Source organism: Phalacrocorax carbo, chromosome 26, assembly GCF_963921805.1.
Source record: "Phalacrocorax carbo chromosome 26, bPhaCar2.1, whole genome shotgun sequence".
NCBI lineage: Eukaryota > Metazoa > Chordata > Aves > Suliformes > Phalacrocoracidae > Phalacrocorax > Phalacrocorax carbo.
The window spans coordinates 350,518-1,474,149 of record NC_087538.1 but is presented as its reverse complement, the minus strand read 5'-3'; the positions used below and the strand labels follow the sequence as shown (position 1 = coordinate 1,474,149).

General features: G+C 52.5%; 39 protein-coding genes and 4 long non-coding RNA genes across 48 annotated transcripts in view; 22 read left to right on the top strand and 21 right to left on the bottom strand.

Annotated features, from left to right (window-relative positions):
- LOC135317462 (protein ELYS-like) overlaps positions 1-10,068 on the bottom strand; it is a gene marked incomplete at its 3' end in the record, with an annotated part of 24,112 nt that extends 14,044 nt beyond the window's left edge. The window contains exons 1-7 of the mRNA XM_064473755.1: positions 9,948-10,068; positions 8,488-8,741; positions 5,742-5,922; positions 4,747-4,954; positions 3,360-3,476; positions 2,314-2,398; positions 183-333 (exon numbers count right to left, since the gene is read on the bottom strand). Of these exons, the coding sequence (XP_064329825.1) occupies positions 183-333; positions 2,314-2,398; positions 3,360-3,476; positions 4,747-4,954; positions 5,742-5,922; positions 8,488-8,741; positions 9,948-10,068 (1,117 nt within the window). The remainder of the gene's footprint in view (positions 1-182; positions 334-2,313; positions 2,399-3,359; positions 3,477-4,746; positions 4,955-5,741; positions 5,923-8,487; positions 8,742-9,947) is intronic.
- A 19,332-nt stretch (positions 10,069-29,400) lies between these two features.
- Positions 29,401-30,596, top strand: LOC135317553 (olfactory receptor 14C36-like). Its single transcript, XM_064473837.1, has one exon. It carries the CDS (start codon positions 29,401-29,403, stop codon positions 30,358-30,360), a length of 960 nt encoding a protein of 319 aa, XP_064329907.1. The 3' UTR covers positions 30,361-30,596.
- A 5,668-nt stretch (positions 30,597-36,264) lies between these two features.
- Positions 36,265-37,074, bottom strand: LOC135317461 (olfactory receptor 14A16-like). Its single transcript, XM_064473754.1, has one exon. The coding sequence runs from the start codon at positions 37,072-37,074 to the stop codon at positions 36,265-36,267; it is 810 nt and encodes a 269-aa protein (XP_064329824.1).
- Positions 37,075-42,912: 5,838 nt separating this feature from the next.
- Positions 42,913-66,533, bottom strand: LOC135317460 (protein ELYS-like; the record flags this gene model as incomplete). Its single annotated transcript, XM_064473753.1, has 19 exons — positions 66,413-66,533; positions 64,953-65,206; positions 62,002-62,182; positions 61,007-61,214; positions 59,620-59,736; positions 58,573-58,657; positions 56,440-56,590; positions 53,898-54,030; positions 53,629-53,810; positions 53,016-53,155; positions 49,510-49,597; positions 48,652-48,745; positions 47,059-47,182; positions 46,873-46,929; positions 45,513-45,659; positions 44,577-44,764; positions 44,261-44,405; positions 44,054-44,167; positions 42,913-43,041 (listed from the first exon to the last, which is right to left on the bottom strand). Coding segments are annotated over exons 1-19 (2,658 nt in total), but the record flags the coding sequence as incomplete, so codon positions are not given.
- A 20,455-nt stretch (positions 66,534-86,988) lies between these two features.
- On the bottom strand, positions 86,989-111,316 carry LOC135317459 (protein ELYS-like). The gene is made up of 24 exons (XM_064473752.1): positions 111,196-111,316; positions 109,735-109,988; positions 106,783-106,963; positions 105,788-105,995; positions 104,401-104,517; positions 103,357-103,441; positions 101,226-101,376; positions 98,654-98,786; positions 98,385-98,566; positions 97,850-97,911; positions 95,624-95,708; positions 95,447-95,536; positions 95,140-95,284; positions 94,635-94,639; positions 94,272-94,367; positions 93,414-93,507; positions 91,816-91,939; positions 91,630-91,686; positions 90,270-90,416; positions 88,895-89,082; positions 88,579-88,723; positions 88,371-88,484; positions 87,211-87,358; positions 86,989-87,125 (listed from the first exon to the last, which is right to left on the bottom strand). The coding sequence occupies exons 1-24, from the start codon at positions 111,314-111,316 to the stop codon at positions 86,989-86,991; spliced, it is 3,069 nt and encodes a 1,022-aa protein (XP_064329822.1).
- A 22,508-nt stretch (positions 111,317-133,824) lies between these two features.
- Positions 133,825-157,916, bottom strand: LOC135317458 (protein ELYS-like; the record flags this gene model as incomplete). Its single annotated transcript, XM_064473751.1, has 19 exons — positions 157,796-157,916; positions 156,336-156,589; positions 153,385-153,565; positions 152,390-152,597; positions 151,003-151,119; positions 149,956-150,040; positions 147,825-147,975; positions 145,253-145,385; positions 144,984-145,165; positions 144,308-144,510; positions 140,865-140,955; positions 140,007-140,100; positions 138,413-138,536; positions 138,227-138,283; positions 136,867-137,013; positions 135,492-135,679; positions 135,176-135,320; positions 134,969-135,082; positions 133,825-133,956 (listed from the first exon to the last, which is right to left on the bottom strand). Coding segments are annotated over exons 1-19 (2,727 nt in total), but the record flags the coding sequence as incomplete, so codon positions are not given.
- A 5,674-nt stretch (positions 157,917-163,590) lies between these two features.
- LOC135317445 (uncharacterized) lies at positions 163,591-358,080 on the top strand. The gene is made up of 6 exons (XM_064473735.1): positions 163,591-164,171; positions 354,567-354,638; positions 354,999-355,100; positions 356,151-356,258; positions 356,896-357,040; positions 357,678-358,080. The coding sequence occupies exons 2-6, from the start codon at positions 354,569-354,571 to the stop codon at positions 358,078-358,080; spliced, it is 828 nt and encodes a 275-aa protein (XP_064329805.1). The 5' UTR covers positions 163,591-164,171; positions 354,567-354,568.
- On the top strand, positions 166,806-174,094 carry LOC135317691 (HMG box transcription factor BBX-like). The gene is made up of 4 exons (XM_064474120.1): positions 166,806-167,325; positions 168,929-169,127; positions 170,450-170,530; positions 173,723-174,094. Exons 1-3 carry the CDS (start codon positions 167,287-167,289, stop codon positions 170,482-170,484), a joined length of 273 nt encoding a protein of 90 aa, XP_064330190.1. The 5' UTR covers positions 166,806-167,286; the 3' UTR covers positions 170,485-170,530; positions 173,723-174,094.
- On the bottom strand, positions 187,545-190,226 carry LOC135317533 (forkhead box protein J1-like). The gene is made up of 2 exons (XM_064473825.1): positions 189,711-190,226; positions 187,545-188,345 (listed from the first exon to the last, which is right to left on the bottom strand). Exons 1-2 carry the CDS (start codon positions 190,209-190,211, stop codon positions 187,545-187,547), a joined length of 1,302 nt encoding a protein of 433 aa, XP_064329895.1. The 5' UTR covers positions 190,212-190,226.
- On the top strand, positions 229,637-230,614 carry LOC135317457 (olfactory receptor 14A16-like). Its single transcript, XM_064473750.1, has one exon. It carries the CDS (start codon positions 229,637-229,639, stop codon positions 230,612-230,614), a length of 978 nt encoding a protein of 325 aa, XP_064329820.1.
- On the top strand, positions 240,387-264,485 carry LOC135317456 (protein ELYS-like; the record flags this gene model as incomplete). Its single annotated transcript, XM_064473748.1, has 21 exons — positions 240,387-240,512; positions 241,718-241,971; positions 244,538-244,718; positions 245,506-245,713; positions 246,984-247,100; positions 248,061-248,145; positions 250,126-250,276; positions 252,717-252,849; positions 252,937-253,118; positions 253,592-253,647; positions 256,241-256,367; positions 256,450-256,458; positions 257,142-257,237; positions 258,004-258,097; positions 259,578-259,701; positions 259,831-259,887; positions 261,101-261,247; positions 261,999-262,186; positions 262,358-262,502; positions 262,597-262,710; positions 264,357-264,485. Coding segments are annotated over exons 1-21 (2,718 nt in total), but the record flags the coding sequence as incomplete, so codon positions are not given.
- LOC135317455 (HMG box transcription factor BBX-like) lies at positions 268,022-272,054 on the top strand. The gene is made up of 3 exons (XM_064473747.1): positions 268,022-268,896; positions 270,499-270,697; positions 272,020-272,054. The coding sequence occupies exons 1-3, from the start codon at positions 268,858-268,860 to the stop codon at positions 272,052-272,054; spliced, it is 273 nt and encodes a 90-aa protein (XP_064329817.1). The 5' UTR covers positions 268,022-268,857.
- LOC135317692 (uncharacterized) lies at positions 285,803-463,302 on the top strand. The gene is made up of 3 exons (XR_010376419.1): positions 285,803-286,373; positions 290,681-290,813; positions 463,218-463,302. It is a non-coding gene; the product is annotated as an uncharacterized LOC135317692 (long non-coding RNA).
- LOC135317446 (forkhead box protein J1-A-like) lies at positions 298,585-304,752 on the top strand. Its single transcript, XM_064473736.1, has 3 exons — positions 298,585-298,611; positions 301,536-302,057; positions 303,952-304,752. The coding sequence occupies exons 1-3, from the start codon at positions 298,585-298,587 to the stop codon at positions 304,750-304,752; spliced, it is 1,350 nt and encodes a 449-aa protein (XP_064329806.1).
- On the bottom strand, positions 324,056-447,549 carry LOC135317688 (uncharacterized). Of its 2 annotated transcripts, none has more exons than XM_064474116.1 (5): positions 447,168-447,549; positions 328,013-328,084; positions 327,551-327,652; positions 326,393-326,500; positions 324,056-324,973 (listed from the first exon to the last, which is right to left on the bottom strand). In XM_064474116.1, exons 2-5 carry the CDS (start codon positions 328,080-328,082, stop codon positions 324,195-324,197), a joined length of 1,059 nt encoding a protein of 352 aa, XP_064330186.1. In that variant the 5' UTR covers positions 328,083-328,084; positions 447,168-447,549; the 3' UTR covers positions 324,056-324,194. The 2 variants fall into 2 exon arrangements, with proteins under 2 accessions (XP_064330186.1, XP_064330187.1); XM_064474117.1 differs by lacking the exon at positions 447,168-447,549 and adding an exon at positions 325,611-325,755 and having other exon boundaries at positions 328,013-328,211.
- On the top strand, positions 336,392-352,827 carry LOC135317563 (uncharacterized). The gene is made up of 3 exons (XR_010376377.1): positions 336,392-336,893; positions 348,275-348,538; positions 352,746-352,827. It is a non-coding gene; the product is annotated as an uncharacterized LOC135317563 (long non-coding RNA).
- Positions 386,031-391,746, bottom strand: LOC135317589 (uncharacterized). Its single transcript, XR_010376385.1, has 2 exons — positions 391,200-391,746; positions 386,031-386,226 (listed from the first exon to the last, which is right to left on the bottom strand). It is a non-coding gene; the product is annotated as an uncharacterized LOC135317589 (long non-coding RNA).
- On the bottom strand, positions 396,687-420,771 carry LOC135317444 (protein ELYS-like; the record flags this gene model as incomplete). Its single annotated transcript, XM_064473733.1, has 19 exons — positions 420,651-420,771; positions 419,191-419,444; positions 416,444-416,624; positions 415,449-415,656; positions 414,062-414,178; positions 413,017-413,101; positions 410,887-411,037; positions 408,315-408,447; positions 408,046-408,227; positions 407,516-407,571; positions 403,926-404,013; positions 403,065-403,158; positions 401,460-401,583; positions 401,274-401,330; positions 399,914-400,060; positions 398,978-399,165; positions 398,662-398,806; positions 398,454-398,567; positions 396,687-396,815 (listed from the first exon to the last, which is right to left on the bottom strand). Coding segments are annotated over exons 1-19 (2,574 nt in total), but the record flags the coding sequence as incomplete, so codon positions are not given.
- LOC135317681 (uncharacterized) lies at positions 427,448-440,316 on the top strand. The gene is made up of 3 exons (XM_064474106.1): positions 427,448-427,672; positions 439,161-439,275; positions 439,821-440,316. Exons 1-3 carry the CDS (start codon positions 427,516-427,518, stop codon positions 440,182-440,184), a joined length of 636 nt encoding a protein of 211 aa, XP_064330176.1. The 5' UTR covers positions 427,448-427,515; the 3' UTR covers positions 440,185-440,316.
- On the bottom strand, positions 449,110-722,918 carry LOC135317687 (uncharacterized). Of its 2 annotated transcripts, none has more exons than XR_010376418.1 (6): positions 722,813-722,918; positions 453,472-453,543; positions 453,010-453,111; positions 451,852-451,959; positions 449,527-450,432; positions 449,110-449,396 (listed from the first exon to the last, which is right to left on the bottom strand). XR_010376418.1 is itself a non-coding variant. In XM_064474114.1 (6 exons), the coding sequence occupies exons 1-6, from the start codon at positions 722,829-722,831 to the stop codon at positions 450,030-450,032; spliced, it is 849 nt and encodes a 282-aa protein (XP_064330184.1). In that variant the 5' UTR covers positions 722,832-722,918; the 3' UTR covers positions 449,918-450,029. The 2 variants fall into 2 exon arrangements, 1 of the variants encoding a protein (XP_064330184.1); XM_064474114.1 differs by lacking the exon at positions 449,110-449,396 and adding an exon at positions 451,070-451,214 and having other exon boundaries at positions 449,918-450,432.
- LOC135317443 (protein ELYS-like) lies at positions 467,568-493,425 on the top strand. The gene is made up of 23 exons (XM_064473732.1): positions 467,568-467,688; positions 468,895-469,148; positions 471,921-472,101; positions 472,889-473,096; positions 474,367-474,483; positions 475,444-475,528; positions 477,405-477,555; positions 479,995-480,127; positions 480,215-480,396; positions 480,871-480,926; positions 483,077-483,167; positions 483,255-483,344; positions 483,507-483,657; positions 484,034-484,149; positions 484,915-485,008; positions 486,495-486,618; positions 486,751-486,807; positions 488,021-488,167; positions 488,919-489,106; positions 489,278-489,422; positions 489,517-489,630; positions 491,265-491,406; positions 492,995-493,425. Exons 1-23 carry the CDS (start codon positions 467,568-467,570, stop codon positions 493,423-493,425), a joined length of 3,378 nt encoding a protein of 1,125 aa, XP_064329802.1.
- LOC135317437 (olfactory receptor 14C36-like) lies at positions 499,525-500,484 on the top strand. The gene has a single exon (XM_064473724.1). It carries the CDS (start codon positions 499,525-499,527, stop codon positions 500,482-500,484), a length of 960 nt encoding a protein of 319 aa, XP_064329794.1.
- On the bottom strand, positions 503,399-527,131 carry LOC135317442 (protein ELYS-like; the record flags this gene model as incomplete). The annotated part of the gene is made up of 22 exons (XM_064473731.1): positions 527,011-527,131; positions 525,551-525,804; positions 522,805-522,985; positions 521,810-522,017; positions 520,423-520,539; positions 519,377-519,461; positions 517,246-517,396; positions 514,675-514,807; positions 514,406-514,587; positions 513,877-513,932; positions 511,634-511,724; positions 511,457-511,546; positions 511,144-511,294; positions 510,652-510,767; positions 509,793-509,886; positions 508,182-508,305; positions 507,996-508,052; positions 506,636-506,782; positions 505,697-505,884; positions 505,381-505,525; positions 505,173-505,286; positions 503,399-503,527 (listed from the first exon to the last, which is right to left on the bottom strand). Coding segments are annotated over exons 1-22 (2,934 nt in total), but the record flags the coding sequence as incomplete, so codon positions are not given.
- Positions 538,797-558,372, top strand: LOC135317441 (uncharacterized). Its single transcript, XM_064473729.1, has 7 exons — positions 538,797-539,253; positions 549,931-550,194; positions 554,937-555,008; positions 555,369-555,470; positions 556,521-556,628; positions 557,266-557,410; positions 558,048-558,372. The coding sequence occupies exons 1-7, from the start codon at positions 538,797-538,799 to the stop codon at positions 558,370-558,372; spliced, it is 1,473 nt and encodes a 490-aa protein (XP_064329799.1).
- LOC135317440 (uncharacterized) lies at positions 623,761-627,835 on the top strand. Its single transcript, XM_064473728.1, has 5 exons — positions 623,761-623,830; positions 624,191-624,292; positions 625,343-625,450; positions 626,088-626,232; positions 626,870-627,835. Exons 1-5 carry the CDS (start codon positions 623,761-623,763, stop codon positions 627,270-627,272), a joined length of 828 nt encoding a protein of 275 aa, XP_064329798.1. The 3' UTR covers positions 627,273-627,835.
- LOC135317439 (uncharacterized) lies at positions 655,758-659,832 on the top strand. Its single transcript, XM_064473727.1, has 5 exons — positions 655,758-655,827; positions 656,188-656,289; positions 657,340-657,447; positions 658,085-658,229; positions 658,867-659,832. The coding sequence occupies exons 1-5, from the start codon at positions 655,758-655,760 to the stop codon at positions 659,267-659,269; spliced, it is 828 nt and encodes a 275-aa protein (XP_064329797.1). The 3' UTR covers positions 659,270-659,832.
- On the top strand, positions 677,811-683,140 carry LOC135317684 (uncharacterized). The gene is made up of 6 exons (XM_064474109.1): positions 677,811-677,934; positions 679,627-679,698; positions 680,059-680,160; positions 681,211-681,318; positions 681,956-682,100; positions 682,738-683,140. The coding sequence occupies exons 1-6, from the start codon at positions 677,814-677,816 to the stop codon at positions 683,138-683,140; spliced, it is 951 nt and encodes a 316-aa protein (XP_064330179.1). The 5' UTR covers positions 677,811-677,813.
- LOC135317686 (cadherin-related family member 5-like) lies at positions 685,653-801,786 on the top strand. 3 transcript variants are annotated; one of them, XM_064474112.1, is made up of 7 exons: positions 792,014-792,301; positions 796,339-796,467; positions 798,160-798,231; positions 798,595-798,696; positions 799,745-799,852; positions 800,490-800,634; positions 801,272-801,786. In XM_064474112.1, the coding sequence occupies exons 2-7, from the start codon at positions 796,347-796,349 to the stop codon at positions 801,672-801,674; spliced, it is 951 nt and encodes a 316-aa protein (XP_064330182.1). In that variant the 5' UTR covers positions 792,014-792,301; positions 796,339-796,346; the 3' UTR covers positions 801,675-801,786. The 3 variants fall into 3 exon arrangements, with proteins under 3 accessions (XP_064330183.1, XP_064330181.1, XP_064330182.1); XM_064474113.1 differs by lacking the exons at positions 792,014-792,301; positions 796,339-796,467 and adding an exon at positions 685,653-685,965; XM_064474111.1 differs by lacking the exon at positions 796,339-796,467 and having other exon boundaries at positions 791,959-792,301.
- LOC135317689 (uncharacterized) lies at positions 717,679-721,340 on the bottom strand. Its single transcript, XM_064474118.1, has 5 exons — positions 721,281-721,340; positions 720,819-720,920; positions 719,661-719,768; positions 718,879-719,023; positions 717,679-718,241 (listed from the first exon to the last, which is right to left on the bottom strand). The coding sequence occupies exons 1-5, from the start codon at positions 721,282-721,284 to the stop codon at positions 717,839-717,841; spliced, it is 762 nt and encodes a 253-aa protein (XP_064330188.1). The 5' UTR covers positions 721,285-721,340; the 3' UTR covers positions 717,679-717,838.
- LOC135317671 (olfactory receptor 14C36-like) lies at positions 730,031-731,227 on the top strand. The gene has a single exon (XM_064474091.1). The coding sequence runs from the start codon at positions 730,031-730,033 to the stop codon at positions 730,988-730,990; it is 960 nt and encodes a 319-aa protein (XP_064330161.1). The 3' UTR covers positions 730,991-731,227.
- Positions 736,895-742,501, bottom strand: LOC135317454 (olfactory receptor 14A16-like). The gene is made up of 2 exons (XM_064473746.1): positions 742,484-742,501; positions 736,895-737,872 (listed from the first exon to the last, which is right to left on the bottom strand). The coding sequence occupies exon 2, from the start codon at positions 737,870-737,872 to the stop codon at positions 736,895-736,897; it is 978 nt and encodes a 325-aa protein (XP_064329816.1). The 5' UTR covers positions 742,484-742,501.
- LOC135317453 (protein ELYS-like) lies at positions 745,804-770,115 on the bottom strand (the record flags this gene model as incomplete). Its single annotated transcript, XM_064473745.1, has 25 exons — positions 769,995-770,115; positions 768,536-768,789; positions 765,789-765,969; positions 764,794-765,001; positions 763,409-763,525; positions 762,364-762,448; positions 760,233-760,383; positions 757,661-757,793; positions 757,392-757,573; positions 756,856-756,917; positions 756,665-756,691; positions 754,621-754,711; positions 754,444-754,533; positions 754,137-754,281; positions 753,632-753,636; positions 753,278-753,373; positions 752,417-752,510; positions 750,807-750,930; positions 750,622-750,678; positions 749,262-749,408; positions 748,324-748,511; positions 748,008-748,152; positions 747,800-747,913; positions 746,011-746,158; positions 745,804-745,925 (listed from the first exon to the last, which is right to left on the bottom strand). Coding segments are annotated over exons 1-25 (3,087 nt in total), but the record flags the coding sequence as incomplete, so codon positions are not given.
- A 2,192-nt stretch (positions 801,787-803,978) lies between the features above and the next one.
- Positions 803,979-811,028, top strand: LOC135317690 (HMG box transcription factor BBX-like). The gene is made up of 4 exons (XM_064474119.1): positions 803,979-804,493; positions 806,099-806,297; positions 807,591-807,671; positions 810,867-811,028. The coding sequence occupies exons 1-3, from the start codon at positions 804,455-804,457 to the stop codon at positions 807,623-807,625; spliced, it is 273 nt and encodes a 90-aa protein (XP_064330189.1). The 5' UTR covers positions 803,979-804,454; the 3' UTR covers positions 807,626-807,671; positions 810,867-811,028.
- A 23,517-nt stretch (positions 811,029-834,545) lies between these two features.
- On the bottom strand, positions 834,546-838,183 carry LOC135317562 (HMG box transcription factor BBX-like). Its single transcript, XM_064473844.1, has 3 exons — positions 837,750-838,183; positions 835,946-836,144; positions 834,546-834,627 (listed from the first exon to the last, which is right to left on the bottom strand). Exons 1-3 carry the CDS (start codon positions 837,786-837,788, stop codon positions 834,593-834,595), a joined length of 273 nt encoding a protein of 90 aa, XP_064329914.1. The 5' UTR covers positions 837,789-838,183; the 3' UTR covers positions 834,546-834,592.
- Positions 838,184-879,919: 41,736 nt separating this feature from the next.
- Positions 879,920-880,879, top strand: LOC135317535 (olfactory receptor 14J1-like). The gene has a single exon (XM_064473827.1). The coding sequence runs from the start codon at positions 879,920-879,922 to the stop codon at positions 880,877-880,879; it is 960 nt and encodes a 319-aa protein (XP_064329897.1).
- A 6,251-nt stretch (positions 880,880-887,130) lies between these two features.
- Positions 887,131-888,139, bottom strand: LOC135317549 (olfactory receptor 14C36-like). Its single transcript, XM_064473835.1, has one exon. The coding sequence runs from the start codon at positions 888,136-888,138 to the stop codon at positions 887,173-887,175; it is 966 nt and encodes a 321-aa protein (XP_064329905.1). The 5' UTR covers position 888,139; the 3' UTR covers positions 887,131-887,172.
- Positions 888,140-928,048: 39,909 nt separating this feature from the next.
- Positions 928,049-931,255, top strand: LOC135317668 (forkhead box protein J1-like). Its single transcript, XM_064474089.1, has 2 exons — positions 928,049-928,565; positions 930,455-931,255. The coding sequence occupies exons 1-2, from the start codon at positions 928,065-928,067 to the stop codon at positions 931,253-931,255; spliced, it is 1,302 nt and encodes a 433-aa protein (XP_064330159.1). The 5' UTR covers positions 928,049-928,064.
- Positions 931,256-945,797: 14,542 nt separating this feature from the next.
- LOC135317452 (uncharacterized) lies at positions 945,798-952,922 on the bottom strand. The gene is made up of 6 exons (XM_064473744.1): positions 952,455-952,922; positions 951,993-952,094; positions 950,835-950,942; positions 948,850-949,415; positions 948,371-948,473; positions 945,798-945,925 (listed from the first exon to the last, which is right to left on the bottom strand). Exons 1-6 carry the CDS (start codon positions 952,522-952,524, stop codon positions 945,798-945,800), a joined length of 1,077 nt encoding a protein of 358 aa, XP_064329814.1. The 5' UTR covers positions 952,525-952,922.
- Positions 952,923-954,275: 1,353 nt separating this feature from the next.
- On the bottom strand, positions 954,276-961,507 carry LOC135317532 (uncharacterized). Its single transcript, XR_010376358.1, has 4 exons — positions 961,422-961,507; positions 960,807-960,936; positions 957,575-957,838; positions 954,276-954,347 (listed from the first exon to the last, which is right to left on the bottom strand). It is a non-coding gene; the product is annotated as an uncharacterized LOC135317532 (long non-coding RNA).
- Positions 961,508-990,583: 29,076 nt separating this feature from the next.
- Positions 990,584-994,850, bottom strand: LOC135317431 (uncharacterized). Its single transcript, XM_064473709.1, has 5 exons — positions 994,356-994,850; positions 993,894-993,995; positions 992,736-992,843; positions 991,954-992,098; positions 990,584-991,316 (listed from the first exon to the last, which is right to left on the bottom strand). Exons 1-5 carry the CDS (start codon positions 994,423-994,425, stop codon positions 990,893-990,895), a joined length of 849 nt encoding a protein of 282 aa, XP_064329779.1. The 5' UTR covers positions 994,426-994,850; the 3' UTR covers positions 990,584-990,892.
- A 16,499-nt stretch (positions 994,851-1,011,349) lies between these two features.
- On the bottom strand, positions 1,011,350-1,025,945 carry LOC135317534 (fibroblast growth factor receptor 3-like). The gene is made up of 5 exons (XM_064473826.1): positions 1,025,551-1,025,945; positions 1,020,432-1,020,503; positions 1,019,970-1,020,071; positions 1,018,812-1,018,919; positions 1,011,350-1,011,534 (listed from the first exon to the last, which is right to left on the bottom strand). Exons 1-5 carry the CDS (start codon positions 1,025,876-1,025,878, stop codon positions 1,011,530-1,011,532), a joined length of 615 nt encoding a protein of 204 aa, XP_064329896.1. The 5' UTR covers positions 1,025,879-1,025,945; the 3' UTR covers positions 1,011,350-1,011,529.
- Positions 1,025,946-1,041,737: 15,792 nt separating this feature from the next.
- On the bottom strand, positions 1,041,738-1,072,162 carry LOC135317587 (cadherin-related family member 5-like). 2 transcript variants are annotated; one of them, XM_064473902.1, is made up of 7 exons: positions 1,071,750-1,072,158; positions 1,055,498-1,055,761; positions 1,050,684-1,050,755; positions 1,050,222-1,050,323; positions 1,049,064-1,049,171; positions 1,048,282-1,048,426; positions 1,047,003-1,047,644 (listed from the first exon to the last, which is right to left on the bottom strand). In XM_064473902.1, the coding sequence occupies exons 1-7, from the start codon at positions 1,071,904-1,071,906 to the stop codon at positions 1,047,242-1,047,244; spliced, it is 1,251 nt and encodes a 416-aa protein (XP_064329972.1). In that variant the 5' UTR covers positions 1,071,907-1,072,158; the 3' UTR covers positions 1,047,003-1,047,241. The 2 variants fall into 2 exon arrangements, with proteins under 2 accessions (XP_064329973.1, XP_064329972.1); XM_064473903.1 differs by lacking the exons at positions 1,047,003-1,047,644; positions 1,048,282-1,048,426 and adding an exon at positions 1,041,738-1,041,797 and having other exon boundaries at positions 1,071,750-1,072,162.
- Positions 1,072,163-1,114,985: 42,823 nt separating this feature from the next.
- On the top strand, positions 1,114,986-1,115,963 carry LOC135317451 (olfactory receptor 14C36-like). The gene has a single exon (XM_064473743.1). The coding sequence runs from the start codon at positions 1,114,986-1,114,988 to the stop codon at positions 1,115,961-1,115,963; it is 978 nt and encodes a 325-aa protein (XP_064329813.1).
- Positions 1,115,964-1,123,632: the final 7,669 nt, after the last annotated feature.

The window sequence follows — 1,123,632 nt, the reverse complement described above, 5'->3', positions numbered from 1 at the left end:
AGGGTTTATTTTAACAAGTCCCACAGAACCTAAGCACCCAGTTTTTCCTTTGAAATAAGCCCAAGAAGTTAGTCTATACAGATATTGAAGACTTTCAGGCTGTGGGTATGGAACAGCATTCACTGCTTGGATGCCAAAACCATTTAGTTTAGAACAACCAAACACGGGCATCAGGAACAAACCTTCATCAACGCTGCCTTCTCTGTCAATGCAGTTGGGAAAGATTTCTACAGCCTGACAGCTGAGTAGTTTGGCCTTGCTGCCCTGCCCTCTCAAGGGAAAGGCTCCACCCGTCAGATCCAACCTGTACTTTTCAACACAGGATGCCAAACCCTGCGGAAAAAATCACAGGCGAGAGAAAGGTCATTCTGAGAGAAAAGCAGACATTATACCTCAGTAGGAAAGAATGTCCATGTCTAATAGAACCTGCATATTGTACTGTATCTCTCCCAGGCGCTTAATCTGATGGCAAAGAGAAACTACAGCTGACAAGCAAGAGAACTGAGTGTCAAACCGTAACGGGTAAGTTTGGCCGTAAAAGCTTTGCACATTTTCAGAACTGAGCATTTCCCTCGCATTACTGGTTCTAAATGTGTTTTGCAGAATTCCTTGCACCGTCCCGGTTTCTTCACAAACCTACGTATTTATCTAGAAAGAGAGATCTGAAATAATGCCATACATAGGCATGCAAAGCGCTTTGCTCCATGACTTGATCACAGAACTGATGAAGTTAGAGGAGTCACGGCCTTCCAGCAGCCAAAGCTCTCTTGCGAGGCATTATCTATAGGCACACACCGCTAGAGTGAAAGCCCATCCCTCGGGAGTAGCCATGAGAACGTCTTCCTGAGTCACACTCTTCTCTCAAACCACGTCAGCTCCTGCCAGCTCCTCCTCTCACCTCCTCAGGGACTAAAGGGTGAAATATGCCTCCCTGCCTTCACCAAGTGCAGCCAACAGCAAAACAACCCGGCGGACATGGCATGCACGTGGGCAAGGCGTTTAGGGGCACGAATTCCTACAGAGTCAGCCAACTACTTTGAGACCTACAGAAACTCCAGCAGGATTGTGTGGAACCTCTGAGACCACCAATTGCTAAGCAAGCATTGACTGAAATACTGTCTTTCCAAATACAGCACTTGGTCAAATGCTCTACCCTACGACACATGGGTGTGTGGATTGTGGACAAAGACCAGCTCTACAATTAAAAACCAACCAAACAAAACCAAAAGCTAAGCAGCTAAAAATCTCCAAAAACCTACCAGAAAATAAAAAAATTGCTTGTACCTCATTCTACCCAAGTTTCCTAAAGTTTCAGAGCTCTAGAAGGAACTGGCATGAGACAATCCATTCTCGTATGACCTGATATGTTACATGTAACTCACCTACTCTGAGAACAGGCAAGCTTTCTCTTAACCATTCTAGGAAATCCTACTAATAAATATCAAGGCTGTAGAGCACAGATCCTCTCCTACCGCACCTCAACAGGAAAGACATGCTCTGAATTAAGATTACTTTCCCATCCAAAAGATTTTGCAAGGGTTTCAGGCGTAACACTGAATAAAATTATACGTGCTAAAAACGCGTCTTCTATCTGTTAGATAACAGAGAGGTAAGGCTAGTTCATCTCTATTTTAAACACAACCTCTTTGGAGCCACTTCTCAAAATTTACATATACTTTTTTGACCAAATCAGACCACTCTTTACTGTATTTGCCTATTTTGCTGGCTTCAAGAGCAGAGTTCGTAGGTAACGCAGCCAAAAAGTAGAAAGAGTTCTCTTTAGAGCTACTAAGTTTCAGGACCAGCACTGAAGAGACCCTGCAGGTGAGCGTCATGTGAAGTCCTGCTGACAGAGCTCAAAGGGAAAACAAGAATTTAAACCTCAAGACCGGAACAGAATAAAGCTGTACGCCCGTGTTTTAAGGAAGGGAGACAGACAGAACCTTATTCAACTCTGCAGTTTGGTTAAACAGAGCTACTCAAAGCCCTGTCTTCTCTTCCTACATGCCATTCACTTGGTGTTTAAATGAAGAATCATTTTATTTGTAAAAGCTGCTGCCTCTTCAGGAACTGAATTTATACGGGCTCTTTGCAGACGGCCCTGGCTGGAACACACGACACGGCGGTATGAAATTGTACGACTTCTTTTCAAAAAGTATGGACAAAGGCCGTGCCCGGGAAGACTCAGCAAAAGATTCTTTCTTTTTAAGTCATCTCTGAATTGTCATGGTCAATATTCCCCCTGCCAACTTCACTGATACTCCCTTAGGGAAAAGGACTCTTTCCATCCTTTCACGGACGCGCACGTCTTACCTCGTACATGGCTTGTCCTGAAGCCAAGGGCCTCCTGTCTGCGAACGCTAACTGCAACAGATGTAAACTCACGGCATCGCCTTCACTGGAAAAGGTACAAATGATGACATTTGGTTACAAAGCTGCTTTATAGTCCTCGTTACCCTTTCCTTAGGTCTAGGCTGAGGTTTCCTGAATAGCACTGTCTTGCTGAAAAGAAAAACAGCCCTTCCCAAAGCATGACAATTGGTCACATTTAGCTGCTAAACCACAAAGGAGGAAATTTGGACACTAACAGCTTCTGGGGCAAAGGCTACCCATACAATCTGGAAGCTTCAAGATGTTCTGTGGAGTAAAAATGGTTGGGAACAGCTCTTCGCATTGAAGAGCTCGCAATCAAAACTGCTTTACAGTCAAACTGAAAAAGATTGCCACTCCATGAGCAGCCGAGCTGAGTAAATAGCTTGCTGATGCTGAAAGGGGCAGATCTTTCTCCCCTTCCCTTCCCACCAAAGCTCCAGTCCCTCCCCTGCACACACGGCACCTTCCACACCCTCCTTTCAGTCATTAGCCCAGCAGGAAACCACCGACTTGGCTGCTGAGCACCTTCCCTGCCAGCCGAGCTGAGCTGGCTCACCAAGGCTCAGGCTGGCACCAGGGAACCGGCCATGCTGTCACCTCCTCCTTTAGGGGCAGCAGGCTGGTGGATCCGCACCGTCAGTGCTCTGGAGCTGCAGCCTCCACTGCGCTCCATGGTATTTTCATACCACGGTGTGAATATCAGGCAAATCATGAAGCAGTCATCAGGAAACAAAGGAAGCCATTGAAGAATGCCAGCACAGAAATCGAGCCACTGTCGCTTTGCTGCCTTTCAGCAGGGAGGAACTAGTAGGTCCCTCTCCATCCCTGTTACATCCTGTACAAATCGCACCGGCAGCCCCTTCCATACCGGAGAGAATCTCCTGCACGGCTAATTCAACAAAACAAATACACGTGGGTCAACTCTAGGTGAACAAATACTCAAAAAAAAAAAAAAAACCAGTGGCCGATAGTAAGCTTTTATTCACCTTTCTTGCGTCGACTGAACAGCCCACAAGTAGCACCAGTTGCGAGGATCGTGCTCAGGCTCTTGAAAAGTAACGGCGCAGACAGGAATCCTTCCTCCTTCAAGCTGACAGTGGTGCCTGCAGGGTTAACAAAAACAGAAAGCAGGTGAGCCTGGTGGCCCTGCCTGTTTGTAGAAGGGGAGAAGCATCTTCTGAGCAAAGAGCCCCTGACGTGCTTCTCCTCAAGGCACAGAAGGTCACACTCCCGTCTCAAACAAGGGAGTCACGGGAGCGACTGCTTTTGATGCAACAGCCACGAGGTGAGGAAATTACTGTCCATCACGGGCAATAACCTGGCTTTATCTCCTCCCCTGCCTGCGGAGCAGGAACATGAAAGATTCCTTCAGCTGCCAGGCAAAAGATTCTTCCTACTCTTGTCGCCTGCTTCAATATTGAACTGAAAATGCAGCCTCTCTTCTGCACACGCTGAAAACAGCGCCAAACACCAGTAGTGTCTTGTTTCTTTACTTGGACTATCTAAAGCCTTTCTCCTCCAGACTTCTGAACCTTCCTTGCACCTTCACAATCTATTCCTGCCACCACACTGTCCCTCCACTCTCTATTCATGCCGCCAATCGTTCCCGGTGAGTCACTGCAGATTTGCTTAAGTGAATCCCGATCTGAATTGGGTCAGATATTCCAGGGGGGATTGCTCTTTGGCAGAGCTGAAATCATCTCCCTCATTTCTCTGTTGCTTATCCCTTGACATGACCCTTATTCCCCCTCCAAGTGTTCCAAGCAGACTTTCATTCCCATGCATCGCTGCCTTGGCATGGGTCAGTCCCCTCTTTTGCTCGAGGCTGAAATGTGGGAGAGAATGTCTTTTCAGCCACAGATCAGCTCTTGATCCTTCACGTCTCACTCCTTTCAACCGGGACGCTTTAAAGAATATGATCACCACAATCCCATCATTAACATACTTCAGCCTTTCAATGGGTGCCCTCATTGCAGGAGCTGGTTCTGAGAAATAATGTCTACAATCTCTTTCATTGAAACACACACAACTCCTGCTGTCACTGAATACTGCTGGTGGAACAAACTGCCTTATGGAAAGCAGCTCTCTCACACCCCAACTGCTTGACAGAACCCAGAGAAGGGAGCTTTCCGCAGTTCCTCAGCCCACGGGCACAATAAGGAGAACAATCCCAGCCCGCTGGGCAGAAGGCGGCCCACTGAATCCAGGTATGGCTCAATGGCTACTTCAGAAGGGGATTCCTAAACAGGCCAAGATTACACTCCACATTTCCCTCCCTGAAAAAGGGCTCTTTCAATTAACAGACTTCCTCCTCAAGCAGAGCCTTGAGAGCCCTGCACCTCCAGGCGTGACCAAGTGCAAAGGCCGACTTACTCCCGCTGCAGAGTTTTCATATTCCACAGTGACAGGGAGCCGTCGGAAAAACCCACGGCGAGCTGGTTGCTTCTGCTGATGTAGCACAGGGTCGAGAGCGCTGTTCCTGAAGGACACTGTAGCTGAAGGCAGAGATGTCTCCCTGCTCTGCTCACGGTTGCTCTTCCTTGTGAAACGCCAGCAGCAGCTCTAGTGACAACTGTTAGACCTGCACGCACAAAACCACACAATAAAGGAATGCGTTAGGCCATTCAGGTTGCATTTGAAACACTGACGTGACAACATGGATGATCTAATTCTACCGTCCCCGGCAAAATACCCATTGATGCAATACTTTGTCTGCTCTTCCCATTCTGTACGCATTCAGAGCACACAGGAACTCTCTGACTGGACAGGTATCCTCGCTCCTATTTCAAAACCAGGTGAAAGCAAAACCTCCATAGACAAATTCTTCCTGGGCTCTGCACATCAGGAGTCTGGGCCTCATGGTGAAGCTACTTGAAGTGACACCAGCTCCCGAGGCCACTCTTGTAAGAGCAAAAACAGCGTATGCAATCCGAGTACACCAAGTACAGGTTCCGTTTGGTCAAATGCAGGGATTTTGGTAAGGCATATTTACTTTAAAAAACAAGCCTCAACTTTGCCCCAAGTCAATGAACAGAAGCAGAAGAACATTCCCAGGAAACAGGGCACGTCCGACACACCTTCCTGTCAGGCAGCTGCACCGACTCGGATGGTCAGATTCCTACCCCTCACTGGTGAGAATCACCGTGACAGCGGGACCCTGGTGGGAGGGGGTATTTGTAACCTTAGGAGGAGTATGAAGCCACTCCCATTTTTAATCCTTTCAGGGCCAGACGATGTCAAACCGCCACCTGTCATCAGCAGCCATAAACGTCTGCACAGCAGTAGCTTCAAAGTGGGATGCGTGTTGTTGATTTAAAAGACACAAGTTTTCTTACTTTTCCGTTCAAGTTTAGAAACCGCAAGCTCACCCGATGGTTCATTCTCCCTCTGACTGCAAGAGAGATCATCCAAACCAAGGTCCACCACAAGCAGATGACCAACATCTGTCGCCACCGCTGCCACGCCACAAAACCCTTGCAGAGCCCGGTGCAGGTGCCAAGGCCTCACGCTGGCTCCTCCGGGGTTAGTTATGGGCTCTACAGCAGTTACCTACAGGAAAACTACAAGTTAGTATTTCAGCTCTTTGACAAGCTTTGAGAGAAATCACTCAAAAGTGAAGCCAGAATCAGCCCATCAGAAGCAAGAAAGTAAATACAGGGTTCTCAGACTTAAAAACACAGCATTGATCCCAATTATATCCAGACAAAACAAACAAACCAACCAACCCCCAAAAATGTCCTGTACAAAAATCCGTTACTGCCTTCCGTTTACGGGGTTTCCTGCAGGGATTTCGCTGAGCTCACTCCAACTGCAATGGTGCAGTCTATTATCACAGCTTACCAAGTTCCATTTTCCACTTAGAAACCATTAACTCGAAGACAACACAGAAAATCCGTTAAATGCAAGAAACTTGACCGTATTTAAGGGACTGGAGTAAGAAAGACCAAACTCACTCTCGCTCTCCCACGGCCCCCAGCCCGTCAGCACTGGGATACAGCCCACGCCTTCTTTGCCAAACAGGTACTAGGGCAAATCTCGGCTCTCAGTCAGACGCGGCAGCGGCCAAGTTGCAGGGGAGACACACCGCTGCCACGGCAAGGGAGTATTGTTACAGAGAGCGGAAGGGAGATACCAGCTTAGGGAAAGCTACACCAGTCCTCATTTAGAATCAACAGAGCAACCAGGGAAAGCAGAAAAGTTTTCAGTGCCGAAACAGCGGCAAAAAGCCCAGCAGCTGGTTCGCCAAAAGCCAGCTCCGGCTGAGGAGACGCGCACGCTGCTCTGTAACACGCGGAGCCGCCTGCCAGCAGCTTTAGTACAAGGCCCTGATGAAGACAGACCTTTCCGCACCTGCAGCCCCTCCCGGGACAGCCCTGACTGCTCCAGCAGAGACACCAGCACGTGAGGGCTCCTGCACTAAGGCTCCACAACAAAAGAACACGGGCTGCCCTTCAGCCTCCTTGCATAATGTCACACAGTGACACCAGGGAGCTTTACATCAACAGCAACCTGTTACACGACAACGGAACAGAGCAGTGAGCACCACAAGGAGTCCTTTTTTTTAATATATTGTTTTTTCTCCCCAGAGGTGGGGAAAAATTGACCAAACCTCGAAGCCCCAAAGTTCTCTCCTCTCCCGTATCAAGCACTTGCTGTGACTGCGCTGCCTGGCAATCTGCTACAGAATTTACCTTTCCCCTGGGCCACAAGAATTCTACTCCTAGAAGTGCCCGCAGTATTTGAGACAACTTTATATTGTTTCTGTCATGGTTTCAGCTGGGATAGAGTTAATTTTCTTCACTCTAGCTGGTATAGTGCTGTGCTTTGAAATTAGCATGGAAAAAAACCTGTTGAGATAACACACAGATGCTTAGGCTGTTGCTGGGCTTTGCACGCTCTCCTACACTGCTGCCAGCTCCTTCTGGGAACGAACGCAGAAATCCTGTCTCAGCTCCCTGACTCTGCATGCTGCCCTTCTGCCTCACACAAACCAGCAAGAGTGGGGAAAATACCATTCCAGAGCTCTGAAACATGCAACCGTTATAAACCAATTTAATACCGTTAATGGTTTCAATTCAGATTTGCTTTTACAAGTCTGAATGACTGCACGTCTATGTCAGCGCACAGCTTGCCTTTCCATCTCAAACGCTGAGATTTATCAGGACGATCGGCAAACCCACACAGCGGAGCACCAACCCAGCTCAGCTCGTTAGACATCACCACCCCACAAACGCTCACTGCCAGCAATCACACTGTAGCGCTACAGACAAACAAACCCCGCCTGGATTCTAGCAAGTCAAACCAAACCACGCTCTGGAAAGCTGAGTAATACGGAAGTATTTATCTGTCGCAGATTCTAAGGTGGTAAAGACAGAGGGAACCTTGATGTTCCATTACCTTAAGGTGACTCTTGTCTACACTCAGATAAGGAGCCGAGGGGAAAGGACGTCATCTGAGTTTATGGGTTAGAGAGGGCAGGGAAAATTAGCAACATTACACCAGAGTATCCCACCGGCACAAGCACCATATGCAATAAGCAGAGGTTCAAGGGCTTCAGGCTGAAAGTCAGTCTGTAACCACCTGCCAGGTAACGCAGTGAAGCCTGTTTTTTCCCATCCTAAGTCAACAGAAAAATGTGCTTTGCTCTAAAGTCACCTGCTTGCTAGTCCGAGACTCCTGGGAATGTGCCGAAGTCAGCTACAGCACAGCCATGGAAGTCTGAGATGTTTTAAAGACAGTATTTCTGACATAATGAACCATTCAGGACATGTATGTTACCAACACTTGAAAGGCAGGGTGAGGACGAGTTCTTTGTCACTCTGGCTAAAAAAAAAAGGTAGTTTTCCAGGCCTTTTTGTCAAAGTGGAGAATGAGGTAACAACGTGCTCTACTGCAAAACCAGAAAACTTGTTTGACTCTCAGCAAACTCAAAGGATAACGGTACCGTTAACCCCACGCTTTCACATCAAGGTGCTCTCGACTGGACGCTCTGCAGTGACAGTATGATGACACAATAGAGAAAATGGACGTCCTAGCAAAGAGACGCTCCAAAGCTGCTCCTGAAACAGCGTTATGCAGCACCTGACAACGTTTCCCCCATTAAAAAGCACCTACCCTTCCTGGCAGAACTACTGCTGTAACCACGCTCGATGTTCCAGGGTCGTACAGGCAGAGAACACTTCCCTCTGCTTCTCTCAAGCCAACCAGCAGCCCCGTTCCCGTCTGCCAGGAAACCTCCTTCACCACGCGGATGGTGGGAGGCTGCTCACGGGCTCCACTGAAACGGTGTGCAGAGAGCCGCTCTCCCGTCACAGCGCTCACGACCTCCAGCTGAGGGCCACACGCCAGCCAGGCCAGCCCATCTCTCCCTGGAAGAAGAGAAAAGGCTGGCTAAAGCAAACTCCCAAGAGAGGGTTGAAAACAACGGGAAAATCACAATCACTGCCCCTTTGCTTCAACAGAAGTACCTCACAGAGCAAGAGAGGCTTACCGAATTCGGGTCGATTATTGAAAATCACCCACTGAATCCTCAACCAATGCATCGTAAAATGAACCACCTTATGATTTTGCATTTGGACTTGTCATTCCTGCACTGAAGAATTCTGCTTGTTTGGGATAAAGATTACAATAGATTGGTCTCTAGTCTTTATACCATATTCAGCTTGGTTTTGCTAGAAATCATCTAAATACATATGAGAATACAACTCCTAAAGCATACTTCAAATATGGCAAAATCTCAGCCAATTCTTTTCTAGTTGACTAACTTTGCTCGACACACGCCTACTTTGGGCAGGGGTTTGGACTTCAACAAGGAATTACCTCAAAATGGGCACTGCGGGAGCCAATTTCAACTTTTACACGCGCTGATCACAGAGAGAAGTTAGCACATTTAGTTTCACTGAACTACTTCCAACACAAAGGGAGTATTAACTCAACTACTGCACTTACAGTCACACAGAGAGATTCTACATGGTCTCAGCAGAAGCCCGGACACCCAGGCAGGCCCCCGGCTCTACCTTCAGATCACCGACAAAGTCAGCTACCTCATCTGCTCAGCCGCTCTCAGCAGCTCTCCCGGGACACTCCTCTGCGTCCCATTAAATGCTCTGCAAACCTGGCTGCAGCGCCCAACAGGGCTTTCCTCTTCCTTCTGTTTTTAGTCAGGCTAGGAAAGAAAAAGCAGGGGGGGTTGCCTCTCTAACACTGTGGGAGAACTAGTTCTGCACGGGATGTTATGATGGTACCAATAAATACAGCCCAAAACCACACCAGGACTCTTTTGTAAACTGCCTTTCATTCCATTAGAAGTTGAGGAGGGCTCACTGACTTGCCCGTGTTATTTTAATAGCTCAAGACTGGCGCAGGCTGTTGTCCTTTCAAAGTTTAACTCTACTAATGTTTTAATGTTAACATTTTTCATCATTTTGTCATAGCTCATCCTTTCTGTTCTCTCAAAACCTGACGCACCTGAGCAGCACCAACCTGACACAGCTGATGCTGTGACCCCGTGCCTCAGGTCACCTCCAGGCAGTAACAACTTCACAGCAAGACCCAATTTCAAGGAAAAGGCTCACCTCTGGAAAACCGCCCGCGCAGCACAGACCCTCGCGTGAGCTCATCTTCCCCAAGAGCCTGAATGGTCACCTCGGGAAACTGCAGCAGGCTGCTCGTTACCTGAGCCGCGAGGTCTCGCATTCTTCACTGTGAATAGAGAAGACAATGCCAAAAGAGGCTCCTGACAGCCATCGACATTTTTGAGATTGACAGAACTTTCATCCCTTTGCCGTGAATAATCTCCCGGCCACCTCCTGCGGCTCTTTTCCTTAACAAAAGGGCACTCAGGACAGGTTTGGATCTCACAGCAGAGCAAAAGCAGAATCCTTTGCTTTTCTGATGCCTACGAGATCACCAACAAAAAGGGACGCAGGGGTACTGACAGGATAAACAACATGGGAAAAAAGCCCAAGACACTGGAGTCAAGTCAAGCAAGGCGGCACGAGTCAGAGAGTGAGTTTTGCATTAAAAAGCTCCAGAAAATAAATAAAAAAGAACAAGTTGAGAAATTACATGTTTGAGCAGAATCACATCCAGCCAAGTCAGTGTTCTGGGATGTCACCGTTGACTGACATGTAGTACATGAAAGTCAGATTCAAAGGCCAACAATGTTACGGGCTTACTGAAGGAAAAGCTACAGATACGGTCAGTCGCAGCTGCAGACGTGATGTCACAAACCAGGTTCACTTCAGTGCCACCAAAAGAGAGGCCTTGCTGCTGCCCCCATCTCTCCATCTGCTCCTTCCTTCTGCTCCTGTATCCCTGTGCCTTCCCTTGCCCTGACCTGCACACGTTTTAGAGCTCCTTAGGAGCCACATTAACTCCCCAAGCAGACAGGGAACGCACCCACAAGAGCAGAGAGTTTCCCACCAGCTTAGAGAGTGAAACGGGGTTGCAGAGAGAGCCAGCAAGCATAAAAGCTGGCACAAGGAAGGAGGCAGGACACTGCACCGGGGAGAAGGAGAGGGGATTTGCCCATCTCCATTCTGTGGCCGTAAGCCGTCCTGCTAGCTCATGCACGTGTCAAACCACACACGCACTTTGCAAGGAGAGCTGCAAGAAACCCCTTCGCTTTTAGAAAGGGCAGCACCCAAGGCACTCTCAGTCAGCTCTGGACTCCCTCGTGCACGTAGAGGCTCACTCTCGCACGGAGGGAGGCTGAGGCTGACGGGCGTCATTCTTTCACTCAGCCAGATGTGGAAGCTAAAGTGATCTCAGGGAAGCGTTACTTGGTGGTCAGAGAAGGGACACCATTGCCTGACACTGCTCGGGTCACATTGTCTAAGGAAAGAGGACAAAGAGTGGGAAGAAGCCAAAGAAGAAGAAATGGAAGAAAAACTATGCTCTGTTGAGAAAAACAGCATCCGCTTTGTTGAACAGCAGGGAAAGATCACAATTATGGAGCTTTTTGAATTACTATTCATGACTGGCTCAGTGACATTTTCCCCAGAAATACAGCCCCCAACAGCCCCGATCCCGTATCTGATGCAGACCACAGATTTCATTTCCCTTTACATGAACAAACCCAAACCCGAGACACATCAGCGTTTGACACTAGAGCCACTTTACCCAGCTGCCTCCTGTGGTTATTCTCCAACACGACTATTCCTGCATGCAGGAGCTGCAGTCCCTCTCCAACGCGGCCAAGCTAGCAAAAGCTCCTCAGGTCACTCCTGAAAGTGTGCTCTGTTGCACACTGCTTGGCGTACCTGGACAGGCGGGCGCAGGCGCCGAGTGTCTCAGGGCAGAGCGCACACGCAGCCGTCCCGACAGAGGCAGAGCCCAGGGAAGACAACGTTCCCAGCGCTCCCACAGCGCTGGCCCCTCGCAGCACCAGTTCCAGAGTCACGGAGTCACAAGGGAGAGAAAGGCCTTCCGGAATCCCTGGGGGCAGCTGGTCCAGCCCCTGCGCAGGCAGGGTCCCCCAGAGCAGGCTGCCCAGGGCCAGGGCCCGGCGGCTGCTGAACCCCCAGTGCTCAAACACACCCCTTGCAAACAGCCGCCCGACGAGGGGAGCTGCGGAAACGTTGGCAGCCCACGCGACAGGCCCCGGGGTTTGGGGACTCGCTCCCACCAACTGAAGTATCCTCTCCTCCACACCAGTAAAACACCACCCCACCAGCAGGGGCTTGTCACCATTCTTCCTCCAAAGCTCTGTCCGACGGCTCACTAGGCAGAAGACACAAAGTTAAGGGAAGCCTGATTAAGTTCGTTTCACTGCCTTAAACCAGCAAAGCCCAGGCACGTGGAAGCAGGAAAACGAGCTGAAGCAGGCAGGGAATGAGGAGCCGCCCTCAGCAGAGCAGGACACGGCACCGTGTGCCCAAAGGCAGGTGACAGCTGCCAGCCAAGGCTGACACAGCCACCCTGACTGACGGGCCTAAGGCGGCACTTGAACCACCGCGCTCAGCCCCACACCCCAGGCGGGGGGTCAGCGGTGCCGACAGGATTAAGTCCTGACTGACTCCCGACAACAGACGCTGACGCTGACTGACGCCAGCCAGCTGAGTGCGGGCAGGCGATGCTGGCCGACTGACGCTGGCCGACTCACTCTGGCCGACTGACGCACGGCTCGGGGCCTCCTTCTGCCCTCGCACCTGGGCATCACCCCTGATGGAGCTGGGCGGGCAGAGGGGTCCCTGGCGCGGCCACTCATACCTGTCGGGCAGAGCTCGGGAAGCTGGAGAGGCCCCTGACTAGCAGAGGCGCTACTTAGCGACACGGAGCCGCTACTTAACAGCAGCTGAAACATCAGTGTGCCCTCAGCACTCTGCCAGCGACGCTGAAGGACATTAACTCTATCCCAGCTACAACCGGCACAGCTCTGAAGTTTTTAACCACCTCTCCCGTGGAGAGGAGTGTGGATTAAATGCCCAGCTCCCCGTTGGCTGCAGACCACAGGAAGGCACCAGAGATGGCTCTATAATTTTGTGTGAGGGAAAGGGCTGCGGACAAACCAAACGCGTTCGATATCTAATACTGTGATCACCTGCGCAGTTAGGCTCTCTTCTCAAACTCCTCCTTCCACCTGTCAAGAGGATTTAACTACATACGTAAAAAGGGAAAAAAGCTTCCTGCCTTTTTTCCCTTTAAGTGAGAAGAGTCCTTTCCTGTTCAGGCTCTGCTTCAGTCTTAAATAGAACTGGTGACAAAGTAATTCCCTGATCTCCTCTTTCTGCTTTCAGAAGATCAGGTGTGATGTTTTGAAGTAACAACCGTGGGAGCTGCACTTACATCCGTCACAGGAACTGTTTCCACAGCAGGCACTAACAGCGGCATCGGACATTGCATCTTCACAAATGAGACACAACAACTCATCTGGACTAGGATCACCAGAGCAGGATGAGGAGGAAGAAGAGGGCGATGGCTCCTCTGGCAAAAAGGGAGGCTTTTCCTTCTTTCCTCGCACAGGAGCTTCCCTGGAGGGGGAGAGGGCCTGGTGGGAGAGAAAAGTTTAAAGATGGCTCAAAGAAAACTTTTCCAAGCTTTGGATTTTATCAAAGGAAGAGAACAGATGGAATTCTCTCACTCCACATTAGCCTTCTGCAACGTAAGCCTTTGGTTTAAACTACTTGTCTACAGCCACAACCCTAGAAGAGGGAGGGGGGAAGAATTTTCCTTCTGCATTCGTTCGATCAACCAAGAAACCAGCTCAAACTAGAAAAATAATTTTTTGACAGCTAGAAATGAGGTGAAATGAATCCCACCTCTCCTTCACCAGACGGTATATGTAAATGGCAGGCTCAGCACCAAGTTAGTCTCCAATCAAGTTAGTCGCTGAGTAATTACATTTTAGAAATGGAAGAAGTCTATGTTACACCTTCTACAAAAGGGGATCCATGGCAGCACAACAGAAGTGCTACCAAGTGCATTTTAAAACAGCCACTCCTCTCAGCACACAGTAGTATTTTCTTAATTTACAGCCACGGGAAAACTTCTGTGTGTTCCACACATGGGATTTCATAGAAGTCAGAGGGAGTAAATCTCAGTCCAGTGGCAATCTGTTAAATTTTGCAAGGAGCCTTTGCAACATCAAACAGAACCAAAACAGCCTTTCCAAGAGAACAACTCCACTGCAAACACCACTGAAATCTTTTGCAGAAATACAGCTTCTTAGCACAGCACAAGTTTCACCAACTTCCAGGGGCACGAACAGGAGGACCACCCTACTGTAGCATTAGAAAGCATCACAGATTTTCAGGTTAAGCCGCAATGACAATGCTTCCTCCCCCGTCACTACAGGCGCTGGCCAGTTCGGTTGCATTGCCACTCACGCTTCTGCGCATGGTTTCTCTTGTTCACTTCTTGATCGGTCCAATTCATTCCATACTCACGCAGCAAGAGTTGGCATTGCATATTTCCCACTGCTTGTCAGCACAGCACCCTTTGTGCTGGGATCTTTCACCTCCACCATGAAACTCCATGGAATTCCTGTGCTCTTTTTCACTCTGGGAACAGGCTCAAAATTTTGGTCCTGTTAAGAAAAGAAATGCAGACTTAGCTCATCTTAAGAACCACATTTAAAATTACATTTCCATGATTATTTGAAGCAGCAAAAGCCTCTCACCCTCTCATTTTACCCAGCATAAGTGTTTCTCAACTAAAGTACTCATTTGCCTCAGTGACTATAGCCGGGATGTTCCAAAGGCTTAAGCAGTGTTTTGGACTCACTCGACATTCTTTGGCTTAACTTCAGGTTCCCTAAGGGCGAAATATCCCTCAGCGCACCTTCCACTCAGAGAAGGGGCACAAACCCGCTCCTCCTCCAAAGCGCAGTGCAGAGTGAGAGCTTAATTCCGTGCTCTGAATCAGTCACTGGGGAAACTTCTATTCACCACCTGTGTACGAAGGTTGAATTCAGACCTCACGCACACACTTTCAACGAGTGACGTTAAATGGCATGAAGAGTCAACCAGAGGCTTGTGTAACGCTCTTCCTAGAAAGGCTGGACTAGGTGATCCCTGAGGTCCCTTCCAAGCTGTGATTCTGTGATTCTGTGATAATTACATCACGCAAATATTCAATAGGTGGGGTCAACAGAAACATCTTGGTTTTATACAAAATAACTGTGAATTGCCATTAAAAAGAGTTGAAAACGGAAAAATTTCCAGTAGTATTGAAATATATAAAAATACGCATGCAAGTTCACAGAGAAAGATTGATGAACATATTTAATGTCTATGACCTGGAAAAAAAGAACATTTCCCATTTATTATTCCAGGTGTCCCTTGAATTTTGAAGGGCTTTGCAACATTGCCTTAAAACCTCTCGATTTCAGATGTACTAAAATACACTCTCGATTTCAGATGTACTGAAATACACTCTCGATTTCAGATGTACTGAAATACACTCTCGATTTCAGATGTACTGAAATACACTCTCGATTTCAGATGTACTGAAATACACTCAGCAGTGTTTATTGAGGATGCAGACTCAAGGGCAGTTGTTCCACAAGGAGAAAGGGTAACTCTCACCTTGTTCCTTTTCCAGCCGATTGAATGATATTATGCCCCAAGCCCCAGTTAAGCTTACACTAGGAAAACATTCTCAGAGAGACACGCGACTCACTGCCTATTATGTCTTCAGTTGTTCAAAAGCGTAGAACCAAATTTCACAATGTCAGCGGAACAGCTCTCCGCAAGACGTCACTAAATTGCTCAGAAGGGAGATTAAAACTCTTCCTTGCAAAATGCTCTTGTGCTTTAGGCCCTAACGTAGTCGAAGAATTCAAAGGCGCAGTTGTATCAGATGCTGAGGAAAAACCATCTACATGCAGAAGCTGATTCCTCACGCCAGTGAATCGTTCCTGCTCTATATGTTTAGGAAAGCACATACAACATGACCGCATTACTGACTCAAAAGCTCTTGAAAATGTGCCTTTGGAGAGGAACACCCAGAGCTGAGAAAGACACCTTCGTTCCATTGCAAGTCTTACCAGAAGATTCAGCTTCCCTTCCCTAGGTACTTTTTGTACCTAGTTCTGTTAAAAAGGAAGCCTGATCAAGTATTTGGAAGCTTCATGCTCCATATGCCACCCTTTCTGGCACATGGCAAAACAGGCCTATGTTCTCTCACGGCAGGCACAGCCACTCTCATTTTGTGGTTTTTCAGAAGCAATCAAGAAACTAGGGAAGCTCCCTCTTGGAGTCTGGCATTATACAGTCTAGCATCGACCAGTACTGAGGCACAACCGTTCATGAACTATTAATTACTTCTTGTATTTTCTCAGGAAGCAGTTATTATATGGCCTGCAGGCAAGAGTCTAACTTGACAGCTAACATGAGAGCAAGACAATGAAGAAATATTCAAAGGGAAGCTTTTGTGCATCCTTTTTACAAAAACCCTTAATTAAATTTGGTTTTGCTGCTTTACGGCTCAACAATAATTGGCAAGCTTTCCAGTGATTTATTCCTACCACACCATGACCCACGTTCTGCTTTGAAAAGCATACAGAAATATCTGTCTTCAAAAACAAAACAAAAGCCAAAACACAAACCCCACACTTAAGACCAAGAGCTGAGTTGGCTTTCAGAAGAAAGCTAATGGTGCCTCCAACACCAGAAGCACCTGAGGCTGCAGTGCTTTTCCAGGGGGAGAGAGGGGCTTGTCAAGAGAGAGGCAAGGCTTCCACCCTCCCTACGCCCACCCACAGCCCAAAGCAGGTACACGCAGAGCAAACGAGAAGGGGATGCGTTTGCTTTGCCTTTCATTGACTTTAATTCCTTCTAACTAAAACTAAGTCTTCCCTCCCACTACAGGATTTTTGCTTTTTTGGGGGGCCCCTGGGTGGGGCCCAGGAGGAGCGGGAGCGGGCGGCCCTGCAGGGGTCACTGGGCCAGCTGCAGGTTTTTGTGCAGAGGGAGGCCAACATGGACATAGCCAACGACTACGGCTGCCCATGACCCACCGGCCCAGCACCATCCCCTGCTTGTGAGCTGCCTTCTCCTCTCTAGCATTTGACTACTGACAGAGTAGTGCCACAGCGAAGGCCTCATTCAACAGCTTCCTTCTGGCTGCCCTGCGAGGTCTTTAGACCTATCGTGGTCAAGACAGTCTTACCCTGCTCTACCTCATTTGGCTGCAAGTAAAGGAAAGGAAGAATCAGCTACCAGAAGCTTCAGCAAAGAGTTGGGCCAGGTCTTCTAGCCTGCTTCCACAGTCACAAGACCCAATTGTGTTGGTATTACGTCTTGTTGCCTTCTCTAGAAAGCCACTGAAACAGAACGGCCTCCCTGTCACTACTCGCTACCAGCAACAACAGAGTCCTCAGACGGACCAGGATTTCGAGTCTTTCACCAGCAGGCCAGGAGTAGTGCCTACTACAGGATGTGGCCATTGTATGCACTTGCAGTCCAGACACTCAAGCTGGTTTTAGCTTCAACTGCGGCGGTTGTAGCCGCTGAAACTTAAATCCAAAAGGAAGGAGAAAAAGAACAGCTGCCCAGGCATATGCTGTTTGGAAGTTAAAGCAGAAGAAAGGCCGGTGTGGCACGCGCTCAAGGACAGGGCTGCCTATAGCCCTTTGGCAGGGAAGCTGCTCCCCAGCTAAGCACATTTCTTCTCCTCTCCTACAATTCCCCTCCCTCTATATCCATGTACCTACACCTGGAAGGTCTGACTGTGATTCAGCACTGCCCAGAAATTGAACTGTCCCAGGAGCGTTCCCTGCTCCTCAGGTTCTTGTGCTCCCTAAGGGCCCCCGCGACCTCACGCCCTGGACCTCTGCAGGCACCTTTTCCACTCTGCTTCCGTGCCACGCTGACAGTTTTCACACTGACTGGGAAGACACAGACTGCAGGACCAAGTGACCCTGTTAGAAGCTTGTGCAGAGGACCTGGGGCACTCCGGGGGAGAAAATACTAATTAAAATTCATTAAAAGAGTTGGGTGTTGCCTTTGCAGCACCTCTCTCTGCCTGCGGGCATTTGCTCAGCGGGAGGGAGTGTGGGGTTGTTAATGCAGCCCCTGCCCACCCCGTGGGTGGCTGAGCTGGGCCGGGCATAGCTTACATACAGAACAGTGTATTTTTTCTGTAAAATACTACTATTCTATACTTATAAATATTAAAGTATGTATAAACAAGTATTTCATGTTATAAGATTTGTATTATGTCTATGTATAATATAAATTACATACATACACATAAATACATATGTACCTACATATCCCACCACAGAATCCACAGAGGGAAAGGGAAGAGGGGTTTCAGGAGGGACTGGGGTGCGGAAGAGGGGTGACATGATCCCAGGGGCCCAGGACTCACCGCAGTTCCTGCTCTCTGCACTGCCACGCACATGGCACAGCTCAGGCACTTCTGTCTCTCTCGGTCTGTCCATCCCTCCCTCCCTCGCTGCCTCCCTCCCTCTGCTGCAGCCCCACTCACTCGACTGCCTTCCACCTCAGGGAATCCACGGGTGCCTCACAGCTTGTGAGCTTGCCGGGCGGCCATGTTGCCCCGGCCCCAGCCCCTGCCCCAGGCCTACAGCTCCCAGCATGCCCCGGGGCGCGCCCTCCCGCCTCCCGACCCTGGGCGGGAACCGCCCCCCCGCAGGCCCCGAGAGCAGCAGGGCCAGCCGAGCGGGGGATACAGGCGGGAGAGAGGGGACAGGCGGCAGCACAGAGGGGAAACAGGCGGCCAGGACGCGGTGACAGAGGAAGGAGAAGGCCAGGGAGCGGGGGAGAGAGGTGTGGGGAAAGGAAAACATAGGAACAGGCTGCAGGACAGACAGACAGGAGTCAGGAAATACAGGCGGGGAGTCAGGCAGAGAAGAAAGAGAAAGGGAAAAAAGAGTCATGGGAATTGGGGAGAGAGCAAAAATAGAAATTCTGGGCGACTGCCCGATTTCTTGATCAATCCCCAGCGACTGCATTACTGGGAGCCTCAAGAAATGTGCTGCCTGCAACATCCCTGTTCTGGGCCCTCTCCTGCACCCTCATATTGGTGACAAGCATCGCCTTGCAGAGTGGCCAGGGCTGGGGAAAACAAGCCCAGCTGAGGGGGAAAAAAATCATCCAGCTTTTTTTTTGTTGGTCTCCTTGTTGGTTTTGCCTTTAAAAAAACCTGAGGCTTTTCGCCATTGGCAATAGCATTTCACCCAGGAGGAGGTGGTCTGTGGTGGAAATTTTGGCCCCTTACCACCTGACTAATGTAGATTGCCTTGTGTTCTCCCTAGCCCGTCTTCTGTGAGCAAGGTCTCTCAGCTCTCCCGTAGGAGACAGGTACAATTGAGAACAAGTGCCCGCATTTCAGATGTTACCACCCTCTTTGCTCTCCAGCCTGGCAGGGGGAGGAGGAGCCACAGCCAGGCAAGCTGAAGAAGGAGGGGGATGAGGCAAAGCTGGGCTCACAAACCCTGTGGCAAAACAACCCCACCCCTATCTGCAGCCAGTTTCTGAGGCAAAAGCAAGGCAGAAGACTGCTGCCCTAGAAGCAGTCATGCTGCGGTGACTTTGCCTCATTAGATGTCTGAGCAAGAGGACAAGCCTGAGAGCAATTTTTGTCTGTGCCCCGTACAGCTGTAAGCCAAGCAGCCAGCTTAGCCATGCTCATGGTGATAACTCCCTAAATGAATACTTGCAAGGCTCTGAAATACAAACAAGCATCTTCCTACCTTATAACCGAAGCAGTAGCACACGTGCACCCCTGATTTCCAAGCAGGCAGTGGATGGTCCCAACCGGCAGTAAGGAGAAAAGGCAAGCTTTTATTATCCGTTGTTACTGTGTTTGGAGATGAGGGCGTGCTAAGGCAGCAGGAAAGGCTTAGTCTGGCCAGTCACAAGAGACTTGCTTTTCAGACTTAGCCAAAAGAAAACGGGTACGTCGAGGAAGAAGTTCCCCTCTAGCCCGCGGGGGATTTGCTGCTGCACAGGTTGAATGTGAGCCTGCTTTCCAGCACTTTCTCCTGTGACTGTTTTTTGCAGAAAGAGAGGCAGGAGGGACCAGGCGCTGCATATACTGATGTCCTGGATGGTTGTGTTGTTTGCTGAGTCAGTCTTCCAGATCAGAGGAGCAAGAGGTAAAGCCTGAAGGTTTTACAGGCAGCATTGTCTTGGCAGGAACCTTGCGAGCGCCAGCAGACACAACCACTGCGGGCACAAGAGGAGACCTCCGAGAAGTGGGCAGCTTGGGCGTCTGCTCAGCAGGTCTTGGCTGAGCTTGTTCCCTTGGTCTTTAATAGCCTTTGCTATTCAAGTGAGAATAGCAGTGAGAGCGAGTGAGTCAGGAGGAGAAGGTAACACCTGAGAATTTTAACAAGATAATAAACAATGCTTGGGCCAGAGAGGAGGCTATTAGCAATGACTGCCCCATTGACAGGAACCTCCTAAAAGAATACAAATCAGTAGAACTTCAAGGACTGACAGTGGGAACATCCTGCTACAAAGAAGGGTGTGAAGGGAAGGCCCCAACTCAGTCAGCAGTGATCAAAGGGAACTTCTGGCCCCAGAAGGCCCTGAAAAACTGCACATTTGCCCACGCAGAGTCACTGGGGGAAAGGTAATTCCAACAGCGGGAGATAGTGACCCCCGACTCAACTGAGGGATGAAAGGGCTGACCCCCATCCCACTCCTCTTGAGCATGCGCAGTGAATTAAAATCACACTGTACCTTTAAACTTAAGCGGCGGAGATAGAGACCCATGGAAGAAGGGGGTGCCCAGCCAGGTCAATGATTATGTATTAGAGAGGTGCGGTGTGTTAACTTCCATGTATGAATGTCAGAAAGGAACTATGGCAGGTGTGCACGCTTGGAGGAATCATCCCCTGTTCGTTACATTTACATGAATGTTAATAATGGGAGATAAACTAACTGACTGACCCACAACTGTGTATTACTGACAGCTGCTTCCAGTTGGTTCTTTGACTCAAGGCTTACCTGGCCCACATCACTGTTGGATCCTGCGGAGATGAGCGTGCCGTTCTCGTCCTTCAGGAAGCTGCTATGAGACCAATAGGCTAGATCAGAAGCAAAGCTTTTCCTGTGCCCTGGGTTCCTAGGGTCATCTACGCTTGTGCTGTCGGTGTTCACAGAAATCACACACCTACTTCCTGCATCCCTCTCTCTCTGTGTATTAACATTACAATTGTAGTATCAAACTACCAGCGATCGGGCTTTCACTAATAAGTCGTGGTCTAGTCTGGGTTTAAACCAAGTTCAACGCAAGGCACACCACACCGATGGCTGCTGTGGGATAAGCCTGCTCTTGAGCCATGCCGGGTGATGCACAGCCCAGGAGTGAGTGACCTGAACCAACAGGCACATCAGGCACCGTCACCTGCATTTTTCCCTCTGCCTCACGTATGGGTCACCCACACAGCTCAGTGCATTGGAAAACGCTTTTTATTTGAGGAACAGCTGTAATTCAGAAGGAACCGCAGAACATTTCTCTCTGAGCATCTCAAAGGCACTCATTATCGTGACTGCTTTGGTGAGAACAGCATTCCTGCGATGGAAACCTGCAAGTTTTGCACAGAAGACAAAAGTACCAACAACATAAGAAACAAATGCTATCTTACGACGAGAAATTCTATTCTTCCATTGCATTTTCCGACTGGCCTAGGCTAAGAGGTTACAAGCATTGCTTAACAACTCACAAGAGGCTATGGGTTGGCTTCTGCCTGGAGCTTGCTTCTTCCCCACCAGAAGCTATTTATGGTTGGTGTCATGGTTTCAGCTGGGATAGAGTTAATTTTCTTCACTCTAGCTGGTATAGTGCTGTGCTTTGAAATTAGCATGGAAAAAAACCTGTTGAGATAACACACAGATGTTTAGGCTGTTGCTGGGCAGCGCTGATACTAGTCAAGGACATGTCTAGCCTCCCATGCTCTGCTGGGTGCACAAGAAGCCGGGAGGGGAGGGGGCACAGCTAAGAGAGTGGATTCAAACTGACCAAAGGGATATTCCATATCATGTAACGTCATGCCCAGTATGCTAGCTGGGAGGGGCTGGCCGGGGGAGGGAGGGGGCAATCGCGGCTCGGGGACGGGCAGCGTCGGTCGGCGGGTGGTGAGCGGTTGTATCGTTCGTGTTTCTGCGTTTTTGTTCCCTGTTTTCCCTTTCCTTCCTTCCCCCTTTTATTATATTAACATTACTGTCATTATTATCATAATCATTTATCATCATCATTCTATTGTAGTTATTAAACTGTGCTTATCTCAACCCACAAGTTCTTTTGCTCGTCCGATTCTCTTCCCCATCCCACAGGGGTGGGGGGGGGGTGAGCGAGCGGCTGCGTGGTGTTCAGTTGCCAGCTGAGGCTGAACCACGACAGTCTATTTTTGGTGCCCAACGTGGGGCGAGAAGGGTTTGAGATAATAACAGTTGCTGGTCACAGCATTGATTAATCTGCTCGCAGTATTAGCTTGTCCAGTCTTTACCATGCTGATTGTAAAGTACATGTTAAAACTTGCTGTTGGTTCTGTCAGCTGGCTGTGCTCTGCAGTGATTAGAGATATTTTGCCTAGGAGACTTGTTATTAAAACACTGGCCTTGACTGTTATCAGTTATTTAGGTTTTGCATGGAAGCCGTTACTGTACTACAGCTACCACCTCATGGAGGCAATTAGCAATTATACCTCCTCCTCTGAGGAGTTTTTTATGGAGGAAATACAGAATGGCACCGTAGCTAATATCTTATGTAATGTCTCCTCCCTCATTACAACAACTTTTCAGTATCTTGAACATCCTTGTGTAGTTAAGATACATCTGTTGATATTGCTTTGGCAAGTGGTATCAGATCTGTCTAAGGTTAGTAAGCAAGTTAAGAATATAATCCAGAGATCTGTCCCAAGGCTCGATAGCTATGCGTGGCAGGGTATGTGGGAAAGTATGGGCAAATGCCTAAGACGGTGGGCACCCCCTGTGGTGTGGGACTTCACCCCTGAACAAGTGCAGAATCCTGAAAAATTAGTAGAACATTTGGAGGAAATATGTTGTCACCCTGGCAATTCCAGAGACATACAGATCACTGCCATGTGCTGGGGTCTGGCTTATGCCTATCGAGCCCTATTTAACACTAATCAGTACCCCCAAGGGAAAGAGAAGGGAACTACTCCAACCCCAGCGACAAGCACTGCGGCCACCCAAACCGCCGTGACAGAGACTGCAGCTACTCCAACCCCGGTGACAAACACTGCGGCCACCCAACCCGCCGCGACAGATACTGCAGCTACTCCAACCCCGGTGATGAGCACTGCGGCCACCCAACCCGCCGTGACAGGGAATGCAGCTACTCCAACCCCGGTGATGAGCACTGCGGCCACCCAACCCGCCGCGACAGAGACTGCAGCTACTCCAACCCCGGTGATGAGCACGGTGGCCACTCAAACCCCCACGACAGGCACTGCAGCTACTCAAACCCCAGGGCCAAGCGTTGCAGCTGAACCAGAGGACCAACCTGTGCCAGTATCAGTCGCCCCTATACGCAAGAAGAAATCATGGAAGAGAAAGTCAACTCGTTTAGAAAGAGATTACGATGAACCAGGGCCATCACGAGAAGAGGAGGAGGAGGAGGAACCATGTGTACAAGAAACGGAAACTACCCGATCTCTATCCTTGAGTGAGTTGCGGGATATACGGAAAGATTTCGGGCGTCATTCAGGTGAGCACGTTATCACCTGGCTGCTCCGATGCTGGGATAATGGGGCCAGTAGTTTGGAATTAGAGGGGAAGGAAGCCAAACAACTGGGATCCCTCTCTAGGGAAGGGGGCATTGATAAAGCAATTGGAAAAGGAACACAAGCCCTCAGCCTCTGGAGGCGGCTCCTGGCCGCGGTGAGAGAGAGGTATCCCTTCAAAGAAGATATTGTATTTCGCCTAGGAAAATGGACAACCATGGAGAAAGGCGTTCAGCATCTAAGGGAATTAGCCGTGCTTGAGGTGGTTTATGGTGACCTGGACGATCAACGGTCCTCCAAAGATCCAGATGAAGCCGAGTGCACACGACCCATGTGGCGGAAGTTTGTACGGAGCGCACCATCCTCGTATGCAAACTCATTGGCAGTGATGTCCTGGAAAGATGACGAGACACCAACGGTGGCTGAGTTGATTGATAGACTCCGGGAATATGAAGCGAATCTCTCTTCCTCGCTCGTCTCTGCTGTTGAGAAACTGTCCCGAGAGTTCCAGCAACTCAAAGAAGATATGTCCTACTCCCCACCAGTACGGACCAGTATCTCAGCCATTAGGAGTAATTGTCCCTTGGCTCAAGAGAAGGGATACACACGACGGGGCACCCTATGGTTTTACCTGCGTGATCACGGAGAGGACATGAAGAAGTGGGATGGAAAACCTACCTCAGCCTTAGAGGCACGGGTACGTGAGCTGCAAGGGAGAACAATTACTCAGGGGAGTTTCTCCAGGAGAGCTGCTGCCCCAGTTTCCTGTAAGCAATTCTCCAGACAGAGGAGCAGAAGTGCTGATGGCCTGACTGATCTTAACAGAGACACCCGTGATTCATATCTACCGGAAGTGAGTGATGAATACTATGATCAGGACTAGGGGGGCCCTGCCTCCAGCCAGGTGGAGGAGAGGGATAACCGGGTTTACTGGACTGTGTGGATCCGATGGCCTGGCACATCTGACCCACAGGAATATAGAGCTTTAGTGGACACCGGTGCACAGTGTACCTTAATGCCATCAAACTATATAGGGGCAGAACCCATCAGCATTGCTGGAGTGACGGGGGGATCCCAAGAGCTAACTGTATTGGAGGCTGAAGTGAGCCTAACTGGCAATGAGTGGCAGAAGCACCCCATTGTGACTGGCCCCGAGGCTCCCTGCATCCTTGGCATAGACTATCTCAGGAGAGGGTATTTCAAGGACCCAAAAGGTTACAAGTGGGCTTTTGGTGTAGCCGCCTTGGAGACGGCGGAAATTAAACAGCTGTCTACTTTGCCTGGCCTCTCGAAGGACCCTTCTGTTGTGGGGTTGCTGAAGGTCAAAGAACAACAGGTGCCGATCGCCACCACAACAGTGCACCGACGGCAATATCGCACCAACAGAGACTCTCTGATCCCTATCCACGGGCTCATTCGTCGACTGGAGAGCCAAGGAGTCATCAGTAAAACCCACTCACCCTTTAACAGTCCCATATGGCCAGTCCGGAAGTCTAATGGAGAGTGGAGGCTAACGGTAGACTATCGTGGCCTGAATGAAGTCACTCCACCGTTGAGTGCTGCTGTGCCAGACATGCTAGAACTTCAATACGAACTGGAGTCCAAGGCAGCCAAGTGGTATGCCACAATCGATATCGCTAATGCATTCTTCTCAATCCCTCTGGCAGCAGAGTGCAGGCCACAGTTTGCTTTTACTTGGAGGGGGGTCCAGTACACCTGGAATCGACTGCCCCAGGGGTGGAAACACAGCCCTACCATTTGCCATGGACTGATCCATAATGCTTTGGAACAAGGTGGAGCTCCCGAACACCTACAATACATTGATGACATCATCGTGTGGGGCAATACAGCAGAAGAAGTTTTTGAGAAAGGGAAGGAAATAGTTCAAATCCTCCTGAAAGCTGGTTTCGCCATAAAACAAAGTAAAGTTAAGGGACCTGCACGAGAAATCCAGTTCTTGGGAATAAAATGGCAAGATGGTCGTCGTCAGATCCCCATGGATGTGATCAACAAAATAACAGCCATGTCTCCACCAACCAGCAAAAAGGAAACACAAGCTTTCTTGGGCGTTGTGGGTTTTTGGAGGATGCATATTCCACACTACAGCCTGATCGTAAGCCCCCTCCATCAAGTGACCCGGAAAAAGAATGATTTCAAATGGGGCCCTGAACAACAACAAGCCTTTGAACAGATTAAACGGGAAATAGTCCATGCAGTAGCTCTTGGGCCAGTCCGGGCAGGACAAGATATTAAAAATGTGCTCTACACCGCAGCCGGGGAGAATGGCCCTACCTGGAGCCTCTGGCAGAAAGCACCAGGGGAGACCCGGGGTCGACCCCTAGGGTTTTGGAGTCGGGGATACAGAGGGTCTGAAGCCCGCCATACTCCAACTGAAAAAGAGATATTGGCAGCATATGAAGGGGTCCGAGCTGCTTCAGAAGTGGTTGGTACTGAAGCACAGTTGCTCCTGGCACCCCGACTGCCAGTGCTGGGCTGGATGTTCAAAGGAAATGTCCCCTCTACACACCATGCAACTGATGCTACGTGGAGTAAATGGGTTGCACTGATCACCCAGCGGGCTCGAGTAGGAAACCCCAGTCGCCCAGGAATCTTGGAAGTGATTATGGACTGGCCAGAAGGCAAAGACTTTGGAATATCACCAGAGGAGGAGGTGACACGTGCTGAAGAAGCCCCACTGTATAACACACTGCCAGAAGATGAGAAGCAATATGCCCTGTTTACTGATGGGTCCTGTCGCCTTGTGGGGAAGCACCGGAGATGGAAGGCTGCTGTATGGAGTCCTACACGACAAGTAGCAGAAACTGCTGAAGGAGAAGGTGAATCGAGCCAGTTTGCAGAAGTAAAGGCCATCCAGCTGGCATTAGACATCGCTGAACGGGAAAAGTGGCCAGTGCTCTATCTCTGTACTGACTCCTGGATGGTGGCAAATGCCCTGTGGGGGTGGCTGCAGCAGTGGAAGCAAAGCAACTGGCAGCACAGAGGCAAACCCATCTGGGCTGCCGCACTGTGGCAAGATATTGCTGCCCGGGTAGAGAACCTGGTTGTAAAGGTACGGCATGTGGATGCTCACGTCCCCAAGAGTCGGGCCACTGAAGAGCATTGAAACAACCGGCAGGTAGATCAGGCTGCCAAGATTGAAGTGGCTGAGGTGGGTCTGGACTGGCAGCATAAGGGTGAACTATTTCTAGCTCGGTGGGCCCATGACACCTCAGGCCATCAAGGGAGAGATGCAACATACAGGTGGGCTCGTGATCGAGGAGTGGACTTGACCATGGACGTTATTGCGCAGGTTATCCACGAATGTGAAACATGTGCCGCAATCAAGCAAGCGAAGCGGGTAAAGCCTCTGTGGTATGGGGGACGATGGCTGAAATATAAATATGGGGAGGCCTGGCAAATCGACTATATCACACTCCCACAGACCCGCCAAGGCAAGCGCCATGTTCTCACCATGGTAGAAGCAACCACCGGCTGGCTGGAAACATCTCCTGTCCCCCACGCCACTGCCCGGAACACTATCCTGGGTCTCGAAAAACAAGTCCTGTGGCGACATGGCACCCCAGAGAGAATTGAGTCAGATAATGGGACTCATTTCCGAAACAACCTTATAGACACCTGGGCCAAAGAGCACGGCATTGAGTGGGTGTATCACATCCCCTATCACGCACCAGCCTCTGGGAAAATCGAAAGATACAATGGACTATTAAAGATGACACTGAGAGCAATGGGGGGTGGAACATTTAAACACTGGGATACACATTTAGCAAAAGCCACCTGGTTAGTCAACACAAGGGGATCTGCCAGGCGAGCTGGCCCGGCCCAATCAGAATCCTTACGTACTGTGGAAGGGGATAGAGTCCCTGTAGTGCACATAAAAAATATGCTGGGCAAGACAGTCTGGGTTATTCCTGCTTCCAGCAGAGGCAAACCCACTCGTGGGATTGCGTTTGCTCGAGGACCTGGGTGCACTTGGTGGGTGATGCGGGAGGATGGAGGAGTTCGGTGTGTACCCCAGGGGGATTTAATTTTGGGTGAAAACAGCCAATGAACTGAATAATATGCTGTTAATTGTAATATGATGTTGTATGTCATCACTACTATGGTTGCATCAGTGGAATGTTATCATGGTGGGAATCTCCCAATTAATGATAATAGCAAATGAACTTTCAATGGAACCGAGCAAAGTGCAGCAGTGAGAGAACACGAACTACCAGTGCAGCGGTGATGGAACAAGGACTGACATGCAACAACCTGACCCCACGCACACCGCCGCACCGAAGGACCCTTACAAGAGATGAAATCCAAAGTCATGGACTAAATGAACTCAATGGACATTTCACAGGCATTCTACAGGGGTGTTCCATAAACTAGTGGAATGATAAATGAAAATCTGTATCTATATATATATATATATATATATTGTTAAAGGATAAGAAGATGGATAAGGATTATTGAAGTTGTACTGAATAGTATGGGACCTGAGCCTGATGTCAATGATATGGAATAAGGGGTGGATACTGTCATGGTTTCAGCTGGGATAGAGTTAATTTTCTTCACTCTAGCTGGTATAGTGCTGTGCTTTGAAATTAGCATGGAAAAAAAACCTGTTGAGATAACACACAGATGTTTAGGCTGTTGCTGGGCAGCGCTGATACTAGTCAAGGACATGTCTGGCCTCCCATGCTCTGCTGGGTGCACAAGAAGCCGGGAGGGGAGGGGGCACAGCTAAGAGAGTGGATTCAAACTGACCAAAGGGATATTCCATATCATGTAACGTCATGCCCAGTATGCTAGCTGGGAGGGGCTGGCCGGGGGAGGGAGGGAGCAATCGTGGCTCGGGGACGGGCAGCGTCGGTCGGCGGGTGGTGAGCGGTTGTATCGTTCGTGTTTCTGCGTTTTTGTTCCCTGTTTTCCCTTTCCTTCCTTTTCCCTTTTATTATATTAACATTACTGTCATTATTATCATAATCATTTATCATCATCATTCTATTGTAGTTATTAAACTGTGCTTATCTCAACCCACAAGTTCTTTTGCTCGTCCGATTCTCTTCCCCATCCCACAGGGGTGGGGGGGGGTGAGCGAGCGACTGCGTGGTGTTCAGTTGCCAGCTGAGGCTGAACCACGACACTTGGGAGGTGCTGCTGGGCTGCAGGATGCCCTCCAGCAGGGCAAAGCTCTCCCAGGGCATCTCTGTGTCATGCGAGAGCCCCATGGGGAAGGTGCCTCGCGGCTACAGCCATGGAAATGCTGCTGGGTGGCTGTGAGTGGGCAGCTGTAATGAGCCCTCTGTGTCCCTGGCTGGGAGGGCAGAGCTGAGATCTCCTCAGGTACAATGGGGTTTGGAGGGGTTTGGAGATCTGCACTAAGGGACAGTCCCTTTGCCTCTTGGGACCCACAAGATTTCCCCTGCAGTGCAGCAGAAATGCCAGGGGTTTCTGCACCCAAAGCACCCCTCAGCTGTGGTGGGGCAACTGCAACAGAAGACACAAAACACAATCCTCTCAGCTCTGCTCTGCACTCAGGTGAGTTGGGAGCGACAATGCTGAAAAGCTATTTGATATCAGGAGTCAATTTATACTGAGATCACCCCCCGTTCCTATTTACCTGTTGCTGTAGGGCTGGGATGACTCCTGCAGAGCCCACAGCAGAGCCTCCTGCTCCCTGGGGCACTCTCCCTCCGCCAGCACCAACCTGAGCTCACTAAAGGTCTCCCTGAAAAGTGAAAGGCAGTTGGGGGCGTTTCTGTAAGAAACACAACAGGTTTTTTCTCAAAGAAATCTGTCCTAACTTCTCACTTCCTTTACCTCCCTGTTCAGTGCTCCACACCCAGATGCAGCAGATGTCCAACAGCAGCTCCATCACCCACTTCCTCCTCCTGGCGTTCACAGAGACGCGGGAGCTGCAGCTCCTGCACTTCTGGCTCTCCCTGGCCATCTACCTGGCTGCCCTCCTGGGCAACGGGCTCATCGTCACCGCCATCGCCTGCGACCACCGCCTCCACACCCCCATGTACTTCTTCCTCCTCAACCTCTCCCTCCTCGACCTGGGCTCCATCTCCACCACTCTCCCCAAATCCATGGCCAATTCCCTCGGGGACACCAGGGACATCTCCTACATGGGATGTGCTGCACAAGCCTTTCTATTTGTCTTTTTGATGTCAGCAGAGTTTTTTCTCCTCACGGTGATGGCCTACGACCGCTACGTGGCCATCTGCACACCCCTGCACTACGGGACCCTGCTGGGCAGCAGGGCTTGTGCCCACATGGCAGCAGCTGCCTGGGCCGGTGGGTTTCTCAATGCTCTGCTGCACACGGCCAGTACATTTTCACTGCCCCTCTGCCATGGCAATGCCCTGGGGCAGTTCTTCTGTGAAATCCCCCAGATCCTCAAGCTCTCCTGCTCAGGCACCTACCTCAGGGAAGTCGGGATTCTTGTCGTTAGTGCCTGTTTAGTGTTTGGCTGTTTTGTTTTCATCCTTTTCTCCTATGTGCAGATCTTCAGGGCTGTGCTGAGGCTCCCCTCTGAGCAGGGACGGCACAAAGCCTTTTCCACGTGCCTCCCTCACCTGGCCGTGGTCTCCCTGTATATTGGCACTGGCACATTTGCCTACCTGAAGCCCCCCTCCATCTCCTCCCCATCCCTGGACCTGGTGTTGGCAGTGCTGTACTCGGTGGTGCCTCCAGCAGTGAACCCCCTCATCTACAGCATGAGGAACCAGGAGCTCAAGCAGCCCATTAAGCAAGTGATTTCATGGATATTTGTCACTATCAATAAACTTTCCATCACTCTCCAAAAATGACATTTAGTGTATCCCAATGAAGACCTTTACTTTGTTTACTGATTTATTTTTTTTTAGCTCTACCTGTTCTATTATTTATTGTTGTTACGTTCCTACATAATCGATTGTATTCATCTTACCCTCCTTATAAATGAACCTATCCCTGTCTATTACCTCAAACCTGTATTGATGTTTTTTGTAACGCCTTTTCAGAGCTGACACTCTCACAGCATCTCTGTAAGAAAATGATGCCTCCATCAGGCAGGACCTCAAGATTTGGCTGTTCTTCCAAAGCTGATGTCAACAACAGGCCCAGGAATTTCCCCCCAAAGGGCCTGAGCAGAAAGCTCATCGTCACCTTGGTGGCTGTTAGAGATCAAGGGTTGGGTTTAGGACACATGCCTTGATGTCAATTGACAGAGGAGGCGGTGCATGCTCACTGAGACACTGCCATACTGCGCCGTCCCAGCGCGCGGCAGGGCACAGGCATCCTCCAGGAGAGGAATGTGGAGCTGCCTGCAGCGCCCGCAACACGTGCATGGACCGTGTCACTGCCTGGAGCCCCACAAAGTGAGAGATCGCCCAAGGGGGAGTCAACCATAGGGAAAGCACTAAATCAACGTGCAAGACACAAAATTATCTTTCTTAATGCAGTAGGTATGATGGAAATGTTGAGAAGATTAAAAAAAACCAAAGCAACAAGGAAATAGAATGAAAGATGTAGAGAGGAGGAAGTGTCCTCTTGCAACTTGAAGCTTCAGACACTGTTGATGTTGCTATCCTCCTTGCTTTGTTCTGTCTTGTTTTAATATCCTGATCTGTGGGGGGATTTCGTGTACTGCCTTTGTTTGCAAAGGCAAGTGATCCCAGGATTGGGCTGGGATGCAGTTACAGGGACACGGGCACGTGGTGCCAGTGTAGGTGCCCTGGGACCCTCTGCCCAGGCTCCAGCTGCCACTTCCGAGGGCCTCTTGTCTCCAGCAGGTCCCCTGTGACAGCTGCCAGTGCCAGGCATGGGCTGCAGAGACACTGGCTCCTCCAGAGGCAGCGCTGGACACTCACAGTCAGACAGCGGAGCGCTGCCTGGAAACCAGAGAATTTCTGACACGTGTTTCAAAGGATGAGCACGACCGCCTCAGCTGAAACAGCTGAATACTTGCAATGAAATGTCAGTGTTTCCCCATGGTTTCTCGAAATGAGGAGTTTTCAGGATGTGCATTAATAGCAAGAGCAGAGCTATTGACCTTCCACTAGACTTGCATTGTCAGTGCTCTGTCTATTAGGCTGTGCATTTCATCTCCCTCATCTTTCACGCATTCCCACCTGTCCTACCTAAACTGACCACGTCTGACATCACCTTTCCAGCAGCCCATCTGCACAGAAACGCTTGCAATTGCTCTCCAGATTTCCCTTCCCCTCACTCTTTGCTCATTCAGGCACCTCTCAAATACACAGTTGCTGCTTTGAGCAGAAGGGAGTTAAAGGCTGCCTGTTGTTCCATAGTCTTTCTAAATGTGTCTTTACCCAACTCTTTAATTGTGTTTTTTTATCATATCTTTTCTGTCAAAAACATTTCCTGCATGATTTTGCCTTGTGGAAGGTGAACCTCATTTGTGGCAGGTTTTACTTGGCATACAATTGAGGGGTGGGTTTTACTTCAATGGTGAACCTTATCGGTTTTACTTTGTTTGTTCAAAAAATAAGAACCATCCCCCTTTGCCTGTGTGCAGCCAGTTCTCAAAGGAAAGCAGGTGGGAGCTGGTATGAAGGAGCTGCAACACCCAGCTGCAGAGACCAGTGGAGCAGTCTGATGTAAGGAAAAGCAGCACAAGACGCAGGTGCCTGACGAGAGACATGCTGGGGCTGGGGAGGTGCGGTGGGAGGTTGTCCTTACTGTGTCAGACCTGAAGGGACAGCTTCCCTGACCAGTCCAGGTCTCCCTAGGAGAGACCCTGGGTCAGTATCTATTGGAGAGTGCTGCCATTGCCTCTTCTCTAAACTGAAAAATATTAATCTACACCCTTTAAAATAAAAAGTCCTTTTTATTAGAAGCTCCTTGAAACCTTTCTCCATAAGTCACCAGGAAACTTCTCTAATTAACTGTACAAGACTTGAAGAAAATTAGAGGAAGAAATAGAGCTCGTTTGGGCTTTCTTTCTTTTAATGAGCCCCATCGCGTCTTTGGTGCCGAGTCCTTCAACCTTGGGACTGAGAGGAGATTGCGCAAACCTTTCCTTAAGTTAAAGTCAGAAAAAAACCCTGAAGTGTCTTGAAGCAGGACTGAGTCCCTCTGAGGAGGGCCATTGCTGAGACAGGCTCCCCAGGGACTCGTTAGGGCAGATAACTGGAAGCCGTGACTCCAGGGAGGCCAAGGTAATGTGCCGGCAGCTCGGATGCTGGGGAAACCCTGGCTTTGCCTCATGAAGCAGAAGGGCCAAGCTCTGAGCCCCAGCCCCGGGGAAGGCAGACCCTGTCCCTCACACAGCGCTCAGGGCCCTTCCTGGGGCAGGGGGCTGTGGGGTGTGTGATGGTGAGTGAAGGACAAGGGTACGGCAGTGCCCAGCCTCACTGGGGTGTGCGAGGAGGCGAGGAGGCCCCCGTGCCTGAGGACAACGTGTCTCCTCATAGGCCTTGCTGGCAGAGACACTTGCCAGAGCCACGGGGACAAAGCCTTGGGTTCTCCTGGCAGCTTCCAGCCTTGCCAGCGCTCTTTGCCTTCTCTACCAGAGCTTGCCCTGTGCTGTCCCACAGCCGATGCTTCTTCCCTGCACACTGGAGACACCCCCCTCGCTTCCCCACCTTGCTCTCACCTGCCATTGCCATACAGTCACTGACGTCTGTCTGTCCTCACGCTCTGTTCTGTGAGACACAGAGAGGGACTGATCCCATCCTCCTTCGGGAGGACTTCATGTACCACAGCACGACCCTTTGAGGGACATCTCTTCCCCCTCATGGCCACTTCCCACCTCCCAGGCTGCCCTGCGTGGCAGTGCTGCTCTCTCCTGCTCTTCCCTCCCTCCAAGGAAAGCTCCACCACTGGGAAACCACCCTTCAAGCAGGCGTCCCAGCGCGGCAGCCTTCCCGTGGCCTTTCCCCTGAGCACCAGAAGTAACCTCACCGTCATCCCCGCAGGCTGCCGCCCTTCAGCTTCTCCATAGACACGGCCAAGCTGCGTGCCTGCTGCTGCCCCATCAGGCCCCCGGGCAGCAGAGACACGACACCCAGAACAGAAGCCCCCTTCGTGCAGTGAGCCCGGCTCCTTCGGCAGAGGGGATCTCACGGTCGCTGTGCCAGCCAGGTGCCTCCTGCCGGCCTCTCGGAGACGCTGGCAGGTGTCAGCTTACAAGCCCATACCCCAGCCATGGGTCAAGGGCTGACCCACCGGCTCTTTCAGAAAGAAGTGACCTCACAGTCCCTTTCCCAGCCACGGTCCTGCTCTTGGCCTGTCACCTCCAGAGGCACAAGTGACCTCACAGACCCCTTCACAGCCTTTGGCTTCCTCCTGGATTGGGAGTTCCCGAGACACAAATGACCACACAAGATGTACCCAACCGTCACCCTCCTTGTGGCCCTGTAGCCCAGGACCTGAGCAGATAAAAGTAAGCTTGGTTCATCAAATTTATCAGAGGGATTTCCTACCAATACTTTGAGTGGAAAAAGGTTCCTCAGAGGAACTGCTGTATTTATACTGGTGCGATTTATATCACTAGTTCTGGCTCTCTAATCTTTCTTCTTCCTCTGTTTCTTCTGTCTTCAAACAGCTCTCCCAAGACAAGACAGTCATTGAATGTGAGTATTACTGGGGTTGGAAAGATACCTGAATGCCATTGTGCTGGGTGTCGCTCAGATGGAGTCACGTTCTCCAATAACAGCCCATATACTGCTGTGCTACAAACTCCTGGCTAGAACAGTGTTGATCACACTAGAGTTGACTATGTGAGATGGATCAAGGTCTTCCTGTAACTTGGCATCATCCACAAGGAGTTGAAAATGTGTTTTGTCCCATCATACAGAGGGATACTAAAAAGGTTCCACATGGGGGTCAAGGGCTGGTCACTGAGGGAAGCAACCAGTAAGTGTCTGCCAGGAGGACTTTGTACCATGGATGATATTTGACCCTCATCATTCAGCCAACTTCCCACCCACCACATACTCCACTTCTTCAGTCCAGCTGTCAACAAGCTGTCAAGTGTGTCCCTGCCCCCATCCTTTCTGCCCCACAGGCTGTAGGTGAGAGGATTGAGCAGGGGCGGGGATGGTGTTGGAAAAGGGCATCGTCAGACTGTCTCGGGGGGCTGTTCTGGGCATCACTTAGACAACGATGAGAGAGGCTGTAGAAAAGAGTGGCACTAGCGAGGTGAGAGGAGCAGGCGGAGAAGGCCGCCTGCGTGCCCAGCTGGGCAGGAGGGCTGCCCCAGGGTGGCAGCGCTGGTGCACACAAGGGATGCCGGCGTGAACAGAAACTGGGAGACTGGGCCTAAGCACCAGGTTCTGAAAGCAGAGAGCAGGAGTGTCATGGTTTCACTGCAGGAGAGTTCCAGCACTGGGGCAAAAACCACAGAAGAAATGGTCCAGTACATCAGGGCAACAAACCTTCATCCAGCCCAGGCACTCTGCAGCCCCTCGTGCCAAACTTGCTCCCCAGCACGGCAGGAGGGAATTGGCCCAGGGGCTCCTCAGGCAGCTCCTGCTGCCCCAGGGACAGGGCAGCCTGCCCCAACCGGGCACCTGCACCAAAGGATGTCTCTCTCCATGCCTTATGGGCACACACACAGTGCCCTGCTCCTCTCCCAGCACATCCCATCTCCCCACAAGATGCCTTTTCCCAGCTAAGCACACCTGTGCTGGCCTGGCCGCCCATTCCTGCACCCTGCCCCCATACTCCCCACAGCCCCGAGCTGGCGGTGCTGCTCTGCAGAGAAAGTGGGCTGTGGTTCACTGAGGGTAAGACAAATCACCCACCAGGCTCCTTTCCCTGCCCCTCCTGTGTCCCCTGGGCTTGCTGAGCTCCTGTTTGCCACTTCACACCCAGATCTAGAGTGTTGTTTCTGGGCGACACCGTGCTGGACAGGCTGGTGCTCGGTGGGGTCCATTCACTGCCAAGTCCCTGGCACACGCTGTCCCTCCCTGCACATCCCCTCTGCTCTCCTGGCAGCTCCCAAGTCCCTCCAGAAAAGCATTCACCTGCCATCAGCCCTGTCACATGCTCCAGAGCCCCAGGAGGGTCAGTCAGAGACCATTCACCACCTGCATGGGTGCTGGCCACCAACAAGCAGCACCTGAACCAGCCCTCAGTCCCTTGAAGGTCATACTGGGACCATGACCTCATCACACTGAGCCCATGGAGAGCAAGCAAAACAATGAACCGATTCCTTGGGCATGCTCTTGAGAGCATTCTTGGGCCTGCTCTTGAGAGCAACTCTGGAAGAAGACATAAGCCTTCAGGTACTGCACTCAGGAGATGCCCTTTCCTGATGGAAACGGTGTTGTGGTGTTATGTGCCTTCCTGAACGCACAGCACTAGAACACAGCAGGACCGTGACCAATCTCCAAGAGCACTCAGGCCTTACACCCGCTCAGCAGCTCAGGAGGAGAGTGTGGACGTGGGAAGAGAGCAGCTCTGAAAAGACCAAGAGCTGCTGCTCCCTGGCAGTGCTGCTGTGCCAGGACTCTTTTCCCCCCACCTATGTCCACAGGCACGGCCCCTGCAGCTTCATAGAGGTCTCAGAGGAAGGGTCTTGCACAAAAAAGTTGATGCAGAGTCCTTTTTTTTTCTGTTTAAATACACAGAGAGCACAGTTCCTCATTTACACAATCTCTGGGTCAAATTCAACAGTAGACAGTGAATTAGAAGTGGGATAGATAATAAAACTTCATTGTGCACTTGCACACACCCCGAAAATATTTCAAGGTAAAATAGGCTTGTCATGAGTTCCATTCTGAGTGCTGTGGAGAAGGCAACAAGCAGTTTCTTGCACCTGAAAAACATCCAGTGATCAGTTTCCCCACGGCATCCTTGAGCTCCTGGTTCCTCATGCTGTAGATGAGGGGGTTCACTGCTGGAGACACCACCGAGTACAGCACTGCCAACACCAGGTCCAGGGATGGGGAGGAGATGGAGGGGGGCTTCAGGTAGGCAAATGTGCCAGTGCCAATATACAAGGAGACCACGGCCAGGTGAGGGAGGCACGTGGAAAAGGCTTTGTGCCGTCCCTGCTCAGAGGGGAGCCTCAGCACAGCCCTGAAGATCTGCACATAGGAGAAAAGGATGAAAACAAAACAGCCAAACACTAAACAGGCACTAACGACAAGAATCCCGACTTCCCTGAGGTAGGTGTCTGAGCAGGAGAGCTTGAGGATCTGGGGGATTTCACAGAAGAACTGCCCCAGGGCATTGCCATGGCAGAGGGGGAGTGAAAATGTACTGGCCGTGTGCAGCAGAGCATTGAGAAACCCACCGGCCCAGGCAGCTGCTGCCATGTGGGCACAAGCTCTGCTGCCCAGCAGGGTCCCGTAGTGCAGGGGTGTGCAGATGGCCACGTAGCGGTCGTAGGCCATCACCGTGAGGAGAAAAAACTCTGCTGACATCAAAAAGACAAATAGAAAGGCTTGTGCAGCACATCCCATGTAGGAGATGTCCCTGGTGTCCCCGAGGGAATTGGCCATGGATTTGGGGAGAGTGGTGGAGATGGAGCCCAGGTCGAGGAGGGAGAGGTTGAGGAGGAAGAAGTACATGGGGGTGTGGAGGCGGTGGTCGCAGGCGATGGCGGTGACGATGAGCCCGTTGCCCAGGAGGGCAGCCAGGTAGATGGCCAGGGAGAGCCAGAAGTGCAGGAGCTGCAGCTCCCGCGTCTCTGTGAACGCCAGGAGGAGGAACAGGGTGATGGAGCTGCTGTTGGACATCTGCTGCCTCTGGGTGTGGGTCCTATAGGAAAAGACAAAGACAAGTTAAGACAGGTTTCTCTGAGCAAAAACTATGCCATTTCTTTTAGATCCTCCCACTGTGTCTCGCAAAACTTTTTATACCTCTGGGGAAAGTTTCATTCAGGTCCCTGACTTGAGCCTCACTGTGTGCTGGCTGAGCAGCCAGGACTCTGTGTGTGGCCTCTCGAGGAGTCATCCCTGCCCTGCTGCACAGGGTACGTGGGAATGTGGCGGGGGAACAGGCTGGATATTCAGCATTTGTCAGACAAAACCACGCCAATCGCAGAAGGGCTTGTTCTCATCTGCACTCCCAGAGATAAAGAATGTGGGCAGCAGAAAGGAGTTTTAGAGCATTTTTTTCCTACCTGCACACCATGACTGGTTCTCTGAAGTCAGAAGTTCCTGCATTTCTGCCACGCTTGGAGTCACCGACTGTGAGACCTGCCTAAGGGGCAAAGGGATTCAGTGTGGCTCTGGGCAAAGTGATGGGGCTTGTTCCCAAGTGCCCTGCTCTTACATCTTTTGGTTTTGGAGGACAGTCTCACTCCTGTGGTACTTTGAAAAGAAACCAGACACTGCTGAGAGCAGAGGGATCACTAAATGTCTCACCTTTTCTTAATGTATCTCAGCAAGGTCTCAGCACCTGCTTCTATACAAAGACACACATGGTTCATTTCACAAACCCAACAGCATTTCCTCAGCTGTAGCATCTCTGCGCTTCTCCATGGGACATACAGGTAACACCAAGATGCTATAGGAAAGATTTGCATCCTGGAGGGCAGCTCAGAGCTTGGAAGGACACCCCAAGGAGATGCCCAACTGTCCTGATGAAGAGAGCTCAGTCACAGGCACACAGCGCGTTCCCCAGCCACACAGACTGCTTTGCCCACAGCCCCACAGTTAGAGAAGAGCTTGGGCACCTCATTCCCATGGAGACACTTGCCTGGGAGGAATCTCAAGATCAGGGCCTGACTTGGCTGCTGCAACTCCCATGCCCTGAAGAGCCTGACAGCAAGAACTAGATAAGAGGAACAATATCACAGGCTAGTGCAGAAACAAGGATGAATGCAGTGATGGTCTGGCTCAGAGAGGCAGTGGAGAGACAGCCGAGCACTCAGGGAAGCGTTACCCTCACCCAGCTGTGCACGCCAGCTCCCAGACATCAACATTGCCCTCCTTCCCACAGCATTTCTCATTTTAATTTCCTCTCATTCCCTGATCATACCTCTGCTGTCTGGACATTTTCCTCCTCAGAGGTGTTTGTCTGTGCCATGTCTTCTCCCTGTCAGTGCTCACAGCCCCATCCCAACCTCTGTGCACTCACCTTGGCCCTACAGAAACCTGCCTGTTTGCAGGGCACTGCCTGGGCACATCTTCCTCTTTGCAGGTGGGAAAGGGCAGGTCAGGACAGCCCTGGTGGGGCCAGCAGAGGTGATGCTGGTGCAGTCCAAAGGCAGAGGAGTGGCTGAAGGCACTTCAGGAGGCTCCCAGTAGACATGCTGGTCACTCAGAGTTACAGCTCAGGAGACTCAGTAGTTGTTCAAACATTACAGCTCCTATTCTATTTCTCCCATCCCCCCATCATCTCACCCTTCCCCAAGTAGGAAATTGAAAACAGACCCTGGAAAGCTCCTTCTCTTTACATCAACCCCCACCTTGTCCTGACACACACAGCACCCTCTCAGCAGCAGAACCCTGCCCTGCCCCGCCGAGCACCGCTCCTTCCACCCACAGCCTGTCCCCACGGCCCCATGGGGAGCTCCCCGGGCAGGCTGGGCACTGACCCGGGGATGGAGCAGAGTCCCTGCCCCAGCACAGAGTCCCCTGGGGTGCAGGGACCCTGCTCTGAAGGACAGCCCTGGGCAGCCCTGGGTGCGCACCCACCTTCATCCCACTGCAGCCATCCCTGGCAGAAGGGAGGAGGGGGCTGGCTTGCCCCGTCCCTCGGATGGTGCAGCAGGGATACCCAGCTCCGCAGTATGACACCTCCTCTGCACTAGACAAACTGTGAGAGTCCACCTGAAAGACCCTAAAAGCTGTGGGAGGTGCCAACCTCAGGAGATCCCTCCAGCAACTGAATCTTCACTGGCCAACAACCAGAGACTTAATGTTTCAAATTCTGTGAAGATTTCTCCCCCAGTGAGATCTCAGCCATTCTTCCTCCCCAGACTGACTTCAGCCTCTCTCATTTATCATGTCTGCCCTCAGCCCTGCTGCGCTTGGCAGAGGAGCTGCTCCTGGGCAGAGCTGTCTCTCGGCAGCGCTGCCTCATTGCCAGCAGCTCCCTCCACGCCAGGAGCCCAGCCCAGCTCGGCAGCAGAGGCACAGCCCAAGGCAGCCCTTTCTCTGCCCCTCGGGGCTCCCTCCAGGTGTCCCTGGGGCTCCGGGGGAACCTGCTGTGAAACAGGCTGCAGGAATCCCTGATGCTCCCCCCCTCAGCTGGGGGGAGACACGGCTTTCCAGCACTGTTATTTCTCCTGTGAGGAAACGATTTGGGCACGACAATCACTTATATTGCCCCATCGTTAAACAGGACAGCAGGAAGGTGACAGGGAAGGATCTCCTTTCTCCAAACGGGCATGTGGTGTTCCATTGAAGAGCCAGAGCTGTGACATGGTTGCAGAGCTCAGCACAGCTCGTCTTCAAGGACAGCACCTTCCAAACTCAGCAAGGGTCCAGTTCCAAACTCAGTCTGAACTCGAAAGGCAACTCAAGGGCACCGTAAGGAGTGTTTCCTACTTCAGGAACACTTAAAGGAGAAGCCAGGCCTGCCCATATTTGTATTTCAGCCAGGGTGCATGCCAGGAGAAATCAATTTTAGCAAATCCTTCCATAGGATCATAGAACCATAGAATCAATAAGATTGGAAAAGACCTCTAGGATCATCAGGTTGAACCATCAGCCCAACACTACCATGTCTGCTAAACCATGACCTGAACTGCCACATCTACACATTGTTTGAACACCTTCAGGGATGGCGACTCCACCACCTCTCTGGGCAGCCTCTTCCAATATCTGACCACTCTTTCAGCAAAGAAAGTTTTCCTAATACCCAATTTAAATCTGCCCTGATGCATCTTGAAGCCGTTTCCTCTCGTTCTACACTAGTAACCTGAATGACCAACCCCCACCTCACTACAACCTCCTGTCAGGTACTTGTAGAGAGCGATAAGGTCTCCCCTCTGCCTCCTCTCCTCCAGGCCAAACAACCCCAGTTCCCTCAACCTCTCCTCATATGACCTGCTTGCTCTCCAGACCCTTCCCCAGATGCCCTGCCCTTCTGTGGACACGCTTTAGCACCTCAGTGTCCTTCTTGCACTGAGGGGCCCAAAACTGAACACAATATGCAAGGTGTGACCTCACCAGTGCCGAGCACAGGGGCACCATCCCTGCCCCGATCCTGCTGGCCACATTATTCCTGATACAAGCCCGGGTGCTGTTGGCCTCCTTGGCCACCTGGGCACTCCTCAGGTTGCAGGCAAGGCTTCCCTCGGGCAAGGAGGAGCTCTGGGCACGTGGAAGCATCAGCAGGGCAAACATAAGATCTGTTTCTTCTTGAAATGCTCTTTCATTCTCTGATGCCTGCTCTTATTTGCTCATTTCCATTTCTTTCTCCCGTTGCAGAAGACTTGAGGAACGAGAGCGCCTTTCTGGGAGAGCTGGTGTTTGGGGGTGGAGATACCGCTGAACTTTCCTGTGACAGCCAAGGCTCTCCTGTGTCTGGTTTCTGGTTTAAAGACGGTATCGGGACTCGTCCATCCTCCCGCATCACCCCCAAGTGCACCCGCATCCTCGAGCAAAAGCAGTGCCACGAATGGGTTTGCCTTTGCCTGAGGCAGGAAGAACCCAGACTGTTTTCCCAGAGGCTGGTGCGTGACAGGGGGTGTGATACACCCGCTCCGTGCCGTGCCCTTTGGCCCAGGTGTCTGTGAGGGTGTTTCAGAAATGAGTCCCGTTGTCTGACTCAGTTCTCTCTGGGGTGCCATGTCGCCACAGCCCTTGTTTTTCGAGCCCCAGGAGAGTGATCCGGGCGGTGGCGTGGGGCACGGGGTATGTTTCCCGCCAGCCGGGCGTTGCTTCCACCACTGTAAGCACATGGCGCTTGCCTTGGCGGCTCTGTGGGAGTGTGATATAGTCCATTGCCGGGCCTGCCCATATCTGTATTTCAGCCATGGTCCACGTCCGATGCTTCCCCACAAGGCGACAGGACCCATCAGTGAGCAGGGCACACTGCTGCTCATTTTCTGGCAGTTTGTTCCACAGTGGGGCCTCTTCAGCACGTGACACCCCCTCCTCTGGGGATATTCCAAGGTCTTTGCCCTCTGCCCAGTCCATGGCCACTTCCAGGATTCCTGGGCGACTGGGGTTTCCTATTCAAGCCCGCTGGGTGATCACTGCGACCCATTTACTCCATGTAGCACCACTCTGTGCTAATCCCACCTGGCACAGCTTGTGGTTCTCCCGAGTGCGGGGGGCTTTGAAGAGCTCTTGGCGCACAACGGGCACCCAGCCTCTGTTCGCACCATACCCGATCGTCGCTCATGGGCTCTTCCCTGAGCCTGTCACACACCTCCCTCCTGCATCCTTCTCTCCCTGCCCATTAACATTACAATTGCAACGTCAAACTACCAGCAATCAGGCTTTCACTAATAACTCACGGTCTAGTCTGGGTTTAAACCAAGTTCAAGAGCAAGGCACACCACACCGTTGGCTGCTGTGGGATGAGCCTGCTCTTGAACCACGCCGGGTGATGCACAGCCCAGGAGTGAGTGACCTGAACCAACAGGCACATCAGGCACCGTCACCTGCATTTTTCCCTCTGCCTCACGTATGGGTCACCCACACAGCTCAGTGCATTGGGAAACGCTTTTTATTTGAGGAACAGCTGTAATTCAGAAGGAACCGCAGAACATTTCTCTCCGAGCATCTCAAAGGCACTCATTATCGTGACTGCTTTGGTGAGAACAGCATTCCTGCGATGGAAACCTGCAAGTTTTGCACAGAAGACAAAAGTACCAACAAAATAAGAAACAAATGCTATCTTACCACGTGAAATTCTATTCTTTCATTGCATTTTCCAATTGGCCTAGACTAAGAGGTCCAAATATACCAGAACTAAGGTTGATTTGGCCACACCACCTGTAGGAAAATCATCTGACAGCTACTGGCCTCTTTCCTGCTCTTTATCATTCTGCCTATTTTTAAGTAAATAAGGCAGAAAAATGTTAGCAAGTGGGAAAAGGTTACTATTTGATCACACAATCAAGTCTAGCAAGATCCATACACCAATAGCTTGATGGTAATCAGGGTTTTAGTTTTAGCCATCTTAAATTCTCTAAACACATTTACCATAATATAAACACATGTATTTTGCATAGCAAACATTATCATAACAGAAAAACTCTCTCTCAACTGGGTTTCTGCTCATTTCCTACCCATAACTCTCTAACTTTGGCCAACACACGACTGCTGAAAGGTGCTCTTGGATCCACATTTCCTGCATTAGCTGGTTTTGTTACTGTCGAGATTGGCTTTGGTCTTGCAGCTGTAAAGCACGAGGGAAGAACAATCAGCCTTGTGCAATCAAAGCGATGGTTAGTTGTGCGTTATATTCCCCCCCTAAAAATTACCTTCTCTTGGTCCGGACGAAGGCAGGTGGTAAGGCTTGGCTCTCTCTACAGCCAGCTGCCTCTGACCTCTAGGAAGGGTCTTGCCGTGCTGGGCTGAGAGAGAATGTCTGGCAACTGCTCTCTGTCTCCAGCGAGGAGCACGATCGTTCTGGTGAACAAAAAGCGTAAAGCAAGAAGTTTCACCCTGTATATTTAGCCAAGCGGAAGGAAGACTAGAATAATAGCAGAACCTACAACTTTAAGCTAAAACCATGCCGGCACCCTGCAGAACCTCAGTCTGACACGCTTGTCAGCACCCACAAGTTTCACGTGGCTGACAAAACAGCAGCCTTTCCCTTGTTTTTCCTGAAACGCCACTGCCCGAGGTGACTGAATCTCCAGGGCAGCGGCGGGTTACGTTGGACAAGAGGAAGTGAGGATTAAAATGAGGAAGAGAAAGCTGCCTACACACCCCTTCCCCCGGGATGGAAGCTTTCAAACGCAGGACCTCAACCTTCCAGAACCACCCCACAAGTTTGCTTCCCTGGGAAACTATGGTTCTGGAAAGCAGCAAATGGATCACAGAACCACAACAGAAGTTCCCATAACACAGAATTTGACCTGCCTATTTTGAGACTCAGAAGTTAAGTAAGAATTTCTGTCCTAAAAGTGGTAAAACGAAAGCTGTGGAATTGCAGACCTCATGCTATAACTTGAGGAAATAATAAAAAGAACAACCCATGATGCAAATGTTGCCTGTGGGTTGGCACCCAGAGCTGCGTGTGAGATACCAGAGATGACACACAACACACTCTTCATTCCACAGTGACCCAAACAACTTCCAATCATCCGAACCCTACATAACGTACGTCCCTGAATATCTGAATGGTAAGAGTGGCTGACAGGAGATACTTATTTAATCCTCAGACACAAACAAACTGTTCAAAGTGGAGTCAACAACAGCCTGGAACACAGAATTTCCAACTGCACGGGGTAGCTTTGGAGCAGTGACACATTCTGTTCAACTTTTAGGTTCAGCTGTAACGTAAGGTGCAGAGGCTTATTGCAAGTATTTCAAAGAAGGGTGTGATAAAGAAAGCAGGATTCTTACTGAGCGCTGTTAAATCTAGTTAGTAACCCCTGAGAGAACCTTGCACACTTGGCAGGACTTTTACGCTTACCATGAGATGAACGTTCATCGCCTGGTTCAGCTGTGGGGCTGCCGTACAGTTGGCACGCTGCAGATGCTGGACTAAAAGAATCTCATGAATCCGTAAAAATTTCTCCAAACACTTCTATGAGAAATAACACATTTGAAAACATATATGATGACCCTGCCTCTTCTCTTGGCAAAGAGGGGTTCAGATTTTCCTCTTGCCCACACTTACTTGTTCAGAGTCTGTGAAAGGCAGCCTCAGAAAGTCTTCCACTAGTCCCATCTCCCGACAGATGTCATACATGTCTTTTAATAGCTCTTCCTCCTTTAACTGAGTGGTGTGCTCCTGCAGCAGAGCCCAAGCCTCCGCCATGCACCTGCAGTTAATTTTGTGAGACGTAAAGGCATCTTAATGGTATCACCAAAAAGATGCCCCCCAGATATTGTGCTCAAAGTTCAAAGGAAGTGTAGGGGATTGTGATTTCTAGTGTTTGTTCTCCACCTCTCACAGTATTTGAGTGCCAAAATGGTGGCAGATATTTCTTTACCTATTGGACAACAGCACAGTGAGGAAAAGCCGCACTTCGCTACAGCTGGAGGCCGAGAGCTTCATCACCTGTGTGTATCTGAGGGCTCGCCTATGCTCTCCTTGGCACATGAGGGACTGAAGAATTCGCACGTCTTGCCACGACACAGGTTTGGTTGCAGTTGGTTCAACCAGCAGGGCCAGGGAGTTCTGCAGAAGGTAGAGATCAGGTTTCTTAAGATATAGAGACACACACGCGCACAACAAAACGATTCAAAAGTGTCTTCAGTAAGGGTGAATCTCTGTTGAATAAACTTAGATGGTGACTAATGAAGGGCTTGGTACCGGACAGGTAAATATAAATGCTGAAGTGTCTGCAGAAAAAAATATTCCGTGAGCCGTACAGAACAAAGGGAGTCCTTTGACAGGAGGGATTCACACCTGGCCAGGATAACCAAATCTCCGTCGGCAAACATCACCTCTCATAAAGACAAGTCATTCTCCCAGGCAAACAGGTTATATTAACATTGTGACGGGCAAAGAACAACCTTCAGCATCAGAGGGAACATGAATTAGATTGAAGAGTCACTTTGGCGGTCTTCTGTCTCAAGTCTTGCTGCCAGGATGGCAGTTTGAATAGTTAAAGTCCCCAAACCACTGCTTTTGAGAAAGCGCTCGACTGCTCTGCTGAGAACAACCTGAACAGACGGCTTTGGCAAGTCACACGTCAAGCATTAACGCTGACTTCTTCATTGTCTTAATCCATTTCCTCTCAACGTAATTAAAACCAAACTGCAGATCATCACGTATTGCTGAAGGTGCTGCTGAAGCAGCATTACAAAAGAAGCTTCCCATGTTTTATCACCTGGTATCAGCTAAGCACCAGGGTTTTTACATCATTTGATAGATCATAGCATTGTATTGCAATGTGTGCCCAACTAAACTGTCACATGCTTACATCATAGTCCTTGTGGTCTAGAAGCCAAAATCCTTGGATACGCTTAACAAGGCCCGAAGGGATGGCAAAGGCAGCTGCGAAGGAGTCGACGGAAGGTTCTGTTTTGTTCGGAAAGGGATGCGTGATGTCTAGCAGCAAGTAAATTGTCTGATATCAAGTATCTAATTAAGGCTAATAGATTTGCAAGACCAACAATTTATCACATGAAATAACATTATTACTATTGTTAATAGAATATTAATAGATACTAAAAGGAAATAAGAATATCATAGTGGTAGGACGCAGAAAATACTCATGTATTAGTCTTGCCATTTCATGCTGTTGCAACCTGAAGATAGTCAGGCCCTAACAACAAAATTGCATTCTGAATAAATAACCAGAAAGACAGACTCTCTGATTTCTCTAAGGCATTCAGAAAGGTTGCCTTTCGATATTTAAACAGTTCCGTTGGAAACACAGGCTCCCTCTTTAGTCACTGGAGCCACCAGCTGGACATTCAAAACACGAGAACGGCCAATGCTTGATTATTAAAGCAAACAAATTCTACAGCTGGTTTCTTCCCTCCTTTCCAGCGTATATAAAACAAGTGAAATTAGGGTGTCCTTACAGCACAGCTTAGCTCTGGATGATTAAAACTGGATTTAAACCAGTATGTGGATCACTCATTGGCAGTGTCACTCTCTCTTTCTGACAGCTGTTTTGGGGGGTCTGTTCTCATCAGAGAGCTCCGGGGTGCAACAGCTTTAAAGCCCCTGCTCTCTAGGCTCCCCTCTCGGGTCAGGCAACACACAACCAAAGCAACACAGTGTATTTCGGCAGCTTAAAAGTTCAGTTTCTGCCCAATGACTTTTCCCTTCTCTCTCTCTATTATTCTGTGTGCCTGCACTTGTAACAGCACAAAAGCAAGCCCTCTTAGCTGTGCTGGAAAATGGATGATTTCAGCAAAATCAGGTCCTGGTACACCACTGTCAGAAATCCATTTGCTCTGAAGCAGCACATTCTAGTGCATCGCTCGAGGAAGCAGCTGTTTGCTACAGCTGTGGGTGCTTCAAAAATGAAAAACAGTTTACATTTTGAGACAATCTAGGGGAGCTTTCTACCTTTAACATTGCTTAGTAAACCTGTTTTCTCACATCAGAAAAGACTTTGCAACAAAACATTTTAAACATTCCTAAACAATCCACAGTACAAAGAAATCAAACAATGCTTCTGTCTGCGACTTAATTCTTAACTACACGTGTTCATCCGCAGTGTGTTTGAAGCACAAATTAGAAAATGCATCGAACGCGTAGGTGACAGACATTTCAGACCCCTGATGCGCGTATACTGGAGGTGTGACAGAAATAACTCCAAGGGATACGATTGCATGTTTGTGGCTTTCTTCAACGCCTTCTAGCAAATAGAGCTCCAGCAGTGCCTGGAATGAAAAGGTAGAAGCTTTTTAAAAGTCCTCTCTTTGAGAAATCATTGGCTTTGGGGGAGGGCTGGGCTGGGGCTGGGGTTTGTGGTGGTGGTGGTGGTTGTTTTCAGGGAACACAACACTCACCTGTAAACTAGGAGGTGGGTATTTCCCCGTTCCTCCTTCCTCTCTCCGCCACAACTTCTCAACTCGGTCTCCCAACTGGGAAACCATCCCATCGATCATCAGGCAGTCAGAGTCCCGTTTGCCTCTGGAACAAAACGTAGCGAGGATTTGACAGAGGAAAACACTAATTCCAGCCTCTCGGTGTCACAGATTTCCTCCAGCCAAAACAAAACCAGCAAAAGCTCCCACGAGCCCAAGAAAGGAACAAACAGACAAAGGCACGATCGTGACTTGAAGTAGACTGGAAAGAAATTTCGGAGTCAGGTGAAAGGTGCTCATTAGATCCTAGTGAATTATTAAAGGAGCTCCAAATAGGAATCCAAAAAGCTCCCTTATTAAGGGGAAAGTTGCAGCGACCTTTTAGTTTTCAGTTTTTCTTTTGTGCCGCATTACTTGTAATACAAGGGCAGTGTGAGCAAAGCTACCCCAAACCTCACGCCCCCAGCGGGAGTGTTCCCACACACAGCGGTGAGACCACAGCACGGCAATGTCAGGCTTTGGTCTCAGCACCTCGCTTTTGTTACTGAAAAACAGTCACGGTCAGAAAGCTGAGCCCGCAGCTGAATTCTGGTATCCCCTGAAGCAGCACGTTTGCGCCTCTGCACGTGCCATCACAGTGACGGAGGGCTGGCCTGTGAAACACTGCATTCCTCAGAAGCCCATCGCAGGCTCCTGCGGGCTGCGACGCCAGCCTTTCATTTCCCGAGGAGGACGAGCAGAAGCAGCACGCTGGAGGTGGTGCTTCTAAGGAGCCCGTGAGCCTGTACGAGAGTTACCTGAGAAGGACGCGCAGGAAGAGGAGCTTGAAAGCCAGCGCCTGACATAGAGCAGCTTCCACCTGGACTCCTCCTGCTGCACCTTGCTCACGGTGCCACAGCCACGGCTACTTGAGGACTTTCTTTAGGTTACAGAACAGTTGCCAAAGAAAAATCTGTTCTCACCTAACCCAAGGCACATCACCATTATGCTCGTGAGCCAGCCCAGGAAAGGGAGCTCCCGTGAGGAAGGGGCTTTTATCCAGTCGCCAGGAGAGCGCTGGCCGTGCCAGCTGCATGTGACTCTGCCCATCTCCTTCAACGACACCGCGGTGCTTGGGAGTGGGAGATTTGGGCCAATCCCCTTATCGCCATCTATCACTGGTCATTGAGAGAGATTATTTTTGCTTTGGTTTTTGTTTGTTTCTAAAACACGCTTTCTTCTGTGCCCAGAACAATTGCTCTGCAAAGGCCGTGCCTTGCTGACCTGGCCGTGACTGATCCTGTCCTCACCACACGACCTTTTCCAGTGGTAACAAATGACACAGAATTGCCAATGAATTACGTGCACGTCAAAACAATGATGATACCAACAAAGGGCACTAAGCAGAGGTATATATCAACATTTCAACACGGGAAAGGAACCTCTCTGTTCAGCAGGACACACGCATCACTCCAGTCAAGAGTGTTGCCAGCAAATGCATGAAGCGTAGCAAATACAGCTGCTGATGGAAAAGCCACTCGCTGCCGCTTCTGAATTTGCAGTGGAACTGCTCTAGAGCTTTCCTGCACGTCCTACCTTGATAAACGCTCCAGTTGCTGTCGATGACCAGCGTAGTAGCTCCGAATCAGAGGATAATTGTAGAAAGGTCTAGAGAAACGCATCTCGTCACCTACAGGCAATAAATAAGAAGTAAGTTAAAGAAGTCATATCACATTTTCAACCTACAGTTTTTGACTAAAAAGACAGAAGAACACACAAGCTAAGCATCAAAAGCACAGGCAAGCCTCCGACTTTGAAAGAAGCCCAGCCTCCTTCTGCCTTTGCTAAAAGAGACCTACGACACAGGAGTCAGTTCCTCCTTGTCCTAAGTGCCATTTCAAGCTTACAGGTGATGTAGCATCCAGAACATGTAGTGTCAGCTGAAGTTCACTCTAAAAAAACCCCCAGTTCTCAAAGGGAATGGGTTTTTAAACGTGTCACGTGAACATGCGTAAGGCAGTTAAGGCTGACAATAGGATTTATAACCCATCCAAATGATGAACTATTTCCAAGGTGTATTTTTTCCTCAAACAATCCGTAAAAAGTTCAAAACACGCACGTCAGGCTTTTACTGTAAAATCAAGCATTCCCGTGTTGGGCTTTAGGAGTTACTTGTTTACAATCCCAAGGATTTCAAGCTGTGGGCACGAGCAACTCCCTCCCTCAGAGGCTTAGTGCTGTTTCTGAGAAACACCCCGGAAAGAAACTGCTTCCATCATTCTACATGACGCAGTTGAAAAAACAGTGAAATCTCAATTTCAGCAGCAGAACTTCAGCATCTGCTGTCACTGAACGGGCACGACTTGGTATTGATGAAGCCTTGACAAAACCATGGGGAAGCAGGTGTTCATAGGAAGCACTGACTGCTACAGCCGCGTGACAGTTTAGGCTTACCTGAGCCCTCGGGCAGGAGGCGGGACCCACAGAACCAGAGGACCACTCGTGCATACAAAGCTGCGAGGCTGGTCACCGCCAGCTTATGTGTCAAGTCTGCAAAACATGAAAAGAAGCTTAAGAGGACTGTTGGTGTGCAATTTCTTTTGTTTTTTATAAAGCTCCCCTCATTGCACTAAAGAGAAAGTAGAAAAATAACATGGTAGAAATCTTTGCCTGTGCATTTTTCACTCCGTATCACGTCCTTCTCTGAAGTAAAAGCCCACAATCACATGCAACCCTTACAAAGAAGAAGATTCACTGAAGGTTTAATAAAAAAAAGTGAAGTCGGAACTACTAAATCCACTCATGGATAAGGCACCTGTTCTTCACGTAGCAGAGACGTTTACTCTAGCAAAGGGATTTTCTCTTTTCTCCTCAATATGCCAGGAACAAGTTCTAATAGAAACAGCTACAGAAACTCATGCAACTCACTTTACATGTTACTCATTTAGGCTTCCTCTCTGATTTTAGTCATTTCCAATCCAATATTTGCATGCAATCACGCACTGCTAGCTGACAATCAAAGGGAGTATTTGTCACAGTGCCACATCCCGTTGCTGTAATTTCAAGCCGGGTGCTTGCACAGCTCCTTGCTGACCGCAGCCTCCCCACCCACTCGCACCAGCTCCCCAACAAACTCTTGCCCTGAGCTCAACGCGCGGTAAGTGGCAGCCCCAACCCCTCCCATTTAAGCCCCTTCTCCCCGCTACATCTGACTTTCTGCCAATCAGCAAAACCAACAGAAGCTCCTCTTTCCACAATTACAGCCCCAGCATCGTTCCAAATCTTCATAAGACATACCAGAGAGTTAGAAATACTGTGACAAACCTTCTCCAGGGAGCTCTTGTGCCTCTGTTAGAAAACAGTTCAAGACTGTGCTAAGGTTGCTCAAAAGCAACTGGCGGTGCTGCAGAGCCTGTAACCTCTGCGGGTCAGTGGAGCTGCAGGAGCCGTCAAACAGCGCAACACCTTTTCAAGAACAGGTATGAAATCGTTAGCCTACAGAGCCATTGCAGAGTTTCAAAGTGCACTTCCAGATCTGCGGGCAAGACCATCTACCAGCAGATCACTGAATGAGCTCAACTGGAAAGACTGACTCTAGGTTTGCAGCATGGCTGCACTAGTACTCACAGATTTGCTCAAATTCGTCTTTTGTATAGATCACTCGGCTCCACGTCCAGTCAAGGGCAAACTGTAAATTAGCAGCAGAACTTGGCTGCTCTTTAAAAAGAGAGAACAAAAAAGAAATGAATCAAGAATTCCAAACGAAGAAACCATGCAACATAAAAAAACCAGAACAAGTCTTACCTTTAGATGTCCAAAGCTTAATGCAGCCAGTCAGAAGCCCTACAGAACCTGTCTGGGCAGCAGCTGACAAGACCGCGTCTAACTGCTCCTCCTAAAAGTAACAGGCGAAATCAAAGGAGAATCCCACCTGCTGTCAACATCCCAACCACCAACAGTAAGTGCTTGTTTCTAACCCTACACTCACTCAGGCATCACAGGCTGGGCTGCTTGTTGCTGTGAGGAGCACATGGAATTTTTCCCCTGACACGTCAACTTCCCAAAGGCTAATTCTAATCTTTATTTGCATGCCTCTGCATTATCCTCTCAATTTACTGCGTTCCAATTAACTATTCCCAGCAACGTGCCCTGCTTATACCCATGGCACATGGGGTGCAGAGAAGTTTGCCATCAGGAATGCGCGAAGGGGACAGAACAAACAGAACTCTGCAACGTTTGCATGGAAGCAGCGAAGCCAAGATCAAGCAGCTTTCCAGGCTATGAAGACATGAAGGAGTTACGACACCCCAAACATTAAGTTGTCATTTCCCAAGATGACAGAAAAGAAGTGAAACATTGATGTTCTAATAGGTTTCAGGTTTAGGCGCTTCAAACACTGTGTTCTAATGCCGTGGCGATCCTTCAGAAGGGCAAAGCACAGGCAGGCACAGACGTGCACTGTTAAGGAGCAGCTTAGTGCAGCTGGTGTTCTGGTACTTCTTCCAGGTGAAATGAACATAGAAACATAGAATCATAGAATCCTTAAGGTTGGAAAAGCCCTCTAGGATCAATGAGTGCAACTGTCAACCCAACACTACCATGTCTCCTAAATCAGGCCCTCAAGTGCCACGTCTACATGTCTTTTCAATACCTCCAGGGATGGTGAGTCCCCCACCTCTCTGGGCAGCCTCTTCCAAGGCCTGACCACTCTTGCAGTGAAGGCATTTTCCCTAATATCCAACCTAAACCTCCCCGGTGCAGCTTGAAGCCGTTTCCTCTCGTTCTATCGCTAGTGACCTGGGAGAAGAGACCAACCCCCACCTCACAACAGCCTCCTGTCAGGCAGCTGCAGGGAGCGATAAGGTCTCCCCTCAGCCTCCTCTCCTCCAGGCCAAACAACCCCAGGTCCCTCAACCTCTCCTCATGAGACCTGTTCTCCAGACCCTTCCCCAGCTTTGTTGCCCTTCTCTGGACACGCACCGGCAACTCTATGTCCTTCTTGTCCCGAGGGGCCCAAGACTGAGCCCTCATCAAATTGTCCTTTTTAGGGCTTTTGCTTTTTGTTTGCTTCTTTCTTTGGCTTTTTAAGCACATTCACAAGTATCTTTCCCTTCTAAACAAAATCATCACATTCAAAGCCATTTCTACACATTCAAATACACACATCAGATTTCCATCTTTTTCTGAAAACCAGTCTCAGACAAGGAAACACACCGAGTACGACTTACGGTGGCAAACAAAACCCCAAACCAAGCTTCTTGTCCCTAATTCTGAGATTTGTCTTACTCACATTCACAAGCAATTCCTGCTCAAATCCCTAACAAGCCTCTGAATGATCTAGTCTCAATTCAGCAAAGGGTATGACAAATTTCTGCATTTCCCAATTATTTCCAACGTGGAGCTGACATCAGATCACCCAATCTGAATGGAAGAGCCTACATCAGGCTTGCAAAAGAAACAGCCTATGGGCCAGGCCAACCTGCCAAGACGTTCATGTTAGCTACCACCCTGTGCACAAGTGCGCTTTGCCCTAACGCACCCCCACAGATCTGGTGAGGAATCCAGTAGAGAGGAAGATGAGGGCAGGGAAAGACTGCTCTCCCCTGCCTACCAAGTGCTCCTCTGCCTGAAGGTTGTTCTGAGGGAACGATGCTTCCTTTTCTCCGTTCTGTCCTCTTTTCCCAGCTCATCAGGGATCAAAACCCGAACTCAGGACCACGCAGGCAGTTGCACTCATTGATGAGAGAGAAGGAACAGCTTTCCCCGACTTTCTCTTCCTGCTCCTAGAGCAGTGCTCTCTTCCTTTCTAGACATTCAGTCCCTGATCGTGCTTCAACGGGAGGCAACGGTGGGTTTACACTCCCAAGAGGGGACCTCAAACATTACATTTGATAAAACTGGTAGGGTACAATTGCAGTTACGCGTGTGGATGGGCAGGAGGAGCATTAAATGGTCCCTGACACCGAAAGCAGCGCCATGGAAAGCTTAGGAAAGGTCCATCTCTTGACATTCTCCATAAAGACACAGTAAAAGCTCACCTCCTTCTGGAAGCCGCTGCACGTCACATGAACAACTCCAGAGCTCAGCAGGCACGTGCCATCTGCAGAGACAACGAACGTTGGACAACATTCCATACTCTCACCGTGATGGTAGCACCAGTTTACATTTTTGTCACAGCAACCTCTGGAAAGGTACAACTGAGTACCCGTTTTCCTCATGACATCACTTACAGCCTTTTTTAGAAAAATAATGGCTGAGTGTAGAAATTTTACCTCCGGGGCTATCGAGGTGCTGCGCTTTGAGCTTCAGCCCAGAGTCATTTCATCTGATCACCAGCACCACCTCACGGGCTGCGTTACAGAAGCACCCAACCCCCAGACCCAGCCGCCTGTCAGGCAGGTGTCACAACAGCACACACTTGGTCAGTACAACGTCATCACAGTTGGGTGGGTGGGGGTTGGGGTGTTTCGGTTTGGTTGGGTTTTTGCGCGACAAACAGTGACCAGGAGAACCAATAAATGGCATTTGAGCTCCGTTTAAGCTTATCACTACTCAAAGCCGTGTAATACCTACCAAAATTATAGGTGCTTGGGTGAAAACACAGCTCAGGTTGTGGGTAAGAAGGAGGAACTCTCCAGCTTAGGCTGCGCTCCTGCACCACAACATCCAGAAGGAGGTTTGGAGCAGTCATGCTTGTCACAGCATCCAGTGACCACAGTGCAAAATAGGGGCAGTCCTGAAGGGATTCTTCTGGCCTGAAAGAAAACAAGCGCAGAAGCTAAACGCCGACTTTCCAGTGAATTATGGGGGGGGATACTGAAACCAGCTTCATAAAAACCTACCTTAGTGAGCCTGGCATTTGAGCCTCATACCAGCAGTCAAAGTCAAATACACCCAGATAAGTAGATGGTTTTCCCTGGCCGCGTGTGTTCACTTGCCAGCTGAAGACGGAGACACTGATGTCAGGAGATATGACTGGAAAAGACAAGACATTGTTTCTTATTGGGAGAAAATACAATCTATCTGACATTTTCAAAACATCACTTTCTAGTTTGGCTTCATTCTGTTACGTCACTCATGAAACGCAACACTTGACTAAGAAGAATTTTAAAAATGTACACCATAGCATCACCTCTGTGATAGGTTTCAGTCATGCTGCCCCCCTTTGCGAGTTCAACCTGTATCCGTCCTAAGACAAACCCAATACACAATTGTCAGGTAATCAAGTTTCCCATACAGTAAGAGTGCATCAAGATGGTTAGAAAAAAACAAAAACCAAAAAACAACCCACCACCCTAGGAAAACATACATTGCTGCTTTTAGAAAGCATACAAATTCTTGTCGTATACACTTGATCACTCAGCTGGCATTATTAATTTCCAGATTCGACTCGATTACGAGTGTTACGAATAGCTCCTTTCCAGCACAGTCAGAATGAAAGAACACAATTATCACACAAAACAAACACCAAAACCCAACCCCAACAAACAGGAGGTTGGAACAAAGAGTTTAACATCAAACATTGACCATGTTACACTCGGGTTCTCTCAAGAAGTGGCATGGTCTGTCGTCTCTGGGGAGAAGGCATTCTCCAGATGTGAGCAAAGTGGGGGGTGCATCCTTTACCCTGACAGAGCAGGGAACCAGGAGACAGGTCGTTTGGCAAAATGGGTCTCTGTTCTCTGCTGAGTTCATCAGGGCTGCTCAGGGAGCCTCCCACGCTTTACTGTGCGTCATCGTGAACTCCTGGGCCCTTTCACTTGTGTGAGCCGCTGAAACTGCCTTTGAAGATGTCAATTAGTTTCATAAATCAGAAGCCAGCTTCATTTCTAACCTCAACCCACATCCAACAGAAGCTCATGTGGGCCTACAACTTGAATAGTTTCTGGATAAAAGCATTTTTCCATGCCTCAGACTTCATGAAAAGGGGACCGAAAGGGCCTTTTTTGTTGGTTTTAGTTTGGGTTTTTTGGTGGGTGCGCCTGTTGGTTGTTTTTGACAAGGTTTTAGAAGGCCCTCTCCTCAGAATCATGACACAGGTGGAGAAAATCCAAAGGGGTTTTCATTAGATTTTGACACGCTGTTGTTAGAGGATGGCACCCCAAAAGAGGTGGAAGCTGCCTCTTCACGACTAAGACAAAGCTAATAAACACAAATAGCCTAGAAAGTCATGCCAGTGTCATCTTTGTAACAGCAGACATAAGTTAAGGCCAGTAAGAAGAGAGGGAAGGGCATTCACACACCCAAACAAAAGGCTGTGAAAGTTATCACTGCAGCCAGCTCAGAGATGTGCTCAGAGCATCACTGGATGTGCAAACCCAGAGATGCACATCTCATTATTGCAAGGTAATGAAAGACACCAGAGGAGTTTTAACTGTCGATCCGGACAAGGGAAGCCAGAAGCTCTTGCTTTAAGAGCTTGTAGGTGTAGGAACCTATTAGACACAGAGAGGGCAAAGTGCACAGGCAGATCATAGACTCGTAGAATCATTTAGGTTGGGAAAGGCCCTTAAGATCATCGAGCCCAACTGTAAACCCGATACTGCCAAGCCCACCACTAAACCCTGTCCCACAGCGCCACGTCTGCACATCTTTTAACTCCCTCCAGGGATGGTGACGCCACCACTTCCCTGGGCAGCCTGTTCCACTGCTTCGCAACCCTTTCTGTGAAGAAATTTTTCCTAAGATCCCAACTAAACCTTGTGCTCTAGACCCTTCACCAGCTTCGCTGCCCTGCTTTGGACACACTCAGCACCTCAGTATCTTTCTCGTAGCGAGGGGCCCAAAACTGAACACAGGATTCGAGGTGCAGCCTCAGCACCGCCGAGTAGGGGGGGACGATCACTGCCCTACTCCTGCTGGCCACACTCTCTCTCATACAAGCCAGGATGCTGGTGGCCTTCCTGGCCACGCGGGCACACTGCCGGCTCATCCAGGTGCTTGGGGAAGGTATCAAACAGATCTGGCCCCAGGACCGAGCCCTGGGGAACAGCACTCGTGACCAGCCGCCAGCTGGATGCAGGTGCAGGCATAGGTTGGAAGAGGGGAAAAAAGAAAGTTGAGGGAACATTCCTAAGCAATGGAGGGGATGATCCTACTGTTCAAAGACGAGAGCTGGAGGAATAAAATGACTGACAGGTGTTATAGAGGTGACCCCACCATACATCGCTACAGCATGTCAGCAAGCATTGCAGGGAAAAATAGGGTTTATTTTAACAAGTCCCACAGAACCTAAGCACCCAGTTTTTCCTTTGAAATAAGCCCAAGAAGTTAGTCTATACAGATATTGAAGACTTTCAGGCTGTGGGTATGGAACAGCATTCACTGCTTGGATGCCAAAGCCATTTAGTTTAGAACAACCAAAGACGGGCATCAGGAACAAACCTTCATCAACGCTGTCTTCTCTGTCAATGCAGTTGGGAAAGATTTCTACAGCCTGACAGCTGAGTAGTTTGGCCTTGCTGCCCTGCCCTCTCAAGGGAAAGGCTCCACCCGTCAGATCCAACCTGTACTTTTCAACACAGGATGCCAAACCCTGCGGAAAAATTCACAGGCGAGAGAAAGGTCATTCTGAGAGAAAAGCAGACATTATACCTCAGTAGGAAAGAATGTCTATGTCTAATAGAACCTGCATATTGTACTGTATCTCTCCCAGGCGCTTAATCTGATGGCAAAGAGAAACTACAGCTGACAAGCAAGAGAACTGAGTGTCAAACCGTAACGGGTAAGTTTGGCCGTAAAAGCTTTGCACATTTTCAGAACTGAGCATTTCCCTCGCATTACTGGTTCTAAATGTGTTTTGCAGAATTCCTTGCACCATCCCGGTTTCTTCACAAACCTACGTATTTATCTAGAAAGGGAGATCTGAAATAATGCCATACATAGGCATGCAAAGCGCTTTGCTCCATGACTTGATCACAGAACTGATGAAGTTAGAGGAGTCACGGCCTTCCAGCAGCCAAAGCTCTCTTGCGAGGCATTATCTATAGGCACACACCGCTAGAGTGAAAGCCCATCCCTCGGGAGTAGCCATGAGAACTTCTTACTGAGTCACACTCTTCTCTCAAACCACGTCAGCTCCTGCCAGCTCCTCCTCTCACCTCCTCAGGGACTAAAGGGTGAAATATGCCTCCCTGCCTTCACCAAGTGCAGCCAACAGCAAAACAACCCGGCGGACATGGCATGCACGTGGGCAAGGCGTTTAGGGGCACGAATTCCTACAGAGTCAGCCAACTACTTTGAGACCTACAGAAACTCCAGCAGGATTGTGTGGAACCTCTGAGACCACCAATTGCTAAGCAAGCATTGACTGAAATGCTGTCTTTCCAAATACAGCACTTGGTCAAATGCTCTACCCTACAACACATGGGTGTGTGGATTGTGGACAAAGAGCAGCTCTACAGTTAAAAACCAACCAAACAAAACCAAAAGCTAAGCAGCTAAAAATCTCCAAAAACCTACCAGAAAATAAAAAAAAATTGATTGTACCTCATTCTACCCAAGTTTCCTAAAGTTTCAGAGCTCTAGAAGGAACTGGCGTGAGACAATCCATTCTCGTATGACCTGATATGTTACATGTAACTCACCTACTCTGAGAACAGGCAAGCTTTCTCTTAACCATTCTAGGAAATACTACTAATAAATATCAAGGCTGTAGAGCACAGATCCTCTCCTACCGCACCTCAACAGGAAAGACATGCTCTGAATTAAGATTACTTTCCCATCAAAAAGATTTTGCAAGGGTTTCAGGCGTAACACTGAATAAAATGATACGTTCTAAAAACGCGTCTTCTATCTGTTAGATAACAGAGAGGTAAGGCTAGTTCATCTCTATTTTAAACACAACCTCTTTGGAGCCACTTCTCAAAATTTACATATACTTTTTTGACCAAATCAGACCACTCTTTACTGTATTTGCCTATTTTGCTGGCTTCAAGAGCAGAGTTCGTAGGTAACGCAGCCAAAAAGTAGAAAGAGTTCTCTTTAGAGCTACTAAGTTTCAGGACCAGCACCGAAGAGACCCTGCAGGTGAGCGTCATGTGAAGTCCTGCTGACAGAGCTCAAAGGGAAAACAAGAATTTAAACCTGAAGACCGGAACAGAATAAAGCTGTACGCCCGTGTTTTAAGGAAGGGAGACAGACAGAACCTTATTCAACTCTGCAGTTTGGTTAAACAGAGCTACTCAAAGCCCTGTCTTCTCTTCCTACAGGCCATTCACTTGGTGTTTAAATGAAGAATCATTTTATTTGTAAAAGCTGCTGCCTCTTCAGGAACTGAATTTATACGGGCTCTTTGCAGGCGGCCCTGCCTGGAACACACGACACGGCGGTATGAAATTGTACGACTTCTTTTCGAAAAGTATGGACAAAGGCCGTGCCCGGGAAGACTCAGCAAAAGATTCTTTCTTTTTAAGTCATCTCTGAATTGTCATGGTCAATATTCCCCCTGCCAACTTCACTGATACTCCCTTAGGGAAAAGGACTCTTTCCATCCTTTCACGGACGTGCACGTCTTACCTCGTACATGGCTTGTCCTGAAGCCAAGCGCCTCCTGTCTGCGAACGCTAACTGCAACAGATGTAAACTCACGGCATCGCCTTCACTGGAAAAGGTACAAATGATGACATTTGGTTACAAAGCTGCTTTATAGTCCTCGTTACCCTTTCCTTAGGTCTAGGCTGAGGTTTCCTGAATAGCACTGTCTCACTGAAAAGAAAAACAGCCCTTCCCAAAACCTAAGAATTGGTCACATTTAGCCGCTAAACCACAAAGGAGGAAATACGGACACTAACAGCTTCTGGGGCAAAGGCTACCCATACAATCTGGAAGCTTCAAGATGTTCTGTGGAGTAAAAATGGTTGGGAACAGTTCTTGGCATTGAAGAGCTCGCAATCAAAACTGCTTTACAGTCAAACTGAAAAAGATTGCCACTCCACGAGCAGCCGAGCTGAGTAAATAGCTTGCTGATGCTGAAAGGGGCAGATCTTTCTCCCCTTCCCTTCCCACCAAAGCTCCAGTCCCTCCCCTGCACACACGGCACCTTCCACACCCTCCTTTCAGTCATTAGCCCAGCAGGAAACCACCGACTTGGCTGCTGAGCACCTTCCCTGCCAGCCGAGCTGAGCTGGCTCACCAAGGCTCAGGCTGGCACCAGGGAACCGGCCATGCTGTCACCTCCTCCTTTAGGGGCAGCAGGCTGGTGGATCCGCACCGTTAGTGCTCTGGAGCTGCAGCCTCCACTGCGCTCCATGGTATTTTCATACCACGGTGTGAATATCAGGCAAATCATGAAGCAGTCATCAGGAAACAAAGGAAGCCATTGAAGAATGCCAGCACAGAAATAGAGCCACTGTCGCTTTGCTGCCTTTCAGCAGGGAGGAACTAGTAGGTCCCTCTCCATCCCTGTTACATCCTGTACAAATCGCACCGTCAGCCCCTTCCATACCGGAGAGAATCTCCTGCACGGCTAATTCAACAAAACAAATACACGTGGGTCAACTCTAGGTGAACAAATGCTCAAAAAAAAAAAAAAATCCCAGTGGCCGGTAGTAAGCTTTTATTCACCTTTCTTGCGTCGACTGAACAGCCCACAAGTAGCAGCAGTTGCGAGGATCGTGCTCAGGCTCTTGAAAAGTAACGGCGCAGACAGGAATCCTTCCTCCTTCAAGCTGACAGTGGTGCCTGCAGGGTTAACAAAAACAGAAAGCAGGTGAGCCTGGTGGCCCTGCCTGTTTGTAGAAGGGGAGAAGCATCTTCTGAGCAAAGAGCCCCTGACGTGCTTCTCCTCAAGGCACAGAAGGTCACACTCCCGTCTCAAACAAGGGAGTCACGGGAGCGACTGCTTTTGATGCAACAGCCACGAGGTGAGGAAATTACTGTCCATCACGGGCAATAACCTGGCTTTATCTCCTCCTCTGCCTGCGGAGCAGGAACATGAAAGATTCCTTCAGCTGCCAGGCAAAAGATTCTTCCTACTCTTGTCGCCTGCTTCAATATTGAACTGAAAATGCAGCCTCTCTTCTGCACAAGCTGAAAACAGCGCCAAACACCAGTAGTGTCTTGTTTCTTTACTTGGACTATCTAAAGCCTTTCTCCTCCAGTCTTCTGAACCTTCCTTGCACCTTCACAATCTATTCCTGCCACCTCACTATCCCTCCACTCTCTATTCATGCCGCCAATAGTTCCCGGTGAGTCACTGCAGATTTGCTTAAGTGAATCCCGATCTGAATTGGGTCAGATATTCCAGGGGGGATTGCTCTTTGGCAGAGCTGAAATCATCTCCCTCATTTCTCTGTTGCTTATCCCTTGACATGACCCTTATTCCCCCTCCAAGTGTTCCAAGCAGACTTTCATTCCCATGCATCGCTGCCTTGGCATGGGTCAGTCCCCTCTTTTGGTCGAGGCTGAAATGTGGGAGAGAATGTCTTTTCAGCCACAGATCAGCTCTTGATCCTTCACGTCTCACTCCTTTCAACCGGGACGCTTTAAAGAATATGATCACCACAATCCCATCATTAACATACTTCAGCCTTTCAATGGGTGCCCTCATTGCAGGAGCTGGTTCTGAGAAATAATGTCTACAATCTCTTTCGTTGAAACACACACAACTCCTGCTGTCACTGAATACTGCTGGTGGAACAAACTGCCTTATGGAAAGCAGCTCTCTCACACCCTGACTGCTTGACAGAACCCAGAGAAGGGAGCTTTCCGCAGTTCCTCAGCCCACGGGCACAATAAGGAGAACAATCCCAGCCCGCTGGGCAGAAGGCGGCCCACTGAATCCAGGTATGGCTCAATGGCTACTTCAGAAGGGGATTCCTAAACAGGCCAAGATTACACTCCACATTTCCCTCCCTGAAAAAGGGCTCTTTAAATTAACAGACTTCCTCCTCAAGCAGAGCCTTGAGAGCCCTGCACCTCCAGGCGTGACCAAGTGCAAAGGCCGACTTACTCCCGCTGCAGAGTTTTCATATTCCACAGTGACAGGGAGCCGTCGGAAAAACCCACGGCGAGCTGGTTGCTTCTGCTGATGTAGCACAGGGTCGAGAGCGCTGTTCCTGAAGGACACTGTAACTGAAAGTAGAGATGTCTCCCTGCTCTGCTCACGGTTGCTCTTCCTTGTGAAACGCCAGCAGCAGCTCTAGTGACAACTGTTAGACCTGCACGCACAAAACCACACAATAAAGGAATGCGTTAGGCCATTCAGGTTGCATTTGAAACACTGACGTGACAACATGGATGATCTAATTCTACCGTCCCCGGCAAAATACCCATTGATGCAATACTTTGTCTGCTCTTCCCATTCTGTATGCATTCAGAGCACATAGGAACTCTCTGACTGGACAGGTATCCTCGCTCCTATTTCAAAACCAGGTGAAAGCGAAACCTCCATAGACAAATTCTTCCTGGGCTCTGCACATCAGCAGTTTGGGCCTCACGGTGAAGCTACTTGAAGTGAGACCAGCTCCCGAGGCCACTCTTGTAAGAGCAAAAACAGCGTATGCAATCCGAGTACACCAAGTACAGGTTCCGTTTGGTGAAATGCAGGGATTTTGGTAAGGCATATTTACTTTAAAAAACAAGCCTAAACTTTGCCCCAAGTCAATGAACAGAAGCAGAAGAACATTCCCAGGAAACAGGGCACGTCCGACACACCTTCCTGTCAGGCAGCTGCACCGACTCAGATGGTCAGATTCCTACCCCTCACTGGTGAGAATCACCGTGACAGAGGGACCCTGGTGGGAGGGGGTATTTGTAACCTTAGGAGGAGTATGAAGCCACTCCCATTTTTAATCCTTTCAGGGCCAGACGATGTCAAACCGCCACCTGTCATCAGCAGCCATAAACGTCTGCACAGCAGTAGCTTCAAAGTGGGATGCGTGTTGTTGATTTAAAAGACACAAGTTTTCTTACTTTTCCGTTCAAGTTTAGAAACCGCAAGCTCACCCGATGGTTCATTCTCCCTCTGACTGCAAGAGAGATCATCCAAGCCAAGGTCCACCACAAGCAGATGACCAACATCTGTCGCCACCGCTGCCACGCCACAAAACCCTTGCAGAGCCCGGTGCAGGTGCCAAGGCCTCACGCTGGCTCCTCCGGGGTTAGTTATGGGCTCTACAGCAGTTACCTACAGGAAAACTACAAGTTAGTATTTCAGCTCTTTGACAAGCTTTGATAGAAATCACTCAAAAGTGAAGCCAGAATCAGCCCATCAGAAGCAAGAAAGTAAATACAGGTTTCTCAGACTTAAAAACACAGCATTGATCCCAATTATATCCAGACAAAACAAACAAACCAACCAACCCCCAAAAATGTCCTGTACAAAAATCCGTTACTGCCTTCCGTTTACGGGGTTTCCTGCAGGGATTTCGCTGAGCTCACTCCAACTGCAATGGTGCAGTCTATTATCACAGCTTACCAAGTTCCATTTTCTACTTAGAAACCATTAACTCGAAGACAACACAGAAAATCCGTTAAATGCAAGAAACTTGACCGTATTTAAGGGACTGGAGTAAGAAAGGCCAAACTCACTCTCGCTCTCCCACGGCCCCCAGCCCGTCAGCACTGGGATACAGCCCACGCCTTCTTTGCCAAACAGGTACTAGGGCAAATCTCGGCTCTCAGTCAGACGCGGCAGCGGCCAAGTTGCAGGGGAGACACACCGCTGCCACGGCAAGGGAGTATTGTTACAGAGAGCGGAAGGGAGATACCAGCTTAGGGAAAGCTACACCAGTCCTCATTTAGAATCAACAGAGCAACCAGGGAAAGCAGAAAAGTTTTCAGTGCCGAAACAGCGGCAAAAAGCCCAGCAGCTGGTTCGCCAAAAGCCAGCTCCGGCTGAGGAGAAGCGCACGCTGCTCTGTAACACGCGGAGCCGCCTGCCAGCAGCTTTAGTACAAGGCCCTGATGGAGACAGACCTTTCCGCACCTGCAGCCCCTCCCGGGACAGCCCTGACGGCTCCAGCAGAGACACCAGCACGTGAGGGCTCCTGCACTAAGGCTCCACAACAAAAGAACACGGGCTGCCCTTCAGCCTCCTTGCATAATGTCACACAGTGACACCAGGGAGCTTTACATCAACAGCAACCTGTTACACGACAACGGAACAGAGCAGTGAGCACCACAAGGAGTCCTTTTTTTATATAGATTGGGTTTTCTCCCCAGAGGTGGGGAAAAATTGACCAAACCTCGAAGCCCCAAAGTTCTCTCCCCTCCCGTATCAAGCACTTGCTGTGACTGCGCTGCCTGGCAATCTGCTACAGAATTTACCTTTCCCCTGGGCCACAAGAATTCTACTCCTAGAAGTGCCCGCAGTATTTGAGACAACTTTATATTGTTTCACACTTCCTGGAAATCAGATGAAATCTCCAATCTTCTCAGCTACTCAAAGCACCACCAAAAGTGCGTTGATTATTCGAATTCTTGCTGCTCCAAGCCTTGATGACTCTCAGGAGGAAAGCAGAAACACTGCACATATCGTGCTGCGGAATCAGCCAAAGTTCCCCTGTTGCTGTTAACTTCTTTTTCTTTTAAGGTCTCATTTTGTTGTTGTACAACTGGCCCCAAATCCACCTTTTCCACTTTTGCATACAGCTTCCCAGTTTTAACGCTTCAGTTTTCCCTGTAGAAGCTCCTGGAACTGCCTATTTTCCCACGGCACCAGCCACTGGCTTTGCACACTCTCCTACACTGCTGCCAGCTCCTTCTGGGAACGAACGCAGAAATCCTGTCTCAGCTCCCTGACTCTGCATGCTGCCCTTCTGCCTCACACAAACCAGCAAGAGTGGGGAAAATACCATTCCAGAGCTCTGAAACATGCAACCGTTATAAACCAATTTAATACCGTTAATGTTTTCAATTCAGATTTGCTTTTACAAGTCTGAATGACTGCACGTCTATGCCAGCACACAGCTTGCCTTTCCATCTCAATCGCTGAGATTTATCAGGACGATCGGCAAACCCACACAGCGGAGCACCAACCCAGCTCAGCTCGTTAGAAATCACCACCCCACAAACGCTCACTGCCAGCAATCACACTGTAGCGCTACAGACAAACAAACCCCGCCTGGATTCTAGCAAGTCAAACCAAACCACGCTCTGGAAAGCTGAGTAATACGGAAGTATTTATCTGTCGCAGATTCTAAGGTGGTAAAGACAGAGGGAACCTTGATGTTCCATTACCTTAAGGTGACTCTTGTCTACACTCAGACAAGGAGCCGAGGGGAAAGGACGTCATCTGAGTTCATGGGTTAGAGAAGGCAGGGAAAATTAGCAACGTTACACCAGAGTATCCCACCGGCACAAGCACCATATGCAATAAGCAGAGGTTCAAGGGCTTCAGGCTGGAAGTCAGTCTGTAACCACCTGCCAGGTAACGCAGTGAAGCCTGTTTTTTCCCATCCTAAGTCAACAGAAAAATGTGCTTTGCTCTAAAGTCACCTGCTTGCTAGTCCGAGACTCCTGGGAATGTGCCGAAGTCAGCTACAGCACAGCCATGGAAGTCTGAGATGTTTTAAAGACAGTATTTCTGACATAATGAACCATTCAGGACATGTATGTTACCAACACTTGAAAGGCAGGGTGAGGACGAGTTCTTTGTCACTCTGGCTAAAAAAAAAGTTAGTTTTCCAGGCCTTTTTGTCAAAGTGGAGAATGAGGTAACAATGTGCTCTACTGCAAAACCAGAAAACTTGTTTGACTCTCAGCAAACTCAAAGGATAACGGTACCGTTAACCCCACGATTTCACATCAAGGTGCTCTCGACTGGACACTCTGCAGTGACAGTATGATGACACAATAGAGAAAATGGACGTCCTAGCAAAGAGACGCTCCAAAGCTGCTCCTGAAACAGCGTTATGCAGCACCTGACAACGTTTCCCCCATTAAAAAGCACCTACCCTTCCTGGCAGAACTACTGCTGTAACCACGCTCGATGTTCCAAGGTCGTACAGGCAGAGAACACTTCCCTCTGCTTCTCTCAAGCCAACCAGCAGCCCCGTTCCCGTCTGCCAGGAAACCTCCTTCACCACGCGGATGGTGGGAGGCTGCTCACGGGCTCCACTGAAACGGTGTGCAGAGAGCCGCTCTCCCGTCACAGCGCTCACGACCTCCAGCTGAGGGCCACACGCCAGCCAGGCCAGCCCATCTCTCCCTGGAAGAAGAGAAAAGGCTGGCTAAAGCAAACTCCCAAGAGAGGGTTGAAAACAACGGGAAAATCACAATCACTGCCCCTTTGCTTCAACAGAAGTACCTCACAGAGCAAGAGAGGCTTACCGAATTCGGGTCGATTATTGAAAATCACCCACTGAATCCTCAACCAATGCATCGTAAAATGAACCACCTTATGATTTTGCATTTGGACTTGTCATTCCTGCACTGAAGAATTCTGCTTGTTTGGGATAAAGATTACAATAGATTGGTCTCTAGTCTTTATACCATATTCAGCTTGGTTTTGCTAGAAATCATCTAAATACATATGAGAATACAACTCCTAAAGCATACTTCAAATATGGCAAAATCTCAGCCAATTCTTTTCTAGTTGACTAACTTTGCTCGACACACGCCTACTTTGGGCAGGGATTTGGACTTCAACAAGGAATTACCTCAAAATGGGCACTGCGGGAGCCAATTTCAACTTTTACACACGCTGATCACAGAGAGAAGTTAGCACATTTAGTTTCACTGAACTACTTCCAACACAAAGGGAGTATTAACTCAGTTACTGCACTTACAGTCACACAGAGAGATTCTACATGGTCTCAGCAGAAGCCCGGACACCCAGGCAGGCCCCCGGCTCTACCTTCAGATCACCGACAAAGTCAGCTACCTCATCTGCTCAGCCGCTCTCAGCAGCTCTCCCGGGACACTCCTCTGCGTCCCATTAAATGCTCTGCAAACCTGGCTGCAGCGCCCAACAGGGCTTTCCTCTTCCTTCTGTTTTTAGTCAGGCTAGGAAAGAAAAAGCAGGGGAGGCTGCCTCTCTAACACTGTGGGAGAACTAGTTCTGCACGGGATGTTATGATGGTACCAATAAATACAGCCCAAAACCACACCAGGACTTTTTTGCAAACTGCCTTTCATTCCATTAGAAGTTGAGGAGGGCTCACTGACTTGCCCGTGTTATTTTAATAGCTCAAGACTGCCGCAGGCTGTTGTCCTTTCAAAGTTTAACTCTACTAATGTTTTAATGTTAACATTTTTCATCATTTTGTCATAGTTCATCCTTTCTGTTCTCTCAAAACCTGACGCACCTGAGCAGCACCAACCTGACACAGCTGATACTGTGACCCCGTGCCTCAGGTCACCTCCAGGCAGTAACAACTTCACAGCAAGACCCAATTTCAAGGAAAAGGCTCACCTCTGGAAAACCGCCCACGCAGCACAGACCCTCGCGTGAGCTCATCTTCCCCAAGAGCCTGAATGGTCACCTCGGGAAACTGCAGCAGGCTGCTCGTTACCTGAGCCGCGAGGTCTCGCATTCTTCACTGTGAATAGAGAAGAAAATGCCAAAAGAGGCTCCTGACAGCCAGAGACATTTTTGAGATTGACAGAACTTTCATCCCTTTGCCGTGAATAATCTCCCGGCCACCTCCTGCGGCTCTTTTCCTTAACAAAAGGGCACTCAGGACAGGTTTGGATCTCACAGCAGAGCAAAAGCAGAATCCTTTGCTTTTCTGATGCCTACGAGATCACCAACAAAAAGGGACGCAGGGGTACTGACAGGATAAACAACACGGGGAAAAAGCCCAAGACACTGGAGTCAAGTCAAGCAACGCGGCACGAGTCAGAGAGTGAGTTTTGCATTAAAAAGCTCCAGAAAATAAATAAAAAAGAACAAGTTGAGAAATTACATGTTTGAGCAGAATCACATCCAGCCAAGTCAGTGTTCTGGGATGTCACCGTTGACTGACATGTAGTACATGAAAGTCAGGTTCAAAGGCCAACAATGTTACGGGCTTACTGAAGGAAAAGCTACAGATACGGTCAGTCGCAGCTGCAGACGTGATGTCACAAACCAGGTTCACTTCAGTGCCACCAAAAGAGAGGCCTTGCTGCTGCCCCCATCTCTCCATCTGCTCCTTCCTTCTGCTCCTGTATCCCTGTGCCTTCGCTTGCCCTGACCTGCACACGTTTTAGAGCTCCTTAGGAGCCACATTAACTCCCCAAGCAGACAGGGAACGCACCCACAAGAGCAGAGAGTTTTCCACCAGCTTAGAGAGTGAAACGGGGTTGCAGAGAGAGCCAGCAAGCATAAAAGCCGGCACAAGGAAGGAGGCAGGACACTGCACCGGGGAGAAGGAGAGGGGATTTGCCCATCTCCATTCTGTGGCCGTAAGCCGTCCTGCTAGCTCATGCACGTGTCAAACCACACACTCACTTTGCAAGGAGAGCTGCAAGAAACCCCTTCGCTTTTAGAAAGGGCAGCACCCAAGGCACTCTCAGTCAGCTCTGGACTCCCTCGTGCACGTAGAGGCTCACTCTCGCACGGAGGGAGGCTGAGGCTGACGGGCGTCATTCTTTCACTCAGCCAGATGTGGAAGCTAAAGTGATCTCAGGGAAGCGTTACTTGGTGGTCAGAGAAGGGACACCATTGCCTGACACTGCTCGGGTCACATTGTCTAAGGAAAGAGGACAAAGAGTGGGAAGAAGCCAAAGAAGAAGAAATGGAAGAAAAACTATGCTCTGTTGAGAAAAACAGCATCCGCTTTGTTGAACAGCAGGGAAAGATCACAATTATAGAGCTTTTTGAATTACTATTAATGACTGGCTCAGTGACATTTTCCCCAGAAATACAGCCCCCAACAGCCCCGATCCCGTATCTGATGCAGACCACAGATTTCATTTCCCTTTACATGAACAAACCCAAACCCGAGGCACATCAGCGTTTGACACTAGAGCCCCTTTACCCAGCTGCCTCCTAGGGTTATTCTCCAACACGACTATTCCTGCAGGCAGGAGCTGCAGTCCCTCTCCAACGCGGCCAAGCTAGCAAAAGCTCCTCAGGTCACTCCTGAAAGTGTGCTCTGTTGCACACTGCTTGGCGTACCTGGACAGGCGGGCGCAGGCGCCGAGTGTCTCAGGGCAGAGCGCACACGCAGCCGTCCCGACAGAGGCAGAGCCCAGGGAAGACAACGTTCCCAGCGCTCCCACAGCGCTGGCCCCTCGCAGCACCAGTTCCAGAGTCACGGAGTCACAAGGGAGAGAAAGGCCTTCCGGAATCCCTGGGGGCAGCTGGTCCAGCCCCTGCGCAGGCAGGGTCCCCCAGAGCAGGCTGCCCAGGGCCAGGGCCCGGCGGCTGCTGAACCCCCAGTGCTCAAACACACCCCTTGCAAACAGCCGCCCGACGAGGGGAGCTGCGGAAACGTTGGCAGCCCACGCGACAGGCCCAGGGGTTTGGGGACTCGCTCCCACCAACTGAAGTATCCTCTCCTCCACACCAGTAAAACACCACCCCACCAGCAGGGGCTTGTCACCAGTCTTCCTCCAAAGCTCTGTCCGACGGCTCACTAGGCAGAAGACACAAAGTTAAGGGAAGCCTGATTAAGTTCGTTTCACTGCCTTAAACCAGCAAAGCCCAGGCACGTGGAAGCAGGAAAACGAGCTGAAGCAGGCAGGGAATGAGGAGCCGCCCTCAGCAGAGCAGGACACGGCACCGTGTGCCCAAAGGCAGGTGACAGCTGCCAGCCAAGGCTGACACAGCCACCCTGACTGATGGGCCTAAGGCGGCACTTGAACCACCGCGCTCAGCCCCACACGCCAGACGGGGGGTCAGCGGTGCCGACAGGATTAAGTCCTGACTGACTCCCGACAACAGACGCTGACGCTGACTGACGCCAGCCAGCTGAGTGCGGGCAGGCGATGCTGGCCGACTGACGCTGGCCGACTCACTCTGGCCGACTGACGCACGGCTCGGGGCCTCCTTCTGCCCTCGCACCTGGGCATCACCCCTGATGGAGCTGGGCGGGCAGAGGGGTCCCTGGCGCGGCCACTCATACCTGTCGGGCAGAGCTCGGGAAGCTGGAGAGGCCCCTGACTAGCAGAGGCGCTACTTAGCGACACGGAGCCGCTACTTAACAGCAGCTGAAACATCAGTGTGCCCTCAGCACTCTGCCAGCGACGCTGAAGGACATTAACTCTATCCCAGCTACAACCGGCACAGCTCTGAAGTTTTTAACCACCTCTCCCGTGGAGAGGAGTGTGGATTAAATGCCCAGCTCCCCGTTGGCTGCAGACCACAGGAAGGCACCAGAGATGGCTCTATAATTTTGTGTGAGGGAAAGGGCTGCGGACAAACCAAACGCGTTCGATATCTAATACTGTGATCACCTGCGCAGTTAGGCTCTCTTCTCAAACTCCTCCTTCCACCTGTCAAGAGGATTTAACTACATACGTAAAAAGGGAAAAAAGCTTCCTGCCTTTTTTCCCTTTAAGTGAGAAAAGTCCTTTCCTGTTCAGGCTCTGCTTAAGTCTTAAATAGAGCTGGTGACAAAGTAATTCCCTGATCTCCTCTTTCTGCTTTCAGAAGATCAGGTGTGATGTTTTGAAGTAACAACCATGGGAGCTGCACTTACATCCGTCACAGGAACTGTTTCCACAACAGGCACTAACAGCGGCATCGGACATTGTATCTTCACAAATGAGACACAACAACTCATCTGGACTAGGATCACCAGAGCAGGATGAGGAGGAAGAAGAGGGCGATGGCTCCTCTGGCAAAAAGGGAGGCTTTTCCTTCTTTCCTCGCACAGAAGCTTCCCTGGAGGGGGAGAGGGCCTGGTGGGAGAGAAAAGTTTAAAGATGGCTCAAAGAAAACTTTTCCAAGCTTTGGATTTTATCAAAGGAAGAGAACAGGTGGAATTCTTCTCACTCCACATTCGCCTTCTAAAACATAGGCCTTCAGATTAAACTACTCTTCTAGAGCCACAAGACCAGAAGAGGGAGGGGGGAACAATTTTCCTGCTGCAGAACTCTCCCTTTCCTTTGACCAAGCAAGAAATTAGCTCAGACCAGAAAAATAAATTTTGGACAGCTAGAAATCAGGTGAAATGAATCCCACCTCTCCTTTGCCAGGCGGCAAATGTACATTGCAGGCGCAGCACCAAGTTAGTCTCCGATCAAGTTCGTCTCTGAGTGATTACATTTTAGAAAGGGAAGGAGCCTGTGTTACAGCTTCTCCAGAAGGAGATCCATGGCAGCAAAACAGAAGTGCTACCAAGCACAGTTTAAAACAGCCGCTCCTCTCAGCACACAGGAGTGTTTTCTTAATTTACAGCAACAGGAAAAGTTCCGTCTCTTCCACACACGGGAGTTCATAGAAGTCAGAGGGGGGGGACATCTCAGTCCAGCGGCAATTTCTTACGTTTTGCAAGGAGCCTTTGCAACATCAAACAGAACCAAAATGACCTATCCGAGAGAACGACTCCGCTACAAACACCACCAAAATGCTCTGCAGAAATACACGTTCTTAGCACAGCACAGGTTTAACCAGCTTCCAGGGGCATGAACACGGGGACCACCCTACTGCAACATGAGACAGTATCACAGATTTTAAGATTAAGACGCAATGACAGTGCTTCCTCCCCCGTCACTACAGGCGCTGGCCAGTTCGGTTGCATTGCCACTCACACTTCTGCGCGTGGTTTCTCTTGTTCACTGCTCGGTCAGTCCAATTCATTCCATACTTACGCAGGAAGAGCTGGCATCGCGTATTTCCCACTGCTTGTCAGCACGGCACCCTTTGGGTTGGGATCTTTCCCCTCCACCATGGAACTCCACGGAATTCCTCTGCTCTTTCTATCTCTGGGAACAGGCTCAGAAGTTTTGTCCTGCTAAGAAAAGAGGTGCAGACTTATCTCGTCTGAAGAACCACGTTTAAAATGACATTTCCATGAGTATCTGAAGCAGCAAAAGCCTCTCACCCTCTCATTTTACCCAGCATAAGTGTTGCTCAACTAAAATACTCCTTTGCCTCAGTGAATAGAGCCGGGATGTTCCAAAGGCTTGGGCAGGGTTTTGAACTCACTCGACATTCTTTGGCTTAACTTCAGGTTCCCTAAGGGCGAAATACCCCTCAGCTCACCATCCACTCGGAGAAGGGGCACAAACCCGCTCCTCCTCCAAAGCGCAGTGCAGAGTGAGAGCTTAATTCCCTGCTCTGGATCCGTCCCTGGGGAAACTCCTATTCGCCACCTGGGTACGAAGGCTGGATTCACGCCTCACGCACACACCTTCAGTGAGTAACGTTCAATGGCGTGAATACTCAGCCAGAGGCTTGGGCAATTAAAACACGCAGCTATTCAATAGGTGGGGTCAGCAGCAACATCTTGGTTTTATACGAAATACTAAAAACCGTGAACCGTCATTAAAGGACTTGAAAACTGAAAACATTTCCAGCAATATTGAAATATAGAAAAAGATGCAAGCAAGCTCTCAGAGAGCGATTGATGGACTTATTTAACGTCTATGACCTGGAAAAAAGAACGTTTCACGTTTATAATTCCAGGTGTCCCTTGAATTCTGAAGGGCTTTGCAACACTGCCTTAGAACCCCTCGATTTCAGTTTTACTGAAATAAACTCAGCAGTGTTTCTTGAGAGCTCAGGCTCAAGTGCAGCTTTACCACAAGGAAAAAGGGTAACTGTCCTCTTTCTCCTTTTCCAGCCTATTGAATTATATCATGCCCCAAGCCCCAGGTAAGCTTACGCTAGGAAAACATTATCAGAGAGACACGTGACTCACTGCTTATCGTCTCCTCAGTTGTTCAAAAGCGCAGAATCAAATCTCACAGTCGGCACGGAGGGACGGACCGCACGGAGGGAGGGACCGCGCGGAGGGACGGACCGCATGGAGGGACGGACCGCACGGAGGGACGGACCGCGCGGAGGGACGGACCGCACGGAGGGACAGACAGCACGGAGGGACAGACAGCACGGAGGGACGGACCGCGGGGAAGGACGGACCGCACGGAGGGAGGGACCGCACGGAGGGACAGACAGCACGGAGGGACTGACCGCATGGAGGGAGGGACCGCACGGAGGGACGGACCGCACGGAGGGACGGACAGTGCGGAGGGACGGACCGCACCGAAGGACGGACCACGTGGAGGGACGGACCGCACGGAGGGACGGACCGCGGGGAAGGACGGACCGCGGGGAAGGACGGATCGCACGGAGGGACGGACCGCGGGGAAGGACGGACCGCACGGAAGGACGGACCGCGGGGAAGGACGGACCGCGCGGAGGGACGGACCGCGCGGAGGGACAGACCGTGTGGAGGGACGGACCGCGCGGAGGGAGGGACCGTGTGGAGGGACGGACCGCACAGAGGGACGGACCGCGCGGAGGGACGGACCGCATGGAAGGACGGACCGCACGGAGGGACGGACCGCGCGGAGGGACGGACCGCAGGGAGGGAGGGACCGCACGGAGGGACGGACCGCCCCAGACCCGCGGCGGTAGCTATTACAACACTCTCGTGTCGCTCTCGTTTTCTCTCTCCCCCCGTTCTCCCTTTTTTCTCTCTTTCTCTGCTTTTCTCTCGCGTCTCCGTCGCTGGCCAAATGAAGGGACTTGGCACTTTGATGCCGTTTTGAGTCTTAGTTCTGTTCCCGAGAATGTAGAAGGAACCTGGCCACGGCAACACGTTGGAGTCAGTCAGAAGTTAAGCCCAGCCGCCCCCAACCTCCCAGAATTACCTGAGGTCGGTTGGAAAGCAAGGGGGTTTAACCTCTGCCAAATTGTTCAGCCCGACAGTGGATCGTGACAGACTGGTAGGAGTGTTACCGAAAAACGCGGTAAAATCAGAAACAGCTCTCTAACACCAATTTAGTATTAAAGAGCAGGCATTCTTTATTCACAGCGCCGGATGCACGCGGGGTCGCTCCTCCTAACGTGCCTACCTTACGCACCTTTCCCGTACAATTTATAGATCAAAAAGTTACATATTCATAGATATTCATTATTGTCCTTTCTACCGATTGGTACAAACTTGCTCGTTCCGTATGTAAATTACTGCGCAGGCTCAGTTATCCTCTTCTGTTGTTCTCTTTTGAGTAGGTGGTGTTACTTGGGTCGGTGGTGGTCCGTGAGTCGGTGGTCGCGATCTGCCCCTGTCGGAATTACCTTTTACCTACTCGGCTCTTAATCTTGGCAGTCCTGGCCAGTTTTCTCAGCCCACTACACGAAACCACATTTTGTCATCCTTTTCTGACAGAAGCACATTGTCTATTGTTTCGTTCACATTAATGATTACGGAGGGACTAAAATGCAGATCAAAGAATACACTGATTGGTATACTCCATGTCCCCAGACTTAACGTCCAGTTGGATAAGGCTGTACGAGGAGTATAGCAACATCTATGGTTGGTTAATTCTATCGCTCTGGTTACAGGAGCAGCAACAAAGAGGCGGCTTTAGCAGTTTTTCTCCAGCAGGCATGCCCTGCTGCAAGGTCTGGCCTATCTGCCCAAGGACTGGACTAGGAGCAAATAAAGAGGAAGCCGTCAGCTGCTTCCGTCTGCAAGAAATACCAGGTCAACAATTGCTAAGTTCTTGCTGTTCATATCTCAGGGTCCTTTAGAGAGCTTGACATCTCCGCGTGTTTCCCGCGGGGCTTCGGCTACCACGCGTGCTGTGCCTCACAGCCTCGCAGTTAAATTCCCCTTCCCGCGCTGCAGCTGCTTCGTGCAGTGGCCATAAGCTGCTCTGCTCCTCCTGCGTTTTGCTGGCGAGACGGCTGTACGAGGGCGATGCTGGCGGCACACACCAGCTACGGGGCTGCTCCGGTCCTCCTCTACACCCTTCCCTGTTCCCTCTTGCTCCTTCTAGCAAGAGGCTGTAACAGTAGCAAGTCACTTGAGCAACTCTTCTCTAGCATGCAAGTCCTGTCAAACCAGTAACATGATACACCTTAAAGTCTCTGTTCCTTTATGGATTATAGAGCTGAGACAGAACACCAGCAACACCACCATCACCACCCCCAGCCACGGCAAAAAAGGTCACATTTCTGTACAGCCAGCCACCAGATGAGCCGGTAACAGGAGTGTGTGCCACTGGGTCGCTGAGGCCAGCAGGGACTGGGGTCCATTTCTGAGCAGCGCTGTCCTGTATAGAACCGAACCCGTTCCTGCTTTTCAAAAGCTTTCAATATTAGACATGAATGAACTGGTCAGTAAGATACCTAAAAAAGAGGTTTTCAAGAAAGAGGATTTCAAAAACATTATTTTAGCAAATGGATTCATGAGCAGAGGGACCACAGAGACCTTTCACGCTTCTACAGAAGCAGGTCTTATATAAAAACCACAAGCAAAACAAGGTGAAATTAAAGTGGAAAAAAAAAAAAGAAATAAGAGAAAGAAAATGGATTGGGGGGCAGTGAAGACAAAGTATTGTCTAATCCTTTTGTTATTTAGCTGTATAAATATTGATTGTGCTGACAGGTCGCTGACAGGTTTTGGGGGGTGTGCCTGGGTCTGCTGGTTGCTGCCAATTTTGGGGGAAACTTGAGGATTTGGGGGCGTTGCTGTGTCAGGTGCCTGCTGCTAGGTCTGGTGGGTGCAGCCAGGTGTGGGGCGCCTCTGGATTTAGGGTTTGTTCCCGGACTGGGGCAATGCTACCAGGTGTAAGGGTTCTTTTGGGTTTGGCGGCTGCCGCTGGGCTGACAGCAGCCTCTGTTCCGGTGGACACAAGCCCTGTCCCTGCAGCAGCGCCAGCAGTGCGTCTCGTAAGGCGCTGGGCACTGCTGTGGTCACGCTGCGCTCTCTGGCTGGTTGTTTCGGCTACACGGCCGCACGGCTGGCCTCCCTTGAGAGGCGCTGGGGTGCCACCCTCAGGTGGATTTCACTTGCTGTGTTTGAGGGGAAACTGTGTCCCTCATGCTCAGAGTGCTTTAGGATAGCACACACCATGCCGGCTGCTCCGCCCTGGTAGTAACCAGTGTGTTTCTGTTGGTGGTTTCGTTGCGCCGTTCCTTCTTCTGAATCTCTGATGCGGATCGCTCGGGGCCATTGGTGGAGGCTGATTTTTGCACCGTGCCTGCTGTGTCGCTTGTCAGTGGTGCAGGAGGGGAGCCGGGCAGCGCTGCCCCACTGCTGCCCCACTGCTGCTTGCTGGGGTAGCCGTGGAGGAAAGAGGCTTGAGGAAGTCCCTTCCTAAGTCCAGCGGAAGCTGAAGAGGTTTTCTGCCAGTGGAGTTCCTGCTCTGGATGAGGTTGCTGCCAAGCACTGACTTTGTGCAGCCTGTGCTCCTGTTGACTTGCTGCTCTGTGTCACAACGGGGTTTGTCCGGCAACTGCCTGGTGAACAAGGCTTCCGTGGTGCTTCGCTGTGTGGATATTCCAAACCAGGAGAGGGGCGCAAGTTAACATTTTTGGGGTGAGTTGAGCTTTTTAAGTTTTGGAGCTGACCGATCCAGCAGAGTTGTGCTTAGGAAACCACACATCTGGTATTTGAGGGCTTGTTGCACCCAGAAATCAAGCAGGCTGCATCAGTGTGACTCTAGGGATTGTTCTGCACGACGAAAGCTAAAGTGCGGCATACGTCATTAATTCCTGGGCTGTGGGTTAGGCTAGATGAGCCACAGCTACAAGCCTTCCCACCTCAGCATCTTCTCTAGTGTGCTTAGGAGATGAAGCTGTGCCTTGCGGATGAACTTGGTCTAAACCCAGACGAAAGCATGAGTTATTAGTGAAAGCCTGATTGCTGGTAGTTTGACGCTGCAATTGTAATGTTAATAGGCAGGGAGAGAAGGATGCGGGAAGCAGGTGTGTGACTTCTGTGAACAGCGACAGCACAGGCGTGAGTGACCCTAGGAATCCAGGGCACAGCAAAGCCTTTGCTTCTGATCCAGCCTATTGGTCTCAGAGGAGCTTCCTAAAGGACGAGAACGGCATGCTCATCTCCGCAGGATCCAGCAGTTCCGTGGGCCAGGTAAGCCTTGAGTCAGAGAACCAGCTGGAAGCAGCTGTCACTGATACGCAGCTGGAGGCCGGTCAGTTCCTTTATCTCCCGTTACTAACATTCATGTCAGCGTAACGCAAAAGACCGGCATTTATCACTTTCCTGGTGTGAAGCAGTGGCTAGATTTTATCTACATGTCTTGTCATCTGGAACTGAGTGTTGCTGTCAAGCGTGCTTGCCAGTCTTGATTGCTAATCTAAACTGTTAGTGAGGGCTCTCCTGGCAGAGAGCAGTGCTTGTGTGTGCGTTTGGTGGCTCGCTTATGAAGAGGAGGCACTTGGTGGTTTGTTAGAGAGAGGTCTTTGGTGGTCGTGGTCAGGGAGTGCTGGAGAGCGCCTGGCACGGTTATAACGCCACGCTGCCGGCGTACGGTCAGAGGGGCTCAGGGAAGAGCCCATGAGCGACCATCGGATACGGTGCAAGCAGTTCCTGGGCAGTGATCAGGAAAGGGGGCAGTTGCCCAGAACTGCTATTCTTACTCTCTTCCCATCTCCCATCACTGGTTTTTTCTTTCTTTCTTTCCCTGTCTGACTCCCTGCCTGTATTTTCTAACTCCTCCCTGTCTGTCCTACAGCCTGTTGCTGTGGTCTCCTTTCTGTGAGGGACCCGTGCGAGCTGTGAGGCACCCGTGGGTGCCCTGAGGTGGAAGGCAGTCGGGTGAGCGGGGCTGCAGCACAGGGAGGGAGGGAGGGACAGACTGACAGACAGAGACAGAAGTGCCTGAGCTGCACCACGTGCCTGGCAGTGCAGAGAGCAGGAACTGCGGTGAGTCCTGGGCCCTGGGGTCATGTCACCCCTCTCCCGCATCCCGGTCCCTCCTGACACCCCCTCCCCTTTCCCTCTGTGGATTTGTGGTGGGATGCGTAGGTACATATCTATGTCTGTGTGTATATGTATATGATGTTATACATAGACGTATACATAATACAAATATTATAATTTCAAAATATTTATTTGTAAAAAAATAAATCTATTATTTATAAAAATAGAATGATATTATCTTAAATGTAAAAATACCTGTTTGTGGACATAAGCCATCCCCAGCCCAGCTCAGCCACCCGCGGGGTGGGCAGGGGATGCGTTAACCCCCCACCCTCCCTCCCACTGAGCAAATGCCCGCAGGCAGAGAGAGGCGCTGCAAAGCCAACACCCAGCTCTTTTAATTTAAATGAGTATTTTCTCCCCCGGAGTGCCCCAGGTCCTCTGTGCAAGCTTCTAACAGGGTCGCTTGGTCCTGCATGCTGTGTCTTCCCAGTCATCGTGCAAACTGTCAGCATGGCATGGAAGCAGAGTGGGAAAGGTGCCTGCAGAGGTCTCGGGCGTGAGCTCACGGGGGCTCTTAGTGAGCACAAGCGGGTGCTGAGAGCCTGCCCTGCTGGAGGGCCTCACGCTGCGTTTGCAGGCTGTCCTGGCACTGCCCCTGAGCCGCCTGCACAAGTTGAAGAGTTGGCAGGTGCCAGTGGGAGGAGGTGGGACTGGATGGGGGGAGCAATGGCTTCTCCTTACAGGAAAGGCTTGTCCAGGTGGGGCCCTAGTTGCCACCTGCCCTGGACAGGTGCCTTTCAGCCGCACCATCCCTTGCTTGTTCTTGGCGAGTTGCTGCACACCGAGAGAGGCCAGAGAGCTTCTTCAGGCAGCGCACCCAGCTCGCTGCCATGCAAGTGCTTCTCCACTGACGTGCTCTTGTGACCCGTGAATTCTCACGGCTGCTTCTCTGTTTGGTACCCGCAGGGTCCGACCGAAGGCACCGTCAGTGCCAAAAGTTGACCCAAACCAAAATCCTGGACACCTATGTCTTTTTCAGAAAAAGCTTATCTGAACCGAATCGACAAATGAGAACATTTCCCGACTTCAGATTTTAAAATTTAGATGTAGAGCTGTCCAAAAGCTGGGTTTGACCCTCCCGTAAAGAGGAATTTGAGCAGTAAATTTTTTGGATCAATGCCACCTATCTGAGATACATATATCTAGGAGTTGTGCCTCATTGGAAACGTTTGCGTAAGAAGCTGCGTAAGGCGGAAGGTGAGGAGGCTGTTCCCTTGAGGGAGCCCTTGGCACACACGAATCACAGATACATACGGCATGACATGAAGTGACGCCATGCTAATAAGTTTGGCAGTTTGGTTTCGGGGTCCAGTGCACGTGCAGACAGGAGGCATATGCTGTACCGCTTAGCAAAGTCCCAGGAAACTTCTGTGAGCTTCTGGAGGGATTGATGAAGTACCGTGGTTTTATACGGCACAGAATTAAGGAAGTAGCTTTAAAACATCTCTTTCTAAAAGTTCACGAATTACTTATTACAAATTTTAATCACAGTGGTATCTGATAGATATCCACACATTTGCAAGGGTTTTCTAAGTTCTTCACCCTTGGCAGTGTTAATTAATCTGGGCAGCGATAACCCAGGTTTACATGCATGTTGCTTCTAAACTGGCTCAGGTGGGGTTTCTCTGTACAGTTCTCTAAGCTTAGTATTTTTCTCAGATGAATGCTTTCTTTCATGTTGTGTTTGATGCCTCATCAGCAAAGCAAATGCGAGCTCTGTCAGTGACTCAGGAGCTGAATCAAACCCATAGAGAGAATTTAATCTGGTGATATTAATGTTGGTGTATGAATCCAGTAAATACTACTCTTTTAGTGTATGAGAGCATGTTGAACTCTTTCCCTTAACTCTGAATTACAATCCTCTCCTATTTAGCAGGGAGAGTATGTGGTACATGTCATGTTATGGTAGGGTGTGAGAATGGGAAAGGAGGGACATGCTGCATTTGAATGTGAGATCCTTTTTTATATTTGTCTATATCCAGAAAGTTGAAGTATACAGAAAGAAAACAAATGATAAGACAGAATTCTGAATGCTGAACTTGTAGAGAGCAGGAGACTCTCCTTTTCGCCTTTTGGAAAGCAAACCTTGGGAAATACAAAGTGCAGATCACAGCACTTTGTGATCCCAGTGTGCTGTTTTGTATGCAGCGAATCCAGCAAGCAAGACCCTAAGCAGCAATCTTTGGAATCTATTCCATTTGTTCCGCAAAGTCACTCTAAACCTATTTAATCTCCTTCCTCACTGCTTCTGACTTCCGCATCTTATGCACTGAGTAGACAACTGAAGAAGGAGATTTATAAGGCAGCTCTCTCAATTGATTCCTGGAAGGCCAGTTTTTACAGTTTAGGAAGGGCAATGTTTCATTTTGCTGTAGTTTTTACTTTACCTTCTTCTATCTTCTCCCATATGGGATAATGCTACAACTGACCCAGCTTCCCAGTTTTCCAGACTAAGGAAAAAGGAAAGGGACACCCCCCCTCCCCAAACCAAACCAAAAAACCCCAACAAACCCACAAAAGAACAACCAACCCAACCCGACCCCCCATGAGAAGGGAAGCAACATCCTGTGAGGAAGCTTGCCACTTATAAACTGCAGATTTATGGGATTCATTCTTTACTGCCTAGTTCCTTGTGTAATGCTTTGCATCATTAAAGCAGTGGCGTGAGGATGCTAAGGTAACTAGCGGCCACGCTTTGGAACGCTTGGGCTTTGCGTGACTGCTTTACTTCATTGCACAGCGTTAAGTATGATTCAAAATGCTGGTGTTTTAAAGTGGTGTTGCCATAAAATCTTAGTATTTTACATCAGTTGGGATTTTGGAACAGATTTGGAATAACAGACTGCAGAAGCATGTTCAGTTTAAATACAGCGAACTGAAATCTGGGTGTAGCTGAGGAAGATAAATGGTGTCATTCTCAATTGCATGTTCCTAGCACTGGAACCCAGTACACTTCAGAATCTGCAGAGCATAAATTTGACCTTTGAAGAAAGAAGACATTGACAGCAAAAATTTATTTTGATGTTAACTTCACAAAGTTTTCCGGATCTGGCTGATTTGAGGGGAATGAAATAGGAGACTGGTTATTTCAAGAGTTTCTGCATTATTTGAATGCTTAACTATTAAAATCTTGTCATAAGGATGCATGTAAGCAATTATTTCTACATTTTTTTTTCCTGATAAGTAAAAATTGCTAGTAAAGGAAAGGAAAAAGTAAAATACAATGCTTGTATTAAGAGTGAGGATCAGATTTTTGCAAACATAGTATAACACTGAAATGTAATGCTTAACGCTTCAGTCAGGTAGTTTATTCTTTGATTTACCTGTATTCAAGAGAAATTTTCTTCCTTTACAAACTTTTCTTCATTCACCAAGACAAATTAAACTTTTTCCAGCCTTGCATGTTCCTCATTCCTGCTGTAGCTTTCATCTCAGGCCCAGATTCGGCACAGGGAGATGATCGGTGCTGGTATCAATCGCTTGTGATGTACCATCAGTTCTTGAAACCGGAGTAAAGTGCAAGGCATCACACACCGTTTTGGTGGCATTTTCTTCTGTCTGGCAATTGGGGTTGGTGGTAGCGCAGGAGGCATGCAAACACAGCAGGACAACGGCAGCTGATGCCCTCTCCCCTTCGCATCACGCTCGGCAGAGGTTCTGGCAGGAGGCTGCAGGATTCGATTTATGGGGCTCCTTTGTCGTGACAGCCCGGGACTGACTACGCACGATTTAGGAAGGCTGTCATGCAGAAGGATCCCTCATTTTCCTGTAGGGGAAGTTTGTTTCCACTGCACAGGCCTGGCAGCCATGGATAAAACTGGTTTTGCTGTTGTAGGTGGGTCTCTGGTATGTCTGTAACCCTGCTTTAGGTGGAGCGGTGTGGTGTCGTAGAGTGCTATTATTTGACCCTGGTATCTCTGGGCTTTTGGGAGGGATTATTTTTAGTATCAGGTTTTAGAAAAGGTTTGCTTTCACCATGCACCACCTTGTGCCCAGCCCCCCACCCCCAAAATATTCGTGACAGTGTTGATTTTGGCTGTTGAAGTTTCGAACCACGTGCAAGTCAGTGGAGTTTCTAAGGTTCTTTCTTGACCAGCTAATATAATTCAACAAAGATAAAGCTTTATAACTCTAAAAGTTTAATACAGATCCTCTGTCATGTTCAAAATATACTGCCTTCCCCACTAGAAAAAGATACATCCCTGTAAGGACCTTAGCAGGGTGTAACCACTATGCTGGCCATCTTCAGTGAAGCTCCTTTCATACTGCCCTGGGTTAATTAACCTGGGCAGCCCTGGGTGCGCACCCACCTTCATCCCACTGCAGCCATCCCTGGCAGAAGGGAGGAGGGGGCTGGCTTGCCCCGTCCCTCGGCTGGTGCAGCGGGAAGCCCTGCTCGGAAGCATGTCCTTCTCTGTGCTACAGAAATGCTGCGAGCCACCCTGCCAGTCCGTACCAGCCGTGGGATGGGCAGGCTCTAGAAATGCCTCCAGGATTCTCATCCGCCTTGTCCTGCAGCCAGAGACTTACCGTGTCAAGGGTGGCGAAGATTTCTCCCCCAGTCAGCTCCCAGCATCCCCCCAGCCCAGGCTGCCTTTCCCCTCTCCCTGCCCGGCTCCTCTGCCCTCGGTGCCTGCAGGCAGTGCCCTCAGCCCTGCTGCGCTTGGCAGAGGAGCTGCTCCTGGGCAGAGCTGTCTCTCGGCAGCGCTGCCTCATTGCCAGCAGCTCCCTCCACGCCAGGAGCCCAGCCCAGCTCGGCAGCAGAGGCACAGCCCAAGGCAGCCCTTTCTCTGCCCCTCGCGGCTCCCTCCAGGTGTCCCTGGGGCTCCGGGGGAACCTGCTGTGAAACAGCCTGCAGGAATCCCTGATGCTCCCCCCCTCAGCTGGGGGGAGACATGGCTTTCCAGCACTGTTATTTCTCCTGTGAGGGAACGATTTGGGCACGACAATCACTTATATTGCCCCATCGTTAAACAGGACAGCAGGAAGGTGACAGGGAAGGATCTCCTTTCTCCAAACGGGCATGTGGTGTTCCATTGAAGAGCCAGAGCTGTGACATGGTTGCAGAGCTCAGCACAGCTCGTCTTCAAGGGCAGCACCTTCCAAACTCAGCAAGGGTCCAGTTCCAAACTCAGTCTGAACTCGAAAGGCAACTCAAGGGCACCATAAGGAGCGTTTCCTACTTCAGGAACAGTTAAAGGAGAAGCAAAGACACTGTGTGGGCACTGCTGGATTTAGTAAGGGCAGGGGTAGAGAGATGTGAGATTCTCTGTGCCCTCTTTGCCTCAGCCTTCCCCAGCAAGGTCTCCCGGCCTCTGGGACTCAGGGCAGGACTCTGGAGGAGATCAGGCAGCGGGGGATGGGATCAAGCCAGGGCTCACTTGAGCAAACGCAATCCTTCCCAGCCCATGGGACAGGAGGGGCAGCATCGCGGGGAGCTGAGTGAGCAGGCCAGTGTCCCAGGGAAGCCACTCCCCATTGTCTTCCAGTGGCCGTGGAGCCTGAGGGAGCTCCCTGAGCATGGGGAAAACGCAAACGTCGCGTGCACCTTTCCCCAGTGCCCAAAGGATGTGCAGAGGAGCGAAAGGCCGTGCCCCAGACCGTGTTCTCTTGGATCCCACTGCTGGCTGACTGAAGGAGAAGGTGACTGGGTTTACTCAGGTTGGCTTGTCTGTCACCATCCTCTCTGCTCGTGGTCTGTCACCATCCTCTTTGTTACCAACCACATGGTATCCAGGAAAGATTCAGCCAAGGTCCTGCTCCTAAAGTGGATGTAGACTCGACAGTGTCACAGGCCAGGGACTGCCTCGGCGGGCAGTAGCTCTGCAGGGAAGGGTCTGCAGGGCTTTGGGTTCCATTAGGCAAGAGATGAGCCATCAGCAAAGGTGGCCAACAGCACCCTGGGCTGTAGGAGCCCTAGCACGGCCAGGGGAAGTGATTATCTCCCTCTGCTCAGCGCTTGTTACACCACACCCAGAGGACTTGCCCAGGTTTTGGTTCTACACAGTGTCAGAGAGACATGGGCGAGCTGGAGGGACACAGAAGTTCATTGGAGGGCCACAGAGGTGGCCACGGCTGGAGCACTTGTCCTCTTAGGAGAGGCCAAAGGAGCAGCGCTTGTACACCCTGGAGCATGGAGGCTTTGCGGGGAGGATGTACTAGGCTTGCATCGCCTGTGGTGAGGCTTCCAAGAAGACACTGTGGTGCAAGGCAGGAGCACAGGAGGCAACGAGCTGAAACACGAGTGGCTCAGGCTCAATATAGGGAGAAACTGCTGCAATGTGAGGGCAGTCAGACACGGGAAGCCGTTTCCCGGAGAGTGTGCGCTGCCTCCATCCCTGGAAGTTTCAAAGACCCATCTGGATGAAACCATGAGAAAGCTGGTGTGATCCTGCTTCAAGTAGGATGTTTCCTACAGATATCTAGGAAGGTGCCTTCCAGCCTGAACGAGGCTCTCATTCCTCCCCGTGGCGAGTAATTGTGTTGCCATTAAATGGTAACAGCTAGAAAGGAGAGGGAAAGTGCTGTTCTAAAAACTTCATGCCAGAACATAATACGGAGAAACAACTGTCTTGTCAAGGAAGAATGTATGGGAGGCATAACGTTAAAGAAATAAAGTTTACTGTCATCAAGAAGAAGAAGAAATTATTTGAGAGCATAGTACTGCTGCTGGATTTACTAAACGTAGAAACAAGGCAAATTAAATGGCATGTTGACCCCAGCTGGCCGCTAAGCCCCTCCCCAGCTGCTCGCTCACTCCCCCTGAGCGGGGTGGGGGAGAGCATTGGAAAGTCATAAAAAATCAAGGGTCAGAATAAGGAATTTGCCTCAGGTTGCTTTCCTTCCTCGGCCTTTGCTGAGGGGACTGAATAACCTCCTCTTTTGATAGAGCCAGAGAATGGTTTGGGTTGGAAGGGACCTTAAAGATCATCTAGTTCCAAACCCCTGCCATGGGCAGGGAAGGATGAATCTGTCCCTGGGTGGGATCAAGCCACCAGCCTTTCAGTTAACAGCCAAATACGCTCGCCAATGGCACCACAGAGACTCCCAAAGTGAGCTGTGTAGTGCTTCCCATGGGCAGGCAGATGCTCGGCCGTTTCCAGGGAAGCAGGGCTTTGTCACGTGTAATGGTGACTTGGGAAGAGAAACACCATCACCCTGAATGTCCACCCTGCTTTCCCTGACCCCCGGACCTCCCCTCCCACGCCATTTCTGGGAGCAGCCCTGTCTCGTTCCCCGCCCACTGCAGACCAACCACCTGCAGTACAGTGCTGGGCACCAAACGCACTCCTCCTGCAGCCTTGCACAAGCGCTCCGACCTCAAAGAGCACGGAGGTGCCTCGGGGAGGTCCTCCCCTCACCAAGGTGAGCTGCCTCAGCTGGTGTGTTTAGGATGCATGAATGGTGACTGGAGAAACAGGGACACCCCTTGACGAGGAGATGGGAAGCCTTGAGAGCTTCTTAGCTCCTCAGTTAGTCATTAGGTAGTGATTGGCAGTGCCTATGGATGCAAGAGGCGGGTGGAGGGAACTCTAGCAAGATCAAGGTGTTGGTTGAGGGTTTTAGCAAATAGGATCATAGAACCATAGAATCAATAAGATTGGAAAAGACCTCTAGGATCATCAGGTTGAACCATCAGCCCAACACTACCATGTCTGCTAAACCATGCCCTGAACTGCCACATCTACACATTGTTTGAACACCTTCAGGGATGGCGACTCCACCACCTCTCTGGGCAGCCTCTTCCAATATCTGACCACTCTTTCAGCAAAGGAAGTTTTCCTAATACCCAATTTAAATCTGCCCTGATGCATCTTGAAGCCGTTTCCTCTCATTCTACACTGGTAACTTGAACGACCAACAACCATTTCACAACAGCCTCCTGTCAGGTACTTGTAGAGAGCGATAAGGTCTCCCCTCTGCCTCCTCTTCTCCAGGCCAAACAACCCCAGGTCCCTCAACCTCTCCTCATATGACCTGCTTGCTCTCCAGACCCTTCCCCAGATCCGCTGCCCTTCTCTGGACACGCTTCAGCACCTCAGTGTCCTTCTTGCACTGAGTGGCCCAAAACTAAACACAATATGCAAGGTGTGACCTCACCAGTGCTGAGCACAGGGGCACCATCCCTGCCCCGATCCTGCTGGCCACATTATTCCTGATACCAGCCCGGGTGCTGTTGGCCTCCTTGGCCACCTGGGCACTCCTCAGGTTGCAGGCAAGGCTTCCCTCGGGCAAGGAGGAGCTCTGGGCACGTGGAAGCATCAGCAGGGCAAACATAAGATCTGTTTCTTCTTGAAATGCTCTTTCATTCTCTGATGCCTGCTCTTATTTGCTCATTTCCATTTCTTTCTCCCGTTGCAGAAGACTTGAGGAACGAGAGCGCCTTTCTGGGAGAGCTGGTGTTTGGGGGTGGAGATACCGCTGAACTTTCCTGTGACAGCCAAGGCTCTTCTGTGTCTCTTTTCTGGTTTAAAGACGGTATCGGGACTCGTCCATCCTCCCGCATCACCCCCAAGTGCACCCGGGTCCTCGAGCAAAAGCAGTGCCACGAATGGGTTTGCCTTTGCCTGAGGCAGGAAGAACCCAGACTGTTTTCCCAGAGGCTGGTGCGTGACAGGGGGTGTGATACACCCGCTCCGTGCCGTGCCCTTTGGCCCAGGTGTCTGTGAGGGTGTTTCAGAAATGAGTCCCGTTGTCTGACTCAGTTCTCTCTGGGGTGCCATGTCGCCACAGCACTTGTTTTTCGAGCCCCAGGAGAGTGATCCGGGCGGTGGCGTGGGGCACGGGGTATGTTTCCCGCCAGCCGGGCGTTGCTTCCACCACTGTAAGCACATGGCGCTTGCCTTGGCGGCTCTGTGGGAGTGTGATATAGTCCATTGCCGGGCCTGCCCATATCTGTATTTCAGCCATGGTCCACGTCCGATGCTTCCCCACAAGGCGACAGGACCCATCAGTGAGCAGGGCACACTGCTGCTCATTTTCTGGCAGTTTGTTCCACAGTGGGGCCTCTTCAGCACGTGGCACCCCCTCCTCTGGGGATATTCCAAGGTCTTTGCCCTCTGCCCAGTCCATGGTCACTTCCAGGATTCCTGGGCCACTGGGGTTTCCTATTCAAGCCCGCTGGGTGATCACTGCGACCCATTTACTCCATGTAGCACCACTCTGTGCTAATCCCACCTGGCACAGCTTGTGGTTCTCCCGAGTGCGGGGGGCTTTGAAGAGCTCTTGGCGCACAACGGGCACCCAGCCTCTGTTCGCACCATACCCGATCGTCGCTCATGGGCTCTTCCCTGAGCCTGTCACACACCTCCCTCCTGCATCCTTCTCTCCCTGCCCATTAACATTACAATTGTAGTATCAAAATACCAGCAATCAGGCTTTCACTAATAACTCACGGTCTAGTCTGGGTTTAAACCAAGTTCAAGAGCAAGGCACACCACACCGTTGGCTGCTGTGGGATGAGCCTGCTCTTGAACCACGCCGGGTGATGCACGGCCCAGGAGTGAGTGACCTGAACCAACAGGCACATCAGGCACCGTCACCTGCATTTTTCCCTCTGCCTCACGTATGGGTCACCCACACAGCACAGTGCATTGGGAAACGCTTTTTATTTGAGGAACAGCTGTAATTCAGAAGGAACCGCAGAACATTTCTCTCCGAGCATCTCAAAGGCACTCATTATCGTGACTGCTTTGGTGAGAACAGCATTCCTGCGATGGAAACCTGCAAGTTTTGCACAGAAGACAAAAGTACCAACAACATAAGAAACAAATGCAATCTTACCACGTGAAATTCTATTATTTCATTGCATTTTCCAATTGGCCTAGACTAAGAGGTCCAAATATACCAGAACTGAGGTTGATTTGGCCACACCACCTGTAGGAAAATCATCTGACAGCTACTGGCCTCTTTCCTGCTCTTTATCATTCTGCCTATTTTTAAGTAAATAAGGCAGAAACAAAGCAGAAACATGGCAGCAAGTGGGAAAAGGTTACTATTTGATCACACAATCAAGTCTAGCAAGATCCATACACCAATAGCTTGATGGTAATCAGGGTTTTAGTTTTAGCCATCTTAAATTCTCTAAACATATTTACCATAATATAAATATATGTATTTTGCATAACAAACATTATCATAACAGAAAAACTCTCTCTCAACGAAGTTTCTGCTCGTTTCCTACCCATAACTCTCTAACTTTGGCCAACACACGACTGCTGAAAGGTGCCCTTGGATCCACATTTCCTGCATTAGCTGGTTTTGTTACTGTCGAGATTGGCTTTGGTCTTGCAGCTGTAAAGCACGAGGGAAAAACGATCAGCCTTGTGCAATCAAAGCGATGGTGAGTTGTGCGTTATATTCCCCCCCTAAAAATTACCTTCTCTTGGTCCGGATGAAGGCAGATGGTAAGGCTTGGCTCTCTCTACAGCCAGCTGCCTCTGACCTCTAGGAAGGGTCTTGCCGTGCTGGGCTGAGAGAGAATTTCTGGCAACTGCTCTCTGTCTCCAGCGAGGAGCACGATCGTTCTGGTGAACAAAAAGCGTAAAGCAAGAAGTTTCACCCTGTATATTTAGCCAAGCGGAAGGAAGACTAGAATAATAGCAGAACCTACAACTTTAAGCTAAAACCATGCCGGCACCCTGCAGAACCTCATTCTGACGCGCTTGTCAGCACCCACAAGTTTCACGTGGCTGACAAAACAGCAGCCTTTCCCTTGTTTTTCCTGAAACGCCACTGCCCCAGGTGACTGAATCTCCAGGGCAGCGGCGGGTTCCGTTGGACAAGAGGAAGTGAGGATTAAAATGAGGAAGAGAAAGCTGCCTACACACCCCTTCCCCCGGGATGGAAGCTTTCAAACGCAGGACCTCAACCTTCCAGAACCACCCCACAAGTTTGCTTCCCTGGGAAACTATGGTTCTGGAAAGCAGCAAATGGATCACAGAACCACAACAGAAGTTCCCATAACACAGAATTTGACCTGCCTATTTTGAGACTCAGAAGTTAAGTAAGAATTTCTGTCCTAAAAGTGGTAAAACGAAAGCTGTGGAATTGCAGACCTCACGCTATAACTTGAGGAAATAATAAAAAGAACAACCCATGATGCAAACGGTGCCTGTGGGTTGGCACCCAGAGCTGCGTGTGAGATACCAGAGATGACATACAACACACTCTTCATTCCACAGTGACCCAAACAACTTCCAATCATCCGAACCCTACATAACGTACGTCCCTGAATATCTGAATGGTAAGAGTGGCTGACAGGAGATACTTATTTAATCCTCAGACACAAACAAACTGTTCAAAGTGGAGTCAACAACAGCCTGGAACACAGAATTTCCAACTGCACGGGGTAGCTTTGGAGCAGTGACACATTCTGTTCAACTTTTAGGTTCAGCTGTAACGTAAGGTGCAGAGGCTTATTGCAAGTATTTCAAAGAAGGGTGTGATAAAGAAAGCAGGATTCTTACTGAGCGCTGTTAAATCTAGTTAGTAACCCCTGAGAGAACCTTGCACACTTGGCAGGACTTTTACGCTTACCATGAGATGAACGTTCATCGCCCGGTTCAGCTGTGGGGCTGCCGTACAGTTGGCACGCTGCAGATGCTGGACTAAAAGAATCTCATGAGTCTGTAAAAATTTCTCCAAACACTTCTATGAGAAATAACACATTTGAAAACATATATGATGATCCTGCCTCTTCTCTTGGCAAAGAGGGGGTTCAGATTTTCCTCTTGCCCACACTTACTTGTTCAGAGTCTGTGAAAGGCAGCCTCAGGAAGTCTCCTACTAGTCCCAACTCCCGACAGATGTCATACATGTCTTTTAATAGCTCTTCCTCCTTTAACTGAGCGGCGTCTTCCTGCAGCAGAGCCCAAGCCTCCGCCATGCACCTGTAGTTAATTTTGTGAGATGTAAAGGCGTATAAATAGTATCACCAAAAAGATGCTTCCCAGATATTGTGCTCAAAGTTCAAAGGAAGTGTAGGGGATTGTGATTTCTAGTGTTTGTTCTCCACCTCTCACAGTATTTGAGTGCCAAAATGGTGGCAGATATTTCTTTACCTATTGGACAACAGCACAGTGAGGAAAAGTCGCTCTTCACAACTGCTTGAGAATGGTGGCTTCATCACCTGCATGTATCTGAGGGCTCGCCTATGCTCTCCTTGGCACATGAGGGACCGAAGAATTCTCACGTGTTGCCACGACACAGGTGTGATTGTAGCTGGGTGAAAGAGCAGGGCCAGGGAGTTCTGCAGAAGGTGGAGATAAGGTTTACTAAGATCACAGAATGCCAGGTTGGAAGGGACCTCAGCGATCATCTAGTCCAACCTTTCTGGGAAGAGCCCAGTCTAGACAAGATGGCCCAGCACCCTGTCCAGATGACTCTTGGCGGTGTCCAACGTGGCCGAGTCAACCACGTCCCTGGGGAGATTATTCCAACGGTGACTGTCCTCAGTGTGAAAAATTTCCCTCTGGTGCCCAATCGGAATCTCCCCAAGAGCAACCTGTGTCCATCCCCCTTGTCCTCTCTATGGGACTCCGTGTAAAAAGGGAGTCTCAACCTTCTTTGTAGCTACCCCCTAAGCCCTGGTACACGGGGATGAGATCCCCTCTGAGCCTCCTTTTCTCAAGGCTGAACAAACCCAGCTCTCCCAGCCCATCCTCGTATGGCAGCTTCCCTGTCCTCTCATCATCCTGGTGTCCCCTCTCTGGGCCCCTTCCAGCCTGGCCACATCCTCTTTGAATAGAGGGGATCAGATTGGACACACAAGCACACCACAAAACTGTTCAACAGTTTCTTCAGTAAGGGTGAATGTCCTTGATACCGGACAGGTAAATATAAATTCTTTACTATTTGCAGGAAAAAAAAATCAGTTAGCCATACAGAAAAAAACCAGAGTCTTTTAAAAGGAGTGATTCACACTCGGCTAGGGTAACCAAATCCCCATAGGCAAACATCACTTCTTATAAATACCAGTTATTCTCCCAGACAGGTTGCGTTAAAATTGTGATAGGCAAAGAGCAACCTTCAGCATCAGGAGGAACATGAATTAGATTGAAGAGTCACTTTTGCGGTCTTCTGTCTCAAGTCTTGCTGCCAGGATGGCAGTTTGAATAGTTAAAGTCCCCAAACCACTGCTTTTGAGAAAGCGCTCGACTGCTCTGATGAGAACAACCTGAACAGACGGCTTTGGCAAGTCACACGTCAAGCATTAACGCTGACTTCTTCATTGTCTTAATCCATTTCCTCTCAACGTAATTAAAACCAAACTGCAGATCATCACGTATTGCTGAAGGTGCTGCTGAAGCAGCATTACAAAAGAAGCTTCCCATGTTTTATCACCTGGTATCAGCTAAGCACCAGGGTTTTTACATCATTTGATAGATCATAGCATTGTATTGCAATGTGTGCCCAACTAAACTGTCACATGCTTACATCATAATCCTTGTGGTCTAGAAGCCAAAATCCTTGGATACGCTTAACAAGGCCCGAAGGGATGGCAAAGGCAGCTGCGAAGGAGTCGACGGAAGGTTCTGTTTTGTTCGGAAAGGAATGTATGATGTCTAGCAGCAAGTAAATTGTCTGATATCAAGTATCTAATTAAGGCTAATAAATTTGCAAGACCAACAATTTATCACATGAAATAATATTATACCTATGATTAATATAATAGGAATAAATAATAAAATGAAATAAGAATATCATAGTGGTAGGACGCAGAAAATACTCATGTATTAGTCTTGCCATTTTATGCTGTTGCAACCTGAAGATAGTCAGGCCCTAACAACAAAATTGCATTCTGAATAAATAACCAGAAAGACAGACTCTCTGATTTCTCTAAGGCATTCAGAAAGGTTGCCTTTCGATATTTAAACAGTTCCGTTGGAAACACAGGCTCCCTCTTTAGCCACTGGAGCCACCAGCTGGACATTCAAAACATGAGAACGGCCAATGCTTGATTATTAAAGCAAACAAATTCTACAGCTGGTTTCTTCCCTCCTTTCCAGCGTATATAAAACAACTGAAATTAGGGTGTCCTTACAGCACAGCTTAGCTCTGCATGATTAAAACTGGATTTAAACCAGTATGTGGATCACTCATCGGCAGTGTCACTTTCTCTTTCTGACAGCTGTTTTGGGGGGTCTGTTCTCATCAGAGAGCTCCGGGGTGCAACAGCTTTAAAGCCCCTGCTCTCTAGGCTCCCCTCTCGGGTCAGGCAACACACAACCAAAGCAACACAGTGTATTTCGGCAGCTTAAAAGTTCAGTTTCTGCCCAATGACTTTTCCCTTCTCTCTCTCTATTATTCTGTGTGCCTGCACTTGTAACAGCACAAAAGCAAGCCCTCTTAGCTGTGCTGGAAAATGGATGATTTCAGCAACATCAGGTCCTGGTACACCACTGTCAGAAATCCTTTTGCTCTGAAGCAGCACATTCTAGTGCATCGCTCGAGGAAGCAGCTGTTTGCTACAGCTGTGGGTGCTTCAAAAATGAAAAACAGTTTACATTTTGAGAAAATCTAGGGGAGCTTTCTACCTTTAACATTGCTTAGTAAAGCTGTTTTCTCACATCAGAAAAGACTTTGCAACAAAACATTTTAAAAATTCCTAAACAATCCACAGTACAAAGAAATCCAACAATGCTTCTGCCTGCGACTTAATTCTTAACTACACGTGTTCATCCGCAGTGTGTTTGAAGCACAAATTAGAAAATGCATCGAACGCGGAGGTGACAGACATTTCAGACCCCTGATGCGCGTATACTGGAGGTGTGACAGAAATAACTCCAAGGGATACGATTGCATGTTTGTGGCTTTCTTCAACGCCTTCTAGCAAATAGAGCTCCAGCAGTGCCTGGAATGAAAAGGTAGAAGCTTTTTAAAGGTCCTCTCTTTGAGAAATCATTGGCTTTGGGGGAGGGCTGGGCTGGGGCTGGGGTTTGTGGTGGTGGTGGTGGTTGTTTTCAGGGAACACAACACTCACCTGTAAGCTAGGAGGTGGGTATTTCCCCGTTCCTCCTTCATCTCTCTGCCACAACTTCTCAACTCGGTCTCCTAACTGGGAAACCATCCCATCGACCATCAGGCAGTCAGAGTCCCGTTTGCCTCTGGAACAAAACGTAGCGAGGATTTGACAGAGGAAAACACTAATTCCAGCCTCTCGGTGTCACAGATTTCCTCCAGCCAAAACAAACCCAGCTAAAGCTCCCACGACTCCAAGAAAGGAACAAACAGACAAAGGCACGATCGTGACTTGAAGTAGACTGGAAAGAAATTTCGGAGTCAGGTGAAAGGTGCTCATTAGATCCTAGTGAATTATTAAAGGAGCTCCAAATAGGAATCCAAAAAGCTCCCTTATTAAGGGGAAAGTTGCAGCGACCTTTTAGTTTTCAGTTTTTCTTTTGTGCCGCATTACTTGTAATACAAGGGCAGTGTGAGCAAAGCTACCCCAAACCTCACGCCCCCAGCGGGAGTGTTCCCACACACAGCGGTGAGACCCCAGCACGGCAATGTCAGGCTTTGGTCTCAGCACCTCGCTTCTGTTACTGAAAAACAGTCACGGTCAGAAAGCTGAGCCCGCAGCTGAATTCTGGTATCCCCTGAAGCAGCACGTTTGCGCCTCTGCACGTGCCATCACAGTGACGGAGGGCTGGCCTGTGAAACACTGCATTCCTCAGAAGCCCATCGCAGGCTCCTGCGGGCTGCGACGCCAGCCTTTCATTTCCCGAGGAGGACGAGCAGAAGCAGCACGCTGGAGGTGGTGCTTCTAAGGAGCCCGTGAGCCTGTACGAGAGTTACCTGAGAAGGACGCGCAGGAAGAGGAGCTTGAAAGCCAGCGCCTGACATAGAGCAGCTTCCACCTGGACTCCTCCTGCTGCACCTTGCTCACGGTGCCACAGCCACGGCTACTTGAGGACTTTCTTTAGGTTACAGAACAGTTGCCAAAGAAAAATCTGTTCTCACCTAACCCAAGGCACATCACCATTATGCTCGTGAGCCAGCCCAGGAAAGGGAGCTCCCGTGAGGAAGGGGCTTTTATCCAGTCGCCAGGAGAGCGCTGGCCGTGCCAGCTGCATGTGACTCTGCCCATCTCCTTCAACGACACCGCGGTGCTTGGGAGTGGGAGATTTGGGCCAATCCCCTTATCGCCATCTATCACTGGTCATTGAGAGAGATTATTTTTGCTTTGTTTTTTGGTTTTTTTTTTTCTAAAACACGCTTTCTTCTGTGCCCAGAACAATTGCTCTGCAAAGGCCGTGCCTTGCTGACCTGGCCGTGACTGATCCTGTCCTCACCACACGACCTTTTCCAGTGGTAACAAATGACACAGAATTGCCAATGAATTACGTGCACGTCAAAACAATGATGATACCAACAAAGGGCACTAAGCAGAGGTATATATCAATATTTCAACACGGGAGAGGAACCTCTCTGTTCAGCAGGACACACGCATCACTCCAGTCAAGAGTGTTGCCAGCAAATGCATGAAGCGTAGCAAATACAGCTGCTGATGGAAAAGCCACTCGCTGCCGCTTCTGAATTTGCAGTGGAACTGCTCTAGAGCTTTCCTGCACGTCCTACCTTGATAAACGCTCCAGTTGCTGTCGATGACCAGCGTAGTAGCTCCGAATCAGAGGATAATTGTAGAAAGGTCTAGAGAAACGCATCTCGTCACCTACAGGCAATAAATAAGAAGTAAGTTAAAGAAGTCATATCACATTTTCAACCTACAGTTTTTGACTAAAAAGACAGAAGAACACACAAGCTAAGCATCAAAAGCACAGGCAAGCCTCCGACTTTGAAAGAAGCCCAGCCTCCTTCTGCCTTTGCTAAAAGAGACCTACGACACAGGAGTCAATTCCTCCTTGTCCTAAGTGCCATTTCAAGCTTACAGGTGATGTAGCATCCAGAACATGTAGTGTCAGCTGAAGTTCACTCTAAAAAAACCCCCAGTTCTCAAAGGGAATGGGTTTTTAAACATGTCACGTGAACATGCGTAAGGCAGTTAAGGCTGACAATAGGATTTATAACCCATCCAAATGATGAACTATTTCCAAGGTGTATTTTTTCCTCAAACAATCCGTAAAAAGTTCAAAACACGCACGTCAGGCTTTTACTGTAAAATCAAGCATTCCCGTGTTGGGCTTTAGGAGTTACTTGTTTACAATCCCAAGGATTTCAAGCTGTGGGCACGAGCAACTCCCTCCCTCAGAGGCTTAGTGCTGTTTCTGAGAAACACCCCGGAAAGAAACTGCTTCCATCATTCTACACGACGCAGTTGAAAAAACAGTGAAATCTCAATTTCAGCAGCAGAACTTCAGCATCTGCTGTCACTGAACGGGCACGACTTGGTATTGAGGAAGCCTTGACAAAACCATGGGGAAGCAGGTGTTCATAGGAAGCACTGACTGCTACAGACGCGTGACAGTTTAGGCTTACCTGAGCCCTCGGGCAGGAGGCGGGACCCACAGAACCAGAGGACCACTCGTGCATACAAAGCTGCGAGGCTGGTCACCGCCAGCTTATTTGTCAAGTCTGCAAAACATGAAAAGAAGCTTAAGAGGACTGTTGGTGTGCAATTTCTTTTGTTTTTTTTATAAAGCTCCCCTCATTGCACTAAAGAGAAAGTAGAAAAATAACATGGTAGAAATCTTTGCCTGTGCATTTTTCACTCCGTATCACGTCCTTCTCTGAAGTAAAAGCCCACAATCACAAGCAACCCTTACAAAGAAGAAGATTCACTAAAGGTTTAATAAAAAAATGTGAAGTCGGAACTACTAAATCCACTCATGGATAAGGCACCTGTTCTTCACGTAGCAGAGACGTTTACTCTAGCAAAGGGATTTTCTCTGTTCTCCTCAATATGCCAGGAACAAGTTCTAATAGAAACAGCTACAGAAACTCATGCAACTCACTTTACATGTTACTCATTTAGGCTTCCTCTCTGATTTTAGTCATTTCCAATCCAATATTTGCATGCAATCACGCACTGCTAGCTGACAATCAAAGGGAGTATTTGTCACAGTGCCACATCCCGTTGCTGTAATTTCAAGCCGGGTGCTTGCACAGCTCCTTGCTGACCGCAGCCTCCCCACCCACTCGCACCAGCTCCCCAACAAACTCTTGCCCTGAGCTCAACGCGCGGTAAGTGGCAGCCCCAACCCCTCCCAGTTAAGCCCCTTCTCCCCGCTACATCTGACTTTCTGCCAATCAGCAAAACCAACAGAAGCTCCTCTTTCCACAATTACAGCCCCAGCATCGTTCCAAATCTTCATAAGACATACCAGAGAGTTAGAAATACTGTGACAAACCTTCTCCGGCGAGCTCTTGTGCCTCTGTTAGAAAACAGTTCAAGACTGTGCTAAGGTTGCTCAAAAGCAACTGGCGGTGCTGCAGAGCCTGTAACCTCTGCGGGTCAGTGGAGCTGCAGGAGCCGTCAAACAGCGCAACACCTTTTCAAGAACAGGTATGAAATCGTTAGCCTACAGAGCCATTGCAGAGTTTCAAAGTGCACTTCCAGATCTGCGGGCAAGACCATCTACCAGCAGATCACTGAATGAGCTCAGCTGGAAAGACTGACTCTAGGTTTGCAGCATGGCTGCACTAGTACTCACAGATTTGCTCAAATTCGTCTTTTGTATAGATCACTCTGCTCCACGTCCAGTCAAGGGCAAACTGTAAATTAGCAGCAGAACTTGGCTGCTCTTTAAAAAGAGAGAACAAAAAAGAAATGAATCAAGAATTCCAAACGAAGAAACCATGCAACATAAAAAAAACAGAACAAGTCTTACCTTTAGATGTCCAAATCTTAATGCAGCCAGTCAGAAGCCCTACAGAACCTGTCTGGGCAGCAGCTGACAAGACCGCGTCTAACTGCTCCTCCTAAAAGTAACAGGCGAAATCAAAGGAGAATCCCACCTGCTGTCAACATCCCAACCACCAACAGTAAGTGCTTGTTTCTAACCCTACACTCACTCAGGCATCACAGGCTGGGCTGCTTGTTGCTGTGAGGAGCACATGGAATTTTTCCCCTGACACGTCAACTTCCCAAAGGCTAATTCTAATCTTTATTTGCATGCCTCTGCATCATCCTCTCAATTTACTGCGTTCCAATTAACTATTCCCAGCAACGTGCCCTGCTTATACCCATGGCACATGGGGTGCAGAGAAGTTTGCCATCAGGAATGCGCGAAGGGGACAGAACAAACAGAACTCTGCAACGTTTGCATGGAAGCAGCGAAGCCAAGATCAAGCAGCTTTCCAGGCTATGAAGACATGAAGCAGTTACGACACCCCAAACATTAAGTTGTCATTTCCCAAGATGACAGAAAAGAAGTGAAACATTGATGTTCTAATAGGTTTCAGGTTTAGGCGCTTCAAACACTGTGTTCTAATGCCGTGGCGATCCTTCAGAAGGGCAAAGCACAGGCAGGCACAGACGTGCACTGTTAAGGAGTAGCTTAGTGCAGCTGGTGTTCTGGTACTTCTTCCAGGTGAAATGAACATAGAAACATAGAATCCTTAAGGTTGGAAAAGCCCTCTAGGATCAATGAGCGCAACTGTCAACCCAACACTACCATGTCTCCTAAATCAGGCCCTCAAGTGCCACGTCTACATGTCTTTTCAATACCTCCAGGGATGGTGAGTCCCCCACCTCTATGGGCAGCCTCTTCCAAGGCCTGACCACTCTTGCAGTGAAGGCATTTTCCCTAATATCCAACCTAAACCTCCCCGGTGCAGCTTGAAGCCGTTTCCTCTCGTTCTATCGCTAGTGACCTGGGAGAAGAGACCAACCCCCACCTCACAACAGCCTCCTGTCAGGCAGCTGCAGGGAGCGATAAGGTCTCCCCTCAGCCTCCTCTCCTCCAGGCCAAACAACCCCAGGTCCCTCAACCTCTCCTCATGAGACCTGTTCTCCAGACCCTTCCCCAGCTTTGTTGCCCTTCTTTGGACACGCACCGGCAACTCTATGTCCTTCTTGTCCCGAGGGGCCCAAGACTGAGCCCTCAACAAATTTTCCTTTTTAGGGCTTTTGCTTTTTGTTTGCTTCTTTCTTTGGCTTTTTAAGCACATTCACAAGTATCTTTCCCTTCTAAATAAAATCATCACATTCAAAGCCATTTCTACATGTTCAAATACACACATCAGATTTCCATCTTTTTCTGAAAACCAGTCTCAGACAAGGAAACACACCGAGTACGACTTACGGTGGCAAACAAAACCCCAAACCAAGCTTCTTGCCCCTAATTCTGACATTTGTCTTACTCACATTCACAAGCAATTCCTGCTCAAATCCCTAACAAGCCTCTGAATGATCTAGTCTCAATTCAGCAAAGGGTATGACAAATTTCTGCATTTCCCAATTATTCCCAACGTGGAGCTGACATCAGATCACCCAATCTGAATGGAAGAGCCTACATCAGGCTTGCAAAAGAAACAGCCTATGGGCCAGGCCAACCTGCCAAGACGGTCATGTTAGCTACCACACTGTGCACAAGTGCGCTTTGCCCTAACGCACCCCCACAGATCTGGTGAGGAATCCAGTAGAGAGGAAGATGAGGGCAGGGAAAGACTGCTCTCCCCTTCCTACCAAGTGCTCCTCTGCCTGAAGGTTGTTCTGAGGGAACGATGCTTCCTTTTCTCCGTTCTGTCCTCTTTTCCCAGCTCATCAGGGATCAAAACCCGAACTCAGGACCACGCAGGCAGTTGCACTCATTGATGAGAGAGAAGGAACAGCTTTCCCCGACTTTCTCTTCCTGCTCCTAGAGCAGCGCTCTCTTCCTTTCTAGACATTCAGGCCCTGATCGTGCTTCAACGGGAGGCAACGGTGGGTTTACACTCCCAAGAGGGGACCTCAAACATTACATTTGATAAAACTGGTAGGGTACAATTGCAGTTACGCGTGTGGATGGGCAGGAGGAGCATTAAATGGTCCCTGACACCGAAAGCAGCGCCATGGAAAGCTTAGGAAAGCTCCATCCCTTGACATTCTCCATAAAGACACAGTAAAAGCTCACCTCCTTCTGGAAGCCGCTGCACGTCACATGAACAACTCCAGAGCTCAGCAGGCACGTGCCATCTGCAGAGACAACGAACGTTGGACAACATTCCATACTCTCACCGTGATGGTAGCACCAGTTTACATTTTTGTCACAGCAACCTCTGGAAAGGTACAACTGAGTACCCGTTTTCCTCATGACATCACTTACAGCCTTTTTTAGAAAAATAATGGCTGAGTGTAGAAATTTTACCTCCGGGGCTATCGAGGTGCTGCGCTTTGAGCTTCAGCCCAGAGTCATTTCATCTGATCACCAGCACCACCTCACGGGCTGCGTTACAGAAGCACCCAACCCCCAGACCCAGCCGCCTGTCAGGCAGGTGTCACAACAGCACACACTTGGTCAGCACAACGTCATCACGGTTGGGTGGGTGGGGGTTGGGGTGTTTCGGTTTGGTTGGGTTTTTGCGTGACAAACAGTGAACAGGAGAAGCAATAAATGGCATTTGAGCTCGGTTTAAGCTTATCACTACTCAAAGCCGTGTAATACCTACCAAAATTATAGGTGCTTGGATGAAAACACAGCTCAGGTTGTGGGTAAGAAGGAGGAACTCTCCAGCTTAGGCTGCGCTCCTGCACCACAACATCCAGAAGGGGGTTTGGAGCAGTCGTGCTTGTCACAGCGTCCAGTGACCACAGTGCAAAATAGGGGCAGTCCTGAAGGGATTCTTCTGGCCTGAAAGAAAACAAGCGCAGAAGCTAAACGCCGACTTTCCAGTGAATTATGGGGAGGGATACTGAAACCAGCTTCATAAAAACCTACCTTAGTGAGCCTGGCATTTGAGCCTCATACCAGCAGTCAAAGTCAAATACACCCAGATAAGTAGATGGTTTTCCCTGGCCGCATGTGTTCACTTGCCAGCTGAAGACGGAGACACTGATGTCAGGAGATATGACTGGAAAAGACAAGACATTGTTTCTTATTGGGAGAAAATACAATCTATCTGACATTTTCAAAACATCCCTTTCTAGTTTGGCTTCATTCTGTTACGTCACTCATGAAACGCAACACTTGACTAAGAAGAATTTTAAAAATGTACACCATAGCATCACCTCTGTGATAGGTTTCAGTCATGCTGCCCCCCTTTGCGAGTTCAACCTGTATCCGTCCTAAGACAAACCCAATACACAATTGTCAGGTAATCAAGTTTCCCATACAGTAAGAGTGCATCAAGATGGTTAGAAAAAAACAAAAACCAAAAAACAACCCACCACCCTAGGAAAACATACATTGCTGCTTTTAGAAAGCATACAAATTCTTGTCGTATACACTTGATCACTCAGCTGGCATTCTTAATTTCCAGATTCGACTCGATTGCGGGTGTTACGAATAGCTCCTTTCCAGCACAGTCAGAATGAAAGAACACAATTATCACACAAAACAAACACCAAAACCCAACCCCAACAAACAGGAGGTTGGAACAAAGAGTTTAACATCAAACATTGACCATGTTACACTCGGGTTCTCTCAAGAAGTGGCATGGTCTGTCGTCTCTGGGGAGAAGGCATTCTCCAGATGTGAGCAAAGTGGGGGGTGCATCCTTTACCCTGACAGAGCAGGGAACCAGGAGACAGGTCGTTTGGCAAAATGGGTCTCTGTTCTCTGCTGAGTTCATCAGGGCTGCTCAGGGAGCCTCCCACGCTTTACTGTGTGTCATCGTGAACTTCTGTGCCCTTTCACTTGTGTGAGCCGCTGAAACTGCCTTTGAAGATGTCAATTAGTTTCATAAATCAGAAGCCAGCTTCATTTCTAACCTCAACCCACATCCAACAGAAGCTCATGTGGGCCTACAACTTGAATAGTTTCTGGATAAAAGCTAATGAGGAGCCATCAGAGAAATGACAAGCATTTTTCCATGCCTCAGGCTTCATGAAAAGGGGACCGAAAGGGCCTTTTTTGTTGGTTTTGGTTTGGGTTTTTTGGTGGGTGCGCCTGTTGGTTGTTTTTGACAAGGTTTTAGAAGGCCCTCTCCTCAGAATCATGCCACAGGTGGAGAAAATCCAAAGGGGTTTTCATTAGATTTTGACACGCTGTTGTTAGAGGATGGCACCCCAAAAGAGGTGGAAGCTGCCTCTTCAGGACTAAGACAAAGCTAATAAACACAAATAGCCTAGAAAGTCATGCCAGTGTGGTCTTTGTAACAGCAGACATAAGTTAAGGCCAGTAAGAAGAGAGGGAAGGGCATTCACACACCCGAACAAAAGGCTGTGAAAGTTATCACTGCAGCCGGCTCAGAGATGTGCTCAGAGCATCACTGGATGTGCAAACCCAGAGATGCACATCTCATTATTGCAAGGGAATGAAAGACACCAGAGGAGTTTTAACTGTCGATCCGGACAAGGGAAGCCAGAAGCTCTTGCTTTAAGAGCTTGTAGGTGTAGGAACCTATTAGACACAGAGAGGGCAAAGTGCACAGGCAGATCATAGACTCGTAGAATCATTTAGGTTGGAAAAGGCCCTTAAGATCATCGAGCCCAACTGTAAACCTCATACTGCCAAGCCCACCACTAAACCCTGTCCCACAGCGCCACGTCTGCACGTCTTTTAACTCCCTCCAGGGATGGTGACGCCACCACTTCCCTGGGCAGCCTGTTCCACTGCTTCGCAACCCTTTCTGTGAAGAAATTTTTCCTAAGATCCCAACTAAACCTTGTGCTCTAGACCCTTCACCAGCTTCGCTGCCCTTCTTTGGACACACTCAGCACCTCAGTATCTTTCTCGTAGTGAGGGGCCCAAAACTGAACACAGGATTCGAGGTGCAGCCTCACCACCGCCGAGTAGGGGGGGACGATCACTGCCCTACTCCTGCTGGCCACACTATCTCTCATACAAGCCAGGATGCTGGGGGCCTTCCTGGCCACGCGGGCACACTGCCGGCTCATCCAGGTGCTTGGGGAAGGTATCAAACAGATCTGGCCCCAGGACCGAGCCCTGGGGAACAGCACTCGTGACCGGCCGCCAGCTGGATGCAGGTGCAGGCATAGGTTGGAAGAGGGGAAAAAAGAAAGTTGAGGGAACATTCCTAAGCAATGGGGGGGATGATCCTACTGTTCAAAGACGAGAGCTGGAGGAATAAAATGACTGACAGGTGTTATAGAGGTGACCCCACCAGACATCGCTACAGCATGTCAGCAAGCATTGAAGGGAAAAACAGGGTTTATTTTAACAAGTCCCACAGAACCTAAGCACCCAGTTTTCCCTTTGAAATAAGCCCAAGAAGTTAGTCTATACAGATATTGAAGACTTTCAGGCTGTGGGTATGGAACAGCATTCACTGCTTGGATGCCAAAACCATTTAGTTTAGAACAACCAAAGACGGGCATCAGGAACAAACCTTCATCAACGCTGTCTTCTCTGTCAATGCAGTTGGTAAAGATTTCTACAGCCTGACAGCTGAGTAGTTTGGCCTTGCTGCCCTGCCCTCTCAAGGGAAAGGCTCCACCCGTCAGATCCAAACTGTACTTTTCAACACAGGATGCCAAACCCTGCGGAAAAAATCACAGGCGAGAGAAAGGTCATTCTGAGAGAAAAGCAGACATTATACCTCAGTAGGAAAGAATGTCTATGTCTAATAGAACCTGCATATTGTACTGTATCTCTCCCAGGCGCTTAATCTGATGGCAAAGAGAAACTACAGCTGACAAGCAAGAGAACTGAGTGTCAAACCGTAACGGGTAAGTTTGGCCGTAAAAGCTTTGCACATTTTCAGAACTGAGCATTTCCCTCGCATTACTGGTTCTAAATGTGTTTTGCAGAATTCCTTGCACCATCCCGGTTTCTTCACAAACCTACGTATTTATCTAGAAAGAGAGATCTGAAATAATGCCATACATAGGCATGCAAAGCGCTTTGCTCCATGACTTGATCACAGAACTGATGAAGTTAGAGGAGTCACGGCCTTCCAGCAGCCAAAGCTCTCTTGCGAGGCATTATCTATAGGCACACACCGCTAGAGTGAAAGCCCATCCCTCGGGAGTAGCCATGAGAACGTCTTACTGAGTCACAGCCTTCTCTCAAACCACGTCAGCTCCTGCCAGCTCCTCCTCTCACCTCCTCAGGGACTGATGGGTGAAAGATCCCTCCCTGCCTTCACCAAGTGCAGCCAACAGCAAAACAACCCGGCGGACATGGCATGCACGTGGGCAAGGCGTTTAGGATCACAAATTCCTACAGAGTCAGCCAACTACTTTGAGACCTACAGAAACTCCAGCAGGATTGTGTGGAACCTCTGAGACCACCATTTGCTAAGCAAGCATTGACTGAAATACTGTCTTTCCAAATACAGCACTTGGTCAAATGCTCTACCCTACAACACATGGGTGTGTGGATTGTGGACAAAGAGCAGCTCTACAGTTAAAAACCAACCAAACAAAACCAAAAGCTAAGCAGCTAAAAATCTCCAAAAACCTACCAGAAAATAAAAAAATTGCTTGTACCTCATTCTACCCAAGTTTCCTAAAGTTTCTGAGCTCTAGAAGGAACTGGCGTGAGACAATCCATTCTCGTATGACCTGATATGTTACATGTAACTCACCTACTCTGAGAACAGGCAAGCTTTCTCTTAACCATTCTAGGAAATACTACTAATAAATATCAAGGCTGTAGAGCACAGATCCTCTCCTACCGCACCTCAACAGGAAAGACATGCTCTGAATTAAGATTACTTTCCCATCCAAAAGATTTTGCAAGGGTTTCAGGCGTAACACTGAATAAAATGATACGTGCTAAAAACGCGTCTTCTATCTGTTAGATAACAGAGAGGTAAGGCTAGTTCATCTCTATTTTAAACACAACCTCTTTGGAGCCACTTCTCAAAATTTACATATACTTTTTTGACCAAATCAGACCACTCTTTACTGTATTTGCGTATTTTGCTGGCTTCAAGAGCAGAGTTCGTAGGTAACGCAGCCAAAAAGTAGAAAGAGTTCTCTTTAGAGCTACTAAGTTTCAGGACCAGCACTGAAGAGACCCTGCAGGTGAGCGTCATGTGAAGTCCTGCTGACAGAGCTCAAAGGGAAAACAAGGATTTAAACCTGAAGACCGGAACAGAATAAAGCTGTACGCCCGTGTTTTAAGGAAGGGAGACAGACAGAACCTTATTCAACTCTGCAGTTTGGTTAAACAGAGCTACTCAAAGCCCTGTCTTCTCTTCCTACAGGCCATTCACTTGGTGTTTAAATGAAGAATCATTTTATTTGTAAAAGCTGCTGCCTCTTCAGGAACTGAATTTATACGGGCTCTTTGCAGGCGGCCCTGCCTGGAACACACGACACGGCGGTATGAAATTGTACGACTTCTTTTCAAAAAGTATGGACAAAGGCCGTGCCCGGGAAGGCTCAGCAAAAGATTCTTTCTTTTTAAGTCATCTCTGAATTGTCATGGTCAATATTCCCCCTGCCAACTTCACTGATACTCCCTTAGGGAAAAGGACTCTTTCCATCCTTTCACGCACGTGCACGTCTTACCTCGTACATGGCTTGTCCTGAAGCCAAGGGCCTCCTGTCTGCGAACGCTAACTGCAACAGATGTAAACTCACGGCATCGCCTTCACTGGAAAAGGTACAAATGATGACATTTGGTTACAAAGCTGCTTTATAGTCCTCGTTACCCTTTCCTTAGGTCTAGGCTGAGGTTTCCTGAATAGCACTGTCTCACTGAAAAGAAAAACAGCCCTTCCCAAAACCTAAGAATTGGTCACATTTAGCCGCTAAACCACAAAGGAGGAAATTTGGACACTAACAGCTTCTGGGGCAAAGGCTACCCATACAATCTGGAAGCTTCAAGATGTTCTATGGAGTAAAAATGGTTGGGAACAGTTCTTGGCATTGAAGAGCTCGCAATCAAAACTGCTTTACAGTCAAACTGAAAAAGATTGCCACTCCACGAGCAGCCGAGCTGAGTAAATAGCTTGCTGATGCCGAGAGGGGCAGATCTTTCTCCCCTTCCCTTCCCACCAAAGCTCCAGTCCCTCCCCTGCACACACGGCACCTTCCACACCCTCCTTTCAGTCATTAGCCCAGCAGGAAACCACCGACTTGGCTGCTGAGCACCTTCCCTGCCAGCCGAGCTGAGCTGGCTCACCAAGGCTCAGGCTGGCACCAGGGAACCGGCCATGCTGTCACCTCCTCCTTTAGGGGCAGCAGGCTGGTGGATCCGCACCGTCAGTGCTCTGGAGCTGCAGCCTCCACTGCGCTCCATGGTATTTTCATACCACGGTGTGAATATCAGGCAAATCATGAAGCAGTCATCAGGAAACAAAGGAAGCCATTGAAGAATGCCAGCACAGAAATAGAGCCACTGTCGCTTTGCTGCCTTTCAGCAGGGAGGAACTAGTAGGTCCCTCTCCATCCCTGTTACATCCTGTACAAATCGCACCGTCAGCCCCTTCCATACCGGAGAGAATCTCCTGCACGGCTAATTCAACAAAACAAATACACGTGGGTCAACTCTAGGTGAACAAATGCTCAAAAAAAAAAATAATCAGTGGCCGATAGTAAGCTTTTATTCACCTTTCTTGCGTCGACTGAACAGCCCACAAGTAGCAGCAGTTGCGAGGATCGTGCTCAGGCTCTTGAAAAGTAACGGCGCAGACAGGAATCCTTCCTCCTTCAAGCTGACAGTGGTGCCTGCAGGGTTAACAAAAACAGAAAGCAGGTGAGCCTGGTGGCCCTGCCTGTTTGTAGAAGGGGAGAAGCATCTTCTGAGCAAAGAGCCCCTGACGTGCTTCTCCTCAAGGCACAGAAGGTCACACTCCCGTCTCAAACAAGGGAGTCACGGGAGCGACTGCTTTTGATGCAACAGCCACGAGGTGAGGAAATTACTGTCCATCACGGGCAATAACCTGGCTTTATCTCCTCCTCTGCCTGCGGAGCAGGAACATGAAAGATTCCTTCAGCTGCCAGGCAAAAGATTCTTCCTACTCTTGTCGCCTGCTTCAATATTGAACTGAAAATGCAGCCTCTCTTCTGCACAAGCTGAAAACAGTGCCAAACACCAGTAGTGTCTTGTTTCTTTACTTGGACTATCTAAAGCCTTTCTCCTCCAGACTTCTGAACCTTCCTTGCACCTTCACAATCTATTCCTGCCACCTCACTATCCCTCCACTCTCTATTCATGCTGCCAATAGTTCCCGGTGAGTCACTGCAGATTTGCTTAAGTGAATCCCGATCTGAATTGGGTCAGATATTCCAGGGGGGATTGCTCTTTGGCAGAGCTGAAATCATCTCCCTCATTTCTCTGTTGCTTATCCCTTGACATGACCCTTATTCCCCCTCCAAGTGTTCCAAGCAGACTTTCATTCCCATGCATCGCTGCCTTGGCATGGGTCAGTCCCCTCTTTTGGTCGAGGCTGAAATGTGGGAGAGAATGTCTTTTCAGCCACAGATCAGCTCTTGATCCTTCACGTCTCACTCCTTTCAACCGGGACGCTTTAAAGAATATGATCACCACAATCCCGTCATTAACATACTTCAGCCTTTCAATGGGTGCCCTCATTGCAGGAGCTGCTTCTGAGAAATAATGTCTACAATCTCTTTCATTGAAACACACACAACTCCTGCTGTCACTGAATACTGCTGGTGGAACAAACTGCCTTATGGAAAGCAGCTCTCTCACACCCTAACTGCTTGACAGAACCCAGAGAAGGGAGCTTTCCGCAGTTCCTCAGCCCACGGGCACAATAAGGAGAACAATCCCAGCCCGCTGGGGAGAAGGCGGCCCACTGAATCCAGGTATGGCTCAATGGTTACTTCAGAAGGGGATTCCTAAACAGGCCAAGATTACACTCCACATTTCCCTCCCTGAAAAAGGGCTCTTTAAATTAACAGACTTCCTCCTCAAGCAGAGCCTTGAGAGCCCTGCACCTCCAGGCGTGACCAAGTGCAAAGGCCGACTTACTCCCGCTGCAGAGTTTTCATATTCCACAGTGACAGGGAGCCGTCGGAAAAACCCACGGCGAGCTGGTTGCTTCTGCTGATGTAGCACAGGGTCGATATTGCTGTTCCTGAAGGACACTGTAACTGAAGGTAGAGATGTCTCCCTGCTCTGCTCACGGTTGCTCTTCCTTGTGAAACGCCAGCAGCAGCTCTAGTGACAACTGTTAGACCTGCACGCACAAAACCACACAATAAAGGAATGCGTTAGGCCATTCAGGTTGCATTTGAAACACTGACGTGACAACATGGATGATCTAATTCTACCGTCCCCGGCAAAATACCCATTGATGCAATACTTTGTCTGCTCTTCCCATTCTGTACGCATTCAGAGCACACAGGAACTCTCTGACTGGACAGGTATCCTCGCTCCTATTTCAAAACCAGGTGAAAGCGAAACCTCCATAGACAAATTCTTCCTGGGCTCTGCACATCAGCAGTTTGGGCCTCACGGTGAAGCTACTTGAAGTGAGACCAGCTCCCAAGGCCACTCTTGTAAGAGCAAAAACAGCGTATGCAATCCGAGTACACCAAGTACAGGTTCCGTTTGGTCAAATGCAGGGATTTTGGTAAGGCATATTTACTTTAAAAAACAAGCCTCAACTTTGCCCCAAGTCAATGAACAGAAGCAGAAGGACATTCCCAAGGAACAGGGCACGTCCGACACACCTTCCTGTCAGGCAGCTGCACCGACTCGGATGGTCAGATTCCTACCCCTCACTGGTGAGAATCACCGTGACAGAGGGACCCTGGTGGGAGGGGGTATTTGTAACCTTAGGAGGAGTATGAAGCCACTCCCATTTTTAATCCTTTCAGGGCCAGACGATGTCAAACCGCCACCTGTCATCAGCAGTCATAAACGTCTGCACAGCAGTAGCTTCAAAGTGGGATGCGTGTTGTTGATTTAAAAGACACAAGTTTTCTTACTTTTCCGTTCAAGTTTAGAAACCGCAAGCTCACCCGATGGTTCATTCTCCCTCTGACTGCAAGAGAGATCATCCAAACCAAGGTCCACCACAAGCAGATGACCAACATCTGTCGCCACCGCTGCCACGCCACAAAACCCTTGCAGAGCCCGGTGCAGGTGCCAAGGCCTCGCGCTGGCTCCTCCGGGGTTAGTTATGGGCTCTACAGCAGTTACCTACAGGAAAACTACAAGTTAGTATTTCAGCTCTTTGACAAGCTTTGATAGAAATCACTCAAAAGTGAAGCCAGAATCAGCCCATCAGAAGCAAGAAAGTAAATACAGGGTTCTCAGACTTAAAAACACAGCATTGATCCCAATTATATCCAGACAAAACAAACAAACCAACCAACCCCCAAAAATGTCCTGTACAAAAATCCGTTACTGCCTTCCGTTTACGGGGTTTCCTGCAGGGATTTCGCTGAGCTCACTCCAACTGCAATGGTGCAGTCTATTATTACAGCTTACCAAGTTCCATTTTCTACTTAGAAACCATTAACTCAAAGACAACACAGAAAATCCGTTAAATGCAAGAAACTTGACCGTATTTAAGGGACTGGAGTAAGAAAGGCCAAACTCACTCTCGCTCTCCCACGGCCCCCAGCCCGTCAGCACTGGGATACAGCCCACGCCTTCTTTGCCAAACAGGTACTAGGGCAAATCTCGGCTCTCAGTCAGACGCGGCAGCGGCCAAGTTGCAGGGGAGACACACCGCTGCCACGGCAAGGGACTATTGTTACAGAGAGCGGAAGGGAGATACCAGCTTAGGGAAAGCTACACCAGTCCTCATTTAGAATCAACAGAGCAACCAGGGAAAGCAGAAAAGTTTTCAGTGCCGAAACAGCGGCAAAAAGCCCAGCAGCTGGTTCGCCAAAAGCCAGCTCCGGCTGAGGAGAAGCGCACGCTGCTCTGTAACACGCGGAGCCGCCTGCCAGCAGCTTTAGTACAAGGCCCTGATGGAGACAGACCTTTCCGCACCTGCAGCCCCTCCCGGGACAGCCCTGACGGCTCCAGCAGAGACACCAGCACGTGAGGGCTCCTGCACTAAGGCTCCACAACAAAAGAACACGGGCTGCCCTTCAGCCTCCTTGCATAATGTCACACAGTGACACCAGGGAGCTTTACATCAACAGCAACCTGTTACACGACAACGGAACAGAGCAGTGAGCACCACAAGGAGTCCTTTTTTTATATAGATTGGGTTTTCTCCCCAGAGGTGGGGAAAAATTGACCAAACCTCGAAGCCCCAAAGTTCTCTCCCCTCCCGTATCAAGCACTTGCTGTGACTGCGCTGCCTGGCAATCTGCCACAGAATTTACCTTTCCCCTGGGCCACAAGAATTCTACTCCTAGAAGTGCCCGCAGTATTTGAGACAACTTTATATTGTTTCACACTTCCTGGAAATCAGATGAAATCTCCAATCTTCTCAGCTACTCAAAGCACCACCAAAAGTGCGTTGATTATTCGAATTCTTGCTGCTCCAAGCCTTGATGACTCTCAGGAGGAAAGCAGAAACACTGCACATATCGTGCTGCGGAATCAGCCAAAGTTCCCCTGTTGCTGTTAACTTCTTTTTCTTTTAAGGTCTCGTTTTGTTGTTGTACAACTGGCCCCAAATCCACCTTTTCCACTTTTGCATACAGCTTCCCAGTTTTAACGCTTCAGTTTTCCCTGTAGAAGCTCCTGGAACTGCCTATTTTCCCACGGCACCAGCCACTGGCTTTGCACACTCTCCTACACTGCTGCCAGCTCCTTCTGGGAACGAACGCAGAAATCCTGTCTCAGCTCCCTGACTCTGCATGCTGCCCTTCTGCCTCACACAAACCAGCAAGAGTGGGGAAAATACCATTCCAGAGCTCTGAAACATGCAACCGTTATAAACCAATTTAATACCGTTAATGTTTTCAATTCAGATTTGCTTTTACAAGTCTGAATGACTGCACGTCTATGTCAGCGCACAGCTTGCCTTTCCATCTCAAACGCTGAGATTTATCAGGACGATCGGCAAACCCACACAGCGGAGCACCAACCCAGCTCAGCTCGTTAGAAAGCACCACCACACAAACGCTCACTGCCAGCAATCACACTGTAGCGCTACAGACAAACAAACCCCGCCTGGATTCTAGCAAGTCAAACCAAACCACGCTCTGGAAAGCTGAGTAATACGGAAGTATTTATCTGTCGCAGATTCTAAGGTGGTAAAGACAGAGGGAACCTTGATGTTCCATTACCTTAAGGTGACTCTTGTCTACACTCAGACAAGGAGCCGAGGGGAAAGGACGTCATCTGAGTTTATGGGTTAGAGAAGGCAGGGAAAATTAGCAACGTTACACCAGAGTATCCCACCGGCACAAGCACCATATGCAATAAGCAGAGGTTCAAGGGCTTCAGGCTGAAAGTCAGTCTGTAACCACCTGCCAGGTAACGCAGTGAAGCCTGTTTTTTCCCATCCTAAGTCAACAGAAAAATGTGCTTTGCTCTAAAGTCACCTGCTTGCTAGTCCGAGACTCCTGGGAATGTGCCGAAGTCAGCTACAGCACAGCCATGGAAGTCTGAGATGTTTTAAAGACAGTATTTCTGACATAATGAACCATTCAGGACATGTATGTTACCAACACTTGAAAGGCAGGGTGAGGACGAGTTCTTTGTCACTCTGGCTAAAAAAAAAAGGTAGTTTTCCAGGCCTTTTTGTCAAAGTGGAGAATGAGGTAACAACGTGCTCTACTGCAAAACCAGAAAACTTGTTTGACTCTCAGCAAACTCAAAGGATAACGGTACCGTTAACCCCACGATTTCACATCAAGGTGCTCTCGACTGGACACTCTGCAGTGACAGTATGATGACACAATAGAGAAAATGGACGTCCTAGCAAAGAGACGCTCCAAAGCTGCTCCTGAAACAGCGTTATGCAGCACCTGACAACGTTTCCCCCATTAAAAAGCACCTACCCTTCCTGGCAGAACTACTGCTGTAACCACGCTTGATGTTCCAAGGTCGTACAGGCAGAGAACACTTCCCTCTGCTTCTCTCAAGCCAACCAGCAGCCCCGTTCCCGTCTGCCAGGAAACCTCCTTCACCACGCGGATGGTGGGAGGCTGCTCACGGGCTCCACTGAAACGGTGTGCAGAGAGCCGCTCTCCCGTCACAGCGCTCACGACCTCCAGCTGAGGGCCACACGCCAGCCAGGCCAGCCCATCTCTCCCTGGAAGAAGAGAAAAGGCTGGCTAAAGCAAACTCCCAAGAGAGGGTTGAAAACAACGGGAAAATCACAATCACTGCCCCTTTGCTTCAACAGAAGTACCTCACAGAGCAAGAGAGGCTTACCGAATTCGGGTCGATTATTGAAAATCACCCACTGAATCCTCAACCAATGCATCGTAAAATGAACCACCTTATGATTTTGCATTTGGACTTGTCATTCCTGCACTGAAGAATTCTGCTTGTTTGGGATAAAGATTACAATAGATTGGTCTCTAGTCTTTATACCATATTCAGCTTGGTTTTGCTAGAAATCATCTAAATACATATGGGAATACAACTCCTAAAGCATACCTCAAATATGGCAAAATCTCAGCCAATTCTTTTCTAGTTGACTAACTTTGCTCGACACACGCCTACTTTGGGCAGGGGTTTGGACTTCAACAAGGAATTACCTTAAAATGGGCACTGCGGGAGCCAATTTCAACTTTTACACACGCTGATCACAGAGAGAAGTTAGCACATTTAGTTTCACTGAACTACTTCCAACACAAAGGGAGTATTAACTCAACTACTGCACTTACAGTCACACAGAGAGATTCTACATGGTCTCAGCAGAAGCCCGGACACCCAGGCAGGCCCCCGGCTCTACCTTCAGATCACCGACAAAGTCAGCTACCTCATCTGCTCAGCCGCTCTCAGCAGCTCTCCCGGGACACTCCTCTGCGTCCCATTAAATGCTCTGCAAACCTGGCTGCAGCGCCTAACAGGGCTTTCCTCTTCCTTCTGTTTTTAGTCAGGCTAGGAAAGAAAAAGCAGGGGAGGCTGCCTCTCTAACACTGTGGGAGAACTAGTTCTGCACGGGATGTTATGATGGTACCAATAAATACAGCCCAAAACCACACCAGGACTTTTTTTGTAAACTGCCTTTCATTCCATTAGAAGTTGAGGAGGGCTCACTGACTTGCCCATGTTATTTTAATAGCTCAAGACTGCCGCAGGCTGTTGTCCTTTCAAAGTTTAACTCTACTAATGTTTTAATGTTAACATTTTTCATCATTTTGTCATAGTTCATCCTTTCTGTTCTCTCAAAACCTGACGCACCTGAGCAGCACCAACCTGACACAGCTGATGCTGTGACCCCGTGCCTCAGGTCACCTCCAGGCAGTAACAACTTCACAGCAAGACCCAATTTCAAGGAAAAGGCTCACCTCTGGAAAACCGCCCGCGCAGCACAGACCCTCGGGTGAGCTCATCTTCCCCAAGAGCCTGAATGGTCACCTCGGGAAACTGCAGCAGGCTGCTCGTTACCTGAGCCGCGAGGTCTCGCATTCTTCACTGTGAATAGAGAAGAAAATGCCAAAAGAGGCTCCTGACAGCCATCGACATTTTTGAGATTGACAGAACTTTCATCCCTTTGCCGTGAATAATCTCCCGGCCACCTCCTGCGGCTCTTTTCCTTAACAAAAGGGCACTCAGGACAGGTTTGGATCTCACAGCAGAGCAAAAGCAGAATCCTTTGCTTTTCTGATGCCTACGAGATCACCAACAAAAAGGGACGCAGGGGTACTGACAGGATAAACAACATGGGAAAAAGCCCAAGACACTGGAGTCAAGTCAAGCAAGGCGGCACGAGTCAGAGAGTGAGTTTTGCATTAAAAAGCTCCAGAAAATAAATAAGAAAGAACAAGTTGAGAAATTACATGTTTGAGCAGAATCACATCCAGCCAAGTCAGTGTTCTGGGATGTCACCGTTGACTGACATGTAGTACATGAAAGTCAGATTCAAAGGCCAACAATGTTACGGGCTTACTGAAGGAAAAGCTAAAGATACGGTCAGTCGCAGCTGCAGACGTGATGTCACAAACCAGGTTCACTTCAGTGCCACCAAAAGAGAGGCCTTGCTGCTGCCCCCATCTCTCCATCTGCTCCTTCCTTCTGCTCCTGTATCCCTGTGCCTTCCCTTGCCCTGACCTGCACACGTTTTAGAGCTCCTTAGGAGCCACATTAACTCCCCAAGCAGACAGGGAACACACCCACAAGAGCAGAGAGTTTCCCACCAGCTTAGAGAGTGAAACGGGGTTGCAGAGAGAGCCAGCAAGCATAAAAGCCGGCACAAGGAAGGAGGCAGGACACTGCACCGGGGAGAAGGAGAGGGGATTTGCCCATCTCCATTCTGTGGCCGTAAGCCGTCCTGCTAGCTCATGCACGTGTCAAACCACACACTCACTTTGCAAGGAGAGCTGCAAGAAACCCCTTCGCTTTTAGAAAGGGCAGCACCCAAGGCACTCTCAGTCAGCTCTGGACTCCCTCGTGCACGTAGAGGCTCACTCTCGCACGGAGGGAGGCTGAGGCTGACGGGCGTCATTCTTTCACTCAGCCAGATGTGGAAGCTAAAGTGATCTCAGGGAAGCGTTACTTGGTGGTCAGAGAAGGGACACCATTGCCTGACACTGCTCGGGTCACATTGTCTAAGGAAAGAGGACAAAGAGTGGGAAGAAGCCAAAGAAGAAGAAATGGAAGAAAAACTATGCTCTGTTGAGAAAAACAGCATCCGCTTTGTTGAACAGCAGGGAAAGATCACAATTATAGAGCTTTTTGAATTACTATTCATGACTGGCTCAGTGACATTTTCCCCAGAAATACAGCCCCCAACAGCCCCGATCCCGTATCTGATGCAGACCACAGATTTCATTTCCCTTTACATGAACAAACCCAAACCCGAGACACATCAGCGTTTGACACTAGAGCCCCTTTACCCAGCTGCCTCCTAGGGTTATTCTCCAACACGACTATTCCTGCAGGCAGGAGCTGCAGTCCCTCTCCAACGCGGCCAAGCTAGCAAAAGCTCCTCAGGTCACTCCTGAAAGTGTGCTCTGTTGCACACTGCTTGGCGTACCTGGACAGGCGGGCGCAGGCGCCGAGTGTCTCAGGGCAGAGCGCACACGCAGCCGTCCCGACAGAGGCAGAGCCCAGGGAAGACAACGTTCCCAGCGCTCCCACAGCGCTGGCCCCTCGCAGCACCAGTTCCAGAGTCACGGAGTCACAAGGGAGAGAAAGGCCTTCCGGAATCCCTGGGGGCAGCTGGTCCAGCCCCTGCGCAGGCAGGGTCCCCCAGAGCAGGCTGCCCAGGGCCAGGGCCCGGCGGCTGCTGAACCCCCAGTGCTCAAACACACCCCTTGCAAACAGCCGCCCGACGAGGGGAGCTGCGGAAACGTTGGCAGCCCACGCGACAGGCCCCGGGGTTTGGGGACTCGCTCCCACCAACTGAAGTATCCTCTCCTCCACACCAGTAAAACACCACCCCACCAGCAGGGGCTTGTCACCATTCTTCCTCCAAAGCTCTGTCCGACGGCTCACTAGGCAGAAGACACAAAGTTAAGGGAAGCCTGATTAAGTTCGTTTCACTGCCTTAAACCAGCAAAGCCCAGGCACGTGGAAGCAGGAAAACGAGCTGAAGCAGGCAGGGAATGAGGAGCCGCCCTCAGCAGAGCAGGACACGGCACCGTGTGCCCAAAGGCAGGTGACAGCTGCCAGCCAAGGCTGACACAGCCACCCTGACTGACGGGCCTAAGGCGGCACTTGAACCACCGCGCTCAGCCCCACACCCCAGGCGGGGGGTCAGCGGTGCCGACAGCATTAAGTCCTGACTGACTCCCGACAACAGACGCTGACGCTGACTGACGCCAGCCAGCTGAGTGCGGGCAGGCGATGCTGGCCGACTGACGCTGGCCGACTCACTCTGGCCGACTGACGCACGGCTCGGGGCCTCCTTCTGCCCTCGCACCTGGGCATCACCCCTGATGGAGCTGGGCGGGCAGAGGGGTCCCTGGCGCGGCCACTCATACCTGTCGGGCAGAGCTCGGGAAGCTGGAGAGGCCCCTGACTAGCAGAGGCGCTACTTAGCGACACGGAGCCGCTACTTAACAGCAGCTGAAACATCAGTGTGCCCTCAGCACTCTGCCAGCGACGCTGAAGGACATTAACTCTATCCCAGCTACAACCGGCACAGCTCTGAAGTTTTTAACCACCTCTCCCGTGGAGAGGAGTGTGGATTAAATGCCCAGCTCCCCGTTGGCTGCAGACCACAGGAAGGCACCAGAGATGGCTCTATAATTCTGTGTGAGGGAAAGGGCTGGGGACAAACCAAACACGTTCGATATCTAATACTGTAATCACCTGCGCAGTTAGGCTCTCTTCTCAAACTCCTCCTTCCGCCTGTCAAGAGGATTTAACTACATACGTAAAAAGGGAAAAAAGCTTCCTGCCTTTTTTCCCTTTAAGTGAGAAAAGTCCTTTCCTGTTCAGGCTCTGCTTAAGTCTTAAATAGAGCTGGTGACAAAGTAATTCCCTGATCTCCTCTTTCTGCTTTCAGAAGATCAGATGTGATGTTTTGAAGTAACAACCGTGGGAGCTGCACTTACATCCGTCACAGGAGCTGTTTCCACAGCAGGCACTAACAGCGGCATCGGACATTGCATCTTCACAAATGAGACACAACAACTCATCTGGACTAGGATCACCAGAGCAGGATGAGGAGGAAGAAGAGGGCGATGGCTCCTCTGGCAAAAAGGGAGGCTTTTCCTTCTTTCCTCGCACAGAAGCTTCCCTGGAGGGGGAGAGGGCCTGGTGGGAGAGAAAAGTTTAAAGATGGCTCAAAGAAAACTTTTCCAAGCTTTGGATTTTATCAAAGGAAGAGAACAGGTGGAATTCTTCTCACTCCACATTCACCTTCTAAAACATAGGCCTTCAGATTAAACTACTCTTCTAGAGCCACAAGACCAGAAGAGGGAGGGGGGAACAATTTTCCTGCTGCAGAACTCTCCCTTTCCTTTGACCAAGCAAGAAATTAGCTCAGACCAGAAAAATAACTTTTGGACAGCTAGAAATCAGGTGAAATGAATCCCACCTCTCCTTTGCCAGGCGGCAAATGTACATTGCAGGCACAGCACCAAGTTAGTCTCCGATCAAGTTCGTCTCTGAGTGATTACATTTTAGAAAGGGAAGGAGCCTGTGTTACAGCTTCTCCAGAAGGAGATCCATGGCAGCAAAACAGAAGTGCTACCAAGCGCAGTTTAAAACAGCCGCTCCTCTCAGCACACAGGAGTGTTTTCTTAATTTACAGCAACAGGAAAAGTTCCGTCCCTTCCACACACGGGAGTTCATAGAAGTCAGAGGGGGGGGACATCTCAGCCCAGCGGCAATTTCTTACGTTTTGCAAGGAGCCTTTGCCACATCAAACAGAACCAAAACGACCTCTCCAAGAGAACGACTCCGCTACAAACACCACCAAAATGCTTTGCAGAAATACACGTTCTTAGCACAGCACAGGTTTAACCAGCTTCCAGGGGCATGAACACGGGGACCACCCTACTGCAACATGAGACAGTATCACAGATTTTAAGATTAAGACGCAATGACAGTGCTTCCTCCCCCGTCACTACAGGCGCTGGCCAGTTCGGTTGCATTGCCACTCACACTTCTGCGCGTGGTTTCTCTTGTTCACTGCTCGGTCAGTCCAATTCATTCCATACTTACGCAGGAAGAGCTGGCATCGCGTATTTCCCACTGCTTGTCAGCACGGCACCCTTTGGGTTGGGATCTTTCCCCTCCACCATGGAACTCCACGGAATTCCTCTGCTCTTTCTATCTCTGGGAACAGGCTCAGAAGTTTTGTCCTGCTAAGAAAAGAGGTGCAGACTTATCTCGTCTGAAGAACCACGTTTAAAATGACATTTCCATGAGTATTTGAAGCAGCAAAAGCCTCTCATCCTCTCATTTTACCCAGCATAAGTGTTGCTCAGCTAAAATACTCCTTTGCCTCAGTGACTATAGCCGGGATGTTCCAAAGGCTTGGGCAGGGTTTTGAACTCACTCGACATTCTTTGGCTTAACTTCAGGTTCCCTAAGGGCGAAATACCCCTCAGCTCACCTTCCACTCGGAGAAGGGGCACAAACCCGCTCCTCCTCCAAAGCGCAGTGCAGAGTGAGAGCTTAATTCCCTGCTCTGGATCCGTCCCTGGGGAAACTCCTATTCGCCACCTGGGTACGAAGGTTGGATTCACGCCTCACGCACACACCTTCAGTGAGTAACGTTCAATGGCATGAATACTCAGCCAGAGGCTTGGGCAATTAAAACACGCAGCTATTCAATAGGTGGGGTCAGCAGCAACATCTTGGTTTTATACGAAATACTAAAAACCGGGAACCGTCATTAAAGGACTTGAAAACTGAAAAAATTTCCAGCAATATTGAAATATAGAAAAAGATGCAAGCAAGCTCTCAGAGAGCGATTGATGGACTTATTTAACGTCTATGACCTGGAGAAAAGAACGTTTCACGTTTATAATTCCAGGTGTCCCTTGAATTCTGAAGGGCTTTGCAACACTGCCTTAGAACCCCTCGATTTCAGTTTTACTGAAATAAACTCAGCAGTGTTTCTTGAGAGCTCAGGCTCAAGTGCAGCTTTACCACAAGGAAAAAGGGTAACTGTCCTCTTTCTCCTTTTCCAGCCTATTGAATTATATCATGCCCCAAGCCCCAGGTAAGCTTACGCTAGGAAAACATTATCAGAGAGACACGTGACTCACTGCTTATCGTCTCCTCAGTTGTTCAAAAGCGCAGAATCAAATCTCACAGTCGGCGCGGAGGGACGGACCGCACGGAGGGAGGGACCGCGCGGAGGGACGGACCGCATGGAGGGACGGACCGCACGGAGGGACGGACCGCGCGGAGGGAGGGACTGCGCGGAGGGACGGACCGCGGGGAAGGACGGACCGCGCGGAAGGACGGACCGCGCGGAGGGACGGACCGCACAGAGGGACGGACCGTGTGGAAGGACGGACCGCGGGGAAGGACGGACCGCACGGAGGGAGGGACCGCACGGAGGGACGGACCGCGGGGAAGGACGGACCGCGGGGAAGGACGGACCGCGCGGAGGGACGGACCGCGCGGAGGGACAGACCGCACGGAAGGACGGACCGCCCCAGACCCGCGGCGGTAGCTATTGCAACACTCTCGTGTCGCTCTCGTTTTCTCTCTCCCCCCTTTCTCCCTTTTTTCTCTCTTTCTCTGCTTTTCTCTCGCGTCTCTGTCGCTGGCCAAATGAAGGGACTTGGCACTTTGATGCCGTTTTGAGTCTTAGTTCTGTGCCCGAGAATGTAGAAGGAACCTGGCCACGGCAACACGTTGGAGTCAGTCAGAAGTTAAGCCCAGCCGCCCCCAACCTCCCAGAATTACCTGAGGTCGGTTGGAAAGCAAGGGGGTTTAACCTCTGCCAAATTGTTCAGCCCGACAGTGGATCGTGACAGACTGGTAGGAGTGTTACCGAAAAACGCGGTAAAATCAGAAACAGCTCTCTAACACCAATTTAGTATTAAAGAGCAGGCATTCTTTATTCACAGCGCCGGATGCACGCGGGATCGCTCCTCCTAACGTGCCTACCTTACGCACCTTTCCCATACAATTTATAGATCAAAAAGTTACATATTCATACATATTCATTATTGTCCTTTCTACCGATCGGTACAAACTTGCTCGTTCAGGATGTAAATTACTGCGCAGGCTCAGTTATCCTCTTCTGTTGTTCTCTTTTGAGTAGGTGGTGTTACTTGGGTCGGTGGTGGTCCGTGAGTCGGTGGTCGCGATCTGCCCCTGTCGGAATTACCTTTTACCTACTCGGCTCTTAATCTTGGCAGTCCTGGCCAGTTTTCTCAGTCCGCTACACGAAACCACATTTTGTCATCCTTATCTGACAGAAGCACATTGTCTATTGTTTCGTTCACATTAATGATTACCGAGGGACTAAAATGCAGATCAGAGAATACACTGATTGGTATACTCCATGTCCCCAGACTTAACGTCCAGTTGGATAAGGCTGTACAAGGAGTATAGCAACATCTATGGCTGGTTAATTCTATCGCTCTGGTTACAGGAGCAGCAACAAAGAGGCGGCTTTAGCAGTTTTTCTCCAGCAGGCATGCCCTGCTGCAAGGTCTGGCCTATCTGCCCAAGGACTGGACTAGGAGCAAATAAAGAGGAAGCCGTCAGCTGCTTCCGTCTGCAAGAAATACCAGGTCAACAATTGCTAAGTTCTTGCTGTTCATATCTCAGGGTCCTTTAGAGAGCTTGACATCTCCGCGTGTTTCCCGCGGGGCTTCGGCTACCACGCGTGCTGTGCCTCACAGCCTCGCAGTTAAATTCCCCTTCCCGCGCTGCAGCTGCTTCGTGCAGTGGCCATAAGCTGCTCTGCTCCTCCTGCGTTTTGCTGGCGAGACGGCTGTACGAGGGCGATGCTGGCGGCACACACCAGCTACGGGGCTGCTCCGGTCCTCCTCTACACCCTTCCCTGTTCCCTCTTGCTCCTTCTAGCAAGAGGCTGTAACAGTAGCAAGTCACTTGAGCAACTCTTCTCTAGCATGCAAGTCCTGTCAAACCAGTAACATGATACACTTTAAAGTCTCTGTTCCTTTATGGATTATAGAGCTGAGACAGAACACCAGCAACACCACCATCACCACCCCCAGCCACGGCAAAAAAGGTCACATTTCTGTACAGCCAGCCACCAGATGAGCCGGTAACAGGAGTGTGTGCCACTGGGTCGCTGAGGCCAGCAGGGACTGGGGTCCATTTCTGAGCAGCGCTGTCCTGTATAGAACCGAACCCATTCCTGCTTTTCAAAAGTTTGAAAAGCTTTTGAACACCTACTTAAAAGTAGGTGTTTGGACCCTAAAACTGAAGATGTGGAATTAAAAACTGAGGCTTTGTTCCTTAACAGAAGGGTTTGGACCCTGAAAGTGAGGGTTTCGTACCTAAAGATGAGGCTTTTAGCCTTAAACGAGGGATTTGGACTCTAAAACGTGAGGCTTTGGAAAGAAAAACTGATGGTTTGTGCCTTAAAGGACCAGAGTTGATGCTAAAAGTGAGGGTTTGGGACCGAAAGAGGAGGCACTGAGCATTAAAAGAGGAATTTCGATGAGGGAAGTGTGGCTTTGGGTGTAAAAATAGGGCTTTGGACCCTGAAAGTGAGGGTTTGGCTCTTACAAATGAGGCTTTGAGCTTTAAAACAGGGGTTTGGACCCTAAAAGTGAGGTTTGCAGTCCTAACTATAAGGCTTTGAGGTTAAAAGAGGGGTTTGGGTGCTATAAAGTGAGTGTTTGGGACCTGAAAATGAGGCTTTGAGCATTAAAAGAAGGGTTTGAACAATGAAAGGGAGAGTTTGGTATTTAAAAATGAGGGTTACTCCATGAAACGGAGGGGTTTGGAACCCCAAAGTGAGGGTTTAGGATCTAAAACTGAGGCTTTGAGCCTAAGAGACAGGATTGGACCCTAACAGTGAGGGTTTGGGACCCCTGAATGAGCCTTGTGTTTTAAAAGTGGGGTTTGGACCCTGAAAGTGAAGGTTTGGAACTGAAAACTGAGGCTTTGAGAGTCAAGAGAGTGATTTGAGCCCTGAGAGTGAGGGTTTGGCTGTTAGAAATTAGGCTTTGAGCTTTAAAACAGGGGTTTCAACCATGAAAGTGAGGTTTGTGGTCCTGACTATAAGGCTTTGAGCGTTAAAAGATGGGTTTGGACAATAAAAGGGAGGCTTTGGAACTTAAAAATGAGGGTTTGGATGCTAAAAAGGAGGGGTTTGGATCCTAAAAGTGAGGGTTTGGGATATAAAAATGAGGCTTTGATGCTAAAAAAGGCAAGTTTGGAGACCAAAAGGGAGGGTTGGGGACCTAAAAATAATGCTTTGAGCCCTAAAGGATGGATTTAGATCCTCAATGTGAGGCTTTGCAACAAATATACGAGTCTTTGACAGTAAAACAGAAAGGTCTGGACCCTAACAGTGAGGGTTTGGGACCTCTAAATGAGGCACCGAGCGTTGAAAGAGGGGTTAGGACCCTGAAAGTGAGGTTTTGGCTGTTAAAAATGAGGCTTTGATCTTTAAAACAGGGATTTGGACCCTAAAAGTGAGGTTTACTGTCCTACCTATTAAGGCTGTGATGTTAAAAGTGAGGTTTTGGGTGCTTTAAAGTGATTCTTTGGGACCTAAAAATGAGGGTTTGTCCCTAAAAAAGGAGGGGTTTGGACCCTAAAAGTGAGGTTTGCGGTTCTAACTATAAGGGTTTGAGCGTTAAAAGATGGGTTTGGACAATAAAAGTCAGGCTTTGGCTGTTAAAAATGAGGGTTTGTCCCTAAAAAGGAGGGTTTTGGACCATGAAAGTGAGGGTTTGGGACTAAAAAATGAGGCTTTGAGTGTTGAAAGACAGGCTTGGGACATAAAACCCTCCCTTTTAGCATTGAATCCAGCCTATTAATGCTCAAACCGTCATTTTTTTCATTCCTTTTTTTTAGGTTCAAAGCCTCAGTTTTAGGTCCCAAACCCTCACTTTCAGGGTCCAAACCCCTCTTTTAAGTCCAAAACCCTCATTTTTCTGTTTTCCTAATCCCTCTTTTAAGGGCAAAAGCCTCCTTTTTATATCCCAAACCCTCACTTTCAGGGTCCAAACCCCTCTAACAAGGAATAAAGCCTCATTTTTAGGTGCCAAACCCTCACTTTTCAGGTCCAAACGTGTCTTTTTTAGGGTCCAAACCCTCATTCTTAGGTCCCAAGCCCTCACTTTTAGGGTCCAAACCCCTGTTTTAAAGCTCAAAGCCTCACTTTCAGGTCCCAAACCCTCACTTGCAGGGTCCAAACCCCTCTTTTAATGCTCAATGCCTATTTTGAAAGTACCAGACCCTCACTGTTAGGTACCAAAACCTCATTTTTTCATTTCCAGAGCCCTGTTTTCTCATGCAAAGCCTCATTTAGAGGTCCCAAACCCTCACTGGTAGGGTCCAAACCTGTCTTTTTTACCATCAAACCGCATTTGTATGTCGCAAAACCTCATGTTTAGGGTCTAAATCTGACTTTTAACACTCAAAGCCTTCTTTTATGTCCAAAAGCTTCACTTTCAGGGTCCAAACCCCTCTTTTAACTCTCAAAGCCTCATTTAGATGTCCCAAACCCTCACTATTAGGGTCCAGACCTGTCTTTTTTAATGTCAAAGACTAATTTATATTTTGAAAAGCCTCACGTTTAGGGTCTAAAACCATCCTTTAGGGCTCAAAGCATTAATTTGGATCCCAATCCCTCACTTTTAGGATCCAAACCCTTCCTTTTTAGGGACAAACCCTCATTTTTAAGTTCCAAAGCCTCCCTTTTATTGTCCAGACCCCTATTTTAACCTCAAGCCCTATAGTTAGGACCGCAAACCTCACTTTTAGGGTCCAAAGCCCCCTTTTAACACTCAAAGCCTCATTTTTAACACCCAAAGCCACACTTCCAACGTCCAAACCTCTCTTTTAACGCTCAGTGCCTCCTCTTTCGGTCCCAAACCCTCACTTTTAGCAGCAGCCCCAGTCCTTTTATGCTCAAACCATCAGTTTTTCCTTCCAAAGCCACACGTTTTAGAGTCCAAACCCCTCGTTTAAGGCTAAAAGTCTCATCTTTTGGTCCCAGACCCTCACTTTCAGGGTCCAAACCTGTCTTTTAAGGCTAAAAGCCTCCGTTTTTAATTCCAAATCTTCAGTTTTAGGGTCCAAACAACTACTTTTAAGGGACAAACCCTCATTTTTAGGGCCCAAACCCTCACTTCTAGCATCGAATCTGGTCTTCTAATGCTCAAACAGTCATTTTTTCGTTCCAAACCGTGAATTTCAGAGTCCAAACCCCTGTTTTAAGGCTCAAAGCCTCCTTCTTAACACTCAAATCCTCACTTTCAGGGTTCAAATCCCTCTTCTAACTCTCAAAGCCTCAGTTTTCAGTTCCAAACCTTCACTCTCAAGGTCCAAAGCCCACTTTTAAGGCTCAAGGCCGCATTTAGAGCTCCCAAACCCTCACTGTTAGGGTCCAAACCTGTCTTTTTTACTGTCAAAGCCTCATTTGTATGTCGCAAAGCCTCACGTTTAGGGTGTAAATCCATCGTTTAAGGCTCAAAGCATCATTTTTATGCCCCAAACCCTCCCTTTCAGGGTCCAAACCCCTTTATTACGGCTCAAAGCCTCATTTTTAACAGCCAAACCCTCACTTCTAGGAACCAAAGCCCTCGTTTAACAGCCAAAGCCTCATTTGTAACACCCAACGACTCACTTTCAGCGTCCAAACCCCGGTTTTAACACTCATTGCCTCCTTTTTAGGTCCCAAACCGTGAGTTTCAGGGTTCACGCAGGAGGAGCAGAAGGGGCCGGGGAGCAGGACGGAGGCCCCGAGAGCAGCAGGGCCGGCTGAGCGGGGGATACAGGCGGGAGAGAGGGGACAGGCGGCAGCACAGAGGGGAACCAGGCGGCCAGGACACGGCGACAGAGAAAGGAGAAGGCCAGGGAGCGGGAGAGAGGTGTAGGGAAAGGAAAACATAGCAACAGGCAGTAGGACAGACAGGGAGGAGTTAGAAAATACAGGCAGGGAGTCAGGCAGAGAAAGAAAGAAAGAAAAAGGAAGAGCAAAAGTGAAGGGAACTGGGGAGAGAGCAAGAATGGTAATTCTGGGCAACTGCCCCAGTTGTTGATCAATGCCCAGCGACTGCGTTACTGGGAACAAGAAATGTGCTGCCTGCAAAAGCCCTGCCCTGGGCCCAATCCGGCACCCTGATATGGGTGACGAGCATCGCCTTGCAGAGTGGCCAGGGCTGGGGAAAAGTAACCGAGCTGAGGGGGAAAAAAATCACCCAGCTGGTTTTTTGTTGGTTTGCTTGTTGGTTTTGCTTCTAAAAACCCCTGAGGCTTTTCACCATTGGCAATAGCGTGCAGCAGCTGTGCTGAGTCAGCATTATTTCAAGGTCTGATTTTAAATCTTGGCTTCTCACACCCTCCACAGGCTCTTGCCAGTTGTTCTTGTTTCTTTCTCTCTCCGCTTCCTCCAAGTGCCCGCTTTGCTCTCCAGGCTGCCAAATTATCTCCCCTCCGCCAGCACCTCCCCGTACTCAGCTCTGGCGGGAGGGACTCAGTGCGTCGCTCCAGCTCGCTCGTGCCTTCGTGTTTCACTTCAGATCGAACAACTCGCCCCTTGCAGAGCCCTCTGTTCCTCATCTGTTCCCGCTGTTTGGTGGGAAACAAACCCCACAGGGTGAGGCTGTGCTGTAACCAGCTCGCACCCCGCTGAGCAACACCACTATCGATCGGCCTGAATCCCAGCCCTTTGGGCTGGCGAGCTAATAAAGCGCGGCTTAGCCATTCTAATGCCCCATGTCGGTATCAACAGAGAGTGCCATGAGCTGTGGGAAATGCACCCCAGCGCCTGCACCCACTGACGGCACTTACCCCTTGGGTGCAAAGGGGTGGCAGCTTGGGCTTCTGCCCAGGCACGCTGACACTGAGCTCTGAACCCATGCTTCACTGCAGCCCCAGGTGAGCGCGTAACGGTCCCTGGGGCCGGAGGAACGGCTCCTTACTGCAACGCTCAGCCTGGCTCACAAGTCAGCTAACAAGCCCCAGTGCTGCAAGGGACAGCTGGCGGTATTTATTGTGCGCTCCTAACCCGATCCTATTGAGAGCCTCGCGTGACCACGTCTCGCATCAAACTTGCCCGGAGTATGAAAACTTGCATGGAATTTTTTCCTGCTTCATCACTTTGCTGCAGCTCAGTATTGATTCAGGTATCGCTTTGTGCCTGCTGAGGAAGCAAGTTCTGTGAGGCTGCCCTGAGGGGGCTGCATGGGGGTACCAGACCCCACAGAGGCTGCATTTAACCTCTTTTAAGACTATCAACAGGTTGCACTTCCCGAGAGAGATGAGCAGCCTCCCTCCCAGGCAGGGCTTTGGAGAGGGGACGAAGGGAGAGAGGGGCCTGGGCCATGCCAACGCCCCCAGGGCCTGCGAGGCCCCCCCAGTCTCTTCCCAGGACAGCTGCTCTCGGTGGCTGAGCCCCCGGCGGGGTCTGGGCAGACGGAGGTGCTGTGGGAGCGTGACAGTGACAGGCCTGGACACTGAGAGCGCCGCTGACCGTGCTGTATTTCAGCCGCTTGCCTGGAAAAGGGCAGCCGCTCACCCTCCCTGAGCTGCCGGCAGGGCTTTGGTTCTCATCCCTGACAGCTCTGGATATTAAGGGCGTCAGCAAATAGAAAGCTCCGGGAAGGGAACGGTTATGAAGGGGAAAAGGAGAACAAACACATTGGCAGTGAGAGCATCCCTGCATGAAGGGCAGTGCACGCTCCGCGCTTGAGGGGGAAGGAAAACTTTGGGGCTAAGATGTGGCTTATGGCACAGCAGTCCTCAAAGAAATGCAGCTGTGTTGCGCAGGCTTGACTACTCTACGTACACAGATATTTGTATAGTAAGAAAGCGGCTGAGACACAGCCCAGGGATGTCGCTTCTGCTGCACAGCACTACAGCCGGGGCTCTCTTACGGTGGACACCGCGGTGACAACGTGGCATCAGCAAGTCTGCGCTTAATCGGCTCTGTGCTCCCCAGCCCCACGGCAGTGTGCCGCACCAGAGGTTAATAATGGGGAAACCTCAAAACCTCCCGCCCAAGGGAAAGCTGCAAACCTTGAAGTCCTTCAGGCAGGAGCGTCTCAATAGCCCTTTGATGTCCTGCTGTAAAGGGCTTCCCAGTGTTAGAAGCTTTTAGTTTTCCTCCACATGAAAAGCAGTTCAAAACCGTAAAGGGCTGAGCTGACTTGATCCCAGATGCAGACCTTCACACCTCCCAGCAACCTGAAAACTCCCCGGGGCCAGATCTCCCCCTGCCGGAATTACCTCTTACCTACTTGGCCCTTAACCTTGGCGGTCCTGGCCGGTTTTCTCAGCCCGCTACACGAAACCACATGTTGTCATCCTTTTCTGACAGCAGCACGTTGTCTGTTGTTTCGGTCACATTAATGATTGCCGAGGGACTAAAACACAGATCGACAGATACGCTGATTCGTACCCTCCATGTCCCCATAATATAACAACATCCCTGGTTGATTAAGTTCATCACTTTGGTTACAGCATGACTATTAGCGCTACTTGATGGCGTGACTTGGTTTCCTATCCCTTTGCTCCTTAAGCTCAGGGGTTAAGCTAGCCTGAGAGTGCTGTAGGAAAGCATCAGCCTTTAGGCAACGTTGAGAGTAGCTTTTCAGAATGAAGCTACAGTATTTAGCGGCAAAGAACAAGTCAATAAAATTACTGAAAGATTTCTGAGCCGTTAGGTGACTGCCAGCCTTCTTTCTAAGCTAGCTCCAAATGTCACGCTCATTGAGCTGATCTTACAGTTTGTGAGCTAACTAATGGATGTATCAGGTCAGCTGTTCGTTATCACTAATGAAAACACATTTTGTCAAATACTTGATCAGCAGGGGGTGAATTTGATCTGGTGCTTGTATAAAAGACTCACCACACGTGCATGGCATAACCTGAAGACAGCATGTTGATCCAAGTCTTGTGGCACATACCAAAGTATTTAGGTTTTTAAATAATCAGGAAATCCGGAAATACAAGTGCAAATTATGAGAAGCAGATGGGTTTGTTTCCTTTTGAGGAATAATAGCACAGGCGTTGTCCTCTGGAATGAAGAGAACTACTTCATGGGATAAGAAATGTGTTTGTGCAGATGCGAACAAAAATCAATCAACAACCCACTGCTGGGGGTGTGTGTGTGTGTATTTCCCCCCAACAGAGACATGGAAGACTGGCAATTTAGTACAGTGTGACAATGAAGTATTTTGAGCTGTAATAAAGAAAACCCATTAACCTCAAAAATTTAATTTTTTTTTAGAGCCAGTAGCCAAGGAGCAGCCGAATGTAATTACTTGGTGAAATACTTTGTGCAAAATGGGTGTTTGGAATATTGACACGGCAAGAAAATGTGAAAATATGCTTTAGTAAAAAGTAGGATATTAAAGCACAGGGGAAAGTGTGTTGAGCGAACAAAGCACGTTTCTGTCACAGTCAGTAAACACCATTAAAATTAAACGGCAGGGGAAAGCAAATGGACTATTTTTATCAAACGGGAAATTAACCAATATACCCAATATATGTTATATACACACAAATACAATAATGTTAAAAATCGGGAATGCGGCAGAGTTAAAGGACGGTGAACGTTTCTGTGCACTCGCCTACGTTTGTTCATGCCCTTCACGTAGATGCTACTTAGTGAACCAGACAAAGGAGGAGGAGTTGTGATTTCCAGATACGTAAAGCTAAAATACAACTCCCAGCCCCGGTTCCAGAGGACTTGCCGCTTTACTTCATTGCATAGCGTTAAATATGATTAAAAATGCTGGTGTTTTAAAGTGGTGTTGCCATAAAATCTTAGTATTTTACATCAGTTGGGATTTTGGAACAGATTTGGAATAACAGACTGCAGAAGCATGTTCAGTTTAAATACAGCGAACTGAAATCTGGGTGTAGCTGAGGAAGATAAATGGTGTCATTCTCAATTGCATGTTCCTAGCACTGGAACCCAGCACACTTCAGAATCTGCAGAGCATAAATTTGACCTTTGAAGAAAGAAGACATTGACAGCAAAAATTTATTTTGATGTTAACTTCACAAAGTTTTCCGGATCTGGCTGATTTGAGGGGAATGAAATAGGAGACTGGTTATTTCAAGAGTTTCTGCATTATTTGAATGCTTAACTATTAAAATCTTGTCATAAGGATGCATGTAATCAATTATTTCTACATTTTTTTTTTTTCTGATAAGTAAAAATTGCTAGTAAAGGAAAGGAAAAAGTAAAATACAATGCTTGTATTAATAGTGAGGATCAGATTTTTGCAAACATAGTATAACACTGAAATGTAATGCTTAACGCTTCAGTCAGGTAGTTTATTCTTTGATTTACCTGTATTCAAGAGAAATTTTCTTCCTTTACAAACTTTTCTTCATTCACCAAGACAAATTAAACTTTTTCCAGCCTTGCATGTTCCTCATTCCTGCTGTAGCTTTCATTTCAGGCCCAGATTCGGCACAGGGAGATGATCGGTGCTGGTATCAATCGCTTGTGATGTACCATCAGGTCTTGAAACCGGAGTAAAGTGCAAGGCATCACACACCGTTTTGGTGGCATTTTCTTCTGTCTGGCAATTGGGGTTGGTGGTAGCGCAGGAGGCATGCAAACACAGCAGGACAACGGCAGCTGATGCCCTCTCCCCTTCGCATCACGCTCGGCAGAGGTTCTGGCAGGAGGCTGCAGGATTCGATTTATGGGGCTCCTTTGTCGTGACAGCCCGGGACTGACTACGCACGATTTAGGAAGGCTGTCATGCAGAAGGATCCCTCATTTTCCTGTAGGGGAAGTTTGTTTCCACTGCACAGGCCTGGCAGCCATGGATAAAACTGGTTTTGCTGTTGTAGGTGGGTCTCTGGTATGTCTGTAACCCTGCTTTAGGTGGAGCGGTGTGGTGTCGTAGAGTGCTATTATTTGACCCTGGTATCTCTGGGCTTTTGGGAGGGATTATTTTTAGTATCAGGTTTTAGAAAAGGGTTGCTTTCACCATGCACCACCTTGTGCCCAGCCCCCCACCCCCAAAATATTCGTGACAGTGTTGATTTTGGCTGTTGAAGTTTCGAACCACGTGCAAGTCAGTGGAGTTTCTAAGGTTCTTTCTTGACCAGCTAATATAATTCAACAAAGATAAAGCTTTATAACTCTAAAAGTTTAATACAGATCCTCTGTCATGTTCAAAATATACTGCCTTCCCCACTAGAAAAAGATACATCCCTGTAAGGACCTTAGCAGGGTGTAACCACTATGCTGGCCATCTTCAGTGAAGCTCCTTTCATACTGCCCTGGGTTAATTAACCTGGGCAGCCCTGGGTGCGCACCCACCTTCATCCCACTGCAGCCATCCCTGGCAGAAGGGAGGAGGGGGCTGGCTTGCCCCGTCCCTCGGCTGGTGCAGCGGGAAGCCCTGCTCGGAAGCATGTCCTTCTCTGTGCTACAGAAATGCTGCGAGCCACCCTGCCAGTCCGTACCAGCCATGGGATGGGCAGGCTCTAGAAATGCCTCCAGGATTCTCATCCGCCTTGTCCTGCAGCCAGAGACTTACCGTGTCAAGGGTGGCGAAGATTTCTCCCCCAGGCAGCGCTCAGCATCCCCCCAGCCCAGGCTGCCTTTCCCCTCTCCCTGCCCGGCTCCTCTGCCCTCGGTGCCTGCAGGCAGTGCCCTCAGCCCTGCTGCGCTTGGCAGAGGAGCTGCTCCTGGGCAGAGCTGTCTCTCGGCAGCGCTGCCTCATTGCCAGCAGCTCCCTCCACGCCAGGAGCCCAGCCCAGCTCGGCAGCAGAGGAACAGCCCAAGGCAGCCCTTTCTCTGCCCCTCGGGGCTCCCTCCAGGTGTCCCTGGGGCTCCGGGGGAACCTGCTGTGAAACAGCCTGCAGGAATCCCTGATGCTCCCCCCCTCAGCTGGGGGGAGACACGGCTTTCCAGCACTGTTATTTCTCCTGTGAGGAAACGATTTGGGCAGGACAATCACTTATATTGCCCCATCGTTAAACAGGACAGCAGGAAGGTGACAGGGAAGGATCTCCTTTCTCCAAACGGGCATGTGGTGTTCCATTGAAGAGCCAGAGCTGTGACATGGTTGCAGAGCTCAGCACAGCTCGTCTTCAAGGGCAGCACCTTCCAAACTCAGCAAGGGTCCAGTTCCAAACTCAGTCTGAACTCGAAAGGCAACTCAAGGGCACCGTAAGGAGTGTTTCCTACTTCAGGAACAGCTAAAGGAGAAACAAAGACACTGTGTGGGCACTGCTGGATTTAGTAAGGGCAGGGGTAGAGAGATGTGAGATTCTCTGTGCCCTCTTTGCCTCAGCCTTCCCCAGCAAGGTCTCCCGGCCTCTGGGACTCAGGGCAGGACTCTGGAGGAGATCAGGCAGCGGGGGATGGGATCAAGCCAGGGCTCACTTGAGCAAACGCAATCCCTCCCAGCCCATGGGACAGGAGGGGCAGCATCGCGGGGAGCTGAGTGAGCAGGCCAGTGTCCCAGGGAAGCCACTCCCCATTGTCTTCCAGTGGCTGTGGAGCCTGAGGGAGCTCCCTGAGCATGGGGAAAACGCAAACGTCGCGTGCACCTTTCCCCAGTGCCCAAAGGACGTGCGGAGGAGCGAAAGGCCGTGCCCCAGACCGTGTTCTCTTGGATCCCATTGCTGGCTGACTGAAGGAGAAGGTGACTGGATTTACTCAGGTTGGCTTGTCTGTCACCGTCCTCTTTGTCACCAAAATCATGATATCCAGGAAAGATTCAACCAAAGTCCTGCTCCTAAAGTGGATGTAGACTCGACAGTGTCACAGGCCAGGGACTGCCTCGGCGGGTAGTAGCTCTGCAGGGAAGGGTCTGCAGGGCTTTGGGTTCCATTAGGCAAGAGATGAGCCATCAGCAAAGGTGGCCAACAGCACCCTGGGCTGTAGGAGCGCTAGCACGGCCAGGGGAAGTGATTATCTCCCTCTGCTCAGCGCTTGTTACACCACACCCAGAGGACTTGCCCAGGTTTTGGTTCTACACAGTGTCAGAGAGACATGGGCGAGCTGGAGGGACACAGAAGTTCATTGGAGGGCCACAGAGGTGGCCACGGCTGGAGCACTTGTCCTCTTAGGAGAGGCCAAAGGAGCAGCGCTTGTACACCCTGGAGCATGGAGGCTTTGCGGGGAGGATGTACTAGGCTTGCATCGCCTGTGGTGAGGCTTCCAAGAAGACACTGTGGTGCAAGGCAGGAGCACAGGAGGCAACGAGCTGAAACACGAGTGGCTCAGGGTCAATATAGGGAGAAACTTCTGCAATGTGAGGGCAGTCAGACACGGGAAGCCGTTTCCCGGAGAGTGTGCGCTGCCTCCATCCCTGGAAGTTTCAAAGACCCATCTGGATGAAACCATGAGAAAGCTGGTGTGATCCTGCTTCGAGTAGGATGTTTCCTACAGATATCTAGGAAGGTGCCTTCCAGCCTGAATGAGGCTCTCATTCCTCCCCGTGGCGAGTAATTGTGTTGCCATTAAATGGTAACAGCTAGAAAGGAGAGGGAAAGTGCTGTTCTAAAAACTTCATGCCAGAACATAATACGGAGAAACAACTGTCTTGTCAAGGAAGAATGTATGGGAGGCATAACGTTAAAGAAATAAAGTTTACTGTCATCAAGAAGAAGAAGAAATTATTTGAGAGCATAGTACTGCTGCTGGATTTACTAAACGTAGAAACAAGGCAAATTACATGGCATGTTGACCCCAGCTGGCCGCTAAGCCCCTCCCCAGCTGCTCGCTCACTCCCCCTGAGCGGGATGGGGGAGAGCATTGGAAAGTCATAAAAATTCAAGGGTCAGAACAAGGAATTTGCCTCAGGTTGCTTTCCTTCCTCGGCCTTTGCTGAGGGGACTGAATAACCTCCTCTTTTGATAGAGCCAGAGAATGGTTTGGGTTGGAAGGGACCTTAAAGATCATCTAGTTCCAAACCCCTGCCATGGGCAGGGAAGGATGAATCTGTCCCTGGGTGGGATCAAGCCACCAGCCTTTCAGTTAACAGCCAAATACGCTGGCCAATGGCACCACAGAGACTCCCAAAGTGAGCTGTGTAGTGCTTCCCATCGGCAGGCAGATGCTCGGCCGTTTCCAGGGAAGCAGGGCTTTGTCACGTGTAATGGTGACTTGGGAAGGGAAACACCATCACCCTGAATGTCCACCCTGCTTTCCCTGACCCCCGGACCTCCCCTCCCACGCCATTTCTGGGAGCAGCCCTGTCTCGTTCCCCGCCCACTGCAGACCAACCACCTGCAGTACAGTGCTGGGCACCAAACGCACTCCTCCTGCAGCCTTGCACAAGCGCTCCGACCTCAAAGAGCACGGAGGTGCCTCGGGGAGGTCCTCCCCTCACCAAGGTGAGCTGCCTCAGCTGGTGTGTTTAGGATGCATGAGTGGTGACTGGAGAAACAGGGACATCCCTTGACGAGGAGATGGAAAGCCTTGAGAGCTTCTTAGCTCCTCAGTTAGTCATTAGGTAGTGATTGGCAGTGCCTACGGATGCAAGAGGCGGGTGGAGGGAACTCTAGCAAGATCAAGGTGTTGGTTGAGGGTTTTAGCAAATAGGATCATAGAACCATAGAATCAATAAGATTGGAAAAGACCTCTAGGATCATCAGATTGAACCATCAGCCCAACACTACCATGTCTGCTAAACCATGCCCTGAACTGCCACATCTACACATTGTTTGAACACCTTCAGGGATGGCGACTCCACCACCTCTCTGGGCAGCCTCTTCCAATATCTGACCACTCTTTCAGCAAAGAAATTTTTCCTAATACCCAATTTAAATCTGCCCTGATGCATCTTGAAGCCGTTTCCTCTCGTTCTACACTGGTAACTTGAACGACCAACAACCATTTCACAACAGCCTCCTGTCAGGTACTTGTAGAGAGCGATAAGGTCTCCCCTCTGCCTCCTCCTCTCCAGGCCAAACAAACCCAGTTCCCTCAACCTCTCCTCATATGACCTGCTTGCTCTCCAGACCCTTCCCCAGATGCGCTGCCCTTCTCTGGACACGCTTCAGCACCTCAGTGTCCTTCTTGCACTGAGGGGCCCAAAACTGAACACAATATGCAAGGTGTGACCTCACCAGTGCCGAGCACAGGGGCACCATCCCTGCCCCGATCCTGCTGGCCACATTATTCCTGATACCAGCCCGGGTGCTGTTGGCCTCCTTGGCCACCTGGGCACTCCTCAGGTTGCAGGCAAGGCTTCCCTCGGGCAAGGAGGAGCTCTGGGCACGTGGAAGCATCAGCAGGGCAAACATAAGATCTGTTTCTTCTTGAAATGCTCTTTCATTCTCTGATGCCTGCTCTTATTTGCTCATTTCCATTTCTTTCTCCCGTTGCAGAAGACTGGAGGAACGAGAGCGCCTTTCTGGGAGAGCTGTTGTTTGGGGGTGGAGATACCGTTGAACTTTCCTGTGACAGCCAAGGCTCTTCTGTGTCTGGTTTCTGGTTTAAAGACGGTATCGGGACTCATCCATCCTCCCGCATCACCCCCAAGTGCACCCGGGTCCTCGAGCAAAAGCAGTGCCACGAATGGGTTTGCCTTTGCCTGAGGCAGGAAGAACCCAGACTGTTTTCCCAGAGGCTGGTGCGTGACAGGGGGTGTGATACACCCGCTCCGTGCCGTGCCCTTTGGCCCAGGTGTCCGTGAGGGTGTTTCAGAAATGAGTCCCGTTGTCTGACTCAGTTCTCTCTGGGGTGCCATGTCGCCACAGCACTTGTTTTTCGAGCCCCAGGAGAGTGATCCGGGCGGTGGCGTGGGGCACAGGGTATGTTTCCCGCCAGCCGGGCGTTGCTTCCACCACTGTAAGCACATGGCGCTTGCCTTGGCGGCTCTGTGGGAGTGTGATATAGTCCATTGCCGGGCCTGCCCATATCTGTATTTCAGCCATGGTCCACGTCCGATGCTTCCCAGCAAGGGGACAGGACCCATCAGTGAGCAGGGCACACTGCTGCTCATTTTCTGGCAGTTTGTTCCACAGTGGGGCCTCTTCAGCACGTGGCACCCCCTCCTCTGGGGATATTCCAAGGTCTTTGCCCTCTGGCCAGCCCATGGTCACTTCCAGGATTCCTGGGCCACGGGGGTTTCCTATTCAAGCCCGCTGGGTGATCACTGCGACCCATTTACTCCATGTAGCACCACTCTGTGCTAATCCCACCTGGCACAGCTTGTGGTTCTCCCGAGTGCGGGGGGCTTTGAAGAGCTCTTGGCGCACAACGGGCACCCAGCCTCTGTTCGCACCATACCCGATCGTCGCTCATGGGCTCTTCCCTGAGCCTCTCACACACCTCCCTCCTGCATCCTTCTCTCCCTGCCCATTAACATTACAATTGTAGTATCAAAATACCAGCAATCAGGCTTTCACTAATAACTCACGGTCTAGTCTGGGTTTAAACCAAGTTCAAGAGCAAGGCACACCACACCGTTGGCTGCTGTGGGATGAGCCTGCTCTTGAACCACGCTGGGTGATGCACGGCCCAGGAGTGAGTGACCTGAACCAACAGGCACATCAGGCACCGTCACCTGCATTTTTCCCTCTGCCTCACGTATGGGTCACCCACACAGCTCAGTGCATTGGGAAACGCTTTTTATTTGAGGAACAGCTGTAATTCAGAAGGAACCGCAGAACATTTCTCTCCGAGCATCTCAAAGGCACTCATTATCGTGACTGCTTTGGTGAGAACAGCATTCCTGCGATGGAAACCTGCAAGTTTTGCACAGAAGACAAAAGTACCAACAACATAAGAAACAAATGCAATCTTACCACGTGAAATTCTATTATTTCATTGCATTTTCCAATTGGCCTAGACTAAGAGGTCCAAATATACCAGAACTGAGGTTGATTTGGCCACACCACCTGTAGGAAAATCATCTGACAGCTACTGGCCTCTTTCCTGCTCTTTATCATTCTGCCTATTTTTAAGTAAATAAGGCAGAAACAAAGCAGAAACATGGCAGCAAGTGGGAAAAGGTTACTATTTGATCACACAATCAAGTCTAGCAAGATCCATACACCAATAGCTTGATGGTAATCAGGGTTTTAGTTTTAGCCATCTTAAATTCTCTAAACATATTTACCATAATATAAATATATGTATTTTGCATAACAAACATTATCATAACAGAAAAACTCTCTCTCAACGAAGTTTCTGCTCGTTTCCTACCCATAACTCTCTAACTTTGGCCAACACACGACTGCTGAAAGGTGCCCTTGGATCCACATTTCCTGCATTAGCTGGTTTTATTACTGTCGAGATTGGCTTTGGTCTTGCAGCTGTAAAGCACGAGGGAAAAACGATCAGCCTTGTGCAATCAAAGCGATGGTGAGTTGTGCGTTATATTCCCCCCCTAAAAATTACCTTCTCTTGGTCCGGACGAAGGCAGATGGTAAGGCTTGGCTCTCTCTACAGCCAGCTGCCTCTGACCTCTAGGAAGGGTCTTGCCGTGCTGGGCTGAGAGAGAATTTCTGGCAACTGCTCTCTGTCTCCAGCGAGGAGCACGATCGTTCTGGTGAACAAAAAGCGTAAAGCAAGAAGTTTCACCCTGTATATTTAGCCAAGCGGAAGGAAGACTAGAATAATAGCAGAACCTACAACTTTAAGCTAAAACCATGCCGGCACCCTGCAGAACCTCATTCTGACACGCTTGTCAGCACCCACAAGTTTCACGTGGCTGACAAAACAGCAGCCTTTCCCTTGTTTTTCCTGAAACGCCACTGCCCCAGGTGACTGAATCTCCAGGGCAGCGGCGGGTTACGTTGGACAAGAGGAAGTGAGGATTAAAATGAGGAGGAGAAAGCTGCCTACACACCCCTTCCCCCGGGATGGAAGCTTTCAAATGCAGGACCTAAACCTTCCGGAACCACCACACAAGTTTGCTTCCCTGGGAAACTATGGTTCCGGAAAGCAGCAGATGGATCACAGAACCACAACAGAAGTTCCCATAACACAGAATTTGACCTGCCTATTTTGAGACTCAGAAGTTAAGTAAGAATTTCTGTCCTAAAAGTGGTAAAACGAAAGCTGTGGAATTGCAGACCTCATGCTATAACTTGAGGAAATAATAAAAAGAACAACCCATGATGCAAATGTTGCCTGTGGGTTGGCACCCAGAGCTGCGTGTGAGATACCAGAGATGACACACAACACACTCTTCATTCCACAGTGACCCAAACAACTTCCAATCATCCGAACCCTACATAACGTACGTCCCTGAATATCTGAATGGTAAGAGTGGCTGACAGGAGATACTTATTTAATCCTCAGACACAAACAAACTGTTCAAAGTGGAGTCAACAACAGCCTGGAACACAGAATTTCCAACTGCACGGGGTAGCTTTGGAGCAGTGACACATTCTGTTCAACTTTTAGGTTCAGCTGTAACGTAAGGTGCAGAGGCTTATTGCAAGTATTTCAAAGAAGGGTGTGATAAAGAAAGCAGGATTCTTACTGAGCGCTGTTAAATCTAGTTAGTAACCCCTGAGAGAACCTTGCACACTTGGCAGGACTTTTACGCTTACCATGAGATGAACGTTCATCGCCCGGTTCAGCCGTGCTGCTGCCGTACAGTTGGCACGCTGCAGATGCTGGACTAAAAGAATCTCATGAGTCTGTAAAAATTTCTCCAAACACTTCTATGAGAAATAACACATTTGAAAACATATATGATGACCCTGCCTCTTCTCTTGGCAAAGAGGGGTTCAGATTTTCCTCTTGCCCACACTTACTTGTTCAGAGTCTGTGAAAGGCAGCCTCAGGAAGTCTCCTACTAGTCCCAGCTCCCGACAGATGTCATACATGTCTTTTAATAGCTCTTCCTCCTTTAACTGAGCGGCGTCTTCCTGCAGCAGAGCCCAAGCCTCCGCCATGCACCTGTAGTTAATTTTGTGAGATGTAAAGGCGTATAAATAGTATCACCAAAAAGATGCTTCCCAGATATTGTGCTCAAAGTTCAAAGGAAGTGTAGGGGATTGTGATTTCCAGTGTTTGTTCTCCACCTCTCACAGTATTTGAGTGCCAAAATGGTGGCAGATATTTCTTTACCTATTGGACAACAGCACAGTGAGGAAAAGTCGCTCTTCACAACTGCTTGAGAATGGTGGCTTCATCACCTGCATGTATCTGAGGGCTCGCCTATGCTCTCCTTGGCACATGAGGGACCGAAGAATTCTCACGTGTTGCCACGACACAGGTGTGATTGTAGCTGGGTGAAAGAGCAGGGCCAGGGAGTTCTGCAGAAGGTGGAGATAAGGTTTACTAAGATCACAGAATGCCAGGTTGGAAGGGACCTCAGCGATCATCTAGTCCAACCTTTCTGGGAAGAGCCCAGTCTAGACAAGATGGCCCAGCACCCTGTCCAGATGACTCTTGGCGGTGTCCAACGTGGCCGAGTCAACCACGTCCCTGGGGAGATTATTCCAACGGTGACTGTCCTCAGTGTGAAAAATTTCCCTCTGGTGCCCAATCGGAATCTCCCCAAGAGCAACCTGTGTCCATCCCCCTTGTCCTCTCTATGGGACTCCGTGTAAAAAGGGAGTCTCAACCTTCTTTGTAGCTACCCCCTAAGCCCTGGTACACGGGGATGAGATCCCCTCTGAGCCTCCTTTTCTCAAGGCTGAACAAACCCAGCTCTCCCAGCCCATCCTCGTATGGCAGCTTCCCTGTCCTCTGATCATCCTGGTGGCCCCTCTCTGGGCCCCTTCCAGCCTGGCCACATCCTCTTTGAATAGAGGGGATCAGATTGGACACACAAGCACACCACAAAACTGTTCAACAGTTTCTTCAGTAAGGGTGAATGTCCTTGATACCGGACAGGTAAATATAAATTCTTTACTATTTGCAGGAAAAAAAAATCAGTTAGCCATACAGAAAAAAACCAGAGTCTTTTAAAAGGAGTGATTCACACTCGGCTAGGGTAACCAAATCCCCATAGGCAAACATCACTTCTTATAAATACCAGTTATTCTCCCAGACAGGTTGCGTTAAAATTGTGATAGGCAAAGAGCAACCTTCAGCATCAGGAGGAACATGAATTAGATTGAAGAGTCACTTTTGCGGTCTTCTGTCTCAAATCTTGCTGCCAGGATGGCAGTTTGAATAGTTAAAGTCCCCAAACCACTGCTTTTGAGAAAGCGCTCGACTGCTCTGCTGAGAACAACCTGAACAGACGGCTTTGGCAAGTCACACGTCAAGCATTAACGCTGACTTCTTCATTGTCTTAATCCATTTCCTCTCAACGTAATTAAAACCAAACTGCAGATCATCACGTATTGCTGAAGGTGCTGCTGAAGCAGCATTACAAAAGAAGCTTCCCATGTTTTATCACCTGGTATCAGCTTAGCACCAGGGTTTTTACATCATTTGATAGATCATAGCATTGTATTGCAATGTGTGCCCAACTAAACTGTCACATGCTTACATCATAATCCTTGTGGTCTAGAAGCCAAAATCCTTGGATACGCTTAACAAGGCCCGAAGGGATGGCAAAGGCAGCTGCGAAGGAGTCGACGGAAGGTTCTGTTTTGTTTGGAAAGGAATGTATGATGTCTAGCAGCAAGTAAATTGTCTGATATCAAGTATCTAATTAAGGCTAATGAATTTGCAAGACCAACAATTTATCACATGAAATAACATTATTACTATTGTTAATAGAATATTAATAGATACTAAAATGAAATAAGAATATGATAGTGGTAGGACGCAGAAAATACTCATGTATTAGTCTTGCCATTTCATGCTGTTGCAACCTGAAGATAGTCAGGCCCTAACAACAAAATTGCATTCTGAATAAATAACCAGAAAGACAGACTCTCTGATTTCTCTAAGGCATTCAGAAAGGTTGCCTTTCCATATTTAAACAGTTCCGTTGGAAACACAGGCTCCCTCTTTAGCCACTGGAGCCACCAGCTGGACATTCAAAACACGAGAACGGCCAATGCTTGATTATTAAAGCAAACAAATTCTACAGCTGGTTTCTTCCCTCCTTTCCAGCGTATATAAAACAAGTGAAATTAGGGTGTCCTTACAGCACAGCTTAGCTCTGCATGATTAAAACTGGATTTAAACCAGTATGTGGATCACTCATCGGCAGTGTCACTCTCTCTTTCTGACAGCTGTTTTGGGGGGTCTATTCTCATCAGAGAGCTCCGGGGTGCAACAGCTTTAAAGCCCCTGCTCTCTAGGCTCCCCTCTCGGGTCAGGCAACACACAGCCAAAGCAACACAGTGTATTTCGGCAGCTTAAAAGTTCAGTTTCTGCCCAATGACTTTTCCCTTCTCTCTCTCTATTATTCTGTGTGCCTGCACTTGTAACAGCACAAAAGCAAGCCCTCTTAGCTGTGCTGGAAAATGGATGATTTCAGCAACATCAGGTCCTGGTACACCGCTGTCAGAAATCCTTTTGCTCTGAAGCAGCACATTCTAGTGCATCGCTCGAGGAAGCAGCTGTTTGCTACAGCTGTGGGTGCTTCAAAAATGAAAAACAGTTTACATTTTGAGACAATCTAGGGGAGCTTTCTACCTTTAACATTGCTTAGTAAACCTGTTTTCTCACATCAGAAAAGACTTTGCAACAAAACATTTTAAACATTCCTAAACAATCCACAGTACAAAGAAATCCAACAATGCTTCTGTCTGCGACTTAATTCTTAACTACACGTGTTCATCCGCAGTGTGTTTGAAGCACAAATTAGAAAATGCATCGAACGCGTAGGTGACAGGCATTTCAGACCCCTGATGCGCGTATACTGGAGGTGTGACAGAAATAACTCCAAGGGATACGATTGCATGTTTGTGGCTTTCTTCAACGCCTTCTAGCAAATAGAGCTCCAGCAGTGCCTGGAATGAAAAGGTAGAAGCTTTTTAAAAGTCCTCTCTTTGAGAAATCATTGGCTTTGGGGGAGGGCTGGGCTGGGGCTGGGGTTTGTGGTGGTGGTGGTGGTTGTTTTCAGGGAACACAACACTCACCTGTAAGCTAGGAGGTGGGTATTTCCCCGTTCCTCCTTCCTCTCTCTGCCACAACTTCTCAACTCGGTCTCCCAACTGGGAAACCATCCCATCGATCATCAGGCAGTCAGAGTCCCGTTTGCCTCTGGAACAAAACGTAGCGAGGATTTGCACAGAGGAAAACACTAATTCCAGCCTCTCGGTGTCACAGATTTCCTCCAGCCAAAACAAACCCAGCTAAAGCTCCCACGAGCCCAAGAAAGGAACAAACAGACAAAGGCACGATCGTGACTTGAAATAGACTGGAAAGAAATTTCGGAGTCAGGTGAAAGGTGCTCATTAGATCCTAGTGAATTATTAAAGGAGCTCCAAATAGGAATCCAAAAAGCTCCCTTATTAAGGGGAAAGTTGCAGCGACCTTTTAGTTTCCAGTTTTTCTTTTGTGCCGCATTCCTTGTAATACAAGGGCAGTGTGAGCAAAGCTACCCCAAACCTCACGCCCCCAGCGGGAGTGTTCCCACACACAGCGGTGAGACCCCAGCACGGCAATGTCAGGCTTTGGTCTCAGCACCTCGCTTCTGTTACTGAAAAACAGTCACGGTCAGAAAGCTGAGCCCGCAGCTGAATTCTGGTATCCCCTGAAGCAGCACGTTTGCGCCTCTGCACGTGCCATCACAGTGACGGAGGGCTGGCCTGTGAAACACTGCATTCCTCAGAAGCCCATCGCAGGCTCCTGCGGGCTGCGACGCCAGCCTTTCATTTCCCGAGGAGGACGAGCAGAAGCAGCACGCTGGAGGTGGTGCTTCTAAGGAGCCCGTGAGCCTGTACGAGAGTTACCTGAGAAGGACGCGCAGGAAGAGGAGCTTGAAAGCCAGCGCCTGACATAGAGCAGCTTCCACCTGGACTCCTCCTGCTGCACCTTGCTCACGGTGCCACAGCCACGGCTACTTGAGGACTTTCTTTAGGTTACAGAACAGTTGCCAAAGAAAAATCTGTTCTCACCTAACCCAAGGCACATCACCATTATGCTCGTGAGCCAGCCCAGGAAAGGGAGCTCCCGTGAGGAAGGGGCTTTTATCCAGTCGCCAGGAGAGCGCTGGCCGTGCCAGCTGCATGTGACTCTGCCCATCTCCTTCAACGACACCGCGGTGCTTGGGAGTGGGAGATTTGGGCCAATCCCCTTATCGCCATCTATCACTGGTCATTGAGAGAGATTGTTTTTGCTTTGTTTTTTGTTTGTTTCTAAAACACGCTTTCTTCTGTGCCCAGAACAATTGCTCTGCAAAGGCCGTGCCTTGCTGACCTGGCCGTGACTGATCCTGTCCTCACCACACGACCTTTTCCAGTGGTAACAAATGACACAGAATTGCCAATGAATTACGTGCGCCTCAAAACAATGATGATACCAACAAAGGGCACTAAGCAGAGGTATATATCAACATTTCAACACGGGAAAGGAACCTCTCTGTTCAGCAGGACACACGCATCACTCCAGTCAAGAGTGTTGCCAGCAAATGCATGAAGCGTAGCAAATACAGCTGCTGATGGAAAAGCCACTCGCTGCCGCTTCTGAATTTGCAGTGGAACTGCTCTAGAGCTTTCCTGCACGTCCTACCTTGATAAACGCTCCAGTTGCTGTCGATGACCAGCGTAGTAGCTCCGAATCAGAGGATAATTGTAGAAAGGTCTAGAGAAACGCATCTCGTCACCTACAGGCAATAAATAAGAAGTAAGTTAAAGAAGTCATATCACATTTTCAACCTACAGTTTTTGACTAAAAAGACAGAAGAACACACAAGCTAAGCATCAAAAGCACAGGCAAGCCTCCGACTTTGAAAGAAGCCCAGCCTCCTTCTGCCTTTGCTAAAAGAGACCTACGACACAGGAGTCAATTCCTCCTTGTCCTAAGTGCCATTTCAAGCTTACAGGTGATGTAGCATCCAGAACATGTAGTGTCAGCTGAAGTTCACTCTAAAAAAACCCCAGTTCTCAAAGGGAATGGGTTTTTAAACGTGTCACATGAACATGTGTAAGGCAGTTAAGGCTGACAATAGGATTTATAACCCATCCAAATGATGAACTATTTCCAAGGTGTATTTTTTCCTCAAACAATCCGTAAAAAGTTCAAAACACGCACGTCAGGCTTTTACTGTAAAATCAAGCATTCCCGTGTTGGTGCTTTAGGAGTTACTTGTTTACAATCCCAAGGATTTCAAGCTGTGGGCACGAGCAACTCCCTCCCTCAGAGGCTTAGTGCTGGTTCTGAGAAACACCCCGGAAAGAAACTGCTTCCATCATTCTACACGACGCAGTTGAAAAAACAGTGAAATCTCAATTTCAGCAGCAGAACTTCAGCATCTGCTGTCACTGAACGGGCACGACTTGGTATTGATGAAGCCTTGACAAAACCATGGGGAAGCAGGTGTTCATAGGAAGCACTGACTGCTACAGACGCGTGACAGTTTAGGCTTACCTGAGCCCTCGGGCAGGAGGCGGGACCCACAGAACCAGAGGACCACTCGTGCATACAAAGCTGCGAGGCTGGTCACCGCCAGCTTATTTGTCAAGTCTGCAAAACATGAAAAGAAGCTTAAGAGGACTGTTGGTGTGCAATTTCTTTTGTTTTTTATAAAGCTCCCCTCATTGCACTAAAGAGAAAGTAGAAAAATAACATGGTAGAAATATTTGCCTGTGCATTTTTCACTCCCTATCACGTCCTTCTCTGAAGTAAAAGCCCACAATCACAAGCAACCCTTACAAAGAAGAAGATTCACTAAAGGTTTAATAAAAAAAAGTGAAGTTGGAACTACTAAATCCACTCATGGATAAGGCACCTGTTCTTCACGTAGCAGAGACGTTTACTCTAGCAAAGGGATTTTCTCTGTTCTCCTCAATATGCCAGGAACAAGTTCTAATAGAAACAGCTACAGAAACTCATGCAACTCACTTCACATGTTACTCATTTAGGCTTCCTCTCTGATTTTAGTCATTTCCAATCCAATATTTGCATGCAATCACGCACTGCTAGCTGACAATCAAAGGGAGTATTTGTCACAGTGCCACATCCCGTTGCTGTAATTTCAAGCCGGGTGCTTGCACAGCTCCTTGCTGACCGCAGCCTCCCCACCCACTCGCACCAGCTCCCCAACAAACTCTTGCCCTGAGCTCAACGCGCGGTAAGTGGCAGCCCCAACCCCTCCCAGTTAAGCCCCTTCTCCCCGCTACATCTGACTTTCTGCCAATCAGCAAAACCAACAGAAGCTCCTCTTTCCACAATTACAGCCCCAGCATCGTTCCAAATCTTCATAAGACATACCAGAGAGTTAGAAATACTGTGACAAACCTTCTCCGGCGAGCTCTTGTGCCTCTGTTAGAAAACAGTTCAAGACTGTGCTAAGGTTGCTCAAAAGCAACTGGCGGTGCTGCAGAGCCTGTAACCTCTGCGGGTCAGTGGAGCTGCAGGAGCCGTCAAACAGCGCAACACCTTTTCAAGAACAGGTATGAAATCGTTAGCCTACAGAGCCATTGCAGAGTTTCAAAGTGCACTTCCAGATCTGCGGGCAAGACCATCTACCAGCAGATCACTGAATGAGCTCAACTGGAAAGACTGACTCTAGGTTTGCAGCATGGCTGCACTAGTACTCACAGATTTGCTCAAATTCGTCTTTTGTATAGATCACTCTGCTCCACGTCCAGTCAAGGGCAAACTGTAAATTAGCAGCAGAACTTGGCTGCTCTTTAAAAAGAGAGAACAAAAAAGAAATGAATCAAGAATTCCATACGAAGAAACCATGCAACATAAAAAAAACATAACAAGTCTTACCTTTAGATGTCCAAAGCTTAATGCAGCCAGTCAGAAGCCCTACAGAACCTGTCTGGGCAGCAGCTGACAAGACCGCGTCTAACTGCTCCTCCTAAAAGTAACAGGCGAAATCAAAGGAGAATCCCACCTGCTGTCAACATCCCAACCACCAACAGTAAGTGCTTGTTTCTAACCCTACACTCACTCAGGCATCACAGGCTGGGCTGCTTGTTGCTGTGAGGAGCACATGGAATTTTTCCCCTGACACGTCAACTTCCCAAAGGCTAATTCTAATCTTTATTTGCATGCCTCTGCATTATCCTCTCAATTTACTGCGTTCCAATTAACTATTCCCAGCAACGTGCCCTGCTTATACCCATGGCACATGGGGTGCAGAGAAGTTTGCCATCAGGAATGCGCGAAGGGGACAGAACAAACAGAACTCTGCAACGTTTGCATGGAAGCAGCGAAGCCAAGATCAAGCAGCTTTCCAGGCTATGAAGACATGAAGGAGTTACGACACCCCAAACATTAAGTTGTCATTTCCCAAGATGACAGAAAAGAAGTGAAACATTGATGTTCTAATAGGTTTCAGGTTTAGGCGCTTCAAACACTGTGTTCTAATGCCGTGGCGATCCTTCAGAAGGGCAAAGCACAGGCAGGCACAGACGTGCACTGTTAAGGAGTAGCTTAGTGCAGCTGGTGTTCTGGTACTTCTTCCAGGTGAAATGAACATAGAAACATAGAATCATAGAATCCTTAAGGTTGGAAAAGCCCTCTAGGATCAATGAGTGCAACTGTCAACCCAACACTACCATGTCTCCTAAATCAGGCCCTCAAGTGCCACGTCTACATGTCTTTTCAATACCTCCAGGGATGGTGAGTCCCCCACCTCTCTGGGCAGCCTCTTCCAAGGCCTGACCACTCTTGCAGTGAAGGCATTTTCCCTAATATCCAACCTAAACCTCCCCTGATGCAGCTCGAAGCCGTTTCCTCTCGTTCTATCGCTAGTGACCTGGGAGAAGAGACCAACCCCCACCTCACAACAGCCTCCTGTCAGGCAGCTGCAGGGAGCGATAAGGTCTCCCCTCAGCCTCCTCTCCTCCAGGCCAAACAACCCCAGGTCCCTCAACCTCTCCTCATGAGACCTGTTCTCCAGACCCTTCCCCACCTTTGTTGCCCTTCTTTGGACACGCACCGGCAACTCTATGTCCTTCTTGTCCCGAGGGGCCAAGACTGAGCCCTCATCAAATTTTCCTTTTTAGGGCTTTTGCTTTTTGTTTGCTTCTTTCTTTGGCTTTTTAAGCACATTCACAAGTATCTTTCCCTTCTAAATAAAATCATCACATTCAAAGCCATTTCTACACGTTCGAATACACACATCAGATTTCCATCTTTTTCTGAAAACCAGTCTCAGACAAGGAAACACACCGACTACGACTTACGGTGGCAAACAAAACCCCAAACCAAGCTTCTTGCCCCTAATTCTGACATTTGTCTTACTCACATTCACAAGCAATTCCTGCTCAAATGCCTAACAAGCCTCTGAATGATCTAGTCTCAATTCAGCAAAGGGTATGACAAATTTCTGCATTTCCCAATTATTCCCAACGTGGAGCTGACATCAGATCACCCAATCTGAATGGAAGAGCCTACATCAGGCTTGCAAAAGAAACAGCCTATGGGCCAGGCCAACCTGCCAAGACGTTCATGTTAGCTACCACCCTGTGCACAAGTGCGCTTTGCCCTAACGCACCCCCACAGATCTGGTGAGGAATCCGGTAGAGAGGAAGATGAGGGCAGGGAAAGACTGCTCTCCCCTTCCTACCAAGTGCTCCTCTGCCTGAAGCTTGTTCTGAGGGAACGATGCTTCCTTTTCTCCGTTCTGTCCTCTTTTCCCAGCTCATCAGGGATCAAAACCCGAACTCAGGACCACGCACGCAGTTGCACTCATTGATGAGAGAGAAGGAACAGCTTTCCCCGACTTTCTCTTCCTGCTCCTAGAGCAGCGCTCTCTTCCTTTCTAGACATTCAGTCCCTGATCGTGCTTCAACGGGAGGCAACGGTGGGTTTACACTCCCAAGAGGGGACCTCAAACATTACATTTGATAAAACTGGCAGGGTACAATTGCAGTTACGCGTGTGGATGGGCAGGAGGAGCATGAAATGGTCCCTGACACCGAAAGCAGCGCCATGGAAAGCTTAGGAAAGCTCCATCTCTTGACATTCTCCATAAAGACACAGTAAAAGCTCACCTCCTTCTGGAAGCCGCTGCACGTCACATGAACAACTCCAGAGCTCAGCAGGCACGTGCCATCTGCAGAGACAACGAACGTTGGACAACATTCCATACTCTCACCGTGATGGTAGCACCAGTTTACATTTTTGTCACAGCAACCTCTGGAAAGGTACAACTGAGTACCCGTTTTCCTCATGACATCACTTACAGCCTTTTTTAGAAAAATAATGGCTGAGTGTAGAAATTTTACCCCTGGGGCTATCGAGGTGCTGCGCTTTGAGCTTCAGCCCAGAGTCATTTCATCTGATCACCAGCACCACCTCACGGGCTGCGTTACAGAAGCACCCAACCCCCAGACCCAGCCGCCTGTCAGGCAGGTGTCACAACAGCACACACTTGGTCAGTACAACGTCATCACAGTTGGGTGGGTGGGGGTTGGGGTGTTTTGGTTTGGTTGGGTTTTTGCGTGACAAACAGTGAACAGGAGAACCAATAAATGGCATTTGAGCTCGGTTTAAGCTTATCACTACTCAAAGCAGTGAAATACCTACCAAAATTATAGGTGCTTGGGTGAAAACACAGCTCAGGTTGTGGGTAAGAAGGAGGAACTCTCCAGCTTAGGCTGCGCTCCTGCACCACAACATCCAGAAGGAGGTTTGGAGCAGTCGTGCTTGTCACAGCGTCCAGTGACCACAGTGCAAAATAGGGGCAGTCCTGAAGGGATTCTTCTGGCCTGAAAGAAAACAAGCGCAGAAGCTAAACGCCGACTTTCCAGTGAATTATGGGGAGGGATACTGAAACCAGCTTCATAAAAACCTACCTTAGTGAGCCTGGCATTTGAGCCTCATACCAGCAGTCAAAGTCAAATACACCCAAATAAGTAGATGGTTTTCCCTGGCTGCGTGTGTTCACTTGCCAGCTGAAGACGGAGACACTGATGTCAGGAGATATGACTGGAAAAGACAAGACATTGTTTCTTATTGGGAGAAAATACAATCTATCTGACATTTTCAAAACATCCCTTTCTATTTTGGCTTCATTCTGTTACGTCACTCATGAAACGCAACACTTGACTAAGAAGAATTTTAAAAATGTACACCATAGCATCACCTCTGTGATAGGTTTCAGTCATGCTGCCCCCCTTTGCGAGTTCAACCTGTATCCGTCCTAAGACAAACCCAATACACAATTGTCAGGTAATCAAGTTTCCCATACAGTAAGAGTGCATCAAGATGGTTAGAAAAAAACAAAAACCAAAAAACAACCCACCACCCTAGGAAAACATACATTGCTGCTTTTAGAAAGCATACAAATTCTTGTCGTATACACTTGATCACTCAGCTGGCATTATTAATTTCCAGATTCGACTCGATTGCGGGTGTTACGAATAGCTCCTTTCCAGCACAGTCAGAATGAAAGAACACAATTATCACACAAAACAAACACCAAAACCCAACCCCAACAAACAGGAGGTTGGAACAAAGAGTTTAACATCAAACATTGACCATGTTACACTCGGCTTCTCTCAAGAAGTGGCATGGTCTGTCGTCTCTGGGGAGAAGGCATTCTCCAGATGTGAGCAAAGTGGGGGGTGCATCCTTTACCCTGACAGAGCAGGGAACCAGGAGACAGGTCGTTTGGCAAAATGGGTCTCTGTTCTCTGCTGAGTTCATCAGGGCTGCTCAGGGAGCCTCCCACGCTTTACTGTGTGTCATCGTGAACTTCTGTGCCCTTTCACTTGTGTGAGCCGCTGAAACTGCCTTTGAAGATGTCAATTAGTTTCATAAATCAGAAGCCAGCTTCATTTCTAACCTCAACCCACATCCAACAGAAGCTCATGTGGGCCTACAACTTGAATAGTTTCTGGATAAAAGCTAATGAGGAGCCATCAGAGAAATGACAAGCATTTTTCCATGCCTCAGGCTTCATGAAAAGGGGACCGAAAGGGCCTTTTTTCTTGGTTTTGGTTTGGGTTTTTTGGTGGGTGCGCCTGTTGGTTGTTTTTGAGAAGGTTTTAGAAGGCCCTCTCCTCAGAATCATGACACAGGTGGAGAAAATCCAAAGGGGTTTTCATTAGATTTTGACACGCTGTTGTTAGAGGGTGGCACCCCAAAAGAGGTGGAAGCTGCCTCTTCAGGACTAAGACAAAGCTAATAAACACAAATAGCCTAGAAAGTCACGCCAGTGTCGTCTTTGTAACAGCAGACATAAGTTAAGGCCAGTAAGAAGAGAGGGAAGGGCATTCACACACCCAAACAAAAGGCTGTGAAAGTTATCACTGCAGCCGGCTCAGAGATGTGCTCAGAGCATCACTGGATGTGCAAACCCAGAGATGCACATCTCATTATTGCAAGGGAATGAAAGACACCAGAGGAGTTTTAACTGTCGATCCGGACAAGGGAAGCCAGAAGCTCTTGCTTTAAGAGCTTGTAGGTGTAGGAACCTATTAGACACAGAGAGGGCAAAGTGCACAGGCAGATCATAGACTCGTAGAATCATTTAGGTTGGAAAAGGCCCTTAAGATCATCGAGCCCAACTGTAAACCTCATACTGCCAAGCCCACCACTAAACCCTGTCCCACAGCGCCACGTCTGCACGTCTTTTAACTCCCTCCAGGGATGGTGACGCCACCACTTCCCTGGGCAGCCTGTTCCACTGCTTCGCAACCCTTTCTGTGAAGAAATTTTTCCTAAGATCCCAACTAAACCTTGTGCTCTAGACCCTTCACCAGCTTCGCTGCCCTTCTTTGGACACACTCAGCGCCTCAGTGTCTTTCTAGTAGTGAGGGGCCCAAAACTGAACACAGGATTCGAGGTGCAGCCTCACCACCGCCGAGTAGGGGGGGACGATCACTGCCCTACTCCTGCTGGCCACGCTCTCTCTCATACAAGCCAGGATGCTGGGGGCCTTCCTGGCCACGCGGGCACACTGCCGGCTCATCCAGGTGCTTGGGGAAGGTATCAAACAGATCTGGCCCCAGGACCGAGCCCTGGGGAACAGCACTCGTGACCGGCCGCCAGCTGGATGCAGGTGCAGGCATAGGTTGGAAGAGGGGAAAAAAGAAAGTTGAGGGAACATTCCTAAGCAATGGGGGGGATGATCCTACTGTTCAAAGACGAGAGCTGGAGGAATAAAATGACTGACAGGTGTTATAGAGGTGACCCCACCAGACATCGCTACAGCATGTCAGCAAGCATTGAAGGGAAAAATAGGGTTTATTTTAACAAGTCCCACAGAACCTAAGCACCCAGTTTTTCCTTTGAAATAAGCCCAAGAAGTTAGTCTATACAGATATTGAAGACTTTCAGGCTGTGGGTATGGAACAGCATTCACTGCTTGGATGCCAAAGCCATTTAGTTTAGAACAACCAAAGACGGGCATCAGGAACAAACCTTCATCAACGCTGCCTTCTCTGTCAATGCAGTTGGGAAAGATTTCTACAGCCTGACAGCTGAGTAGTTTGGCCTTGCTGCCCTGCCCTCTCAAGGGAAAGGCTCCACCCGTCAGATCCAAACTGTACTTTTCAACACAGGATGCCAAACCCTGCGGAAAAAATCACAGGCGAGAGAAAGGTCATTCTGAGAGAAAAGCAGACATTATACCTCAGTAGGAAAGAATGTCCATGTCTAATAGAACCTGCATATTGTACTGTATCTCTCCCAGGCGCTTAATCTGATGGCAAAGAGAAACTACAGCTGACAAGCAAGAGAACTGAGTGTCAAACCGTAACGGGTAAGTTTGGCCGTAAAAGCTTTGCACATTTTCAGAACTGAGCATTTCCCTCGCATTACTGGTTCTAAATGTGTTTTGCAGAATTCCTTGCACCATCCCGGTTTCTTCACAAACCTACGTATTTATCTAGAAAGAGAGATCTGAAATAATGCCATACATAGGCATGCAAAGCGCTTTGCTCCATGACTTGATCACAGAACTGATGAAGTTAGAGGAGTCACGGCCTTCCAGCAGCCAAAGCTCTCTTGCGAGGCATTATCGATAGGCACACACCGCTAGAGTGAAAGCCCATCCCTCGGGAGTAGCCATGAGAACGTCTTACTGAGTCACAGCCTTCTCTCAAACCATGTCAGCTCCTGCCAGCTCCTCCTCTCACCTCCTCAGGGACTAAAGGGTGAAATATGCCTCCCTGCCTTCACCAAGTGCAGCCAACAGCAAAACAACCCGGCGGACATGGCATGCACGTGGGCAAGGCGTTTAGGGGCACGAATTCCTACAGAGTCAGCCAACTACTTTGAGACCTACAGAAACTCCAGCAGGATTGTGTGGAACCTCTGAGACCACCATTTGCTAAGCAAGCATTGACTGAAATACTGTCTTTCCAAATACAGCACTTGGTCAAATGCTCTACCCTACAACACATGGGTGTGTGGATTGTGGACAAAGAGCAGCTCTACAGTTAAAAACCAACCAAACAAAACCAAAAGCTAAGCAGCTAAAAATCTCCAAAAACCTACCAGAAAATAAAAAAATTGCTTGTACCTCATTCTACCCAAGTTTCCTAAAGTTTCAGAGCTCTAGAAGGAACTGGCGTGAGACAATCCATTCTCGTATGACCTGATATGTTACATGTAACTCACCTACTCTGAGAACAGGCAAGCTTTCTCTTAACCATTCTAGGAAATCCTACTAATAAATATCAAGGCTGTAGAGCACAGATCCTCTCCTACCGCACCTCAACAGGAAAGACATGCTCTGAATTAAGATTACTTTCCCATCCAAAAGATTCTGCAAGGGTTTCAGGCGTAACACTGAATAAAATGATACGTGCTAAAAACGCGTCTTCTATCTGTTAGATAACAGAGAGGTAAGGCTAGTTCATCTCTATTTTAAACACAACCTCTTTGGAGCCACTTCTCAAAATTTACATATACTTTTTTGACCAAATCAGACCACTCTTTACTGTATTTGCCTATTTTGCTGGCTTCAAGAGCAGAGTTCGTAGGTAACGCAGCCAAAAAGTAGAAAGAGTTCTCTTTAGAGCTACTAAGTTTCAGGACCAGCACCGAAGAGACCCTGCAGGTGAGCGTCATGTGAAGTCCTGCTGACAGAGCTCAAAGGGAAAACAAGAATTTAAACCTGAAGACCGGAACAGAATAAAGCTGTACGCCCGTGTTTTAAGGAAGGGAGACAGACAGAACCTTATTCAACTCTGCAGTTTGGTTAAACAGAGCTACTCAAAGCCCTGTCTTCTCTTCCTACAGGCCATTCACTTGGTGTTTAAATGAAGAATCATTTTATTTGTAAAACCTGCTGCCTCTTCAGGAACTGAATTTATACGGGCTCTTTGCAGGCGGCCCTGGCTGGAACACACGACACGGCGGTATGAAATTGTACGACTTCTTTTCAAAAAGTATGGACAAAGGCCGTGCCCGGGAAGGCTCAGCAAAAGATTCTTTCTTTTTAAGTCATCTCTGAATTGTCATGGTCAATATTCCCCCTGCCAACTTCACTGATACTCCCTTAGGGAAAAGGACTCTTTCCATCCTTTCACGGACGTGCACGTCTTACCTCGTACATGGCTTGTCCTGAAGCCAAGGGCCTCCTGTCTGCGAACGCTAACTGCAACAGATGTAAACTCACGGCATCGCCTTCACTGGAAAAGGTACAAATGGTGACATTTGGTTACAAAGCTGCTTTATAGTCCTCGTTACCCTTTCCTTAGGTCTAGGCTGAGGTTTCCTGAATAGCACTGTCTTGCTGAAAAGAAAAACAGCCCTTCCCAAAACCTGAGAATTGGTCACATTTAGCCGCTAAACCACAAAGGAGGAAATTTGGACACTAACAGCTTCTGGGGCAAAGGCTACCCATACAATCTGGAAGCTTCAAGATGTTCTGTGGAGTAAAAATGGTTGGGAACAGTTCTTGGCATTGAAGAGCTCGCAATCAAAACTGCTTTACAGTCAAACTGAAAAAGATTGCCACTCCACGAGCAGCCGAGCTGAGTAAATAGCTTGCTGATGCTGAAAGGGGCAGATCTTTCTCCCCTTCCCTTCCCACCAAAGCTCCAGTCCCTCCTCTGCACACACGGCACCTTCCACACCCTCCTTTCAGTCATTAGCCCAGCAGGAAACCACCGACTTGGCTGCTGAGCACCTTCCCTGCCAGCCGAGCTGAGCTGGCTCACCAAGGCTCAGGCTGGCACCAGGGAACCGGCCGTGCTGTCACCTCCTCCTTTAGGGGCAGCAGGCTGGTGGATCCGCACCGTCAGTGCTCTGGAGCTGCAGCCTCCACTGCGCTCCATGGTATTTTCATACCACGGTGTGAATATCAGGCAAATCGTGAAGCAGACATCAGGAAACAAAGGAAGCCATTGAAGAATGCCAGCACAGAAATAGAGCCACTGTCGCTTTGCTGCCTTTCAGCAGGGAGGAACTAGTAGGTCCCTCTCCATCCCTGTTACATCCTGTACAAATCGCACCGTCAGCCCCTTCCATACCGGAGAGAATCTCCTGCACGGCTAATTCAACAAAACAAATACACGTGGGTCAACTCTAGGTGAACAAATGCTCAAAAAAAAAAAAACAAACCAGTGGCCGATAGTAAGCTTTTATTCACCTTTCTTGCGTCGACTGAACAGCCCACAAGTAACAACAGTTGCGAGGATCGTGCTCAGGCTCTTGAAAAGTAACGGCGCAGACAGGAATCCTTCCTCCTTCAAGCTGACAGTGGTGCCTGCAGGGTTAACAAAAACAGAAAGCAGGTGAGCCTGGTGGCCCTGCCTGTTTGTAGAAGGGGAGAAGCATCTTCTGAGCAAAGAGCCCCTGACGTGCTTCTCCTCAAGGCACAGAAGGTCCCACTCCCGTCTCAAACAAGGGCGTCACGGGAGCGACTGCTTTTGATGCAACAGCCACGAGGTGAGGAAATTACTGTCCAGCACGGGCAATAACCTGGCTTTATCTCCTCCTCTGCCTGCGGAGCAGGAACATGAAAGATTCCTTCAGCTGCCAGGCAAAAGATTCTTCCTACTCTTGTCGCCTGCTTCAATATTGAACTGAAAATGCAGCCTCTCTTCTGCACACGCTGAAAACAGCGCCAAACAAAAGTAGTGTCTTGTTTCTTTACTTGGACTATCTAAAGCCTTTCTCCTCCAGACTTCTCAACTTTCCTTGCACCTTCACAATCTATTCCTGCCGCCTCACTATCCCTCCACTCTCTATTCATGCCGCCAATAGTTCCCGGTGAGTCACTGCAGATTTGCTTAAGTGAATCCCGATCTGAATTGGGTCAGATATTCCAGGGGGGATTGCTCTTTGGCAGAGCTGAAATCATCTCCCTCATTTCTCTGTTGCTTATCCCTTGACATGACCCTTATTCCCCCTCCAAGTGTTCCAAGCAGACTTTCATTCCCATGCATCGCTGCCTTGGCATGGGTCAGTCCCCTCTTTTGGTCGAGGCTGAAATGTGGGAGAGAATGTCTTTTCAGCCACAGATCAGCTCTTGATCCTTCACGTCTCACTCCTTTCAACCGGGACGCTTTAAAGAATATGATCACCACAATCCCATCATTAACATACTTCAGCCTTTCAATGGGTGCCCTCATTGCAGGAGCCGGTCCTGAGAAATAATGTCTACAATCTCTTTCGTTGAAACACACACAACTCCTGCTGTCACTGAATACTGCTGGTGGAACAAACTGCCTTATGGAAAGCAGCTCTCTCACACCCTGACTGCTTGACAGAACCCAGAGAAGGGAGCTTTCCGCAGTTCCTCAGCCCACGGGCACAATAAGGAGAACAATCCCAGCCCGCTGGGGAGAAGGCGGCCCACTGAATCCAGGTATGGCTCAATGGTTACTTCAGAAGGGGATTCCTAAACAGGCCAAGATTACACTCCACATTTCCCTCCCTGAAAAAGGGCTCTTTAAATTAACAGACTTCCTCCTCAAGCAGAGCCTTGAGAGCCCTGCACCTCCAGGCGTGACCAAGTGCAAAGGCCGACTTACTCCCGCTGCAGAGTTTTCATATTCCACAGTGACAGGGAGCCGTCGGAAAAACCCACGGCGAGCTGGTTGCTTCTGCTGATGTAGCACAGGGTCGAGAGCGCTGTTCCTGAAGGACACTGTAGCTGAAGGCAGAGATGTCTCCCTGCTCTGCTCACGGTTGCTCTTCCTTGTGAAACGCCAGCAGCAGCTCTAGTGACAACTGTTAGACCTGCACGCACAAAACCACACAATAAAGGAATGCGTTAGGCCATTCAGGTTGCATTTGAAACACTGACGTGACAACATGGATGATCTAATTCTACCGTCCCTGGCAAAATACCCATTGATGCAATACTTTGTCTGCTCTTCCCATTTTGTACGCATTCAGAGCACACAGGAACTCTCTGACTGGACAGGTATCCTCGCTCCTATTTCAAAACCAGGTGAAAGCGAAACCTCCATAGACAAATTCTTCCTGGGCTCTGCACATCAGCAGTTTGGGCCTCACGGTGAAGCTACTTGAAGTGACACCAGCTCCCGAGGCCACTCTTGTAAGAGCAAAAACAGCGTATGCAATCCGAGTACACCAAGTACAGGTTCCGTTTGGTGAAATGCAGGGATTTTGGTAAGGCATATTTACTTTAAAAAACAAGCCTCAACTTTGCCCCGAGTCAATGAACAGAAGCAGAAGAACATTCCCAGGAAATAGGGCACGTCCGACACACCTTCCTGTCAGGCAGCTGCACCGACTCAGATGGTCAGATTCCTACCCCTCACTGGTGAGAATCACCGTGACAGAGGGACCCTGGTGGGAGGGGGTATTTGTAACCTTAGGAGGAGTATGAAGCCACTCCCATTTTTAATCCTTTCAGGGCCAGACGATGTCAAACCGCCACCTGTCATCAGCAGCCATAAACGTCTGCACAGCAGTAGCTTCAAAGTGGGATGCGTGTTGTTGATTTAAAAGACACAAGTTTTCTTACTTTTCCGTTCAAGTTTAGAAACCGCAAGCTCACCCGATGGTTCATTCTCCCTCTGACTGCAAGAGAGATCATCCAAGCCAAGGTCCACCACAAGCAGATGACCAACATCTGTCGCCACCGCTGCCACGCCACAAAACCCTTGCAGAGCCCGGTGCAGGTGCCAAGGCCTCACGCTGGCTCCTCCGGGGTTAGTTATGGGCTCTACAGCAGTTACCTACAGGAAAACTACAAGTTAGTATTTCAGCTCTTTGACAAGCTTTGATAGAAATCACTCAAAAGTGAAGCCAGAATCAGCCCATCAGAAGCAAGAAAGTAAATACAGGTTTCTCAGACTTAAAAACACAGCATTGATCCCAATTATATCCAGACAAAACAAACAAACCAACCAACCCCCAAAAATGTCCTGTACAAAAATCCGTTACTGCCTTCCGTTTACGGGGTTTCCTGCAGGGATTTCGCTGAGCTCACTCCAACTGCAATGGTGCAGTCTATTATCACAGCTTACCAAGTTCCATTTTCTACTTAGAAACCATTAACTCGAAGACAACACAGAAAATCCGTTAAATGCAAGAAACTTGACCGTATTTAAGGGACTGGAGTAAGAAAGGCCAAACTCACTCTCGCTCTCCCACGGCCCCCAGCCCGTCAGCACTGGGATACAGCCCACGCCTTCTTTGCCAAACAGGTACTAGGGCAAATCTCGGCTCTCAGTCAGACGCGGCAGCGGCCAAGTTGCAGGGGAGACACACCGCTGCCACGGCAAGGGAGTATTGTTACAGAGAGCGGAAGGGAGATACCAGCTTAGGGAAAGCTACACCAGTCCTCATTTAGAATCAACAGAGCAACCAGGGAAAGCAGAAAAGTTTTCAGTGCCGAAACAGCGGCAAAAAGCCCAGCAGCTGGTTCGCCAAAAGCCAGCTCCGGCTGAGGAGAAGCGCACGCTGCTCTGTAACACGCGGAGCCGCCTGCCAGCAGCTTTAGTACAAGGCCCTGATGGAGACAGACCTTTCCGCACCTGCAGCCCCTCCCGGGACAGCCCTGACGGCTCCAGCAGAGACACCAGCACGTGAGGGCTCCTGCACTAAGGCTCCACAACAAAAGAACACGGGCTGCCCTTCAGCCTCCTTGCATAATGTCACACAGTGACACCAGGGAGCTTTACATCAACAGCAACCTGTTACACGACAACGGAACAGAGCAGTGAGCACCACAAGGAGTCCTTTTTTTATATAGATTGGGTTTTCTCCCCAGAGGTGGGGAAAAATTGACCAAACCTCGAAGCCCCAAAGTTCTCTCCTCTCCCGTATCAAGCACTTGCTGTGACTGCGCTGCCTGGCAATCTGCTACAGAATTTACCTTTCCCCTGGGCCACAAGAATTCTACTCCTAGAAGTGCCCGCAGTATTTCAGACAACTTTATATTGTTTCACACTTCCTGGAAATCAGATGAAATCTCCAATCTTCTCAGCTACTCAAAGCACCACCAAAAGTGCGTTGATTATTCGAATTCTTGCTGCTCCAAGCCTTGATGACTCTCAGGAGGAAAGCAGAAACACTGCACATATCGTGCTGCGGAATCAGCCAAAGTTCCCGTGTTGCTGTTAACTTCTTTTTCTTTTAAGGTCTCATTTTGTTGTTGTACAACTGGCCCCAAATCCACCTTTTCCACTTTTGCATACAGCTTCCCAGTTTTAACGCTTCAGTTTTCCCTGTAGAAGCTCCTGGAACTGCCTATTTTCCCACGGCACCAGCCACTGGCTTTGCACACTCTCCTACACTGCTGCCAGCTCCTTCTGGGAACGAACGCAGAAATCCTGTCTCAGCTCCCTGACTCTGCATGCTGCCCTTCTGCCTCACACAAACCAGCAAGAGTGGGGAAAATACCATTCCAGAGCTCTGAAACATGCAACCGTTATAAACCAATTTAATACCGTTAATGTTTTCAATTCAGATTTGCTTTTACAAGTCTGAATGACTGCACGTCTATGCCAGCACACAGCTTGCCTTTCCATCTCAATCGCTGAGATTTATCAGGACGATCGGCAAACCCACACAGCGGAGCACCAACCCAGCTCAGCTCGTTAGAAATCACCACCCCACAAACGCTCACTGCCAGCAATCACACTGTAGCGCTACAGACAAACAAACCCCGCCTGGATTCTAGCAAGTCAAACCAAACCACGCTCTGGAAAGCTGAGTAATACGGAAGTATTTATCTGTCGCAGATTCTAAGGTGGTAAAGACAGAGGGAACCTTGATGTTCCATTACCTTAAGGTGACTCTTGTCTACACTCAGATAAGGAGCCGAGGGGAAAGGACGTCATCTGAGTTTATGGGTTAGAGAAGGCAGGGAAAATTAGCAACGTTACACCAGAGTATCCCACCGGCACAAGCACCATATGCAATAAGCAGAGGTTCAAGGGCTTCAGGCTGGAAGTCAGTCTGTAACCACCTGCCAGGTAACGCAGTGAAGCCTGTTTTTTCCCATCCTAAGTCAACAGAAAAATGTGCTTTGCTCTAAAGTCACCTGCTTGCTAGTCCGAGACTCCTGGGAATGTGCCGAAGTCAGCTACAGCACAGCCATGGAAGTCTGAGATGTTTTAAAGACAGTATTTCTGACATAATGAACCATTCAGGACATGTATGTTACCAACACTTGAAAGGCAGGGTGAGGACGAGTTCTTTGTCACTCTGGCTAAAAAAAAAGTTAGTTTTCCAGGCCTTTTTGTCAAAGTGGAGAATGAGGTAACAATGTGCTCTACTGCAAAACCAGAAAACTTGTTTGACTCTCAGCAAACTCAAAGGATAACGGTACCGTTAACCCCACGATTTCACATCAAGGTGCTCTCGACTGGACACTCTGCAGTGACAGTATGATGACACAATAGAGACAATGGACGTCCTAGCAAAGAGACGCTCCAAAGCTGCTCCTGAAACAGCGTTATGCAGCACCTGACAACGTTTCCCCCATTAAAAAGCACCTACCCTTCCTGGCAGAACTACTGCTGTAACCACGCTCGATGTTCCAAGGTCGTACAGGCAGAGAACACTTCCCTCTGCTTCTCTCAAGCCAACCAGCAGCCCCGCTCCCGTCTGCCAGAAAACCTCCTTCACCACGCGGATGGTGGGAGGCTGCTCACGGGCTCCACTGAAACGGTGTGCAGAGAGCCGCTCTCCCGTCACAGCGCTCACGACCTCCAGCTGAGGGCCACACGCCAGCCAGGCCAGCCCATCTCTCCCTGGAAGAAGAGAAAAGGCTGGCTAAAGCACACTCCCAAGAGAGGGTTGAAAACAACGGGAAAATCACAATCACTGCCCCTTTGCTTCAACAGAAGTAGCTCACAGAGCAAGAGAGGCTTACCGAATTCGGGTCGGTTATTGAAAATCACCCACTGAATCCTCAACCAATGCATCGTAAAATGAACCACCTTATGATTTTGCATTTGGACTTGTCATTCCTGCACTGAAGAATTCTGCTTGTTTGGGATAAAGATTACAATAGATTGGTCTCTAGTCTTTATACCATATTCAGCTTGGTTTTGCTAGAAATCATCTAAATACATATGAGAATACAACTCCTAAAGCATACTTCAAATATGGCAAAATCTCAGCCAATTCTTTTCTAGTTGACTAACTTTGCTCGACACACGCCTACTTTGGGCAGGGATTTGGACTTCAACAAGGAATTACCTCAAAATGGGCACTGCGGGAGCCAATTTCAACTTTTACACGCGCTGATCACAGAGAGAAGTTAGCACATTTAGTTTCACTGAACTACTTCCAACACAAAGGGAGTATTAACTCAACTACTGCACTTACAGTCACACAGAGAGATTCTACATGGTCTCAGCAGAAGCCCGGACACCCAGGCAGGCCCCCAGCGCTACCTTCAGATCACCGACAAAGTCAGCTACCTCATCTGCTCAGCCGCTCTCAGCAGCTCTCCCGGGACACTCCTCTGCGTCCCATTAAATGCTCTGCAAACCTGGCTGCAGCGCCCAACAGGGCTTTCCTCTTCCTTCTGTTTTTAGTCAGGCTAGGAAAGAAAAAGCAGGGGAGGCTGCCTCTCTAACACTGTGGGAGAACTAGTTCTGCACGGGATGTTATGATGGTACCAATAAATACAGCCCAAAACCACACCAGGACTTTTTTGTAAACTGCCTTTCATTCCATTAGAAGTTGAGGAGGGCTCACTGACTTGCCCGTGTTATTTTAATAGCTCAAGACTGGCGCAGGCTGTTGTCCTTTCAAAGTTTAACTCTACTAATGTTTTAATGTTAACATTTTTCATCATTTTGTCATAGCTCATCCTTTCTGTTCTCTCAAAACCTGACGCACCTGAGCAGCACCAACCTGACACAGCTGATGCTGTGACCCCGTGCCTCAGGTCACCTCCAGGCAGTAACAACTTCACAGCAAGACCCAATTTCAAGGAAAAGGCTCACCTCTGGAAAACCGCCCACGCAGCACAGACCCTCGGGTGAGCTCATCTTCCCCAAGAGCCTGAATGGTCACCTCGGGAAACTGCAGCAGGCTGCTCGTTACCTGAGCCGCGAGGTCTCGCATTCTTCACTGTGAATAGAGAAGAAAATGCCAAAAGAGGCTCCTGACAGCCATCGACATTTCTGAGATTGACAGAACTTTCATCCCTTTGCCGTGAATAATCTCCCGGCCACCTCCTGCGGCTCTTTTCCTTAACAAAAGGGCACTCAGGACAGGTTTGGATCTCACAGCAGAGCAAAAGCAGAATCCTTTGCTTTTCTGATGCCTACGAGATCACCAACAAAAAGGGACGCAGGGGTACTGACAGGATAAACAACACGGGGAAAAAGCCCAAGACACTGGAGTCAAGTCAAGCAAGGCGGCACGAGTCAGAGAGTGAGTTTTGCATTAAAAAGCTCCAGAAAATAAATAAAAAAGAACAAGTTGAGAAATTACATGTTTGAGCAGAATCACATCCAGCCAAGTCAGTGTTCTGGGATGTCACCGTTGACTGACATGTAGTACATGAAAGTCAGGTTCAAAGGCCAACAATGTTACGGGCTTACTGAAGGAAAAGCTACAGATACGGTCAGTCGCAGCTGCAGACGTGATGTCACAAACCAGGTTCACTTCAGTGCCACCAAAAGAGAGGCCTTGCTGCTGCCCCCATCTCTCCATCTGCTCCTTCCTTCTGCTCCTGTATCCCTGTGCCTTCGCTTGCCCTGACCTGCACACGTTTTAGAGCTCCTTAGGAGCCACATTAACTCCCCAAGCAGACAGGGAACGCACCCACAAGAGCAGAGAGTTTTCCACCAGCTTAGAGAGTGAAACGGGGTTGCAGAGAGAGCCAGCAAGCATAAAAGCCGGCACAAGGAAGGAGGCAGGACACTGCACCGGGGAGAAGGAGAGGGGATTTGCCCATCTCCATTCTGTGGCCGTAAGCCGTCCTGCTAGCTCATGCACGTGTCAAACCACACACTCACTTTGCAAGGAGAGCTGCAAGAAACCCCTTCGCTTTTAGAAAGGGCAGCACCCAAGGCACTCTCAGTCAGCTCTGGACTCCCTCGTGCACGTAGAGGCTCACTCTCGCACGGAGGGAGGCTGAGGCTGACGGGCGTCATTCTTTCACTCAGCCAGATGTGGAAGCTAAAGTGATCTCAGGGAAGCGTTACTTGGTGGTCAGAGAAGGGACACCATTGCCTGACACTGCTCGGGTCACATTGTCTAAGGAAAGAGGACAAAGAGTGGGAAGAAGCCAAAGAAGAAGAAATGGAAGAAAAACTATGCTCTGTTGAGAAAAACAGCATCCGCTTTGTTGAACAGCAGGGAAAGATCACAATTATAGAGCTTTTTGAATTACTATTCATGACTGGCTCAGTGACATTTTCCCCAGAAATACAGCCCCCAACAGCCCCGATCCCGTATCTGATGCAGACCACAGATTTCATTTCCCTTTACATGAACAAACCCAAACCCGAGGCACATCAGCGTTTGACACTAGAGCCCCTTTACCCAGCTGCCTCCTGTGGTTATTCTCCAACACGACTATTCCTGCAGGCAGGAGCTGCAGTCCCTCTCCAACGCGGCCAAGCTAGCAAAAGCTCCTCACGTCACTCCTGAAAGTGTGCTCTGTTGCACACTGCTTGGCGTACCTGGACAGGCGGGCGCAGGCGCCGAGTGTCTCAGGGCAGAGCGCACACGCAGCCGTCCCGACAGAGGCAGAGCCCAGGGAAGACAACGTTCCCAGCGCTCCCACAGCGCTGGCCCCTCGCAGCACCAGTTCCAGAGTCACGGAGTCACAAGGGAGAGAAAGGCCTTCCGGAATCCCTGGGGGCAGCTGGTCCAGCCCCTGCGCAGGCAGGGTCCCCCAGAGCAGGCTGCCCAGGGCCAGGGCCCGGCGGCTGCTGAACCCCCAGTGCTCAAACACACCCCTTGCAAACAGCCGCCCGACGAGGGGAGCTGCGGAAACGTTGGCAGCCCACGCGACAGGCCCAGGGGTTTGGGGACTCGCTCCCACCAACTGAAGTATCCTCTCCTCCACACCAGTAAAACACCACCCCACCAGCAGGGGCTTGTCACCAGTCTTCCTCCAAAGCTCTGTCCGACGGCTCACTAGGCAGAAGACACAAAGTTAAGGGAAGCCTGATTAAGTTCGTTTCACTGCCTTAAACCAGCAAAGCCCAGGCACGTGGAAGCAGGAAAACGAGCTGAAGCAGGCAGGGAATGAGGAGCCGCCCTCAGCAGAGCAGGACACGGCACCGTGTGCCCAAAGGCAGGTGACAGCTGCCAGCCAAGGCTGACACAGCCACCCTGACTGATGGGCCTAAGGCGGCACTTGAACCACCGCGCTCAGCCCCACACGCCAGACGGGGGGTCAGCGGTGCCGACAGGATTAAGTCCTGACTGACTCCCGACAACAGACGCTGACGCTGACTGACGCCAGCCAGCTGAGTGCGGGCAGGCGATGCTGGCCGACTGACGCTGGCCGACTCACTCTGGCCGACTGACGCACGGCTCGGGGCCTCCTTCTGCCCTCGCACCTGGGCATCACCCCTGATGGAGCTGGGCGGGCAGAGGGGTCCCTGGCGCGGCCACTCATACCTGTCGGGCAGAGCTCGGGAAGCTGGAGAGGCCCCTGACTAGCAGAGGCGCTACTTAGCGACACGGAGCCGCTACTTAACAGCAGCTGAAACATCAGTGTGCCCTCAGCACTCTGCCAGCGACGCTGAAGGACATTAACTCTATCCCAGCTACAACCGGCACAGCTCTGAAGTTTTTAACCACCTCTCCCGTGGAGAGGAGTGTGGATTAAATGCCCAGCTCCCCGTTGGCTGCAGACCACAGGAAGGCACCAGAGATGGCTCTATAATTTTGTGTGAGGGAAAGGGCTGCGGACAAACCAAACGCGTTCGATATCTAATACTGTGATCACCTGCGCAGTTAGGCTCTCTTCTCAAACTCCTCCTTCCACCTGTCAAGAGGATTTAACTACATACGTAAAAAGGGAAAAAAGCTTCCTGCCTTTTTTCCCTTTAAGTGAGAAAAGTCCTTTCCTGTTCAGGCTCTGCTTAAGTCTTAAATAGAGCTGGTGACAAAGTAATTCCCTGATCTCCTCTTTCTGCTTTCAGAAGATCAGGTGTGATGTTTTGAAGTAACAACCATGGGAGCTGCACTTACATCCGTCACAGGAACTGTTTCCACAACAGGCACTAACAGCGGCATCGGACATTGTATCTTCACAAATGAGACACAACAACTCATCTGGACTAGGATCACCAGAGCAGGATGAGGAGGAAGAAGAGGGCGATGGCTCCTCTGGCAAAAAGGGAGGCTTTTCCTTCTTTCCTCGCACAGAAGCTTCCCTGGAGGGGGAGAGGGCCTGGTGGGAGAGAAAAGTTTAAAGATGGCTCAAAGAAAACTTTTCCAAGCTTTGGATTTTATCAAAGGAAGAGAACAGGTGGAATTCTTCTCACTCCACATTCGCCTTCTAAAACATAGGCCTTCAGATTAAACTACTCTTCTAGAGCCACAAGACCAGAAGAGGGAGGGGGGAACAATTTTCCTGCTGCAGAACTCTCCCTTTCCTTTGACCAAGCAAGAAATTAGCTCAGACCAGAAAAATAAATTTTGGACAGCTAGAAATCAGGTGAAATGAATCCCACCTCTCCTTTGCCAGGCGGCAAATGTACATTGCAGGCGCAGCACCAAGTTAGTCTCCGATCAAGTTCGTCTCTGAGTGATTACATTTTAGAAAGGGAAGGAGCCTGTGTTACAGCTTCTCCAGAAGGAGATCCATGGCAGCAAAACAGAAGTGCTACCAAGCACAGTTTAAAACAGCCGCTCCTCTCAGCACACAGGAGTGTTTTCTTAATTTACAGCAACAGGAAAAGTTCCGTCTCTTCCACACACGGGAGTTCATAGAAGTCAGAGGGGGGGGACATCTCAGTCCAGCGGCAATTTCTTACGTTTTGCAAGGAGCCTTTGCAACATCAAACAGAACCAAAATGACCTATCCGAGAGAACGACTCCGCTACAAACACCACCAAAATGCTCTGCAGAAATACACGTTCTTAGCACAGCACAGGTTTAACCAGCTTCCAGGGGCATGAACACGGGGACCACCCTACTGCAACATGAGACAGTATCACAGATTTTAAGATTAAGACGCAATGACAGTGCTTCCTCCCCCGTCACTACAGGCGCTGGCCAGTTCGGTTGCATTGCCACTCACACTTCTGCGCGTGGTTTCTCTTGTTCACTGCTCGGTCAGTCCAATTCATTCCATACTTACGCAGGAAGAGCTGGCATCGCGTATTTCCCACTGCTTGTCAGCACGGCACCCTTTGGGTTGGGATCTTTCCCCTCCACCATGGAACTCCACGGAATTCCTCTGCTCTTTCTATCTCTGGGAACAGGCTCAGAAGTTTTGTCCTGCTAAGAAAAGAGGTGCAGACTTATCTCGTCTGAAGAACCACGTTTAAAATGACATTTCCATGAGTATCTGAAGCAGCAAAAGCCTCTCACCCTCTCATTTTACCCAGCATAAGTGTTGCTCAACTAAAATACTCCTTTGCCTCAGTGAATAGAGCCGGGATGTTCCAAAGGCTTGGGCAGGGTTTTGAACTCACTCGACATTCTTTGGCTTAACTTCAGGTTCCCTAAGGGCGAAATACCCCTCAGCTCACCATCCACTCGGAGAAGGGGCACAAACCCGCTCCTCCTCCAAAGCGCAGTGCAGGGTGAGAGCTTAATTCCGTGCTCTGGATCCGTCCCTGGGGAAACTCCTATTCGCCACCTGGGTACGAAGGCTGGATTCACGCCTCACGCACACACCTTCAGTGAGTAACGTTCAATGGCGTGAATACTCAGCCAGAGGCTTGGGCAATTAAAACACGCAGCTATTCAATAGGTGGGGTCAGCAGCAACATCTTGGTTTTATACGAAATACTAAAAACCGTGAACCGTCATTAAAGGACTTGAAAACTGAAAACATTTCCAGCAATATTGAAATATAGAAAAAGATGCAAGCAAGCTCTCAGAGAGCGATTGATGGACTTATTTAACGTCTATGACCTGGAAAAAAGAACGTTTCACGTTTATAATTCCAGGTGTCCCTTGAATTCTGAAGGGCTTTGCAACACTGCCTTAGAACCCCTCGATTTCAGTTTTACTGAAATAAACTCAGCAGTGTTTCTTGAGAGCTCAGGCTCAAGTGCAGCTTTACCACAAGGAAAAAGGGTAACTGTCCTCTTTCTCCTTTTCCAGCCTATTGAATTATATCATGCCCCAAGCCCCAGGTAAGCTTACGCTAGGAAAACATTATCAGAGAGACACGTGACTCACTGCTTATCGTCTCCTCAGTTGTTCAAAAGAGCAGAATCAAATCTCACAGTCGGCACGGAGGGACGGACCGCACGGAGGGAGGGACCGCGCGGAGGGACGGACCGCATGGAGGGACGGACCGCACGGAGGGACGGACCGCGCGGAGGGACGGACCGCACGGAGGGACAGACAGCACGGAGGGACAGACAGCACGGAGGGACGGACCGCGGGGAAGGACGGACCGCACGGAGGGAGGGACCGCACGGAGGGACAGACAGCACGGAGGGACTGACCGCATGGAGGGAGGGACCGCACGGAGGGACGGACCGCACGGAGGGACGGACAGTGCGGAGGGACGGACCGCACCGAAGGACGGACCACGTGGAGGGACGGACCGCACGGAGGGACGGACCGCGGGGAAGGACGGACCGCGGGGAAGGACGGATCGCACGGAGGGACGGACCGCGGGGAAGGACGGACCGCACGGAAGGACGGACCGCGGGGAAGGACGGACCGCGCGGAGGGACGGACCGCGCGGAGGGAGGGACCGTGTGGAGGGACGGACCGCACAGAGGGACGGACCGCGCGGAGGGACGGACCGCATGGAAGGACGGACCGCACGGAGGGACGGACCGCGCGGAGGGACGGACCGCAGGGAGGGAGGGACCGCACGGAGGGACGGACCGCCCCAGACCCGCGGCGGTAGCTATTACAACACTCTCGTGTCGCTCTCGTTTTCTCTCTCCCCCCGTTCTCCCTTTTTTCTCTCTTTCTCTGCTTTTCTCTCGCGTCTCCGTCGCTGGCCAAATGAAGGGACTTGGCACTTTGATGCCGTTTTGAGTCTTAGTTCTGTTCCCGAGAATGTAGAAGGAACCTGGCCACGGCAACACGTTGGAGTCAGTCAGAAGTTAAGCCCAGCCGCCCCCAACCTCCCAGAATTACCTGAGGTCGGTTGGAAAGCAAGGGGGTTTAACCTCTGCCAAATTGTTCAGCCCGACAGTGGATCGTGACAGACTGGTAGGAGTGTTACCGAAAAACGCGGTAAAATCAGAAACAGCTCTCTAACACCAATTTAGTATTAAAGAGCAGGCATTCTTTATTCACAGCGCCGGATGCACGCGGGGTCGCTCCTCCTAACGTGCCTACCTTACGCACCTTTCCCGTACAATTTATAGATCAAAAAGTTACATATTCATAGATATTCATTATTGTCCTTTCTACCGATTGGTACAAACTTGCTCGTTCCGTATGTAAATTACTGCGCAGGCTCAGTTATCCTCTTCTGTTGTTCTCTTTTGAGTAGGTGGTGTTACTTGGGTCGGTGGTGGTCCGTGAGTCGGTGGTCGCGATCTGCCCCTGTCGGAATTACCTTTTACCTACTCGGCTCTTAATCTTGGCAGTCCTGGCCACTTTTCTCAGCCCACTACACGAAACCACATTTTGTCATCCTTTTCTGACAGAAGCACATTGTCTATTGTTTCGTTCACATTAATGATTACGGAGGGACTAAAATGCAGATCAAAGAATACACTGATTGGTATACTCCATGTCCCCAGACTTAACGTCCAGTTGGATAAGGCTGTACGAGGAGTATAGCAACATCTATGGTTGGTTAATTCTATCGCTCTGGTTACAGGAGCAGCAACAAAGAGGCGGCTTTAGCAGTTTTTCTCCAGCAGGCATGCCCTGCTGCAAGGTCTGGCCTATCTGCCCAAGGACTGGACTAGGAGCAAATAAAGAGGAAGCCGTCAGCTGCTTCCGTCTGCAAGAAATACCAGGTCAACAATTGCTAAGTTCTTGCTGTTCATATCTCAGGGTCCTTTAGAGAGCTTGACATCTCCGCGTGTTTCCCGCGGGGCTTCGGCTACCACGCGTGCTGTGCCTCACAGCCTCGCAGTTAAATTCCCCTTCCCGCGCTGCAGCTGCTTCGTGCAGTGGCCATAAGCTGCTCTGTTCCTCCTGCGTTTTGCTGGCGAGACGGCTGTACGAGGGCGATGCTGGCGGCACACACCAGCTACGGGGCTGCTCCGGTCCTCCTCTACACCCTTCCCTGTTCCCTCTTGCTCCTTCTAGCAAGAGGCTGTAACAGTAGCAAGTCACTTGAGCAACTCTTCTCTAGCATGCAAGTCCTGTCAAACCAGTAACATGATACACCTTAAAGTCTCTGTTCCTTTATGGATTATAGAGCTGAGACAGAACACCAGCAACACCACCATCACCACCCCCAGCCACGGCAAAAAAGGTCACATTTCTGTACAGCCAGCCACCAGATGAGCCGGTAACAGGAGTGTGTGCCACTGGGTCGCTGAGGCCAGCAGGGACTGGGGTCCATTTCTGAGCAGCGCTGGCCTGTATAGAACCGAACCCGTTCCTGCTTTTCAAAAGCTTTCAATATTAGACATGAATGAACTGGTCAGTAAGATACCTAAAAAGGAGGTATTCAAAAAAGAGGATTTCAAAAACATTATTTTAGCAAATGGATTCATGAGCAGAGGGACCACAGAGACCTTTCACGCTTCTACAAAAGCAGGTCTTATATAAAAACCACAAGCAAAACAAGGTGAAATTAAAAATGGAAAAAAAGAATGAAATAAGAGAAAGAAAATGGATTGGGGGGCAGTGAAGACAAAGTATTGTCTAAACCTTTTGTTATTTAGCTGTATAAATATTGATTGTGCTGACAGGTCGCTGACAGGTTTTGGGGGGTGTGCCTGGGTCTGCTGGTTGCTGCCAATTTTGGGGGAAACTTGAGGATTTGGGGGTGTTGCTGTGTCAGGTGCATGCTGCTAGGTCTGGTGGGTGCAGCCAGGTGTGGGGCGCCTCTGGATTTAGGGTTTGTTCCCGGACTGGGGCAATGCTACCAGGTGCAAGGGTTCTTTTGGGTTTGGCGGCTGCCGCTGGGCTGACAGCAGCCTCTGTTCCGGTGGACACAAGCCCTGTCCCTGCAGCAGCGCCAGCAGTGCGTCTCGTAAGGCGCTGGGCACTGCTGTGGTCACGCTGCGCTCTCTGGCTGGTTGTTTCGGCTACACGGCCGCACGGCTGGCCTCCCTTGAGAGGCGCTGGGGTGCCACCCTCAGGTGGATTTCACTTGCTGTGTTTGAGGGGAAACTGTCCCTCATGCTCAGAGTGCTTTAGGATAGCACACACCATGCCGGCTGCTCCGCCCTGGTAGTAACCAGTGTGTTTCTGTTGGTGGTTTCGTTGCGCCGTTCCTTCTTTTGAATCTCTGATGCGGATCGCTCGGGGCCATTGGTGGAGGCTGATTTTTGCACCGTGCCTGCTGTGTTGCTTGTCAGTGGTGCAGGAGGGGAGCCGGGCAGCGCTGCCCCACTGCTGCCCCACTGCTGCTTGCTGGGGTAGCCGTGGAGGAAAGAGGCTTGAGGAAGTCCCTTCCCAAGTCCAGCGGAAGCTCAAGAGGTTTTCTGCCAGTGGAGTTCCTGCTCTGGATGAGGTTGCTGCCAAGCACTGACTTTGTGCAGCCTGTGCTCCTGTTGACTTGCTGCTCTGTGTCACAACGGGGTTTGTCCGGCAACTGCCTGGTGAACAAGGCTTCCAGTGGTGCTTCGCTGTGTGGATATTCCAAACCAGGAGAGGGGCGCAAGTTAACATTTTTGGGGTGAGTTGAGCTTTTTAAGTTTTGGAGGTGACTGATCCAGCAGAGTTGTGCTTAGGAAACCACACATCTGGTATCTGAGGGCTTGTTGCACCCAGAAATCAAGCAGGCTGCATCAGTGTGACTCTAGGGATTGTTCTGCACGACGAAAGCTAAAGTGCGGCATACGTCATTAACTCCTGGGCTGTGGGTTAGGCTAGATGAGCCACAGCTACAAGCCTTCCTACCTCAGCATCTTCTCTAGTGTGCTTAGGAGATGAAGCTGTGCCTTGCGGATGAACTTGGTCTAAACCCAGACGAAACCATGAGTTATTAGTGAAAGCCTGATTGCTGGTAGTTTGACGCTGCAATTGTAATGTTAATAGGCGGGGAGAGAAGGATGCGGGAAGCAGGTGTGTGACTTCTGTGAACAGCGACAGCACAGGCGTGAGTGACCCTAGGAATCCAGGGCACAGCAAAGCCTTTGCTTCTGATCCAGCCTATTGGTCTCAGAGGAGCTTCCTAAAGGACGAGAACGGCATGCTCATCTCCGCAGGATCCAGCAGTTCCGTGGGCCAGGTAAGCCTTGAGTCAGAGAACCAGCTGGAAGCAGCTGTCACTGATACGCAGCTGGAGGCCGGTCAGTTCCTTTATCTCCCGTTACTAACATTCATGTCAGCGTAACGCAAAAGACCGACATTTATCACTTTCCTGGTGTGAAGCTGTGGCTAGATTTTATCTACATCTCTGTCATCTGGAACTGAGTGTTGCTGTCAAGCGTGCTTGCCAGTCTTGATTGCTAATCTAAACTGTTAGTGAGGGCTCTCCTGGCAGAGAGCAGTGCTTGTGTGTGCGTTTGGTGGCTCGCTTATGAAGAGGAGGCACTTGGTGGTTTGTTAGAGAGAGGTCTTTGGTGGTCATGGTCAGGGAGTGCTGGAGAGCTCCTGGCACGGTTATAATGCCTTATGGGGTGGATGACACTGGGGATGCAGCCGGGGTCTGACCAAAAGACTCAGCAGTGGGATCTGCAGGGGGCTGAGCAGGGGACTCTCTGCAGGACCCTGCAGGGGATCCTTCTGGGGACTCTTCGCAGGCCTGTCCTCTGAAGTCTCCTCTGCAGTCTCTGCAGAGCTCTCCTCAGAAGTGTCCAAGGGCAGCCAGGTGGGGAGGGCTGCCGCCATCCCACCTTGGTTCCCCTTGAGGTCCTGCAAGGGGGAGGCCGGCCCCCCTGAGAATGGTTCATCGTCCCCAGCATCACTGCTGCCAGGTGTTCCTCAGGACGCTTGCCCTCCGCTCCATAATCCAAGACACTGGGGACTTCACTGAAGGAGGCGGTGGTGGCAAGGCTGTCAGGGACATTGAGGAGGATGGTTTCTCCAACCACCAGCATCACTGCTGCCCACTGCTCCACATCGCAGGTGCCCTCTGCCCTTTACTCCAAGAGGTGGGGGAAGCTTGTTGATGGAGGTTGTCAAGTCGGGGATATCGGGGATTGTGGGGACACCATCCCCCAGCCCCACTGCCACCACTCGCTCTTTGGGGCAGCTGCTCTCTGCCACATACCCGGAGAGGTCGGGGAGCTCATCGAGGGCCTCGGCAGTCACGCTGGGACCACTGGTGGTCAGGGTGGTGTCCTCACTGTCCCCTAGCTGTTCCACCACCACTTGGTCCTTGGGGCAGTTGCCCTGTGCCATGTACCTGCGAAGTCATGGAGCTCACTGAGGAAACTGGTGCTGGTGCGGCTGTTGGGCAAGTCTAGGAAATCAGGGACGGTGTCCTCGCTGTCCCCCAGTCCCGCTGCCACCACTCTGTCATCGGGGCAGCCGCCCTCTGCCACGTACTCGGAGAGGTCAGGGAACTTGTGGAGGTAGGCAGCCAAACTGGGGCCGTCAGGGACACCAGGGACACGTCCTCACTGTCCATGGTGTCAAGCCGGGCAAGCGTCTCAGCGATGTCTACAGTGAAAGACTGCTCATCCTGAAACTGGAGCTTGTCCCCTGCCAGCTCGGGAAAGGCCTTGGTGAATGGCTCTGGCCGCAGCTCAGGCAGGTCAAATCAAGAATCAAGATATTTCAGCATTATTTGCTGTCTGAAGTCCTCTTAGAAGCAGTGCCCTCTATTGCCTTGTGGACAGTATAATGTCATGACTGGCCTGACTGGTAATTTTCCTTTTCTTTTCTAGTACAAGGATGCATTTATGAAGGCAAATCCAGGGTACAAGTGGTGGCCCACAACAAACCAACCTGTGAAAGCCCGGACATCCACTGTTACAAACAGGAAAAAGCTATGGGCCTTTGCTTCAGACTCTGCAAAAGGTTTACCAAGCCTGGGGAAAGCGACAAAAAGTGAAGGAATGCCGCAGCGTAACTTTGGGACGGCAGGTGAGATTCCATCCCTGTTCCTCAGACGTAGCAGCCTTGTTTTGTTTGAGGGTGCGGCGTTGGAATCGAACTGCAAGACCAGTTTTCCTCACTGCACGTGGTGCTGCAGTGCCGATACCTTTCACGGCCCAAATTAAGTTGCCAAGACTCGAGTTAAACCTCTGCATAACAACCTAAAATTTTCCTCAGCACATGATTGCTTTCAAGAGTCGAGGGCAGATATGTGGCACATCGTAACCCAAACCCCATTTGGGGTCCAGATTGGACTGGGTTTTACTTCAGGCTTATCTGCTGTTAGAGATTTTCTTTTTTCAGGTCAAAAAGGAAAATACTGATTATGTGCCTTCTTTTTCATAGAGTGTATTCATTTGCTGTTTACAAAAATCATGTACGGGTGTCTATGAAGTTGGAGGTGTTAACGTTCTCGCGGATGAATGTACCGGCGGAGCTAACTTTTTGTATTTAAATCCAGAGAAGCGCAATCTAATTTCACTGAAAACATGCTCTTTTGCCCATTATACCTGGGAGGCGTGAGTTCTAACTTCCAACTCAGGTCATCCTGTGATTCTATGATTTAATGGATGTATCATCTTGATACTATTTCTTTACAGGCTGACGTTTGATTAACACGTTTCTGGCTAATAAGAATAGTACAGCTAAGCTCTGTGTCCATTTGAATGAGGCTGTTGCTTTGGAAGAGTAATTTCTTTGTGTTTTCATTTCAGAAGCGATGACTCTTTCTTGCACTGCTTCTCATAAGCATCCCTAAGCAGACCTTTAGGCACATTATTTGAGCAGTTTGGGGTTTGCGGTACCCTTAACTACTTATTGTCACGCGGTTCGGTGGTTTGGGATTATTTCTCCAATAAGTATTTCTGTCACTTAGCAACCCTCAGTGTCTTCAACAACTTTTGGTTTTTAGCTTCTAAGTAATTTTGTTATTCGGAATGGTAGCGTAAGTTACAGGTAGAGCGGTGTCCATAGCATCACCAACACAAGGTGCTTGTGTACGTAGCCCCAAATCACCAGTTTAGTATTTTGTTGCACAAAACCCCTTTGCAGAGTTTAGAAAAAAAAAATCTGGTATTTTTGTGCTCTCTTCTTAGGCGATTGTCAAATACATTAAAATAGGTGCCAAACGATGTTTTCACCTTTTAATTTGATTTAAGCTGTCCGGGACTGTGAAGCATTAGGGTGTCCATCTTCTCTTAAAGCCTGCTTTGTGTTTCTGCTCCCTGGTATTTTGATTTGGTCGCTCATGTTCTTAGCTTGGAAGAAACACCCTTGAGGTCTTGACTTACTCTCCGCACTCCTTGTTTCAGGTTTCCTCGAGTACTTGCCAGTCAGATGCGACTAATTCTATGGAAGCTTGTCAGAAGCTGTCCTTGTTTCCGTGTGCAGAGGTGAGTTTCTTTGAAAAGGGTTGTCTTCCCCAGTGTTTCCCTTTAAGAAGCATCTGATGTTCAGCCTGAAAGAGAAATCAAAGATATTTAATCTGGAGAAGAGAAGGCTGCGGGGAGACCATGTTGCAGCCTGTCAGTACTTAAAGGGGGACTATAGGAAAGATGGGGACAACCATTTTAGCAAGGCCTGCTTTGACAGGACAAGGGGTAATGGTTTTAAACTAAAGGAGAGTTGATTGAGAGTGGATATAAGGAAGACATTTTTTAGGAGGGTGGTGAAGCACTGGATCAGGTTGCCCGGAGAGGTTGTGGAAGCCTCTGAGCTCTGTTGTTGAGCCAGTTCTCTGTCCGCCTCACCAACCCACACTACCTTAGCTTGATCGTGAGGATGTTATAGGAGACAGGGTCGAACGCCTTACTGAAGTTGAGGCAGACAACATCCACTGCTCTCCCTTCATCGACCCAGCCAGTCACGCCACCATAGAAGGCTATCAGGTTGGTCAAGCATGATCTCCCCTTGGTGAACCCATGTTGACTGCTTCTGATAACCTTCTTGTCCTCTACATGCCTGGAGATGACCTCCAGGATGAACTGCTCCATCACCTTTTCAGGGATGGAGGTGAGGCTGACTGGCCTATAGTTTCCCAGGTCCTCCTTCTTGCCCTTTTTGAAGAGTGGAGTGACATTTTCTTTCAAAGATGATGGAGAGTGGCTTGGCAAGAACTGCCGGCTCCTTCAGCACTCATGGGTGCATGCCATCAGGGCCATGGATTTGCAAGGATCCAGTTTGCCTAGGCGATCTCTGGCCCAATCCTCCTCAACCAAGGGGAAGTCCTCCTTTCTCCAGATTTTATCTCTCTCCTCTGGGACCTGGGATGCCTGAGGGCCAGCCTTCGCAGTGAAGACTGAAGCAGAGATAAGGTCAGGGAGTGCTGGAGAGCGCCTGGCAAGGTTATAACGCCACGCTGCTGGCGTACGGTCAGACGGGCTCAGGGAAGGGCCCATGAGCGACCATCGGATATGGTGCAAGCAGTTCCTGGGCAGTGATCAAGAAATGGGGCAGTTACCCAGAACTGCTATTTTTACTCTCTTCCCATCTCCCATCACTGTTTTTTTCTTTCTTTCTTCCTCTGACTCCGTGCCTGTATTTTCTAACTCCTCCCTGTCTGTCCTACAGCCTGTTGCTATGTTTTCCTTTCCCTACACCTCTCTCCCGCTCCCTGGCCTTCTCCTTTCTCTGTCACCGCGTCCTGGCCGCCTGTTTCCCCTCTGTGCTGCCGCCTGTCCCCTCTCTCCCGCCTGTATCCCCCGCTCGGCCGGCCCTGCTGCTCTCGCGGCCTCCGTCCTGCTCCCCGGCCCCTTCTGCTCCTCCTGCGTCTCCACCCTGGAGGCCGCGGCTGTTGTGCCCTTCTGCGCCTCCTTGCCCCGACCCACAGCCCCTCTGTCTCAGTCTCTCGGGGTCGTTTCCCGCCCTCCCCTCGCCCTGTGTCCCGCTCTGCGTCCCGGCCTCCCCCTTTCTCTCTCCCCGCTGCCTTTTCCCTCTGCCCCTCTCCCCGCTGTCCCCCTGCCCCGCTCCCTCTGCCACGTCTCTGTCCCTGCGCGCTCCCGGTGCCTTCTCGGTCTCTGTGGCGGCGGGTCCCGCAGCCCCGGGGGGGCGGCCGTGGGGCCTGCGGGGGGGCGGCTGGCTCGGGCTGGGGGCGCGGTGCCCGCGCAGGGTCGGGCGGCGGGAAGGCGCGCCCCGGGGCATGCTGGGAGCTGGAGCCCTGGGGCAGGGGCTGCCGGGCGGCCATGTTGCCCCGGCCCCAGCCCCTGCCCCGAGGCCTGTCCCGCAGCCCCAGGCCGCCCCCGGGCCTGTCCTGGCAGCAGCCAGCTGGGCCTGGGCCCCGCTCCGGCCCCCCTGAGCTGTGCCTGGGGGCGGCCTCGTGGGGTGCGAGCTGTGAGGCACCCGTGGGTGCCCTGAGGTGGAAGGCAGTCGGGTGAGCGGGGCTGCAGCACAGGGAGGGAGGGAGGGAGGGACAGACAGACAGACAGAGACAGAAGTGCCTGAGCTGTGCCATGTGCCTGGCAGTGCAGAGAGCAGGAGCTGCGGTGAGTCCTGGGCCCCGGGGTCATGTCACCCCTCTCCCACATCCCAGTCCCTCCCTGACACCCCCTTCCCTTTCCCTGTGTGGATTTGTGGTGGGATGCGTAGGTACATATCTATGTATGTGTGTATATGTATATGATATTATACATAGACATATACATACAAATATTATAATTTCAAAATATTTATTTGTAAAAAAATAAATCTATTATTTATAAAAATAGAATCATATTATCTTAAATGTAAAAATACCTGTTTGTGGACATAAGCCATCCCCAGCCCAGCTCAGCCACCCGCGGGGTGGGCAGGAGCTGCATTAACCCCCCACCCTCCCTCCCAGTGAGCAAATGCCCGCAGGCAGAGAGAGGCACTGCAAAGCCAACACCCAGCTCTTTTAATTTAAATGAGTATTTTCTCCCCCGGAGTGCCCCAGGTCCTCTGTGCAAGCTTCTAACAGGGTCGCTTGGTCCTGCATGCTGTGTCTTCCCAGTCATCGTGCAAACTGTCAGCATGGCATGGAAGCAGAGTGGGAAAGGTGCCTGCAGAGGTCTCGGGCGTGAGCTCACGGGGGCTCTTAGTGAGCACAAGCGGGTGCTGAGAGCCTGCCCTGCTGGAGGGCCTCACGCTGCGTTTGCAGGCTGTCCTGGCACTGCCCCTGAGCCGCCTGCACAAGTTGAAGAGTTGGCAGGTGCCAGTGGGAGGAGGTGGGACTGGATGAGGGGGAGCAATGGCTTCTCCTTACAGGAAAGGCTTGTCCAGGTGGGACCCTAGTTGCCACCTGCTCTGGGCAGGTGCCTTTCAGCCGCACCATCCCTTGCTTGTTCTTGGCGAGTTGCTGCACACCGAGAGAGGCCAGAGAGCTTCTTCAGGCAGCGCACCCAGCTCGCTGCCATGCAGGTGCTTCTCCACTGACGTGCTCTTGTGACCCGTGAATTCTCACGGCTGCTTCTCTGTTTGGTACCCGCAGGGTCCGACCGAAGGCACTGTCTGCGGTTCAGAGCCGAGCTGCTTGGCCAAATCAGTTCTTAATCCTGTGATGCTCATAGCAGGAATGAGAGCCAGGGCACCCTTCTCCATGTGAACGTAGTTTCTTCTTCTCCTTCCAGCCTGAAAACCATGTGGGAAAGTGCTGGCCCTTGCTGGGAAGTTGGGGACAAGCCTTCATCAAGCTGTCTGTGCCAATCCTTCCCAGAGCAGTCACCATGGACCACGTTTCAGGACGACGTTCCCTGGAGACAGTATTGGCAGAGCTCCAAAGGACATGGCTGTCTACGTGAGTGGTTTCTCCAGAGTGGGGGGCTGGGTGTTGCACAGCGTTTCTAAGCCGGGGGTGAGTATGGGTCAAAGAGTCCAGCGGCCTCTGGCCTCCTCCTGGCTCGCAGAAGCAGCAAGCTCCTTGGAGCTGTATTGCGCTTCTGTCCAATGTACTGTTCGAAAGGAAGGTTCTGGGGCATGATGGAACTCGGGGAGCCATAGGGAAGAGGAGGTGGCACAGCGCACTGTCCTAGCCCTTCTGGCTTTCAATCCCCGTGGGCATTTGTGACCCTCAGGTTACCCCGCTCCGCCTGGGAACATCTGCTCCTTCTCTGGGTGGCAGCCTAGACTCGCTGAGTAGGCAAGCGTGGCGTGCTACCTAGGTGCAGCTTCTTGTCTGCTCCTTGTGCTCGTCTTCCTTTGACTGCGTAGCTGAAATAAACCCGTGCTTCACCGACTGAAGTTCAGTCTTCCCACAGTGTGTGAGGCGCTCTGGTTTCTCCACCCCCGTGTTTCTCTTGGGCCTGAAGTAGGAACCTGAGGAGCAGGGAAGGCTCCTGGGACAGTTCACTTTCCGGGCAGTGCTGAATCACAGTCAGACCTTGCAGCTGAAGGTACGGGGACAGAGAGGGAGGAGAACTGTAGGAGACGAGGAGAAATGCGCTTGGCTGGGGAGAAGCTTCCCTGCCAAAGGGCTATAGGCAGCCCTGTCCTTGAGCGTGTGCCACGCTGGCCTTTCTTCTGCTTTAACTTCTGAACGGTGTGTGCCTGGAGAGCTGTTCTTTTTCTCTTTCCTTTTGGGTTTAAGCTTCAGTGCCTACAACCACTGCAGTTGAAGCTAAAACCACCTTGAGTGTCTGGACTGCAAGTGGCTACAAGTGGCCACATCCCGTAGTACGCACTACTCCTGGCCTGCTGGTGAAAGACTCGAAATCCTGGCCTTTCTGAGGCCTCTGTTGCTGCTGGTAGCGAGCAGTGACAGGGAGGCCATTCTGCTTCAGTGCCTTTCTAGAGAAGACAACGAGACATTATACTAACAGCACTGGGTCTTGTGACTGTGGAAGCAGGCTAGAAGACCTTGCCAAACTGTTTGCTGAAGCTTCTGGGAGCTGCTTCTTCCTTTACTCTTCTTGCAGCCAAATGAGGTAGAGCAGGATCACACTGTCTTGACCACGAGAGGTGCAAAGACCTCGCAGGGCAGCCGGAAGGAAGGTGTTGACCCAGGCCGTCACCGCGGCACTGCTCTGTCGGCAGTCAAATGCTAGAGAGGAAAAGGCAGCTCCGAAGAGGGGGGGACAGTTCTGGGCTGGTGGGTTATGGGTAGCCGTAGTCGTTGGCTATGTCCATGCTGGCCTCCCTCTGCACACAAACGTGCAGCTGCCCCGTGACACCTGCAGGGCCGCCCGCTCCCGCTCCTCCTGGGCCAGCGTCTTCACACACTCCCGCTGGGGCCGCTGCTCGGGTGTGATGGGCACCGACTGCTCCTGCTCCTCCAGCGGGGTGGGCGCAGCCGTGAGCCCCCCCAGGGCCCGAAGGACAGCGGGGAGTCGTTGGGAGGTTGTGGCGGCATGTGCAGCTGCTGCGGCAGCCCCTCCCATGGGGTTTGGCCTCCGTGGGCGACAAGCACAGCCCGCTCGGCTGCTGAGGTTTGTCGGCAGACCTGGTGCGTGCCTTGCTGCTCGATGGTGCCGCCGGTGTCATGTCCTTCTTGCCGTCAGCGGGGGCTTGAGGCATCCAGTGCTGCGCTGGGTCTCGGGGCTGCCATCAAGGAATTGGGTTCCGGGTTGGGTGGTTGGGGCATCAGCCCCACCACCTTCACTGTGTGCCCCAGCAGGTGGAAACTGTGGCTGGAGTTGAGCAAGGGCACCCTCAGGACGATGCGGAGCGTCCTCAGCGCCGGGTGGGGATGCTGCTCCTGGGGACTCTGGTTCCAGGCTGCGGTGGGGATGCCGGCAGCAGCGCAGGGTCAAGGCGGTGGGATCAGAGGTGGCACCCAGTGGGCCTAGGACTGGCACCATCAGGGCGCGCAGAGGGGACTCCCGTGTCTCACTGGAGGGGTGAGCGCGTCTGCCCCGCCTTGCCCCTGCGCCCACTGCTCCGCGGCTTCCTCCCGGGCCGGGGCCTCCTGGGGCCTCCCTGGGGTGCTGCAGGGGCGTGCGGCCCAGTGCTGCCATGAGCTGTGGGGCCTGGCTGGGTCCTGACACCGGCTGTGCTGGCACCTGGCAATGCTGTGTGTTCCCTGGAACGTATCGCAGCCCCCGGGCAGCGGGGGGCCGTAGCTTCCAGCACGGGTCTGTGGGACTGGAGCAGTTGAGGGTCACAAGGCTGGGGTGGGGCGTGGGGCGGGAGTCCCAGAGCAGCAGTTCAAGGCCTCCATGCTGTGGTGTCTGGGTGGGACGGCTGCTTTAAATCTGTCCCCTCTGCTGCATGAAGGGCCTTTGCCCCTTGGTGTTGCCCGTGTTTCTAGGTTGCTTGGCGGGCACGCTGCTGATGTTGGACGCTCTGCGCTTGCTGCTTCCCGCCTGCAGCCCGCTGCTGCCTGCCCCATGCCATCCCCGTGCAGCTCTGCCTTTGTGGTTTGCCTGCTTGCTGCCCACCTCTCCCCAGCTGGGCCCCACCCGGCAGGAGGTGACACCCGGCGGCAGCGGCAAGTGGGTCAAAAGCACCCGGGGCTGCCTCCGCAGCGCCTCCTCCAGCAGCTGGGCCATGTGGGGCTGGTGACGCTGGGGGTGCACCTGGGCTCTGGCCAAGGGCGTCAGTAGTGGGGACTGCAGGGGGCTGAGCAGGGGACTGTCTGGAGGAGCCTGCAGGGAATTGTTCTGGGGACTGTCCACAGGTCTGTCCTCAGAAGTCTCCTCTGCAGTCTCCGGAGAGCTCTCCTCGGAGATATCCAAGGGCAGCCAGGTGGGGAGGACTGCCGACACCCCGCCCTGGTTCCCCTTGGTGTCTTGCAAGGGGGAGGCCGGCACACCCCTGAAGGGGTCGGCATCCCCCAGCATCCCCGATTGCAGGCGGCATTTGCACCAGCCGCCCTCTGCCTCGTACTCCAGGAGGTCAGGGTCTTCGCTGCAGGAGGCAGTGGTGTCCAGGCTGTCGGGGACATCGGTGAGGATATTTTCACCGTCCACCAGCATCACTGCTGCCAACTTCTCCACCTCGCAGCCGCCCTCTGCCCTGTACTCCAAGAGGTGGGGGAGCTTGTTAAGTGAAGTTGTTAAGTCGAGAACATTGGGGATGGTGTCCCTGCCATCCACCAGCCCCGCTGCCACCAGTGGCTCCTTGGGGCAAGCCGCCCTCCGCCACATACCCACAGAGGTCAGGGTCCTCATCAAGGGCCTCGGCAGTCACGTTGGGGACACTGGTGGTCAGGGTGGTGTCCTCACTGTCCCCTAGCCCTGCCACCACCGCATGGTCCTGGGGGCAGGCGCCATCTGCCGTGTACATGGAGAAGTCGTGGAGGTCATCGAGGAAATCGGCGCTGATGAGGCTGTTGGGGAAAGGAAGGCCGTTAGGGACGGTGTCCTCGCTGTCCCCCAACCCTGCTGCCACCACTTGCTGATGGGGGCAGCCGCTCTCTGCCACGTACTCGGAGAAGTCAGGGACCCGGCTGAGGAAGCTGGTGAAGTCGTCGACGTCGTCGACAGAGACCTCGCCGTCCCCCAGCCCCGCCGCCGCTGCTGGCTCCTTGGGGCAGCCGCCCTCCGCCACGTACTCGGAGAGGTCGGGGAGCTCGTGGAGGAAGGCGGCGAGGCTGGGGCTGTCAGGCCCATTGGGGAGGCTGTCCTCGCTCTCCAAGGTGTTGAGCCAGGAGAGCACCAAGCTGGCCATGGTGTCCTCTGCCAGCTCAGGACAGGCCTCAGCGAAGGCCTGTGGCCCCTGCTCGGGCAGGTTGACGGGCTTCTCTGGGGCTGCCGGGGTGGTCTCCACTGCTGAAAAAGCAAAGAGATCCAACCCAAGCGCGGGGTGATGCAAGCTTTCCTTGGCTCAGGGCAGCTGCCCGCGGGCTCTGCCACCCCCCAAAGCTCACCTTTAGGCTCTATCCTGGTTCTGCAGGTCGGCAGAGCCAGGCCGGTCTGGTGGGGGCTGGCAGCAGGGACACTGTCCTCCATGGCCACCACTTCCTTCTTGAAGCCCTCCGATGGCTTCTGGGCACTGCCGGGCAGGGTGTGGAGCACAGGGTGCTCCTGGACCCAAGGCTGAGCCGTGGGGCGGCACGGTGGTGGGTCGCCGGTGTGGTCAGGGGCACGCAGCGAGCAGGAGCCCGTGGGGTCCATGGGCTCTTGCTGGTCTAGGGTCCATGGCCCCATCCCCCTCGGCTGGTGGGGCACCAGCACCTGTGGCACCACCTGCTGTCCCCAGCCGTAGGCAGGGGGACATGGAGCAGCCATGGTGGGGAGCGACACCCCATGGTTTAGCTGCACCCCGTGGGGGAGCTGCACCCCATGGGGAAGCTGCACCTGACTGGGGAGCTGCAACCCGTGGGGGAGCTGCAACCCAGCATGGAGCTGTACCCCCATGGACATCTGCACCCCACTGAGGAGCTGCACCCCAGTGGGGAGCTGCATGCCTTGCAGGTGCTGTACCCCCGTGAGGGAGCTGCACCCCATGAGGGAGCTGTGCCACTGGGGGAGGTGGCACCCCGCTGGGGAGCTGCACCACCTGCCCCGGGGCCCCCAGGGGCCCTGGCACCGCCTGCCAGATGGTGGGCTGGGACAGCTGGTGGGTGACGGTGTGGAGCTGGGCAGGCTCACCAGACACTGCCAGCCCCGGGACAGAGGGCAGCACGTGGGCACTGACCGGTGCTGGCATGGCTGGGGTGGTGAAGCTCATGCCGGGCACCTGCGATGCCGTGGGCAGCCGGAGAGGGAACCTCTCTGTTGGGGGAAGCAAAGAGGGGTGGTGGGGTGAGATATTGGTGGGTAGAGCCCCTTGGGGGTTACCTGGAGGGCAGGAGCACCACGAGGCGCAGGAGCCTGCTGCTGTACCTGCCATGGCGGTGGGTCAGTGTGGGGTTTGTTTGGGGCAAACACTGTTCTGGGGTTCCATCCCCATGGCGATGATTCCGCCAGCACCTGCCTGAGCCAGCCTTGCCAGGGCTGGATTTGTCATGCCTCAGCAACTGCCCATCACCATGATTTCCCATCCAGCTGATCTCTCATCCCGATGAGGGTTTCCCATCCCCGCCATGAATTCCCATCCCAACGATGATTTCTCATCCCGGTGATGGCTTCCCATGCCAGCAATGATTTCTCAGCCCTGGGATGGTTTCCTATCCCAATGGTTTCCCATGCCCACAGTTTCCCTCCCAAGCATGATTTTTGTGGGGAGGTGAATTTCCTTCTGAAGGGGAAGGGATGCAGCCGGTACAGGCGGCCCTGCGGTGCTGCCATGGGTGAGCTGCCCCATCCCCACCACTGGGGCGGGATGGGGCCCTTTTGGGGGTTGTTTTTGTGCTCCCCCTCTCTGCCCCAGGGTGGGGACAATGCTGCTCCCAGCCGTGGGGATACCTGGCACTGGCGGTACCGGTACTGTGTGGCCATGCTGGGGAGCTGTCGGGCAAATCTGGCAACTGGCCCGTGCCAACCGAGGAGAGAGGCTGGGACGCAAAGTCTAGCGGTACAGAGGCACCCTCACATTCGTGCCCTCGAGCTGTCCCGTTCAAACTGAGGCACCCCAGATGCAGTCTTACACATGTTTCTTAGACCGTTCAAGCGTTCATCTCCAACGCTAGTTGACCGGTTGATACTTAACACACCCGCGTGCGCTGCTGTTTTGCAAAGCAACTCTAGTTCTGTGGTGTCGTCATCCGTCTGCTTGCTTTTTCTGAGCGCCGAGTTGCAGATCCTGCTTCCTGTACCTGGAGAGATTCCCTATTCGATGTGTTTGCTTCTCTTGCTTTTAGGCTAAAGGCAGATACGCACTGTAGTGTAAACTTATAATTTGTTCCCATCCCAGAAGGGTCTGATTGTCAGTGTTTGACTATTTCTTGCATTTGGGGAGAGGGGGCAGGAGATGGCAGGTATTCTTCTGCCCCAAATCTGGGGTTTTTGCATACCAGCCATAGGGGAACGAGCAAGGGTGCCAGCTGGCGAGCCATGCAAAAAAGCAGTTTCCTTCATAAGTGATTGCGACTAGTTTCCTAAAGACAATGTCCGTTTCGGGCAAGAGCAAAAGAACAATATCCCAAACAGTATTGTGTTTGTGCAGGTATTATGAAGGAAGCGTTAATCCTTTCCAGACTTGAAACGCAGTAATCGGTTTCGCATGTTAGCAAATGTTAGTAGTTCTCTTTCTAAGATCTCTTTTCTACCCTAAGCTGATCTCTGTGCTCCAGGTTGTCATTCTGTATTCTGTGTTCCTCAGATTTACGGAGGACAGAGAATCAGGTGCAGTGATTGAAATTACCGCTATTGAAATGCAATCCTGGCTACAGGATTGTTGCTGTCATTCATGTATTCATACAGCCCAGTAGTATGTCAGCTCCACCGGCCTTATTTGAACGGTCGTGTTTTCCAGCCTTCTTAAAGATTTGCCTCTCCACCACAATGAGTAGCCATTGTTAGCTTGTGGTTTTGCCATGTCTTTCTAGTGTTGGCTCTGAATAAATGAAGTACACTGGTGAGTTACAGCGTCTCTTGCACAAACACTACAGCAGCCTCCTGGTGCCCATGAAGCATCTGCAAGCAAAAAACCCTGAATTTATGTGGCTCTGCGTGCAAGCTTTGGGCGTATTGCTGCAGTAGTTGTTGCAGTGCTTTCAGGCCCTCCCCAGTAATTCTGGACACCACAGTGTTGGCTTCTAAACGTGGCCTTGTTCTCGGGGTTAATTGAAATAGGTGTGCCTAGCGCCGTCTTGTCGATGCACGCTCCGTTTCTGGTTGGGCGGCACCCTCTCCTGGTATTGTAATGCTGCCCTAAACGAGAGGAGAGGTGCTGCTGTCATCAAGGATCAGGTAAATAGCTGTGTGCGGTTCAAGACAAGAATGGCACTGCTGTTCTGACACAGAAAATGAACCAGGCAGATGAGCTTTCTGTTCCTTCAGCTGGAAACATTGCAGAAACCACTGTTAGAGTGGCTCCTGTTTGGGAGCAAGGAATGGAGGCTGTAGTGGTGGAGAGGCCTTCCAAAATGCGTTACTGGCCTTGGAGTGTGTTCCTCAAGGTAAGTGGATGAAGCAACCCTTGTGTGGGGATGTAAAGTACGTCCTTGTCCTTCCTCCCCTTCGGGAAGTGCGTGGCTGTAAGTGCGAGCCCGGTGGTGTTCTAGCAGTGGCAGGCAGCATGAGCCTTTCTCTTTGCCCCTAAATTCCACAGCAGCCTCTGAATTGCCCTCTGCTCATGGGGCACTTTGGGTGGTGCATGAGTTGTTTGTCAACAATATCCGTGGTTGTATGTCTGATTCGTCATGAGTAGAGTGCAGCTACAGATCAATGAGTGTGTGAAATCTCAGCAAGTTTTCAAATGTAATAACTACTCCCTAAAATACTGTAGCATTTTCCAGATTATCTTAAAGCAAATTCTGGCAATTGAGACCCTTCTGGGTTTTTTCACAGGGCTCCTAAATCGCGCCTAATCCTAGGAACTGCTTTCAGGTGACGTTTCCACTCCTATTTTCAGTCGATACAGCACACGTAACAGATTTAGTATTTTGGCGCTGTGATGGCTAAGTATGGCAGATACCTGAGCACAGGGCTTGGGCTTCCACAAAGAAACACTGTTCTAAAGGTGCCGCTGCTGACATTTCTGTGACTTCTTTGTCAGGTCACTGATGTTTGTCACTCAAGTAAACTTGCACCTCAGAGTGTCTGGGCTATGGCTGTTCTTTCTTAGAACTTGAAGTACTGTGTCTGGTAGCTGTCTGTAATCCTGGGGATATACAGCCTGGCTAAAGGTACCTTCGTATTTTGATGGTTGATTATTTAAGAACCCAAAACGGTAGCACAGACTTTGTATTTTTGATACTTCCGCAGCAGAGACAAAATACCTGAGAAGTTCTTGCACTGTTGTGTTCTATATCTGTATGTCTGAGGTAACCTGTGACAAAGCAGAAATGGGGTTTGGGGGCTTTTTCAGTGGCACTGACTGTACCAAGAGAGAAGAGTTTCTGTATACGAATGAATGTCCACATTCTCTAGGCTATCAGAGCAGCATGTTTTGATGTTCAGGCTCTATAATTTGTGTTCACTGCTTGATGTTGGGTACCAGTGCTCTATTTGAAGTCCTGATCACCTTTTTATTATTATGAGGTGATGAGGGAATGACTTTGTGCACTTGTTGGAGGAATCCCGCGCTGCCACGTACATGTAGCTACTAGAATCACCCCCCACCTCAATGATTTATGTCTCAGTGGGGGTTACTGTGCTTACCAAGCGTGACGAACAGCTTTAAAAGCTTCTTAAGAATTTTGCGATGATCAAAGGCGACTCAAGCACATAGCACATATTTTGTTGCTCAGTTTTATTCTGCTTTCAGATGATGAACACGTCATTTAGTTCCTGAGTGCCCTCAATCGCGAGAAGTGCGTCAAGTCTCTCATGTAGAAACTGTCGAATAGACAACGTCTTCCACAAATGTCTCCCATGAGTTCCACACGAGCTGTGCTCCTGGTGGTGGTGCACAGAGTTAACGGGTGCGGTGGGAGGGCTGGAATGAATGCTGCAGGGGAAGGAAGAAGAGGGAGAAGAAGCAGTTTCTGAAGAAAATAGGGGAAGCTCTGGGAGGGAGAAAGGCTTACTTGGGGTCCCACATCAATGCTACTAAGTCCCCTTAGGGGCACAGAGAGCTTCAGGAAAGGTTTGTTTTGCCATATCGTGTTCCCTCTTTGCTTACAGCCTTGTTTCTACCTTGTCCCCTTAGATTTCATGGCCGTTTGCTTCCAACTCCGCTCTGTTCAGCTCGACCGCTCCATCAAGGGGCTGAAAGACCATTTCCATAAGGACAGCTCCTCCACGGGGGTGCCATATTCCCCTGCCCCTCCGAAGAGAAGGAAGGGCACCCCCACCAAAAAGCCAGTCAAGAGACCAGGTGAGTCCCTGAAGGGGGGATCCCTGTCTGTGTATCCTCTTGCCTGGGCTTTTAGGACAGGAGCAGGGGTGAGGTTTTGGAGATAAGCACCTCTTCTCTGCCCTGGGTTCAGCACTGAGATTACAGACATTTTCTGTCCCTATTTTACAAGTCATCAGGTCTGTTCTCTGGGTGATGTGAGGGAGGAGAGGGGCCCTGTATATGGGAGAGAAAAGGCCGTTGCCTTAACAAAGGCGATAGGTAAAAAGGGACCTGAGAGGGCTCTAAAAGGATATGCTCTGAGAACAGCTATCCTCAGCCTTGGGATATGGAACATAGACTGTGCAGCAGCAAATAGAAAACCCAGACCTGATGAAACACTAGCACGTACCTCCCGCAGCAGCCCAGTGATGTTGTCCCTCTCTGTGTCACAGCACCCTGCCGTCTCCTCTGTAACAGTGACAAAAGTCAGGCGAGTTCGTATTTCTGTGGGTTTACCTGGCCAAGACTCTCCCACCCTCATATTTTTTCCTGTGTTGTCCAAATACTCTTACTGCATTGAGGAAAATAATGAGAAATGTAGTTCGGGACTGGAAACGGATGGGATGGGGTAAGGGAGGAAAAGAAATACCCATTTTAAGTGTGTTGTGTTTATTTTTATAACCCTGATGTGAATGCAGTCCTCGTCCCTGGTAATGTGCGTCTGTGCGCGTGTGCTGGCCCTGGTGCTCGCTCTCCACTCCGGTGTGTGGGGAGGCTTTGCTGGGCCTCTTCTTGCTAAAGCAGAGGGTGCGCCTGGGGTACCTGGAGCGGGAGGGCTGCCTGGGGAAGGCTGTGACACCCACAGATCACGCCTCTGGTCTTTTAAAATCAATCTGTGCCATTGCTGCTGTGCCCTGGAGCCGTTCCTGAAAGCTGCTGTGCGAGTTGCAGTTGGTGAATGCGGTCAGTCTGCGAATTTCAGTGGGTTTTCCCCTGTCAGCAGAGAGTCACGTGGAAAGGGGATGTCTCAGCCCACACTTGGTCTTCCTCGGGACTTTGGCAGGTAGTTACTTGTGTAAGAATTTGCCCCCAGTGTTGGGAGACGCGTGGAGGACAATATCCTCCTGCTAAGCAGAACTAGCTGTGCTGCAGGTGGCAGAAGGGCAGGGTTTCAAATCGCTCCTAAGCACGATGGCAGTCATTTGTGTTCAGCTCCTGAACGGTGGCTCCTGCCCAGCAGCAGGATTACAACAGGTAAGAATTATTTTTGTGTGGCTCAGTAGCTCACTACGGGGAAGATGCCAGATGGGGATCTGTAGCTGAGCCGTGGGGAACTCAGGTGGAGGATGCTTCAGATTTGGTCCTCAGCTGTCACCCGACACTGAGAAGTTACCTGGGATTTGATTGCTGTGAAGTCAGCATGGTCAGCAAATGTACTTCAGTGAAATTAAAAAGGGAGAGGAAAATAGTCTTTGAGCAGAGAGTCACAGTTTCTTCTGCAGTTCCGCCAGCTTTCCGGGATGGCTCTTGAGATGGAGGTCTGACCCCCTCTCTGCACTGGCATAGTGGCCCTCTTCATAGCAATAGTTGTCTGGTCGTGTTTGATTCCCCTGGTTTTAGCCTGTGTTCAATTACGGACAAAGCACTTTTTTTCTGTGCTATTGCTTCCGTAAGTCAAGTCAAGCTCTGCAAATTTGGGTTTCAGGGTTCCAACAATGAGTTGATTTCCTTATCCCTTAAGGATGAATATCCCCCTGCACACCCCAATGCACACTTTAACCTGTTGCAAGAGACAAATAACAGACTAAATCTGATGTGCTATAACTTGTTTACCCACAAGGCAAAGTGCAAGAGAGGCTCCAGCTAAAGGGAAGGTGAGGTATTAGGGACAGGGTAACAAGGCAGAGACCCCCCTCTCCCCCCGCTGCTGTGTTTGATTCTGGAGGACACGCTCCATATCCATGTGCTGTTTCAGAGGGTCTTCGTCTCTCTGTTGTTGTTTTATTTGTTGGTGTACCCTGCACTGTCTCCTGTCATTGAAAATCCGACTGCTGGAGCTGCTTCTAAAGCAGAGTTGTGTCTTCTTAAATGAAACTTGCCAAGACAGGTTGAACTGACGAAGCAATCGGTGGGTTTGGGTTTTTTTCCCAGTAGTTTGCTGTTTGAAATGTCAGCAGTCTGTCTCAGAGGGCAAGTGTATTCCGATTCCCAAATCATCCTGCTGCAAATGCATGCACATCGAATACCGCTCCGTTGTGATGCCCGTAGGCCCAGTGCTCTTTCGCTGGCTTGAGGGCAGCAGGTAGCTCAGCAGCTCTGCAGCGCCAGGGAAGGATGGGGCCAGGCGGTGCTGGTAGGGGCACCCAGCCTGGCTGCCCACAAGCAAAAGCCTGTTGGGGTTGAGCCGGCAACTGAGCCCCACACAGCCGCTCGCTCACCCCCCCACCGGCGGGATGGGGAGAGCATCAGAAGGGCAAAAGTGAGAGAGCTCGTGGGTTGAGATAAGAACAGTTTAATAATTAAAATCAAACCATAATAACAACAGCAATAATGCAAAGAAAAGGAAAATAAGGAGAGAGAGGCGAAACCCGGGGTGGGGGGAAGGGGGAATGACCAACCCAGACACACGGCACGTGACGCGGCCGCTCAGCACCCGCCGACCCGCCGATGCCGGTCCCTGAGCAGCAGCCGCCCCTCTGTGCGCCCACTGCCCCGGGTAATAGGCTGCTCGTGGCGTCACATGGTACGGAATGAGCACCCCATTGGCCAATCAGGGTCAGCTGTCTTGGCTGTGGCCCCGCCCCCCCGGCCCCTTGCCCACGGGGCAGAGCGTGGGAAGCTGGAAAGGTCCCTGGCTGCGTCGCCAGCTGCAGCGAAGAGGAGTGACTCTCTCCCAGCCAAAACCAGCGCGGTCGCCACCCCTTATTCCACACTGTTTTCGCCATGCCCAGGTCCCACACGATGCAACGCAACCTCACCAACCACCACCCCTCCCCTCCCCAGCCTTTGGCATCATACACAGACATCACTCCCTTCGTCTATGGCCCTTCCCTGTAAAATGTCCATAAAATCGCCCACTTGTGTTTCTCAGGGCAGCTGCGGTGCCGGGTCCGGCCCTGGCACAAGCAGAGGGACGGTCCCACGCGCTCCCATCCTGTCACCCCCAGGAGCTCCCCGCAGGGGCAGGGAAGGATGCTCCGGGGGGTGGGAGCAGCTCCCAGGACTTCGGACACCAGGCACGGCCACCCTGGTGCCACACGGGCGGTGTGTAAGCGTTGCCGCGCAGGTGGGGGTTTGTGCCTCGGTTCCCCCGTGGAGAATTGCTGTGCCGCTGCAGAGGGGGGTGATGGCACCCCCGTACCGGGGCTGGGTGTACAGCCAGGGCTGGGCTGCTGAGGTGTCCCCTACCCACAGGAGAGAGGGTCAGACAGAGCCCGGCGGCGCTGGAGGGAAACAAGGAGGCAGAAGGGGTTTTTTCTTCTTCATTTTGTTTTTAATTTGTAAATAACTTTCCATGAAAAACGTTAAATTGCACACGTGTATCTGCAGTTCTTCAGCATCAGTATAGAGGCCCCAAAACAGGAAAATACCACAAAAACAACAAATAAAAAGAAGCATCAACACTACAGATACAAACACCTACAGTGACCCCCCCCAAAACCCGCAAGAGGCATGACCCTTGCTCCCCGGCCCCGGGACACCGTCCCCAGCCTACGTCAGCTAGTGAAAGGCAGAGAGGGTTTATGGTGGTCTAGACCCTTCGGCAACTGCAGCGAGGGGTTTGGGTAGAAAAAATACCAAAGCCAGCTGTGGGAGCGACCCCGTCCCCGCTGCTCCTCTCCTGTCGGGGACAATTCCGGGACCCTTGATGAAACCTGTTGCTGCTGCTGCAGGAATCCTCCCTTACCTGGTCTTGGTTTACAGAATGATGAACACAAGCCTTTAAACAGTGAAAATATAAACCAGCTCCCAAACTGCATTTCCCCTAACCCCACTCTTAGGAAATTCTAGTGCTAAAAATTGAGATTTCTTTCAATATATAATCGATAATAGATTCTATAAAAACATCTAAAGAAGCAGACTTGCTGAATTTATAAACCTTTTGTTCTTCCCTAGGTAGCACCTCCCTAGGAGGGAGGCTGATCTCAGAGGATCTAGAAGGGACCTCTACGTACTTGCTAGCTAATTATCACACTATACCTGTGACCTACCCTAGACACAAAATAGGAAAAAGAGAGAGAGAAACAGAGGGACGAAGGGGTGAGGAAATTGCATGTAGTCTATCGAGCCCTAAGCCACCAGGATCTCATGTCTTGGATGGGATTTAGCGGGTGCTCTGTTAGCCCTGAAGGAACGTAGGCCGTGTCCATTGCCACGGGGGAAAAAAAAAAAAGACAATTCACATTTCTTCCTTTAAAAGCAAAAAAATAAGCAGTGTTCTATTTCTTCTCCTGAGGAAACTCATGGACTAGAGACTTCTGACGTGGCCTTTAAAGCTCTATCAAGCTGTTCCTGTGGTGTTGGTTTTTTTCCTCCCCGCGGTGTTTCTGTGAATAATCTTACAGTGAAGCTGGTAAAAGTCCCTGTGAATGTCTTGGTCTCTAGAAACTCTTGTCCCTTGTAAGTCCCAGCAGCTCTGGGGGAGCATCCTCCTAAAGCCTGTGCGGGCTTTGGAGAGTGACTGGCCCCTTATAAGAGGGACGCCAGACTGCTCCAGTCGCTCACATCTGCTGGCAAAGAGCCGTCGCTGAGTTCAAACACCTCCTCCACGTTGCCGGAGTTGGAGAGGTAATCGTTTGTCCCTTGGTGCCAGGGGTGCTGCAGGAAGGCCGTGGCCATGAAGGTTTCATCAAAGTCCAGGTCGTCGTGGTTGGCTTCGGTGAGGACGTGCTCCTGCCCCTGGGGAGAGGCGATGTGGTGCCCGTGTAGCATCAAGTCCAGGTCGCGTGTTATGGGGCTGATGGGAGGCGTGAGCTCCAGGTCCCCAAAAGTGGAGACGTCTCCATTCAGGATGGTGTTGAGGATGGCTTCCCAGTCAAGGCTGCCTTTCAGTGATGCCAGCTCAGTCTGCTCTTCCTGGGTCAGCAAGGCAGAGTTGGAAAGCCGAGGCGCCTTGGCCGTTTGCTCGGGCAAGGGCTGCTTGCGCTTGTGCCCTGCTTTGCCATCCGCTGGGTTCCAGGTCTGGTCACCGGTGACTTCTTCAAACTCCTTCAGCAGCTGCTGTAACTCCACGCTGACGTTGAGGCTGTTACTGGAGGCGCAAGCTGAAGTGGCCGGGCTGGCGACGCTCTGTGCTTCTTGCTGGGCGCTGTCGGTGACGGCCGGGTGGATCTGCACCGGGGGCATCCTCCGCTTTTTGAAGGCACCACTCTTGAGCCGGTCGGCGTATTGGGGGTCAAGCTTCCAAAACCCACCTTTCCCTCGCTCGCCCTTCTCCCGGGGCACCTTGATGAAGCCCTTGTTCAAGGAGAGGTTGTGTCGGATGGAGTTCTAGACCCAAAACAGGAAGAAAACAAGGCTGAACCTGCATTATCTTTGAAAGGTCGTGGAGGACAGGAGAGGTGCCCGAGGACTGGAGGAAAGCAAATGTCACTCTAATCCTCAAAAAGGGGCAGAAGGAGGACCCGGGAAACCATAGGCCAGGCGGCCTCAGTGAGTGGTTCTGAAGCCCTGAATGTGCCTGGAGTGATGCAACTAATTCGAAAGGAAACTCAGCTATTGGGTAAATGCCCCAGCGTTGGACTCCACAAAGCTAAGACTGTATTAAGAGATTGGATATGGTAGAGGTGGGTTTTTTTTGTGATGTTGCCTAGATACCTTTATGCTTATTTATCCATAACCCGTAGTGCTGAAGAGGAAAACCAAAGCTTGAACGCTTAGAGCTGTTGAAAAACATGCGCACACCCACACCGCACCCCCCCCACCCCTGAAACCCCTCCTCCGGGCTGAAGCCCGGGTGTGTTGGCTCCTTTCCAAAGCACTCAGCTCCCACAGGGTTATCTCCGTCTCCCCCCGGAGTAGGTGGCATGACCTTTCCAGGCTGTCCTCATGTATGGGAATGAGGAGAGGGGATGAGAACACAGCCGAGAAGAGACCAAACCGAAGAGAGAAGAGACCTAAAAAAGTAGAGAAGAGACCAAAAAGAGAGAGGGAGGCAAGAGAAGCAATAAGAAAAAAAGAAAAAAAAAGGAGAAAAAACAAAAATGAAAAAAAAATAAAGAATAAAGAATAAATAAAAAGAAGAAAAAATAAATAAAAGAGAAAAAAGAAAAAAGAAAAAAGAAAAAGGAGAAATAGAAATAAAAAGTAGGAAAAAAAAGAAAAGAGAAAAAAGAATAAGGAATAATAATAAGACAAAAGAATAAAGAAAAAAGGAAAAAAGAAGAACAGAAAGCGCTGGGCTGCCAGAGGCCCTGGCGACCGCCCTGCGCAGGGAGAAGGTGGGCAGCCCCCGGGCAGGGGGTTTGCAGCGCCGTCGCCCTGCCCTGCCCGGGCGAGCACCGCTGCCGGGATCGCTGGCGTGCGGCGGGCGCGGGCTGCGAATAACCCGAGCAGAGGGACGAGCCTCCCGGGTCCCGCCTGCCCTGCCACAGCCCAGAAAGGCCCCCGTGCCGGAGGTCCCGTCGTGTGCCGGAGGAGGGCAGCGAGCCAAGGTGGCTGGGAAAAGCCCCTGTGCTTCAGGCTGGCCCCAGAGCTGGCGAGCGTGGGGGCTGGCCCCTGCCCCCCGAGGGCACGCGTGTGCTGCCTGGGGACAGCAGCCCTATTTGACCTCTCTTGGGTTTCCCTCTGAGGTGGAAAGCCCTCCCCAGCCCCGCGGGGAGAGGGGAGAAGGCAAGAAGTCTCCACATCTCGTACCTGCCAGTTGGGATCGGCGTGTCGGAAGTAGCAGAAGTTGTCAGTGATCCACTTGTAGATGGCGGAGAGGGTGATTTTGGGCTTCTGGCTGGCTTCCATCGCCATGCAGATGAGGGTGGCGTAGGAGTAGGGTGGCTTGATGTGTGGGTTGGTCTTGTAGTCGATGTCCTGCGCGAGCTGAGGGTGTGCGGCCATGGGGTGGTGCGCTGTCCTCAAGGTGGAGGAGGAGATGGGCTTGCAGGGAGTGTGGGGCATGCCCACGCGTGCCGGGTCGGCGGCCGGGGGCGAGCACGGCGCGGCAGAGCTGGGGATGCTGTGACAGTCCTGGGGGTCCGGGTCACTGGGGCAGCAGGAGGACTTGCCCATGCAGGCGCTGATCGAGAAGTCCTGCAGCCACATGAGGCTGGTCAGGCTGTCGTCCAGGTCGTCCGAGCCCCCCACGCTGCCCTCCGGCCCTCCGTCCTTTCCTGCCTGCAGGCAGCGCAGCCACCCCTCAGCCATGCCTCGGCGCTTCGGCAGATCCTGCTTTCACAGGGTGCACGTGAAGGGAAGGGAGGGGATGGGGCAGATCCTGCAACAGCAACAGGGAGAGGGTTGAGGCTCCCTGAAGCGCAGCTGCTCTCCGGCACCTGGGCAGGGCTGGCCCTGGGTGCTCTGGGTGCCGCTGGGCGAGACCCATCCCCAGGGTGCTGCGCACCGGAGCCACAACACCTCCCCCGGGGTGCTTGAGCAGCCCCAAACTCAGGGAAATTCCCTCAAACCCCTGTGCCACGGTGTCACCCAGACCCCGGCGGGCCAGTGCTGCCCAACAAGCCTTCAGCCAAAGTAAGAAAGAAAAAACCAGCCAAACCCCCCCTCAAACAGCCAAAATCCAGCCCTGCCATCCCGCAAAGCAAGAATGATTCAAGAATGATTCTCCCACCTGCTGCTAGCAGGACAAAATCTCAGGCTACACCACCTCGCCAAAATATCTTAACGTTCCCCTCCTGCTACCAGCTTCCCTTGGTTCCCTGCTCTTTCTGCCTCTCCCTTCACCTAGCGCCACTAAAACAACCCGGGGAGGGGGCACAGGCCCAGCCCAAGCACACCCTTACTCAGCGAGGGCCGGTGGATCCAGGCGTCCGTTATTCCCGGGCTGGGGCTGTGGTGTCCGGCTTCGCTGCCGGGCTGTGAGCCCAAACTCCCGTGTCTTTGGGCGAGGAGAGGCCCCCGAGGCCGAGGAGCCCAGCACCGGCTGCACTGGGGCAGCTGGGGCCGAGGGTTCCGTCATCCGAATGATGCTGCGACCAACAGTCAGGGGGTGTGGGCGGAGCGGAATCACCCGCTCTGCTCCCTCAAAACAGGCTTTTCCCCCCAGAATAAGGCTCAGCGGGGCGACAGCTTGTTGGGGTGCCTGATCCCGTGTCACCACCCAGCCCTTGCACATTCCTGTGCCCCCGGTAAGGGAGAGCCCAGAAACCCTCACGGCAGTGGTTGGGGGAGCGGCGGAGGGAATGCAAATAACAACAAAAATAACAATAACACAGCTCCTGGCCCTGCGGTTGGTCCTCGCATGGCCATGGGGAGGTGGAGGGGACCTGCCAGTTTGGGCTGAGACTCGGCTATTTGAGGGACGGAGCCCCGGGGTGGGGATGGGCAGGGTTGGGGTACACGGGGAGGTGGCAGGGAGGATGCGGGATCCCACCGTACCCCACACCCAGTGCCAAATCCATCCCCAGCAATCCCAAACCCCACATCCTGGTGCCCCCCGTGGGGCTGGTGCAGGGGCAGCCCCAGCCCTTCCCTCCTGCCTGGGACCCCCCTCCACTTGTGACCCTGAGGAGCCCACAGTGACCAGGGCAAAGCTGAAGGGGGCAGGGGGGCTGGTAGAGCCCCAGATTCAAGGATGGGGCCTGCCTTTATTTAATTAGAAGGCTTACAGACACATGTCTCTCTAAGAACTCCCCAAGCCCCACCACCGCCCGCCCAAGGGCTTTAACAGAGACCAGGGAGGGACCCCCAGCACCCCAACCGAGGGGGCCAAGAGCAGCCATGAAACCCAAGGGAAGCCATTTCCTTTCCCCTTACACTGTAAGGCCTGCCCTTTGCGGGGTGGGGGGCTTCGGGGTGTCTCCGGGAAGGTTTAACCACCAGGCACTCCTCCTGCCCACTGCCCCACGGGGGAAGGACCCCCAAGAGCAAGGGGCAGGGGGGCGGCCAGACCCGCTCTCGGGGGCTGCTGCTGCCGCCAGTGGTGCGGACAACAAGGGCTTTTCCTGCCAGGACCCCCGGGGGTTTGGGCCAGACGAGCTGGGAGGGTCAAACCCTCTCCCCAGCACAGGGGCAGAGTCCCCTCTGCTCGCGCCCTTCCCCAGCGGCCACAGGCTGGGAGCTGGCGGGTGCTGGGACCAGCCGTGGAGGAGGGAGGAGGCGACTCCCGGGGAGCGGGAATCTCTGTCTCCCTTTTCAGCAGACCGACAGCCAGAAACCAACCCCAACCCTCAGTCTGCTGCCCTTCTAACAAGTCACCTCCCTCGGGAGCAGGGCCTGCCCCTGTAAAAACACACCTGAAGGCAGCAAGAGCTCGAGGGCTTTCCTGAGCAGCCTGCAGCAAAGCACTTCAGGCCTCAGCGCTCCCATCCCCACCCTCCCCCTGCGCAGGGTGGGGCTGTCTGCGAGCGCCCCACTTGCCGCAAGGTGCTTCCCCCCACCACGCATCAGCCCCTCCATTAAAACCAAATTATAACCCCCCCTTACAGCCCTCCTCACCTTCAAGGCATCAGCCTCCAGCACGAGGTTTCTTCCCTGGCGCTGGAGGGATTTCTCTTCAGCGCTCCTCTTCTCCCCTTCCCCTCCAGGAAAGGTCCCCTCTGGGTGTCCTCATCCGTCCCCGCGGTGCCGGGGCCCCGGCGCCTGTGCCCACTGCCCGGCCACCCGCACCCCACGCCAGGAAGCTGCCGCTACCCCCGGCCAGGCTCTCCCGGCAGAGGTTTCGTTTGCATTTGCACCTTCTCCATCCTGGCAGGGCTCGGAGGAGGCAGGATTTAGGATGGGTCGGTAATGCGGGTTGAAAGGGATGTTGCGAAGTGTTTAGGAGTCTTGAAGCAGCTGGGCTGGTTTTGGGGAGGTGCAGGGGGACGGGTGGGTGGATGCTCCCAGCCAGAAAGGGTTTCCACCCACCGAGCCCCCAAGACCCCGACTGCCCTCGCCTTGTAACCACAGAACGACTCCGGACACTTTGTTGACCTAAGATACCCTTTATTAAACGCGCTCTTCAAATCCAAAACACGCTCAAAGCAAAGCCGTGAGCAGCAATCTGGTTTCCTTCCTTCAATCCCTGCCGGGTGGATCCCTGGAGCAAGGGGCTGCCCTGCGAGGCAAGGGGCCGGTGCTTTTCACGCCGCGCTGCCGGCACTGGCAGCTCCTGCCCACCCCTCGTCCCTGCTGGGTGGCCGAGGGCGGCGCCGGCATCACCCACGCCAAAATCCCGTCTCTCCTGTGCCACGGCGGAGGATGCTCGTGGCTTTGCTCGCAGCACGCTGCATGGGCACAGCCTCCTCCCGGCTCCTCTCCATCGCCGTGCGCTCGCCGGCAGCCACGGTCCCTCTGAGCAAGCGTCAGGTGCCCGCACGCAGCCACCCCGCTCTGCAGCTGCCCCCTGAGCTTGCTGGGCCGCTCCTGCAGCCTTGGGGACACACAGCTCGGAGCGGCCAGAAAACCCTCCTGGTCGCCTCCCAGGACCTGCCTGTCCTGCCCCGACCACAAGCACTGTTGCAGCCCTACACCGGGGGGCCTGGCCAGGCCTGCAGAGCTCTCCTTGTCCCCTTTGAAACCACGAGGAAGGTTGGGCTTTGGTAGACAAGCCACCGCTGGAGCATCAGACTGATGTTCCCTTCCCTGGACACCGTCCAGCGACACCGTCCCCCCGCCCCGCTCTGCCCCCCCGCCAGGCCCCATGGCCGCCTCCCTGGGGCTGCCCAGGTCCTGGAGCCCTGGTGGAGCTGGGAGGAGGAGGAGGAGGGGGAGAGAGGGACAGAGCGGCAGAGAGGGGTGGGACAGGGCAGTGGGGGGGCCCCCACGCGCCAACTGCCCCCGTTAATGTACTGGTCATGGTGTCACGTGGTATGGAATGATCATCCCATTGGCCAATCAGGGTCAGCTGCCCCGGCCGTGGCCCCACCCCTCCCAGCCCCCCACCCACACGGCAGAGCGCGGGAAGCTGGAAAGGTCCCTGACCACCGCAGTGAGGAGAATTAACCCCTTCTCAGCCAAAACCAGCGCAGTCGCCTCCCCTTATTCCGTACCATTCACACCATGCCCAGGTCTACACCATGTCAGAGCCTACATCAGGCTTGCAAAAGAAACAGCCTATGGGCCAGGCCAACCTGCCAAGACGCTCATGTTAGCTACCACACTGTGCACAAGGGCTCTTTGCCCCAGCGCACCCCCACAGATCTGGAGAGGAATCCAGCAGAGAGGAAGATGAGGGCAGGGAAAGACTGCTCTCCCCTTCCTACCAAGTGCTCCTCTGCCTGATGACTCGCTCGCTCAGCATTTCGCTTGGAGCCTGCCTGGGTGAAGATGGGTTCTTCATCACAACGGCTGCATCTCTCATGGAAATCCTTCAGAGGAGAGAGAAAGGTTGGTGCCCTGTGAATGGGAAACCTCTGAAGGAGGGGGGTGAAGTCACTGCGGTGGGATAAAGCAGAGAGAAGGTGGCGGGTGTCACGAGCTAAAGGTGACTGAGGTGTTGCAGCAACAAGAGGGCAGCCCCAGAGGAGTCAATTGGGCACCTGTAGCACAAGGCAAAGGCTACAGAGGTGAAGATCTGCTTTGAGAGGCTGCAGAAAAGCCGACCGATGAAGGGAAAATACAGGGAAGTGGTGAGGAAGTCATCAGGTAGAGCTGCCAACGGTAATTGTTTGCTGCAGCCCACGTCCTTGGAAGCAAATGATCATGTCTAGTGCAGCAAGCGGCTGTTGGCAACAGCTCGCATCCGAGTGAGACACCCCCAACCTCAGCTCCTGCACGGAACCTCATGCTTTGAGAGACTGACGGGGGGAAGGTTGTTCTGAGGGAACGATGCTTCCTTTTCTCTGTTCTGTCCTCTTTTCCCAGCTCATCAGGGATCAAAACCCGAACTCAGGACCACGCAGGCAGTTGCACTCATTGATGAGAGAGAAGGAACAGCTTTCCCCGACTTTCTCTTCCTGCTCCTAGAGCAGCGCTCTCTTCCTTTCTAGACATTCAGTCCCTGATCGTGCTTCAACGGGAGGCAACGGTGGGTTTACACTCCCAAGAGGGGACCTCAAACATTACATTTGATAAAACTGGTAGGGTACAATTGCAGTTACGCGTGTGGATGGGCAGGAGGAGCATTAAATGGTCCCTGACACCGAAAGCAGCGCCATGGAAAGCTTAGGAAAGCTCCATCTCTTGACATTCTCCATAAAGACACAGTAAAAGCTCACCTCCTTCTGGAAGCCGCTGCACGTCACATGAACAACTCCAGAGCTCAGCAGGCACGTGCCATCTGCAGAGACAACGAACGTTGGACAACATTCCATACTCTCACCGTGATGGAAACACCAGTTTACATTTTTGTCACAGCAACCTCTGGAAAGGTACAACCGAGTACCCGTTTTCCTCATGACATCACTTACAGCCTTTTTTAGAAAAATAATGGCTGAGTGTAGAAATTTTACCTCCGGGGCTATCGAGGTGCTGCGCTTTGAGCTTCAGCCCAGAGTCATTTCATCTGATCACCAGCACCACCTCACGGGCTGCGTTACAGAAGCACCCAACCCCCAGACCCAGCCGCCTGTCAGGCAGGTGTCACAACAGCACACACTTGGTCAGTACAGCGTCATCACAGTTGGGTGTGTGGGGGTTGGGGTGTTTCGGTTTGGTTGGGTTTTTGCGTGACAAACAGTGAACAGGAGAACCAATAAATGGCATTTGAGCTCGGTTTAAGCTTATCACTACTCAAAGCCGTGTAATACCTACCAAAATTATAGGTGCTTGGGTGAAAACACAGCTCAGGTTGTGGGTAAGAAGGAGGAACTCTCCAGCTTAGGCTGCACTCCTGCACCACAACATCCAGAAGGGGGTTTGGAGCAGTCGTGCTTGTCACAGCGTCCAGTGACCACAGTGCAAAATAGGGGCAGTCCTGAAGGGATTCTTCTGGCCTGAAAGAAAACAAGCGCAGAAGCTAAACGCCGACTTTCCAGTGAATTATGGGGAGGGATACTGAAACCAGCTTCATAAAAACCTACCTTAGTGAGCCTGGCATTTGAGCCTGATACCAGCAGTCCAAGTCAAATACACCCAAATAAGTAGATGGTTTTCCCTGGCCGCGTGTGTTCACTTGCCGGCTGAAGACGGAGACACTGATGTCAGGAGATACAACTGTAAAAGACAAGACATTGTTTCTTATTGGGAGAAAATACAATCTATCTGACATTTTCAAAACATCACTTTCTATTTTGGCTTCATTCTGTTACGTCACTCATGAAACGCAACACTTGACTAAGAAGAATTTAAAAAATGTTCACCATAGCAAACACCTCTGTGATAGGTTTCAGTCATGCTGCCCCCCTTTTCAAGTTCAGATTGTATCCATCCTAAGCCAAATCAAATACACAATTATTAGCTAATCAAGTTTTCTATAGAGTAAGAGTTGATCAAGAGGTTTAGGGGAAAAAAGAAATAAAATAAGCCCAACAAGTTAGCCTACACGGATATTGAAGACTTTCAGGCTGTGGGTATGGAACAGCATTCACTGCTTGGATGCCAAAACCATTCAGTTTAGAACAACCAAACACGGGCATCAGGAACAAACCTTCATCAACGCTGCCTTCTCTGTCAATGCAGTTGGGAAAGATTTCTACAGCCTGACAGCTGAGTAGTTTGGCCTTGCTGCCCTGCCCTCTCAAGGGAAAGGCTCCACCCGTCAGATCCAAACTGTACTTTTCAACACAGGATGCCAAACCCTGCGGAAAAAATCACAGGCGAGAGAAAGGTCATTCTGAGAGAAAAGCAGACATTATACCTCAGTAGGAAAGAATGTCTATGTCTAATAGAACCTGCATATTGTACTGTATCTCTCCCAGGCGCTTAATCTGATGGCAAAGAGAAACTACAGCTGACAAGCAAGAGAACTGAGTGTCAAACCGTAACGGGTAAGTTTGGCCGTAAAAGCTTTGCACATTTTCAGAACTGAGCATTTCCCTCGCATTACTGGTTCTAAATGTGTTTTGCAGAATTCCTTGCACCGTCCCGGTTTCTTCACAAACCTACGTATTTATCTAGAAAGAGAGATCTGAAATAATGCCATACATAGGCATGCAAAGCGCTTTGCTCCATGACTTGATCACAGAACTGATGAAGTTAGAGGAGTCGTGGCCTTCCAGCAGCCAAAGCTCTCTTGCGAGGCGTTATCGATAGGCACACACCGCTAGAGTGAAAGCCCATCCCTCGGGAGTAGCCATGAGAACGTCTTCCTGAGTCACAGCCTTCTCTCAAACCACGTCAGCTCCTGCCAGCTCCTCCTCTCACCTCCTCAGGGACTAAAGGGTGAAATATGCCTCCCTGCCTTCACCAAGTGCAGCCAACAGCAAAACAACCCGGCGGACATGGCATGCACGTGGGCAAGGCGTTTAGGGGCACGAATTCCTACAGAGTCAGCCAACTACTTTGAGACCTACAGAAACTCCAGCAGGATTGTGTGGAACCTCTGAGACCACCAATTGCTAAGCAAGCATTGGCTGAAATACTGTCTTTCCAAATACAGCAGTTGGTCAAATGCTCTACCCTACGACACATGGGTATTACTCAGCCCTCAGCCCCACCGCCCTCCTCCTTCTCCACATCTGGCCATCTCTGAGGCCACCGCCCCCCCGCGCCCAAACCCCCCATATTTGGCCACACGCGTCGCCCACAGGCACAATCAACACCACAATGGGCTCCTGCTGCCAAGAGCCACCTCGCTGTTGCTCGGGAGCTATAAAAGCAGGGCCCTGCAGCTGGCCCACACCGCACCGCGCTTTCAGGACCTCGCGTGCCCAGCGTGCTGGGGAGGAAGAGGAAGAGGGGTTTAGAAGCTGAACGTGAGGGTTTGGGTATTAAAAATGAGGCTTTCATGTTAAAAGAGGGTTTTGGGTGCTTTAAAGTGAGTCATTGGGACCTAAAAATGAGGCTTTGAGCCTTAAAAGTCAGATTTAGACCCTAAACATGTGGCTTTGTGACATACAAATGAGGTTTGATAGTAAAAAAGACAGGTTTGGACCCTAACAGTGAGGGTTTGGGACCTCTAAATGAGGCTTTGTACATTAAAAGAGGGGTTTGGGCTCTAAAACTCACAGTGTGGAAAGAGAAAATGATGGTCTGAGCATTCAAAGACCGCATTTGATGCCAATACTAAAGGTTTGGGATATAAAAGTGAGGCTTTGCGGGTGAAAAGAGGGGTTTGGGCATTAAAAATGAGGTCTTGGCACCTAAAAGTGACAGGTTGGGACTTTAAAGGAGACACTGAGCTTTATGAAGGGGTCTCGTTGGCTGTTAAAAATGAGGCTTTGAGCCTTAAACAAGGGGTTTGGACTCAAATGCACGGTTTAGAACGAGAAAATGACGTTTTGAGCATTAATACAGTGGATTCGATGCTAAAAGGGAGGGTTTGGGACCTATAAAGGAGGCACTGAGCATTAAAAGAGGGGTTTGCAGCCTGAAAGTGAGGGTTTGAAACTCAAATACAAGTTTGGACCCCAAAAGTGAAGGTTTGGGATCTCAAAATGAGGCTTTGCTTGAGAAAATAGGGCTTTGGACATTAAAAATGAGATTTTAGTACCTAAAAGTGAGGGTTTGGGACATTAAAAGTAGGCACTGGGCATTAAGAGAGGGTTTGGACCCTGAAAGTGAGGCTTTGGGTAGTAAAACTGAGGCTTTGAGCTTTAAATCTGGGGTTTGAACCCTAAAAGTGAGGGCTTGGGACCTATGAATGAGGGTTTGACCCTATAAAGGACAGGTTTGGACCTGAAAAGTGAGGGTTTGGCACCTAAAAATGAGGCTTTATTCTTTAATAGAGGGGTTTGGACCCTGAAAATGAGGGTTTGGCACCTAAAAAAGGAAGCTTTTAGCCTTAAAACGGGTTTGGAACACCAAAAATGAGGGTTTGGGACTTAAAATAAGGATTTCAGCATTAAAAGAGGGGTTTGGCACCTGAAAGTGAGGGTTTGGGACCTAAAACTGAGGCTTTGAAACTAAAAGACAGGTTTGGACTGTGAAAGTGAGGGTTTGGCTGTTAAAAATGAGGCTTTGAGCTTAAACAAGAACTTTGGACTCTAAAACGCATGGTTTGTAATGAGAAAATGATGGTTTGAGCATTAAGAGACTGGATTTGATGCTAAAAGGGCACGGTTTGGGACCTAAAAAGGAGGCACTGAGCATTAAAAGAGGGGTTTGGACCCTGAAAGTGAGGCTGTGAGACCTAGAGCTGAGGCTTTGAACCTAAAAGACAGGTTTGGACCCTAAAAGTGTGGGTTTGGGACCTAAAACTGAGGCTTTGCGGGTGAAAGGAGGGATTTGATCATTAAAAATGAGGTTTTGGCAGCTGAAAGTGAGGGTTTGGATGCTAAAAGTGAGGGTTTGGGGCTTTAAAAGTAGGCACTGAGCATTAAAAGAGGGGTTTCGACCCTAAAAATGAGGCCTTGGGTGGTAAAACTGAGGCTGTGAGCTTTAAAACTGGGGTTTGAACCCTAAAAGTGAGGACTTGGGACCTAAGAATGAGGCTTTATTCCTTAATAGAGGGGTTTGGACCCTGAAAATGAGGGTGTGGCACGTAAAAATGAGGCTTTGAGCCTTAAACAAGGGCTTTGGACTCTAAAACGCACGGTTTGGAACTAAAAAATGATGGTTTGAGCATTAATATGCTGGATTCGATGCTAAAAGGGAGGGTTTTATGTCCCAAGCCCGTCTTTCAACACTCAAAGCCTGTTTTCAGTCCCAAACCCTCACTTTCAAGGTCGCAACCCCTCTTTTAAGGCACAAACCCTCATTTTTAACACCCAAACCCTCACTTTCAGGGTCCAAACCCCTCCTTTCTAGGGACAAACCCTCATTTTTAACAGCCAAAACCTCACTTTCAGCAACCAAACCCCTCTTTTAACGCTCAGTGCCTCATTTAGAGGTCCCAAACCCTCACTGTTAGGGTCCAGAGCTTTCTTTTTTACTGTCAAAGACTCGTATATTTGTTGCAAAGCCTCACATTGAGGATCTAAATCCATCCTTTAGGGCTCAAAGCATTGTTTTTAGGTCCCCAACCCTCCCTTTTGGTCTCCAAACTTGCCTTTTTTAGCATCAAAGCCTCATTTTTATATCCCAAACCCTCACTTTTAGGACTCAAACCCCTCCTTTTTAGCATCCAAACCCTCATTTTTAAGTTCCAAAGCCTCCCTTTTATTGTCCAAACCCATCTTTTAACGCTCAAAGCCTTATAGTCAGGACCACAAACCTCACTTTCATGGTTGAAACCCCTGTTTTAAAGCTCAAAGCCTAATTTCTAACAGCCAAACCCTCACTCTCAGGGCTCAAATCACTCTCTTGACTCTCAAAGCCTCAGTTTTCAGTTCCAAACCTTCACTTTCAGGGTCCAAACCCCACTTTTAAAACACAAGGCTCATTCAGGGGTCCCAAACCCTTACTGTTAGGGTCCAATCCTGTCTTTTAGGCTCAAAGCCTCAGTTTTAGATCCCAAACCCTCACTTTGGGGTTCCAAACCCCTCCGTTTCATGGAGTAACCCTCATTTTTAAATACCAAACTCTCCCTTTCATTGTCCAAACCCTTCTTTTAATGCTCAAAGCCTCATTTTTAGGTCCCAAACACTCACATTTTTTGTTCCAAACTGTGAGTTTCAGGGTTCAAACCCCTCTTTTAAGGCTAAAAGCCTCAGTTTTAGGTTCCAAACCTTCACTTTCAGGGTACAAACCCCTCCTTTAAGGTTCAAAGCTACATTTTTAAATTTCAAACCTTCACTTTTAGGGTCAAAACCCCTACTTTTAAGGGAGAAACCCTCATTTTAGGTCCCAAACCCTCCCTTTAAAGCACCGAAAACTTCACCTGTAACAGCAAAGCCTTATAGTTAGGACTGCAAACCTCACTTTCAGGGTCCAAATCCCTCTTTTTAAGCTCAAAGCCTTATTTTTAGCAGCCAAAGCTGCACTTTCAGGGTTCAAATCCCTCTTTTGGCTCTCAACGCCTCAGTTATATGTTCCAAACCTTCACTTTCAAGGTGCAAACCCCACTTTCAAGGCACAAAGCCTCATTCAGAGGTCCCAAAGCCTCACTGTTAGGGTCCAAACCCCTCATTTTCGTGGACTAAATCTCATTTTTAAATTCCAAACCCTCCATTTGATTATTCAAACCCTTCTTTTAATGCTCAAAGCCTCATCTTAAGGTCCCAAAGACTCTCTTTAGAGCACCCAAACCCCTCTTTTAGTCTCAAAGCCTTATAGTTCGGACTGCAAACCTCACTTTCAGGGTCCAAACCCTTGTTTTAAAGCTCAAAGCCTCATTCTTAACACCCAAATCCTCACTTCCAGGGCTCAAATCCCTCTTTTCACCCTCAAAGCCTCAGTTTTCAGTTCCAAACCTTCACTTTCAGGGTACAAGCCCCTCTTTTAAGGCACAAAGCCACAGAGCAAATGCTTGATATGGGAGAGGAGGAAACCTTGGGGCTCAGGGGTTGGTTATTTTTGCCCACCTCTGCGGAGAAAAAACAATGTATAAGGAAAAGGATACCTTGTGATGCTCACTCCTCTCTGTTCCTGTCCCGTGACACGCTGCTGTTGATGTAAAGCTCCCTGTTGTCACTGGGGTGCATTTTGCAAGGAGGCCAAAGGATCGCCTGTATTCTACTTATGGGCTGTTCCGTCTGCACAAGAAAGGTGAATAAAAACTTACTATAAGCCATGGAATTAATAGTTTTATCTATATTAGTTGACATACAGTTGACACATGTATATTTGTTTTGTTATTTAGCTGTGCAGGAGATTGTCTCCTGCAGGTACAGAAGGTGCTGAGCTTACGGTGCAACAGAGATGAAGAGGGACCTACGAGTTCCTCCCTGCTGAAAGGAGGCAAAGCAGCCGGGGCTATATTTTTGTGCTGGCATTCTTAAAAGATTGCCTTTGTTTCCTGATGACTGCTTCATGGTTTGCTTGATATTGACACCACGGTATGAAAATACCATTCAAAGCAGTTGACCCGCAACTGCTCCAGTCCCACAGAGCCCGTGCTGGAAGCTACGGCCCCCCGCTGCCCGGGGGCTGTGATATGTCCCAGGGAACACACAGCGCTGCTGTGCACGAATGTGAGGGTGCCTCTGTACCGCTAGACTTTGCGTCCCAGCCTCTCTCCTCGGTTGGCACGGGCCAGTTGCCAGATTGGCCCGACAGCTCCCCAGCATGGCCACACGGTACCGGTACCGCCAGCGCCAGGTATCCCCACGGTTGGGAGCAGCATTGTCCCCACCCTGGGGCAGAGAGGGGGAGCACAAAAACAACCCCCAAAAGGGCCCCATCCCGCCCCAGTGGTGGGGATGGGGCAGCTCACCCATGGCAGCACTGCAGGGCCGCCTGTACCGGCTGCATCCCTTCCCCTTCGGAAGGAAATTCACCTCCCCACAAAAATCATGCTTGGGAGGGAAACTGTGGGCATGGGAAACCATTGGGATAGGAAACCATCCCAGGGCTGAGAAATCATTGCTGGCATGGGGAGCCATCACTGGGATGAGAAATCATCGTTGGGATGGGAATTCATGGCGGGGATGGGAAACCCTCATCGGGATGAGAGATCAGCCGGATGGGAAATCATGGTGATGGGCAGTTGCTGAGGCATGACAAATCCAGCCCTGGCAAGGCTGGCTCAGGCAGGTGCTGGCGGAATGATCGCCATGGGGATGGAACCCCAGAACAGTGTTTGCCCCAAACAAACCCCACACTGACCCACCGCCATGGCAGGTACAGCAGCAGGCTCCTGCTCCTCGTGGTGCTCCCGCCCTCCAGGTAACCCCCCAAGGGGCTCTGCCCACCAATATCTCACCCCACCACCCCTCTTTGCTTCCCCCAACAGAGAGGTTCCCTCTCCGGCTGCCCACGGCATCGCAGGTGCCCAGCATGAGCTTCACCACCCCAGCCATGCCAGCACCGGTCAGTGCCCACGTGCTGCCCTCTGTCCCGGGGCTGGCAGTGTCTGGTGAGCCTGCCCAGCTCCACACCGGCACCCACCAGCTGTCCCAGCCCACCGTCTGGCAGGCGGTGCCAGGGCCCCTGGGGGCCCCGGGGCAGGTGGTGCGGCTCCCCAGCGGGGTGCCACCTCCCCCAGTGGCACAGCTCCCTCACGGGGTGCAGCTCCTCAGTGGGGTGCAGATGCCCATGGGGGTACAGCTCGCCACTGGCGTGCAGATGCCCATGGGGGTACAGCTCCCTGCTGGGGTACAGCTCCCCACTGGGGTACAGCTCGCCACTGGGGTGCCTCTCCCACACGGGACGCAGCTCCATGCTGGGTTGCAGCTCCCCCACGGGCTGCAGCTCCCCCACGGGGTGCAGCTCCCCAGTAGGGTGCAGCTCCCCCATGGGGTGCAGCTCCCCCACGGGGTGCAGCTCCCCCACGGGGTGCAGCTAAACCATGGAGTGTCGCTCCCCACCATGGCTGCTCCCTGTCCCCCTGCCTACGGCTGGGGACAGCAGGTGGTGCCACAGGTGCTGGTGCCCCACCAGCCGAGGGGGATGGGGCCATGGACCCTGGACCAGCAAGAGCCCATGGACCCCACGGGCTCCTGCCTGCTACGCGCCCCTGACCACACTGGCGACCCACCACCGTGCCGCCCCACGGCTCAGCCTTGGGTCCAGGAGCACCCTGTGCTCCACACCCTGCCTGGCAGCGCCCAGAAGCCATCGGAGGGCTTCAAGAAGGAAGTGGTGGCCATCGAGGACAGTGTCCCTGCTGCCAGCCCCCACCAGACCGGCCTGGCTCTGCCGACCTGCAGAACCAGGATGGAGCCTAAAGGTGAGCTCTGGGGGGTGGCAGAGCCCGCGGGCAGCTGCCCTGAGCCAAGGAAAGCTTGCATCACCCCGCGCTTGGGTTGGATCTCTTTGCTTTTTCAGCAGTGGAGACCACCCCGGCAGCCCCAGAGAAGCCCGTCGACCTGCCCGAGCAGGGGCCACAGGCCTTCGCTGAGGCCTGTCCTGAGCTGGCAGAGGACACCATGGCCAGCTTGGTGCTCTCCTGGCTCAACACCTTGGAGAGCGAGGACAGCCTCCCCGATGGGCCTGACAGCCCCAGCCTCGCCGCCTTCCTCCACGAGCTCCCCGACCTCTCCGAGTACGTGGCGGAGGGCGGCTGCCCCAAGGAGCCAGCAGCGGCGGCGGGGCTGGGGGACGGCGAGGTCTCTGTCGACGACGTCGACGACTTCACCAGCTTCCTCAGCCGGGTCCCTGACTTCTCCGAGTACGTGGCAGAGGGCGGCTGCCCCCATCAGCAAGTGGTGGCAGCAGGGCTGGGGGACAGCGAGGACACCATCCCTAACGGCCTTCCTTTCCCCAACAGCCTCATCAGCGCCGATTTCCTCGATGACCTCCACGACTTCTCCATGTACGCGGCAGATGGCGCCTGCCCCCAGGACCATGCGGTGGTGGCAGGGCTAGGGGACAGTGAGGACACCACCCTGACCACCAGTGTCCCCAGCGTGACTGCCGAGGCCCTTGATGAGCACCCTGACCTCTGTGGGTATGTGGCGGAGGGCTGCTTGCCCCAAGGAGCCACTGGTGGCGGCGGGGCTGGTGGATGGCGGGGACACCATCCCCAATGTCCCCGACTTGACAACTTCCCTTAACAAGCTCCCCCACCTCTTGGAGTACAGGGCAGAGGGCGGCTGCGAGGTGGAGAAGTTGGCAGCAGTGATGCTGGTGGACGGTGAAAATATCCTCGCCGATGTCCCCGACAGCCTGGACACCACTGCCTCCTGCAGCGAAGACCCTGACCTGGAGTACGAGGCGGAGGGCGGCTGGTGCAAACGCCGCCTGCAATCGGGGATGCTGGGGGATGCCGACCCCTTCTGGGGGGTGCCGGCCTCCCCCTTGCAAGACACCAAGGGGAACCAGGGCGGGGTGTCGGCAGTCCTCCCCACCTGGTGGCGGCCGTTGGACACATCCGAAGAGAGCTCTCCGGAGACTGCATGGGAGACTTCTGAGGACAGTCCTGTGGACAGTCCCCAGAACAATCCCCTGCAGGCTCCTCCGGAGACGGCAGAGGAGACTTCTGAGGTCAGTCCTGTGGACAGTCCTCAGAACAATCCCCTGCAGGCTCCTCCAGAGACGGCAGAGGAGACTTCTGAGGTCAGTCCTGTGGACAGTCCCCAGAACGATCCCCTGCAGGCTCCTCCAGAGACGGCAGAGGAGACTTCTGAGGACAGTCCTGTGGACAGTCCCCAGAACGATCCCCTGCAGGCCCCTCCAGACAGTCCCCTGCTCAGCGTCCTGCAGTTCCCAATGCTGAGTCCCTTGCCCAGCTCCCCAGAAGCACCCCCAGTGTCACCAGCCCCACATGGCCCAACTGGCGGAGACGGCGCTGCGGAGGCAGCCTCGGATGGGTCCGACCCACCTGCTGCTGCCGCCGGGCGTTGTGTCCTGCCAAGAGGGGCCCCGATGGGGAGAAGCGGGCGGCAAGCAGGCCAAGGGAAAGCTGGACGGCGACAGGGCAGTGCAGGTGGCAGCGGGCTGCGGGTGGGAAGCAGCAAGCGCAGAGCATCCAATACCACCAACGTGCCTGCCAAGAGACGTAGGACCCGAGAGGAAGCCAGAAGGCAAAGGCTCTTCATGGGGCAGAGAAGAAAGGTTTAATGCAGCGGCCCACCCAGACACCACAGCACGGAGGCCTTGAACTGCTGCTCTGGGACTCCCACCCCACGCCCCACCCCAGCCTTGTGACCCTCAACTGCTCCAGTCCCACAGACCCATGCTGGAAGCTACGGCCCCCCGCTGCCCGGGGGCTGCGATACGTTCCAGGGAACACACAGCATTGCCAGGTGCCAGCACAGCCGGTGTCAGGGCCCAGCCGGGCCCCGCAGCTCCCGGCAGCACTGGGCCGCACGCCCCTGCAGCACCCCAGGGAGGCCCCAGGAGGCCCCGGCCCGGGAGGAAGCCGCGGAGCAGTGGGCGCAGGGGCAAGGCGGGGCAGACACGCTCACCGCTCCAGTGAGACACGGGAGTCCCCTCTGCCCGCCCTGATGGTGCCAGTCCTAGGCCCACTGGGTGCCACCTCTGATCCCACCGCCTTGACCCTGCGCCGCTGCCGGCATCCCCACCGCAGCCTGGAACCAGAGTCCCCAGGAGCAGCATCCCCACCCGGCGCTGAGGACGCTCCGCATCGTCCTGAGGGTGCCATTGCTCAACTCCAGCCACAGTTTCCCCTGCTGGGGCACACAGTGAAGGTGGTGGGGCTGATGCCCCAACCACCCAACCCGGAACCCAATTCCTTGATGGCAGCCCCGAGACCCAGCGCAGCACTGGATGCCTCAAGCCCCCGCTGACGGCAAGAAAGACACGGCACCGGCGGCACCATCGAGCAGCAAGGCACGCACCAGGTCTGCCGACAAACCTCAGCAGCCGAGCGGGCTGTGCTTGTCGCCCACGGAGGCCAAACCCCACGGGAGGGGCTGCCGCAGCAGCTGCACATGCCGCCACAACCTCCCAACGACTCCCCGCTGTCCTTCGGGCCCTGGGGGGGCTCACGGCTGCGCCCACCCCGCTGGAGGAGCAGGAGCAGTCGGTGCCCATCACACCCGAGCAGCGGCCCCAGCGGGAGCGTGTGAAGACGCTGGCCCAGGAGGAGCGGGAGCGGGCGGCCCTGCAGGTGTCACCGGCCAGCTGCAGGTTTATGTGCAGAGGGAGGCCAGCATGGACATAGCCAACGACTACGGCTACCCATAACCCACCGGCCCAGAACCGTCCCCCCCTCTTCGGAGCTGCCTTTTCCTCTCTAGCATTTGACTGCCGACAGAGCAGTGCCGCGGTGACGGCCTCGGTCAACACCTTCCTTCCGGCTGCCCTGCGAGGTCCTTGCACCTCTCGTGGTCAAGACAGTGTGATCCTGCTCTACCTCATTTGGCTGCAAGAAGAGTAAAGGAAGAAGCAGCTCCCAGAAGCTTCAGCAAACAGTTTGGCAAGGTCTTCTAGCCTGCTTCCACAGTCACAAGACCCAGTGCTGTTAGTATAATGTCTCGTTGCCTTCCCGAGAAAGGCACTGAAGCAGAATGGCCTCCCTGTCACTGCTCGCTACCAGCAGCAACAGAGGCCTCAGAAAGGCCAGGATTTCGAGTCTTTCACCAGCAGGCCAGGAGTAGTGCGTACTACGGGATGTGGCCACTTGTAGCCACTTGCAGTCCAGACGCTCCAGGTGGTTTTAGCTTCAGCTGCGGTGGTTGTAGGCACTGAAGCTTAAACCCAAAAGGAAAGAGAAAAAGAACAGCTCTCCAGGCACACGCTGTTCGGAAGTTAAAGCAGAAGAAAGGCCAGCGTGGCACACGCTCAAGGACAGGGCTGCCTATAGCCCTTTGGCAGGGAAGCTTCTCCCCAGCCAAACGCATTTCTCCTCCTCTCCTACAGTTCTCCTCCCTCTCTGTCCCCGTACCTTCAGCTGCAAGGTCTGACTGCGATTCAGCACTGCCCGGAAAGTGAACTGTCCCAGGAGCCTTCCCTGCTCCTCAGGTTCCTACTTCAGGCCCAAGAGAAACACGGGGGTGGAGAAACCAGAGCGCCTCACACACTGTGGGAAGACTGAACTTCAGTCGGTGAAGCACGGGTTTATTTCAGCTACGCAGTCAAAGGAAGACGAGCGCAAGGAGCAGACAAGAAGCTGCACCTAGGTAGCACGCCACGCTTGCCTACTCAGCGAGTCTAGGCTGCCACCCAGAGAAGGAGCAGATGTTCCCAGGGGGAGGGGGGTAACCTGAGGGCCACAAATGCCCACGGGGATTGAAAGCCAGAAGGGCTAGGACAGTGCGCTGTGCCACCTCCTCTTCCCTGTGGCTCCCCGAGTTCCATCATGCCCCAGAACCTTCCTTTCGAACAGTATATTGGACAGAAGCGCAATACAGCTCCAAGGAGCTTGCTGCTTCTGCGAGCCAGGAGGAGGCCAGAGGCCGCTGGACTCTTTGACCCATACTCACCCCCGGCTTAGAAACGCTGTGCAACCCCCAGCCCCCCACGCTGGAGAAACCACTCACGTAGACAGCCATGTCCTTTGGAGCTCTGCCGATACTGTCTCCAGGGAACGTTGTCCTGAAACGTGGTCCATGGTGACTGCTCTGGGAAGGATTGGCCCAGACAGCTTGATGAAGGCTTGTCCCCGACTTCCCAGCAAGGGCCAGCACTTTCCCACATGGTTTTCAGGCTGGAAGGAGAAGAAGAAACTACGTTCACATGGAGAAGGGTGCCCTGGCTCTCATTCCTGCTATGAGCATCACAGGATTAAGAACTGATTTGGCCAAGCAGCTCGGCTCTGAACCGCAGACAGTGCCTTCGGTCGGACCCTGCGGGTACCAAACAGAGAAGCAGCCGTGAGAATTCACGGGTCACAAGAGCACGTCAGTGGAGAAGCACTTGCATGGCAGCGAGCTGGGTGCGCTGCCTGAAGAAGCTCTCTGGCCTCTCTCGGTGTGCAGCAACTCGCCAAGAACAAGCAAGGGATGGTGCGGCTGAAAGGCACCGGCCCAGGGCAGGTGGCAACTAGGGTCCCACCTGGACAAGCCTTTCCTGTAAGGAGAAGCCATTGCTCCCCCCATCCAGTCCCACCTCCTCCCACTGGCACCTGCCAACTCTTCAACTTGTGCAGGCGGCTCAGGGGCAGTGCCAGGACAGCCTGCAAACGCAGCGTGAGGCCCTCCAGCAGGGCAGGCTCTCAGCACCCGCTTGTGCTCACTAAGAGCCCCCGTGAGCTCACGCCCGAGACCTCTGCAGGCACCTTTCCCACTCTGCTTCCATGCCATGCTGACAGTTTGCACGATGACTGGGAAGACACAGCATGCAGGACCAAGCGACCCTGTTAGAAGCTTGCACAGAGGACCTGGGGCACTCCGGGGGAGAAAATACTCATTTAAATTAAAAGAGCTGGGTGTTGGCTTTGCAGCGCCTCTCTCTGCCTGCGGGCATTTGCTCAGTGGGAGGGAGGGTGGGGGGTTAACGCATCCCCTGCCCACCCCGCGGGTGGCTGAGCTGGGCTGGGGATGGCTTATGTCCACAAACGGGTATTTTTACATTTAAGATAATATGGTCAATGTTTGATGTTAAACTCTTTGTTCCAACCTCCTGTTTGTTGGGGTTGGGTTTTGGTGTTTGTTTTGTGTGATAATTGTGTTCTTTCATTCTGACTGTGCTGGAAAGGAGCTATTCGTAACACCCGTAATCGAGTCGAATCTGGACATTAATAATGCCAGCTGAGTGATCAAGTGTATACGACAAGAATTTGTATGCTTTCTAAAAGCAGCAATGTATGTTTTCCTAGGGTGGTGGGTTGTTTTTTGGTTTTTGTTTTTTTCTAACCATCTTGATGCACTCTTACTGTATGGGAAACTTGATTACCTGACAATTGTGTATTGGGTTTGTCTTAGGACGGATACAGGTTGAACTCGCAAAGGGGGGCAGCATGACTGAAACCTATCACAGAGGTGATGCTGTGGTGTACATTTTTAAAATTCTTCTTAGTCAAGTGTTGCGTTTCATGAGTGACGTAACAGAATGAAGCCAAAATAGAAAGTGATGTTTTGAAAATGTCAGATAGATTGTATTTTCTCCCAATAAGAAAGAATGTCTTGTCTTTTCCAGTCATATCTCCTGACATCAGTGTCTCCGTCTTCAGCTGGCAAGTGAACACACACGGCCAGGGAAAACCATCTACTTATTTGGGTGTATTTGACTTGGACTGCTGGTATCAGGCTCAAATGCCAGGCTCACTAAGGTAGGTTTTTATGAAGCTGGTTTCAGTATCCCTCCCCATAATTCACTGGAAAGTCGGCGTTTAGCTTCTGCGCTTGTTTTCTTTCAGGCCAGATGAATCCCTTCAGGACTGCCCCTATTTTGCACTGTGGTCACTGGACGCTGTGACAAGCACGACTGCTCCAAACCTCCTTCTGGATGTTGTGGTGCAGGAGCGCAGCCTAAGCTGGAGAGTTCCTCCTTCTTACCCACAACCTGAGCTGTGTTTTCACCCAAGCACCTATAATTTTGGTAGGTATTACACGGCTTTGAGTAGTGATAAGCTTAAACCGAGCTCAAATGCCATTTATTGGTTCTCCTGTTCACTGTTTGTCACGCAAAAACCCAACCAAACCGAAACACCCCAACCCCCACCCACCCAACTGTGATGACGTTGTACTGACCAAGTGTGTGCTGTTGTGACACCTGCCTGACAGGCGGCTGGGTCTGGGGGTTGGGTGCTTCTGTAACGCAGCCCGTGAGGTGGTGCTGGTGATCAGATGAAATGACTCTGGGCTGAAGCTCAAAGCGCAGCACCTCGATAGCCCCGGAGGTAAAATTTCTACACTCAGCCATTATTTTTCTAAAAAAGGCTGTAAGTGATGTCATGAGGAAAACGGGTACTCGGTTGTACCTTTCCAGAGGTTGCTGTGACAAAAATGTAAACTGGTGCTACCATCACGGTGAGAGTATGGAATGTTGTCCAACGTTCGTTGTCTCTGCAGATGGCACGTGCCTGCTGAGCTCTGGAGTTGTTCATGTGACGTGCAGCGGCTTCCAGAAGGAGGTGAGCTTTTACTGTGTCTTTATGGAGAATGTCAAGAGATGGAGCTTTCCTAAGCTTTCCATGGCGCTGCTTTCGGTGTCAGGGACCATTTAATGCTCCTCCTGCCCATCCACACGCGTAACTGCAATTGTACCCTGCCAGTTTTATCAAATGTAATGTTTGAGGTCCCCTCTTGGGAGTGTAAACCCACCGTTGCCTCCCGTTGAAGCACGATCAGGGCCTGAATGTCTAGAAAGGAAGAGAGCGCTGCTCTAGGAGCAGGAAGAGAAAGTTGGGGAAAGCTGTTCCTTCTCTCTCATCAATGAGTGCAACTGCCTGCGTGGTCCTGAGTTCGGGTTTTGATCCCTGATGAGGTGGGAAAAGAGGACAGAACAGAGAAAAGGAAGCATCGTTCCCTCAGAACAACCTTCAGGCAGAGGAGCACTTGGTAGGAAGGGGAGAGCAGTCTTTCCCTGCCCTCATCTTCCTCTCTACTGGATTCCTCTCCAGATCTGTGGGGGTGCGTTGGGGCAAAGAGCCCTTGTGCACAGTGTGGTAGCTAACATGAACGTCTTGGCAGGTTGGCCTGGCCCATAGGCTGTTTCTTTTGCAAGCCTGATGTAGGCTCTTCCATTCAGATTGGGTGATCTGATGTCAGCTCCACGTTGGGAATAATTGGGAAATGCAGAAATTTGTCATACCCTTTGCTGAATTGAGACTAGATCATTCAGAGGCTTGTTAGGGATTTGAGCAGGAATTGCTTGTGAATGTGAGTAAGACAAATCTCAGAATTAGGGACAAGAAGCTTGGTTTGGGGTTTTGTTTGCCACCGTAAGTCGTACTCGGTGTGTTTCCTTGTCTGAGACTGGTTTTCAGAAAAAGATGGAAATCTGATGTGTGTGTTCGAACGTGTAGAAATGGCTTTGAATGTGATGATTTTGTTTAGAAGGGAAAGATACTTGTGAATGTGCTTAAAAAGCCAAAGAAAGAAGCAAACAAAAAGCAAAACCCCTAAAAAGGAAAATTTGATGAGGGCTCAGTCTTGGGCCCCTCGGGACAAGAAGGACATAGAGTTGCCGGCGCGTGTCCAAAGAAGGGCAACAAAGCTGGGGAAGGGTCTGGAGAACAGGTCTCATGAGGAGAGGTTGAGGGACCTGGGGTTGTTTGGCCTGGAGGAGAGGAGGCTGAGGGGAGACCTTATCGCTCCCTGCAGCTGCCTGACAGGAGGCTGTTGTGAGGTGGGGGTTGGTCTCTTCTCCCAGGTCACTAGCGATAGAACGAGAGGAAACGGCTTCAAGCTGCATCAGGGGAGGTTTAGGTTGGATATTAGGGAAAATGCCTTCACTGCAAGAGTGGTCAGGCCTTGGAAGAGGCTGCCCAGAGAGGTGGGGGACTCACCGTCCCTGGAGGTATTGAAAAGACATGTAGACGTGGCACTTGAGGCCTGATTTAGGAGACATGGTAGTGTTGGGTTGACAGTTGCACTCATTGATCCTAGAGGGCTTTTCCAACCTTAAGGATTCTATGATTCTATGTTTCTATGTTCATTTCACCTGGAAGAAGTACCAGAACACCAGCTGCACTAAGCTGCTCCTTAACAGTGCACGTCTGTGCCTGCCTGTGCTTTGCCCTTCTGAAGGATCGCCATGGCATTAGAACACAGTGTTTGAAGCGCCTAAAACTGAAACCTATTAGAACATCAATGTTTCACTTCTTTTCTGTCATTTTGGGAAATGACAACTTAATGTCTGGGGTGTCGTAACTGCTTCATGTCTTCATAGCCTGGAAAGCTGCTTGATCTTGGCTTCGCTGCTTCCATGCAAACGTTGCAGAGTTCTGTTTGTTCTGTCCCCTTCGCGCATTCCTGATGGCAAACTTCTCTGCACCCCATGTGCCATGGGTATAAGCAGGGCACGTTGCTGGGAATAGTTAATTGGAACGCAGTATATTGAGAGGATAATGCAGAGGCATGCAAATAAAGATTAGAATTAGCCTTTGGGAAGTTGACGTGTCAGGGGAAAAATTCCATGTGCTCCTCACAGCAACAAGCAGCCCAGCCTGTGATGCCTGAGTGAGTGTAGGGTTAGAAACAAGCACTTACTGTTGGTGGTTGGGATGTTGACAGCAGGTGGGATTCTCCTTTGATTTCGCCTGTTACTTTTAGGAGGAGCAGTTAGAGGCGGTCTTGTCAGCTGCTGCCCAGACAGGTTCTGTAGGGCTTCTGACTGGCTGCATTAAGCTTTGGACATCTAAAGGTAAGACTTGTTATGTGGTTTTTATGTTGCATGGTTTCTTCGTTTGGAATTCTTGATTCATTTCTTTTTTGTTCTCTCTTTTTAAAGAGCAGCCAAGTTCTGCTGCTAATTTACAGTTTGCCCTTGACTGGACATGGAGCAAAGTGATCTATACAAAAGACGAATTTGATGACATATGTGAGTACTAGTGCAGCCATGCTGCAAACCTAGAGTCAGTCTTTCCAGTTGAGCTCATTCAGTGATCTGCTGGTAGATGGTCTTGCCCGCAGATCTGGAAGTGCACTTTGAAACTCTGCAATGGCTCTGTAGGCTAACGATTTCATACCTGTTCTTGAAAAGGTGTTGCGCTGTTTGACGGCTCCTGCAGCTCCACTGACCCGCAGAGGTTACAGGCTCTGCAGCACCGCCAGTTGCTTTTGAGCAACCTTAGCACAGTCTTGAACTGTTTTCTAACAGAGGCACAAGAGCTCGCCGGAGAAGGTTTGTCACAGTATTTCTAACTCTCTGGTATGTCTTATGAAGATTTGGAACGATGCTGGGGCTGTAATTGTGGAAAGAGGAGCTTCTGTTGGTTTTGCTGATTGGCAGAAAGTCAGATGTAGCGGGGAGAAGGGGCTTAACTGGGAGGGGTTGGGGCTGCCACTTACCGCGCGTTGAGCTCAGGGCAAGAGTTTGTTGGGGAGCTGGTGCGAGTGGGTGGGGAGGCTGCGGTCAGCAAGGAGCTGTGCAAGCACCCGGCTTGAAATTACAGCAACGGGATGTGGCACTGTGACAAATACTCCCTTTGATTGTCAGCTAGCAGTGCGTGATTGCATGCAAATATTGGATTGGAAATGACTAAAATCAGAGAGGAAGCCTAAATGAGTAACATGTAAAGTGAGTTGCATGAGTTTCTGTAGCTGTTTCTATTAGAACTTGTTCCTGGCATATTGAGGAGAAAAGAGAAAATCCCTTTGCTAGAGTAAACGTCTCTGCTACGTGAAGAACAGGTGCCTTATCCATGAGTGGATTTAGTAGTTCCAACTTCACTTTTTTTTATTAAACCTTTAGTGAATCTTCTTCTTTGTAAGGGTTGCTTGTGATTGTGGGCTTTTACTTCAGAGAAGGACGTGATACGGAGTGAAAAATGCACAGGCAAAGATTTCTACCGTGTTATTTTTCTACTTTCTCTTTAGTGCAATGAGGGGAGCTTTATAAAAAACAAAAGAAATTGCACACCAACAGTCCTCTTAAGCTTCTTTTCATGTTTTGCAGACTTGACACATAAGCTGGCGGTGACCAGCCTCGCAGCTTTGTATGCACGAGTGGTCCTCTGGTTCTGTGGGTCCCGCCTCCTGCCCGAGGGCTCAGGTAAGCCTAAACTGTCACGCGTCTGTAGCAGTCAGTGCTTCCTATGAACACCTGCTTCCCCATGGTTTTGTCAAGGCTTCATCGATACCAAGTCGTGCCCGTTCAGTGACAGCAGATGCTGAAGTTCTGCTGCTGAAATTGAGATTTCACTGTTTTTTCAACTGCGTCGTGTAGAATGATGGAAGCAGTTTCTTTCCGGGGTGTTTCTCAGAACCAGCACTAAGCCTCTGAGGGAGGGAGTTGCTCGTGCCCACAGCTTGAAATCCTTGGGATTGTAAACAAGTAACTCCTAAAGCACCAACACGGGAATGCTTGATTTTACAGTAAAAGCCTGACGTGCGTGTTTTGAACTTTTTACGGATTGTTTGAGGAAAAAATACACCTTGGAAATAGTTCATCATTTGGATGGGTTATAAATCCTATTGTCAGCCTTAACTGTCTTACGCATGTTCACATGACATGTTTAAAAACCCATTCCCTTTGAGATCTGGGGGTTTTTTTTTAGAGTGAACTTCAGCTGACACTACATGTTCTGGATGCTACATCACCTGTAAGCTTGAAATGGCACTTAGGACAAGGAGGAATTGACTCCTGTGTCGTAGGTCTCTTTTAGCAAAGGCAGAAGGAGGCTGGGCTTCTTTCAAAGTCGGAGGCTGGCCTGTGCTTTTGATGCTTAGCTTGTGTGTTCTTCTGTCTTTTTAGTCAAAAACTGTAGGTTGAAAATGTGATATGACTTCTTTAACTTACTTCTTATTTATTGCCTGTAGGTGATGAGATGCGTTTCTCTAGACCTTTCTACAATTATCCTCTGATTCGGAGCTACTACGCTGGTCATCGACAGCAACTGGAGCGTTTATCAAGGTAGGACGTGCAGGAAAGCTCTAGAGCAGTTCCACTGCAAATTCAGAAGCGGCAGCAAGTGGCTTTTCCATCAGCAGCTGTATTTGCTACGCTTCATGCATTTGCTGGCAACACTCTTGACTGGAGTGATGCGTGTGTCCTGCTGAACAGAGAGGTTCCTTTCCCGTGTTGAAATGTTGATATATACCTCTGCTTAGTGCCCTTTGTTGGTATCATCATTGTTTTGACGTGCACGTAATTCATTGGCAATTCTGTGTCATTTGTTACCACTGGGAAAGGTCGTGTGGTGAGGACAGGATCAGTCACGGCCAGGTCAGCAAGGCACGGCCTTTGCAGAGCAATTGTTCTGGGCACAGAAGAAAGCGTGTTTTAGGAAAAAAAAAACCAAAAAACAAAGCAAAAATAATCTCTCTCAATGACCAGTGATAGATGGCGATAAGGGGATTGGCCCAAATCTCCCACTCCCAAGCACCGCGGTGTCGTTGAAGGAGATGGGCAGAGTCACATGCAGCTGGCACGGCCAGCGCTCTCCTGGCGACTGGATAAAAGCCCCTTCCTCACGGGAGCTCCCTTTCCTGGGCTGGCTCACGAGCATAATGGTGATGTGCCTTGGGTTAGGTGAGAACAGATTTTTCTTTGGCAACTGTTCTGTAACCTAAAGAAAGTCCTCAAGTAGCCGTGGCTGTGGCACCGTGAGCAAGGTGCAGCAGGAGGAGTCCAGGTGGAAGCTGCTCTATGTCAGGCGCTGGCTTTCAAGCTCCTCTTCCTGCGCGTCCTTCTCAGGTAACTCTCGTACAGGCTCACGGGCTCCTTAGAAGCACCACCTCCAGCGTGCTGCTTCTGCTCGTCCTCCTCGGGAAATGAAAGGCTGGCGTCGCAGCCCGCAGGAGCCTGCGATGGGCTTCTGAGGAATGCAGTGTTTCACAGGCCAGCCCTCCGTCACTGTGATGGCACGTGCAGAGGCGCAAACGTGCTGCTTCAGGGGATACCAGAATTCAGCTGCGGGCTCAGCTTTCTGACCGTGACTGTTTTTCAGTAACAGAAGCGAGGTGCTGAGACCAAAGCCTGACATTGCTGTGCTGTGGTCTCACCGCTGTGTGTGGGAACGCTCCCGCTGGGGGCGTGAGGTTTGGGGTAGCTTTGCTCACACTGCCCTTGTATTACAAGGAATGCGGCACAAAAGAAAAACTGAAAACTAAAAGGTCGCTGCAACTTTCCCCTTAATAAGGGAGCTTTTGGGATTCCTATTTGGAGCTCCTTTAATAATTCACTAGGATCTAATGAGCACCTTTCACCTGACTCCGAAATTTCTTTCCAGTCTATTTCAAGTCACGATCGTGCCTTTGTCTGTTTGTTCCGTTCTTGGGCTCGTGGGAGCTTTAGCTGGTTTTGTTTTGGCTGGAGGAAATCTGTGACACCGAGAGGCCGCAATTAGTGTTTTCCTCTGTCAAATCCTCGCTACGTTTTGTTCCAGAGGCAAACGGGACTCTGACTGCCTGATGATCGATGGGATGGTTTCCCAGTTGGGAGACCGAGTTGAGAAGTTGTGGCAGAGAGAGGAAGGAGGAACTGGGAAATACCCACCTCCTAGCTTACAGGTGAGTGTTGTGTTCCCTGAAAACAACCACCACCACCACCACAAACCCCAGCCCCAGCCCAGCCCTCCCCCAAAGCCAATGATTTCTCAAAGAGAGGACTTTTAAAAAGCTTCTACCTTTTCATTCCAGGCACTGCTGGAGCTCTATTTGCTAGAAGGCGTTGAAGAAAGCCACAAACATGCAATCGTATCCCTTGGAGTTATTTCTGTCACACCTCCAGTATACGCGCATCAGGGGTCTGAAATGTCTGTCACCTACGCGTTCGATGCATTTTCTAATTTGTGCTTCAAACACACTGCGGATGAACACGTGTAGTTGAGAATTAAGTCGCAGACAGAAGCATTGTTGGATTTCTTTGTACTGTGGATTGTTTAGGAATGTTTAAAATGTTTTGTTGCAAAGTCTTTTCTGATGTGAGAAAACAGGTTTACTAAGCAATGTTAAAGGTAGAAAGCTCCCCTAGATTGTCTCAAAATGTGAACTGTTTTTCATTTTTGAAGCACCCACAGCTGTAGCAAACAGCTGCTTCCTCGAGCGATGCACTAGAATGTGCTGCTTCAGAGCAAAAGGATTTCTGACAGTGGTGTACCAGGACCTGATGTTGCTGAAATCATCCATTTTCCAGCACAGCTAAGAGGGCTTGCTTTTGTGCTGTTACAAGTGCGGGCACACAGAATAATAGAGAGAGAGAAGGGAAAAGTCATTGGGCAGAAACTGAACTTTTAAGCTGCCGAAATACACTGTGTTGCTTTGGCTGTGTGTTGCCTGACCCGAGAGGGGAGCCTAGAGAGCAGGGGCTTTAAAGCTGTTGCACCCCGGAGCTCTCTGATGAGAACAGACCCCCCAAAACAGCTGTCAGAAAGAGAAAGTGACACTGCCGATGAGTGATCCACATACTGGTTTAAATCCAGTTTTAATCATGCAGAGCTAAGCTGTGCTGTAAGGACACCCTAATTTCAGTTGTTTTATATACGCTGGAAAGGAGGGAAGAAACCAGCTGTAGAATTTGTTTGCTTTAATAATCAAGCATTGGCCGTTCTCGTGTTTTGAATGTCCAGCTGGTGGCTCCAGTGACTAAAGAGGGAGCCTGTGTTTCCAACGGAACTGTTTAAATATCGAAAGGCAACCTTTCTGAATGCCTTAGAGAAATCAGAGAGTCTGTCTTTCTGGTTATTTATTCAGAATGCAATTTTGTTGTTAGGGCCTGACTATCTTCAGGTTGCAACAGCATGAAATGGCAAGACTAATACATGAGTATTTTCTGCGTCCTACCACTATGATATTCTTATTTCCTTTTATTATCTATTAATATTCTATTAACAATAGTAATAATGTTATTTCATGTGATAAATTGTTGGTCTTGCAAATCTATTAGCCTTAATTAGATACTTGATATCAGACAATTTACTTGCTGCTAGACATCACGCATCCCTTTCAGAACAAAACAGAACCTTCCGTCGACTCCTTCGCAGCTGCCTTTGCCATCCCTTCGGGCCTTGTTAAGCTTATTCGAGGTTTTTGGCTTCTAGACCACAAGGATTATGATGTAAGCATGTGACAGTTTAGTTGGGCACACGTTGCAATACAATGCTATGATCTATCAAATGACTTTAAAAACCTGGTGCTTAGCTGATACCAGGTGATAAAACATGGGAAGCTTCTTTTTTGTAATGCTGCTTCAGCAGCACCTTCAGCAATACGTGATGATCTGCAGTTTGGTTTTAATTGCGTTGAGAGGAAATGGATTAAGACAATGAAGAAGTCAGCGTTAATGCTTGACGTGTGACTTGCCAAAGCCGTCTGTTCAGGTTGTTCTCAGCAGAGCAGTCGAGCGCTTTCTCAAAAGCAGTGGTTTGGGGACTTTAACTATTCAAACTGCCATCCTGGCAGCAAGACTTGAGACAGAAGACCGCCAAAGTGACTCTTCAATCTAATTCATGTTCCCTCTGATGCTGAAGGTTGTTCTTTGCCCGTCACAATGTTAATATAACCTGTTTGCCTGGGAGAATGACTTGTCTTTATGAGAGGTGATGTTTGCCGACGGAGATTTGGTTATCCTGGCCAGGTGTGAATCCCTCCTGTCAAAGGACTCCCTTTGTTCTGTACGGCTCACGGAATATTTTTTTCTGCAGACACTTCAGCATTTATATTTACCTGTCCGGTACCAAGCCCTTCATTGGTCACCATCTAAGTTTATTCAACAGAGATTCACCCTTACTGAAGACACTTTTGAATCGTTTTGTTGTGCGCGTGTGTGTCTCTATATCTTAAGAAACCTGATCTCTACCTTCTGCAGAGCTCCCTGGCCCTGCTGCTTGAACCAACTGCAACCAAACCTGTGTCGTGGCAAGACGTGCGAATTCTTCAGTCCCTCATGTGCCAAGGAGAGCATAGGCGAGCCCTCAGATACATGCAGGTGATGAAGCTCTCGGCCTCCAGCTGTAGCGAAGTGCGGCTTTTCCTCACTGTGCTGTTGTCCAATAGGTAAAGAAATATCTGCCACCATTTTGGCACTCAAATACTGTGAGAGGTGGAGAACAAACACTAGAAATCACAATCCCCTACACTTCCTTTGAACTTTGAGCACAATATCTGGGGGGCATCTTTTTGGTGATACCATTAATATGCCTTTACGTCTCACAAAATTAACTACAGGTGCATGGCGGAGGCTTGGGCTCTGCTGCAGGAGCACACCACTCAGTTAAAGGAGGAAGAGCTATTAAAAGACATGTATGACATCTGTCGGGAGATGGGACTAGTGGAAGACTTTCTGAGGCTGCCTTTCACAGACTCTGAACAAGTAAGTGTGGGCAAGAGCAAAATCTGAACCCCCTCTTTGCCAAGAGAAGAGGCAGGGTCATCAGATATGTTTTCAAATGTGTTATTTCTCATAGAAGTGTTTGGAGAAATTTTTACGGACTCATGAGATTCTTTTAGCCCGGCACCTGCAGCGTGCCAACTGTACGGCAGCCCCACAGCTGAACCGGGCGATGAACGTTCATCTCATGGTAAGCGTAAAAGTCCTGCCAAGTGTGCAAGGTTCTCTCAGGGGTTACTAACTAGATTTAACAGTGCTCAATAAGAATCCTGCTTTCTTTATCACACCCTTCTTTGAAATACTTGCAATAAGCATCTGCACCTTTCGTTACAGCTGAACTTAAAAGTTGAACAAAAAATTTCACTTCTCCAAAGCGACCCTGTGAAGTTGGAAATTCTGTGTTCCAGGCTGTTGTTGACTCCACGTCAAATAGTTTGTTTGTGTCTGAGGATTAAATAAGTGTCGTGGTTTAGCCGGCAGCTCAGCCCCACACAGTCGCTCGCTCACTGCCCCACTGTTAGATGGGGGAGAGAATCAGAAGGGTAACGCTCGTGGGTTGGGATAAGAACAGTTTAATAATTAAAATTAAAAGAAACAACAGTAGAAAAGCAATGTAAAGGAGAACAACGAGAGGCGCAAAGCCCCGGGGGAGGGGGGAAGGGAGGGGAGAGGGGGAACGAACCGCCAAAACAAACCACACGCGCCGCAGCCGCCCACCGACCCGACGCCGCGCCGCCTCTGCGCTGCCACTGCCCCCCCTCAATATACTGGTCATGGTGTCACATGGTATGGAATGAACCTGCCATTGGCCAGTCGGGGTCAGCCGCCCCACCATGGCCCCGCCCCTCCCAGCCCCGCCCCCCCGCCACGCGGCAGAGCGCGGGAAGCCGGAAAGGCAGCCGCCCCCCACGGTGAGGAGAATTAACCCCTTCTCATCCAAAACCAGCACAATAAGTATCTTTCCTGTCAGCCACTCTTACCATTCAGATATTCAGGGACGTACGTTATGTAGGGTTCGGATGATTGGAAGTTGTTTGGGTCACTGTGGAATGAAGAGTGTGTTGTATGTCATCTCTGGTATCTCACACGCAGCTCTGGGTGCCAACCCACAGGCAACATTTGCATCATGGGTTGTTCTTTTTATTATTTCCTCAAGTTATAGCGTGAGGTCTGCAATTCCACAGCTTTCGTTTTACCACTTTTAGGACAGAAATTCTTACCTAACTTCTGAGTCTCAACATAGGCAGGTCAAATTCTGTGTTATGGGAACTTCTGTTGTGGTTCTGTGATCCATTTGCTGCTTTCCAGAACCATAGTTTCCCAGGGAAGCAAACTTGTGGGGTGGTTCTGGAAGGCTGAGGTCCTGCGTTTGAAAGCTTCCATCCCGGGGGAAGGGGTGTGTAGGCAGCTTTCTCTTCCTCATTTTAATCCTCACTTCCTCTTGTCCAACGTAACCCGCCACTGCCCTGGAGATTCAGTCACCTGGGGCAGTGGCGTTTCAGGAAAAACAAGGGAAAGGCTGCTGTTTTGTCAGCCACGTGAAACTTGTGGGTGCTGACAAGCGTGTCAGAATGAGGTTCTGCAGGGTGCCGGCATGGTTTTAGCTTAAAGTTGTAGGTTCTGCTATTATTCTAGTCTTCCTTCCGCTTGGCTAAAATTCCGGGTGAAGCTGGTGTGCGCTGATGGGCAGAACTGGCTGCCGCTCTGTGCAGGGGGTGTATTTTACTGCACCTGTAGAGGAAACATATTCCCTAATTCGAAATAGCACCGACAGCTCCGTGCTATGAACTTCTTGTAACATTTAACTTCTTGCTTTATGCTTCTCGTTCATCAGAACGACTGTGCTCCTCGCTGGAGACAGAGAGCAGTTGCCAGAAATTCTCTCTCAGCCCAGCACGGCAAGACCCTTCCTAGAGGTCAGAGGCAGCTGGCTGTAGAGAGAGCCAAGCCTTACCATCTGCCTTCGTCCGGACCAAGAGAAGGTAATTTTTAGGGGGGGAATATAACGCACAACTAACCATCGCTTTGATTGCACAAGGCTGATCGTTTTCCCCTCATGCTTTACAGCTGCAAGACCAAAGCCAATCTCGACAGTAACAAAACCAGCTAATGCAGGAAATGTGGATCCAAGGGCACCTTTCAGCAGTCGTGTGTTGGCCAAAGTTAGAGAGTTATGGGTAGGAAACGAGCAGAAACCCAGTTGAGAGAGAGTTTTTCTGTTATGATAATGTTTGCTATGCAAAATACATGTGTTTATATTATGGTAAATGTGTTCAGAGAATTTAAGATGGCTAAAACTAAAACCCTGATTACCATCAAGCTATTGGTGTATGGATCTTGCTAGACTTGATTGTGTGATCAAATAGTAACCTTTTCCCACTTGCTAACATTTTTCTGCCTTATTTACTTAAAAATAGGCAGAATGATAAAGAGCAGAAAAGAGGCCTGTAGCTGTCAGATGATTTTCCTACAGGTGGTGTGGCCAAAACAACCTCAGTTCTGGTATATTTGGCCTTGAGGGCAATGAAGGTCACTTACTGCCCTTCTCTGCTGTCCTTTTGCCATGAGAAAAGACCAAGACCTTGGGCAGATCGTACTATAAGGGCATGCCCGGCGTGCAAATAAGGCCGCAGATAACTAAGTAGTTTAATCCCCCATCAGAACCTCTTCTCATGGAAGATGACTCTCAGGGTTGTCAGCGCACTCCATTTATTTGCTGCAATTCATCCCTTCCCATGTAACCAACCATAAATAGCTTCTGGTGGGGAAGAAGCAAGCTCCAGGCAGAAGCCAACCCATAGCCTCTTGTGAGTTGTTAGGCAATGCTTGTAACCTCTTAGTCTAGGCCAGTCGGCAAATACGATGAAAGAATAGAATTTCACGTGGTAAGATTGCATTTGTTTCTTATGTTGTTGGTACTTTTGTCTTCTGTGCAAAACTTGCAGGTTTCCATCGCAGGAATGCTGTTCTCACCAAAGCAGTCACGATAATGAGTGCCTTTGAGATGCTCGGAGAGAAATGTTCTGCGGTTCCTTCTGAATTACAGCTGTTCCTCAAATAAAAAGCGTTTTCCAGCGCACTGAGCTGTGTGGGTGACCCATACGTGAGGCAGAGGGAAAAATGCAGGTGACGGTGCCTGATGTGCCTGTTGGTTCAGGTCACTCACTCCTGGGCCGTGCATCACCCGGCGTGGTTCAAGAGCAGGCTCATCCCACAGCAGCCAACGGTGTGGGATGCTTTTGAACTTGCTCTTGAACTTGGTTTAAACCCAGACTAGACCATGAGTTATTAGTGAATGCCTGATTGCTGGTAGTTTGATACTACAATTGTAATGTTAATGGACAGAGAGAGAAGGATGCAGGAAGGAGGTGTGTGACAGGCTCAGGGAAGAGCCCATGAGCGACGATCGGGTATGGTGCGAACAGAGGCTGGGTGCCCGTTGTGCGCCAAGAGCTCTTCAAAGCCCCCCGCACTCGGGAGAACCACAAGCTGTGCCAGGTGGGATTAGCACAGAGTGGTGCTACATGGAGTAAATGGGTCGCACTGATCACCCAGTGGGCTTGAATAGGAAACCCCAGTGGCCCAGGAGTCTTGGAAGTGACCATGGGCTGGCCAGAGGGCAAAGACCTTGGAATATCCCCAGAGGAGGGGGTGCCACGTGCTGAAGAGGCCCCACTGTGGAACAAACTGCCAGAAAATGAGCAGCAGTGTGCCCTGCTCACTGATGGGTCCTGTCGCCTTGTGGGGAAGCATCGGACGTGGACCATGGCTGAAATACAGATATGGGCAGGCCCGGCAATGGACTATATCACACTCCCACAGAGCCGCCAAGGCAAGCGCCTTGTGCTTACAGTGGTGGAAGCAACGCCCGGCTGGCGGGAAACATACCCCGTGCCCCACGCCACCGCCCGGATCACGCTCCTGGGGCTCGAAAAACAGGTCCTGAGGCGACATGGCACCCCAGAGAGAACTGAGTCAGACAACGGGACTCATTTCTGAAACACCCTCACAGACACCTGGGCCAAAGGGCACGGCACGGAGCGGGTGTATCACACCCCCTGTCACGCACCAGCCTCTGGGAAAACAGTCTGGGTTCCTCCTGCCTCAGGCAAAGGCAAACCCATTCGTGGCATTGCTTTTGCTCGAGGACCCGGGTGCACTTGGGGGTGATGCGGGAGGATGGACGAGTCCCGATACCGTCTTTAAACCAGAAACCAGACACAGAGGAGCCTTGGCTGTCACAGGAAAGTTCAACGGTATCTCCACCCCCAAACACCAGCTCTCCCAGAAAGGCGCTCTCGTTCCTCAAGTCTTCTGCAACGGGAGAAAGAAATGGAAATGAGCAAATAAGAGCAGGCATCAGAGAATGAAAGAGCATTTCAAGAAGAAACAGATCTTATGTTTGCCCTGCTGATGCTTCCACGTGCCCAGAGCTCCTCCTTGCCCGAGGGAAGCCTTGCCTGCAACCTGAGGAGTGCCCAGGTGGCCAAGGAGGCCAACAGCACCCGGGCTTGTATCAGGAATAATGTGGCCAGCAGGATCGGGGCAGGGATGGTGCCCCTGTGCTCGGCACTGGTGAGGTCACACCTTGCATATTGTGTTCAGTTTTGGGCCCCTCAGTGCAAGAAGGACACTGAGGTGCTGAAGCGTGTCCAGAGAAGGGCAGCGCATCTGGGGAAGGGTCTGGAGAGCAGGTCATATGAGGAGAGGTTGAGGGACCTGGGGTTGTTTGGCCTGGAGGAGAGGAGGCAGAGGGGACACCTTATCGCTCTCTACAAGTACCTGACAGGAGGTTGTAGTGAGGTGGGGGTTGGTCATTCAGGTTGCTAGTGTAGAACGAGAGGAAACGGCTTCAAGATGCATCAGGGCAGATTTAAATTGGGTATTAGGAAAAATTTCTTTGCTGAAAGAGTGGTCAGATATTGGAAGAGGCTGCCCAGAGAGGTGGTGGAGTCGCCATCCCTGAAGGTGTTCAAACAATGTGTAGATGTGGCAGTTCAGGGCATGGTTTAGCAGACATGGTAGTGTTGGGCTGATGGTTCAACCTGATGATCCTAGAGGTCTTTTCCAATCTTATTGATTCTATGGTTCTATGATCCTATTTGCTAAAACCCTCAACCAACACCTTGATCTTGCTAGAGTTCCCTCCACCCGCCTCTTGCATCCGTAGGCACTGCCAATCACTACCTAATGACTAACTGAGGAGCTAAGAAGCTCTCAAGGCTTTCCATCTCATCCTCAAGGGATGTCCCTGTTTCTCCAGTTACCATTCATGCATCCTAAACTCACCAGCTGAGGCAGCTCACCTTGGTGAGGGGAGGACCTCCCCAAGGCACCTCCGTGCTCTTTGAGGTCGGAGCGCTTGTGCAAGGCTGCAGGAGGAGTGCGTTTGGTGCCCAGCACTGTACTGCAGGTGGTTGGTCTGCAGTGGGCGGGGAACGAGACAGGGCTGCTGCCAGAAATGGCGTGGGAGGGGAGGTCCGGGGGTCAGGGAAAGCAGGGTGGACATTCAGGGTGATGGTGTTTCTCTTCCCAAGTCACCATTACACGTGACAAAGCCCTGCTTCCCTGGAAATGGCCGAGCATCTGCCTGCCGATGGGAAGCACTGCACAGCTCACTTTGGGAGTCTCTGTGGTGCCATTGGCCAGCGTATTTGGCTGTTAACTGAAAGGCTGGTGGCTTGATCCCACCCAGGGACAGATTCATCCTTCCCTGCCCATGGCAGGGGTTTGGAACTAGATGATCTTTAAGGTCCCTTCCAACCCAAACCATTCTCTGGCTCTGTCAAAAGAGGAGGTTATTCAGTCCCCTCAGCAAAGGCCGAGGAAGGAAAGCAACCTGAGGCAAATTCCTTGTTCTGACCCTTGATTTTTTATGACTTTCCAATGCTCTCCCCCATCCCGCTCAGGGGGAGTGAGCGAGCAGCTGGGTGGGGGTTTAGCTGCCAGCTGGGGTCAACATGCCATTTAATTTGCCTTGTTTCTACGTTTAGTAAATCCAGCAGCAGTACTATGCTCTCAAATAATTTCTTCTTCTTCTTGATGACAGTAAACTTTATTTCTTTAATGTTATGCCTCCCATACATTCTTCCTTGACAAGACAGTTGTTTCTCCGTATTATGTTCTGGCATGAAGTTTTTAGAACAGCACTTTTTCTCTCCATTCCAACTGTCACCATTTAATGGCAACACAATTACTCGCCACGGGGAGGAATGAGAGCCTCATTCAGGCTGGAAGGCACCTTCCTAGATATCTGTAGGAAACATCCTACTCGAAGCAGGATCACACCAGCTTTCTCATGGTTTCATCCAGATGGGTCTTTGAAACTTCCAGGGATGGAGGCAGCGCACACTCTCTGGGAAATGGCTTCCCGTGTCTGACTGTCCTCACATTGCAGCAGTTTCTCCCTATATTGAGCCTGAGCCACTCGTGTTTCAGCTCGTTGCCTCCTGTGCTCCTGCCTTGCACCACAGTGTCTTCTTGGAAGCCTCACCACAGGCGATGCAAGCCTAGTACATCCTCCCCGCAAAGCCTCCATGCTCCAGGGTGTACAAGCGCTGCTCCTTTGGCCTCTCCTAAGAGGACAAGTGCTCCAGCCGTGGCCACCTCTGTGGCCCTCCAATGAACTTCTGTGTCCCTCCAGCTCGCCCATGTCTCTCTGACACTGTGTAGAACCAAAACCTGGGCAAGTCCTCTGGGTGTGGTGTAACAAGCGCTGAGCAGAGGGAGATAATCACTTCCCCTGGCCGTGCTAGCGCTCCTACAGCCCAGGGTGCTGTTGGCCACCTTTGCTGATGGCTCATCTCTTGCCTAATGGAACCCAAAGCCCTGCAGACCCTTCCCTGCAGAGCTACTACCCGCCGAGGCAGTCCCTGTCCTGTGACACTGTCGAGTCTACATCCACTTTAGGAGCAGGACTTTGGTTGAATCTTTCCTGGATATCATGATTTTGGTGACAAAGAGGATGGCGACAGACAAGCCAACCTGAGTAAATCCAGTCACCTTCTCCTTCAGTCAGCCAGCAATGGGATCTGAGTGAACACGGTCTGGGGCACGGCCTTTCCCTCCTCTGCACATCCTTTGGGCACTGGGGAAAGGTGCATGCGACGCTGGCATTTTCCATAGGCTCAGGGAGCTCCCTCAGGCTCCACAGCCACTGGAAGACAATGGGGAGTGGCTTCCCTGGGACACTGGCCTGCTCACTCAGCTCCCCGCGATGCTGCCCCTCCTGTCCCATGGGCTGGGAGGGATTGCGTTTGCTCAAGTGACCCCTGGCTTGATCCCATCCCCCGCTGCCTGATCTCCTCCAGAGTCCTGCCCTGAGTCCCAGAGGCCGGGAGACCTTGCTGGGGAAGGCTGAGGCAAAGAGGGCACAGAGAATCTCACATCTCTCTACCCCTGCCCTTACTAAATCCAGCAGTGCCCACACAGTGTCTTTGTTTCTCCTTTAACTGTTCCTGAAGTAGGAAACACTCCTTACGGTGCCCTTGAGTTGCCTTTCGAGTTCAGACTGAGTTTGGAACTGGACCCTTGCTGAGTTTGGAAGGTGCTGCCCTTGAAGACGAGCTGTGCTGAGCTCTGCAACCATGTCACAGCTCTGGCTCTTCAATGGAACACCACATGCCCGTTTGGAGAAAGGAGATCCTTCCCTGTCACCTTCCTGCTGTCCTGTTTAACGATGGGGCAATATAAGTGATTGTCGTGCCCAAATCGTTTCCTCACAGGAGAAATAACAGTGCTGGAAAGCCGTGTCTCCCCCCAGCTGAGGGGGGGAGCATCAGGGATTCCTGCAGGCTGTTTCACAGCAGGTTCCCCCGGAGCCCCAGGGACACCTGGAGGGAGCCCCGAGGGGCAGAGAAAGGGCTGCCTTGGGCTGTTCCTCTGCTGCCGAGCTGGGCTGGGCTCCTGGGACAAAGGCAGCTGCTGGCAATGAGGCAGCGCTGCCGAGAGACAGCTCTGCCCAGGAGCAGCTCCTCTGCCAAGCGCAGCAGGGCTGAGGGCACTGCCTGCAGGCACCGAGGGCAGAGGAGCCGGGCAGGGAGAGGGGAAAGGCAGCCTGGGGTGGGGGGATGCTGAGCGCTGACTGGGGGAGCAACCTTCACCACCTTTGACACGGTAAGTCTCTGGGTGCAGGACAAGGCAGGTGAGAATCCTGGAGGCATTTCTAGAGCCTGCCCATCCCATGGCTGGTACGGACTGGCAGGGTGGCTCGCAGCATTTCTGTAGCACAGAGAAGGACATGCTTCCGAGCAGGGCTTCCCGCTGCACCAGCCGAGGGACGGGGCAAGCCAGCCCCCTCCTCCCTTCTGCCAGGGATGGCTGCAGTGGGATGAAGGTGGGTGCGCACCCAGGGCTGCCCAGGGCTGTCCTTCAGAGCAGGGTCCCTGCACCCCAGGGGACTCTGTGCTGGGGCAGGGACTCTGCTCCATGCCAGGGTCAGCGCTCAGCCTGCCCGGGGAGCTCCCCATGGGGCCATGGGGACAAGCTGTGGGTGGAAGGAGCGGTGCTCGGCGGGGCAGGGCAGGGTTGTGCTGCTGCTGAGAGGGTGCTGTGTGGGTCAGGTCAAGGCGGGGGTTGATGTAAAGAGAAGGAGCTTTCCAGGGTCTGTTTTCAGTTTCCTACTTGGGGAAGGGTGAGATGATGGGGGATGGGAGAAATAGAATAGGAGCTCTAATGTTTGAACAACTACTGAGTCTCCTGAGCTGTGACTCTGAGTGACCAGTAGCTCTGCTGGGAGCCTCCCAAAGTGCCTTCAGCCTCTCCTCTGCCTTTGGACACCACCAGCATCACCTCCGCTGGCCCCACCAGGGCTGTCCTGACCTGCCCTTTCCCACCTGCAAAGAGGAAGATGTGCCCAGGCAGTGCCCTGCAAACAGGCAGGTTTCTGTAGGGCTGAGGTGGGTGCACAGAGGTTGGGATGGGCCTGTGAGCGCTGACAGGGAGAAGACATGGCACAGGGAAACACCTCTGGGGAGGAAAGTGTCCAGGCAGCAGGGGTAAGATCAGGGAATGAGAGGAAATTAAAACCAGGAATGCTGTGGGGAGGAGGGCAATGTTGATGTCTGGGAGCTGGCGTGCACAGCTGGGTGAGGGTAGCGCTTCCCTGAGTGCTCGGCTGTCTCTCCACTGCCTCTCTGAGCCAGACCATCACTGCATTCGTCCTTGTTTCTGCACTAGCCTGTGATATTGTTCCTCTTATCTAGTTCTTGCTGTCAGGCTCTTCAGGGCATGGGAGTTGCAGCAGCCAGGTCAGGCCCTGATCCTGTGATTCCTCCCACGCAAGTGTCTCCATGGGAATGAAGTGCCCAAGCTCTTCTCTAACCGTGGGGCTGTGGGCAAAGCAGTCTGTGTGGCTGGGGAATGAGCTGTGTCCTGTGACTGAGCTCTCTTCAACAGGACACTTGGGCATCTCCTTGGGGTGTCCTGCCAAGCTCTGAGCTGCCCTCCGGGGTGCAAATCTTTCCTAAAGCATCTTGGTGTTATCTGTATGTCCCATGGAGAAGCGCAGAGATGCTACAGCTGAGGAAATGCTGTTGGGTTTGTGAAATGAACCAAGGATGTCCTTGGGAAGAAGTGGGGTGCTGAGACCTTGCTGAGATACCTTAAGAAAGGGTGAGACATTTGGTGATCCCTCTGCTCACAGCATGTCTGGTTTCTTTTCAGGGTAACAAGGGAGTGTGATTCTCCTCCGATACCCAAAGTTATCAGTGCAGGGCACTTGGGAACAAGCCCGTCCAGACCCCCCCACTTTGCCCGAAGCCACACTGAATTAACCCCTTTGCCTTTTAGGCAGGTCTCACAGTCACTGTCCCCGAGTGCGGCAGAAATGTGGGGATTTCTGTCTTCAGAGAACCAGGCGTGGTGTGTGGGTAGGAAAAAGCTTCTTTAAATCTTCTTTCTGCTGCCGTCACTCCTTAACACTGGGAGAGCAGCTGCAAACAAGCCCTTCTGCAATAGGAGTGGTTTCATCTGACAGATTCTGAATATCCAGCCTGTTCCCCCACCACATTCCCACGTACCCTCTGCAGCAGGGCAGGGATGACTCCTCGAGAGGCCACACGCAGAGGCCTGGCTGCTCACGCCACACTCAGCCAGCACACAATGAAACTCAAGTCCGGGACCTGAACAATGTTTTCCCCCAGAGAAGGAAATAGGGTGGAGGGGTCACAGTGGGACAGTCTAAAAATAATGGCATAGGTTTTCTTCAGAGAAGCCTGTCTTAACATGACACCGTCTTTTCCTCTTGGATACTTTCCCACGCCCAGAGGCAGCAGATGTCCAACAGCAGCTCCATCACCCACTTCCTCCTCCTGGCGTTCACAGACACGCGGGAGCTGCAGCTCCTGCACTTCTGGCTCTCCCTGGCCATCTACCTGGCTGCCCTCCTGGGCAACGGGCTCATCATCACCGCCATCGCCTGCGACCACCGCCTCCACACCCCCATGTACTTCTTCCTCCTCAACCTCTCCCTCCTCGACCTGGGCTCCATCTCCACCACTCTCCCCAAATCCATGGCCAATTCCCTCGGGGACACCAGGGACATCTCCTACGCGGGATGTGCTGCACAAGCCTTTCTGTTTGTCTTTTTAATGTCAGCAGAATTTTTTCTCCTCACGGTCATGGCCTACGACCGCTACGTGGCCATCTGCACACCCCTGCACTACGGGACCCTGCTGGGCAGCAGAGCTTGTGCCCACATGGCAGCAGCTGCCTGGGCCAGTGGTTTCCTCTATGCTCTGCTGCACACGGCCAGTACATTTTCACTGCCCCTCTGCCATGGCAATGCCCTGGAGCAGTTCTTCTGTGAAATCCCCCAGATCCTCAAGCTCTCCTGCTCAGGCACCTACCTCACAGAATTTCGTCTCCTTGTGTTTAGTGCTTTTGTCTTTTTTGGATGTTTTGTTTTCATTCTTTTCTCCTATGTGCAGATCTTCAGGGCTGTGCTGAGGATCCCCTCTGAGCAGGGACCGCACAAAGCCTTTTCCACGTGCCTCCCTCACCTGGCCGTGGTCTCCCTGTTTATCAGCACTGGCACATTTGCCTACCTGAAGCCCCCCTCCATCTCCTCCCCACCCCTGGACCTGGTGGTGGCAGTGCTGTACTCGGTGGTGTCTCCAGCAGTGAACCCCCTCATCTACAGCATGAGGAACCAGGAGCTCAAGGATGCCGTGGGGAAACTGGTCACTGGATGTTTTTCAGGTGCAAGAAACTGCTTGTTGCCTTCTCCACAGCACTCAGAATGGAACTCATGACAAGCCTATTTTACCTTGAAATATTTTTGGGGAGTGTGCAAGTGCACAATAAAGTTTTATTATCTATCCCACTTCTAATTCACTGTCTACTGTTGAATTTGACCCAGAGATTGTGTAAATGAGGAACAGTGCACTCTGTGTATTTAAACAAAAAAAAAAGGACCCTGCATCAACTTTTTTGTGCAAGACCCTTCCTCTGAGACCTCTATGAAGCTGCAGGGGCCGTGCCTGTGGACGTAGGTGGGGGGAAAAAGAGTCCCGGCACAGCAGCGCTGCCAGGGAGCAGCAGCTCTTGGTCTTTTCAGAGCTGCTCTCTTCCCACGTCCACACTCTCCTCCTGAGCTGCTGAGCGGGTGTAAGGCCTGAGTGCTCTTGGAGATTGGTCACGGTCCTGCTGTGTTCTAGTGCTGTGCGTTCAGGAAGGCACATAACACCACAACACCGTTTCCATCAGGAAAGGGCATCTCCTGAGTGCAGTACCTGAAGGCTTATGTCTTCTTCCAGAGTTGCTCTCAAGAGCAGGCCCAAGAATGCTCTCAAGAGCATGCCCAAGGAATCGGTTCATTGTTTTGCTTGCTCTCCATGGGCTCAGTGTGATGAGGTCATGGTCCCAGTAGGGCCTTCAAGGGACTGCGGGCTGGTTCAGGTGCTGCTTGTTGGTGGCCAGCACCCATGCAGGTGGTTAATGGTCTCTGACTGACCCTCCTGGGGCTCTGGAGCATGTGACAGGGCTGATGGCAGGTGAATGTTTTTCTGGAGGGACTTGGGAGCTGCCAGGAGAGCAGAGGGGATGTGCAGGGAGGGACAGCGTGTGCCAGGGACTTGGCAGTGAATGGACCCCACTGAGCACCAGCCTGTCCAGCACAGTGTTGCCCAGAAACAACACTCTAGATCTGGGTGTGAAGTGGCAAACAGGAGTTCAGCAAGCCCAGGGGACACAGCAGGGGCAGGGAAAGGAGCCTGGTGGGTGATTTGTCTTACCCTCAGTGAACCACAGCCCACCTTCTCTGCAGAGCAGCACTGCCAGCTCGGGGGCTGTGGGGAGCATGGGGGCAGGGTGCAGGAATGGGCGGCCCGGCCAGCACAGGTGTGCTTAGCTGGGGAAAGGCATCTTGTGGGGAGATGGGATGTGCTGGGAGAGGAGCAGGGCACTGTGTGTGTGCCCGTGAGGCACGGACAGAGACATCCTTTGGTGCAGGTGCCCGGTTGGGGCAGGCTGCCCTGTCCCTGGGGCAGCAGGAGCTGCCTGAGGAGCCCCTGGGCCAATTCCCTCCTGTCGTGCTGGGGAGCAAGTTTGGCACGAGGGGCTGCAGAGTGCCTGGGCTGGATGAAGGTTTGTTGCCCTGATGTACTGGACCATTTCTTCTGTGGTTTCTGCCCCAGTGCTGGAACTCTCCTGCAGTGAAACCATGACACTCCTGCTCTCTGCTTTCAGAACCTGGTGCTTAGGCCCAGCCTCCCAGTTTCTGTTCATGCCGGCATCCCTTGTGTGCACCAGTGCTGCCACCCTGGGGCAGCCCTCCTGCCCAGCTGGGCACGCAGGCGGCCTTCTCCGCCTGCTCCTCTCACCTCGCTAGTGCCACTCTTTTCTACAGCCTCTCTCATCGTTGTCTAAGTGATGCCCAGAACAGCCCCCCTGAGACAGTCTGACGATGCCCTTTTCCAACACCATCCCCGCCCCTGCTCAATCCTCTCACCTACAGCCTGTGGGGCAGAAAGGATGGGGGCAGGGACACACTTGACAGCTTGTTGACAGCTGGACTGAAGAAGTGGAGTATGTGGTGGGTGGGAAGTTGGCTGACTGATGAGGGTCAAATATCATCCATGGTACAAAGTCCTCCTGGCAGACACTTACTGGTTGCTTCCCTCAGTGACCAGCCCTTGATCCCCATGTGGAACATTTTTACTATCCCTCTGTATGATGGGACAAAACACATTTTCAACTCCTTGTGGATGATGCCAAGTTACAGGAAGACCTTGATCCATCTCACATAGTCAACTCTAGTGTGATCAACACTGTTCTAGCCAGGAGTACGTAGCACAGCAGTATATGGGCTGCTATTGGAGAAGCTGACTCCATCTGAGCGACACCCAGCACAATGGTGTTCAGGGGTCTTTCCAACCCCAGTTAGTCTCTCATTCAAAGACTCTCTTGTCATTGGAGAGCTTTTTGAAGACAGAAGAGACAGAGGAAGAAGAAAAAACCGCGGGGCAGAACGAGTGATATAAATCGCACCAGTATAAATACAGCAGTTCCTCTGAGGAACCTTTTTCCACTCAAAGTATTGGTAGGAAATCCCTCTGATAAATTTGATGAACCAAGCTTACTTTTATCTGCTCAGGTCCTGGGCTACAGGGCCACAAGGAGGGTGAGCGTTGGGTACATCTTGTGTGGTCAGTTGTGTCTCGGGAACTCCCAATCCAGGAGGAAGCCAAAGGCTGTGAAGGGGTCTGGGAGGTCACTTGTGCCTCTGGAGGTGACAGGCCAAGAGCAGGACCGTGGCTGGGAAAGGGACTGTGAGGTCACTTCTTTCTGAAAGAGCCGGTGGGTCAGCCCTTGACCCATGGCTGGGGTATGGGCTTGTAAGCTGACACCTGCCAGCGTCTCCGAGAGGCCGGCAGGAGGCACCTGGCTGGCACAGCGACCGTGAGATCCCCTCTGCCGAAGGAGCCGGGCTCACTGCACGAAGGGGGCTTCTGTTCTGGGTGTCGTGTCTCTGCTGCCCGGGGGCCTGATGGGGCAGCAGCAGGCACGCAGCTTGGCCGTGTCTATGGAGAAGCTGAAGGGCGGCAGCCTGCGGGGATGACGGTGAGGTTACTTCTGGTGCTCAGGGGAAAGGCCACGGGAAGGCTGCCGCGCTGGGACGCCTGCTTGAAGGGTGGTTTCCCTGGTGGTGGAGCTTTCCTTGGAGGGAGGGAAGAGCAGGAGAGAGCAGCACTGCCACGCAGGGCAGCCTGGGAGGTGGGGAGTGGCCATGACGAGGAAGAGATGTCCCTCAAAGGGTCGTGCTGTGGTACATGAAGCCCTCCCGAGGGAGGATGGGATCAGTCCGTCTCTGTGTCTCACAGAACAGAGCATGAGGACAGACAGACGTCAGTGACTGTATGGCAATGGCAGGTGAGAGCAAGGTGGGAAGCGAGGGGGGTGTCTCCAGCGTGCAGGGACGAAGCATCGGCTGTGGGACAGCACAGGACAAGCTCTGGTAGAGATGGCAAAGAGCGCTGGCAAGGCTGGAAGCTGCCAGGAGAACCCAAGGCTTTGTCCCCGTGACTCTGGCAATCGCCTCTGCCAGCAAGGCCTATGAGGAGACACGTTGTCCTCAGGCACGGGGGCCTCCTCGCCTCCTTGCACACCCCAGTGAGGCTGGGCGCTGCCATACCCTTGTCCTTCACTCACCATCACACACCCCACAGCCCCCTGCCCCAGGAAGGGCCCTGAGCGCTGTGTGAGGGACAGGGTCTGCCTTCCCCGGGGCTGGGGCTCAGAGCTTGGCCCTTCTGCTTCATGAGGCAAAGCCAGGGTTTCCCCAGCATCCGAGCTGCCGGCACATTACCTTGGCCTCCCTGGAGTCACGGCTTCCAGTTATCTGCCCTAACGAGTCCCTGGGGAGCCTGTCTCAGCAATGGCCCTCCTCAGAGGGACTCAGTCCTACTTCAAGACACTTCAGGGTTTTTTCCTGACTTTAACTTAAGGAAAGGTTTGCGCAATCTCCTCTCAGTCCCAAGGTTGAAGGACTCGGCACCAAAGACGCGATGGGGCTCATTAAAAGAAAGAAAGCCCAAACGAGCTCTATTTCTTCCTCTAATTTACTTCAAGTCTTTTACAGTTAATTAGAGAAGTTTCCTGGTGACTTATGGAGAAAGGTTTCAAGGAGCTTCTAATAAAAAGGACTTTTTATTTTAAAGGGTGTAGATTAATATTTTTCAGTTTAGAGGAGAGGCAATGGCAGCACTCTCCAATAGATACTGACCCAGGGTCTCTCCTAGGGAGACCTGGACTGGTCAGAGAAGCTGTCCCTTCAGGTCTGACACAGTAAGGACAACCTCCCACCGCACCTCCCCAGCCCCAGCATGTCTCTCATCAGGCACCTGGGTCTTGTGTTGCTTTTCCTTACATCAGACTGCTCCACTGGTCTCTGCAGCTGGGTGTTGCAGCTCCTTCATACCAGCTCCCACCTGCTTTCCTTTGAGAACTGGCTGCACACAGGCAAAGGGGGGTGGTTCTTATTTTTTGAACAAACAAAGTAAAACCGATAAGGTTCACCATTGAAGTAAAACCCACCCCTCAATTGTATGCCAAGTACAAGCTGCCACAAATGAGGTTCACCTTCCACAAGGCAAAATCATGCAGGAAATGTTTTTGACAGAAAAGATATGATAAAAAAACACAGTTAAAGAGTTGGGTAAAGACACATTTAGACGGTCTATGGAACAACAGGCAGCCTTTAACTCCCTTCTGCTGAAAGCAGCAACTGTGTATTTGAGAGGTGCCGAATGAGCAAAGAGTGAGGGGAAGGGAAATCTGGAGAGCAATTGCAAGCGTTTCTGTGCAGATGGGCTGCTGGAAAGGTGACGTCAGACGTGGTCAGTTTAGGTAGGACAGGTGGGAATGCGTGAAAGATGAGGGAGATGAAATGCGCAGCCTAATAGACAGAGCACTGACAATGCAAGTCTAGTGGAAGGTCAATAGCTCTGCTCTTGCTATTATTGCACATCCTGAAAACTCCGCATTTCGAGAAACCATGGGGAAACACTGACATTTCATTGCAAGTATTCAGTCGTTTCAGCTGAGGAGGTCGTGCTCATCCTTTGAAACACGTGTCAGAAATTCTCTGGTTTCCAGGCAGGGCTCCGCTGTCTGACCGTGAGTGTCCAGCGCTGCCTCTGGAGGAGCCAGTGTCTCTGCAGCCCATGCCTGGCACTGGCAGCTGTCACAGGGGACCTGCTGGAGACGAGAGGCCCTCGGAAGCGGCAGCTGGAGCCTGGGCAGAGGGTCCCAGGGCACCTACACTGGCACCACGCGCCCGTGTCCCTGTAACTGCATCCCAGCCCAATCCTGGGATCACTTGCCTTTGCAAACAAAGGCAGTACACGAAATCCCCCCACAGATCAGGATATTAAAACAAGACAGAACAAAGCAAGGAGGATAGCAACACCAACAGTGTTTGAAGCTTCAAGTTGCAAGAGGACACTTCCTCCTCTCTACATCTTTCATTTTATTTCTTTGTTGCTTCATTTTTTTTTAATGTTCTCAACATTTCCATCATACCTACCGCATTAAGAAAGATAATTTTGTGTCTTGCACGTTGATTTAGTGCTTTCCCTATGGTTGACTCCCCCTTGGGCGATCTCTCACTTTGTGGGGCTCCAGGCAGTGACACGGTCCATGTGGCACATGTTGCGGGCGCTGCAGGCAGCTCCACATTCCTCTCCTGGAGGATGCCTCTGCCCTGCCGCGCGCTGGGACAGCGCAGTATGGCAGCATCTCGGTGAGCATGCACTGCCTCCTCTGTCAATTGACATCAAGGGATGTGTCCTAAACCCAACCCTTGATCTCTAACAGCCACCAAGGTGACGATGAGCTTTCTGCTCAGGCCCTTTGGGGGGAAATTCCTGGGCCTGTTGTTGACATCAGCTTTGGAAGAACAGCCAAATCTTGAGGTCCTGCCTGATGGAGGCATCATTTTCTTACAGAGATGCTGTGAGAGTGTCAGCTCTGAAAAGGCGTTACAAAAAACACCTATACAGATTTGAGGTAATAGACAGGGATAGGTTCATTTATAAGGAGGGTAAGATGAATACAATCGATTATGTAGGAACGTAACAACAATAAATAATAGAACAGGTAGAGCTAAAAAAAATAAATCAGTAAACAAAGTAAAGGTCTTCATTGGGATACACTAAATGTCATTTTTGGAGAGTGATGGAAAGTTTATTGATATTGACAAATATCCATGAAATCACTTCCTTAATGGGCTGCTTGAGCTCCTGGTTCCTCATGCTGTAGATGAGGGGGTTCACTGCTGGAGGCACCACCGAGTACAGCACTGCCACCACCAGGTCCAGGGGTGGGGAGGAGATGGAGGGGGGCTTCAGGTAGGCAAATGTGCCAGTGCTGATAAACAGGGAGACCACAGCCAGGTGAGGGAGGCACGTGGAAAAGGCTTTGTGCCGTCCCTGCTCAGAGGGGAGCCTCAGCACAGCCCTGAAGATCTGCACATAGGAGAAGAGGATGAAAACAAAACAGCCAAACACTAAACAGGCACTAACGACAAGAATCCCGACTTCCCTGAGGTAGGTGCCTGAGCAGGAGAGCTTGAGGATCTGGGGGATTTCACAGAAGAACTGCCCCAGGGCATTGCCATGGCAGAGGGGGAGTGAAAATGTACTGGCAGTGTGCAGCAGAGCACTGAGAAACCCACTGGCCCAAAGCTTGGAAGAGTTTTCTTTGAGCCATCTTTAAACTTTTCTCTCCCACCAGGCCCTCTCCCCCTCCAGGGAAGCTCCTGTGCGAGGAAAGAAGGAAAAGCCTCCCTTTTTGCCAGAGGAGCCATCGCCCTCTTCTTCCTCCTCATCCTGCTCTGGTGATCCTAGTCCAGATGAGTTGTTGTGTCTCATTTGTGAAGATGCAATGTCCGATGCCGCTGTTAGTGCCTGCTGTGGAAACAGTTCCTGTGACGGATGTAAGTGCAGCTCCCACGGTTGTTACTTCAAAACATCACATCTGATCTTCTGAAAGCAGAAAGAGGAGATCAGGGAATTACTTTGTCACCAGCTCTATTTAAGGCTTAAGCAGAGCCTGAACAGGAAAGGACTTTTCTCACTTAAAGGGAAAAAAGGCAGGAAGCTTTTTTCCCTTTTTACGTATGTAGTTAAATCCTCTTGAGGGGTGGAAGGAGGAGTTTGAGAAGAGAGCCTAACTGCGCAGGTGATTACAGTATTAGATATCGAACGCGTTTGGTTTGTCCCCAGCCCTTTCCCTCACACAAAATTATAGAGCCATCTCTGGTGCCTTCCTGTGGTCTGCAGCCAACGGGGAGCTGGGCATTTAATCCACACTCCTCTCCACGGGAGAGGTGGTTAAAAACTTCAGAGCTGTGCCGGTTGTAGCTGGGATAGAGTTAATGTCCTTCAGCGTCGCTGGCAGAGTGCTGAGGGCACACTGATGTTTCAGCTGCTGTTAAGTAGCGGCTCCGTGTCGCTAAGTAGCGCCTCTGCTAGTCAGGGGCCTCTCCAGCTTCCCGAGCTCTGCCCGACAGGTATGAGTGGCCGCGCCAGGGACCCCTCTGCCCGCCCAGCTCCATCAGGGGTGATGCCCAGGTGCGAGGGCAGAAGGAGGCCCCGAGCCGTGCGTCAGTCGGCCAGAGTGAGTCGGCCAGCGTCAGTCGGCCAGCATCGCCTGCCCGCACTCAGCTGGCTGGCGTCAGTCAGCGTCAGCGTCTGTTGTCGGGAGTCAGTCAGGACTTAATCCTGTCGGCACCGCTGACCCCCCGCCTGGGGTGTGGGGCTGAGCGCGGTGGTTCAAGTGCCGCCTTAGGCCCGTCAGTCAGGGTGGCTGTGTCAGCCTTGGCTGGCAGCTGTCACCTGCGTTTGGGCACACGGTGCCGTGTCCTGCTCTGCTGAGGGCGGCTCCTCATTCCCTGCCTGCTTCAGCTCGTTTTCCTGCTTCCACGTGCCTGGGCTTTGCTGGTTTAAGGCAGTGAAACGAACTTAATCAGGCTTCCCTTAACTTTGTGTCTTCTGCCTAGTGAGCCGTCGGACAGAGCTTTGGAGGAAGAATGGTGACAAGCCCCTGCTGGTGGGGTGGTGTTTTACTGGTGTGGAGGAGAGGATACTTCAGTTGGTGGGAGCGAGTCCCCAAACCCCGGGGCCTGTCGCGTGGGCTGCCAACGTTTCCGCAGCTCCCCTCGTCGGGCGGCTGTTTGCAAGGGGTGTGTTTGAGCACTGGGGGTTCAGCAGCCGCCGGGCCCTGGCCCTGGGCAGCCTGCTCTGGGGGACCCTGCCTGCGCAGGGGCTGGACCAGCTGCCCCCAGGGATTCCGGAAGGCCTTTCTCTCCCTTGTGACTCCGTGACTCTGGAACTGGTGCTGCGAGGGGCCAGCGCTGTGGGAGCGCTGGGAACGTTGTCTTCCCTGGGCTCTGCCTCTGTCGGGACGGCTGCGTGTGCGCTCTGCCCTGAGACACTCGGCGCCTGCGCCCGCCTGTCCAGGTACGCCAAGCAGTGTGCAACAGAGCACACTTTCAGGAGTGACCTGAGGAGCTTTTGCTAGCTTGGCCGCGTTGGAGAGGGACTGCAGCTCCTGCATGCAGGAATAGTCGTGTTGAAGAATAACCCTAGGAGGCAGCTGGGTAAAGGGGCTCTAGTGTCAAACGCTGATGTGTCTCGGGTTTGGGTTTTTTCATGTAAAGGGAAATGAAATCTGTGGTCTGCATCAGATACGGGATCGGGGCTGTTGGGGGCTGTATTTCTGGGGAAAATGTCACTGAACCAGTCATGAATAGTAATTCAAAAAGCTCTATAATTGTGATCTTTCCCTGCTGTTCAACAAAGCGGATGCTGTTTTTCTCAACAGAGCATAGTTTTTCTTCCATTTCTTCTTCTTTGGCTTCTTCCCACTCTTTGTCCTCTTTCCTTAGACAATGTGACCCGAGCAGTGTCAGGCAATGGTGTCCCTTCTCTGACCACCAAGTAACGCTTCCCTGAGATCACTTTAGCTTCCACATCTGGCTGAGTGAAAGAATGACGCCCGTCAGCCTCAGCCTCCCTCCGTGCGAGAGTGAGCCTCTACGTGCACGAGGGAGCCCAGAGCTGACTGAGAGTGCCTTGGGTGCTGCCCTTTCTAAAAGCGAAGGGGTTTCTTGCAGCTCTCCTTGCAAAGTGAGTGTGTGGTTTGACACGTGCATGAGCTAGCAGGACGGCTTACGGCCACAGAATGGAGATGGGCAAATCCCCTCTCCTTCTCCCCGGTGCAGTGTCCTGCCTCCTTCCTTGTGCCAGCTTTTATGCTTGCTGGCTCTCTCTGCAACCCCGTTTCACTCTCTAAGCTGGTGGAAAACTCTCTGCTCTTGTGGGTGCGTTCCCTGTCTGCTTGGGGAGTTAATGTGGCTCCTAAGGAGCTCTAAACCGTGTGCAGGTCAGGGCAAGGGAAGGCACAGGGATACAGGAGCAGAAGGAAGGAGCAGATGGAGAGATGGGGGCAGCAGCAAGGCCTCTCTTTTGGTGGCACTGAAGTGAACCTGGTTTGTGACATCACGTCTGCAGCTGCGACTGACCGTATCTTTAGCTTTTCCTTCAGTAAGCCCGTAACATTGTTGGCCTTTGAATCTGACTGTCATGTACTACATGTCAGTCAACGGTGACATCCCAGAACACTGACTTGGCTGGATGTGATTCTGCTCAAACATGTAATTTCTCAACTTGTTCTTTTTTATTTATTTTCTGGAGCTTTTTAATGCAAAACTCACTCTCTGACTCGTGCCGCCTTGCTTGACTTGACTCCAGTGTCTTGGGCTTTTTTCCCGTGTTGTTTATCCTGTCAGTACCCCTGCGTCCCCTTTTTGTTGGGGATCTCGTAGGCATCAGAAAAGCAAAGGATTCTGCTTTTGCTCTGCTGTGAGATCCAAACCTGTCCTGAGTGCCCTTTTGTTAAGGAAAAGAGCCGCAGGAGGTGGCCGGGAGATTATTCACGGCAAAGGGATGAAAGTTCTGTCAATCTCAAAAATGTCTCTGGCTGTCAGGAGCCTCTTTTTGCATTTTCTTCTCTATTCACAGTGAAGAATGCGAGACCTCGCGGCTCAGGTAACGAGCAGCCTGCTGCAGTTTCCCGAGGTGACCATTCAGGCTCTTGGGGAAGATGAGACCACCCGAGGGTCTGTGCTGCGTGGGCGGTTTTCCAGAGGTGAGCCTTTTCCTTGAAATTGGGTCTTGCTGTGAAGTTGTTACTGCCTGGAGGTGACCTGAGGCACGGGGTCACAGCATCAGCTGTGTCAGGTTGGTGCTGCTCAGGTGCGTCAGGTTTTGAGAGAACAGAAAGGATGAACTGTGACAAAATGATGAAAAATGTTAACATTAAAACATTAGTAGAGTTAAACTTTGAAAGGACAACAGCCTGCGGCAGTCTTGAGCTATTAAAATAACACGGGCAAGTCAGTGAGCCCTCCTCAACTTCTAATGGAATGAAAGGCAGTTTACAAAAAAGTCCTGGTGTGGTTTTGGGCTGTATTTATTGGTACCATCATAACATCCCGTGCAGAACTAGTTCTCCCACAGTGTTAGAGAGGCAACCCCCCCTGCTTTTTCTTTCCTAGCCTGACTAAAAACAGAAGGAAGAGGAAAGCCCTGTTAGGCGCTGCAGCCGGGTTTGCAGATATTTAATGGGACGCAGAGGAGTGTCCCGGGAGAGCTGCTGAGAGCGGCTGAGCAGATGAGGTAGCTGACTTTGTCGGTGATCTGAAGGTAGAGCCGGGGGCCTGCCTGGGTGTCCGGGCTTCTGCTGAGACCATGTAGAATCTCTCTGTGTGACTGTAAGTGCAGTAGTTGAGTTAATACTCCCTTTGTGTTGGAAGTAGTTCAGTGAAACTAAATGTGCTAACTTCTCTCTGTGATCAGCGCGTGTAAAAGTTGAAATTGGCTCCCGCAGTGCCCATTTTAAGGTAATTCCTTGTTGAAGTCCAAATCCCTGCCCAAAGTAGGCGTGTGTCGAGCAAAGTTAGTCAACTAGAAAAGAATTGGCTGAGATTTTGCCATATTTGAAGTATGCTTTAGGAGATGTATTCTCATATGTATTTAGATGATTTCTAGCAAAACCAAGCTGAATATGGCATGAAGACTAGAGACCAATCTATTGTAATCTTTATCCCAAACAAGCAGAATTCTTCAGTGCAGGAATGACAAGTCCAAATGCAAAATAATAAGGTGGTTCATTTTACGATGCATTGGTTGAGGATTCAGTGGGTGATTTTCAATAATCGACCCGAATTCGGTAAGCCTCTCTTGCTCTGTGAGCTACTTCTGTTGAAGCAAAGGGGCAGTGATTGTGATTTTCCCGTTGTTTTCAACCCTCTCTTGGGAGTTTGCTTTAGCCAGCCTTTTCTCTTCTTCCAGGGAGAGATGGGCTGGCCTGGCTGGCGTGTGGCCCTCAGCTGGAGGTCGTGAGCGCTGTGACGGGAGAGCGGCTCTCTGCACACCGTTTCAGTGGAGCCCGTGAGCAGCCTCCCACCATCCGCGTGGTGAAGGAGGTTTCCTGGCAGACGGGAACGGGGCTGCTGGTTGGCTTGAGAGAAGCAGAGGGAAGTGTTCTCTGCCTGTACGACCCTGGAACATCGAGCGTGGTTACAGCAGTAGTTCTGCCAGGAAGGGTGGGTGCTTTTTAATGGGGGAAACGTTGTCAGGTGCTGCATAACGCTGTTTCAGGAGCAGCTTTGGAGCGTCTCTTTGCTAGGACGTCCATTTTCTCTATTGTGTCATCATACTGTCACTGCAGAGTGTCCAGTCGAGAGCACCTTGATGTGAAATCGTGGGGTTAACGGTACCGTTATCCTTTGAGTTTGCTGAGAGAGTCAAACAAGTTTTCTGGTTTTACAGTAGAGCACGTAGTTACCTCATTCTCCACTTTGACAAAAAGGCCTTGAAAACTACCTTTTTTTTTAGCCAGAGTGACAAAGAACTCGTCCTCACCCTGCCTTTCAAGTGTTGGTAACATACATGTCCTGAATGGTTCATTATGTCAGAAATACTGTCTTTAAAACATCTCAGACTTCCATGGCTGTGCTGTAGCTGACTTCGGCACATTCCCAGGAGTCTCGGACTAGCAAGCAGGTGACTTTAGAGCAAAGCACATTTTTCTGTTGACTTAGGATGGGAAAAAACAGGCTTCACTGCGTTACCTGGCAGGTGGTTACAGACTGACTTTCAGCCTGAAGCCCTTGAACCTCTGCTTATTGCATATGGTGCTTGTGCGGGTGGGATACTCTGGCGTAACGTTGCTAATTTTCCCTGCCTTCTCTAACCCATAAACTCAGATGACGTCCTTTCCCCTCGGCTCCTTATCTGAGTGTAGACAAGAGTCACCTTAAGGTAATGGAACATCAAGGTTCCCTCTGTCTTTACCACCTTAGAATCTGCGACAGATAAATACTTCCGTATTACTCAGCTTTCCAGAGCGTGGTTTGGTTTGACTTGCTAGAATCCAGGCGGGGTTTGTTTGTCTGTAGCGCTACAGTGTGACTGCGGGCAGTGAGCGTTTGTGTGGTGGTGATTTCTAACGAGCTGAGCTGGGTTGGTGCTCCGCTGTGTGGGTTTGCCGATCGTCCTGATAAATCTCAGCGTTTGAGATGGAAAGGCAAGCTGTGTGCTGACATAGACGTGCAGTCATTCAGACTTGTAAAAGCAAATCTGAATTGAAAACATTAACGGTATTAAATTGGTTTATAACGGTTGCATGTTTCAGAGCTCTGGAATGGTATTTTCCCCACTCTTGCTGGTTTGTGTGAGGCAGAAGGGCAGCATGCAGAGTCAGGGAGCTGAGACAGGATTTCTGCGTTCGTTCCCAGAAGGAGCTGGCAGCAGTGTAGGAGAGCGTGCAAAGCCCAGCAACAGCCTAAGCATCTGTGTGTTATCTCAACAGGTTTTTTTCCATGCTAATTTCAAAGCACAGCACTATACCAGCTAGAGTGAAGAAAATTAACTCTATCCCAGCTGAAACCATGACAGAAACAATATAAAGTTGTCTCAAATACTGCGGGCACTTCTAGGAGTAGAATTCTTGTGGCCCAGGGGAAAGGTAAATTCTGTAGCAGATTGCCAGGCAGCGCAGTCACAGCAAGTGCTTGATACGGGAGAGGAGAGAACTTTGGGGCTTCGAGGTTTGGTCAATTTTTCCCCACCTCTGGGGAGAAAACCCAATATATTAAAAAAAAGGACTCCTTGTGGTGCTCACTGCTCTGTTCCGTTGTCGTGTAACAGGTTGCTGTTGATGTAAAGCTCCCTGGTGTCACTGTGTGACATTATGCAAGGAGGCTGAAGGGCAGCCCGTGTTCTTTTGTTGTGGAGCCTTAGTGCAGGAGCCCTCACGTGCTGGTGTCTCTGCTGGAGCCGTCAGGGCTGTCCCGGGAGGGGCTGCAGGTGCGGAAAGGTCTGTCTCCATCAGGGCCTTGTACTAAAGCTGCTGGCAGGCGGCTCCGCGTGTTACAGAGCAGCGTGCGCGTCTCCTCAGCCGGAGCTGGCTTTTGGCGAACCAGCTGCTGGGCTTTTTGCCGCTGTTTCGGCACTGAAAACTTTTCTGCTTTCCCTGGTTGCTCTGTTGATTCTAAATGAGGACTGGTGTAGCTTTCCCTAAGCTGGTATCTCCCTTCCGCTCTCTGTAACAATACTCCCTTGCCGTGGCAGCGGTGTGTCTCCCCTGCAACTTGGCCGCTGCCGCGTCTGACTGAGAGCCGAGATTTGCCCTAGTACCTGTTTGGCAAAGAAGGCGTGGGCTGTATCCCAGTGCTGACGGGCTGGGGGCCGTGGGAGAGCGAGAGTGAGTTTGGCCTTTCTTACTCCAGTCCCTTAAATACGGTCAAGTTTCTTGCATTTAACGCATTTTCTGTGTTGTCTTTGAGTTAATGGTTTCTAAGTAGAAAATGGAACTTGGTAAGCTGTGATAATAGACTGCACCATTGCAGTTGGAGTGAGCTCAGCGAAATCCCTGCAGGAAACCCCGTAAACGGAAGGCAGTAACGGATTTTTGTACAGGACATTTTTGGGGGTTGGTTGGTTTGTTTGTTTTGTCTGGATATAATTGGGATCAATGCTGTGTTTTTAAGTCTGAGAACCCTGTATTTACTTTCTTGCTTCTGATGGGCTGATTCTGGCTTCACTTTTGAGTGATTTCTCTCAAAGCTTGTCAAAGAGCTGAAATACTAACTTGTAGTTTTCCTGTAGGTAACTGCTGTAGAGCCCATAACTAACCCCGGAGGAGCCAGCGCGAGGCCTTGGCACCTGCACCGGGCTCTGCAAGGGTTTTGTGGCGTGGCAGCGGTGGCGACAGATGTTGGTCATCTGCTTGTGGTGGACCTTGGTTTGGATGATCTCTCTTGCAGTCAGAGGGAGAATGAACCATCGGGTGAGCTTGCGGTTTCTAAACTTGAACGGAAAAGTAAGAAAACTTGTGTCTTTTAAATCAACAACACGCATCCCGCTTTGAAGCTACTGCTGTGCAGACGTTTATGGCTGCTGATTACAGGTGGCGGTTTGACATGGTCTGGCCCTGAAAGGATTAAAAATGGGAGTGGCTTCATACTCCTCCTAAGGTTACAAATACCCCCTCCCACCAGGGTCCCTCTGTCACGGTGATTCTCACCAGTGAGGGGTAGGAATCTGACCATCCGAGTCGGTGCAGCTGCCTGACAGGAAGGTGTGTCGGACGTGCCCTGTTTCCTGGGAATGTTCTTCTGCTTCTGTTCATTGACTTGGGGCAAAGTTGAGGCTTGTTTTTTAAAGTAAATATGCCTTACCAAAATCCCTGCATTTGACCAAACGGAACCTGTACTTGGTGTACTCGGATTGCATACGCTGTTTTTGCTCTTACAAGAGTGGCCTCGGGAGCTGGTCTCACTTCAAGTAGCTTCACCATGAGGCCCAAACTGCTGATGTGCAGAGCCCAGGAAGAATTTGTCTATGGAGGTTTTGCTTTCACCTGGTTTTGAAATAGGAGCGAGGATACCTGTCCAGTCAGAGAGTTCCTATGTGCTCTGAGTGCGTACAAAATGGGAAGAGCAGACAAAGTATTGCATCAATGGGTATTTTGCCGGGGACGGTAGAATTAGATCATCCATGTTGTCACGTCAGTGTTTCAAATGCAACCTGAATGGCCTAACGCATTCCTTTATTGTGTGGTTTTGTGCGTGCAGGTCTAACAGTTGTCACTAGAGCTGCTGCTGGCGTTTCACAAGGAAGAGCAACCGTGAGCAGAGCAGGGAGACATCTCTGCCTTCAGTTACAGTGTCCTTCAGGAACAGCGCTCTCGACCCTGTGCTACATCAGCAGAAGCAACCAGCTCGCCGTGGGTTTTTCCGACGGCTCCCTGTCACTGTGGAATATGAAAACTCTGCAGCGGGAGTAAGTCGGCCTTTGCACTTGGTCACGCCTGGAGGTGCAGGGCTCTCAAGGCTCTGCTTGAGGAGGAAGTCTGTTAATTTAAAGAGCCCTTTTTCAGGGAGGGAAATGTGGAGTGTAATCTTGGCCTGTTTAGGAATCCCCTTCTGAAGTAGCCATTGAGCCATACCTGGATTCAGTGGGCCGCCTTCTGCCCAGCGGGCTGGGATTGTTCTCCTTATTGTGCCCGTGGGCTGAGGAACTGCGGAAAGCTCCCTTCTCTGGGTTCTGTCAAGCAGTCAGGGTGTGAGAGAGCTGCTTTCCATAAGGCAGTTTGTTCCACCAGCAGTATTCAGTGACAGCAGGAGTTGTGTGTGTTTCAATGAAAGAGATTGTAGACATTATTTCTCAGAACCAGCTCCTGCAATGAGGGCACCCATTGAAAGGCTGAAGTATGTTCATGATGGGATTGTGGTGATCATATTCTTTAAAGCGTCCCGGTTGAAAGGAGTGAGACATGAAGGATCAAGAGCTGATCTGTGGCTGAAAAGACATTCTCTCCCACATTTCAGCCTCGACCAAAAGAGGGGACTGACCCATGCCAAGGCAGCGATGCATGGGAATGAAGGTCTGCTTGGAACACTTGGAGGGGGAATAAGGGTCATGTCAAGGGATAAGCAACAGAGAAATTAGGGAGATGATTTCAGCTCTGCCAAAGAGCAATCCCCCCTGGAATATCTGACCCAATTCAGATAGGGATTCACTTAAGCAAATCTGCAGTGACTCACCGGGAACTATTGGCGGCATGAATAGAGAGTGGAGGGATAGTGAGGGGGCAAGAATAGATTGTGAAGGTGCAAGGAAGGTTCAGAAGTCTGGAGGAGAAAGGCTTTAGATAGTCCAAGTAAAGAAACAAGACACTACTGGTGTTTGGCGCTGTTTTCAGCTTGTGCAGAAGAGAGGCTGCCTTTTCAGTTCAATATTGAAGCAGGCGACAAGAGTAGGAAGAATCTTTTGCCTGGCAGCTGAAGGAATCTTTCATGTTCCTGCTCCGCAGGCAGAGGAGGAGATAAAGCCAGGTTATTGCCCGTGCTGGACAGTAATTTCCTCACCTCGTGGCTGTTGCATCAAAAGCAGTCGCTCCCGTGACTCCCTTGTTTGAGACGGGAGTGTGACCTTCTGTGCCTTGAGGAGAAGCACGTCAGGGGCTCTTTGCTCAGAAGATGCTTCTCCCCTTCTACAAACAGGCAGGGCCACCAGGCTCACCTGCTTTCTGTTTTTGTTAACCCTGCAGGCACCACTGTCAGCTTGAAGGAGGAAGGATTCCTGTCTGCGCCGTTACTTTTCAAGAGCCTGAGCACGATCCTCGCAACTGCTGCTACTTGTGGGCTGTTCAGTCGACGCAAGAAAGGTGAATAAAAGCTTACTATCGGCCACTGGTTTTTTTTTCTTTTTGAGTATTTGTTCACCTAGAGTTGACCCACGTGTATTTGTTTTGTTGAATTAGCCGTGCAGGAGATTCTCTCCGGTATGGAAGGGGCTGACGGTGCGATTTGTACAGGATGTAACAGGGATGGAGAGGGACCTACTAGTTCCTCCCTGCTGAAAGGCAGCAAAGCGACAGTGGCTCTATTTCTGTGCTGGCATTCTTCAATGGCTTCCTTTGTTTCCTGATGACTGCTTCATGATTTGCCTGATATTCACACCGTGGTATGAAAATACCATGGAGCGCAGTGGAGGCTGCAGCTCCAGAGCACTGACGGTGCGGATCCACCAGCCTGCTGCCCCTAAAGGAGGAGGTGACAGCATGGCCGGTTCCCTGGTGCCAGCCTGAGCCTTGGTGAGCCAGCTCAGCTCGGCTGGCAGGGAAGGTGCTCAGCAGCCAAGTCGGTGGTTTCCTGCTGGGCTAATGACTGAAAGGAGGGTGTGGAAGGTGCCGTGTGTGCAGGGGAGGGACTGGAGCTTTGGTGGGAAGGGAAGGGGAGAAAGATCTGCCCCTTTCAGCATCAGCAAGCTATTTACTCAGCTCGGCTGCTCATGGAGTGGCAATCTTTTTCAGTTTGACTGTAAAGCAGTTTTGATTGCGAGCTCTTCAATGCCAAGAACTGTTCCCAACCATTTTTACTCCACAGAACATCTTGAAGCTTCCAGATTGTATGGGTAGCCTTTGCCCCAGAAGCTGTTAGTGTCCAAATTTCCTCCTTTGTGGTTTAGCAGCTAAATGTGACCAATTCTTAGGTTTTGGGAAGGGCTGTTTTTCTTTTCAGCAAGACAGTGCTATTCAGGAAACCTCAGCCTAGATCTAAGGAAAGGGTAACGAGGACTATAAAGCAGCTTTGTAACCAAATGTCATCATTTGTACCTTTTCCAGTGAAGGCGATGCCGTGAGTTTACATCTGTTGCAGTTAGCGTTCGCAGACAGGAGGCCCTTGGCTTCAGGACAAGCCATGTACGAGGTAAGACGTGCACGTCCGTGAAAGGATGGAAAGAGTCCTTTTCCCTAAGGGAGTCTCAGTGAAGTTGGCAGGGGGAATATTGACCATGACAATTCAGAGATGACTTAAAAAGAAAGAATCTTTTGCTGAGTCTTCCCGGGCACGGCCTTTGTCCATACTTTTTGAAAAGAAGTCGTACAATTTCATACCGCCGTGTCGTGTGTTCCAGCCAGGGCCGCCTGCAAAGAGCCCGTATAAATTCAGTTCCTGAAGAGGCAGCAGCTTTTACAAATAAAATGATTCTTCATTTAAACACCAAGTGAATGGCATGTAGGAAGAGAAGACAGGGCTTTGAGTAGCTCTGTTTAACCAAACTGCAGAGTTGAATAAGGTTCTGTCTGTCTCCCTTCCTTAAAACACGGGCGTACAGCTTTATTCTGTTCCGGTCTTCAGGTTTAAATCCTTGTTTTCCCTTTGAGCTCTGTCAGCAGGACTTCACATGACGCTCACCTGCAGGGTCTCTTCGGTGCTGGTCCTGAAACTTAGTAGCTCTAAAGAGAACTCTTTCTAATTTTTGGCTGCGTTACCTACGAACTCTGCTCTTGAAGCCAGCAAAATAGGCAAATACAGTAAAGAGTGGTCTGATTTGGTCAAAAAAGTATATGTAAATTTTTAGAAGTGGCTCCAAAGAGGTTGTGTTTAAAATAGAGATGAACTAGCCTTACCTCTCTGTTATCTAACAGATAGAAGACGCGTTTTTAGAACGTATCACTTTATTCAGTGTTACGCCTGAAACCCTTGCAAAATCTTTTGGATGGGAAAGTAATCTTAATTCAGAGCATGTCTTTCCTGTTGAGGTGCGGTAGGAGAGGATCTGTGCTCTACAGCCTTGATATTTATTAGTAGTATTTCCTAGAATGGTTAAGAGAAAGCTTGCCTGTTCTCAGAGTAGGTGAGTTAAATGTAACATATCAGGTCATACGAGAATGGATTGTCTCACGCCAGTTCCTTCTAGAGCTCTGAAACTTTAGGAAACTTGGGTAGAATGAGGTACAAGCAATTTTTTTATTTTCTGGTAGGTTTTTGGAGGTTTTTAGCTGCTTAGCTTTTGGTTTTGTTTGGTTGGTTTTTAACTGTAGAGCTGCTCTTTGTCCACAATCCACACACCCATGTGTTGTAGGGTAGAGCATTTGACCAAGTGCTGTATTTGGAAAGACAGTAGTTCAGTCAATGCTTGCTTAGCAAATGGTGGTCTCAGAGGTTCCACACAATCCTGCTGGAGTTTCTGTAGGTCTCAAAGTAGTTGGCTGACTCTGTAGGAATTCGTGCCCCTAAACGCCTTGCCCACGTGCATGCCATGTCCGCCGGGTTGTTTTGCTGTTGGCTGCACTTGGTGAAGGCAGGGAGGGATCTTTCACCCTTTAGTCCCTGAGGAGGTGAGAGGAGGAGCTGGCAGGAGCTGACGTGGTTTGAGAGAAGAGTGTGACTCAGTAAGACGTTCTCATGGCTACTCCCGAGGGATGGGCATTCACTCTAGCGGTGTGTGCCTATAGATAATGCCTCGCAAGAGAGCTTTGGCTGCTGGAAGGCCGTGACTCCTCTAACTTCATCAGTTCTGTGATCAAGTCATGGAGCAAAGCGCTTTGCATGCCTATGTATGGCATTATTTCAGATCTCTCTTTCTAGATAAATACGTAGGTTTGTGAAGAAACCGGGACGGTGCAAGGAATTCTGCAAAACACATTTAGAACCAGTAATGCGAGGGAAATGCTCAGTTCTGAAAATGTGCAAAGCTTTTACGGCCAAACTTACCCGTTACGGTTTGACACTCAGTTCTCTTGCTTGTCAGCTGTAGTTTCTCTTTGCCATCAGATTAAGCGCCTGGGAGAGATACAGTACAATATGCAGGTTCTATTAGACATAGACATTCTTTCCTACTGAGGTATAATGTCTGCTTTTCTCTCAGAATGACCTTTCTCTCGCCTGTGATTTTTTCCGCAGGGTTTGGCATCCTGTGTTGAAAAGTACAGTTTGGATCTGACGGGTGGAGCCTTTCCCTTGAGAGGGCAGGGCAGCAAGGCCAAACTACTCAGCTGTCAGGCTGTAGAAATCTTTCCCAACTGCATTGACAGAGAAGGCAGCGTTGATGAAGGTTTGTTCCTGATGCCCGTGTTTGGTTGTTCTAAACTAAATGGTTTTGGCATCCAAGCAGTGAATGCTGTTCCATACCCACAGCCTGAAAGTCTTCAATATCTGTATAGACTAACTTCTTGGGCTTATTTCAAAGGAAAAACTGGGTGCTTAGGTTCTGTGGGACTTGTTAAAATAAACCCTATTTTTCCCTTCAATGCTTGCTGACATGCTGTAGCGATGTATGGTGGGGTCACCTCTATAACACCTGTCAGTCATTTTATTCCTCCAGCTCTCGTCTTTGAACAGTAGGATCATCCCCTCCATTGCTTAGGAATGTTCCCTCAACTTTCTTTTTTCCCCTCTTCCAACCTATGCCTGCACCTGCATCCAGCTGGCGGCCGGTCACGAGTGCTGTTCCCCAGGGCTCGGTCCTGGGGCCAGATCTGTTTGATACCTTCCCCAACCGCCTGGATGAGCCGGCAGTGTGCCCGCGTGGCCAGGAAGGCCACCAGCATCCTGGCTTGTATGAGAGAGAGTGTGGCCAGCAGGAGTAGGGCAGTGATCGTCCCCCCCTACTCGGCGGTGGTGAGGCTGCACCTCGAATCCTGTGTTCAGTTTTGGGCCCCTCACTACGAGAAAGATACTGAGGCGCTGAGTGTGTCCAAAGAAGGGCAGCGAAGCTGGTGAAGGGTCTAGAGCACAAGGTTTAGTTGGGATCTTAGGGAAAATTTCTTCACAGAAAGGGTTGCGAAGCAGTGGAACAGGCTGCCCAGGGAAGTGGTGGCGTCACCATCCCTGGAGGGAGTTAAAAGATGTGCAGACGTGGTGCTGTGGGACAGGGTTTAGTGGTGGGCTTGGCAGTATGAGGTTTACAGTTGGGCTCGATGATCTTAAGGGCCTTTTCCAACCTAAATGATTCTACGAGTCTATGATCTGCCTGTGCGCTTTGCCCTCTCTGTGTCTAATAGGTTCCTACACCTACAAGCTCTTAAAGCAATAGCTTCTGGCTTCCCTTGTCCGGATCGACAGTTAAAACTCCTCTGGTGTCTTTCATTCCCTTGCAATAATGAGATGTGCATCTCTGGGTTTGCACATCCAGTGATGCTCTGAGCACATCTCTGAGCCGGCTGCAGTGATAACTTTCACAGCCTTTTGTTTGGGTGTGTGAATGCCCTTCCCTCTCTTCTTACTGGCCTTAACTTATGTCTGCTGTTACAAAGACCACACTGGCGTGACTTTCTAGGCTATTTGTGTTTATTAGCTTTGTCTTAGTCCTGAAGAGGCAGCTTCCACCTCTTTTGGGGTGCCATCCTCTAACAACAGCGTGTCAAAATCTAATGAAAACCCCTTTGGATTTTCTCCACCTGTGGCATGATTCTGAGGAGAGGGCCTTCTAAAACCTTGTCAAAAACAACCAACAGGCGCACCCACCAAAAAACCCAAACCAAAACCAACAAAAAAGGCCCTTTCGGTCCCCTTTTCATGAAGTCTGAGGCATGGAAAAATGCTTGTCATTTTTCTGATGGCTCCTCATTAGCTTTTATCCAGAAACTATTCAAGTTGTAGGCCCACATGAGCTTCTGTTGGATGTGGGTTGAGGTTAGAAATGCAGCTGGCTTCTGATTTATGAAACTAATTGACATCTTCAAAGGCAGTTTCAGCGGCTCACACAAGTGAAAGGGCACAGAAGCTCACGATGACACACAGTAAAGCGTGGGAGGCTCCCTGAGCAGCCCTGATGAACTCAGCAGAGAACAGAGACCCATTTTGCCAAACGACCTGTCTCCTGGTTCCCTGCTCTGTCAGGGTAAAGGATGCACCCCCCACTTTGCTCACATCTGGAGAATGCCTTCTCCCCAGAGACGACAGACCATGCCACTTCTTGAGAGAACCCGAGTGTAACATGGTCAATGTTTGATGTTAAACTCTTTGTTCCAACCTCCTGTTTGTTGGGGTTGGGTTTTGGTGTTTGTTTTGTGTGATAATTGTGTTCTTTCATTCTGACTGCGCTGGAAAGGAGCTATTCGTAACACCCGTAATCGAGTCGAATCTGGAAATTAATAATGCCAGCTGAGTGATCAAGTGTATACGACAAGAATTTGTATGCTTTCTAAAACCAGCAATGTATGTTTTCCCTAGGGTGGTGGGTTGTTTTTTGGTTTTTGTTTTTTTCTAACCATCTTGATGCACTCTTACTGTATGGGAAACTTGATTACCTGACAATTGTGTATTGGGTTTGTCTTAGGACGGATACAGGTTGAACTCGCAAAGGGGGGCAGCATGACTGAAACCTATCACAGAGGTGATGCTTTGGTGTACATTTTTAAAATTCTTCTTAGTCAAGTGTTGCGTTTCATGAGTGACGTAACAGAATGAAGCCAAAATAGAAAGGGATGTTTTGAAAATGTCAGATAGATTGTATTTTCTCCCAATAAGAAACAATGTCTTGTCTTTTACAGTCATATCTCCTGACATCAGTGTCTCCGTCTTCAGCTGGCAAGTGAACACACGCGGCCAGGGAAAACCATCTACTTATTTGGGTGTATTTGACTTGGACTGCTGGTATCAGGCTCAAATGCCAGGCTCACTAAGGTAGGTTTTTATGAAGCTGGTTTCAGTATCCCTCCCCATAATTCACTGGAAAGTCGGCGTTTAGCTTCTGCGCTTGTTTTCTTTCAGGCCAGAAGAATCCCTTCAGGACTGCCCCTATTTTGCACTGTGGTCACTGGACGCTGTGACAAGCACGACTGCTCCAAACCCCCTTCTGGATGTTGTGGTGCAGGAGCGCAGCCTAAGCTGGAGAGTTCCTCCTTCTTACCCACAACCTGAGCTGTGTTTTCATCCAAGCACCTATAAATTTGGTAGGTATTACACTGCTTTGAGTAGTGATAAGCTTAAACCGAGCTCAAATGCCATTTATTGGTTCTCCTGTTCACTGTTTGTCACGCATAAACCCAACCAAACCGAAACACCCCAACCCCCACCCACCCAACTGTGATGACGTTGTACTGACCAAGTGTGTGCTGTTGTGACACCCGTCTGACAGGCGGCTGGGTCTGGGGGTTGGGTGCTTCTGTAACGCAGCCCGTGAGGTGGTGCTGGTGATCAGATGAAATGACTCTGGGCTGAAGCTCAAAGCGCAGCACCTCGATAGCCCCGGAGGTAAAATTTCTACACTCAGCCATTATTTTTCTAAAAAAGGCTGTAAGTGATGTCATGAGGAAAACGGGTACTCGGTTGTACCTTTCCAGAGGTTGCTGTGACAAAAATGTAAACTGGTGCTACCATCACGGTGAGAGTATGGAATGTTGTCCAACGTTCGTTGTCTCTGCAGATGGCACGTGCCTGCTGAGCTCTGGAGTTGTTCATGTGACGTGCAGCGGCTTCCAGAAGGAGGTGAGCTTTTACTCTGTCTTTATGGAGAATGTCAAGAGATGGAGCTTTCCTAAGCTTTCCATGGCGCTGCTTTCGGTGTCAGGGACCATTTAATGCTCCTCCTGCCCATCCACACGCGTAACTCCACTTGTACCCTACCAGTTTTATCAAATGTAATGTTTGAGGTCCCCTCTTGGGAGTGTAAACCCACCGTTGCCTCCCGTTGAAGCACGATCAGGGCCTGAATGTCTAGAAAGGAAGAGAGCGCTGCTCTAGGAGCAGGAAGAGAAAGTCGGGGAAAGCTGTTCCTTCTCTCTCATCAATGAGTGCAACTGCCTGCATGGTCCTGAGTTCGGGTTTTGATCCCTGATGAGCTGGGAAAAGAGGACAGAATGGAGAAAAGGAAGCATCGTTCCCTCAGAACAACCTTCAGGCAGAGGAGCACTTGGTAGGAAGGGGAGAGCAGTCTTTCCCTGCCCTCATCTTCCTCTCTGCTGGATTCCTCTCCAGATCTGTGGGGGTGCGTTGGGGCAAAGAGCCCTTGTGCACAGTGTGGTAGCTAACATGAACGTCTTGGCAGGTTGGCCTGGCCCATAGGCTGTTTCTTTTGCAAGCCTGATGTAGGCTCTTCCATTCAGATTGGGTGATCTGATGTCAGCTCCACGTTGGGAATAATTGGGAAATGCAGAAATTTGTCATACCCTTTGCTGAATTGAGACTAGATCATTCAGAGGCTTGTTAGGGATTTGAGCAGGAATTGCTTGTGAATGTGAGTAAGACAAATCTCAGAATTAGGGACAAGAAGCTTGGTTTGGGGTTTTGTTTGCCACCGTAAGTCGTACTCGGTGTGTTTCCTTGTCTGAGACTGGTTTTCAGAAAAAGATGGAAATCTGATGTGTGTATTCGAACGTGTAGAAATGGCTTTGAATGTGATGATTTTGTTTAGAAGGGAAAGATACTTGTGAATGTGCTTAAAAAGCCAAAGAAAGAAGCAAACAAAAAGCAAAAGCCCTAAAAAGGGCAATTTGATGAGGGCTCAGTCTTGGGCCCCTCGGGACAAGAAGGACATAGAGTTGCCGGTGCGTGTCCAAAGAAGGGCAACAAAGCTGGGGAAGGGTCTGGAGAACAGGTCTCATGAGGAGAGGTTGAGGGACCTGGGGTTGTTTGGCCTGGAGGAGAGGAGGCTGAGGGGAGACCTTATCGCTCCCTGCAGCTGCCTGACAGGAGGCTGTTGTGAGGTGGGGGTTGGTCTCTTCTCCCAGGTCACTAGCGATAGAACGAGAGGAAAGGGCTTCAAGCTGCATCAGGGGAGGTTTAGGTTGGATATTAGGGAAAATGCCTTCACTGCAAGAGTGGTCAGGCCTTGGAAGAGGCTGCCCAGAGAGGTGGGGGATTCACCATCCCTGGAGGTACTGAAAAGACATGTAGACGTGGCACTTGAGGCCTGATTTAGGAGACATGGTAGTGTTGGGTTGACAGTTGCGCTCATTGATCCTAGAGGGCTTTTCCAACCTTAAGGATGCTATGATTCTATGTTTCTATGTTCATTTCACCTGGAAGAAGTACCAGAACACCAGCTGCACTAAGCTGCTCCTTAACAGTGCACGTCTGTGCCTGCCTGTGCTTTGCCCTTCTGAAGGATCGCCACGGCATTAGAACACAGTGTTTGAAGCGCCTAAACCTGAAACCTATTAGAACATCAATGTTTCACTTCTTTTCTGTCATTTTGGGAAATGACAACTTAATGTTTGGGGTGTCGTAACTGCTTCATGTCTTCATAGCCTGGAAAGCTGCTTGATCTTGGCTTCGCTGCTTCCATGCAAACGTTGCAGAGTTCTGTTTGTTCTGTCCCCTTCGCGCATTCCTGATGGCAAACTTCTCTGCACCCCATGTGCCGTGGGTATAAGCAGGGCACGTTGCTGGGAATAGTTAATTGGAACGCAGTAAATTGAGAGGATAATGCAGAGGCATGCAAATAAAGATTAGAATTAGCCTTTGGGAAGTTGTCATGTCAGGGGGAAAATTCCATGTGCTCCTCACAGCAACAAGCAGCCCAGCCTGTGATGCCTGAGTGAGTGTAGGGTTAGAAACAAGCACTTACTGTTGGTGGTTGGGATGTTGAAAGCAGGTGGGATTCTCCTTTGGTTTCGCCTGTTACTTTTAGGAGGAGCAGTTAGAGGCGGTCTTGTCAGCTGCTGCCCAGACAGGTTCTGTAGGGCTTCTGACTGGCTGCATTGAGCTTTGGACATCTAAAGGTAAGACTTGTTATGTGGTTTTTATGTTGCATGGTTTCTTCGTTTGGAATTCTTGATTCATTTCTTTTTTGTTCTCTCTTTTTAAAGAGCAGCCAAGTTCCGCTGCTAATTTACAGTTTGCCCTTGACTGGACATGGAGCAAAGTGATCGATACAAAACACAAATTTCATGACATATGTGAGTACTAGTGCAGCCATGCTGCAAACCTAGAGTCAGTCTTTCCAGTTGAGCTCATTCAGTGATCTGCTGGTAGATGGTCTTGCCCGCAGATCTGGACGTGCACTTTGAAACTCTGCAATGGCTCTGTAGGCTAACGATTTCATACCTGTTCTTGAAAAGGTGTTGCGCTGTTTGACGGCTCCTGCAGCTCCACTGACCCGCAGAGGTTACAGGCTCTGCAGCACCGCCAGTTGCTTTTGAGCAACCTTAGCACAGTCTTGAACTGTTTTCTAACAGAGGCACAAGAGCTCGCCGGAGAAGGTTTGTCACAGTATTTCTAACTCTCTGGTATGTCTTATGAAGATTTGGAACGATGCTGGGGCTGTAATTGTGGAAAGAGGAGCTTCTGTTGGTTTTGCTGATTGGCAGAAAGTCAGATGTAGCGGGGAGAAGGGGCTTAAATGGGAGGGGTTGGGGCTGCCACTTACCGCGCGTTGAGTTCAGGGCAAGAGTTTGTTGGGGAGCTGGTGCGAGTGGGTGGGGAGGCTGCGGTCAGCAAGGAGCTGTGCAAGCACCCGGCTTGAAATTACAGCAACGGGATGTGGCACTGTGACAAATACTCCCTTTGATTGTCAGCTAGCAGTGCGTGATTGCATGCAAATATTGGATTGGAAATGACTAAAATCAGAGAGGAAGCCTAAATGAGTAACATGTGAAGTGAGTTGCATGAGTTTCTGTAGCTGTTTCTATTAGAACTTGTTCCTGGCATATTGAGGAGAAAAGAGAAAATCCCTTTGCTAGAGTAAACGTCTCTGCTACGTGAAGAACAGGTGCCTTATCCATGAGTGGATTTAGTAGTTCCAACTTCACTTTTTTTTATTAAACCTTTAGTGAATCTTCTTCTTTGTAGGGGTTGCTTGTGATTGTGGGCTTTTACTTCAGAGAAGGACGTGATACGGAGTGAAAAATGCACAGGCAAAGATTTCTACCGTGTTATTTTTCTACTTTCTCTTTAGTGCAATGAGGGGAGCTTTATAAAAAACAAAAGAAATTGCACACCAACAGTCCTCTTAAGCTTCTTTTCATGTTTTGCAGACTTGACAAATAAGCTGGCGGTGACCAGCCTCGCAGCTTTGTATGCACGAGTGGTCCTCTGGTTCTGTGGGTCCCGCCTCCTGCCCGAGGGCTCAGGTAAGCCTAAACTGTCACGCGGCTGTAGCAGTCAGTGCTTCCTATGAACACCTGCTTCCCCATGGTTTTGTCAAGGCTTCATCAATACCAAGTCGTGCCCGTTCAGTGACAGCAGATGCTGAAGTTCTGCTGCTGAAATTGAGATTTCACTGTTTTTTCAACTGCGTCGTGTAGAATGATGGAAGCAGTTTCTTTCCGGGGTGTTTCTCAGAAACAGCACTAAGCCTCTGAGGGAGGGAGTTGCTCGTGCCCACAGCTTGAAATCCTTGGAATTGTAAACAAGTAACTCCTAAAGCACCAACACGGGAATGCTTGATTTTACAGTAAAAGCCTGACGTGCGTGTTTTGAACTTTTTACGGATTGTTTGAGGAAAAAATACACCTTGGAAATAGTTCATCATTTGGATGGGTTATAAATCCTATTGTCAGCCTTAACTGTCTTACGCATGTTCACGTGACACGTTTAAAAACCCATTCCCTTTGAGAACTGGGGGTTTTTTTTAGAGTGAACTTCAGCTGACACTACATGTTCTGGATGCTACATCACCTGTAAGCTTGAAATGGCACTTAGGACAAGGAGGAATTGACTCCTGTGTCGTAGGTCTCTTTTAGCAAAGGCAGAAGGAGGCTGGGCTTCTTTCAAAGTCGGAGGCTGGCCTGTGCTTTTGATGCTTAGCTTGTGTGTTCTTCTGTCTTTTTAGTCAAAAACTGTAGGTTGAAAATGTGATATGACTTCTTTAACTTACTTCTTATTTATTGCCTGTAGGTTACGAGATGCGTTTCTCTAGACCTTTCTACAATTATCCTCTGATTCGGAGCTACTACGCTGGTCATCGACAGCAACTGGAGCGTTTATCAAGGTAGGACGTGCAGGAAAGCTCTAGAGCAGTTCCACTGCAAATTCAGAAGCGGCAGCGAGTGGCTTTTCCATCAGCAGCTGTATTTGCTACGCTTCATGCATTTGCTGGCAACACTCTTGACTGGAGTGATGCGTGTGTCCTGCTGAACAGAGAGGTTCCTTTCCCGTGTTGAAATGTTGATATATACCTCTGCTTAGTGCCCTTTGTTGGTATCATCATTGTTTTGACGTGCACGTAATTCATTGGCAATTCTGTGTCATTTGTTACCACTGGAAAAGGTCGTGTGGTGAGGACAGGATCAGTCACGGCCAGGTCAGCAAGGCACGGCCTTTGCAGAGCAATTGTTCTGGGCACAGAAGAAAGTGTGTTTTAGGAAAAAAATAAAACAAAACAAAAAACAAAGCAAAAATAATCTCTCTCAATGAGCAGTGATAGATGGCGATAAGGGGATTGGCCCAAATCTCCCACTCCCAAGCACCGCGGTGTCGTTGAAGGAGATGGGCAGAGTCACATGCAGCTGGCACGGCCAGCGCTCTCCTGGCGACTGGATAAAAGCCCCTTCCTCACGGGAGCTCCCTTTCCTGGGCTGGCTCACGAGCATAATGGTGATGTGCCTTGGGTTAGGTGAGAACAGATTTTTCTTTGGCAACTGTTCTGTAACCTAAAGAAAGCCCTCAAGTAGCCGTGGCTGTGGCACCGTGAGCAAGGTGCAGCAGGAGGAGTCCAGGTGGAAGCTGCTCTATGTCAGGCGCTGGCTTTCAAGCTCCTCTTCCTGCGCGTCCTTCTCAGGTAACTCTCGTACAGGCTCACGGGCTCCTTAGAAGCACCACCTCCAGCGTGCTGCTTCTGCTCGTCCTCCTCGGGAAATGAAAGGCTGCCGTCGCAGCCCGCAGGAGCCTGCGATGGGCTTCTGAGGAATGCAGTGTTTCACAGGCCAGCCCTCCGTCACTGTGACGGCACGTGCAGAGGCGCAAACGTGCTGCTTCAGGGGATACCAGAATTCAGCTGCGGGCTCAGCTTTCTGACCGTGACTGTTTTTCAGTAACAGAAGCGAGGTGCTGAGACCAAAGCCTGACATTGCTGTGCTGTGGTCTCACCGCTGTGTGTGGGAACGCTCCCGCTGGGGGCGTGAGGTTTGGGGTAGCTTTGCTCACACTGCCCTTGTATTACAAGTAATGCGGCACAAAAGAAAAACTGGAAACTAAAAGGTCGCTGCAACTTTCCCCTTAATAAGGGAGCTTTTTGGATTCCTATTTGGAGCTCCTTTAATAATTCACTAGGATCTAATGAGCACCTTTCACCTGACTCCGAAATTTCTTTCCAGTCGATTTCAAGTCACGATCATGCCTTTGTCTGTTTGTTCCTTTCCTGGAGTCGTGGGAGCTTTAGCTGGGTTTGTTTTGGCTGGAGGAAATCTGTGACACCGAGAGGCCGCAATTAGTGTTTTCCTCTGTCAAATCCTCGCTACGTTTTGTTCCAGAGGCAAACGGGACTCTGACTGCCTGATGGTCGATGGGATGGTTTCCCAGTTGGGAGACCGAGTTGAGGAGATGTGGCGGAGAGAGGAAGGAGGAACGGGGAAATACCCACCTCCTAGCTTACAGGTGAGTGTTGTGTTCCCTGAAAACAACCACCACCACCACCACAAACCCCAGCCCCAGCCCAGCCCTCCCCCAAAGCCAATGATTTCTCAAAGAGAGGACTTTTAAAAAGCTTCTACCTTTTCATTCCAGGCACTGCTGGAGCTCTATTTGCTAGAAGGCGTTGAAGAAAGCCACAAACATGCAATCGTATCCCTTGGAGTTATTTCTGTCACACCTCCAGTATACGCGCATCAGGGGTCTGAAACGTCTGTCACCTACGCGTTCGATGCATTTTCTAATTTGTGCTTCAAACACACTGCGGATGAACACGTGTAGTTAAGAATTAAGTCGCAGACAGAAGCATTGTTGGATTTCTTTGTACTGTGGATTGTTTAGGAATGTTTAAAATGTTTTGTTGCAAAGTCTTTTCTGATGTGAGAAAACAGGTTTACTAAGCAATGTTAAAGGTAGAAAGCTCCCCTAGATTGTCTCAAAATGTAAACTGTTTTTCATTTTTGAAGCACCCACAGCTGTAGCAAACAGCTGCTTCCTCGAGCGATGCACTAGAATGTGCTGCTTCAGAGCAAAAGGATTTCTGACAGCGGTTTACCAGGGCCTGATTTTGCTGAAATCATCCATTTTCCAGCACAGCTATGAGGGCTTGCTTTTGTGCTGTTACAAGTGCAGGCACACAGAATAATAGAGAGAGAGAAGGGAGAAGTCATTGGGCAGAAACTGAATTTTTAAGCTGCCGAAATACACTGTGTTGCTTTGGCTGTGTGTTGCCTGACCCGAGAGGGGAGCCTAGAGAGCAGGGGCTTTAAAGCTGTTGCACCCCGGAGCTCTCTGATGAGAATAGACCCCCCAAAACAGCTGTCAGAAAGAGAAAGTGACACTGCCGATGAGTGATCCACATACTGGTTTAAATCCAGTTTTAATCATCCAGAGCTAAGCTGTGCTGTAAGGACACCCTAATTTCACTTGTTTTATATACGCTGGAAAGGAGGGAAGAAACCAGCTGTAGAATTTGTTTGCTTTAATAATCAAGCATTGGCCGTTCTCGTGTTTTGAATGTCCAGCTGGTGGCTCCAGTGACTAAAGAGGGAGCCTGTGTTTCCAACGGGACTGTTTAAATATCGAAAGGCAACCTTTCTGAATGCCTTAGAGAAATCAGAGAGTCTGTCTTTCTGGTTATTTATTCAGAATGCAATTTTGTTGTTAGGGCCTGACTATCTTCAGGTTGCAACAGCATGAAATGGCAAGACTAATACATGAGTATTTTCTGTGTCCTACCACTATGATATTCTTATTTCCTTTTATTATCTATTAATATTCTATTAACAATAGTAATAATGTTATTTCATGTGATAAATTGTTGGTCTTGCAAATCTATTAGCCTTAATTAGATACTTGATATCAGACAATTTACTTGCTGCTAGACATCATGCATCCCTTTCCGAACAAAACAGAAGCTTCCGTCGACTCCTTCGCAGCTGCCTTTGCCATCCCTTCGGGCCTTGTTAAGCTTATTCGAGGTTTTTGGCTTCTAGACCACAAGGACTATGATGTAAGTATGTGACAGTTTGGTTGGGCACACATTGCAATACAATGCTATGATCTATCAAATGATGTAAAAACCCTGGTGCTTAGCTGATACCAGGTGATAAAACATGGGAAGCTTCTTTTTTGTAATCCTGCTTGAGCAGCACCTTCAGCAATACGTGATGGTCTGCAGTTTGGTTTTAATTACGTTGAGAGGAAATGGATTAAGACAATGAAGAAGTCAGCGTTAATGCTTGACGTGTGACTTGCCAAAGCCATCTGTTCAGGTTGTTCTCAGCAGAGCAGTCGAGCGCTTTCTCAAAAGCAGTGGTTTGGGGACTTTAACTATTCAAACTGCCATCCTGGCAGCAAGACTTGAGACAGAAGACCGCAAAAGTGACTCTTCAATCTAATTCATGTTCCCTCTGATGCTGAAGGTTGTTCTTTGCCCGTCACAATGTTAATATAACCCGTTTGCCTGGGAGAATGACTTGTCTTTACGAGAGGTGATGTTTGCCTACGGAGATTTGGTTATCCTGGCCAGGTGTGAATCCCTCCTGTCAAAGGACTCCCTTTGTTCTGTACGGCTCACGGAATATCTTTTTTCTGCAGACACTTCAGCATTTATATTTACCTGTCCGGTACCAAGCCCTTCATTAGTCACCATCTAAGTTTATTCAACAGAGATTCACCCTCACTGAAGACACTTTTGAATCGTTTTGTTGTGCGCGTGTGTGTCTCTATATCTTAAGAAACCTGATCTCTACCTTCTGCAGAGCTCCCTGGCCCTGCTGCTTGAACCAACTGCAACCAAACCTGTGTCGTGGCAAGACGTGCGAATTCTTCAGTCCCTCATGTGCCAAGGAGAGCATAGGCGAGCCCTCAGATACATGCAGGTGATGAAGCTCTCGGCCTCCAGCTGTAGCGAAGTGCGGCTTTTCCTCACTGTGCTGTTGTCCAATAGGTAAAGAAATATCTGCCACCATTTTGGCACTCAAATACTGTGAGAGGTGGAGAACAAACACTAGAAATCACAATCCCCTACACTTCCTTTGAACTTTGAGCACAATATCTGGGGGGCATCTTTTTGGTGATACCATTAATATGCCTTTACGTCTCACAAAATTAACTACAGGTGCATGGCGGAGGCTTGGGCTCTGCTGCAGGAGCACACCACTCAGTTAAAGGAGGAAGAGCTATTAAAAGACATGTATGACATCTGTCGGGAGATGGGACTAGTGGAAGACTTCCTGAGGCTGCCTTTCACAGACTCTGAACAAGTAAGTGTGGGCAAGAGGAAAATCTGAACCCCCTCTTTGCCAAGAGAAGAGGCAGGGTCATCATATATGTTTTCAAATGTGTTATTTCTCATAGAATTGTTTGGAGAAATTTTTACGGACTCGTGAGATTCTTTCAGCCCGGCACCTGCAGCGTGCCAACTGTACGGCAGCCCCACAGCTGAACCAGGCGATGAACGTTCATCTCATGGTAAGCGTAAAAGTTCTGCCAAGTGTGCAAGGTTCTCTCAGGGGTTACTAACTAGATTTAACAGTGCTCAATAAGAATCCTGCTTTCTTTATCACACCCTTCTTTGAAATACTTGCAATAAGCATCTGCACCTTTCGTTACAGCTGAACTTAAAAGTTGAACAAAAAATTTCACTTCTCCAAAGCGACCCTGTGAAGTTGGAAATTCTGTGTTCCAGGCTGTTGTTGGCTCCACGTCAAAGAGTTTGTTTGTGTCTGAGGATTAAATAAGTGTCGTGGTTTAGCCGGCAGCTCAGCCCCACACAGTCGCTCACTCACTGCCCCACTGTTAGATGGGGGAGAGAATCAGAAGGGTAACGCTCGTGGGTTGGGATAAGAACAGTTTAATAATTAAAATTAAAAGAAACAACAGTAGAAAAGCAATGTAAAGGAGAACAACGAGAGGCGCAAAGCCCCGGGGGAGGGGGGAAGGGAGGGGAGAGGGGGAAGGAACCGCCGGAACAAACCACACGCGCCGCAGCCGTCCACCGACCCGACACCGCGCCGCCTCTGCGCTGCCACTGCCCCCCCTCAATATACTGGTCATGGTGTCACATGGTATGGAATGAACCTGCCATTGGCCAGTCGGGGTCAGCCGCCCCACCATGGCCCCGCCCCTCCCAGCCCCGCCCCCCCGCCACGCGGCAGAGCGCGGGAAGCCGGAAAGGCAGCCGCCCCCCACGGTGAGGAGAATTAACCCCTTCTCATCCAAAACCAGCACAATAAGTATCTTTCCTGTCAGCCACTCTTACCATTCAGATATTCCGGGACGTACGTTATGTAGGGTTCGGATGATTGGAAGTTGTTTGGGTCACTGTGGAATGAAGAGTGTGTTGTATGTCATCTCTGGTATCTCACACGCAGCTCTGGGTGCCAACCCACAGGCAACGTTTGCATCATGGGTTGTTCTTTTTATTATTTCCTCAAGTTATAGCGTGAGGTCTGCAATTCCACAGCTTTCATTTTACCACTTTTAGGACAGAAATTCTTACCTAACTTCTGAGTCTCAACATAGGCAGGTCAAATTCTGTGTTATGGGAACTTCTGTTGTGGTTCTGTGATCCATTTGCTGCTTTCCAGAACCGTAGTTTCCCAGGGAAGCAAACTTGTGGGGTGGTTCTGGAAGGCTGAGGTCCTGCATTTGAAAGCTTCCATCCCGGGGGAAGGGGTGTGTAGGCAGCTTTCTCTTCCTCATTTTAATCCTCACTTCCTCTTGTCCAACGTAACCCGCCGCTGCCCTGGAGATTCAGTCACCTGGGGCAGTGGCGTTTCAGGAAAAACAAGGGAAAGGCTGCTGTTTTGTCAGCCACGTGAAGCTTGTGGGTGCTGACAAGCGTGTCAGAATGAGGTTCTGCAGGGTGCCGGCATGGTTTTAGCTTAAAGTTGTAGGTTCTGCTATTATTCTAGTCTTCCTTCCGCTTGGCTAAATATACAGGGTGAAGCTGGTGTGCGCTGATGGGCAGAACTGGCTGCCGCTCTGTGCAGGGGGTGTATTTTACTGCACCTGTAGAGGAAACATATTCCCTAATTCGAAATAGCACCGACAGCTCCGTGCTATGAACTTCTTGTAACTATTTAACTTCTTGCTTTACGCTTCTCGTTCATCAGAACGACTGTGCTCCTCGCTGGAGACAGAGAGCAGTTGCCAGAAATTCTCTCTCAGCCCAGCACGGCAAGACCCTTCCTAGAGGTCAGAGGCAGCTGGCTGTAGAGAGAGCCAAGCCTTACCATCTGCCTTCGTCCGGACCAAGAGAAGGTAGTTTTTAGGGGGGGAATATAACGCACAACTAACCATCGCTTTGATTGCACAAGGCTGATCGTTTTTCCCTCGTGCTTTACAGCTGCAAGACCAAAGCCAATCTCGACAGTAACAAAACCAGCTAATGCAGGAAATCTGGATCCAAGGGCACCTTTCAGCAGTCGTGTGTTGGCCAAAGTTAGAGAGTTATGGGTAGGAAATGAGCAGAAACTTCGCTGAGAGAGAGTTTTTCTGTTATGATAATGTTTGTTATGCAAAATACATATATGTATATTATGGTAAATGTGTTTAGAGAATTTAAGATGGCTAAAACTAAAACCCTGATTACCATCAAGCTATTGGTGTATGGATCTTGCTAGACTTGATTGTGTGATCAAATAGTAACCTTTTCCCACTTGCTAACATTTTTCTGCCTTATTTACTTAAAAATAGGCAGAACGATAAAGAGCAGGAAAGAGGCCTGTAGCTGTCAGATGATTTTCCTACAGGTGGTGTGGCCAAATCAACCTCAGTTCTGGTATATTTGGCCGTGAGGGCAATGAAGGTCAGTTACTGCCCTTCTCTACTGTCCTTTTGCCATGAGAAAAGACCAAGACCTTGGGCAGATCGTACTATAAGGACATGCCCGGCGTGCAAATAAGGCCGCAGATAACTAAGTAGTTTAATCCCCCATCAGAACCCCTTCTCATGGAAGATGACTCTCAGCGTTGTCAGCGCACTCCATTTATTTGCTGCAATTCATCCCTTCCCATGTAACCAACCATAACTAGCTTCTGGTGGGGAAGAAGCAAGCTCCAGGCAGAAGCCAGCCCATAGCCTCTTGTGAGTTGTTAGGCAATGCTTGTAACCTCTTAGCCTAGGCCAGTCGGCAAATGCTATGAAATAATAGAATTTCTCGTAGTAAGATAGCATTTGTTTCTTATGTTGTTGGTACTTTTGTCTTCTGTGCAAAACTTGCAGGTTTCCATCGCAGGAATGCTGTTCTCACCAAAGCAGTCACGATAATGAGTGCCTTTGAGATGCTCGGAGAGAAATGTTCTGCGGTTCCTTCTGAATTACAGCTGTTCCTCAAACAAAAAGCGTTTCCCAATGCACTGTGCTGTGTGGGTGACCCATACGTGAGGCAGAGGGAAAAATGCAGGTGACGGTGCCTGATGTGCCTGTTGGTTCAGGTCACTCACTCCTGGGCCGTGCATCACCCGGCGTGGTTCAAGAGCAGGCTCATCCCACAGCAGCCATCGGTGTGGTGTGCCTTGCTCTCGAACTTGGTTTAAACCCAGACGAAACCATGAGTTATTAGTGAATGCCTGATTGCTGGTAGTTTGACGCTGCAATTGTAATGTTAATGGACAGAGAGAGAAGGATGCAGGAGGGAGGTGTGTGACAGGCTCAGGGAAGAGCCCATGAGCGACGATCGGGTATGGTGCGAACAGAGGCTGGGTGCCCGTTGTGCGCCAAGAGCTCTTCAAAGCCCCCCGCACTTGGGAGAACCACAAGCAGTGCCAGGTGGGATTAGCAGAAAGTGATGCTACATGGAGTAAATGGGTCGCACTGATCACCCAGCGGGCTTGAATAGGAAACCCCAGTGGCCCAGGAGTCTTGGAAGTGACCATGGGCTGGGCAAAGGGCAAAGACCTTGGAATATCCCCAGAGGAGGGGGTGCCACGTGCTGAAGAGGCCCCACTGTATAACAAACTGTTGGAAGATGAAAAGCAATAGGCCCTGTTCATTGTAAGCGCCATGTGCTTACAATGGTGGATGCAACGACCGGCTGGCTGGAAACATATCCCATCCCCCACACCCCTGCCCAGACACCATCCTGGGTCTGGAAAAACAAGTCCTGAGGTGACATGGCACCCCAGAGAGAACTGAGTCAGGCAACGGGACTCATTTCCGAAACAACCTCACAGACACCTGGGCCAAAGAGCGCGGCAATGAGTGGGTGTATCACACCCCTGTCACGCACCAGCCTCTGGGGAAATGGAGCGGTACGATGGACTGTTAAAAACTACCCTGAGAGCAAGGGGGGCTGGGACATTCAGGCCCTGGGGTGCACATTTGGCAAAAGCCACGTGGTTAGTCAACAGGAGGGGATCTGGTTCTTCACCCAGAGGGTGGTGGAGCCCTGGAACAGGCTCCCCAGGAGGCAGTCATGGCGCCAAGCCTGGCGATGTTCAAGAAGCACTTGGCCAACCCCCTCAGAGACACGGTGTGAATTTGGGGTTGTCCTGTGCAGGGACAGGATGATCCCAGACTTGATGATCCTTGTGGGTCCCTTCCAACTCAGAACATTCTGTGTTTCTATGATTCTGTAACACACTCCTGAGCAACAGCTTCAGGGGTCAAGCGTAAATTTCAGCAGAATGGCACAGCAATAAATAGAGGTCAGTAGCACAATTGTGCGCGTTGTAACAGCAGCAAAACCAGGGATTCAGCAGTTTGGGGCCAAACTTCCTATCGGGGCAAGCAGGGATGTGGATGCCCACGGTGTCAATAAACGACAGAGCGGCAGAAAGCTGCTATCAAGCCGTAACGGAGACAGCGTCTGTTCTGGTTCGGGCTGGGATGGAGTTAATTTTCTTCCTCGCAGCCCATACGGTGCCGAGTTTTGGATTTGTAACCAAAGCGGTGTTTCAGCCATTGCTGAACCTGCTTCCATGGCACGGAGGCCTACTCTGTTCACCCGCCGCCCTGCCACGGCCCGGCCTCCCCCCACCAGGCTTGGGGCGGCTGCACCCCGCTGGGGCCGGCAGTGCCGCAAGGTTTCGGGGGTGCTGCCTGGTGTGGGGAAAGGTGCCCGGTTTGGGGCTGTTTCTGCGTTTGGCGGTTCCTTGTGGGCTTGGGGGACTCTTGGCAGGTTTAAGGTGTGCCCCTGGGTCTGGGGGTGTTTGTGGGTTTGGAGGTCGCCGACAGGTTTTGGGGGGTGTGCCTGGGTCTGCTGGTTGCTGCCAATTTTGGGGGAAACTTGAGGATTTGGGGGCGTTGCTGTGTCAGGTGCCTGCTGCTAGGTCTGGTGGGTGCAGCCAGGTGTGGGGCGCCTCTGGATTTAGGGTTTGTTCCCGGACTGGGGCAATGCTGCCAGGTGTAAGGGTTCTTTTGGGTTTGGCGGCTGCCGCTGGGCTGACAGCAGCCTCTGTTCCGGTGGACACAAGCCCTGTCCCTGCAGCAGCGCCAGCAGTGCGTCTCGTAAGGCGCTGGGCACTGCTGTGGTCACGCTGCGCTCTCTGGCTGGTTGTTTCGGCTACACGGCCGCACGGCTGGCCTCCCTTGAGAGGCGCTGGGGTGCCACCCTCAGGTGGATTTCACTTGCTGTGTTTGAGGGGAAACTGTGTCCCTCATGCTCAGAGTGCTTTAGGATAGCACACACCATGCCGGCTGCTCCGCCCTGGTAGTAACCAGTGTGTTTCTGTTGGTGGTTTCGTTGCGCCGTTCCTTCTTCTGAATCTCTGATGCGGATCGCTCGGGGCCATTGGTGGGGCTGATTTTTGCACCGTGCCTGCTGTGTCGCTTGTCAGTGGTGCAGGAGGGGAGCCGGGCAGCGCTGCCCCACTGCTGCCCCACTGCTGCTTGCTGGGGTAGCCGTGGAGGAAAGAGGCTTGAGGAAGTCCCTTCCTAAGTCCAGCGGAAGCTCAAGAGGTTTTCTGCCAGTGGAGTTCCTGCTCTGGATGAGGTTGCTGCCAAGCACTGACTTTGTGCAGCCTGTGCTCCTGTTGACTTGCTGCTCTGTGTCACAACGGGGTTTGTCCGGCAACCGTCTGGTGAACAAGGCTTCCGTGGTGCTTCGCTGTGTGGATATTCCAAACCAGGAGAGGGGCGCAAGTTAACATTTTTGGGGCGAGTTGAGCTTTTTAAGTTTTGGAGCTGACTGATCCAACAGAGTTGTGCTTAGGAAACCACAAATCTGGTATTTGAGGGCTTGTTGCACCCAGAAATCAAGCAGGCTGCATCAGTGTGACTCTAGGGATTGTTCTGCACGACGAAAGCTAAAGTGCGGCATACGTCATTAACTCCTGGGCTGTGGGTTAGGCTAGATGAGCCACAGCTACAAGCCTTCCCACCTCAGCATCTTCTCTAGTGTGCTTAGGAGATGAAGCTGTGCCTTGCGGATGAACTTGGTTTAAACCCAGACTAGACCATGAGTTATTAGTGAAAGCCTGATTGCTGGTAGTTTGACGCTGCAGTTGTAATGTTAATAGGCAGGGAGAGAAGGATGCGGGAAGCAGGTGTGTGACTTCTGTGAACAGCGACAGCACAGGCGTGAGTGACCCTAGGAATCCAGGGCACAGCAAAGCCTTTGCTTCTGATCCAGCCTATTGGTCTCAGAGGAGCTTCCTAAAGGACGAGAACGGCATGCTCATCTCCGCAGGATCCAGCAGTTCCGTGGGCCAGGTAAGCCTTGAGTCAGAGAACCAGCTGGAAGCAGCTGTCACTGATACGCAGCTGGAGGCCGGTCAGTTCCTTTATCTCCCGTTACTAACATTCATGTCAGCGTAACGCAAAAGACCGACATTTATCACTTTCCTGGTGTGAAGCAGTGGCTAGATTTTATCTACATCTCTGTCATCTGGAACTGAGTGTTGCTGTCAAGCGTGCTTGCAAGTCTTGATTGCTAATTTAACCTGCTAGTGAGGGCTCTCCTGGCAGAGAGCAGTGCTTGTGTGTGCGTTTGGTGGCTCGCTTATGAAGAGGAGGCTCTTGGTGGTTTGTTAGAGAGAGGTCTTTGGTGGTCGTGGTCAGGGAGTGCTGGAGAGCGCCTGGCAAGGTTATAACGCCTTATGGGGTGGATGACACTGGGGATGCAGCCGGGGTCTGACCAAAAGACTCAGCAGTGGGATCTGCAGGGGGCTGAGCAGGGGACTCTCTGCAGGACCCTGCAGGGGATCCTTCTGGGGACTCTCCACAGGCCTGTCCTCTGAAGTCTCCTCTGCAGTCTCTGCAGAGCTCTCCTCAGAAGTGTCCAAGGGCAGCCAGGTGGGGAGGGCTGCCGCCATCCCACCCTGGTTCCCCTTGAGGTCCTGCAAGGGGGAGGCCGGCCGCCCTGAGAATGGTTCATCGTCCCCAGCATCACTGCTGCCAGGTGTTCCTCAGGACGCTTGCCCTCCGCTCCATAATCCAAGACACTGGGGACTTCACTGAAGGAGGCGGTGGTGGCAAGGCTGTCAGGGACATTGAGGAGGATGGTTTCTCCAACCACCAGCATCACTGCTGCCCACTGCTCCACATCGCAGGTGCCCTCTGCCCTTTACTCCAAGAGGTGGGGGAAGCTTGTTGATGGAGGTTGTCAAGTCGGGGATATCGGGGATTGTGGGGACACCATCCACCAGCCCCTTGCCTCCACTCGCTCTTTGGGGCAGCTGCTCTCTGCCACATACCCGGAGAGGTCGGGGAGCTCATTAAGGGCCTCGCCAGTCATGCTGGGACCACTGGTGGTCAGGATGGTGTCCTCACTGTCCCCTAGCTGTTCCACCACCACTTGGTCCTTGGGGCAGTTGCCCTCTGCCATGTACCTGGGAAGTCATGGAGCTCACTGAGGAAACTGGTGCTGGTGCGGCTGTTGGGCAAGTCTAGGAAATCAGGGACGGTGTCCTCGCTGTCCCCCAGTCCCGCTGCCACCACTCTGTCATCAGGGCAGCCGCCCTCTGCCACGTACTCGGAGAGGTCAGGGAACTTGTGGAGGTAGGCAGCCAAACTGGGGCCGTCAGGGCCACCAGGGACACGTCCTCACTGTCCATGGTGTCAAGCCAGGCGAGCGTCTCAGTGATGTCTACAGTGAAAGACTGCTCATCCTGAAACTGGAGCTTGTCCCCTGCCAGCTCGGGAAAGGCCTTGGTGAATGGCTCTGGCCGCAGCTCAGGCAGGTCAAATCAAGAATCAAGATATTTCAGCATTATTTGCTGTCTGAAGTCCTCTTAGAAGCAGTGCCCTCTATTGCCCTGTGGACAGCATAATGTCATGACTGGCCTGACTGGTAATTTTCCTTTTCTTTTCTAGTACAAGGATGCATTTATGAAGGCAAATCCAGGGTACAAGTGGTGGCCCACAACAAACCAACCTGTGAAAGCCCGGACATCCACTGTTACAAACAGGAAAAAGCTATGGGCCTTTGCTTCAGACTCTGCAAAAGGTTTACCAAGCCTGGGGAAAGCGACAAAAAGTGAAGGAATGCCGCAGCGTAACTTTGGGACGGCAGGTGAGATTCCATCCCTGTTCCTCAGACGTAGCAGCCTTGTTTTGTTTGAGGGTGCGGCGTTGGAATCGAACTGCAAGACCAGTTTTCCTCACTGCACGTGGTGCTGCAGTGCCGATACCTTTCACGGCCCAAATTAAGTTGCCAAGACTCGAGTTAAACCTCTGCATAACAACCTAAAATTTTCCTCAGCACATGATTGCTTTCAAGAGTCGAGGGCAGATATGTGGCACATCGTAACCCAAACCCCATTTGGGGTCCAGATTGGATTGGGTTTTACTTCAGGCTTATCTGCTGTTAGAGATTTTCTTTTTTCAGGTCAAAAAGGAACATGCTGATTATGTGCCTTCTTTTTCATAGAGTGTATTAATTTGCTGTTTACAAAAATCATGTATGGGTGTCTATGAAGTTGGAGGTGTTAACGTTCTCGCGGATGAATGTACCGGCGGAGCTAACTTTTTGTATTTAAATCCAGAGAAGCGCAATCTAATGTCACTGAAAACGTGCTCTTTTGCCCATTATACCTGGGAGGCGTGAGTTCTAACTTCCAACTCAGGTCACCCTATGATTCTATGATTTAATGGATGTATCATCTTGATACAATTTCTTTACAGGCTGACGTTTGATTAACATGTTTCTGGCTAATAAGAATAGTACAGCTAAGCTCTGTGTCCATTTGAATGAGGCTGTTGCTTTGGAAGAGTAATTTCTTTGTGTTTTCCTTTCAGAAGCGATGACTCTTTCTTGCACTGCTTCTCATAAGCATCCCTAAGCAGACCTTTAGGCACGTTATTTGAGCAGTTTGGGGTTTGCGGTACCCTTAACTACTTATTGTCACGCAGTTCGGTGGTTTGGGATTATTTCTCCAATAAGTATTTCTGTCACTTAGCAACCCTCAGTGTCTTCAACAACTTTTGGTTTTTAGCTTCTAAGTAATTTTGTTATTCGGAATGGTAGCGTAAGTTACAGGTAGAGCGGTGTCCATAGCATCACCAACACAAGGTGCCTGTGTACGTAGCCCCAAATCACCAGGTTAGTATTTTGTTGCACAAAACCCCTTTGCAGAGTTTAGAAAAAAAAAATCTGGTATTTTTGTGCTCTCTTCTGAGGCGATTGTCAAATACATTAAAATAGGTGCCAAACGATGTTTTCACCTTTTAATTTGATTTAAGCTGTCCGGGACTGTGAAGCATTAGGGTGTCCATCTTCTCTTAAAGCCTGCTTCGTGTTTCTGCTCCCTGGTATTTTGATTTGGTCGCTCATGTTCTTAGCTTGGAAGAAACACCCTTGAGGTCTTGACTTACTCTCCACACTCCTTGTTTCAGGTTTCCTCGAGTACTTGCCAGTCAGATGCAACTAATTCTATGGAAGCTTGTCAGAAGCTGTCATTGTTTCCGCGTGCAGAGGTGAGTTTCTTTGAAAAGGGTTGTCTTCCCCAGTGTTTCCCTTTAAGAAGCATCTGATGTTCAGCCTGAAAGAGAAATCAAAGATATTTAATCTGGGGAAGAGAAGGCTGCGGGGAGACCATATTGCAGCTTGTCAGTACTTAAAGGGGGACTATAGGAAAGATGGGGACAACCATTTTAGCAAGGCCTGCTTTGACAGGACAAGGGGTAATGGTTTTAAACTAAAGGAGAGTTGATTGAGAGTGGATATAAGGAAGACATTTTTTAGGAGGGTGGTGAAGCACTGGATCAGGTTGCCCGGAGAGGTTGTGGAAGCCTCTGAGCTCTGTTGTTGAGCCAGTTCTCTGTCCACCTCACCAACCCACACTACCTTAGCTTGATCGTGAGGATGTTATAGGAGACAGGGTCGAACGCCTTACGGAAGTTGAGGCAGACAACATCCACTGCTCTCCCTTCGTCGACCCAGCCAGTCACGCCATCATAGAAGGCTGTCAGGTTGGTCTTAGCGTGATCTCCCCTTGGTGAACCCATGTTGACTGCTTCTGATAACCTTCTTGTCCTCTACATGCCTGGAGATGACCTCCAGGATGAACTGCTCCATCACCTTTTCAGGGATGGAGGTGAGGCTGACTGCCTATAGTTTCCCAGGTCCTCCTTCTTGCCCTTTTTGAAGAGTGGAGTGACATTTTCTTTCAAAGATGATGGAGAGTGGCTTGGCAAGAACTGCCAGCTCCTTCAGCACTCATGGGTGCATCCCATCAGGGCCATGGATTTGCAAGGATCCAGTTTGCCTAGGTGATCTCTGGCCCAATCCTCCTCAACCAAGGGGAAGTCCTCCTTTCTCCAGATTTTATCTCTCTCCTCTGGGACCTGGGATGCCTGAGGGCCAGCCTTCCCAGTGAAGACTGAAGCAGAGATAAGGTCAGGGAGTGCTGGAGAGCGCCTGGCAAGGTTATAACGCCACGCTGCTGGCGTACGGTCAGAGGGGCTCAGGGAAGGGCCCATGAGCGACCATCGGATACGGTGCAAGCAGTTCCTGGGCAGTGATCAAGAAATGGGGCAGTTACCCAGAACTGCTATTTTTACTCTCTTCCCATCTCCCATCACTGTTTTTTCTCTCTTTCCCTGTCTGACTCCCTGCCTGTGTTTTCTAACTCCTCCCTGTCTGTCCTACAGCCTGTTGCTATGGTCTCCTTTCCCTACACCTCTCTCCCGCTCCCTGGCCTTCTCCTTTCTCTGTCGCCGTGTCCTGGCCGCCTGTTTCCCCTCTGTGCTGCCGCCTGTCCCCTCTCTCCCGCCTGTATCCCCCGCTCGGCCGGCCCTGCTGCTCTCGGGGCCTCCGTCCTGCTCCCCGGCCCCTTCTGCTCCTCCTGCGTCTCCACCCTGGAGGCCGCGGCTGTTGTGCCCTTCTGCGCCTCCTTGCCCTGACCCACAGCCCCTCTGTCTCAGTCTCTCGGGGTCGTTTCCCGCCCTCCCCTCGCCCTGTGTCCCGCTCTGCGTCCCGGCCTCCCCCTTTCTCTCTCCCCGCTGCCTTTTCCCTCTGCCCCTCTCCCCGCTGTCCCCCTGCCCCGCTCCCTCTGCCACGTCTCTGTCCCTGCGCGCTCCCGGTGCCTTGTCGGTCTCTGTGGCGGCGGGTCCCGCAGCCCCGGGGGGGCGGCCGTGGGGCCTGCGGGGGGGCGGCTGGCTCGGGCTGGGGGCGCGGTGCCCGCGCAGGGTCGGGCGGCGGGAAGGCGCGCCCCGGGGCATGCTGGGAGCTGGAGCCCTGGGGCAGGGGCTGCCGGGCGGCCATGTTGCCCCGGCCCCAGCCCCTGCCCCGAGGCCTGTCCCGCAGCCCCAGGCCGCCCCCGGGCCTGTCCTGGCAGCAGCCAGCTGGGCCTGGGCCCCGCTCCGGCCCCCCTGAGCTGTGCCTCGGGGCGGCCTCGTGGGGTGCGAGCTGTGAGGCACCCGTGGGTGCCCTGAGGTGGAAGGCAGTCGGGTGAGCGGGGCTGCAGCACAGGGAGGGAGGGACAGACAGACAGAGACAGAGAGAGACAGAAGTGCCTGAGCTGTGCCATGTGCCTGGCAGTGCAGAGAGCAGGAACTGCGGTGAGTCCTGGGCCCCGGGGTCATGTCACCCCTCTCCCACATCCCAGTCCCTCCTGACACCCCCTTCCCTTTCCCTCTGTGGATTTGTGGTGGGATGCTTTACTCAGCTCAATCTCACAGGGTTTTTTTTGCTTTTGATATTACAGAAACCTCCTGGTCCTTCAAGCCAAGGGGCAGATGCTTTAGGGGTAAGCACACCACGAATACCACGTTCACCACGGGACTAAGCGCCCTTCTTCACACATCCAGGGATCTAAATCATACCCACGGCACTTGGCAGCCTGAGCTGGGAGCATGCTGGAAAGGGGCACCTGGACACTCAGCTCGGCTGCAGAGAAAGTGTTTTGGTTTTTTTTAACAGGATCACCAGGTAAACAGCCCAAAGAGGGGCAAGCAGTAAACTGATATGCTCTGTAGGTGGCCAAGGAAAAGATGTCAGAGCGTAACAAGGTATTTTATGGCACTTTTGGCATCATAGGTGCCTTCAGACCTGGTTTCAGCCCAGCGTTTGCATAGCGGATGCTGTCGGATTTACTCCTCCCAGCAGCCCCCGCTCCCTGCTTTCACACACCACGAGTGGCTTTGCTGAACCGCAGTCCCATTTGCTGCAAAAACGGGAGGGATGGTGAATTTGTACCAAGCCACCGTCCTCTCTGGCATCCAGCCTGGCATGTGGAGAAGAATCCACTTCATTAACTAACCAGGATTAAAGGAGATGAAACAAGAAACACTGGAACAGCTCCAGCAAACCTCACTATCGAACGGCTTGGAGGGGGCTGAGCCAGCAGGCAATTTCATGCTGCTGCTTTGGTTCTTTCTTTTTTGTTTTTTTTTTTTGAAGAGTCAGAAAAAAGAAGTAGTAACAGGAATGCAGAGCCAGACAAACCCCCAGGACATCACAAAAGTTACAAACGTGCAGCACACTAGGAGAAAGAGAAAAGTCTATTCAAACGGGACAGAATGAAAATGAAGCCGCTTTAATTGACCACCTGTGTGTCAGGTCCAGGCAGCTGGGAAACAGTTGCCCAGTGGGGAGGAAATTTCACCTCTGTTTTTATGAGTAATACAAGAACTTGAAACGTTCTTGCTTGTTCTGTTCCATCTAATAAAAATTGCCAGAAGCTAAACTATGAGGAGGACACAGCCACTTTTCCACCTACTCTGAAGCCTCGGGGCTCACGCCCAGGCTCCTGCACTGGATCCTACACACTCCAGTGACCGGCCAGAAAAACCTGCCCAGCAGGCCATGCCCTAACCTCAGCTGAAATTAAGGTTAGGCTAATGCTGTCAGTCACAGCTCTGTGCACCAACTGACAGATCCCCGTCAGAAATGGCTTGGGCAAAGGCCGGTGCCCTCTGTGCCTCCCCAGCTGCACTCGCACCCTCTGCTGGCCCCTCCAGGGACATTCAGATCTTCACACACTGCGCCCAGTCAACGCTCTTTTGCACCTTCTCTGTAGTTTTATTCACCTCTTCCCTGATCAGTCCAGCCAGGGCCTCTCCGGCCGAGGGAGCACCGAGCTGCTCTTGAGCACAAGGCATCGCATTGAGCTAGTCCCTTCATCCAACTGTTGGATCAAATCAGAGGTGTTCATCGTGGGGCTCCACGAGCCGGCTGTCCTCAGAGCTCCGCGCCTATCACATGGTCCTGTCAGGTTATTCCAGCACGGGCCAGCATCTCTTGTGACGGAATGTCACTCTTTTTGCTGCCTTAGTCTCGGTGGCAGCTGTCTGAGCACTGCGTGGGTGGGCTCCTCGAGCAGGTTGGCCTCAGAGTTCGATGCCGATAACACGGCTGTTACAGGTGTTATGAAGGTCAAGGCTTCCGGACAACGGGAGGGCTTGGCTTTCACCAGCTTTGTCACTGTGATTTCAGCGAGGATTTTCTCTGCTATTCCTCCACCTCCTGTTGCTGCTTCTTCTCTGCAGCTCTGAGGTTTGGCTGCCTGCGCTTGGCTCTGCTGTGACGCTTGGCCTTTGGGCACAGGTTTGCCCTGGCGCTGACCAGCCACGGGCTGCTTTTTGGCAGAGGAATTCTTTGGAATCACCAGCTGCTGCCTGGAAGGATACAACTGGAGAGGTCTACCTGAGGACGCGATGGGTTTGGGGCCCCCCGTGAGCCACGTGCCCCTTCGTGCGGCCACTGGCAGCCCACCCGAGGAAACCCCGAGCCAGGACATTGAGCTGACAGCCAGCTGTCCCATGCACAGCTCAGGAGATCACACTGGGGCTCTCCTGAAGGGCTGGGGAAAATCCAGCCCTGTGAAATGGGAGGGCTTTCAGCAGCCCCATCCTGCCCTTCCAGGCATTGCCTTCACCGTGGTTGGGCAGCAATGAACAGTGAGTGTTTGGGGCTGGGGAATGGGCTCTTGCTGGGTCAGAAAGTCATGGAATCATAAAATCATAGAATATTTGGGTCGGAAGGGACTTTTAAAGGTCATCTAGTCCAACCCCCGTGCCCTGAGCAAGGCCATCTTCAACCAGACCTTGTTGTTCAGAGCCCCATCCAAGCTGGCCATGAGTGTTTCCAGGGATGGGGCATCAACCACCTCTCTGGGCTAAACGTCCCTGTGCAGATGCCAACCCTGAGCCTCCAGCCTCACCTGACCCGAGACCTTCTCCTCTTCTTCTCCTTCATCTCCATCATCTTGCAGAAGGGTGGTATTTCACTATTAGTCACGTTTGGACCGGCAGGAACGAGAGAACCAGAAGATTTCCCTGGACCCAGGAAGGAGGGACCTCGTCAGAAGAGTGTCATTGTGATGCTGCCAGCCCTGCTAATGCCCAGGGGTGTTAGACCTCTTCCCAAAACGTCTGAGAGGGCTGTTGTGCTCCCCTTGCAGCCGCTGCCACAGCCTTGCAGCCTCCCCAGCACGGGCACTTGCCCCGGTTCCCAATTTCCAATGTGGTTTTGCAACTGTGTTATCAGCACCAGGGTTGGGAATGAGGAAGGAAGTGGCGGGGACTCTTCTGGAGAGTCGTTTCTGAGGGGGGAGGAGATGCCATTGGATCCACTGTACCCTTGGGTGCATCCCACCCCAGGGCTCTGTTTTGGAGAAGCTGATGAGTCATTGGGACAAACGGCTTTGGCGCAAGCCAGCGCCTTTTGGCACTCAGCACCGATGATTTCCCCATCGGTGACTGAAGTTGGTTGCTCGTCCCATGGAAAGGAGCCAGGAGCTGCTTTACCTTCCTGCTCAAGAGGTGGCAAGTCCTTTCTTCTCAGCTGCTTGTCTTTCCCAGGGACTTCTCTCAAGGTCTTGAGGAGCCTCCTGGGCGGTGGTTTGGGCACAAATTCCATTTCAAACCTGGAAACCAGGAGAAAATGCTGACATGACCCAAAGCACCAGCAGCCCTTGCCGCTCACCACCATCACCAGCTCACAGGCAGATTTTGGCATTGCCATAAAGACCATAAAGACCATTGTTTTCCCGAGTCTACTGTGGTTTTCCCAAGTCTACCATGGTTTTCCCATCTACCATGCCCCATTCCCAAGGACAGTCCTGGGAAATGGTGGGAGTCACCCGGCAAAGTCCAGGCCTCCGTGGGACAAAGCATGGCCTAAATTCCTCTGTCTTTCCCATCAGATTTGCCTTCTGGGAGTGACTATGACCTGGGGACATCAACGAGAGTCGCTGCCTGGTGTCCCCATGGGTGGTGGACATCGTGCCACCACCCACACGTGGGCATCACATGGGTAGTGTCACAAGGAGCAAATGCTGCTGTGAGCATCTGCATCAGACAGTGGCTACAGCCACCAACGTACTCACTTGGGAAAGATGATGACGTGGTCAGAGACACTCAGTGAGGCCACAGGGACCTCCCGGGACACCACCATATCCAGCAGCCAAGGGACCTGCAATGGAGAAGCCCAAAGGTGGCAGGATGTCCCCAGCACGGCCATAGCACCCGATATCGGCGGAGCCCAAAGGTGGCAGGACGTCCCCAGCGTGGCCAAGGCACTTGATGTCAGAGGAGCCGAGGCAGTGAGAGCTGGTCAGGCCACATCTCTCACCCGAGTGGATGACCACATCCTTATGGGCCACAGCAAGGAGTGCTGGGACACTGCCGTGGGACCACCCGTGCCACGGAGACACCGAAACACTCACCTTGAAAACAGCTTTTTCCAGGTTCTCCTTCCCAGACAGCTTCTCCAAGAAGTTGTGATAGAACTTCATTTGCACCTTTGTGCCTTCGATGAGGAGCACCCCGATGTCCTTCAGGACGAGGGCAACAGTCTCCCCCTTCCCCAGGCAGTGTGAGAGGAGGGATGTGGTGCCTTGGATGCAGCCCTCCACTTTCTGCCGGGACACAGAGGCGGCTGTGGCCACCTTGGCATATTTGAAGGGCTCCAGCACTTTATTGCCTGGAAAACCACACGAGAGAGACGTTCACCCCGTGGCCCTTCCCCAAGCATTTCCAAAGGGCTGCTTATTGCAGTCATTGCATCGCCCCAGAAGATAAAAACCCAACCATTTTTGAGGTGCTCTGCAGAGGGGGAGTTGCTTTAGAGAAGCATCTCAGAGCAGGGGAGGGGTGCAACGGCCGTGCAGCCAGCTAGGGTTTAACCCGACGTCTCACCAGGCAGGTAGGCCTTGTTGTCCATTAGGCTGTGGGCAACCACGAGATTCCTGGCCAGGTGAAACACGGGCCACTGGAGAGTTACAGCCTTGTCTCCGACCTGGATCTGCTTGGGGACGGTGTCAAAGGAGCCGAGGGTGGGAATTCGGAGCCCCTGCATCAGAAGAGAAGGCTGGAGGTGGCCCTGACCACGGCGGGTGCTTTGGGGTGGATCCTGCCCGCTCCTGCTGTGTGGAGGCATGAGCCGAGGCAGTGAAGAGAGCTTTGGGGAGGAGCTGCTGAGTCCTTCCCCCTCCAAAAAACGCCATGGTGGAATCATGGTAGAGCATCCCAAGGGCATCTGGGGTGTCTCCAGCAGCCGGGCTCAGCCGTGCTGTACAATACCACCCACCAGAGGTGACACCACCCTTGCACGAGCCCTCTTTGGCCATCAGTGGGGACTTTTGGGGTGAATTTCCTGCTTTCCGAGCAGGGGAATAGTGCCAGCAGCCGTGGGGCCTCCCCACCCGTCTGGGTAGACAAGGATGATGTGGGTCTTGAACTACCTTGTGCAGCAGGAGCCACTCCTGAACGTGGTCGGCCACTGCGTCCCAGACGGCGGCTTGCTCTGGAAAGCAAAGGAAAACCAGGTCACGCTCCCCATCTGCCAGCTCTCAGCCCCCCAGCACCCCGAGCCCTCGCGCCGGGCGGATGCGAAGCGGCCTCACCCTCCACAGCCAGAGACAACCCCGGGGTGGCTGCAGTGCTGAGTCTCGCTCACGCGAGGCCGTGACTGCTGGTTGCCACCACGTTCCTGCCGTGGCTATGGCCGCTGGTACCTTTGGCGGTGATGCTGGGCATCATGAAGGGGTGCTCCGTCCCGTCCCAGAAGCCCTTCTGGGCCCAGCTCTTGCTCTGGGGCTGCTCCTCAGCAGTGATGCTCGTTGGGGAGCTCATCCCTGCGTCAGATACTCCTCTGGGGTGCAGGACCCACTGCCCCGTGGCCTCTTTTATTACCTGAGTGGCCATGTCACAGCCACAGCGTGAGGCCACAGCGACACGGCCGCGATGGCACTGCCCACTGTGACACGGCAGTGACCCACTGCCCGCCAGGACGGGGCGACACCGGCTCCGTCCCCGTGCCCGGCGTGCTGCTGACGGGCCCCTGTGAGCCGCAGCCCTGGCGGGTGGCACAGGCGGAGAAACGCCTGCGTGCGTGGAGCAGCCATGGGACGTGCTCGGCTGCCCCACGCTGCCCAAAACCCTCTCTTGCATCCCAGTCACCCCAACATCGGTGGGGTGGGAGGGCATCGGAGGGGTGAAGGCAGGGAAACCTGCAGGTTGAGATAAGAATGGCTTAATAACGATAGTAATAACTGTAACAACAATAATAATAGTAAGTATAATAATAACAATAATAACTGTAATAATAATTGTAATAACAACTACAATAATAATGAGTCTGGTTTAATATCTTTATCAATGATCTGGGTGAGGGGATTGAGTGCACCCTCAGTAACTTTGCAGAAAACACTAATTTGTGTGTGAGTGTTGATCTGCTCGAGGGCAGGAAGGCTCTGCAGGGGGACCTGTACAGGCTGCATCCATGGGCCAAGGCCAAGTGTATGAGGTTTAACAAGGCCCAGTGTCGGGTCCTGCCCTGGGGTCACACCAGCCCCAGGCAGCGCCCCAGGCCTGGGGCAGAGGGGCTGGGAAGTGCCCGGCGGAGAAGGCCCTGGGGGTGCTGGCTGACAGCCGGCTGGGCATGAGCCAGCAGTGCCCGGGTGGCCAAGGAGGCCACCAGCCCCCGGGCTTGTGTCAGCACTGGGGTGGCCAGCAGGAGCCGGGCAGGGATGGGGCCCCTGTGCTCGGCCCTGGGGAGGCCCCACCTCGAATGCTGGGCTCAGGTTTGGGCCCCTCGGGACAAGAAGGGCCTGGAGGGGCTGGAGCGTGTCCAGAGAAGGGCAGCGGGGCTGGGGCAGGGTCTGGAGCACAAGTGTGCTGGGGGGCGGCTGAGGGGGCTGGGGGGGTTTAGCCTGGAGAAGAGGAGGCTGAGGGGAGACTTTATTGCTCTCTAAAACTACCTGAAAGGAGGCTGTAGTGAGGTGGGGGTTGGTCTCTTCTCCCAGGTCACTAGCGATAGAACGAGAGGAAAGGGCTTCAAGCTGCGTCAGGGGAGGTTTCGATGGGATATTGGGAAAAATGTCTTCCCTGCAAGAGTGGTCAGGCCTTGGAAGAGGCTGCCCAGAGATGTGGGGGAGTCGCTGTCACTGGGGGTGTTTAACAAACATGTAGACGTGGCATTTCAGGGCATGGTTGAGGAGACCTGGTGGTGTTGGGCTGACGGCTGGAGTTGATGATCCTAGAGGTCTTTTCCAAACTTAGTGATTCAATGCTTTCATGACTCGATGCTTCTATATTATAGGCATTGTCCACAACTCAATTTATCTCTGTTTCCAGTCTTCCCCCAGCCATAGCGGTACATTTACAGGAGGTCAAAGGAAGGAAACAAAAAAAAAGATTAAAAAAGATCCCCCGTGGTGTTAAGGTGCTGCCATATTTATGGATTTTCTCAGGACTGCTAATATTTACACAAAACAGGAGATAATTCCAAGTACAGTGTGCTATTTAATTAATACGCAGTTTATTTGCCAGGCCACTAATTAAATATCGCACCTAAAAAGTCAAAAAATTAAATTCAATTTCAATCACACCTATAAAATGGGGTGCGAGCTGGGCTTTGCTGAGCGAGGCTGTAACCGCCCGGGGTGTGGAGGTTGGCGTGTTCCAAAGGAGATGGTAAATTCCTGAATTGTTCCCTAAATCCGATATACTCACCCAATTATTGAAATAAAAAATAAGAAAATCAGAAAGAACCCCACGAAAGCTGCTCTCCTTGTTGACTGACCCTTTTTAAGCTATTTTTTTAGACTGGAAGTTTATAAATACATAGATAAATGCTAACGACGTCACCGAAATCCTTTTTTAATGCAGAACTACATATTTTCAAGATAAAACCTGAAATCCTGCAGATATAAATAAACTGCACCTGAAAAATGGAGTGAGTTTTGAAGCCTGAGGCCGTAAAAATTGTTTAAATCTTCCGATTTCCTCCACTCCATCATTCTTAGAAAAGAAATCTTGTATATTGTTGAAGGGTTCAAATAAAAGCAAATGTGGAAGCACTTCAGGACACAGACAGTATTCCGATTAGGGATATTATTCCACCTTTTTACTGGTCGTGTTGAACAAGAGTCTCTTAAAATAAACTGATTAAATTAAGAAAAAAATAGCCAAGATGTAATTTTAAAATTTTTAAAATTTTAAAATTATTTTTATCTTTATTTTTTTAATTCCTACGGGGCAGGTTTTGGTAAAAGAGAGGTGGGGGATTCAGCCCCCACCCCAGCACACTGCACTCCTGGTGAATATTGGGAAAAATAGATGTAATATTGTTCTTTCCACCACTTACTGCGTGGTAATCGTACCAGCGGGCGTTCGGTATTTATATCCCATGTATTCGGTATTTATATTCCATAAGAATGTGAATGAAGTAGGTTTTTTTTTTTTTAAGTTGCATTGTCTTGGTGGGTGGTCACATCCCTTCACGTATTTATGTGTTCATTTATTTTATTTGAATGAAAAGAACATTTTAGGGTTGCTGGAATTGGATTTCAGGAGTTCGGGAAATGCTGCAATTTGATTACAGAAATTTTGGAACGACTGAAATTTAGGAAATGTTGAAATTTTATTTCAGAAATTTAGAAAAGGCTGAAATTGGGTTTCAGAAATTTTGGAAATGCTGTCAATGGATTTCAGAAATTTAGACCATTCTGAAACTGGATTTCAGAAATTTAGGAAAGGCTGAAATTCCTGATGCTCCTGGGCAGGGGGAGGGAAGTCTCTCTCTGACCACAAAATGACATTTAAACACCTCAGGAAGCAACGGAATATTCTGGTTGGTAGAAAAGCCCTGCCAAAAGAGTGAGTATCTCAAGCTGTTCCTCAAATTTGGCCCAAGAATTTTACATATAAGGAATGACCAGGGGAGGCACAAGGACAATTTTGGAAATTTTAGTCATTCATTACTTTTTTCACCTGGGAAAACTACGCAAACCCCTGAAATCATAGCCGTGAGCATGGCCAAAGCTAGGAAATAGCTAGAGAGAAAATAAATATTAAAGTCTAGCAAAAAAAAGGAAGAAAAAGTGTTAATTTTTGGAAGTGCCACGCGTTCACTGGCGCTGGCTGAGTGCTGATCATCCCCCAGAATTCACTGACTTTCTGTTATGGGTTGAATTACCGTTTTGGCTACCTAATTTTAGGGTTTTCTGCCAATTCTAGCGTGCACAAAGTCCTGCCCAAACCCGAGTGATTCAAAATATTTAAATTTTATAATTTAAATAGTCAGAATATTTAATTTCTTTCCAGCAGCCATCGGACTCACGGGGTACGTACGGCAGAAAATTTGGCTCTGGATTTCTACAGCTGCCGGCGGTGCCAGTCATGAAGCTCGTGGGTTGGTTTGTGGCCTGAAAACAAAATGCCAGATGAACAAACGTCTCTTAAATTTGGGTATTTAGTTTCATTTTAATTTCTGCCCCCAGTATTTCATTCTTGTTGTCAGTGGCCGACAGAGGAACTGAAATGGGTACAAAAAGTTAAGATTTTTTCCACAGTTCTTCCTCCAGCCCGGGAGGCACGGTTTATTAAGGAAGGAATCAAGCGCTTTGGTTTAAGCCAGCGACGTTGCTGCGTGATGCACGCTTCGTGCAGAAATCAAGAGGCCCCCAGACGCGCTGCATTCCCGCAAAGCTGTGCTCTCCCCACTGAACGCAGCCCTCTTCCCGCCACCGCCGCTCCGCACCGATGGCGGATTCCCGCCTCCTCCCTCGGGCAGTTACCCGTGCTGAAGCACAGAGATGGCTGGCGAGGAGCACCTGGAAGGGAGCAGCGTGCGGCCTCTCAGCGAAGGTGTGCCTGCAATGGTTTGTTATCCAGGTCGCCATCAGAGCCCTTCCTTCCCAGAGCAGCCCGCCAGCCGCTCCTTGGCTCTTACACCCCACAGCCGCCTCTGAAATGCTTCTTTCTGCCGGAACAGGTCACGGTAACCTTGGCTGCTTTCAGAAACATGCCGGGCATTCACAGCATTGCTATATTTTTGGTAAAAAAGAACAAAGAACACATCTACCCCGAGTTCTGGGGTGTGTATCTCATCACCAGTATTACAGTGCAGGATTGGGCCCAGGACAGGGCTTTTGCAGGCAGAACATTTCTTGAGGATCCTGGCAATGCAGTCGCTGGCAGGTGAGCAAGAAATGCGGCAGTTGCCCAGAATGACTATTTTTGCTCTCTCCCCAGTTCATATCCCTTTTATTTCCTTTCTCTCTTTCTCTGTCTGACTCCGTGCCTGTGTTTTCTAACTCCTCCCTGTCTGTCCTACAGCCTGTTGCTATGGTCTCCTTTCCCTACACCTCTCTCCCGCTCCCTGGCCTTCTCCTTTCTCTGTCGCCGTGTCCTGGCCGCCTGTTTCCCCTCTGTGCTGCCGCCTGTCCCCTCTCTCCCGCCTGTATCCCCCGCTCGGCCGGCCCTGCTGCTCTCGGGGCCTCCGTCCTGCTCCCCGGCCCCTTCTGCTCCTCCTGCGTCTCCACCCTGGAGGCCGCGGCTGTTGTGCCCTTCTGCGCCTCCTTGCCCTGACCCACAGCCCCTCTGTCTCAGTCTCTCGGGGTCGTTTCCCGCCCTCCCCTCGCCCTGTGTCCCGCTCTGCGTCCCGGCCTCCCCCTTTCTCTCTCCCCGCTGCCTTTTCCCTCTGCCCCTCTCCCCGCTGTCCCCCTGCCCCGCTCCCTCTGCCACGTCTCTGTCCCTGCGCGCTCCCGGTGCCTTCTCGGTCTCTGTGGCGGCGGGTCCCGCAGCCCCGGGGGGGCGGCCGTGGGGCCTGCGGGGGGGCGGCTGGCTCGGGCTGGGGGCGCGGTGCCCGCGCAGGGTCGGGCGGCGGGAAGGCGCGCCCCGGGGCATGCTGGGAGCTGGAGCCCTGGGGCAGGGGCTGCCGGGCGGCCATGTTGCCCCGGCCCCAGCCCCTGCCCCGAGGCCTGTCCCGCAGCCCCAGGCCGCCCCCGGGCCTGTCCTGGCAGCAGCCAGCTGGGCCTGGGCCCCGCTCCGGCCCCCCTGAGCTGTGCCTCGGGGCGGCCTCGTGGGGTGCGAGCTGTGAGGCACCCGTGGGTGCCCTGAGGTGGAAGGCAGTCGGGTGAGCGGGGCTGCAGCACAGGGAGGGAGGGACAGACAGACAGACAGAGAGAGAGAGACAGAAGTGCCTGAGCTGTGCCACGTGCCTGGCAGTGCAGAGAGCAGGAACTGCGGTGAGTCCTGGGCCCCGGGGTCATGTCACCCCTCTCCCGCATCCCAGTCCCTCCTGACACCCCCTCCCCTTTCCCTGTGTGGATTTGTGGTGGGATGCGTAGCTACATATCTATGTATGTGTGTATGTGTATATGATATTATACATAGACGTATACATAATACAAATATTATAATTTCAAAATATTTATTTGTAAAAAAATAAATCTATTATTTATAAAAATAGAATCATATTATCTTAAATGTAAAAATACCCGTTTGTGGACATAAGCCATCCCCAGCCCAGCTCAGCCACCCGCGGGGTGGGCAGGGGATGCGTTAACCCCCCACCCTCCCTCCCACTGAGCAAATGCCCGCAGGCAGAGAGAGGCGCTGCAAAGCCAACACCCAGCTCTTTTAATTTAAATGAGTATTTTCTCCCCCGGAGTGCCCCAGGTCCTCTGTGCAAGCTTCTAACAGGGTCGCTTGGTCCTGCATGCTGTGTCTTCCCAGTCATCGTGCAAACTGTCAGCATGGCATGGAAGCAGAGTGGGAAAGGTGCCTGCAGAGGTCTCGGGCGTGAGCTCACGGGGGCTCTTAGTGAGCACAAGCGGGTGCTGAGAGCCTGCCCTGCTGGAGGGCCTCACGCTGCGTTTGCAGGCTGTCCTGGCACTGCCCCTGAGCCGCCTGCACAAGTTGAAGAGTTGGCAGGTGCCAGTGGGAGGAGGTGGGACTGGATGGGGGGAGCAATGGCTTCTCCTTACAGGAAAGGCTTGTCCAGGTGGGACCCTAGTTGCCACCTGCCCTGGGCCGGTGCCTTTCAGCCGCACCATCCCTTGCTTGTTCTTGGCGAGTTGCTGCACACCGAGAGAGGCCAGAGAGCTTCTTCAGGCAGCGCACCCAGCTCGCTGCCATGCAAGTGCTTCTCCACTGACGTGCTCTTGTGACCCGTGAATTCTCACGGCTGCTTCTCTGTTTGGTACCCGCAGGGTCCGACCGAAGGCACTGTCTGCGGTTCAGAGCCGAGCTGCTTGGCCAAATCAGTTCTTAATCCTGTGATGCTCATAGCAGGAATGAGAGCCAGGGCACCCTTCTCCATGTGAACGTAGTTTCTTCTTCTCCTTCCAGCCTGAAAACCATGTGGGAAAGTGCTGGCCCTTGCTGGGAAGTCAGGGACAAGCCTTCATCAAGCTGTCTGTGCCAGTCCTTCCCAGAGCAGTCACCATGGACCACGTTTCAGGACAACGTTCCCTGGAGACAGTATCTGCAGAGCTCCAAAGGACATGGCTGTCTACGTGAGTGGTTTCTCCAGAGTGGGGGGCTGGGGGTTGCACAGCGTTTCTAAGCCGGGGGTGAGTATGGGTCAAAGAGTCCAGCGGCCTCTGGCCTCCTCCTGGCTCGCAGAAGCAGCAAGCTCCTTGGAGCTGTATTGCGCTTCTGTCCAATATACTGTTCGAAAGGAAGGTTCTGGGGCATGATGGAACTCGGGGAGCCGCAGGGAAGAGGAGGTGGCACAGCGCACTGTCCTAGCCCTTCTGGCTTTCAATCCCCGTGGGCATTTGTGACCCTCAGGTTACCCCCCTCCCCCTGGGAACATCTGCTCCTTCTCTGGGTGGCAGCCTAGACTCGCTGAGTAGGCAAGCGTGGCGTGCTACCTAGGTGCAGCTTCTTGTCTGCTCCTTGTGCTTCCAGCACGGGTCTGTGGGACTGGAGCAGTTGAGGGTCACAAGGCTGGGGTGGGGCGTGGGGTGGGAGTCCCAGAGCAGCAGTTCAAGGCCTCCATGCTGTGGTGTTTGAGTGGGACGGCTGCTTTAAATCTGTCCCCTCTGGTGCATGAAGGGCCTTTGCCCCTTGGTGTTGCCTGTGTTTCTAGGTTGCTTGGCGGGCACGCTGCTGATGTTGGACGCTCTGCGCTTGCTGCTTCCCGCCTGCAGCCCGCTGCTGCCTGCCCCGTGCCATCCCCGTGCAGCTCTGCCTTTGTGGTTTGCCTGCTTGCTGCCCACCTCTCCCCAGCTGGGCCCCACCCGGCAGGAGGTGACACCCGGCGGCAGCGGCAAGTGGGTCAAAAGCACCCGGGGCTGCCTCCGCAGCGCCTCCTCCAGCAGCTGGGCCATGTGGGGCTGGTGACGCTGGGGGTGCACCTGGGCTCTGGCCAAGGGCGTCAGTAGTGGGGACTGCAGGGGGCTGAGCAGGGGACTGTCCGGAGGAGCCTGCAGGGGATCGTTCTGGGGACTGTCCGCAGGACTGACCTCAGAAGTCTCCTCTGCAGTCTCCGGAGAGCTCTCCTCGGAGATATCCAAGGGCAGCCAGGTGGGGAGGACTGCCAACACCTCGCCCTGGTTCCCCTTGGTGTCTTGCAAGGGGGAGGCCGGCACACCCCTGAAGGGGTCGGCATCCCCCAGCATCCCCGATTGCAGGCGGCGTTTGCACCAGCCGCCCTCCGCCTCGTACTCCAGGAGGTCAGGGTCTTCGCTGCAGGAGGCAGTGGTGTCCAGGCTGTCGGGGACATCGGCGAGGATATTTTCACCGTCCACCAGCACCACTGCTGCCAACTTGTCCACCTCGCAGCCGCCCTCTGCCCTGTACTCCAAGAGGTGGGGGAGCTTGTTAAGGGAAGTTGTCAAGTCGGGGACATTGGGGATGGTGTCCCCGCCATCCACCAGCCCCGCTGCCACCAGTGGCTCCTTGGGGCAGCCGCCCTCCGCCACATACCCACAGAGGTCAGGGTGCTCATCAAGGGCCTCGCCAGTCACGCTGGGGACACTGGTGGTCAGGGTGGTGTCCTCACTGTCCCCTAGCTCTGCCACCACCGCATGGTCCTGGGGGCAGGCGCCATCTGCCGCGTACATGGAGAAGTCGTGGAGGTCATCGAGGAAATCGGCGCTGATGAGGCTGTTGGGGAAAGGAAGGCCGTTAGGGATGGTGTCCTCGCTGTCCCCCAGCCCTGCTGCCACCACTTGCTGATGGGGCAGCCGCCCTCTGCCACGTACTCGGAGAAGTCAGGGACCCGGCCGAGGAAGCTGGTGAAGTCGTCGACGTCGTCGACAGAGACCTCGCCGTCCCCCAGCCCCGCCGCCGCTGCTGGCTCCTTGGGGCAGCCGCCCTCCGCCACGTACTCGGAGAGGTCGGGGAGCTCGTGGAGGAAGGCGGCGAGGCTGGGGCTGTCAGGCCCATCGGGGAGGCTGTCCTCGCTCTCCAAGGTGTTGAGCCAGGAGAGCACCAAGCTGGCCATGGTGTCCTCTGCCAGCTCAGGACAGGCCTCAGCGAAGGCCTGTGGCCCCTGCTCGGGCAGGTCGACGGGCTTCTCTGGGGCTGCCGGGGTGGTCTCCACTGCTGAAAAAGCAAAGAGATCCAACCCAAGCGCGGGGTGATGCAAGCTTTCCTTGGCTCAGGGCAGCTGCCCGCGGGCTCTGCCACCCCCCAGAGCTCACCTTTAGGCTCCATCCTGGTTCTGCAGGTCGGCAGAGCCAGGCCGGTCTGGTGGGGGCTGGCAGCAGGGACGCTGTCCTCGATGGCCACCACTTCCTTCTTGAAGCCCTCCGATGGCTTCTGGGCGCTGCCAGGCAGGGTGTGGAGCACAGGGTGCTCCTGGACCCAAGGCTGAGCCGTGGGGCAGCATGGTGGTGGGTCGCCAGTGTGGTCAGGGGCGCGTAGCAGGCAGGAGCCCGTGGGGTCCATGGGCTCTTGCTGGTCCAGGGTCCGTGGCCCCATCCCCCTCGGCTGGTGGGGCACCAGCACCTGTGGCACCACCTGCTGTCCCCAGCCGTAGGCAGGGGGACAGGGAGCAGCCATGGTGGGGAGCGACACCCCATGGTTTAGCTGCACCCCGTGGGGGAGCTGCACCCCGTGGGGGAGCTGCAACCCAGCATGGAGCTGCGTCCCGTGTGGGAGAGGCACCCCAGTGGCGAGCTGTACCCCAGTGGGGAGCTGTACCCCAGCAGGGAGCTGTACCCCCATGGGCATCTGCACCCCACTGAGGAGCTGCACGCTGTGAGGGAGCTGCGTCCCAGTGGGGAGCTGCATGCCTTGCGGGTGCTGTACCCCCATGGGGAGCTGCACTCCAGTGGGGAGCTGTACCCCCATGGGCATCTGCACCCCACTGAGGAGCTGCACCCCAGTGGGGACCTGCACCCCGTGAGGGAGCTGTGCCACTTGGGGAGGTGGCACGCCGCTGGGGAGCTGCACCACCTGCCCCGGGGCCCCCAGGGGCCCTGGCACCGCCTGCCAGACGGTGGGCTGGGACAGCTGGTGGGTGACGGTGTGGAGCTGGGCAGGCTCACCAGACACTGCCAGCCCCGGGACAGAGGGCAGCACGTGGGCACTGACCGGTGCTGGCATGGCTGGGGTGGTGAAGCTCATGCCGGGCACCTGCGATGCCGTGGGCAGCCGGAGAGGGAACCTCTCTGTTGGGGGAAGCAAAGAGGGGTGGTGGGGTGAGATATTGGTGGGCAGAGCCCCTTGGGGGGTTACCTGGAGGGCCGGAGCACCACGAGGAGCAGGAGCCTGCTGCTGTACCTGCCATGGCGGTGGGTCAGTGTGGGGTTTGTTTGGGGCAAACACTGTTCTGGGGTTCCGTCCCCAGGGCGATGATTCCGCCAGCACCTGCCTGAGCCAGCCTTGCCAGGGCTGGATTTGTCATGCCTCAGCAACTGCCCATCACCATGATTTCCCATCCGGCTGATCTCTCATCCCGATGAGGGTTTCCCATCCCCGCCATGAATTCCCATCCCAACGATGATTTCTCATCCCAGTGATGGCTCCCCATGCCAGCAATGATTTCTCAGCCCTGGGATGGTTTCCTATCCCAATGGTTTCCCATGCCCACAGTTTCCCTCCCAAGCATGAATTTTGTGGGGAGGTGAATTTCCTTCCGAAGGGGAAGGGATGCAGCCGGTACAGGCGGCCCTGCAGTGCTGCCATGGGTGAGCTGCCCCATCCCCACCACTGGGGCGGGATGGGGCCCTTTTGTGGGTTGTTTTTGTGCTCCCCCTCTCTGCCCCAGGGTGGGGACAATGCTGCTCCCAGCCGTGGGGATACCTGGCGCTGGCGGTACCGGTACCGTGTGGCCATGCTGGGGAGCTGTCGGGCAAATGTGGCAACTGGCCCGTGCCAACCGAGGAGAGAGGCTGGGACGCAAAGTCTAGCGGTACAGAGGCACCCTCACATTCGTGCACAGCAGCGCTGTGTGTTCCCTGGGACATATCACAGCCCCCGGGCAGCGGGGGGCCGTAGCGTCCAGCACGGGCTCTGTGGGACTGGAGCAGTTGCGGGTCAACTGCTTTGAATGGTATTTTCATACCGTGGTGTCAATATCAAGCAAACCATGAAGCAGTCATCAGGAAACAAAGGCAATCTTTTAAGAATGCCAGCACAAAAATATAGCCCCGGCTGCTTTGCCTCCTTTCAGCAGGGAGGAACTCGTAGGTCCCTCTTCATCTCTGTTGCACCGTAAGCTCAGCACCTTCTGTACCTGCAGGAGACAATCTCCTGCACAGCTAAATAACAAAAGAAATATACATGTGTCAACTGTATGTCAACTAATATAGATAAAACTATTAATTCCATGGCTTATAGTAAGTTTTTATTCACCTTTCTTGTGCAGACGGAACAGCCCATAAGTAGAATAGAGGCAATCCTTTGGCCTCCTTGCAAAATGCACCCCAGTGACAACAGGGAGCTTTACATCAACAGCAGCGTGTCACGGGACAGGAACAGAGAGGAGTGAGCATCACAAGGTATCCTTTTCTTTATACATTGTTTTTTCTCCGCAGAGGTGGGCAAAAATAACCAACCCCTGAGCCCCAAGGTTTCCTCCTCTCCCATATCAAGCATTTTCTCTGTGGCTTTGTGCCTTAAAAGAGGGGCTTGTACCCTGAAAGTGAAGGTTTGGAACTGAAAACTGAGGCTTTGAGGGTGAAAAGAGGGATTTGAGCCCTGGAAGTGAGGATTTGGGTGTTAAGAATGAGGCTTTGAGCTTTAAAACAAGGGTTTGGACCCTGAAAGTGAGGTTTGCAGTCCGAACTATAAGGCTTTGAGACTAAAAGAGGGGTTTGGGTGCTCTAAAGAGAGTCTTTGGGACCTTAAGATGAGGCTTTGAGCATTAAAAGAAGGGTTTGAATAATCAAATGGAGGGTTTGGAATTTAAAAATGAGATTTAGTCCATGAAAATGAGGGGTTTGGACCCTAACAGTGAGGCTTTGGGACCTCTGAATGAGGCTTTGTGCCTTGAAAGTGGGGTTTGCACCTTGAAAGTGAAGGTTTGGAACATATAACTGAGGCGTTGAGAGCTAAAAGAGGGATTTGAACCCTGAAAGTGCAGCTTTGGCTGCTAAAAATAAGGCTTTGAGCTTAAAAAGAGGGATTTGGACCCTGAAAGTGAGGTTTGCAGTCCTAACTATAAGGCTTTGCTGTTACAGGTGAAGTTTTCGGTGCTTTAAAGGGAGGGTTTGGGACCTAAAATGAGGGTTTCTCCCTTAAAAGTAGGGGTTTTGACCCTAAAAGTGAAGGTTTGAAATTTAAAAATGTAGCTTTGAACCTTAAAGGAGGGGTTTGTACCCTGAAAGTGAAGGTTTGGAACCTAAAACTGAGGCTTTTAGCCTTAAAAGAGGGGTTTGAACCCTGAAACTCACAGTTTGGAACAAAAAATGTGAGTGTTTGGGACCTAAAAATGAGGCTTTGAGCATTAAAAGAAGGGTTTGGACAATGAAAGGGAGAGTTTGGTATTTAAAAATGAGGGTTACTCCATGAAACGGAGGGGTTTGGAACCCCAAAGTGAGGGTTTGGGATCTAAAACTGAGGCTTTGAGCCTAAAAGACAGGATTGGACCCTAACAGTAAGGGTTTGGGACCCCTGAATGAGCCTTGTGTTTTAAAAGTGGGGTTTGGACCCTGAAAGTGAAGGTTTGGAACTGAAAACTGAGGCTTTGAGAGTCAAGATAGTGATTTGAGCCCTGAGAGTGAGGGTTTGGCTGTTAGAAATTAGGCTTTGAGCTTTAAAACAGGGGTTTCAACCATGAAAGTGAGGTTTGTGGTCCTGACTATAAGGCTTTGAGCGTTAAAAGATGGGTTTGGACAATAAAAGGGAGGCTTTGGAACTTAAAAATGAGGGTTTGGATGCTAAAAAGGAGGGGTTTGAGTCCTAAAAGTGAGGGTTTGGGATATAAAAATGAGGCTTTGATGCTAAAAAAGGCAAGTTTGGAGACCAAAAGGGAGGGTTGGGGACCTAAAAACAATGCTTTGAGCCCTAAAGGATGGATTTAGATCCTCAATGTGAGGCTTTGCAACAAATATACGAGTCTTTGACAGTAAAAAAGAAAGCTCTGGACCCTAACAGTGAGGGTTTGGGACCTCTAAATGAGGCACTGAGCGTTAAAAGAGGGGTTTGGTTGCTGAAAGTGAGGTTTTGGCTGTTAAAAATGAGGGTTTGTCCCTAGAAAGGAGGGGTTTGGACCCTGAAAGTGAGGGTTTGGGTGTTAAAAATGAGGGTTTGTGCCTTAAAAGAGGGGTTGCGACCTTGAAAGTGAGGGTTTGGGACTGAAAACAGGCTTTGAGTGTTGAAAGACGGGCTTGGGACATAAAACCCTCCCTTTTAGCATCGAATCCAGCATATTAATGCTCAAACCATCATTTTTTAGTTCCAAACCGTGCGTTTTAGAGTCCAAAGCCCTTGTTTAAGGCTCAAAGCCTCATTTTTACGTGCCACACCCTCATTTTCAGGGTCCAAACCCCTCTATTAAGGAATAAAGCCTCATTCTTAGGTCCCAAGTCCTCACTTTTAGGGTTCAAACCCCAGTTTTAAAGCTCACAGCCTCAGTTTTACCACCCAAGGCCTCATTTTTAGGGTCGAAACCCCTCTTTTAATGCTCAGTGCCTACTTTTAAAGCCCCAAACCCTCACTTTTAGCATCCAAACCCTCACTTTCAGCTGCCAAAACCTCATTTTTAATGATCAAATCCCTCCTTTCACCCGCAAAGCCTCAGTTTTAGGTCCCAAACCCACACTTTTAGGGTCCAAACCTGTCTTTTAGGTTCAAAGCCTCAGCTCTAGGTCTCACAGCCTCACTTTCAGGGTCCAAACCCCTCTTTTAATGCTCAGTGCCTCCTTTTTAGGTCCCAAACCGTGCCCTTTTAGCATCAAATCCAGTCTCTTAATGCTCAAACCATCATTTTCTCATTACAAACCATGCGTTTTAGAGTCCAAAGTTCTTGTTTAAGCTCAAAGCCTCATTTTTAACAGCCAAACCCTCACTTCCACAGTCCAAACCTGTCTTTTAGTTTCAAAGCCTCAGTTTTAGGTCCCAAACCCTCACTTTCAGGTGCCAAACCCCTCTTTTAATGCTGAAATCCTTATTTTAAGTCCCAAACCCTCATTTTTGGTGTTCCAAACCCATTTTAAGGCTAAAAGCTTCCTTTTTTAGGTGCCAAACCCTCATTTTCAGGGTCCAAACCCCTCTATTAAAGAATAAAGCCTCATTTTTAGGTGCCAAACCCTCACTTTTCAGGTCCAAACCTGTCCTTTATAGGGTCAAACCCTCATTCATAGGTCCCAAGCCCTCACTTTTAGGGTTCAAACCCCAGATTTAAAGCTCAAAGCCTCAGTTTTACTACCCAAAGCCTCACTTTCAGGGTCCAAACCCTCTCTTAATGCCCAGTGCCTACTTTTAATGTCCCAAACCCTCACTTTTAGGTACTAAAATCTCATTTTTAATGTCCAAAGCCCTATTTTCTCAAGCAAAGCCTCATTTTGAGATCCCAAACCTTCACTTTTGGGGTCCAAACTTGTATTTGAGTTTCAAACCCTCACTTTCAGGCTGCAAACCCCTCTTTTAATGCTCAGTGCCTCCTTTATAGGTCCCAAACCCTCCCTTTTAGCATCGAATCCACTGTATTAATGCTCAAAACGTCATTTTCTCGTTCTAAACCGTGCATTTGAGTCCAAACCCCTTGTTTAAGGCTCAAAGCCTCATTTTTAACAGCCAACCAGACCCCTTCATAAAGCTCAGTGTCTCCTTTAAAGTCCCAACCTGTCACTTTTAGGTGCCAAGACCTCATTTTTAATGCCCAAACCCCTCTTTTCACCCGCAAAGCCTCACTTTTATATCCCAAACCTTTAGTATTGGCATCAAATGCGGTCTTTGAATGCTCAGACCATCATTTTCTCTTTCCACACTGTGAGTTTTAGAGCCCAAACCCCTCTTTTAATGTACAAAGCCTCATTTAGAGGTCCCAAACCCTCACTGTTAGGGTCCAAACCTGTCTTTTTTACTATCAAACCTCATTTGTATGTCACAAAGCCACATGTTTAGGGTCTAAATCTGACTTTTAAGGCTCAAAGCCTCATTTTTAGGTCCCAATGACTCACTTTAAAGCACCCAAAACCCTCTTCTAACATGAAAGCCTCATTTTTAATACCCAAACCCTCACGTTCAGCTTCTAAACCCCTCTTCCTCTTCCTCCCCAGCACGCTGGGCACGCGAGGTCCTGAAAGCGCGGCGCGGTGTGGTCCAGCTGCAGGGCCCTGCTTTTATAGGGCCCGAGCGACAGCGAGGTGGCTCTTGGCAGCAGGAGCCCATTGTGGTGTTGATTGTGCCTGTGGGCGACGCGTGTGGCCAAATATGGGGGGTTTGGGCGCGGGGGGGCGGTGGCCTCAGAGATGGCCAGATGTGGAGAAGGAGGAGGGTGGTGGGGCTGAGGGCTGAGTAATACCCATGTGTCGTAGGGTAGAGCATTTGACCAACTGCTGTATTTGGAAAGACAGTATTTCTGTTAATGCTGGCTTAGAAATTGGTGGTCTCAGAGGTTCCACACAATCCTGCTGGACTTTCTGTAGGTCTCAAAGTAGTTGGCTGACTCTGTAGGAATTCGTGCCCCTAAACGCCTTGCCCACGTGCATGCCATGTCCGCCGGGTTGTTTTGCTGTTGGCTGCACTTGGTGAAGGCAGGGAGGCATATTTCACCCTTTAGTCCCTGAGGAGGTGAGAGGAGGAGCTGGCAGGAGCTGACGTGGTTTGAGAGAAGGCTGTGACTCAGTAAGACGTTCTCATGGCTACTCCCGAGGGATGGGCTTTCACTCTAGCGGTGTGTGCCTATAGATAATGCCTCGCAAGAGAGCTTTGGCTGCTGGAAGGCCACGACTCCTCTAACTTCATCAGTTCTGTGATCAAGTCATGGAGCAAAGCGCTTTGCATGCCTATGTATGGCATTATTTCAGATCTCTCTTTCTAGATAAATATGTAGGTTTGTGAAGAAACCGGGACGGTGCAAGGAATTCTGCAAAACACATTTAGAACCAGTAATGCGAGGGAAATGCTCAGTTCTGAAAATGTGCAAAGCTTTTACGGCCAAACTTACCCGTTACGGTTTGACACTCAGTTCTCTTGCTTGTCAGCTGTAGTTTCTCTTTGCCATCAGATTAAGCGCCTGGGAGAGATACAGTACAATATGCAGGTTCTATTAGACATGGACATTCTTTCCTACTGAGGTATAATGTCTGCTTTTCTCTCAGAATGACCTTTCTCTCGCCTGTGATTTTTTCCGCAGGGTTTGGCATCCTGTGTTGAAAAGTACAGTTTGGATCTGACGGGTGGAGCCTTTCCCTTGAGAGGGCAGGGCAGCAAGGCCAAACTACTCAGCTGTCAGGCTGTAGAAATCTTTCCCAACTGCATTGACAGAGAAGGCAGCGTTGATGAAGGTTTGTTCCTGATGCCCGTCTTTGGTTGTTCTAAACGAAATGGTTTTGGCATCCAAGCAGTGAATGCTGTTCCATACCCACAGCCTGAAAGTCTTCAGTATCTGTGTAGGCTAACTTGTTGGGCTTATTTTATTTCTTTTTTCCCCTAAACCTCTTGATCAACTCTTACTCTATAGAAAACTTGATTAGCTAATAATTGTGTATTTGATTTGGCTTAGGATGGATACAATCTGAACTTGAAAAGGGGGCAGCATGACTGAAACCTATCACAGAGGTGTTTGCTATGGTGAACATTTTTTAAATTCTTCTTAGTCAAGTGTTGCGTTTCATGAGTGACGTAACAGAATGAAGCCAAAATAGAAAGTGATGTTTTGAAAATGTCAGATAGATTGTATTTTCTCCCAATAAGAAACAATGTCTTGTCTTTTACAGTTGTATCTCCTGACATCAGTGTCTCCGTCTTCAGCCGGCAAGTGAACACACGCGGCCAGGGAAAACCATCTACTTATTTGGGTGTATTTGACTTGGACTGCTGGTATCAGGCTCAAATGCCAGGCTCACTAAGGTAGGTTTTTATGAAGCTGGTTTCAGTATCCCTCCCCATAATTCACTGGAAAGTCGGCGTTTAGCTTCTGTGCTTGTTTTCTTTCAGGCCAGAAGAATCCCTTCAGGACTGCCCCTATTTTGCACTGTGGTCACTGGACGCTGTGACAAGCACGACTGCTCCAAACCCCCTTCTGGATGTTGTGGTGCAGGAGCGCAGCCTAAGCTGGAGAGTTCCTCCTTCTTACCCACAACCTGAGCTGTGTTTTCATCCAAGCACCTATAATTTTGGTAGGTATTACACGGCTTTGAGTAGTGATAAGCTTAAACCGAGCTCAAATGCCATTTATTGGTTCTCCTGTTCACTGTTTGTCACGCAAAAACCCAACCAAACCGAAACACCCCAACCCCCACCCACCCAACTGTGATGACGTTGTACTGACCAAGTGTGTGCTGTTGTGACACCTGCCTGACAGGCGGCTGGGTCTGGGGGTTGGGTGCTTCTGTAACGCAGCCCGTGAGGTGGTGCTGGTGATCAGATGAAATGACTCTGGGCTGAAGCTCAAAGCGCAGCACCTCGATAGCCCCGGAGGTAAAATTTCTACACTCAGCCATTATTTTTCTAAAAAAGGCTGTAAGTGATGTCATGAGGAAAACGGGTACTCGGTTGTACCTTTCCAGAGGTTGCTGTGACAAAAATGTAAACTGGTGCTACCATCACGGTGAGAGTATGGAATGTTGTCCAACGTTCGTTGTCTCTGCAGATGGCACGTGCCTGCTGAGCTCTGGAGTTGTTCATGTGACGTGCAGCGGCTTCCAGAAGGAGGTGAGCTTTTACTGTATCTTTATGGAGAATGTCAAGAGATGGAGCTTTCCTAAGCTTTCCATGGCGCTGCTCTCGGTGTCAGGGACCATTTAATGCTCCTCCTGCCCATCCACACGCGTAACTGCAATTGTACCCTACCAGTTTTATCAAATGTAATGTTTGAGGTCCCCTCTTGGGAGTGTAAACCCACCGTTGCCTCCCGTTGAAGCACGATCAGGGACTGAATGTCTAGAAAGGAAGAGAGCGCTGCTCTAGGAGCAGGAAGAGAAAGTCGGGGAAAGCTGTTCCTTCTCTCTCATCAATGAGTGCAACTGCCTGCGTGGTCCTGAGTTCGGGTTTTGATCCCTGATGAGCTGGGAAAAGAGGACAGAACGGAGAAAAGGAAGCATCGTTCCCTCAGAACAACCTTCAGGCAGAGGAGCACTTGGTAGGAAGGGGAGAGCAGTCTTTCCCTGCCCTCATCTTCCTCTCTACTGGATTCCTCTCCAGATCTGTGGGGGTGCGCTGGGGCAAAGAGCCCTTGTGCACAGTGTGGTAGCTAACATGAAGTCCTTGGCAGGTTGGCCTGGCCCATAGGCTGTTTCTTTTGCAAGCCTGATGTAGGCTCTGACATGGTGTAGACCTGGGCATGGTGTGAATGGTACGGAATAAGGGGTGGAGACTGCGCTGGTTTTGGCTGAGAAGGGGTTAATTCTCCTCACTGCGGTGGTCAGGGACCTTTCCAGCTTCCCACGCTCTGCCGTGTAGGTGGGGGGCTGGGAGGGGCGGGGCCACGGCCGGGGCAGCTGACCCTGATTGGCCAATGGGATGATCATTCCATACCACGTGACACCATGACCAGTACATTAACGGGGGCAGTTGGCGCGTGGGGGCCCCCCCACTGCCCTGTCCCACCCCTCTCTGCCGCTCTGTCCCTCTCTCCCCCTCCTCCTCCTCCTCCCAGCTCCACCAGGGCTCCAGGACCTGGGCAGCCCCAGGGAGGCGGCCATGGGGCCTGGCGGGGGGGCAGAGCGGGGCGGGGGGACGGTGTGGCTGGACGGTGTCCAGGGAAGGGAACATCAGTCTGATGCTCCAGCGGTGGCTTGTCTACCAAAGCCCAACCTTCCTCGTGGTTTCAAAGGGGACAAGGAGAGCTCTGCAGGCCTGGCCAGGCCCCCCGGTGTAGGGCTGCAACAGTGCTTGTGGTCGGGGCGGGTCGGGGCAGGACAGGCAGGTCCTGGGAGGCGACCAGGAGGGTTTTCTGGCCGCTCCGAGCTGTGTGTCCCCAAGGCTGCAGGAGCGGCCCAGCAAGCTCAGGGGGCAGCTGCAGAGCGGGGTGGCTGCGTGCGGGCACCTGACGCTTGCTCAGAGGGACCGCGGCTGCCGGCGAGCGCACGGCGATGGAGAGGAGCCGGGAGGAGGCTGTGCCCATGCAGCGTGCTGCGAGCAAAGCCACGAGCATCCTCCGCCATGGCACAGGAGAGACGGGATTTTGGCGTGGGTGATGCCGGCGCCGCCCTCGGCCACCCAGCAGGGACGAGGGGTGGGCAGGAGCTGCCAGTGCCGGCAGCGCGGCGTGAAAAGCACCGGCCCCTTGCCTCGCAGGGCAGCCCCTTGCTCCAGGGATCCACCCGGCAGGGACTGAAGGAAGGAAGCCAGATTGCTGCTTACGGCTTTGCTTTGAGCGTGTTTTGGATTTGAAGAGCGCGTTTATTAAAGGGTATCTTATGTCAACAAAGTGTCCGGAGTCGTTCTGTGGTTACAAGGCGAGGGCAGTCGGGGTCTTGGGGGCTCGGTGGGTGGAAACCCTTTCTGGCTGGGAGCATCCACCCACCCGTCCCCCTGCACCTCCCCAAAACCAGCCCAGCTGCTTCAAGACTCCTAAACACTTCCCAATGTCCCTTTCAGCCCGCATTACCGACCCATCCTAAATCCTGCCTCCTCCGAGCCCTGCCAGGATGGAGAAGGTGCAAATGCAAACGAAACCTCTGCCGGGAGAGCCTGGCTGGGGGTAGCGGCAGCTTCCTGGCGTGGGGTGCGGGTGGCCGGGCAGTGGGCACAGGCGCCGGGGCCCCGGCACTGCGGGGACGGATGAGGACACCCAGAGGGGACCTTTCCTGGAGGGGAAGGGGAGAAGAGGAGCGCTGAAGAGAAATCCCTCCAGCGCCAGGGAAGAAACCTCGTGCTGGGAGCTGATGCCTTGAAGGTGAGGAGGGCTGTAAGGGGGGGTTATAATTTGGTTTTAATGGAGGGGCTGATGCGTGGTGGGGGGAAGCACCTTGCGGCAAGTGGGGCGCTCGCAGACAGCCCCACCCTGCGCAGGGGGAGGGTGGGGATGGGAGCGCTGAGGCCTGAAGTGCTTTGCTGCAGGCTGCTCAGGAAAGCCCTCGAGCTCTTGCTGCCTTCAGGTGTGTTTTTACAGGGGCAGGCCCTGCTCCCGAGGGAGGTGACCTGTTAGAAGGGCAGCAAACTGAGGGTTGGGGTTGGTTTCTGGCTCTCGGTCTGCTGAAAAGGGAGACAGCGATTCCCGCTCCCCGGGAGTCGCCTCCTCCCTCCTCCACGGCTGGTCCCAGCACCCGCCAGCTCCCAGCCTGCGGCCGCTGGGGAAGGGCGCGAGCAGAGGGGACTCTGCCCCTGTGCTGGGGAGAGGGTTTGACCCTCCCAGCTCGTCTGGCCCAAACCCCCGGGGGTCCTGGCAGGAAAAGCCCTTGTTGTCCGCACCACTGGCGGCAGCAGCAGCCCCCGAGAGCGGGTCTGGCCGCCCCCCTGCCCCTTGCTCTCGGGGGTCCTTCCCCCGTGGGGCAGTGGGCAGGAGGAGTGCCTGGTGGTTAAACCTTCCCGGAGACACCCCAAAGCCCCCCACCCCGCAAAGGGCAGGCCTTACAGTGTAAGGGGAAAGGAAATGGCTTCCCTTGGGTTTCATGGCTGCTCTTGGCCCCCTCGGTTGGGGTGCTGGGGGTCCCTCCCTGGTCTCTGTTAAAGCCCTTGGGCGGGCGGTGGTGGGGCTTGGGGAGTTCTTAGAGAGACATGTGTCTGTAAGCCTTCTAATTAAATAAAGGCAGGCCCCATCCTTGAATCTGGGGCTCTACCAGCCCCCCTGCCCCCTTCAGCTTTGCCCTGGTCACTGTGGGCTCCTCAGGGTCACAAGTGGAGGGGGGTCCCAGGCAGGAGGGAAGGGCTGGGGCTGCCCCTGCACCAGCCCCACGGGGGGCACCAGGATGTGGGGTTTGGGATTGCTGGGGATGGATTTGGCACTGGGTGTGGGGTACGGTGGGATCCCGCATCCTCCCTGCCACCTCCCCGTGTACCCCAACCCTGCCCATCCCCACCCCGGGGCTCCGTCCCTCAAATAGCCGAGTCTCAGCCCAAACTGGCAGGTCCCCTCCACCTCCCCATGGCCATGCGAGGACCAACCGCAGGGCCAGGAGCTGTGTTATTGTTATTTTTGTTGTTATTTGCATTCCCTCCGCCGCTCCCCCAACCACTGCCGTGAGGGTTTCTGGGCTCTCCCTTACCGGGGGCACAGGAATGTGCAAGGGCTGGGTGGTGACACGGGATCAGGCACCCCAACAAGCTGTCGCCCCGCTGAGCCTTATTCTGGGGGGAAAAGCCTGTTTTGAGGGAGCAGAGCGGGTGATTCCGCTCCGCCCACACCCCCTGACTGTTGGTCGCAGCATCATTCGGATGACGGAACCCTCGGCCCCAGCTGCCCCAGTGCAGCCGGTGCTGGGCTCCTCGGCCTCGGGGGCCTCTCCTCGCCCAAAGACACGGGAGTTTGGGCTCACAGCCCGGCAGCGAAGCCGGACACCACAGCCCCAGCCCGGGAATAACGGACGCCTGGATCCACCGGCTCTCGCTGAGTAAGGGTGTGCTTGGGCTGGGCCTGTGCCCCCTCCCCGGGTTGTTTTAGTGGCGCTAGGTGAAGGGAGAGGCAGAAAGAGCAGGGAACCAAGGGAAGCTGGTAGCAGGAGGGGAACGTTAAGATATTTTGGCGAGGTGGTGTAGCCTGAGATTTTGTCCTGCTAGCAGCAGGTGGGAGAATCATTCTTGCTTTGCGGGATGGCAGGGCTGGATTTTGGCTGTTTGAGGGGGGGTTTGGCTGTTTTTTTCTTTCTTACTTTGGCTGAAGGCTTGTTGGGCAGCACTGGCCCGCCGGGGTCTGGGTGACACCGTGGCACAGGGGTTTGAGGGAATTTCCCTGAGTTTGGGGCTGCTCAAGCACCCCGGGGGAGGTGTTGTGGCTCCGGTGCGCAGCACCCTGGGGATGGGTCTCGCCCAGCGGCACCCGGAGCACCCAGGGCCAGCCCTGCCCGGGTGCCGGAGAGCAGCTGCGCTTCAGGGAGCCTCAACCCTCTCCCTGTTGCTGTTGCAGGATCTGTCCCATCCCCTCCCTTCCCTTCACGTGCACCCTGTGAAAGCAGGAGCTGCCGAAGCGCCGAGGCATGGCTGAGGGGTGGCTGCACTGCCTGCAGGCAGGAACGGACGGAGGGCCGGAGGGCAGCGTGGGGGACTCGGACGACCTGGACGACAGCCTGACCAGCCTCATGTGGCTGCAGGACTTCTCGATCAGCGCCTGCATGGGCAAGTCCTCCTGCTGCCCCAGTGACCCGGACCCCCAGGACTGTCACAGCATCCCCAGCTCTGCCGCGCCGTGCTCGCCCCCGGCCGCCGACCCGGCACGCGTGGGCATGCCCCACACTCCCTGCAAGCCCATCTCCTCCTCCACCTTGAGGATGGCGCACCACCCCATGGCCGCGCACCCTCAGCTCGCGCAGGACATCGACTACAAGACCAACCCACACATCAAGCCACCCTACTCCTACGCCACCCTCATCTGCATGGCGATGGAAGCCAGCCAGAAGCCCGAAATCACCCTCTCCGCCATCTACAAGTGGATCACTGACAACTTCTGCTACTTCCGACACGCCGATCCCAACTGGCAGGTACGAGATTTGGAGACTTCTTGCCTTCTCCCCTCTCCCCGCGGGGCTGGGGGGGGGCTTTCCACAGCCCCCACGGTGCAAGGCAAGGTCCCGCGGGGACGCTGGATCCCGCTGGCAGGAGAGCGATGCCGGCAGCCGGCGGGGAAGGGCTGTAACGGGAAAGAGCTTGGGTGTGCAGAAATGCCACGGCCACGAGGGCGGCGGAGGGAAGGAGCCATTCTAGGGGAGAGCCCGGGGCCGTGTTGGGAGCGGGGAGGTACCCACTGGCCTGCTGGTCCCTCCGGCCCCTCTTGGCGCTGGGGCGAAGGCGTCTCTGTGCCCAGCTCCACCTTCCTGGCGCTCTCGTGGGGTCCCGAGTCCCTCGGGGCTGAGCACGCATGAAATCGCCAGGCCGAGTGCCTCTGGGGGCTGAGGAGCAGGTGCAGGAGAGGGACGGAGCCGACCCCCAGGCAGGTTGTTGCGCAAATCCCTCGCTGCGGAGGTCCAGAGCAGAAATGCTGCTGCTTTCCAAGCAGGGCAGAGGGCAGGTCTCCTGACCCCTGGGACAGGCAAAGGAGGCTCCATCACTGTGACGAGCCGGTGAGGCCTCAGAGGGAAACCCAAGAGAGGTCAAATAGGGCTGCTGTCCCCAGGCAGCACACGCGTGCCCTCGGGGGGCAGGGGCCAGCCCCCACGCTCACCAGCTCTGGGGACAGCCTGAAGCACAGGGGCTTTTCCCAGCCACCTTGGCTCGCTGCCCTCCTCCGGCACACGACGGGACCTCCGGCACGGGGGCCTTTCTGGGCTGTGGCAGGGCAGGCGGGACCCGGGAGGCTCGTCCCTCTGCTCGGGTTATTCGCAGCCCGCGCCCGCCGCACGCCAGCGATCCCGGCAGCGGTGCTCGCCCGGGCAGGGCAGGGCGACGGCGCTGCAAACCCCCTGCCCGGGGGCTGCCCACCTTCTCCCTGCGCAGGGCGGTCGCCGGGGCCTCTGGCAGCCCAGCGCTTTCTGTTCTTCTTTTTTCCTTTTTTCTTTATTCTTTTGTCTTATTATTATTCCTTATTCTTTTTTCTCTTTTCTTTTTTTTCCTACTTTTTATTTCTATTTCTCCTTTTTCTTTTTTCTTTTTTCTTTTTTCTCTTTTATTTATTTTTTCTTCTTTTTATTTATTCTTTATTCTTTATTTTTTTTTCATTTTTGTTTTTTCTCCTTTTTTTTTCTTTTTTTCTTATTGCTTCTCTTGCCTCCCTCTCTCTTTTTGGTCTCTTCTCTACTTTTTTAGGTCTCTTCTCTCTTCGGTTTGGTCTCTTCTCGGCTGTGTTCTCATCCCCTCTCCTCATTCCCATACATGAAGACAGCCTGGAAAGGTCATGCCACCTACTCCGGGGGGAGACGGAGATATCCCTGTGGGAGCTGAGTGCTTTGGAAAGGAGCCAACACACCCAAGGACCTTCAGCCCGGAGGAGGGGTTTCAGGGGTGGGGGGGGGTGCGGTGTGGGTGTGCGCATGTTTTTCAACAGCTCTAAGCGTTCAAGCCTTGGTTTTCCTCTTCAGCACTACGGGTTATGGATAAATAAGCATAAAGATATCTAGGCAACATTACAAAAAAAACCACCCACCTCTACCATATCCAATCTCTTAATACAGTCTTAGCTTTGTGGAGTCCAACGCTGGGGCATTTACCCAATAGCTGAGTTTCCTTTCGAATTAGTTGCATCACTCCAGGCACATTCAGGGCTTCAGAACCACTCACTGAGGCCGCCTGGCCTATGGTTTCCCGGGTCCTCCTTCTCCCCCTTTTTGAGGATTAGAGTGACATTTGCTTTCCTCCAGTCCTCGGGCACCTCTCCTGTCCTCCACGACCTTTCAAAGATAATGGAGGTTCAGCCTTGGTTTTTTCCTCTTTTGGGTCTAGAACTCCATCCGACACAACCTCTCCTTGAACAAGGGCTTCATCAAGGTGCCCCGGGAGAAGGGCGAGCGAGGGAAAGGTGGGTTTTGGAAGCTTGACCCCCAATACGCCGACCGGCTCAAGAGTGGTGCCTTCAAAAAGCGGAGGATGCCCCCGGTGCAGATCCACCCGGCCGTCACCGACAGCGCCCAGCAAGAAGCACAGAGCGTCGCCAGCCCGGCCACTTCAGCTTGCGCCTCCAGTAACAGCCTCAACGTCAGCGTGGAGTTACAGCAGCTGCTGAAGGAGTTTGAAGAAGTCACCGGTGACCAGACCTGGAACCCAGCGGACGGCAAAGCAGGGCACAAGCGCAAGCAGCCCTTGCCCGAGCAAACGGCCAAGGCGCCTCGGCTTTCCAACTCTGCCTTGCTGACCCAGGAAGAGCAGACTGAGCTGGCATCACTGAAAGGCAGCCTTGACTGGGAAGCCATCCTCAACACCATCCTGAATGGAGACGTCTCCACTTTTGGCGACCTGGAGCTCACGCCTCCCATCAGCCCCATAACACGCGACCTGGACTTGATGCTACACGGGCACCACATCGCCTCTCCCCAGGGGCAGGAGCACGTCCTCACCGAAGCCAACCACGACGACCTGGACTTTGATGAAACCTTCATGGCCGCGGCCTTCCTGCAGCACCCCTGGCACCAAGGGACAAACGATTACCTCTCCAACTCCGGCAACGTGGAGGAGGTGTTTGAACTCAGCGACGGCTCTTTGCCAGCAGATGTGAGCGACTGGAGCAGTCTGGCGTCCCTCTTATAAGGGGCCAGTCACTCTCCAAAGCCCGCACAGGCTTCAGTAGGATGCTCCCCCAGAGCTGCTGGGACTTACAAGGGACAAGAGTTTCTAGAGACAGAGACATTCACAGGGACTTTTACCAGCTTCACTGTAAGATTATTCACAGAAACACCGCGGGGAGAAAAAACCAACACCGCAGGAACAGCTTGATAGAGCTTTAAAGGCCACGTCAGAAGTCTCTAGTCCATGAGTTTCCTCAGGAGAAGAAATACAACACTGCTTATTTTTTTGCTTTTAAAGGAAGAAATGTGAATTGTCTTTTTTTTTTTCCCCCGTGGCAATGGACACGGCCTACGTTCCTTCAGGGCTAACAGAGCACCCGCTAAATCCCATCCAAGACATGAGATCCTGGTGGCTTAGGGCTCGATAGACTACGTGCAATTTCCTCACCCCTTCGTCCCTCTGTTTCTCTCTCTCTTTTCCCTATTTTCTGTCTAGGGTAGGTCACAGGTATAGTGTGATAATTAGCTAGCAAGTACGTAGAGGTCCCTTCTAGATCCTCTGAGTTCAGCCTCCCTCCTAGGGAGGTTCTACCTAGGGAAGAACAAAAGGTTTATAAATTCAGCAAGTCTGCTTCTTTAGATCTTTTTATAGAATCTATTATGGATTATATATTGAAAGAAACCTATATTTTTAGCACTAGAATTTCCTAAGAGTGGGGTTAGGGGAAATGCAGTTTGGGAGCTGGTTTATATTTTCACTGTTTAAAGGCTTGTGTTCATCGTTCTGTAAACCAAGACCAGGCAAGGGAGGATTCCTGCAGCAGCAGCAACAGGTTTCATCAAGGGTCCCGGAATTGTCCCCGACAGGAGAGGAGCAGCGGGGACGGGGTCGCTCCCACAGCTGGCTTTGGTATTTTTTCTACCCAAACCCCTCGCTGCTGTTGCCGAAGGGTCTAGACCACCATAAACCCTCTCTGCCTTTCACTAGCTGACGTAGGCTGGGGACGGTGTCCCGGGGCTGGGGAGCAAGGGTCATGCCTCTTGCGGGTTTTGGGGTGGGGGGTCACTGTAGGTGTTGGTATCTGTATTGTTGATGCTTCTTTTTATTTGTTGTTTTTGTGGTATTTTCCTATTTTGGGGCCTCTATACTGATGCTGAAGAACTGCAGATACACATGTGCAATTTAACGTTTTTCATGGAAAGTTATTTACAAATTAAAAACAAAATGAAGAAGAAAAAACCCCTTCTGCCTCCTTGTTTCCCTCCAGCGCCGCCGGGCTCTGTCTGACCCTCTCTCCTGTGGGTAGGGGACACCTCAGCAGCCCAGCCCTGGCTGTACACCCAGCCCCGGTACGGGGGTGCCATCACCCCCCTCTGCAGCGACACAGCAATTCTCCACGGGGGAACCGAGGCACAAACCCCCACCTGCGCGGCAACGCTTACACACCGCCCGTGTGGCACCAGGGTGGCCGTGCCTGGTGTCCGAAGTCCTGGGAGCTGCTCCCACCCCCCGGAGCATCCTTCCCTGCCCCTGCGGGGAGCTCCTGGGGGTGACATGATGGGAGCGTGTGGGACCGTCCCTCTGCTTGTGCCAGGGCCGGACCCGGCACCGCAGCTGCCCTGAGAAACACAAGTGGGCGTTTTTATGGACATTTTACAGGGAAGGGCCATAGACGAAGGGAGCGATGTCTGTGTATGATGCCAAAGGCTGGGGAGGGGAGGGGTGGTGGTTGGTGAGGTTGCGTTGCATCGTGTGGGGCCTGGGCATGGCGAAAACGGTGTGGAATAAGGGGTGGCGACTGCGCTGGTTTTGGCTGGGAGAGAGTCACTCCTCTTCGCTGCAGCTGGCGACGCAGCCAGGGACCTTTCCAGCTTCCCACGCTCTGCCCCGTGGGCAAGGGGCCGGGGGGGCGGAGCCACAGCCAAGACAGCTGACCCTGATTGGCCAATGGGGTGCTCATTCCGTACCATGTGACGCCACGAGCAGCCTATTACCCGGGGCAGTGGGCGCACAGAGGGGCGGCTGCTGCTCAGGGACCGGCATCGGCGGGTCGGCGGGTGCTGAGCGGCCGCGTCACGTGCCGTGTGTCTGGGTTGGTCATTCCCCCTTCCCCCCGCCCCGGGTTTCGCCTCTCTCTCCTTATTTTCCTTTTCTTTGCATTATTGCTGTTGTTATTATGGTTTGATTTTAATTATTAAACTGTTCTTATCTCAACCCACGAGCTCTCTCACTTTTGCCCTTCTGATGCTCTCCCCATCCCGCCGGTGGGGGGGTGAGCGAGCGGCTGTGTGGGGCTCAGTTGCCGGCTCAACCCCAACAGGCTTTTGCTTGTGGGCAGCCAGGCTGGGTGCCCCTACCAGCACCGCCTGGCCCCATCCTTCCCTGGCGCTGCAGAGCTGCTGAGCTACCTGCTGCTCCCCAGCCAGCGAAAGAGCACTGCGCCTACGGGCATCACAACGGAGCGGTATTTGATGTGCACGCATTTGCAGCAGGATGATTTGGGAATCGGAATACACTTGCCCTCTGAGACAGACTGCTGACATTTCAAACAGCAAACTACTGGGAAAAAAACCCAAACCCACCGATTGCTTCGTCAGTTCAACCTGTCTTGGCAAGTTTCATTTAAGAAGACACAACTCTGCTTTAGAAGCAGCTCCAGCAGTCGGATTTTCAATGACAGGAGACAGTGCAGGGTACACCAACAAATAAAACAACAACAGAGAGACGAAGACCCTCTGAAACAGCACATGGATATGGAGCGTGTCCTCCAGAATCAAACACAGCAGTGGGGGGAGAGGGGGGTCTCTGCCTTGTTACCCTGTCCCTAATACCTCACCTTCCCTTTAGCTGGAGCCTCTCTTGCACTTTGCCTTGTGGGTAAACAAGTTATAGCACATCAGATTTCGTCTGTTATTTGTCTCTTGCAACAGGTTAAAGTGTGCATTGGGGTGTGCACGGGAATATTCATCCTTAAGGGATAAGGAAATCAACTCATTGTTGGAACCCTGAAACCCAAATTTGCAGAGCTTGACTTGACTTACGGAAGCAATAGCACAGAAAAAAAGTGCTTTGTCCGTAATTGAACACAGGCTAAAACCAGGGAATCAAACACGACCAGACAACTATTGCTATGAAGAGGGCCACTCTGCCAGTGCAGAGAGGGGGTCAGACCTCCATCTCAAGAGCCATCCCGGAAAGCTGGCGGAACTGCAGAAGAAACTGTGACTCTCTGCTCAAAGACTATTTTCCTCTCCCTTTTTAATTTCACTGAAGTACATTTGCTGACCATGCTGACTTCACAGCAATCAAATCCCAGGTATCTCCTCAGTGTCGGGTGACAGCTGAGGACCAAATCTGAAGCATCCTCCGCCTGAGTTCCCCACGGCTCAGCTACAGATCCCCATCTGGCATCTTCCCCGTAGTGAGCTACTGAGCCACACAAAAATAATTCTTACCTGTTGTAATCCTGCTGCTGGGCAGGAGCCACCGTTCAGGAGCTGAACACAAATGACTGCCATCGTGCTTAGGAGCGATTTGAGACACTGCCCTTCTGCCACCTGCAGCACAGCTAGTTCTGCTTAGCAGGAGGATATTGTCCTCCACGCGTCTTCCAACACTGGGGGCAAATTCTTACACAAGTAACTACTTGCCAAAGTCCCGAGGAAGACCAAGTGTGGGCTGAGACATCCCCTTTCCACGTGGCTCTCTGCTGACAGGGGAAAACCCACTGAAATTCGCAGACTGACCGCATTCACCAACTGCAACTCGCACAGCAGCTTTCAGGAACGGCTCCAGGGCACAGCAGCAATGGCACAGATTGATTTTAAAAGACCAGAGGCGTGATCTGTGGGTGTCACAGCCTTCCCCAGGCAGCCCTCCCGCTCCAGGTACCCCAGGCACACCCTCTGCTTTAGCAAGAAGAGGCCCAGCAAAGCCTCCCCACACACCGGAGTGGAGAGCGAGCACCAGGGCCAGCACACGCACACAGACGCACATTACCCGGGACGAGGACTGCATTCACATCAGGGTTATAAAAATAAACACAACACACATAAAATGGGTATTTCTTTTCCTCCCTTACCCCATCCCATCCGTTTCCAGTCCCGAACTACATTTCTCATTATTTTCCTCAATGCAGTAAGTTTATTTGGACAACACAGGAAAAAATATGAGGGTGGGAGAGTATTGGCCAGGTAAACCCACAGAAATACGAACTCGTCTGACTTTTGTCACTGTTACAGAGGAGACGGCAGGGTGCTGTGACACAGAGAGGGACAACATCACTGGGCTGCTGCGGGAGGTAAGTGCTAGTGTTTTATCAGGTCTGGGTTTTCTATTTGCTGCTGCACAGTCTATGTTCCATATCCCAAGGCTGAGGATAGCTGCTCTCAGAGCATATCCTTTTAGAGCCCTCTCAGGTCCCTTTTTACCTATCGCCTTTGTTAGGGCAACGGCCTTTTCTCTCCCATATACAGGGCCCCTCTCCTCCCTCACATCACCCAGAGAACAGACCTGATGACTTGTAAAATAGGGACAGAAAATGTCTGTAATCTCAGTGCTGAACCCAGGGCAGAGAAGAGGTGCTTATCTCCAAAACCTCACCCCTGCTCCTGTCCTAAAAGCCCAGGCAAGAGGATACACAGACAGGGATCCCCCCTTCAGGGACTCACCCGGTCTCTTGACTGGCTTTTTGGTGGGGGTGCCCTTCCTTCTCTTCGGAGGGGCAGGGGAATATGGCACCCCCGTGGAGGAGCTGTCCTTATGGAAATGGTCTTTCAGCCCCTTGATGGAGCGGTCGAGCTGAACAGAGCGGAGTTGGAAGCAAACGGCCATGAAATCTAAGGGGACAAGGTAGAAACAAGGCTGTAAGCAAAGAGGGAACACAATATGGCAAAACAAACCTTTCCTGAAGCTCTCTGTGCCCCTAAGGGGACTTACTTGCATTGCTGTGGGACCCCAAGTAAGCCTTTCTCCCTCCCAGAGCTTCCCCTATTTTCTTCAGAAACTGCTTCTTCTCCCTCTTCTTCCTTCCCCTGCAGCATTCATTCCAGCCCTCCCACTGCACCCATTAACTCTGTGCACCCCACCAAGAGCACAGCTCGTGTGGAACTCATGGGAGACATTTGTGGAAGACGTTGTCTATTTGACAGTTTCTAGCATGAGAGACTTGACGCACTTCTCGCGATTGAGGGCACTCAGGAACTAAATGACGTGTTCATCATCTGAAAGCAGAATAAAACTGAGCAACAAAATATGTGCTATGTGCTTGAGTCGCCTTTGAGCATCGCAAAATTCTTAAGAAGCTTTTAAAGCTGTTCGTCACGCTTGGTAAGCACAGTAACCCCCACTGAGACATAAATCATTGAGGTGGGGGGTGATTCTAGTAGCTACATGTACGTGGCAGCGCGGGATTCCTCCAACAAGTGCACAAAGTCATTCCCTCATCACCTCATAATAATAAAAAGGTGATCAGGACTTCAAATAGAGCACTGGTACCCAACATCAAGCAGTGAACACAAATTATAGAGCCTGAACATCAAAACATGCTGCTCTGATAGTCTAGAGAATGTGGACATTCATTCGTATACAGAAACTCTTCTCTCTTGGTACAGTCAGTGCCACTGAAAAAGCCCCCAAACCCCATTTCTACTTTGTCACAGGTTACCTCAGACATACAGATATAGAACACAACAGTGCAAGAACTTCTCAGGTATTTTGTCTCTGCTGCGGAAGTATCAAAAATACAAAGTCTGTGCTACCGTTTTGGGTTCTTAAATAATCAACCATCAAAATACGAAGGGACCTTTAGCCAGGCTGTATATCCCCAGGATTACAGACAGCTACCAGACACAGTACTTCAAGTTCGAAGAAAGAACAGCCATAGCCCAGACACTCTGAGGTGCAAGTTTACTTGGGTGACAAACATCAGTGACCTGACAAAGAAGTCACAGAAATGTCAGCAGCAGCACCTTTAGAACAGTGTTTCTTTGTGGAAGCCCAAGCCCTGTGCTCAGGTATCTGCCATACTTAGCCATCACAGCGCCAAAATACTAAATCTGTTACGTGTGCTGTATCGACTGAAAATAGGAGTGGAAACGTCACCTGAAAGCAGTTCCTAGGATTAGGCGCTATTTAGGAGCCCTGTGAAAAAACCCAGAAGGGTCTCAATTGCCAGAATTTGCTTTAAGATAATCTGGAAAATGCTACAGTATTTTAGGGAGTAGTTATTACATTTGAAAACTTGCTGAGATTTCACACACTCATTGATCTGTAGCTGCCCTCTACTCATGACGAATCAGACATACAACCACGGATAGTGTTGACAAACAACTCATGCACCACCCAAAGTGCCCCATGAGCAGAGGGCAATTCAGAGGCTGCTGTGGAATTTAGGGGCAAAGAGAAAGGCTCATGCTGCCTGCCACTGCTAGAACACCACCGGGCTCGCACTTACAGCCACGCACCTCCCGAAGGGGAGGAAGGACAAGGACGTACTTTACATCACCACACAAGGGTTGCTTCATCCACTTACCTTGAGGAACACACTCCAAGGCCAGTAACGCATTTTGGAAGGCCCCTCCACCACTACAGCCTCCATTCCTCGCTCCCAAACAGGAGCCACTCTAACAGTGGTTTCTGCAATGTTTCCAGCTGAAGGAACAGAAAGCTCATCTGCCTGGTTCATTTTCTGTGTCAGAACAGCAGTGCCATTCTTGCCTTGAACCGCATACAGCTATTTACCTGATCCCTGATGACAGCAGCACCTCTCCTCTCATTTAGGGCAGCATTACAATACCAGGAGAGGGTGCCGCCCAACCAGAAACGGAGCGTGCATCGACAAGACGGCGCTAGGCACACCTATTTCAATTAACCCCGAGAACAAGGCCACGTTTAGAAGCCAACACTGTGGTGTCCAGAATTACTGGGGAGGGCCTGAAAGCACTGCAACAACTACTGCAGCAATACGCCCAAAGCTTGCACCCAGAGCCACATAAATTCAGGGTTTTTTGCTTGCAGATGCTTCATGGGCACCAGGAGGCTGCTGTAGTGTTTGTGCAAGAGACGCTGTAACTCACCAGTGTACTTCATTTATTCAGAGCCAACACTAGAAAGACATGGCAAAACCACAAGCTAACAATGGCTACTCATTGTGGTGGAGAGGCAAATCTTTAAGAAGGCTGGAAAACACGACCGTTCAAATAAGGCCGGTGGAGCTGACATACTACTGGGCTGTATGAATACATGAATGACAGCAACAATCCTGTAGCCAGGATTGCATTTCAATAGCGGTAATTTCAGTCACTGCACCTGATTCTCTGTCCTCCGTAAATCTGAGGAACACAGAATACAGAATGACAACCTGGAGCACAGAGACCAGCTTAGGGTAGAAAAGAGATCTTAGAAAGAGAACTACTAACATTTGCTAACATGCGAAACCGATTACTGCGTTTCAAGTCTGGAAAGGATTAACGCTTCCTTCATAATACCTGCACAAACACAATACTGTTTGGGATATTGTTCTTTTGCTCTTGCCCGAAACGGACATTGTCTTTAGGAAACTAGTCGCAATCACTTATGAAGGAAACTGCTTTTTTGCATGGCTCGCCAGCTGGCACCCTTGCTCGTTCCCCTATGGCTGGTATGCAAAAACCCCAGATTTGGGGCAGAAGAATACCTGCCATCTCCTGCCCCCTCTCCCCAAATGCAAGAAATAGTCAAACACTGACAATCAGACCCTTCTGGGATGGGAACAAATTATAAGTTTACACTACAGTGCGTATCTGCCTTTAGCCTAAAAGCAAGAGAAGCAAACACATCGAATAGGGAATCTCTCCAGGTACAGGAAGCAGGATCTGCAACTCGGCTCTCAGAAAAAGCAAGCAGACGGATGACGACACCACAGAACTAGAGTTGCTTTGCAAAACAGCAGCGCACGCGGGTGTGTTAAGTATCAACCGGTCAACTAGCGTTGGAGATGAACGCTTGAACGGTCTAAGAAACACGTGTAAGACTGCATCTGGGGTGCCTCAGTTTGAACGGGACAGCTCGAGGGCACGAATGTGAGGGTGCCTCTGTACCGCTAGACTTTGCGTCCCAGCCTCTCTCCTCGGTTGGCACGGGCCAGTTGCCACATTTGCCCGACAGCTCCCCAGCATGGCCACACGGTACCGGTACCGCCAGCGCCAGGTATCCCCACGGCTGGGAGCAGCATTGTCCCCACCCTGGGGCAGAGAGGGGGAGCACAAAAACAACCCCCAAAAGGGCCCCATCCCGCCCCAGTGGTGGGGATGGGGCAGCTCACCCATGGCAGCACCGCAGGGCCGCCTGTACCGGCTGCATCCCTTCCCCTTCGGAAGGAAATTCACCTCCCCACAAAAATCATGCTTGGGAGGGAAACTGTGGGCATGGGAAACCATTGGGATAGGAAACCATCCCAGGGCTGAGAAATCATTGCTGGGATGGGAAGCCATCACTGGGATGAGAAATCATCGTTGGGATGGGAATTCATGGCGGGGATGGGAAACCCTCATCGGGATGAGAGATCAGCACAGAGGACAGAAAATCATCAGCTGGATGGGAAATCATGGTGATGGGCAGTTGCTGAGGCATGACAAATCCAGCCCTGGCAAGGCTGGCTCAGGCAGGTGCTGGCGGAATCATCGCCCTGGGGACGGAACCCCAGAACAGTGTTTGCCCCAAACAAACCCCACACTGACCCACCGCCATGGCAGGTACAGCAGCAGGCTCCTGCTCCTCGTGGTGCTCCTGCCCTCCAGGTAACCCCCCAAGGGGCTCTGCCCACCAATATCTCACCCCACCACCCCTCTTTGCTTCCCCCAACAGAGAGGTTCCCTCTCCGGCTGCCCACGGCATCGCAGGTGCCCAGCATGAGCTTCACCACCCCAGCCATGCCAGCACCGGTCAGTGCCCACGTGCTGCCCTCTGTCCCGGGGCTGGCAGTGTCTGGTGAGCCTGCCCAGCTCCACACCGGCACCCACCAGCTGTCCCAGCCCACCGTCTGGCAGGCGGTGCCAGGGCCCCTGGGGGCCCCGGGGCAGGTGGTGCAGCTCCCCAGCGGGGTGCAGCATCCCCCAGTGGCACAGCTCCCTCATGGGGTGCAGCTCCCCACTGGGGTGCAGCTCCTCAGTGGGGTGCAGATGCCCATGGGGGTACAGCTCCCCACTGGGGTGCAGCTCCCCATGGGGGTACAGCACCCGCAAGGCATGCAGCTCCCCACTGGGGTGCAGCTCCTCAGTGGGGTGCAGATGCCCATGGGGGTACAGCTCCCTGCTGGGGTACAGCTCCCCACTGGGGTACAGCTCGCCACTGGGGTGCCTCTCCCACACGGGACGCAGCTCCATGCTGGGTTGCAGCTCCCCCACGGGGTGCAGCTCCCCCACGGGGTGCAGCTCCCCAGTAGGGTGCAGCTCCTCCATAGGGTGCAGCTCCCCCACGGGGTGCAGCTCCCCCATGGGGTGCAGCTAAACCATGGAGTGTCGCTCCCCACCATGGCTGCTCCCTGTCCCCCTGCCTACGGCTGGGGACAGCAGGTGGTGCCACAGGTGCTGGTGCCCCACCAGCCGAGGGGGATGGGGCCACGGACCCTGGACCAGCAAGAGCCCATGGACCCCATGGGCTCCTGCCTGCTGCGTGCCCCTGACCACACTGGCGACCCACCACCGTGCCGCCCCACGGCTCAGCCTTGGGTCCAGGAGCACCCTGTGCTCCACACCCTGCCTGGCAGCGCCCAGAAGCCATCAGAGGGCTTCAAGAAGGAAGTGGTGGCCATCGAGGACAGTGTCCCTGCTGCCAGCCCCCACCAGACCGGCCTGGCTCTGCCGACCTGCAGAACCAGGATGGAGCCTAAAGGTGAGCTCTGGGGGGTGGCAGAGCCCGCGGGCAGCTGCCCTGAGCCAAGGAAAGCTTGCATCACCCCGCGCTTGGGTTGGATCTCTTTGCTTTTTCAGCAGTGGAGACCACCCCGGCAGCCCCAGAGAAGCCCGTCGACCTGCCCGAGCAGGGGCCACAGGCCTTCGCTGAGGCCTGTCCTGAGCTGGCAGAGGACACCATGGCCAGCTTGGTGCTCTCCTGGCTCAACACCTTGGAGAGCGAGGACAGCCTCCCCGATGGGCCTGACAGCCCCAGCCTCGCCGCCTTCCTCCACGAGCTCCCCGACCTCTCCGAGTACGTGGCGGAGGGCGGCTGCCCCAAGGAGCCAGCAGCGGCGGTGGGGCTGGGGGATGGCGAGGTCTCTGTCGACGACGTCGACGACTTCACCAGCTTCCTCAGCCGGGTCCCTGACTTCTCCGAGTACGTGGCAGAGGGCGGCTGCCCCCATCAGCAAGTGGTGGCAGCAGGGCTGGGGGACAGCGAGGACACCATCCCTAACGGCCTTCCTTTCCCCAACAGCCTCATCAGCGCCGATTTCCTCGATGACCTCCACGACTTCTCCATGTACGCGGCAGATGGCGCCTGCCCCCAGGACCATGCGGTGGTGGCAGGGCTAGGGGACAGTGAGGACACCGCCCTGACCACCAGTGTCCCCAACGTGACTGCCGAGGCCCTTGATGAGCACCCTGACCTCTGTGGGTATGTGGCGGAGGGCGGCTGCCCCAAGGAGCCACTGGTGGCGGCGGGGCTGGTGGATGGCGGGGACACCATCCCCAATGTCCCCGACTTGACAACTTCCCTTAACAAGCTCCCCCACCTCTTGGAGTACAGGGCAGAGGGCGGCTGCGAGGTGGAGAAGTTGGCAGCAGTGATGCTGGTGGACGGTGAAAATATCCTCGCCGATGTCCCCGACAGCCTGGACACCACTGCCTCCTGCAGCGAAGACCCTGACCTGGAGTACGAGGCGGAGGGCGGCTGGTGCAAACGCCGCCTGCAATCGGGGATGCTGGGGGATGCCGACCCCTTCTGGGGGGTTCCGGCCTCCCCCTTGCAAGACACCAAGGGGAACCAGGGCGGGGTGTCGGCAGTCCTCCCCACCTGGTGGCGGCCGTTGGACACATCCGAGGAGAGCTCTCCGGAGACTGCATGGGAGACTTCTGAGGACAGTCCTGTGGACAGTCCCCAGAACAATCCCCTGCAGGCTCCTCCGGAGATGGCAGAGGAGACTTCTGAGGACAGTCCTGTGGACAGTCCCCAGAACGATCCCCTGCAGGCTCCTCCGGAGACGGCAGAGGAGACTTCTGAGGTCAGTCCTGTGGACAGTCCCCAGAACGATCCCCTGCAGGCTCCTCCGGAGACGGCAGAGGAGACTTCTGAGGTCAGTCCTGTGGACAGTCCCCAGAACGATCCCCTGCAGGCTCCTCCGGAGACGGCAGAGGAGACTTCTGAGGACAGTCCTGTGGACAGTCCCCAGAACGATCCCCTGCAGGCTCCTCCGGAGACGGCAGAGGAGACTTCTGAGGACAGTCCTGTGGACAGTCCCCAGAACGATCCCCTGCAGGCCCCTCCAGACAGTCCCCTGCTCAGCGTCCTGCAGTTCCCAATGCTGAGTCCCTTGCCCAGCTCCCCAGAAGCACCCCCAGTGTCACCAGCCCCACATGGCCCAACTGGCGGAGACGGCGCTGCGGAGGCAGCCTCGGATGGGTCCGACCCACCTGCTGCTGCCGCCGGGCGTTGTGTCCTGCCAAGAGGGGCCCCGATGGGGAGAAGCGGGCGGCAAGCAGGCCAAGGGAAAGCTGGACGGCGACAGGGCAGTGCAGGTGGCAGCGGGCTGCGGGTGGGAAGCAGCAAGCGCAGAGCATCCAATACCACCAACGTGCCTGCCAAGCGACGTAGGACCCGAGAGGAAGCCAGAAGGCAAAGGCTCTTCATGGGGCGGAGAAGAAAGGTTTAATGCAGCGGCCCACCCAGACACCACAGCACGGAGGCCTTGAACTGCTGCTCTGGGACTCCCGCCCCACGCCCCACCCCAGCCTTGTGACCCTCAACTGCTCCAGTCCCACAGACCCGTGCTGGAAGCTACGGCCCCCCGCTGCCCGGGGGCTGCGATACGTTCCAGGGAACACACAGCATTGCCAGGTGCCAGCACAGCCGGTGTCAGGGCCCAGCCGGGCCCCGCAGCTCCCGGCAGCACTGGGCCGCACGCCCCTGCAGCACCCCAGGGAGGCCCCAGGAGGCCCCGGCCCGGGAGGAAGCCGCGGAGCAGTGGGCGCAGGGGCAAGGCGGGGCAGACGTGCTCACCCCTCCAGTGAGACACGGGAGTCCCCTCTGCCCGCCCTGATGGTGCCAGTCCTAGGCCCACTGGGTGCCACCTCTGATCCCACCGCCTTGACCCTGCGCCGCTGCCGGCATCCCCACCGCAGCCTGGAACCAGAGTCCCCAGGAGCAGCATCCCCACCCGGCGCTGAGGATGCTCCGCATCGTCCTGAGGGTGCCATTGCTCAACTCCAGCCACAGTTTCCCCTGCTGGGGCACACAGTGAAGGTGGTGGGGCTGATGCCCCAACCACCCAACCCGGAACCCAATCCCTTGATGGCAGCCCCGAGACCCAGCGCAGCACTGGATGCCTCAAGCCCCCGCTGACGGCAAGAAGGACACGGCACCGGCGGCACCATCGAGCAGCAAGGCACGCACCAGGTCTGCCGACAAACCGCAGCAGCCGAGTAGGCTGTGCTTGTCGCCCACGGAGGCCAAACCCCACAGGAGGGGCTGCCACAGCAGCTGCACATGCCGCCACAACCTCCCAACGACTCCCCGCTGTCCTTCGGGCCCTGGGGGGGCTCACGGCTGCGCCCACCCCGCTGGAGGAGCAGGAGCAGTCGGTGCCCATCACACCCGAGCAGCGGCCCCAGCGGGAGCGTGTGAAGACGCTGGCCCAGGAGGAGCGGGAGCGGGCGGCCCTGCAGGTGTCACCGGGCAGCTGCACGTTTGTGTGCAGAGGGAGGCCAGCATGGACATAGCCAACGACTACGGCTACCCATAACCCACCGACCCAGAACCGTCCCCCCCTCTTCGAAGCTGCCTTTTCCTCTCTAGCATTTGACTGCCGACAGAGCAGGGCCGCGGTGACGGCCTCGGTCAACACCTTCCTTCCGGCTGCCCTGCGAGGTCCTTGCACCTCTCGTGGTCAAGACAGTGTGATCCTGCTCTACCTCATTTGGCTGCAAGAAGAGTAAAGGAAGAAGCAGCTCCCAGAAGCTTCAGCAAACAGTTTGGCAAGGTCTTCTAGCCTGCTTCCACAGTCACAAGACCCCGTGCTGTTAGTATAATGTCTCGTTGCCTTCTCTAGAAAGGCACTGAAGCAGAATGGCCTCCCTGTCACTGCTCGCTACCAGCAGCAACAGAGGCCTCAGAAAGGCCAGGATTTCGAGTCTTTCACCAGCAGGCCAGGAGTAGTGCGTACTACGGGATGTGGCCACTTGTAGCCACTTGCAGTCCAGACACTCAAGGTGGTTTTAGCTTCAGCTGCGGTGGTTGTAGGCACTGAAGCTTAAACCCAAAAGGAAAGAGAAAAAGAACAGCTCTCCAGGCACACGCTGTTCGGAAGTTAAAGCAGAAGAAAGGCCAGCGTGGCACACGCTCAAGGACAGGGCTGCCTATAGCCCTTTGGCAGGGAAGCTTCTCCCCAGCCAAGCGCATTTCTCCTCCTCTCCTACAGTTCTCCTCCCTCTCTGTCCCCGTACCTTCAGCTGCAAGGTCTGACTGTGATTCAGCACTGCCCGGAAAGTGAACTGTCCCACGAGCCTTCCCTGCTCCTCACGTTCCTACTTCAGGCCCAAGAGAAACACGGGGGTGGAGAAACCAGAGCGCCTCGCACACTGTGGGAAGACTGAACTTCAGTCGGTGAAGCACGGGTTTATTTCAGCTACGCAGTCAAAGGAAGACGAGCGCAAGGAGCAGACAAGAAGCTGCACCTAGGTAGCACGCCACGCTTGCCTACTCAGCGAGTCTAGGCTGCCACCCAGAGAAGGAGCAGATGTTCCCAGGGGGAGGGGGGTAACCTGAGGGTCACAAATGCCCACGGGGATTGAAAGCCAGAAGGGCTAGGACAGTGCGCTGTGCCACCTCCTCTTCCCTGTGGCTCCCCGAGTTCCATCATGCCCCAGAACCTTCCTTTCAAACAGTATATTGGACAGAAGCGCAATACAGCTCCAAGGAGCTTGCTGCTTCTGCGAGCCAGGAGGAGGCCAGAGGCCGCTGGACTCTTTGACCCATACTCACCCCTGGCTTAGAAACGCTGTGCAACCCCCAGCCCCCCACGCTGGAGAAACCACTCACGTAGACAGCCACGTCCTTTGGAGCTCTGCAGATACTCTCTCCAGGGAATGTTGTCCTGAAACGTGGTCCATGGTGACTGCTCTGGGAAGGATTGGCACAGACAGCTTGATGAAGGCTTGTCCCCGACTTCCCAGCAAGGGCCAGCACTTTCCCACATGGTTTTCAGGCTGGAAGGAGAAGAAGAAACTACGTTCACATGGAGAAGGGTGCCCTGGCTCTCATTTCTGCTATGACCATCACAGGATTAAGAACTGATTTGGCCAAGCAGCTCGGCTCTGAACCGCAGACAGTGCCTTCGGTTGGACCCTGCGGGTACCAAACAGAGAAGCAGCGTGAGAATTCATGGGTCACAAGAGCACGTCAGTGGAGAAGCACTTGCATGGCAGCGAGCTGGGTGCGCTGCCTGAAGAAGCTCTCTGGCCTCTCTCGGTGTGCAGCAACTCGCCAAGAACAAGCAAGGGATGGTGCGGCTGAAAGGCACCGGCCCAGGGCAGGTGGCAACTAGGGTCCCACCTGGACGAGCCTTTCCTGTAAGGAGAAGCCATTGCTCCCCCCATCCAGTCCCACCTCCTCCCACTGGCACCTGCCAACTCTTCAACTTGTGCAGGCGGCTCAGGGGCAGTGCCAGGACAGCCTGCAAACGCAGCGTGAGGCCCTCCAGCAGGGCAGGCTCTCAGCACCCGCTTGTGCTCACTAAGAGCCCCCGTGAGCTCACGCCCGAGACCTCTGCAGGCACCTTTCCCACTCTGCTTCCATGCCACGCTGACAGTTTGCACGATGACTGGGAAGACACAGCATGCAGGACCAAGCGACCCTGTTAGAAGCTTGCACAGAGGACCTGGGGCACTCCGGGGGAGAAAATACTCATTTAAATTAAAAGAGCTGGGTGTTGGCTTTGCAGCGCCTCTCTCTGCCTGCGGGCATTTGCTCAGTGGGGGGGAGGGTGGGGGGTTAACGCATCCCCTGCCCACCCCGCGGGTGGCTGAGCTGGGCTGGGGATGGCTTATGTCCACAAACAGGTATTTTTACATTTAAGATAATATGATTCTATTTTTATAAAAAATAGATTTATTTTTTTACAAATAAATATTTTGAAATTATAATATTTGTATTATGTATATGTCTATGTATAATATCATATACACATACACACAGACATAGATATGTACCTACGCATCCCACCACAAATCCACACAGGGAAAGGGAAGGGGGTGTCAGGAGGGACTGGGATGTGGGAGAGGGGTGACATGACCCCGGGGCCCAGGACTCACCGCAGTTCCTGCTCTCTGCACTGCCAGGCACATGGCACAGCTCAGGCACTTCTGTCTCTCTCTCTCTGTCTGTCTGTCCCTGCCTCCCTCCCTCCCTGTGCTGCAGCCCCGCTCACCCGACTGCCTTCCACCTCAGGGCACCCACGGGTGCCTCACAGCTCGCACCCCACGAGGCCGCCCAGAGGCACAGCCCAGGGAGGCCGGAGCGGGGCCCAGGCCCAGCTGGCTGCTGCCAGGACAGGCCCGGGGGCGGCCTGGGGCTGCGGGACAGGCCTCGGGGCAGGGGCTGGGGCCGGGGCAACATGGCCGCCCGGCAGCCCCTGCCCCAGGGCTCCAGCTCCCAGCATGCCCCGGGGCGCGCCTTCCCGCCGCCCGACCCTGCGCGGGCACCGCGCCCCCAGCCCGAGCCAGCCGCCCCCCCGCAGGCCCCACGGCCGCCCCCCCGGGGCTGCGGGACCCGTGCCACAGAGACCGAGAAGGCACCGGGAGCGCGCAGGGACAGAGACGTGGCAGAGGGAGCGGGGCAGGGGGACAGCGGGGAGAGGGGCAGAGGGAAAAGGCAGCGGGGAGAGAGAAAGGGGGAGGCCGGGACGCAGAGCGGGACACAGGGCGAGGGGAGGGCGGGAAACGACCCCGAGAGACTGAGGCAGAGGGGCTGTGGGTCAGGGCAAGGAGGCGCAGAAGGGCACAACAGCCGCGGCCTCCAGGGTGGAGACGCAGGAGGAGCAGAAGGGGCCGGGGAGCAGGACGGAGGCCCCGAGAGCAGCAGGGCCGGCCGAGCGGGGGATACAGGCGGGAGAGAGGGGACAGGCGGCAGCACAGAGGGGAAACAGGCGGCCAGGACACGGCGACAGAGAAAGGAGAAGGCCAGGGAGCGGGAGAGAGGTGTAGGGAAAGGAAAACATAGCAACAGGCTGTAGGACAGACAGGGAGGAGTTAGAAAACACAGGCACGGAGTCAGACAGGGAAAGAGAGAAAGAAAAAACCAGTGATGGGAGATGGGAAGAGAGTAAAAGTAGCAGTTCTGGGCAACTGCCCCATTTCTTGATCACTGCCCAGGAACTGCTTGCACCGTATCTGATCGTCGCTCATGGGCTCTTCCCTGAGCCCGTCTGACCGTACGCCAGCAGCGTGGCGTTATAACCGTGCCAGGCGCTCTCCAGCACTCCCTGACCACGACCACCAAAGACCTCTCTCTAACAAACCACCAAGTGCCTCCTCTTCATAAGCGAGCCACCAAATGCACACACAAGCACTGCTCTCTGCCAGGAGAGCCCTCGCTAGCAGGTTAAATTAGCAATCAAGACTGGCAAGCACGCTTGACAGCAACACTCAGTTCCAGGATGACAAGACATGTAGATAAAATCTAGCCACTGCTTCACACCAGGAAAGTGATAAATGCCGGTCTTTTGCGTTACGCTGACATGAATGTTCATAACGGGAGATAAAGGAACTGACCGGCCTCCAGCTGCGTATCAGTGACAGCTGCTTCCAGCTGGTTCTTTGACTCAAGGCTTACCTGGCCCACGGAACTGCTGGATCCTGCGGAGATGAGCATGCCGTTCTCGTCCTTTAGGAAGCTCCTCTGAGACCAATAGGCTGGATCAGAAGCAAAGGCTTTGCTGTGCCCTGGATTCCTAGGGTCACTCACGCCTGTGCTGTCGCTGTTCACAGAAGTCACACACCTGCTTCCCGCATCCTTCTCTCCCTGCCTATTAACATTACAATTGCAGCATCAAACTACCAGCAATCAGGCTTTCACTAATAACTCATGGTCTAGTCTGGGTTTAAACCAAGTTCATCCGCAAGGCACAGCTTCATCTCCTAAGCACACTAGAGAAGATGCTGAGGTGGGACGGCTTGTAGCTGTGGCTCATCTAGCCTAACCCACAGCCCAGGAGTTAATGACGTATGCCGCACTTTAGCTTTCGTCGTGCAGAACAATCCCTAGAGTCACACAGATGCAGCCTGCTTGATTTCTGGGTGCAACAAGCCCTCAAATACCAGCTGTGTGGTTTCCTAAGCACAACTCTGTTGGATCGGTCAGCTCCAAAACTTAAAAAGCTCAACTCACCCCAAAAATGTTAACTTGCGCCCCTCTCCTGGTTTGGAATATCCACACAGCGAAGCACCACTGGAAGCCTTGTTCACCAGACGGTTGCCGGACAAACCCCGTTGTGACACAGAGCAGCAAGTCAACAGGAGCACAGGCTGCACAAAGTCAGTGCTTGGCAGCAACCTCATCCAGAGCAGGAACTCCACTGGCAGAAAACCTCTTGAGCTTCCGCTGGACTTAGGAAGGGACTTCCTCAAGCCTCTTTCCTCCACGGCTACCCCAGCAAGCAGCAGTGGGGCAGCAGTGGGGCAGCGCTGCCCGGCTCCCCTCCTGCACCACTGACAAGCAACACAGCAGGCACGGTGCAAAAATCAGCCTCCACCAATGGCCCCGAGCGATCCACATCAGAGATTCAAAAGAAGGAACGGCGCAACGAAACCACCAACAGAAACACACTGGTTACTACCAGGGCGGAGCAGCCGGCATGGTGTGTGCTATCCTAAAGCACTCTGAGCATGAGGGACACAGTTTCACCTCAAACACAGCAAGTGAAATCCACCTGAGGTGGCACCCCAGCGCCTCTCAAGGGAGGCCAGCCGTGCGGCCGTGTAGCCGAAACAACCAGCCAGAGAGCGCAGCGTGACCACAGCAGTGCCCAGCGCCTTACGAGACGCACTGCTGGCGCTGCTGCAGGGACAGGCCTTGTGTCCACCGGAACAGAGGCTGCTGTCAGCCCAGCGGCAGCCGCCAAACCCAAAAGAACCCTTACACCTGGTAGCATTGCCCCAGTCCGGGAACAAACCCTAAATCCAGAGGCGCCCCACACCTGGCTGCACCCACCAGACCTAGCAGCAGGCACCTGACACAGCAACGCCCCCAAATCCTCAAGTTTCCCCCAAAATTGGCAGCAACCAGCAGACCCAGGCACACCCCCCAAAACCTGTCGGCGACCTCCAAACCCACAAACACCCCCAGACCCAGGGGCACACCTTAAACCTGCCAAGAGTCCCCCAAGCCCACAAGGAACCGCCAAACGCAGAAACAGCCCCAAACCGGGCACCTTTCCCCACACCAGGCAGCACCCCCGAAACCTTGCGGCACTGCCGGCCCCAGCGGGGTGCAGCCGCCCCAAGCCTGGTGGGGGGAGGCCAGGCCGTGGCAGGGCGGCGGGTGAACAGAGTAGGCCTCCGTGCCATGGAAGCAGGTTCAGCAATGGCTGAAACACCGCTTTGGTTACAAATCCAAAACTCGGCACCGTATGGGCTGCGAGGAAGAAAATTAACTCCATCCCAGCCCGAACCAGAACAGACGCTGTCTCCGTTACGGCTTGATAGCAGCTTTCTGCCGCTCTGTCGTTTATTGACACCGTGGGCATCCACATCCCTGCTTGCCCCGATAGGAAGTTTGGCCCCAAACTGCTGAATCCCTGGTTTTGCTGCTGTTACAACGCGCACAATTGTGCTACTGACCTCTATTTATTGCTGTGCCATTCTGCTGAAATTTACGCTTGACCCCTGAAGCTGTTGCTCAGGAGTGTGTTACAGAATCATAGAAACACAGAATGTTCTGAGTTGGAAGGGACCCACAAGGATCATCAAGTCCGGGATCATCCTGTCCCTGCACAGGACAACCCCAAATTCACACCACGTCTCTGAGGGGGTTGGCCAAGTGCTTCTTGAACATCGCCAGGCTTGGCGCCATGACTGCCTCATGACAGAACCCCCGGGTCCCTCCCCACAGAGCTGCTCTCCGGCCTCTCGTTCCCCAGGCTGTCTGTACATCCAGGCTTGCCATGCCCCAGGTGCAAAACCCAGCACTTGGCCTTGTTGAACTTCATATGGTTGGTGGTTGCCCAGCTCTCCAGTCTGTCCAGATCCCTCTGAAGGGCCTCTCTGCCCTCGGGAGTGTCAACAGCTCCTCCCAAGTTTGTCATCAGCAAACTTAATTAGCGTTCCTTCAAGTCCTGCATCCAAGTCATTTACAAAGAGATTAAAGAGTACCGGCCCCAAGATGGATCCCTGTGGAACCCCGCTAGTGACTGGCCACCAGCCCCATGTAACCCCACTGACGAGAACCCTTTGAGCCCGACCCCCCAGCCAATTGCTCACCCACCGCATTACGCGTTTATCCAGCTGTGTGCTGGACATTTTGCCCAGGAGGAGACTGTGAGGGACAGTATCAAAAGCTTTACTGAAATCCAGAAAGATCACATCAGCTGGCTTCTCTTGGCCAACTAGGTCCGTGACCTTGTCATCCAAGGAAATCGTGTTTGTTGTCACTCCCCTATTGGCCCTCGCATTCACCGTTGCTCCCCAAATCCATATCCTGGCGGGACTGCCCCAGGCCCTTGCAGGAGGGCTGGAGAAATGGGCTTGGGGGGCGAGGGGGTGGTTGCCGTTTCTCCGGGGCCCGGAGGGTGCTGGGCCGGTCCCGCAACACCTGGCTGGCTGAGTTGGACAGCCATTTGGGCCGGGGCGGAGGCGGGCGGGCCGGGCGGCCGTCCGGGCTGGTGGAGGCTGGTTCCCCGCCGGTGCTCCGTGGCTGGTGGGCCGCTTTTCCAGGCACATGTGACGGCTGCTGGTGTTGGGTCCAGCTCTTGGAGGTGCTGGGGTGGGCAGTCCAGGTGTCCGGGTGTGAGGGGCAGCTGCTGGTGTCGGGCCGGGCTCTCGAAGCTGCGGCGAGGCGCCTGCGGAGAGAGGAGGCTGCTGAGGCCCCGCCACGGCTGCGGTGCTGGGTGGGTGGCGGGGCAGAGCTGCGCGCCCCATGGCATGTGGGCACCCGGCTGCACGTGGGAGCTGTGGGCACAGAGAGCTCTGTGCAGAAAACGGGGCACCCCGCGCCCCTCAGCTGGGGCTCTGCTCCCATGAGCTGAGAGCTGGGAAGGTTGCTCACCACAGCCTGGCTTGCTGGGATACCCTGGCCAAGGTGAACCTCTGGAAATTACAGCATCACCTCACAGGGTGATTTCTGCTGCTGGGTTCCCTGGCAGGGAGATGTCGCTACTGCAATTCTCACTTTCTGCGGCAACGTCATCCCTCTTTGTTTTCCTGCCTGACTTTGCTCTGCCTACGTCTGTTGCTGGGTCTGCTCTTGTCCAGGCAGGGTCACTTTTAACTAATACTTGCAACAGTAAGGACACGTTTCAGAAAAGAGGGCCCATGGGTTGAGAGGACAGTTAGAACATCTCACAGCAGAAACCTCAGTCCTGTTTGGCCAGTAACTAACTCGGCACGCCAGAATACCCTACCTCAAAATGCTTCGTGGCTAACAGCAGCCATCTAACGCAGCAGTTTGGCTGCACCTGCCCCCCGCCACCAACTCACCGCCTTCTCTTCCTCCACAGGCGGATCACACAACAGAAAACCATCCCAAGCAATATGGAGCCCACGACCGCCACGGAGCCTTCTATGCAGTACTTCTGGAAATCTTTTGGATCCATAGCATTTCTGTTTCTCGTGCCATCCACGCCTGGAGGAAGGATTCTGTGTGTTAGTGTGTCCTGCACACTACTGCTCATCTCGCAGGAGGCCTGACATTGCCAGGAGATGCTCATTCTCGCTTTGGTAGCATCTCTGAGCCACGGAACATCCTGGGGCTGCGACATTTCCTTGGCTTCAGGAGAAGCAAAGGAAGCTCCCAAGGTCGTTGCAAATCAACACACTCTGGAGCCTCTCTTTCTCCTCGCAGCTTTGCTTACGCTCTGGCATGGCCATAATCCAGTTTTCCCAGTGTCACGGGTTTGCTCCCCCTTCTTGGTGATCCTTCACGTCTGCACACACTTTCCTTTGTGCTCACCCACCTCCGCTTTGCAAGGCTTGCTAGAGCTGCTGCCTGGGGGCTCGCTCTGACCCTTTGGGAACACTCACGAGGCCATCAGCAGAGGGTTAGGAGCGAGTGTGTCTCTGGCACGCTGACGGCAATAACCTTCACACCCCAGAGATGGGAGTCACCCTCTCAGAGCCGCTCCTGCCTTCTTTAGAACACTTGCTCTCTACTAAGAGTTTGGCTGCTGACATGGTGTGCAGTAGCGAGAACTCGGGGAAGAGCCTGCAGACACGCAGAGATTTTGACCTGTGGCCCTGGATGACCAAAGGACAGCAATTACCTGGCACCTCCACTGACTGAATTGCCCCTCTTCTGTCATCAGAGACTGGCACCGCGTGACTGCCTCCTTCCTGAAGCGCCTCATTCTCCGCAGTCTCACGGTCCATCTCTTTAGAAAGAAAGCGGGTCAGTTTAATTAGGCATAATTAGATGTAAACAGACAGCAAATCCCAACCTGCTGAAAGGCTAGGGGATTGCATGCGATCTTGTTCACATTCCACTGAGTGCATTTCGGGCAAAGGGCAGGACGACGGTACATGACTCCCTTCAGAGAGGGCAGGAAGGTGCCGTAGCAGGTTCAGCCGTGGAAAGAGCCCTTCTGAGAAGCACGTCCCACCGTGCCAACTCCATCGCACGGTAAGGCTATCAGGCACACGTGGTGGGCTGAACCGCAAGCTCTTGCAACCATGTTCTGGGCACTTTCACGGGTGGCGGTGAAGAGCCCACAGTCCCCCAAGACACGAGGAAAACCACAGCCAAGGTATCTAAAACACAACTGGAAACAGACAGCCAAACCATGCGAGACTGAATTCACAGCCCCTCATTTTAGCTGCCTTCAAGGTGGGCGTCCCGCCTCAAGCTGCCCGCCCAGCTCCCACCTGTCCCTGACTCCAGGGGGTCACTCAGAGTCCTCAGCCATCAAGGAGAACAGCGGGGCTGGACCGGCTGTGAAGCTGGGGCTGCTCCCATCCTGGCCAGGGGCTGCCTGCAGCGCAGGCAAAGCCTGCCGGTCTCAGCCACCCCAAGCTGCCTGCGCACCCTCTCTGCCGGCCAAGGGCACCCTCCCCTCCGGTGACTGGCAGGGTGCCGGCCCTCTCGCGGCTTGTCAGGAATCAGCTCCTCGGCAAGTCCCTCACGCATTCAAGGCGTGAGCGCTGCCCATCCCTGACAGCTGGATACCAACCTCTGCCCAGTCCAGCTCTGACCGCTAGGGGTATAACTGGGGCAACAGCTCTCCCTGGGGCTCAGCTTGATCCACAACTGGCAGCAGAGGCTCTGGGCCACTCTGTGGCTCACCAGCGCCTGCAAGGCGTGAAACTGAGAGTCACCGCAGTGAGGCTCTGATCAATCCCTTCCTGCTGCGTAGCTACGGCCGGGCCAGACAGGCATCAAACCCTCAGCTTCCCAAGTCTTCTGCTTAAGAGTGATATATACCCACCAAGCGCTGCCTTGTCCAGGTCCTTCAGGATTTCCTTCAGGACTTCTGATGACCGCTGGGAAGACTTGCCTCTTTCAGCTTCATACTTTGCTCTTTGGGGACCTTAACAGAAAGTAGCATGTTAAACTTCTCTCTGATAAAATACTGAAACAGAGTGCTTAGTCTGTGCAGCCAGTCAAGACTGACTACTCACCCCTGCGATGCCAGGGGAGCTCCAGCGCGGGATGCAGCCCAGAAGCTGGAAACGCCCTCCCTGTACCCACACCTGCAACCAAACCCCCACAAGAAGTTCCCATCACACATTGGGATATTCACTGTCAGAACTGAAGAGGAGAACGTATGAGGGGATCGTGTAACCACGTGGCACACACGGCCTATATTGTCACGCCTGCAAGAGATGTCTCGCTCACATCTGGGCTCTGAGCTGGCAGCTCTCCAAGGAAGTCAAAAGCCATGACGTACCCATGCGATATCCCAGCGTGTCAGCCCGGGAACCCAGACGGGAAGCTGGATATCCATCGCCTCCAGCCATGTCTGTAAACACAGGACAGAGAAGCTCCCATGAACTATTTTAAGGCACTCCTTCAGTTCTGAACAGCAGTGAATGCAGTTCAAACGCAGGCTTGCTCCATGGCACTCGTCCCTCCCTTCCCCCTCAAGAGCATCGTGCCCTGGGCTGTGGGCTGGGGCTCTGTGTCCCATGGGGACCTGGGTTCACCCAAGGAGAGCACTGCAGGGCTAGAGCAGGAATGCTCCCACCTTCCCAAGCGGGCATCTCCCGAGGACAGAGGTGCCTGAAGCTGAAAGCCAGGACCCAGCCAGGAGCGGCAGAGCCACGGCTCCCGGCACGACTGTCACCAGCCTGGAGGAGAAGCGCTCCCACGGGCTATTGCCTGGCCTCTGCAGAGCCACTCCGGCCCCAGCGTGCAGGCTGGGGAAGGCTGCCCTGGGGCAGGGAGGCACAGGGCCAGCTCCAGCAGCAGCTTCTCACCCCGTGGCACTGCTCCTGACCCCACCGTTCACCTGGAAAATGCCCCTGCAGTGGCCACGCACCCCTGCGCCTCCCCGGGGAGCGTCTGCCTCCAGCTGCCCGTGGACCTGCCCACGACTCACCTGCCCGAGCCTGGCCCTGCTGCTCTCCCAGCCCTGCCCCACCACCACCCCAGCCCCGCTGTCACCCCGAGCAGCCGTGGGCGCTGTGCCACGCTGCCAGGGTTGGGGCTGGACCTTGCCTGCCCACCTACCTAATCCCCACGCTCGCCACGGAGCAGCCCCGACCTGCCAGGCTTGCAGGGCCATCAGGAGCAGGATAAATAGGTGGGTGGGGGCCGCGGCCCCCCGCGCCTGCACCATGCTGCTGCCGCTGCTGCCACAGCTGGCACTGCTGGAGCGGTGCCTGCGGCACAGCACTGCACAACACGGCGTGGCACAGCGGGGTCTGTGACCTCACAACACATCCACGCCCCCACGGCCACGCCCTGGGCACCCGCCGTGTCATCTGACGTGCTCCGACAAGATCTTTCTGAGTCAGACTCCACGTGGGCCTTAATGGGATCCGCTGCCTTCAGCCAGCACAAATTCAGCTGTTTTCCAAAGGTGTTCCTCCCCTTCGTTGACAGGCCGCACAGCTTAACCTCTTTCTCTTTACATGCCCATACTGTTAACCTTGACCTTGGTTTTACTTCTTCCTAATTTATTGGCCAACCCAGCCTTTTGAAAATTCAATTTTCCAAGAAAGCAACAAAGTCAGTACTTTGGGATTTTAAAAAAGCAAGCAGCACATTTTGTGCTGTGTCTATAGTATGTAAATATTGTGTGAATATATTTCAAAAACACCTGTCTCTGTCTTTGAGATGAGAAGGATGCTTAGGGAGAGTTCTTTATCCTTTTGGCTTTCTGGGTTAAGAAACTGATTCACTAGTTAAGCATCAATTAGTTTTGATTTAAGTAAAACACAGCCTGTCTTCTCGAGGGCTGCTTCGGGAACGTACTGGTCCAAGAGACTGAAAGATTAGCGTGGAGGGTGAGCCACCGATGGCCGATATGTGTCACAGTACAGTACTTAAATCATCGTTTTTTCCATAGCTCACCCTTTCTGTTCTCTCAAAACGTGAGGCACCTGAGCAGCACCAACCTGACACAGCTGATGCTGTGACCCCGTGCCTCAGGTCACCTCCAGGCAGTAACAACTTCACAGCAAGACCCAATTTCAAGGAAAAGGCTCACCTCTGCAGAACTGCCCGCGCAGCACAGACCCTCGGGTGGTCTCATCTTCCCCAAGGGCCTGAATGGTCACCTCGGGAAACTGCAGCAGGCTGCTCGTTACCTGAGCCGCGAGGTCTCGCATTCTTCACTCTAAATAAAGAAAAACGTGCAGAAAGAGACTCCTGACAGCCAGAGACATTTCTGAGACTGACAGAAGTTTCATCAGGTTGCCGTGAATAACCTCCCGTCCACCTCCTGCAGCTCTTCTCCTGAACAAAACGGCGCTCAGGGCAGCTTTGGATCTCACAGCAGAGCAAAGGGAGAATCCTTTGCCTTTCTGATGCCTACGAGGTCACCAACAAAAAGGGACGCCGGGGTATCGACAGGATAAATCACAGGGGAAAAAAGCCCAATACACTGAGGTCAAGACTACTCACACAGGTTAGTACGATGCGATCTGAGACAAATCACAAGGGCACTCAAGGGCAGCGCTGACAAGGAAATACAAGTTATACAGATGGGCCTGCTGTGGGGAAAGGTTATGCTCTGAAGGCCGGGCAGTGGAATCGGCTGCACTGCCAGCCCCAGGCACGGGAACTCTTTGAGAACATGTTCCAGTACCTTCTGCCAGCAGGAAAAGCACGAGCGCGTGACACACGGGACGCGGCCGTCAGGGTCCCGCACTAGGCACAGGGCAACGTTTTGATGGAAGTGCTTCATGATCACTCATAGAATATGTTCTACTAGTAGCAAGGTGGTTGTAAGAAAAAGAGTGAGCAAGTCTCTTGCAGCAGGGCAGCTAAGAGCAGTCAGGAAACCTCCTCACCTGCCGTGAGCCGCCCCGAGTCACCCTGCCTTTGCCGCTGCCTCCCGCGACAGGCCAAGAGCACAGAACTTTGTGTGGCCAAACTGCAAGTCACGCTTTAAGGACTTAAACTAACTGGGGAGACCGGAGTTTAACAGCAAACCACTCACCGCCCCAAACTCCCCACCAAGCCAGAAATCCTTCGTCTCTGGTGGAAAGCTCACACCCTGACACAGAGCAGTCCTGTCTACAGCGCACATCAGATGTGCTTCTCCGACCAGTGCCACTGGCAAGAACCATCAGGTAAGGAACCCTCCGACATCTGGACCCTTCAGGTGACTTTAAAGTTAGTCGTGCTGCCGTTATTAGCAGCGGACAAAAGCATGTGAAACTGCCGGCGCATCAGGCGCGCCCAGGTTCCCCGAGTGAGCCAACGGGCATCTGAAACATTTTTTTTTCTAGGCATTTGCTTGGCAATATGGAACCAGGGAGGTAAAACCTATAATAAATTATGAGCAATATATATACTGATCTGGTTACCAGGATGTTGTACTTGCATCATTCCGCTAAGTTAAACCAAGGATGACTGGGAAATCAAAGCAGTGGGAAAAGAGAGAGAGACCGGTTAAAGGCGTGAAGCCTCTCCTTTAACAGACAGGTCCAACACTAACTGCGTTTCTGCTCTCTTTGAAACCACTGACTACAACCACATTCCTATTTCTGTCAGCAGTCAGATTAGTGTAAATCGCCACAGGCTTACTCCATGCTCAGGAGTAAACCAGAATCCAGCCTCCCAGCTGGATCCTATCCCACAGCGGGCTGGGCACAAGCGGCCAAAATGACCATTCTCCTTCACCCTGGGAACTTAGGACTCCCATGGTTATTCTCCAACACGACTATTCCTGCATGCAGGAGCTGCAGTCCCTCTCCAACGCGGCCAAGCTAGCAAAAGCTCCTCAGGTCACTCCTGAAAGTGTGCTCTGTTGCACACTGCTTGGCGTACCTGGACAGGCGGGCGCAGGCGCCGAGTGTCTCAGGGCAGAGCGCACACGCAGCCGTCCCGACAGAGGCAGAGCCCAGGGAAGACAACGTTCCCAGCGCTCCCACAGCGCCGGCCCCTCGCAGCACCAGTTCCAGAGTCACGGAGTCACAAGGGAGAGAAAGGCCTTCCGGAATCCCTGGGGGCAGCTGGTCCAGCCCCTGCGCAGGCAGGGTCCCCCAGAGCAGGCTGCCCAGGGCCAGGGCCCGGCGGCTGCTGAACCCCCAGTGCTCAAACACACCCCTTGCAAACAGCCGCCCGACGAGGGGAGCTGCGGAAACGTTGGCAGCCCACGCGACAGGCCCCGGGGTTTGGGGACTCGCTCCCACCAACTGAAGTATCCTCTCCTCCACACCAGTAAAACACCACCCCACCAGCAGGGGCTTGTCACCATTCTTCCTCCAAAGCTCTGTCCGACGGCTCACTAGGCAGAAGACACAAAGTTAAGGGAAGCCTGATTAAGTTCGTTTCACTGCCTTAAACCAGCAAAGCCCAGGCACGTGGAAGCAGGAAAACGAGCTGAAGCAGGCAGGGAATGAGGAGCCGCCCTCAGCAGAGCAGGACACGGCACCGTGTGCCCAAACGCAGGTGACAGCTGCCAGCCAAGGCTGACACAGCCACCCTGACTGACGGGCCTAAGGCGGCACTTGAACCACCGCGCTCAGCCCCACACCCCAGGCGGGGGGTCAGCGGTGCCGACAGGATTAAGTCCTGACTGACTCCCGACAACAGACGCTGACGCTGACTGACGCCAGCCAGCTGAGTGCGGGCAGGCGATGCTGGCCGACTGACGCTGGCCGACTCACTCTGGCCGACTGACGCACGGCTCGGGGCCTCCTTCTGCCCTCGCACCTGGGCATCACCCCTGATGGAGCTGGGCGGGCAGAGGGGTCCCTGGCGCGGCCACTCATACCTGTCGGGCAGAGCTCGGGAAGCTGGAGAGGCCCCTGACTAGCAGAGGCGCTACTTAGCGACACGGAGCCGCTACTTAACAGCAGCTGAAACATCAGTGTGCCCTCAGCACTCTGCCAGCGACGCTGAAGGACATTAACTCTATCCCAGCTACAACCGGCACAGCTCTGAAGTTTTTAACCACCTCTCCCGTGGAGAGGAGTGTGGATTAAATGCCCAGCTCCCCGTTGGCTGCAGACCACAGGAAGGCACCAGAGATGGCTCTATAATTTTGTGTGAGGGAAAGGGCTGGGGACAAACCAAACGCGTTCGATATCTAATACTGTAATCACCTGCGCAGTTAGGCTCTCTTCTCAAACTCCTCCTTCCACCCCTCAAGAGGATTTAACTACATAAGTAAAAAGGGAAAAAAGCTTCCTGCCTTTTTTCCCTTTAAGTGAGAAAAGTCCTTTCCTGTTCAGGCTCTGCTTAAGTCTTAAATAGAGCTGGTGACAAAGTAATTCCCTGATCTCCTCTTTCTGCTTTCAGAAGATCAGATGTGATGTTTTGAAGTAACAACCGTGGGAGCTGCACTTACATCCGTCACAGGAGCTGTTTCCACAGCAGGCACTAACAGCGGCATCGGACATTGTATCTTCACAAATGAGACACAACAACTCATCTGGACTAGGATCACCAGAGCAGGATGAGGAGGAAGAAGAGGGCGATGGCTCCTCTGGCAAAAAGGGAGGCTTTTCCTTCTTTCCTCACACAGGAGCTTCCCTGGAGGGGGAGAGGGCCTGGTGGGAGAGAAAAGTTTAAAGATGGCTCAAAGAAAACTCTTCCAAGCTTTGGATTTTATCAAAGGAAGAGAACAGGTGGAATTCTTCTCACTCCACATTCGCCTTCTAAAACATAGGCCTTCAGATTAAACTACTCTTCTAGAGCCACAAGACCAGAAGAGGGAGGGGGGAACAATTTTCCTGCTGCAGAACTCTCCCTTTCCTTTGATCAAGCAAGAAATTAGCTCAGACCAGAAAAATAACTTTTTGACAGCTAGAAATCGGGTGAAATGAATCCCACCTCTCCTTTGCCAGGCGGCAAATGTACATTGCAGGCGCAGCACCAAGTTAGTCTCCGATCAAGTTCGTCTCTGAGTGATTACATTTTAGAAAGGGAAGGAGCCTGTGTTACAGCTTCTCCAGAAGGAGATCCATGGCAGCAAAACAGAAGTGCTACCAAGCGCAGTTTAAAACAGCCGCTCCTCTCAGCACACAGGAGTGTTTTCTTAATTTACAGCAACAGGAAAAGTTCCGTCTCTTCCACACACGGGAGTTCATAGAAGTCAGAGGGGGGGGACATCTCAGTCCAGCGGCAATTTCTTACGTTTTGCAAGGAGCCTTTGCAACATCAAACAGAACCAAAACGACCTCTCCAAGAGAACGACTCCGCTACAAACACCACCAAAATGCTTTGCAGAAATACACGTTCTTAGCACAGCACAGGTTTAACCAGCTTCCAGGGGCATGAAGACGGGGACCACCCTACTGCAACATGAGACAGTATCACAGATTTTAAGATTAAGACGCAATGACAGTGCTTCCTCCCCCGTCACTACAGGCGCTGGCCAGTTCGGTTGCATTGCCACTCACACTTCTGCGCGTGGTTTCTCTTGTTCACTGCTCGGTCAGTCCAATTCATTCCATACTTACGCAGGAAGAGCTGGCATGGTGTATTTCCCACTGCTTGTCAGCACGGCACCCTTTGGGTTGGGATCTTTCCTCTCCACCATGGAACTCCACGGAATTCCTCTGCTCTTTCTATCTCTGGGAACAGGCTCAGAAGTTTTGTCCTGCTAAGAAAAGAGGTGCAGACTTATCTCGTCTGAAGAACCACGTTTAAAATGACATTTCCATGAGTATTTGAAGCAGCAAAAGCCTCTCACCCTCTCATTTTACCCAGCATAAGTGTTGCTCAACTAAAATACTCCTTTGCCTCAGTGAACAGAGCCGGGATGTTCCAAAGGCTTGGGCAGGGTTTTGAACTCACTCGACATTCTTTGGCTTAACTTCAGGTTCCCTAAGGGCGAAATACCCCTCAGCTCACCATCCACTCAGAGAAGGGGCACAAACCCGCTCCTCCTCCAAAGCGCAGTGCAGAGTGAGAGCTTAATTCCCTGCTCTGGATCCGTCCCTGGGGAAACTCCTATTCGCCACCTGGGTACGAAGGTTGGATTCACGCCTCACGCACACACCTTCAGTGAGTAACGTTCAATGGCAGGAATACTCAGCCAGAGGCTTGGGCAATTAAAACACGCAGCTATTCAATAGGTGGGGCCAGCAGCAACATCTTGGTTTTGTACGAAATACTAAAAACCGTGAACCGTCATTAAAGGACTTGAAAACTGAAAAAATTTCCAGCAATATTGAAATATAGACCTGCAAAAGACCGGCATTTATCACTTTCCTGGTGTGAAGCAGTGGCTAGATTTTATCTACACGTCTTGTCATCCTGGAACTGAGTGTTGCTGTCAAGCGTGCTTGCCAGTCTTGATTGATAATTTAACCTGCTAGCGAGGGCTCTCCTGGCAGAGAGCAGTGCTTGTGTGTGCGTTTGGTGGCTCGCTTATGAAGAGGAGGCACTTGGTGGTTTGTTAGAGAGAGGTCTTTGGTGGTCGTGGTCAGGGAGTGCTGGAGAGCGCCTGGCACGGTTATAACGCCACGCTGCTGGCGTACGGTCAGAGGGGCTCAGGGAAGGGCCCATGAGCGACCATCGGATACGGTGCAAGCAGTTCCTGGGCAGTGATCAAGAAATGGGGCAGTTGCCCAGAACTGCTACTTTTACTCTCTTCCCATCTCCCATCACTGGTTTTTTCTTTCTCTGTCTGACTCCCTGCCTGTATTTTCTAACTCCTCCCTGTCTGTCCTACAGCCTGTTGCTGTGGTCTCCTTTCTGTGAGGGACCCGTGCGAGCTGTGAGGCACCCGTGGGTGCCCTGAGGTGGAAGGCAGTCGGGTGAGCGGGGCTGCAGCACAAGGAGGGAGGCAGGGACAGACAGACAGACAGACAGAGAGAGACAGAAGTGCCTGAGCTGTGCCATGTGCCTGGCAGTGCAGAGAGCAGGAACTGCGGTGAGTCCTGGGCCCCCGGGGTCATGTCACCCCTCTCCCGCATCCCAGTCCCTCCTGACACCCCCTCCCCTTTCCCTGTGTGGATTTGTGGTGGGATGCGTAGGTACATATCTATGTCTGTGTGTATGTGTATATGATATTATACATAGACGTATACATAATACAAATATTATAATTTAAAAATATTTATTTGTAAAAAAATAAATCTATTATTTATAAAAATAGAATCATATTATCTTAAATGTAAAAATACCTGTTTGTGGACATAAGCCATCCCCAGCCCAGCTCAGCCACCCGCGGGGTGGGCAGGGGATGCGTTAACCCCCCACCCTCCCTCCCACTGAGCAAATGCCCGCAGGCAGAGAGAGGCGCTGCAAAGCCAACACCCAGCTCTTTTAATTTAAATGAGTATTTTCTCCCCCGGAGTGCCCCAGGTCCTCTGTGCAAGCTTCTAACAGGGTCGCTTGGTCCTGCATGCTGTGTCTTCCCAGTCATCGTGCAAACTGTCAGCATGGCATGGAAGCAGAGTGGGAAAGGTGCCTGCAGAGGTCTCGGGCGTGAGCTCACGGGGGCTCTTAGTGAGCACAAGCGGGTGCTGAGAGCCTGCCCTGCTGGAGGGCCTCACGCTGCGTTTGCAGGCTGTCCTGGCACTGCCCCTGAGCCGCCTGCACAAGTTGAAGAGTTGGCAGGGGCCAGTGGGAGGAGGTGGGACTGGATGGGGGGAGCAATGGCTTCTCCTTACAGGAAAGGCTTGTCCAGGTGGGACCCTAGTTGCCACCTGCCCTGGGCCGGTGCCTTTCAGCCGCACCATCCCTTGCTTGTTCTTGGCGAGTTGCTGCACACCGAGAGAGGCCAGAGAGCTTCTTCAGGCAGCGCACCCAGCTCGCTGCCATGCAAGTGCTTCTCCACTGACGTGCTCTTGTGACCCGTGAATTCTCACGGCTGCTTCTCTGTTTGGTACCCGCAGGGTCCGACCGAAGGCACTGTCTGCGGTTCAGAGCCGAGCTGCTTGGCCAAATCAGTTCTTAATCCTGTGATGCTCATAGCAGGAATGAGAGCCAGGGCACCCTTCTCCATGTGAACGTAGTTTCTTCTTCTCCTTCCAGCCTGAAAACCATGTGGGAAAGTGCTGGCCCTTGCTGGGAAGTCGGGGACAAGCCTTCATCAAGCTGTCTGTGCCAATCCTTCCCAGAGCAGTCACCATGGACCACGTTTCAGGACAACGTTCCCTGGAGACAGTATCTGCAGAGCTCCAAAGGACATGGCTGTCTACGTGAGTGGTTTCTCCAGAGTGGGGGGCTGGGGGTTGCACAGCGTTTCTAAGCCGGGGGTGAGTATGGGTCAAAGAGTCCAGCGGCCTCTGGCCTCCTCCTGGCTCGCAGAAGCAGCAAGCTCCTTGGAGCTGTATTGCGCTTCTGTCCAATATACTGTTCGAAAGGAAGGTTCTGGGGCATGATGGAACTCGGGGAGCCAGAGGGAAGAGGAGGTGGCACAGCGCACTGTCCTAGCCCTTCTGGCTTTCAATCCCCGTGGGCATTTGTGACCCTCAGGTTACCCCCCTCCCCCTGGGAACATCTGCTCCTTCTCTGGGTGGCAGCCTAGACTCGCTGAGTAGGCAAGCGTGGCGTGCTACCTAGGTGCAGCTTCTTGTCTGCTCCTTGCGCTCGTCTTCCTTTGACTGCGTAGCTGAAATAAACCCGTGCTTCACCGACTGAAGTTCAGTCTTCCCACAGTGTGTGAGGCGCTCTGGTTTCTCCACCCCCGTGTTTCTCTTGGGCCTGAAGTAGGAACGTGAGGAGCAGGGAAGGCTCGTGGGACAGTTCACTTTCCGGGCAGTGCTGAATCGCAGTCAGACCTTGCAGCTGAAGGTACGGGGACAGAGAGGGAGGAGAACTGTAGGAGAGGAGGAGAAATGTGCTTGGCTGGGGAGAAGCTTCCCTGCCAAAGGGCTATAGGCAGCCCTGTCCTTGAGCGTGTGCCACGCTGGCCTTTCTTCTGCTTTAACTTCTGAACAGCGTGTGCCTGGAGAGCTGTTCTTTTTCTCTTTCCTTTTGGGTTTAAGCTTCAGTGCCTACAACCACCGCAGCTGAAGCTAAAACCACCTTGAGTGTCTGGACTGCAAGTGACTACAAGTGGCCACATCCCGTAGTACGCACTACTCCTGGCCTGCTGGTGAAAGACTCGAAATCCTGGCCTTTCTGAGGCCTCTGTTGCTGCTGGTAGCGAGCAGTGACAGGGAGGCCATTCTGCTTCAGTGCCTTTCTAGAGAAGGCAACGAGACATTATACTAACAGCACGGGGTCTTGTGACTGTGGAAGCAGGCTAGAAGACCTTGCCAAACTGTCTGCTGAAGCTTCTGGGAGCTGCTTCTTCCTTTACTCTTCTTGCAGCCAAATGAGGTAGAGCAGGATCACACTGTCTTGACCACGAGAGGTGCAAGGACCTCGCAGGGCAGCCGGAAGGAAGGTGTTGACCGAGGCCGTCACCGCGGCACTGCTCTGTCGGCAGTCAAATGCTAGAGAGGAAAAGGCAGCTCCGAAGAGGGGGGGACGGTTCTGGGCCGGTGGGTTATGGGTAGCCGTAGTCGTTGGCTATGTCCATGCTGGCCTCCCTCTGCACACAAACGTGCAGCTGGCCGGTGACACCTGCAGGGCCGCCCGCTCCTGCTCCTCCTGGGCCAGCGTCTTCACACGCTCCCGCTGGGGCCGCTGCTCGGGTGTGATGGGCACCGACTGCTCCTGCTCCTCCAGCGGGGTGGGCGCAGCCATGAGCCCCCCCAGGGCCCGAAGGACAGCGGGGAGTCGTTGGGAGGTTGTGGCGGCATGTGCAGCTGCTGCGGCAGCCCCTCCCGTGGGGTTTGGCCTCCGTGGGCGACAAGCACAGCCCGCTCGGCTGCTGAGGTTTGGCGGCAGACCTGGTGCGTGCCTTGCTGCTCGATGGTGCCGCCGGTGCCGTGTCCTTCTTGCCGTCAGCGGGGGCTTGAGGCATCCAGTGCTGCGCTGGGTCTCGGGGCTGCCATCAAGGAATTGGGTTCCGGGTTGGGTGGTTGGGGCATCAGCCCCACCACCTTCACTGTGTGCCCCAGCAGGTGGAAACTGTGGCTGGAGTTGAGCAAGGGCACCCTCAGGACGATGCGGAGCATCCTCAGCGCTGGGTGGGGATGCTGCTCCTGGGGACTCTGGTTCCAGGCTGCGGTGGGGATGCCGGCAGCGGCGCAGGGTCAAGGCGGTGGGATCAGAGGTGGCACCCAGTGGGCCTAGGACTGGCACCATCAGGGCGGGCAGAGGGGACTCCCGTGTCTCACTGGAGGGGTGAGCACGTCTGCCCCGCCTTGCCCCTGCGCCCACTGCTCCGCGGCTTCCTCCCGGGCCGGGGCCTCCTGGGGCCTCCCTGGGGTGCTGCAGGGGCGTGCGGCCCAGTGCTGCCGGGAGCTGCGGGGCCCGGCTGGGCCCTGACACCGGCTGTGCTGGCACCTGGCAATGCTGTGTGTTCCCTGGAACGTATCGCAGCCCCCGGGCAGCGGGGGGCCGTAGCTTCCAGCACGGGTCTGTGGGACTGGAGCAGTTGAGGGTCACAAGGCTGGGGTGGGGCGTGGGGTGGGAGTCCCAGAGCAGCAGTTCAAGGCCTCCGTGCTGTGGTGTCTGGGTGGGCCGCTGCATTAAACCTTTCTTCTCCGCCCCATGAAGAGCCTTTGCCTTCTGGCTTCCTCTCGGGTCCTACGTCGCTTGGCAGGCACGTTGGTGGTATTGGATGCTCTGCGCTTGCTGCTTCCCACCCGCAGCCCGCTGCCACCTGCACTGCCCTGTCGCCGTCCAGCTTTCCCTTGGCCTGCTTGCCGCCCGCTTCTCCCCATCGGGGCCCCTCTTGGCAGGACACAACGCCCGGCGGCAGCAGCAGGTGGGTCGGACCCATCCGAGGCTGCCTCCGCAGCGCCGTCTCCGCCAGTTGGGCCATGTGGGGCTGGTGACACTGGGGGTGCTTCTGGGGAGCTGGGCAAGGGACTCAGCATTGGGAACTGCAGGACGCTGAGCAGGGGACTGTCTGGAGGGGCCTGCAGGGGATCGTTCTGGGGACTGTCCACAGGACTGACCTCAGAAGTCTCCTCTGCCGTCTCCGGAGGAGCCTGCAGGGGATCATTCTGGGGACTGTCCACAGGACTGTCCTCAGAAGTCTCCTCTGCCGTCTCTGGAGGAGCCTGCAGGGGATCGTTCTGGGGACTGTCCACAGGACTGTCCTCAGAAGTCTCCTCTGCCGTCTCTGGAGGAGCCTGCAGGGGATCGTTCTGGGGACTGTCCACAGGACTGTCCTCAGAAGTCTCCTCTGCCGTCTCCGGAGGAGCCTGCAGGGGATCGTTCTGGGGACTGTCCACAGGACTGTCCTCAGAAGTCTCCCATGCAGTCTCCGGAGAGCTCTCTTCGGATGTGTCCAACGGCCGCCACCAGGTGGGGAGGACTGCCGACACCCCGCCCTGGTTCCCCTTGGTGTCTTGCAAGGGGGAGGCCGGAACCCCCCAGAAGGGGTCGGCATCCCCCAGCATCCCCGATTGCAGGCGGCGTTTGCACCAGCCGCCCTCCGCCTCGTACTCCAGGAGGTCAGGGTCTTCGCTGCAGGAGGCAGTGGTGTCCAGGCTGTCGGGGACATCGGCGAGGATATTTTCACCGTCCACCAGCATCACTGCTGCCAACTTCTCCACCTCGCAGCCGCCCTCTGCCCTGTACTCCAAGAGGTGGGGGAGCTTGTTAAGGGAAGTTGTTAAGTCGGGGACATTGGGGATGGTGTCCCCGCCATCCACCAGCCCCGCCGCCACCAGTGGCTCCTTGGGGCAGCCGCCCTCCGCCACATACCCACAGAGGTCAGGGTGCTCATCAAGGGCCTCGGCAGTCACGCTGGGGACACTGGTGGTCAGGGTGGTGTCCTCACTGTCCCCTAACCCTGCCACCACCGCATGGTCCTGGGGGCAGGCGCCATCTGCCGCGTACATGGAGAAGTCGTGGAGGTCATCGAGGAAATCGGCGCTGATGAGGCTGTTGGGGAAAGGAAGGCCGTTAGGGATGGTGTCCTTGCTGTCCCCCAGCCCTGCTGCCACCACTTGCTGATGGGGGCAGCCGCCCTTTGCCACGTACTCGGAGAAGTCAGGGACCCGGCTGAGGAAGCTGGTGAAGTCGTCGACAGAGACCTCGCCGTCCCCCAGCCCCGCCGCCGCTGCTGGCTCCTTGGGGCAGCCGCCCTCCGCCACGTACTCGGAGAGGTCGGGGAGCTCGTGGAGGAAGGCTGCGAGGCTGGGGCTGTCAGGCCCATCGGGGAGGCTGTCCTCGCTCTCCAAGGTGTTGAGCCAGGAGAGCACCAAGCTGGCCATGGTGTCCTCTGCCAGCTCAGGACAGGCCTCAGCGAAGGCCTGTGGCCCCTGCTTGGGCAGGTCGACGGGCTTCTCTGGGGCTGCCGGGGTGGTCTCCACTGCTGAAAAAGCAAAGAGATCCAACCCAAGCGCGGGGTGATGCAAGCTTTCCTTGGCTCAGGGCAGCTGCCCGCGGGCTCTGCCACCCCCCAGAGCTCACCTTTAGGCTCCATCCTGGTTCTGCAGGTCGGCAGAGCCAGGCCGGTCTGGTGGGGGCTGGCAGCAGGGACACTGTCCTCGATGGCCACCACTTCCTTCTTGAAGCCCTCCGATGGCTTCTGGGCGCTGCCAGGCAGGGTGTGGAGCACAGGGTGCTCCTGGACCCAAGGCTGAGCCGTGGGGCGGCACGGTGGTGGGTCGCCAGTGTGGTCAGGGGCGCGTAGCAGGCAGGAGCCCGTGGGGTCCATGGGCTCTTGCTGGTCTAGGGTCCATGGCCCCATCCCCCTCGGCTGGTGGGGCACCAGCACCTGTGGCACCACCTGCTGTCCCCAGCCGTAGGCAGGGGGACAGGGAGCAGCCATGGTGGGGAGCGACACCCCATGGTTGAGCTGCACCCCGTGGGGGAGCTGCACCCTACTGGGGAGCTGCACCCCGTGGGGGAGCTGCACCCCGTGGGGGAGCTGCAACCCAGCATGGAGCTGCGTCCCATGGGGGAGAGGCACCCCAGCAGGAGCTGCACCCCAGCAGGGAGCTGTACCCCCATGGGCATCTGCACCCCACTGAGGAGCTGCACCCCAGTGGGGAGCTGCATGCCTTGCAGGTGCTGTACCCCCGTGAGGGAGCTGCACCCCGTGAGGGAGCTGTGCCACTGGGGGATGCTGCACCCCGCTGGGGAGCTGCACCACCTGCCCCGGGGCCCCCAGGGGCCCTGGCACCGCCTGCCAGACGGTGGGCTGGGACAGCTGGTGGGTGACGGTGTGGAGCTGGGCAGGCTCACCAGACACTGCCAGCCCCGGGACAGAGGGCAGCACGTGGGCACTGACCGGTGCTGGCATGGCTGGGGTGGTGAAGCTCATGCTGGGCACCTGCGATGCCGTGGGCAGCCGGAGAGGGAACCTCTCTGTTGGGGGAAGCAAAGAGGGGTGGTGGGGTGAGATATTGGTGGGCAGAGCCCCTTGGGGGGTTACCTGGAGGGCCGGAGCACCACGAGGAGCAGGAGCCTGCTGCTGTACCTGCCATGGCGGTGGGTCAGTGTGGGGTTTGTTTGGGGCAAACACTGTTCTGGGGTTCCGTCCCCAGGGCGATGATTCCGCCAGCACCTGCCTGAGCCAGCCTTGCCAGGGCTGGATTTGTCATGCCTCAGCAACTGCCCATCACCATGATTTCCCATCCGGCTGATGATTTTCTCTCCTCTGTGCTGATCTCTCATCCCGATGAGGGTTTCCCATCCCCGCCATGAATTCCCATCCCAACGATGATTTCTCATCCCAGTCATGGCTTCCCATGCCAGCAATGATTTCTCAGCCCTGGGATGGTTTCCTATCCCAATGGTTTCCCATGCCCACAGTTTCCCTCCCAAGCCCTGGGGTGCACATTTGGCAAAAGCCACGTGGTTAGTCAACAGGAGGGGATCTGCCAGGCGAGCTGGCCCTGCCCAGTCAGAAATCCTACATACTGGGGAAGGGGATGGAGCCCCTGTAGCCACGCAAAAAGTACGCTGGGCAACACAGTCTGGGTCCTCCCTGCCTCCGGCAAAGGCAAAGCCATTCGTGGGATTGCTTTTGCTCGAGGGCCTGGGCGCACTTGGTGGGTGGTGCGGGAGGACGGAGAAGTCCGATGTGTGCCTCAAGGGGGTTTGATTTTGGGCGAAAACAGGCAATGAAGTGAATGGGGCAATGCGAACTGCTATATAATATTGTGTGTCACCCCTGTGTTGTACCCACGATAGCAGAGTACGAGCCTCCCAAGCCATGGAGGACAAACTGCGACACAAGCAGAGTGCAGCAGCGACGGAGCGATGGCTGACTCGGCGGGCAGCAGCCCAGGTGTGGGACCTGGGCACGGCGTGAGCGGTGCGGGATAGGGGGAGGGGGCTGTGCTGGGTTTGGCTGAGAAGGGGTTAATTCTCCTCAGCGCGGGGGGCGGCTGCCTTTCCGGCTTCCCGCGCTCTGCCGCGGGGGTGGGGCGGGGCGGGGAGGGGCGGGGCCGCGGTGGGGGCGGCTGACCCCGACTGGCCGGTGGCAGGGTCACTCCATACCACGTGACACCACGGCCAGGATATTAAGGGGGGGCGGGGGTGGGGGGGGCAGTGGCGGCTCGGGAGCGGCGCGGCGGCGGGTCGGCGGTGGGTGAGCGGCTGCGGCGCGGGCGGTTTGTTCCGGCGGTTCGTTCCCCCTCTCCCGCCCCCCCCCCCCTTCCCACCCCTTTCCCCCCACCCCGCGGGGCTTTGCGCCTCTCCTTGTTCTCCTTTCCGTTGCATTTCTGTTGTTGTTTCTTTTAATTTCATTTATGAAACTGCTCTTATCCCAACCCACGAGCGTTACCCTTCTGATTCCCTCCCCCATCTACCGGTGGGGAGGGGGCGAGCGACTGTGTGGGGCTGAGCTGCCGGCCAAACCGCCACAGACCCTAGAAGTGAGGGTTTGGAATTTAAAACGGAGGCTTTTAGCTTTAAAAGTGGGGTATGGACCCTGAAAGTGAGGGTTTGGGGCCTATAGATGAGGCTTTTAGCCTTAAACGAGGGGTTTGGATTCTAAAAGGCACGGTTTTGAAAGAAAAACTGACGGTTAGAGCATGAAGGGACCGGAGTCGCTGCTAAAAGTGAGGGTTAGGGAGCTAAAGAGGAGGCACTGAGCGTTACAGGTGGGGTTTGGATGCTGGAAGTGCGGCTTTGGGTGTTAAAGCTGAGGCTTTGACTTGTAAAAGAGGGATTTGAACCCTGAAAGGGAGGGTTTGGCTGTTACAAATGAGGCTTTGAGCGTTAAAAGAGGGGTTTGGACCCTGAAAGTGAGGTTTGCAGTCCTAGCTATAGGGCTTTGATGTTAAAAGAGGAGTTTGGGTGCTTGAAAGTGAGTCTTGGGGACCTGGAAATGAGGCTTTGAGCGTTAAAAGAGGGGTTTGGACAAGGAAAGGGAGGGTTTGGAATTGTAAAATGAGATTTAGTCCATGAAAAGGAGGGGTTTGGACCCTAACAGTGAGGGTTTGGGACCTCTGAATGAGGCTTTGTGCCTGAAAAGTGGGGTTTGGACGCTTGAAGCGAAGGTTTGGACCTAAAAACTGAGGCTTTGAGAGTTAAAAGAGGGATTCTGTAAAATGTGTTCATGTGATTCGTGTCAATATGGAACTGTTGGTGCTTGTGTAACCAGGGCCGGTCAATTGACTCGCTAACGGTCGGGAGGGTTGGAATGTGGGTTGGGGGTTTGCTGCTAACAGGGGAAGCACCCTGCTACAAAGGGGGGTGCCAAGGTGGGGGGGGCACAGGTCGGCCAGTGGTGATGGCAGGGACCTTCTTGGCTCAGAAGGCGCTGAGGCATGGAAACTGGGGGAAGGGTAATTCCGGCAGGGGGAGAGTGCGACCACCGACCCAAGTCAGGACCAAAAAGACTTGCCCCCCCCACCCGTAAAGAGCACGCGGGCTAATCTACGTGGCAAGCGTGGCTAATTTAACTACGGCTGCCCAACGGCAAGTGGGATGCTTATCACTGACCAGTGAGTGTAAACTTAGGCGTGTTTTTTACTAATTGTTATGAATTAACTGAATATAAGCCCTGTAGCATTGTATGACGGGATGCACGTTAGGAGGAAGGATCCCCCGTGCACCCAGCGCTGCTTGCTTGCCTCTATTCAATAAATTGTAAACTTTAATTGGAATTCCGTTTAAGGCTAAATTAATTATAACAATTTGAACCCTGAAAGTGAGGGTTTGGCAGTTAAAACTGAGCCTTTGAGCTTTAAAAGAGGGGTTTGGACAATAAAATGGAGGCTTTTGAACTTAAAAATGAGGGTTTGTCCCTAAAAAGGAGGGGTTTGGGTCCTAAAAGTGAGGGTTGGTTTGGGACCAAAAAAGGATGCTTTGAGCCCTAAACGATGATTTAGACCCTAAATGTGAGGCTTTGCAAGATATAAATGAGGTTTTGACACTAAAAAAGACAGGTCTGGACCCTAACAGTGAGGGTTTAGGACCACTAAATGAGGCTTTGTGCGTTAAAAGACGGCTTTGGGCTCTAAAACTCAGTGTGGAAAGAGAAAATGACAGTTTGAGCATTAAAAGACCGTATTCGATGCCAACATGTGGTTTCGTGTAGCGGGCTGAGAAAAGCGGCCAGGACCGCCAAGGTTAAGGGCCAAGTAGGTAAGAGGTAATTCCGGCAGGGGGAGATTAGGCCCCGGGGAGTTTTACGGTTGCTGGGAGGTGTGAAGGTCTGCATGTGGGATCAAGTCAGCTCAGCCCTTTACGGTTTTGAACTGCTTTTCATGTGGAGGAAAACTAAAAGCTTCTAACACTGGGAAGCCCTTTACAGCAGGACATCAAAGGGCTATTGAGACGCTCCTGCCTGAAGGACTTCAAGGTTTGCAGCTTTCCCTTGGGCGGGAGGTTTTGAGGTTTCCCCGTTATTAACCTCTGGTGCGGCACACTGCCGTGGGGCTGGGGAGCACAGAGCCGATTAAGCGCAGACTTGCTGATGCCACGTTGTCACCGCGGTGGCCACCGTAAGAGAGCCCCGGCTGTAGCGCTGTGCAGCAGAAGCGACATCCCTGGGCTGTGGCTCAGCCGCTTTCTTACTATACAAATATCTGTGTACGTAGAGTAGTCAAGCCTGCGCAACACAGCTGCATTTCTTTGAGGACTGCTGTGCCACAAGCCACATCTTAGCCCCAAAGTTCTCCTTCCCCCTCAAGCGCGGAGCGTGCGCTGCCCTTCACGCAGGGATGCTCTCACTGCCAATGTGTGTGTTCTCCTTTTCCCCTTTATAACCGTTCCCTTCCCGGAGCTTTCTATTTGCTGACGCCCTTAATATCCAGAGCTGTCAGGGATGAGAACCAAAGCCCTGCCGGCAGCTCAGGGAGGGTGAGCGGCTGCCCTTTTCCAAGCAAGCGGCTGAAATACAGCACGGTCAGCGGCGCTCTCAGTGTCCAGGCCTGTCACTGTCACGCTCCCACAGCACCTCTGTCTGCCCAGACCCCGCCGGGGGCTCAGCCACCGAGAGCAGCTGTCCTGGGAAGAGACTGGGGGGGCCTCGCAGGCCCTGGGGGTGTTGGCATGGCCCAGGCCCCTCTCTCCCTTCATCCCCTCTCCACGTAGGAGTGACATTTGATATCCAACGCTATGCTCAGGAAACTGAACTGTAAATCCGACAGCACCCCCTGCACAAACGCTGGGCTAAAGCCGGTCTGAAGGCACCTACGATGCCGAAATGCCATCAGATTCTTTGTTATGCGCTGACTTCTTTTCCTTACCCTCCTACAGAGCTTATCAGTTTACTGCTTGCCCCTCTTTGGGCTGTTTACCTGGTGAGCTTGTTAAAAAAAAAAAGAAAAAAAGGTGCTCTTTCTGTGCAGCCGAGCTGAGTGTCCAGGTGCCCCTTTCCAACCTGCTCCCAGCTCAGGCTGCCAAGTGCCGTGGGTATGATTTAGATCCCTGGATGTGTGAAGAAGGGCGCTTAGTCCTGTGGTGAACGTGGTATTTGTGGTGTGCTTACCCCTAAAGCATCTGCCCCTTGGCTTGAAGGACCAGGAGGTTTCTGTAATACCAAAAGCAGAAAACCCTGTGAGATTGAGCTGAGTAAAGCCTTTAGTAAAGTTAGTAGTTAAAATGTGACTCCTTCTGCAAGGCGATACCTCCCATGAAATACGACGTTTTCAGGCCCCCAGGATTCTTTATGGCCACCCTGCAAGGCTATTGATGGAAACATTTTTGTATTTTTAATGCTTACATTTGCACCAGAATAAAAATTTGCATGAGGCGAAGAGAGAAGCAATCCATTCTTCTGTCCTAACCTGCTCCAGCTCCTTCGCTCAATGGCCGAAGAGCAGCTTGAAGCCAATGCCACATGCTGAGGAATCCAGAGCTGCTGTAACTGCGTTGGTTTCATAGTCAAATTGTAATCTATGGCTCTGCTTCAGCTGCAAAGTGAGGGTCACCTCTCCGTGTCTGATTCCCGTCAGGGATCAGCTCGGGCCTCCTAGGTTTGGATCACAGGACTAGGTTCCGACCGCTCTGGTTTGAATGACTTTTTGCTTGATAATGATGCAGTCACGACACCCCAGTGCCTTTGTGCTGGAATGGGATCCTCCGTGATCCATCTTGCACCAGCCCAGAAATGGTTCTGCCTTAGGGGCATAAGCAGGCTTATGGCCGCTGACCCGGCTGGGCTGAGGGCAGGTGTCGAGGGCTAATTCTTCTCTATTAAACTGGGGTACAGGATGAATAAACCATTGAGTGTCAGAAGTGAGCTTCTGTCACTCAAATGAGCCTGAAGACCATGAGGCCCAAGAACGACACCTCCAACACGCCCCACGTTCCTCCCTGGGGAGACTCGTGAGCCTGAACCTTTCTTTGCGTCATTAGCCTATGGTGAAACAAAATCCTCCAGCCCGTGGCAGGGTTCCCTGTCGTCACTGGTGGAACAAACTGCCGCAGCTGGTAGGTAGAGTGAAGAAAGAGGGATTTCAGCTTTCGTGCTCAGTCTTTGGTGCTGCTGCCCGGAGAGTAACTCCAGCAGGGAGCTAGCGGTGGGTTCATTTATTTTAGCTGTTCCAACCTGCGCCTGCTGTCCGGCCTTCCCCCTTGTCTCCTTCAGCCCACGGAGGCTGCCTTTGGGCCACCCAGAGCCACCTGAGCCATCGGGTTTATCCCCATTCCTGCTCCTTGTATCCCCTCCGTGCTGGGTCCCACGGGGGTTGTGGACAGACTCACAGAAATCAAGAAACGGAGATCCAGAGGCTGAACCGTGCCCTTTTCAGCACACGCTCCTCGCTGCCAGATCAGCCCCCCGTGCACCCCTGGGTGTTGGGGTGACCCCCCCCAGAGGTCTGTGCTGGTTGTTGTGACGCACCTGGCGGGGGGGCCGTGTTTTGGTCGCTGCAGGTTCGAAGCCACCCTTGCAGGTCAGCCAGAGCCCTGACTGTAGTGTGCCCGGCTGCCTGGCCGCAGTACGGCCTGCCTGGCTGCAGGCAAGGCTTCCCCCGGGCAAGGGGGAGCTCTGGGCACGTGGAAGCGTCAGCAGGGCAAATAGAAGATCTGTTGATTTTTGAAATGCCCTTTCGTCCTCTGACGCCTGCTCTGATTTACTCATTTCCATTTCTTTCTCCCGTTGCAGAATACTTGAGGAACGAGAGCGCCTTTCTGGGAGAGCTGGTGTTTGGGAGCGCAGACACCATTGAACTTTCCTGTGACAGCCACGGCTCTTCTGTGCCTGTTTTCTGGTTTAAAGACGGTATCGGGATTGCACCTCCCAGCAGAGCTCGTACTGGGCAGAAGCTGTTGAAGATCATCAGTGTGTCATGCGATGGCTCAGGGCTGCACAGCTGCAAGGCGAGGCATTCCGACCAGGTCCTGGGAAACTTTACAGCCAGAGGTACAGGTGCGTGCAGAAATACAGCGCGCTTGGGACTGGTGTTTTCCTTTTGTTTTTTAAATTTTGCCCCCCCACGCGCTCAGTACAGCTGGTGCTTTGCGGGGTTCATCCGCACTGGGCAGGCCTCTGCCTCCCTGGTGACTCCTGGCAGTGATTAGACCGACAGAACCAACCAGCCGAAGCTTGCTTGCGTGTCCACGGCCGATGTTAAAGCGTGACGGTGAGACTGAGAGAGCCTGAGAGACGGTGCTGGTCAGATTAAACCCCAACCGCCCCCTAACACTCAACTAGAGGCAGTGCTACGTGGGCCTTTGAAGTCTTTTGTGAGTGGGTGAGCTGTGGCTCAGGGAGGTTGAGCGAGTGACTTTTTCTGCTCTATGTGACAAATCAGTGGCAAAATTGCATGTAAAAGCTGGAGGTTGCTGAAAAGTATTTCCCTGTTGTAGGCGATGAATGTCTTCCCTCCATCCTGGTTATCAGAAATTGCTAGTTTGTTTTGGCGGCAGCTTCTCTGTAAGCTGTGTCCGTCTCAAATATGTGCTTCATCAGAGGGGCTTATTGGGATTCCTACGTTGCAAAGACGCGCGGTGTCAGCAAAGCACGTGCTGTCGTTTGCTTGGCCATACTGTCCGTGATGAGGCCAGCGGGACAGACCAGCTCCAGGCTGTGCGAGGCTGGGTCAGTACCCAGGGAGTGTCAGAAGCATCTGTTGTCCCCAGGTAGCTAACCACTGCCACTGAGATCATCCCCGTGATCTCAGGCTGCTGCATGGGTAGAAGGATCCACATGGCTGTGAGCAGATGGAAAGCCTCCTGATGGCACAGATTCAAAGCCTGATTTTTCAGAACAAGGAACCCGTTGTGGATCTAAGCTTTTAAATTCTCTCCTTTGCTTTTGTGCTGTTGGTGTTTTTCAGGCATCCCTGAACAGTAGGTCCTTGCCTCCAAAAGCTGAGTTCCCTGAAAAAGTAAGGGGCTCTCTCTGAAAACCGAACGCAGAGGTGTTTGTGATTGTAAATCCCATGCACTCCATAAAGGGCTTTCTCTTGTGTCAGAAAACTTGTGTGAGTGAGGGAATCAAACCAAAAATAATAAATGAAAGCTTGTTTCAGCAAGAGTTTTGGAGAGAGAGAGTTTTGGAGGAAGAATGGTGACAAGCCCCTGCTGGTGGGGTGGTGTTTTACTGGTGTGGAGGAGAGGATACTTCAGTTGGTGGGAGCGAGTCCCCAAACCCCGGGACCTGTCGCGTGGGCTGCCAACGTTTCCGCAGCTCCCCTCGTCGGGCGGCTGTTTGCAAGGGGTGTGTTTGAGCACTGGGGGTTCAGCAGCCGCCGGGCCCTGGCCCTGGGCAGCCTGCTCTGGGGGACCCTGCCTGCGCAGGGGCTGGACCAGCTGCCCCCAGGGATTCCGGAAGGCCTTTCTCTCCCTTGTGACTCCGTGACTCTGGAACTGGTGCTGCGAGGGGCCAGCGCTGTGGGAGCGCTGGGAACGTTGTCTTCCCTGGGCTCTGCCTCTGTCGGGACGGCTGCGTGTGCGCTCTGCCCTGAGACACTCGGCGCCTGCGCCCGCCTGTCCAGGTACGCCAAGCAGTGTGCAACAGAGCACACTTTCAGGAGTGACCTGAGGAGCTTTTGCTAGCTTGGCCGCGTTGGAGAGGGACTGCAGCTCCTGCCTGCAGGAATAGTCGTGTTGGAGAATAACCATGGGAGTCCTAAGTTCCCAGGGTGAAGGAGAATGGTCATTTTGGCCGCTTGTGCCCAGCCCGCTGTGGGATAGGATCCAGCTGGGAGGCTGGATTCTGGTTTACTCCTGAGCATGGAGTAAGCCTGTGGCGATTTACACTAATCTGACTGCTGACAGAAATAGGAATGTGGTTGTAGTCAGTGTTTTCAAAGAGAGCAGAAACGCAGTTAGTGTTGGACCTGTCTCTTAAAGGAGAGGCTTCACGCCTTTAACCGGTCTCTCTCTCTTTTCCCACTGCTTTGATTTCCCAGTCATCCTTGGTTTAACTTAGCGGAATGATGCAAGTACAACATCCTGGTAACCAGATCAGTATATATATTGCTCATAATTTATTATAGGTTTTACCTCCCTGGTTCCATATTGCCAAGCAAATGCCTAGAAAAAAAAATGTTTCAGATGCCCGTTGGCTCACTCGGGGAACCTGGGCGCGCCTGATGCGCCGGCAGTTTCACATGCTTTTGTCCGCTGCTAATAACGGCAGCACGACTAACTTTAAAGTCACCTGAAGGGTCCAGATGTCGGAGGGTTCCTTACCTGATGGTTCTTGCCAGTGGCACTGGTCGGAGAAGCACATCTGATGTGCGCTCTAGACAGGACTGCTCTGTGTCAGGGTGTGAGCTTTCCACCAGAGACGAAGGATTTCTGGCTTGGTGGGGAGTTTGGGGCGGTGAGTGGTTTGCTGTTAAACTCCGGTCTCCCCAGTTAGTTTAAGTCCTTAAAGCGTGACTTGCAGTTTGGCCACACAAAGTTCTGTGCTCTTGGCCTGTCGCGGGAGGCAGCGGCAAAGGCAGGGTGACTCGGGGCGGCTCACGGCAGGTGAGGAGGTTTCCTGACTGCTCTTAGCTGCCCTGCTGCAAGAGACTTGCTCACTCTTTTTCTTACAACCACCTTGCTACTAGTAGAACATATTCTATGAGTGATCATGAAGCACTTCCATCAAAACGTTGCCCTGTGCCTAGTGCGGGACCCTGACGGCCGCGTCCCGTGTGTCACGCGCTCGTGCTTTTCCTGCTGGCAGAAGGTACTGGAACATGTTCTCAAAGAGTTCCCGTGCCTGGGACTGGAAGTGCAGCCGATTCCACTGCCCGGCCTTCAGAGCATAACCTTTCTCCACAGCAGGCCCATCTGTATAACTTGTATTTCCTTGTCAGCGCTGCCCTTGAGTGCCCTTGTGTTGCTCCCCGAGCCCGGGCTTCAGAGCGAGCTGTGACCGCCTGTGCTGGGAGGGACACAGGTTCCCAGTGCGCGCTGGCAGGAGCGATCGTAGCCCTTTGTTTGCAGGAGAACACGTACGGCACAGACACCGCAACACGCCGTGTGAGCCCGTGTAAGCGCTGGCCGTACCGCTCCGTAGCACGGGGTGAGGGCTGGCTCTGACGCCTGCCTTGGCCAGCAGGTGGGACACCCAGGCACAGCGAGCTGCGTTTCATGTCTCCCTTTTGAGACGCCGTGAAGAAAGCAGTGCCATTTGACCGGGGTGATTAAATCTGCCTTGCCTTCGGGAGGCGTTTTCAGGAACCATTTCAGAACCTGCAAAACACAGTTACTTGAAGGAGTTTTTCTTTCCACGTGTCGGGAATAGAGAAAGATTGATAAGACCTGAAGAGGAACCAGAGTGTATCCCTTATTAAGGCACCTGTTTAACCTTGTAAATCCCTTCAGCTTTTCAGTTTATCCACAACAAAATCCCTCTTGATGTACGGAAACATGAACTCTTTGTGGAGCACCTCCAGAAGTGTGGGAAGTGTCTGAAAGGCCTAGAAATGTTTGTGAAATCCTGCAGAGGAGTGGTAAGGACAGGCAATAGGAAGGAAAGGACTGGAATAAGGAATATGAGGCTTTAATTGTAGAAAAAAAATCCGTGCTGTGTTATGTTTCCATCGTAAGTTTATGGAAAACTGCTGTGTAATTGATGAGCTATGAAAGTCTGTATTGCTTGTAATGTGAAAGTATCAAGAGTACGTTTTGTGGAAGAGTTTAGAGAATGAAGGTCCTTAAGAACGTTGTTCAAAATACACATGCCAAAAGTGAACAAGACATAAACGATGCATGAAATCTACTAGAAGTCAATGGACAATAAAGAATAAAGTATGAAATCAAGGAAAGGGACAAATGGAAACTTCTCCCTATTACCGAGAAGCTTTTGAAAAGATGATTTTTCTCAGATCACATTGTACTAACCTGTGTGAGTAGACTTGACTTCAGTGTCCTGGGCTTTTTTCCCTGTGATTTATCCTGTCGATACCCCTGCGTCCCTTTTTGTTGGTGATCTCGTAGGCATCAGAAAGGCAAAGGATTCTCCTTTTGCTCTGCTGTGAGATCCAAATCTGCCCTCAGTGCCATTTTGTTCAGGAGAAGATCTACAGGAGGTGGACAGGAGATTATTCACGGCAACCTGATGAAAATTCTGTCAATCTCAAAAATGTCTCTGGCTGTCAGGAGTCTCTTTTTGCACGTTTTTCTTTATTTAGAGTGAAGAATGCGAGACCTCGCGGCTCAGGTAACGAGCAGCCTGCTGCAGTTTCCCGAGGTGACCATTCAGGCCCTTGGGGAAGATGAGCTCACCCGAGGGTCTGTGCTGCGCGGGCAGTTCTGCAGAGGTGAGTCTTTTCCTTGAAAGTGGGTCTTGCTGTGAAGTTGTTACTGCCTGGAGGTGACCTGAGGCACGGGGTCACAGCATCAGCTGTGTCAGGTTGGTGCTGCTCAGGTGCGTCAGGTTTTGAGAGAACAGAAAGGGTGAGCTATGGAAAAAACGATGATTTAAGTACTGTACTGTGACACATATCGGCCATCGGTGGCTCACCCTCCACGCTAATCTTTCAGTCTCCTGGACCAGTACGTTCCCGAAGCAGCCCTCGAGAAGACAGGCTGTGTTTTACTTAAATCAAAACTAATTGATGCTTAACTAGTGAATCAGTTTCTTAACCCAGAAAGCCAAAAGGATAAAGAACTCTCCCTAAGCATCCTTCTCATCTCAAAGACAGAGACAGGTGTTTTTGAAATATATTCACACAATATTTACATACTATAGACACAGCACAAAATGTGCTGCTTGCTTTTTTAAAATCCCAAAGTACTGACTTTGTTGCTTTCTTGGAAAATTGAATTTTCAAAAGGCTGGGTTGGCCAATAAATTAGGAAGAAGTAAAACCAAGGTCAAGGTTAACAGTATGGGCATGTAAAGAGAAAGAGGTTAAGCTGTGCGGCCTGTCAACGAAGGGGAGGAACACCTTTGGAAAACAGCTGAATTTGTGCTGGCTGAAGGCAGCGGATCCCATTAAGGCCCACGTGGAGTCTGACTCACAAAGATCTTGTCGGAGCACGTCAGATGAAACCGCGGGTGCCCAGGGCGTGGCCGTGGGGGCGTGGATGTGTTGTGAGGTCACAGACCCCGCTGTGCCACGCCGTGTTGTGCAGTGCTGTGCCGCAGGCACCGCTCCAGCAGTGCCAGCTGTGGCAGCAGCGGCAGCAGCATGGTGCAGGCGCGGGGGGCCGCGGCCCCCACCCACCTATTTATCCTGCTCCTGATGGCCCTGCAAGCCTGGCAGGTCGGGGCTGCTCCGTGGCGAGCGTGGGGATTAGGTAGGTGGGCAGGCAAGGTCCAGCCCCAACCCTGGCAGCGTGGCACAGCGCCCACGGCTGCTCGGGGTGACAGCGGGGCTGGGGTGGTGGTGGGGCAGGGCTGGGAGAGCAGCAGGGCCAGGCTCGGGCAGGTGAGTCGTGGGCAGGTCCACGGGCAGCTGGAGGCAGACGCTCCCCGGGGAGGCGCAGGGGTGCGTGGCCACTGCAGGGGCATTTTCCAGGTGAACGGTGGGGTCAGGAGCAGTGCCACGGGGTGAGAAGCTGCTGCTGGAGCTGGCCCTGTGCCGCCCTGCCCCAGGGCAGCCTTCCCCCAGCCTGCACGCTGGGGCCGGAGTGGCTCTGCAGAGGCCAGGCAATAGCCCATGGGAGCGCTTCTCCTCCAGGCTGGTGACAGTCGTGCCGGGAGCCGTGGCTCTGCCGCTCCTGGCTGGGTCCTGGCTTTCAGCTTCAGGCACCTCTGTCCTTGGGAGATGCCCACTTGGGAAGGTGGGAGCATTCCTGCTCTAGCCCTGCAGTGCTCTCCTTGGGTGAACCCAGGTCCCCATGGGACACAGAGCCCCAGCCCACAGCCCGGGGCACGATGCTCTTGAGGGGAAGGGAGGGACGAGTGCCATGGAGCAAGCCTGCGTTTGAACTGCATTCACTGCTGTTCAGAACTGAAGGAGTGCCTTAAAATAGTTCATGGGAGCTTCTCTGTCCTGTGTTTACAGACATGGCTGGAGGCGATGGATATCCAGCTTCCCGTCTGGGTTCCTGGGCTGACACGCTGGGATATCGCATGGGTACGTCATGGCTTTTGACTTCCTTGGAGAGCTGCCAGCTCAGAGCCCAGATGTGAGCGAGACATCTCTTGCAGGCGTGACAATATAGGCCGTGTGTGCCACGTGGTTACACGATCCCCTCATACGTTCTCCTCTTCAGTTCTGACAGTGAATATCCCAATGTGTGATGGGAACTTCTTGTGGGGGTTTGGTTGCAGGTGTGGGTACAGGGAGGGCGTTTCCAGCTTCTGGGCTGCATCCCGCGCTGGAGCTCCCCTGGCATCGCAGGGGTGAGTAGTCAGTCTTGACTGGCTGCACAGACTAAGCACTCTGTTTCAGTATTTTATCAGAGAGAAGTTTAACATGCTACTTTCTGTTAAGGTCCCCAAAGAGCAAAGTATGAAGCTGAAAGAGGCAAGTCTTCCCAGCGGTCATCAGAAGTCCTGAAGGAAATCCTGAAGGACCTGGACAAGGCAGCGCTTGGTGGGTATATATCACTCTTAAGCAGAAGACTTGGGAAGCTGAGGGTTTGATGCCTGTCTGGCCCGGCCGTAGCTACGCAGCAGGAAGGGATTGATCAGAGCCTCACTGCGGTGACTCTCAGTTTCACGCCTTGCAGGCGCTGGTGAGCCACAGAGTGGCCCAGAGCCTCTGCTGCCAGTTGTGGTTCAAGCTGAGCCCCAGGGAGAGCTGCTGCCCCAGTTACACCCCTAGCGGTCAGAGCTGGACTGGGCAGAGGTTGGTATCCAGCTGTCAGGGATGGGCAGCGCTCACGCCTTGAATGCGTGAGGGACTTGCCGAGGAGCTGATTCCTGACAAGCCGCGAGAGGGCCGGCACCCTGCCAGTCACCGGAGGGGAGAGTGCCCTTGGCCGGCAGAGAGGGTGCGCAGGCAGCTTGGGGTGGCTGAGACCGGCAGGCTTTGCCTGCGCTGCAGGCAGCCCCTGGCCAGGATGGGAGCAGCCCCAGCTTCACAGCCGGTCCAGCCCCGCTGTTCTCCTTGATGGCCGAGGACTCTGAGTGACCCCCTGGAGTCAGGGACAGGTGGGAGCTGGGCGGGCAGCTTGAGGCGGGACGCCCACCTTGAAGGCAGCTAAAATGAGGGGCTGTGAATTCAGTCTCGCATGGTTTGGCTGTCTGTTTCCAGTTGTGTTTTAGATACCTTGGCTGTGGTTTTCCTCGTGTCTTGGGGGACTGTGGGCTCTTCACCGCCACCCGTGAAAGTGCCCAGAACATGGTTGCAAGAGCTTGCGGTTCAGCCCACCACGTGTGCCTGATAGCCTTACCGTGCGATGGAGTTGGCACGGTGGGACGTGCTTCTCAGAAGGGCTCTTTCCATGGCTGAACCTGCTACGGCACCTTCCTGCCCTCTCTGAAGGGAGTCATGTACCGTCGTCCTGCCGTTTGCCCGAAATGCACTCAGTGGAATGTGAACAAGATCGCATGCAATCCCCTAGCCTTTCAGCAGGTTGGGATTTGCTGTCTGTTTACATCTAATTATGCCTAATTAAACTGACCCGCTTTCTTTCTAAAGAGATGGACCGTGAGACTGCGGAGAATGAGGCGCTTCAGGAAGGAGGCAGTCACGCGGTGCCAGTCTCTGATGACAGAAGAGGGGCAATTCAGTCAGTGGAGGTGCCAGGTAATTGCTGTCCTTTGGTCATCCAGGGCCACAGGTCAAAATCTCTGCGTGTCTGCAGGCTCTTCCCCGAGTTCTCGCTACTGCACACCATGTCAGCAGCCAAACTCTTAGTAGAGAGCAAGTGTTCTAAAGAAGGCAGGAGCGGCTCTGAGAGGGTGACTCCCATCTCTGGGGTGTGAAGGTTATTGCCGTCAGCGTGCCAGAGACACACTCGCTCCTAACCCTCTGCTGATGGCCTCGTGAGTGTTCCCAAAGGGTCAGAGCGAGCCCCCAGGCAGCAGCTCTAGCAAGCCTTGCAAAGCGGAGGTGGGTGAGCACAAAGGAAAGTGTGTGCAGACGTGAAGGATCACCAAGAAGGGGGAGCAAACCCGTGACACTGGGAAAACTGGATTATGGCCATGCCAGAGCGTAAGCAAAGCTGCGAGGAGAAAGAGAGGCTCCAGAGTGTGTTGATTTGCAACGACCTTGGGAGCTTCCTTTGCTTCTCCTGAAGCCAAGGAAATGTCGCAGCCCCAGGATGTTCCGTGGCTCAGAGATGCTACCAAAGCGAGAATGAGCATCTCCTGGCAATGTCAGGCCTCCTGCGAGATGAGCAGTAGTGTGCAGGACACACTAACACACAGAATCATTCCTCCAGGCGTGGATGGCACGAGAAACAGAAATGCTATGGATCCAAAAGCTTTCCAGAAGTACTGCATAGAAGGCGCCGTGGCGGTCGTGGGCTCCATATTGCTTGGGATGGTTTTCTGTTGTGTGATCCGCCTGTGGAGGAAGAGAAGGCGGTGAGTTGGTGGCGGGGGGCAGGTGCAGCCAAACTGCTGCGTTAGATGGCTGCTGTTAGCCACGAAGCATTTTGAGGTAGGGTATTCTGGCGTGCCGAGTTAGTTACTGGCCAAACAGGACTGAGGTTTCTGCTGTGAGATGTTTTAACTGTCCTCTCAACCCATGGGCCCTCTTCTCTGAAACGTGTCCTTACTGTTGCAAGTATTAGTTAAAAGTGACCCTGCCTGGACAAGAGCAGACCCAGCAACAGACGTAGGCAGAGCAAAGTCAGGCAGGAAAACAAAGAGGGATGACGTTGCCGCAGAAAGTGAGAATTGCAGTAGCGACATCTCCCTGCCAGGGAACCCAGCAGCAGAAATCACCCTGTGAGGTGATGCTGTAATCTCCAGATGTTCACCTTGGCCAGGGTATCCCAGCAAGCCAGGCTGTGGTGAGCAACCTTCCCAGCTCTCAGCTCATGGGAGCAGAGCCCCAGCCGAGGGGCGCGGGGTGCCCCGTTTTCTGCACAGAGCTCTCTGTGCCCACAGCTCCCACGTGCAGCCGGGTGCCCACATGCCATGGGGCGCGCAGCTCTGCCCCGCCACCCACCCAGCACCGCAGCCGTGGCGGGGCCTCAGCAGCCTCCTCTCTCCGCAGGCGCCTCGCCGCAGCTTCGAGAGCCCGGCCCGACACCAGCAGCTGCCCCTCACACCCGGACACCTGGACTGCCCACCCCAGCACCTCCAAGAGCTGGACCCAACACCAGCAGCCGTCACATGTGCCTGGAAAAGCGGCCCACCAGCCACGGAGCACCGGCGGGGAACCAGCCTCCACCAGCCCGGACGGCCGCCCGGCCCGCCCGCCTCCGCCCCGGCCCAAATGGCTGTCCAACTCAGCCAGCCAGGTGTTGCGGGACCGGCCCAGCACCCTCCGGGCCCCGGAGAAACGGCAACCACCCCCTCGCCCCCCAAGCCCATTTCTCCAGCCCTCCTGCAAGGGCCTGGGGCAGTCCCGCCAGGATATGGATTTGGGGAGCAACGGGGAATGCGAGGGCCTATAGGGGAGTGACAACAAATACGATTTCCTTGGATGACAAGGTCACGGACCTAGTTGGCCAAGAGAAGCCAGCTGATGTGATCTTTCTGGATTTCAGTAGAGCTTTTGATACTGTCCCTCACAGTCTCCTCCTGGGCAAAATGTCCAGCACACAGCTGGATAAACGCGTAATGCGGTGGGTGAGCAATTGGCTGGGGGGTCGGGCTCAAAGGGTTCTCGTCAGTGGGGTTACATGGGGCTGGTGGCCAGTCACTAGCGGGGTTCCACAGGGATCCATCTTGGGGCCGGTACTCTTTAATCTCTTTGTAAATGACTTGGATGCAGGACTTGAAGGAACGCTAATTAAGTTTGCTGACGACAAACTTGGGAGGAGCTGTTGACACTCCCGAGGGCAGAGAGGCCCTTCAGAGGGATCTGGACAGACTGGAGAGCTGGGCAACCACCAACCATATGAAGTTCAACAAGGCCAAGTGCTGGGTTTTGCACCTGGGGCATGGCAAGCCTGATGTACAGACAGCCTGGGGAATGAGAGGCCGGAGAGCAGCTCTGTGGGGAGGGACCCGGGGGTTCTGTCATGAGGCAGTCATGGCGCCAAGCCTGGCGATGTTCAAGAAGCACTTGGCCAACCCCCTCAGAGACGTGGTGTGAATTTGGGGTTGTCCTGTGCAGGGACAGGATGATCCCGGACTTGATGATCCTTGTGGGTCCCTTCCAACTCAGAACATTCTGTGTTTCTATGATTCTGTAACACACTCCTGAGCAACAGCTTCAGGGGTCAAGCGTAAATTTCAGCAGAATGGCACAGCAATAAATAGAGGTCAGTAGCACAATTGTCCGCGTTGTAACAGCAGCAAAACCAGGGATTCAGCAGTTTGGGGCCAAACTTCCTATCGGGGCAAGCAGGGATGTGGATGCCCACGGTGTCAATAAACGACAGAGCGGCAGAAAGCTGCTATCAAGCCGTAACGGAGACAGCGTCTGTTCTGGTTCGGGCTGGGATGGAGTTAATTTTCTTCCTCGCAGCCCATACGGTGCCGAGTTTTGGATTTGTAACCAAAGCGGTGTTTCAGCCATTGCTGAACCTGCTTCCATGGCACGGAGGCCTACTCTGTTCACCCGCCGCCCTGCCACGGCCTGGCCTCCCCCCACCAGGCTTGGGGCGGCTGCACCCCGCTGGGGCCGGCAGTGCCGCAAGGTTTCGGGGGTGCTGCCTGGTGTGGGGAAAGGTGCCCGGTTTGGGGCTGTTTCTGCATTTGGCGGTTCCTTGTGGGCTTGGGGGACTCTTGGCAGGTTTAAGGTGTGCCCCTGGGTCTGGGGGTGTTTGTGGGTTTGGAGGTCGCCGACAGGTTTTGGGGGGTGTGCCTGGGTCTGCTGGTTGCTGCCAATTTTGGGGGAAACTTGAGGATTTGGGGGCGTTGCTGTGTCAGGTGCCTGCTGCTAGGTCTGGTGGGTGCAGCCAGGTGTGGGGCGCCTCTGGATTTAGGGTTTGTTCCCGGACTGGGGCAATGCTACCAGGTGTAAGGGTTCTTTTGGGTTTGGCGGCTGCCGCTGGGCTGACAGCAGCCTCTGTTCCGGTGGACACAAGCCCTGTCCCTGCAGCAGCGCCAGCAGTGCGTCTCGTAAGGCGCTGGGCACTGCTGTGGTCACGCTGCGCTCTCTGGCTGGTTGTTTCGGCTACACGGCCGCACGGCTGGCCTCCCTTGAGAGGCGCTGGGGTGCCACCCTCAGGTGGATTTCACTTGCTGTGTTTGAGGGGAAACTGTGTCCCTCATGCTCAGAGTGCTTTAGGATAGCACACACCATGCCGGCTGCTCCGCCCTGGTAGTAACCAGTGTGTTTCTGTTGGTGGTTTCGTTGCGCCGTTCCTTCTTCTAAATCTCTGATGCGGATCGCTCGGGGCCATTGGTGGAGGCTGATTTTTGCACCGTGCCTGCTGTGTCGCTTGTCAGTGGTGCAGGAGGGGAGCCGGGCAGCGCTGCCCCACTGCTGCCCCACTGCTGCCCCACTGCTGCTTGCTGGGGTAGCCGTGGAGGAAAGGGGCTTGAGGAAGTCCCTTCCTAAGTCCAGCGGAAGCTCAAGAGGTTTTCTGCCAGTGGAGTTCCTGCTCTGGATGAGGTTGCTGCCAAGCACTGACTTTGTGCAGCCTGTGCTCCTGTTGACTTGCTGCTCTGTGTCACAACGGGGTTTGTCCGGCAACCGTCTGGTGAACAAGGCTTCCGTGGTGCTTCGCTGTGTGGATATTCCAAACCAGGAGAGGGGCGCAAGTTAACATTTTTGAGGTGAGTTGAGCTTTTTAAGTTTTGGAGCTGACCGATCCAGCAGAGTTGTGCTTAGGAAACCACACATCTGGTATTTGAGGGCTTGTTGCACCCAGAAATCAAGCAGGCTGCATCTGTGTGACTCTAGGGATTGTTCTGCACGACGAAAGCTAAAGTGCGGCATACGTCATTAACTCCTGGGCTGTGGGTTAGGCTAGATGAGCCACAGCTACAAGCCTTCCCACCTCAGCATCTTCTCTAGCGTGCTTAGGAGATGAAGCTGTGCCTTGCTGTTGAACTTGGTTTAAACCCAGACTAGACCATGAGTTATTAGTGAAAGCCTGATTGCTGGTAGTTTGACGCTGCAGTTGTAATGTTAATAGGCAGGGAGAGAAGGATGCGGGAAGCAGGTGTGTGACTTCTGTGAACAGCGACAGCACAGGCGTGTGTGACCCTAGGAATCCAGGGCACAGCAAAGCCTTTGCTTCTGATCCAGCCTATTGGTCTCAGAGGAGCTTCCTAAAGGACGAGAACGGCATGCTCATCTCCGCAGGATCCAGCAGTTCCGTGGGCCAGGTAAGCCTTGAGTCAAAGAACCAGCTGTCACTGATACGCAGCTGGAGGCCGGTCAGTTCCTTTATCTCCCGTTACTAACATTCATGTCAGCGTAACGCAAAAGACCGGCATTTATCACTTTCCTGGTGTGAAGCAGTAGCTAGATTTTATCTACACGTCTTGTCATCCTGGAACTGAGTGTTGCTGTCAAGCGTGCTTGCCAGTCTTGATTGCTAATTTAAACTGCTAGCGAGGGCTCTCCTGGCAGAGAGCAGTGCTTGTGTGTGCGTTTGGTGGCTCGCTTATGAAGAGGAGGCTCTTGGTGGTTTGTTAGAGAGAGGTCTTTGGTGGTCATGGTCAGGGAGTGCTGGAGAGCTCCTGGCACGGTTATAACGCCACGCTGCCGGCGTACGGTCAGAGGGGCTCAGGGAAGAGCCCATGAGCGACGATCGGATACGGTGCAAGCAGTTCCTGGGCAGTGATCAAGAAATGGGGCAGTTGCCCAGAACTGCTACTTTTACTCTCTTCCCATCTCCCATCACTGGTTTTTTCTTTCTCTCTTTCCCTGTCTGACTCCGTGCCTGTATTTTCTAACTCCTCCCTGTCTGTCCTACAGCCTGTTGCTATGGTCTCCTTTCCCTACACCTCTCTCCCCCGCTCCCTGGCCTTCTCCTTCCTCTGTCGCCGTGTCCTGGCCGCCTGTTTCCCCTCTGTGCTGCCGCCTGTCCCCTCTCTCCCGCCTGTATCCCCCGCTCGGCCGGCCCTGCTGCTCTCAGGGCCTCCGTCCTGCTCCCGGGCCCCTTCTGCTCCTCCTGCGTCTCCACCCTGCAGGCCGCGGCTGTTGTGCCCTTCTGCGCCTCCTTGCCCTGACCCACAGCCCCTCTGTCTCAGTCTCTCGGGGTCGTTTCCCGCCCTCCCCTCGCCCTGTGTCCCGCTCTGCGTCCCGGCCTCTCCCTTTCTCTCTCCCCGCTGCCTTTTCCCTCTGCCCCTCTCCCCGCTGTCCCCCTGCCCCGCTCCCTGTGCCACGTCTCTGTCCCTGCGCGCTCCCGGTGCCTTGTCGGTCTCTGTGGCGGCGGGTCCCGCAGCCCCGGGGGGGCGGCCGTGGGGCCTGCGGGGGGGCGGCTGGCTCGGGCTGGGGGCGCGGTGCCCGCGCAGGGTCGGGCGGCGGGAAGGCGCGCCCCGGGGCATGCTGGGAGCTGGAGCCCTGGGGCAGGGGCTGCCGGGCGGCCATGTTGCCCCGGCCCCAGCCCCTGCCCCGAGGCCTGTCCCGCAGCCCCAGGCCGCCCCCGGGCCTGTCCTGGCAGCAGCCAGCTGGGCCTGGGCCCCGCTCCGGCCCCCCTGAGCTGTGCCTCGGGGCGGCCTCGTGGGGTGCGAGCTGTGAGGCACCCGTGGGTGCCCTGAGGTGGAAGGCAGTCGGGTGAGCGGGGCTGCAGCACAGGGAGGGAGGGACAGACTGACAGAGAGAGAGAGAGACAGAAGTGCCTGAGCTGTGCCATGTGCCTGGCAGTGCAGAGAGCAGGAACTGCGGAGAGTCCTGGGCCCCGGGGTCATGTCACCCCTCTCCCGCACCCCAGTCCCTCCTGACACCCCCTTCCCTTTCCCTGTGTGGATTTGTGGTGGGATGCTTTACTCAGCTCAATCTCACAGGGTTTTTTTTGCTTTTGATATTACAGAAACCTCCTGGTCCTTCAAGCCAAGGGGCAGATGCTTTAGGGGTAAGCACACCACGAATACCACATTCACCACGGGACTAAGCGCCCTTCTTCACACATCCAGGGATCTAAATCATACCCACGGCACTTGGCAGCCTGAGCTGTGAGCATGCTGGAAAGGGGCACCTGGACACTCAGCTCGGCTGCAGAGAAAGTGTTTTGGTTTTTTTTAACAGGATCACCAGGTAAACAGCCCAAAGAGGGGCAAGCAGTAAACTGATATGCTCTGTAGGTGGCCAAGGAAAAGATGTCAGAGCGTAACAAGGTATTTTATGGCACTTTTGGCATCATAGGTGCCTTCAGACCTGGTTTCAGCCCAGCGTTTGCATAGCGGATGCTGTCAGATTTACTCCTCCCAGCAGCCCCCGCTCCCTGCTTTCACACACCACGAGTGGCTTTGCTGAACCGCAGTCCCATTTGCTGCAAAAACGGGAGGGATGGTGAATTTGTACCAAGCCACCGTCCTCTCTGGCATCCAGCCTGGCATGTGGAGAAGAATCCACTTCATTAACTAACCAGGATTAAAGGAGATGAAACAAGAAACACTGGAACAGCTCCAGCAAACCTCACTATCGAACGGCTTGGAGGGGGCTGAGCCAGCAGGCAATTTCATGCTGCTGCTTTGGTTCTTTCTTTTTTGTTTTTTTTTTTGAAGAGTCAGAAAAAAGAAGTAGTAACAGGAATGCAGAGCCAGACAAACCCCCAGGACATCACAAAAGTTACAAACGTGCAGCACACTAGGAGAAAGAGAAAAGTCTATTCAAACGGGACAGAATGAAAATGAAGCCGCTTTAATTGACCACCTGTGTGTCAGGTCCAGGCAGCTGGGAAACAGTTGCCCAGTGGGGAGGAAATTTCACCTCTGTTTTTATGAGTAATACAAGAACTTGAAACGTTCTTGCTTGTTCTGTTCCATCTAATAAAAATTGCCAGAAGCTAAACTATGAGGAGGACACAGCCACTTTTCCACCTACTCTGAAGCCTCGGGGCTCACGCCCAGGCTCCTGCACTGGATCCTACACACTCCAGTGACCGGCCAGAAAAACCTGCCCAGCAGGCCATGCCCTAACCTCAGCTGAAATTAAGGTTAGGCTAATGCTGTCAGTCACAGCTCTGTGCACCAACTGACAGATCCCCGTCAGAAATGGCTTGGGCAAAGGCCGGTGCCCTCTGTGCCTCCCCAGCTGCACTCGCACCCTCTGCTGGCCCCTCCAGGGACATTCAGATCTTCACACACTGCGCCCAGTCAACGCTCTTTTGCAACTTCTCTGTAGTTTTATTCACCTCTTCCCTGATCAGTCCAGCCAGGGCCTCTCCGGCCGAGGGAGCACCGAGCTGCTCTTGAGCACAAGGCATCGCATTGAGCAGTCCCTTCATCCAACTGTTGGATCAAATCAGAGGTGTTCATCGTGGGGCTCCACGAGCCGGCTGTCCTCAGAGCTCCGCGCCTATCACATGGTCCTGTCAGGTTATTCCAGCACGGGCCAGCATCTCTTGTGACGGAATGTCACTCTTTTTGCTGCCTTAGTCTCGGTGGCAGCTGTCTGAGCACTGCGTGGGTGGGCTCCTCGAGCAGGTTGGCCTCAGAGTTCGATGCCGATAACACGGCTGTTACAGGTGTTATGAAGGTCAAGGCTTCCGGACAACGGGAGGGCTTGGCTTTCACCAGCTTTGTCACTGTGATTTCAGCGAGGATTTTCTCTGCTATTCCTCCACCTCCTGTTGCTGCTTCTTCTCTGCAGCTCTGAGGTTTGGCTGCCTGCGCTTGGCTCTGCTGTGACGCTTGGCCTTTGGGCACAGGTTTGCCCTGGCGCTGACCAGCCACGGGCTGCTTTTTGGCAGAGGAATTCTTTGGAATCACCAGCTGCTGCCTGGAAGGACACAACTGGAGAGGTCTACCTGAGGACGCGATGGGTTTGGGGCCCCCCGTGAGCCATGTGCCCCTTCGTGCGGCCACTGGCAGCCCACCCGAGGAAACCCCGAGCCAGGACATTGAGCTGACAGCCGGCTGTCCCATGCACAGCTCAGGAGATCACGCTGGGGCTCTCCTGAAGGGCTGGGGAAAATCCAGCCCTGTGAAATGGGAGGGCTTTCAGCAGCCCCATCCTGCCCTTCCAGGCATTGCCTTCACCGTGGTTGGGCAGCAATGAACAGTGAGTGTTTGGGGCTGGGGAATGGGCTCTTGCTGGGTCAGAAAGTCATGGAATCATAAAATCATAGAATATTTGGGTCGGAAGGGACTTTTAAAGGTCATCTAGTCCAACCCCCGTGCCCTGAGCAAGGCCATCTTCAACCAGACCTTGTTGTTCAGAGCCCCATCCAAGCTGGCCATGAGTGTTTCCAGGGATGGGGCATCAACCACCTCTCTGGGCTAAACGTCCCTGTGCAGATGCCAACCCTGAGCCTCCAGCCTCACCTGACCCGAGACCTTCTCCTCTTCTTCTCCTTCATCTCCATCATCTTGCAGAAGGGTGGTATTTCACTATTAGTCACGTTTGGACCGGCAGGAACGAGAGAACCAGAAGATTTCCCTGGACCCAGGAAGGAGGGACCTCGTCAGAAGAGTGTCATTGTGATGCTGCCAGCCCTGCTAATGCCCAGGGGTGTTAGACCTCTTCCCAAAACGTCTGAGAGGGCTGTTGTGCTCCCCTTGCAGCCGCTGCCACAGCCTTGCAGCCTCCCCAGCACGGGCACTTGCCCTGGTTCCCAATTTCCAATGTGGTTTTGCAACTGTGTTATCAGCACCAGGGTTGGGAATGAGGAAGGAAGTGGCGGGGACTCTTCTGGAGAGTCGTTTCTGAGGGGGGAGGAGATGCCATTGGATCCACTGTACCCTTGGGTGCATCCCACCCCAGGGCTCTGTTTTGGAGAAGCTGATGAGTCATTGGGACAAACGGCTTTGGCGCAAGCCAGCGCCTTTTGGCACTCAGCACCGATGATTTCCCCATCGGTGACTGAAGTTGGTTGCTCGTCCCATGGAAAGGAGCCAGGAGCTGCTTTACCTTCCTGCTCAAGAGGTGGCAAGTCCTTTCTTCTCAGCTGCTTGTCTTTCCCAGGGACTTCTCTCAAGGTCTTGAGGAGCCTCCTGGGCGGTGGTTTGGGCACAAATTCCATTTCAAACCTGGAAACAAGGAGAAAATGCTGACATGACCCAAAGCACCAGCAGCCCTTGCCGCTCACCACCATCACCAGCTCACAGGCAGATTTTGGCATTGCCATAAAGACCATAAAGACCATTGTTTTCCCGAGTCTACTGTGGTTTTCCCAAGTCTACCATGGTTTTCCCATCTACCATGCCCCATTCCCAAGGACAGTCCTGGGAAATGGTGGGAGTCACCCGGCAAAGTCCAGGCCTCTGTGGGACAAAGCATGGCCTAAATTCCTCTGTCTTTCCCATCAGATTTGCCTTCTGGGAGTGACTATGACCTGGGGACATCAACGAGAGTCGCTGCCTGGTGTCCCCATGGGTGGTGGACATCGTGCCACCACCCACATGTGGGCATCACATGGGTAGTGTCACAAGGAGCAAATGCTGCTGTGAGCATCTGCATCAGACAGTGGCTACAGCCACCAACGTACTCACTTGGGAAAGATGATGACGTGGTCAGAGACACTCAGTGAGGCCACAGGGACCTCCCGGGACACCACCATATCCAGCAGCCAAGGGACCTGCAATGGAGAAGCCCAAAGGTGGCAGGATGTCCCCAGCATGGCCATAGCACCCGATATCGGCGGAGCCCAAAGGTGGCAGGACGTCCCCAGCGTGGCCAAGGCACTTGATGTCAGAGGAGCCGAGGCAGTGAGAGCTGGTCAGGCCACATCTCTCACCCGAGTGGATGACCACATCCTTATGGGCCACAGCAAGGAGTGCTGGGACACTGCCGTGGGACCACCCGTGCCACGGAGACACCGAAACACTCACCTTGAAAACAGCTTTTTCCAGGTTCTCCTTCCCAGACAGCTTCTCCAAGAAGTTGTGATAGAACTTCATTTGCACCTTTGTGCCTTCGATGAGGAGCACCCCGATGTCCTTCAGGACGAGGGCAACAGTCTCCCCCTTCCCCAGGCAGTGTGAGAGGAGGGATGTGGTGCCTTGGATGCAGCCCTCCACTTTCTGCCGGGACACAGAGGCGGCTGTGGCCACCTTGGCATATTTGAAGGGCTCCAGCACTTTATTGCCTGGAAAACCACACGAGAGAGACGTTCACCCCGTGGCCCTTCCCCAAGCATTTCCAAAGGGCTGCTTATTGCAGTCATTGCATTGCCCCAGAAGATAAAAACCCAACCATTTTTGAGGTGCTCTGCAGAGGGGGAGTTGCTTTAGAGAAGCATCTCAGAGCAGGGGAGGGGTGCAACGGCCGTGCAGCCAGCTAGGGTTTAACCCGACGTCTCACCAGGCAGGTAGGCCTTGTTGTCCATTAGGCTGTGGGCAACCACGAGATTCCTGGCCAGGTGAAACACGGGCCACTGGAGAGTTACAGCCTTGTCTCCGACCTGGATCTGCTTGGGGACGGTGTCAAAGGAGCCGAGGGTGGGAATTCGGAGCCCCTGCATCAGAAGAGAAGGCTGGAGGTGGCCCTGACCACGGCGGGTGCTTTGGGGTGGATCCTGCCCGCTCCTGCTGTGTGGAGGCATGAGCCGAGGCAGTGAAGAGAGCTTTGGGGAGGAGCTGCTGAGTCCTTCCCCCTCCAAAAAACGCCATGGTGGAATCATGGTAGAGCATCCCAAGGGCATCTGGGGTGTCTCCAGCAGCCGGGCTCAGCCGTGCTGTACAATACCACCCACCAGAGGTGACACCACCCTTGCACGAGCCCTCTTTGGCCATCAGTGGGGACTTTTGGGGTGAATTTCCTGCTTTCCGAGCAGGGGAATAGTGCCAGCAGCCGTGGGGCCTCCCCACCCGTCTGGGTAGACAAGGATGATGTGGGTCTTGAACTACCTTGTGCAGCAGGAGCCACTCCTGAACGTGGTCGGCCACTGCGTCCCAGACGGCGGCTTGCTCTGGAAAGCAAAGGAAAACCAGGTCACGCTCCCCATCTGCCAGCTCTCAGCCCCCCAGCACCCCGAGCCCTCGTGCCGGGCGGATGCGAAGCGGCCTCACCCTCCACAGCCAGAGACAACCCCGGGGTGGCTGCAGTGCTGAGTCTCGCTCACGCGAGGCCGTGACTGCTGGTTGCCACCACGTTCCTGCCGTGGCTATGGCCGCTGGTACCTTTGGCGGTGATGCTGGGCATCATGAAGGGGTGCTCCGTCCCGTCCCAGAAGCCCTTCTGGGCCCAGCTCTTGCTCTGGGGCTGCTCCTCAGCAGTGATGCTCGTTGGGGAGCTCATCCCTGCGTCAGATACTCCTCTGGGGTGCAGGACCCACTGCCCCGTGGCCTCTTTTATTACCTGAGTGGCCATGTTACAGCCACAGCGTGAGGCCACAGCGACACGGCCGCGATGGCACTGCCCACTGTGACACGGCAGTGACCCACTGCCCGCCAGGACGGGGCGACACCGGCTCCGTCCCCGCGCCCGGCGTGCTGCTGACGGGCCCCTGTGAGCCGCAGCCCTGGCGGGTGGCACAGGCGGAGAAACGCCTGCGTGCGTGGAGCAGCCATGGGACGTGCTCGGCTGCCCCACGCTGCCCAAAACCCTCTCTTGCATCCCAGTCACCCCAACATCGGTGGGGTGGGAGGGCATCGGAGGGGTGAAGGCAGGGAAACCTGCAGGTTGAGATAAGAATGGCTTAATAACGATAGTAATAACTGTAACAACAATAATAATAGTAAGTATAATAATAACAATAATAACTGTAATAATAATTGTAATAACAACTACAATAATAATGAGTCTGGTTTAATATCTTTATCAATGATCTGGGTGAGGGGATTGAGTGCACCCTCAGTAACTTTGCAGAAAACACTAATTTGTGTGTGAGTGTTGATCTGCTCGAGGGCAGGAAGGCTCTGCAGGGGGACCTGCACAGGCTGCATCCATGGGCCAAGGCCAAGTGTATGAGGTTTAACAAGGCCCAGGGCCGGGTCCTGCCCTGGGGTCACACCAACCCCAGGCAGCGCCCCAGGTCCGGGGCAGAGGGGCTGGGAAGTGCCCGGCGGAGAAGGCCCTGGGGGTGCTGGCTGACAGCCGGCTGGGCATGAGCCAGCAGTGCCCGGGTGGCCAAGGAGGCCACCAGCCCCCGGGCTTGTGTCAGCACTGGTGTGGCCAGCAGGGGCCGGGCAGGGATGGGGCCCCTGTGCTCGGCCCTGGGGAGGCCCCACCTCGAGTGCTGGGCTCAGGTTTGGGCCCCTCGGGACAAGAAGGGCCTTGAGGGGCTGGAGCGTGTCCAGAGAAGGGCAGCGGGGCTGGGGCAGGGTCTGGAGCACAAGTGTGCTGGGGGGCGGCTGAGGGGGCTGGGGGGGGTTTAGCCTGGAGAAGAGGAGGCTGAGGGGAGACTTTATTGCTCTCTAAAACTACCTGAAAGGAGGCTGTAGTGAGGTGGGGGTTGGTCTCTTCTCCCAGGTCACTAGCGATAGAACGAGAGGAAAGGGCTTCAAGCTGCGTCAGGGGAGGTTTCGATGGGATATTGGGAAAAATGTCTTCCCTGCAAGAGTGGTCAGGCCTTGGAAGAGGCTGCCTAGAGATGTGGGGGAGTCGCTGTCACTGGGGGTGTTTAACAAACATGTAGACGTGGCATTTCAGGGCATGGTTGAGGAGACCTGGTGGTGTTGGGCTGACGGCTGGAGTTGATGATCCTAGAGGTCTTTTCCAAACTTAGTGATTCAATGCTTTCATGACTCGATGCTTCTATATTATAGGCATTGTCCACAACTCAATTTATCTCTGTTTCCAGTCTTCCCCCAGCCATAGCGGTACATTTACAGGAGGTCAAAGGAAGGAAACAAAAAAAAAGATTAAAAAAGATCCCCCGTGGTGTTAAGGTGCTGCCATATTTATGGATTTTCTCAGGACTGCTAATATTTACACAAAACAGGAGATAATTCCAAGTACAGTGTGCTATTTAATTAATACGCAGTTTATTTGCCAGGCCACTAATTAAATATCTCACCTAAAAAGTCAAAAAATTAAATTCAATTTCAATCACACCTGTAAAATGGGGTGCGAGCTGGGCTTTGCTGAGCGAGGCTGTAACCGCCCGGGGTGTGGAGGTTGGCGTGTTCCAAAGGAGATGGTAAATTCCTGAATTGTTCCCTAAATCCGATATACTCACCCAATTATTGAAATAAAAAATAAGAAAATCAGAAAGAACCCCACGAAAGCTGCTCTCCTTGTTGACTGACCCTTTTTAAGCTATTTTTTTAGACTGGAAGTTTATAAATACATAGATAAATGCTAACGACGTCACCGAAATCCTTTTTTAATGCAGAACTACATATTTTCAAGATAAAACCTGAAATCCTGCAGATATAAATAAACTGCACCTGAAAAATGGAGTGAGTTTTGAAGCCTGAGGCCGTAAAAATTGTTTAAATCTTCCGATTTCCTCCACTCCATCATTCTTAGAAAAGAAATCTTGTATATTGTTGAAGGGTTCAAATAAAAGCAAATGTGGAAGCACTTCAGGACACAGACAGTATTCCGATTAGGGATATTATTCCACCTTTTTACTGGTCGTGTTGAACAAGAGTCTCTTAAAATAAACTGATTAAATTAAGAAAAAAATAGCCAAGATGTAATTTTAAAATTTTTAAAATTTTAAAATTATTTTTATCTTTATTTTTTTAATTCCTACGGGGCAGGTTTTGGTAAAAGAGAGGTGGGGGATTCAGCCCCCACCCCAGCACACTGCACTCCTGGTGAATATTGGGAAAAATAGATGTAATATTGTTCTTTCCACCACTTACTGCGTGGTAATCGTACCAGCGGGCGTTCGGTATTTATATCCCATGTATTCGGTATTTATATTCCATAAGAATGTGAATGAAGTAGGTTTTTTTTTTTTTAAGTTGCATTGTCTTGGTGGGTGGTCACATCCCTTCACGTATTTATGTGTTCATTTATTTTATTTGAATGAAAAGAACATTTTAGGGTTGCTGGAATTGGATTTCAGGAGTTCGGGAAATGCTGCAATTTGATTACAGAAATTTTGGAACGACTGAAATTTAGGAAATGTTGAAATTTTATTTCAGAAATTTAGAAAAGGCTGAAATTGGGTTTCAGAAATTTTGGAAATGCTGTCAATGGATTTCAGAAATTTAGACCATTCTGAAACTGGATTTCAGAAATTTAGGAAAGGCTGAAATTCCTGATGCTCCTGGGCAGGGGGAGGGAAGTCTCTCTCTGACCACAAAATGACATTTAAACACCTCAGGAAGCAACGGAATATTCTGGTTGGTAGAAAAGCCCTGCCAAAAGAGTGAGTATTTCAAGCTGTTCCTCAAATTTGGCCCAAGAATTTTACATATAAGGAATGACCAGGGGAGGCACAAGGACAATTTTGGAAATTTTAGTCATTCATTACTTTTTTCACCTGGGAAAACTACGCAAACCCCTGAAATCATAGCCGTGAGCATGGCCAAAGCTAGGAAATAGCTAGAGAGAAAATAAATATTAAAGTCTAGCAAAAAAAAGGAAGAAAAAGTGTTAATTTTTGGAAGTGCCACGCGTTCACTGGCGCTGGCTGAGTGCTGATCATCCCCCAGAATTCACTGACTTTCTGTTATGGGTTGAATTACCGTTTTGGCTACCTAATTTTAGGGTTTTCTGCCAATTCTAGCGTGCACAAAGTCCTGCCCAAACCCGAGTGATTCAAAATATTTAAATTTTATAATTTAAATAGTCAGAATATTTAATTTCTTTCCAGCAGCCATCGGACTCACGGGGTACGTACGGCAGAAAATTTGGCTCTGGATTTCTACAGCTGCCGGCGGTGCCAGTCATGAAGCTCGTGGGTTGGTTTGTGGCCTGAAAACAAAATGCCAGATGAACAAACGTCTCTTAAATTTGGGTATTTAGTTTCATTTTAATTTCTGCCCCCAGTATTTCATTCTTGTTGTCAGTGGCCGACAGAGGAACTGAAATGGGTACAAAAAGTTAAGATTTTTTCCACAGTTCTTCCTCCAGCCCGGGAGGCACGGTTTATTAAGGAAGGAATCAAGCGCTTTGGTTTAAGCCAGCGACGTTGCTGCGTGATGCACGCTTCGTGCAGAAATCAAGAGGCCCCCAGACGCGCTGCATTCCCGCAAAGCTGTGCTCTCCCCACTGAACGCAGCCCTCCTCCCGCCACCGCCGCTCCGCACCGATGGCGGATTCCCGCCTCCTCCCTCGGGCAGTTACCCGTGCTGAAGCACAGAGATGGCTGGCGAGGAGCACCTGGAAGGGAGCAGCGTGCGGCCTCTCAGCGAAGGTGTGCCTGCAATGGTTTGTTATCCAGGTCGCCATCAGAGCCCTTCCTTCCCAGAGCAGCCCGCCAGCCGCTCCTTGGCTCTTACACCCCACAGCCGCCTCTGAAATGCTTCTTTCTGCCGGAACAGGTCACGGTAACCTTGGCTGCTTTCAGAAACATGCCGGGCATTCACAGCATTGCTATATTTTTGGTAAAAAAGAACAAAGAACACATCTACCCCGAGTTCTGGGGTGTGTATCTCATCACCAGTATTACAGTGCAGGATTGGGCCCAGGACAGGGCTTTTGCAGGCAGAACATTTCTTGAGGATCCTGGCAATGCAGTCGCTGGCAGGTGAGCAAGAAATGCGGCAGTTGCCCAGAATGACTATTTTTGCTCTCTCCCCAGTTCATATCCCTTTTATTTCCTTTCTCTTTCTTACTCTGTCTGACTCCGTGCCTGTGTTTTCTAACTCCTCCCTGTCTGTCCTACAGCCTGTTGCTATGGTCTCCTTTCCCTACACCTCTCTCCCGCTCCCTGGCCTTCTCCTTCCTCTGTCACCGCGTCCTGGCCGCCTGGTTCCCCTCTGTGCTGCCGCCTGTCCCCTCTCTCCCGCCTGTATCCCCCGCTCGGCCGGCCCTGCTGCTCTCGGGGCCTCCGTCCTGCTCCCCGGCCCCTTCTGCTCCTCCTGCGTCTCCACCCTGGAGGCCGCGGCTGTTGTGCCCTTCTGCGCCTCCTTGCCCTGACCCACAGCCCCTCTGTCTCAGTCTCTCGGGGTCGTTTCCCGCCCTCCCCTCGCCCTGTGTCCCGCTCTGCGTCCCGGCCTCCCCCTTTCTCTCTCCCCGCTGCCTTTTCCCTCTGCCCCTCTCCCCGCTGTCCCCCTGCCCCGCTCCCTCTGCCACGTCTCTGTCCCTGCGCGCTCCCGGTGCCTTGTCGGTCTCTGTGGCGGCGGGTCCCGCAGCCCCGGGGGGGCGGCCGTGGGGCCTGCGGGGGGGCGGCTGGCTCGGGCTGGGGGCGCGGTGCCCGCGCAGGGTCGGGCGGCGGGAAGGCGCGCCCCGGGGCATGCTGGGAGCTGGAGCCCTGGGGCAGGGGCTGCCGGGCGGCCATGTTGCCCCGGCCCCAGCCCCTGCCCCGAGGCCTGTCCCGCAGCCCCAGGCCGCCCCCGGGCCTGTCCTGGCAGCAGCCAGCTGGGCCTGGGCCCCGCTCCGGCCCCCCTGAGCTGTGCCTCGGGGCGGCCTCGTGGGGTGCGAGCTGTGAGGCACCCGTGGGTGCCCTGAGGTGGAAGGCAGTCGGGTGAGCGGGGCTGCAGCACAGGGAGGGAGGGACAGACAGACAGACAGAGAGAGAGAGACAGAAGTGCCTGAGCTGTGCCATGTGCCTGGCAGTGCAGAGAGCAGGAACTGCGGTGAGTCCTGGGCCCCGGGGTCATGTCACCCCTCTCCCGCATCCCAGTCCCTCCTGACACCCCCTCCCCTTTCCCTGTGTGGATTTGTGGTGGGATGCGTAGCTACATATCTATGTATGTGTGTATGTGTATATGGTATTATACATAGACGTATACATAATACAAATATTATAATTTCAAAATATTTATTTGTAAAAAAATAAATCTATTATTTATAAAAATAGAATCATATTATCTTAAATGTAAAAATACCTGTTTGTGGACATAAGCCATCCCCAGCCCAGCTCAGCCACCCGCGGGGTGGGCAGGGGATGCGTTAACCCCCCACCCTCCCTCCCACTGAGCAAATGCCCGCAGGCAGAGAGAGGCACTGCAAAGCCAACACCCAGCTCTTTTAATTTAAATGAGTATTTTCTCCCCCGGAGTGCCCCAGGTCCTCTGTGCAAGCTTCTAACAGGGTCGCTTGGTCCTGCATGCTGTGTCTTCCCAGTCATCGTGCAAACTGTCAGCATGGCATGGAAGCAGAGTGGGAAAGGTGCCTGCAGAGGTCTCGGGCGTGAGCTCACGGGGGCTCTTAGTGAGCACAAGCGGGTGCTGAGAGCCTGCCCTGCTGGAGGGCCTCACGCTGCGTTTGCAGGCTGTCCTGGCACTGCCCCTGAGCCGCCTGCACAAGTTGAAGAGTTGGCTGGTGCCAGTGGGAGGAGGTGGGACTGGATGGGGGGAGCAATGGCTTCTCCTTACAGGAAAGGCTTGTCCAGGTGGGACCCTAGTTGCCACCTGCCCTGGGCCGGTGCCTTTCAGCCGCACCATCCCTTGCTTGTTCTTGGCGAGTTGCTGCACACCGAGAGAGGCCAGAGAGCTTCTTCAGGCAGCGCACCCAGCTCGCTGCCATGCAAGATCTTCTCCACTGACGTGCTCTTGTGACCCGTGAATTCTCACGGCTGCTTCTCTGTTTGGTACCCGCAGGGTCCGACCGAAGGCACCGTCTGCGGTTCAGAGCCGAGCTGCTTGGCCAAATCAGTTCTTAATCCTGTGATGCTCATAGCAGGAATGAGAGCCAGGGCACCCTTCTCCATGTGAACGTAGTTTCTTCTTCTCCTTCCAGCCTGAAAACCATGTGGGAAAGTGCTGGCCCTTGCTGGGAAGTCGGGGACAAGCCTTCATCAAGCTGTCTGGGCCAATCCTTCCCAGAGCAGTCACCATGGACCACGTTTCAGGACAGCGTTCCCTGGAGACAGTATCTGCAGAGCTCCAAAGGACATGGCTGTCTACGTGAGTGGTTTCTCCAGCGTGGGGGGCTGGGGGTTGCACAGCGTTTCTAAGCCGGGGGTGAGTATGGGTCACAGAGTCCAGCGGCCTCCGGCCTCCTCCTGGCTCGCAGAAGCAGCAAGCTCCTTGGAGCTGTATTGCGCTTCTGTCCAATATACTGTTTGAAAGGAAGGTTCTGGGGCATGATGGAACTCGGGGAGCCACAGGGAAGAGGAGGTGGCACAGCGCACTGTCCTAGCCCTTCTGGCTTTCAATCCCCGTGGGCATTTGTGACCCTCAGGTTACCCCCCTCCCCCTGGGAACATCTGCTCCTTCTCTGGGTGGCAGCCTAGACTCGCTGAGTAGGCAAGCGTGGCGTGCTACCTAGGTGCAGCTTCTTGTCTGCTCCTTGCGCTCGTCTTCCTTTGACTGCGTAGCTGAAATAAACCCGTGCTTCACCGACTGAAGTTCAGTCTTCCCACAGTGTGCGAGGCGCTCTGGTTTCTCCACCCCCGTGTTTCTCTTGGGCCTGAAGTAGGAACGTGAGGAGCAGGGAAGGCTCGTGGGACAGTTCACTTTCCGGGCAGTGCTGAATCGCAGTCAGACCTTGCAGCTGAAGGTACGGGGACAGAGAGGGAGGAGAACTGTAGGAGAGGAGGAGAAATGCGCTTGGCTGGGGAGAAGCTTCCCTGCCAAAGGGCTATAGGCAGCCCTGTCCTTGAGCGTGTGCCACGCTGGCCTTTCTTCTGCTTTAACTTCTGAACAGCGTGTGCCTGGAGAGCTGTTCTTTTTCTCTTTCCTTTTGGGTTTAAGCTTCAGTGCCTACAACCACTGCAGTTGAAGCTAAAACCACCTTGAGCGTCTGGACTGCAAGTGGCTACAAGTGGCCACATCCCGTAGTACGCACTACTCCTGGCCTGCTGGTGAAAGACTCGAAATCCTGGCCTTTCTGAGGCCTCTGTTGCTGCTGGTAGCGAGCAGTGACAGGGAGGCCATTCTGCTTCAGTGCCTTTCTAGAGAAGGCAACGAGACATTATACTAACAGCACGGGGTCTTGTGACTGTGGAAGCAGGCTAGAAGACCTTGCCAAACTGTTTGCTGAAGCTTCTGGGAGCTGCTTCTTCCTTTACTCTTCTTGCAGCCAAATGAGGTAGAGCAGGATCACACTGTCTTGACCACGAGAGGGGCAAGGACCTCGCAGGGCAGCCGGAAGGAAGGTGTTGACCGAGGCCGTCACCACGGCACTGCTCTGTCGGCAGTCAAATGCTAGAGAGGAAAAGGCAGCTCCGAAGAGGGGGGGACGGTTCTGGGCCGGTGGGTTATGGGTAGCCGTAGTCGTTGGCTATGTCCATGCTGGCCTCCCTCTGCACATAAACCTGCAGCTGGCCGGTGACACCTGCAGGGCCGCCCGCTCCTGCTCCTCCTGGGCCAGCGTCTTCACACGCTCCCGCTGGGGCCGCTGCTCGGGTGTGATGGGCACCGACTGCTCCTGCTCCTCCAGCGGGGTGGGCGCAGCCGTGAGCCCCCCCAGGGCCCGAAGGACAGCGGGGAGTCGTTGGGAGGTTGTGGCGGCATGTGCAGCTGCTGCGGCAGCCCCTCCCGTGGGGTTTGGCCTCCGTGGGCGACAAGCACAGCCCGCTCGGCTGCTGAGGTTTGTCGGCAGACCTGGTGCGTGCCTTGCTGCTCGATGGTGCCGCCGGTGCCGTGTCCTTCTTGCCGTCAGCGGGGGCTTGAGGCATCCAGTGCTGCGCTGGGTCTCGGGGCTGCCATCAAGGAATTGGGTTCCGGGTTGGGTGGTTGGGGCATCAGCCCCACCACCTTCACTGTGTGCCCCAGCAGGTGGAAACTGTGGCTGGAGTTGAGCAAGGGCACCCTCAGGACGATGCGGAGCGTCCTCAGCGCCGGGTGGGGATGCTGCTCCTGGGGACTCTGGTTCCAGGCTGCGGTGGGGATGCCAGCAGCGGCGCAGGGTCAAGGCGGTGGGATCAGAGGTGGCACCCAGTGGGCCTAGGACTGGCACCATCAGGGCGGGCAGAGGGGACTCCCGTGTCTCACTGGAGCGGTGAGCGTGTCTGCCCCGCCTTGCCCCTGCGCCCACTGCTCCGCGGCTTCCTCCCGGGCCGGGGCCTCCTGGGGCCTCCCTGGGGTGCTGCAGGGGCGTGCGGCCCAGTGCTGCCGGGAGCTGCGGGGCCCGGCTGGGCCCTGACACCGGCTGTGCTGGCACCTGGCAATGCTGTGTGTTCCCTGGAACGTATCGCAGCCCCCGGGCAGCGGGGGGCCGTAGCTTCCAGCACGGGTCTGTGGGACTGGAGCAGTTGAGGGTCACAAGGCTGGGGTGGGGCGTGGGGTGGGAGTCCCAGAGCAGCAGTTCAAGGCCTCTGTGCTGTGGTGTCTGGGTGGGCCGCTGCATTAAACCTTTCTTCTCCGCCCCATGAAGAGCCTTTGCCTTCTGGCTTCCTCTCGGGTCCTACGTCTCTTGGCAGGCACGTTGGTGGTATTGGATGCTCTGCGCTTGCTGCTTCCCACCCGCAGCCCGCTGCCACCTGCACTGCCCTGTCGCCGTCCAGCTTTCCCTTGGCCTGCTTGCCGCCCGCTTCTCCCCATCGGGGCCCCTCTTGGCAGGACACAACGCCCGGCGGCAGCAGCAGGTGGGTCGGACCCATCCGAGGCTGCCTCCGCAGCGCCGTCTCCACCAGTTGGGCCATGTGGGGCTGGTGACACTGGGGGTGCTTCTGGGGAGCTGGGCAAGGGACTCAGCATTGGGAACTGCAGGACGCTGAGCAGGGGACTGTCTGGAGGGGCCTGCAGGGGATCGTTCTGGGGACTGTCCACAGGACTGTCCTCAGAAGTCTCCTCTGCCGTCTCCGGAGGAGCCTGCAGGGGATCGTTCTGGGGACTGTCCACAGGACTGACCTCAGAAGTCTCCTCTGCCGTCTCTGGAGGAGCCTGCAGGGGATCGTTCTGGGGACTGTCCACAGGACTGACCTCAGAAGTCTCCTCTGCCGTCTCCGGAGGAGCCTGCAGGGGATCGTTCTGGGGACTGTCCACAGGACTGTCCTCAGAAGTCTCCTCTGCCGTCTCCGGAGGAGCCTGCAGGGGATCGTTCTGGGGACTGTCCACAGGACTGACCTCAGAAGTCTCCTCTGCCGTCTCCGGAGGAGCCTGCAGGGGATCGTTCTGGGGACTGTCCACAGGACTGTCCTCAGAAGTCTCCTCTGCCGTCTCTGGAGGAGCCTGCAGGGGATCGTTCTGGGGACTGTCCACAGGACTGTCCTCAGAAGTCTCCCATGCAGTCTCCGGAGAGCTCTCTTCGGATGTGTCCAACGGCCGCCACCAGGTGGGGAGGACTGCTGACACCCCGCCCTGGTTCCCCTTGGTGTCTTGCAAGGGGGAGGCCGGCACCCCCCAGAAGGGGTCGGCATCCCCCAGCATCCCCGATTGCAGGCGGCGTTTGCACCAGCCGCCCTCCGCCTCGTACTCCAGGAGGTCAGGGTCTTCGCTGCAGGAGGCAGTGGTGTCCAGGCTGTCGGGGACATCGGCGAGGATATTTTCACCGTCCACCAGCATCACTGCTGCCAACTTCTCCACCTCGCAGCCGCCCTCTGCCCTGTACTCCAAGAGGTGGGGGAGCTTGTTAAGGGAAGTTGTCAAGTCGGGGACATTGGGGATGGTGTCCCCGCCATCCACCAGCCCCGCCGCCACCAGTGGCTCCTTGGGGCAAGCAGCCCTCCGCCACATACCCACAGAGGTCAGGGTGCTCATCAAGGGCCTCGCCAGTCACGTTGGGGACACTGGTGGTCAGGGTGGTGTCCTCACTGTCCCCTAGCCCTGCCACCACCGCATGGTCCTGGGGGCAGGCGCCATCTGCCGCGTACATGGAGAAGTCGTGGAGGTCATCGAGGAAATCGGCGCTGATGAGGCTGTTGGGGAAAGGAAGGCCGTTAGGGATGGTGTCCTCGCTGTCCCCCAGCCCTGCTGCCACCACTTGCTGATGGGGGCAGCCGCCCTCTGCCACGTACTCGGAGAAGTCAGGGACCCGGCCGAGGAAGCTGGTGAAGTCGTCGACGTCGTCGACAGAGACCTCGCCGTCCCCCAGCCCCGCCGCCGCCGCTGGCTCCTTGGGGCAGCCGCCCTCCGCCACGTACTCGGAGAGGTCGGGGAGCTCGTGGAGGAAGGCGGCGAGGCTGGGGCTGTCAGGCCCATCGGGGAGGCTGTCCTCGCTCTCCAAGGTGTTGAGCCAGGAGAGCACCAAGCTGGCCATGGTGTCCTCTGCCAGCTCAGGACAGGCCTCAGCGAAGGCCTGTGGCCCCTGCTCAGGCAGGTCGACGGGCTTCTCTGGGGCTGCCGGGGTGGTCTCCACTGCTGAAAAAGCAAAGAGATCCAACCCAAGCGCGGGGTGATGCAAGCTTTCCTTGGCTCAGGGCAGCTGCCCGCGGGCTCTGCCACCCCCCAGAGCTCACCTTTAGGCTCCATCCTGGTTCTGCAGGTCGGCAGAGCCAGGCCGGTCTGGTGGGGGCTGGCAGCAGGGACGCTGTCCTCCATGGCCACCACTTCCTTCTTGAAGCCCTCCGATGGCTTCTGGGCGCTGCCAGGCAGGGTGTGGAGCACAGGGTGCTCCTGGACCCAAGGCTGAGCCGTGGGGCGGCACGGTGGTGGGTCGCCAGTGTGGTCAGGGGCACGCAGCAGGCAGGAGCCCGTGGGGTCCATGGGCTCTTGCTGGTCCAGGGTCCGTGGCCCCATCCCCCTCGGCTGGTGGGGCACCAGCACCTGTGGCACCACCTGCTGTCCCCAGCCGTAGGCAGGGGGACAGGGAGCAGCCATGGTGGGGAGCGACACTCCATGGTTTAGCTGCACCCCATGGGGGAGCTGCACCCCATGGAGGAGCTGCACCCTACTGGGGAGCTGCACCCTACTGGGGAGCTGCACCCCGTGGGGGAGCTGCACCCCGTGGGGGAGCTGCAACCCAGCATGGAGCTGCGTCCCGTGTGGGAGAGGCACCCCAGTGGCGAGCTGTACCCCAGTGGGGAGCTGTACCCCAGCAGGGAGCTGTACCCCCATGGGCATCTGCACCCCACTGAGGAGCTGCACCCCAGTGGGGAGCTGCATGCCTTGCGGGTGCTGTACCCCCATGGGGAGCTGCACCCCAGTGGGGAGCTGTACCCCCATGGGCATCTGCACCCCACTGAGGAGCTGCACCCCAGTGGGGAGCTGCACCCCGTGAGGGAGCTGTGCCACTGGGGGAGGTGGCACCCCGCTGGGGAGCTGCACCACCTGCCCCGGGGCCCCCAGGGGCCCTGGCACCGCCTGCCAGACGGTGGGCTGGGACAGCTGGTGGGTGACGGTGTGGAGCTGGGCAGGCTCACCAGACACTGCCAGCCCCGGGACAGAGGGCAGCACGTGGGCACTGACCGGTGCTGGCATGGCTGGGGTGGTGAAGCTCATGCCGGGCACCTGCGATGCCGTGGGCAGCCGGAGAGGGAACCTCTCTGTTGGGGGAAGCAAAGAGGGGTGGTGGGGTGAGATATTGGTGGGCAGAGCCCCTTGGGGGGTTACCTGGAGGGCAGGAGCACCACGAGGAGCAGGAGCCTGCTGCTGTACCTGCCATGGCGGTGGGTCAGTGTGGGGTTTGTTTGGGGCAAAGAGTGCTCTGGGGTTCCGTCCCCAGGGCGATGATTCCGCCAGCACCTGCCTGAGCCAGCCTTGCCAGGGCTGGATTTGTCATGCCTCAGCAACTGCCCATCACCATGATTTCCCATCCGGCTGATCTCTCATCCCGATGAGGGTTTCCCATCCCCGCCATGAATTCCCATCCCAACGATGATTTCTCATCCCAGTGATGGCTTCCCATGCCAGCAATGATTTCTCAGCCCTGGGATGGTTTCCTATCCCAATGGTTTCCCATGCCCACAGTTTCCCTCCCAAGCCCTGGGGTGCACATTTGGCAAAAGCCACGTGGTTAGTCAACAGGAGGGGATCTGCCAGGCGAGCTGGCCCTGCCCAGTCAGAAATCCTACATACTGGGGAAGGGGATGGAGCCCCTGTAGCCACGCAAAAAGTACGCTGGGCAACACAGTCTGGGTCCTCCCTGCCTCCGGCAAAGGCAAAGCCATTCGCGGGATTGCTTTTGCTCGGGGGCCTGGGCGCACTTGGTGGGTGGTGCGGGAGGACGGAGAAGTCCGATGTGTGCCTCAAGGGGGTTTGATTTTGGGCGAAAACAGGCAATGAAGTGAATGGGGCAATGCGAACTGCTATATAATATTGTGTGTCACCCCTGTGTTGTACCCACGATAGCAGAGTACGAGCCTCCCAAGCCATGGAGGACAAACTGCGACACAAGCAGAGTGCAGCAGCGACGGAGCGATGGCTGACTCGGCGGGCAGCAGCCCAGGTGTGGGACCTGGGCACGGCGTGAGCGGTGCGGAATAGGGGGAGGGGGCTGTGCTGGGTTTGGCTGAGAAGGGGTTAATTCTCCTCACCGCGGGGGGCGGCTGCCTTTCCGGCTTCCCGCGCTCTGCCGCGGGGGTGGGGCGGGGCGGGGAGGGGCGGGGCCGCGGTGGGGGCGGCTGACCCCGACTGGCCGGTGGCAGGGTCACTCCATACCACGTGACACCACGACCAGGATATTAAGGGGGGGCGGGGGTGGGGGGGGCAGTGGCGGCTCGGGAGCGGCGCGGCGGCGGGTCGGCGGTGGGTGAGCGGCTGCGGCGCGGGCGGTTTGTTCCGGCGGTTCGTTCCCCCTCTCCCGCCCCCCCCCCTTCCCACCCCTTTCCCCCCACCCCGCGGGGCTTTGCGCCTCTCCTTGTTCTCCTTTCCGTTGCATTTCTGTTGTTGTTTCTTTTAATTTCATTTATGAAACTGCTCTTATCCCAACCCACGAGCGTTACCCTTCTGATTCCCTCCCCCATCTACCGGTGGGGAGGGGGCGAGCGACTGTGTGGGGCTGAGCTGCCGGCCAAACCGCCACAGACCCTAGAAGTGAGGGTTTGGAATTTAAAACGGAGGCTTTTAGCTTTAAAAGTGGGGTATGGACCCTGAAAGTGAGGGTTTGGGGCCTATAGATGAGGCTTTTAGCCTTAAACGAGGGGTTTGGATTCTAAAAGGCACGGTTTTGAAAGAAAAACTGACGGTTAGAGCATGAAGGGACCGGAGTCGCTGCTAAAAGTGAGGGTTTGGGAGCTAAAGAGGAGGCACTGAGCGTTACAGGTGGGGTTTGGATGCTGGAAGTGCGGCTTTGGGTGTTAAAGCTGAGGCTTTGACTTGTAAAAGAGGGATTTGAACCCTGAAAGGGAGGGTTTGGCTGTTACAAATGAGGCTTTGAGCGTTAAAAGAGGGGTTTGGACCCTGAAAGTGAGGTTTGCAGTCCTAGCTATAAGGCTTTGATGTTAAAAGAGGAGTTTGGGTGCTTGAAAGTGAGTCTTGGGGACCTGGAAATGAGGCTTTGAGCGTTAAAAGAGGGGTTTGGACAAGGAAAGGGAGGGTTTGGAACTGTAAAATGAGATTTAGTCCATGAAAAGGAGGGGTTTGGACCCTAACAGTGAGGGTTTGGGACCTCTGAATGAGGCTTTGTGCCTGAAAAGTGGGGTTTGGACGCTTGAAGTGACAGTTTGGACCTAAAAACTGAGGCTTTGAGAGTTAAAAGAGGGATTCTGTAAAATGTGTTCATGTGATTCGTGTCAATATGGAACTGTTGGTGCTTGTGTAACCAGGGCCGGTCAATTGACTCGCTAACGGTCGGGAGGGTTGGAATGTGGGTTGGGGGTTTGCTGCTAACAGGGGAAGCACCCTGCTACAAAGGGGGGTGCCAAGGTGGGGGGGCACAGGTCGGCCAGTGGTGATGGCAGGGACCTTCTTGGCTCAGAAGGTGCTGAGGCATGGAAACTGGGGGAAGGGTAATTCCGGCAGGGGGAGAGTGCGACCACCGACCCAAGTCAGGACCAAAAAGACTTGCCCCCCCCCCACCCCCAGTAAAGAGCACGCGGGCTAATCTACGTGGCAAGTGTGGCTAATTTAACTACGGCTGCCCAACGGCAAGTGGGATGCTTATCACTGACCAGTGAGTGTAAACTTAGGCGTGTTTTTTACTAATTGTTATGAATTAACTGAATATAAGCTCTGTAGCATTGTATGACGGGATGCACGTTAGGAGGAAGGATCCCCCGTGCACCCAGCGCTGCTTGCTTGCCTCTATTCAATAAATTGTAAACTTTAATTGGAATTCCGTTTAAGGCTAAATTAATTATAACGATTTGAACCCTGAAAGTGAGGGTTTGGCGGTTAAAACTGAGCCTTTGAGCTTTAAAAGCGGGGTTTGGACAATAAAATGGAGGCTTTTGAACTTAAAAAAGAGGGTTTGTCCCTTGTCATAAATTGAGACCACAATGGATCATAATCCAATTAGAATTTTATTAATTGTAGCAAGTAGAATATGAGCAAATACAGCGCTGGACGGCAGGGGAGTCTGCGCTCCGCCAACTGCCGTACTGAGCAGTTCAAACAGTCTCTCTTTATACATCTTTACTTCCATGTTCAATGAGATAGTGGAGGTACTTTTCACATGCTTCAGTAGTTGTTAGGGGGTCGTTTCCTGCTTCCTGGTGATATGGGGTTGCTTGTCTTATCTCTCTGATGGTTATCTTGCATAAGCACGCCTGGGAGGTATTCTTCGCATGCTTTACACCGAGCTTAACATAAGTCTTAATAAACAATACCTTAGTTCAGTTTCTCACAATCCCCCCTTTTTCTTTTTATCCTATTATTGTTTATTAGACACTACTTTCATTTTCGGCACTGCAGGCAAATCTTCTTCCACAATTCCGACATTTATCATAACACTCACAAGGTAATATCTCACAATTACAATCATAGTTCTTATGTGGCATAATGCATTCACAACAATCGTCATCTTCATTAATAGATACACTCTTATATTTTGCTTCAGACCTTGTAGTCAAAATAAGCAATTTAGCTGGGTCAAACCGTTCTTTAATAAAATGTAAAATACAGCGTAATATACAAGGTCCAAATATAAGTCCCAGAATTAACATAATAAGCGGTCCTGCTAAAGCAGACAACAAAGTGGTTAGCCAAGGTGAAACATTAAACCAGCTTTCATACCATAACTTGCCCGCTTCACGATCTTTTTTACGTTGTTCTAACCTTTTCCGGAGTTCAGACATGGTGTCTTGGACTACTCCCGTATGGTCAGCAAACGAACAACATTCTTCATTGAGAGCTACGCATAACCCTCCTTCCTTTAAGAACAATAGGTCTAATCCTCTCCTATTTTGCAGCACCACTTCTGATAAAGATTTTACTGAAGTGGCTAAATTTTGAATAGATTGCTCTATTTTTGCTAAATCCTCATCTACAGCCATCTGCAAATTTTGCAACTCCTGACCTTTTACCAGGGAGGCTATGCCTGTACTTGCTCCAACTCCACCCGCTATCAGCAGTGTAGCTAGGGTTACTGCCGTAATTGGCTCTCGTTTTTGTCTATTCAGGTTTCCTTCAAAGTGGCGTAGCACCTCCTCAGAGGTGTGATAGATTAGGCGAGGAACAATAATCACCTGTATGCAAAACTGAGATTCATTAAACACGTTCAAGGATAGGCAAGGCGTTATTCCGATGTCTGAACAAACCCATTTAGCTCCTGGTGTCGGGATAGCCCATTTGTCCTTTTTATTTTTGTGTTTCTCTATATTGGTGTTAGTGACTGTTCGGCTGCACAAAGGCTGATACTTTTCGGGCACTGTGCCTATACATTTTCCCTGACCCGTTACTAATTGAATAGTAATTCCTTGCGTATGATTCTTCTGGTCATCCCATTGACATTCTTGTGGGTTTAAACCATTAGACCATCGAATCATACCTGGTTTTCCAACTGCCTCAAAATATGGTGGTCTAATATTATAACATAACCAGCATTCTTCAGTTAAATTTGGTTTGCTTTCATTAAGGGCACGATAAGAGGCTTGCATTAGATTCCATAAGGGGTCCTTGGGTTCTGACAACTCTAGATCTCTGGATAAAGAGAATTCAGTCACAGCATCATTAGTTGTTTTCGAAGGAGAGCCTGAGGAAGGGGTTATGACAATTACGGGGGCCATCTTTTCTTCAGAGGAAGTGAGCGGATTCAGGACCAGATTTGGTCCTATTGGCAAAGGATCGTGGGGCATCGGTTTCTTCATAATTTGAAAAATACCCCCTCTATCTACACCTTGTTCGTAATATCTAATTCCCCAAAATTTTCCTACAAGCCAGAAGTCCTGACTAGGATCTTTTATGGTTATATTAATGCCTGTACATCCAATATCTTTATGATTACATGTACCATTATAGTAACTATCTGTGTAGCTCCAATTTCTCTTTTGACATATTTGTGGTGACCATTTGATTTCTAGATTTTGATCTCCAGATGCAGACCATTCAGAGGCCCATGTTTCGCATCCCCAGTATGCACAATAATAATGGTCTGGACGATTACAGTATGATTTACCAGGGTTCGATGCTGGGCATATATAAATTGGCTTGCAATTCTTATCCATTTCTCCATCGATTAAGTAACGCAAACTTATATTGAAACTAACTGTTCCCCCCTCCATAATTTGTGCTTGGATTGGCTTATTTGGATATTGTATGTTTGTTATTGTCCAATTCATGGGTTCATGAGGGTTTCCTTTTCCATTTGTTTGGGCTATTATCGATAATAAAACTAACGATATACCAGGAAAAAGGGTGTCTGTCAATTTTTCCAATTTAAGTACACTTTTACCAGTCTTGGGGAAGTTTGACCATAGCTGCTCTTGCGCCTCATTGTTCTGGTTCTTTTCTCCACAGTTTGTTCCTCCTCTGCCTCGCCCGTCGACTCGGTTGCTTCGAGCCACGGGGTGTACCATCTTCTTGGCAGCAAGGGAAATCTTCAGGAGAACAGCTGTTTCAGGCTTTCTGCCTGTTTATATAGGCCTCCCACTTTGCAGCTTTAACTAATGAGACTAAGCAAGACACAGCTAGTACTTCCCTTCTGCACTTTGTAGCCAAAATTTCAACCACAAAGGGGATTGATTCAATAATACTAAGGGTTTATTCCTTTGGCAAAACTTTCCACCATTCATGGGATCCTCGAATAATTTCTTGTTCCGACTCTAATTGTTTTTAATTTCCACTCAGTGAGAGTTCTTTGGGTTTTCCAACACTGTGTGCAAACTCCTATCGGAGGGTATCCATATTCACAGTGTGTCCACCATTTATCCTGGCATACCTTACACTTGCAACGAGCAAATGGATAACAATCGCAGTTCAAATGATTGCATCTAATTTGTATATCTAAAGTGCTTATTAGCTTTTCCTCTATATTCAATATTGTGTTACTACATAAGTTTAGCAATTTCCTTCAACACACTTTGTACGCTTCCATATATAATAGATTAAAAAAAGATAATTATAGCAAATATAAACAGCAATATACACTTTATACCAAAAGGTAATGCGGCAAAATAATCAACTAAAGTTCTTATCATTACGTTATCTTTTCAGAGTTATCTTGGTGTCACCTGGAGTACTGATTACTTTCCAGTGGGGTCTCGTCACTGGGCCTTTAATGCGACTGGCATGAGTCCATCCACGCTCAGCAGTCCGGACAGCTGTTTCTGTTGTAAGCAAAACAAGATAAGGTCCCTCCCAATTGGGTTTTAGGGTTTCTTCTTTCCACGTTTTAACCAATATCCAGTCCCCAGGTTTAAAATTGTGAATTTTTAAGTCCAATGGGGGTCGTTGCACAATTAGTCCATGTTCCCAAAGCTTGTTACGATGTTCTGCTAATTGTGAAACATATTCATTAATCACATGATCTCGAATTAAAACATTTGTTTGTGGACTTTCGATTCTATAGGGCATTCCATACACCAGTTCAAACGCTGATATCCCTACATCTGCTCGGGGCCTGGTTCTGAGAATTAATAGTGCCATGGGTAGGCACTTAACCCATGATAATTTGGTTTCTATCATTAATTTAGTCAAAATAGTTTTGATTTCTCCGTTCATCCTTTCAACTTTTCCCGAACTTTGTGGATGCCATGGCGTATGATATTCCCACTTAATACCTAAACTTCCTGTTAGATTTCTAACAATTTTTGACACAAAGTGTGTTCCTCTGTCCGAATCGATTACATCGGGTACTCCATATCGAGATATAATATGTTCAAGTAATACCTTAGTAACTTGGTTAGCAGTTGCTTTAGAGGTAGGAAAAGCCTCAACATAATGTGTTAAATGATCCACCATCACTAATAAATATTTGTAACGCCCTACCCTGGGTAGTTCAGTAAAATCCACTTGTATGTGTGAGAAAGGTCTGTATGCTGGGGAACGTCCTCCAAGAGGTTTTCGTCTCATGTTGTTTCGATTAACCTTTTGACAGGTCTCGCAGGCTGCAGTGACTGCCTTTGCTATGTTATATACGCTTATACAGGCAAACTGTTGATTGAAATGATCAACTAACGCCTGGGTTCCCCAGTGTGTTTTACTGTGTATTTTTGAAAAGATTTCGAGTGCTATGCCCTTCGGCAAGACTTCTCTCCCATCTGGCAATATGTACTTACCATCTTGTTCCTTAGCTCCCATTTGTTCTAGTTTTTCCTTTTCTGCAGACTCAAAACTCAAATTATTACTAACAGGTACTTGCTGCATAGTCAAAATCGTACTATAATTGCCTGCTACTCGTTTTGCTTCTGTATCAGCTGCATTATTTCCTCTAACTTGATAACTCGTGCCTCGCTGGTGTCCCTTTATATGTACAACTGCTATTTTATTTGGTATTTTCAATGCCCCCAGAACTCGCCGAATTAATTCTGGGTGTATCAGTTCTTTTCCCTGTGAGTTAACAAATCCTCTCTCCTCCCATATTTTCCCAAAGGTATGTACTACTCCGAACGCATAGCGTGAGTCTGTATATATAGTTCCATCCTTTCCCTTCAGTGACACTAAGGCTTTCCACAATGCGTACAGCTCACAGGCTTGAGCCGACCAGCTGGCACTCAGGGGGCCCGATTCTATTGTCTTAAATTCTCCTTTATCCAACTTAATGATGGCATACCCTGACAATCGTTTACCTTCCACTATTCGAGATGACCCATCTATAAAAATTATTTCTCCATGTTGTAATTCCTCTTCTTCTAGATCTGGTCGAATTCGTGTTTGTTGTTCAATCGTTTGAAGACAATCGTGTATTAACTCAGTACTTTCCCCTGGGTATAAAAATTCTGCAGGGTTAACCGCTCCGACAGTCCTTAGGGACAGTTTTGGAGATTCTATGAGTATTCCCTCATACTTTAGTAGTCGGCTATCTGTAAGCCATTTTTCTGCTTTTTGTTGAAGCACCCCCCTTATGTTATGAGGCGCATATAGGACAACTTCCCCATTGAAGGTAATACGATTCGTTTCTTCAAGTAATAAGGCAGCAGCAACAACGATTTGTAAACAACTTGGCCAACCCCTGCTCACAGGATCCAACAGCTTTGATAAGTATGCTACTGGTTTCTTTTGTCCCGCCCATTCCTGAGTTAATACTCCGAATGCTGTTCCTTCATGTATGTTAACGAATAAATGGAATGGCCGCTTTAGATCTGGGAGGCTTAAAACCGGTGCTTGACTTAACTCCCTTTTGAGGCTGGTAAACTGATCTTGATCCTGAGGGGTCCACTTGGGTATTTTGTCTTTAGACAGTTGTTCATACAAGAATTTAACTTTAAAGCTGTAATTCTCTATCCATTGTCTACAATACCCAAATAACCCTAATGCTTGTCGAATTTGCCTCTTAGTGACAGGCATAGGTAATTCCAGAATTCCCTTAATGCGCTCCGGATCCAATATCTTCTTGCCGTTAAACAAATAATGCCCCAAATATTTCACTTTTTCCTCCACAAATTGTAACTTTTCTTGTGATACCCGTAGTCCCTGTTGTGCAAGAAAGTTTAGAAGTCGAATGGTTTCTTTTCTTACATCCTTCTTATTATTCCCTGCTATGAGTAGATCATCTACATACTGTAACAGCACATTTCCCGTTTGTACCTGGTATTCTTTTAAGAGCTCTTCCAGGGCCTGTCCAAACAGGTTAGGGGACTCAGTGAACCCTTGGGGGAGCACGGTCCATCTCAATTGCTGTCTGCGGCCTGTCTCTATGTCTTCCCATTCAAAGGCAAAATAATCACGGCATTCTTCTGCCAGTGGACAGGCCCAAAAGGCATCCTTTAAATCAACCACACTATACCAGGAGTTATGGGGTCCTAGCTTGCTTAGCAGTGTGTATGGATTTGCTACTACAGGGAACCGGGTGATAGTTCTTTTGTTTATTTCCCTTAAATCATGTACGAGCCGATATTTCCCATTTGGCTTCCTTACAGGCAAAATGGGAGTGTTAAAGGGTGACATACAAGGCTCTAAGATTCCTTGTGCTAATAATCGATCAATTTCTGGTTTCAATCCTCTCCGTCCTTCTAGGGATATGGGATATTGCCTTATCCTCACAGGTATGTGGGGTTCGGAAATTTGAATTTTAATCGGTGGGATTTCCAGTTTACTTATTGTGTCCGGAGAGTACCAGACATCGGGGTTAATTTGTTTTTGATCATCTACGGTCAAAGGATAAGCAGACACCGTTAGCTCTTGATTTTTTACTTTAATTTCTAATTGCAATTCAACAATTAAATCTCGTCCTAACAGATTAAATTCTGCTTCAGGGACGAGCAAGAGTTCACCCATTCCAAATTTATTTTCAGTTTCGAATACCACATTTTTGATTTTGCTTACTTTAAAGGGTTCTCCTTTTGCCCCAATTACTTGTACCTTTTCAGGGGAAACTTTACATCCCTCAGGTATTTGCCTAATAGTCGATTTCTCAGCCCCAGTGTCTACTAAAAAGGTGAACTCTTGTTTATGGGGACCTATTTTTAATTTTATCAAGGGCTCATGATGACTCCGGTCCCCTAAGATATAGAGCCCCTGACTCTCCTATTCCGTTTTTAATATTTCCTCATCCCTGATCCTTTCTCTGCAATTCGTCTTTATATGTCCCTTCTTTCCACAGTAAAAACAACATCTCTGTTCCTTCTTTACTACCACGTTCCCTTGTTTCGTTCCAGCAGATCTGTGTTCACCAGTCCGCCCTTTGCGATCCTCTCTGACTGCTGCTACCATCATTTTTACTTGTCGCTTGCTGCTCTCTTCTTCCCGCCTTACGTAGACTTTCTGAGCTTCCCTCAATAATTCATCCAACCCTCTATTCTGCCAGTCCTCTAACTTTTCAATCTTCTTTCTGATATCTTCCCATGATTTTGCCACAAACTGAGTTTTGAGGAGCGCTTGCCCTAAAGGGTCGTCTGGATTTACCCCAGAATACAGCTGAAGGGCTTTCCTCAGTCGTTCCAGCCACTCAGTAGGGCTCTCATCTTTCTTTTGTATTTCATTAAATGCTTTATTGATATTCTGGCCACGGGGTACTGCTTCTCTAATCCCTTGAATTACTATAGTTCTCAGGTCCTGCATATGAGTTCTATGCACCGGATCCTGATTATCCCAATTAGGTCTTTGGAGTGGCCATTTAATATCTGCTTGGGGTCCCTGGGCATGCTGAGCATCCCACAGTCTCATTCCTGCTCGCCTGATCATATCTCTTTCCTCGGTAGTAAATAATTGACCAAGGATAGATTGCATCTCATCCCAAGTATAAAGATTTGGTCCCAAAAATTGATCTAATCTTTCTGCCACTCCGAGTGGGTCTTCAATTAGGTTTCCCATCTCGGTTCTTTTAAAATCTCGTAGGTCAGCCGAACTTAGGGGCACAAAAATATATCCAATCACAGGTTGGGGTCCCCCCATGGGCATTTCCCTTAAAGGATACATCTGAGCTGCCCCTTTTTGACTCCTAGTTACGCGTCTAGGAGGAGGGGGAGACCCTTGTTCCGATTCTGGTGGGGGAGTGGGTGCTCTGGGGACCTCTGAAGGGGCTGCGGGAGCAGGAGGAGAAATATAGGGAGGGGGGCTTAGAAGGGTTTCGTCTAACTCTTCCTTCTTTTTCTTTTGTTCAGTTTTTACTTCATTCAGTGGATAAAGTCTAGCTCTCGGTCTTTCTAGCCACACTTCCGCATACTGACTCTCTTCTGGGTTAAGGGGTTTTTTATTGTTAACCCAGAGGTTTAATTGTTGTCTGACCCAATCCTCTTCTGACCCATAGACTGGCCAAACGACATCTTTAGAAATCTTCTTCCCTCCCCATATCCTAGTACAATATTTTATCATTTTCTGTTTATCTTTCCCTAGGGTTCCAGGGAAATATCTCCAATTGTCTAGGATATATGCCAGAGGGGTATTCTTAGGTACAGTGGGTACCTTTCCCATGGGAGTCGAAGGCTTGCTGCCCTTCGCCCCCATCTTCTGGAATATCCACAAGCGTGCACTCACTCGTTCCCCTTGTTCCTGGCCCAGTCCCTCGCGGGAGATGGGAAACGCAGTACTTAAGGGTCCGCACTCGCCTGGTTCAATATAGCGAACCTCTCACTCGTTATATTCCAGGAAACCCAATCCCGCCCGAACGGTAAACCCGCGAACAAATTCGCCATATACTTACGCGCCCTGCGTCTTCGTCCGGACTCCCGTGCACAGAATTTTTATGGGATTTTACCGGTTTCTCCTTTGCTCATCATTCTAGAATTTAGGTTCGTCGGTAAGGTTGAGGTAAGCTGTCGGTCGCGGGGCCGCGGATTGCCGCGGGGCGCCTCCCCGGAGGACAGAAGCTCACCGTTCCTTATCCGAGTCACGGCACCAAATTGTCATAAATTGAGACCACAATGGATCATAATCCAATTAGAATTTTATTAATTGTAGCAAGTAGAATATGAGCAAATACAGCGCTGGACGGCAGGGGAGTCTGCGCTCCGCCAACTGCCGTACTGAGCAGTTCAAACAGTCTCTCTTTATACATCTTTACTTCCATGTTCAATGAGATAGTGGAGGTACTTTTCGCATGCTTCAGTTGTTGTTAGGGGGTCGTTTCCTGCTTCCTGGTGATATGGGGTTGCTTGTCTTATCTCTGATGGTTATCTTGCATAAGCACGCCTGGGAGGTATTCTTCGCATGCTTTACATTGAGCTTAACATAAGTCTTAATAAACAATACCTTAGTTCAGTTTCTCACATGCCCCATTTCCTGATCACTGCCCAGGAACTGCTTGCACCGTATCCGATGGTCGCTCATGGGCCCTTCCCTGAGCCCCTCTGACCGTACGCCGGCAGCGTGGCGTTATAACCGTGCCAGGCGCTCTCCAGCACTCCCTGACCATGACCACCAAAGACCTCTCTCTAACAAACCACCAAGTGCCTCCTCTTCATAAGCGAGCCACCAAACGCACACACAAGCACTGCTCTCTGCCAGGAGAGCCCTCGCTAGCAGTTTAAATTAGCAATCAAGACTGGCAAGCACGCTTGACAGCAACACTCAGTTCCAGGATGACAAGACACGTAGATAAAATCTAGCCACTGCTTCACACCAGGAAAGTGATAAATGCCGGTCTTTCGCGTTACGCTGACATGAATGTTAGTAACGGGAGATAAAGGAACTGACCGGCCTCCAGCTGCGTATCAGTGACAGCTGCTTCCAGCTGGTTCTTTGACTCAAGGCTTAGCTGGCCCACGGAACTGCTGGATCCTGCGGAGATGAGCATGCCGTTCTCGTCCTTTAGGAAGCTCCTCTGAGACCAATAGGCTGGATCAGAAGCAAAGGCTTTGCTGTGCCCTGGATTCCTAGGGTCACTCACGCCTGTGCTGTCGCTGTTCACAGAAGTCACACACCTGCTTCCCGCATCCTTCTCTCCCTGCCTATTAACATTACAACTGCAGCGTCAAACTACCAGCAATCAGGCTTTCACTAATAACTCATGGTCTAGTCTGGGTTTAAACCAAGTTCATCCGCAAGGCACAGCTTCATCTCCTAAGCACACTAGAGAAGATGCTGAGGTGGGAAGGCTTGTAGCTGTGGCTCATCTAGCCTAACCCACAGCCCAGGAGTTAATGACGTATGCCGCACTTTAGCTTTCGTCGTGCAGAACAATCCCTAGAGTCACACAGATGCAGCCTGCTTGATTTCTGGGTGCAACAAGCCCTCAAATACCAGATGTGTGGTTTCCTAAGCACAACTCTGCTGGACTGGTCAGCTCCAAAACTTAAAAAGCTCAACTCACCCCAAAAATGTTAACTTGCGCCCCTCTCCTGGTTTGGAATATCCACACAGCGAAGCACCACGGAAGCCTTGTTCACCAGACGGTTGCCGGACAAACCCCGTTGTGACACAGAGCAGCAAGTCAACAGGAGCACAGGCTGCACAAAGTCAGTGCTTGGCAGCAACCTCATCCAGAGCAGGAACTCCACTGGCAGAAAACCTCTTGAGCTTCCGCTGGACTTAGGAAGGGACTTCCTCAAGCCTCTTTCCTCCACGGCTACCCCAGCAAGCAGCAGTGGGGCAGCAGTGGGGCAGCAGTGGGGCAGCGCTGCCCGGCTCCCCTCCTGCACCACTGACAAGCAACACAGCAGGCACGGTGCAAAAATCAGCCTCCACCAATGGCCCCGAGCGATCCGCATCAGAGATTCAGAAGAAGGAACGGCGCAACGAAACCACCAACAGAAACACACTGGTTACTACCAGGGCGGAGCAGCCGGCATGGTGTGTGCTATCCTAAAGCACTCTGAGCATGAGGGACACAGTTTCCCCTCAAACACAGCAAGTGAAATCCACCTGAGGGTGGCACCCCAGCGCCTCTCAAGGGAGGCCAGCCGTGCGGCCGTGTAGCCGAAACAACCAGCCAGAGAGCGCAGCGTGACCACAGCAGTGCCCAGCGCCTTACGAGACGCACTGCTGGCGCTGCTGCAGGGACAGGCCTTGTGTCCACCGGAACAGAGGCTGCTGTCAGCCCAGCGGCAGCCGCCAAACCCAAAAGAACCCTTACACCTGGCAGCATTGCCCCAGTCCGGGAACAAACCCTAAATCCAGAGGCGCCCCACACCTGGCTGCACCCACCAGACCTAGCAGCAGGCACCTGACACAGCAACGCCCCCAAATCCTCAAGTTTCCCCCAAAATTGGCAGCAACCAGCAGACCCAGACACACCCCCCAAAACCTGTCGGCGACCTCCAAACCCACAAACACCCCCAGACCCAGGGGCACACCTTAAACCTGCCAAGAGTCCCCCAAGCCCACAAGGAACCGCCAAATGCAGAAACAGCCCCAAACCGGGCACCTTTCCCCACACCAGGCAGCACCCCCGAAACCTTGCGGCACTGCCGGCCCCAGCGGGGTGCAGCCGCCCCAAGCCTGGTGGGGGGAGGCCAGGCCGTGGCAGGGCGGCGGGTGAACAGAGTAGGCCTCCGTGCCATGGAAGCAGGTTCAGCAATGGCTGAAACACCGCTTTGGTTACAAATCCAAAACTCGGCACCGTATGGGCTGCGAGGAAGAAAATTAACTCCATCCCAGCCCAAACCAGAACAGACGCTGTCTCCGTTACGGCTTGATAGCAGCTTTCTGCCGCTCTGTCGTTTATTGACACCGTGGGCATCCACACCCCTGCTTGCCCCGATAGGAAGTTTGGCCCCAAACTGCTGAATCCCTGGTTTTGCTGCTGTTACAACGCGGACAATTGTGCTACTGACCTCTATTTATTGCTGTGCCATTCTGCTGAAATTTACGCTTGACCCCTGAAGCTGTTGCTCAGGAGTGTGTTACAGAATCATAGAAACACAGAATGTTCTGAGTTGGAAGGGACCCACAAGGATCATCGAGTCCGGGATCATCCTGTCCCTGCACAGGACAACCCCAAATTCACACCACGTCTCTGAGGGGGTTGGCCAAGTGCTTCTTGAACATCGCCAGGCTTGGCGCCATGACTGCCTCCTGGGGAGCCTGTTCCAGGGCTCCACCACCCTCTGGGTGAAGAACCAGATCCCCTCCTGTTGACTAACCACGTGGCTTTTGCCAAATGTGCACCCCAGCGCCTGAATGTCCCACCCCCCCTTGCTCTCAGGGTAGTTTTTAACAGTCCATCGTACCGCTCCATTTCCCCAGAGGCTGGTGTGTGACAGGGGGTGTGATACACCCACTCAGTGCCGCGCTCTTTGGCCCAGGTGTCTGTGAGGGTGTTTCAGAAATGAGTCCCGTTGCCTGACTCAGATCTCTCTGGGGTGCCATGTCACCTCAGGACCTGTTTTTCCAGACCCAGGGTGGTGTCTGGGCAGGGGCGGGGGGGATGGGATATGTTTCCCGCCAGCCGGTCGTTGCATCCACCACTGTAAGCACATGGCGCTTACAATGAACAGGGCCTATTGCTTTTCATCTTCCAACAGTTTGTTCCACAGTGGGGCCTCTTCAGCACGTGGCACCCCCTCCTCTGGTGATATTCCAAAGTCTTTGCCCTCTGGCCAGCCCATGGTCACTTCCAAGACTCCTGGGCCACTGGGGTTTCCTATTCAAGCCCGCTGGGTGATCAGTGCCACCCATTTACTCCATGTAGCACCACTCTGTGCTAATCCCACCTGGCACAGCTTGTGGTTCTCCCGAGTGCGGGGGGCTTTGAAGAGCTCTTGGCGCACAACGGGCACCCAGCCTCTGTTCGCACCATACCCGATCGTCGCTCATGGGCTCTTCCCTGAGCCTCTCACACACCTCCCTCCTGCATCCTTCTCTCTCTGTCCATTAACATTACAATTGTAGTATCAAACTACCAGCAATCAGGCTTTCACTAATAACTCATGGTCTAGTCTGGGTTTAAACCAAGTTCGAGAGCAAGGCACACCACACCGATGGCTGCTGTGGGGTGAGTCTGCTCTTGAACCACGCCGGGTGATGCACGGCCCAGGAGTGAGTGACCTGAACCAACAGGCACATCAGGCACCGTCACCTGCATTTTTCCCTCTGCCTCACGTATGGGTCACCCACACAGCTCAGTGCATTGGGAAACGCTTTTTATTTGAGGAACAGCTGTAATTCAGAAGGAACCGCAGAACATTTCTCTCCGAGCATCTCAAAGGCACTCATTATCGCGACTGCTTTGGTGAGAACAGCATTCCTGCGATGGAAACCTGCAAGTTTTGCACAGAAGACAAAAGTACCAACAACATAAGAAACAAATGCTATCTTACTACGAGAAATTCTATTATTTCATAGCATTTTCCGACTGGCCTAGGCTAAGAGGTTACAAGCATTGCCTAACAACTCACAAGAGGCTATGGGCTGGCTTCTGCCTGGAGCTTGCTTCTTCCCCACCAGAAGCTAGTTATGGTTGGTTACATGGGAAGGGATGAATTGCAGCAAATAAATGGAGTGCGCTGACAACCCTGAGAGTCATCTTCCATGAGAAGGGGTTCTGATGGGGGATTAAACTACTCAGTTATCTGCGGCCTTTTTGCACGCCGGGCATGTCCTTATAGTACGATCTGCCCAAGGCCTTGGTCTTTTCTCATGGCAAAAGGACAGCAGAGAAGGGCAGTAACTGACCTTCATTGCCCTCACGGCCAAATATACCAGAATTGAGGTTGATTTGGCCACACCACCTGTAGGAAACTCATCTGACAGCTACAGGCCTCTTTCCTGCTCTTTATCATTCTGCCTATTTTTAAGTAAAAGAGGCAGAAACAAAGCAGAAATGTGTCAGCAAGTGGGAAGAGATCACTATTTGATCACACAATCAAGTCTAGCAAGATATGTACACCAATAGCTTGATGGTAATCAGGGTTTTAGTTTTAGCCATCTTAAATTCTCTGAACACATTTACCATAATATAAACACATGTATTTTGCATAGCAAACATTATCATAACAGAAAAACTCTCTCTCAACTGGGTTTCTGCTCGTTTCCTACCCATAACTCTCTAACTTTGGCCAAGACACGACTGCTGAAAGGTGCCCTTGGATCCACATTTCCTGCATTAGCTGGTTTTGTTACTGTCGAGATTGGCTTTGGTCTTGCAGCTGTAAAGCACGAGGGAAAAACGATCAGCCTTGTGCAATCAAAGCGATGGTGAGTTGTGCGTTATATTCCCCCCCTAAAAATTACCTTCTCTTGGTCCGGACGAAGGCAGGTGGTAAGGCTTGGCTCTCTCTACAGCCAGCTGCCTCTGACCTCTAGGAAGGGTCTTGCCATGCTGGGCTGAGAGAGAATGTCTGGCAACTGCTCTCTGTCTCCAGCGAGGAGCACAGTCGTTCTGATGAACGAGAAGCGTAAAGCAAGAAGTTAAATGTTACAAGAAGTTCATTGCACGGAGCTGTCGGTGCTATTTCGAATTAGGGAATACGTTTCCTCTACAGGTGCAGTAAAATACACCCCCTGCACAGAGCGGCAGCCAGCTCTGCCCATCAGCGCACACCAGCTTCACCCGGAATTTTAGCCAAGCGGAAGGAAGACTAGAATAATAGCAGAACCTACAACTTTAAGCTAAAACCATGCCGGCACCCTGCAGAACCTCATTCTGACACGCTTGTCAGCACCCACAAGTTTCACGTGGCTGACAAAACAGCAGGCTTGTTTTTCCTGAAACGCCGCTGCCCCAGGTGACTGAATCTCCAGGGCAGCGGCGGGTTACGTTGGACAAGAGGAAGTGAGGATTAAAATGAGGAAGAGAAAGCTACCTACACACCCCTTCCCCCGGGATGGAAGCTTTCAAACGCAGGACCTCAACCTTCCAGAACCACCCCACAAGTTTGCTTCCCTGGGAAACTATGGTTCTGGAAAGCAGCAGATGGATCACAGAACCACAACAGAAGTTCCCATAACACAGAATTTGACCTGCCTATGTTGAGACTCAGAAGTTAGGTAAGAATTTCTGTCCTAAAAGTGGTAAAACGAAAGCTGTGGAATTGCAGACCTCACGCTATAACTTGAGGAAATAATAAAAAGAACAACCCATGATGCAAATGTTGCCTGCGGGTTGGCACCCAGAGCTGCGTGTGAGATACCAGAGATGACATACAACACACTCTTCATTCCACAGTGACCCAAACAACTTCCAATCATCTGAACCCTACGTAACATACGTCCCGGAATATCTGAATGGTAAGAGTGGCTGACAGGAAAGATACTTATTGTGCTGGTTTTGGATGAGAAGGGGTTAATTCTCCTCACCGTGGGGGGCGGCTGCCTTTCCGGCTTCCCGCGCTCTGCTGCGTGGCGGGGGGGCGGTGCTGGGAGGGGCGGGGCCATGGTGGGGCGGCTGACCCCGACTAGCCAATGGCAGGTTCATTCCATACCATGTGACACCATGACCAGTATATTGAGGGGGGGCAGTGGCAGCGCAGAGGCGGCGCGGCGTCGGGTCGGTGGGCGGCTGCGGCGCGTGTGGTTTGTTTCGGCGGTTCCTTCCCCCTCTCCCCTCCCTTCCCCCCTCCCCCGGGGCTTTGCGCCTCTCGTTGTTCTCCTTTACATTGCATTTCTGTTGTTGTTTCTTTTAATTTTGATTATTAAACTGTTCTTATCCCACCCCACGAGCGTTACCCTTCTGATTCTCTCCCCCATCTAACAGTGGGGCAGTGAGTAAGCGACTGTGTGGGGCTGAGCTGCCGGCTAAACCACGACACTTATTTAATCCTCAGACACAAACAAACTATTTGACGTGGAGTCAACAACAGCCTGGAACACAGAATTTCCAACTTCACAGGGTCGCTTTGGAGAAGTGAAATTTTTTGTTCAACTTTTAAGTTCAGCTGTAACGAAAGGTGCAGATGCTTATTGCAAGTATTTCAAAGAAGGGTGTGATAAAGAAAGCAGGATTCTTATTGAGCACTGTTAAATCTAGTTAGTAACCCCTGAGAGAACCTTGCACACTTGGCAGGACTTTTACGCTTACCATGAGATGAACGTTCATCGCCTGGTTCAGCTGTGGGGCTGCCGTACAGTTGGCACGCTGCAGGTGCCGGGCTAAAAGAATCTCATGAGTCCGTAAAAATTTCTCCAAACACTTCTATGAGAAATAACACATTTGAAAACATATATGATGACCCTGCCTCTTCTCTTGGCAAAGAGGGGGTTCAGATTTTCCTCTTGCCCACACTTACTTGTTCAGAGTCTGTGAAAGGCAGCCTCAGGAAGTCTTCCACTAGTCCCATCTCCCGACAGATGTCATACATGTCTTTTAATAGCTCTTCCTCCTTTAACTGAGTGGTGTGTTCCTGCAGCAGAGCCCAAGCCTCTGCCATGCACCTGTAGTTAATTTTGTGAGACGTAAAGGCATATTAATGGTATCACCAAAAAGATGCCCCCCAGATATTGTGCTCAAAGTTCAAAGGAAGTGTAGGGGATTGTGATTTCTAGTGTTTGTTCTCCACCTCTCACAGTATTTGAGTGCCAAAATGGTGGCAGATATTTCTTTACCTATTGGACAACAGCACAGTGAGGAAAAGCCGCACTTCGCTACAGCTGGAGGCCGAGAGCTTCATCACCTGCGTGTATCTGAGGGCTCGCCCATGCTCTCCTTGGCACATGAGGGACTGAAGAATTCGCACGTCTTGCCACGACACAGGTTTGGTTGCAGTTGGTTCAACAAAGAGGGCCAGGGAGCTCTGCAGAAGGTAGAGATCAGGTTTCTTAAGATATAGAGACACACACGCGCACAACAAAACGATTCAAAAGTGTCTTCAGTAAGGGTGAATCTCTGTTGAATAAACTTAGATGGTGACTAATGAAGGGCTTGGTACCGGACAGGTAAATATAAATGCTGAAGTGTCTGCAGAAAAAAATATTCCGTGAGCCGTACAGAACAAAGGGAGTCCTTTGACAGGAGGGATTCACACCTGGCCAGGATAACCAAATCTCCGTAGGCAAACATCACCTCTCATAAAGACAAGTCATTCTCCCAGGCAAACGGGTTATATTAACATTGTGACGGGCAAAGAACAACCTTCAGCATCAGGAGGAACATGAATTAGATTGAAGAGTCACTTTTGCGGTCTTCTGTCTCAAGTCTTGCTGCCAGGATGGCAGTTTGAATAGTTAAAGTCCCCAAACCACTGCTTTTGAGAAAGTGCTCGATTGCTCTGCTGAGAACAACCTGAACAGACGGCTTTGGCAAGTCACACGTCAAGCATTAACGCTGACTTCTTCATTGTCTTAATCCATTTCCTCTCAACGTAATTAAAACCAAACTGCAGATCATCACGTATTGCTGAAGGTGCTGCTGAAGCAGCATTACAAAAGAAGCTTCCCATGTTTTATCACCTGGTATCAGCTAAGCACCAGGGTTTTTACATCATTTGATAGATCATAGCATTGTATTGCAATGTGTGCCCAACTAAACTGTCACATGCTTACATCATAGTCCTTGTGGTCTAGAAGCCAAAAACCTCGAATAAGCTTAACAGGGCCCGAAGGGATGGCAAAGGCAGCTGCGAAGGAGTCGACGGAAGGTTCTGTTTTGTTCGGAAAGGGATGCGTGATGTCTAGCAGCAAGTAAATTGTCTGATATCAAGTATCTAATTAAGGCTAATAGATTTGCAAGACCAACAATTTATCACATGAAATAACATTATTACTATTGTTAATAGAATATTAATAGATAATAAAAGGAAATAAGAATATCATAGTGGTAGGACGCAGAAAATACTCATGTATTAGTCTTGCCATTTCATGCTGTTGCAACCTGAAGATAGTCAGGCCCTAACAACAAAATTGCATTCTGAATAAATAACCAGAAAGACAGACTCTCTGATTTCTCTAAGGCATTCAGAAAGGTTGCCTTTCGATATTTAAACAGTTCCGTTGGAAACACAGGCTCCCTCTTTAGTCACTGGAGCCACCAGCTGGACATTCAAAACACGAGAACGGCCAATGCTTGATTATTAAAGCAAACAAATTCTACAGCTGGTTTCTTCCCTCCTTTCCAGCGTATATAAAACAAGTGAAATTAGGGTGTCCTTACAGCACAGCTTAGCTCTGCATGATTAAAACTGGATTTAAACCAGTATGTGGATCACTCATCGGCAGTGTCACTCTCTCTTTCTGACAGCTGTTTTGGGGGGTCTGTTCTCATCAGAGAGTTCCGGGGTGCAACAGCTTTAAAGCCCCTGCTCTCTAGGCTCCCCTCTCGGGTCAGGCAACACACAACCAAAGCAACACAGTGTATTTCGGCAGCTTAAAAGTTCAGTTTCTGCCCAATGACTTTTCCCTTCTCTCTCTCTATTATTCTGTGTGCCTGCACTTGTAACAGCACAAAAGCAAGCCCTCTTAGCTGTGCTGGAAAATGGATGATTTCAGCAACATCAGGTCCTGGTAAACCGCTGTCAGAAATCCTTTTGCTCTGAAGCAGCACATTCTAGTGCATCGCTCGAGGAAGCAGCTGTTTGCTACAGCTGTGGGTGCTTCAAAAATGAAAAACAGTTTACATTTTGAGACAATCTAGGGGAGCTTTCTACCTTTAACATTGCTTAGTAAACCTGTTTTCTCACATCAGAAAAGACTTTGCAACACAACATTTTAAACATTCCTAAACAATCCACAGTACAAAGAAATCAAACAATGCTTCTGTCTGCGACTTAATTCTCAACTACACGTGTTCATCCGCAGTGTGTTTGAAGCACAAATTAGAAAATGCATCGAACGCGTAGGTGACAGACATTTCAGACCCCTGATGCGCGTATACTGGAGGCGTGACAGAAATAACTCCAAGGGATACGATTGCGTGTTTGTGGCTTTCTTCAACGCCTTCTAGCAAATAGAGCTCCAGCAGTGCCTGGAATGAAAAGGTAGAAGCTTTTTAAAAGTCCTCTCTTTGAGAAATCATTGGCTTTGGGGGAGGGCTGGGCTGGGGCTGGGGTTTGTGGTGGTGGTGGTGGTTGTTTTCAGGGAACACAACACTCACCCGTAAGCTAGGAGGTGGGTATTTCCCAGTTCCTCCTTCATCTCTCCGCCACAACTTCTCAACTCGGTCTCCCAACTGGGAAAACATCCCATCGATCATCAGGCAGTCAGAGTCCCGTTTGCCTCTGGAACAAAACGTAGCGAGGATTTGACAGAGGAAAACACTAATTCCAGCCTCTCGGTGTCACAGATTTCCTCCAGCCAAAACAAACCCAGCTAAAGCTCCCACGACTCCAAGAAAGGAACAAACAGACAAAGGCACGATCGTGACTTGAAATCGACTGGAAAGAAATTTCGGAGTCAGGTGAAAGGTGCTCATTAGATCCTAGTGAATTATTAAAGGAGCTCCAAATAGGAATCCAAAAAGCTCCCTTATTAAGGGGAAAGTTGCAGCGACCTTTTAGTTTTCAGTTTTTCTTTTGTGCCGCATTACTTGTAATACAAGGGCAGTGTGAGCAAAGCTACCCCAAACCTCACGCCCCCAGCGGGAGTGTTCCCACGCACAGCGGTGAGACCACAGCACGGCAATGTCAGGCTTTGGTCTCAGCACCTCGCTTCTGTTACTGAAAAACAGTCACGGTCAGAAAGCTGAGCCCGCAGCTGAATTCTGGTATCCCCTGAAGCAGCACGTTTGCGCCTCTGCACGTGCCATCACAGTGACGGAGGGCTGGCCTGTGAAACACTGCATTCCTCAGAAGCCCATCGCAGGCTCCTGCGGGCTGCGACGCCAGCCTTTCATTTCCCGAGGAGGACGAGCAGAAGCAGCACGCTGGAGGTGGTGCTTCTAAGGAGCCCGTGAGCCTGTACGAGAGTCACCTGAGAAGGACGCGCAGGAAGAGGAGCTTGAAAGCCAGCGCCTGACATAGAGCAGCTTCCACCTGGACTCCTCCTGCTGCACCTTGCTCACGGTGCCACAGCCACGGCTACTTGAGGACTTTCTTTAGGTTACAGAAGAGTTGCCAAAGAAAAATCTGTTCTCACCTAACCCAAGGCGCATCACCATTATGCTCGTGAGCCAGCCCAGGAAAGGGAGCTCCCGTGAGGAAGGGGCTTTTATCCAGTCGCCAGGAGAGCGCTGGCCGTGCCAGCTGCGTGTGACTCTGCCCATCTCCTTCAACGACACCGCGGTGCTTGGGAGTGGGAGATTTGGGCCAATCCCCTTATCGCCATCTATCACTGCTCATTGAGAGAGATTATTTTTGCTTTGGTTTTTTTTTTTTTTTTTTTTTTTTTCTAAAACATGCTTTCTTCTGTGCCCAGAACAATTGCTCTGCAAAGGCCGTGCCTTGCTGACCTGGCCGTGACTGATCCTGTCCTCACCACACGACCTTTTCCAGTGGTAACAAATGACACAGAATTGCCAATGAATTACGTGCGCCTCAAAACAATGATGATACCAACAAAGGGCACTAAGCAGAGGTATATATCAACATTTCAACACGGGAAAGGAACCTCTCTGTTCAGCAGGACACACGCATCACTCCAGTCAAGAGTGTTGCCAGCAAATGCATGAAGCGTAGCAAATACAGCTGCTGATGGAAAAGCCACTCGCTGCCGCTTCTGAATTTGCAGTGGAACTGCTCTAGAGCTTTCCTGCACGTCCTACCTTGATAAACGCTCCAGTTGCTGTCGATGACCAGCGTAGTAGCTCCGAATCAGAGGATAATTGTAGAAAGGTCTAGAGAAACGCATCTCGTAACCTACAGGCAATAAATAAGAAGTAAGTTAAAGAAGTCATATCACATTTTCAACCTACAGTTTTTGACTAAAAAGACAGAAGAACACACAAGCTAAGCATCAAAAGCACAGGCCAGCCTCCGACTTTGAAAGAAGCCAAGCCTCCTTCTGCCTTTGCTAAAAGAGACCTACGACACAGGAGTCAATTCCTCCTTGTCCTAAGTGCCATTTCAAGCTTACAGGTGATGTAGCATCCAGAACATGTAGTGTCAGCTGAAGTTCACTCTAAAAAAATACCCCCAGTTCTCAAAGGGAATGGGTTTTTAAACATGTCATGTGAACATGCGTAAGACAGTTAAGGCTGACAATAGGATTTATAACCCATCCAAATGATGAACTATTTCCAAGGTGTATTTTTTCCTCAAACAATCCGTAAAAAGTTCAAAACACGCACGTCAGGCTTTTACTGTAAAATCAAGCATTCCCGTGTTGGTGCTTTAGGAGTTACTTGTTTACAATCCCAAGGATTTCAAGCTGTGGGCACGAGCAACTCCCTCCCTCAGAGGCTTAGTGCTGGTTCTGAGAAACACCCCGGAAAGAAACTGCTTCCATCATTCTACACGACGCAGTTGAAAAAACAGTGAAATCTCAATTTCAGCAGCAGAACTTCAGCATCTGCTGTCACTGAACCGGCACGACTTGGTATCGATGAAGCCTTGACAAAACCATGGGGAAGCAGGTGTTCATAGGAAGCACTGACTGCTACAGCCGCGTGACAGTTTAGGCTTACCTGAGCCCTCGGGCAGGAGGCGGGACCCACAGAACCAGAGGACCACTCGTGCATACAAAGCTGCGAGGCTGGTCACCGCCAGCTTATGTGTCAAGTCTGCAAAACATGAAAAGAAGCTTAAGAGGACTGTTGGTGTGCAATTTCTTTTGTTTTTTATAAAGCTCCCCTCATTACACTAAAGAGAAAGTAGAAAAATAACACGGTAGAAATCTTTGCCTGTGCATTTTTCACTCCCTATCACGTCCTTCTCTGAAGTAAAAGCCCACAATCACAAGCAACCCTTACAAAGAAGAAGATTCACTAAAGGTTTAATAAAAAAAAGTGAAGTTGGAACTACTAAATCCACTCATGGATAAGGCACCTGTTCTTCACGTAGCAGAGACGTTTACTCTAGCAAAAGGATTTTCTCTTTTCTCCTCAATATGCCAGGAACAAGTTCTAATAGAAACAGCTACAGAAACTCATGCAACTCACTTCACATGTTACTCATTTAGGCTTCCTCTCTGATTTTAGTCATTTCCAATCCAATATTTGCATGCAATCACGCACTGCTAGCTGACAATCAAAGGGAGTATTTGTCACAGTGCCACATCCCGTTGCTGTAATTTCAAGCCGGGTGCTTGCACAGCTCCTTGCTGACCGCAGCCTCCCCACCCACTCGCACCAGCTCCCCAACAAACTCTTGCCCTGAGCTCAACGCGCGGTAAGTGGCAGCCCCAACCCCTCCCAGTTAAGCCCCTTCTCCCCGCTACATCTGACTTTCTGCCAATCAGCAAAACCAACAGAAGCTCCTCTTTCCACAATTACAGCCCCAGCATCGTTCCAAATCTTCATAAGACATACCAGAGAGTTAGAAATACTGTGACAAACCTTCTCCGGCGAGCTCTTGTGCCTCTGTTAGAAAACAGTTCAAGACTGTGCTAAGGTTGCTCAAAAGCAACTGGCGGTGCTGCAGAGCCTGTAACCTCTGCGGGTCAGTGGAGCTGCAGGAGCCGTCAAACAGCGCAACACCTTTTCAAGAACAGGTATGAAATCGTTAGCCTACAGAGCCATTGCAGAGTTTCAAAGTGCACTTCCAGATCTGCGGGCAAGACCATCTACCAGCAGATCACTGAATGAGCTCAACTGGAAAGACTGATTCTAGGTTTGCAGCATGGCTGCACTAGTACTCACATATGTCATCAAATTCGTGTTGTGTATAGATCACTCTGCTCCACGTCCAGTCAAGGGCAAACTGTAAATTAGCAGCAGAACTTGGCTGCTCTTTAAAAAGAGAGAACAAAAAAGAAATGAATCAAGAATTCCAAACGAAGAAACCATGCAACATAAAAAAAACATAACAAGTCTTACCTTTAGATGTCCAAAGCTTAATGCAGCCAGTCAGAAGCCCTACAGAACCTGTCTGGGCAGCAGCTGACAAGACCGCCTCTAACTGCTCCTCCTAAAAGTAACAGGCGAAATCAAAGGAGAATCCTACCTGCTGTCAACATCCCAACCACCAACAGTAAGTGCTTGTTTCTAACCCTACACTCACTCAGGCATCACAGGCTGGGCTGCTTGTTGCTGTGAGGAGCACATGGAATTTTTCCCCTGACACATCAACTTCCCAAAGGCTAATTCTAATCTTTATTTGCATGCCTCTGCATTATCCTCTCAATTTACTGCGTTCCAATTAACTATTCCCAGCAACGTGCCCTGCTTATACCCATGGCACATGGGGTGCAGAGAAGTTTGCCATCAGGAATGCGCGGAGGGGACAGAACAAACAGAACTCTGCAACGTTTGCATGGAAGCAGCGAAGCCAAGATCAAGCAGCTTTCCAGGCTATGAAGACATGAAGGAGTTACGACACCCCAAACATTAAGTTGTCATTTCCCAAAATGACAGAAAAGAAGTGAAACATTGATGTTCTAATAGGTTTCAGTTTTAGGCGCTTCAAACACTGTGTTCTAATGCCGTGGTGATCCTTCAGAAGGGCAAAGCACAGGCAGGCACAGACGTGCACTGTTAAGGAGCAGCTTAGTGCAGCTGGTGTTCTGGTACTTCTTCCAGGTGAAATGAACATAGAAACATAGAATCATAGAATCCTTAAGGTTGGAAAAGCCCTCTGGGATCAATGAGTGCAACTGTCAACCCAACACTACCATGTCTCCTAAATCAGGCCTCAAGTGCCACGTCTACATGTCTTTTCAATACCTCCAGAGATGGTGAGTCCCCCACCTCTCTGGGCAGCCTCTTCCAAGGCCTGACCACTCTTGCAGTGAAGGCATTTTCCCTAATATCCAACCTAAACCTCCCCTGATGCAGCTTGAAGCCCTTTCCTCTCGTTCTATCGCTAGTGACCTGGGAGAAGAGACCAACCCCCACCTCACAACAGCCTCCTGTCAGGCAGCTGCAGGGAGCGATAAGGTCTCCCCTCAGCCTCCTCTCCTCCAGGCCAAACAACCCCAGGTCCCTCAACCTCTCCTCATGAGACCTGTTCTCCAGACCCTTCCCCAGCTTGGTTGCCCTTCTTTGGACACGCACCGGCAACTCTATGTCCTTCTTGTCCCGAGGGGCCCAAGACTCAGCCCTCATCAAATTTTCCTTTTTAGGGCTTTTGCTTTTTGTTTGCTTCTTTCTTTGGCTTTTTAAGCACATTCACAAGTATCTTTCCCTTCTAAATAAAATCATCACATTCAAAGCCATTTCTACACGTTCAAATACACACATCAGATTTCCATCTTTTTCTGAAAACCAGTCTCAGACAAGGAAACACACCGAGTACGACTTACGGTGGCAAACAAAACCCCAAACCGAGCTTCTTGTCCCTAATTCTGAGATTTGTCTTACTCACATTCACAAGCAATTCCTGCTCAAATCCCTAACAAGCCTCTGAATGATCTAGTCTCAATTCAGCAAAGGGTATGACAAATTTCTGCATTTCCCAATTATTTCCAACGTGGAGCTGATATCAGATCACCCAATCTGAATGGAAGAGCCTACATCAGGCTTGCAAAAGAAACAGCCTATGGGCCAGGCCAACCTGCCAAGACGTTCATGTTAGCTACCACACTGTGCACAAGTGCGCTTTGCCCCAACGCACCCCCACAGATCTGGTGAGGAATCCAGTAGAGAGGAAGATGAGGGCAGGGAAAGACTGCTCTCCCCTTCCTACCAAGTGCTCCTCTGCCTGAAGGTTGTTCTGAGGGAACGATGCTTCCTTTTCTCCATTCTGTCCTCTTTTCCCAGCTCATCAGGGATCAAAACCCGAACTCAGGACCACGCAGGCAGTTGCACTCATTGATGAGAGAGAAGGAACAGCTTTCCCCGACTTTCTCTTCCTGCTCCTAGAGCAGCGCTCTCTTCCTTTCTAGACATTCAGGCCCTGATCGTGCTTCAACGGGAGGCAACGGTGGGTTTACACTCCCAAGAGGGGACCTCAAACATTACATTTGATAAAACTGGTAGGGTACAATTGCAGTTACGCATGTGGATGGGCAGGAGGAGCATTAAATGGTCCCTGACACCGAAAGCAGCGCCATGGAAAGCTTAGGAAAGGTCCATCTCTTGACATTCTCCATAAAGATACAGTAAAAGCTCACCTCCTTCTGGAAGCCGCTGCACGTCACATGAACAACTCCAGAGCTCAGCAGGCACGTGCCATCTGCAGAGACAACGAACGTTGGACAACATTCCATACTCTCACCGTGATGGTAGCACCAGTTTACATTTTTGTCACAGCAACCTCTGGAAAGGTACAACTGAGTACCCGTTTTCCTCATGACATCACTTACAGCCTTTTTTAGAAAAATAATGGCTGAGTGTAGAAATTTTACCTCCGGGGCTATCGAGGTGCTGCGCTTTGAGCTTCAGCCCAGAGTCATTTCATCTGATCACCAGCACCACCTCACGGGCTGCGTTACAGAAGCACCCAACCCCCAGACCCAGCCGCCTGTCAGGCAGGTGTCACAACAGCACACACTTGGTCAGTACAACGTCATCACAGTTGGGTGGGTGGGGGGTTGGGGTGTTTCGGTTTGGTTGGGTTTTTGCGTGACAAACAGTGAACAGGAGAACCAATAAATGGCATTTGAGCTCGGTTTAAGCTTATCACTACTCAAAGCCGTGTAATACCTACCAAAATTATAGGTGCTTGGATGAAAACACAGCTCAGGTTGTGGGTAAGAAGGAGGAACTCTCCAGCTTAGGCTGCGCTCCTGCACCACAACATCCAGAAGGGGGTTTGGAGCAGTCGTGCTTGTCACAGCGTCCAGTGACCACAGTGCAAAATAGGGGCAGTCCTGAAGGGATTCTTCTGGCCTGAAAGAAAACAAGCGCAGAAGCTAAACGCCGACTTTCCAGTGAATTATGGGGAGGGATACTGAAACCATCTTCATAAAAACCTACCTTAGTGAGCCTGGCATTTGAGCCTGATACCAGCAGTCCAAGTCAAATACACCCAAATAAGTAGATGGTTTTCCCTGGCCGCGTGTGTTCACTTGCCAGCTGAAGACGGAGACACTGATGTCAGGAGATATGACTGGAAAAGACAGGACATTGTTTCTTATTGGGAGAAAATACAATCTATCTGACATTTTCAAAACATCCCTTTCTATTTTGGCTTCATTCTGTTACGTCACTCATGAAACGCAACACTTGACTAAGAAGAATTTTAAAAATGTACACCACAGCATCACCTCTGTGATAGGTTTCAGTCATGCTGCCCCCCTTTGCGAGTTCAACCTGTATCCGTCCTAAGACAAACCCAATACACAATTGTCAGGTAATCAAGTTTCCCATACAGTAGGAGTGCATCAAGATGGTTAGAAAAAAACAAAAACCAAAAAACAACCCACCACCCTAGGAAAACATACATTGCTGCTTTTAGAAAGCATACAAATTCTTGTCGTATACACTTGATCACTCAGCTGGCATTATTAATTTCCAGATTTGACTCGATTGCGAGTGTTACGAATAGCTCCTTTCCAGCACAGTCAGAATGAAAGAACACAATTATCACACAAAACAAACACCAAAACCCAACCCCAACAAACAGGAGGTTGGAACAAAGAGTTTAACATCAAACATTGACCATGTTACACTCGGGTTCTCTCAAGAAGTGGCATGGTCTGTCGTCTCTGGGGAGAAGGCATTCTCCAGATGTGAGCAAAGTGGGGGGTGCATCCTTTACCCTGACAGAGCAGGGAACCAGGAGACAGGTCGTTTGGCAAAATGGGTCTCTGTTCTCTGCTGAGTTCATCAGGGCTGCTCAGGGAGCCTCCCACGCTTTACTGTGTGTCATCGTGAGCTTCTGTGCCCTTTCACTTGTGTGAGCCGCTGAAACTGCCTTTGAAGATGTCAATTAGTTCCATAAATCAGAAGCCAGCTGCATTTCTAACCTCAACCCACATCCAACAGAAGCTCATGTGGGCCTACAACTTGAATAGTTTCTGGATAAAAGCTAATGAGGAGCCATCAGAGAAATGACAAGCATTTTTCCATGCCTCAGACTTCATGAAAAGGGGACCGAAAGGGCCTTTTTTGTTGGTTTTGGTTTGGGTTTTTTGGTGGGTGCGCCTGTTAGTTGTTTTTGACAAGGTTTTAGAAGGCCCTCTCCTCAGAATCATGACACAGGTGGAGAAAATCCAAAGGGGTTTTCATTAGATTTTGACACGCTGTTGTTAGAGGGTGGCACCCCAAAAGAGGTGGAAGCTGCCTCTTCAGGACTAAGACAAAGCTAATAAACACAAATAGCCTAGAAAGTCACGCCAGTGTCGTCTTTGTAACAGCAGACATAAGTTAAGGCCAGTAAGAAGAGAGGGAAGGGCATTCACACACCCAAACAAAAGGCTGTGAAAGTTATCACTGCAGCCGGCTCAGAGATGTGCTCAGAGCATCACTGGATGTGCAAACCCAGAGATGCACATCTCATTATTGCAAGGGAATGAAAGACACCAGAGGAGTTTTAACTGTCGATCCGGACAAGGGAAGCCAGAAGCTATTGCTTTAAGAGCTTGTAGGTGTAGGAACCTATTAGACACAGAGAGGGCAAAGTGCACGGGCAGATCATAGACTCGTAGAATCATTTAGGTTGGAAAAGGCCCTTAAGATCATCGAGCCCAACTGTAAACCTCATACTGCCAAGCCCACCACTAAACCCTGTCCCACAGCGCCACGTCTGCACGTCTTTTAACTCCCTCCAGGGATGGTGACGCCACCACTTCCCTGGGCAGCCTGTTCCACTGCTTCGCAACCCTTTCTGTGAAGAAATTTTTCCTAAGATCCCAACTAAACCTTGTGCTCTAGACCCTTCACCAGCTTCGCTGCCCTGCTTTGGACACACTCAGCGCCTCAGTGTCTTTCTCGTAGTGAGGGGCCCAAAACTGAACACAGGATTCGAGGTGCAGCCTCACCACTGCCGAGTAAGGGGGGACGATCACTGCCCTACTCCTGCTGGCCACACTATCTCTCATACAAGCCAGGATGCTGGTGGCCTTCCTGGCCACGCGGGCACACTGCCGGCTCATCCAGGTGCTTGGGGAAGGTATCAAACAGATCTGGCCCCAGGACCGAGCCCTGGGGAACAGCACTCGTGACCAGCCGCCAGCTGGATGCAGGTGCAGGCATAGGTTGGAAGAGGGGAAAAAAGAAAGTTGAGGGAACATTCCTAAGCAATGGAGGGGATGATCCTACTGTTCAAAGACGAGAGCTGGAGGAATAAAATGACTGACAGGTGTTATAGAGGTGACCCCACCATACATCGCTACAGCATGTCAGCAAGCATTGAAGGGAAAAATAGGGTTTATTTTAACAAGTCCCACAGAACCTAAGCACCCAGTTTTTCCTTTGAAATAAGCCCAAGAAGTTAGTCTATACAGATATTGAAGACTTTCAGGCTGTGGGTATGGAACAGCATTCACTGCTTGGATGCCAAAACCATTCAGTTTAGAACAACCAAACACGGGCATCAGGAACAAACCTTCATCAACGCTGCCTTCTCTGTCAATGCAGTTGGGAAAGATTTCTACAGCCTGACAGCTGAGTAGTTTGGCCTTGCTGCCCTGCCCTCTCAAGGGAAAGGCTCCACCCGTCAGATCCAAACTGTACTTTTCAACACAGGATGCCAAACCCTGCGGAAAAAATCACAGGCGAGAGAAAGGTCATTCTGAGAGAAAAGCAGACATTATACCTCAGTAGGAAAGAATGTCTATGTCTAATAGAACCTGCATATTGTACTGTATCTCTCCCAGGCGCTTAATCTGATGGCAAAGAGAAACTACAGCTGACAAGCAAGAGAACTGAGTGTCAAACCGTAACGGGTAAGTTTGGCCGTAAAAGCTTTGCACATTTTCAGAACTGAGCATTTCCCTCGCATTACTGGTTCTAAATGTGTTTTGCAGAATTCCTTGCACCGTCCCGGTTTCTTCACAAACCTACGTATTTATCTAGAAAGAGAGATCTGAAATAATGCCATACATAGGCATGCAAAGCGCTTTGCTCCATGACTTGATCACAGAACTGATGAAGTTAGAGGAGTCACGGCCTTCCAGCAGCCAAAGCTCTCTTGCGAGGCGTTATCTATAGGCACACACCGCTAGAGTGAAAGCCCATCCCTCGGGAGTAGCCATGAGAACGTCTTCCTGAGTCACAGCCTTCTCTCAAACCACGTCAGCTCCTGCCAGCTCCTCCTCTCGCCTCCTCAGGGACTAAAGGGTGAAATATGCCTCCCTGCCTTCACCAAGTGCAGCCAACAGCAAAACAACCCGGCGGACATGGCATGCACGTGGGCAAGGCGTTTAGGGGCACGAATTCCTACAGAGTCAGCCAACTACTTTGAGACCTACAGAAACTCCAGCAGGATTGTGTGGAACCTCTGAGACCACCAATTGCTAAGCAAGCATTGACTGAAATACTGTCTTTCCAAATACAGCACTTGGTCAAATGCTCTACCCTACAACACATGGGTGTGTGGATTGTGGACAAAGAGCAGCTCTACAGTTAAAAACCAACCAAACAAAACCAAAAGCTAAGCAGCTAAAAATCTCCAAAAACCTACCAGAAAATAAAAAATTGCTTGTACCTCATTCTACCCAAGTTTCCTAAAGTTTCAGAGCTCTAGAAGGAACTGGCGTGAGACAATCCATTCTCGTATGACCTGATATGTTACATTTAACTCACCTACTCTGAGAACAGGCAAGCTTTCTCTTAACCATTCTAGGAAATACTACTAATAAATATCAAGGCTGTAGAGCACAGATCCTCTCCTACCGCACCTCAACAGGAAAGACATGCTCTGAATTAAGATTACTTTCCCATCCAAAAGATTTTGCAAGGGTTTCAGGCGTAACACTGAATAAAATGACACGTTCTAAAAACGCGTCTTCTATCTGTTAGATAACAGAGAGGTAAGGCTAGTTCATCTCTATTTTAAACACAACCTCTTTGGAGCCACTTCTCAAAATTTACATATACTTTTTTGACCAAATCAGACCACTCTTTACTGTATTTGCGTATTTTGCTGGCTTCAAGAGCAGAGTTCGTAGGTAACGCAGCCAAAAAGTAGAAAGAGTTCTCTTTAGAGCTACTAAGTTTCAGGACCAGCACCGAAGAGACCCTGCAGGTGAGCGTCATGTGAAGTCCTGCTGACAGAGCTCAAAGGGAAAACAAGAATATAAACCTGAAGACCGGAACAGAATAAAGCTGTACGCCCGTGTTTTAAGGAAGGGAGACAGACAGAACCTTATTCAACTCTGCAGTTTGGTTAAACAGAGCTACTCAAAGCCCTGTCTTCTCTTCCTACATGCCATTCACTTGGTGTTTAAATGAAGAATCATTTTCTTTGTAAAAGCTGCTGCCTCTTCAGGAACTGAATTTATATGGGCTCTTTGCAGGCGGCCCTGGCTGGAACACACGACACGGCGGTATGAAATTGTACGACTTCTTTTCAAAAAGTATGGACAAAGGCCGTGCCCGGGAAGACTCAGCAAAAGATTCTTTCTTTTTAAGTCATCTCTGAATTGTCATGGTCAATATTCCCCCTGCCAACTTCACTGATACTCCCTTAGGGAAAAGGACTCTTTCCATCCTTTCACGCACGTGCACGTCTTACCTCGTACATGGCTTGTCCTGAAGCCAAGGGCCTCCTGTCTGCGAACGCTAACTGCAACAGATGTAAACTCACGGCATCGCCTTCACTGGAAAAGGTACAAATGATGACATTTGGTTACAAAGCTGCTTTATAGTCCTCGTTACCCTTTCCTTAGGTCTAGGCTGAGGTTTCCTGAATAGCACTGTCTTGCTGAAAAGAAAAACAGCCCTTCCCAAAACCTAAGAATTGGTCACATTTAGCCGCTAAACCACAAAGGAGGAAATTTGGACACTAACAGCTTCTGGGGCAAAGGCTACCCATACAATCTGGAAGCTTCAAGATGTTCTGTGGAGTAAAAATGGTTGGGAACAGTTCTTGGCATTGAAGAGCTCGCAATCAAAACTGCTTTACAGTCAAACTGAAAAAGATTGCCACTCCATGAGCAGCCGAGCTGAGTAAATAGCTTGCTGATGCTGAGAGGGCGAGATCGCTCTCCCCTTCCCTTCCCACCAAAGCTCCAGTCCCTCCCCTGCACACACGGCACCTTCCACACCCTCCTTTCAGTCATTAGCCCAGCAGGAAACCACCGACTTGGCTGCTGAGCACCTTCCCTGCCAGCCGAGCTGAGCTGGCTCACCAAGGCTCAGGCTGGCACCAGGGAACCGGCCATGCTGTCACCTCCTCCTTTAGGGGCAGCAGGCTGGTGGATCCGCACCGTTAGTGCTCTGGAGCTGCAGCCTCCACTGCGCTCCATGGTATTTTCATACCACGGTGTGAATATCAGGCAAATCATGAAGCAGTCATCAGGAAACAAAGGAAGCCATTGAAGAATGCCAGCACAGAAATAGAGCCACTGTCGCTTTGCTGCCTTTCAGCAGGGAGGAACTAGTAGGTCCCTCTCCATCCCTGTTACATCCTGTACAAATCGCACCGTCAGCCCCTTCCATACCGGAGAGAATCTCCTGCACGGCTAATTCAACAAAACAAATACACGTGGGTCAACTCTAGGTGAACAAATACTCAAAAAAAAAAAAAAATCAGTGGCCGATAGTAAGCTTTTATTCACCTTTCGTGCGTCGACTGAACAGCCCACAAGTAGCAACAGTTGCGAGGATCGTGCTCAGGCTCTTGAAAAGTAACGGCGCAGACAGGAATCCTTCCTCCTTCAAGCTGACAGTGGTGCCTGCAGGGTTAACAAAAACAGAAAGCAGGTGAGCCTGGTGGCCCTGCCTGTTTGTAGAAGGGGAGAAGCATCTTCTGAGCAAAGAGCCCCTGACGTGCTTCTCCTCAAGGCACAGAAGGTCACACTCCCGTCTCAAACAAGGGAGTCACGGGAGCGACTGCTTTTGATGCAACAGCCACGAGGTGAGGAAATTACTGTCCATCACGGGCAATAACCTGGCTTTATCTCCTCCTCTGCCTGCGGAGCAGGAGCAGGAAGGATTCCTTCAGCTGCCAGGCAAAAGATTCTTCCTACTCTTGTCGCCTGCTTCAATATTGAACTGAAAATGCAGCCTCTCTTCTGCACAAGCTGAAAACAGCGCCAAACACCAGTAGTGTCTTGTTTCTTTACTTGGACTATCTAAAGCCTTTCTCCTCCAGACTTCTGAACCTTCCTTGCACCTTCACAATCTATTCTGGCCACCTCACTATCCCTGCACTCTCTATTCATGCCGCCAATCGTTCCCGGTGAGTCACTGCAGATTTGCTTCAGTGAATCCCGATCTGAATTGGGTCAGATATTCCAGGGGGGATTGCTCTTTGGCAGAGCTGAAATCATCTCCCTCATTTCTCTGTTGCTTATCCCTTGACATGACCCTTATTCCCCCTCCAAGTGTTCCAAGCAGACTTTCATTCCCATGCATCGCTGCCTTGGCATGGGTCAGTCCCCTCTTTTGGTCGAGGCTGAAATGTGGGAGAGAATGTCTTTTCAGCCACAGATCAGCTCTTGATCCTTCACGTCTCACTCCTTTCAACCGGGACGCTTTAAAGAATATGATCACCACAATCCCATCATTAACATACTTCAGCCTTTCAATGGGTGCCCTCATTGCAGGAGCTGGTTCTGAGAAATAATGTCTACAATCTCTTTCATTGAAACACAACCAACTCCTGCTGTCACTGAATACTGCTGGTGGAACAAACTGCCTTATGGAAAGCAGCTCTCTCACACCCTGACTGCTTGACAGAACCCAGAGAAGGGAGCTTTCCGCAGTTCCTCAGCCCACGGGCACAATAAGGAGAACAATCCCAGCCCGCTGGGCAGAAGGCGGCCCACTGAATCCAGGTATGGCTCAATGGTTACTTCAGAAGGGGATTCCTAAACAGGCCAAGATTACACTCCACATTTCCCTCCCTGAAAAAGGGCTCTTTAAATTAACAGACTTCCTCCTCAAGCAGAGCCTTGAGAGCCCTGCACCTCCAGGCGTGACCAAGTGCAAAGGCCGACTTACTCCCGCTGCAGAGTTTTCATATTCCACAGTGACAGGGAGCCGTCGGAAAAACCCACGGCGAGCTGGTTGCTTCTGCTGATGTAGCACAGGGTCGAGAGCGCTGTTCCTGAAGGACACTGTAACTGAAGGCAGAGATGTCTCCCTGCTCTGCTCACGGTTGCTCTTCCTTGTGAAACGCCAGCAGCAGCTCTAGTGACAACTGTTAGACCTGCACGCACAAAACCACACAATAAAGGAATGCGTTATGCCATTCAGGTTGCATTTGAAACACTGACGTGACAACATGGATGATCTAATTCTACCGTCCCCGGCAAAATACCCATTGATGCAATACTTTGTCTGCTCTTCCCATTTTGTACGCATTCAGAGCACATAGGAACTCTCTGACTGGACAGGTATCCTCGCTCCTATTTCAAAACCAGGTGAAAGCGAAACCTCCATAGACAAATTCTTCCTGGGCTCTGCACATCAGGAGTTTGGGCCTCATGGTGAAGCTACTTGAAGTGAGACCAGCTCCCGAGGCCACTCTTGTAAGAGCAAAAACAGCGTATGCAATCCGAGTACACCAAGTACAGGTTCCGTTTGGTGAAATGCAGGGATTTTGGTAAGGCATATTTACTTTAAAAAACAAGCCTCAACTTTGCCCCAAGTCAATGAACAGAAGCAGAAGAACATTCCCAGGAAACAGGGCACGTCCGACACACCTTCCTGTCAGGCAGCTGCACCGACTCAGATGGTCAGATTCCTACCCCTCACTGGTGAGAATCACCGTGACAGAGGGACCCTGGTGGGAGGGGGTATTTGTAACCTTAGGAGGAGTATGAAGCCACTCCCATTTTTAATCCTTTCAGGGCCAGACGATGTCAAACCGCCACCTGTCATCAGCAGCCATAAACGTCTGCACAGCAGTAGCTTCAAAGTGGGATGCGTGTTGTTGATTTAAAAGACACAAGTTTTCTTAATTTTCCGTTCAAGTTCAGAAACCGCAAGCTCACCCGATGGTTCATTCTCCCTCTGACTGCAAGAGAGATCATCCAAACCAAGGTCCACCACAAGCAGATGACCAACATCTGTCGCCACCGCTGCCACGCCACAAAACCCTTGCAGAGCCCGGTGCAGGTGCCAAGGCCTCACGCTGGCTCCTCCGGGGTTAGTTATGGGCTCTACAGCAGTTACCTACAGGAAAACTACAAGTTAGTATTTAAGCTCTTTGACAAGCTTTGATAGAAATCACTCAAAAGTGAAGCCAGAATCAGCCCATCAGAAGCAAGAAAGTAAATACAGGGTTCTCTAACTTAAAAACACAGCATTGATCCCAATTATATCCAGACAAAACAAACAAACAAACCAACCCCCAAAAATGTCCTGTACAAACATCCGTTACTGCCTTCCGTTTACGGGGTTTCCTGCAGGGATTTCGCTAAGCTCACTCCAACTGCAATGGTGCAGTCTATTATCACAGCTTACCAAGTTCCATTTTCCACTTAGAAACCATTAACTCAAAGACAACACAGAAAATCCGTTAAATGCAAGAAACTTGACCGTATTTAAGGGACTGGAGTAAGAAAGGCCAAACTCACTCTCGCTCTCCCACGGCCCCCAGCCCGTCAGCACTGGGATACAGCCCACGCCTTCTTTGCCAAACAGGTACTAGGGCAAATCTCGGCTCTCAGTCAGACGCGGCAGCGGCCAAGTTGCAGGGGAGACACACCGCTGCCACGGCAAGGGAGTATTGTTACAGAGAGCGGAAGGGAGATACCAGCTTAGGGAAAGCTACACCAGTCCTCATTTAGAATCAACAGAGCAACCAGGGAAAGCAGAAAAGTTTTCAGTGCCGAAACAGCGGCAAAAAGCCCAGCAGCTGGTTCGCCAAAAGCCAGCTCCGGCTGAGGAGACGCGCACGCTGCTCTGTAACACGCGGAGCCGCCTGCCAGCAGCTTTAGTACAAGGCCCTGATGAAGACAGACCTTTCCGCACCTGCAGCCCCTCCCGGGACAGCCCTGACTGCTCCAGCAGAGACACCAGCACGTGAGGGCTCCTGCACTAAGGCTCCACAACAAAAGAACACGGGCTGCCCTTCAGCCTCCTTGCATAATGTCACACAGTGACACCAGGGAGCTTTACATCAACAGCAACCTGTTACACGACAACGGAACAGAGCAGTGAGCACCACAAGGACTCCTTTTTTTATATAGATTGGGTTTTCTCCCCAGAGGTGGGGAAAAATTGACCAAACCTCGAAGCCCCAAAGTTCTCTCCTCTCCCGTGTCAAGCACTTGCTGTGACTGCGCTGCCTGGCAATCTGCTACAGAATTTACCTTTCCCCTGGGCCACAAGAATTCTACTCCTAGAAGTGCCCGCAGTATTTGAGACAACTTTATATTGTTTCTGTCATGGTTTCAGCTGGGATAGAGTTAATGTTCTTCACTCTAGCTGGTATAGTGCTGTGCTTTGAAATTAGCATGGAAAAAAACCTGTTGAGATAACACACAGATGCTTAGGCTGTTGCTGGGCTTTGCACGCTCTCCTACACTGCTGCCAGCTCCTTCTGGGAACGAACGCAGAAATCCTGTCTCAGCTCCCTGACTCTGCATGCTGCCCTTCTGCCTCACACAAACCAGCAAGAGTGGGGAAAATACCATTCCAGAGCTCTGAAACATGCAACCCTTATAAACCAATTTAATACCGTTAATGTTTTCAATTCAGATTTGCTTTTACAAGTCTGAATGACTGCACGTCTATGTCAGCACACAGCTTGCCTTTCCATCTCAAACGCTGAGATTTATCAGGACGATCGGCAAACCCACACAGCGGAGCACCAACCCAGCTCAGCTCGTTAGAAATCACCACCCCACAAACGCTCACTGCCCGCAATCACACTGTAGCGCTACAGACAAACAAACCCCGCCTGGATTCTAGCAAGTCAAACCAAACCACGCTCTGGAAAGCTGAGTAATACGGAAGTATTTATCTGTCGCAGATTCTAAGGTGGTAAAGACAGAGGGAACCTTGATGTTCCATTACCTTAAGGTGACTCTTGTCTACACTCAGACAAGGAGCCGAGGGGAAAGGACGTCATTTGAGTTTATGGGTTAGAGAAGGCAGGGAAAATTAGCAACGTTACACCAGAGTATCCCACCGGCACAAGCACCATATGCAATAAGCAGAGGTTCAAGGGCTTCAGGCTGAAAGTCAGTCTGTAACCACCTGCCAGGTAACGCAGTGAAGCCTGTTTTTTCCCATCCTAAGTCAACAGAAAAATGTGCTTTGCTCTAAAGTCACCTGCTTGCTAGTCCGAGACTCCTGGGAATGTGCCGAAGTCAGCTACAGCACAGCCATGGAAGTCTGAGATGTTTTAAAGACAGTATTTCTGACATAATGAACCATTCAGGACATGTATGTTACCAACACTTGAAAGGCAGGGTGAGGACGAGTTCTTTGTCACTCTGGCTATAAAAAAAGGTAGTTTTCAAGGCCTTTTTGTCAAAGTGGAGAATGAGGTAACTACGTGCTCTACTGTAAAACCAGAAAACTTGTTTGACTCTCTCAGCAAACTCAAAGGATAACGGTACCGTTAACCCCACGATTTCACATCAAGGTGCTCTCGACTGGACACTCTGCAGTGACAGTATGATGACACAATAGAGAAAATGGACGTCCTAGCAAAGGGACGCTCCAAAGCTGCTCCTGAAACAGCGTTATGCAGCACCTGACAACGTTTCCCCCATTAAAAAGCACCCACCCTTCCTGGCAGAACTACTGCTGTAACCACGCTCGATGTTCCAGGGTCGTACAGGCAGAGAACACTTCCCTCTGCTTCTCTCAAGCCAACCAGCAGCCCCGTTCCCGTCTGCCAGGAAACCTCCTTCACCACGCGGATGGTGGGAGGCTGCTCACGGGCTCCACTGAAACGGTGTGCAGAGAGCCGCTCTCCCGTCACAGCGCTCACGACCTCCAGCTGAGGGCCACACGCCAGCCAGGCCAGCCCATCTCTCCCTGGAAGAGAAGGAAAAGCTGGCTAAAGCAAACTCCCAAGAGAGGGTTGAAAACAACGGGAAAATCACAATCACTGCCCCTTTGCTTCAACAGAAGTAGCTCACAGAGCAAGAGAGGCTTACCGAATTCGGGTCGATTATTGAAAATCACCCACTGAATCCTCAACCAATGCATCGTAAAATGAACCACCTTATGATTTTGCATTTGGACTTGTCATTCCTGCACTGAAGAATTCTGCTTGTTTGGGATAAAGATTACAATAGATTGGTCTCTAGTCTTCATGCCATATTCAGCTTGGTTTTGCTAGAAATCATCTAAATACATATGAGAATACATCTCCTAAAGCATACTTCAAATATGGCAAAATCTCAGCCAATTCTTTTCTAGTTGACTAACTTTGCTCGACACACGCCCACTTTGGGCAGGGATTTGGACTTCAACAAGGAATTACCTTAAAATGGGCACTGCGGGAGCCAATTTCAACTTTTACACACGCTGATCACAGAGAGAAGTTAGCACATTTAGTTTCACTGAACTACTTCCAACACAAAGGGAGTATTAACTCAACTACTGCACTTACAGTCACACAGAGAGATTCTACATGGTCTCAGCAGAAGCCCGGACACCCAGGCAGGCCCCCGGCTCTACCTTCAGATCACCGACAAAGTCAGCTACCTCATCTGCTCAGCCGCTCTCAGCAGCTCTCCCGGGACACTCCTCTGCGTCCCATTAAATGCTCTGCAAACCTGGCTGCAGCGCCTAACAGGGCTTTCCTCTTCCTTCTGTTTTTAGTCAGGCTAGGAAAGAAAAAGCAGGGGAGGCTGCCTCTCTAACACTGTGGGAGAACTAGTTCTGCACAGGATGTTATGATGGTACCAATAAATACAGCCCAAAACCACACCAGGACTCTTTTGTAAACTGCCTTTCATTCCATTAGAAGTTGAGGAGGGCTCACTGACTTGCCCGTGTTATTTTAATAGCTCAAGACTGCCGCAGGCTGTTGTCCTTTCAAAGTTTAACTCTACTAATGTTTTAATGTTAACATTTTTCATCATTTTGTCATAGTTCATCCTTTCTGTTCTCTCAAAACCTGACGCACCCGAGCAGCACCAACCTGACACAGCTGATGCTGTGACCCCGTGCCTCAGGTCACCTCCAGGCAGTAACAACTTCACAGCAAGACCCACTTTCAAGGAAAAGGCTCACCTCTGGAAAACCGCCCACGCAGCACAGACCCTCGGGTGAGCTCATCTTCCCCAAGAGCCTGAATGGTCACCTCGGGAAACTGCAGCAGGCTGCTCGTTACCTGAGCCGCGAGGTCTCGCATTCTTCACTGTGAATAGAGAAGAAAATGCAAAAAGAGACTCCTGACAGCCATCGACATTTTTGAGATTGACAGAACTTTCATCCCTTTGCCGTGAATAATCTCCCGGCCACCTCCTGCGGCTCTTTTCCTTAACAAAAGGGCACTCAGGACAGGTTTGGATCTCACAGCAGAGCAAAAGCAGAATCCTTTGCTTTTCTGATGCCTACGAGATCACCAACAAAAAGGGACGCAGGGGTACTGACAGGATAAACAACACGGGGAAAAAGCCCAAGACACTGGAGTCAAGTCAAGCAACGCGGCACGAGTCAGAGAGTGAGTTTTGCATTAAAAAGCTCCAGAAAATAAATAAGAAAGAACAAGTTGAGAAATTACATGTTTGAGCAGAATCACATCCAGCCAAGTCAGTGTTCTGGGATGTCACCGTTGACTGACATGTAGTACATGAAAGTCAGATTCAAAGGCCAACAATGTTACGGGCTTACTGAAGGAAAAGCTAAAGATACGGTCAGTCGCAGCTGCAGACGTGATGTCACAAACCAGGTTCACTTCAGTGCCACCAAAAGAGAGGCCTTGCTGCTGCCCCCATCTCTCCATCTGCTCCTTCCTTCTGCTCCTGTATCCCTGTGCCTTCCCTTGCCCTGACCTGCACACGGTTTAGAGCTCCTTAGGAGCCACATTAACTCCCCAAGCAGACAGGGAACGCACCCACAAGAGCAGAGAGTTTTCCACCAGCTTAGAGAGTGAAACGGGGTTGCAGAGAGAGCCAGCAAGCATAAAAGCTGGCACAAGGAAGGAGGCAGGACACTGCACCAGGGAGAAGGAGAGGGGATTTGCCCATCTCCATTCTGTGGCCGTAAGCCGTCCTGCTAGCTCATGCACGTGTCAAACCACACACTCACTTTGCAAGGAGAGCTGCAAGAAACCCCTTCGCTTTTAGAAAGGGCAGCACCCAAGGCACTCTCAGTCAGCTCTGGGCTCCCTCGTGCACGTAGAGGCTCACTCTCGCACGGAGGGAGGCTGAGGCTGACGGGCGTCATTCTTTCACTCAGCCAGATGTGGAAGCTAAAGTGATCTCAGGGAAGCGTTACTTGGTGGTCAGAGAAGGGACAGCATTGCCTGACACTGCTCGGGTCACATTGTCTAAGGAAAGAGGACAAAGAGTGGGAAGAAGCCAAAGAAGAAGAAATGGAAGAAAAACTATGCTCTGTTGAGAAAAACAGCATCCGCTTTGTTGAACAGCAGGGAAAGATCACAATTATAGAGCTTTTTGAATTACTATTCATGACTGGCTCAGTGACATTTTCCCCAGAAATACAGCCCCCAACAGCCCCGATCCCGTATCTGATGCAGACCACAGATTTCATTTCCCTTTACATGAACAAACCCAAACCCGAGACACATCAGCGTTTGACACTAGAGCCCCTTTACCCAGCTGCCTCCTAGGGTTATTCTCCAACACGACTATTCCTGCATGCAGGAGCTGCAGTCCCTCTCCAACGCGGCCAAGCTAGCAAAAGCTCCTCAGGTCACTCCTGAAAGTGTGCTCTGTTGCACACTGCTTGGCGTACCTGGACAGGCGGGCGCAGGCGCCGAGTGTCTCGGGGCAGAGCGCACACGCAGCCGTCCCGACAGAGGCAGAGCCCAGGGAAGACAACGTTCCCAGCGCTCCCACAGCGCTGGCCCCTCGCAGCACCAGTTCCCGAGTCACGGAGTCACAAGGGAGAGAAAGGCCTTCCGGAATCCCTGGGGGCAGCTGGTCCAGCCCCTGCGCAGGCAGGGTCCCCCAGAGCAGGCTGCCCAGGGCCAGGGCCCGGCGGCTGCTGAACCCCCAGTGCTCAAACACACCCCTTGCAAACAGCCGCCCGACGAGGGGAGCTGCGGAAACGTTGGCAGCCCACGCGACAGGCCCCGGGGTTTGGGCACTCGCTCCCACCAACTGAAGTATCCTCTCCTCCACACCAGTAAAACACCACCCCACCAGCAGGGGCTTGTCACCATTCTTCCTCCAAAGCTCTGTCCGACGGCTCACTAGGCAGAAGACACAAAGTTAAGGGAAGCCTGATTAAGTTCGTTTCACTGCCTTAAACCAGCAAAGCCCAGGCACGTGGAAGCAGGAAAACGAGCTGAAGCAGGCAGGGAATGAGGAGCCGCCCTCAGCAGAGCAGGACACGGCACCGTGTGCCCAAAGGCAGGTGACAGCTGCCAGCCAAGGCTGACACAGCCACCCTGACTGACGGGCCTAAGGCGGCACTTGAACCACCGCGCTCAGCCCCACACCCCAGACGGGGGGTCAGCGGTGCCGACAGGATTAAGTCCTGACTGACTCCCGACAACAGACGCTGACGCTGACTGACGCCAGCCAGCTGAGTGCGGGCAGGCGATGCTGGCCGACTGACGCTGGCCGACTCACTCTGGCCGACTGACGCACGGCTCGGGGCCTCCTTCTGCCCTCGCACCTGGGCATCACCCCTGATGGAGCTGGGCGGGCAGAGGGGTCCCTGGCGCGGCCACTCATACCTGTCGGGCAGAGCTCGGGAAGCTGGAGAGGCCCCTGACTAGCAGAGGCGCTACTTAGCGACACGGAGCCGCTACTTAACAGCAGCTGAAACATCAGTGTGCCCTCAGCACTCTGCCAGCGACGCTGACGGACATTAACTCTATCCCAGCTACAACCTGCACAGCTCTGAAGTTTTTAACCACCTCTCCCGTGGAGAGGAGTGTGGATTAAATGCCCAGCTCCCCGTTGGCTGCAGACCACAGGAAGGCACCAGAGATGGCTCTATAATTTTGTGTGAGGGAAAGGGCTGGGGACAAACCAAACGCGTTCGATATCTAATACTGTAATCACCTGCGCAGTTAGGCTCTCTTCTCAAACTCCTCCTTCCACCTGTCAAGAGGATTTAACTACATACGTAAAAAGGGAAAAAAGCTTCCTGCCTTTTTTCCCTTTAAGTGAGAAAAGTCCTTTCCTGTTCAGGCTCTGCTTAAGCCTTAAATAGAGCTGGTGACAAAGTAATTCCCTGATCTCCTCTTTCTGCTTTCAGAAGATCAGATGTGATGTTTTGAAGTAACAACCGTGGGAGCTGCACTTACATCCGTCACAGGAACTGTTTCCACAGCAGGCACTAACAGCGGCATCGGACATTGTATCTTCACAAATGAGACACAACAACTCATCTGGACTAGGATCACCAGAGCAGGATGAGGAGGAAGAAGAGGGCGATGGCTCCTCTGGCAAAAAGGGAGGCTTTTCCTTCTTTCCTCGCACAGGAGCTTCCCTGGAGGGGGAGAGGGCCTGGTGGGAGAGAAAAGTTTAAAGATGGCTCAAAGAAAACTTTTCCAAGCTTTGGATTTTATCAAAGGAAGAGAACAGGTGGAATTCTTCTCACTCCACATTCGCCTTCTAAAACATAGGCCTTCAGATTAAACTACTCTTCTAGAGCCACAAGACCAGAAGAGGGAGGGGGGAACAATTTTCCTGCTGCAGAACTCTCCCTTTCCTTTGACCAAGCAAGAAATTAGCTCAGACCAGAAAAATAACTTTTTGACAGCTAGAAATCAGGTGAAATGAATCCCACCTCTCCTTTGCCAGGCGGCAAATGTACATTGCAGGCGCAGCACCAAGTTAGTCTCCGATCAAGTTCGTCTCTGAGTGATTACATTTTAGAAAGGGAAGGAGCCTGTGTTACAGCTTCTCCAGAAGGAGATCCATGGCAGCAAAACAGAAGTGCTACCAAGCGCAGTTTAAAACAGCCGCTCCTCTCAGCACACAGGAGTGTTTTCTTAATTTACAGCAACAGGAAAAGTTCCGTCTCTTCCACACACGGGAGTTCATAGAAGTCAGAGGGGGGGGACATCTCAGTCCAGCGGCAATTTCTTACGTTTTGCAAGGAGCCTTTGCCACATCAAACAGAACCAAAACGACCTCTCCAAGAGAACGACTCCGCTACAAACACCACCAAAATGCTTTGCAGAAATACACGTTCTTAGCACAGCACAGGTTTAACCAGCTTCCAGGGGCATGAACACGGGGACCACCCTACTGCAACATGAGACAGTATCACAGATTTTAAGATTAAGACGCAATGTCAGTGCTTCCTCCCCCGTCACTGCAGGCGCTGGCCAGTTCGGTTGCATTGCCACGCACACTTCTGTGCGTGGTTTCTCTTGTTCACTGCTCGGTCAGTCCAATTCATTCCATACTTACGCAGGAAGAGCTGGCATCGCGTATTTCCCACTGCTTGTCAGCACGGCACCCTTTGGGTTGGGATCTTTCACCTCCACCATGGAACTCCACGGAATTCCTCTGCTCTTTCTATCTCTGGGAACAGGCTCAGAAGTTTTGTCCTGCTAAGAAAAGAGGTGCAGACTTATCTCGTCTGAAGAACCACATTTAAAATGACATTTCCATGAGTATTTGAAGCAGCAAAAGCCTCTCATCCTCTCATTTTACCCAGCATAAGTGTTGCTCAACTAAAATACTCCTTTGCCTCAGTGAACAGAGCCGGGATGTTCCAAAGGCTTGGGCAGGGTTTTGAACTCACTCGACATTCTTTGGCTTAACTTCAGGTTCCCTAAGGGCGAAATACCCCTCAGCTCACCATCCACTCGGAGAAGGGGCACAAACCCGCTCCTCCTCCAAAGCGCAGTGCGGAGTGAGAGCTTAATTCCCTGCTCTGGATCCGTCCCTGGGGAAACTCCTATTCGCCACCTGGGTACGAAGGTTGGATTCACGCCTCACGCACACACCTTCAGTGAGTAACGTTCAATGGCATGAATACTCAGCCAGAGGCTTGGGCAATTAAAACACGCAGCTATTCAATAGGTGGGGTCAGCAGCAACATCTTGGTTTTATACGAAATACTAAAAACCGTGAACCGTCATTAAAGGACTTGAAAACTGAAAAAATTTCCAGCAATATTGAAATATAGACCTGCAAAAGACCGACATTTATCACTTTCCTGGTGTGAAGCAGTGGCTAGATTTTATCTACACGTCTTGTCATCCTGGAACTGAGTGTTGCTGTCAAGCGTGCTTGCCAGTCTTGATTGCTAATTTAACCTGCTAGCGAGGGCTCTCCTGGCAGAGAGCAGTGCTTGTGTGTGCGTTTGGTGGCTCGCTTATGAAGAGGAGGCACTTGGTGGTTTGTTAGAGAGAGGTCTTTGGTGGTCGTGGTCAGGGAGTGCTGGAGAGCGCCTGGCACGGTTATAACGCCACGCTGCTGGCGTACGGTCAGACGGGCTCAGGGAAGAGCCCATGAGCGACGATCGGATACGGTGCAAGCAGTTCCTGGGCAGTGATCAAGAAATGGGGCAGTTGCTCAGAACTGCTACTTTTACTCTCTTCCCATCTCCCATCACTGGTTTTTTCTTTCTCTGTCTGACTCCGTGCCTGTATTTTCTAACTCCTCCCTGTCTGTCCTACAGCCTGTTGCTGTGGTCTCCTTTCTGTGAGGGACCCGTGTGAGCTGTGAGGCACCCGTGGGTGCCCTGAGGTGGAAGGCAGTCGGGTGAGCGGGGCTGCAGCACAGGGAGGGAGGCAGGGACAGACAGACAGACAGAGAGAGAGAGACAGAAGTGCCTGAGCTGTGCCATGTGCCTGGCAGTGCAGAGAGCAGGAGCTGCGGTGAGTCCTGGGCCCCGGGGTCATGTCACCCCTCTCCCGCATCCCAGTCCCTCCTGACACCCCCTCCCCTTTCCCTGTGTGGATTTGTGGTGGGATGCGTAGCTACATATCTATGTCTGTGTGTATATGTATATGATATTATACATAGACGTATACATAATACAAATATTATAATTTCAAAATATTTATTTGTAAAAAAATAAATCTATTATTTATAAAAATAGAATCATATTATCTTAAATGTAAAAATACCTGTTTGTGGACATAAGCCATCCCCAGCCCAGCTCAGCCACCCGCGGGGTGGGCAGGGGATGCGTTAACCCCCCACCCTCCCTCCCCCCCACTGAGCAAATGCCCGCAGGCAGAGAGAGGCACTGCAAAGCCAACACCCAGCTCTTTTAATTTAAATGAGTATTTTCTCCCCCGGAGTGCCCCAGGTCCTCTGTGCAAGCTTCTAACAGGGTCGCTTGGTCCTGCATGCTGTGTCTTCCCAGTCATCGTGCAAACTGTCAGCATGGCATGGAAGCAGAGTGGGAAAGGTGCCTGCAGAGGTCTCGGGCGTGAGCTCACGGGGGCTCTTAGTGAGCACAAGCGGGTGCTGAGAGCCTGCCCTGCTGGAGGGCCTCACGCTGCGTTTGCAGGCTGTCCTGGCACTGCCCCTGAGCCGCCTGCACAAGTTGAAGAGTTGGCAGGTGCCAGTGGGAGGAGGTGGGACTGGATGGGGGGAGTAATGGCTTCTCCTTACAGGAAAGGCTTGTCCAGGTGGGACCCTAGTTGCCACCTGCCCTGGGCCGGTGCCTTTCAGCCGCACCATCCCTTGCTTGTTCTTGGCGAGTTGCTGCACACCGAGAGAGGCCAGAGAGCTTCTTCAGGCAGCGCACCCAGCTCGCTGCCATGCAAGTGCTTCTCCACTGACGTGCTCTTGTGACCCGTGAATTCTCACAGCTGCTTCTCTGTTTGGTACCCGCAGGGTCCGACCGAAGGCACCATCTGCGGTTCAGAGCCGAGCTGCTTGGCCAAATCAGTTCTTAATCCTGTGATGCTCATAGCAGGAATGAGAGCCAGGGCACCCTTCTCCATGTGAACGTAGTTTCTTCTCCTCCTTCCAGCCTGAAAACCATGTGGGAAAGTGCTGGCCCTTGCTGGGAAGTCGGGGACAAGCCTTCATCAAGCTGTCTGTGCCAGTCCTTCCCAGAGCAGTCACCATGGACCACGTTTCAGGACAACATTCCCTGGAGACAGTATCTGCAGAGCTCCAAAGGACATGGCTGTCTACGTGAGTGGTTTCTCCAGCGTGGGGGGCTGGGGGTTGCACAGCGTTTCTAAGCCGGGGGTGAGTATGGGTCACAGAGTCCAGCGGCCTCTGGCCTCCTCCTGGCTCGCAGAAGCAGCAAGCTCCTTGGAGCTGTATTGCGCTTCTGTCCAATATACTGTTTGAAGGGAAGGTTCTGGGGCATGATGGAACTCGGGGAGCCGCAGGGAAGAGGAGGTGGCACAGCGCACTGTCCTAGCCCTTCTGGCTTTCAATCCCCGTGGGCATTTGTGACCCTCAGGTTACCCCCCTCCCCCTGGGAACATCTGCTCCTTCTCTGGGTGGCAGCCTAGACTCGCTGAGTAGGCAAGCGTGGCGTGCTACCTAGGTGCAGCTTCTTGTCTGCTCCTTGCGCTCGTCTTCCTTTGACTGCGTAGCTGAAATAAACCCGTGCTTCACCGACTGAAGTTCAGTCTTCCCACAGTGTGCGAGGCGCTCTGGTTTCTCCACCCCCGTGTTTCTCTTGGGCCTGAAGTAGGAACGTGAGGAGCAGGGAAGGCTCGTGGGACAGTTCACTTTCCGGGCAGTGCTGAATCGCAGTCAGACCTTGCAGCTGAAGGTACGGGGACAGAGAGGGAGGAGAACTGTAGGAGAGGAGGAGAAATGCGCTTGGCTGGGGAGAAGCTTCCCTGCCAAAGGGCTATAGGCAGCCCTGTCCTTGAGCGTGTGCCACGCTGGCCTTTCTTCTGCTTTAACTTCCGAACGGTGTGTGCCTGGAGAGCTGTTCTTTTTCTCTTTCCTTTTGGGTTTAAGCTTCAGTGCCTACAATCACCGCAGCTGAAGCTAAAACCACCTTGAGTGTCTGGACTGCAAGTGGCTACAAGTGGCCACATCCCGTAGTACGCACTACTCCTGGCCTGCTGGTGAAAGACTCGAAATCCTGGCCTTTCTGAGGCCTCTGTTGCTGCTGGTAGCGAGCAGTGACAGGGAGGCCATTCTGCTTCAGTGCCTTTCTAGGGAAGGCAACGAGACATTATACTAACAGCACGGGGTCTTGTGACTGTGGAAGCAGGCTAGAAGACCTTGCCAAACTATTTGCTGAGGCTTCTGGGAGCTGCTTCTTCCTTTACTCTTCTTGCAGCCAAATGAGGTAGAGCAGGATCACACTGTCTTGACCACAAGAGGTGCAAGGACCTCGCAGGGCAGCCGGAAGGAAGGTGTTGACCGAGGCCGTCACCGCGGCACTGCTCTGTCGGCAGTCAAATGCTAGAGAGGAAAAGGCAGCTCCGAAGAGGGGGGGACGGTTCTGGGCCGGTGGGTTATGGGTAGCCGTAGTTGTTGGCTATGTCCATGCTGGCCTCCCTCTGCACATAAACCTGCAGCTGCCCGGTGACACCTGCAGGGCCGCCCGCTCCCGCTCCTCCTGGGCCAGCGTCTTCACACGCTCCCGCTGGGGCCGCTGCTCGGGTGTGATGGGCACCGACTGCTCCTGCTCCTCCAGCGGGGTGGGCGCAGCCGTGAGCCCCCCCAGGGCCCGAAGGACAGCGGGGAGTCGTTGGGAGGTTGTGGCGGCATGTGCAGCTGCTGCGGCAGCCCCTCCTGTGGGGTTTGGCCTCCGTGGGCGACAAGCACAGCCCGCTCGGCTGCTGAGGTTTGTCGGCAGACCTGGTGCGTGCCTTGCTGCTCGATGGTGCCGCCGGTGCCGTGTCCTTCTTGCTGTCAGCGGGGGCTTGAGGCATCCAGTGCTGCGCTGGGTCTCGGGGCTGCCATCAAGGAATTGGGTTCCGGGTTGGGTGGTTGGGGCATCAGCCCCACCACCTTCACTGTGTGCCCCAGCAGGTGGAAACTGTGGCTGGAGTTGAGCAAGGGCACCCTCAGGACGATGCGGAGCGTCCTCAGCGCCGGGTGGGGATGCTGCTCCTGGGGACTCTGGTTCCAGGCTGCGGTGGGGATGCCGGCAGCGGCGCAGGGTCAAGGCGGTGGGATCAGAGGTGGCACCCAGTGGGCCTAGGACTGGCACCATCAGGGCGGGCAGAGGGGACTCCCGTGTCTCACTGGAGGGGTGAGCACGTCTGCCCCGCCTTGCCCCTGCGCCCACTGCTCCGCGGCTTCCTCCCGGGCCGGGGCCTCCTGGGGCCTCCCTGGGGTGCTGCAGGGGCGTGCGGCCCAGTGCTGCCGGGAGCTGCGGGGCCCGGCTGGGCCCTGACACCGGCTGTGCTGGCACCTGGCAATGCTGTGTGTTCCCTGGAACGTATCGCAGCCCCCGGGCAGCGGGGGGCCGTAGCTTCCAGCACGGGTCTGTGGGACTGGAGCAGTTGAGGGTCACAAGGCTGGGGTGGGGCGTGGGGTGGGAGTCCCAGAGCAGCAGTTCAAGGCCTCCGTGCTGTGGTGTCTGGGTGGGCCGCTGCATTAAACCTTTCTTCTCCGCCCCATGAAGAGCCTTTGCCTTCTGGCTTCCTCTCGGGTCCTACGTCGCTTGGCAGGCACGTTGGTGGTATTGGATGCTCTGCGCTTGCTGCTTCCCACCCGCAGCCCGCTGCCACCTGCACTGCCCTGTCGCCGTCCAGCTTTCCCTTGGCCTGCTTGCCGCCCGCTTCTCCCCATCGGGGCCCCTCTTGGCAGGACACAACGCCCGGCGGCAGCAGCAGGTGGGTCGGACCCATCCGAGGCTGCCTCCGCAGCGCCGTCTCCGCCAGTTGGGCCATGTGGGGCTGGTGACACTGGGGGTGCTTCTGGGGAGCTGGGCAAGGGACTCAGCATTGGGAACTGCAGGACGCTGAGCAGGGGACTGTCTGGAGGGGCCTGCAGGGGATCGTTCTGGGGACTGTCCACAGGACTGTCCTCAGAAGTCTCCTCTGCCGTCTCTGGAGGAGCCTGCAGGGGATCGTTCTGGGGACTGTCCACAGGACTGTCCTCAGAAGTCTCCTCTGCCGTCTCCGGAGGAGCCTGCAGGGGATCGTTCTGGGGACTGTCCACAGGACTGTCCTCAGAAGTCTCCCATGCAGTCTCCGGAGAGCTCTCTTCGGATGTGTCCAACGGCCGCCACCAGGTGGGGAGGACTGCCGACACCCCGCCCTGGTTCCCCTTGGTGTCTTGCAAGGGGGAGGCCGGCACCCCCCAGAAGGGGTCGGCATCCCCCAGCATCCCCGATTGCAGGCGGCGTTTGCACCAGCCGCCCTCCGCCTCGTACTCCAGGTCAGGGTCTTCGCTGCAGGAGGCAGTGGTGTCCAGGCTGTCGGGGACATCGGCGAGGATATTTTCACCGTCCACCAGCATCACTGCTGCCAACTTCTCCACCTCGCAGCCGCCCTCTGCCCTGTACTCCAAGAGGTGGGGGAGCTTGTTAAGGGAAGTTGTCAAGTCGGGGACATTGGGGATGGTGTCCCCGCCATCCACCAGCCCCGCCGCCACCAGTGGCTCCTTGGGGCAAGCAGCCCTCCGCCACATACCCACAGAGGTCAGGGTGCTCATCAAGGGCCTCGGCAGTCACGTTGGGGACACTGGTGGTCAGGGTGGTGTCCTCACTGTCCCCTAGCCCTGCCACCACCGCATGGTCCTGGGGGCAGGTGCCATCTGCCGCGTACATGGAGAAGTCGTGGAGGTCATCGAGGAAATCGGCGCTGATGAGGCTGTTGGGGAAAGGAAGGCCGTTAGGGACGGTGTCCTCGCTGTCCCCCAGCCCTGCTGCCACCACTTGCTGATGGGGGCAGCCGCCCTCTGCCACGTACTCGGAGAAGTCAGGGACCCGGCCGAGGAAGCTGGTGAAGTCGTCGACGTCGTCGACAGAGACCTCGCCGTCCCCCAGCCCCGCCGCTGCTGCTGGCTCCTTGGGGCAGCCGCCCTCCGCCACGTACTCGGAGAGGTCGGGGAGCTCGTGGAGGAAGGCGGCGAGGCTGGGGCTGTCAGGCCCATCGGGGAGGCTGTCCTCGCTCTCCAAGGTGTTGAGCCAGGAGAGCACCAAGCTGGCGATGGTGTCCTCTGCCAGCTCAGGACAGGCCTCAGCGAAGGCCTGTGGCCCCTGCTCGGGCAGGTCGACGGGCTTCTCTGGGGCTGCCGGGGTGGTCTCCACTGCTGAAAAAGCAAAGAGATCCAACCCAAGCGCGGGGTGGTGCAAGCTTTCCTTGGCTCAGGGCAGCTGCCCGCGGGCTCTGCCACCCCCCAGAGCTCACCTTTAGGCTCCATCCTGGTTCTGCAGGTCGGCAGAGCCAGGCCGGTCTGGTGGGGGCTGGCAGCAGGGACACTGTCCTCGATGGCCACCACTTCCTTCTTGAAGCCCTCCGATGGCTTCTGGGCGCTGCCAGGCAGGGTGTGGAGCACAGGGTGCTCCTGGACCCAAGGCTGAGCCGTGGGGCAGCACGGTGGTGGGTCGCCAGTGTGGTCAGGGGCGCGTAGCAGGCAGGAGCCCGTGGGGTCCATGGGCTCTTGCTGGTCCAGGGTCCGTGGCCCCATCCCCCTCGGCTGGTGGGGCACCAGCACCTGTGGCACCACCTGCTGTCCCCAGCCGTAGGCAGGGGGACAGGGAGCAGCCATGGTGGGGAGCGACACCCCATGGTTGAGCTGCACCCCGTGGGGGAGCTGCACCCCATGGAGGAGCTGCACCCCGTGGGGGAGCTGCACCCCGTGGGGGAGCTGCAACCCAGCATGGAGCTGCGTCCCGTGTGGGAGAGGCACCCCAGTGGCGAGCTGTACCCCAGTGGGGAGCTGTACCCCAGCAGGGAGCTGTACCCCCATGGGCATCTGCACCCCACTGAGGAGCTGCACGCTGTGAGGGAGCTGCACCCCAGTGGGGAGCTGCATGCCTTGCGGGTGCTGTACCCCCATGGGGAGCTGCACCCCAGTGGGGAGCTGTACCCCCATGGGCATCTGCACCCCACTGAGGAGCTGCACCCCAGTGGGGAGCTGCACCCCGTGAGGGAGCTGTGCCACTGGGGGATGCTGCACCCCGCTGGGGAGCTGCACCACCTGCCCCGGGGCCCCCAGGGGCCCTGGCACCGCCTGCCAGACGGTGGGCTGGGACAGCTGGTGGGTGACGGTGTGGAGCTGGGCAGGCTCACCAGACACTGCCAGCCCCGGGACAGAGGGCAGCACGTGGGCACTGACCGGTGCTGGCATGGCTGGGGTGGTGAAGCTCATGCCGGGCACCTGCGATGCCGTGGGCAGCCGGAGAGGGAACCTCTCTGTTGGGGGAAGCAAAGAGGGGTGGTGGGGTGAGATATTGGGGGGTTACCTGGAGGGCAGGAGCACCACGAGGAGCAGGAGCCTGCAGCTGTACCTGCCATGGCGGTGGGTCAGTGTGGGGTTTGTTTGGGGCAAACACTGTTCTGGGGTTCCGTCCCCAGGGCGATGATTCCGCCAGCACCTGCCTGAGCCAGCCTTGCCAGGGCTGGATTTGTCATGTCTCAGCAACTGCCCATCACCATGATTTCCCATCCGGCTGATGATTTTCTGTCCTCTGTGCTGATCTCTCATCCCGATGAGGGTTTCCCATCCCCGCCATGAATTCCCATCCCAACAATGATTTCTCATCCCAGTGATGGCTTCCCATGTGTCATGGTTTCAGCTGCGATAGAGTTAATTTTCTTTAGCTGGTATAGTGCTGTGCTTTGAAATTAGCATGGAAAAAACCTGTTGAGGTAACACACAGATGTTTAGGCTGCTGCTGGGTAGCGCTTATACTAGTCAAGGACATGTCCAGCCTCCCATGCTCTGCTGGGTGCACAAGGAGCTGGGAGGGGAGGGGGCACAGCTGAGAGAGCAGATTCAAACTGACCAAAGGGATATTCCATATCATGTAACGTCATGCCCAGTATGCTAGCTGGGAGGGGCTGGCCGGGGGAGGGGGGAGCAATCGCGGCTCGGGGACGGGCAGCGTCGGTCGGCGGGTGGTGAGCGGTTGTATCGTTCGTGTTTCTGCGTTTTTGTTCCCTGTTTTCCCTTTCCTCCCTTTTCCCTTTTATTATATTAACCTTACTGTCATTATTATCATAATCATTTATCATCATCATTCTATTGTAGTTATTAAACTGTGCTTATCTCAACCCACAAGTTCTTTTGCTCGTCCGATTCTCTTCCCCATCCCACAGGGGTGGGGGGGGGGGTGAGCGAGCGGCTGCGTGGTGTTCAGTTGCCAGCTGAGGCTGAACCACGACAGATATAAATACCGAACGCCCGCTGGTACGATTACCACGCAGTAAGTGGTGGAAAGAACAATATTATATCTATTTTTCCCAATATTCACCAGGAGTGCAGTGTGCTGGGGTGGGGGCTGAATCCCCCACCTCTCTTTTACCAAAACCTGCCCCGTAGGAATTAAAAAAATAAAGATAAAAATAATTTAAAAATTTTAAAATTTTAAAAATTTTAAAATTACATCTTGGCTATTTTTTTCTTAATTTAATCAGTTTATTTTAAGAGACTCTTGTTCAACACGACCAGTAAAAAGGTGGAATAATATCCCTAATCGGAATACTCTCTGTGTCCTGAAGTGCTTCCACATTTGCTTTTATTTGAACCCTTCAACAATATACAAGATTTCTTTTCTAAGAATGATGGAGTGGAGGAAATCGGAAGATTTAAACAATTTTTACGGCCTCAGGCTTCAAAACTCACTCCATTTTTCAGGTGCAGTTTATTTATATCTGCAGGATTTCAGGTTTTATCTTGAAAATATGTAGTTCTGCATTAAAAAAGGATTTCGGTGACGTCGTTAGCATTTATCTATGTATTTATAAACTTCCAGTCTAAAAAAATAGCTTAAAAAGGGTCAGTCAACAAGGAGAGCAGCTTTCGTGGGGTTCTTTCTGATTTTCTTATTTTTTATTTCAATAATTGGGTGAGTATATCGGATTTAGGGAACAATTCAGGAATTTACCATCTCCTTTGGAACACGCCAACCTCCACACCCCGGGCGGTTACAGCCTCGCTCAGCAAAGCCCAGCTCGCACCCCATTTTACAGGTGTGATTGAAATTGAATTTAATTTTTTGACTTTTTAGGTGAGATATTTAATTAGTGGCCTGGCAAATCAACTGCGTATTAATTAAATAGCACACTGTACTTGGAATTATCTCCTGTTTTGTGTAAATATTAGCAGTCCTGAGAAAATCCATAAATATGGCAGCACCTTAACACCACGGGGGATCTTTTTTAATCTTTTTTTTTGTTTCCTTCCTTTGACCTCCTGTAAATGTACCGCTATGGCTGGGGGAAGACTGGAAACAGAGATAAATTGAGTTGTGGACAATGCCTATAATATAGAAGCATCGAGTCATGAAAGCATTGAATCACTAAGTTTGGAAAAGACCTCTAGGATCATCAACTCCAGCCGTCAGCCCAACACCACCAGGTCTCCTCAACCATGCCCTGAAATGCCACGTCTACATGTTTGTTAAACACCCCCAGTGACAGCGACTCCCCCACATCTCTGGGCAGCCTCTTCCAAGGCCTGACCACTCTTGCAGGGAAGACATTTTTCCCAATATCCCATCGAAACCTCCCCTGACGCAGCTTGAAGCCCTTTCCTCTCGTTCTATCGCTAGTGACCTGGGAGAAGAGACCAACCCCCACCTCACTACAGCCTCCTTTCAGGTAGTTTTAGAGAGCAATAAAGTCTCCCCTCAGCCTCCTCTTCTCCAGGCTAAACCCCCCCAGCCCCCTCAGCCGCCCCCCAGCACACTTGTGCTCCAGACCCTACCCCAGCCCCGCTGCCCTTCTCTGGACACGCTCCAGCACCTCAAGGCCCTTCTTGTCCCGAGGGGCCCAAACCTGAGCCCAGCATTCGAGGTGGGGCCTCCCCAGTGCCGAGCACAGGGGCCCCATCCCTGCCCGGCTCCTGCTGGCCACACCAGTGCTGACACAAGCCCGGGGGCTGGTGGCCTCCTTGGCCACCCGGGCACTGCTGGCTCATGCCCAGCCGGCTGTCAGCCAGCACCCCCAGGGCCTTCTCCGCCGGGCACTTCCCAGCCCCTCTGCCCCAGGCCTGGGGCGCTGCCTGGGGTTGGTGTGAGCCAAGGGCAGGACCCGGCACTGGGCCTTGTTAAACCTCATACACTTGGCCTTGGCCCATGGATGCAGCCTGTGCAGGTCCCCCTGCAGAGCCTTCCTGCCCTCGAGCAGATCAACACTCACACACAAATTAGTGTTTTCTGCAAAGTTACTGAGGGTGCACTCAATCCCCTCACCCAGATCATTGATAAAGATATTAAACCAGACTCATTATTATTGTAGTTGTTATTACAATTACTATTACAGTTATTATTGTTATTATTATACTTACTATTATTATTGTTGTTACAGTTATTACTATCGTTATTAAGCCATTCTTATCTCAACCTGCAGGTTTCCCTGCCTTCACCCCTCCGATGCCCTCCCACCCCACCGATGTTGGGGTGACTGGGATGCAAGAGAGGGTTTTGGGCAGCGTGGGGCAGCCGAGCACGTCCCATGGCTGCTCCACGCACGCAGGCGTTTCTCCGCCTGTGCCACCCGCCAGGGCTGCGGCTCACAGGGGCCCGTCAGCAGCACGCCGGGCGCGGGGACGGAGCCGGTGTCGCCCCGTCCTGGCGGGCAGTGGGTCACTGCCGTGTCACAGTGGGCAGTGCCATCGCGGCCGTGTCGCTGTGGCCTCACGCTGTGGCTGTGACATGGCCACTCAGGTAATAAAAGAGGCCACGGGGCAGTGGGTCCTGCACCCCAGAGGAGTATCTGACGCAGGGATGAGCTCCCCAACGAGCATCACTGCTGAGGAGCAGCCCCAGAGCAAGAGCTGGGCCCAGAAGGGCTTCTGGGACGGGACGGAGCACCCCTTCATGATGCCCAGCATCACCGCCAAAGGTACCAGCGGCCATAGCCACGGCAGGAACGTGGTGGCAACCAGCAGTCACGGCCTCGCGTGAGCGAGACTCAGCACTGCAGCCACCCCGGGGTTGTCTCTGGCTGTGGAGGGTGAGGCCGCTTCGCATCCGCCCGGCGCGAGGGCTCGGGGTGCTGGGGGGCTGAGAGCTGGCAGATGGGGAGCGTGACCTGGTTTTCCTTTGCTTTCCAGAGCAAGCCGCCGTCTGGGACGCAGTGGCCGACCACGTTCAGGAGTGGCTCCTGCTGCACAAGGTAGTTCAAGACCCACATCATCCTTGTCTACCCAGACGGGTGGGGAGGCCCCACGGCTGCTGGCACTATTCCCCTGCTCGGAAAGCAGGAAATTCACCCCAAAAGTCCCCACTGATGGCCAAAGAGGGCTCGTGCAAGGGTGGTGTCACCTCTGGTGGGTGGTATTGTACAGCACGGCTGAGCCCGGCTGCTGGAGACACCCCAGATGCCCTTGGGATGCTCTACCATGATTCCACCATGGCGTTTTTTGGAGGGGGAAGGACTCAGCAGCTCCTCCCCAAAGCTCTCTTCACTGCCTCGGCTCATGCCTCCACACAGCAGGAGCGGGCAGGATCCACCCCAAAGCACCCGCCGTGGTCAGGGCCACCTCCAGCCTTCTCTTCTGATGCAGGGGCTCCGAATTCCCACCCTCGGCTCCTTTGACACCGTCCCCAAGCAGATCCAGGTCGGAGACAAGGCTGTAACTCTCCAGTGGCCCGTGTTTCACCTGGCCAGGAATCTCGTGGTTGCCCACAACCTAATGGACAACAAGGCCTACCTGCCTGGTGAGACGTCGGGTTAAACCCTAGCTGGCTGCACGGCCGTTGCACCCCTCCCCTGCTCTGAGATGCTTCTCTAAAGCAACTCCCCCTCTGCAGAGCACCTCAAAAATGGTTGGGTTTTTATCTTCTGGGGCGATGCAATGACTGCAATAAGCAGCCCTTTGGAAATGCTTGGGGAAGGGCCACGGGGTGAACGTCTCTCTCGTGTGGTTTTCCAGGCAATAAAGTGCTGGAGCCCTTCAAATATGCCAAGGTGGCCACAGCCGCCTCTGTGTCCCGGCAGAAAGTGGAGGGCTGCATCCAAGGCACCACATCCCTCCTCTCACACTGCCTGGGGAAGGGGGAGACTGTTGCCCTCGTCCTGAAGGACATCGGGGTGCTCCTCATCGAAGGCACAAAGGTGCAAATGAAGTTCTATCACAACTTCTTGGAGAAGCTGTCTGGGAAGGAGAACCTGGAAAAAGCTGTTTTCAAGGTGAGTGTTTCGGTGTCTCCGTGGCACGGGTGGTCCCACGGCAGTGTCCCAGCACTCCTTGCTGTGGCCCATAAGGATGTGGTCATCCACTCGGGTGAGAGATGTGGCCTGACCAGCTCTCACTGCCTCGGCTCCTCTGACATCAAGTGCCTTGGCCACGCTGGGGACGTCCTGCCACCTTTGGGCTCCGCCGATATCGGGTGCTATGGCCATGCTGGGGACATCCTGCCACCTTTGGGCTTCTCCATTGCAGGTCCCTTGGCTGCTGGATATGGTGGTGTCCCGGGAGGTCCCTGTGGCCTCACTGAGTGTCTCTGACCGTGTCATCATCTTTCCCAAGTGAGTACGTTGGTGGCTGTAGCCACTGTCTGATGCAGATGCTCACAGCAGCATTTGCTCCTTGTGACACTACCCATGTGATGCCCACGTGTGGGTGGTGGCACGATGTCCACCACCCATGGGGACACCAGGCAGCGACTCTCGTTGATGTCCCCAGGTCATAGTCACTCCCAGAAGGCAAATCTGATGGGAAAGACAGAGGAATTTAGGCCATGCTTTGTCCCACGGAGGCCTGGACTTTGCCGGGTGACTCCCACCATTTCCCAGGACTGTCCTTGGGAATGGGGCATGGTAGATGGGAAAACCATGGTAGACTTGGGAAAACCACAGTAGACTCGGGAAAACAATGGTCTTTATGGTCTTTATGGCAATGCCAAAATCTGCCTGTGAGCTGGTGATGGTGGTGAGCGGCAAGGGCTGCTGGTGCTTTGGGTCATGTCAGCATTTTCTCCTGGTTTCCAGGTTTGAAATGGAATTTGTGCCCAAACCACCGCCCAGGAGGCTCCTCAAGACCTTGAGAGAAGTCCCTGGGAAAGACAAGCAGCTGAGAAGAAAGGACTTGCCACCTCTTGAGCAGGAAGGTAAAGCAGCTCCTGGCTCCTTTCCATGGGACGAGCAACCAACTTCAGTCACCGATGGGGAAATCATCGGTGCTGAGTGCCAAAAGGCGCTGGCTTGCGCCAAAGCCGTTTGTCCCAATGACTCATCAGCTTCTCCAAAACAGAGCCCTGGGGTGGGATGCACCCAAGGGTACAGTGGATCCAATGGCATCTCCTCCCCCCTCAGAAACGACTCTCCAGAAGAGTCCCCGCCACTTCCTTCCTCATTCCCAACCCTGGTGCTGATAACACAGTTGCAAAACCACATTGGAAATTGGGAACCGGGGCAAGTGCCCGTGCTGGGGAGGCTGCAAGGCTGTGGCAGCGGCTGCAAGGGGAGCACAACAGCCCTCTCAGACGTTTTGGGAAGAGGTCTAACACCCCTGGGCATTAGCAGGGCTGGCAGCATCACAATGACACTCTTCTGACGAGGTCCCTCCTTCCTGGGTCCAGGGAAATCTTCTGGTTCTCTCGTTCCTGCCGGTCCAAACGTGACTAATAGTGAAATACCACCCTTCTGCAAGATGATGGAGATGAAGGAGAAGAAGAGGAGAAGGTCTCGGGTCAGGTGAGGCTGGAGGCTCAGGGTTGGCATCTGCACAGGGACGTTTAGCCCAGAGAGGTGGTTGATGCCCCATCCCTGGAAACACTCATGGCCAGCTTGGATGGGGCTCTGAACAACAAGGTCTGGTTGAAGATGGCCTTGCTCAGGGCACGGGGGTTGGACTAGATGACCTTTAAAAGTCCCTTCCGACCCAAATATTCTATGATTTTATGATTCCATGACTTTCTGACCCAGCAAGAGCCCATTCCCCAGCCCCAAACACTCACTGTTCATTGCTGCCCAACCACGGTGAAGGCAATGCCTGGAAGGGCAGGATGGGGCTGCTGAAAGCCCTCCCATTTCACAGGGCTGGATTTTCCCCAGCCCTTCAGGAGAGCCCCAGTGTGATCTCCTGAGCTGTGCATGGGACAGCCGGCTGTCAGCTGAATGTCCTGGCTCGGGGTTTCCTCGGGTGGGCTGCCAGTGGCCGCACGAAGGGGCACGTGGCTCACGGGGGGCCCCAAACCCATCGCGTCCTCAGGTAGACCTCTCCAGTTGTGTCCTTCCAGGCAGCAGCTGGTGATTCCAAAGAATTCCTCTGCCAAAAAGCAGCCCGTGGCTGGTCAGCGCCAGGGCAAACCTGTGCCCAAAGGCCAAGCGTCACAGCAGAGCCAAGCGCAGGCAGCCAAACCTCAGAGCTGCAGAGAAGAAGCAGCAACAGGAGGTGGAGGAATAGCAGAGAAAATCCTCGCTGAAATCACAGTGACAAAGCTGGTGAAAGCCAAGCCCTCCCGTTGTCCGGAAGCCTTGACCTTCATAACACCTGTAACAGCCGTGTTATCGGCATCGAACTCTGAGGCCAACCTGCTCGAGGAGCCCACCCACGCAGTGCTCAGACAGCTGCCACCGAGACTAAGGCAGCAAAAAGAGTGACATTCCGTCACAAGAGATGCTGGCCCGTGCTGGAATAACCTGACAGGACCATGTGATAGGCGCGGAGCTCTGAGGACAGCCGGCTCGTGGAGCCCCACGATGAACACCTCTGATTTGATCCAACAGTTGGATGAAGGGACTGCTCAATGCGATGCCTTGTGCTCAAGAGCAGCTCGGTGCTCCCTCGGCCGGAGAGGCCCTGGCTGGACTGATCAGGGAAGAGGTGAATAAAACTACAGAGAAGTTGCAAAAGAGCGTTGACTGGGCGCAGTGTGTGAAGATCTGAATGTCCCTGGAGGGGCCAGCAGAGGGTGCGAGTGCAGCTGGGGAGGCACAGAGGGCACCGGCCTTTGCCCAAGCCATTTCTGACGGGGATCTGTCAGTTGGTGCACAGAGCTGTGACTGACAGCATTAGCCTAACCTTAATTTCAGCTGAGGTTAGGGCATGGCCTGCTGGGCAGGTTTTTCTGGCCGGTCACTGGAGTGTGTAGGATCCAGTGCAGGAGCCTGGGCGTGAGCCCCGAGGCTTCAGAGTAGGTGGAAAAGTGGCTGTGTCCTCCTCATAGTTTAGCTTCTGGCAATTTTTATTAGATGGAACAGAACAAGCAAGAACGTTTCAAGTTCTTGTATTACTCATAAAAACAGAGGTGAAATTTCCTCCCCACTGGGCAACTGTTTCCCAGCTGCCTGGACCTGACACACAGGTGGTCAATTAAAGCGGCTTCATTTTCATTCTGTCCCGTTTGAATAGACTTTTCTCTTTCTCCTAGTGTGCTGCACGTTTGTAACTTTTGTGATGTCCTGGGGGTTTGTCTGGCTCTGCATTCCTGTTACTTCTTCTTTTTTCTGACTCTTCAAAAAAAAAAACAAAAAAGAAAGAACCAAAGCAGCAGCATGAAATTGCCTGCTGGCTCAGCCCCCTCCAAGCCGTTCGATAGTGAGGTTTGCTGGAGCTGTTCCAGTGTTTCTTGTTTCATCTCCTTTAATCCTGGTTAGTTAATGAAGTGGATTCTTCTCCACATGCCAGGCTGGATGCCAGAGAGGACGGTGGCTTGGTACAAATTCACCATCCCTCCCATTTTTGCAGCAAATGGGACTGCGGTTCAGCAAAGCCACTCGTGGTGTGTGAAAGCAGGGAGCGGGGGCTGCTGGGAGGAGTAAATCTGACAGCATCCGCTATGCAAACGCTGGGCTGAAACCAGGTCTGAAGGCACCTATGATGCCAAAAGTGCCATAAAATACCTTGTTACGCTCTGACATCTTTTCCTTGGCCACCTACAGAGCATATCAGTTTACTGCTTGCCCCTCTTTGGGCTGTTTACCTGGTGATCCTGTTAAAAAAAACCAAAACACTTTCTCTGCAGCCGAGCTGAGTGTCCAGGTGCCCCTTTCCAGCATGCTCACAGCTCAGGCTGCCAAGTGCCGTGGGTATGATTTAGATCCCTGGATGTGTGAAGAAGGGCGCTTAGTCCCGTGGTGAATGTGGTATTCGTGGTGTGCTTACCCCAAAATTATCTGCCCCTTGGCTTGAAGGACCAGGAGGTTTCTGTAATATCAAAGGCAAAAAAAACCCTGTGAGATTGAGCTGAGTAAAGCATCCCACCACAAATCCACACAGGGAAAGGGAAGGGGGTGTCAGGAGGGACTGGGATGCGGGAGAGGGGTGACATGACCCCGGGGCCCAGGACTCACCGCAGTTCCTGCTCTCTGCACTGCCAGGCACATGGCACAGCTCAGGCACTTCTGTCTCTGTCTGTCTGTCTGTCTGTCCCTCCCTCCCTCCCTGTGCTGCAGCCCCGCTCAGCCGACTGCCTTCCACCTCAGGGCACCCACGGGTGCCTCACAGCTCGCACCCCACGAGGCCGCCCCGAGGCACAGCTCAGGGGGGCCGGAGCGGGGCCCAGGCCCAGCTGGCTGCTGCCAGGACAGGCCTGGGGGCGGCCTGGGGCTGCGGGACAGGCCTCGGGGCAGGGGCTGGGGCCGGGGCAACATGGCCGCCCGGCAGCCCCTGCCCCAGGGCTGCAGCTCCCAGCATGCCCCGGGGCGCGCCTTCCCGCCGCCCGACCCTGCGCGGGCACCGCGCCCCCAGCCCGAGCCAGCCGCCCCCCCGCAGGCCCCACGGCCGCCCCCCCGGGGCTGCGGGACCCGCCGCCACAGAGACCGACAAGGCACCGGGAGCGCGCAGGGACAGAGACGTGGCAGAGGGAGCGGGGCAGGGGGACAGCGGGGAGAGGGGCAGAGGGAAAAGGCAGCGGGGAGAGAGAAAGGGGGAGGCCGGGACGCAGAGCGGGACACAGGGCGAGGGGAGGGCGGGAAACGACCCCGAGAGACTGAGACAGAGGGGCTGTGGGTCAGGGCAAGGAGGCGCAGAAGGGCACAACAGCCGCGGCCTCCAGGGTGGAGACGCAGGAGGAGCAGAAGGGGCCGGGGAGCAGGACGGAGGCCCCGAGAGCAGCAGGGCCGGCCGAGCGGGGGATACAGGCGGGAGAGAGGGGACAGGCGGCAGCACAGAGGGGAAACAGGCGGCCAGGACATGGCGACAGAGAAAGGAGAAGGCCAGGGAGCGGGAGAGAGGTGTAGGGAAAGGAGACCATAGCAACAGGCTGTAGGACAGACAGGGAGGAGTTAGAAAATACAGGCACGGAGTCAGACAGGGAAGGAAAGAAAAAACCAGTGATGGGAGATGGGAAGAGAGTAAAAATAGCAGTTCTGGGTAACTGCCCCATTTCCTGATCACTGCCCAGGAACTGCTTGCACCGTATCCGATGGTCGCTCATGGGCCCTTCCCTGAGCCCCTCTGACCGTACGCCAGCAGCGTGGCGTTATAACCTTGCCAGGCGCTCTCCAGCACTCCCTGACCTTATCTCTGCTTCAGTCTTCACTGGGAAGGCTGGCCCTCAGGCATCCCAGGTCCCAGAGGAGAGAGATAAAATCTGGAGAAAGGAGGACTTCCCCTTGGTTGAGGAGGATTGGGCCAGAGATCACCTAGGCAAACTGGATCCTTGCAAATCCATGGCCCTGATGGCATGCACCCATGAGTGCTGAAGGAGCTGGCAGTTCTTGCCAAGCCACTCTCCATCATCTTTGAAAGAAAATGTCACTCCACTCTTCAAAAAGGGCAAGAAGGAGGACCTGGGAAACTATAGGCAGTCAGCCTCACCTCCATCCCTGAAAAGGTGATGGAGCAGTTCATCCTGGAGGTCATCTCCAGGCATGTAGAGGACAAGAAGGTTATCAGAAGCAGTCAACATGGGTTCACCAAGGGGAGATCACGCTAAGACCAACCTGACAGCCTTCTATGATGGCGTGACTGGCTGGGTCGACGAAGGGAGAGCAGTGGATGTTGTCTGCCTCAACTTCAGTAAGGCGTTCGACCCTGTCTCCTATAACATCCTCACAATCAAGCTAAGGTAGTGTGGGTTGGTGAGGTGGACAGAGAACTGGCTCAACAACAGAGCTCAGAGGCTTCCACAACCTCTCCGGGCAACCTGATCCAGTGCTTCACCACCCTCCTAAAAAATGTCTTCCTTATATCCACTCTAAATCAACTCTCCTTTAGTTTAAAACCATTACCCCTTGTCCTGTCAAAGCAGGCCTTGCTAAAATGGTTGTCCCCATCTTTCCTATAGTCCCCCTTTAAGTACTGACAAGCTGCAATATGGTCTCCCCGCAGCCTTCTCTTCCCCAGATTAAATATCTTTGATTTCTCTTTCAGGCTGAACATCAGATGCTTCTTAAAGGGAAACACTGGGGAAGACAACCCTTTTCAAAGAAACTCACCTCTGCACGCGGAAACAATGACAGCTTCTGACAAGCTTCCATAGAATTAGTCGCATCTGACTGGCAAGTACTCGAGGAAACCTGAAACAAGGAGTGTGGAGAGTAAATCGAGACCTCAAGGCTGTTTCTTCCAAGCTAAGAACATGAGCGACCAAATCAAAATACCAGGGAGCAGAAACACGAAGCAGGCTTTAAGAGAAGATGGACACCCTAATGCTTCACAGTCCCGGACAGCTTAAATCAAATTAAAAGGTGAAAACATCGTTTGGCACCTATTTTAATGTATTTGACAATCGCCTAAGAAGAGAGCACAAAAATACCAGATGTTTTTTTTTCTAAACTCTGCAAAGGAGTTTTGTGCAACAAAATACTAACCTGGTGATTTGGGGCTACGTACACAGGCACCTTGTGTGGGTGATGCTATGGACACCGCTCTACCTGTAACTTACGCTACCATTCCGAATAACAAAATTACTTAGAAGCTAAAAACCAAAAGTTGTTGAAGACACTGAGGGTTGCTAAGTGACAGAAATACTTATTGGAGAAATAATCCCAAACCACCGAACTGCGTGACAATAAGTAGTTAAGGGTACCGCAAACCCCAAACTGCTCAAATAACGTGCCTAAAGGTCTGCTTAGGGATGCTTATGAGAAGCAGTGCAAGAGTCATCGCTTCTGAAAGGAAAACACAAAGAAATTACTCTTCCAAAGCAACAGCCTCATTCAAATGGACACAGAGCTTAGCTGTACTATTCTTATTAGCCAGAAACATGTTAATCAAACGTCAGCCTGTAAAGAAATTGTATCAAGATGATACATCCATTAAATCATAGAATCATAGGATGACCTGAGTTGGAAGTTAGAACTCACGCCTCCCAGGTATAATGGGCAAAAGAGCACGTTTTCAGTGACATTAGATTGCGCTTCTCTGGATTTAAATACAAAAAGTTAGCTCCGCCGGTACATTCATCCGCGAGAACGTTAACACCTCCAACTTCATAGACACCCATACATGATTTTTGTAAACAGCAAATTAATACACTCTATGAAAAAGAAGGCACATAATCAGCATGTTCCTTTTTGACCTGAAAAAAGAAAATCTCTAACAGCAGATAAGCCTGAAGTAAAACCCAGTCCAATCTGGACCCCAAATGGGGTTTGGGTTACGATGTGCCACATATCTGCCCTCGACTCTTGAAAGCAATCACGTGCTGAGGAAAATTTTAGGTTGTTATGCAGAGGTTTAACTCGAGTCTTGGCAACTTAATTTGGGCCGTGAAAGGTATCGGCACTGCAGCACCACGTGCAGTGAGGAAAACTGGTCTTGCAGTTCGATTCCAACGCCGCACCCTCAAACAAAACAAGGCTGCTATGTCTGAGGAACAGGGATGGAATCTCACCTGCCGTCCCAAAGTTACGCTGCGGCATTCCTTCACTTTTTGTCGCTTTCCCCAGGCTTGGTAAACCTTTTGCAGAGTCTGAAGCAAAGGCCCATAGCTTTTTCCTGTTTGTAACAGTGGATGTCCGGGCTTTCACAGGCTGGTTTGTTGTGGGCCACCACTTGTACCCTGGATTTGCCTTCATAAATGCATCCTTGTACTAGAAAAGAAAAGGAAAATTACCAGTCAGGCCAGTCATGACATTATGCTGTCCACAGGGCAATAGGGGGCACTGCTTCTAAGAGGACTTCAGACAGTAAATAATGCTGAAATATCTTGATTCTTGATTTGACCTGCCTGAGCTGCGGCCAGAGCCATTCACCAAGGCCTTTCCCGAGCTGGCAGGGGACAAGCTCCAGTTTCAGGATGAGCAGTCTTTCACTGTAGACATCACTGAGACGCTCGCCTGGCTTGACACCATGGACAGTGAGGACGTGTCCCTGGTGTCCCTGACGGCCCCAGTTTGGCTGCCTACCTCCACAAGTTCCCTGACCTCTCCGAGTACGTGGCAGAGGGCGGCTGCCCTGATGACAGAGTGGTGGCAGCGGGACTGGGGGACAGCGAGGACACCGTCCCTGATTTCCTAGACTTGCCCAACAGCCGCACCAGCACCAGTTTCCTCAGTGAGCTCCATGACTTCCCAGGTACATGGCAGCGGGCAACTGCCCCAAGGACCAAGTGGTGGTGGAACAGCTAGGGGACAGTGAGGACACCATCCTGACCACCAGTGGTCCCAGCGTGACTGGCGAGGCCCTTAATGAGCTCCCCGACCTCTCTGGGTATGTGGCAGAGAGCAGCTGCCCCAAAGAGCGAGTGGAGGCAAGGGGCTGGTGGATGGTGTCCCCACAATCCCCGATATCCCCGACTTGACAACCTCCATCAACAAGCTTCCCCCACCTCTTGGAGTAAAGGGCAGAGGGCACCTGTGATGTGGAGCAGTGGGCAGCAGTGATGCTGGTGGTTGGAGAAACCATCCTCCTCAATGTCCCTGACAGCCTTGCCACCACCGCCTCCTTCAGTGAAGTCCCCAGTGTCTTGGATTATGGAGCGGAGGGCAAGTGTCCTGAGGAACACCTGGCAGCAGTGATGCTGGGGACGATGAACCATTCTCAGGGGGGCCGGCCTCCCCCTTGCAGGACCTCAAGGGGAACCAGGGTGGGATGGCGGCAGCCCTCCCCACCTGGCTGCCCTTGGACACTTCTGAGGAGAGCTCTGCAGAGACTGCAGAGGAGACTTCAGAGGACAGGCCTGTGGAGAGTCCCCAGAAGGAGCCCCTGCAGGGTCCTGCAGAGAGTCCCCTGCTCAGCCCCCTGCAGATCCCACTGCTGAGTCTTTTGGTCAGACCCCGGCTGCATCCCCAGTGTCATCCACCCCATAAGGCATTATAACCGTGCCAGGCGCTCTCCAGCACTCCCTGACCATGACCACCAAAGACCTCTCTCTAACAAACCACCAAGTGCCCCCTCTTCATAAGCGAGCCACCAAACGCACACACAAGCACTGCTCTCTGCCAGGAGAGCCCTCGCTAGCAGTTTAAATTAGCAATCAAGACTGGCAAGCACGCTTGACAGCAACACTCAGTTCCAGGATGACAAGACATGTAGATAAAATCTAGCCACTGCTTCACACCAGGAAAGTGATAAATGCCGGTCTTTTGCGTTACGCTGACATGAATGTTAGTAACGGGAGATAAAGGAACTGACCGGCCTCCAGCTGCGTATCAGTGACAGCTGCTTCCAGCTGGTTCTTTGACTCAAGGCTTACCTGGCCCACGGAACTGCTGGATCCTGCGGAGATGAGCATGCCGTTCTCGTCCTTTAGGAAGCTCCTCTGAGACCAATAGGCTGGATCAGAAGCAAAGGCTTTGCTGTGCCCTGGATTCCTAGGGTCACACACGCCTGTGCTGTCGCTGTTCACAGAAGTCACACACCTGCTTCCCGCATCCTTCTCTCCCTGCCTATTAACATTACAATTGCAGCGTCAAACTACCAGCAATCAGGCTTTCACTAATAACTCATGGTCTAGTCTGGGTTTAAACCAAGTTCAACAGCAAGGCACAGCTTCATCTCCTAAGCACACTAGAGAAGATGCTGAGGTGGGACGGCTTGTAGCTGTGGCTCATCTAGCCTAACCCACAGCCCAGGAGTTAATGACGTATGCCGCACTTTAGCTTTCGTCGTGCAGAACAAGCCCTAGAGTCACACAGATGCAGCCTGCTTGATTTCTGGGTGCAACAAGCCCTCAAATACCAGATGTGTGGTTTCCTAAGCACAACTCTGCTGGACCGGTCAGCTCCAAAACTTAAAAAGCTCAACTCACCCCAAAAATGTTAACTTGCGCCCCTCTCCTGGTTTGGAATATCCACACAGCGAAGCACCACGGAAGCCTTGTTCACCAGACGGTTGCCGGACAAACCCCGTTGTGACACAGAGCAGCAAGTCAACAGGAGCACAGGCTGCACAAAGTCAGTGCTTGGCAGCAACCTCATCCAGAGCAGGAACTCCACTGGCAGAAAACCTCTTGAGCTTCCGCTGGACTTAGGAAGGGACTTCCTCAAGCCTCTTTCCTCCACGGCTACCCCAGCAAGCAGCAGTGGGGCAGCAGTGGGGCAGCAGTGGGGCAGCAGTGGGGCAGCAGTGGGGCAGCAGTGGGGCAGCGCTGCCCGGCTCCCCTCCTGCACCACTGACAAGCAACACAGCAGGCACGGTGCAAAAATCAGCCTCCACCAATGGCCCCGAGCGATCCGCATCAGAGATTCAGAAGAAGGAACGGCGCAACGAAACCACCAACAGAAACACACTGGTTACTACCAGGACGGAGCAGCCGGCATGGTGTGTGCTATCCTAAAGCACTCTGAGCATGAGGGACACAGTTTCCCCTCAAACACAGCAAGTGAAATCCACCTGAGGTGGCACCCCAGCGCCTCTCAAGGGAGGCCAGCCGTGCGGCCGTGTAGCCGAAACAACCAGCCAGAGAGCGCAGCGTGACCACAGCAGTGCCCAGCGCCTTACGAGACGCACTGCTGGCGCTGCTGCAGGGACAGGGCTTGTGTCCACCGGAACAGAGGCTGCTGTCAGCCCAGCGGCAACCGCCAAACCCAAAAGAACCCTTACACCTGGTAGCATTGCCCCAGTCCGGGAACAAACCCTAAATCCAGAGGCGCCCCACACCTGGCTGCACCCACCAGACCTAGCAGCAGGCACCTGACACAGCAACGCCCCCAAATCCTCAAGTTTCCCCCAAAATTGGCAGCAACCAGCAGACCCAGGCACACCCCCCAAAACCTGTCGGCGACCTCCAAACCCACAAACACCCCCAGACCCAGGGGCACACCTTAAACCTGCCAAGAGTCCCCCAAGCCCACAAGGAACCGCCAAACGCAGAAACAGCCCCAAACCGGGCACCTTTCCCCACACCAGGCAGCACCCCCGAAACCTTGCGGCACTGCCGGCCCCAGCGGGGTGCAGCCGCCCCAAGCCTGGTGGGGGGAGGCCAGGCCGTGGCAGGGCGGCGGGTGAACAGAGTAGGCCTCCGTGCCATGGAAGCAGGTTCAGCAATGGCTGAAACACCGCTTTGGTTACAAATCCAAAACTCGGCACCGTATGGGCTGCGAGGAAGAAAATTAACTCCATCCCAGCCCGAACCAGAACAGACGCTGTCTCCGTTACGGCTTGATAGCAGCTTTCTGCCGCTCTGTCGTTTATTGACACCATGGGCATCCACACCCCTGCTTGCCCCGATAGGAAGTTTGGCCCCAAACTGCTGAATCCCTGGTTTTGCTGCTGTTACAACGCGGACAATTGTGCTACTGACCTCTATTTATTGCTGTGCCATTCTGCTGAAATTTACGCTTGACCCCTGAAGCTGTTGCTCAGGAGTGTGTTACAGAATCATAGAAACACAGAATGTTCTGAGTTGGAAGGGACCCACAAGGATCATCAAGTCCGGGATCATCCTGTCCCTGCACAGGACAACCCCAAATTCACACCACGTCTCTGAGGGGGTTGGCCAAGTGCTTCTTGAACATCGCCAGGCTTGGCGCCATGACTGCCTCATGACAGAACCCCCGGGTCCCTCCCCACAGAGCTGCTCTCCGGCCTCTCATTCCCCAGGCTGTCTGTACATCAGGCTTGCCATGCCCCACGTGCAAAACCCAGCACTTGGCCTTGTTGAACTTCATATGGTTGGTGGTTGCCCAGCTCTCCAGTCTGTCCAGATCCCTCTGAAGGGCCTCTCTGCCCTCGGGAGTGTCAACAGCTCCTCCCAAGTTTGTCGTCAGCAAACTTAATTAGCGTTCCTTCAAGTCCTGCATCCAAGTCATTTACAAAGAGATTAAAGAGTACCGGCCCCAAGATGGATCCCTGTGGAACCCCGCTAGTGACTGGCCACCAGCCCCATGTAACCCCACTGACGAGAACCCTTTGAGCCCGACCCCCCAGCCAATTGCTCACCCACCGCATTACGCGTTTATCCAGCTGTGTGCTGGACATTTTGCCCAGGAGGAGACTGTGAGGGACAGTATCAAAAGCTCTACTGAAATCCAGAAAGATCACATCAGCTGGCTTCTCTTGGCCAACTAGGTGTGTGACCTTGTCATCCAAGGAAATCGTATTTGTTGTCACTCCCCTATTGGCCCTCGCATTCACCGTCGCTCCCCAAATCCATATCCTGGCGGGACTGCCCCAGGCCCTTGCAGGAGGGCTGGAGAAATGGGCTTGGGGGGCGAGGGGGTGGTTGCCGTTTCTCCGGGGCCCGGAGGGTGCTGGGCCGGTCCCGCAACACCTGGCTGGCTGAGTTGGACAGCCATTTGGGCCGGGGCGGAGGCGGGCGGGCCGGGCGGCCGTCCGGGCTGGTGGAGGCTGGTTCCCCGCCGGTGCTCCGTGGCTGGTGGGCCGCTTTTCCAGGCACACGTGACGGCTGCTGGTGTTGGGTCCAGCTCTTGGAGGTGCTGGGGTGGGCAGTCCAGGTGTCCGGGTGTGAGGGGCAGCTGCTGGTGTCGGGCCGGGCTCTCGAAGCTGCGGCGAGGCGCCTGCGGAGAGAGGAGGCTGCTGAGGCCCCGCCACGGCTGCGGTGCTGGGTGGGTGGCGGGGCAGAGCTGCGCGCCCCATGGCATGCGGGCACCCGGCTGCACGTGGGAGCTGTGGGCACAGAGAGCTCTGTGCAGAAAACGGGGCACCCCGCGCCCCTCGGCTGGGGCTCTGCTCCCATGAGCTGAGAGCTGGGAAGGTTGCTCACCACAGCCTGGCTTGCTGGGATACCCTGGCCAAGGTGAACCTCTGGAAATTACAGCATCACCTCACAGGGTGATTTCTGCTGCTGGGTTCCCTGGCAGGGAGATGTCGCTACTGCAATTCTCACTTTCTGCGGCAACGCCATCCCTCTTTGTTTTCCTGCCTGACTTTGCTCTGCCTACGTCTGTTGCTGGGTCTGCTCTTGTCCAGGCAGGGTCACTTTTAACTAATACTTGCAACAGTAAGGACACGTTTCAGAAAAGAGGGCCCATGGGTTGAGAGGACAGTTAGAACATCTCACAGCAGAAACCTCAGTCCTGTTTGGCCAGTAACTAACTCGGCACGCCAGAATACCCTACCTCAAAATGCTTCGTGGCTAACAGCAGCCATCTAACGCAGCAGTTTGGCTGCACCTGCCCCCCGCCACCAACTCACCGCCTTCTCTTCCTCCACAGGCGGATCACACAACAGAAAACCATCCCAAGCAATATGGAGCCCACGACCGCCACGGAGCCTTCTATGCAGTACTTCTGGAAAGCTTTTGGATCCATAGCATTTCTGTTTCTCGTGCCATCCACGCCTGGAGGAAGGATTCTGTGTGTTAGTGTGTCCTGCACACTACTGCTCATCTCGCAGGAGGCCTGACATTGCCAGGAGATGCTCATTCTCGCTTTGGTAGCATCTCTGAGCCACGGAACATCCTGGGGCTGCGACATCTCCTTGGCTTCAGGAGAAGCAAAGGAAGCTCCCAAGGTCGTTGCAAATCAACACACTCTGGAGCCTCTCTTTCTCCTCGCAGCTTTGCTTACGCTCTGGCATGGCCATAATCCAGTTTTCCCAGTGTCACGGGTTTGCTCCCCCTTCTTGGTGATCCTTCACGTCTGCACACACTTTCCTTTGTGCTCACCCACCTCCGCTTTGCAAGGCTTGCTAGAGCTGCTGCCTGGGGGCTCGCTCTGACCCTTTGGGAACACTCACGAGGCCATCAGCAGAGGGTTAGGAGCGAGTGTGTCTCTGGCACGCTGACGGCAATAACCTTCACACCCCAGAGATGGGAGTCACCCTCTCAGAGCTGCTCCTGCCTTCTTTAGAACACTTGCTCTCTACTAAGAGTTTGGCTGCTGACATGGTGTGCAGTAGCGAGAACTCGGGGAAGAGCCTGCAGACACGCAGAGATTTTGACCTGTGGCCCTGGATGACCAAAGGACAGCAATTACCTGGCACCTCCACTGACTGAATTGCCCCTCTTCTGTCATCAGAGACTGGCACCGCGTGACTGCCTCCTTCCTGAAGCGCCTCATTCTCCGCAGTCTCACGGTCCATCTCTTTAGAAAGAAAGCGGGTCAGTTTAATTAGGCATAATTAGATGTAAACAGACAGCAAATCCCAACCTGCTGAAAGGCTAGGGGATTGCATGCGATCTTGTTCACATTCCACTGAGTGCATTTCGGGCAAAGGGCAGGACAACGGTACATGACTCCCTTCAGAGAGGGCAGGAAGGTGCCGTAGCAGGTTCAGCCGTGGAAAGAGCCCTTCTGAGAAGCACGTCCCACCGTGCCAACTCCATCACACGGTAAGGCTATCAGGCACACGTGGTGGGCTGAACCGCAAGCTCTTGCAACCATGTTCTGGGCACTTTCCTGTGTGGCGGTGAAGAGCCCACAGTCCCCCAAGACACGAGGAAAACCACAGCCGAGGTATCTAAAACACAACTGGAAACAGACAGCCAAACCATGCGAGACTGAATTCGCAGCCCCTCATTTTAGCTGCCTTCAAGGTGGGCGTCCCGCCTCAAGCTGCCCGCCCAGCTCCCACCTGTCCCTGACTCCAGGGGGTCACTCAGAGTCCTCGGCCATCAAGGAGAACAGCGGGGCTGGACCGGCTGTGAAGCTGGGGCTGCTCCCATCCTGGCCAGGGGCTGCCTGCAGCGCAGGCAAAGCCTGCCGGTCTCAGCCACCCCAAGCTGCCTGCGCACCCTCTCTGCCGGCCAAGGGCACTCTCCCCTCCGGTGACTGGCAGGGTGCCGGCCCTCTCGCGGCTTGTCAGGAATCAGCTCCTCGGCAAGTCCCTCACGCATTCAAGGCGTGAGCGCTGCCCATCCCTGACAGCTGGATACCAACCTCTGCCCAGTCCAGCTCTGACCGCTAGGGGTATAACTGGGGCAGCAGCTCTCCCTGGGGCTCAGCTTGAACCACAACTGGCAGCAGAGGCTCTGGGCCACTCTGTGGCTCACCAGCGCCTGCAAGGCGTGAAACTGATAGTCACCGCAGTGAGGCTCTGATCAATCCCTTCCTGCTGCGTAGCTATGGCTGGGCCAGACAGGCATCAAACCCTCAGCTTCCCAAGTCTTCTGCTTAAGAGTGATATATACCCACCAAGCGCTGCCTTGTCCAGGTCCTTCAGGATTTCCTTCAGGACTTCCGAAGACCGCTGGGAAGATTTGCCTGTTTCAGCTTCATACTTTGCTCTTTGGGGACCTTAACAGAAAGTAGCATGTTAAATTTCTCTCTGATAAAATACTGAAACAGAGTGCTTAGTCTGTGCAGGCAGTCAAGACTGACTACTCACCCCTGCGATGCCAGGGGAGCTCCAGCGCGGGATCCAGCCCAGAAGCTGGAAACGCCCTCCCTGTACCCACACCTGCAACCAAACCCCCACAAGAAGTTCCCATCACACATTGGGATATTCACTGTCAGAACTGAAGAGGAGAACGTATGAGGGGATCGTGTAACCACGTGGCACACACGGCCTATATTGTCACGCCTGCAAGAGATGTCTCGCTCACATCTGGGCTCTGAGCTGGCAGCTCTCCAAGGAAGTCAAAAGCCATGACGTACCCATGCGATATCCCAGCGTGTCAGCCCGGGAACCCAGACGGGAAGCTGGATATCCATCGCCTCCAGCCATGTCTGTAAACACAGGACAGAGAAGCTCCCATGAACTATTTTAAGGCACTCCTTCAGTTCTGAACAGCAGTGAATGCAGTTCAAACGCAGGCTTGCTCCATGGCACTCGTCCCTCCCTTCCCCTCAAGAGCATCGTGCCCCGGGCTGTGGGCTGGGGCTCTGTGTCCCATGGGGACCTGGGTTCACCCAAGGAGAGCACTGCAGGGCTAGAGCAGGAATGCTCCCACCTTCCCAAGCGGGCATCTCCCAAGGACAGAGGTGCCTGAAGCTGAAAGCCAGGACCCAGCCAGGAGCGGCAGAGCCACGGCTCCCGGCACGACTGTCACCAGCCTGGAGGAGAAGCGCTCCCACGGGCTATTGCCTGGCCTCTGCAGAGCCACTCCAGCCCCAACGTGCAGGCTGGGGGAAGGCTGCCCTGGGGCAGGGCGGCACAGGGCCAGCTCTAGCAGCAGCTTCTCACCCCGTGGCACTGCTCCTGACCCCACCGTTCACCTGGAAAATGCCCCTGCAGTGGCCACGCACCCCTGCGCCTCCCCGGGGAGCGTCTGCCTCCAGCTGCCCGTGGACCTGCCCACGACTCACCTGCCCGAGCCTGGCCCTGCTGCTCTCCCAGCCCTGCCCCACCACCACCCCAGCCCCGCTGTCACCCCGAGCAGCCGTGGGCGCTGTGCCACGCTGCCAGGGTTGGGGCTGGACCTTGCCTGCCCACCTACCTAATCCCCACGCTCGCCACGGAGCAGCCCCGACCTGCCAGGCTTGCAGGGCCATCAGGAGCAGGATAAATAGGTGGGTGGGGGCCGCGGCCCCCCGCGCCTGCACCATGCTGCTGCCACAGCTGGCACTGCTGGAGCGGTGCCTGCGGCACAGCACTGCACAACACGGCGTGGCACAGCGGGGTCTGTGACCTCACAACACATCCACGCCCCCACGGACACGCCCTGGGCACCCGCGGTGTCATCTGACGTGCTCCGACAAGATCTTTGTGAGTCAGACTCCACATGGGCCTTAATGGGATCCGCTGCCTTCAGCCAGCACAAATTCAGCTGTTTTCCAAAGGTGTTCCTCCCCTTCGTTGACAGGCCGCACAGCTTAACCTCTTTCTCTTTACATGCCCATACTGTTAACCTTGACCTTGGTTTTACTTCTTCCTAATTTATTGGCCAACCCAGCCTTTTGAAAATTCAATTTTCCAAGAAAGCAACAAAGTCAGTACTTTGGGATTTTAAAAAAGCAAGCAGCACATTTTGTGCTGTGTCTATAGTATGTAAATATTGTGTGAATATATTTCAAAAACACCTGTCTCTGTCTTTGAGATGAGAAGGATGCTTAGGGAGAGTTCTTTATCCTTTTGGCTTTCTGGGTTAAGAAACTGATTCACTAATTAAGCATCAATTAGTTTTGATTTAAGTAAAACACAGCCTGTCTTCTCGAGGGCTGCTTCGGGAACGTACTGGTCCAAGAGACTGAAAGATTAGCATGGAGGGTGAGCCACTGATGGCCGATATGTGTCACAGTACAGTACTTAAATCATCGTTTTTTCCATAGCTCACCCTTTCTGTTCTCTCAAAACGTGAGGCACCTGAGCAGCACCAACCTGACACAGCTGATGCTGTGACCCCGTGCCTCAGGTCACCTCCAGGCAGTAACAACTTCACAGCAAGACCCACTTTCAAGGAAAAGGCTCACCTCTGGAAAACCGCCCACGCAGCACAGACCCTCGGGTGGTCTCATCTTCCCCAAGAGCCTGAATGGTCACCTCGGGAAACTGCAGCAGGCGGCTCGTTACCTGAGCCGCGAGGTCTCGCATTCTTCACTCTAAATAAAGAAAAACGTGCAAAAAGAGACTCCTGACAGCCAGAGACATTTCTGAGACTGACAGAAGTTTCATCAGGTTGCCGTGAATAACCTCCCGTCCACCTCCTGCAGCTCTTCTCCTGAACAAAACGGCGCTCAGGGCAGCTTTGGATCTCACAGCAGAGCAAAGGGAGAATCCTTTGCCCTTCAGATGCCTACGAGGTCACCAACAAAAAGGGACGCCGGGGTATCGACAGGATAAATCACAGGGGAAAAAAGCCCAATACACTGAGGTCAAGACTACTCACACAGGTTAGTACGATGCGATCTGAGACAAATCACAAGGGCATTCAAGGGCAGCGCTGACAAGGAAATACAAGTTATACAGATGGGCCTGCTGTGGGGAAAGGTTATGCTCTGAAGGCCGGGCAGTGGAATCGGCTGCACTGCCAGTCCCAGGCACGGGAACTCTTTGAGAACATGTTCCAGTACCTTCTGCCAGCAGGAAAAGCACGAGCGCGTGACACACGGGACGCGGCCGTCAGGGTCCCGCACTAGGCACAGGGCAACGTTTTGATGGAAGTGCTTCATGATCACTCATAGAATATGTTCTACTAGTAGCAAGGTGGTTGTAAGAAAAAGAGTGAGCAAGTCTCTTGCAGCAGGGCAGCTAAGAGCAGTCAGGAAACCTCCTCACCTGCCGTGAGCCGCCCCGAGTCACCCTGCCTTTGCCGCTGCCTCCCGCGACAGGCCAAGAGCACAGAACTTTGTGTGGCCAAACTGCAAGTCACGCTTTAAGGATTTAAACTAACTGGGGAGATTGGAGTTTAACAGCAAACCACTCACCGCCCCAGACTCCCCACCAAGCCAGAAATCCTTCGTCTCTGGTGGAAAGCTCACACCCTGACACAGAGCAGTCCTGTCTACAGCGCACATCAGATGTGCTTCTCCGACCAGTGCTGGTGCCCCACCAGCCGAGGGGGATGGGGCCACGGACCCTGGACCAGCAAGAGCCCATGGACCCCACGGGCTCCTGCCTGCTACGCGCCCCTGACCACACTGGCGACCCACCACCGTGCTGCCCCACGGCTCAGCCTTGGGTCCAGGAGCACCCTGTGCTCCACACCCTGCCTGGCAGCATCCAGAAGCCATCGGAGGGCTTCAAGAAGGAAGTGGTGGCCATCGAGGACAGTGTCCCTGCTGCCAGCCCCCACCAGACCGGCCTGGCTCTGCCGACCTGCAGAACCAGGATGGAGCCTAAAGGTGAGCTCTGGGGGGTGGCAGAGCCCGCGGGCAGCTGCCCTGAGCCAAGGAAAGCTTGCATCACCCCGCGCTTGGGTTGGATCTCTTTGCTTTTTCAGCAGTGGAGACCACCCCGGCAGCCCCAGAGAAGCCCGTCGACCTGCCCGAGCAGGGGCCACAGGCCTTCGCTGAGGCCTGTCCTGAGCTGGCAGAGGACACCATGGCCAGCTTGGTGCTCTCCTGGCTCAACACCTTGGAGAGCGAGGACAGCCTCCCCGATGGGCCTGACAGCCCCAGCCTCGCCGCCTTCCTCCACGAGCTCCCCGACCTCTCCGAGTACGTGGCGGAGGGCGGCTGCCCCAAGGAGCCAGCAGCGGCGGCGGGGCTGGGGGACGGCGAGGTCTCTGTCGACGACGTCGACGACTTCACCAGCTTCCTCAGCCGGGTCCCTGACTTCTCCGAGTACGTGGCAGAGGGCGGCTGCCCCCATCAGCAAGTGGTGGCAGCAGGGCTGGGGGACAGCGAGGACACCATCCCTAATGGCCTTCCTTTCCCCAACAGCCTCATCAGCGCCGATTTCCTCGATGACCTCCACGACTTCTCCATGTACGCGGCAGATGGCGCCTGCCCCCAGGACCATGCGGTGGTGGCAGGGCTAGGGGACAGTGAGGACACCACCCTGACCACCAGTGTCCCCAGCGTGACTGGCGAGGCCCTTGATGAGCACCCTGACCTCTGTGGGTATGTGGCGGAGGGCAGCTTGCCCCAAGGAGCCACTGGTGGCGGCGGGGCTGGTGGATGGCGGGGACACCATCCCCAATGTCCTCGACTTAACAACTTCCCTTAACAAGCTCCCCCACCTCTTGGAGTACAGGGCAGAGGGCGGCTGCGAGGTGGAGAAGTTGGCAGCAGTGATGCTGGTGGACGGTGAAAATATCCTCGCCGATGTCCCCGACAGCCTGGACACCACTGCCTCCTGCAGCGAAGACCCTGACCTGGAGTACGAGGCGGAGGGCGGCTGGTGCAAACGCCACCTGCAATCGGGGATGCTGGGGGATGCCGACCCCTTCTGGGGGGTGCCAGCCTCCCCCTTGCAAGACACCAAGGGGAACCAGGGCGAGGTGTCGGAAGTCCTCCCCACCTGGTGGCGGCCGTTGGACACATCCGAAGAGAGCTCTCCGGAGATTGCATGGGAGACTTCTGAGGACAGTCCTGTGGACAGTCCCCAGAACGATCCCCTGCAGGCTCCTCCGGAGACGGCAGAGGAGACTTCTGAGGTCAGTCCTGTGGACAGTCCCCAGAACGATCCCCTGCAGGCCCCTCCAGACAGTCCCCTGCTCAGCGTCCTGCAGTTCCCAATGCTGAGTCCCTTGCCCAGCTCCCCAGAAGCACCCCCAGTGTCACCAGCCCCACATGGCCCAACTGGTGGAGACGGCGCTGCGGAGGCAGCCTCGGATGGGTCCGACCCACCTGCTGCTGCCGCCGGGCGTTGTGTCCTGCCAAGAGGGGCCCCGATGGGGAGAAGCGGGCGGCAAGCAGGCCAAGGGAAAGCTGGACGGCGACAGGGCAGTGCAGGTGGCAGCGGGCTGCGGGTGGGAAGCAGCAAGCGCAGAGCATCCAATACCACCAACGTGCCTGCCAAGAGACGTAGGACCCGAGAGGAAGCCAGAAGGCAAAGGCTCTTCATGGGGCGGAGAAGAAAGGTTTAATGCAGCGGCCCACCCAGACACCACAGCACGGAGGCCTTGAACTGCTGCTCTGGGACTCCCACCCCACGCCCCACCCCAGCCTTGTGACCCTCAACTGCTCCAGTCCCACAGACCCGTGCTGGAAGCTACGGCCCCCCGCTGCCCGGGGGCTGCGATACGTTCCAGGGAACACACAGCATTGCCAGGTGCCAGCACAGCCGGTGTCAGGGCCCAGCCGGGCCCCGCAGCTCCCGGCAGCACTGGGCCGCACGCCCCTGCAGCACCCCAGGGAGGCCCCAGGAGGCCCCGGCCCGGGAGGAAGCCGCGGAGCAGTGGGCGCAGGGGCAAGGCGCAGCAGACACGCTCACCGCTCCAGTGAGACACGGGAGTCCCCTCTGCCCGCCCTGATGGTGCCAGTCCTAGGCCCACTGGGTGCCACCTCTGATCCCACCGCCTTGACCCTGCGCCGCTGCCGGCATCCCCACCGCAGCCTGGAACCAGAGTCCCCAGGAGCAGCATCCCCACCCGGCGCTGAGGATGCTCCGCATCGTCCTGAGGGTGCCCTTGCTCAACTCCAGCCACAGTTTCCACCTGCTGGGGCACACAGTGAAGGTGGTGGGGCTGATGCCCCAACCACCCAACCCGGAACCCAATTCCTTGATGGCAGCCCCGAGACCCAGCGCAGCACTGGATGCCTCAAGCCCCCGCTGACGGCAAGAAGGACACGGCACCGGCGGCACCATCGAGCAGCAAGGCACGCACCAGGTCTGCCGACAAACCTCAGCAGCCGAGCGGGCTGTGCTTGTCGCCCACGGAGGCCAAACCCCACGGGAGGGGCTGCCGCAGCAGCTGCACATGCCGCCACAACCTCCCAACGACTCCCCACTGTCCTTCGGGCCCTGGGGGGGCTCACGGCTGCGCCCACCCCGCTGGAGGAGCAGGAGCAGTCAGTGCCCATCACACCCGAGCAGCGGCCCCAGCGGGAGCGTGTGAAGACGCTGGCCCAGGAGGAGCAGGAGCGGGCGGCCCTGCAGGTGTCACCGGGCAGCTGCACGTTTGTGTGCAGAGGGAGGCCAGCATGGACATAGCCAACGACTACGGCTACCCATAACCCACCGGCCCAGAACCGTCCCCCCCTCTTCGGAGCTGCCTTTTCCTCTCTAGCATTTGACTGCCGACAGAGCAGTGCCGCGGTGACGGCCTCGGTCAACACCTTCCTTCCGGCTGCCCTGCGAGGTCCTTGCACCTCTCGTGGTCAAGACAGTGTGATCCTGCTCTACCTCATTTGGCTGCAAGAAGAGTAAAGGAAGAAGCAGCTCCCAGAAGCCTCAGCAAACAGTTTGGCAAGGTCTTCTAGGCTGCTTCCACAGTCACAAGACCCCGTGCTGTTAGTATAATGTCTCGTTGCCTTCTCTAGAAAGGCACTGAAGCAGAATGGCCTCCCTGTCACTGCTCGCTACCAGCAGCAACAGAGGCCTCAGAAAGGCCAGGATTTCGAGTCTTTCACCAGCAGGCCAGGAGTAGTGCGTACTACGGGATGTGGCCACTTGTAGCCACTTGCAGTCCAGACGCTCAAGGTGGTTTTAGCTTCAGCTGCGGTGGTTGTAGGCACTGAAGCTTAAACCCAAAAGGAAAGAGAAAAAGAACAGCTCTCCAGGCACACGCTGTTCGGAAGTTAAAGCAGAAGAAAGGCCAGCGTGGCACACGCTCAAGGACAGGGCTGCCTATAGCCCTTTGGCAGGGAAGCTTCTCCCCAGCCAAGCGCATTTCTCCTCCTCTCCTACAGTTCTCCTCCCTCTCTGTCCCCGTACCTTCAGCTGCAAGGTCTGACTGCGATTCAGCACTGCCCGGAAAGTGAACTGTCCCACGAGCCTTCCCTGCTCCTCAGGTTCCTACTTCAGGCCCAAGAGAAACACGGGGGTGGAGAAACCAGAGCGCCTCACACACTGTGGGAAGACTGAACTTCAGTCGGTGAAGCACGGGTTTATTTCAGCTACGCAGTCAAAGGAAGACGAGCGCAAGGAGCAGACAAGAAGCTGCACCTAGGTAGCACGCCACGCTTGCCTACTCAGCGAGTCTAGGCTGCCACCCAGAGAAGGAGCAGATGTTCCCAGGGGGAGGGGGGTAACCTGAGGGTCACAAATGCCCACGGGGATTGAAAGCCAGAAGGGCTAGGACAGTGCGCTGTGCCACCTCCTCTTCCCTGTAGCTCCCCGAGTTCCATCATGCCCCAGAACCTTCCTTTCAAACAGTATATTGGACAGAAGCGCAATACAGCTCCAAGGAGCTTGCTGCTTCTGCGAGCCAGGAGGAGGCCAGAGGCCGCTGGACTCTTTGACCCATACTCACCCCCAGCTTAGAAACGCTGTGCAACCCCCAGCCCCCCACTCTGGAGAAACCACTCACGTAGACAGCCACGTCCTTTGGAGCTCTGCAGATACTGTCTCCAGGGAACGTTGTCCTGAAACGTGGTCCATGGTGACTGCTCTGGGAAGGATTGGCACAGACAGCTTGATGAAGGCTTGTCCCCGACTTCCCAGCAAGGGCCAGCACTTTCCCACATGGTTTTCAGGCTGGAAGGAGGAGAAGAAACTACGTTCACATGGAGAAGGGTGCCCTGGCTCTCATTCCTGCTATGAGCATCACAGGATTAAGAACTGATTTGGCCAAGCAGCTCGGCTCTGAACCGCAGACAGTGCCTTCGGTCGGACCCTGCGGGTACCAAACAGAGAAGCAGCCGTGAGAATTCACGGGTCACAAGAGCACGTCAGTGGAGAAGCACTTGCATGGCAGCGAGCTGGGTGCGCTGCCTGAAGAAGCTCTCTGGCCTCTCTCGGTGTGCAGCAACTCGCCAAGAACAAGCAAGGGATGGTGCGGCTGAAAGGCACCGGCCCAGGGCAGGTGGCAACTAGGGTCCCACCTGGACAAGCCTTTCCTGTAAGGAGAAGCCATTGCTCCCCCCATCCAGTCCCACCTCCTCCCACTGGCACCAGCCAACTCTTCAACTTGTGCAGGCGGCTCAGGGGCAGTGCCAGGACAGCCTGCAAACGCAGCGTGAGGCCCTCCAGCAGGGCAGGCTCTCAGCACCCGCTTGTGCTCACTAAGAGCCCCCGTGAGCTCACGCCCGAGACCTCTGCAGGCACCTTTCCCACTCTGCTTCCATGCCATGCTGACAGTTTGCACGATGACTGGGAAGACACAGCATGCAGGACCAAGCGACCCTGTTAGAAGCTTGCACAGAGGACCTGGGGCACTCCGGGGGAGAAAATACTCATTTAAATTAAAAGAGCTGGGTGTTGGCTTTGCAGCGCCTCTCTCTGCCTGCGGGCATTTGCTCAGTGGCAGGGAGGGAGGGTGGGGGGTTAACGCATCCCCTGCCCACCCCGCGGGTGGCTGAGCTGGGCTGGGGATGGCTTATGTCCACAAACGGGTATTTTTACATTTAAGATAATATGATTCTATTTTTATAAATAATAGATTTATTTTTTTACAAATAAATATTTTGAAATTATAATATTTGTATTATGTATATGTCTATGTATAATACCATATACATATACACACATACATAGATATGTACCTACGCATCCCACCACAAATCCACACAGGGAAAGGGGAGGGGGTGTCAGGAGGGACTGGGATGTGGGAGAGGGGTGACATGACCCCAGGGCCCAGGACTCACCGCAGTTCCTGCTCTCTGCACTGCCAGGCACATGGCACAGCTCAGGCACTTCTGTCTCTCTCTCTCTGTCTGTCTGTCTGTCCCTCCCTCCCTGTGCTGCAGCCCGGCTCACCCGACTGCCTTCCACCTCAGGGCACCCACGGGTGCCTCACAGCTCACACGGGTCCCTCACAGAAAGGAGACCACAGCAACAGGCTGTAGGACAGACAGGGAGGAGTTAGAAAATACAGGCAGGGAGTCAGACAGAGAAAGAAAAAACCAGTGATGGGAGATGGGAAGAGAGTAAAAGTAGCAGTTCTGGGCAACTGCCCCATTTCCTGATCACTGCCCAGGAACTGCTTGCACCGTATCCGATGGTCGCTCATGGGCCCTTCCCTGAGCCCCTCTGACCGTACGCCGGCAGCGTGGCGTTATAACCGTGCCAGGCGCTCTCCAGCACTCCCTGACCACGACCACCAAAGACCTCTCTCTAACAAACCACCAAGAGCCTCCTCTTCATAAGCGAGCCACCAAACGCACACACAAGCACTGCTCTCTGCCAGGAGAGCCCTCACTAGCAGTTTAAATTAGCAATCAAGACTGGCAAGCACGCTTGACAGCAACACTCAGTTCCAGGATGACAAGACGTGTAGATAATATCTAGCTACTGCTTCACACCAGGAAAGTGATAAATGTCGGTCTTTTGCAGGTCTATATTTCAATATTGCTGGAAATTTTTTCAGTTTTCAAGTCCTTTAATGACGGTTCATGGTTTTTAGTATTTCGTATAAAACCAAGATGTTGCTGCTGACCCCACCTATTGAATAGCTGCGTGTTTTAATTGCCCAAGCCTCTGGCTGAGTATTCATGCCATTGAACGTTACTCACTGAAGGTGTGTGCGTGAGGCGTGAATCCAACCTTCGTACCCAGGTGGCGAATAGGAGTTTCCCCAGGGACGGATCCAGAGCAGGGAATTAAGCTCTCACCCTGCACTGCGCTTTGGAGGAGGAGCGGGTTTGTGCCCCTTCTCCGAGTGGATGGTGAGCTGAGGGGTATTTCGCCCTTAGGGAACCTGAAGTTAAGCCAAAGAATGTCGAGTGAGTTCAAAACCCTGCCCAAGCCTTTGGAACATCCCGGCTCTGTTCACTGAGGCAAAGGAGTATTTTAGTTGAGCAACACTTATGCTGGGTAAAATGAGAGGATGAGAGGCTTTTGCTGCTTCAAATACTCATGGAAATGTCATTTTAAACGTGGTTCTTCAGACGAGATAAGTCTGCACCTCTTTTCTTAGCAGGACAAAACTTCTGAGCCTGTTCCCAGAGATAGAAAGAGCAGAGGAATTCCGTGGAGTTCCATGGTGGAGGGGAAAGATCCCAACCCAAAGGGTGCCGTGCTGACAAGCAGTGGGAAATACGCGATGCCAGCTCTTCCTGCGTAAGTATGGAATGAATTGGACTGACCGAGCAGTGAACAAGAGAAACCACGCGCAGAAGTGTGAGTGGCAATGCAACCGAACTGGCCAGCGCCTGTAGTGACGGGGGAGGAAGCACTGTCATTGCGTCTTAATCTTAAAATCTGTGATACTGTCTCATGTTGCAGTAGGGTGGTCCCCGTGTTCATGCCCCTGGAAGCTGGTTAAACCTGTGCTGTGCTAAGAACGTGTATTTCTGCAAAGCATTTTGGTGGTGTTTGTAGCGGAGTCGTTCTCTTGGAGAGGTCGTTTTGGTTCTGTTTGATGTGGCAAAGGCTCCTTGCAAAACGTAAGAAATTGCCGCTGGGCTGAGATGTCCCCCCCCTCTGACTTCTATGAACTCCCGTGTGTGGAAGAGACGGAACTTTTCCTGTTGCTGTAAATTAAGAAAACACTCCTGTGTGCTGAGAGGAGCGGCTGTTTTAAACTGCGCTTGGTAGCACTTCTGTTTTGCTGCCATGGATCTCCTTCTGGAGAAGCTGTAACACAGGCTCCTTCCCTTTCTAAAATGTAATCACTCAGAGACGAACTTGATCGGAGACTAACTTGGTGCTGCGCCTGCAATGTACATTTGCCGCCTGGCAAAGGAGAGGTGGGATTCATTTCACCTGATTTCTAGCTGTCCAAAAGTTATTTTTCTGGTCTGAGCTAATTTCTTGCTTGGTCAAAGGAAAGGGAGAGTTCTGCAGCAGGAAAATTGTTCCCCCCTCCCTCTTCTGGTCTTGTGGCTCTAGAAGAGTAGTTTAATCTGAAGGCCTATGTTTTAGAAGGCGAATGTGGAGTGAGAAGAATTCCACCTGTTCTCTTCCTTTGATAAAATCCAAAGCTTGGAAAAGTTTTCTTTGAGCCATCTTTAAACTTTTCTCTCCCACCAGGCCCTCTCCCCCTCCAGGGAAGCTCCTGTGCGAGGAAAGAAGGAAAAGCCTCCCTTTTTGCCAGAGGAGCCATCGCCCTCTTCTTCCTCCTCATCCTGCTCTGGTGATCCTAGTCCAGATGAGTTGTTGTGTCTCATTTGTGAAGATACAATGTCCGATGCCGCTGTTAGTGCCTGCTGTGGAAACAGTTCCTGTGACGGATGTAAGTGCAGCTCCCACGGTTGTTACTTCAAAACATCACACCTGATCTTCTGAAAGCAGAAAGAGGAGATCAGGGAATTACTTTGTCACCAGCTCTATTTAAGACTTAAGCAGAGCCTGAACAGGAAAGGACTTTTCTCACTTAAAGGGAAAAAAGGCAGGAAGCTTTTTTCCCTTTTTACGTATGTAGTTAAATCCTCTTGAGGGGTGGAAGGAGGAGTTTGAGAAGAGAGCCTAACTGCGCAGGTGATTACAGTATTAGATATCGAACGCGTTTGGTTTGTCCGCAGCCCTTTCCCTCACACAAAATTATAGAGCCATCTCTGGTGCCTTCCTGTGGTCTGCAGCCAACGGGGAGCTGGGCATTTAATCCACACTCCTCTCCACGGGAGAGGTGGTTAAAAACTTCAGAGCTGTGCCGGTTGTAGCTGGGATAGAGTTAATGTCCTTCAGCGTCGCTGGCAGAGTGCTGAGGGCACACTGATGTTTCAGCTGCTGTTAAGTAGCGGCTCCGTGTCGCTAAGTAGCGCCTCTGCTAGTCAGGGGCCTCTCCAGCTTCCCGAGCTCTGCCCGACAGGTATGAGTGGCCGCGCCAGGGACCCCTCTGCCCGCCCAGCTCCATCAGGGGTGATGCCCAGGTGCGAGGGCAGAAGGAGGCCCCGAGCCGTGCGTCAGTCGGCCAGAGTGAGTCGGCCAGCGTCAGTCGGCCAGCATCGCCTGCCCGCACTCAGCTGGCTGGCGTCAGTCAGCGTCAGCGTCTGTTGTCGGGAGTCAGTCAGGACTTAATCCTGTCGGCACCGCTGACCCCCCGTCTGGGGTGTGGGGCTGAGCGCGGTGGTTCAAGTGCCGCCTTAGGCCCGTCAGTCAGGGTGGCTGTGTCAGCCTTGGCTGGCAGCTGTCACCTGCCTTTGGGCACACGGTGCCGTGTCCTGCTCTGCTGAGGGCGGCTCCTCATTCCCTGCCTGCTTCAGCTCGTTTTCCTGCTTCCACGTGCCTGGGCTTTGCTGGTTTAAGGCAGTGAAACGAACTTAATCAGGCTTCCGTTAACTTTGTGTCTTCTGCCTAGTGAGCCGTCGGACAGAGCTTTGGAGGAAGAATGGTGACAAGCCCCTGCTGGTGGGGTGGTGTTTTACTGGTGTGGAGGAGAGGATACTTCAGTTGGTGGGAGCGAGTCCCCAAACCCCGGGGCCTGTCGCGTGGGCTGCCAACGTTTCCGCAGCTCCCCTCGTCGGGCGGCTGTTTGCAAGGGGTGTGTTTGAGCACTGGGGGTTCAGCAGCCGCCGGGCCCTGGCCCTGGGCAGCCTGCTCTGGGGGACCCTGCCTGCGCAGGGGCTGGACCAGCTGCCCCCAGGGATTCCGGAAGGCCTTTCTCTCCCTTGTGACTCCGTGACTCTGGAACTGGTGCTGCGAGGGGCCGGCGCTGTGGGAGCGCTGGGAACGTTGTCTTCCCTGGGCTCTGCCTCTGTCGGGACGGCTGCGTGTGCGCTCTGCCCTGAGACACTCGGCGCCTGCGCCCGCCTGTCCAGGTACGCCAAGCAGTGTGCAACAGAGCACACTTTCAGGAGTGACCTGAGGAGCTTTTGCTAGCTTGGCCGCGTTGGAGAGGGACTGCAGCTCCTGCCTGCAGGAATAGTCGTGTTGGAGAATAACCACAGGAGGCAGCTGGGTAAAGGGGCTCTAGTGTCAAACGCTGATGTGTCTCGGGTTTGGGTTTGTTCATGTAAAGGGAAATGAAATCTGTGGTCTGCATCAGATACGGGATCGGGGCTGTTGGGGGCTGTATTTCTGGGGAAAATGTCACTGAGCCAGTCATGAATAGTAATTCAAAAAGCTCTATAATTGTGATCTTTCCCTGCTGTTCAACAAAGCGGATGCTGTTTTTCTCAACAGAGCATAGTTTTTCTTCCATTTCTTCTTCTTTGGCTTCTTCCCACTCTTTGTCCTCTTTCCTTAGACAATGTGACCCGAGCAGTGTCAGGCAATGCTGTCCCTTCTCTGACCACCAAGTAACGCTTCCCTGAGATCACTTTAGCTTCCACATCTGGCTGAGTGAAAGAATGACGCCCGTCAGCCTCAGCCTCCCTCCGTGCGAGAGTGAGCCTCTACGTGCACGAGGGAGCCCAGAGCTGACTGAGAGTGCCTTGGGTGCTGCCCTTTCTAAAAGCGAAGGGGTTTCTTGCAGCTCTCCTTGCAAAGTGAGTGTGTGGTTTGACACGTGCATGAGCTAGCAGGACGGCTTACGGCCACAGAATGGAGATGGGCAAATCCCCTCTCCTTCTCCCCGGTGCAGTGTCCTGCCTCCTTCCTTGTGCCGGCTTTTATGCTTGCTGGCTCTCTCTGCAACCCCGTTTCACTCTCTAAGCTGGTGGAAAACTCTCTGCTCTTGTGGGTGCGTTCCCTGTCTGCTTGGGGAGTTAATGTGGCTCCTAAGGAGCTCTAAAACGTGTGCAGGTCAGGGCAAGCGAAGGCACAGGGATACAGGAGCAGAAGGAAGGAGCAGATGGAGAGATGGGGGCAGCAGCAAGGCCTCTCTTTTGGTGGCACTGAAGTGAACCTGGTTTGTGACATCACGTCTGCAGCTGCGACTGACCGTATCTGTAGCTTTTCCTTCAGTAAGCCCGTAACATTGTTGGCCTTTGAATCTGACTTTCATGTACTACATGTCAGTCAACGGTGACATCCCAGAACACTGACTTGGCTGGATGTGATTCTGCTCAAACATGTAATTTCTCAACTTGTTCTTTCTTATTTATTTTCTGGAGCTTTTTAATGCAAAACTCACTCTCTGACTCGTGCCGCCTTGCTTGACTTGACTCCAGTGTCTTGGGCTTTTTCCCCGTGTTGTTTATCCTGTCAGTACCCCCGCGTCCCTTTTTGTTGGGGATCTCGTAGGCATCAGAAAAGCAAAGGATTCTGCTTTTGCTCTGCTGTGAGATCCAAACCTGTCCTGAGTGCCCTTTTGTTAAGGAAAAGAGCCGCAGGAGGTGGACGGGAGATTATTCACGGCAAAGGGATGAAAGTTCTGTCAATCTCAAAAATGTCTCTGGCTGTCAGGAGCCTCTTTTTGCATTTTCTTCTCTATTCACAGTGAAGAATGCGAGACCTCGCGGCTCAGGTAACGAGCAGCCTGCTGCAGTTTCCCGAGGTGACCATTCAGGCTCTTGGGGAAGATGAGCTCACCCGAGGGTCTGTGCTGCGCGGGCGGTTTTCCAGAGGTGAGCCTTTTCCTTGAAATTGGGTCTTGCTGTGAAGTTGTTACTGCCTGGAGGTGACCTGAGGCACGGGGTCACAGTATCAGCTGTGTCAGGTTGGTGCTGCTCAGGTGCCTCACGTTTTGAGAGAACAGAAAGGGTGAGCTATGACAAAATGATGAAAAATGTTAACATTAAAACATTAGTAGAGTTAAACTTTGAAAGGACAACAGCCTGCGCCAGCCTTGAGCTATTAAAATAACACGGGCAAGTCAGTGAGCCCTCCTCAACTTCTAATGGAATGAAAGGCACTTTACAAAAAAGTCCTGGTGTGGTTTTGGGCTGTATTTATTGGTACCATCATAACATCCCGTGCAGAACTAGTTCTCCCACAGTGTTAGAGAGGCAACCCCCCCTGCTTTTTCTTTCCTAGCCTGACTAAAAACAGAAGGAAGAGGAAAGCCCTGTTAGGCGCTGCAGCCGGGTTTGCAGAGCATTTAATGGGACGCAGAGGAGTGTCCCGGGAGAGCTGCTGAGAGCGGCTGAGCAGATGAGGTAGCTGACTTTGTCGGTGATCTGAAGGTAGAGCCGGGGGCCTGCCTGGGTGTCCGGGCTTCTGCTGAGACCATGTAGAATCTCTCTGTGTGACTGTAAGTGCAGTAGTTGAGTTAATACTCCCTTTGTGTTGGAAGTAGTTCAGTGAAACTAAATGTGCTAACTTCTCTCTGTGATCAGCGCGTGTAAAAGTTGAAATTGGCTCCCGCAGTGCCCATTTTAAGGTAATTCCTTGTTGAAGTCCAAATCCCTGCCCAAAGTAGGCGTGTGTCGAGCAAAGTTAGTCAACTAGAAAAGAATTGGCTGAGATTTTGCCATATTTGAAGTATGCTTTAGGAGTTGTATTCTCATATGTATTTAGATGATTTCTAGCAAAACCAAGCTGAATATGGCATAAAGACTAGAGACCAATCTATTGTAATCTTTATCCCAAACAAGCAGAATTCTTCAGTGCAGGAATGACAAGTCCAAATGCAAAATCATAAGGTGGTTCATTTTACGATGCATTGGTTGAGGATTCAGTGGGTGATTTTCAATAATCGACCCGAATTCGGTAAGCCTCTCTTGCTCTGTGAGCTACTTCTGTTGAAGCAAAGGGGCAGTGATTGTGATTTTCCCGTTGTTTTCAACCCTCTCCTGGGAGTTTGCTTTAGCCAGCCTTTTCTCTTCTTCCAGGGAGAGATGGGCTGGCCTGGCTGGCGTGTGGCCCTCAGCTGGAGGTCGTGAGCGCTGTGACGGGAGAGCGGCTCTCTGCACACCGTTTCAGTGGAGCCCGTGAGCAGCCTCCCACCATCCGCGTGGTGAAGGAGGTTTCCTGGCAGACGGGAACGGGGCTGCTGGTTGGCTTGAGAGAAGCAGAGGGAAGTGTTCTCTGCCTGTACGACCCTGGAACATCGAGCGTGGTTACAGCAGTAGTTCTGCCAGGAAGGGTAGGTGCTTTTTAATGGGGGAAACGTTGTCAGGTGCTGCATAACGCTGTTTCAGGAGCAGCTTTGGAGCGTCCCTTTGCTAGGACGTCCATTTTCTCTATTGTGTCATCATCCTGTCACTGCAGAGTGTCCAGTCGAGAGCACCTTGATGTGAAATCGTGGGGTTAACGGTACCGTTATCCTTTGAGTTTGCTGAGAGAGTCAAACAAGTTTTCTGGTTTTACAGTAGAGCACGTAGTTACCTCATTCTCCACTTGCACAAAAAGGCTTTGAAAACTACCTTTTTTTTTTAGCCAGAGTGACAAAGAACTCGTCCTCACCCTGCCTTTCAAGTGTTGGTAACATACATGTCCTGAATGGTTCATTATGTCAGAAATACTGTCTTTAAAACATCTCAGACTTCCATGGCTGTGCTGTAGCTGACTTCGGCACATTCCCAGGAGTCTCGGACTAGCAAGCAGGTGACTTTAGAGCAAAGCACATTTTTCTGTTGACTGAGGATGGGAAAAAACAGGCTTCACTGCGTTACCTGGCAGGTGGTTACAGACTGACTTTCAGCCTGAAGCCCTTGAACCTCTGCTTATTGCATATGGTGCTTGTGCCGGTGGGATACTCTGGTGTAACGTTGCTAATTTTCCCTGCCTTCTCTAACCCATAAACTCAAATGACGTCCTTTCCCCTCGGCTCCTTATCTGAGTGTAGACAAGAGTCACCTTAAGGTAATGGAACATCAAGGTTCCCTCTGTCTTTACCACCTTAGAATCTGCGACAGATAAATACTTCCGTATTACTCAGCTTTCCAGAGCGTGGTTTGGTTTGACTTGCTAGAATCCAGGCGGGGTTTGTTTGTCTGTAGCGCTACAGTGTGATTGCGGGCAGTGAGCGTTTGTGTGGTGGTGATTTCTAACGAGCTGAGCTGGGTTGGTGCTCCGCTGTGTGGGTTTGCCGATCGTCCGGATAAATCTCAGCGTTTGAGATGGAAAGGCAAGCTGTGCGCTGACATAGACGTGCAGTCATTCAGACTTGTAAAAGCAAATCTGAATTGAAAACATTAACGGTATAAATTGGTTTATAAGGGTTGCATGTTTCAGAGCTCTGGAATGGTATTTTCCCCACTCTTGCTGGTTTGTGTGAGGCAGAAGGGCAGCATGCAGAGTCAGGGAGCTGAGACAGGATTTCTGCGTTCGTTCCCAGAAGGAGCTGGCAGCAGTGTAGGAGAGCGTGCAAAGCCAGTGGCTGGTGCCGTGGGAAAATAGGCAGTTCCAGGAGCTTCTACAGGGAAAACTGAAGCATTAAAACTGGGAAGCTGTATGCAAAAGTGGAAAAGGTGGATTTGGGGCCAGTTGTACAACAACAAAACGAGACCTTAAAAGAAAAAGAAGTTAACAGCAACAGGGGAACTTTGGCTGATTCCGCAGCACGATATGTGCAGTGTTTCTGCTTTCCTTCTGAGAGTCATCAAGGCTTGGAGCAGCAAGAATTCGAATAATCAACGCACTTTTGGTGGTGCTTTGAGTAGCTGAGAAGATTGGAGATTTCATCTGATTTCCAGGAAGTGTGAAACAATATAAAGTTGTCTCAAATACTGCGGGCACTTCTAGGAGTAGAATTCTTGTGGCCCAGGGGAAAGGTAAATTCTGTAGCAGATTGCCAGGCAGCGCAGTCACAGCAAGTGCTTGATACGGGAGAGGAGAGAACTTTGGGGCTTCGAGGTTTGGTCAATTTTTCCCCACCTCTGGGGAGAAAACCCAATCTATATAAAAAAAGGACTCCTTGTGGTGCTCACTGCTCTGTTCCATTGTCGTGTAACAGGTTGCTGTTGATGTAAAGCTCCCTGGTGTCACTGTGTGACATTATGCAAGGAGGCTGAAGGGCAGCCCGTGTTCTTTTGTTGTGGAGCCTTAGTGCAGGAGCCCTCACGTGCTGGTGTCTCTGCTGGAGCCGTCAGGGCTGTCCCGGGAGGGGCTGCAGGTGCGGAAAGGTCTGTCTTCATCAGGGCCTTGTACTAAAGCTGCTGGCAGGCGGCTCCGCGTGTTACAGAGCAGCGTGCGCTTCTCCTCAGCCGGAGCTGGCTTTTGGCGAACCAGCTGCTGGGCTTTTTGCCGCTGTTTCGGCACTGAAAACTTTTCTGCTTTCCCTGGTTGCTCTGTTGATTCTAAATGAGGACTGGTGTAGCTTTCCCTAAGCTGGTATCTCCCTTCCGCTCTCTGTAACAAGACTCCCTTGCCGTGGCAGCGGTGTGTCTCCCCTGCAACTTGGCCGCTGCCGCCTCTGACTGAGAGCCGAGATTTGCCCTAGTACCTGTTTGGCAAAGAAGGCGTGGGCTGTATCCCAGTGCTGACGGGCTGGGGGCCGTGGGAGAGCGAGAGTGAGTTTGGCCTTTCTTACTCCAGTCCCTTAAATACGGTCAAGTTTCTTGCATTTAACGGATTTTCTGTGTTGTCTTTGAGTTAATGGTTTCTAAGTGGAAAATGGAACTTGGTAAGCTGTGATAATAGACTGCACCATTGCAGTTGGAGTGAGCTCAGCGAAATCCCTGCAGGAAACCCCGTAAATGGAAGGCAGTAACGGATGTTTGTACAGGACATTTTTGGGGGTTGGTTGGTTTGTTTGTTTTGTCTGGATATAATTGGGATCAATGCTGTGTTTTTAAGTCTGAGAAACCTGTATTTACTTTCTTGCTTCTGATGGGCTGATTCTGGCTTCACTTTTGAGTGATTTCTCTCAAAGCTTGTCAAAGAGCTGAAATACTAACTTGTAGTTTTCCTGTAGGTAACTGCTGTAGAGCCCATAACTAACCCCGGAGGAGCCAGCGCGAGGCCTTGGCACCTGCACCGGGCTCTGCAAGGGTTTTGTGGCGTGGCAGCGGTGGTGACAGATGTTGGTCATCTGCTTGTGGTGGACCTTGGTTTGGATGATCTCTCTTGCAGTCAGAGGGAGAATGAACCATCGGGTGAGCTTGCGGTTTCTAAACTTGAACGGAAAAGTAAGAAAACTTGTGTCTTTTAAATCAACAACACGCATCCCACTTTGAAGCTACTGCTGTGCAGACGTTTATGGCTGCTGATTACAGGTGGCGGTTTGACATCGTCTGGCCCTGAAAGGATTAAAAATGGGAGTGGCTTCATACTCCTCCTAAGGTTACAAATACCCCCTCCCACCAGGGTCCCTCTGTCACGGTGATTCTCACCAGTGAGGGGTAGGAATCTGACCATCCGAGGCGGTGCAGCTGCCTGACAGGAAGGTGTGTCGGACGTGCCCTGTTTCCTGGGAATGTTCTTCTGCTTCTGTTCATTGACTCGGGGCAAAGTTGAGGCTTGTTTTTTAAAGTAAATATGCCTTACCAAAATCCCTGCATTTGACCAAACGGAACCTGTACTTGGTGTACTCGGATTGCATACGCTGTTTTTGCTCTTACAAGAGTGGCCTCGGGAGCTGGTCTCACTCCAAGTAGCTTCACCACGAGGCCCAAACTGCTGATGTGCAGAGCCCAGGAAGAATTTGTCTATGGAGGTTTTGCTTTCACCTGGTTTTGAAATAGGAGCGAGGATACCTGTCCAGTCAGAGAGTTCCTGTGTGCTCTGAATGCGTACAAAATGGGAAGAGCAGACAAAGTATTGCATCAATGGGTATTTTGCCGGGGACGGTAGAATTAGATCATCCATGTTGTCACGTCAGTGTTTCAAATGCAACCTGAATGGCCTAACGCATTCCTTTATTGTGTGGTTTTGTGCGTGCAGGTCTAACAGTTGTCACTAGAGCTGCTGCTGGCGTTTCACAAGGAAGAGCAACCGTGAGCAGAGCAGGGAGACATCTCTGCCTTCAGTTACAGTGTCCTTCAGGAACAGCGCTCTCGACCCTGTGCTACATCAGCAGAAGCAACCAGCTCGCCGTGGGTTTTTCCGACGGCTCCCTGTCACTGTGGAATATGAAAACTCTGCAGCGGGAGTAAGTCGGCCTTTGCACTTGGTCACGCCTGGAGGTGCAGGGCTCTCAAGGCTCTGCTTGAGGAGGAAGTCTGTTAATTTAAAGAGCCCTTTTTCAGGGAGGGAAATGTGGAGTGTAATCTTGGCCTGTTTAGGAATCCCCTTCTGAAGTAACCATTGAGCCATACCTGGATTCAGTGGGCCGCCTTCTCCCCAGCGGGCTGGGATTGTTCTCCTTATTGTGCCCGTGGGCTGAGGAACTGCGGAAAGCTCCCTTCTCTGGGTTCTGTCAAGCAGTCAGGGTGTGAGAGAGCTGCTTTCCATAAGGCAGTTTGTTCCACCAGCAGTATTCAGTGACAGCAGGAGTTGTGTGTGTTTCAATGAAAGAGATTGTAGACATTATTTCTCAGAAGCAGCTCCTGCAATGAGGGCACCCATTGAAAGGCTGAAGTATGTTAATGATGGGATTGTGGTGATCATATTCTTTAAAGCGTCCCGGTTGAAAGGAGTGAGACGTGAAGGATCAAGAGCTGATCTGTGGCTGAAAAGACATTCTCTCCCACATTTCAGCCTCGACCAAAAGAGGGGACTGACCCATTCCAAGGCAGCGATGCATGGGAATGAAAGTCTGCTTGGAACACTTGGAGGGGGAATAAGGGTCATGTCAAGGGATAAGCAACAGAGAAATGAGGGAGATGATTTCAGCTCTGCCAAAGAGCAATCCCCCCTGGAATATCTGACCCAATTCAGATCGGGATTCACTTAAGCAAATCTGCAGTGACTCACCGGGAACTATTGGCGGCGTGAATAGAGAGTGGAGGGATAGTGAGGTGGCCAGAATAGATTGTGAAGGTGCAAGGAAGGTTCAGAAGTCTGGAGGAGAAAGGCTTTAGATAGTCCAAGTAAAGAAACAAGACACTACTGGTGTTTGGCGCTGTTTTCAGCTTGTGCAGAAGAGAGGCTGCATTTTCAGTTCAATATTGAAGCAGGCGACAAGAGTAGGAAGAATCTTTTGCCTGGCAGCTGAAGGAATCTTTCATGTTCCTGCTCCGCAGGCAGAGGAGGAGATAAAGCCAGGTTATTGCCCGTGCTGGACAGTAATTTCCTCACCTCGTGGCTGTTGCATCAAAAGCAGTCGCTCCCGTGACTCCCTTGTTTGAGACGGGAGTGTGACCTTCTGTGCCTTGAGGAGAAGCACGTCAGGGGCTCTTTGCTCAGAAGATGCTTCTCCCCTTCTACAAACAGGCAGGGCCACCAGGCTCACCTGCTTTCTGTTTTTGTTAACCCTGCAGGCACCACTGTCAGCTTGAAGGAGGAAGGATTCCTGTCTGCGCCGTTACTTTTCAAGAGCCTGAGCACGATCCTCGCAACTGCTGCTACTTGTGGGCTGTTCAGTCGACGCAAGAAAGGTGAATAAAAGCTTACTATCGGCCACTGATTTTTTTTTTTTTTTGAGTATTTGTTCACCTAGAGTTGACCCACGTGTATTTGTTTTGTTGAATTAGCCGTGCAGGAGATTCTCTCCGGTATGGAAGGGGCTGACGGTGCGATTTGTACAGGATGTAACAGGGATGGAGAGGGACCTACTAGTTCCTCCCTGCTGAAAGGCAGCAAAGCGACAGTGGCTCTATTTCTGTGCTGGCATTCTTCAATGGCTTCCTTTGTTTCCTGATGACTGCTTCATGATTTGCCTGATATTCACACCGTGGTATGAAAATACCATGGAGCGCAGTGGAGGCTGCAGCTCCAGAGCACTGACGGTGCGGATCCACCAGCCTGCTGCCCCTAAAGGAGGAGGTGACAGCATGGCCGGTTCCCTGGTGCCAGCCTGAGCCTTGGTGAGCCAGCTCAGCTCGGCTGGCAGGGAAGGTGCTCAGCAGCCAAGTCGGTGGTTTCCTGCTGGGCTAATGACTGAAAGGAGGGTGTGGAAGGTGCCGTGTGTGCAGGGGAGGGACTGGAGCTCTGGTGGGAAGGGAAGGGGAGAAAGATCTGCCCCTCTCAGCATCAGCAAGCTATTTACTCAGCTCGGCTGCTCATGGAGTGGCAATCTTTTTCAGTTTGACTGTAATGCAGTTTTGATTGCGAGCTCTTCAATGCCAAGAACTGTTCCCAACCATTTTTACTCCATAGAACATCTTGAAGCTTTCAGACTACGTCGTTAGCCTTTGCCCCAGAAGCTGTTAGTGTCCATATTTCCTCCTTTGTGGTTTAGCAGCTAAATGTGACCAATTGTCATGCTTTGGGAAGGGCTGTTTTTCTTTTCAGCAAGACAGTGCTATTCAGGAAACCTCAGCCTAGACCTAAGGAAAGGGTAACGAGGACTATAAAGCAGCTTTGTAACCAAATGTCATCATTTGTACCTTTTCCAGTGAAGGCGATGCTGTGAGTTTACATCTGTTGCAGTTAGCGTTCGCAGACAGGAGGCCCTTGGCTTCAGGACAAGTCATGTACGAGGTAAGACGTGCACGTCCGTGAAAGGATGGAAAGAGTCCTTTTCCCTAAGGGAGTATCAGTGAAGTTGGCAGGGGGAATATTGACCATGACAATTCAGAGATGACTTAAAAAGAAAGAATCTTTTGCTGAGTCTTCCCGGGCACGGCCTTTGTCCATACTTTTTGAAAAGAAGTCGTACAATTTCATACCGCCGTGTCGTGTGTTCCAGGCAGGGCCGTCTGCAAAGAGCCCGTCTAAATTCAGTTCCTGAAGAGGCAGCAGCTTTTACAAATAAAATGATTCTTCATTTAAACACCAAGTGAATGGCCTGTAGGAAGAGAAGACAGGGCTTTGAGTAGCTCTGTTTAACCAAACTGCAGAGTTGAATAAGGTTCTGTCTGTCTCCCTTCCTTAAAACACGGGCGTACAGCTTTATTCTGTTCCGGTCTTCAGGTTTATATTCTTGTTTTCCCTTTGAGCTCTGTCAGCAGGACTTCACATGACGCTCACCTGCAGGGTCTCTTCGGTGCTGTCATGGTTTCAGCTGGGATAGAGTATATGTAAATTTTGAGAAGTGGCTCCAAAGAGGTTGTGTTTAAAATAGAGATGAACTAGCCTTACCTCTCTGTTATCTAACAGATAGAAGACGCGTTTTTAGCACGTATCATTTTATTCAGTGTTATGCCTGAAACCCTTGCAAAATCTTTTTGATGGGAAAGTAATCTTAATTCAGAGCATGTCTTTCCTGTTGAGGTGCGGTAGGAGAGGATCTGTGCTCTACAGCCTTGATATTTATTAGTAGTATTTCCTAGAATGGTTAAGAGAAAGCTTGCCTGTTCTCAGAGTAGGTGAGTTAAATGTAACATATCAGGTCATACGAGAATGGATTGTCTCATGCCAGTTCCTTCTAGAGCTCTGAAACTTTAGGAAACTTGGGTAGAATGAGGTACAAGCAATTTTTTTATTTTCTGGTAGGTTTTTGGAGATTTTTAGCTGCTTAGCTTTTGGTTTTGTTTGGTTGCTTTTTAACTGTAGAGCTGCTCTTTGTCCACAATCCACACACCCATGTGTTGTAGGGTAGAGCATTTGATCAAGTGCTGTATTTGGAAAGACAGTATTTCAGTCAATGCTTGCTTAGCAATTGGTGGTCTCAGAGGTTCCACACAATCCTGCTGGAGTTTCTGTACGTCTCATAGTAGTTGGCTGACTCTGTAGGAATTCGTGCCCCTAAACGCCTTGCCCACGTGCATGCCATGTCCGCCGGGTTGTTTTGCTGTTGGCTGCACTTGGTGAAGGCAGGGAGGCATATTTCACCCTTTAGTCCCTGAGGAGGTGAGAGGAGGAGCTGGCAGGAGCTGACGTGGTTTGAGAGAAGAGTGTGACTCAGGAAGACGTTCTCATGGCTACTCCCGAGGGATGGGCTTTCACTCTAGCGGTGTGTGCCTATCGATAACGCCTCGCAAGAGAGCTTTGGCTGCTGGAAGGCCACGACTCCTCTAACTTCATCAGTTCTGTGATCAAGTCATGGAGCAAAGCGCTTTGCATGCCTATGTATGGCATTATTTCAGATCTCTCTTTCTAGATAAATACGTAGGTTTGTGAAGAAACCGGGACGGTGCAAGGAATTCTGCAAAACACATTTAGAACCAGTAATGCGAGGGAAATGCTCAGTTCTGAAAATGTGCAAAGCTTTTACGGCCAAACTTACCCGTTACGGTTTGACACTCAGTTCTCTTGCTTGTCAGCTGTAGTTTCTCTTTGCCATCAGATTAAGCGCCTGGGAGAGATACAGTACAATATGCAGGTTCTATTAGACATAGACATTCTTTCCTACTGAGGTATAATGTCTGCTTTTCTCTCAGAATGAACTTTCTCTCGCCTGTGATTTTTTCCGCAGGGTTTGGCATCCTGTGTTGAAAAGTACAGTTTGGATCTGACGGGTGGAGCCTTTCCCTTGAGAGGGCAGGGCAGCAAGGCCAAACTACTCAGCTGTCAGGCTGTAGAAATCTTTCCCAACTGCATTGACAGAGAAGGCAGCGTTGATGAAGGTTTGTTCCTGATGCCCGTGTTTGGTTGTTCTAAACTAAATGGCTTTGGCATCCAAGCAGTGAATGCTGTTCCATACCCACAGCCTGAAAGTCTTCAGTATCTGTATAGACTAACTTCTTGGGCTTATTTCAAAGGAAAAACTGGGTGCTTAGGTTCTGTGGGACTTGTTAAAATAAACCCTATTTTTCCCTTCAATGCTTGCTGACATGCTGTAGCGATGTCTGGTGGGGTCACCTCTATAACACCTGTCAGTCATTTTATTCCTCCAGCTCTCGTCTTTGAACAGTAGGATCATCCCCTCCATTGCTTAGGAATGTTCCCTCAACTTTCTTTTTTCCCCTCTTCCAACCTATGCCTGCACCTGCATCCAGCTGGCGGCCGGTCACGAGTGCTGTTCCCCAGGGCTCGGTCCTGGGGCCAGATCTGTTTGATACCTTCCCCAAGCACCTGGATGAGCCGGCAGTGTGCCCGCGTGGCCAGGAAGGCCACCAGCATCCTGGCTTGTATGAGAGAGAGTGTGGCCAGCAGGAGTAGGGCAGTGATCGTCCCCCCCTACTCGGCGGTGGGGAGGCTGCACCTCGAATCCTGTGTTCAGTTTTGGGCCCCTCACTACGAGAAAGATACTGAGGTGCTGAGTGTGTCCAACGAAGGGCAGCGAAGCTGGTGAAGGGTCTAGAGCACAAGGTTTAGTTGGGATCTTAGGAAAAATTTCTTCACAGAAAGGGTTGCGAAGCAGTGGAACAGGCTGCCCAGGGAAGTGGTGGCGTCACCATCCCTGGAGGGAGTTAAAAGACGTGCAGACGTGGCGCTTTGGGACAGGGTTTAGTGGTGGGCTTGGCAGTATGAGGTTTACAGTTGGGCTCGATGATCTTAAGGGCCTTTTCCAACCTAAATGATTCTACGAGTCTATGATCTGCCTGTGCACTTTGCCCTCTCTGTGTCTAATAGGTTCCTACACCTACAAGCTCTTAAAGCAATAGCTTCTGGCTTCCCTTGTCCGGATCGACAGTTAAAACTCCTCTGGTGTCTTTCATTCCCTTGCAATAATGAGATGTGCATCTCTGGGTTTGCACATCCAGTGATGCTCTGAGCACATCTCTGAGCCGGCTGCAGTGATAACTTTCACAGCCTTTTGTTTGGGTGTGTGAATGCCCTTCCCTCTCTTCTTACTGGCCTTAACTTATGTCTGCTGTTACAAAGACGACACTGGCGTGACTTTCTAGGCTATTTGTGTTTATTAGCTTTGTCTTAGTCCTGAAGAGGCAGCTTCCACCTCTTTTGGGGTGCCACCCTCTAACAACAGCGTGTCAAAATCTAATGAAAACCCCTTTGGATTTTCTCCACCTGTGGCATGATTCTGAGGAGAGGGCCTTCTAAAACCTTCTCAAAAACAACCAACAGGCGCACCCACCAAAAAACCCAAACCAAAACCAACAAAAAAGGCCCTTTCGCTCCCCTTTTCATGAAGCCTGAGGCATGGAAAAATGCTTGTCATTTCTCTGATGGCTCCTCATTAGCTTTTATCCAGAAACTATTCAAGTTGTAGGCCCACATGAGCTTCTGTTGGATGTGGGTTGAGGTTAGAAATGCAGCTGGCTTCTGATTTATGGAACTAATTGACATCTTCAAAGGCAGTTTCAGCGGCTCACACAAGTGAAAGGGCACAGAAGCTCACGATGACACACAGTAAAGCGTGGGAGGCTCCCTGAGCAGCCCTGATGAACTCAGCAGAGAACAGAGACCCATTTTGCCAAACGACCTGTCTCCTGGTTCCCTACTCTGTCAGGGTAAAGGATGCACCCCCCACTTTGCTCACATCTGGAGAATGCCTTCTCCCCAGAGACGACAGACCATGCCACTTCTTGAGAGAACCCGAGTGTAACATGGTCAATGTTTGATGTTAAACTCTTTGTTCCAGCCTCCTGTTTGTTGGGGTTGGGTTTTGGTGTTTGTTTTGTGTGATAATTGTGTTCCTTCATTCTGACTGTGCTGGAAAGGAGCTATTCGTAACACCCGTAATCAAGTCGAATCTGGAAATTAATAATGCCAGCTGAGTGATCAAGTGTATACGACAAGAATTTGTATGCTTTCTAAAAGCAGCAATGTATGTTTTCCTAGGGTGGTGGGTTGTTTTTTGGTTTTTGTTTTTTTCTAACCATCTTGATGCACTCTTACTGTATGGGAAACTTGATTACCTGACAATTGTGTATTGGGTTTGTCTTAGGACGGACACAGGTTGAACTCGCAAAGGGGGGCAGCATGACTGAAACCTATCACAGAGGTGATGCTGTGGTGTACATTTTTAAAATTCTTCTTAGTCAAGTGTTGCGTTTCATGAGTGACGTAACAGAATGAAGCCAAAATAGAAAGGGATGTTTTGAAAATGTCAGATAGATTGTATTTTCTCTCAATAAGAAACAATGTCTTGTCTTTTCCAGTCATATCTCCTGACATCAGTGTCTCCGTCTTCAGCTGGCAAGTGAACACACGCAGCCAGGGAAAACCATCTACTTATTTGGGTGTATTTGACTTGGACTGCTGGTATCAGGCTCAAATGCCAGGCTCACTAAGGTAGGTTTTTATGAAGCTGGTTTCAGTATCCCTCCCCATAATTCATTGGAAAGTCGGCGTTTAGCTTCTGCACTTGTTTTCTTTCAGGCCAGAAGAATCCCTTCAGGACTGCCCCTATTTTGCACTGTGGTCACTGGACGCTGTGACAAGCACGACTGCTCCAAACCCCCTTCTGGATGTTGTGGTGCAGGAGCGCAGCCTAAGCTGGAGAGTTCCTCCTTCTTACCCACAACCTGAGCTGTGTTTTCACCCAAGCACCTATAATTTTGGTAGGTATTACACGGCTTTGAGTAGTGATAAGCTTAAACCGAGCTCAAATGCCATTTATTGGTTCTCCTGTTCACTGTTTGTCACGCAAGAACCCAACCAAACCGAAACACCCCAACCCCCCACCCACCCAACTGTGATGACGTTGTACTGACCAAGTGTGTGCTGTTGTGACACCTGCCTGACAGGCGGCTGGGTCTGGGGGTTGGGTGCTTCTGTAACACAGCCCGTGAGGTGGTGCTGGTGATCAGATGAAATGACTCTGGGCTGAAGCTCAAAGCGCAGCACCTCGATAGCCCCGGAGGTAAAATTTCTACACTCAGCCATTATTTTTCTAAAAAAGGCTGTAAGTGATGTCATGAGGAAAACGGGTACTCAGTTGTACCTTTCCAGAGGTTGCTGTGACAAAAATGTAAACTGGTGCTACCATCACGGTGAGAGTATGGAATGTTGTCCAACGTTCGTTGTCTCTGCAGATGGCACGTGCCTGCTGAGCTCTGGAGTTGTTCATGTGACGTGCAGCGGCTTCCAGAAGGAGGTGAGCTTTTACTGTGTCTTTATGGAGAATGTCAAGAGATGGAGCTTTCCTAAGCTTTCCATGGCGCTGCTTTCGGTGTCAGGGACCATTTAATGCTCCTCCTGCCCATCCACACGCGTAACTGCAATTGTACCCTGCCAGTTTTATCAAATGTAATGTTTGAGGTCCCCTCTTGGGAGTGTAAACCCACCGTTGCCTCCCGTTGAAGCACGATCAGGGCCTGAATGTCTAGAAAGGAAGAGAGCGCTGCTCTAGGAGCAGGAAGAGAAAGTCGGGGAAAGGTGTTCCTTCTCTCTCATCAATGAGTGCAACTGCCTGCGTGGTCCTGAGTTCGGGTTTTGATCCCTGATGAGCTGGGAAAAGAGGACAGAACGGAGAAAAGGAAGCATCGTTCCCTCAGAACAACCTTCAGGCAGAGGAGCACTTGGTAGGAAGGGGAGAGCAGTCTTTCCCTGCCCTCATCTTCCTCTCTGCTGGATTCCTCTCCAGATCTGTGGGGGTGCGTTGGGGCAAAGAGCACTTGTGCACAGTGTGGTAGCTAACATGAACGTCTTGGCAGGTTGGCCTGGCCCATAGGCTGTTTCTTTTGCAAGCCTGATGTAGGCTATTCCGTTCAGATTGGGTGATCTGATGTCAGCTCCACGTTGGAAATAATTGGGAAATGCAGAAATTTGTCATACCCTTTGCTGAATTGAGACTAGATCATTCAGAGGCTTGTTAGGGATTTGAGCAGGAATTGCTTGTGAATGTGAGTAAGACAAATCTCAGAATTAGGGACAAGAAGCTTGGTTTGGGGTTTTGTTTGCCACCGTAAGTCGTACTCGGTGTGTTTCCTTGTCTGAGACTGGTTTTCAGAAAAAGATGGAAATCTGATGTGTGTATTCGAACGTGTAGAAATGGCTTTGAATGTGATGATTTTGTTTAGAAGGGAAAGATACTTGTGAATGTGCTTAAAAAGCCAAAGAAAGAAGCAAACAAAAAGCAAAAGCCCTAAAAAGGAAAATTTGATGAGGGCTCAGTCTTGGGCCCCTCGGGACAAGAAGGACATAGAGTTGCCGGTGCGTGTCCAAAGAAGGGCAACAAAGCTGGGGAAGGGTCTGGAGAACAGGTCTCATGAGGAGAGGTTGAGGGACCTGGGGTTGTTTGGCCTGGAGGAGAGGAGGCTGAGGGGAGACCTTATCGCTCCCTGCAGCTGCCTGACAGGAGGCTGTTGTGAGGTGGGGGTTGGTCTCTTCTCCCAGGTCACTAGCGATAGAACGAGAGGAAACGGCTTCAAGCTGCATCAGGGGAGGTTTAGGTTGGATATTAGGGAAAATGCCTTCACTGCAAGAGTGGTCAGGCCTTGGAAGAGGCTGCCCAGAGAGGTGGGGGATTCACCATCCCTGGAGGTACTGAAAAGACATGTAGACGTGGCACTTGAGGGCCTGATTTAGGAGACATGGTAGTGTTGGGTTGACAGTTGCACTCATTGATCCTAGAGGGCTTTTCCAACCTTAAGGATTCTATGATTCTATGTTTCTATGTTCATTTCACCTGGAAGAAGTACCAGAACACCAGCTGCACTAAGCTGCTCCTTAACAGTGCACGTCTGTGCCTGCCTGTGCTTTGCCCTTCTGAAGGATCGCCACGGCATTAGAACACAGTGTTTGAAGCGCCTAAACCTGAAACCTATTAGAACATCAATGTTTCACTTCTTTTCTGTCATTTTGGGAAATGACAACCTAATGTTTGGGGTGTCGTAACTGCTTCATGTCTTCATAGCCTGGAAAGCTGCTTGATCTTGGCTTCGCTGCTTCCATGCAAACGTTGCAGAGTTCTGTTTGTTCTGTCCCCTTCGCGCATTCCTGATGGCAAACTTCTCTGCACCCCATGTGCCGTGGGTATAAGCAGGGCACGTTGCTGGGAACAGTTAATTGGAACGCAGTAAATTGAGAGGATAATGCAGAGGCATGCAAATAAAGATTAGAATTAGCCTTTGGGAAGTTGATGTGTCAGGGGAAAAATTCCATGTGCTCCTCACAGCAACAAGCAGCCCAGCCTGTGATGCCTGAGTGGGTGTAGGGTTAGAAACAAGCACTTACTGTTGGTGGTTCGGATGTTGACAGCAGGTGGGATTCTCCTTTGATTTCGCCTGTTACTTTTAGGAGGAGCAGTTAGAGGCGGTCTTGTCAGCTGCTGCCCAGACAGGTTCTGTAGGGCTTCTGACTGGCTGCATTAAGCTTTGGACATCTAAAGGTAAGACTTGTTATGTGGTTTTTATGTTGCATGGTTTCTTCGTTTGGAATTCTTGATTCATTTCTTTTTTGTTCTCTCTTTTTAAAGAGCAGCCAAGTTCTGCTGCTAATTTACAGTTTGCCCTTGACTGGACATGGAGCAGAGTGATCTATACAAAAGACGAATTTGATGACATATGTGAGTACTAGTGCAGCCATGCTGCAAACCTAGAGTCAGTCTTTCCAGTTGAGCTCATTCAGTGATCTGCTGGTAGATGGTCTTGCCCGCAGATCTGGAAGTGCACTTTGAAACTCTGCAATGGCTCTGTAGGCTAACGATTTCATACCTGTTCTTGAAAAGGTGTTGCGCTGTTTGACGGCTCCTGCAGCTCCACTGACCCGCAGAGGTTACAGGCTCTGCAGCACCGCCAGTTGCTTTTGAGCAACCTTAGCACAGTCTTGAACTGTTTTCTAACAGAGGCACAAGAGCTCGCCGGAGAAGGTTTGTCACAGTATTTCTAACTCTCTGGTATGTCTTATGAAGATTTGGAACGATGCTGGGGCTGTAATTGTGGAAAGAGGAGCTTCTGTTGGTTTTGCTGATTGGCAGAAAGTCAGATGTAGCGGGGAGAAGGGGCTTAACTGGGAGGGGTTGGGGCTGCCACTTACCGCGCGTTGAGCTCAGGGCAAGAGTTTGTTGGGGAGCTGGTGCGAGTGGGTGGGGAGGCTGCGGTCAGCAAGGAGCTGTGCAAGCACCCGGCTTGAAATTACAGCAACGGGATGTGGCACTGTGACAAATACTCCCTTTGATTGTCAGCTAACGAGTCAGTGCAATGAGGGGAGCTTTATAAAAACCAAAAGAAATTGCACACCAACAGTCCTCTTAAGCTTCTTTTCATGTTTTGCAGACTTGACAAATAAGCTGGCGGTGACCAGCCTCGCAGCTTTGTATGCACGAGTGGTCCTCTGGTTCTGTGGGTCCCGCCTCCTGCCCGAGGGCTCAGGTAAGCCTAAACTGTCACGCGTCTGTAGCAGTCAGTGCTTCCTATGAACACCTGCTTCCCCATGGTTTTGTCAAGGCTTCATCAATACCAAGTCGTGCCCGTTCAGTGACAGCAGATGCTGAAGTTCTGCTGCTGAAATTGAGATTTCACTGTTTTTTCAACTGCGTCGTGTAGAATGATGGAAGCAGTTTCTTTCCGGGGTGTTTCTCAGAACCAGCACTAAGCCTCTGAGGGAGGGAGTTGCTCGTGCCCACAGCTTGAAATCCTTGGGATTGTAAACAAGTAACTCCTAAAGCACCAACACGGGAATGCTTGATTTTACAGTAAAAGCCTGACGTGCGTGTTTTGAACTTTTTAGGGATTGTTTGAGGAAAAAATACACCTTGGAAATAGTTCATCATTTGGATGGGTTATAAATCCTATTGTCAGCCTTAACTGCCTTACGCATGTTCACATGACATGTTTAAAAACCCATTCCCTTTGAGAACTGGGTTTTTTTTTAGAGTGAACTTCAGCTGACACTACATGTTCTGGATGCTACATCACCTGTAAGCTTGAAATGGCACTTAGGACAAGGAGGAATTGACTCCTGTGTCGTAGGTCTCTTTTAGCAAAGGCAGAAGGAGGCTGGGCTTCTTTCAAAGTCGGAGGCTGGCCTGTGCTTTTGATGCTTAGCTTGTGTGTTCTTCTGTCTTTTTAGTCAAAAACTGTAGGTTGAAAATGTGATATGACTTCTTTAACTTACTTCTTATTTATTGCCTGTAGGTTACGAGATGCGTTTCTCTAGACCTTTCTACAATTATCCTCTGATTGGGAGCTACTACGCTGGTCATCGACAGCAACTGGAGCGTTTATCAAGGTAGGACGTGCAGGAAAGCTCTAGAGCAGTTCCACTGCAAATTCAGAAGCGGCAGCGAGTGGCTTTTCCATCAGCAGCTGTATTTGCTACGCTTCATGCATTTGCTGGCAACACTCTTGACTGGAGTGATGCGTGTGTCCTGCTGAACAGAGAGGTTCCTTTCCCGTGCTGAAATGTTGATATATACCTCTGCTTAGTGCCCTTTGTTGGTATCATCATTGTTTTGAGGCGCACGTAATTCATTGGCAATTCTGTGTCATTTGTTACCACTGGGAAAGGTCGTGTGGTGAGGACAGGATCAGTCACGGCCAGGTCAGCAAGGCACGGCCTTTGCAGAGCAATTGTTCTGGGCACAGAAGAAAGCGTGTTTTAGAAAAAAAAAAAAAAAAACAACAACAAAAAAACAAAGCAAAAATAATCTCTCTCAATGACCAGTGATAGATGGCGATAAGGGGATTGGCCCAAATCTCCCACTCCCAAGCACCGCGGTGTCGTTGAAGGAGATGGGCAGAGTCACATGCAGCTGGCACGGCCAGCGCTCTCCTGGCGACTGGATAAAAGCCCCTTCCTCACGGGAGCTCCCTTTCCTGGGCTGGCTCACGAGCATAATGGTGATGTGCCTTGGGTTAGGTGAGAACAGATTTTTCTTTGGCAACTGTTCCGTAACCTAAAGAAAGTCCTCAAGTAGCCGTGGCTGTGGCACCGTGAGCAAGGTGCAGCAGGAGGAGTCCAGGTGGAAGCTGCTCTATGTCAGGCGCTGGCTTTCAAGCTCCTCTTCCTGCGCGTCCTTCTCAGGTAACTCTCGTACAGGCTCACGGGCTCCTTAGAAGCACCACCTCCAGCGTGCTGCTTCTGCTCGTCCTCCTCGGGAAATGAAAGGCTGGCGTCGCAGCCCGCAGGAGCCTGCGATGGGCTTCTGAGGAATGCAGTGTTTCACAGGCCAGCCCTCCGTCACTGTGATGGCACGTGCAGAGGCGCAAACGTGCTGCTTCAGGGGATACCAGAATTCAGCTGCGGGCTCAGCTTTCTGACCGTGACTGTTTTTCAGTAACAGAAGCGAGGTGCTGAGACCAAAGCCTGACATTGCCGTGCTGTGGTCTCACCGCTGTGTGTGGGAACACTCCCGCTGGGGGCGTGAGGTTTGGGGTAGCTTTGCTCACACTGCCCTTGTATTACAAGTAATGCGGCACAAAAGAAAAACTGAAAACTAAAAGGTCGCTGCAACTTTCCCCTTCATAAGGGAGCTTTTTGGATTCCTATTTGGAGCTCCTTTAATAATTCACTAGGATCTAATGAGCACCTTTCACCTGACTCCGAAATTTCTTTCCAGTCTATTTCAAGTCACGATCGTGCCTTTGTCTGTTTGTTCCTTTCTTGGAGTCGTGGGAGCTTTTGCTGGTTTTGTTTTGGCTGGAGGAAATCTGTGACACCGAGAGGCTGGGATTAGTGTTTTCCTCTGTCAAATCCTCGCTACGTTTTGTTCCAGAGGCAAACGGGACTCTGACTGCCTGATGATCGATGGGATGGTTTCCCAGTTGGGAGACCAAGTTGAGGAGATGTGGCAGAGAGATGAAGGAGGAACTGGGAAATACCCACCTCCTAGCTTACAGGTGAGTGTTGTGTTCCCTGAAGGCAACAACAACCACCACCACCACAAACCCCAGCCCCAGCCCAGCCCTCCCCCAAAGCCAATGATTTCTCAAAGAGAGGACTTTTAAAAAGCTTCTACCTTTTCATTCCAGGCACTGCTGGAGCTCTATTTGCTAGAAGGCGTTGAAGAAAGCCACAAACATGCAATCGTATCCCTTGGAGTTATTTCTGTCACACCTCCAGTATACGCGCATCAGGGGTCTGAAATGTCTGTCACCTACGCGTTCGATGCATTTTCTAATTTGTGCTTCAAACACACGGCGGATGAACACGTGTAGTTAAGAATTAAGTCGCAGACAGAAGCATTGTTGGATTTCTTTGTACTGTGGATTGTTTAGGAATGTTTAAAATGTTTTGTTGCAAAGTCTTTTCTGATGTGAGAAAACAGGTTTACTAAGCAATGTTAAAGGTAGAAAGCTCCCCTAGATTGTCTCAAAATGTAAACTGTTTTTCATTTTTGAAGCACCCACAGCTGTAGCAAACAGCTGCTTCCTCGAGCGAGGCACTAGAATGTGCTGCTTCAGAGCAAAAGGATTTCTGACAGTGGTGTACCAGGACCTGATGTTGCTGAAATCCTCCATTTTCCAGCACAGCTAAGAGGGCTTGCTTTTGTGCTGTTACAAGTGCAGGCACACAGAATAATAGAGAGAGAGAAGGGAAAAGTCATTGGGCAGAAACTGAACTTTTAAGCTGCCGAAATACACTGTGTTGCTTTGGTTGTGTGTTGCCTGACCCGAGAGGGGAGCCTAGAGAGCAGGGGCTTTAAAGCTGTTGCACCCCGGAGCTCTCTGATGAGAACAGACCCCCCAAAACAGCTGTCAGAAAGAGAGAGTGACACTGCCGATGAGTGATCCACATACTGGTTTAAATCCAGTTTTAATCATGCAGAGCTAAGCTGTGCTGTAAGGACACCCTAATTTCACTTGTTTTATATAGGCTGGAAAGGAGGGAAGAAACCAGCTGTAGAATTTGTTTGCTTTAATAATCAAGCATTGGCCGTTCTCGTGTTTTGAATGTCCAGCTGGTGGCTCCATTGACTAAAGAGGGAGCCTGTGTTTCCAACGGGACTGTTTAAATATCGAAAGGCAACCTTTCTGAATGCCTTAGAGAAATCAGAGAGTCTGTCTTTCTGGTTATTTATTCAGAATGCAATTTTGTTGTTAGGGCCTGACTATCTTCAGGTTGCAACAGCATGAAATGGCAAGACTAATACATGAGTATTTTCTGCGTCCTACCACTATCATATTCTTATTTCCTTTTATTATTTATTAATATTCTATTAACAATAGTAATAATGTTATTTCCTGTGATAAATTGTTGGTCTTGCAAATCTATTAGCCTTAATTAGATACTTGATATCAGACAATTTACTTGCTGCTAGACATCACGCATCCCTTTCCGAACAAAACAGAACCTTCCGTCGACTCCTTCGCAGCTGCCTTTGCCATCCCTTCGGGCCTTGTTAAGCTTATTCGAGGTTTTTGGCTTCTAGACCACAAGGACTATGATGTAAGCATGTGACAGTTTAGTTGGGCACACATTGCAATACAATGCTATGATCTATCAAATGATGTAAAAACCCTGGTGCTTAGCTGATACCAGGTGATAAAACATGGGAAGCTTCTTTTTTGTAATGCTGCTTCAGCAGCACCTTCAGCAATACGTGATGATCTGCAGTTTGGTTTTAATTACGTTGAGAGGAAATGGATTAAGACAATGAAGAAGTCAGCGTTAATGCTTGACGTGTGACTTGCCAAAGCCGTCTGTTCAGGTTGTTCTCAGCAGAGCAGTCGAGCACTTTCTCAAAAGCAGTGGTTTGGGGACTTTAACTATTCAAACTGCCATCCTGGCAGCAAGACTTGAGACAGAAGACCGCCAAAGTGACTCTTCAATCTAATTCATGTTCCCTCTGATGCTGAAGGTTGTTCTTTGCCCGTCACAATGTTAATATAACCTGTTTGCCTGGGAGAATGACTTGTCTTTATGAGAGGTGATGTTTGCCTACGGAGATTTGGTTATCCTGGCCAGGTGTGAATCCCTCCTGTCAAAGGACTCCCTTTGTTCTGTACGGCTCACGGAATATCTTTTTTCTGCAGACACTTCAGCATTTATATTTACCTGTCCGGTACCAAGCCCTTCATTAGTCACCAGCTAAGTTTATTCAACAGAGATTCACCCTCACTGAAGACACTTTTGAATCGTTTTGTTGTGCGCGTGTGTGTCTCTATATCTTAAGAAACCTGATCTCTACCTTCTGCAGAGCTCCCTGGCCCTGCTGCTTGAACCAACTGCAACCAAACCTGTGTCGTGGCAAAACGTGCGAATTCTTCAGTCCCTCATGTGCCAAGGAGAGCATGGGCGAGCCCTCAGATACATGCAGGTGATGAAGCTCTCGGCCTCCAGCTGTAGCGAAGTGCGGCTTTTCCTCACTGTGCTGTTGTCCAATAGGTAAAGAAATATCTGCCACCATTTTGGCACTCAAATACTGTGAGAGGTGGAGAACAAACACTAGAAATCACAATCCCCTACACTTCCTTTGAACTTTGAGCACAATATCTGGGGGGCATCTTTTCGGTGATACCATTAATATGCCTTTACGTCTCACAAAATTAACTACAGGTGCATGGCGGAGGCTTGGGCTCTGCTGCAGGAGCACACCACTCAGTTAAAGGAGGAAGAGCTATTAAAAGACATGTATGACATCTGTCGGGAGATGGGACTAGTGGAAGACTTCCTGAGGCTGCCTTTCACAGACTCTGAACAAGTAAGTGTGGGCAAGAGGAAAATCTGAACCCCGTCTTTGCCAAGAGAAGAGGCAGGGTCATCAGATATGTTTTCAAATGTGTTATTTCTCATAGAAGTGTTTGGAGAAATTTTTACGGACTCATGAGATTCTTTTAGCCCGGCACCTGCAGCGTGCCAACTGTACGGCAGCCCCACAGCTGAACCGGGCGATGAACGTTCATCTCATGGTAAGCGTAAAAGTTCTGCCAAGTGTGCAAGGTTCTCTCAGGGGTTACTAACTAGATTTAACAGTGCTCAATAAGAATCCTGCTTTCTTTATCACACCCTTCTTTGAAATACTTGCAATAAGCATCTGCACCTTTCGTTACAGCTGAACTTAAAAGTTGAACAAAAAATTTCACTTCTCCAAAGCGACCCTGTGAAGTTGGAAATTCTGTGTTCCAGGCTGTTGTTGACTCCACGTCAAATAGTTTGTTTGTGTCTGAGGATTAAATAAGTGTCGTGGTTTAGCCGGCAGCTCAGCCCCACACAGTCGCTCGCTCACTGCCCCACTGTTAGATGGGGGAGAGAATCAGAAGGGTAACGCTCGTGGGGTGGGATAAGAACAGTTTAATAATCAAAATTAAAAGAAACAACAACAGAAATGCAATGTAAAGGAGAACAACGAGAGGCGCAAAGCCCCGGGGGAGGGGGGAAGGGAGGGGAGAGGGGGAAGGAACCGCCGAAACAAACCACACGCGCCGCAGCCGCCCGCCGACCCGATGCCGCGCCGCCTCTGCGCTGCCACTGCCCCCCCTCAATATACTGGTCATGGTGTCACATGGTATGGAATGAACCTGCCATTGGCCAGTCGGGGTCAGCCACCCCACCATGGCCCCGCCCCTCCCAGCCCTGCCCCCCCGCCACGCGGGAAGCCGGAAAGGCAGCCGCCCCCCACGGTGAGGAGAATTAACCCCTTCTCATCCAAAACCAGCACAATAAGTATCTTTCCTGTCAGCCACTCTTACCATTCAGATATTCAGGGACGTACGTTATGTAGGGTTCAGATGATTGGAGGTTGTTTGGGTCACTGTGGAATGAAGAGTGTGTTGTATGTCATCTCTGGTATCTCACACGCAGCTCTGGGTGCCAACCCACAGGCAACGTTTGCATCATGGGTTGTTCTTTTTATTATTTCCTCAAGTTATAGCGTGAGGTCTGCAATTCCACAGCTTTCGTTTTACCACTTTTAGGACAGAAATTCTTACCTAACTTCTGAGTCTCAACATAGGCAGGTCAAATTCTGTGTTATGGGAACTTCTGTTGTGGTTCTGTGATCCATTTGCTGCTTTCCAGAACCGTAGTTTCCCAGGGAAGCAAACTTGTGGGGTGGTTCTGGAAGGTTGAGGTCCTGCATTTGAAAGCTTCCATCCCGGGGGAAGGGGTGTGTAGGTAGCTTTCTCTTCCTCATTTTAATCCTCACTTCCTCTTGTCCAACGTAACCCGCCGCTGCCCTGGAGATTCAGTCACCTGGGGCAGCGGCGTTTCAGGAAAAACAAGGGAAAGGCTGCTGTTTTGTCAGCCACGTGAAACTTGTGGGTGCTGACAAGCGTGTCAGAATGAGGTTCTGCAGGGTGCCGGCATGGTTTTAGCTTAAAGTTGTAGGTTCTGCTATTATTCTAGTCTTCCTTCCGCTTGGCTAAAATTCCGGGTGAAGCTGGTGTGCGCTGATGGGCAGAACTGGCTGCCGCTCTGTGCAGGGGGTGTATTTTACTGCACCTGTAGAGGAAACGTATTCCCTAATTCGAAATAGCACCGACAGCTCCGTGCAATGAACTTCTTGTAACATTTAACTTCTTGCTTTATGCTTCTCGTTCATCAGAACGACTGTGCTCCTCGCTGGAGACAGAGAGCAGTTGCCAGACATTCTCTCTCAGCCCAGCATGGCAAGACCCTTCCTAGAGGTCAGAGGCAGCTGGCTGTAGAGAGAGCCAAGCCTTACCACCTGCCTTCGTCCGGACCAAGAGAAGGTAATTTTTAGGGGGGGAATATAACGCACAACTCACCATCGCTTTGATTGCACAAGGCTGATCGTTTTTCCCTCGTGCTTTACAGCTGCAAGACCAAAGCCAATCTCGACAGTAACAAAACCAGCTAATGCAGGAAATGTGGATCCAAGGGCACCTTTCAGCAGTCGTGTGTTGGCCAAAGTTAGAGAGTTATGGGTAGGAAATGAGCAGAAACCCAGTTGAGAGAGAGTTTTTCTGTTATGATAATGTTTGCTATGCAAAATACATATATTTATATTATGGTAAATATGTTTAGAGAATTTAAGATGGCTAAAACTAAAACCCTGATTACCATCAAGCTATTGGCGTATGGATCTTGCTAGACTTGATTGTGTGATCAAATAGTAACCTTTTCCCACTTGCTGCCATGTTTCTGCTTTGTTTCTGCCTTATTTACTTAAAAATAGGCAGAATGATAAAGAGCAGGAAAGAGGCCTGTAGCTGTCAGATGAGTTTCCTACAGGTGGTGTGGCCAAATCAACCTCAGTTCTGGTATATTTGGCCTTGAGGGCAATGAAGGTCAGTTACTGCCCTTCTCTGCTGTCCTTTTGCCATGAGAAAAGACCAAGACCTTGGGCAGAGCGTACTATAAGGGCATGCCCGGCGTGCAAATAAGGCCGCAGATAACTAAGTAGTTTAATCCCCCATCAGAACCTCTTCTCATGGAAGATGACTCTCAGGGTTGTCAGCGCACTCCATTTATTTGCTGCAATTCATCCCTTCCCATGTAACCAACCATAAATAGCTTCTGGTGGGGAAGAAGCAAGCTCCAGGCAGAAGCCAGCCCATAGCCTCTTGTGAGCAATGCTTGTAACGTCTTAGCCTAGGCCAGTCGGAAAATGCAATGAAAGAATAGAATTTCTCGTAGTAAGATTGCATTTGTTTCTTATGTTGTTGGTACTTTTGTCTTCTGTGCAAAACTTGCAGGTTTCCATCGCAGGAATGCTGTTCTCACCAAAGCAGTCACGATAATGAGTGCCTTTGAGATGCTCGGAGAGAAATGTTCTGCGGTTCCTTCTGAATTACAGCTGTTCCTCAAATAAAAAGCGTTTCCCAATGCACTGAGCTGTGTGGGTGACCCATACGTGAGGCAGAGGGAAAAATGCAGGTGACGGTGCCTGATGTGCCTGTTGGTTCAGGTCACTCACTCCTGGGCCGTGCATCACCCGGCGTGGTTCAAGGGCAGGCTCATCCCACAGCAGCCATCGGTGTGGTGTGCCTTGCTCTTGAACTTGGTTTAAACCCAGACTAGACCGTGAGTTCTTAGTGAAAGCCTGATTGCTGGTAGTTTGATACTACAATTGTAATGTTAATGGACAGAGAGAGAAGGATGCAGGAGGGAGGTGTGTGACAGGCTCAGGGAAGAGCCCATGAGCGACGATCGGGTATGGTGCGAACAGAGGCTGGGTGCCCGTTGTGCGCCAAGAGCTCTTCAAAGCCCCCCGCACTCGGGAGAACCACAAGCTGTGCCAGGTGGGATTAGCACAGAGTGGTGCTACATGGAGTAAATGGGTCGCACTGATCACCCAGCGGGCTTGAATAGGAAACCCCAGTCGCCCAGGAATCCTGGAAGTGACCATGGACTGGGCAAAGGGCAAAGACCTTGGAATATCCCCAGAGGAGGGGGTGCCACGTGCTGAAGAGGCCCCACTGTGGAACAAACTGCCAGAAAATGAGCAGCAGTGTGCCCTGCTCACTGATGGGTCCTGTCGCCTTGTGGGGAAGCATCGGACGTGGACCATGGCTGAAATACAGATATGGGCAGGCCCGGCAATGGACTATATCACACTCCCACAGAGCCGCCAAGGCAAGCGCCTTGTGCTTACAGTGGTGGAAGCAACGCCCGGCTGGCGGGAAACATACCCCGTGCCCCACGCCACCGCCCGGATCACTCTCCTGGGGCTCGAAAAACAAGTGCTGTGGCGACATGGCACCCCAGAGAGAACTGAGTCAGACAACGGGACTCATTTCTGAAACACCCTCACAGACACCTGGGCCAAAGGGCACGGCACGGAGCGGGTGTATCACACCCCCTGTCACGCACCAGCCTCTGGGAAAACAGTCTGGGTTCTTCCTGCCTCAGGCAAAGGCAAACCCATTCGTGGCATTGCTTTTGCTCGAGGACCCGGGTGCACTTGGGGGTGATGCGGGAGGATGGACGAGTCCCGATACCGTCTTTAAACCAGAAAACAGACACAGAGGAGCCTTGGCTGTCACAGGAAAGTTCAACGGTATCTACATCCCCAAACACCAGCTCTCCCAGAAAGGCGCTCTCGTTCCTCAAGTCTTCTGCAACGGGAGAAAGAAATGGAAATGAGCAAATAAGAGCAGGCATCAGAGAATGAAAGAGCATTTCAAGAAGAAACAGATCTTATGTTTGCCCTGCTGATGCTTCCACGTGCCCAGAGCTCCTCCTTGCCCGAGGGAAGCCTTGCCTGCAGCCTGAGGAGTGCCCAGGTGGCCAAGGAGGCCAACAGCACCCGGGCTTGTATCAGGAATAATGTGGCCAGCAGGATCGGGGCAGGGATGGTGCCCCTGTGCTCAGCACTGGTGAGGTCACACCTTGCATATTGTGTTCAGTTTTGGGCCCCTCAGTGCAAGAAGGACACTGAGGTGCTGAAGCGTGTCCAGAGAAGGGCAGCGCATCTGGGGAAGGGTCTGGAGAGCAAGCAGGTCATATGAGGAGAGGTTGAGGGACCTGGGGTTGTTTGGCCTGGAGGAGAGGAGGCAGAGGGGAGACCTTATCGCTCTCTACAAGTACCTGACAGGAGGTTGTAGTGAGGTGGGGGTTGGTCATTCAGGTTACTAGTGTAGAACGAGAGGAAACGGCTTCAAGATGCATCAGGGCAGATTTAAATTGGGTATTAGGAAAAATTTCTTTGCTGAAAGAGTGGTCAGGCATTGGAAGAGGCTGCCCAGAGAGGTGGTGGAGTCGCCATCCCTGAAGGTGTTCAAACAATGTGTAGATGTGGCAGTTCAGGTCATGGTTTAGCAGACATGGTAGTGTTGGGCTGATGGTTCAACCTGATGATCCTAGAGGTCTTTTCCAATCTTATTGATTCTATGGTTCTATGATCCTATTTGCTAAAACCCTCAACCAACACCTTGCTTCTTGCTAGAGTTCCCTCCACCCGCCTCTTGCATCCGTAGGCACTGCCAATCACTACCTAATGACTAACTGAGGAGCTAAGAAGCTCTCAAGGCTTTCCATCTCATCCTCAAGGGATGTCCCTGTTTCTCCAGTTACCATTCATGCATCCTAAACACACCAGCTGAGGCAGCTCACCTTGGTGAGGGGAGGACCTCCCCGAGGCACCTCCATGCTCTTTGAGGTCGGAGCGCTTGTGCAAGGCTGCAGGAGGAGTGCGTTTGGTGCCCAGCACTGTACTGCAGGTGGTTAGTCTTCAGTGGGCGGGGAACGAGACAGGGCTGCTCCCAGAAATGGCGTGGGAGGGGAGGTCCGGGGGTCAGGGAAAGCAGGGTGGACATTCAGGGTGATGGTGTTTCTCTTCCCAAGTCACCATTACACGTGACAAAGCCCTGCTTCCCTGGAAATGGCCGAGCATCTGCCTGCCGATGGGAAGCACTACACAGCTCACTTTGGGAGTCTCTGTGGTGCCATTGGCCAGCGTATTTGGCTGTTAACTGAAAGGCTGGTGGCTTGATCCCACCCAGGGACAGATTCATCCTTCCCTGCCCATGGCAGGGGTTTGGAACTAGATGATCTTTAAGGTCCCTTCCAACCCAAACCATTCTCTGGCTCTGTCAAAAGAGGAGGTTATTCAGTCCCCTCAGCAAAGGCCGAGGAAGGAAAGCAACCTGAGGCAAATTCCTTGTTCTGACCCTTGATTTTTTATGACTTTCCAATGCTCTCCCCCACCCCGCTCAGGGGGAGTGAGCGAGCACCTGGGTGGGGGTTTAGCTGCCAGCTGGGGTCAACATGCCATTTAATTTGCCTTGTTTCTACGTTTAGTAAATCCAGCAGCAGTACTATGCTCTCCAATAATTTCTTCTTCTTCTTGATGACAGTAAACTTTATTTCTTTAATGTTATGCCTCCCATACATTCTTCCTTGACAAGACAGTTGTTTCTCCGTATTATGTTCTGGCATGAAGTTTTTAGAACAGCACTTTTTCTCTCCATTCCAACTGTCACCATTTAATGGCAACACAATTACTCGCCACGGGGAGGAATGAGAGCCTCATTCAGGCTGGAAGGCACCTTCCTAGATATCTGTAGGAAACATCCTACTCGAAGCAGGATCACACCAGCTTTCTCATGGTTTCATCCAGATGGGTCTCTGAAACTTCCAGGGATGGAGGCAGCGCACACTCTCCGGGAAACGGCTTCCCATCTCTGACTGCCCTCACATTGCAAAAGCTTCTCCCTATATTGAGCCTGAGCCGCTCGTGTTTCAGCTCGTTGCCTCCTGTGCCCCTGCCTTGCACCACAGTGTCTTCTTGGAAGCCTCACCACAGGCGATGCAAGCCTAGTACATCCTCCCCGCAAAGCCTCCATGCTCCAGGGTGTACAAGCGCTGCTCCTTTGGCCTCTCCTAAGAGGACAAGTGCTCCAGCCGTGGCCACCTCTGTGGCCCTCCAATGAACTTCTGTGTCCCTCCAGCTCGCCCATGTCTCTCTGACACTGTGTAGAACCAAAACCTGGGCAAGTCCTCTGGGTGTGGTGTAACAAGCGCTGAGCAGAGGGAGATAATCACTTCCCCTGGCCGTGCTAGCGCTCCTACAGCCCAGGGTGCTGTTGGCCACCTTTGCTGATGGCTCATCTCTTGCCTAATGGAACCCAAAGCCCTGCAGACCCTTCCCTGCAGAGCTACTACCCGCCGAGGCAGTCCCTGGCCTGTGACACTGTCGAGTCTACATCCTCTTTAGGAGCAGGACTTTGGTTGAATCTTTCCTGGATATCATGATTTTGGTGACAAAGAGGATGGCGACAGACAAGCCAACCTGAGTAAATCCAGTCACCTTCTCCTTCAGACACCCAGAAATGGGATCTGAGTGAACACGGTCTGGGGCACGGCCTTTCCCTCCTCTGCACATCCTTTGGGCACTGGTGACAGGTGCATGCGACGCTGGCATTTTCCATAGGCTCAGGGAGCTCCCACAGGCTCCACAGCCACTGGAAGACAATGGGGAGTGGCTTCCCTGGGACACTGGCCTGCTCACTCAGCTCCCCGCGATGCTGCCCCTCCTGTCCCATGGGCTGGGAGGGATTGCGTTTGCTCAAGTGACCCCTGGCTTGATCCCATCCCCCGCTGCCTGATCTCCTCCAGAGTCCTGCCCTGAGTCCCAGAGGCCGGGAGACCTTGCTGGGGAAGGCTGAGGCAAAGAGGGCACAGAGAATCTCACATCTCTCTACCCCTGCCCTTACTAAATCCAGCAGTGCCCACACAGTGTCTTTGCTTCTCCTTTAACTGTTCCTGAAGTAGGAAACACTCCTTACGGTGCCCTTGAGTTGCCTTTCGAGTTCAGACTGAGTTTGGAACTGGACCCTTGCTGAGTTTGGAAGGTGCTGCCCTTGAAGACGAGCTGTGCTGAGCTCTGCAACCATGTCACAGCTCTGGCTCTTCAATGGAACACCACATGCCCGTTTGGAGAAAGGAGATCCTTCCCTGTCACCTTCCTGCTGTCCTGTTTAACGATGGGGCAATATAAGTGATTGTCGTGCCCAAATCGTTTCCTCACAGGAGAAATAACAGCGCTGGAAAGCCGTGTCTCCCCCCAGCTGAGGGGGGGAGCATCAGGGATTCCTGCAGGCTGTTTCACAGCAGGTTCCCCCGGAGCCCCAGGGACACCTGGAGGGAGCCCCGAGGGGCAGAGAAAGGGCTGCCTTGGGCTGTTCCTCTGCTGCCGAGCTGGGCTGGGCTCCTGGCGTGGAGGGAGCTGCTGGCAATGAGGCAGCGCTGCCGAGAGACAGCTCTGCCCAGGAGCAGCTCCTCTGCCAAGCGCAGCAGGGCTGAGGGCACTGCCTGCAGGCACCGAGGGCAGAGGAGCCGGGCAGGGAGAGGGGAAAGGCAGCCTGGGCTGGGGGGATGCTGAGCGCTGACTGGGGGAGAAACCTTCACAGCCCTCTACATGGTAAGTCTCTGGCTTCAGGAGAACGCAGCTGGTGTTCCTGGAGGGATATCCAACAGCTGCTCCATCCCACAGCAGAGGTGATCCTTGAGAAGGACTCTCACAGTTGCCCTTGCACAGAGGAGGAGGAGGATGTGATGAGGAGCAGCACTTCCCTGCTGCACCATCAGAAGGACAGGGCACGGCGGCTGCCTTCGCCCAGGGATGGCTGCAGGGTTTTGCAGCTGTGTGTGCATCATGGGGTGCATAAGGCTGTCCTTGCGAGCAGGGTCCCTGCGCCCCAGGGGTCTGTGTGCTGGGGCAGGGACTCTGCCTGCTCAGGGAGCTCCCCACAGCGCTGTGGGGACAAGCTATGGGAGAAAGGAGTGACCCTGGCAGGGCAGGCTCCTTCTGCTGTCCAGAGGGTGCAGCGTGGGTCAGGCTGCTCAGACTCTGTGCACGTTTGCAGAGGGTTATTTTAAAGATGGATGTCAAGGTAGTGCATTACCTGAAAGGGTGTGAAAGAAGTCTGTGCTTTTCGTTTTCTCTTCTTGGTTGTCTGGGTGGGCTGTGGGAGATGGGAATGTATTTCTGTGCTCTGGGGTAGGCACGGAGACCCCAGCTCTCGTCAGGACTTGTCTGAGCTGCTCCTTAGCCCCTGCGCGCACAGAGCTGTCCCTGGGCAGGGCCCTGCTGCCAGGAGGTGTGTGCAGGGCAGAGCTGAGCACACAGCGGGTGTGGGATGGGCTCTGTGAGCAGGGAGAGGGAGGAGACGTGGGGACAGAGAAAGAGGTCCTGGCCAAGAGCTCCATGCAGCAGAGGCATGGGCAGGGAGGAAGAAAGATGCTCCCAGCAATGCTGTGGGAGGAGGGACTCAGGCGTCTCCCTGCCATCCCCTGCAGTGCAGATGCTTTCCCTGGAGCAACCCCCTGCTCTTTTCACTCACTGGGGACATGGCCAGGAGTTGCCCTTCCAGCAGCCTCACCACCAACGAGTGTGTCTGACTGGGTGTCCCTCTCCTGCCTCCCTTGGCAGGGTACTTTGGCATGTTCTCCTCTTCTCTCTGTCGTCCTTGTTCTTACTGTTACAGTCAGTGGTGGCGGGGGTGGGGATTCGAGTGCAGCACAGACACCAAGGCTGCAAGTACTGTCATGCACGTATGTCCATGGAGAAAAAGCATCCAACTCCCAGCTTGTTAAACTTTGGGGCTCTGGGTACTGCAGTGTGTGAGGCTGGCAATAATCTCACCCTCTCTCAGGGTGTAACAAATGTAGGCAATGGGAGTGTTTCCTTGGGAGGTGCTGCTGGGCTGCAGGATGCCCTCCAGCAGGGCAAAGCTCTCCCAGGGCATCTCTGTGTCATGCGAGAGCCCCATGGGGAAGGTGCCTCGCGGCTACAGCCATGGAAATGCTGCTGGGTGGCTGTGAGTGGGCAGCTGTAATGAGCCCTCTGTGTCCCTGGCTGGGAGGGCAGAGCTGAGATCTCCTCAGGTACAATGGGGTTTGGAGGGGTTTGGAGATCTGCACTAAGGGACAGTCCCTTTGCCTCTTGGGACCCACGAGATTTCCCCTGCAGTGCAGCCGAAATGCCAGGGGTTTCTGCACCTAAAGCACCCCTCAGCTGTGGTGGGGCAACTGGAACAGAAGACACAAAACACAATCCTCTCAGCTCTGCTCTGCACTCAGGTGAGTTGGGAGCGACAACGCTGAAAAGCTATTTGATATCAGGAGTCAATTTATACTGAGATCACCCCCCGTTCCTATTTACCTGTTGCTGTAGGGCTGGGATGACTCCTGCAGAGCCCACAGCAGAGCCTCCTGCTCCCTGGGGCACTCTCCCTCCGCCAGCACCAACCTGAGCTCACTAAAGGTCTCCCTGAAAAGTGAAAGGCAGTTGGGGGCGTTTCTGTAAGAAACGCAACAGGTTTTTTCTCAAAGAAATCTGTCCTAACTTCTCACGTCCTTTACCTCCCTGTTCAGTGCTCCACGCCCAGAGGCAGCAGATGTCCAACAGCAGCTCCATCACCCACTTCCTCCTCCTGGCGTTCACAGACACGCGGGAGCTGCAGCTCCTGCACTTCTGGCTCTCCCTGGCCATCTACCTGGCTGCCCTCCTGGGCAACGGGCTCATCGTCACCGCCATCGCCTGCGACCAGCGCCTCCACGCCCCCATGTACTTCTTCCTCCTCAACCTCTCCCTCCTCGACCTGGGCTGCATCTCCACCACTCTCCCCAAATCCATGGCCAATTCCCTCTGGGACACCAGGGACATCTCCTACACGGGATGTGCTGCACAGCTCTTTTTCTTTTTCTTTATGATTGCAGCAGAGTTTTTTCTCCTCACGGTGATGGCCTATGACCGCTACGTGGCCATCTGCACACCCCTGCACTACGGGACCCTGCTGGGCAGCAGAGCTTGTGCCCACATGGCAGCAGCTGCCTGGGCCGGTGGTTTCCTCTATGCTGTGCTGCACACAGCTAATACTTTTTCACTCCCCCTCTGCCATGGCAATGCCCTGGGGCAGTTCTTCTGTGAAATCCCCCAGATCCTCAAGCTCTCCTGCTCAGGCACCTACCTCAGGGAAGTCGGGATTCTTGTCGTTAGTGCCTGTTTAGTGTTTGGCTGTTTTGTTTTCATCCTTTTCTCCTATGTGCAGATCTTCAGGGCTGTGCTGAGGCTCCCCTCTGAGCAGGGACGGCACAAAGCCTTTTCCACGTGCCTCCCTCACCTGGCTGTGGTCTCCCTGTTTCTCAGCACTGGCACATTTGCCTACCTGAAGCCCCCCTCCATCTCCTCCCCATCCCTGGACCTGGTGGTGGCAGTGCTGTACTCGGTGGTGCCTCCAGCAGTGAACCCCCTCATCTACAGCCTGAGGAACCAGGAGCTCAAGCAGTCCATTGAGGAAGTGATTTCGTGGATATTTGTCAATATCAATACACTTTCCTTCGCTCTCCTCAAATGACATCTAGTGTATCCCAATGCAGGCCTTTACTTTGTTTACTGATTTATTTTTTTTTAGCTCTACCTGTTCTATTATTTATTGCTGTTACGTTCCTACATAAGCGATTGTATTCATCTTACCCTCCTTATAAATGAACCTATCCCTGTCTATTACCTCAAACCTGGGGGACCCTGCTCGCAAGGACAGCCTTATGCACCCCATGATGCACACACAGCTGCAAAACCCTGCAGCCATCCCTGGGCGAAGGCAGCCGCTGTGCCCTGTCCTTCTGATGGTGCAGCAGGGAAGTGCTGCTCCTCATCACATCCTCCTCCTCCTCTGTGCAAGGGCAACTGTGAGAGTCCTTCTCAAGGATCACCTCTGCTGTGGGATGGAGCAGCTGTTGGATATCCCTCCAGGAACACCAGCTGCGTTCTCCTGAAGCCAGAGACTTACCATGTAGAGGGCTGTGAAGGTTTCTCCCCCAGTCAGCGCTCAGCATCCCCCCAGCCCAGGCTGCCTTTCCCCTCTCCCTGCCCGGCTCCTCTGCCCTCGGTGCCTGCAGGCAGTGCCCTCAGCCCTGCTGCGCTTGGCAGAGGAGCTGCTCCTGGGCAGAGCTGTCTCTCGGCAGCGCTGCCTCATTGCCAGCAGCTCCCTCCACGCCAGGAGCCCAGCCCAGCTCGGCAGCAGAGGAACAGCCCAAGGCAGCCCTTTCTCTGCCCCTCGGGGCTCCCTCCAGGTGTCCCTGGGGCTCCGGGGGAACCTGCTGTGAAACAGCCTGCAGGAATCCCTGATGCTCCCCCCCTCAGCTGGGGGGAGACATGGCTTTCCAGCACTGTTATTTCTCCTGTGAGGAAACGATTTGGGCACGACAATCACTTATATTGCCCCATCGTTAAACAGGACAGCAGGAAGGTGACAGGGAAGGATCTCCTTTCTCCAAACGGGCATGTGGTGTTCCATTGAAGAGCCAGAGCTGTGACATGGTTGCAGAGCTCAGCACAGCTCGTCTTCAAGGGCAGCACCTTTCAAACTCAGCAAGGGTCCAGTTCCAAACTCAGTCTGAACTCGAAAGGCAACTCAAGGGCACCGTAAGGAGTGTTTCCTACTTCAGGAACAGTTAAAGGAGAAGCCAGGCCTGCCCATATTTGTATTTCAGCCATGGTCCATGCCAGGAGAAATCAATTTTAGCAAATCCTTCCATAGGATCATAGAACCATAGAATCAATAAGACTGGAAAAGACCTCTAGGATCATCAGGTTGAACCTGATATTCCAAGGTCTTTGCCCTTTGCCCAGTCCATGGTCACTTCCAGGATTCCTGGGCCACTGGGGTTTCCTATTCAAGCCCGCTGGGTGATCAGTGCGACCCATTTACTCCATGTAGCACCACTCTGTGCTAATCCCACCTGGCACAGCTTGTGGTTCTCCCGAGTGCGGGGGGCTTTGAAGAGCTCTTGGCGCACAACGGGCACCCAGCCTCTGTTCGCACCATACCCGATCGTCGCTCATGGGCTCTTCCCTGAGCCTGTCACACACCTCCCTCCTGCATCCTTCTCTCCCTGCCCATTAACATTACAATTGTAGTATCAAACTACCAGCAATCAGGCTTTCACTAATAACTCATGGTCTAGTCTGGGTTTAAACCAAGTTCGAGAGCAAGGCACACCACACCGATGGCTGCTGTGGGATGAGCCTGCTCTTGAACCACGCCGGGTGATGCACGGCCCAGGAGTGAGTGACCTGAACCAACAGGCACATCAGGCACCGTCACCTGCATTTTTCCCTCTGCCTCACGTATGGGTCACCCACACAGCTCAGTGCGTTGGAAACGCTTTTTATTTGAGGAACAGCTGTAATTCAGAAGGAACCGCAGAACATTTCTCTCCGAGCATCTCAAAGGCACTCATTATCGTGACTGCTTTGGTGAGAACAGCATTCCTGCGATGGAAACCTGCAAGTTTTGCACAGAAGACAAAAGTACCAACAACATAAGAAACAAATGCAATCTTACCACGTGAAATTCTATTCTTTCATCGTATTTTCCGACTGGCCTAGACTAAGAGGTTACAAGCATTGCCTAACAACTCACAAGAGGCTATGGGCTGGCTTCTGCCTGGAGCTTGCTTCTTCCCCACCAGAAGCTATTTATGGTTGGTTACATGGGAAGGGATGAATTGCAGCAAATAAATGGAGTGCGCTGACAACCCTGAGAGTCATCTTCCATGAGAAGGGGTTCTGATGGGGGATTAAACTACTTAGTTATCTGCGGCCTTATTTGCACGCCGGGCATGCCCTTATAGTACCATCTGCCCAAGGTCTTGGTCTTTTCTCATGACAAAAGGACAGCAGAGAAGGGCAGTAACTGACCTTCATTGCCCTCACGGCCAAATATACCAGAACTGAGGTTGATTTGGCCACACCACCTGTAGGAAACTCATCTGACAGCTACAGGCCTCTTTCCTGCTCTTTATCATTCTGCCTATTTTTAAGTAAATAAGGCAGAAAAATGTTAGCAAGTGGGAAAAGGTTACTATTTGATCACACAATCAAGTCTAGCAAGATCCATACACCAATAGCTTGATGGTAATCAGGGTTTTAGTTTTAGCCATCTTAAATTCTCTGAACACATTTACCATAATATAAACACATGTATTTTGCATAGCAAACATTATCATAACAGAAAAACTCTCTCTCAACTGGGTTTCTGCTCATTTCCTACCCATAACTCTCTAACTTTGGCCAACACACGACTGCTGAAAGGTGCCCTTGGATCCACATTTCCTGCATTAGCTGGTTTTGTTACTGTCGAGATTGGCTTTGGTCTTGCAGCTGTAAAGCACGAGGGAAAAACGATCAGCCTTGTGCAATCAAAGCGATGGTTAGTTGTGCGTTATATTCCCCCCCTAAAAATTACCTTCTCTTGGTCCGGACGAAGGCAGATGGTAAGGCTTGGCTCTCTCTACAGCCAGCTGCCTCTGACCTCTAGGAAGGGTCTTGCCGTGCTGGGCTGAGAGAGAATGTCTGGCAACTGCTCTCTGTCTCCAGCGAGGAGCACAGTCGTTCTGATGAACGAGAAGCGTAAAGCAAGAAGTTAAATGTTACAAGAAGTTCATTGCACGGAGCTGTCGGTGCTATTTCGAATTAGGGAATATGTTTCCTCTACAGGTGCAGTAAAATACACCCCCTGCACAGAGCGGCAGCCAGTTCTGCCCATCAGCACACACCAGCTTCACCCGGAATTTTAGCCAAGCGGAAGGAAGACTAGAATAATAGCAGAACCTACAACTTTAAGCTAAAACCATGCCGGCACCCTGCAGAACCTCATTCTGACACGCTTGTCAGCACCCACAAGTTTCACGTGGCTGACAAAACAGCAGCCTTTCCCTTGTTTTTCCTGAAATGCCACTGCCCCAGGTGACTGAATCTCCAGGGCAGCGGCGGGTTACGTTGGACAAAAGGAAGTGAGGATTAAAATGAGGAAGAGAAAGCTACCTACACACCCCTTCCCCCGGGATGGGAGCTTTCAAACGCAGGACCTCAACCTTCCAGAACCACCCCACAAGTTTGCTTCCCTGGGAAACTATGGTTCTGGAAAGCAGCAAATGGATCACAGAACCACAACAGAAGTTCCCATAACACAGAATTTGACCTGCCTATTTTGAGACTCAGAAGTTAGGTAAGAATTTCTGTCCTAGAAGTGGTAAAATGAAAGCTGTGGAATTGCAGACCTCACGCTATAACTTGAGGAAATAATAAAAAGAACAACCCATGATGCAAATGTTGCCTGTGGGTTGGCACCCAGAGCTGCGTGTGAGATACCAGAGATGACATACAACACACTCTTCATTCCACAGTGACCCAAACAACTTCCAATCATCCGAACCCTACATAACGTACGTCCCTGAATATCTGAATGGTAAGAGTGGCTGACAGGAAAGATACTTATTGTGCTGGTTTTGGATGAGAAGGGGTTAATTCTCCTCACCGTGGGGGGCGGCTGCCTTTCCGGCTTCCCGCGCTCTGCCGCGTGGCGGGGGGGCGGTGCTGGGAGGGGCGGGGCCATGGTGGGGGTGGCTGACCCCGACTAGCCAATGGCAGGTTCATTCCATACCATGTGACACCATGACCAGTATATTGAGGGGGGGCAGTGGCAGCGCAGAGGCGGCGCGGCGTCGGGTCGGTGGGCGGCTGCGGCGCGTGTGGTTTGTTTCGGCGGTTCCTTCCCCCTCTCCCCTCCCTTCCCCCCTTCCCCGGGGCTTTGCGCCTCTCGTTGTTCTCCTTTACATTGCATTTCTACTGTTGTTTCTTTTAATTTTAATTATTAAACTGTTCTTATCCCAACCCACAAGCGTTACCCTTCTGATTCTCTCCCCCATCTAACAGTGGGGCAGTGAGTAAGCAACTGTGTGGGGCTGAGCTGCCGGCTAAACCACGACACTTATTTAATCCTCAGACACAAACAAACTATTTGACGTGGAGCCAACAACAGCCTGGAACACAGAATTTCCAACTTCACAGGGTCGCTTTGGAGAAGTGAAATTTTTTGTTCAACTTTTAGGTTCAGCTGTAACGAAAGGTGCAGATGCTTATTGCAAGTATTTCAAAGAAGGGTGTGATAAAGAAAGCAGGATTCTTATTGAGCACTGTTAAATCTAGTTAGTAACCCCTGAGAGAACCTTGCACACTTGGCAGAACTTTTACGCTTACCATGAGATGAATGTTCATCGCCCGGTTCAGCTGTGGGGCTGCCGTACAGTTGGCACGCTGCAGGTGCCGGGCTAAAAGAATCTCATGAGTCCGTAAAAATTTCTCCAAACGCTTCTATGAGAAATAACACATTTGAAAACATATCTGATGACCCTGCCTCTTCTCTTGGCAAAGACGGAGTTCAGATTTTGCTCTTGCCCACACTTACTTGTTCAGAGTCTGTGAAAGGCAGCCTCAGGAAGTCTCCCACTAGTCCCATCTCCCGACAGATGTCATACATGTCTTTTAATAGCTCTTCCTCCTTTAACTGAGTGGTGTGCTCCTGCAGCAGAGCCCAAGCCTCCGCCATGCACCTGTAGTTAATTTTGTGAGACGTAAAGGCATATTAATGGTATCACCAAAAAGATGCCCCCCAGATATTGTGCTCAAAGTTCAAAGGAAGTGTAGGGGATTGTGATTTCTAGTGTTTGTTCTCCACCTCTCACAGTATTTGAGTGCCAAAATGGTGGCAGGTATTTCTTTACCTATTGGACAACAGCACAGTGAGGAAAAGCCGCACTTCGCTACAGCTGGAGGCCGAGAGCTTCATCACCTGCGTGTATCTGAGGGCTCGCCCATGCTCTCCTTGGCACATGAGGGACTGAAGAATTCGCACGTTTTGCCACGACACAGGTTTGGTTGCAGTTGGTTCAACAAAGAGGGCCAGGGAGCTCTGCAGAAGGTAGAGATCAGGTTTCTTAAGATATAGAGACACACACGCGCACAACAAAACGATTCAAAAGTGTCTTCAGTGAGGGTGAATCTCTGTTGAATAAACTTAGCTGGTGACTAATGAAGGGCTTGGTACCGGACAGGTAAATATAAATGCTGAAGTGTCTGCAGAAAAAAGATATTCCGTGAGCCGTACAGAACAAAGGGAGTCCTTTGACAGGAGGGATTCACACCTGGCCAGGATAACCAAATCTCCGTCAGCAAACATCACCTCTCATAAAGACAAGTCATTCTCCCAGGCAAACAGGTTATATTAACATTGTGACGGGCAAAGAACAACCTTCAGCATCAGAGGGAACATGAATTAGATTGAAGAGTCACTTTGGCGGTCTTCTGTCTCAAGTCTTGCTGCCAGGATGGCAGTTTGAATAGTTAAAGTCCCCAAACCACCGCTTTTGAGAAAGCGCTCGACTGCTCTGCTGAGAACAACCTGAACAGACGGCTTTGGCAAGTCACACGTCAAGCATTAACGCTGACTTCTTCATTGTCTTAATCCATTTCCTCTCAACGTAATTAAAACCAAACTGCAGATCATCACGTATTGCTGAAGGTGCTGCTGAAGCAGCATTACAAAAAAGAAGCTTCCCATGTTTTATCACCTGGTATCAGCTAAGCACCAGGGTTTTTACATCATTTGATAGATCATAGCATTGTATTGCAATGTGTGCCCAACTAAACTGTCACATGCTTACATCATAGTCCTTGTGGTCTAGAAGCCAAAAACCTCGAATAAGCTTAACAAGGCCCGAAGGGATGGCAAAGGCAGCTGCGAAGGAGTCGACGGAAGGTTCTGTTTTGTTCGGAAAGGAATGTATGATGTCTAGCAGCAAGTAAATTGTCTGATATCAAGTATCGAATTAAGGCTAATAAATTTGCAAGACCAACAATTTATCACATGAAATAATATTATTCCTATGATTAATATAATAGGAATATATAATAAAAGGAAATAAGAATATCATAGTGGTAGGACGCAGAAAATACTCATGTATTAGTCTTGCCATTTCATGCTGTTGCAACCTGAAGATAGTCAGGCCCTAACAACAAAATTGCATTCTGAATAAATAACCAGAAAGACAGACTCTCTGATTTCTCTAAGGCATTCAGAAAGGTTGCCTTTCGATATTTAAACAGTTCTGTTGGAAACACAGGCTCCCTCTTTAGTCACTGGAGCCACCAGCTGGACATTCAAAACACGAGAACGGCCAATGCTTGATTATTAAAGCAAACAAATTCTACAGCTGGTTTCTTCCCTCCTTTCCAGCGTATATAAAACAACTGAAATTAGGGTGTCCTTACAGCACAGCTTAGCTCTGGATGATTAAAACTGGATTTAAACCAGTATGTGGATCACTCATCGGCAGTGTCACTCTCTCTTTCTGACAGCTGTTTTGGGGGGTCTGTTCTCATCAGAGAGCTCCGGGGTGCAACAGCTTTAAAGCCCCTGCTCTCTAGGCTCCCCTCTCGGGTCAGGCAACACACAGCCAAAGCAACACAGTGTATTTCGGCAGCTTAAAAGTTCAGTTTCTGCCCAATGACTTTTCCCTTCTCTCTCTCTATTATTCTGTGTGCCCGCACTTGTAACAGCACAAAAGCAAGCCCTCTTAGCTGTGCTGGAAAATGGATGATTTCAGCAACATCAGGTCCTGGTAAACCGCTGTCAGAAATCCTTTTGCTCTGAAGCAGCACATTCTAGTGCATCGCTCGAGGAAGCAGCTGTTTGCTACAGCTGTGGGTGCTTCAAAAATGAAAAACAGTTTACATTTTGAGACAATCTAGGGGAGCTTTCTACCTTTAACATTGCTTAGTAAACCTGTTTTCTCACATCAGAAAAGACTTTGCAACAAAACATTTTAAACATTCCTAAACAATCCACAGTACAAAGAAATCCAACAATGCTTCTGTCTGCGACTTAATTCTTAACTACACGTGTTCATCCGCAGTGTGTTTGAAGCACAAATTAGAAAATGCATCGAACGCGTAGGTGACAGACATTTCAGACCCCTGATGCGCGTATACTGGAGGTGTGACAGAAATAACTCCAAGGGATACGATTGCATGTTTGTGGCTTTCTTCAACGCCTTCTAGCAAATAGAGCTCCAGCAGTGCCTGGAATGAAAAGGTAGAAGCTTTTTAAAAGTCCTCTCTTTGAGAAATCATTGGCTTTGGGGGAGGGCTGGGCTGGGGCTGGGGTTTGTGGTGGTGGTGGTGGTTGTTTTCAGGGAACACAACACTCACCTGTAAGCTAGGAGGTGGGTATTTCCCCGTTCCTCCTTCATCTCTCTGCCACAACTTCTCAACTCGGTCTCCCAACTGGGAAACCATCCCATCGATCATCAGGCAGTCAGAGTCCCGTTTGCCTCTGGAACAAAACGTAGCGAGGATTTGACAGAGGAAAACACTAATTGCGGCCTCTCGGTGTCACAGATTTCCTCCAGCCAAAACAAAACCAGCTAAAGCTCCCACGACTCCAAGAAAGGAACAAACAGACAAAGGCACGATCGTGACTTGAAATAGACTGGAAAGAAATTTCGGAGTCAGGTGAAAGGTGCTCATTAGATCCTAGTGAATTATTAAAGGAGCTCCAAATAGGAATCCAAAAAGCTCCCTTATTAAGGGGAAAGTTGCAGCGACCTTTTAGTTTTCAGTTTTTCTTTTGTGCCGCATTCCTTGTAATACAAGGGCAGTGTGAGCAAAGCTACCCCAAACCTCACGCCCCCAGCGGGAGCGTTCCCACGCACAGCGGTGAGACCCCAGCACGGCAATGTCAGGCTTTGGTCTCAGCACCTCGCTTCTGTTACTGAAAAACAGTCACGGTCAGAAAGCTGAGCCCGCAGCTGAATTCTGGTATCCCCTGAAGCAGCACGTTTGCGCCTCTGCACGTGCCATCACAGTGACGGAGGGCTGGCCTGTGAAACACTGCATTCCTCAGAAGCCCATCGCAGGCTCCTGCGGGCTGCGACGCCAGCCTTTCATTTCCCGAGGAGGACGAGCAGAAGCAGCACGCTGGAGGTGGTGCTTCTAAGGAGCCCGTGAGCCTGTACGAGAGTTACCTGAGAAGGACGCGCAGGAAGAGGAGCTTGAAAGCCAGCGCCTGACATAGAGCAGCTTCCACCTGGACTCCTCCTGCTGCACCTTGCTCACGCTGCCACAGCCACGGCTACTTGAGGGCTTTCTTTAGGTTACAGAACAGTTGCCAAAGAAAAATCTGTTCTCACCTAACCCAAGGCACATCACCATTATGCTCGTGAGCCAGCCCAGGAAAGGGAGCTCCCGTGAGGAAGGGGCTTTTATCCAGTCGCCAGGAGAGCGCTGGCCGTGCCAGCTGCATGTGACTCTGCCCATCTCCTTCAACGACACCGCGGTGCTTGGGAGTGGGAGATTTGGGCCAATCCCCTTATCGCCATCTATCACTGGTCATTGAGAGAGATTATTTTTGCTTTGTTTTTTTGTTGTTGTTTTTTTTTTTTTTTTTCCTAAAACGCGCTTTCTTCTGTGCCCAGAACAATTGCTCTGCAAAGGCCGTGCCTTGCTGACCTGGCCGTGACTGATCCTGTCCTCACCACACGACCTTTCCCAGTGGTAACAAATGACACAGAATTGCCAATGAATTACGTGCGCCTCAAAACAATGATGATACCAACAAAGGGCACTAAGCAGAGGTATATATCAACATTTCAACACGGGAAAGGAACCTCTCTGTTCAGCAGGACACACGCATCACTCCAGTCAAGAGTGTTGCCAGCAAATGCATGAAGCGTAGCAAATACAGCTGCTGATGGAAAAGCCACTCGCTGCCGCTTCTGAATTTGCAGTGGAACTGCTCTAGAGCTTTCCTGCACGTCCTACCTTGATAAACGCTCCAGTTGCTGTCGATGACCAGCGTAGTAGCTCCGAATCAGAGGATAATTGTAGAAAGGTCTAGAGAAACGCATCTCGTAACCTACAGGCAATAAATAAGAAGTAAGTTAAAGAAGTCATATCACATTTTCAACCTACAGTTTTTGACTAAAAAGACAGAAGAACACACAAGCTAAGCATCAAAAGCACAGGCCAGCCTCCGACTTTGAAAGAAGCCCAGCCTCCTTCTGCCTTTGCTAAAAGAGACCTACGACACAGGAGTCAATTCCTCCTTGTCCTAAGTGCCATTTCAAGCTTACAGGTGATGTAGCATCCAGAACATGTAGTGTCAGCTGAAGTTCACTCTAAAAAAAAACCCAGTTCTCAAAGGGAATGGGTTTTTAAACATGTCATGTGAACATGCGTAAGACAGTTAAGGCTGACAATAGGATTTATAACCCATCCAAATGATGAACTATTTCCAAGGTGTATTTTTTCCTCAAACAATCCCTAAAAAGTTCAAAACACGCACGTCAGGCTTTTACTGTAAAATCAAGCATTCCCGTGTTGGTGCTTTAGGAGTTACTTGTTTACAATCCCAAGGATTTCAAGCTGTGGGCACGAGCAACTCCCTCCCTCAGAGGCTTAGTGCTGTTTCTGAGAAACACCCCGGAAAGAAACTGCTTCCATCATTCTACACGACGCAGTTGAAAAAACAGTGAAATCTCAATTTCAGCAGCAGAACTTCAGCATCTGCTGTCACTGAACGGGCACGACTTGGTATTGATGAAGCCTTGACAAAACCATGGGGAAGCAGGTGTTCATAGGAAGCACTGACTGCTACAGACGCGTGACAGTTTAGGCTTACCTGAGCCCTCGGGCAGGAGGCGGGACCCACAGAACCAGAGGACCACTCGTGCATACACAGCTGCGAGGCTGGTCACCGCCAGCTTATTTGTCAAGTCTGCAAAACATGAGAAGAAGCTTAAGAGGACTGTTGGTGTGCAATTTCTTTTGGTTTTTATAAAGCTCCCCTCATTGCACTGACTCGTTAGCTGACAATCAAAGGGAGTATTTGTCACAGTGCCACATCCCGTTGCTGTAATTTCAAGCCGGGTGCTTGCACAGCTCCTTGCTGACCGCAGCCTCCCCACCCACTCGCACCAGCTCCCCAACAAACTCTTGCCCTGAGCTCAACGCGCGGTAAGTGGCAGCCCCAACCCCTCCCATTTAAGCCCCTTCTCCCCGCTACATCTGACTTTCTGCCAATCAGCAAAACCAACAGAAGCTCCTCTTTCCACAATTACAGCCCCAGCATCGTTCCAAATCTTCATAAGACATACCAGAGAGTTAGAAATACTGTGACAAACCTTCTCCGGCGAGCTCTTGTGCCTCTGTTAGAAAACAGTTCAAGACTGTGCTGAGGTTGCTCAAAAGCAACTGGCGGTGCTGCAGAGCCTGTAACCTCTGCGGGTCAGTGGAGCTGCAGGAGCCGTCAAACAGCGCAACACCTTTTCAAGAACAGGTATGAAATCGTTAGCCTACAGAGCCATTGCAGAGTTTCAAAGTGCACTTCCAGATCTGCGGGCAAGACCATCTACCAGCAGATCACTGAATGAGCTCAGCTGGAAAGACTGACTCTAGGTTTGCAGCATGGCTGCACTAGTACTCACATATGTCATCAAATTCGTCTTTTGTATAGATCACTCTGCTCCACGTCCAGTCAAGGGCAAACTGTAAATTAGCAGCGGAACTTGGCTGCTCTTTAAAAAGAGAGAACAAAAAAGAAATGAATCAAGAATTCCAAACGAAGAAACCATGCAACATAAAAACCACATAACAAGTCTTACCTTTAGATGTCCAAAGCTTAATGCAGCCAGTCAGAAGCCCTACAGAACCTGTCTGGGCAGCAGCTGACAAGACCGCCTCTAACTGCTCCTCCTAAAAGTAACAGGCGAAATCAAAGGAGAATCCCACCTGCTGTCAACATCCAAACCACCAACAGTAAGTGCTTGTTTCTAACCCTACACTCACTCAGGCATCACAGGCTGGGCTGCTTGTTGCTGTGAGGAGCACATGGAATTTTTCCCCTGACACGTCAACTTCCCAAAGGCTAATTCTAATCTTTATTTGCATGCCTCTGCATTATCCTCTCAATATACTGCGTTCCAATTAACTATTCCCAGCAACGTGCCCTGCTTATACCCACGGCACATGGGGTGCAGAGAAGTTTGCCATCAGGAATGCGCGAAGGGGACAGAACAAACAGAACTCTGCAACGTTTGCATGGAAGCAGCGAAGCCAAGATCAAGCAGCTTTCCAGGCTATGAAGACATGAAGGAGTTACGACACCCCAAACATTAAGTTGTCATTTCCCAAGATGACAGAAAAGAAGTGAAACATTGATGTTCTAATAGGTTTCAGGTTTAGGCACTTCAAACACTGTGTTCTAATGCCGTGGCGATCCTTCAGAAGGGCAAAGCACAGGCAGGCACAGACGTGCACTGTTAAGGAGCAGCTTAGTGCAGCTGGTGTTCTGGTACTTCTTCCAGGTGAAATGAACATAGAAACATAGAATCATAGAATCCTTAAGGTTGGAAAAGCCCTCCAGGATCAATGAGTGCAACTGTCAACCCAACACTACCATGTCTCCTAAATCAGGCCCTCAAGTGCCACGTCTACATGTCTTTTCAATACCTCCAGGGATGGTGAGTCCCCCACCTCTCTGGGCAGCCTCTTCCAAGGCCTGACCACTCTTGCAGTGAAGGCATTTTCCCTAATATCCAACCTAAACCTCCCCTGATGCAGCTTGAAGCCCTTTCCTCTCGTTCTATCGCTAGTGACCTGGGAGAAGAGACCAACCCCCACCTCACAACAGCCTCCTGTCAGGCAGCTGCAGGGAGCGATAAGGTCTCCCCTCAGCCTCCTCTCCTCCAGGCCAAACAACCCCAGGTCCCTCAACCTCTCCTCATGAGACCTGTTCTCCAGACCCTTCCCCAGCTTTGTTGCCCTTCTTTGGACACGCACCGGCAACTCTATGTCCTTCTTGTCCCGAGGGGCCCAAGACTGAGCCCTCATCAAATTTTCCTTTTTAGGGCTTTTGCTTTTTGTTTGCTTCTTTCTTTGGCTTTTTAAGCACATTCACAAGTATCTTTCCCTTCTAAACAAAATCATCACATTCAAAGCCATTTCTACACGTTCGAATACACACATCAGATTTCCATCTTTTTCTGAAAACCAATCTCAGACAAGGAAACACACCGAGTACGACTTACGGTGGCAAACAAAACCCCAAACCAAGCTTCTTGTCCCTAATTCTGAGATTTGTCTTTCATTCACATTCACAAGCAATTCCTGCTGAAATCCCTAACAAGCCTCTGAATGATCTAGTCTCAATTCAGCAAAGGGTATGACAAATTTCTGCATTTCCCAATTATTTCCAACGTGGAGCTGACATCAGATCACCCAATCTGAATGGAAGAGCCTACATCAGGCTTGCAAAAGAAACAGCCTATGGGCCAGGCCAACCTGCCAAGACGGTCATGTTAGCTACCACACTGTGCACAAGGGCTCTTTGCCCCAACGCACCCCCACAGATCTGGAGAGGAATCCGGTAGAGAGGAAGATGAGGGCAGGGAAAGACTGCTCTCCCCTTCCTACCAAGTGCTCCTCTGCCTGAAGGTTGTTCTGAGGGAACGATGCTTCCTTTTCTCCGTTCTGTCCTCTTTTCCAAGGTAATCAGGGATCAAAACCCGAACTCAGGACCACGCAGGCAGTTGCACTCATTGATGAGAGAGAAGGAACAGCTTTCCCCGACTTTCTCTTCCTGCTCCTAGAGCAGCGCTCTCTTCCTTTCTAGACATTCAGGCCCTGATCGTGCTTCAACGGGAGGCAACGGTGGGTTTACACTCCCAAGAGGGGACCTCAAACATTACATTTGATAAAACTGGTAGGGTACAATTGCAGTTACGCGTGTGGATGGGCAGGAGGAGCATTAAATGGTCCCTGACACCGAAAGCAGCGCCATGGAAAGCTTAGGAAAGCTCCATCTCTTGACATTCTCCATAAAGACACAGTAAAAGCTCACCTCCTTCTGGAAGCCGCTGCACGTCACATGAACAACTCCAGAGCTCAGCAGGCACGTGCCATCTGCAGAGACAACGAACGTTGGACAACATTCCATACTCTCACCGTGATGGTAGCACCAGTTTACATTTTTGTCACAGCAACCTCTGGAAAGGTACAACTGAGTACCCGTTTTCCTCATGACATCACTTACAGCCTTTTTTAGAAAAATAATGGCTGAGTGTAGAAATTTTACCTCCGGGGCTATCGAGGTGCTGCGCTTTGAGCTTCAGCCCAGAGTCATTTCATCTGATCACCAGCACCACCTCACGGGCTGCGTTACAGAAGCACCCAACCCCCAGGCCCAGCCGCCTGTCAGGCAGGTGTCACAACAGCACACACTTGGTCAGTACAACGTCATCACAGTTGGGTGGGTGGGGGTTGGGGTGTTTCGGTTTGGTTGGGTTTTTGCGTGACAAACAGTGAACAGGAGAACCAATAAATGGCATTTGAGCTTGGTTTAAGCTTATCACTACTCAAAGCCGTGTAATACCTACCAAAATTATAGGTGCTTGGGTGAAAACACAGCTCAGGTTGTGGGTAAGAAGGAGGAACTCTCCAGCTTAGGCTGCGCTCCTGCACCACAACATCCAGAAGGGGGTTTGGAGCAGTCGTGCTTGTCACAGCGTCCAGTGACCACAGTGCAAAATAGGGGCAGTCCTGAAGGGATTCTTCTGGCCTGAAAGAAAACAAGCGCAGAAGCTAAACGCCGACTTTCCAGTGAATTATGGGGAGGGATACTGAAACCAGCTTCATAAAAACCTGCCTTAGTGAGCCTGGCATTTGAGCCTGATACCAGCAGTCCAAGTCAAATACACCCAAATAAGTAGATGGTTTTCCCTGGCCGCGTGTGTTCACTTGCCAGCTGAAGACGGAGACACTGATGTCAGGAGATATGACTGGAAAAGACAAGACATTGTTTCTTATTGGGAGAAAATACAATCTATCTGACATTTTCAAAACATCACTTTCTATTTTGGCTTCATTCTGTTACGTCACTCATGAAACGCAACACTTGACTAAGAAGAATTTTAAAAATGTACACCATAGCATCACCTCTGTGATAGGTTTCAGTCATGCTGCCCCCCTTTGCGAGTTCAACCTGTATCCGTCCTAAGACAAACCCAATACACAATCGTCAGGTAATCAAGTTTCCCATACAGTAAGAGTGCATCAAGATGGTTAGAAAAAAACAAAAACCAAAAAACAACCCACCACCCTAGGAAAACATACATTGCTGCTTTTAGAAAGCATACAAATTCTTGTCGTATACACTTGATCACTCAGCTGGCATTATTAATTTCCAGATTCGACTCGATTACGGGTGTTACGAATAGCTCCTTTCCAGCACAGTCAGAATGAAAGAACACAATTATCACACAAAACAAACACCAAAACCCAACCCCAACAAACAGGAGGTTGGAACAAAGAGTTTAACATCAAACATTGACCATGTTACACTCGGGTTCTCTCAAGAAGTGGCATGGTCTGTCGTCTCTGGGGAGAAGGCATTCTCCAGATGTGAGCAAAGTGGGGGGTGCATCCTTTACCCTGACAGAGCAGGGAACCAGGAGACAGGTCGTTTGGCAAAATGGGTCTCTGTTCTCTGCTGAGTTCATCAGGGCTGCTCAGGGAGCCTCCCACGCTTTACTGTGTGTCATCGTGAGCTTCTGTGCCCTTTCACTTGTGTGAGCCGCTGAAACTGCCTTTGAAGATGTCAATTAGTTTCATAAATCAGAAGCCAGCTGCATTTCTAACCTCAACCCAATCCAACAGAAGCTCATGTGGGCCTACAACTTGAATAGTTTCTGGATAAAAGCTAATGAGGAGCCATCAGAAAAATGACAAGCATTTTTCCATGCCTCAGGCTTCATGAAAAGGGGACCGAAAGGGCCTTTTTTGTTGGTTTTGGTTTGGGTTTTTTGGTGGGTGCGCCTGTTGGTTGTTTTTGACAAGGTTTTAGAAGGCCCTCTCCTCAGAATCATGACACAGGTGGAGAAAATCCAAAGGGGTTTTCATTAGATTTTGACACGCTGTTGTTAGAGGGTGGCACCCCAAAAGAGGTGGAAGCTGCCTCTTCAGGACTAAGACAAAGCTAATAAACACAAATAGCCTAGAAAGTCACGCCAGTGTCGTCTTTGTAACAGCAGACATAAGTTAAGGCCAGTAAGAAGAGAGGGAAGGGCATTCACACACCCAAACAAAAGGCTGTGAAAGTTATCACTGCAGCCGGCTCAGAGATGTGCTCAGAGCATCACTGGATGTGCAAACCCAGAGATGCACATCTCATTATTGCAAGGGAATGAAAGACACCAGAGGAGTTTTAACTGTCGATCCGGACAAGGGAAGCCAGAAGCTATTGCTTTAAGAGCTTGTAGGTGTAGGAACCTATTAGACACAGAGAGGGCAAAGTGCACAGGCAGATCATAGACTCGTAGAATCATTTAGGTTGGAAAAGGCCCTTAAGATCATCGAGCCCAACTGTAAACCTCATACTGCCAAGCCCACCACTAAACCCTGTCCCAAAGCGCCACGTCTGCACGTCTTTTAACTCCCTCCAGGGATGGTGACGCCACCACTTCCCTGGGCAGCCTGTTCCACTGCTTCGCAACCCTTTCTGTGAAGAAATTTTCCCTAAGATCCCAACTAAACCTTGTGCTCTAGACCCTTCACCAGCTTCGCTGCCCTTCTTTGGACACACTCAGCACCTCAGTATCTTTCTCGTAGTGAGGGGCCCAAAACTGAACACAGGATTCGAGGTGCAGCCTCCCCACCGCCGAGTAGGGGGGGACGATCACTGCCCTACTCCTGCTGGCCACACTATCTCTCATACAAGCCAGGATGCTGGTGGCCTTCCTGGCCACGCGGGCACACTGCCGGCTCATCCAGGTGCTTGGGGAAGGTATCAAACAGATCTGGCCCCAGGACCGAGCCCTGGGGAACAGCACTCGTGACCGGCCGCCAGCTGGATGCAGGTGCAGGCATAGGTTGGAAGAGGGGAAAAAAGAAAGTTGAGGGAACATTCCTAAGCAATGGAGGGGATGATCCTACTGTTCAAAGACGAGAGCTGGAGGAATAAAATGACTGACAGGTGTTATAGAGGTGACCCCACCATACATCGCTACAGCATGTCAGCAAGCATTGAAGGGAAAACTAGGGTTTATTTTAACAAGTCCCACAGAACCTAAGCACCCAGTTTTTCCTTTGAAATAAGCCCAAGAAGTTAGTCTATACAGATACTGAAGACTTTCAGGCTGTGGGTATGGAACAGCATTCACTGCTTGGATGCCAAAACCATTTAGTTTAGAACAACCAAAGACGGGCATCAGGAACAAACCTTCATCAACGCTGCCTTCTCTGTCAATGCAGTTGGGAAAGATTTCTACAGCCTGACAGCTGAGTAGTTTGGCCTTGCTGCCCTGCCCTCTCAAGGGAAAGGCTCCACCCGTCAGATCCAAACTGTACTTTTCAACACAGGATGCCAAACCCTGCGGAAAAAATCACAGGCGAGAGAAAGGTCATTCTGAGAGAAAAGCAGACATTATACCTCAGTAGGAAAGAATGTCCATGTCTAATAGAACCTGCATATTGTACTGTATCTCTCCCAGGCGCTTAATCTGATGGCAAAGAGAAACTACAGCTGACAAGCAAGAGAACTGAGTGTCAAACCGTAACGGGTAAGTTTGGCCGTAAAAGCTTTGCACATTTTCAGAACGGAGCATTTCCCTCGCATTACTGGTTCTAAATGTGTTTTGCAGAATTCCTTGCACCGTCCCGGTTTCTTCACAAACCTACGTATTTATCTAGAAAGGGAGATCTGAAATAATGCCATACATAGGCATGCAAAGCACTTTGCTCCATGACTTGATCACAGAACTGATGAAGTTAGAGGAGTCGTGGCCTTCCAGCAGCCAAAGCTCTCTTGCGAGGCATTATCTATAGGCACACACCGCTAGAGTGAAAGCCCATCCCTCGGGAGTAGCCATGAGAACGTCTTCCTGAGTCACACTCTTCTCTCAAACCACGTCAGCTCCTGCCAGCTCCTCCTCTCGCCTCCTCAGGGACTGATGGGTGAAATATGCCTCCCTGCCTTCACCAAGTGCAGCCAACAGCAAAACAACCCGGCGGACATGGCATGCACGTGGGCAAGGCGTTTAGGGGCACGAATTCCTACAGAGTCAGCCAACTACTTTGAGACCTACAGAAACTCCAGCAGGATTGTGTGGAACCTCTGAGACCACCATTTGCTAAGCAAGCATTGACTGAAATACTGTCTTTCCAAATACAGCAGTTGGTCAAATGATCTACCCTACAACACATGGGTGTGTGGATTGTGGACAAAGAGCAGCTCTACAGTTAAAAACCAACCAAACAAAACCAAAAGCTAAGCAGCTAAAAATCTCCAAAAACCTACCAGAAAATAAAAAAATTGCTTGTACCTCATTCTACCCAAGTTTCCTAAAGTTTCAGAGCTCTAGAAGGAACTGGCATGAGACAATCCATTCTCGTATGACCTGATATGTTACATGTAACTCACCTACTCTGAGAACAGGCAAGCTTTCTCTTAACCATTCTAGGAAATACTACTAATAAATATCAAGGCTGTAGAGCACAGATCCTCTCCTACCGCACCTCAACAGGAAAGACATGCTCTGAATTAAGATTACTTTCCCATCCAAAAGATTTTGCAAGGGTTTCAGGCGTAACACTGAATAAAATGATACGTTCTAAAAACGCGTCTTCTATCTGTTAGATAACAGAGAGGTAAGGCTAGTTCATCTCTATTTTAAACACAACCTCTTTGGAGCCACTTCTCAAAATTTACATATACTTTTTTGACCAAATCAGACCACTCTTTACTGTATTTGCGTATTTTGCTGGCTTCAAGAGCAGAGTTCGTAGGTAACGCAGCCAAAAAGTAGAAAGAGTTCTCTTTAGAGCTACTAAGTTTCAGGACCAGCACCGAAGAGACCCTGCAGGTGAGCGTCATGTGAAGTCCTGCTGACAGAGCTCAAAGGGAAAACAAGGATTTAAACCTGAAGACCGGAACAGAATAAAGCTGTACGCCCGTGTTTTAAGGAAGGGAGACAGACAGAACCTTATTCAACTCTGCAGTTTGGTTAAACAGAGCTACTCAAAGCCCTGTCTTCTCTTCCTACAGGCCATTCACTTGGTGTTTAAATGAAGAATCATTTTATTTGTAAAAGCTGCTGCCTCTTCAGGAACTGAATTTAGACGGGCTCTTTGCAGGCGGCCCTGGCTGGAACACACGACACGGCGGTATGAAATTGTACGACTTCTTTTCAAAAAGTATGGGCAAAGGCCGTGCCCGGGAAGACTCAGCAAAAGATTCTTTCTTTTTAAGTCATCTCTGAATTGTCATGGTCAATATTCCCCCTGCCAACTTCACTGATACTCCCTTAGGGAAAAGGACTCTTTCCATCCTTTCACGGACGTGCACGTCTTACCTCGTACATGGCTTGTCCTGAAGCCAAGGGCCTCCTGTCTGCGAACGCTAACTGCAACAGATGTAAACTCACGGCATCGCCTTCACTGGAAAAGGTACAAATGATGACATTTGGTTACAAAGCTGCTTTATAGTCCTCGTTACCCTTTCCTTAGATCTAGGCTGAGGTTTCCTGAATAGCACTGTCTTGCTGAAAAGAAAAACAGCCCTTCCCAAAACCTAAGAATTGGTCACATTTAGCTGCTAAACCACAAAGGAGGAAATTTGGACACTAACAGCTTCTGGGGCAAAGGCTACCCATACAATCTGGAAGCTTCAAGATGTTCTGTGGAGTAAAAATGGTTGGGAACAGTTCTTGGCATTGAAGAGCTCGCAATCAAAACTGCTTTACAGTCAAACTGAAAAAGATTGCCACTCCATGAGCAGCCGAGCTGAGTAAATAGCTTGCTGATGCTGAAAGGGGCAGATCTTTCTCCCCTTCCCTTCCCACCAAAGCTCCAGTCCCTCCCCTGCACACACGGCACCTTCCACACCCTCCTTTCAGTCATTAGCCCAGCAGGAAACCACCGACTTGGCTGCTGAGCACCTTCCCTGCCAGCCGAGCTGAGCTGGCTCACCAAGGCTCAGGCTGGCACCAGGGAACCGGCCATGCTGTCACCTCCTCCTTTAGGGGCAGCAGGCTGGTGGATCCGCACCGTCAGTGCTCTGGAGCTGCAGCCTCCACTGCGCTCCATGGTATTTTCATACCACGGTGTGAATATCAGGCAAATCATGAAGCAGTCATCAGGAAACAAAGGAAGCCATTGAAGAATGCCAGCACAGAAATAGAGCCACTGTCGCTTTGCTGCCTTTCAGCAGGGAGGAACTAGTAGGTCCCTCTCCATCCCTGTTACATCCTGTACAAATCGCACCGTCAGCCCCTTCCATACCGGAGAGAATCTCCTGCACGGCTAATTCAACACAACAAATACATGTGGGTCAACTCTAGGTGAACAAATACTCAAAAAAAAAAAAAAAACCAGTGGCCGATAGTAAGCTTTTATTCACCTTTCTTGCGTCGACTGAACAGCCCACAAGTAGCAGCAGTTGCGAGGATCGTGCTCAGGCTCTTGAAAAGTAACGGCGCAGACAGGAATCCTTCCTCCTTCAAGCTGACAGTGGTGCCTGCAGGGTTAACAAAAACAGAAAGCAGGTGAGCCTGGTGGCCCTGCCTGTTTGTAGAAGGGGAGAAGCATCTTCTGAGCAAAGAGCCCCTGACGTGCTTCTCCTCAAGGCACAGAAGGTCACACTCCCGTCTCAAACAAGGGAGTCACGGGAGCGACTGCTTTTGATGCAACAGCCACGAGGTGAGGAAATTACTGTCCATCACGGGCAATAACCTGGCTTTATCTCCTCCTCTGCCTGCGGAGCAGGAACATGAAAGATTCCTTCAGCTGCCAGGCAAAAGATTCTTCCTACTCTTGTCGCCTGCTTCAATATTGAACTGAAAAGGCAGCCTCTCTTCTGCACAAGCTGAAAACAGCGCCAAACACCAGTAGTGTCTTGTTTCTTTACTTGGACTATCTAAAGCCTTTCTCCTCCAGACTTCTGAACCTTCCTTGCACCTTCACAATCTATTCTGGCCACCTCACTATCCCTCCACTCTCTATTCATGCCGCCAATAGTTCCCGGTGAGTCACTGCAGATTTGCTTAAGTGAATCCCGATCTGAATTGGGTCAGATATTCCAGGGGGGATTGCTCTTTGGCAGAGCTGAAATCATCTCCCTCATTTCTCTGTTGCTTATCCCTTGACATGACCCTTATTCCCCCTCCAAGTGTTCCAAGCAGACCTTCATTCCCATGCATCGCTGCCTTGGCATGGGTCAGTCCCCTCTTTTGGTCGAGGCTGAAATGTGGGAGAGAATGTCTTTTCAGCCACAGATCAGCTCTTGATCCTTCATGTCTCACTCCTTTCAACCGGGACGCTTTAAAGAATATGATCACCACAATCCCATCATTAACATACTTCAGCCTTTCAATGGGTGCCCTCATTGCAGGAGCTGGTTCTGAGAAATAATGTCTACAATCTCTTTCATTGAAACACACACAACTCCTGCTGTCACTGAATACTGCTGGTGGAACAAACTGCCTTATGGAAAGCAGCTCTCTCACACCCTGACTGCTTGACAGAACCCAGAGAAGGGAGCTTTCCGCAGTTCCTCAGCCCACGGGCACAATAAGGAGAACAATCCCAGCCCGCTGGGCAGAAGGCGGCCCACTGAATCCAGGTATGGCTCAATGGTTACTTCAGAAGGGGATTCCTAAACAGGCCAAGATTACACTCCACATTTCCCTCCCTGAAAAAGGGCTCTTTAAATTAACAGACTTCCTCCTCAAGCAGAGCCTTGAGAGCCCTGCACCTCCAGGCGTGACCAAGTGCAAAGGCCGACTTACTCCCGCTGCAGAGTTTTCATATTCCACAGTGACAGGGAGCCGTCGGAAAAACCCACGGCGAGCTGGTTGCTTCTGCTGATGTAGCACAGGGTCGATATTGCTGTTCCTGAAGGACACTGTAACTGAAGGCAGAGATGTCTCCCTGCTCTGCTCACGGTTGCTCTTCCTTGTGAAACGCCAGCAGCAGCTCTAGTGACAACTGTTAGACCTGCACGCACAAAACCACACAATAAAGGAATGCGTTAGGCCATTCAGGTTGCATTTGAAACACTGACGTGACAACATGGATGATCTAATTCTACCGTCCCCGGCAAAATACCCATTGATGCAATACTTTGTCTGCTCTTCCCATTTTGTACGCATTCAGAGCACATAGGAACTCTCTGACTGGACAGGTATCCTCGCTCCTATTTCAAAACCAGGTGAAAGCAAAACCTCCATAGACAAATTCTTCCTGGGCTCTGCACATCAGCAGTTTGGGCCTCGTGGTGAAGCTACTTGAAGTGAGACCAGCTCCCGAGGCCACTCTTGTAAGAGCAAAAACAGCGTATGCAATCCGAGTACACCAAGTACAGGTTCCGTTTGGTGAAATGCAGGGATTTTGGTAAGGCATATTTACTTTAAAAAACAAGCCTCAACTTTGCCCCAAGTCAATGAACAGAAGCAGAAGAACATTCCCAGGAAATAGGGCACGTCCGACACACCTTCCTGTCAGGCAGCTGCACCGCCTCAGATGGTCAGATTCCTACCCCTCACTGGTGAGAATCACCGTGACAGAGGGACCCTGGTGGGAGGGGGTATTTGTAACCTTAGGAGGAGTATGAAGCCACTCCCATTTTTAATCCTTTCAGGGCCAGACCATGTCAAACCGCCACCTGTCATCAGCAGCCATAAACGTCTGCACAGCAGTAGCTTCAAAGTGGGATGCGTGTTGTTGATTGAAAAGACACAAGTTTTCTTACTTTTCCGTTCAAGTTTAGAAACCGCAAGCTCACCCGATGGTTCATTCTCCCTCTGACTGCAAGAGAGATCATCCAAACCAAGGTCCACCACAAGCAGATGACCAACATCTGTCGCCACCGCTGCCACGCCACAAAACCCTTGCAGAGCCCGGTGCAGGTGCCAAGGCCTCACGCTGGCTCCTCCGGGGTTAGTTATGGGCTCTACAGCAGTTACCTACAGGAAAACTACAAGTTAGTATTTCAGCTCTTTGACAAGCTTTGAGAGAAATCACTCAAAAGTGAAGCCAGAATCAGCCCATCAGAAGCAAGAAAGTAAATACAGGTTTCTCAGACTTAAAAACACAGCATTGATCCCAATTATATCCAGACAAAACAAACAAACCAACCAACCCCCAAAAATGTCCTGTACAAACATCCGTTACTGCCTTCCGTTTACGGGGTTTCCTGCAGGGATTTCGCTGAGCTCACTCCAACTGCAATGGTGCAGTCTATTATCACAGCTTACCAAGTTCCATTTTCCACTTAGAAACCATTAACTCAAAGACAACACAGAAAATCCGTTAAATGCAAGAAACTTGACCGTATTTAAGGGACTGGAGTAAGAAAGGCCAAACTCACTCTCGCTCTCCCACGGCCCCCAGCCCGTCAGCACTGGGATACAGCCCACGCCTTCTTTGCCAAACAGGTACTAGGGCAAATCTCGGCTCTCAGTCAGAGGCGGCAGCGGCCAAGTTGCAGGGGAGACACACCGCTGCCACGGCAAGGGAGTCTTGTTACAGAGAGCGGAAGGGAGATACCAGCTTAGGGAAAGCTACACCAGTCCTCATTTAGAATCAACAGAGCAACCAGGGAAAGCAGAAAAGTTTTCAGTGCCGAAACAGCGGCAAAAAGCCCAGCAGCTGGTTCGCCAAAAGCCAGCTCCGGCTGAGGAGACGCGCACGCTGCTCTGTAACACGCGGAGCCGCCTGCCAGCAGCTTTAGTACAAGGCCCTGATGGAGACAGACCTTTCCGCACCTGCAGCCCCTCCCGGGACAGCCCTGACGGCTCCAGCAGAGACACCAGCACGTGAGGGCTCCTGCACTAAGGCTCCACAACAAAAGAACACGGGCTGCCCTTCAGCCTCCTTGCATAATGTCACACAGTGACACCAGGGAGCTTTACACCAACAGCAACCTGTTACACGACAACGGAACAGAGCAGTGAGCACCACAAGGAGTCCTTTTTTTATATAGATTGGTTTTTCTCCCCAGAGGTGGGGAAAAATTGACCAAACCTCGAAGCCCCAAAGTTCTCTCCTCTCCCGTGTCAAGCACTTGCTGTGACTGCGCTGCCTGGCAATCTGCTACAGAATTTACCTTTCCCCTGGGCCACAAGAATTCTACTCCTAGAAGTGCCCGCAGTATTTGAGACAACTTTATATTGTTTCTGTCATGGTTTCAGCTGGGATAGAGTTAATTTTCTTCACTCTAGCTGGTATAGTGCTGTGCTTTGAAATTAGCATGGAAAAAAACCTGTTGAGATAACACACAGATGCTTAGGCTGTTGCTGGGCTTTGCACGCTCTCCTACACTGCTGCCAGCTCCTTCTGGGAACGAACGCAGAAATCCTGTCTCAGCTCCCTGACTCTGCATGCTGCCCTTCTGCCTCACACAAACCAGGAAGAGTGGGGAAAATACCATTCCAGAGCTCTGAAACATGCAACCGTTATAAACCAATTTATACCGTTAATGTTTTCAATTCAGATTTGCTTTTACAAGTCTGAATGACTGCACGTCTATGTCAGCACACACCTTGCCTTTCCATCTCAAACGCTGAGATTTATCAGGACGATCAGCAAACCCACACAGCGGAGCACCAACCCAGCTCAGCTCGTTAGAAATCACCACCCCACAAACGCTCACTGCCCGCAATCACACTGTAGCGCTACAGACAAACAAACCCCGCCTGGATTCTAGCAAGTCAAACCAAATCACGCTCTGGAAAGCTGAGTAATACGGAAGTATTTCTCTGTCGCAGATTCTAAGGTGGTAAAGACAGAGGGAACCTTGATGTTCCATTACCTTAAGGTGACTCTTGTCTACACTCAGACAAGGAGCCGAGGGGAAAGGACGTCATTTGAGTTTATGGGTTAGAGAAGGCAGGGAAAATTAGCAACGTTACACCAGAGTATCCCACCGGCACAAGCACCATATGCAATAAGCAGAGGTTCAAGGGCTTCAGGCTGAAAGTCAGTCTGTAACCACCTGCCAGGTAACGCAGTGAAGCCTGTTTTTTCCCATCCTAAGTCAACAGAAAAATGTGCTTTGCTCTGAAGTCACCTGCTTGCTAGTCCGAGACTCCTGGGAATGTGCCGAAGTCAGCTACAGCACAGCCATGGAAGTCTGAGATGTTTTAAAGACAGTATTTCTGACATAATGAACCATTCAGGACATGTATGTTACCAACACTTGAAAGGCAGGGTGAGGACGAGTTCTTTGTCACTCTGGCTATAAAAAAAGGTAGTTTTCAAGGCCTTTTTGTCAAAGTGGAGAATGAGGTAACTACGTGCTCTACTGTAAAACCAGAAAACTTGTTTGACTCTCTCAGCAAACTCAAAGGATAACGGTACCGTTAACCCCACGATTTCACATCAAGGTGCTCTCGACTGGACACTCTGCAGTGACAGTATGATGACACAATAGAGAAAATGGACGTCCTAGCAAAGAGACGCTCCAAAGCTGCTCCTGAAACAGCGTTATGCAGCACCTGACAACGTTTCCCCCATTAAAAAGCACCTACCCTTCCTGGCAGAAATACTGCTGTAACTACGCTTGATGTTCCAAGGTCGTACAGGCAGAGAACACTTCCCTCTGCTTCTCTCAAGCCAACCAGCAGCCCCGTTCCCGTCTGCCAGGAAACCTCCTTCACCACGCGGATGGTGGGAGGCTGCTCACGGGCTCCACTGAAACGGTGTGCAGAGAGCCGCTCTCCCGTCACAGCGCTCACGACCTCCAGCTGAGGGCCACACGCCAGCCAGGCCAGCCCATCTCTCCCTGGAAGAAGAGAAAAGGCTGGCTAAAGCAAACTCCCAGGAGAGGGTTGAAAACAACGGGAAAATCACAATCACTGCCCCTTTGCTTCAACAGAAGTAGCTCACAGAGCAAGAGAGGCTTACCGAATTCGGGTCGATTATTGAAAATCACCCACTGAATCCTCAACCAATGCATCGTAAAATGAACCACCTTATGATTTTGCATTTGGACTTGTCATTCCTGCACTGAAGAATTCTGCTTGTTTGGGATAAAGATTACAATAGATTGGTCTCTAGTCCTTATACCATATTCAGCTTGGTTTTGCTAGAAATCATCTAAATACATATGAGAATACAACTCCTAAAGCATACTTCAAATATGGCAAAATCTCAGCCAATTCTTTTCTAGTTGACTAACTTTGCTCGACACACGCCTACTTTGGGCAGGGGTTTGGACTTCAACAAGGAATTACCTTAAAATGGGCACTGCGGGAGCCAATTTCAACTTTTACACACACTGATCACAGAGAGAAGTTAGCACATTTAGTTTCACTGAACTACTTCCAACACAAAGGGAGTATTAACTCAACTACTGCACTTACAGTCACACAGAGAGATTCTACATGGTCTCAGCAGAAGCCCGGACACCCAGGCAGGCCCCCGGCTCTACCTTCAGATCACCGACAAAGTCAGCTACCTCATCTGCTCAGCCGCTCTCAGCAGCTCTCCCGGGACACTCCTCTGCGTCCCATTAAATGCTCTGCAAACCTGGCTGCAGCGCCTAACAGGGCTTTCCTCTTCCTTCTGTTTTTAGTCAGGCTAGGAAAGAAAAAGCAGGGGAGGCTGCCTCTCTAACACTGTGGAAAAACTAGTTCTGCACGGGATGTTATGATGGTACCAATAAATACAGCCCAAAACCACACCAGGACTTTTTTGTAAACTGCCTTTCATTCCATTAGAAGTTGAGGAGGGCTCACTGACTTGCCCGTGTTATTTTAATAGCTCAAGGCTGGCGCAGGCTGTTGTCCTTTCAAAGTTTAACTCTACTAATGTTTTAATGTTAACATTTTTCATCATTTTGTCATAGTTCATCCTTTCTGTTCTCTCAAAACCTGACGCACCTGAGCAGCACCAACCTGACACAGCTGATGCTGTGACCCCGTGCCTCAGGTCACCTCCAGGCAGTAACAACTTCACAGCAAGACCCACTTTCAAGGAAAAGGCTCACCTCTGGAAAACCGCCCGCGCAGCACAGACCCTCGGGTGAGCTCATCTTCCCCAAGAGCCTGAATGGTCACCTCGGGAAACTGCAGCAGGCTGCTCGTTACCTGAGCCACGAGGTCTTGCATTCTTCACTGTGAATAGAGAAAAAAATGCAAAAAGAGGCTCCTGACAGCCAGAGACATTTTTGAGATTGACAGAACTTTCATCCCTTTGCCGTGAATAATCTCCCGTCCACCTCCTGCGGCTCTTTTCCTTAACAAAAGGGCACTCAGGACAGGTTTGGATCTCACAGCAGAGCAAAAGCAGAATCCTTTGCTTTTCTGATGCCTACGAGATCACCAACAAAAAGGGACGCAGGGGTACTGACAGGATAAACAACACGGGAAAAAAGCCCAAGACACTGGAGTCAAGTCAAGCAACGTGGCACGAGTCAGAGAGTGAGTTTTGCATTAAAAAGCTCCAGAAAATAAATAAAAAAGAACAAGTTGAGAAATTACATGTTTGAGCAGAATCACATCCAGCCAAGTCAGTGTTCTGGGATGTCACCGTTGACTGACATGTAGTACATGAAAGTCAGATTCAAAGGCCAACAATGTTACGGGCTTACTGAAGGAAAAGCTACAGATACGGTCAGTCGCAGCTGCAGACGTGATGTCACAAACCAGGTTCACTTCAGTGCCACCAAAAGAGAGGCCTTGCTGCTGCCCCCATCTCTCCATCTGCTCCTTCCTTCTGCTCCTGTATCCCTGTGCCTTCCCTTGCCCTGACCTGCACACGGTTTAGAGCTCCTTAGGAGCCACATTAACTCCCCAAGCAGACAGGGAACGCACCCACAAGAGCAGAGAGTTTCCCACCAGCTTAGAGAGTGAAACGGGGTTGCAGAGAGAGCCAGCAAGCATAAAAGCTGGCACAAGGAAGGAGGCAGGACACTGCACCGGGGAGAAGGAGAGGGGATTTGCCCATCTCCGTTCTGTGGCCGTAAGCCGTCCTGCTAGCTCATGCACGTGTCAAACCACACACGCACTTTGCAAGGAGAGCTGCAAGAAACCCCTTCGCTTTTAGAAAGGGCAGCACCCAAGGCACTCTCAGTCAGCTCTGGGCTCCCTCGTGCACGTAGAGGCTCACTCTCGCACGGAGGGAGGCTGAGGCTGACGGGCGTCATTCTTTCACTCAGCCAGATGTGGAAGCTAAAGTGATCTCAGGGAAGCGTTACTTGGTGGTCAGAGAAGGGACAGCATTGCCTGACACTGCTCGGGTCACATTGTCTAAGGAAAGAGGACAAAGAGTGGGAAGAAGCCAAAGAAGAAGAAATGGAAGAAAAACTATGCTCTGTTGAGAAAAACAGCATCCGCTTTGTTGAACAGCCGGGAAAGATCACAATTATAGAGCTTTTTGAATTACTATTCATGACTGGCTCAGTGACATTTTCCCCAGAAATACAGCCCCCAACAGCCCCGATCCCGTATCTGATGCAGACCACAGATTTCATTTCCCTTTACATGAACAAACCCAAACCCGAGACACACCAGCGTTTGACACTAGAGCCCCTTTACCCAGCTGCCTCCTAGGGTTATTCTCCAACACGACTATTCCTGCATGCAGGAGCTGCAGTCCCTCTCCAACGCGGCCAAGCTAGCAAAAGCTCCTCAGGTCACTCCTGAAAGTGTGCTCTGTTGCACACTGCTTGGCGTACCTGGACAGGCGGGCGCAGGCGCCGAGTGTCTCAGGGCAGAGCGCACACGCAGCCGTCCCGACAGAGGCAGAGCCCAGGGAAGACAACGTTCCCAGCGCTCCCACAGCGCCGGCCCCTCGCAGCACCAGTTCCAGAGTCACGGAGTCACAAGGGAGAGAAAGGCCTTCCGGAATCCCTGGGGGCAGCTGGTCCAGCCCCTGCGCAGGCAGGGTCCCCCAGAGCAGGCTGCCCAGGGCCAGGGCCCGGCGGCTGCTGAACCCCCACTGCTCAAACACACCCCTTGCAAACAGCCGCCCGACGAGGGGAGCTGCGGAAACGTTGGCAGCCCACGCGACAGGCCCAGGGGTTTGGGGACTCGCTCCCACCAACTGAAGTATCCTCTCCTCCACACCAGTAAAACACCACCCCACCAGCAGGGGCTTGTCACCATTCTTCCTCCAAAGCTCTGTCCGACGGCTCACTAGGCAGAAGACACAAAGTTAAGGGAAGCCTGATTAAGTTCGTTTCACTGCCTTAAACCAGCAAAGCCCAGGCACGTGGAAGCAGGAAAACGAGCTGAAGCAGGCAGGGAATGAGGAGCCGCCCTCAGCAGAGCAGGACACGGCACCGTGTGCCCAAAGGCAGGTGACAGCTGCCAGCCAAGGCTGACACAGCCACCCTGACTGACGGGCCTAAGGCGGCACTTGAACCACTGCGCTCAGCCCCACACCCCAGACGGGGGGTCAGCGGTGCCGACAGGATTAAGTCCTGACTGACTCCCGACAACAGACGCTGACGCTGACTGACGCCAGCCAGCTGAGTGCGGGCAGGCGATGCTGGCCGACTGACGCTGGCCGACTCACTCTGGCCGACTGACGCACGGCTCGGGGCCTCCTTCTGCCCTCGCACCTGGGCATCACCCCTGATGGAGCTGGGCGGGCAGAGGGGTCCCTGGCGCGGCCACTCACACCTGTCGGGCAGAGCTCGGGAAGCTGGAGAGGCCCCTGACTAGCAGAGGCGCTACTTAGCGACACGGAGCCGCTACTTAACAGCAGCTGAAACATCAGTGTGCCCTCAGCACTCTGCCAGCGATGCTGAAGGACATTAACTCTATCCCAGCTACAACCGGCACAGCTCTGAAGTTTTTAACCACCTCTCCCGTGGAGAGGAGTGTGGATTAAATGCCCAGCTCCCCGTTGGCTGCAGGCCACAGGAAGGCACCAGAGATGGCTCTATAATTTTGTGTGAGGGAAAGGGCTGGGGACAAACCAAACGCGTTCGATATCTAATACTGTAATCACCTGCGCAGTTAGGCTCTCTTATCAAACTCCTCCTTCCACCTGTCAAGAGGATTTAACTACATACGTAAAAAGGGAAAAAAGCTTCCTGCCTTTTTTCCCTTTAAGTGAGAAGAGTCCTTTCCTGTTCAGGCTCTGCTTAAGTCTTAAATAGAGCTGGTGACAAAGTAATTCCCTGATCTCCTCTTTCTGCTTTCAGAAGATCAGGTGTGATGTTTTGAAGTAACAACCATGGGAGCTGCACTTACATCCGTCACAGGAACTGTTTCCACAGCAGGCACTAACAGCGGCATCGGACATTGCATCTTCACAAATGAGACACAACAACTCATCTGGACTAGGATCACCAGAGCAGGATGAGGAGGAAGAAGAGGGCGATGGCTCCTCTGGCAAAAAGGGAGGCTTTTCCTTCTTTCCTCACACAGGAGCTTCCCTGGAGGGGCAGAGGGCCTGGTGGGAGAGAAAAGTTTAAAGATGGCTCAAAGAAAACTTTTCCAAGCTTTGGATTTTATCAAAGGAAGAGAACAGGTGGAATTCTTCTCACTCCACATTCGCCTTCTAAAACATAGGCCTTCAGATTAAACTACTCTTCTAGAGCCACAACACCAGAAGAGGGAGGGGGGAACAATTTTCCTGCTGCAGAACTCTCCCTTTCCTTTGACCAAGCAAGAAATTAGCTCAGACCAGAAAAATAACTTTTGGACAGCTAGAAATCAGGTGAAATGAATCCCACCTCTCCTTTGCCAGGCGGCAAATGTACATTGCAGGCGCAGCACCAAGTTAGTCTCCGATCAAGTTCGTCTCTGAGTGATTACATTTTAGAAAGGGAAGGAGCCTGCGTTACAGCTTCTCCAGAAGGAGATCCATGGCAGCAAAACAGAAGTGCTACCAAGCGCAGTTTAAAACAGCCGCTCCTCTCAGCACACAGGAGTGTTTTCTTAATTTACAGCAACAGGAAAAGTTCCGTCTCTTCCACACACGGGAGTTCATAGAAGTCAGAGGGGGGGGACATCTCAGTCCAGCGGCAATTTCTTACGTTTTGCAAGGAGCCTTTGCCACATCAAACAGAACCAAAACGACCTCTCCAAGAGAACGACTCCGCTACAAACACCACCAAAATGCTTTGCAGAAATACACGTTCTTAGCACAGCACAGGTTTAACCAGCTTCCAGGGGCATGAACACGGGGACCACCCTACTGCAACATGAGACAGTATCACAGATTTTAAGATTAAGACGCAATGACAGTGCTTCCTCCCCCGTCACTGCAGGCGCTGGCCAGTTCGGTTGCATTGCCACGCACACTTCTGTGCGTGGTTTCTCTTGTTCACTGCTCGGTCAGTCCAATTCATTCCATACTTACGCAGGAAGAGCTGGCATCGCGTATTTCCCACTGCTTGTCAGCACGGCACCCTTTGGGTTGGGATCTTTCCCCTCCACCATGGAACTCCACGGAATTCCTCTGCTCTTTCTATCTCTGGGAACAGGCTCAGAAGTTTTGTCCTGCTAAGAAAAGAGGTGCAGACTTATCTCGTCTGAAGAACCACGTTTAAAATGACATTTCCATGAGTATTTGAAGCAGCAAAAGCCTCTCATCCTCTCATTTTACCCAGCATAAGTGTTGCTCAACTAAAATACTCCTTTGCCTCAGTGAACAGAGCCGGGATGTTCCAAAGGCTTGGGCAGGGTTTTGAACTCACTCGACATTCTTTGGCTTAACTTCAGGTTCCCTAAGGGCGAAATACCCCTCAGCTCACCATCCACTCAGAGAAGGGGCACAAACCCGCTCCTCCTCCAAAGCGCAGTGCAGGGTGAGAGCTTAATTCCCTGCTCTGGATCCGTCCCTGGGGAAACTCCTATTCGCCACCTGGGTACGAAGGTTGGATTCACGCCTCACGCACACACCTTCAGTGAGTAACGTTCAATGGCATGAATACTCAGCCAGAGGCTTGGGCAATTAAAACACGCAGCTATTCAATAGGTGGGGTCAGCAGCAACATCTTGGTTTTATACGAAATACTAAAAACCGTGAACCGTCATTAAAGGACTTGAAAACTGAAAAAATTTCCAGCAATATTGAAATATAGACCTGCAAAAGACCGGCATTTATCACTTTCCTGGTGTGAAGCAGTGGCTAGATTTTATCTACATGTCTTGTCATCCTGGAACTGAGTGTTGCTGTCAAGCGTGCTTGCCAGTCTTGATTGCTAATTTAACCTGCTAGCGAGGGCTCTCCTGGCAGAGAGCAGTGCTTGTGTGTGCGTTTGGTGGCTCGCTTATGAAGAGGGGGCACTTGGTGGTTTGTTAGAGAGAGGTCTTTGGTGGTCGTGGTCAGGGAGTGCTGGAGAGCGCCTGGCACGGTTATAACGCCACGCTGCTGGCGTACGGTCAGAGGGGCTCAGGGAAGAGCCCATGAGCGACCATCGGATACGGTGCAAGCAGTTCCTGGGCAGTGATCAGGAAATGGGGCAGTTGCCCAGAACTGCTACTTTTACTCTCTTCCCATCTCCCATCACTGGTTTTTTCTTTCTCTCTTTCCCTGTCTGACTCCCTGCCTGTATTTTCTAACTCCTCCCTGTCTGTCCTACAGCCTGTTGCTGTGGTCTCCTTTCTGTGAGGGACCCGTGTGAGCTGTGAGGCACCCGTGGGTGCCCTGAGGTGGAAGGCAGTCGGGTGAGCGGGGCTGCAGCACAGGGAGGGAGGGAGGGACAGACAGACAGAGAGAGAGAGACAGAAGTGCCTGAGCTGTGCCATGTGCCTGGCAGTGCAGAGAGCAGGAACTGCGGTGAGTCCTGGGCCCCGGGGTCATGTCACCCCTCTCCCGCATCCCAGTCCCTCCTGACACCCCCTCCCCTTTCCCTGTGTGGATTTGTGGTGGGATGCGTAGCTACATATCTATGTATGTGTGTATGTGTATATGATATTATACATAGACATATACATAATACAAATATTATAATTTCAAAATATTTATTTGTAAAAAAATAAATCTATTATTTATAAAAATAGAATCATATGATCTTAAATGTAAAAATACCTGTTTGTGGACATAAGCCATCCCCAGCCCAGCTCAGCCACCCGCGGGGTGGGCAGGGGATGCGTTAACCCCCCACCCTCCCTCCCCCCCACTGAGCAAATGCCCGCAGGCAGAGAGAGGCGCTGCAAAGCCAACACCCAGCTCTTTTAATTTAAATGAGTATTTTCTCCCCCGGAGTGCCCCAGGTCCTCTGTGCAAGCTTCTAACAGGGTCGCTTGGTCCTGCATGCTGTGTCTTCCCAGTCATCGTGCAAACTGTCAGCATGGCATGGAAGCAGAGTGGGAAAGGTGCCTGCAGAGGTCTCGGGCGTGAGCTCACGGGGGCTCTTAGTGAGCACAAGCGGGTGCTGAGAGCCTGCCCTGCTGGAGGGCCTCACGCTGCGTTTGCAGGCTGTCCTGGCACTGCCCCTGAGCCGCCTGCACAAGTTGAAGAGTTGGCAGGTGCCAGTGGGAGGAGGTGGGACTGGATGGGGGGAGCAATGGCTTCTCCTTACAGGAAAGGCTTGTCCAGGTGGGACCCTAGTTGCCACCTGCCCTGGGCCGGTGCCTTTCAGCCGCACCATCCCTTGCTTGTTCTTGGCGAGTTGCTGCACACCGAGAGAGGCCAGAGAGCTTCTTCAGGCAGCGCACCCAGCTCGCTGCCATGCAAGTGCTTCTCCACTGACGTGCTCTTGTGACCCGTGAATTCTCACGCTGCTTCTCTGTTTGGTACCCGCAGGGTCCGACCGAAGGCACTGTCTGCGGTTCAGAGCCAAGCTGCTTGGCCAAATCAGTTCTTAATCCTGTGATGCTCATAGCAGGAATGAGAGCCAGGGCACCCTTCTCCATGTGAACGTAGTTTCTTCTTCTCCTTCCAGCCTGAAAACCATGTGGGAAAGTGCTGGCCCTTGCTGGGAAGTCGGGGACAAGCCTTCATCAAGCTGTCTGGGCCAATCCTTCCCAGAGCAGTCACCATGGACCACGTTTCAGGACAACGTTCCCTGGAGACAGTATCTGCAGAGCTCCAAAGGACGTGGCTGTCTACGTGAGTGGTTTCTCCAGCGTGGGGGGCTGGGGGTTGCACAGCGTTTCTAAGCCGGGGGTGAGTATGGGTCACAGAGTCCAGCGGCCTCTGGCCTCCTCCTGGCTCGCAGAAGCAGCAAGCTCCTTGGAGCTGTATTGCGCTTCTGTCCAATATACTGTTTGAAAGGAAGGTTCTGGGGCATGATGGAACTCGGGGAGCCACAGGGAAGAGGAGGTGGCACAGCGCACTGTCCTAGCCCTTCTGGCTTTCAATCCCCGTGGGCATTTGTGACCCTCAGGTTACCCCCCTCCCCCTGGGAACATCTGCTCCTTCTCTGGGTGGCAGCCTAGACTCGCTGAGTAGGCAAGCGTGGCGTGCTACCTAGGTGCAGCTTCTTGTCTGCTCCTTGTGCTCGTCTTCCTTTGACTGCGTAGCTGAAATAAACCCGTGCTTCACCGACTGAAGTTCAGTCTTCCCACAGTGTGCGAGGCGCTCTGGTTTCTCCACCCCCGTGTTTCTCTTGGGCCTGAAGTAGGAACGTGAGGAGCAGGGAAGGCTCGTGGGACAGTTCACTTTCCGGGCAGTGCTGAATCGCAGTCAGACCTTGCAGCTGAAGGTACGGGGACAGAGAGGGAGGAGAACTGTAGGAGAGGAGGAGAAATGCGTTTGGCTGGGGAGAAGCTTCCCTGCCAAAGGGCTATAGGCAGCCCTGTCCTTGAGCGTGTGCCACGCTGGCCTTTCTTCTGCTTTAACTTCTGAACGGCGTGTGCCTGGAGAGCTGTTCTTTTTCTCTTTCCTTTTGGGTTTAAGCTTCAGTGCCTACAACCACCGCAGCTGAAGCTAAAACCACCTTGAGTGTCTGGACTGCAAGTGGCTACAAGTGGCCACATCCCGTAGTACGCACTACTCCTGGCCTGCTGGTGAAAGACTTGAAATCCTGGCCTTTCTGAGGCCTCTGTTGCTGCTGGTAGCGAGCAGTGACAGGGAGGCCATTCTGCTTCAGTGCCTTTCTAGAGAAGGCAACGAGACATTATACTAACAGCACTGGGTCTTGTGACTGTGGAAGCAGGCTAGAAGACCTTGCCAAACTATTTGCTGAAGCTTCTGGGAGCTGCTTCTTCCTTTACTCTTCTTGCAGCCAAATGAGGTAGAGCAGGATCACACTGTCTTGACCACGAGAGGTGCAAGGACCTCGCAGGGCAGCCGGAAGGAAGGTGTTGACCAAGGCCGTCACCGCGGCACTGCTCTGTCGGCAGTCAAATGCGAGAGAGGAAAAGGCAGCTCCGAAGAGGGGGGGACGGTTCTGGGCCGGTGGGTTATGGGTAGCCGTAGTCGTTGGCTATGTCCATGCTGGCCTCCCTCTGCACACAAACGTGCAGCTGGCCGGTGACACCTGCAGGGCCGCCCGCTCCCGCTCCTCCTGGGCCAGCGTCTTCACACGCTCCCGCTGGGGCCGCTGCTCGGGTGTGATGGGCACCGACTGCTCCTGCTCCTCCAGCGGGGTGGGCGCAGCCGTGAGCCCCCCCAGGGCCCGAAGGACAGCGGGGAGTCGTTGGGAGGTTGTGGCGGCATGTGCAGCTGCTGCGGCAGCCCCTCCCGTGGGGTTTGGCCTCCGTGGGCGACAAGCACAGCCCGCTCGGCTGCTGAGGTTTGGCGGCAGACCTGGTGCGTGCCTTGCTGCTCGATGGTGCCGCCGGTGCCGTGTCCTTCTTGCCGTCAGCGGGGGCTTGAGGCATCCAGTGCTGCGCTGGGTCTCGGGGCTGCCATCAAGGGATTGGGTTCCAGGTTGGGTGGTTGGGGCATCAGCCCCACCACCTTCACTGTGTGCCCCAGCAGGTGGAAACTGTGGCTGGAGTTGAGCAAGGGCACCCTCAGGACGATGCGGAGCATCCTCAGCGCTGGGTGGGGATGCTGCTCCTGGGGACTCTGGTTCCAGGCTGCGGTGGGGATGCCGGCAGTGGCGCAGGGTCAAGGCAGTGGGATCAGAGGTGGCACCCAGTGGGCCTAGGACTGGCACCATCAGGGCGGGCAGAGGGGACTCCCGTGTCTCACTGGAGCGGTGAGCGTGTCTGCCCCGCCTTGCCCCTGCGCCCACTGCTCCGCGGCTTCCTCCTGGGCCGGGGCCTCCTGGGGCCTCCCTGGGGTGCTGCAGGGGCGTGCGGCCCAGTGCTGCCGGGAGCTGCGGGGCCCGGCTGGGCCCTGACACCGGCTGTGCTGGCACCTGGCAATGCTGTGTGTTCCCTGGAACGTATCGCAGCCCCCGGGCAGCGGGGGATCAAGTGCTGTGAGGGCGCGTAGATTGGCGAGTCCCAGACGCTCTGCGATCGAGTATCAAGGCTGGGTGGGGCGTCGGGTGGATCCAGGCAGCAGTCGGCCTCTGCTGTGGTGTCTGGGTGGGCCGCTGCATTAAACCTTTCTTCTCCGCCCCATGAAGGAGCCTTTGCCTTCTGGCTTCCTCTCGGGTCTACGTCGCTTGGCAGGCACGTTGGTGGTATTGGATGCTCTGCGCTTGCTGCTTCCCACCCGCAGCCCGCTGCCACCTGCACTGCCCTGTCGCCGTCCAGCTTTCCCTTGGCCTGCTTGCCGCCCGCTTCTCCCCATCGGGGCCCCTCTTGGCAGGACACAACGCCCGGCGGCAGCAGCAGGTGGGTCGGACCCATCCGAGGCTGCCTCCGCAGCGCCGTCTCCGCCAGTTGGGCCATGTGGGGCTGGTGACACTGGGGGTGCTTCTGGGGAGCTGGGCAAGGGACTCAGCATTGGGAACTGCAGGACGCTGAGCAGGGGACTGTCTGGAGGGGCCTGCAGGGGATCGTTCTGGGGACTGTCCACAGGACTGACCTCAGAAGTCTCCTCTGCCGTCTCCGGAGGAGCCTGCAGGGGATCGTTCTGGGGACTGTCCACAGGACTGTCCTCAGAAGTCTCCTCTGCCGTCTCCGGAGGAGCCTGCAGGGGATCGTTCTGGGGACTGTCCACAGGACTGTCCTCAGAAGTCTCCTCTGCCGTCTCCGGGGGAGCCTGCAGGGGATCGTTCTGGGGACTGTCCACAGGACTGTCCTCAGAAGTCTCCTCTGCCGTCTCTGGAGGGGCCTGCAGGGGATCGTTCTGGGGACTGTCCACAGGACTGTCCTCAGAAGTCTCCTCTGCCGTCTCTGGAGGAGCCTGCAGGGGATCGTTCTGGGGACTGTCCACAGGACTGTCCTCAGAAGTCTCCCATGCAGTCTCCGGAGAGCTCTCTTCGGATGTGTCCAACGGCCGCCACCAGGTGGGGAGGACTGCCGACACCCCGCCCTGGTTCCCCTTGGTGTCTTGCAAGGGGGAGGCCGGCACCCCCCAGAAGGGGTCGGCATCCCCCAGCATCCCCGATTGCAGGCGGCGTTTGCACCAGCCGCCCTCCGCCTCGTACTCCAGGAGGTCAGGGTCTTCGCTGCAGGAGGCAGTGGTGTCCAGGCTGTCGGGGACATCGGCGAGGATATTTTCACCGTCCACCAGCATCACTGCTGCCAACTTGTCCACCTCGCAGCCGCCCTCTGCCCTGTACTCCAAGAGGTGGGGGAGCTTGTTAAGGGAAGTTGTCAAGTCGGGGACATTGGGGATGGTGTCCCCGCCATCCACCAGCCCCGCCGCCACCAGTGGCTCCTTGGGGCAAGCAGCCCTCCGCCACATACCCACAGAGGTCAGGGTGCTCATCAAGGGCCTCGGCAGTCACGTTGGGGACACTGGTGGTCAGGGTGGTGTCCTCACTGTCCCCTAGCCCTGCCACCACCGCATGGTCCTGGGGGCAGGTGCCATCTGCCTCGTACATGGAGAAGTCGTGGAGGTCATCGAGGAAATCGGCGCTGATGAGGCTGTTGGGGAAAGGAAGGCCGTTAGGGACGGTGTCCTCGCTGTCCCCCAGCCCTGCTGCCACCACTTGCTGATGGGGGCAGCCGCCCTCTGCCACGTACTCGGAGAAGTCAGGGACCCGGCTGAGGAAGCTGGTGAAGTCGTCGACGTCGTCGACAGAGACCTCGCCGTCCCCCAGCCCCGCCGCCGCTGCTGGCTCCTTGGGGCAGCCGCCCTCCGCCACGTACTCGGAGAGGTCGGGGAGCTCGTGGAGGAAGGCGGCGAGGCTGGGGCTGTCAGGCCCATCGGGGAGGCTGTCCTCGCTCTCCAAGGTGTTGAGCCAGGAGAGCACCAAGCTGGCCATGGTGTCCTCTGCCAGCTCAGGACAGGCCTCAGCGAAGGCCTGTGGCCCCTGCTCGGGCAGGTCGACGGGCTTCTCTGGGGCTGCCGGGGTGGTCTCCACTGCTGAAAAAGCAAAGAGATCCAACCCAAGCGCGGGGTGATGCAAGCTTTCCTTGGCTCAGGGCAGCTGCCCGCGGGCTCTGCCACCCCCCAGAGCTCACCTTTAGGCTCCATCCTGGTTCTGCAGGTCGGCAGAGCCAGGCCGGTCTGGTGGGGGCTGGCAGCAGGGACACTGTCCTCGATGGCCACCACTTCCTTTCTGAAGCCCTCCGATGGCTTCTGGGCGCTGCCGGGCAGGGTGTGGAGCACAGGGTGCTCCTGGACCCAAGGCTGAGCCGTGGGGCGGCACGGTGGTGGGTCGCCAGTGTGGTCAGGGACACGCAGCAGGCAGGAGCCCGTGGGGTCCATGGGCTCTTGCTGGTCCAGGGTCCGTGGCCCCATCCCCCTCGGCTGGTGGGGCACCAGCACCTGTGGCACCACCTGCTGTCCCCAGCCGTAGGCAGGGGGACAGGGAGCAGCCATGGTGGGGAGCGACACCCCATGGTTTAGCTGCACCCCATGGGGGAGCTGCACCCCGTGGGGGAGCTGCACCCCATGGAGGAGCTGCACCCTACTGGGGAGCTGCACCCCGTGGGGGAGCTGCACCCCGTGGGGGAGCTGCAACCCAGCATGGAGCTGCGTCCCGTGTGGGAGAGGCACCCCAGTGGCGAGCTGTACCCCAGTGGGGAGCTGTACCCCAGCAGGGAGCTGTACCCCCATGGGCATCTGCACCCCACTGAGGAGCTGCACCCCAGTGGGGAGCTGCATGCCTTGCGGGTGCTGTACCCCCATGGGGAGCTGCACCCCAGTGGGGAGCTGTACCCCCATGGGCATCTGCACCCCACTGAGGAGCTGCACCCCAGTGGGGAGCTGCACCCCATGAGGGAGCTGTGCCACTGGGGGATGCTGCACCCCGCTGGGGAGCTGCACCACCTGCCCCGGGGCCCCCAGGGGCCCTGGCACCGCCTGCCAGACGGTGGGCTGGGACAGCTGGTGGGTGCTGGTGTGGAGCTGGGCAGGCTCACCAGACACTGCCAGCCCCGGGACAGAGGGCAGCACGTGGGCACTGACCGGTGCTGGCATGGCTGGGGTGGTGAAGCTCATGCTGGGCACCTGCGATGCCGTGGGCAGCCGGAGAGGGAACCTCTCTGTTGGGGGAAGCAAAGAGGGGTGGTGGGGTGAGATATTGGTGGGCAGAGCCCCTTGGGGGGTTACCTGGAGGGCCGGAGCACCACGAGGAGCAGGAGCCTGCTGCTGTACCTGCCATGGCGGTGGGTCAGTGTGGGGTTTGTTTGGGGCAAACACTGTTCTGGGGTTCCGTCCCCAGGGCGATGATTCCGCCAGCACCTGCCTGAGCCAGCCTTGCCAGGGCTGGATTTGTCATGCCTCAGCAACTGCCCATCACCATGATTTCCCATCCGGCTGATCTCTCATCCCGATGAGGGTTTCCCATCCCCGCCATGAATTCCCATCCCAACGATGATTTCTCATCCCAGTGATGGCTTCCCATGCCAGCAATGATTTCTCAGCCCTGGGATGGTTTCCTATCCCAATGGTTTCCCATGCCCACAGTTTCCCTCCCAAGCCCTGGGGTGCACATTTGGCAAAAGCCACGTGGTTAGTCAACAGGAGGGGATCTGCCAGGCGAGCTGGCCCTGCCCAGTCAGAAATCCTACATACTGGGGAAGGGGATGGAGCCCCTGTAGCCACGCAAAAAGTATGCTGGGCAACACAGTCTGGGTCCTCCCTGCCTCCGGCAAAGGCAAAGCCATTCGTGGGATTGCTTTTGCTCGGGGGCCTGGGCGCACTTGGTGGGTGGTGCGGGAGGACGGAGAAGTCCGATGTGTGCCTCAAGGGGGTTTGATTTTGGGCGAAAACAGGCAATGAAGTGAATGGGGCAATGCGAACTGCTGTATAATATTGTGTGTCACCCCTGTGTTGTACCCACGATAGCAGAGTACGAGCCTCCCAAGCCATGGAGGACAAACTGCGACACAAGCAGAGTGCAGCAGCGACGGAGCGATGGCTGACTCGGCGGGCAGCAGCCCAGGTGTGGGACCTGGGCACGGCGTGAGCGGTGCGGGATAGGGGGAGGGGGCTGTGCTGGGTTTGGCTGAGAAGGGGTTAATTCTCCTCACCGCGGGGGGCGGCTGCCTTTCCGGCTTCCCGCGCTCTGCCGCGGGGGTGGGGGGGGCGGGGAGGGGCGGGGCCGCGGTGGGGGCGGCTGACCCCGACTGGCCGGTGGCAGGGTCACTCCATACCACGTGACACCACGACCAGGATATTAAGGGGGGGCGGGGGTTGGGGGGGCAGTGGCGGCTCGGGAGCGGCGCGGCGGCGGGTCGGCGGTGGGTGAGCGGCTGCGGCGCGGGCGGTTTGTTCCGGCGGTTCGTTCCCCCTCTCCCGCCCCCCCCCCCCTTCCCACCCCTTTCCCCCCACCCCGCGGGGCTTTGCGCCTCTCCTTGTTCTCCTTTCCGTTGCATTTCTGTTGTTGTTTCTTTTAATTTCATTTATGAAACTGCTCTTATCCCAACCCACGAGCGTTACCCTTCTGATTCCCTCCCCCATCTACCGGTGGGGAGGGGGCGAGCGACTGTGTGGGGCTGAGCTGCCGGCCAAACCGCCACAGGCCCTAGAAGTGAGGGTTTGGAATTTAAAACGGAGGCTTTTGGCTTTAAAAGTGGGGTATGGACCCTGAAAGTGAGGGTTTGGGGCCTATAGATGAGGCTTTTAGCCTTAAACGAGGGGTTTGGATTCTAAAAGGCACGGTTTTGAAAGAAAAACTGATGGTTAGAGCATGAAGGGACCGGAGTCGCTGCTAAAAGTGAGGGTTTGGGAGCTAAAGGGGAGGCACTGAGCGTTACAGGTGGGGTTTGGATGCTGGAAGTGCGGCTTCGGGTGTTAAAGCTGAGGCTTTGACTTGTAAAAGAGGGATTTGAACCCTGAAAGGGAGGGTTTGGCTGTTACAAATGAGGCTTTGAGCGTTAAAAGAGGGGTTTGGACCCTAAAAGTGAGGTTTGCAGTCCTAGCTATAAGGCGTTGATGTTAAAAGAGGAGTTTGGGTGCTTGAAAGTGAGTCTTGGGGACCTGGAAATGAGGCTTTGAGCGTTAAAAGAGGGGTTTGGACAAGGAAAGGGAGGGTTTGGAATTGTAAAATGAGATTTAGTGCATGAAAAGGAGGGGTTTGGACCCTAACAGTGAGGGTTTGGGACCTCTGAATGAGGCTTTGTGCCTGAAAAGTGGGGTTTGGACGCTTGAAGTGACGGTTTGGACCTAAAAACTGAGGCTTTGAGAGTTAAAAGAGGGATTCTGTAAAATGTGTTCATGTGATTCGTGTCAATATGGAGCTGTTGGTGCTTGTGTAACCAGGGCCGGTCAATTGACTCGCTAACGGTCGGGAGGGTTGGAATGTGGGTTGGGGGTTTGCTGCTAACAGGGGAAGCACCCTGCTACAAAGGGGGGTGCCAAGGTGGGGGGGCACAGGTCGGCCAGTGGTGATGGCAGGGACCTTCTTGGCTCCGAAGGCGCTGAGGCATGGAAACTGGGGGAAGGGTAATTCCGGCAGGGGGAGAGTGCGACCACCGACCCAAGTCAGGACCAAAAAGACTTGCCCCCCCCCCACCCCCAGTAAAGAGCACGCGGGCTAATCTACGTGGCAAGCGTGGCTAATTTAACTACGGCTGCCCAACGGCAAGTGGGATGCTTATCACTGACCAGTGAGTGTAAACTTAGGCGTGTTTTTTACTAATTGTTATGAATTAACTGAATATAAGCCCTGTAGCATTGTATGACGGGATGCACGTTAGGAGGAAGGATCCCCCGTGCACCCAGCGCTGCTTGCTTGCCTCTATTCAATAAATTGTAAACTTTAATTGGAATTCCGTTTAAGGCTAAATTAATTATAACAATTTGAGTCCTGAAAGTGAGAGTTTGGTGGTTAAAACTGAGCCTTTGAGCGTTAAAAGAGGGGTTTGGACAATAAAATGGAGGCTTTTGAACTTAAAAATGAGGGTTTGTCCCTGAAAAGGAGGGCTTTGGGTCCTAAAAGCGAGGGTTGGTTTGGGACCAAAAAAGGATGCTTTGAGCCCTAAACGATGATTTAGACCCTAAATGTGAGGCTTTGCAAGATATAAATGAGGTTTTGACAGTAAAAAAGACAGGTCTGGACCCTAACAGTGAGGGTTTGGGACATCTAAATGAGTCTCTTAGATTTCAAAGAGGGGTTTGGGCTCTAAAACTCATGGTTTACAACAAAAAGTTTATGGTTTGAGCAATAATATAGTCGATCTGATGCTAAAAGTGAGGGTTGGTTTGGCACCTAAAAATGAAGCACAGAGTGCTAAAAGAGGGGGTTTGATGCTGAAATGGAGGCTTTAGCTGTGTTAAGAGGGCTTTGGGTCCTAAAAGTGAGGGTTTGACCTTTAAAACAGGGGTTTGGACCCTAAAAGTGAGGTTTGCGGTCCTGACTATAAGGCTTTGAGCATTAAAAGAGGGGTTTGGACAATAAAAGGGAGGCTTAGGCTGTTAAAAATGAGGGTTTGTCCCTAAAAAGGAGGGATTTGAACCCTAAAAGTGAAGGTTTGGGATATAAAAATGAGGCTTTGCGTGGAAAAGATAGGTTTGGAGCTTAAAAGTGAGGGTTTGGGACTCCTAAATGAGGCTTTGTGCCTTAAATGAGGGGTTTCAACCTTGAAAGTGAGGGTTTGGGACTGAAAAATGAGGCTTTGAGTGTTGAAAGACGGGCTTGGGACATAAAACCCTCCCTTCTAGCATCAAATCCTGTCTATTAATGCTCAAATGATGATTTTTTTCCTTCCAAACGGTACGTTTGAGAGTCAAACCCGCCTTGTTTAAGGCTCAAAGCCTCATTTTTATGTGCCAGACCCTCACATTCAGGTTTCAAACCCCCCTTTTAACACCTCATTTCTAGGTGCCAAAGTTTCACTTTTAGCACCCAAACCTGAGCTCACTTTTAGGAGCCAAGACCTCATTTCTTATGTCCAAAGCCCTATTTCCACCGGCAAAGCCTCATTTTTAGAGTCCAAACCCCTCTTTTTATGCTCAAAGCCTCATTTTTACCGCCCAAAGCCTCACTTTCAGTGTCTAAACCTGTTTTAAACCTTGCAGCCTCTGCTTCTGGGGTCCCGCAGCCTCTGCTTCTGGGGTCCTGCCGCCCCTCATTTTTTGAGTTCCAAACCCCTGTTTTAAGGCTCAAAGCCTCCTCTTAAGGTCCCAGACCCTCACTCTCAGGGTGCAAACCTGTCATTTTCACTCTCAAGGCCTCTTTTATATCTTGCAAAGCCTCACGTTTAGCTGCCAAACACGTCTTTTAAGGCTCAAAGCCTCAGTTTTCTTTTCTAAACCAGCACTTTCAGGGTCCAAACTGCTCTATTAAGCATTAAACCTCACTTTTAGGTATCAAAACCTCATTTGTAATGTCCAAAGCCCTATTTTCAACTGCAAACCCTCATTTGTAGATCCCAAACCCTCACTTTGAGGGTCAAAACGCCTCTTTTAAGGCCCAAAGCGTTATTTTAGGTCCCAAAGCCTCATTTTTTTTGTTCCAAACCCCTGTTTTAAGGCTCAAAGCTTCATTTTTAAATCCCAAACCCTCACATTCATGGTCCAAACCTGTCTTTCAGGTTCAAAGCCTCAGTTTTAGGTCCCAAAGCCTCACTTTCAGGGTCCAAACCCCTCTTAGTACTCCGTGGCCTCCTTTTTAGGTCCCAAAGCCTCCCATTTAGCATCAAATCCACTCTATTAATGCTCAAACCGTCATTTTTCCATTCTAAACGGTGCGTTTCAGTCCAAACCGCTTGATTAATCCTCAAAGCCTCATTTTTAACAGCCAAGAGGGGCCCAAACCCCTTTTTTAATGCTCAGTGCCTCCTTTAAAGCCCCAAGCCCTCACATTTAGGTACTAAAACCTCATTTTTATTATCCAAGCCTCATTTTTATATCCCAAACCTTTACTGTTGGCATCGAATACGGTCTCTTAATGCTCAAACCGTCATTTTCTCTTTCCACACTGAGTTTTAGAGCCCAAAGCCGTCTTTTAACGCACAAAGCCTCATTTAGTGGTCCCAAACCCTCACTGTTAGGGTCCAAACCTGACGTGAGGCTCTTTGCTCTTGCTGCAAAAGCTATTTCAAATCACAGCTTTGAATAAGAAACACTATACTAGGTTTGTTCCAAGTACATTCATCATCCACTTGTTTCTTTCAATATCTGACCATTTCTATTCAAGCCAAGTAAGAACAGGGTCTCTCCCAATGTCAGGCAACACTGGGCCTGTCCAGCAAGCGTCAGTCATACCAGAGAGACAGTAAAAAGCTGAGTATTGTAAAACTCCTGCTTCGGCCCTGTTGGTGAGAGAACTTTTGAAGGGAAATATTTCTGGCCTTCAGGTCAGTCAAAAGCCACAGTCAGTCAGCTATTGCATTCCCTCTGGCTGTGGTTCCACGAATGGATCACGCTCAGGTGGAATAAATCTGCTTGAGATGCTTGCAAGCACAAATGCTTACAAACCAAATCATCTCTCTTAGTCTGGCACTGCTTAGCTCATGCAAGGACGTAAGTTTACTTGGTTTAGGTGTAAGGACGTCAGCGGCAAGTCCTCTGGAACCGGGGCTGGGAGTTGTATTTTAGCTTTACGTGTCTGGAAATCACAACTCCTCCTCCTTTGTCTGGTTCACTAAGTAGCATCTACGTGAAGGGCATGAACAAACGTAGGCGAGTGCACAGAAATGTTCATCGTCCTGTAACTCTGCCGCATTCCCGATTTTTAACATTATTGTATTTGTGTGTATATACCATATATTGGGTATATTGGTTAATTCCCTATTTGATAAAAATAGTCCATTTGCTTTCCCCTGCCATTTACTTTTAATGGTGTTTACTGACTGTGACAGAAATGTGCTTTGTTCACTCAACACACTTTCCCTTGTGCTTTAATATCCTACTTTTTACTAAAGCATATTTTCACATTTTCTTGCCGTGTCAATATTCCAAACACCCATTTTGCACAAAGCATTTCACCACGTAATTACATTCGGCTGCTCCTTGGCTACTGGCTCTAAAAAAAATTAATTTTTTAGGTTACTGGGTTTTCTTTATTACAGCTCAAAATACTTGTCGTGGTTCAGCCTCAGCTGGCAACTGAACACCACGCAGCCGCTCCCTCACTCCCCCACCCCTGTGGGATGGGGAAGAGAATCGGACGAGCAAAAGAACTTGTGGGTTGAGATAAGCGCAGTTTAATGATTACAATAAAATGATAATGATAAATGATTATGATAATAATGACAATAATGTTAATATAATAAAAGGGAAAAGGAAGGGAAAGGGAAAAACAGGGAAAAAAAAACACGGAAACACAAACGATACAACCGCTCACCACCCGCTGACCGACGCTGCCCGTCCCCGAGCCGCGATTGCGCCCCCCTCCCCCGGCCAGCCCCTCCCAGCTAGCATACTGGGCATGACGTGACATGATATGGAATATCCCTTTGGTCAGTTTGAATCCGCTCTCTCAGCTGTGCCCCCTCCCCTCCCGGCTCCTTGTGCACCCAGCAGAGCATGGGAAGCTGGACATGTCCTTGACTAGTATAAGCGCTGCCCAGCAACAGCCCAAACATCTGTGTGTTATCTCAACAGGTTTTTTTTTCCATGCTAATTTCAAAGCACAGCACTACACCAGCTAGAGTGAAGAAAATTAACTCTATCCCAGCTGAAACCATGACAATACTTCATTGTCACACTGTACTAAATTGCCAGTCTTCCATGTCTCTGTTGGGGGGAAATACACACACACACCCCCAGCAGTGGGTTGTTGATTGATTTTTGTTCACATCTGCACAAACACATTTCTTATCCCGTGAAGTAGTTCTCTTTATTCCAGAGGACAACGCCTGTGCCATTATTCCTCAGAAGGAAACAAACCCATCTGCTTCTCATAATTTGCACTTGTATTTCCAGATTTCCTGATTATTTAAAAACCTACATACTTTGGTATGTGCCACAAGACTTGGATCAACATGCTGTCTTCAGGTTATGCCATGCACGGGGGGTGAGTCTTTTATACAAGCACCAGATCAAATTCGCCCCCTGCTGATCAAGTATTTGACAAAATGTGTTTTCGTTAGCGATAACGAACAGCTGACCTGGTACATCCATCAGTTAACTCACAAAGTGTAAGATCAGCTCAATGAGCGTGACATTTGGAGCTAGCTTAAAAAAGGCTGGCAGTCACCTAACGGCTCAGAAATCTTTCAGTAATTTTATGGACTTGTTCTTTGCCGCTAAATACTGTAGCTTCATTCTGAAAAGCTGCTCTCAACGTTGCCTAAAGGCTGATGCTTTCCTACAGCACTCTCAGGCTAGCTTAACCCCTGAGCTTAAGGAGCAAAGGGATAGGAAACCAAGTCACGCCATCAAGTAGCGCTAATAGTCATGCTGTAACCAAAGTGATGAACTTAATCAACCAGGGATGTTGTTATATTCTGGGGACATGGAGGGTACGAATCAGCGTATCTGTCGCTCTGTGTTTTAGTCCCTCGGCAATCATTACTGTGACCGAAACAACAGACAACGTGCTGCTGTCAGAAAAGGATGACAACATGTGGTTTCGTGTAGCGGGCTGAGAAAAGCGGCCAGGACGGCCAAGGTTAAGGGCCAAGTAGGTAAGAGGTAATTCGGGCAGGGGGAGATCTGGCCCCGGGGAGTTTTAAGGTTGCTGGGAGGTGTGAAGGTCTGCATCTGGGATCAAGTCAGCTCAGCCCTTTACGGTTTTGAACTGCTTTTCATGTGGAGGAAAACTAAAAGCTTCTAACACTGGGAAGCCCTTTGCAGCAGGACATCAAAGGGCTATTGAGACGCTCCTGCCTGAAGGACTTCAAGGTTTGCAGCTTTCCCTTGGGCGGGAGGTTTTGAGGTTTCCCCATTATTAACCTCTGGTGCGGCACACTGCCGTGGGGCTGGGGAGCACAGAGCCGATTAAGCGCAGACTTGCTGATGCCACGTTGTCACCGCGGTGGCCACCGTAAGAGAGCCCCGGCTGTAGTGCTGTGCAGCAGAAGCTACATCCCTGGGCTGTGTCTCAGCCGCTTTCTTACTATACAAATATCTGTGTACGTAGAGTAGTCAAGCCTGCGCAACACAGCTGCATTTCTTTGAGGACTGCTGTGCCATAAGCCACATCTTAGCCCCAAAGTTCTCCTTCCCCCTCAAGCGCGGAGCGTGCGCTGCCCTTCACGCAGGGATGCTCTCACTGCCAATGTGTGTGTTCTCCTTTTCCCCTTTATAACCGTTCCCTTCCCGGAGCTTTCTATTTGCTGACGCCCTTAATATCCAGAGCTGTCAGGGATGAGAACCAAAGCCCTGCCGGCAGCTCAGGGAGGGTGAGCGGCTGCCCTTTTCCAAGCAAGCGGCTGAAATACAGCACGGTGAGCGGCGCTCTCAGTGTCCAGGCCTGTCACTGTCACGCTCCCACAGCACCTCCGTCTGCCCAGACCCCGCCGGGGGCTCAGCCACCGAGAGCAGCTGTCCTGGGAAGAGACTGGGGGGGCCTCGCAGGCCCTGGGGGTGTTGGCATGGCCCAGGCCCCTCTCTCCCTTCGTCCCCTCTCCACGTAGGAGTGACATTTGGTATCCAACTATGTGCTCAGGAAACTGAACTGTAAATCCGACAGCACCCCCCGCACAAACGCTGGGTTAAAGCCGGTCTGAAGGCACCTACGATGCCGAAATGCCATCAGATTCTTTGTTATGCGCTGACTTCTTTTCCTTACCCTCCTACAGAGCTTATCAGTTTACTGCTTGCCCCTCTTTGGGCTGTTTACCTGGTGAGCTTGTTAAAAAAAAAAAAAAAGAAAAAAAGGTGCTCTTTCTCTGCAGCCGAGCTGAGTGTCCAGGTGCCCCTTTCCAACCTGCTCCCAGCTCAGGCTGCCAAGTGCCGTGGGTATGATTTAGATCCCTGGATGTGTGAAGAAGGGCGCTTAGTCCTGTGGTGAACGTGGTATTTGTGGTGTGCTTACCCCTAAAGCATCTGCCCCTTGGCTTGAAGGACCAGGAGGTTTCTGTAATACCAAAAGCAGAAAACCCTGTGAGATTGAGCTGAGTAAAGACTTTAGTAAAGTTAGTAGTTAAAATGTGACTCCTTCTGCAAGGCGATACCTCCCATGAAATACGACGTTTTCAGGCCCCCAGGATTCTTTATGGCTACCCTGCAAGGCTACTGATGGAAACATTTTTGTATTTTTAATGCTTACATTTGCACCAGAATAAAAATTTGCATGAGGCGAAGAGAGAAGCAATCCATTCTTCTGTCCTAACCTGCTCCAGCTCCTTCGCTCAATGGCCGAAGAGCAGCTTGAAGCCAATGCCACATGCTGAGGAATCCAGAGCTGCTGTAACTGCGTTGGTTTCATAGTCAAATTGTAATCTATGGCTCTGCTTCAGCTGCAAAGTGAGGGTCACCTCTCCGTGTCTGATTCCCGTCAGGGATCAGCTCGGGCCTCCTAGGTTTGGATCACAGGACTAGGTTCCGACCGCTCTGGTTTGAATGACTTTTTGCTTGATAATGATGCAGTCACGGCACCCCAGTGCCTTTGTGCTGGAATGGGATCCTCCGTGATCCATCTTGCACCAGCCCAGAAATGGTTCTGCCTTAGGGGCATAAGCAGGCTTATGGCCGCTGAGCCGGCTGGGCTGAGGGCAGGTGTCGAGGGCTAATTCTTCTCTATTAAACTGGGGTACAGGATGAATAAACCATTGAGTGTCAGAAGTGAGCTTCTGTCACTCAAATGAGCCTGAAGACCATCAGGCCCAAGAACGACACCTCCAACACGCCCCACGTTCCTCCCTGGGGAGACTCGTGAGCCTGAACCTTTCTTTGCGTCATTAGCCTATGGTGAAACAAAATCCTCCAGCCCGTGGCAGGGTTCCCTGTCGTCACTGGTGGAACAAACTGCCGCAGCTGGTAGGTAGAGTGAAGAAAGAGGGATTTCAGCTTTCGTGCTCAGTCTTTGGTGCTGCTGCCCGGAGAGTAACTCCAGCAGGGAGCTAGCGGTGGGTTCATTTATTTTAGCTGTTCCAACCTGCGCCTGCTGTCCGGCCTTCCCCCTTGTCTCCTTCAGCCCATGGAGGCTGCCTTTGGGCCACCCAGAGCCACCTGAGCCATCGGGTTTATCCCCATTCCTGCTCCTTGTATCCCCTCCGTGCTGGGTCCCACGGGGGTTGTGGACAGACTCACAGAAATCAAGAAACGGAGATCCAGAGGCTGAACCGTGCCCTTTTCAGCACACGCTCCTCGCTGCCAGATCAGCCCCCCGTGCACCCCTGGGTGTTGGGGTGACCCCCCCCAGAGGTCTGTGCTGGTTGTTGTGACGCACCTGGCGGGGGGGCCGTGTTTTGGTCGCTGCAGGTTCGAAGCCACCCTTGCAGGTCAGCCAGAGCCCTGACTGTAGTGTGCCCGGCTGCCTGGCCGCAGTACGGCCTGCCTGGCTGCAGGCAAGGCTTCCCCCGGGCAAGGGGGAGCTCTGGGCACCTGGAAGCGTCAGCAGGGCAAATAGAAGATCTGTTGATTTTTGAAATGCCCTTTCGTCCTCTGACGCCTGCTCTGATTTACTCATTTCCATTTCTTTCTCCCGTTGCAGAATACTTGAGGAACGAGAGCGCCTTTCTGGGAGAGCTGGTGTTTGGGAGCGCAGACACCATTGAACTTTCCTGTGACAGCCACGGCTCTTCTGTGCCTGTTTTCTGGTTTAAAGACGGTATCGGGATTGCACCTCCCAGCAGAGCTCGTACTGGGCAGAAGCTGTTGAAGATCATCAGTGTGTCATGCGATGGCTCGGGGCTGCACAGCTGCAAGGCGAGGCATTCCGACCAGGTCCTGGGAAACTTTACAGCCAGAGGTACAGGTGCGTGCAGAAATACAGCGCGCTCGGGACTGGTATTTTCCTTTTGTTTTTTAAATTTTGCCCCCCCACGCGCTCAGTACAGCTGGTGCTTTGCGGGGTTCATCCGTACTGGGCAGGCCTCTGCCTCCCTGGTGACTCCTGGCAGTGATTAGACCGACAGAACCAACCAGCCGAAGCTTGCTTGCGTGTCCACGGCCGATGTTAAAGCGTGATGGTGAGACTGAGAGAGCCTGAGAGACGGTGCTGGTCAGATTAAACCCCAACCGCCCCCTAACACTCAACTAGAGGCAGTGCTACGTGGGCCTTTGAAGTCTTTTGTGAGTGGGTGAGCTGTGGCTCAGGGAGGTTGAGCGAGTGACTTTTTCTGCTCTATGTGACAAATCAGTGGCAAAATTGCATGTAAAAGCTGGAGGTTGCTGAAAAGTATTTCCCTGTTGTAGGCGATGAATGTCTTCCCTCCATCCTGGTTATCAGAAATTGCTAGTTTGTTTTGGCGGCGGCTTCTCTGTAAGCTGTGTCCGTCTCAAATATGTGCTTCATCAGAGGGGCTTATTGGGATTCCTACATTGCAAAGACGCGCGGTGTCAGCAAAGCACGTGCTGTCGTTTGCTTGGCCATACTGTCCGTGATGAGGCCAGCGGGACAGACCAGCTCCAGGCTGTGCGAGGCTGGGTCAGTACCCAGGGAGTGTCAGAAGCATCTGTTGTCCCCAGGTAGCTAACCACTGCCACTGAGATCATCCCCGTGATCTCAGGCTGCTGCATGGGTAGAAGGATCCACATGGCTGTGGGCAGATGGAAAGCCTCCTGATGGCACAGATTCAAAGCCTGATTTTTCAGAACAAGGAACCCGTTGTGGATCTAAGCTTTTAAATTCTCTCCTTTGCTTTTGTGCTGTTGGCGTTTTTCAGGCATCCCTGAACATTAGGTCCTTGCCTCCAAAAGCTGAGTTCCCTGAAAAAGTAAGGGGCTCTCTCTGAAAACCGAACGCAGAGGTGTTTGTGATTGTAAATCCCATCCACTCCGTAAAGGGCTTTCTCTTGTGTCAGAAAATTTGTGTGAGTGAGGGAATCAAACCAAAAATAATAAATGAAAGCTTGTTTCAGCAAGAGTTTTGGAGAGAGAGAGTTTTGGAGGAAGAATGGTGACAAGCCCCTGCTGGTCGGGTGGTGTTTTACTGGTGTGGAGGAGAGGATACTTCAGTTGGTGGGAGCGAGTCCCCAAACCCCTGGGCCTGTCGCGTGGGCTGCCAACGTTTCCGCAGCTCCCCTCGTCGGGCGGCTGTTTGCAAGGGGTGTGTTTGAGCACTGGGGGTTCAGCAGCCGCTGGGCCCTGGCCCTGGGCAGCCTGCTCTGGGGGACCCTGCCTGCGCAGGGGCTGGACCAGCTGCCCCCAGGGATTCCGGAAGGCCTTTCTCTCCCTTGTGACTCCGTGACTCTGGAACTGGTGCTGCGAGGGGTCAGCGCTGTGGGAGCGCTGGGAACGTTGTCTTCCCTGGGCTCTGCCTCTGTCGGGACGGCTGCGTGTGCGCTCTGCCCTGAGACACTCGGCGCCTGCGCCCGCCTGTCCAGGTACGCCAAGCAGTGTGCAACAGAGCACACTTTCAGGAGTGACCTGAGGAGCTTTTGCTAGCTTGGCCGCGTTGGAGAGGGACTGCAGCTCCTGCATGCAGGAATAGTCGTGTTGGAGAATAACCATAGGAGGCAGCTGGGTAAAGTGGCTCCAGTTTCAAATGCTGATGTGTCTTGGCTTTGTTTCTCATTTAAAGGGATGAAATCTGTGGTCTGCATCAGATGCGGGATCGGGGCTGCTGGGATAGAGAGCTTAAATTGTGTCTTCTCACCTTTTGCTGTAGATCTGTGCATCATGGGGAGCTTGTGGAGCATCGGCGCAATAAGCCTGACTGACTGTAGAATTCTGATACAGACCATATCTGTTACACAGTGGCTTTTTAGAAGAAAACTTTTGGTTTTGGTTTTGGACTGAATGCAGGTGTTTTGCTATGAGTGGGAAAGAAATGACCGAGTGGTACTGTGTCAAGGCTTGAGCTTTCCACCAGAGAAGAATTATTTCTGGTTTGGTGGGGAGTTTGGGGAGGTGAGTGGTTTGCTGTTAAACTCCGGTCTCCCCAGTTAGTTTAAGTCCTTAAAGCGTGACTTGCAGTTTGGCCACACAAAGTTCTGTGCTCTTGGCCTGTCGCAGGAGGCAGCGGCAAAGGCAGGGTGACTCGGGGCGGCTCACGGCAGGTGAGGAGGTTTCCTGACTGCTCTTAGCTGCCCTGCTGCAAGAGACTTGCTCACTCTTTTTCTTACAACCACCTTGCTACTAGTAGAACATATTCTATGAGTGATCATGAAGCACTTCCATCAAAACGTTGCCCTGTGCCTAGTGCGGGACCCTGACGGCCGCGTCCCGTGTGTCACGCGCTCGTGCTTTTCCTGCTGGCAGAAGGTACTGGAACATGTTCTCAAAGAGTTCCCGTGCCTGGGACTGGCAGTGCAGCCGATTCCACTGCCCGGCCTTCAGAGCATAACCTTTCCCCACAGCAGGCCCATCTGTATAACTTGTATTTCCTTGTCAGCGCTGCCCTTGAATGCCCTTGTGATTTGTCTCAGATCGCATCGTACTAACCTGTGTGAGTAGTCTTGACCTCAGTGTATTGGGCTTTTTTCCCCTGTGATTTATCCTGTCGATACCCCGGCGTCCCTTTTTGTTGGTGACCTCGTAGGCATCAGAAAGGCAAAGGATTCTCCCTTTGCTCTGCTGTGAGATCCAAAGCTGCCCTGAGCGCCGTTTTATTAAGGAAAAGAGCTGCTGGAGGTGGACGGGAGGTTATTCACGGCAACCTGATGAAACTTCTGTCAGTCTCAGAAATGTCTCTGGCTGTCAGGGGTCTCTTTTTGCATGTTTTTCTTTATTTAGAGTGAAGAATGCGAGACCTCACGGCTCAGGTAACGAGCAGCCTGCTGCAGTTTCCCGAGGTGACCATTCAGGCTCTTGGGGAAGATGAGACCACCCGAGGGTCTGTGCTGCGCGGGCGGTTCTGCAGAGGTGAGCCTTTTCCTTGAAAGTGGGTCTTGCTGTGAAGTTGTTACTGCCTGGAGGTGACCTGAGGCACGGGGTCACAGCATCAGCTGTGTCAGGTTGGTGCTGCTCAGGTGCCTCACGTTTTGAGAGAACAGAAAGGGTGAGCTATGGAAAAAACGATGATTTAAGTACTGCACTGTGACACATATCGGCCATCAGTGGATCACCCTCCATGCTAATCTTTCAGTCTCCTGGACCAGTACGTTCCCGAAGCAGCCCTCGAGAAGACAGGCTGTGTTTTACTTAAATCAAAACTAATTGATGCTTAATTAGTGAATCAGTTTCTTAACCCAGAAAGCCAAAAGGATAAAGAACTCTCCCTAAGCATCCTTCTCATCTCAAAGACAGAGACAGGTGTTTTTGAAATATATTCACACAATATTTACATACTATAGACACAGCACAAAATGTGCTGCTTGCTTTTTTAAAATCCCAAAGTACTGACTTTGTTGCTTTCTTGGAAAATTGAATTTTCAAAAGGCTGGGTTGGCCAATAAATTAGGAAGAAGTAAAACCAAGGTCAAGGTTAACAGTATGGGCATGTAAAGAGAAAGAGGTTAAGCTGTGCGGCCTGTCAACGAAGGGGAGGAACACCTTTGGAAAACAGCTGAATTTGTGCTGGCTGAAGGCAGCGGATCCCATTAAGGCCCACGTGGAGTCTGACTCAGAAAGATCTTGTCGGAGCATGTCAGATGACACCGCGGGTGCCCAGGGCGTGTCCGTGGGGGCGTGGATGTGTTGTGAGGTCACAGACCCCGCTGTGCCACGCCGTGTTGTGCAGTGCTGTGCCGCAGGCACCGCTCCAGCAGTGCCAGCTGTGGCAGCAGCGGCAGCAGCATGGTGCAGGCGCGGGGGGCCGCGGCCCCCACCCACCTATTTATCCTGCTCCTGATGGCCCTGCAAGCCTGGCAGGTCGGGGCTGCTCCGTGGCGAGCGTGGGGATTAGGTAGGTGGGCAGGCAAGGTCCAGCCCCAACCCTGGCAGCGTGGCACAGCGCCCACGGCTGCTCGGGGTGACAGCGGGGCTGGGGTGGTGGTGGGGCAGGGCTGGGAGAGCAGCAGGGCCAGGCTCGGGCAGGTGAGTCGTGGGCAGGTCCACGGGCAGCTGGAGGCAGACGCTCCCCGGGGAGGCGCAGGGGTGCGTGGCCACTGCAGGGGCATTTTCCAGGTGAACGGTGGGGTCAGGAGCAGTGCCACGGGGTGAGAAGCTGCTGCTGGAGCTGGCCCTGTGCCGCCCTGCCCCAGGGCAGCCTTCCCCCAGCCTGCACGCTGGGGCCGGAGTGGCTCTGCAGAGGCCAGGCAATAGCCCGTGGGAGCGCTTCTGCTCCAGGCTGGTGACAGTCGTGCCGGGAGCCGTGGCTCTGCCGCTCCTGGCTGGGTCCTGGCTTTCAGCTTCAGGCACCTCTGTCCTTGGGAGATGCCCGCTTGGGAAGATGGGAGCATTCCTGCTCTAGCCCTGCAGTGCTCTCCTTGGGTGAACCCAGGTCCCCATGGGACACAGAGCCCCAGCCCACAGCCCGGGGCACGATGCTCTTGAGGGGAAGGGAGGGACGAGTGCCATGGAGCAAGCCTGCGTTTGAACTGCATTCACTGCTGTTCAGAACTGAAGGAGTGCCTTAAAATAGTTCATGGGAGCTTCTCTGTCCTGTGTTTACAGACATGGCTGGAGGCGATGGATATCCAGCTTCCCGTCTGGGTTCCCGGGCTGACACGCTGGGATATCGCATGGGTACGTCATGGCTTTTGACTTCCTTGGAGAGCTGCCAGCTCAGAGCCCAGATGTGAGCGAGACATCTCTTGCAGGCGTGACAATATAGGCCGTGTGTGCCACGTGGTTACACGATCCCCTCATACGTTCTCCTCTTCAGTTCTGACAGTGAATATCCCAATGTGTGATGGGAACTTCTTGTGGGGGTTTGGTTGCAGGTGTGGGTACAGGGAGGGCGTTTCCAGCTTCTGGGCTGGATCCCGCGCTGGAGCTCCCCTGGCATCGCAGGGGTGAGTAGTCAGTCTTGACTGGCTGCACAGACTAAGCACTCTGTTTCAGTATTTTATCAGAGAGAAGTTTAACATGCTACTTTCTGTTAAGGTCCCCAAAGAGCAAAGTATGAAGCTGAAAGAGGCAAGTCTTCCCAGCGGTCATCAGAAGTCCTGAAGGAAATCCTGAAGGACCTGGACAAGGCAGCGCTTGGTGGGTATATATCACTCTTAAGCAGAAGACTTGGGAAGCTGAGGGTTTGATGCCTGTCTGGCCCGGCCGTAGCTACGCAGCAGGAAGGGATTGATCAGAGCCTCACTGCGGTGACTCTCAGTTTCACGCCTTGCAGGCGCTGGTGAGCCACAGAGTGGCCCAGAGCCTCTGCTGCCAGCTGTGGTTCAAGCTGAGCCCCAGGGAGAGCTGCTGCCCCAGTTATACCCCTAGCGGTCAGAGCTGGACTGGGCAGAGGTTGGTATCCAGCTGTCAGGGATGGGCAGCGCTCACGCCTTGAATGCGTGAGGGACTTGCCGAGGAGCTGATTCCTGACAAGCCGCGAGAGGGCCGGCACCCTGCCAGTCACCGGAGGGGAGAGTGCCCTTGGCCGGCAGAGAGGGTGCGCAGGCAGCTTGGGGTGGCTGAGACCGGCAGGCTTTGCCTGCGCTGCAGGCAGCCCCTGGCCAGGATGGGAGCAGCCCCAGCTTCACAGCCGGTCCAGCCCCGCTGTTCTCCTTGATGGCCGAGGACTCTGAGTGACCCCCTGGAGTCAGGGACAGGTGGGAGCTGGGCGGGCAGCTTGAGGCGGGACGCCCACCTTGAAGGCAGCTAAAATGAGGGGCTGTGAATTCAGTCTCGCATGGTTTGGCTGTCTGTTTCCAGTTGTGTTTTAGATACCTTGGCTGTGGTTTTCCTCGTGTCTTGGGGGACTGTGGGCTCTTCACCGCCACCCGTGAAAGTGCCCAGAACATGGTTGCAAGAGCTTGCGGTTCAGCCCACCACGTGTGCCTGATAGCCTTACCGTGCGATGGAGTTGGCACGGTGGGACGTGCTTCTCAGAAGGGCTCTTTCCACGGCTGAACCTGCTACGGCATCTTCCTGCCCTCTCTGAAGGGAGTCATGTACCATCGTCCTGCCCTTTGCCCGAAATGCACTCAGTGGAATGTGAACAAGATCGCATGCAATCCCCTAGCCTTTCAGCAGGTTGGGATTTGCTGTCTGTTTACATCTAATTATGCCTAATTAAACTGACCCGCTTTCTTTCTAAAGAGATGGACCGTGAGACTGCGGAGAATGAGGCGCTTCAGGAAGGAGGCAGTCACACGGTGCCAGTCTCTGATGACAGAAGAGGGGCAATTCAGTCAGTGGAGGTGCCAGGTAATTGCTGTCCTTTGGTCATCCAGGGCCACAGGTCAAAATCTCTGCGTGTCTGCAGGCTCTTCCCCGAGTTCTCGCTACTGCACACCATGTCAGCAGCCAAACTCTTAGTAGAGAGCAAGTGTTCTAAAGAAGGCAGGAGCAGCTCTGAGAGGGTGACTCCCATCTCTGGGGTGTGAAGGTTATTGCCGTCAGCGTGCCAGAGACACACTCGCTCCTAACCCTCTGCTGATGGCCTCGTGAGTGTTCCCAAAGGGTCAGAGCGAGCCCCCAGGCAGCAGCTCTAGCAAGCCTTGCAAAGCGGAGGTGGGTGAGCACAAAGGAAAGTGTGTGCAGACGTGAAGGATCACCAAGAAGGGGGAGCAAACCCGTGACACTGGGAAAACTGGGTTATGGCCATGCCAGAGCGTAAGCAAAGCTGCGAGGAGAAAGAGAGGCTCCAGAGTGTGTTGATTTGCAACGACCTTGGGAGCTTCCTTTGCTTCTCCTGAAGCCAAGGAAATGTCGCAGCCCCAGGATGTTCCGTGGCTCAGAGATGCTACCAAAGCGAGAATGAGCATCTCCTGGCAATGTCAGGCCTCCTGCGAGATGAGCAGTAGTGTGCAGGACACACTAACACACAGAATCCTTCCTCCAGGCGTGGATGGCACGAGAAACAGAAATGCTATGGATCCAAAAGCTTTCCAGAAGTACTGCATAGAAGGCGCCGTGGCGGTCGTGGGCTCCATATTGCTTGGGATGGTTTTCTGTTGTGTGATCCGCCTGTGGAGGAAGAGAAGGCGGTGAGTTGGTGGCGGGGGGCAGGTGCAGCCAAACTGCTGCGTTAGATGGCTGCTGTTAGCCACGAAGCATTTTGAGGTAGGGTATTCTGGCGTGCCGAGTTAGTTACTGGCCAAACAGGACTGAGGTTTCTGCTGTGAGATGTTTTAACTGTCCTCTCAACCCATGGGCCCTCTTTTCTGAAACGTGTCCTTACTGGTGCAAGTATTAGTTAAAAGTGACCCTGCCTGGACAAGAGCAGACCCAGCAACAGACGTAGGCAGAGCAAAGTCAGGCAGGAAAACAAAGAGGGATGACGTTGCCGCAGAAAGTGAGAATTGCAGTAGCGACATCTCCCTGCCAGGGAACCCAGCAGCAGAAATCACCCTGTGAGGTGATGCTGTAATCTCCAGATGTTCACCTTGGCCAGGGTATCCCAGCAAGCCAGGCTGTGGTGAGCAACCTTCCCAGCTCTCAGCTCATGGGAGCAGAGCCCCAGCCGAGGGGCGCGGGGTGCCCCGTTTTCTGCACAGAGCTCTCTGTGCCCACAGCTCCCACGTGCAGCCGGGTGCCCACATGCCATGGGGCGCGCAGCTCTGCCCCGCCACCCACCCAGCACCGCAGCCGTGGCGGGGCCTCAGCAGCCTCCTCTCTCTGCAGGCGCCTCGCCGCAGCTTCGAGAGCCCGGCCCGACACCAGCAGCTGCCCCTCGCACCCGGACACCTGGACTGCCCACCCCAGCACCTCCAAGAGCTGGACCCAACACCAGCAGCCGTCACGTGTGCCTGGAAAAGCGGCCCACCAGCCACGGAGCACCGGCGGGGAACCAGCCTCCACCAGCCCGGACGGCCGCCCGGCCCGCCCGGAGAAACGGCAACCACCCCCTCGCCCCCCAAGCCCATTTCTCCAGCCCGCCTGCAAGGGCCTGGGGCAGTCCCGCCAGGATATGGATTTGGGGAGCGACGGTGAATGCGCGGGCCTATAGGGGAGTGACAACAAACACGATTTCCTTGGATGACAAGGTCACACACCTAGTTGGCCAAGAGAAGCCAGCTGATGTGATCTTTCTGGATTTCAGTAAAGCTTTTGATACTGTCCCTCACAGTCTCCTCCTGGGCAAAATGTCCAGCACACAGCTGGATAAACGCGTAATGCGGTGGGTGAGCAATTGGCTGGGGGGTCGGGCTCAAAGGGTTCTCGTCAGTGGGGTTACATGGGGCTGGTGGCCAGTCACTAGCGGGGTTCCACAGGGATCCATCTTGGGGCTGGTACTCTTTAATCTCTTTGTAAATGACTTGGGGAATGAGAGGCCGGAGAGCAGCTCTGCAGGGAGGGACCTGGGGGTTCTGGTCGCCGGCAAGTTGAATATGAGGCAAGAGCGTGCCCTGGCAGCCAGGAGGGCCAGCCATGTCTTGGGGTGCATCAAGCCCTGCATTGCAGCCATGGAGAGAGGGGATTATCCCGCTCTGCTGTGCGCTGGTGCGGCCTCACCTAGAGCGCTGGGTGCAGTTTTGGTTGCCGCAGTACATCAAGGATATAAAGTTACTAGAGAGTGTCCGGAGGAGGGCCATGGAGTTGGTGAAGGGTTTAGAGGAGAAGCTGTACAAGGAGCAGCTAAAGTCCCTTGGTTTGTTCAGCCTGGAGAAGAGGAGACTAAGGGGAGACCTCATCGCGGTCTGCAGCTTCCTCACAAGGGCAGGAAGAGGGGCAGGCACTGATCCCTTCTCTCTGGTGACCCACGATAGGCCTGAGGGAATGGCAGGGAGATGTGCCAGGGGAGGTTTACGTTGGCTATTAGGGAAAGGTTCTTCACCCAGAGGGTGGTGGAGCCCTGGAACAGGCTCCCCAGGAGGCAGTCATGGCGCCAAGCCTGGCGATGTTCAAGAAGCACTTGGCCAACCCCCTCAGAGACGTGGTGTGAATTTGGGGTTGTCCTGTGCAGGGACAGGATGATCCCGGACTTGATGATCCTTGTGGGTCCCTTCCAACTCAGAACATTCTGTGTTTCTATGATTCTGTAACACACTCCTGAGCAACAGCTTCAGGGGTCAAGCGTAAATTTCAGCAGAATGGCACAGCAATAAATAGAGGTCAGTAGCACAATTGTGCGCGTTGTAACAGCAGCAAAACCAGGGATTCAGCAGTTTGGGGCCAAACTTCCTATCGGGGCAAGCAGGGGTGTGGATGCCCACGGTGTCAATAAACGACAGAGCGGCAGAAAGCTGCTATCAAGCCGTAACGGAGACAGCGTCTGTTCTGGTTCGGGCTGGGATGGAGTTAATTTTCTTCCTCGCAGCCCATACGGTGCCGAGTTTTGGATTTGTAACCAAAGCGGTGTTTCAGCCATTGCTGAACCTGCTTCCATGGCACGGAGGCCTACTCTGTTCACCCGCCGCCCTGCCACGGCCTGGCCTCCCCCCACCAGGCTTGGGGCGGCTGCACCCCGCTGGGGCCGGCAGTGCCGCAAGGTTTCGGGGGTGCTGCCTGGTGTGGGGAAAGGTGCCCGGTTTGGGGCTGTTTCTGCATTTGGCGGTTCCTTGTGGGCTTGGGGGACTCTTGGCAGGTTTAAGGTGTGCCCCTGGGTCTGGGGGTGTTTGTGGGTTTGGAGGTCGCCGACAGGTTTTGGGGGGTGTGCCTGGGTCTGCTGGTTGCTGCCAATTTTGGGGGAAACTTGAGGATTTGGGGGCGTTGCTGTGTCAGGTGCATGCTGCTAGGTCTGGTGGGTGCAGCCAGGTGTGGGGCGCCTCTGGATTTAGGGTTTGTTCCCGGACTGGGGCAATGCTACCAGGTGTAAGGGTTCTTTTGGGTTTGGCGGCTGCCGCTGGGCTGACAGCAGCCTCTGTTCCGGTGGACACAAGCCCTGTCCCTGCAGCAGCGCCAGCAGTGCGTCTCGTAAGGCGCTGGGCACTGCTGTGGTCACGCTGCGCTCTCTGGCTGGTTGTTTCGGCTACACGGCCGCACGGCTGGCCTCCCTTGAGAGGCGCTGGGGTGCCACCCTCAGGTGGATTTCACTTGCTGTGTTTGAGGGGAAACTGTGTCCCTCATGCTCAGAGTGCTTTAGGATAGCACACACCATGCCGGCTGCTCCGCCCTGGTAGTAACCAGTGTGTTTCTGTTGGTGGTTTCGTTGCGCCGTTCCTTCTTCTGAATCTCTGATGCGGATCGCTCGGGGCCATTGGTGGAGGCTGATTTTTGCACCGTGCCTGCTGTGTCGCTTGTCAGTGGTGCAGGAGGGGAGCCGGGCAGCGCTGCCCCACTGCTGCCCCACTGCTGCTTGCTGGGGTAGCCGTGGAGGAAAGAGGCTTGAGGAAGTCCCTTCCTAAGTCCAGCGGAAGCTCAAGAGGTTTTCTGCCAGTGGAGTTCCTGCTCTGGATGAGGTTGCTGCCAAGCACTGACTTTGTGCAGCCTGTGCTCCTGTTGACTTGCTGCTCTGTGTCACAACGGGGTTTGTCCGGCAACCGTCTGGTGAACAAGGCTTCCGTGGTGCTTCGCTGTGTGGATATTCCAAACCAGGAGAGGGGCGCAAGTTAACATTTTTGGGGTGAGTTGAGCTTTTTAAGTTTTGGAGCTGACCGATCCAGCAGAGTTGTGCTTAGGAAACCACACATCTGGTATTTGAGGGCTTGTTGCACCCAGAAATCAAGCAGGCTGCATCAGTGTGACTCTAGGGATTGTTCTGCACGACGAAAGCTAAAGTGCGGCATACGTCATTAACTCCTGGGCTGTGGGTTAGGCTAGATGAGCCACAGCTACAAGCCTTCCCACCTCAGCATCTTCTCTAGTGTGCTTAGGAGATGAAGCTGTGCCTTGCTGTTGAACTTGGTTTAAACCCAGACTAGACCATGAGTTATTAGTGAAAGCCTGATTGCTGGTAGTTTGACGCTGCAGTTGTAATGTTAATAGGCAGGGAGAGAAGGATGCGGGAAGCAGGTGTGTGACTTCTGTGAACAGCGACAGCACAGGCGTGAGTGACCCTAGGAATCCAGGGCACAGCAAAGCCTTTGCTTCTGATCCAGCCTATTGGTCTCAGAGGAGCTTCCTAAAGGACGAGAACGGCATGCTCATCTCCGCAGGGTCCAGCAGTTCCGTGGGCCAGGTAAGCCTTGAGTCAAAGAACCAGCTGGAAGCAGCTGTCACTGATACGCAGCTGGAGGCCGGTCAGTTCCTTTATCTCCCGTTACTAACATTCATGTCAGCGTAACGCAAAAGACCGGCATTTATCACTTTCCTGGTGTGAAGCAGTGGCTAGATTTTATCTACATGTCTTGTCATCCTGGAACTGAGTGTTGCTGTCAAGCGTGCTTGCCAGTCTTGATTGCTAATTTAAACTGCTAGCGAGGGCTCTCCTGGCAGAGAGCAGTGCTTGTGTGTGCGTTTGGTGGCTCGCTTATGAAGAGGAGGCACTTGGTGGTTTGTTAGAGAGAGGTCTTTGGTGGTCGTGGTCAGGGAGTGCTGGAGAGCGCCTGGCACGGTTATAACGCCACGCTGCCGGCGTACGGTCAGAGGGGCTCAGGGAAGGGCCCATGAGCGACGATCGGATACGGTGCAAGCAGTTCCTGGGCAGTGATCAGGAAATGGGGCAGTTGCCCAGAACTACTACTTTTACTCTCTTCCCATCTCCCATCACTTTTTTTTTCTTTCCTTCCCTTTCTGACTCCGTGCCTGTGTTTTCTAACTCCTCCCTGTCTGTCCTACAGCCTGTTGCTATGGTCTCCTTTCCCTACACCTCTCTCCCGCTCCCTGGCCTTCTCCTTTCTCTGTCGCCGTGTCCTGGCCGCCTGTTTCCCCTCTGTGCTGCCGCCTGTCCCCTCTCTCCCGCCTGTATCCCCCGCTCGGCCGGCCCTGCTGCTCTCGGGGCCTCCGTCCTGCTCCCCGGCCCCTTCTGCTCCTCCTGCGTCTCCACCCTGGAGGCCGCGGCTGTTGTGCCCTTCTGCGCCTCCTTGCCCTGACCCACAGCCCCTCTGTCTCAGTCTCTCGGGGTCGTTTCCCGCCCTCCCCTCGCCCTGTGTCCCGCTCTGCGTCCCGGCCTCTCCCTTTCTCTCTCCCCGCTGCCTTTTCCCTCTGCCCCTCTCCCCGCTGTCCCCCTGCCCCGCTCCCTGTGCCACGTCTCTGTCCCTGCGCGCTCCCGGTGCCTTGTCGGTCTCTGTGGCGGCGGGTCCCGCAGCCCCGGGGGGGCGGCCGTGGGGCCTGCGGGGGGGCGGCTGGCTCGGGCTGGGGGCGCGGTGCCCGCGCAGGGTCGGGCGGCGGGAAGGCGCGCCCCGGGGCATGCTGGGAGCTGGAGCCCTGGGGCAGGGGCTGCCGGGCGGCCATGTTGCCCCGGCCCCAGCCCCTGCCCCGAGGCCTGTCCCGCAGCCCCAGGCCGCCCCCGGGCCTGTCCTGGCAGCAGCCAGCTGGGCCTGGGCCCCGCTCCGGCCCCCCTGAGCTGTGCCTCGGGGCGGCCTCGTGGGGTGCGAGCTGTGAGGCACCCGTGGGTGCCCTGAGGTGGAAGGCAGTCGGGTGAGCGGGGCTGCAGCACAGGGAGGGAGGGAGGGACAGACAGACAGAGAGAGAGAGACAGAAGTGCCTGAGCTGTGCCATGTGCCTGGCAGTGCAGAGAGCAGGAACTGCGGTGAGTCCTGGGCCCCGGGGTCATGTCACCCCTCTCCCGCATCCCAGTCCCTCCTGACACCCCCTCCCCTTTCCCTGTGTGGATTTGTGGTGGGATGCGTAGCTACATATCTATGTCTGTGTGTATATGTATATGGTATTATACATAGACGTATACATAATACAAATATTATAATTTCAAAATATTTATTTGTAAAAAAATAAATCTATTATTTATAAAAATAGAATCATATGATCTTAAATGTAAAAATACCCGTTTGTGGACATAAGCCATCCCCAGCCCAGCTCAGCCACCCGCGGGGTGGGCAGGGGATGCGTTAACCCCCCACCCTCCCTCCCACTGAGCAAATGCCCGCAGGCAGAGAGAGGCGCTGCAAAGCCAACACCCAGCTCTTTTAATTTAAATGAGTATTTTCTCCCCCGGAGTGCCCCAGGTCCTCTGTGCAAGCTTCTAACAGGGTCGCTTGGTCCTGCATGCTGTGTCTTCCCAGTCATCGTGCAAACTGTCAGCATGGCATGGAAGCAGAGTGGGAAAGGTGCCTGCAGAGGTCTCGGGCGTGAGCTCACGGGGGCTCTTAGTGAGCACAAGCGGGTGCTGAGAGCCTGCCCTGCTGGAGGGCCTCACGCTGCGTTTGCAGGCTGTCCTGGCACTGCCCCTGAGCCGCCTGCACAAGTTGAAGAGTTGGCAGGTGCCAGTGGGAGGAGGTGGGACTGGATGGGGGGAGCAATGGCTTCTCCTTACAGGAAAGGCTTGTCCAGGTGGGACCCTAGTTGCCACCTGCCCTGGGCCGGTGCCTTTCAGCCGCACCATCCCTTGCTTGTTCTTGGCGAGTTGCTGCACACCGAGAGAGGCCAGAGACCTTCTTCAGGCAGCGCACCCAGCTCGCTGCCATGCAAGTGCTTCTCCACTGACGTGCTCTTGTGACCCGTGAATTCTCACGGCTGCTTCTCTGTTTGGTACCCGCAGGGTCCGACCGAAGGCACTGTCTGCGGTTCAGAGCCGAGCTGCTTGGCCAAATCAGTTCTTAATCCTGTGATGCTCATAGCAGGAATGAGAGCCAGGGCACCCTTCTCCATGTGAACGTAGTTTCTTCTTCTCCTTCCAGCCTGAAAACCATGTGGGAAAGTGCTGGCCCTTGCTGGGAAGTCGGGGACAAGCCTTCATCAAGCTGTCTGTGCCAATCCTTCCCAGAGCAGTCACCATGGACCACGTTTCAGGACAACGTTCCCTGGAGACAGCATCGGCAGAGCTCCAAAGGACGTGGCTGTCTATGTGAGTGGTTTCTCCAGAGTGGGGGGCTGTGGGTTGCACAGCGTTTCTAAGCCGGGGGTGAGTATGGGTCAAAGAGTCCAGCGGCCTCTGGCCTCCTCCTGGCTCGCAGAAGCAGCAAGCTCCTTGGAGCTGTATTGCGCTTCTGTCCAATATACTGTTTGAAAGGAAGGTTCTGGGGCATGATGGAACTTGGGGAGCCACAGGGAAGAGGAGGTGGCACAGCGCACTGTCCTAGCCCTTCTGGCTTTCAATCCCCGTGGGCATTTGTGACCCTCAGGTTACCCCCCTCCCCCTGGGAACATCTGCTCCTTCTCTGGGTGGCAGCCTAGACTCGCTGAGTAGGCAAGCGTGGCGTGCTACCTAGGTGCAGCTTCTTGTCTGCTCCTTGCGCTCGTCTTCCTTTGACTGCGTAGCTGAAATAAACCCGTGCTTCACCGACTGAAGTTCAGTCTTCCCACAGTGTGTGAGGCGCTCTGGTTTCTCCACCCCCGTGTTTCTCCTGGGCCTGAAGTAGGAACCTGAGGAGCAGGGAAGGCTCCTGGGACAGTTCACTTTCCGGGCAGTGCTGAATCACAGTCAGACCTTGCAGCTGAAGGTACGGGGACAGAGAGGGAGGAGAACTGTAGGAGAGGAGGAGAAATGCGCTTGGCTGGGGAGAAGCTTCCCTGCCAAAGGGCTATAGGCAGCCCTGTCCTTGAGCGTGTGCCACGCTGGCCTTTCTTCTGCTTTAACTTCTGAACAGCGTGTGCCTGGAGAGCTGTTCTTTTTCTCTTTCCTTTTGGGTTTAAGCTTCAGTGCCTACAACCACCGCAGCTGAAGCTAAAACCACCTTGAGTGTCTGGACTGCAAGTGGCTACAAGTGGCCACATCCCGTAGTACGCACTACTCCTGGCCTGCTGGTGAAAGACTCGAAATCCTGGCCTTTCTGAGGCCTCTGTTGCTGCTGGTAGCGAGCAGTGACAGGGAGGCCATTCTGCTTCAGTGCCTTTCTAGAGAAGGCAACGAGACATTATACTAACAGCACGGGGTCTTGTGACTGTGGAAGCAGGCTAGAAGACCTTGCCAAACTGTTTGCTGAGGCTTCTGGGAGCTGCTTCTTCCTTTACTCTTCTTGCAGCCAAATGAGGTAGAGCAGGATCACACTGTCTTGACCACGAGAGGTGCAAGGACCTCGCAGGGCAGCCGGAAGGAAGGTGTTGACCGAGGCCGTCACCGCGGCACTGCTCTGTCGGCAGTCAAATGCTAGAGAGGAAAAGGCAGCTCCGAAGAGGGGGGGACGGTTCTGGGCCGGTGGGTTATGGGTAGCCGTAGTCGTTGGCTATGTCCATGCTGGCCTCCCTCTGCACATAAACCTGCAGCTGGCCGGTGACACCTGCAGGGCCGCCCGCTCCTGCTCCTCCTGGGCCAGCGTCTTCACACGCTCCCACTGGGGCCGCTGCTCGGGTGTGATGGGCACCGACTGCTCCTGCTCCTCCAGCGGGGTGGGCGCAGCCGTGAGCCCCCCCAGGGCCCGAAGGACAGCGGGGAGTCGTTGGGAGGTTGTGGCGGCATGTGCAGCTGCTGCGGCAGCCCCTCCCGTGGGGTTTGGCCTCCGTGGGCGACAAGCACAGCCCGCTCGGCTGCTGAGGTTTGTCGGCAGACCTGGTGCGTGCCTTGCTGCTCGATGGTGCCGCCGGTGCCGTGTCCTTCTTGCTGTCAGCGGGGGCTTGAGGCATCCAGTGCTGCGCTGGGTCTCGGGGCTGCCATCAAGGAATTGGGTTCCGGGTTGGGTGGTTGGGGCATCAGCCCCACCACCTTCACTGTGTGCCCCAGCAGGTGGAAACTGTGGCTGGAGTTGAGCAAGGGCACCCTCAGGACGATGCGGAGCGTCCTCAGCGCCGGGTGGGGATGCTGCTCCTGGGGACTCTGGTTCCAGGCTGCGGTGGGGATGCCGGCAGCGGCGCAGGGTCAAGGCGGTGGGATCAGAGGTGGCACCCAGTGGGCCTAGGACTGGCACCATCAGGGCGGGCAGAGGGGACTCCCGTGTCTCACTGGAGGGGTGAGCACGTCTGCCCCGCCTTGCCCCTGCGCCCACTGCTCCGTGGCTTCCTCCCGGGCCGGGGCCTCCTGGGGCCTCCCTGGGGTGCTGCAGGGGCGTGCGGCCCAGTGCTGCCGGGAGCTGCGGGGCCCGGCTGGGCCCTGACACCGGCTGTGCTGGCACCTGGCAATGCTGTGTGTTCCCTGGAACGTATCGCAGCCCCCGGGCAGCGGGGGGCCGTAGCTTCCAGCACGGGTCTGTGGGACTGGAGCAGTTGAGGGTCACAAGGCTGGGGTGGGGCGTGGGGCGGGAGTCCCAGAGCAGCAGTTCAAGGCCTCCGTGCTGTGGTGTCTGGGTGGGCCGCTGCATTAAACCTTTCTTCTCCGCCCCATGAAGAGCCTTTGCCTTCTGGCTTCCTCTCGGGTCCTACGTCGCTTGGCAGGCACGTTGGTGGTATTGGATGCTCTGCGCTTGCTGCTTCCCACCCGCAGCCCGCTGCCACCTGCACTGCCCTGTCGCCGTCCAGCTTTCCCTTGGCCTGCTTGCCGCCCGCTTCTCCCCATCGGGGCCCCTCTTGGCAGGACACAACGCCCGGCGGCAGCAGCAGGTGGGTCGGACCCATCCGAGGCTGCCTCCGCAGCGCCGTCTCCGCCAGTTGGGCCATGTGGGGCTGGTGACACTGGGGGTGCTTCTGGGGAGCTGGGCAAGGGACTCAGCATTGGGAACTGCAGGACGCTGAGCAGGGGACTGTCTGGAGGGGCCTGCAGGGGATCGTTCTGGGGACTGTCCACAGGACTGTCCTCAGAAGTCTCCTCTGCCGTCTCTGGAGGAGCCTGCAGGGGATCGTTCTGGGGACTGTCCACAGGACTGACCTCAGAAGTCTCCTCTGCCGTCTCTGGAGGAGCCTGCAGGGGATCGTTCTGGGGACTGTCCACAGGACTGACCTCAGAAGTCTCCTCTGCCGTCTTTGGAGGGGCCTGCAGGGGATCGTTCTGGGGACTGTCCACAGGACTGTCCTCAGAAGTCTCCCATGCAGTCTCCGGAGAGCTCTCTTCGGATGTGTCCAACGGCCGCCACCAGGTGGGGAGGACTGCTGACACCTCGCCCTGGTTCCCCTTGGTGTCTTGCAAGGGGGAGGCCGGCACCCCCCAGAAGGGGTCGGCATCCCCCAGCATCCCCGATTGCAGGCGGCGTTTGCACCAGCCGCCCTCCACCTCGTACTCCAGGTCAGGGTCTTCGCTGCAGGAGGCAGTGGTGTCCAGGCTGTCGGGGACATCGGCGAGGATATTTTCGCTGTCCACCAGCATCACTGCTGCCAACTTGTCCACCTCGCAGCCGCCCTCTGCCCTGTACTCCAAGAGGTGGGGGAGCTTCTTAAGGGAAGTAGTCAAGTCGGGGACATTGGGGATGGTGTCCCCGCCATCCACCAGCCCCGCCGCCACCAGTGGCTCCTTGGGGCAGCCGCCCTCCGCCACATACCCACAGAGGTCAGGGTGCTCATCAAGGGCCTCGCCAGTCACGCTGGGGACACTGGTGGTCAGGGTGGTGTCCTCACTGTCCCCTAGCCCTGCCACCACCGCATGGTCCTGGGGGCAGGCGCCATCTGCCTCGTACATGGAGAAGTCGTGGAGGTCATCGAGGAAATCGGCGCTGATGAGGCTGTTGGGGAAAGGAAGGCCATTAGGGATGGTGTCCTCGCTGTCCCCCAGCCCTGCTGCCACCACTTGCTGATGGGGGCAGCCGCCCTTTGCCACGTACTCGGAGAAGTCAGGGACCCGGCTGAGGAAGCTGGTGAAGTCGTCGACGTCGTCGACAGAGACCTCGCCGTCCCCCAGCCCCACCGCCGCTGCTGGCTCCTTGGGGCAGCCGCCCTCCGCCACGTACTCGGAGAGGTCGGGGAGCTCGTGGAGGAAGGCGGCGAGGCTGGGGCTGTCAGGCCCATCGGGGAGGCTGTCCTCGCTCTCCAAGGTGTTGAGCCAGGAGAGCACCAAGCTGGCCATGGTGTCCTCTGCCAGCTCAGGACAGGCCTCAGCGAAGGCCTGTGGCCCCTGCTCGGGCAGGTCGACGGGCTTCTCTGGGGCTGCCGGGGTGGTCTCCACTGCTGAAAAAGCAAAGAGATCCAACCCAAGCGCGGGGTGATGCAAGCTTTCCTTGGCTCAGGGCAGCTGCCCGCGGGCTCTGCCACCCCCCAGAGCTCACCTTTAGGCTCCATCCTGGTTCTGCAGGTCGGCAGAGCCAGGCCGGTCTGGTGGGGGCTGGCAGCAGGGACACTGTCCTCGATGGCCACCACTTCCTTCTTGAAGCCCTCCGATGGCTTCTGGGCGCTGCCAGGCAGGGTGTGGAGCACAGGGTGCTCCTGGACCCAAGGCTGAGCCATGGGGCAGCATGGTGGTGGGTCGCCAGTGTGGTCAGGGGCGCGTAGCAGGCAGGAGCCCGTGGGGTCCATGGGCTCTTGCTGGTCCAGGGTCCGTGGCCCCATCCCCCTCGGCTGGTGGGGCACCAGCACCTGTGGCACCACCTGCTGTCCCCAGCCGTAGGCAGGGGGACAGGGAGCAGCCATGGTGGGGAGCGACACCCCATGGTTGAGCTGCACCCCGTGGGGGAGCTGCACCCCATGGAGGAGCTGCACCCTACTGGGGAGCTGCACCCCGTGGGGGAGCTGCACCCCGTGGGGGAGCTGCAACCCAGCATGGAGCTGCGTCCCGTGTGGGAGAGGCACCCCAGTGGGGAGCTGTACCCCAGTGGGGAGCTGTACCCCAGCAGGGAGCTGTACCCCCATGGGCATCTGCACCCCACTGAGGAGCTGCACGCTGTGAGGGAGCTGCGTCCCAGTGGGGAGCTGCATGCCTTGCGGGTGCTGTACCCCCATGGGGAGCTGCACCCCAGTGGGGAGCTGTACCCCCATGGGCATCTGCACCCCACTGAGGAGCTGCACCCCAGTGGGGAGCTGCACCCCGTGAGGGAGCTGTGCCACTGGGGGAGGTGGCACCCCGCTGGGGAGCTGCACCACCTGCCCCGGGGCCCCCAGGGGCCCTGGCACCGCCTGCCAGACGGTGGGCTGGGACAGCTGGTGGGTGACGGTGTGGAGCTGGGCAGGCTCACCAGACACTGCCAGCCCCGGGACAGAGGGCAGCACGTGGGCACTGACCGGTGCTGGCATGGCTGGGGTGGTGAAGCTCATGCTGGGCACCTGCGATGCCGTGGGCAGCCGGAGAGGGAACCTCTCTGTTGGGGGAAGCAAAGAGGGGTGGTGGGGTGAGATATTGGTGGGCAGAGCCCCTTGGGGGGTTACCTGGAGGGCAGGAGCACCACGAGGAGCAGGAGCCTGCAGCTGTACCTGCCATGGCGGTGGGTCAGTGTGGGGTTTGTTTGGGGCAAACACTGTTCTGGGGTTCCATCCCCATGGCGATGATTCCGCCAGCACCTGCCTGAGCCAGCCTTGCCAGGGCTGGATTTGTCATGCCTCAGCAACTGCCCATCACCATGATTTCCCATCCGGCTGATGATTTTCTGTCCTCTGTGCTGATCTCTCATCCCGATGAGGGTTTCCCATCCCCGCCATGAATTCCCATCCCAACGATGATTTCTCATCCCAGTGATGGCTTCCCATGTGTCATGGTTTCAGCTGCGATAGAGTTAATTTTCTTTACTCTAGCTGGTATAGTGCTGTGCTTTGAAATTAGCATGGAAAAAACCTGTTGAGATAACACACAGATGTTTGGGCTGTTGCTGGGCAGCGCTGATACTAGTCAAGGACACGTCTAGCTTCCCATGCTCTGCTGGGAGCACAAGGAGCTGGGAGGGGAGGGGGCACAGCTGAGAGAGCGGATTCAAACTGACCAAAGGGATATTCCATATCATGTAACGTCATGCCCAGTATGCTAGCTGGGAGGGGCTGGCCGGGGGAGGGGGGAGCAATCGCGGCTCGGGGACGGGCAGCGTCGGTCGGCGGGTGGTGAGCGGTTGTATCGTTCGTGTTTCTGCGTTTTTGTTCCCTGTTTTTCCCTTTCCTTCCTTTTCCCTGTTATTATATTAACATTACTGTCATTATTATCATAATCATTTATCATCATCATTCTATTGTAGTTATTAAACTGTGCTTATCTCAACCCACAAGTTCTTTTGCTCGTCCGATTCTCTTCCCCATCCCACAGGGGTGGGGGGGGGGGGGTGAGCGAGCGGCTGCGTGGTGTTCAGTTGCCAGCTGAGGCTGAACCACGACAGTCTATTTTTGGCGCCCAACGTGGGGCAAGAAGGGTTTGAGATAATAACAGTTGCTGGTCACAGCATTGATTAATCTGCTCGCAGTATTAGCTTGTCCAGTCTTTACCATGCTGATTGTAAAGTACATGTTAAAACTTGCTGTTGGTTTCGTCAGTTTGCTGTGCTCTGCAGTGATTAGAGATATTTTGCCTAGGAGACTTGTTATTAAAACACTGGCCTTGACTGTTATCAGTTATTTAGGTTTTGCATGGAAGCCGTTACTGTACTACAGCTACCACCTCATGGAGGCAATTAGCAATTATACCTCCTCCTCTGAGGAGTTTTTTATGGAGGAAATACAGAATGGCACCGTAGCTAATATCTTATGTAATGTCTCCTCCCTCCTTACAACAACTTTTCAGTATCTTGAACATCCTTGTGTAGTTAAGATACATCTGTTGATATTGCTTTGGCAAGTGGTATCAGATCTGTCTAAGGTTAGTAAGCAAGTTAAGAATATAATCCAGAGATCTGTCCCAAGGCTTGATAGCTATGCGTGGCAGGGTATGTGGGAAAGTATGGGCAAATGCCTAAGACGGTGGGCACCCCCTGTGGTGTGGGACTTCACCCCTGAACCAGTGCAGAATCCTGAAAAATTAGTAGAACATTTGGAGGAAATATGTTGTCACCCTGGCAATTCCAGAGACATACAGATCACTGCCATGTGCCGGGGTCTGGCTTATGCCTATCGAGCCCTATTTAACACTATTCAGTACCCCCAAGGGAAAGAGAAGGGAACTACTCCGACCCCCGTGACAAGTACTGCGGCCACCCAAACCCTCACGACAGAGACTGCAGCTACTCCAACCCCAGCGACAAGCACTGCGGCCACCCAAACCCTCACGACAGAGACTGCAGCTACTCCAACCCCAGCGACAAGCACGGCGGCCACCCAACCCGCCGCGACAGATACTGCAGCTACTCCAACCCCGGTGACAAACACTGCGGCCACCCAACCCGCCGTGACAGAGACTGCAGTTACTCCAACCCCGGTGACGAGCACTGCGGCCACCCAACCCGTTGCGACAGATACTGCACCTACTCCAACCCCGGTGATGAGCACGGCGGCCACCCAACCCGTCGTGACAGACACTGCAGCTGCTCCAACCCCGGTGATGAGCACGGCGGCCACTCAAACCCCCACGACAGGCACTGCAGCTACTCAAACCCCAGGGCCAAGCGTTGCAGCTGAATCAGAGGACCAACCTGTGCCAGTATCAGTCGCCCCTATACGCAAGAAGAAATCATAGAAGAGAAAGTCAACTTGTTTAGAAAGAGATTACGATGAACCAGGGCCATCACAAGAAGAGGAGGAGGAGGAGGAACCATGTGTACAAGAAACGGAAACTACCCGATCTCTATCCTTGAGTGAGTTGCGGGATATACGGAAAGATTTCGGGCGTCATTCAGGTGAGCACGTTATCACCTGGCTGCTCCGATGCTGGGATAATGGGGCCAGTAGTTTGGAATTAGAGGGGAAGGAAGCCAAACAACTGGGATCCCTCTCTAGGGAAGGGGGCATTGATAAAGCAATTGGAAAAGGAACACAAGCCCTCAGCCTCTGGAGGCGGCTCCTGGCCGCGGTGAGAGAGAGGTATCCCTTCAAAGAAGATATTGTATTTCACCTAGGAAAATGGACGACCATGGAGAAAGGCATTCAGCATCTAAGGGAATTAGCCGTGCTTGAGGTGGTTTATGGTGACCTGGACGATCAACGGTCCTCCAAAGATCCAGATGAAGCCGAGTGCACACGACCCATGTGGCGGAAGTTTGTACGGAGCGCACCATCCTCGTATGCAAACTCATTGGCAGTGATGTCCTGGAAAGATGACGAGACACCAACGGTGGCTGAGTTGATTGATAGACTCTGGGAATATGAAGCGAATCTCTCTTCCTCGCTCGTCTCTGCTGTTGAGAAACTGTCCCGAGAGTTCCAGCAACTCAAAGAAGATATGTCCTACTCCCCACCAGTACGGACCAGTATCTCAGCCATTAGGAGTAATCGTCCCTTGGCTCAAGAGAAGGGATACACACGACGGGGCACCCTGTGGTTTTACCTGCGTGATCACGGAGAGGACATGAAGAAGTGGGATGGAAAACCTACCTCAGCCTTAGAGGCGCGGGTACGTGAGCTGCAAGGGAGAACAATTACTCAGGGGAGTTTCTCCAGGAGAGCTGCTGCCCCAGTTTCCCGTAAGCAATTCTCCAGACAGAGGAGCAGAAGTGCTGATGGCCTGACTGATCTTAACAGAGACACCCGTGATTCATATCTACCGGAAGTGAGTGATGAATACTATGATCAGGACTAGGGGGGCCCTGCCTCCAGCCAGGTGGAGGAGAGGGATAACCGGGTTTACTGGACTGTGTGGATCCGATGGCCTGGCACATCTGACCCACAGGAATATAGAGCTTTAGTGGACACCGGTGCACAGTGTACCTTAATGCCATCAAACTATATAGGGGCAGAACCCATCAGCATTGCTGGAGTGACAGGGGGATCCCAAGAGCTAACTGTATTGGAGGCCGAAGTGAGCCTCACTGGCAATGAGTGGCAGAAGCACCCCATTGTGACTGGCCCAGAGGCTCCGTGCATCCCTGGCATAGACTATCTCAGGAGAGGGTATTTCAAGGACCCAAAAGGTTACAAGTGGGCTTTTGGTGTAGCCGCCTTGGAGACGGCGGAAATTAAACAGCTGTCTACTTTGCCTGGCCTCTCGAAGGACCCTTCTGTTGTGGGGTTGCTGAAGGTCAAAGAACAACAGGTGCCGATCGCCACCACAACAGTGCACCGACGGCAATATCGCACCAACAGAGACTCTCTGATCCCTATCCACGGGCTCATTCTTCGACTGGAGAGCCAAGGAGTCATCAGTAAAACCCACTCACCCTTTAACAGTCCCATATGGCCAGTCCGGAAGTCTAATGGAGAGTGGAGGCTAACGGTAGACTATCGTGGCCTGAATGAAGTCACTCCACCGTTGAGTGCTGCTGTGCCAGACATGCTAGAACTTCAATATGAACTGGAGTCCAAGGCAGCCAAGTGGTATGCCACAATCGATATCGCTAATGCATTCTTCTCAATCCCTCTGGCAGCAGAGTGCAGGCCACAGTTTGCTTTTACTTGGAGGGGGGTCCAGTACACCTGGAATCGACTGCCCCAGGGGTGGAAACACAGCCCTACCATTTGCCATGGACTGATCCATAATGCTTTGGAACAAGGTGGAGCTCCCGAACACCTACAATACATTGATGACATCATCGTGTGGGGCAATACAGCAGAAGAAGTTTTTGAGAAAGGGAAGGAAATAGTTCAAATCCTCCTGAAAGCTGGTTTTGCCATAAAACAAAGTAAAGTTAAGGGACCTGCACGAGAAATCCAGTTCTTGGGAATAAAATGGCAAGATGGTCGTCGTCAGATCCCCATGGATGTGATCAACAAAATAACAGCCATGTCTCCACCAACCAGCAAAAAGGAAACACAAGCTTTCTTGGGCGTTGTGGGTTTTTGGAGAATGCATATTCCACACTACAGCCTGATCGTAAGCCCCCTCCATCAAGTGACCCGGAAAAAGAATGATTTCAAATGGGGCCCTGAGCAACAACAAGCCTTTGAACAGATTAAACGGGAAATAGTTCATGCAGTAGCTCTTGGGCCAGTCCGGGCAGGACAAGATGTAAAAAATGTGCTCTACACCGCAGCCGGGGAGAATGGCCCTACCTGGAGCCTCTGGCAGAAAGCACCAGGGGAGACCCGAGGTCGACCCCTAGGGTTTTGGAGTCGGGGATACAGAGGGTCCGAAGCCCGCTATACTCCAACTGAAAAAGAGATATTGGCAGCATATGAAGGGGTTCGAGCTGCTTCAGAAGTGGTTGGTACTGAGGCACAGCTGCTCCTGGCACCCCGACTGCCAGTGCTGGGCTGGATGTTCAAAGGAAACGTCCCCTCTACACACCATGCAACTGATGCTACGTGGAGTAAATGGGTTGCACTGATCACCCAGCGGGCTCGAGTAGGAAACCCCAGTCGCCCAGGAATCTTGGAAGTGATTATGGACTGGCCAGAAGGCAAAGACTTTGGAATATCACCAGAGGAGGAGGTGACACGTGCTGAAGAAGCCCCACTGTATAACACACTGCCAGAAGATGAGAAGCAATATGCCCTGTTCACTGATGGGTCCTGTCGCCTTGTGGGAAAGCACCGGAGATGGAAGGCTGCTGTATGGAGTCCTACACGACAAGTAGCAGAAACTGCTGAAGGAGAAGGTGAATCGAGCCAGTTTGCAGAGGTAAAGGCCATCCAGCTGGCCTTAGACATCGCTGAACGGGAAAAGTGGCCAGTGCTCTATCTCTCTACTGACTCCTGGATGGTGGCAAATGCCCTGCGGGGCTGGCTACAGCAGTGGAAGCAAAGCAACTGGCAGCGCAGAGGCAAACCCATCTGGGCTGCCGCACTGTGGCAAGATATTGCTGCCCGGGTAGAGAACCTGGTTGTAAAGGTACGGCATGTGGATGCTCACGTCCCCAAGAGTCGGGCCACTGAAGAACATCGAAACAACCAGCAGGTGGATCAGGCTGCCAAGATTGAAGTGGCTGAGGTGGATCTGGACTGGCAGCATAAGGGTGAACTATTTCTAGCTCGGTGGGCCCATGACACCTCAGGCCATCAAGGGAGAGATGCAACATACAGGTGGGCTCGTGATCGAGGGGTGGACTTGACCATGGACGTTATTGCGCAGGTTATCCACGAATGTGAAACATGTGCTGCAATCAAGCAAGCGAAGCGGGTAAAGCCTCTGTGGTGTGGGGGACGATGGCTGAAATATAAATATGGGGAGGCCTGGCAAATTGACTATATCACACTCCCACAGACCCGCCAAGGCAAGCGCCATGTTCTCACCATGGTAGAAGCAACCACCGGCTGGCTGGAAACATCTCCTGTCCCCCACGCCACGGCCCGGAACACTATCCTGGGTCTCGAAAAACAAGTGCTGTGGCGACATGGCACCCCAGAGAGAATTGAGTCAGATAATGGGACTCATTTCCGAAACAACCTTATAGACACCTGGGCCAAAGAGCACGGCATTGAGTGGGTGTATCACATCCCCTATCATGCACCAGCCTCTGGGAAAATCGAAAGATACAATGGACTATTAAAGATGACACTGAGAGCAATGGGGGGTGGAACATTTAAACACTGGGATACACATTTAGCAAAAGCCACCTGGTTAGTCAACACGAGGGGATCTGCCAGGCGAGCTGGCCCTGCCCAATCAGAATCCTTACGTACTGTGGAAGGGGATGGAGTCCCTGTAGTGCACATAAAAAATATGCTGGGCAAGACAGTCTGGGTTATTCCTGCTTCCAGCAGAGGCAAACCCACTCGTGGGATTGCGTTTGCTCGAGGACCTGGGTGCACTTGGTGGGTGATGCGGGAGGATGGAGGAGTTCGGTGTGTACCCCAGGGGGATTTAATTCTGGGTGAAAACAGCCAATGAACTGAATAATATGCTGTTAATTGTAATATGATGTTGTATGTCATCACTACTATGGTTGCATCAGTGGAATGTTATCATGGTGGGAATCTCCCAATTAATGATAATAGCAAATGAACTTTCAATGGAACCGAGCAAAGTGCAGCAGTGAGAGAACACGAACTACCAGTGCAGCGGTGATGGAACAAGGACTGACATGCAACAACCTGACCCCACGCACACCGCCGCACCGAAGGACCCTTACAAGAGATGAAATCCAAAGTCATGGACTAAATGAACTCAATGGACATTTCACAGGCATTCTACAGGGGTGTTCCATAAACTAGTGGAATGATAAATGAAAATCTGTATATATATATATATATATTGTTAAAGGATAAGAAGATGGATAAGGATTATTGAAGTTGTACTGAATAGTATGGGACCTGAGCATGATGTCAATGATATGGAATAAGGGGTGTATACTGTCATGGTTTCAGCTGGGATAGAGTTAATTTTCTTCACTCTAGCTGGTATAGTGCTGTGCTTTGAAATTAGCATGGAAAAAACCTGTTGAGATAACACACAGATGTTTGGGCTGTTGCTGGGCAGCGCTGATACTAGTCAAGGACATGTCCAGCCTCCCATGCTCTGCTGGGTGCACAAGAAGCCGGGAGGGGAGGGGGTTCTCTCAAGAAGTGGCATGGTCTGTCGTCTCTGGGGAGAAGGCATTCTCCAGATGTGAGCAAAGTGGGGGGTGCATCCTTTACCCTGACAGAGCAGGGAACCAGGAGACAGGTCGTTTGGCAAAATGGGTCTCTGTTCTCTGCTGAGTTCATCAGGGCTGCTCAGGGAGCCTCCCACGCTTTACTGTGTTTCATCGTGAACTCCTGGGCCCTTTCACTTGTGTGAGCCGCTGAAACTGCCTTTGAAGATGTCAATTAGTTTCATAAATCAGAAGCCAGCTTCCTTTCTAACCTCAACCCACATCCAACAGAAGCTCATGTGGGCCTACAACTTGAATAGTTTCTGGATAAAAGCTAATGAGGAGCCATCAGAGAAATGACAAGCATTTTTCCATGCCTCAGACTTCATGAAAAGGGGACCGAAAGGGCCTTTTTTGTTGGTTTTGGTTTGGGTTTTTTGGTGGGTGCGCCTGTTGGTTGTTTTTGAGAAGGTTTTAGAAGGCCCTCTCCTCAGAATCATGACACAGGTGGAGAAAATCCAAAGGGGTTTTCATTAGATTTTGACACGCTGTTGTTAGAGGATGGCACCCCAAAAGAGGTGGAAGCTGCCTCTTCAGGACTAAGACAAAGCTAATAAACACAAATAGCCTAGAAAGTCACACCAGTGTCGTCTTTGTAACAGCAGACATAAGTTAAGGCCAGTAAGAAGAGAGGGAAGGGCATTCACACACCCAAACAAAAGGCTGTGAAAGTTATCACTGCAGCCGGCTCAGAGATGTGCTCAGAGCATCACTGGATGTGCAAACCCAGAGATGCACATCTCATTATTGCAAGGTAATGAAAGACACCAGAGGAGTTTTAACTGTCGATCCGGACAAGGGAAGCCAGAAGCTATTGCTTTAAGAGCTTGTAGGTGTAGGAACCTATTAGATACAGAGAGGGCAAAGTGCACAGGCAGATCATAGACTCGTAGAATCATTTAGGTTGGAAAAGGCCCTTAAGATCATCGAGCCCAACTGTAAACCTCATACTGCCAAGCCCACCACTAAACCCTGACCCAAAGCACCACGTCTGCACGTCTTTTAACTCCCTCCAGGGATGGTGACGCCACCACTTCCCTGGGCAGCCTGTTCCACTGCTTCGCAACCCTTTCTGTGAAGAAATTTTTCCTAAGATCCCAACTAAACCTTGTGCTCTAGACCCTTCACCAGCTTCGCTGCCCTGCTTTGGACACACTCAGCACCTCAGTGTCTTTCTCGTAGTGAGGGGCCCAAAACTGAACACAGGATTCGAGGTGCAGCCTCCCCACCGCCGAGTAGGGGGGGACGATCACTGCCCTACTCCTGCTGGCCACACTCTCTCTCATACAAGCCAGGATGCTGGTGGCCTTCCTGGCCACGCGGGCACACTGCCGGCTCATCCAGGTGCTTGGGGAAGGTATCAAACAGATCTGGCCCCAGGACCGAGCCCTGGGGAACAGCACTCGTGACCGGCCGCCAGCTGGATGCAGGTGCAGGCATAGGTTGGAAGAGGGGAAAAAAGAAAGTTGAGGGAACATTCCTAAGCAATGGAGGGGATGATCCTACTGTTCAAAGACGAGAGCTGGAGGAATAAAATGACTGACAGGTGTTATAGAGGTGACCCCACCATACATCGCTACAGCATGTCAGCAAGCATTGAAGGGAAAAATAGGGTTTATTTTAACAAGTCCCACAGAACCTAAGCACCCAGTTTTTCCTTTGAAATAAGCCCAAGAAGTTAGTCTATACAGATATTGAAGACTTTCAGGCTGTGGGTATGGAACAGCATTCACTGCTTGGATGCCAAAACCATTCAGTTTAGAACAACCAAACACGGGCATCAGGAACAAACCTTCATCAACGCTGCCTTCTCTGTCAATGCAGTTGGGAAAGATTTCTACAGCCTGACAGCTGAGTAGTTTGGCCTTGCTGCCCTGCCCTCTCAAGGGAAAGGCTCCACCCGTCAGATCCAAACTGTACTTTTCAACACAGGATGCCAAACCCTGCGGAAAAAATCACAGGCGAGAGAAAGGTCATTCTGAGAGAAAAGCAGACATTATACCTCAGTAGGAAAGAATGTCTATGTCTAATAGAACCTGCATATTGTACTGTATCTCTTCCAGGCGCTTAATCTGATGGCAAAGAGAAACTACAGCTGACAAGCAAGAGAACTGAGTGTCAAACCGTAACGGGTAAGTTTGGCCGTAAAAGCTTTGCACATTTTCAGAACTGAGCATTTCCCTCGCATTACTGGTTCTAAATGTGTTTTGCAGAATTCCTTGCACCGTCCCGGTTTCTTCACAAACCTACGTATTTATCTAGAAAGAGAGATCTGAAATAATGCCATACATAGGCATGCAAAGCGCTTTGCTCCATGACTTGATCACAGAACTGATGAAGTTAGAGGAGTCGTGGCCTTCCAGCAGCCAAAGCTCTCTTGCGAGGCATTATCTATAGGCACACACCGCTAGAGTGAAAGCCCATCCCTCGGGAGTAGCCATGAGAACGTCTTACTGAGTCACACTCTTCTCTCAAACCACGTCAGCTCCTGCCAGCTCCTCCTCTCACCTCCTCAGGGACTGATGGGTGAAATATGCCTCCCTGCCTTCACCAAGTGCAGCCAACAGCAAAACAACCCGGCGGACATGGCATGCACGTGGGCAAGGCGTTTAGGGGCACGAATTCCTACAGAGTCAGCCAACTACTTTGAGACCTACAGAAACTCCAGCAGGATTGTGTGGAACCTCTGAGACCACCAATTGCTAAGCAAGCATTGACTGAAATACTGTCTTTCCAAATACAGCACTTGGTCAAATGCTCTACCCTACAACACATGGGTGTGTGGATTGTGGACAAAGAGCAGCTCTACAATTAAAAACCAACCAAACAAAACCAAAATCTAAGCAGCTAAAAACCTCCAAAAACCTACCAGAAAATAAAAAAATTGCTTGTACCTCATTCTACCCAAGTTTCCTAAAGTTTCAGAGCTCTAGAAGGAACTGGCGTGAGACAATCCATTCTCGTATGACCTGATATGTTACATGTAACTCACCTACTCTGAGAACAGGCAAGCTTTCTCTTAACCATTCTAGGAAATACTACTAATAAATATCAAGGCTGTAGAGCACAGATCCTCTCCTACCGCACCTCAACAGGAAAGACATGCTCTGAATTAAGATTACTTTCCCATCCAAAAGATTTTGCAAGGGTTTCAGGCGTAACACTGAATAAAATGACATGTTCTAAAAACGCGTCTTCTATCTGTTAGATAACAGAGAGGTAAGGCTAGTTCATCTCTATTTTAAACACAACCTCTTTGGAGCCACTTCTCAAAATTTACATATACTCTATCCCAGCTGAAACCATGACAGCACCGAAGAGACCCTGCAGGTGAGCGTCATGTGAAGTCCTGCTGACAGAGCTCAAAGGGAAAACAAGGATTTAAACCTGAAGACCGGAACAGAATAAAGCTGTACGCCCGTGTTTTAAGGAAGGGAGACAGACAGAACCTTATTCAACTCTGCAGTTTGGTTAAACAGAGCTACTCAAAGCCCTGTCTTCTCTTCCTACATGCCATTCACTTGGTGTTTAAATGAAGAATCATTTTATTTGTAAAAGCTGCTGCCTCTTCAGGAACTGAATTTATACGGGCTCTTTGCAGACGGCCCTGGCTGGAACACACGACACGGCGGTATGAAATTGTACGACTTCTTTTCAAAAAGTATGGACAAAGGCCGTGCCCGGGAAGACTCAGCAAAAGATTCTTTCTTTTTAAGTCATCTCTGAATTGTCATGGTCAATATTCCCCCTGCCAACTTCACTGATACTCCCTTAGGGAAAAGGACTCTTTCCATCCTTTCACGGACGTGCACGTCTTACCTCGTACATGACTTGTCCTGAAGCCAAGGGCCTCCTGTCTGCGAACGCTAACTGCAACAGATGTAAACTCACGGCATCACCTTCACTGGAAAAGGTACAAATGATGACATTTGGTTACAAAGCTGCCTTATAGTCCTCGTTACCCTTTCCTTAGGTCTAGGCTGAGGTTTCCTGAATAGCACTGTCTTGCTGAAAAGAAAAACAGCCCTTCCCAAAACCTAAGAATTGGTCACATTTAGCCGCTAAACCACAAAGGAGGAAATATGGACACTAACAGCTTCTGGGGCAAAGGCTACCCATACAATCTGGAAGCTTCAAGATGTTCTGTGGAGTAAAATTGGTTGGGAACAGTTCTTGGCATTGAAGAGCTCGCAATCAAAACTGCATTACAGTCAAACTGAAAAAGATTGCCACTCCATGAGCAGCCGAGCTGAGTAAATAGCTTGCTGATGCTGAAAGGGGCAGATCTTTCTCCCCTTCCCGTCCCACCAAAGCTCCAGTCCCTCCCCTGCACACACGGCACCTTCCACACCCTCCTTTCAGTCATTAGCCCAGCAGGAAACCACCGACTTGGCTGCTGAGCACCTTCCCTGCCAGCCGAGCTGAGCTGGCTCACCAAGGCTCAGGCTGGCACCAGGGAACCGGCCATGCTGTCACCTCCTCCTTTAGGGGCAGCAGGCTGGTGGATCCGCACCGTCAGTGCTCTGGAGCTGCAGCCTCCACTGCGCTCCATGGTATTTTCATACCACGGTGTGAATATCAGGCAAATCATGAAGCAGTCATCAGGAAACAAAGGAAGCCATTTAAGAATGCCAGCACAGAAATAGAGCCACTGTCGCTTTGCTGCCTTTCAGCAGGGAGGAACTAGTAGGTCCCTCTCCATCCCTGTTACATCCTGTACAAATCGCACCGTCAGCCCCTTCCATACCGGAGAGAATCTCCTGCACGGCTAATTCAACAAAACAAATACACGTGGGTCAACTCTAGGTGAACAAATACTCAAAAAAAATAAAAATCAGTGGCCGATAGTAAGCTTTTATTCACCTTTCGTGCGTCGACTGAACAGCCCACAAGTAGCAACAGTTGCGAGGATCGTGCTCAGGCTCTTGAAAAGTAACGGCGCAGACAGGAATCCTTCCTCCTTCAAGCTGACAGTGGTGCCTGCAGGGTTAACAAAAACAGAAAGCAGGTGAGCCTGGTGGCCCTGCCTGTTTGTAGAAGGGGAGACGCATCTTCTGAGCAAAGAGCCCCTGACGTGCTTCTCCTCAAGGCACAGAAGGTCACACTCCCGTCTCAAACAAGGGAGTCACGGGAGCAACTGCTTTTGATGCAACAGCCACGAGGTGAGGAAATTACTGTCCATCACGGGCAATAACCTGGCTTTATCTCCTCCTCTGCCTGCGGAGCAGGAACATGAAAGATTCCTTCAGCTGCCAGGCAAAAGATTCTTCCTACTCTTGTCGCCTGCTTCAATATTGAACTGAAAATGCAGCCTCTCTTCTGCACAAGCTGAAAACAGCGCCAAACACCAGTAGTGTCTTGTTTCTTTACTTGGACTATCTAAAGCATTTCTCCTCCAGACTTCTGAACCTTCTTTGCACCTTCACAATCTATTCTTGCCACCTCACTATCCCTCCACTCTCTATTCATGCCGCCAATAGTTCCCGGTGAGTCACTGCAGATTTGCTTAAGTGAATCCCGATCTGAATTGGGTCAGATATTCCAGGGGGGATTGCTCTTTGGCAGAGCTGAAATCATCTCCCTCATTTCTCTGTTGCTTATCCCTTGACATGACCCTTATTCCCCCTCCAAGTGTTCCAAGCAGACTTTCATTCCCATGCATCGCTGCCTTGGCATGGGTCAGTCCCCTCTTTTGGTCGAGGCTGAAATGTGGGAGAGAATGTCTTTTCAGCCACAGATCAGCTCTTGATCCTTCATGTCTCACTCCTTTCAACCGGGACGCTTTAAAGAATATGATCACCACAATCCCATCATTAACATACTTCAGCCTTTCAATGGGTGCCCTCATTGCAGGAGCTGGTTCTGAGAAATAATGTCTACAATCTCTTTCATTGAAACACACACAACTCCTGCTGTCACTGAATACTGCTGGTGGAACAAACTGCCTTATGGAAAGCAGCTCTCTCACACCCTGACTGCTTGACAGAACCCAGAGAAGGGAGCTTTCCGCAGTTCCTCAGCCCACGGGCACAATAAGGAGAACAATCCCAGCCCGCTGGGGAGAAGGCGGCCCACTGAATCCAGGTATGGCTCAATGGTTACTTCAGAAGGGGATTCCTAAACAGGCCAAGATTACACTCCACATTTCCCTCCCTGAAAAAGGGCTCTTTAAATTAACAGACTTCCTCCTCAAGCAGAGCCTTGAGAGCCCTGCACCTCCAGGCGTGACCAAGTGCAAAGGCCGACTTACTCCCGCTGCAGAGTTTTCATATTCCACAGTGACAGGGAGCCGTCGGAAAAACCCACGGCGAGCTGGTTGCTTCTGCTGATGTAGCACAGGGTCGATATTGCTGTTCCTGAAGGACACTGTAACTGAAGGCAGAGATGTCTCCCTGCTCTGCTCACGGTTGCTCTTCCTTGTGAAACGCCAGCAGCAGCTCTAGTGACAACTGTTAGACCTGCACGCACAAAACCACACAATAAAGGAATGCGTTAGGCCATTCAGGTTGCATCTGAAACACTGATGTGACAACATGGATGATCTAATGCTACCGTCCCCGGCAAAATACCCATTGATGCAATACTTTGTCTGCTCTTCCCATTTTGTACGCATTCAGAGCACATAGGAACTCTCTGACTGGACAGGTATCCTCGCTCCTATTTCAAAACCAGGTGAAAGCAAAACCTCCATAGACAAATTCTTCCTGGGCTCTGCACATCAGGAGTTTGGGCCTCGTGGTGAAGCTACTTGAAGTGAGACCAGCTCCCGAGGCCACTCTTGTAAGAGCAAAAACAGCGTATGCAATCCGAGTACACCAAGTACAGGTTCCGTTTGGTCAAATGCAGGGATTTTGGTAAGGCATATTTACTTTAAAAAACAAGCCTCAACTTTGCCCCAAGTCAATGAACAGAAGCAGAAGAACATTCCCAGGAAATAGGGCACGTCCGACACACCTTCCTGTCAGGCAGCTGCACCGACTCGGATGGTCAGATTCCTACCCCTCACTGGTGAGAATCACCGTGACAGAGGGACCCTGGTGGGAGGGGGTATTTGTAACCTTAGGAGGAGTATGAAGCCACTCCCATTTTTAATCCTTTCAGGGCCAGACAATGTCAAACCGCCACCTGTCATCAGCAGTCATAAACGTCTGCACAGCAGTAGCTTCAAAGTGGGATGCGTGTTGTTGATTTAAAAGACACAAGTTTTCTTACTTTTCCGTTCAAGTTTAGAAACCGCAAGCTCACCCGATGGTTCATTCTCCCTCTGACTGCAAGAGAGATCATCCAAACCAAGGTCCACCACAAGCAGATGACCAACATCTGTCGCCACCGCTGCCACGCCACAAAACCCTTGCAGAGCCCGGTGCAGGTGCCAAGGCCTCGCGCTGGCTCCTCCGGGGTTAGTTATGGGCTCTACAGCAGTTACCTACAGGAAAACTACAAGTTAGTATTTCAGCTCTTTGACAAGCTTTGAGAGAAATCACTCAAAAGTGAAGCCACAATCAGCCCATCAGAAGCAAGAAAGTAAATACAGGGTTCTCAGACTTAAAAACACAGCATTGATCCCAATTATACCCAGACAAAACAAACAAACCAACCAACCCCCAAAAATGTCCTGTACAAACATCCGTTACTGCCTTCCGTTTACGGGGTTTCCTGCAGGGATTTCGCTGAGCTCACTCCAACTGCAATGGTGCAGTCTATTATCACAGCTTACCAAGTTCCATTTTCCACTTAGAAACCATTAACTCAAAGACAACACAGAAAATCCGTTAAATGCAAGAAACTTGACCGTATTTAAGGGACTGGAGTAAGAAAGACCAAACTCACTCTCGCTCTCCCACGGCCCCCAGCCCGTCAGCACTGGGATACAGCCCACGCCTTCTTTGCCAAACAGGTACTAGGGCAAATCTCGGCTCTCAGTCAGACGCGGCAGCGGCCAAGTTGCAGGGGAGACACACCGCTGCCACGGCAAGGGAGTATTGTTACAGAGAGCGGAAGGGAGATACCGGCTTAGGGAAAGTGACACCAGTCCTCATTTAGAATCAACAGAGCAACCAGGGAAAGCAGAAAAGTTTTCAGTGCCGAAACAGCGGCAAAAAGCCCAGCAGCTGGTTCGCCAAAAGCCAGCTCCGGCTGAGGAGAAGCGCACGCTGCTCTGTAACACGCGGAGCCGCCTGCCAGCAGCTTTAGTACAAGGCCCTGATGGAGACAGACCTTTCCGCACCTGCAGCCCCTCCCGGGACAGCCCTGACGGCTCCAGCAGAGACACCAGCACGTGAGGGCTCCTGCACTAAGGCTCCACAACAAAAGAACACGGGCTGCCCTTCAGCCTCCTTGCATAATGTCACACAGTGACACCAGGGAGCTTTACATCAACAGCAACCTGTTACACGACAACGGAACAGAGCAGTGAGCACCACAAGGAGTCCTTTTTTTATATAGATTGGGTTTTCTCCCCAGAGGTGGGGAAAAATTGACCAAACCTCGAAGCCCCAAAGTTCTCTCCTCTCCCGTATCAAGCACTTGCTGTGACTGCGCTGCCTGGCAATCTGCTACAGAATTTACCTTTCCCCTGGGCCACAAGAATTCTACTCCTAGAAGTGCCCGCAGTATTTGAGACAACTTTATATTGTTTCTGTCATGGTTTCAGCTGGGATAGAGTTAATTTTCTTCACTCTAGCTGGTATAGTGCTGTGCTTTGAAATTAGCGTGGAAAAAAACCTGTTGAGATAACACACAGATGCTTAGGCTGTTGCTGGGCTTTGCACACTCTCCTACACTGCTGCCAGCTCCTTCTGGGAACGAACGCAGAAATCCTGTCTCAGCTCCCTGACTCTGCATGCTGCCCTTCTGCCTCACACAAACCAGGAAGAGTGGGGAAAATACCATTCCAGAGCTCTGAAACATGCAACCGTTATAAACCAATTTAATACCGTTAATGTTTTCAATTCAGATTTGCTTTTACAAGTCTGAATGACTGCACGTCTATGTCAGCGCACAGCTTGCCTTTCCATCTCAAACGCTGAGATTTATCAGGACGATCGGCAAACCCACACAGCGGAGCACCAACCCAGCTCAGCTCGTTAGAAATCACCACCACACAAACGCTCACTGCCCGCAATCACACTGTAGCGCTACAGACAAACAAACCCCGCCTGGATTCTAGCAAGTCAAACCAAACCACGCTCTGGAAAGCTGAGTAATACGGAAGTATTTATCTGTCGCAGATTCTAAGGTGGTAAAGACAGAGGGAACCTTGATGTTCCATTACCTTAAGGTGACTCTTGTCTACACTCAGATAAGGAGCCGAGGGGAAAGGACGTCATTTGAGTTTATGGGTTAGAGAAGGCAGGGAAAATTAGCAACGTTACACCAGAGTATCCCACCCGCACAAGCACCATATGCAATAAGCAGAGGTTCAAGGGCTTCAGGCTGAAAGTCAGTCTGTAACCACCTGCCAGGTAACGCAGTGAAGCCTGTTTTTTCCCATCCTAAGTCAACAGAAAAATGTGCTTTGCTCTAAAGTCACCTGCTTGCTAGTCCGAGACTCCTGGGAATGTGCCGAAGTCAGCTACAGCACAGCCATGGAAGTCTGAGATGTTTTAAAGACAGTATTTCTGACATAATGAACCATTCAGGACATGTATGTTACCAACACTTGAAAGGCAGGGTGAGGACGAGTTCTTTGTCACTCTGGCTAAAAAAAAAGGTAGTTTTCAAGGCCTTTTTGTGCAAGTGGAGAATGAGGTAACTACGTGCTCTACTGTAAAACCAGAAAACTTGTTTGACTCTCTCAGCAAACTCAAAGGATAACGGTACCGTTAACCCCATAATTTCACATCAAGGTGCTCTCGACTGGACACTCTGCAGTGACAGTATGATGACACAATAGAGAAAATGGACGTCCTAGCAAAGAGACGCTCCAAAGCTGCTCCTGAAACAGCGTTATGCAGCACCTGACAACGTTTCCCCCATTAAAAAGCACCTACCCTTCCTGGCAGAACTACTGCTGTAACCACGCTCGATGTTCCAAGGTCGTACAGGCAGAGAACACTTCCCTCTGCTTCTCTCAAGCCAACCAGCAGCCCCATTCCCGTCTGCCAGGAAACCTCCTTCACCACGCGGATGGTGGGAGGCTGCTCACGGGCTCCACTGAAACGGTGTGCAGAGAGCCGCTCTCCCGTCACAGCGCTCACGACCTCCAGCTGAGGGCCACACGCCAGCCAGGCCAGCCCATCTCTCCCTGGAAGAAGAGAAAAGGCTGGCTAAAGCAAACTCCCAAGAGAGGGTTGAAAACAACGGGAAAATCACAATCACTGCCCCTTTGCTTCAACAGAAGTAGCTCACAGAGCAAGAGAGGCTTACCGAATTCGGGTCGATTATTGAAAATCACCCACTGAATCCTCAACCAATGCATCGTAAAATGAACCACCTTATGATTTTGCATTTGGACTTGTCATTCCTGCACTGAAGAATTCTGCTTGTTTGGGATAAAGATTACAATAGATTGGTCTCTAGTCTTCATGCCATATTCAGCTTGGTTTTGCTAGAAATCATCTAAATACATATGGGAATACAACTCCTAAAGCATACTTCAAATATGGCAAAATCTCAGCCAATTCTTTTCTAGTTGACTAACTTTGCTCGACACACGCCTACTTTGGGCAGGGATTTGGACTTCAACAAGGAATTACCTTAAAATGGGCACTGCGGGAGCCAATTTCAACTTTTACACGCGCTGATCACAGAGAGAAGTTAGCACATTTAGTTTCACTGAACTACTTCCAACACAAAGGGAGTATTAACTCAACTACTGCACTTACAGTCACACAGAGAGATTCTACATGGTCTCAGCAGAAGCCCGGACACCCAGGCAGGCCCCCGGCTCTACCTTCAGATCACCGACAAAGTCAGCTACCTCATCTGCTCAGCCGCTCTCAGCAGCTCTCCCGGGACACTCCTCTGCGTCCCATTAAATGCTCTGCAAACCTGGCTGCAGCGCCTAACAGGGCTTTCCTCTTCCTTCTGTTTTTAGTCAGGCTAGGAAAGAAAAAGCAGGGGAGGCTGCCTCTCTAACACAGTGGGAGAACTAGTTCTTCACGGGATGTTATGATGGTACCAATAAATACAGCCCAAAACCACACCAGGACTCTTTTGAAAACTGCCTTTCATTCCATTAGAAGTTGAGGAGGGCTCACTGACTTGCCCGTGTTATTTTAATAGCTCAAGACTGGCGCAGGCTGTTGTCCTTTCAAAGTTTAACTCTACTAATGTTTTAATGTTAACATTTTTCATCATTTTGTCATAGTTCATCCTTTCTGTTCTCTCAAAACCTGACGCACCTGAGCAGCACCAACCTGACACAGCTGATGCTGTGACCCCGTGCCTCAGGTCACCTCCAGGCAGTAACAACTTCACAGCAAGACCCAATTTCAAGGAAAAGGCTCACCTCTGGAAAACCGCCCACGCAGCACAGACCCTCGGGTGAGCTCATCTTCCCCAAGAGCCTGAATGGTCACCTCGGGAAACTGCAGCAGGCTGCTCGTTACCTGAGCCGCGAGGTCTCGCATTCTTCACTGTGAATAGAGAAAAAAATGCAAAAAGAGGCTCCTGACAGCCATCGACATTTCTGAGATTGACAGAACTTTCATCCCTTTGCCGTGAATAATCTCCCGGCCACCTCCTGCGGCTCTTTTCCTTAACAAAAGGGCACTCAGGACAGGTTTGGATCTCACAGCAGAGCAAAAGCAGAATCCTTTGCTTTTCTGATGCCTACGAGATCCCCAACAAAAAGGGATGCAGGGGTACTGACAGGATAAACAACACGGGAAAAAAGCCCAAGACACTGGAGTCAAGTCAAGCAAGGCGGCACGAGTCAGAGAGTGAGTTTTGCATTAAAAAGCTCCAGAAAATAAATAAGAAAGAACAAGTTGAGAAATTACATGTTTGAGCAGAATCACATCCAGCCAAGTCAGTGTTCTGGGATGTCACTGTTGACTGACATGTAGTACATGAAAGTCAGATTCAAAGGCCAACAATGTTACGGGCTTACTGAAGGAAAAGCTAAAGATACGGTCAGTCGCAGCTGCAGACGTGATGTCACAAACCAGGTTCACTTCAGTGCCACCAAAAGAGAGGCCTTGCTGCTGCCCCCATCTCTCCATCTGCTCCTTCCTTCTGCTCCTGTATCCCTGTGCCTTCCCTTGCCCTGACCTGCACACGTTTTAGAGCTCCTTAGGAGCCACGTTAACTCCCCAAGCAGACAGGGAACGCACCCACAAGAGCAGAGAGTTTCCCACCAGCTTAGAGAGTGAAACGGGGTTGCAGAGAGAGCCAGCAAGCATAAAAGCTGGCACAAGGAAGGAGGCAGGACACTGCACCGGGGAGAAGGAGAGGGGATTTGCCCATCTCCATTCTGTGGCCGTAAGCCGTCCTGCTAGCTCATGCACGTGTCAAACCACACACTCACTTTGCAAGGAGAGCTGCAAGAAACCCCTTCGCTTTTAGAAAGGGCAGCACCCAAGGCACTCTCAGTCAGCTCTGGGCTCCCTCGTGCACGTAGAGGCTCACTCTCGCACGGAGGGAGGCTGAGGCTGACGGGCGTCATTCTTTCACTCAGCCAGATGTGGAAGCTAAAGTGATCTCAGGGAAGCGTTACTTGGTGGTCAGAGAAGGGACACCATTGCCTGACACTGCTCGGGTCACATTGTCTAAGGAAAGAGGACAAAGAGTGGGAAGAAGCCAAAGAAGAAGAAATGGAAGAAAAACTATGCTCTGTTGAGAAAAACAGCATCCGCTTTGTTGAACAGCAGGGAAAGATCACAATTATAGAGCTTTTTGAATTACTATTCATGACTGGCTCAGTGACATTTTCCCCAGAAATACAGCCCCCAACAGCCCCGATCCCGTATCTGATGCAGACCACAGATTTCATTTCCCTTTACATGAACAAACCCAAACCCGAGGCACATCAGCGTTTGACACTAGAGCCCCTTTACCCAGCTGCCTCCTGTGGTTATTCTCCAACACGACTATTCCTGCATGCAGGAGCTGCAGTCCCTCTCCAACGCGGCCAAGCTAGCAAAAGCTCCTCAGGTCACTCCTGAAAGTGTGCTCTGTTGCACACTGCTTGGCGTACCTGGACAGGCGGGCGCAGGCGCCGAGTGTCTCAGGGCAGAGCGCACACGCAGCCGTCCCGACAGAGGCAGAGCCCAGGGAAGACAACGTTCCCAGCGCTCCCACAGCGCCGGCCCCTCGCAGCACCAGTTCCAGAGTCACGGAGTCACAAGGGAGAGAAAGGCCTTCCGGAATCCCTGGGGGCAGCTGGTCCAGCCCCTGCGCAGGCAGGGTCCCCCAGAGCAGGCTGCCCAGGGCCAGGGCCCGGCGGCTGCTGAACCCCCAGTGCTCAAACACACCCCTTGCAAACAGCCGCCCGACGAGGGGAGCTGCGGAAACGTCGGCAGCCCACGCGACAGGCCCCGGGGTTTGGGGACTGGCTCCGACCAACTGAAGTATCCTCTCCCCCACACCAGTAAAACACCACCCCACCAGCAGGGGCTTGTCACCATTCTTCCTCCAAAGCTCTGTCCGACGGCTCACTAGGCAGAAGACACAAAGTTAAGGGAAGCCTGATTAAGTTCGTTTCACTGCCTTAAACCAGCAAAGCCCAGGCACGTGGAAGCAGGAAAACGAGCTGAAGCAGGCAGGGAATGAGGAGCCGCCCTCAGCAGAGCAGGACACGGCACCGTGTGCCCAAAGGCAGGTGACAGCTGCCAGCCAAGGCTGACACAGCCACCCTGACTGACGGGCCTAAGGCGGCACTTGAACCACCGCGCTCAGCCCCACACCCCAGACGGGGGGTCAGCGGTGCCGACAGGATTAAGTCCTGACTGACTCCCGACAACAGACGCTGACGCTGACTGACGCCAGCCAGCTGAGTGCGGGCAGGCGATGCTGGCCGACTGACGCTGGCCGACTCACTCTGGCCGACTGACGCACGGCTCGGGGCCTCCTTCTGCCCTCGCACCTGGGCATCACCCCTGATGGAGCTGGGCGGGCAGAGGGGTCCCTGGCGCGGCCACTCATACCTGTCGGGCAGAGCTCGGGAAGCTGGAGAGGCCCCTGACTAGCAGAGGCGCTACTTAGCGACACGGAGCCGCTACTTAACAGCAGCTGAAACATCAGTGTGCCCTCAGCACTCTGCCAGCGACGCTGAAGGACATTAACTCTATCCCAGCTACAACCGGCACAGCTCTGAAGTTTTTAACCACCTCTCCCGTGGAGAGGAGTGTGGATTAAATGCCCAGCTCCCCGTTGGCTGCAGACCACAGGAAGGCACCAGAGATGGCTCTATAATTTTGTGTGAGGGAAAGGGCTGCGGACAAACCAAACGCGTTCGATATCTAATACTGTAATCACCTGCGCAGTTAGGCTCTCTTCTCAAACTCCTCCTTCCGCCTGTCAAGAGGATTTAACTACATACGTAAAAAGGGAAAAAAGCTTCCTGCCTTTTTTCCCTTTAAGTGAGAAGAGTCCTTTCCTGTTCAGGCTCTGCTTAAGCCTTAAATAGAGCTGGTGACAAAGTAATTCCCTGATCTCCTCTTTCTGCTTTCAGAAGATCAGGTGTGATGTTTTGAAGTAACAACCGTGGGAGCTGCACTTACATCCGTCACAGGAACTGTTTCCACAGCAGGCACTAACAGCGGCATCGGACATTGCATCTTCACAAATGAGACACAACAACTCATCTGGACTAGGATCACCAGAGCAGGATGAGGAGGAAGAAGAGGGCGATGGCTCCTCTGGCAAAAAGGGAGGCTTTTCCTTCTTTCCTCGCACAGGAGCTTCCCTGGAGGGGGAGAGGGCCTGGTGGGAGAGAAAAGTTTAAAGATGGCTCAGAGAAAACTCTTCCAAGCTTTGGATTTTATCAAAGGAAGAGAACAGGTGGAATCCTTCTCACTCCACATTCGCCTTCTAAAACATAGGCCTTCAGATTAAACTACTCTTCTAGAGCCACAAGACCAGAAGAGGGAGGGGGGAACAATTTTCCTGCTGCAGAACTCTCCCTTTCCTTTGACCAAGCAAGAAATTAGCTCAGACCAGAAAAATAACTTTTGGACAGCTAGAAATCAGGTGAAATGAATCCCACCTCTCCTTTGCCAGGCGGCAAATGTACACTGCAGGCGCAGCACCAAGTTAGTCTCCGATCAAGTTCGTCTCTGAGTGATTACATTTTAGAAAGGGAAGGAGCCTGTGTTACAGCTTCTCCAGAAGGAGATCCATGGCAGCAAAACAGAAGTGCTACCAAGCGCAGTTTAAAACAGCCGCTCCTCTCAGCACACAGGAGTGTTTTCTTAATTTACAGCAACAGGAAAAGTTCCGTCCCTTCCACACACGGGAGTTCATAGAAGTCAGAGGGGGGGGACATCTCAGTCCAGCGGCAATTTCTTACGTTTTGCAAGGAGCCTTTGCAACATCAAACAGAACCAAAACGACCTCTCCAAGAGAACGACTCCGCTACAAACACCGCCAAAATGCTTTGCAGAAATACACGTTCTTAGCACAGCACAGGTTTAACCAGCTTCCAGGGGCATGAACACGGGGACCACCCTACTGCAACATGAGACAGTATCACAGATTTTAAGATTAAGACGCAATGACAGTGCTTCCTCCCCCGTCACTACAGGCGCTGGCCAGTTCGGTTGCATTGCCACTCACACTTCTGCGCGTGGTTTCTCTTGTTCACTGCTCGGTCAGTCCAATTCATTCCATACTTACGCAGGAAGAGCTGGCATCGCGTATCTCCCACTGCTTGTCAGCACGGCACCCTTTGGGTTGGGATCTTTCCCCTCCACCATGGAACTCCACGGAATTCCTCTGCTCTTTCTATCTCTGGGAACAGGCTCAGAAGTTTTGTCCTGCTAAGAAAAGAGGTGCAGACTTATCTCGTCTGAAGAACCACGTTTAAAATGACATTTCCATGAGTATTTGAAGCAGCAAAAGCCTCTCATCCTCTCATTTTACCCAGCATAAGTGTTGCTCAACTAAAATACTCCTTTGCCTCAGTGAACAGAGCCGGGATGTTCCAAAGGCTTGGGCAGGGTTTTGAACTCACTCGACATTCTTTGGCTTAACTTCAGGTTCCCTAAGGGCGAAATACCCCTCAGCTCACCATCCACTCGGAGAAGGGGCACAAACCCGCTCCTCCTCCAAAGCGCAGTGCAGGGTGAGAGCTTAATTCCCTGCTCTGGATCCGTCCCTGGGGAAACTCCTATTCGCCACCTGGGTACGAAGGTTGGATTCACGCCTCACGCACACACCTTCAGTGAGTAACGTTCAATGGCATGAATACTCAGCCAGAGGCTTGGGCAATTAAAACACGCAGCTATTCAATAGGTGGGGTCAGCAGCAACATCTTGGTTTTATACGAAATACTAAAAACCGTGAACCGTCATTAAAGGACTTGAAAACTGAAAAAATTTCCAGCAATATTGAAATATAGACCTGCAAAAGACCGACATTTATCACTTTCCTGGTGTGAAGCAGTGGCTAGATTTTATCTACATGTCTTGTCATCCTGGAACTGAGTGTTGCTGTCAAGCGTGCTTGCCAGTCTTGATTGCTAATTTAACCTGCTAGTGAGGGCTCTCCTGGCAGAGAGCAGTGCTTGTGTGTGCGTTTGGTGGCTCGCTTATGAAGAGGGGGCACTTGGTGGTTTGTTAGAGAGAGGTCTTTGGTGGTCGTGGTCAGGGAGTGCTGGAGAGCGCCTGGCACGGTTATAACGCCACGCTGCTGGCGTACGGTCAGAGGGGCTCAGGGAAGAGCCCATGAGCGACCATCGGATACGGTGCAAGCAGTTCCTGGGCAGTGATCAGGAAATGGGGCAGTTGCCCAGAACTGCTACTTTTACTCTCTTCCCATCTCCCATCACTGGTTTTTTCTTTCTTTCTTTCTCTGTCTGACTCCCTGCCTGTATTTTCTAACTCCTCCCTGTCTGTCCTACAGCCTGTTGCTGTGGTCTCCTTTCTGTGAGGGACCCGTGTGAGCTGTGAGGCACCCGTGGGTGCCCTGAGGTGGAAGGCAGTCGGGTGAGCGGGGCTGCAGCACAGGGAGGGAGGGAGGGACAGACAGACAGAGAGAGAGAGACAGAAGTGCCTGAGCTGTGCCATGTGCCTGGCAGTGCAGAGAGCAGGAACTGCGGTGAGTCCTGGGCCCCGGGGTCATGTCACCCCTCTCCCGCATCCCAGTCCCTCCTGACACCCCCTCCCCTTTCCCTGTGTGGATTTGTGGTGGGATGCGTAGCTACATATCTATGTATGTGTGTATGTGTATATGATATTATACATAGACATATACATAATACAAATATTATAATTTCAAAATATTTATTTGTAAAAAAATAAATCTATTATTTATAAAAATAGAATCATATGATCTTAAATGTAAAAATACCTGTTTGTGGACATAAGCCATCCCCAGCCCAGCTCAGCCACCCGCGGGGTGGGCAGGGGATGCGTTAACCCCCCACCCTCCCTCCCCCCCACTGAGCAAATGCCCGCAGGCAGAGAGAGGCGCTGCAAAGCCAACACCCAGCTCTTTTAATTTAAATGAGTATTTTCTCCCCCGGAGTGCCCCAGGTCCTCTGTGCAAGCTTCTAACAGGGTCGCTTGGTCCTGCATGCTGTGTCTTCCCAGTCATCGTGCAAACTGTCAGCATGGCATGGAAGCAGAGTGGGAAAGGTGCCTGCAGAGGTCTCGGGCGTGAGCTCACGGGGGCTCTTAGTGAGCACAAGCGGGTGCTGAGAGCCTGCCCTGCTGGAGGGCCTCACGCTGCGTTTGCAGGCTGTCCTGGCACTGCCCCTGAGCCGCCTGCACAAGTTGAAGAGTTGGCAGGTGCCAGTGGGAGGAGGTGGGACTGGATGGGGGGAGCAATGGCTTCTCCTTACAGGAAAGGCTTGTCCAGGTGGGACCCTAGTTGCCACCTGCCCTGGGCCGGTGCCTTTCAGCCGCACCATCCCTTGCTTGTTCTTGGCGAGTTGCTGCACACCGAGAGAGGCCAGAGAGCTTCTTCAGGCAGCGCACCCAGCTCGCTGCCATGCAAGTGCTTCTCCACTGACGTGCTCTTGTGACCCGTGAATTCTCACGGCTGCTTCTCTGTTTGGTACCCGCAGGGTCCGACCGAAGGCACTGTCTGCGGTTCAGAGCCGAGCTGCTTGGCCAAATCAGTTCTTAATCCTGTGATGCTCATAGCAGGAATGAGAGCCAGGGCACCCTTCTCCATGTGAACGTAGTTTCTTCTTCTCCTTCCAGCCTGAAAACCATGTGGGAAAGTGCTGGCCCTTGCTGGGAAGTCGGGGACAAGCCTTCATCAAGCTGTCTGGGCCAATCCTTCCCAGAGCAGTCACCATGGACCACGTTTCAGGACAACGTTCCCTGGAGACAGTATCTGCAGAGCTCCAAAGGACGTGGCTGTCTACGTGAGTGGTTTCTCCAGCGTGGGGGGCTGGGGGTTGCACAGCGTTTCTAAGCCGGGGGTGAGTATGGGTCACAGAGTCCAGCGGCCTCTGGCCTCCTCCTGGCTCGCAGAAGCAGCAAGCTCCTTGGAGCTGTATTGCGCTTCTGTCCAATATACTGTTTGAAAGGAAGGTTCTGGGGCATGATGGAACTCGGGGAGCCACAGGGAAGAGGAGGTGGCACAGCGCACTGTCCTAGCCCTTCTGGCTTTCAATCCCCGTGGGCATTTGTGACCCTCAGGTTACCCCCCTCCCCCTGGGAACATCTGCTCCTTCTCTGGGTGGCAGCCTAGACTCGCTGAGTAGGCAAGCGTGGCGTGCTACCTAGGTGCAGCTTCTTGTCTGCTCCTTGCGCTCGTCTTCCTTTGACTGCGTAGCTGAAATAAACCCGTGCTTCCCCGACTGAAGTTCAGTCTTCCCACAGTGTGTGAGGCGCTCTGGTTTCTCCACCCCCGTGTTTCTCTTGGGCCTGAAGTAGGAACGTGAGGAGCAGGGAAGGCTCGTGGGACAGTTCACTTTCCGGGCAGTGCTGAATCGCAGTCAGACCTTGCAGCTGAAGGTACGGGGACAGAGAGGGAGGAGAACTGTAGGAGAGGAGGAGAAATGCGCTTGGCTGGGGAGAAGCTTCCCTGCCAAAGGGCTATAGGCAGCCCTGTCCTTGAGCGTGTGCCACGCTGGCCTTTCTTCTGCTTTAACTTCTGAACGGCGTGTGCCTGGAGAGCTGTTCTTTTTCTCTTTCCTTTTGGGTTTAAGCTTCAGTGCCTACAACCACCGCAGCTGAAGCTAAAACCACCTTGAGTGTCTGGACTGCAAGTGGCTACAAGTGGCCACATCCCGTAGTACGCACTACTCCTGGCCTGCTGGTGAAAGACTCGAAATCCTGGCCTTTCTGAGGCCTCTGTTGCTGCTGGTAGCGAGCAGTGACAGGGAGGCCATTCTGCTTCAGTGCCTTTCTAGGGAAGGCAACGAGACATTATACTAACAGCACTGGGTCTTGTGACTGTGGAAGCAGGCTAGAAGACCTTGCCAAACTATTTGCTGAGGCTTCTGGGAGCTGCTTCTTCCTTTACTCTTCTTGCAGCCAAATGAGGTAGAGCAGGATCACACTGTCTTGACCACGAGAGGTGCAAGGACCTCGCAGGGCAGCCGGAAGGAAGGTGTTGACCGAGGCCGTCACCGCGGCACTGCTCTGTCGGCAGTCAAATGCTAGAGAGGAAAAGGCAGCTCCGAAGAGGGGGGGACGGTTCTGGGCCGGTGGGTTATGGGTAGCCGTAGTCGTTGGCTATGTCCATGCTGGCCTCCCTCTGCACATAAACCTGCAGCTGCCCGGTGACACCTGCAGGGCCGCCCGCTCCCGCTCCTCCTGGGCCAGCGTCTTCACACGCTCCCGCTGGGGCCGCTGCTCGGGTGTGATGGGCACCGACTGCTCCTGCTCCTCCAGCGGGGTGGGCGCAGCCGTGAGCCCCCCCAGGGCCCGAAGGACAGCGGGGAGTCGTTGGGAGGTTGTGGCGGCATGTGCAGCTGCTGCGGCAGCCCCTCCCGTGGGGTTTGGCCTCCGTGGGCGACAAGCACAGCCCGCTCGGCTGCTGAGGTTTGGCGGCAGACCTGGTGCGTGCCTTGCTGCTCGATGGTGCCGCCGGTGTCATGTCCTTCTTGCCGTCAGCGGGGGCTTGAGGCATCCAGTGCTGCGCTGGGTCTCGGGGCTGCCATCAAGGGATTGGGTTCCGGGTTGGGTGGTTGGGGCATCAGCCCCACCACCTTCACTGTGTGCCCCAGCAGGTGGAAACTGTGGCTGGAGTTGAGCAAGGGCACCCTCAGGACGATGCGGAGCGTCCTCAGCGCCGGGTGGGGATGCTGCTCCTGGGGACTCTGGTTCCAGGCTGCGGTGGGGATGCCGGCAGTGGCGCAGGGTCAAGGCAGTGGGATCAGAGGTGGCACCCAGTGGGCCTAGGACTGGCACCATCAGGGCGGGCAGAGGGGACTCCCGTGTCTCACTGGAGGGGTGAGCACGTCTGCCCCGCCTTGCCCCTGCGCCCACTGCTCCGCGGCTTCCTCCCGGGCCGGGGCCTCCTGGGGCCTCCCTGGGGTGCTGCAGGGGCGTGCGGCCCAGTGCTGCCGGGAGCTGCGGGGCCCGGCTGGGCCCTGACACCGGCTGTGCTGGCACCTGGCAATGCTGTGTGTTCCCTGGAACGTATCGCAGCCCCCGGGCAGCGGGGGGCCGTAGCTTCCAGCACGGGTCTGTGGGACTGGAGCAGTTGAGGGTCACAAGGCTGGGGTGGGGCGTGGGGTGGGAGTCCCAGAGCAGCAGTTCAAGGCCTCTGTGCTGTGGTGTCTGGGTGGGCCGCTGCATTAAACCTTTCTTCTCCGCCCCATGAAGAGCCTTTGCCTTCTGGCTTCCTCTCGGGTCCTACGTCGCTTGGCAGGCACGTTGGTGGTATTGGATGCTCTGCGCTTGCTGCTTCCCACCCGCAGCCCGCTGCCACCTGCACTGCCCTGTCGCCGTCCAGCTTTCCCTTGGCCTGCTTGCCGCCCGCTTCTCCCCATCGGGGCCCCTCTTGGCAGGACACAACGCCCGGCGGCAGCAGCAGGTGGGTCGGACCCATCCGAGGCTGCCTCCGCAGCGCCGTCTCCGCCAGTTGGGCCATGTGGGGCTGGTGACACTGGGGGTGCTTCTGGGGAGCTGGGCAAGGGACTCAGCATTGGGAACTGCAGGACGCTGAGCAGGGGACTGTCTGGAGGGGCCTGCAGGGGATCGTTCTGGGGACTGTCCACAGGACTGACCTCAGAAGTCTCCTCTGCCGTCTCCGGAGGAGCCTGCAGGGGATCGTTCTGGGGACTGTCCACAGGACTGTCCTCAGAAGTCTCCTCTGCCGTCTCCAGAGGAGCCTGCAGGGGATCGTTCTGGGGACTGTCCACAGGACTGTCCTCAGAAGTCTCCTCTGCCGTCTCCGGGGGAGCCTGCAGGGGATCGTTCTGGGGACTGTCCACAGGACTGTCCTCAGAAGTCTCCTCTGCCGTCTCCGGAGGAGCCTGCAGGGGATCGTTCTGGGGACTGTCCACAGGACTGACCTCAGAAGTCTCCTCTGCCGTCTCTGGAGGAGCCTGCAGGGGATCGTTCTGGGGACTGTCCACAGGACTGTCCTCAGAAGTCTCCCATGCAGTCTCCGGAGAGCTCTCTTCGGATGTGTCCAACGGCCGCCACCAGGTGGGGAGGACTGCCGACACCCCGCCCTGGTTCCCCTTGGTGTCTTGCAAGGGGGAGGCCGGCACCCCCCAGAAGGGGTCGGCATCCCCCAGCATCCCCGATTGCAGGCGGCGTTTGCACCAGCCGCCCTCCGCCTCGTACTCCAGGAGGTCAGGGTCTTCGCTGCAGGAGGCAGTGGTGTCCAGGCTGTCGGGGACATCGGCGAGGATATTTTCACCGTCCACCAGCATCACTGCTGCCAACTTCTCCACCTCGCAGCCGCCCTCTGCCCTGTACTCCAAGAGGTAGGGGAGCTTGTTAAGGGAAGTTGTCAAGTCGGGGACATTGGGGATGGTGTCCCCGCCATCCACCAGCCCCGCCGCCACCAGTGGCTCCTTGGGGCAAGCAGCCCTCCGCCACATACCCACAGAGGTCAGGGTGCTCATCAAGGGCCTCGGCAGTCACGTTGGGGACACTGGTGGTCAGGGTGGTGTCCTCACTGTCCCCTAGCCCTGCCACCACCGCATGGTCCTGGGGGCAGGCGCCATCTGCCGCGTACATGGAGAAGTCGTGGAGGTCATCGAGGAAATCGGCGCTGATGAGGCTGTTGGGGAAAGGAAGGCCGTTAGGGACGGTGTCCTCGCTGTCCCCCAGCCCTGCTGCCACCACTTGCTGATGGGGGCAGCCGCCCTCTGCCACGTACTCGGAGAAGTCAGGGACCCGGCTGAGGAAGCTGGTGAAGTCGTCGACGTCGTCGACAGAGACCTCGCCGTCCCCCAGCCCCGCCGCCGCTGCTGGCTCCTTGGGGCAGCCGCCCTCCGCCACGTACTCGGAGAGGTCGGGGAGCTCGTGGAGGAAGGCGGCAAGGCTGGGGCTGTCAGGCCCATCGGGGAGGCTGTCCTCGCTCTCCAAGGTGTTGAGCCAGGAGAGCACCAAGCTGGCCATGGTGTCCTCTGCCAGCTCAGGACAGGCCTCAGCGAAGGCCTGTGGCCCCTGCTCAGGCAGGTCGACGGGCTTCTCTGGGGCTGCCGGGGTGGTCTCCACTGCTGAAAAAGCAAAGAGATCCAACCCAAGCGCGGGGTGATGCAAGCTTTCCTTGGCTCAGGGCAGCTGCCCGCGGGCTCTGCCACCCCCCAGAGCTCACCTTTAGGCTCCATCCTGGTTCTGCAGGTCGGCAGAGCCAGGCCGGTCTGGTGGGGGCTGGCAGCAGGGACGCTGTCCTCCATGGCCACCACTTCCTTCTTGAAGCCCTCCGATGGCTTCTGGGCGCTGCCAGGCAGGGTGTGGAGCACAGGGTGCTCCTGGACCCAAGGCTGAGCCGTGGGGCGGCACGGTGGTGGGTCGCCAGTGTGGTCAGGGACACGCAGCAGGCAGGAGCCCGTGGGGTCCATGGGCTCTTGCTGGTCCAGGGTCCGTGGCCCCATCCCCCTCGGCTGGTGGGGCACCAGCACCTGTGGCACCACCTGCTGTCCCCAGCCGTAGGCAGGGGGACAGGGAGCAGCCATGGTGGGGAGCGACACCCCATGGTTTAGCTGCACCCCATGGGGGAGCTGCACCCCGTGGGGGAGCTGCACCCCATGGAGGAGCTGCACCCTACTGGGGAGCTGCACCCCGTGGGGGAGCTGCACCCCGTGGGGGAGCTGCAACCCAGCATGGAGCTGCGTCCCGTGTGGGAGAGGCACCCCAGTGGCGAGCTGTACCCCAGTGGGGAGCTGTACCCCAGCAGGGAGCTGTACCCCCATGGGCATCTGCACCCCACTGAGGAGCTGCACCCCAGTGGGGAGCTGCATGCCTTGCGGGTGCTGTACCCCCATGGGGAGCTGCACCCCAGTGGGGAGCTGTACCCCCATGGGCATCTGCACCCCACTGAGGAGCTGCACCCCAGTGGGGAGCTGCACCCCGTGAGGGAGCTGTGCCACTGGGGGAGGTGGCACCCCGCTGGGGAGCCGCACCACCTGCCCCGGGGCCCCCAGGGGCCCTGGCACCGCCTGCCAGACGGTGGGCTGGGACAGCTGGTGGGTGCCGGTGTGGAGCTGGGCAGGCTCACCAGACACTGCCAGCCCCGGGACAGAGGGCAGCACGTGGGCACTGACCGGTGCTGGCATGGCTGGGGTGGTGAAGCTCATGCTGGGCACCTGCGATGCCGTGGGCAGCCGGAGAGGGAACCTCTCTGTTGGGGGAAGCAAAGGGGGTGGTGGGGTGAGATATTGGTGGGCAGAGCCCCTTGGGGGGTTACCTGGAGGGCCGGAGCACCACGAGGAGCAGGAGCCTGCTGCTGTACCTGCCATGGCGGTGGGTCAGTGTGGGGTTTGTTTGGGGCAAACACTGTTCTGGGGTTCCGTCCCCAGGGCGATGATTCCGCCAGCACCTGCCTGAGCCAGCCTTGCCAGGGCTGGATTTGTCATGCCTCAGCAACTGCCCATCACCATGATTTCCCATCCGGCTGATGATTTTCTGTCCTCTGTGCTGATCTCTCATCCCGATGAGGGTTTCCCATCCCCGCCATGAATTCCCATCCCAACGATGATTTCTCATCCCAGTGATGGCTTCCCATGCCAGCAATGATTTCTCAGCCCTGGGATGGTTTCCTATCCCAATGGTTTCCCATGCCCACAGTTTCCCTCCCAAGCCCTGGGGTGCACATTTGGCAAAAGCCACGTGGTTAGTCAACAGGAGGGGATCTGCCAGGCGAGCTGGCCCTGCCCAGTCAGAAATCCTACATACTGGGGAAGGGGATGGAGCCCCTGTAGCCACGCAAAAAGTACGCTGGGCAACACAGTCTGGGTCCTCCCTGCCTCCGGCAAAGGCAAAGCCATTCGTGGGATTGCTTTTGCTCGAGGGCCTGGGCGCACTTGGTGGGTGCTGCGGGAGGACGGAGAAGTCCGATGTGTGCCTCCAGGGGGTTTGATTTTGGGCGAAAACAGGCAATGAAGTGAATGGGGCAATGCGAACTGCTGTATAATATTGTGTGTCACCCCTGTGTTGTACCCACGATAGCAGAGTACGAGCCTCCCAAGCCATGGAGGACAAACTGCGACACAAGCAGAGTGCAGCAGCGACGGAGCGATGGCTGACTCGGCGGGCAGCAGCCCAGGTGTGGGACCTGGGCACGGCGTGAGCGGTGCGGGATAGGGGGAGGGGGCTGTGCTGGGTTTGGCTGAGAAGGGGTTAATTCTCCTCAGCGCGGGGGGCGGCTGCCTTTCCGGCTTCCCGCGCTCTGCCGCGGGGGTGGGGCGGGGCGGGGAGGGGCGGGGCCGCGGTGGGGGCGGCTGACCCCGACTGGCCGGTGGCAGGGTCACTCCATACCACGTGACACCACGGCCAGGATATTAAGGGGGGGCGGGGGTGGGGGGGGCAGTGGCGGCTCGGGAGCGGCGCGGCGGCGGGTCGGCGGTGGGTGAGCGGCTGCGGCGCGGGCGGTTTGTTCCGGCGGTTCGTTCCCCCTCTCCCGCCCCCCCCCCCCTTCCCACCCCTTTCCCCCCACCCCGCGGGGCTTTGCGCCTCTCCTTGTTCTCCTTTCCGTTGCATTTCTGTTGTTGTTTCTTTTAATTTCATTTATGAAACTGCTCTTATCCCAACCCACGAGCGTTACCCTTCTGATTCCCTCCCCCATCTACCGGTGGGGAGGGGGCGAGCGACTGTGTGGGGCTGAGCTGCCGGCCAAACCGCCACAGGCCCTAGAAGTGAGGGTTTGGAATTTAAAACGGAGGCTTTTAGCTTTAAAAGTGGGGTATGGACCCTGAAAGTGAGGGTTTGGGGCCTATAGATGAGGCTTTTAGCCTTAAACGAGGGGTTTGGATTCTAAAAGGCACGGTTTTGAAAGAAAAACTGACGGTTAGAGCATGAAGGGACCGGAGTCGCTGCTAAAAGTGAGGGTTTGGGAGCTAAAGAGGAGGCACTGAGCGTTACAGGTGGGGTTTGGATGCTGGAAGTGCGGCTTTGGGTGTTAAAGCTGAGGCTTTGACTTGTAAAAGAGGGATTTGAACCCTGAAAGGGAGGGTTTGGCTGTTACAAATGAGGCTTTGAGCGTTAAAAGAGGGGTTTGGACCCTGAAAGTGAGGTTTGCAGTCCTAGCTATAAGGCTTTGATGTTAAAAGAGGAGTTTGGGTGCTTGAAAGTGTTATGATTAATTTAGCCTTCAAAGGAATTTTAATCAAAGTATACAATTTATTGAATAGAGGCAAGCAAGCAGCGCTGGATGCACGGGGGATCCTTCCGCCTAACGTGCATACCGTCATACGATACTACAGGGTTTATATTCAGTTACTTAATTAATAACAATTAGTAAAAACACGCCTAAGTTTACACTCTTTGGTCAGTGATAAGCATCCCACTTGCCGTTGGGCAGCCGTAGTTAAATTAGCCACGCTTGCCACGTAGATTAGCCCGCGTGCTCTTTACAGGTGTGGGGGGGCAAGTCTTTTTGGTCCTGAATTGGGTCGGTGGTCGCAATCTCCCCCTGCCGGAATTACCTTTCCCCCAGTTTTCATGCTTCAGCGCCTCCTGAGCCAAGAAGTTCCCTGTTATCACTGCTGGCTGATTTGTGGCCTTCCCTTATCTTCTTTCTCTCCTTTGTAGCAAGATGTTTCCACTGTTAGTCCTTGAAGTTACTGAGTTGTATCCTTTTAGGAGGCCTCTTGACAGTGAAGCATTCATTGCTAATGCCGTCTTGTCTGGCCTAAGCATTATTTATTATCTTGTTAAAATTCTCAGATGTTAGTTTCTACTCCTAACTAAAATTCTTTCTTAACAATTAACTACACAAATTGTCAATCAACATCCCAACCATTAAGACAGTTAACAATTCAATTGAACACTGAACGGCCTCTCCGTTACACAAGCACAAACAGAACGGTCAAATGCTAGAGGGTCACACTTCACCGTGTGACTCTAGCATTGTTCCATATTGACACGAATCAGACGAACACATTTTACAATCCCTCATCTTTTCTTTTTATGGCATTGATTCGTGTTTTTGTTTCCAATCTAGTCAATACTTGCTGAATTGGTATCAATTTTGGGTCTTCTTTTGTCTTTATTATCATCAAGGAATGAGTTTTCTTTTTCCTTGTTTCTGGATCAACAGGTATTGCAGTTATCTGCATTCCTTGTATAACCGAGTGTATTAGTCTAGTAAAACAGGGTATTAAACATGGAATTACTAACAGTCCTCCACATATCCCCAGTACAGCTATTCCAATTTTAGTAAGCCAATTACCATCCATAAAGTTCCACCCTAATTCTCCTAGATTGATTCCATTCCAAGTTTGAACTGGGACGTGTGCGATTTTCTTAATTTCTTTTACAAGTTCATTTACAGCTTTTCCTTCATCATCTATTTCTAGACAACAGTTACTAAGGTTAAATTCTCCACACACTCCTCCTTCTTGTGCTAGCAAATAATCCAAAGCTAAGCGGTTTTGATACAAAGCAGTTCTCATTTTGGTGTTCTGTTTTGCAATTAATCCAAGTGCATCTCCAGTCTTATTTACAACTATTTCTACCACAGCCTGTAATCTAATTATTCTATTTAACATATATATATTGGGGTCCTGTAGCCCCAAGATCCATCTTCTGCCCACGTAGCTGGATCATAATAAGCAATAATCCTCTCCGGAGGCCATTCATTATCTTTCCAATTTGTAAGCTCCGCTTATGACGTTTTTTTTTTTCTTAACTCATCAGCCTCAACATACACTTGGACTCCCAGTCGCTCTCCCCGACTTATGGGTAACAGGAAAAAACTGGGTCTTATAGTTCCCAATACACAAGATCCTGTCCAATTCTTTGGCAAATATGCATAAGCCAGTTTGCCGCAAATCCAATACTGTCCTTCAGGAGTTGGCCAACCTTTTGGTATATTTGTTCCATTGGTCCAATTCTTGGATGGATCATTCATCTCCAGTGGGTTTCCCCACTTATCCCAATTGTTCTGAGTTTCATTCCATAGGTAACCTCCCTCACACTCTAGATTACCTACTGGTCTTCCATTGTCTTTTAGATTCTGCCAGCAACTCCTTCCAATTATACTCGTCTGAAGCACCCATTGTTGTTTCCTATTACCCTTTCCCATTGTTTTCCAGACTTGGGGGTTACTTATATTGCTCTCCATAGCCTCCCATGGCCATCGTTCACCCTGGTTTGTCCTACCACAAACATAACAATTGGTTACATTCAGTGACTTCGCAATGTTTTCAGCAAGATTTACAAATAGATTTTTAGCAACTGTGGGAATTTCATATTTTACCCCTGTTTCTATTTCATGATAAAATGCTATAACCTTACTTGTTCCAATTAGTCTTCCTACTTCCGAATTTGTTTTCATTTCTACCCAATATTGGTAAGGGAGTTCTTTTGGATCATAGCATACGGTCCTGTTACCTTCTCTGCATAAAGCATACTGGGTCAGATTATGAATGCAGCTTCCTATTTCCTGGCCTTTACAGTCGTAGACAGTATGATATACCAAAGCTTGGGAACTTATCCGTCCCCTTCTAGTGGTTATCACACATTGACTGCAGTTGTTTGTCACAGCCAGGGTTAAGGAACTCACCCCAAGCAGGACTAGAAGAGGTCCGGTAAGGGCCATAGTGATTGGCGGTCACGGCCCAAAGGGGTTGCAGCCCTTGGCAGACCTTTTCAAACCACAGCACCAGTTCCCTATCCGGTCTTGCCCTCTTCCATAATCTTAAGGGGTGTCCTTTCCTGAGTTACCTCAATGTATTTAAGGATTCGTATGCTATGTCTGAAAGAAATCCAGGGTATACTATGGATAGCCTATTGCTATTCCCAGGAACCAATATTTAACTGATCCTTGTTATTGACATATTGTCTCCCCTAATGGGTATTCATTTAGGAGCTTCTCCGTTTACCAATTCTACAGGAGTAGTCACAATAAAATTCCCACAGCAACTTAGCTTATGTTCCTTGACGATGCCCTCATCAGGTTCTTCTGATGGTTAGCTTAGTTTCTCCGGGTTCAGATGTGACTGTCCACTCCTTCACTGGACCTTTCACTCGCGACACATGTGTCCACCCTTTTTCAGCAGTTCTCACAGCCGTTTCTGTAGTTAATAAAACAAGGAAAGGTCCTTCCCAAAGGGGAGATAAGTTTCTTTCTTTCCATGTTTTTATTAGAACCTTATCTCCTGGTTCTAACTGATGAATTGCAAATCCTAAAGGTGGTGTCTGGGCCACCATCCCAATCTCCCTTAACTCTTTTAATCTTTTTCCAATGGTAATTATATATTTTTGGATACTATGGTCTTCAATTATATTATTCCCCAAAGGCATCCCTTGAAAGTAGGGCATGCCATATAACATCTCATATGGTGATAATCCAGTCTCACTGTATGGTTTAGTTCTTATATTTAACAGTGCCAATGGTAAGCATTTCGTCCAAGGCAATTGTGTCTCAATCATTAATTTAGCCAATTGTTGTTTTATTGTTTGATTCATTCTTTCTACTTTCCCCGAACTTTGTGGGTGCCATGGAGTGTGGTATTCCCACTGAATGCCTAAAGATTGACATAATAGTTTTATTATTCTGGAAGTAAAGTGTGTGCCCTGGTCAGAATCAATGTACTGGATTATCCCATATCTAGGTATCAAATGTTCCAATAAAATTTTTACCACCATCTGTGCTGTAGCCCGTGCTACAGGGTAAGCCTCTACCCATTGTGTCAAATGATGTATTATTACCAATAAATATTTTATTCTCCCTACTTTAGGTAGTTCAGTAAAATCTATTTGTACTTTCTCGAAAGGTCTGTAAGCTGTTTTTCTCCCTCCTATTGCTACTTGTCGAAACACTTTCTTATTTACCTTTTGACAAGTTAAGCATCCTTGTGTAATCTGCTTTGCTATTTCAAAAATCCCAATACAGCCAAATTGTTTAAGGAAATGATCACTTAACGCCTTTGTACCCCAATGTGTTTGCGCATGCAAACTTCCAATATTTGTCTGGCATAGGCTTTCGGCAGAATTTCTCTCCGGTCAGGCAATATCCATTTTCCTTGTTCTAACTTAGCCCCTATTTTTTCCATTTTTATCTTTTCTTCAGGGGCAAACTTCTTCTCTTTCTTCTCCTGTGTTTTTTGCTGATGTCCTCCTGTGTTTGTACTACATTAATTTTAGCGGCCCTAGTCCTCAGGGCTGCTTCCTGGGCCTCTTTATCCACTAAATTATTCCCTACCTCCTTGGGTAATGTAAAATCTTGTAAGATTTTCTCTAAAGTTTGTCCAAATAGATTTGGTGACTCTGTAAACCCCTGTGGTAGCACAGTCCATCTTAATTGTTGTTTTCGTCCTGTTTCGGGGTCCTCCCACTCAAAGGCAAAATAATTTCTGGATTCCTCATCCAGAGGACAGGCCCAAAAAGCATCCTTTAAATCTATTACACTATACCAAGTATATCTAGGAGAAATATGACTCAGTAAAGTGTAAGGATTTGCCACCACAGGGAACTTAGTGATCGTTCGCTGATTTACAGCTCTTAAATCCTGTACCATTCTGTATGAGCCATCCGGCTTCTTTACAGGGAGGATGGGTGTATTATGGGGTGACATACATGGTTCCAAAGTTCCTTTTTCCAGAAGTCTGTCAACTACAGGTTTTAATCCTTTTCGGCCCTCCCTGGGTATAGGATATTGCTTGATTCTAATTGGGCGATAAGGATCTATAATTTGAACACTTATGGGGTCCATTTCTATCTTTCCAATTTCCCCTTCTTTATACCACACTGAGGGGTTAACAGCTTCTTCGTCTTTTTGTGTTAAAGTGTATAATTTAATCTGCAATTTATCTCCTTTACTCTGAATGTCCAAATTTAACTTCAAAATCAAATCCCTTCCTAATAAATTGTACTCCGCTTCAGGGAGCAAAAGTAAATCATTAAGGCAAATTTTCTTTTCTGTCTCTATTTCTACATCTTTCAAAATTGGTACTTTAAAAGGTTCTCCTTTTGCCCCAACTACTGACATATAGCTCTTCCCTTTTTCTATTCCTTTTGGAAGTTTTTGAATGGTTGATTTCTCAGCTCCTGTATCTACTAAAAATAAAACTTCCTCTTTATGGGGACCAATTAATAATTTTATCAAGGGCTCTGTTGATGTTGGAGTCCCCAGAAGATATAGCCCCTGACACCCCTATTCTTCTTTAAACATTCTCTCATCTTGTTCCCGTTTTCGGCAGTTCTTCTGAACGTGTCCTCTCTTGTTACAGTAGTAACAGACGGGAGTTGTAAATCTCTCTCGGTAAGGTTGTCGCGGGGGTGTCTGCTCTATTTTTTTTTTCCCTTTTCTCTCCAGACGGAGTCTTATTTTTCTGACTTTCTCTTACTGCTGCTACAAAAATTTTTGCTTTTGCTTTCTGTTTTTCTTCATCCCTTCTAACATAAACTTTTTGGGCTTCTCTAAGTAACTCCTCTAATCCTCTTTCTTGCCAGTCTTCCAGCTTTTCTAATTTCCTTCTTATATCCCCCCAAGATTTAGCTACGAATTGTGTTCTAAGGATTGTGGTCCCAGCCACTGTATTCGGATCAATTCCAGAATACATTTGTAAGCTTTTCCTCAACCTCTCCAACCATTCTGTTGGAGATTCTTCTTTTCCTTGTTGTTCATTAAATGCTTTATTAATGTTTTGCCCTCGGGGAACCGCTTCCCTTATTCCCTGTATGATTAACGTTCTCAAATCCCTCATATTCTGTCTTCCTTGAGGTTGTTGATGATCCCAGTGGGGATCCACATTTGGCCATTTCTGATCTCCCGGGAGCCCTGCCTGATTCTGTCTTTCCCAAATCCTTATTCCAACTTGTCTAATCATTCCCCGTTCTTCAGCAGTAAATAGGATTCCTAAAATGGACTGTATTTCTTCCCAGGTATAAGTATTGGGGCCTAGGAATTGATCTAGTTTTTCAGATACTCCGAGGGGATCATCTAATAGGGTCCCCATTTCTTTCTTAAAGTTTCTTACATCTGTGGTATTTAATGGGACTGCCACAAACCCGATGCCTCCCTGATTGCCTCCGAGGGGTACCTCTCGTAAGGGATATAGACAAGCCCCCTCAGATACGGCAGTCCTACTTCTCGTACATGCAGCCGGTGGTTTATCTAATTCCGGTGCTGTTGGTGGGGGAGGCAGGGATAACGGTGGGACTGGTGGAGATACTACGGCCACTGGAGGGGAAGCCGCTGCCAGAGGTGAATTATTAGGATATGGGGGCGGCAGGTTATCCAGTGGTTCCCATTTATCATCTTTTTCCCTTCCTTTTTCATTTTTATCTCCTTCTTCTTCCTCAAAGTTTTCATCTCTTTTCTTTAATGTAAGTATTGAGGCTGGAAAAGGACGTGAAGTCCTGATCCATAATTCTGCATATTCACTTTCCTCCTGACTAAAAGGTTCCTTTGAATTAACATATATATTCAAGGCCTGGCAAATCCAGTCTTCAAAAGATCCAAAAACAGGCCAAAAGACAAGTGGTCTTAAAGGTTTCTTCGGCCATTCAACCATACAATATTGAACCAATTTTAATTTACTTTTTCCTTTTCTGGGGCCCCTTTCATTCCAATTTCTAATCATTATTCCCAATGGACTTTCTGATGGTATGTCTGGTAATTTGCTCCCTTTCTTCTGGTCCTGGGTCCTCGAATTTGTCTGACCCATCTAGGAATTTTACTGTGGCAATTCCTACAGCCCTTGGTTACCGGTAAGAGTGTCTTGCAGGGGGTTTAGGACCTATCACCCACCCACGAATCCTATAGGAATCGCTTCGGTCCTTCACCGGCCAAGTCCCTCGCGGGAGATTGGAACCGCGGTTAGAAGACCTCCACAATCACTTCAGAACTAGGTTCTGTCTCAGTCACACTCTTACACACACAGGCAACCGAATCCCACCCAACCAAACGGTATACAACCTAAATCCTTACGACTCCGTCGTCTTCGTTTGGATCTTCGCGCGCAGAATTACGGGCAAAACAAACTGCTGCAGCCGGCAAGGGAGCTTATAAAAATTAAATTCCTTGCTTGTCCCTGTTCGGGTTCAGGATGGCGTTAGCCCTGACCCAACCTGACCAGGAGCCACCGAATGGTGGGGCGCCCCTCCTAGATCAAGTCAGAATTCAGGAACCAAGACCATCCCGGACGAGCCCCCAATTGTTATGATTAATTTAGCCTTCAAAGGAATTTTAATCAAAGTATACAATTTATTGAATAGAGACAAGCAAGCAGCGCTGGATGCACGGGGGATCCTTCCGCCTAACGTGCATACCGTCATACGATACTACAGGGTTTATATTCAGTTACTTAATTAATAACAATTAGTAAAAACACGCCTAAGTTTACACTCTTTGGTCAGTGATAAGCATCCCACTTGCCGTTGGGCAGCCGTAGTTAAATTAGCCACGCTTGCCACGTAGATGAGCACGCATGCTCTTTACAGGTGTGGGGGGGCAAGTCTTTTTGGTCCTGAATTGGGTCGGTGGTCGCAATCTCCCCCTGCCGGAATTACCTTTCCCCCAGTTTTCATGCTTCAGCGCCTCCTGAGCCAAGAAGTTCCCTGTTATCACTGCTGGCTGATTTGTGGCCTTCCCTTATCTTCTTTCTCTCCTTTGTAGCAAGATGTTTCCACTGTTAGTCCTTGAAGTTACTGAGTTGTATCCTTTTAGGAGGCCTCTTGACAGTGAAGCATTCATTGCTAATGCCGTCTTGTCTGGCCTAAGCATTATTTATTATCTTGTTAAAATTCTCAGATGTTAGTTTCTACTCCTAACTAAAATTCTTTCTTAACAATTAACTACACAAATTGTCAATCAACATCCCAACCATTAAGACAGTTAACAATTCAATTGAACACTGAACGGCCTCTCCGTTATACAAGCACAAACAGAACGGTCAAATGCTAGAGGGTCACACTTCACCGTGTGACTCTAGCATTGTTCCATATTGACACGAATCAGATGAACACATTTTACAAAAGTGAGTCTTGGGGACCTGGAAATGAGGCTTTGAGCGTTAAAAGAGGGGTTTGGACAAGGAAAGGGAGGGTTTGGGATTTAAAAAAGAGATTTAGTCCATGAAAAGGAGGGGTTTGGACCCTAACAGTGAGGGTTTGGGACCTCTGAATGAGGCTTTGTGCCTGAAAAGTGGGGTTTGGACGCTTGAAGCGAAGGTTTGGGCCTAAAAACTGAGGCTTTGAGAGTTAAAAGAGGGATTCTGTAAAATGTGTTCATGTGATTCGTGTCAATATGGAACTGTTGGTGCTTGTGTAACCAGGGCCGGTCAATTGACTCGCTAACGGTCGGGAGGGTTGGAATGTGGGTTGGGGGTTTGCTGCTAACAGGGGAAGCACCCTGCTACAAAGGGGGGTGCCAAGGTGGGGGGGGCACAGGTCGGCCAGTGGTGATGGCAGGGACCTTCTTGGCTCCGAAGGCGCTGAGGCATGGAAACTGGGGGAAGGGTAATTCCGGCAGGGGGAGAGTGCGACCACCGACCCAAGTCAGGACCAAAAAGACTTGCCCCCCCCACCCGCGGGCTAATCTACGTGGCAAGTGTGGCTAATTTAACTACGGCTGCCCAACGGCAAGTGGGATGCTTATCACTGACCAGTGAGTGTAAACTTAGGCGTGTTTTTTACTAATTGTTATTAATTAACTGAATATAAGCCCTGTAGCATTGTATGACGGGATGCACGTTAGGAGGAAGGATCCCCCGTGCACCCAGCGCTGCTTGCTTGCCTCTATTCAATAAATTGTAAACTTTAATTGGAATTCCGTTTAAGGCTAAATTAATTATAACAATTTGAACCCTGAAAGTGAGGGTTTGGCAGTTAAAACTGAGCCTTTGAGCTTTAAAAGAGGGGTTTGGACAATAAAATGGAGGCTTTTGAACTTAAAAAAGAGGGTTTGTCCCTAAAAAGGAGGGCTTTGGGTCCTAAAAGCGAGGGTTGGTTTGGGACCAAAAAAGGATGCTTTGAGCCCTAAACGATGATTTAGACCCTAAATGTGAGGCTTTGCAAGATATAAATGAGGTTTTGACAGTAAAAAAGACAGGTCTGGACCCTAACAGTGAGGGTTTGGGACATCTAAATGAGTCTCTTAGATTTCAAAGAGGGGTTTGCACTCTAAAACTCATGGTTTGCAACAAAAAATTTATGGTTTGAGCAATAATATAGTCGATCTGATGCTAAAAGTGAGGGTTGGTTTGGCACCTAAAAATGAAGCACAGAGTGCTAAAAGAGGGGGTTTGATGCTGAAATGGAGGCTTTAGCTGTGTTAAGAGGGCTTTGGGTCCTAAAAGTGAGGGTTTGACCTTTAAAACAGGGGTTTGGACCCTAAAAGTGAGGTTTGCGGTCCTGACTATAAGGCTTTGAGCATTAAAAGAGGGGTTTGGACAATAAAAGGGAGGCTTAGGCTGTTAAAAATGAGGGTTTGTCCCTAAAAAGGAGGGATTTGAACCCTAAAAGTGAAGGTTTGGGATATAAAAATGAGGCTTTGCGTGGAAAAGATAGGTTTGGAGCTTAAAAGTGAGGGTTTGGGGCTCCTAAATGAGGCTTTGTGCCTTAAAAGTGGGGTTTGGACCCACGAGACAGGGTTTGGCTGTTAAAAAAGGAGGCTTTGTGCCTTAAATGAGGGTTTTCGACCTTGAAAGTGAGGGTTTGGGACTGAAAACTGAGGCTTTGAGTGTTGAAAGACGGGCTTGGGACATAAACCCCTCCCTTCTAGCATCAAATCCTGTCTATTAATGCTCAAATCATGATTTTTTCCTTCCAAACAGTACGTTTGAGAGTCAAACCCCCTTGTTTAAGGCTCAAAGCCTCATTTTTATGTGCCAGACCCTCACATTCAGGTTTCAAACCCCCCTTTTAACACTCAAAGCCTCATTTCTAGGTGCCAAAGTTTCACTTTTAGCACCCAAACCTGAGCTCACTTTTAGGAGCCAAGACCTCATTTCTTATGTCCAAAGCCCTATTTCCACCGGCAAAGCCTCATTTTTAGAGTCCAAACCCCTCTTTTTATGCTCAAAACCTCATTTTTACCACCCAAAGCCTCACTTTCAGTGTCTAAACCTGTTTTAAACCTTGCAGCCTCCGCTTATGGGGTCCCGCAGCCTCCGCTTCTGGGGTCCTGCCGCCCCCCATTTTTTGAGTTCCAAACCCCGCTTTTAAGGCTGAAAGCCTCCTCTTAAGGTCCCAGACCCTCACTCTCAGGGTGCCAACCTGTCATTTTCACTCTCAAAGCCTCTTTTATATCTTGCAAAGCCTCACGTTTAGCTGCCAAACACGTCTTTTAAGGCTCAAAGCCTCAGTTTTCTTTTCTAAACCGCCACATTCAGGGTCCAAACTGCTCTATTAAGCATTAAAACCTCACTTTTAGGTATCAAAACCTCACCTGTAATGTCCAAAGCCCTATTTTCAACTGCAAACCCTCATTTGTAGGTCCCAAACCCTCACTTTGAAGGTCAAAACGCCTCTTTTAAGGCCCAAAGCCTTATTTCAGGGCCCAAAGCCTCTTTTTTTTTTTTTTGTTCCAAACCCCTGTTTTAAGGCTCAAAGCTTCATTTTTAAATCCCAAACCCTCACATTCATGGTCCAAACCTGTCTTTTAGGTTCAAAGCCTCAGTTTTAGGTCCCAAAGCCTCACTTTCAGGGTCCAAACCCCTCTTAGTACTCCGTGGCCTCCTTTTTAGGTCCCAAAGCCTCCCATTTAGCATCAAATCCACTCTATTAATGCTCAAACCGTCATTTTTCCGTTCCTAACGGTGCGTTTCAGTCCAAACCCCTTGATTAATCCTCAAAGCCTCATTTTTAACAGCCAAGAGGGGCCCAAACCCCTTTTTTAATGTTCAGTGCCTCCTTTAAAGCCCCAAGCCCTCACTTTTAGGTACTAAAACCTCATTTTTATTATCCAAGCCTCATTTTTATATCCCAAACCTTTACTGTTGGCATCGAATACGGTCTTTTAATGCTCAAACTGTCATTTTCTCTTTCCACACTGAGTTTTAGAGCCCAAAGCCGTCTTTTAACGCACAAAGCCTCATTTAGTGGTCCCAAACCCTCACTGTTAGGGTCCAAACCTGACGTGAGGCTCTTTGCTCTTGCTGCAAAAGCTATTTCAAATCACAGCTTTGAATAAGAAACACTATACTAGGTTTGTTCCAAGTACATTCATCATCCACTTGTTTCTTTCAATATCTGATCATTTCTATTCAAGCCAAGTAAGAACAGGGTCTCTCCCAATGTCAGGCAACACTGGGCCTGTCCAGCAAGCGTCAGTCATACCAGAGAGACAGTAAAAAGCTGAGTATTGTAAAACTCCTGCTTCGGCCCTGTTGGTGAGAGAACTTTTGAAGGGAAATATTTCTGGCCTTCAGGTCAGTCAAAAGCCACAGTCAGTCAGCTATTGCATTCCCTCTGGCTGTGGTTCCACGAATGGATCACGCTCAGGTGGAATAAATCTGCTTGAGATGCTTGCAAGCACAAATGCTTACAAACCAAATCATCTCTCTTAGTCTGGCGCTGCTTAGCTCATGCAAGGACGTAAGTTTACTTGGTTTAGGTGTAAGGACGTCAGCGGCAAGTCCTCTGGAACCGGGGCTGGGAGTTGTATTTTAGCTTTACGTATCTGGAAATCACAACTCCTCCTCCTTTGTCTGGTTCACTAAGTAGCATCTACGTGAAGGGCATGAACAAACGTAGGCGAGTGCACAGAAACGTTCACCGTCCTGTAACTCTGCCGCATTCCCGATTTTTAACATTATTGTATTTGTGTGTATATACCATATATTGGGTATATTGGTTAATTCCCTATTTGATAAAAATAGTCCATTTGCTTTCCCCTGCCGTTTACTTTTAATGGTGTTTACTGACTGTGACAGAAATGTACTTTGTTCGCTCAACACCCTTTCCCCTGTGCTTTAATATCCTACTTTTTACTAAAGCATATTTTCACATTTTCTTGCCGTGTCAATATTCCAAACACCCATTTTGCACAAAGCATTTCACCATGTAATTACATTCGGCTGCTCCTTGGCTACTGGCTCTAAAAAAAATTAATTTTTTAGGTTACTGGGTTTTCTTTATTACAGCTCAAAATACTTCATTGTCACACTGTACTAAATTGGCAGTCTTCCATGTCTCTGTTGGGGGGAAATACACACACACACCCCCAGCAGTGGGTTGTTGATTGATTTTTGTTCACATCTGCACAAACACATTTCTTATCCCGTGAAGTAGTTCTCTTTATTCCAGAGGACAACGCCTGTGCCATTATTCCTCAGAAGGAAACAAACCCATCTGCTTCTCATAATTTGCACTTGTATTTCCAGATTTCCTGATTATTTAAAAACCTACATAATTTATGTGCCACAAGACTTGGATCAACATGCTGTCTTCAGGTTATGCCATGCACGTGGGGTGAGTCTTTTATACAAGCACCAGATCAAATTCACCCCCTGCTGATCAAGTATTTGACAAAACGTGTTTTCGTTAGCGATAACGAACAGCTGACCTGACACATCCATCAGTTAACTCACAAACTGTAAGATCAGCTCAATGAGCGTGACATTTGGAGCTAGCTTAAAAAGAAGGCTGGCAGTCACCTAACGGCTCAGAAATCTTTCAATAATTTTATGGACTTGTTCTTTGCCACTAAATACTGTAGCTTCATTCTGAAAAGCTACTCTCAACGTTGCCTAAAGGCTGATGCTTTCCTACAGCACTCTCAGGCTAGCTTAACCCCTGAGCTTAAGGAGCAAAGGGATAGGAAACCAAGTCACGCCATCAAGTAGCGCTAATAGTCATGCTGTAACCAAAGGGATGAACTTAATCAACCAGGGATGTTGTTATATTCTGGGGACATGGAGGGTACGAATCAGCGTATCTGTCGATCTGTGTTTTAGTCCCTCGGCAATCATTAATGTGACCGAAACAACAGACAACGTGCTGCTGTCAGAAAAGGATGACAACATGTGGTTTCGTGTAGCGGGCTGAGAAAAGCGGCCAGGACGGCCAAGGTTAAGGGCCAAGTAGGTAAGAGGTAATTCCGGCAGGGGGAGATCTGGCCCCGGGGAGTTTTAAGGTTGCTGGGAGGTGTGAAGGTCTGCATCTGGGATCAAGTCAGCTCAGCCCTTTACGGTTTTGAACTGCTTTTCATGTGGAGGAAAACTAAAAGCTTCTAACACTGGGAAGCCCTTTACAGCAGGACATCAAAGGGCTATTGAGACGCTCCTGCCTGAAGGACTTCAAGGTTTGCAGCTTTCCCTTGGGCGGGAGGTTTTGAGGTTTCCCCATTATTAACCTCTGGTGCGGCACACTGCCGTGGGGCTGGGGAGCACAGAGCCGATTAAGCGCAGACTTGCTGATGCCACGTTGTCACCGCGGTGGCCACCGTAAGAGAGCCCGGGATGTAGTGCTGTGCAGCAGAAGCTACATCCCTGGGCTGTGGCTCAGCCGCTTTCTTACTATACCAATATCTGTGTACGTAGAGTAGTCAAGCCTGCGCAACACAGCTGCATTTCTTTGAGGACTGCTGTGCCATAAGCCACATCTTAGCCCCAAAGTTCTCCTTCCCCCTCAAGCGCGGAGCGTGCACTGCCCTTCACGCAGGGATGCTCTCACTGCCAATGTGTGTGTTCTCCTTTTCCCCTTTATAACCGTTCCCTTCCCGGAGCTTTCTATTTGCTGACGCCCTTAATATCCAGAGCTGTCAGGGATGAGAACCAAAGCCCTGCCGGCAGCTCAGGGAGGGTGAGCGGCTGCCCTTTTCCAGGCAAGCGGCTGAAATACAGCACGGTCAGCGGCGCTCTCAGTGTCCAGGCCTGTCACTGTCACGCTCCCACAGCACCTCCGTCTGCCCAGACCCCGCCGGGGGCTCAGCCACCGAGAGCAGCTGTCCTGGGAAGAGACTGGGGGGGCCTCGCAGGCCCTGGGGGTGTTGGCATGGCCCAGGCCCCTCTCTCCCTTCATCCCCTCTCCACGTAGGAGTGACATTTGATATCCAACCATGTGCTCAGGAAACTGAACTGTAAATCCGACAGCACCCCCTGCACAAACGCTGGGCTAAAGCCGGTCTGAAGGCACCTACGATGCCAAAATGCCATCAGATTCTTTGTTATGCGCTGACTTCTTTTCCTTACCCTCCTACAGAGCTTATCAGTTTACTGCTTGCCCCTCTTTGGGCTGTTTACCTGGTGAGCTTGTTAAAAAAATGAAAAAAAGGTGCTCTTTCTGTGCAGCCGAGCTGAGTGTCCAGGTGCCCCTTTCCAACCTGCTCCCAGCTCAGGCTGCCAAGTGCCGTGGGTATGATTTAGATCCCTGGATGTGTGAAGAAGGGCGCTTAGTCCTGTGGTGAACGTGGTATTTGTGGTGTGCTTACCCCTAAAGCATCTGCCCCTTGGCTTGAAGGACCAGGAGGTTTCTGTAATACCAAAAGCAGAAAACCCTGTGAGATTGAGCTGAGTAAAGCCTTTAGTAAAGTTAGTAGTTAAAATGTGACTCCTTGTGCAAGGCGATACCTCCCATGAAATACGACGTTTTCAGGCCCCCAGGATTCTTTATGGCTACCCTGCAAGGCTACTGATGGAAACATTTTTGTATTTTTAATGCTTACATTTGCACCAGAATAAAAATTTGCATGAGGCGAAGAGAGAAGCAATCCATTCTTCTGTCCTAACCTGCTCCAGCTCCTTCGCTCAGTGGCCGAAGAGCAGCTTGAAGCCAATGCCACATGCTGAGGAATCCAGAGCTGCTGTAACTGCGTTGGTTTCATAGTCAAATTGTAATCTATGGCTCTGCTTCAGCTGCAAAGTGAGGGTCACCTCTCCGTGTCTGATTCCCGTCAGGGATCAGCTCGGGCCTCCTAGGTTTGGATCACAGGACTAGGTTCCGACCGCTCTGGGTTGAATTACTTTTTGCTTGATAATGATGCAGTCACGGCACCCCAGTGCCTGTGTGCTGGAATGGGATCCTCCGTGATCCATCTTGCACCAGCCCAGAAATGGTTCTGCCTTAGGGGCATAAGCAGGCTTATGGCCGCTGACCCGGCTGGGCTGAGGGCAGGTGTCGAGGGCTAATTCTTCTCTATTAAACTGGGGTACAGGATGAATAAACCATTCAGTGTCAGAAGTGAGCTTCTGTCACTCAAATGAGCCTGAAGACCATGAGGCCCAAGAACGACACCTCCAACATGCCCCACGTCCCTCCCTGGGGAGACTCGTGAGCCTGAACCTTTCTTTGCGTCATTAGCCTATGGTGAAACAAAATTCTCCAGCCCGTGGCAGGGTTCCCTGTCGTCACTGGTGGAACAAACTGCCGCAGCTGGTAGGTAGAGTGAAGAAAGAGGGATTTCAGCTTTCGTGCTCAGTCTTTGGTGCTGCTGCCCGGAGAGTAACTCCAGCAGGGAGCTAGCGGTGGGTTCATTTATTTTAGCTGTTCCAACCTGCGCCTGCTGTCTGGCCTTCCCCCTTGTCTCCTTCAGCCCACGGAGGCTGCCTTTGGGCCACCCAGAGCCACCTGAGCCATCGGGTTTATCCCTATTCCTGCTCCTTGTATCCCCTCCGTGCTGGGTCCCACGGGGGTTGTGGACAGACTCACAGAAATCAAGAAACGGAGATCCAGAGGCTGAACCGTGCCCTTTTCAGCACACGCTCCTCGCTGCCAGATCAGCCCCCCGTGCACCCCTGGGTGTTGGGGTGACCCCCCCAGAGGTCTGTGCTGGTTGTTGTGACGCACCTGGCGGGGGGGCCGTGTTTTGGTCGCTGCAGGTTCGAAGCCACCCTTGCAGGTCAGCCAGAGCCCTGACTGTAGTGTGCCCGGCTGCCTGGCCGCAGTACGGCCTGCCTGGCTGCAGGCAAGGCTTCCCCCGGGCAAGGGGGAGCTCTGGGCACGTGGAAGCGTCAGCAGGGCAAATAGAAGATCTGTTGATTTTTGAAATGCCCTTTCGTCCTCTGACGCCTGCTCTGATTTACTCATTTCCATTTCTTTCTCCCGTTGCAGAATACTTGAGGAACGAGAGCGCCTTTCTGGGAGAGCTGGTGTTTGGGAGCGCAGACACCATTGAACTTTCCTGTGACAGCCACGGCTCTTCTGTGCCTGTTTTCTGGTTTAAAGACGGTATCGGGATTGCACCTCCCAGCAGAGCTCGTACTGGGCAGAAGATCATCAGTGTGTCATGCGATGGCTCGGGGCTGCACAGCTGCAAGGCGAGGCATTCCGACCAGGTCCTGGGAAACTTTACAGCCAGAGGTACAGGTGCGTGCAGAAATACAGCGCGCTCGGGACTGGTATTTTCCTTTTGTTTTTTAAATTTTGCCCCCCCACGCGCTCAGTATAGCTGGTGCTTTGCGGGGTTCATCCGTACTGGGCAGGCCTCTGCCTCCCTGGTGACTCCTGGCAGTGATTAGACCGACAGAACCAACCAGCCGAAGCTTGCTTGCGTGTCCACGGCCGATGTTAAAGCGTGACGGTGAGACTGAGAGAGCCTGAGAGACGGTGCTGGTCAGATTAAACCCCAACCGCCCCCTAACACTCAACTAGAGGCAGTGCTACGTGGGCCTTTGAAGTCTTTTGTGAGTGGGTGAGGTGTGGCTCAGGGAGGTTGAGCGAGTGACTTTTTCTGCTCTATGTGACAAATCAGTGGCAAAATTGCATGTAAAAGCTGGAGGTTGCTGAAAAGTATTTCCCTGTTGTAGGCGATGAATGTCTTCCCTCCATCCTGGTTATCACAAATTGCTAGTTTGTTTTGGCGGCAGCTTCTCTGTAAGCTGTGTCCGTCTCAAATATGTGCTTCATCAGAGGGGCTTATTGGGATTCCTACGTTGCAAAGACGCGCGGTGTCAGCAAAGCACGTGCTGTCGTTTGCTTGGCCATACTGTCCGTGATGAGGCCAGCGGGACAGACCAGCTCCAGGCTGTGCGAGGCTGGGTCAGTACCCAGGGAGTGTCAGAAGCATCTGTTGTCCCCAGGTAGCTAACCACTGCCACTGAGATCATCCCCGTGATCTCAGGCTGCTGCATGGGTAGAAGGATCCACATGGCTGTGGGCAGATGGAAAGCCTCCTGATGGCACAGATTCAAAGCCTGATTTTTCAGAACAAGGAACCCGTTGTGGATCTAAGCTTTTAAATTCTCTCCTTTGCTTTTGTGCTGTTGGCGTTTTTCAGGCATCCCTGAACATTAGGTCCTTGCCTCCAAAAGCTGAGTTCCCTGAAAAAGTAAGGGGCTCTCTCTGAAAACCGAACGCAGAGGTGTTTGTGATTGTAAATCCCATGCACTCCATAAAGGGCTTTCTCTTTTGTGTCAGAAGATTTGTGTGAGTGAGGGAATCAAACCAAGAATAATAAATCAAAGCTTGTTTCAGCAAGAGTTTTGGAGGAAGAATGGTGACAAGCCCCTGCTGGTGGGGTGGTGTTTTACTGGTGTGGAGGAGAGGATACTTCAGTTGGTGGGAGCGAGTCCCCAAACCCCGGGGTCTGTCGCGTGGGCTGCCAACGTTTCCGCAGCTCCCCTCGTCGGGCGGCTGTTTGCAAGGGGTGTGTTTGAGCACTGGGGGTTCAGCAGCCGCCGGGCCCTGGCCCTGGGCAGCCTGCTCTGGGGGACCCTGCCTGCGCAGGGGCTGGACCAGCTGCCCCCAGGGATTCCGGAAGGCCTTTCTCTCCCTTGTGACTCCGTGACTCTGGAACTGGTGCTGCGAGGGGCCGGCGCTGTGGGAGCGCTGGGAACGTTGTCTTCCCTGGGCTCTGCCTCTGTCGGGACGGCTGCGTGTGCGCTCTGCCCTGAGACACTCGGCGCCTGCGCCCGCCTGTCCAGGTACGCCAAGCAGTGTGCAACAGAGCACACTTTCAGGAGTGACCTGAGGAGCTTTTGCTAGCTTGGCCGCGTTGGAGAGGGACTGCAGCTCCTGCATGCAGGAATAGTCGTGTTGGAGAATAACCATGGGAGTCCTAAGTTCCCAGGGTGAAGGAGAATGGTCATTTTGGCCGCTTGTGCCCAGCCCGCTGTGGGATAGGATCCAGCTGGGAGGCTGGATTCTGGTTTACTCCTGAGCATGGAGTAAGCCTGTGGCGATTTACACTAATCTGACTGCTGACAGAAATAGGAATGTGGTTGTAGTCAGTGGTTTCAAAGAGAGCAGAAACGCAGTTAGTGTTGGACCTGTCTCTTAAAGGAGAGGCTTCACGCCTTTAACCGGTCTCTCTCTCTTTTCCCACTGCTTTGATTTCCCAGTCATCCTTGGTTTAACTTAGCGGAATGATGCAAGTACATCATCCTGGTAACCAGATCAGTATATATATTGCTCATAATTTATTATAGGTTTTACCTCCCTGGTTCCATATTGCCAAGCAAATGCCTAGAAAAAAAAATGTTTCAGATGCCCGTTGGCTCACTCGGGGAACCTGGGCGCGCCTGATGCGCCAGCAGTTTCACATGCTTTTGTCCGCTGCTAATAACGGCAGCACGACTAACTTTAAAGTCACCTGAAGGGTCCAGATGTCGGAGGGTTCCTTACCTGATGGTTCTTGCCAGTGGCACTGGTCGGAGAAGCACATCTGATGTGCGCTGTAGACAGGACTGCTCTGTGTCAGGGTGTGAGCTTTCCACCGGAGACGAAGGATTTCTGGCTTGGTGGGGAGTTTGGGGCGGTGAGTGGTTTGCTGTTAAACTCCGGTCTCCCCAGTTAGTTTAAGTCCTTAAAGCGTGACTTGCAGTTTGGCCACACAAAGTTCTGTGCTCTTGGCCTGTCGCGGGAGGCAGCGGCAAAGGCAGGGTGACTCGGGGCGGCTCACGGCAGGTGAGGAGGTTTCCTGACTGCTCTTAGCTGCCCTGCTGCAAGAGACTTGCTCACTCTTTTTCTTACAACCACCTTGCTACTAGTAGAACATATTCTATGAGTGATCATGAAGCACTTCCATCAAAACGTTGCCCTGTGCCTAGTGCGGGACCCTGACGGCCGCGTCCCGTGTGTCACGCGCTCGTGCGTTTCCTGCTGGCAGAAGGTACTGGAACATGTTCTCAAAGAGTTCCCGTGCCTGGGACTGGCAGTGCAGCCGATTCCACTGCCCGGCCTTCAGAGCATAACCTTTCTCCACAGCAGGCCCATCTGTATAACTTGTATTTCCTTGTCAGCGCTGCCCTTGAATGCCCTTGTGATTTGTCTCAGATCGCATCGTACTAACCTGTGTGAGTAGTCTTGACCTCAGTGTATTGGGCTTTTTTCCCCTGTGATTTATCCTGTCGATACCCCGGCGTCCTTTTTTGTTGGTGACCTCGTAGGCATCTGAAGGGCAAAGGATTCTCCCTTTGCTCTGCTGTGAGATCCAAAGCTGCCCTGAGCGCCGTTTTGTTCAGGAGAAGAGCTGCAGGAGGTGGACGGGAGGTTATTCACGGCAACCTGATGAAACTTCTGTCAGTCTCAGAAATGTCTCTGGCTGTCAGGAGTCTCTTTTTGCACGTTTTTCTTTATTTAGAGTGAAGAATGCGAGACCTCGCGGCTCAGGTAACGAGCCGCCTGCTGCAGTTTCCCGAGGTGACCATTCAGGCTCTTGGGGAAGATGAGCTCGCCCGAGGGTCTGTGCTGCGCGGGCAGTTCTGCAGAGGTGAGTCTTTTCCTTGAAAGTGGGTCTTGCTGTGAAGTTGTTACTGCCTGGAGGTGACCTGAGGCACGGGGTCACAGCATCAGCTGTGTCAGGTTGGTGCTGCTCAGGTGCCTCACGTTTTGAGAGAACAGAAGGGGTGAGCTATGGAAAAAACGATGATTTAAGTACTGTACTGTGACACATATCGGCCATCGGTGGCTCACCCTCCACGCTAATCTTTCAGTCTCTTGGACCAGTACGTTCCCGAAGCAGCCCTCGAGAAGACAGGCTGTGTTTTACTTAAATCAAAACTAATTGATGCTTAATTAGTGAATCAGTTTCTTAACCCAGAAAGCCAAAAGGATAAAGAACTCTCCCTAAGCATCCTTCTCATCTCAAAGACAGAGACAGGTGTTTTTGAAATATATTCACACAATATTTACATACTATAGACACAGCACAAAATGTGCTGCTTGCTTTTTTAAAATCCCAAAGTACTGACTTTGTTGCTTTCTTGGAAAATTGAATTTTCAAAAGGCTGGGTTGGCCAATAAATTAGGAAGAAGTAAAACCAAGGTCAAGGTTAACAGTATGGGCATGTAAAGAGAAAGAGGTTAAGCTGTGCGGCCTGTCAACGAAGGGGAGGAACACCTTTGGAAAACAGCTGAATTTGTGCTGGCTGAAGGCAGCGGATCCCATTAAGGCCCACGTGGAGTCTGACTCAGAAAGATCTTGTCGGAGCACGTCAGATGACACCGCGGGTGCCCAGGGCGTGTCCGTGGGGGCGTGGATGTGTTGTGAGGTCACAGACCCCGCTGTGCCACGCCGTGTTGTGCAGTGCTGTGCCGCAGGCACCGCTCCAGCAGTGCCAGCTGTGGCAGCAGCGGCAGCAGCATGGTGCAGGCGCGGGGGGCCGCGGCCCCCACCCACCTATTTATCCTGCTCCTGATGGCCCTGCAAGCCTGGCAGGTCGGGGCTGCTCCGTGGCGAGCGTGGGGATTAGGTAGGTGGGCAGGCAAGGTCCAGCCCCAACCCTGGCAGCGTGGCACAGCGCCCACGGCTGCTCGGGGTGACAGCGGGGCTGGGGTGGTGGTGGGGCAGGGCTGGGAGAGCAGCAGGGCCAGGCTCGGGCAGGTGAGTCGTGGGCAGGTCCACGGGCAGCTGGAGGCAGACGCTCCCCGGGGAGGCGCAGGGGTGCGTGGCCACTGCAGGGGCATTTTCCAGGTGAACGGTGGGGTCAGGAGCAGTGCCACGGGGTGAGAAGCTGCTGCTGGAGCTGGCCCTGTGCCGCCCTGCCCCAGGGCAGCCTTCCCCCAGCCTGCATGCTGGGGCCGGAGTGGCTCTGCAGAGGCCAGGCAATAGCCCGTGGGAGCGCTTCTGCTCCAGGCTGGTGACGGTCGTGCCGGGAGCCGTGGCTCTGCCGCTCCTGGCTGGGTCCTGGCTTTCAGCTTCAGGCACCTCTGTCCTTGGGAGATGCCCGCTTGGGAAGGTGGGAGCATTCCTGCTCTAGCCCTGCAGTGCTCTCCTTGGGTGAACCCAGGTCCCCATGGGACACAGAGCCCCAGCCCACAGCCCGGGGCACGATGCTCTTGAGGGGAAGGGAGGGACGAGTGCCATGGAGCAAGCCTGCGTTTGAACTGCATTCACTGCTGTTCAGAACTGAAGGAGTGCCTTAAAATAGTTCATGGGAGCTTCTCTGTCCTGTGTTTACAGACATGGCTGGAGGCGATGGATATCCAGCTTCCCGTCTGGGTTCCCGGGCTGACACGCTGGGATATCGCATGGGTACGTCATGGCTTTTGACTTCCTTGGAGAGCTGCCAGCTCAGAGCCCAGATGTGAGCGAGACATCTCTTGCAGGCGTGACAATATAGGCCGTGTGTGCCACGTGGTTACACGATCCCCTCATATGTTCTCCTCTTCAGTTCTGACAGTGAATATCCCAATGTGTGATGGGAACTTCTTGTGGGGGTTTGGTTGCAGGTGTGGGTACAGGGAGGGCGTTTCCAGCTTCTGGGCTGCATCCCGCGCTGGAGCTCCCCTGGCATCGCAGGGGTGAGTAGTCAGTCTTGACTGGCTGCACAGACTAAGCACTCTGTTTCAGTATTTTATCAGAGAGAAGTTTAACATGCTACTTTCTGTTAAGATCCCCAAAGAGCGAAGTATGAAGCTGAAAGAGGCAAGTCTTCCCAGCGGTCATCAGAAGTCCTGAAGGAAATCCTGAAGGACCTGGACAAGGCAGCGCTTGGTGGGTATATATCACTCTTAAGCAGAAGACTTGGGAAGCTGAGGGTTTGATGCCTGTCTGGCCCGGCCGTAGCTACGCAGCAGGAAGGGATTGATCAGAGCCTCACTGCGGTGACTCTCAGTTTCACGCCTTGCAGGCGCTGGTGAGCCACAGAGTGGCCCAGAGCCTCTGCTGCCAGCTGTGGTTCAAGCTGAGCCCCAGGGAGAGCTGCTGCCCCAGTTATACCCCTAGCGGTCAGAGCTGGACTGGGCAGAGGTTGGTATCCAGCTGTCAGGGATGGGCAGCGCTCACGCCTTGAATGCGTGAGGGACTTGCCGAGGAGCTGATTCCTGACAAGCCGCGAGAGGGCCGGCACCCTGCCAGTCACCGGAGGGGAGAGTGCCCTTGGCCGGCAGAGAGGGTGCGCAGGCAGCTTGGGGTGGCTGAGACCGGCAGGCTTTGCCTGCGCTGCAGGCAGCCCCTGGCCAGGATGGGAGCAGCCCCAGCTTCACAGCCGGTCCAGCCCCGCTGTTCTCCTTGATGGCCGAGGACTCTGAGTGACCCCCTGGAGTCAGGGACAGGTGGGAGCTGGGCGGGCAGCTTGAGGCGGGACGCCCACCTTGAAGGCAGCTAAAATGAGGGGCTGTGAATTCAGTCTCGCATGGTTTGGCTGTCTGTTTCCAGTTGTGTTTTAGATACCTCGGCTGTGGTTTTCCTCGTGTCTTGGGGGACTGTGGGCTCTTCACCGCCACCCGTGAAAGTGCCCAGAACATGGTTGCAAGAGCTTGCGGTTCAGCCCACCACGTGTGCCTGATAGCCTTACCGTGCGATGGAGTTGGCACGGTGGGACGTGCTTCTCAGAAGGGCTCTTTCCACGGCTGAACCTGCTACGGCATCTTCCTGCCCTCTCTGAAGGGAGTCATGTACCATCGTCCTGCCCTTTGCCCGAAATGCACTCAGTGGAATGTGAACAAGATCGCATGCAATCCCCTAGCCTTTCAGCAGGTTGGGATTTGCTGTCTGTTTACATCTAATTATGCCTAATTAAACTGACCCGCTTTCTTTCTAAAGAGATGGACCGTGAGACTGCGGAGAATGAGGCGCTTCAGGAAGGAGGCAGTCACGCGGTGCCAGTCTCTGATGACAGAAGAGGGGCAATTCAGTCAGTGGAGGTGCCAGGTAATTGCTGTCCTGTGGTCATCCAGGGCCACAGGTCAAAATCTCTGCGTGTCTGCAGGCTCTTCCCCGAGTTCTCGCTACTGCACACCATGTCAGCAGCCAAACTCTTAGTAGAGAGCAAGTGTTCTAAAGAAGGCAGGAGCAGCTCTGAGAGGGTGACTCCCATCTCTGGGGTGTGAAGGTTATTGCCGTCAGTGTGCCAGAGACACACTCGCTCCTAACCCTCTGCTGATGGCCTCGTGAGTGTTCCCAAAGGGTCAGAGCGAGCCCCCAGGCAGCAGCTCTAGCAAGCCTTGCAAAGCGGAGGTGGGTGAGCACAAAGGAAAGTGTGTGCAGACGTGAAGGATCACCAAGAAGGGGGAGCAAACCCGTGACACTGGGAAAACTGGATTATGGCCATGCCAGAGCGTAAGCAAAGCTGCGAGGAGAAAGAGAGGCTCCAGAGTGTGTTGATTTGCAACGACCTTGGGAGCTTCCTTTGCTTCTCCTGAAGCCAAGGAAATGTCGCAGCCCCAGGATGTTCCGTGGCTCAGAGATGCTACCAAAGCGAGAATGAGCATCTCCTGGCAATGTCAGGCCTCCTGCGAGATGAGCAGTAGTGTGCAGGACACACTAACACACAGAATCCTTCCTCCAGGCGTGGATGGCACGAGAAACAGAAATGCTATGGATCCAAAAGCTTTCCAGAAGTACTGCATAGAAGGCGCCGTGGCGGTCGTGGGCTCCATATTGCTTGGGATGGTTTTCTGTTGTGTGATCCGCCTGTGGAGGAAGAGAAGGCGGTGAGTTGGTGGCGGGGGGCAGGTGCAGCCAAACTGCTGCGTTAGATGGCTGCTGTTAGCCACGAAGCATTTTGAGGTAGGGTATTCTGGCGTGCCGAGTTAGTTACTGGCCAAACAGGACTGAGGTTTCTGCTGTGAGATGTTTTAACTGTCCTCTCAACCCATGGGCCCTCTTTTCTGAAACGTGTCCTTACTGTTGCAAGTATTAGTTAAAAGTGACCCTGCCTGGACAAGAGCAGACCCAGCAACAGACGTAGGCAGAGCAAAGTCAGGCAGGAAAACAAAGAGGGATGACGTTGCCGCAGAAAGTGAGAATTGCAGTAGCGACATCTCCCTGCCAGGGAACCCAGCAGCAGAAATCACCCTGTGAGGTGATGCTGTAATCTCCAGAGGTTCACCTTGGCCAGGGTATCCCAGCAAGCCAGGCTGTGGTGAGCAACCTTCCCAGCTCTCAGCTCATGGGAGCAGAGCCCCAGCCGAGGGGCGCGGGGTGCCCCGTTTTCTGCACAGAGCTCTCTGTGCCCACAGCTCCCACGTGCAGCCGGGTGCCCACATGCCATGGGGCGCGCAGCTCTGCCCCGCCACCCACCCAGCACCGCAGCCGTGGCGGGGCCTCAGCAGCCTCCTCTCTCCGCAGGCGCCTCGCCGCAGCTTCGAGAGCCCGGCCCGACACCAGCAGCTGCCCCTCACACCCGGACACCTGGACTGCCCACCCCAGCACCTCCAAGAGCTGGACCCAACACCAGCAGCCGTCACATGTGCCTGGAAAAGCGGCCCACCAGCCACGGAGCACCGGCGGGGAACCAGCCTCCACCAGCCCGGACGGCCGCCCGGCCCGCCCGCCTCCGCCCCGGCCCAAATGGCTGTCCAACTCAGCCAGCCAGGTGTTGCGGGACCGGCCCAGCACCCTCCGGGCCCCGGAGAAACGGCAACCACCCCCTCGCCCCCCAAGCCCATTTCTCCAGCCCTCCTGCAAGGGCCTGGGGCAGTCCCGCCAGGATATGGATTTGGGGAGCGACGGTGAATGCGAGGGCCTATAGGGGAGTGACAACAAATATGTTTTCCTTGGATGACAAGGTCACGGACCTAGTTGGCCAAGAGAAGCCAGCTGATGTGATCTTTCTGGATTTCAGTAAAGCTTTTGATACTGTCCCTCACAGTCTCCTCCTGGGCAAAATGTCCAGCACACAGCTGGATAAACGCGTAATGCGGTGGGTGAGCAATTGGCTGGGGGGTTGGGCTCAAAGGGTTCTCGTCAGTGGGGTTACATGGGGCTGGTGGCCAGTCACTAGCGGGGTTCCACAGGGATCCATCTTGGGGCCGGTACTCTTTAATCTCTTTGTAAATGACTTGGATGCAGGACTTGAAGGAACGCTAATTAAGTTTGCTGACGACAAACTTGGGAGGAGCTGTTGACACTCCCGAGGGCAGAGAGGCCCTTCAGAGGGATCTGGACAGACTGGAGAGCTGGGCAACCACCAACCATATGAAGTTCAACAAGGCCAAGTGCTGGGTTTTGCACCTGGGGCATGGCAAGCCTGGATGTACAGACAGCCTGGGGAATGAGAGGCCGGAGAGCAGCTCTGTGGGGAGGGACCCGGGGGTTCTGTCATGAGGCAGTCATGGCGCCAAGCCTGGCGATGTTCAAGAAGCACTTGGCCAACCCCCTCAGAGACGTGGTGTGAATTTGGGGTTGTCCTGTGCAGGGACAGGATGATCCCGGACTTGATGATCCTTGTGGGTCCCTTCCAACTCAGAACATTCTGTGTTTCTGTGATTCTGTAACACACTCCTGAGCAACAGCTTCAGGGGTCAAGCGTAAATTTCAGCAGAATGGCACAGCAATAAATAGAGGTCAGTAGCACAATTGTCCGCGTTGTAACAGCAGCAAAACCAGGGATTCAGCAGTTTGGGGCCAAACTTCCTATCGGGGCAAGCAGGGGTGTGGATGCCCACGGTGTCAATAAACGACAGAGCGGCAGAAAGCTGCTATCAAGCCGTAACGGAGACAGCGTCTGTTCTGGTTTGGGCTGGGATGGAGTTAATTTTCTTTGTCGCAGCCCATACGGTGCCGAGTTTTGGATTTGTAACCAAAGCGGTGTTTCAGCCATTGCTGAACCTGCTTCCATGGCACGGAGGCCTACTCTGTTCACCCGCCGCCCTGCCACGGCCTGGCCTCCCCCCACCAGGCTTGGGGCGGCTGCACCCCGCTGGGGCCGGCAGTGCCGCAAGGTTTCGGGGGTGCTGCCTGGTGTGGGGAAAGGTGCCCGGTTTGGGGCTGTTTCTGCGTTTGGCGGTTCCTTGTGGGCTTGGGGGACTCTTGGCAGGTTTAAGGTGTGCCCCTGGGTCTGGGGGTGTTTGTGGGTTTGGAGGTCGCCGACAGGTTTTGGGGGGTGTGCCTGGGTCTGCTGGTTGCTGCCAATTTTGGGGGAAACTTGAGGATTTGGGGGCGTTGCTGTGTCAGGTGCCTGCTGCTAGGTCTGGTGGGTGCAGCCAGGTGTGGGGCGCCTCTGGATTTAGGGTTTGTTCCCGGACTGGGGCAATGCTACCAGGTGTAAGGGTTCTTTTGGGTTTGGCGGCTGCCGCTGGGCTGACAGCAGCCTCTGTTCCGGTGGACACAAGCCCTGTCCCTGCAGCAGCGCCAGCAGTGCGTCTCGTAAGGCGCTGGGCACTGCTGTGGTCACGCTGCGCTCTCTGGCTGGTTGTTTCGGCTACACGGCCGCACGGCTGGCCTCCCTTGAGAGGCGCTGGGGTGCCACCCTCAGGTGGATTTCACTTGCTGTGTTTGAGGGGAAACTGTCCCTCATGCTCAGAGTGCTTTAGGATAGCACACACCATGCCGGCTGCTCCGCCCTGGTAGTAACCAGTGTGCTTCTGTTGGTGGTTTCGTTGCGCCGTTCCTTCTTCTGAATCTCTGATGCGGATCGCTCGGGGCCATTGGTGGAGGCTGATTTTTGCACCGTGCCTGCTGTGCTGCTTGTCAGTGGTGCAGGAGGGGAGCCGGGCAGCGCTGCCCCACTGCTGCCCCACTGCTGCTTGCTGGGGTAGCCGTGGAGGAAAGAGGCTTGAGGAAGTCCCTTCCTAAGTCCAGCGGAAGCTGAAGAGGTTTTCTGCCAGTGGAGTTCCTGCTCTGGATGAGGTTGCTGCCAAGCACTGACTTTGTGCAGCCTGTGCTCCTGTTGACTTGCTGCTCTGTGTCACAACGGGGTTTGTCCGGCAACCGTCTGGTGAACAAGGCTTCCGTGGTGCTTCGCTGTGTGGATATTCCAAACCAGGAGAGGGGCGCAAGTTAACATTTTTGGGGTGAGTTGAGCTTTTTAAGTTTTGGAGCTGACTGATCCAACAGAGTTGTGCTTAGGAAACCACACATCTGGTATTTGAGGGCTTGTTGCACCCAGAAATCAAGCAGGCTGCATCAGTGTGACTCTAGGGATTGTTCTGCACGACGAAAGCTAAAGTGCGGCATACGTCATTAACTCCTGGGCTGTGGGTTAGGCTAGATGAGCCACAGCTACAAGCCTTCCCACCTCAGCATCTTCTCTAGTGTGCTTAGGAGATGAAGCTGTGCCTTGCGGATGAACTTGGTTTAAACCCAGACTAGACCATGAGTTATTAGTGAAAGCCTGATTGCTGGTAGTTTGACGCTGCAGTTGTAATGTTAATAGGCAGGGAGAGAAGGATGCGGGAAGGAGGTGTGTGACTTCTGTGAACAGCGACAGCACAGGCGTGTGTGACCCTAGGAATCCAGGGCACAGCAAAGCCTTTGCTTCTGATCCAGCCTATTGGTCTCAGAGGAGCTTCCTAAAGGACGAGAACGGCATGCTCATCTCCGCAGGGTCCAGCAGTTCCGTGGGCCAGGTAAGCCTTGAGTCAAAGAACCAGCTGGAAGCAGCTGTCACTGATACGCAGCTGGAGGCCCGTCAGTTCCTTTATCTCCCGTTACTAACATTCATGTCAGCGTAACGCAAGAGACCGGCATTTATCACTTTCCTGGTGTGAAGCAGTGGCTAGATTTTATCTACATGTCTTGTCATCCTGGAACTGAGTGTTGCTGTCAAGCGTGCTTGCCAGTCTTGATTGCTAATTTAAACTGCTAGCGAGGGCTCTCCTGGCAGAGAGCAGTGCTTGTGTGTGCGTTTGGTGGCTCGCTTATGAAGAGGAGGCTCTTGGTGGTTTGTTAGAGAGAGGTCTTTGGTGGTCATGGTCAGGGAGTGCTGGAGAGCGCCTGGCACGGTTATAACGCCACGCTGCTGGCGTACGGTCAGAGGGGCTCAGGGAAGAGCCCATGAGCGACGATCGGATACGGTGCAAGCAGTTCCTGGGCAGTGATCAAGAAATGGGGCAGTTGCCCAGAACTGCTACTTTTACTCTCTTCCCATCTCCCATCACTGGTTTTTTCTTTCTCTGTCTGACTCCCTGCCTGTATTTTCTAACTCCTCCCTGTCTGTCCTACAGCCTGTTGCTGTGGTCTCCTTTCTGTGAGGGACGCGTGTGAGCTGTGAGGCACCCGTGGGTGCCCTGAGGTGGAAGGCAGTCGAGTGAGCGGGGCTGCAGCACAGGGAGGGAGGCAGGGACAGACAGACAGACAGAGAGAGAGAGACAGAAGTGCCTGAGCTGTGCCATGTAAGGGAAGTTGTCAAGTCGGGGATATTGGGGATGGTGTCCCCGCCATCCACCAGCCCCGCCGCCACCAGTGGCTCCTTGGGGCAGCCGCCCTCCGCCACATACCCACAGAGGTCAGGGTGCTCATCAAGGGCCTCGGCAGTCACGTTGGGGACACTGGTGGTCAGGGTGGTGTCCTCACTGTCCCCTAGCCCTGCCACCACCGCATGGTCCTGGGGGCAGGCGCCATCTGCCGCGTACATGGAGAAGTCGTGGAGGTCATCGAGGAAATCGGCGCTGATGAGGCTGTTGGGGAAAGGAAGGCCGTTAGGGACGGTGTCCTCGCTGTCCCCCAGCCCTGCTGCCACCACTTGCTGATGGGGGCAGCCGCCCTTTGCCACGTACTCGGAGAAGTCAGGGACCCGGCCGAGGAAGCTGGTGAAGTCGTCGACGTCGTCGACAGAGACCTCGCCGTCCCCCAGCCCCGCCGCCGCTGCTGGCTCCTTGGGGCAGCCGCCCTCCGCCACGTACTCGGAGAGGTCGGGGAGCTCGTGGAGGAAGGCGGCGAGGCTGGGGCTGTCAGGCCCATCGGGGAGGCTGTCCTCGCTCTCCAAGGTGTTGAGCCAGGAGAGCACCAAGCTGGCCATGGTGTCCTCTGCCAGCTCAGGACAGGCCTCAGCGAAGGCCTGTGGCCCCTGCTCGGGCAGGTCGACGGGCTTCTCTGGGGCTGCCGGGGTGGTCTCCACTGCTGAAAAAGCAAAGAGATCCAACCCAAGCGCGGGGTGATGCAAGCTTTCCTTGGCTCAGGGCAGCTGCCCGCGGGCTCTGCCACCCCCCAGAGCTCACCTTTAGGCTCCATCTTGGTTCTGCAGGTCGGCAGAGCCAGGCCGGTCTGGTGGGGGCTGGCAGCAGGGACACTGTCCTCGATGGCCACCACTTCCTTCTTGAAGCCCTCCGATGGCTTCTGGGCGCTGCCAGGCAGGGTGTGGAGCACAGGGTGCTCCTGGACCCAAGGCTGAGCCGTGGGGCAGCACGGTGGTGGGTCGCCAGTGTGGTCAGGGACACGCAGCAGGCAGGAGCCCGTGGGGTCCATGGGCTCTCGCTGGTCCAGGGTCCGTGGCCCCATCCCCCTCGGCTGGTGGGGCACCAGCACCTGTGGCACCACCTGCTGTCCCCAGCCGTAGGCAGGGGGACAGGGAGCAGCCATGGTGGGGAGCGACACCCCATGGTTGAGCTGCACCCCGTGGGGGAGCTGCACCCCGTGGGGGAGCTGCACCCCATGGAGGAGCTGCACCCTACTGGGGAGCTGCAACCCAGCATGGAGCTGCGTCCCGTGTGGGAGAGGCACCCCAGTGGCGAGCTGTACCCCAGTGGAGAGCTGTACCCCAGCAGGGAGCTGTACCCCCATGGGCATCTGCACCCCACTGAGGAGCTGCACCCCAGTGGGGAGCTGCATGCCTTGCGGGTGCTGTACCCCCATGGGGAGCTGCACCCCAGTGGGGAGCTGTACCCCCATGGGCATCTGCACCCCACTGAGGAGCTGCACCCCAGTGGGGAGCTGCACCCCGTGAGGGAGCTGTGCCACTGGGGGAGGTGGCACCCCGCTGGGGAGCTGCACCACCTGCCCCGGGGCCCCCAGGGGCCCTGGCACCGCCTGCCAGACGGTGGGCTGGGACAGCTGGTGGGTGCCGGTGTGGAGCTGGGCAGGCTCACCAGACACTGCCAGCCCCGGGACAGAGGGCAGCACGTGGGCACTGACCGGTGCTGGCATGGCTGGGGTGGTGAAGCTCATGCTGGGCACCTGCGATGCCGTGGGCAGCCGGAGAGGGAACCTCTCTGTTGGGGGAAGCAAAGAGGGGTGGTGGGGTGAGATATTGGTGGGCAGAGCCCCTTGGGGGGTTACCTGGAGGGCAGGAGCACCACGAGGAGCAGGAGCCTGCTGCTGTACCTGCCATGGCGGTGGGTCAGTGTGGGGTTTGTTTGGGACAAAGAGTGCTCTGGGGTTCCGTCCCCAGGGCGATGATTCCGCCAGCACCTGCCTGAGCCAGCCTTGCCAGGGCTGGATTTGTCATGCCTCAGCAACTGCCCATCACCATGATTTCCCATCCTGCTGATCTCTCATCCCGATGAGGGTTTCCCATCCCCGCCATGAATTCCCATCCCAACGATGATTTCTCATCCCAGTGATGGCTTCCCATGCCAGCAATGATTTCTCAGCCCTGGGATGGTTTCCTATCCCAATGGTTTCCCATGCCCACAGTTTCCCTCCCAAGCCCTGGGGTGCACATTTGGCAAAAGCCACGTGGTTAGTCAACAGGAGGGGATCTGCCAGGCGAGCTGGCCCTGCCCAGTCAGAAATCCTACATACTGGGGAAGGGGATGGAGTCCCTGTAGCGCACGCAAAAAGTACGCTGGGCAACACAGTCTGGGTCCTCCCTGCCTCCGGCAAAGGCAAAGCCATTCGTGGGATTGCTTTTGCTCGAGGGCCTGGGCGCACTTGGTGGGTGATGCGGGAGGACGGAGAAGTCCGATGTGTGCCTCAAGGGGGTTTGATTTTGGGCGAAAACAGGCAATGAAGTGAATGGGGCAATGCGAACTGCTATATAATATTGTGTGTCACCCCTGTGTTGTACCCACGATAGCAGAGTACGAGCCTCCCAAGCCATGGAGGACAAACTGCGACACAAGCAGAGTGCAGCAGCGACGGAGCGATGGCTGACTCGGCGGGCAGCAGCCCAGGTGTGGGACCTGGGCACGGCGTGAGCGGTGCGGGATAGGGGGAGGGGGCTGTGCTGGGTTTGGCTGAGAAGGGGTTAATTCTCCTCACCGCGGGGGGCGGCTGCCTTTCCGGCTTCCCGCGCTCTGCCGCGGGGGTGGGGCGGGGCGGGGAGGGGCGGGGCCGCGGTGGGGGCGGCTGACCCCGACTGGCCGGTGGCAGGGTCACTCCATACCACGTGACACCACGGCCAGGATATTAAGGGGGGGCGGGGGTGGGGGGGGCAGTGGCGGCTCGGGAGCGGCGCGGCGGCGGGTCGGCGGTGGGTGAGCGGCTGCGGCGCGGGCGGTTTGTTCCGGCGGTTCGTTCCCCCTCTCCCGCCCCCCCCCCCCTTCCCACCCCTTTCCCCCCACCCCGCGGGGCTTTGCGCCTCTCCTTGTTCTCCTTTCCGTTGCATTTCTGTTGTTGTTTCTTTTAATTTCATTTATGAAACTGCTCTTATCCCAACCCACGAGCGTTACCCTTCTGATTCCCTCCCCCATCTACCGGTGGGGAGGGGGCGAGCGACTGTGTGGGGCTGAGCTGCCGGCCAAACCGCCACAGGCCCTAGAAGTGAGGGTTTGGAATTTAAAACGGAGGCTTTTAGCTTTAAAAGTGGGGTATGGACCCTGAAAGTGAGGGTTTGGGGCCTATAGATGAGGCTTTTAGCCTTAAACGAGGGGTTTGGATTCTAAAAGGCACGGTTTTGAAAGAAAAACTGACGGTTAGAGCATGAAGGGACCGGAGTCGCTGCTAAAAGTGAGGGTTTGGGAGCTAAAGAGGAGGCACTGAGCGTTACAGGTGGGGTTTGGATGCTGGAAGTGCGGCTTTGGGTGTTAAAGCTGAGGCTTTGACTTGTAAAAGAGGGATTTGAACCCTGAAAGGGAGGGTTTGGCTGTTACAAATGAGGCTTTGAGCGTTAAAAGAGGGGTTTGGACCCTGAAAGTGAGGTTTGCAGTCCTAGCTATAAGGCTTTGATGTTAAAAGAGGAGTTTGGGTGCTTGAAAGTGTTATGATTAATTTAGCCTTCAAAGGAATTTTAATCAAAGTATACAATTTATTGAATAGAGGCAAGCAAGCAGCGCTGGATGCACGGGGGATCCTTCCGCCTAACGTGCATACCGTCATACGATACTACAGGGTTTATATTCAGTTACTTAATTAATAACAATTAGTAAAAACACGCCTAAGTTTACACTCTTTGGTCAGTGATAAGCATCCCACTTGCCGTTGGGCAGCCGTAGTTAAATTAGCCACGCTTGCCACGTAGATTAGCCCGCGTGCTCTTTACAGGTGTGGGGGGGCAAGTCTTTTTGGTCCTGAATTGGGTCGGTGGTCGCAATCTCCCCCTGCCGGAATTACCTTTCCCCCAGTTTTCATGCTTCAGCGCCTCCTGAGCCAAGAAGTTCCCTGTTATCACTGCTGGCTGATTTGTGGCCTTCCCTTATCTTCTTTCTCTCCTTTGTAGCAAGATGTTTCCACTGTTAGTCCTTGAAGTTACTGAGTTGTATCCTTTTAGGAGGCCTCTTGACAGTGAAGCATTCATTGCTAATGCCGTCTTGTCTGGCCTAAGCATTATTTATTATCTTGTTAAAATTCTCAGATGTTAGTTTCTACTCCTAACTAAAATTCTTTCTTAACAATTAACTACACAAATTGTCAATCAACATCCCAACCATTAAGACAGTTAACAATTCAATTGAACACTGAACGGCCTCTCCGTTACACAAGCACAAACAGAACGGTCAAATGCTAGAGGGTCACACTTCACCGTGTGACTCTAGCATTGTTCCATATTGACACGAATCAGACGAACACATTTTACAATCCCTCATCTTTTCTTTTTATGGCATTGATTCGTGTTTTTGTTTCCAATCTAGTCAATACTTGCTGAATTGGTATCAATTTTGGGTCTTCTTTTGTCTTTATTATCATCAAGGAATGAGTTTTCTTTTTCCTTGTTTCTGGATCAACAGGTATTGCAGTTATCTGCATTCCTTGTATAACCGAGTGTATTAGTCTAGTAAAACAGGGTATTAAACATGGAATTACTAACAGTCCTCCACATATCCCCAGTACAGCTATTCCAATTTTAGTAAGCCAATTACCATCCATAAAGTTCCACCCTAATTCTCCTAGATTGATTCCATTCCAAGTTTGAACTGGGACGTGTGCGATTTTCTTAATTTCTTTTACAAGTTCATTTACAGCTTTTCCTTCATCATCTATTTCTAGACAACAGTTACTAAGGTTAAATTCTCCACACACTCCTCCTTCTTGTGCTAGCAAATAATCCAAAGCTAAGCGGTTTTGATACAAAGCAGTTCTCATTTTGGTGTTCTGTTTTGCAATTAATCCAAGTGCATCTCCAGTCTTATTTACAACTATTTCTACCACAGCCTGTAATCTAATTATTCTATTTAACATATATATATTGGGGTCCTGTAGCCCCAAGATCCATCTTCTGCCCACGTAGCTGGATCATAATAAGCAATAATCCTCTCCGGAGGCCATTCATTATCTTTCCAATTTGTAAGCTCCGCTTATGACGTTTTTTTTTTTCTTAACTCATCAGCCTCAACATACACTTGGACTCCCAGTCGCTCTCCCCGACTTATGGGTAACAGGAAAAAACTGGGTCTTATAGTTCCCAATACACAAGATCCTGTCCAATTCTTTGGCAAATATGCATAAGCCAGTTTGCCGCAAATCCAATACTGTCCTTCAGGAGTTGGCCAACCTTTTGGTATATTTGTTCCATTGGTCCAATTCTTGGATGGATCATTCATCTCCAGTGGGTTTCCCCACTTATCCCAATTGTTCTGAGTTTCATTCCATAGGTAACCTCCCTCACACTCTAGATTACCTACTGGTCTTCCATTGTCTTTTAGATTCTGCCAGCAACTCCTTCCAATTATACTCGTCTGAAGCACCCATTGTTGTTTCCTATTACCCTTTCCCATTGTTTTCCAGACTTGGGGGTTACTTATATTGCTCTCCATAGCCTCCCATGGCCATCGTTCACCCTGGTTTGTCCTACCACAAACATAACAATTGGTTACATTCAGTGACTTCGCAATGTTTTCAGCAAGATTTACAAATAGATTTTTAGCAACTGTGGGAATTTCATATTTTACCCCTGTTTCTATTTCATGATAAAATGCTATAACCTTACTTGTTCCAATTAGTCTTCCTACTTCCGAATTTGTTTTCATTTCTACCCAATATTGGTAAGGGAGTTCTTTTGGATCATAGCATACGGTCCTGTTACCTTCTCTGCATAAAGCATACTGGGTCAGATTATGAATGCAGCTTCCTATTTCCTGGCCTTTACAGTCGTAGACAGTATGATATACCAAAGCTTGGGAACTTATCCGTCCCCTTCTAGTGGTTATCACACATTGACTGCAGTTGTTTGTCACAGCCAGGGTTAAGGAACTCACCCCAAGCAGGACTAGAAGAGGTCCGGTAAGGGCCATAGTGATTGGCGGTCACGGCCCAAAGGGGTTGCAGCCCTTGGCAGACCTTTTCAAACCACAGCACCAGTTCCCTATCCGGTCTTGCCCTCTTCCATAATCTTAAGGGGTGTCCTTTCCTGAGTTACCTCAATGTATTTAAGGATTCGTATGCTATGTCTGAAAGAAATCCAGGGTATACTATGGATAGCCTATTGCTATTCCCAGGAACCAATATTTAACTGATCCTTGTTATTGACATATTGTCTCCCCTAATGGGTATTCATTTAGGAGCTTCTCCGTTTACCAATTCTACAGGAGTAGTCACAATAAAATTCCCACAGCAACTTAGCTTATGTTCCTTGACGATGCCCTCATCAGGTTCTTCTGATGGTTAGCTTAGTTTCTCCGGGTTCAGATGTGACTGTCCACTCCTTCACTGGACCTTTCACTCGCGACACATGTGTCCACCCTTTTTCAGCAGTTCTCACAGCCGTTTCTGTAGTTAATAAAACAAGGAAAGGTCCTTCCCAAAGGGGAGATAAGTTTCTTTCTTTCCATGTTTTTATTAGAACCTTATCTCCTGGTTCTAACTGATGAATTGCAAATCCTAAAGGTGGTGTCTGGGCCACCATCCCAATCTCCCTTAACTCTTTTAATCTTTTTCCAATGGTAATTATATATTTTTGGATACTATGGTCTTCAATTATATTATTCCCCAAAGGCATCCCTTGAAAGTAGGGCATGCCATATAACATCTCATATGGTGATAATCCAGTCTCACTGTATGGTTTAGTTCTTATATTTAACAGTGCCAATGGTAAGCATTTCGTCCAAGGCAATTGTGTCTCAATCATTAATTTAGCCAATTGTTGTTTTATTGTTTGATTCATTCTTTCTACTTTCCCCGAACTTTGTGGGTGCCATGGAGTGTGGTATTCCCACTGAATGCCTAAAGATTGACATAATAGTTTTATTATTCTGGAAGTAAAGTGTGTGCCCTGGTCAGAATCAATGTACTGGATTATCCCATATCTAGGTATCAAATGTTCCAATAAAATTTTTACCACCATCTGTGCTGTAGCCCGTGCTACAGGGTAAGCCTCTACCCATTGTGTCAAATGATGTATTATTACCAATAAATATTTTATTCTCCCTACTTTAGGTAGTTCAGTAAAATCTATTTGTACTTTCTCGAAAGGTCTGTAAGCTGTTTTTCTCCCTCCTATTGCTACTTGTCGAAACACTTTCTTATTTACCTTTTGACAAGTTAAGCATCCTTGTGTAATCTGCTTTGCTATTTCAAAAATCCCAATACAGCCAAATTGTTTAAGGAAATGATCACTTAACGCCTTTGTACCCCAATGTGTTTGCGCATGCAAACTTCCAATATTTGTCTGGCATAGGCTTTCGGCAGAATTTCTCTCCGGTCAGGCAATATCCATTTTCCTTGTTCTAACTTAGCCCCTATTTTTTCCATTTTTATCTTTTCTTCAGGGGCAAACTTCTTCTCTTTCTTCTCCTGTGTTTTTTGCTGATGTCCTCCTGTGTTTGTACTACATTAATTTTAGCGGCCCTAGTCCTCAGGGCTGCTTCCTGGGCCTCTTTATCCACTAAATTATTCCCTACCTCCTTGGGTAATGTAAAATCTTGTAAGATTTTCTCTAAAGTTTGTCCAAATAGATTTGGTGACTCTGTAAACCCCTGTGGTAGCACAGTCCATCTTAATTGTTGTTTTCGTCCTGTTTCGGGGTCCTCCCACTCAAAGGCAAAATAATTTCTGGATTCCTCATCCAGAGGACAGGCCCAAAAAGCATCCTTTAAATCTATTACACTATACCAAGTATATCTAGGAGAAATATGACTCAGTAAAGTGTAAGGATTTGCCACCACAGGGAACTTAGTGATCGTTCGCTGATTTACAGCTCTTAAATCCTGTACCATTCTGTATGAGCCATCCGGCTTCTTTACAGGGAGGATGGGTGTATTATGGGGTGACATACATGGTTCCAAAGTTCCTTTTTCCAGAAGTCTGTCAACTACAGGTTTTAATCCTTTTCGGCCCTCCCTGGGTATAGGATATTGCTTGATTCTAATTGGGCGATAAGGATCTATAATTTGAACACTTATGGGGTCCATTTCTATCTTTCCAATTTCCCCTTCTTTATACCACACTGAGGGGTTAACAGCTTCTTCGTCTTTTTGTGTTAAAGTGTATAATTTAATCTGCAATTTATCTCCTTTACTCTGAATGTCCAAATTTAACTTCAAAATCAAATCCCTTCCTAATAAATTGTACTCCGCTTCAGGGAGCAAAAGTAAATCATTAAGGCAAATTTTCTTTTCTGTCTCTATTTCTACATCTTTCAAAATTGGTACTTTAAAAGGTTCTCCTTTTGCCCCAACTACTGACATATAGCTCTTCCCTTTTTCTATTCCTTTTGGAAGTTTTTGAATGGTTGATTTCTCAGCTCCTGTATCTACTAAAAATAAAACTTCCTCTTTATGGGGACCAATTAATAATTTTATCAAGGGCTCTGTTGATGTTGGAGTCCCCAGAAGATATAGCCCCTGACACCCCTATTCTTCTTTAAACATTCTCTCATCTTGTTCCCGTTTTCGGCAGTTCTTCTGAACGTGTCCTCTCTTGTTACAGTAGTAACAGACGGGAGTTGTAAATCTCTCTCGGTAAGGTTGTCGCGGGGGTGTCTGCTCTATTTTTTTTTTCCCTTTTCTCTCCAGACGGAGTCTTATTTTTCTGACTTTCTCTTACTGCTGCTACAAAAATTTTTGCTTTTGCTTTCTGTTTTTCTTCATCCCTTCTAACATAAACTTTTTGGGCTTCTCTAAGTAACTCCTCTAATCCTCTTTCTTGCCAGTCTTCCAGCTTTTCTAATTTCCTTCTTATATCCCCCCAAGATTTAGCTACGAATTGTGTTCTAAGGATTGTGGTCCCAGCCACTGTATTCGGATCAATTCCAGAATACATTTGTAAGCTTTTCCTCAACCTCTCCAACCATTCTGTTGGAGATTCTTCTTTTCCTTGTTGTTCATTAAATGCTTTATTAATGTTTTGCCCTCGGGGAACCGCTTCCCTTATTCCCTGTATGATTAACGTTCTCAAATCCCTCATATTCTGTCTTCCTTGAGGTTGTTGATGATCCCAGTGGGGATCCACATTTGGCCATTTCTGATCTCCCGGGAGCCCTGCCTGATTCTGTCTTTCCCAAATCCTTATTCCAACTTGTCTAATCATTCCCCGTTCTTCAGCAGTAAATAGGATTCCTAAAATGGACTGTATTTCTTCCCAGGTATAAGTATTGGGGCCTAGGAATTGATCTAGTTTTTCAGATACTCCGAGGGGATCATCTAATAGGGTCCCCATTTCTTTCTTAAAGTTTCTTACATCTGTGGTATTTAATGGGACTGCCACAAACCCGATGCCTCCCTGATTGCCTCCGAGGGGTACCTCTCGTAAGGGATATAGACAAGCCCCCTCAGATACGGCAGTCCTACTTCTCGTACATGCAGCCGGTGGTTTATCTAATTCCGGTGCTGTTGGTGGGGGAGGCAGGGATAACGGTGGGACTGGTGGAGATACTACGGCCACTGGAGGGGAAGCCGCTGCCAGAGGTGAATTATTAGGATATGGGGGCGGCAGGTTATCCAGTGGTTCCCATTTATCATCTTTTTCCCTTCCTTTTTCATTTTTATCTCCTTCTTCTTCCTCAAAGTTTTCATCTCTTTTCTTTAATGTAAGTATTGAGGCTGGAAAAGGACGTGAAGTCCTGATCCATAATTCTGCATATTCACTTTCCTCCTGACTAAAAGGTTCCTTTGAATTAACATATATATTCAAGGCCTGGCAAATCCAGTCTTCAAAAGATCCAAAAACAGGCCAAAAGACAAGTGGTCTTAAAGGTTTCTTCGGCCATTCAACCATACAATATTGAACCAATTTTAATTTACTTTTTCCTTTTCTGGGGCCCCTTTCATTCCAATTTCTAATCATTATTCCCAATGGACTTTCTGATGGTATGTCTGGTAATTTGCTCCCTTTCTTCTGGTCCTGGGTCCTCGAATTTGTCTGACCCATCTAGGAATTTTACTGTGGCAATTCCTACAGCCCTTGGTTACCGGTAAGAGTGTCTTGCAGGGGGTTTAGGACCTATCACCCACCCACGAATCCTATAGGAATCGCTTCGGTCCTTCACCGGCCAAGTCCCTCGCGGGAGATTGGAACCGCGGTTAGAAGACCTCCACAATCACTTCAGAACTAGGTTCTGTCTCAGTCACACTCTTACACACACAGGCAACCGAATCCCACCCAACCAAACGGTATACAACCTAAATCCTTACGACTCCGTCGTCTTCGTTTGGATCTTCGCGCGCAGAATTACGGGCAAAACAAACTGCTGCAGCCGGCAAGGGAGCTTATAAAAATTAAATTCCTTGCTTGTCCCTGTTCGGGTTCAGGATGGCGTTAGCCCTGACCCAACCTGACCAGGAGCCACCGAATGGTGGGGCGCCCCTCCTAGATCAAGTCAGAATTCAGGAACCAAGACCATCCCGGACGAGCCCCCAATTGTTATGATTAATTTAGCCTTCAAAGGAATTTTAATCAAAGTATACAATTTATTGAATAGAGACAAGCAAGCAGCGCTGGATGCACGGGGGATCCTTCCGCCTAACGTGCATACCGTCATACGATACTACAGGGTTTATATTCAGTTACTTAATTAATAACAATTAGTAAAAACACGCCTAAGTTTACACTCTTTGGTCAGTGATAAGCATCCCACTTGCCGTTGGGCAGCCGTAGTTAAATTAGCCACGCTTGCCACGTAGATGAGCACGCATGCTCTTTACAGGTGTGGGGGGGCAAGTCTTTTTGGTCCTGAATTGGGTCGGTGGTCGCAATCTCCCCCTGCCGGAATTACCTTTCCCCCAGTTTTCATGCTTCAGCGCCTCCTGAGCCAAGAAGTTCCCTGTTATCACTGCTGGCTGATTTGTGGCCTTCCCTTATCTTCTTTCTCTCCTTTGTAGCAAGATGTTTCCACTGTTAGTCCTTGAAGTTACTGAGTTGTATCCTTTTAGGAGGCCTCTTGACAGTGAAGCATTCATTGCTAATGCCGTCTTGTCTGGCCTAAGCATTATTTATTATCTTGTTAAAATTCTCAGATGTTAGTTTCTACTCCTAACTAAAATTCTTTCTTAACAATTAACTACACAAATTGTCAATCAACATCCCAACCATTAAGACAGTTAACAATTCAATTGAACACTGAACGGCCTCTCCGTTATACAAGCACAAACAGAACGGTCAAATGCTAGAGGGTCACACTTCACCGTGTGACTCTAGCATTGTTCCATATTGACACGAATCAGATGAACACATTTTACAAAAGTGAGTCTTGGGGACCTGGAAATGAGGCTTTGAGCGTTAAAAGAGGGGTTTGGACAAGGAAAGGGAGGGTTTGGGATTTAAAAAAGAGATTTAGTCCATGAAAAGGAGGGGTTTGGACCCTAACAGTGAGGGTTTGGGACCTCTGAATGAGGCTTTGTGCCTGAAAAGTGGGGTTTGGACGCTTGAAGCGAAGGTTTGGGCCTAAAAACTGAGGCTTTGAGAGTTAAAAGAGGGATTCTGTAAAATGTGTTCATGTGATTCGTGTCAATATGGAACTGTTGGTGCTTGTGTAACCAGGGCCGGTCAATTGACTCGCTAACGGTCGGGAGGGTTGGAATGTGGGTTGGGGGTTTGCTGCTAACAGGGGAAGCACCCTGCTACAAAGGGGGGTGCCAAGGTGGGGGGGGCACAGGTCGGCCAGTGGTGATGGCAGGGACCTTCTTGGCTCCGAAGGCGCTGAGGCATGGAAACTGGGGGAAGGGTAATTCCGGCAGGGGGAGAGTGCGACCACCGACCCAAGTCAGGACCAAAAAGACTTGCCCCCCCCACCCGCGGGCTAATCTACGTGGCAAGTGTGGCTAATTTAACTACGGCTGCCCAACGGCAAGTGGGATGCTTATCACTGACCAGTGAGTGTAAACTTAGGCGTGTTTTTTACTAATTGTTATTAATTAACTGAATATAAGCCCTGTAGCATTGTATGACGGGATGCACGTTAGGAGGAAGGATCCCCCGTGCACCCAGCGCTGCTTGCTTGCCTCTATTCAATAAATTGTAAACTTTAATTGGAATTCCGTTTAAGGCTAAATTAATTATAACAATTTGAACCCTGAAAGTGAGGGTTTGGCAGTTAAAACTGAGCCTTTGAGCTTTAAAAGAGGGGTTTGGACAATAAAATGGAGGCTTTTGAACTTAAAAAAGAGGGTTTGTCCCTAAAAAGGAGGGCTTTGGGTCCTAAAAGCGAGGGTTGGTTTGGGACCAAAAAAGGATGCTTTGAGCCCTAAACGATGATTTAGACCCTAAATGTGAGGCTTTGCAAGATATAAATGAGGTTTTGACAGTAAAAAAGACAGGTCTGGACCCTAACAGTGAGGGTTTGGGACATCTAAATGAGTCTCTTAGATTTCAAAGAGGGGTTTGCACTCTAAAACTCATGGTTTGCAACAAAAAATTTATGGTTTGAGCAATAATATAGTCGATCTGATGCTAAAAGTGAGGGTTGGTTTGGCACCTAAAAATGAAGCACAGAGTGCTAAAAGAGGGGGTTTGATGCTGAAATGGAGGCTTTAGCTGTGTTAAGAGGGCTTTGGGTCCTAAAAGTGAGGGTTTGACCTTTAAAACAGGGGTTTGGACCCTAAAAGTGAGGTTTGCGGTCCTGACTATAAGGCTTTGAGCATTAAAAGAGGGGTTTGGACAATAAAAGGGAGGCTTAGGCTGTTAAAAATGAGGGTTTGTCCCTAAAAAGGAGGGATTTGAACCCTAAAAGTGAAGGTTTGGGATATAAAAATGAGGCTTTGCGTGGAAAAGATAGGTTTGGAGCTTAAAAGTGAGGGTTTGGGGCTCCTAAATGAGGCTTTGTGCCTTAAAAGTGGGGTTTGGACCCACGAGACAGGGTTTGGCTGTTAAAAAAGGAGGCTTTGTGCCTTAAATGAGGGTTTTCGACCTTGAAAGTGAGGGTTTGGGACTGAAAACTGAGGCTTTGAGTGTTGAAAGACGGGCTTGGGACATAAACCCCTCCCTTCTAGCATCAAATCCTGTCTATTAATGCTCAAATCATGATTTTTTCCTTCCAAACAGTACGTTTGAGAGTCAAACCCCCTTGTTTAAGGCTCAAAGCCTCATTTTTATGTGCCAGACCCTCACATTCAGGTTTCAAACCCCCCTTTTAACACTCAAAGCCTCATTTCTAGGTGCCAAAGTTTCACTTTTAGCACCCAAACCTGAGCTCACTTTTAGGAGCCAAGACCTCATTTCTTATGTCCAAAGCCCTATTTCCACCGGCAAAGCCTCATTTTTAGAGTCCAAACCCCTCTTTTTATGCTCAAAACCTCATTTTTACCACCCAAAGCCTCACTTTCAGTGTCTAAACCTGTTTTAAACCTTGCAGCCTCCGCTTATGGGGTCCCGCAGCCTCCGCTTCTGGGGTCCTGCCGCCCCCCATTTTTTGAGTTCCAAACCCCGCTTTTAAGGCTGAAAGCCTCCTCTTAAGGTCCCAGACCCTCACTCTCAGGGTGCCAACCTGTCATTTTCACTCTCAAAGCCTCTTTTATATCTTGCAAAGCCTCACGTTTAGCTGCCAAACACGTCTTTTAAGGCTCAAAGCCTCAGTTTTCTTTTCTAAACCGCCACATTCAGGGTCCAAACTGCTCTATTAAGCATTAAAACCTCACTTTTAGGTATCAAAACCTCACCTGTAATGTCCAAAGCCCTATTTTCAACTGCAAACCCTCATTTGTAGGTCCCAAACCCTCACTTTGAAGGTCAAAACGCCTCTTTTAAGGCCCAAAGCCTTATTTCAGGGCCCAAAGCCTCTTTTTTTTTTTTTTGTTCCAAACCCCTGTTTTAAGGCTCAAAGCTTCATTTTTAAATCCCAAACCCTCACATTCATGGTCCAAACCTGTCTTTTAGGTTCAAAGCCTCAGTTTTAGGTCCCAAAGCCTCACTTTCAGGGTCCAAACCCCTCTTAGTACTCCGTGGCCTCCTTTTTAGGTCCCAAAGCCTCCCATTTAGCATCAAATCCACTCTATTAATGCTCAAACCGTCATTTTTCCGTTCCTAACGGTGCGTTTCAGTCCAAACCCCTTGATTAATCCTCAAAGCCTCATTTTTAACAGCCAAGAGGGGCCCAAACCCCTTTTTTAATGTTCAGTGCCTCCTTTAAAGCCCCAAGCCCTCACTTTTAGGTACTAAAACCTCATTTTTATTATCCAAGCCTCATTTTTATATCCCAAACCTTTACTGTTGGCATCGAATACGGTCTTTTAATGCTCAAACTGTCATTTTCTCTTTCCACACTGAGTTTTAGAGCCCAAAGCCGTCTTTTAACGCACAAAGCCTCATTTAGTGGTCCCAAACCCTCACTGTTAGGGTCCAAACCTGACGTGAGGCTCTTTGCTCTTGCTGCAAAAGCTATTTCAAATCACAGCTTTGAATAAGAAACACTATACTAGGTTTGTTCCAAGTACATTCATCATCCACTTGTTTCTTTCAATATCTGATCATTTCTATTCAAGCCAAGTAAGAACAGGGTCTCTCCCAATGTCAGGCAACACTGGGCCTGTCCAGCAAGCGTCAGTCATACCAGAGAGACAGTAAAAAGCTGAGTATTGTAAAACTCCTGCTTCGGCCCTGTTGGTGAGAGAACTTTTGAAGGGAAATATTTCTGGCCTTCAGGTCAGTCAAAAGCCACAGTCAGTCAGCTATTGCATTCCCTCTGGCTGTGGTTCCACGAATGGATCACGCTCAGGTGGAATAAATCTGCTTGAGATGCTTGCAAGCACAAATGCTTACAAACCAAATCATCTCTCTTAGTCTGGCGCTGCTTAGCTCATGCAAGGACGTAAGTTTACTTGGTTTAGGTGTAAGGACGTCAGCGGCAAGTCCTCTGGAACCGGGGCTGGGAGTTGTATTTTAGCTTTACGTATCTGGAAATCACAACTCCTCCTCCTTTGTCTGGTTCACTAAGTAGCATCTACGTGAAGGGCATGAACAAACGTAGGCGAGTGCACAGAAACGTTCACCGTCCTGTAACTCTGCCGCATTCCCGATTTTTAACATTATTGTATTTGTGTGTATATACCATATATTGGGTATATTGGTTAATTCCCTATTTGATAAAAATAGTCCATTTGCTTTCCCCTGCCGTTTACTTTTAATGGTGTTTACTGACTGTGACAGAAATGTACTTTGTTCGCTCAACACCCTTTCCCCTGTGCTTTAATATCCTACTTTTTACTAAAGCATATTTTCACATTTTCTTGCCGTGTCAATATTCCAAACACCCATTTTGCACAAAGCATTTCACCATGTAATTACATTCGGCTGCTCCTTGGCTACTGGCTCTAAAAAAAATTAATTTTTTAGGTTACTGGGTTTTCTTTATTACAGCTCAAAATACTTCATTGTCACACTGTACTAAATTGGCAGTCTTCCATGTCTCTGTTGGGGGGAAATACACACACACACCCCCAGCAGTGGGTTGTTGATTGATTTTTGTTCACATCTGCACAAACACATTTCTTATCCCGTGAAGTAGTTCTCTTTATTCCAGAGGACAACGCCTGTGCCATTATTCCTCAGAAGGAAACAAACCCATCTGCTTCTCATAATTTGCACTTGTATTTCCAGATTTCCTGATTATTTAAAAACCTACATAATTTATGTGCCACAAGACTTGGATCAACATGCTGTCTTCAGGTTATGCCATGCACGTGGGGTGAGTCTTTTATACAAGCACCAGATCAAATTCACCCCCTGCTGATCAAGTATTTGACAAAACGTGTTTTCGTTAGCGATAACGAACAGCTGACCTGACACATCCATCAGTTAACTCACAAACTGTAAGATCAGCTCAATGAGCGTGACATTTGGAGCTAGCTTAAAAAGAAGGCTGGCAGTCACCTAACGGCTCAGAAATCTTTCAATAATTTTATGGACTTGTTCTTTGCCACTAAATACTGTAGCTTCATTCTGAAAAGCTACTCTCAACGTTGCCTAAAGGCTGATGCTTTCCTACAGCACTCTCAGGCTAGCTTAACCCCTGAGCTTAAGGAGCAAAGGGATAGGAAACCAAGTCACGCCATCAAGTAGCGCTAATAGTCATGCTGTAACCAAAGGGATGAACTTAATCAACCAGGGATGTTGTTATATTCTGGGGACATGGAGGGTACGAATCAGCGTATCTGTCGATCTGTGTTTTAGTCCCTCGGCAATCATTAATGTGACCGAAACAACAGACAACGTGCTGCTGTCAGAAAAGGATGACAACATGTGGTTTCGTGTAGCGGGCTGAGAAAAGCGGCCAGGACGGCCAAGGTTAAGGGCCAAGTAGGTAAGAGGTAATTCCGGCAGGGGGAGATCTGGCCCCGGGGAGTTTTAAGGTTGCTGGGAGGTGTGAAGGTCTGCATCTGGGATCAAGTCAGCTCAGCCCTTTACGGTTTTGAACTGCTTTTCATGTGGAGGAAAACTAAAAGCTTCTAACACTGGGAAGCCCTTTACAGCAGGACATCAAAGGGCTATTGAGACGCTCCTGCCTGAAGGACTTCAAGGTTTGCAGCTTTCCCTTGGGCGGGAGGTTTTGAGGTTTCCCCATTATTAACCTCTGGTGCGGCACACTGCCGTGGGGCTGGGGAGCACAGAGCCGATTAAGCGCAGACTTGCTGATGCCACGTTGTCACCGCGGTGGCCACCGTAAGAGAGCCCGGGATGTAGTGCTGTGCAGCAGAAGCTACATCCCTGGGCTGTGGCTCAGCCGCTTTCTTACTATACCAATATCTGTGTACGTAGAGTAGTCAAGCCTGCGCAACACAGCTGCATTTCTTTGAGGACTGCTGTGCCATAAGCCACATCTTAGCCCCAAAGTTCTCCTTCCCCCTCAAGCGCGGAGCGTGCACTGCCCTTCACGCAGGGATGCTCTCACTGCCAATGTGTGTGTTCTCCTTTTCCCCTTTATAACCGTTCCCTTCCCGGAGCTTTCTATTTGCTGACGCCCTTAATATCCAGAGCTGTCAGGGATGAGAACCAAAGCCCTGCCGGCAGCTCAGGGAGGGTGAGCGGCTGCCCTTTTCCAGGCAAGCGGCTGAAATACAGCACGGTCAGCGGCGCTCTCAGTGTCCAGGCCTGTCACTGTCACGCTCCCACAGCACCTCCGTCTGCCCAGACCCCGCCGGGGGCTCAGCCACCGAGAGCAGCTGTCCTGGGAAGAGACTGGGGGGGCCTCGCAGGCCCTGGGGGTGTTGGCATGGCCCAGGCCCCTCTCTCCCTTCATCCCCTCTCCACGTAGGAGTGACATTTGATATCCAACCATGTGCTCAGGAAACTGAACTGTAAATCCGACAGCACCCCCTGCACAAACGCTGGGCTAAAGCCGGTCTGAAGGCACCTACGATGCCAAAATGCCATCAGATTCTTTGTTATGCGCTGACTTCTTTTCCTTACCCTCCTACAGAGCTTATCAGTTTACTGCTTGCCCCTCTTTGGGCTGTTTACCTGGTGAGCTTGTTAAAAAAATGAAAAAAAGGTGCTCTTTCTGTGCAGCCGAGCTGAGTGTCCAGGTGCCCCTTTCCAACCTGCTCCCAGCTCAGGCTGCCAAGTGCCGTGGGTATGATTTAGATCCCTGGATGTGTGAAGAAGGGCGCTTAGTCCTGTGGTGAACGTGGTATTTGTGGTGTGCTTACCCCTAAAGCATCTGCCCCTTGGCTTGAAGGACCAGGAGGTTTCTGTAATACCAAAAGCAGAAAACCCTGTGAGATTGAGCTGAGTAAAGCCTTTAGTAAAGTTAGTAGTTAAAATGTGACTCCTTGTGCAAGGCGATACCTCCCATGAAATACGACGTTTTCAGGCCCCCAGGATTCTTTATGGCTACCCTGCAAGGCTACTGATGGAAACATTTTTGTATTTTTAATGCTTACATTTGCACCAGAATAAAAATTTGCATGAGGCGAAGAGAGAAGCAATCCATTCTTCTGTCCTAACCTGCTCCAGCTCCTTCGCTCAGTGGCCGAAGAGCAGCTTGAAGCCAATGCCACATGCTGAGGAATCCAGAGCTGCTGTAACTGCGTTGGTTTCATAGTCAAATTGTAATCTATGGCTCTGCTTCAGCTGCAAAGTGAGGGTCACCTCTCCGTGTCTGATTCCCGTCAGGGATCAGCTCGGGCCTCCTAGGTTTGGATCACAGGACTAGGTTCCGACCGCTCTGGGTTGAATTACTTTTTGCTTGATAATGATGCAGTCACGGCACCCCAGTGCCTGTGTGCTGGAATGGGATCCTCCGTGATCCATCTTGCACCAGCCCAGAAATGGTTCTGCCTTAGGGGCATAAGCAGGCTTATGGCCGCTGACCCGGCTGGGCTGAGGGCAGGTGTCGAGGGCTAATTCTTCTCTATTAAACTGGGGTACAGGATGAATAAACCATTCAGTGTCAGAAGTGAGCTTCTGTCACTCAAATGAGCCTGAAGACCATGAGGCCCAAGAACGACACCTCCAACATGCCCCACGTCCCTCCCTGGGGAGACTCGTGAGCCTGAACCTTTCTTTGCGTCATTAGCCTATGGTGAAACAAAATTCTCCAGCCCGTGGCAGGGTTCCCTGTCGTCACTGGTGGAACAAACTGCCGCAGCTGGTAGGTAGAGTGAAGAAAGAGGGATTTCAGCTTTCGTGCTCAGTCTTTGGTGCTGCTGCCCGGAGAGTAACTCCAGCAGGGAGCTAGCGGTGGGTTCATTTATTTTAGCTGTTCCAACCTGCGCCTGCTGTCTGGCCTTCCCCCTTGTCTCCTTCAGCCCACGGAGGCTGCCTTTGGGCCACCCAGAGCCACCTGAGCCATCGGGTTTATCCCTATTCCTGCTCCTTGTATCCCCTCCGTGCTGGGTCCCACGGGGGTTGTGGACAGACTCACAGAAATCAAGAAACGGAGATCCAGAGGCTGAACCGTGCCCTTTTCAGCACACGCTCCTCGCTGCCAGATCAGCCCCCCGTGCACCCCTGGGTGTTGGGGTGACCCCCCCAGAGGTCTGTGCTGGTTGTTGTGACGCACCTGGCGGGGGGGCCGTGTTTTGGTCGCTGCAGGTTCGAAGCCACCCTTGCAGGTCAGCCAGAGCCCTGACTGTAGTGTGCCCGGCTGCCTGGCCGCAGTACGGCCTGCCTGGCTGCAGGCAAGGCTTCCCCCGGGCAAGGGGGAGCTCTGGGCACGTGGAAGCGTCAGCAGGGCAAATAGAAGATCTGTTGATTTTTGAAATGCCCTTTCGTCCTCTGACGCCTGCTCTGATTTACTCATTTCCATTTCTTTCTCCCGTTGCAGAATACTTGAGGAACGAGAGCGCCTTTCTGGGAGAGCTGGTGTTTGGGAGCGCAGACACCATTGAACTTTCCTGTGACAGCCACGGCTCTTCTGTGCCTGTTTTCTGGTTTAAAGACGGTATCGGGATTGCACCTCCCAGCAGAGCTCGTACTGGGCAGAAGATCATCAGTGTGTCATGCGATGGCTCGGGGCTGCACAGCTGCAAGGCGAGGCATTCCGACCAGGTCCTGGGAAACTTTACAGCCAGAGGTACAGGTGCGTGCAGAAATACAGCGCGCTCGGGACTGGTATTTTCCTTTTGTTTTTTAAATTTTGCCCCCCCACGCGCTCAGTATAGCTGGTGCTTTGCGGGGTTCATCCGTACTGGGCAGGCCTCTGCCTCCCTGGTGACTCCTGGCAGTGATTAGACCGACAGAACCAACCAGCCGAAGCTTGCTTGCGTGTCCACGGCCGATGTTAAAGCGTGACGGTGAGACTGAGAGAGCCTGAGAGACGGTGCTGGTCAGATTAAACCCCAACCGCCCCCTAACACTCAACTAGAGGCAGTGCTACGTGGGCCTTTGAAGTCTTTTGTGAGTGGGTGAGGTGTGGCTCAGGGAGGTTGAGCGAGTGACTTTTTCTGCTCTATGTGACAAATCAGTGGCAAAATTGCATGTAAAAGCTGGAGGTTGCTGAAAAGTATTTCCCTGTTGTAGGCGATGAATGTCTTCCCTCCATCCTGGTTATCACAAATTGCTAGTTTGTTTTGGCGGCAGCTTCTCTGTAAGCTGTGTCCGTCTCAAATATGTGCTTCATCAGAGGGGCTTATTGGGATTCCTACGTTGCAAAGACGCGCGGTGTCAGCAAAGCACGTGCTGTCGTTTGCTTGGCCATACTGTCCGTGATGAGGCCAGCGGGACAGACCAGCTCCAGGCTGTGCGAGGCTGGGTCAGTACCCAGGGAGTGTCAGAAGCATCTGTTGTCCCCAGGTAGCTAACCACTGCCACTGAGATCATCCCCGTGATCTCAGGCTGCTGCATGGGTAGAAGGATCCACATGGCTGTGAGCAGATGGAAAGCCTCCTGATGGCACAGATTCAAAGCCTGATTTTTCAGAACAAGGAACCCGTTGTGGATCTAAGCTTTTAAATTCTCTCCTTTGCTTTTGTGCTGTTGGCGTTTTTCAGGCATCCCTGAACATTAGGTCCTTGCCTCCAAAAGCTGAGTTCCCTGAAAAAGTAAGGGGCTCTCTCTGAAAACCGAACGCAGAGGTGTTTGTGATTGTAAATCCCATGCACTCCATAAAGGGCTTTCTCTTTTGTGTCAGAAGATTTGTGTGAGTGAGGGAATCAAACCAAGAATAATAAATCAAAGCTTGTTTCAGCAAGAGTTTTGGAGGAAGAATGGTGACAAGCCCCTGCTGGTGGGGTGGTGTTTTACTGGTGTGGAGGAGAGGATACTTCAGTTGGTGGGAGCGAGTCCCCAAACCCCGGGGTCTGTCGCGTGGGCTGCCAACGTTTCCGCAGCTCCCCTCGTCGGGCGGCTGTTTGCAAGGGGTGTGTTTGAGCACTGGGGGTTCAGCAGCCGCCGGGCCCTGGCCCTGGGCAGCCTGCTCTGGGGGACCCTGCCTGCGCAGGGGCTGGACCAGCTGCCCCCAGGGATTCCGGAAGGCCTTTCTCTCCCTTGTGACTCCGTGACTCTGGAACTGGTGCTGCGAGGGGCCGGCGCTGTGGGAGCGCTGGGAACGTTGTCTTCCCTGGGCTCTGCCTCTGTCGGGACGGCTGCGTGTGCGCTCTGCCCTGAGACACTCGGCGCCTGCGCCCGCCTGTCCAGGTACGCCAAGCAGTGTGCAACAGAGCACACTTTCAGGAGTGACCTGAGGAGCTTTTGCTAGCTTGGCCGCGTTGGAGAGGGACTGCAGCTCCTGCATGCAGGAATAGTCGTGTTGGAGAATAACCATGGGAGTCCTAAGTTCCCAGGGTGAAGGAGAATGGTCATTTTGGCCGCTTGTGCCCAGCCCGCTGTGGGATAGGATCCAGCTGGGAGGCTGGATTCTGGTTTACTCCTGAGCATGGAGTAAGCCTGTGGCGATTTACACTAATCTGACTGCTGACAGAAATAGGAATGTGGTTGTAGTCAGTGGTTTCAAAGAGAGCAGAAACGCAGTTAGTGTTGGACCTGTCTCTTAAAGGAGAGGCTTCACGCCTTTAACCGGTCTCTCTCTCTTTTCCCACTGCTTTGATTTCCCAGTCATCCTTGGTTTAACTTAGCGGAATGATGCAAGTACATCATCCTGGTAACCAGATCAGTATATATATTGCTCATAATTTATTATAGGTTTTACCTCCCTGGTTCCATATTGCCAAGCAAATGCCTAGAAAAAAAAATGTTTCAGATGCCCGTTGGCTCACTCGGGGAACCTGGGCGCGCCTGATGCGCCAGCAGTTTCACATGCTTTTGTCCGCTGCTAATAACGGCAGCACGACTAACTTTAAAGTCACCTGAAGGGTCCAGATGTCGGAGGGTTCCTTACCTGATGGTTCTTGCCAGTGGCACTGGTCGGAGAAGCACATCTGATGTGCGCTGTAGACAGGACTGCTCTGTGTCAGGGTGTGAGCTTTCCACCGGAGACGAAGGATTTCTGGCTTGGTGGGGAGTTTGGGGCGGTGAGTGGTTTGCTGTTAAACTCCGGTCTCCCCAGTTAGTTTAAGTCCTTAAAGCGTGACTTGCAGTTTGGCCACACAAAGTTCTGTGCTCTTGGCCTGTCGCGGGAGGCAGCGGCAAAGGCAGGGTGACTCGGGGCGGCTCACGGCAGGTGAGGAGGTTTCCTGACTGCTCTTAGCTGCCCTGCTGCAAGAGACTTGCTCACTCTTTTTCTTACAACCACCTTGCTACTAGTAGAACATATTCTATGAGTGATCATGAAGCACTTCCATCAAAACGTTGCCCTGTGCCTAGTGCGGGACCCTGACGGCCGCGTCCCGTGTGTCACGCGCTCGTGCGTTTCCTGCTGGCAGAAGGTACTGGAACATGTTCTCAAAGAGTTCCCGTGCCTGGGACTGGCAGTGCAGCCGATTCCACTGCCCGGCCTTCAGAGCATAACCTTTCTCCACAGCAGGCCCATCTGTATAACTTGTATTTCCTTGTCAGCGCTGCCCTTGAATGCCCTTGTGATTTGTCTCAGATCGCATCGTACTAACCTGTGTGAGTAGTCTTGACCTCAGTGTATTGGGCTTTTTTCCCCTGTGATTTATCCTGTCGATACCCCGGCGTCCTTTTTTGTTGGTGACCTCGTAGGCATCTGAAGGGCAAAGGATTCTCCCTTTGCTCTGCTGTGAGATCCAAAGCTGCCCTGAGCGCCGTTTTGTTCAGGAGAAGAGCTGCAGGAGGTGGACGGGAGGTTATTCACGGCAACCTGATGAAACTTCTGTCAGTCTCAGAAATGTCTCTGGCTGTCAGGAGTCTCTTTTTGCACGTTTTTCTTTATTTAGAGTGAAGAATGCGAGACCTCGCGGCTCAGGTAACGAGCCGCCTGCTGCAGTTTCCCGAGGTGACCATTCAGGCTCTTGGGGAAGATGAGCTCGCCCGAGGGTCTGTGCTGCGCGGGCAGTTCTGCAGAGGTGAGTCTTTTCCTTGAAAGTGGGTCTTGCTGTGAAGTTGTTACTGCCTGGAGGTGACCTGAGGCACGGGGTCACAGCATCAGCTGTGTCAGGTTGGTGCTGCTCAGGTGCCTCACGTTTTGAGAGAACAGAAGGGGTGAGCTATGGAAAAAACGATGATTTAAGTACTGTACTGTGACACATATCGGCCATCGGTGGCTCACCCTCCACGCTAATCTTTCAGTCTCTTGGACCAGTACGTTCCCGAAGCAGCCCTCGAGAAGACAGGCTGTGTTTTACTTAAATCAAAACTAATTGATGCTTAATTAGTGAATCAGTTTCTTAGCCCAGAAAGCCAAAAGGATAAAGAACTCTCCCTAAGCATCCTTCTCATCTCAAAGACAGAGACAGGTGTTTTTGAAATATATTCACACAATATTTACATACTATAGACACAGCACAAAATGTGCTGCTTGCTTTTTTAAAATCCCAAAGTACTGACTTTGTTGCTTTCTTGGAAAATTGAATTTTCAAAAGGCTGGGTTGGCCAATAAATTAGGAAGAAGTAAAACCAAGGTCAAGGTTAACAGTATGGGCATGTAAAGAGAAAGAGGTTAAGCTGTGCGGCCTGTCAACGAAGGGGAGGAACACCTTTGGAAAACAGCTGAATTTGTGCTGGCTGAAGGCAGCGGATCCCATTAAGGCCCACGTGGAGTCTGACTCAGAAAGATCTTGTCGGAGCACGTCAGATGACACCGCGGGTGCCCAGGGCGTGTCCGTGGGGGCGTGGATGTGTTGTGAGGTCACAGACCCCGCTGTGCCACGCCGTGTTGTGCAGTGCTGTGCCGCAGGCACCGCTCCAGCAGTGCCAGCTGTGGCAGCAGCGGCAGCAGCATGGTGCAGGCGCGGGGGGCCGCGGCCCCCACCCACCTATTTATCCTGCTCCTGATGGCCCTGCAAGCCTGGCAGGTCGGGGCTGCTCCGTGGCGAGCGTGGGGATTAGGTAGGTGGGCAGGCAAGGTCCAGCCCCAACCCTGGCAGCGTGGCACAGCGCCCACGGCTGCTCGGGGTGACAGCGGGGCTGGGGTGGTGGTGGGGCAGGGCTGGGAGAGCAGCAGGGCCAGGCTCGGGCAGGTGAGTCGTGGGCAGGTCCACGGGCAGCTGGAGGCAGACGCTCCCCGGGGAGGCGCAGGGGTGCGTGGCCACTGCAGGGGCATTTTCCAGGTGAACGGTGGGGTCAGGAGCAGTGCCACGGGGTGAGAAGCTGCTGCTGGAGCTGGCCCTGTGCCGCCCTGCCCCAGGGCAGCCTTCCCCCAGCCTGCATGCTGGGGCCGGAGTGGCTCTGCAGAGGCCAGGCAATAGCCCGTGGGAGCGCTTCTGCTCCAGGCTGGTGACGGTCGTGCCGGGAGCCGTGGCTCTGCCGCTCCTGGCTGGGTCCTGGCTTTCAGCTTCAGGCACCTCTGTCCTTGGGAGATGCCCGCTTGGGAAGGTGGGAGCATTCCTGCTCTAGCCCTGCAGTGCTCTCCTTGGGTGAACCCAGGTCCCCATGGGACACAGAGCCCCAGCCCACAGCCCGGGGCACGATGCTCTTGAGGGGAAGGGAGGGACGAGTGCCATGGAGCAAGCCTGCGTTTGAACTGCATTCACTGCTGTTCAGAACTGAAGGAGTGCCTTAAAATAGTTCATGGGAGCTTCTCTGTCCTGTGTTTACAGACATGGCTGGAGGCGATGGATATCCAGCTTCCCGTCTGGGTTCCCGGGCTGACACGCTGGGATATCGCATGGGTACGTCATGGCTTTTGACTTCCTTGGAGAGCTGCCAGCTCAGAGCCCAGATGTGAGCGAGACATCTCTTGCAGGCGTGACAATATAGGCCGTGTGTGCCACGTGGTTACACGATCCCCTCATATGTTCTCCTCTTCAGTTCTGACAGTGAATATCCCAATGTGTGATGGGAACTTCTTGTGGGGGTTTGGTTGCAGGTGTGGGTACAGGGAGGGCGTTTCCAGCTTCTGGGCTGCATCCCGCGCTGGAGCTCCCCTGGCATCGCAGGGGTGAGTAGTCAGTCTTGACTGGCTGCACAGACTAAGCACTCTGTTTCAGTATTTTATCAGAGAGAAGTTTAACATGCTACTTTCTGTTAAGATCCCCAAAGAGCGAAGTATGAAGCTGAAAGAGGCAAGTCTTCCCAGCGGTCATCAGAAGTCCTGAAGGAAATCCTGAAGGACCTGGACAAGGCAGCGCTTGGTGGGTATATATCACTCTTAAGCAGAAGACTTGGGAAGCTGAGGGTTTGATGCCTGTCTGGCCCGGCCGTAGCTACGCAGCAGGAAGGGATTGATCAGAGCCTCACTGCGGTGACTCTCAGTTTCACGCCTTGCAGGCGCTGGTGAGCCACAGAGTGGCCCAGAGCCTCTGCTGCCAGCTGTGGTTCAAGCTGAGCCCCAGGGAGAGCTGCTGCCCCAGTTATACCCCTAGCGGTCAGAGCTGGACTGGGCAGAGGTTGGTATCCAGCTGTCAGGGATGGGCAGCGCTCACGCCTTGAATGCGTGAGGGACTTGCCGAGGAGCTGATTCCTGACAAGCCGCGAGAGGGCCGGCACCCTGCCAGTCACCGGAGGGGAGAGTGCCCTTGGCCGGCAGAGAGGGTGCGCAGGCAGCTTGGGGTGGCTGAGACCGGCAGGCTTTGCCTGCGCTGCAGGCAGCCCCTGGCCAGGATGGGAGCAGCCCCAGCTTCACAGCCGGTCCAGCCCCGCTGTTCTCCTTGATGGCCGAGGACTCTGAGTGACCCCCTGGAGTCAGGGACAGGTGGGAGCTGGGCGGGCAGCTTGAGGCGGGACGCCCACCTTGAAGGCAGCTAAAATGAGGGGCTGTGAATTCAGTCTCGCATGGTTTGGCTGTCTGTTTCCAGTTGTGTTTTAGATACCTCGGCTGTGGTTTTCCTCGTGTCTTGGGGGACTGTGGGCTCTTCACCGCCACCCGTGAAAGTGCCCAGAACATGGTTGCAAGAGCTTGCGGTTCAGCCCACCACGTGTGCCTGATAGCCTTACCGTGCGATGGAGTTGGCACGGTGGGACGTGCTTCTCAGAAGGGCTCTTTCCACGGCTGAACCTGCTACGGCATCTTCCTGCCCTCTCTGAAGGGAGTCATGTACCATCGTCCTGCCCTTTGCCCGAAATGCACTCAGTGGAATGTGAACAAGATCGCATGCAATCCCCTAGCCTTTCAGCAGGTTGGGATTTGCTGTCTGTTTACATCTAATTATGCCTAATTAAACTGACCCGCTTTCTTTCTAAAGAGATGGACCGTGAGACTGCGGAGAATGAGGCGCTTCAGGAAGGAGGCAGTCACGCGGTGCCAGTCTCTGATGACAGAAGAGGGGCAATTCAGTCAGTGGAGGTGCCAGGTAATTGCTGTCCTGTGGTCATCCAGGGCCACAGGTCAAAATCTCTGCGTGTCTGCAGGCTCTTCCCCGAGTTCTCGCTACTGCACACCATGTCAGCAGCCAAACTCTTAGTAGAGAGCAAGTGTTCTAAAGAAGGCAGGAGCAGCTCTGAGAGGGTGACTCCCATCTCTGGGGTGTGAAGGTTATTGCCGTCAGTGTGCCAGAGACACACTCGCTCCTAACCCTCTGCTGATGGCCTCGTGAGTGTTCCCAAAGGGTCAGAGCGAGCCCCCAGGCAGCAGCTCTAGCAAGCCTTGCAAAGCGGAGGTGGGTGAGCACAAAGGAAAGTGTGTGCAGACGTGAAGGATCACCAAGAAGGGGGAGCAAACCCGTGACACTGGGAAAACTGGATTATGGCCATGCCAGAGCGTAAGCAAAGCTGCGAGGAGAAAGAGAGGCTCCAGAGTGTGTTGATTTGCAACGACCTTGGGAGCTTCCTTTGCTTCTCCTGAAGCCAAGGAAATGTCGCAGCCCCAGGATGTTCCGTGGCTCAGAGATGCTACCAAAGCGAGAATGAGCATCTCCTGGCAATGTCAGGCCTCCTGCGAGATGAGCAGTAGTGTGCAGGACACACTAACACACAGAATCCTTCCTCCAGGCGTGGATGGCACGAGAAACAGAAATGCTATGGATCCAAAAGCTTTCCAGAAGTACTGCATAGAAGGCGCCGTGGCGGTCGTGGGCTCCATATTGCTTGGGATGGTTTTCTGTTGTGTGATCCGCCTGTGGAGGAAGAGAAGGCGGTGAGTTGGTGGCGGGGGGCAGGTGCAGCCAAACTGCTGCGTTAGATGGCTGCTGTTAGCCACGAAGCATTTTGAGGTAGGGTATTCTGGCGTGCCGAGTTAGTTACTGGCCAAACAGGACTGAGGTTTCTGCTGTGAGATGTTTTAACTGTCCTCTCAACCCATGGGCCCTCTTTTCTGAAACGTGTCCTTACTGTTGCAAGTATTAGTTAAAAGTGACCCTGCCTGGACAAGAGCAGACCCAGCAACAGACGTAGGCAGAGCAAAGTCAGGCAGGAAAACAAAGAGGGATGACGTTGCCGCAGAAAGTGAGAATTGCAGTAGCGACATCTCCCTGCCAGGGAACCCAGCAGCAGAAATCACCCTGTGAGGTGATGCTGTAATCTCCAGAGGTTCACCTTGGCCAGGGTATCCCAGCAAGCCAGGCTGTGGTGAGCAACCTTCCCAGCTCTCAGCTCATGGGAGCAGAGCCCCAGCCGAGGGGCGCGGGGTGCCCCGTTTTCTGCACAGAGCTCTCTGTGCCCACAGCTCCCACGTGCAGCCGGGTGCCCACATGCCATGGGGCGCGCAGCTCTGCCCCGCCACCCACCCAGCACCGCAGCCGTGGCGGGGCCTCAGCAGCCTCCTCTCTCCGCAGGCGCCTCGCCGCAGCTTCGAGAGCCCGGCCCGACACCAGCAGCTGCCCCTCACACCCGGACACCTGGACTGCCCACCCCAGCACCTCCAAGAGCTGGACCCAACACCAGCAGCCGTCACATGTGCCTGGAAAAGCGGCCCACCAGCCACGGAGCACCGGCGGGGAACCAGCCTCCACCAGCCCGGACGGCCGCCCGGCCCGCCCGCCTCCGCCCCGGCCCAAATGGCTGTCCAACTCAGCCAGCCAGGTGTTGCGGGACCGGCCCAGCACCCTCCGGGCCCCGGAGAAACGGCAACCACCCCCTCGCCCCCCAAGCCCATTTCTCCAGCCCTCCTGCAAGGGCCTGGGGCAGTCCCGCCAGGATATGGATTTGGGGAGCGACGGTGAATGCGAGGGCCTATAGGGGAGTGACAACAAATATGTTTTCCTTGGATGACAAGGTCACGGACCTAGTTGGCCAAGAGAAGCCAGCTGATGTGATCTTTCTGGATTTCAGTAAAGCTTTTGATACTGTCCCTCACAGTCTCCTCCTGGGCAAAATGTCCAGCACACAGCTGGATAAACGCGTAATGCGGTGGGTGAGCAATTGGCTGGGGGGTTGGGCTCAAAGGGTTCTCGTCAGTGGGGTTACATGGGGCTGGTGGCCAGTCACTAGCGGGGTTCCACAGGGATCCATCTTGGGGCCGGTACTCTTTAATCTCTTTGTAAATGACTTGGATGCAGGACTTGAAGGAACGCTAATTAAGTTTGCTGACGACAAACTTGGGAGGAGCTGTTGACACTCCCGAGGGCAGAGAGGCCCTTCAGAGGGATCTGGACAGACTGGAGAGCTGGGCAACCACCAACCATATGAAGTTCAACAAGGCCAAGTGCTGGGTTTTGCACCTGGGGCATGGCAAGCCTGGATGTACAGACAGCCTGGGGAATGAGAGGCCGGAGAGCAGCTCTGTGGGGAGGGACCCGGGGGTTCTGTCATGAGGCAGTCATGGCGCCAAGCCTGGCGATGTTCAAGAAGCACTTGGCCAACCCCCTCAGAGACGTGGTGTGAATTTGGGGTTGTCCTGTGCAGGGACAGGATGATCCCGGACTTGATGATCCTTGTGGGTCCCTTCCAACTCAGAACATTCTGTGTTTCTGTGATTCTGTAACACACTCCTGAGCAACAGCTTCAGGGGTCAAGCGTAAATTTCAGCAGAATGGCACAGCAATAAATAGAGGTCAGTAGCACAATTGTCCGCGTTGTAACAGCAGCAAAACCAGGGATTCAGCAGTTTGGGGCCAAACTTCCTATCGGGGCAAGCAGGGGTGTGGATGCCCACGGTGTCAATAAACGACAGAGCGGCAGAAAGCTGCTATCAAGCCGTAACGGAGACAGCGTCTGTTCTGGTTTGGGCTGGGATGGAGTTAATTTTCTTTGTCGCAGCCCATACGGTGCCGAGTTTTGGATTTGTAACCAAAGCGGTGTTTCAGCCATTGCTGAACCTGCTTCCATGGCACGGAGGCCTACTCTGTTCACCCGCCGCCCTGCCACGGCCTGGCCTCCCCCCACCAGGCTTGGGGCGGCTGCACCCCGCTGGGGCCGGCAGTGCCGCAAGGTTTCGGGGGTGCTGCCTGGTGTGGGGAAAGGTGCCCGGTTTGGGGCTGTTTCTGCGTTTGGCGGTTCCTTGTGGGCTTGGGGGACTCTTGGCAGGTTTAAGGTGTGCCCCTGGGTCTGGGGGTGTTTGTGGGTTTGGAGGTCGCCGACAGGTTTTGGGGGGTGTGCCTGGGTCTGCTGGTTGCTGCCAATTTTGGGGGAAACTTGAGGATTTGGGGGCGTTGCTGTGTCAGGTGCCTGCTGCTAGGTCTGGTGGGTGCAGCCAGGTGTGGGGCGCCTCTGGATTTAGGGTTTGTTCCCGGACTGGGGCAATGCTACCAGGTGTAAGGGTTCTTTTGGGTTTGGCGGCTGCCGCTGGGCTGACAGCAGCCTCTGTTCCGGTGGACACAAGCCCTGTCCCTGCAGCAGCGCCAGCAGTGCGTCTCGTAAGGCGCTGGGCACTGCTGTGGTCACGCTGCGCTCTCTGGCTGGTTGTTTCGGCTACACGGCCGCACGGCTGGCCTCCCTTGAGAGGCGCTGGGGTGCCACCCTCAGGTGGATTTCACTTGCTGTGTTTGAGGGGAAACTGTCCCTCATGCTCAGAGTGCTTTAGGATAGCACACACCATGCCGGCTGCTCCGCCCTGGTAGTAACCAGTGTGCTTCTGTTGGTGGTTTCGTTGCGCCGTTCCTTCTTCTGAATCTCTGATGCGGATCGCTCGGGGCCATTGGTGGAGGCTGATTTTTGCACCGTGCCTGCTGTGCTGCTTGTCAGTGGTGCAGGAGGGGAGCCGGGCAGCGCTGCCCCACTGCTGCCCCACTGCTGCTTGCTGGGGTAGCCGTGGAGGAAAGAGGCTTGAGGAAGTCCCTTCCTAAGTCCAGCGGAAGCTGAAGAGGTTTTCTGCCAGTGGAGTTCCTGCTCTGGATGAGGTTGCTGCCAAGCACTGACTTTGTGCAGCCTGTGCTCCTGTTGACTTGCTGCTCTGTGTCACAACGGGGTTTGTCCGGCAACCGTCTGGTGAACAAGGCTTCCGTGGTGCTTCGCTGTGTGGATATTCCAAACCAGGAGAGGGGCGCAAGTTAACATTTTTGGGGTGAGTTGAGCTTTTTAAGTTTTGGAGCTGACTGATCCAACAGAGTTGTGCTTAGGAAACCACACATCTGGTATTTGAGGGCTTGTTGCACCCAGAAATCAAGCAGGCTGCATCAGTGTGACTCTAGGGATTGTTCTGCACGACGAAAGCTAAAGTGCGGCATACGTCATTAACTCCTGGGCTGTGGGTTAGGCTAGATGAGCCACAGCTACAAGCCTTCCCACCTCAGCATCTTCTCTAGTGTGCTTAGGAGATGAAGCTGTGCCTTGCGGATGAACTTGGTTTAAACCCAGACTAGACCATGAGTTATTAGTGAAAGCCTGATTGCTGGTAGTTTGACGCTGCAGTTGTAATGTTAATAGGCAGGGAGAGAAGGATGCGGGAAGGAGGTGTGTGACTTCTGTGAACAGCGACAGCACAGGCGTGTGTGACCCTAGGAATCCAGGGCACAGCAAAGCCTTTGCTTCTGATCCAGCCTATTGGTCTCAGAGGAGCTTCCTAAAGGACGAGAACGGCATGCTCATCTCCGCAGGGTCCAGCAGTTCCGTGGGCCAGGTAAGCCTTGAGTCAAAGAACCAGCTGGAAGCAGCTGTCACTGATACGCAGCTGGAGGCCCGTCAGTTCCTTTATCTCCCGTTACTAACATTCATGTCAGCGTAACGCAAGAGACCGGCATTTATCACTTTCCTGGTGTGAAGCAGTGGCTAGATTTTATCTACATGTCTTGTCATCCTGGAACTGAGTGTTGCTGTCAAGCGTGCTTGCCAGTCTTGATTGCTAATTTAAACTGCTAGCGAGGGCTCTCCTGGCAGAGAGCAGTGCTTGTGTGTGCGTTTGGTGGCTCGCTTATGAAGAGGAGGCTCTTGGTGGTTTGTTAGAGAGAGGTCTTTGGTGGTCATGGTCAGGGAGTGCTGGAGAGCGCCTGGCACGGTTATAACGCCACGCTGCTGGCGTACGGTCAGAGGGGCTCAGGGAAGAGCCCATGAGCGACGATCGGATACGGTGCAAGCAGTTCCTGGGCAGTGATCAAGAAATGGGGCAGTTGCCCAGAACTGCTACTTTTACTCTCTTCCCATCTCCCATCACTGGTTTTTTCTTTCTCTGTCTGACTCCCTGCCTGTATTTTCTAACTCCTCCCTGTCTGTCCTACAGCCTGTTGCTGTGGTCTCCTTTCTGTGAGGGACGCGTGTGAGCTGTGAGGCACCCGTGGGTGCCCTGAGGTGGAAGGCAGTCGAGTGAGCGGGGCTGCAGCACAGGGAGGGAGGCAGGGACAGACAGACAGACAGAGAGAGAGAGACAGAAGTGCCTGAGCTGTGCCATGTAAGGGAAGTTGTCAAGTCGGGGATATTGGGGATGGTGTCCCCGCCATCCACCAGCCCCGCCGCCACCAGTGGCTCCTTGGGGCAGCCGCCCTCCGCCACATACCCACAGAGGTCAGGGTGCTCATCAAGGGCCTCGGCAGTCACGTTGGGGACACTGGTGGTCAGGGTGGTGTCCTCACTGTCCCCTAGCCCTGCCACCACCGCATGGTCCTGGGGGCAGGCGCCATCTGCCGCGTACATGGAGAAGTCGTGGAGGTCATCGAGGAAATCGGCGCTGATGAGGCTGTTGGGGAAAGGAAGGCCGTTAGGGACGGTGTCCTCGCTGTCCCCCAGCCCTGCTGCCACCACTTGCTGATGGGGGCAGCCGCCCTTTGCCACGTACTCGGAGAAGTCAGGGACCCGGCCGAGGAAGCTGGTGAAGTCGTCGACGTCGTCGACAGAGACCTCGCCGTCCCCCAGCCCCGCCGCCGCTGCTGGCTCCTTGGGGCAGCCGCCCTCCGCCACGTACTCGGAGAGGTCGGGGAGCTCGTGGAGGAAGGCGGCGAGGCTGGGGCTGTCAGGCCCATCGGGGAGGCTGTCCTCGCTCTCCAAGGTGTTGAGCCAGGAGAGCACCAAGCTGGCCATGGTGTCCTCTGCCAGCTCAGGACAGGCCTCAGCGAAGGCCTGTGGCCCCTGCTCGGGCAGGTCGACGGGCTTCTCTGGGGCTGCCGGGGTGGTCTCCACTGCTGAAAAAGCAAAGAGATCCAACCCAAGCGCGGGGTGATGCAAGCTTTCCTTGGCTCAGGGCAGCTGCCCGCGGGCTCTGCCACCCCCCAGAGCTCACCTTTAGGCTCCATCTTGGTTCTGCAGGTCGGCAGAGCCAGGCCGGTCTGGTGGGGGCTGGCAGCAGGGACACTGTCCTCGATGGCCACCACTTCCTTCTTGAAGCCCTCCGATGGCTTCTGGGCGCTGCCAGGCAGGGTGTGGAGCACAGGGTGCTCCTGGACCCAAGGCTGAGCCGTGGGGCAGCACGGTGGTGGGTCGCCAGTGTGGTCAGGGACACGCAGCAGGCAGGAGCCCGTGGGGTCCATGGGCTCTCGCTGGTCCAGGGTCCGTGGCCCCATCCCCCTCGGCTGGTGGGGCACCAGCACCTGTGGCACCACCTGCTGTCCCCAGCCGTAGGCAGGGGGACAGGGAGCAGCCATGGTGGGGAGCGACACCCCATGGTTGAGCTGCACCCCGTGGGGGAGCTGCACCCCGTGGGGGAGCTGCACCCCATGGAGGAGCTGCACCCTACTGGGGAGCTGCAACCCAGCATGGAGCTGCGTCCCGTGTGGGAGAGGCACCCCAGTGGCGAGCTGTACCCCAGTGGAGAGCTGTACCCCAGCAGGGAGCTGTACCCCCATGGGCATCTGCACCCCACTGAGGAGCTGCACCCCAGTGGGGAGCTGCATGCCTTGCGGGTGCTGTACCCCCATGGGGAGCTGCACCCCAGTGGGGAGCTGTACCCCCATGGGCATCTGCACCCCACTGAGGAGCTGCACCCCAGTGGGGAGCTGCACCCCGTGAGGGAGCTGTGCCACTGGGGGAGGTGGCACCCCGCTGGGGAGCTGCACCACCTGCCCCGGGGCCCCCAGGGGCCCTGGCACCGCCTGCCAGACGGTGGGCTGGGACAGCTGGTGGGTGCCGGTGTGGAGCTGGGCAGGCTCACCAGACACTGCCAGCCCCGGGACAGAGGGCAGCACGTGGGCACTGACCGGTGCTGGCATGGCTGGGGTGGTGAAGCTCATGCTGGGCACCTGCGATGCCGTGGGCAGCCGGAGAGGGAACCTCTCTGTTGGGGGAAGCAAAGAGGGGTGGTGGGGTGAGATATTGGTGGGCAGAGCCCCTTGGGGGGTTACCTGGAGGGCAGGAGCACCACGAGGAGCAGGAGCCTGCTGCTGTACCTGCCATGGCGGTGGGTCAGTGTGGGGTTTGTTTGGGACAAAGAGTGCTCTGGGGTTCCGTCCCCAGGGCGATGATTCCGCCAGCACCTGCCTGAGCCAGCCTTGCCAGGGCTGGATTTGTCATGCCTCAGCAACTGCCCATCACCATGATTTCCCATCCTGCTGATCTCTCATCCCGATGAGGGTTTCCCATCCCCGCCATGAATTCCCATCCCAACGATGATTTCTCATCCCAGTGATGGCTTCCCATGCCAGCAATGATTTCTCAGCCCTGGGATGGTTTCCTATCCCAATGGTTTCCCATGCCCACAGTTTCCCTCCCAAGCCCTGGGGTGCACATTTGGCAAAAGCCACGTGGTTAGTCAACAGGAGGGGATCTGCCAGGCGAGCTGGCCCTGCCCAGTCAGAAATCCTACATACTGGGGAAGGGGATGGAGTCCCTGTAGCGCACGCAAAAAGTACGCTGGGCAACACAGTCTGGGTCCTCCCTGCCTCCGGCAAAGGCAAAGCCATTCGTGGGATTGCTTTTGCTCGAGGGCCTGGGCGCACTTGGTGGGTGATGCGGGAGGACGGAGAAGTCCGATGTGTGCCTCAAGGGGGTTTGATTTTGGGCGAAAACAGGCAATGAAGTGAATGGGGCAATGCGAACTGCTATATAATATTGTGTGTCACCCCTGTGTTGTACCCACGATAGCAGAGTACGAGCCTCCCAAGCCATGGAGGACAAACTGCGACACAAGCAGAGTGCAGCAGCGACGGAGCGATGGCTGACTCGGCGGGCAGCAGCCCAGGTGTGGGACCTGGGCACGGCGTGAGCGGTGCGGAATAGGGGGAGGGGGCTGTGCTGGGTTTGGCTGAGAAGGGGTTAATTCTCCTCACCGCGGGGGGCGGCTGCCTTTCCGGCTTCCCGCGCTCTGCCGCGGGGGTGGGGCGGGGCGGGGAGGGGCGGGGCCGCGGTGGGGGCGGCTGACCCCGACTGGCCGGTGGCAGGGTCACTCCATACCACGTGACACCACGGCCAGGATATTAAGGGGGGGCGGGGGTGGGGGGGGCAGTGGCGGCTCGGGAGCGGCGCGGCGGCGGGTCGGCGGTGGGTGAGCGGCTGCGGCGCGGGCGGTTTGTTCCGGCGGTTCGTTCCCCCTCTCCCGCCCCCCCCCCCCTTCCCACCCCTTTCCCCCCACCCCGCGGGGCTTTGCGCCTCTCCTTGTTCTCCTTTCCGTTGCATTTCTGTTGTTGTTTCTTTTAATTTCATTTATGAAACTGCTCTTATCCCAACCCACGAGCGTTACCCTTCTGATTCCCTCCCCCATCTACCGGTGGGGAGGGGGCGAGCGACTGTGTGGGGCTGAGCTGCCGGCCAAACCGCCACAGGCCCTAGAAGTGAGGGTTTGGAATTTAAAACGGAGGCTTTTAGCTTTAAAAGTGGGGTATGGACCCTGAAAGTGAGGGTTTGGGGCCTATAGATGAGGCTTTTAGCCTTAAACGAGGGGTTTGGATTCTAAAAGGCACGGTTTTGAAAGAAAAACTGACGGTTAGAGCATGAAGGGACCGGAGTCGCTGCTAAAAGTGAGGGTTTGGGAGCTAAAGAGGAGGCACTGAGCGTTACAGGTGGGGTTTGGATGCTGGAAGTGCGGCTTTGGGTGTTAAAGCTGAGGCTTTGACTTGTAAAAGAGGGATTTGAACCCTGAAAGGGAGGGTTTGGCTGTTACAAATGAGGCTTTGAGCGTTAAAAGAGGGGTTTGGACCCTGAAAGTGAGGTTTGCAGTCCTAGCTATAGGGCTTTGATGTTAAAAGAGGAGTTTGGGTGCTTGAAAGTGAGTCTTGGGGACCTGGAAATGAGGCTTTGAGCGTTAAAAGAGGGGTTTGGACAACGAAAGGGAGGGTTTGGGATTTTAAAATGAGATTTAGTCCATGAAAAGGAGGGGTTTGGACCCTAACAGTGAGGGTTTGGGACCTCTGAATGAGGCTTTGTGCCTGAAAAGTGGGGTTTGGACGCTTGAAGTGACGGTTTGGACCTAAAAACTGAGGCTTTGAGAGTTAAAAGAGGGATTCTGTAAAATGTGTTCATGTGATTCGTGTCAATATGGAACTGTTGGTGCTTGTGTAACCAGGGCCGGTCAATTGACTCGCTAACGGTCGGGAGGGTTGGAATGTGGGTTGGGGGTTTGCTGCTAACAGGGGAAGCACCCTGCTACAAAGGGGGGTGCCAAGGTGGGGGGGGCACAGGTCGGCCAGTGGTGATGGCAGGGACCTTCTTGGCTCCGAAGGCGCTGAGGCATGGAAACTGGGGGAAGGGTAATTCCGGCAGGGGGAGAGTGCGACCACCGACCCAAGTCAGGACCAAAAAGACTTGCCCCCCCCACCCCCAGTAAAGAGCACGCGGGCTAATCTACGTGGCAAGCGTGGCTAATTTAACTACGGCTGCCCAACGGCAAGTGGGATGCTTATCACTGACCAGTGAGTGTAAACTTAGGCGTGTTTTTTACTAATTGTTATTAATTAACTGAATATAAGCCCTGTAGCATTGTATGACGGGATGCACGTTAGGAGGAAGGATCCCCCGTGCACCCAGCGCTGCTTGCTTGCCTCTATTCAATAAATTGTAAACTTTAATTGGAATTCCGTTTAAGGCTAAATTAATTATAACAATTTGAACCCTGAAAGTGAGGGTTTGGCAGTTAAAACTGAGCCTTTGAGCTTTAAAAGCGGGGTTTGGACAATAAAATGGAGGCTTTTGAACTTAAAAAAGAGGGTTTGGGTCCTAAAAGTGAGGGTTGGTTTGGGACCAAAAAAGGATGCTTTGAGCCCTAAACGATGATTTAGACCCTAAATGTGAGGCTTTGCAAGATATAAATGAGGTTTTGACAGTAAAAAAGACAGGTCTGGACCCTAACAGTGAGGGTTTGGGACATCTAAATGAGTCTTTTAGATTTCAAAGAGGGGTTTGGGCTCTAAAACTCATGGTTTGCAACAAAAAATTTATGGTTTGAGCAATAATATAGTCGATTTGATGCTAAAAGTGAGGGTTGGTTTGGCACCTAAAAATGAAGCACAGAGTGCTAAAAGAGGGGGTTTGATGCTGAAATGGAGGCTTTAGCTGTGTTAAGAGGTCTTTGGGTCCTAAAGTGAGGGTTTGACCTTTAAAACAGGGGTTTGGAGCCTAAAAGTGAGGTTTGCAGTCCTGACTATAAGGCTTTGAGCATTAAAAGAGGGGTTTGGACAATAAAAGGGAGGCTTAGGCTGTTAAAAATGAGGGTTTGTCCCTAAAAAGGAGGGATTTGAACCCTAAAAGTGAAGGTTTGGGATATAAAAATGAGGCTTTGCGTGGAAAAGATAGGTTTGGAGCTTAAAAGTGAGGGTTTGGGACTCCTAAATGAGGCTTTGTGCCTTAAAAGTGGGGTTTGGACCCACAAGACAGGGTTTGGCTGTTAAAAAAGGAGGCTTTGTGCCTTAAATGAGGGGTTTCGACCTTGAAAGTGAGGGTTTGGGACTGAAAAATGAGGCTTTGAGTGTTGAAAGACGGGCTTGGGACATAAAACCCTCCCTTCTAGCATCGAATCCTGTCTATTAATGCTCAAATCATGATTTTTTTCCTTCCAAACGGTACGTTTGAGAGTCAAACCCCCTTGTTCAAGGCTCAAAGCCTCATTTTTATGTGCCAGACCCTCACATTCAGGTTTCAAACCCCCCTTTTAACACTCAAAGCCTCATTTCTAGGTGCCAAAGTTTCACTTTTAGCACCCAAACCTGAGCTCACTTTTAGGAGCCAAGACCTCATTTCTTATGTCCAAAGCCCTATTTCCACCGGCAAAGCCTCATTTTTAGAGTCCAAACCCCTCTTTTTATGCTCAAAGCCTCATTTTTACCACCCAAAGCCTCACTTTCAGTGTCTAAACCTGTTTTAAACCTTGCAGCCTCCGCTTATGGGGTCCCGCAGCCTCCGCTTCTGGGGTCCTGCCGCCCCTCATTTTTTGAGTTCCAAACCCCGCTTTTAAGGCTGAAAGCCTCCTCTTAAGGTCCCAGACCCTCACTCTCAGGTTGTGCAAACCTGTCATTTTCACTCTCAAAGCCTCTTTTATATCTTGCAAAGCCTCACGTTTAGCTGCCAAACACGTCTTTTAAGGCCCAGAGCCTCAGTTTTCTTTTCTAAACTGCCACTTTCAGGGTCCAAACTGCTCTATTAAGCATTAAAACCTCACTTTTAGGTATCAAAACCTCATTTGTAATGTCCGAAGCCCTATTTTCAACTGCAAACCCTCATTTGTAGGTCCCAAACCCTCACTTTCAGGGTCAAAAAGCCTCTTTTAAGGCCCAAAGCCTTATTTCAGGTCCCAAAGCCTCATTTTTTTTTTTGTTCCAAACCCCTGTTTTAAGGCTCAAAGCTTCATTTTTAAATCCCAAACCCTCACATTCATGGTCCAAACCTGTCTTTCAGGTTCAAAGCCTCAGTTTTAGGTCCCAAAGCCTCACTTTCAGGGTCCAAACCCCTCTTAGTACTCTGTGGCCTCCTTTTTAGGTCCCAAAGCATCCCATTTAGCATCAAATCCACTCTATTAATGCTCAAACCGTCATTTTTCCGTTCTAAACGGTGCGTTTCAGTCCAAACCCCTTGATTAATCCTCAAAGCCTCATTTTTTAAAGCCCAGAGGGGCCCAAACCCCTTTTTTAATGCTCAGTGCCTCCTTTAAAGCCCCAAGCCCTCACTTTTAGGTACTAAAACCTCATTTTTATTATCCAAGCCTCATTTTTATATCCCAAACCTTTACTGTTGGCATCGAATACGGTCTTTTAATGCTCAAACTGTCATTTTCTCTTTCCACACTGAGTTTTAGAGCCCAAAGCCATCTTTTAACGCACAAAGCCTCATTTAGTGGTCCCAAACCCTCACTGTTAGGGTCCAAACCTGACGTGAGGCTCTTTGCTCTTGCTGCAAAAGCTATTTCAAATCACAGCTTTGAATAAGAAACACTATACTAGGTTTGTTCCAAGTACATTCATCATCCACTTGTTTCTTTCAATATCTGATCATTTCTATTCAAGCCAAGTAAGAACAGGGTCTCTCCCAATGTCAGGCAACACTGGGCCTGTCCAGCAAGCGTCAGTCATACCAGAGAGACAGTAAAAAGCTGAGTATTGTAAAACTCCTGCTTCGGCCCTGTTGGTGAGAGAACTTTTGAAGGGAAATATTTCTGGCCTTCAGGTCAGTCAAAAGCCACAGTCAGTCAGCTATTGCATTCCCTCTGGCTGTGGTTCCACGAATGGATCACGCTCAGGTGGAATAAATCTGCTTGAGATGCTTGCAAGCACAAATGCTTACAAACCAAATCATCTCTCTTAGTCTGGCACTGCTTAGCTCATGCAAGGACGTAAGTTTACTTGGTTTAGGTGTAAGGACGTCAGCGGCAAGTCCTCTGGAACCGGGGCTGGGAGTTGTATTTTAGCTTTACGTACCTGGAAATCACAACTCCTCCTCCTTTGTCTGGTTCACTAAGTAGCATCTACGTGAAGGGCATGAACAAACGTAGGCGAGTGCACAGAAATGTTCATCGTCCTGTAACTCTGCCGCATTCCCGATTTTTAACATTATTGTATCTGTGTGTATATACCATATATTGGGTATATTGGTTAATTTCCTATTTGATAAAAAATAGTCCATTTGCTTTCCCCTGCCGTTTAATTTTAATGGTGTTTACTGACTGTGACAGAAATGTACTTTGTTCGCTCAACACCCTTTCCCCTGTGCTTTAATATCCTACTTTTTACTAAAGCATATTTTCACATTTTCTTGCCGTGTCAATATTCCAAACACCCATTTTGCACAAAGTATTTCACCAAGTAATTACATTCGGCTGCTCCTTGGCTACTGGCTCTAAAAAAAATTAATTTTTGAGGTTAATGGGTTTTCTTTATTACAGCTCAAAATACTTCATTGTCACACTGTACTAAATTGCCAGCCTTCCATGTCTCTGTTGGGGGGAAATACACACACACACACACACCCAGCAGTGGGTTGTTGATTGATTTTTGTTCGCATCTGCACAAACACATTTCTTATCCCATGAAGTAGTTCTCTTTATTCCAGAGGACAACGCCCGTGCCATTATTCCTCAGAAGGAAACAAACCCATCTGCTTCTCATAATTTGAACTTGTATTTCCAGATTTCCTGATTATTTAAAAACCTACATACTTTGGTATGTGCCACAAGACTTGGATCAACATGCTGTCTTCAGGTTATGCCATGCACGGGGGGTGAGTCTTTTATACAAGCACCAGATCAAATTCGCCCCCTGCTGATCAAGTATTTGACAAAATGTGTTTTCGTTACCGATAACGAACAGCTGACCTGACACATCCATCAGTTAACTCACAAAGTGTAAGATCAGCTCAATGAGCGTGACATTTGGAGCTAGCTTAAAAAGAAGGCTGGCAGTCACCTAACGGCTCAGAAATCTTTCAGTAATTTTATGGACTTGTTCTTTGCCGCTAAATACTGTAGCTTCATTCTGAAAAGCTACTCTCAACGTTGCCTAAAGGCTGATGCTTTCCTACAGCACTCTCAGGCTAGCTTAACCCCTGAGCTTAAGGAGCAAAGGGATAGGAAACCAAGTCACGCCATCAAGTAGCGCTAATAGTCATGCTGTAACCGAAGTGATGAACTTAATCAACCAGGGATGTTGTTATATTCTGGGGACATGGAGGGTACGAATCAGCGTATCTGTCGATCTGTGTTTTAGTCCCTCGGCAATCATTAATGTGACCGAAACAACAGACAACGTGCTGCTGTCAGAAAAGGATGACAACATGTGGTTTCGTGTAGCGGGCTGAGAAAACCGGCCAGGACCGCCAAGGTTAAGGGCCAAGTAGGTAAGAGGTAATTCCGGCAGGGGGAGATCTGGCCCCGGGGAGTTTTACGGTTGCTGGGAGGTGTGAAGGTCTGCATCTGGGATCAAGTCAGCTCAGCCCTTTACGGTTTTGAACTGCTTTTCATGTGGAGGAAAACTAAAAGCTTCTAACACTGGGAAGCCCTTTACAGCAGGACATCAAAGGGCTATTGAGACGCTCCTGCCTGAAGGACTTCAAGGTTTGCAGCTTTCCCTTGGGCGGGAGGTTTTGAGGTTTCCCCGTTATTAACCTCTGGTGCGGCACACTGCCGTGGGGCTGGGGAGCACAGAGCCGATTAAGCGCAGACTTGCTGATGCCACGTTGTCACCGCGGTGGCCACCGTAAGAGAGCCCTGGATGTAGTGCTGTGCAGCAGAAGCTACATCCCTGGGCTGTGTCTCAGCCGCTTTCTTACTATACAAATATCTGTGTACGTAGAGTAGTCAAGCCTGCACAACACAGCTGCATTTCTTTGAGGACTGCTGTGCCATAAGCCACATCTTAGCCCCAAAGTTCTCCTTCCCCCTCAAGCGCGGAGCGTGCACTGCCCTTCACGCAGGGATGCTCTCACTGCCAATGTGTGTGTTCTCCTTTTCCCCTTTATAACCGTTCCCTTCCCGGAGCTTTCTATTTGCTGACGCCCTTAATATCCAGAGCTGTCAGGGATGAGAACCAAAGCCCTGCCGGCAGCTCAGGGAGGGTGAGCGGCTGCCCTTTTCCAAGCAAGCGGCTGAAATACAGCACGGTCAGCGGCGCTCTCAGTGTCCAGGCCTGTCACTGTCACGCTCCCACAGCACCTCCGTCTGCCCAGACCCCGCCGGGGGCTCAGCCACCGAGAGCAGCTGTCCTGGGAAGAGACTGGGGGGGCCTCGCAGGCCCTGGGGGCGTTGGCATGGCCCAGGCCCCTCTCTCCCTTCATCCCCTCTCCACGTAGGAGTGACATTTGATATCCAACGCTATGCTCAGGAAACTGAACTGTAAATCCGACAGCACCCCCTGCACAAACGCTGGGCTAAAGCCGGTCTGAAGGCACCTACGATGCCGAAATGCCATCAGATTCTTTGTTATGCGCTGACTTCTTTTCCTTACCCTCCTACAGAGCTTATCAGTTTACTGCTTGCCCCTCTTTGGGCTGTTTACCTGGTGAGCTTGTTAAAAAAAAAAAAGAAAAAAAGGTGCTCTTTCTCTGCAGCCGAGCTGAGTGTCCAGGTGCCCCTTTCCAACCTGCTCCCAGCTCAGGCTGCCAAGTGCCGTGGGTATGATTTAGATCCCTGGATGTGTGAAGAAGGGCGCTTAGTCCTGTGGTGAACGTGGTATTTGTGGTGTGCTTACCCCTAAAGCATCTGCCCCTTGGCTTGAAGGACCAGGAGGTTTCTGTAATACCAAAAGCAGAAAACCCTGTGAGATTGAGCTGAGTAAAGCCTTTAGTAAACTTAGTAGTTAAAATGTGACTCCTTGTGCAAGGCGATACCTCCCATGAAATACGACGTTTTCAGGCCCCCAGGATTCTTTATGGCTACCCTGCAAGGCTATTGATGGAAACATTTTTGTATTTTTAATGCTTACATTTGCACCAGAATAAAAATTTGCATGAGGCGAAGAGAGAAGCAATCCATTCTTCTGTCCTAACCTGCTCCAGCTCCTTCGCTCAGTGGCCGAAGAGCAGCTTGAAGCCGATGCCACATGCTGAGGAATCCAGAGCTGCTGTAACTGCGTTGGTTTCATAGTCAAATTGTAATCTATGGCTCTGCTTCAGCTGCAAAGTGAGGGTCACCTCTCCGTGTCTGATTCCCGTCAGGGATCAGCTCGGGCCTCCTAGGTTTGGATCACAGGACTAGGTTCCGACCGCTCTGGTTTGAATGACTTTTTGCTTGATAATGATGCAGTCACGGCACCCCAGTGCCTGTGTGCTGGAATGGGATCCTCCGTGATCCATCTTGCACCAGCCCAGAAATGGTTCTGCCTTAGGGGCATAAGCAGGCTTATGGCCGCTGACCCGGCTGGGCTGAGGGCAGGTGTCGAGGGCTAATTCTTCTCTATTAAACTGGGGTACAGGATGAATAAACCATTGAGTGTCAGAAGTGAGCTTCTGTCACTCAAATGAGCCTGAAGACCATCAGGCCCAAGAACGACACCTCCAACACGCCCCACGTCCCTCCCTGGGGAGACTCGTGAGCCTGAACCTTTCTTTGCGTCATTAGCCTATGGTGAAACAAAATTCTCCAGCCCGTGGCAGGGTTCCCTGTCGTCACTGGTGGAACAAACTGCCGCAGCTGGTAGGTAGAGTGAAGAAAGAGGGATTTCAGCTTTCGTGCTCAGTCTTTGGTGCTGCTGCCCGGAGAGTAACTCCAGCAGGGAGCTAGCGGTGGGTTCATTTATTTTAGCTGTTCCAGCCTGCGCCTGCTGTCCGGCCTTCCCCCTTGTCTCCTTCAGCCCACGGAGGCTGCCTTTGGGCCACCCAGAGCCACCTGAGCCATCGGGTTTATCCCCATTCCTGCTCCTTGTATCCCCTCCGTGCTGGGTCCCACGGGAGTTGTGGACAGACTCACAGAAATCAAGAAACGGAGATCCAGAGGCTGAACCGTGCCCTTTTCAGCACACGCTCCTCGCTGCCAGATCAGCCCCCCGTGCACCCCTGGGTGTTGGGGTGACCCCCCCCAGAGGTCTGTGCTGGTTGTTGTGACGCACCTGGCGGGGGGGCCGTGTTTTGGTCGCTGCAGGTTCGAAGCCACCCTTGCAGGTCAGCCAGAGCCCTGACTGTAGTGTGCCCGGCTGCCTGGCTGCAGTACGGCCTGCCTGGCTGCAGGCAAGGCTTCCCCCGGGCAAGGGGGAGCTCTGGGCACGTGGAAGCGTCAGCAGGGCAAATAGAAGATCTGTTGATTTTTGAAATGCCCTTTCGTCCTCTGACGCCTGCTCTGATTTACTCATTTCCATTTCTTTCTCCCGTTGCAGAATACTTGAGGAACGAGAGCGCCTTTCTGGGAGAGCTGGTGTTTGGGAGCGCAGACACCATTGAACTTTCCTGTGACAGCCACGGCCCTTCTGTGCCTGTTTTCTGGTTTAAAGACGGTATCGGGATTGCACCTCCCAGCAGAGCTCGTACTGGGCAGAAGCTGTTGAAGATCATCAGTGTGTCATGCGATGGCTCGGGGCTGCACAGCTGCAAGGCGAGGCATTCCGACCAGGTCCAGGGAAACTTTACAGCCAGAGGTACAGGTGCGTGCAGAAATACAGCGCGCTCGGGACTGGTATTTTCCTTTTGTTTTTTAAATTTTGCCCCCCCACGCGCTCAGTACAGCTGGTGCTTTGCGGGGTTCATCCGCACTGGGCAGGCCTCTGCCTCCCTGGTGACCCCTGGCAGTGATTAGACCGACAGAACCAACCAGCCGAAGCTTGCTTGCGTGTCCACGGCCGATGTTAAAGCGTGACGGTGAGACTGAGAGAGCCTGAGAGACGGTGCTGGTCAGATTAAACCCCAAACGCCCCCTAACACTCAGCTAGAGGCAGTGCTACGTGGGCCTTTGAAGTCTTTTGTGAGTGGGTGAGCTGTGGCTCAGGGAGGTTGAGCGAGTGACTTTTTCTGCTCTATGTGACAAATCAGTGGCAAAATTGCATGTAAAAGCTGGAAGTTGCTGAAAAGTATTTCCCTGTTGTAGGCGATGAATGTCTTCCCTCCATCCTGGTTATCAGAAATTGCTAGTTTGTTTTGGCGGCAGCTTCTCTGTAAGCTGTGTCCGTCTCAAATATGTGCTTCATCAGAGGGGCTTATTGGGATTCCTACGTTGCAAAGACGCGCGGTGTCAGCAAAGCACGTGCTGTCGTTTGCTTGGCCATACTGTCCGTGATGAGGCCAGCGGGACAGACCAGCTCCAGGCTGTGCGAGGCTGGGTCAGTACCCAGGGAGTGTCAGAAGCATCTGTTGTCCCCAGGTAGCTAACCACTGCCACTGAGATCATCCCCGTGATCTCAGGCTGCTGCATGGGTAGAAGGATCCACATGGCTGTGAGCAGATGGAAAGCCTCCTGATGGCACAGATTCAAAGCCTGATTTTTCAGAACAAGGAACCCGTTGTGGATCTAAGCTTTTAAAATCTCTCCTTTGCTTTTGTGCTGTTGGTGTTTTTCAGGCATCCCTGAACAGTAGGTCCTTGCCTCCAAAAGCTGAGTTCCCTGAAAAAGTAAGGGGCTCTCTCTGAAAACCGAACGCAGAGGTGTTTGTGATTGTAAATCCCATGCACTCCATAAAGGGCTTTCTCTTGTGTCAGAAAATTTGTGTGAGTGAGGGAATCAAACCAAAAATAATAAATGAAAGCTTGTTTCAGCAAGAGTTTTGGAGAGAGAGAGTTTTGGAGGAAGAATGGTGACAAGCCCCTGCTGGTGGGGTGGTGTTTTACTGGTGTGGAGGAGAGGATACTTCAGTTGGTGGGAGCGAGTCCCCAAACCCCGGGGCCTGTCGCGTGGGCTGCCAACGTTTCCGCAGCTCCCCTCGTCGGGCGGCTGTTTGCAAGGGGTGTGTTTGAGCACTGGGGGTTCAGCAGCCGCCGGGCCCTGGCCCTGGGCAGCCTGCTCTGGGGGACCCTGCCTGCGCAGGGGCTGGACCAGCTGCCCCCAGGGATTCCGGAAGGCCTTTCTCTCCCTTGTGACTCCGTGACTCTGGAACTGGTGCTGCGAGGGGCCGGCGCTGTGGGAGCGCTGGGAACGTTGTCTTCCCTGGGCTCTGCCTCTGTCGGGACGGCTGCGTGTGCGCTCTGCCCTGAGACACTCGGCGCCTGCGCCCGCCTGTCCAGGTACGCCAAGCAGTGTGCAACAGAGCACACTTTCAGGAGTGACCTGAGGAGCTTTTGCTAGCTTGGCCGCGTTGGAGAGGGACTGCAGCTCCTGCATGCAGGAATAGTCGTGTTGGAGAATAACCCTAGGAGGCAGCTGGGTAAAGTGGCTCCAGTTTCAAATGCTGATGTGTCTTGGCTTTGTTTCTCATTTAAAGGGATGAAATCTGTGGTCTGCATCAGATGCGGGATCGGGGCTGTTGGGATAGAGAGCTTAAATTGTGTCTTCTCACCTTTTGCTGTAGATCTGTGCATCATGGGGAGCTTGTGGAGCATCGGCGCAATAAGCCTGACTGACTGTAGAATTCTGATACAGACCATATCTGTTACGCAGTGGCTTTTTAGAAGAAAACTTTTGGTTTTGGTTTTGGACTGAATGCAGGTGTTTTGCTATGAGTGGGAAAGAAATGACCGAGTGGTACTGTGTCAAGGCTTGAGCTTTCCACCAGAGAAGAATTCTTTCTGGTTTGGTGGGGAGTTTGGGGAGGTGAGTGGTTTGCTCTTAAACTCCAATCTCCCCAGTTAGTTTAAATCCTTGAAATTTTACTTCCAATTTGTCTACACAAAGTTCTGTGCTCTTGGCCTGTCGCGGGAGGCAGCGGCAAAGGCAGGGTGACTCGGGGCGGCTCATGGAGAGCAGCAGGTGAGAAGGTTTCTTGACTGCTCTTACCTGCCCTGCTGCAAGAGACTTGCTCACTCTTTTTCTTACAACCACCTTGCTACTAGTAGAACATATTCTATGAGTGATCATGGAGCACTTCCATCAAAACGTTGCCCTGTGCCTAGTGCGGGACCCTGACGGCCGCGTCCCGTGTGTCACGCGCTCGTGCTTTTCCTGCTGGCAGAAGGTACTGGAACATGTTCTCAAAGAGTTCCCGTGCCTGGGGCTGGAAGTGCAGCCGATTCCACTGCCCGGCCTTCAGAGCATAACCTTTCCCCACAGCAGGCCCATCTGTATAACTTGTATTTCCTTGTCAGCGCGGCCCTTGAATGCCCTTGTGATTTGTCTCAGATCGCATCGTACTAACCTGTGTGAGTAGTCTTGACCTCAGTGTATTGGGCTTTTTTCCCCTGTGATTTATCCTGTCGATACCCCGGCGTCCCTTTTTGTTGGTGACCTCGTAGGCATCAGAAAGGCAAAGGATTCTCCCTTTGCTCTGCTGTGAGATCCAAAGCTGCCCTGAGCGCCGTTTTGTTCAGGAGAAGAGCTGCAGGAGGTGGACGGGAGGTTATTCACGGCAACCTGATGAAACTTCTGTCAGTCTCAGAAATGTCTCTGGCTCTCAGGAGTCTCTTTCTGCACGTTTTTCTTTATTTAGAGTGAAGAATGCGAGACCTCGCGGCTCAGGTAACGAGCCGCCTGCTGCAGTTTCCCGAGGTGACCATTCAGGCTCTTGGGGAAGATGAGACCACCCGAGGGTCTGTGCTGCGCGGGCAGTTCTGCAGAGGTGAGTCTCTTCCTTGAAAGTGGGTCTTGCTGTGAAGTTGTTACTGCCTGGAGGTGACCTGAGGCACGGGGTCACAGCATCAGCTGTGTCAGGTTGGTGCTGCTCAGGTGCCTCACGTTTTGAGAGAACAGAAAGGGTGAGCTATGGAAAAAACGATGATTTAAGTACTGTACTGTGACACATATCGGCCATCGGTGGCTCACCCTCCACGCTAATCTTTCAGTCTCTTGGACCAGTACGTTCCCGAAGCAGCCCTCGAGAAGACAGGCTGTGTTTTACTTAAATCAAAACTAATTGATGCTTAATTAGTGAATCAGTTTCTTAACCCAGAAAGCCAAAAGGATAAAGAACTCTCCCTAAGCATCCTTCTCATCTCAAAGACAGAGACAGGTGTTTTTGAAATATATTCACACAATATTTACATACTATAGACACAGCACAAAATGTGCTGCTTGCTTTTTTAAAATCCCAAAGTACTGACTTTGTTGCTTTCTTGGAAAATTGAATTTTCAAAAGGCTGGGTTGGCCAATAAATTAGGAAGAAGTAAAACCAAGGTCAAGGTTAACAGTATGGGCATGTAAAGAGAAAGAGGTTAAGCTGTGCGGCCTGTCAACGAAGGGGAGGAACACCTTTGGAAAACAGCTGAATTTGTGCTGGCTGAAGGCAGCGGATCCCATTAAGGCCCACGTGGAGTCTGACTCAGAAAGATCTTGTCGGAGCACGTCAGATGACACCGCGGGTGCCCAGGGCGTGTCCGTGGGGGCGTGGATGTGTTGTGAGGTCACAGACCCCGCTGTGCCACGCCGTGTTGTGCAGTGCTGTGCCGCAGGCACCGCTCCAGCAGTGCCAGCTGTGGCAGCAGCGGCAGCAGCATGGTGCAGGCGCGGGGGGCCGCGGCCCCCACCCACCTATTTATCCTGCTCCTGATGGCCCTGCAAGCCTGGCAGGTCGGGGCTGCTCCGTGGCGAGCGTGGGGATTAGGTAGGTGGGCAGGCAAGGTCCAGCCCCAACCCTGGCAGCGTGGCACAGCACCCACGGCTGCTCGGGGTGACAGCGGGGCTGGGGTGGTGGTGGGGCAGGGCTGGGAGAGCAGCAGGGCCAGGCTCGGGCAGGTGAGTCGTGGGCAGGTCCACGGGCAGCTGGAGGCAGACGCTCCCCGGGGAGGCGCAGGGGTGCGTGGCCACTGCAGGGGCATTTTCCAGGTGAACGGTGGGGTCAGGAGCAGTGCCACGGGGTGAGAAGCTGCTGCTGGAGCTGGCCCTGTGCCGCCCTGCCCCAGGGCAGCCTTCCCCCAGCCTGCACGCTGGGGCCGGAGTGGCTCTGCAGAGGCCAGGCAATAGCCCGTGGGAGCGCTTCTCCTCCAGGCTGGTGACAGTCGTGCCGGGAGCCGTGGCTCTGCCGCTCCTGGCTGGGTCCTGGCTTTCAGCTTCAGGCACCTCTGTCCTTGGGAGATGCCTGCTTGGGAAGGTGGGAGCATTCCTGCTCTAGCCCTGCAGTGCTCTCCTTGGGTGAACCCAGGTCCCCATGGGACACAGAGCCCCAGCCCACAGCCCGGGGCACGATGCTCTTGAGGGGAAGGGAGGGACGAGTGCCATGGAGCAAGCCTGCGTTTGAACTGCATTCACTGCTGTTCAGAACTGAAGGAGTGCCTTAAAATAGTTCATGGGAGCTTCTCTGTCCTGTGTTTACAGACATGGCTGGAGGCGATGGATATCCAGCTTCCCGTCTGGGTTCCCGGGCTGACACGCTGGGATATCGCATGGGTACGTCATGGCTTTTGACTTCCTTGGAGAGCTGCCAGCTCAGAGCCCAGATGTGAGCGAGACATCTCTTGCAGGCGTGACAATATAGGCCGTGTGTGCCACGTGGTTACACGATCCCCTCATACGTTCTCCTCTTCAGTTCTGACAGTGAATATCCCAATGTGTGATGGGAACTTCTTGTGGGGGTTTGGTTGCAGGTGTGGGTACAGGGAGGGCGTTTCCAGCTTCTGGGCTGGATCCCGCGCTGGAGCTCCCCTGGCATCGCAGGGGTGAGTAGTCAGTCTTGACTGGCTGCACAGACTAAGCACTCTGTTTCAGTATTTTATCAGAGAGAAATTTAACATGCTACTTTCTGTTAAGGTCCCCAAAGAGCAAAGTATGAAGCTGAAAGAGGCAAATCTTCCCAGCGGTCATCAGAAGTCCTGAAGGAAATCCTGAAGGACCTGGACAAGGCAGCGCTTGGTGGGTATATATCACTCTTAAGCAGAAGACTTGGGAAGCTGAGGGTTTGATGCCTGTCTGGCCCAGCCATAGCTACGCAGCAGAAAGGGATTGATCAGAGCCTCACTGCGGTGACTCTCAGTTTCACGCCTTGCAGGCGCTGGTGAGCCACAGAGTGGCCCAGAGCCTCTGCTGCCAGCTGTGGTTCAAGCTGAGCCCCAGGGAGAGCTGCTGCCCCAGTTATACCCCTAGCGGTCAGAGCTGGACTGGGCAGAGGTTGGTATCCAGCTGTCAGGGATGGGCAGCGCTCACGCCTTGAATGCGTGAGGGACTTGCCGAGGAGCTGATTCCTGACAAGCCGTGAGAGGGCCGGCACCCTGCCAGTCACCGGAGGGGAGAGTGCCCTTGGCCGGCAGAGAGGGTGCGCAGGCAGCTTGGGGTGGCTGAGACCGGCAGGCTTTGCCTGCGCTGCAGGCAGCCCCTGGCCAGGATGGGAGCAGCCCCAGCTTCACAGCCGGTCCAGCCCCGCTGTTCTCCTTGATGGCCGAGGACTCTGAGTGACCCCCTGGAGTCAGGGACAGGTGGGAGCTGGGCGGGCAGCTTGAGGCGGGACGCCCACCTTGAAGGCAGCTAAAATGAGGGGCTGCGAATTCAGTCTCGCATGGTTTGGCTGTCTGTTTCCAGTTGTGTTTTAGATACCTTGGCTGTGGTTTTCCTCGTGTCTTGGGGGACTGTGGGCTCTTCACCGCCACACGGGAAAGTGCCCAGAACATGGTTGCAAGAGCTTGCGGTTCAGCCCACCACGTGTGCCTGATAGCCTTACCGTGCGATGGAGTTGGCACGGTGGGACGTGCTTCTCAGAAGGGCTCTTTCCACGGCTGAACCTGCTACGGCATCTTCCTGCCCTCTCTGAAGGGAGTCATGTACCATCGTCCTGCCCTTTGCCCGAAATGCACTCAGTGGAATGTGAACAAGATCGCATGCAATCCCCTAGCCTTTCAGCAGGTTGGGATTTGCTGTCTGTTTACATCTAATTATGCCTAATTAAACTGACCCGCTTTCTTTCTAAAGAGATGGACCGTGAGACTGCGGAGAATGAGGCGCTTCAGGAAGGAGGCAGTCACGCGGTGCCAGTCTCTGATGACAGAAGAGGGGCAATTCAGTCAGTGGAGGTGCCAGGTAATTGCTGTCCTTTGGTCATCCAGGGCCACAGGTCAAAATCTCTGCGTGTCTGCAGGCTCTTCCCCGAGTTCTCGCTACTGCACACCATGTCAGCAGCCAAACTCTTAGTAGAGAGCAAGTGTTCTAAAGAAGGCAGGAGCAGCTCTGAGAGGGTGACTCCCATCTCTGGGGTGTGAAGGTTATTGCCGTCAGCGTGCCAGAGACACACTCGCTCCTAACCCTCTGCTGATGGCCTCGTGAGTGTTCCCAAAGGGTCAGAGCGAGCCCCCAGGCAGCAGCTCTAGCAAGCCTTGCAAAGCGGAGGTGGGTGAGCACAAAGGAAAGTGTGTGCAGACGTGAAGGATCACCAAGAAGGGGGAGCAAACCCGTGACACTGGGAAAACTGGATTATGGCCATGCCAGAGCGTAAGCAAAGCTGCGAGGAGAAAGAGAGGCTCCAGAGTGTGTTGATTTGCAACGACCTTGGGAGCTTCCTTTGCTTCTCCTGAAGCCAAGGAAATGTCGCAGCCCCAGGATGTTCCGTGGCTCAGAGATGCTACCAAAGCGAGAATGAGCATCTCCTGGCAATGTCAGGCCTCCTGCGAGATGAGCAGTAGTGTGCAGGACACACTAACACACAGAATCCTTCCTCCAGGCGTGGATGGCACGAGAAACAGAAATGCTATGGATCCAAAAGCTTTCCAGAAGTACTGCATAGAAGGCTCCGTGGCGGTCGTGGGCTCCATATTGCTTGGGATGGTTTTCTGTTGTGTGATCCGCCTGTGGAGGAAGAGAAGGCGGTGAGTTGGTGGCGGGGGGCAGGTGCAGCCAAACTGCTGCGTTAGATGGCTGCTGTTAGCCACGAAGCATTTTGAGGTAGGGTATTCTGGCGTGCCGAGTTAGTTACTGGCCAAACAGGACTGAGGTTTCTGCTGTGAGATGTTTTAACTGTCCTCTCAACCCATGGGCCCTCTTTTCTGAAACGTGTCCTTACTGTTGCAAGTATTAGTTAAAAGTGACCCTGCCTGGACAAGAGCAGACCCAGCAACAGACGTAGGCAGAGCAAAGTCAGGCAGGAAAACAAAGAGGGATGACGTTGCCGCAGAAAGTGAGAATTGCAGTAGCGACATCTCCCTGCCAGGGAACCCAGCAGCAGAAATCACCCTGTGAGGTGATGCTGTAATCTCCAGAGGTTCACCTTGGCCAGGGTATCCCAGCAAGCCAGGCTGTGGTGAGCAACCTTCCCAGCTCTCAGCTCATGGGAGCAGAGCCCCAGCCGAGGGGCGCGGGGTGCCCCGTTTTCTGCACAGAGCTCTCTGTGCCCACAGCTCCCACGTGCAGCCGGGTGCCCACATGCCATGGGGCGCGCAGCTCTGCCCCGCCACCCACCCAGCACCGCAGCCGTGGCGGGGCCTCAGCAGCCTCCTCTCTCCGCAGGCGCCTCGCCGCAGCTTCGAGAGCCCGGCCCGACACCAGCAGCTGCCCCTCACACCCGGACACCTGGACTGCCCACCCCAGCACCTCCAAGAGCTGGACCCAACACCAGCAGCCGTCACATGTGCCTGGAAAAGCGGCCCACCAGCCACGGAGCACCGGCGGGGAACCAGCCTCCACCAGCCCGGACGGCCGCCCGGCCCGCCCGCCTCCGCCCCGGCCCAAATGGCTGTCCAACTCAGCCAGCCAGGTGTTGCAGGACCGGCCCAGCACCCTCCGGGCCCCGGAGAAACGGCAACCACCCCCTCGCCCCCCAAGCCCACTTCTCCAGCCCTCCTGCAAGGGCCTGGGGCAGTCCCCCCAGGATATGGATTTGGGGAGCAACGGTGAATGCGAGGGCCTATAGGGGAGTGACAACAAATACGATTTCCTTGGATGACAAGGTCACGGACCTAGTTGGCCAAGAGAAGCCAGCTGATGTGATCTTTCTGGATTTCAGTAAAGCTTTTGATACTGTCCCTCACAGTCTCCTCCTGGGCAAAATGTCCAGCACACAGCTGGATAAACGCGTAATGCGGTGGGTGAGCAATTGGCTGGGGGGTCGGGCTCAAAGGGTTCTCGTCAGTGGGGTTACATGGGGCTGGTGGCCAGTCACTAGCGGGGTTCCACAGGGATCCATCTTGGGGCCGGTACTCTTTAATCTCTTTGTAAATGACTTGGATGCAGGACTTGAAGGAACGCTAATTAAGTTTGCTGACGACAAACTTGGGAGGAGCTGTTGACACTCCCGAGGGCAGAGAGGCCCTTCAGAGGGATCTGGACAGACTGGAGAGCTGGGCAACCACCAACCATATGAAGTTCAACAAGGCCAAGTGCTGGGTTTTGCACCTGGGGCATGGCAAGCCTGGATGTACAGACAGCCTGGGGAATGAGAGGCCGGAGAGCAGCTCTGTGGGGAGGGACCCGGGGGTTCTGTCATGAGGCAGTCATGGCGCCAAGCCTGGCGATGTTCAAGAAGCACTTGGCCAACCCCCTCAGAGACGAGACATGGTGTGAATTTGGGGTTGTCCTGTGCAGGGACAGGATGATCCCGGACTTGATGATCCTTGTGGGTCCCTTCCAACTCAGAACATTCTGTGTTTCTATGATTCTGTAACACACTCCTGAGCAACAGCTTCAGGGGTCAAGCGTAAATTTCAGCAGAATGGCACAGCAATAAATAGAGGTCAGTAGCACAATTGTGCGCGTTGTAACAGCAGCAAAACCAGGGATTCAGCAGTTTGGGGCCAAACTTCCTATCGGGGCAAGCAGGGGTGTGGATGCCCACGGTGTCAATAAACGACAGAGCGGCAGAAAGCTGCTATCAAGCCGTAACGGAGACAGCGTCTGTTCTGGTTCGGGCTGGGATGGAGTTAATTTTCTTCCTCGCAGCCCATACGCTGCCAAGTTTTGGATTTGTAACCAAAGCGGTGTTTCAGCCATTGCTGAACCTGCTTCCATGGCACGGAGGCCTACTCTGTTCACCCGCCGCCCTGCCACGGCCTGGCCTCCCCCCACCAGGCTTGGGGCGGCTGCACCCCGCTGGGGCCGGCAGTGCCGCAAGGTTTCGGGGGTGCTGCCTGGTGTGGGGAAAGGTGCCCGGTTTGGGGCTGTTTCTGCGTTTGGCGGTTCCTTGTGGGCTTGGGGGACTCTTGGCAGGTTTAAGGTGTGCCCCTGGGTCTGGGGGTGTTTGTGGGTTTGGAGGTCGCCGACAGGTTTTGGGGGGTGTGCCTGGGTCTGCTGGTTGCTGCCAATTTTGGGGGAAACTTGAGGATTTGGGGGCGTTGCTGTGTCAGGTGCATGCTGCTAGGTCTGGTGGGTGCAGCCAGGTGTGGGGCGCCTCTGGATTTAGGGTTTGTTCCCGGACTGGGGCAATGCTACCAGGTGTAAGGGTTCTTTTGGGTTTGGCGGCTGCCGCTGGGCTGACAGCAGCCTCTGTTCCGGTGGACACAAGCCCTGTCCCTGCAGCAGCGCCAGCAGTGCGTCTCGTAAGGCGCTGGGCACTGCTGTGGTCACGCTGCGCTCTCTGGCTGGTTGTTTCGGCTACACGGCCGCACGGCTGGCCTCCCTTGAGAGGCGCTGGGGTGCCACCCTCAGGTGGATTTCACTTGCTGTGTTTGAGGGGAAACTGTGTCCCTCATGCTCAGAGTGCTTTAGGATAGCACACACCATGCCGGCTGCTCCGCCCTGGTAGTAACCAGTGTGTTTCTGTTGGTGGTTTCGTTGCGCCGTTCCTTCTTCTGAATCTCTGATGCGGATCGCTCGGGGCCATTGGTGGAGGCTGATTTTTGCACCGTGCCTGCTGTGTTGCTTGTCAGTGGTGCAGGAGGGGAGCCGGGCAGCGCTGCCCCACTGCTGCCCCACTGCTGCTTGCTGGGGTAGCCGTGGAGGAAAGAGGCTTGAGGAAGTCCCTTCCTAAGTCCAGCGGAAGCTGAAGAGGTTTTCTGCCAGTGGAGTTCCTGCTCTGGATGAGGTTGCTGCCAAGCACTGACTTTGTGCAGCCTGTGCTCCTGTTGACTTGCTGCTCTGTGTCACAACGGGGTTTGTCCGGCAACCGTCTGGTGAACAAGGCTTCCGTGGTGCTTCGCTGTCTGGATATTCCAAACCAGGAGAGGGGCGCAAGTTAACATTTTTGGGGTGAGTTGAGCTTTTTAAGTTTTGGAGCTGACCGATCCAGCAGAGTTGTGCTTGGGAAACCACACATCTGGTATTTGAGGGCTTGTTGCACCCAGAAATCAAGCAGGCTGCATCAGTGTGACTCTAGGGATTGTTCTGCACGACGAAAGCTAAAGTGCGGCATACGTCATTAACTCCTGGGCTGTGGGTTAGGCTAGATGAGCCACAGCTACAAGCCGTCCCACCTCAGCATCTTCTCTAGTGTGCTTAGGAGATGAAGCTGTGCCTTGCGGATGAACTTGGTTTAAACCCAGACTAGACCATGAGTTATTAGTGAAAGCCTGATTGCTGGTAGTTTGACGCTGCAATTGTAATGTTAATAGGCAGGGAGAGAAGGATGCGGGAAGCAGGTGTGTGACTTCTGTGAACAGCGACAGCACAGGCGTGTGTGACCCTAGGAATCCAGGGCACAGCAAAGCCTTTGCTTCTGATCCAGCCTATTGGTCTCAGAGGAGCTTCCTAAAGGACGAGAACGGCATGCTCATCTCCGCAGGATCCAGCAGTTCCGTGGGCCAGGTAAGCCTTGAGTCAAAGAACCAGCTGGAAGCAGCTGTCACTGATACGCAGCTGGAGGCCGGTCAGTTCCTTTATCTCCCGTTACTAACATTCATGTCAGCGTAACGCAAAAGACCGGCATTTATCACTTTCCTGGTGTGAAGCAGTGGCTAGATTTTATCTACATGTCTTGTCATCCTGGAACTGAGTGTTGCTGTCAAGCGTGCTTGCCAGTCTTGATTGCTAATTTAAACTGCTAGCGAGGGCTCTCCTGGCAGAGAGCAGTGCTTGTGTGTGCGTTTGGTGGCTCGCTTATGAAGAGGGGGCACTTGGTGGTTTGTTAGAGAGAGGTCTTTGGTGGTCGTGGTCAGGGAGTGCTGGAGAGCGCCTGGCACGGTTATAACGCCACGCTGCTGGCGTACGGTCAGACGGGCTCAGGGAAGAGCCCATGAGCGACCATCGGATACGGTGCAAGCAGTTCCTGGGCAGTGATCAAGAAATGGGGCAGTTGCTCAGAACTGCTACTTTTACTCTCTTCCCATCTCCCATCACTGGTTTTTTCTTTCTCTCTTTCCCTGTCTGACTCCGTGCCTGTATTTTCTAACTCCTCCCTGTCTGTCCTACAGCCTGTTGCTATGGTCTCCTTTCCCTACACCTCTCTCCCGCTCCCTGGCCTTCTCCTTTCTCTGTCGCCGCGTCCTGGCCGCCTGTTTCCCCTCTGTGCTGCCGCCTGTCCCCTCTCTCCCGCCTGTATCCCCCGCTCGGCCGGCCCTGCTGCTCTCGGGGCCTCCGTCCTGCTCCCCGGCCCCTTCTGCTCCTCCTGCGTCTCCACCCTGGAGGCCGCGGCTGTTGTGCCCTTCTGCGCCTCCTTGCCCTGACCCACAGCCCCCTCTGCCTCAGTCTCTCGGGGTCGTTTCCCGCCCTCCCCTCGCCCTGTGTCCCGCTCTGCGTCCCGGCCTCTCCCTTTCTCTCTCCCCGCTGCCTTTTCCCTCTGCCCCTCTCCCCGCTGTCCCCCTGCCCCGCTCCCTCTGCCACGTCTCTGTCCCTGCGCGCTCCCGGTGCCTTGTCGGTCTCTGTGGCGGCGGGTCCCGCAGCCCCGGGGGGGCGGCCGTGGGGCCTGCGGGGGGGCGGCTGGCTCGGGCTGGGGGCGCGGTGCCCGCGCAGGGTCGGGCGGCGGGAAGGCGCGCCCCGGGGCATGCTGGGAGCTGGAGCCCTGGGGCAGGGGCTGCCGGGCGGCCATGTTGCCCCGGCCCCAGCCCCTGCCCCGAGGCCTGTCCCGCAGCCCCAGGCCGCCCCCGGGCCTGTCCTGGCAGCAGCCAGCTGGGCCTGGGCCCCGCTCCGGCCCCCCTGAGCTGTGCCTCGGGGCGGCCTCCTGGGGTGCGAGCTGTGAGGCACCCGTGGGTGCCCTGAGGTGGAAGGCAGTCGGCTGAGCGGGGCTGCAGCACAGGGAGGGAGGGACAGACAGACAGACAGAGAGAGACAGAAGTGCCTGAGCTGTGCCATGTGCCTGGCAGTGCAGAGAGCAGGAACTGCGGTGAGTCCTGGGCCCCGGGGTCATGTCACCCCTCTCCCGCACCCCAGTCCCTCCTGACACCCCCTCCCCTTTCCCTGTGTGGATTTGTGGTGGGATGCGTAGCTACATATCTATGTATGTGTGTATATGTATATGGTATTATACATAGACGTATACATAATACAAATATTATAATTTCAAAATATTTATTTGTAAAAAAATAAATCTATTATTTATAAAAATAGAATCATATGATCTTAAATGTAAAAATACCCGTTTGTGGACATAAGCCATCCCCAGCCCAGCTCAGCCACCCGCGGGGTGGGCAGGGGATGCGTTAACCCCCCACCCTCCCTCCCACTGAGCAAATGCCCGCAGGCAGAGAGAGGCGCTGCAAAGCCAACACCCAGCTCTTTTAATTTAAATGAGTATTTTCTCCCCCGGAGTGCCCCAGGTCCTCTGTGCAAGCTTCTAACAGGGTCGCTTGGTCCTGCATGCTGTGTCTTCCCAGTCATCGTGCAAACTGTCAGCATGGCATGGAAGCAGAGTGGGAAAGGTGCCTGCAGAGGTCTCGGGCGTGAGCTCACGGGGGCTCTTAGTGAGCACAAGCGGGTGCTGAGAGCCTGCCCTGCTGGAGGGCCTCACGCTGCGTTTGCAGGCTGTCCTGGCGCTGCCCCTGAGCCGCCTGCACAAGTTGAAGAGTTGGCAGGTGCCAGTGGGAGGAGGTGGGACTGGATGGGGGGAGCAATGGCTTCTCCTTACAGGAAAGGCTTGTCCAGGTGGGACCCTAGTTGCCACCTGCCCTGGGCCGGTGCCTTTCAGCCGCACCATCCCTTGCTTGTTCTTGGCGAGTTGCTGCACACCGAGAGAGGCCAGAGAGCTTCTTCAGGCAGCGCACCCAGCTCGCTGCCATGCAAGATCTTCTCCACTGACGTGCTCTTGTGACCCATGAATTCTCACAGCTGCTTCTCTGTTTGGTACCCGCAGGGTCCGACCGAAGGCACTGTCTGCGGTTCAGAGCCGAGCTGCTTGGCCAAATCAGTTCTTAATCCTGTGATGCTCATAGCAGGAATGAGAGCCAGGGCACCCTTCTCCATGTGAACGTAGTTTCTTCTCCTCCTTCCAGCCTGAAAACCATGTGGGAAAGTGCTGGCCCTTGCTGGGAAGTCGGGGACAAGCCTTCATCAAGCTGTCTGTGCCAATCCTTCCCAGAGCAGTCACCATGGACCACGTTTCAGGACAACATTCCCTGGAGACAGCATCGGCAGAGCTCCAAAGGACATGGCTGTCTACGTGAGTGGTTTCTCCAGCGTGGGGGGCTGGGGGTTGCACAGCGTTTCTAAGCCGGGGGTGAGTATGGGTCAAAGAGTCCAGCGGCCTCTGGCCTCCTCCTGGCTCGCAGAAGCAGCAAGCTCCTTGGAGCTGTATTGCGCTTCTGTCCAATATACTGTTTGAAAGGAAGGTTCTGGGGCATGATGGAACTCGGGGAGCCACAGGGAAGAGGAGGTGGCACAGCGCACTGTCCTAGCCCTTCTGGCTTTCAATCCCCGTGGGCATTTGTGACCCTCAGGTTACCCCCCTCCCCCTGGGAACATCTGCTCCTTCTCTGGGTGGCAGCCTAGACTCGCTGAGTAGGCAAGCGTGGCGTGCTACCTAGGTGCAGCTTCTTGTCTGCTCCTTGCGCTCGTCTTCCTTTGACTGCGTAGCTGAAATAAACCCGTGCTTCCCCGACTGAAGTTCAGTCTTCCCACAGTGTGTGAGGCGCTCTGGTTTCTCCACCCCTGTGTTTCTCCTGGGCCTGAAGTAGGAACCTGAGGAGCAGGGAAGGCTCCTGGGACAGTTCACTTTCCGGGCAGTGCTGAATCGCAGTCAGACCTTGCAGCTGAAGGTACGGGGACAGAGAGGGAGGAGAACTGTAGGAGAGGAGGAGAAATGTGCTTGGCTGGGGAGAAGCTTCCCTGCCAAAGGGCTATAGGCAGCCCTGTCCTTGAGCGTGTGCCACGCTGGCCTTTCTTCTGCTTTAACTTCTGAACAGCGTGTGCCTGGAGAGCTGTTCTTTTTCTCTTCCCTTTTGGGTTTAAGCTTCAGTGCCTACAACCACCGCAGCTGAAGCTAAAACCACCTTGAGCGTCTGGACTGCAAGTGGCTACAAGTGGCCACATCCCGTAGTACGCACTACTCCTGGCCTGCTGGTGAAAGACTCGAAATCCTGGCCTTTCTGAGGCCTCTGTTGCTGCTGGTAGCGAGCAGTGACAGGGAGGCCATTCTGCTTCAGTGCCTTTCTAGAGAAGGCAACGAGACATTATACTAACAGCACGGGGTCTTGTGACTGTGGAAGCAGGCTAGAAGACCTTGCCAAACTGTTTGCTGAGGCTTCTGGGAGCTGCTTCTTCCTTTACTCTTCTTGCAGCCAAATGAGGTAGAGCAGGATCACACTGTCTTGACCACGAGAGGTGCAAGGACCTCGCAGGGCAGCCGGAAGGAAGGTGTTGACCGAGGCCGTCACCGCGGCACTGCTCTGTCGGCAGTCAAATGCTAGAGAGGAAAAGGCAGCTCCGAAGAGGGGGGGACGGTTCTGGGCCGGTGGGTTATGGGTAGCCGTAGTCGTTGGCTATGTCCATGCTGGCCTCCCTCTGCACACAAACGTGCAGCTGCCCGGTGACACCTGCAGGGCCGCCCGCTCCTGCTCCTCCTGGGCCAGCGTCTTCACACGCTCCCGCTGGGGCCGCTGCTCGGGTGTGATGGGCACCGACTGCTCCTGCTCCTCCAGCGGGGTGGGCGCAGCCGTGAGCCCCCCCAGGGCCCGAAGGACAGCGGGGAGTCGTTGGGAGGTTGTGGCGGCATGTGCAGCTGCTGCGGCAGCCCCTCCCGTGGGGTTTGGCCTCCGTGGGCGACAAGCACAGCCCGCTCGGCTGCTGAGGTTTGGCGGCAGACCTGGTGCGTGCCTTGCTGCTCGATGGTGCCGCCGGTGCCGTGTCCTTCTTGCCGTCAGCGGGGGCTTGAGGCATCCAGTGCTGCGCTGGGTCTCGGGGCTGCCATCAAGGAATTGGGTTCCGGGTTGGGTGGTTGGGGCATCAGCCCCACCACCTTCACTGTGTGCCCCAGCAGGTGGAAACTGTGGCTGGAGTTGAGCAAGGGCACCCTCAGGACGATGCGGAGCGTCCTCAGCACCGGGTGGGGATGCTGCTCCTGGGGACTCTGGTTCCAGGCTGCGGTGGGGATGCCGGCAGCGGCGCAGGGTCAAGGCGGTGGGATCAGAGGTGGCACCCAGTGGGCCTAGGACTGGCACCATCAGGGCGGGCAGAGGGGACTCCTGTGTCTCACTGGAGGGGTGAGCGTGTCTGCCCTGCCTTGCCCCTGCGCCCACTGCTCCGCGGCTTCCTCCCGGGCCGGGGCCTCCTGGGGCCTCCCTGGGGTGCTGCAGGGGCGTGCGGCCCAGTGCTGCCGGGAGCTGCGGGGCCCGGCTGGGCCCTGACACCGGCTGTGCTGGCACCTGGCAATGCTGTGTGTTCCCTGGAACGTATCGCAGCCCCCGGGCAGCGGGGGGCCGTAGCTTCCAGCACGGGTCTGTGGGACTGGAGCAGTTGAGGGTCACAAGGCTGGGGTGGGGCGTGGGGTGGGAGTCCCAGAGCAGCAGTTCAAGGCCTCCGTGCTGTGGTGTCTGGGTGGGCCGCTGCATTAAACCTTTCTTCTCCGCCCCATGAAGAGCCTTTGCCTTCTGGCTTCCTCTCGGGTCCTACGTCGCTTGGCAGGCACGTTGGTGGTATTGGATGCTCTGCGCTTGCTGCTTCCCACCCGCAGCCCGCTGCCACCTGCACTGCCCTGTCGCCGTCCAGCTTTCCCTTGGCCTGCTTGCCGCCCGCTTCTCCCCATCGGGGCCCCTCTTGGCAGGACACAACGCCCGGCGGCAGCAGCAGGTGGGTCGGACCCATCCGAGGCTGCCTCCGCAGCGCCGTCTCCGCCAGTTGGGCCATGTGGGGCTGGTGACACTGGGGGTGCTTCTGGGGAGCTGGGCAAGGGACTCAGCATTGGGAACTGCAGGACGCTGAGCAGGGGACTGTCTGGAGGGGCCTGCAGGGGATCGTTCTGGGGACTGTCCACAGGACTGTCCTCAGAAGTCTCCTCTGCCGTCTCTGGAGGAGCCTGCAGGGGATCGTTCTGGGGACTGTCCACAGGACTGTCCTCAGAAGTCTCCTCTGCCGTCTCTGGAGGAGCCTGCAGGGGATCGTTCTGGGGACTGTCCACAGGACTGTCCTCAGAAGTCTCCCATGCAGTCTCCGGAGAGCTCTCTTCGGATGTGTCCAACGGCCGCCACCAGGTGGGGAGGACTGCTGACACCCCGCCCTGGTTCCCCTTGGTGTCTTGCAAGGGGGAGGCCGGCACCCCCCAGAAGGGGTCGGCATCCCCCAGCATCCCCGATTGCAGGCGGCGTTTGCACCAGCCGCCCTCCGCCTCGTACTCCAGGAGGTCAGGGTCTTCGCTGCAGGAGGCAGTGGTGTCCAGGCTGTCGGGGACATCGGCGAGGATATTTTCACCGTCCACCAGCATCACTGCTGCCAACTTCTCCACCTCGCAGCCGCCCTCTGCCCTGTACTCCAAGAGGTGGGGGAGCTTGTTAAGGGAAGTTGTCAAGTCGGGGACATTGGGGATGGTGTCCCCGCCATCCACCAGCCCCGCCGCCACCAGTGGCTCCTTGGGGCAGCCGCCCTCCGCCACATACCCACAGAGGTCAGGGTGCTCATCAAGGGCCTCGCCAGTCACGTTGGGGACACTGGTGGTCAGGGTGCTGTCCTCACTGTCCCCTAGCCCTGCCACCACCGCATGGTCCTGGGGGCAGGTGCCATCTGCCTCGTACATGGAGAAGTCGTGGAGGTCATCGAGGAAATCGGCACTGATGAGGCTGTTGGGGAAAGGAAGGCCGTTAGGGATGGTGTCCTCGCTGTCCCCCAGCCCTGCTGCCACCACTTGCTGATGGGGGCAGCCGCCCTCTGCCACGTACTCGGAGAAGTCAGGGACCCGGCTGAGGAAGCTGGTGAAGTCGTCGACGTCGTCGACAGAGACCTCGCCGTCCCCCAGCCCCGCCGCCGCTGCTGGCTCCTTGGGGCAGCCGCCCTCCGCCACGTACTCGGAGAGGTCGGGGAGCTCGTGGAGGAAGGCGGCGAGGCTGGGGCTGTCAGGCCCATCGGGGAGGCTGTCCTCGCTCTCCAAGGTGTTGAGCCAGGAGAGCACCAAGCTGGCCATGGTGTCCTCTGCCAGCTCAGGACAGGCCTCAGCGAAGGCCTGTGGCCCCTGCTCGGGCAGGTCGACGGGCTTCTCTGGGGCTGCCGGGGTGGTCTCCACTGCTGAAAAAGCAAAGAGATCCAACCCAAGCGCGGGGTGATGCAAGCTTTCCTTGGCTCAGGGCAGCTGCCCGCGGGCTCTGCCACCCCCCAGAGCTCACCTTTAGGCTCCATCCTGGTTCTGCAGGTCGGCAGAGCCAGGCCGGTCTGGTGGGGGCTGGCAGCAGGGACACTGTCCTCGATGGCCACCACTTCCTTCTTGAAGCCCTCCGATGGCTTCTGGGCGCTGCCAGGCAGGGTGTGGAGCACAGGGTGCTCCTGGTCCCAAGGCTGAGCCGTGGGGCGGCACGGTGGTGGGTCGCCAGTGTGGTCAGGGGCACGCAGCAGGCAGGAGCCCGTGGGGTCCATGGGCTCTTGCTGGTCCAGGGTCCGTGGCCCCATCCCCCTCGGCTGGTGGGGCACCAGCACCTGTGGCACCACCTGCTGTCCCCAGCCGTAGGCAGGGGGACAGGGAGCAGCCATGGTGGGGAGCGAAACTCCATGGTTTAGCTGCACCCCGTGGGGGAGCTGCACCCCGTGGGGGAGCTGCACCCCATGGAGGAGCTGCACCCTACTGGGGAGCTGCACCCCGTGGGGGAGCTGCACCCCGTGGGGGAGCTGCAACCCAGCATGGAGCTGCGTCCCGTGTGGGAGAGGCACCCCAGTGGCGAGCTGTACCCCAGTGGGGAGCTGTACCCCAGCAGGGAGCTGTACCCCCATGGGCATCTGCACCCCACTGAGGAGCTGCACCCCAGTGGGGAGCTGCATGCCTTGCGGGTGCTGTACCCCCATGGGGAGCTGCACCCCAGTGGGGAGCTGTACCCCCATGGGCATCTGCACCCCACTGAGGAGCTGCACCCCAGTGGGGAGCTGCACCCCGTGAGGGAGCTGTGCCACTGGGGGAGGTGGCACCCCGCTGGGGGGCTGCACCACCTGCCCCGGGGCCCCCAGGGGCCCTGGCACCGCCTGCCAGACGGTGGGCTGGGACAGCTGGTGGGTGACGGTGTGGAGCTGGGCAGGCTCACCAGACACTGCCAGCCCCGGGACAGAGGGCAGCACGTGGGCACTGACCGGTGCTGGCATGGCTGGGGTGGTGAAGCTCATGCTGGGCACCTGCGATGCCGTGGGCAGCCGGAGAGGGAACCTCTCTGTTGGGGGAAGCAAAGAGGGATGGTGGGGTGAGATATTGGTGGGCAGAGCCCCTTGGGGGGTTACCTGGAGGGCAGGAGCACCACGAGGAGCAGGAGCCTGCTGCTGTACCTGCCATGGCGGTGGGTCAGTGTGGGGTTTGTTTGGGGCAAACACTGTTCTGGGGTTCCGTCCCCAGGGTGATGATTCCGCCAGCACCTGCCTGAGCCAGCCTTGCCAGGGCTGGATTTGTCATGCCTCAGCAACTGCCCATCACCATGATTTCCCATCCGGCTGATCTCTCATCCCGATGAGGGTTTCCCATCCCCGCCATGAATTCCCATCCCAACGATGATTTCTCATCCCAGTGATGGCTTCCCATGCCAGCAATGATTTCTCAGCCCTGGGATGGTTTCCTATCCCAATGGTTTCCCATGCCCACAGTTTCCCTCCCAAGCCCTGGGGTGCACATTTGGCAAAAGCCACGTGGTTAGTCAACAGGAGGGGATCTGCCAGGCGAGCTGGCCCTGCCCAGTCAGAAATCCTACATACTGGGGAAGGGGATGGAGCCTCTGTAGCCACGCAAAAAGTACGCTGGGCAACACAGTCTGGGTCCTCCCTGCCTCCGGCAAAGGCAAAGCCATTCGTGGGATTGCTTTTGCTCGAGGACCTGGGCGCACTTGGTGGGTGGTGCGGGAGGACGGAGAAGTCCGATGTGTGCCTCAAGGGGGTTTGATTTTGGGCGAAAACAGGCAATGAAGTGAATGGGGCAATGCGAACTGCTGTATAATATTGTGTGTCACCCCTGTGTTGTACCCACGATAGCAGAGTACGAGCCTCCCAAGCCATGGAGGACAAACTGCGACACAAGCAGAGTGCAGCAGCGACGGAGCGATGGCTGACTCGGCGGGCAGCAGCCCAGGTGTGGGACCTGGGCACGGCGTGAGCGGTGCGGGATAGGGGGAGGGGGCTGTGCTGGGTTTGGCTGAGAAGGGGTTAATTCTCCTCAGCGCGGGGGGCGGCTGCCTTTCCGGCTTCCCGCGCTCTGCCGCGGGGGTGGGGCGGGGCGGGGAGGGGCGGGGCCGCGGTGGGGGCGGCTGACCCCGACTGGCCGGTGGCAGGGTCACTCCATACCACGTGACACCACGACCGGGATATTAAGGGGGGGCGGGGGTGGGGGGGGCAGTGGCGGCTCGGGAGCGGCGCGGCGGCGGGTCGGCGGTGGGTGAGCGGCTGCGGCGCGGGCGGTTTGTTCCGGCGGTTCGTTCCCCCTCTCCCGCCCCCCCCCCTTCCCACCCCTTTCCCCCCACCCCGCGGGGCTTTGCGCCTCTCGTTGTTCTCCTTTCCGTTGCATTTCTGTTGTTGTTTCTTTTAATTTCATTTATGAAACTGCTCTTATCCCAACCCACGAGCGTTACCCTTCTGATTCCCTCCCCCATCTACCGGTGGGGAGGGGGCGAGCGACTGTGCGGGGCTGAGCTGCCGGCCAAACCGCCACAGGCCCTAGAAGTGAGGGTTTGGAATTTAAAACGGAGGCTTTTGGCTTTAAAAGTGGGGTATGGACCCTGAAAGTGAGGGTTTGGGGCCTATAGATGAGGCTTTTAGCCTTAAACGAGGGGTTTGGATTCTAAAAGGCACGGTTTTGAAAGAAAAACTGACGGTTAGAGCATGAAGGGACCGGAGTCGCTGCTAAAAGTGAGGGTTTGGGAGCTAAAGAGGAGGCACTGAGCGTTACAGGTGGGGTTTGGATGCTGGAAGTGCGGCTTTGGGTGTTAAAGCTGAGGCTTTGACTTGTAAAAGAGGGATTTGAACCCTGAAAGGGAGGGTTTGGCTGTTACAAATGAGGCTTTGAGCGTTAAAAGAGGGGTTTGGACCCTGAAAGTGAGGTTTGCAGTCCTAGCTATAGGGCTTTGATGTTAAAAGAGGAGTTTGGGTGCTTGAAAGTGAGTCTTGGGGACCTGGAAATGAGGCTTTGAGCGTTAAAAGAGGGGTTTGGACAAGGAAAGGGAGGGTTTGGAATTGTAAAATGAGGTTTAGTCCATGAAAAGGAGGGGTTTGGACCCTAACAGTGAGGGTTTGGGACCTCTGAATGAGGCTTTGTGCCTGAAAAGTGGGGTTTGGACGCTTGAAGTGACGGTTTGGACCTAAAAACTGAGGCTTTGAGAGTTAAAAGAGGGATTCTGTAAAATGTGTTCATGTGATTCGTGTCAATATGGAACTGTTGGTGCTTGTGTAACCAGGGCCGGTCAATTGACTCGCTAACGGTCGGGAGGGTTGGAATGTGGGTTGGGGGTTTGCTGCTAACAGGGGAAGCACCCTGCTACAAAGGGGGGTGCCAAGGTGGGGGGGGCACAGGTCGGCCAGTGGTGATGGCAGGGACCTTCTTGGCTCAGAAGGCGCTGAGGCATGGAAACTGGGGGAAGGGTAATTCCGGCAGGGGGAGAGTGCGACCACCGACCCAAGTCAGGACCAAAAAGACTTGCCCCCCCCCACCCGTAAAGAGCACGCGGGCTAATCTACGTGGCAAGTGTGGCTAATTTAACTACGGCTGCCCAACGGCAAGTGGGATGCTTATCACTGACCAGTGAGTGTAAACTTAGGCGTGTTTTTTACTAATTGTTATTAATTAACTGAATATAAGCCCTGTAGCATTGTATGACGGGATGCACGTTAGGAGGAAGGATCCCCCGTGCACCCAGCGCTGCTTGCTTGCCTCTATTCAATAAATTGTAAACTTTAATTGGAATTCCGTTTAAGGCTAAATTAACTATAACAATTTGAACCCTGAAAGTGAGGGTTTGGCGGTTAAAACTGAGCCTTTGAGCTTTAAAAGAGGGGTTTGGACAATAAAATGGAGGCTTTTGAACTTAAAAAAGAGGGTTTGTCCCTAAAAAGGAGGGCTTTGGGTCCTAAAAGTGAGGGTTGGTTTGGGACCAAAAAAGGATGCTTTGAGCCCTAAACGATGATTTAGACCCTAAATGTGAGGCTTTGCAAGATATAAATGAGGTTTTGACAGTAAAAAAGACAGGTCTGGACCCTAACAGTGAGGGTTTGGGACATCTAAATGAGTCTCTTAGATTTCAAAGAGGGGTTTGGGCTCTAAAACTCATGGTTTGCAACAAAAAGTTTATGGTTTGAGCAATAATATAGTCGATTTGATGCTAAAAGTGAGGGTTGGTTTGGCACCTAAAAATGAAGCACTGAGCGCTAAAAGAGGGGGTTTGATGCTGAAATGGAGGCTTTAGCTGTGTTAAGAGGGCTTTGGGTCCTAAAGTGAGGGTTTGACCTTTAAAACAGGGGTTTGGACCCTAAAAGTGAGGTTTGCAGTCCTGACTGTAAGGCTTTGAGCATTAAAAGAGGGGTTTGGACAATAAAAGGGAGGCTTAGGCTGTTAAAAATGAGGGTTTGTCCCTAAAAAGGAGGGATTTGAACCCTAAAAGTGAAGGTTTGGGATATAAAAACAAGGCTTTGCGTGGAAAAGATAGGTTTGGAGCTTAAAAGTGAGGGTTTGGGACTCCTAAATGAGGCTTTGTGCCTTAAAAGTGGGGTTTGGACCCACAAGACAGGGTTTGGCTGTTAAAAAAGGAGGCTTTGTGCCTTAAATGAGGGGTTTCAACTTTGAAAGTGAGGGTTTGGGACTGAAAAATGAGGCTTTGAGTGCTGAAAGACGGGCTTGGGACATAAAACCCTCCCTTCTAGCATCAAATCCTGTCTATTAATGCTCAAATGATGATTTTTTTCCTTCCAAACGGTACGTTTGAGAGTCAAACCCCCTTGTTTAAGGCTCAAAGCCTCATTTTTATGTGCCAGACCCTCACATTCAGGTTTCAAACCCCCCTTTTAACACTCAAAGCCTCATTTCTAGGTGCCAAAGTTTCATTTTTAGCACCCAAACCTGAGCTCACTTTTAGGAGCCAAGACCTCATTTCTTATGTCCAAAGCCCTATTTCCACCGGCAAAGCCTCATTTTTAGAGTCCAAACCCCTCTTTTTATGCTCAAAGCCTCATTTTTACCACCCAAAGCCTCACTTTCAGTGTCTAAACCTGTTTTAAACCTTGCAGCCTCCGCTTCTGGGGTCCCGCAGCCTCCGCTTATGGGGTCCTGCCGCCCCTCATTTTTTGAGTTCCAAACCCCTCTTTTAAGGCTCAAAGCCTCCTCTTAAGGTCCCAGACCCTCACTCTCAGGGTGCAAACCTGTCATTTTCACTCTCAAAGCCTCTTTTATATCTTGCAAAGCCTCACGTTTAGCTGCCAAACACGTCTTTTAAGGCTCAAAGCCTAGGTTTTCTTTTCTAAACCACCACTTTCAGGGTCCAAACTGCTCTATTAAGCATTAAACCTCACTTTTAGGTATCAAAACCTCATTTGTAATGTCCAAAGCCCTATTTTCAACTGCAAACCCTCATTTGTAGATCCCAAACCCTCACTTTGAGGGTCAAAATGCCTCTTTTAAGGCCCAAAGCCTTATTTTAGGTCCCAAAGCCTCATTTTTTTTGTTCCAAACCCCTGTTTTAAGGCTCAAAGCTTCATTTTTAAATCCCAAACCCTCACATTCATGGTCCAAACCTGTCTTTCAGGTTCAAAGCCTCAGTTTTAGGTCCCAAAGCCTCACTTTCAGGGTCCAAACCCCTCTTAGTACTCCGTGGCCTCCTTTTTAAGTCCCAAAGCATCCCATTTAGCATCAAATCCACTCTATTAATGCTCAAACCGTCATTTTTCCGTTCTAAACGGTGCGTTTCAGTCCAAACCCCTTGATTAATCCTCAAAGCCTCATTTTTAACAGCCAAGAGGGGCCCAAACCCCTTTTTTAATGCTCAGTGCCTCCTTTAAAGCCCCAAGCCCTCACTTTTAGGTACTAAAACCTCATTTTTATTATCCAAGCCTCATTTTTATATCCCAAACCTTTACTGTTGGCATCGAATACGGTCTTTTAATGCTCAAACCGTCATTTTCTCTTTCCACACTGAGTTTTAGAGCCCAAAGCCGTCTTTTAACGCACAAAGCCTCATTTAGTGGTCCCAAACCCTCACTGTTAGGGTCCAAACCTGACGTGAGGCTCTTCGCTCTTGCTGCAAAAGCTATTTCAAATCACAGCTTTGAATAAGAAACACTATACTAGGTTTGTTCCAAGTACATTCATCATCCACTTGTTTCTTTCAATATCTGACCATTTCTATTCAAGCCAAGTCAGAACAGGGTCTCTCCCAATGTCAGGCAACACTGGGCCTGTCCAGCAAGCGTCAGTCATACCAGAGAGACAGTAAAAAGCTGAGTATTGTAAAACTCCTGCTTCGGCCCTGTTGGTGAGAGAACTTTTGAAGGGAAATATTTCTGGCCTTCAGGTCAGTCAAAAGCCACAGTCAGTCAGCTATTGCATTCCCTCTGGCTGTGGTTCCACGAATGGATCGCGCTCAGGTGGAATAAATCTGCTTGAGATGCTTGCAAGCACAAATGCTTACAAACCAAATCATCTCTCTTAGTCTGGCACTGCTTAGCTCATGCAAGGACGTAAGTTTACTTGGTTTAGGTGTAAGGACGTCAGCGGCAAGTCCTCTGGAACCGGGGCTGGGAGTTGTATTTTAGCTTTACGTACCTGGAAATCACAACTCCTCCTCCTTTGTCTGGTTCACTAAGTAGCATCTACGTGAAGGGCATGAACAAACGTAGGCGAGTGCACAGAAACGTTCATCGTCCTGTAACTCTGCCGCATTCCCGATTTTTAACATTATTGTATCTGTGTGTATATACCATATATTGGGTATATTGGTTAATTTCCTATTTGATAAAAATAGTCCATTTGCTTTCCCCTGCCGTTTAATTTTAATGGTGTTTACTGACTGTGACAGAAATGTACTTTGTTCACTCAACACACTTTCCCTTGTGCTTTAATATCCTACTTTTTACTAAAGCATATTTTCACATTTTCTTGCCGTGTCAATATTCCAAACACCCATTTTGCACAAAGCATTTCACCATGTAATTACATTCGGCTGCTCCTTGGCTACTGGCTCTAAAAAAAATTAATTTTTTAGGTTACTGGGTTTTCTTTATTACAGCTCAAAATACTTGTCGTGGTTCAGCCTCAGCTGGCAACTGAACACCCCGCAGCCGCTCGCTCACCCCCCCACCCCTGTGGGATGGGGAAGAGAATCGGACGAGCAAAAGAACTTGTGGGTTGAGATAAGCACAGTTTAATGATTACAATAAAATGATAATGATAAATGATTATGATAATAATGACAATAATGTTAATATAATAAAAGGGAAAAGGAAGGGAAAGGGAAAACAGGAAAAAAAACCACGGAAACACAAACGATACAACCGCTCACCACCCGCCGACCGACGCTGCCTGTCCCCGAGCCGCGATTGCTCCCCCCTCCCCGGCCAGCCCCTCCCAGCTAGCATACTGGGCATGACGTGACATGATATGGAATATCCCTTTGGTCAGTTTGAATCCGCTCCCTTAGCTGTGCCCCCTCCCCTCCCAGCTCCTTGTGCACCCAGCAGAGCATGGGAGGCTGGACATGTCCTTGACTAGTATCAGCGCTGCCCAGCAACAGCCCAAACATCTGTGTGTTATCTCAACAGGTTTTTTTTCCATGCTAATTTCAAAGCACAGCACTACACCAGCTAGAGTGAAGAAAATTAACTCTATCCCAGCTGAAACCATGACAATACTTCATTGTCACACTGTACTAAATTGCCAGCCTTCCATGTCTCTGTTGGGGGGAAATACACACACACACACCCCCAGCAGTGGGTTGTTGATTGATTTTTGTTCGCATCTGCACAAACACATTTCTTATCATTTATCATTATCATTTTATTGTAATCATTAAACTGCGCTTATCTCAACCCACAAGTTCTTTTGCTCGTCCGATTCTCTTCCCCATCCCACAGGGGTGGGGGGGAGTGAGGGAGCGGCTGCGGGGTGTTCAGTTGCCAGCTGAGGCTGAACCACGACAAGTATTTTGAGCTGTAATAAAGAAAACCCAGTAACCTAAAAAAATTAATTTTTTTTAGAGCCAGTAGCCAAGGAGCAGCCGAATGTAATTACTTGGTGAAATGCTTTGTGCAAAATGGGTGTTTGGAATATTGACACGGCAAGAAAATGTGAAAATATGCTTTAGTAAGAAGTAGGATATTAAAGCACAGGGGAAAGGGTGTTGAGTGAACAAAGCACATTTCTGTCACAGTCAGTAAACACCATTAAAAGTAAATGGCAGGGGAAAGCAAATGGACTATTTTTATCAAATAGGGAATTAACCAATATACCCAATATATGGTATATACACACAAATACAATAATGTTAAAAATCGGGAATGCAGCAGAGTTACAGGACGATGAACATTTCTGTGCACTCACCTATGTTTGTTCATGCCCTTCACGTAGATGCTACTTAGTGAACAAGACAAAGGAGGAGGAGTTGTGATTTCCAGATACGTAAAGCTAAAATACAACTCCCAGCCCCGGTTCCAGAGGACTTGCCGCTGACGTCCTTACACCTAAACCAAGTAAACTTACGTCCTTGCATGAGCTAAGCAGTGCCAGACTAAGAGAGATGATTTGGTTTGTAAGCATTTGTGCTTGCAAGCATCTCAAGCAGATTTATTCCACCTGAGCGTGATCCATTCGTGGAACCACAGCCAGAGGGAATGCAATAGCTGACTGACTGTGGCTTTTGACTGACCTGAAGGCCAGAAATATTTCCCTTCAAAAGTTCTCTCACCAACAGGGCCGAAGCAGGAGTTTTACAATACTCAGCTTTTTACTGTCTCTCTGGTATGACTGACGCTTGCTGGACAGGCCCAGTGTTGCCTGACATTGGGAGAGACCCTGTTCTTACTTGGCTTGAATAGAAATGGTCAGATATTGAAAGAAACAAGTGGCTGATGAATGTACTTGGAACAAACCTAGTATAGTGTTTCTTATTCAAAGCTGTGATTTGAAATAGCTTTTGCAGCAAGAGCAAAGAGCCTCACGTCAGGTTTGGACCCTAACAGTGAGGGTTTGGGACCACTAAATGAGGCTTTGTGCATTAAAAGGTGGCTTTGGGCTCTAAAACTCAGTGTGGAAAGAGAAAATGACAGTTTGAGCATTAAAAGACCGTATTCGATGCCAACAGTAAAGGTTTGGGATATAAAAATGAGGCTTGGATAATAAAAATGAGGTTTTAGTACCTAAAAGTGAGGGCTTGGGGCTTTAAAGGAGGCACTGAGCATTAAAAAAGGGGTTTGGGCCCCTCTTGGCTGTTAAAAATGAGGCTTTGAGGATTAATCAAGGGGTTTGGACTGAAACGCACCGTTAGGAACAGAAAAATGACGGTTTGAGCATTAATAGAGTGGATTTGATGCTAAATGGGAGGCTTTGGGACCTAAAAAGGAGGCCACGGAGTACTAAGAGGGGTTTGGACCCTGAAAGTGAGGCTTTGGGACCTAAAACTGAGGCTTTGAACCTAAAAGACAGGTTTGGACCATGAATGTGAGGGTTTGGGATTTAAAAATGAAGCTTTGAGCCTTAAAACAGGGGTTTGGAACAAAAAAAAAAAAAAAAAGAGGCTTTGGGCCCTGAAATAAGGCTTTGGGCCTTAAAAGAGGCGTTTTGACCTTCAAAGTGAGGGTTTGGGACCTACAAATGAGGGTTTGCAGTTGAAAATAGGGCTTTGGACATTACAGGTGAGGTTTTGATACCTAAAAGTGAGGTTTTAATGCTTAATAGAGCAGTTTGGACCCTGAAAGTGGCGGTTTAGAAAAGAAAACTGAGGCTTTGAGCCTTAAAAGACGTGTTTGGCAGCTAAACGTGAGGCTTTGCAAGATATAAAAGAGGCTTTGAGAGTGAAAATGACAGGTTTGCACCCTGAGAGTGAGGGTCTGGGACCTTAAGAGGAGGCTTTGAGCCTTAAAAGAGGGGTTTGGAACTCAAAAAATGGGGGGCGGCAGGACCCCAGAAGCAGAGGCTGCGGGACCCCATAAGCGGAGGCTGCAAGGTTTAAAACAGGTTTAGACACTGAAAGTGAGGCTTTGGGTGGTAAAAATGAGGTTTTGAGCATAAAAAGAGGGGTTTGGACTCTAAAAATGAGGCTTTGCCGGTGGAAATAGGGCTTTGGACATAAGAAATGAGATCTTGGCTCCTAAAAGTGAGCTCAGGTTTGGGTGCTAAAAGTGAAACTTTGGCACCTAGAAATGAGGTGTTAAAAGGGGGGTTTGAAACCTGAATGTGAGGGTCTGGCACATAAAAATGAGGCTTTGAGCCTTAAACAAGGCGGGTTTGACTCTCAAACGTACCGTTTGGAAGGAAAAAATCATGATTTGAGCATTAATAGACAGGATTTGATGCTAGAAGGGAGGGTTTTATGTCCCAAGCCCGTCTTTCAACACTCAAAGCCTCATTTTTCAGTCCCAAACCCTCACTTTCAAGGTTGAAACCCCTCATTTAAGGCACAAAGCCTCCTTTTTTAACAGCCAAACCCTGTCTTGTGGGTCCAAACCCCACTTTTAAGGCACAAAGCCTCATTTAGGAGTCCCAAACCCTCACTTTTAAGCTCCAAACCTATCTTTTCCACGCAAAGCCTTGTTTTTATATCCCAAACCTTCACTTTTAGGGTTCAAATCCCTCCTTTTTAGGGACAAACCCTCATTTTTAACAGCCTAAGCCTCCCTTCTATTGTCCAAACCCCTCTTTTAATGCTCAAAGCCTTATAGTCAGGACCGCAAACCTTACTTTTAGGGTCCAAACCCCTGTTTTAAAGGTCAAACCCTCACTTTTAGGACCCAAAGCCCTCTTAACACAGCTAAAGCCTCCATTTCAGCATCAAACCCCCTCTTTTAGCACTCTGTGCTTCATTTTTAGGTGCCAAACCAACCCTCACTTTTAGCATCAGATCGACTATATTATTGCTCAAACCATACATTTTTTGTTGCAAACCATGAGTTTTAGAGCCCAAACCCCTCTTTGAAATCTAAGAGACTCATTTAGATGTCCCAAACCCTCACTGTTAGGGTCCAGACGTGTCTTTTTTACTGTCAAAACCTCATCTATATCTTGCAAAGCCTCACATTTAGGGTCTAAATCATCGTTTAGGGCTCAAAGCATCCTTTTTTGGTCCCAAACCAACCCTCGCTTTTAGGACCCAAACCCCTCCTTTTTAGGGACAAACCCTCATTTTTAAGTTCAAAAGCCTCCATTTTATTGTCCAAACCCCTCTTTTAACGCTCAAAGGCTCAGTTTTAACCGCCAAACCCTCACTTTCAGGGTTCAAATTGTTATAATTAATTTAGCCTTAAACGGAATTCCAATTAAAGTTTACAGTTTATTGAATAGAGGCAAGCAAGCAGCGCTGGGTGCACGGGGGATCCTTCCTCCTAACGTGCATCCCGTCATACAATGCTACAGGGCTTATATTCAGTTAATTCATAACAATTAGTAAAAAACACGCCTAAGTTTACACTCACTGGTCAGTGATAAGCATCCCACTTGCCGTTGGGCAGCCGTAGTTAAATTAGCCACACTTGCCACGTAGATTAGCCCGCGTGCTCTTTACGGGTGGGGGGGGGCAAGTCTTTTTGGTCCTGACTTGGGTCGGTGGTCGCACTCTCCCCCTGCCGGAATTACCCTTCCCCCAGTTTCCATGCCTCAGCGCCTTCTGAGCCAAGAAGGTCCCTGCCATCACCACTGGCCGACCTGTGCCCCCCCCACCTTGGCACCCCCCTTTGTAGCAGGGTGCTTCCCCTGTTAGCAGCAAACCCCCAACCCACATTCCAACCCTCCCGACCGTTAGCGAGTCAATTGACCGGCCCTGGTTACACAAGCACCAACAGTTCCATATTGACACGAATCACATGAACACATTTTACAGAATCCCTCTTTTAACTCTCAAAGCCTCAGTTTTTAGGTCCAAACCTTCACTTCAAGCGTCCAAACCCCACTTCTAAGGCACAAAGCCTCATTCAGAGGTCCCAAACCCTCACTGTTAGGGTCCAAACCCCTCGTTTAAGGCTAAAAGCCTCATCTATAGGCCCCAAACCCTCACTTTCAGGGTCCATACCCCACTTTTAAAGCTAAAAGCCTCCGTTTTAAATTCCAAACCTTCACTTCTAGGGCCTGTGGCGGTTTGGCCGGCAGCTCAGCCCCACACAGTCGCTCGCCCCCTCCCCACCGGTAGATGGGGGAGGGAATCAGAAGGGTAACGCTCGTGGGTTGGGATAAGAGCAGTTTCATAAATGAAATTAAAAGAAACAACAACAGAAATGCAACGGAAAGGAGAACAAGGAGAGGCGCAAAGCCCCGCGGGGTGGGGGGAAAGGGGTGGGAAGGGGGGGGGGGGCGGGAGAGGGGGAACGAACCGCCGGAACAAACCGCCCGCGCCGCAGCCGCTCACCCACCGCCGACCCGCCGCCGCGCCGCTCCCGAGCCGCCACTGCCCCCCCCACCCCCGCCCCCCCTTAATATCCTGGTCGTGGTGTCACGTGGTATGGAGTGACCCTGCCACCGGCCAGTCGGGGTCAGCCGCCCCCACCGCGGCCCCGCCCCTCCCCGCCCCGCCCCACCCCCGCGGCAGAGCGCGGGAAGCCGGAAAGGCAGCCGCCCCCCGCGCTGAGGAGAATTAACCCCTTCTCAGCCAAACCCAGCACAGCCCCCTCCCCCTATCCCGCACCGCTCACGCCGTGCCCAGGTCCCACACCTGGGCTGCTGCCCGCCGAGTCAGCCATCGCTCCGTCGCTGCTGCACTCTGCTTGTGTCGCAGTTTGTCCTCCATGGCTTGGGAGGCTCGTACTCTGCTATCGTGGGTACAACACAGGGGTGACACACAATATTATATAGCAGTTCGCATTGCCCCATTCACTTCATTGCCTGTTTTCGCCCAAAATCAAACCCCCTTGAGGCACACATCGGACTTCTCCGTCCTCCCGCACCACCCACCAAGTGCGCCCAGGCCCCCGAGCAAAAGCAATCCCACGAATGGCTTTGCCTTTGCCGGAGGCAGGGAGGACCCAGACTGTGTTGCCCAGCGTACTTTTTGCGTGGCTACAGGGGCTCCATCCCCTTCCCCAGTATGTAGGATTTCTGACTGGGCAGGGCCAGCTCGCCTGGCAGATCCCCTCCTGTTGACTAACCACGTGGCTTTTGCCAAATGTGCACCCCAGGGCTTGGGAGGGAAACTGTGGGCATGGGAAACCATTGGGATAGGAAACCATCCCAGGGCTGAGAAATCATTGCTGGCATGGGAAGCCATGACTGGGATGAGAAATCATCGTTGGGCTGGGAATTCATGGCGCGGATGGGAAACCCTCATCGGGATGAGAGATCAGCCGGATGGGAAATCATGGTGATGGGCAGTTGCTGAGGCATGACAAATCCAGCCCTGGCAAGGCTGGCTCAGGCAGGTGCTGGCGGAATCATCGCCCTGGGGACGGAACCCCAGAGCACTCTTTGCCCCAAACAAACCCCACACTGACCCACCGCCATGGCAGGTACAGCAGCAGGCTCCTGCTCCTCGTGGTGCTCCTACCCTCCAGGTAACCCCCCAAGGGGCTCTGCCCACCAATATCTCACCCCACCACCCCTCTTTGCTTCCCCCAACAGAGAGGTTCCCTCTCCGGCTGCCCACGGCATCGCAGGTGCCCGGCATGAGCTTCACCACCCCAGCCATGCCAGCACCGGTCAGTGCCCACGTGCTGCCCTCTGTCCCGGGGCTGGCAGTGTCTGGTGAGCCTGCCCAGCTCCACACCGTCACCCACCAGCTGTCCCAGCCCACCGTCTGGCAGGCGGTGCCAGGGCCCCTGGGGGCCCCGGGGCAGGTGGTGCAGCCCCCCAGCGGGGTGCAGCATCCCCCAGTGGCACAGCTCCCTCACGGGGTGCAGCTCCCCACTGGGGTGCAGCTCCTCAGTGGGGTGCAGATGCCCATGGGGGTACAGCTCCCCACTGGGGTGCAGCTCCCCATGGGGGTACAGCACCCGCAAGGCATGCAGCTCCCCACTGGGACGCAGCTCCTCAGTGGGGTGCAGATGCCCATGGGGGTACAGCTCCCTGCTGGGGTACAGCTCCCCACTGGGGTACAGCTCGCCACTGGGGTGCCTCTCCCACACGGGACGCAGCTCCATGCTGGGTTGCAGCTCCCCCACGGGGTGCAGCTCCCCCACGGGGTGCAGCTCCCCAGTAGGGTGCAGCTCCTCCATGGGGTGCAGCTCCCCCACGGGGTGCAGCTCCCCCACGGGGTGCAGCTCAACCATGGGGTGTCGCTCCCCACCATGGCTGCTCCCTGTCCCCCTGCCTACGGCTGGGGACAGCAGGTGGTGCCACAGGTGCTGGTGCCCCACCAGCCGAGGGGGATGGGGCCACGGACCCTGGACCAGCAAGAGCCCATGGACCCCACGGGCTCCTGCCTGCTACGCGTCCCTGACCACACTGGCGACCCACCACCGTGCTGCCCCATGGCTCAGCCTTGGGTCCAGGAGCAACCTGTGCTCCACACCCTGCCTGGCAGCGCCCAGAAGCCATCGGAGGGCTTCAAGAAGGAAGTGGTGGCCATGGAGGACAGCGTCCCTGCTGCCAGCCCCCACCAGACCGGCCTGGCTCTGCCGACCTGCAGAACCAGGATGGAGCCTAAAGGTGAGCTCTGGGGGGTGGCAGAGCCCGCGGGCAGCTGCCCTGAGCCAAGGAAAGCTTGCATCACCCCGCGCTTGGGTTGGATCTCTTTGCTTTTTCAGCAGTGGAGACCACCCCGGCAGCCCCAGAGAAGCCCGTCGACCTGCCCGAGCAGGGGCCACAGGCCTTCGCTGAGGCCTGTCCTGAGCTGGCAGAGGACACCATGGCCAGCTGGGTGCTCTCCTGGCTCAACACCTTGGAGAGCGAGGACAGCCTCCCCGATGGGCCTGACAGCCCCAGCCTCGCCGCCTTCCTCCACGAGCTCCCCGACCTCTCCGAGTACGTGGCGGAGGGCGGCTGCCCCAAGGAGCCAGCAGCGGCGGCGGGGCTGGGGGACGGTGAGGTCTCTGTCGACGACGTCGACGACTTCACCAGCTTCCTCGGCCGGGTCCCTGACTTCTCCGAGTACGTGGCAGAGGGCGGCTGCCCCCATCAGCAAGTGGTGGCAGCAGGGCTGGGGGACAGCGAGGACACCATCCCTAATGGCCTTCCTTTCCCCAACAGCCTCATCAGCGCCGATTTCCTCGATGACCTCCACGACTTCTCCATGTACGCGGCAGATGGCACCTGCCCCCAGGACCATGCGGTGGTGGCAGGGCTAGGGGACAGTGAGGACACCACCCTGACCACCAGTGTCCCCAACGTGACTGCCGAGGCCCTTGATGAGCACCCTGACCTCTGTGGGTATGTGGCGGAGGGCTGCTTGCCCCAAGGAGCCACTGGTGGCGGCGGGGCTGGTGGATGGCGGGGACACCATCCCCAATGTCCCCGACTTGACAACTTCCCTTAACAAGCTCCCCCACCTCTTGGAGTACAGGGCAGAGGGCGGCTGCGAGGTGGAGAAGTTGGCAGCAGTGATGCTGGTGGACGGTGAAAATATCCTCGCCGATGTCCCCGACAGCCTGGACACCACTGCCTCCTGCAGCGAAGACCCTGACCTGGAGTACGAGGCGGAGGGCGGCTGGTGCAAACGCCGCCTGCAATCGGGGATGCTGGGGGATGCCGACCCCTTCTGGGGGGTGCCGGCCTCCCCCTTGCAAGACACCAAGGGGAACCAGGGCGAGGTGTCAGCAGTCCTCCCCACCTGGTGGCGGCCGTTGGACACATCCGAAGAGAGCTCTCCGGAGACTGCATGGGAGACTTCTGAGGACAGTCCTGTGGACAGTCCCCAGAACGATCCCCTGCAGGCTCCTCCGGAGACGGCAGAGGAGACTTCTGAGGACAGTCCTGTGGACAGTCCCCAGAACGATCCCCTGCAGGCTCCTCCAGAGACGGCAGAGGAGACTTCTGAGGACAGTCCTGTGGACAGTCCCCAGAACAATCCCCTCCAGGCTCCTCCAGAGACGGCAGAGGAGACTTCTGAGGTCAGTCCTGTGGACAGTCCCCAGAACAATCCCCTGCAGGCTCCTCCAGAGACGGCAGAGGAGACTTCTGAGGTCAGTCCTGTGGACAGTCCCCAGAACGATCCCCTGCAGGCTCCTCCGGAGACGGCAGAGGAGACTTCTGAGGACAGTCCTGTGGACAGTCCCCAGAACGATCCCCTGCAGGCTCCTCCAGAGACGGCAGAGGAGACTTCTGAGGACAGTCCTGTGGACAGTCCCCAGAACGATCCCCTGCAGGCCCCTCCAGACAGTCCCCTGCTCAGCGTCCTGCAGTTCCCAATGCTGAGTCCCTTGCCCAGCTCCCCAGAAGCACCCCCAGTGTCACCAGCCCCACATGGCCCAACTGGCGGAGACGGCGCTGCGGAGGCAGCCTCGGATGGGTCCGACCCACCTGCTGCTGCCGCCGGGCGTTGTGTCCTGCCAAGAGGGGCCCCGATGGGGAGAAGCGGGCGGCAAGCAGGCCAAGGGAAAGCTGGACGGCGACAGGGCAGTGCAGGTGGCAGCGGGCTGCGGGTGGGAAGCAGCAAGCGCAGAGCATCCAATACCACCAACGTGCCTGCCAAGCGACGTAGGACCCGAGAGGAAGCCAGAAGGCAAAGGCTCTTCATGGGGCGGAGAAGAAAGGTTTAATGCAGCGGCCCACCCAGACACCACAGCACGGAGGACTTGAACTGCTGCTCTGGGACTCCCGCCCCACGCCCCACCCCAGCCTTGTGACCCTCAACTGCTCCAGTCCCACAGACCCATGCTGGAAGCTACGGCCCCCCGCTGCCCGGGGGCTGCGATACGTTCCAGGGAACACACAGCATTGCCAGGTGCCAGCACAGCCGGTGTCAGGGCCCAGCCGGGCCCCGCAGCTCCCGGCAGCACTGGGCCGCACGCCCCTGCAGCACCCCAGGGAGGCCCCAGGAGGCCCCGGCCCGGGAGGAAGCCGCGGAGCAGTGGGCGCAGGGGCAAGGCGGGGCAGACGTGCTCACCCCTCCAGTGAGACACGGGAGTCCCCTCTGCCCGCCCTGATGGTGCCAGTCCTAGGCCCACTGGGTGCCACCTCTGATCCCACTGCCTTGACCCTGCGCCGCTGCCGGCATCCCCACCGCAGCCTGGAACCAGAGTCCCCAGGAGCAGCATCCCCACCCGGCGCTGAGGATGCTCCTCATCGTCCTGAGGGTGCCCTTGCTCAACTCCAGCCACAGTTTCCACCTGCTGGGGCACACAGTGAAGGTGGTGGGGCTGATGCCCCAACCACCCAACCCGGAACCCAATTCCTTGATGGCAGCCCCGAGACCCAGCGCAGCACTGGATGCCTCAAGCCCCCGCTGACGGCAAGAAGGACACGGCACCGGCGGCACCATCGAGCAGCAAGGCACGCACCAGGTCTGCCGACAAACCTCAGCAGCCGAGCGGGCTGTGCTTGTCGCCCACGGAGGCCAAACCCCACGGGAGGGGCTGCCGCAGCAGCTGCACATGCCGCCACAACCTCCCAACGACTCCCCGCTGTCCTTCGGGCCCTGGGGGGGCTCACGGCTGCGCCCACCCCGCTGGAGGAGCAGGAGCAGTCGGTGCCCATCACACCCGAGCAGCGGCCCCAGCGGGAGCGTGTGAAGACGCTGGCCCAGGAGGAGCAGGAGCGGGCGGCCCTGCAGGTGTCACCGGGCAGCTGCACGTTTGTGTGCAGAGGGAGGCCAGCATGGACATAGCCAACGACTACGGCTACCCATAACCCACCGGCCCAGAACCGTCCCCCCCTCTTCGGAGCTGCCTTTTCCTCTCTAGCATTTGACTGCCGACAGAGCAGTGCCGCGGTGACGGCCTCGGTCAACACCTTCCTTCCGGCTGCCCTGCGAGGTCCTTGCACCTCTCGTGGTCAAGACAGTGTGATCCTGCTCTACCTCATTTGGCTGCAAGAAGAGTAAAGGAAGAAGCAGCTCCCAGAAGCCTCAGCAAACAGTTTGGCAAGGTCTTCTAGCCTGCTTCCACAGTCACAAGACCCCGTGCTGTTAGTATAATGTCTCGTTGCCTTCTCTAGAAAGGCACTGAAGCAGAATGGCCTCCCTGTCACTGCTCGCTACCAGCAGCAACAGAGGCCTCAGAAAGGCCAGGATTTCGAGTCTTTCACCAGCAGGCCAGGAGTAGTGCGTACTACGGGATGTGGCCACTTGTAGCCACTTGCAGTCCAGACGCTCAAGGTGGTTTTAGCTTCAGCTGCGGTGGTTGTAGGCACTGAAGCTTAAACCCAAAAGGAAAGAGAAAAAGAACAGCTCTCCAGGCACACGCTGTTCGGAAGTTAAAGCAGAAGAAAGGCCAGCGTGGCACACGCTCAAGGACAGGGCTGCCTATAGCCCTTTGGCAGGGAAGCTTCTCCCCAGCCAAGCGCATTTCTCCTCCTCTCCTACAGTTCTCCTCCCTCTCTGTCCCCGTACCTTCAGCTGCAAGGTCTGACTGCGATTCAGCACTGCCCGGAAAGTGAACTGTCCCATGAGCCTTCCCTGCTCCTCAGGTTCCTACTTCAGGCCCAGGAGAAACACGGGGGTGGAGAAACCAGAGCGCCTCACACACTGTGGGAAGACTGAACTTCAGTCGGTGAAGCACGGGTTTATTTCAGCTACGCAGTCAAAGGAAGACGAGCGCAAGGAGCAGACAAGAAGCTGCACCTAGGTAGCACGCCACGCTTGCCTACTCAGCGAGTCTAGGCTGCCACCCAGAGAAGGAGCAGATGTTCCCAGGGGGAGGGGGGTAACCTGAGGGTCACAAATGCCCACGGGGATTGAAAGCCAGAAGGGCTAGGACAGTGCGCTGTGCCACCTCCTCTTCCCTGTGGCTCCCCAAGTTCCATCATGCCCCAGAACCTTCCTTTCAAACAGTATATTGGACAGAAGCGCAATACAGCTCCAAGGAGCTTGCTGCTTCTGCGAGCCAGGAGGAGGCCAGAGGCCGCTGGACTCTTTGACCCATACTCACCCCCGGCTTAGAAACGCTGTGCAACCCACAGCCCCCCACTCTGGAGAAACCACTCACGTAGACAGCCACGTCCTTTGGAGCTCTGCCGATGCTGTCTCCAGGGAACGTTGTCCTGAAACGTGGTCCATGGTGACTGCTCTGGGAAGGATTGGCACAGACAGCTTGATGAAGGCTTGTCCCCGACTTCCCAGCAAGGGCCAGCACTTTCCCACATGGTTTTCAGGCTGGAAGGAGAAGAAGAAACTACGTTCACATGGAGAAGGGTGCCCTGGCTCTCATTCCTGCTAGGACCATCACAGGATTAAGAACTGATTTGGCCAAGCAGCTCGGCTCTGAACCGCAGACAGTGCCTTCGGTCGGACCCTGCGGGTACCAAACAGAGAAGCAGCCGTGAGAATTCACGGGTCACAAGAGCACGTCAGTGGAGAAGCACTTGCATGGCAGCGAGCTGGGTGCGCTGCCTGAAGAAGCTCTCTGGCCTCTCTCGGTGTGCAGCAACTCGCCAAGAACAAGCAAGGGATGGTGCGGCTGAAAGGCACCGGCCCAGGGCAGGTGGCAACTAGGGTCCCACCTGGACAAGCCTTTCCTGTAAGGAGAAGCCATTGCTCCCCCATCCAGTCCCACCTCCTCCCACTGGCACCTGCCAACTCTTCAACTTGTGCAGGCGGCTCAGGGGCAGTGCCAGGACAGCCTGCAAACGCAGCGTGAGGCCCTCCAGCAGGGCAGGCTCTCAGCACCCGCTTGTGCTCACTAAGAGCCCCCGTGAGCTCACGCCCGAGACCTCTGCAGGCACCTTTCCCACTCTGCTTCCATGCCATGCTGACAGTTTGCACGATGACTGGGAAGACACAGCATGCAGGACCAAGCGACCCTGTTAGAAGCTTGCGCAGAGGACCTGGGGCACTCCGGGGGAGAAAATACTCATTTAAATTAAAAGAGCTGGGTGTTGGCTTTGCAGCGCCTCTCTCTGCCTGCGGGCATTTGCTCAGTGGGAGGGAGGGTGGGGGGTTAACGCAGCCCCTGCCCACCCCGCGGGTGGCTGAGCTGGGCTGGGGATGGCTTATGTCCACAAACAGGTATTTTTACATTTAAGATAATATGATTCTATTTTTATAAATAATAGATTTATTTTTTTACAAATAAATATTTTGAAATTATAATATTTGTATTATGTATACGTCTATGTATAATACCATATACATATACACACATACATAGATATGTAGCTACGCATCCCACCACAAATCCACACAGGGAAAGGGGAGGGGGTGTCAGGAGGGACTGGGATGTGGGAGAGGGGTGACATGACCCCGGGGCCCAGGACTCACCGCAGTTCCTGCTCTCTGCACTGCCAGGCACATGGCACAGCTCAGGCACTTCTGTCTCTCTCTCTCTGTCTGTCAGTCTGTCCCTGCCTCCCTGTGCTGCAGCCCCGCTCACCTGACTGCCTTCCACCTCAGGGCACCCACGGGTGCCTCACAGCTCGCACCCCAGGAGGCCGCCCCGAGGCACAGCTCAGGGGGGCCGGAGCGGGGCCCAGGCCCAGCTGGCTGCTGCCAGGACAGGCCCGGGGGCGGCCTGGGGCTGCGGGACAGGCCTCGGGGCAGGGGCTGGGGCCGGGGCAACATGGCCGCCCGGCAGCCCCTGCCCCAGGGCTCCAGCTCCCAGCATGCCCCGGGGCGCGCCTTCCCGCCGCCCGACCCTGCGCGGGCACCGCGCCCCCAGCCCGAGCCAGCCGCCCCCCCACAGGCCCCACGGCCGCCCCCCCGGGGCTGCGGGACCCGCCGCCACAGAGACCGACAAGGCACCGGGAGCGTGCAGGGACAGAGACGTGGCACAGGGAGCGGGGCAGGGGGACAGCGGGGAGAGGGGCAGAGGGAAAAGGCAGCGGGGAGAGAGAAAGGGAGAGGCCGGGACGCAGAGCGGGACACAGGGCGAGGGGAGGGCAGGAAACGACCCCGAGAGACTGAGGCAGAGGGGCTGTGGGTCAGGGCAAGGAGGCGCAGAAGGGCACAACAGCCGCGGCCTCCAGGGTGGAGACGCAGGAGGAGCAGAAGGGGCCGGGGAGCAGGACGGAGGCCCCGAGAGCAGCAGGGCCGGCCGAGCGGGGGATACAGGCGGGAGAGAGGGGACAGGCGGCAGCACAGAGGGGAAACAGGCGGCCAGGACACGGCGACAGAGAAAGGAGAAGGCCAGGGAGCGGGAGAGAGGTGTAGGGAAAGGAGACCATAGCAACAGGCTGTAGGACAGACAGGGAGGAGTTAGAAAATACAGGCACGGAGTCAGACAGGGAAGGAAAGAAAAAACCAGTGATGGGACATGGGAAGAGAGTAAAAGTAGCAGTTCTGGGCAACTGCCCCATTTCCTGATCACTGCCCAGGAACTGCTTGCACCGTATCCGATCGTCGCTCATGGGCTCTTCCCTGAGCCCCTCTGACCGTAGGCCAGCAGCGTGGCGTTATAACCTTGCCAGGCGCTCTCCAGCACTCCCTGACCACGACCACCAAAGACCTCTCTCTAACAAACCACCAAGAGCCTCCTCTTCATAAGCGAGCCACCAAACGCACACACAAGCACTGCTCTCTGCCAGGAGAGCCCTCGCTAGCAGTTTAAATTAGCAATCAAGACTGGCAAGCACGCTTGACAGCAACACTCAGTTCCAGGATGACAAGACATGTAGATAAAATCTAGCCACTGCTTCACACCAGGAAAGTGATAAATGTCGGTCTTTTGCGTTACGCTGACATGAATGTTAGTAACGGGAGATAAAGGAACTGACCGGCCTCCAGCTGCGTATCAGTGACAGCTGCTTCCAGCTGGTTCTTTGACTCAAGGCTTACCTGGCCCACGGAACTGCTGGATCCTGCGGAGATGAGCATGCCGTTCTCGTCCTTTAGGAAGCTCCTCTGAGACCAATAGGCTGGATCAGAAGCAAAGGCTTTGCTGTGCCCTGGATTCCTAGGGTCACACACGCCTGTGCTGTCGCTGTTCACAGAAGTCACACACCTGCTTCCCGCATCCTTCTCTCCCTGCCTATTAACATTACAATTGCAGCGTCAAACTACCAGCAATCAGGCTTTCACTAATAACTCATGGTCTAGTCTGGGTTTAAACCAAGTTCATCCGCAAGGCACAGCTTCATCTCCTAAGCACACTAGAGAAGATGCTGAGGTGGGACGGCTTGTAGCTGTGGCTCATCTAGCCTAACCCACAGCCCAGGAGTTAATGACGTATGCCGCACTTTAGCTTTCGTCGTGCAGAACAATCCCTAGAGTCACACTGATGCAGCCTGCTTGATTTCTGGGTGCAACAAGCCCTCAAATACCTGATGTGTGGTTTCCTAAGCACAACTCTGCTGGATCGGTCAGCTCCAAAACTTAAAAAGCTCAACTCACCCCAAAAATGTTAACTTGCGCCCCTCTCCTGGTTTGGAATATCCACACAGCGAAGCACCACGGAAGCCTTGTTCACCAGACAGTTGCCGGACAAACCCCGTTGTGACACAGAGCAGCAAGTCAACAGGAGCACAGGCTGCACAAAGTCAGTGCTTGGCAGCAACCTCATCCAGAGCAGGAACTCCACTGGCAGAAAACCTCTTCAGCTTCCGCTGGACTTAGGAAGGGACTTCCTCAAGCCTCTTTCCTCCACGGCTACCCCAGCAAGCAGCAGTGGGGCAGCAGTGGGGCAGCGCTGCCCGGCTCCCCTCCTGCACCACTGACAAGCAACACAGCAGGCATGGTGCAAAAATCAGCCTCCACCAATGGCCCCGAGCGATCCGCATCAGAGATTCAGAAGAAGGAACGGCGCAACGAAACCACCAACAGAAACACACTGGTTACTACCAGGGCGGAGCAGCCGGCATGGTGTGTGCTATCCTAAAGCACTCTGAGCATGAGGGACACAGTTTCCCCTCAAACACAGCAAGTGAAATCCACCTGAGGTGGCACCCCAGCGCCTCTCAAGGGAGGCCAGCCGTGCGGCCGTGTAGCCGAAACAACCAGCCAGAGAGCGCAGCGTGACCACAGCAGTGCCCAGCGCCTTACGAGACGCACTGCTGGCGCTGCTGCAGGGACAGGGCTTGTGTCCACCGGAACAGAGGCTGCTGTCAGCCCAGCGGCAGCCGCCAAACCCAAAAGAACCCTTACACCTGGTAGCATTGCCCCAGTCCGGGAACAAACCCTAAATCCAGAGGCGCCCCACACCTGGCTGCACCCACCAGACCTAGCAGCAGGCACCAGACACAGCAACGCCCCCAAATCCTCAAGTTTCCCCCAAAATTGGCAGCAACCAGCAGACCCAGGCACACCCCCCAAAACCTGTCGGCGACCTCCAAACCCACAAACACCCCCAGACCCAGGGGCACACCTTAAACCTGCCAAGAGTCCCCCAAGCCCACAAGGAACCGCCAAACGCAGAAACAGCCCCAAACCGGGCACCTTTCCCCACACCAGGCAGCACCCCCGAAACCTTGCGGCACTGCCGGCCCCAGCGGGGTGCAGCCGCCCCAAGCCTGGTGGGGGGAGGCCAGGCCGTGGCAGGGCGGCGGGTGAACAGAGTAGGCCTCCGTGCCATGGAAGCAGGTTCAGCAATGGCTGAAACACCGCTTTGGTTACAAATCCAAAACTCGGCACCGTATGGGCTGCGAGGAAGAAAATTAACTCCATCCCAGCCCGAACCAGAACAGACGCTGTCTCCGTTACGGCTTGATAGCAGCTTTCTGCCGCTCTGTCGTTTATTGACACCGTGGGCATCCACACCCCTGCTTGCCCCGATAGGAAGTTTGGCCCCAAACTGCTGAATCCCTGGTTTTGCTGCTGTTACAACGCGCACAATTGTGCTACTGACCTCTATTTATTGCTGTGCCATTCTGCTGAAATTTACGCTTGACCCCTGAAGCTGTTGCTCAGGAGTGTGTTACAGAATCATAGAAACACAGAATGTTCTGAGTTGGAAGGGACCCACAAGGATCATCAAGTCCGGGATCATCCTGTCCCTGCACAGGACAACCCCAAATTCACACCACGTCTCTGAGGGGGTTGGCCAAGTGCTTCTTGAACATCGCCAGGCTTGGCGCCATGACTGCCTCCTGGGGAGCCTGTTCCAGGGCTCCACCACCCTCTGGGTGAAGAGCCTTTCCCTAATAGCCAACGTAAACCTCCCCTGGCACATCTCCCTGCCATTCCCTCAGGCCTATCGTGGGTCACCAGAGAGAAGGGATCAGTGCCTGCCCCTCTTCCTGCCCTTGTGAGGAAGCTGCAGACCGCGATGAGGTCTCCCCTTAGTCTCCTCTTCTCCAGGCTGAACAAACCAAGGGACTTTAGCTGCTCCTTGTACAGCTTCTCCTCTAAACCCTTCACCAACTCCATGGCCCTCCTCCGGACACTCTCTAGTAACTTTATATCCTTGATGTACTGCGGCAACCAAAACTGCACCCAGCGCTCTAGGTGAGGCCGCACCAGCGCACAGCAGAGCGGGACAATCCCCTCTCTCCATGGCTGCAATGCAGGGCTTGATGCACCCCAAGACATGGCTGGACCTCTTGGCTGCCAGGGCACGCTCTTGCCTCGTATTCAACTTGCCGGCGACCAGAACCCCCGGGTCCCTCCCTGCAGAGCTGCTCTCCGGCCTCTCATTCCCCAAGTCATTTACAAAGAGATTAAAGAGTACCAGCCCCAAGATGGATCCCTGTGGAACCCCGCTAGTCACTGGCCACCAGCCCCATGTAACCCCACTGACGAGAACCCTTTGAGCCCAACCCCCCAGCCAATTGCTCACCCACCGCATTACGCGTTTATCCAGCTGTGTGCTGGACATTTTGCCCAGGAGGAGACTGTGAGGGACAGTATCAAAAGCTCTACTGAAATCCAGAAAGATCACATCAGCTGGCTTCTCTTGGCCAACTAGGTGTGTGACCTTGTCATCCAAGGAAATCGTGTTTGTTGTCACTCCCCTATTGGCCCTCGCATTCACCGTCGCTCCCCAAATCCATATCCTGGCGGGACTGCCCCAGGCCCTTGCAGGAGGGCTGGAGAAATGGGCTTGGGGGGCGAGGGGGTGGTTGCCGTTTCTCCGGGGCCCGGAGGGTGCTGGGCCGGTCCCGCAACACCTGGCTGGCTGAGTTGGACAGCCATTTGGGCCGGGGCGGAGGCGGGCGGGCCGGGCGGCCGTCCGGGCTGGTGGAGGCTGGTTCCCCGCCGGTGCTCCGTGGCTGGTGGGCCGCTTTTCCAGGCACATGTGACGGCTGCTGGTGTTGGGTCCAGCTCTTGGAGGTGCTGGGGTGGGCAGTCCAGGTGTCCGGGTGTGAGGGGCAGCTGCTGGTGTCGGGCCGGGCTCTCGAAGCTGCGGCGAGGCGCCTGCGGAGAGAGGAGGCTGCTGAGGCCCCGCCACGGCTGCGGTGCTGGGTGGGTGGCGGGGCAGAGCTGCGCGCCCCATGGCATGTGGGCACCCGGCTGCACGTGGGAGCTGTGGGCACAGAGAGCTCTGTGCAGAAAACGGGGCACCCCGCGCCCCTCGGCTGGGGCTCTGCTCCCATGAGCTGAGAGCTGGGAAGGTTGCTCACCACAGTCTGGCTTGCTGGGATACCCTGGCCAAGGTGAACATCTGGAGATTACAGCATCACCTCACAGGGTGATTTCTGCTGCTGGGTTCCCTGGCAGGGAGATGTCGCTACTGCAATTCTCACTTTCTGCGGCAACGTCATCCCTCTTTGTTTTCCTGCCTGACTTTGCTCTGCCTACGTCTGTTGCTGGGTCTGCTCTTGTCCAGGCAGGGTCACTTTTAACTAATACTTGCAACAGTAAGGACACGTTTCAGAAAAGAGGGCCCATGGGTTGAGAGGACAGTTAGAACATCTCACAGCAGAAACCTCAGTCCTGTTTGGCCAGTAACTAACTCGGCACGCCAGAATACCCTACCTCAAAATGCTTCGTGGCTAACAGCAGCCATCTAACGCAGCAGTTTGGCTGCACCTGCCCCCCGCCACCAACTCACCGCCTTCTCTTCCTCCACAGGCGGATCACACAACAGAAAACCATCCCAAGCAATATGGAGCCCACGACCGCCACGGCGCCTTCTATGCAGTACTTCTGGAAAGCTTTTGGATCCATAGCATTTCTGTTTCTCGTGCCATCCACGCCTGGAGGAAGGATTCTGTGTGTTAGTGTGTCCTGCACACTACTGCTCATCTCGCAGGAGGCCTGACATTGCCAGGAGATGCTCATTCTCGCTTTGGTAGCATCTCTGAGCCACGGAACATCCTGGGGCTGCGACATTTCCTTGGCTTCAGGAGAAGCAAAGGAAGCTCCCAAGGTCGTTGCAAATCAACACACTCTGGAGCCTCTCTTTCTCCTCGCAGCTTTGCTTACGCTCTGGCATGGCCATAATCCAGTTTTCCCAGTGTCACGGGTTTGCTCCCCCTTCTTGGTGATCCTTCACGTCTGCACACACTTTCCTTTGTGCTCACCCACCTCCGCTTTGCAAGGCTTGCTAGAGCTGCTGCCTGGGGGCTCGCTCTGACCCTTTGGGAACACTCACGAGGCCATCAGCAGAGGGTTAGGAGCGAGTGTGTCTCTGGCACGCTGACGGCAATAACCTTCACACCCCAGAGATGGGAGTCACCCTCTCAGAGCTGCTCCTGCCTTCTTTAGAACACTTGCTCTCTACTAAGAGTTTGGCTGCTGACATGGTGTGCAGTAGCGAGAACTCGGGGAAGAGCCTGCAGACACGCAGAGATTTTGACCTGTGGCCCTGGATGACCAAAGGACAGCAATTACCTGGCACCTCCACTGACTGAATTGCCCCTCTTCTGTCATCAGAGACTGGCACCGCGTGACTGCCTCCTTCCTGAAGCGCCTCATTCTCCGCAGTCTCACGGTCCATCTCTTTAGAAAGAAAGCGGGTCAGTTTAATTAGGCATAATTAGATGTAAACGGACAGCAAATCCCAACCTGCTGAAAGGCTAGGGGATTGCATGCGATCTTGTTCACATTCCACTGAGTGCATTTCGGGCAAAGGGCAGGACGATGGTACATGACTCCCTTCAGAGAGGGCAGGAAGATGCCGTAGCAGGTTCAGCCGTGGAAAGAGCCCTTCTGAGAAGCACGTCCCACCGTGCCAACTCCATCGCACGGTAAGGCTATCAGGCACACGTGGTGGGCTGAACCGCAAGCTCTTGCAACCATGTTCTGGGCACTTTCACGGGTGGCGGTGAAGAGCCCACAGTCCCCCAAGACACGAGGAAAACCACAGCCAAGGTATCTAAAACACAACTGGAAACAGACAGCCAAACCATGCGAGACTGAATTCACAGCCCCTCATTTTAGCTGCCTTCAAGGTGGGCGTCCCGCCTCAAGCTGCCCGCCCAGCTCCCACCTGTCCCTGACTCCAGGGGGTCACTCAGAGTCCTCGGCCATCAAGGAGAACAGCGGGGCTGGACCGGCTGTGAAGCTGGGGCTGCTCCCATCCTGGCCAGGGGCTGCCTGCAGCACAGGCAAAGCCTGCCGGTCTCAGCCACCCCAAGATGCCTGCGCACCCTCTCTGCCGGCCAAGGGCACTCTCCCCTCCGGTGACTGGCAGGGTGCCGGCCCTCTCGCGGCTTGTCAGGAATCAGCTCCTCGGCAAGTCCCTCACGCATTCAAGGCGTGAGCGCTGCCCATCCCTGACAGCTGGATACCAACCTCTGCCCAGTCCAGCTCTGACCGCTAGGGGTATAACTGGGGCAGCAGCTCTCCCTGGGGCTCAGCTTGAACCACAACTGGCAGCAGAGGCTCTGGGCCACTCTGTGGCTCACCAGCGCCTGCAAGGCGTGAAACTGAGAGTCACCGCAGTGAGGCTCTGATCAATCCCTTCCTGCTGCGTAGCTACGGCTGGGCCAGACAGGCATCAAACCCTCAGCTTCCCAAGTCTTCTGCTTAAGAGTGATATATACCCACCAAGCGCTGCCTTGTCCAGGTCCTTCAGGATTTCCTTCAGGACTTCTGATGACCGCTGGGAAGACTTGCCTCTTTCAGCTTCATACTTTGCTCTTTGGGGACCTTAACAGAAAGTAGCCAGTTAAATTTCTCTCTGATAAAATACTGAAACAGAGTGCTTAGTCTGTGCAGCCAGTCAAGACTGACTACTCACCCCTGCGATGCCAGGGGAGCTCCAGCGCGGGATCCAGCCCAGAAGCTGGAAACGCCCTCCCTGTACCCACACCTGCAACCAAACCCCCACAAGAAGTTCCCATCACACATTGGGATATTCACTGTCAGAACTGAAGAGGAGAACGTATGAGGGGATCGTGTAACCACGTGGCACACACGGCCTATATTGTCACGCCTGCAAGAGATGTCTCGCTCACATCTGGGCTCTGAGCTGGCAGCTCTCCAAGGAAGTCAAAAGCCATGACGTACCCATGCGATATCCCAGCGTGTCAGCCCAGGAACCCAGACGGGAAGCTGGATATCCATCGCCTCCAGCCATGCTCCATGGCACTCGTCCCTCCCTTCCCCTCAAGAGCATCGTGCCCCGGGCTGTGGGCTGGGGCTCTGTGTCCCATGGGGACCTGGGTTCACCCAAGGAGAGCACTGCAGGGCTAGAGCAGGAATGCTCCCACCTTCCCAAGTGGGCATCTCCCAAGGACAGAGGTGCCTGAAGCTGAAAGCCAGGACCCAGCCAGGAGCGGCAGAGCCACGGCTCCCGGCACGACTGTCACCAGCCTGGAGGAGAAGCGCTCCCACGGGCTATTGCCTGGCCTCTGCAGAGCCACTCCGGCCCCAGCATGCAGGCTGGGGGAAGGCTGCCCTGGGGCAGGGCGGCACAGGGCCAGCTCCAGCAGCAGCTTCTCACCCCGTGGCACTGCTCCTGACCCCACCGTTCACCTGGAAAATGCCCCTGCAGTGGCCACGCACCCCTGCGCCTCCCCGGGGAGCGTCTGCCTCCAGCTGCCCGTGGACCTGCCCACGACTCACCTGCCCGAGCCTGGCCCTGCTGCTCTCCCAGCCCTGCCCCACCACCACCCCAGCCCCGCTGTCACCCCGAGCAGCCGTGGGCGCTGTGCCACGCTGCCAGGGTTGGGGCTGGACCTTGCCTGCCCACCTACCTAATCCCCACGCTCGCCACGGAGCAGCCCCAACCTGCCAGGCTTGCAGGGCCATCAGGAGCAGGATAAATAGGTGGGTGGGGGCCGCGGCCCCCCGCGCCTGCACCATGCTGCTGCCGCTGCTGCCACAGCTGGCACTGCTGGAGCGGTGCCTGCGGCACAGCACTGCACAACACGGCGTGGCACAGCGGGGTCTGTGACCTCACAACACATCCACGCCCCCACGGCCACGCCCTGGGCACCCGCGGTGTCATCTGACGTGCTCCGACAAGATCTTTCTGAGTCAGACTCCACGTGGGCCTTAATGGGATCCGCTGCCTTCAGCCAGCACAAATTCAGCTGTTTTCCAAAGGTGTTCCTCCCCTTCGTTGACAGGCCGCACAGCTTAACCTCTTTCTCTTTACATGCCCATACTGTTAACCTTGACCTTGGTTTTACTTCTTCCTAATTTATTGGCCAACCCAGCCTTTTGAAAATTCAATTTTCCAAGAAAGCAACAAAGTCAGTACTTTGGGATTTTAAAAAAGCAAGCAGCACATTTTGTGCTGTGTCTATAGTATGTAAATATTGTGTGAATATATTTCAAAAACACCTGTCTCTGAGATGAGAAGGATGCTTAGGGAGAGTTCTTTATCCTTTTGGCTTTCTGGGTTAAGAAACTGATTCACTAATTAAGCATCAATTAGTTTTGATTTAAGTAAAACACAGCCTGTCTTCTCGAGGGCTGCTTCGGGAACGTACTGGTCCAAGAGACTGAAAGATTAGCGTGGAGGGTGAGCCACCGATGGCCGATATGTGTCACAGTACAGTACTTAAAGCTAAATGCTTGAAATACCGATGCACCTTTTTTGCTTTTGCTCATGAGTCAAATGCGCCATCTCTGACTTCACGGGTACACTCGTTCTCCAGATTCCCACGGGCTGTATCTCACCGTGCCTGGCAGAGCAGCCCGGGGCACCAGTACGGACCAGTATCTCAGCCATTAGGAGTAATCGTCCCTTGGCTCAAGAGAAGGGATACACACGACGGGGCACCCTATGGTTTTACCTGCGTGATCACGGAGAGGACATGAAGAAGTGGGATGGAAAACCTACCTCAGCCTTAGAGGCACGGGTACGTGAGCTGCAAGGGAGAACAATTACTCAGGGGAGTTTCTCCAGGAGAGCTGCTGCCCCAGTTTCCCGTAAGCAATTCTCCAGACAGAGGAGCAGAAGTGCTGATGGCCTGACTGACCTTAACAGAGACACCCGTGATTCATATCTACCAGAAGTGAGTGATGAATACTAAGATCAGGACTAGGGGGGCCCTGCCTCCAGCCAGGTGGAGGAGAGGGATAACCGGGTTTACTGGACTGTGTGGATCCGATGGCCTGGCACATCTGACCCACAGGAGCATAAAGCTTTAGTGGAAACCGGCACACAGTGCACCTTAATGCCATCAAACTACATAGGGGCAGAACCCATCAGCATTGCTGGAGTGACAGGGGGATCCCAAGAGCTAACTGTATTGGAGGCCGAAGTGAGCCTCACTGGCAATGAGTGGCAGAAGCACCCCATTGTGACTGGCCCCGAGGCTCCGTGCATCCTTGGCATAGACTATCTCAGGAGAGGGTATTTCAAGGACCCAAAAGGTTACAAGTGGGCTTTTGGTGTAGCCGCCTTGGAGATGGCGGAAACTAAACAGCTGTCTACCTTGCCTGGCCTCTCGAAGGACCCTTCTGTTGTGGGGTTGCTGAAGGTCAAAGAACAACAGGTGCCGATCGCCACCACAACAGTGCACCGACGGCAATATCGCAGCAACAGAGACTCTCTGATCCCCATCCATGAGCTCATTCGTCGACTGGAGAGCCAAGGAGTCATCAGTGAAACCCACTCACCCTTTAACAGTCCCATATGGCCAGTCCGGAAGTCTAATGGAGAGTGGAGGCTAACAGTAGACTATCGTGGCCTGAATGAAGTCACTCCACCGTTGAGTGCTGCTGTGCCAGACATGCTAGAACTTCAATATGAACTGGAGTCCAAGGCAGCCAAGTGGTATGCCACAATCGATATCGCTAATGCATCCTTCTCAATCCCTCTGGCAGCAGAGTGCAGGCCACAGTTTGCTTTTACTTGGAGGGGGGTCCAGTACACCTGGAATCGACTGCCCCAGGGGTGGAAACACAGCCCTACCATTTGCCATGGGCTGATCCATAATGCTTTGGAACAAGGTGGAGCTCCCGAACACCTACAATACATTGATGACATCTTTGTGTGGGGCAATACAGCAGAAGAAGTTTTTGAGAAAGGGAAGGAAATAGTTCAAATCCTCCTGAAAGCTGGTTTCGCCATAAAACAAAGTAAAGTTAAGGGACCTGCACGAGAAATCCAGTTCTTGGGAATCAAATGGCAAGATGGTCGTCGTCAGATCCCCATGGATGTGATCAACAAAATAACAGCCATGTCTCCACCAACCAGCAAAAAGGAAACACAAGCTTTCTTGGGCGTTGTGGGTTTTTGGAGAATGCATATTCCACACTACAGCCTGATCGTAAGCCCCCTCCATCAAGTGACCCGGAAAAAGAATGATTTCAAATGGGGCCCTGAACAACAACAAGCCTTTGAACAGATTAAACGGGAAATAGTCCATGCAGTAGCTCTTGGGCCAGTCCAGGCAGGACAAGATGTAAAAAATGTGCTCTACACCGCAGCTGGGGAGAATGGCCCTACCTGGAGCCTCTGGCAGAAAGCACCAGGGGAGACCCGAGGTCGACCCCTAGGGTTTTGGAGTCGGGGATACAGAGGGTCCGAAGCCCGCTATACTCCAACTGAAAAAGAGATATTGGCAGCATATGAAGGGGTCCGAGCTGCTTCAGAAGTGGTTGGTACTGGGGTACAATTGGCTGGGGGGTCGGGCTCAAAGGGTTCTCGTCAGTGGGGTTACATGGGGCTGGTGGCCAGTCACTAGCGGGGTTCCACAGGGATCCATCTTGGGGCCGGTACTCTTTAATCTCTTTGTAAATGACTTGGATGCAGGACTTGAAGGAACGCTAATTAAGTTTGCTGACGACAAACTTGGGAGGAGCTGTTGACACTCCCGAGGGCAGAGAGGCCCTTCAGAGGGATCTGGACAGACTGGAGAGCTGGGCAACCACCAACCATTTGAAGTTCAACAAGGCCAAGTGCTGGGTTTTGCACCTGGGGCATGGCAAGCCTGGATGTACAGACAGCCTGGGGAATGAGAGGCCGGAGAGCAGCTCTGTGGGGAGGGACCCGGGGGTTCTGTCATGAGGCAGTCATGGCGCCAAGCCTGGCGATGTTCAAGAAGCACTTGGCCAACCCCCTCAGAGACGTGGTGTGAATTTGGGGTTGTCCTGTGCAGGGACAGGATGATCCCGGACTTGATGATCCTTGTGGGTCCCTTCCAACTCAGAACATTCTGTGTTTCTATGATTCTGTAACACACTCCTGAGCAACAGCTTCAGGGGTCAAGCGTAAATTTCAGCAGAATGGCACAGCAATAAATAGAGGTCAGTAGCACAATTGTGCGCGTTGTAACAGCAGCAAAACCAGGGATTCAGCAGTTTGGGGCCAAACTTCCTATCGGGGCAAGCAGGGGTGTGGATGCCCATGGTGTCAATAAACGACAGAGCGGCAGAAAGCTGCTATCAAGCCGTAACGGAGACAGCGTCTGTTCTGGTTTGGGCTGGGATGGAGTTAATTTTCTTCCTCGCAGCCCATACGGTGCCGAGTTTTGGATTTGTAACCAAAGCGGTGTTTCAGCCATTGCTGAACCTGCTTCCATGGCACGGAGGCCTACTCTGTTCACCCGCCGCCCTGCCACGGCCCGGCCTCCCCCCACCAGGCTTGGGGCGGCTGCACCCCGCTGGGGCCGGCAGTGCCGCAAGGTTTCGGGGGTGCTGCCTGGTGTGGGGAAAGGTGCCCGGTTTGGGGCTGTTTCTGCATTTGGCGGTTCCTTGTGGGCTTGGGGGACTCTTGGCAGGTTTAAGGTGTGCCCCTGGGTCTGGGGGTGTTTGTGGGTTTGGAGGTCGCCGACAGGTTTTGGGGGGTGTGCCTGGGTCTGCTGGTTGCTGCCAATTTTGGGGGAAACTTGAGGATTTGGGGGCGTTGCTGTGTCTGGTGCCTGCTGCTAGGTCTGGTGGGTGCAGCCAGGTGTGGGGCGCCTCTGGATTTAGGGTTTGTTCCTGGACTGGGGCAATGCTACCAGGTGTAAGGGTTCTTTTGGGTTTGGCGGCTGCCGCTGGGCTGACAGCAGCCTCTGTTCCGGTGGACACAAGCCCTGTCCCTGCAGCAGCGCCAGCAGTGCGTCTCGTAAGGCGCTGGGCACTGCTGTGGTCACGCTGCGCTCTCTGGCTGGTTGTTTCGGCTACACGGCCGCACGGCTGGCCTCCCTTGAGAGGCGCTGGGGTGCCACCTCAGGTGGATTTCACTTGCTGTGTTTGAGGGGAAACTGTGTCCCTCATGCTCAGAGTGCTTTAGGATAGCACACACCATGCCGGCTGCTCCGCCCTGGTAGTAACCAGTGTGTTTCTGTTGGTGGTTTCGTTGCGCCGTTCCTTCTTTTGAATCTCTGATGTGGATCGCTCGGGGCCATTGGTGGAGGCTGATTTTTGCACCGTGCCTGCTGTGTTGCTTGTCAGTGGTGCAGGAGGGGAGCCGGGCAGCGCTGCCCCACTGCTGCCCCACTGCTGCCCCACTGCTGCTTGCTGGGGTAGCCGTGGAGGAAAGAGGCTTGAGGAAGTCCCTTCCTAAGTCCAGCGGAAGCTGAAGAGGTTTTCTGCCAGTGGAGTTCCTGCTCTGGATGAGGTTGCTGCCAAGCACTGACTTTGTGCAGCCTGTGCTCCTGTTGACTTGCTGCTCTGTGTCACAACGGGGTTTGTCCGGCAACCGTCTGGTGAACAAGGCTTCCGTGGTGCTTCGCTGTGTGGATATTCCAAACCAGGAGAGGGGCGCAAGTTAACATTTTTGGGGTGAGTTGAGCTTTTTAAGTTTTGGAGCTGACCGGTCCAACAGAGTTGTGCTTAGGAAACCACACATCTGGTATTTGAGGGCTTGTTGCACCCAGAAATCAAGCAGGCTGCATCTGTGTGACTCTAGGGATTGTTCTGCACGACGAAAGCTAAAGTGCGGCATACGTCATTAACTCCTGGGCTGTGGGTTAGGCTAGATGAGCCACAGCTACAAGCCTTCCCACCTCAGCATCTTCTGTAGTGTGCTTAGGAGATGAAGCTGTGCCTTGCGGATGAACTTGGTTTAAACCCAGACTAGACCATGAGTTATTAGTGAAAGCCTGATTGCTGGTAGTTTGACGCTGCAATTGTAATGTTAATAGGCAGGGAGAGAAGGATGCGGGAAGGAGGTGTGTGACTTCTGTGAACAGCGACAGCACAGGCGTGAGTGACCCTAGGAATCCAGGGCACAGCAAAGCCTTTGCTTCTGATCCAGCCTATTGGTCTCAGAGGAGCTTCCTAAAGGACGAGTGAGTTTGGAACTGGACCCTTGCTGAGTTTGGAAGGTGCTGCCCTTGAAGACGAGCTGTGCTGAGCTCTGCAACCATGTCACAGCTCTGGCTCTTCAATGGAACACCACATGCCCGTTTGGAGAAAGGAGATCCTTCCCTGTCACCTTCCTGCTGTCCTGTTTAACGATGGGGCAATATAAGTGATTGTCGTGCCCAAATCGTTTCCTCACAGGAGAAATAACAGTGCTGGAAAGCCGTGTCTCCCCCCAGCTGAGGGGGGGAGCATCAGGGATTCCTGCAGGCTGTTTCACAGCAGGTTCCCCCGGAGCCCCAGGGACACCTGGAGGGAGCCCCGAGGGGCAGAGAAAGGGCTGCCTTGGGCTGTTCCTCTGCTGCCGAGCTGGGCTGGGCTCCTGGCGTGGAGGGAGCTGCTGGCAATGAGGCAGCGCTGCCGAGAGACAGCTCTGCCCAGGAGCAGCTCCTCTGCCAAGCGCAGCAGGGCTGAGGGCACTGCCTGCAGGCACCGAGGGCAGAGGAGCCGGGCAGGGAGAGGGGAAAGGCAGCCTGGGGTGGGATGAGGCTGAGAGATCACTGTGTGAGAAATCTTCCCAGCCCTCTACATGGTAAGTCTCTGGCTTCAGGAGAATGCAGCTGGTGTTCCTGGAGGGATATCCAACAGCTGCTCCATCCCACAGCAGAGGTGATCCTTGAGAAGGACTCTCACAGTTGCCCTTGCACAGAGGAGGAGGAGGATGTGATGAGGAGCAGCACTTCCCTGCTGCACCATCAGAAGGACAGGGCACGGCGGCTGCCTTCGCCCAGGGATGGCTGCAGGGTTTTGCAGCTGTGTGTGCATCATGGGGTGCATAAGGCTGTCCTTGCGAGCAGGGTCCCTGCGCCCCAGGGGTCTGTGTGCTGGGGCAGGGACTCTGCCTGCTCAGGGAGCTCCCCACAGCGCTGTGGGGACAAGCTATGGGAGAAAGGAGTGACCCTGGCAGGGCAGGCTCCTTCTGCTGTCCAGAGGGTGCAGCGTGGGTCAGGCTGCTCAGACTCTGTGCACGTTTGCAGAGGGTTATTTTAAAGATGGATGTCAAGGTAGTGCATTACCTGAAAGGGTGTGAAAGAAGTCTGTGCTTTTCGTTTTCTCTTCTTGGTTGTCTGGGTGGGCTGTGGGAGATGGGAATGTATTTCTGTGCTCTGGGGTAGGCACGGAGACCCCAGCTCTCGTCAGGACTTGTCTGAGCTGCTCCTTAGCCCCTGCGCGCACAGAGCTGTCCCTGGGCAGGGCCCTGCTGCCAGGAGGTGTGTGCAGGGCAGAGCTGAGCACACAGCGGGTGTGGGATGGGCTCTGTGAGCAGGGAGAGGGAGGAGACGTGGGGACAGAGAAAGAGGTCCTGGCCAAGAGCTCCATGCAGCAGAGGCATGGTCAGGGAGGAAGAAAGATGCTCCCAGCAATGCTGTGGGAGGAGGGACTCAGGCGTCTCCCTGCCATCCCCTGCAGTGCAGATGCTTTCCCTGGAGCAACCCCCTGCTCTTTTCACTCACTGGGGACATGGCCAGGAGTTGCCCTTCCAGCAGCCTCACCACCAACGAGTGTGTCTGACTGGGTGTCCCTCTCCTGCCTCCCTTGGCAGGGTACTTTGGCATGTTCTCCTCTTCTCGCTGTCGTCCTTGTTCTTACTGTTACAGTCAGTGGTGGCGGGGGTGGGGATTCGAGTGCAGCACAGACACCAAGGCTGCAAGTACTGTCATGCACGTATGTCCATGGAGGAAAAACATCCAACTCCCAGCTTGTTAAACTTTGGGGCTCTGGGTACTGCAGTGTGTGAGGCTGGCAATAATCTCACCCTCTCTCAGGGTGTAACAAATGTAGGCAATGGGAGTGTTTCCTTGGGAGGTGCTGCTGGGCTGCAGGATGCCCCCCAGCAGGGCAAAGCTCTCCCAGGGCATCTCTGTGTCATGCGAGAGCCCCATGGGGAAGGTGCCTCGCGGCTACAGCCATGGAAATGCTGCTGGGTGGCTGTGAGTGGGCAGCTGTAATGAGCCCTCTGTGTCCCTGGCTGGGAGGGCAGAGCTGAGATCTCCTCAGGTACAATGGGGTTTGGAGGGGTTTGGAGATCTGCACTAAGGGACAGTCCCTTTGCCTCTTGGGACCCACGAGATTTCACCTGCAGTGCAGCAGAAATGCCAGGGGTTTCTGCACCTAAAGCACCCCTCAGCTGTGGTGGGGCAACTGCAACAGAAGACACAAAACACAATCCTCTCAGCTCTGCTCTGCACTCAGGTGAGTTGGGAGCGACAACGCTGAAAAGCTATTTGATATCAGGAGTCAATTTATACTGAGATCACCCCCCGTTCCTATTTACCTGTTGCTGTAGGGCTGGGATGACTCCTGCAGAGCCCACAGCAGAGCCTCCTGCTCCCTGGGGCACTCTCCCTCCGCCAGCACCAACCTGAGCTCACTAAAGGTCTCCCTGAAAAGTGAAAGGCAGTTGGGGGCGTTTCTGTAAGAAACGCAACAGGTTTTTTCTCAAAGAAATCTGTCCTAACTTCTCACTTCCTTTACCTCCCTGTTCAGTGCTCCACGCCCAGAGGCAGCAGATGTCCAACAGCAGCTCCATCACCCACTTCCTCCTCCTGGCGTTCACAGAGACGCGGGAGCTGCAGCTCCTGCACTTCTGGCTCTCCCTGGCCATCTACCTGGCTGCCCTCCTGGGCAACGGGCTCATCATCACCGCCATCGCCTGCGACCACCGCCTCCACGCCCCCATGTACTTCTTCCTCCTCAACCTCTCCCTCCTCGACCTGGGCTCCATCTCCACCACTCTCCCCAAATCCATGGCCAATTCCCTCTGGGACACCAGGGACATCTCCTACGTGGGATGTGCTGCACAGCTCTTTTTCTTTGCCTTCTTCTTAGTAGCAGAGTATTGTCTCCTCACGGTGATGGCCTACGACCGCTACGTGGCCATCTGCACACCCCTGCACTACGGGACCCTGCTGGGCAGCAGAGCTTGTGCCCACATGGCAGCAGCTGCCTGGGCCGGTGGGTTTCTCAATGCTCTGCTGCACACGGCCAGTACATTTTCACTGCCCCTCTGCCATGGCAATGCCCTGGGGCAGTTCTTCTGTGAAATCCCCCAGATCCTCAAGCTCTCCTGCTCAGACACCTACCTCAGGGAAGTCGGGATTCTTGTCGTTAGTGCCTGTTTAGCCTTTGGGTGTTTTGTTTTCATCCTTTTCTCCTATGTGCAGATCTTCAGGGCTGTGCTGAGGCTCCCCTCTGAGCAGGGACGGCACAAAGCCTTTTCCACGTGCCTCCCTCACCTGGCCGTGGTCTCCCTGTTTATCAGCACTGCCATGTTTGCCTACCTGAAGCCCCCCTCCATCTCCTCCCCATCCCTGGACCTGGTGGTGGCAGTGCTGTACTCGGTGGTGCCTCCAGCAGTGAACCCCCTCATCTACAGCATGAGGAACCAGGAGCTCAAGCAGCCCATTAAGGAAGTGATTTCATGGATATTTGTCAATATCAATAAACTTTCCATCACTCTCAAAAAATGACATTTAGTGTATCCCAATGAAGACCTTTACTTTGTTTACTGATTTATTTTTTTTTTAGCTCTACCTGTTCTATTATTTATTGTTGTTACGTTCCTACATAATCGATTGTATTCATCTTACCCTCCTTATAAATGAACCTATCCCTGTCTATTACCTCAAACCTGTATTGATGTTTTTTGTAACGCCTTTTCAGAGCTGACACTCTCACAGCATCTCTGTAAGAAAATGATGCCTCCATCAGGCAGGACCTCAAGATTTGGCTGTTCTTCCAAAGCTGATGTCAACAACAGGCCCAGGAATTTCCCCCCAAAGGGCCTGAGCAGAAAGCTCATCGTCACCTTGGTGGCTGTTAGAGATCAAGGGTTGGGTTTAGGACACATCCCTTGATGTCAATTGACAGCGGAGGCAGTGAATGCTCACCGAGACGCTGCCATACTGCGCCGTCCCAGCGCGCGGCAGGGCAGAGGCATCCTCCAGGAGAGGAATGTGGAGCTGCCTGCAGCGCCCGCAACACGTGCCACATGGACCGTGTCACTGCCTGGAGCCCCACAAAGTGAGAGATCGCCCAAGGGGGAGTCAACCATAGGGAACGCACTAAATCAACGTGCAAGACACAAAATTATCTTTCTTAATGCGGTAGGTATGATGGAAATGTTGAGAACATTAAAAAAAAAATGAAGCAACAAGGAAATAAAATGAAAGATGTAGAGAGGAGGAAGTGTCCTCTTGCAACTTGAAGCTTCAAACACTTCTGATGTTGCTATCCTCCTTGCTTTGTTCTGTCTTGTTTTAATATCCTGATCCGTGGGGGGATTTCGTGTACTGCCTTTGTTTGCAAAGGCAAGTGATCCCAGGATTGGGCTGGGATGCAGTTACAGGGACACGGGCACGTGGTGCCAGTGTAGGTGCCCTGGGACCCTCTGCCCAGGCTCCAGCTGCCACTTCCGAGGGCCTCTCGTCTCCAGCAGGTCCCCTGTGACAGCTGCCAGTGCCAGGCATGGGCTGCAGAGACACTGGCTCCTCCAGAGGCAGCGCTGGACACTCACAGTCAGACAGCGGAGCGCTGCCTGGAAACCAGAGAATTTCTGACACGTGTTTCAAAGGATGAGCACGACGTCCTCAGCTGAAATGACTGAATACTTGCAATGAAATGTCAGTGTTTCCCCATGGTTTCTCGAAATGAGGAGTTTTCAGGATGTGCAATAATAGCAAGAGCAGAGCTATTGACCTTCCACTAGACTTGCATTGTCAGTGCTCTGTCTATTAGGCTGTGCATTTCATCTCCCTCATCTTTCACGCATTCCCACCTGTCCTACCTAAACTGACCACGTCTGACGTCACCTTTCCAGCAGCCCATCTGCACAGAAACGCTTGCAATTGCTCTCCAGATTTCCCTTCCCCTCACTCTTTGCTCATTCGGCACCTCTCAAATACACAGTTGCTGCTTTGAGCAGAAGGGAGTTAAAGGCTGCCTCTTGTTCCATAGTCCGTCTAAATGTGTCTTTACCCAACTCTTTAACTGTGTTTTTTTATCATATCTTTTCTGTCAAAAACATTTCCTGCATGATTTTGCCTTGTGGAAGGTGAACCTCATTTGTGGCAGCTTGTACTTGGCATACAATTGAGGGGTGGGTTTTACTTCAATGGTGAACCTTATCGGTTTTACTTTGTTTGTTCAAAAAATAACAACCATCCCCCTTTGCCTGTGTGCGGCCAGTTCTCAAAGGAAAGCAGGTGGGAGCTGGTATGAAGGAGCTGCAACACCCAGCTGCAGAGACCAGTGGAGCAGTCTGATGTAAGGAAAAGCAGCACAAGACCCAGGTGCCTGATGAGAGACATGCTGGGGCTGGGGAGGTGCGGTGGGAGGTTGTCCTTACTGTGTCAGACCTGAAGGGACAGCTTCTCTGACCAGTCCAGGTCTCCCTAGGAGAGACCCTGGGTCAGTATCTATTGGAGAGTGCTGCCATCGCCTCTTCTCTAAACTGAAAAATATTAATCTACACCCTTTAAAATAAAAAGCCCTTTTTATTAGAAGCTCCTTGAAACCTTTCTCCATAAGTCACCAGGAAACTTCTCTAATTAACTGTACAAGACTTGAAGTAAATTAGAGGAAGAAATAGAGCTCGTTTGGGCTTGCTTTCTTTTAATGAGCCCCATCGCGTCTTTGGTGCCGAGTCCTTCAACCTTGGGACTGAGAGGAGATTGCGCAAACCTTTCCTTAAGTTAAAGTCAGGAAAAAACCCTGAAGTGTCTTGAAGTAGGACTGAGTCCCTCTGAGGAGGGCCATTGCTGAGAAAGGCTCCCCAGGGACTCGTTAGGGCAGATAACTGGAAGCCGTGACTCCAGGGAGGCCAAGGTAATGTGCCGGCAGCTCGGATGCTGGGGAAACCCTGGCTTTGCCTCATGAAGCAGAAAGGCCAAGCTCTGAGCCCCAGCCCCGGGGAAGGCAGATCCTGTCCCTCACACAGCGCTCAGGGCCCTTCCTGGGGCAGGGGGCTGTGGGGTCTGTGATGGTGAGTGAAGGACAAGGGTATGGCAGCGCCCAGCCTCACTGGGGTGTGCGAGGAGGCGAGGAGGCCCCCGTGCCTGAGGACAACGTGTCTCCTCATAGGCCTTGCTGGCAGAGACACTTGCCAGAGCCACGGGGACAAAGCCTTGGGTTCTCCTGGCAGCTCCCAGCCTTGCCAGTGCTCTTTGCCATCTCTACCAGAGCTTGTCCTGTGCTGTCCCACAGCCGATGCTTCGTCCCTGCACGCTGGAGACACCCCCCTCGCTTCCCACCTTGCTCTCACCTGCCATTGCCATACAGTCACTGACGTCTGTCTGTCCTCACGCTCTGTTCTGTGAAACAGAGACGGACTGATCCCATCCTCCCTCGGGAGGGCTTCATGTACCACAGCACGACCCTTTGAGGGACATCTCTTCCTCGTCATGGCCACTCCCCACCTCCCAGGCTGCCCTGTGTGGCAGTGCTGCTCTCTCCTGCTCTTCCCTCCCTCCAAGGAAAGCTCCACCACTGGGAAACCACCCTTCAAGCAGGCGTCCCAGCGCGGCAGCCTTCCCGTGGCCTTTCCCCTGAGCACCAGAAGTAACCTCACCGTCATCCCCGCAGGCTGCCGCCCTTCAGCTTCTCCATAGACACGGCCAAGCTGCGTGCCTGCTGCTGCCCCATCAGGCCCCCGGGCAGCAGAGACACGACACCCAGAACAGAAGCCCCCTTCGTGCAGTGAGCCCGGCTCCTTCGGCAGAGGGGATCTCACGGTCGCTGTGCCAGCCAGGTGCCTCCTGCCGGCCTCTCGGAGACGCTGGCAGGTGTCAGCTTACAAGCCCCTACCCCAGCCATGGGTCAAGGGCTGACCCACCGGCTCTTTCAGAAAGAAGTGACCTCACAGTCCCTTTCCCAGCCACGGTCCTGCTCTTGGCCTGTCACCTCCAGAGGCACAAGTGACCTCCCAGCCCCCTTCACAGCCTTTGGCTTCCTCCTGGATTGGGAGTTCCCGAGACACAACTGACCACACAAGACGTACCCAACGCTCACCCTCCTTGTGGCCCTGTAGCCCAGGACCTGAGCAGATAAAAGTAAGCTTGGTTCATCAAATTTATCAGAGGGATTTCCTACCAATACTTTGAGTGGAAAAAGGTTCCTCAGAGGAACTGCTGTATTTATACTGGTGCCATTTATATCTCTACTTCTGCCCCGCGGTTTTTTCTTCTTCCTCTGTCTCTTCTGTCTTCAAACAGCTCTCCAATGACAAGACAGTCATTGAATGTGAGTATTACTGGGGTTGGAAAGACCCCTGAACACCATTGTGCTGGGTGTCGCTCAGATGGAGTCAGCTTCTCCAATAACAGCCCATATACTGCTGTGCTACATACTCGTGGCTAGAACAGTGTCGATCACACTAGAGTTGACTATGTGAGATGGATCAAGGTCTTCCTGTAACTTGGCATCATCCCCAAGGAGTTGAAAATGTGTTTTGTCCCATCATACAGAGGGATACTAAAAAGGTTCCACATGGGGGTCGAGGGCTGGTCACTGAGGGAAGCAACCAGTAAGTGTCTGCCAGGAGGACTTTGTACCATGGATGATATTTGACCCTCATCAGTCAGCCAACTTCCCACCCACCACATACTCCACTTCTTCAGTCCAGCTGTCAACAAGCTGTCAAGTGTGTCCCTGCCCCCATCCTTTCTGCCCCACAGGCTGTAGGTGAGAGGATTGAGCAGGGGCGGGGATGGTGTTGGAAAAGGGCATCGTCAGACTGTCTCGGGGGGCTGTTCTGGGCATCACTTAGACAACGATGAGAGAGGCTGTAGAAAAGAGTGGCACTAGCGAGGTGAGAGGAGCAGGCGGAGAAGGCCGCCTGCGTGCCCAGCCGGGCAGGAGGGCTGCCCCAGGGTGGCAGCACTGGTGCACACAAGGGATGCCAGTGTGAGCAGGAAGGGGAGCACTGCATCTAAAACCCAGGTTCTGAAAGCAGAGAGCAGGAGTGTCATGGTTTCACTGCAGGAGAGTGCCAGCACTGGGGCAAAAACCACAGAAGAAATGGTCCAGTACATCAGGGCAACAAACCTTCATCCAGCCCAGGCACTCTGCAGCCCCTCGTGCCAAACTTGCTCCCCAGCACGACAGGAGGGAATTGGCCCAGGGGCTCCTCAGGCAGCTCCTGCTGCCCCAGGGACAGGGCAGCCTGCCCCAACCGGGCACCTGCACCAAAGGATGTCTCTGTCCGTGCCTCACGGGCACACACACAGTGCCCTGCTCCTCTCCCAGCACATCCCGTCTCCCCACAAGATGCCTTTTCCCAGCTAAGCACACCTGTGCTGGCCAGGCCGCCCATTCCTGCACCCTGCCCCCATGCTCCCCACAGCCCCCGAGCTGGCAGTGCTGCGCTGCAGAGAAAGTGGGCTGTGGTTCACTGGGGGTAAGACAAATCACCCACCAGACTCCTTTCCCTGTGCCTGCTGTGTCCCCTGGGCTTGCTGAGCTCCTGTTTGCCACTTCACACCCAGATCTAGAGTGTTGTTTCTGGGCGACACCGTGCTGGAGAGGCTGGTGCTCAGTGGGGTCCATTCACTGCCAACTCCCTGGCACACGCTGTCCCTCCCTGCACATCCCCTCTGCTCTCCTGGCAGCTCCCAAGTCCCTCCAGAAAAGCATTCACCTGCCATCAGCCCTGTCACATGCTCCAGAGCCCCAGGAGGGTCAGTCAGAGACCATTCACCACCTGCATGGGTGCTGGCCACCAACAAGCAGCACCTGAACCAGCCCTCAGTCCCTTGAAGGCCCTACTGGGACCATGACCTCATCACACTGAGCCCATGGAGAGCAAGCAAAACAATGAACCGATTCCTTGGGCATGCTCTTGAGAGCATTCTTGGGCCTGCTCTTGAGAGCAACTCTGGAAGAAGACATAAGCCTTCAGGTACTGCACTCAGGAGATGCCCTTTCCTGATGGAAACGGTGTTGTGGTGTTATGTGCCTTCCTGAACGCACAGCACTAGAACACAGCAGGACCGTGACCAATCTCCAAGAGCACTCAGGCCTTACACCCGCTCAGCAGCTCAGGAGGAGAGTGTGGACGTGGGAAGAGAGCAGCTCTGAAAAGACCAAGAGCTGCTGCTCCCTGGCAGTGCTGCTGTGCCGGGACTCTTTTCCCCCCACCTACGTCCACAGGCACGGCCCCTGCAGCTTCATAGAGGTCTCAGAGGAAGGGTCTTGCACAAAAAAGTTGATGCAGGGTCCTTTTTTTTCTCTTTAAATACACAGAGAGCACAGTTCCTCATTTACACAATCTCTGGGTCAAATTCAACAGTAGACAGTGAATTAGAAGTGGGATAGATAATAAAACTTTATTGTGCACTTGCACACACCCTGAAATATTTCAAGGTAAAATAGGCTTGTCATGAGTTCCATTCTGAGTGCTGTGGAGAAGGCAACAAGCAGTTTCTTGCACCTGAAAAACATCCAGTGATCAGTTTCCCCACGGCATCCTTGAGCTCCTGGTTCCTCATGCTGTAGATGAGGGGGTTCACTGCTGGAGGCACCACCGAGTACAGCACTGCCACCACCAGGTCCAGGGATGGGGAGGAGATGGAGGGGGGCTTCAGGTAGGCAAACATGGCAGTGCTGATAAACAGGGAGACCACAGCCAGGTGAGGGAGGCACGTGGAAAAGGCTTTGTGCCGTCCCTGCTCAGAGGGGAGCCTCAGCACGGCCCTGAAGATCTGCACATAGGAGAAAAGGATGAAAACAAAACAGCCAAACACTAAACAGGCACTAACGACAAGAATCCCGACTTCCCTGAGGTAGGTGTCTGAGCAGGAGAGCCTGAGGATCTGGGGGATTTCACAGAAGAACTGCCCCAGGGCATTGCCATGGCAGAGGGGCAGTGAAAATGTACTGGCCGTGTGCAGCAGAGCATTGAGAAACCCACTGGCCCAGGCAGCTGCTGCCATGTGGGCACAAGCTCTGCTGCCCAGCAGGGTCCCGTAGTGCAGGGGTGTGCAGATGGCCACGTAGCGGTCGTAGGCCATCACCGTGAGGAGAAAATATTCTGCTGACATCAAAAAGAAAAAGAAAAAGAGCTGTGCAGCACATCCCACGTAGGAGATGCCCCTGGTGTCCCAGAGGGAATTGGCCATGGATTTGGGGAGAGTGGTGGAGATGGAGCCCAGGTCGAGGAGGGAGAGGTTGAGGAGGAAGAAGTACATGGGGGCGTGGAGGCGGTGGTCGCAGGCGATGGCGGTGACGATGAGCCCGTTGCCCAGGAGGGCAGCCAGGTAGATGGCCAGGGAGAGCCAGAAGTGCAGGAGCTGCAGCTCCCGCGTCTCTGTGAACGCCAGGAGGAGGAACAGGGTGATGGAGCTGCTGTTGGACATCTGCTGCCTCTGGGTGTGGGTCCTATAGGAAAAGACAAAGACAAGTTAAGACAGGTTTCTCTGAGCAAAAACTATGCCATTTCTTTTAGATCCTCCCACGGTGTCTTGCAAAACTTTTTATACCTCTGGGGAAAGTTTCATTCAGGTCCCTGACTTGAGCCTCACTGTGTGCTGGCTGAGCAGCCAGAACTCTGTGTGTGGCCTCTCGAGGAGTCATCCCTGCCCTGCTGCACAGGGTACGTGGGAATGTGGCGGGGGAACAGGCTGGATATTCAGCATTTGTCAGACAAAACCACGCCAATCGCAGAAGGGCTTGTTCACATCTCCACTCCAGTGCTAAGGAAAGTGAGTATAAGAAAGGACGCTTATTAATTTTCTTCACATGCCATGTCTGTTTTTCTGAAGTCAGAAGTTCCTGCATTTCTGCTGCACATGGAGTTATTGACTGTGAGAGCTGCCTAAGAGGCAAAGGGATTCACTGCGGCTTAGGGCAAAGTGAGGGTTGCTGGAAGGGCTTATTCCCAAGTGCCCTGCACTGACACCTTTGGGTGTCAGAGACCAATCGCACTCCCATGTTACCCTGAACAGACACCAGACACTGCTGACAGCTGAGGGATCGCTAAATGTCTCAACCTTACTTAAGGTATCTGAGCAAGGTCTCAGCACCCAAATCTTGCCAAGGAGACCTGAAGCTGGAGGTTGGAAGGACACCCCAAGGAGATGCCCCAGTGTCCTGTTGAAGAGAGCTCAGTCACGGGCACACAGCTCGTTCCCCAGCCACACAGACTGCTTTGCCCACAGCCCCACAGTTAGAGAAGAGCTTGGGCACTTCATTCCCATGGAGACACTTGCCTGGGAGGAATCATAAGATCAGGGCCTGACTTGGCTGCTGCAACTCCCATGCACCGAAGAGCCTGACAGCAAGAACTAGATAAGAGGAACAATATCACAGGTAGTGCAGAAACAAGGACGAATGCAGTGATGGTCTGGCTCAGAGAGGCAGTGGAGAGACAGCCGAGCGCTCAGGGAAGCGTTACCCTCACCCAGCTGTGCACGCCAGCTCCCAGACATCAACATTGCCCTCCTTCCCACAGCATTTCTCATTTTAATTTCCTCTCATTCCCTGATCATACCCCTGCTGTCTGGACATTTTCCTCCTCAGAGGTGTTTGTCTGTGCCATGTCTTCTCCCTGTCAGCACTCACAGGCCCATCCCAACCTCTGTGCACTCACCTTGGCCCTACAGAAACCTGCCTGTTTGCAGGGCACTGCCTGGGCACATCTTCCTCTTTGCAGGTGGGAAAGGGCAGCTCAGAACAACCCTGGTGGGGCCAGCAGAGGTGATGCTGGTGCAGTCCAAAGGCAGAGGAGTGGCTGAAGGCACTTCAGGAGGCTCCCAGCAGACATGCTGGTCACTCAGAGTCACAGCTCAGGAGACTCAGTAGTTGTTCAAACATTACAGCTCCTATTCTATTTCTCCCATCTCCCCATCATCTCACCCTTCCCCAAGTAGGAAATTGAAAACAGACCCTGGAAAGCTCCTTCTCTATACATCAATCCCCACCTTGTCCCGTCACACACAGCACCCTCTCAGCAGCAGCACAACCCTGCCCTGCCCCGCCGAGCACCGCTCCTTCCACCCACAGCCTGTCCCCACGGCCCCATGGGGAGCTCCCCGGGCAGGCTGAGCGCTGACCCGGGGATGGAGCAGAGTCCCTGCCCCAGCACAGAGTCCCCTGGGGTGCAGGGACCCTGCCCTGAAGGACAGCCCTGGGCAGCCCTGGGTGCGCACCCACCTTCATCCCACTGCAGCCATCCCTGGCAGAAGGGAGGAGGGGGCTGGCTTGCCCCGTCCCTCGGCTGGTGCAGCAGGGATACCCAGCTCCGCAGTATGACACCTCCTCTGCACTAGACAAACTGTGAGAGTCCTCCTGAAAGACCCTAAAAGCTGTGGGAGGTGCCAACTTCAGGAGATCCCTCCAGCAACTGAATCTTCACTGGCCAACAACCAGAGACTTAATGTTTCAAATACTGTGAAGATTTCTCCCCCAGTCAGCGCTCAGCCATCCTCCCTCTGCAGACTGACTTCAACCTCTCTCATTTATCATGTCTGCCCTCAGCCCTGCTGCGCTTGGCAGAGGAGCTGCTCCTGGGCAGAGCTGTCTCTCGGCAGCGCTGCCTCATTGCCAGCAGCTCCCTCCACGCCAGGAGCCCAGCCCAGCTCGGCAGCAGAGGAACAGCCCAAGGCAGCCCTTTCTCTGCCCCTCGGGGCTCCCTCCAGGTGTCCCTGGGGCTCCGGGGGAACCTGCTGTGAAACAGCCTGCAGGAATCCCTGATGCTCCCCCCCTCAGCTGGGGGGAGACACGGCTTTCCAGCACTGTTATTTCTCCTGTGAGGAAACGATTTGGGCACGACAATCACTTATATTGCCCCATCGTTAAACAGGACAGCAGGAAGGTGACAGGGAAGGATCTCCTTTCTCCAAACGGGCATGTGGTGTTCCATTGAAGAGCCAGAGCTGTGACATGGTTGCAGAGCTCAGCACAGCTCGTCTTCAAGGGCAGCACCTTCCAAACTCAGCAAGGGTCCAGTTCCAAACTCAGTCTGAACTCGAAAGGCAACTCAAGGGCACCGTAAGGAGTGTTTCCTACTTCAGGAACAGTTAAAGGAGAAGCAAAGACACTGTGTGGGCACTGCTGGATTTAGTAAGGGCAGGGGTAGAGAGATGTGAGATTCTCTGTGCCCTCTTTGCCTCAGCCTTCCCCAGCCAGGTCTCCCGGCCTCTGGGACTCAGGGCAGGACTCTGGAGGAGATCAGGCAGCGGGGGATGGGATCAAGCCAGGGGTCACTTGAGCAAACGCAATCCCTCCCAGCCCATGGGACAGGAGGGGCAGCATCGCGGGGAGCTGAGTGAGCAGGCCAGTGTCCCAGGGAAGCCACTCCCCATTGTCTTCCAGTGGCTGTGGAGTCTGTGGGAGCTCCCTGAGCCTATGGAAAATGCCAGCGTCGCATGCACCTGTCACCAGTGCCCAAAGGATGTGCAGAGGAGGGAAAGGCCGTGCCCCAGACCGTGTTCACTCAGATCCCATTTCTGGCTGTCTGAAGGAGAAGGTGACTGGATTTACTCAGGTTGGCTTGTCTGTCGCCATCCTCTTTGTCACCAAAATCATGATATCCAGGAAAGATTCAACCAAAGTCCTGCTCCTAAAGAGGATGTAGACTCGACAGTGTCACAGGCCAGGGACTGCCTCGGCGGGTAGTAGCTCTGCAGGGAAGGGTCTGCAGGGCTTTGGGTTCCATTAGGCAAGAGATGAGCCATCAGCAAAGGTGGCCAACAGCACCCTGGCCTGTAGGAGCGCTAGCACGGCCAGGGGAAGTGATTATCTCCCTCTGCTCAGCGCTTGTTACACCACACCCAGAGGACTTGCCCAGGTTTTGGTTCTACACAGTGTCAGAGAGACATGGGCGAGCTGGAGGGACACAGAAGTTCATTGGAGGGCCACAGAGGTGGCCACGGCTGGAGCACTTGTCCTCTTAGGAGAGGCCAAAGGAGCAGCGCTTGTACACCCTGGAGCATGGAGGCTTTGCGGGGAGGATGTACTAGGCTTGCATCGCCTGTGGTGAGGCTTCCAAGAAGACACTGTGGTGCAAGGCAGGAGCACAGGAGGCAACGAGCTGAAACACGAGCGGCTCAGGCTCAATATAGGGAGAAACTGCTGCAATGTGAGGACAGTCAGACACGGGAAGCCATTTCCCAGAGAGTGTGCGCTGCCTCCATCCCTGGAAGTTTCAGAGACCCATCTGGATGAAACCATGAGAAAGCTGGTGTGATCCTGCTTCGAGCAGGATGTTTCCTACAGATATCTAGGAAGGTGCCTTCCAGCCTGAATGAGGCTCTCATTCCTCCCCGTGGCGAGTAATTGTGTTGCCATTAAATGGTGACAGTTGGAATGGAGAGAAAAAGTGCTGTTCTAAAAACTTCATGCCAGAACATAATACGGAGAAACAACTGTCTTGTCAAGGAAGAATGTATGGGAGGCATAACATTAAAGAAATAAAGTTTACTGTCATCAAGAAGAAGAAGAAATTATTGGAGAGCATAGTACTGCTGCTGGATTTACTAAACGTAGAAACAAGACAAATTACATGGCATGTTGACCCCAGCTGGCAGCTAAGCCCCCACCCAGGTGCTCGCTCACTCCCCCTGAGCGGGATGGGGGAGAGCATTGGAAAGTCATAAAAAATCAAGGGTCAGAATAAGGAATGTGCCTCAGGTTGCTTTGCTTCCTCGGCCTTTGCTGAGGGGACTGAATAACCTCCTCTTTTGATAGAGCCAGAGAATGGTTTGGGTTGGAAGGGACCTTAAAGATCACCTAGTTCCAAACCCCTGCCATGGGCAGGGAAGGATGAATCTGTCCCTGGGTGGGATCAAGCCACCAGCCTTTCAGTTAACAGCCAAATACGCTGGCCAATGGCACCACAGAGACTCCCAAAGTGAGCTGTGTAGTGCTTCCCATCGGCAGGCAGATGCTCGGCCATTTCCAGGGAAGCAGGGCTCTGTCACGTGTAATGGTGACTTGGGAAGGGAAACACCATCACCCTGAATGTCCACCCTGCTTTCCCTGACCCCCGGACCTCCCCTCCCACGCCATTTCTGGGAGCAGCCCTGTCTCGTTCCCCGCCCACTGCAGACCAACCACCTGCAGTACAGTGCTGGGCACCAAACGCACTCCTCCTGCAGCCTTGCACAAGCGCTCCGACCTCAAAGAGCACAGAGGTGCCTTGGGGAGGTCCTCCCCTCACCAAGGTGAGCTGCCTCAGCTGGTGTGTTTAGGATGCATGAGTGGTGACTGGAGAAACAGGGACATCCCTTGAGGATGAGATGGAAAGCCTTGAGAGCTTCTTAGCTCCTCAGTTAGTCATTAGGTAGTGATTGGCAGTGCCTACGGATGCAAGAGGCGGGTGGAGGGAACTCTAGCAAGAAGCAAGGTGTTGGTTGAGGGTTTTAGCAAATAGGATCATAGAACCATAGAATCAATAAGATTGGAAAAGACCTCTAGGATCATCAGGTTGAACCATCAGCCCAACACTACCATGTCTGCTAAACCATGCCCTGAACTGCCATGTCTACACATTGTTTGAACACCTTCAGGGATGGCGACTCCACCACCTCTCTGGGCAGCCTCTTCCAATGCCTGACCACTCTTTCAGCAAAGAAATTTTTCCTAATACCCAACTTAAATCTTCCCTGATGCATCTTGAATCTGTTTCCTCTCATTCTACACTGGTAACTTGAACGACCAACAACCATTTCACAACAACCTCCTGTCCGGTACTTGTAGAGAGCGATAAGGTCTCCCCTCTGCCTCCTCTCCTCCAGGCCAAACAACCCCAGGTCCCTCAACGTCTCCTCATATGACCTGCTTGCTCTCCAGACCCTTCCCCAGATCCGCTGCCCTTCTCTGGACACGCTTCAGCACCTCAGTGTCCTTCTTGCACTGAGGGGCCCAAACCTGAACACAATATGCAAGGTGTGACCTCACCAGTGCTGAGCACAGGGGCACCATCCCTGCCCCGATCCTGCTGGCCACATTATTCCTGATACCAGCCCGGGTGCTGTTGGCCTCCTTGGCCACCTGGGCACTCCTCAGGTTGCAGGCAAGGCTTCCCTCGGGCAAGGAGGAGCTCTGGGCACGTGGAAGCATCAGCAGGGCAAACATAAGATCTGTTTCTTCTTGAAATGCTCTTTCATTCTCTGATGCCTGCTCTGATTTACTCATTTCCATTTCTTTCTCCCGTTGCAGAAGACTTGAGGAACGAGAGCGCCTTTCTGGGAGAGCTGGTGTTTGGGGGTGGAGATACCGCTGAACTTTCCTGTGACAGCCAAGGCTCTTCTGTGTCTGGTTTCTGGTTTAAAGACGGTATCGGGACTCGTCCATCCTCCCGCATCACCCCCAAGTGCCCCCGGGTCCTCGAGCAAAAGCAATGCCACGAATGGGTTTGCCTTTGCCTGAGGCAGGAAGAACCCAGACTGTTTTCCCAGAGGCTGGTGCATGACAGGGGGTGTGATACACCCGCTCCGTGCCGTGCCCTTTGGCCCAGGTGTCTGTGAGGGTGTTTCAGAAATGAGTCCCATTGTCTGACTCAGTTCTCTCTGGGGTGCCATGTCGCCACAGCACTTGTTTTTCGAGCCCCAGGAGCGTGATCCGGGCAGTGGCGTGGGGCATGGGGTATGTTTCCCGCCAGCCGGGCGTTGCTTCCACCACTGTAAGCACAAGGCGCTTGCCTTGGCGGCTCTGTGGGAGTGTGATATAGTCCATTGCCGGGCCTGCCCATATCTGTATTTCAGCCATGGTCCACGTCCGATGCTTCCCCGCAAGGCGACAGGACCCATCAGTGAGCAGGGCACACTGCTGCTCATTTTCTGGCAGTTTGTTCCACAGTGGGGCCTCTTCAGCACGTGGCACCCCCTCCTCTGGGGATATTCCAAGGTCTTTGCCCTTTGCCCAGTCCATGGTCACTTCCAGGATTCCTGGGCCACTGGGGTTTCCTATTCAAGCCCGCTGGGTGATCAGTGCCACCCATTTACTCCATGTAGCACCACTCTGTGCTAATCCCACCTGGCACAGCTTGTGGTTCTCCTGAGTGCGGGGGCTTTGAAGAGCTCTTGGCACACAACGGGCACCCAGCCTCTGTTCGCACCATACCCGATCGTCGCTCATGGGCTCTTCCCTGAGCCTGTCACACACCTCCCTCCTGCATCCTTCTCTCTCTGTCCATTAACATTACAATTGTAGTATCAAACTACCAGCAATCAGGCTTTCACTAAGAACTCACGGTCTAGTCTGGGTTTAAACCAAGTTCAAGAGCAAGGCACACCACACCGTTGGCTGCTGTGGGATGAGCCTGCTCTTGAACCACGCCGGGTGATGCACGGCCCAGGAGTGAGTGACCTGAACCAACAGGCACATCAGGCACCGTCACCTGCATTTTTCCCTCTGCCTCACGTATGGGTCACCCACACAGCTCAGTGCATTGGAAAACGCTTTTTATTTGAGGAACAGCTGTAATTCAGAAGGAACCGCAGAACATTTCTCTCCGAGCATCTCAAAGGCACTCGTTATCGTGACTGCTTTGGTGAGAACAGCATTCCTGCGATGGAAACCTGCAAGTTTTGCACAGAAGACAAAAGTACCAACAACATAAGAAACAAAGGCAATCTTACTACGAGAAATTCTATTATTTCATAGCATTTGCCGACTGGCCTAGGCTAAGAGGTTACAAGCATTGCCTAACAACTCACAAGAGGCTATGGGCTGGCTTCTGCCTGGAGCTTGCTTCTTCCCCACCAGAAGCTAGTTATGGTTGGTTACATGGGAAGGGATGAATTGCAGCAAATAAATGGAGTGCGCTGACAACCCTGAGAGTCATCTTCCATGAGAAGGGGTTCTGATGGGGGATTAAACTACTTAGTTATCTGCGGCCTTATTTGCACGCCGGGCATGCCCTTATAGTACGCTCTGCCCAAGGTCTTGGTGTTTTCTCATGGCAAAAGGACAGCAGAGAAGGGCAGTAACTGACCTTCATTGCCCTCACAGCCAAATATACCAGAATTGAGGTTGATTTGGCCACAACACCTGTAGGAAACTCATCTGACAGCTACTGGCCTCTTTCCTGCTCTTTATCGTTCTGCCTATTTTTAAGTAAAAGAGGCAGAAACAAAGCAGAAATGTGTCAGCAAGTGGGAAGAGATCACTATTTGATCACACAATCAAGTCTAGCAAGATGTGTACACCAATAGCTTGATGGTAATCAGGGTTTTAGTTTTAGCCATCTTAAATTCTCTGAACACATTTACCATAATATAAACACATGTATTTTGCATAGCAAACATTATCATAACAGAAAAACTCTCTCTCAACTGGGTTTCTGCTCGTTTCCTACCCATAACTCTCTAACTTTGGCCAACACACGACTGCTGAAAGGTGCCCTTGGATCCACATTTCCTGCATTAGCTGGTTTTGTTACTGTCGAGATTGGCTTTGGTCTTGCAGCTGTAAAGCACGAGGGAAAAACGATCAGCCTTGTGCAATCAAAGCGATGGTTAGTTGTGCGTTATGTTCCCTCCCTAAAAATTACCTTCTCTTGGTCCGGACGAAGGCAGGTGGTAAGGCTTGGCTCTCTCTACAGCCAGCTGCCTCTGACCTCTAGGAAGGGTCTTGCCGTGCTGGGCTGAGAGAGAATGTCTGGCAACTGCTCTCTGTCTCCAGCGAGGAGCACAGTCGTTCTGGTGAACGAGAAGCGTAAAGCAAGAAGTTAAATGTTACAAGAAGTTCATAGCACGGAGCTGTCGGTGCTATTTCGAATTAGGGAATATGTTTCCTCTACAGGTGCAGTAAAATACACCCCCTGCACAGAGCGGCAGCCAGTTCTGCCCATCAGCACACACCAGCTTCACCCGGAATTTTAGCCAAGCGGAAGGAAGACTAGAATAATAGCAGAACCTACAACTTTAAGTTAAAACCATGCCGGCACCCTGCAGAACCTCATTCTGACACGCTTGTCAGCACCCACAAGTTTCACGTGGCTGACAAAACAGCAGCCTTTCCCTTGTTTCTCCTGAAACGCCACTGCCCCAGGTGACCGAATCTCCAGGGCAGCGGCGGGTTACGTTGGACAAGAGGAAGTGAGGATTAAAATGAGGAAGAGAAAGCTGCCTACACACCCCTTCCCCCGGGATGGAAGCTTTCAAACGCAGGACCTCAACCTTCCAGAACCACCCCACAAGTTTGCTTCCCTGGGAAACTATGGTTCCGGAAAGCAGCAAATGGATCACAGAACCACAACAGAAGTTCCCATAACACAGAATTTGACCTGCCTATGTTGAGACTCAGAAGTTAGGTAAGAATTTCTGTCCTAAAAGTGGTAAAACGAAAGCTGTGGAATGGCAGACCTCACGCTATAACTTGAGGAAATAATAAAAAGAACAACCCATGATGCAAATGTTGCCTGTGGGTTGGCACCCAGAGCTGCGTGTGAGATACCAGAGATGACATACAACACACTCTTCATTCCACAGTGACCCAAACAACTTCCAATCATCCGAACCCTACATAACGTACGTCCCGGAATATCTGAATGGTAAGAGTGGCTGACAGGAGATACTTATTGTGCTGGTTTTGGATGAGAAGGGGTTAATTCTCCTCACCGTGGGGGGCGGCTGCCTTTCCGGCTTCCCGCGCTCTGCCGCGTGGCGGGGGGGCGGGGCTGGGAGGGGCGGGGCCATGGTGGGGCGGCTGACCCCGACTGGCCAATGGCAGGTTCATTCCATACCATGTGACACCATGACCAGTATATTGAGGGGGGGCAGTGGCAGCGCAGAGGCGGCGCGGCGTCGGGTCGGTGGGCGGCTGCGGCGCGTGTGGTTTGTTTTGGCGGTTCGTTCCCCCTCTCCCCTCCCTTCCCCCCTCCCCCGGGGCTTTGCGCCTCTCGTTGTTCCCCTTTACATTGCTTTTCTACTGTTGTTTCTTTTAATTTTAATTATTAAACTGTTCTTATCCCAACCCACGAGCGTTACCCTTCTGATTCTCTCCCCCATCTAACAGTGGGGCAGTGAGTGAGCGACTGTGTGGGGCTGAGCTGCCGCTAAACCACGACACTTATTTAATCCTCAGACACAAACAAACTATTTGACGTGGAGCCAACAACAGCCTGGAACACAGAATTTCCAACTTCACAGGGTCGCTTTGGAGAAGTGAAATTTTTTGTTCAACTTTTAAGTTCAGCTGTAACGAAAGGTGCAGATGCTTATTGCAAGTATTTCAAAGAAGGGTGTGATAAAGAAAGCAGGATTCTTATTGAGCACTGTTAAATCTAGTTAGTAACCCCTGAGAGAACCTTGCACACTTGGCAGGACTTTTACGCTTACCATGAGATGAACGTTCATCGCCTGGTTCAGCTGTGGGGCTGCCGTACAGTTGGCACGCTGCAGGTGCCGGGCTAAAAGAATCTCATGAGTCCGTAAAAATTTCTCCAAACACTTCTATGAGAAATAACACATTTGAAAACATATATGATGACCCTGCCTCTTCTCTTGGCAAAGAGGGGGTTCAGATTTTGCTCTTGCCCACACTTACTTGTTCAGAGTCTGTGAAAGGCAGCCTCAGGAAGTCTTCCACTAGTCCCATCTCCCGACAGATGTCATACATGTCTTTTAATAGCTCTTCCTCCTTTAACTGAGTGGTGTGTTCCTGCAGCAGAGCCCAAGCCTCCGCCATGCACCTGCAGTTAATTTTGTGAGACGTAAAGGCATATTAATGGTATCACCAAAAAGATGCCCCCCAGATATTGTGCTCAAAGTTCAAAGGAAGTGTAGGGGATTGTGATTTCTAGTGTTTGTTCTCCACCTCTCACAGTATTTGAGTGCCAAAATGGTGGCAGATATTTCTTTACCTATTGGACAACAGCACAGTGAGGAAAAGCCGCACTTCGCTACAGCTGGAGGCCGAGAGCTTCATCACCTGCGTGTATCTGAGGGCTCGCCTATGCTCTCCTTGGCACATGAGGGACTGAAGAATTCGCACGTCTTGCCACGACACAGGTTTGGTTGCAGTTGGTTCAAGCAGCAGGGCCAGGGAGCTCTGAAGAAGGTAGAGATCAGGTTTCTTAAGATATAGAGACACACACGCGCACAACAAAACGATTCAAAAGTGTCTTCAGTAAGGGTGAATCTCTGTTGAATAAACTTAGATGGTGACTAATGAAGGGCTTGGTACCGGACAGGTAAATATAAATGCTGAAGTGTCTGCAGAAAAAAATATTCCGTGAGCCGTACAGAACAAAGGGAGTCCTTTGACAGGAGGGATTCACACCTGGCCAGGATAACCAAATCTCCGTAGGCAAACATCACCTCTCGTAAAGACAAGTCATTCTCCCAGGCAAACAGGTTATATTAACATTGGGACGGGCAAAGAACAACCTTCAGCATCAGAGGGAACATGAATTAGATTGAAGAGTCACTTTGGCGGTCTTCTGTCTCAAGTCTTGCTGCCAGGATGGCAGTTTGAATAGTTAAAGTCCCCAAACCACTGCTTTTGAGAAAGCGCTCGACTGCTCTGCTGAGAACAACCTGAACAGACGGCTTTGGCAAGTCACACGTCAAGCATTAACGCTGACTTCTTCATTGTCTTAATCCATTTCCTCTCAACGCAATTAAAACCAAACTGCAGATCATCACGTATTGCTGAAGGTGCTGCTGAAGCAGCATTACAAAAAAGAAGCTTCCCATGTTTTATCACCTGGTATCAGCTAAGCACCAGGGTTTTTACATCATTTGATAGATCATAGCATTGTATTGCAATGTGTGCCCAACTAAACTGTCACATGCTTACATCATAATCCTTGTGGTCTAGAAGCCAAAAACCTCGAATAAGCTTAACAAGGCCCGAAGGGATGGCAAAGGCAGCTGCGAAGGAGTCGACGGAAGGTTCTGTTTTGTTCGGAAAGGGATGCGTGATGTCTAGCAGCAAGTAAATTGTCTGATATCAAGTATCTAATTAAGGCTAATAGATTTGCAAGACCAACAATTTATCACATGAAATAACATTATTACTATTGTTAATAGGATATTAATAGATAATAAAAGGAAATAAGAATATCATAGTGGTAGGACACAGAAAATACTCATGTATTAGTCTTGCCATTTCATGCTGTTGCAACCTGAAGATAGTCAGGCCCTAACAACAAAATTGCATTCTGAATAAATAACCAGAAAGACAGACTCTCTGATTTCTCTAAGGCATTCAGAAAGGTTGCCTTTCGATATTTAAACAGTTCCGTTGGAAACACAGGCTCCCTCTTTAGTCACTGGAGCCACCAGCTGGACATTCAAAACACGAGAACGGCCAATGCTTGATTATTAAAGCAAACAAATTCTACAGCTGGTTTCTTCCCTCCTTTCCAGCGTATATAAAACAACTGAAATTAGGGTGTCCTTACAGCACAGCTTAGCTCTGCATGATTAAAACTGGATTTAAACCAGTATGTGGATCACTCATCGGCAGTGTCACTCTCTCTTTCTGACAGCTGTTTTGGGGGGTCTGTTCTCATCAGAGAGCTCCGGGGTGCAACAGCTTTAAAGCCCCTGCTCTCTAGGCTCCCCTCTCGGGTCAGGCAACACACAACCAAAGCAACACAGTGTATTTCGGCAGCTTAAAAATTCAGTTTCTGCCCAATGACTTTTCCCTTCTCTCTCTCTATTATTCTGTGTGCCCGCACTTGTAACAGCACAAAAGCAAGCCCTCTTAGCTGTGCTGGAAAATGGATGATTTCAGCAACATCAGGTCCTGGTACACCGCTGTCAGAAATCCTTTTGCTCTGAAGCAGCACATTCTAGTGCATCGCTCGAGGAAGCAGCTGTTTGCTACAGCTGTGGGTGCTTCAAAAATGAAAAACAGTTTACCTTTTGAGACAATCTAGGGGAGCTTTCTACCTTTAACATTGCTTAGTAAACCTGTTTTCTCACATCAGAAAAGACTTTGCAACAAAACATTTTAAACATTCCTAAACAATCCACAGTACAAAGAAATCCAACAATGCTTCTGTCTGCGACTTAATTCTTAACTACACGTGTTCATCCGCAGTGTGTTTGAAGCACAAATTAGAAAATGCATCGAACACGTAGGTGACAGACGTTTCAGACCCCTGATGCGCGTATACTGGAGGTGTGACAGAAATAACTCCAAGGGATACGATTGCATGTTTGTGGCTTTCTTCAACGCCTTCTAGCAAATAGAGCTCCAGCAGTGCCTGGAATGAAAAGGTAGAAGCTTTTTAAAAGTCCTCTCTTTGAGAAATCATTGGCTTGGGGGAGGGCTGGGCTGGGGCTGGGGTTTGTGGTGGTGGTGGTGGTTGTTTTCAGGGAACACAACACTCACCTGTAAGCTAGGAGGTGGGTATTTCCCAGTTCCTCCTTCATCTCTCTGCCACAACTTCTCAACTCGGTCTCCTAACTGGGAAACCATCCCATCGATCATCAGGCAGTCAGAGTCCCGTTTGCCTCTGGAACAAAACGTAGCGAGGATTTGACAGAGGAAAACACTAATTCCAGCCTCTCGGTGTCACAGATTTCCTCCAGCCAAAACAAAACCAGCAAAAGCTCCCACGACTCCAAGAAAGGAACAAACAGACAAAGGCACGATCGTGACTTGAAATAGACTGGAAAGAAATTTCGGAGTCAGGTGAAAGGTGCTCATTAGATCCTAGTGAATTATTAAAGGAGCTCCAAATAGGAATCCAAAAAGCTCCCTTATTAAGGGGAAAGTTGCAGCGACCTTTTAGTTTTCAGTTTTTCTTTTGTGCCGCATTACTTGTAATACAAGGGCAGTGTGAGCAAAGCTACCCCAAACCTCACGCCCCCAGCGGGAGTGTTCCCACGCACAGCGGTGAGACCCCAGCACGGCAATGTCAGGCTTTGGTCTCAGCACCTCGCTTCTGTTACTGAAAAACAGTCACGGTCAGAAAGCTGAGCCCGCAGCTGAATTCTGGTATCACCTGAAGCAGCATGTTTGCGCCTCTGCACGTGCCATCACAGTGACGGAGGGCTGGCCTGTGAAACACTGCATTCCTCAGAAGCCCATCGCAGGCTCCTGCGGGCTGCGACGCCAGCCTTTCATTTCCCGAGGAGGACGAGCAGAAGCAGCACGCTGGAGGTGGTGCTTCTAAGGAGCCCGTGAGCCTGTACGAGAGTTACCTGAGAAGGACGCGCAGGAAGAGGAGCTTGAAAGCCAGCGCCTGACATAGAGCAGCTTCCACCTGGACTCCTCCTGCTGCACCTTGCTCACGGTGCCACAGCCACGGCTACTTGAGGACTTTCTTTAGGTTACAGAACAGTTGCCAAAGAAAAATCTGTTCTCACCTAACCCAAGGCACATCACCATTATGCTCGTGAGCCAGCCCAGGAAAGGGAGCTCCCGTGAGGAAGGGGCTTTTATCCAGTCGCCAGGAGAGCGCTGGCCGTGCCAGCTGCATGTGACTCTGCCCATCTCCTTCAACGACACCGCGGTGCTTGGGAGTGGGAGATTTGGGCCAATCCCCTTATCGCCATCTATCACTGCTCATTGAGAGAGATTATTTTTGCTTTGTTTTTTTTTTTTTTTTTTTTTTTTTTTTTTTCTAAAACACGCTTTCTTCTGTGCCCAGAACAATTGCTCTGCAAAGGCCGTGCCTTGCTGACCTGGCCGTGACTGATCCTGTCCTCACCACACGACCTTTCCCAGTGGTAACAAATGACACAGAATTGCCAATGAATTACGTGCACGTCAAAACAATGATGATACCAACAAAGGGCACTAAGCAGAGGTATATATCAACATTTCAACACGGGAAAGGAACCTCTCTGTTCAGCAGGACACACGCATCACTCCAGTCAAGAGTGTTGCCAGCAAATGCATGAAGCGTAGCAAATACAGCTGCTGATGGAAAAGCCACTCGCTGCCGCTTCTGAATTTGCAGTGGAACTGCTCTAGAGCTTTCCTGCACGTCCTACCTTGATAAACGCTCCAGTTGCTGTCGATGACCAGCGTAGTAGCTCCGAATCAGAGGATAATTGTAGAAAGGTCTAGAGAAACGCATCTCGTCACCTACAGGCAATAAATAAGAAGTAAGTTAAAGAAGTCATATCACATTTTCAACCTACAGTTTTTGACTAAAAAGACAGAAGAACACACAAGCTAAGCATCAAAAGCACAGGCCAGCCTCCGACTTTGAAAGAAGGCCATCCTCCTTCTGCCTTTGCTAAAAGAGACCTACGACACAGGAGTCAATTCCTCCTTGTCCTAAGTGCCATTTCAAGCTTACAGGTGATGTAGCATCCAGAACATGTAGTGTCAGCTGAAGTTCACTCTAAAAAAAAACCCCCAGTTCTCAAAGGGAATGGGTTTTTAAATGTGTCACGTGAACATGCGTAAGACAGTTAAGGCTGACAATAGGATTTATAACCCATCCAAATGATGAACTATTTCCAAGGTGTATTTTTTCCTCAAACAATCCGTAAAAAGTTCAAAACACGCACGTCAGGCTTTTACTGTAAAATCAAGCATTCCCGTGTTGGTGCTTTAGGAGTTACTTGTTTACAATCCCAAGGATTTCAAGCTGTGGGCACGAGCAACTCCCTCCCTCAGAGGCTTAGTGCTGTTTCTGAGAAACACCCCAGAAAGAAACTGCTTCCATCATTCTACACGACGTAGTTGAAAAAACAGTGAAATCTCAATTTCAGCAGCAGAACTTCAGCATCTGCTGTCACTGAACGGGCACGACTTGGTATTGATGAAGCCTTGACAAAACCATGGGGAAGCAGGTGTTCATAGGAAGCACTGACTGCTACAGACGCGTGACAGTTTAGGCTTACCTGAGCCCTCGGGCAGGAGGCGGGACCCACAGAACCAGAGGACCACTCGTGCATACAAAGCTGCGAGGCTGGTCACCGCCAGCTTATTTGTCAAGTCTGCAAAACATGAAAAGAAGCTTAAGAGGACTGTTGGTGTGCAATTTCTTTTGGTTTTTATAAAGCTCCCCTCATTGCACTAAAGAGAAAGTAGAAAAATAACACGGTAGAAATCTTTGCCTGTGCATTTTTCACTCCGTATCACGTCCTTCTCTGAAGTAAAAGCCCACAAGCAACCCTTACAAAGAAGAAGATTCACTAAAGGTTTAATAAAAAAAGTGAAGTTGGAACTACTAAATCCACTCATGGATAAGGCACCTGTTCTTCACGTAGCAGAGACGTTTACTCTAGCAAAGGGATTTTCTCTTTTCTCCTCAATATGCCAGGAACAAGTTCTAATAGAAACAGCTACAGAAACTCATGCAACTCACTTTACATGTTACTCATTTAGGCTTCCTCTCTGATTTTAGTCATTTCCAATCCAATATTTGCATGCAATCACGCACTGCTAGCTGACAATCAAAGGGAGTATTTGTCACAGTGCCACATCCCGTTGCTGTAATTTCAAGCCGGGTGCTTGCACAGCTCCTTGCTGACCGCAGCCTCCCCACCCACTCGCACCAGCTCCCCAACAAACTCTTGCCCTGAGCTCAACGCGCGGTAAGTGGCAGCCCCAACCCCTCCCATTTAAGCCCCTTCTCCCCGCTACATCTGACTTTCTGCCAATCAGCAAAACCAACAGAAGCTCCTCTTTCCACAATTACAGCCCCAGCATCGTTCCAAATCTTCATAAGACATACCAGAGAGTTAGAAATACTGTGACAAACCTTCTCCGGCGAGCTCTTGTGCCTCTCTTAGAAAACAGTTCAAGACTGTGCTAAGGTTGCTCAAAAGCAACTGGCGGTGCTGCAGAGCCTGTAACCTCTGCGGGTCAGTGGAGCTGCAGGAGCCGTCAAACAGCGCAACACCTTTTCAAGAACAGGTATGAAATCGTTAGCCTACAGAGCCATTGCAGAGTTTCAAAGTGCACTTCCAGATCTGCGGGCAAGACCATCTACCAGCAGATCACTGAATGAGCTCAACTGGAAAGACTGACTCTAGGTTTGCAGCATGGCTGCACTAGTACTCACATATGTCATCAAATTCGTGTTGTGTATAGATCACTCTGCTCCATGTCCAGTCAAGGGCCAACTGTAAATTAGCAGCAGAACTTGGCTGCTCTTTAAAAAGAGAGAACAAAAAAGAAATGAATCAAGAATTCCAAATGAAGAAACCATGCAACATAAAAACCACATAACAAGTCTTACCTTTAGATGTCCAAAGCTTAATGCAGCCAGTCAGAAGCCCTACAGAACCTGTCTGGGCAGCAGCTGACAAGACCGCCTCTAACTGCTCCTCCTAAAAGTAACAGGCGAAATCAAAGGAGAATCCCACCTGCTGTCAACATCCGAACCACCAACAGTAAGTGCTTGTTTCTAACCCTACACTCACTCAGGCATCACAGGCTGGGCTGCTTGTTGCTGTGAGGAGCACATGGAATTTTTCCCCTGACACATCAACTTCCCAAAGGCTAATTCTAATCTTTATTTGCATGCCTCTGCATTATCCTCTCAATTTACTGCGTTCCAATTAACTATTCCCAGCAACGTGCCCTGCTTATACCCATGGCACATGGGGTGCAGAGAAGTTTGCCATCAGGAATGCGCGAAGGGGACAGAACAAACAGAACTCTGCAACGTTTGCATGGAAGCAGCGAAGCCAAGATCAAGCAGCTTTCCAGGCTATGAAGACATGAAGGAGTTACGACACCCCAAACATTAAGTTGTCATTTCCCAAAATGACAGAAAAGAAGTGAAACATTGATGTTCTAATAGGTTTCAGTTTTAGGCGCTTCAAACACTGTGTTCTAATGCCGTGGCGATCCTTCAGAAGGGCAAAGCACAGGCAGGCACAGACGTGCACTGTTAAGGAGCAGCTTAGTGCAGCTGGTGTTCTGGTACTTCTTCCAGGTGAAATGAACATAGAAACATAGAATCATAGAACCCTTAAGGTTGGAAAAGCCCTCTAGGATCAATGAGTGCAACTGTCAACCCAACACTACCATGTCTCCTAAATCAGGCCTCAAGTGCCATGTCTACATGTCTTTTCAATACCTCCAGGGATGGTGAGTCCCCCACCTCTCTGGGCAGCCTCTTCCAAGGCCTGACCACTCTTGCAGTGAAGGCATTTTCCCTAATATCCAACCTAAACCTCCCCTGATGCAGCTTGAAGCCCTTTCCTCTCGTTCTATCGCTAGTGACCTGGGAGAAGAGGCCAACCCCCACCTCACAACAGCCTCCTGTCAGGCAGCTGCAGGGAGCGATAAGGTCTCCCCTCAGCCTCCTCTCCTCCAGGCCAAACAACCCCAGGTCCCTCAACCTCTCCTCATGAGACCTGTTCTCCAGACCCTTCCCCAGCTTTGTTGCCCTTCTTTGGACACGCACCGGCAACTCTATGTCCTTCTTGTCCCAAGGGGCCCAAGACTGAGCCCTCATCAAATTTTCCTTTTTAGGGCTTTTGCTTTTTGTTTGCTTCTTTCTTTGGCTTTTTTAAGCACATTCACAAGTATCTTTCCCTTCTAAACAAAATCATCACATTCAAAGCCATTTCTACACGTTCGAATACACACATCAGATTTCCATCTTTTTCTGAAAACCAGTCTCAGACAAGGAAACACACCGAGTACGACTTACGGTGGCAAACAAAACCCCAAACCAAGCTTCTTGTCCCTAATTCTGAGATTTGTCTTACTCACATTCACAAGCAATTCCTGCTCAAATCCCTAACAAGCCTCTGAATGATCTAGTCTCAATTCAGCAAAGGGTATGACAAATTTCTGCATTTCCCAATTATTCCCAACGTGGAGCTGACATCAGATCACCCAATCTGAATGGAAGAGCCTACATCAGGCTTGCAAAAGAAACAGCCTATGGGCCAGGCCAACCTGCCAAGGACTTCATGTTAGCTACCACACTGTGCACAAGGGCTCTTTGCCCCAACGCACCCCCACAGATCTGGAGAGGAATCCAGTAGAGAGGAAGATGAGGGCAGGGAAAGACTGCTCTCCCCTTCCTACCAAGTGCTCCTCTGCCTGAAGGTTGTTCTGAGGGAACGATGCTTCCTTTTCTCCGTTCTGTCCTCTTTTCCCAGCTCATCAGGGATCAAAACCCGAACTCAGGACCACGCAGGCAGTTGCACTCATTGATGAGAGAGAAGGAACACCTTTCCCCGACTTTCTCTTCCTGCTCCTAGAGCAGCGCTCTCTTCCTTTCTAGACATTCAGTCCCTGATCGTGCTTCAACGGGAGGCAACGGTGGGTTTACACTCCCAAGAGGGGACCTCAAACATTACATTTGATAAAACTGGTAGGGTACAATTGCAGTTACGCGTGTGGATGGGCAGGAGGAGCATTAAATGGTCCCTGACACCGAAAGCAGCGCCATGGAAAGCTTAGGAAAGCTCCATCTCTTGACATTCTCCATAAAGACACAGTAAAAGCTCACCTCCTTCTGGAAGCCGCTGCACGTCACATGAACAACTCCAGAGCTCAGCAGGCACGTGCCATCTGCAGAGACAACGAACGTTGGACAACATTCCATACTCTCACCGTGATGGTAGCACCAGTTTACATTTTTGTCACAGCAACCTCTGGAAAGGTACAACTGAGTACCCGTTTTCCTCATGACATCACTTACAGCCTTTTTTAGAAAAATAATGGCTGAGTGTAGAAATTTTACCTCCGGGGCTATCGAGGTGCTGCGCTTTGAGCTTCAGCCCAGAGTCATTTCATCTGATCACCAGCACCACCTCACGGGCTGCGTTACAGAAGCACCCAACCCCCAGACCCAGCCGCCTGTCAGGCAGGTGTCACAACAGCACACACTTGGTCAGTACAACGTCATCACAGTTGGGTGGGTGGGGGGTTGGGGTGTTTCGGTTTGGTTGGGTTTTTGCGTGACAAACAGTGAACAGGAGAACCAATAAATGGCATTTGAGCTCGGTTTAAGCTTATCACTACTCAAAGCCGTGTAATACCTACCAAAATTATAGGTGCTTGGATGAAAACACAGCTCAGGTTGTGGGTAAGAAGGAGGAACTCTCCAGCTTAGGCTGCGCTCCTGCACCACAACATCCAGAAGGAGGTTTGGAGCAGTCGTGCTTGTCACAGCGTCCAGTGACCACAGTGCAAAATAGGGGCAGTCCTGAAGGGATTCTTCTGGCCTGAAAGAAAACAAGTGCAGAAGCTAAACGCCGACTTTCCAATGAATTATGGGGAGGGATACTGAAACCAGCTTCATAAAAACCTGCCTTAGTGAGCCTGGCATTTGAGCCTGATACCAGCAGTCCAAGTCAAATACACCCAAATAAGTAGATGGTTTTCCCTGGCCGCATGTATTCACTTGCCAGCTGAAGATGGAGACACTGATGTCAGGAGATACGACTGGAAAAGACAAGACATTGTTTCTTATTGGGAGAAAATACAATCTATCTGACATTTTCAAAACATCCCTTTCTATTTTGGCTTCATTCTGTTACGTCACTCATGAAACGCAACACTTGACTAAGAAGAATTTTAAAAATGTACACCATAGCATCACCTCTGTGATAGGTTTCAGTCATGCTGCCCACCTTTGCGAGTTCAACCTGTATCCGTCCTAAGACAAACCCAATACACAATTGTCAGGTAATCAAGTTTTCCATACAGTAAGAGTGCATCAAGATGGTTAGAAAAAAACAAAAACCAAAAAACAACCCACCACCCTAGGAAAACATACATTGCTGCTTTTAGAAAGCATACAAATTCTTGTCGTATACACTTGATCACTCAGCTGGCATTATTAATTTCCAGATTCGACTCGATTACGGGTGTTACGAATAGCTCCTTTCCAGCACAGTCAGAATGAAAGAACACAATTATCACACAAAACACACACCAAAACCCAACCCCAACAAACAGGAGGTTGGAACAAAGAGTTTAACATCAAACATTGACCATGTTACACTCGGGTTCTCTCAAGAAGTGGCATGGTCTGTCGTCTCTGGGGAGAAGGCATTCTCCAGATGTGAGCAAAGTGGGGGGTGCATCCTTTACCCTGACAGAGCAGGGAACCAGGAGACAGGTCGTTTGGCAAAATGGGTCTCTGTTCTCTGCTGAGTTCATCAGGGCTGCTCAGGGAGCCTCCCACGCTTTACTGTGTGTCATCGTGAGCTTCTGTGCCCTTTCACTTGTGTGAGCCGCTGAAACTGCCTTTGAAGATGTCAATTAGTTTCATAAATCAGAAGCCAGCTGCATTTCTAACCTCAACCCACATCCAACAGAAGCTCATGTGGGCCTACAACTTGAATAGTTTCTGGATAAAAGCTAATGAGGAGCCATCAGAGAAATGACAAGCATTTTTCCATGCCTCAGGCTTCATGAAAAGGGGACCGAAAGGGCCCTTTTTGTTGGTTTTGGTTTGGGTTTTTTGGTGGGTGCGCCTGTTGGTTGTTTTTGACAAGGTTTTAGAAGGCCCTCTCCTCAGAATCATGACACAGGTGGAGAAAATCCAAAGGGGTTTTCATTAGATTTTGACACGCTGTTGTTAGAGGATGGCACCCCAAAAGAGGTGGAAGCTGCCTCTTCAGGACTAAGACAAAGCTAATAAACACAAATAGCCTAGAAAGTCATGCCAGTGTCGTCTTTGTAACAGCAGACATAAGTTAAGGCCAGTAAGAAGAGAGGGAAGGGCATTCACACACCCAAACAAAAGGCTGTGAAAGTTATCACTGCAGCCGGCTCAGAGATGTGCTCAGAGCATCACTGGATGTGCAAACCCAGAGATGCACATCTCATTATTGCAAGGGAATGAAAGACACCAGAGGAGTTTTAACTGTCGATCCGGACAAGGGAAGCCAGAAGCTATTGCTTTAAGAGCTTGTAGGTGTAGGAACCTATTAGACACAGAGAGGGCAAAGTGCACAGGCAGATCATAGACTCGTAGAATCATTTAGGTTGGGAAAGGCCCTTAAGATCATCGAGCCCAACTGTAAACCTCATACTGCCAAGCCCACCACTAAACCCTGTCCCACAGCGCCACGTCTGCACGTCTTTTAACTCCCTCCAGGGATGGTGACGCCACCACTTCCCTGGGCAGCCTGTTCCACTGCTTCGCAACCCATTCTGTGAAGAAATTTTTCCTAAGATCCCAACTAAACCTTGTGCTCTAGACCCTTCACCAGCTTCGCTGCCCTTCTTTGGACACACTCAGCACCTCAGTATCTTTCTCGTAGTGAGGGGCCCAAAACTGAACACAGGATTCGAGGTGCAGCCTCACCACCGCCGAGTAGGGGGGGACGATCACTGCCCTACTCCTGCTGGCCACACTATCTCTCATACAAGCCAGGATGCTGGTGGCCTTCCTGGCCACGCGGGCACACTGCCAGCTCATCCAGGTGCTTGGGGAAGGTATCAAACAGATCTGGCCCCAGGACCGAGCCCTGGGGAACACCACTCGTGACCGGCCGCCAGCTGGATGCAGGTGCAGGCATAGGTTGGAAGAGGGGAAAAAAGAAAGTTGAGGGAACATTCCTAAGCAATGGAGGGGATGATCCTACTGTTCAAAGACGAGAGCTGGAGGAATAAAATGACTGACAGGTGTTATAGAGGTGACCCCACCAGACATCGCTACAGCATGTCAGCAAGCATTGAAGGGAAAAATAGGGTTTATTTTAACAAGTCCCACAGAACCTAAGCACCCAGTTTTTCCTTTGAAATAAGCCCAAGAAGTTAGTCTATACAGATACTGAAGACTTTCAGGCTGTGGGTATGGAACAGCATTCACTGCTTGGATGCCAAAACCATTTAGTTTAGAACAACCAAACACGGGCATCAGGAACAAACCTTCATCAACGCTGCCTTCTCTGTCAATGCAGTTGGGAAAGATTTCTACAGCCTGACAGCTGAGTAGTTTGGCCTTGCTGCCCTGCCCTCTCAAGGGAAAGGCTCCACCCGTCAGATCCAAACTGTACTTTTCAACACAGGATGCCAAACCCTGCGGAAAAAATCACAGGCGAGAGAAAGGTCATTCTGAGAGAAAAGCAGACATTATACCTCAGTAGGAGAGAATGTCTATGTCTAATAGAACCTGCATATTGTACTGTATCTCTCCCAGGCGCTTAATCTGATGGCAAAGAGAAACTACAGCTGACAAGCAAGAGAACTGAGTGTCAAACCGTAACGGGTAAGTTTGGCCGTAAAAGCTTTGCACGTTTTCAGAACTGAGCATTTCCCTCGCATTACTGGTTCTAAATGTGTTTTGCAGAATTCCTTGCACCGTCCCGGTTTCTTCACAAACCTACGTATTTATCTAGAAAGAGAGATCTGAAATAATGCCATACATAGGCATGCAAAGCGCTTTGCTCCATGACTTGATCACAGAACTGATGAAGTTAGAGGAGTCACGGCCTTCCAGCAGCCAAAGCTCTCTTGCGAGGCATTATCTATAGGCACACACCGCTAGAGTGAAAGCCCATCCCTCGGGAGTAGCCATGAGAACGTCTTCCTGAGTCACACTCTTCTCTCAAACCACGTCAGCTCCTGCCAGCTCCTCCTCTCGCCTCCTCAGGGACTAAAGGGTGAAATATGCCTCCCTGCCTTCACCAAGTGCAGCCAACAGCAAAACAACCCGGCGGACATGGCATGCACGTGGGCAAGGCGTTTAGGGGCACGAATTCCTACAGAGTCAGCCAACTACTTTGAGACCTACAGAAACTCCAGCAGGATTGTGTGGAACCTCTGAGACCACCAATTGCTAAGCAAGCATTGACTGAAATACTGTCTTTCCAAATACAGCACTTGGTCAAATGCTCTACCCTACAACACATGGGTGTGTGGATTGTGGACAAAGAGCAGCTCTACAGTTAAAAACCAACCAAACAAAACCAAAAGCTAAGCAGCTAAAAATCTCCAAAAACCTACCAGAAAATAAAAAAATTGATTGTACCTCATTCTACCCAAGTTTCCTAAAGTTTCAGAGCTCTAGAAGGAACTGGCGTGAGACAATCCATTCTCGTATGACCTGATATGTTACATGTAATTCACCTACTCTGAGAACAGGCAAGCTTTCTCTTAACCATTCTAGGAAATACTACTAATAAATATCAAGGCTGTAGAGCACAGATCCTCTCCTACCACACCTCAACAGGAAAGACATGCTCTGAATTAAGATTACTTTCCCATCCAAAAGATTTTGCAAGGGTTTCAGGCGTAACACTGAATAAAATTATACGTTCTAAAAACGCGTCTTCTATCTGTTAGATAACAGAGAGGTAAGGCTAGTTCATCTCTATTTTAAACACAACCTCTTTGGAGCCACTTCTCAAAATTTACATATACTTTTTTGACCAAATCAGACCACTCTTTACTGTATTTGCGTATTTTGCTGGCTTCAAGAGCAGAGTTCGTAGGTAACGCAGCCAAAAGGTAGAAAGAGTTCTCTTTAGAGCTACTAAGTTTCAGGACCAGCACCGAAGAGACCCTGCAGGTGAGCGTCATGTGAAGTCCTGCTGACAGAGCTCAAAGGGAAAACAAGAATATAAACCTGAAGACCGGAACAGAATAAAGCTGTACGCCCGTGTTTTAAGGAAGGGAGACAGACAGAACCTTATTCAACTCTGCAGTTTGGTTAAACAGAGCTACTCAAAGCCCTGTCTTCTCTTCCTACAGGCCATTCACTTGGTGTTTAAATGAAGAATCATTTGATTTGTAAAAGCTGCTGCCTCTTCAGGAACTGAATTTATATGGGCTCTTTGCAGACGGCCCTGCCTGGAACACACGACACGGCGGTATGAAATTGTACGACTTCTTTTCAAAAAGTATGGACAAAGGCCATGCCCGGGAAGACTCAGCAAAAGATTCTTTCTTTTTAAGTCATCTCTGAATTGTCATGGTCAATATTCCCCCTGCCAACTTCACTGATACTCCCTTAGGGAAAAGGACTCTTTCCATCCTTTCACGGACGTGCACGTCTTACCTCGTACATGACTTGTCCTGAAGCCAAGGGCCTCCTGTCTGCGAACGCTAACTGCAACAGATGTAAACTCACGGCATCGCCGTCACTGGAAAAGGTACAAATGATGACATTTGGTTACAAAGCTGCTTTATAGTCCTCGTTACCCTTTCCTTAGGTCTAGGCTGAGGTTTCCTGAATAGCACTGTCTTGCTGAAAAGAAAAACAGCCCTTCCCAAAACCTAAGAATTGGTCACATTTAGCTGCTAAACCACAAAGGAGGAAATTTGGACACTACCAGCTTCTGGGGCAAAGGCTACCCATACAATCTGGAAGCTTCAAGATGTTCTGTGGAGTAAAAATGGTTGGGAACAGTTCTTGGCATTGAAGAGCTCGCAATCAAAACTGCTTTACAGTCAAACTGAAAAAGATTGCCACTCCATGAGCAGCCGAGCTGAGTAAATAGCTTGCTGATGCCGAGAGGGGCAGATCTTTCTCCCCTTCCCTTCCCACCAAAGCTCCAGTCCCTCCCCTGCACACACGGCACCTTCCACACCCTCCTTTCAGTCATTAGCCCAGCAGGAAACCACCGACTTGGCTGCTGAGCACCTTCCCTGCCAGCCGAGCTGAGCTGGCTCACCAAGGCTCAGGCTGGCACCAGGGAACCGGCCATGCTGTCACCTCCTCCTTTAGGGGCAGCAGGCTGGTGGATCGGCACCGTCAGTGCTCTGGAGCTGCAGCCTCCACTGCGCTCCATGGTATTTTCATACCACGGTGTGAATATCAGGCAAATCATGAAGCAGTAATCAGGAAACAAAGGAAGCCATTGAAGAATGCCAGCACAGAAATAGAGCCACTGTCGCTTTGCTGCCTTTCAGCAGGGAGGAACTAGTAGGTCCCTCTCCATCCCTGTTACATCCTGTACAAATCGCACCATCAGCCCCTTCCATACCGGAGAGAATCTCCTGCACGGCTAATTCAACAAAACAAATACACGTGGGTCAACTCTAGGTGAACAAATGCTCAAAAAGAAAAAAAAATCAGTGGCCGATAGTAAGCTTTTATTCACCTTTCTTGCGTCGACTGAACAGCCCACAAGTAGCAGCAGTTGCGAGGATCGTGCTCAGGCTCTTGAAAAGTAACGGCGCAGACAGGAATCCTTCCTCCTTCAAGCTGACAGTGGTGCCTGCAGGGTTAACAAAAACAGAAAGCAGGTGAGCCTGGTGGCCCTGCCTGTTTGTAGAAGGGGAGACGCATCTTCTGAGCAAAGAGCCCCTGACGTGCTTCTCCTCAAGGCACAGAAGGTCCCACTCCCGTCTCAAACAAGGGAGTCACGGGAGCGACTGCTTTTGATGCAACAGCCACGAGGTGAGGAAATTACTGTCCATCACGGGCAATAACCTGGCTTTATCTCCTCCTCTGCCTGCGGAGCAGGAACATGAAAGATTCCTTCAGCTGCCAGGCAAAAGATTCTTCCTACTCTTGTCGCCTGCTTCAATATTGAACTGAAAATGCAGCCTCTCTTCTGCACAAGCTGAAAACAGCGCCAAACACCAGTAGTGTCTTGTTTCTTTACTTGGACTATCTAAAGCCTTTCTCCTCCAGACTTCTGAACCTTCCTTGCACCTTCACAATCTATTCCTGCCACCTCACTATCCCTCCACTCTCTATTCATGCCGCCAATAGTTCCCGGTGAGTCACTGCAGATTTGCTTAAGTGAATCCCGATCTGAATTGGGTCAGATATTCCAGGGGGGATTGCTCTTTGGCAGAGCTGAAATCATCTCCCTAATTTCTCTGTTGCTTATCCCTTGACGTGACCCTTATTCCCCCTCCAAGTGTTCCAAGCAGACTTTCATTCCCATGCATCGCTGCCTTGGCATGGGTCAGTCCCCTCTTGGTCGAGGCTGAAATGTGGGAGAGAATGTCTTTTCAGCCACAGATCAGCTCTTGATCCTTCATGTCTCACTCCTTTCAACCGGGACGCTTTAAAGAATATGATCACCACAATCCCATCATGAACATACTTCAGCCTTTCAGTGGATGCCCTCATTGCAGGAGCTGGTTCTGAGAAATAATGTCTACAATCTCTTTCATTGAAACACACACAACTCCTGCTGTCACTGAATACTGCTGGTGGAACAAACTGCCTTATGGAAAGCAGCTCTCTCACACCCTAACTGCTTGACAGAACCCAGAGAAGGGAGCTTTCCGCAGTTCCTCAGCCCACGGGCACAATAAGGAGAACAATCCCAGCCCGCTGGGGAGAAGGCGGCCCACTGAATCCAGGTATGGCTCAATGGTTACTTCAGAAGGGGATTCCTAAACAGGCCAAGATTACACTCCACATTTCCCTCCCTGAAAAAGGGCTCTTTAAATTAACAGACTTCCTCCTCAAGCAGAGCCTTGAGAGCCCTGCACCTCCAGGCGTGACCAAGTGCAAAGGCCGACTTACTCCCGCTGCAGAGTTTTCATATTCCACAGTGACAGGGAGCCGTCGGAAAAACCCACGGCGAGCTGGTTGCTTCTGCTGATGTAGCACAGGGTCGAGAGCGCTGTTCCTGAAGGACACTGTAACTGAAGGCAGAGATGTCTCCCTGCTCTGCTCACGGTTGCTCTTCCTTGTGAAACGCCAGCAGCAGCTCTAGTGACAACTGTTAGACCTGCACGCACAAAACCACACAATAAAGGAATGCGTTAGGCCATTCAGGTTGCATTTGAAACACTGACGTGACAACATGGATGATCTAATTCTACTGTCCCCGGCAAAATACCCATTGATGCAATACTTTGTCTGCTCTTCCCATTCTGTACACATTCAGAGCACATAGGAACTCTCTGACTGGACAGGTATCCTCGCTCCTATTTCAAAACCAGGTGAAAGCAAAACCTCCATAGACAAATTCTTCCTGGGCTCTGCACATCAGGAGTTTGGGCCTCGTGGTGAAGCTACTTGAAGTGAGACCAGCTCCCGAGGCCACTCTTGTAAGAGCAAAAACAGCGTATGCAATCCGAGTACACCAAGTACAGGTTCCGTTTGGTGAAATGCAGGGATTTTGGTAAGGCATATTTACTTTAAAAAACAAGCCTCAACTTTGCCCCAAGTCAATGAACAGAAGCAGAAGAACATTCCCAGGAAACAGGGCGCGTCCGACACACCTTCCTGTCAGGCAGCTGCACCGACTCGGATGGTCAGATTCCTACCCCTCACTGGTGAGAATCACCGTGACAGAGGGACCCTGGTGGGAGGGGGTATTTGTAACCTTAGGAGGAGTATGAAGCCACTCCCATTTTTAATCCTTTCAGGGCCAGACCATGTCAAATCGCCACCTGTCATCAGCAGCCATAAACGTCTGCACAGCAGTAGCTTCAAAGTGGGATGCGTGTTGTTGATTTAAAAGACACAAGTTTTCTTACTTTTCCGTTCAAGTTTAGAAACCGCAAGCTCACCCGATGGTTCATTCTCCCTCTGACTGCAAGAGAGATCATCCAAACCAAGGTCCACCACAAGCAGATGACCAACATCTGTCGCCACCGCTGCCACGCCACAAAACCCTTGCAGAGCCCGGTGCAGGTGCCAAGGCCTCGCGCTGGCTCCTCCGGGGTTAGTTATGGGCTCTACAGCAGTTACCTACAGGAAAACTACAAGTTAGTATTTCAGCTCTTTGACAAGCTTTGAGAGAAATCACTCAAAAGTGAAGCCAGAATCAGCCCATCAGAAGCAAGAAAGTAAATACAGGTTTCTCAGACTTAAAAACACAGCATTGATCCCAATTATATCCAGACAAAACAAACAAACCAACCAACCCCCAAAAATGTCCTGTACAAACATCCGTTACTGCCTTCCGTTTACGGGGTTTCCTGCAGGGATTTCGCTGAGCTCACTCCAACTGCAATGGTGCAGTCTATTATCACAGCTTACCAAGTTCCATTTTCTACTTAGAAACCATTAACTCAAAGACAACACAGAAAATCCGTTAAATGCAAGAAACTTGACCGTATTTAAGGGACTGGAGTAAGAAAGACCAAACTCACTCTCGCTCTCCCACGGCCCCCAGCCCGTCAGCACTGGGATACAGCCCACGCCTTCTTTGCCAAACAGGTACTAGGGCAAATCTCGGCTCTCAGTCAGAGGCGGCAGCGGCCAAGTTGCAGGGGAGACACACCGCTGCCACGGCAAGGGAGTCTTGTTACAGAGAGCGGAAGGGAGATACCAGCTTAGGGAAAGTTACACCAGTCCTCATTTAGAATCAACAGAGCAACCAGGGAAAGCAGAAAAGTTTTCAGTGCCGAAACAGCGGCAAAAAGCCCAGCAGCTGGTTCGCCAAAAGCCAGCTCCGGCTGAGGAGACGCGCACGCTGCTCTGTAACACGCGGAGCCGCCTGCCAGCAGCTTTAGTACAAGGCCCTGATGGAGACAGACCTTTCCGCACCTGCAGCCCCTCCCGGGACAGCCCTGACGGCTCCAGCAGAGACACCAGCACGTGAGGGCTCCTGCACTAAGGCTCCACAACAAAAGAACACGGGCTGCCCTTCAGCCTCCTTGCATAATGTCACACAGTGACACCAGGGAGCTTTACATCAACAGCAACCTGTTACACGACAACGGAACAGAGCAGTGAGCACCACAAGGAGTCCTTTTTTTATATAGATTGGTTTTTCTCCCCAGAGGTGGGGAAAAATTGACCAAACCTCGAAGCCCCAAAGTTCTCTCCTCTCCCGTATCAAGCACTTGCTGTGACTGCGCTGCCTGGCAATCTGCTACAGAATTTACCTTTCCCCTGGGCCACAAGAATTCTACTCCTAGAAGTGCCCGCAGTATTTGAGACAACTTTATATTGTTTCTGTCATGGTTTCAGCTGGGATAGAGTTAATGTTCTTCACTCTAGCTGGTGTAGTGCTGTGCTTTGAAATTAGCATGGAAAAAAACCTGTTGAGATAACACACAGATGCTTAGGCTGTTGCTGGGCTTTGCACGCTCTCCTACACTGCTGCCAGCTCCTTCTGGGAACGAACGCAGAAATCCTGTCTCAGCTCCCTGACTCTGCATGCTGCCCTTCTGCCTCACACAAACCAGCAAGAGTGGGGAAAATACCATTCCAGAGCTCTGAAACATGCAACCCTTATAAACCAATTTAATACCGTTAATGTTTTCAATTCAGATTTGCTTTTACAAGTCTGAATGACTGCACGTCTATGTCAGCGCACAGCTTGCCTTTCCATCTCAAACGCTGAGATTTATCAGGACGATCGGCAAACCCACACAGCGGAGCACCAACCCAGCTCAGCTCGTTAGAAATCACCACCACACAAATGCTCACTGCCCGCAATCACACTGTAGCGCTACAGACAAACAAACCCCGCCTGGATTCTAGCAAGTCAAACCAAACCACGCTCTGGAAAGCTGAGTAATACGGAAGTATTTATCTGTCGCAGATTCTAAGGTGGTAAAGACAGAGGGAACCTTGATGTTCCATTACCTTAAGGTGACTCTTGTCTACACTCAGACAAGGAGCCGAGGGGAAAGGACGTCATCTGAGTTTATGGGTTAGAGAAGGCAGGGAAAATTAGCAACGTTACGCCAGAGTATTCCACCGGCACAAGCACCATATGCAATAAGCAGAGGTTCAAGGGCTTCAGGCTGAAAGTCAGTCTGTAACCACCTGCCAGGTAACGCAGTGAAGCCTGTTTTTTCCCATCCTAAGTCAACAGAAAAATGTGCTTTGCTCTAAAGTCACCTGCTTGCTAGTCCGAGACTCCTGGGAATGTGCCGAAGTCAGCTACAGCACAGCCATGGAAGTCTGAGATGTTTTAAAGACAGTATTTCTGACATAATGAACCATTCAGGACATGTATGTTACCAACACTTGAAAGGCAGGGTGAGGACGAGTTCTTTGTCACTCTGGCTAAAAAAAAAGGTAGTTTTCCAGGCCTTTTTGTCAAAGTGGAGAATGAGGTAACTACGTGCTCTACTGTAAAACCAGAAAACTTGTTTGACTCTCTCAGCAAACTCAAAGGATAACGGTACCGTTAACCCCACGATTTCACATCAAGGTGCTCTCGACTGGACACTCTGCAGTGACAGTATGATGACACAATAGAGAAAATGGACGTCCTAGCAAAGAGACGCTCCAAAGCTGCTCCTGAAACAGCGTTATGCAGCACCTGACAACGTTTCCCCCATTAAAAAGCACCTACCCTTCCTGGCAGAACTACTGCTGTAACCACGCTCGATGTTCCAGGGTCGTACAGGCAGAGAACACTTCCCTCTGCTTCTCTCAAGCCAACCAGCAGCCCCGTTCCCGTCTGCCAGGAAACCTCCTTCACCACGCGGATGGTGGGAGGCTGCTCACGGGCTCCACTGAAACGGTGTGCAGAGAGCCGCTCTCCCGTCACAGCGCTCACGACCTCCAGCTGAGGGCCACACGCCAGCCAGGCCAGCCCATCTCTCCCTGGAAGAAGAGAAAAGGCTGGCTAAAGCAAACTCCCAAGAGAGGGTTGAAAACAACGGGAAAATCACAATCACTGCCCCTTTGCTTCAACAGAAGTACCTCACAGAGCAAGAGAGGCTTACCGAATTCGGGTCGATTATTGAAAATCACCCACTGAATCCTCAACCAATGCATCGTAAAATGAACCACCTTATGATTTTGCATTTGGACTTGTCATTCCTGCACTGAAGAATTCTGCTTGTTTGGGATAAAGATTACAATAGATTGGTCTCTAGTCTTTATACCATATTCAGCTTGGTTTTGCTAGAAATCATCTAAATACATATGAGAATACAACTCCTAAAGCATACTTCAAATATGGCAAAATCTCAGCCAATTCTTTTCTAGTTGACTAACTTTGCTCGACACACGCCTACTTTGGGCAGGGATTTGGACTTCAACAAGGAATTACCTTAAAATGGGCACTGCGGGAGCCAATTTCAACTTTTACACACGCTGATCACAGAGAGAAGTTAGCACATTTAGTTTCACTGAACTACTTCCAACACAGAGGGAGTATTAACTCAACTACTGCACTTACAGTCACACAGAGAGATTCTACATGGTCTCAGCAGAAGCCCGGACACCCAGGCAGGCCCCCGGCTCTACCTTCAGATCACCGACAAAGTCAGCTACCTCATCTGCTCAGCCGCTCTCAGCAGCTCTCCCGGGACACTCCTCTGCGTCCCATTAAATATCTGCAAACCTGGCTGCAGCGCCTAACAGGGCTTTCCTCTTCCTTCTGTTTTTAGTCAGGCTAGGAAAGAAAAAGCAGGGGGGGTTGCCTCTCTAACACTGTGGGAGAACTACTTCTGCACGGGATGTTATGATGGTACCAATAAATACAGCCCAAAACCACACCAGGACTCTTTTGAAAACTGCCTTTCATTCCATTAGAAGTTGAGGAGGGCTCACTGACTTGCCCGTGTTATTTTAATAGCTCAAGACTGGCGCAGGCTGTTGTCCTTTCAAAGTTTAACTCTACTAATGTTTTAATGTTAACATTTTTCATCATTTTGTCATAGTTCATCCTTTCTGTTCTCTCAAAACCTGACGCACCTGAGCAGCACCAACCTGACACAGCTGATGCTGTGACCCCGTGCCTCAGGTCACCTCCAGGCAGTAACAACTTCACAGCAAGACCCAATTTCAAGGAAAAGGCTCACCTCTGGAAAACCGCCCGCGCAGCACAGACCCTCGGGTGAGCTCATCTTCCCCAAGAGCCTGAATGGTCACCTCGGGAAACTGCAGCAGGCTGCTCGTTACCTGAGCCGCGAGGTCTCGCATTCTTCACTGTGAATAGAGAAAAAAATGCAAAAAGAGGCTCCTGACAGCCAGAGACATTTTTGAGATTGACAGAACTTTCATCCCTTTGCCGTGAATAATCTCCCGTCCACCTCCTGCGGCTCTTTTCCTTAACAAAAGGGCACTCAGGACAGGTTTGGATCTCACAGCAGAGCAAAGGGAGAATCCTTTGCTTTTCTGATGCCTACGAGATCCCCAACAAAAAGGGACGCAGGGGTACTGACAGGATAAACAACATGGGAAAAAAGCCCAAGACACTGGAGTCAAGTCAAGCAAGGCGGCACGAGTCAGAGACTGAGTTTTGCATTAAAAAGCTCCAGAAAATAAATAAGAAAGAACAAGTTGAGAAATTACATGTTTGAGCAGAATCACATCCAGCCAAGTCAGTGTTCTGGGATGTCACCGTTGACTGACATGTAGTACATGAAAGTCAGATTCAAAGGCCAACAATGTCACGGGCTTACTGAAGGAAAAGCTAAAGATACGGTCAGTCGCAGCTGCAGACGTGATGTCACAAACCAGGTTCACTTCAGTGCCACCAAAAGAGAGGCCTTGCTGCTGCCCCCATCTCTCCATCTGCTCCTTCCTTCTGCTCCTGTATCCCTGTGCCTTCCCTTGCCCTGACCTGCACACGGTTTAGAGCTCCTTAGGAGCCACATTAACTCCCCAAGCAGACAGGGAACGCACCCACAAGAGCAGAGAGTTTTCCACCAGCTTAGAGAGTGAAACGGGGTTGCAGAGAGAGCCAGCAAGCATAAAAGCTGGCACAAGGAAGGAGGCAGGACACTGCACCGGGGAGAAGGAGAGGGGATTTGCCCATCTCCATTCTGTGGCCGTAAGCCGTCCTGCTAGCTCATGCACGTGTGAAACCACACACTCACTTTGCAAGGAGAGCTGCAAGAAACCCCTTCGCTTTTAGAAAGGGCAGCACCCAAGGCACTCTCAGTCAGCTCTGGACTCCCTCGTGCACGTAGAGGCTCACTCTCGCACGGAGGGAGGCTGAGGCTGACGGGCGTCATTCTTTCACTCAGCCAGATGTGGAAGCTCAAGTGATCTCAGGGAAGCGTTACTTGGCGGTCAGAGAAGGGACACCATTGCCTGACACTGCTCGGGTCACATTGTCTAAGGAAAGAGGACAAAGAGTGGGAAGAAGCCAAAGAAGAAGAAATGGAAGAAAAACTATGCTCTGTTGAGAAAAACAGCATCCGCTTTGTTGAACAGCAGGGAAAGATCACAATTATAGAGCTTTTTGAATTACTATTCATGACTGGCTCAGTGACATTTTCCCCAGAAATACAGCCCCCAACAGCCCCGATCTCGTATCTGATGCAGACCACAGATTTCATTTCCCTTTACATGAACAAACCCAAACCCGAGACACATCAGCGTTTGACACTAGAGCCCCTTTACCCAGCTGCCTCCTGTGGTTATTCTCCAACACGACTATTCCTGCATGCAGGAGCTGCAGTCCCTCTCCAACGCGGCCAAGCTAGCAAAAGCTCCTCAGGTCACTCCTGAAAGTGTGCTCTGTTGCACACTGCTTGGCGTACCTGGACAGGCGGGCGCAGGCGCCGAGTGTCTCAGGGCAGAGCGCACACGCAGCCGTCCCGACAGAGGCAGAGCCCAGGGAAGACAACGTTCCCAGCGCTCCCACAGCGCCGGCCCCTCGCAGCACCAGTTCCAGAGTCACGGAGTCACAAGGGAGAGAAAGGCCTTCCGGAATCCCTGGGGGCAGCTGGTCCAGCCCCTGCGCAGGCAGGGTCCCCCAGAGCAGGCTGCCCAGGGCCAGGGCCCGGCGGCTGCTGAACCCCCAGTGCTCAAACACACCCCTTGCAAACAGCCGCCCGACGAGGGGAGCTGCGGAAACGTTGGCAGCCCACGCGACAGGCCCCGGGGTTTGGGGACTCGCTCCCACCAACTGAAGTATCCTCTCCTCCACACCAGTAAAACACCACCCCACCAGCAGGGGCTTGTCACCAGTCTTCCTCCAAAGCTCTGTCCGACGGCTCACTAGGCAGAAGACACAAAGTTAAGGGAAGCCTGATTAAGTTCGTTTCACTGCCTTAAACCAGCAAAGCCCAGGCACGTGGAAGCAGGAAAACGAGCTGAAGCAGGCAGGGAATGAGGAGCCGCCCTCAGCAGAGCAGGACACGGCACCGTGTGCCCAAACGCAGGTGACAGCTGCCAGCCAAGGCTGACACAGCCACCCTGACTGACGGGCCTAAGGCGGCACTTGAACCACCGCGCTCAGCCCCACACCCCAGACGGGGGGTCAGCGGTGCCGACAGGATTAAGTCCTGACTGACTCCCGACAACAGACGCTGACGCTGACTGACGCCAGCCAGCTGAGTGCGGGCAGGCGATGCTGGCCGACTGACGCTGGCCGACTCACTCTGGCCGACTGACGCACGGCTCGGGGCCTCCTTCTGCCCTCGCACCTGGGCATCACCCCTGATGGAGCTGGGCGGGCAGAGGGGTCCCTGGCGCGGCCACTCATACCTGTCGGGCAGAGCTCGGGAAGCTGGAGAGGCCCCTGACTAGCAGAGGCGCTACTTAGCGACACGGAGCCGCTACTTAACAGCAGCTGAAACATCAGTGTGCCCTCAGCACTCTGCCAGCGACGCTGAAGGACATTAACTCTATCCCAGCTACAACCGGCACAGCTCTGAAGTTTTTAACCACCTCTCCCGTGGAGAGGAGTGTGGATTAAATGCCCAGCTCCCCGTTGGCTGCAGACCACAGGAAGGCACCAGAGATGGCTCTATAATTTTGTGTGAGGGAAAGGGCTGGGGACAAACCAAACGCGTTCGATATCTAATACTGTAATCACCTGCGCAGTTAGGCTCTCTTCTCAAACTCCTCCTTCCGCCTGTCAAGAGGATTTAACTACATACGTAAAAAGGGAAAAAAGCTTCCTGCCTTTTTTCCCTTTAAGTGAGAAAAGTCCTTTCCTGTTCAGGCTCTGCTTAAGCCTTAAATAGAGCTGGTGACAAAGTAATTCCCTGATCTCCTCTTTCTGCTTTCAGAAGATCAGGTGTGATGTTTTGAAGTAACAACCATGGGAGCTGCACTTACATCCGTCACAGGAACTGTTTCCACAGCAGGCACTAACAGCGGCATCGGACATTGCATCTTCACAAATGAGACACAACAACTCATCTGGACTAGGATCACCAGAGCAGGATGAGGAGGAAGAAGAGGGCGATGGCTCCTCTGGCAAAAAGGGAGGCTTTTCCTTCTTTCCTCGCACAGAAGCTTCCCTGGAGGGGCAGAGGGCCTGGTGGGAGAGAAAAGTTTAAAGATGGCTCAAAGAAAACTTTTCCAAGCTTTGGATTTTATCAAAGGAAGAGAACAGGTGGAATTCTTCTCACTCCACATTCGCCTTCTAAAACATAGGCCTTCAGATTAAACTACTCTTCTAGAGCCACAACACCAGAAGAGGGAGGGGGGAACAATTTTCCTGCTGCAGAACTCTCCCTTTCCTTTGACCAAGCAAGAAATTAGCTCAGACCAGAAAAATAACTTTTGGACAGCTAGAAATCAGGTGAAATGAATCCCACCTCTCCTTTGTCAGGCGGCAAATGTACATTGCAGGCGCAGCACCAAGTTAGTCTCCGATCAAGTTCGTCTCTGAGTGATTACATTTTAGAAAGGGAAGGAGCCTGTGTTACAGCTTCTCCAGAAGGAGATCCATGGCAGCAAAACAGAAGTGCTACCAAGCGCAGTTTAAAACAGCCGCTCCTCTCAGCACACAGGAGTGTTTTCTTAATTTACAGCAACAGGAAAAGTTCCGTCTCTTCCACACACGGGAGTTCATAGAAGTCAGAGGGGGGGGACATCTCAGCCCAGCGGCAATTTCTTACGTTTTGCAAGGAGCCTTTGCAACATCAAACAGAACCAAAACGACCTCTCCAAGAGAACGACTCCGCTACAAACACCACCAAAATGCTTTGCAGAAATACACGTTCTTAGCACAGCACAGGTTTAACCAGCTTCCAGGGGCATGAACACGGGGACCACCCTACTGCAACATGAGACAGTATCACAGATTTTAAGATTAAGACGCAATGACAGTGCTTCCTCCCCCGTCACTACAGGCGCTGGCCAGTTCGGTTGCATTGCCACTCACACTTCTGCGCGTGGTTTCTCTTGTTCACTGCTCGGTCAGTCCAATTCATTCCATACTTACGCAGGAAGAGCTGGCATCGCGTATTTCCCACTGCTTGTCAGCACGGCACCCTTTGGGTTGGGATCTTTCCCCTCCACCATGGAACTCCACGGAATTCCTCTGCTCTTTCTATCTCTGGGAACAGGCTCAGAAGTTTTGTCCTGCTAAGAAAAGAGGTGCAGACTTATCTCGTCTGAAGAACCACGTTTAAAATGACATTTCCATGAGTATTTGAAGCAGCAAAAGCCTCTCATCCTCTCATTTTACCCAGCATAAGTGTTGCTCAACTAAAATACTCCTTTGCCTCAGTGAACAGAGCCGGGATGTTCCAAAGGCTTGGGCAGGGTTTTGAACTCACTCGACATTCTTTGGCTTAACTTCAGGTTCCCTAAGGGCGAAATACCCCTCAGCTCACCATCCACTCGGAGAAGGGGCACAAACCCGCTCCTCCTCCAAAGCGCAGTGCAGGGTGAGAGCTTAATTCCCTGCTCTGGATCCGTCCCTGGGAAAACTCCTATTCGCCACCTGGGTACGAAGGTTGGATTCACGCCTCACGCACACACCTTCAGTGAGTAACGTTCAATGGCATGAATACTCAGCCAGAGGCTTGGGCAATTAAAACACGCAGCTATTCAATAGGTGGGGTCAGCAGCAACATCTTGGTTTTATACGAAATACTAAAAACCGTGAACCGTCATTAAAGGACTTGAAAACTGAAAAAATTTCCAGCAATATTGAAATATAGACCTGCAAAAGACCGACATTTATCACTTTCCTGGTGTGAAGCAGTGGCTAGATTTTATCTACACGTCTTGTCATCCTGGAACTGAGTGTTGCTGTCAAGCGTGCTTGCCAGCCTTGATTGCTAATTTAACCTGCTAGTGAGGGCTCTCCTGGCAGAGAGCAGTGCTTGTGTGTGCGTTTGGTGGCTCGCTTATGAAGAGGAGGCACTTGGTGGTTTGTTAGAGAGAGGTCTTTGGTGGTCGTGGTCAGGGAGTGCTGGAGAGCGCCTGGCAAGGTTATAACGCCACGCTGCCGGCGTACGGTCAGAGGGGCTCAGGGAAGAGCCCATGAGCGACCATCGGATACGGTGCAAGCAGTTCCTGGGCAGTGATCAGGAAATGGGGCAGTTGCCCAGAACTGCTACTTTTACTCTCTTCCCATCTCCCATCACTGTTTTTTTCTTTCTCTGTCTGACTCCGTGCCTGTATTTTCTAACTCCTCCCTGTCTGTCCTACAGCCTGTTGCTGTGGTCTCCTTTCTGTGAGGGACCCGTGTGAGCTGTGAGGCACCCGTGGGTGCCCTGAGGTGGAAGGCAGTCGGGTGAGCGGGGCTGCAGCACAGGGAGGGAGGCAGGGACAGACAGACAGACAGAGAGAGAGAGACAGAAGTGCCTGAGCTGTGCCATGTGCCTGGCAGTGCAGAGAGCAGGAGCTGCGGTGAGTCCTGGGCCCTGGGGTCATGTCACCCCTCTCCCGCATCCCAGTCCCTCCTGACACCCCCTCCCCTTTCCCTGTGTGGATTTGTGGTGGGATGCGTAGCTACATATCTATGTCTGTGTGTATATGTATATGATATTATACATAGACGTATACATAATACAAATATTATAATTTCAAAATATTTATTTGTAAAAAAATAAATCTATTATTTATAAAAATAGAATCATATTATCTTAAATGTAAAAATACCTGTTTGTGGACATAAGCCATCCCCAGCCCAGCTCAGCCACCCGCGGGGTGGGCAGGGGATGCGTTAACCCCCCACCCTCCCTCCCACTGAGCAAGTGCCCGCAGGCAGAGAGAGGCGCTGCAAAGCCAACACCCAGCTCTTTTAATTTAAATGAGTATTTTCTCCCCCGGAGTGCCCCAGGTCCTCTGTGCAAGCTTCTAACAGGGTCGCTTGGTCCTGCATGCTGTGTCTTCCCAGTCATCGTGCAAACTGTCAGCATGGCATGGAAGCAGAGTGGGAAAGGTGCCTGCAGAGGTCTCGGGCGTGAGCTCACGGGGGCTCTTAGTGAGCACAAGCGGGTGCTGAGAGCCTGCCCTGCTGGAGGGCCTCACGCTGCGTTTGCAGGCTGTCCTGGCACTGCCCCTGAGCCGCCTGCACAAGTTGAAGAGTTGGCAGGTGCCAGTGGGAGGAGGTGGGACTGGATGGGGGGAGCAATGGCTTCTCCTTACAGGAAAGGCTTGTCCAGGTGGGACCCTAGTTGCCACCTGCCCTGGGCCGGTGCCTTTCAGCCGCACCATCCCTTGCTTGTTCTTGGCGAGTTGCTGCACACCGAGAGAGGCCAGAGAGCTTCTTCAGGCAGCGCACCCAGCTCGCTGCCATGCAAGTGCTTCTCCACTGACGTGCTCTTGTGACCCGTGAATTCTCACGGCTGCTTCTCTGTTTGGTACCCGCAGGGTCCGACCGAAGGCACTGTCTGCGGTTCAGAGCCGAGCTGCTTGGCCAAATCAGTTCTTAATCCTGTGATGCTCATAGCAGGAATGAGAGCCAGGGCACCCTTCTCCATGTGAACGTAGTTTCTTCTCCTTCCAGCCTGAAAACCATGTGGGAAAGTGCTGGCCCTTGCTGGGAAGTCGGGGACAAGCCTTCATCAAGCTGTCTGTGCCAGTCCTTCCCAGAGCAGTCACCATGGACCACGTTTCAGGACAACATTCCCTGGAGACAGTATCTGCAGAGCTCCAAAGGACGTGGCTGTCTACGTGAGTGGTTTCTCCAGAGTGGGGGGCTGGGGGTTGCACAGTGTTTCTAAGCCGGGGGTGAGTATGGGTCACAGAGTCCAGCGGCCTCTGGCCTCCTCCTGGCTCGCAGAAGCAGCAAGCTCCTTGGAGCTGTATTGCGCTTCTGTCCAATATACTGTTTGAAAGGAAGGTTCTGGGGCATGATGGAACTCGGGGAGCCACAGGGAAGAGGAGGTGGCACAGCGCACTGTCCTAGCCCTTCTGGCTTTCAATCCCCGTGGGCATTTGTGACCCTCAGGTTACCCCCCTCCCCCTGGGAACATCTGCTCCTTCTCTGGGTGGCAGCCTAGACTCGCTGAGTAGGCAAGCGTGGCGTGCTACCTAGGTGCAGCTTCTTGTCTGCTCCTTGCGCTCGTCTTCCTTTGACTGCGTAGCTGAAATAAACCCGTGCTTCACCGACTGAAGTTCAGTCTTCCCACAGTGTGTGAGGCGCTCTGGTTTCTCCACCCCCGTGTTTCTCTTGGGCCTGAAGTAGGAACCTGAGGAGCAGGGAAGGCTCCTGGGACAGTTCACTTTCCGGGCAGTGCTGAATCACAGTCAGACCTTGCAGCTGAAGGTACGGGGACAGAGAGGGAGGAGAACTGTAGGAGAGGAGGAGAAATGCGCTTGGCTGGGGAGAAGCTTCCCTGCCAAAGGGCTATAGGCAGCCCTGTCCTTGAGCGTGTGCCACGCTGGCCTTTCTTCTGCTTTAACTTCCGAACGGTGTGTGCCTGGAGAGCTGTTCTTTTTCTCTTTCCTTTTGGGTTTAAGCTTCAGTGCCTACAACCACCGCAGCTGAAGCTAAAACCACCTTGAGTGTCTGGACTGCAAGTGACTACAAGTGGCCACATCCCGTAGTACGCACTACTCCTGGCCTGCTGGTGAAAGACTCGAAATCCTGGCCTTTCTGAGGCCTCTGTTGCTGCTGGTAGCGAGCAGTGACAGGGAGGCCATTCTGCTTCAGTGCCTTTCTAGAGAAGGCAACGAGACATTATACTAACAGCACGGGGTCTTGTGACTGTGGAAGCAGGCTAGAAGACCTTGCCAAACTGTTTGCTGAAGCTTCTGGGAGCTGCTTCTTCCTTTACTCTTCTTGCAGCCAAATGAGGTAGAGCAGGATCACACTGTCTTGACCACGAGAGGTGCAAGGACCTCGCAGGGCAGCCGGAAGGAAGGTGTTGACCGAGGCCGTCACCGCGGCACTGCTCTGTCGGCAGTCAAATGCTAGAGAGGAAAAGGCAGCTCCGAAGAGGGGGGGACGGTTCTGGGCCGGTGGGTTATGGGTAGCCGTAGTCGTTGGCTATGTCCATGCTGGCCTCCCTCTGCACACAAACGTGCAGCTGCCCGGTGACACCTGCAGGGCCGCCCGCTCCTGCTCCTCCTGGGCCAGCGTCTTCACACGCTCCCGCTGGGGCCGCTGCTCGGGTGTGATGGGCACCGACTGCTCCTGCTCCTCCAGCGGGGTGGGCGCAGCCGTGAGCCCCCCCAGGGCCCGAAGGACAGCGGGGAGTCGTTGGGAGGTTGTGGCGGCATGTGCAGCTGCTGCGGCAGCCCCTCCCGTGGGGTTTGGCCTCCGTGGGCGACAAGCACAGCCCGCTCGGCTGCTGAGGTTTGGCGGCAGACCTGGTGCGTGCCTTGCTGCTCGATGGTGCCGCCGGTGCCGTGTCCTTCTTGCTGTCAGCGGGGGCTTGAGGCATCCAGTGCTGCGCTGGGTCTCGGGGCTGCCATCAAGGAATTGGGTTCCGGGTTGGGTGGTTGGGGCATCAGCCCCACCACCTTCACTGTGTGCCCCAGCAGGTGGAAACTGTGGCTGGAGTTGAGCAAGGGCACCCTCAGGACGATGCGGAGCGTCCTCAGCGCCGGGTGGGGATGCTGGTCCTGGGGACTCTGGTTCCAGGCTGCGGTGGGGATGCCGGCAGCGGCGCAGGGTCAAGGCGGTGGGATCAGAGGTGGCACCCAGTGGGCCTAGGACTGGCACCATCAGGGCGGGCAGAGGGGACTCCCGTGTCTCACTGGAGGGGTGAGCACGTCTGCCCCGCCTTGCCCCTGCGCCCACTGCTCCGCGGCTTCCTCCTGGGCCGGGGCCTCCTGGGGCCTCCCTGGGGTGCTGCAGGGGCGTGTGGCCCAGTGCTGCCGGGAGCTGCGGGGCCCGGCTGGGCCCTGACACCGGCTGTGCTGGCACCTGGCAATGCTGTGTGTTCCCTGGAACGTATCGCAGCCCCCGGGCAGCGGGGGGCCGTAGCTTCCAGCACGGGTCTGTGGGACTGGAGCAGTTGAGGGTCACAAGGCTGGGGTGGGGCGTGGGGTGGGAGTCCCAGAGCAGCAGTTCAAGGCCTCCGTGCTGTGGTGTCTGGGTGGGCCGCTGCATTAAACCTTTCTTCTCCACCCCATGAAGAGCCTTTGCCTTCTGGCTTCCTCTCGGGTCCTACGTCTCTTGGCAGGCACGTTGGTGGTATTGGATGCTCTGCGCTTGCTGCTTCCCACCCGCAGCCCGCTGCCACCTGCACTGCCCTGTCGCCGTCCAGCTTTCCCTTGGCCTGCTTGCCGCCCGCTTCTCCCCATCGGGGCCCCTCTTGGCAGGACACAACGCCCGGCGGCAGCAGCAGGTGGGTCGGACCCATCCGAGGCTGCCTCCGCAGCGCCGTCTCCGCCAGTTGGGCCATGTGGGGCTGGTGACACTGGGGGTGCTTCTGGGGAGCTGGGCAAGGGACTCAGCATTGGGAACTGCAGGACGCTGAGCAGGGGACTGTCTGGAGGGGCCTGCAGGGGATCGTTCTGGGGACTGTCCACAGGACTGTCCTCAGAAGTCTCCTCTGCCGTCTCCGGAGGAGCCTGCAGGGGATCGTTCTGGGGACTGTCCACAGGACTGTCCTCAGAAGTCTCCTCTGCCGTCTCTGGAGGAGCCTGCAGGGGATCGTTCTGGGGACTGTCCACAGGACTGTCCTCAGAAGTCTCCCATGCAGTCTCCGGAGAGCTCTCTTCGGATGTGTCCAACGGCCGCCACCAGGTGGGGAGGACTGCCGACACCTCGCCCTGGTTCCCCTTGGTGTCTTGCAAGGGGGAGGCCGGCACCCCCCAGAAGGGGTCGGCATCCCCCAGCATCCCCGATTGCAGGCGGCGTTTGCACCAGCCGCCCTCCGCCTCGTACTCCAGGTCAGGGTCTTCGCTGCAGGAGGCAGTGGTGTCCAGGCTGTCGGGGACATCGGCGAGGATATTTTCACCGTCCACCAGCATCACTGCTGCCAACTTGTCCACCTCGCAGCCGCCCTCTGCCCTGTACTCCAAGAGGTGGGGGAGCTTGTTAAGGGAAGTTGTCAAGTCGGGGACATTGGGGATGGTGTCCCCGCCATCCACCAGCCCCGCCGCCACCAGTGGCTCCTTGGGGCAAGCAGCCCTCCGCCACATACCCACAGAGGTCAGGGTGCTCATCAAGGGCCTCGGCAGTCACGTTGGGGACACTGGTGGTCAGGGTGGTGTCCTCACTGTCCCCTAGCCCTGCCACCACCGCATGGTCCTGGGGGCAGGCGCCATCTGCCTCGTACATGGAGAAGTCGTGGAGGTCATCGAGGAAATCGGCGCTGATGAGGCTGTTGGGGAAAGGAAGGCCGTTAGGGACGGTGTCCTCGCTGTCCCCCAGCCCTGCTGCCACCACTTGCTGATGGGGGCAGCCGCCCTCTGCCACGTACTCGGAGAAGTCAGGGACGCGGCTGAGGAAGCTGGTGAAGTCGTCGACGTCGTCGACAGAGACCTCGCCGTCCCCCAGCCCCGCCGCCGCTGCTGGCTCCTTGGGGCAGCCGCCCTCCGCCACGTACTCGGAGAGGTCGGGGAGCTCGTGGAGGAAGGCGGCGAGGCTGGGGCTGTCAGGCCCATCGGGGAGGCTGTCCTCGCTCTCCAAGGTGTTGAGCCAGGAGAGCACCAAGCTGGCCATGGTGTCCTCTGCCAGCTCAGGACAGGCCTCAGCGAAGGCCTGTGGCCCCTGCTCGGGCAGGTCGACGGGCTTCTCTGGGGCTGCCGGGGTGGTCTCCACTGCTGAAAAAGCAAAGAGATCCAACCCAAGCGCGGGGTGATGCAAGCTTTCCTTGGCTCAGGGCAGCTGCCCGCGGGCTCTGCCACCCCCCAGAGCTCACCTTTAGGCTCCATCCTGGTTCTGCAGGTCGGCAGAGCCAGGCCGGTCTGGTGGGGGCTGGCAGCAGGGACACTGTCCTCGATGGCCACCACTTCCTTCTTGAAGCCCTCCGATGGCTTCTGGGCGCTGCCAGGCAGGGTGTGGAGCACAGGGTGCTCCTGGACCCGAGGCTGAGCCGTGGGGCAGCACGGTGGTGGGTCGCCAGTGTGGTCAGGGGCGCGTAGCAGGCAGGAGCCCGTGGGGTCCATGGGCTCTTGCTGGTCCAGGGTCCATGGCCCCATCCCCCTCGGCTGGTGGGGCACCAGCACCTGTGGCACCACCTGCTGTCCCCAGCCGTAGGCAGGGGGACAGGGAGCAGCCATGGTGGGGAGTGACACCCCATGGTTTAGCTGCACCCCATGGGGGAGCTGCACCCCGTGGGGGAGCTGCACCCCGTGGGGGAGCTGCACCCCGTGGGGGAGCTGCAACCCAGCATGGAGCTGCGTCCCGTGTGGGAGAGGCACCCCAGTGGCGAGCTGTACCCCAGTGGGGAGCTGTACCCCAGCAGGGAGCTGTACCCCCATGGGCATCTGCACCCCACTGAGGAGCTGCACCCCAGTGGGGAGCTGCATGCCTTGCGGGTGCTGTACCCCCATGGGGAGCTGCACCCCAGTGGGGAGCTGTACCCCCATGGGCATCTGCACCCCACTGAGGAGCTGCACCCCAGTGGGGAGCTGCACCCCATGAGGGAGCTGTGCCACTGGGGGATGCTGCACCCCGCTGGGGAGCTGCACCACCTGCCCCGGGGCCCCCAGGGGCCCTGGCACCGCCTGCCAGACGGTGGGCTGGGACAGCTGGTGGGTGACGGTGTGGAGCTGGGCAGGCTCACCAGACACTGCCAGCCCCGGGACAGAGGGCAGCACGTGGGCACTGACCGGTGCTGGCATGGCTGGGGTGGTGAAGCTCATGCCGGGCACCTGCGATGCCGTGGGCAGCCGGAGAGGGAACCTCTCTGTTGGGGGAAGCAAAGAGGGGTGGTGGGGTGAGATATTGGTGGGCAGAGCCCCTTGGGGGGTTACCTGGAGGGCAGGAGCACCACGAGGAGCAGGAGCCTGCAGCTGTACCTGCCATGGCGGTGGGTCAGTGTGGGGTTTGTTTGGGGCAAACACTGTTCTGGGGTTCCGTCCCCAGGGCGATCATTCCGCCAGCACCTGCCTGAGCCAGCCTTGCCAGGGCTGGATTTGTCATGCCTCAGCAACTGCCCATCACCATGATTTCCCATCCGGCTGATCTCTCATCCCGATGAGGGTTTCCCATCCCCGCCATGAATTCCCATCCCAACGATGATTTCTCATCCCAGTGATGGCTTCCCATGCCAGCAATGATTTCTCAGCCCTGGGATGGTTTCCTATCCCAATGGTTTCCCATGCCCACAGTTTCCCTCCCAACCCCGGGGGTGCACATTTGGCAAAAGCCACGTGGTTAGTCAACAGGAGGGGATCTGCCAGGCGAGCTGGCCCTGCCCAGTCAGAAATCCTACATACTGGGGAAGGGGATGGAGCCCCTGTAGCCACGCAAAAAGTACGCTGGGCAACACAGTCTGGGTCCTCCCTGCCTCCGGCAAAGGCAAAGCCATTCGTGGGATTGCTTTTGCTCGGGGGCCTGGGCGCACTTGGTGGGTGGTGCGGGAGGACGGAGAAGTCCGATGTGTGCCTCCAGGGGGTTTGATTTTGGGCGAAAACAGGCAATGAAGTGAATGGGGCAATGCGAACTGCTGTATAATATTGTGTGTCACCCCTGTGTTGTACCCACGATAGCAGAGTACGAGCCTCCCAAGCCATGGAGGACAAACTGCGACACAAGCAGAGTGCAGCAGCGACGGAGCGATGGCTGACTCGGCGGGCAGCAGCCCAGGTGTGGGACCTGGGCACGGCGTGAGCGGTGCGGGATAGGGGGAGGGGGCTGTGCTGGGTTTGGCTGAGAAGGGGTTAATTCTCCTCAGCGCGGGGGGCGGCTGCCTTTCCGGCTTCCCGCGCTCTGCCGCGGGGGTGGGGCGGGGCGGGGAGGGGCGGGGCCGCGGTGGGGGCGGCTGACCCCGACTGGCCGGTGGCAGGGTCACTCCATACCACGTGACACCACGACCAGGATATTAAGGGGGGGCGGGGGTGGGGGGGGCAGTGGCGGCTCGGGAGCGGCGCGGCGGCGGGTCGGCGGTGGGTGAGCGGCTGCGGCGCGGGCGGTTTGTTCCGGCGGTTCGTTCCCCCTCTCCCGCCCCCCCCTTCCCACCCCTTTCCCCCCACCCCGCGGGGCTTTGCGCCTCTCCTTGTTCTCCTTTCCGTTGCATTTCTGTTGGTGTTTCTTTTAATTTCATTTATGAAACTGCTCTTATCCCAACCCACGAGCGTTACCCTTCTGATTCCCTCCCCCATCTACCGGTGGGGAGGGGGCGAGCGACTGTGCGGGGCTGAGCTGCCGGCCAAACCGCCACAGGCCCTAGAAGTGAGGGTTTGGAATTTAAAACGGAGGCTTTTAGCTTTAAAAGTGGGGTACGGACCCTGAAAGTGAGGGTTTCGTACCTAAAGATGAGGCTTTTAGCCTTAAACGAGGGGTTTGGATTCTAAAAGGCACGGTTTTGAAAGAAAAACTGATGGTTAGAGCATGAAGGGACCGGAGTCGCTGCTAAAAGTGAGGGTTTGGGAGCTGAAGAGGAGGCACTGAGCGTTACAGGTGGGGTTTGGATGCTGGAAGTGCGGCTTTGGGTGTTAAAGCTGAGGCTTTGACTTGTAAAAGAGGGATTTGAACCCTGAAAGGGAGGGTTTGGCTGTTACAAATGAGGCTTTGAGCGTTAAAAGAGGGGTTTGGGCCCTGAAAGTGAGGTTTGCAGTCCTAGCTATAAGGCTTTGATGTTAAAAGAGGAGTTTGGGTGCTTGAAAGTGAGTCTTGGGGACCTGGAAATGAGGCTTTGAGCGTTAAAAGAGGGGTTTGGACAAGGAAAGGGAGGGTTTGGAATTGTAAAATGAGATTTAGTCCGTGAAAAGGAGGGGTTTGGACCCTAACAGTGAGGGTTTGGGACCTCTGAATGAGGCTTTGTGCCTGAAAAGTGGGGTTTGGACGCTTGAAGTGACGGTTTGGACCTAAAAACTGAGGCTTTGAGAGTTAAAAGAGGGATTCTGTAAAATGTGTTCATGTGATTCGTGTCAATATGGAACTGTTGGTGCTTGTGTAACCAGGGCCGGTCAATTGACTCGCTAACGGTCGGGAGGGTTGGAATGTGGGTTGGGGGTTTGCTGCTAACAGGGGAAGCACCCTGCTACAAAGGGGGGTGCCAAGGTGGGGGGGCACAGGTCGGCCAGTGGTGATGGCAGGGACCTTCTTGGCTCAGAAGGCGCTGAGGCATGGAAACTGGGGGAAGGGTAATTCCGGCAGGGGGAGAGTGCGACCACCGACCCAAGTCAGGACCAAAAAGACTTGCCCCCCCCACCCCCAGTAAAGAGCACGCGGGCTAATCTACGTGGCAAGTGTGGCTAATTTAACTACGGCTGCCCAACGGCAAGTGGGATGCTTATCACTGACCAGTGAGTGTAAACTTAGGCGTGTTTTTTACTAATTGTTATGAATTAACTGAATATAAGCCCTGTAGCATTGTATGACGGGATGCACGTTAGGAGGAAGGATCCCCCGTGCACCCAGCGCTGCTTGCTTGCCTCTATTCAATAAATTGTAAACTTTAATTGGAATTCCGTTTAAGGCTAAATTAATTATAACAATTTGAACCCTGAAAGTGAGGGTTTGGCGGTTAAAACTGAGCCTTTGAGCTTTAAAAGAGGGGTTTGGACAATAAAATGGAGGCTTTTGAACTTAAAAATGAGGGTTTGTCCCTAAAAAGGAGGGGTTTGGGTCCTAAAAGCGAGGGTTGGTTTGGGACCAAAAAATGGTGCTTTGAGCCCTAAACGATGATTTAGACCCTAAATGTGAGGCTTTGCAAGATATAAATGAGGTTTTGACAGTAAAAAAGACAGGTCTGGACCCTAACAGTGAGGGTTTGGGACATCTAAATGAGTCTCTTAGATTTCAAAGAGGGGTTTGGTCTCTAAAAATCATGGTTTGCAACAAAAAATTTATGGTTTGAGCAATAATATAGTCGATTTGATGCTAAAAGTGAGGGTTGGTTTGGCACCTAAAAATGAAGCACAGAGTGCTAAAAGAGGGGGTTTGATGCTGAAATGGAGGCTTTAGCTGTGTTAAGAGGGCTTTGGGTCCTAAAAGTGAGGGTTTGACCTTTAAAACAGGGGTTTGGACCCTAAAAGTGAGGTTTGCGGTCCTGAGTGTAAAGCTTTGAGCATTAAAAGAGGGGTTTGGACAATAAAAGGGAGGCTTAGGCTGTTAAAAATGAGGGTTTGTCCCTAAAAAGGAGGGATTTGGACCCTAAAAGTGAAGGTTTGGGATATAAAAATGAGGCTTTGCGTGGAAAAGATAGGTTTGTAGCTTAAAAGTGAGGGTTTGGGACTCCTAAATGAGGCTTTGTGCCTTAAATGAGGGGTTTCGACCTTGAAAGTGAGGGTTTGGGACTGAAAAATGAGGCTTTGAGTGCTGAAAGACGGGCTTGGGACATAAAACCCTCCCTTCTAGCATCGAATCCTGTCTATTAATGCTCAAATGATGATTTTTTTCCTTCCAAACGGTACGTTTGAGAGTCAGACCCCCTTGTTTAAGGCTCAAAGCCTCATTTTTATGTGCCAGACCCTCACATTCAGGTTTCAAACCCCCCTTTTAACACTCAAAGCCTCATTTCTAGGTGCCAAAGTTTCACTTTTAGCACCCAAACCTGAGCTCACTGTTAGGAGCCAAGACCTCATTTCTTATGTCCAAAGCCCTATTTCCACCGGCAAAGCCTCATTTTTAGAGTCCAAACCCCTCTTTTTATGCTCAAAGCCTCATTTTTACCACCCAAAGCCTCACTTTCAGTGTCTAAACCTGTTTTACACCTTGCAGCCTCCGCTTCTGGGGTCCCGCAGCCTCCGCTTATGGGGTCCCGCAGCCCCTCATTTTTTGAGTTCCAAACCCCTGTTTTAAGGCTGAAAGCCTCCTCTTAAGGTCCCAGACCCTCACTCTCAGGGTGCAAACCTGTCATTTTCACTCTCAAAGCCTCTTTTGTATCTTGCAAAGCCTCACGTTTAGCTGCCAAACACGACTTTTAAGGCTCAAAGCCTCAGTTTTCTTTTCTAAACCGCCACTTTCAGGGTCCAAACTGCTCTATTAAGCATTAAACCTCACTTTTAGGTATCAAAACCTCATTTGTAATGTCCAAAGCCCTATTTTCAACTGCAAACCCTCATTTGTAGATCCCAAACCCTCACTTTCAGGGTCGAAACGCCTCTTTTAAGGCCCAAAGCCTTATTTCAGGTCCCAAAGCCTCATTTTTTTTTTTGTTCCAAACCCCTGTTTTAAGGCTCAAAGCTTCATTTTTAAATCCCAAACCCTCACATTCATGGTCCAAACCTGTCTTTCAGGTTCAAAGCCTCAGTTTTAGGTCCCAAAGCCTCACTTTCAGGGTCCAAACCCCTCTTAGTACTCCGTGGCCTCCTTTTTAGGTCCCAAAGCCTCCCATTTAGCATCAAATCCACTCTATTAATGCTCAAACCGTCATTTTTCCGTTCCTAATGGTGCATTTCAGTCCAAACCCCTTGATTAATCCTCAAAGCCTCATTTTTAACAGCCAAGAGGGGCCCAAACCCCTTTTTTAATGCTCAGTGCCTCCTTTAAAGCCCCAAGCCCTCACTTTTAGGTACTAAAACCTCATTTTTATTATCCAAGCCTCATTTTTATATCCCAAACCTTTACTGTTGGCATCGAATACGGTCTTTTAATGCTCAAACTGTCATTTTCTCTTTCCACACTGAGTTTTAGAGCCCAAAGCCATCTTTTAACGCACAAAGCCTCATTTAGTGGTCCCAAACCCTCACTGTTAGGGTCCAAACCTGACGTGAGGCTCTTTGCTCTTGCTGCAAAAGCTATTTCAAAGCACAGCTTTGAATAAGAAACACTATACTAGGTTTGTTCCAAGTACATTCATCATCCACTTGTTTCTTTCAATATCTGATCATTTCTATTCAAGCCAAGTCAGAACAGGGTCTCTCCCAATGTCAGGCAACACTGGGCCTGTCCAGCAAGCGTCAGTCATACCAGAGCGACAGTAAAAAGCTGAGTATTGTAAAACTCCTGCTTCGGCCCTGTTGGTGAGAGAACTTTTGAAGGGAAATATTTCTGGCCTTCAGGTCAGTCAAAAGCCACAGTCAGTCAGCTATTGCATTCCCTCTGGCTGTGGTTCCACGAATGGATCACGCTCAGGTGGAATAAATCTGCTTGAGATGCTTGCAAGCACAAATGCTTACAAAGCAAATCATCTCTCTTAGTCTGGCACTGCTTAGCTCATGCAAGGACGTAAGTTTACTTGGTTTAGGTGTAAGGACGTCAGCGGCAAGTCCTCTGGAACCGGGGCTGGGAGTTGTATTTTAGCTTTACGTATCTGGAAATCACAACTCCTCCTCCTTTGTCTGGTTCACTAAGTAGCATCTACGTGAAGGGCATGAACAAACGTAGGCGAGTGCACAGAAATGTTCATCGTCCTGTAACTCTGCCGCATTCCCGATTTTTAACATTATTGTATCTGTGTGTATATACCATATATTGGGTATATTGGTTAATTCCCTATTTGATAAAAATAGTCCATTTGCTTTCCCCTGCCGTTTAATTTTAATGGTGTTTACTGACTGTGACAGAAATGTGCTTTGTTCACTCAACACCCTTTCCCCTGTGCTTTAATATCCTACTTTTTACTAAAGCATATTTTCACATTTTCTTGCCGTGTCAATATTCCGAACACCCATTTTGCACAAAGTATTTCACCAAGTAATTACATTCGGCTGCTCCTTGGCTACTGGCTCTAAAAAAAAAATTTAATTTTTGAGGTTAATGGGTTTTCTTTATTACAGCTCAAAATACTTCATTGTCACACTGTACTAAATTGCCAGCCTTCCATGTCTCTGTTGGGGGGAAATACACACACACACACCCCCAGCAGTGGGTTGTTGATTGATTTTTGTTCACATCTGCACAAACACATTTCTTATCCCGTGAAGTAGTTCTCTTTATTCCAGAGGACAACGCCCGTGCCATTATTCCTCAAAAGGAAACAAACCCATCTGCTTCTCATAATTTGCACTTGTATTTCCGGATTTCCTGATTATTTAAAAACCTACATACTTTGGTATGTGCCACAAGACTTGGATCAACATGCTGTCTTCAGGTTATGCCATGCACGGGGGGTGAGTCTTTTATACAAGCACCAGATCAAATTCACCCCCTGCTGATCAAGGATTTGACAAAATGTGTTTTCGTTAGCGATAACGAACAGCTGACCTGACACATCCATCAGTTAACTCACAAAGTGTAAGATCAGCTCAATGAGTGTGACATTTGGAGCTAGCTTAAAAAGAAGGCTGGCAGTCACCTAACGGCTCAGAAATCTTTCAGTAATTTTATGGACTTGTTCTTTGCCACTAAATACTGTAGCTTCATTCTGAAAAGCTGCTCTCAACGTTGCCTAAAGGCTGATGCTTTCCTACAGCACTCTCAGGCTAGCTTAACCCCTGAGCTTAAGGAGCAAAGGGATAGGAAACCAAGTCACGCCATCAAGTAGCGCTAATAGTCATGCTGTAACCAAAGTGATGAACTTAATCAACCAGGGATGTTGTTATATTCTGGGGACATGGAGGGTACGAATCAGCGTATCTGTCGATCTGTGTTTTAGTCCCTCGGCAATCATTAATGTGACCGAAACAACAGACAACGTGCTGCTGTCAGAAAAGGATGCCAACATGTGGTTTCGTGTAGCGGGCTGAGAAAACCGGCCAGGACGGCCAAGGTTAAGGGCCAAGTAGGTAAGAGGTAATTCCGGCAGGGGGAGATCTGGCCCCGGGGAGTTTTAAGGTTGCTGGGAGGTGTGAAGGTCTGCATCTGGGATCAAGTCAGCTCAGCCCTTTACGGTTTTGAACTGCTTTTCATGTGGAGGAAAACTAAAAGCTTCTAACACTGGGAAGCCCTTTACAGCAGGACATCAAAGGGCTATTGAGACGCTCCTGCCTGAAGGACTTCAAGGTTTGCAGCTTTCCCTTGGGCGGGAGGTTTTGAGGTTTCCCCATTATTAACCTCTGGTGCGGCACACTGCCGTGGGGCTGGGGAGCACAGAGCCGATTAAGCGCAGACTTGCTGATGCCACGTTGTCACCGCGGTGGCCACCGTAAGAGAGCCCCGGCTGTAGTGCTGTGCAGCAGAAGCTACATCCCTGGGCTGTGTCTCAGCCGCTTTCTTACTATACAAATATCTGTGTACGTAGAGTAGTCAAGCCTGCGCAACACAGCTGCATTTCTTTGAGGACTGCTGTGCCATAAGCCACATCTTAGCCCCAAAGTTCTCCTTCCCCCTCAAGCGCGGAGCGTGCACTGCCCTTCATGCAGGGATGCTCTCACTGCCAATGTGTGTGTTCTCCTTTTCCCCTTTATAACCGTTCCCTTCCCGGAGCTTTCTATTTGCTGACGCCCTTAATATCCAGAGCTGTCAGGGATGAGAACCAAAGCCCTGCCGGCAGCTCAGGGAGGGTGAGCGGCTGCCCTTTTCCAAGCAAGCGGCTGAAATACAGCACGGTCAGCGGCGCTCTCAGTGTCCAGGCCTGTCACTGTCACGCTCCCACAGCACCTCCGTCTGCCCAGACCCCGCCGGGGGCTCAGCCACCGAGAGCAGCTGTCCTGGGAAGAGACTGGGGGGGCCTCGCAGGCCCTGGGGGCGTTGGCATGGCCCAGGCCCCTCTCTCCCTTCATCCCCTCTCCACGTAGGAGTGACATTTGATATCCAACGCTATGCTCAGGAAACTGAACTGTAAATCCGACAGCACCCCCTGCACAAACGCTGGTTTAAAGCCGGTCTGAAGGCACCTACGATGCCGAAATGCCATCAGATTCTTTGTTATGCGCTGACTTCTTTTCCTTACCCTCCTACAGAGCTTATCAGTTTACTGCTTGCCCCTCTTTGGGCTGTTTACCTGGTGAGCTTGTTAAAAAAAAAGGAAAAAAGGTGCTCTTTCTCTGCAGCCGAGCTGAGTGTCCAGGTGCCCCTTTCCAACCTGCTCCCAGCTCAGGCTGCCAAGTGCCGTGGGTATGATTTAGATCCCTGGATGTGTGAAGAAGGGCGCTTAGTCCTGTGGTGAACGTGGTATTTGTGGTGTGCTTACCCCTAAAGCATCTGCCCCTTGGCTTGAAGGACCAGGAGGTTTCTGTAATACCAAAAGCAGAAAACCCTGTGAGATTGAGCTGAGTAAAGCCTTTAGTAAACTTAGTAGTTAAAATGTGACTCCTTCTGCAAGGCGATACCTCCCATGAAATACGGCGTTTTCAGGCCCCCAGGATTCTTTATGGCTACCCTGCAAGGCTACTGATGGAAACATTTTTGTATTTTTAATGCTTACATTTGCACCAGAATAAAAATTTGCATGAGGCGAAGAGATAAGCAATCCATTCTTCTGTCCTAACCTGCTCCAGCTCCTTCGCTCAGTGGCCGAAGAGCAGCTTGAAGCCAATGCCACATGCTGAGGAATCCAGAGCTGCTGTAACTGCGTTGGTTTCATAGTCAAATTGTAATCTATGGCTCTGCTTCAGCTGCAAAGTGAGGGTCACCTCTCCGTGTCTGATTCCCGTCAGGGATCAGCTCGGGCCTCCTAGGTTTGGATCACAGGACTAGGTTCCGACCGCTCTGGTTTGAATGACTTTTTGCTTGATAATGATGCAGTCACGGCACCCCAGTGCCTGTGTGCTGGAATGGGATCCTCCGTGATCCATCTTGCACCAGCCCAGAAATGGTTCTGCCTTAGGGGCATAAGCAGGCTTATGGCCGCTGACCCGGCTGGGCTGAGGGCAGGTGTCGAGGGCTAATTCTTCTCTATTAAACTGGGGTACAGGATGAATAAACCATTGAGTGTCAGAAGTGAGCTTCTGTCACTCAAATGAGCCTGAAGACCATCAGGCCCAAGAACGACACCTCCAACACGCCCCACGTTCCTCCCTGGGGAGACTCGTGAGCCTGAACCTTTCTTTGCGTCATTAGCCTATGGTGAAACAAAATTCTCCAGCCCGTGGCAGGGTTCCCTGTCGTCACTGGTGGAACAAACTGCCGCAGCTGGTAGGTAGAGTGAAGAAAGAGGGATTTCAGCTTTCGTGCTCAGTCTTTGGTGCTGCTGCCCGGAGAGTAACTCCAGCAGGGAGCTAGCGGTGGGTTCATTTATTTTAGCTGTTCCAACCTGCGCCTGCTGTCCGGCCTTCCCCCTTGTCTCCTTCAGCCCATGGAGGCTGCCTTTGGGCCACCCAGAGCCACCTGAGCCATCGGGTTTATCCCCATTCCTGCTCCTTGTATCCCCTCCGTGCTGGGTCCCACGGGGGTTGTGGACAGACTCACAGAAATCAAGAAACGGAGATCCAGAGGCTGAACCGTGCCCTTTTCAGCACACGCTCCTCGCTGCCAGATCAGCCCCCCGTGCACCCCTGGGTGTTGGGGTGACCCCCCCAGAGGTCTGTGCTGGTTGTTGTGACGCACCTGGCGGGGGGGCTGTGTTTTGGTCGCTGCAGGTTCGAAGCCACCCTTGCAGGTCAGCCAGAGCCCTGACTGTAGTGTGCCCGGCTGCCTGGCCGCAGTACGGCCTGCCTGGCTGCAGGCAAGGCTTCCCCCGGGCAAGGGGGAGCTCTGGGCACGTGGAAGCGTCAGCAGGGCAAATAGAAGATCTGTTGATTTTTGAAATGCCCTTTCGTCCTCTGACGCCTGCTCTGATTTACTCATTTCCATTTCTTTCTCCCGTTGCAGAATACTTGAGGAACGAGAGCGCCTTTCTGGGAGAGCTGGTGTTTGGGAGCGCAGACACCATTGAACTTTCCTGTGACAGCCACGGCTCTTCTGTGCCTGTTTTCTGGTTTAAAGACGGTATCGGGATTGCACCTCCCAGCAGAGCTCGTACTGGGCAGAAGCTGTTGAAGATCATCAGTGTGTCATGCGATGGCTCGGGGCTGCACAGCTGCAAGGCGAGGCATTCCGACCAGGTCCTGGGAAACTTTACAGCCAGAGGTACAGGTGCGTGCAGAAATACAGCGCGCTCGGGACTGGTATTTTCCTTTTGTTTTTTAAATTTTGCCCCTCCACGCGCTCAGTACAGCTGGTGCTTTGCGGGGTTCATCCGTACTGGGCAGGCCTCTGCCTCCCTGGTGACTCCTGGCAGTGATTAGACCGACAGAACCAACCAGCCGAAGCTTGCTTGCGTGTCCACGGCCGATGTTAAAGCGTGACGGTGAGACTGAGAGAGCCTGAGAGACGGTGCTGGTCAGATTAAACCCCAACCGCCCCCTAACACTCAGCTAGAGGCAGTGCTACGTGGGCCTTTGAAGTCTTTTGTGAGTGGGTGAGCTGTGGCTCAGGGAGGTTGAGCGAGTGACTTTTTCTGCTCTGTGTGACAAATCAGTGGCAAAATTGCATGTAAAAGCTGGAGGTTCCTGAAAGGTATTTCCCTGTTGTAGGCGATGAATGTCTTCCCTCCATCCTGGTTATCAGAAATTGCTAGTTTGTTTTGGCGGCAGCTTCTCTGTAAGCTGTGTCCGTCTCAAATATGTGCTTCATCAGAGGGGCTTATTGGGATTCCTACGTTGCAAAGACGCGCGGTGTCAGCAAAGCACGTGCTGTCGTTTGCTTGGCCATACTGTCCGTGATGAGGCCAGCGGGACAGACCAGCTCCAGGCTGTGCGAGGCTGGATCAGTACCCAGGGAGTGTCAGAAGCATCTGTTGTCCCCAGGTAGCTAACCACTGCCACTGAGATCATCCCCGTGATCTCAGGCTGCTGCATGGGTAGAAGGATCCACATGGCTGTGAGCAGATGGAAAGCCTCCTGATGGCACAGATTCAAAGCCTGATTTTTCAGAACAAGGAACCCGTTGTGGATCTAAGCTTTTAAATTCTCTCCTTTGCTTTTGCGCTGTTGGCGTTTTTCAGGCATCCCCGAACAGTAGGTCCTTGCCTCCAAAAGCTGAGTTCCCTGAAAAAGTAAGGGGCTCTCTCTGAAAACCGAACGCAGAGGTGTTTGTGATTGTAAATCCCATGCACTCCATAAAGGGCTTTCTCTTGTGTGTCAGAAGATTTGTGTGAGTGAGGGAATCAAACCAAAAATAATAAATCAAAGCTTGTTTCAGCAAGAGTTTTGGAGAGAGAGAGTTTTGGAGGAAGAATGGTGACAAGCCCCTGCTGGTGGGGTGGTGTTTTACTGGTGTGGAGGAGAGGATACTTCAGTTGGTGGGAGCGAGTCCCCAAACCCCGGGGCCTGTCGCGTGGGCTGCCAACGTTTCCGCAGCTCCCCTCGTCGGGCGGCTGTTTGCAAGGGGTGTGTTTGAGCACTGGGGGTTCAGCAGCCGCCGGGCCCTGGCCCTGGGCAGCCTGCTCTGGGGGACCCTGCCTGCGCAGGGGCTGGACCAGCTGCCCCCAGGGATTCCGGAAGGCCTTTCTCTCCCTTGTGACTCCGTGACTCTGGAACTGGTGCTGCGAGGGGCCGGCGCTGTGGGAGCGCTGGGAACGTTGTCTTCCCTGGGCTCTGCCTCTGTCGGGACGGCTGCGTGTGCGCTCTGCCCTGAGACACTCGGCGCCTGCGCCCGCCTGTCCAGGTACGCCAAGCAGTGTGCAACAGAGCACACTTTCAGGAGTGACCTGAGGAGCTTTTGCTAGCTTGGCCGCGTTGGAGAGGGACTGCAGCTCCTGCATGCAGGAATAGTCGTGTTGGAGAATAACCATGGGAGTCCTAAGTTCCCAGGGTGAAGGAGAATGGTCATTTTGGCCGCTTGTGCCCAGCCCGCTGTGGGATAGGATCCAGCTGGGAGGCTGGATTCTGGTTTACTCCTGAGCATGGAGTAAGCCTGTGGCGATTTACACTAATCTGACTGCTGACAGAAATAGGAATGTGGTTGTAGTCAGTGTTTTCAAAGAGAGCAGAAACGCAGTTAGTGTTGGACCTGTCTCTTAAAGGAGAGGCTTCACGCCTTTAACCGGTCTCTCTCTCTTTTCCCACTGCTTTGATTTCCCAGTCATCCTTGGTTTAACTTAGCGGAATGATGCAAGTACATCATCCTGGTAACCAGATCAGTATATATATTGCTCATAATTTATTATAGGTTTTACCTCCCTGGTTCCATATTGCCAAGCAAATGCCTAGAAAAAAAATGTTTCAGATGCCCGTTGGCTCACTCGGGGAACCTGGGCGCGCCTGATGCGCCGGCAGTTTCACATGCTTTTGTCCGCTGCTAATAACGGCAGCACGACTAACTTTAAAGTCACCTGAAGGGTCCAGATGTCGGAGGGTTCCTTACCTGATGGTTCTTGCCAGTGGCACTGGTCGGAGAAGCACATCTGATGTGCGCTGTAGACAGGACTGCTCTGTGTCAGGGTGTGAGCTTTCCACCAGAGACGAAGGATTTCTGGCTTGGTGGGGAGTTTGGGGCGGTGAGTGGTTTGCTGTTAAACTCCGGTCTCCCCAGTTAGTTTAAGTCCTTAAAGCGTGACTTGCAGTTTGGCCACACAAAGTTCTGTGCTCTTGGCCTGTCGCGGGAGGCAGCGGCAAAGGCAGGGTGACTCGGGGCGGCTCACGGCAGGTGAGGAGGTTTCCTGACTGCTCTTAGCTGCCCTGCTGCAAGAGACTTGCTCACTCTTTTTCTTACAACCACCTTGCTACTAGTAGAACATATTCTATGAGTGATCATGAAGCACTTCCATCAAAACGTTGCCCTGTGCCTAGTGCGGGACCCTGACGGCCGCGTCCCGTGTGTCACGCGCTCGTGCGTTTCCTGCTGGCAGAAGGTACTGGAACATGTTCTCAAAGAGTTCCCGTGCCTGGGACTGGCAGTGCAGCCGATTCCACTGCCCGGCCTTCAGAGCATAACCTTTCTCCACAGCAGGCCCATCTGTATAACTTGTATTTCCTTGTCAGCGCTGCCCTTGAGTGCCCTTGTGTTGCTCCCCGAGCCCGGGCTTCAGAGCGAGCTGTGACCGCCTGTGCTGGGAGGGACACAGGTTCCCAGTGCGCGCTGGCAGGAGCGATCGTAGCCCTTTGTTTGCAGGAGAACACGTACGGCACAGACACCGCAACACGCCGTGTGAGCCCGTGTAAGCGCTGGCCGTACCGCTCCGTAGCACGGGGTGAGGGCTGGCTCTGACGCCTGCCTTGGCCAGCAGGTGGGACACCCAGGCACAGCGAGCTGCGTTTCATGTCTCCCTTTTGAGACGCCGTGAAGAAAGCAGTGCCATTTGACCGGGGTGATTAAATCTGCCTTGCCTTCGGGAGGTGTTTTCAGGAACCATTTCAGAACCTGCAAAACACAGCTACTTGAAGGAGTTTGTCTTTCCCCATGTCAGGAATATAGAAAGATTTATAAGACTTGAAGAGAAACCAGAGTGTATCTCTTATTAAGGCGCCTGTTTAACCTTGTAAATCACTTCAGCTTTTCAGTTTTTCCACATCAAAATCGCTCTTGATGTACGGAAACATGAACTATTTGTGGAGCACCTCCAGAAGTGTGGGAAGTGTCTGAAAGGCCTAGAAATGTGTGTGAAATCCTGCAGAGGAGTGATAAGGGCAGGCAATAAGAAGGAAAGGACTGGAATGAGGAATATGAGGCTCTAAGTATAGAAAAATCAGTGTTTCGAACTGTGGTGTTATGGTTACACTGTAAATGTAATGGACAATAAGGAATAAAGTATGAAATCAAGGAAAAGGACAAATGGAAACTTCTCCCTATTACTGAGAAGCTTTTGAAAAGATGATTTTTCTCAGATCACATCGTACTAACCTGTGTGAGTAGACTTGACTTCAGTGTCCTGGGATTTTTTCCCTGTTATTTCTCTTGTCAATACCCCTGCGTCCCCTTTTGTTGGTGATCTCGTAGGCATCAGAAAAGCAAAAGATTCTCCTTTTGCTCTGCTGTGAGATCCAAATCTGCCCTCAGTGCCATTTTTTTCAGGAGAAGATCTACAGGAGGTTGATGGGAGATTATTCACGGCAACCTGATGAAACTTCTGTCAGTCTCAGAAATGTCTCTGGCTCTCAGGAGTCTCTTTCTGCACGTTTTTCTTTATTTAGAGTGAAGAATGCGAGACCTCGCGGCTCAGGTAACGAGCCGCCTGCTGCAGTTTCCCGAGGTGACCATTCAGGCTCTTGGGGAAGATGAGACCACCCGAGGGTCTGTGCTGCGCGGGCAGTTCTGCAGAGGTGAGCCTTTTCCTTGAAATTGGGTCTTGCTGTGAAGTTGTTACTGCCTGGAGGTGACCTGAGGCACGGGGTCACAGCATCAGCTGTGTCAGGTTGGTGCTGCTCAGGTGCGTCAGGTTTTGAGAGAACAGAAAGGGTGAGCTATGGAAAAAACGATGATTTAAGTACTGTACTGTGACACATATCGGCCATCGGTGGCTCACCCTCCACGCTAATCTTTCAGTCTCTTGGACCAGTATGTTCCCGAAGCAGCCCTCGAGAAGACAGGCTGTGTTTTACTTAAATCAAAACTAATTGATGCTTAATTAGTGAATCAGTTTCTTAACCCAGAAAGCCAAAAGGATAAAGAACTCTCCCTAAGCATCCTTCTCATCTCAAAGACAGAGACAGGTGTTTTTGAAATATATTCACACAATATTTACATACTATAGACACAGCACAAAATGTGCTGCTTGCTTTTTTAAAATCCCAAAGTACTGACTTTGTTGCTTTCTTGGAAAATTGAATTTTCAAAAGGCTGGGTTGGCCAATAAATTAGGAAGAAGTAAAACCAAGGTCAAGGTTAACAGTATGGGCATGTAAAGAGAAAGAGGTTAAGCTGTGCGGCCTGTCAACGAAGGGGAGGAACACCTTTGGAAAACAGCTGAATTTGTGCTGGCTGAAGGCAGCGGATCCCATTAAGGCCCACGTGGAGTCTGACTCAGAAAGATCTTGTCGGAGCACGTCAGATGACACGGCGGGTGCCCAGGGCGTGGCCGTGGGGGCGTGGATGTGTTGTGAGGTCACAGACCCCGCTGTGCCACGCCGTGTTGTGCAGTGCTGTGCCGCAGGCACCGCTCCAGCAGTGCCAGCTGTGGCAGCAGCGGCAGCAGCATGGTGCAGGCGCGGGGGGCCGCGGCCCCCACCCACCTATTTATCCTGCTCCTGATGGCCCTGCAAGCCTGGCAGGTCGGGGCTGCTCCGTGGCGAGCGTGGGGATTAGGTAGGTGGGCAGGCAAGGTCCAGCCCCAACCCTGGCAGCGTGGCACAGCGCCCACGGCTGCTCGGGGTGACAGCGGGGCTGGGGTGGTGGTGGGGCAGGGCTGGGAGAGCAGCAGGGCCAGGCTCGGGCAGGTGAGTCGTGGGCAGGTCCACGGGCAGCTGGAGGCAGACGCTCCCCGGGGAGGCGCAGGGGTGCGTGGCCACTGCAGGGGCATTTTCCAGGTGAACGGTGGGGTCAGGAGCAGTGCCACGGGGTGAGAAGCTGCTGCTGGAGCTGGCCCTGTGCCGCCCTGCCCCAGGGCAGCCTTCCCCCAGCCTGCACGTTGGGGCCGGAGTGGCTCTGCAGAGGCCAGGCAATAGCCCGTGGGAGCGCTTCTCCTCCAGGCTGGTGACGGTCGTGCCGGGAGCCGTGGCTCTGCCGCTCCTGGCTGGGTCCTGGCTTTCAGCTTCAGGCACCTCTGTCCTTGGGAGATGCCCGCTTGGGAAGGTGGGAGCATTCCTGCTCTAGCCCTGCAGTGCTCTCCTTGGGTGAACCCAGGTCCCCATGGGACACAGAGCCCCAGCCCACAGCCCGGGGCACGATGCTCTTGAGGGGAAGGGAGGGACGAGTGCCATGGAGCAAGCCTGCGTTTGAACTGCATTCACTGCTGTTCAGAACTGAAGGAGTGCCTTAAAATAGTTCATGGGAGCTTCTCTGTCCTGTGTTTACAGACATGGCTGGAGGCGATGGATATCCAGCTTCCCGTCTGGGTTCCCGGGCTGACACGCTGGGATATCGCATGGGTACGTCGTCATGGCTTTTGACTTCCTTGGAGAGCTGCCAGCTCAGAGCCCAGATGTGAGCGAGACATCTCTTGCAGGCGTGACAATATAGGCCGTGTGTGCCACGTGGTTACACGATCCCCTCATACGTTCTCCTCTTCAGTTCTGACAGTGAATATCCCAATGTGTGATGGGAACTTCTTGTGGGGGTTTGGTTGCAGGTGTGGGTACAGGGAGGGCGTTTCCAGCTTCTGGGCTGCATCCCGCGCTGGAGCTCCCCTGGCATCGCAGGGGTGAGTAGTCAGTCTTGACTGGCTGCACAGACTAAGCACTCTGTTTCAGTATTTTATCAGAGAGAAATTTAACATGCTACTTTCTGTTAAGGTCCCCAAAGAGCGAAGTATGAAGCTGAAAGAGGCAAGTCTTCCCAGCGGTCATCAGAAGTCCTGAAGGAAATCCTGAAGGACCTGGACAAGGCAGCGCTTGGTGGGTATATATCACTCTTAAGCAGAAGACTTGGGAAGCTGAGGGTTTGATGCCTGTCTGGCCCGGCCGTAGCTACGCAGCAGGAAGGGATTGATCAGAGCCTCACTGCGGTGACTCTGTTTCACGCCTTGCAGGCGCTGGTGAGCCACAGAGTGGCCCAGAGCCTCTGCTGCCAGTTGTGGTTCAAGCTGAGCCCCAGGGAGAGCTGCTGCCCCAGTTACACCCCTAGCGGTCAGAGCTGGACTGGGCAGAGGTTGGTATCCAGCTGTCAGGGATGGGCAGCGCTCACGCCTTGAATGCGTGAGGGACTTGCCGAGGAGCTGATTCCTGACAAGCCGCGAGAGGGCCGGCACCCTGCCAGTCACCGGAGGGGAGAGTGCCCTTGGCCGGCAGAGAGGGTGCGCAGGCATCTTGGGGTGGCTGAGACCGGCAGGCTTTGCCTGCGCTGCAGGCAGCCCCTGGCCAGGATGGGAGCAGCCCCAGCTTCACAGCCGGTCCAGCCCCGCTGTTCTCCTTGATGGCCGAGGACTCTGAGTGACCCCCTGGAGTCAGGGACAGGTGGGAGCTGGGCGGGCAGCTTGAGGCGGGACGCCCACCTTGAAGGCAGCTAAAATGAGGGGCTGCGAATTCAGTCTCGCATGGTTTGGCTGTCTGTTTCCAGTTGTGTTTTAGATACCTGGGCTGTGGTTTTCCTCGTGTCTTGGGGGACTGTGGGCTCTTCACTGCCACCCGTGAAAGTGCCCAGAACATGGTTGCAAGAGCTTGCGGTTCAGCCCACCACGTGTGCCTGATAGCCTTACCGTGCGATGGAGTTGGCACGGTGGGACGTGCTTCTCAGAAGGGCTCTTTCCATGGCTGAACCTGCTACGGCATCTTCCTGCCCTCTCTGAAGGGAGTCATGTACCGTCGTCCTGCCCTTTGCCCGAAATGCACTCAGTGGAATGTGAACAAGATCGCATGCAATCCCCTAGCCTTTCAGCAGGTTGGGATTTGCTGTCTGTTTACATCTAATTATGCCTAATTAAACTGACCCGCTTTCTTTCTAAAGAGATGGACCGTGAGACTGCGGAGAATGAGGCGCTTCAGGAAGGAGGCAGTCACGCGGTGCCAGTCTCTGATGACAGAAGAGGGGCAATTCAGTCAGTGGAGGTGCCAGGTAATTGCTGTCCTTTGGTCATCCAGGGCCACAGGTCAAAATCTCTGCGTGTCTGCAGGCTCTTCCCCGAGTTCTCGCTACTGCACACCATGTCAGCAGCCAAACTCTTAGTAGAGAGCAAGTGTTCTAAAGAAGGCAGGAGCAGCTCTGAGAGGGTGACTCCCATCTCTGGGGTGTGAAGGTTATTGCCGTCAGTGTGCCAGAGACACACTCGCTCCTAACCCTCTGCTGATGGCCTCGTGAGTGTTCCCAAAGGGTCAGAGCGAGCCCCCAGGCAGCAGCTCTAGCAAGCCTTGCAAAGCGGAGGTGGGTGAGCACAAAGGAAAGTGTGTGCAGACGTGAAGGATCACCAAGAAGGGGGAGCAAACCCGTGACACTGGGAAAACTGGATTATGGCCATGCCAGAGCGTAAGCAAAGCTGCGAGGAGAAAGAGAGGCTCCAGAGTGTGTTGATTTGCAACGACCTTGGGAGCTTCCTTTGCTTCTCCTGAGGCCAAGGAAATGTCGCAGCCCCAGGATGTTCCGTGGCTCAGAGATGCTACCAAAGCGAGAATGAGCATCTCCTGGCAATGTCAGGCCTCCTGCGAGATGAGCAGTAGTGTGCAGGACACACTAACACACAGAATCCTTCCTCCAGGCGTGGATGGCACGAGAAACAGAAATGCTATGGATCCAAAAGCTTTCCAGAAGTACTGCATAGAAGGCTCCGTGGCGGTCGTGGGCTCCATATTGCTTGGGATGGTTTTCTGTTGTGTGATCCGCCTGTGGAGGAAGAGAAGGCGGTGAGTTGGTGGCGGGGGGCAGGTGCAGCCAAACTGCTGCGTTAGATGGCTGCTGTTAGCCACGAAGCATTTTGAGGTAGGGTATTCTGGCGTGCCGAGTTAGTTACTGGCCAAACAGGACTGAGGTTTCTGCTGTGAGATGTTTTAACTGTCCTCTCAACCCATGGGCCCTCTTTTCTGAAACGTGTCCTTACTGTTGCAAATATTAGTTAAAAGTGACCCTGCCTGGACAAGAGCAGACCCAGCAACAGACGTAGGCAGAGCAAAGTCAGGCAGGAAAACAAAGAGGGATGACGTTGCCGCAGAAAGTGAGAATTGCAGTAGCGACATCTCCCTGCCAGGGAACCCAGCAGCAGAAATCACCCTGTGAGGTGATGCTGTAATTTCCAGAGGTTCACCTTGGCCAGGGTATCCCAGCAAGCCAGGCTGTGGTGAGCAACCTTCCCAGCTCTCAGCTCATGGGAGCAGAGCCCCAGCCGAGGGGTGCCGGGTGCCCCGTTTTCTGCACAGAGCTCTCTGTGCCCACAGCTCCCACGTGCAGCCGGGTGCCCACATGCCATGGGGCGCGCAGCTCTGCCCCGCCACCCACCCAGCACCGCAGCCGTGGCGGGGCCTCAGCAGCCTCCTCTCTCCGCAGGCGCCTCGCCGCAGCTTCGAGAGCCCGGCCCGACACCAGCAGCTGCCCCTCACACCCGGACACCTGGACTGCCCACCCCAGCACCTCCAAGAGCTGGACCCAACACCAGCAGCCGTCACGTGTGCCTGGAAAAGCGGCCCACCAGCCATGGAGCACCGGCGGGGAACCAGCCTCCACCAGCCCGGACGGCCGCCCGGCCCGCCCGCCTCCGCCCCGGCCCAAATGGCTGTCCAACTCAGCCAGCCAGGTGTTGCGGGACCAGCCCAGCACCCTCCGGGCCCCGGAGAAACGGCAACCACCCCCTCGCCCCCCAAGCCCATTTCTCCAGCCCTCCTGCAAGGGCCTGGGGCAGTCCCGCCAGGATATGGATTTAGGGAGCGACGGTGAATGCGCGGGCCTATAGGGGAGTGACAACAAATACGATTTCCTTGGATGACAAGGTCACGGACCTAGTTGGCCAAGAGAAGCCAGCTGATGTGATCTTTCTGGATTTCAGTAAAGCTTTTGATACTGTCCCTCACAGTCTCCTCCTGGGCAAAATGTCCAGCACACAGCTGGATAAACGCGTAATGCGGTGGGTGAGCAATTGGCTGGGGCGTCGGGCTCAAAGGGTTCTCGTCAGTGGGGTTACATGGGGCTGGTGGCCAGTCACTAGCGGGGTTCCACAGGGATCCATCTTGGGGCCGGTACTCTTTAATCTCTTTGTAAATGACTTGGATGCAGGACTTGAAGGAACGCTAATTAAGTTTGCTGACGACAAACTTGGGAGGAGCTGTTGACACTCCCGAGGGCAGAGAGGCCCTTCAGAGGGATCTGGACAGACTGGAGAGCTGGGCAACCACCAACCATATGAAGTTCAACAAGGCCAAGTGCTGGGTTTTGCACGTGGGGCATGGCAAGCCTGGATGTACAGACAGCCTGGGGAATGAGAGGCCGGAGAGCAGCTCTGTGGGGAGGGACCCGGGGGTTCTGTCATGAGGCAGTCATGGCGCCAAGCCTGGCGATGTTCAAGAAGCACTTGGCCAACCCCCTCAGAGACGTGGTGTGAATTTGGGGTTGTCCTGTGCAGGGACAGGATGATCCCGGACTTGATGATCCTTGTGGGTCCCTTCCAACTCAGAACATTCTGTGTTTCTATGATTCTGTAACACACTCCTGAGCAACAGCTTCAGGGGTCAAGCGTAAATTTCAGCAGAATGGCACAGCAATAAATAGAGGTCAGTAGCACAATTGTGCGCGTTGTAACAGCAGCAAAACCAGGGATTCAGCAGTTTGGGGCCAAACTTCCTATCGGGGCAAGCAGGGGTGTGGATGCCCACGGTGTCAATAAACGACAGAGCGGCAGAAAGCTGCTATCAAGCCGTAACGGAGACAGCGTCTGTTCTGGTTCGGGCTGGGATGGAGTTAATTTTCTTCCTCGCAGCCCATACGGTGCCGAGTTTTGGATTTGTAACCAAAGCGGTGTTTCAGCCATTGCTGAACCTGCTTCCATGGCACGGAGGCCTACTCTGTTCACCCGCCGCCCTGCCACGGCCTGGCCTCCCCCCACCAGGCTTGGGGCGGCTGCACCCCGCTGGGGCCGGCAGTGCCGCAAGGTTTCGGGGGTGCTGCCTGGTGTGGGGAAAGGTGCCCGGTTTGGGGCTGTTTCTGCGTTTGGCGGTTCCTTGTGGGCTTGGGGGACTCTTGGCAGGTTTAAGGTGTGCCCCTGGGTCTGGGGGTGTTTGTGGGTTTGGAGGTCGCCGACAGGTTTTGGGGGGTGTGCCTGGGTCTGCTGGTTGCTGCCAATTTTGGGGGAAACTTGAGGATTTGGGGGCGTTGCTGTGTCAGGTGCCTGCTGCTAGGTCTGGTGGGTGCAGCCAGGTGTGGGGCGCCTCTGGATTTAGGGTTTGTTCCCGGACTGGGGCAATGCTACCAGGTGTAAGGGTTCTTTTGGGTTTGGCGGCTGCCGCTGGGCTGACAGCAGCCTCTGTTCCGGTGGACACAAGCCCTGTCCCTGCAGCAGCGCCAGCAGTGCGTCTCGTAAGGCGCTGGGCACTGCTGTGGTCACGCTGCGCTCTCTGGCTGGTTGTTTCGGCTACACGGCCGCACGGCTGGCCTCCCTTGAGAGGCGCTGGGGTGCCACCCTCAGGTGGATTTCACTTGCTGTGTTTGAGGGGAAACTGTGTCCCTCATGCTCAGAGTGCTTTAGGATAGCACACACCATGCCGGCTGCTCCGCCCTGGTAGTAACCAGTGTGTTTCTGTTGGTGGTTTCGTTGCGCCGTTCCTTCTTCTGAATCTCTGATGCGGATCGCTCGGGGCCATTGGTGGAGGCTGATTTTTGCACCGTGCCTGCTGTGTTGCTTGTCAGTGGTGCAGGAGGGGAGCCGGGCAGCGCTGCCCCACTGCTGCCCCACTGCTGCTTGCTGGGGTAGCCGTGGAGGAAAGAGGCTTGAGGAAGTCCCTTCCTAAGTCCAGCGGAAGCTGAAGAGGTTTTCTGCCAGTGGAGTTCCTGCTCTGGATGAGGTTGCTGCCAAGCACTGACTTTGTGCAGCCTGTGCTCCTGTTGACTTGCTGCTCTGTGTCACAACGGGGTTTGTCCGGCAACTGTCTGGTGAACAAGGCTTCCGTGGTGCTTCGCTGTGTGGATATTCCAAACCAGGAGAGGGGCGCAAGTTAACATTTTTGGGGTGAGTTAGCTTTTTAAGTTTTGGAGCTGACCGATCCAGCAGAGTTGTGCTTAGGAAACCACACATCTGGTATTTGAGGGCTTGTTGCACCCAGAAATCAAGCAGGCTGCATCTGTGTGACTCTAGGGATTGTTCTGCACGACGAAAGCTAAAGTGCGGCATACGTCATTAACTCCTGGGCTGTGGGTTAGGCTAGATGAGCCACAGCTACAAGCCTTCCCACCTCAGCATCTTCTCTAGTGTGCTTAGGAGATGAAGCTGTGCCTTGCGGATGAACTTGGTTTAAACCCAGACTAGACCATGAGTTATTAGTGAAAGCCTGATTGCTGGTAGTTTGACACTGCAATTGTAATGTTAATAGGCAGGGAGAGAAGGATGCGGGAAGCAGGTGTGTGACTTCTGTGAACAGCGACAGCACAGGCGTGTGTGACCCTAGGAATCCAGGGCACAGCAAAGCCTTTGCTTCTGATCCAGCCTATTGGTCTCAGAGGAGCTTCCTAAAGGACGAGAACGGCATGCTCATCTCCGCAGGATCCAGCAGTTCCGTGGGCCAGGTAAGCCTTGAGTCAAAGAACCAGCTGGAAGCAGCTGTCACTGATACGCAGCTGGAGGCCGGTCAGTTCCTTTATCTCCCGTTACTAACATTCATGTCAGCGTAATGCAAAAGACCGGCATTTATCACTTTCCTGGTGTGAAGCAGTGGCTAGATTTTATCTACATGTCTTGTCATCCTGGAACTGAGTGTTGCTGTCAAGCGTGCTTGCCAGTCTTGATTGCTAATTTAAACTGCTAGCGAGGGCTCTCCTGGCAGAGAGCAGTGCTTGTGTGTGCGTTTGGTGGCTCGCTTATGAAGAGGAGGCTCTTGGTGGTTTGTTAGAGAGAGGTCTTTGGTGGTCGTGGTCAGGGAGTGCTGGAGAGCGCCTGGCACGGTTATAACGCCTTATGGGGTGGATGACACTGGGGATGCAGCCGGGGTCTGACCAAAAGACTCAGCAGTGGGATCTGCAGGGGGCTGAGCAGGGGACTCTCTGCAGGACCCTGCAGCGGATCCTTCTGGGGACTCTCCACAGGCCTGTCCTCTGAAGTCTCCTCTGCAGTCTCTGCAGAGCTCTCCTCAGAAGTGTCCAAGGGCAGCCAGGTGGGGAGGGCTGCCGCCATCCCACCCTGGTTCCCCTTGAGGTCCTGCAAGGGGGAGGCCGGCCCCCCTGAGAATGGTTCATCGTCCCCAGCATCACTGCTGCCAGGTGTTCCTCAGGACACTTGCCCTCCGCTCCATAATCCAAGACACTGGGGACTTCACTGAAGGAGGCGGTGGTGGCAAGGCTGTCAGGGACATTGAGGAGGATGGTTTCTCCAACCACCAGCATCACTGCTGCCCACTGCTCCACATCGCAGGTGCCCTCTGCCCTTTACTCCAAGAGGTGGGGGAAGCTTGTTGATGGAGGTTGTCAAGTCGGGGATATCGGGGATTGTGGGGACACCATCCACCAGCCCCACTGCCTCCACTCGCTCTTTGGGGCAGCTGCTCTCTGCCACATACCCGGAGAGGTCGGGGAGCTCATTAAGGGCCTCGCCAGTCATGCTGGGACCACTGGTGGTCAGGATGGTGTCCTCACTGTCCCCTAGCTGTTCCACCACCACTTGGTCCTTGGGGCAGTTGCCCTCTGCCATGTACCTGCGAAGTCATGGAGCTCACTGAGGAACCTGGTGCTGGTGCGGCTGTTGGGCAAGTCTAGGAAATCAGGGACGGTGTCCTCGCTGTCCCCCAGTCCCGCTGCCACCACTCTGTCATCAGGGCAGCCGCCCTCTGCCACGTACTTGGAGAGGTCAGGGAACTTGTGGAGGTAGGCAGCCAAACTGGGGCCGTCAGGGCCACCAGGGACACGTCCTCACTGTCCATGGTGTCAAGCCGGGCAAGCGTCTCAGTGATGTCTACAGTGAAAGACTGCTCATCCTGAAACTGGAGCTTGTCCCCTGCCAGCTCGGGAAAGGCCTTGGTGAATGGCTCTGGCCCCAGCTCAGGCAGGTCAAATCAAGAATCAAGATATTTCAGCATTATTTACTGTCTGAAGTCCTCTTAGAAGCAGTGCCCTCTATTGCCCTGTGGACAGCATAATGTCATGACTGGCCTGACTGGTAATTTTCCTTTTCTTTTCTAGTACAAGGATGCATTTATGAAGGCAAATCCAGGGTACAAGTGGTGGCCCACAACAAACCAACCTGTGAAAGCCCGGACATCCACTGTTACAAACAGGAAAAAGCTATGGGCCTTTGCTTCAGACTCTGCAAAAGGTTTACCAAGCCTGGGGAAAGCGACAAAAAGTGAAGGAATGCCGCAGCGTAACTTTGGGACGGCAGGTGAGATTCCATCCCTGTTCCTCAGACGTAGCAGCCTTGTTTTGTTTGAGGGTGCGGCGTTGGAATCGAACTGCAAGACCAGTTTTCCTCACTGCACGTGGTGCTGCAGTGCCGATACCTTTCACGGCCCAAATTAAGTTGCCAAGACTCGAGTTAAACCTCAGCACGTGATTGCTTTCAAGAGTCGAGGGCAGATATGTGGCACATCGTAACCCAAACCCCATTTGGGGTCCAGATTGGATTGGGTTTTACTTCAGGCTTATCTGCTGTTAGAGATTTTCTTTTTTCAGGTCAAAAAGGAACATGCTGATTATGTGCCTTCTTTTTCATAGAGTGTATTAATTTGCTGTTTACAAAAATCATGTATGGGTGTCTATGAAGTTGGAGGTGTTAACGTTCTCGCGGATGAATGTACCGGCGGAGCTAACTTTTTGTATTTAAATCCAGAGAAGCGCAATCTAATGTCACTGAAAACGTGCTCTTTTGCCCATTATACCTGGGAGGCGTGAGTTCTAACTTCCAACTCAGGTCATCCTATGATTCTATGATTTAATGGATGTATCATCTTGATACAATTTCTTTACAGGCTGACGTTTGATTAACATGTTTCTGGCTAATAAGAATAGTACAGCTAAGCTCTGTGTCCATTTGAATGAGGCTGTTGCTTTGGAAGAGTAATTTCTTTGTGTTTTCCTTTCAGAAGCGATGACTCTTGCACTGCTTCTCATAAGCATCCCTAAGCAGACCTTTAGGCACGTTATTTGAGCAGTTTGGGGTTTGCGGTACCCTTAACTACTTATTGTCACGCGGTTCGGTGGTTTGGGATTATTTCTCCAATAAGTATTTCTGTCACTTAGCAACCCTCAGTGTCTTCAACAACTTTTGGTTTTTAGCTTCTAAGTAATTTTGTTATTCGGAATGGTAGCGTAAGTTACAGGTAGAGCGGTGTCCATAGCATCACCAACACAAGGTGCCTGTGTACGTAGCCCCAAATCACCAGGTTAGTATTTTGTTGCACAAAACTCCTTTGCAGAGTTTAGAAAAAAAAAATCTGGTATTTTTGTGCTCTCTTCTGAGGCGATTGTCAAAGACATTAAAATAGGTGCCAAACGATGTTTTCACCTTTTAATTTGATTTAAGCTGTCCGGGACTGTGAAGCATTAGGGTGTCCATCTTCTCTTAAAGCCTGCTTCGTGTTTCTGCTCCCTGGTATTTTGATTTGGTCGCTCATGTTCTTAGCTTGGAAGAAACAGCCTTGAGGTCTTGACTTACTCTCCGCACTCCTTGTTTCAGGTTTCCTCGAGTACTTGCCAGTCAGATGCGACTAATTCTATGGAAGCTTGTCAGAAGCTGTCATTGTTTCCGCGTGCAGAGGTGAGTTTCTTTGAAAAGGGTTGTCTTCCCCAGTGTTTCCCTTTAAGAAGCATCTGATGTTCAGCCTGAAAGAGAAATCAAAGATATTTAATCTGGAGAAGAGAAGGCTGCGGGGAGACCATATTGCAGCCCGTCAGTACTTAAAGGGGGACTATAGGAAAGATGGGGACAACCATTTTAGCAAGGCCTGCTTTGACAGGACAAGGGGTAATGGTTTTAAACTAAAGGAGAGTTGATTGAGAGTGGATATAAGGAAGACATTTTTTAGGAGGGTGGTGAAGCACTGGATCAGGTTGCCCGGAGAGGTTGTGGAAGCCTCTGAGCTCTGTTGTTGAGCCAGTTCTCTGTCCACCTCACCAACCCATACTACCTTAGCTTGATCGTGAGGATGTTATAGGAGACAGGGTCGAACGCCTTACTGAAGTTGAGGCAGACAACATCCACTGCTCTCCCTTCGTCGACCCAGCCAGTCACGCCATCATAGAAGGCTGTCAGGTTGGTCTTAGCGTGATCTCCCCTTGGTGAACCCATGTTGACTGCTTCTGATAACCTTCTTGTCCTCTACATGCCTGGAGATGACCTCCAGGATGAACTGCTCCATCACCTTTTCAGGGATGGAGGTGAGGCTGACTGCCTATAGTTTCCCAGGTCCTCCTTCTTGCCCTTTTTGAAGAGTGGAGTGACATTTTCTTTCAAAGATGATGGAGAGTGGCTTGGCAAGAACTGCCAGCTCCTTCAGCACTCATGGGTGCATCCCATCAGGGCCATGGATTTGCAAGGATCCAGTTTGCCTAGGTGATCTCTGGCCCAATCCTCCTCAACCAAGGGGAAGTCCTCCTTTCTCCAGATTTTATCTCTCTCCTCTGGGACCTGGGATGCCTGAGGGCCAGCCTTCGCAGTGAAGACTGAAGCAGAGATAAGGTCAGGGAGTGCTGGAGAGATCCTGGCAAGGTTATAATGCCACTCTGCTGGCGTACGGTCAGAGGGGCTCAGGGAAGGGCCCATGAGCGACGATCGGATACGGTGCAAGCAGTTCCTGGGCAGTGATCAAGAAATGGGGCAGTTGCTCAGAACTGCTACTTTTACTCTCTTCCCATCTCCCATCACTGGTTTTTCCTTTCTCTCTTTCCCTGTCTGACTCCGTGCCTGTATTTTCGAACTCCTCCCTGTCTGTCCTACAGCCTGTTGCTATGTTTTCCTTTCCCTACACCTCTCTCCCGCTCCCTGGCCTTCTCCTTCCTCTGTCGCCGTGTCCTGGCCGCCTGTTTCCCCTCTGTGCTGCCGCCTGTCCCCTCTCTCCCGCCTGTATCCCCCGCTCGGCCGGCCCTGCTGCTCTCGGGGCCTCCGTCCTGCTCCCCGGCCCCTTCTGCTCCTCCTGCGTCTCCACCCTGGAGGCCGTGGCTGTTGTGCCCTTCTGCGCCTCCTTGCCCTGACCCACAGCCCCTCTGTCTCAGTCTCTCGGGGTCGTTTCCCGCCCTCCCCTCGCCCTGTGTCCCGCTCTGCGTCCCGGCCTCCCCCTTTCTCTCTCCCCGCTGCCTTTTCCCCCTGCCCCTCTCCCCGCTGTCCCCCTGCCCCGCTCCCTCTGCCACGTCTCTGTCCCTGCGCGCTCCCGGTGCCTTGTCGGTCTCTGTGGCGGCGGGTCCCGCAGCCCCGGGGGGGCGGCCGTGGGGCCTGCGGGGGGGCGGCTGGCTCGGGCTGGGGGCGCGGTGCCCGCGCAGGGTCGGGCGGCGGGAAGGCGCGCCCCGGGGCATGCTGGGAGCTGCAGCCCTGGGGCAGGGGCTGCCGGGCGGCCATGTTGCCCCGGCCCCAGCCCCTGCCCCGAGGCCTGTCCCGCAGCCCCAGGCCGCCCCCGGGCCTGTCCTGGCAGCAGCCAGCTGGGCCTGGGCCCCGCTCCGGCCCCCCTGAGCTGTGCCTCGGGGCGGCCTCGTGGGGTGCGAGCTGTGAGGCACCCGTGGGTGCCCTGAGGTGGAAGGCAGTCGAGTGAGCGGGGCTGCAGCACAGGGAGGGAGGGACAGACAGACAGAGACAGAGAGAGACAGAAGTGCCTGAGCTGTGCCATGTGCCTGGCAGTGCAGAGAGCAGGAGCTGCGGTGAGTCCTGGGCCCCGGGGTCATGTCACCCCTCTCCCGCATCCCAGTCCCTCCTGACACCCCCTTCCCTTTCCCTGTGTGGATTTGTGGTGGGATGCGTAGCTACATATCTATGTCTGTGTGTATATGTATATGATATTATACATAGACATATACATAATACAAATATTATAATTTCAAAATATTTATTTGTAAAAAAATAAATCTATTATTTATAAAAATAGAATCATATTATCTTAAATGTAAAAATACCTGTTTGTGGACATAAGCCATCCCCAGCCCAGCTCAGCCACCCGCGGGGTGGGCAGGGGATGCGTTAACCCCCCACCCTCCCTCCCACTGAGCAAATGCCCGCAGGCAGAGAGAGGCGCTGCAAAGCCAACACCCAGCTCTTTTAATTTAAATGAGTATTTTCTCCCCCGGAGTGCCCCAGGTCCTCTGTGCAAGCTTCTAACAGGGTCGCTTGGTCCTGCATGCTGTGTCTTCCCAGTCATCGTGCAAACTGTCAGCATGGCATGGAAGCAGAGTGGGAAAGGTGCCTGCAGAGGTCTCGGGCGTGAGCTCACGGGGGCTCTTAGTGAGCACAAGCGGGTGCTGAGAGCCTGCCCTGCTGGAGGGCCTCACGCTGCGTTTGCAGGCTGTCCTGGCACTGCCCCTGAGCCGCCTGCACAAGTTGAAGAGTTGGCAGGTGCCAGTGGGAGGAGGTGGGACTGGATGGGGGGAGCAATGGCTTCTCCTTACAGGAAAGGCTTGTCCAGGTGGGACCCTAGTTGCCACCTGCCCTGGGCCGGTGCCTTTCAGCCGCACCATCCCTTGCTTGTTCTTGGCGAGTTGCTGCACACCGAGAGAGGCCAGAGAGCTTCTTCAGGCAGCGCACCCAGCTCGCTGCCATGCAAGTGCTTCTCCACTGACGTGCTCTTGTGACCCGTGAATTCTCACGGCTGCTTCTCTGTTTGGTACCCGCAGGGTCCGACCGAAGGCACCATCTGCGGTTCAGAGCCGAGCTGCTTGGCCAAATCAGTTCTTAATCCTGTAATGGTCATAGCAGGAATGAGAGCCAGGGCACCCTTCTCCATGTGAACGTAGTTTCTTCTCCTCCTTCCAGCCTGAAAACCATGTGGGAAAGTGCTGGCCCTTGCTGGGAAGTCGGGGACAAGCCTTCATCAAGCTGTCTGTGCCAATCCTTCCCAGAGCAGTCACCATGGACCACGTTTCAGGACAACGTTCCCTGGAGACAGTATCTGCAGAGCTCCAAAGGACGTGGCTGTCTACGTGAGTGGTTTCTCCAGAGTGGGGGGCTGGGGGTTGCACAGCGTTTCTAAGCCGGGGGTGAGTATGGGTCAAAGAGTCCAGCGGCCTCTGGCCTCCTCCTGGCTCGCAGAAGCAGCAAGCTCCTTGGAGCTGTATTGCGCTTCTGTCCAATATACTGTTTGAAAGGAAGGTTCTGGGGCATGATGGAACTCGGGGAGCCGCAGGGAAGAGGAGGTGGCACAGCGCACTGTCCTAGCCCTTCTGGCTTTCAATCCCCGTGGGCATTTGTGACCCTCAGGTTACCCCCCTCCCCCTGGGAACATCTGCTCCTTCTCTGGGTGGCAGCCTAGACTCGCTGAGTAGGCAAGCGTGGCGTGCTACCTAGGTGCAGCTTCTTGTCTGCTCCTTGCGCTCGTCTTCCTTTGACTGCGTAGCTGAAATAAACCCGTGCTTCACCGACTGAAGTTAAGTCTTCCCACAGTGTGCGAGGCGCTCTGGTTTCTCCACCCCCGTGTTTCTCTTGGGCCTGAAGTAGGAACCTGAGGAGCAGGGAAGGCTCGTGGGACAGTTCACTTTCCGGGCAGTGCTGAATCGCAGTCAGACCTTGCAGCTGAATGTACGGGGACAGAGAGGGAGGAGAACTGTAGGAGAGGAGGAGAAATGCGCTTGGCTGGGGAGAAGCTTCCCTGCCAAAGGGCTATAGGCAGCCCTGTCCTTGAGCGTGTGCCACGCTGGCCTTTCTTCTGCTTTAACTTCTATACGGTGTGTGCCTGGAGAGCTGTTCTTTTTCTCTTTCCTTTTGGGTTTAAGCTTCAGTGCCTACAACCACTGCAGTTGAAGCTAAAACCACCTTGAGTGTCTGGACTGCAAGTGGCTACAAGTGGCCACATCCCGTAGTACGCACTACTCCTGGCCTGCTGGTGAAAGACTCGAAATCCTGGCCTTTCTGAGGCCTCTGTTGCTGCTGGTAGCGAGCAGTGACAGGGAGGCCATTCTGCTTCAGTGCCTTTCTAGAGAAGGCAACGAGACATTATACTAACAGCACGGGGTCTTGTGACTGTGGAAGCAGCCTAGAAGACCTTGCCAAACTGTTTGCTGAAGCTTCTGGGAGCTGCTTCTTCCTTTACTCTTCTTGCAGCCAAATGAGGTAGAGCAGGATCACACTGTCTTGACCACGAGAGGTGCAAGGACCTCGCAGGGCAGCCGGAAGGAAGGTGTTGACCGAGGCCGTCACCGCGGCACTGCTCTGTCGGCAGTCAAATGCTAGAGAGGAAAAGGCAGCTCCGAAGAGGGGGGGACGGTTCTGGGCCGGTGGGTTATGGGTAGCCGTAGTCGTTGGCTATGTCCATGCTGGCCTCCCTCTGCACACAAACGTGCAGCTGCCCGGTGACACCTGCAGGGCCGCCCGCTCCTGCTCCTCCTGGGCCAGCGTCTTCACACGCTCCCGCTGGGGCCGCTGCTCGGGTGTGATGGGCACCGACTGCTCCTGCTCCTCCAGCGGGGTGGGCGCAGCCGTGAGCCCCCCCAGGGCCCGAAGGACAGCGGGGAGTCGTTGGGAGGTTGTGGCGGCATGTGCAGCTGCTGCGGCAGCCCCTCCCGTGGGGTTTGGCCTCCGTGGGCGACAAGCACAGCCCGCTCGGCTGCTGAGGTTTGGCGGCAGACCTGGTGCGTGCCTTGCTGCTCGATGGTGCCGCCGGTGCCGTGTCCTTCTTGCCGTCAGCGGGGGCTTGAGGCATCCAGTGCTGCGCTGGGTCTCGGGGCTGCCATCAAGGAATTGGGTTCCGGGTTGGGTGGTTGGGGCATCAGCCCCACCACCTTCACTGTGTGCCCCAGCAGGTGGAAACTGTGGCTGGAGTTGAGCAAGGGCACCCTCAGGACGATGCGGAGCGTCCTCAGCGCCGGGTGGGGATGCTGGTCCTGGGGACTCTGGTTCCAGGCTGCGGTGGGGATGCCGGCAGCGGCGCAGGGTCAAGGCAGTGGGATCAGAGGTGGCACCCAGTGGGCCTAGGACTGGCACCATCAGGGCGGGCAGAGGGGACTCCCGTGTCTCACTGGAGGGGTGAGCACGTCTGCCGCGCCTTGCCCCTGCGCCCACTGCTCCGCGGCTTCCTCCCGGGCCGGGGCCTCCTGGGGCCTCCCTGGGGTGCTGCAGGGGCGTGCGGCCCAGTGCTGCCGGGAGCTGCGGGGCCCGGCTGGGCCCTGACACCGGCTGTGCTGGCACCTGGCAATGCTGTGTGTTCCCTGGAACGTATCGCAGCCCCCGGGCAGCGGGGGGCCGTAGCTTCCAGCACGGGTCTGTGGGACTGGAGCAGTTGAGGGTCACAAGGCTGGGGTGGGGCGTGGGGTGGGAGTCCCAGAGCAGCAGTTCAAGGCCTCCGTGCTGTGGTGTCTGGGTGGGCCGCTGCATTAAACCTTTCTTCTCCGCCCCATGAAGAGCCTTTGCCTTCTGGCTTCCTCTCGGGTCCTACGTCGCTTGGCAGGCACGTTGGTGGTATTGGATGCTCTGCGCTTGCTGCTTCCCACCCGCAGCCCGCTGCCACCTGCACTGCCCTGTCGCCGTCCAGCTTTCCCTTGGCCTGCTTGCCGCCCGCTTCTCCTCATCGGGGCCCCTCTTGGCAGGACACAACGCCCGGCGGCAGCAGCAGGTGGGTCGGACCCATCCGAGGCTGCCTCCGCAGCGCCGTCTCCGCCAGTTGGGCCATGTGGGGCTGGTGACACTGGGGGTGCTTCTGGGGAGCTGGGCAAGGGACTCAGCATTGGGAACTGCAGGACGCTGAGCAGGGGACTGTCTGGAGGGGCCTGCAGGGGATCGTTCTGGGGACTGTCCACAGGACTGACCTCAGAAGTCTCCTCTGCCGTCTCCGGAGGAGCCTGCAGGGGATCGTTCTGGGGACTGTCCACAGGACTGACCTCAGAAGTCTCCTCTGCCGTCTCTGGAGGGGCCTGCAGGGGATCGTTCTGGGGACTGTCCACAGGACTGACCTCAGAAGTCTCCCATGCAGTCTCTGGAGGAGCCTGCAGGGGATCGTTCTGGGGACTGTCCACAGGACTGTCCTCAGAAGTCTCCTCTGCCGTCTCCGGAGGAGCCTGCAGGGGATTGTTCTGGGGACTGTCCACAGGACTGTCCTCAGAAGTCTCCTCTGCCGTCTCCGGAGGAGCCTGCAGGGGATCGTTCTGGGGACTGTCCACAGGACTGACCTCAGAAGTCTCCTCTGCCGTCTCTGGAGGGGCCTGCAGGGGATCGTTCTGGGGACTGTCCACAGGACTGACCTCAGAAGTCTCCTCTGCCGTCTCCGGAGGAGCCTGCAGGGGATCGTTCTGGGGACTGTCCACAGGACTGTCCTCAGAAGTCTCCCATGCAGTCTCCGGAGAGCTCTCTTCGGATGTGTCCAACGGCCGCCACCAGGTGGGGAGGACTGCTGACACCTCGCCCTGGTTCCCCTTGGTGTCTTGCAAGGGGGAGGCCGGCACCCCCCAGAAGGGGTCGGCATCCCCCAGCATCCCCGATTGCAGGCGGCGTTTGCACCAGCCGCCCTCCGCCTCGTACTCCAGGAGGTCAGGGTCTTCGCTGCAGGAGGCAGTGGTGTCCAGGCTGTCGGGGACATCGGCGAGGATATTTTCGCCGTCCACCAGCATCACTGCTGCCAACTTGTCCACCTCGCAGCCGCCCTCTGCCCTGTACTCCAAGAGGTGGGGGAGCTTGTTAAGGGAAGTTGTCAAGTCGGGGACATTGGGGATGGTGTCCCCGCCATCCACCAGCCCCGCCGCCACCAGTGGCTCCTTGGGGCAGCCGCCCTCCGCCACATACCCACAGAGGTCAGGGTGCTCATCAAGGGCCTCGCCAGTCACGCTGGGGACACTGGTGGTCAGGGTGGTGTCCTCACTGTCCCCTAGCCCTGCCACCACCGCATGGTCCTGGGGGCAGGCGCCATCTGCCGCGTACATGGAGAAGTCGTGGAGGTCATCGAGGAAATCGGCGCTGATGAGGCTGTTGGGGAAAGGAAGGCCGTTAGGGATGGTGTCCTCGCTGTCCCCCAGCCCTGCTGCCACCACTTGCTGATGGGGGCAGCCGCCCTCTGCCACGTACTCGGAGAAGTCAGGGACCCGGCCGAGGAAGCTGGTGAGGTTGTCGACAGAGACCTCGCCGTCCCCCAGCCCCGCCGCCGCTGCTGGCTCCTTGGGGCAGCCGCCCTCCGCCACGTACTCGGAGAGGTCGGGGAGCTCGTGGAGGAAGGCGGCGAGGCTGGGGCTGTCAGGCCCATCGGGGAGGCTGTCCTCGCTCTCCAAGGTGTTGAGCCAGGAGAGCACCAAGCTGGCCATGGTGTCCTCTGCCAGCTCAGGACAGGCCTCAGCGAAGGCCTGTGGCCCCTGCTCGGGCAGGTCGACGGGCTTCTCTGGGGCTGCCGGGGTGGTCTCCACTGCTGAAAAAGCAAAGAGATCCAACCCAAGCGCGGGGTGATGCAAGCTTTCCTTGGCTCAGGGCAGCTGCCCGCGGGCTCTGCCACCCCCCAGAGCTCACCTTTAGGCTCCATCCTGGTTCTGCAGGTCGGCAGAGCCAGGCCGGTCTGGTGGGGGCTGGCAGCAGGGACGCTGTCCTCGATGGCCACCACTTCCTTCTTGAAGCCCTCCGATGGCTTCTGGGCGCTGCCAGGCAGGGTGTGGAGCACAGGGTGCTCCTGGACCCAAGGCTGAGCCGTGGGGCGGCACGGTGGTGGGTCGCCAGTGTGGTCAGGGGCGCGTAGCAGGCAGGAGCCCGTGGGGTCCATGGGCTCTTGCTGGTCCAGGGTCCGTGGCCCCATCCCCCTCGGCTGGTGGGGCACCAGCACCTGTGGCACCACCTGCTGTCCCCAGCCGTAGGCAGGGGGACAGGGAGCAGCCATGGTGGGGAGCGACACTCCATGGTTTAGCTGCACCCCATGGGGGAGCTGCACCCCGTGGGGGAGCTGCACCCTATGGAGGAGCTGCACCCCGTGGGGGAGCTGCACCCCGTGGGGGAGCTGCACCCCGTGGGGGAGCTGCAACCCAGCATGGAGCTGCGTCCCGTGTGGGAGAGGCACCCCAGTGGCGAGCTGTACCCCAGTGGGGAGCTGTACCCCAGCAGGGAGCTGTACCCCCATGGGCATCTGCACCCCACTGAGGAGCTGCGTCCCAGTGGGGAGCTGCATGCCTTGCGGGTGCTGTACCCCCATGGGGAGCTGCACCCCAGTGGGGAGCTGTACCCCCATGGGCATCTGCACCCCACTGAGGAGCTGCACCGCAGTGGGGAGCTGCACCTTGTGAGGGAGCTGTGCCACTGGGGGATGCTGCACCCCGCTGGGGAGCCGCACCACCTGCCCCGGGGCCCCCAGGGGCCCTGGCACCGCCTGCCAGACGGTGGGCTGGGACAGCTGGTGAGTGCCGGTGTGGAGCTGGGCAGGCTCACCAGACACTGCCAGCCCCGGGACAGAGGGCAGCACGTGGGCACTGACCGGTGCTGGCATGGCTGGGGTGGTGAAGCTCATGCTGGGCACCTGCGATGCCGTGGGCAGCCGGAGAGGGAACCTCTCTGTTGGGGGAAGCAAAGAGGGGTGGTGGGGTGAGATATTGGTGGGCAGAGCCCCTTGGGGGGTTACCTGGAGGGCAGGAGCACCACGAGGAGCAGGAGCCTGCTGCTGTACCTGCCATGGCGGTGGGTCAGTGTGGGGTTTGTTTGGGGCAAACACTGTTCTGGGGTTCCATCCCCAGGGCGATGATTCCGCCAGCACCTGCCTGAGCCAGCCTTGCCAGGGCTGGATTTGTCATGCCTCAGCAACTGCCCATCACCATGATTTCCCATCCTGCTGATGATTTTCTGTCCTCTGTGCTGATCTCTCATCCCGATGAGGGTTTCCCATCCCTGCCATGAATTCCCATCCCAACGATGATTTCTCATCCCAGTGATGGCTTCCCATGTGTCATGGTTTCAGCTGCGATAGAGTTAATTTTCTTCACTCTAGCTGGTGTAGTGCTGTGCTTTGAAATTAGCATGGAAAAAACCTGTTGAGATAACACACAGATGTTTGGGCTGTTGCTGGGCAGCGCTGATACTAGTCAAGGACACGTCTAGCTTCCCATGCTCTGCTGGGTGCACAAGAAGCCGGGAGGGGAGGGGGCACAGCTAAGAGAGTGGATTCAAACTGACCAAAGGGATATTCCATATCATGTAACGTCATGCCCAGTATGCTACCTGGGAGGGGCTGGCCGGGGGAGGGAGGGAGCAATCGCGGCTCGGGGACGGGCAGCGTCGGTCGGCGGGTGGTGAGCGGTTGTATCGTTCGTGTTTCTGCGTTTTTGTTCCCTGTTTTCCCTTTCCTCCCTTTTCCCTTTTATTATATTAACCTTACTGTCATTATTATCATAATCATTTATCATCATCATTCTATTGTAGTTATTAAACTGTGCTTATCTCAACCCACAAGTTCTTTTGCTCGTCCGATTCTCTTCCCCATCCCACAGGGGTGGGGGGGGGGGTGAGCAAGCGGCTGCGTGGTGTTCAGTTGCCAGCTGAGGCTGAACCACGACAGTCTATTTTTGGCGCCCAACGTGGGGCACGAAGGGTTTGAGATAATAACAGTTGCTGGTCACAGCATTGATTCATCTGCTCGCAGTATTAGCTTGTCCAGTCTTTACCATGCTGATTGTAAAGTACATGTTAAAACTTGCTGTTGGTTCTGTCAGCTGGCTGTGCTCTGCAGTGATTAGAGATATTTTGCCTAGGAGACTTGTTATTAAAACACTGGCCTTGACTGTTATCAGTTATTTAGGTTTTGCATGGAAGCCGTTACTGTACTACAGCTACCACCTCATGGAGGCAATTAGCAATTATACCTCCTCCTCTGAGGAGTTTTTTATGGAGGAAATACAGAATGGCACCGTAGCTAATATCTTATGTAATGTCTCCTCCCTCCTTACAACAACTTTTCAGTATCTTGAACATCCTTGTGTAGTTAAGATACATCTGTTGATATTGCTTTGGCAAGTGGTATCAGATCTGTCTAAGGTTAGTAAGCAAGTTAAGAATATAATCCAGAGATCTGTCCCAAGGCTTGATAGCTATGCGTGGCAGGGTATGTGGGAAAGTATGGGCAAATGCCTAAGACGGTGGGCACCCCCTGTGGTGTGGGACTTCACCCCTGAACAAGTGCAGAATCCTGAAAAATTAGTAGAACATTTGGAGGAAATATGTTGTCACCCTGGCAATTCCAGAGAGATACAGATCACTGCCATGTGCCGGGGTCTGGCTTATGCCTATCGAGCCCTATTTAACACTATTCAGTACCCCCAAGGGAAAGAGAAGGGAACTACTCCGACCCCCGTGACAAGTACTGCGGCCACCCAAACCCTCGCGACAGACACTGCAGCTACTCCAACCCCAGCGACAAGCACTGCGGCCACCCAAACCGCTGCGACAGAGACTGCAGTTACTCCAACCCCGGTGATGAGCACTGTGGCCACCCAACCTGCCGCGACAGAGACTGCAGCTACTCCAAGCCCGGTGATGAGCACGGCGGCCACCCAACCCGCCGCAACAGAGAATGCAGCTACTCCAACCCCGGTGACGAGCACTGCGGCCACCCAACCCACCATGACAGATACTGCAGCTGCTCCAACCCCGGTGACAAGCACTGCGGCCACCCAACCCGCCGCGACAGAGACTGCAGCTGCCCCAACCCCGGTGATGAGCACTGCGGCCACCCAACCCGCCGCAACAGAGAATGCAGCTACTCCAACCCCAGCGACAAGCACTGCGGCCACCCAACCCGCCGCGACAGAGACTGCAGCTGCTCCAACCCCGGTGATGAGCACTGCGGCCACCCAACCCGCCGCAACAGAGAATGCAGCTACTCCAACCCCGGTGACGAGCACTGCGGCCACCCAACCCGTTGCGACAGAGACTGCAGCTGCTCCAACCCCGGTGATGAGCACGGCGGCCACTCAAACCCCCACGACAGGCACTGCAGCTACTCAAACCCCAGTGCCAAGCGTTGCAGCTGAATCAGAGGACCAACCTGTGCCAGTATCAGTCGCCCCTATACGCAAGAAGAAATCATGGAAGAGAAAGTCAACTCGTTTAGAAAGAGATTACGATGAACCAGGGCCATCACGAGAAGAGGAGGAGGAGGAGGAACCATGTGTACAAGAAACGGAAACTACCCGATCTCTATCCTTGAGTGAGTTGCGGGATATACGGAAAGATTTTGGGCGTCATTCAGGTGAGCACGTTATCACCTGGCTGCTCCGATGCTGGGATAATGGGGCCAGTAGTTTGGAATTAGAGGGGAAGGAAGCCAAACAACTGGGATCCCTCTCTAGGGAAGGGGGCATTGATAAAGCAATTGGAAAAGGAACACAAGCCCTCAGCCTCTGGAGGCGGCTCCTGGCCGCGGTGAGAGAGAGGTATCCCTTCAAAGAAGATATTGTATTTCGCCTAGGAAAATGGACGACCATGGAGAAAGGCGGTCAGCATCTAAGGGAATTAGCCGTGCTTGAGGTGGTTTATGGTGACCTGGACGATCAACGGTCCTCCAAAGATCCAGATGAAGCCGAGTGCACACGACCCATGTGGCGGAAGTTTGTACGGAGCGCACCATCCTCGTATGCAAACTCATTGGCAGTGATGTCCTGGAAAGATGACGAGACACCAACGGTGGCTGAGTTGATTGATAGACTCCGGGAATATGAAGCGAATCTCTCTTCCTCGCTCGTCTCTGCTGTTGAGAAACTGTCCCGAGAGTTCCAGCAACTCAAAGAAGATATGTCCTACTCCCCACCAGTACGGACCAGTATCTCAGCCATTAGGAGTAATCGTCCCTTGGCTCAAGAGAAGGGATACACACGACGGGGCGCCCTGTGGTTTTACCTGCGTGATCACGGAGAGGACATGAAGAAGTGGGATGGAAAACCTACCTCAGCCTTAGAGGCGCGGGTACGTGAGCTGCAAGGGAGAACAATTACTCAGGGGAGTTTCTCCAGGAGAGCTGCTGCCCCAGTTTCCCATAAGCAATTCTCCAGACAGAGGAGCAGAAGTGCTGATGGCCTGACTGATCTTACCAGAGACACCCGTGATTCACATCTACCGGAAGTGAGTGATGAATACTATGATCAGGACTAGGGGGGCCCTGCCTCCAGCCAGGTGGAGGAAAGGGATAACCGGGTTTACTGGACTGTGTGGATCCGATGGCCTGGCACATCTGACCCACAGGAATATAGAGCTTTAGTGGACACCGGCGCACAGTGCACCTTAATGCCATCAAACTATATAGGGGCAGAACCCATCAGCATTGCTGGAGTGACGGGGGGATCCCAAGAGCTAACTGTATTGGAGGCCGAAGTGAGCCTCACTGGCAATGAGTGGCAGAGGCACCCCATTGTGACTGGCCCAGAGGCTCCGTGCATCCTTGGTATAGACTATCTCAGGAGAGGGTATTTCAAGGACCCAAAAGGTTACAAGTGGGCTTTTGGTGTAGCCGCCTTGGAGACGGCGGAAATTAAACAGCTTTCTACTTTGCCTGGCCTCTCGAAGGACCCTTCTGTTTTGGGGTTGCTGAAGGTCAAAGAACAACAGGTGCCGATCGCCACCACAACAGTGCACCGACGGCAATATCGCACCAACAGAGACTCTCTGATCCCTATCCACGGGCTCATTCGTCGACTGGAGAGCCAAGGAGTCATCAGTAAAACCCACTCACCCTTTAACAGTCCCATATGGCCAGTCCGGAAGTCTAATGCAGAGTGGAGGCTAACGGTAGACTATCGTGGCCTGAATGAAGTCACTCCACCGTTGAGTGCTGCTGTGCCAGACATGCTAGAACTTCAATATGAACTGGAGTCCAAGGCAGCCAAGTGGTATGCCACAATCGATATTGCTAATGCATCCTTCTCAATCCCTCTGGCAGCAGAGTGCAGGCCACAGTTTGCTTTTACTTGGAGGGGGGTCCAGTACACCTGGAATCGACTGCCCCAGGGGTGGAAACACAGCCCTACCATTTGCCATGGACTGATCCATAATGCTTTGGAACAAGGTGGAGCTCCCGAACACCTACAATACATTGATGACATCATCGTGTGGGGCAATACAGCAGAAGAAGTTTTTGAGAAAGGAAAGGAAATAGTTCAAATCCTCCTGAAAGCTGGTTTTGCCATAAAACAAAGTAAAGTTAAGGGACCTGCACGAGAAATCCAGTTCTTAGGAATCAAATGGCAAGATGGTCGTCGTCAGATCCCCATGGATGTGATCAACAAAATAACAGCCATGTCTCCACCAACCAGCAAAAAGGAAACACAAGCTTTCTTGGGCGTTGTGGGTTTTTGGAGAATGCATATTCCACACTACAGCCTGATCGTAAGCCCCCTCCATCAAGTGACCCGGAAAAAGAATGATTTCAAATGGGGCCCTGAACAACAACAAGCCTTTGAACAGATTAAACGGGAAATAGTTCATGCAGTAGCTCTTGGGCCAGTCCGGGCAGGACAAGATATTAAAAATGTGCTCTACCCTGCAGCCGGGGAGAATGGCCCTACCTGGAGCCTCTGGCAGAAAGCACATGGGGAGACCCGAGGTCGACCCCTAGGGTTTTGGAGTCGGGGATACAGAGGGTCCGAAGCCCGCTATACTCCAACTGAAAAAGAGATATTGGCAGCATATGAAGGGGTTCGAGCTGCTTCAGAAGTGGTTGGTACTGAAGCGCAGCTGCTCCTGGCACCCCGACTGCCAGTGCTGGGCTGGATGTTCAGAGGGAACGTCCCCTCCACACACCATGCAACTGATGCTACGTGGAGTAAATGGGTTGCACTGATCACCCAGCGGGCTCGAGTAGGAAACCCCAGTCGCCCAGGAATCTTGGAAGTGATTATGGACTGGCCAGAAGGCAAAGACTTTGGAATATCACCAGAGGAGGAGGTGACACGTGCTGAAGAAGCCCCACTGTATAACACACTGCCAGAAGATGAGAAGCAATATGCCCTGTTCACTGATGGTCCTGTCGCCTTGTGGGAAAGCACCGGAGATGGAAGGCTGCTGTATGGAGTCCTACACGACAAGTAGCAGAAACTGCTGAAGGAGAAGGTGAATCGAGCCAGTTTGCAGAAGTAAAGGCCATCCAGCTGGCCTTAGACATCGCTGAACGGGAAAAGTGGCCAGTGCTCTATCTCTCTACTGACTCCTGGATGGTGGCAAATGCCCTGCGGGGCTGGCTGCAGCAGTGGAAGCAAAGCAACTGGCAGCGCAGAGGCAAACCCATCTGGGCTGCCGCACTGGGGCAAGATATTGCTGCCCGGGTAGAGAACCTGGTTGTGAAGGTACGGCATGTGGATGCTCACGTCCCCAAGAGTCAGGCCACTGAAGGGCATCGAAACAACCAGCAGGTGGATCAGGCTGCCAAGACTGAAGTGGCTGAGGTGGATCTGGACTGGCAGCATAAGGGTGAACTATTTCTAGCTCGGTGGGCCCATGACACCTCAGGTCATCAAGGGAGAGATGCAACATACAGGTGGGCTCGTGATCGAGGGGTGGACTTGACCATGGACGTTATTGCGCAGGTTATCCACGAATGTGAAACATGTGCTGCAATCAAGCAAGCGAAGCGGGTAAAGCCTCTGTGGTATGGGGGACGATGGCTGAAATATAAATATGGGGAGGCCTGGCAAATTGACTATATCACACTCCCACAGACCCGCCAAGGCAAGCGCCATGTTCTCACCATGGTAGAAGCAACCACCGGCTGGCTGGAAACATCTCCTGTCCCCCACGCCACTGCCCGGAACACTATCCTGGGTCTCGAAAAACTAGTCCTGTGGCGACATGGCACCCCAGAGAGAATTGAGTCAGACAACGGGACTCATTTCCGAAATAGCCTCATAGACACCTGGGCCAAAGAGCATGGCATTGAGTGGGTGTATCACACCCCCTGTCACGCACCAGCCTCTGGGAAAATCGAAAGATACAATGGACTATTAAAGATGACACTGAGAGCAATGGGGGGTGGAACATTTAAACACTGGGATACACATTTAGCAAAAGCCACCTGGTTAGTCAACACGAGGGGATCTGCCAGGCGAGCTGGCCCGGCCCAATCAGAATCCTTACGTACTGTGGAAGGGGATGGAGCCCCTGTAGTGCACATAAAAAATATGCTGGGCAAGACAGTCTGGGTTCTTCCTGCTTCCAGCAGAGGCAAACCCACTCGTGGGATTGCGTTTGCTCGAGGACCTGGGTGCACTTGGTGGGTGATGCGGGAGGATGGAGGAGTTCGGTGTGTTCCCCAGGGGATTTAATTTTGGGTGAAAACAGCCAATGAACTGAATAATATGCTGTTAATTGCAATATGATGTTGTATGTCATCACTACTATGGTTGCATCAGTGGAATGTTATCATGGTGGGAATCTCCCAATTAATGATAATAGCAAATGAACTTTCAATGGAACCGAGCAAAGTGCAGCAGTGAGAGAACATGAACTACCAGTGCAGCGGTGATGGAACAAGGACTGACATGCAACAACCTGACCCCACGCACACCGCCGCACCGAAGGACCCTTACAAGAGAGGAAATCCAAAGTCATGGACTAAATAAACTCAATGGACATTTCACAGGCATTCTACAGGGGTGTTCCATAAACTAGTGGAATGATAAATGAAAATCTGTATATATATATATTGTTAAAGGATAAGAAGATGGATAAGGATTATTGAATTTGTACTGAATAGTATGGGACCTGAGCATGATGCCAATGATATGGAATAAGGGGTGGATACTGTCATGGTTTCAGCTGCGATACAGTTAATTTTCTTCACTCTAGCTGGTATAGTGCTGTGCTTTGAAATTAGCATGGAAAAAACCTGTTGAGATAACACACAGATGTTTAGGCTGTTGCTGGGCAGCGCTGATACTAGTCAAGGACATGTCTGGCCTCCCATGCTCTGCTGGGTGCACAAGAAGCCGGGAGGGGAGGGGGCACAGCTGAGAGAGCGGATTCAAACTGACCAAAGGGATATTCCATATCATGTAACGTCATGCCCAGTATGCTACCTGGGAGGGGCTGGCCGGGGGAGGGGGGAGCAATCGCGGCTCGGGGACGGGCAGCGTCGGTCGGCGGGTGGTGAGCAGTTGTATCGTTCGTGTTTCTGTGTTTTTGTTCCCTGTTTTCCCTTTCCTCCCTTTTCCCTTTTATTATATTAACATTACTGTCATTATTATCATAATCATTTATCATCATCATTCTATTGTAGTTATTAAACTGTGCTTATCTCAACCCACAAGTTCTTTTGCTCGTCCGATTCTCTTCCCCATCCCACAGGGGTGGGGGGGGGGTGAGCGAGCGGCTGCGGGGTGTTCAGTTGCCAGCTGAGGCTGAACCACGACAGATATAAATACCGAACGCCCGCTGGTACGATTACCACGCAGTAAGTGGTGGAAAGAACAATATTACATCTATTTTTCCCAATATTCACCAGGAGTGCAGTGTGCTGGGGTGGGGGCTGAATCCCCCACCTCTCTTTTACCAAAACCTGCCCCGTAGGAATTAAAAAAATAAAGATAAAAATAATTTAAAAATTTTAAAATTTTAAAAATTTTAAAATTACATCTTGGCTATTTTTTTCTTAATTTAATCAGTTTATTTTAAGAGACTCTTGTTCAACACGACCAGTAAAAAGGTGGAATAATATCCCTAATCGGAATACTGTCTGTGTCCTGAAGTGCTTCCACATTTGCTTTTATTTGAACCCTTCAACAATATACAAGATTTCTTTTCTAAGAATGATGGAGTGGAGGAAATCGGAAGATTTAAACAATTTTTACGGCCTCAGGCTTCAAAACTCACTCCATTTTTCAGGTGCAGTTTATTTATATCTGCAGGATTTCAGGTTTTATCTTGAAAATATGTAGTTCTGCATTAAAAAAGGATTTCGGTGACGTCGTTAGCATTTATCTATGTATTTATAAACTTCCAGTCTAAAAAAATAGCTTAAAAAGGGTCAGTCAACAAGGAGAGCAGCTTTCGTGGGGTTCTTTCTGATTTTCTTATTTTTTATTTCAATAATTGGGTGAGTATATCGGATTTAGGGAACAATTCAGGAATTTACCATCTCCTTTGGAACACGCCAACCTCCACACCCCGGGCGGTTACAGCCTCGCTCAGCAAAGCCCAGCTCGCACCCCATTTTACAGGTGTGATTGAAATTGAATTTAATTTTTTGACTTTTTAGGTGAGATATTTAATTAGTGGCCTGGCAAATAAACTGCGTATTAATTAAATAGCACACTGTACTTGGAATTATCTCCTGTTTTGTGTAAATATTAGCAGTCCTGAGAAAATCCATAAATATGGCAGCACCTTAACACCACGGGGGATCTTTTTTAATCTTTTTTTTTGTTTCCTTCCTTTGACCTCCTGTAAATGTACCGCTATGGCTGGGGGAAGACTGGAAACAGAGATAAATTGAGTTGTGGACAATGCCTATAATATAGAAGCATCGAGTCATGAAAGCATTGAATCACTAAGTTTGGAAAAGACCTCTAGGATCATCAACTCCAGCCGTCAGCCCAACACCACCAGGTCTCCTCAACCATGCCCTGAAATGCCACGTCTACATGTTTGTTAAACACCCCCAGTGACAGCGACTCCCCCACATCTCTGGGCAGCCTCTTCCAAGGCCTGACCACTCTTGCAGGGAAGACATTTTTCCCAATATCCCATCGAAACCTCCCCTGACGCAGCTTGAAGCCCTTTCCTCTCGTTCTATCGCTAGTGACCTGGGAGAAGAGGCCAACCCCCACCTCACTACAGCCTCCTTTCAGGTAGTTTTAGAGAGCAATAAAGTCTCCCCTCAGCCCCCTCTTCTCCAGGCTAAACCCCCCCAGCCCCCTCAGCCGCCCCCCAGCACACTTGTGCTCCAGACCCTGCCCCAGCCCCGCTGCCCTTCTCTGGACACGCTCCAGCACCTCCAGGCCCTTCTTGTCCCGAGGGGCCCAAACCTGAGCCCAGCATTCGAGGTGGGGCCTCCCCAGGGCCGAGCACAGGGGCCCCATCCCTGCCCGGCTCCTGCTGGCCACAGCAGTGCTGACACAAGCCAGGGGGCTGGTGGCCTCCTTGGCCACCCGGGCACTGCTGGCTCATGCCCAGCCGGCTGTCAGCCAGCACCCCCAGGGCCTTCTCCGCCGGGCACTTCCCAGCCCCTCTGCCCCGGGCCTGGGGCGCTGCCTGGGGCTGGTGTGACCCCAGGGCAGGACCCGACACTGGGCCTTGTTAAACCTCATACACTTGGCCTTGGCCCATGGATGCAGCCTGTGCAGGTCCCCCTGCAGAGCCTTCCCGCCCTCGAGCAGATCAACACTCACACACAAATTAGTGTTTTCTGCAAAGTTACTGAGGGTGCACTCAATCCCCTCGCCCAGATCATTGATAAAGATATTAAACCAGACTCATTATTATTGTAGTTGTTATTACAATTACTATTACAGTTATTATTGTTATTATTATACTATTATTATTGTTGTTACAGTTATTACTATCGTTATTAAGCCATTCTTATCTCAACCTGCAGGTTTCCCTGCCTTCACCCCTCCGATGCCCTCCCACCCCACCGATGTTGGGGTGACTGGGATGCAAGAGAGGGTTTTGGGCAGCGTGGGGCAGCCGAGCACGTCCCATGGCTGCTCCACGCACGCAGGCGTTTCTCCGCCTGTGCCACCCGCCAGGGCTGCGGCTCACAGGGGCCCGTCAGCAGCACGCCGGGCGCGGGGACGGAGCCGGTGTCGCCCCGTCCTGGCGGGCAGTGGGTCACTGCCGTGTCACAGTGGGCAGTGCCATCGCGGCCGTGTCGCTGTGGCCTCACGCTGTGGCTGTGACATGGCCACTCAGGTAATAAAAGAGGCCACGGGGCAGTGGGTCCTGCACCCCAGAGGAGTATCTGACGCAGGGATGAGCTCCCCAACGAGCATCACTGCTGAGGAGCAGCCCCAGAGCAAGAGCTGGGCCCAGAAGGGCTTCTGGGACGGGACGGAGCACCCCTTCATGATGCCCAGCATCACCGCCAAAGGTACCAGCGGCCATAGCCACGGCAGGAACGTGGTGGCAACCAGCAGTCACGGCCTCGTGTGAGCGAGACTCAGCACTGCAGCCACCCCGGGGTTGTCTCTGGCTGTGGAGGGTGAGGCCGCTTCGCATCCGCCCGGCGCGAGGGCTCGGGGTGCTGGGGGGCTGAGAGCTGGCAGATGGGGAGCGTGACCTGGTTTTCCTTTGCTTTCCAGAGCAAGCCGCCGTCTGGGACGCAGTGGCCGACCACGTTCAGGAGTGGCTCCTGCTGCACAAGGTAGTTCAAGACCCACATCATCCTTGTCTACCCAGACGGCTGGGGAGGCCCCACGGCTGCTGGCACTATTCCCCTGCTCGGAAAGCAGGAAATTCACCCCAAAAGTCCCCACTGATGGCCAAAGAGGGCTCGTGCAAGGGTGGTGTCACCTCTGGTGGGTGGTATTGTACAGCACGGCTGAGCCCGGCTGCTGGAGACACCCCAGATGCCCTTGGGATGCTCTACCATGATTCCACCATGGCGTTTTTTGGAGGGGGAAGGACTCAGCAGCTCCTCCCCAAAGCTCTCTTCACTGCCTCGGCTCATGCCTCCACACAGCAGGAGCGGGCAGGATCCACCCCAAAGCACCCGCCGTGGTCAGGGCCACCTCCAGCCTTCTCTTCTGATGCAGGGGCTCCGAATTCCCACCCTCGGCTCCTTTGACACCGTCCCCAAGCAGATCCAGGTCGGAGACAAGGCTGTAACTCTCCAGTGGCCCGTGTTTCACCTGGCCAGGAATCTCGTGGTTGCCCACAGCCTAATGGACAACAAGGCCTACCTGCCTGGTGAGACGTCGGGTTAAACCCTAGCTGGCTGCACGGCCGTTGCACCCCTCCCCTGCTCTGAGATGCTTCTCTAAAGCAACTCCCCCTCTGCAGAGCACCTCAAAAATGGTTGGGTTTTTATCTTCTGGGGCGATGCAATGACTGCAATAAGCAGCCCTTTGGAAATGCTTGGGGAAGGGCCACGGGGTGAACGTCTCTCTCGTGTGGTTTTCCAGGCAATAAAGTGCTGGAGCCCTTCAAATATGCCAAGGTGGCCACAGCCGCCTCTGTGTCCCGGCAGAAAGTGGAGGGCTGCATCCAAGGCACCACATCCCTCCTCTCACACTGCCTGGGGAAGGGGGAGACTGTTGCCCTCGTCCTGAAGGACATTGGGGTGCTCCTCATCGAAGGCACAAAGGTGCAAATGAAGTTCTATCACAACTTCTTGGAGAAGCTGTCTGGGAAGGAGAACCTGGAAAAAGCTGTTTTCAAGGTGAGTGTTTCGGTGTCTCCGTGGCACGGGTGGTCCCACGGCAGTGTCCCAGCACTCCTTGCTGTGGCCCATAAGGATGTGGTCATCCACTCGGGTGAGAGATGTGGCCTGACCAGCTCTCACTGCCTCGGCTCCTCTGACATCAAGTGCCTTGGCCACGCTGGGGACGTCCTGCCACCTTTGGGCTCCGCCGATATCGGGTGCTATGGCCATGCTGGGGACATCCTGCCACCTTTGGGCTTCTCCATTGCAGGTCCCTTGGCTGCTGGATATGGTGGTGTCCCGGGAGGTCCCTGTGGCCTCACTGAGTGTCTCTGACCACGTCATCATCTTTCCCAAGTGAGTACGTTGGTGGCTGTAGCCACTGTCTGATGCAGATGCTCACAGCAGCATTTGCTCCTTGTGACACTACCCATGTGATGCCCACGTGTGGGTGGTGGCACGATGTCCACCACCCATGGGGACACCAGGCAGCGACTCTCGTTGATGTCCCCAGGTCATAGTCACTCCCAGAAGGCAAATCTGATGGGAAAGACAGAGGAATTTAGGCCATGCTTTGTCCCACGGAGGCCTGGACTTTGCCGGGTGACTCCCACCATTTCCCAGGACTGTCCTTGGGAATGGGGCATGGTAGATGGGAAAACCATGGTAGACTTGGGAAAACCACAGTAGACTCGGGAAAACAATGGTCTTTATGGCAATGCCAAAATCTGCCTGTGAGCTGGTGATGGTGGTGAGCGGCAAGGGCTGCTGGTGCTTTGGGTCATGTCAGCATTTTCTCCTTGTTTCCAGGTTTGAAATGGAATTTGTGCCCAAACCACCGCCCAGGAGGCTCCTCAAGACCTTGAGAGAAGTCCCTGGGAAAGACAAGCAGCTGAGAAGAAAGGACTTGCCACCTCTTGAGCAGGAAGGTAAAGCAGCTCCTGGCTCCTTTCCATGGGACGAGCAACCAACTTCAGTCACCGATGGGGAAATCATCGGTGCTGAGTGCCAAAAGGCGCTGGCTTGCGCCAAAGCCGTTTGTCCCAATGACTCATCAGCTTCTCCAAAACAGAGCCCTGGGGTGGGATGCACCCAAGGGTACAGTGGATCCAATGGCATCTCCTCCCCCCTCAGAAACGACTCTCCAGAAGAGTCCCCGCCACTTCCTTCCTCATTCCCAACCCTGGTGCTGATAACACAGTTGCAAAACCACATTGGAAATTGGGAACCGGGGCAAGTGCCCGTGCTGGGGAGGCTGCAAGGCTGTGGCAGCGGCTGCAAGGGGAGCACAACAGCCCTCTCAGACGTTTTGGGAAGAGGTCTAACACCCCTGGGCATTAGCAGGGCTGGCAGCATCACAATGACACTCTTCTGACGAGGTCCCTCCTTCCTGGGTCCAGGGAAATCTTCTGGTTCTCTCGTTCCTGCCGGTCCAAACGTGACTAATAGTGAAATACCACCCTTCTGCAAGATGATGGAGATGAAGGAGAAGAAGAGGAGAAGGTCTCGGGTCAGGTGAGGCTGGAGGCTCAGGGTTGGCATCTGCACAGGGACGTTTAGCCCAGAGAGGTGGTTGATGCCCCATGCCTGGAAACGCTCATGGCCAGCTTGGATGGGGCTCTGAACAACAAGGTCTGGTTGAAGATGGCCTTGCTCAGGGCACGGGGGTTGGACTAGATGACCTTTAAAAGTCCCTTCCGACCCAAATATTCTATGATTTTATGATTCCATGACTTTCTGACCCAGCAAGAGCCCATTCCCCAGCCCCAAACACTCACTGTTCATTGCTGCCCAACCACGGTGAAGGCAATGCCTGGAAGGGCAGGATGGGGCTGCTGAAAGCCCTCCCATTTCACAGGGCTGGATTTTCCCCAGCCCTTCAGGAGAGCCCCAGTGTGATCTCCTGAGCTGTGCATGGGACAGCCGGCTGTCAGCTCAATGTCCTGGCTCGGGGTTTCCTCGGGTGGGCTGCCAGTGGCCGCACGAAGGGGCACGTGGCTCACGGGGGGCCCCAAACCCATCGCGTCCTCAGGTAGACCTCTCCAGTTGTGTCCTTCCAGGCAGCAGCTGGTGATTCCAAAGAATTCCTCTGCCAAAAAGCAGCCCGTGGCTGGTCAGCGCCAGGGCAAACCTGTGCCCAAAGGCCAAGCGTCACAGCAGAGCCAAGCGCAGGCGGCAAAAACTCAGAGCTGCAGAGAAGAAGCAGCAACAGGAGGTGGAGGAATAGCAGAGAAAATCCTCGCTGAAATCACAGTGACAAAGCTGGTGAAAGCCAAGCCCTCCCGTTGTCCGGAAGCCTTGACCTTCATAACACCTGTAACAGCCGTGTTATCGGCATCGAACTCTGAGGCCAACCTGCTCGAGGAGCCCACCCACGCAGTGCTCAGACAGCTGCCACCGAGACTAAGGCAGCAAAAAGAGTGACATTCCGTCAAAAGAGATGCTGGCCCGTGCTGGAATAACCTGACAGGACCATGTGATAGGCGCGGAGCTCTGAGGACAGCCGGCTCGTGGAGCCCCACGATGAACACCTCTGATTTGATCCAACAGTTGGATGAAGGGACTGCTCAATGCGATGCCTTGTGCTCAAGAGCAGCTCGGTGCTCCCTCGGCCGGAGAGGCCCTGGCTGGACTGATCAGGGAAGAGGTGAATAAAACTACAGAGAAGTTGCAAAAGAGCGTTGACTGGGCGCAGTGTGTGAAGATCTGAATGTCCCTGGAGGGGCCAGCAGAGGGTGCGAGTGCAGCTGGGGAGGCACAGAGGGCACCGGCCTTTGCCCAAGCCATTTCTGACAGGGATCTGTCAGTTGGTGCACAGAGCTGTGACTGACAGCATTAGCCTAACCTTAATTTCAGCTGAGGTTAGGGCATGGCCTGCTGGGCAGGTTTTTCTGGCCGGTCACTGGAGTGTGTAGGATCCAGTGCAGGAGCCTGGGCGTGAGCCCCGAGGCTTCAGAGTAGGTGGAAAAGTGGCTGTGTCCTCCTCATAGTTTAGCTTCTGGCAATTTTTATTAGATGGAACAGAACAAGCAAGAACGTTTCAAGTTCTTGTATTACTCATAAAAACAGAGGTGAAATTTCCTCCCCACTGGGCAACTGTTTCCCAGCTGCCTGGACCTGACACACAGGTGGTCAATTAAAGCGGCTTCATTTTCATTCTGTCCCGTTTGAATAGACTTTTCTCTTTCTCCTAGTGTGCTGCACGTTTGTAACTTTTGTGATGTCCTGGGGGTTTGTCTGGCTCTGCATTCCTGTTACTTCTTCTTTTTTCTGACTCTTCAAAAAAAAAACAAAAAAGAAAGAACCAAAGCAGCAGCATGAAATTGCCTGCTGGCTCAGCCCCCTCCAAGCCGTTCGATAGTGAGGTTTGCTGGAGCTGTTCCAGTGTTTCTTGTTTCATCTCCTTTAATCCTGGTTAGTTAATGAAGTGGATTCTTCTCCACATGCCAGGCTGGATGCCAGAGAGGACGGTGGCTTGGTACAAATTCACCATCCCTCCCGTTTTTGCAGCAAATGGGACTGCGGTTCAGCAAAGCCACTCGTGGTGTGTGAAAGCAGGGAGCGGGGGCTGCTGGGAGGAGTAAATCTGACAGCATCCGCTATGCAAACGCTGGGCTGAAACCAGGTCTGAAGGCACCTATGATGCCAAAAGTGCCATAAAATACCTTGTTACGCTCTGACATCTTTTCCTTGGCCACCTACAGAGCATATCAGTTTACTGCGTGCCCCTCTTTGGGCTGTTTACCTGGTGATCCTGTTAAAAAAAACCAAAACACTTTCTCTGCAGCCGAGCTGAGTGTCCAGGTGCCCCTTTCCAGCATGCTCACAGCTCAGGCTGCCAAGTGCCGTGGGTATGATTTAGATCCCTGGATGTGTGAAGAAGGGCGCTTAGTCCCGTGGTGAATGTGGTATTCGTGGTGTGCTTACCCCTAAAGCATCTGCCCCTTGGCTTGAAGGACCAGGAGGTTTCTGTAATATCAAAAGCAAAAAAAACCCTGTGAGATTGAGCTGAGTAAAGCATCCCACCACAAATCCACACAGGGAAAGGGAAGGGGGTGTCAGGAGGGACTGGGATGCGGGAGAGGGGTGACATGACCCCGGGGCCCAGGACTCTCCGCAGTTCCTGCTCTCTGCACTGCCAGGCACATGGCACAGCTCAGGCACTTCTGTCTCTCTCGGTCTGTCTGTCTGTCCCTGCCTCCCTCCCTCCCTGTGCTGCAGCCCCGCTCACCCGACTGCCTTCCACCTCAGGGCACCCACGGGTGCCTCACAGCTCGCACCCCACGAGGCCGCCCCGAGGCACAGCTCAGGGGGGCCGGAGCGGGGCCCAGGCCCAGCTGGCTGCTGCCAGGACAGGCCCGGGGGCGGCCTGGGGCTGCGGGACAGGCCTCGGGGCAGGGGCTGGGGCCGGGGCAACATGGCCGCCCGGCAGCCCCTGCCCCAGGGCTCCAGCTCCCAGCATGCCCCGGGGCGCGCCTTCCCGCCGCCCGACCCTGCGCGGGCACCGCGCCCCCAGCCCGAGCCAGCCGCCCCCCCGCAGGCCCCACGGCCGCCCCCCCGGGGCTGCGGGACCCGCCGCCACAGAGACCGACAAGGCACCGGGAGCGCGCAGGGACAGAGACGTGGCAGAGGGAGCGGGGCAGGGGGACAGCGGGGAGAGGGGCAGAGGGAAAAGGCAGCGGGGAGAGAGAAAGGGGGAGGCCGGGACGCAGAGCGGGACACAGGGCGAGGGGAGGGCGGGAAACGACCCCGAGAGACTGAGACAGAGGGGCTGTGGGTCAGGGCAAGGAGGCGCAGAAGGGCACAACAGCCGCGGCCTCCAGGGTGGAGACGCAGGAGGAGCAGAAGGGGCCGGGGAGCAGGACGGAGGCCCCGAGAGCAGCAGGGCCGGCCGAGCGGGGGATACAGGCGGGAGAGAGGGGACAGGCGGCAGCACAGAGGGGAAACAGGCGGCCAGGACACGGCGACAGAGAAAGGAGAAGGCCAGGGAGCGGGAGAGAGGTGTAGGGAAAGGAGACCATAGCAACAGGCTGTAGGACAGACAGGGAGGAGTTAGAAAATACAGGCACGGAGTCAGACAGGGAAGGAAAGAAAAAACCAGTGATGGGAGATGGGAAGAGAGTAAAAATAGCAGTTCTGGGTAACTGCCCCATTTCCTGATCACTGCCCAGGAACTGCTTGCACCGTATCCGATCGTCGCTCATGGGCTCTTCCCTGAGCCCCTCTGACCGTACGCCAGCAGCGTGGCGTTATAACCGTGCCAGGCGCTCTCCAGCACTCCCTGACCTTATCTCTGCTTCAGTCTTCACTGGGAAGGCTGGCCCTCAGGCATCCCAGGTCCCAGAGGAGAGAGATAAAATCTGGAGAAAGGAGGACTTCCCCTTGGTTGAGGAGGATTGGGCCAGAGATCACCTAGGCAAACTGGATCCTTGCAAATCCATGGCCCTGATGGGATGCACCCATGAGTGCTGAAGGAGCTGGCAGTTCTTGCCAAGCCACTCTCCATCATCTTTGAAAGAAAATGTCACTCCACTCTTCAAAAAGGGCAAGAAGGAGGACCTGGGAAACTATAGGCAGTCAGCCTCACCTCCATCCCTGAAAAGGTGATGGAGCAGTTCATCCTGGAGGTCATCTCCAGGCATGTAGAGGACAAGAAGGTTATCAGAAGCAGTCAACATGGGTTCACCAAGGGGAGATCACGCTAAGACCAACCTGACAGCCTTCTATGATGGCGTGACTGGCTGGGTCGACGAAGGGAGAGCAGTGGATGTTGTCTGCCTCAACTTCAGTAAGGCGTTCGACCCTGTCTCCTATAACATCCTCACGATCAGGCTAAGGTAGTATGGGTTGGTGAGGCGGACAGAGAACTGGCTCAACAACAGAGCTCAGAGGCTTCCACAACCTCTCCGGGCAACCTGATCCAGTGCTTCACCACCCTCCTAAAAAATGTCTTCCTTATATCCACTCTCAATCAACTCTCCTTTAGTTTAAAACCATTACCCCTTGTCCTGTCAAAGCAGGCCTTGCTAAAATGGTTGTCCCCATCTTTCCTATAGTCCCCCTTTAAGTACTGACGGGCTGCAATATGGTCTCCCCGCAGCCTTCTCTTCTCCAGATTAAATATCTTTGATTTCTCTTTCAGGCTGAACATCAGATGCTTCTTAAAGGGAAACACTGGGGAAGACAACCCTTTTCAAAGAAACTCACCTCTGCACGCGGAAACAATGACAGCTTCTGACAAGCTTCCATAGAATTAGTCGCATCTGACTGGCAAGTACTCGAGGAAACCTGAAACAAGGAGTGCGGAGAGTAAGTCAAGACCTCAAGGGTGTTTCTTCCAAGCTAAGAACATGAGCGACCAAATCAAAATACCAGGGAGCAGAAACACGAAGCAGGCTTTAAGAGAAGATGGACACCCTAATGTTTCACAGTCCCGGACAGCTTAAATCAAATTAAAAGGTGAAAACATCGTTTGGCACCTATTTTAATGTCTTTGACAATCGCCTAAGAAGAGAGCACAAAAATACCAGATTTTTTTTTTCTAAACTCTGCAAAGGAGTTTTGTGCAACAAAATACTAACCTGGTGATTTGGGGCTACGTACACAGGCACCTTGTGTGGGTGATGCTATGGACACCGCTCTACCCGTAACTTACGCTACCATTCCGAATAACAAAATTACTTAGAAGCTAAAAACCAAAAGTTGTTGAAGACACTGAGGGTTGCTAAGTGACAGAAATACTTATTGGAGAAATAATCCCAAACCACCGAACCGCGTGACAATAAGTAGTTAAGGGTACCGCAAACCCCAAACTGCTCAAATAACGTGCCTAAAGGTCTGCTTAGGGATGCTTATGAGAAGCAGTGCAAGAGTCATCGCTTCTGAAAGGAAAACACAAAGAAATTACTCTTCCAAAGCAACAGCCTCATTCAAATGGACACAGAGCTTAGCTGTACTATTCTTATTAGCCAGAAACATGTTAATCAAACGTCAGCCTGTAAAGAAATTGTATCAAGATGATACATCCATTAAATCATAGAATCATAGGATGACCTGAGTTGGAAGTTAGAACTCACGCCTCCCAGGTATAATGGGCAAAAGAGCACGTTTTCAGTGACATTAGATTGCGCTTCTCTGGATTTAAATACAAAAAGTTAGCTCCGCCGGTACATTCATCCGCGAGAACGTTAACACCTCCAACTTCATAGACACCCATACATGATTTTTGTAAACAGCAAATTAATACACTCTATGAAAAAGAAGGCACATAATCAGCATGTTCCTTTTTGACCTGAAAAAAGAAAATCTCTAACAGCAGATAAGCCTGAAGTAAAACCCAGTCCAATCTGGACCCCAAATGGGGTTTGGGTTACGATGTGCCACATATCTGCCCTCGACTCTTGAAAGCAATCACGTGCTGAGGAAAATTTTAGGTTGTTATGCAGAGGTTTAACTCGAGTCTTGGCAACTTAATTTGGGCCGTGAAAGGTATCGGCACTGCAGCACCACGTGCAGTGAGGAAAACTGGTCTTGCAGTTCGATTCCAACGCCGCACCCTCAAACAAAACAAGGCTGCTACGTCTGAGGAACAGGGATGGAATCTCACCTGCCGTCCCAAAGTTACGCTGCGGCATTCCTTCACTTTTTGTCGCTTTCCCCAGGCTTGGTAAACCTTTTGCAGAGTCTGAAGCAAAGGCCCATAGCTTTTTCCTGTTTGTAACAGTGGATGTCCGGGCTTTCACAGGTTGGTTTGTTGTGGGCCACCACTTGTACCCTGGATTTGCCTTCATAAATGCATCCTTGTACTAGAAAAGAAAAGGAAAATTACCAGTCAGGCCAGTCATGACATTATGCTGTCCACAGGGCAATAGGGGGCACTGCTTCTAAGAGGACTTCAGACAGCAAATAATGCTGAAATATCTTGATTCTTGATTTGACCTGCCTGAGCTGGGGCCAGAGCCATTCACCAAGGCCTTTCCCGAGCTGGCAGGGGACAAGCTCCAGTTTCAGGATGAGCAGTCTTTCACTGTAGACATCACTGAGATGCTCGCCTGGCTTGACACCAAGGACAGTGAGGACGTGTCCCTGGTGTCCCTGACGGCCCCAGTTTGGCTGCCTACCTCCACAAGTTCCCTGACCTCTCCGAGTACGTGGCAGAGGGCGGCTGCCCTGATGACAGAGTGGTGGCAGCGGGACTGGGGGACAGCGAGGACACCGTCCCTGATTTCCTAGACTTGCCCAACAGCCGCACCAGCACCAGTTTCCTCAGTGAGCTCCATGACTTCCCAGGTACATGGCAGAGGGCAACTGCCCCAAGGACCAAGTGGTGGTGGAACAGCTAGGGGACAGTGAGGACACCATCCTGACCACCAGTGGTCCCAGCGTGACTGCCGAGGCCCTCGATGAGCTCCCCGACCTCTCCGGGTATGTGGCAGAGAGCAGCTGCCCCAAAGAGCGAGTGGAGGCAGTGGGGCTGGTGGATGGTGTCCCCACAATCCCCGATATCCCCGACTTGACAACCTCCATCAACAAGCTTCCCCCACCTCTTGGAGTAAAGGGCAGAGGGCACCTGCGATGTGGAGCAGTGGGCAGCAGTGATGCTGGTGGTTGGAGAAACCATCCTCCTCAATGTCCCTGACAGCCTTGCCACCACCGCCTCCTTCAGTGAAGTCCCCAGTGTCTTGGATTATGGAGCGGAGGGCAAGTGTCCTGAGGAACACCTGGCAGCAGTGATGCTGGGGACGATGAACCATTCTCAGGGGGGCCGGCCTCCCCCTTGCAGGACCTCAAGGGGAACCAGGGTGGGATGGCGGCAGCCCTCCCCACCTGGCTGCCCTTGGACACTTCTGAGGAGAGCTCTGCAGAGACTGCAGAGGAGACTTCAGAGGACAGGCCTGTGGAGAGTTCCCAGAAGGATCCCCTGCAGGGTCCTGCAGAGAGTCCCCTGCTCAGCCCCCTGCAGATCCCACTGCTGAGTCTTTTGGTCAGACCCCGGCTGCATCCCCAGTGTCATCCACCCCATAAGGCGTTATAACCTTGCCAGGCGCTCTCCAGCACTCCCTGACCACGACCACCAAAGACCTCTCTCTAACAAACCACCAAGTGCCCCCTCTTCATAAGCGAGCCACCAAACGCACACACAAGCACTGCTCTCTGCCAGGAGAGCCCTCGCTAGCAGTTTAAATTAGCAATCAAGACTGGCAAGCACACTTGACAGCAACACTCAGTTCCAGGATGACAAGACGTGTAGATAAAATCTAGCCACTGCTTCACACCAGGAAAGTGATAAATGTCGGTCTTTTGCGTTACGCTGACATGAATGTTAGTAACGGGAGATAAAGGAACTGACCGGCCTCCAGCTGCGTATCAGTGACAGCTGCTTCCAGCTGGTTCTTTGACTCAAGGCTTACCTGGCCCACGGAACTGCTGGATCCTGCGGAGATGAGCATGCCGTTCTCGTCCTTTAGGAAGCTCCTCTGAGACCAATAGGCTGGATCAGAAGCAAAGGCTTTGCTGTGCCCTGGATTCCTAGGGTCACACACGCCTGTGCTGTCGCTGTTCACAGAAGTCACACACCTGCTTCCCGCATCCTTCTCTCCCTGCCTATTAACATTACAACTGCAGCGTCAAACTACCAGCAATCAGGCTTTCACTAATAACTCATGGTCTAGTCTGGGTTTAAACCAAGTTCATCCGCAAGGCACAGCTTCATCTCCTAAGCACACTAGAGAAGATGCTGAGGTGGGAAGGCTTGTAGCTGTGGCTCATCTAGCCTAACCCACAGCCCAGGAGTTAATGACGTATGCCGCACTTTAGCTTTCGTCGTGCAGAACAATCCCTAGAGTCACACAGATGCAGCCTGCTTGATTTCTGGGTGCAACAAGCCCTCAAATACCAGATGTGTGGTTTCCTAAGCACAACTCTGTTGGATCGGTCAGCTCCAAAACTTAAAAAGCTCAACTCACCCCAAAAATGTTAACTTGCGCCCCTCTCCTGGTTTGGAATATCCAGACAGCGAAGCACCATGGAAGCCTTGTTCACCAGACGGTTGCCGGACAAACCCCGTTGTGACACAGAGCAGCAAGTCAACAGGAGCACAGGCTGCACAAAGTCAGTGCTTGGCAGCAACCTCATCCAGAGCAGGAACTCCACTGGCAGAAAACCTCTTCAGCTTCCGCTGGACTTAGGAAGGGACTTCCTCAAGCCTCTTTCCTCCACGGCTACCCCAGCAAGCAGCAGTGGGGCAGCAGTGGGGCAGCGCTGCCCGGCTCCCCTCCTGCACCACTGACAAGCAACACAGCAGGCACGGTGCAAAAATCAGCCTCCACCAATGGCCCCGAGCGATCCGCATCAGAGATTCAGAAGAAGGAACGGCGCAACGAAACCACCAACAGAAACACACTGGTTACTACCAGGGCGGAGCAGCCGGCATGGTGTGTGCTATCCTAAAGCACTCTGAGCATGAGGGACACAGTTTCCCCTCAAACACAGCAAGTGAAATCCACCTGAGGTGGCACCCCAGCGCCTCTCAAGGGAGGCCAGCCGTGCGGCCGTGTAGCCGAAACAACCAGCCAGAGAGCGCAGCGTGACCACAGCAGTGCCCAGCGCCTTACGAGACGCACTGCTGGCGCTGCTGCAGGGACAGGGCTTGTGTCCACCGGAACAGAGGCTGCTGTCAGCCCAGCGGCAGCCGCCAAACCCAAAAGAACCCTTACACCTGGTAGCATTGCCCCAGTCCGGGAACAAACCCTAAATCCAGAGGCGCCCCACACCTGGCTGCACCCACCAGACCTAGCAGCAGGCACCTGACACAGCAACGCCCCCAAATCCTCAAGTTTCCCCCAAAATTGGCAGCAACCAGCAGACCCAGACACACCCCCCAAAACCTGTCGGCGACCTCCAAACCCACAAACACCCCCAAGCCCAGGGGCACACCTTAAACCTGCCAAGAGTCCCCCAAGCCCACAAGGAACCGCCAAACGCAGAAACAGCCCCAAACCGGGCACCTTTCCCCACACCAGGCAGCACCCCCGAAACCTTGCGGCACTGCCGGCCCCGGCGGGGTGCAGCCGCCCCAAGCCTGGTGGGGGGAGGCCAGGCCGTGGCAGGGCGGCGGGTGAACAGAGTAGGCCTCCGTGCCATGGAAGCAGGTTCAGCAATGGCTGAAACACCGCTTTGGTTACAAATCCAAAACTCGGCACCGTATGGGCTGCGACGAAGAAAATTAACTCCATCCCAGCCCGAACCAGAACAGACGCTGTCTCCGTTACGGCTTGATAGCAGCTTTCTGCCGCTCTGTCGTTTATTGACACCGTGGGCATCCACATCCCTGCTTGCCCCGATAGGAAGTTTGGCCCCAAACTGCTGAATCCCTGGTTTTGCTGCTGTTACAACGCGGACAATTGTGCTACTGACCTCTATTTATTGCTGTGCCATTCTGCTGAAATTTACGCTTGACCCCTGAAGCTGTTGCTCAGGAGTGTGTTACAGAATCATAGAAACACAGAATGTTCTGAGTTGGAAGGGACCCACAAGGATCATCAAGTCCGGGATCATCCTGTCCCTGCACAGGACAACCCCAAATTCACACCGTGTCTCTGAGGGGGTTGGCCAAGTGCTTCTTGAACATCGCCAGGCTTGGCGCCATGACTGCCTCCTGGGGAGCCTGTTCCAGGGCTCCACCACCCTCTGGGTGAAGAACCAGATCCCCTCCTGTTGACTAACCACGTGGCTTTTGCCAAATGTGCACCCCAGGGCCTGAATGTCCCACCCCCCATTGCTCTCAGGGTAGTTTTTAACAGTCCATCGTACCGCTCCATTTCCCCAGAGGCTGGTGTGTGACAGGGGGTGTGATACACCCACTCAGTGCCGCGCTCTTTGGCCCAGGTGTCTGTGAGGGTGTTTCGGAAATGAGTCCGTTGCCTGACTCAGTTCTCTCTGGGGTGCCATGTCGCCTCAGGACTTGTTTTTCCAGACCCAGGATGGTGTCTGGGCAGGGGCGGGGGGGATGGGATATGTTTTCCGCCAGCCGGTCGTTGCATCCACCACTGTAAGCACATGGCGCTTACAATGAACAGGGCCTATTGCTTTTCATCTTCCAACAGTTTGTTCCACAGTGGGGCCTCTTCAGCACGTGGCACCCCCTCCTCTGGTGATATTCCAAAGTCTTTGCCCTCTGGCCAGCCCATGGTCACTTCCAGGATTCCTGGGCCACTGGGGTTTCCTATTCAAGCCCGCTGGGTGATCAGTGCCACCCATTTACTCCATGTAGCACCACTCTGTGCTAATCCCACCTGGCACTGCTTGTGGTTCTCCCGAGTGCGGGGGGCTTTGAAGAGCTCTTGGCGCACAACGGGCACCCAGCCTCTGTTCGCACCATACCCGATCGTCGCTCATGGGCTCTTCCCTGAGCCTCTCACACACCTCCCTCCTGCATCCTTCTCTCTCTGTCCATTAACATTACAATTGTAGTATCAAACTACCAGCAATCAGGCATTCACTAATAACTCATGGTCTAGTCTGGGTTTAAACCAAGTTCGAGAGCAAGGCACACCATACCGATGGCTGCTGTGGGATGAGCCTGCTCTTGAACCACGCCAGGTGATGCACGGCCCAGGAGTGAGTGACCTGAACCAACAGGCACATCAGGCACCGTCACCTGCATTTTTCCCTCTGCCTCACGTATGGGTCACCCACACAGCTCAGTGCATTGGGAAACGCTTTTTATTTGAGGAACAGCTGTAATTCAGAAGGAACCGCAGAACATTTCTCTCCGAGCATCTCAAAGGCACTCATTATCGTGACTGCTTTGGTGAGAACAGCATTCCTGCGATGGAAACCTGCAAGTTTTGCACAGAAGACAAAAGTACCAACAACATAAGAAACAAATGCAATCTTACTACGAGAAATTCTATTATTTCATAGCATTTGCCGACTGGCCTAGACTAAGAGGTTACAAGCATTGCCTAACAACTCACAAGAGGCTATGGGCTGGCTTCTGCCTGGAGCTTGCTTCTTCCCCACCAGAAGCTAGTTATGGTTGGTTACATGGGAAGGGATGAATTGCAGCAAATAAATGGAGTGCGCTGACAACCCTGAGAGTCATCTTCCATGAGAAGGGCTTCTGATGGGGGATTAAACTACTTAGTTATCTGCGGCCTTATTTGCACACCGGGCATGTCCTTATAGTACGATCTGCCCAAGGTCTTGGTGTTTTCTCATGGCAAAAGGACAGCAGAGAAGGGCAGTAACTGACCTTCATTGCCCTCACGGCCAAATATACCAGAATTGAGGTTGATTTGGCCACAACACCTGTAGGAAACTCATCTGACAGCTACTGGCCTCTTTCCTGCTCTTTATCATTCTGCCTATTTTTAAGTAAAAGAGGCAGAAACAAAGCAGAAATGTGTCAGCAAGTGGGAAGAGATCACTATTTGATCACACAATCAAGTCTAGCAAGATGTGTACACCAATAGCTTGATGGTAATCAGGGTTTTAGTTTTAGCCATCTTAAATTCTCTGAACACATTTACCATAATATAAACACATGTATTTTGCATAGCAAACATTATCATAACAGAAAAACTCTCTCTCAACTGGGTTTCTGCTCATTTCCTACCCATAACTCTCTAACTTTGGCCAACACACGACTGCTGAAAGGTGCCCTTGGATCCACATTTCCTGCATTAGCTGGTTTTGTTACTGTCGAGATTGGCTTTGGTCTTGCAGCTGTAAAGCACGAGGGAAAAACGATCAGCCTTGTGCAATCAAAGCGATGGTTAGTTGTGCGTTATATTCCCCCCCTAAAAATTACCTTCTCTTGGTCTGGACGAAGGCAGATGGTAAGGCTTGGCTCTCTCTACAGCCAGCTGCCTCTGACCTCGAGGAAGGGTCTTGCCGTGCTGGGCTGAGAGAGAATGTCTGGCAACTGCTCTCTGTCTCCAGCGAGGAGCACAGTCGTTCTGATGAACGAGAAGCGTAAAGCAAGAAGTTAAATGTTACAAGAAGTTCATAGCACGGAGCTGTCGGTGCTATTTCGAATTAGGGAATATGTTTCCTCTACAGGTGCAGTAAAATACACCCCCTGCACAGAGCGGCAGCCAGTTCTGCCCATCAGCGCACACCAGCTTCACCCTGTATATTTAGCCAAGCGGAAGGAAGACTAGAATAATAGCAGAACCTACAACTTTAAGTTAAAACCATGCCGGCACCCTGCAGAACCTCATTCTGACACGCTTGTCAGCACCCACAAGTTTCACGTGGCTGACAAAACAGCAGCCTTTCCCTTGTTTTTCCTGAAACGCCGCTGCCCCAGGTGACTGAATCTCCAGGGCAGCGGCGGGTTACGTTGGACAAGAGGAAGTGAGGATTAAAATGAGGAAGAGAAAGCTGCCTACACACCCCTTCCCCCGGGATGGAAGCTTTCAAACGCAGGACCTCAACCTTCCAGAACCACCCCACAAGTTTGCTTCCCTGGGAAACTATGGTTCTGGAAAGCAGCAAATGGATCACAGAACCACAACAGAAGTTCCCATAACACAGAATTTGACCTGCCTATGTTGAGACTCAGAAGTTAGGTAAGAATTTCTGTCCTAAAAGTGGTAAAACGAAAGCTGTGGAATTGCAGACCTCACGCTATAACTTGAGGAAATAATAAAAAGAACAACCCATGATGCAAATGTTGCCTGCGGGTTGGCACCCAGAGCTGCGTGTGAGATACCAGAGATGACATACAACACACTCTTCATTCCACAGTGACCCAAACAACTTCCAATCATCTGAACCCTACGTAACGTACGTCCCGGAATATCTGAATGGTAAGAGTGGCTGACAGGAAAGATACTTATTGTGCTGGTTTTGGATGAGAAGGGGTTAATTCTCCTCACCGTGGGGGGCGGCTGCCTTTCCGGCTTCCCGCGCTCTGCTGCGTGGCGGGGGGGCGGTGCTGGGAGGGGCGGGGCCATGGTGGGGCGGCTGACCCCGACTAGCCAATGGCAGGTTCATTCCATACCATGTGACACCATGACCAGTATATTGAGGGGGGACAGTGGCAGCGCAGAGGCGGCGCGGTGTCGGGTCGGTGGGCGGCTGCGGCACGTGTGGTTTGTTTCGGCGGTTCGTTCCCCCTCTCCCCTCCCTTCCCCCCTCCCCCGGGGCTTTGCGCCTCTCGTTGTTCTCCTTTACATTGCATTTCTGTTGTTGTTTCTTTTAATTTTGATTATTAAACTGTTCTTATCCCACCCCACGAGCGTTACCCTTCTGATTCTCTCCTCCATCTAACAGTGGGGCAGTGAGTAAGCGACTGTGTGGGGCTGAGCTGCCGGCTAAACCACGACACTTATTTAATCCTCAGACACAAACAAACTATTTGACGTGGAGTCAACAACAGCCTGGAACACAGAATTTCCAACTTCACAGGGTCGCTTTGGAGAAGTGAAATTTTTTGTTCAACTTTTAGGTTCAGCTGTAACGAAAGGTGCAGATGCTTATTGCAAGTATTTCAAAGAAGGGTGTGATAAAGAAAGCAGGATTCTTATTGAGCACTGTTAAATCTAGTTAGTAACCCCTGAGAGAACCTTGCACACTTGGCAGGACTTTTACGCTTACCATGAGATGAACGTTCATCGCCTGGTTCAGCTGTGGGGCTGCCGTACAGTTGGCACGCTGCAGGTGCCGGGCTAAAAGAATCTCATGAGTCCGTAAAAATTTCTCCAAACAATTCTATGAGAAATAACACATTTGAAAACATATATGATGACCCTGCCTCTTCTCTTGGCAAAGACGGGGTTCAGATTTTCCTCTTGCCCACACTTACTTGTTCAGAGTCTGTGAAAGGCAGCCTCAGGAAGTCTTCCACTAGTCCCATCTCCCGACAGATGTCATACATGTCTTTTAATAGCTCTTCCTCCTTTAACTGAGTGGTGTGTTCCTGCAGCAGAGCCCAAGCCTCCGCCATGCACCTGTAGTTAATTTTGTGAGACGTAAAGGCATAGTAATGGTATCACCAAAAAGATGCCCCCCAGATATTGTGCTCAAAGTTCAAAGGAAGTGTAGGGGATTGTGATTTCTAGTGTTTGTTCTCCACCTCTCACAGTATTTGAGTGCCAAAATGGTGGCAGGTATTTCTTTACCTATTGGACAACAGCACAGTGAGGAAAAGCCGCACTTCGCTACAGCTGGAGGCCGAGAGCTTCATCACCTGCGTGTATCTGAGGGCTCGCCTATGCTCTCCTTGGCACATGAGGGACTGAAGAATTCGCACGTCTTGCCACGACACAGGTTTGGTTGCAGTTGGTTCAAGCAGCAGGGCCAGGGAGCTCTGCAGAAGGTAGAGATCAGGTTTCTTAAGATATAGAGACACACACGCGCACAACAAAACGATTCAAAAGTGTCTTCAGTAAGGGTGAATCTCTGTTGAATAAACTTAGATGGTGACTAATGAAGGGCTTGGTACCGGACAGGTAAATATAAATGCTGAAGTGTCTGCAGAAAAAAATATTCCGTGAGCCGTACAGAACAAAGGGAGTCCTTTGACAGGAGGGATTCACACCTGGCCAGGATAACCAAATCTCCGTAGGCAAACATCACCTCTCATAAAGACAAGTCATTCTCCCAGGCAAACAGGTTATATTAACATTGTGACGGGCAAAGAACAACCTTCAGCATCAGAGGGAACATGAATTAGATTGAAGAGTCACTTTGGCGGTCTTCTGTCTCAAGTCTTGCTGCCAGGATGGCAGTTTGAATAGTTAAAGTCCCCAAACCACTGCTTTTGAGAAAGCGCTCGACTGCTCTGCTGAGAACAACCTGAACAGACGGCTTTGGCAAGTCACACGTCAAGCATTAACGCTGACTTCTTCATTGTCTTAATCCATTTCCTCTCAACGTAATTAAAACCAAACTGCAGATCATCACGTATTGCTGAAGGTGCTGCTGAAGCAGCATTACAAAAAAGAAGCTTCCCATGTTTTATCACCTGGTATCAGCTAAGCACCAGGGTTTTTACATCATTTGATAGATCATAGCATTGTATTGCAATGTGTGCCCAACTAAACTGTCACATACTTACATCATAGTCCTTGTGGTCTAGAAGCCAAAAACCTCGAATAAGCTTAACAAGGCCCGAAGGGATGGCAAAGGCAGCTGCGAAGGAGTCGACGGAAGGTTCTGTTTTGTTCGGAAAGGGATGCGTGATGTCTAGCAGCAAGTAAATTGTCTGATATCAAGTATCTAATTAAGGCTAATAGATTTGCAAGACCAACAATTTATCACATGAAATAACATTATTACTATTGTTAATAGAATATTAATAGATAATAAAAGGAAATAAGAATATCATAGTGGTAGGACGCAGAAAATACTCATGTATTAGTCTTGCCATTTCATGCTGTTGCAACCTGAAGATAGTCAGGCCCTAACAACAAAATTGCATTCTGAATAAATAACCAGAAAGACAGACTCTCTGATTTCTCTAAGGCATTCAGAAAGGTTGCCTTTCGATATTTAAACAGTCCCGTTGGAAACACAGGCTCCCTCTTTAGTCACTGGAGCCACCAGCTGGACATTCAAAACACGAGAACGGCCAATGCTTGATTATTAAAGCAAACAAATTCTACAGCTGGTTTCTTCCCTCCTTTCCAGCGTATATAAAACAAGTGAAATTAGGGTGTCCTTACAGCACAGCTTAGCTCTGGATGATTAAAACTGGATTTAAACCAGTATGTGGATCACTCATCGGCAGTGTCACTCTCTCTTTCTGACAGCTGTTTTGGGGGGTCTGTTCTCATCAGAGAGCTCCGGGGTGCAACAGCTTTAAAGCCCCTGCTCTCTAGGCTCCCCTCTCGGGTCAGGCAACACACAACCAAAGCAACACAGTGTATTTCGGCAGCTTAAAAGTTCAGTTTCTGCCCAACGACTTTTCCCTTCTCTCTCTCTGTTATTCTGTGTGCCCGCACTTGTAACAGCACAAAAGCAAGCCCTCTTAGCTGTGCTGGAAAATGGATGATTTCAGCAACATCAGGTCCTGGTAAACCGCTGTCAGAAATCCTTTTGCTCTGAAGCAGCACATTCTAGTGCATCGCTCGAGGAAGCAGCTGTTTGCTACAGCTGTGGGTACTTCAAAAATGAAAAACAGTTTACCTTTTGAGACAATCTAGGGGAGCTTTCTACCTTTAACATTGCTTAGTAAACCTGTTTTCTCACATCAGAAAAGACTTTGCAACACAACATTTTAAACATTCCTAAACAATCCACAGTACAAAGAAATCCAACAATGCTTCTGTCTGCGACTTAATTCTTAACTACACGTGTTCATCCGCAGTGTGTTTGAAGCACAAATTAGAAAATGCATCGAACGCGTAGGTGACAGACGTTTCAGACCCCTGATGTGCGTATACTGGAGGTGTGACAGAAATAACTCCAAGGGATACGATTGCATGTTTGTGGCTTTCTTCAACGCCTTCTAGCAAATAGAGCTCCAGCAGTGCCTGGAATGAAAAGGTAGAAGCTTTTTAAAAGTCCTCTCTTTGAGAAATCATTGGCTTTGGGGGAGGGCTGGGCTGGGGCTGGGGTTTGTGGTGGTGGTGGTGGTTGTTTTCAGGGAACACAACACTCACCCGTAAGCTAGGAGGTGGGTATTTCCCCGTTCCTCCTTCCTCTCTCTGCCACAACTTCTCAACTCGGTCTCCTAACTGGGAAACCATCCCATCGATCATCAGGCAGTCAGAGTCCCGTTTGCCTCTGGAACAAAACGTAGCGAGGATTTGACAGAGGAAAACACTAATTCCAGCCTCTCGGTGTCACAGATTTCCTCCAGCCAAAACAAAACCAGCAAAAGCTCCCACGACTCCAAGAAAGGAACAAACAGACAAAGGCACGATCGTGACTTGAAATAGACTGGAAAGAAATTTCGGAGTCAGGTGAAAGGTGCTCATTAGATCCTAGTGAATTATTAAAGGAGCTCCAAATAGGAATCCAAAAAGCTCCCTTATTAAGGGGAAAGTTGCAGCGACCTTTTAGTTTTCAGTTTTTCTTTTGTGCCGCATTACTTGTAATACAAGGGCAGTGTGAGCAAAGCTACCCCAAACCTCACGCCCCCAGCGGGAGCGTTCCCACACACAGCGGTGAGACCCCAGCACGGCAATGTCAGGCTTTGGTCTCAGCACCTCGCTTCTGTTACTGAAAAACAGTCACGGTCAGAAAGCTGAGCCCGCAGCTGAATTCTGGTATCCCCTGAAGCAGCACGTTTGCGCCTCTGCACGTGCCATCACAGTGACGGAGGGCTGGCCTGTGAAACACTGCATTCCTCAGAAGCCCATCGCAGGCTCCTGCGGGCTGCGACGCCAGCCTTTCATTTCCCGAGGAGGACGAGCAGAAGCAGCACGCTGGAGGTGGTGCTTCTAAGGAGCCCGTGAGCCTGTACGAGAGTTACCTGAGAAGGACGCGCAGGAAGAGGAGCTTGAAAGCCAGCGCCTGACATAGAGCAGCTTCCACCTGGACTCCTCCTGCTGCACCTTGCTCACGGTGCCACAGCCACGGCTACTTGAGGACTTTCTTTAGGTTACAGAACAGTTGCCAAAGAAAAATCTGTTCTCACCTAACCCAAGGCACATCACCATTATGCTCGTGAGCCAGCCCAGGAAAGGGAGCTCCCGTGAGGAAGGGGCTTTTATCCAGTCGCCAGGAGAGCGCTGGCCGTGCCAGCTGCATGTGACTCTGCCCATCTCCTTCAACGACACCGCGGTGCTTGGGAGTGGGAGATTTGGGCCAATCCCCTTATCGCCATCTATCACTGGTCATTGAGAGAGATTATTTTTGCTTTGTTTTTTGTTTTTTTTTTTCTAAAACACGCTTTCTTCTGTGCCCAGAACAATTGCTCTGCAAAGGCCGTGCCTTGCTGACCTGGCCGTGACTGATCCTGTCCTCACCACACGACCTTTCCCAGTGGTAACAAATGACACAGAATTGCCAATGAATTACGTGCACGTCAAAACAATGATGATACCAACAAAGGGCACTAAGCAGAGGTATATATCAACATTTTAACACGGGAAAGGAACCTCTCTGTTCAGCAGGACACACGCATCACTCCAGTCAAGAGTGTTGCCAGCAAATGCATGAAGCGTAGCAAATACAGCTGCTGATGGAAAAGCCACTCGCTGCCGCTTCTGAATTTGCAGTGGAACTGCTCTAGAGCTTTCCTGCACGTCCTACCTTGATAAACGCTCCAGTTGCTGTCGACGACCAGCGTAGTAGCTCCGAATCAGAGGATAATTGTAGAAAGGTCTAGAGAAACGAATCTCGTCACCTACAGGCAATAAATAAGAAGTAAGTTAAAGAAGTCATATCACATTTTCAACCTACAGTTTTTGACTAAAAAGACAGAAGAACACACAAGCTAAGCATCAAAAGCACAGGCCAGCCTCCGACTTTGAAAGAAGGCCATCCTCCTTCTGCCTTTGCTAAAAGAGACCTACGACACAGGAGTCAATTCCTCCTTGTCCTAAGTGCCATTTCAAGCTTACAGGTGATGTAGCATCCAGAACATGTAGTGTCAGCTGAAGTTCACTCTAAAAAAAAAACCCAGTTCTCAAAGGGAATGGGTTTTTAAACGTGTCACGTGAACATGCGTAAGGCAGTTAAGGCTGACAATAGGATTTATAACCCATCCAAATGATGAACTATTTCCAAGGTGTATTTTTTCCTCAAACAATCCGTAAAAAGTTCAAAACACGCACGTCAGGCTTTTACTGTAAAATCAAGCATTCCCGTGTTGGTGCTTTAGGAGTTACTTGTTTACAATCCCAAGGATTTCAAGCTGTGGGCACGAGCAACTCCCTCCCTCAGAGGCTTAGTGCTGGTTCTGAGAAACACCCCGGAAAGAAACTGCTTCCATCATTCTACACAACGCAGTTGAAAAAACAGTGAAATCTCAATTTCAGCAGCAGAACTTCAGCATCTGCTGTCACTGAACGGGCATGACTTGGTATTGATGAAGCCTTGACAAAACCATGGGGAAGCAGGTGTTCATAGGAAGCACTGACTGCTACAGCCGCGTGACAGTTTAGGCTTACCTGAGCCCTCGGGCAGGAGGCGGGACCCACAGAACCAGAGGACCACTCGTGCATACCCGCCAGCTTATTTGTCAAGTCTGCAAAACATGAAAAGAAGCTTAAGAGGACTGTTGGTGTGCAATTTCTTTTGTTTTTTATAAAGCTCCCCTCATTGCACTAAAGAGAAAGTAGAAAAATAACACGGTAGAAATCTTTGCCTGTGCATTTTTCACTCCGTATCACGTCCTTCTCTGAAGTAAAAGCCCACAAGCAACCCTTACAAAGAAGAAGATTCACTAAAGGTTTAATAAAAAAGTGAAGTTGGAACTACTAAATCCACTCATGGATAAGGCACCTGTTCTTCACGTAGCAGAGACGTTTACTCTAGCAAAGGGATTTTCTCTTTTCTCCTCAATATGCCAGGAACAAGTTCTAATAGAAACAGCTACAGAAACTCATGCAACTCACTTCACATGTTACTCATTTAGGCTTCCTCTCTGATTTTAGTAATTTCCAATCCAATATTTGCATGCAATCACGCACTGCTAGCTGACAATCAAAGGGAGTATTTGTCACAGTGCCACATCCCGTTGCTGTAATTTCAAGCCGGGTGCTTGCACAGCTCCTTGCTGACCGCAGCCTCCCCACCCACTCGCACCAGCTCCCCAACAAACTCTTGCCCTGAACTCAACGCGCGGTAAGTGGCAGCCCCAACCCCTCCCATTTAAGCCCCTTCTCCCCGCTACATCTGACTTTCTGCCAATCAGCAAAACCAACAGAAGCTCCTCTTTCCACAATTACAGCCCCAGCATCGTTCCAAATCTTCATAAGACATAGCAGAGAGTTAGAAATACTGTGACAAACCTTCTCCGGCGAGCTCTTGTGCCTCTGTTAGAAAACAGTTCAAGACTGTGCTAAGGTTGCTCAAAAGCAACTGGCGGTGCTGCAGAGCCTGTAACCTCTGCGGGTCAGTGGAGCTGCAGGAGCCGTCAAACAGCGCAACACCTTTTCAAGAACAGGTATGAAATCGTTAGCCTACAGAGCCATTGCAGAGTTTCAAAGTGCACGTCCAGATCTGCGGGCAAGACCATCTACCAGCAGATCACTGAATGAGCTCAACTGGAAAGACTGACTCTAGGTTTGCAGCATGGCTGCACTAGTACTCACATATGTCATCAAATTCGTGTTGTGTATAGATCACTTTGCTCCATGTCCAGTCAAGGGCAAACTGTAAATTAGCAGCAGAACTTGGCTGCTCTTTAAAAAGAGAGAACAAAAAAGAAATGAATCAAGAATTCCAAACGAAGAAACCATGCAACATAAAAACCACATAACAAGTCTTACCTTTAGATGTCCAAAGCTTAATGCAGCCAGTCAGAAGCCCTACAGAACCTGTCTGGGCAGCAGCTGACAAGACCGCGTCTAACTGCTCCTCCTAAAAGTAACAGGCGAAATCAAAGGAGAATCCCACCTGCTTTCAACATCCAAACCACCAACAGTAAGTGCTTGTTTCTAACCCTACACCCACTCAGGCATCACAGGCTGGGCTGCTTGTTGCTGTGAGGAGCACATGGAATTTTTCCCCTGACATGACAACTTCCCAAAGGCTAATTCTAATCTTTATTTGCATGCCTCTGCATTATCCTCTCAATTTACTGCGTTCCAATTAACTATTCCCAGCAACGTGCCCTGCTTACACCCATGGCACATGGGGTGCAGAGAAGTTTGCCATCAGGAATGCGCGAAGGGGACAGAACAAACAGAACTCTGCAACGTTTGCATGGAAGCAGCGAAGCCAAGATCAAGCAGCTTTCCAGGCTATGAAGACATGAAGGAGTTACGACACCCCAAACATTAAGTTGTCATTTCCCAAAATGACAGAAAAGAAGTGAAACATTGATGTTCTAATAGGTTTCAGGTTTAGGCGCTTCAAACACTGTGTTCTAATGCCGTGGCGATCCTTCAGAAGGGCAAAGCACAGGCAGGCACAGACGTGCACTGTTAAGGAGCAGCTTAGTGCAGCTGGTGTTCTGGTACTTCTTCCAGGTGAAATGAACATAGAAACATAGAATCATAGCATCCTTAAGGTTGGAAAAGCCCTCCAGGATCAATGAGCGCAACTGTCAACCCAACACTACCATGTCTCCTAAATCAGGCCTCAAGTGCCACGTCTACATGTCTTTTCAATACCTCCAGGGATGGTGAGTCCCCCACCTCTCTGGGCAGCCTCTTCCAAGGCCTGACCACTCTTGCAGTGAAGGCATTTTCCCTAATATCCAACCTAAACCTCCCCTGATGCAGCTTGAAGCCCTTTCCTCTCGTTCTATCGCTAGTGACCTGGGAGAAGAGACCAACCCCCACCTCACAACAGCCTCCTGTCAGGCAGCTGCAGGGAGCGATAAGGTCTCCCCTCAGCCTCCTCTCCTCCAGGCCAAACAACCCCAGGTCCCTCAACCTCTCCTCATGAGACCTGTTCTCCAGACCCTTCCCCAGCTTTGTTGCCCTTCTTTGGACACGCACCGGCAACTCTATGTCCTTCTTGTCCCGAGGGGCCCAAGACTGAGCCCTCATCAAATTTTCCTTTTTAGGGCTTTTGCTTTTTGTTTGCTTCTTTCTTTGGCTTTTTAAGCACATTCACAAGTATCTTTCCCTTCTAAACAAAATCATCACATTCAAAGCCATTTCTACACGTTCGAATACACACATCAGATTTCCATCTTTTTCTGAAAACCAGTCTCAGACAAGGAAACACACCGAGTACGACTTACGGTGGCAAACAAAACCCCAAACCAAGCTTCTTGTCCCTAATTCTGACATTTGTCTTACTCACATTCACAAGCAATTCCTGCTCAAATCCCTAACAAGCCTCTGAATGATCTAGTCTCAATTCAGCAAAGGGTATGACAAATTTCTGCATTTCCCAATTATTCCCAACGTGGAGCTGACATCAGATCACCCAATCTGAATGGAAGAGCCTACATCAGGCTTGCAAAAGAAACAGCCTATGGGCCAGGCCAACCTGCCAAGACGTTCATGTTAGCTACCACACTGTGCACAAGGGCTCTTTGCCCCAACGCACCCCCACAGATCTGGAGAGGAATCCGGTAGAGAGGAAGATGAGGGCAGGGAAAGACTGCTCTCCCCTTCCTACCAAGTGCTCCTCTGCCTGAAGGTTGTTCTGAGGGAACGATGCTTCCTTTTCTCCGTTCTGTCCTCTTTTCCCAGCTCATCAGGGATCAAAACCCGAACTCAGGACCACGCAGGCAGTTGCACTCATTGATGAGAGAGAAGGAACAGCTTTCCCCGACTTTCTCTTCCTGCTCCTAGAGCAGCGCTCTCTTCCTTTCTAGACATTCAGTCCCTGATCGTGCTTCAACGGGAGGCAACGGTGGGTTTACACTCCCAAGAGGGGACCTCAAACATTACATTTGATAAAACTGGCAGGGTACAATTGCAGTTACGCGTGTGGATGGGCAGGAGGAGCATTAAATGGTCCCTGACACCGAAAGCAGCGCCATGGAAAGCTTAGGAAAGCTCCATCTCTTGACATTCTCCATAAAGACACAGTAAAAGCTCACCTCCTTCTGGAAGCCGCTGCACGTCACATGAACAACTCCAGAGCTCAGCAGGCACATGCCATCTGCAGAGACAACGTACGTTGGACAACATTCCATACTCTCACCGTGATGGTAGCACCAGTTTACCTTTTTTTCATCGCAACCTCTGGAAAGGTACAACCGAGTACCCGTTTTCTTCATCACATCACTTACAACCTCTTTTAGAAAAGTGATGACCAAGTGTAGAAATTTTACCTCCGGGGCTATCGAGGTGCTGCGCTTTGAGCTTCAGCCCAGAGTCACTTCATCTGATCACCAGCACCACCTCACGGGCTGCGTTACAGAAGCACCCAACCCCCAGACCCAGCCGCCTGTCAGGCAGGTGTCACAACAGCACACACTTGGTCAGTACAGCGTCATCACAGTTGGGTGGGTGGGGGTTGGGGTGTTTCGGTCAGCAAACTAATCTGAGACCTACAGAAACTCCAGCAGGATTGTGTGGAACCTCTGAGACCACCAATTGCTAAGCAAGCATTGACTGAAATACTGTCTTTCCAAATACAGCAGTTGGTCAAATGCTCTACCCTACGACACATGGGTATTACTCAGCCCTCAGCCCCCACCACCCTCCTCCCGCTCCCACATCTGGCCACCTCTGAGGCCACCGCCCCCCCGCCCCCAAACCCCCCATATTTGGCCACACGCGTCGCCCACAGGCACAATCGACATCACAATGGGCTCCTGCTGCCAAGAGCCACCTCGCTGTCGCTCGGGCCCTATAAAAGCAGGGCCCTGCAGCTGGCCCACACCGCGCCGGGCTCTCAGGCCCTCGCGTGCCCGGCGTGCGGGAAGGGAGAGGAGCCGGAGCAGCGAGGCCGAGGGCTGCCCGCCTCTGCGTGCACGCCACGGAGCCCCTCCCCGCACCCGCGCAGGAGGAAGGCCTGTCCCGGGAGGAGGAAGCAGAGGCAGCGGAGGGGGAGGAACAACACCAGCCCCCGCGGCGTGAGCGCCATCGACCCCGCACCTCCGATGGACGCCGTGCAGCGCGTGTCTCTGGAGCCCCCAGGGAACGCCGTGGGGCCTGCGCATGCCTGCCTGCCTGCCAGGGAGCGGCCGCAGCGACGAGGCGGTAACTGCCCTGAAAGTGATGCTTTGGGACTTAAACCTGATCCTTTGAATATCAGGAGATGGCTGTAGGCCATAAACGTGGGGGTTTGGGACCCTAAAAACGACACTTTAATCCTTAATAGAGGGATTTGCACCCTATAAGTGAGGGTTTGGGACCTAAAAATGAGGCACTGAGCGTTAAAAGACAGGTTTAGACCATCCAAGTGCAGCTTTGGGCGTTTGAAAATGAGACCTTGCGAGTTAAAAGAGGGCTTTAGGTCCTAAAAGTGAGGGTTTGCTGTTAAAAATGAGGCTTTGAGCGTGAAAACCGGTTTCGCCCCTAGAAGTGAGATTTGCAGTCTTACTCTAAAAGGCTTTGAGGTTAAAAGAGGCTTCGGGTGCTTTAAAGTGCGTCTTTGGGAGGTATAAATGAGGCATTGAGCATTAAAAGAGGGGTTTGGGCAAAGAAAGTGAGGTTTTGGCTGTTAAAAATGAGGCTTTGAGCATAAAACTGGGGTTTGGACCCTAAAAAGTGAGGTTTGTGGTCCTAACTATAAGGCTTTGAGCATTAAAAGCGGGGTTTGGGTGCTTAAAGTAAGTCTTTGGGATGTGAAAATGAGGGTATGTCCCTAAAAAGGAGGGGTTTGGAGCCTAAAAGTGAGGGTTTGGGATCTAAAATAGAGGCTTTGGCCGTAAAAGAGGGTTTTGGCCATTAATAATGATGTTTTGGTACCTGAAAGTGAAGGCCTGGATGCTAAAAGCAGGGGTTTGTGACCTAAAAATGAGGCACTGAGCATTAAAAGAGGGGTTTGGACGCTGAAAGTGAAGGTTTGGAACTTAAAAAAGAGGGTTTGAAGCTTAAAATAGGGTTTTGGACCCTAAAAGTGAGGTTTGCATTCCTATCTATAAGGGTTTGAGGTTAAAAGTGAGAGATTGGGTGCTTTAAAGTGAGTCTTTAGGACCTGAAAATGAGGGTATGTCCCTAAAAAGGAGGGGTTTGGAGCCTAAAAGTGAGGGTTTGGGAACTCAAACCGACACTTTAATCCTTATTAGAGGGCTTTGGACCCTAAAAGTGAGGGTTTGGGACCTAAAAATGAGGCTTTGAGCCTTAAAAGAGGGCTTTGACATTAATAATAATGGTTTGGTACCTGAAAGTGAAGGCATGGATGCTAAAATCAGGGGTTTGTGACCTAAAAATGAGGCACTGAGCATTAAAAAAGGGGTTTGGACGCTGAAAGTGCAGCTTTGGGTGTTAAAACTGAGGCTTTGAGTGTTAAAAGAGGGCTTTAGGTCCTAAAAGTGAGGGTTTGGCTGTTAAAAATGAGGCACTGAGCTTTAAGAGGGAGGTTTGGACCCTAGCAGTGAGGTTTGTGGTCCTAACTATAAGGCTTTGAGCATTAAAAGAGGGGTTTGGATGCTTTAAAGTAAGTCTTTGGGACGTGAAAATGAGGGTATGTCCCTAAAAAGGAGGGGTTTGGAGCCTAAAATGAGGTTTGCGGTCCCAACTATAAGTCTTTGATGTTAAAAGAGGGGTTTGGGTGTTTTAAAGTGAGTCGTTGGGTGCTGAAAATGAGGCTTTGAGCCTTAAAAGAGGGCTTTGGCCATTAATAATGATGGTTTGGTTCCTGAAAATGAAGGCCTGGATGCTAAAAGCAGGGGTTTGTGACCTAAAAATGAGGCACTGAGCATTAAAAGAAGGGTGTGGACGCTGAAAGTGAAGGTTTGGAACTTAAAAAATGAGGCTTTGAGCCTTGAAAGAGGGGTTTGGACTCTAAAAATTACTATTTGGAACAAAACAATGATGGTTTGACCATAAAAAGTCCAAGTTCGATGCTAAAAATGAGGGTTTGTGACCTAAAAATGAGGCAGTGAGCGTTTAAAGAGGGGTTTGGGTAATAGAAGTAAGGGTCTGGAGTTTGAAAGAGGGGTCTGGACGCTGAAAGTTAAGGTTTGGATGATAAAAATGAGGCTTTGAGCCTTAAAAGAGGGTTTTGGCCATTAATAATGATGGTTTGGTACCTGAAAGTGAAGGCATGGATGCTAAAATCAGGGGTTTGTGACCTAAAAAGGAGGCACTGAGCATTAAAAGAGGCGTTTGGACCCTGAAAGTGCGGCTTTGGGTGTTAAAACTGAGGCTTTGAGTGTTAAAAGAGGGCTTTAGGTCCTAAAAGTGAGGGTTTGTATGTTAAAAATGAGGCACTGAGCTTTAAGAGAGAGGTTTGGACCCTAGCAGTGAGGTTTGTGGTCCTAACTATAAGGCTTTGAGCATTAAAAGCGGGGTTTGGGTGCTTTAAAGTAAGTCTTTGGGACGTGAAAATGAGGGTATGTCCCTAAAAAGGAGGGGCCTGGACTATAAAAGTGAGGGTTTGGGATCTAAAATAGAGGCTTTGAGCCTTAAAAGAGGGATTTGGATGTTAAAAATGAGATTTTGCTACATAAAAGTACGGGGTTTGGATGCTAAAAATGAGGGTTTGGGAACTAAAAGTGAGGCTTTGAGCCTTGAAAGAGGGGTTTGGACCCTAAAAGTGAGGTTTGTGGTCCCAACTATAAGTCTTTGATGTTAAAAGCGGGGTTTGGGTGTTTTAAAGTGAGTCTTTGGGTGCTGAAAATGAGGCTTTGAGCCTGAAAAGAGGGTTTTGGCCATTAATAATGATGGTTTGGTACCTGAAAGTGAAGGCCTGGATGCTAAAAGCAGGGGTTTGTGACCTAAAAATGAGGCACTGAGCATTAAAAGAGGGGTTTGGACGCTGAAAGTGAAGGTTTGGAACTTAAAAATGAGTTTTTGAAGCTTAATAGAGGGGTTTGGACCCTAGAAGTGATGGTTTGTAACCTAAAAACGAGGCACTGAGCATTAAAAGAGGGGTCTGGACGCTGAAAGTTAAGGTTTGGATGATAAAAATGAGGCTTTGAGCCGTAAAAGAGGGCTTTGGCCATTAATAATGTTGGTTTGGTACCTGAAAGTGAAGGCCTGGATGCTAAAAGCAGTGGGTTTGGACCATAAAAGTGAGGCACTGAGCATTATAAGAAGGGTTTGGATACTGAAAGTGAAGGTTTGGAACTTAAAAAATGAGGCTTTGAGCCTTGAAAGAGGGGTTTGGACTCTAAAAATTACTATTTGGAACAAAACAATGATGGTTTGACCATAAAAAGTCCGGGTTCGATGCTAAAAATGAGGGTTTGTGACCTAAAAATGAGGCAGTGAGCGTTTAAAGAGGGGTTTGGGTAATAGAAGTAAGGGTCTGGAGTTTGAAAATGAGGGTTTGTTCCTGAAAAGGAGGGATCTGGACCCTAAAAGTGAGGGTTTGGGACCTAAAACTGAGGCACTGTGCATTTTAAAGAGGGGTTCGGACCCTGAAAGTGAAGGTTTGGAACTCAAAAAATGAGGCTTTGAGCCCTGAAAGAGGGGTTTGGACTCTAAAAGTCATGATTTGTACTACATTGAGAGTTTGACAATTAAAAGTCCGGGTTCAGTGCTAAGAGTGAGGGTTTGGGACCTAAAAATGAGGCACTGAGTGTTAAAAGAGAGGTTTGGACCCTGAAAGTGCAGCTTTGGGTGTTAAAACCAAGGCTTTGGGAGTTAAAAGAGGGCTTTAGGTCCTAAAAGTGAGGGTTTGCTGTTAAAAATGAGGCTTTGAGCGTTAAAACCGGTTTGGCCCCTAGAAGTGAGATTTGCAGTCTTACTCTAAAAGGCTTTGAGGTTAAAAGAGGCTTCGGGTGCTTTAAAGTGCGTCTTTGGGAGGTATAAATGAGGCATTGAGCAGTAAAAGAGGGGTTTGGGCAAAGAAAGTGAGGTTTTGGCTGTTAAAAATGAGGCTTTGAGCATAAAACTGGGGTTTGGACCCTAAAAAGTGAGGTTTGCGGTCCTAACTATAAGGCTTTGAGCATTAAAAGAGGGGTTTGGACCCTAAAAGTGAGGTTTGCAGTCCTAACTATAAGTCTTTGATATTAAAGGAGGTGTTTGGGTGTTTTAAAGTGAGTTTTGGGGACCTGAAAATGAGGCACTGAGCGTTAAAAGAGGGGTTTGGACCCTGAAAGTTTGGCTTTGAGTGTTAAAACTGAGGCTTTGAGTGTTAAAAGAGGGCTTTAGGTCCTAAAAGTGAGGGTTTGGCTGTTAGAAATGAGGCATTGAATTTTAAAACCAAGGTTTGGACCCTAGCAGTGAGGTTTGTGGTCCTAACTATAAGGCTTTGATGTTTAAAGAGTGGTTTGGGTGTTTTAAAGTGAGTCTTTGGGTGCTGAAAATGAGGCTTTGAGCCTTAAAAAAGGGCTTTTAGGGTCCAAACCTTTCCTTCAGCCTCATAGCCTCGTTTTTAGGTCCCAAACCCTCGCTTTTACGGTTCAAACCCCTCTTTTATCACGCAAAACCTCATTTTTAACTCCCAAAGCATCACTTTTACCATCCAAACCCCACTTTTAAGCCTCAAAGCCTCATTTCTAGGTTCCAGAGTTTCACTTTTAGCATCCCAACCCTCACCCTTAGATACCAAATCCTCATTTTTAATGTCCAAAGCCCTCTTTCCACTTGCAAAGCCTCATATTTAGGTCCCAAACCCTCACTTTCAGGGTGCAAACCCCTCTTAATGCTCAAAGCCTCAATTTTGGCTCCCAAACCCTCACTTTTAGGGTCCAAACCCCTCTTTTATCGCACAAAGCCACATTCTTGGGGTCCAAACCCTCACTTTTAGGGTCCAAAAGCCTCTTCTAAGACTCAGAGTCTCAGTTTTAAATCCCAAAGCTCCACTTTTAAGATACAAATCCCTCTTTTAATGTTCAAAGCCTCATTTTGAACGACCCAAATCCTCACTTTTACAGTCCAGGCCCCTCCTTTTGGGGGGCAAACCCTCATTTTCACGTCCCAAAGACTCACATAAAAGCACCCAAGGCCCTCTTTTATCATCAAAGCCTTATAGTTAGGACCGCAAACCTCACTGTTAGGGTCCAAACCCATTTCATAGCTCAAAGCCTCATTTTTATCATCCAAACCATCACTTTCAGGGTCCAAACCACTGTTTCACAGCTCAAAGCCTCACTTTCAGGGACAAACCCCTTTTTTAACGCTCAGTGCCTAATGTTTAGCTCCCAAAGCCTCACTTTCAGGGTCCAAACCGCTCATAATGCTCAAAGCCTCACTTTTAGGGTCCAAACCTTTCCTTTAGCCTCATAGCCTCATTTTTAGGTCCCAAACCTTCGCTTGTAGGGTCTAAACCCCTCTTTTAATGCTCAGTGCCTCATTTTTAGTGCCAAGCCCTCACTTTCAGGGTCCAAACCCTTCTCTTAATGTTCAAAGCCACCTTTTTAACACACAAATCCTCACTGTTAGAGTCCAAACCCCTCTTTTATCACTCAACATCTCATTTTTGCATTCCAAACCTTCACTTTCAGGAGCCACAGACCACTTTGACGGCTAAAAGATTCATTTTAAGGACCCAAATCCCCACTTTTAGGGTCCAAACACCTCTTTTAACAATTAAAGCCCCATATCTAGGTGCGATTCCCTCACTTGTATGGATCCAAACCCGTCTATTACAAACTCAAAGCCTCATTTTGACCTACCAGACCCTCAGTTTTAGGGCCCAAACCTGACTTTTAGGCTCAAAGACTCACGTTTAGGTCCCAAACCCTCACTTACACAGTCCAGGCCCCTCCTTTTGGGGGGCAAACCCTCATTTTCCGGTCCCAAAGACTCACTTTAAAGCACCCAAGCCCCTCTTTTATCATCAAAGCCTTATAGTTAGGACCGCAAACCTCACTTTCAGGGTCCTAACCACTGTTTTACAGCTCAAAGCCTCACTTTCAGGGTCCAAACCCCTCTTTTAATGCTCAGAGCCTCAATTCTAGGTCCCAAACCCATCCTAATTAGGGTCAAAGGTTCATTTGCAGGTCGCAAAGCCTCATTTTTCTGGTCCAAACCCCTCTTTTAACGCTCAGTGCCTCATTTTAGGTCCCAAACCCTCACTTTCAAGGTCCAAACCCCTCTTTTAATGCTCAAAGCCTCAATTTTAGGTCCCCAACCCAACCTTTTTAGGGTCAAAGGTTCATTTGCAGGTCGCAAAGCCTCATTTTTCTGGTCCAAACCCCTCTCTTAATGTCAAAGCCTCAGTTTTAGATCCCAATGCCTTGTTTTATTGTCCAAAGCCCTCCTTTAAATCTTGAAGTCTCAGTTTTTGTTCTCAAAGCATCATTTTTCTGATCCTAACCCCTCTTTTAATGCTCAAACCCTCATTTTGAGGTCACAAACCCTCAGTTTTACCATCCAAATGCCTATTTTTTTAAACCCAAGCCTCAATTTTGGGTCCCAAACTCTCACTACTATGGTTCAAACCCATCCTTTGTAGCATCAAACCCTCATTTTTAGGTCCCAAAGCATCACTTTTACCATCCAAACCCCACTTTTAAGCCTCAAAGCCTCATTTCTAGGTCCCAGAGTTTCACTTTTAGCATCCCAACCCTCACCCTTCGATACCAAATCCTCATTTTTAATGTCCAAAGCCCTCTTTTCACTTGCAAAGCCTCATATTTAGGTCCCAAACCCCTCCTTTTTAGGGACATACCCTCATTTTCAGGTCCTAAAGACTGACTTTAAAGCACCCAATCTCTCACTTTTAACCTCAAACCCTTATAGATAGGAATGCAAACCTCACTTTTAGGGTCCAAAACCCTATGTTAAGCTTCAAAGTCTCATTTTTAAGTTCCAAACCTTCACTTTCAGCGTCCAAACCCCTCTTTTAATGCTCAGTGCTTCATTTTTAGGTCCAAAACCCCTGCTTTTAGCATCCAGGCCTTCACTTTCAGGTACCAAACCATCATTATTAATGGCCAAAGCCCTCTTTCAAGGCTCAAAGCCTCTATTTTAGATCCCAAACCCTCACTTTTATAGTCCAGGCCCCTCCTTTTGGTGGGCAAACCCTCATTTTCACGTCCCAAAGACTTACTTTAAAGCACCCAAACCCCGCTTTTAATGCTCAAAGCCTTATAGTTAGGACCACAAACCTCACTGCTAGGGTCCAAACCTCTCTCTTAAAGCTCAGTGCCTCATTTTTAACAGCCAAACCCTCACTTTTAGGACCTAAAGCCCTCTTTTAACACTCAAAGCCTCAGTTTTAACACCCAAAGCCGCACTTTCAGGGTCCAAACGCCTCTTTTAATGCTCAGTGCCTCATTTTTAGGTCACAAACCCTGATTTTAGCATCCAGGCCTTCACTTTCAGGTACCAAACCATTATTATTAATAATGGCCAAAGCCCTCTTTCAAGGCTCAAAGCCTCATTTTTACTTCCCAAACCCTCACTTTTCAGCATCCAAAGCCTCACTTTTATGTACCAAACCCTCAATTTTAATATCCAAATCCCTGTTTTCACATGCAAAGCCTCACTTTTAGATCCCAAACCCTCACTGTTAGGCTCCAAACCCCTCCTTTTCCGGGACATACCCTCATTTTCAGGTCCCCAAAACTCACTTAAAAGCACTCCAACCACTCTTTTAACATCAATGCCTTATAGTTAGGACCGCAAACCTCAACTTTCATTATCCCAACCCTGGTTTAAAGCTCAACCCTCAATTTTAACAGCCAAACCCTCACTTTAAGGATCCAAACCCCTCTTTTAATGCTCAAAGCCTCAATTTTAACACCCAAACACTCACTTTAAGGATCCAAATCCCTCTTTTAATGCTCAAAGCCTCAATTTTAACACCCATACACTCACTTTCAGGGTCCAAACCCCTCTTTTAAATGAACAGTGCCTCATTTTTAAGTTCCAAACCCTCATTTTCAGGGTCCAAAACCCTCTTTTAATGATCAATGCCTTATAATTAGGACTGCAATCCTCACATTTAGTGTCTCAACCCCAGTTTTAAAGGTCAAACCTCACTTTTAAGATCCAAACCCTCACTTTTAGGACCTAAAGCCCTCTTTTAACACTCAAAGCCTCAGTTTTAACACTCAAAGCCGCACTTTCAGGGTCCAAACGCCTCTTTTAATGCTCAGTGCCTCATTTTCAGGTCCCCAAAACTCACTTTAAAACACCCAAACACCTCTTTTAACATCAAAGACTTATAGTTAGGACTGCAAACCTCACTTTTAGGCTCCAAACCCCTCCTTTTCAGGGACAAACCCTCTTTTTAAAATTCCAAACCCTTACTTCTATTACCCAAACCCCTCTTTTAACGCTCACTGCCTCATTTTTAGGTCACAAACCCTCATTTTTAGCATCGAACCCGGACTTTTTATGGTCAAACCATCATTGTTTTGTTCCAAATAGTAATTTTTAGAGTCCAAACCCCTCTTTCAAGGCTCAAAGCCTCATTTTTTAAGTTCCAAACCTTCACTTTCAGCGTCCACACCCTTCTTTTAATGCTCAGTGCCTCATTTTTAGGTCACAAACCCCTGATTTTAGCATCCAGGCCTTCACTTTCAGGTACCAAACCATTATTATTAATAATGGCCAAAGCCCTCTTTCAAGGCTCAAAGCCTCATTTTTAGGTCCCAAACCCTCACTTTTAGGGTCCAAAGCCCTCTAATAAGGATTAAAGTGTCGTTTTTAGTTCCCAAACCCTCACTTTCAGGCTCCAAACCCCTCCTTTTTAGGGACATACCCTCATTTTCAGGTCCTAAAGACTCACTTTAAAGCACCCAATCTCTCACTTTTAACCTCAAACCCTTATAGATAGGAATGCAAACCTCACTTTTAGGGTCCAAAACCCTATTTTAAGCTTCAAACCCTCTTTTTTAAGTTCCAAACCTTCACTTTCAGCGTCCAAACCCCTCTTTTAATGCTCAGTGCCTCATTTTTAGGTCCAAAACACCTGCTTTTAGCATCCAGGCCTTCACTTTCAGGTACCAAACCATCATTATTAATGGCCAAAGCCCTCTTTTACGGCCAAAGCCTCTATTTTAGATCCCAAACCCTCACTTTTATAGTCCAAACCCCTCCTTCTTAGGGACATACCCTCATTTTCACGTCCCAAAGCGTTAAAAGAGGGGTTTGGGTAATAGAAGTAAGGGTTTGGAATTTAAAAAAGAGGGTTTGTCCCTGAAAAGGAGGGGTTTGGACCCTAAAAGTGAGTCTTTGGGTGCTGAAAATGAGGCTTTGAGCCTGAAAAGAGGGATTTGGCAATAAATGTGAGGGTTTGGACTTCAAAAAGGAGGGTTTTGCGCCTTAAAGGAGGGGTTTGGAACTTGAAAGTGAAGGTTTGGAACTTGAAAATGAAGCTTTGAGAGTTAAAAGAGATCTTTGGGTTCTAAAAGTGAGGGTTTGGCTGTTAAGAATGAGGCTTTGAGCGTAAAACCGGGGTTTGGACCCTAAAAGTGAGGTTTGCAGTCCTAACTATAAGGCTTTGATGTTAAAAGAGTGGTTTGGGTGCTTTAAAGTGAGTTTTGGGGACCTGAAAATGAGGGTATGTCCCTAAAAAGGAGGGGTTTGGACCCTAAAAGTGAGCAATTGGGACCCAAAATTGAGGCTTTGAGCCTAAAAGACAGGTTTGGACCCTAAAAGTGAGGGTTTGGGATCTAGAAATGAGGCTTTGAGCCTTGAAAGAGGGCTTTGGCCATTAATAATGATGGTTTGGTACCTGAAAGTGAAGGCCTGGATGCTAAAAGCAAGGGTTTCTGAACTAAAAATGAGGCACTGAGCATTAAAAGAAGGGTTTGGATGCTGAAAGTGAAGGTTTGGAACTTAAAAAATGAGGCTCTGAGCCTTGAAAGAGGGGTTTGGACTCTAAAAGTCATGATTTGTACTACAGTGAGAGTTTGACAATTAAAAGTCCGGGTTCAGTGCTAAGAGTGAGGGTTTGGGACCTAAAAATGAGGCACTGAGCGTTAAAAGAGAGGTTTGGACCCTGAAAGTGCCGCTTTGGGTGTTAAAACCGAGGCTTTGGGAGTTAAAAGAGGGCTTTAGGTCCTAAAAGTGAGGGTTTGCTGTTAAAAATGAGGCTTTGAGCGTTAAAACCGGTTTGGCCCCTAGAAGTGAGATTTGCAGTCTTACTCTAAAAGGCTTTGAGGTTAAAAGAGGCTTCGGGTGCTTTAAAGTGCGTCTTTGGGAGGTATAAATGAGGCATTGAGCAGTAAAAGAGGGGTTTGGGCAAAGAAAGTGAGGTTTTGGCTGTTAAAAATGAGGCTTTGAGCATAAAACTGGGGTTTGGACCCTAAAAAGTGCGGTTTGCAGTCCTAACTATAAGGCTTTGAGCATTAAAAGAGGGGTTTGGGTGCTTATATGTAAGTCTTTGGAACGTAAAAAAGAGGCTTTGTCCCTGAAAAGGAGGGTTTTGGACCCTAAAAGTGAGGTTTGCATTCCTATCTATAAGGGTTTGAGGTTAAAAGTGAGAGATTGGGTGCTTTAAAGTGAGTCTTTAGGACCTGAAAATGAGGGTATGTCCCTAAAAAGGAGGGGTTTGGAGCCTAAAAGTGAGGGTTTGGGAACTCAAACCGACACTTTAATCCTTATTAGAGGGCTTTGGACCCTAAAAGTGAGGGTTTGGGATCTAGAAATGAGGCTTTGAGCCTTGAAAGAGGGCTTTGACATTAATAATTAATGGTTTGGTACCTGAAAGTGAAGGCATGGATGCTAAAATCAGGGGTTTGTGACCTAAAAATGAGGCACTGAGCATTAAAAAAGGGGTTTGGACGCTGAAAGTGCAGCTTTGGGTGTTAAAACTGAGGCTTTGAGTGTTAAAAGAGGGCTTTAGGTCCTAAAAGTGAGGGTTTGGCTGTTAAAAATGAGGCACTGAGCTTTAAGAGGGAGGTTTGGACCCTAGCAGTGAGGTTTGTGGTCCTAACTATAAGGCTTTGAGCATTAAAAGCGGGGTTTGGGTGCTTTAAAGTAAGTCTTTGGGACGTGAAAATGAGGGTTTGCCCACCAAAAGGAGGGGCCTGGACTATAAAAGTGAGGGTTTGGGATCTAAAATAGAGGCTTTGAGCCTTGAAAGAGGGATTTGGATGTTAAAAATGAGATTTTGCTACATAAAAGTATGGGGTTTGGATGCTAAAATGAGGGTTTGGGAACTAAAAGTGAGGCTTTGAGCCTTGAAAGAGGGGTTTGGACCCTAAAAGTGAGGTTTGCGGTCCCAATTATAAGTCTTTGATGTTAAAAGCGGGGTTTGGGTGTTTTAAAGTGAGTCATTGGGTGCTGAAAATGAGGCTTTGAGCCTGAAAAGAGGGTTTTGGCCATTAATAATGATGGTTTGGTACCTGAAAGTGAAGGCCTGGATGCTAAAAGCAGGGGTTTGTGACCTAAAAATGAGGCACTGAGCATTAAAAGAAGGGTTTGGATGCTGAAAGTGAAGGTTTGGAACTTTAAAATGAGGCTTTGAGCCTTGAAAGAGGGGTTTGGACTCTAAAAATTACTATTTGGAACAAAACAATGATGGTTTGACCATAAAAAGTCCGGGTTCGATGCTAAAAGTGAAGGTTTGTGACCTAAAAGAGGGGTTTGGGTAATAGAAGTAAGGGTTTGGAATTTAAAAAAGAGGGTTTGTCCCTGAAAAGGAGGGGTTTGGACCCTAAAAGTGAGTCTTTGGGTGCTGAAAATGAGGCTTTGAGCCTGAAAAGAGGGATTTGGCAATAAATGTGAGGGTTTGGACTTCAAAAAGGAGGGTTTTGCGCCTTAAAGGAGGGGTTTGGAACTTGAAAGTGAAGGTTTGGAACTTGAAAATGAAGCTTTGAGAGTTAAAAGAGATCTTTGGGTTCTAAAAGTGAGGGTTTGGCTGTTAAGAATGAGGCTTTGAGCGTAAAACCGGGGTTTGGACCCTAAAAGTGAGGTTTGCAGTCCTAACTATAAGGCTTTGATGTTAAAAGAGTGGTTTGGATGCTTTAAAGTGAGTCTTTAGGACCTGAAAATGAGGGTATGTCCCTAAAAAGGAGGGGTTTGGACCCTAAAAGTGAGCTTTTGGGACCCAAAATTGAGGCTTTGAGCCTAAAAGACAGGTTTGGACCCTAAAAGTGAGGGTTTGGGATCTAGAAATGAGGCTTTGAGCCTTGAAAGAGGGCTTTGGCCATTAATAATGATGGTTTGGTACCTGAAAGTGAAGGCCTGGATGCTAAAAGCAAGGGTTTCTGAACTAAAAATGAGGCACTGAGCATTAAAAGAAGGGTTTGGATGCTGAAAGTGAAGGTTTGGAACTTAAAAAATGAGGCTCTGAGCCTTGAAAGAGGGGTTTGGACTCTAAAAGTCATGATTTGTACTACAGTGAGAGTTTGACAATTAAAAGTCCGGGTTCAGTGCTAAGAGTGAGGGTTTGGGACCTAAAAATGAGGCACTGAGCGTTAAAAGACAGGTTTGGACCCTGAAAGTGCAGCTTTGGGTGTTAAAACCAAGGCTTTGGGAGTTAAAAGAGGGCTTTAGGTCCTAAAAGTGAGGGTTTGCTGTTAAAAATGAGGCTTTGAGCGTTAAAACCGGTTTGGCCCCTAGAAGTGAGATTTGCAGTCTTACTCTAAAAGGCTTTGAGGTTAAAAGAGGCTTCGGGTGCTTTAAAGTGCGTCTTTGGGAGGTATAAATGAGGCATTGAGCAGTAAAAGAGGGGTTTGGGCAAAGAAAGTGAGGTTTTGGCTGTTAAAAATGAGGCTTTGAGCATAAAACTGGGGTTTGGACCCTAAAAAGTGCTGTTTGCAGTCCTAACTATAAGGCTTTGAGCATTAAAAGAGGGGTTTGGGTGCTTATATGTAAGTCTTTGTGACGTGAAAATGAGGGTATGTCCCTAAAAAGGAGGGGTTTGGACCCTAAAAGTGAGGTTTGCAGTCCTAACTATAAGTCTTTGATATTAAAGGAGGTGTTTGGGTGTTTTAAAGTGAGTTTTGGGGACCTGAAAATGAGGCACTGAGCGTTAAAAGAGGGTTTTGGACCCTGAAAGTTTGGCTTTGAGTGTTAAAACTGAGGCTTTGAGTGTTAAAAGAGGGCTTTAGGTCCTAAAAGTGAGGGTTTGGCTGTTAGAAATGAGGCATTGAATTTTAAAACCAAGGTTTGGACCCTAGCAGTGAGGTTTGTGGTCCTAACTATAAGGCTTTGATGTTTAAAGAGTGGTTTGGGTGTTTTAAAGTGAGTCTTTGGGTGCTGAAAATGAGGCTTTGAGCCTTAAAAAAGGGCTTTTAGGGTCCAAACCTTTCCTTCAGCCTCATAGCCTCGTTTTTAGGTCCCAAACCCTCGCTTTTACGGTTCAAACCCCTCTTTTATCACGCAAAACCTCATTTTTAACTCCCAAAGCATCACTTTTACCATCCAAACCCCACTTTTAAGCCTCAAAGCCTCATTTCTAGGTTCCAGAGTTTCACTTTTAGCATCCCAACCCTCACCCTTAGATACCAAATCCTCATTTTTAATGTCCAAAGCCCTCTTTCCACTTGCAAAGCCTCATATTTAGGTCCCAAACCCTCACTTTCAGGGTGCAAACCCCTCTTAATGCTCAAAGCCTCAATTTTGGCTCCCAAACCCTCACTTTTAGGGTCCAAACCCCTCTTTTATCGCACAAAGCCACATTCTTGGGGTCCAAACCCTCACTTTTAGGGTCCAAAAGCCTCTTCTAAGACTCAGAGTCTCAGTTTTAAATCCCAAAGCTCCACTTTTAAGATACAAATCCCTCTTTTAATGTTCAAAGCCTCATTTTGAACGACCCAAATCCTCACTTTTACAGTCCAGGCCCCTCCTTTTGGGGGGCAAACCCTCATTTTCACGTCCCAAAGACTCACATAAAAGCACCCAAGGCCCTCTTTTATCATCAAAGCCTTATAGTTAGGACCGCAAACCTCACTGTTAGGGTCCAAACCCATTTCATAGCTCAAAGCCTCATTTTTATCATCCAAACCATCACTTTCAGGGTCCAAACCACTGTTTCACAGCTCAAAGCCTCACTTTCAGGGACAAACCCCTTTTTTAACGCTCAGTGCCTAATGTTTAGCTCCCAAAGCCTCACTTTCAGGGTCCAAACCGCTCATAATGCTCAAAGCCTCACTTTTAGGGTCCAAACCTTTCCTTTAGCCTCATAGCCTCATTTTTAGGTCCCAAACCTTCGCTTGTAGGGTCTAAACCCCTCTTTTAATGCTCAGTGCCTCATTTTTAGTGCCAAGCCCTCACTTTCAGGGTCCAAACCCTTCTCTTAATGTTCAAAGCCGCCTTTTTAACACACAAATCCTCACTGTTAGAGTCCAAACCCCTCTTTTATCACTCAACATCTCATTTTTGCATTCCAAACCTTCACTTTCAGGAGCCACAGACCACTTTGACGGCTAAAAGATTCATTTTAAGGACCCAAATCCCCACTTTTAGGGTCCAAACACCTCTTTTAACAATTAAAGCCCCATATCTAGGTGCGATTCCCTCACTTGTATGGATCCAAACCCGTCTATTACAAACTCAAAGCCTCATTTTGACCTACCAGACCCTCAGTTTTAGGGCCCAAACCTGACTTTTAGGCTCAAAGACTCACGTTTAGGTCCCAAACCCTCACTTACACAGTCCAGGCCCCTCCTTTTGGGGGGCAAACCCTCATTTTCCGGTCCCAAAGACTCACTTTAAAGCACCCAAGCCCCTCTTTTATCATCAAAGCCTTATAGTTAGGACCGCAAACCTCACTTTCAGGGTCCTAACCACTGTTTTACAGCTCAAAGCCTCACTTTCAGGGTCCAAACCCCTCTTTTAATGCTCAGAGCCTCAATTCTAGGTCCCAAACCCATCCTAATTAGGGTCAAAGGTTCATTTGCAGGTCGCAAAGCCTCATTTTTCTGGTCCAAACCCCTCTTTTAATGCTCAGTGCCTCATTTTAGGTCCCAAACCCTCACTTTCAAGGTCCAAACCCCTCTTTTAATGCTCAAAGCCTCAATTTTAGGTCCCCAACCCAACCTTTTTAGGGTCAAAGGTTCATTTGCAGGTCGCAAAGCCTCATTTTTCTGGTCCAAACCCCTCTCTTAATGTCAAAGCCTCAGTTTTAGATCCCAATGCCTTGTTTTATTGTCCAAAGCCCTCCTTTAAATCTTGAAGTCTCAGTTTTTGTTCTCAAAGCATCATTTTTCTGATCCTAACCCCTCTTTTAATGCTCAAACCCTCATTTTGAGGTCACAAACCCTCAGTTTTACCATCCAAATGCCTATTTTTTTAAACCCAAGCCTCAATTTTGGGTCCCAAACTCTCACTACTATGGTTCAAACCCATCCTTTGTAGCATCAAACCCTCATTTTTAGGTCCCAAAGCATCACTTTTACCATCCAAACCCCACTTTTAAGCCTCAAAGCCTCATTTCTAGGTCCCAGAGTTTCACTTTTAGCATCCCAACCCTCACCCTTCGATACCAAATCCTCATTTTTAATGTCCAAAGCCCTCTTTTCACTTGCAAAGCCTCATATTTAGGTCCCAAACCCCTCCTTTTTAGGGACATACCCTCATTTTCAGGTCCTAAAGACTGACTTTAAAGCACCCAATCTCTCACTTTTAACCTCAAACCCTTATAGATAGGAATGCAAACCTCACTTTTAGGGTCCAAAACCCTATTTTAAGCTTCAAAGTCTCATTTTTAAGTTCCAAACCTTCACTTTCAGCGTCCAAACCCCTCTTTTAATGCTCAGTGCTTCATTTTTAGGTCCAAAACCCCTGCTTTTAGCATCCAGGCCTTCACTTTCAGGTACCAAACCATCATTATTAATGGCCAAAGCCCTCTTTCAAGGCTCAAAGCCTCTATTTTAGATCCCAAACCCTCACTTTTATAGTCCAGGCCCCTCCTTTTGGTGGGCAAACCCTCATTTTCACGTCCCAAAGACTTACTTTAAAGCACCCAAACCCCGCTTTTAATGCTCAAAGCCTTATAGTTAGGACCACAAACCTCACTGCTAGGGTCCAAACCTCTCTCTTAAAGCTCAGTGCCTCATTTTTAACAGCCAAACCCTCACTTTTAGGACCTAAAGCCCTCTTTTAACACTCAAAGCCTCAGTTTTAACACCCAAAGCCGCACTTTCAGGGTCCAAACGCCTCTTTTAATGCTCAGTGCCTCATTTTTAGGTCACAAACCCTGATTTTAGCATCCAGGCCTTCACTTTCAGGTACCAAACCATTATTATTAATAATGGCCAAAGCCCTCTTTCAAGGCTCAAAGCCTCATTTTTACTTCCCAAACCCTCACTTTTCAGCATCCAAAGCCTCACTTTTATGTACCAAACCCTCAATTTTAATATCCAAATCCCTGTTTTCACATGCAAAGCCTCACTTTTAGATCCCAAACCCTCACTGTTAGGCTCCAAACCCCTCCTTTTCCGGGACATACCCTCATTTTCAGGTCCCCAAAACTCACTTAAAAGCACTCCAACCACTCTTTTAACATCAATGCCTTATAGTTAGGACCGCAAACCTCAACTTTCATTATCCCAACCCTGGTTTAAAGCTCAACCCTCAATTTTAACAGCCAAACCCTCACTTTAAGGATCCAAACCCCTCTTTTAATGCTCAAAGCCTCAATTTTAACACCCAAACACTCACTTTAAGGATCCAAACCCCTCTTTTAATGCTCAAAGCCTCAATTTTAACACCCATACACTCACTTTCAGGGTGCAAACCCCTCTTTTAAATGCACAGTGCCTCATTTTTAAGTTCCAAACCCTCATTTTCAGGGTCCAAAACCCTCTTTTAATGATCAATGTCTTATAATTAGGTCTGCAAACCTCACTTTTAGTGTCTCAACCCCAGTTTTAAAGGTCAAAGCCTCACTTTTAAGATCCAAACCCTCACTTTTAGGACCTAAAGCCCTCTTTTAACACTCAAAGCCTCAGTTTTAACACTCAAAGCCGCACTTTCAGGGTCCAAACCTCTCTTTTAATGCTCAGTGCCTCATTTTTAGGTCCAAAACCCCTGCTTTTAGCATCCAGGCCTTCACTTTCAGGTACCAAAACATCATTATTAATGGCCAAACCCCGCTTTTAATGCTCAAAGCCTTATAGTTAGGACCACAAACCTCACTGCTAGGGTCCAAACCTCCCTCTTAAAGCTCAGTGCCTCATTTTTAACAGCCAAACCCTCACTTTTAGGACCTAAAGCCCTCTTTTAACACTCAAAGCCTCAGTTTTAACACCCAAAGCCGCACTTTCAGGGTCCAAACGCCTCTTTTAATGCTCAGTGCCTCATTTTTAGGTCACAAACCCCTGATTTTAGCATCCAGGCCTTCACTTTCAGGTACCAAACCATTATTATTAATGTCAAAGCCCTCTTTCAAGGCTCAAAGCCTCATTTTTAGGTCCCAAACCCTCACTTTCAGGCTCCAAAGCCCTCCTTTTTAGGGACATACCCTCATTTTCAGGTCCTAAAGACTCACTTTAAAGCACCCAATCTCTCACTTTTAACTTCAAACCCTTATAGATAGGAATGCAAACCTCACTTTTAGGGTCCAAAACCCTATTTTAAGCTTCAAAGTCTCATTTTTAAGTTCCAAACCTTCACTTTCAGTATCCAAACCCTTCTTTTAATGCTCAGTGCCTCATTTCTAGGTCACAAACCCCTGCTTTTAGCATCCAGGCCTTCACTTTCAGGTACCAAACCATCATTATTAATGGCCAAAGCCCTCTTTTAAGGCTCAAAGCCTCTATTTTAGATCCCAAACCCTCACTTTTAGGCTCCAAACCCCTCCTTTTGGTGGGCAAACCCTCATTTTCACGTCCCAAAGTCTTACTTTAAAACACCCAAACCCCACTTTTAATGCTCAAAGCCTTATAGTTAGGACCACAAACCTCACTGCTAGGGTCCAAACCTCCCTCTTAAAGCTCAGTGCCTCATTTTTAACAGCCAAACCCTCACTTTTAGGACCTAAAGCCCTCTTTTAACACTCAAAGCCTCAGTTTTAACACCCAAAGCCGCACTTTCAGGGTCCAAACCCCTTTTTTAATGCTCAGTGCCTCATTTTTAGGTCAGGGTTGTTATATTCTGGGGACATGGAGTGTACGAATCAGTGTATCTGTCGACCTGTGTTTTAGTCCCTCGGCAATCATTAATGTGACCAAAACAACAGACAATGTGCTGCTGTCAGAAAAAAGGATGGCAAAATGTGGTTTCGTGTAACGGGCTGAGAAAACCGGCCAGGACGGCCAAGATTAAGGGCCAGGTAGGTAAGAGGTAATTCCGGCAGGGGGAGATCGCGACCACCGACTCCCGGACCACTGCCCCAAGTAACACCACCTACTCAGAGGAGGACAATGGGAAAGGACAACCGGGCCTGCGCAGTGATGTACATGCGAAGCGAGCAAGTCTGTGCCAATCACCGAAGAGAAGAATATCGAGTATGTATGGCTAAGATGAATATGTATATTTTTGGCGTATAAATCATATGAAAAGAGTGTGTAAAGTACGCACGCTTGGAGGAGCGATGCCCCGTGCATCCAGCGCTGCAATAAAGAATGCCCGCTCTTTAACACTACATCGGCGTTAAAGAGTTGTTTCTGATTTTACCGCGTTTTTCGGTAACAATGCCTGGGTGCTCTGCTCATTACGTGGCAAGAGCTAAACTCCTTCGATAAAAATAGCACGTTGGGAAACAGATGCCTCCAGCTCCCTCGGCTTCCGCTGTGGAGTGCCTTATTCATGGCTAAGGACACATTTTCCTCACCTCAGATTATCATGGCTGGGCACCCAGCACTCAAATTAGACCGAGAAGTATCACTGTTTTCTCTTCCACTCAGTAAGGTATCAAAACCTTTGTCCTTGTGTACACGCGCGTGTCAGAAACAGCTGCGCTCAGCGAGCCTGGCAGGGCTCCCTGCAAGGAAGCCGCCACCACCTCTGAAGCAGGAAGGCGGCACCGAACAGCAGGCAGAGTCCCGCGACGCTCTGCTCCTGCTAAACCCCGAGCTCAGCGGGGACAGAGAGCGCCTGTAACTCACATCAGGCGGAGTCCGTCTTGAAACTGCATGTTTTCAAGGCGAGCTGTTCTAGGCCCTGGTTACGTACGTTGCCTGGCATAGAGGATGTCAGCTGCAACGCTTCTAGATGCTGTTGGATGACATACCTTGAAGAAAAAGGATTAATCAGTCTCCCTCACCTCCCTAAGAGTCTGTGCAACTGATTTTTCCATGTAAACGAGGGAAACAGTTCTTCAGAAATTACCTAAGTTTCACAATTGCCGTGACTCGCAAAGGATCAGCCATCAGAGATCCGCAGGCTGTAAAACAGAACTTTTCCTATCAGGGCCAGCACTAGAACTAAGATTTCTTGCCTGTTAGGAATTGTGATACCATTTTTCACTCAACTCGAAATACTGTGTAAGGTTATAAAAGAACCGTAGCTAACGCCACCCCCTGGGGGGGAGAAAAAACCCCAAACCTTTCTTAGCAAAACGTGCCCTGAACTACAAAAATGCAACAATTTGGTGATATGGAATGAAAAATAGCAGGCTAGTGGCGATTCTTAGAGAATAATGCTCCTGAAAAGGAGAGGAGCAATCTGAGAAAGAGCACTTACTGCTCTTTTCTCTTTGGCTTGCGCTCCTTTTTCGGTACTCCTAAGGGTAAGTAGTTAGGCAGAGCGTTTGCAGCCCATCATTGGGATTGACTCTTCAACTCCTAGCACAGGCCAAGGACTCAGGAGGTGCGGCTCCACCTCAAAACACAGGACGATCCCATCTAACGCTTTTAGGTTTACAGGAGATATCCCTGAGGCTGGACAGCAACGTTAGATTTACTTTGTCACTTTTCGAAGTCCCATTCTGACAGTAAAAGCTCTGTCCCATCTGCATTCATCCATCCTTATTGTAACAGTACAGTTTTGAGGAAAAATGAAGTAGGGAGAAGAAAACAAATGCAAAACCACAAGCAAACAACCAAAAGTATGAATAGTAATTATGGTGACTGCATTTTCTATAGCCCATAAATAGTGTGGTTTCAATGAAAAACATTCTCCTTACCGAGAGCGGAGCACTTATAAAAAACGGCAGGTCAATGAATGACTGGCCTAAGTGTACAGAGAAAGATTACTCAGGCACAGAGTGTTTTTTCCAGCCGCCTTGAAGATCACAACACGCAATATCTACTAGATTTCCCCCGAGCTGTGGATTTAATTAAGGCTGCATCCTTCCCTTACTTGAGTTCATCTTTCAGCTTCGTGGTTCAAAAGATATTCGCTAGCTTTCATATTCAAGAGCCCATAGTACCTTCTTGGGAGTGGATTTTAAGATAAATACCGCAGTGAGTAGCAGCACAAAGAGGTTAGTTGTATCCATGAATCTTGTCAAATACCCTGCTCCAACAGTCACGAGTTATCAGGCAATGAAATAGAAGGCAGAATAAAATACCGGTTTCAGCTTTACTTGTGGTGATAGATAGAAGATTCTCAGCTGGAAATGTGAGAGGGCTGAGATAAGAAAGGCTTGCATTTTTTTCAGGGCTTTTTTCAAGTGTGACAATATTTAGCTATATAGATGGCATCAAAAAGCCTTTTAAGATCTCATGTGTGCTCACTATCTATAAATTAACACGTACAACGTGCGCGTAATATAACACTCAGAAAGCAACCACCCACAAAGCGTGAGACTATTCCAGACGTTGTGGTGTTGCAGTTACCCTCGCAGAGCTTCAGTACTTCTATTTTACATCCAGAAACAGGAACTTACTGAAGCGAACCCACAGAGCGCGGGTGACAGCAGGCTACGCGGGAGCCTGACCTGGGCAGGGAGTGTAGGATCAGGCTTCTACATGGCCTAATAAAGCAAAACACTCGTTAAGGCCAGCTTGGTCATTACTACTTGCCTAGCTATGAAAAATTAGTAAGAACCCTAAGGTAACTCATGATTAATCAAACTGACCACTTAAAGCGATTAACACTTGAGCAGAGCATTTGCTTTAGCGAGAACCACAACTGCCGATGTTTCTTAAGACCCTGAGGTGTGATGTGTTCTCATTCGATTCAGAATTACTCTATCGAGTGGTTTATACTTCATTACAAAATGCTGTTTGCTTCCCCCTCCTGTTTTTTCTTTTCCTTACTGTCCATCGCCTTCGTTAAGCAGATGAGTAACACCGAGCCACTACCTGTTCTGTACAAGGCTTGCTGGTGCAGCGGTGTAACACCTTGGTGTTCGCCGCCATCCTCCTCCTGTTCCCTGGCGTGCGGTCAGAAAAGGTAAGTGAATGAGGTCAATAAAAGGGCTGGCTGGTGAAATGAGCAGATCAGACCTTCCTATTCCATTGGTTCTCCACTAACAGGGATAGGAAATAGGCATTCCAGGCTTCCATGTTGAGCAAATAATGCACTATGCGTTCTGCTTTGACAAGCGATGCACGCACAGACTAGACTTTCTGTTAATCAGACTGACTTCCTCAGCGTTTCCGTCACATATACAGAAGGTACCGTTCTGCAGAGCCCGCTGAGGCCAGCGTTTCACTGAAGAGCTTTGAATGAGCGAGGCCTGCAGGAAGGAATGACCCTGACTTACAGTGGAACATTAAACTGTACGTTCTGTTTTAAAACAGTGGTTTGGATCAGTTGACATAAATAGTATGTTTCTTTTCAGCTAAGCATCGATTTTGAGGCCCCAGTTTTAATGAACAAAAATCACCGTGATCCCCATCTTTTATTTGTTACATCTACTCACTGATGTTAAGATTTATCAGTTTCTCTCCTATGTCCAGCTCATCACTGTTAACAACATCACTGTGTTCTAATACTGATATTAACGTGAGAGTCTACAAAGGCTACAGCCAGAAATGCCCACGTTGCTGGGAGCACTGGGAGTTTTAAGGTTAGGGGTTTTGGTTTTTCAGTCGACACCTGTCCCCATTCATTTTTCCCTCTCCGGGACTATTTACTTGTCCTTAAATAGAAGCTTTGTTTCTGATGGGGAAGTAAGGGGAAGGTACGCTGAGAACCTGCTGGTGTTTTACTGGGGCTTTCTTGCAAACACAAGCAGTGCCCGCTGTGATTTACAGCCGTAACCAAAGGGGCTACGGAAGGAAGGCCCTCACCCCCAGCCCCCACCGAGCCCATTCCTTCCCCCGGCACGTTTGTGCCAACAGGCTTCAAAGCCTCGCCTGAGCAGCGGGGACTTTCTGCCGGGTACGGGCGGTCCCGGAGATGGGGGGCTGGAGGGGGCTCCCTGCTGCTGAAGGGCTTTGAAACATCGGCAGGGGCTCCGGCAGCAGCCGAGGCGCCGCAGAGAGACGCGGCATTGAAAATACAACCCAAAGCACGAACCGACCCGCTTTTGCCCGACGTTTTGCCGGGCGGCGGCGGTGGGGGGAGCGGCGGCGGCCCCCATGGCCCCGCCGGGCCCGGCCGCCCGCCCCGTCCCACCGCCCCCCTCCGCGCTCCGCGCCCGGCCCCGGGGCTGCGCGGGGGGCTGGGGGGGGAAGGGCTCCGCCGGGAGCGGGAAGGGGCGGCGCGGGGGGGAGCCCGGGCTGCCACCCCCCTGCACCCAAGGGGTAAGTGCCGTCAGTGGGGGCCGCCGCTGGGCTGCATTTCCCACAGCTCATGGCACTCTCTGTTGATACCGACACGGGGCATCAGAATGGCTAAGCCGCGCTTTGTTAGCTCGCCGGCCCAAAGGGCTGGGGTTCAGGCCGATCGATAGTGGTGTTGCTCAGCGGGGTGCGAGCTGGTTACAGCACAGCCTCACCCTGTGGGGTTTGTGTCCCACCAAACAGCGGGGACAGGTGAGGAACAGAGGGCTCTGCAAGGGGCGAGTTGTTCGATCTGAAGTGAAACACGAAGGCACGAGCGAGCTGGAGCGACGCACTGAGTCCCTCCCGCCAGAGCTGAGTACGGGGAGGTGCTGGCGGAGGGGAGATAATTTGGCCGCACCTCAAATCCTGGGTTCAGTTTTGGGCCTTTCATTTTAAGGACATTGAGGTGCTGGAGCGTGTCCAGAGAAGGGCAACGAAGCTGGGGAAGGGTCTGGAGAGCAGGGCTTATGAGGAGAGGTTGAGGGAGCTGGGGGGGTTTAGCCTGGAGAAGAGGGGGCTGAGGGGAGACCTTCTCGCTCTCTACAACTACCTGAAAGGAGATGGTAGCAAGGAGGGTGTTGGTCTCTTCTCCCAAGTTACTAGTGATAGAACGAGATGAATTGGCCTCTAGCTGCACCAGTGGAGGTTTGTATTGGATATTAGGGAAAATGCCTTCACTGCAAGAGCGGTCAGGCTCTGGCACAGGCTGCCGTGAGAGGTGGGGGAATCACCATCCCTGGAGGTGTTCAAATAGATGTAGACGTGGCACTTGAGGGCATGGTTTAGGAGACATGGTAGTGTTGGGTTGATCGTTCAACCTGATGATCCTCGAGTTCTTTTCCAATCTTAATGATTCCATGATTCTATGATCCTATGGAAAGATGAGCTAAATCCCTCAGCCATCACCTTGCTCTCTGCCAAGTTCCCTTCCCACCTCTCTTGCAGCTCTCTTGCTGAGATTGGGGGATGCTGTCCCTGACAACACGCTGTCCTGAGCTCTGCGACCATGTCACAGCTCTGGCTCTTCAATGGAACACATCCTGCCAGTTTGGAGAAAGGAGATCCTTCCCTGTCACCTTCCTGCTGCCCTGTCTAATGATGGGGCAAAAGAAAGTGATTGTCGTGCCCAAATCATTTCCTCGTAGGAGAAATAGCAGTGCTGGAAAGCAGCCCCTCCCCCCAGCTGAGGGAGGGAGCATCAGGGATTCCTGCAGGCTGTTTCACAGCAGGTTCCCCCGGAGCCCCAGGGACACCTCATGGGAGCCCCCAGGGGCAGAGAAAGGGCTGCCTTGGGCTGTTCCTCTGCTGCCGAGCTGGGCTGGGCTCCTGGCGTGGAGGGAGCTGCTGGCAATGAGGCAGCGCTGCCGAGAGACAGCTCTGCCCAGGAGCAGCTCCTCTGCCAAGCGCAGCAGGGCTGAGGGCACTGCCTGCAGGCACCGAGGGCAGAGGAGCCGGGCAGGGAGAGGGGAAAGGCAGCCTGGGGTGGGGGGATGCTGAGCGCTGACTGGGGGAGAAATCTTCATCACCCTTGACACGGTAAGTATCTGGGTGCAGGACAATGCAGGTGAGAATCCTGGAGGCATTTCTAGAGCCTGCCCATCCCATGGCTGGTACGGACTGGCAGGGTGGCTCGCAGCATTTCTTAGGCACAGAGAAGGACATGCTTCCGAGCAGGGCTTCCCGCTGCACCAGCCGAGGGACGGGGCAAGCCAGCCCCCTCCTCCCTTCTGCCAGGGATGGCTGCAGTGGGATGAAGGTGGGTGCGCACCCAGGGCTGCCCAGGGCTGTCCTTCAGGGCAGGGTCCCTGCACCCCAGGGGACTCTGTGCTGGGGCAGGGACTCTGCTCCATCCCCGGGTCTGCGCTCAGCCTGCCCGGGGAGCTCCCCATGGGGCCGTGGGGACAGGCTGTGGGTGGAAGGAGCAGTGCTCGGCGGGGCAGGGCAGGGTTGTGCTGCTGCTGAGAGGGTGCTGTGTGGGTCAGGTCAAGGTGGGGGTTGATGTAAAGAGAAGGAGCTTTCCAGGGTCTGTTTTCAGTTTCCTACTTGGGGAAGGGTGAGATGATGGGGGATGGGAGAAATAGAATAGGAGCTCTAATGTTTGAACAACTACTGAGTCTCCTGAGCTGTGACTCTGAGTGACCAGTAGCTCTGCTGGGAGCCTCCCGAAGTGCCTTCAGCCTCTCCTCTGCCTTTGGACACCACCAGCATCACCTCCACTGGCCCCGCCAGGGCTGTCCTGACCTGCCCTTTCCCACCTGCAAAGAGGAAGATGTGCCCAGGCAGTGCCCTGCAAACAGGCAGGTTTCTGTAGGGCTGAGGTGGGTGCACAGAGGTTGGGATGGGCCTGTGAGCACTGACGGGATGTGCTGGGTTGACCCTGGCTGGATGCCAGGTGCCCACCAAAGCTGCTCTATCACTCCCCCTCCTCAGCTGGACATGGGAGAGAAAATATAAAGAAAGGCTTGCGTGTCGAAGTAAGGACAGGGGGACATTATTTACCAACTACTGTGCTGTCCCGGCAACACAGACTTGACTAGTGGGTCCTTTCATGCAGGTGTGTCCGTAGGAACAAGGTAACCAGTGTCCCAGCTTCCCTCTAAGCTGTGGGGCTGTGGGCAATGCAGTCTGTGCCATTCCCTAGCGAATGAGCTGACTCTCCCTTACTGAGATACCATCCTTAGGACACCTGGATATCTGGGTATCTCCTCGCTCAGTCCTTCCAAGCTGTGAGCTGCCCCCCATGTTGCAAATCTGTCCCATAGCACCCTGGGGTTACCTGAATGCCCTGTGGAAAAGCACAGAGATGCTACAGCTGAGAAAATGCTGTTGGGTTTGTGACATGGACCATGTGTGTCCTTGGTGAGAAGTGGGGTGCTGAGACCTTGAGAAATGGTGAGGCACTTGGTGCTCGGCAGTGGGTCCTTCTCTCAGCAGTGCCCGGTGTCTTTTCAGGGTGATATGTGGGTGTGATTAATCTCCGTCTCAGAAAGGTACAAGCCCAGGACAATTTGGAAAATGACAGAGGGACAGAAAAGGTCCCTTCTCTCTGCGCTAAGACTCAGGGAACCCTCTTGCCTTGCAGGCCTCACTCTGTAAAAATCCACCCTCTCTCTCAAACACCTGGGATCGTGGTTTCTTAGCACTGCGAGTGCAGGTACTGACAAGGCCTTTTGCATTAGGAGCTGTTTTATCTGACATATTTGAACATCAGGACTGACCCCTGCCCTCACAATTACCCTCAGCCCAGTCCTGCAGGGCAGGGCTGATTCCTCGGCAGGTGGCAGAGTGAGGTCCTGCTCTCGTGGCACACGGAGCCAGCATCAGGCAGAGCTACAGCCACAGCTGGACAAAGATCTCATGGAAATGGAAAAGGGGCAGGAGGGTGAACTATGAGAAATGGCTTGGATTTCCTCAAAGAATTATCCCTTAACTTGTGACTATCCTTTACCTCCTTGTTCAGGGCTCCACGCCCAGAGGCAGCAGATGTCCAACAGCAGCTCCATCACCCACTTCCTCCTCCTGGCGTTTGCAGGCACGCGGGAGCTGCAGCTCCTGCACTTCTGGCTCTCCCTGGCCATCTACCTGGCTGCCCTCCTGGGCAACGGGCTCATCGTCACCGCCATCGCCTGCGACCACCGCCTCCACACCCCCATGTACTTCTTCCTCCTCAACCTCTCCCTCCTCGACCTGGGCTCCATCTCCACCACTCTCCCCAAATCCATGGCCAATTCCCTCGGGGACACCAGGGGCATCTCCTACGCGGGATGTGCTGCACAAGCCTTTCTGTTTCTCTTTTTGATGTCAGCAGAGTTTTATCTCCTGACGGTGATGGCCTACGACCGCTACGTGGCCATCTGCACACCCCTGCACTACGGGACCCTGCTGGGCAGCAGAGCTTGTGCCCACATGGCAGCAGCTGCCTGGGCCGGTGGGTTTCTCAGTGCTCTGCTGCACACGGCCAGTACATTTTCACTCCCGCTCTGCCATGGCAATGCCCTGGGGCAGTTCTTCTGTGAAATCCCCCAGATCCTCAAGCTCTCCTGCTCAGACACCTACCTCAGGGAAGTCGGGCTTCTTGTGGTTAGTGCCTGTGCAGCATTTGGGTGTTTTGTTTTCATCCTTTTCTCCTACGTGCAGATCTTCAGGGCTGTGCTGAGGCTCCCCTCTGAGCAGGGACGGCACAAAGCCTTTTCCACGTGCCTCCCTCACCTGGCCGTGGTCTCCCTGTTTATCAGCACTGCCATGTTTGCCTACCTAAAGCCTCCTTCCATCTCCTCCCCACCCCTGGACCTGGTGGTGGCAGTGCTGTACTCGGTGGTGCCTCCAGCAGTGAACCCCCTCATCTACAGCCTGAGGAACCAGGAGCTCAAGCAGCCCATTGAGGAAGTGATTTCATGGATATTTGTCAATATCAATAAACTTTCCTTCGCTCTCCTCAAATGACATCTAGTGTATCCCAATGCAGGCCTTTACTTTGGTTACTGATTTATTCTTTTCTTTTTTTTTGTTGTTAGTCTACTTGTTCCTATATTTATGGTTGTTATCTTCTTACATATTCGTTTGTATTCAGCTCACTCTCTTTATAAATGAACCTCAAACCTGTATAGGTGTTTTTTGTAATGCTTTTTCAGAGCTGACACTCTCACAGCATCTCTGTAAGAAAATGATGCCTCCATCAGGCAGGACCTCACGATTTGGCTGTTCTTCTAAAGCTAATGTCAGCAACAGGCCTGGGAATTTCCCCCCAAAAGGGCCTGAGTAAAAAGCTCATCGTCACCTTGGTGGCTGTTAGACATCAAGGGCTGGGTTTAGGACACAGGCCTTGTTGTCAATGGACAGCGGAGGCAGTGAATGCTCACCGAGATGCTGTCATACTGCGCTGTCCCAGCGCGTGGCAGGGCAGAGGCATTCTCCAGGAGAGGAATGTGGAGCTGCCTGCAGAGCCCGCAACACGTGCATGGACCGTGTCACTGCCTGGAGCCCCACAAAGTGAGAGATCGCCCAAGGGGGAGTCACCAAAGGGCAAGCACTAAACCCAGGTACCTGCAAGGAAACAAAGGTGGACACAGCCAACCCTACAAGGGCCAGCTCCAACAGCCAACGGCACCTTTGCAGCCACCACACCAAGAGCAGCGCTTACACAGCCATGAGCAACACTACTGGCCCCATCCCGTTCCCCCTCTCAGGCTGATCTGGGGTGAAGGTTGCACGAGTGCTCCGTACAGTCCCAGCAGTTGGCAGGTCCGGCCCTGGGTCTCTCCAGATCCTGGTGTCCTCCTCCTCCTCGCTAGCCCCACTTGTCCAGCAAAGCAGGTACATACTTTACACCCAAACACTCTCACACAACAGTGAGCCATGGACGGTAAAAGTGAGCCAACTCATGGGCTGCGATAAAGACAGCTTAGTAGGTCACGCAAAAGCTGCACATGCAAGCAAATCAAAATGAGACATTAACTCTCTTCTTCCCACCAGCAGGGAGATATTTTGCCCTTTCCAGAAAAGCTGGCCTTCATCATGCATAACAGTTTCTTGGGAAGAGAAATGCCATCACTCTGACCACTCCCGCTTCCTCCTTCTTCCCCCAGCTTTCATTGCCAAGCACGATATCCCATGGTAAGGAGCATCCCGTTGGTCAGCTGGGTCAGCGGTCACGGGTCCTTGATTACCTGGCAAGGTCAACCTCTCCACAGTCTGCTGGGAGGGCAACGGGGCTGGGCACAAGCACCCTGGAGGTTCCTGGAGGGTGCAAAAGAAAATGTTTTGGCACAGACACTCGATGAGCTCAGTAGGGCTGGTCTCTTATCACAGACAAGGTGGACCTGGCTGGGGATGGGAAGGCTGAGGGCAGCCATGGCTGCAATGACCGTGAGATGGTGGAGAAGAAGGACAACTAGCAGAATGAGGATGCGGGACTGCAGGAGAGGTCGTTTCAGTCAGCTGAGGATGTGCTTGGACTGTCCTGGAGCACAAAGACCCTGTGAGTCCCTCCTGCATCTCCAGGGACAACGTCCTCAAAGCCCAGGAAGAAGCCAGCCCGATGCGCAGGGAGCCGAGCAGGCCTGGCAAGAGGCCAGCGTGGATGAAGAGGGACCCCCTGACTCAGGAGGTCAGACTGCAGGAGGCAGTGCAGGGAGGCTGGCGGGGGAAGGGGCTGCCCAGGGGGCAGCGAGAGACCTGCCTCAGCTGAAACAGCTGAATACTTGCGATGAAATGTCAGTGTTTCCCCATGGTTTCTCGAAATGAGGAGTTTTCAGGATGTGCACTAATAGCAAGAGCAGAGCTATTGACCCTCCTCTTGGCTTGCACGGTCAGTGCTCTCTCTATTAGGCCGCGCATTTCATCTCCCTCATCTTTCATGCATTCCCACCTGTCCTAACTAAACTGACCACGTCTGACGTCACCTTTCCAGCAGCCCATCTGCACAGAAACACTTGCAATTGCTCTCCAGATTTCCCTTCCCCTCACTCTTTGCTCATTCAGGCACCTCTCAAACATCCAGTGGCTGCTTTGAGCAGGAGGGACTTAAAGGCTGCCTATTGTTCCATAGTCCGTCTAAATGTGTCTTTAGTGAACTCTTTAACTGTGTTTTTTTTATCATATCCTTTCTGTTGATAACATTTCTTGCATGATTTTGCCTTGTGGAAGGCGAACCTCATTTGTGGCAGGTTGTACTTGGCATACAATTGAGGGGTGGGTTTTACTTTGTTTGCTCAAAAAATAACAACCATCCCCCTTTGCCTGTGTGCAGCCAGGTCTCAAGGGAAAGCAGGTGGGAGCTGGTACGAAGGAGCTGCAACACCCAGCTGCAGAGACCAGTGGAGCAGTCTGATGTAAGGAAAAGCAACACAAGACCCAGGTGCCTGACGAGAGACATGCTGGGGCTGGGGAGGTGCGGTGGGAGGTTGTCCTTACTGTGTCAGACCTGAAGGGACAGCTTCCCTGACCAGTCCAGGTCTCCCTAGGAGAGACCCTGGGTCAGTATCTATTGGAGAGTGCTGCCATCGCCTCTCCTCTAAACTGAAAAATATTAAACTACAACCTTTAAAATAAAAAGTCCTTTTTATTAGAAGCTCCTTGAAACCTTTCTCCATAAGTCACTAGGAAACTTCTCTAATTAACTGTACAAGACTTGAAGTAAATTAGAGGAAGAAATAGAGCTCGTTTGGGCTTTCTTTCTTTTAATGAGCCCCATCGCGTCTTTGGTGCCGAGTCCTTCAACCTTGGGACTGAGAGGAGATTGCGCAAACCTTTCCTTAAGTTAAAGTCAGGAAAAAACCCTGAAGTGTCTTGAAGCAGGACTGAGTCCCTCTGAGGAGGGCCATTGCTGAGACAGGCTCCCCAGGGACTCGTTAGGGCAGATAACTGGAAGCCGTGACTCCAGGGAGGCCAAGGTAATGTGCCGGCAGCTCGGATGCTGGGGAAACCCTGGCTTTGCCTCATGAAGCAGAAGGGCCAAGCTCTGAGCCGCAGCCCCGGGGAAGGCAGACCCTGTCCCTCACACAGCGCTCAGGGCCCTTCCTGGGGCAGGGGGCTGTGGGGTCTGTGATGGTGAGTGAAGGACAAGGGTATGGCAGTGCCCAGCCTCACTGGGGTGTGCAAGGGGGCGAGGAGGCCCCCGTGCCTGAGGACAACGTGTCTCCTCATAGGCCTTGCTGGCAGAGACACTTGCCAGAGCCACGGGGACAAAGCCTTGGGTTCTCCTGGCAGCTCCCAGCCTTGCCAGTGCTCTTTGCCTTCTCTACCAGAGCTTGTCCTGTGCTGTCCCACAGCCGATGCTTCGTCCCTGCACGCTGGAGACACCCCCCTCGCTTCCCACCTTGCTCTCACCTGCCATTGCCATACAGTCACTGACGTCTGTCCGTCCTCACGCTCTGTTCTGTGAAACAGAGATGGACTGATCCCATCCTCCTTCGGGAGGGCTTCATGTACCACAGCACGACCCTTTGAGGGACATCTCTTCCTCGTCATGGCCACTCCCCACCTCCCAGGCTGCCCTGTGTGGCAGTGCTGCTCTCGCCTGCTCTTCCCTCCCTCCAAGGAAAGCTCCACCACCAGGGAAACCACCCTTCAAGCAGGCGTCCCAGCGCGGCAGCCTTCCCGTGGCCTTTCCCCTGAGCACCAGAAGTAACCTCACCGTCATCCCCGCAGGCTGCCGCCCTTCAGCTTCTCCATAGACACAGCCAAGCTGCGTGCCGGAGAAGGCCCTGGGGGTGCTGGCTGACAGCCGGCTGGGCATGAGCCAGCAGTGCCCGGGTGGCCAAGGAGGCCACCAGCCCCCGGGCTTGTGTCAGCACTGGGGTGGCCAGCAGGAGCCGGGCAGGGATGGGGCCCCTGTGCTCGGCCCTGGGGAGGCCCCACCTCGAATGCTGGGCTCAGGTTTGGGCCCCTCGGGACAAGAAGGGCCTTGAGGGGCTGGAGCGTGTCCAGAGAAGGGCAGCGGGGCTGGGGCAGGGTCTGGAGCACAAGTGTGCTGGGGGGCGGCTGAGGGGGCTGGGGGGGTTTAGCCTGGAGAAGAGGGGGCTGAGGGGAGCCCTTCTCGCCCTCTGCAGCTGCCTGAAAGGAGATGGTAGCAAGGAGGGTGTTGGTCTCTTCTCCCAAGGCACTAGTGATAGAACGAGATGAATTGGCCTCTAGCTGCATCAGTGGAGGTTTGTATTGGATATTAGGGAAAATGCCTTCACTGCAAGAGCAGTCAGGCTCTGGCACAGGCTGCCGTGAGAGGTGGGGGAGTCACCATCCCTGGAGGTGTTCAAATAGATGTAGACGTGGCACTTGAGGGCATGGTTTAGGAGGCATGGTAGTGTTGGGCTGACAGTTGGACTTGATCTTAGAGGTCTTTTCCAACATTAATGATTCTATGATTCTATGATTGCTCAAGAGCTTGCCGCAACTTGGCAACATCCACAAAGGAAAGTGCTTTCTGTCCCATCATACAGAGGGATAATAAAAAATTTCCGCAGTGGTGGTCAAGGGCTGGTCACTGAGGGAGGCCACCAGTAAGGGTCTGTCAGGAGCACTTTGTACCACGCATGACAGTTGACCGTCATCATTCAGCCAACTTCCCACCCAAAACATATTCCACTTCTTCAGTCCAGCTCTCAAGCAGCTGTCAAGTGCCCCCTGCCCCCATCCTTTCAGCTCCACAGGCTGTAGGTGAGAGGCATGAGCAGGGGTGAGGATGGTGGTGGGAAAGGGCATTGTCAGACTGTCTCAGGGGGGCTGTTCTGGGCATCACAGAGACGAGGATGAGGGAGGCTCTAGAAAAGAGTGGCACTAGTGAGGTGAGAGGAGCAGGCAGAGAAGAAATGGTTCAGTACATCAGGGCCACAAATCTTCATCCAGCCGACACACTGAGCAGATTCCCCAGCCCCGGGGCTGCAGCCCCTCATGCCGAACTTGCTCCCCAGCACGACAGGAGGGAATTGGCCCAGGGGCTCCTCAGGCAGCTCCTGCTGCCCCAGGGACAGGGCAGCCTGCCCCAACCGGGCACCTGCACCAAAGGATGTCTCTGTCCGTGCCTCACCGGCACACACACGGTGCCCTGCTCCTCTCCCAGCACACCCCATCTCCCCACAGGATGCCTTTCCCCAGCTAAGCACACCTGTGCTGGCCGGGCCGCCCATTCCTGCACCCTGCCCCCATGCTCCCCACAGCCCCTGAGCTGGCGGTGCTGCGCTGCAGAGAAAGTGGGCTGTGGTGCCCAGGGCCACGGCGTGACTCCCTTGGACTGTGCTGGTCAGGCTGGGGGGCAGAGCCAGCTGGTGCTGGTCACTGCCGCTGACCACCTCCTGCACAAGCCCTTCTGTGGCCATGGAGGGTGCTCAGAGGTACCCGCCTTATTCCAGTGCTGTGAGGTGGGTTTGGGTGCTGCGCTGGGTCCAGCCTGGGCAAGTTCACGGAGGGTAGGACAAATCAGTCACCAGACTCCTTTCCCTGCCCCTGCTGTGTCCCCTGGGCTTGCTGAGCTCCTGTTTGCCACTTCACACACACAGTTAGAGTATCATCTCTCTGGGCGACACCGTGCCGGACAGGCTGGTGCTCAGTGGGGTCCGTTCACTGCCAACTCCCTGGCACACGCTGTCCCTCCCTGCACATCCCCTCTGCTCTCCTGGCAGCTCCCAAGTCCCTACAGAAAAACATTCACCTGGCACCAGCCCTGTCACAAGCTCCAGAGCCCCAGGGGGGTCAATCAGAGACCATTAACCACCTGCATGGGTGCTGGCCACCAACAAGCACCACCTGAACCAGCCCTCAGTCCCTTGAAGGCCCTACTGGGACCATGATCTCATCTCACTGAGCCCATGGAGAGCAAGCAAAACAATGAACCTCTTTAGAGTCTGTTCCTTGGGCATGTTCTCGAGAGCAGCTTTGGCAGCACCCTCTGCCTTCTGGTACTGCACTCTGGAGTACCCTTTTCAGAGCAGCTCTGAAAAAAACAAGCATTGCTGCTCCCTGGCAGTGCTTCTGTGCTGGGTCTCTTTTTCCCCCCCACCTCTCTACAGGCACGGCCACTGCAGCTTCTACAACTGTCTCCCTGGAATGGTGTTGGCCAAACAAGTTGCTGCAGGTTCCTTTTACACAATCTCTGGGTCAAATTCAAGAGGCAGGCAGTGAATTAGAAGTGGGATGTATAATTATATTTTATTGTGCACAACATTTTCACACAAAAAACAAAGACACCCCACCAACACCACCAAAACCCTTAGAAGGCAGGACAGGCCTGTATATGAGTTCCATTACGAATGCTGTGCAGAAGAAAACAGGCAGTTTCTTGCTTCTGAAAAACATCCAGTGATCAGTTTCCCCACTGCATCCTTGAGCTCCTGGTTCCTCATGCTGTAGATGAGGGGGTTCACTGCTGGAGGCACCACCGAGTACAGCACTGCCACCACCAGGTCCAGGGATGGGGCGGAGATGGAGGGGGGCTTCAGGTAGGCAAATGTGCCAGTGCTGAGAAACAGGGAGACCACGGCCAGGTGAGGGAGGCACGTGGAAAAGGCTTTGTGCCGTCCCTGCTCAGAGGGGAGCCTCAGCACAGCCCTGAAGATCTGCACGTAGGAGAAAAGGATGAAAACAAAACACCCAAATGCTGCACAGGCACTAACCACAAGAAGCCCGACTTCCCTGAGGTAGGTGCCTGAGCAGGAGAGCTTGAGGATCTGGGGGATTTCACAGAAGAACTGCCCCAGGGCATTGCCATGGCAGAGGGGCAGTGAAAATGTACTGGCCGTGTGCAGCCCAGCATTGAGAAACCCACCGGCCCAGGCAGCTGCTGCCATGTGGGCACAAGCTCTGCTGCCCAGCAGGGTCCCATAGTGCAGGGGTGTGCAGATGGCCACGTAGCGGTCGTAGGCCATCACCGTCAGGAGATAAAACTCTGCTGATATCAAAAAGAGAAACAGAAAGGCTTGTGCAGCACATCCCGCGTAGGAGATGCCCCTGGTGTCCCCGAGGGAATTGGCCATGGATTTGGGGAGAGTGGTGGAGATGGAGCCCAGGTCGAGGAGGGAGAGGTTGAGGAGGAAGAAGTACATGGGGGTGTGGAGGCGGTGGTCGCAGGCGATGGCGGTGACGATGAGCCCGTTGCCCAGGAGGGCAGCCAGGTAGATGCCCAGGGAGAGCCAGAAGTGCAGGAGCTGCAGCTCCCGCGTGTCTGTGAACGCCAGGAGGAGGAAGTGGGTGATGGAGCTGCTGTTGGACATCTGCTGCCTCTGGGTGAGGAGCACTGAACAAGGAGGTAAAGGACGTGGAATTTAGGGCAGACTTCTTTGATAAAACACTATTGTGTTTCTTTCAGAACCCCTCCCAGACTGCCTTTCCCTTGTCAGGAATAACGGTGGTGAGCTCAGGTTGGTGCTGGCAGAGGGAGGGTGCCCCAGGGAGCAGGAGCCCTCTGCTGTGGGCTCTGCAGGAATCACTCCTGCCCTACAGCAACAGGTAAAGATTAACACAGGGTGATCTCAGACTAAATGCACTCCTGATATCAATGACCTTTTCAGCATTGTCGCTCCCAGCTCACCTGAGTGCAGAACAGAGCTGTGGGGATTGTGTTCTGTGTCTTCTGTTCCAGTTGCCCCACCACAGCTGAGGGGTGCTTTGGGTGCAGAAACCCCTGGCATTTCTGCTGCACTGCAGGTGAAATCTTGTGGCCCTGAGAGCAAAGGGACTGTCCCTTGGTGCCGAGGGAGGACAGCCGGTCTGTCCATCAGCCCTGGTCTCAGCTGCCCTGTGCCGGCAGCTCTTTCAGCTGGAGGACTATCGCACTCAGATGTTCTCCCCAAAAGAAACAGGACGCTGCTGGGAGCAGAGGAACCCAGTTTCTGAGTGCAGATCTCCGAACCCCTCCCAGCCCCATCGTACCTGAGGAGGATCTCAGCTCTGCCCTCCCAGCCAGGGACACAGAGGGCTCATTACAGCTGCCCACATCCAGCCACACAGCAGCCTTTCCATGGCCTGAGAAGGGAGGGCACAACACAGAGATGCTCTGGGAGAGCTTTGCCCTACTGGAGGGCAGCTGCAGCCCAGCAGCACCTCCCGAGGAAACACTCCCACCGCCTACACTTGTGCCATCCTGAGGAGAGGGTGAGATCATTGCAGCCACATGCAGTGCAGTACCCAGAGACCCAAAGGTTAAAAGGCTGAGAGTTGGATGCGGTTCCCCCATGGACATACGTGCATGACAGTACACGCAGCATTGGTGTCTGAGCTGTAGTTGAATCCTCACGCCCCACCACCACTGCCTGTAACAGTAAGAACAAGGGTGGCAGGTGGAAGAGGAGAACATGCCAAAGTACCCTGCCGAGGGAGGCAGGAGAGGGAAACCCAGTCGGATACCGCAGTTTTTCTGCTCTTGGTGGTCAGGCTGCTGGCAGGGCAACTCCTGGCCGTGTCCCCAGGATATTAAGGGCAGGGGCTTTGCTGTGGGAGTGGGGAGACCAGGGGGTTGCTCCAGGGAAAGCATCTGCACTGCAGGGATGGCAGGGAGACGCCGGAGTCCCTCCTCCCACAGCATTGCTGGGAGCATCTTTCTCCCTCCCTGACCATGGCTCTGCTGCCTAGAGAAATTCTTGGGCAGGAGCACTTTCTCTGTCCCCACGTCTCCTCCCTCTCCCTGCTCACAGAGCCCATCCCACACACGCTGTGTGCTCAGCTCTGCCCTGCACACACCTCCTGGCAGCAGGGCCCTGCCCAGGGACAGCTCTGTGCGGGCAGGGGCTAAGGAGCAGCTCAGACAAGTCCTGACGAGAGCTGGGGTCTCCGTGCCTACCCCAGAGCACAGAAACACATTCCCATCTCCCACTGCCCACCCAGACAACCAAGAGGAGAAAGCTCAAAGCACACACTTCTTCCCTTTCAGGTAATTCCCAGCCTTAACATCTACCTTTAAAAGGATCCTCTGCAAACACCCACAGGGTGATGGAGAACTCTGAGCAGCCTGACCCAAGCAGCACCCTCTGACAGCAGAAGGAGCCTGCCCTGCCAGGGTCACTCCTTCCACCCACAGCTCATCCCCACAGCGCTGTGGGAGCTCCCGGGGCAGGCCGAGTGCTGAGCCTGGCAGGCGGCAGGGTCCCTGCCCCAGCACACAGACCCTGGGGCGCAGGGACCCTGCTCACAAGGACAGCCTTATGCACCCCATGATGCACACACGCCTGCAAAGCCCTGCAGCATCCCCAGGCGAAGGCAGCCGCCGTGCCCTGTCCTTCTGATGGTGCAGCAGGGAAGTGCTGCTCCTCATCACGTCCTCCTCCTCTGTGCAAGGGCAACTGTGAGGGTCCTCAACAGGGACCATGTATGCCCTGGGATGGAGCAGCTGTTGGATGCCCCTCCAGGAACACCAGCTGCTTTGTCCTGCACCCAGACACTTACCATGTAGAGGGCTGTGAAGGTTTCTCCCCCAGTCAGCGCTCAGCATCCCCCCACCCCAGGCTGCCTTTCCCCTCTCCCTGCCCGGCTCCTCTGCCCTCGGTGCCTGCAGGCAGTGCCCTCAGCCCTGCTGCGCTTGGCAGAGGAGCTGCTCCTGGGCAGAGCTGTCTCTCGGCAGCGCTGCCTCATTGCCAGCAGCTCCCTCCACGCCAGGAGCCCAGCCCAGCTCGGCAGCAGAGGAACAGCCCAAGGCAGCCCTTTCTCTGCCCCTGGGGGCTCCCATGAGGTGTCCCTGGGGCTCCGGGGGAACCTGCTGTGAAACAGCCTGCAGGAATCCCTGATGCTCCCTCCCTCAGCTGGGGGGAGACACGGCTTTCCAGCGCTGTTATTTCTCCTGTGAGGAAACGATTTGGGCACGACAATCACTTATATTGCCCCATCGTTAAACAGGACAGCAGGAAGGTGGCAGGGAAGGATCTAATTTCTCCAAACTGGCAGGATGTGTTCCATTGAAGAGCCAGAGCTGTGACATGGTCGCAGAGCTCAGGACAGCACGTTGTCAGGGACAGCATCCCCCAATCTCAGCAAGGGTCCAGATCCAAACTCACTCTGAACTCGAAAGGCAACTCAAGGGCTCCATAAGGAGTGTTTCCTACTTCAGGAACAGTTAAAGGAGAAACAAAGACACTGTGTGGGCACTGCTGGATTTAGTAAGGGCAGGGGTAGAGAGGTGTGAGATTCTCTGTGCCCTCTTTGCCTCAGCCTTCCCCAGCAAGGTCTCCCGGCCTCTGGGACTCAGGGCAGGACTCTGGAGGAGATCAGGCAGCGGGGGATGGGGTCAAGCCAGGGATCACTTGAGCAAACGCAATCCCTCCCAGCCCATGGGACAGGAGGGGCAGCATCGCGGGGAGCTGAGTGAGCAGGCCAGTGTCCCAGGGAAGCCACTCCCCATTGTCTTCCAGTGGCTGTGGAGCCTGAGGGAGCTCCCTGAGCATGGGGAAAACGCAAACGTCGCGTGCACCTTTCCCCAGTGCCCAAAGGACGTGCGGAGGAGGGAAAGGCCGTGCCCCAGACCGTGTTCACTCAGATCCCATTGCTGGCTGACTGAAGGAGAAGGTGACTGGGTTTACTCACGTTGGCTTGTCTGTCACCATCCTCTCTGCTCATGGTCTGTCACCATCCTCTTTGTCACCAACCACATGGTATCCAGGAAAGATTCAGCCAAGGTCCTGCTCCTAAAGAGGATGTAGACTCGACAGTGTCACAGGCCAGGGACTGCCTCAGCGGGTAGTAGCTCTGCAGGGAAGGGTCTGCAGGGCTTTGGGTTACGTTAGGCAAGAGATGAGCCATCAGCAAAGATGGCCAACAGCACCCTGGGCTGTAGGAGCGCTAGCACGGCCAGGGGAAGTGATTATCTCCCTCTGCTCAGCGCTTGTTACACCACACCCAGAGGACTTGCCCAGGTTTTGGTTCTACACAGTGTCAGAGAGACATGGGCGAGCTGGAGGGACACAGAAGTTCATTGGAGGGCCACAGAGGTGGCCACGGCTGGAGCACTTGTCCTCTTAGGAGAGGCCAAAGGAGCAGCGCTTGTACACCCTGGAGCATGGAGGGCTTTGCGGGGAGGATGTACTAGGCTTGCATTGCCTGTGGTGAGGCTTCCAAGAAGACACTGTGGTGCAAGGCAGGAGCACAGGAGGCAACGAGCTGAAACACGAACGGCTCAGGCTCAATATACGGAGAAGCTTTTGCAATGTGAGGGCAGTCAGACACGGGAAGCCGTTTCCCAGAGAGTGTGCGCTGCCTCCATCCCTGGAAGTTTCAGAGACCCATCTGGATGAAAGCATGAGGAAGCTGGTGTGATCCTGCTTCGAGTAGGATGTTTCCTACAGATATCTAGGAAGGTCCCTTCCAGCCTGAACGAGGCTCTCATTCCTCCCCCTGGCAAGGAATGGTGTTGCCATTAAATGATGACAGAATGGAGAGAAAAAGTGCTGTTCTAAAAACTTCATGCCAGAACATAATACGGAGAAACAACTGTCTTGTCAAGGAAGAATGAATGAGAGGAATAACATTAAAGAAATAAAGTTTACTGTCATCGAGAAGAAGAAGAAATTATGTGAGAGCATGTTACTGCTGCTGGATTTATTGCAAGTAGAAATAAGGCAAGTTACGTGGTATGTTGACCCCAGCTGGCAGCTAAGCCCCCACCCAGCTGCTCGCTCACTCCCCCTGAGCGGGGTGGGGAGAGAAGGGCAAAGTCATAAAACCTCATGGGTCAGAACAAGGAATTTGTCTCAGGTTGCTTTCCTTCCTCGGCCTTTGCTGAGGGGACTGAATAACCTCCTCTTTTGATAGAGCCAGAGAATGGTTTGGGTTGGAAGGGACCTTAAAGATCACCTAGTTCCAACCCCACTGCCACGGGCAGGGAAAGGGGAACCCATCGCTGGGCGGGCTCGAGCCACCAGCCTTTCGGTTAACAGCCGAACGCGGTGACCAATTGCGCCACAGAGACTCCCAAAGTGAGCTACGTAGTGCTTCCCATCGGCAGGCAGATGGGCGGCCATTTCCAGTGAAGCTCTGTCGCGCGTAATGGTGACTTGGGAAGGGAAACACCATCACCCTGAATGTCCGTCCTGCTTTCCCTGACCCCCGGACCTCCCCTCCCACGCCATTTCTGGGAGCAGCCCTGTCTCGTTCCCCGCCCACTGCAGACCAACCACCTGCAGTACAGTGCTGGGCACCAAACGCACTCCTCCTGCAGCCTTGCACAAGCACTCCGACCTCAAAGAGCACAGAGGTGCCTCGGGGAGGTCCTCCCCTCACCAAGGTGAGCTGCCTCAGCTGGTGTGTTTAGGATGCATGAATGGTGACTGGAGAAACAGGGTCATCCCTCGACGAGGAGATGGGAGGCCTTGAGAGCTTCTTAGCTCCTCAGTTAGTCATGAGGTAGTGATTGGCAGTGCCTACGGTGGGGGGGGGGGGGAACTTGGCAAGAAGCAAGGTGATGGTTGAGGGTTTTAGCAAATCGTTCCGTAGGATCATAGAAACATAGAATCATTAAGATTGGAGAAGACCTCTAGGATCATCAGGTCAAACCGTCAACCCAACACTACCATGTCTCTTAAACCATGCCCTCAAGTGCCGCATCTACACATCGTTTGAACACCTCCAGGGAGGGTAACTCCCCCACCTCTCTGGGCAGCCTCTTCCAATGCCTGACCACTCCTGCAGTATAGAAATTTTTCCTAATATCCAATCTAAGCCTCCCCTGACGCATCTTGAAGCCATTTCCTCTCATTCTACACTAGTAACTTGAAAGACCAACCCCCACGTCACAACAGCCTCCTTTCAGGTACTTGCAGGGAGTGATAAGGTCTCCCGTCAGCCTCCTCTTCTCCAGGCCAAACAACCCCGGTTCCCTCAACCTCTCCTCACAAGACCTGCTCTCCAGACCCTTCCCCGGCTTTGTTGCCCTTCTCTGGACACACTTCAGCACCTCAGTGTCCTTCTTGTCCTGAGGCACCCAAAACTGAACCCAGGATTCGAGGTGTGGCCTCACCAGTGCCGAGCACAGGGGCCCCATCCCTGCCCTGCTCCTGCCGGCCACGCTGTTCCTGATACAAGCCCGGGGGCTGTTGGCCACTGATAGAGTTAGAAGTGATATGACTAGAACCTGTTGCGTTGGGGGAGTCAGAAAGGCTTCAAGACAAGAAGCACCAACACAAATTTATGATGACGACGTCTGACCTCAAGAAGAAGCAGACGGGCACAACCATGAAGATAAGGAACTGCAGAGCAAAACACTAAACCAGAACAGACCATCCCTCAGGGACAGGATATACGTGATCTCAGAACCGACCTTGCGCGAAAGCAAAAGGTAACTAGCGGACACGGTGAGGAAGAGTATATCCTTCATCCAGAGACCCCCGACGGCCACCCAGGGGCACCAACAGGCATGCGCAAATGAAATCTGCATATGATAATGAGTTCTTGCTAAATAATGAATATATATAGCTTTTCTCGGAAAAGTAAGGCACAGGTGTGCAAAGCCTGTAGAAGCACCTCACCCTGTGCGGGCGCATTAGGAGGAGTGATCCCCCGTGCCTCCAGCGCTGCAATAAAAGCGTACCTGCTTAACAGTCATTCCGACTATTGAGTCCTGATTTCGGCTTCTCATGGCATCAACGGGGAACACCCAGCCTGTGTTGGCGGTCAGTGTCACCTCCCAGAGCCACACGTGACACCAGCGCAGTCCCCGTCTGGGCGTGCAGCAGCTGTGCTGAGTCAGCAGTTTCAAGCTCTGATTTTAGATCTTGGCTTCTCACACCCTCCACAGGCTCTCGCCAGTTGGTTTGGTTTGTTTTGTTTCTCTCTCCGCTTCCTCCAGTTGCCTGCTTCGCTCTCCAGGCTGCCAAATTATCTCCCCTCCGCCAGCACCTCCCCGTACGCAGCTCTGGCGGGAGGGACTCAGTGCGTCGCTCCAGCTCGCTCGTGCCTTCGTGTTTCACTTCAGATCGAACAACTCGCCCCTTGCAGAGCCCTCTGTTCCTCACCTGTCCCCGCTGTTTGGTGGGACACAAACCCCACAGGGTGAGGCTGTGCTGTAACCAGCTCGCGCCCCGCTGAGCAACACCACTATCGATCGGCCTGAATCCCAGCCCTTTGGGCTGGCGAGCTAACAAAGCGCGGCTTAGCCATTCTGATGCCCCGTGTCGGTATCAACAGAGAGTGCCATGAGCTGTGGGAAATGCAGCCCAGCGGCGGCCCCCACTGACGGCACTTACCCCTTGGGTGCAGGGGGGTGGCAGCCCGGGCTCCCCCCCGCGCCGCCCCTTCCCGCTCCCGGCGGAGCCCTTCCCCCCCCAGCCCCCCGCGCAGCCCCGGGGCCGGGCGCGGAGCGGGGCGGGGGGCGGTGGGACGGGGCGGGCGGCCGGGCCCGGCGGGGCCATGGGGGCCGCCGCCGCCGCTCCCCCCCCGCCGCCGCCCGGCAAAACGTCGGGCAAAAGCGGGCTGGTTCTTGTTTCGGTGTTTTATTGTAAATGCCGCGTCTCCCTGACGCGCCCCCGCCGGTGCGGTGCCGGAGCCCCCATTTGTTTGCCAAAGCCCTTCAGCGGCAGGGAGCCCCCTCCAGCCCCCCATCTCCGGGACCGCCCGTACCCGGCAGAAAGTCCCCGCTGCTCAGGCGAGGCTTTGAAGCCTGTTGGCACAAACGTGCCGGGGGAAGGAATGGGCTCGGTGGGGGCTGGGGGTGAGGGCCTTCCTTCCGTAGCCCCTTTGGTTACGGCTGTAAATCACAGCGGGCACTGCTTGTGTTTGCAAGAAAGCCCCAGTAAAACACCAGCAGGTTCTCAGCGTACCTTCCCCTTACTTCCCCATCAGAAACAAAGCTTCTATTTAAGGACAAGTAAATAGTCCCGGAGAGGGAAAAATGAATGGGGACAGGTGTCGACTGAAAAACCAAAACCCCTAACCTTAAAACTCCCAGTGCTCCCAGCAACGTGGGCATTTCTGGCTGTAGCCTTTGTAGACTCTCACGTTAATATCAGTATTAGAACACAGTGATGTTGTTAACAGTGATGAGCTGGACATAGGAGAGAAACTGATAAATCTTAACATCAGTGAGTAGATGTAACAAATAAAAGATGGGGATCACGGTGATTTTTGTTCATTAAAACTGGGGCCTCAAAATCGATGCTTAGCTGAAAAGAAACATACTATTTATGTCAACTGATCCAAACCACTGTTTTAAAACAGAACGTACAGTTTAATGTTCCACTGTAAGTCAGGGTCATTCCTTCCTGCAGGCCTCGCTCATTCAAAGCTCTTCAGTGAAACGCTGGCCTCAGCGGGCTCTGCAGAACGGTACCTTCTGTATATGTGACGGAAACGCTGAGGAAGTCAGTCTGATTAACAGAAAGTCTAGTCTGTGCGTGCATCGCTTGTCAAAGCAGAACGCATAGTGCATTATTTGCTCAACATGGAAGCCTGGAATGCCTATTTCCTATCCCTGTTAGTGGAGAACCAATGGAATAGGAAGGTCTGATCTGCTCATTTCACCAGCCAGCCCTTTTATTGACCTCATTCACTTACCTTTTCTGACTGCACGCCAGGGAACAGGAGGAGGATGGCGGCGAACACCAAGGTGTTACACCGCTGCACCAGCAAGCCTTGTACAGAACAGGTAGTGGCTCGGTGTTACTCATCTGCTTAACGAAGGCGATGGACAGTAAGGAAAAGAAAAAACAGGAGGGGGAAGCAAACAGCATTTTGTAATGAAGTATAAACCACTCGATAGAGTAATTCTGAATCGAATGAGAACACATCACACCTCAGGGTCTTAAGAAACATCGGCAGTTGTGGTTCTCGCTAAAGCAAATGCTCTGCTCAAGTGTTAATCGCTTTAAGTGGTCAGTTTGATTAATCATGAGTTACCTTAGGGTTCTTACTAATTTTTCATAGCTAGGCAAGTAGTAATGACCAAGCTGGCCTTAACGAGTGTTTTGCTTTATTAGGCCATGTAGAAGCCTGATCCTACACTCCCTGCCCAGGTCAGGCTCCCGCGTAGCCTGCTGTCACCCGCGCTCTGTGGGTTCGCTTCAGTAAGTTCCTGTTTCTGGATGTAAAATAGAAGTACTGAAGCTCTGCGAGGGTAACTGCAACACCACAACGTCTGGAATAGTCTCACGCTTTGTGGGTGGTTGCTTTCTGAGTGTTATATTACGCGCACGTTGTACGTGTTAATTTATAGATAGTGAGCACACATGAGATCTTAAAAGGCTTTTTGATGCCATCTATATAGCTAAATATTGTCACACTTGAAAAAAGCCCTGAAAAAAATGCAAGCCTTTCTTATCTCAGCCCTCTCACATTTCCAGCTGAGAATCTTCTATCTATCACCACAAGTAAAGCTGAAACCGGTATTTTATTCTGCCTTCTATTTCATTGCCTGATAACTCGTGACTGTTGGAGCAGGGTATTTGACAAGATTCATGGATACAACTAACCTCTTTGTGCTGCTACTCACTGCGGTATTTATCTTAAAATCCACTCCCAAGAAGGTACTATGGGCTCTTGAATATGAAAGCTAGCGAATATCTTTTGAACCACGAAGCTGAAAGATGAACTCAAGTAAGGGAAGGATGCAGCCTTAATTAAATCCACAGCTCGGGGGAAATCTAGTAGATATTGCGTGTTGTGATCTTCAAGGCGGCTGGAAAAAACACTCTGTGCCTGAGTAATCTTTCTCTGTACACTTAGGCCAGTCATTCATTGATCTGCCGTTTTTTATAAGTGCTCCGCTCTCGGTAAGGAGAATGTTTTTCACTGAAATCACACTATTTATGGGCTATAGAAAATGTAGTCACCATAATTACTATTCATACTTTTGGTTGTTTGCTCGTGGTTTTGCATTTGCTTTCTTCTCCCTACTTCATTTTTCCTCAAAACTGTACTGTTACAATAAGGATGGATGAATGCAGATGGGACAGAGCTTTTACTGTCAGAATGGGACTTCGAAAAGTGACAAAGTAAATCTAACGTTGCTGTCCAGCCTCAGGGATATCTCCTGTAAACCTAAAAGCGTTAGATGGGATCGTCCTGTGTTTTGAGGTGGAGCCGCACCTCCTGAGTCCTTGGCCTGTGCTAGGAGTTGAAGAGTCAATCCCAATGATGGGCTGCAAACGCTCTGCCTAACTACTTACCCTTAGGAGTACCGAGAAAGGAGCGCAAGCCAAAGAGAAAAGAGCAGTAAGTGCTCTTTCTCAGCTTGCTCCTCTCCTTTTCAGGAGCATTATTCTCTAAGAATCGCCACTAGCCTGCTATTTTTCATTCCATATCACCAAATTGTTGCATTTTTGTAGTTCAGGGCACGTTTTGCTAAGAAAGGGTTGGGGTTTTTCTCCCCCCCAGGGGGTGGCGTTAGCTACAGTTCTTTTATAACCTTACACAGTATTTCAAGTTGAGTGAAAAATGGTATCACAATTCCTAACAGGCAAGAAATCTTAGTTCTAGTGCTGGCCCTGATAGGAAAAGTTCTGTTTTACAGCCTGCGGATCTCTGATGGCTGATCCTTTGCGAGTCACGGCAATTGTGAAACTTAGGTAATTTCTGAAGAACTGTTTCCCTCGTTTACATGGAAAAATCAGTTGCACAGACTCTTAGGGAGGTGAGGGAGACTGATTAATCCTTTTTCTTCAAGGCATGTCATCCAACAGCATCTAGAAGCGTTGCAGCTGACATCCTCTATGCCAGGCAACGTACGTAACCAGGGGCTAGAACAGCTCGCCTTGAAAACATGCAGTTTCAAGACGGACTCCGCCTGATGTGAGTTACAGGCGCTCTCTGTCCCCGCTGAGCTCGGGGTTTAGCAGGAGCAGAGCGTCGCGGGACTCTGCCTGCTGTTCGGTGCCGCCTTCCTGCTTCAGAGGTGGTGGCGGCTTCCTTGCAGGGAGCCCTGCCAGGCTCGCTGAGCGCAGCTGTTTCTGACACGCGCGTGTACACAAGGACAAAGGTTTTGATATCTTACTGAGTGGAAGAGAAAACAGTGATACGTCTCGGTCTAATTTGAGTGCTGGATGCCCAGCCATGATAATCTGAGGTGAGGAAAATGTGTCCTTAGCCATGAATAAGGCACTCCACAGCGGAAGCCGAGGAAGCTGGAGGCATCTGTTTCCCAACGTGCTATTTTTATCGAAGGAGTTTAGCTCTTGCCACGTAATGAGCAGAGCACCCAGGCATTGTTACCGAAAAACACGGTAAAATCAGAAACAACTCTTTAACGCCGATGTAGTGTTAAAGAGCGGGCATTCTTTATTGCAGCGCTGGATGCACGGGGGATCGCTCCTCCAAGCGTGCGTACTTTACACACTCTTTTCGTGTGATTTATAGGCCAAAAATATACATATTCATCTTATCCATACATACTCGATATTCTTCTCTTCGGTGATTGGCACAGACTTGCTCGCTTCGCATGTACATCACTGCGCAGGCCCGGTTGTCCTTTCCCATTGTCCTCCTCTGAGTAGGTGGTGTTACTTGGGGCAGTGGTCCGGGAGTCGGTGGTCGCGATCTCCCCCTGCCGGAATTACCTCTTACCTACTTGGCCCTTCATCTTGGCCGTCCTGGCCGGTTTTCTCAGCCCGCTACACGAAACCACATGTTGTCATCCTTTTTTCTGACAGCAGCACATTGTCTGTTGTTTCGGTCACATTAATGATTGCCGAGGGACTAAAACACAGATCGACAGATACGCTGATTCGTACCCTCCATGTCCCCAGAATATAACAACCCTGACCTAAAAATGAGGCACTGAGCATTAAAAAAGGGGTTTGGACCCTGAAAGTGCGGCTTTGGGTGTTAAAACTGAGGCTTTGAGTGTTAAAAGAGGGCTTTAGGTCCTAAAAGTGAGGGTTTGGCTGTTAAAAATGAGGCACTGAGCTTTAAGAGAGAGGTTTGGACCCTAGCAGTGAGGTTTGTGGTCCTAACTATAAAGCTTTGAGCATTAAAAGAGGGGTTTGGGTGCTTTAAAGTAAGTCTTTGGGACGTGAAAATGAGGGTTTGCCCACCAAAAGGAGGGGCCTGGACTATAAAAGTGAGGGTTTGGGATCTAAAATAGAGGCTTTGAGCCTTAAAAGAGGGCTTTGGCCATTAATAATGATGTTTTGGTACCTGAAAGTGAAGGCCTGGATACTAAAAGCAGGGGTTTTGGACCTAAAAATGAAGCACTGAGCATTAAAAGAGGGGTTTGGACGCTGAAAGTGAAGGTATGGAACTTAAAAATGAGACTTTGAAGCTTAAAATAGGGTTTTGGACCCTAAAAGTGAGGTTTGCATTCCTATCTATAAGGGTTTGAGGTTAAAAGTGAGAGATTGGGTGCTTTAAAGTGAGTCTTTAGGACCTGAAAATGAGGGTATGTCCCTAAAAAGGAGGGGATTGGATGCTGAAAGTGAGGGTTGGGAACTAAAACTGACATTTTAATCCTTATTAGAGGGCTTTGGACCCTAAAAGTGAGGGTTTGGGACCTAAGAATGAGGCTTTGAGCCTTGAAAGAGGGCTTTGACATTAATAATAATGATGTTTTGGTACCTGAAAGTGAAGGCATGGATGCTAAAATCAGGGGGTTTGGACCTAAAAATGAGGCACTGAGCATTAAAAGAAGGGTTTGGATGCTGAAAGTGAAGGTTTGGAACTTAAAAAATGAGGCTTTGAGCCTTGAAAGAGGGGTTTGGACTCTAAAAATTACTATTTGGAACAAAACAATGATGGTTTGACCATAAAAAGTCCAAGTTCGATGCTAAAAATGAGGGTTTGTGACCTAAAAATGAGGCAGTGAGCGTTAAAAGAGGGGTTTGGGTAATAGAAGTAAGGGTTTGGAGTTTGAAAATGAGGGTTTGTTCCTGAAAAGGAGGGGTTTGGAGCCTAAAAGTGAGGTTTGCAGTCCTAACTATAAGTCTTTGATGTTAAAAGAGGTGTTTGGGTGTTTTAAAGTGAGTTTTGGGGACCTGAAAATGAGGCACTGAGCATTAAAAGAGGCGTTTGGACCCTGAAAGTGCGGCTTTGAGTGTTAAAACTGAGGCTTTGAGTGTTAAAAGAGGGCTTTAGGTCCTAAAAGTGAGGGTTTGGATCTTAAAAGTGAGGCTTTGACCTTTAAAACTGGGGTTGAGACACTAAAAGTGAGGTTTGCAGTCCTAATTATAAGGCATTGAGCATTAAAAGAGGGGTTTGGACCCTGAAAATGAGGGTTTGGAACTTAAAAATGAGGCACTGTGCATTTAAAAGAGGGGTTTGGACCCTGAAAGTGTGGCTTTGGGTGTTAAAATTGAGGCTTTGAGCATTAAAAGAGGGGTTTGGATCCTTAAAGTGAGGGTTTGGCTGTTAAAAATGAGGCACTGAGCTTTAAGAGAGAGGTTTAGACCCTAGCAGTGAGGCTTGTGGTCCTAACTATAAGGCTTTGAGCATTAAAAGAGGGGTTTGGGTGCTTTAAAGTAAGTCTTTGGGACGTGAAAATGAGGGTATGTCCCTAGAAAGGAGGGGTTTGGACTATAAAAGTGAGGGTTTGGGATCTAAAATAGGGGCTTTGAGCCTTGAAAGAGGGCTTTGGCCATTAATAATGATGTTTTGGTACCTGAAAGTGAAGGCCTGGATGCTAAAAGCAGGTGTTTTGGACCTAAAAATGAAGCACTGAGCATTAAAAGAGGGGTTTGGACGCTGAAAGTGAAGGTATGGAACTTAAAAATGAGACTTTGAAGCTTAAAATAGGGTTTTGGACCCTAAAAGTGAGGTTTGCATTCCTATCTATAAGGGTTTGAGGTTAAAAGTGAGAGATTGGGTGCTTTAAAGTGAGTCTTTAGGACCTGAAAATGAGGGTATGTCCCTAAAAAGGAGGGGTTTGGGACCTAAATATGAGGCTTTGCAAGTGAAAAGAGGGCTTTGGACATTAAAAATGAGGATTTGGTATCGAAGGGTGAGGGTTAGGATGCTAAACGTGAAACTCTGGAACCTAGAAATGAGGCTTTGAGGCTTAAAAGTGGGGTTTGGATGGTAAAAGTGATGCTTTGGGACCTAAAAATGAGGGTTTGATGCTACAAAGGATGGGTTTGAACCATAGTAGTGAGAGTTTGGGACCCAAAATTGAGGCTTGGGTTTAAAAAAATAGGCATTTGGATGGTAAAACTGAGGGTTTGTGACCTCAAAATGAGGGTTTGAGCATTAAAAGAGGGGTTAGGATCAGAAAAATGATGCTTTGAGAACAAAAACTGAGACTTCAAGATTTAAAGGAGGGCTTTGGACAATAAAACAAGGCATTGGGATCTAAAACTGAGGCTTTGACATTAAGAGGGGGGTTTGGACCAGAAAAATGAGGCTTTGCGACCTGCAAATGAACCTTTGACCCTAAAAAGGTTGGGTTGGGGACCTAAAATTGAGGCTTTGAGCATTAAAAGAGGGGTTTGGACCTTGAAAGTGAGGGTTTGGGACCTAAAATGAGGCACTGAGCGTTAAAAGAGGGGTTTGGACCAGAAAAATGAGGCTTTGCGACCTGCAAATGAACCTTTGACCCTAATTAGGATGGGTTTGGGACCTAGAATTGAGGCTCTGAGCATTAAAAGAGGGGTTTGGACCCTGAAAGTGAGGCTTTGAGCTGTAAAACAGTGGTTAGGACCCTGAAAGTGAGGTTTGCGGTCCTAACTGTAAGGCTTTGATGATAAAAGAGGGGCTTGGGTGCTTTAAAGTGAGTCTTTGGGACCGGAAAATGAGGGTTTGCCCCCCAAAAGGAGGGGCCTGGACTGTGTAAGTGAGGGTTTGGGACCTAAACGTGAGTCTCTGAGCCTAAAAGTCAGGTTTGGGCCCTAAAACTGAGGGTCTGGTAGGTCAAAATGAGGCTTTGAGTTTGTAATAGATGGGTTTGGATCCATACAAGTGAGGGAATCGCACCTAGATATGGGGCTTTAATTGTTAAAAGAGGTGTTTGGACCCTAAAAGTGGGGATTTGGGTCCTTAAAATGAATCTTTTAGCCGTCAAAGTGGGCTGTGGCTCCTGAAAGTGAAGGTTTGGAATGCAAAAATGAGATGTTGAGTGATAAAAGAGGGGTTTGGACTCTAACAGTGAGGATTTGTGTGTTAAAAAGGCGGCTTTGAACATTAAGAGAAGGGTTTGGACCCTGAAAGTGAGGGCTTGGCACTAAAAATGAGGCACTGAGCATTAAAAGAGGGGTTTAGACCCTACAAGCGAAGGTTTGGGACCTAAAAATGAGGCTATGAGGCTAAAGGAAAGGTTTGGACCCTAAAAGTGAGGCTTTGAGCATTATGAGGGGTTTGGACCCTGAAAGTGAGGCTTTGGGAGCTAAAAATTAGGCACTGAGCGTTAAAAAAGGGGTTTGTCCCTGAAAGTGAGGCTTTGAGCTGTGAAACAGTGGTTTGGACCCTGGAAGTGATGGCTTGGATGATAAAAATGAGGCTTTGAGCTATGAAATGGGTTTGGACCCTAACAGTGAGGTTTGCGGTCCTAACTATAAGGCTTTGATGATAAAAGAGGGCCTTGGGTGCTTTTATGTGAGTCTTTGGGACGTGAAAATGAGGGTTTGCCCCCCAAAAGGAGGGGCCTGGACTGTAAAAGTGAGGATTTGGGTCGTTCAAAATGAGGCTTTGAACATTAAAAGAGGGATTTGTATCTTAAAAGTGGAGCTTTGGGATTTAAAACTGAGACTCTGAGTCCTAGAAGAGGTGTTTGGACCCTAAGAGTGAGGGTTTGGACCCCAAGAATGTGGCTTTGTGCGATAAAAGAGGGGTTTGGACCCTAAAAGTGAGGGTTTGGGAGCCAAAATTGAGGCTTTGAGCATTAAAAGAGGGGTTTGCACCCTGAAAGTGAGGGTTTGGGACCTAAATATGAGGCTTTGCAAGTGAAAAGAGGGCTTTGGACATGAAAAATGAGGATTTGGTATCTAAGGGTGAGGGTTGGGATGCTAAAAGTGAAACTCTGGAACCTAGAAATGAGGCTTTGAGGCTTAAAAGTGGGGTTTGGATGGTAAAAGTGATGCTTTGGGAGTTAAAAATGAGGTTTTGCATGATAAAAGAGGGGTTTGAACCGTAAAAGCGAGGGTTTGGGACCTAAAAACGAGGCTATGAGGCTGAAGGAAAGGTTTGGACCCTAAAAGCCCTTTTTTCAGGCTCAAAGCCTCATTTTCAGCACCCAAAGACTCACTTTAAAACACCCAAACCCCTCTTTTAACATCAAAGCCTTATAGTTAGGACCACAAACCTCACTGCTAGGGTCCAAACCTTGGTTTTAAAATTCAATGCCTCATTTGTAACAGCCAAACCCTAACTTTTAGGACCTAAAGCCCTGTTTTAACACTCAAAGCCTCAGTTTTAACACTCAAAGCCAAACTTTCAGGGTCCAAACCCCTCTTTTAACGCTCAGTGCCTCATTTTCAGGTCCCCAAAACTCACTTTAAAACACCCAAACACCTCTTTTAATATCAAAGACTTATAGTTAGGACTGCAAACCTCACTTTTAGGGTCCAAACCCCTCCTTTTTAGGGACATACCCTCATTTTCACGTCCCAAAGACTTACATATAAGCACCCAAACCCCTCTTTTAATGCTCAAAGCCTTATAGTTAGGACCGCAAACCTCACTGCTAGGGTCCAAACCCCAGTTTTATGCTCAAAGCCTCATTTTTAACAGCCAAAACCTCACTTTCTTTGCCCAAACCCCTCTTTTACTGCTCAATGCCTCATTTATACCTCCCAAAGACGCACTTTAAAGCACCCGAAGCCTCTTTTAACCTCAAAGCCTTTTAGAGTAAGACTGCAAATCTCACTTTTAGGGGCCAAACCGGTTTTAACGCTCAAAGCCTCATTTTTAACAGCAAACCCTCACTTTTAGGACCTAAAGCCCTCTTTTAACTCCCAAAGCCTTGGTTTTAACACCCAAAGCGGCACTTTCAGGGTCCAAACCCTTCTTTTAATGCTCAGTGCCTCATTTTTAGGTCCAAAACCCTCACTCTTAGCACTGAACCCCGACTTTTAATTGTCAAACTCTCGTTGTAGTACAAATCATGACTTTTAGAGTCCAGCCCCTCGTTTTTAAGCCTCAAAGCCTCATTTTTTAAGTTCCAAACCTTCACTTTCAGGGTCCGAACCCCTCTTTTAATGCTCAGTGCCTCATTTTTAGTTCAGAAACCCTTCCTTTTAGCATCCAGGCCTTCACTTTCAGGTACCAAACCATCATTATTAATGGCCAAAGCCCTCTTTCAAGGCTCAAAGCCTCATTTCTAGATCCCAAACCCTCACTTTTAGGGTCCAAACCTGTCTTTTAGGCTCAAAGCCTGAATTTTGGGTCCCAATTGCTCACTTTTAGGGTCCAAACCCCTCCTTTTTAGGGACATACCCTCATTTTCAGGTCCCCAAAACTCACTTTAAAGCACCCAAACCACTCTTTTAACATCAAAGCCTTATAGTTAGGACTGCAAACCTCACTTTTAGGGTCCAAACCCCGGTTTTATGCTCAAAGCCTCATTCTTAACAGCCAAACCCTCACTTTTAGAACCCAAAGATCTCTTTTAACTCTCAAAGCTTCATTTTCAAGTTCCAAAGCTTCACTTTCAGGGTCCAAACCCCTCTTTTAAATGCACAGTGCCTCAGTTTTAGATCCCAAACCCTCACTTTTAGGGTCCAGATCCCTCCTTTTCAGGAACAAACTCTCATTTTCAAACTCCAAACCCTTACTTCTATTACCCAAACCCTTCTTTTAATGCTCAGTGCCTCATTTTTAGGTCACAAACCCCTGCTTTTAGTATCCAGGCCTTCACTTTCAGGTACCAAACCATCATTATTAATGGCCAAAGCCCTCTTTTCAGGCTTAAAGCCTCATTTTCAGCATCCAAAGACTCACTTTAAAACACCCAAACCCCTCTTTTAATATCAAAGACTTATAGTTGGGACCGCAAACCTCACTGCTAGGGTCCAAACCCCTCTTTCAAGGCTCAAAGCCTCTATTTTAGATCCCAAACCCTCACTTTTATAGTCCAGGCCCCTCCTTTCTAGGGACATACCCTCATTTTCACGTCCCAAAGACTTACTTTAAAACACCCAAACTCCGCTTTTAATGCTCAAAGCCTTATAGTTAGGACCACAAACCTCACTGCTAGGGTCCAAACCTCTCTCTTAAAGCTCAGTGCCTCATTTTTAACAGCCAAACCCTTACTTTTAGGACCTAAGGCCCTCTTTTAACACTCAAAGCCTCAGTTTTAACACCCAGAGCCGCACTTTCAGGGTCCAAACCCCTCTTTTAATGCTCAGTGCCTCATTTTTAGGTCACAAACCCCTGATTTTAGCATCCAGGCCTTCACTTTCAGGTACCAAACCATCATTATTAATGGCCAAAGCCCTCTTTCAAGGCTCAAAGCCTCATTCTTAGGTCCCAAACCCTCACTTTTAGGGTCCAAAGCCCTCCTTTTTAGGGACATACCCTCATTTTCAGGTCCCCAAAATTCACTTTAAAGCACCCAATCTCTCACTTCTAACCTCAAACCGTTATAGATAGGAATGCAAACCTCACTTTTAGGGTCCAAACCCCGGTTTTACGCTCAAAGCCTCATTTTTAACAGCAAAAACCTCACTTTTAGAACCCAAAGATCTCTTTTAACTCTCAAAGCTTCATTTTCAAGTTCCAAAGCTTCACTTTCAGGGTCTAAAGCCCTCTTTTAAATGCACAGTGCCTCAGTTTTAGGTCCCAAACCCTCACTTTTAGGGTCCAGATCCCTCCTTTTCAGGAACAAACCCTCATTTTCAAACTCCAAACCCTTACTTCTATTACCCAAACCCTTCTTTTAACGCTCACTGCCTAATTTTTAGGTCACAAACCCTCATTTTTAGCATCAAACTTGGACTTTTTATGGTCAAACCATCATTGTTTTGTTCCAAATAGTAATTTTTAGAGTCCAAACCCCTCTTTCAAGGCTCAAAGCCTCATTTTTTAAGTTCCAAACCTTCACTTTCAGCGTCCAAACCCTTCTTTTAATGCTCAGTGCCTCATTTTTAGGTCCAAACCCACTGCTTTTAGCATCCATGCCTTCACTTTCAGGTACCAAACCAACATTATTAATGGCCAAAGCCCTCTTTTACGGCTCAAAGCCTCATTTTTATCATCCAAACCTTAACTTTCAGCGTCCAGACCCCTCTTTTAACGCTCAGTGCCTCATTTTTAGGTCCAAAACCCTCACTCTTAGCACTGAACCCCGACTTTTAATTGTCAAACTCTCGTTGTAGTACAAATCATGACTTTTAGAGTCCAGCCCCTCGTTTTTAAGCCTCAAAGCCTCATTTTTTAAGTTCCAAACCTTCACTTTCAGGGTCCGAACCCCTCTTTTAATGCTCAGTGCCTCATTTTTAGTTCAGAAACCCTTCCTTTTAGCATCCAGGCCTTCACTTTCAGGTACCAAACCATCATTATTAATGGCCAAAGCCCTCTTTCAAGGCTCAAAGCCTCATTTCTAGATCCCAAACCCTCACTTTTAGGGTCCAAACCTGTCTTTTAGGCTCAAAGCCTGAATTTTGGGTCCCAATTGCTCACTTTTAGGGTCCAAACCCCTCCTTTTTAGGGACATACCCTCATTTTCAGGTCCCCAAAACTCACTTTAAAGCACCCAAACCACTCTTTTAACATCAAAGCCTTATAGTTAGGACTGCAAACCTCACTTTTAGGGTCCAAACCCCGGTTTTATGCTCAAAGCCTCATTCTTAACAGCCAAACCCTCACTTTTAGAACCCAAAGATCTCTTTTAACTCTCAAAGCTTCATTTTCAAGTTCCAAACCTTCACTTTCAAGTTCCAAACCCCTCCTTTAAGGCGCAAAACCCTCCTTTTTGAAGTCCAAACCCTCACATTTATTGCCAAATCCCTCTTTTCAGGCTCAAAGCCTCATTTTCAGCACCCAAAGACTCACTTTTAGGGTCCAAACCCCTCCTTTTCAGGGACAAACCCTCTTTTTTAAATTCCAAACCCTTACTTCTATTACCCAAACCCCTCTTTTAGGTCACAAACCTTCACTTTTAGCATCGAACCCGGACTTTTTATGGTCAAACCATCATCGTTTTTTTCCAAATAGTAATTTTTAGGGTCCAAACCCCTCTATTAAGGTCCAAAAACTCATTTTTAAGTTCCAAACCTTCACTTTCAGCATCCAAACCCTTCTTTTAATGCTCAGTGCCTCATTTTTAGGTCACAAACCCCTGATTTTAGCATCCAGGCCTTCACTTTCAGGAACCAAACCATCATTATTAATGGCCATGGCCCTCTTTTAAGGTTCAAAGCCTCATTTTTATCATCCAAACCTTAACTTTCAGCGTCCAGACCCCTCTTTTAATGCTCAGTGCCTCATTTTTAGTTCCCAAACCCTCACTTTTAGGCTCCAAACCCCTCCTTTTTAGGGACATACCCTCATTTTCAGGTCCTAAAGACTCACTTTAAAGCACCCAAACTCTCACTTCTAACCTCAAACCCTTATAGATAGGAATGCAAACCTCACTTTTATGGTCCAAACCCCGGTTTTACGCTCAGTGCCTCATTTTTAACAGCAAAAACCTCACTTTTAGGACCCAAAGATCTCTTTTAACTCTCAAAGCTTCATTTTCAAGTTCCAAAGCTTCACTTTCAGGGTCCAAAGCCCTCTTTTAAATGCACAGTGCCTCAGTTTTAGATCCCAAACCCTCACTTTTAGGGTCCAGATCCCTCCTTTTCAGGAACGTAAACCCTCATTTTCAAACTCCAAACCCTTACTTCTATTACCCAAACCCTTCTTTTAACGCTCACTGCCTAATTTTTAGGTCACAAACCCTCATTTTTACCATCGAACTTGGACTTTTTATGGTCAAACCATCATTGTTTTGTTCCAAATAGTAATTTTTAGAGTCCAAACCCCTCTTTCAAGGCTCAAAGCCTCACTTTTTAAGTTCCAAACCTTCACTTTCAGCGTCCAAACCCCTCTTTTAATGCTCAGTGCCTCATTTTTAGGTTACAAACCCCTGCTTTTAGCATCCAGGCCTTCATTTTCAGGAACCAAACCATCATTATTAATGGCCAAAGCCCTCTTTTAAGGCTCAAAGCCTCATTTTCAGCACCCAACGACTCACTTTAAAACACCCAAACCCCCCTTTTAATATCAAAGACTTATAGCTGGGACTGCAAACCTCACTTTTAGGCTCCAAACCCCTCCTTTTTAGGGACATACCCTCATTTTCACGTCCCAAAGACTTACATATAAGCACCCAGACCCCTCTTTTAATGCTCAAAGCCTTATAGTTAGGACCGCAAACCTCACTTTTTAGGGTCCAAACCCCAGTTTTAACGCTCAAAGCCTCATTTTTAACAGCAAACCCTCACTTTTAGGACCTAAAGCCCTCTTTTAACTCCCAAAGCCTTGGTTTTAACACCCAAAGCGGCACTTTCAGGGTCCAAACCTCTCTTTTAACGCTCAGTGCCTCATTTTTAGGTCCAAAACCCTCACTCTTAGCACTGAACCCCGACTTTTAATTGTCAAACTCTCATTGTAGTACAAATCATGACTTTTAGAGTCCAGCCCCTCGTTTTTAAGCCTCAAAGCCTCATTTTTTAAGTTCCAAACCTTCACTTTCAGGGTCCGAACCCCTCTTTTAATGCTCAGTGCCTCATTTTTAGTTCAGAAACCCTTCCTTTTAGCATCCAGGCCTTCACTTTCAGGTACCAAACCATCATTATTAATGGCCAAAGCCCTCTTTCAAGGCTCAAAGCCTCATTTCTAGATCCCAAACCCTCACTTTTAGGGTCCAAACCTGTCTTTTAGGCTCAAAGCCTCAATTTTGGGTCCCAATTGCTCACTTTTAGGGTCCAAACCCCTCCTTTTTAGGGACATACCCTCATTTTCAGGTCCCCAAAATTCACTTTAAAGCACCCAAACCACTCTTTTAACATCAAAGCCTTATAGTTAGGACTGCAAACCTCACTTTTAGGGTCCAAACCCCGGTTTTACGCTCAGTGCCTCATTTTTAACAGCAAAAACCTCACTTTTAGAACCCAAAGATCTCTTTTAACTCTCAAAGCTTCATTTTCAAGTTCCAAACCTTCACTTTCAAGTTCCAAACCCCTCCTTTAAGGCGCAAAACCCTCCTTTTTCAAGTCCAAACCCTCACATTTATTGCCAAATCCCTCTTTTCAGGCTCAAAGCCTCATTTTCAGCACCCAAAGACTCACTTTTAGGGTCCAAACCCCTCCTTTTCAGGGACAAACCCTCTTTTTTAAATTCCAAACCCTTACTTCTATTACCCAAACCCCTCTTTTAACGCTTTGGGACGTGAAAATGAGGGTATGTCCCTAAGAAGGAGGGGTTTGGAGCCTAAAGTGAGGGTTTGTGATCTAAAATAGAGGCTTTGGCCGTAAAAGAGGGCTTTGGCCATTAATAATGATGGTTTGGTACCTGAAAGTGAAGGCCTGGATGCTAAAAGGAGGTGTTTTGGACCTATAAATGAAGCACTGAGCATTAAAAGAGGGGTTTGGATGCTGAAAGTGAAGGTTTGGAACTTAAAAAAGAGGGTTTGTCCCTGGAAAGGAGGGATTTGAACCCTAAAAGTGAGGTTTGCATTCCTGTCTATTAGGGTTTGAGGTTAAAAGTGAGAGATTGGGTGCTTTAAAGTGAGTCTTTAGGACCTGAAATTGAGGGTATGTCCCTAAAAAGGAGGGGTTTGGATGCTAAAAGTGAGGGTTTGGGAACTAAAACCGACATTTTAATCCTTATTAGAGGGGTTTGGACCCTAAAAGTGATGGTTTGGGACCTAAAAATGAGGCTTTTATCCTTAACAGAGGGATTTGGACCCTAGAAGTGAGGGTTTGGGACCTAAAAATGAAGCACTGAGCATTAAAAGAGGGGTTTGGACGCTGAAAGTGAAGGTTTGGAACTTCAAAATGAGACTTTGACGCTTAAAATAGGGTTTTGGACCCTAAAAGTGAGGTTTGCATTCCTATCTATAAGGGTTTGAGGTTAAAAGTGAGAGATTGGGTGCTTTAAAGTGAGTCTTTAGGACCTGAAAATGAGGGTATGTCCCTAAAAAGGAGGGGTTTGGATGCTAAAAGTGAAGGTTTGGGAACTAAAAACGACACTTTAATCCTTATTAGAGGGTTTGGCCCCTAAAAGTGAGGGCTTGGGACCTAAGAATGAGGCTTTGAGCCTTGAAAGAGGGCTTTGACATTAATAATAATGGTTTGGTACCTGAAAGTGAAGGCCTGGATGCTAAAATCAGGGGTTTGTGACCTAAAAATGAGGCACTGAGCATTAAAAGAGGGGTTTGGACCCTGAAAGTGCGGCTTTGGGTGTTAAAACTGAGGCTTTGAGTGTTAAAAGAGGGCTTTAGGTCCTAAAAGTGAGGGTTTGGCTGTTAAAAATGAGGCACTGAGCTTTAAGAGAGAGGTTTAGACCCTAGCAGTGAGGCTTGTGGTCCTAACTATAAGGCTTTGAGCATTAAAAGAGGGGTTTGGGTGCTTTAAAGTAAGTCTTTGGGACGTGAAAATGAGGGTTTGCCCACCAAAAGGAGGGGTTTGGAGACTAAAAGTGAGGGTTTGGGATCTAAAATAGAGGCTTTGAGCCTTAAAAGAGGGCTTTGGCCATTAATAATGATGTTTTGGTACCTGAAAGTGAAGGCCTGGATGCTAAAAGCAGGGGTTTTGGACCTAAAAATGAAGCACTGAGCATTAAAAGAGGGGTTTGGACGCTGAAAGTGAAGGTTTGGAACTTAAAAATGAGACTTTGAAGCTTAAAATAGGGTTTTGGACCCTAAAAGTGAGGTTTGCATTTCTATCTATAAGGGTTTGAGGTTAAAAGTGAGAGATTGGGTGCTTTAAAGTGAGTCTTTAGGACCTGAAAATGAGGGTATGTCCCTAAAAAGGAGGGGTTTGGGACCTAAATATGAGGCTTTGCAAGTGAAAAGAGGGCTTTGGACATGAAAAATGAGGATTTGGTATCGAAGGGTGAGGGTTGGGATGCTAAAAGTGAAACTCTGGAACCTAGAAATGAGGCTTTGAGGCTTAAAAGTGGGGTTTGGATGGTAAAAGTGATGCTTTGGGACCTAAAAATGAGGGTTTGATGCTACAAAGGATGGGTTTGAACCATAGTAGTGAGAGTTTGGGAGCCAAAATTGAGGCTTGGGTTTAAAAAAATAGGCATTTGGATGGTAAAACTGAGGGTTTGTGACCTCAAAATGAGGGTTTGAGCATTAAAAGAGGGGTTAGGATCAGAAAAATGATGCTTTGAGAACAAAACCTGAGACTTCAAGATTTAAAGGAGGGCTTTGGACAATAAAACAAGGCATTGGGATCTAAAACTGAGGCTTTGACATTAAGAGGGGGGTTTGGACCAGAAAAATGAGGCTTTGCGACCTGCAAGTGAACCTTTGACCCTAATTAGGATGGGTTTGGGACCTAGAATTGAGGCTTTGAGCATTAAAAGAGGGGTTTGGACCTTGAAAGTGAGGGTTTGGGACCTAAAATGAGGCACTGAGCGTTAAAAGAGGGGTTTGGACCAGAAAAATGAGGCTTTGCGACCTGCAAATGAACCTTTGACCCTAATTAGGATGGGTTTGGGACCTAGAATTGAGGCTCTGAGCATTAAAAGAGGGGTTTGGACCCTGAAAGTGAGGGTTTGAGCTGTAAAACAGTGGTTAGGACCCTGAAAGTGAGGTCTGCGGTCCTAACTGTAAGGCTTTGATGATAAAAGAGGGGCTTGGGTGCTTTAAAGTGAGTCTTTGGGACCGGAAAATGAGGGTTTGCCCCCCAAAAGGAGGGGCCTGGACTGTATAAGTGAGGGTTTGGGACCTAAACGTGAGTCTCTGAGCCTAAAAGTCAGGTTTGGGCCCTAAAACTGAGGGTCTGGTAGGTCAAAATGAGGCTTTGAGTTTGTAATAGATGGGTTTGGATCCATACAAGTGAGGGAATCGCACCTAGATATGGGGCTTTAATTGTTAAAAGAGGTGTTTGGACCCTAAAAGTGGGGATTTGGGTCCTTAAAATGAATCTTTTAGCCGTCAAAGTGGGCTGTGGCTCCTGAAAGTGAAGGTTTGGAATGCAAAAATGAGATGTTGAGTGATAAAAGAGGGGTTTGGACTCTAACAGTGAGGATTTGTGTGTTAAAAAGGCGGCTTTGAACATTAAGAGAAGGGTTTGGACCCTGAAAGTGAGGGCTTGGCACTAAAAATGAGGCACTGAGCATTAAAAGAGGGGTTTAGACCCTACAAGCGAAGGTTTGGGACCTAAAAATGAGGCTATGAGGCTAAAGGAAAGGTGTGGACCCTAAAAGTGAGGCTTTGAGCATTATGAGGGGTTTGGACCCTGAAAGTGAGGCTTTGGGAGCTAAAAATTAGGCACTGAGCGTTAAAAAAGGGGTTTGTCCCTGAAAGTGAGGCTTTGAGCTGTGAAACAGTGGTTTGGACCCTGGAAGTGATGGCTTGGATGATAAAAATGAGGCTTTGAGCTATGAAATGGGTTTGGACCCTAACAGTGAGGTTTGCGGTCCTAACTATAAGGCTTTGATGATAAAAGAGGGCCTTGGGTGCTTTTATGTGAGTCTTTGGGACGTGAAAATGAGGGTTTGCCCCCCAAAAGGAGGGGCCTGGACTGTAAAAGTGAGGATTTGGGTCGTTCAAAATGAGGCTTTGAACATTAAAAGAGGGATTTGTATCTTAAAAGTGGAGCTTTGGGATTTAAAACTGAGACTCTGAGTCTTAGAAGAGGCTTTTGGACCCTAAAAGTGAGGGTTTGGACCCCAAGAATGTGGCTTTGTGCGATAAAAGAGGGGTTTGGACCCTAAAAGTGAGGGTTTGGGACCTAAATATGAGGCTTTGCAAGTGAAAAGAGGGCTTTGGACATTAAAAATGAGGATTTGGTATCTAAGGGTGAGGGTTGGGATGCTAAAAGTGAAACTCTGGAACCTAGAAATGAGGCTTTGAGGCTTAAAAGTGGGGTTTGGATGGTAAAAGTGACGCTTTGGGAGTTAAAAATGAGGTTTTGCGTGATAAAAGAGGGGTTTGAACTGTAAAAGCGAGGGTTTGGGACCTAAAAACGAGGCTATGAGGCTGAAGGAAAGGTTTGGACCCTAAAAGCCCTTTTTTCAGGCTCAAAGCCTCATTTTCAGCACCCAAAGACTCACTTTAAAACACCCAAACCACTCTTTTAACATCAAAGCCTTATAGTTAGGACCACAAACCTCACTGCTAGGGTCCAAACCTTGGTTTTAAAATTCAATGCCTCATTTCTAAGAGCCAAACCCTCACTTTTAGGACCTAAAGCCCTGTTTTAACACTCAAAGCCTCAGTTTTAACACTCAAAGCCAAACTTTCAGGGTCCAAAACCCTCTTTTAACGCTCAGTGCCTCATTTTCAGGTCCCCAAAACTCACTTTAAAACACCCAAACACCACTTTTAACATCAAAGACTTATAGTTGGGACCGCAAACCTCACTGCTAGGGTCCAAACCTCTCTCTTAAAGCTCAGTGCCTCATTTTTAACAGCCAAACCATCACTTTTAGGACCTAAAGCCCTCTTTTAACACTCAAAGCCTCAGTTTTAACACCCAAAGCTGCACTTTCAGGGTCCAAACCCCTTTTTTAATGCTCAGTGCCTCATTTTTAGGTCACAAACCCCTGATTTTAGCATCCAGGCCTTTACTTTCAGGTACCAAACCATCATTATTAATGGCCATGGCCCTCTTTCAAGGCTCAAAGCCTCATTTTTAGGTCCCAAACCCTCACTTTTAGGGTCCAAAGCCCTCTAATAAGGATTAAAGTGTCGTTTTTAGTTCCCAAACCCTCACTTTTAGGCTCCAAACCCCTCCTTTTTAGGGACATACCCTCATTTTCAGGTCCTAAAGACTCACTTTAAAGCACCCAAACTCTCACTTCTAAACTCAAACCCTTATAGATAGGAATGCAAACCTCATTTTTAGGGTCCAAACCCCGGTTTTACGCTCAAAGCCTCATTATTAACAGCAAAAACCTCACTTTTAGGACCCAAAGATCTCTTTTAACTCTCAAAGCTTCATTTTCAAGTTCCAAAGCTTCACTTTCAGGGTCCAAACCCCTCTTTTAAATGCACAGTGCCTCAGTTTTAGATCCCAAACCCTCACTTTTAGGGTCCAGATCCCTCCTTTTCAGGAACGTAAACCCTCATTTTCAAACTCCAAACCCTTACTTCTATTACCCAAACCCTTCTTTTAACGCTCACTGCCTCATTTTTAGGTCACAAACCCTCATTTTTACCATCGAACTTGGACTTTTTATGGTCAAACCATCATTGTTTTGTTCCAAATAGTAATTTTTAGAGTCCAAACCCCTCTTTCAAGGCTCAAAGCCTCATTTTTTAAGTTCCAAACCTTCACTTTCAGCGTCCAAACCCTTCTTTTAATGCTCAGTGCCTCATTTTTAGGTCCAAACCCACTGCTTTTAGCATCCATGCCTTCACTTTCAGGTACCAAACCAACATTATTAATGGCCAAAGCCCTCTTTTACGGCTCAAAGCCTCATTTTTATCATCCAAACCTTAACTTTCAGCGTCCAGACCCCTCTTTTAATGCTCAGTGCCTCATTTTTAGGTTACAAACCATCACTTCTAGGGTCCAAATCCCTCTATTAAGGATTAAAGCCTCATTTTTAGGTCCCAAACCCTCACTTTTAGGGTCCAAACCCCTCTATTAAGCTTCAAAAACTCATTTTTAAGTTCCAAACCTTCACTTTCAGTATCCAAACCCTTCTTTTAACGCTCACTGCCTCATTTTTAGGTCACAAACCCCTGCTTTTAGCATCCAGGCCTTCACTTTCAGGAACCAAACCATCATTATTAATGGCCAAAGCCCTCTTTTCAGGCTCAAAGCCTCATTTTCAGCATCCAAAGACTCACTTTAAAACACCCAAACCCCTCTTTTAACATCAAAGACTTATAGTTGGGACCACAAACCTCACTTTCAGCGTCCAAACCCCTCTTTCAAGGCTCAAAGCCTCACTTTTAGTTCCCAAACCCTCATTTTTAGCATCCAAACCCCGTACTTCTATGTAGCAAAATCTCATTTTTAACATCCAAATCCCTCTTTCAAGGCTCAAAGCCTCTATTTTAGATCCCAAACCCTCACTTTTAGGCTCCAAACCCCTCCTTTTTAGGGACATACCCTCATTTTCACGTCCCAAAGACTTACTTTAAAACACCCAAACCCCGCTTTTAATGCTCAAAGCCTTATAGTTAGGACCACAAACCTCACTGCTAGGGTCCAAACCTCTCTCTTAAAGCTCAGTGCCTCATTTTTAACAGCCAAACCATCACTTTTAGGACCTAAAGCCCTCTTTTAACACTCAAAGCCTCAGTTTTAACACCCAAAGCTGCACTTTCAGGGTCCAAACCCCTTTTTTAATGCTCAGTGCCTCATTTTTAGGTCACAAACCCCTGATTTTAGCATCCAGGCCTTCACTTTCAGGTACCAAACCATTATTATTAATGGCCATGGCCCTCTTTCAAGGCTCAAAGCCTCATTTTTAGGTCCCAAACCCTCACTTTTAGGGTCCAAAGCCCTCTAATAAGGATTAAAGTGTCGTTTTTAGTTCCCAAACCCTCACTTTTAGGCTCCAAACCCCTCCTTTTTAGGGACATACCCTCATTTTCAGGTCCTAAAGACTCACTTTAAAGCACCCAATCTCTCACTTCTAACCTCAAACCCTTATAGATAGGAATGCAAACCTCATTTTTAGGGTCCAAACCCCGGTTTTACGCTCAGTGCCTCATTTTTAACAGCAAAAACCTCACTTTTAGGACCCAAAGATCTCTTTTAACTCTCAAAGCTTCATTTTCAAGTTCCAAAGCTTCACTTTCAGGGTCCAAACCCCTCTTTTAAATGCACAGTGCCTCAGTTTTAGATCCCAAACCCTCACTTTTAGGGTCCAGATCCCTCCTTTTCAGGAACAAACCCTCATTTTCAAACTCCAAACCCTTACTTCTATTACCCAAACCCTTCTTTTAACGCTCACTGCCTCATTTTTAGGTCACAAACCCTCATTTTTACCATCGAACTTGGACTTTTTATGGTCAAACCATCATTGTTTTGTTCCAAATAGTAATTTTTAGAGTCCAAACCCCTCTTTCAAGGCTCAAAGCCTCATTTTTTAAGTTCCAAACCTTCACTTTCAGCGTCCAAACCCTTCTTTTAATGCTCAGTGCCTCATTTTTAGGTCCAAACCCACTGCTTTTAGCATCCATGCCTTCACTTTCAGGTACCAAACCAACATTATTAATGGCCAAAGCCCTCTTTTACGGCTCAAAGCCTCATTTTTATCATCCAAACCTTAACTTTCAGCGTCCAGACCCCTCTTTTAATGCTCAGTGCCTCGTTTTTAGGTTACAAACCGTCACTTCTAGGGTCCAAATCCCTCTATTAAGGATTAAAGCCTCATTTTTAGGTCCCAAACCTTCACTTTCAGTATCCAAACCCTTCTTTTAACGCTCACTGCCTCATTTTTAGGTCACAAACCCCTGCTTTTAGCATCCAGGCCTTCACTTTCAGGAACCAAACCATCATTATTAATGGCCAAAGCCCTCTTTTCAGGCTCAAAGCCTCATTTTCAGCATCCAAAGACTCACTTTAAAACACCCAAACCCCTCTTTTAACATCAAAGACTTATAGTTGGGACCACAAACCTCACTTTCAGCGTCCAAACCCCTCTTTCAAGGCTCAAAGCCTCACTTTTAGTTCCCAAACCCTCATTTTTAGCATCCAAACCCCGTACTTTTATGTAGCAAAATCTCATTTTTAACATCCAAATCCCTCTTTCAAGGCTCAAAGCCTCTATTTTAGATCCCAAACCCTCACTTTTAGGCTCCAAACCCCTCCTTTTTAGGGACATACCCTCATTTTCACGTCCCAAAGACTTACTTTAAAACACCCAAACCCCGCTTTTAATGCTCAAAGCCTTATAGTTAGGACCACAAACCTCACTGCTAGGGTCCAAACCTCTCTCTTAAAGCTCAGTGCCTCATTTTTAACAGCCAAACCATCACTTTTAGGACCTAAAGCCCACTTTTAACACTCAAAGCCTCAGTTTTAACACCCAAAGCTGCACTTTCAGGGTCCAAACCCCTTTTTTAATGCTCAGTGCCTCATTTTTAGGTCACAAACCCCTGATTTTAGCATCCAGGCCTTTACTTTCAGGTACCAAACCATCATTATTAATGGCCATGGCCCTCTTTCAAGGCTCAAAGCCTCATTTTTAGGTCCCAAACCCTCACTTTTAGGGTCCAAAGCCCTCTAATAAGGATTAAAGTGTCGTTTTTAGTTCCCAAACCCTCACTTTTAGGCTCCAAACCCCTCCTTTTTAGGGACATACCCTCATTTTCAGGTCCTAAAGACTCACTTTAAAGCACCCAATCTCTCACTTCTAACCTCAAACCCTTATAGATAGGAATGCAAACCTCATTTTTAGGGTCCAAACCCCGGTTTTACGCTCAAAGCCTCATTATTAACAGCAAAAACCTCACTTTTAGGACCCAAAGATCTCTTTTAACTCTCAAAGCTTCATTTTCAAGTTCCAAAGCTTCACTTTCAGGGTCCAAACCCCTCTTTTAAATGCACAGTGCCTCAGTTTTAGATCCCAAACCCTCACTTTTAGGGTCCAGATCCCTCCTTTTCAGGAACAAACCCTCATTTTCAAACTCCAAACCCTTACTTCTATTACCCAAACCCCTCATTTAACGCTCACTGCCTCATTTTTAGGTCACAAACCCTCATTTTTAGCATCGAACTTGGACTTTTTATGGTCAAACCATCACTGTTTTGTTCCAAATAGTAATTTTTAGAGTCCAAACCCCTCTTTCAAGGCTCAAAGCCTCATTTTTTAAGTTCCAAACCTTCACTTTCAGCGTCCAAACCCTTCTTTTAATGCTCAGTGCCTCATTTTTAGGTCCAAACCCACTGCTTTTAGCATCCATGCCTTCACTTTCAGGTACCAAACCAACATTATTAATGGCCAAAGCCCTCTTTTACGGCTCAAAGCCTCATTTTTATCATCCAAACCTTAACTTTCAGCGTCCAGACCCCTCTTTTAATGCTCAGTGCCTCATTTTCAGGTTACAAACCATCACTTCTAGGGTCCAAAGCCCTCTAATAAGGATTAAAGTGTCGTTTTTAGGTCCCAAACCCTCACTTTTAGGGTCCAAACCCCTCTAATAAGGATTAAAATGTCGGTTTTAGTTCCCAAACCCTCACTTTTAGCATCCAAGCCCCTCCTTTTTAGGGACGTACCCTCATTTTCAGGTCCTAAAGACTCACTTTAAAGCACCCAATCTCTCACTTCTAACCTCAAACCCTTATAGATAGGAATGCAAACCTCACTTTTAGGGTCCAAATCCCTCCTTTTCAGGGACAAACCCTCTTTTTTAAGTTCCAAACCTTCACTTTCAGCATCCAAACCCCTCTTTTAATGCTCAGTGCTTCATTTTTAGGTCCAAAACCCCTGCTTTTAGCATCCAGGCCTTCACTTCCAAGTACCAAAACATCATTATTAATGGCCAAAGCCCTCTTTTACGGCCAAAGCCTGTATTTTAGATCCCAAACCCTCACTTTTAGGCTCCAAACCCCTCCTTTTTAGGGACATACCCTCATTTTCACGTCCCAAAGACTTACTTTAAAGCATCCAAACCCCTCTTTTAATGGTCAAAGCCTTATAGTTAGGACCGCAAACGTCACTTTTTAGGGTCCAAACCCCAGTTTTATGCTCAAAGCCTCATTTTTAACAGCCAAAACCTCACTTTCTTTGCCCAAACCCCTCTTTTACTGCTCAATGCCTCATTTATACCTCCCAAAGACGCACTTTAAAGCACCCGAAGCCTCTTTTAACCTCAAAGCCTTTTAGAGTAAGACTGCAAATCTCACTTTTAGGGGCCAAACCGGTTTTAACGCTCAAAGCCTCATTTTTAACAGCAAACCCTCACTTTTAGGACCTAAAGCCCTCTTTTAACTCGCAAGGTCTCATTTTCAAACGCCCAAAGCTGCACTTGGATGTAGACTGAACCTCTCTTTTAACGCTCAGTGCCTCATTTTTAGGTCCCAAACCCTCACTTATAGGGTGCAAATCCCTCTATTAAGGATTAAAGTGTCGTTTTTAGGGTCCCAAACCCCCACGTTTATGGCCTATGGCCATCTTCTGATAGTCAAAGGATCAGGTTTAAGTCCCAAAGCATCACTTTCAGGGCAGTTACCGCCTCGTCGCTGCGGCCGCTCCCTGGCAGGCAGGCAGGCATGCGCAGGCCCCACGGCGTTCCCTGGGGGCTCCGGAGACACGCGCTGCACGGCGTCCATCGGAGGTGCGGGGTCGATGGCGCTCACGCCGCGGGGGCTGGTGTTGTTCCTCCCCCTCCGCTGCCTCTGCTTCCTCCTCCCGGGACAGGCCTTCCTCCTGCGCGGGTGCGGGGAGGGGCTCCGTGGCGTGCGCGCAGAGGCGGGCAGCCCTCGGCCTCGCTGCTCTGGCTCCTCTCCCTTCCCGCACGCCGGGCACGCGAGGGCCTGAGAGCCCGGCGCGGTGTGGGCCAGCTGCAGGGCCCTGCTTTTATAGGGCCCGAGCGACAGCGAGGTGGCTCTTGGCAGCAGGAGCCCATTGTGATGTCGATTGTGCCTGTGGGCGACGCGTGTGGCCAAATATGGGGGGTTAGGGGGCGGGGGGGCTGTGGCCTCAGAGGTGGCCAGATGTGGGAGCGGGAGGAGGGCGGTGGGGCTGAGGGCTGAGTAATACCCATGTGTTGTAGGGTAGAGCATTTGACCAACTGCTGTATTTGGAAAGACAGTATTTCAGCCAATGCTTGCTTAGCAATTGGTGGTCTCAGAGGTTCCACACAATCCTGCTGGAGTTTCTGTAGGTCTCAAAGTAGTTGGCTGACTCTGTAGGAATTCGTGCCCCTAAACGCCTTGCCCACGTGCATGCCATGTCCGCCGGGTTGTTTTGCTGTTGGCTGCACTTGGTGAAGGCAGGGAGGCATATTTCACCCTTTAGTCCCTGAGGAGGTGAGAGGAGGAGCTGGCAGGAGCTGACATGGTTTGAGAGAAGAGTGTGACTCAGGAAGACGTTCTCATGGCTACTCCCGAGGGATGGGCTTTCACTCTAGCGGTGTGTGCCTATCGATAACGCCTCGCAAGAGAGCTTTGGCTGCTGGAAGGCCACGACTCCTCTAACTTCATCAGTTCTGTGATCAAGTCATGGAGCAAAGCGCTTTGCATGCCTATGTATGGCATTATTTCAGATCTCTCTTTCTAGATAAATATGTAGGTTTGTGAAGAAATCTGGATGTTGCAAGGAATTCTGCAAAACACATTCAGAACCAATAATGTGAATTTTGACAATGTGCAAAGCTTTTACGGCCAAACTTACCCGTTATGGTTTGACACTCAGTTCTCTTGCGTGTCAGCTGTAGTTTCTCTTTGCCATCAGATTAAGCGCCTGGGGGAGATACAGTACAATATGCAGGTTCTATTAGACATGGACATTCTTTCCTACTGAGGTGTAATGTCTGCTTTTCTCTCAGAATGACCTTTCTCTCGCCTGTGATTTTTTCCGCAGGGTTTGGCATCCTGTGTTGAAAAGAACAGTTTGGATCTGACGGGTGGAGCCTTTCCCTTGAGAGGGCAGGGCAGCAAGGCCAAGTTACTCAGCTGTCGGGCTGTAGAAACCTTTCCCAACCGCGCAGCCAGAGAAGGCAGCGTTGATGAAGGTTTGTTCCTGATGTCCCTGTTTGGTGACTCTAAACGAAATGGTTTTGGAATCCAAGCAGTGAATGCTGTTCCATACCCACAGCCTGAAAGTCTTCAATATCTGTGTAGGCTAACTTGTTGGGCTTGTTTTATTTTTTATTTTCCTAAATCTCTTGATCCACTCTTACTGTATGGAAAACTTGATTAGCTGATAATTGTGTATTGGATTTGTCTTAGGATGGATACAATCTGAACTCGAAAAGGGGCCAGTATGACTGAAACCTATCACAGAGATGTTTGCTATGGTGTAAATGTTTAAAATTATTCTTAGCAAAGTGTTGTGTTTCATGAGTGCTGTAATAGGATGAAGCCAAACTAGAAAGTGATGTTTTAAAAATATCAGAGAGACTGTATTTTCTCCCACTAAGAAACAACGTCTTGTCTTTTCCAGTCATATCTCCTGACACCAGTGTCTCCATCTTCAGCTGGCAAGTGAATACACTTGGCCAGGGAAAACCATCTACTTATTTGGGTGTATTTGACTTTGACTGCTGGTATCAGGCGCAAAAGCCAGGCTCACTAAGGTAGGTTTTTATGAAGCTGGTTTCAGTATCCCTCCCCATAATTCATTGGGAAGTCGGCGTTTAGCTTCTGCACTTGTTTTCTTTCAGGCCAGAAGAATCCCTTCAGGACTGCCCCTATTTTGCACTGTGGTCACTGGACGCTGTGACAAGCACAACTGCTCCAAACCTCCTTCTGGATGTTGTGGTGCAGGAGCGCAGCCTAAGCTGGAGAGTTCCTCCTTCTTACCCACAACCTGAGCTGTGTTTTCACCCAAGCACCTATAATTTTGGTAGGTATTACACGGCTTTGAGTAGTGATAAGCTTAAACCGAGCTCAAATGCCATTTATTGGTTCTCCTGTTCACTGTTTGTCACGCAAAAACCCAACCGAACCAAAACACCCCAACCCCCCACCCACCCAACTGTGATGACGTTGTACTGACCAAGTGTGTGCTGTTGTGACACCTGCCTGACAGGCGGCTGGGTCTGGGGGTTGGGTGCTTCTGTAACGCAGCCCGTGAGGTGGTGCTGGTGATCAGATGAAGTGACTCTGGGCTGAAGCTCAAAGCGCAGCACCTCGATAGCCCCAGGGGTAAAATTTCGACACTTGGTCATCACTTTTCTAAAAGAGGTTGTAAGTGATGTGATGAAGGAAATGGGTACTTGGTTGTACCTTTCCAGAGGTTGCGATGAAAAAATGGTGAACTGGTGTTTCCATCATGGTGAGAGTATGGAATGTTGTCCAACGTTCGTTGTCTCTGCAGATGGCACGTGCCTGCTGAGCTCTGAAGTTGTTCATGTGACGTGCAGCAGCTTCCAGAAGGAGGTGAGCTTTTACTGTATCTTTATTGAGAATGTCAAGAGATGGACCTTTCCTAAGCTTTCCATGGCGCTGCTTTCAGTGTCAGAGGCCATTTCATGCTGCTCCTGCCCATCCACACGCGTAACTGCAACTGTACCCTGCCAGTTTTATGCAAATGGTGATGTTTGAGGTCCCCTCTTGGGAGTGTAAACCCACCGTTGCCTCCCGTTGAAGCACGATCAGGGCCTGAATGTCTAGAAAGGAAGAGAGCGCTGCTGTAGGAGCAGGAAGAGAAAGTCGGGGAAAGCTGTTCCTTCTCTCTCATCAATGAGTGCAACTGCCTGCGTGGTCCTGAGTTCGGGTTTTGATCCCTGATGAGCTGGGAGAAGAGGACAGAACGGAGAAAAGGAAGCATCGTTCCCTCAGAACAACCTTCCCCCCGTCAGTCTCTCAAAGCATGAGGTTCCGTGCAGGAGCTGACGATGGGGGTGTCTCACTCGGATGCGAGTGGCTGCGAACATCCGCTTGCGGGACTATACCTGATCGTTTGCTTCCAAGGCAGTGAGCTGCAGCAAACAATTGCTGTTGGCAGCTCTACCCGATGACTTCCCTGCATTTTCCCTTCATCGGTCGGCTGTGCTGCAGCCTCTCAAAGCATGAGGTTCCGTGCAGGAGCTGACAATGGGGGTGTCTCACTGGGATGGGAGCTGTTGCCAACAGCCGCTTCCTGCACTCTACGTGATCATTTGCTTCCAAGGACATGAGCTGCAGCAAACAGTTACCGTTGGCAGCTCTACCTGATGACGTCCTCACCACTTCCCTGCATTTTCCCTTCATCGGTCGGCTGTGCTGCAGCCTCTCAAAGCAGATCTTCACCTCTGTAGCCTTTGCCTTGTGCTGCAGTCGCCCAATTGACTCCTCTGGGACTGCCCTCTTGTTGCTGCAACACCTCAGTCACCTTTAGCTCATGACACCCGCCACCTTCTCTCTGCTTTATCCCACCGCAGTGACTTCACCCCCCTCCTTCAGAGGTTTCCCATTCGCAGGGCACCAACCTTTCTCTCTCCTCTGAAGGATTTCCATGAGAGATGCAGCCTTTGTGATGAAGAACCCATCGTCACCCAGGCAGGCTCCAAGCGAAATGCTGAGCGAGCGAGTCATCAGGCAGAGGAGCACTTGGTAGGAAGGGGAGAGCAGTCTTTCCCTGCCCTCATCTTCCTCTCTGCTGGATTCCTCTCCAGATCTGTGGGGGTGCGTTGGGGCAAAGAGCCCTTGTGCACAGTGTGGTAGCTAACATGAACGTCTTGGCAGGTTGGCCTGGCCCATAGGCTGTTTCTTTTGCAAGCCTGATGTAGGCTCTGACATGGTGTAGACCTGGGCATGGTGTGAATGGTACGGAATAAGGGGAGGCGACTGCGCTGGTTTTGGCTGAGAAGGGGTTAATTCTCCTCACTGCGGTGGTCAGGGACCTTTCCAGCTTCCCACGCTCTGCCGTGTGGGTGGGGGGCTGGGAGGGGCGGGGCCACGGCCGGGGCAGCTGACCCTGATTGGCCAATGGGATGATCATTCCATACCACGTGACACCATGACCAGTATATTAACAGGGGCAGTTGGTGCGTGGGGGCCCCCCCACTGCCCTGTCCCACCCCTCTCTGCCGCTCTGTCCCTCTCTCCCCCTCCTCCTCCTCCTCCCAGCTCCACCAGGGCTCCAGGACCTGGGCAGCCCCAGGGAGGCGGCCATGGGGCCTGGCGGTGGGGCAGAGCGGGGCGGGGGCACGGTGTGGCTGGACGGTGTCCAGGGAAGGGAACATCAGTCTGATGCTCCAGCGGTGGCTTGTCTACCAAAGCCCAACCTTCCTCGTGGTTTCAAAGGGGACAAGGAGAGCTCTGCAGGCCTGGCCAGGCCCCCTGGTGTAGGGCTGCAACAGTGCTTGTGGTCGGGGCGGGTCGGGGCAGGACAGGCAGGTCCTGGGAGGCGACCAGGAGGGTTTTCTGGCCGCTCCGAGCTGTGTGTCCCCAAGGCTGCAGGAGCGGCCCAGCAAGCTCAGGGGGCAGCTGCAGAGCGGGGTGGCTGCGTGCGGGCACCTGACGCTTGCTCAGAGGGACCGTGGCTGCCGGCGAGCGCACGGCGATGGAGAGGAGCCGGGAGGAGGCTGTGCCCATGCAGCGTGCTGCGAGCAAAGCCACGAGCATCCTCCGCCGTGGCACAGGAGAGACGGGATTTTGGCGTGGGTGACGCCAGCACCGCCCTCGGCCACCCAGCAGGGACGAGGGGTGGGCAGGAGCTGCCAGTGCCGGCAGCGTGGCGTGAAAAGCACCGGCCCCTTGCCTTGCAGGGCAGCCCCTTGCTCCAGGGATCCACCCGGCAGGGATTGAAGGAAGGAAGCCAGATTGCTGCTCACGGCTTTGCTTTGAGCGTGTTTTGGATTTGAAGAGCGCGTTTATTAAAGGGTATCTTATGTCAACAAAGTGTCCGGAGTCGTTCTGTGGTTACAAGGCGAGGGCAGTCGGGGTCTTGGGGGCTCGGTGGGTGGAAACCCTTTCTGGCTGGGAGCATCCACCCACCCGTCCCCCTGCACCTCCCCAAAACCAGCCCAGCTGCTTCAAGACTCCTAAACACTTCGCAACATCCCTTTCAACCCGCATTACCGACCCATCCGAAATCCTGCCTCCTCCGAGCCCTGCCAGGATGGAGAAGGTGCAAATGCAAACGAAACCTCTGCCGGGAGAGCCTGGCCGGGGGTAGCGGCAGCTTCCTGGCGTGGGGTGCGGGTGGCCGGGCAGTGGGCACAGGCGCCGGGGCCCCGGCACTGCGGGGACGGATGAGGACACCCAGAGGGGACCTTTCCTGGAGGGGAAGGGGAGAAGAGGAGCGCTGAAGAGAAATCCCTCCAGCGCCAGGGAAGAAACCTCGTGCTGGGAGCTGATGCCTTGAAGGTGAGGAGGGCTGTAAGGGGGGGTTATAATTTGGTTTGAATGGAGGGGCTGATGCGTGGTGGGGGGAAGCACCTTGCGGCAAGTGGGGCGCTCGCAGACAGCCCCACCCTGCGCAGGGGGAGGGTGGGGATGGGAGCGCTGAGGCCTGAAGTGCTTTGCTGCAGGCTGCTCAGGAAAGCCCTCGAGCTCTTGCTGCCTTCAGGTGTGCTTTTACAGGGGCAGGCCCTGCTCCCGAGGGAGGTGACTTGTTAGAAGGGCAGCAAACTGAGGGTTGGGGTTGGTTTCTGGCTGTCGGTCTGCTGAAAAGGGAGACAGAGATTCCCGCTCCCCTGGGAGTCGCCTCCTCCCTCCTCCACGGCTGGTCCCAGCACCCGCCAGCTCCCAGCCTGCGGCCGCTGGGGAAGGGCGCGAGCAGAGGGGACTCTGCCCCTGTGCTGGGGAGAGGGTTTGACCCTTCCAGCTCGTCTGGCCCAAACCCCCGGGGGTCCTGGCAGGAAAAGCCCTTGTTGTCCGCACCACTGGCGGCAGCAGCAGCCCCCGAGAGCGGGTCTGGCCGCCCCCCTGCCCCTTGCTCTCGGGGGTCCTTCCCCCGTGGGGCAGTGGGCAGGAGGAGTGCCTGGTGGTTAAACCTTCCCGGAGACACCCCGAAGCCCCCCACCCCGCAAAGGGCAGGCCTTACAGTGTAAGGGGAAAGGAAACGGCTTCCCTTGGGTTTCATGGCTGCTCTTGGCCCCCTCGGTTGGGGTGCTGGGGGTCCCTCCCTGGTCTCTGTTAAAGCCCTTGGGCGGGCGGTGGTGGGGCTTGGGGAGTTCTTAGAGAGACATGTGTCTGTAATCCTTCTAATTAAATAAAGGCAGGCCCCATCCTTGAATCTGGGGCTCTACCAGCCCCCCTCCCCCCTTCAGCTTTGCCCTGGTCGCTGTGGGCTCCTCAGGGTCACAAGTGGAGGGGGGTCCCAGGCAGGAGGGAAGGGCTGGGGCTGCCCCTGCACCAGCCCCACGGGGGGCACCAGGATGTGGGGTTTGGGATTGCTGGGGATGGATTTGGCACTGGGTGTGGGGTACGGTGGGATCCCGCATCCTCCCTGCCACCTCCCCGCGTACCCCAACCCTGCCCATCCCCACCCCGGGGCTCCGTCCCTCAAATAGCCGAGTCTCAGCCCAAACTGGCAGGTCCCCTCCACCTCCCCATGGCCACGCGAGGACCAACCGCAGGGCCAGGAGCTGTGTTACTGTTATTTGCATTCCCTCCGCCGCTCCCCCCCAACCACTGCCGTGAGGGTTTCTGGGCTCTCCCTTACTGGGGGCACAGGAATGTGCAAGGGCTGGGTGGTGACACGGGATCAGGCATCCAAACAAGCTGTCGCCCCGCTGAGCCTTATTCTGGGGGGAAAAGCCTGTTTTGAGGGAGCAGAGCGGGTGATTCCGCTCCGCCCACACCCCCTGACTGTTGGTCGCAGCATCATTCGAATGACGGAACCCTCGGCCCCAGCTGCCCCAGTGCAGCCGGTGCTGGGCTCCTCGGCCTCAGGGGCCTCTCCTCGCCCAAAGACACGGGAGTTTGGGCTCACAGCCCGGCAGCGAAGCCGGACACCACAGCCCCAGCCTGGGAATAACGGACGCCTGGATCCACCGGCTCTCGCTGAGTAAGGGTGTGCTTGGGCTGGGCCTGTGCCCCCTCCCCGGGTTGTTTTAGGGGCGCTAGGTGAAGGGAGAGGCAGAAAGAGCAGGAAACCAAGGGAAGCTGGTAGCAGGAGGGGAACGTTAAGATATTTTGGCGAGGTGGTGTAGCCTGAGATTTTGTCCTGCTAGCAGCAGGTGGGAGAATCATTCTTGCTTTGCGGGATGGCAGGGCTGGATTTTGGCTGTTTGAGGGGGGGTTTGGCTGGTTCTTTTCTTTCTTACTTTGGCTGAAGGCTTGTTGGGCAGCACTGGCCCGCCGGGGTCTGGGTGACACCGTGGCACAGGGGTTTGAGGGAATTTCCCTGAGTTTGGGGCTGCTCAAGCACCCCGGGGGAGGCGTTGCGGCTCCGGAGCGCAGCACCCTGGGGATGGGTCTCGCCCAGCGGCACCCAGAGCACCCAGGGCCAGCCCTGCCCGGGTGCCGGAGAGCAGCTGCGCTTCAGGGAGCCTCAACCCTCTCCCTGTTGCTGTTGCAGGATCTGCCCCATCCCCTCCCTTCCCTTCACGTGCACCCCGTGAAAGCAGGAGCTGCCGAAGCGCCGAGGCATGGCTGAGGGGTGGCTGCGCTGCCTGCAGGCAGGAAAGGACGGAGGGCCGGAGGGCAGCGTGGGGGACTGGGACGACCTGGACGACAGCCTGACCAGCCTCATGTGGCTGCAGGACTTCTCGATCAGCGCCTGCATGGGCAAGTCCTCCTGCTGCCCCAGTGACCCGGACCCCCAGGACTGTCACAGCATCCTCAGCTCTGCCGCGCCGTGCTCGCCCCCGGCCGCCGACCCGGCACGTGTGGGCATGCCCCACACTCCCTGCAAGCCCATCTCCTCCTCCACCTTGAGGACAGCGCACCACCCCATGGCCGCGCACCCTCAGCTCGCGCAGGACATCGACTACAAGACCAACCCACACATCAAGCCACCCTACTCCTACGCCACCCTCATCTGCATGGCGATGGAAGCCAGCCAGAAGCCCAAAATCACCCTCTCCGCCATCTACAAGTGGATCACTGACAACTTCTGCTACTTCCGACACGCCGATCCCAACTGGCAGGTACGAGATGTGGAGACTTCTTGCCTTCTCCCCTCTCCCCGCGGGGCTGGGGAGGGCTTTCCACAGCCCCCACGGTGCAAGGCAAGGTCCCGCGGGGACGCTGGATCCCGCTGGCAGGAGAGCGGTGCCGGCAGCCGGCGGGGAAGGGCTGTAACGGGAAAGAGCTTGGGTGTGCAGAAATGCCACGGCCACGAGGGCGGCGGAGGGAAGGAGCCATTCTAGGGGAGAGCCCGGGGCCGTGTTGGGAGCGGGGAGGTACCCACTGGCCTGCTGGTCCCTCCGGCCCCTCTTGGCGCTGGGGCGAAGGCGTCTCTGTGCCCAGCTCCACCTTCCTGGCGCTCTCGTGGGGTCCCGAGTCCCTCGGGGCTGAGCACGCATGAAATCGCCAGGCCGAGTGCCTCTGGGGGCTGAGGAGCAGGTGTAGGAGAGGGACGGAGCCGACCCCCAGGCAGGTTGTTGCGCAAATCCCTCACTGGGGAGGTCCAGAGCAGAAATGCTGCTGCTTTCCAAGCAGGGCAGAGGGCAGGTCTCCTGACCCCTGGGACAGGCAAAGGAGGCTCCATCACTGTGACGAGCCGGTGAGGCCTCAGAGGGAAACCCAAGAGAGGTCAAATAGGGCTGCTGTCCCCAGGCAGCACAAGGGTGCCCTCGGGGGGCAGGGGCCAGCCCCCACGCTCGCCAGCTCTGGGGCCAGCCTGAAGCACAGGGGCTTTTCCCAGCCACCTTGGCTCGCTGCCCTCCTCTGGCACACGACGGGACCTCCGGCACGGGGGGCTTTCTGGGCTGTGGCAGGGCAGGTGGGACCCGGGAGGCTCGTCCCTCTGCTCGGGTTATTCGCAGCCCGCGCCCGCCGCACGCCAGCGATCCCGGCAGCGGTGCTCGCCCGGGCAGGGCAGGGCGACGGCGCTGCAAACCCCCTGCCCGGGGGCTGCCCACCTTCTCCCTGCGCAGGGCGGTCGCCAGGGCCTCTGGCAGCCCAGCGCTTTCTGTTCTTCTTTTTTCCTTTTTTCTTTATTCTTTTGTCTTATTATTATTCCTTATTCTTTTTTCTCTTTTCTTTTTTTTCCTACTTTTTATTTCTATTTCTCCTTTTTCTTTTTTCTTTTTTCTTTTTTCTCTTTTATTTATTTTTTCTTCTTTTTATTTATTCTTTATTCTTTATTTTTTTTTCATTTTTGTTTTTTCTCCTTTTTTTTTCTTTTTTTCTTATTGCTTCTCTTGCCTCCCTCTCTCTTTTTGGTCTCTTCTCTACTTTTTTAGGTCTCTTCTCTCTTCGGTTTGGTCTCTTCTCGGCTGTGTTCTCATCCCCTCTCCTCATTCCCATACATGAAGACAGCCTGGAAAGGTCATGCCACCCCTACTCTGGGGGTAGACGGAGATATCCCTGTGGGAGCTGAGTGCTTTGGAAAGGAGCCAACACACCCGGGCTTCAGCCCGGAGGAGGGGTTTCAGGGGTGGGGGGGGGTGCGGTGTGGGTGTGCGCATGTTTTTCAACAGCTCTAAGCGTTCAAGCTTTGGTTTTCCTCTTCAGCACTACGGGTTATGGATAAATAAGCATAAAGGTATCTAGGCAACATCACAAAAAAAACCCACCTCTACCATATCCAATCTCTTAATACAGTCTTAGCTTTGTGGAGTCCAACGCTGGGGCATTTACCCAATAGCTGAGTTTCCTTTCGAATTAGTTGCATCACTCCAGGCACATTCAGGGCTTCAGAACCACTCGCTGAGGCCACCTGGCCTATGGTTTCCCGGGTCCTCCTTCTGCCCCTTTTTGAGGATTAGAGTGACATTTGCTTTCCTCCAGTCCTCGGGCACCTCTCCTGTCCTCCACGACCTTTCAAAGATAATGGACGTTCAGCCTTGGTTTTTTCCTGTTTTGGGTCTAGAACTCCATCCGACACAACCTCTCCTTGAACAAGGGCTTCATCAAGGTGCCCCGGGAGAAGGGCGAGCGAGGGAAAGGTGGGTTTTGGAAGCTTGACCCCCAATACGCCGACCGGCTCAAGAGTGGTGCCTTCAAAAAGCGGAGGATGCCCCCGGTGCAGATCCACCCGGCCGTCACCGACAGCGCCCAGCAAGAAGCACAGAGCGTCGCCAGCCCGGCCACTTCAGCTTGCGCCTCCAGTAACAGCCTCAACGTCAGCATGGAGTTACAGCAGCTGCTGAAGGAGTTTGAAGAAGTCACCGGTGACCAGACCTGGAACCCAGCGGATGGCAAAGCAGGGCACAAGCGCAAGCAGCCCTTGCCCGAGCAAACGGCCAAGGCGCCTCGGCTTTCCAACTCTGCCTTGCTGACCCAGGAAGAGCAGACTGAGCTGGCATCACTGAAAGGCAGCCTTGACTGGGAAGCCATCCTCAACACCATCCTGAATGGAGACGTCTCCACTTTTGGGGACCTGGAGCTCACACCTCCCATCAGCCCCATAACACGCGACCTGGACTTGATGCTACACGGGCACCACATCGCCTCTCCCCAGGGGCAGGAGCACGTCCTCACCGAAGCCAACCACGACGACCTGGACTTTGATGAAACCTTCATGGCCACGGCCTTCCTGCAGCACCCCTGGCACCAAGGGACAAACGATTACCTCTCCAACTCCGGCAATGTGGAGGAGGTGTTTGAACTCAGCGACGGCTCTTTGCCAGCAGATGTGAGCGACTGGAGCAGTCTGGCGTCCCTCTTATAAGGGGCCAGTCACTCTCCAAAGCCCACACAGGCTTCAGTAGGATGCTCCCCCAGAGCTGCTGGGACTTACAAGGGACAAGAGTTTCTAGAGACCGAGACATTCACAGGGACTTTTACCAGCTTCACTGTAAGATTATTCACAGAAACACCACGGGGAGAAAAAACCAACACCGCAGGAACAGCTTGATAGAGCTTTAAAGGCCACGTCAGAAGTCTCTAGTCCATGAGTTTCCTCAGGAGAAGAAATAGAACACTGCTTATTTTTTTGCTTTTAAAGGAATAACTGTGAATTGTCTTTTTTTTTTCCCCCCGTGGCAATGGACACGGCCTACGTTCCTTCAGGGCTAACAGAGCACCCGCTAAATCCCATCCAAGACATGAGATCCTGGTGGCTTAGGGCTCGATAGACTACGTGCAATTTCCTCACCCCTTCGTCCCTCTGTTTCTCTCTCTCTCTTTCCTATTTTCTGTCTAGGGTAGGTCATAGGTATAGTGTGATAATTAGCTAGCAAGTACGTAGAGGTCCCTTCTAGATCCTCTGAGTTCAGCCTCCCTCCTAGGGAGGTTCTACCTAGGGAAGAACAAAAGGTTTATAAATTCAGCAAGTCTGCTCCTTTAGATGTTTTTATAGAATCTATTATCGATTATATATTCAAAGGAACCTGTATTTTTAGCACTAGAATTTCCTAAGAGTGGGGTTAGGGGAAATGCAGTTTGGGAGTTGGTTTATATTTTCATTGTTTAAAGGCTTGTGTTCATCGTTCTGTAAACCAAGACCAGGCAAGGGAGGATTCCTGCAGCAGCAGCAACAGGTTTCATCAAGGGTCCCGGAATTGTCCCCGACAGGAGAGGAGCAGCGGGGACGGGGTCGCTCCCACAGCTGGCTTTGGTATTTTTTCTACCCAAACCCCTTGCTGCTGTTGCCGAAGGGTCTAGACCACCATAAACCCTCTCTGCCTTTCACTAGCTGACGTAGGCTGGGGACGGTGTCCCGGGGCCGGGGAGCAAGGGTCATGCCTCTTGCGGGTTTTGGGGGGGGGTCACTGTAGGTGTTTGTATCTGTAGTGTTGATGCTTCTTTTTATTTGTTGTTTTTGTGGTATTTTCCTGTTTTGGGGCCTCTATACTGATACTGAAGAACTGCAGATACACGTGTGCAATTTAACGTTTTTCATGGAAAGTTATTTACAAATTAAAAACAAAATGAAGAAGAAAAAACCCCTTCTGCCTCCTTGTTTCCCTCCAGCGCCGCCGGGCTCTGTCTGACCCTCTCTCCTGTGGGTAGGGGACACCTCAGCAGCCCAGCCCTGGCTGTACACCCAGCCCCGGTACGGGGGTGCCATCACCCCCCTCTGCAGCGGCACAGCAATTCTCCACGGGGGAACCGAGGCACAAACCCCCACCTGCGCGGCAACGCTTACACACCGCCCGTGTGGCACCAGGGTGGCCGTGCCTGGTGTCCGAAGTCCTGGGAGCTGCTCCCACCCCCCGGAGCATCCTTCCCTGCCCCTGCGGGGAGCTCCTGGGGGTGACAGGATGGGAGCGCGTGGGACCGTCCCTCTGCTTGTGCCAGGGCCGGACCCGGCACCGCAGCTGCCCTGAGAAACACAAGTGGGCGATTTTATGGACATTTTACAGGGAAGGGCCATAGACGAAGGGAGTGACGTCTGTGTATGATGCCAAAGGCTGGGGAGGGGAGGGGTGGTGGTTGGTGAGGTTGCGTTGCATCGTGTGGGGCCTGGGCATGGCGAAAACGGTGTGGAATAAGGGGTGGTGACTGCGCTGGTTTTGGCTGGGAGAGAGTCACTCCTCTTCGCTGCAGCTGGCGACGCAGCCAGGGACCTTCCCAGCTTCCCACGCTCTGCCCCGTGGGCAAGGGGCCGGGGGGGCGGGGCCACAGCCAAGACAGCTGACCCTGATTGGCCAATGGGGTGCTCATTCCGTACCATGTGACGCCACGAGCAGCCTATTACCCGGGGCAGTGGGCGCACAGAGGGGCGGCTGCTGCTCAGGGACCGGCATCGGCGGGTCGGCGGGTGCTGAGCGGCCGCGTCACGTGCCGTGTGTCTGGGTTGGTCATTCCCCCTTCCCCCCGCCCTGGGTTTTGCCTCTCTCCTTATTTTCCTTTTCTTTGCATTATTGCTGTTGTTATTATGGTTTGATTTTAATTATTAAACTGTTCTTATCTCAACCCACGAGCTCTCTCACTTTTGCCCTTCTGATGCTCTCCCCATCCCGCCGGTGGGGGGGTGAGCGAGCGGCTGTGTGGGGCTCAGTTGCCGGCTCAACCCCAACAGGCTTTTGCTTGTGGGCAGCCAGGCTGGGTGCCCCTACCAGCACCGCCTGGCCCCATCCTTCCCTGGCGCTGCAGAGCGGCTGAGCTACCTGCTGCCCTCAAGCCAGCGAAAGAGCACTGGGCCTACGGGCATCACAACGGAGCGGTATTTGATGTGCACGCATTTGCAGCAGGATGATTTGGGAATCGGAATACACTTGCCCTCTGAGACAGACTGCTGACATTTCAAACAGCAAACTACTGGGAAAAAAAAACAACCCACCGATTGCTTCATCAGTTCAACCTGACTTGGCAAGTTTCATTTAAGAAGACACAACTCTGCTTTAGAAGCAGCTCCAGCAGTCGGATTTTCAATGACAGGAGACAGTGCAGGGTACACCAACAAATAAAACAACAACAGAGAGACGAAGACCCTCTGAAACAGCACATGGATGTGGAGCGTGTCCTCCAGAATCAAACACAGCAGCGGGGGGAGAGGGGGGTCTCTGCCTTGTTACCCTGTCCCTAATACCTCACCTTCCCTTTAGCTGGAGCCTCTCTTGCACTTTGCCTTGTGGGTAAACAAGTTATAGCACATCAGATTTCGTCTGTTATTTGTCTCTTGCAACAGGTTAAAGTGTGCATTGGGGTGTGCACGGGGATATTTGTCCTCAAGGGATAAGGAAATCAGCTCATTGTTGGAACCCTGAAACCCAAATTTGCAGAGCTTGACTTGACTTACGGAAGCAATAGCACAGAAAAAAAGTGCTTTGTCCGTAATTGAACACAGGCTAAAACCAGGGGAATCAAACACGACCAGACAACTATTGCTATGAAGAGGGCCACTCTGCCAGTGCAGAGAGGGGGTCAGACCTCCATCTCAAGAGCCATCCCTGAAAGCTGGCGGAACTGCAGAAGAAACTGTGACTCTCTGCTCAAAGACTATTTTCCTCTCCCTTTTTAATTTCACTGAAGTACATTTGCTGACCATGCTGACTTCACAGCAATCAAATCCCAGGTAACTTCTCAGTGTCGGGTGACAGCTGAGGACCAAATCTGAAGCATCCTCCACCTGAGTTCCCCACGGCTCAGCTACAGATCCCCATCTGGCATCTTCCCCGTAGTGAGCTACTGAGCCACACAAAAATAATTCTTACCTGTTGTAATCCTGCTGCTGGGCAGGAGCCACCGTTCAGGAGCTGAACACAAATGACTGCCATCGTGCTTAGGAGCGATTTGAGACACTGCCCTTCTGCCACCTGCAGCACAGCTAGTTCTGCTTAGCAGGAGGATATTGTCCTCCACGCGTCTCCCAAGACTGGGGGCAAATTCTTACACAAGTAACTACTTGCCAAAGTCCCGAGGAAGACCAAGTGTGGGCTGAGACATCCCCTTTCCACGTGGCTCTCTGCTGACAGGGGAAAACCCACTGAAATTCGCAGACTGACCGCATTCACCAACTGCAACTCGCACAGCAGCTTTCAGGAACGGCTCCAGGGCACAGCAGCAACGGCACAGATTGATTTTAAAAGACCAGAGGCGTGATCTGTGGGTGTCACAGCCTTCCCCAGGCAGCCCTCCCGCTCCAGGTACCCCAGGCACACCCTCTGCTTTAGCAAGAAGAGGCCCAGCAAAGCCTCCCCACACACCGGAGTGGAGAGCGAGCACCAGGGCCAGCACACGCACGGAGACGCACATTACCCGGGACGAGGACTGCATTCACATCAGGGTTATAAAAATAAACACAACACACTTAAAATGGGTATTTCTTTTCCTCCCTTACCCCATCCCATCCGTTTCCAGTCCCGAACTACATTTCTCATTATTTTCCTCAATGCAGTAAGGTTATTTGGACAACACAGGAAAAAATATGAGGGTGGGACAGTATTGGCCAGGTAAACCCACAGAAATACGAACTCGCCTGACTTTTGTCACTGTTACAGAGGAGACGACAGGGTGCTGTGACACAGAGAGGGACAACATCACTGGGCTGCTGCGGGAGGTACGTGCTAGTGTTTTATCAGGTCTGGGTTTTCTATTTGCTGCTGCACAGTCTATGTTCCATATCCCAAGGCTGAGGATAGCTGCTCTCAGAGCATATCCTTTTAGAGCCCTCTCAGGTCCCTTTTTACCTATCGCCTTTGTTAGGGCAACGGCCTTTTCTCTCCCATATACAGGGCCCCTCTCCTCCCTCACATCACCCAGAGAACAGACCTGATGACTTGTAAAATAGGGACAGAAAATGTCTGTAATCTCAGTGCTGAATCCAGGGCAGAGAAGAGGTGCTTATCTCCAAAACCTCACCCCTGCTCCTGTCCTAAAAGCCCAGGCAAGAGGATACACAGACAGGGATCCCCCCTTCAGGGACTCACCTGGTCTCTTGACTGGCTTTTTGGTGGGGGTGCCCTTCCTTCTCTTCGGAGGGGCAGGGGAATATGGCACCCCCGTGGAGGAGCTGTCCTTATGGAAATGGTCTTTCAGCCCCTTGATGGAGCGGTCGAGCTGAACAGAGCGGAGTTGGAAGCAAACGGCCATGAAATCTAAGGGGACAAGGTAGAAACAAGGCTGTAAGCAAAGAGGGAACACGATATGGCAAAACAAACCTTTCCTGAAGCTCTCTGTGCCCCTAAGGGGACTTACTCGCATTGATGTGGGACCCCAAGTAAGCCTTTCTCCCTCCCAGAGCTTCCCCTATTTTCTTCAGAAACTGCTTCTTCTCCCTCTTCTTCCTTCCCCTGCAGCATTCATTCCAGCCCTCCCACCGCACCCGTTAACTCTGTGCACCCCACCAAGAGCACAGCTCGTGTGGAACTCATGGGAGACATTTGTGGAAGACATTGTCAATTTGACAGTTTCTAGCATGAGAGACTTGACGCACTTCTCGCGATTCAGGGCACTCAGGAACTAAATGAGGTGTTCATCATCTCAAAGCAGAATAAAACTGAGCAACAAAATATGCGCTATGTGCTTGAGCCGCCTTTGATCATCGCAAAATTCTTAAGAAGCTTTTAAAGCTGTCCGTCACGCTTGGTAAGCACAGTAACCCCCACTGAGACATAAATCATTGAGGTGGGGGGTGATTCTAGTAGCTACATGTACGTGGCAGCGCGGGATTCCTCCAACAAGTGCACAAAGTCATTCCCTCATCACCTCATAATAATAAAAAGGTGATCAGGACTTCAAATAGAGCACTGGTACCCAACATCAAGCAGTGAACACAAATTATAGAGCCTGAACATCAAAACATGCTGCTCTGATAGCCTAGAGAATGTGGACATTCATTCGTATACAGAAACTCTTCTCTCTTGGTACAGTCAGTGCCACTGAAAAAGCCCCCAAACCCCATTTCTACTTTGTCACAGGTTACCTCAGACATACAGATATAGAACACAACAGTGCAAGAACTTCTCAGGTATTTTGTCTCTGCTGCGGAAGTATCAAAAATACAAAGTCTGTGCTACCGTTTTGGGTTCTTAAATAATCAACCATCAAAATACGAAGGGACCTTTAGCCAGGCTGTATATCCCCAGGATTACAGACAGCTACCAGACACAGTACTTCAAGTTCGAAGAAAGAACAGCCATAGCCCAGACACTCTGAGGTGCAAGTTTACTTGAGTGACAAACATCAGTGACCTGACAAAGAAGTCACAGAAATGTCAGCAGCGGCACCTTTAGAACAGTGTTTCTTTGTGGAAGCCCAAGCCCTGTGCTCAGGTATCTGCCATACTTAGCCATCACAGCGCCAAAATACTAAATCTGTTACGTGTGCTGTATCGACTGAAAATAGGAGTGGAAACGTCACCTGAAAGCAGTTCCTAGGATTAGGCGCGATTTAGGAGCCCTGTGAAAAAACCCAGAAAGGTCTCAATTGCCAGAATTTGCTTTAAGATAATCTGGAAAATGCTACAGTATTTTAGGGAGTAGTTATTACATTTGAAAACTTGCTGAGATTTCACACACTCATTGATCTGTAGCTGCACTCTACTCATGACGAATCAGACATACAACCACGGATATTGTTGACAAACAACTCATACACCATCCAAAGTGCCCCATGAGCAGAGGGCAGTTCAGAGGCTGCTGTGGAATTTAGGGGCAAAGAGAAAGGCTCATGCTGCCTGCCACTGCTAGAACACCACCGGCCTCGCACTTACAGCCACGCACCTCCCGAAGGGGAGGAAGGACAAGGACGTACTTTACATCACCACACAAGGGTTGCTTCATCCACTTACCTTGAAGAACACACTCCAAGGCCAGTAACGCATTTTGGAAGGCCCCTCCACCACTACAGCCTCCATTCCTCGCTCCCAAACAGGAGCCACTCTAACAGTGGTTTCTGCAATGTTTCCAGCTGAAGGAACAGAAAGCTCATCTGCCTGGTTCATTTTCTGTGTCAGAACAGCAGTGCCATTCTTGCCTTGAACCGCACACAGCTATTTACCTGATCCTTGATGACAGCAGCACCTCTCCTCTCATTTAGGGCAGCATTACAATACCAGGAGAGGGTGCCGCCCAACCAGAAACGGAGCGTGCATCGACAAGACAGCGCTAGGCACACCTATTTCAATTAACCCCGAGAACAAGGCCACGTTTAGAAGCCAACACTGTGGTGTCCAGAATTACTGGGGAGGGCCTGAAAGCACTGCAACAACTACTGCAGCAATACGCCCAAAGCTTGCACGCAGAGCCACATAAATTCAGGGTTTTTTGCTTGCAGATGCTTCATGGGCACCAGGAGGCTGCTGTAGTGTTTGTGCAAGAGACGCTGTAACTCACCAGTGTACTTCATTTATTCAGAGCCAACACTAGAAAGACATGGCAAAACCACAAGCTAACAATGGCTACTCATTGTGGTGGAGAGGCAAATCTTTAAGAAGGCTGGAAAACACGACCGTTCAAATAAGGCCGGTGGAGCTGACATACTACTGGGCTGTATGAATACATGAATGACAGCAACAATCCTGTAGCCAGGATTGCATTTCAATAGCGGTAATTTCAATCACTGCACCTGATTCTCTGTCCTCCGTAAATCTGAGGAACACAGAATACAGAATGACAACCTGGAGCACAGAGACCAGCTTAGGGTAGAAAAGAGATCTTGGAAAGAGAACTACTAACATTTGCTAACATGCGAAACCGATTACTGCGTTTCAAGTTTGGAAAGGATTAACGCTTCCTTCATAATACCTGCACAAACACAATACTGTTTGGGATATTGTTCTTTTGCTCTTGCCTGAAACGGACATTGTCTTTAGGAAACTAGTCGCAATCACTTATGAAGGAAACTGCTTTTTTGCATGGCTCGCCAGCTGGCACCCTTGCTCTTTCCTCTATGGCTAGTACGCAAAAACCCCAGATTTGGGGCAGAAGAATACCTGCCATCTCCTGCCCCCTCTCCCCAAATGCAAGAAATAGTCAAACACTGACAATCAGACCCTTCTGGGATGGGAACAAATTATAAGTTTACACTACAGTGCGTATCTGCCTTTAGCCTAAAAGCAAGAGAAGCAAACACATCGAATAGGGAATCTCTCCAGGTACAGGAAGCAGGATCTGCAACTCGGCGCTCAGAAAAAGCAAGCAGACGGATGACGACACCACAGAACTAGAGTTGCTTTGCAAAACAGCAGCGCACGCGCGTGTGTTAAGTATCAACCGGTCAACTAGCGTTGGAGATGAACGCTTGAACGGTCTAAGAAACACGTGTAAGACTGCATCTGGGGTGCCTCAGTTTGAACGGGACAGCTCGAGGGCACGAATGTGAGGGTGCCTCTGTACCGCTAGACTTTGCGTCCCAGCCTCTCTCCTCGGTTGGCACGGGCCAGTTGCCACATTTGCCCGACAGCTCCCAGCATGGCCACACGGTACCGGTACCGCCAGCGCCAGGTATCCCCACGGCTGGGAGCAGCATTGTCCCCACCCTGGGGCAGAGAGGGGGAGCACAAAAACAACCCCCAAAAGGGCCCCATCCCGCCCCAGTGGTGGGGATGGGGCAGCTCACCCATGGCAGCACCGCAGGGCCGCCTGTACCGGCTGCATCCCTTCCCCTTCGGAAGGAAATTCACCTCCCCACAAAATTCATGCTTGGGAGGGAAACTGTGGGCATGGGAAACCATTGGGATAGGAAACCATCCCAGGGCTGAGAAATCATTGCTGGCATGGGAAGCCATCACTGGGATGAGAAATCATCGTTGGGATGGGAATTCATGGCGGGGATGGGAAACCCTCATCGGGATGAGAAATCAGCACAGAGGACAGAAAATCATCAGCTGGATGGGAAATCATGGTGATGGGCAGTTGCTGAGGCATGACAAATCCAGCCCTGGCAAGGCTGGCTCAGGCAGGTGCTGGCGGAATCATCGCCCTGGGGATGGAACCCCAGAGCACTCTTTGCCCCAAACAAACCCCACACTGACCCACCGCCATGGCAGGTACAGCAGCAGGCTCCTGCTCCTCGTGGTGCTCCGGCCCTCCAGGTAACCCCCCAAGGGGCTCTGCCCACCAATATCTCACCCCACGACCCCTCTTTGCTTCCCCCAACAGAGAGGTTCCCTCTCCGGCTGCCCACGGCATCGCAGGTGCCCAGCATGAGCTTCACCACCCCAGCCATGCCAGCACCGGTCAGTGCCCACGTGCTGCCCTCTGTCCCGGGGCTGGCAGTGTCTGGTGAGCCTGCCCAGCTCCACACCGTCACCCACCAGCTGTCCCAGCCCACCGTCTGGCAGGCGGTGCCAGGGCCCCTGGGGGCCCCGGGGCAGGTGGTGCAGCTCCCCAGCGGGGTGCCACCTCCCCCAGTGGCACAGCTCCCTCACGGGGGTACAGCACCTGCAAGGCATGCAGCTCCCCACTGGGGTGCAGATGCCCATGGGGGTACAGCTCCCTGCTGGGGTGCAGCTCCCGCTGGGGTGCCTCTCCCCCATGGGATGCAGCTCCATGCTGGGTTGCAGCTCCCCCACGGGGTGCAGCTCCCCCACGGGGTGCAGCTCCCCAGTAGGGTGCAGCTCCTCCATGGGGTGCAGCTCCCCCATGGGGTGCAGCTCCCCCATGGGGTGCAGCTCCCCCATGGGGTGCAGCTCCCCACCATGGCTGCTCCCTGTCCCCCTGCCTACGGCTGGGGACAGCAGGTGGTGCCACAGGTGCTGGTGCCCCACCAGCCGAGGGGGATGGGGCCACGGACCCTGGACCAGCAAGAGCCCATGGACCCCACGGGCTCCTGCCCGCTGCGTGCCCCTGACCACACTGGCGACCCACCACCATGCTGCCCCACGGCTCAGCCTTGGGTCCAGGAGCACCCTGTGCTCCACACCCTGCCTGGCAGCGCCCAGAAGCCATCGGAGGGCTTCAAGAAGGAAGTGGTGGCCATCGAGGACAGTGTCCCTGCTGCCAGCCCCCACCAGACCGGCCTGGCTCTGCCGACCTGCAGAACCAGGATGGAGCCTAAAGGTGAGCTCTGGGGGGTGGCAGAGCCCGCGGGCAGCTGCCCTGAGCCAAGGAAAGCTTGCATCACCCCGCGCTTGGGTTGGATCTCTTTGCTTTTTCAGCAGTGGAGACCACCCCGGCAGCCCCAGAGAAGCCCGTCGACCTGCCCGAGCAGGGGCCACAGGCCTTCGCTGAGGCCTGTCCTGAGCTGGCAGAGGACACCATGGCCAGCTTGGTGCTCTCCTGGCTCAACACCTTGGAGAGCGAGGACAGCCTCCCCGATGGGCCTGACAGCCCCAGCCTCGCCGCCTTCCTCCACGAGCTCCCCGACCTCTCCGAGTACGTGGCGGAGGGCGACTGCCCCAAGGAGCCAGCAGCGGCGGCGGGGCTGGGGGACGGCGAGGTCTCTGTCGACGACATCGACGACTTCACCGGCTTCCTCAGCCGGGTCCCTGACTTCTCCGAGTACGTGGCAAAGGGCGGCTGCCCCCATCAGCAACTGGTGGCAGCAGGGCTGGGGGACAGCGAGGACACCGTCCCTAACGGCCTTCCTTTCCCCAACAGCCTCATCAGCGCCGATTTCCTCGATGACCTCCACGACTTCTCCATGTACGCGGCAGATGGCGCCTGCCCCCGGGACCATGCGGTGGTGGCAGGGCTAGGGGACAGTGAGGACACCACCCTGACCACCAGTGTCCCCAGCGTGACTGCCGAGGCCCTTGATGAGCACCCTGACCTCTGTGGGTATGTGGCGGAGGGCGGCTGCCCCAAGGAGCCACTGGTGGCGGTGGGGCTGGTGGATGGCGGGGACACCATCCCCAATGTCCCCGACTTGACAACTTCCCTTAACAAGCTCCCCCACCTCTTGGAGTACAGGGCAGAGGGCGGCTGCGAGGTGGACAAGTTGGCAGCAGTGATGCTGGTGGACAGTGAAAATATCCTCGCCGATCTCCCCGACAGCCTGGACACCACTGCCTCCTGCAGCGAAGACCCTGACCTCCTGGAGTACGAGGCAGAGGGCGGCTGGTGCAAGCGCCGCCTGCAATCGGGGATGCTGGGGGATGCCGACCCCTTCAGGGGTGTGCCGGCCTCCCCCTTGCAAGACACCAAGGGGAACCAGGGCGGGGTGTCGGCAGTCCTCCCCACCTGGCTGCCCTTGGATATCTCCGAGGAGAGCTCTCCGGAGACTGCAGAGGAGACTTCTGAGGACAGACCTGCGGACAGTCCCCAGAACGATCCCCTGCAGGCTCCTCCGGACAGTCCCCTGCTCAGCCCCCTGCAGTCCCCACTACTGACGCCCTTGGCCAGAGCCCAGGTGCACCCCCAGCGTCACCAGCCCCACATGGCCCAGCTGCTGGAGGAGGCGCTGCGGAGGCAGCCCCGGGTGCTTTTGACCCACTTGCCGCTGCCGCCGGGTGTCACCTCCTGCCGGGTGGGGCCCAGCTGGGGAGAGGTGGGCAGCAAGCAGGCAAACCACAAAGGCAGAGCTGCACGGGGATGGCACGGGGCAGGCAGCAGCAGGCTGCAGGCGGGAAGCAGCAAGCGCAGAGCGTCCAACATCAGCAGCGTGCCCGCCAAGCAACCTAGAAACACGGGCAACACCAAGGGGCAAAGGCCCTTCATGCAGCAGAGGGGACAGATTTAAAGCAGCCGTCCCACTCAAACACCACAGCATGGAGGCCTTGAACTGCTGCTCTGGGACTCCCGCCCCACGCCCCACCCCAGCCTTGTGACCCTCAACTGCTCCAGTCCCACAGACCCGTGCTGGAAGCACAAGGAGCAGACAAGAAGCTGCACCTAGGTAGCATGCCACGCTTGCCTACTCAGCGAGTCTAGGCTGCCACCCAGAGAAGGAGCAGATGTTCCCAGGGGGTGGGGGGTAACCTGAGGGTCACAAATGCCCACGGGGATTGAAAGCCAGAAGGGCTAGGACAGTGCGCTGTGCCACCTCCTCTTCCCTGTGGCTCCCCGAGTTCCATCATGCCCCAGAACCTTCCTTTCAAACAGTATATTGGACAGAAGTGCAATACAGCTCCAAGGAGCTTGCTGCTTCTGCGAGCCAGGAGGAGGCCAGAGGCCGCTGGACTCTGTGACCCATACTCACCCCCGGCTTAGAAACGCTGTGCAACCCCCAGCCCCCCACGCTGGAGAAACCACTCACGTAGACAGCCATGTCCTTTGGAGCTCTGCAGATACTGTCTCCAGGGAACGTTGTCCTGAAACGTGGTCCATGGTGACTGCTCTGGGAAGGATTGGCACAGACAGCTTGATGAAGGCTTGATCCCGACTTCCCAGCAAGGGCCAGCACTTTCCCACATGGTTTTCAGGCTGGAAGGAGGAGAAGAAACTACGTTCACATGGAGAAGGGTGCCCTGGCTCTCATTCCTGCTATGAGCATCACAGGATTAAGAACTGATTTGGCCAAGCAGCTCGGCTCTGAACCGCAGACAGTGCCTTCGGTCGGACCCTGCGGGTACCAAACAGAGAAGCAGCCGTGAGAATTCACGGGTCACAAGAGCACGTCAGTGGAGAAGCACTTGCATGGCAGCGAGCTGGGTGCGCTGCCTGAAGAAGCTCTCTGGCCTCTCTCGGTGTGCAGCAACTCGCCAAGAACAAGCAAGGGATGGTGCGGCTGAAAGGCACCTGCCCAGAGCAGGTGGCAACTAGGGTCCCACCTGGACAAGCCTTTCCTGTAAGGAGAAGCCATTGCTCCCCCCATCCAGTCCCACCTCCTCCCACTGGCACCAGCCAACTCTTCAACTTGTGCAGGCGGCTCAGGGGCAGTGCCAGGACAGCCTGCAAACGCAGCGTGAGGCCCTCCAGCAGGGCAGGCTCTCAGCACCCGCTTGTGCTCACTAAGAGCCCCCGTGAGCTCACGCCCGAGACCTCTGCAGGCACCTTTCCCACTCTGCTTCCATGCCATGCTGACAGTTTGCACGATGACTGGGAAGACACAGCATGCAGGACCAAGCGACCCTGTCAGAAGCTTGCACAGAGGACCTGGGGCACTCCGGGGGAGAAAATACTCATTTAAATTAAAAGAGCTGGGTGTTGGCTTTGCAGCGCCTCTCTCTGCCTGCGGGCATTTGCTCAGTGGGGGGGAGGGTGGGGGGTTAACGCATCCCCTGCCCACCCCGCGGGTGGCTGAGCTGGGCTGGGGATGGCTTATGTCCACAAACGGGTATTTTTACATTTAAGATAATATGATTCTATTTTTATAAATAATAGATTTATTTTTTTACAAATAAATATTTTGAAATTATAATATTTGTATTATGTATATGTTTATGTATAATATCATATACATATACACACATACATAGATATGTACCTACGCATCCCACCACAAATCCACAGAGGGAAAGGGGAGGGGGTGTCAGGAGGGACTGGGATGCGGGAGAGGGGTGACATGACCCCGGGGCCCAGGACTCACCGCAGTTCCTGCTCTCTGCACTGCCAGGCACATGGCACAGCTCAGGCACTTCTGTCTCTCTCTGTCTGTCTGTCTGTCTGTCTGTCCCTCCCTCCCTGTGCTGCAGCCCCGCTCACCCGACTGCCTTCCACCTCAGGGCACCCACGGGTGCCTCACAGCTCGCACCCCACGAGGCCGCCCCGAGGCACAGCTCAGGGGGGCCGGAGCGGGGCCCAGGCCCAGCTGGCTGCTGCCAGGACAGGCCCGGGGGCGGCCTGGGGCTGCGGGACAGGCCTCGGTGCAGGGGCTGGGGCCGGGGCAACATGGCCGCCCGGCAGCCCCTGCCCCAGGGCTCCAGCTCCCAGCATGCCCCGGGGCGCGCCTTCCCGCCGCCCGACCCTGCGCGGGCACCGCGCCCCCAGCCCGAGCCAGCCGCCCCCCCGCAGGCCCCACGGCCGCCCCCCCGGGGCTGCGGGACCCGCCGCCACAGAGACCGACAAGGCACCGGGAGCGCGCAGGGACAGAGACGTGGCAGAGGGAGCGGGGCAGGGGGACAGCGGGGAGAGGGGCAGAGGGAAAAGGCAGCGGGGAGAGAGAAAGGGAGAGGCCGGGACGCAGAGCGGGACACAGGGCGAGGGGAGGGCGGGAAACGACCCCGAGAGACTGAGACAGAGGGGCTGTGGGTCAGGGCAAGGAGGCGCAGAAGGGCACAACAGCCGCGGCCTCCAGGGTGGAGACGCAGGAGGAGCAGAAGGGGCCGGGGAGCAGGACGGAGGCCCCGAGAGCAGCAGGGCCGGCCGAGCGGGGGATACAGGCGGGAGAGAGGGGACAGGCGGCAGCACAGAGGGGAAACAGGCGGCCAGGACACGGCGACAGAGAAAGGAGAAGGCCAGGGAGCGGGGGAGAGGTGTAGGGAAAGGAGACCATAGCAACAGGCTGTAGGACAGACAGGGAGGAGTTAGAAAATACAGGCACGGAGTCAGACAGGGAAAGAGAGAAAGCAAAAACCAGTGATGGGAGATGGGAAGAGAGTAAAAGTAGCAGTTCTGGGTAACTGCCCCATTTCCTGATCACTGCCCAGGAACTGCTTGCACCGTATCCGATCGTCGCTCATGGGCCCTTCCCTGAGCCCCTCTGACCGTACGCCGGCAGCGTGGCGTTATAACCGTGCCAGGAGCTCTCCAGCACTCCCTGACCACGACCACCAAAGACCTCTCTCTAACAAACCACCAAGTGCCTCCTCTTCATAAGCGAGCCACCAAACGCACACACAAGCACTGCTCTCTGCCAGGAGAGCCCTCACTAGCAGTTTAAATTAGCAATCAAGACTGGCAAGCACGCTTGACAGCAACACTCAGTTCCAGGATGACAAGACATGTAGATAAAATCTAGCCACTGCTTCACACCAGGAAAGTGATAAATGTCGGTCTTTTGCGTTACGCTGACATGAATGTTAGTAACGGGAGATAAAGGAACTGACCGGCCTCCAGCTGCGTATCAGTGACAGCTGCTTCCAGCTGGTTCTTTGACTCAAGGCTTACCTGGCCCACGGAACTGCTGGATCCTGCGGAGATGAGCATGCCGTTCTCGTCCTTTAGGAAGCTCCTCTGAGACCAATAGGCTGGATCAGAAGCAAAGGCTTTGCTGTGCCCTGGATTCCTAGGGTCACTCACGCCTGTGCTGTCGCTGTTCACAGAAGTCACACACCTGCTTCCCGCATCCTTCTCTCCCTGCCTATTAACATTACAACTGCAGCGTCAAACTACCAGCAATCAGGCTTTCACTAATAACTCATGGTCTAGTCTGGGTTTAAACCAAGTTCATCCGCAAGGCACAGCTTCATCTCCTAAGCACACTAGAGAAGATGCTGAGGTGGGAAGGCTTGTAGCTGTGGCTCATCTAGCCTAACCCACAGCCCAGGAGTTAATGACGTATGCCGCACTTTAGCTTTCGTCGTGCAGAACAATCCCTAGAGTCACACTGATGCAGCCTGCTTGATTTCTGGGTGCAACAAGCCCTCAAATACCAGATGTGTGGTTTCCTAAGCACAACTCTGCTGGATCGGTCAGTTCCAAAACTTAAAAAGCTCAACTCGCCCCAAAAATGTTAACTTGCGCCCCTCTCCTGGTTTGGAATATCCAGACAGCGAAGCACCACGGAAGCCTTGTTCACCAGGCAGTTGCCGGACAAACCCCGTTGTGACACAGAGCAGCAAGTCAACAGGAGCACAGGCTGCACAAAGTCAGTGCTTGGCAGCAACCTCATCCAGAGCAGGAACTCCACTGGCAGAAAACCTCTTCAGCTTCCGCTGGACTTAGGAAGGGACTTCTTCAAGCCTCTTTCCTCCACGGCTACCCCAGCAAGCAGCAGTGGGGCAGCAGTGGGGCAGCGCTGCCCGGCTCCCCTCCTGCAGCACTGACAAGCAACACAGCAGGCACGGTGCAAAAATCAGCCTCCACCAATGGCCCCGAGCGATCCGCATCAGAGATTCAGAAGAAGGAACGGCGCAACGAAACCACCAACAGAAACACACTGGTTACTACCAGGGCGGAGCAGCCGGCATGGTGTGTGCTATCCTAAAGCACTCTGAGCATGAGGGACACAGTTTCCCCTCAAACACAGCAAGTGAAATCCACCTGAGGTGGCACCCCAGCGCCTCTCAAGGGAGGCCAGCCGTGCGGCCGTGTAGCCGAAACAACCAGCCAGAGAGCGCAGCGTGACCACAGCAGTGCCCAGCGCCTTACGAGACGCACTGCTGGCGCTGCTGCAGGGACAGGGCTTGTGTCCACCGGAACAGAGGCTGCTGTCAGCCCAGCGGCAGCCGCCAAACCCAAAAGAACCCTTACACCTGGCAGCATTGCCCCAGTCCGGGAACAAACCCTAAATCCAGAGGCGCCCCACACCTGGCTGCACCCACCAGACCTAGCAGCAGGCACCTGACACAGCAACGCCCCCAAATCCTCAAGTTTCCCCCAAAATTGGCAGCAACCAGCAGACCCAGACACACCCCCCAAAACCTGTCGGCGACCTCCAAACCCACAAACACCCCCAGACCCAGGGGCACACCTTAAACCTGCCAAGAGTCCCCCAAGCCCACAAGGAACCGCCAAATGCAGAAACAGCCCCAAACCGGGCACCTTTCCCCACACCAGGCAGCACCCCCGAAACCTTGCGGCACTGCCGGCCCCAGCGGGGTGCAGCCGCCCCAAGCCTGGTGGGGGGAGGCCAGGCCGTGGCAGGGCGGCGGGTGAACAGAGTAGGCCTCCGTGCCATGGAAGCAGGTTCAGCAATGGCTGAAACACCGCTTTGGTTACAAATCCAAAACTCGGCACCGTATGGGCTGCGAGGAAGAAAATTAACTCCATCCCAGCCCGAACCAGAACAGACGCTGTCTCCGTTACGGCTTGATAGCAGCTTTCTGCCGCTCTGTCGTTTATTGACACCGTGGGCATCCACACCCCTGCTTGCCCCGATAGGAAGTTTGGCCCCAAACTGCTGAATCCCTGGTTTTGCTGCTGTTACAACGCGGACAATTGTGCTACTGACCTCTATTTATTGCTGTGCCATTCTGCTGAAATTTACGCTTGACCCCTGAAGCTGTTGCTCAGGAGTGTGTTACAGAATCATAGAAACACAGAATGCTCTGAGTTGGAAGGGACCCACAAGGATCATCAAGTCCGGGATCATCCTGTCCCTGCACAGGACAACCCCAAATTCACACCACGTCTCTGAGGGGGTTGGCCAAGTGCTTCTTGAACATCGCCAGGCTTGGCGCCATGACTGCCTCCTGGGGAGCCTGTTCCAGGGCTCCACCACCCTCTGGGTGAAGAGCCTTTCCCTAATAGCCAACGTAAACCTCCCCTGGCACATCTCCCTGCCATTCCCTCAGGCCTATCGTGGGTCACCAGAGAGAAGGGATCAGTGCCTGCCCCTCTTCCTGCCCTTGTGAGGAAGCTGCAGACCGTGATGAGGTCTCCCCTTAGTCTCCTCTTCTCCAGGCTGAACAAACCAAGGGACTTTAGCTGCTCCTTGTACAGCTTCTCCTCTAAACCCTTCACCAACTCCATGGCCCTCCTCCGGACACTCTCTAGTAACTTTATATCCTTGATGTACTGCGGCAACCAAAACTGCACCCAGCGCTCTAGGTGAGGCCGCACCAGCGCACAGCAGAGCAGGACAATCCCCTCTCTGCATGGCTGCAATGCAGGGCTTGATGCACCCCAAGACATGGCTGGCCCTCCTGGCTGCCAGGGCACGCTCTTGCCTCGTGTTTAACTTGCCGTCAACCAGAACCCCCAGGTCCCTCCCTGCAGAGCTGCTCTCCGGCCTCTCATTCCCCAAGTCATTTACAAAGAGATTAAAGAGTACCGGCCCCAAGATGGATCCCTGTGGAACCCCGCTAGTGACTGGCCACCAGCCCCATGTAACCCCACTGACGAGAACCCTTTGAGCCCGACCCCCCAGCCAATTGCTCACCCACCGCATTACGCGTTTATCCAGCTGTGTGCTGGACATTTTGCCCAGGAGGAGACTGTGAGGGACAGTATCAAAAGCTTTACTGAAATCCAGAAAGATCACATCAGCTGGCTTCTCTTGGCCAACTAGGTCCGTGACCTTGTCATCCAAGGAAAACATATTTGTTGTCACTCCCCTATAGGCCCTCGCATTCACCGTCGCTCCCCAAATCCATATCCTGGCGGGACTGCCCCAGGCCCTTGCAGGCGGGCTGGAGAAATGGGCTTGGGGGGCGAGGGGGTGGTTGCCGTTTCTCCGGGGCCCGGAGGGTGCTGGGCCGGTCCCGCAACACCTGGCTGGCTGAGTTGGACAGCCATTTGGGCCGGGGCGGAGGCGGGCGGGCCGGGCGGCCGTCCGGGCTGGTGGAGGCTGGTTCCCCGCCGGTGCTCCGTGGCTGGTGGGCCGCTTTTCCAGGCACATGTGACGGCTGCTGGTGTTGGGTCCAGCTCTTGGAGGTGCTGGGGTGGGCAGTCCAGGTGTCCGGGTGTGAGGGGCAGCTGCTGGTGTCGGGCCGGGCTCTCGAAGCTGCGGCGAGGCGCCTGCGGAGAGAGGAGGCTGCTGAGGCCCCGCCACGGCTGCGGTGCTGGGTGGGTGGCGGGGCAGAGCTGCGCGCCCCATGGCATGCGGGCACCCGGCTGCACGTGGGAGCTGTGGGCACAGAGAGCTCTGTGCAGAAAACGGGGCACCCCGCGCCCCTCGGCTGGGGCTCTGCTCCCATGAGCTGAGAGCTGGGAAGGTTGCTCACCACAGCCTGGCTTGCTGGGATACCCTGGCCAAGGTGAACCTCTGGAAATTACAGCATCACCTCACAGGGTGATTTCTGCTGCTGGGTTCCCTGGCAGGGAGATGTCGCTACTGCAATTCTCACTTTCTGCGGCAACGTCATCCCTCTTTGTTTTCCTGCCTGACTTTGCTCTGCCTACGTCTGTTGCTGGGTCTGCTCTTGTCCAGGCAGGGTCACTTTTAACTAATACTTGCAACAGTAAGGACACGTTTCAGAAAAGAGGGCCCATGGGTTGAGAGGACAGTTAAAACATCTCACAGCAGAAACCTCAGTCCTGTTTGGCCAGTAACTAACTCGGCACGCCAGAATACCCTACCTCAAAATGCTTCGTGGCTAACAGCAGCCATCTAACGCAGCAGTTTGGCTGCACCTGCCCCCCGCCACCAACTCACCGCCTTCTCTTCCTCCACAGGCGGATCACACAACAGAAAACCATCCCAAGCAATATGGAGCCCACGACCGCCACGGAGCCTTCTATGCAGTACTTCTGGAAAGCTTTTGGATCCATAGCATTTCTGTTTCTCGTGCTATCCACGCCTGGAGGAATGATTCTGTGTGTTAGTGTGTCCTGCACACTACTGCTCATCTCGCAGGAGGCCTGACATTGCCAGGAGATGCTCATTCTCGCTTTGGTAGCATCTCTGAGCCACGGAACATCCTGGGGCTGCGACATTTCCTTGGCTTCAGGAGAAGCAAAGGAAGCTCCCAAGGTCGTTGCAAATCAACACACTCTGGAGCCTCTCTTTCTCCTCGCAGCTTTGCTTACACTCTGGCATGGCCATAATCCAGTTTCCCCAGTGTCACGGGTTTGCTCCCCCTTCTTGGTGATCCTTCACGTCTGCACACACTTTCCTTTGTGCTCACCCACCTCCGCTTTGCAAGGCTTGCTAGAGCTGCTGCCTGGGGGCTCGCTCTGACCCTTTGGGAACACTCACGAGGCCATCAGCAGAGGGTTAGGAGCGAGTGTGTCTCTGGCACGCTGACGGCAATAACCTTCACACCCCAGAGATGGGAGTCACCCTCTCAGAGCTGCTCCTGCCTTCTTCAGAACACTTGCTCTCTACTAAGAGTTTGGCTGCTGACATGGTGTGCAGTAGCGAGAACTCCGGGAAGAGCCTGCAGACACGCAGCGATTTTGACCTGTGGCCCTGGATGACCAAAGGACAGCAATTACCTGGCACCTCCACTGACTGAATTGCCCCTCTTCTGTCATCAGAGACGGGCACCGCGTGACTGCCTCCTTCCTGAAGCGCCTCATTCTCCGCAGTCTCACGGTCCATCTCTTTAGAAAGAAAGCGGGTCAGTTTAATTAGGCATAATTAGATGTAAACAGACAGCAAATCCCAACCTGCTGAAAGGCTAGGGGATTGCATGCGATCTTGTTCACATTCCACTGAGTGCATTTCGGGCAAAGGGCAGGACGATGGTACATGACTCCCTTCAGAGAGGGCAGGAAGGTGCCGTAGCAGGTTCAGCCATGGAAAGAGCCCTTCTGAGAAGCACGTCCCACCGTGCCAACTCCATCGCACGGTAAGGCTATCAGGCACACGTGGTGGGCTGAACCGCAAGCTCTTGCAACCATGTTCTGGGCACTTTCCCATGTGGCGGTGAAGAGCCCACAGTCCCCCAAGACACGAGGAAAACCACAGCCAAGGTATCTAAAACACAACTGGAAACAGACAGCCAAACCATGCGAGACTGAATTCGCAGCCCCTCATTTTAGCTGCCTTCAAGGTGGGCGTCCCGCCTCAAGCTGCCCGCCCAGCTCCCACCTGTCCCTGACTCCAGGGGGTCACTCAGAGTCCTCGGCCATCAAGGAGAACAGCGGGGCTGGACCGGCTGTGAAGCTGGGGCTGCTCCCATCCTGGCCAGGGGCTGCCTGCAGCGCAGGCAAAGCCTGCCGGTCTCAGCCACCCCAAGATGCCTGCGCACCCTCTCTGCTGGCCAAGGGCACTCTCCCCTCCGGTGACTGGCAGGGTGCCGGCCCTCTCGCGGCTTGTCAGGAATCAGCTCCTCGGCAAGTCCCTCACGCATTCAAGGCGTGAGCGCTGCCCATCCCTGACAGCTGGATACCAACCTCTGCCCAGTCCAGCTCTGACCGCTAGGGGTATAACTGGGGCAGCAGCTCTCCCTGGGGCTCAGCTTGAACCACAACTGGCAGCAGAGGCTCTGGGCCACTCTGTGGCTCACCAGCGCCTGCAAGGCGTGAAACTGAGAGTCACCGCAGTGAGGCTCTGATCAATCCCTTCCTGCTGCGTAGCTACGGCCGGGCCAGACAGGCATCAAACCCTCAGCTTCCCAAGTCTTCTGCTTAAGAGTGATATATACCCACCAAGCGCTGCCTTGTCCAGGTCCTTCAGGATTTCCTTCAGGACTTCTGATGACCGCTGGGAAGATTTGCCTCTTTCAGCTTCATACTTCGCTCTTTGGGGACCTTAACAGAAAGTAGCCAGTTAAACTTCTCTCTGATAAAATACTGAAACAGAGTGCTTAGTCTGTGCAGCCAGTCAAGACTGACTACTCACCCCTGCGATGCCAGGGGAGCTCCAGCGCGGGATGCAGCCCAGAAGCTGGAAACGCCCTCCCTGTACCCACACCTGCAACCAAACCCCCACAAGAAGTTCCCATCACACATTGGGATATTCACTGTCAGAACTGAAGAGGAGAACGTATGAGGGGATCGTGTAACCACGTGGCACACACGGCCTATATTGTCACGCCTGCAAGAGATGTCTCGCTCACATCTGGGCTCTGAGCTGGCAGCTCTCCAAGGAAGTCAAAAGCCATGACGTACCCATGCGATATCCCAGCGTGTCAGCCCGGGAACCCAGACGGGAAGCTGGATATCCATCGCCTCCAGCCATGTCTGTAAACACAGGACAGAGAAGCTCCCATGAACTATTTTAAGGCACTCCTTCAGTTCTGAACAGCAGTGAATGCAGTTCAAACGCAGGCTTGCTCCATGGCACTCGTCCCTCCCTTCCCCTCAAGAGCATCGTGCCCCGGGCTGTGGGCTGGGGCTCTGTGTCCCATGGGGACCTGGGTTCACCCAAGGAGAGCACTGCAGGGCTAGAGCAGGAATGCTCCCACCTTCCCAAGCGGGCATCTCCCAAGGACAGAGGTGCCTGAAGCTGCAAGCCAGGACCCAGCCAGGAGCGGCAGAGCCACGGCTCCCAGCACGACTGTCACCAGCCTGGAGGAGAAGCGCTCCCACGGGCTATTGCCTGGCCTCTGCAGAGCCACTCCGGCCCCAGCGTGCAGGCTGGGGGAAGGCTGCCCTGGGGCAGGGAGGCACAGGGCCAGCTCCAGCAGCAGCTTCTCACCCCGTGGCACTGCTCCTGACTCCACCGTTCACCTGGAAAATGCCCCTGCAGTGGCCACGCACCCCTGCGCCTCCCCGGGGAGCGTCTGCCTCCAGCTGCCCGTGGACCTGCCCACGACTCACCTGCCCGAGCCTGGCCCTGCTGCTCTCCCAGCCCTGCCCCACCACCACCCCAGCCCCGCTGTCACCCCGAGCAGCCGTGGGCGCTGTGCCACGCTGCCAGGGTTGGGGCTGGACCTTGCCTGCCCACCTACCTAATCCCCACGCTCGCCACGGAGCAGCCCCGACCTGCCAGGCTTGCAGGGCCATCAGGAGCAGGATAAATAGGTGGGTGGGGGCCGCGGCCCCCCGCGCCTGCACCATGCTGCTGCCGCTGCTGCCACAGCTGGCACTGCTGGAGCGGTGCCTGCGGCACAGCACTGCACAACACGGCGTGGCACAGCGGGGTCTGTGACCTCACAACACATCCACGCCCCCACGGACACGCCCTGGGCACCCGCCGTGTCATCTGACGTGCTCCGACAAGATCTTTCTGAGTCAGACTCCACGTGGGCCTTAATGGGATCCGCTGCCTTCAGCCAGCACAAATTCAGCTGTTTTCCAAAGGTGTTCCTCCCCTTCGTTGACAGGCCGCACAGCTTAACCTCTTTCTCTTTACATGCCCATACTGTTAACCTTGACCTTGGTTTTACTTCTTCCTAATTTATTGGCCAACCCAGCCTTTTGAAAATTCAATTTTCCAAGAAAGCAACAAAGTCAGTACTTTGGGATTTTAAAAAAGCAAGCAGCACATTTTGTGCTGTGTCTATAGTATGTAAATATTGTGTGAATATATTTCAAAAACACCTGTCTCTGTCTTTGAGATGAGAAGGATGCTTAGGGAGAGTTCTTTATCCTTTTGGCTTTCTGGGTTAAGAAACTGATTCACTAATTAAGCATCAATTAGTTTTGATTTAAGTAAAACACAGCCTGTCTTCTCGAGGGCTGCTTCGGGAACGTACTGGTCCAAGAGACTGAAAGATTAGCATGGAGGGTGAGCCACCGATGGCCGATATGTGTCACAGTACAGTACTTAAATCATCGTTTTTTCCATAGCTCACCCTTTCTGTTCTCTCAAAACGTGAGGCACCTGAGCAGCACCAACCTGACACAGCTGATGCTGTGACCCCGTGCCTCAGGTCACCTCCAGGCAGTAACAACTTCACAGCAAGACCCAATTTCAAGGAAAAGGCTCACCTCTGCAGAACTGCCCGTGCCGCACAGACCCTCGGGTGAGCTCATCTTCCCCAAGGGCCTGAATGGTCACCTCGGGAAACTGCAGCAGGCTGCTCGTTACCTGAGCCGCGAGGTCTCGCATTCTTCACTCTAAATAAAGAAAAACGTGCAAAAAGAGACTCCTGACAGCCAGAGACATTTCTGAGACTGACAGAAGTTTCATCAGGTTGCCGTGAATAACCTCCCGTCCACCTCCTGCAGCTCTTCTCCTGAACAAAACGGCGCTCAGGGCAGCTTTGGATCTCACAGCAGAGCAAAGGGAGAATCCTTTGCCCTTCAGATGCCTACGAGGTCACCAACAAAAAGGGACGCCGGGGTATCGACAGGATAAATCACAGGGGAAAAAAGCCCAATACACTGAGGTCAAGACTACTCACACAGGTTAGTACGATGCGATCTGAGACAAATCACAAGGGCATTCAAGGGCAGCGCTGACAAGGAAATACAAGTTATACAGATGGGCCTGCTGTGGAGAAAGGTTATGCTCTGAAGGCCGGGCAGTGGAATCGGCTGCACTTCCAGCCCCAGGCACGGGAACTCTTTGAGAACATGTTCCAGTACCTTCTGCCAGCAGGAAAAGCACGGGCGCGTGACACACGGGACGCGGCCGTCAGGGTCCCGCACTAGGCACAGGGCAACGTTTTGATGGAAGTGCTTCATGATCACTCATAGAATATGTTCTACTAGTAGCAAGGTGGTTGTAAGAAAAAGAGTGAGCAAGTCTCTTGCAGCAGGGCAGCTAAGAGCAGTCAGGAAACCTCCTCACCTGCCGTGAGCCGCCCCGAGTCACCCTGCCTTTGCCGCTGCCTCCCGCGACAGGCCAAGAGCACAGAACTTTGTGTGGCCAAACTGCAAGTCACGCTTTAAGGACTTAAACTAACTGGGGAGACCGGAGTTTAACAGCAAACCACTCACCGCCCCAAACTCCCCACCAAGCCAGAAATCCTTCGTCTCTGGTGGAAAGCTCACACCCTGACACAGAGCAGTCCTGTCTACAGCGCACATCAGATGTGCTTCTCCGACCAGTGCCACTGGCAAGAACCATCAGGTAAGGAACCCTCCGACATCTGGACCCTTCAGGTGACTTTAAAGTTAGTCGTGCTGCCGTTATTAGCAGCGGACAAAAGCATGTGAAACTGCCGGCGCATCAGGCGCGCCCAGGTTCCCCGAGTGAGCCAACGGGCATCTGAAACATTTTTTTTCTAGGCATTTGCTTGGCAATATGGAACCAGGGAGGTAAAACCTATAATAAATTATGAGCAATATATATACTGATCTGGTTACCAGGATGATGTACTTGCATCATTCCGCTAAGTTAAACCAAGGATGACTGGGAAATCAAAGCAGTGGGAAAAGAGAGAGAGACCGGTTAAAGGCGTGAAGCCTCTCCTTTAACAGACAGGTCCAACACTAACTGCGTTTCTGCTCTCTTTGAAAACACTGACTACAACCACATTCCTATTTCTGTCAGCAGTCAGATTAGTGTAAATCGCCACAGGCTTACTCCATGCTCAGGAGTAAACCAGAATCCAGCCTCCCAGCTGGATCCTATCCCACAGCGGGCTGGGCACAAGCGGCCAAAATGACCATTCTCCTTCACCCTGGGAACTTAGGACTCCCATGGTTATTCTCCAACACGACTATTCCTGCATGCAGGAGCTGCAGTCCCTCTCCAACGCGGCCAAGCTAGCAAAAGCTCCTCAGGTCACTCCTGAAAGTGTGCTCTCTTGCACACTGCTTGGCGTACCTGGACAGGCGGGCGCAGGCGCCGAGTGTCTCAGGGCAGAGCGCACACGCAGCCGTCCCGACAGAGGCAGAGCCCAGGGAAGACAACGTTCCCAGCGCTCCCACAGCGCCGGCCCCTCGCAGCACCAGTTCCAGAGTCACGGAGTCACAAGGGAGAGAAAGGCCTTCCGGAATCCCTGGGGGCAGCTGGTCCAGCCCCTGCGCAGGCAGGGTCCCCCAGAGCAGGCTGCCCAGGGCCAGGGCCCGGCGGCTGCTGAACCCCCAGTGCTCAAACACACCCCTTGCAAACAGCCGCCCGACGAGGGGAGCTGCGGAAACGTTGGCAGCCCACGCGACAGGCCCCGGGGTTTGGGCACTCGCTCCCACCAACTGAAGTATCCTCTCCTCCACACCAGTAAAACACCACCCCACCAGCAGGGGCTTGTCACCATTCTTCCTCCAAAGCTCTCTCTCTCCAAAACTCTTGCTGAAACAAGCTTTCATTTATTATTCTTGGTTTGATTCCCTCACTCACACAAATTTTCTGACACAAGAGAAAGCCCTTTATGGAGTGCATGGGATTTACAATCACAAACACCTCTGTGTTCGGTTTTCAGAGAGAGCCCCTTACTTTTTCAGGGAACTCAGCTTTTGGAGGCAAGGACCTACTCTTCGGGGATGCCTGAAAAACGCCAACAGCACAAAAGCAAAGGAGAGAATTTAAAAGCTTAGATCCACAACGGGTTCCTTGTTCTGAAAAATCAGGCTTTGAATCTGTGCCATCAGGAGGCTTTCCATCTGCTCACAGCCATGTGGATCCTTCTACCCATGCAGCAGCCTGAGATCACGGGGATGATCTCAGTGGCAGTGGTTAGCTACCTGGGGACAACAGATGCTTCTGACACTCCCTGGGTACTGATCCAGCCTCGCACAGCCTGGAGCTGGTCTGTCCCGTTGGCCTCATCACGGACAGTATGGCCAAGCAAACGACAGCACGTGCTTTGCTGACACCGCGCGTCTTTGCAACGTAGGAATCCCAATAAGCCCCTCTGATGAAGCACATATTTGAGACGGACACAGCTTACAGAGAAGCTGCCGCCAAAACAAACTAGCAATTTCTGATAACCAGGATGGAGGGAAGACATTCATCGCCTACAACAGGGAAATACTTTTCAGCAACCTCCAGCTTTTACATGCAATTTTGCCACTGATTTGTCACATAGAGCAGAAAAAGTCACTCGCTCAACCTCCCTGAGCCACAGCTCACCCACTCACAAAAGACTTCAAAGGCCCACGTAGCACTGCCTCTAGCTGAGTGTTAGGGGGCGGTTGGGGTTTAATCTGACCAGCACCGTCTCTCAGGCTCTCTCAGTCTCACCGTCACGCTTTAACATCGGCCGTGGACACGCAAGCAAGCTTCGGCTGGTTGGTTCTGTCGGTCTAATCACTGCCAGGAGTCACCAGGGAGGCAGAGGCCTGCCCAGTACGGATGAACCCCGCAAAGCACCAGCTGCACTGAGCGCGTGGGGGGGCAAAATTTAAAAAACAAAAGGAAAATACCAGTCCCGAGCGCGCTGTATTTCTGCACGCACCTGTACCTCTGGCTGTAAAGTTTCCCAGGACCTGGTCGGAATGCCTCGCCTTGCAGCTGTGCAGCCCCGAGCCATCGCATGACACACTGATGATCTTCAACAGCTTCTGCCCAGTACGAGCTCTGCTGGGAGGTGCAATCCCGATACCGTCTTTAAACCAGAAAACAGGCACAGAAGAGCCGTGGCTGTCACAGGAAAGTTCAATGGTGTCTGCGCTCCCAAACACCAGCTCTCCCAGAAAGGCGCTCTCGTTCCTCAAGTATTCTGCAACGGGAGAAAGAAATGGAAATGAGTAAATCAGAGCAGGCGTCAGAGGACGAAAGGGCATTTCAAAAATCAACAGATCTTCTATTTGCCCTGCTGACGCTTCCACGTGCCCAGAGCTCCCCCTTGCCCGGGGGAAGCCTTGCCTGCAGCCAGGCAGGCCGTACTGCGGCCAGGCAGCCGGGCACACTACAGTCAGGGCTCTGGCTGACCTGCAAGGGTGGCTTCGAACCTGCAGCGACCAAAACACGGCCCCCCCGCCAGGTGCGTCACAACAACCAGCACAGACCTCTGGGGGGGTCACCCCAACACCCAGGGGTGCACGGGGGGCTGATCTGGCAGCGAGGAGCGTGTGCTGAAAAGGGCACGGTTCAGCCTCTGGATCTCCGTTTCTTGATTTCTGTGAGTCTGTCCACAACCCCCGTGGGACCCAGCATGGAGGGGATACAAGGAGCAGGAATGGGGATAAACCCGATGGCTCAGGTGGCTCTGGGTGGCCCAAAGGCAGCCTCCGTGGGCTGAAGGAAACAAGGGGGAAGGCCGGACAGCAGGCGCAGGTTGCAATAGCTAAAGTAAATGAACCCACCGCTAGCTCCCTGCTGGAGTCACTCTCCGGGCAGCAGCACCAAAGACTGAGCACGAAAGCTGAAATCCCTCTTTCTTCACTCTACCTACCAGCTGCGGCAGTTTGTTCCACCAGTGACGACAGGGAACCCTGCCACGGGCTGGAGGATTTTGTTTCACCATAGGCTAATGACGCAAAGAAAGGTTCAGGCTCACGAGTCTCCCCAGGGAGGAACGTGGGGCGTGTTGGAGGTGTCGTTCTTGGGCCTCATGGTCTTCAGGCTCATTTGAGTGACAGAAGCTCACTTCTGACACTCAATGGTTTATTCATCCTGTACCCCAGTTTAATAGAGAAGAATTAGCCCTCGACACCTGCCCTCAGCCCAGCCGGGTCAGCGGCCATAAGCCTGCTTATGCCCCTAAGGCAGAACCATTTCTGGGCTGGTGCAAGATGGATCACGGAGGATCCCATTCCAGCACACAGGCACTGGGGTGTCGTGACTGCATCATTATCAAGCAAAAAGTCATTCAAACCAGAGCGGTCGGAACCTAGTCCTGTGATCCAAACCTAGGAGGCCCGAGCTGATCCCTGACGGGAATCAGACACGGAGAGGTAACCCTCACTTTGCAGCTGAAGCAGAGCCATAGATTACAATTTGACTATGAAACCAACGCAGTTACAGCAGCTCTGGATTCCTCAGCATGTGGCATTGGCTTCAAGCTGCTCTTCGGCCACTGAGCGAAGGAGCTGGAGCAGGTTAGGACAGAAGAATGGATTGCTTCTCTCTTCGCCTCATGCAAATTTTTATTCTGGTGCAAATGTAAGCATTAAAAATACAAAAATGTTTCCATCAGTAGCCTTGCAGGGTGGCCATAAAGAATCCTGGGGGCCTGAAAACGTCGTATTTCATGGGAGGTATCGCCTTGCACAAGGAGTCACATTTTAACTACTAAGTTTACTAAAGGCTTTACTCAGCTCAATCTCACAGGGTTTTCTGCTTTTGGTATTACAGAAACCTCCTGGTCCTTCAAGCCAAGGGGCAGATGCTTTAGGGGTAAGCACACCACGAATACCACGTTCACCACAGGACTAAGCGCCCTTCTTCACACATCCAGGGATCTAAATCATACCCACGGCACTTGGCAGCCCGAGCTGGGAGCAGGTTGGAAAGGGGCACCTGGACACTCAGCTCGGCTGCAGAGAAAGAGCACCTTTTTTTCTTTTTTTTTTTAACAAGCTCACCAGGTAAACAGCCCAAAGAGGGGCAAGCAGTAAACTGATAAGCTCTGCAGGAGGGTAAGGAAAAGAAGTCAGCGCATAACAAAGAATCTGATGGCATTTCGGCATCGTAGGTGCCTTCAGACCTGGTTTTAGCCCAGCGTTTGCTCAGGAAACTGAACTGTAAATCCGACAGCACCCCCTGCACATAGCGTTGGATACCAAATGTCACTCCTACGTGGAGAGGGGATGAAGGGAGAGAGGGGCCTGGGCCATGCCAACGCCCCCAGGGCCTGCGAGGCCCCCCCAGTCTCTTCCCAGGACAGCTGCTCTCGGTGGCTGAGCCCCCGGCGGGGTCTGGGCAGACGGAGGTGCTGTGGGAGCGTGACAGTGACAGGCCTGGACACTGAGAGCGCCGCTCACCGTGCTGTATTTCAGCCGCTTGCCTGGAAAAGGGCAGCCGCTCACCCTCCCTGAGCTGCCGGCAGGGCTTTGGTTCTCATCCCTGCCAGCTCTGGGTATTAAGGGCGTCAGCAAATAGAAAGCTCCGGGAAGGGAACGGTTATAAAGGGGAAAAGGAGAACACACACATTGGCAGTGAGAGCATCCCTGCGTGAAGGGCAGCGCACGCTCCGCGCTTGAGGGGGAAGGAGAACTTTGGGGCTAAGATGTGGCTTATGGCACAGCAGTCCTCAAAGAAATGCAGCTGTGTTGCGCAGGCTTGACTACTCTACGTACACAGATATTTGTACAGTAAGAAAGCGGCTGAGACACAGCCCAGGGATGTAGCTTCTGCTGCACAGCACTACAGCCGGGGCTCTCTTACGGTGGCCACCGCGGTGACAACGTGGCATCAGCAAGTCTGCGCTTAATCGGCTCTGTGCTCCCCAGCCCCACGGCAGTGTGCCGCACCAGAGGTTAATAACGGGGAAACCTCAAAACCTCCCGCCCAAGGGAAAGCTGCAAACCTTGAAGTCCTTCAGGCAGGAGCGTCTCAATAGCCCTTTGGTTTCCTGCTGTAAAGGGCTTCCCAGTGTTAGAAGCTTTTAGTTTTCCTCCACATGAAAAGCAGTTCAAAACCGTAAAGGGCTGAGCTGACTTGATCCCAGATGCAGACCTTCACACCTCCCAGCAACCTTAAAACTCCCCGGGGCCAGATCTCCCCCTGCCAGAATTACCTCTTACCTACTTGGCCCTTAACCTTGGCCGTCCTGGCCGGTTTTCTCAGCCCGCTACACGAAACCACATGTTGTCATCCTTTTCTGACAGCAGCACGTTGTCTGTTGTTTCGGTCACATTAATGATTGCCGAGGGACTAAAACACAGATCGACAGATACGCTGATTCGTACCCTCCATGTCCCCAGAATATAACAACATCCCTGGTTGATTAAGTTCATCACTTTGGTTACAGCATGACTATTAGCGCTACTTGATGGCGTGACTTGGTTTCCTATCCCTTTGCTCCTTAAGCTCAGGGGTTAAGCTAGCCTGAGAGTGCTGTAGGAAAGCATCAGCCTTTAGGCAACGTTGAGAGCAGCTTTTCAGAATGAAGCTACAGTATTTAGCGGCAAAGAACAAGTCCATAAAATTACTGAAAGATTTCTGAGCCGTTAGGTGACTGCCAGCCTTCTTTTTAAGCTAGCTCCAAATGTCACGCTCATTGAGCTGATCTTACACTTTGTGAGTTAACTGATGGATGTGTCAGGTCAGCTGTTCGTTATCGCTAACGAAAACACATTTTGTCAAATACTTGATCAGCAGGGGGTGAATTTGATCTGGTGCTTGTATAAAAGACTCACCCCACGTGCATGGCATAACCTGAAGACAGCATGTTGATCCAAGTCTTGTGGCACATACCAAAGTATGTAGGTTTTTAAATAATCAGGAAATCCGGAAATACAAGTGCAAATTATGAGAAGCAGATGGGTTTGTTTCCTTTTGAGGAATAATGGCACAGGCGTTGTTCTCTGGAATAAAGAGAACTACTTCACGGGATAAGAAATGTGTTTGTGCAGATGCGAACAAAAATCAATCAACAACCCACTGCTGGGGGTGTGTGTGTGTGTATTTCCCCCCAACAGAGACATGGAAGGCTGGCAATTTAGTACAGTGCGACAATGAAGTATTGTCATGGTTTCAGCTGGGATAGAGTTAATTTTCTTCACTCTAGCTGGTGTAGTGCTGTGCTTTGAAATTAGCATGGAAAAAAAACCTGTTGAGATAACACACAGATGTTTGGGCTGTTGCTGGGCAGCGCTGATACTAGTCAAGGACATGTCCAGCCTCCCATGCTCTGCTGGGTGCACAAGAAGCTGGGAGGGGAGGGGGCACAGCTAAGGGAGCGGATTCAAACTGACCAAAGGGATATTCCATATCATGTCACGTCATGCCCAGTATGCTAGCTGGGAGGGGCTGGCCGGGGAGGGGGGAGCAATCGCGGCTCGGGGACAGGCAGCGTCGGTCGGCGGGTGGTGAGCGGTTGTATCGTTTGTGTTTCCGTGGTTTTTTTTCCCTGTTTTTCCCTTTCCCTTCCTTTTCCCTTTTATTATATTAACATTATTGTCATTATTATCATAATCATTTATCATTATCATTTTATTGTAATCATTAAACTGTGCTTATCTCAACCCACAAGTTCTTTTGCTCGTCCGATTCTCTTCCCCATCCCACAGGGGTGGGGGGGAGTGAGGGAGCGGCTGCGGGGTGTTCAGTTGCCAGCTGAGGCTGAACCACGACAAGTATTTTGAGCTGTAATAAAGAAAACCCAGTAACCTAAAAAATTAATTTTTTTTAGAGCCAGTAGCCAAGGAGCAGCCGAATGTAATTACATGGTGAAATGCTTTGTGCAAAATGGGTGTTTGGAATATTGACACGGCAAGAAAATGTGAAAATATGCTTTAGTAAAAAGTAGGATATTAAAGCACAAGGGAAAGGGTGTTGAGTGAACAAAGCACATTTCTGTCACAGTCAGTAAACACCATTAAAAGTAAATGGCAGGGGAATGCAAATGGACTATTTTTATCAAATAGGGAATTAACCAATATACCCAATATATGGTATATACACACAAATACAATAATGTTAAAAATCGGGAATGCGGCAGAGTTACAGGACGATGAACGTTTCTGTGCACTCGCCTACGTTTGTTCATGCCCTTCACGTAGATGCTACTTAGTGAACCAGACAAAGGAGGAGGAGTTGTGATTTCCAGATACGTAAAGCTAAAATACAACTCCCAGCCCCGGTTCCAGAGGACTTGCCGCTGACGTCCTTACACCTAAACCAAGTGAACTTACGTCCTTGCATGAGCTAAGCAGTGCCAGACTAAGAGAGATGATTTGCTTTGTAAGCATTTGTGCTTGCAAGCATCTCAAGCAGATTTATTCCACCTGAGCGTGATCCATTCGTGGAACCACAGCCAGAGGGAATGCAATAGCTGACTGACTGTGGCTTTTGACTGACCTGAAGGCCAGAAATATTTCCCTTCAAAAGTTCTCTCACCAACAGGGCCGAAGCAGGAGTTTTACAATACTCAGCTTTTTACTGTCGCTCTGGTATGACTGACGCTTGCTGGACAGGCCCAGTGTTGCCTGACATTGGGAGAGACCCTGTTCTTACTTGGCTTGAATAGAAATGATCAGATATTGAAAGAAACAAGTGGATGATGAATGTACTTGGAACAAACCTAGTATAGTGTTTCTTATTCAAAGCTGTGATTTGAAATAGCTTTTGCAGCAAGAGCAAAGAGCCTCACGTCAGGTTTGGACCCTAACAGTGAGGGTTTGGGACCACTAAATGAGGCTTTGTGCGTTAAAAGACGGCTTTGGGCTCTAAAACTCAGTGTGGAAAGAGAAAATGACAGTTTGAGCATTAAAAGACCGTATTCGATGCCAACAGTAAAGGTTTGGGATATAAAAATGAGGCTTGGATAATAAAAATGAGGTTTTAGTACCTAAAAGTGAGGGCTTGGGGCTTTAAAGGAGGCACTGAGCATTAAAAAAGGGGTTTGGGCCCCTCTGGGCTTTAAAAAATGAGGCTTTGAGGATTAATCAAGGGGTTTGGACTGAAACGCACCGTTTAGAACGGAAAAATGACGGTTTGAGCATTAATAGAGTGGATTTGATGCTAAATGGGATGCTTTGGGACCTAAAAAGGAGGCCACGGAGTACTAAGAGGGGTTTGGACCCTGAAAGTGAGGCTTTGGGACCTAAAACTGAGGCTTTGAACCTGAAAGACAGGTTTGGACCATGAATGTGAGGGTTTGGGATTTAAAAATGAAGCTTTGAGCCTTAAAACAGGGGTTTGGAACAAAAAAAAAATGAGGCTTTGGGACCTGAAATAAGGCTTTGGGCCTTAAAAGAGGCGTTTCGACCCTGAAAGTGAGGGTTTGGGACCTACAAATGAGGGTTTGCAGTTGAAAATAGGGCTTTGGACATTACAAATGAGGTTTTGATACCTAAAAGTGAGGTTTTAATGCTTAGTAGAGCAGTTTGGACCCTGAAAGTGGCAGTTTAGAAAAGAAAACTGAGGCTCTGAGCCTTAAAAGACGTGTTTGGCAGCTAAACGTGAGGCTTTGCAAGATATAAAAGAGGCTTTGAGAGTGAAAATGACAGGTTTGCACACCCTGAGAGTGAGGGTCTGGGACCTTAAGAGGAGGCTTTGAGCCTTAAAAGCGGGGTTTGGAACTCAAAAAATGAGGGGCGGCAGAACCCCAGAAGCGGAGGCTGCGGGACCCCAGAAGCGGAGGCTGCGGGACCCCAGAAGCGGAGGCTGCGGGACCCCAGAAGCGGAGGCTGCGGGACCCCAGAAGCGGAGGCTGCGGGACCCCAGAAGCGGAGGCTGCGGGACCCCAGAAGCGGAGGCTGCGGGACCCCAGAAGCGGAGGCTGCGGGACCCCAGAAGCGGAGGCTGCGGGACCCCAGAAGCGGAGGCTGCGGGACCCCAGAAGCGGAGGCTGCGGGACCCCAGAAGCGGAGGCTGCGGGACCCCAGAAGCGGAGGCTGCGGGACCCCAGAAGCGGAGGCTGCAAGGTTTAAAACAGGTTTAGACACTGAAAGTGAGGCTTTGGGTGGTAAAAATGAGGCTTTGAGCATAAAAAGAGGGGTTTGGACTCTAAAAATGAGGCTTTGCCAGTGGAAATAGGGCTTTGGACATAAGAAATGAGGTCTTGGCTCCTAAAAGTGAGCTCAGGTTTGGGTGCTAAAAGTGAAACTTTGGCACCTAGAAATGAGGCTTTGAGTGTTAAAAGGGGGGTTTGAAACCGGAATGTGAGGGTCTGGCACATAAAAATGAGGCTTTGAGCCTTAAACAAGGGGGTTTGACTCTCAAACGTACCGTTTGGAAGGAAAAAATCATCATTTGAGCATTAATAGACAGGATTCGATGCTAGAAGGGAGGGTTTTATGTCCCAAGCCCGTCTTTCAACACTCAAAGCCTCATTTTTCAGTCCCAAACCCTCACTTTCAAGGTCGAAACCCCTCATTTAAGGCACAAAGCCTCCTTTTTTAACAGCCAAACCCTGTCTCGTGGGTCCAAACCCCACTTTTAAGGCACAAAGCCTCATTTAGGAGTCCCAAACCCTCACTTTTAAGCTACAAACCTATCTTTTCCACGCAAAGCCTCATTTTTATATCCCAAACCTTCACTTTTAGGGTCCAAATCCCTCCTTTTTAGGGACAAACCCTCATTTTTAACAGCCTAAGCCTCCCTTTTATTGTCCAAACCCCTCTTTTAATGCTCAAAGCCTTACAGTCAGGACTGCAAACCTCACTTTTAGGGTCCAAACCCCTGTTTTAAAGGTCAAACCCTCACTTTAGGACCCAAAGCCCTCTTAACACAGCTAAAGCCTCCATTTCAGCATCAAACACCCTCTTTTAGCGCTCAGTGCTTCATTTTTAGGTGCCAAACCAACCCTCACTTTTAGCATCAGATCAACTATATTATTGCTCAAACCATAAATTTTTTGTTGCAAACCATGAGTTTTAGAGCCCAAACCCCTCTTTGAAATCTAAAAGACTCATTTAGATGTCCCAAACCCTCACTGTTAGGGTCCAGACCTGTCTTTTTTACTGTCAAAACCTCATTTATATCTTGCAAAGCCTCACATTTAGGGTCTAAATCATCGTTTAGGGCTCAAAGCATCCTTTTTTGGTCCCAAACCAACCCTCACTTTTAGGACCCAAACCCCTCCTTTTTAGGGACAAACCCTCATTTTTAAGTTCAAAAGCCTCCATTTTATTGTCCAAACCCCTCTTTTAAAGCTCAAAGGCTCAGTTTTAACTGCCAAACCCTCACTTTCAGGGTTCAAATTGTTATAGTTAATTTAGCCTTAAACGGAATTCCAATTAAAGTTTACAATTTATTGAATAGAGGCAAGCAAGCAGCGCTGGGTGCACGGGGGATCCTTCCTCCTAACGTGCATCCCGTCATACAATGCTACAGGGCTTATATTCAGTTAATTAATAACAATTAGTAAAAAACACGCCTAAGTTTACACTCACTGGTCAGTGATAAGCATCCCACTTGCCGTTGGGCAGCCGTAGTTAAATTAGCCACACTTGCCACGTAGATTAGCCCGCGTGCTCTTTACTGGGGGTGGGGGGGGGGGGCAAGTCTTTTTGGTCCTGACTTGGGTCGGTGGTCGCACTCTCCCCCTGCCGGAATTACCCTTCCCCCAGTTTCCATGCCTCAGCGCCTTCTGAGCCAAGAAGGTCCCTGCCATCACCACTGGCCGACCTGTGCCCCCCCCACCTTGGCACCCCCCTTTGTAGCAGGGTGCTTCCCCTGTTAGCAGCAAACCCCCAACCCACATTCCAACCCTCCCGACCGTTAGCGAGTCAATTGACCGGCCCTGGTTACACAAGCACCAACAGTTCCATATTGACACGAATCACATGAACACATTTTACAGAATCCCTCTTTTAACTCTCAAAGCCTCAGTTTTTAGGTCCAAACCTTCACTTCAAGCGTCCAAACCCCACTTTTCAGGCACAAAGCCTCATTCAGAGGTCCCAAAGCCTCACTGTTAGGGTCCAAACCCCTCCTTTTCATGGACTAAATCTCATTTTACAATTCCAAACCCTCCCTTTCCTTGTCCAAACCCCTCTTTTAACGCTCAAAGCCTCATTTCCAGGTCCCCAAGACTCACTTTCAAGCACCCAAACTCCTCTTTTAACATCAAAGCCTTATAGCTAGGACTGCAAACCTCACTTTCAGGGTCCAAACCCCTCTTTTAACGCTCAAAGCCTCATTTGTAACAGCCAAACCCTCCCTTTCAGGGTTCAAATCCCTCTTTTACAAGTCAAAGCCTCAGTTTTAACACCCAAAGCCGCACTTCCAGCATCCAAACCCCACCTGTAACGCTCAGTGCCTCCTCTTTAGCTCCCAAACCCTCACTTTTAGCAGCGACTCCGGTCCCTTCATGCTCTAACCGTCAGTTTTTCTTTCAAAACCGTGCCTTTTAGAATCCAAACCCCTCGTTTAAGGCTAAAAGCCTCATCTATAGGCCCCAAACCCTCACTTTCAGGGTCCATACCCCACTTTTAAAGCTAAAAGCCTCCGTTTTAAATTCCAAACCCTCACTTCTAGGGCCTGTGGCGGTTTGGCCGGCAGCTCAGCCCCACACAGTCGCTCGCCCCCTCCCCACCGGTAGATGGGGGAGGGAATCAGAAGGGTAACGCTCGTGGGTTGGGATAAGAGCAGTTTCATAAATGAAATTAAAAGAAACAACAACAGAAATGCAACGGAAAGGAGAACAAGGAGAGGCGCAAAGCCCCGCGGGGTGGGGGGAAAGGGGTGGGAAGGGGGGGGGGGCGGGAGAGGGGGAACGAACCGCCGGAACAAACCGCCCGCGCCGCAGCCGCTCACCCACCGCCGACCCGCCGCCGCGCCGCTCCCGAGCCGCCACTGCCCCCCCCACCCCCGCCCCCCCTTAATATCCTGGCCGTGGTGTCACGTGGTATGGAGTGACCCTGCCACCGGCCAGTCGGGGTCAGCCGCCCCCACCGCGGCCCCGCCCCTCCCAGCCCCGCCCCACCCCCGCGGCAGAGCGCGGGAAGCCGGAAAGGCAGCCGCCCCCCGCGCTGAGGAGAATTAACCCCTTCTCAGCCAAACCCAGCACAGCCCCCTCCCCCTATCCCGCACCGCTCACGCCGTGCCCAGGTCCCACACCTGGGCTGCTGCCCGCCGAGTCAGCCATCGCTCCGTCGCTGCTGCACTCTGCTTGTGTCGCAGTTTGTCCTCCATGGCTTGGGAGGCTCGTACTCTGCTATCGTGGGTACAACACAGGGGTGACACACAATATTATATAGCAGTTCGCATTGCCCCATTCACTTCATTGCCTGTTTTCGCCCAAAATCAAACCCCCTTGAGGCACACATCGGACTTCTCCGTCCTCCCGCAGCACCCACCAAGTGCGCCCAGGCCCCCGAGCAAAAGCAATCCCACGAATGGCTTTGCCTTTGCCGGAGGCAGGGAGGACCCAGACTGTGTTGCCCAGCGTACTTTTTGCGTGGCTACAGGGGCTCCATCCCCTTCCCCAGTATGTAGGATTTCTGACTGGGCAGGGCCAGCTCGCCTGGCAGATCCCCTCCTGTTGACTAACCACGTGGCTTTTGCCAAATGTGCACCCCAGGGCTTGGGAGGGAAACTGTGGGCATGGGAAACCATTGGGATAGGAAACCATCCCAGGGCTGAGAAATCATTGCTGGCATGGGAAGCCATCACTGGGATGAGAAATCATCGTTGGGATGGGAATTCATGGCGGGGATGGGAAACCCTCATCGGGATGAGAGATCAGCCGGATGGGAAATCATGGTGATGGGCAGTTACTGAGGCATGACAAATCCAGCCCTGGCAAGGCTGGCTCAGGCAGGTGCTGGCGGAATCATCGCCCTGGGGACGGAACCCCAGAACAGTGTTTGCCCCAAACAAACCCCACACTGACCCACCGCCATGGCAGGTACAGCAGCAGGCTCCTGCTCCTCGTGGTGCTCCGGCCCTCCAGGTAACCCCCCAAGGGGCTCTGCCCACCAATATCTCACCCCACCACCCCTCTTTGCTTCCCCCAACAGAGAGGTTCCCTCTCCGGCTGCCCACGGCATCGCAGGTGCCCAGCATGAGCTTCACCACCCCAGCCATGCCAGCACCGGTCAGTGCCCACGTGCTGCCCTCTGTCCCGGGGCTGGCAGTGTCTGGTGAGCCTGCCCAGCTCCACACCGGCACCCACCAGCTGTCCCAGCCCACCGTCTGGCAGGCGGTGCCAGGGCCCCTGGGGGCCCCGGGGCAGGTGGTGCAGCTCCCCAGCGGGGTGCCACCTCCCCCAGTGGCACAGCTCCCTCACGGGGTGCAGCTCCCCACTGGGGTGCAGCTCCTCAGTGGGGTGCAGATGCCCATGGGGGTACAGCTCCCCACTGGGGTGCAGCTCCCCATGGGGGTACAGCACCCGCAAGGCATGCAGCTCCCCACTGGGACGCAGCTCCCTCACAGCGTGCAGCTCCTCAGTGGGGTGCAGATGCCCATGGGGGTACAGCTCCCTGCTGGGGTACAGCTCCCCACTGGGGTACAGCTCGCCACTGGGGTGCCTCTCCCACACGGGACGCAGCTCCATGCTGGGTTGCAGCTCCCCCACGGGGTGCAGCTCCCCCACGGGGTGCAGCTCCCCAGTAGGGTGCAGCTCCCCAGTAGGGTGCAGCTCCTCCATGGGGTGCAGCTCCCCCATGGGGTGCAGCTAAACCATGGAGTGTCGCTCCCCACCATGGCTGCTCCCTGTCCCCCTGCCTACGGCTGGGGACAGCAGGTGGTGCCACAGGTGCTGGTGCCCCACCAGCCGAGGGGGATGGGGCCACGGACCCTGGACCAGCAAGAGCCCATGGACCCCACGGGCTCCTGCCTGCTGCGTGCCCCTGACCACACTGGCGACCCACCACCGTGCCGCCCCACGGCTCAGCCTTGGGTCCAGGAGCACCCTGTGCTCCACACCCTGCCTGGCAGCGCCCAGAAGCCATCGGAGGGCTTCAAGAAGGAAGTGGTGGCCATCGAGGACAGCGTCCCTGCTGCCAGCCCCCACCAGACCGGCCTGGCTCTGCCGACCTGCAGAACCAGGATGGAGCCTAAAGGTGAGCTCTGGGGGGTGGCAGAGCCCGCGGGCAGCTGCCCTGAGCCAAGGAAAGCTTGCATCACCCCGCGCTTGGGTTGGATCTCTTTGCTTTTTCAGCAGTGGAGACCACCCCGGCAGCCCCAGAGAAGCCCGTCGACCTGCCCGAGCAGGGGCCACAGGCCTTCGCTGAGGCCTGTCCTGAGCTGGCAGAGGACACCATGGCCAGCTTGGTGCTCTCCTGGCTCAACACCTTGGAGAGCGAGGACAGCCTCCCCGATGGGCCTGACAGCCCCAGCCTCGCCGCCTTCCTCCACGAGCTCCCCGACCTCTCCGAGTACGTGGCGGAGGGCGGCTGCCCCAAGGAGCCAGCAGCGGCGGCGGGGCTGGGGGACGGCGAGGTCTCTGTCGACGACGTCGACGACTTCACCAGCTTCCTCGGCCGGGTCCCTGACTTCTCCGAGTACGTGGCAGAGGGCGGCTGCCCCCATCAGCAAGTGGTGGCAGCAGGGCTGGGGGACAGCGAGGACACCATCCCTAACGGCCTTCCTTTCCCCAACAGCCTCATCAGCGCCGATTTCCTCGATGACCTCCACGACTTCTCCATGTACGCGGCAGATGGCGCCTGCCCCCAGGACCATGCGGTGGTGGCAGGGCTAGGGGACAGTGAGGACACCACCCTGACCACCAGTGTCCCCAGCGTGACTGCCGAGGCCCTTGATGAGCACCCTGACCTCTGTGGGTATGTGGCGGAGGGCTGCTTGCCCCAAGGAGCCACTGGTGGCGGCGGGGCTGGTGGATGGTGGGGACACCATCCCCAATGTCCCCGACTTGACAACTTCCCTTAACAAGCTCCCCCACCTCTTGGAGTACAGGGCAGAGGGCAGCTGCGAGGTGGACAAGTTGGCAGCAGTGATGCTGGTGGACGGTGAAAATATCCTCGCCGATCTCCCCGACAGCCTGGACACCACTGCCTCCTGCAGCGAAGACCCTGACCTCCTGGAGTACGAGGTGGAGGGCAGCTGGTGCAAACGCCGCCTGCAATCGGGGATGCTGGGGGATGCCGACCCCTTCAGGGGTGTGCCGGCCTCCCCCTTGCAAGACACCAAGGGGAACCAGGGCGGGGTGTCAGCAGTCCTCCCCACCTGGTGGCGGCCGTTGGACACATCCGAAGAGAGCTCTCCGGAGACTGCATGGGAGACTTCTGAGGACAGTCCTGTGGACAGTCCCCAGAACGATCCCCTGCAGGCTCCTCCGGAGACGGCAGAGGAGACTTCTGAGGTCAGTCCTGTGGACAGTCCCCAGAACGATCCCCTGCAGGCTCCTCCGGAGACGGCAGAGGAGACTTCTGAGGTCAGTCCTGTGGACAGTCCCCAGAACGATCCCCTGCAGGCTCCTCCGGAGACGGCAGAGGAGACTTCTGAGGTCAGTTCTGTGGACAGTCCCCAGAACGATCCCCTGCAGGCTCCTCCAGAGACGGCAGAGGAGACTTCTGAGGTCAGTCCTGTGGACAGTCCCCAGAACGATCCCCTGCAGGCTCCTCCGGAGACGGCAGAGGAGACTTCTGAGGACAGTCCTGTGGACAGTCCCCAGAACGATCCCCTGCAGGCCCCTCCAGACAGTCCCCTGCTCAGCGTCCTGCAGTTCCCAATGCTGAGTCCCTTGCCCAGCTCCCCAGAAGCACCCCCAGTGTCACCAGCCCCACATGGCCCAACTGGCGGAGACGGCGCTGCGGAGGCAGCCTCGGATGGGTCCGACCCACCTGCTGCTGCCGCCGGGCGTTGTGTCCTGCCAAGAGGGGCCCCGATGGGGAGAAGCGGGCGGCAAGCAGGCCAAGGGAAAGCTGGACGGCGACAGGGCAGTGCAGGTGGCAGCGGGCTGCGGGTGGGAAGCAGCAAGCGCAGAGCATCCAATACCACCAACGTGCCTGCCAAGCGACGTAGGACCCGAGAGGAAGCCAGAAGGCAAAGGCTCTTCATGGGGCGGAGAAGAAAGGTTTAATGCAGCGGCCCACCCAGACACCACAGCACAGAGGCCTTGAACTGCTGCTCTGGGACTCCCACCCCACGCCCCACCCCAGCCTTGTGACCCTCAACTGCTCCAGTCCCACAGACCCGTGCTGGAAGCTACGGCCCCCCGCTGCCCGGGGGCTGCGATACGTTCCAGGGAACACACAGCATTGCCAGGTGCCAGCACAGCCGGTGTCAGGGCCCAGCCGGGCCCCGCAGCTCCCGGCAGCACTGGGCCGCACGCCCCTGCAGCACCCCAGGGAGGCCCCAGGAGGCCCCGGCCCGGGAGGAAGCCGCGGAGCAGTGGGCGCAGGGGCAAGGCGGGGCAGACACGCTCACCCCTCCAGTGAGACACGGGAGTCCCCTCTGCCCGCCCTGATGGTGCCAGTCCTAGGCCCACTGGGTGCCACCTCTGATCCCACCGCCTTGACCCTGCGCTGCTGCCGGCATCCCCACCGCAGCCTGGAACCAGAGTCCCCAGGAGCAGCATCCCCACCCGGCGCTGAGGATGCTCCGCATCGTCCTGAGGGTGCCCTTGCTCAACTCCAGCCAGAGTTTCCACCTGCTGGGGCACACAGTGAAGGTGGTGGGGCTGATGCCCCAACCACCCAACCCGGAACCCAATTCCTTGATGGCAGCCCCGAGACCCAGCGCAGCACTGGATGCCTCAAGCCCCCGCTGACGGCAAGAAGGACACGGCACCGGCGGCACCATCGAGCAGCAAGGCACGCACCAGGGGTGCCGCCAAACCTCAGCAGCCGAGCGGGCTGTGCTTGTCGCCCACGGAGGCCAAACCCCACGGGAGGGGCTGCCGCAGCAGCTGCACATGCCGCCACAACCTCCCAACGACTCCCCGCTGTCCTTCGGGCCCTGGGGGGGCTCATGGCTGCGCCCACCCCGCTGGAGGAGCAGGAGCAGTCGGTGCCCATCACACCCGAGCAGCGGCCCCAGCGGGAGCGTGTGAAGACGCTGGCCCAGGAGGAGCGGGAGCGGGCGGCCCTGCAGGTGTCACCGGGCAGCTGCAGGTTTATGTGCAGAGGGAGGCCAGCATGGACATAGCCAACGACTACGGCTACCCATAACCCACCGGCCCAGAACCGTCCCCCCCTCTTCGGAGCTGCCTTTTCCTCTCTAGCATTTGACTGCCGACAGAGCAGTGCCGCGGTGACGGCCTCGGTCAACACCTTCCTTCCGGCTGCCCTGCGAGGTCCTTGCACCTCTCGTGGTCAAGACAGTGTGATCCTGCTCTACCTCATTTGGCTGCAAGAAGAGTAAAGGAAGAAGCAGCTCCCAGAAGCCTCAGCAAACAGTTTGGCAAGGTCTTCTAGCCTGCTTCCACAGTCACAAGACCCCGTGCTGTTAGTATAATGTCTCGTTGCCTTCTCTAGAAAGGCACTGAAGCAGAATGGCCTCCCTGTCACTGCTCGCTACCAGCAGCAACAGAGGCCTCAGAAAGGCCAGGATTTCGAGTCTTTCACCAGCAGGCCAGGAGTAGTGCGTACTACGGGATGTGGCCACTTGTAGTCACTTGCAGTCCAGACACTCAAGGTGGTTTTAGCTTCAGCTGCAGTGGTTGTAGGCACTGAAGCTTAAACCCAAAAGGAAAGAGAAAAAGAACAGCTCTCCAGGCACACACCGTTCAGAAGTTAAAGCAGAAGAAAGGCCAGCGTGGCACACGCTCAAGGACAGGGCTGCCTATAGCCCTTTGGCAGGGAAGCTTCTCCCCAGCCAAGCGCATTTCTCCTCCTCTCCTACAGTTCTCCTCCCTCTCTGTCCCCGTACCTTCAGCTGCAAGGTCTGACTGCAATTCAGCACTGCCCGGAAAGTGAACTGTCCCACGAGCCTTCCCTGCTCCTCACGTTCCTACTTCAGGCCCAGGAGAAACACGGGGGTGGAGAAACCAGAGCGCCTCACACACTGTGGGAAGACTGAACTTCAGTCGGTGAAGCACGGGTTTATTTCAGCTACGCAGTCAAAGGAAGACGAGCGCAAGGAGCAGACAAGAAGCTGCACCTAGGTAGCACGCCACGCTTGCCTACTCAGCGAGTCTAGGCTGCCACCCAGAGAAGGAGCAGATGTTCCCAGGGGGAGGGGGGTAACCTGAGGGTCACAAATGCCCACGGGGATTGAAAGCCAGAAGGGCTAGGACAGTGCGCTGTGCCACCTCCTCTTCCCTGTGGCTCCCCGAGTTCCATCATGCCCCAGAACCTTCCTTTCAAACAGTATATTGGACAGAAGCGCAATACAGCTCCAAGGAGCTTGCTGCTTCTGCGAGCCAGGAGGAGGCCGGAGGCCGCTGGACTCTGTGACCCATACTCACCCCCGGCTTAGAAACGCTGTGCAACCCCCAGCCCCCCACGCTGGAGAAACCACTCACGTAGACAGCCATGTCCTTTGGAGCTCTGCAGATACTGTCTCCAGGGAACGCTGTCCTGAAACGTGGTCCATGGTGACTGCTCTGGGAAGGATTGGCACAGACAGCTTGATGAAGGCTTGTCCCCGACTTCCCAGCAAGGGCCAGCACTTTCCCACATGGTTTTCAGGCTGGAAGGAGAAGAAGAAACTACGTTCACATGGAGAAGGGTGCCCTGGCTCTCATTCCTGCTATGAGCATCACAGGATTAAGAACTGATTTGGCCAAGCAGCTCGGCTCTGAACCGCAGACAGTGCCTTCGGTCGGACCCTGCGGGTACCAAACAGAGAAGCAGCCGTGAGAATTCACGGGTCACAAGAGCACGTCAGTGGAGAAGCACTTGCATGGCAGCGAGCTGGGTGCGCTGCCTGAAGAAGCTCTCTGGCCTCTCTCGGTGTGCAGCAACTCGCCAAGAACAAGCAAGGGATGGTGCGGCTGAAAGGCACCGGCCCAGGGCAGGTGGCAACTAGGGTCCCACCTGGACAAGCCTTTCCTGTAAGGAGAAGCCATTGCTCCCCCCATCCAGTCCCACCTCCTCCCACTGGCACCTGCCAACTCTTCAACTTGTGCAGGCGGCTCAGGGGCAGTGCCAGGACAGCCTGCAAACGCAGCGTGAGGCCCTCCAGCAGGGCAGGCTCTCAGCACCCGCTTGTGCTCACTAAGAGCCCCCGTGAGCTCACGCCCGAGACCTCTGCAGGCACCTTTCCCACTCTGCTTCCATGCCATGCTGACAGTTTGCACGATGACTGGGAAGACACAGCATGCAGGACCAAGCGACCCTGTTAGAAGCTTGCACAGAGGACCTGGGGCACTCCGGGGGAGAAAATACTCATTTAAATTAAAAGAGCTGGGTGTTGGCTTTGCAGCGCCTCTCTCTGCCTGCGGGCATTTGCTCAGTGGGGGGGAGGGAGGGTGGGGGGTTAACGCATCCCCTGCCCACCCCGCGGGTGGCTGAGCTGGGCTGGGGATGGCTTATGTCCACAAACAGGTATTTTTACATTTAAGATAATATGATTCTATTTTTATAAATAATAGATTTATTTTTTTACAAATAAATATTTTGAAATTATAATATTTGTATTATGTATATGTCTATGTATAATATCATATACATATACACACATACATAGATATGTAGCTACGCATCCCACCACAAATCCACAGAGGGAAAGGGAAGGGGGTGTCAGGAGGGACTGGGATGCGGGAGAGGGGTGACATGACCCCGGGGCCCAGGACTCACCGCAGTTCCTGCTCTCTGCACTGCCAGGCACATGGCGCAGCTCAGGCACTTCTGTCTCTGTCAGTCTGTCCCTCCCTCCCTCCCTGTGCTGCAGCCCCGCTCACCCGACTGCCTTCCACCTCAGGGCACCCACGGGTGCCTCACAGCTCGCACCCCACGAGGCCGCCCAGAGGCACAGCTCAGGGGGGCCGGAGCGGGGCCCAGGCCCAGCTGGCTGCTGCCAGGACAGGCCCGGGGGCGGCCTGGGGCTGCGGGACAGGCCTCGGGGCAGGGGCTGGGGCCGGGGCAACATGGCCGCCCGGCAGCCCCTGCCCCAGGGCTCCAGCTCCCAGCATGCCCCGGGGCGCGCCTTCCCGCCGCCCGACCCTGCGCGGGCACCGCGCCCCCAGCCCGAGCCAGCCGCCCCCCCGCAGGCCCCACGGCCGCCCCCCCGGGGCTGCGGGACCCGCCGCCACAGAGACCGACAAGGCACCGGGAGCGCGCAGGGACAGAGACGTGGCAGAGGGAGCGGGGCAGGGGGACAGCGGGGAGAGGGGCAGAGGGAAAAGGCAGCGGGGAGAGAGAAAGGGGGAGGCCGGGACGCAGAGCGGGACACAGGGCGAGGGGAGGGCGGGAAACGACCCCGAGAGACTGAGGCAGAGGGGCTGTGGGTCAGGGCAAGGAGGCGCAGAAGGGCACAACAGCCGCGGCCTCCAGGGTGGAGACGCAGGAGGAGCAGAAGGGGCCGGGGAGCAGGACGGAGGCCCCGAGAGCAGCAGGGCCGGCCGAGCGGGGGATACAGGCGGGAGAGAGGGGACAGGCGGCAGCACAGAGGGGAAACAGGCGGCCAGGACACGGCGACAGAGAAAGGAGGCGGCCAGGGAGCGGGAGAGAGGTGTAGGGAAAGGAGACCATAGCAACAGGCTGTAGGACAGACAGGGAGGAGTTAGAAAATACAGGCACGGAGTCAGACAGAGTAAGAAAGAGAAAGGAAATAAAAGGGATATGAACTGGGGAGAGAGCAAAAATAGTCATTCTGGGCAACTGCCGCATTTCTTGCTCACCTGCCAGCGACTGCATTGCCAGGATCCTCAAGAAATGTTCTGCCTGCAAAAGCCCTGTCCTGGGCCCAATCCTGCACTGTAATACTGGTGATGAGATACACACCCCAGAACTCGGGGTAGATGTGTTCTTTGTTCTTTTTTACCAAAAATATAGCAATGCTGTGAATGCCCGGCATGTTTCTGAAAGCAGCCAAGGTTACCGTGACCTGTTCCGGCAGAAAGAAGCATTTCAGAGGCGGCTGTGGGGTGTAAGAGCCAAGGAGCGGCTGGCGGGCTGCTCTGGGAAGGAAGGGCTCTGATGGCGACCTGGATAACAAACCATTGCAGGCACACCTTCGCTGAGAGGCCGCACGCTGCTCCCTTCCAGGTGCTCCTCGCCAGCCATCTCTGTGCTTCAGCACGGGTAACTGCCCGAGGGAGGAGGCGGGAATCCGCCATCGGTGCGGAGCGGCGGTGGCGGGAGGAGGGCTGCGTTCAGTGGGGAGAGCACAGCTTTGCGGGAATGCAGCGCGTCTGGGGGCCTCTTGATTTCTGCACGAAGCGTGCATCACGCAGCAACGTCGCTGGCTTAAACCAAAGCGCTTGATTCCTTCCTTAATAAACCGTGCCTCCCGGGCTGGAGGAAGAACTGTGGAAAAAATCTTAACTTTTTGTACCCATTTCAGTTCCTCTGTCGGCCACTGACAACAAGAATGAAATACTGGGGGCAGAAATTAAAATGAAACTAAATACCCAAATTTAAGAGACGTTTGTTCATCTGGCATTTTGTTTTCAGGCCACAAACCAACCCACGAGCTTCATGACTGGCACCGCCGGCAGCTGTAGAAATCCAGAGCCAAATTTTCTGCCGTACGTACCCCGTGAGTCCGATGGCTGCCGGAAAGAAATTAAATATTCTGACTATTTAAATTATAAAATTTAAATATTTTGAATCACTCGGGTTTGGGCAGGACTTTGTGCACGCTAGAATTGGCAGAAAACCCTAAAATTAGGTAGCCAAAACGGTAATTCAACCCATAACAGAAAGTCAGTGAATTCTGGGGGATGATCAGCACTCAGCCAGCGCCAGTGAACGCGTGGCACTTCCAAAAATTAACACTTTTTCTTCCTTTTTTTTGCTAGACTTTAATATTTATTTTCTCTCTAGCTATTTCCTAGCTTTGGCCATGCTCACGGCTATGATTTCAGGGGTTTGCGTAGTTTTCCCAGGTGAAAAAAGTAATGAATGACTAAAATTTCCAAAATTGTCCTTGTGCCTCCCCTGGTCATTCCTTATATGTAAAATTCTTGGGCCAAATTTGAGGAACAGCTTGAGATACTCACTCTTTTGGCAGGGCTTTTCTACCAACCAGAATATTCCGTTGCTTCCTGAGGTGTTTAAATGTCATTTTGTGGTCAGAGAGAGACTTCCCTCCCCCTGCCCAGGAGCATCAGGAATTTCAGCCTTTCCTAAATTTCTGAAATCCAGTTTCAGAATGGTCTAAATTTCTGAAATCCATTGACAGCATTTCCAAAATTTCTGAAACCCAATTTCAGCCTTTTCTAAATTTCTGAAATAAAATTTCAACATTTCCTAAATTTCAGTCGTTCCAAAATTTCTGTAATCAAATTGCAGCATTTCCCGAACTCCTGAAATCCAATTCCAGCAACCCTAAAATGTTCTTTTCATTCAAATAAAATAAATGAACACATAAATACGTGAAGGGATGTGACCACCCACCAAGACAATGCAACTTAAAAAAAAAAAAACCTACTTCATTCACATTCTTATGGAATATAAATACCGAATACATGGGATATAAATACCGAACGCCCGCTGGTACGATTACCACGCAGTAAGTGGTGGAAAGAACAATATTACATCTATTTTTCCCAATATTCACCAGGAGTGCAGTGTGCTGGGGTGGGGGCTGAATCCCCCACCTCTCTTTTACCAAAACCTGCCCCGTAGGAATTAAAAAAATAAAGATAAAAATAATTTTAAAATTTTAAAAATTTTAAAATTACATCTTGGCTATTTTTTTCTTAATTTAATCAGTTTATTTTAAGAGACTCTTGTTCAACACGACCAGTAAAAAGGTGGAATAATATCCCTAATCGGAATACTGTCTGTGTCCTGAAGTGCTTCCACATTTGCTTTTATTTGAACCCTTCAACAATATACAAGATTTCTTTTCTAAGAATGATGGAGTGGAGGAAATCGGAAGATTTAAACAATTTTTACGGCCTCAGGCTTCAAAACTCACTCCATTTTTCAGGTGCAGTTTATTTATATCTGCAGGATTTCAGGTTTTATCTTGAAAATATGTAGTTCTGCATTAAAAAAGGATTTCGGTGACGTCGTTAGCATTTATCTATGTATTTATAAACTTCCAGTCTAAAAAAATAGCTTAAAAAGGGTCAGTCAACAAGGAGAGCAGCTTTCGTGGGGTTCTTTCTGATTTTCTTATTTTTTATTTCAATAATTGGGTGAGTATATCGGATTTAGGGAACAATTCAGGAATTTACCATCTCCTTTGGAACACGCCAACCTCCACACCCCGGGCGGTTACAGCCTCGCTCAGCAAAGCCCAGCTCGCACCCCATTTTACAGGTGTGATTGAAATTGAATTTAATTTTTTGACTTTTTAGGTGAGATATTTAATTAGTGGCCTGGCAAATAAACTGCGTATTAATTAAATAGCACACTGTACTTGGAATTATCTCCTGTTTTGTGTAAATATTAGCAGTCCTGAGAAAATCCATAAATATGGCAGCACCTTAACACCACGGGGGATCTTTTTTAATCTTTTTTTTTGTTTCCTTCCTTTGACCTCCTGTAAATGTACCGCTATGGCTGGGGGAAGACTGGAAACAGAGATAAATTGAGTTGTGGACAATGCCTATAATATAGAAGCATCGAGTCATGAAAGCATTGAATCACTAAGTTTGGAAAAGACCTCTAGGATCATCAACTCCAGCCGTCAGCCCAACACCACCAGGTCTCCTCAACCATGCCCTGAAATGCCACGTCTACATGTTTGTTAAACACCCCCAGTGACAGCGACTCCCCCACATCTCTGGGCAGCCTCTTCCAAGGCCTGACCACTCTTGCAGGGAAGACATTTTTCCCAATATCCCATCAAAACCTCCCCTGACGCAGCTTGAAGCCCTTTCCTCTCGTTCTATCGCTAGTGACCTGGGAGAAGAGACCAACCCCCACCTCACTACAGCCTCCTTTCAGGTAGTTTTAGAGAGCAATAAAGTCTCCCCTCAGCCTCCTCTTCTCCAGGCTAAACCCCCCCAGCCCCCTCAGCCGCCCCCCAGCACACTTGTGCTCCAGACCCTGCCCCAGCCCCGCTGCCCTTCTCTGGACACGCTCCAGCCCCTCCAGGCCCTTCTTGTCCCGAGGGGCCCAAACCTGAGCCCAGCACTCGAGGTGGGGCCTCCCCAGGGCCGAGCACAGGGGCCCCATCCCTGCCCGGCTCCTGCTGGCCACCCCAGTGCTGACACAAGCCCGGGGGCTGGTGGCCTCCTTGGCCACCCAGGCACTGCTGGCTCATGCCCAGCCGGCTGTCAGCCAGCACCCCCAGGGCCTTCTCCGCCGGGCACTTCCCAGCCCCTCTGCCCCGGGCCTGGGGCGCTGCCTGGGGCTGGTGTGACCCCAGGGCAGGACCCGACACTGGGCCTTGTTAAACCTCATACACTTGGCCTTGGCCCATGGATGCAGCCTGTGCAGGTCCCCCTGCAGAGCCTTCCTGCCCTCGAGCAGATCAACACTCACACACAAATTAGTGTTTTCTGCAAAGTTACTGAGGGTGCACTCAATCCCCTCACCCAGATCATTGATAAAGATATTAAACCAGACTCATTATTATTGTAGTTGTTATTACAATTACTATTACAGTTATTATTGTTATTATTATACTTACTATTATTATTGTTGTTACAGTTATTACTATCGTTATTAAGCCATTCTTATCTCAACCTGCAGGTTTCCCTGCCTTCACCCCTCCGATGCCCTCCCACCCCACCGATGTTGGGGTGACTGGGATGCAAGAGAGGGTTTTGGGCAGCGTGGGGCAGCCGAGCACGTCCCATGGCTGCTCCACGCACGCAGGCGTTTCTCCGCCTGTGCCACCCGCCAGGGCTGCGGCTCACAGGGGCCCGTCAGCAGCACGCCGGGCGCGGGGACGGAGCCGGTGTCGCCCCGTCCTGGCGGGCAGTGGGTCACTGCCGTGTCACAGTGGGCAGTGCCATCGCGGCCGTGTCGCTGTGGCCTCACGCTGTGGCTGTGACGTGGCCACTCAGGTAATAAAAGAGGCCACGGGGCAGTGGGTCCTGCACCCCAGAGGAGTATCTGACGCAGGGATGAGCTCCCCAACGAGCATCACTGCTGAGGAGCAGCCCCAGAGCAAGAGCTGGGCCCAGAAGGGCTTCTGGGACGGGACGGAGCACCCCTTCATGATGCCCAGCATCACCACCAAAGGTACCAGCGGCCATAGCCACGGCAGGAACGTGGTGGCAACCAGCAGTCACGGCCTCGCGTGAGCGAGACTCAGCACTGCAGCCACCCCGGGGTTGTCTCTGGCTGTGGAGGGTGAGGCCGCTTCGCATCCGCCCGGCGCGAGGGCTCGGGGTGCTGGGGGGCTGAGAGCTGGCAGATGGGGAGCGTGACCTGGTTTTCCTTTGCTTTCCAGAGCAAGCCGCCGTCTGGGACGCAGTGGCCGACCACGTTCAGGAGTGGCTCCTGCTGCACAAGGTAGTTCAAGACCCACATCATCCTTGTCTACCCAGACGGCTGGGGAGGCCCCACGGCTGCTGGCACTATTCCCCTGCTCGGAAAGCAGGAAATTCACCCCAAAAGTCCCCACTGATGGCCAAAGAGGGCTCGTGCAAGGGTGGTGTCACCTCTGGTGGGTGGTATTGTACAGCACGGCTGAGCCCGGCTGCTGGAGACACCCCAGATGCCCTTGGGATGCTCTACCATGATTCCACCATGGCGTTTTTTGGAGGGGGAAGGACTCAGCAGCTCCTCCCCAAAGCTCTCTTCACTGCCTCGGCTCATGCCTCCACACAGCAGGAGCGGGCAGGATCCACCCCAAAGCACCCGCCGTGGTCAGGGCCACCTCCAGCCTTCTCTTCTGATGCAGGGGCTCCGAATTCCCACCCTCGGCTCCTTTGACACCATCCCCAAGCAGATCCAGGTCGGAGACAAGGCTGTAACTCTCCAGTGGCCTGTGTTTCACCTGGCCAGGAATCTCGTGGTTGCCCACAGCCTAATGGACAACAAGGCCTACCTGCCTGGTGAGACGTCGGGTTAAACCCTAGCTGGCTGCACGGCCGTTGCACCCCTCCCCTGCTCTGAGATGCTTCTCTAAAGCAACTCCCCCTCTGCAGAGCACCTCAAAAATGGTTGGGTTTTTATCTTCTGGGGCGATGCAATGACTGCAATAAGCAGCCCTTTGGAAATGCTTGGGGAAGGGCCACGGGGTGAACGTCTCTCTCGTGTGGTTTTCCAGGCAATAAAGTGCTGGAGCCCTTCAAATATGCCAAGGTGGCCACAGCCGCCTCTGTGTCCCGGCAGAAAGTGGAGGGCTGCATCCAAGGCACCACATCCCTCCTCTCACACTGCCTGGGGAAGGGGGAGACTGTTGCCCTCGTCCTGAAGGACATCGGGGTGCTCCTCATCGAAGGCACAAAGGTGCAAATGAAGTTCTATCACAACTTCTTGGAGAAGCTGTCTGGGAAGGAGAACCTGGAAAAAGCTGTTTTCAAGGTGAGTGTTTCGGTGTCTCCGTGGCACGGGTGGTCCCACGGCAGTGTCCCAGCACTCCTTGCTGTGGCCCATAAGGATGTGGTCATCCACTCGGGTGAGAGATGTGGCCTGACCAGCTCTCACTGCCTCGGCTCCTCTGACATCAAGTGCCTTGGCCACGCTGGGGACGTCCTGCCACCTTTGGGCTCCGCCGATATCGGGTGCTATGGCCATGCTGGGGACATCCTGCCACCTTTGGGCTTCTCCATTGCAGGTCCCTTGGCTGCTGGATATGGTGGTGTCCCGGGAGGTCCCTGTGGCCTCACTGAGTGTCTCTGACCACGTCATCATCTTTCCCAAGTGAGTACGTTGGTGGCTGTAGCCACTGTCTGATGCAGATGCTCACAGCAGCATTTGCTCCTTGTGACACTACCCATGTGATGCCCACGTGTGGGTGGTGGCACGATGTCCACCACCCATGGGGACACCAGGCAGCGACTCTCGTTGATGTCCCCAGGTCATAGTCACTCCCAGAAGGCAAATCTGATGGGAAAGACAGAGGAATTTAGGCCATGCTTTGTCCCACGGAGGCCTGGACTTTGCCGGGTGACTCCCACCATTTCCCAGGACTGTCCTTGGGAATGGGGCATGGTAGATGGGAAAACCATGGTAGACTTGGGAAAACCACAGTAGACTCGGGAAAACAATGGTCTTTATGGTCTTTATGGCAATGCCAAAATCTGCCTGTGAGCTGGTGATGGTGGTGAGCGGCAAGGGCTGCTGGTGCTTTGGGTCATGTCAGCATTTTCTCCTTGTTTCCAGGTTTGAAATGGAATTTGTGCCCAAACCACCGCCCAGGAGGCTCCTCAAGACCTTGAGAGAAGTCCCTGGGAAAGACAAGCAGCTGAGAAGAAAGGACTTGCCACCTCTTGAGCAGGAAGGTAAAGCAGCTCCTGGCTCCTTTCCATGGGACGAGCAACCAACTTCAGTCACCGATGGGGAAATCATCGGTGCTGAGTGCCAAAAGGCGCTGGCTTGCGCCAAAGCCGTTTGTCCCAATGACTCATCAGCTTCTCCAAAACAGAGCCCTGGGGTGGGATGCACCCAAGGGTACAGTGGATCCAATGGCATCTCCTCCCCCCTCAGAAACGACTCTCCAGAAGAGTCCCCGCCACTTCCTTCCTCATTCCCAACCCTGGTGCTGATAACACAGTTGCAAAACCACATTGGAAATTGGGAACCGGGGCAAGTGCCCGTGCTGGGGAGGCTGCAAGGCTGTGGCAGCGGCTGCAAGGGGAGCACAACAGCCCTCTCAGACGTTTTGGGAAGAGGTCTAACACCCCTGGGCATTAGCAGGGCTGGCAGCATCACAATGACACTCTTCTGACGAGGTCCCTCCTTCCTGGGTCCAGGGAAATCTTCTGGTTCTCTCGTTCCTGCCGGTCCAAACGTGACTAATAGTGAAATACCACCCTTCTGCAAGATGATGGAGATGAAGGAGAAGAAGAGGAGAAGGTCTCGGGTCAGGTGAGGCTGGAGGCTCAGGGTTGGCATCTGCACAGGGACGTTTAGCCCAGAGAGGTGGTTGATGCCCCATCCCTGGAAACACTCATGGCCAGCTTGGATGGGGCTCTGAACAACAAGGTCTGGTTGAAGATGGCCTTGCTCAGGGCACGGGGGTTGGACTAGATGACCTTTAAAAGTCCCTTCCGACCCAAATATTCTATGATTTTATGATTCCATGACTTTCTGACCCAGCAAGAGCCCATTCCCCAGCCCCAAACACTCACTGTTCATTGCTGCCCAACCACGGTGAAGGCAATGCCTGGAAGGGCAGGATGGGGCTGCTGAAAGCCCTCCCATTTCACAGGGCTGGATTTTCCCCAGCCCTTCAGGAGAGCCCCAGTGTGATCTCCTGAGCTGTGCATGGGACAGCCGGCTGTCAGCTGAATGTCCTGGCTCGGGGTTTCCTCGGGTGGGCTGCCAGTGGCCGCACGAAGGGGCACGTGGCTCACGGGGGGCCCCAAACCCATCGCGTCCTCAGGTAGACCTCTCCAGTTGTGTCCTTCCAGGCAGCAGCTGGTGATTCCAAAGAATTCCTCTGCCAAAAAGCAGCCCGTGGCTGGTCAGCGCCAGGGCAAACCTGTGCCCAAAGGCCAAGCGTCACAGCAGAGCCAAGCGCAGGCAGCCAAACCTCAGAGCTGCAGAGAAGAAGCAGCAACAGGAGGTGGAGGAATAGCAGAGAAAATCCTCGCTGAAATCACAGTGACAAAGCTGGTGAAAGCCAAGCCCTCCCGTTGTCCGGAAGCCTTGACCTTCATAACACCTGTAACAGCCGTGTTATCGGCATCGAACTCTGAGGCCAACCTGCTCGAGGAGCCCACCCACGCAGTGCTCAGACAGCTGCCACCGAGACTAAGGCAGCAAAAAGAGTGACATTCCATCACAAGAGATGCTGGCCCGTGCTGGAATAACCTGACAGGACCATGTGATAGGCGCGGAGCTCTGAGGACAGCCGGCTCGTGGAGCCCCACGATGAACACCTCTGATTTGATCCAACAGTTGGATGAAGGGACTGCTCAATGCGATGCCTTGTGCTCAAGAGCAGCTCGGTGCTCCCTCGGCCGGAGAGGCCCTGGCTGGACTGATCAGGGAAGAGGTGAATAAAACTACAGAGAAGTTGCAAAAGAGCGTTGACTGGGCGCAGTGTGTGAAGATCTGAATGTCCCTGGAGGGGCCAGCAGAGGGTGCGAGTGCAGCTGGGGAGGCACAGAGGGCACCGGCCTTTGCCCAAGCCATTTCTGACGGGGATCTGTCAGTTGGTGCACAGAGCTGTGACTGACAGCATTAGCCTAACCTTAATTTCAGCTGAGGTTAGGGCATGGCCTGCTGGGCAGGTTTTTCTGGCCGGTCACTGGAGTGTGTAGGATCCAGTGCAGGAGCCTGGGCGTGAGCCCCGAGGCTTCAGAGTAGGTGGAAAAGTGGCTGTGTCCTCCTCATAGTTTAGCTTCTGGCAATTTTTATTAGATGGAACAGAACAAGCAAGAACGTTTCAAGTTCTTGTATTACTCATAAAAACAGAGGTGAAATTTCCTCCCCACTGGGCAACTGTTTCCCAGCTGCCTGGACCTGACACACAGGTGGTCAATTAAAGCGGCTTCATTTTGATTCTGTCCCGTTTGAATAGATTTTCTCTTTCTCCTAGTGTGCTGCACGTTTGTAACTTTTGTGATGTCCTGGGGGTTTGTCTGGCTCTGCATTCCTGTTACTACTTCTTTTTTCTGACTCTTCAAAAAAAAAACAAAAAAGAAAGAACCAAAGCAGCAGCATGAAATTGCCTGCTGGCTCAGCCCCCTCCAAGCCGTTCGATAGCGTGGTTTGCTGGAGCTGTTCCAGTGTTTCTTGTTTCATCTCCTTTAATCCTGGTTAGTTAATGAAGTGGATTCTTCTCCACATGCCAGGCTGGATGCCAGAGAGGACGGTGGCTTGGTACAAATTCACCATCCCTCCCGTTTTTGCAGCAAATGGGACTGCGGTTCAGCAAAGCCACTCGTGGTGTGTGAAAGCAGGGAGCGGGGGCTGCTGGGAGGAGTAAATCTGACAGCATCCGCTATGCAAACGCTGGGCTGAAACCAGGTCTGAAGGCACCTATGATGCCAAAAGTGCCATAAAATACCTTGTTACGCTCTGACATCTTTTCCTTGGCCACCTACAGAGCATATCAGTTTACTGCGTGCCCCTCTTTGGGCTGTTTACCTGGTGATCCTGTTAAAAAAAACCAAAACACTTTCTCTGCAGCCGAGCTGAGTGTCCAGGTGCCCCTTTCCAGCATGCTCCCAGCTCAGGCTGCCAAGTGCCGTGGGTATGATTTAGATCCCTGGATGTGTGAAGAAGGGCGCTTAGTCCCGTGGTGAATGTGGTATTCGTGGTGTGCTTACCCCAAAATTATCTGCCCCTTGGCTTGAAGGACCAGGAGGTTTCTGTAATATCAAAGGCAAAAAAAACCCTGTGAGATTGAGCTGAGTAAAGCATCCCACCACAAATCCACAGAGGGAAAGGGGAGGGGGTGTCAGGAGGGACTGGGATGCGGGAGAGGGGTGACATGACCCCGGGGCCCAGGACTCACCGCAGTTCCTGCTCTCTGCACTGCCAGGCACATGGCACAGCTCAGGCACTTCTGTCTCTGTCTGTCTGTCCCTCCCTCCCTCCCTGTGCTGCAGCCCCGCTCACCCGACTGCCTTCCACCTCAGGGCACCCACGGGTGCCTCACAGCTCGCACCCCACGAGGCCGCCCCGAGGCACAGCTCAGGGGGGCCGGAGCGGGGCCCAGGCCCAGCTGGCTGCTGCCAGGACAGGCCCGGGGGCGGCCTGGGGCTGCGGGACAGGCCTCGGGGCAGGGGCTGGGGCCGGGGCAACATGGCCGCCCGGCAGCCCCTGCCCCAGGGCTCCAGCTCCCAGCATGCCCCGGGGCGCGCCTTCCCGCCGCCCGACCCTGCGCGGGCACCGCGCCCCCAGCCCGAGCCAGCCGCCCCCCCGCAGGCCCCACGGCCGCCCCCCCGGGGCTGCGGGACCCGCCGCCACAGAGACCGACAAGGCACCGGGAGCGCGCAGGGACAGAGACGTGGCAGAGGGAGCGGGGCAGGGGGACAGCGGGGAGAGGGGCAGAGGGAAAAGGCAGCGGGGAGAGAGAAAGGGAGAGGCCGGGACGCAGAGCGGGACACAGGGCGAGGGGAGGGCGGGAAACGACCCCGAGAGACTGAGGCAGAGGGGCTGTGGGTCAGGGCAAGGAGGCGCAGAAGGGCACAACAGCCGCGGCCTCCAGGGTGGAGACGCAGGAGGAGCAGAAGGGGCCGGGGAGCAGGACGGAGGCCCCGAGAGCAGCAGGGCCGGCCGAGCGGGGGATACAGGCGGGAGAGAGGGGACAGGCGGCAGCACAGAGGGGAACCAGGCGGCCAGGACACGGCGACAGAGGAAGGAGAAGGCCAGGGAGCGGGAGAGAGGTGTAGGGAAAGGAGACCATAGCAACAGGCTGTAGGACAGACAGGGAGGAGTTAGAAAACACAGGCACGGAGTCAGACAGGGAAGGAAAGAAAAAAAAAGTGATGGGAGATGGGAAGAGAGTAAAAGTAGCAGTTCTGAGCAACTGCCCCATTTCTTGATCACTGCCCAGGAACTGCTTGCACCGTATGCAATGGTCGCTCATGGGCTCTTCCCTGAGCCCCTCTGACCGTACGCCGGCAGCGTGGCGTTATAACCGTGCCAGGAGCTCTCCAGCACTCCCTGACCATGATCACCAAAGACCTCTCTCTAACAAACCACCAAGTGCCTCCTCTTCATAAGCGAGCCACCAAACGCACACACAAGCACTGCTCTCTGCCAGGAGAGCCCTCGCTAGCAGTTTAAATTAGCAATCAAGACTGGCAAGCACGCTTGACAGCAACACTCAGTTCCAGGATGACAAGACATGTAGATAAAATCTAGCCACTGCTTCACACCAGGAAAGTGATAAATGCCGGTCTTTTGCATTACGCTGACATGAATGTTAGTAACGGGAGATAAAGGAACTGACCGGCCTCCAGCTGCGTATCAGTGACAGCTGGTTCTTTGACTCAAGGCTTAGCTGGCCCACGGAACTGCTGGATCCTGCGGAGATGAGCATGCCGTTCTCGTCCTTTAGGAAGCTCCTCTGAGACCAATAGGCTGGATCAGAAGCAAAGGCTTTGCTGTGCCCTGGATTCCTAGGGTCACACACGCCTGTGCTGTCGCTGTTCACAGAAGTCACACACCTGCTTCCCGCATCCTTCTCTCCCTGCCTATTAACATTACAATTGCAGCGTCAAACTACCAGCAATCAGGCTTTCACTAATAACTCATGGTCTAGTCTGGGTTTAAACCAAGTTCATCCGCAAGGCACAGCTTCATCTCCTAAGCACACTAGAGAAGATGCTGAGGTGGGACGGCTTGTAGCTGTGGCTCATCTAGCCTAACCCACAGCCCAGGAGTTAATGACGTATGCCGCACTTTAGCTTTCGTCGTGCAGAACAATCCCTAGAGTCACACTGATGCAGCCTGCTTGATTTCTGGGTGCAACAAGCCCTCAAATACCAGATGTGTGGTTTCCTAAGCACAACTCTGCTGGATCGGTCAGCTCCAAAACTTAAAAAGCTCAACTCACCCCAAAAATGTTAACTTGCGCCCCTCTCCTGGTTTGGAATATCCACACAGCGAAGCACCACGGAAGCCTTGTTCACCAGACGGTTGCCGGACAAACCCCGTTGTGACACAGAGCAGCAAGTCAACAGGAGCACAGGCTACACAAAGTCAGTGCTTGGCAGCAACCTCATCCAGAGCAGGAACTCCACTGGCAGAAAACCTCTTCAGCTTCCGCTGGACTTAGGAAGGGACTTCCTCAAGCCTCTTTCCTCCACGGCTACCCCAGCAAGCAGCAGTGGGGCAGCAGTGGGGCAGCGCTGCCCGGCTCCCCTCCTGCAGCACTGACAAGCAACACAGCAGGCACGGTGCAAAAATCAGCCTCCACCAATGGCCCCGAGCGATCCGCATCAGAGATTCAGAAGAAGGAACGGCGCAACGAAACCACCAACAGAAACACACTGGTTACTACCAGGGCGGAGCAGCCGGCATGGTGTGTGCTATCCTAAAGCACTCTGAGCATGAGGGACACAGTTTCCCCTCAAACACAGCAAGTGAAATCCACCTGAGGTGGCACCCCAGCGCCTCTCAAGGGAGGCCAGCCGTGCGGCCGTGTAGCCGAAACAACCAGCCAGAGAGCGCAGCGTGACCACAGCAGTGCCCAGCGCCTTACGAGACGCACTGCTGGCGCTGCTGCAGGGACAGGGCTTGTGTCCACCGGAACAGAGGCTGCTGTCAGCCCAGCGGCAGCCGCCAAACCCAAAAGAACCCTTACACCTGGCAGCATTGCCCCAGTCCGGGAACAAACCCTAAATCCAGAGGCGCCCCACACCTGGCTGCACCCACCAGACCTAGCAGCAGGCACCTGACACAGCAACGCCCCCAAATCCTCAAGTTTCCCCCAAAATTGGCAGCAACCAGCAGACCCAGGCACACCCCCCAAAACCTGTCGGCGACCTCCAAACCCACAAACACCCCCAGACCCAGGGGCACACCTTAAACCTGCCAAGAGTCCCCCAAGCCCACAAGGAACCGCCAAACGCAGAAACAGCCCCAAACCGGGCACCTTTCCCCACACCAGGCAGCACCCCCGAAACCTTGCGGCACTGCCGGCCCCAGCGGGGTGCAGCCGCCCCAAGCCTGGTGGGGGGAGGCCAGGCCGTGGCAGGGCGGCGGGTGAACAGAGTAGGCCTCCGTGCCATGGAAGCAGGTTCAGCAATGGCTGAAACACCGCTTTGGTTACAAATCCAAAACTCGGCACCGTATGGGCTGCGAGGAAGAAAATTAACTCCATCCCAGCCCGAACCAGAACAGACGCTGTCTCCGTTACGGCTTGATAGCAGCTTTCTGCCGCTCTGTCGTTTATTGACACCGTGGGCATCCACACCCCTGCTTGCCCCGATAGGAAGTTTGGCCCCAAACTGCTGAATCCCTGGTTTTGCTGCTGTTACAACGCGCACAATTGTGCTACTGACCTCTATTTATTGCTGTGCCATTCTGCTGAAATTTACGCTTGACCCCTGAAGCTGTTGCTCAGGAGTGTGTTACAGAATCATAGAAACACAGAATGTTCTGAGTTGGAAGGGACCCACAAGGATCATCAAGTCCGGGATCATCCTGTCCCTGCACAGGACAACCCCAAATTCACACCATGTCTCGTCTCTGAGGGGGTTGGCCAAGTGCTTCTTGAACATCGCCAGGCTTGGCGCCATGACTGCCTCCTGGGGAGCCTGTTCCAGGGCTCCACCACCCTCTGGGTGAAGAGCCTTTCCCTAATAGCCAACGTAAACCTCCCCTGGCACATCTCCCTGCCATTCCCTCAGGCCTATCGTGGGTCACCAGAGAGAAGGGATCAGTGCCTGCCCCTCTTCCTGCCCTTGTGAGGAAGCTGCAGACCGTGATGAGGTCTCCCCTTAGTCTCCTCTTCTCCAGGCTGAACAAACCAAGGGACTTTAGCTGCTCCTTGTACAGCTTCTCCTCTAAACCCTTCACCAACTCCATGGCCCTCCTCCGGACACTCTCTAGTAACTTTATATCCTTGATGTACTGCGGCAACCAAAACTGCACCCAGCGCTCTAGGTGAGGCCGCACCAGCGCACAGCAGAGCCGGATAATCCCCTCTCTCCATGGCTGCAATGCAGGGCTTGATGCACCCCAAGACATGGCTGGCCCTCCTGGCTGCCAGGGCACGCTCTTGCCTCGTATTCAACTTGCCGGCGACCAGAACCCCCAGGTCCCTCCCTGCAGAGCTGCTCTCCGGCCTCTCATTCCCCAAGTCATTTACAAAGAGATTAAAGAGTACCGGCCCCAAGATGGATCCCTGTGGAACCCCGCTAGTGACTGGCCACCAGCCCCATGTAACCCCACTGACGAGAACCCTTTGAGCCCGACCCCCCAGCCAATTGCTCACCCACCGCATTACGCGTTTATCCAGCTGTGTGCTGGACATTTTGCCCAGGAGGAGACTGTGAGGGACAGTATCAAAAGCTTTACTGAAATCCAGAAAGATCACATCAGCTGGCTTCTCTTGGCCAACTAGGTGTGTGACCTTGTCATCCAAGGAAAACATATTTGTTGTCGCTCCCCTATTGGCCCTCGCATTCCCCGTTGCTCCCCAAATCCATATCCTGGCGGGACTGCCCCAGGCCCTTGCAGGAGGGCTGGAGAAATGGGCTTGGGGGGCGAGGGGGTGGTTGCCGTTTCTCCGGGGCCCGGAGGGTGCTGGGCCGGTCCCGCAACACCTGGCTGGCTGAGTTGGACAGCCATTTGGGCCGGGGCGGAGGCGGGCGGGCCGGGCGGCCGTCCGGGCTGGTGGAGGCTGGTTCCCCGCCGGTGCTGGCTGGTTCCCCGCCGGTGCTCCGTGGCTGGTGGGCCGCTTTTCCAGGCACATGTGACGGCTGCTGGTGTTGGGTCCAGCTCTTGGAGGTGCTGGGGTGGGCAGTCCAGGTGTCCGGGTGTGAGGGGCAGCTGCTGGTGTCGGGCCGGGCTCTCGAAGCTGCGGCGAGGCGCCTGCGGAGAGAGGAGGCTGCTGAGGCCCCGCCACGGCTGCGGTGCTGGGTGGGTGGCGGGGCAGAGCTGCGCGCCCCATGGCATGCGGGCACCCGGCTGCACGTGGGAGCTGTGGGCACAGAGAGCTCTGTGCAGAAAACGGGGCACCCCGCGCCCCTCGGCTGGGGCTCTGCTCCCATGAGCTGAGAGCTGGGAAGGTTGCTCACCACAGCCTGGCTTGCTGGGATACCCTGGCCAAGGTGAACCTCTGGAGATTACAGCATCACCTCACAGGGTGATTTCTGCTGCTGGGTTCCCTGGCAGGGAGATGTCGCTACTGCAATTCTCACTTTCTGCGGCAACGTCATCCCTCTTTGTTTTCCTGCCTGACTTTGCTCTGCCTACGTCTGTTGCTGGGTCTGCTCTTGTCCAGGCAGGGTCACTTTTAACTAATACTTGCAACAGTAAGGACACGTTTCAGAAAAGAGGGCCCATGGGTTGAGAGGACAGTTAGAACATCTCACAGCAGAAACCTCAGTCCTGTTTGGCCAGTAACTAACTCGGCACGCCAGAATACCCTACCTCAAAATGCTTCGTGGCTAACAGCAGCCATCTAACGCAGCAGTTTGGCTGCACCTGCCCCCCGCCACCAACTCACCGCCTTCTCTTCCTCCACAGGCGGATCACACAACAGAAAACCATCCCAAGCAATATGGAGCCCACGACCGCCACGGCGCCTTCTATGCAGTACTTCTGGAAAGCTTTTGGATCCATAGCATTTCTGTTTCTCGTGCCATCCACGCCTGGAGGAAGGATTCTGTGTGTTAGTGTGTCCTGCACACTACTGCTCATCTCGCAGGAGGCCTGACATTGCCAGGAGATGCTCATTCTCGCTTTGGTAGCATCTCTGAGCCACGGAACATCCTGGGGCTGCGACATTTCCTTGGCCTCAGGAGAAGCAAAGGAAGCTCCCAAGGTCGTTGCAAATCAACACACTCTGGAGCCTCTCTTTCTCCTCGCAGCTTTGCTTACGCTCTGGCATGGCCATAATCCAGTTTTCCCAGTGTCACGGGTTTGCTCCCCCTTCTTGGTGATCCTTCACGTCTGCACACACTTTCCTTTGTGCTCACCCACCTCCGCTTTGCAAGGCTTGCTAGAGCTGCTGCCTGGGGGCTCGCTCTGACCCTTTGGGAACACTCACGAGGCCATCAGCAGAGGGTTAGGAGCGAGTGTGTCTCTGGCACGCTGACGGCAATAACCTTCACACCCCAGAGATGGGAGTCACCCTCTCAGAGCTGCTCCTGCCTTCTTTAGAACACTTGCTCTCTACTAAGAGTTTGGCTGCTGACATGGTGTGCAGTAGCGAGAACTCGGGGAAGAGCCTGCAGACACGCAGAGATTTTGACCTGTGGCCCTGGATGACCAAAGGACAGCAATTACCTGGCACCTCCACTGACTGAATTGCCCCTCTTCTGTCATCAGAGACTGGCACCGCGTGACTGCCTCCTTCCTGAAGCGCCTCATTCTCCGCAGTCTCACGGTCCATCTCTTTAGAAAGAAAGCGGGTCAGTTTAATTAGGCATAATTAGATGTAAACAGACAGCAAATCCCAACCTGCTGAAAGGCTAGGGGATTGCATGCGATCTTGTTCACATTCCACTGAGTGCATTTCGGGCAAAGGGCAGGACGATGGTACATGACTCCCTTCAGAGAGGGCAGGAAGATGCCGTAGCAGGTTCAGCCGTGGAAAGAGCCCTTCTGAGAAGCACGTCCCACCGTGCCAACTCCATCGCACGGTAAGGCTATCAGGCACACGTGGTGGGCTGAACCGCAAGCTCTTGCAACCATGTTCTGGGCACTTTCACGGGTGGCGGTGAAGAGCCCACAGTCCCCCAAGACACGAGGAAAACCACAGCCAAGGTATCTAAAACACAACTGGAAACAGACAGCCAAACCATGCGAGACTGAATTCACAGCCCCTCATTTTAGCTGCCTTCAAGGTGGGCGTCCCGCCTCAAGGTGCCCGCCCAGCTCCCACCTGTCCCTGACTCCAGGGGGTCACTCAGAGTCCTCGGCCATCAAGGAGAACAGCGGGGCTGGACCGGCTGTGAAGCTGGGGCTGCTCCCATCCTGGCCAGGGGCTGCCTGCAGCGCAGGCAAAGCCTGCCGGTCTCAGCCACCCCAAGCTGCCTGCGCACCCTCTCTGCCGGCCAAGGGCACTCTCCCCTCCGGTGACTGGCAGGGTGCCGGCCCTCTCGCGGCTTGTCAGGAATCAGCTCCTCGGCAAGTCCCTCACGCATTCAAGGCGTGAGCGCTGCCCATCCCTGACAGCTGGATACCAACCTCTGCCCAGTCCAGCTCTGACCGCTAGGGGTATAACTGGGGCAGCAGCTCTCCCTGGGGCTCAGCTTGAACCACAGCTGGCAGCAGAGGCTCTGGGCCACTCTGTGGCTCACCAGCGCCTGCAAGGCGTGAAACTGAGAGTCACCGCAGTGAGGCTCTGATCAATCCCTTCCTGCTGCGTAGCTACGGCTGGGCCAGACAGGCATCAAACCCTCAGCTTCCCAAGTCTTCTGCTTAAGAGTGATATATACCCACCAAGCGCTGCCTTGTCCAGGTCCTTCAGGATTTCCTTCAGGACTTCTGATGACCGCTGGGAAGACTTGCCTCTTTCAGCTTCATACTTTGCTCTTTGGGGACCTTAACAGAAAGTAGCATGTTAAATTTCTCTCTGATAAAATACTGAAACAGAGTGCTTAGTCTGTGCAGCCAGTCAAGACTGACTACTCACCCCTGCGATGCCAGGGGAGCTCCAGCGCGGGATGCAGCCCAGAAGCTGGAAACGCCCTCCCTGTACCCACACCTGCAACCAAACCCCCACAAGAAGTTCCCATCACACATTGGGATATTCACTGTCAGAACTGAAGAGGAGAACGTATGAGGGGATCGTGTAACCACGTGGCACACACGGCCTATATTGTCACGCCTGCAAGAGATGTCTCGCTCACATCTGGGCTCTGAGCTGGCAGCTCTCCAAGGAAGTCAAAAGCCATGACGTACCCATGCGATATCCCAGCGTGTCAGCCCGGGAACCCAGACGGGAAGCTGGATATCCATCGCCTCCAGCCATGTCTGTAAACACAGGACAGAGAAGCTCCCATGAACTATTTTAAGGCACTCCTTCAGTTCTGAACAGCAGTGAATGCAGTTCAAACGCAGGCTTGCTCCATGGCACTCGTCCCTCCCTTCCCCTCAAGAGCATCGTGCCCCGGGCTGTGGGCTGGGGCTCTGTGTCCCATGGGGACCTGGGTTCACCCAAGGAGAGCACTGCAGGGCTAGAGCAGGAATGCTCCCACCTTCCCAAGCGGGCATCTCCCAAGGACAGAGGTGCCTGAAGCTGAAAGCCAGGACCCAGCCAGGAGCGGCAGAGCCACGGCTCCCGGCACGACTGTCACCAGCCTGGAGGAGAAGCGCTCCCACGGGCTATTGCCTGGCCTCTGCAGAGCCACTCCGGCCCCAGCGTGCAGGCTGGGGGAAGGCTGCCCTGGGGCAGGGCGGCACAGGGCCAGCTCCAGCAGCAGCTTCTCACCCCGTGGCACTGCTCCTGACCCCACCGTTCACCTGGAAAATGCCCCTGCAGTGGCCACGCACCCCTGCGCCTCCCCGGGGAGCGTCTGCCTCCAGCTGCCCGTGGACCTGCCCACGACTCACCTGCCCGAGCCTGGCCCTGCTGCTCTCCCAGCCCTGCCCCACCACCACCCCAGCCCCGCTGTCACCCCGAGCAGCCGTGGGCGCTGTGCCACGCTGCCAGGGTTGGGGCTGGACCTTGCCTGCCCACCTACCTAATCCCCACGCTCGCCACGGAGCAGCCCCGACCTGCCAGGCTTGCAGGGCCATCAGGAGCAGGATAAATAGGTGGGTGGGGGCCGCGGCCCCCCGCGCCTGCACCATGCTGCTGCCGCTGCTGCCACAGCTGGCACTGCTGGAGCGGTGCCTGCGGCACAGCACTGCACAACACGGCGTGGCACAGCGGGGTCTGTGACCTCACAACACATCCACGCCCCCACGGACACGCCCTGGGCACCCGCGGTGTCATCTGACGTGCTCCGACAAGATCTTTCTGAGTCAGACTCCACGTGGGCCTTAATGGGATCCGCTGCCTTCAGCCAGCACAAATTCAGCTGTTTTCCAAAGGTGTTCCTCCCCTTCGTTGACAGGCCGCACAGCTTAACCTCTTTCTCTTTACATGCCCATACTGTTAACCTTGACCTTGGTTTTACTTCTTCCTAATTTATTGGCCAACCCAGCCTTTTGAAAATTCAATTTTCCAAGAAAGCAACAAAGTCAGTACTTTGGGATTTTAAAAAAGCAAGCAGCACATTTTGTGCTGTGTCTATAGTATGTAAATATTGTGTGAATATATTTCAAAAACACCTGTCTCTGTCTTTGAGATGAGAAGGATGCTTAGGGAGAGTTCTTTATCCTTTTGGCTTTCTGGGTTAAGAAACTGATTCACTAATTAAGCATCAATTAGTTTTGATTTAAGTAAAACACAGCCTGTCTTCTCGAGGGCTGCTTCGGGAACGTACTGGTCCAAGAGACTGAAAGATTAGCATGGAGGGTGAGCCACCGATGGCCGATATGTGTCACAGTACAGTACTTAAATCATCATTTTTTCCATAGCTCACCCTTTCTGTTCTCTCAAAACGTGAGGCACCTGAGCAGCACCAACCTGACACAGCTGATGCTGTGACCCCGTGCCTCAGGTCACCTCCAGGCAGTAACAACTTCACAGCAAGACCCAATTTCAAGGAAAAGGCTCACCTCTGCAGAACTGCCCGTGCCGCACAGACCCTCGGGTGAGCTCATCTTCCCCAAGGGCCTGAATGGTCACCTCGGGAAACTGCAGCAGGCTGCTCGTTACCTGAGCCGCGAGGTCTCGCATTCTTCACTCTAAATAAAGAAAAACGTGCAAAAAGAGACTCCTGACAGCCAGAGACATTTCTGAGACTGACAGAAGTTTCATCAGGTTGCCGTGAATAACCTCCCGTCCACCTCCTGCAGCTCTTCTCCTGAACAAAACGGCGCTCAGGGCAGCTTTGGATCTCACAGCAGAGCAAAGGGAGAATCCTTTGCCCTTCAGATGCCTACGAGGTCACCAACAAAAAGGGACGCCGGGGTATCGACAGGATAAATCACAGGGGAAAAAAGCCCAATACACTGAGGTCAAGACTACTCACACAGGTTAGTACGATGCGATCTGAGACAAATCACAAGGGCATTCAAGGGCAGCGCTGACAAGGAAATACAAGTTATACAGATGGGCCTGCTGTGGAGAAAGGTTATGCTCTGAAGGCCGGGCAGTGGAATCGGCTGCACTTCCAGCCCCAGGCACGGGAACTCTTTGAGAACATGTTCCAGTACCTTCTGCCAGCAGGAAACGCACGAGCGCGTGACACACGGGACGCGGCCGTCAGGGTCCCGCACTAGGCACAGGGCAACGTTTTGATGGAAGTGCTTCATGATCACTCATAGAATATGTTCTACTAGTAGCAAGGTGGTTGTAAGAAAAAGAGTGAGCAAGTCTCTTGCAGCAGGGCAGCTAAGAGCAGTCAGGAAACCTCCTCACCTGCCGTGAGCCGCCCCGAGTCACCCTGCCTTTGCCGCTGCCTCCCGCGACAGGCCAAGAGCACAGAACTTTGTGTGGCCAAACTGCAAGTCACGCTTTAAGGACTTAAACTAACTGGGGAGACCGGAGTTTAACAGCAAACCACTCACCGCCCCAAACTCCCCACCAAACCAGAAATCCTTCGTCTCTGGTAGAAAGCTCACACCCTGACACAGAGCAGTCCTGTCTAGAGCGCACATCAGATGTGCTTCTCCGACCAGTGCCACTGGCAAGAACCATCAGGTAAGGAACCCTCCGACATCTGGACCCTTCAGGTGACTTTAAAGTTAGTCGTGCTGCCGTTATTAGCAGCGGACAAAAGCATGTGAAACTGCCGGCGCATCAGGCGCGCCCAGGTTCCCCGAGTGAGCCAACGGGCATCTGAAACATTTTTTTTTCTAGGCATTTGCTTGGCAATATGGAACCAGGGAGGTAAAACCTATAATAAATTATGAGCAATATATATACTGATCTGGTTACCAGGATGTTGTACTTGCATCATTCCGCTAAGTTAAACCAAGGATGACTGGGAAATCAAAGCAGTGGGAAAAGAGAGAGAGACCGGTTAAAGGTGTGAAGCCTCTCCTTTAAGAGACAGGTCCAACACTAACTGCGTTTCTGCTCTCTTTGAAACCACTGACTACAACCACATTCCTATTTCTGTCAGCAGTCAGATTAGTGTAAATCGCCACAGGCTTACTCCATGCTCAGGAGTAAACCAGAATCCAGCCTCCCAGCTGGATCCTATCCCACAGCGGGCTGGGCACAAGCGGCCAAAATGACCATTCTCCTTCACCCTGGGAACTTAGGACTCCCATGGTTATTCTCCAACACGACTATTCCTGCATGCAGGAGCTGCAGTCCCTCTCCAACGCGGCCCAGCTAGCAAAAGCTCCTCAGGTCACTCCTGAAAGTGTGCTCTGTTGCACACTGCTTGGCGTACCTGGACAGGCGGGCGCAGGCGCCGAGTGTCTCAGGGCAGAGCGCACACGCAGCCGTCCCGACAGAGGCAGAGCCCAGGGAAGACAACGTTCCCAGCGCTCCCACAGCGCCGGCCCCTCGCAGCACCAGTTCCAGAGTCACGGAGTCACAAGGGAGAGAAAGGCCTTCCGGAATCCCTGGGGGCAGCTGGTCCAGCCCCTGCGCAGGCAGGGTCCCCCAGAGCAGGCTGCCCAGGGCCAGGGCCCGGCGGCTGCTGAACCCCCAGTGCTCAAACACACCCCTTGCAAACAGCCGCCCGACGAGGGGAGCTGCGGAAACGTTGGCAGCCCACGCGACAGGCCCCGGGGTTTGGGGACTGGCTCCCACCAACTGAAGTATCCTCTCCTCCACACCAGTAAAACACCACCCCACCAGCAGGGGCTTGTCACCAGTCTTCCTCCAAAGCTCTCTCTCTCCAAAACTCTTGCTGAAACAAGCTTTCATTTATTATTTTTGGTTTGATTCCCTCACTCACACAAGTTTTCTGACACAAGAGAAAGCCCTTTATGGAGTGGATGGGATTTACAATCACAAACACCTCTGCGTTCGGTTTTCAGAGAGAGCCCCTTACTTTTTCAGGGAACTCAGCTTTTGGAGGCAAGGACCTACTGTTCGGGGATGCCTGAAAAACGCCAACAGCACAAAAGCAAAGGAGAGAATTTAAAAGCTTAGATCCACAACGGGTTCCTTGTTCTGAAAAATCAGGCTTTGAATCTGTGCCATCGGGAGGCTTTCCATCTGCTCACAGCCATGTGGATCCTTCTACCCATGCAGCAGCCTGAGATCACGGGGATGATCTCAGTGGCAGTGGTTAGCTACCTGGGGACAACAGATGCTTCTGACACTCCCTGGGTACTGATCCAGCCTCGCACAGCCTGGAGCTGGTCTGTCCCGCTGGCCTCATCACGGACAGTATGGCCAAGCAAACGACAGCACGTGCTTTGCTGACACCGCGCGTCTTTGCAACGTAGGAATCCCAATAAGCCCCTCTGATGAAGCACATATTTGAGACGGACACAGCTTACAGAGAAGCTGCCGCCAAAACAAACTAGCAATTTCTGATAACCAGGATGGAGGGAAGACATTCATCGCCTACAACAGGGAAATACTTTTCAGCAACCTCCAGCTTTTACATGCAATTTTGCCACTGATTTGTCACATAGAGCAGAAAAAGTCACTCGCTCAACCTCCCTGAGCCACAGCTCACCCACTCACAAAAGACTTCAAAGGCCCACGTAGCACTGCCTCTAGCTGAGTGTTAGGGGGCGGTTGGGGTTTAATCTGACCAGCACCGTCTCTCAGGCTCTCTCAGTCTCACCGTCACGCTTTAACATCGGCCGTGGACACGCAAGCAAGCTTCGGCTGGTTGGTTCTGTCGGTCTAATCACTGCCAGGGGTCACCAGGGAGGCAGAGGCCTGCCCAGTACGGATGAACCCCGCAAAGCACCAGCTGTACTGAGCGCGTGGGGGGGCAAAATTTAAAAAACAAAAGGAAAATACCAGTCCCGAGCGCGCTGTATTTCTGCACGCACCTGCACCTCTGGCTGTAAAGTTTCCCAGGACCTGGTCGGAATGCCTCGCCTTGCAGCTGTGCAGCCCCGAGCCATCGCATGACACACTGATGATCTTCAACAGCTTCTGCCCAGTACGAGCTCTGCTGGGAGGTGCAATCCCGATACCGTCTTTAAACCAGAAAACAGGCACAGAAGAGCCGTGGCTGTCACAGGAAAGTTCAATGGTGTCTGCGCTCCCAAACACCAGCTCTCCCAGAAAGGCGCTCTCGTTCCTCAAGTATTCTGCAACGGGAGAAAGAAATGGAAATGAGTAAATCAGAGCAGGCGTCAGAGGACGAAAGGGCATTTCAAAAATCAACAGATCTTCTATTTGCCCTGCTGACGCTTCCACGTGCCCAGAGCTCCCCCTTGCCCGGGGGAAGCCTTGCCTGCAGCCAGGCAGGCCGTACTGCGGCCAGGCAGCCGGGCACACTACAGTCAGGGCTCTGGCTGACCTGCAAGGGTGGCTTCGAACCTGCAGCGACCAAAACACGGCCCCCCCGCCAGGTGCGTCACAACAACCAGCACAGACCTCTGGGGGGGGTCACCCCAACACCCAGGGGTGCACGGGGGGCTGATCTGGCAGCGAGGAGCGTGTGCTGAAAAGGGCACGGTTCAGCCTCTGGATCTCCGTTTCTTGATTTCTGTGAGTCTGTCCACAACCCCCGTGGGACCCAGCACGGAGGGGATACAAGGAGCAGGAATGGGGATAAACCCGATGGCTCAGGTGGCTCTGGGTGGCCCAAAGGCAGCCTCCATGGGCTGAAGGAGACAAGGGGGAAGGCCGGACAGCAGGCGCAGGTTGCAATAGCTAAAATAAATGAACCCACCGCTAGCTCCCTGCTGGAGTTACTCTCCGGGCAGCAGCACCAAAGACTGAGCACGAGAGCTGAAATCCCTCTTTCTTCACTCTACCTACCAGCTGCGGCAGTTTGTTCCACCAGTGACGACAGGGAACCCTGCCACGGGCTGGAGGATTTTGTTTCACCATAGGCTAATGACGCAAAGAAAGGTTCAGGCTCACGAGTCTCCCCAGGGAGGAACGTGGGGCGTGTTGGAGGTGTCGTTCTTGGGCCTGATGGTCTTCAGGCTCATCTGAGTGACAGAAGCTCACTTCTGACACTGAATGGTTTATTCATCCTGTACCCCAGTTTAATAGAGAAGAATTAGCCCTCGACACCTGCCCTCAGCCCAGCCGGGTCAGCGGCCATAAGCCTGCTTATGCCCCTAAGGCAGAACCATTTCTGGGCTGGTGCAAGATGGATCACGGAGGATCCCATTCCAGCACACAGGCACTGGGGTGCCGTGACTGCATCATTATCAAGCAAAAAGTCATTCAAACCAGAGCGGTCGGAACCTAGTCCTGTGATCCAAACCTAGGAGGCCCGAGCTGATCCCTGACGGGAATCAGACACGGAGAGGTGACCCTCACTTTGCAGCTGAAGCAGAGCCATAGATTACAATTTGACTATGAAACCAACGCAGTTACAGCAGCTCTGGATTCCTCAGCATGTGGCATTGGCTTCAAGCTGCTCTTCGGCCACTGAGCGAAGGAGCTGGAGCAGGTTAGGACAGAAGAATGGATTGCTTCTCTCTTCGCCTCATGCAAATTTTTATTCTGGTGCAAATGTAAGCATTAAAAATACAAAAATGTTTCCATCAATAGCCTTGCAGGGTAGCCATAAAGAATCCTGGGGGCCTGAAAACGTCGTATTTCATGGAAGGTATCGCCTTGCACAAGGAGTCACATTTTAACTACTAAGTTTACTAAAGGCTTTACTCAGCTCAATCTCACAGGGTTTTCTGCTTTTGATACTACAGAAACCTCCTGGTCCTTCAAGCCAAGGGGCAGATGCTTTAGGGGTAAGCACACCACGAATACCACGTTCACCACAGGACTAAGCGCCCTTCTTCACACATCCAGGGATCTAAATCATACCCACGGCACTTGGCAGCCTGAGCTGGGAGCAGGTTGGAAAGGGGCACCTGGACACTCAGCTCGGCTGCACAGAAAGAGCACCTTTTTTTCTTTTTTTTTTTAACAAGCTCACCAGGTAAACAGCCCAAAGAGGGGCAAGCAGTAAACTGATAAGCTCTGTAGGAGGGTAAGGAAAAGAAGTCAGCGCATAACAAAGAATCTGATGGCATTTCGGCATCGTAGGTGCCTTCAGACCGGCTTTAAACCAGCGTTTGTGCAGGGGGTGCTGTCGGATTTACAGTTCAGTTTCCTGAGCATAGCGTTGGATATCAAATGTCACTCCTACGTGGAGAGGGGATGAAGGGAGAGAGGGGCCTGGGCCATGCCAACGCCCCCAGGGCCTGCGAGGCCCCCCCAGTCTCTTCCCAGGACAGCTGCTCTCGGTGGCTGAGCCCCCGGCGGGGTCTGGGCAGACGGAGGTGCTGTGGGAGCGTGACAGTGACAGGCCTGGACACTGAGAGCGCCGCTGACCGTGCTGTATTTCAGCCGCTTGCCTGGAAAAGGGCAGCCGCTCACCCTCCCTGAGCTGCCGGCAGGGCTTTGGTTCTCATCCCTGACAGCTCTGGATATTAAGGGCGTCAGCAAATAGAAAGCTCCGGGAAGGGAACGGTTATAAAGGGGAAAAGGAGAACACACACATTGGCAGTGAGAGCATCCCTGCGTGAAGGGCAGTGCACGCTCCGCGCTTGAGGGGGAAGGAGAACTTTGGGGCTAAGATGTGGCTTATGGCACAGCAGTCCTCAAAGAAATGCAGCTGTGTTGCGCAGGCTTGACTACTCTACGTACACAGATATTTGTATAGTAAGAAAGCGGCTGAGACACAGCCCAGGGATGTAGCTTCTGCTGCACAGCACTACAGCCGGGGCTCTCTTACGGTGGCCACCGCGGTGACAACGTGGCATCAGCAAGTCTGCGCTTAATCGGCTCTGTGCTCCCCAGCCCCACGGCAGTGTGCCGCACCAGAGGTTAATAACGGGGAAACCTCAAAACCTCCCGCCCAAGGGAAAGCTGCAAACCTTGAAGTCCTTCAGGCAGGAGCATCTCAATAGCCCTTTGGTTTCCTGCTGTAAAGGGCTTCCCAGTGTTAGAAGCTTTTAGTTTTCCTCCACATGAAAAGCAGTTCAAAACCGTAAAGGGCTGAGCTGACTTGATCCCAGATGCAGACCTTCACACCTCCCAGCAACCGTAAAACTCCCCGGGGCCAGATCTCCCCCTGCCGGAATTACCTCTTACCTACTTGGCCCTTAACCTTGGCGGTCCTGGCCGGTTTTCTCAGCCCGCTACACGAAACCACATGTTGGCATCGAATACGGTCTTTTAATGCTCAAACCGTCATTTTCTCTTTCCACACTGAGTTTTAGAGCCCAAAGCCGTCTTTTAACGCACAAAGCCTCATTTAGTGGTCCTAAACCCTCACTGTTAGGGTCCAGACCTGTCTTTTTTACTGTCAAAACCTCATTTATATCTTGCAAAGCCTCACATTTAGGGTCTAAATCATCGTTTAGGGCTCAAAGCATCCTTTTTTGGTCCCAAACCAACCCTCACTTTTAGGACCCAAACCCCTCCTTTTTAGGGACAAACCCTCATTTTTAAGTTCAAAAGCCTCCATTTTATTGTCCAAACCCCTCTTTTAAAGCTCAAAGGCTCAGTTTTAACTGCCAAACCCTCACTTTCAGGGTTCAAATTGTTATAATTAATTTAGCCTTAAACGGAATTCCAATTAAAGTTTACAATTTATTGAATAGAGGCAAGCAAGCAGCGCTGGGTGCACGGGGGATCCTTCCTCCTAACGTGCATCCCGTCATACAATGCTACAGGGCTTATATTCAGTTAATTCATAACAATTAGTAAAAAACACGCCTAAGTTTACACTCACTGGTCAGTGATAAGCATCCCACTTGCCGTTGGGCAGCCGTAGTTAAATTAGCCACACTTGCCACGTAGATTAGCCCGCGTGCTCTTTACTGGGGGTGGGGGGGGCAAGTCTTTTTGGTCCTGACTTGGGTCAGTGGTCGCACTCTCCCCCTGCCGGAATTACCCTTCCCCCAGTTTCCATGCCTCAGCGCCTTCTGAGCCAAGAAGGTCCCTGCCATCACCACTGGCCGACCTGTGCCCCCCCACCTTGGCACCCCCCTTTGTAGCAGGGTGCTTCCCCTGTTAGCAGCAAACCCCCAACCCACATTCCAACCCTCCCGACCGTTAGCGAGTCAATTGACCGGCCCTGGTTACACAAGCACCAACAGTTCCATATTGACACGAATCACATGAACACATTTTACAGAATCCCTCTTTTAACTCTCAAAGCCTCAGTTTTTAGGTCCAAACCGTCACTTCAAGCGTCCAAACCCCACTTTTCAGGCACAAAGCCTCATTCAGAGGTCCCAAACCCTCACTGTTAGGGTCCAAACCCCTCCTTTTCATGGACTAAATCTCATTTTAAAATCCCAAACCCTCCCTTTCGTTGTCCAAACCCCTCTTTTAATGCTCAAAGCCTCATTTCCAGGTCCCCAAGACTCACTTTCAAGCACCCAAACTCCTCTTTTAACATCAAAGCCTTATAGCTAGGACTGCAAACCTCACTTTCAGGGTCCAAACCCCTCTTTTAACGCTCAAAGCCTCATTTGTAACAGCCAAACCCTCCCTTTCAGGGTTCAAATCCCTCTTTTACAAGTCAAAGCCTCAGCTTTAACACCCGAAGCCGCACTTCCAGCATCCAAACCCCACCCGTAACGCTCAGTGCCTCCTCTTTAGCTCCCAAACCCTCACTTTTAGCAGCGACTCCGGTCCCTTCATGCTCTAACCGTCAGTTTTTCTTTCAAAACCGTGCCTTTTAGAATCCAAACCCCTCGTTTAAGGCTAAAAGCCTCATCTATAGGCCCCAAACCCTCACTTTCAGGGTCCATACCCCACTTTTAAAGCCAAAAGCCTCCGTTTTAAATTCCAAACCCTCACTTCTAGGGCCTGTGGCGGTTTGGCCGGCAGCTCAGCCCCACACAGTCGCTCGCCCCCTCCCCACCGGTAGATGGGGGAGGGAATCAGAAGGGTAACGCTCGTGGGTTGGGATAAGAGCAGTTTCATAAATGAAATTAAAAGAAACAACAACAGAAATGCAACGGAAAGGAGAACAAGGAGAGGCGCAAAGCCCCGCGGGGTGGGGGGAAAGGGGTGGGAAGGGGGGGGGGGGCGGGAGAGGGGGAACGAACCGCCGGAACAAACCGCCCGCGCCGCAGCCGCTCACCCACCGCCGACCCGCCGCCGCGCCGCTCCCGAGCCGCCACTGCCCCCCCCACCCCCGCCCCCCCTTAATATCCTGGTCGTGGTGTCACGTGGTATGGAGTGACCCTGCCACCGGCCAGTCGGGGTCAGCCGCCCCCACCGCGGCCCCGCCCCTCCCAGCCCCGCCCCACCCCCGCGGCAGAGCGCGGGAAGCCGGAAAGGCAGCCGCCCCCCGCGGTGAGGAGAATTAACCCCTTCTCAGCCAAACCCAGCACAGCCCCCTCCCCCTATCCCGCACCGCTCACGCCGTGCCCAGGTCCCACACCTGGGCTGCTGCCCGCCGAGTCAGCCATCGCTCCGTCGCTGCTGCACTCTGCTTGTGTCGCAGTTTGTCCTCCATGGCTTGGGAGGCTCGTACTCTGCTATCGTGGGTACAACACAGGGGTGACACACAATATTATATAGCAGTTCGCATTGCCCCATTCACTTCATTGCCTGTTTTCGCCCAAAATCAAACCCCCTTGAGGCACACATCGGACTTCTCCGTCCTCCCGCACCACCCACCAAGTGCGCCCAGGCCCCCGAGCAAAAGCAATCCCGCGAATGGCTTTGCCTTTGCCGGAGGCAGGGAGGACCCAGACTGTGTTGCCCAGCGTACTTTTTGCGTGGCTACAGGGGCTCCATCCCCTTCCCCAGTATGTAGGATTTCTGACTGGGCAGGGCCAGCTCGCCTGGCAGATCCCCTCCTGTTGACTAACCACGTGGCTTTTGCCAAATGTGCACCCCAGGGCTTGGGAGGGAAACTGTGGGCATGGGAAACCATTGGGATAGGAAACCATCCCAGGGCTGAGACATCATTGCTGGCATGGGAAGCCATCACTGGGATGAGAAATCATCGTTGGGATGGGAATTCATGGCGGGGATGGGAAACCCTCATCGGGATGAGAGATCAGCCGGATGGGAAATCATGGTGATGGGCAGTTGCTGAGACATGACAAATCCAGCCCTGGCAAGGCTGGCTCAGGCAGGTGCTGGCGGAATCATCGCCCTGGGGACGGAACCCCAGAGCACTCTTTGCCCCAAACAAACCCCACACTGACCCACCGCCATGGCAGGTACAGCAGCAGGCTCCTGCTCCTCGTGGTGCTCCGGCCCTCCAGGTAACCCCCCAAGGGGCTCTGCCCACCAATATCTCACCCCACCACCCCTCTTTGCTTCCCCCAACAGAGAGGTTCCCTCTCCGGCTGCCCACGGCATCGCAGGTGCCCAGCATGAGCTTCACCACCCCAGCCATGCCAGCACCGGTCAGTGCCCACGTGCTGCCCTCTGTCCCGGGGCTGGCAGTGTCTGGTGAGCCTGCCCAGCTCCACACCGTCACCCACCAGCTGTCCCAGCCCACCGTCTGGCAGGCGGTGCCAGGGCCCCTGGGGGCCCCGGGGCAGGTGGTGCGGCTCCCCAGCGGGGTGCCACCTCCCCCAGTGGCACAGCTCCCTCACGGGGTGCAGCTCCCCACTGGGGTGCAGCTCCTCAGTGGGGTGCAGATGCCCATGGGGGTACAGCTCCCCACTGGGGTGCAGCTCCCCATGGGGGTACAGCACCCGCAAGGCATGCAGCTCCCCACTGGGGTGCAGCTCCTCAGTGGGGTGCAGATGCCCATGGGGGTACAGCTCCCTGCTGGGGTACAGCTCCCCACTGGGGTACAGCTCGCCACTGGGGTGCCTCTCCCACACGGGACGCAGCTCCATGCTGGGTTGCAGCTCCCCCACGGGGTGCAGCTCCCCCACGGGGTGCAGCTCCCCAGTAGGGTGCAGCTCCTCCATGGGGTGCAGCTCCCCCACGGGGTGCAGCTCCCCCATGGGGTGCAGCTAAACCATGGAGTGTCACTCCCCACCATGGCTGCTCCCTGTCCCCCTGCCTACGGCTGGGGACAGCAGGTGGTGCCACAGGTGCTGGTGCCCCACCAGCCGAGGGGGATGGGGCCACGGACCCTGGACCAGCAAGAGCCCATGGACCCCATGGGCTCCTGCCTGCTACGCGCCCCTGACCACACTGGCGACCCACCACCGTGCTGCCCCACGGCTCAGCCTTGGGTCCAGGAGCACCCTGTGCTCCACACCCTGCCTGGCAGCGCCCAGAAGCCATCGGAGGGCTTCAAGAAGGAAGTGGTGGCCATCGAGGACAGTGTCCCTGCTGCCAGCCCCCACCAGACCGGCCTGGCTCTGCCGACCTGCAGAACCAGGATGGAGCCTAAAGGTGAGCTCTGGGGGGTGGCAGAGCCCGCGGGCAGCTGCCCTGAGCCAAGGAAAGCTTGCATCACCCCGCGCTTGGGTTGGATCTCTTTGCTTTTTCAGCAGTGGAGACCACCCCGGCAGCCCCAGAGAAGCCCGTCGACCTGCCCGAGCAGGGGCCACAGGCCTTCGCTGAGGCCTGTCCTGAGCTGGCAGAGGACACCATGGCCAGCTTGGTGCTCTCCTGGCTCAACACCTTGGAGAGCGAGGACAGCCTCCCCGATGGGCCTGACAGCCCCAGCCTCGCCGCCTTCCTCCACGAGCTCCCCGACCTCTCCGAGTACGTGGCGGAGGGCGGCTGCCCCAAGGAGCCAGCAGCGGCGGCGGGGCTGGGGGACGGCGAGGTCTCTGTCGACGACTTCACCAGCTTCCTCGGCCGGGTCCCTGACTTCTCCGAGTACGTGGCAGAGGGCGGCTGCCCCCATCAGCAAGTGGTGGCAGCAGGGCTGGGGGACAGCGAGGACACCATCCCTAACGGCCTTCCTTTCCCCAACAGCCTCATCAGCGCCGATTTCCTCGATGACCTCCACGACTTCTCCATGTACGCGGCAGATGGCGCCTGCCCCCAGGACCATGCGGTGGTGGCAGGGCTAGGGGACAGTGAGGACACCACCCTGACCACCAGTGTCCCCAACGTGACTGGCGAGGCCCTTGATGAGCACCCTGACCTCTGTGGGTATGTGGCGGAGGGCGGCTGCCCCAAGGAGCCACTGGTGGCGGCGGGGCTGGTGGATGGCGGGGACACCATCCCCAATGTCCCCGACTTGACAACTTCCCTTAACAAGCTCCCCCACCTCTTGGAGTACAGGGCAGAGGGCGGCTGCGAGGTGGACAAGTTGGCAGCAGTGATGCTGGTGGACGGTGAAAATATCCTCGCCGATGTCCCCGACAGCCTGGACACCACTGCCTCCTGCAGCGAAGACCCTGACCTGGAGTACGAGGCGGAGGGCGGCTGGTGCAAACGCCGCCTGCAATCGGGGATGCTGGGGGATGCCGACCCCTTCTGGGGGGTGCCGGCCTCCCCCTTGCAAGACACCAAGGGGAACCAGGGCGGGGTGTCGGCAGTCCTCCCCACCTGGTGGCGGCCGTTGGACACATCCGAAGAGAGCTCTCCGGAGACTGCATGGGAGACTTCTGAGGACAGTCCTGTGGACAGTCCCCAGAACGATCCCCTGCAGGCTCCTCCGGAGACGGCAGAGGAGACTTCTGAGGTCAGTCCTGTGGACAGTCCCCAGAACGATCCCCTGCAGGCTCCTCCAGAGACGGCAGAGGAGACTTCTGAGGTCAGTCCTGTGGACAGTCCCCAGAACGATCCCCTGCAGGCTCCTCCGGAGACGGCAGAGGAGACTTCTGAGGACAGTCCTGTGGACAGTCCCCAGAACGATCCCCTGCAGGCTCCTCCGGAGACGGCAGAGGAGACTTCTGAGGTCAGTCCTGTGGACAGTCCCCAGAACGATCCCCTGCAGGCTCCTCCAGAGACGGCAGAGGAGACTTCTGAGGTCAGTCCTGTGGACAGTCCCCAGAACGATCCCCTGCAGGCTCCTCCGGAGACGGCAGAGGAGACTTCTGAGGACAGTCCTGTGGACAGTCCCCAGAACGATCCCCTGCAGGCCCCTCCAGACAGTCCCCTGCTCAGCGTCCTGCAGTTCCCAATGCTGAGTCCCTTGCCCAGCTCCCCAGAAGCACCCCCAGTGTCACCAGCCCCACATGGCCCAACTGGCGGAGACGGCGCTGCGGAGGCAGCCTCGGATGGGTCCGACCCACCTGCTGCTGCCGCCGGGCGTTGTGTCCTGCCAAGAGGGGCCCCGATGGGGAGAAGCGGGCGGCAAGCAGGCCAAGGGAAAGCTGGACGGCGACAGGGCAGTGCAGGTGGCAGCGGGCTGCGGGTGGGAAGCAGCAAGCGCAGAGCATCCAATACCACCAACGTGCCTGCCAAGCGACGTAGGACCCGAGAGGAAGCCAGAAGGCAAAGGCTCTTCATGGGGCGGAGAAGAAAGGTTTAATGCAGCGGCCCACCCAGACACCACAGCACGGAGGCCTTGAACTGCTGCTCTGGGACTCCCACCCCACGCCCCACCCCAGCCTTGTGACCCTCAACTGCTCCAGTCCCACAGACCCGTGCTGGAAGCTACGGCCCCCCGCTGCCCGGGGGCTGCGATACGTTCCAGGGAACACACAGCATTGCCAGGTGCCAGCACAGCCGGTGTCAGGGCCCAGCCGGGCCCCGCAGCTCCCGGCAGCACTGGGCCGCACGCCCCTGCAGCACCCCAGGGAGGCCCCAGGAGGCCCCGGCCCGGGAGGAAGCCGCGGAGCAGTGGGCGCAGGGGCAAGGCGGGGCAGACACGCTCACCCCTCCAGTGAGACACGGGAGTCCCCTCTGCCCGCCCTGATGGTGCCAGTCCTAGGCCCACTGGGTGCCACCTCTGATCCCACCGCCTTGACCCTGCGCTGCTGCCGGCATCCCCACCGCAGCCTGGAACCAGAGTCCCCAGGAGCAGCATCCCCACCCGGCGCTGAGGATGCTCCGCATCGTCCTGAGGGTGCCCTTGCTCAACTCCAGCCAGAGTTTCCACCTGCTGGGGCACACAGTGAAGGTGGTGGGGCTGATGCCCCAACCACCCAACCCGGAACCCAATTCCTTGATGGCAGCCCCGAGACCCAGCGCAGCACTGGATGCCTCAAGCCCCCGCTGACGGCAAGAAGGACACGGCACCGGCGGCACCATCGAGCAGCAAGGCACGCACCAGGTCTGCCGCCAAACCTCAGCAGCCGAGCGGGCTGTGCTTGTCGCCCACGGAGGCCAAACCCCACGGGAGGGGCTGCCGCAGCAGCTGCACATGCCGCCACAACCTCCCAACGACTCCCCGCTGTCCTTCGGGCCCTGGGGGGGCTCATGGCTGCGCCCACCCCGCTGGAGGAGCAGGAGCAGTCGGTGCCCATCACACCCGAGCAGCGGCCCCAGCGGGAGCGTGTGAAGACGCTGGCCCAGGAGGAGCGGGAGCGGGCGGCCCTGCAGGTGTCACCGGGCAGCTGCAGGTTTATGTGCAGAGGGAGGCCAGCATGGACATAGCCAACGACTACGGCTACCCATAACCCACCGGCCCAGAACCGTCCCCCCCTCTTCGGAGCTGCCTTTTCCTCTCTAGCATTTGACTGCCGACAGAGCAGTGCCGCGGTGACGGCCTCGGTCAACACCTTCCTTCCGGCTGCCCTGCGAGGTCCTTGCACCTCTCGTGGTCAAGACAGTGTGATCCTGCTCTACCTCATTTGGCTGCAAGAAGAGTAAAGGAAGAAGCAGCTCCCAGAAGCCTCAGCAAACAGTTTGGCAAGGTCTTCTAGCCTGCTTCCACAGTCACAAGACCCCGTGCTGTTAGTATAATGTCTCGTTGCCTTCTCTAGAAAGGCACTGAAGCAGAATGGCCTCCCTGTCACTGCTCGCTACCAGCAGCAACAGAGGCCTCAGAAAGGCCAGGATTTCGAGTCTTTCACCAGCAGGCCAGGAGTAGTGCGTACTACGGGATGTGGCCACTTGTAGTCACTTGCAGTCCAGACACTCAAGGTGGTTTTAGCTTCAGCTGCAGTGGTTGTAGGCACTGAAGCTTAAACCCAAAAGGAAAGAGAAAAAGAACAGCTCTCCAGGCACACACCGTTCAGAAGTTAAAGCAGAAGAAAGGCCAGCGTGGCACACGCTCAAGGACAGGGCTGCCTATAGCCCTTTGGCAGGGAAGCTTCTCCCCAGCCAAGCGCATTTCTCCTCCTCTCCTACAGTTCTCCTCCCTCTCTGTCCCCGTACCTTCAGCTGCAAGGTCTGACTGTGATTCAGCACTGCCCGGAAAGTGAACTGTCCCAGGAGCCTTCCCTGCTCCTCACGTTCCTACTTCAGGCCCAAGAGAAACACGGGGGTGGAGAAACCAGAGCGCCTCACACACTGTGGGAAGACTGAACTTCAGTCGGTGAAGCACGGGTTTATTTCAGCTACGCAGTCAAAGGAAGACGAGCGCAAGGAGCAGACAAGAAGCTGCACCTAGGTAGCACGCCACGCTTGCCTACTCAGCGAGTCTAGGCTGCCACCCAGAGAAGGAGCAGATGTTCCCAGGGGGAGGGGGGTAACCTGAGGGTCACAAATGCCCACGGGGATTGAAAGCCAGAAGGGCTAGGACAGTGCGCTGTGCCACCTCCTCTTCCCTGTGGCTCCCCGAGTTCCATCATGCCCCAGAACCTTCCTTTCAAACAGTATATTGGACAGAAGTGCAATACAGCTCCAAGGAGCTTGCTGCTTCTGCGAGCCAGGAGGAGGCCAGAGGCCGCTGGACTCTGTGACCCATACTCACCCCCGGCTTAGAAACGCTGTGCAACCCCCAGCCCCCCACGCTGGAGAAACCACTCACGTAGACAGCCATGTCCTTTGGAGCTCTGCCGATGCTGTCTCCAGGGAACGTTGTCCTGAAACGTGGTCCATGGTGACTGCTCTGGGAAGGACTGGCACAGACAGCTTGATGAAGGCTTGTCCCCGACTTCCCAGCAAGGGCCAGCACTTTCCCACATGGTTTTCAGGCTGGAAGGAGAAGAAGAAACTACGTTCACATGGAGAAGGGTGCCCTGGCTCTCATTCCTGCTATGAGCATCACAGGATTAAGAACTGATTTGGCCAAGCAGCTCGGCTCTGAACCGCAGACAGTGCCTTCGGTCGGACCCTGCGGGTACCAAACAGAGAAGCAGCCGTGAGAATTCACGGGTCACAAGAGCACGTCAGTGGAGAAGCTCTTGCATGGCAGCGAGCTGGGTGCGCTGCCTGAAGAAGCTCTCTGGCCTCTCTCGGTGTGCAGCAACTCGCCAAGAACAAGCAAGGGATGGTGCGGCTGAAAGGCACCGGCCCAGGGCAGGTGGCAACTAGGGTCCCACCTGGACAAGCCTTTCCTGTAAGGAGAAGCCATTGCTCCCCCCATCCAGTCCCACCTCCTCCCACTGGCACCTGCCAACTCTTCAACTTGTGCAGGCGGCTCAGGGGCAGTGCCAGGACAGCCTGCAAACGCAGCGTGAGGCCCTCCAGCAGGGCAGGCTCTCAGCACCCGCTTGTGCTCACTAAGAGCCCCCGTGAGCTCACGCCCGAGACCTCTGCAGGCACCTTTCCCACTCTGCTTCCATGCCATGCTGACAGTTTGCACGATGACTGGGAAGACACAGCATGCAGGACCAAGCGACCCTGTTAGAAGCTTGCACAGAGGACCTGGGGCACTCCGGGGGAGAAAATACTCATTTAAATTAAAAGAGCTGGGTGTTGGCTTTGCAGCGCCTCTCTCTGCCTGCGGGCATTTGCTCAGTGGGAGGGAGGGCGGGGGGTTAACGCATCCCCTGCCCACCCCGCGGGTGGCTGAGCTGGGCTGGGGATGGCTTATGTCCACAAACGGGTATTTTTACATTTAAGATAATATGATTCTATTTTTATAAATAATAGATTTATTTTTTTACAAATAAATATTTTGAAATTATAATATTTGTATTATGTATACGTCTATGTATAATACCATATACACATACACACAGACATAGATATGTACCTACGCATCCCACCACAAATCCACACAGGGAAAGGGGAGGGGGTGTCAGGAGGGACTGGGATGCGGGAGAGGGGTGACATGACCCCGGGGCCCAGGACTCACCGCAGTTCCTGCTCTCTGCACTGCCACGCACATGGCACAGCTCAGGCACTTCTGTCTCTCTCGGTCTGTCCATCCCTCCCTCCCTCGCTGCCTCCCTCCCTCTGCTGCAGCCCCGCTCACTCGACTGCCTTCCACCTCAGGGCACCCACGGGTGCCTCACAGCTCGCACCCCACGAGGCCGCCCCGAGGCACAGCTCAGGGGGGCCGGAGCGGGGCCCAGGCCCAGCTGGCTGCTGCCAGGACAGGCCCGGGGGCGGCCTGGGGCTGCGGGACAGGCCTCGGGGCAGGGGCTGGGGCCGGGGCAACATGGCCGCCCGGCAGCCCCTGCCCCAGGGCTCCAGCTCCCAGCATGCCCCGGGGCGCGCCTTCCCGCCGCCCGACCCTGCGCGGGCACCGCGCCCCCAGCCCGAGCCAGCCGCCCCCCCGCAGGCCCCACGGCCGCCCCCCCGGGGCTGCGGGACCCGCCGCCACAGAGACCGACAAGGCACCGGGAGCGCGCAGGGACAGAGACGTGGCAGAGGGAGCGGGGCAGGGGGACAGCGGGGAGAGGGGCAGAGGGAAAAGGCAGCGGGGAGAGAGAAAGGGAGAGGCCGGGACGCAGAGCGGGACACAGGGCGAGGGGAGGGCGGGAAACGACCCCGAGAGACTGAGACAGAGGGGCTGTGGGTCAGGGCAAGGAGGCGCAGAAGGGCACAACAGCCGCGGCCTCCAGGGTGGAGACGCAGGAGGAGCAGAAGGGGCCGGGGAGCAGGACGGAGGCCCCGAGAGCAGCAGGGCCGGCCGAGCGGGGGATACAGGCGGGAGAGAGGGGACAGGCGGCAGCACAGAGGGGAAACAGGCGGCCAGGACACGGCGACAGAGAAAGGAGAAGGCCAGGGAGCGGGAGAGAGGTGTAGGGAAAGGAGACCACAGCAACAGGCTGTAGGACAGACAGGGAGGAGTTAGAAAATACAGGCACGGAGTCAGACAGGGAAGGAAAGAAAAAACCAGTGATGGGAGATGGGAAGAGAGTAAAAGTAGCAGTTCTGGGCAACTGCCCCATTTCTTGATCACTGCCCAGGAACTGCTTGCACCGTATCCGATCGTCGCTCATGGGCTCTTCCCTGAGCCCCTCTGACCGTACGCCAGCAGCGTGGCGTTATAACCGTGCCAGGCGCTCTCCAGCACTCCCTGACCATGACCACCAAAGACCTCTCTCTAACAAACCACCAAGAGCCTCCTCTTCATAAGCGAGCCACCAAACGCACACACAAGCACTGCTCTCTGCCAGGAGAGCCCTCGCTAGCAGTTTAAATTAGCAATCAAGACTGGCAAGCACGCTTGACAGCAACACTCAGTTCCAGGATGACAAGACATGTAGATAAAATCTAGCCACTGCTTCACACCAGGAAAGTGATAAATGCCGGTCTTTTGCGTTACGCTGACATGAATGTTAGTAACGGGAGATAAAGGAACTGACCGGCCTCCAGCTGCGTATCAGTGACAGCTGCTTCCAGCTGGTTCTTTGACTCAAGGCTTAGCTGGCCCACGGAACTGCTGGATCCTGCGGAGATGAGCGTGCCGTTCTCGTCCTTTAGGAAGCTCCTCTGAGACCAATAGGCTGGATCAGAAGCAAAGGCTTTGCTGTGCCCTGGATTCCTAGGGTCACTCACGCCTGTGCTGTCGCTGTTCACAGAAGTCACACACCTGCTTCCCGCATCCTTCTCTCCCTGCCTATTAACATTACAACTGCAGCATCAAACTACCAGCAATCAGGCTTTCACTAATAACTCATGGTCTAGTCTGGGTTTAAACCAAGTTCAACAGCAAGGCACAGCTTCATCTCCTAAGCACACTAGAGAAGATGCTGAGGTGGGAAGGCTTGTAGCTGTGGCTCATCTAGCCTAACCCACAGCCCAGGAGTTAATGACGTATGCCGCACTTTAGCTTTCGTCGTGCAGAACAATCCCTAGAGTCACACTGATGCAGCCTGCTTGATTTCTGGGTGCAACAAGCCCTCAAATACCAGATGTGTGGTTTCCTAAGCACAACTCTGCTGGATCGGTCAGCTCCAAAACTTAAAAAGCTCAACTCACCCCAAAAATGTTAACTTGCGCCCCTCTCCTGGTTTGGAATATCCACACAGCGAAGCACCACGGAAGCCTTGTTCACCAGACGGTTGCCGGACAAACCCCGTTGTGACACAGAGCAGCAAGTCAACAGGAGCACAGGCTGCACAAAGTCAGTGCTTGGCAGCAACCTCATCCAGAGCAGGAACTCCACTGGCAGAAAACCTCTTCAGCTTCCGCTGGACTTAGGAAGGGACTTCCTCAAGCCTCTTTCCTCCACGGCTACCCCAGCAAGCAGCAGTGGGGCAGCAGTGGGGCAGCAGTGGGGCAGCGCTGCCCGGCTCCCCTCCTGCAGCACTGACAAGCGACACAGCAGGCACGGTGCAAAAATCAGCCTCCACCAATGGCCCCGAGCGATCCGCATCAGAGATTCAAAAGAAGGAACGGCGCAACGAAACCACCAACAGAAACACACTGGTTACTACCAGGGCGGAGCAGCCGGCATGGTGTGTGCTATCCTAAAGCACTCTGAGCATGAAGGACACAGTTTCCCCTCAAACACAGCAAGTGAAATCCACCTGAGGGTGGCACCCCAGCGCCTCTCAAGGGAGGCCAGCCGTGCGGCCGTGTAGCCGAAACAACCAGCCAGAGAGCGCAGCGTGACCACAGCAGTGCCCAGCGCCTTACGAGACGCACTGCTGGCGCTGCTGCAGGGACAGGGCTTGTGTCCACCGGAACAGAGGCTGCTGTCAGCCCAGCGGCAGCCGCCAAACCCAAAAGAACCCTTACACCTGGTAGCATTGCCCCAGTCCGGGAACAAACCCTAAATCCAGAGGCGCCCACACCTGGCTGCACCCACCAGACCTAGCAGCAGGCACCTGACACAGCAACGCCCCCAAATCCTCAAGTTTCCCCCAAAATTGGCAGCAACCAGCAGACCCAGGCACACCCCCCAAAACCTGTCGGCGACCTCCAAACCCACAAACACCCCCAGACCCAGGGGCACACCTTAAACCTGCCAAGAGTCCCCCAAGCCCACAAGGAACCGCCAAATGCAGAAACAGCCCCAAACCGGGCACCTTTCCCCACACCAGGCAGCACCCCCGAAACCTTGCGGCACTGCCGGCCCCAGCGGGGTGCAGCCGCCCCAAGCCTGGTGGGGGGAGGCCAGGCCGTGGCAGGGCGGCGGGTGAACAGAGTAGGCCTCCGTGCCATGGAAGCAGGTTCAGCAATGGCTGAAACACCGCTTTGGTTACAAATCCAAAACTCGGCACCGTATGGGCTGCGAGGAAGAAAATTAACTCCATCCCAGCCCGAACCAGAACAGACGCTGTCTCCGTTACGGCTTGATAGCAGCTTTCTGCCGCTCTGTCGTTTATTGACACCGTGGGCATCCACACCCCTGCTTGCCCCGATAGGAAGTTTGGCCCCAAACTGCTGAATCCCTGGTTTTGCTGCTGTTACAACGCGGACAATTGTGCTACTGACCTCTATTTATTGCTGTGCCATTCTGCTGAAATTTACGCTTGACCCCTGAAGCTGTTGCTCAGGAGTGTGTTACAGAATCATAGAAACACAGAATGTTCTGAGTTGGAAGGGACCCACAAGGATCATCAAGTCCGGGATCATCCTGTCCCTGCACAGGACAACCCCAAATTCACACCACGTCTCTGAGGGGGTTGGCCAAGTGCTTCTTGAACATCGCCAGGCTTGGCGCCATGACTGCCTCATGACAGAACCCCCGGGTCCCTCCCCACAGAGCTGCTCTCCGGCCTCTCATTCCCCAGGCTGTCTGTACATCCAGGCTTGCCATGCCCCAGGTGCAAAACCCAGCACTTGGCCTTGTTGAACTTCATATGGTTGGTGGTTGCCCAGCTCTCCAGTCTGTCCAGATCCCTCTGAAGGGCCTCTCTGCCCTCGGGAGTGTCAACAGCTCCTCCCAAGTTTGTCGTCAGCAAACTTAATTAGCGTTCCTTCAAGTCCTGCATCCAAGTCATTTACAAAGAGATTAAAGAGTACCGGCCCCAAGATGGATCCCTGTGGAACCCCGCTAGTCACTGGCCACCAGCCCCATGTAACCCCACTGACGAGAACCCTTTGAGCCCGACCCCCCAGCCAATTGCTCACCCACCGCATTACGCGTTTATCCAGCTGTGTGCTGGACATTTTGCCCAGGAGGAGACTGTGAGGGACAGTATCAAAAGCTCTACTGAAATCCAGAAAGATCACATCAGCTGGCTTCTCTTGGCCAACTAGGTGTGTGACCTTGTCATCCAAGGAAATCGTATTTGTTGTCACTCCCCTATAGGCCCGCGCATTCACCGTCGCTCCCCAAATCCATATCCTGGCGGGACTGCCCCAGGCCCTTGCAGGAGGGCTGGAGAAATGGGCTTGGGGGGCGAGGGGGTGGTTGCCGTTTCTCCGGGGCCCGGAGGGTGCTGGGCCGGTCCCGCAACACCTGGCTGGCTGAGTTGGACAGCCATTTGGGCCGGGGCGGAGGCGGGCGGGCCGGGCGGCCGTCCGGGCTGGTGGAGGCTGGTTCCCCGCCGGTGCTCCGTGGCTGGTGGGCCGCTTTTCCAGGCACACGTGACGGCTGCTGGTGTTGGCTCCAGCTCTTGGAGGTGCTGGGGTGGGCAGTCCAGGTGTCCGGGTGTGAGGGGCAGCTGCTGGTGTCGGGCCGGGCTCTCGAAGCTGCGGCGAGGCGCCTGCGGAGAGAGGAGGCTGCTGAGGCCCCGCCACGGCTGCGGTGCTGGGTGGGTGGCGGGGCAGAGCTGCGCGCCCCATGGCATGTGGGCACCCGGCTGCACGTGGGAGCTGTGGGCACAGAGAGCTCTGTGCAGAAAACGGGGCACCCCGCGCCCCTCGGCTGGGGCTCTGCTCCCATGAGCTGAGAGCTGGGAAGGTTGCTCACCACAGCCTGGCTTGCTGGGATACCCTGGCCAAGGTGAACCTCTGGAAATTACAGCATCACCTCACAGGGTGATTTCTGCTGCTGGGTTCCCTGGCAGGGAGATGTCGCTACTGCAATTCTCACTTTCTGCGGCAACGTCATCCCTCTTTGTTTTCCTGCCTGACTTTGCTCTGCCTACGTCTGTTGCTGGGTCTGCTCTTGTCCAGGCAGGGTCACTTTTAACTAATACTTGCAACAGTAAGGACACGTTTCAGAAAAGAGGGCCCATGGGTTGAGAGGACAGTTAAAACATCTCACAGCAGAAACCTCAGTCCTGTTTGGCCAGTAACTAACTTGGCACGCCAGAATACCCTACCTCAAAATGCTTCGTGGCTAACAGCAGCCATCTAACGCAGCAGTTTGGCTGCACCTGCCCCCCACCACCAACTCACCGCCTTCTCTTCCTCCACAGGCGGATCACACAACAGAAAACCATCCCAAGCAATATGGAGCCCACGACCGCCACGGAGCCTTCTGTGCAGTACTTCTGGAAAGCTTTTGGATCCATAGCATTTCTGTTTCTCGTGCCATCCACGCCTGGAGGAAGGATTCTGTGTGTTAGTGTGTCCTGCACACTACTGCTCATCTCGCAGGAGGCCTGACATTGCCAGGAGATGCTCATTCTCGCTTTGGTAGCATCTCTGAGCCACGGAACATCCTGGGGCTGCGACATTTCCTTGGCTTCAGGAGAAGCAAAGGAAGCTCCCAAGGTCGTTGCAAATCAACACACTCTGGAGCCTCTCTTTCTCCTCGCAGCTTTGCTTACGCTCTGGCATGGCCATAATCCAGTTTCCCCAGTGTCACGGGTTTGCTCCCCCTTCTTGGTGATCCTTCACGTCTGCACACACTTTCCTTTGTGCTCACCCACCTCCGCTTTGCAAGGCTTGCTAGAGCTGCTGCCTGGGGGCTCGCTCTGACCCTTTGGGAACACTCACGAGGCCATCAGCAGAGGGTTAGGAGCGAGTGTGTCTCTGGCACGCTGACGGCAATAACCTTCACACCCCAGAGATGGGAGTCACCCTCTCAGAGCTGCTCCTGCCTTCTTTAGAACACTTGCTCTCTACTAAGAGTTTGGCTGCTGACATGGTGTGCAGTAGCGAGAACTCGGGGAAGAGCCTGCAGACACGCAGAGATTTTGACCTGTGGCCCTGGATGACCAAAGGACAGCAATTACCTGGCACCTCCACTGACTGAATTGCCCCTCTTCTGTCATCAGAGACTGGCACCGCGTGACTGCCTCCTTCCTGAAGCGCCTCATTCTCCGCAGTCTCACGGTCCATCTCTTTAGAAAGAAAGCGGGTCAGTTTAATTAGGCATAATTAGATGTAAACAGACAGCAAATCCCAACCTGCTGAAAGGCTAGGGGATTGCATGCGATCTTGTTCACATTCCACTGAGTGCATTTCGGGCAAAGGGCAGGACGATGGTACATGACTCCCTTCAGAGAGGGCAGGAAGGTGCCGTAGCAGGTTCAGCCGTGGAAAGAGCCCTTCTGAGAAGCACGTCCCACCGTGCCAACTCCATCGCACGGTAAGGCTATCAGGCACACGTGGTGGGCTGAACCGCAAGCTCTTGCAACCATGTTCTGGGCACTTTCACGGGTGGCGGTGAAGAGCCCACAGTCCCCCAAGACACGAGGAAAACCACAGCCAAGGTATCTAAAACACAACTGGAAACAGACAGCCAAACCATGCGAGACTGAATTCACAGCCCCTCATTTTAGCTGCCTTCAAGGTGGGTGTCCCGCCTCAAGCTGCCCGCCCAGCTCCCACCTGTCCCTGACTCCAGGGGGTCACTCAGAGTCCTCGGCCATCAAGGAGAACAGCGGGGCTGGACCGGCTGTGAAGCCGGGGCTGCTCCCATCCTGGCCAGGGGCTGCCTGCAGCGCAGGCAAAGCCTGCCGGTCTCAGCCACCCCAAGCTGCCTGCGCACCCTCTCTGCCGGCCAAGGGCACTCTCCCCTCCGGTGACTGGCAGGGTGCCGGCCCTCTCGCGGCTTGTCAGGAATCAGCTCCTCGGCAAGTCCCTCACGCATTCAAGGCGTGAGCGCTGCCCATCCCTGACAGCTGGATACCAACGTCTGCCCAGTCCAGCTCTGACCGCTAGGGGTATAACTGGGGCAGCAGCTCTCCCTGGGGCTCAGCTTGAACCACAACTGGCAGCAGAGGCTCTGGGCCACTCTGTGGCTCACCAGCGCCTGCAAGGCGTGAAACTGAGAGTCACCGCAGTGAGGCTCTGATCAATCCCTTCCTGCTGCGTAGCTACGGCCGGGCCAGACAGGCATCAAACCCTCAGCTTCCCAAGTCTTCTGCTTAAGAGTGATATATACCCACCAAGCGCTGCCTTGTCCAGGTCCTTCAGGATTTCCTTCAGGACTTCTGATGACCGCTGGGAAGACTTGCCTCTTTTAGCTTCATACTTTGCTCTTTGGGGACCTTAACAGAAAGTAGCATGTTAAACTTCTCTCTGATAAAATACTGAAACAGAGTGCTTAGTCTGTGCAGCCAGTCAAGACTGACTACTCACCCCTGCGATGCCAGGGGAGCTCCAGCGCGGGATGCAGCCCAGAAGCTGGAAACGCCCTCCCTGTACCCACACCTGCAACCAAACCCCCACAAGAAGTTCCCATCACACATTGGGATATTCACTGTCAGAACTGAAGAGGAGAACGTATGAGGGGATCGTGTAACCACGTGGCACACACGGCCTATATTGTCACGCCTGCAAGAGATGTCTCGCTCACATCTGGGCTCTGAGCTGGCAGCTCTCCAAGGAAGTCAAAAGCCATGACGTACCCATGCGATATCCCAGCGTGTCAGCCCGGGAACCCAGACGGGAAGCTGGATATCCATCGCCTCCAGCCATGTCTGTAAACACAGGACAGAGAAGCTCCCATGAACTATTTTAAGGCACTCCTTCAGTTCTGAACAGCAGTGAATGCAGTTCAAACGCAGGCTTGCTCCATGGCACTCGTCCCTCCCTTCCCCTCAAGAGCATCGTGCCCTGGGCTGTGGGCTGGGGCTCTGTGTCCCATGGGGACCTGGGTTCACCCAAGGAGAGCACTGCAGGGCTAGAGCAGGAATGCTCCCACCTTCCCAAGCGGGCATCTCCCAAGGACAGAGGTGCCTGAAGCTGAAAGCCAGGACCCAGCCAGGAGCGGCAGAGCCACGGCTCCCGGCACGACTGTCACCAGCCTGGAGCAGAAGCGCTCCCACGGGCTATTGCCTGGCCTCTGCAGAGCCACTCCGGCCCCAGCATGCAGGCTGGGGGAAGGCTGCCCTGGGGCAGGGCGGCACAGGGCCAGCTCCAGCAGCAGCTTCTCACCCCGTGGCACTGCTCCTGACCCCACCGTTCACCTGGAAAATGCCCCTGCAGTGGCCACGCACCCCTGCGCCTCCCCGGGGAGCGTCTGCCTCCAGCTGCCCGTGGACCTGCCCACGACTCACCTGCCCGAGCCTGGCCCTGCTGCTCTCCCAGCCCTGCCCCACCACCACCCCAGCCCCGCTGTCACCCCGAGCAGCCGTGGGTGCTGTGCCACGCTGCCAGGGTTGGGGCTGGACCTTGCCTGCCCACCTACCTAATCCCCACGCTCGCCACGGAGCAGCCCCGACCTGCCAGGCTTGCAGGGCCATCAGGAGCAGGATAAATAGGTGGGTGGGGGCCGCGGCCCCCCGCGCCTGCACCATGCTGCTGCCGCTGCTGCCACAGCTGGCACTGCTGGAGCGGTGCCTGCGGCACAGCACTGCACAACACGGCGTGGCACAGCGGGGTCTGTGACCTCACAACACATCCACGCCCCCACGGACACGCCCTGGGCACCCGCCGTGTCATCTGACGTGCTCCGACAAGATCTTTCTGAGTCAGACTCCACGTGGGCCTTAATGGGATCCGCTGCCTTCAGCCAGCACAAATTCAGCTGTTTTCCAAAGGTGTTCCTCCCCTTCGTTGACAGGCCGCACAGCTTAACCTCTTTCTCTTTACATGCCCATACTGTTAACCTTGACCTTGGTTTTACTTCTTCCTAATTTATTGGCCAACCCAGCCTTTTGAAAATTCAATTTTCCAAGAAAGCAACAAAGTCAGTACTTTGGGATTTTAAAAAAGCAAGCAGCACATTTTGTGCTGTCTATAGTATGTAAATATTGTGTGAATATATTTCAAAAACACCTGTCTCTGTCTTTGAGATGAGAAGGATGCTTAGGGAGAGTTCTTTATCCTTTTGGCTTTCTGGGTTAAGAAACTGATTCACTAGTTAAGCATCAATTAGTTTTGATTTAAGTAAAACACAGCCTGTCTTCTCGAGGGCTGCTTCGGGAACGTACTGGTCCAAGAGACTGAAAGATTAGCGTGGAGGGTGAGCCACCGATGGCCGATATGTGTCACAGTACAGTACTTAAATCATCGTTTTTTCCATAGCTCACCCTTTCTGTTCTCTCAAAACCTGACGCACCTGAGCAGCACCAACCTGACACAGCTGATGCTGTGACCCCGTGCCTCAGGTCACCTCCAGGCAGTAACAACTTCACAGCAAGACCCAATTTCAAGGAAAAGGCTCACCTCTGGAAAACCGCCCACGCAGCACAGACCCTCGGGTGAGCTCATCTTCCCCAAGAGCCTGAATGGTCACCTCGGGAAACTGCAGCAGGCTGCTCGTTACCTGAGCCGCGAGGTCTCGCATTCTTCACTCTAAATAAAGAAAAACGTGCAGAAAGAGACTCCTGAGAGCCAGAGACATTTCTGAGACTGACAGAAGTTTCATCAGGTTGCCGTGAATAACCTCCCGTCCACCTCCTGCAGCTCTTCTCCTGAACAAAACGGCGCTCAGGGCAGCTTTGGATCTCACAGCAGAGCAAAGGGAGAATCCTTTGCCTTTCTGATGCCTACGAGGTCACCAACAAAAAGGGACGCCGGGGTATCGACAGGATAAATCACAGGGGAAAAAAGCCCAATACACTGAGGTCAAGACTACTCACACAGGTTAGTACGATGCGATCTGAGACAAATCACAAGGGCATTCAAGGGCAGCGCTGACAAGGAAATACAAGTTATACAGATGGGCCTGCTGTGGAGAAAGGTTATGCTCTGAAGGCCAGGCAGTGGAATCGGCTGCACTTCCAGCCCCAGGCACGGGAACTCTTTGAGAACATGTTCCAGTACCTTCTGCCAGCAGGAAAAGCACGAGCGCGTGACACACGGGACGCGGCCGTCAGGGTCCCGCACTAGGCACAGGGCAACGTTTTGATGGAAGTGCTTCATGATCACTCATAGAATATGTTCTACTAGTAGCAAGGTGGTTGTAAGAAAAAGAGTGAGCAAGTCTCTTGCAGCAGGGCAGCTAAGAGCAGTCAGGAAACCTCCTCACCTGCCGTGAGCCGCCCCGAGTCACCCTGCCTTTGCCGCTGCCTCCCGCGACAGGCCAAGAGCACAGAACTTTGTGTGGCCAAACTGCAAGTCACGCTTTAAGGACTTAAACTAACTGGGGAGACCGGAGTTTAACAGCAAACCACTCACCGCCCCAAACTCCCCACCAAGCCAGAAATCCTTCGTCTCTGGTGGAAAGCTCACACCCTGACACAGAGCAGTCCTGTCTACAGCGCACATCAGATGTGCTTCTCCGACCAGTGCCACTGGCAAGAACCATCAGGTAAGGAACCCTCCGACATCTGGACCCTTCAGGTGACTTTAAAGTTAGTCGTGCTGCCGTTATTAGCAGCGGACAAAAGCATGTGAAACTGCCGGCGCATCAGGCGCGCCCAGGTTCCCCGAGTGAGCCAACGGGCATCTGAAACATTTTTTTTTCTAGGCATTTGCTTGGCAATATGGAACCAGGGAGGTAAAACCTATAATAAATTATGAGCAATATATATACTGATCTGGTTACCAGGATGATGTACTTGCATCATTCCGCTAAGTTAAACCAAGGATGACTGGGAAATCAAAGCAGTGGGAAAAGAGAGAGAGACCGGTTAAAGGCGTGAAGCCTCTCCTTTAAGAGACAGGTCCAAGACTAACTGCGTTTCTGCTCTCTTTGAAAACACTGACTACAACCACATTCCTATTTCTGTCAGCAGTCAGATTAGTGTAAATCGCCACAGGCTTACTCCATGCTCAGGAGTAAACCAGAATCCAGCCTCCCAGCTGGATCCTATCCCACAGCGGGCTGGGCACAAGCGGCCAAAATGACCATTCTCCTTCACCCTGGGAACTTAGGACTCCCATGGTTATTCTCCAACACGACTATTCCTGCATGCAGGAGCTGCAGTCCCTCTCCAACGCGGCCAAGCTAGCAAAAGCTCCTCAGGTCACTCCTGAAAGTGTGCTCTGTTGCACACTGCTTGGCGTACCTGGACAGGCGGGCGCAGGCGCCGAGTGTCTCAGGGCAGAGCGCACACGCAGCCGTCCCGACAGAGGCAGAGCCCAGGGAAGACAACGTTCCCAGCGCTCCCACAGCGCTGGCCCCTCGCAGCACCAGTTCCAGAGTCACGGAGTCACAAGGGAGAGAAAGGCCTTCCGGAATCCCTGGGGGCAGCTGGTCCAGCCCCTGCGCAGGCAGGGTCCCCCAGAGCAGGCTGCCCAGGGCCAGGGCCCGGCGGCTGCTGAACCCCCAGTGCTCAAACACACCCCTTGCAAACAGCCGCCCGACGAGGGGAGCTGCGGAAACGTTGGCAGCCCACGCGACAGGCCCCGGGGTTTGGGGACTCGCTCCCACCAACTGAAGTATCCTCTCCTCCACACCAGTAAAACACCACCCCACCAGCAGGGGCTTGTCACCATTCTTCCTCCAAAACTCTCTCTCTCCAAAACTCTTGCTGAAACAAGCTTTGATTTATTATTCTTGGTTTGATTCCCTCACTCACACAAATTTTCTGACACAAGAGAAAGCCCTTTATGGAGTGGATGGGATTTACAATCACAAACACCTCTGCGTTCGGTTTTCAGAGAGAGCCCCTTACTTTTTCAGGGAACTCAGCTTTTGGAGGCAAGGACCTACTGTTCGGGGATGCCTGAAAAACGCCAACAGCGCAAAAGCAAAGGAGAGAATTTAAAAGCTTAGATCCACAACGGGTTCCTTGTTCTGAAAAATCAGGCTTTGAATCTGTGCCATCAGGAGGCTTTCCATCTGCTCACAGCCATGTGGATCCTTCTACCCATGCAGCAGCCTGAGATCACGGGGATGATCTCAGTGGCAGTGGTTAGCTACCTGGGGACAACAGATGCTTCTGACACTCCCTGGGTACTGACCCAGCCTCGCACAGCCTGGAGCTGGTCTGTCCCGCTGGCCTCATCACGGACAGTATGGCCAAGCAAACGACAGCACGTGCTTTGCTGACACCGCGCGTCTTTGCAACGTAGGAATCCCAATAAGCCCCTCTGATGAAGCACATATTTGAGACGGACACAGCTTACAGAGAAGCTGCCGCCAAAACAAACTAGCAATTTCTGATAACCAGGATGGAGGGAAGACATTCATCGCCTACAACAGGGAAATACTTTTCAGCAACCTCCAGCTTTTACATGCAATTTTGCCACTGATTTGTCACATAGAGCAGAAAAAGTCACTCGCTCAACCTCCCTGAGCCACAGCTCACCCACTCACAAAAGACTTCAAAGGCCCACGTAGCACTGCCTCTAGTTGAGTGTTAGGGGGCGGTTGGGGTTTAATCTGACCAGCACCGTCTCTCAGGCTCTCTCAGTCTCACCGTCACGCTTTAACATCGGCCGTGGACACGCAAGCAAGCTTCGGCTGGTTGGTTCTGTCGGTCTAATCACTGCCAGGAGTCACCAGGGAGGCAGAGGCCTGCCCAGTACGGATGAACCCCGCAAAGCACCAGCTGTACTGAGCGCGTGGAGGGGCAAAATTTAAAAAACAAAAGGAAAATACCAGTCCCGAGCGCGCTGTATTTCTGCACGCACCTGTACCTCTGGCTGTAAAGTTTCCCAGGACCTGGTCGGAATGCCTCGCCTTGCAGCTGTGCAGCCCCGAGCCATCGCATGACACACTGATGATCTTCAACAGCTTCTGCCCAGTACGAGCTCTGCTGGGAGGTGCAATCCCGATACCGTCTTTAAACCAGAAAACAGGCACAGAAGAGCCGTGGCTGTCACAGGAAAGTTCAATGGTGTCTGCGCTCCCAAACACCAGCTCTCCCAGAAAGGCGCTCTCGTTCCTCAAGTATTCTGCAACGGGAGAAAGAAATGGAAATGAGTAAATCAGAGCAGGCGTCAGAGGACGAAAGGGCATTTCAAAAATCAACAGATCTTCTATTTGCCCTGCTGACGCTTCCACGTGCCCAGAGCTCCCCCTTGCCCGGGGGAAGCCTTGCCTGCAGCCAGGCAGGCCGTACTGCAGCCAGGCAGCCGGGCACACTACAGTCAGGGCTCTGGCTGACCTGCAAGGGTGGCTTCGAACCTGCAGCGACCAAAACACGGCCCCCCCGCCAGGTGCGTCACAACAACCAGCACAGACCTCTGGGGGGGTCACCCCAACACCCAGGGGTGCACGGGGGGCTGATCTGGCAGCGAGGAGCATGTGCTGAAAAGGGCACGGTTCAGCCTCTGGATCTCCGTTTCTTGATTTCTGTGAGTCTGTCCACAACCCCCGTGGGACCCAGCATGGAGGGGATACAAGGAGCAGGAATGGGGATAAACCCGATGGCTCAGGTGGCTCTGGGTGGCCCAAGGGCAGCCTCCATGGGCTGAAGGAGACAAGGGGGAAGGCCGGACAGCAGGCGCAGGTTGGAACAGCTAAAATAAATGAACCCACCGCTAGCTCCCTGCTGGAGTTACTCTCCGGGCAGCAGCACCAAAGACTGAGCACGAAAGCTGAAATCCCTCTTTCTTCACTCTACCTACCAGCTGCGGCAGTTTGTTCCACCAGTGACGACAGGGAACCCTGCCACGGGCTGGAGGATTTTGTTTCACCATAGGCTAATGACGCAAAGAAAGGTTCAGGCTCACGAGTCTCCCCAGGGAGGGACGTGGGGCGTGTTGGAGGTGTCGTTCTTGGGCCTGATGGTCTTCAGGCTCATTTGAGTGACAGAAGCTCACTTCTGACACTCAATGGTTTATTCATCCTGTACCCCAGTTTAATAGAGAAGAATTAGCCCTCGACACCTGCCCTCAGCCCAGCCGGCTCAGCGGCCATAAGCCTGCTTATGCCCCTAAGGCAGAACCATTTCTGGGCTGGTGCAAGATGGATCACGGAGGATCCCATTCCAGCACACAGGCACTGGGGTGCCGTGACTGCATCATTATCAAGCAAAAAGTCATTCAAACCAGAGCGGTCGGAACCTAGTCCTGTGATCCAAACCTAGGAGGCCCGAGCTGATCCCTGACGGGAATCAGACACGGAGAGGTGACCCTCACTTTGCAGCTGAAGCAGAGCCATAGATTACAATTTGACTATGAAACCAACGCAGTTACAGCAGCTCTGGATTCCTCAGCATGTGGCATTGGCTTCAAGCTGCTCTTCGGCCATTGAGTGAAGGAGCTGGAGCAGGTTAGGACAGAAGAATGGATTGCTTCTCTCTTCGCCTCATGCAAATTTTTATTCTGGTGCAAATGTAAGCATTAAAAATACAAAAATGTTTCCATCAGTAGCCTTGCAGGGTAGCCATAAAGAATCCTGGGGGCCTGAAAACGCCGTATTTCATGGGAGGTATCGCCTTGCACAAGGAGTCACATTTTAACTACTAACTTTACTAAAGGCTTTACTCAGCTCAATCTCACAGGGTTTTCTGCTTTTGATATTACAGAAACCTCCTGGTCCTTCAAGCCAAGGGGCAGATGCTTTAGGGGTAAGCACACCACAAATACCACGTTCACCACAGGACTAAGCGCCCTTCTTCACACATCCAGGGATCTAAATCATACCCACGGCACTTGGCAGCCTGAGCTGGGAGCAGGTTGGAAAGGGGCACCTGGACACTCAGCTCGGCTGCAGAGAAAGAGCACCTTTTTTTCTTTTTTTTTTTTAACAAGCTCACCAGGTAAACAGCCCAAAGAGGGGCAAGCAGTAAACTGATAAGCTCTGTAGGAGGGTAAGGAAAAGAAGTCAGCGCATAACAAAGAATCTGATGGCATTTCGGCATCGTAGGTGCCTTCAGACCGGCTTTAGCCCAGCGTTTGTGCAGGGGGTGCTGTCGGATTTACAGTTCAGTTTCCTGAGCATAGCGTTGGATATCAAATGTCACTCCTGCGTGGAGAGGGGATGAAGGGAGAGAGGGGCCTGGGCCATGCCAACGCCCCCAGGGCCTGCGAGGCCCCCCCAGTCTCTTCCCAGGACAGCTGCTCTCGGTGGCTGAGCCCCCGGCGGGGTCTGGGCAGACGGAGGTGCTGTGGGAGCGTGACAGTGACAGGCCTGGACACTGAGAGCGCCGCTCACCGTGCTGTATTTCAGCCGCTTGCCTGGAAAAGGGCAGCCGCTCACCCTCCCTGAGCTGCCGGCAGGGCTTTGGTTCTCATCCCTGACAGCTCTGGATATTAAGGGCGTCAGCAAATAGAAAGCTCCGGGAAGGGAACGGTTATAAAGGGGAAAAGGAGAACACACACATTGGCAGTGAGAGCATCCCTGCATGAAGGGCAGCGCACGCTCCGCGCTTGAGGGGGAAGGAGAACTTTGGGGCTAAGATGTGGCTTATGGCACAGCAGTCCTCAAAGAAATGCAGCTGTGTTGCGCAGGCTTGACTACTCTACGTACACAGATATTTGTATAGTAAGAAAGCGGCTGAGCCACAGCCCAGGGATGTCGCTTCTGCTGCACAGCACTACAGCCGGGGCTCTCTTACGGTGGCCACCGCGGTGACAACGTGGCATCAGCAAGTCTGCGCTTAATCGGCTCTGTGCTCCCCAGCCCCACGGCAGTGTGCCGCACCAGAGGTTAATAATGGGGAAACCTCAAAACCTCCCGCCCAAGGGAAAGCTGCAAACCTTGAAGTCCTTCAGGCAGGAGCATCTCAATAGCCCTTTGGTTTCCTGCTGTAAAGGGCTTCCCAGTGTTAGAAGCTTTTAGTTTTCCTCCACATGAAAAGCAGTTCAAAACCGTAAAGGGCTGAGCTGACTTGATCCCACATGCAGACCTTCACACCTCCCAGCAACCTTAAAACTCCCCAGGGCCAGATCTCCCCCTGCCGGAATTACCTCTTACCTACTTGGCCCTTAACCTTGGTGGTCCTGGCCGGTTTTCTCAGCCCGCTACACGAAACCACATGTTGTCATCCTCTTCTGACAGCAGCACATTGTCTGTTGTTTCGGTCACATTAATGATTGCCGAGGGACTAAAACACAGATCGACAGATACGCTGATTCGTACCCTCCATGTCCCCAGAATATAACAACATCCCTGGTTGATTAAGTTCATCCCTTTGGTTACAGCATGACTATTAGCGCTACTTGATGGCGTGACTTGGTTTCCTATCCCTTTGCTCCTTAAGCTCAGGGGTTAAGCTAGCCTGAGAGTGCTGTAGGAAAGCATCAGCCTTTAGGCAACGTTGAGAGCAGCTTTTCAGAATGAAGCTACAGTATTTAGCGGCAAAGAACAAGTCCATAAAATTACTGAAAGATTTCTGAGCCGTTAGGTGACTGCCAGCCTTTTTTAAGCTAGCTCCAAATGTCACGCTCATTGAGCTGATCTTACACTTTGTGAGTTAACTGATGGATGTGTCAGGTCAGCTGTTCGTTATCGCTAACGAAAACACATTTTGTCAAATACTTGATCAGCAGGGGGCGAATTTGATCTGGTGCTTGTATAAAAGACTCAGCGCACGTGCATGGCATAACCTGAAGACAGCATGTTGATCCAAGTCTTGCGGCACATACCAAAGTATGTAGGTTTTTAAATAATCAGGAAATCTGGAAATACAAGTGCAAATTATGAGAAGCAGATGGGTTTGTTTCCTTCTGAGGAATAATGGCACAGGCGTTGTCCTCTGGAATAAAGAGAACTACTTCACGGGATAAGAAATGTGTTTGTGCAGATGTGAACAAAAATCAATCAACAACCCACTGCTGGGGGTGTGTGTGTGTATTTCCCCCCAACAGAGACATGGAAGGCTAGCAATTTAGTACAGTGTGACAATGAAGTATTGTCATGGTTTCAGCTGGGATAGAGTTAATTTTCTTCACTCTAGCTGGTGTAGTGCTGTGCTTTGAAATTAGCATGGAAAAAAAACCTGTTGAGATAACACACAGATGTTTGGGCTGTTGCTGGGCAGCGCTGATACTAGTCAAGGACATGTCCAGCCTCCCATGCTCTGCTGGGTGCACAAGGAGCCAGGAGGGGAGGGGGCACAGCTGAGAGAGCGGATTCAAACTGACCAAAGGGATATTCCATATCATGTAACGTCATGCCCAGTATGCTAGCTGGGAGGGGCTGGCTGGGGGAGGGGGGAGCAATCGCGGCTCGGGGACGGGCAGCGTCGGTCGGCGGGTGGTGAGGGGTTGTATCATTTGTGTTTCCGTGGTTTTTTTTCCTGTTTTTCCCTTTCCCTTCCTTTTCCCTTTTATTATATTAACATTATTGTAATTATTATCATAATCATTTATCATTATCATTTTATTGTAATCATTAAACTGTGCTTATCTCAACCCACAAGTTCTTTTGCTCGTCCGATTCTCTTCCCCATCCCACAGGGGTGGGGGGGAGTGAGGGAGCGGCTGCGGGGTGTTCAGTTGCCAGCTGAGGCTGAACCACGACAAGTATTTTGAGCTGTAATAAAGAAAACTCATTAACATCAAAAATTAATTTTTTTTAGAGCCAGTAGCCAAGGAGCAGCCGAATGTAATTACATGGTGAAATACTTTGTGCAAAATGGGTGTTTGGAACATTGACACGGCAAGAAAATGTGAAAATATGCTTTAGTAAAAAGTAGGCTATTAAAGCACAGGGGAAAGGGTGTTGAGCGAACAAAGCACATTTCTGTCACAGTCAGTAAACACCATTAAAAGTAAATGGCAGGGGAAAGCAAATGGACTATTTTTATCAAATAGGGAATTAACCAATATACCCAATATATGGTATATACACACAAATACAATAATGTTAAAAATCGGGAATGCGGCAGAGTTACAGGACGGTGACCGTTTCTGTGCACTCGCCTACGTTTGTTCATGCCCTTCACGTAGATGCTACTTAGTGAACCAGACAAAGGAGGAGGAGTTGTGATTTCCAGACACGTAAAGCTAAAATACAACTCCCAGCCCCGGTTCCAGAGGACTTGCCGCTGACGTCCTTACACCTAAACCAAGTAAACTTACGTCCTTGCATGAGCTAAGCAGTGCCAGACTAAGAGAGATGATTTGCTTTGTAAGCATTTGTGCTTGCAAGCATCTCAAGCAGATTTATTCCACCTGAGCGCGATCCATTCGTGGAACCACAGCCAGAGGGAATGCAATAGCTGACTGACTGTGGCTTTTGACTGACCTGAAGGCCAGAAATATTTCCCTTCAAAAGTTCTCTCACCAACAGGGCCGAAGCAGGAGTTTTACAATACTCAGCTTTTTACTGTCTCTCTGGTATGACTGACGCTTGCTGGACAGGCCCAGTGTTGCCTGACATTGGGAGAGACCCTGTTCTGACTTGGCTTGAATAGAAATGATCAGATATTGAAAGAAACAAGTGGATGATGAATGTACTTGGAACAAACCTAGTATAGTGTTTCTTATTCAAAGCTGTGATTTGAAATAGCTTTTGCAGCAAGAGCGAAGAGCCTCACGTCAGGTTTGGACCCTAACAGTGAGGGTTTGGGACCACTAAATGAGGCTTTGTGCGTTAAAAGACGGCTTTGGGCTCTAAAACTCAGTGTGGAAAGAGAAAATGACGGTTTGAGCATTAAGAGACCGTATTCGATGCCAACAGTAAAGGTTTGGGATATAAAAATGAGGCTTGGATAATAAAAATGAGGTTTTAGTACCTAAATGTGAGGGCTTGGGGCTTTAAAGGAGGCACTGAGCATTAAAAAAGGGGTTTGGGCCCCTCTGGGCTGTTAAAAATGAGGCTTTGAGGATTAATCAAGCGGTTTGGACTGAAACGCACCGTTTAGAATGGAAAAATGACGGTTTGAGCATTAATAGAGTGGATTTGATGCTAAATGGGATGCTTTGGGACCTAAAAAGGAGGCCACAGAGTACTAAGAGGGGTTTGGACCCTGAAAGTGAGGCTTTGGGACCTAAAACTGAGGCTTTGAACCTGAAAGACAGGTTTGGACCATGAATGTGAGGGTTTGGGATTTAAAAATGAAGCTTTGAGCCTTAAAACAGGGGTTTGGAACAAAAAAAATGAGGCTTTGGGACCTAAAATAACGCTTTGGGCCTTAAAAGAGGCGTTTTGACCCTCAAAGTGAGGGTTTGGGATCTACAAATGAGGGTTTGCAGTTGAAAATAGGGCTTTGGACATTACAAATGAGGTTTTGATACCTAAAAGTGAGGTTTAATGCTTAATAGAGCAGTTTGGACCCTGGAAGTGCTGGTTTAGAAAAGAAAACTGAGGCTTTGAGCCTTAAAAGACGTGTTTGGCAGCTAAACGTGGGCTTTGCAAGATATAAAAGAGGCCTTGAGAGTGAAAATGACAGGTTTGCACCCTGAGAGTGAGGGTCTGGGACCTTAAGAGGAGGCTTTGAGCCTTAAAACAGGGGTTTGGAACTCAAAAAATGAGGGGCGGCAGGACCCCAGAAGCAGAGGCTGCGGGACCCCAGAAGCAGAGGCTGCAAGGTTTAAAACAGGTTTAGACACTGAAAGTGAGGCTTTGGGCGGTAAAAATGAGGCTTTGAGCATAAAAAGAGGGGTTTGGACTCTAAAAATGAGGCTTTGCCGGTGGAAATAGGGCTTTGGACATAAGAAATGAGGTCTTGGCTCCTAAAAGTGAGCTCAGGTTTGGGTGCTAAAAGTGAAACTTTGGCACCTAGAAATGAGGTGTTAAAAGGGGGGTTTGAAACCTGAATGTGAGGGTCTGGCACATAAAAATGAGGCTTTGAGCCTTAAACAAGGCGGTTTGACTCTCAAACGTACCGTTTGGAAGGAAAAAATCATCATTTGAGCATTAATAGACAGGATTTGATGCTAGAAGGGAGGGTTTTATGTCCCAAGCCCGTCTTTCAACACTCAAAGCCTCATTTTTCAGTCCCAAACCCTCACTTTCAAGGTTGAAACCCCTCATTTAAGGCACAAAGCCTCATTTAGGAGTCCCAAACCCTCACTTTTAAGCTCCAAACCTATCTTTTCCACGCAAAGCCCCATTTTTATATCCCAAACCTTCACTTTTAGGGTTCAAATCCCTCCTTTTTAGGGACAAACCCTCATTTTTAACAGCCTAAGCCTCCCTTTTATTGTCCAAACCCCTCTTTTAATGCTCAAAGCCTTATAGTCAGGACCGCAAACCTCACTTTTAGGGTCCAAACCCCTGTTTTAAAGGTCAAACCCTCACTTTTAGGACCCAAAGCCCTCTTAACACAGCTAAAGCCTCCATTTCAGCATCAAACCCCCTCTTTTAGCACTCTGTGCTTCATTTTTAGGTGCCAAACCAACCCTCACTTTTAGCATCAGATCGACTATATTATTGCTCAAACCATAAATTTTTTGTTGCAAACCATGAGTTTTAGAGCCCAAACCCCTCTTTGAAATCTAAGAGACTCATTTAGATGTCCCAAACCCTCACTGTTAGGGTCCAGACCTGTCTTTTTTACTGTCAAAACCTCATTTATATCTTGCAAAGCCTCACATTTAGGGTCTAAATCATCGTTTAGGGCTCAAAGCATCCTTTTTTGGTCCCAAACCAACCCTCACTTTTAGGACCCAAAGCCCTCCTTTTTAGGGACAAACCCTCTTTTTTAAGTTCAAAAGCCTCCATTTTATTGTCCAAACCCCTCTTTTAAAGCTCAAAAGCTCAGTTTTAACTGCCAAACCCTCACTTTCAGGGTTCAAATTGTTATAATTAATTTAGCCTTAAACGGAATTCCAATTAAAGTTTACAATTTATTGAATAGAGGCAAGCAAGCAGCGCTGGGTGCACGGGGGATCCTTCCTCCTAACGTGCATCCCGTCATACAATGCTACAGGGCTTATATTCAGTTAATTAATAACAATTAGTAAAAAACACGCCTAAGTTTACACTCACTGGTCAGTGATAAGCATCCCACTTGCCGTTGGGCAGCCGTAGTTAAATTAGCCACGCTTGCCACGTAGATTAGCCCGCGTGCTCTTTACTGGGGGTGGGGGGGGCAAGTCTTTTTGGTCCTGACTTGGGTCGGTGGTCGCACTCTCCCCCTGCCGGAATTACCCTTCCCCCAGTTTCCATGCCTCAGCGCCTTCGGAGCCAAGAAGGTCCCTGCCATCACCACTGGCCGACCTGTGCCCCCCCCACCTTGGCACCCCCCTTTGTAGCAGGGTGCTTCCCCTGTTAGCAGCAAACCCCCAACCCACATTCCAACCCTCCCGACCGTTAGCGAGTCAATTGACCGGCCCTGGTTACACAAGCACCAACAGTTCCATATTGACACGAATCACATGAACACATTTTACAGAATCCCTCTTTTAACTCTCAACGCCTCAGTTTTTAGGCCCAAACCTTCGCTTCAAGCGTCCAAACCCCACTTTTCAGGCACAAAGCCTCATTCAGAGGTCCCAAAGCCTCACTGTTAGGGTCCAAACCCCTCCTTTTCATGGACTAACCCTCATTTTACAATTCCAAACCCTCCCTTTCCTTGTCCAAACCCCTCTTTTAAGGCTCAAAGCCTCATTTCCAGGTCCCCAAGACTCACTTTCAAGCACCCAAACTCCTCTTTTAACATCAAAGCCTTATAGCTAGGACTGCAAACCTCCCTTTCAGGGTCCAAACCCCTCTTTTAACGCTCAAAGCCTCATTTGTAACAGCCAAACCCTCCCTTTCAGGGTTCAAATCCCTCTTTTACAAGTCAAAGCCTCAGCTTTAACACCCGAAGCCGCACTTCCAGCATCCAAACCCCACCTGTAACGCTCAGTGCCTCCTCTTTAGCTCCCAAACCCTCACTTTTAGCAGCGACTCCGGTCCCTTCATGCTCTAACCATCAGTTTTTCTTTCAAAACCGTGCCTTTTAGAATCCAAACCCCTCGTTTAAGGCTAAAAGCCTCATCTATAGGCCCCAAACCCTCACTTTCAGGGTCCATACCCCACTTTTAAAGCTAAACGCCTCCGTTTTAAATTCCAAACCCTCACTTCTAGGGCCTGTGGCGGTTTGGCCGGCAGCTCAGCCCCACACAGTCGCTCGCCCCCTCCCCACCGGTAGATGGGGGAGGGAATCAGAAGGGTAACGCTCGTGGGTTGGGATAAGAGCAGTTTCATAAATGAAATTAAAAGAAACAACAACAGAAATGCAACGGAAAGGAGAACAAGGAGAGGCGCAAAGCCCCGCGGGGTGGGGGGAAAGGGGTGGGAAGGGGGGGGGGGGCGGGAGAGGGGGAACGAACCGCCGGAACAAACCGCCCGCGCCGCAGCCGCTCACCCACCGCCGACCCGCCGCCGCGCCGCTCCCGAGCCGCCACTGCCCCCCCCACCCCCGCCCCCCCTTAATATCCTGGCCGTGGTGTCACGTGGTATGGAGTGACCCTGCCACCGGCCAGTCGGGGTCAGCCGCCCCCACCGCGGCCCCGCCCCTCCCCGCCCCGCCCCACCCCCGCGGCAGAGCGCGGGAAGCCGGAAAGGCAGCCGCCCCCCGCGCTGAGGAGAATTAACCCCTTCTCAGCCAAACCCAGCACAGCCCCCTCCCCCTATTCCGCACCGCTCACGCCGTGCCCAGGTCCCACACCTGGGCTGCTGCCCGCCGAGTCAGCCATCGCTCCGTCGCTGCTGCACTCTGCTTGTGTCGCAGTTTGTCCTCCATGGCTTGGGAGGCTCGTACTCTGCTATCGTGGGTACAACACAGGGGTGACACACAATATTATATAGCAGTTCGCATTGCCCCATTCACTTCATTGCCTGTTTTCGCCCAAAATCAAACCCCCTTGAGGCACACATCGGACTTCTCCGTCCTCCCGCACCACCCACCAAGTGCGCCCAGGCCCCCGAGCAAAAGCAATCCCACGAATGGCTTTGCCTTTGCCGGAGGCAGGGAGGACCCAGACTGTGTTGCCCAGCGTACTTTTTGCGTGGCTACAGGGGCTCCATCCCCTTCCCCAGTATGTAGGATTTCTGACTGGGCAGGGCCAGCTCGCCTGGCAGATCCCCTCCTGTTGACTAACCACGTGGCTTTTGCCAAATGTGCACCCCAGGGCTTGGGAGGGAAACTGTGGGCATGGGAAACCACTGGGATAGGAAACCATCCCAGGGCTGAGAAATCATTGCTGGCATGGGAAGCCATCACTGGGATGAGAAATCATCGTTGGGATGGGAATTCATGGCGGGGATGGGAAACCCTCATCGGGATGAGAGATCAGCAGGATGGGAAATCATGGTGATGGGCAGTTGCTGAGGCATGACAAATCCAGCCCTGGCAAGGCTGGCTCAGGCAGGTGCTGGCGGAATCATCGCCCTGGGGACGGAACCCCAGAACAGTGTTTGCCCCAAACAAACCCCACACTGACCCACCGCCATGGCAGGTACAGCAGCAGGCTCCTGCTCCTCGTGGTGCTCCTGCCCTCCAGGTAACCCCCCAAGGGGCTCTGCCCACCAATATCTCACCCCACCACCCCTCTTTGCTTCCCCCAACAGAGAGGTTCCCTCTCCGGCTGCCCACGGCATCGCAGGTGCCCGGCATGAGCTTCACCACCCCAGCCATGCCAGCACCGGTCAGTGCCCACGTGCTGCCCTCTGTCCCGGGGCTGGCAGTGTCTGGTGAGCCTGCCCAGCTCCACACCGTCACCCACCAGCTGTCCCAGCCCACCGTCTGGCAGGCGGTGCCAGGGCCCCTGGGGGCCCCGGGGCAGGTGGTGCGGCTCCCCAGCGGGGTGCAGCATCCCCCAGTGGCACAGCTCCCTCATGGGGTGCAGCTCCCCACTGGGGTGCAGCTCCTCAGTGGGGTGCAGATGCCCATGGGGGTACAGCTCCCCACTGGGGTGCAGCTCCCCAGCGGGGTACAGCACCCGCAAGGCATGCAGCTCCCCACTGGGGTGCAGCTCCTCAGTGGGGTGCAGATGCCCATGGGGGTACAGCTCCCTGCTGGGGTACAGCTCCCCCCTGGGGTACAGCTCGCCACTGGGGTGCCTCTCCCACACGGGACGCAGCTCCATGCTGGGTTGCAGCTCCCCCACGGGCTGCAGCTCCCCCACGGGGTGCAGCTCCCCAGTAGGGTGCAGCTCCTCCATGGGGTGCAGCTCCCCCACGGGGTGCAGCTCCCCCATGGGGTGCAGCTAAACCATGGAGTGTCGCTCCCCACCATGGCTGCTCCCTGTCCCCCTGCCTACGGCTGGGGACAGCAGGTGGTGCCACAGGTGCTGGTGCCCCACCAGCCGAGGGGGATGGGGCCACGGACCCTGGACCAGCAAGAGCCCATGGACCCCATGGGCTCCTGCCTGCTACGCGCCCCTGACCACACTGGCGACCCACCACCATGCTGCCCCACGGCTCAGCCTTGGGTCCAGGAGCACCCTGTGCTCCACACCCTGCCTGGCAGCGCCCAGAAGCCATCGGAGGGCTTCAAGAAGGAAGTGGTGGCCATCGAGGACAGTGTCCCTGCTGCCAGCCCCCACCAGACCGGCCTGGCTCTGCCGACCTGCAGAACCAGGATGGAGCCTAAAGGTGAGCTCTGGGGGGTGGCAGAGCCCGTGGGCAGCTGCCCTGAGCCAAGGAAAGCTTGCATCACCCCGCGCTTGGGTTGGATCTCTTTGCTTTTTCAGCAGTGGAGACCACCCCGGCAGCCCCAGAGAAGCCCGTCGACCTGCCCGAGCAGGGGCCACAGGCCTTCGCTGAGGCCTGTCCTGAGCTGGCAGAGGACACCATGGCCAGCTTGGTGCTCTCCTGGCTCAACACCTTGGAGAGCGAGGACAGCCTCCCCGATGGGCCTGACAGCCCCAGCCTCGCCGCCTTCCTCCACGAGCTCCCCGACCTCTCCGAGTACGTGGCGGAGGGCGGCTGCCCCAAGGAGCCAGCAGCGGCGGCGGGGCTGGGGGACGGCGAGGTCTCTGTCGACGACGTCGACGACTTCACCAGCTTCCTCAGCCGGGTCCCTGACTTCTCCGAGTACGTGGCAAAGGGCGGCTGCCCCCATCAGCAAGTGGTGGCAGCAGGGCTGGGGGACAGCGAGGACACCATCCCTAACGGCCTTCCTTTCCCCAACAGCCTCATCAGCGCCGATTTCCTCAATGACCTCCACGACTTCTCCATGTACGCGGCAGATGGCGCCTGCCCCCAGGACCATGCGGTGGTGGCAGGGCTAGGGGACAGTGAGGACACCACCCTGACCACCAGTGTCCCCAGCGTGACTGGCGAGGCCCTTGATGAGCACCCTGACCTCTGTGGGTATGTGGCGGAGGGCTGCTTGCCCCAAGGAGCCACTGGTGGCGGCGGGGCTGGTGGATGGCGGGGACACCATCCCCAATGTCCCCGACTTGACAACTTCCCTTAACAAGCTCCCCCACCTCTTGGAGTACAGGGCAGAGGGCGGCTGCGAGGTGGACAAGTTGGCAGCAGTGATGCTGGTGGACGGTGAAAATATCCTCGCCGATGTCCCCGACAGCCTGGACACCACTGCCTCCTGCAGCGAAGACCCTGACCTCCTGGAGTACGAGGCGGAGGGCGGCTGGTGCAAACGCCGCCTGCAATCGGGGATGCTGGGGGATGCCGACCCCTTCTGGGGGGTGCCGGCCTCCCCCTTGCAAGACACCAAGGGGAACCAGGGCGAGGTGTCAGCAGTCCTCCCCACCTGGTGGCGGCTGTTGGACACATCCGAAGAGAGCTCTCCGGAGACTGCATGGGAGACTTCTGAGGACAGTCCTGTGGACAGTCCCCAGAACGATCCCCTGCAGGCCCCTCCAGAGACGGCAGAGGAGACTTCTGAGGTCAGTCCTGTGGACAGTCCCCAGAACGATCCCCTGCAGGCTCCTCCAGAGACGGCAGAGGAGACTTCTGAGGACAGTCCTGTGGACAGTCTCCAGAACGATCCCCTGCAGGCCCCTCCAGAGACGGCAGAGGAGACTTCTGAGGTCAGTCCTGTGGACAGTCCCCAGAACGATCCCCTGCAGGCTCCTCCAGAGACGGCAGAGGAGACTTCTGAGGACAGTCCTGTGGACAGTCCCCAGAACGATCCCCTGCAGGCCCCTCCAGACAGTCCCCTGCTCAGCGTCCTGCAGTTCCCAATGCTGAGTCCCTTGCCCAGCTCCCCAGAAGCACCCCCAGTGTCACCAGCCCCACATGGCCCAACTGGCGGAGACGGCGCTGCGGAGGCAGCCTCGGATGGGTCCGACCCACCTGCTGCTGCCGCCGGGCGTTGTGTCCTGCCAAGAGGGGCCCCGATGGGGAGAAGCGGGCGGCAAGCAGGCCAAGGGAAAGCTGGACGGCGACAGGGCAGTGCAGGTGGCAGCGGGCTGCGGGTGGGAAGCAGCAAGCGCAGAGCATCCAATACCACCAACGTGCCTGCCAAGCGACGTAGGACCCGAGAGGAAGCCAGAAGGCAAAGGCTCTTCATGGGGCGGAGAAGAAAGGTTTAATGCAGCGGCCCACCCAGACACCACAGCACGGAGGCCTTGAACTGCTGCTCTGGGACTCCCGCCCCACGCCCCACCCCAGCCTTGTGACCCTCAACTGCTCCAGTCCCACAGACCCGTGCTGGAAGCTACGGCCCCCCGCTGCCCGGGGGCTGCGATACGTTCCAGGGAACACACAGCATTGCCAGGTGCCAGCACAGCCGGTGTCAGGGCCCAGCCGGGCCCCGCAGCTCCCGGCAGCACTGGGCCGCACGCCCCTGCAGCACCCCAGGGAGGCCCCAGGAGGCCCCGGCCCGGGAGGAAGCCGCGGAGCAGTGGGCGCAGGGGCAAGGCGGGGCAGACGTGCTCACCCCTCCAGTGAGACACGGGAGTCCCCTCTGCCCGCCCTGATGGTGCCAGTCCTAGGCCCACTGGGTGCCACCTCTGATCCCACCGCCTTGACCCTGCGCCGCTGCCGGCATCCCCACCGCAGCCTGGAACCAGAGTCCCCAGGAGCAGCATCCCCACCCGGCGCTGAGGATGCTCCTCATCGTCCTGAGGGTGCCCTTGCTCAACTCCAGCCACAGTTTCCACCTGCTGGGGCACACAGTGAAGGTGGTGGGGCTGATGCCCCAACCACCCAACCCGGAACCCAATCCCTTGATGGCAGCCCCGAGACCCAGCGCAGCACTGGATGCCTCAAGCCCCCGCTGACGGCAAGAAGGACACGGCACCGGCGGCACCATCGAGCAGCAAGGCACGCACCAGGTCTGCCGCCAAACCTCATCAGCCGAGCGGGCTGTGCTTGTCGCCCACGGAGGCCAAACCCCACGGGAGGGGCTGCCGCAGCAGCTGCACATGCCGCCACAACCTCCCAACGACTCCCCGCTGTCCTTCGGGCCCTGGGGGGGCTCACGGCTGCGCCCACCCCGCTGGAGGAGCAGGAGCAGTCGGTGCCCATCACACCCGAGCAGCGGCCCCAGCGGGAGCGTGTGAAGACGCTGGCCCAGGAGGAGCGGGAGCGGGCGGCCCTGCAGGTGTCACCGGGCAGCTGCACGTTTGTGTGCAGAGGGAGGCCAGCATGGACATAGCCAACGACTACGGCTACCCATAACCCACCGGCCCAGAACCGTCCCCCCCTCTTCGGAGCTGCCTTTTCCTCTCTAGCATTTGACTGCCGACAGAGCAGTGCCGCGGTGACGGCCTCGGTCAACACCTTCCTTCCGGCTGCCCTGCGAGGTCCTTGCACCTCTCGTGGTCAAGACAGTGTGATCCTGCTCTACCTCATTTGGCTGCAAGAAGAGTAAAGGAAGAAGCAGCTCCCAGAAGCCTCAGCAAATAGTTTGGCAAGGTCTTCTAGCCTGCTTCCACAGTCACAAGACCCCGTGCTGTTAGTATAATGTCTCGTTGCCTTCCCTAGAAAGGCACTGAAGCAGAATGGCCTCCCTGTCACTGCTCGCTACCAGCAGCAACAGAGGCCTCAGAAAGGCCAGGATTTCGAGTCTTTCACCAGCAGGCCAGGAGTAGTGCGTACTACGGGATGTGGCCACTTGTAGCCACTTGCAGTCCAGACGCTCAAGGTGGTTTTAGCTTCAGCTGCGGTGATTGTAGGCACTGAAGCTTAAACCCAAAAGGAAAGAGAAAAAGAACAGCTCTCCAGGCACACACCGTTCGGAAGTTAAAGCAGAAGAAAGGCCAGCGTGGCACACGCTCAAGGACAGGGCTGCCTATAGCCCTTTGGCAGGGAAGCTTCTCCCCAGCCAAGCGCATTTCTCCTCCTCTCCTACAGTTCTCCTCCCTCTCTGTCCCCGTACCTTCAGCTGCAAGGTCTGACTGCGATTCAGCACTGCCCGGAAAGTGAACTGTCCCAGGAGCCTTCCCTGCTCCTCACGTTCCTACTTCAGGCCCAGGAGAAACACAGGGGTGGAGAAACCAGAGCGCCTCACACACTGTGGGAAGACTGAACTTCAGTCGGTGAAGCACGGGTTTATTTCAGCTACGCAGTCAAAGGAAGACGAGCGCAAGGAGCAGACAAGAAGCTGCACCTAGGTAGCACGCCACGCTTGCCTACTCAGCGAGTCTAGGCTGCCACCCAGAGAAGGAGCAGATGTTCCCAGGGGGAGGGGGGTAACCTGAGGGTCACAAATGCCCACGGGGATTGAAAGCCAGAAGGGCTAGGACAGTGCGCTGTGCCACCTCCTCTTCCCTGTGGCTCCCCGAGTTCCATCATGCCCCAGAACCTTCCTTTCAAACAGTATATTGGACAGAAGCGCAATACAGCTCCAAGGAGCTTGCTGCTTCTGCGAGCCAGGAGGAGGCCAGAGGCCGCTGGACTCTTTGACCCATACTCACCCCCGGCTTAGAAACGCTGTGCAACCCCCAGCCCCCCACTCTGGAGAAACCACTCACGTAGACAGCCATGTCCTTTGGAGCTCTGCAGATACTGTCTCCAGGGAACGTTGTCCTGAAACGTGGTCCATGGTGACTGCTCTGGGAAGGATTGGCCCAGACAGCTTGATGAAGGCTTGTCCCCGACTTCCCAGCAAGGGCCAGCACTTTCCCACATGGTTTTCAGGCTGGAAGGAGAAGAAGAAACTACGTTCACATAGAGAAGGGTGCCCTGGCTCTCATTCCTGCTATGAGCATCACAGGATTAAGAACTGATTTGGCCAAGCAGCTCGGCTCTGAACCGCAGACAGTGCCTTCGGTCGGACCCTGCGGGTACCAAACAGAGAAGCAGCCGTGAGAATTCACGGGTCACAAGAGCACGTCAGTGGAGAAGCACTTGCATGGCAGCGAGCTGGGTGCGCTGCCTGAAGAAGCTCTCTGGCCTCTCTCGGTGTGCAGCAACTCGCCAAGAACAAGCAAGGGATGGTGCGGCTGAAAGGCACCGGCCCAGGGCAGGTGGCAACTAGGGTCCCACCTGGACAAGCCTTTCCTGTAAGGAGAAGCCATTGCTCCCCCCATCCAGTCCCACCTCCTCCCACTGGCACCTGCCAACTCTTCAACTTGTGCAGGCGGCTCAGGGGCAGTGCCAGGACAGCCTGCAAACGCAGCGTGAGGCCCTCCAGCAGGGCAGGCTCTCAGCACCCGCTTGTGCTCACTAAGAGCCCCCGTGAGCTCACGCCCGAGACCTCTGCAGGCACCTTTCCCACTCTGCTTCCATGCCATGCTGACAGTTTGCACGATGACTGGGAAGACACAGCATGCAGGACCAAGCGACCCTGTTAGAAGCTTGCACAGAGGACCTGGGGCACTCCGGGGGAGAAAATACTCATTTAAATTAAAAGAGCTGGGTGTTGGCTTTGCAGCGCCTCTCTCTGCCTGCGGGCATTTGCTCAGTGGGGGGGAGGGAGGGTGGGGGGTTAACGCATCCCCTGCCCACCCCGCGGGTGGCTGAGCTGGGCTGGGGATGGCTTATGTCCACAAACAGGAATTTTTACATTTAAGATAATATGATTCTATTTTTATAAATAATAGATTTATTTTTTTACAAATAAATATTTTGAAATTATAATATTTGTATTATGTATACGTCTATGTATAATATCATATACACATACACACATACATAGATATGTAGCTACGCATCCCACCACAAATCCACACAGGGAAAGGGGAGGGGGTGTCAGGAGGGACTGGGATGCGGGAGAGGGGTGACATGACCCCGGGGCCCAGGACTCACCGCAGCTCCTGCTCTCTGCACTGCCAGGCACATGGCACAGCTCAGGCACTTCTGTCTCTCTCGGTCTGTCTGTCTGTCTGTCCCTCCCTCCCTCCCTGTGCTGCAGCCCCGCTCACCCGACTGCCTTCCACCTCAGGGCACCCACGGGTGCCTCACAGCTCGCACCCCACGAGGCCGCCCCGAGGCACAGCTCAGGGGGGCCGGAGCGGGGCCCAGGCCCAGCTGGCTGCTGCCAGGACAGGCCCGGGGGCGGCCTGGGGCTGCGGGACAGGCCTCGGGGCAGGGGCTGGGGCCGGGGCAACATGGCCGCCCGGCAGCCCCTGCCCCAGGGCTCCAGCTCCCAGCATGCCCCGGGGCGCGCCTTCCCGCCGCCCGACCCTGCGCGGGCACCGCGCCCCCAGCCCGAGCCAGCCGCCCCCCCGCAGGCCCCACGGCCGCCCCCCCGGGGCTGCGGGACCCGCCGCCACAGAGACCGACAAGGCACCGGGAGCGCGCAGGGACAGAGACGTGGCAGAGGGAGCGGGGCAGGGGGACAGCGGGGAGAGGGGCAGAGGGAAAAGGCAGCGGGGAGAGAGAAAGGGGGAGGCCGGGACGCAGAGCGGGACACAGGGCGAGGGGAGGGCGGGAAACGACCCCGAGAGACTGAGACAGAGGGGCTGTGGGTCAGGGCAAGGAGGCGCAGAAGGGCACAACAGCCGCGGCCTCCAGGGTGGAGACGCAGGAGGAGCAGAAGGGGCCGGGGAGCAGGACGGAGGCCCCGAGAGCAGCAGGGCCGGCCGAGCGGGGGATACAGGCGGGAGAGAGGGGACAGGCGGCAGCACAGAGGGGAAACAGGCGGCCAGGACACGGCGACAGAGAAAGGAGAAGGCCAGGGAGCGGGAGAGAGGTGTAGGGAAAGGAGACCACAGCAACAGGCTGTAGGACAGACAGGGAGGAGTTAGAAAATACAGGCACGGAGTCAGACAGGGAAGGAAAGAAAAAACCAGTGATGGGAGATGGGAAGAGAGTAAAAGTAGCAGTTCTGGGCAACTGCCCCATTTCTTGATCACTGCCCAGGAACTGCTTGCACCGTATCCGATCGTCGCTCATGGGCTCTTCCCTGAGCCCCTCTGACCGTACGCCAGCAGCGTGGCGTTATAACCGTGCCAGGCGCTCTCCAGCACTCCCTGACCATGACCACCAAAGACCTCTCTCTAACAAACCACCAAGAGCCTCCTCTTCATAAGCGAGCCACCAAACGCACACACAAGCACTGCTCTCTGCCAGGAGAGCCCTCGCTAGCAGTTTAAATTAGCAATCAAGACTGGCAAGCACGCTTGACAGCAACACTCAGTTCCAGGATGACAAGACATGTAGATAAAATCTAGCCACTGCTTCACACCAGGAAAGTGATAAATGCCGGTCTTTTGCGTTACGCTGACATGAATGTTAGTAACGGGAGATAAAGGAACTGACCGGCCTCCAGCTGCGTATCAGTGACAGCTGCTTCCAGCTGGTTCTTTGACTCAAGGCTTAGCTGGCCCACGGAACTGCTGGATCCTGCGGAGATGAGCGTGCCGTTCTCGTCCTTTAGGAAGCTCCTCTGAGACCAATAGGCTGGATCAGAAGCAAAGGCTTTGCTGTGCCCTGGATTCCTAGGGTCACTCACGCCTGTGCTGTCGCTGTTCACAGAAGTCACACACCTGCTTCCCGCATCCTTCTCTCCCTGCCTATTAACATTACAACTGCAGCATCAAACTACCAGCAATCAGGCTTTCACTAATAACTCATGGTCTAGTCTGGGTTTAAACCAAGTTCAACAGCAAGGCACAGCTTCATCTCCTAAGCACACTAGAGAAGATGCTGAGGTGGGAAGGCTTGTAGCTGTGGCTCATCTAGCCTAACCCACAGCCCAGGAGTTAATGACGTATGCCGCACTTTAGCTTTCGTCGTGCAGAACAATCCCTAGAGTCACACTGATGCAGCCTGCTTGATTTCTGGGTGCAACAAGCCCTCAAATACCAGATGTGTGGTTTCCTAAGCACAACTCTGCTGGATCGGTCAGCTCCAAAACTTAAAAAGCTCAACTCACCCCAAAAATGTTAACTTGCGCCCCTCTCCTGGTTTGGAATATCCACACAGCGAAGCACCACGGAAGCCTTGTTCACCAGACGGTTGCCGGACAAACCCCGTTGTGACACAGAGCAGCAAGTCAACAGGAGCACAGGCTGCACAAAGTCAGTGCTTGGCAGCAACCTCATCCAGAGCAGGAACTCCACTGGCAGAAAACCTCTTCAGCTTCCGCTGGACTTAGGAAGGGACTTCCTCAAGCCTCTTTCCTCCACGGCTACCCCAGCAAGCAGCAGTGGGGCAGCAGTGGGGCAGCGCTGCCCGGCTCCCCTCCTGCACCACTGACAAGCAACACAGCAGGCACGGTGCAAAAATCAGCCTCCACCAATGGCCCCGAGCGATCCGCATCAGAGATTCAGAAGAAGGAACGGCGCAACGAAACCACCAACAGAAACACACTGGTTACTACCAGGGCGGAGCAGCCGGCATGGTGTGTGCTATCCTAAAGCACTCTGAGCATGAGGGACACAGTTTCCCCTCAAACACAGCAAGTGAAATCCACCTGAGGTGGCACCCCAGCGCCTCTCAAGGGAGGCCAGCCGTGCGGCCGTGTAGCCGAAACAACCAGCCAGAGAGCGCAGCGTGACCACAGCAGTGCCCAGCGCCTTACGAGACGCACTGCTGGCGCTGCTGCAGGGACAGGGCTTGTGTCCACCGGAACAGAGGCTGCTGTCAGCCCAGCGGCAGCCGCCAAACCCAAAAGAACCCTTACACCTGGTAGCATTGCCCCAGTCCGGGAACAAACCCTAAATCCAGAGGCGCCCCACACCTGGCTGCACCCACCAGACCTAGCAGCAGGCACCTGACACAGCAACGCCCCCAAATCCTCAAGTTTCCCCCAAAATTGGCAGCAACCAGCAGACCCAGGCACACCCCCCAAAACCTGTCGGCGACCTCCAAACCCACAAACACCCCCAGACCCAGGGGCACACCTTAAACCTGCCAAGAGTCCCCCAAGCCCACAAGGAACCGCCAAACGCAGAAACAGCCCCAAACCGGGCACCTTTCCCCACACCAGGCAGCACCCCCGAAACCTTGCGGCACTGCCGGCCCCAGCGGGGTGCAGCCGCCCCAAGCCTGGTGGGGGGAGGCCAGGCCGTGGCAGGGCGGCGGGTGAACAGAGTAGGCCTCCGTGCCATGGAAGCAGGTTCAGCAATGGCTGAAACACCGCTTTGGTTACAAATCCAAAACTCGGCACCGTATGGGCTGCGAGGAAGAAAATTAACTCCATCCCAGCCCGAACCAGAACAGACGCTGTCTCCGTTACGGCTTGATAGCAGCTTTCTGCCGCTCTGTCGTTTATTGACACCGTGGGCATCCACACCCCTGCTTGCCCCGATAGGAAGTTTGGCCCCAAACTGCTGAATCCCTGGTTTTGCTGCTGTTACAACGCGGACAATTGTGCTACTGACTTCTATTTATTGCTGTGCCATTCTGCTGAAATTTACGCTTGACCCCTGAAGCTGTTGCTCAGGAGTGTGTTACAGAATCATAGAAACACAGAATGTTCTGAGTTGGAAGGGACCCACAAGGATCATCAAGTCCGGGATCATCCTGTCCCTGCACAGGACAACCCCAAATTCACACCACGTCTCTGAGGGGGTTGGCCAAGTGCTTCTTGAACATCGCCAGGCTTGGCGCCATGACTGCCTCATGACAGAACCCCCGGGTCCCTCCCCACAGAGCTGCTCTCCGGCCTCTCATTCCCCAGGCTGTCTGTACATCCAGGCTTGCCATGCCCCAGGTGCAAAACCCAGCACTTGGCCTTGTTGAACTTCATATGGTTGGTGGTTGCCCAGCTCTCCAGTCTGTCCAGATCCCTCTGAAGGGCCTCTCTGCCCTCGGGAGTGTCAACAGCTCCTCCCAAGTTTGTCGTCAGCAAACTTAATTAGCGTTCCTTCAAGTCCTGCATCCAAGTCATTTACAAAGAGATTAAAGAGTACCGGCCCCAAGATGGATCCCTGTGGAACCCCGCTAGTCACTGGCCACCAGCCCCATGTAACCCCACTGACGAGAACCCTTTGAGCCCGACCCCCCAGCCAATTGCTCACCCACCGCATTACGCGTTTATCCAGCTGTGTGCTGGACATTTTGCCCAGGAGGAGACTGTGAGGGACAGTATCAAAAGCTCTACTGAAATCCAGAAAGATCACATCAGCTGGCTTCTCTTGGCCAACTAGGTCCGTGACCTTGTCATCCAAGGAAATCGTATTTGTTGTCACTCCCCTATAGGCCCTCGCATTCACCGTCGCTCCCCAAATCCATATCCTGGCGGGACTGCCCCAGGCCCTTGCAGGAGGGCTGGAGAAATGGGCTTGGGGGGCGAGGGGGTGGTTGCCGTTTCTCCGGGGCCCGGAGGGTGCTGGGCCGGTCCCGCAACACCTGGCTGGCTGAGTTGGACAGCCATTTGGGCCGGGGCGGAGGCGGGCGGGCCGGGCGGCCGTCCGGGCTGGTGGAGGCTGGTTCCCCGCCGGTGCTCCGTGGCTGGTGGGCCGCTTTTCCAGGCACATGTGACGGCTGCTGGTGTTGGGTCCAGCTCTTGGAGGTGCTGGGGTGGGCAGTCCAGGTGTCCGGGTGTGAGGGGCAGCTGCTGGTGTCGGGCCGGGCTCTCGAAGCTGCGGCGAGGCGCCTGCGGAGAGAGGAGGCTGCTGAGGCCCCGCCACGGCTGCGGTGCTGGGTGGGTGGCGGGGCAGAGCTGCGCGCCCCATGGCATGTGGGCACCCGGCTGCACGTGGGAGCTGTGGGCACAGAGAGCTCTGTGCAGAAAACGGGGCACCTCGCGCCCCTCGGCTGGGGCTCTGCTCCCATGAGCTGAGAGCTGGGAAGGTTGCTCACCACAGCCTGGCTTGCTGGGATACCCTGGCCAAGGTGAACCTCTGGAGATTACAGCATCACCTCACAGGGTGATTTCTGCTGCTGGGTTCCCTGGCAGGGAGATGTCGCTACTGCAATTCTCACTTTCTGCGGCAACGTCATCCCTCTTTGTTTTCCTGCCTGACTTTGCTCTGCCTACGTCTGTTGCTGGGTCTGCTCTTGTCCAGGCAGGGTCACTTTTAACTAATACTTGCAACAGTAAGGACACGTTTCAGAAAAGAGGGCCCATGGGTTGAGAGGACAGTTAAAACATCTCACAGCAGAAACCTCAGTCCTGTTTGGCCAGTAACTAACTCGGCACGCCAGAATACCCTACCTCAAAATGCTTCGTGGCTAACAGCAGCCATCTAACGCAGCAGTTTGGCTGCACCTGCCCCCCGCCACCAACTCACCGCCTTCTCTTCCTCCACAGGCGGATCACACAACAGAAAACCATCCCAAGCAATATGGAGCCCACGACCGCCACGGCGCCTTCTATGCAGTACTTCTGGAAAGCTTTTGGATCCATAGCATTTCTGTTTCTCGTGCCATCCACGCCTGGAGGAAGGATTCTGTGTGTTAGTGTGTCCTGCACACTACTGCTCATCTCGCAGGAGGCCTGACATTGCCAGGAGATGCTCATTCTCGCTTTGGTAGCATCTCTGAGCCACGGAACATCCTGGGGCTGCGACATCTCCTTGGCTTCAGGAGAAGCAAAGGAAGCTCCCAAGGTCGTTGCAAATCAACACACTCTGGAGCCTCTCTTTCTCCTCGCAGCTTTGCTTACGCTCTGGCATGGCCATAATCCAGTTTTCCCAGTGTCACGGGTTTGCTCCCCCTTCTTGGTGATCCTTCACGTCTGCACACACTTTCCTTTGTGCTCACCCACCTCCGCTTTGCAAGGCTTGCTAGAGCTGCTGCCTGGGGGCTCGCTCTGACCCTTTGGGAACACTCACGAGGCCATCAGCAGAGGGTTAGGAGCGAGTGTGTCTCTGGCACGCTGACGGCAATAACCTTCACACCCCAGAGATGGGAGTCACCCTCTCAGAGCTGCTCCTGCCTTCTTTAGAACACTTGCTCTCTACTAAGAGTTTGGCTGCTGACATGGTGTGCAGTAGCGAGAACTCGGGGAAGAGCCTGCAGACACGCAGAGATTTTGACCTGTGGCCCTGGATGACCAAAGGACAGCAATTACCTGGCACCTCCACTGACTGAATTGCCCCTCTTCTGTCATCAGAGACTGGCACCGCGTGACTGCCTCCTTCCTGAAGCGCCTCATTCTCCGCAGTCTCACGGTCCATCTCTTTAGAAAGAAAGCGGGTCAGTTTAATTAGGCATAATTAGATGTAAACAGACAGCAAATCCCAACCTGCTGAAAGGCTAGGGGATTGCATGCGATCTTGTTCACATTCCACTGAGTGCATTTCGGGCAAAGGGCAGGACGACGGTACATGACTCCCTTCAGAGAGGGCAGGAAGATGCCGTAGCAGGTTCAGCCGTGGAAAGAGCCCTTCTGAGAAGCACGTCCCACCGTGCCAACTCCATCGCACGGTAAGGCTACCAGGCACACGTGGTGGGCTGAACCGCAAGCTCTTGCAACCATGTTCTGGGCACTTTCACGGGTGGCGGTGAAGAGCCCACAGTCCCCCAAGACACGAGGAAAACCACAGCCGAGGTATCTAAAACACAACTGGAAACAGACAGCCAAACCATGCGAGACTGAATTCACAGCCCCTCATTTTAGCTGCCTTCAAGGTGGGCGTCCCGCCTCAAGCTGCCCGCCCAGCTCCCACCTGTCCCTGACTCCAGGGGGTCACTCAGAGTCCTCGGCCATCAAGGAGAACAGCGGGGCTGGACCGGCTGTGAAGCTGGGGCTGCTCCCATCCTGGCCAGGGGCTGCCTGCAGCGCAGGCAAAGCCTGCCGGTCTCAGCCACCCCAAGCTGCCTGCGCACCCTCTCTGCCGGCCAAGGGCACTCTCCCCTCCGGTGACTGGCAGGGTGCCGGCCCTCTCGCGGCTTGTCAGGAATCAGCTCCTCGGCAAGTCCCTCACGCATTCAAGGCGTGAGCGCTGCCCATCCCTGACAGCTGGATACCAACCTCTGCCCAGTCCAGCTCTGACCGCTAGGGGTATAACTGGGGCAGCAGCTCTCCCTGGGGCTCAGCTTGAACCACAGCTGGCAGCAGAGGCTCTGGGCCACTCTGTGGCTCACCAGCGCCTGCAAGGCGTGAAACTGAGAGTCACCGCAGTGAGGCTCTGATCAATCCCTTCCTGCTGCGTAGCTACGGCCGGGCCAGACAGGCATCAAACCCTCAGCTTCCCAAGTCTTCTGCTTAAGAGTGATATATACCCACCAAGCGCTGCCTTGTCCAGGTCCTTCAGGATTTCCTTCAGGACTTCTGATGACCGCTGGGAAGACTTGCCTCTTTCAGCTTCATACTTTGCTCTTTGGGGACCTTAACAGAAAGTAGCATGTTAAATTTCTCTCTGATAAAATACTGAAACAGAGTGCTTAGTCTGTGCAGCCAGTCAAGACTGACTACTCACCCCTGCGATGCCAGGGGAGCTCCAGCGCGGGATGCAGCCCAGAAGCTGGAAACGCCCTCCCTGTACCCACACCTGCAACCAAACTCCCACAAGAAGTTCCCATCACACATTGGGATATTCACTGTCAGAACTGAAGAGGAGAACGTATGAGGGGATCGTGTAACCACGTGGCACACACGGCCTATATTGTCACGCCTGCAAGAGATGTCTCGCTCACATCTGGGCTCTGAGCTGGCAGCTCTCCAAGGAAGTCAAAAGCCATGACGTACCCATGCGATATCCCAGCGTGTCAGCCCGGGAACCCAGACGGGAAGCTGGATATCCATCGCCTCCAGCCATGTCTGTAAACACACGACAGAGAAGCTCCCATGAACTATTTTAAGGCACTCCTTCAGTTCTGAACAGCAGTGAATGCAGTTCAAACGCAGGCTTGCTCCATGGCACTCGTCCCTCCCTTCCCCTCAAGAGCATCGTGCCCCGGGCTGTGGGCTGGGGCTCTGTGTCCCATGGGGACCTGGGTTCACCCAAGGAGAGCACTGCAGGGCTAGAGCAGGAATGCTCCCACCTTCCCAAGAGGGCATCTCCCAAGGACAGAGGTGCCTGAAGCTGAAAGCCAGGACCCAGCCAGGAGCGGCAGAGCCACGGCTCCCGGCACGACTGTCACCAGCCTGGAGCAGAAGCGCTCCCACGGGCTATTGCCTGGCCTCTGCAGAGCCACTCCGGCCCCAGCGTGCAGGCTGGGGGAAGGCTGCCCTGGGGCAGGGAGGCACAGGGCCAGCTCCAGCAGCAGCTTCTCACCCCGTGGCACTGCTCCTGACCCCACCGTTCACCTGGAAAATGCCCCTGCAGTGGCCACGCACCCCTGCGCCTCCCCGGGGAGCGTCTGCCTCCAGCTGCCCGTGGACCTGCCCACGACTCACCTGCCCGAGCCTGGCCCTGCTGCTCTCCCAGCCCTGCCCCACCACCACCCCAGCCCCGCTGTCACCCCGAGCAGCCGTGGGCGCTGTGCCACGCTGCCAGGGTTGGGGCTGGACCTTGCCTGCCCACCTACCTAATCCCCACGCTCGCCACGGAGCAGCCCCGACCTGCCAGGCTTGCAGGGCCATCAGGAGCAGGATAAATAGGTGGGTGGGGGCCGCGGCCCCCCGCGCCTGCACCATGCTGCTGCCGCTGCTGCCACAGCTGGCACTGCTGGAGCGGTGCCTGCGGCACAGCACTGCACAACACGGCGTGGCACAGCGGGGTCTGTGACCTCACAACACATCCACGCCCCCACGGACACGCCCTGGGCACCCGCGGTGTCATCTGACGTGCTCCGACAAGATCTTTCTGAGTCAGACTCCACGTGGGCCTTAATGGGATCCGCTGCCTTCAGCCAGCACAAATTCAGCTGTTTTCCAAAGGTGTTCCTCCCCTTCGTTGACAGGCCGCACAGCTTAACCTCTTTCTCTTTACATGCCCATACTGTTAACCTTGACCTTGGTTTTACTTCTTCCTAATTTATTGGCCAACCCAGCCTTTTGAAAATTCAATTTTCCAAGAAAGCAACAAAGTCAGTACTTTGGGATTTTAAAAAAGCAAGCAGCACATTTTGTGCTGTGTCTATAGTATGTAAATATTGTGTGAATATATTTCAAAAACACCTGTCTCTGTCTTTGAGATGAGAAGGATGCTTAGGGAGAGTTCTTTATCCTTTTGGCTTTCTGGGTTAAGAAACTGATTCACTAATTAAGCATCAATTAGTTTTGATTTAAGTAAAACACAGCCTGTCTTCTCGAGGGCTGCTTCGGGAACGTACTGGTCCAAGAGACTGAAAGATTAGCGTGGAGGGTGAGCCACCGATGGCCGATATGTGTCACAGTACAGTACTTAAATCATCGTTTTTTCCATAGCTCACCCTTTCTGTTCTCTCAAAACCTGACGCACCTGAGCAGCACCAACCTGACACAGCTGATGCTGTGACCCCGTGCCTCAGGTCACCTCCAGGCAGTAACAACTTCACAGCAAGACCCAATTTCAAGGAAAAGGCTCACCTCTGCAGAACTGCCCGCGCAGCACAGACCCTCGGGTGAGCTCATCTTCCCCAAGAGCCTGAATGGTCACCTCGGGAAACTGCAGCAGGCTGCTCGTTACCTGAGCCGCGAGGTCTCGCATTCTTCACTCTAAATAAAGAAAAACGTGCAGAAAGAGACTCCTGACAGCCAGAGACATTTCTGAGACTGACAGAAGTTTCATCAGGTTGCCGTGAATAACCTCCCGTCCACCTCCTGCAGCTCTTCTCCTGAACAAAACGGCGCTCAGGGCAGCTTTGGATCTCACAGCAGAGCAAAGGGAGAATCCTTTGCCTTTCAGATGCCTACGAGGTCACCAACAAAAAAGGACGCCGGGGTATCGACAGGATAAATCACAGGGGAAAAAAGCCCAATACACTGAGGTCAAGACTACTCACACAGGTTAGTACGATGCGATCTGAGACAAATCACAAGGGCATTGAAGGGCAGCGCTGACAAGGAAATACAAGTTATACAGATGGGCCTGCTGTGGAGAAAGGTTATGCTCTGAAGGCCGGGCAGTGGAATCGGCTGCACTTCCAGTCCCAGGCACGGGAACTCTTTGAGAACATGTTCCAGTACCTTCTGCCAGCAGGAAACGCACGAGCGCGTGACACACGGGACGCGGCCGTCAGGGTCCCGCACTAGGCACAGGGCAACGTTTTGATGGAAGTGCTTCATGATCACTCATAGAATATGTTCTACTAGTAGCAAGGTGGTTGTAAGAAAAAGAGTGAGCAAGTCTCTTGCAGCAGGGCAGCTAAGAGCAGTCAGGAAACCTCCTCACCTGCCGTGAGCCGCCCCGAGTCACCCTGCCTTTGCCGCTGCCTCCCGCGACAGGCCAAGAGCACAGAACTTTGTGTAGACAAATTGGAAGTAAAATTTCAAGGATTTAAACTAACTGGGGAGATTGGAGTTTAAGAGCAAACCACTCACCTCCCCAAACTCCCCACCAAACCAGAAATAATTCTTCTCTGGTGGAAAGCTCAAGCCTTGACACAGTACCACTCGGTCATTTCTTTCCCACTCATAGCAAAACACCTGCATTCAGTCCAAAACCAAAACCAAAAGTTTTCTTCTAAAAAGCCACTGCGTAACAGATATGGTCTGTATCAGAATTCTAAAGTCAGTCAGGCTTATTGCGCCGATGCTCCACAAGCTCCCCATGATGCACAGATCTACAGCAAAAGGTGAGAAGACACAATTTAAGCTCTCTATCCCAACAGCCCCGATCCCGCATCTGATGCAGACCACAGATTTAATCCCTTTAAATGAGAAACAAAGCCAAGACACATCAGCATTTGAAACTGGAGTCACTTTACCCAGCTGCCTCCTGTGGTTATTCTCCAACACGACTATTCCTGCATGCAGGAGCTGCAGTCCCTCTCCAACGCGGCCAAGCTAGCAAAAGCTCCTCAGGTCACTCCTGAAAGTGTGCTCTGTTGCACACTGCTTGGCGTACCTGGACAGGCGGGCGCAGGCGCCGAGTGTCTCAGGGCAGAGCGCACACGCAGCCGTCCCGACAGAGGCAGAGCCCAGGGAAGACAACGTTCCCAGCGCTCCCACAGCGCCGGCCCCTCGCAGCACCAGTTCCAGAGTCACGGAGTCACAAGGGAGAGAAAGGCCTTCCGGAATCCCTGGGGGCAGCTGGTCCAGCCCCTGCGCAGGCAGGGTCCCCCAGAGCAGGCTGCCCAGGGCCAGGGCCCGGCGGCTGCTGAACCCCCAGTGCTCAAACACACCCCTTGCAAACAGCCGCCCGACGAGGGGAGCTGCGGAAACGTTGGCAGCCCACGCGACAGGCCCAGGGGTTTGGGCACTCGCTCCGACCAACTGAAGTATCCTCTCCTCCACACCAGTAAAACACCACCCCACCAGCAGGGGCTTGTCACCATTCTTCCTCCAAAACTCTCTTTCTCCAAAACTCTTGCTGAAACAAGCTTTCATTTATTATTTTTGGTTTGATTCCCTCACTCACACAAATTTTCTGACACAAGAGAAAGCCCTTTATGGAGTGGATGGGATTTACAATCACAAACACCTCTGCGTTCGGTTTTCAGAGAGAGCCCCTTACTTTTTCAGGGAACTCAGCTTTTGGAGGCAAGGACCTACTGTTCGGGGATGCCTGAAAAACGCCAACAGCGCAAAAGCAAAGGAGAGAATTTAAAAGCTTAGATCCACAACGGGTTCCTTGTTCTGAAAAATCAGGCTTTGAATCTGTGCCATCGGGAGGCTTTCCATCTGCTCACAGCCATGTGGATCCTTCTACCCATGCAGCAGCCTGAGATCACGGGGATGATCCCAGTGGCAGTGGTTAGCTACCTGGGGACAACAGATGCTTCTGACACTCCCTGGGTACTGACCCAGCCTCGCACAGCCTGGAGCTGGTCTGTCCCGCTGGCCTCATCACGGACAGTATGGCCAAGCAAACGACAGCACGTGCTTTGCTGACACCGCGCGTCTTTGCAACGTAGGAATCCCAATAAGCCCCTCTGATGAAGCACATATTTGAGACGGACACAGCTTACAGAGAAGCTGCCGCCAAAACAAACTAGCAATTTCTGATAACCAGGATGGAGGGAAGACATTCATCGCCTACAACAGGGAAATACTTTTCAGCAACCTCCAGCTTTTACATGCAATTTTGCCACTGATTTGTCACATAGAGCAGAAAAAGTCACTCGCTCAACCTCCCTGAGCCACAGCTCACCCACTCACAAAAGACTTCAAAGGCCCACGTAGCACTGCCTCTAGCTGAGTGTTAGGGGGCGGTTGGGGTTTAATCTGACCAGCACCGTCTCTCAGGCTCTCTCAGTCTCACCGTCACGCTTTAACATCGGCCGTGGACACGCAAGCAAGCTTCGGCTGGTTGGTTCTGTCGGTCTAATCACTGCCAGGGGTCACCAGGGAGGCAGAGGCCTGCCCAGTACGGATGAACCCCGCAAAGCACCAGCTGTACTGAGCGCGTGGGGGGGCAAAATTTAAAAAACAAAAGGAAAATACCAGTCCCGAGCGCGCTGTATTTCTGCACGCACCTGTACCTCTGGCTGTAAAGTTTCCCAGGACCTGGTCGGAATGCCTCGCCTTGCAGCTGTGCAGCCCCGAGCCATCGCATGACACACTGATGATCTTCAACAGCTTCTGCCCAGTACGAGCTCTGCTGGGAGGTGCAATCCCGATACCGTCTTTAAACCAGAAAACAGGCACAGAAGAGCCGTGGCTGTCACAGGAAAGTTCAATGGTGTCTGCGCTCCCAAACACCAGCTCTCCCAGAAAGGCGCTCTCGTTCCTCAAGTATTCTGCAACGGGAGAAAGAAATGGAAATGAGTAAATCAGAGCAGGCGTCAGAGGACGAAAGGGCATTTCAAAAATCAACAGATCTTCTATTTGCCCTGCTGACGCATCCACGTGCCCAGAGCTCCCCCTTGCCCGGGGGAAGCCTTGCCTGCAGCCAGGCAGGCCGTACTGCGGCCAGGCAGCCGGGCACACTACAGTCAGGGCTCTGGCTGACCTGCAAGGGTGGCTTCGAACCTGCAGCGACCAAAACACGGCCCCCCCGCCAGGTGCGTCACAACAACCAGCACAGACCTCTGGGGGGGTCACCCCAACACCCAGGGGTGCACGGGGGGCTGATCTGGCAGCGAGGAGCGTGTGCTGAAAAGGGCACGGTTCAGCCTCTGGATCTCCGTTTCTTGATTTCTGTGAGTCTGTCCACAACCCCCGTGGGACCCAGCACGGAGGGGATACAAGGAGCAGGAATGGGGATAAACCCGATGGCTCAGGTGGCTCTGGGTGGCCCAAAGGCAGCCTCCGTGGGCTGAAGGAGACAAGGGGGAAGGCCGGACAGCAGGCGCAGGCTGGAACAGCTAAAATAAATGAACCCACCGCTAGCTCCCTGCTGGAGTTACTCTCCGGGCAGCAGCACCAAAGACTGAGCACGAAAGCTGAAATCCCTCTTTCTTCACTCTACCTACCAGCTGCGGCAGTTTGTTCCACCAGTGACGACAGGGAACCCTGCCACGGGCTGGAGAATTTTGTTTCACCATAGGCTAATGACGCAAAGAAAGGTTCAGGCTCACGAGTCTCCCCAGGGAGGAACGTGGGGCGTGTTGGAGGTGTCGTTCTTGGGCCTCATGGTCTTCAGGCTCATTTGAGTGACAGAAGCTCGCTTCTGACACTGAATGGTTTATTCATCCTGTACCCCAGTTTAATAGAGAAGAATTAGCCCTCGACACCTGCCCTCAGCCCAGCCGGGTCAGCGGCCATAAGCCTGCTTATGCCCCTAAGGCAGAACCATTTCTGGGCTGGTGCAAGATGGATCACGGAGGATCCCATTCCAGCACACAGGCACCGGGGTGCCGTGACTGCATCATTATCAAGCAAAAAGTCATTCAAACCAGAGCGGTCGGAACCTAGTCCTGTGATCCAAACCTAGGAGGCCCGAGCTGATCCCTGACGGGAATCAGACACGGAGAGGTGACCCTCACTTTGCAGCTGAAGCAGAGCCATAGATTACAATTTGACTATGAAACCAACGCAGTTACAGCAGCTCTGGATTCCTCAGCATGTGGCATTGGCTTCAAGCTGCTCTTCGGCCATTGAGCGAAGGAGCTGGAGCAGGTTAGGACAGAAGAATGGATTGCTTCTCTCTTCGCCTCATGCAAATTTTTATTCTGGTGCAAATGTAAGCATTAAAAATACAAAAATGTTTCCATCAATAGCCTTGCAGGGTAGCCATAAAGAATCCTGGGGGCCTGAAAACGTCGTATTTCATGGGAGGTATCGCCTTGCAGAAGGAGTCACATTTTAACTACAGGCTTTACTCAGCTCAATCTCACAGGGTTTTCTGCTTTTGGTATTACAGAAACCTCCTGGTCCTTCAAGCCAAGGGGCAGATGCTTTAGGGGTAAGCACACCACAAATACCACGTTCACCACAGGACTAAGCGCCCTTCTTCACACATCCAGGGATCTAAATCATACCCACGGCACTTGGCAGCCTGAGCTGGGAGCAGGTTGGAAAGGGGCACCTGGACACTCAGCTCGGCTGCACAGAAAGAGCACCTTTTTTTCTTTTTTTTTTTTAACAAGCTCACCAGGTAAACAGCCCAAAGAGGGGCAAGCAGTAAACTGATAAGCTCTGTAGGAGGGCAAGGAAAAGAAGTCAGCGCATAACAAAGAATCTGATGGCATTTCGGCATCGTAGGTGCCTTCAGACCGGCTTTAAACCAGCGTTTGTGCAGGGGGTGCTGTCGGATTTACAGTTCAGTTTCCTGAGCATAGCGTTGGATATCAAATGTCACTCCTACGTGGAGAGGGGATGAAGGGAGAGAGGGGCCTGGGCCATGCCAACACCCCCAGGGCCTGCGAGGCCCCCCCAGTCTCTTCCCAGGACAGCTGCTCTCGGTGGCTGAGCCCCCGGCGGGGTCTGGGCAGACGGAGGTGCTGTGGGAGCGTGACAGTGACAGGCCTGGACACTGAGAGCGCCGCTCACCGTGCTGTATTTCAGCCGCTTGCCTGGAAAAGGGCAGCCGCTCACCCTCCCTGAGCTGCCGGCAGGGCTTTGGTTCTCATCCCTGACAGCTCTGGATATTAAGGGCGTCAGCAAATAGAAAGCTCCGGGAAGGGAACGGTTATAAAGGGGAAAAGGAGAACACACACATTGGCAGTGAGAGCATCCCTGCATGAAGGGCAGTGCACGCTCCGCGCTTGAGGGGGAAGGAGAACTTTGGGGCTAAGATGTGGCTTATGGCACAGCAGTCCTCAAAGAAATGCAGCTGTGTTGCGCAGGCTTGACTACTCTACGTACACAGATATTTGTATAGTAAGAAAGCGGCTGAGCCACAGCCCAGGGATGTCGCTTCTGCTGCACAGCACTACATCCAGGGCTCTCTTACGGTGGCCACCGCGGTGACAACGTGGCATCAGCAAGTCTGCGCTTAATCGGCTCTGTGCTCCCCAGCCCCACGGCAGTGTGCCGCACCAGAGGTTAATAACGGGGAAACCTCAAAACCTCCCGCCCAAGGGAAAGCTGCAAACCTTGAAGTCCTTCAGGCAGGAGCGTCTCAATAGCCCTTTGATGTCCTGCTGTAAAGGGCTTCCCAGTGTTAGAAGCTTTTAGTTTTCCTCCACATGAAAAGCAGTTCAAAACTGTAAAGGGCTGAGCTGACTTGATCCCAGATGCAGACCTTCACACCTCCCAGCAACCTTAAAACTCCCCGGGGCCAGATCTCCCCCTGCCGGAATTACCTCTTACCTACTTGGCCCTTAACCTTGGCCGTCCTGGCCGGTTTTCTCAGCCCGCTACACGAAACCACATGTTGTCATCCTTTTCTGACAGCAGCACGTTGTCTGTTGTTTCGGTCACATTAATGATTGCCGAGGGACTAAAACACAGATCGACAGATACGCTGATTCGTACCCTCCATGTCCCCAGAATATAACAACATCCCTGGTTGATTAAGTTCATCACTTTGGTTACAGCATGACTATTAGCGCTACTTGATGGCGTGACTTGGTTTCCTATCCCTTTGCTCCTTAAGCTCAGGGGTTAAGCTAGCCTGAGAGTGCTGTAGGAAAGCATCAGCCTTTAGGCAACGTTGAGAGTAGCTTTTCAGAATGAAGCTACAGTATTTAGCGGCAAAGAACAAGTCCATAAAATTACTGAAAGATTTCTGAGCCGTTAGGTGACTGCCAGCCTTTTTTAAGCTAGCTCCAAATGTCACGCTCATTGAGCTGATCTTACACTTTGTGAGTTAACTGATGGATGTGTCAGGTCAGCTGTTCGTTATCGCTAACGAAAACACATTTTGTCAAATACTTGATCAGCAGGGGGTGAATTTGATCTGGTGCTTGTATAAAAGACTCACCCCCCGTGCATGGCATAACCTGAAGACAGCATGTTGATCCAAGTCTTGTGGCACATACCAAAGTATGTAGGTTTTTAAATAATCAGGAAATCTGGAAATACAAGTACAAATTATGAGAAGCAGATGGTTTTGTTTCCTTCTGAGGAATAATGGCACAGGCGTTGTCCTCTGGAATAAAGAGAACTACTTCACAGGATAAGAAATGTGTTTGTGCAGATGTGAACAAAAATCAATCAACAACCCACTGCTGGGGGTGTGTGTGTGTATTTCCCCCCAACAGAGACATGGAAGGCTAGCAATTTAGTACAGTGTGACAATGAAGTATTGTCATGGTTTCAGCTGGGATAGAGTTAATTTTCTTCACTCTAGCTGGTGTAGTGCTGTGCTTTGAAATTAGCATGGAAAAAAAACCTGTTGAGATAACACACAGATGTTTGGGCTGTTGCTGGGCAGCGCTTATACTAGTCAAGGACATGTCCAGCCTCCCATGCTCTGCTGGGTGCACAAGGAGCCGGGAGGGGAGGGGGCACAGCTAAGAGAGTGGATTCAAACTGACCAAAGGGATATTCCATATCATGTCACGTCATGCCCAGTATGCTAGCTGGGAGGGGCTGGCCGGGGGAGGGGGGAGCAATCGCGGCTCGGGGACGGGCAGCGTCGGTCGGCGGGTGGTGAGCGGTTTTATCGTTTGTGTTTCCGTGGTTTTTTTTCCCTGTTTTTCCCTTTCCCTTCCTTCTCCCTTTTATTATATTAACATTATTGTAATTATTATCATAATCATTTATCATTATCATTTTATTGTAATCATTAAACTGTGCTTATCTCAACCCACAAGTTCTTTTGCTCGTCCGATTCTCTTCCCCATCCCACAGGGGTGGGGGGGAGTGAGGGAGCGGCTGCGGGGTGTTCAGTTGCCAGCTGAGGCTGAACCACGACAAGTATTTTGAGCTGTAATAAAGAAAACTCATTAACCTCAAAAATTAATTTTTTTTAGAGCCAGTAGCCAAGGAGCAGCCGAATGTAATTACATGGTGAAATGCTTTGTGCAAAATGGGTGTTTGGAACATTGACACGGCAAGAAAATGTGAAAATATGCTTTAGTAAAAAGTAGGATATTAAAGCACAGGGGAAAGGGTGTTGAGTGAACAAAGTACATTTCTGTCACAGTCAGTAAACACCATTAAAATTAAACGGCAGGGGAAAGCAAATGGACTATTTTTATCAAATAGGGAATTAACCAATATACCCAATATATGGTATATACACACAAATACAATAATGTTAAAAATCGGGAATGCGGCAGAGTTACAGGACGGTGAACGTTTCTGTGCACTCGCCTACGTTTGTTCATGCCCTTCACGTAGATGCTACTTAGTGAACAAGACAAAGGAGGAGGAGTTGTGATTTCCAGATACGTAAAGCTAAAATACAACCCCCAGCCCCGGTTCCAGAGGACTTGCCGCTGACGTCCTTACACCTAAACCAAGTAAACTTACGTCCTTGCATGAGCTAAGCAGTGCCAGACTAAGAGAGATGATTTGCTTTGTAAGCATTTGTGCTTGCAAGCATCTCAAGCAGATTTATTCCACCTGAGCGTGATCCATTCGTGGAACCACAGCCAGAGGGAATGCAATAGCTGACTGACTGTGGCTTTTGACTGACCTGAAGGCCAGAAATATTTCCCTTCAAAAGTTCTCTCACCAACAGGGCCGAAGCAGGAGTTTTACAATACTCAGCTTTTTACTGTCTCTCTGGTATGACTGACGCTTGCTGGACAGGCCCAGTGTTGCCTGACATTGGGAGAGACCCTGTTCTTACTTGGCTTGAATAGAAATGATCAGATATTGAAAGAAACAAGTGGATGATGAATGTACTTGGAACAAACCTAGTATAGTGTTTCTTATTCAAAGCTGTGATTTGAAATAGCTTTTGCAGCAAGAGCAAAGAGCCTCACGTCAGGTTTGGACCCTAACAGTGAGGGTTTGGGACCACTAAATGAGGCTTTGTGCGTTAAAAGACGGCTTTGGGCTCTAAAACTCAGTGTGGAAAGAGAAAATGACGGTTTGAGCATTAAGAGACCGTATTCGATGCCAACAGTAAAGGTTTGGGATATAAAAATGAGGCTTGGATAATAAAAATGAGGTTTTAGTACCTAAATGTGAGGGCTTGGGGCTTTAAAGGAGGCACTGAGCATTAAAAAAGGGGTTTGGGCCCCTCTTGGCTGTTAAAAATGAGGCTTTGAGGATTAATCAAGCGGTTTGGACTGAAACGCACCGTTTAGAATGGAAAAATGACGGTTTGAGCATTAATAGAGTGGATTTGATGCTAAATGGGATGCTTTGGGACCTAAAAAGGAGGCCACAGAGTACTAAGAGGGGTTTGGACCCTGAAAGTGAGGCTTTGGGACCTAAAACTGAGGCTTTGAACCTGAAAGACAGGTTTGGACCATGAATGTGAGGGTTTGGGATTTAAAAATGAAGCTTTGAGCCTTAAAACAGGGGTTTGGAACAAAAAAAATGAGGCTTTGGGACCTAAAATAACGCTTTGGGCCTTAAAAGAGGCGTTTTGACCCTCAAAGTGAGGGTTTGGGATCTACAAATGAGGGTTTGCAGTTGAAAATAGGGCTTTGGACATTACAAATGAGGTTTTGATACCTAAAAGTGAGGTTTAATGCTTAATAGAGCAGTTTGGACCCTGGAAGTGCTGGTTTAGAAAAGAAAACTGAGGCTTTGAGCCTTAAAAGACGTGTTTGGCAGCTAAACGTGGGCTTTGCAAGATATAAAAGAGGCCTTGAGAGTGAAAATGACAGGTTGGCACCCTGAGAGTGAGGGTCTGGGACCTTAAGAGGAGACTTTCAGCCTTAAAAGAGGGGTTTGGAACTCAAAAAATGAGGGGCGGCAGGACCCCAGAAGCAGAGGCTGCGGGACCCCAGAAGCAGAGGCTGCAAGGTTTAAAACAGGTTTAGACACTGAAAGTGAGGCTTTGGGCGGTAAAAATGAGGCTTTGAGCATAAAAAGAGGGGTTTGGACTCTAAAAATGAGGCTTTGCCGGTGGAAATAGGGCTTTGGACATAAGAAATGAGGTCTTGGCTCCTAAAAGTGAGCTCAGGTTTGGGTGCTAAAAGTGAAACTTTGGCACCTAGAAATGAGGTGTTAAAAGGGGGGTTTGAAACCTGAATGTGAGGGTCTGGCACATAAAAATGAGGCTTTGAGCCTTAAACAAGGCGGGTTTGACTCTCAAACGTACCGTTTGGAAGGAAAAAATCATCATTTGAGCATTAATAGACAGGATTTGATGCTAGAAGGGAGGGTTTTATGTCCCAAGCCCGTCTTTCAACACTCAAAGCCTCATTTTTCAGTCCCAAACCCTCACTTTCAAGGTCGAAAACCCTCATTTAAGGCACAAAGCCTCATTTAGGAGTCCCAAACCCTCACTTTTAAGCTCCAAACCTATCTTTTCCACGCAAAGCCCCATTTTTATATCCCAAACCTTCACTTTTAGGGTTCAAATCCCTCCTTTTTAGGGACAAACCCTCATTTTTAACAGCCTAAGCCTCCCTTTTATTGTCCAAACCCCTCTTTTAATGCTCAAAGCCTTATAGTCAGGACCGCAAACCTCACTTTTAGGGTCCAAACCCCTGTTTTAAAGGTCAAACCCTCACTTTTAGGACCCAAAGCCCTCTTAACACAGCTAAAGCCTCCATTTCAGCATCAAACCCCCTCTTTCAGCACTCTGTGCTTCATTTTTAGGTGCCAAACCAACCCTCACTTTTAGCATCAGATCGACTATATTATTGCTCAAACCATAAATTTTTTGTTGCAAACCATGAGTTTTAGAGCCCAAACCCCTCTTTGAAATCTAAGAGACTCATTTAGATGTCCCAAACCCTCACTGTTAGGGTCCAGACCTGTCTTTTTTACTGTCAAAACCTCATTTATATCTTGCAAAGCCTCACATTTAGGGTCTAAATCATCGTTTAGGGCTCAAAGCATCATTTTTTGGTCCCAAACCAACCCTCGCTTTTAGGACCCAAACCCCTCCTTTTTAGGGACAAACCCTCATTTTTAAGTTCAAAAGCCTCCATTTTATTGTCCAAACCCCTCTTTTAACGCTCAAAGGCTCAGTTTTAACTGCCAAACTCTCACTTTCAGGACTCAAATTGTTATAATTAATTTAGCCTTAAACGGAATTCCAATTAAAGTTTACAATTTATTGAATAGAGGCAAGCAAGCAGCGCTGGGTGCACGGGGGATCCTTCCTCCTAACGTGCATCCCGTCATACAATGCTACAGGGCTTATATTCAGTTAATTAATAACAATTAGTAAAAAACACGCCTAAGTTTACACTCACTGGTCAGTGATAAGCATCCCACTTGCCGTTGGGCAGCCGTAGTTAAATTAGCCACACTTGCCACGTAGATTAGCCCGCGTGCTCTTTACTGGGGGTGGGGGGGGGGCAAGTCTTTTTGGTCCTGACTTGGGTCGGTGGTCGCACTCTCCCCCTGCCGGAATTACCCTTCCCCCAGTTTCCATGCCTCAGCGCCTTCGGAGCCAAGAAGGTCCCTGCCATCACCACTGGCCGACCTGTGCCCCCCCCACCTTGGCACCCCCCTTTGTAGCAGGGTGCTTCCCCTGTTAGCAGCAAACCCCCAACCCACATTCCAACCCTCCCGACCGTTAGCGAGTCAATTGACCGGCCCTGGTTACACAAGCACCAACAGTTCCATATTGACACGAATCACATGAACACATTTTACAGAATCCCTCTTTTAACTCTCAACGCCTCAGTTTTTAGGTCCAAACCTTCAATTCAAGCGTCCAAACCCCACTTTTCAGGCACAAAGCCTCATTCAGAGGTCCCAAAGCCTCACTGTTAGGGTCCAAACCCCTCCTTTTCATGGACTAAATCTCATTTTACAATTCCAAACCCTCCCTTTCCTTGTCCAAACCCCTCTTTTAACGCTCAAAGCCTCATTTCCAGGTCCCCAAGACTCACTTTCAAGCACCCAAACTCCTCTTTTAACATCAAAGCCTTATAGCTAGGACTGCAAACCTCACTTTCAGGGTCCAAACCCCTCTTTTAACGCTCAAAGCCTCATTTGTAACAGCCAAACCCTCCCTTTCAGGGTTCAAATCCCTCTTTTACAAGTCAAAGCCTCAGCTTTAACACCCAAAGCCGCACTTCCAGCATCCAAACCCCACCTGTAACGCTCAGTGCCTCCTCTTTAGCTCCCAAACCCTCACTTTTAGCAGCGACTCCGGTCCCTTCATGCTCTAACCATCAGTTTTTCTTTCAAAACCGTGCCTTTTAGAATCCAAACCCCTCGTTTAAGGCTAAAAGCCTCATCTATAGGCCCCAAACCCTCACTTTCAGGGTCCATACCCCACTTCTAAAGCCAAAAGCCTCCGTTTTAAATTCCAAACCCTCACTTCTAGGGTCTGTGGCGGTTTGGCCGGCAGCTCAGCCCCACACAGTCGCTCGCCCCCTCCCCACCGGTAGATGGGGGAGGGAATCAGAAGGGTAACGCTCGTGGGTTGGGATAAGAGCAGTTTCATAAATGAAATTAAAAGAAACACCAACAGAAATGCAACGGAAAGGAGAACAAGGAGAGGCGCAAAGCCCCGCGGGGTGGGGGGAAAGGGGTGGGAAGGGGGGGGGGGGCGGGAGAGGGGGAACGAACCGCCGGAACAAACCGCCCGCGCCGCAGCCGCTCACCCACCGCCGACCCGCCGCCGCGCCGCTCCCGAGCCGCCACTGCCCCCCCCACCCCCGCCCCCCCTTAATATCCTGGCCGTGGTGTCACGTGGTATGGAGTGACCCTGCCACCGGCCAGTCGGGGTCAGCCGCCCCCACCGCGGCCCCGCCCCTCCCCGCCCCGCCCCACCCCCGCGGCAGAGCGCGGGAAGCCGGAAAGGCAGCCGCCCCCCGCGCTGAGGAGAATTAACCCCTTCTCAGCCAAACCCAGCACAGCCCCCTCCCCCTATCCCGCACCGCTCACGCCGTGCCCAGGTCCCACACCTGGGCTGCTGCCCGCCGAGTCAGCCATCGCTCCGTCGCTGCTGCACTCTGCTTGTGTCGCAGTTTGTCCTCCATGGCTGGGGAGGCTCGTACTCTGCTATCGTGGGTACAACACAGAGGTGACACACAATATTATATAGCAGTTCGCATTGCCCCATTCACTTCATTGCCTGTTTTCGCCCAAAATCAAACCCCCTTGAGGCACACACCGGACTTCTCCGTCCTCCCGCACCACCCACCAAGTGCGCCCAGGCCCCCGAGCAAAAGCAATCCCACGAATGGCTTTGCCTTTGCCGGAGGCAGGGAGGACCCAGACTGTGTTGCCCAGCGTACTTTTTGCGTGGCTACAGGGGCTCCATCCCCTTCCACAGTATGTAGGATTTCTGACTGGGCAGGGCCAGCTCGCCTGGCAGATCCCCTCCTGTTGACTAACCACGTGGCTTTTGCCAAATGTGCACCCCAGGGCTTGGGAGGGAAACTGTGGGCATGGGAAACCATTGGGATAGGAAACCATCCCAGGGCTGAGAAATCATTGCTGGCATGGGAAGCCATCACTGGGATGAGAAATCATCGTTGGGATGGGAATTCATGGTGGGGATGGGAAACCCTCATCGGGATGAGAGATCAGCCGGATGGGAAATCATGGTGATGGGCAGTTGCTGAGGCATGACAAATCCAGCCCTGGCAAGGCTGGCTCAGGCAGGTGCTGGCGGAATCATCGCCCTGGGGACGGAACCCCAGAACAGTGTTTGCCCCAAACAAACCCCACACTGACCCACCGCCATGGCAGGTACAGCAGCAGGCTCCTGCTCCTCGTGGTGCTCCGGCCCTCCAGGTAACCCCCCAAGGGGCTCTGCCCACCAATATCTCACCCCACCACCCCTCTTTGCTTCCCCCAACAGAGAGGTTCCCTCTCCGGCTGCCCACGGCATCGCAGGTGCCCAGCATGAGCTTCACCACCCCAGCCATGCCAGCACCGGTCAGTGCCCACGTGCTGCCCTCTGTCCCGGGGCTGGCAGTGTCTGGTGAGCCTGCCCAGCTCCACACCGGCACCCACCAGCTGTCCCAGCCCACCGTCTGGCAGGCGGTGCCAGGGCCCCTGGGGGCCCCGGGGCAGGTGGTGCGGCTCCCCAGCGGGGTGCCACCTCCCCCAGTGGCACAGCTCCCTCACGGGGTGCAGCTCCCCACTGGGGTACAGCTCCTCAGTGGGGTGCAGATGCCCATGGGGGTACAGCTCCCCACTGGGGTGCAGCTCCCCATGGGGGTACAGCACCCGCAAGGCATGCAGCTCCCCACTGGGGTGCAGCTCCTCAGTGGGGTGCAGATGCCCATGGGGGTACAGCTCCCTGCTGGGGTACAGCTCCCCACTGGGGTACAGCTCGCCACTGGGGTGCCTCTCCCACACGGGACGCAGCTCCATGCTGGGTTGCAGCTCCCCCACGGGGTGCAGCTCCCCAGTAGGGTGCAGCTCCTCCATGGGGTGCAGCTCCCTCACGGGGTGCAGCTAAACCATGGGGTGTCGCTCCCCACCATGGCTGCTCCCTGTCCCCCTGCCTACGGCTGGGGACAGCAGGTGGTGCCACAGGTGCTGGTGCCCCACCAGCCGAGGGGGATGGGGCCACGGACCCTGGACCAGCAAGAGCCCATGGACCCCACGGGCTCCTGCCTGCTACGCGCCCCTGACCACACTGGCGACCCACCACCGTGCTGCCCCACGGCTCAGCCTTGGGTCCAGGAGCACCCTGTGCTCCACACCCTGCCTGGCAGCGCCCAGAAGCCATCGGAGGGCTTCAAGAAGGAAGTGGTGGCCATCGAGGACAGCGTCCCTGCTGCCAGCCCCCACCAGACCGGCCTGGCTCTGCCGACCTGCAGAACCAGGATGGAGCCTAAAGGTGAGCTCTGGGGGGTGGCAGAGCCCGCGGGCAGCTGCCCTGAGCCAAGGAAAGCTTGCATCACCCCGCGCTTGGGTTGGATCTCTTTGCTTTTTCACCAGTGGAGACCACCCCGGCAGCCCCAGAGAAGCCCGTCGACCTGCCCGAGCAGGGGCCACAGGCCTTCGCTGAGGCCTGTCCTGAGCTGGCAGAGGACACCATGGCCAGCTTGGTGCTCTCCTGGCTCAACACCTTGGAGAGCGAGGACAGCCTCCCCGATGGGCCTGACAGCCCCAGCCTCACCGCCTTCCTCCACGAGCTCCCCGACCTCTCCGAGTACGTGGCGGAGGGCGGCTGCCCCAAGGAGCCAGCAGCGGCGGCGGGGCTGGGGGACGGCGAGGTCTCTGTCGACGACGTCGACGACTTCACCAGCTTCCTCAGCCGGGTCCCTGACTTCTCCGAGTACGTGGCAGAGGGCAGCTGCCCCCATCAGCAAGTGGTGGCAGCAGGGCTGGGGGACAGCGAGGACACCATCCCTAACGGCCTTCCTTTCCCCAACAGCCTCATCAGCGCCGATTTCCTCGATGACCTCCACGACTTCTCCATGTACGCGGCAGATGGCGCCTGCCCCCAGGACCATGCGGTGGTGGCAGGGCTAGGGGACAGTGAGGACACCACCCTGACCACCAGTGTCCCCAACGTGACTGGCGAGGCCCTTGATGAGCAACCTGACCTCTGTGGGTATGTGGCGGAGGGCTGCTTGCCCCAAGGAGCCACTGGTGGCGGCGGGGCTGGTGGATGGCGGGGACACCATCCCCAATGTCCCCGACTTGACAACTTCCCTTAACAAGCTCCCCCACCTCTTGGAGTACAGGGCAGAGGGCGGCTGCGAGGTGGACAAGTTGGCAGCAGTGATGCTGGTGGACGGTGAAAATATCCTCGCCGATGTCCCCGACAGCCTGGACACCACTGCCTCCTGCAGCGAAGACCCTGACCTCCTGGAGTACGAGGCGGAGGGCGGCTGGTGCAAACGCCGCCTGCAATCGGGGATGCTGGGGGATGCCGACCCCTTCTGGGGGGTTCCGGCCTCCCCCTTGCAAGACACCAAGGGGAACCAGGGCGGGGTGTCGGAAGTCCTCCCCACCTGGTGGCGGCCGTTGGACACATCCGAAGAGAGCTCTCCGGAGACTGCATGGGAGACTTCTGAGGACAGTCCTGTGGAGAGTCCCCAGAACGATCCCCTGCAGGCTCCTCCAGAGACGGCAGAGGAGACTTCTGAGGACAGTCCTGTGGACAGTCCCCAGAACGATCCCCTGCAGGCTCCTCCGGAGACGGCAGAGGAGACTTCTGAGGTCAGTCCTGTGGACAGTCCCCAGAACGATCCCCTGCAGGCCCCTCCAGAGACGGCAGAGGAGACTTCTGAGGACAGTCCTGTGGACAGTCCCCAGAACGATCCCCTGCAGGCTCCTCCGGAGACTGCAGAGGAGACTTCTGAGGTCAGTCCTGTGGACAGTCCCCAGAACGATCCCCTGCAGGCTCCTCCGGAGACTGCAGAGGAGACTTCTGAGGTCAGTCCTGTGGACAGTCCCCAGAACGATCCCCTGCAGGCTCCTCCGGAGACGGCAGAGGAGACTTCTGAGGTCAGTCCTGTGGACAGTCCCCAGAACGATCCCCTGCAGGCTCCTCCGGAGATGGCAGAGGAGACTTCTGAGGACAGTCCTGTGGACAGTCCCCAGAACGATCCCCTGCAGGCCCCTCCAGACAGTCCCCTGCTCAGCGTCCTGCAGTTCCCAATGCTGAGTCCCTTGCCCAGCTCCCCAGAAGCACCCCCAGTGTCACCAGCCCCACATGGCCCAACTGGCGGAGACGGCGCTGCGGAGGCAGCCTCGGATGGGTCCGACCCACCTGCTGCTGCCGCCGGGCGTTGTGTCCTGCCAAGAGGGGCCCCGATGGGGAGAAGCGGGCGGCAAGCAGGCCAAGGGAAAGCTGGACGGCGACAGGGCAGTGCAGGTGGCAGCGGGCTGCGGGTGGGAAGCAGCAAGCGCAGAGCATCCAATACCACCAACGTGCCTGCCAAGCGACGTAGGACCCGAGAGGAAGCCAGAAGGCAAAGGCTCTTCATGGGGCGGAGAAGAAAGGTTTAATGCAGCGGCCCACCCAGACACCACAGCACGGAGGCCTTGAACTGCTGCTCTGGGACTCCCGCCCCACGCCCCACCCCAGCCTTGTGACCCTCAACTGCTCCAGTCCCACAGACCCGTGCTGGAAGCTACGGCCCCCCGCTGCCCGGGGGCTGCGATACGTTCCAGGGAACACACAGCATTGCCAGGTGCCAGCACAGCCGGTGTCAGGGCCCAGCCGGGCCCCGCAGCTCCCGGCAGCACTGGGCCGCACGCCCCTGCAGCACCCCAGGGAGGCCCCAGGAGGCCCCGGCCCAGGAGGAAGCCGCGGAGCAGTGGGCGCAGGGGCAAGGCGGGGCAGACACGCTCACCGCTCCAGTGAGACTCGGGAGTCCCCTCTGCCCGCCCTGATGGTGCCAGTCCTAGGCCCACTGGGTGCCACCTCTGATCCCACCGCCTTGACCCTGCGCCGCTGCCGGCATCCCCACCGCAGCCTGGAACCAGAGTCCCCAGGAGCAGCATCCCCACCCGGCGCTGAGGATGCTCCGCATCGTCCTGAGGGTGCCCTTGCTCAACTCCAGCCACAGTTTCCACCTGCTGGGGCACACAGTGAAGGTGGTGGGGCTGATGCCCCAACCACCCAACCCGGAACCCAATTCCTTGATGGCAGCCCCGAGACCCAGCGCAGCACTGGATGCCTCAAGCCCCCGCTGACAGCAAGAAGGACACGGCACCGGCGGCACCATCGAGCAGCAAGGCACGCACCAGGTCTGCCGCCAAACCTCAGCAGCCGAGCGGGCTGTGCTTGTCGCCCACGGAGGCCAAACCCCACGGGAGGGGCTGCCGCAGCAGCTGCACATGCCGCCACAACCTCCCAACGACTCCCCGCTGTCCTTCGGGCCCTGGGGGGGCTCACGGCTGCGCCCACCCCGCTGGAGGAGCAGGAGCAGTCGGTGCCCATCACACCCGAGCAGCGGCCCCAGCGGGAGCGTGTGAAGACGCTGGCCCAGGAGGAGCGGGAGCGGGCGGCCCTGCAGGTGTCACCGGGCAGCTGCACGTTTGTGTGCAGAGGGAGGCCAGCATGGACATAGCCAACGACTACGGCTACCCATAACCCACCGGCCCAGAACCGTCCCCCCCTCTTCGGAGCTGCCTTTTCCTCTCTAGCATTTGACTGCCGACAGAGCAGTGCCGCGGTGACGGCCTCGGTCAACACCTTCCTTCCGGCTGCCCTGCGAGGTCCTTGCACCTCTCGTGGTCAAGACAGTGTGATCCTGCTCTACCTCATTTGGCTGCAAGAAGAGTAAAGGAAGAAGCAGCTCCCAGAAGCCTCAGCAAACAGTTTGGCAAGGTCTTCTAGCCTGCTTCCACAGTCACAAGACCCCGTGCTGTTAGTATAATGTCTCGTTGCCTTCTCTAGAAAGGCACTGAAGCAGAATGGCCTCCCTGTCACTGCTCGCTACCAGCAGCAACAGAGGCCTCAGAAAGGCCAGGATTTCGAGTCTTTCACCAGCAGGCCAGGAGTAGTGCGTACTACGGGATGTGGCCACTTGTAGTCACTTGCAGTCCAGACACTCAAGGTGGTTTTAGCTTCAGCTGCGGTGGTTGTAGGCACTGAAGCTTAAACCCAAAAGGAAAGAGAAAAAGAACAGCTCTCCAGGCACACGCTGTTCAGAAGTTAAAGCAGAAGAAAGGCCAGCGTGGCACACGCTCAAGGACAGGGCTGCCTATAGCCCTTTGGCAGGGAAGCTGCTCCCCAGCCAAGCGCATTTCTCCTCCTCTCCTACAGTTCTCCTCCCTCTCTGTCCCCGTACCTTCAGCTGCAAGGTCTGACTGCGATTCAGCACTGCCCGGAAAGTGAACTGTCCCACGAGCCTTCCCTGCTCCTCACGTTCCTACTTCAGGCCCAAGAGAAACACGGGGGTGGAGAAACCAGAGCGCCTCACACACTGTGGGAAGACTGAACTTCAGTCGGTGAAGCACGGGTTTATTTCAGCTACGCAGTCAAAGGAAGACGAGCACAAGGAGCAGACAAGAAGCTGCACCTAGGTAGCACGCCACGCTTGCCTACTCAGCGAGTCTAGGCTGCCACCCAGAGAAGGAGCAGATGTTCCCAGGGGGAGGGGGGTAACCTGAGGGTCACAAATGCCCACGGGGATTGAAAGCCAGAAGGGCTAGGACAGTGCGCTGTGCCACCTCCTCTTCCCTCTGGCTCCCCGAGTTCCATCATGCCCCAGAACCTTCCTTTCGAACAGTATATTGGACAGAAGCGCAATACAGCTCCAAGGAGCTTGCTGCTTCTGCGAGCCAGGAGGAGGCCGGAGGCCGCTGGACTCTTTGACCCATACTCACCCCCGGCTTAGAAACGCTGTGCAACCCCCAGCCCCCCACGCTGGAGAAACCACTCACGTAGACAGCCATGTCCTTTGGAGCTCTGCAGATACTGTCTCCAGGGAACGTTGTCCTGAAACGTGGTCCATGGTGACTGCTCTGGGAAGGATTGGCACAGACAGCTTGATGAAGGCTTGTCCCCGACTTCCCAGCAAGGGCCAGCACTTTCCCACATGGTTTTCAGGCTGGAAGGAGAAGAAGAAACTACGTTCACATGGAGAAGGGTGCCCTGGCTCTCATTCCTGCTATGAGCATCACAGGATTAAGAACTGATTTGGCCAAGCAGCTCGGCTCTGAACCGCAGACAGTGCCTTCGGTCGGACCCTGCGGGTACCAAACAGAGAAGCAGCCGTGAGAATTCACGGGTCACAAGAGCACGTCAGTGGAGAAGCACTTGCATGGCAGCGAGCTGGGTGCGCTGCCTGAAGAAGCTCTCTGGCCTCTCTTGGTGTGCAGCAACTCGCCAAGAACAAGCAAGGGATGGTGCGGCTGAAAGGCACCGGCCCAGGGCAGGTGGCAACTAGGGTCCCACCTGGACAAGCCTTTCCTGTAAGGAGAAGCCATTGCTCCCCCCATCCAGTCCCACCTCCTCCCACTGGCACCAGCCAACTCTTCAACTTGTGCAGGCGGCTCAGGGGCAGTGCCAGGACAGCCTGCAAACGCAGCGTGAGGCCCTCCAGCAGGGCAGGCTCTCAGCACCCGCTTGTGCTCACTAAGAGCCCCCATGAGCTCACGCCCGAGACCTCTGCAGGCACCTTTCCCACTCTGCTTCCATGCCATGCTGACAGTTTGCACGATGACTGGGAAGACACAGCATGCAGGACCAAGCGACCCTGTTAGAAGCTTGCACAGAGGACCTGGGGCACTCCGGGGGAGAAAATACTCATTTAAATTAAAAGAGCTGGGTGTTGGCTTTGCAGTGCCTCTCTCTGCCTGCGGGCATTTGCTCAGTGGGAGGGAGGGTGGGGGGTTAACGCATCCCCTGCCCACCCCGCGGGTGGCTGAGCTGGGCTGGGGATGGCTTATGTCCACAAACGGGTATTTTTACATTTAAGATAATATGATTCTATTTTTATAAATAATAGATTTATTTTTTTACAAATAAATATTTTGAAATTATAATATTTGTATTATGTATACGTCTATGTATAATACCATATACACATACACACATACATAGATATGTAGCTACGCATCCCACCACAAATCCACACAGGGAAAGGGGAGGGGGTGTCAGGAGGGACTGGGATGCGGGAGAGGGGTGACATGACCCCAGGGCCCAGGACTCACCGCAGCTCCTGCTCTCTGCACTGCCAGGCACATGGCACAGCTCAGGCACTTCTGTCTCTCTCTCTCTGTCTGTCTGTCCCTCCCTCCCTCCCTGTGCTGCAGCCCCGCTCACCCGACTGCCTTCCACCTCAGGGCACCCACGGGTGCCTCACAGCTCACACGGGTCCCTCACAGAAAGGAGACCACAGCAACAGGCTGTAGGACAGACAGGGAGGAGTTAGAAAATACAGGCACGGAGTCAGACAGAGAAAGAAAAAACCAGTGATGGGAGATGGGAAGAGAGTAAAAGTAGCAGTTCTGGGCAACTGCCCCATTTCCTGATCACTGCCCAGGAACTGCTTGCACCGTATCCGATCGTCGCTCATGGGCTCTTCCCTGAGCCCCTCTGACCGTACGCCAGCAGCGTGGCGTTATAACCGTGCCAGGCGCTCTCCAGCACTCCCTGACCACGACCACCAAAGACCTCTCTCTAACAAACCACCAAGTGCCCCCTCTTCATAAGCGAGCCACCAAACGCACACACAAGCACTGCTCTCTGCCAGGAGAGCCCTCGCTAGCAGGTTAAATTAGCAATCAAGACTGGCAAGCACGCTTGACAGCAACACTCAGTTCCAGGATGACAAGACGTGTAGATAAAATCTAGCCACTGCTTCACACCAGGAAAGTGATAAATGCCGGTCTTTTGCAGGTCTATATTTCAATATTGCTGGAAATTTTTTCAGTTTTCAAGTCCTTTAATGACGGTTCACGGTTTTTAGTATTTCGTACAAAACCAAGATGTTGCTGCTGACCCCACCTATTGAATAGCTGCGTGTTTTAATTGCCCAAGCCTCTGGCTGAGTATTCATGCCATTGAACGTTACTCACTGAAGGTGTGTGCGTGAGGCGTGAATCCAACCTTCGTACCCAGGTGGCGAATAGGAGTTTCCCCAGGGACGGATCCAGAGCAGGGAATTAAGCTCTCACCCTGCACTGCGCTTTGGAGGAGGAGCGGGTTTGTGCCCCTTCTCCGAGTGGATGGTGAGCTGAGGGGTATTTCGCCCTTAGGGAACCTGAAGTTAAGCCAAAGAATGTCGAGTGAGTTCAAAACCCTGCCCAAGCCTTTGGAACATCCCGGCTCTGTTCACTGAGGCAAAGGAGTATTTTAGTTGAGCAACACTTATGCTGGGTAAAATGAGAGGATGAGAGGCTTTTGCTGCTTCAAATACTCATGGAAATGTCATTTTAAACGTGGTTCTTCAGACGAGATAAGTCTGCACCTCTTTTCTTAGCAGGACAAAACTTCTGAGCCTGTTCCCAGAGATAGAAAGAGCAGAGGAATTCCGTGGAGTTCCATGGTGGAGGGGAAAGATCCCAACCCAAAGGGTGCCGTGCTGACAAGCAGTGGGAAATACGCGATGCCAGCTCTTCCTGCGTAAGTATGGAATGAATTGGACTGACCGAGCAGTGAACAAGAGAAACCACGCGCAGAAGTGTGAGTGGCAATGCAACCGAACTGGCCAGCGCCTGTAGTGACGGGGGAGGAAGCACTGTCGTTGCGTCTTAATCTTAAAATCTGTGATACTGTCTCATGTTGCAGTAGGGTGGTCCCCGTGTTCATGCCCCTGGAAGCTGGTTAAACCTGTGCTGTGCTAAGAACGTGTATTTCTGCAAAGCATTTTGGTGGTGTTTGTAGCGGAGTCGTTCTCTTGGAGAGGTCGTTTTGGTTCTGTTTGATGTTGCAAAGGCTCCTTGCAAAACGTAAGAAATTGCCGCTGGACTGAGATGTCCCCCCCCTCTGACTTCTGTGAACTCCCGTGTGTGGAAGAGACGGAACTTTTCCTGTTGCTGTAAATTAAGAAAACACTCCTGTGTGCTGAGAGGAGCGGCTGTTTTAAACTGCGCTTGGTAGCACTTCTGTTTTGCTGCCATGGATCTCCTTCTGGAGAAGCTGTAACACAGGCTCCTTCCCTTTCTAAAATGTAATCACTCAGAGACGAACTTGATCGGAGACTAACTTGGTGCTGCGCCTGCAATGTACATTTGCCGCCTGGCAAAGGAGAGGTGGGATTCATTTCACCTGATTTCTAGCTGTCCAAAAGTTATTTTTCTGGTCTGAGCTAATTTCTTGCTTGGTCAAAGGAAAGGGAGAGTTCTGCAGCAGGAAAATTGTTCCCCCCTCCCTCTTCTGGTCTTGTGGCTCTAGAAGAGTAGTTTAATCTGAAGGCCTATGTTTTAGAAGGCGAATGTGGAGTGAGAAGAATTCCACCTGTTCTCTTCCTTTGATAAAATCCAAAGCTTGGAAAAGTTTTCTTTGAGCCATCTTTAAACTTTTCTCTCCCACCAGGCCCTCTGCCCCTCCAGGGAAGCTCCTGTGCGAGGAAAGAAGGAAAAGCCTCCCTTTTTGCCAGAGGAGCCATCGCCCTCTTCTTCCTCCTCATCCTGCTCTGGTGATCCTAGTCCAGATGAGTTGTTGTGTCTCATTTGTGAAGATACAATGTCCGATGCCGCTGTTAGTGCCTGCTGTGGAAACAGCTCCTGTGACGGATGTAAGTGCAGCTCCCATGGTTGTTATTTCAAAACATCACATCTGATCTTCTGAAAGCAGAAAGAGGAGATCAGGGAATTACTTTGTCACCAGCTCTATTTAAGGCTTAAGCAGAGCCTGAACAGGAAAGGACTCTTCTCACTTAAAGGGAAAAAAGGCAGGAAGCTTTTTTCCCTTTTTACTTATGTAGTTAAATCCTCTTGACAGGCGGAAGGAGGAGTTTGATAAGAGAGCCTAACTGCGCAGGTGATTACAGTATTAGATATCGAACGCGTTTGGTTTGTCCCCAGCCCTTTCCCTCACACAAAATTATAGAGCCATCTCTGGTGCCTTCCTGTGGCCTGCAGCCAACGGGGAGCTGGGCATTTAATCCACACTCCTCTCCACGGGAGAGGTGGTTAAAAACTTCAGAGCTGTGCCGGTTGTAGCTGGGATAGAGTTAATGTCCTTCAGCGTCGCTGGCAGAGTGCTGAGGGCACACTGATGTTTCAGCTGCTGTTAAGTAGCGGCTCCGTGTCGCTAAGTAGCGCCTCTGCTAGTCAGGGGCCTCTCCAGCTTCCCGAGCTCTGCCCGACAGGTGTGAGTGGCCGCGCCAGGGACCCCTCTGCCCGCCCAGCTCCATCAGGGGTGATGCCCAGGTGCGAGGGCAGAAGGAGGCCCCGAGCCGTGCGTCAGTCGGCCAGAGTGAGTCGGCCAGCGTCAGTCGGCCAGCATCGCCTGCCCGCACTCAGCTGGCTGGCGTCAGTCAGCGTCAGCGTCTGTTGTCGGGAGTCAGTCAGGACTTAATCCTGTCGGCACCGCTGACCCCCCGCCTGGGGTGTGGGGCTGAGCGCGGTGGTTCAAGTGCCGCCTTAGGCCCGTCAGTCAGGGTGGCTGTGTCAGCCTTGGCTGGCAGCTGTCACCTGCGTTTGGGCACACGGTGCCGTGTCCTGCTCTGCTGAGGGCGGCTCCTCATTCCCTGCCTGCTTCAGCTCGTTTTCCTGCTTCCACGTGCCTGGGCTTTGCTGGTTTAAGGCAGTGAAACGAACTTAATCAGGCTTCCCTTAACTTTGTGTCTTCTGCCTAGTGAGCCGTCGGACAGAGCTTTGGAGGAAGAATGGTGACAAGCCCCTGCTGGTGGGGTGGTGTTTTACTGGTGTGGAGGAGAGGATACTTCAGTTGGTGGGAGCGAGTCCCCAAACCCCGGGGCCTGTCGCGTGGGCTGCCAACGTTTCCGCAGCTCCCCTCGTCGGGCGGCTGTTTGCAAGGGGTGTGTTTGAGCACTGGGGGTTCAGCAGCCGCCGGGCCCTGGCCCTGGGCAGCCTGCTCTGGGGGACCCTGCCTGCGCAGGGGCTGGACCAGCTGCCCCCAGGGATTCCGGAAGGCCTTTCTCTCCCTTGTGACTCCGTGACTCTGGAACTGGTGCTGCGAGGGGCCAGCGCTGTGGGAGCGCTGGGAACGTTGTCTTCCCTGGGCTCTGCCTCTGTCGGGACGGCTGCGTGTGCGCTCTGCCCTGAGACACTCGGCGCCTGCGCCCGCCTGTCCAGGTACGCCAAGCAGTGTGCAACAGAGCACACTTTCAGGAGTGACCTGAGGAGCTTTTGCTAGCTTGGCCGCGTTGGAGAGGGACTGCAGCTCCTGCATGCAGGAATAGTCGTGTTGGAGAATAACCCTAGGAGGCAGCTGGGTAAAGGGGCTCTAGTGTCAAACGCTGATGTGTCTCGGGTTTGGGTTTGTTCATGTAAAGGGAAATGAAATCTGTGGTCTGCATCAGATACGGGATCGGGGCTGTTGGGGGCTGTATTTCTGGGGAAAATGTCACTGAGCCAGTCATGAATAGTAATTCAAAAAGCTCTATAATTGTGATCTTTCCCTGCTGTTCAACAAAGCGGATGCTGTTTTTCTGAACAGAGCATAGTTTTTCTTCCATTTCTTCTTCTTTGGCTTCTTCCCACTCTTTGTCCTCTTTCCTTAGACAATGTGACCCGAGCAGTGTCAGGCAATGGTGTCCCTTCTCTGACCACCGAGTAACGCTTCCCTGAGATCACTTTAGCTTCCACATCTGGCTGAGTGAAAGAATGACGCCCGTCAGCCTCAGCCTCCCTCCGTGCGAGAGTGAGCCTCTACGTGCACGAGGGAGTCCAGAGCTGACTGAGAGTGCCTTGGGTGCTGCCCTTTCTAAAAGCGAAGGGGTTTCTTGCAGCTCTCCTTGCAAAGTGAGTGTGTGGTTTGACACGTGCATGAGCTAGCAGGACGGCTTACGGCCACAGAATGGAGATGGGCAAATCCCCTCTCCTTCTCCCCGGTGCAGTGTCCTGCCTCCTTCCTTGTGCCCGCTTTTATGCTTGCTGGCTCTCTCTGCAACCCCGTTTCACTCTCTAAGCTGGTGGAAAACTCTCTGCTCTTGTGGGTGTGTTCCCTGTCTGCTTGGGGAGTTAATGTGGCTCCTAAGGAGCTCTAAAACGTGTGCAGGTCAGGGGGCAAGGGAAGGCACAGGGATACAGGAGCAGAAGGAAGGAGCAGATGGAGAGATGGGGGCAGCAGCAAGGCCTCTCTTTTGGTGGCACTGAAGTGAACCTGGTTTGTGACATCACGTCTGCAGCTGCGACTGACCGTATCTGTAGCTTTTCCTTCAGTAAGCCCGTAACATTGTTGGCCTTTGAATCTGACTTTCATGTACTACATGTCAGTCAACGGTGACATCCCAGAACACTGACTTGGCTGGATGTGATTCTGCTCAAACATGTAATTTCTCAACTTGTTCTTTTTTATTTATTTTCTGGAGCTTTTTAATGCAAAACTCACTCTCTGACTCGTGCCGCCTTGCTTGACTTGACTCCAGTGTCTTGGGCTTTTTCCCATGTTGTTTATCTTGTCAATACCCCCGTGTCCCTTTTTGTTGGTGATCTCGTAGGCATCAGAAAAGCAAAGGATTCTGCTTTTGCTCTGCTGTGAGATCCAAACCTGTCCTGAGTGCCCTTTTGTTAAGGAAAAGAGCCGCAGGAGGTGGCCGGGAGATTATTCACGGCAAAGGGATGAAAGTTCTGTCAATCTCAAAAATGTCTCTGGCTGTCAGGAGCCTCTTTTTGCATTTTCTTCTCTATTCACAGTGAAGAATGCGAGACCTCGCGGCTCAGGTAACGAGCAGCCTGCTGCAGTTTCCCAAGGTGACCATTCAGGCTCTTGGGGAAGATGAGCTCACCCGAGGGTCTGTGCTGCGTGGGCGGTTTTCCAGAGGTGAGCCTTTTCCTTGAAATTGGGTCTTGCTGTGAAGTTGTTACTGCCTGGAGGTGACCTGAGGCACGGGGTCACAGCATCAGCTGTGTCAGGTTGGTGCTGCTCGGGTGCGTCAGGTTTTGAGAGAACAGAAAGGATGAACTATGACAAAATGATGAAAAATGTTAACATTAAAACATTAGTAGAGTTAAACTTTGAAAGGACAACAGCCTGCGCCAGTCTTGAGCTATTAAAATAACACGGGCAAGTCAGTGAGCCCTCCTCAACTTCTAATGGAATGAAAGGCAGTTTTCAAAAAAGTCCTGGTGTGGTTTTGGGCTGTATTTATTGGTACCATCATAACATCCCGTGCAGAACTAGTTCTCCCACAGTGTTAGAGAGGCAACCCCCCCTGCTTTTTCTTTCCTAGCCTGACTAAAAACAGAAGGAAGAGGAAAGCCCTGTTAGGCGCTGCAGCCGGGTTTGCAGAGCATTTAATGGGACGCAGAGGAGTGTCCCGGGAGAGCTGCTGAGAGCGGCTGAGCAGATGAGGTAGCTGACTTTGTCGGTGATCTGAAGGTAGAGCCGGGGGCCTGCCTGGGTGTCCGGGCTTCTGCTGAGACCATGTAGAATCTCTCTGTGTGACTGTAAGTGCAGTAGTTGAGTTAATACTCCCTTTGTGTTGGAAGTAGTTCAGTGAAACTAAATGTGCTAACTTCTCTCTGTGATCAGCGCGTGTAAAAGTTGAAATTGGCTCCCGCAGTGCCCATTTTGAGGTAATTCCTTGTTGAAGTCCAAATCCCTGCCCAAAGTAGGCGTGTGTCGAGCAAAGTTAGTCAACTAGAAAAGAATTGGCTGAGATTTTGCCATATTTGAAGTATGCTTTAGGAGTTGTATTCTCATATGTATTTAGATGATTTCTAGCAAAACCAAGCTGAATATGGTATAAAGACTAGAGACCAATCTATTGTAATCTTTATCCCAAACAAGCAGAATTCTTCAGTGCAGGAATGACAAGTCCAAATGCAAAATAATAAGGTGGTTCATTTTACGATGCATTGGTTGAGGATTCAGTGGGTGATTTTCAATAATCGACCCGAATTCGGTAAGCCTCTCTTGCTCTGTGAGCTACTTCTGTTGAAGCAAAGGGGCAGTGATTGTGATTTTCCCGTTGTTTTCAACCCTCTCCTGGGAGTTTGCTTTAGCCAGCCTTTTCTCTTCTTCCAGGGAGAGATGGGCTGGCCTGGCTGGCGTGTGGCCCTCAGCTGGAGGTCGTGAGCGCTGTGACGGGAGAGCGGCTCTCTGCACACCGTTTCAGTGGAGCCCGTGAGCAGCCTCCCACCATCCGCGTGGTGAAGGAGGTTTCCTGGCAGACGGGAACGGGGCTGCTGGTTGGCTTGAGAGAAGCAGAGGGAAGTGTTCTCTGCCTGTACGACCCTGGAACATCGAGCGTGGTTACAGCAGTAGTTCTGCCAGGAAGGGTGGGTGCTTTTTAATGGGGGAAACGTTGTCAGGTGCTGCATAACGCTGTTTCAGGAGCAGCTTTGGAGCGTCCCTTTGCTAGGACGTCCATTTTCTCTATTGTGTCATCATACTGTCACTGCAGAGTGTCCAGTCGAGAGCACCTTGATGTGAAATCGTGGGGTTAACGGTACCGTTATCCTTTGAGTTTGCTGAGAGTCAAACAAGTTTTCTGGTTTTACAGTAGAGCACGTAGTTACCTCATTCTCCACTTTGACAAAAAGGCCTTGAAAACTACCTTTTTTTATAGCCAGAGTGACAAAGAACTCGTCCTCACCCTGCCTTTCAAGTGTTGGTAACATACATGTCCTGAATGGTTCATTATGTCAGAAATACTGTCTTTAAAACATCTCAGACTTCCATGGCTGTGCTGTAGCTGACTTCGGCACATTCCCAGGAGTCTCGGACTAGCAAGCAGGTGACTTTAGAGCAAAGCACATTTTTCTGTTGACTTAGGATGGGAAAAAACAGGCTTCACTGCGTTACCTGGCAGGTGGTTACAGACTGACTTTCAGCCTGAAGCCCTTGAACCTCTGCTTATTGCATATGGTGCTTGTGCCGGTGGGATACTCTGGTGTAACGTTGCTAATTTTCCCTGCCTTCTCTAACCCATAAACTCAAATGACGTCCTTTCCCCTCGGCTCCTTATCTGAGTGTAGACAAGAGTCACCTTAAGGTAATGGAACATCAAGGTTCCCTCTGTCTTTACCACCTTAGAATCTGCGACAGATAAATGCTTCCGCATTACTCAGCTTTCCAGAGCGTGGTTTGGTTTGACTTGCTAGAATCCAGGCGGGGTTTGTTTGTCTGTAGCGCTACAGTGTGATTGCGGGCAGTGAGCGTTTGTGGGGTGGTGATTTCTAACGAGCTGAGCTGGGTTGGTGCTCCGCTGTGTGGGTTTGCCGATTGTCCTGATAAATCTCAGCGTTTGAGATGGAAAGGCAAGCTGTGCGCTGACATAGACGTGCAGTCATTCAGACTTGTAAAAGCAAATCTGAATTGACAACATTAACGGTATAAATTGGTTTATAACGGTTGCATGTTTCAGAGCTCTGGAATGGTATTTTCCCCACTCTTGCTGGTTTGTGTGAGGCAGAAGGGCAGCATGCAGAGTCAGGGAGCTGAGACAGGATTTCTGCGTTCGTTCCCAGAAGGAGCTGGCAGCAGTGTAGGAGAGTGTGCAAAGCCAGTGGCTGGTGCCGTGGGAAAATAGGCAGTTCCAGGAGCTTCTACAGGGAAAACTGAAGCGTTAAAACTGGGAAGCTGTATGCAAAAGTGGAAAAGGTGGATTTGGCGCCAGTTGTACAACAACAAAACGAGACCTTAAAAGAAAAAGAAGTTTACAGCAACATGGGAACTTTGGCTGATTCCGCAGCACGATATGTGCAGTGTTTCTGCTTTCCTCCTGAGAGTCATCAAGGCTTGGAGCAGCAAGAATTCGAATAACCAACGCACTTTTGGTGGTGCTTTGAGTAGCTGAGAAGATTGGAGATTTCATCTGATTTCCAGGAAGTGTGAAACAATATAAAGTTGTCTCAAATACTGCGGGCACTTCTAGGAGTAGAATTCTTGTGGCCCAGGGGAAAGGTAAATTCTGTAGCAGATTGCCAGGCAGCGCAGTCACAGCAAGTGCTTGATACGGGAGGGGAGAGAACTTTGGGGCTTCGAGGTTTGGTCAATTTTTCCCCCCCTCTGGGGAGAAAACCCAATCTATATAAAAAAAGGACTCCTTGTGGTGCTCACTGCTCTGTTCCGTTGTCGTGTAACAGGTTGCTGTTGATGTAAAGCTCCCTGGTGTCACTGTGTGACATTATGCAAGGAGGCTGAAGGGCAGCCCGTGTTCTTTTGTTGTGGAGCCTTAGTGCAGGAGCCCTCACGTGCTGGTGTCTCTGCTGGAGCCGTCAGGGCTGTCCCGGGAGGGGCTGCAGGTGCGGAAAGGTCTGTCTCCATCAGGGCCTTGTACTAAAGCTGCTGGCAGGCGGCTCCGCGTGTTACAGAGCAGCGTGCGCTTCTCCTCAGCCGGAGCTGGCTTTTGGCGAACCAGCTGCTGGGCTTTTTGCCATTGTTTCGGCACTGAAAACTTTTCTGCTTTCCCTGGTTGCTCTGTTGATTCTAAATGAGGACTGGTGTAGCTTTCCCTAAGCTGGTATCTCCCTTCCGCTCTCTGTAACAATACTCCCTTGCCGTGGCAGCGGTGTGTCTCCCCTGCAACTTGGCCGCTGCCGCGTCTGACTGAGAGCCGAGATTTGCCCTAGTACCTGTTTGGCAAAGAAGGCGTGGGCTGTATCCCAGTGCTGACGGGCTGGGGGCCGTGGGAGAGCGAGAGTGAGTTTGGCCTTTCTTACTCCAGTCCCTTAAATACGGTCAAGTTTCTTGCATTTAACGGATTTTCTGTGTTGTCTTTGAGTTAATGGTTTCTAAGTAGAAAATGGAACTTGGTAAGCTGTGATAATAGACTGCACCATTGCAGTTGGAGTGAGCTCAGCGAAATCCCTGCAGGAAACCCCGTAAACGGAAGGCAGTAACGGATTTTTGTACAGGACATTTTTGGGGGTTGGTTGGTTTGTTTGTTTTGTCTGGATATAATTGGGATCAATGCTGTGTTTTTAAGTCTGAGAACCCTGTATTTACTTTCTTGCTTCTGATGGGCTGATTCTGGCTTCACTTTTGAGTGATTTCTCTCAAAGCTTGTCAAAGAGCTGAAATACTAACTTGTAGTTTTCCTGTAGGTAACTGCTGTAGAGCCCATAACTAACCCCGGAGGAGCCAGCGCGAGGCCTTGGCACCTGCACCGGGCTCTGCAAGGGTTTTGTGGCGTGGCAGCGGTGGCGACAGATGTTGGTCATCTGCTTGTGGTGGACCTTGGTTTGGATGATCTCTCTTGCAGTCAGAGGGAGAATGAACCATCGGGTGAGCTTGCGGTTTCTAAACTTGAACGGAAAAGTAAGAAAGCTTGTGTCTTTTAAATCAACAACACGCATCCCACTTTGAAGCTACTGCTGTGCAGACGTTTATGGCTGCTGATGACAGGTGGCGGTTTGACATCGTCTGGCCCTGAATGGATTAAAAATGGGAGTGGCTTCATACTCCTCCTAAGGTTACAAATACCCCCTCCCACCAGGGTCCCTCTGTCACGGTGATTCTCACCAGTGAGGGGTAGGAATCTGACCATCTGAGTCGGTGCAGCTGCCTGACAGGAAGGTGTGTCGGACGTGCCCTATTTCCTGGGAATGTTCTTCTGCTTCTGTTCATTGACTTGGGGCAAAGTTGAGGCTTGTTTTTTAAAGTAAATATGCCTTACCAAAATCCCTGCATTTGACCAAACGGAACCTGTACTTGGTGTACTCGGATTGCATACGCTGTTTTTGCTCTTACAAGAGTGGCCTCGGGAGCTGGTGTCACTTCAAGTAGCTTCACCATGAGGCCCAGACTCCTGATGTGCAGAGCCCAGGAAGAATTTGTCTATGGAGGTTTCGCTTTCACCTGGTTTTGAAATAGGAGCGAGGATACCTGTCCAGTCAGAGAGTTCCTATGTGCTCTGAATGCGTACAAAATGGGAAGAGCAGACAAAGTATTGCATCAATGGGTATTTTGCCGGGGACGGTAGAATTAGATCATCCATGTTGTCACGTCAGTGTTTCAAATGCAACCTGAATGGCCTAACGCATTCCTTTATTGTGTGGTTTTGTGCGTGCAGGTCTAACAGTTGTCACTAGAGCTGCTGCTGGCGTTTCACAAGGAAGAGCAACCGTGAGCAGAGCAGGGAGACATCTCTGCCTTCAGTTACAGTGTCCTTCAGGAACAGCAATATCGACCCTGTGCTACATCAGCAGAAGCAACCAGCTCGCCGTGGGTTTTTCCGACGGCTCCCTGTCACTGTGGAATATGAAAACTCTGCAGCGGGAGTAAGTCGGCCTTTGCACTTGGTCACGCCTGGAGGTGCAGGGCTCTCAAGGCTCTGCTTGAGGAGGAAGTCTGTTAATTTAAAGAGCCCTTTTTCAGGGAGGGAAATGTGGAGTGTAATCTTGGCCTGTTTAGGAATCCCCTTCTGAAGTAACCATTGAGCCATACCTGGATTCAGTGGGCCGCCTTCTCCCCAGCGGGCTGGGATTGTTCTCCTTATTGTGCCCGTGGGCTGAGGAACTGCGGAAAGCTCCCTTCTCTGGGTTCTGTCAAGCAGTCAGGGTGTGAGAGAGCTGCTTTCCATAAGGCAGTTTGTTCCACCAGCAGTATTCAGTGACAGCAGGAGTTGTGTGTGTTTCAATGAAAGAGATTGTAGACATTATTTCTCAGAAGCAGCTCCTGCAATGAGGGCACCCATTGAAAGGCTGAAGTATGTTAATGACGGGATTGTGGTGATCATATTCTTTAAAGCGTCCCGGTTGAAAGGAGTGAGACATGAAGGATCAAGAGCTGATCTGTGGCTGAAAAGACATTCTCTCCCACATTTCAGCCTCGACCAAAAGAGGGGACTGACCCATGCCAAGGCAGCGATGCATGGGAATGAAAGTCTGCTTGGAACACTTGGAGGGGGAATAAGGGTCATGTCAAGGGATAAGCAACAGAGAAATGAGGGAGATGATTTCAGCTCTGCCAAAGAGCAATCCCCCCTGGAATATCTGACCCAATTCAGATCGGGATTCACTGAAGCAAATCTGCAGTGACTCACCGGGAACTATTGGCGGCATGAATAGAGAGTGGAGGGATAGTGAGGTGGCCAGAATAGATTGTGAAGGTGCAAGGAAGGTTCAGAAGTCTGGAGGAGAAAGGCTTTAGATAGTCCAAGTAAAGAAACAAGACACTACTGGTGTTTGGCGCTGTTTTCAGCTTGTGCAGAAGAGAGGCTGCATTTTCAGTTCAATATTGAAGCAGGCGACAAGAGTAGGAAGAATCTTTTGCCTGGCAGCTGAAGGAATCTTTCATGTTCCTGCTCCGCAGGCAGAGGAGGAGATAAAGCCAGGTTATTGCCCGTGCTGGACAGTAATTTCCTCACCTCGTGGCTGTTGCATCAAAAGCAGTCGCCCCCGTGACTCCCTTGTTTGAGACGGGAGTGTGACCTTCTGTGCCTTGAGGAGAAGCACGTCAGGGGCTCTTTGCTCAGAAGATGCTTCTCCCCTTCTACAAACAGGCAGGGCCACCAGGCTCACCTGCTTTCTGTTTTTGTTAACCCTACAGGCACCACTGTCAGCTTGAAGGAGGAAGGATTCCTGTCTGCGCCGTTACTTTTCAAGAGCCTGAGCACGATCCTCGCAACTGGTGCTACTTGTGGGCTGTTCAGTCGACGCAAGAAAGGTGAATAAAAGCTTACTATCGGCCACTGATTTTTTTTTTTTTTTTGAGTATTTGTTCACCTAGAGTTGACCCACGTGTATTTGTTTTGTTGAATTAGCCGTGCAGGAGATTCTCTCCGGTATGGAAGGGGCTGACGGTGCGATTTGTACAGGATGTAACAGGGATGGAGAGGGACCTACTAGTTCCTCCCTGCTGAAAGGCAGCAAAGCGACAGTGGCTCTATTTCTGTGCTGGCATTCTTCAATGGCTTCCTTTGTTTCCTGATGACTGCTTCATGATTTGCCTGATATTCACACCGTGGTATGAAAATACCATGGAGCGCAGTGGAGGCTGCAGCTCCAGAGCACTGACGGTGCGGATCCACCAGCCTGCTGCCCCTAAAGGAGGAGGTGACAGCATGGCCGGTTCCCTGGTGCCAGCCTGAGCCTTGGTGAGCCAGCTCAGCTCGGCTGGCAGGGAAGGTGCTCAGCAGCCAAGTCGGTGGTTTCCTGCTGGGCTAATGACTGAAAGGAGGGTGTGGAAGGTGCCGTGTGTGCAGGGGAGGGACTGGAGCTTTGGTGGGAAGGGAAGGGGAGAAAGATCTGCCCCTCTCGGCATCAGCAAGCTATTTACTCAGCTCGGCTGCTCATGGAGTGGCAATCTTTTTCAGTTTGACTGTAAAGCAGTTTTGATTGCGAGCTCTTCAATGCCAAGAACTGTTCCCAACCATTTTTACTCCATAGAACATCTTGAAGCTTCCAGATTGTATGGGTAGCCTTTGCCCCAGAAGCTGTTAGTGTCCAGATTTCCTCCTTTGTGGTTTAGCAGCTAAATGTGACCAATTCTTAGGTTTTGGGAAGGGCTGTTTTTCTTTTCAGCAAGACAGTGCTATTCAGGAAACCTCAGCCTAGACCTAAGGAAAGGGTAACGAGGACTATAAAGCAGCTTTGTAACCAAATGTCATCATTTGTACCTTTTCCAGTGAAGGCGATGCCGTGAGTTTACATCTGTTGCAGTTAGCGTTCGCAGACAGGAGGCCCTTGGCTTCAGGACAAGTCATGTACGAGGTAAGACGTGCACGTCCGTGAAAGGATGGAAAGGGTCCTTTTCCCTAAGGGAGTATCAGTGAAGTTGGCAGGGGGAATATTGACCATGACAATTCAGAGATGACTTAAAAAGAAAGAATCTTTTGCTGAGTCTTCCTGGGCACGGCCTTTGTCCATACTTTTTGAAAAGAAGTCGTACAATTTCATACCGCCGTGTCGTGTGTTCCAGCCAGGGCCGTCTGCAAAGAGCCCGTCTAAATTCAGTTCCTGAAGAGGCAGCAGCTTTTAGAAATAAAATGATTCTTCATTTAAACACCAAGTGAATGGCATGTAGGAAGAGAAGACAGGGCTTTGAGTAGCTCTGTTTAACCAAACTGCAGAGTTGAATAAGGTTCTGTCTGTCTCCCTTCCTTAAAACACGGGCGTACAGCTTTATTCTGTTCCGGTCTTGAGGTTTAAATTCTTGTTTTCCCTTTGAGCTCTGTCAGCAGGACTTCACATGATGCTCACCTGCAGGGTCTCTTCGGTGCTGGTCCTGAAACTTAGTAGTTCTAAAGAGAACTCTTTCTACTTTTTGGCTGCGTTACCTACGAACTCTGCTCTTGAAGCCAGCAAAATACGCAAATACAGTAAAGAGTGGTCTGATTTGGTCAAAAAAGTATATGTAAATTTTGAGAAGTGGCTCCAAAGAGGTTGTGTTTAAAATAGAGATGAACTAGCCTTACCTCTCTGTTATCTAACAGATAGAAGACGCGTTTTTAGAACGTGTCATTTTATTCAGTGTTACGCCTGAAACCCTTGCAAAATCTTTTGGATGGGAAAGTAATCTTAATTCAGAGCATGTCTTTCCTGTTGAGGTGCGGTAGGAGAGGATCTGTGCTCTACAGCCTTGATATTTATTAGTAGTATTTCCTAGAATGGTTAAGAGAAAGCTTGCCTGTTCTCAGAGTAGGTGAGTTAAATGTAACATATCAGGTCATACGAGAATGGATTGTCTCACGCCAGTTCCTTCTAGAGCTCTGAAACTTTAGGAAACTTGGGTAGAATGAGGTACAAGCAATTTTTTTATTTTCTGGTAGGTTTTTGGAGGTTTTTAGCTGCTTAGCTTTTGGTTTTGTTTGGTTGGTTTTTAACTGTAGAGCTGCTCTTTGTCCACAATCCACACACCCATGTGTTGTAGGGTAGAGCATTTGACCAAGTGCTGTATTTGGAAAGACAGTATTTCAGTCAATGCTTGCTTAGCAAATGGTGGTCTCAGAGGTTCCACACAATCCTGCTGGAGTTTCTGTAGGTCTCAAAGTAGTTGGCTGACTCTGTAGGAATTCGTGCCCCTAAACGCCTTGCCCACGTGCATGCCATGTCCGCCGGGTTGTTTTGCTGTTGGCTGCACTTGGTGAAGGCAGGGAGGCATATTTCACCCATCAGTCCCTGAGGAGGTGAGAGGAGGAGCTGGCAGGAGCTGACGTGGTTTGAGAGAAGAGTGTGACTCAGTAAGACGTTCTCATGGCTACTCCCGAGGGATGGGCTTTCACTCTAGCGGTGTGTGCCTATAGATAATGCCTCGCAAGAGAGCTTTGGCTGCTGGAAGGCCGTGACTCCTCTAACTTCATCAGTTCTGTGATCAAGTCATGGAGCAAAGCGCTTTGCGTGCCTATGTATGGCATTATTTCAGATCTCTCTTTCTAGATAAATACGTAGGTTTGTGAAGAAACCGGGATGGTGCAAGGAATTCTGCAAAACACATTTAGAACCAGTAATGCGAGGGAAATGCTCAGTTCTGAAAATGTGCAAAGCTTTTACGACCAAACTTACCCGTTACGGTTTGACACTCAGTTCTCTTGCTTGTCAGCTGTAGTTTCTCTTTGCCATCAGATTAAGCGCCTGGGAGAGATACAGTACAATATGCAGGTTCTATTAGACATGGACATTCTTTCCTACTGAGGTATAATGTCTGCTTTTCTCTCAGAATGACCTTTCTCTCGCCTGTGATTTTTTCCGCAGGGTTTGGCATCCTGTGTTGAAAAGTACAGTTTGGATCTGACGGGTGGAGCCTTTCCCTTGAGAGGGCAGGGCAGCAAGGCCAAACTACTCAGCTGTCAGGCTGTAGAAATCTTTCCCAACTGCATTGACAGAGAAGGCAGCGTTGATGAAGGTTTGTTCCTGATGCCCGTGTTTGGTTGTTCTAAACTAAATGGTTTTGGCATCCAAGCAGTGAATGCTGTTCCATACCCACAGCCTGAAAGTCTTCAGTATCTGTATAGACTAACTTCTTGGGCTTATTTCAAAGGAAAAACTGGGTGCTTAGGTTCTGTGGGACTTGTTAAAATAAACCCTATTTTTCCCTTCAATGCTTGCTGACATGCTGTAGCGATGTCTGGTGGGGTCACCTCTATAACACCTGTCAGTCATTTTATTCCTCCAGCTCTCGTCTTTGAACAGTAGGATCATCCCCTCCATTGCTTAGGAATGTTCCCTCAACTTTCTTTTTTCCCCTCTTCCAACCTATGCCTGCACCTGCATCCAGCTGGCGGCCGGTCACGAGTGCTGTTCCCCAGGGCTCGGTCCTGGGGCCAGATCTGTTTGATACCTTCCCCAAGCACCTGGATGAGCCGGCAGCGTGCCCGCGTGGCCAGGAAGGCCACCAGCATCCTGGCTTGTATGAGAGAGAGTGTGGCCAGCAGGAGTAGGGCAGTGATCGTCCCCCCCTACTGGGCGGTGGTGAGGCTGCACCTCGAATCCTGTGTTCAGTTTTGGGCCCCTCACTACGAGAAAGATACTGAGGTGCTGAGTGTGTCCAAAGCAGGGCAGCGAAGCTGGTGAAGGGTCTAGAGCACAAGGTTTAGTTGGGATCTTAGGGAAAATTTCTTCACCAAAAGGGTTGCGAAGCAGTGGAACAGGCTGCCCAGGGAAGTGGTGGCGTCACCATCCCTGGAGGGAGTTAAAAGACGTGCAGACGTGGTGCTTTGGGACAGGGTTTAGTGGTGGGCTTGGCAGTATGAGGTTTACAGTTGGGCTCGATGATCTTAAGGGCCTTTCCCAACCTAAATGATTCTACGAGTCTATGATCTGCCTGTGCACTTTGCCCTCTCTGTGTCTAATAGGTTCCTACACCTACAAGCTCTTAAAGCAATAGCTTCTGGCTTCCCTTGTCCGGATCGACAGTTAAAACTCCTCTGGTGTCTTTCATTCCCTTGCAATAATGAGATGTGCATCTCTGGGTTTGCACATCCAGTGATGCTCTGAGCACATCTCTGAGCCGGCTGCAGTGATAACTTTCACAGCCTTTTGTTTGGGTGTGTGAATGCCCTTCCCTCTCTTCTTACTGGCCTTAACTTATGTCTGCTGTTACAAAGACGACACTGGCGTGACTTTCTAGGCTATTTGTGTTTATTAGCTTTGTCTTAGTCCTGAAGAGGCAGCTTCCACCTCTTTTGGGGTGCCATCCTCTAACAACAGCGTGTCAAAATCTCATGAAAACCCCTTTGGATTTTCTCCACCTGTGTCATGATTCTGAGGAGAGGGCCTTCTAAAACCTTGTCAAAAACAACCAACAGGCGCACCCACCAAAAAACCCAAACCAAAACCAACAAAAAAGGCCCTTTCGGTCCCCTTTTCATGAAGTCTGAGGCATGGAAAAATGCTTGTCATTTCTCTGATGGCTCCTCATTAGCTTTTATCCAGAAACTATTCAAGTTGTAGGCCCACATGAGCTTCTGTTGGATGTGGGTTGAGGTTAGAAATGAAGCTGGCTTCTGATTTATGAAACTAATTGACATCTTCAAAGGCAGTTTCAGCGGCTCACTCAAGTGAAAGGGCACAGAAGCTCACGATGACACACAGTAAAGCGTGGGAGGCTCCCTGAGCAGCCCTGATGAACTCAGCAGAGAACAGAGACCCATTTTGCCAAACGACCTGTCTCCTGGTTCCCTGCTCTGTCAGGGTAAAGGATGCACCCCCCACTTTGCTCACATCTGGAGAATGCCTTCTCCCCAGAGACGACAGACCATGCCACTTCTTGAGAGAACCCGAGTGTAACATGGTCAATGTTTGATGTTAAACTCTTTGTTCCAACCTCCTGTTTGTTGGGGTTGGGTTTTGGTGTTTGTTTTGTGTGATAATTGTGTTCTTTCATTCTGACTGTGCTGGAAAGGAGCTATTCGTAACACTCGCAATCGAGTCGAATCTGGAAATTAATAATGCCAGCTGAGTGATCAAGTGTATACGACAAGAATTTGTATGCTTTCTAAAAGCAGCAATGTATGTTTTCCTAGGGTGGTGGGTTGTTTTTTGGTTTTTGTTTTTTTCTAACCATCTTGATGCACTCCTACTGTATGGGAGACTTGATTACCTGACAATTGTGTATTGGGTTTGTCTTAGGACGGATACAGGTTGAACTCGCAAAGGGGGGCAGCATGACTGAAACCTATCACAGAGGTGATGCTGTGGTGTACATTTTTAAAATTCTTCTTAGTCAAGTGTTGCGTTTCATGAGTGACGTAACAGAATGAAGCCAAAATAGAAAGGGATGTTTTGAAAATGTCAGATAGATTGTATTTTCTCCCAATAAGAAACAATGTCCTGTCTTTTCCAGTCATATCTCCTGACATCAGTGTCTCCGTCTTCAGCTGGCAAGTGAACACACGCGGCCAGGGAAAACCATCTACTTATTTGGGTGTATTTGACTTGGACTGCTGGTATCAGGCTCAAATGCCAGGCTCACTAAGGTAGGTTTTTATGAAGCTGGTTTCAGTATCCCTCCCCATAATTCATTGGAAAGTCGGCGTTTAGCTTCTGCACTTGTTTTCTTTCAGGCCAGAAGAATCCCTTCAGGACTGCCCCTATTTTGCACTGTGGTCACTGGACGCTGTGACAAGCACGACTGCTCCAAACCCCCTTCTGGATGTTGTGGTGCAGGAGCGCAGCCTAAGCTGGAGAGTTCCTCCTTCTTACCCACAAGCTGTGTTTTCATCCAAGCACCTATAATTTTGGTAGGTATTACACGGCTTTGAGTAGTGATAAGCTTAAACCGAGCTCAAATGCCATTTATTGGTTCTCCTGTTCACTGTTTGTCACGCAAAAACCCAACCAAACCGAAACACTCCAACCCCCCACCCACCCAACTGTGATGACGTTGTACTGACCAAGTGTGTGCTGTTGTGACACCTGCCTGACAGGCGGCTGGGTCTGGGGGTTGGGTGCTTCTGTAACGCAGCCCGTGAGGTGGTGCTGGTGATCAGATGAAATGACTCTGGGCTGAAGCTCAAAGCGCAGCACCTCGATAGCCCCGGAGGTAAAATTTCTACACTCAGCCATTATTTTTCTAAAAAAGGCTGTAAGTGATGTCATGAGGAAAACGGGTACTCGGTTGTACCTTTCCAGAGGTTGCTGTGACAAAAATGTAAACTGGTGCTACCATCACGGTGAGAGTATGGAATGTTGTCCAACGTTCGTTGTCTCTGCAGATGGCACGTGCCTGCTGAGCTCTGGAGTTGTTCATGTGACGTGCAGCGGCTTCCAGAAGGAGGTGAGCTTTTACTGTGTCTTTATGGAGAATGTCAAGAGATGGAGCTTTCCTAAGCTTTCCATGGCGCTGCTTTCGGTGTCAGGGACCATTTAATGCTCTTCCTGCCCATCCACACGCGTAACTGCAATTGTACCCTGCCAGTTTTATCAAATGTAATGTTTGAGGTCCCCTCTTGGGAGTGTAAACCCACCGTTGCCTCCCGTTGAAGCACGATCAGGGACTGAATGTCTAGAAAGGAAGAGAGCACTGCTCTAGGAGCAGGAAGAGAAAGTCGGGGAAAGCTGTTCCTTCTCTCTCATCAATGAGTGCAACTGCCTGCGTGGTCCTGAGTTCGGGTTTTGATCCCTGATTACCTTGGAAAAGAGGACAGAACGGAGAAAAGGAAGCATCGTTCCCTCAGAACAACCTTCAGGCAGAGGAGCACTTGGTAGGAAGGGGAGAGCAGTCTTTCCCTGCCCTCATCTTCCTCTCTACTGGATTCCTCACCAGATCTGTGGGGGTGCGTTGGGGCAAAGAACACTTGTGCACAGTGTGGTAGCTAACATGAACGTCTTGGCAGGTTGGCCTGGCCCATAGGCTGTTTCTTTTGCAAGCCTGATGTAGGCTCTTCCATTCAGATTGGGTGATCTGATGTCAGCTCCACGTTGGAAATAATTGGGAAATGCAGAAATTTGTCATACCCTTTGCTGAATTGAGACTAGATCATTCAGAGGCTTGTTAGGGATTTGAGCAGGAATTGCTTGTGAATGTGAGTAAGACAAATGTCAGAATTAGGGACAAGAAGCTTGGTTTGGGGTTTTGTTTGCCACCGTAAGTCGTACTCGGTGTGTTTCCTTGTCTGAGACTGGTTTTCAGAAAAAGATGGAAATCTGATGTGTGTATTTGAACGTGTAGAAATGGCTTTGAATGTGATGATTTTGTTTAGAAGGGAAAGATACTTCTGAATGTGCTTAAAAAGCCAAAGAAAGAAGCAAACAAAAAGCAAAAGCCCTAAAAAGGAAAATTTGATGAGGGCTCAGTCTTGGGCCCCTCGGGACAAGAAGGACATAGAGTTGCCGGTGCGTGTCCAAAGAAGGGCAACAAAGCTGGGGAAGGGTCTGGAGAACAGGTCTCATGAGGAGAGGTTGAGGGACCTGGGGTTGTTTGGCCTGGAGGAGAGGAGGCTGAGGGGAGACCTTATCGCTCCCTGCAGCTGCCTGACAGGAGGCTGTTGTGAGGTGGGGGTTGGTCTCTTCTCCCAGGTCACTAGCGATAGAACGAGAGGAAACGGCTTCAAGCTGCATCAGGGGAGGTTTAGGTTGGATATTAGGGAAAATGCCTTCACTGCAAGAGTGGTCAGGCCTTGGAAGAGGCTGCCCAGAGAGGTGGGGGACTCACCATCCCTGGAGGTATTGAAAAGACATGTAGACGTGGCACTTGAGGCCTGATTTAGGAGACATGGTAGTGTTGGGTTGACAGTTGCGCTCATTGATCCTAGAGGGCTTTTCCAACCTTAAGGATGCTATGATTCTATGTTTCTATGTTCATTTCACCTGGAAGAAGTACCAGAACACCAGCTGCACTAAGCTGCTCCTTAACAGTGCACGTCTGTGCCTGCCTGTGCTTTGCCCTTCTGAAGGATCGCCACGGCATTAGAACACAGTGTTTGAAGTGCCTAAAACTGAAACCTATTAGAACATCAATGTTTCACTTCTTTTCTGTCATTTTGGGAAATGACAACTTAAAGTTTGGGGTGTCGTAACTCCTTCATGTCTTCATAGTCTGGAAAGCTGCTTGATCTTGGCTTCGCTGCTTCCATGCAAACGTTGCAGAGTTCTGTTTGTTCTGTCCCCTTCGCGCATTCCTGATGGCAAACTTCTCTGCACCCCATGTGCCATGGGTATAAGCAGGGCACGTTGCTGGGAATAGTTAATTGGAACGCAGTAAATTGAGAGGATAATGCAGAGGCATGCAAATAAAGATTAGAATTAGCCTTTGGGAAGTTGATGTGTCAGGGGAAAAATTCCATGTGCTCCTCACAGCAACAAGCAGCCCAGCCTGTGATGCCTGAGTGGGTGTAGGGTTAGAAACAAGCACTTACTGTTGGTGGTTGGGATGTTGAAAGCAGGTGAGATTCTCCTTTGGTTTCGCCTGTTACTTTTAGGAGGAGCAGTTAGACGCGGTCTTGTCAGCTGCTGCCCAGACAGGTTCTGTAGGGCTTCTGACTGGCTGCATTAAGCTTTGGACATCTAAAGGTAAGACTTGTTATGTGGTTTTTATGTTGCATGGTTTCTTCGTTTGGAATTCTTGATTCATTTCTTTTTTGTTCTCTCTTTTTAAAGAGCAGCCAAGTTCTGCTGCTAATTTACAGTTTGCCCTTGACTGGACATGGAGCAAAGTGATCTATACACAACACGAATTTGATGACATATGTGAGTACTAGTGCAGCCATGCTGCAAACCTAGAGTCAGTCTTTCCAGTTGAGCTCATTCAGTGATCTGCTGGTAGATGGTCTTGCCCGCAGATCTGGAAGTGCACTTTGAAACTCTGCAATGGCTCTGTAGGCTAACGATTTCATACCTGTTCTTGAAAAGGTGTTGCGCTGTTTGACGGCTCCTGCAGCTCCACTGACCCGCAGAGGTTACAGGCTCTGCAGCACCGCCAGTTGCTTTTGAGCAACCTTAGCACAGTCTTGAACTGTTTTCTAACAGAGGCACAAGAGCTCGCCGGAGAAGGTTTGTCACAGTATTTCTAACTCTCTGGTATGTCTTATGAAGATTTGGAACGATGCTGGGGCTGTAATTGTGGAAAGAGGAGCTTCTGTTGGTTTTGCTGATTGGCAGAAAGTCAGATGTAGCGGGGAGAAGGGGCTTAAATGGGAGGGGTTGGGGCTGCCACTTACCGCGCGTTGAGCTCAGGGCAAGAGTTTGTTGGGGAGCTGGTGCGAGTGGGTGGGGAGGCTGCGGTCAGCAAGGAGCTGTGCAAGCACCCGGCTTGAAATTACAGCAACGGGATGTGGCACTGTGACAAATACTCCCTTTGATTGTCAGCTAGCGGTGCGTGATTGCATGCAAATATTGGATTGGAAATGACTAAAATCAGAGAGGAAGCCTAAATGAGTAACATGTGAAGTGAGTTGCATGAGTTTCTGTAGCTGTTTCTATTAGAACTTGTTCCTGGCATATTGAGGAGAAAAGAGAAAATCCCTTTGCTAGAGTAAACGTCTCTGCTACGTGAAGAACAGGTGCCTTATCCATGAGTGGATTTAGTAGTTCCAACTTCACTTTTTTTTATTAAACCTTCAGTGAATCTTCTTCTTTGTAAGGGTTGCTTGTGATTGTGGGCTTTTACTTCAGAGAAGGACGTGATACGGAGTGAAAAATGCACAGGCAAAGATTTCTACCGTGTTATTTTTCTACTTTCTCTTTAGTGCAATGAGGGGAGCTTTATAAAAAACAAAAGAAATTGCACACCAACAGTCCTCTTAAGCTTCTTTTCATGTTTTGCAGACTTGACAAATAAGCTGGCGGTGACCAGCCTCGCAGCTGTGTATGCACGAGTGGTCCTCTGGTTCTGTGGGTCCCGCCTCCTGCCCGAGGGCTCAGGTAAGCCTAAACTGTCACGCGTCTGTAGCAGTCAGTGCTTCCTATGAACACCTGCTTCCCCATGGTTTTGTCAAGGCTTCATCGATACCAAGTCGTGCCCGTTCAGTGACAGCAGATGCTGAAGTTCTGCTGCTGAAATTGAGATTTCACTGTTTTTTCAACTGCGTCGTGTAGAATGATGGAAGCAGTTTCTTTCCGGGGTGTTTCTCAGAACCAGCACTAAGCCTCTGAGGGAGGGAGTTGCTCGTGCCCACAGCTTGAAATCTTTGGGATTGTAAACAAGTAACTCCTAAAGCACCAACACGGGAATGCTTGATTTTACAGTAAAAGCCTGACGTGCGTGTTTTGAACTTTTTACGGATTGTTTGAGGAAAAAATACACCTTGGAAATAGTTCATCATTTGGATGGGTTATAAATCCTATTGTCAGCCTTAACTGCCTTACGCATGTTCACGTGACACGTTTAAAAACCCATTCCCTTTGAGAACTGGGTTTTTTTTTAGAGTGAACTTCAGCTGACACTACATGTTCTGGATGCTACATCACCTGTAAGCTTGAAATGGCACTTAGGACAAGGAGGAATTGACTCCTGTGTCGTAGGTCTCTTTTAGCAAAGGCAGAAGGAGGCCTGGCTTCTTTCAAAGTCGGAGGCTGGCCTGTGCTTTTGATGCTTAGCTTGTGTGTTCTTCTGTCTTTTTAGTCAAAAACTGTAGGTTGAAAATGTGATATGACTTCTTTAACTTACTTCTTATTTATTGCCTGTAGGTTACGAGATGCGTTTCTCTAGACCTTTCTACAATTATCCTCTGATTCGGAGCTACTACGCTGGTCATCGACAGCAACTGGAGCGTTTATCAAGGTAGGACGTGCAGGAAAGCTCTAGAGCAGTTCCACTGCAAATTCAGAAGCGGCAGCGAGTGGCTTTTCCATCAGCAGCTGTATTTGCTACGCTTCATGCATTTGCTGGCAACACTCTTGACTGGAGTGATGCGTGTGTCCTGCTGAACAGAGAGGTTCCTTTCCCGTGTTGAAATGTTGATATATACCTCTGCTTAGTGCCCTTTGTTGGTATCATCATTGTTTTGACGTGCACGTAATTCATTGGCAATTCTGTGTCATTTGTTACCACTGGAAAAGGTCGTGTGGTGAGGACAGGATCAGTCACGGCCAGGTCAGCAAGGCACGGCCTTTGCAGAGCAATTGTTCTGGGCACAGAAGAAAGCGTGTTTTAGAAAAAAAAAAACCAAAGCAAAAATAATCTCTCTCAATGACCAGTGATAGATGGCGATAAGGGGATTGGCCCAAATCTCCCACTCCCAAGCACCGCGGTGTCGTTGAAGGAGATGGGCAGAGTCACATGCAGCTGGCACGGCCAGCGCTCTCCTGGCGACTGGATAAAAGCCCCTTCCTCACGGGAGCTCCCTTTCCTGGGCTGGCTCACGAGCATAATGGTGATGTGCCTTGGGTTAGGTGAGAACAGGTTTTTCTTTGGCAACTCTTCTGTAACCTAAAGAAAGTCCTCAAGTAGCCGTGGCTGTGGCACCGTGAGCAAGGTGCAGCAGGAGGAGTCCAGGTGGAAGCTGCTCTATGTCAGGCGCTGGCTTTCAAGCTCCTCTTCCTGCGCGTCCTTCTCAGGTAACTCTCGTACAGGCTCACGGGCTCCTTAGAAGCACCACCTCCAGCGTGCTGCTTCTGCTCGTCCTCCTCGGGAAATGAAAGGCTGGCGTCGCAGCCCGCAGGAGCCTGCGATGGGCTTCTGAGGAATGCAGTGTTTCACAGGCCAGCCCTCCGTCACTGTGATGGCACGTGCAGAGGCGCAAACGTGCTGCTTCAGGTGATACCAGAATTCAGCTGCGGGCTCAGCTTTCTGACCGTGACTGTTTTTCAGTAACAGAAGCGAGGTGCTGAGACCAAAGCCTGACATTGCCGTGCTGGGGTCTCACCGCTGTGCGTGGGAACGCTCCCGCTGGGGGCGTGAGGTTTGGGGTAGCTTTGCTCACACTGCCCTTGTATTACAAGTAATGCGGCACAAAAGAAAAACTGATGTAGCTGTACGCTTCTACGGGAGAACTTATCTTGGGCCGCATACCTCCGGGACACAGGGCTCTGCCCGCCCTGGGGACAGTGATGCACAGACATCAACATGATGGATACAAAATGTCCGTTTATTTGGCTGCGTCACACGCTTATATAGCTCTTGCGGTTCCTGTTCCTGCCACTCCTATGGGGAGGAGTCTATCTTTCCGTTACATCCCGTGATCTTCCGGTCGCCGATCCCTGTCTATTCCCCTACATCTCCCCCTCCCCATGCTACTAAAATTCTACGAAGCTACTTGCATAAGCGGATACATATTGCGGTCAGATCTATATTCATGTAACTCTCGCAGGCGCTCTTTGATTTGTCTTATAACACAGCATAACAATGGTAGCCCACAAGTAACCATGGTTACTACACACAACAAGATCCCCCCAATTATTACTATCCAGTTCCAGTTTATATCTGTCTTTTGCCGCCCTTTCCCAGTGTCGCTCTCGTTGCAATATTGCTTGCGATCTTGTCAAGGAGCTCATTTCTTTTCCCAATGGTACGGCTAGCATGAGGATCCATGTCAGCAGACCCTGCAAGAGACAACTCAGAAAGGGATTATTCACTGCACATCCTTGCACAGTTCTGCTTTCACACACTTTGCAGGCACCCATTCTATGCGCCCTTCATTCTCAACCGCGGCGTAGCCCCTCCCCAGGCATCTCAGTTTCCATCCTCTCTCCCATTGCTCACTGCCTGGGAACCTTACTCGTACCTGTGGATAGCGCTCGCCTGCTTGAGCTTTGCCAAAGCGCTTCTCCACTGCTGTAACTTGCTCCTGCCCGCGTATAAAATGATTAAGCGAATATAATGCACGCATTAAAATAGTTTGCTGAGCTGCTACGGGTATAGCTCCCTTATACCCCTCCCCCTCCCCAAGCTGTATTATTTTTGCCTTCAAGGTGCGATGAGCGCGTTCTACTATAGCCTGCCCTGTGCTATTGTAAGCAATGCCGTGTTTCAATACAATATTCCAAGCCTTACACCATTCTTGGGTATTTCGAGCGCGAAAGCATGGGCCATTATCTGTTTTTATCTCGGTAGGCTTTCCAAGCCACGCCATCACCGTGGTCCAATGCGTAGTCAAGTGCGTTGCGGTCTGCTTCCGATGTTGAGTAGCCATGATGACTCCACTATAGGTATCAATTGTAACTGCCAGGTGCTTTCCGGGGGCCAACTGTGGGCATTCAGTAAAGTCAGTCTGCCAGATGGCATTTGCTTCCAGTCCTCGAGGGTTGACTCCTGCCTCCCACAATGGCGAGTGCTGACAGTAAGGACAAGTGGCTAGTACTTCTATTGCTGCTCTTATTGAGATGCCACACTCCTTTGCCAAGGCTTTAGCACCCAGGTGCAGTTGTTCATGCAGTTTCTTTGCCTCCGCCAAGGTCCAGACTCCCGCGGCTGCCTCATCAGCCATGCGATTCCCCTCAATCAGTGGTCCAGGCCCTGTCTGATGACTGCGAATGTGAATTACTGTCACCGTTGCTCCTCGCTGTGATAAAGCAATCTCTAGCATCAAGGCAATTTCTGTGTGTGGTACACCCTCTCGTTTCATGGACATGACTAACTTATACACATATAAGGAGTCTGTGCACACATTTATATGCCGATCTATATCCTTTCGCAGGGCCATCTCTAGCGCTTTCGCCTCCAGCCACTGCACACTTTTACCTTGCTCCTCATACGTCTGTCGCATCCAACTATTCCCTTCTTTCCACACTACCGCCGCTCTGTTTGTCTTTGAGGAAGCGTCTGTGAAATATGTTGGTCCTGGGTGAGGGGTATCCAAAACTCTACTATCTACACTCAAATCTACCACTTTGGCTGTTTCGGCCCACCTCTGTACCGTGCCTGTGAGTATTTTCCCTGGGTATGAGTATACTGCCAATTGGATATCCTCTTCACTCTCTACCACCTTCTGCCACTTCTCCCCATTCCACGGCACTGTCAGCTTATCTGGCTCTTTCCCAAAAATTACCTTGCTTTCCCGTCGCAGCCGCCAAATCATTCCCCCGTCTACCTTAACTTTTGTGGAGAATGCATCCTTGGGAACCTTCTGATATACCCATCGCAGTGGTTTTTCTTCCCCTGCTCGTATTTGATATAGCAATCCTAACCCTCCACAGGCGGTCAGAATCCAACCTGCAATTAATTCCTCCTGGGGGTCCCACCGCCATACTCCTTCCTTTTGCATTCGACGTTCTATCACCTGCAACTGCTGAACTGCCTCAGCGTCTAAACTCCTGGGCTCCCATGGGTTGATCCCTTTCAGCAACGCATAGAAAGGTTGCATCTCCTCACCGGTGACGCGCACGAATGTCCGCAACCACTGCAGTGCTCCTACCAGCTTCTGGACATCGTGTAAATTTTTAACCTTAGGTGTAAGTTTAATAGGCTGAGCTCGTATGGAATCCCCTTCTATTCTAGCACCCAGAAATCCACACACTGGTCCGCGCTGTACTTTTGCCTCAGCTATCTTGAGGCCCTGTTCCGCAAGGCCCCTTTGGGTGTCTGAAAAACCTGTTCATACAGCGCCTCGGTGGGCGCAGCTATGAGGACGTCATCCATGTAGTGGATCATGTAGATTTGCTCCTGATACTGCTGCCTTACTTGCCGCAATGCAGAAGCCACATACCTCTGGCAGATCGCTGGAGAGTTTTTCATCCCCTGCGGAAGTACTGTCCACTGCCATCTACTACCTGGTTCTGTGCGGTTCACTGCAGGCAGAGTAAAGGCAAATCTCTTTCTATCATCTGGATGTAGCGGAATGCTGAAGAAGCAGTCTTTGATATCTAAAACAATAACTTGCCATCCTCTTGGGACAGCACTCAGATCTGGTAGGCCAGGTTGGAGAGGCCCCATGTCCTCCATTTGCTGATTTACTGCTCTAAGATCACGCAGCATCCTCCATTGGTTTTTATCTTTCTTTCTTATAGCAAATATAGGGGTGTTCCACGGGCTCATCGAGGGCTCTAAGTGCCCTGCTTCGTGCTCTCGTTTTACTATAGCTCTTACAGCCTCTGTTTTCTCTGTTGTCAGGGGCCACTGCTCCACCCAGACGGGCTGTTCGGTTTTCCACACTAACTTGTGCTGATGAAGCCTCTCTGAGGCAGTGGCCCTTATGATAAATTTTTCAACCCGATCCCCATCTGGGCAAGGGCGTCTCGCCCTAACAAGGGGCTTGCTACCCCATCTGCTACTAATATGGTCACTACGGCCGTGAGGAGCTTCCCTGCGTCCTCGTCCATGACTTCGAGTTTCACAGGGCAAATACTTGTTCTCGTCTGTTGTTCTCCTCCTACCCCTATTATATGTTTCCCCATGGCGAGGGGCCAAGTTGATGGCCACCGTTTGAGTGACATTATGGTGACATCTGCCCCGGTATCCACTAACATTCCCAGGCATATTCGTGCCGGGTAACTCGGTTCTTGTGGGGTAATCATCACTGCTGCCATGGGTCTCTCATCACAGCCTATGACCAAGGCCACGCGGGGGCTGTAACCTGCAAATCTTGCCCCCCTGCGTGACAGTTCACTCCCTCTTGGCTCGCTACGGTGGGCCAAGCCCCTGGCGTTGGCACCGTGATGGGGGTCATTTGACTCATAGGAGGCGCGAATCCCCCTCGCTTCGCCCTCCCTTGGCCGTTTCCCGGCCTCGTAGTTGGACAATCTCTTGCCAGGTGTCCTGGCTTCCCACACACCCAGCACCTCCCTACTGGGCGTGCTCCTCCTCCATTACGTCCTCCCCTTTCCGCTAGCGGGCACCCAGCTTTAAAGTGCCCTCGCCGGCCACACAAGTGACATATCGGCCCCACCCCGGCTGCTTGCGCCATTGCCCTTTCTTCACTTCCACAGTCAGTGTTCTGGCAGACGTGCGCTCCCGCACCGCCATGCTGGTTCAACGCCTCCTGGCGCAAGACATGCCTGATGGTTTGGCCCAATGGCGCCCCTACCGCCAGGGTGCGGAGGATATCTTGTGTTTGCGGATTTGCCTGACTTCGGAGGCAATCCATAAGGACTGCCTCCCTGGCTGCTGATGGCAAGTCTGATTCCATAATAGCTTTTTGCAACCTATCACAAAACGTTGTAAATGGCTCTGCTAGACCTTGCTGTATCTTTTGCCAAGGTTCTGCTTTTTTCTCATACCTGCCCACTTCACTATACGCTTTGCGGGAACTCTCCGTTACCGCTTGTAGCTCCCTGCCCCTTAATTCTGCTGCTTGCAACTGCGAGGTTTCCAGCCCACGACTTCTGCCAGTGAGCCGGTCAAGGGTGGTCCCCCGCAGCGGGTGGCTCGGAATTGCCACCGCTTGCTGTACAAGGGCATGGCAAGCACTGTGCATTGCCTCTTTCCAAAGTATGTACATTGTGGGAGCTAATATTGCTTTCGCCAACTGCTTAGCATCAGAGGGGGTCAATGGCGCTGCATGCGCAGCGTCCAGCAGCAATCTTACTCCTTCATCTTTCAGCCCCTTTTCTTTAATTTCTTGCCATAAAGTTCGCACTAGTTTGGCATCTATCGGCGTCCACTCCACTCCTCCTCCTGGAGCTAATCGGACAGGGAAGATCCCGGGCATCTCTATCCTTACTCCATCGAGGCTACAATCTCTAGCTATCAGCCGCCAGTTAGGTAACTCAACTGATTGTCGCTGGGGTGCACCCCTCGTTAAAAATCCTGGCTGCAGCCGAGCTACTTCCCCTAGTGCGCGCATAACCTGCCGCAGCTGCCGCAGCACGTCCTCCGGAGACCCCTCCGGAGCTGCAGCGCCCCGGACCTCCCCTTTTGGCGGTCCCTCTCCTCCCTCCTGCTGACTGGTCCTCCGAGTCCCTGCTGTTTTGTGCGTCTTTTTTGCGCGCCGCAGGCAAGCTGCTCTCTCTTCCCACATATGGGCATCGGTTTCTCCCCCAATTTCTGATTCGCTGCTACTCGAAGTTGTTCTATACTCCCCCTGCCCTCCCCTCCAGGCATCCCAATCCCCCTCCTCGTCCGACTCCCATCTCAAGGGTTGCCCCGGGAGCCAGTCTCGAGGGTCGGGCAGAGGGCTGCGCCGCTGCCGGCGCTGCTTCCGGCGCCGGTCATCCTCCTCCTTCCGCTCCGTCACTCCCGCTGCGTCTACTGCCACGTCACCCTCCCCGCGCGCGGCCTCCCGCGCGCGTACCAAATCATCCCAGGGGTATGCGGGGGGGGACTCAAAAGGCCCTGTTGGCCCAACAGGGAACACCGCCGCTTCCCTATCCACCTCTTTGGGAGCCTCAGACTGAGTCGCTGGCCAGGCTACTCCGTCCGAACTCTCCCCTTCTTTTCCATCCCCCGCGATGCTTGCCCCTGTCTGCGTCCCCACCGCCCCTCCTGGGTCTCTTTCCGGGCTACTGTCGCCCGTAACACCGTGCAGGCACCGCCGCGCCTGCCGCCACGTCTCCTGATCATCCCGAGCTTTCAATAGTAATCCGTGTATTTTTCCCCAGACCTGTATGTAGTGGGGTTTCCCCATCATAGCCCTTTCGGCTAACTCCTCTTTAATCCTCACCCACTTATCCGTATCAAATATGTCTGCGGGACCTCGTATGAGCCCCTGCGTAATCATCCATTGGATGGCCTTTGAGGTAGGCGTCTTCGATATCGAAGTACCATATTCCTTCCCCAATCCCTTCAGTACCTTCACGACTGAATCCATGGCGCGCCCGCCGACCTGCGGCTCCCCGTCCCGCCCCTGCCTGCCCCAAGCTCTCTTTCCCCCCGGCGAACCTGCCAAGCCTCCCCGCTAATCACGTCGGGGTCACCACTTGTAGCTGTACGCTTCTACGGGAGAACTTATCTTGGGCCGCATACCTCCGGGACACAGGGCTCTGCCCGCCCTGGGGACAGTGATGCACAGACATCAACATGATGGATACAAAATGTCCGTTTATTTGGCTGCGTCACACGCTTATATAGCTCTTGCGGTTCCTGTTCCTGCCACTCCTATGGGGAGGAGTCTATCTTTCCGTTACATCCCGTGATCTTCCGGTCGCCGATCCCTGTCTATTCCCCTACAACTGAAAACTAAAAGGTCGCTGCAACTTTCCCCTTAATAAGGGAGCTTTTTGGATTCCTATTTGGAGCTCCTTTAATAATTCACTAGGATCTAATGAGCACCTTTCACCTGACTCCGAAATTTCTTTCCAGTCTATTTCAAGTCACGATCGTGCCTTTGTCTGTTTGTTCCTTTCCTGGAGTCGTGGGAGCTTTAGCTGGGTTTGTTTTGGCTGGAGGAAATCTGTGACACTGAGAGGCCGCAATTAGTGTTTTCCTCTGTCAAATCCTCACTACGTTTTGTTCCAGAGGCAAACGGGACTCTGACTGCCTGATGATCGATGGGATGGTTTCCCAGTTGGGAGACCGAGTTGAGAAGTTGTGGCAGAGAGAGGAAGGAGGAACTGGGAAATACCCACCTCCTAGCTTACAGGTGAGTGTTGTGTTCGCTGAAAACAACCACCACCACCACCACAAACCCCAGCCCCAGCCCAGCCCTCCCCCAAAGCCAATGATTTCTCAAAGAGAGGACTTTTAAAAAGCTTCTACCTTTTCATTCCAGGCACTGCTGGAGCTCTATTTGCTAGAAGGCGTTGAAGAAAGCCACAAACATGCAATCGTATCCCTTGGAGTTATTTCTGTCACACCTCCAGTATACGCGCATCAGGGGTCTGAAACGTCTGTCACCTACGCGTTCGATGCATTTTCTAATTTGTGCTTCAAACACACGGCGGATGAACACGTGTAGTTAAGAATTAAGTCGCAGACAGAAGCATTGTTGGATTTCTTTGTACTGTGGATTGTTTAGGAATGTTTAAAATGTTTTGTTGCAAAGTCTTTTCTGATGTGAGAAAACAGGTTTACTAAGCAATGTTAAAGGTAGAAAGCTCCCCTAGATTGTCTCAAAATGTAAACTGTTTTTCATTTTTGAAGCACCCACAGCTGTAGCAAACAGCTGCTTCCTCGAGCGATGCACTAGAATGTGCTGCTTCAGAGCAAAAGGATTTCTGACAGCGGTTTACCAGGGCCTGACGTTGCTGAAATCATCCATTTTCCAGCACAGCTAAGAGGGCTTGCTTTTGTGCTGTTACAAGTGCGGGCACACAGAATAATAGAGAGAGAGAAGGGAAAAGTCATTGGGCAGAAACTGAACTTTTAAGCTGCCGAAATACACTGTGTTGCTTTGGTTGTGTGTTGCCTGACCCGAGAGGGGAGCCTAGAGAGCAGGGGCTTTAAAGCTGTTGCACCCCGGAGCTCTCTGATGAGAACAGACCCCCCAAAACAGCTGTCAGAAAGAGAAAGTGACACTGCCGATGAGTGATCCACATACTGGTTTAAATCCAGTTTTAATCATGCAGAGCTAAGCTGTGCTGTAAGGACACCCTAATTTCACTTGTTTCATATACGCTGGAAAGGAGGGAAGAAACCAGCTGTAGAATTTGTTTGCTTTAATAATCAAGCATTGGCCGTTCTCGTGTTTTGAATGTCCAGCTGGTGGCTCCAGTGACTAAAGAGGGAGCCTGTGTTTCCAACGGGACTGTTTAAATATCGAAAGGCAACCTTTCTGAATGCCTTAGAGAAATCAGAGAGTCTGTCTTTCTGGTTATTTATTCAGAATGCAATTTTGTTGTTAGGGCCTGACTATCTTCAGGTTGCAACAGCATAAAATGGCAAGACTAATACATGAGTATTTTCTGCGTCCTACCACTATGATATTCTTATTTCCTTTTATTATTTATTCCTATTATATTAATCATAGGAATAATATTATTTCATGTGATAAATTGTTGGTCTTGCAAATTTATTAGCCTTAATTAGATACTTGATATCAGACAATTTACTTGCTGCTAGACATCACGCATCCCTTTCCGAACAAAACAGAACCTTCCGTCGACTCCTTCGCAGCTGCCTTTGCCATCCCTTCGGGCCTTGTTAAGCTTATTCGAGGTTTTTGGCTTCTAGACCACAAGGACTATGATGTAAGTATGTGACAGTTTAGTTAGGCACACATTGCAATACAATGCTATGATCTATCAAATGATGTAAAAACCCTGGTGCTTAGCTGATACCAGGTGATAAAACATGGGAAGCTTCTTTTTTGTAATGCTGCTTGAGCAGCACCTTCAGCAATACGTGATGATCTGCAGTTTGGTTTTAATTACGTTGAGAGGAAATGGATTAAGACAATGAAGAAGTCAGCGTTAATGCTTGACGTGTGACTTGCCAAAGCCGTCTGTTCAGGTTGTTCTCAGCAGAGCAGTCGAGCGCTTTCTCAACAGCAGTGGTTTGGGGACTTTAACTATTCAAACTGCCATCCTGGCAGCAAGACTTGAGACAGAAGACCGCCAAAGTGACTCTTCAATCTAATTCATGTTCCCTCTGATGCTGAAGGTTGTTCTTTGCCCGTCACAATGTTAATATAACCCGTTTGCCTGGGAGAATGACTTGTCTTTATGAGAGGTGATGTTTGCCTACGGAGATTTGGTTATCCTGGCCAGGTGTGAATCCCTCCTGTCAAAGGACTCCCTTTGTTCTGTACGGCTCACGGAATATTTTTTTCTGCAGACACTTCAGCATTTATATTTACCTGTCCGGTACCAAGCCCTTCATTAGTCACCATCTAAGTTTATTCAACAGAGATTCACCCTTACTGAAGACACTTTTGAATCGTTTTGTTGTGCGCGTGTGTGTCTCTATATCTTAAGAAACCTGATCTCTACCTTCTGCAGAGCTCCCTGGCCCTCTTTGTTGAACCAACTGCAACCAAACCTGTGTCGTGGCAAGACGTGCGAATTCTTCAGTCCCTCATGTGCCAAGGAGAGCATAGGCGAGCCCTCAGATACATGCAGGTGATGAAGCTCTCGGCCTCCAGCTGTAGCGAAGTGCGGCTTTTCCTCACTGTGCTGTTGTCCAATAGGTAAAGAAATATCTGCCACCATTTTGGCACTCAAATACTGTGAGAGGTGGAGAACAAACACTAGAAATCACCATCCCCTACACTTCCTTTGAACTTTGAGCACAATATCTGGGGGGCATCTTTTTGGTGATACCATTAATATGCCTTTACGTCTCACAAAATTAACTACAGGTGCATGGCGGAGGCTTGGGCTCTGCTGCAGGAACACACCACTCAGTTAAAGGAGGAAGAGCTATTAAAAGACATGTATGACATCTGTCGGGAGATGGGACTAGTGGAAGACTTCCTGAGGCTGCCTTTCACAGACTCTGAACAAGTAAGTGTGGGCAAGAGCAAAATCTGAACCCCCTCTTTGCCAAGAGAAGAGGCAGGGTCATCATATATGTTTTCAAATGTGTTATTTCTCATAGAAGTGTTTGGAGAAATTTTTACGGACTCGTGAGATTCTTTTAGCCCGGCACCTGCAGCGTGCCAACTGTACGGCAGCCCCACAGCTGAACCAGGCGATGAACGTTCATCTCATGGTAAGCGTAAAAGTCCTGCCAAGTGTGCAAGGTTCTCTTAGGGGTTACTAACTAGATTTAACAGTGCTCAATAAGAATCCTGCTTTCTTTATCACACCCTTGTTTGAAATACTTGCAATAAGCATCTGCACCTTTCGTTACAGCTGAACTTAAAAGTTGAACAAAAAATTTCACTTCTCCAAAGCGACCCTGTGAAGTTGGAAATTCTGTGTTCCAGGCTGTTGTTGGCTCCACGTCAAATAGTTTGTTTGTGTCTGAGGATTAAATAAGTGTCGTGGTTCAGCGGCAGCTCAGCCCCACACAGTCGCTCGCTCACTGCCCCACTGTTAGATGGGGGAGAGAATCAGAAGGGTAACGCTCGTGGGTTGGGATAAGAACAGTTTAATAATTAAAATTAAAAGAAACAACAGTAGAAATGCAATGTAAAGGAGAACAACGAGAGGTGCAAAGCCCCGGGGGAGGGGGGAAGGGAGGGGGGAAGGGAGGGGAGAGGGGGAAGGAACCGCCGAAACAAACCACACGCGCCGCAGCCGCCCACCGACCCAACGCCGCGCCGCCTCTGCGCTGCCACTGCCCCCCCTCAATATACTGGTCATGGTGTCACATGGTATGGAATGAACGTGCCATTGGCCAGTCGGGGTCAGCTGCCCCACCATGGCCCCGCCCCTCCCAGCCCCGCCCCCCCGCCACGCGGGAAGCCGGAAAGGCAGCTGCCCCCCACGGTGAGGAGAATTAACCCCTTCTCATCCAAAACCAGCACAATAAGTATCTTTCCTGTCAGCCACTCTTACCATTCAGATATTCCGGGACGTACGTTATGTAGGGTTCGGATGATTGGAGGTTGTTTGGGTCACTGTGGAATGAAGAGTGTGTTGTATGTCATCTCTGGTATCTCACACGCAGCTCTGGGTGCCAACCCGCAGGCACCGTTTGCATCATGGGTTGTTCTTTTTATTATTTCCTCAAGTTATAGCGTGAGGTCTGCAATTCCACAGCTTTCGTTTTACCACTTTTAGGACAGAAATTCTTACCTAACTTCTGAGTCTCAAAATAGGCAGGTCAAATTCTGTGTTATCGGAACTTCTGTTGTGGTTCTGTGATCCATGTGCTGCTTTCCAGAACCATAGTTTCCCAGGGAAGCAAACTTGTGGGGTGGTTCTGGAAGGTTGAGGTCCTGCGTTTGAAAGCTTCCATCCCGGGGGAAGGGGTGTGTAGGCAGCTTTCTCTTCCTCATTTTAATCCTCACTTCCTCTTGTCCAACGTAACCCGCCGCTGCCCTGGAGATTCAGTCACCAGGGGCAGTGGCGTTTCAGGAAAAACAAGGGAAAGGCTGCTGTTTTGTCAGCCACGTGAAACTTGTGGGTGCTGACAAGCGTGTCAGAATGAGGTTCTGCAGGGTGCCGGCATGGTTTTAGCTTAAAGTTGTAGGTTCTGCTATTATTCTAGTCTTCCTTCCACTTGGCTAAAATTCCGGGTGAAGCTGGTGTGCGCTGATGGGCAGAACTGGCTGCCGCTCTGTGCAGGGGGTGTATTTTACTGCACCTGTAGAGGAAACGTATTCCCTAATTCGAAATAGCACCGACAGCTCCGTGCTATGAACTTCTTGTAACATTTAACTTCTTGCTTTATGCTTCTCGTTCATCAGAACGACTGTGCTCCTCGCTGGAGACAGAGAGCAGTTGCCAGAAATTCTCTCTCAGCCCAGCACGGCAAGACCCTTCCTAGAGGTCAGAGGCCGCTGGCTGTAGAGAGAGCCAAGCCTTACCATCTGCCTTCGTCCGGACCAAGAGAAGGTAATTTTTAGGGGGGGAATATAACGCACAACTAACCATCGCTTTGATTGCACAAGGCTGATCGTTTTTCCCTCGTGCTTTACAGCTGCAAGACCAAAGCCAATCTCGACAGTAACAAAACCAGCTAATGCAGGAAATGTGGATCCAAGGGCACCTTTCAGCAGTCGTGTGTTGGCCAAAGTTAGAGAGTTATGGGTAGGAAACGAGCAGAAACCCAGTTGAGAGAGAGTTTTTCTGTTATGATAATGTTTGTTATGCAAAATACATGTGTTTATATTATGGTAAATGTGTTTAGAGAATTTAAGATGGCTAAAACTAAAACCCTGATTACCATCAAGCTATTGGTGTATGGATTTTGCTAGACTTGATTGTGTGATCAAATAGTAACCTTTTCCCACTTGCTGCCATGTTTCTGCCTTATTTACTTAAAAATAGGCAGAATGATAAAGAGCAGGAAAGAGGCCTGTAGCTGTCAGATGATTTTCCTACAGGTGTTGTGGCCAAATCAACCTCAGTTCTGGTATATTTGGCCGTGAGGGCAATGAAGGTCAGTTGCTGCCCTTCTCTGCTGTCCTTTTGCCATGAGAAAAGACCAAGACCTTGGGCAGATTGTACTATAAGGACATGCCCGGCGTGCAAATAAGGCCGCAGATAACTGAGTAGTTTAATCCCCCATCAGAACCTCTTCTCATGGAAGATGACTCTCAGGGTTGTCAGCGCACTCCATTTATTTGCTGCAATTCATCCCTTCCCATGTAACCAACCATAAATAGCTTCTGGTGGGGAAGAAGCAAGCTCCAGGCAGAAGCCAACCCATAGCCTCTTGTGAGTTGTTAGGCAATGCTTGTAACCTCTTAGTCTAGGCCAATTGGAAAATACGATGCAAGAATAGAATTTCACGTGGTAAGATTGCATTTGTTTCTTATGTTGTTGGTACTTTTGTCTTCTGTGCAAAACTTGCAGGTTTCCATCGCAGGAATGCTGTTCTCACCAAAGCAGTCACGATAACGAGTGCCTTTGAGATGCTCGGAGAGAAATGTTCTGCGGTTCCTTCTGAATTACAGCTGTTCCTCAAATAAAAAGCGTTTCCCAATGCACTGAGCTGTGTGGGTGACCCATACGTGAGGCAGAAGGAAAAATGCAGGTGACGGTGCCTGATGTGCCTGTTGGTTCAGGTCACTCACTCCTGGGCCGTGCATCACCCGGCGTGGTTCAAGAGCAGGCTCATCCCACAGCAGCCAACGGTGTGGTGTGCCTTGCTCTTGAACTTGGTTTAAACCCAGACTAGACCATGAGTTATTAGTGAATGCCTGATTGCTGGTAGTTTGATACTACAATTGTAATGTTAATGGGCAGGGAGAGAAGGATGCAGGAGGGAGGTGTGTGACAGGCTCAGGGAAGAGCCCATGAGCGACGATCGGGTATGGTGCGAACAGAGGCTGGGTGCCCGTTGTGCGCCAAGAGCTCTTCAAAGCCCCCGCACTCGGGAGAACCACAAGCAGTGCCAGGTGGGATTAGCACAGAGTGGTGCTACATGGAGTAAATGGGTCGCAGTGATCACCCAGCGGGCTTGAATAGGAAACCCCAGTGGCCCAGGAATCCTGGAAGTGACCATGGGCTGGCCAGAGGGCAAAGACCTTGGAATATCCCCAGAGGAGGGGGTGCCACGTGCTGAAGAGGCCCCACTGTGGAACAAACTGCCAGAAAATGAGCAGCAGTGTGCCCTGCTCACTGATGGGTCCTGTCGCCTTGTGGGGAAGCATCGGACGTGGACCATGGCTGAAATACAGATATGGGCAGGCCCGGCAATGGACTATATCACACTCCCACAGAGCCGCCAAGGCAAGCGCCTTGTGCTTACAGTGGTGGAAGCAACGCCCGGCTGGCGGGAAACATACCCCGTGCCCCACGCCACCACCCGGATCACTCTCCTGGGGCTCGAAAAACAAGTGCTGTGGCGACATGGCACCCCAGAGAGAACTGAGTCAGAACACGGGACTCATTTCTGAAACACCCTCACAGACACCTGGGCCAAAGGGCACGGCACGGAGCGGGTGTATCACACCCCCTGTCACGCACCAGCCTCTGGGAAAACAGTCTGGGTTCTTCCTGCCTCAGGCAAAGGCAAACCCATTCGTGGCACTGCTTTTGCTCGAGGACCCGGGTGCACTTGGGGGTGATGCGGGAGGATGGACGAGTCCCGACACCGTCTTTAAACCAGAAAACAGACACAGAAGAGCCGTGGCTGTCACAGGAAAGTTCAACGGTATCTCCATCCCCAAACACCAGCTCTCCCAGAAAGGCGCTCTCGTTCCTCAAGTCTTCTGCAACGGGAGAAAGAAATGGAAATGAGCAAATAAGAGCAGGCATCAGAGAATGAAAGAGCATTTCAAGAAGAAACAGATCTTATGTTTGCCCTGCCGATGCTTCCACGTGCCCAGAGCTCCTCCTTGCCCGAGGGAAGCCTTGCCTGCAGCCTGAGGAGTGCCCAGGTGGCCAAGGAGGCCAACAGCACCCGGGCTTGTATCAGGAATAATGTGGCCAGCAGGATCGGGGCAGGGATGGTGCCCCTGTGCTCGGCACTGGTGAGGTCACACCTTGCATATTGTGTTCAGGTTTGGGCCCCTCAGTGCAAGAAGGACACTGAGGTGCTGAAGCGTGTCCAGAGAAGGGCAGCGGATCTGGGGAAGGGTCTGGAGAGCAGGTCATATGAGGAGAGGTTGAGGGACCTGGGGTTGTTTGGCCTGGAGGAGAGGAGGCAGAGGGGAGACCTTATCGCTCTCTACAAGTACCTGACAGGAGGTTGTAGTGAGGTGGGGGTTGGTCATTCAGGTTACTAGTGTAGAACGAGAGGAAACGGCTTCAAGATGCATCAGGGCAGATTTAAATTGGGTATTAGGAAAAATTTCTTTGCTGAAAGAGTGGTCAGATATTGGAAGAGGCTGCCCAGAGAGGTGGTGGAGTCGCCATCCGTGAAGGTGTTCAAACAATGTGTAGATGTGGCAGTTCAGGGCATGGTTTAGCAGACATGGTAGTGTTGGGCTGATGGTTCAACCTGATGATCCTAGAGGTCTTTTCCAATCTTATTGATTGTATGGTTCTATGATCCTATGGAAAGATTTGCTAAAATTGATTTCTCCTGGCATGCACCCTGGCTGAAATACAAATATGGGCAGGCCTGGCTTCTCCTTTAAGTGTTCCTGAAGTAGGAAACACTCCTTATGGTGCCCTTGAGTTGCCTTTCGAGTTCAGACTGAGTTTGGAACTGGACCCTTGCTGAGTTTGGAAGGTGCTGTCCTTGAAGATGAGCTGTGCTGAGCTCTGCAACCATGTCACAGCTCTGGCTCTTCAATGGATCACCACATGCCCGTTTGGAGAAAGGAGATCCTTCCCTGTCACCTTCCTGCTGTCCTGTTTAACGATGGGGCAATATAAGTGATTGTCGTGCCCAAATCGTTTCCTCACAGGAGAAATAACAGTGCTGGAAAGCCGTGTCTCCCCCCAGCTGAGGGGGGGAGCATCAGGGATTCCTGCAGGCTGTTTCACAGCAGGTTCCCCTGGAGCCCCAGGGACACCTGGAGGGAGCCCCCAGGGGCAGAGAAAGGGCTGCCTTGGGCTGTTCCTCTGCTGCCGAGCTGGGCTGGGCTCCTGGCGTGGAGGGAGCTGCTGGCAATGAGGCAGCGCTGCCGAGAGACAGCTCTGCCCAGGAGCAGCTCCTCTGCCAAGCACAGCAGGGCTGAGGGCAGACATGATAAATGAGAGAGGTTGAAGTCAGCCTGGGGAGGAAGAATGGCTGAGATCTCACTGGGGGAGAAATCTTCACAGAATTTAAAACATTAATTCTCTGGTTGTCGGCCAGATGAGATTCAGTTGCTGAAGGGATCTCCTGAAGTTGGCACCTCCCACAGCTTTTAGGGTCTTTCAGGAGGACTCTCACAGTTTGTCTAGTGCAGAGGAGGTGTCATACTGCGGAGCTGGGTATCCCTGCTGCACCATCCGAGGGACGGGGCAAGCCAGCCCCCTCCTCCCTTCTGCCAGGGATGGCTGCAGTGGGATGAAGGTGGGTGCGCACCCAGGGCTGCCCAGGGCTGTCCTTCAGAGCAGGGTCCCTGCACCCCAGGGGACTCTGTGCTGCGGCAGGGACTCTGCTCCATGCCAGGGTCAGCGCTCAGCCTGCCCGGGGAGCTCCCCATGGGGCCGTGGGGACAGGCTGTGGGTGGAAGGAGCGGTGCTCGGCGGGGCAGGGCAGGGTTCTGCTGCTGAGAGGGTGCTGTGTGTGACGGGACAAGGTGGGGATTGATGTAATGAGTAGGACCTTTCCAGGGTCTGTTTTCGATTTCCTACTTGGGGAAGGGTGAGATGATGGGGGGATGGGAGAAATAGAATAGGAGCTGTAATGTTTGAACAACTACTGAGTCTCCTGAGCTGTAACTCTGAGTGAGCAGTAGGTCTGCTGGGAGCCTCCTGAAGTGCCTTCAGCCACTCCTCTGCCTTTGGACTGCACCAGCATCACCTCTGCTGGCCCCACCAGGGCTGTCCTGACCTGCCCTTTCCCGCCTGCAAAGAGGAAGATGTGCCCAGGCAGTGCCCTGCAAACAGGCAGGTTTCTGTAGGGCCGAGGTGGGTGCACAGAGGTTGGGATGGGCCTGTGAGCGCTGACAGGGAGAAGACATGGCACAGACAAACAGCTCTGAGGAGGAAAATGTCCAGACAGCAGGGGTATGATCAGGGAATGAGAGGAAATTAAAATGAGAAATGCTGTGGGAAGGAGGGCAATGTTGATGTCTGGGAGCTGGCGTGCACAGCTGGGTGAGGGTAACGCTTCCCTGAGCGCTCGGCTGTCTCTCCACTGCCTCTCTGAGCCAGACCATCACTGCATTTGTCCTTGTTTCTGCACTACCTGTGATATTGTTCCTCTTATCTAGTTCTTGCTGTCAGGCTCTTCGGGGCATGGGAGTTGCAGCAGTCAAGTCAGGCCCTGATCTTGAGATTCCTCCCAGGCAAGTGTCTCCATGGGAATGAGGTGCCCAAGCTCTTCTCTAACTGTGGGGCTGTGGGCAAAGCAGTCTGTGTGGCTGGGGAACGAGCTGTGTGCCCGTGACTGAGCTCTCTTCATCAGGACCGTTGGGCATCTCCTTGGGGTGTCCTTCCAAGCTCTGAGCTGCCCTCCAGGATGCAAATCTTTCCTATAGCATCTTGGTGTTATCTGTATGTCCCATGGAGAAGCGCAGAGATGCTACAGCTGAGGAAATGCTGTTGGGTTTGCGAAATGAACCATGTGTGTCTTTGTATAGAAGCAGGTGCTGAGACCTTGCTGAGATACATTAAGAAAAGGTGAGACATTTAGTGATCCCTCTGCTCTCAGCAGTGTCTGGTTTCTTTTCAAAGTAACATAGGAGTGAGACTGTCCTCCAAAACCAAAAGATGTAAGAGCAGGGCACTTGGGAACAAGCCCCATCACTTTGCCCAGAGCCACACTGAATCCCTTTGCCCCTTAGGCAGGTCTCACAGTCAGTGACTCCAAGCGTGGCAGAAATGCAGGAACTTCTGACTTCAGAGAACCAGTCATGGTGTGCAGGTAGGAAAAAAATTCTCTAAAACTCCTTTCTGCTGCCCACATTCTTTATCTCTGGGAGTGCAAATGAGAACAAGCCCTTCTGCGATTGGCGTGGTTTTGTCTGACAGATTCTGAATATCCAGCCTGTTCCCCCGCCACATTCCCACGCACCCTGTGCAGCAGGGCAGGGATGACTCCTCGAGAGGCCACACACAGAGTTCTGGCTGCTCAGCCAGCACACAGTGAGGCTCAAGTCAGGGACCTGAATGAAACTTTCCCCAGAGGTATAAAAAGTTTTGCGTGACACAGTGGGAGGATCTAAAAGAAATGGCATAGTTTTTGCTCAGAGAAACCTGTCTTAACTTGTCTTTGTCTTTTCCTATAGGACCCACGCCCAGAGGCAGCAGATGTCCAACAGCAGCTCCATCACCCACTTCCTCCTCCTGGCGTTCGCAGACATGCGGGAGCTGCAGCTCCTGCACTTCTGGCTCTCCCTGGCCATCTACCTGGCTGCCCTCCTGGGCAACGGGCTCATCGTCACCGCCATCGCCTGCGACCACCGCCTCCACGCCCCCATGTACTTCTTCCTCCTCAACCTCTCCCTCCTCGACCTGGGCTCCATCTCCACCACTCTCCCCAAATCCATGGCCAATTCCCTCGGGGACACCAGGGGCATCTCCTACGTGGGATGTGCTGCACAGCTCTTTTTCTTTTTCTTTTTGATGTCGGCAGAATTTTTTCTCCTCACGGTCATGGCCTACGACCGCTACGTGGCCATCTGCACACCCCTGCACTACGGGACCCTGCTGGGCAGCAGAGCTTGTGCCCTCATGGCAGCAGCTGCCTGGGCGAGTGGTTTCCTCTATGCTCTGCTGCACACGGCCAGTACATTTTCACTGCCCCTCTGCCATGGCAATGCCCTGGGGCAGTTCTTCTGTGAAATCCCCCAGATCCTCAAGCTCTCCTGCTCAGACACCTACCTCAGGGAAGTCGGGATTCTTGTCGTTAGTGCCTGTTTAGGGTTTGGCTGTTTTGTTTTCATCCTTTTCTCCTATGTGCAGATCTTCAGGGCCGTGCTGAGGCTCCCCTCTGAGCAGGGACGGCACAAAGCCTTTTCCACGTGCCTCCCTCACCTGGCCGTGGTCTCCCTGTTTATCAGCACTGGCACATTTGCCTACCTGAAGCCCCCCTCCATCTCCTCCCCATCCCTGGACCTGGTGGTGGCAGTGCTGTACTCGGTGGTGCCTCCAGCAGTGAACCCCCTCATCTACAGCATGAGGAACCAGGAGCTCAAGGATGCAGTGGGGAAACTGATCACTGGATGTTTTTCAGGTGCAAGAAACTGCTTGTTGCCTTCTCCACAGCACTCAGAATGGAACTCATGACAAGCCTATTTTACCTTGAAATATTTTTGGGGTGTGTGCAAGTGCACAATAAAGTTTTATTATCTATCCCACTTCTAATTCACTGTCTACTGTTGAATTTGACCCAGAGATTGTGTAAATGAGGAACAGTGCACTCTGTGTATTTAAACAAAAAAAAAAGGACCCTGCATCAACTTTTTTGTGCAAGACCCTTCCTCTGAGACCTCTATGAAGCTGCAGGGGCCGTGCCTGTGGACGTAGGTGGGGGGAAAAAGAGTCCCGGCACAGCAGCGCTGCCAGGGAGCAGCAGCTCTTGGTCTTTTCAGAGCTGCTCTCTTCCCACGTCCACACTCTCCTCCTGAGCTGCTGAGCGGGTGTAAGGCCTGAGTGCTCTTGGAGATTGGTCACGGTCCTGCTGTGTTCTAGTGCTGTGCGTTCAGGAAGGCACATAACACCACAACACCGTTTCCATCAGGAAAGGGCATCTCCTGAGTGCAGTACCTGAAGGCTTATGTCTTCTTCCAGAGTTGCTCTCAAGAGCATGCCCAAGGAATCGGTTCATTGTTTTGCTTGCTCTCCATGGGCTCAGTGAGATGAGGTCATGGTCCCAGTAGGGCCTTCAAGGGACTGAGGGCTGGTTCAGGTGGTGCTTGTTGGTGGCCAGCACCCATGCAGGTGGTGAATGGTCTCTGACTGACCCTCCTGGGTCTCTGGAGCGTGTGACAGGGCTGATGGCAGGTGAATGTTTTTCTGGAGGGACTTGGGAGCTGCCAGGAGAGCAGAGGGGATGTGCAGGGAGGGACAGCGTGTGCCAGGGACTTGGCAGTGAACGGACCCCACTGAGCACCAGCCTGTCCAGCACGGTGTCGCCCAGAAACAACACTCTAGATCTGGGTGTGAAGTGGCAAACAGGAGCTCAGCAAGCCCAGGGGACACAGCAGGCACAGGGAAAGGAGGCTGGTGGGTGATTTGTCTTACCCTCAGTGAACCACAGCCCACTTTCTCTGCAGCGCAGCACCGCCAGCTCGGGGGCTGTGGGGAGCATGGGGGCAGGGTGCAGGAATGGGGGGCCTGGCCAGCACAGGTATGCTTAGCTGGGGAAAGCATCTTGTGGGGAGATGGGATGTGCTGGGAGAGGAGCAGGGCACTGTGTGTGTGCCCGTGAGGCACGGACAGAGACATCCTTTGGTGCAGGTGCCCGGTTGGGGCAGGCTGCCCTGTCCCTGGGGCAGCAGGAGCTGCCTGAGGAGCCCCTGGGCCAATTCCCTCCTGTCGTGCTGGGGAGCAAGTTTGGCACGAGGGGCTGCAGAGTGCCTGGGCTGGATGAAGGTTTGTTGCCCTGATGTACTGGACCATTTCTTCTGTGGTTTTTGCCCCAGTGCTGGCACTCTCCTGCAGTGAAACCATGACACTCCTGCTCTCTGCTTTCAGAACCTGGGTTTTAGATGCAGTGCTCCCCTTCCTGCTCACACTGGCATCCCTTGTGTGCACCAGTGCTGCCACCCTGGGGCAGCCCTCCTGCCCAGCTGGGCACGCAGGCGGCCTTCTCCGCCTGCTCCTCTCACCTCACTAGTGCCACTCTTTTCTACAGCCTCTCTCATCGTTGTCTAAGTGATGCCCAGAACAGCCCCCCTGAGACAGTCTGACGATGCCCTTTTCCAACACCATCCCCGCCCCTGCTCAATCCTCTCACCTACAGCCTGTGGGGCAGAAAGGATGGGGGCAGGGACACACCTGACAGCTTGTTGACAGCTGGACTGAAGAAGTGGAGTATGTGGTGGGTGGGAAGTTGGCTGACTGATGAGGGTCAAATATCATCCATGGTACAAAGTCCTCCTGGCAGACACTTACTGGTTGCTTCCCTCAGTGACCAGCCCTCGACCCCCATGTGGAACCTTTTTAGTATCCCTCTGTATGATGGGACAAAACACATTTTCAACTCCTTGGGGATGATGCCAAGTTACAGGAAGACCTTGATCCATCTCATATAGTCAACTCTAGAGTGATCAACACTGTTCTAGCCAGGAGTACGTAGCACAGCAGTATATGGGCTGCTATTGGAGAAGTTGACTCCATCTGAGGCACACGCAGCACAATGGTGTTCAGGGGTCTCTTCCAACCCCAGTTATTCTCTCATTTAATGACCCTCTTGTCGTTGGAGAGCTCTTTGAAGACAGAACAGAGAGAGGAAGAAGAAAGACCTGAGAGGCAGAAGTAGAGATAGAAAATGCACCATATAAATACAGCAGTTCCTCTGAGGAACACTTTTCCACTCAAAGTATTGGTAGGAAATCCCTCTGATAAATTTGATGAACCAAGCTTACTTTTATCTGCTCAGGTCCTGGGCTACAGGGCCACAAGGAGGGTGACGGTTGGGTACATCTTGTGTGGTCAGTTGTGTCTCGGGAACTCCCAATCCAGGAGGAAGCCAAAGGCTGTGAAGGGGTCTGGGAGGTCACTTGTGCCTCTGGAGGTGACAGGCCAAGAGCAGGACCGTGGCTGGGAAAGGGACTGTGAGGTCACTTCTTTCTGAAAGAGCCGGTGGGTCAGCCCTTGACCCATGGCTGGGGTAGGGGCTTGTAAGCTGACACCTGCCAGCATCTCCGAGAGGCCGGCAGGAGGCACCTGGCTGGCACAGCGACCGTGAGATCCCCTCTGCCGAAGGAGCCGGGCTCACTGCACGAAGGCGGCTTCTGTTCTGGGTGTCGTGTCTCTGCTGCCCGGGGGCCTGATGGGGCAGCAGCAGGCACGCAGCTTGGCCGTGTCTATGGAGAAGCTGAAGGGCGGCAGCCTGCGGGGATGACGGTGAGGTTACTTCTGGTGCTCAGGGGAAAGGCCACGGGAAGGCTGCCGCGCTGGGACGCCTGCTTGAAGGGTGGTTTCCCAGTGGTGGAGCTTTCCTTGGAGGGAGGGAAGAGCAGGAGAGAGCAGCACTGCCACACAGGGCAGCCTGGGAGGTGGGTAGTGGCCATGACGAGGAAGAGATGTCCCTCAAAGGGTCGTGCTGTGGTACATGAAGTCCTCCCGAAGGAGGATGGGATCAGTCCGTCTCTGTTTCACAGAACAGAGCGTGAGGACAGACAGACGTCAGTGACTGTATGGCAATGGCAGGTGAGAGCAAGGTGGGGAAGCGAGGGGGGTGTCTCCAGCGTGCAGGGACGAAGCATCGGCTGTGGGACAGCACAGGGCAAGCTCTGGTAGAGAAGGCAAAGAGCACTGGCAAGGCTGGGAGCTGCCAGGAGAACCCAAGGCTTTGTCCCCGTGGCTCTGGCAAGTGTCTCTGCCAGCAAGGCCTATGAGGAGACACGTTGTCCTCAGGCACGGGGGCCTCCTCGCCTCCTCGCACACCCCAGTGAGGCTGGGCGCTGCCATACCCTTGTCCTTCACTCACCATCACACACCCCACAGCCCCCTGCCCCAGGAAGGGCCCTGAGCGCTGTGTGAGGGACAGGATCTGCCTTCCCCGGGGCTGGGGCTCAGAGCTTGGCCTTTCTGCTTCATGAGGCAAAGCCAGGGTTTCCCCAGCGTCCGAGCTGCCGGCACATTACCTTGGCCTCCCTGGAGTCACGGCTTCCAGTTATCTGCCCTAACGAGTCCCTGGGGAGCCTGTCTCAGCAATGGCCCTCCTCAGAGAGACTCAGTCCTACTTCAAGACACTTCAGGGTTTTTTTCTGACTTTAACTTAAGGAAAGGTTTGCGCAATCTCCTCTCAGTCCCAAGGTTGAAGGACTCGGCACCAAAGACGCGATGGGGCTCATTAAAATAAAGAAAGCCCAAACGAGCTCTATTTCTTCCTCTAATTTACTTCAAGTCTTGTACAGTTAATTAGAGAAGTTTCCTGGTGACTTATGGAGAAAGGTTTCAAGGAGCTTCTAATAAAAAGGACTTTTTATTTTAAAGGGTGTAGATTAATATTTTTCAGTTTAGAGGAGAGGCGATGGCAGCACTCTCCAATAGATACTGACCCAGGGTCTCTCCTAGGGAGACCTGGACTGGTCAGAGAAGCTGTCCCTTCAGGTCTGACGCAGTAAGGACAACCTCCCACCACACCTCCCCAGCCCCAGCATGTCTCTCGTCAGGCACCTGGGTCTTGTGCTGCTTTTCCTTACATCAGACTGCTCCACTGGTCTCTGCAGCTGGGTGTTGCAGCTCCTTCATACCAGCTCCCACCTGCTTTCCTTTGAGAACTGGCCGCACACAGGCAAAGGGGGATGGTTCTTATTTTTTGAACAAAGAAAGTAAAATCGATAAGGTTCACCATTGAAGTAAAACCCACCCCTCAATTGTATGCCAAGTACAGCTGCCACAAATGAGGTTCACCTTCCACAAGGCAAAATCATGCAGGAAATGTTTTTGACAGAAAAGATATGATAAAAAAACCGCAGTTAAAGAGTTGGGTAAAGACACATTTAGACGGTCTATGGAACAATAGGCAGCCTTTAACTCCCTTCTGCTGAAAGCAGCAACTGTGTATTTGAGAGGTGCCGAATGAGCAAAGAGTGAGGGGAAGGGAAATCTGGAGAGCAATTGCAAGCGTTTCTGTGCAGATGGGCTGCTGGAAAGGTGACGTCAGACGTGGTCAGTTTAGGTAGGACAGGTGGGAATGCGTGAAAGATGAGGGAGATGAAATGCACAGCCTAATAGACAGAGCACTGACAATGCAAGTCTAGTGGAAGGTCAATAGCTCTGCTCTTGCTATTAATGCGCATCCTGAAAACTCCTCATTTCGAGAAACCATGGGGAAACACTGACATTTCATTGCAAGTATTCAGTCGTTTCAGCTGAGGACGTCGTGCTCATCCTTTGAAACACGTGTCAGAAATTCTCTGGTTTCCAGGCAGGGCTCCGCTGTCTGACCGTGAGTGTCCAGCGCTGCCTCTGGAGGAGCCAGTGTCTCTGCAGCCCATGCCTGGCACTGGCAGCTGTCACAGGGGACCTGCTGGAGACGAGAGGCCCTCGGAAGCGGCAGCTGGAGCCTGGGCAGAGGGTCCCAGGGCACCTACACTGGCACCACGTGCCCGTGTCCCTGTAACTGCATCCCAGCCCAATCCTGGGATCACTTGCTTTTGCAAACAAAGGCAGTACACGAAATCCCCCCACAGATCAGGATATTAAAACAAGACAGAACAAAGCAAGGAGGATAGCAACACCAACAGTGTTTGAAGCTTCAAGTTGCAAGAGGACACTTCCTCCTCTCTACATCTTTCATTTTATTTCTTTGTTGCTTCATTTTTTTTTTAATGTTCTCAACATTTCCATCATACCTACCGCATTAAGAAAGATAATTTTGTGTCTTGCACGTTGATTTAGTGCTTTCCCTATGGTTGACTCCCCCTTGGGCGATCTCTCACTTTGTGGGGCTCCAGGCAGTGACACGGTCCATGTGGCACGTGTTGCGGGCGCTGCAGGCAGCTCCACATTCCTCTCCTGGAGGATGCCTCTGCCCTGCCGCGCGCTGGGACAGCGCAGTATGGCAGCATCTCGGTGAGCATGCACTGCCTCCTCTGTCAATTGACAACAAGGGATGTGTCCTAAACCCAACCCTTGATCTCTAACAGCCACCAAGGTGACGATGAGCTTTCTGCTCAGGCCCTTTGGGGGGAAATTCCTGGGCCTGTTGTTGACATCAGCTTTGGAAGAACAGCCAAATCTTGAGGTCCTGCCTGATGGAGGCATCATTTTCTTACAGAGATGCTGTGAGAGCGTCAGCTCTGAAAAGGCGTTACAAAAAACATCAATACAGGTTTGAGGTAATAGACAGGGGTAGGTTCATTTATAAGGAGGGTAAGATGAATACAATTGATTATGTAGGAACGTAACAACAATAAATAATAGAACAGGTAGAGCTGAAAAAAAATAAATCAATAAACAAAGTAAAGGTCTTCATTGGGATACACTAAATGTCATTTTTGGAGAGTGATGGAAAGTTTATTGATATTGACAGATATCCATGAAATCACTTCCTCAATGGGCTGCTTGAGCTCCTGGTTCCTCATGCTGTAGATGAGGGGGTTCACTGCTGGAGGCACCACCGAGTACAGCACTGCCACCACCAGGTCCAGGGATGGGGAGGAGATGGAGGGGGGCTTCAGGTAGGCAAATGTGCCAGTGCTGATAAACAGGGAGACCACAGCCAGGTGAGGGAGGCACGTGGAAAAGGCTTTGTGCCGTCCCTGCTCAGAGGGGAGCCTCAGCACAGCCCTGAAGATCTGCACATAGGAGAAAAGGATGAAAACAAAACAGCCAAACACTAAACAGGCACTAACCACAAGAATCCCGACTTCCCTGAGGTAGGTGTCTGAGCAGGAGAGCTTGAGGATCTGGGGGATTTCACGGAAGAACTGCCCCAGGGCATTGCCATGGCAGAGGGGGAGTGAAAATGTACTGGCAGTGTGCAGCAGAGCATTGAGAAACCCACTGGCCCAAAGCTTGGAAGAGTTTTCTTTGAGCCATCTTTAAACTTTTCTCTCCCACCAGGCCCTCTCCCCCTCCAGGGAAGCTTCTGTGCGAGGAAAGAAGGAAAAGCCTCCCTTTTTGCCAGAGGAGCCATCGCCCTCTTCTTCCTCCTCATCCTGCTCTGGTGATCCTAGTCCAGATGAGTTGTTGTGTCTCATTTGTGAAGATACAATGTCCGATGCCGCTGTTAGTGCCTGCTGTGGAAACAGTTCCTGTGACGGATGTAAGTGCAGCTCCCACGGTTGTTACTTCAAAACATCACACCTGATCTTCTGAAAGCAGAAAGAGGAGATCAGGGAATTACTTTGTCACCAGCTCTATTTAAGGCTTAAGCAGAGCCTGAACAGGAAAGGACTCTTCTCACTTAAAGGGAAAAAAGGCAGGAAGCTTTTTTCCCTTTTTACTTATGTAGTTAAATCCTCTTGACAGGCGGAAGGAGGAGTTTGAGAAGAGAGCCTAACTGCGCAGGTGATCACAGTATTAGATATCGAACGCGTTTGGTTTGTCCCCAGCCCTTTCCCTCACACAAAATTATAGAGCCATCTCTGGTGCCTTCCTGTGGTCTGCAGCCAACGGGGAGCTGGGCATTTAATCCACACTCCTCTCCACGGGAGAGGTGGTTAAAAACTTCAGAGCTGTGCCGGTTGTAGCTGGGATAGAGTTAATGTCCGTCAGCGTCGCTGGCAGAGTGCTGAGGGCACACTGATGTTTCAGCTGCTGTTAAGTAGCGGCTCCGTGTCGCTAAGTAGCGCCTCTGCTAGTCAGGGGCCTCTCCAGCTTCCCGAGCTCTGCCCGACAGGTATGAGTGGCCGCGCCAGGGACCCCTCTGCCCGCCCAGCTCCATCAGGGGTGATGCCCAGGTGCGAGGGCAGAAGGAGGCCCCGAGCCGTGCGTCAGTCGGCCAGAGTGAGTCGGCCAGCGTCAGTCGGCCAGCATCGCCTGCCCGCACTCAGCTGGCTGGCGTCAGTCAGCGACAGCGTCTGTTGTCGGGAGTCAGTCAGGACTTAATCCTGTCGGCACCGCTGACCCCCCGCCTGGGGTGTGGGGCTGAGCGCGGTGGTTCAAGTGCCGCCTTAGGCCCGTCAGTCAGGGTGGCTGTGTCAGCCTTGGCTGGCAGCTGTCACCTGCGTTTGGGCACACGGTGCCGTGTCCTGCTCTGCTGAGGGCGGCTCCTCATTCCCTGCCTGCTTCAGCTCGTTTTCCTGCTTCCACGTGCCTGGGCTTTGCTGGTTTA

Excerpts from the sequence above, each read along its gene's own strand:
- LOC135317440 (XM_064473728.1), top strand. The coding sequence starts at position 623,761 with ATGGCTGGAGGCGATGGATATCCAGCTTCCCGTCTGGGTTCCCGGGCT. Across the intron at positions 623,831-624,190 it reads CACGCTGGGATATCGCATGG|ATCCCCAAAGAGCGAAGTAT; the intron begins GTACGTCATGGC and ends CTTTCTGTTAAG. Across the intron at positions 626,233-626,869 it reads CTGTGGAGGAAGAGAAGGCG|GCGCCTCGCCGCAGCTTCGA; the intron begins GTGAGTTGGTGG and ends CTCTCTCCGCAG.
- LOC135317446 (XM_064473736.1), top strand. The coding sequence starts at position 298,585 with ATGGCACAGGAGAGACGGGATTTTGGC. Across the intron at positions 298,612-301,535 it reads AGGAGAGACGGGATTTTGGC|GAGCTGCCGAAGCGCCGAGG; the intron begins GTGGGTGATGCC and ends CTGTGAAAGCAG. Across the intron at positions 302,058-303,951 it reads ACGCCGATCCCAACTGGCAG|AACTCCATCCGACACAACCT; the intron begins GTACGAGATTTG and ends TTTTGGGTCTAG.
- LOC135317451 (XM_064473743.1), top strand. The coding sequence starts at position 1,114,986 with ATGTCCAACAGCAGCTCCATCACCCACTTCCTCCTCCTGGCGTTCGCA.
- LOC135317439 (XM_064473727.1), top strand. The coding sequence starts at position 655,758 with ATGGCTGGAGGCGATGGATATCCAGCTTCCCGTCTGGGTTCCCGGGCT. Across the intron at positions 655,828-656,187 it reads CACGCTGGGATATCGCATGG|ATCCCCAAAGAGCGAAGTAT; the intron begins GTACGTCATGGC and ends CTTTCTGTTAAG. Across the intron at positions 657,448-658,084 it reads TCAGTCAGTGGAGGTGCCAG|GCGTGGATGGCACGAGAAAC; the intron begins GTAATTGCTGTC and ends TCCTTCCTCCAG.
- LOC135317684 (XM_064474109.1), top strand. The coding sequence starts at position 677,814 with ATGCGAGACCTCGCGGCTCAGGTAACGAGCCGCCTGCTGCAGTTTCCC. Across the intron at positions 677,935-679,626 it reads GCGCGGGCAGTTCTGCAGAG|ACATGGCTGGAGGCGATGGA; the intron begins GTGAGTCTCTTC and ends CTGTGTTTACAG. Across the intron at positions 680,161-681,210 it reads CCTGGACAAGGCAGCGCTTG|AGATGGACCGTGAGACTGCG; the intron begins GTGGGTATATAT and ends TTCTTTCTAAAG.
- LOC135317562 (XM_064473844.1), bottom strand. The coding sequence starts at position 837,788 with ATGCTCATCTCCGCAGGATCCAGCAGTTCCGTGGGCCAG. Across the intron at positions 836,145-837,749 it reads CCAGCAGTTCCGTGGGCCAG|TACAAGGATGCATTTATGAA; the intron begins GTAAGCCTTGAG and ends TTTCTTTTCTAG. Across the intron at positions 834,628-835,945 it reads GCGTAACTTTGGGACGGCAG|GTTTCCTCGAGTACTTGCCA; the intron begins GTGAGATTCCAT and ends TCCTTGTTTCAG.
- LOC135317443 (XM_064473732.1), top strand. The coding sequence starts at position 467,568 with ATGCGAGACCTCGCGGCTCAGGTAACGAGCAGCCTGCTGCAGTTTCCC. Across the intron at positions 469,149-471,920 it reads CAGTAGTTCTGCCAGGAAGG|GTAACTGCTGTAGAGCCCAT; the intron begins GTAGGTGCTTTT and ends GTTTTCCTGTAG. Across the intron at positions 489,423-489,516 it reads CTTTCACAGACTCTGAACAA|AAGTGTTTGGAGAAATTTTT; the intron begins GTAAGTGTGGGC and ends TATTTCTCATAG.
- LOC135317461 (XM_064473754.1), bottom strand. The coding sequence starts at position 37,074 with ATGTACTTCTTCCTCCTCAACCTCTCCCTCCTCGACCTGGGCTCCATC.
- LOC135317445 (XM_064473735.1), top strand. The coding sequence starts at position 354,569 with ATGGCTGGAGGCGATGGATATCCAGCTTCCCGTCTGGGTTCCTGGGCT. Across the intron at positions 356,259-356,895 it reads TCAGTCAGTGGAGGTGCCAG|GCGTGGATGGCACGAGAAAC; the intron begins GTAATTGCTGTC and ends TCATTCCTCCAG. Across the intron at positions 357,041-357,677 it reads CTGTGGAGGAAGAGAAGGCG|GCGCCTCGCCGCAGCTTCGA; the intron begins GTGAGTTGGTGG and ends CTCTCTCCGCAG.
- LOC135317688 (XM_064474116.1), bottom strand. The coding sequence starts at position 328,082 with ATGGCTGGAGGCGATGGATATCCAGCTTCCCGTCTGGGTTCCCGGGCT. Across the intron at positions 327,653-328,012 it reads CACGCTGGGATATCGCATGG|GTCCCCAAAGAGCAAAGTAT; the intron begins GTACGTCATGGC and ends CTTTCTGTTAAG. Across the intron at positions 326,501-327,550 it reads CCTGGACAAGGCAGCGCTTG|AGATGGACCGTGAGACTGCG; the intron begins GTGGGTATATAT and ends TTCTTTCTAAAG.
- LOC135317549 (XM_064473835.1), bottom strand. The coding sequence starts at position 888,138 with ATGTCCAACAGCAGCTCCATCACCCACTTCCTCCTCCTGGCGTTCACA.
- LOC135317691 (XM_064474120.1), top strand. The coding sequence starts at position 167,287 with ATGCTCATCTCCGCAGGATCCAGCAGTTCCGTGGGCCAG. Across the intron at positions 167,326-168,928 it reads CCAGCAGTTCCGTGGGCCAG|TACAAGGATGCATTTATGAA; the intron begins GTAAGCCTTGAG and ends TTTCTTTTCTAG. Across the intron at positions 169,128-170,449 it reads GCGTAACTTTGGGACGGCAG|GTTTCCTCGAGTACTTGCCA; the intron begins GTGAGATTCCAT and ends TCCTTGTTTCAG.
- LOC135317553 (XM_064473837.1), top strand. The coding sequence starts at position 29,401 with ATGTCCAACAGCAGCTCCATCACCCACTTCCTCCTCCTGGCGTTCACA.
- LOC135317431 (XM_064473709.1), bottom strand. The coding sequence starts at position 994,425 with ATGGCTGGAGGCGATGGATATCCAGCTTCCCGTCTGGGTTCCCGGGCT. Across the intron at positions 992,844-993,893 it reads CCTGGACAAGGCAGCGCTTG|AGATGGACCGTGAGACTGCG; the intron begins GTGGGTATATAT and ends TTCTTTCTAAAG. Across the intron at positions 991,317-991,953 it reads CTGTGGAGGAAGAGAAGGCG|GCGCCTCGCCGCAGCTTCGA; the intron begins GTGAGTTGGTGG and ends CTCTCTCCGCAG.
- LOC135317687 (XM_064474114.1), bottom strand. Across the intron at positions 451,960-453,009 it reads CCTGGACAAGGCAGCGCTTG|AGATGGACCGTGAGACTGCG; the intron begins GTGGGTATATAT and ends TTCTTTCTAAAG. Across the intron at positions 451,215-451,851 it reads TCAGTCAGTGGAGGTGCCAG|GCGTGGATGGCACGAGAAAC; the intron begins GTAATTGCTGTC and ends TCCTTCCTCCAG.
- LOC135317441 (XM_064473729.1), top strand. The coding sequence starts at position 538,797 with ATGGGGGAGCTGCACCCCGTGGGGGAGCTGCACCCCATGGAGGAGCTG. Across the intron at positions 555,009-555,368 it reads CACGCTGGGATATCGCATGG|GTCCCCAAAGAGCAAAGTAT; the intron begins GTACGTCATGGC and ends CTTTCTGTTAAG. Across the intron at positions 557,411-558,047 it reads CTGTGGAGGAAGAGAAGGCG|GCGCCTCGCCGCAGCTTCGA; the intron begins GTGAGTTGGTGG and ends CTCTCTCTGCAG.
- LOC135317534 (XM_064473826.1), bottom strand. The coding sequence starts at position 1,025,878 with ATGCCCTTTCGTCCTCTGACGCCTGCTCTGATTTACTCATTTCCATTT. Across the intron at positions 1,020,504-1,025,550 it reads CTTTACAGCCAGAGGTACAG|ACATGGCTGGAGGCGATGGA; the intron begins GTGCGTGCAGAA and ends CTGTGTTTACAG. Across the intron at positions 1,018,920-1,019,969 it reads CCTGGACAAGGCAGCGCTTG|AGATGGACCGTGAGACTGCG; the intron begins GTGGGTATATAT and ends TTCTTTCTAAAG.
- LOC135317587 (XM_064473902.1), bottom strand. The coding sequence starts at position 1,071,906 with ATGTGGGAAAGTGCTGGCCCTTGCTGGGAAGTCGGGGACAAGCCTTCA. Across the intron at positions 1,050,324-1,050,683 it reads CACGCTGGGATATCGCATGG|GTCCCCAAAGAGCAAAGTAT; the intron begins GTACGTCATGGC and ends CTTTCTGTTAAG. Across the intron at positions 1,049,172-1,050,221 it reads CCTGGACAAGGCAGCGCTTG|AGATGGACCGTGAGACTGCG; the intron begins GTGGGTATATAT and ends TTCTTTCTAAAG.
- LOC135317681 (XM_064474106.1), top strand. The coding sequence starts at position 427,516 with ATGTGGGAAAGTGCTGGCCCTTGCTGGGAAGTCGGGGACAAGCCTTCA. Across the intron at positions 427,673-439,160 it reads CAAAGGACATGGCTGTCTAC|GGAAATCTTCTGGTTCTCTC; the intron begins GTGAGTGGTTTC and ends TCCTGGGTCCAG. Across the intron at positions 439,276-439,820 it reads AGGAGAAGGTCTCGGGTCAG|GCAGCAGCTGGTGATTCCAA; the intron begins GTGAGGCTGGAG and ends GTGTCCTTCCAG.
- LOC135317457 (XM_064473750.1), top strand. The coding sequence starts at position 229,637 with ATGTCCAACAGCAGCTCCATCACCCACTTCCTCCTCCTGGCGTTCACA.
- LOC135317671 (XM_064474091.1), top strand. The coding sequence starts at position 730,031 with ATGTCCAACAGCAGCTCCATCACCCACTTCCTCCTCCTGGCGTTCACA.
- LOC135317452 (XM_064473744.1), bottom strand. The coding sequence starts at position 952,524 with ATGGCTGGAGGCGATGGATATCCAGCTTCCCGTCTGGGTTCCCGGGCT. Across the intron at positions 952,095-952,454 it reads CACGCTGGGATATCGCATGG|GTCCCCAAAGAGCGAAGTAT; the intron begins GTACGTCATGGC and ends CTTTCTGTTAAG. Across the intron at positions 945,926-948,370 it reads GGAGCAGCTAAAGTCCCTTG|GATCCAGCAGTTCCGTGGGC; the intron begins GTTTGTTCAGCC and ends TCATCTCCGCAG.
- LOC135317535 (XM_064473827.1), top strand. The coding sequence starts at position 879,920 with ATGTCCAACAGCAGCTCCATCACCCACTTCCTCCTCCTGGCGTTTGCA.
- LOC135317689 (XM_064474118.1), bottom strand. Across the intron at positions 719,024-719,660 it reads TCAGTCAGTGGAGGTGCCAG|GCGTGGATGGCACGAGAAAC; the intron begins GTAATTGCTGTC and ends TCCTTCCTCCAG. Across the intron at positions 718,242-718,878 it reads CTGTGGAGGAAGAGAAGGCG|GCGCCTCGCCGCAGCTTCGA; the intron begins GTGAGTTGGTGG and ends CTCTCTCCGCAG.
- LOC135317533 (XM_064473825.1), bottom strand. The coding sequence starts at position 190,211 with ATGGCTGAGGGGTGGCTGCGCTGCCTGCAGGCAGGAAAGGACGGAGGG. Across the intron at positions 188,346-189,710 it reads ACGCCGATCCCAACTGGCAG|AACTCCATCCGACACAACCT; the intron begins GTACGAGATGTG and ends TTTTGGGTCTAG.
- LOC135317454 (XM_064473746.1), bottom strand. The coding sequence starts at position 737,872 with ATGTCCAACAGCAGCTCCATCACCCTGTTCCTCCTCCTGGCGTTCACA.
- LOC135317437 (XM_064473724.1), top strand. The coding sequence starts at position 499,525 with ATGTCCAACAGCAGCTCCATCACCCACTTCCTCCTCCTGGCGTTCACA.
- LOC135317690 (XM_064474119.1), top strand. The coding sequence starts at position 804,455 with ATGCTCATCTCCGCAGGATCCAGCAGTTCCGTGGGCCAG. Across the intron at positions 804,494-806,098 it reads CCAGCAGTTCCGTGGGCCAG|TACAAGGATGCATTTATGAA; the intron begins GTAAGCCTTGAG and ends TTTCTTTTCTAG. Across the intron at positions 806,298-807,590 it reads GCGTAACTTTGGGACGGCAG|GTTTCCTCGAGTACTTGCCA; the intron begins GTGAGATTCCAT and ends TCCTTGTTTCAG.
- LOC135317459 (XM_064473752.1), bottom strand. The coding sequence starts at position 111,316 with ATGCGAGACCTCGCGGCTCAGGTAACGAGCAGCCTGCTGCAGTTTCCC. Across the intron at positions 105,996-106,782 it reads GAGGGAGAATGAACCATCGG|GTCTAACAGTTGTCACTAGA; the intron begins GTGAGCTTGCGG and ends TTGTGCGTGCAG. Across the intron at positions 95,285-95,446 it reads AGACGAATTTGAGCAAATCT|GTGTTGCGCTGTTTGACGGC; the intron begins GTGAGTACTAGT and ends GTTCTTGAAAAG.
- LOC135317686 (XM_064474111.1), top strand. The coding sequence starts at position 791,974 with ATGCCCTTTCGTCCTCTGACGCCTGCTCTGATTTACTCATTTCCATTT. Across the intron at positions 798,697-799,744 it reads CCTGGACAAGGCAGCGCTTG|AGATGGACCGTGAGACTGCG; the intron begins GTGGGTATATAT and ends TTCTTTCTAAAG. Across the intron at positions 799,853-800,489 it reads TCAGTCAGTGGAGGTGCCAG|GCGTGGATGGCACGAGAAAC; the intron begins GTAATTGCTGTC and ends TCCTTCCTCCAG.
- LOC135317455 (XM_064473747.1), top strand. The coding sequence starts at position 268,858 with ATGCTCATCTCCGCAGGATCCAGCAGTTCCGTGGGCCAG. Across the intron at positions 268,897-270,498 it reads CCAGCAGTTCCGTGGGCCAG|TACAAGGATGCATTTATGAA; the intron begins GTAAGCCTTGAG and ends TTTCTTTTCTAG. Across the intron at positions 270,698-272,019 it reads GCGTAACTTTGGGACGGCAG|GTTTCCTCGAGTACTTGCCA; the intron begins GTGAGATTCCAT and ends TCCTTGTTTCAG.
- LOC135317668 (XM_064474089.1), top strand. The coding sequence starts at position 928,065 with ATGGCTGAGGGGTGGCTGCGCTGCCTGCAGGCAGGAAAGGACGGAGGG. Across the intron at positions 928,566-930,454 it reads ACGCCGATCCCAACTGGCAG|AACTCCATCCGACACAACCT; the intron begins GTACGAGATGTG and ends TTTTGGGTCTAG.